Source organism: Globicephala melas, chromosome 9 (genome assembly GCF_963455315.2).
Source record: "Globicephala melas chromosome 9, mGloMel1.2, whole genome shotgun sequence".
Taxonomy (NCBI): domain Eukaryota; kingdom Metazoa; phylum Chordata; class Mammalia; order Artiodactyla; family Delphinidae; genus Globicephala; species Globicephala melas.
In genome coordinates this window covers 20536490-21628414 of record NC_083322.1, presented here as the reverse complement: position 1 = coordinate 21628414, position 1091925 = coordinate 20536490, and the positions used below count along the sequence as shown (strand labels likewise).

Genomic DNA, 1091925 nt, shown 5'->3' with positions numbered 1-1091925 from the left:
TCCCCATCATTCCTCCCTCAGTTTTTCCCATCTCAAGAGGTGGCACTGCCATTTATTCTATTGTTCAGGCAGAAAGCTTTGGAGTTATCCTTGATTCCTCTTATTCCCTCAACTACACATCCAATCTATTCATCGTCAAGACCTATTGATTCCATTATCCAAATGTGTTCCAAATCTGACTGCCTTTCAACCACCCTGGTCCAAGCCAAAGCTTCCTTTCACTATGGGCTGCCTAAAAACAATTGCAGCTTTCTTTGTGATGAATCTCCTTTGCAGGAGATGAGGAAAAGGGGAAGTAATGTTAGGAAGTGAACAATATGTCAGGCACAGATTAGATGCCTGTTGGCAGGTCTTATCAGCTCTATTTCCCTTAAGAAATCAAAGACATTTGATAAGAAAGAATTCTAAGCGATCTTTCTCAGGCTTTTAGAAAGAGTCTATGAATTATGGTCCAAGTATTCCATTTCCCTGAGTTTGCATGGTGGGCCTGCTTCCCTTATGTCCTCATGAACACTTGGTTAAACCCAGAGACAGTGTTAAACACACAGGAGAAGGGGAAGGAAAGAAGCAAATGTATTTCTGTAGATAGATCTTTTTCAAATGTAAAAATTAAAAAATTACAGAATTTTCCTGCACAAACCCTCTCAATACTTCCTATCACATTTAAAATAAAACCCAAACTCTTTACTATATTATACAAGATCACCCTTCTCCCTAACTTCATCTCCTTCTAGGCTCTCCATCATGGCAGCAACTCTTGCCATCTTGGACTTCTTGCTATTCCTTGAACACGCTAAGGTCATTCCCTTTCAGGGCTTTTGTTAATTCTAGTCTCTGGAACACTCTTCACCAAGAACTTCCAATGACTTACACCCTCACTCCATTCATTTTTCTGGGCAAGTGTCACCTTATAAGACAGGATTTCCTTAGCCACTCCAAATAGGTACTCTCTCCCAATGAAATTGTATCTCTGTATTATGCTTTATTATTCTTCAAAGCCCTTCGATTTACCTGAATTTATATACTTTTAAATTTATTATCCATCTCCTTTAGAAGAATGTACACTGTAATGTGGCAAGGATTTTGCATGCTGTCTTCACTACTATCTCCCCAGTGCTTGGAAGAGTACTATTTGATACACAGTGGACACTCGGCAAATATTTGTTGATTGAATGAGTAACTGAAAACCCTGCTGAAAAATTCCAAGTAGACTATGTGAGTTTGGGGGCTTGATTTATTATTGCTACGCATCGTTGGTGGTACTAAATAGCCATCCCAAACCTTCTCCCTTTTTATCTTGTTCTTAAAGAAGAAGTAGGTGTGAGCAAAAATCAGCGTGGAACCAGAATCGAGGGTTTTATGTGGCTTATCAACAGCCTCCTTGAGGCATTTCCCTCCCTACCCACCTCTGCTCTGTGCTCTCAGTTTGGCTCTGATATGTCTATTAGTTTTGAGCCAATCACATTTGTGAATACCATAGCAGTATAGCCATGACTAGATGAAGAGGAAGAGGTCTATTCTTACAAGAAGAATGAAACAATACCATTGGAAAGGCTGAAAATTCACTATAGGGAGCCTGCATCTGGTATGCCTTTACTTATGGAGTTAGGCTGGTCCAGAAACAGTGGGAATGCCCTGATCAGCAGGCAGGGCCAACCAACTGGGTGTTTCAAATGAAGAGAGAACTATGGCTTGAAAATGTTAGTTTTAGAAATGATAGAAGGCAAACTAGTGGCGTATCAGTAGATGAATGAAGAGAGATTGACACTCAGGGGAAGACACGAGATTTGAAATGTGAAAACTAGTCTTATACAAAAAGAAAAGAAGAATATCTCTCTGATTTTATATGGACCTAACTGCTTTTACACTTGGGACTAGGATAGGAAAAGGTTGGGGAGATGTTTTTGATGATAGTAGGTCTGGGAAAATGACTGTGTCCTACAGAGATTTAATGGAAGAGGAAAGGAATGATATTAGGGAACAATTTAGAATTATACCCCAAGAGGGAGCCTGGATCCAGGAATTTGTGTGTGTGTGTGTGTGTGTGTGTGTGTGTGTGTGTGTGTGTGTGTGTGTGTGTGTTACACGGGCTTCTCACTGTTGTGGCCTCTCCCGCTGTGGAGCACAGGCTCCGGACACGCAGGCCCAGCGGCCATGGCTCACGGGCCCAGCCGCTCCGCGGCACGTGGGATCCTCCCGGACGGGGGCACGAACCCGCGTCCCCTGCATCAGCAGGCGGACTCCCAACCACTGCGCCACCAGGGAAGCCCCCAGGAAATTATTGAAAGTCGCCCTCCGATGGTAACAAATTGGAAGTCCTTAATGAGAACAGCTGGGGGACTTTGATGATTCCTGGGAATAAAAACTTTGGGGAAGGGATGCTTCAGGAATCCATAAGCAGATAACAGAGAAACTTTGAGTTTTAGGGCCAGTGTAAATATAAGCTAAGGGGAAAAGATATTGATTTGGATTTGAGGAAGCCAATATAGCTAAACAGTTATTGGAAAGGTGATCAAATTAATAGTTATTACATTATTACATGCATTTCGGGTGCTCAAATTCATAATTTGGGATGTGAAAATAGCCTCTAAGTAGTGACTAAAACAACATTTGCACTTTACGTGATTGGATCTGCAAGGAATCCAATCAATTTCCCCAGTGCCTGGCCTCTACCCCTTACATGTCCAGACATCTTTGAGTGGTTACCAATATGCTGGAGATCAGAGTAGAGAACAGTCTTCCTTCTTCTTTCTTACTGCATAGTCTTAGGCAGCTCCTCAACACGTACAGACTTTAACTTTTACCTGAGACTTTGACTTTAGGGGAGAGGCACCAGTTGACGGGGTGCTAGAGTTGGCCCACAGATAACCTTTAGGGGATGTAGGAGATTCTATGTTGGTCCATGAGCACTTCTGGAAGTTCTCCTGGGAAGTTTCATAACTCAATTTAAAAAAAGAAAAAACATATAGGCATACACTATATGAGATTAAAACCTAACCCAATCAAAACCTCAATTAATATAGGGGAAAATATTCACACATGGAAGAGAAACACATTACCCTGTTCAAAAACTGTTTGGTCAGATACTTCAATTCACACAATTAAAACATTCAATAACACTAATTTTTGAATATTTGGCATAGTAAAAATGCTTGTATGGCTTTTTATCACTGAATGTCGTGAGTCTAACAGGTTCCATAGGAAAAAAATACAACATCTAATTACACTAAAGGGCTTAATAGCATACTAGATACAAAGGAAGAAAATCTCAGTAAATCTGACAACATAACAAAAGAAACTATCCAAACTGAAGCATATAGAGAACACATGAAATACATAAGAAAAATAAACAAGGCCTCATGACCTGTAGGACAATATCAAATGGTCTAACCTATGTGTAATTGGAGGCCCTGGTAAGTGGGGAAGGGAAGATATTTTAAGAGATAATGGCTGAAAAGTTTCCAAATTTGAAGAAAAGTATCAATCAACCGATTCAGGAAGCTCAACAAACCCAAAGCAGAATAAACAAAAAGAAAATGGGACTGAGAAACATTATACTCAAATTTCTGAAAACCTGTGATAAAGCAAAGGGGGGAAAATGTACACAACTGTTTAGTCTGGGTTAAGGGTAGATACCATTCTTACAACTTTTCTCTAAATTTTAAATTCTATCAAAATGAATAGTTACCAAAAAGACAAGATGTAACCAAAATACTGCTTGATAGCAGGGAAAGTGGCAGGGAAGAGTTCAGAAGTAAACAGTCTTCCTTTTTAACTCCATCTGTTCAGGAGTATATTTCTTAAATTTGTAAAAACTGCACATTGAAATTTTAAGGGTAATTACTAGAAGAATATGCAGATATATCCCACAGAATATCTTGCTTGTTAATATTATGAATGTTTCCTTGCTTTTAAATACCAATTTTATAGAACTATATCATTCAATAAAAATATTTTCCATCCTTATTTATCTAAGAAAAATTTATATTCATTCCACAAAATTCAATACTACTTAAAAAATGTGTTTTATTATTTTTAAGGTGCTATAATTTATTAATAATGGCTTATTTTATTTGTTTAATTGAAGTATAGTTCATTTACAATATTATATTAGTTGCAGGCATACTACTTAGTGATTCAGTATTTTTACAGATTATATTCCATTAAAAGTTGGGAATTCTCTGGTGGTCCAGCAGTTAGGACTTGGTGCTTTCACTGCCGAGGGCCCATGTTCAATCCCTGGTTGGGGAACTAAGATCCTGCAAACTGCACATGGCGCGGCCAAAAAAAAAAGTTGTTACAAGATAGTGGCTATAATTCCCTGTGCTATACAATATATAATTGTAGCTTATCAATTTTATATGTAGTAGTTTGTATTTCTTAATCCCATACTCCTAATTTGCCCCTCCCCTCTCCCCTCTCCTATTTGGTAACCACTAGTTTGTTTTCTATATCCATGAGTCTGTTTCTGTTTTGCATATACATTCATTTGTATTATTTTTTAGATTCCACTTATAAGTGATATCATATAATATTTATCTTTCTCTCTCTAACTTATTTCACTAAGCATAATATCCTCTAGGTCCATCTACATTGCTGCAAATGGCAGAATTTCATTCTTTTTTATAGCTGAGTAGTATTTCATTGTATATATAAGCCACAACTTCTTTATACATTCATCTGTTGATGGACACTTGGGTTGTTTCCATATCTTGGCTATTGTAAATAGTGCTGCTATGAACACTGGGGTGCATGTATCTTTTTGAATTAGTGTTTTCCTTTTTTCTGGATATATACCCAGGAGTGGAATTGCTGGATCATATGGCAAATCTATTTTTAGTTTTTTGATGAACCTCCATACTGTTCTCCATAGTGGCTGCACCAATTTACATTCCCACCAACAGTTGTACAAGGGTTATCTTTTCTCCACATCCTCTCCAACATTTGTTATTTGTAGAATTTTTGATGCTAGCCTTTCTTTTTTTTATTGGAGTATAATTGCTTTACAATGTTGTGTTAGTTTCTGCTGTACAACAAAGTGAATCAGCTATATGTATACCCCTATATCCTCCCTCTTGGACTTCCCTCCTACCCCACCCCCATCCCACCCATCTAGGTCATCACAGAGCACTGAGCTGAGCTTCCTGTCCTTTATAGCATGTTCTCACTAGCTATCTATTTTATGCACGGTAGTGTATATATGTCAATCCTAATCTCCCAATTCGTCCCACCCTCCCCTTCCCCCACCCCGTGTCTACATGTCCCTTCTCTACATCTACGTCTCTATTCCTGCCCTGCAAATAGATTTATCTGTACCATTTTTCTAGATTCCACATATATGCGTTAATATACGATATTTCTCTCTTTCTGGCTTACTTCATTCTGTATGACAGACCCTAAATGCTGGAGAGGGTGTGGAGAAAAGGGAACCCTCTTGCACTCTTGGTGGGAATGTAAACTGATAGAGCCAATATCAATTGTGGAGTGAACAGTATGGAGGTTCCTTAAAAAACTGAAAATAGAACTACCATATGACCCAGCAATCCCACTACTGGGCATATACCCTGAGAAAACCACAATTCAAAAGAACACATGTACCCCAATGTTCATTGCAGCACTATTTACAATAGCCAGGACATGGAAACAACCTAAAGATTTTGAGTATCTTTTCTTGTGCCTGTTAGCCATCTGTATGTCTTCTTTGGAAAAATGTCTATTCAGATCTTCTGCCCATTTTTTGATTGGGATGTTTGTTTGTTTGTTGATATTGAATTATATGAACTATTTATATATTTTGGATATTAACTCCTTAGTGGTCATATCATTTTAAAATATTTTCTCCCATTTAATAAGTTGTCTCTTCATTTTGTTGGTGGTTTCCTTTGCTGTGCAAAAGCTTTTAATTAGGTCCCATTTCTTTCTTTCTTTTTTAAAATATTTATTTATTTATTCATTTTTGGCTGCATCGGTTTCTTTTTTCTGTCCTGTATTCCCCACTCCCTTACCAGTTCATCCTGGGAAGACTTCCTTAGTGTTTACATCACTGGCAAATAAGTCCATATCTCAACGTCTGCTTCTGTGGAACATGATCTAAGATGTATCCCCCATACACATACTTAGTACACATTCAACTTGCTAATTTTCTTCCTATCTAATAGGTGTAAATTAATATCTCATTGCTGTTTTAATTTGCATTTCGCTGATTATTAATGAGTGTTAACATTTCTTCATATCTTAATCAACTTTTGGTTTCTTCTGCCCATTGTTTTATTGCGATTGCTCTTTTTCTTGTTCATTTGCAAAATTTTTTGGTATATTCTAGATATCAATCCATTGTCAGTTTTTATGAGTACAAGTAATCTTCTTTAATTCTATTATTTGTCTATTAATTTTTTCTCTGGATAGAAAGCTTTTTTTTTTTAATACTTCCACCAAGACTTTTATTAACCATTTTGGTTTTTTAATTATCTTTAAAAAATATTTATTTATTTATTTTGGCTATGCGGGGTCTTCGTTGCGGCATGTGGGATCTTTTCTCTTTTAGTTGCGGCATGTGGACTCAGTTGTGGCATGCACGCGGGATCTAGTTCCCCGACCAGGGATCAAACCCAGATCCCCTGCATTGAGAGCACGCAGTCTTACGCACAGGACCAACAGGGAAGTCCCTATTAACCATTTTAAAGTGAGCGATTCACTGACATGTTCATTCACAATGTCATGCAACTACTACTTCTATTTAGTTCCAAACATCAGCCCAAAGTAAAACCCTTCTGCATTAAGCAGTTTCTCCCCATGCTGCGTCCCCTACAGCCCTGGCAACCACCAATCTGTTTGACCTCTATGAATGTTTCTATTCTGGATAGGTCATATAATGCAATACGTCGTTTTGTGTCTGACTTCTTTCGTTTAGTATGTTTTGGAGGTTCATCCATGTTATAGCATATATTACTACTTCATTTTTTTAACGGCTGAGTAATACTCCATTTTATGGGTAGACCACACTTTGTTTATTCATTCTTCCATTGATGGACATTAGTGCTATTTCCACCTTTTGGCTATTATGAAGAGGGCTGCTATGAATATGCATGTCAATGTACTTGTTTGAGCACTTGTTTTTAATTCTTTGGAATATATAGCTAAGAGTGAAATTGTAGGGTCATATGGTAATTCTATGTTTAACTTTTTGAAGAACCGCTAAACTATTTTCCACAATGGCTGAAGCATTTTACAATCCCACTAGCAATGTACAATGGTTTCAATTTCTCCACCTCTTTGCTCATTATTTTCCACTTTTTTTTACATTGTAGCCATTCTAGTGAGTGTGAAGTGGTACCTCATTGGAGTTTTGGAAAGCTTTAATTTTGATGTAATCAAATTCATCAGCATTTTGCCTCATGGTTTGTGTTTTCTAAATTTTGTTTAAAAGTCTGTCCCAGGGCTTCCCTGGTGGCGCAGTGGTTGAGAGTCCACCTGCCGATGCAGGGGACACGGGTTCGTGTCCCTGTCCGGGAAGATCCCACATGCCGCAGAGCAGCTGGGCCCGTGAGCCATGGCTGCTGAGCCTGCGCATCCAGAGCCTGTGCTCTGCAACAGGAGAGGCCACAACAGTGAGAGACCTGCGTACCGCAAAAAAAAAAAAAACAACTCTGTCCCTGCTCCTAGGACATAAATATATTCTCTGAATTTTTCTTCTGTGACTTTCCCCCTACCCCTACCTTTAAGTCTTTAACCCATCTAGAATACCCCTTTGTATTTGATGTTAGGTAAGGATCCAGTTTGTATTTCTCAATATAGTGATGATGTTAGGTAATAATTCAGTTTATATTGCTCCACAGAGTGAGCCAGTTTCCTCAACATCATCTACAAATCAATTGATCAATCAAGCAAGAAAGAAATCTTCATTTCTCAATGAATTTTTGGAGCCTTCTTTAGTATACATTTGATTCTGATAAATTTTTGTTTCTAAATTCTTTTTTCTAGTCCACTGGTCTCTTTGTTCTTGAGCCAAAAATTTATTCATCAGGTATTAAGCGCCAAAATTCTGTTAATATCAGGTATGGAAAATTCTACCTCTATACTCATATTTTTTGCTTGTTTGTTTTTTTTGTTCTGGCAGCACCTCACGGCATGCAGGATCTTACTTCCCCAACCAGGGATCTAACCCTTGCCCCCTGCAGTGGAAGCACGGAGTCCTAGCCACTGGACCGCCAGGGAATTCCCAATACTCGTATTTTTTAAGTTGATTTTTATTCATATTTAAGAGTCAACTTATCATCTTCTTCAGAATGTCCAACTGCAATTTTGAGTTGGATTACTTAAAATTATAGATGAATATAGAGAAACATTGTTATAATATAAAGTTGTACCATCCAAAAGCATGACATTTAATCTATTTAGATCTTCTTTATATTGTCTATTAGTTTTTTCCAAAATAAGTTATTATTCTACGGAGTTGTACCGTTTAAGAAGGTAAAACTGTTTACTTAGATTTTCTTTATATCCTTTACTAGAGTTTTAAAGTTTACCTCATAGAAGTCTTAAGCATACTGGATTACATTTAGTCCTAGTTACTTCACAGTTTTTGTTGCTACTGTGAATAGTGTTTTATTTTTATTACATTTTCTAGTTGGTTATTATTGATTTAGAGAAATTAGTTCTAACAGTTTGTTGATTCTGTTGGTTCTTCTAGATCAATGATTCTATCATCTGCAGATAATGACAGTTTTTCAGCTAGTTACATCTTTTTCTTTCCTTATAAAGTTGGCCAGGACCTTGAGTATAAATAATAGCAGAGATGGGGGCATCTTAATCTTGCTCCAGATCTAAAGTTTCTCCATTAATTATGTTTGCTGTTGGTTTTTGACGTATAAACTTTATCAAGGTGAAGTATTTCCTTCTATTTCTATTCCTAGTTTTCTTAAGGGTTTTTTCATCATAAATAGGTGTTTATCAAAAATCAAATGTTTTTGGTGACTAGTGGTATAAGGTTGATGTTGTAAATTTTGTTGGTAGCTTTTCTTATATAGACTCATACCTTAATTTCTGAGATTTTTTTTTTTTTTTGGTCGCACCGTGCAGCATGCGGGATCTTAGTTCCCTGATAAGGCATCAAACTCATGCCCCTGCACTGGGAGTGTGGAGTCTTAACCACTGGACCACCAGGGAAGTCCCTGAGACAAATTTTAATTGACCAAGATTGGAGAATTGGTGACAATGAGGTTTGAAAAAGAGACTTTTAATTTCTTCTGTCTTTACTGAGACAGAAGACTTTATATTGACCCCACTTTCCTCTCCTTCCCTTTCAGCAAAATTCCTTGAAAGGTTTGTCTATATTTACTATCTCCAATATTTCTCCTCCCATTTTCCTTTTTTTTTTTTTTTTACTTTTTTTGTTGAAGTATAGTTGATTTACAATGCTGTGCCAATCTCTGCTGTACAGCAAAGTGACTCTGTTATACACATGCAGACATTCTTTTTTTATATTCTTTTCCATTATGGTTTATCACAGGATTTTTAAAATATAAATTTATTTTATTTTTATTTTTGGCTGTGTTGGGTCTTCTTTGCTGTGCGCGGGCTTTCTCTAGTTGCGGTGAGTGGGGGCTACTCTTCATTGTGGTACACGGGCTTCTCATTGAGGTGGCTTCTCTTGCTGTGGAGCAAGGGCTCTAGGCATGCGGGCTTCAGTAGTTGTGGCACGTGGGCTCTAGAGCACAGGCTCAGTAGTTGTGGCACACGGGTTTAGTTGCTCCGCAGCATGTGGGATCTTCCCAGACCAGGGCTCGAACCCATGTCCTCTGCATTGGCAGGCGGATTCTTAACCACTGCGCCACCAGGGAAGCCCTATCATAGGATATTGAGTATAGCTCCCTGTCTTCCCATTTTTCTTGATCCCACTTCAAACCACCTTACATCCCATACTTTACTAAAACTGCTCTTATGAATGTCACCTGCATTGCTTCTTCCAATGGTAATTTTAGGTTCAAATCTTATTTAAACTATCAGCTGCATTTGTCATAGCTGATTACCTCTCCTTGGTTTCCAGGGCACCACACACACGGCACACAAATACCCATGCATGTTTCAATCTCCCCTTCTCTCCTAAAATCCATACTCATATATCCATCTTCACATTTCCACTGGGATGTCAAACAACACGTCCAAAACTGAGCTCCTAAAATCCACCCAGGGAAAAATACACCAAACTCAAACTTCTTGCAATCTCTATCTCAGTAAATAGCAATTACTTTTTTTCCAGTAACCAAAAAACCTTGGAGTCAACTTCCTCGCTCTCTCTCACATCCATATCCAGTACTTCAGCAAATCCTGTCACCTTTACCATCCACTGTCCCTGCTACCATCATGGCCTAAACCATCATTGTCCCGTGACTGAATTGTTGTAATATCCTCCTATCCTAACTGGCCTCCTTTATTTAACCTGGATCCCCCTCTCCACATCAGTCTATCTCAACATAGCAGCCAGAATAATGATGTAAGCACATGTCAGACCATGCTGCTCCTCTGTTTAAAACCCTCCAATGGTTTCCCATCTCACTCAGAGTAAAGCCAAGATTCTGTCAATGTCCTACAAAGCCTTACATACATGGTATGGTCTCCACCCTGCCTCCACTACTCCTTCACCTCTCTGCTATTATCTCTTAATACTATATCCCTCTTGCTCAATCCAACTCACCTACTAGCCTTCTCTTTGTTTCTCAGATATGCCACGTGTACTCACAAGAGCCTTTCCACTTGCTATTCCCTATGTATAGTCTGCTTTTCAAGATATCTACAGATATGAATTCCTGACCTCCTTCAGGTTTCAACTGAAACCCTATCTGTCATCTTATTTAAGATTGTGATAATCCTCCCCAGCCAATATCCCTATAATGTAATAAAAATAAATATTCCTATATCCCATTCCTGCTTTATTTTCTCATTATTATTGATACTTGTGCATATTTTATATACTATATATTTTATGAGCTCCCTGAGGTTAAGAGTTTTTGTCTGTTTTTTGGCTGTTCTGTTCCCAACATCTGGAGTAGTGTTTGGCACATAATAATTTTTGAATTAATGTGTGCTGGATATCTCCTGTGTGACTTTCTAGATCCACTCTTGACTTTTTTCCACCTCTCTGCCCATTTCTTATTCTCTGCCCTGGGAGGCTGACCTGTTTGGTCTGCATCCTTTGTCCTCTGGCTGCTGGTTGGGTTTGGTAAATAGGAATCCTAGGAAGAGTGGTGAGGGAAGAAGGACATTTAAGTCAAATGATATAGTCCCTTGACTCTCTCCCCACTGGGTTGTCACAAATGAATGTCACAGCTTTCCTCCAGGTAGCCCTTTCTATATGACTTTATCTTTCTGGGTTTTTTTTTTTTCCCTCTGCTTTTGGGTCTAGGTGTGGAAATAGTGCTAGGGTACTCTACTGTCCTTTGTGCTACATGCTGCGTATGCCTTTGTAAATAACCCTTGTTACCTCTTTGAAATACCTTAATTTGCATGTACCATTTGTTTCTGCTGGGACCCTGAGTGATAGAGAATGAATGAATGAACAGCTCAGCATGAACCCAGAGTGTAAGAATATCCATGTCCCCTGTGGCTGCTCAACAAAATGCTCCTGCTGCAGAGATGGCTGAATTATCAGGTAGATAAAATGACCTCTCCTGTAGATATCAGTTGGTTTCTTTCCCAGCACTGAGAGCTTGTTTAATGGGCTCATAAGCAAAGTGAAGTAGTGGCAGATTTCAAGTTTATACATAGGCTCAATAACATGATTTTTTTCTTTCTTTTCAGGTTATCAACCTGTGAGCAGTAATGACCTCTGAACCTTCACACTCAGGTGAGTGGTGGTAAATGAGTTACACTGAATCTCTTCAGTCATGGAAGGGACTTCTCTTTCCCCATACTGAAATAAACACTTATTCTGGATATGAATTTGTTTTCCATGCCTGCCCTTTCTCTCCCATTAGCATCATTTTTGGACTTCGCGTTGATTCACTAACACAATATTTCGTATAATTTTATTTTGGACCAAGAAATTCACACTTCATAAAAGTAATAGAGCAAAAGGTTGATTATGACCATGGGATCTCCTGGTTTTACCATCATCAGAAGTCACTGGGTAGAAAGGTTTTTGAAGATTCATTTTCGGTGTCAGCAGGGAGACCTTATATGATTGAGAGCACTTATAAGATAGGGATGCTTGTCAGGGCATATGTTCTGAACCAGGACTATATATGGGGCTGTTTCTCCCAAAGCCAGAATACATGGATCAGGCTAAATGTTGGAGGAGTGGGATTCTCACATCACTTACAAAGTTCTTATTTCCCTTCTCCACTGCTTTGGGCTTCGCTTGTTTAAATTTCCTAATACTAAAAGTCCCACAATGGTCCCATTGAATTAGAAGCTGAGGCTACCTCTTGACCATTTGGGGCTCCTCATGCCACTGGGAAAACAGATTAAAAGAGAGGTTATGATGTTGGTTAGTGTACATTTGATCCTTGATAATGTTGCTGCTATAATAAGAGGGCAGTAATGGAGGAGGAGTATGGTGGAATCTAGGCGTCTTAGGAGAGGGAGGGTATAAGTGTCTGGATGTTAAATTTGATGTCTTGGAGAAGAATCTCAACTGTTGGGTATAAAATTAATTTTCCCCCTAGCGGCTGCCATAATTACTCTTCTGAAACTTCCTTTCCTATCAATTCCTGGCGATTCATCTATTAGAACAGTCATTTCCAGTTCTTATGACTCCTTGCTCTTCATTTCACAACTTAAATCTTCTATGTGATTTTAAGGTCTCCCCTAAACCCCTTATTCAGAGCAGTCTGGCTCTCACCCCTCTCTCCCTGGCGCATGTCCCTCTGACTATGGAGTGGGGAGGAAGGATAGCAAGGGTAGAACCTTTTGGGTTGTCCACAGAGAGATTGTTTATGTCTCTCTTTGGCTCACTGTCTATGGGCATAGTGTGGACAAGGTTGTAGTTTCAACAGGCTCCACTGAGAGAAGATTTGTTCTCAAGCTCTCCCCTTGGCTACCTTCCAACTTGGGTCCTCCCATCACATTCTTTTTATATGTGTGCATTTTTTTTATATATGTGTGCATCTTAATCCCACTGAAGACTGTAGCCCCCAATCTCACCCACCCTCTGCAGCTAACTCTTGGGCCCACAGGCATTTGAGGGATTCACGTGCAGTTCCTTCCATGAACTGAGAACTTGGTGAGAGAGTGGCCCTGGATTTCTCTTTTCCTTGTTAGCCCTCCTATACCATCTTTCCTCCATTTTTCCCTCCTGATCTCAAAGAACAGGGCAGGTCCCTTGGCGGTCCTTTGGCTAAGAAGACATTCACCTGTACTACCAATTGCCAACCTCCTTCATAGGACACTGGTAGGCATCCTCAGGAAAATCACTCCGCAAGGAATTACTATGTTAAAATAGTCTTTTTCTTTTTGGTCAAGAGACAGTCTCCTAAATTAACTGAAACCTGTGTCAGTTTATAAGGAAAATAATGCAATTTTTCTTCTAAAATAGGGCCAAGTCTGGGATCAGATAGGCAAGTGCTGCTCCTTGATAAGCCTGAGTTGGACTCTCTTGGCTCCTGTCAACTGACATCCAACTCAATGCTGTTCTGCTGTTCTGTGCTTTGACCCTGTGGCTAAGCCTCTTGCTGTTTGGCTTTTAGAAGGCTGGACCATCTAATATCTTCAACTGTACACCTCAGGGGAACAGGCCCAACTCTAGAAAACTATCCAGGAAGGCATTTTAGCATCTGGCTCTGTTTTATGCCAATTCTCAAGGTGATGTGCTATGCTGGAAAAAAAAATTATTTAACAAAGTTCCAACATATTATCCTTAAATCAGGACCTGACAGGAAACAGAAAGTAATTCCTCTTCTTTCCCTAGTGGTTCCACAGTCGGGGAGTAGCTTATGTCCTGGCAGAAATGACTAATTTCTCTATCTTCTATAGCAAGCATTTACAGTTGGACACCCGGAACTGACTTCTCCACAATGATATACTCTAAATGAGATGGGATGCCAGCAACAAAATCTTTGGAATGGAGTATCAGTTACCTGGTTGTCCATGATCTGGCTCAAAGGTGAATTCCTGAGGTCCCTCTCTGAGCCCTCTAATATTTCTCTTGGGTTAACCCAGTTTAAAGAGTCTCATCCCCATAAATAGGAACATGGCTGGGTATCTGTCACACAGGACCCTTCACAGCCTGTCTCAGGATTGCAATATGATGGCAGGGTATCTACAAATGTCTGAGGGTGTTCAATTACTGGATAACTCTGTTCTGATCTGATCTGATCAATTCCTTGATAAGCATTCTGTTATCATTATTGTTCTCTTAATTTTGAGGATTTCCCAGTACACTTGGGGATATCGATGGTTTAGAGGTTATTGGCATAACTTGCTTCTGTTAGATTTTAAATTTGATTACTATCAAATGATTCAGAAAAAATATGTTTATGTGTGTATAAATTATAGTTGTGTATGTATATATGTGCACACGTGCACATACACCGAGAGAGAGATGAATAAAGCAAATGTGGTAAAAGGTTAACATTTGGACGATCATTGTGAAGGGTATATGGCAACTTTGCGTACTGCTACACAAAACTTCTCTGTCTAGAATTATGTCAAAATAAAAAGTTAAAAAGTATACAAATACATATGTAAGGTCTGATTAAGAAACTTAAGAAACATATCCCATAATATTAGTACTGCTAAAATGTGAGATTACAGTAAATTTTGTTTTCTCTTTTCAGTTTATCTGTGTTTCTAAATGTTCTACAATGGAAATGTATTGCTCTTGCTCTGTAATAAGGGTAAAAGAGCATTAAAATCATAAACTGGTAAAAGGTAATGTTTTTCAAAGTTGATCTTATTGGCTATGCTAACCACATGATAGTTACTGCTCTTCTTGAGGAATGTAGCGTAGACATAGAGTTCCATAATATGTAGTCTAGATCTCCTGTTTTGAGTGAATAGATATTTTGTTCTGTCATCTAAACAAGTTAAAAAGAAAAAAGGACTACTGGCATTCCTCTAGCCCTTTAAAGTTATTGATATTTTGCTGAATATCTTTTGATATCCCTCCATATCCACTCTCTCTACCTCTCTCTGCTCTTCTTTATCCTCAGAAATCTGAGCCAGTCAAAATACTGTCTTGTTGTCTGGCTTCCAGCTGGGTTTGGCCAACGGTGAGCAAGTAAGAACAGATCCATGGGAAGGAGAAGAGTGAGAGCTCGGTAATTTTTTCTTGGTTCCCTCCTGGCAGGCTTGTACAAGCTGGCTTCACCCCTTAACTGAAGAACATTGCACCTGCCAGGTAACCCTCTCTACACAGCTCTCTCTTTCTCTTTCTTCAGGTGTGGTAACCTGCTGCTAAGCCCCTGCCCTTGCTCCTTCAAGTCTAGGAGTCGTACCTCAAGTTACTAGTTGCAGGATACTTGCTTCCCTTCTACTCACACCTTTGAAGACAGTGCCTTTATTAAACTTCCCTCTATTGACCCAACTGAATGTGCCAGATGTTTGTTGCTGGGACCCCAAATGACATGGCAATATCTGGTGCCTTGTGGCTTTAAAGGAAAATTCATCAACTGTGCCTGATAGCCTTCAGTAGAGGTTATTTTCCTACCACACATCTCTTTGATTCTCTCATATGGCCTCTTTAAAAGATTGGCTACAGATGACTCATAGAGATTGTTGTGTGGGTCTTTAGCTTGGCTCAGATATAACATCTACCACAATTGTTTGCTGCCATTGATATGGCCCATGCTTTCCTCTAGATCTCTGTCCACTCCAACCAGCAGCCCTCCTTTCACTTGTGATGCTCAGTGACACACTCTCAGCATACTTAACTATGGTTGCATTAATTCCCCTGACTTGTACTACTCTGTGGTGTGGCAAGACCTTTTCCTTGGTGTTCCCGTCTCCCGAAGAATTTTCTTGCAGGACTGTATCAATGATGTCCTTATCTAGAGCCCATTCAGAGGTATTTGTACATATTCAAGCTCCAGAATGTCAGTACCTGACTTCTGAGCATTAAATGTCTGTTGTCGGGTTTCCCTGGTGGTGCAGTGGTTGAGAGTCCGCCTGCCGATGCAGGGGACACGGGTTCGTGCCCCAGTCCGGGAAGATCCCACATGCCGTGGAGCAGCTAGGCTCGTGAGCCATGGCCGCTGAGCCTGAGCGTCCGGAGCCTGTGCTCCACAGCGGGAGAAGCCACAACAGTGAGAGGCCCACGTACGGCAAAAACAAAACAAAACAAAACAAATGTCTGTTGTCAAATAGATTTTCCCCTGAAGGTGTCTTTTTCCAAGAAGAAGATTCAGTGCCTTGTCAACTTGTCTAGTGACCTGCATCTTATTCCAGTTTATATACACAGTCAGTCACCCCTCAGTCTTCTACCTCGGAGCTCCCTTGAGTGGGAAGCCAAAGAAGCAGGAGGGACCCAAGTCAGTACACAGGAGAGGACTGTCATTCTGGCCTTGAGGTTTCCATTACTCTGACTGGAGTGACTCTGTTACTTTCCCTTGAGGCTTCCTTGTTAGATGATGGGCCTCCAAGAACTCTAGCAGAATGTGGAGTCTTTTAAAAAAAAAACAACAGTCTCTGAACCTCTGGATGTACATATTGTACAAGAACAACCTCTATACCATAGTTCCTAGGAACTACATCAGGATAGTCCAGACTCTGAGCACAATCATAGTCGTCCTCTGAGTACGACGGAATACGTGTTCAGGGTAGTAAGGCAAGATTGCTTGTTGCAAAGATGTTAATATAGCTAATGGCCCACATGTCACCAAAAAGGACTAGAAGACCCCATCTGTCTCAGTCATTCCAGTTATAAAGGAGATCAAAATGTCCCACTCAGCCTTAAAAACTGTTTTCTGAGATGAGAAATTACGTGATATTAGCAATCTAAGGAAAAAGGTATGTATGATTTGAAACTAAGAATTTAACACCTCAAAACTCTAGGTGGACACTTTCCTTTTTACTGTCCAACCTGAAAATTCATCGGGGAAGCAAATGTCCCATCATAGATTTTGTGCTGGTAATTAAGTAATTAAACGGTCACTATAATGTGGAGCAGGCCTTACTAGGGAAGAGATCTGAATATCCAACTGCTTCACAGATTACATATTCATGTTCCTAGCTAAAATCAATCCCTCCGTTTGTGCACTAGATCCCATTGCCTTCACCTCCTCAAGGATATCACTCCTGAAGTTCTCCCTCATCTCTGTCTTGTATTAGCAACTTTTTACTCCCTCTTGGAACATTTTCATTAGCATATAAACAGGCTGGGTTGGTTGTTTGTTTTTCCATCTAAAAAAAAAGCAATCAGTTCTCTTGACCCCATTTTCCCCTACCAATTTCCACTCCACTTCTTTGCTCCCATTTACAGAAAAATGTCTCAAATAGTTCCCTGTACTCATGGTCTCCAGGTTCTTTCCTCCTGTTCTTTCCTAAATCCACTGCAATCTGGCATTGACCCCTACCACTCTACCACGACTGCTCTTATCAAGGTCACCAATGACTGCCAAGTAGCGGGAGCCAATGGCCAGCTTCCCAGCCTTCATGCTACTTGACTTAGCATGATCGTCTGACAAAGTGGACCACTCCCTTTTTGGATACTTTCTTTATTAGGCATCACGCTGTTGGCTTTCTTCCTACCTCACTGGTCACGCCTTCTCAGCTCCTTTTCTGGTTCCTCCTCAACTCCCTCAGTTCTTCACTTTAAGACTGTCCCGGGGATCAGCCTTAGCCTTTCTTCTCTTCTCCCTCTACGCTCATTCTCTTGTTGATCTTGTTGATCTGATTCAGACTATGAGCTTTAAATATGCAGTTAACCCCCATCTTTTTAATCTCTAGTCCAAGACCTTTCTCCCAAACTCCAGACTTATTTCAAAATTTCCACTGGGTTGTCTAACATACATCTCAAACTCAACATGTCCAAAATGAAACACTTGTTCTTCCCCTACAAACCTGTCCACATATCTAGACTTCCTCAACTCAGTTTATGGTAACTCCGTTCTCCTAGCTGCTCAGGCCAAAGCAATTTGAATCACTCTGACTCTTCTCATATTCTCACTCCCTGTAGCCAACCTTTTAGGAAAGTCTATTGGCTTTTCCTGTAAAATGTATTAGAATCTGACCACTTCTCACCACCTCCTCTACCATCACTCTGGTCCAAGCCACCATCATCTAGATTAACGAAACTGCTTCCTAACATATCACCTTGTTTGAGTCCCTTTAACATAACAGTCAGAATGATCCTTTTAAGCATAAGGCAGATCATATCATGCTTCTGCTCAAAGTCCTCAATGACTCTCCATTTTACCCAGAGAAAAAGCCAAAGTTGTAGGCTATAATACCCACATGATCTGGCATCCCCTCTTCCTTCTGATCATAATTCTGCTCCAGCCATCCTGTTCTCCTTTCTGTTTCTTGATCTCATCCTCTAGGGTTGTTTCTTTAGCTGTTCCCTCTGTCTGGACAATTTCCCCTCAGATAGCTCCCGACTAACTTTCTCACCTCCTTCAAGTCTTTGTTCATATCCTATTTGTACAATGAAGCCTATCCAGATCACCCTGTTTATTACCTCAGTCTAACCCCTACTCCCACCCAGCACTCCTGATCCTACCTAGCCTGCTCTACTTTTTGTTAATGCCATATCTTTTATTACTTAACATACTATATACTTATTGTTTATTTTCTATATCCCTGCTAAAATATGAGATCATAAGGGCAGGGATCTTTGTTTTATTCACTTTGTATCCTAAGTGCCTATAACAGTGCCTGACACATTCCAAGTGCTCAATAAATATTTGTTGAAATGTATGTCCTGGTCCATGAAAGCCTCGTTCTTTTAGGTAAAAGCCATGAATACACACAGCCCCAGAAGGAAAGCCTCTAGCACTGCCTCTGGGGCTGCTAGATGCATTCCAGTCCAATCCATTGCTGACCCCTGCTGGAACCCACTGACCAAGTTGCTGTCCCACCCTTGACTGCACAAGTGGACTCAAAACTCTTTGGGTGACAGGATGCTGCTGATACCCTCTCTGCCATCTATTTGTGCCATAAACACATCCTGCTTGGAGCAGTAATAACTATAATCCTTCCTTTTCCTTGGACTTTTCCTGATTCCAGGGGTCTGCAGAAGATAGACTTCAGCTTCCTTTTGTTTTACTTATATTTAATAAGTTTGTTCTTCTGTAAGGACCCCATTAGTCGGGGATGGGAGTGGTTGCTCTTAGTTACACCTTCAGAACTAATAACTTAATCTTTTTGTTTTTTCTTTTTTTGGCTGTATCACATAGCTTCTGGGATCTTAGTTCCCCAACCAGGGATTGAACCCAGACCCTCAGAAGTGAAAGCACGGAGTCCTAACCACTGGACTGCCAGGGAATTTCCAAGAACTAATAACTTAATCTTTAACCAGACTAAAAATTGGTGAGAGGGAGATATGCTTTGAAAAATATTAATGTGATTTTTTTTCTTATTTTCTTCCATGCGACTATTACCTTTTTAACCAAAGGCATCCATTTGCCTCAAAAAACATCATGATAGTTATAGCAGGGATGCAAAGGTAAACAATGACTCTATTTCAGCTTTTGAAGCCTATAACTAAATAGTAATCTTGAAAGCTTTGTTGGGAAAGTAAAAGAAGCTCCAAATTTCAAATACTCTTAAATACTAAGAGCAAAGCATGAAGCCTGGACAAAAAGTTTCACTACAATCATAGGCGAAGCAAACTTAGTGTACGACAGTGGGAAGTTGTCACCTACTGAGAGAGGAAGTGAAGTGTTCTTCCAGCTGGAAGAGCCTAGGATAAGGGGAAGGTCAGTGGGGTTGAGACAAGACTTGCTGGTGCTTGTATCCCTGAGAAGGAACCCATCAGTCCCCTCATTCCTTGGGTCTTGGCCCAGAAAGGGGAAGATGGACATGACATCAGGAACCCAAATAAGTTGAAGTAGAATTTGGAACTTCTGGGCTCACCCTCCACTTCCACTGCAAGCTCAGCATAGTGCTAGGGCAACATGGTACCATCAAGAAGTAATTCTGAAATGGCTGAGAGATATCTAGGCAGATGGACCTGTGTGTGTAACCCAGTGTCTTATGGCCTTGGTGAGATATGGAGAGGGACCAGAATATATTTTATGTCTTGGCAAGAGGGTGCCAAAACGCTGAGAGAACCCAAGGTCCAGAAGAAGTCTGCATTTGGGATGAGAAAGTTGCATTCAACAGAGACCTCAGAACTAGAGGTTATAGCAGGACCATTGGCTCCAGCAGGGAAATGAGAAAGGCAGCCAAAGAACCAGACAGGACCTGTTGTTAACTCATTGGGCATAAGCACTATATGCCCAGAGATCCCTAGAATAGCCGCACAGCATGGAAAATGAGTGAGGATCCAGAGAACAGCACTGCACACAGCACTTAGACTGTTTTCCCTTCTGCCATGGGTTCCTGGCATTCAGAAACCATGGTGGGAAGGATCGGAGAGACCCTTGGAAGGAGACAGCCCTGAGAGAGAGTTTGACAAACTAAAATTTCTCCTCTGTCATTAACAGGAGTGGGAGCTTGCTAGTAAGATACAATTAGCTATAGATAATACAGGATGCTACCATTCTGTAAATGTTTGCACGTTTTTGACTGGTTTTCTTTTCTTCCCCTTTACTAAACTAAATATTTTGAAAGGGGAACTAGCATTCTGGGTCAAGCTCTGAATCATCAAGAGCTTTTTGTAAAAAAAAAATGAGAGGAACAAAGAGTATTCTGGAAGAGGAGAAAGGAAGGAAGACCTGGGGAGGTGGAGAGACCTTCCTGAGGGAATTTAGATTGGGCTCAGTTCCTACGTGATTTAACCTTTGTTGGCACCACACTCCCACCCTCCCACTCCTGCAATGAGCTTAGAAAATGGGGACGGGTCTCTGAATTTCTAGAGAGGGAGAGGAGAAGAAACCCCTGTCCAAATCCTGGAATAGGCATTAGAGCTCCTGAGCTGACATCTCTAATATACGGGCAAAAAGGGTTTTAATTACTTTAGATTCTTAGGGTACTATACCTTTTCTCAATATAAAATAATCTATATTTGTCCCACTAATGTATTATACTTTGAATTTTATTTTGACTCTGATATTAATCTTGTCATACCTGCTTGCTTTAATTAACATTTGCTTGGTATATCCTTTCCTACCCTACCATCTGCTTTTGTTTTTTAATCAATAGTATTTTCCCCCTCCTTTAAAATATCTTTCAATTTTTAAAATGTAGGCAAGCAATACATGGAGATATGCTCACTTTAAAAGAGAAAAAGCATTATATACACAAGGCTAAAGATCCGCTGACTGTTTCGCAACCCTGGTTCTTTCTTTAAGCTGCCTGTTACTATCCTTTGACCACTTTTTTATTTGTCCTTATATCTTAAATTGTTGATTCTTTATATATTCTGGATATTAATCCTGTGCCTGTTAATTTTTTTTTCAGAGTGTAACTTGATATTTAACTTTGATTAGGTTTTCAGATGTAAAACATTTTAGAATTTGGATGCAGTCAAATCTGTCTTTTCCTTCTTTAAATTTTTGTTTTTAAAATTGTTGTGTCCTAAACAAGAAGGTCTTTATTCAATGATTATAGCTTCCAGCTTTTTTATAAGCTTTTATAGCTTAAAAATGTTTAGGTCTTTACCATCTGGGATTTATTTTTCTGAAAGATTTGGGATAGAATGTAATCCTGTGTTTTATTTTGTTGATCTATTTAACTGAAGAGCCAATTGTCTCAATAAAATTTACTGACTAGTTTATCTTTTCCACACTGATGTGAAGTGCCTTATCGCTTATATGTCAGCTTCTATAGTCACAAGTCTATTTCTGGGTTCTTTATTCAATCCACTTATTTGTCTATTCCTGCACATTACCACACTGTTTTAATGACCATAGCTTTGTAGTATTTTGATATCTGGCAGATCAACTCTCCCTCCCTCCCTCTCTCTCCCCCCCCACCTCCCATGATCTTCTGTAATATTTCCTTGAAAAAGTTTCATGAAAAATCTTTTTGCTGTTTTGATTGGAATTTCATTAAATACATAAATTTGATAAAAGGATGGACATCTTTTTAAAAATTAATTAATTCATTAATTTTGCGGGGGGGGGCTGTGTTGGGTCTTCATTGCTGCATGTGGGCTTTCTCTAGTTGCAGTGAGTGGGGGCTACTCTATGTTGCGGTGTGCGGGCTTCTCATTGCAGTGGCTTGTCTTGCTGCAGAGCACAGGCTTCAGTAATTGTGGCACGTGGGCTCAGTAGCTGTGGCTTGCAGGCTCTAGAGCGCAGGCTCAGTAGTTGTGGCACACGGGCTTAGTTGCTCCATGGCATGTGGCATCTTCCTGGACCAGGGATCAAACCCGTGTCCCCTGCATCGGCAGGCGGATTCTTAACCACTGCACCACCAGGGAAGTCCCAAGGATGGACATCTTTATAGTATTGAGTTTTACCATCTACAGGAACATTATTTATCCCCATTTAGTCATATTTTCTTTTACATCATTCAGCAAAATTCTATAGTCTTGTCTATAAAGGTTCTTTATGTTATTCATTGCTACTGTATATGGATGGAATCACTTAGTCTATATGATTGCTGGCATATAGGAAAGTCATTGATTTTCTCCTTTCTTCAATTAATGTAGTGAATTATATCAACAGAGCTCCATTATTGAATTAATCTTGCATTTCTGAGATAAATTTAACATTATCATGTTGCATTATTATTTTCATTTGCTGCTGAAATACAATTTCTAGTATTTTATTGTACTTGGGATTTTTGCGTCTATCTTTATAAATAAAAAGTGGTGTATTATTTTCTTATCTTTTATATATTTTGTTTTGGTATTAAGGTTAGCTTAACTATATAACATGAAGTAAATTGGATAACTTTCTCTTTCCACGATTTAAAGCAATTTATAAAATATGGAAGTTACCTGTTTCTTGAAGGTTTAGAGAACTTGCCTATATAACCACCTAGACCTAGTGCCTTTTTTGGGGATAGATCTTTTACTACTGTTTCAGTTTCAGTTTTTCTATATCTTCTTAGACTATTTTGAAATTTTATATTTTCCTGTAAAATTAGCCATATATTTTTCAACTCTATTGATATAAAGTTGTTTGTATTATTCTCTTATAATTAGGAAAATCTGCTCATGCATTATGATTTTATGTCCTTTTTTATACCTGATAAATTTTTGTGCCGTCTCTCCTTTTTCTTAATATTTGCCAAAGAAATCTATTTTTAGTAGGCTCTTAAAAAGTGTTTCAGACCACTCTACTCACTTTCTTTTTCTGTTTCACTAACTTCTGCCTTTATCCATGGCAGTGTTTTTTCAAACTTTTTTCATTATTACCCCTCTAGGAAACTTTTTAGACCTCTTTTCCCTTAATCACTACTTTCTTCCCCCTGCAACCCACAACCTTAAACCACACATATAGTACATATCTGTTTATGTAGTATGGTCTTTTGAAGAGCCACAACCATTGTAATAGCTAACATTTTTTTCAGCCCTCAAGAACCGATTTTCGCTCCCTTGGGGGCAATATCTTTTCTACTGAGAATGCATTGCCCATGGTAATGTCTGTTTCTACTTTCTTTGGGGTTATTTATTTTCCTTTTCTTCTGAGTTGAAAGCTTGTTCGTTCACTTCCAATTTTTTTTTAAGTAAAAAATTGAAGGCTATAAACTGTACTTTCTCCCCCAGTGCTGTTTGCTTGCATCACAGAAGTTCTGCTGTTTTGTACTTTTGGTTTTCATTCAGTTCTAAATTTTTGTAATGGCCGCTTTTATTTGAGTTATGTAGGGGCTTGCTTTTATATTTCCCCATACATGGATTTTTGGGTAAGATTTTTATTGTATTTTTATGTGACTGCCTACCTGGAATTTGTTGAAACTTTCTATCTTACCACATGGCCAACTGAAATTCCTGCAATCTTTCAAAGTTTGATGTTTTCTGTAGGCTTTTAGTAGACACTTTTTATCAATTTAAGAATTATTTTTGTTACCAGTTTGCTAAGGTGTTTTTACTTTTTATTTTTAATTATTCTTTTATTGAAGTATAGTTGATTTACAATGTTGTGTTAATTACTGCTGTACAGCATGCTAAGGTGTTTTTAAATTAAATCACAAATTGGTGTTGAGTTTTAACAAATACTTGTTTTGGAACCAATTGAGATGATCATGCTTTTTTCTTCCTAATTTCTATTAATTTGATTAATTACTTTAATATATTTCATGTGTCTCATCTACCCTATGCTTTCCCTTAGAGGACTAACTCTGTACATTCTCCAAGGCATATTTGTGTTCCCATTTACAATGATAATATCACTGAGACTAAGCTAAAAATGTTAGAAGTATTACATCTATATTTTCTTTAACCTTCTAATATACCCATCTTAGGGTTGATGGGATGATTTCCCATTGCCTTCTCTACAGATTCAGGTAGGTACCTCTCAATATTTCCCTGGATCTGAGATCCCTGGTGGAGGTGGGCATTTCTGTTTTCTCTCTGAGAGCTTGCTTCCATTCTTCTGTTATATCTCTTTGGGCTCTAATTACCTCCTCTAATTAAGTAATGACTAAATTACCACCCTCTTCTTTAGTCCCATCGTAAGATCATTTGGCTCTGCGTCATTTTCATTTTCCCATTTGTATTGTCAATTTTTTGTGCCCTTTAAGAACACAACCTTTCTTCTAAAGAAATCCTTTTCTTCCTCCAGATCAACTGGCCTGTCTTCCTTCACTTTTCACCCTCCCACTGCTTCTATTTTGACTTCAAGGCCTGAACATATATTTGAAACAAATACAATTCTTACTTGATTTCCTGAAGAGACCTACTTCCTAGGAAGAGAAGAATCCAGGCACAACACTTTTTAATACTCTTCCTAGCCTTTGGAATTACAATAGCATTGCTTCTCTCTACCCCAAACCCCCATATAACAAACATTTGCATTTCTCTTTTTACGTTTATGATTAAAATCCACCATTCCTCTGTGATTGAACACACAACTTGAGTTCTTGAAATTCCCGTCAGGGCTCATATAGTCAACACATCAGGCACTTGGGACATAAATGCAAGGTGACTCTGAATACCCATGTGAATTAAAGAAGTTGGCCCCTTCCATCAAGATTAGCCCAAATGGGGTGAAACTAACCTAATGCCACCTGCTAATCTCCAGCACAATTTAAGGGCTAGACTCTCCCAAGTTTGTTGTAAGTACACATGGAACTTATGCCATTAAGTTCCTTAAAGTCCTTGTCTGCAATTCTGGCTGAGAATAAATGGCAGCACAAATTTTTCCATTCAATAGCACCTTTCCCTTCTGCAGCAAGCCTGTCTCAACTGTATCTATGTGAATCAAGATCAGCCACAGTGACCTGTACTTTTGCAAAGCTCTATGTCCAGTACCTCTAAAAAAATAATGACTTGCCTATGGACGTTAGCTACCATAAGCTGCTAGAACTTGAAAAGGCCAAAGAACTAAAAGGCCCAAGATCACTACAGCACTAAACCTGTGCCCTTGCAAACCAGATGTTCCATGTCTACACATCTTATTTTGGTCCCCTAATTCCAGTCAGAGTGCCTATTTCTCAAGACTTAATAGCCAATGCATATTTGCATGTGTTGGGGCTTAAGGGGGAAAATTAATCATATCCATTTCCTTTCTAAGTTCTCAATCAACTAGGTAACAGATACAAGAATCAGACCAATGAGGATCAAAATATCAGTATTTTGTTGATGAGGCTGTACCTATAGCCAAAATTGGGCTTTCTAATACCAACCCTCCACTGCCTTTCCCACCCTTCCCAATTCCTCCTATTGGTATTACTCACCCAAAGAATATAGAAAGAAAACACTTACCTGGGGAGCTGCAAGGGGGAATGGCTGTTCCAAAAGTGGAGACACAGAGAAGTGCTCTTCAGACCTGCCTCTGGAAAGCAGGCCTGGGCCTCAGGAGGTGTGCTTACCATATGAAAGCTGGATCCGAGTGGAGTGGGTACATATTGCAGGCAGAGGTACAAAAGAGAGAAGAGAGCTTAGAAAGAAAGAAAGAGAGAGAGAGAGAGAGAGAGAGAGGAGAGAGTGTGTGTGTGTGTGTGTGTGTGTGTGTGTGTGTGTGTGTGTGTGTGTACATGATGACCCTCTTCTGTATGTCTCCATCAGAGAACACAATCTTCCTTTGGAGATTAAGTAAGAGGTAGAGACAGAGGCCAAGAGTGATATTCCAATACAGTTTCCTACTTGGAGGAGAATAGGGAAATAGGGACAAATGACAAGATTCTTGTCCCTGTGGGTGGGGCAAGGCCTGTACTCTTCATCTCCTCCCAGCAGGGGCAGGGGATCCAATTCTCTCATGCCCAAGGTCTGACCTGGAATTCAATCCCAGCTCCCAACCCAGATTTTGGGAAGAGTTCTATTAAAAGATTCTGTTACTAGGTCATTCCTACATCAGAACTCAGGATGGTGGGAGTCGGGCAAGAGCCCAGAGGTTCAGATTGACCACAACCAAACCCCAGACATACTCACTTGCTGAGTTCCATCTGATTAACAAAAAGAAGCAAAAGAAACACTAATAAAACTAGGAAGACCCTTTCAAGGTATTTCACTAATAACAGGTCCTCAAGAGCTGTCTGGCCACTGGAGTGAAAAGGGTAACAACAATAACCAAAGCTAAGAAAGATCAGCCTACTAATATTACCCCCATTGTCTGTCTCCCTTCCCACCACCCCAAGTCCTTGGAGAAGTCACTGAAAGACATGCTACATTTAGCTTGTCAGAGGCCTTTCCCAGACAAAAGTCCCCAAGGTACAAGAACTCAAATAAGGACACTACTTGGGAGATTGAAAATCAAAAGTTATTTATCAGAGGGTGATTGGAAAAGTCACGCTTTCTCGAGCCCAATTCCAGAATGGTCAGTGGGAGTCTCTCTCCTGTTAGCTTCATTGGTCCACCTACCCAATGGCAGATCTTCTACTGAAGGGGACAAAAGGGAAATCACAGTCCTCAAGGGGGCCCCAAGGTTCCCTTCCTATCAAGTCCCAGCTGAGGAGACAAACCGAACAAAGGGAGGACTCTTTCCACCACCAAAACCCACCTTCACAATTGTGGGCCTCCTATTCCCACAAGTAACTCAAGGAAAGCTCCACCTACCCTGCTTAGTCCTCATCAGGAAACACTGAACCTCTTCATACCCTTTGAGTCCTTCCTAAATACCCTTCCTTCACTTAGTGTAGGGGCACTTATTAGAGTCCCAGTGTTAACATCACTTACTCTCTCAAGGAAGATAGAGTGCCCAGGACTAGAAACTAGCATTGAAAATTTATCTACCAGATCAAAAGGTAAAGTCTCTCCCAAGATGCTAAAGAGGCATTCCCACTTTAAGTCCACATGGTGTGGAAGGAGGGAATGGACTCAACCTGCTAAGAAAAGGGCTTTGGGGTTAAACACAACAGGCAAAGGGTTCAGCGGGGACTGGACAGATGAAGGAACGTAGAAATGATAGGGAATAGGGAAGGAGGGGATCCTGGTGGTAGTAAAGGAGAGTGGTGCCCTTTGACTAAGGGCCCAGATGGGGTAACTAAGCATGAGGGAAAGAGTCACTCAGAAGGCCAGATAACTAAGTTCTAGTCATGGCTTTTGCCAGCAACTCAGCATGTGACTTCGAGCTTACCTGGCCTTCAGTACCTTCATCTGCAAAACAGGGGAAAGAGGTTTGTTTAACTAGATGCCTATTATGGTCCTTTGAGAGTCTGGCATCCTCCACAAATGTGATTGGTGGACTATGACAAGATATTCAGGAGGGGGCTAAAGAGGACTTTACCAGAGCAGGAAATGCCTTTCAGCCCCATCTCTAATGAAAGGGTCACATGTATACACATTCACACATACATAAGCAGAGTGGCCAACAATTTCATCCATAGCAGCAGAAACACTTACAGAGAAAAATAAATACTGGTGATGCTCAGTTCCTGCACTGGGGGAGAGGGGTCCTGAGGATGTAACTTGGAGGGGCTCCAAGGTCAGGGGAGAAGGGTCCTCCCATTTGACAGTAACTTTCACCTTGCTGTCCCTTCCCCAAATCCAGAGCAGCTAGCTGTTTGAAAGAAGCCGCTCCCACCTTCCCCTCCCCAAACCACCAACTCACCTGTTGCAGAAACAAAAATGCACAGACCCCAAGGGAAATAACCCCCTAGCTAGCCACTAAGAAATGAACAGAATCTACCACACCTGAGGTTACTTGGGAGTGTGGCCAGCTGGGACCCAAAACTCCTATTTCCCTGAACGTTAACAATGGTTCTGAAAGGTCTTGGTTTGGACCTATCTCAACCACCGTCACTTGGGTTTGCCCTCTTGGTGAAGTGGGAACTAGCCTGGATCACCCTTTTATTTCTGGTGCATTTATGATTGTTTCCAAATTTTTAAACCAATATCATTGCGAGTGAGCCAGGAAGTTACTTCTCCAAGTAGCACTTCAAATTAGAAGAAAAGCTACGACACAAGTGCAGGGTTCCAACCGTTGCAACAGGACCTGCAAACAGGCTCGCACCACCCCCCAGACACCAAGAAGCATCTCCCAGCCATACATCCACATGGACTCTTACATGGTCTCTCCTAGCAGAGGTAGCTGGGGCAGTTGGGGAGTGGGGGATATCAATCTCCTATCAACCTGTGATCCCTGTTTAAAATACACTAAAAATACATTAGTAAACATTGCTGTTTACAGAAATAGAAATCATTTCTGTTTCCAAAGGCCTCTCACCATCCCAGTCTTGGACATTTCCAAGACTGCCACCCCTGACACCCTCTCCAAGGTCCGCCCTGGTGGGTGGGTAAGACACTAGAGTCCTTTGAGACTGAGAGCTCCTTAGGCACCTGAGAATTCCAGTTTCACATCTCTGGTTCCCATGGAAGGGAGACTCTTCAGGACTCTGGAGAGTACCGGGGTTCATCCCTTTTTATCAGTTCCTGGGGGCTGTCTTGAGGCAAACCCCCCTTTTTTGGATGATATACGTGTTGTAAGCATTCCTGCTATTTTCGGGCCCACAGTCCCTCCCCAGAGTCCAACGTGCCTGCCTGGACCCACTCTCAGAGCGGAGAAGCCAGTCTGTGCCTTGGTCTAATCACTCTGGGAAAGAGGGATGGGCAGAAAGAAAGCAAGGACAATGGTCTGGGGGATCGTCCTTGAGGGGACAACTAACAGCAATGACTGTCAGACAAGCAGGTGGTAAAGCTGAGCACCTGCCCGGGGACGGAGCCGGAGCTGTCCACCAGGTTGGCGGGTTGCGAGTCGACGCGGGGAGTGCGACGGCGCCCCCGGTACTCGATCATGTCGGGATGATAGGCTGGGTGGCGGCGGGCGTGCTTGGTCAGGTGGTCGCTCCGGGAGAACTGCTTGGGGCAGAGGGGGCAGGAGAAGCGCTTCTCGCCCGTGTGCGTCCTGTAGTGGCGGGCCAGCTCGTCGGAGCGCGTGAACTTCTTGTCGCAGTCGAGCCAGTCGCAGGAGAAAGGGCGCTCACCCGTGTGGGTGCGCTGGTGGGACTTCAGATGTGATGACTTGTAATAAGCTTTGTTGCAGCCCGGGAAGGGGCAGCGGTGGCGCTTGGCAGCAGGTGTGACTGGCCTCCGACGGGGGCCTGGACCCGTGGCGGGGGCCGGGCCCGCCCCAGGGGCCACGCCGGAGACCGCGCCAGGGTGGGCAGGCACTCCCGGGATGGCTGGCGCGCCAGGGACCGCGAGCGCGCGGGAGGAGTGCTCGGGTCCGGAAACCTCGGCCGCGCTGGTGGCCGGGATCAGCTTGGAGCACAGGGTCGGGCCGGAGCACGGGGTCGGGTCGGAGGAACCGGACGAGGCGCGCAGAGCTTCCCCCGAGTACTCTCCAAAGCACCCCCCAGAGCCGCCGCGCAAGTCAGCCAAGACGCTTGCAGCCAGCAGGTGGGGCGCGGCGCCGCCCGCGCCGGGGCTGGGGGCGGGGACCTGGGGGAACGGGGGGACCGACACGGGCCCCGGTGGCCCCGGACCCGGCAGAGCGGACTCCGGCGGCGCCGCACCCACCTCCGAGCTTGCCGCTCCGCCCGCGCCCTCGGGGTCCGGCAGGCGGCGGTGAACCACGGCACCCGCGGACATGGACACCAAGCACTCGGCGGCGAAGTAGTCCAGGCACGCCACGGCAGCCGACATGCTGGCGCCGCCGGCGCGCGCCGTCCGAGCGCGGCCGGCCGCGGGCGAGAGAGTTCTCGGGAGCGTCCGTCCCGCAGCCTCGGAGCGAGAAGCAGGAGGCCCGGTGCGCGCCGCCCGCCACCCGCCGCCGCCGCAGCCGCCGCCGCCGCCGCCGCCGCCGCCCGCGCGGCGCCCGCCCCGCCTGACGCGCCCCTGACGCACCGGAGCCCGCGGGGGCGGCGGGACCCGCCCCGGCCGCAGGACACCCCCTCGGAACGCGCGGCCCACCGGGCTAAGTCATTTTTAACAGCCTAAGAAATTATCTTGTCTTCGCGTTCTTGCCTCTGCTGGTGAGCCAGGTAATTTTAATAAAGAGAAAACTCCCCGATCGTAACTTTTGGGCAGCCTGCCGGCTTCGCTCCCCCTTCGCCCGCTGGTCCTCCGCCAGCTGGGTGTCCGGCGGAGTCCGAGAAACTTTTTTTTTAAGGGAAAAAAATGCTTATACCTGACATGTCTTTCGATTCATAATTACGATTGTTAGTTAAGCGGGCTGGAATTACATTTCACTTCTGTTACCGCTGTCAGATCGAATTTAAAATATCCCCGAGTCTTCATCAAAAAAGTTTTCTCATCTAACAGTTCCACTGCTAACCCAGGGTCCGTACCAGTTCCCTAAATAGAGCCACTACGTAGCCATTAATTAATAGCATTTTGAACCAGAAACATTTTTAACCTTGAAAAAAAGCAAAGAATCCCCTCATGGTTGAAATTGAAACTTAAAATCCTTTGAGTAACGATTTAACTATTCAACCAACGAAAGAAAAATGCATGTTTAAACTGCTTTAACCTGTCACAGGCATACAAACAAATTTCCACGCTGTAATATAAATTATAGACTAGCAGCGAGATAAACACATTAAAATGGATTCCCACAATTTTAATAATAGAAAGTCACGTTTCCAATTAGGCAACATCTTTTATTTTTCTCTTGACAAAAATTAAAAATAAGAAAATGCAGCAATTTATATAGAATTGCTCATTTGGCGTTTTGTGATTGTGGAGGTTTTTCTCTTTATATAATCAGATATATGTATGTATATGTTTACATTTCTTCACTGCTTTCATTTTTTTCTTCTTTTGAATTTAAAAAAATTAAAAACACAGAAAAGCAAACAGGATAATTTCTAAAAATAGTCATAGCGTATCGTTTTTGATGTATACAAGCTTCACTTACATATTTTTGAATTATGTGCAGTTTATTTGCAATTCTTCAGTACTTATTCTTTTGAACATTAAAAATACATATATCTCAAGAATAACAAATATTCATGTATTACTTCTTAGGGTAATCAAATGTGAAATATTTGTCACATTTGCTTCAGGATTTTTATTTTTATTAAAAATTCCAGATAGAGTTGAATGTCACCTTATTTTTCTCCTCAGTTCCATTCACCTTTCTCTCTCCTTACCTGCCTAGGTAATCAGTATCATAAAGTGTGTATTCTTCCAGCATTGTTATTATTCTTTATTACCTAATTACCTATATATATTATATGTAAATATATATGTCCATGCTTATATATTTTAAATTTTCTTTATAAATGGTACAGTAGTGTACATATCATTTTGCAACTTACTTTTTCCCCTCAGTATGATTTTGAGAACTATCCATGTTGACACTTATAGAATCTGCTTTATTCATTTCAGTAGTTTTATGATCTTGTCAGCTTTGTTATCTTTATGGAGATTCTATTCTAAAACAGATAATTATTATAAAGCTGCTTGCTTCAAAATTTTAGACAATTAACTCTTTATCTACACATATTAAAATTCTATCAGATAGAAGTCTTTACTAGCTGCTTTTTAAAAATATTATTATTTAGAAAAAAATCTAAAGCTATTTTAAAATGCAGAGAGAGTATTACAGGCACCCATGCACCTATCTCATGTAATTGGTAAATGTCAGCATTTTGCCATATCTGCTTCAGGTCTGTTTTTTTTTTTAATTGAACTATTCAACTTTCTGATAAAATTGAAGTCCCTTTGCACTCCTCCCCAAAACCATTCTCCACCCTTTTCTCCAAAGGCAAACATTATCACGAATTTGGTATGTAACTTTTAAATCTAGGCTTTATACTTTTACTACATATGAACCCATACAAATACAGAGTACTGTTTTGATTTTTTAAATGCACAGGTGTGGTGTTGGACTATGCATATTCTGTGACTTGTTTTTTTTTCCTTCATGGTATGTTTTCATTCTTTCCATGTTGATAAATATAAATCCAGTGCATTCATTTTAATTGCTGTATTGTAGATCCATGCATGTGAACGTGCTGGGTTTATTCATTCCCCTATTGATGAATATTTAAGCTGCTGTCAATATTTTGGTATTAAGGGCAATGCTAATATGAACATACGTGTACATGTGTCTTCTATAGGTAGGTAGAATTTCTCTGTCTACCTATATGGGGAATTGCTAGGTTACACATACATTTGCAGTTTATTAGAGACTGCCAAATGGTTCTCCAATTTATACACCCATCAGCGGTGTATGAGAGTTCTTGTTTCCCTCACATGACCTTCCCTTACTTTCTAGATTCAGACTTTTCTTATTTCTGACAATTTGATTTTTTTTTTTTAAAGCTCAGTATCTCATCACTTTATTTGGATTTCCCTCACTGCCAACGAGGTTGAGCATATATTTACTGGTTATTAAGGTTTCTGAGTCTGTGGTTTGTTTTCTCATAGTCTTCATCCGTTTATCCAGTGGGCTGTGTATGTTTTCATCTTTTTCCCTCTTGATTTGTAGGAGTTCACATATATTAACATTATATTGTCTCATTCTGTGACTTCTCTTTTAACTTCCAATAACTTTTGAACTATAGAAAATTTAAAATGTAGTCATTCACTGATCTTCTTTATAGTTTGTGTCATTTATGTCATATTAAAGACAATATGACAATATCTCCACACGTGATGCCACAAAGATAGCCTCCTATGTTTTTTCCCTTAATTTTTTAAAGTTTTGTTTTCCACACTTGTAAAATTGATCCATCCAAGACTTATTTTTTGGAATGGTGTGAAGTAGGAATTTAATTTTATTCTCCCTCCCTCCACATGGAAAACCTGTTGTCATGACCTGATTTACTAAACAGTCTTTCATTCCTCCCATTAATGTGTAATGCCACTGTGATTATAAATTAAATTTCCGTACATTCATGGATATATTCCTACTTTGTCCTTTTCTACTGATCAAACCAATTCTGAGACGGTACTACAAAGTTTTAATTATTATGGCTTTATTATAAGTCTTCACCTATAGAAGGGCATTTCCTCCATTTGTTCATTAAAAAAACTGTACCAGCTATTTTTTGGACTTCTGCTCTTCCATGTTAACTTTAGTATCAGTTTGTCAACTTCCACTGAAAAATCTTCTCAGTATTTTGCTGAGTTAAATTTGTAGGTTAAATTGTGGGAGATATGACATCTTTATAAAACTGAGTCATCCAATACATTAATATTATTCTGATTTCCTCATATCCTTCCATAACATTTTATACTTTGCGTATAAAATGCTTGTACCTCTTTGTTAGATTTATTCCTCAGTACCTTACAGTTTTTGTTGCTTTTTCAAGTGGGATCCTTTAAAAAATTTTTAAATTGGTTAGTGCTGCTGTTTGGAAAAGTTACTGATTTTGGAATAATCCTGGTTTTTTTGGCTGTGCCACGCGGCTTGTGGGATCTTAGTTCCCCAACTGGGAATTGAACCCAGGCCCTTGGCAGTAAGAGCGCAGTGTCCTAACCACTGGACCGCCAGGGAATTCTCATGGAATAATCCTGTTTTAGCAAATATGCTGAACTTTCTTACTGTTTATTTGTAAATTCTCTTGTATTTTTATGTAGATAATATTATCCTTAAATAATACTCTTAATACTTTCTCCTTTTCTTATTGGATGGGCTGGGACCTCCAATATAACATCAAATAGCAAGAATGAGAGCAAGCATTGTTTTCCTATTTCTATCTCGTTTAGAATGTTTCTAATGTGTCATCATTATTTATGGTAGTTGCTATAAGTTTTTGGTAGAAACGCTTTATAAGGTTAGGGAGTTCCCTTCTATCCCAGTTGAGTTTGAAGTAGGAATATTTTAAAACCATGAAATGAACATTGAATTTTGTTAAGTGCTTTTTCTAAAACTTTTGAGATGATTATCGGTTTTGTCTTTGATATGTTAAAGTAACGGGTCACTTTGATAGATTTTTCTAACGTAGATTTATCCTTGCATTCTTTGACATAAACCTTGTTTTGCCATAATGTACTATTATTTTTTAATACACTACTTCATGCAATTTGCAAGTGCTTTTTATTTTAGGATCTATGTTCCTAAATGATATTGGCTTATGATCTTCGTTTCTTGTGCTACCTTTGTCCATGTTTATACCACTCTCATAAAATGCATTTAGAGGTTTCCCTTTTTCTACTTTCTGTAACGATTTGTATGAGATAGGTATTATTTGTTCCTTGAATGTTTGGTAAGTCTCATCTGTGAAACAATTATATTTTGAAAATTCAGTTCAGTTTCTCTCATGATTATTAGTTTATTTGGATTTTCTGTTTCTTCTTGAGTCAACTTTGTTAATTCACTTTTTTTTCTTTAAAAATTAGGTATTACATTTAAGCCTCTAAAATTTTGGTATGTGGTTCACAGCATTCCCTCATTATTTAAAAATTCTCTACAGTATCTGTAGTTATATCCTCCTTTTCATTCCTGATATTACATACTTGTGAATTCTCTTTTTTTCTTTTTGTCTTAACAGGTTTGTCTTAAAATGTAGACAACAGAGGTTTGTCTACACTTTAAGACAAACCTATAGAAGTGTGTCTATAATCTTTTCAAATAGTCAGCTTTTGCTGATCATATCCGTTTCTTTTAAAATATATTTAATTTCTATATTTATTTTTATTAATCTCTCACACTTTTGTCTAGTTTAGCATGTTACACCTTTTTTAAAAAAGTTTTTCAACTTAAACACCTAACACATTAATTTCCAATCTTTCTTATTTTTTCTTTTTGAATAAATTTATTTATTTATTTATGGCTGCGTTGGGTCTTCGTTGCTGTGCACCGGCTTTCTCTAGCTGCGGCAAGTGGGGGCTACTCTTCCTTGTGGTGTGCAGGCTTCTCATTGCGATGGCTTCTCTTTGTTACAGAGAACAGGCTCTAGGCGCACAGGCTTCAGTAGTTGTGGCACGTGGGCTCAGTAGTTGTGGCTCACAGGCTCTAGGCTCGTGGGTTTCAGTAGTTGTGGCACATGGTCTTAGTTGCTCCGCAGCATGTGGGAATCTTCCTGGACCAGGGCTCGAACCCGTGTCCCCTCCACTGGCAGGAAGATTCTTAACCACTGCGCCACAAGCGAAGTCCTTTTCTTATTTTTTTAAAAATATAACTTAGGGCTATAAATTCCCCTTGAAGAGAAATTTCCCAAGCTTTATCTCTATTCCACAGGTTTCAAAATAGTGCTTCCATTGTCATTCAGTCCTACGTCATAATTCCGTTGTGACTTCTTAGACACTAAATTTTCAGAAGGGTGCTTTCCATAGATGACAGGATCTGTCCTACCAATGGTACAGAAAAAGTAACATTTACTTTTGTGTAGGTGATCACCTAAGGGAAGCTCTTTCTGAAAAAAAGGAGGTGCCTCTGTGTTTAATATAAGTGTTTGCTTATGTTTTTCTTAATTTGTGGATGTGGCGCTTACACTGCAAATTGTCTAGATGATCCTCTTGAAATTTGGAAAAGCAATGCAAATGAGGGGCTTGGGGTTGGGGCGCTAATACTGATTTGGAGGTTGCTGAAGGAGCTCTTCCAGTTCCAGTGGAAGACACACAGTCTTCAACCGCTGGGAAGGGCCTCCCAAGAGATTCCTCTGTATGAAAAGAAGCATAGTTGGAGGAAGTGGCAGGGAAGAGATGCCTTATATATAGGTAGTTTCTCTGGATAGGGAGGGGAGTTTTCTTGTTTCTTGGGGTTGAGGAATTCGCTGGATAATGGACAGAGCATCAGTTGTTTAAGTTGATGAGAAGACTTTGGGGTCTCTTTATAGGTGGTGTTCTATCACTTGAGCTGATCTGTAACCAGTGCATATTATGTAACCTCTTAGGAATTTGCTCTGGAAGTAATGGAGGATTATTTGAAATGGAAAGTAGAATAAGGGTAATTCCTCAGTGTAGTGTTTACTGCAGCTTGAAGTAAATGTTACAGAAACGTTACCTCTCCCAAGCTTATTCAGAAGCTTCCAGGAGCAACGTCAAAGAGATGTTCCTGAAAGCCTGGAAAGGATGACCTGTCTACTACCCCTTTGGTCACAAGTGGTTCAAAGGAGGCACATAGTAGGCATTCTATAAATATATATGGAATAAATGAATAGGAATATATAAACTGACAGATTAGTATCACCATTCATGATTACCAATCTCAAATAGACATTCAACATTCCCAGAAATATTGCAAACCCATTGCATCTGTACCAGTCTCCTTCCCCACTTTTGGCAAAGGCCAGTCCATTCTCATGAGTTGTAGCCCCATTACTTCTTGTTTCTCAAGGTCCACAAACGATAACATATCTCTTCTCTCTCCATCATCTTCTGTCTTTCCTTCTCTACAGAATAATTTCAATCAACATTCAATAATGGACTAATATTTCCAATTTAAAAAAACTCCCCCCTTGACTCCCCATCTCCTCTAGCTACTGTCACATAGCCATATTCCCCTTTAAAGCCAAATTTCTCAAGAGATGTATATCTTATCTGTCCTCTGTCACCATTTCCATACCCTCATGTATTATTAAAATCGCTCCAATATTTAGCTCTTACTTTGCTACAGAAATTCTTTTTGTTAAGATCAATATTGATTCACAACAATGTGAATGTACTTAATGCCACTGAACTGTATACCTAAAAATGGTAAATTTTGTTACGTATATTTTATCACAGTAAAAAATCTCTTTTCTCAAAAAGAAAAAAAAAAAAAAGATCAACATTGGCCCATGTTGCTAAATCGAATCTTCAAATTAATAGATCTTTCAGAGCAGTTGAGTCATCCTTGAGACACTTTTGGCTCCTGTGGCACTACATTCTTTTGGGCTTTCTTCCGTCTTTCTAACTGTTCCTTTTCAGTCTTAACTGTTCATTTATCTTCCTTTACCTAACCTTTAAAATTTTAAGTTCTGCAGAATTCTGTACAATGCCCTCTTCTCTCAATTCTACCCATTCTCTCTACCCACTTTTAACATTTTCCATGACTTAGGTACACCTATATACCAACAATTTATGAACTTATAATCTTTACACCAGATATATTTTCCAGAGATGTCAGGTAGTTTTGTATCCCTATGACTACTTGACAACTACCCAGTCCTCCTGAGATGTCTCATAGATGTCTCAAACTTAATATATTCAAAAGCTGACTTATTGGTTATTACCCCCAAATCTAATCTTCCTGTATTTTTCTCTGTCTTGGCAAATAGCACTTTCATACATCCTGTTCCTCAAGCCAGGAAACCAGGTGTCATTCTTGACACCTCCCTCTCCATCAGCCCCCACATCTAACTCATCCTAATGTTTGGTTAATTCTACCTTCAAAATGTACCTTGACCATTCAATTGTCTATTTTCCCTCCAGTGTCCTAATCCAAACCTCCATCATCTTTTGGTCTAACTACTATAATAGTGTAACATAGTCATGGGTTCTGGGTATTTGGACATCTTTGGGGAGCCATTATTCTGCCAACACAAGGCTGATGCAGAGTAAGTGAAGAGGAAGAGATGATAAGAGCATGGTAAGAGTTAAATGAGTTCTGAGATCTGGGTGAGTGGGAGGCAGGTCATGTAGGACCTTGAAAACCGTATAAAAAATGATATGGTAAGTTTTAGGGAGGATTTTGAGCAGTGATATGATCTGACTTACTTTTTAGAGGTTCACCCTGATTGCTGTGTGGAGAATAGACTAGAGTGTGGGCGATACTGGAAGCAGGTGACAGGTTAGTTAGCCACTGCAGAAATCCAAGCAAAAGATGGTGGTACTTTAGACCAGAGTGGTGGCAGCGAAGGTGGTGAGATGTGGTCCAAGTCTGAATGTCTTTTGCATTAGAGTCAGGGATGTCTGCTTGCTGATGTGTTGGACATAGGGTAGGAGAGATGGTGAGGAGTCACTAATGACTCTAAGATTTCAGCCCAACAACTGGAAGAATATACTTTGTATTTTGAGATGAGGAAGACTTGAGAAGAAGCAGGATATAGGAGGTGGAAAGTGGGGGTTTGTATTTGGAGACTTTTAGGTGCCTTGTAGACATACATGGTAGAGATGCTGAATAGGCATTTGGATGTATGAGTCTGATGCTTTTGCAGTTTGGCCTGCATTCCTGGCTGAGCAACAGGATAAAAGGATTTTTTAAAAAGTGTTATATATTTTTATAGGTATATTCCTGGAGGACAGGAATTCCAACTCTTGGTAGTTTCTCAAATGTCATATATAATTATTTTATTTAGTATTTTTAGTATAATGATAATAAGTCATTATCAAAGTATTTTTAAACTAACAGTTTATATTAAATTATAAACATTGAATGCTTTCTATTTGATATAATCTAATAATTTAAATCTAATGTTTTAGATTCAATTTCAATTCTTAATAAAACCCCTATGTTCTTAGCTGTCAGTTTCTTTTAGATTTTAGATCCAGCTGAACTTCTTTCATGTTACATTCAGGCTCATGTTAATTTACAAGCCTAAGCTAAGTATACATAACCTTATGAAAAACAGGTGAGCCTTTATTTGACTAATTTCAAATACTTTTCAGTGCCTGTACTGTTGTGAGCTTTAAAAAATAACCAGTGACATGAAGAATTAGCACATAGTAAATAATCAGTAAATATTTTTACATAATGAGACTGAGAGCAAAGGCTTGACTGAGGTGTCTATATTAACACAGAAAAAAGTAGGTGATAGAAGGTTCTATAGTATAATGGCCCAATAGTTCAGCAATATGTGTGGAGACTAACAAGTCAGATTCAAATCCCAGCACAAGACATAGGACCCTCCCTTTTAACAAGGAGGAATATAAGTTGGTGCAGCAATTTGACAATAATCTGTGAAGATGACGATGTAAGTACCCTGTGACTTAGAAATTTCATGCCTTGGCATATACCTTAGAGAAACTCTTGTCTTTAGCCCTAGGAGACAGCTACAAATATGTTCAGTGCAACATTTGCTGCAAATTTTTGAAGCAAGCTAAATATTCATAAAAATGCAAGGCATGATAGCCTGTACATGAAGGTTAAGTACATGGAAATTGCTTCTAAATTAACATGTTATAGTTGTTAATAGCACAAATTCTGCAGCCAGGCTGCCAGGTTCTGGTGCCGTCACTTAGCTGGTCACCAGCTATGTGACCTTTATTAAGTTACTCCTCATTTATAAAAAGGAGATAATAATAATACCTACTTCATTGGGTTGTAATGACAACCAGTTAATATGTGTAAGGTGATCAGACCATTTGTAGGCAGGTAGTAAGCACAATATTAGTTATTAATTTTTGTTTACCCATATATTATCCATCATATACATCCACATATTAAAAATAAAATCCATTAATGGGTGGGATAAACAACAAATTTTAGGCAGTAGTTATCTCTGTTGAGGGAGGAAAGGGAATGAGATTTCAACAGATTCTTTAGTGTTTTATTTATTTATTTTAAATCTGAATTAAATAAGGCAAAATGGTAAGATTTGTCAATATGGGTGTTGCGTATGCTGCTGTTTGCTGTGTTATTTATTCTCTATACTTTTCTATGTGCATGAAGTATTTTATTTAAAAAATCCCAGTACAGAGCCTGGAACATTACATGCACAAGAAATAATTGCTGAATGAATGAGTGATTAAGAAGTGGCATGGGTTGGGGAAGCAGCTCAGGGAACATCCAGTTGGACTCCCCTTTTATTCTGCTTTCTAGTCCCTGAGGAGGAGAGCAGTGGGGTATGTGGCCATTAGGAGGGAAAGCTTCTCTTCAGCAATAGTGGATTTAGGGAGACAGTAGAGCAAAGCTTTCAAGGTTCTGAGGGGAGATTATTTTGAACTTAGAATTCTATACCCAGGTGAACCCATCATTCAAGTGTGAAAGCAAAATAAAAGCACTTTCAGAAATGTAAGGGTTCAGAAAATATACCACTCAAGCACCCTCTCTGGAAGAATAACTAAACAATGTATTTCAGGAAAATGAAAAATGAATCAAAGAGGAAGGTGTGAGGAACACAAAATCTGGTGACAAAATGCAGCAAAACTTGTGGCAAAATTTAAAATCATTATTGATTGAGGAGAGTGCAGAAAGAGAGAGAGAGAGAGAAAGAGCAAGCAATGTGGAATTAAAATCCCTAATGATCTTTACTTGGGAGGTAGCAGGGGCAAAGGAGAAAAATAAAAGCAAGAAGAGGTTCTTGACTTGTTCGGAGAGAAACTAGTTATATTCAGTAATTGAATATATTGATTTTATAAAACAAGTTTAAGTACATGCTTAAGAAATAAACACTGGAAAAATTGAAATAGGATATCTAACTTCCTAGCCAATAAAAGAAAAAAAATTAAATAGGAAAACACCATCCTTTCAACAAAAGGGGAAATGAGAAAAAAGGAGAAACAATAACAATGTATTGTAAACAGAATACACAAAACAAGATGCAAAAATTAGTCCAGAAGTGTCAGTAATCACAATGTGAATGGATTTAGTAACCGTATGAAAAGACAGAGTCCCACAGATTGGAAAAGAAAGAAAAGACCCCAAGCCCTAAAGAGCTATATGCTGGCTACCTAAAATACCTGAAACAAAATGACCCAGTAATTTAGAATTAAGTAATAGAACAGACAGAACAAAGATAACCAAATTAACATTTCAAGTAGGAAAAAAAAAATAAGGATACGGGAGATTCAATTGTTAAGAAGCTTTATACTCAAGAAATAATGGGGAGATATACATATCTTTTAAACTTACATGAATATTTACAAAGAAAATTTCAATAGATTCAAAAAAAGTAGAAATCATTCAAACCTACATTCACTGACCACATGCATAAAACTATTAAACAACAACAACAAAAATAGTAAAAATGACAGACAAAAACTATCCTCTTGAAAATGAGAAAGCACACTTCTAATTAACTTGGATTAAAGAGGAATTAAAATTGAAATTAAAAACTACTTGGAAATGAGCACATGAGCACATTACATTTCAAGATCTGTGAGTGCTGCCAAAGTGGTCCAAATGGAAAGGTTTACAGCTTCAAGTCCTTGTAGAAAAAAGAAATTGTGAAAATAAACAAACTAAGCATTTGACTGAAGAGCTAGAAAAAGAACAGGAAAAATAAACCCAAAGAAATAAAATGAAAGAGAAGAATAAGAATAAAACTAGAAATTAATGAAAATTTTAAATAATTGGGCTTCATTACTAAAGCCCATTACTACTCTTTGAGAAGACCAATCAAGTAGATAAATTCTTGGTCAATTGGATTAAGGAAAAAAAACATATAAATAATGTAAGGAACAAGAAATGTGGAAAAACCGGAATGATTGTTATGTACAACTTTATATAAATGCAATTTAAAATTAAGATGAAATGTTTGATCCATAGAAGTACAAATCACCAAAGCTGGTTCAATAAGAAGGAGAAAAACTATGGACCATCACCTAAAATGAATGGAAAAATAATTCAAAATTTACCCTCTCCCCCGCCAAAAAAGCATCAGACCCAAGTAGTTTTGCAATCTAGAGCTACAGAAATGAAGGAGCAGATATTTCTCATGTTATATTTATGTGGTTCTAGCCCATAAAACAGATTGGAAGCTTTCCAGTTCATTTAAGAGGTGGATATTACTCTAGTTCGGAAATCAGATGAACATAGGACTAAGAGAAGAAGTTGATCTCATTTATGAACATAAATACATTTCTAAATAAACTGTTAGCATTTGAAATCTAGCAGGGTATTAAAAGAATACTGCATCTTGTCCAAATTGAGCTTATCCCAGGGGAGAAAGAGTAGTTGGAAAATAAAAACTACATTAATAGAATTCATTGTATTCACTGAAGAGAAAAAAAGATGATTATCTCAACAGGTGCCAAAAAAAAAAAAAAAAGAGTAGTTGGTAAAATGCAATACATATTCCTAGTTTTAAAAAGGAGATCTTTGCAAACAGGTGATTGAAGAAAGCGTCCTACATTTGAAAAGGTGTCTCTACCAAAAATCTACAACAAACGTAATGTTTAATTCATGAAATACTAGAAGCATTCCCATTAAAATGAGGAACAATCCAGGTGTAGCCCCTACCACCACCATTTAGCATTGAACTTGATGTCCTGGTTTAATGCAATAATGAAAAAAAGGGAGGGGGAGAAGAATAAGATATATAAATGTTGGGAAGGAAGATACAAAACTGTCACTTTGGGCAAATATTTCCATCTACCTGGAAAAATCAAAGAAAAGTGTCAGAAACTTTAAAACTAGTAAGATATTGGTAAGGTGAATATATAAAGGTCTTCATGAAGGAAAGTATACAAGAGAATGAAGTTCACAAATCAAGGCCTGAATAAATGGAGAAATACATTTGTTTCTTATCAGAAAAGCTCTGTGCTATAAGGTAATTATTCCCCCAAATTTATAAATTTAATGCTATCCCAGACAATATATCAACAGGTTTGTGTATGGAACTTGGCAAGCTGATTCGAATCTGGAAGAGTAAAATGACAGGAATAACATTTTTCTAGCAGATATTAAAACACATCTTCAAGTTTAGTAATTGATTCAGTGTAGATTGGCATAGGAGTAGACCAATAAATTGATGGAACAAAAGAGATGGTCCAGAAACAGAGCTATTTATGAGAGCTCTGTGTATGAAAATGTGACATTTCAAATGAGTGGGGAAATGATAGACAATTTATTAAAGGGTTTCAACAATTAGTTAATCATTTAGGGCAAAATAAAGTTCAGTCACTTCCACATACAATATAAAGAATAAATTCTAGGTGGATTAGAGATCTAAGCATAAAAATAAAATTAAAATTACTGGGATAATAATCTCAATAGAGGTAGAATAAGTTCTTGACAAAATTCAAAATCTGTTGGTGATTAAAAACTCTTAGAAAACTAGCAATAGAAAAGAATATCCTTAATTTGATAAAGGGCGTCTACAAAAAACGCTACATTGTACTTAATGATGAAAGACCAAATGATTTTCCTGAGATTGGAAACAAGCCAAGGATTTTCACTCTCTCACTTCTATTTAGCATTATACTGGAGGATTTAGTTAGCACAGTAAGGCAAGGAAAGCCATACAGCTTGGAAAGGAAGAAATAAAGCTGTCTATTTTCAGACATGATTGTCTATTTAGAAAGTTCCAAGGACTCTACCAAAAAGTTACCAGAGCTAATGAGTAATTTTAATAAGATTGTAGGATATAAAAATCAATAGTATTTCTACTATTGAAAGAATAGCATTTTCAACAGTTGGTGCTCAAACAATTCAAAGTCCATATGCAAAAACAACCTCAATCCAGACCTTTCACCTCATACAGAATTAACTAAAAATGGATCATGGACCTAAATGTAAAAATCCCAAACCATAAGATTTCTAGAAAAACAAAATCTTTGTGAACTTTGGTTAGGCAAAGATTTCTTAGATACAATACCAAAAGCATAAGCCATGAGAAAAAAAATTGTAAATTGGACTTCAACAAAATTAAAAATTTCTCTGCAGAAGACACTATGAAAGGAATGAGAAAACAAGACCCAGACTGGGAGAAATATTTGCATGTTACATATCTGAAAAAATATAAAAGAACTTTTAAAATTCAATACTAAAAAAAAATACAGTTTTTAAAATAGACAAATGATTTAAGGAGACACTTCACCAAAGAAGATATACGGATGGCAAATATACCAAAAGATACGCAACATCATTGTTAGGGAAATGCAAATTAAAACCGAAATGAGGTACAACTATTCACTTATTTGAATGCTTTTTAGAAACCTGACAATACCAAGTGCAGAGCAACTGGAACTTCATATATTGCAGGTGGGAATGCAAAATAGTTTAGTCACTTTGGAAGACAATTTGATAGCTTATAAAGTTAAGCATACACTTAACACATGATCCAGTAATCCCTCTCCTGGTATTTAGCCAAGAGAGATGAAAATTTATATTCACCCAAAGACCTTCATGTGAATGTTCATAATATTTTTATTCATGATAGCCAAAACCCAGAAACAACCCAGATGTCCTTTGGCTGGTGAATGGATCAACAAACTGTGGTACAGTTGGCCCTGTGTAGCCATAGGCTCTGCATCTGCGGATTCAACCAACTGAGGACCAAAAATACTCAAGAAAAAAAATTCCAGAAAATTTCAAAAACCAAAACTTGAATTGACATGTACTGGCAACTATTTACATAGCACTTACATTGTATTAGGTATTATGAGTAATCTAGAAATTATTTAAAGCATAGGAGAGGGTGTGCGTAGGTTATATGCACATACTACACCATTTTATATAAGGTTCTTGAGCATCCCTGGATTTTGGTATTGGGCTGTCCTGGAACCAATCCCCCACTGTCACTGAGGGATGAATGTACTTCCATACAATAGAGTACTATTCAGCAATAAATGAAATAGACAGCTAATACACACAACATGGATGAATTCCATATGCATTATGCTAAGTGAAAGAAGTCAGGTAAGAGGCTATGGACTTTATGATTCCATTTGTATGAGAAATCCTTGAAAACAGATCCACAGTTGCCATGGGTTGAGTGTGAGAAGAAGGGAATAATGGAATTTGGCGGTTTATAGAACTGTTCCATATCTTTTTTGTGGTGGTGGTTACTTGGCTGTATGAATTTATTAAAACTGTTGTGCAATAGGGAAGGAACCTTTGAAGGAAAAGACTCACAGATATGATTACTACAAAATATTAAACTTTTAAAGGACAAACATCATCATAAATTTGAAAATCAGGCCACAGACTTAGAGAATATATATTTTCAGCATACGTAGCAGACCAAGGATTAATACCTACAAATTAATATGAAGAAAGATAAATATTATAAAAGACAAATGGGCAAAGTACATAAGTACAGGGTAAAAAACAGGGAGCTCAAAGAAAGAACCAAATGGTCAATAAACATGAAAAGATTCACACCTCGCTGTCACTCAGTGAGCTATCAATTAAAGCAATACTATAATAACATTTCAGCCGTCAGATAAGCAGATCTTTTAAAGATTGTTAAAACCCAGCATTACTAAGGATGTGAGGCTGCACATACTCCTGTGGAGTTTTTAAGAGCATATAACGGTACATTGTGAAGGATAATTTGGGCATAGCTATCAAAAACTTAAATATGCATATTTTTTGACTCAGTAATGTCACTTCTAGGTATTAATACTATAGCAGTACTTCCACAGGTGAACAAAGATGTATATGAAATAATTTTTTATTAGAGCCTTGTTTGTAATAGTGAAAAATAGGAACCAATTTGAACGTCTGTGGGCAGAGGAGTGGTTAAATAACGAGGTTAATTGATATAATGGACTGTTATGACAAATGACACATATGTGAGTACTGATATAGCACTGTATATTTATTTACAAAGAAATGCATTATTAAATGAAAAAAGCAAGTAGTAATGAATGTATAGTGTTCCTATTTGTATTTTTTAAAAATCTACAATTCTGTACACATAAACACATACGCATGCACAGAGAAAGGTCTGGAGAAATACACAACAGAGTCAGGGTAGTGGTTCTCTGTGGGGAAAGCAATGAGATTGGGGGAACTTGCTTTTCACTTTACATTCTCTGGTCTTATTTGAACTTTTGAAATACAAATGTATCTATGTTTTACTTGTATAGTTTTTTTTTAATTAATGAAACAAAGAGGTATAATTCAAATATATCTATACATTTTAAATTCAATAAGCCCAAGTAGAAAACACAAAGGTATGTAGTTTCCAAATCATCAGTGGTAAAAGAAGGTAAACTTGTCTATTATAGTGAGAAAAAAAAAAGAACCAGGAAGCATTAAAAATAAAAGTCATAAAATAAATTGACAGAACAAAGACCAGGTAAAACTGTTGTCATGATAGACATGAATGGCTTTAAGATCTCTATCAAAAGACAAAAGACTCTCAGATTAAGTGGGGAAAAAAAAGAAATTTGGCCATAAGCTGTTTATAAAATGAATATATCTTATAGATATCATATAATAAATATAAATAAATGAATAAACACAAAGTGAAAATGACAGAGAAAGTTGAGAAGTAATGGGATGGGCAGAAATATCAGAGACAAATGCAACCAAAGGGAACACAGTCATATGTGCTAAGCTTAAAATCATACAAAATAGGATTCAGGACCAGAACAGTAAATGGAATAAATATAATTAATTTTATACTGATAAATGATAGAATGTGCTACAAAGGCAATACAGTCAAGAATGTAAATGTCTCCAAATAGAGAATTGGTTGGTTATATTATGGTACCTATTTATTTACAGTGAAACTCTACGTGGGCAATAATAAACATACAGTGACATGAAATGTGTTATAGATAAATTGTGAAGGGAAGAACATATTCTGTAAATACTGTATGAGCTCAAATTGTTGTAAACTTTTATAAAAAGGAGGAAAAGGACTGGCAGGATCACAGTGTCAGGGCTGTCCCTTGCAGGTGTGGTGTGGAGGAAAGACAAACAGGCTGTGAAGCAGTCCTAAAACAGGACACTTGACCACACGCAAGGACATAATACTGGGTATTCTGCCTGAGGGTTGGACAGCTCTATCTTTAAACCAGCTTTGGCTGACATCTCTCTTCCCTTTATTTCTCAGCTTTCTAGCAGCCTGGATTTCTTTGTTCCCTTAACAGGGGTGCCTGGTAATAGCTTGTAATCACTTTTCCTGAGACTGGTATCTACCACAGTGAGCCATCACATTTTCCCTATGATTTGTGTGATTTTGGTATTTGGCTCCATTATGAATGTTGTAGGATATCCCCTGAGGGGTGCCAAGATATTAGGAGGGACCAGATTGACCTAGAAGCGTTTAAGTTGGATCATAGGAAAGTGCTGTATGTCACAGGGTGGCCAAATCCAACAAGAAGAACAAGATGACTGTGGATTCCTTTGAGGACAAATATCTGCATTAGTCCTGGAGGTCCGGTTGGAAGGCTTATTCATTCTGTCTCTCCTATAACATCTTCATTGCTTCTCATGGGGATTGGGTTGTCACAGTGCTGGGAAGGGAATAAACTCGGAGAAAATTGAGAAGATATTGCAGTGGAAGAAATGACTTGATTGATCTAAACCTAGGTCAGCATGCACTCCTTTGGGCTAAGCTTGAGGTGATACATTGCCTCTTCCATGATGCTGGGCAGCATCACGAGGCCGGAAAATGTCCCTAGGTCCTTCTCTGAATGACCTTGAAGCACTGAAATTTAAGAGGTGTCCTGGAACTCATGCCAGTAGGGACAGGGGAATCAAAGTTACAGGCAAGAGAGTGGTTGGGGAAGAAACTGGATCCTGACTGATGTCCCCCCTCATAACCTCAGAGGAAATAAGTCAGGGGTGACTTTGTGGAAATAAAGAAAAAGAAATCTTTCCAACAGTGACAAAATTCTAGGGGCAGAGTGTCAAAGTCTACTACTCTGGGGCACAGATGCAGGGTTAATTGGAACGAAATATTACTACTTAGTGCATAAAGCAAGGAAATGACCAAATTTCAGTAGAGAGATTTGAATGAGACATAAAAGATACATGGACTGGAAATCTTCTCTTGACTCTTTCACTAATTGTCTGTAACAGTTAGTGGCAAATCCCATAGACTGCTGGTTTTCAAAGTTAAGCCTGCATCAGAAGCGCCTGGAGGGCTTGTTAAAATACTGATTGCTTCCCCTCCCCCAGAATTTTTGACTCAGTAGGTCAGGGATGGGCCTTAGAATTAGCATTTTTAACAAGTTCCCAGGTTGATACTGATGCCGCTGGTCTGGGAACCACACTGGAGAACCTCTGGCTTAGAACCCCAATAAGCAGGTAAATAAAATGAGTGAATGGAAGATCTCAAAAGACCCTTTCTTAATTCCAAAATCCTAGGATTCATGTATTGAAGGACTTCCTGATACAAGGGTTGTTAAATAATGGACCCTTTTTTACATTTAAATGGGAGAAGCTGGTTGGCTGCTCAGGGAATGATCTTGGAGGTGCTGTCCCTGTCCCTGTCCCATATATCAAGCCAGATCCTTAATCTCCCAGGCTCAGTAGAGCCACAAATTGAGTTATGGTGTGAGGGAAATAATATGCAATCTAGATTTTTCATAAAATTGGCTCAGGCCCCTTCAACATCCTGGGGAAATCCCAATGACCTCCCTAGGATTTATGTTCTCAGGGACACCTTTGGTTCTGAGCTCCTGTCTCCCCTGAGCTCTCATCTGCTGCTGTTCCCTTCCTCAAACTGCACATGACCAGAATGTGTGTCTCTGCTCTCTTCCCTCATTCCTCAAATACCACTCACAGGAGATGCGGGTGTAGCAGACATCTGTTGTTTTGCCTGTCCAACAGTCCCCATCTTCCTGGTCATAGTACCCTGATCTGCTTTGGGGAGTTACCCCTCCCCTAGTGGAAACAGATGCAGGGGCTATGTAGTGTCCTACCAAGCCAGGCCAGTCAGAAGTTGGCTCCCTGAACTTTGAATCTGGAGTGGAGTGGCTGCTGCCGGGCTCAAGAGTGACAGGCTGGTCAGATCACCAGTACTGCTTGCTAAGCCCAGATCTTTGATCTGTTCTATATCGTCAAATAAATCCTGTTTTGAAGTTAGCCACATTCCTGCTTGTGAAGAAAAAAGAAAAAACGTAAACTGGAGGTCTGGAATCTGGAAGGAGTTTATATTACAGCAATACAAATAACTTAAGATGAGCTATTATTCAGCCTTGCTGATTGAAAAAAAAACAGTCTTTTGGCCACTCCGCCACAGGACTGTGTCTCTGTCCACATTTCCTCATGGGCTTCGGTTACTTCACATGTTGTCCAACCTCCGTTTTCTCCCTCCCCCTTTCATCCCATCTATTATACTTTCCCCCGCAACATTCGTTTGCTCACTGATGCCTCCTACAGAGCAGTGTAACTCTGTATCACAGTCTCCCTCCCAGCCATGGCTGTGGAGTGTCACCCTCCACATCCAAGGGGATCTATCAAGTTCCTCTCAAAGAAGACCATTGCCTCCTCACCAGGAACTTCGATACCTGCCATTCAAATAATACAGTTTTTTTTTCACCCTGCAACAAAGTGAATGCCTACTGTGTATCAGGTCTTACAAATGATACGTTACCTGATGAAGCAGATAACTGTATCCTGTTAAATGAACCAACAAAAATAAATCAACAAAAGACTGATAAACCAAGGGTAAAAATCTATTAATTTTAATGTTGGTAACCAGCAAAGGGATCGGAACAGGGATTGCCAAACTATGACCTGTGGTCTGTTTGTGTACAGTCCATGAGCTAGAAACCTTAAAAAAGTTTTTTTTAATGGATTGTAAAACAAAAATAAGAATATGGGACAGAAATCTATGTGGCTCACAAACCTGAAATATTTAATTTACTACCTGGCCCTTTACAGAAAAAGCTGGCTGACATCAGGGTCAGAATCCTCATATAAGAAGGTGCCTGTGGCTGAGATGGACTACCCCAGACCCTAGGCATCAGATCAGTGTGGAAGTATTTCATTTGGGGATTATCTCTTTGGGCCATGAAGACCTTTCTGCCTGTCATCTTAGGAGGTGGCTAATTCTGTGGTTGAAAGCAAGAGAGGGAGGGATGTTCTGTGGTCACTGGACCCAACTGAGAGTTATGAGGAGGCCAGAGAGGTGTGGGGGGGAGGATGTGGCACATGGGTCCACTTGCTTTCATCATCTTTGTCACAGGCAACAGTAGCAGGGGATACAGGGCACGAGGACTTCTAGGATGAAGAGAGCGAATCTGCATGTGGGAGAAGGGGTCCTGGCAGTTGTGGTATATCCCTGATGCCTGTGAGTTCAGCAGGAGAGATGGCCTGGGGTAAGCAGTTGTGGAGACCCAGATTGGGGAACATTTGAGTCCCTAAAATTCACAGTGGATGAGTTACAAGGCTAACTGGCTCTTAGACCAATGGATGCCACCCTCAGCTCCTTCAGGTCCTGACTTCCCTGCTTCTCTACCTAAAATTACATCACCTCCACCTCTACCTTCCCCGTAAATCCCTCTTGCTTGCTTTCTTTTTCTCCTTGGTACTTATCAATGTCCAGCTATGACGTTATTTAATTCCCTCCTTAATTCTCACTTGTCTCCTCCATTAGAATGTGAGCCTAATGAAAGCAGGGATTCTGAAGGGCTGTTTTATTTACTGCTTTAACTACAGTGTTCAGTAGTGTCTACCACATAGCAGGTGCTTAATAAATACTTGTTGATTGAATTGAATGAACCCTGTTTCCTTAAGAATATTTACAGGGAAAGCTCCCTGGAAAGTCTTAATTCCTGTTAATTTGGTCATGAAGGGACTTAGAGTCCAAAATTGAACATTAAAGGAAATATACCCTTATTTTGTATCCTAAACTGATAACATATGGCATATTAGTTATATTAGCACCAGCTCATCAGTACATTTTCTCCTTAGCAAAATGTTTACATAGAATGCTAACTTACTATCAAAAAGTTACGTATTGAAATGAATCAGAATAGAGGTACCAGCGTAATCGTTACAGCTGGTGCTATCAAGCTATAGTATGGTCTCATGACCACCTACATGTGATGGGAACACACCTTCCATGAGGATCAAAACACTTATGGGCTGTTGGGTGTCCTGCTCTCATATGATAACAGCCTGCACTTACCCTAGTATCTACTCTGTGCTAGGTGCAATTTGTTGACAATTTTCTGTGTAATTTGTTGAATGAGCTTATGAGTAACAGTGACTAGTTTGTGCTTTTCCGTGTACCAGGTACTATTTCATATACTGTATCATTTAATCTTCATAAGAATCTGAGCAGGTGGTTCTAATTAGCATCCCCATTTTGCATATGGAGCAACAGAGGCATTGAGAGGTTGTGTAACTTATTCAGCGTCACACAGTTAGCAAGTGGTGGAGCTGGGATTTGAGTTCTAGCAGCCACCATGCCTCTCATGGTCACTGCTGGAGGCTGAGAAGGTATTGCCCACTGCTGCCTTTCTTTCGACTTGTATGTATCATAGCCTCTATGACACAGCAGCTCTGCAACTAAGTAGATCCCTCACCATTGTTGTTTTTTCTTTCTTTTTTTTAAACATCAAACGCATTCCAGTCACGCCTTCCTCAGGAAGCACCTCTGCCCATCTTCAGTGGGCTTGTCTACCCCTCAAGTCTAATCAGCAAAAGCCTGTCACTCTTTAAATCATAACTGTCCCATGTAAACGTGGCTGCCGCTTTAATTCTAAAAACAAGATCGTATTTTAAGTATATCAGGAGAGGCTTTCTATTGTAACTTTGTGTTGAACTCCTCTATAAATCTGAGAATGTTCTTATAAGCACATAATTTTTGTGTTGTATACATTTGGAATTTCGCATATTAGATTTTCTTAGAGTAGCACATGATTCAAGGGAGAATGTTGACCTTTTCATTCAATTAAAAAATATTTTTGCACACCTTTAGTGATTAGAACTGAGCTGGCTAATTAGAGAGAAATGAGCTTAAACATGAGCTTACTCGCTTGTTGTGGAGACAAGACACAGACACAGGATATGCTTTGATAACCAATAAAACTGCTTTTGATCAGCGTCAGACTGAATGGAGCAGATATGAAGTAGAGTGAGTTTGGATAAGATGGGATATCTTGGGACTATCTAATCACAGAAGACATATTTCACTCTTAGGAATGGTTTAAATTCAGTGCCCTTGGGTGGGCTCGATCATATGGTCTGGAAGTTTTCTCAGATTTGAATAGCCTTGTTTATTAAAAAGAAAAAAAAGAAGAAGAAGAAAAAAAAGGAAAAAAAAAAATCCATTAGCTCCAAGAATAATCTTGGTGGGGACGTAGTTCCCTCTAGTGGTGCTAGAAGGAGTTGCAAATTTTCTTTATTGTATATTTCTCTTTTTTTCCTTATTTATTCATTCAGTCAACAAATATTTAATAAGGACCTGCTATATATTAGGTTCTGTATTATAGATAAACAGATAAAAGACACAGTTTCATTTTTCAAAAGCTCACAAGGCTAGAAGAGAGAAAGCCAAAGAATTATTATACACTATATCTACAAATAAAAATAACAATGTGAAACTACCTAGCCCAGATCAGGAGGGATGGGATTAAATAAGAGAAGACTTCCTGAAGGAGTAAAGATGTGATCTGAGACTTGATGAAATAAATGCTACATTTTACTCTTTAGAGTATCTATATATGTCTGTTGTAGAAAATTTAGGAAATGCAGATGAGGTAAGAAAAAGAATTACACATTATTCCATCACCCAAAGACAACCACTTACAATATTTTGCCATATCTACTCCACTCCCCTTTTTATGCATAATTTATTTTTTAACAGACTATACTCATAACATTTTGTAATCTGCTACATTGTAAATGTAATTGCCATTTTCAATCTGCCATAAACAAGTTAATATATTTTGAAATTTTTCTTACTATATATACTAATGCAACATTATTACTCTTTTTCAAAATAATATTTGTTATTTTCCCACTTTTATTTTTTCAGATGTTCTTTAGGATAATTATGTTCAGTTTTTAAAATCCCACCGGTATTTAGATTGTGGGAAATATAGAGATTTATTTGGGGAGAGTTTATAGCTTTATCATATTGAGTTTAGAAATATTAGATCCAGAAATATTGTAGATCTCTCCATCTGTTTGGATTTTCTTTTATGTTCCCTCAATTAAATGTTATAATTTTCATCATTAGTGTCTAGCATCTCAATTTAAAGATTTCTAAACCTTTATTTAGAGGTTGCATTAACCTCTAAATAATTGCATTAGCATTTAGATCTTTCTCAACTCATTATTTTTCTAAGTAATTATTATGGGTGTAGGCATAGAATGCAGCTGATTTTTAAATATTTGCAACCTTACTGATGTCTGAATTTTAATCTTTTTTTTTTTTTTTAGCTGATTGCTTTGAGTTTCCATATGGACAGTCACAACACCTGAAATAATGACCATTTTTGCCAATACCTTCCCAATAACTAATCTTCTTTCATGTTTCTTATTGCATTGAGAGGAACATCCATAACTATATTCAATCACATGGGGACCCTTGTCTGGGTTTTTACTTTATTCATTTTTTAAATAGAAGTATAATTGACTTACAACACTATGTTATTTCTAGATGCACAACATAGTAATTTGATATTACAAAATAACTACCATAAGTTTAGTTACCATCTGTCACCATACAAAGTTACTACAATATTGTTGACTATATTCCCCATGCTGTACATTTTATCCCTGTGACTCATTTATTTTGTAATTGGAAGTTTATACCTCTTAATCTCCCTCATCTATTTCACTCATCCCCCTTCCCCCTCCCCTCCCCTCTGGAAATCACCTATTTGTTCTCTGCATCTATGCATCTGTTTCTGTTTTGTTATGTTTGTTCATTTGTTTTGTTTTTTAGATTCCACATATAAGTGAAATCACATGGTATTTGTCTTTCTCTGTCTGACTTATTTCATTTAGCATAATACCCTCTAGGTCATCCATGTTGTCATAAATGGCAAGATTTCATTCTTTTTTATACCACTTTTTATCCATTCATCTATCAATGGACACTTAGGTTGCTTCCATATCTTGGTTATTGTAAATAATGCTGCAGTGAATATAGGGGGTGAATATATCTTTTCAAATTAGTTTTTTTATTTTCTTCAGATAAATACCCAGAAGTGGAATTGCTGGATCATATGGTAGTTCTATTTTTAATTTTTTGAGGAACCTTCATACTGTTTTCCACAGTGGCTGTTCCAATTTATATTCCTACCAACAGTGAACAAGTGTTCCCTTTTATCCACATCCTTGCCTACACCTGTTACCTGTTCTCTTTTTGCTACTAGCCATTGACAGGTGTGAAGTGATAGCTCATTGTGATTTTGATTTGCATTTCCCTATTGATTAGTGATGTTGAGCATCTTTTCATGTGTCTGTTGGCCATCTGTATATCTTCCTTGGAAAAATGTCTATTCAGGTCCTCTGCCCATTTTTTAATCAGGTTGCTTGTTTTTTTGATGTTGAGTTATATGACTTCTTTGTGTATTTTGGATAGTAACTCCTTATTGGATATATCATTTGCAGATATCTCCCATTCAGTAGTCTACATTTTTGTTTTATTGGTAGTTTCCATCACTGTACAAAACATTTTTAGTTTGATGTAGTCCCATTTGTTTATTTTTGCTTTTGTTGCCCTTGCCTGAGGAAATATATCAAAAAAATATTGCTAAGACCAATATCAAAGAACATACTGCCTATGTTTTCTTCTAGGAGTTTTATGGTTTCAGGTGTTACATTTAAGTCTGTAATCCATTTTGAGTTTATTTTTGTTTATGATGTAAGAAAGTAGTCAGGTTTGATTCTTTTGTAAATAGCTGTTTCCCCAACACCAATTATTGAAGAGGCTGTCCTTTCCCCATTGTATATTCTTGTCTCCTTTGTCATAGATGAATTGACCATATATGTGTTCATTCTCAAGATTGTTTTGGCTGTTCAGGGACTTTTGTGTTTCCATACAAATTTTAGAATTATTTGCTGTAGTTCTGTGAATAATTCTGTTGGCATTTTGATAGGGAATGCATTGAATCTGTGGATTGCCTTGGGGAGTATGGTCATTTTAACTATTAATTCTCCTAATTCATGAGCATAGTATATCTTTCTGTTTGTGTTGTCTTCAGTTTCTTTCATCAATATCTTATAGCTTTCCGGGTACAGGTCTTTTACCTCCTTAGTTAGATTTCTGTCTAGGTGTATTATTCTTTTTGATGCAATTAGAAATGGGATTGTTTTCTTAATTTCTCTGATAGTTCATTGTTAGTGTATTGAAATGCAACAGATTTCCACATCTGCATTTTTGTATCCTGCAACTATACTGAATTCATTGATGAGTTCTAGTAGTGTTTGTAGTGTTTAGTAGTGTCTAAACTTTGAGTCTAGTAGTGTCTTTAGGATTTTCTATGTATAGTATCATGTCATCTGGAAACAGTGACAGTTTTACTTCTTCCTTTCCAATTTGGATTCCTTTTATTATCTGATTGCTGTGGCTATGACTTCCAGTACTGTGCTTGATAAAAGTGGTGAGAGTTGTCTTCCTTGTCTTGTTACTGATCTTAGAAGAAATGCTTTCAGCTTTTCACCATTGAGTGTGATGTTAGCTGTGGGCTTGTTACATATGGCCTTTATTATGTTAAGCTATGCTTCCTCTATACCGTCTGTTGAGAATTTTTTTATCACAAATAGATGCAGAATTTTGTCAGAAGCTTTTTCTGCATCTATTGAGATGATCACATGATTTTTATCCTTTATTTTGTGAATGTAGTGTATCATATGATTAATTTGCGAGTATTGAACCATCCTTGCCTCACTGGGATAAATCTCAGTTGATGAAGGTGTATGAGGTTTTTTTCCTGGTCACGCCACGTGGCATGCAGAATCTTAGTTCCCCAACCAGGTATTGAACCCGTTCCCCCTGCAGTGGAAGTGCAGAGCCCTAACCACTGAACAGCCAGGGAATTCCCTGTATGATCCTTTTAATATATTGTTGAATTAAGTTTGCTAATATTTTGTTGAGGATTTTTGCATCTATGTTCATCAGTGATATTGACCTGTAATTTCCTTTTTTGTGTGATATCTTTGTCTGATTTTGGTATCAGGGTGATGCTGGCCTTGTAGAATTAGTTCAGAAGCATTCCATCCTCTTCAGTTATTTGGAATAGTTTGAGAAGGATAGGCGTTAACTCTTCTCTAAATGTTCAGTAGAATTCACCTGTGAAACCATCTGGTCCGGGACTTATATTTGTTGTAAGCTTTTTTATTACTGATTCAATTTTATTACTGGTAATTTGTCTGTTCATATTTTCTATTTCTTCCTGATTCAGTCTTAGGAGATTGTACATTTCTAGAAATTTGTTCATTTCTTCTAGGTTGTCCATTTTATTAGCATATAATTGTTCATAGTAATCTCTTATGATCCTTTGTATTTCCATGGTGTCAGTTGTAACTTTTCCTCTTTCATTTTTTATTTTATTTATTTGGGTCCTCCCTTTTCCTTGATCAATCTTGCTAAAGGTTTATCAATTTTGTTTATCTTTTCAAAGAACCAGCTCTTAGTTTCACTGATCTTTTCTTTTTTTTTTTTTTTAGTTTTTATTTATTTCTGCCCTGATCTTTATTATTTCTTTCCTTCTATTAACTTTGGGTATGTTTGTTCTTCTTTTTCTATCCCCTTTATATAGAAGGTTAGGTTGTTTGACATATTTCTTGTTTCCTGAGGTAGGAATGTTTTGCTATAAACTTCCCTCTTAGAACTGCTTTTGCTAAATCTCATAGATTTTTGGATTGTTGTGTTTTCATTTAAATTTGTCTCCAGGTATTTTTTAATTTCCTCTTTGACTTGCTCAGTGATCCATTGGTTGTTTAGTAACATATTTTTTAGCCTCCATGTGTTTGTGTTTTCTGCTGTTGTTTTTCTTTTTTTCATTGTAGTCAATTTCTAATCTCCAGCCATTGTGGTCAGGAAAGATCCTTGATATGACTTCAGTTTTCTTAAATTTATTCAGACTTCTTTTGTGGCCTGGCATGTGATCTATCCTGGAGAATGTTCCCCATGCACCTAAAAAGAATGTATATTCCGCTGTTTTGGGGTGTATGTGTGTGTGTGTATATATATATATATATATATATATACACACATACATACATACATATAAAGTTCATCTGTCATTTATTTCCTTTTCTGTCTTCATTGCACTGGCTAGGACTTCCAGTACTATGTTGAGTTATAGTGATGAGAGTGGGCTTCCTGCCTTATTCCCAACCTTAGTGAGAAGGTGTTCAGTCTTTCACTATTAAATATGATCTTCATCAAGTCGAGGAAATTTTCCTCTATTTCAAGCTTTCTTACAGTTTTTACCATGAGTGGGTGTTGAGTTTTGTCAGATATTTTTTCTGAATCAATTGATATGATTATGTGAATTTTATTTTTTAGCCTATTAATATGGTGGAATACATTGATTTTTAATTATTGAACTGGCCCTGCATCCTTGGAATAAACCCTACTTGGTCATGATGTATGTCTTTTTATATATTATTGAGTTCCATTTGCTGATATTTTGTTTTAAAATTTGCATCTATACTCATGAAGGATATTAGTTTGTAGTTTTCTCTCTCTGTGTACGTGTGTGTGTGTGCATGCGTGAGTGTGTGCTGTCTCTGTCAGGTTTTGACATCAGGGCAATACTGGCCTCAAAATTTGAGTTGAGAAGTATTTCCTCCTCTTTTATTTTCTGGAAGAGCATAGTATTAACTCCTCTTTAAACAACTGGTAGAATTCTGTTTCAAGTTCACTGATTCTTTCCTCTGTCCTCTTCATTCTGCTATTAAGACCATCTGTTGAGTTTTAAAAGTTAGGTTACTGCATTTTTCTGTCATAAAACTGCCATTCAATTCTTCTTTATATATGTTTTCTGAATCTTTTTTCATTTGCATTAACTTCTCATTGAAGCAGTTATATGATGTCTCAGTTGATTTTTGTGTTAGGTGTGAAGAAAGGATCTAATTTTATTTTTTATGTACAAATACTCAGATTTCCCAGCACTTTTTCATTGAAAAGTACATCCTTTCTCTTTATTTTAGAGTGCCAGCTTAGTCATTAATCAAGCATTCTTACATTCCTGTTTCCCTATCCCCATAACCAGATGCTCTATTCTGTTCCATTGATCAAATTGCTTATCTTTTTAGCAATACCATACTTCCTTATTACCATAGTTTTATCATAAATCTTCATGCCTGATAGAGCAAATTCTCTTCCTTTGTTCTTCAAGAGTGTTTTTGTGATTCTTGGTTCTTTGCATTTCCTTATAAATTTTGGAACTAGTTTGTCAAGTTACTTTAAAAAAGTTTTGAGATTGCATTGACTCTAGCCAATTTATGGAGAACTGATACCATCAAATTGAGTCTTCTAATACATCAATATTTATTTTTTATTCTTTTTTAACTTTTTTGTTAAATAATTATAGATTCATGGGAAGTTGCAAATATAGTACAAGAGACCCTGTATACCCTTCACCCAGCCTCCCCCAAAAGTAACATCTTACATAAATATAGTACACTATCAAAACCAGGACATTGACATTGGTGCAATCCATAGAACTTACCCAGATTTTACCAGTTGTACATGCACTCAGTTGTGTGTGTATAGCTCTATATAATCATATCACAGTCAAGATACAGAACTGTTCCATCACCACAAAGATTCCTGGTGCTGCTCTTTATGGTCACACCCATTCTTTGATTTTTTTGATAAAAATTTTAATTTCCTCCATTCAACAATATGTCTTGGAGATCCACCCACGTTAATACATATACCTAATTCTGTTTAAATGCTGAATATAACTTCATAGTACAAATACATCTTAGTATATTTAACCACCCCCCTACTGATGGACTTTTAAATTATTTTCATTTATCCACTATTTTAGACTCCACTGCAGTGACTATCCTAATACTTGCCTCCTCATGCACATATGCAGTTGTTTAGGATAGAAACAGAGGAGTGTAATTACTGAGTTGCAGGATAAGCCCATCTTATATTTCAATAAACAATGCCAAATTGTCCCTCCAAGTGGCTATACCAATTTATAATACCACCAGCAGTTAGGGAAGGATGAGCACATTGATGAAAATGAATAAAATGGAGAAAGAAGGTACAATATTTTTTAAATAAATTTATTTATTTTATTTATTTATTTTTGGCTGCATTGGGTCTTCATTGCTGCGCACGGGCTTCCTCTAGTTGTGGCGAGTGGGGGCTACTCTTTGTTGCGGTGCGTGGGTTTCTCATTGCGGTGGCTTCTCTTGTTGCGGAGCACAGACTCTAGGCATGCGGGCTTCAGTAGTTGTGGTGTGCGGGCTCAGTAGTTGTGGCCTGTAGACTCTAGAGCACAGGCTCAGTAGTTGTGGCGCATGGGCTTAGTTGCTCCGCAGCATGTGGGATCTTCCCAGACCAGGGCTCGAACCCGTGTCCCCTGCACTGGCAGGCAGATTCTAACCACTGCACCACCAGAGAAGCCCAGACGGTACAATTTTAAATAGGATTGTCAGGATGGATCTTACTGAGAAGATGGAATTTGAGTCTAAGGAAAAGAAGGCGTATGTGGCTATCTGGGGGAGAGCATTCCAGGCAGAGAGAACAGCCAGTGCAAAGGCTCTGAGGTAGCAGTGTGAGTGTGCTGGCTTGTTTGGAGAACACTGAGGAGACGAGGTTGGATTGTGGTAAGAGAAGGTGCTGACTGTGAAGGGCCTTGGAGGCCAGGGAAAGGCCTTTACTCTGAGTGAAAGGGAGATCATGGCAAGGTTTTGAGCAGAGGAGTGATGTGATCTGACTTTTTTTGTTTGTTTTTAATTTAAAAAACTTCATTGAGACAGAATTTACATACAATAAAAGGCACCCATTTTAACTGTGCAGTTTGATGAGTTTTGGTGGTTATGTAATTTGCCCAAACCCAAACACTGAGGACATGGCAGCACTAGTACCTACTGCCAAAGGCCATGCTTGTTCCTCTGTGCCCTCAGAGACAGTAATGTCCAGGCCCCAGACTGTGGTTTCCTGTCCCAGTGTATCAGGAAGGAGTGGGGACTAGGCAGCAGGAAGCCCACCCTGGGGACAACAGCATGGAGAGACCTTGAGGGCACAGGAGGGCTGGAACTCCCTACCCTCACCATTTGTGCTGGTACCCATGGGCAAGGCCATCTGCTGAGCCAATTATTTTAGAGATACCCATTTAATTTGTCTCTTACTCTTGCTCTCTAGACAATTTTAGGGAGGAAAAAAAGAAAAGTCTTCTACTCACTAATTTAATTCCCTTTTTTCTACTCTTTTTTTTAATTGTAGAAGAAATGCTTTTCCATTATACAAAACTCAGGTATCATCGAATTATAATACAATAATAACATCCCTTATAATTCTCCCTCCTAAGATAACCGTCAGTAAGTTTGATACACAGTCTTTTTTTCCTTATTTACTAATATGCTAATATCTGTTAGAATTATTCATTTATTTTTACAAAAATGTCATGCATAGCATTGTGATTTTTTCCTTCACTTTTAATATCCTTTGGAGCATTTCTTGTGTCAGTATAAGCAGATCTCACTTTATTTTTGTAAATGGATGCATATTATAACATTGGGTGTTCCACCAATGATTTACCTGGTAGGAAATCTTATTCCTCCCCTTCCTGTTTCATGAGGGAATTTCCACTCCCAGGGTAACAGTATGAATGATTCCACCCCCTAGGTAGGAGTGGTTAATCTCACTGATGAGACTCAGAGTGGTTTATCTCACTGAGCATAAGCGGCCTCACCCTTTCTGGGCTGGCCTGGGAGATGCTCACATGTGGCCTCCTCCCCCATTGAACCTACCAGGGGGCCTCTGCTCCAGCAGGCATGAGACTGAAGTCCTAGGTGGGCCACTCTTGGAGAGTGGAGACAAGAAGGCTCACCTGTGGCCTCACATTTCAGTCACATTCCCCAGAGAAGCTCAATGTGGACTTTGAATTATGACTTTTCCTTAAAAGAAAAGAAAAAGAAAAAACTTCTCTCTCAAGAGGGAGAGAGCAGTATCATTTTTTGCCCACCTCAAATCCCAACATTTCTCCATTCCCCACTGATGGACATTTATGTTTTGTCACAACAAATATTGCCTTTTCCACATTTACTTTTTGTACCTATGCTAATGGGGTTGACAACAACAGGAAAGACTTTTTTTTAAAATTTATTTGTTTTATTTGTTTATTTTTGGCTGTGTTGAGTCTTTATTGCTGCGCGCAGGCTTTCTCTAGTTGCGGCAAGTGGGGGCCACTCCTCGTTGCGGTGCGCGGGCTTCTCACTGCAGTGGCTTCTCTTGTTGTGGAGCACGGGCTCTAGGCGCACGGGCTTCAGTAGTTGTGGCACACGGGCCCAGTTGCTCCGCAGCATTTGGGATCTTCCCGGACCAGGCATCAAACTCGTGTCCCCTGCATTGGCAGACAGATTCTCAACCACTGTGCCACCAGGGAAGTCCCAGGAAAGACATTTTTTGAAAGAAGCTCTCTTTAGAAGTCCTTGAATTGGGACCCAGGATGAGCATTGAGGAGAACCTTCATTATCAACACCAACTATGACAGGCTGGACTGTAAGAGTCTCCTGAGGCACAGAGAAAACTGCATCCCAGGAAGTTTTGTTCATTCAACATTAAGATTGCACCTACAGTGTGCCAGGCACAGTTTTAGGCAGTGGGAATAGAGAAATGGACAAGACATGCAAAGCCCCAGCTTTTGTGGAACCTGCAACACACAAAGAAACAAGCAGTAAACAAGGAAATGTCAGAGTGATAACAGCTACATGGTATGAAACGGGGATGATGAGTCTTAATAATTGAAACTTTTGAGAACATCGTGGAGCTGTTGTAAGAGTATGCTTTCTGGTATAAAATTGTAAAAGCAGCCATAGGCTTTATTTCAGAAATATCTAGTTCTCGAGCCTGTATTACAGTAATTGGTCTGTTGGTAAGTGATTGGTTTTCCATGGTGCTTCCCATGCCATGGTTCATTCAGGAAAGTTGTATCTGAATTTCAGCCACACATGCCCTCAATTCTCTTCCCACTGTACTCTGTACATCTTTTCAAGGCACTTTAGAATTTTATGTATGTATATATATGTTATATATATAAACTATATATATATTATATTTTATATATATATAGTTTTAAAATAGTTTCTTATTGTTAGTTTTCTGTGTGTGGTGGGATTCTATTTTGAAAACCTAGAGAGGCCTTGCATCTGGGGAGGGAGGACACAGTAGGGAATGCCAGTTTGGACTAGTGACGTGAGATCAGTCTTAGCCTGGGTGCTTTTTGGTTAAGTACACTTGGTGAGTCCTTCCAACATGAAGTCCAATATCCTTCTGTCTGGGGAAACTGTTTCCTTTGTTATTTGTTTTGTGGTTTTTAAGGTTCTCCTTCCTTCCCTTTCTCTGCTCTCTCTTATTAGAATATTATTTGTCAAATGTGGGCCTCCCTAACTCTTTTTTCTTTTTTTTTTGCGGTACTTAGGCCTTTCACTGCCGCGGCCGCTCCTGCCGCGGAGCACAGGCTCCGGACGCGCAGGCCCAGCGACCATGGCCCACGGGCCCAGCCGCTCCGCGGCACGTGGGATCCTCCCGGACCGGGGCACGAACCCACGTCCCCCGCATCGCCAGGTGGACCCTCAACCACTGTGCCACCAGGGAAGCCCCCTAACTCATCTTGATGCTTTTTACTGGTTTTCTTTTCACATGTTCCAGTTTCTTGACTTTATGTTTTACTTTTGCTTAGAATTCCTAGACTGTACTTTTCATGTTTTACACTGATTTTTTTTTCCATTTTGACAATCACATTTTAAAAAAAATTTTTATTGGAGCATAGTTGATTTACAATGTTGTGTTGGTTTCAGGTGTACAGCAAAGTGAATCAGTTATACCTATACATATATCCACTTTCTTTTTTTGACAATCACATTTTTATTTACTGAATGTTCTTTCATGTTCTCTGATGTCTCTTTTTTATGGGATCCTCTTTTTGTTTCATGGATTAAATATCCCCTCAATCTCTCTGAAATGCCAGATGTTCTTTTCCAGTTCTAGATTTTTCACTTTATTATTTGTTTCTTCTGGGGACTTTTTTCCTGTTAATTCTGGTCATTTCCTTCCAGGTTGCATATTTTCCTCAAAGTTGGTGATCCTTGCCCGCTGTTCCATTTTGTCCTGAAAATTTCCATTTCAGTAGTTTTTATCTAAAAGCAAAAAGTCTTCACATCTGCATTGATAGCCAAAAATGTTTTTATGGGTTCTTCACCCTTAAAGTACACTGTTCTTTCATTACTAACGGTGATGTGTTTAATCACTCTTTGGAATCCTCTCACCAAAGGAGGGCCTTCTTTTGCTCTTGTAAATAACCCCAGATGATATACTCATTTGCATGTTCGAGTACAGTCTGGATTCTGCAACAGCTGGCAGAGTGGGTGAGGAGTGGCTCCCCACCCACTCATGGTCAGCAGTTAAAAGCTCTGTTTGGGTCCACCTGCCAGAGAGAGTTGCCCTGCACCAGCATCTGTCCAGACCCTGTGATCCTGGTCACTTTAGTTTCTGGTTGTTCTGGTAGTTCCTGAAAAGCACACCTGGTTCATTTGCATCCTGAGTAATAGCTCCCTCTGCTTCAAACAGGCCATTTCATCAGGAGTTTGGCAAGATGATCTTTATAGGCTGAGGTTAGGTACGTATAAGCCCAGATCTCCAAAGAGGGACCGTCCTTCCTGGGAACAGGAATTGTAGCATGTTGAGGGTGCCATCTGTCTTTATGGTGAAGGGAAGAAGTTGTTCCAAAGCACATTCTATACCTTCATATTCTAATCTCGCTTATAGTCAAGAATTATACTCTTAGTAGAGTTTGATTTGGGGGGAAGAAAGATTAAGAAAAAAGAGGGAATAAGAGCCCTGAGTATGAGACACGGGCACAGTCACACCAGCAATTTTTACTTGGCTAATTGGTATTTCTTTATCCAGGATAATTCTAAATGATAATTCTCCTTACTAGATTATTAAATTCAGGCAAATCTGCTTCTATCTGAAAGGCTTAGGAGTCGCAAACCTTCGATTATTCTGTAACTAAATGCATTACTTATAATAAAAATAGAGATGAACTAGTAATCCTCATTTCAGCTTTAAAACACGAAAAGGTCTTAAATGATTAAGAACCCTAATCCAGCAAGTAAAATTGGATGGATGCCGAGGTTTTAGATTTGAGAAGATGAGAGTTCCGGTGAGTAACATTCCAGGCTTTTACGATACAAATCTCCCTATTGGAGTAAAGAGATAAGGACAATATTAACACTTGTATAACCAGTGACAGCATACATGAATGCATCTGTTCTGTAATTATTGTGTTGCTCTATACCTATTCTTAAAGGGTGTTAAAGCATTTACAAGAATCTGATATATTAGATGTTGAAAAATGTAAGTTGTAATCAACATTTAAGTATCTGTGGAGCTCTTATTTTCATATTTATTTGTTTTTTATTTTTTGTTAAGTGCATAAATACTTCGAGGAATTTTAAATGTTTACAAAATAATACACTAGATTTTGCAGGATAATAAAATGGATACTAGATGAAGCACTACCAATAAAGTGCATTCCTCAGTTAGAGAAACATCCCTCCCTCCCCCAGCCTCTGCATATTCTGCTTTGAGAGCTCTCTCTGATTACACCAAACCATTTATGTTATTTTGCTATGAGAAAAAGAGAATCCTACAGAGGGAGGACAAGACCAGAATCAAGAGTGATAAATTTTGTCTCATTATAAAATCCTCTCCATGGCTATGTTTCTCTCTGCCCCACATTAAACTCGTGACTCTTCTCCCTGGTTCTCAGGTGGCAATTTCTTCAGTGTGTTTGGAACTCTACCTAGAAAAGCAGACTGGATAATGTCCCCAAACAACTTTTATATGCACAAAAGGCCTTTACCAAACAGTAATAAGAAAATTACTTTTAATTAATCGTGTTGCCCCTTTATATTATTTCTCTTCACAGAAGAAAACTAAATAACAACAAAACCCCCAAACTACTCTAGATAGAAAAATTTAAAAACATTGAGTTTTTGAAAAATTTGAGTAATTCTTTTTTTTTTTTTTTTTTTTTTTTTTTTTTTGCGGTACGCGGGCCTTTCACTGCTGTGGCCTCTCCCGTTGCGGAGCACAGGCTCCGGACGCGCAGGCTCAGCGGCCATGGCTCACGGGCCCAGCCGCTCCGCGGCACGTGGGATCCTCCCGGACCGGGGCACGAACCCGCGTCCCCTGCATCGGCAGGCGGACTCTCAACCACTGCGCCACCAGGGAAGCCCTTGAGTTCTATTGTGAGGTTTTTTGTTTTGTTTTGTTTTGGCCACACAGCTTTTGGGATCCTAGTTCCCCGACCAGGAATCGAACCCGGGCCGTTAGCAGTGAGAGCATGGAGTCCTAATCACTGGACCGCCAGGGAATTCCCAGAGTTCTATTTTTGAACTCAGAAAGATCCTATGTACTCAAAGTAAGTTAAAATTTAGATGGAAGGAGATACATGGACTTTCACATTAAGTAATAATGAAGAAGATGATGAATATGCTTGGATGCTTGCTCTGTGCAAGCTTTATTTTAGGTCTTACCTGAGCCTCACTGGGTGGGCACCACTGTGGTTCCCATTTTGCAAATGGGGAAACTAACTTGCAGAGGTGGGCCGTTGCTCATATTCACCCAGACATAGACCTTCTCTTGGTCAAGAGTACAGAAAGTAATTTATTCTTTAAACTTCTATTTGCCTGTTATGTGAGTCTGGTAAAACCATGTAATATTTGAGTTAAATACAAATAAGAAAGTGTTGAATAGAAACGTCATCGTTATGAGGGTGCTCCATAGCTCCCAAGGATAGTAAATCCCAATGGCTTGAAGAAAATGTCACTAAAGGGTTAAAAAGCTGACTTAGCTGACTTTTCTATTTCAGGTACAATTTTATGTAGGTAGTGATGGTCTTCATAGCCTGGGATAGAAAGCATCTGGCATTATGCCCAGAACTTGCCAACCCTTCAAGTATTACGAGAAAAATTATGGTTTAGGTTAATCTGGGGTCTTGGCTGGTGGCCACGGCTTATATAGCTTCTGAACTGAGAGCGGGGGAGGGATGAGCTGAATTTCACTCCACCTCCTTCCTTTAGTAAAAGGAGTGTGTGAGGAGAAGGGAAAGGGATGGTACTAATCAAAGAAAAAGTGCATATTATTAAAATGAGCAAAATCAGGACCTCAATTACCAGGTCCCTGGAGGGGCCTAGGCATGCTGCAGGGGACACCGAAAGAAACAGGAAGTAGAAGATGGTTGGTGAGACAGAGGCGGATCCCAAGTGGAGGAGGGGGATGCTGGCTCACGGGAAAGTCGCTAGGAGTTGGCTCAGCTCTCCTCCTAGGCAAACCGGAGGGGGGCCAGTGTCCTCAAAGAGGCTTCCTCTCCCGGAGCTGGAGAGTTTAAAGGCCTAGAGTAGAGTGACACTGAAGGCCCCAGACGGCGGTGTCTCCCCCATCGCAATGCAGGTACTAACTGGTATACGAGGTGGAAACTTCCAGTATTATCACCCCAAACAAAGATTTTAATAGTGAATAAACTATTTCAAATGGGAATTATATAGGCAGGGGCTATCCCCCGCAAATCCCAGGCAGCAAAAATAAATTAGAGGCCTCAACCAGGTCCTAGCCAGAAGCTGAACCTGGTGGGCCTCTGTGCTTAAATAAATAAATGGATGGATGAATGAATGAATGAATAAATGGAGGAGAAGGAGGAAGGAAGGAAGGAAGGAAGGAAGGAAGGAAGGAAGGAAGGGAGGAAGGGAGGGAGGGAGGGAGGGAGAGAGGGAGGGAGGAAGCCCTTATTTGTACTTGTTGTCGATTTCTGTGGTAACTCCATAGATACTCCCATCATGGCAGGTTTCGAACTACCAATGTGAAGTCACTGCACAGAGTGGATAAGAGATACAGAGCAGTGACCCTCTTGGGCCAGTATCATCCAGCTGCAGCCCACCACTGAGTCTGCCCTAACTCAGGAGTCTGGTTTGTCCTCATCCATAAAGCAAAGACAACTATAATAAGGTGACTCTGTGTCCCTCCCCCTCCACTGATTACACATTCACCACAGAATGCAAAACTGGAGCTTGATGTGCTTTGGAAATTTGGGTGTTAATCAAAACTTTCCATAAATGTTGTGAAATTCTTTGGTTGTTTTATATTAAATAAAACCCTCTGGCAGGGTTTCAAATGTGTCTGAAAATTACTTGTAAAGTTATTAGGAGGATAACAAAATGTAATTTAAATATAATTTTACTACCAAAACATGTTAATTGGGCTTCCCTGGAGGCGCAGTGGTTGAGAGTCCGCCTGCCGATGCAGTGGACACGGGTTCGTGCCCCGGTCCGGGAAGATCCCACATGCCACGGAGCGGCTGGGCCCGTGAGCCATGGCCGCTGGGCCTGCGCGTCCGGAGCCTGTGCTCCGCAATGGGAGAGGCCACAGCAGTGAGAGGCCCGCGTACCGCAAAAAAAAAAAAAAAAAAAGTTGATTAAAGTATGTTAATGTCTTTTGAGTAGTTCTTGTGGAATATCAACAGTGTTTTAAAGCTGTTTACCTACACAAATTGTTCCAATGACATTTCTGGATCAAAAGTCCTAAAAATCCGTGATAATTCTGGTTATTAATTTGGTGATAGCTGCTGATACCTTTAGAGTTAATGCAACATTGAGACAGTAAATACTTATTTAAAGACCTTATAAAAATGGGAGTTCAGCATTAAAGTTATCTGTCCTAAAAGAGAAATAATGTACTGATTCCCATAAAAATAGAATTAAATGAGAGTCAAAGTCTCAGAGTCCTAACTGGTCTGTTTTTCTCATTATTCTCTATTACCTCACTGCACCCATTTATCCTCTTTCTTCTCTGCTTTGCACCATGACCTGAGAGCTGGATTCTGTGATTGCATCAGCAAGCTCCTCTGCAACAGCTTCTGGTTGACGTTGGCAAATGGGAAGCAAGAGATTGTGGGGCAGGAGGGAAAAGTCTGGATACTTCTTCCCCCTTCCTTCCTTGCTTTGGAGTCACATCTTGGGCAGTAAGTGGATCCTTCCATGAAAACATTTCCCACTGGGTGAACTTCTTCCCCAGTGACATTGTTTTCTCCCTTTGTCTCTTCCTTCCGAGGGATTCTAGTGGCTCCACGCTGCTGCTAGTCTCTGGGGCCCTGGCTTTGCTTCATTTGTTCCTGTAACCCTGCCCACCCCTCTAAAATCTCCCCCTCACTCCGGTCTCTTCATTTGAACCATCTGGAGTGAATTCTTCTTTCTGCCGAGATCCTGCCCTGATACATTCATATTATGTTCTTTCATTTGTATTTTCTATTAATTGCGAATGTAGTTCTAAGAACAGTTATTCCGTGTGTTTCCATTAATCGCGAATGTAATTCTAAGAATAGTTATTCCATGTGTTTGTGTTTTCTACCATGTGCCTTTTGAAGAGATTTATTTAAAGCCTTGTACGGTATGAGCAGCAGCCAGTCATACCAGATGCTGACTTGTATGATGTTCTAGTACATTCTGGGTGAATATTAGCCCTTTTTGGTACAATAAAACCTAATTCCAAGATATTGGGATTGAAAGGAAATAAATAAAAAATAACTGATGAGGTCTAAAAGTAAATGCATTAGCTTACTCTGCAGCCAAGGCAATGGCCTTCAGTCTTTATTCTGTTATTTCCTCTGTTTGAAATGGTTTTTCTATTAAAACTGACTTTCCCACTGCTGTCTTTTTGAGATGTGGCAAATTTACAAAACCAGGCCCCAGAATTAGAAAAAAAATATCGTAGAGCAGTGGTACCCAAACTTTAGTGAGCAATGGGGTCATCTAGAGAACTTGTTAGGACAAGGACTGCTGGGCCCATCCCCAGAGTTTCTGATTCAGTATGTGGTATAATAAGAGACATATGTGGTCGTTGTCCCTAGTTCCTGGCACAGAGCTCCTAAAACCCCTGGAGTTTCCTGAGCGGTAGGAGTGTCTTGCGTTTTTTGTAAGGAGCCCCTGTTGAGTACACCAGCATTTATGCTAGTGAGGTGATAGGATGGGGCCCCTATGTAGCCTCAGGATGGGGCTGGTCACCAGAAAGACCAAGCAATTAGAGGGCTGGAACTTTCAGCCCCATCCACTGACCTCTGGGAAGTACGGGTGGGGGGAGGAGCTACAGATTAAGCTGCATACAAACTCTTGAACAAGAAGATTTGATGAGCTTCCAGACTGGTGGACCCATCCACATGCTAGGAGGGAGGTGCACCCCAACTCCATGGGACAGAAGCTCTGCATTAGGGACCCTCTCAGACCTCGCCTGTGTACCCCTTCATCTGGATGTTCATCTGCATCCTATATAATATCCTTTATAATAAACCAGTAAATGTAAGAAAATGTTTCCCTGGGCTTTGTGAGCCATTCGAGGCAATTATCAAACCCAAGGAGGGGGTTGCAGGAACTCAGATTTATAGCCAGTTGGTCAGAAGCACAGGTGACAACCTGGACTTGTAATTGGTGTCTAATCGGTGTCTGAAGTCTGGACTGAGCCCTTAACCCGTGGAGTCTGACAGTGTCTCTAGGTAGATGGTGTCAGAATTGAGGTAAATTTATAGGACACACAGTCTGTGTCCCCTAGAATTGGAGGATTGTTTGGTGGTATTGGAAAACACACCAGAAGTAGGTCTGAGGTAAGGCCTGAGGATCTGGCATGTTTCCAGGTGATGCTGATGTTGCTGGTCCAGGGACACACTTTGAGAACCACTGCAGTAAATAATTTGGGTCATATAACAGATGGTTGTCTGGTGGCCCTTCAGATTATTCTCCATTTTACAGTTTATATTGGTGCTCTTTGCTGCTTGTGAGAGAAGGGGAGATAATAAATCAGCTAGAAAACATTTGTTTTGCCCTACGTATTAAGCACCTTTCTCAAGACTTTTACCTCTCATGCCTTATTTTATGTTCACAGTGTAAAGAATCCTGGGTAGACAGCTGTGTCCTTTCCCAAACTTTCTAATGGGTTTTCTTTCAGTTTCCCAAAGTAGTGACTCTATATTTTCCAGATATATAGATGCAGCTTATTATAAAAGAGCTAATTCATCTGCAGTTACGAAGACATATTTGAATGATTTAATTCCTTATTGGAGATGGTCTGTTTCCATTGTCAGGGAGAATGGGTCAGGGAATAAATCAAATAAATACATTTTAGTGCCTAACAACTTTTGTACTTCCTTACTAGCCTCAAAGTGCAGGGGGAACTAAGGAAAAACACAGTATTTCAAAGAAAATAGTAGCTACGTTGTTGTAACACTAGATGGACTTCTGTCAAAGCAAGATACCCATAAATCTAGAGGCTTCTTTTTATTGAGAATAGAATATACCATACCAAAATAACTGAGTTTAACCCCACATTATAGTTATTGTTGAATATATTAGGAAACTTAAGATAGAAAACTAAGGCAAAGAAAAAGCTCATAAATTTTAACTAAATCATAAACCCTTTAGGAGTTTTCACATTCAAAGTCAGCTCACAGCCAGAGCATACTAGAAAGGTAGTCAGGTTCTCAACCTGACTCCCATCTGGGAAGATGGATTAAGTTGCTATATCTGGGCCCATGGCCCAGCCAACATACATTAAGACTAGATTTATTTGAGTTACTTTAAAAATATTGATTTCAACACTCTTTGACATAGTCATAGCAATATTTTTTTTAGATCTGTCTCCTAAGGCAAAGGAAACAAAAGCAAAAATAAACAAATGGGACCAAATTAAACTTAAAGGCTTTTGCACAGCAAAGGAAACCATTGACAAAACAAAAAGCCTACTGAATGGGAGAAAATATTTGCAAATGATATCACCGATAAGGGGTTAATATCCAAAATATATAAACAGCTCATACAACTGAATATCAAAAAGACAAACAACCGCTAAAAAATGGGAAAAAGGACTGAAAAGACATTTTCCCAAAGAAGACATACAGATGGCCAATAGGCACATGAAAAGATGCTCAACATTGCTAATCATCAGAGAAATGCAAATCAAAACCACAATGAGATATCACCTCACATCTGTCAGAATGGCTATAATCAGTAAGACCACAAATAAAAATGTTGGCAGGGATGTGGAGAAAAGGGAACCCACGTACACTTTTGGTAAATTGGTGCAGCAACTGTGGTATGGAGTTTCCTAAGAAAACCAAAAATAGAACTACCATATGATCCAGCAATCCCACTCCTTGGGTATAAATCCAAAGAAAACAAAAACTCTAATTCAAAAAGATAACTTGCACCCCAATGTTCATAGCAGCACTATATACAGTAACCAAGATATGGAAGCAATCTAAGTGTCCATCAACAGATGAATGGATAAAGAAGAAGTGGTATATACATACAGTAGAATACTACTCAGCCATAAAAAAGAATGAAAATTTGCCATTTGCAACAACATGGATTGACCTAGAGAATATTATGCTTAGTGAAATAAGTCAGACAGAGAAAGGCAATACTGTATGTTATCTAAAAAATAGAATGAATGAATATAACATAAAAGGACTCACAGATATAGATAACAAACTAGTGGTTATCAATGTGGAGAGGGAAGAGGGAGGGGAAACGTAGGGGTATGGGATTAAGAGGTACAAACTACTATGTATAAAATAATTAAGCTATGAGGATATATTGTATAGCACAGGAAATATAGCCAATATTTGATAATAACTTGAAATGAAGTATAATCTATAAAAATTTTGAATCACTGTGTTGTACACTTGAAACTAATATAATATTATAAATCGTATATATATAGCTTTAAATTGTCATCCCATCCTGAACGACTCATGGTGGTCATTGGCGGATAGAAAGGCAGTCCTAAAGTTGAAGCCTCGTATTATAAGCACAATAGTGGCACGCAGGTGAGCCAGGTAGGGGAGCAAATTCAGCACTAATATTACTCCAGGGAAGGTAACTAAGGCATTTTTAACTGGAAACAATACTCTCTCAAGTTCCTTCCCCTACAACTTGACTTGAGGTTACGAGAGTTTCTCTTCACCTAGTAAGAGCCCTCATGCTTTCAATGCAGCCACTATGCTCAGTCAGTATCTACCCCAATTCTCCTCCTTGATGTGATTATTAGGTAGTTCTCTTTCTATACATATACAAGCATCATTTGCATGTTTAAAATAAACTCACTCTGGTAGTGTGAGCTTCCCCTGCTGAGCAGAACACATAAATATGTGCCTGCAGGGAAAAATAAATGCTTCTTGATGTAAATGGAACAAAAAGAGGGAAAATGGTGTGGAAATTTCACTGCTGCCTGGTACTCTGTTTATATTCAGGCAAGGCAAGTTTATGAAACACATAGAGCCAAATCCAAGGCTGAGTTTGAACTGGCATGATCTGAATGCAGGCACTTTGTTGCTGTCTAATCTATATCACCTAGCTCTGATATCGAGAAGTGTTTACGTGACGTTTTTAACCCTTAAAGTACGCTAGTATTGCACTGCCAGTGTCAATACTAAAAATAATAATAATATGCACGCAACAGGTCTTTGGAATCTTCTTACTAAAAGAAAGCATTCTGCAGCTCTTTTATGTAAATTCTAAATAATATATCTGTAAATCCGAGGACACTGTGGTTTCTGTTACAATCAGTGCCAGGCTAACTCTTCAATAATTTTTCAGTTCTGTGGTCAAGGAGAAGTTCTCTTCATTACACATTTCAGCTGGCAATGTCAAGATAAAGAGATGCCTTTTTGAAAGGGCCTGCATGGGTCTGTCTGATGGAAGAACTTACCTGCCATGATATCCATCGGAACTACAAGATCTTTTTTTTCTTTTAAGTCATGGACTTGTTTTAATTAGTGTGGGTAGATTCTGGTAAGCATGCCTGCTTCATCTGAGTACCAGGTATGAAAGGAACTCATTGAAGTGGTACATTATAAGTGCCACAGAGAGAGAGCTAGAGAGACACAGAGCTCTATATATCTATATCTATATCTATATCTATATCTATATCTATATCTAGAGACATTTATTATGAGGAATTGGCTCACTCAGTAACGGAGGTTGAGAAGTCCCATGATATACCAAAAGCAAGCTGGAGGCCCAGGAAAGCTGATGGTATAATTCCAGTCTGAGTGAGAACCTGGAGAGCCAATGGTGAAAATCCCAGTCAAAGGGCAGGAGAAGACCAATGTCCCAGCTCAGCAGGCAGGCAGGAAGAAAGAGGGGTGAGTTCTTCCTTTCTCTACCTTTTGTTCTGTTTGGGCTTTCAGTGGATTAAAGGATACCCACCCACATTGGGGAAGGCAATCTACCTTAGTGAGCCCACCAATTCAAATGCTAACTTCATCTGGAAACATCCTCACAGACTCAGAAATAATGTTTAATCTGGGCATTTCATGGCACAGTCAAGTTGACACATAAAATTAATCACCATAGTGTCCTTCAAAACTGAAAATGAAATAAAGTGATTCCCAGATAAACAGAGCCTGAGAGAATTGATATTAGAACTGCCTTATACTAATACTAAGGAAGTCCTTCAAGCTGAAAAGAAATGATGCCAGACAGAAATTCAAATCCAAAGGAAGGAATGAAGAACACAAAAAGTGATAAGTCTGTGGGTAAATGTAAATAATTGTATAAATTTTTCTTTTTCTTTTTTTCTCATTATTTAAGAGACATAAGATTGTTTAAAGCAATAACTAACATTGTGTTTTGGGGTTTATAACATATATAGATGTAATAGCATATTTATATGCTATATCTATATCTATATATGTTATAAACTATAAATATAAATACATAAAATGTAAACATATTAAATATAAATATATAAACAGCATCTATAGATATACAGATGTAAGGAGGGAGAAGGAAATGGAGCTATAGTGTAGCAAAGTTTCTGTTTTACCAGAATAACCTAAATATTAATCTGAAGTAGATTGTGATCAATTGAAATGCATACTGTAATCCCTACAGAAACCACTAAGAAGATAATTCAAAATGTATAGTTAAATCAACAGAACAATTAAAAGGGTACGCTAAGATTTTTACTTAACATAAAAGAAGACAATAAGGAGGAACAGAGTAACAAAAAAGGTTTAGACATGCAGATAACAAATAGAAAAATACCAGGTGTAAATCCAACCACATCAATAATTACATTAAATGTGAATGAACTAAATACTCCAGTCAAAAGGCAGGTATTGTCAGAATGGATAAAATAGCAAGATGTAACTATGTTCTGACTATAAAATCACACTTCAGATTCAAAGACACAAATGGCTTGAAAGAAATATAATAGAAAAATATATACTATGCAAACAGGAATCATAAGAAAGCTGGAATAGCTAGCTATATTAATATCTGGAGGAAATTGGTAACTTTAAACACCTGTATTAAAAAAGAAGGTCTCAAATCAATAATCTAAGCTTCAATTTTAGTAAACTGGAAAAAGACAAGTAAAGTCAACCTAAAGCAAGCATAAGGATATAATAAAGATTTGAGTGGAGATCAGTGAAACAGAAAAAAAAAATTAGAAAAAAATCAGTAGATACAAAAGTTGTTTCTTTGAAAAGCTCAACAAAATTGATAAACTTTAGCTAGACTAAGAAAAAAAAAAAAAAAGACCAAGATTACCAAAATCAGGAGTTTAAAAAAAGGATCATCAATGTCAACCCTACAAAAATAACAAGGATTATAAGAGAATGTTCTGGACAACTTTGTACCAACAATTAGATAACTTAATTTCATGAAATGGTAAATTTCTAGAAGGACACAAACTATCAAAATTGACTAACAGATAAACAGAAAGGCTGAACAGACCTATAACAAAGATACTAAATTTGTAATTAAAAATCTTCCTACAAACAAAGCTTAGGCCCAGATGGCTTCGCTGGTGGATTCTATCAAATATCTAAAGATGGAATAATGTCAATCTCATACAAACTCTTTCAGCAAATAGAGGAGGAGGAAACACTTTCCAACACATTCTGAGTCTAGTATTACCTCAATAACAAAGCCAGAAAAAGACATGATAAGAAAAGAAAACCACAGAACAATATCCTTAATTAAAACAGACATAAAATTCCTTAACAAAATATTAGCAAACCAAATCCAAAAACCTATGAAAAGTATTATACACCATGACCAGGTGTGATTTATTCCAGGAATGAAGGTGGATCTAACATCCAAAAATCAATTTATGTAATAATACACTATACTAATAGAACAGAGGACAAAACCCACATAATCACTTAAATAGAAACAAAAAAACAAACATTTGACAACAGCCAAAAACTATTTATGATAAAAACTCTCAACAAAATAGGAATAGAGGGGAACATCCTCAGCCTTATAAAACAGGCATCTACAAAAAAGCTACAGCTAGCATTATTTTTAATGATGAAAGAATGAATGCTTTCTCTCTAATATAAGAGATAAGGCAAGAACATCTGCTCTCGCCACCCCTATTCAACATTGTACTGGAGAAATGGAATAACGCCAGAAAAATAAATTTAAAGGCATACAGGTTGAAAGGAAGATGTTAGAGTCTTTATTCCCAGATGACATAATCCTATATGGAGAAAATCCTAAAGGGTCAACAAAAAAACTTGCTAGAACTAATAAGTGAGTTTAGCATGTATGCAGAATACAAGATCAAGATAAAAATCAATTGTATTTCTATATGTCAGCAACAAATAATCCAAAACCAAAATTTAAAAATTCTTTTCACAGTAGTATTGAAATGAATAAAATGCATAGGAATAAATTTAATAAAAGACAAGTACACTGAAAATTAGAAAGCACTGCTAAGATAAGAAAGAAGAACTACACAAGTGGAGAGACATTTTATGTTCATGAATTGGAAGACTCAGAATTAACAGGTGGCAATTGTCCCCCAAATGATCTATAGGTTCAATGCAATCCCTATCCAAATCCTAGGAAGCATTCTAATAGAAATTGGCAAGCTGTTCCCAAAATGTATCATGGAATGCAAAGAGCCTGAAATAGCCAAAACGATTTTGTAAAGTAAGAACACGATTTTATGTACTTGATTTTAAAACTTACTATAAAGGGACAGCTTGGGTGGTTTTAGTGTAAGGATATAGATATCAATGAAGCAGGGTTGAGAGTCAGAATTAAGAAATAAATCCTTATATTATGGTTAATTGATTTTCCACAAAGGTGCCCAGGCAACAGAATAGGGGAAAGAATAGTTTTTTCAACAACAAGTGGTCCCGAGGGAAAAGAGAAAAACACTCTTAACCCACAGCACACAGAAGTCAACTTAAAATGAGATGACAGAGCTAAATATAAGAACTGAAAGTATAAAATTCTAGAAGAACACATTGAAGAAAATCTTTGTGACCTTGGATTCAGCAAAGATTTCTTTGCTTAATATGATATGATACCCAAACCATGATCCATTACAGAACAAATTGATCAAATAGACTTCATCAAAATTTAAGACTGTTGCTCTTCAAAAGATAACATTAAGTAAATTAAAAGTCAAACCACAAACTGGTAAAAATATTTGCAAATCACATATCTGATAAAGGACTTATATCCAGAATATATAAAGAGCTCCTTTAACTCCATAAGACAAACATACAATTAAATAATAGGCAATAGATTTGAATACCCATTTCACCAAAAAAAAATATGAATAGCTAATAAGCAAATGAAGAGATACCCAACACCTTAGGGAAATGCAATTTAAGACTACAATGAGACACTATTACATGCCTATTGGAACGCTATAATTAAAAATAAAACAATACCAAGTGTTGGTGAGGATGTGGATAAACAGTAACCTCATACGTTGCTAGTGGGAATGTAAAATGGTCCAGCCACTTGGGAAAACGTTTTGGCAGTTTCTTAAAAAGTTAGGTGTAGGACTTCCCTGGTGGCGCAGTGGTTAAGAATCCTCCTGCCAATGCAGGAGACACAGGTTTGAGCCCTCGTCCAGGAAGATCCCACAGGCCGCAGAGCAACTAAGCCTGTGTGCTGCAACTACTGAGCCTGCGCTCTAGATCCCGCGAGCCACAACTACTGAAGCCTGCGCACCTAGAGCCTGTGCTCCGCAACAAGAGAAGTCACTGCAATGAGAAGTCTGCACACTGCAATGAAGACCCAATGCAGCCAAAAATAAATAAATAAATAAAATTTATTAAAAAAAGAAAAAGTTAGGTGTAAACTTACGATACAATGAAGCAATTGTACTCCTACATATCTGTCTACCATAAATGTAAATATATGTCTACTCAAAGATTTTAAGTGAATGTTCATAGCAGTATAATTTACAATAGACAAAAACTGGAAACAATCCAAATGTTAATCAACTGGTGAATGGATAAACAAGTGTACATATTCGTATATTACTCAGCAATAAAAGGGAATGAACTATTGATAAATGCTACAACATGGGTAATCTCAAAAATATTATGCTAAGTGAAAAAATAGACATAAAATATCACATAATTATTATTCCATCTATATAAAATGTCCAGAAAGGGCAAATCTGTAGAGACTGAAAGTGAGGATTTACTTCAAATAGGCATAAGGGAATTTGGGGGCTGATGGAAATATTATAAATTAGGTGATAGTTAAATTGATATATCAATAAATTTACTAAAAAAAAAAATTGAATTGTATACTTACGAAAACAAACAAACACTCAAGCTCCTGTGTATTCCAATTCTTGCCCCTGGACCCGCCCCTATACTATCCTTCTCCAAATAGCTGGACCGATAATAATTCCCTTCACTTCAAGATGGGTAACAACTACCAAAAAACCAACCAAACAAACAAGAACAATAAAACAAAACAAAACAAACCCCCACAATGGAACCTATGTAAAAATGCACGAGAAAAAAAGAAAAGAGCCATGATAAATAAAAGACAGGAAAAAATACACCCACTAGAAAAATTACCTAATGATCCAGTAAAACTTGCGATCAAAGAATTGTTTATGAAATCAAATAATTTAATGAGGAAATGATCTCCATGAAAAGTAAGTTCAAATAAGATATATAGAGGCTCAAGAAAGAAATGATAGGACAGTACAGGAAAATAAAAATAAGTTAGCAGAGATCTAGAAAGCGAAAGAGGAGAAAAATTAAAATCATGAAAATTAAAATCACTGTTAAATCAGCAATGAGTAGAATATATACTGCTGAATATACACACCTGGGGTCATGGGATAAAATCGTTAAAAAATTGAATACTATTAAGTGGAAATGAACAAAGAATGCAAATGGATTGGATAGAAGATGATAGCTTTGAAAAGAGAGAGCTGAGTTAACATACTCAAAATTAGTGGCCATAGAAAAAAGAAAAGAACATAAGAACAAGAAAAAAAACATTCAAAGATGAAATTAAGGACTAGGTCTTAAAATAGACGTTAATCTACAGATTGAGGGTACACACTATATCTTAAGAAAATACTACATATGCTAATACACACAAGACATATTCTGGTTAGCATATTCTATATAATATAAAGTTAAACATGCGTAATGAACCTCCTGGGCATCAGGCAAAAAAATAAGACACTTTTAAAGGAGAATCAGTTTGGCCTCATACTTCTACCTGGCAATATTCAGTATTCTTAGTGAAAAAAAGTGGTGAATATTTTGACCAAATTTTTATCCAAGTTTGAAGGCAGATATTTTCAAATACAGTTTCCTCGTGTATTTCTCGAACAAAGTATTAGAAGTTGAACTTCTGTGAATCAAATGTTGAATGGAAAAGTTTCGGGGCAAAAAACAACTGATGGCATTGAATCCATTGGATGCAAAACTAAGATTTAACAAATGAGAGAATAGTTAGAAAATTGCAGGTAAGTGTTTACTCTTAAGGTAGAAAAATGATTTATCTAAAGCCAGGAGATGGAAGAGGAGAAACTGTGGAAGACAGTGTAAATATGTCAATTTGCTCATGGTCTATGATGAGTTAGTAGATGCCTTTCAGAGTTGATAAATTAATATGAGAACTATTAGTATATTATTTAACAGTATAACAGTAATATTGAGTAGTCAGATTTGAGTGTGAAGGGGAGGATGGTGCAGTGAAATGTAGAATTAAACCTATTTCCTCATTTTTCAAGTGAGAATCCAATATAAATCTGATTGTAAAGTAAAAGAAGATTTAGTATATTGTATCAATATTTAAAACCTGGGGGATTAATTTTGCTATTATAAGAAAACAATACATTGGGTCAGAAAGCAAAACCATTTATAAAGGATACAACTAAAACAAAGTGACACGGAAAGTTCAAAAATAAGAGGATAGGAACAACTAGGCCCTACTGTATAGCACAGAGAACTATATTCAATATCCTATGATAAACCATAATGGAAAAAAATATATAAAAAAAGAATGTATATATGTATAACTGAATCACTGCTGTACAGCAGAAATTAACATTGTAAATCAACTATACTTCAATTAGAAAAATAAGAGGATAGGAAGAGTCATAGAAGGCAAATTAAATAAAGAGAAAGCAGAGATTTTTTTTTTTTTTTTTTTTTTGCGGTACGCAGGCTTCTCACTGTTGTGGCCTCTCCCGTTGCGGAGCACACGCTCCGGACGCGCAGGCTCAGCGACCATGGCTCACGGCCTAGCAGCTCCACGGCATGTGGGATCTTCCCGGACCGGGGCACGAACCCGTGTCCCCTGCATCGGCAGGCGGACTCGCAACCACTGCGCCACCAGGGAAGCCCCAGAGATTTTTTTTTAAACATCTTTATTGGAGTGTAATTGCTTTACAGTGTTGTGTTAGTTTCTGCTATATAACAAAGTGAATCAGCTATATGTATACATATATACCCATATCCCCTCCCTCTTGCGTCTCCCTCCCACCCTCCCACACTCCCTGTCCCACCCCTCTAGGTGGTCACAAAGCACCGAGCTGATCTCCCTGTGCTATGCAGCTCCTTCCAACTAGCTATCTGTTTTACCTTTGGTAGTGTATATATGTCAATGCTACTCTCCCACTTCGTCCCAGCTTACCCTTCCCCGTCCCTGTGTCCTCAAGTCCATTCTCTACATCTGCGTCTTTATTCCTGTCCTGCCCCTAGATTCATCAGAACCATTTTTTTAAAAAATAGATTCCATATATATGTGTTAGCACACGGTATTTGTTTTTCTCTTTCTGATTTACTTTACTCTGTATGACAGACTCTAGGTCCATCCACCTCACTACAAATAGCTGAATTTCGTTTCTTTTTATGGCTGAGAAATATTCCACTGTATATATGTGCCACAGCTTCTTTAGCCATTCATCTGTGAAAGTGGAGATCTTAATATCAGACAATGGCAAATTAAAGACAAATTAAAGTTCACCAAATGAGATAAACATGCCATTCCACATTCATGACATAACAGTCATGCACATTTGCACACCAAATAAAACAAAGAAAATCTGGAGGAACACACAAATTATTTTTGCTACTCATGATAGATCAATAGATTTTAAAACTGTAGTGGGAGCTGTGGATGCCTCCCAGGAATTCTTTTACCTCTCCCCCATTGAATAGAAGCATGAGGTGCACTTGGAGTGGGGGTAATGGTGATAGAGGGAATTAACCCCGTCTAGAATTCAGGGTTAGCACCTCATTGTTTTAACCTAATCAGGACCATCTTGTCAGGCCTGCCAGTGATGGTTTCAGCAAACCAGGCCTATGCCGTCACTGTGCAGTATGACCCTTGCCTGTGATTACTTAGGAATGGACATGGGCAAATAACCCAATTTAGGCCAAAGAGTTGGAAAATTCGCTGGGCTTCTAGGCAAAATTTCCGCATTTTACAAAAAAAAGAAACATGGTCATCTGTCTTCAGAATGCTGTTGTGTAGGAATGTGGGTTCTGGCGCTACTCAGCCATCTTTACAAAGCACTGACAAACAAGAGGGTTTAGCTCAAGAGAATCATGGGAAATGATCTGGTGCTGTAGCCTCTGGGTAAGTCAACTTGAGGCTCACCCTACCTCTGGCTTTCAGTCAAGTACATCTCAGATAATTAATAAGATAAATAAGATAATTAAGTATATCTAATTGGGATACAAAAAACTCCACACCTGAAAACCACACATCTGGTTTTCAAGTGCCCAGGAAAATTTTCTAAAATTGACCATGTAGGGCTTCTCTGGTGGTGCAGTGGTTGAGAGTCCGCCTGCCGATGCAAGGGACACGGGTTCGTGCCCCGGTCCGGGAAGATCCCACATGCCGCGGAGCGGCTGGGCCCGTGAGCCATGGCTGCTGAACCTGCGCGCCCGGAGCCTGTGCTCCGCAACAGGAGAGGCCACAACAGTGAGAGGCCCACATACCGCAAAAAAAAAAAAAAAAAAAATTGACCATGTACTAGCCACAAAGAAAATATCAACCCAATGTAAAAAGCAATATCACAGATTCCAGTCATAGTACAATAAAGCTAGAAATGAGTATCACAATCTAGAAAATCCACAGTCATAAATACTAAAATAGATGAACAAAGAATAAAAATAAAGTTCATAGCAGCACTATTTAGCCAAAAGGTAGAAATAGCCCATATGTCTATCCACTCATGAATGTATAAACAAAATGTGGTTATCTATACAATGGATGGAAAGTAGGTTGGGGTGCCAGTGGCTGGGGGAGACCAGCAAGTGGGAAGAGACTGTTAATGGGTACAGGGCTTCTTTGGGGGATATTCTGGAATTAGTGGTGATGGTTGCACAACTTGGTGAATATACTAAAAATCACCAAATCATACTTCAAAAGGATGGCTTTTACATGTGTAAATTATATCTCAATATAAAAAGTGACATACTTCACAGAATATATTGGTCACAGAGACCAACCATGATACAGTGTGAGAAGGGACACAAGCATGTGAATACCAGGAGGCAGGGAGCATTTGGGACTCTATTAGAGGCTGGCTACCACATACATCTTCAAAAATGTGTGTCCTATTACACCTGACATCTTCTCCTATGTCAAATACCTTCAACTGGATTCAGCTGCTAATGTACCAAAACTGACATCTGTGTACTATGTCCTTTCATTGGCTAGTCCCAGATATACTTCACAGCTCATTTTCTATCCTAAATGATGTCCTACTTGAACAAAGGTGATATGATTTGGAAATCATTTTCTAACATAACATTATTTCTTACTGATCTGTCTGCTCTCAAGTATAACAGTTTCCACTTTTAAGAATCGCCACTGTATTAACTGTAGATACATTATCTCCAGTCCTAATAGAAATCCTGTGAGGACTTCCCTGGTGGGGCAGTGGTTAAGAATCTGCCTGCCAATGCAGGGGACACAGGTTCGAGCCCTGGTCCGGGAAGATCCCACACGCCACGGAGCAACTAAGCCCGTGCGCCACAACTACTGAGCCTGCACTCTAGAGCCCACGAGCCACAACTATTGAAGCCCATGTGCCACAACTACTGAAGCCCATGCACCTAGAGCCTGTGCTCCACAACAAGAGAAGCCACTGCAATGAGAAGCCCACGCACCGCAACAAAGAGTAGCCCCCCGCTCACTGCAACTAGAGAAAGCCTGCGCGCAGCAACAAAGACCCAACGCAACCAAAATTAAATACATAAATAAATAAATTTATTTAAAAAAAAAAGAAATCCTGTGAAGTAGAATTGCATATTATTGATGAGGAAACAGAGGCTTGCAAAGGTTACATAATTCGCCCAAGATTTCATGGCTAGTAAGTGGCAGAGCAAGGATTCCAAACCATGTAATAACAACCACCACAATAGTTAACATATATTGAGTATTTACCATGACAGGCATTATTCCACCTGCTTTCCATGGATTATCTCATTTAATCATCACAACAACCTGATGAGGTAGGTACTATTATTAATATTTTACAGATGAGAAACTGAAGCTCAGTTACAAAGGTAGTGAGTGACAGAACAGAGACTAGAATCTGGGTACGTTTGACACTGGGTGCACTTTCCATTTTACCACACTGCCTCTCAGGGTAAAGCAGAGATGAGTAGATCAAGGGAGGGTTTCAGATTTTTATTTATGTACTATTCATTAATTTATGTACATACCCATTATATCTTTGGTCCATAAATAATTTCAAGTGGCCAGTCGGTCTAAACTCTCTTTCCATGGGTATATTACTAACTCATCTTTCTCATGTAGAAAATAACTGACTCAGTTTTCTATGCAAGTCTTTCACAGAAAGTCTGACTGAATTTTTCTAGATTCTATCCCTACATCTTTCTTTCTATACCTTTTGAAATTTCCCTCTAGTTATTTCCCCTTTTAGCTCTCACCATAATGGGAGATAATGAACAAAACCTTTGAGATCCAATTCCACCAAAATGGTTTCCTCACCAACCACCTTGTCTGGAGAAAGATCTCCAGTCCCAAAGGGGGCACTGTGGTTCTGGTTAGCGCTTCCCTAACGAGTTCCCACTTGGCTTTCTTCCTTTTGCCTCCTCTGAATGATGATTGCAGTATAAATTTAGGATCAACTTTTGTAGGAACTGGACAACTCAAACACAAATCAACACAAAAAACCTGATTTTCTTGGAGGAAAAGGAAACAGCTGAGGTTTCTGCATAATTAGAATGAGAGGAGAGTGCCCTCAACAAGTGTCCATCTAACAAAGAATTAGAGACAGAAACAGATTTACATGAACACAGTTAATGAAAACTAAGCTTCAGGACCACCCACCCGCACAGCCCGCTCCAAGGTCCCAGGAAGAGGTCCAGCATTTGTGTTCAGTCATATGTTTCTGTAAAATTTGGAAAACGTGGTATTTATTTTAACCACAGTCAGTTAAGGTTGCTATTCCTTCCTCAGCTTTCTCTTGGTCACATGCCTCCCTAGATCCAGTCCTTCTGGGTGGCCTCAGCATGACTTGGACCTGGCTAAGGCCAAGTGGAGCTGGGAATGCACTCAGTTTGGGGTTAATAGAATATTTTTTATGGGATTTGCAGTTATTTCTGTAGAGTTAAGTTACTGCTAGGTGCCCTGGTGCTGGAATGGCTTCTAAGAGCACTGCTATCACCCACAGAGCCAACTTACCCAATTATCATGACATGAAAGTGTGGGCCAGTGGTCCTATAGGAATAGGAATGTGTGCCCAGCACCAAAATTATGTCAGTCATGTTGGTGGGAATGTAAATTGATACAGCCACTGTGGAGAACCGTATGGACGTTCCTTAAAAAACTAAAAATAGAACTATCATATGACCCAGCAATCCCACTACTGGGCATATACCCTGAGAAAACCATAATTCAAAAGGATACATGTACCCAATGTTCATTGCAGCACTATTTACAATAGCCAGGATATGGAAACAACCTAAATGTTCAACGACAGATGAATGGATAAAGAAGATGTGGTACATATGTATGATGGAATATCACTCAGCCATAAGAAGGAACGAAATTGGGTCATTTGTAGAGATGTGGATGGACCTAGAGTCGGTCATACAGAGTGAAGTAAGCCAGAAAGAGAAAAACAAATATCGTATATTAACGCATATATGTGGAACCTAGAAAAATAGTATAGATGAACCTATTTGCAGGGCAGGAATAGAGACGTTGACGTAGAGAATGGACATGTGGACACAGGGGTGGAAGGGGAGGGTGGGACGAATTGGGAGATCAGGATTGACATATATACATTGCCATGTGTAAAATAGATAGCTAGTGTGAACCTAGACGACCTAGATGGCTGGGATGGTGGGGTGGGTGGGAGGGAGGTCCAAGAGGGAGGGGATATAGGTGTACATATAGCTGATTCACTTCATTGTACAGCAGAAACTAACACAACATTGTAAAGCAATTATACTACAATAAAAAAGCAAAACAAAACAAAAAACCCCCAAATTATGTCAGTCGTGGTGGAAGAACAAGATTTGGAATGTATGGACACAGAAGCTAGTTCACAGAGAATTTTTACAATCATTAGACATGTAAAATTATAAGCACAGGATTTGGTTCTTATAGATGCCTGGTCAAAATAGAAGTACTCTTATCAGGAATATATTTGATAATGTAGAATATCCAATTATAAATACACCAAACATTTTTAGGCAAATCACACAAAAGAATATTGCCAGGGCATGAGCCTACAACCACAAACAGTAACTTCTATGGATGAAGTTGCACCTTTTATGAATCCCTACAAACAATCATAAAAGATACATTTATATGCAGTAAGTATATGCACTATATATAATAAAATATATATATAAGACCATACTAGAGGAAAGAAATATCTTTCTATAGGAAATATTATAAAGTCACTCTCATATACACAGGTGATCAAAGAGTATGCAGCCAAAATATGTACAAAACATATCATAGAGGTTTGTCAGGCAATAAGTCAATAAAAACATTGAATTCGATTTATGATGTTTGTGGTATTTGTCATATGTTTACAATTTTTAAATTTGCTATGACTGTTTTATCACTTTAAATGAACATTCTCATTCCTGCCTAATTTTATATTTGTACATTTGTGTTCTCTTGCTCACAACAGATCTCCAAAATTACATACATTTCAGGCCCCACAAGACCCACATTGGCCCCTGGTTAGAGGCGTTCTCTCTGAAACTAGAGCAGAAGGATGGCAGAAAAAAAATAAATTTAAATTTTTGGCTTATTTAATAATCAGAGATTTTATTTCTGAATTTCAGTTTTAGTTCTATGAATTTCCTTTTTTACTCAGTTTTATTGAGATACAGTTTACATATACTATATATACAGATATCTTAATTATACATACACTTGACAACTGTATATATGAGATAATAGAAAAAATATATATTGGTCTCTGCCCCCGGTTCCTGACACAGAGCTCTAAAACCCTTGTGTATTCCCAAGTGATGAGCACTAGGAACATCTTTTGTTCTATTGAAGTGACTATGGGTGGGCTCCTGGATGGCTTCTGGTAGGAGCTGGTTACCAGAAAGACCAAGACATGATTAGAAGCTTGGAATTTTAGCCCCAGTCAATAATTGATCATACCTATGTAAGGACGTCTCCATAAAAATTTCAATAGCACAGGGTTCAGAGAACTTCCAGGTTCAAACACATCCGCACTGGGAGGGTGACACACCCCACCTCCACAGGGCCCTAAGTTCTGAGCTACTCTAGCAAATTAATCACAGGAGGCGGTCATGGGACCCTCCGACGTATAGCCACGTCGGACAGAAGTTGTGGGGAACCTGGGAACCTACTTCTTGCAATTGGCATTTGAAGTGGTGTGGGAGCAGTCTTAACCTGTGGGTTCTGACACTATCTCCAGGTAGATCGAGTCAGAACTGAGTTAAATTGTAGGACAGCCAGTGTCACGGAGAATTGCTTGGCGTAGGAAAAACTCCCACACATTTGGTGACCAGAAGTATCAGAAGTGGTGTTCTGTGTGAACGTGGTAGTAGTGTGAGAGTAGAGGAGACACACAGGAGAAACTCAAAAGGGAAAGACTGGGTTTCTCCCTACACAGGAGGAGACCTGTAGCTTTCTCTAACTCAGTAGGCACCCATGAAAATAACACCCAAATGAAGATATAAAACACTTTCATAACCCTCCCAAATTCCCTTGTGTCACTTTCCAGTAAATACTCCCCCACTAGAGGCAACTGGTATTCTGATTTTTATCACCATAGATGAGTTTGCTATTTTTGAACTTCATATAAATGAAATAATGAAGTACATATATATTCCTTTGTGTTTGACGGCTTCCTTAAGCATATGTTTCTGTTGCCTACATGCTGTTGCCTACATGCTGTTGCCTAGGAAAGTAATCTCTTCCTTTTTATTGCTGAGTAGTTTTCCATTGTGAGGCTGTATCACAATGTGTCCATTCTCCTGTTAAACATGTGGGTATTTTCAGGTTTGGGATATTATGAATAAAGCTGCTACATATATTTGTGTATAAGTTGTTTTGTGAAGATTGTCAATTCTCTTGGGAATGTACTTAGGAAAGGGATTGCTGGGTCCTATGATAGGAGAAAATGTTATATACATATATTCTATCCATTATTGAAAACGAGGTGTTTAAGTCTCCAGATATTATTGTTGAATTGTATATCTCTCCCTTCAATTTTTCTTTCTTTCTGTACTTTGTAATATGCCACCCCAATGCCTCTGCTGTTTCTAATGGAAAGTCAGGTGTTAATCTTATTGGGATCCTTTTGTAAATGATGAGTCACCTTTTTCTTGCTGCTTTCAAATTTTTCTCTTTATCTTTGACTTTCAGCATTTGTGTTTATTTTGCTAAGAGCTTGTTGAGCTTCTTGAGTTTTCAGCCATTATTTCTCCTCCCTTCTCTCTCTCCTCTCCTTCCCATTATGTGTATATTGATGTGCTTAATGGTGTCCTACGTTTCTTTGAGATTCTGTTCACTTTTCATTTTTCCCTCTGGTCTTCAGATTACATAATCTCTATAAATTTATTTTTTAAATTGTCGACTCTATCTTTTGCCTGCTCAAATGTAATATTGAACCCTCTAGTGAATTTTTCATTTCTGTTATACTTTTTGACTCCAGAATTTCCATTTGGTTCTTTTTTGTAGTTTCTATCTCTTTATTATATTGATATTTTCTATTTTATGATACACTGTCATCATTCCTTCCTTTACTTCTTTTTTTTAACACCTTTATTGGAGCATAATTGCTTTCTTCCTTTACTTCTTTAAGAACTGTTTCCGTTACCTCTTTAAGCATAGTTCTAAGGATTGCTGTGAAATCTTTACCTGTTAAATTCAACAGTTGGGCCCTTTCATAGGCAGTCTGTTGCCTGCTTCTTTCCTGTGTATGGTCTTTCCTGTCTCTCTGCATGTCTTATAATTATGTGTTGAAAGCTGTACATTTTGGAATATCTTGTAGCAACTCTGGCTACTGACTTCCTCCCATGCTGGGGCTTTTTGTCCACTCATTTGTTTAATGACTGGCTGCAATATTTTAGTGAAGTCTATTATTCCCACAGTGTGAAGCCTCTGATGTTGTTTCTCAGTGGGTGCAGCCTTGGGCATGTGCATGGTCATCCTGGTCTGACCATGGCTTTTGCAGGACTCCCTTGGACTGTCTCTATTTCACCAGCTGTTAGGCTCACTCACTGTCAGCTGATTGGTCTATTGCTTCCAATGCCCTGGGGTATACATTACTCCTCAGTCTGACCTGATTACATCAGGCCAGTTTGCAGGGGTTGTTTTTGAGGCAGGTCTTTGAGGTTTGTTCTGACTTCAGAAGTGTTTTTTGTAGCTGTCTCTTTCCCTGATTTTTTTATGGTTAGGCTAGCTGGCCCACGATTTAGTATGTTGCTCTAATGAAGCTACCAGCCTCCTCTTAGTTGCTCACCAACAAAATCTCCATTGTTTTTGAGAGTGTCCTTAGGCTTGAATGTTCTCGCACTATTTCAAATAAAGTCAGTTCTTTGGAGGAGAGCTTGGATGCTCTCTAATCCTGTAGACTGTCTTTCCCTCTTGGCAAAATCTCTGGAACTGGCTTCTTTTGTAGAGACACCCTGCTTTAGGTGCAGGGAGCTGGGTAGGTGGCTTGCCTCTCAGCATGGAGAGTCTGCCCTGTGAGCAAGCTGGAGCAAGGGCACTTGGGACTCCGATATTCTTTACTGGCTGTGCTTGTGGTAGAGCCTCTATACTATGAGCCTGGGCTGGGTGGAGGAAGGGTGCCCTGACCTCTCAGCCATACTCCCCAGGAACTTAGCCTCTGCAACTCTGTAACTCTCACTTTTATCCACCAGCTCTCATCCACCATGGTTGATGAAAGGCACTGGGGCATTAATTCTCTTCTCCATTCTTCTAGGCTAGCTCATGTGCTGAGCAGGTATATTAGTCAACTCAATAACAAAATATCATAGACTAGGTGGCTTAAACAATAGAAAAGTATTTTCTCAAGTTCTAGAGGCTGGAAGTCTGAGAATAGAGTGCCAGCATGGTCAGGTTCTGGTGGAGACTGTCTTGCTGACTTGCGGGGAGCCAACTTCTCACTGCGTCATCTCACAGTAGAGAGAGAGAGAGATAGAAAGGGAGGGAGGGCACAAGCTCTCCGGTTTCTCTCTTATAAAGTCGCTAATCCCATCATGCGGACCCCACCTTCATGACCTCATCCAAACCTAATTACCTCCGGAGGCCCCACCTCCAAATACCATGAAACTGAGGGTTAGGGCTTCAGCCTATGGATTTGGTGGAATATACAAGCATTCAGTCCATATCAGCAGATTTCAGTGCCTTTCAGAAGGCTCTGAGGCAGAAAAGCAGAAACGCCTGGCATGCCCTTGAGGTGGGACCCTGTTAACATGATATATGTATTCTATATATTGATTATGCTGGTTAGATTTTCTATAATCTTATTTTTTGTCCATTTGACCTGCGTCCTGTGTTGGACCAAAAGTGCTATCTCCTAGTTTTGCTGCGGTTTTATGTATGTATATCCTTAACTTTCTGATTTATACAGATAGTTTCTGTGCTATTTGTGTTACATATATTCACAACTGATGTATTATCATTGTGAATTAAGCTCTTGGCATTATCAAGTATTCTGCTGTCTCATTTAATGCTTTTTGTCCAGATTCAACATTTTCTGATATCATGATCACAGTCTCTGCTTTCTTATTGTCTTATTTGCCTGCTATACCTTTACACATCTCCCTCGTTCTAGCCATTTTGAATCACTTTGATTTAGTTGTATCTCCTGAGCACAGAGTAGGGTTGTGCTTTGTGAATCAATCTGAAAATCTTTTTAATAGGTAAGTTTCCATTTACATGCATTGAAATGAGTGACAGATTTGATTTAATATCTATTTTAATGTTATATTTACTGTGCATTTTGTTTTATTTAATATGTTCCTTTCTCTGTGTAGTATGTTTCCTTTTCTCTTTAAAATTTTTTTGATGCTCAGAAAAATTTGAAAATTTGTTCTTGCAGTTACCTTCCAATGTTCACGTGTCACTCTGCCTGAGTGTGTTTGTGTCCAAGTTTCGCCCTTTTGTAAGGATACCAGTCCTATCAAATTGGGGCCCACCATTCTCCAGTATGACTTCATTTTAACTAAATGTACCTGCAATGACCCTATTTCCAAGTAAGGTCGCATTCCGAAACACTGTGGATTAGGACTTCAACATTTGAATTTTGGGGAAACACAACTCAATATTAACAACTCCCATCTTAATATCTGCTGTGGTGCCTCAAACTCTGTCCTTTGATTCTTCAAGCTATTAAGATTGTGAGATTCCATCTAAGTTTTGTTTGTTTTTTGGCCACATGGCATGGCTGGCATGTGGGATCTTAGTTCCCTGACCAGGGACTGAGCCCACGGCCCCTGCAGTGGAAGCGTGGAGTCTCAACCGCTGACTCTTAACTGCTGGACCTCCATCTAAGTTTTAGTAGCTCCCTTGGAGGAGGACTATGGGCTTCCCTTAGTCTAAAAGCCATCAAAAGAGAAAACTTACCCAGTCTGGTCTCTTTTCCCAAGTGTCAACCCCCCCTCTTGTTTCTTCTTCCTTTTGGTTGTTCTCTAGTGCCTTCAAGTGGTTGTTTTTATATTTTGATAGGAATTTCATAGCTCTTATTTGTAGGAGGATTGGCCCAAACAAACTCTTCCACCATTATTGCAAGACTCTCATTTTATGTTATCTTGGGTTTTGTTTTGTTTTGTTTTGTTTTTTGGGGGGGAGGGATTGAGTTTTTGAATTTGCAACTAGGTGTTTTTCGTATCCGCAAATGTTTAATTCAGTTTGGTTATTGTGCATGTTTCCTTCTGCTTCATTTTGGGGAGGGATTTTTTATTGGCTGAAATGTTATGATTTTTATTCTATGTTACCTTTATATGTTGGCTTTGTTTCTATGTTATCTTCCATTTGCCATTCATTTGGAAATGTTCTGTTTTTTCTTGGACTAGCAATAACAGGCAAGGATAAGGATTTGACAGCTTACTGTATTTCACAGTTCACATGTGCCCTCTTCTGTTTATTTAGTAAATTGTAGTTCCTTTAATAATTACACTTTTTGGAGGGTAGGTTGGTGTCTTTCATTTTGTTCTACCAGTTATTACTAGTTATTTTAAAAATTATGCTTAACTTCCTGAGCTTCTAACAAGGTTTTTATTTCTTGGTGTCTAGGATAGTTGCAAGGTGTGTTCACCTAGAGAAAATTCAGTGAGCTGTATACTTATGATATGTACATATTTATATATGCATATTACACTTCAATAAAAAGCTAAAACATACTTAAGTCTATAATTCTCTAAAGACTAATGTCAATAATGAAATGGTAGTATGTTTGAGAAAATTATCTTCTATCTTCCACTTTTGTTATAACCTACCTACTATTTTTGTCCAGTTGTTTTGTCCATATATGCCTAAAAGGTATATTTTATGAATACACTTAATGACATCTTAAAGTTACTTGTTTTTAGATCATTTGATGCTCACTGCCAGTTTTTTTCAAACTATGTCTTTAGCATTCATGAATTCTCCGTCTTGATTCATCTTGCAGCTGAAGTACAAAATCAAATAGTTTTTAGTGGAAAATAGCACTCCTTCATAGTTTCACCATTAAAACTAGCACAGTCTTGCATATTTAAGATTGTCTTTCTGTTGCTTCAAAGAAAAAGAAAATTTGGCACATCATAAACATTTCCCCTTGGGCTTCCCTGGTGGCGCAGTGGTTAAGAATCCGCCTGCCAATGCGGGGGACACGGGTTCGAGCCCTGGTCTGGGAAGATCCCACATGCCGCGGAGCAACTAAGCCCGTGAGCCACAACTACTGAGCCCGCGTGCCACAACTACTGAAACTCGTGTGCCTAGAGCCCGTGCTCCACAACTACAGAGCCCGCATGCCACAACTACTGAAACCCACAGGCCTAGAGCCCGTGCTCCACAACATGAGAAGCCACGGCAATGAGAAGCCTGTGCACCACAACAAAGAGTAGCCCCTGCTCACCGCAACTAGAGAAAGCCCGCGCAGAGCAACGAAAACCCAAAACGCAGCCAAAAATAAATAAATAAATAACATTTCCCCTCGAAACTTGTTAGACAATGTTTTATTTTCTGACATCACATATTGGTCATAATATGAAGTCAGCCCAATTTTTAAATTAAATGAAAGGTTCTTTAAATTCTACAGTGCTTTACAATTTTGAGAAGTTTCACACACGATTTCATATAATCCCAGAATAACCCCTTCCCCCCTCACTCCTAAAGTGCCCCTCCCCCTTTCCCCTCTCACCACTGGTAGCCCCTGGTTTGTTCTCTATATCTGTGAGTCAAAGCCAGCACATCTTCTGAAATTCCATTGTCTAATTTTTTGTTGCTGGTATATAGAAAGACAATTGATTTTTTAATATCCATCTTGTATCTAGTGACCTTGTTAATGCATTTATTAATTATGATAACTGATTCTTTTCTGTATATATGATTGTGTCATCTCTGAATTAAACATTCTATCTGCTGTTTTCTACTAGGATTCTTTTCCCCTGCTTTACTGTGAAATAGCAAATGCCCTCAAGGGAAAAGCCAGGGGAAATATGAAGTCCACCTCACTATGTTTCCTTTGTTTCACATATTGTAGCCCCTCAAGTCCTGCCTGAGTTACATATTCTCTAAATATTTTAAACAGTTTTTAAATGTACATTGTACATCTTTTATAGTTGTTTTCAGCAGGAGAATTCATCTGATATTAGCTATTCCATCATGGCTGGACCAGAAGTACAACCTGCCTTTTTGCTTTGTTTGTAATTTTATTTTCTACTTACATGCTTATAGAATTCATTCTTTACCCTTAAATCTTAAGATTAACCAAGAAATATATAGGGGTTGATTGATTTTCATTAATTTATTGTTTCATGGGAATCTTTTTGATGTGCAGTGGGGTCCTTATTCAGTTCCATCAAATATTATTCCACTTATTTTGCTCATAACTCAATGAAAAGAGCCACAATCAAGGAGCACTCCCTCCCTCGTAGTTTCATCATTAAAACCAACATCTACCTGCCTTTCCATCCTTGGATGGAGGATCTCTCTTCTAGTGAAAGGACAGCCCCTCCATTTTGCCCTGGATCAGAACCCTCTCTTCCCCGGTGTATTAACCTCTTCGTCTCCTGCATCACTAGCTTCTTCCTCACTCCTGAATCACCATCAGCAAACAAACACACTCTAGTATCCCCTATCCTAAAAAAAGAAAATCTGCCTTCACCACATACCTCCTTCAAGCCCAGTTTGGCTCCCCTTCAGAGGGAAACTTACCAAAATTCCCTTCATTCTCTTTCTCCATTTTCTTCCACTTTCTCCTCGACCCTCTCCATCTGCCTCCCCCGTTCCCCACCACCACACAGAACTCCGTCGAAACTTCCCTTGTCAAAGCTGCCAGTTAGCTCCATTTGTCAAATACTATCATTTAATATCTCACTCAGCCTCTCAACAGCATTCAAAACACGCTTTCTTCTTTCGGCTTCTATGACTGCATACTAACCTGGTTTTTCTCCTGTCTTCACTCTTTTATTCTATGTATATTCTCTCTGAATGATCTAATCTAGTCCTTTGAATTAAATATCATTTGTATGCTACTGACTCCCAAATATATACATCTTTGGCTCTGGGCATTCCCTTGAGGGATGGGGTTGTCTCTCTAGTGGTTTATTTAACATGTGCACATAGCTGTCTAAAGCTAATACAGAGAACAATAAGCTCCATTCCCTCTCTTCATACCTGTTAATCCTTCATTTGCTCCCATTATGGTAAATGGCCCTACCATATATTCAGTTGTTCAACCCAAAACAGTGATCATCTACAATCCCCCTCTTTCCTTCAACCCCTATTCCCCACTTTTCTGTAAGTCCTTTCAGATACACCTGCAAAATGCATTCAAAAAATTCCACTTCTATTTTGCCTGTAATCAGTGAAGTTTAAGTCACCATCATCTCACCATTACCAGTTCTCTAACTGGGCTCTGTGTTTCCACACTTGCCCCCAACAATACATCCTCCATGCAGCAGCAAGAATGATCCCTTTAAAATGTGATCCGCATCACATCATTCTCCTAAACCCACCAGTGGCTGCCTTGTACTAAAGTCCAAACTCTGCACCGTAGTCTACAATTTTTATATGATTTAGCCCTTACCCAACCACAAAGAGCCAGAGGATAATCCCATTGTGTACCCAGAAGGTGGCAGCTCTGATAGCTATCAACTCCTTATCATATCATGTTGTTTACACAATATTTTTCCAGTTATGAAATATGTCATAAAGAATGAACATTACATCAGGGGAGTGATGTCAGCATCATGGCAGCATAAAACATTCCTCTTTTTTGTCCCCTTTTTAAAACAACAGAATAGACATCCATCCACAAACCAAAGCACCTTTGTGGGAGCTGTGGGATCCAGGAGTCTCACCTACCTGTGCATCCAGTAATAGACAGATTTCCATATAGGCTGCAGAATCAGGGGAGCCAGTGAACCTGCCCAGAACCCCCTCTTGCTATGATTGGAAAAAAATGTATACCGAAACTGGAGAGTACTGACCTGGTCAGATACTTATGCATGAGAGGGAATTCGCAGAAGTCCAGCCTTCCTGATTGGAGATTCCAGCACACCATTCTAGAAACAACAACAGCAAAACAAATTTGGTCACAGAAGAGGGGGTGGTAAGAGGAACTTTCCCAGTGTCCCCCTCCCCCAAGGAAACACTGCACCAGGCTGATGTATCCAGTGGCAGCACCCTCTCCCTCGTTAGGGGTAGGGGAGGATAGTTTGGGGTGAGTACCCAGCTACCTCAGTTGTGTGGGACAAACCTGTTTCTCTCCAATAGCACCCAGAGTACTGAGGTTGGTCTTTCATGACTGGAGATGGGGTAAGAGGCAGAGAAGGGATGCCTTTCCTGCTGATTGCACTCAGCAGGAAGTCTACCCACAAACCCCTGGGAGTACCACACCTGAGGATCTCCCTACTAGATCCATGGGCCAGTGCTAAACCCACATCTCGCCCTAGTCTGTGGCATCTCCATGTGCACGCTTCCTACTGCAGTAGTGAAAGCAAGCTCCTGTGGCTAGGAAGCACACTCAGAAACAGGCCACATAATGTGGACAAGGGAGAAACCACAAACTGAAGCTATAGCACCACCTTCTGGAAAACAAAAGAGAGGTTTCCAGGAGCCTGCCTGGTGACTTGTAAGCATCAGAGAAGACCTAAAAGCTTAAGAATCCTGCCACACGAGGGAGCAAGAGAAGTGGAGTAAGAGTACCAATACAAAGACAGATAAAACCCCAGGTAATAACGACACCATTGAACAGGATACTCCATCAGAAACCAACTAACAAAGGTTTGAGGTGGCATTTCCTTAATTTCAAATGTGAGAGCAGTAATGCAAAACTACAAGGAACATTTAAGATCAAGGAAACATACCATTACAAAAAGAAAATAATGATTCTCCAGTAACAAAGCTCAAAGGTACAGAATTTTGTGATCTAGCCAAAAAAGAATTCAGAATAGCTGTCTTGAAGAAACTCAACAAGCTGCAAGAAAACTCAAAGACAGTTTGATGAAATCTCAAAAAAAAAAAAAAAAAAAAAAAGATCAAAATGAAAATTTCCCAAAAGAGATAGAAATGAACCAAACAGAGATTCTGGAGCTGAAGAACTCAATATATGAAATGAAAAATGCAGTTGAATCTGCAGTAGAGCAGAGCAAATGGAAGACAGAACAAGTGCGTTAGAGATTAGGAATTTGGAAATAACCCAATTAGAGGCAAATAAACAAAACAAAACAAGTATCAAAAAGAGTGGAAAAAAGCCTACGTGGTCTATGGTATTCTATCAAAAGGACAAATATAATAACTGGGGTTCCAGAAAGAGAGAGAGGGAGATGGGAGCAGAAAATTTATTTAAAGAAATAATAGCTGTGAATTTCCTAAACCTGAGGAGAGAATTGGGCACCCAAATACATGCTAATAGATCATCCTATTGGTCATGATGTATAACACTTTTAATGTGTATCTGCTCTAGGTTTTTGTTTTGCAGTTACCATGAGGCTTACACAAGACATCTAACAGGTAACACGGTACATTTTAATTTGATAGCAGCTTGACTTCAGTCATCTACAAAAGTTTTACCCTTTTACTTCTCCCTTTTTATATTTTTGATATTTCTCAGGATATAGAAAGAATTCTAAAAGCAGCTAGGGAAAAAAGGATTGTAACCTACAAAGGAACACCCATTAGGCTATCAGTGGGTTTTTCAGCAGAAACCCTACAGGCCAAGAGTGTGGAATGGCATATTCAAAGGGTTGAAAGAAAAAACTTGCTAGCCATGAATGGTCTATCTAGCAAAGTTATCCTTCAGATATGAGGAAGAAATAAAGCCTTTTCTAGACAAAAGCTGAGAGAGTTCATCACCACTAGACCTGCCTTGCAAGAAATGCTGAAAGGAGTTCTTTGAGCTGAAATGAAAAGAAGCTAATCAGTGACAAAAAAATACAAAAGTATATAACACACTGGTAAAGATAAATATACAATCAGAGCTAGAAACTAAATCTGTAATAGGATAGTTTGTTAACCACTTAATTTTAGCATAAAGGTGAAAGGAAAAGAGTATTAAAAGTAATAATAGCTATCATAACGTGTTAATGAATATGCAATATAAAAATGCAACATCGAAAATATAAAAACTGAGAAGTAAAAGGGTGAAACTTTCATAGATGACTGAAGTCAAGCTGCTATCAAATTAAAATGCACTGTGTTACCTCTGAGATGTCTTGTGTAAGTCTCATGGTAACCACAAAGCAAAAACCTAGAGCAGAAACACATTAAAAGGGTTATACTCTTTCGTTCAGGCCCGTGGCACCGGCAGGATGGGCAAGTGTCGCGGTCTTCGTACTGAGAGGAAGCTCTGTAGCCACCGACGAGACCAGAAGTGACATGATAAACAGTACAAGAAAGCCCATGTGGGCACAGCCCTGAAGGCCAGCCCTTTTGGAGGCGCTTCTCATGCCAAGGGAACTGTGTTTGAAAAAGTAGGGTTGAAGCCAAACAGCCAAATTCTGCCATCAGGAAGGGTGTCAGGATTCAGCTCATCAAGAATGGCAAAAAAAAAAATCACAGCCTTTGTACCCTATGATGGTTGTTTGAATTTTACTGAGCAAAATGATGAAGTTCTGGTTGCTGGATTTGGTCGCAAAGGTCATGCTGTTGGTGACATTCCTGGAGTCCGCTTTAAGGTTGTCGAAGTAGCCAATGTCTCTCTTTTGGCCTTATACAAAGGCAGGAAGGAAAGACCTAGATCATAAGTTTTGATGATGAAAACATGATAGTAATAAATTTCCATATGGCAAAAAAAAAAAAAAAAAAGCGTTATACATCATGACCAAGAGGGATTTATCTCTGGGATGCAAGGATGGTTCAACGTATGCAAATGTGATATACCATATTAAAAGAACGAAAGATAAAAATCATATGATAATCTCAATAGATGCAGGAAAGGCTTTTGACAAAATACATCCTTTCATCATTAGAACCCTCAACAAATTTGGTATAGAAAGACCATACCTCAGCATCATAAAGGCAAATATGATCAACCCACAGCTTACACTGTACTCATCAGTGAAAAGTTGAAAGCTTTTCCTCTAAGATCAGGAATAAGACAAGGGTGCCCACTCTCACCACTCTTATTCAATATGGTACTGGAAGTCCTACTTTGGAGCAACTAGGCCAGACAAAGATATGAAAGTCATCCAAATCAGAAAGCAAAAAGTAAAACTGTCACTATTTGCAGATGGCATGATCCTATATATAGAAAACCCTAAAAACTCAACCAAAACACTGTTTGTTGGAACTAATCAACAAATTCAGTAAAGTCGTAGGATATAAAATCAGCATACAAAAATCAATTATTTCTATAACAACAAAACATCTGAAAAAAAAGTAAACAATCATTTTGATTCAGTAGCATCAAAAACAATAAAATACTTGAAATAAATTAACCAAGGAGATGAAAGACCTATACAATGAAAACTATAAGACATTAATAAAAGAAACTGAAGAAGACACAAATGGAAAGATATCTCGTGTTCATGAATTGGAACAATTAATATTGTTAAAATGTTTATACTACCCAAAGCCATCTATAGATTCAATGCAATCCCTACCAAGATTCCAGTGGCATTTTTCACAGAAATAGGAAAAAATCCTAAAGTTTGTATGGAACCACAGAAGACCCTGAATAGTCAAAGCAACCTTGAGAAAGAAGAACAAAGTCGGAGGTATCACAATTCCTGAAACAGTATGGTACTGGCATAAAAATAAACACATAGACCAATGGAACAGAATAGAGCCCAGAAGTAAACCTACGCATATATGGTCAATTAATTTACAACAAAGGAGCCAAGAATATACAATGGAGAAAGACAGTCTCTTCAATAAACGGTGTTGGGAAAACTGGACAGCCACATGAAAAAATAAAATCGGACTATCTTACACTGTACACAAAAATTAACTCAAAATGAATTAAACACTTGACTGTAAGACCCAAAACCATAAAATTCCTAGGAGAAAACATAGGTGGTAACTCCTTGACATAGGTCATGGTGATAAATTTTTTAATCTGACACCAAAAGTAAAAGCAAGAAAAGAAAAAATAAACAAGTGGGACTAGATCAAACAAAAAAGCTGCACAGTAAAGGAAACCATCAACAAAATAAAAAGGCAACCTACCGAATGGGAGAAAATATTTGCAAATCATACATCTGATAATGGGTTCATATACAAAATATGTAAAGAACTCACATAACTCAATAGCAGAAATATAAACAATTCAATTAAAAACAGGCAGAAGATCTGAATAGACATTTTCCCAAAGAAGACATACAGACGGCTAACAGGCACATGAAAATGTGCTCGACATCACTAATTATTAGAGAAATGCAAATCAAAACCACAGTGAGATATCACCTCACACCTGTTAGAATGGCTATCATCAAAAAGACTAGAAACAACAGCTGTTGGCGAGGATGTGGAGAAAAGGGAACCCTTGTGCACCATTGGTGGGAACGTAAACTGGTGCGGCCACTATGAAAAACAGTATGGAGGTGCCTCAAAAAACTAAGAACAGAACTACCATATGATCCAGCATTTCCACTTCTGGGATATATCTGAAGGAAATGAAAACATTAATTCAAAAAATCATGTTCATTACAGCATTATTTACAATAGCCAAAGTATGGAAACAATCTAAGTGTCCATCAGTGGATAAATGGATAAAGAAATTGTGAGATATATACATATTTTTGGGGGGAGAGTTGGCCAAAATGTTCATTTGGGTTTCGAATGAACATTTTGGCCAACCCAATATATAAGATGTTATACACACACACACACACACACACTGGAATATTACTCAGCTACGAAAAGAATGGAATCTTTCCATTTGCAACAACATGGATGGACCTCAAGGGCATTGTGCTAAGTGAAACAAGTCAGAGGAAGACAAACACTGTATGATCTCTCTTATATGTGGAATCTAAAAAAGACAAACTTGTAAAAAATGGAGTAGAGTGGTGTTTACCAGAGGTGGGGGGTGGAGAAGTGGGGATATGTTGTTCAAGGGTATAAACTGGGAACTAGTAGATGAATAAGTCCTGGAGAGCTAACGTACAGCATAGTGATCATAGTCAACAATACTGTATTATAAACTTCAAAGTTGTTAAAAGACTAGATATTAATTGTTCTCACCACAAAAAAGAAATGACAATTACATAATATAACAGAGTGTTAGCTAATGCTATGGTAGCAATCTTACTGCAATATATAAATGGATCAAATCAACATGTTGTACACCTTAAACTTACATAATGTTATATGTCAGTTATATGTCAACAAAAAAGAATGAACATTACATAATGTAAAGTGTGAGGGATAATAAATAAATCTCTGTGTATCTATCACCCAGGTTAAGAAATAAATAATTCCAAGACCTTAGACACCCCTCCTTAATGTGCTCTTCAAGGAGCCACCTTCCATCCTAACCTTTGGGTTAATAATATCCATGCTTTTATTTGTAGTTTTACTATATAAGCATGTATCCTTGTTTAGTTTTGGCTATTTAGGACTTATATAGATGGCCATACATAGTTGGAGTTGTTTATTTCAATAACTGTAACATTTGTAAAGTTAATCTCTATTGATGAATGTAGTTATTATTTAAATGTATCCATTTTTTAAATTATATTTATTTATTTATTTTTGGCTGTGTTGGGTCTTCATTGCTGCGCACGGGCTATCTCTAGTTGAGGTGAGCGGGGGCTACTCTTCATTGCCATACGCTGGCTTCTCATTGCAGTGGCTTCTCTTGTTGCGGAGTATGGGCTCTAGGCATGCGGCTTCAGTAGTTGTGGCACACGGGCTGAGTATTTGTGGCCTGTGGGCTCTAGAGCGCAGGCTCAGTAGTTGTGGCACACGGGCTTAGTTGCTCCGCAGCATGTGGGATCTTCTCGGACCAGGGCTCGAACCCGTGTCCCCTGCATTGGCAAGCAGATTCTTAACCACTGTGCCACCAGGGAAGTCCAATGTATCCATTTTTATGTTTAGGCATATTTGTTTTTTCTACCTTTAGGCTTTTATAAACAATGTTTCTATGAATATTCTAGTACATATCTTTATTTTTTCCTGTTTTATTGAGATATAATTGACATACAGCACTGTATAAGCTTAAGATAAACAGCATAATAATTTGACTTACATACATCATGAAATGACTACCATGATAAGTTTAGTGAACATCTGTCATCTCATATAGATACAAAAGTAAAGGGGAAAGTGGGGGGAGGGATAAATGAGGAGTTTGGGATTAGCAATACACACTACTATATATAAAATAGATAAACAAAAGGACTGACTGTGTAGCATAGGGAACTATATTCAATAACCTATAATACAAAAGAATCTGAAAACATATATATATATAACTGAATCACTTAGCTGTACACCTGAAATTAACACAATGTTGTAAATCAACTACACTTCATAAAACAATTAAAGAAATTGAAAAAAATTTCCCTTGTGATGAGAACTCTTAGGATTTACTCTCTTAATAACTTTCATATACAACATACAGCAGTATTAATTATATATATATACACACACATATATATGTACATACACACATGTTATATATATATATATAATGTTGTACATTACATCCCTAGCACTTATTTATCTTAAAACTGGAAGTTTGTACCTTTTGACTGCCTTTATTCAATATTCATCTCCTACCTCTGGTAACCACAAATCTGATCTCTTTTTCTGAGTTTGTTTATTTGGTTTTGAAGTATAGTTGACCTATAACACTGTGTTAGTTCCCAGTACACAACATAGTGATTCGATATTTCTATACATTTAAAAAAATTAACTTAAAAAAATTTTTTTTATTTATTTGTTTTGGCTGTACCATGTGGTATGCAGGATCTTGGTTCCCTGACCAGGGGATTGAACCCCTGCCCCCGGCAGTGGAAGCGTGGAGTCTTAACCACTGGATCACCAGGAAAGTCCCTGTATACATTTCAAAATGATCACCACAATAAGTCCAGTTACCATCTCTCACCACAGTAAGTCCAGTTACCATCTTGGTTCCCCAATCAGGGATTGAACCCGTGTCCCCTGCAGTGGAAGCGTGGAGTCTTAACCACTGCATCACCAGGAAAGTCCCTCTCTACATTTCAAAATGATCACCACAATAAGTCCAGTTACCATCTGTCACCATACAAAGATATTACGTAATTATTGACTGTATTCCCCACACTGTACATGTCATACCCATAACTCATTTATTGTGTAACTGGAATTTTCTACCTCTTAATCCCCCTCACCTATTTCTCTCCTCCACCCACCCCCCTTTCCTCTGGCAACCACCTGTTTTTTCTCTGTATCTATGACTATGTTTGTTTTGTTATGTTTGTTCATTTGTTTTGTTTTTTAGATTCCCCATATAAGTGAGATAATGAAGTATTTGTTTTTCTCTGTCTGATTTATTTCACTTATCATAATACCCTCTAGGTCCATCCAAGTTGTCACAAATGACAAGGTTTCATTCTTTTTATGGCTGAGTAATATTCCATTGTGTGTGTGTGTACATATATCACATCTTCTTTATCCATTCATCTATTAATGGGAATGTAGGTTGCTTCCATATCTTGGCTATTTTAAATAACGCTGCAGTGAACATAGGGGGTGAATATATCTTTTCAAATTAGTGTTTTCATTTTCTTCAGCTAAATACCCAGGAGTGGGATTGCAGGATCATATGGTAGTTCTGTTTTTTGAGGAACCTCCATATTGTTTTTCATAGTGGTTGTATCAATTTACATTACCACTAACTGTGTACAAGGGGTCCCTTTCTTCCCATCCTATCCAGTATTTATTTGCAGACTTTCTGATGATAGCCATTCTGACAGGTGTGAGGTGATATCTTGTAGTTTTGACTCTGCCCATTTTTTTAATCTATTTTTTTATGTTGAATTTCATTAGTTCTTTGTATATTTTGGATATAAACCCCTTATCAAATATATGGTTTGCAAATATCTTCTCCTAGTAGGAGGCCTTTTCATTGACAGCTTCCTTCACTGTCCAAAAGTTTTTTACTTTGATGTAGTCCCATTTGTTTATTTTTTATTTTGTTGCCCTTGCCTGAGGAGACATATACAAAATATTTCTAAGTCAGATGTCAAGAGCATACTGCCTGTTTTTTAGAATTTTATGGTTTCAGCTCTTACATTTAAGTCTTTAATCCATATTAAGTTTATTGTTTATATGGTGTGAGAAAATAGTCCAGTTTTCCCACCTTCATTTATTGAAGAGGTTGTATTTCCCATTGTATATTCTTGCCTTCTCTGTCATAGATTAATCGACCATAAGTGCATGGGTTTATTTCTGGGTTCTCTATTCTGTTCCACTGATTTGTGTCTGTCTTTGTGCCATTACCATACTGTTTTGATTACTGTAGCTTTGTAGTATAGTGTGAAATCAGGACACATGATACCTCCAGATTTGTTCTCCTTTCTGAAGATTGTTTTGGCTATTTGTGGTCTTTTGTGTTTCCTGTACATTTTAGAATTACTTATTCTAGTTGTGTGAAAAATGCCATTGGTTTTTTTTTTTTTTTTTTTTTTGCGGTACGTGGGCCTCTCACTGTTGTGGCCTCTCCCATTGCAGAACACAGGCTCTGGACGTGCAGGTTCAGCAGCCATGGCTCACGGGCCCAGCTGCTCTGCGGCATGTGGGATCTTCCCGGACTGGGGCACGAACCCGTGTCCCCTGCATCAGCAGGTGGACTCTCAACCACTGCGCCACCAGGGAAGCCCACCATTGGTATTTTTATATGCATTGTATTTACTCTGTAGATTGCCTTGGGGAATATAGTCATTTTAACAATATTAGTTCTTCCAGTCTACGAATATGGGATAGCTTTCCAATTGTTTGTGTCATCTTCAGTTTCTTTTATCAGTGTCTTATAGTTTTCTGAGTATAGGTCTTTTACCTCCTTAGTTAGATTTATTCCTAGGTACTTCATTCTTTAGATGTGATTGTAAATGGGATTGTTTTCTTAATTTCTCTTCTAATAGTTCATTGTTAGTGTATAGCAATGTAACAGATTTCTATATATTAATTTTGTATCCTATAATTCTACTGAATTCATTGTGAATTCATTGATGAGTTCTAGTAATTTTTTGGTGGCATCTTTAGAATATTCTATGTATAGTATCATGTCATCTGTAAATAGTGACAGTTTTACTTTCTTCCAATCTGGATTCCTTTTATTTCTTTTTCTTGTCTGATTGCTGTGGTGAGGACTTCCAATACTATGCTGAATAAAAGTGGTGAGAGTGACCATCCTTGCCTTGTTCCTGATCTTAAAGGAAATGCTTTCCATTTTTCACTGTTGAGTATGATGTTACCTGTGGGCTTGTCATATATGGCCTTTATTATGTTGAGGTATGTTCCCTCCATACCCCATTGTTGAGAGTTTTTATTGTAGATGGATGTTTTGTCAAAAGCTTTTTCAGCATCTGTTGAGATGATCATATGATTTTTATTCTTCAGTTTGTCAATGTGGTGTATCACATTGATTGATTTGCAGATATTGAACCACCCTTGCATTCCTGGGATACATCCCACTTGATCATGGTGTATGATCCTATTAATGTATTGTTGAATTTGGTTTGCTAATATTTTATTGAGGATTTTTGCATCTATGTTCATCAGTGATATTGGCTTGTAATTTTCTTTTTTGTGTGCTATCTTTGTCTGTTTTTGGTAACAGGGTGATGCTGGCCTTGTAGAATTAGTTTGGAAGCATTCTTTCCTCTTCAATTTTTGGAATAGTTTGAGAGGATAGATGTTAACTCTTCTCTAAATGTTTGGTAGAATTCACCTGTGAAGCCATCTAGTCCTGGACTTTTATTTGTTGGTAGGTTTTCTATTACTGATTCAATTTCATTACTGGTAACTGGTCTATTCATATTTTCTATTTCTTCCTGATTGAGTCTTGGGAGATTGTACATGTCTAGGAATTTGTTCATTTCTTCTAGGTTGTCAATTTTATTGGTATATAATTGTTCATAGTAATACCTATGAGCCTTTGTATTTCTGTGGTGTCAGTTGTAACTTCTCTTTCATTTCTGATTTTATTTATTTGGGCCCTATCTCTTTTTTTCTTGATGAGTCTGGCTAAAGGTTTATCAATTTTGTTTATCTTTTCTTAACAAACCAGCTCTTAGTTTTACTGATCTTTTCTATTTTTTAAAAGTCTCCATTTCATTTGTTTCTGCTCTGATCTTTATGATTTCTTTCCATATACTAATATCAGGTTTTGTTTGTTCTTCTCTATCTAGTTCCTTTAAATGTGAAATTAGGTTGTTAGAGATATTTCTTATTTCCTGAGGCAGGCTTGTATTGCTATAAACTTCTCTCTTAGAACTGCTTTTACTGATGTCCATAGATTTTGGATTATTGTTTTCATTTTCATTTGTCTCCAGGTATCTATTTATTTCTTCTTTGATTTCTTCAGTGATCCATTGATTGTTTAGTAGCATGTTGTTTAGCCTCCATGTGCTTGCATTTTTTGCAGTTTTCTTTTCTGTAATGTATTTCTAGTCTCATAGCACTGTGGTAAGAAAAGATGCTTGATGATTTCAATTTTCTTAAATTTACTGATACTTGTTTGATGGCTTATTAGCATGTGATCATGTGATCTGTCCTAGAGAATGTTCTATGTGCACTTGAAAAGAATGTGTATTCTGCTGCCTTTGCATGCAATGTTTATATATATATTCTATTTGGTCTAATGTGTCATTTAAGGCAGGATTTCCTTATTGATTTTCTGTCTGGATGATCTGTCCATTGATGTAAGTTGGGTGTTAAAGCCCCCTACTATTATTGTGTTACTGTCAATTTCTCCCTTTATGTCTATTAATATTTGCTTTATGTATTTAGGTGCTCCTATGTTGGGTGCATGTATGTTTACAATTGTTATATCTTCTTCTTGGATTGAACCCTTTATCTTTATGTAATGTTCTTTTTTGTCTCTTGTGACAGTCTTTGTTTTAAAGTCTATTTTGTCTGCTCTAAGTATTGCTACCCCAGCTTTCTTTTCATTTCCATTTTCATGAAATACCTTTATCTATCCTCTCACTTTCAGTCTGTGTTGTCTCTGGATCTGAAGTGAGTCCCTTGTCGGCAACATATATATGGGTATTGTTTTTGTATCCATTCAGCCACTCCATATCTTTTGATTAGACCATTTAGTCCATTTACATTTAAACTAATTATTGGTAGATATGTACATTGCCATTTTGTTCATAGTTTTGGGGTTGTTTTTGTAGTTCTCTTGTGCTCTCCTTTCTTCTTTTGTTCTCTTCGCTTGTGATTTGATAACTATCTTTAGTGTTATGTTTGCATTCATTTCTCTTTTTTGTGTATCTATTGTAGATTTTTGGTTTGTGGTTACCATGAGGTTCATATTAACTATACATGTGATTATTTTAGTTGATGATCTCTTAAGTTTGAACACATTCTAAGAACCTTGCATTTTTACTCCCTCTCACACACATTTAATGTTTCTCATGTTACATTTTACATTTTTTCGTTTTGTGTATCTCTTAACTACTTAGTGTGGATATAGATGATTTTTACTACTTTTGTCTTTTAACCTTCCTACTAGCTGTATGGGTCGTTGATATACTACCTTTGCTGTATATGTCTTTACCAATGAGATTTTTCCTTTTGTAATTTTCATATTTTTAGTTGTGGCCTTTTCCTTCACACTTAGAGAAGTCCCTTTAACATTGCTTGTAAAGGTGGTTTCATGGTGCTGAAGTCTTTTAGCTTTTGCTTGTCTGTAAAACTATTTCTCCTTCAAATCTGAATGATAGCCTTGCCAGGTAGAGTATTCTTGGTTGTAGATTTTTTCCTTTTATCACTTTAAATATATTGTGCCACTCCCTTCTAGCCTGATAGTCTTATGGGTGTTCGATTCTGTGTAACTAGTTGCTTTTCCCTTGTTGCTTTTATTTATTTATTTTTGCAGCATGCGGGCCTCTCACCGTTGTGGCCTCTCCCGTTGTGGAGCACTGGCTCCGAACGTGCAGGCTCAGCGGCCATGGCCCACAGGCCCAGCCACTCCATGGCATGTGGGATCCTCCTGGACCGGGGTACGAACCCGTGTCCCCTGCATCGGCAGGTGGACTCTCAACCACTGCGCCACCAGGGAAGTCCCCTCCCTTGTTGCTTTTAATATTCTCTCTTTATCTTTAATTTTTTTGTCATTTTAAATGTAATGTGTCTTGGTGTGGTTGTCTTTGAGTTCATCTTCTTTGGGACTCTCTGTGCTTCCTGGACCTGGATGTCTGTTTCCTTTCCCAAGTTAGGAAAATTTTCAGCTATTATGTCTTAAATATGTTATCTGCCCCTTTCTCTCTTCTTCTGGGACCCCTATAATGTAAATGATCATATTCCTGATGTTGCTTCAGAGGTCTCTTAAACTGTCCTCATTTTTTCTAATTCTTCTACATTCTTCTGTTCAGCTTCAGTGGTTTCCACTGCTCTGTATTCCAGATTGCTAATCTGTTTCTCTTATCTTCTAATCTACTAGTGTATTTTTCACTTTAGTTATTGTATTCCTCAGCTCTGTTTGGTTCCTCTTTCTATTTTCTCTTTGTTAGAAACTTCTATCTTCTCATTGTGTCCATCCATTCTTCTTCTGAGTTCTTCTGACCATCTTTACAATTATACCTTGAATTCTTTATTGGGTAGATTGCCTATCTCCACTTAGTTCTTCTTCTAGAGTTTTATCTTGTTTTGCTTAGAACATATTTTTCTGTCTCCTCATTTTGCCTAATTCTCTATATTTCTCTGCATTGGGTAAGTTGGTTATATTTCCTGATCTTGGAGATGTGGCTTTATGTAAGAGATGTCCTATAGGCCCCAGGAGGATACTCCCCTCTGGCCACCAGAGCTATATGCTCTGGGGGTACCCTCTATGTGTGCTGCATGTGCCCTTCTGTTGCAGTGGGCTGACTACTGTGGGTGTGCCTGTAGGTGTGGATAGCCCCTGGTCAGGTTGGTTGTCAGGCCTTGCCTAGTGTGAATGCTGCCAGCAGCTGGTGGGTGGGGTCTGGGCCCAGGGGATCCTGTGGCTGGTGTCAGCCTGCTGGGGGGCAGGGTCAGGTCCTGAGGGCTGGCTCAGGGCCCTGGGTGTCCTGAGGCTAGTGCTGGCTCACTGGTGGGTGGGGCCATGTCCTGGGGCAGCTTGTGGTTCAGGGGTCCTGTGGCAGCCAACCTGCTTGTAGGTGGGGCTGTGTCCCTGCCTGGACAGCTGCTTGACTTGGGGTGTCCCAGGACTGATGCTGACTGGCTGGTGGACAGGCTGGGTCCCAGCATTAATAAACTAGAGGGAGGATCCCAAAATGGCACTTGCAACACTAGCATCCTCATGGTAGGATGAGCTCCCCAAACTGGCAGCTGCCAGCATCTGTCTCCAAGATGATTCCCAGTTGCCTCCTGCTTCTCCGGGAGGCTCTCTAAGATTAGCAAGTGGGTCTGACCCAGGCTTCTTTCAAATTACTGCTTGTGCTCTGGGTCTTGGGTGTGTGAGATTTTGTGTGTGCCATTTAAAAATGGAGGCTTTATTTCCCACAGCCCTCTGCCTCTCCTGAAAGTAAGCCCCAGGGGCCTTCAACGACAAATGTTCTGGTGGCTCATCTTCTGGGTGCAGGACCCTCACGCTGGGGAACCCGATGTGGGGTTTGGACCCCTTGCTCCTTGGGGAGAACCTCTGCAATAGTAATTATCCTCCAATTTGTGGGTTGCCTACCCAGGGGTATGGGTGTTGGCTATACAGCATCTCTGGCTCTACTATCCATCTTGTTGTGGGTCCTTCTTTATATCTTTAGTTGTAGAAGATCTTTTCTGCTAGTCTTCAGGTCATTCTCATTGCTTGTTGCTCTGTAAATAGCTGTAATTTTGGTGTGTCTGGTGTGTCTAAATTTGGAGGTGAGCTCAGGGTCTTCCTCCTCCACCATCTTGGCCAGTCCCCCTCTAGTACATATTTTGTGGGAGTGGATTTGCCAAATTATAGGATACATACATGTTCATTTTTACTAGATAATGTCAAGTTGTTTTCAAAAGTGTTGTAAAATGTACTCCCAACACTATGAGTTCCAGTTGTTCCATGTCTTTACCAACATTTAGGATTGTTGAACTTTTTCATTTTTGTCAATCTGGTGGGTCTACGATGGTCTCGTTTTATTTTTGCTTTGATACAAATGAGGCTGACCTTTACAGATGTTTTCTGTTTATTTTTTTAATTAGGGTGATTGGTTTATATTTTTCGTTCCAGCATAATTATTAAAAGGCCTCCCTTTGTTCTTTAACATCTCAGTTTGGACAATAAATTATGCAGCATTCTACTCTTAGTTGAGTTCCTCTACTAACATGGAAATTCCCTTCTTGCTCTTTAGGATTAAGGATGATACTCATGTGGTCAAGTGGCTCTGAGGGAAGAAGACTAAATTTGGGTAGATACAGAGGATGGAGCAAAAAACAAATGAGAGGGAAATCAAATGTATTAACTATGACTACTTAGTCTGACTCAGGATGACCATTTCCAAAATAATGTGAGATGGTGCCTTCTAATGGGTACAAGCAGATGGACTTGATCAATATCATTCAGCATCAAAGTAAAAGAATTTGTTTACTTATTTCTGAGAAATGACTCAAGTCACAATCATTATTTGAAAGTTGGTCACAGTGTATACTGCAGCCACTTACTTCCCTCTCAGTCTGTAATAATTCTTTTAAAAACTTGCATATGAAACCAAACAGTACTTTTCATACCTTGAGATCATTTTGTGAAGTCCCCTACTCTTTAAAAAACTCACTTGTAACGGTGCTATTGAACCACTTCCATATTATACTCAACTAATGCTTCATTTCCCCCAAAAGGAAATCAAATAAATAACATCTCTGTAAATAATTTGTATTGAGGGGTACTTTGCATTTGTCAAAATGATTTATGGTTCTAGTCTTCTTCCTTGAAGAAATCCTGAGAAAGCATTTTTTCCCATCCTTGTAGATGAAGGAGAAGAGGTCCATCAAGGCTGAGTGTCCCCCAGCCATTAAGGAGGGGAAGTCACGCTGTTGCCCCAGAACTTTGGAGTCTCTGGTTTAGCCCAGCCCATTTCCCAGTAAAGCACATTTCCTTCCTAATATGATTTAATGGGGTTGCGTGTACGAACTCATGCTGCGGACGAAATGCCAAATTATTTTCTTGCTCAATATTCTTCTGCCATCATGTCAAACATGAGAAATTTCAACATTCCAAGTTCATTTCATTTGTAATCACTTGAACAAAAACTCTCCTAAGACAAGCTTGACAAATGTTATTTCTCCTATTTAGAAAGCTCCCTAATAGCTGGAAGGATTTTTCTTCCAAATCTCCCACAAATTGAAGTAAATTTAAAGATAAATCCCACCTTTGGAAGGAAACCAAAGGTGGGAAATTCTAGCTCTGTTTCTTTTAGTTACAAATGACTACTAGGCAGGGGCTTATCCTGTACACATTGGGCGAACATAAATACTAGTGTTTCCTGCAGAAGATGCTCTAATTCACTGTTTACCAGATTAGATCCTGCCTGGTGGCTAACCAGTGGTTTAGGGTCTTTAGGAGGCACCATCATTCTCTTTGCTCCCCGCCCCCCAACTCTTCAGATTGCTAGTAATTTAAATATGGAGCACTCAGTAGCAAGAGGATCACTGAGTTCATTTGTTTGGAACAATCCTTTCCCAAACTGTTGACGTGTTGATGTGTTGGGAGACACGTCAATCACTGTGTTATGAGGACCACATGGCTGTGTTATCCAATATGGTAGTCACTAGCCACATGTGGCTATTCACATGTTAATTACATAAAACATAAAATTCAGTTGCTTAGTCTCATCAGCAACATTTCGAGTGCTCTGTAGCCACCCCATCGGATGGTGCAGATGTAGAATACTTCCATCACTGCAGAAAGTCCTACTGGACAGGGCTGCTTCTTAGTGCCCTGGTGAGCAAGGTTTCCCAAATGGTTTTGCTGTTTTCCTCATGGACTGTCTCAGATTTCTCAAAGCCCAGCCTCTAATTGGCTCTACCCCACACATATCACTCTTCGTGAGGGCCAAGGTGCCTCTTGTTTGTTTCTGCATTCCCTAACCTCCACAGAAAGCCTCTTCCAATTTAATTCACAGGTGTATTAGGAAAGGAAACTTTTGGGCAATGACTTTTTAGAGCAAGGCGACAAGAATGCCAGTCTCGTGAGTGCCACCTGTGTAGTTCTGTCAGATTTAGCTCTTGATCCGCCTGGTCACCCAGCTATCTTCTGTTGGCTGGTGTCACAAATAAGCATTCCTGGCTACTGGTGAGCATGGGGTCATTCCTCACCATCCCCTCTCCCCCAGGTGCCCTGCCCTCCAGGCACTTCTTGCTCCCCGACGTTCCTCAGACTTCCTTGTCTCACATCTTTGTTTCTTCCCTGGCCAAACCCTCCGCATTTATCCAATTTATCTTATCCGATTTCTCTGTGGATAAGCAGCTCAGTTTATGTACTTAACAGAGCAGAAAGAAAACTTGTCATTTCTGAAAAAAGAAGTGAGGTTGCAAATGTACAGGGTAGAACAAGATTAGGCAGGATCAAAAGGCAAGAGCAGGATGCTCATAACAAAGGCAGTTTAAAAGTTATAACCATAATTGTTCATCCTATCGGAATTTACTGGCTGTCAGCACACTGTGGGTGTAAATTGTTAGGCATTTTGATGAGTGATCGTCCTTCATTCCTTCTGGCTCTCTGATGACATCCGCTAGCAAAGCTCAATGTCATCTTTAAAAAGAAAGAACAGCACACTGATGAATTAATTTGCAAGTATTTGACTAGCTCTTCCAGTCACAAATTTGGAAGTAAATAGATATCTTGCATAAAACAAGTGCAAGAGCATGGAGTTAAGTACATGGAATATCAGTCCTTATTCACTGTTATTAGGGTTCTCCAGAGCATCGGAACCAACAGGATGTGTGTAGATGTATGTGTGTGGGTGGTGGGAGTGTATTTTTGGGCCTCTCACTGTTGTGGCCTCTCCCGTTGTGGAGCACAGGCTCAGCGGCCATGGCTCACGGGCGCAGCCGCTCCGCGGCATGTGGGATCTTCCCGGACCGGGGCACGAACCCGTGTCCCCTGCATCGGCAGGCGGACTCTCAACCACTGTGCCACCAGGGAAGCCTGGGAGTGTATTTTTAAAATAGGCTCATGTAATTGTGGGGCTGGCAAGTCTGGTATATGCAGGGAAGGCAGACTGGAACTTCTGGCCAGAGTTCATGCTGCAATCTTGAGTCCAAAGACAGCCTGGAGTCAGAACTCCTTCCTCTTTGGGGGATCTCAGTCGTCCTATTTAAGACGTTCAACTGATAGCATGAAGCCCACCCATATTATGGAGAGTCTAAGTCTACTGACTTAAATGTCCATCACATCTATAAACTACCTTCACAGCAACATCCAGACTGATATCTGATCAACTAGATACCATAGCCTAGCCAAGTTGCCACATAAACTTAACCATCGCAGTCATCAAACATGTAATTAACATGATGAGTGGGTGTATTTGCTAGAGCTGCTGTAACAAGTACTACAGACTGGGTGGCTTACACAACAGAAATGTATTTTCTTACAATTCTGGAGGCTAGAAGTTTGAGGTCAAGGTGTCAGCAGGTTTGGTTTCTTCTGGGGCCTCTCTCCTTAGCTTGTAGATGACTATCTTCTTTCTGTGTCTTACCACTGTCTTCCCTTTGTACAGATCTGTGTCCTAATTTCCTCTTCTTCTAAGGACAACAGTCATATTGGATTAGGGTCCACCCTGTGACCTCACTTTGATGTAATTACTTCTTTGAAGACTATCTCCAGGGACTTCCCTGGTGGTCCAGTGGTTAAGACTTCATCTTCCAATGCAGAGGGTGCAGGTTCGATCCCTGGTCAGGGAGCTAGGATCCCACAGCCTCATGGCCAAAAAACCATAAAACAGAAGCAATGTTGTAACAAATTCAATAAAGATTTTTTAAAAAATGGTCCACATCAAAAAAAAAAAACCTTAAAAAATTTTAAAAATAAAGACTATCTCCAAATAGTCACATTCTGGGGTATTGGGATTTAGGACTTCAACACATGAAATCTCGGGGGGAAGGGGCAATTTAGCCCATAAAGTGGGAAAACACAAGAAAATTCAGGGGTGGTGGTGACTTTCCATTGTGCTGAGAAATGCTGAGTTCGATTTAATCATTTCCAAGTGATCGGGGTGGACCTGGAAGCAGATAATGAGTTTACTTTGATGGACGGATAACTTCCCTGTGGTAAGTTTTAAAATGGTCTTCCCGTTTAAAAAATGAGTGTTTATATGCTAACTATTAGATTGAAAAAACTGAGATATGGGATAGGGAATCAATTTGCTACCCCAAATGTAGGACAGGCATGGTTCCACAAGGGCATCATCTGCAGATGTCAACATCTCCTTCCCCCAATTGTAAAACAAAGTTGTTGGATGAGAGAAGCAGGATTGTTGGACTCTCCACAGCATATGTGGCTGTTGGTTACTTTCTTTGGTTTATAAACTCACTATCTGGTTTTAACACTTAGACTGAAGTGGTCTTCTTCTTGATTGACTGATTGGTTGATTTTTAAGCTTATTGATTTATTTTCTAATTAGAAAAATATTCTGGCTTATTGCATACATTTAGAAAATTTATAAAAGTATGAAAAAAATTATTAAAAATCAGAGAAATTTTACCATATATTTAGAAAATCTGTTAGTAGGTTAGTATATTTCTTTTTTCTAGGCATACTATACATTTTCAGTAGAATTAGGATTACACTATAGTCTGTTTTCACATATTATATTGTACTCAACATTTCCCTGTTTCTTACTTATGAAAATATTTAAATGGTTATGATGAATTTATCCATTTCCATGCATGTATCCGTTCTTTTCACATGTTTTTTAGTGCCTTCAACGTGCTCTGCCTTGTGCTGGGGATGCACTGGTAAAAATAGACAGGAGTCTTGCATTCATAGAGACTTTCCCATTTTATGGACATATGAACATGTACTTAAGCACACCTTTCCTCTGCTCAAAGAGAGCTGAGTTGGGAGGAAGGCATTTTGCCCTCTCCCTCTTCCAGCTGTACACCTAGAAATGTGAAATAATGGCTGGCACTCCAGCAGCCATCTTGGACTGCTGTAACTTTGAAAATGGAAGCCAAATATTGAATACAAGACGACATATAGGAAATCTGGGTGTCTGAGCAAACCATGGAGATAGTTTATGGGCCCTGGGCTGTCCACATCACGACTTCATCTATGTGAAATGAAAATAAACTTCTAACCTGTTTAAGCACTGTTATTATGCTGTTAGGCACAAAACATCCTAACTGATACAACGCTATTTGGCTAGAGCCTGCAAATTTCTACATAATATAGCACATTTCATCAACTCTAAGACATGTTTGCTTTTGTTTCTACAATGCAGTGTCTCAAATCACTATCATCTTAAAATGAAAGACAGTTTAAATGACTTTTTTTGAGGTGAAATTCACGTAACATAAAAGTCACCATTTTAAAGTGTACAGTTCAGGGAATTCAGGGAATGCCCTGGCCATCCAGTGGTTAGGACTCTGCACTTCCAGGGCAGGGGGCATGGGTTCAATCCCTGGTTGGGGAACTAAGATCTCACAAGCTGTGTGGTATAGTGCCCGACCCACCCCCCCAAAAAAATTTAAAAAATAAAGTGTACAATTCAGCTGTTTTTAGTACATTCACAATGCTGTGCCACCACCACATCTAGTTCCAGAACAGGAAACCCTGTACCTGTTAAGTATCACTCCCCATCTCCCCTCCCTCCCAGTCTCTAGCAACCACTAACCTGCTTTCTGGCTCTGTGGATTTGCCTGTTCTGGACATTTCATATAAATGGAATCATACAGCATGTGGCCTCTTGGGTCTGGCCTATTTTGCTTAGCATAATGTCAAGGTTGATCCATGTTGTAGTACATATCAGTTCTTCATTTCTTTTTATGGCTGATATTCCATCGTTTGGCTGTACCACATTTTGTTTATCCTTTCCTCAGGTATGCATGCATGTTTGGGTTGTTCCCACTTTCTGGCTATATGAATGATGCTGCTATGAATGTTGGTGTAGAGTCTTTTTTGAGGACGTGTGTTCTCGTTTTCTTGACTATATACTGGCAAGTGGAATATCTGGGTCATATGGTCACTTTATTTTTAACTTTTTGAGGGACTGCCAAACTATTTTACAAAAGTGGTTGTACCATTTTACATTCCCACCAGCAATGTACCAGCAGTGTTTGTACCTTTTATCTATTAGGAATAATGCTGCTATGAACATTCGTGTACATGTTATTGCTTGGACATACATTCTCAGTTCTCTTGGGTATATACCTAGGAGTGGCATTATTGGGTCATATGTAATTCTGTGTAAATTTCTGAAGAACTGTTGAGCTGTTTTTTACAGTGGCTGCACCATTTTACATTCATACCAGCAATGTATGATTCTGCATGCCCTTACCAACAAGTACTAGTGCATCTTTTAGTCAGTGTCATGGAGTCAATGAAATATGATATGCAAATTTTCTTTGGACTCTCATTTTCTGCCTTTTTATCTTAAAATCTACATAACAGCGATAAGCACATAGAATAAGCATTTTTATACTTAGCACCCATAATTGACAAAAATTAACTTTCTGTTCACTTTTTGACTTTAGATATTTTAAAAAAATAAATAGAACAGATAAAGAGTTCAAGCCCCCCCTTTCCCCTTCACCACACCTATTACATGACCCCCCTCTCCAGAGACAATTGTTACCACAAATTTGGCATTTATCCTTCTAGATTACATTTTATTACCATTGATAAATATTATAAATATATAACATTTCTATATGTTTTTGAGCTCTAAATATATGCCACCACATATTCTGCAACTTGTCTTTTAAAATAAACGCTGTTTTTGAAAGTCTATCTAGTGATGTGCTGGTAAATAACTACCAGCTCTTCTGTGGGGGGAAAGGGGGTGTGATTTGTAGCTTTTTCTAATTCCAATGTTGTAAATACTCCTAACATGGCTGATCTCAAAGTACTGATGTAATATCAACCAGCTCGCAAAATTCCTGAAATTTTTACAATCAGCTCTTGAGACCCGGCCGCAGCATTCCGCTAAATTTTCCATATCCATGTGTAGATCTGGGCTCTGGTTTTGTTCTTCATTTTAATATTGTAAGACTGTGTCATGATGTTTCTATCCATTCACGTGCTGACAGACACCTAGATTGTCTCCAGGTTTTCATTGTTATAAAGCAGCACCACAGCAAGCACCCTTCTACATCTCTCTTGTGCACATGTGCAAGATTTTCTGGGTCACCAGGTACGTTCATCATCAGCTTTACTAGACGTGGAAAACTGCTCCCCTTAGTAGCAGCACCAGTTCACCCACTCATGGGCGGTATATGAGAGATCCCACTTCCCCACAACCTTGCTGATACTGGTGCTGTCAGATGGTGATTTTTGCCATTCTAAAGGGTAAAATTCCATTGATTTCAATATATTTTTGAAGTATAGTTGATTTACAGTGTTGTGTTAATTTCTGCTCTACAGCAAAGTGATTCAGTTATACGCATACACATTCTTTTTTCATATTCTTTTCCATTATGGTTTATCATAGGATATTGACTATAGTTCCCGTGCTATACAGTAGGACCTTGTTGTTTATCCATCCTGTATGTAATAGCTTACATCTGCTCACCCCAACCTCCCACTCCATCCCTCCCCCAACCCCCTCGGCAGCCACCAGCTTGTTCTCTACATCCATGATTCTGTTTCTGCTTCGTAGGTGGGTTCATTTGTGTCATATTTTAGATTCCACATATAAGTGATATCATATGGTATTTGTCTCTTTCTGACTTACTTAACTTAGTATGATAATCTCTAGCTGCATCCATGTTGCTGCAAATGGCATTATTTCGTTCTTTTTTATGGCTTCCATTGTGTATATGTGCCACATCTTCTTTAACCATTCATCTGTCGATGGACATTTAGGTTGTTTCTATGTCTTGGCTATTGTGAATAGTGCTGCTATGAACATAGGGGTGCATGTTTTTTTTGTTTGTTTGTTTTTGTTTTTGTTTTGTTTTGCGGTACGCGGGCCTCTCACTGTTGTGGCCTCTCCCGTTGCAGAGCACAGGCTCCGGACGCGCAGGCTCAGCGGCCATGGCTCACGGGCCCAGCCGCTCCGCGGCATGTGGGATCTTCCCGGACCGGGGCACGAACCTGTGTCCCCTGCATCGGCAGGCGGACTCTCAACCACTGCACCATCAGGGAAGCCCACACGTATCTTTTTTATATATATATAAAAATTTATTTATTTTTCCCTGTTTTTGGTTCTTCGTTGCTGTGCACGGCTTTCTCTAGTTGCAGCGAGAGGGGGCTACGCTTCGTTGCGGTGCACGGGCTTCTCACTGCGGTGGCTTCTCTTGTTGCAGAGCACAGGCTCTAGGGGCCTGGGCTTCAGTATTAGTGGCACGCAGGCTCTGTAGTTGTGGCTTGCGGGCTCTAGAGCACAGGCTCGGTTGCTCTGCAGCTTGTGGGATCTTCCCAGACTAGGGCTCGAACCCGTGTCCCCTGCATTGGCAGGCGGATTCTTAACCACTAGCGCCACTAGGGAAGCCCTCATGTATCTGTTTGAATTAGAGTTTTGTTTGGATATATGCCCAGGAGTGGGACTGCTGGATCATATGGTAGTTCTATTTTTAGTTTTCTGAGGAACCTCCGCACTGTTCTCCATAGTGGCTGCACCAACTTACATTCCCACCAACAGTGCAGGAGGGTTCCCTTTTCTCCACACCCTCTCCAGCATTTATTATTTGTAGACTTTTCAATGAGGGCCTAAAAGTAAAATTCCAATGATTTCATACACAGTTGTCCTTCATCCTGAGATCCAGCACCTATTTATATGTAATTACTTATATATTTATCGTTTCCTATTTTTTATACACTTAACTCTGACATTTATCTCTAGTGATGATAGTAAATACAATAGGTTATTGTAGAGCTTCAAAGCTCAAAACTAGGGAATGTGGCTACTTGGCTTCTCTATGAATTTAAAAGAAATGTAAAACTTCAATTTGGAGATTTAGAAAGAGAAGCTAAGATGTGTGTGCAAGGTTGTATTGGTTAGTATTGCATTTGGCTGCAAGCAGCGAAGAACCACATTAACAGTGGCTTAAACAAGTGTAGCAAATATTTATTTCAAGCAATAAGAAATTCAGGGCTGGTAAAGGAGGCAATAGGCCATCCTGGACTCAGATTCCCACCATATTTCTCTGCCATCCTTAGCCCGTGGCCTCTTATTCTCATACTCATCACTTCATGGTTGCAAGATAGCTGTTGCAGTACCTGGCTTCACATCACCACTCAAGGCGGGAGGAAGGAGCAGTGCCCAGTTCAGGAAAACAAGGGCTTTCACATAAATACCGAGAGGACTTTTGTTAGTATCATTGACCAGAACTGTCACAGTACCATCTCATGTGGTAGGCAAGTATTTTTAGTGGGGGATACATTATGTCTCATCCTCTGAACAAAACTCGTATTCTGTTAGGATGGGAAAAGAAGGGTGATGCATGCCACAAGTTATTTGAATGTGGATTTTACATGCATTATTTTTTCCTAGTATCATCAAATTGGGTAAATGCTGGGAACTTGTTCAGAAATTTCTACTATCCAAAAAAAAACAGAACACACAGTTTTCATTGCCTTATTCATCACTGTTTTGTTCATTTTACACTGCCCATTAAGTATCTAGGTTTCACTTCTCTTTGTCTCTTTTCATTAATTCAAAAAGAATTTAATATTTAACCAGGCACATGCTATCTTATGATGAGTTTTCTAGGCAAGCCTCATGCCATAAAAGTGCAGAAATTTTATAGGTATAGGTTGTGGGGTATGAGAAAAAAGCACATGGGGCCTAAAAATTCTGATTTGTCATTATCGTTTTGTGTTTGCAGACAAGTCCCTTTTAATGTCTCATATTATTAACATAACTCAGGAATGCTTTTTTCCCAATGTTGAAGACTCTTAGCAATATGTGTAGGCAGGACCAAAAAAGGTGTGGTTCCTTATAGACCATTACCAAAAGGTGAATCATGGGAGGGTTGTAAATTAAACAGGAAGGAGGATATTTGGATATGAATGGAGGAAATACATTAGATTCCACAGCAATTAGACTTTTGCATAAAAGAAGCATCTGGTTTTAGAACTTGCAAAAAGAATAAAAAGTGAGAATTTGAAGGAGATCTTGAAGGAAGCATCTAGGCACTCAACTAACAGTAATTAACTGCTAAGTCCTGTGAAGAAAGGCTGAGCTGTGGAATGTAGTCATTGCTCCACTTCCCAGGACACCTGTTATTTCTTTTTTTAACTTTCTATTTTATATTGGAGTCTAGTTGATTAACAATGTTGTGATAGTTTCAGGTGTACACCAAAGTGATTCAGTTATACATTTTCCCATTTAGGTTGTTACATAACATTGAGCAGAGCTCCCTGTGCTAGACAGTAGGTTCTTGTTGGTTATATTTAAAATGGATAACCAGGACACCTGTTATTGAGATGGTACCTGCAGTGTATCACCATTAGGACCTAAAGAGGGTGGGTGTACCTGTGTGTCCATGTTGCTCTGTAATATTCATTTACTGAGGTCTCAATTTTCTATATTCTACATTGTTCAATTTTATACATTCTAGAATAGATCAGAGAAGCAATTAGTCATCTACTACCAAGTGTTTCATTTAACATTTTATATTCCCACTGGAAGGATTTCAATTCTAGTTCTGGATTTAAAACTTTCTGAAATAAGAAAAAAAAAAACTTGAATGATGTGCTCTCTGATCTAAGACAACACAATGCGTATGTGAAGCTGAACTCACATGCCTCTTCAGAAGTGCATACATCACATAACGCAAGGCACACAGGTTATTAACAAGAATGGTTTTCTCCACCACGGCTGTGTGTGGCACCCATGCTTGTGCGCAGGTTCCTGTGAAAGGAAGTTTGAGACTCACATCTGCATCAGGCTGCTGTGAGGATGGAGGTAGTTTCCATTTCACACCTGGCACACAGGGGATGATGAGTAGGTTTTAGTTCCTGTCCCCTCTGTCCTCCAGGGTCATCTGCATTCTAAGTTTGTCTGTACTTGCATAGGTTTAGCTTTTCCCTTTGAAGAGCCATTAGGAGGGGCAAAGGAATGGTTCTGGGGACAGGTCCTCCTCCCCAGAATCTCTGGGGAGGCCCTTGGGGGGGCCCTTGAGGTCAGCTCCTACCTTATGTTTTGGAGGACCCCTCAGACATCTGATTAACATAGCTAAGAGAAACAATGGCTCTTTCCGTTTCACAGATTAGCAGACACCGAAAAATCAACAGGGGGAAAGCAGCTACCTCCAAAGTCAGAACGACACGTAATGGGGTAAATTCAGATTGAGACCTGTGGGTATAGGTCACTGTCCAGGCAACATCTTAGGACAGAGTGGTGCCCATCAGAGCACAGCACTGGGGTGTCAAGTGTCTTTTCTCTTGCTGACCTGAGCATTGGCTTGACTGGCCATTAGAGTCCGGGAAGAAGGTGAATGAATTCTTTTCTTAAAAAAAAAAAAGACTTTATTTTTTTAGATTTGTTTTAGGATTATAGCAAGATTGATAGGAAGATTCAGAGGTTTCCCATGTAACCCATCCCCACACACGCACAGCCTCTCCCATTGCAATATCCCCCACCAGAGTGTACATCTGTTACAACTGATGAATCTACAGTGACACACTGTTATCACCTAAAGTCCTTAGTTTACATTAGGGTTCACTGTTGGTGGTGTACATTCTACCAGTTTGGACAAATCTATAATGGCATGTATCCACCACTACAGTATCACACAGAGTATTTTCACTGTCCTGAAAATCCCCTGTGCTCTGCCTATTTACCCCTCCCTCCCCACCTAATCTCTGGTGACCACTGGTCTTTTTCTTGTCTCCATAGTTTTGTCTTTTCCAGAAAGTCATACAGTTAGAATCATACAGTATGTAGCCTTTTTGGATTGGCTTCTTTCACTTACTAATACACACTTAAGTCTCCTTTTCAAAGTTTGATAGCTCTTTTTTTAGCACTGAATAATATTCCATTGTCTGGATGTACCACCATTTATTTATCCATTCACCTACTGAAGGACATCTTGGTTGTCTCCAAGTTGGGGCAATTATGAATAAAGTTGTTGTAAACATCCATGCACAGGTTTTTATGTGGACATAAGTTTTCGACTCCTTTGAGTAAATACAAGGGGCACAATTGCTGGACCGTATAGTAAGAGTATGTTTAGTTTTGTAAGACACTGCCAAACTATCTTCCAGAGTGGCTGTGTGTACCAGTTTGCATTCCCACCAGCGATGAATGAAAATACTTGTTGCATCACATCCTTGTTGGCGTTTGGTTTTGTCAGCGTTCTGAATTTTGGCCATTCTAATAGGTGTATATAGTGGTATCCCATCGTTGTTTAGAAGGAGAATTCTTCAGGTAAAGATTCCCTTTATTTTCTTCCTACAGAGAGTATTTACTTCACGCCCAAATTTGTTATCTCTTTGGCTCTGACCATGGTGCTGAATCCTCTGATCTTGAAAATTCAACTCCTACAGTGGTAGTAGATTCACACTCTCAACAGCTGTGGGATGCATTAAACGTGGTATAAGGAAGCATGTGCCCCTCCTAAAGCCATGTATTTAAGCTGTAGAGTTCACCTGCTCCCTTGAGCTCCTTTTAAGGAATATAAGGTTTGGGGAGAATTTCTGGTTAAGATGTACAGATTAGGATGCTCCCAGTTCCTGAACTCCATCTGAATATGAGTAGAAGGTTTTGTTTGTTTGTTTGTTTATTTTTGGCTGCACTGGGTCTTTGTAGCTGCATGCAGGCTTTCTCTAGTTGTGGTGAGCAGGGGCTACTCTTCGTTGCGGTGCGCGGGCTTCTCATTGCAGAGCACAGGCTCTAGGCGTGCAGGCTTCAGTAGTTGTGGCATGTGGGCTCAGTAGTTGTGGCTTGCGGGCTCTAGAGCACAGGCTCAGTAGTTGTGGCACACAGGGCTTAGCTGCTACGTGGCATGTGGGATCTTCCCGGACCAGGGATTGAACCCGTGTCCCCTGCACTGGCAGGCGGATTCTTAACCACTGAGCCACCAGGGAAGTCCCATGAGTAGAAATAAAGTTTTTAAATAGGAAACCAACCAGTCCCAAAATAAATGGAATGCAGGTCAAGTACAGTATTTCCCCTCAATTTCTAATGGAATAACAATAGCTATGCCATAGCTCCTAAGACAATGACCACAGAGAGGCTTCTGCTTCTCAGAGTGGGAATTCCCAACTTCAGTGTGGTGCTGCCTTGCTGACATGCAGCAAATTTTTGTTTATGTAAAGCTTTATCATAGGTTAATCCTCTAAAGATAGAATCTGCGGGAAATAGCACTTTTCATGCCAATTCAGTTCAATGCTGAGTGCCTACACTGTGCTCAACGTGTGCTGGGAAATGTGGACCCTGACATCAAGAAGCTTACAGTCTATTAGGTGAGAAAAACATGAATGTGGGTGATGCTAATGGAAGGCAGAATGTACTATGTGATTTAACAGAGACACCATGTGTTAGAAGAATTGTGACAGGACAGTGATCCTTCCTGATGTAAAACCTAAGCAGAGAGTTCTCCAGAGTCCTGAGCTCTGGTCTTGACCTTCCACTTACCCTCCATTCCAGGCCAGGGGCAGACGTACCTGAATTGACGAAGTCCGGTCAGCCATAAATTTCCTGTTAGAGATGCATTCCACTTTGCTACGAGATCCTGGTCATGACTCTTGGGACTTCCGCTCGCTGGGAGCTTGGGTGGATTGCCTTTTTTCCTTCAAGTACTGCCAACCAGGGAGCGGATAGTCTCAGGCAGGTTGGAACAGATAGTGTTTAATCTGCTCCATGGACACAAACTGCAGCTCCATCTCCACCAGCCCTCTGCAAACAGACAAGGCAGAGATTAGTGTGCGGAGGTGGTGTAGACAAAGGGCCACACAGGAATTTGTTCAGCAAGGATAAACCACACGATCAGACTCTCCTCCACTGACTTGGGAGGACCCTGGTCAGCAACAGGATTACTGTGTCTTTCACCTGATTAAACAGCAGGTTTTCCTGTTGCCCTTCTTTAGGTCTCTTTCTCAGGACTTAAGAAAAGTACTTCAGAGAGAAAGTTGCGGCATGCTGGGGGGACGGCATGGGGAGAGCAACACATGGGATTTTAACTGCATTATAGATGGCACTCACAGTCAGTTTACCAATACCTTGAGGTGGAAATGGCCTGAGAAGTAGAGTTCTGGGCATGTTACAGAGGAACTCGCCTTTCAAGGCCTAGACAGTGCTTAGAACATTGTAGGTGCTCAACAAATCTTTATTCAACTGAATTGCTGCTGAGATACTAAAGGAATGGGGGGACTGCTGCTTCCCAGGGCCAGTGTTGTGTTCCAGCAGACAAACAGGAAGAAGTCATGTGTTCTGGACCTTTGAGACACTCCCACAACCCAGCAGACCATAATCCTCACATTCTACAGCACCGAGGAGAACTCTTGCTGCTGGGACGAGAGGCATGAACTCAGGAAAAGCTCACCCAAGGACCTGGAATCTGGCCCATCTCAGCCGGCCACATCATCTTCAGATAAAAAAGGCCAATATGCATGTCCACAATCCCTCTTTTTCTCTTTATGGCCATTGCCACTTTCATTTTCAGGATATCTCAGTGAGGTATTGCTATTGACCTTACCTTCTAGATACAAAAAATGGGGCTAGTGGTTTCTTTCAGTCCATCAGTGCGGAAACAGGACCTTTTTCAAGGTCATTTCAAAGTCATTCACGGGTGGGGTCCTCCCAAGAATCTCGTAACTGTTCATTGTTTTGTTGTTGAATTTCTGCTCATCTATATTTCTCCCAGCCTTTTCCCTACCCAACTCTATTTTTTGCAGGAAGTCAGTCAGTGAGGTGGGATGAGAAAATGGCTCCATGTACAATCCACACCTTATTCCTTTGCCCTTGGCCTCCTGCCTGCCCCTTGACCTTCCCCTCTGGCCTGTTCAGTCACAGGAAGGAAGCCTGAAGGGAGGGGCAGCTGTTTTCATAGAGTAAAAATGCCTCTTACAAAAGTATACCCAAGGGCTGTGCTTTTTTCCGAGACCAGTTCTGACAGCTAAGAAGGCTGGCGCCCAACTGGCACACTCCAGTACCTTTGTTCTGTCACCTCCTGCCGCATCAAGCCTTTGGCAGAGGACTGGCTACCCAACCTCTGCCAGGCCTGTACCATCTCTGCCTAAACCATGGCGGGTGGTATCCAACATGTATCAGGGTTGATACAGGTTGATACAAATCCTGCAGACAGGATTTGTAAAAGCAGTAGATGTACCATCGCCCTTCTGTCCTCCTCCTCTTTGACTTCCTTCTAGGACTTTTGATGGACAAGCTCCCTGTCCACCTACAGATCCTCTTATCTCCCAGAAGGAAGAATTATGTGTCTACCGGCACTCATCTCTTCTCTAGCTTTAGAAAGTGCTAATCGTGAGACAGCAAATCTGCACAGTTTGGCCACAAGGCTTCGCAACCGCACCCACATACCAGGGCAGTGCCAGCTAAGGCAATTATCTATTGTTTCCACCCAGCGGGCAGGGTTGGCCATTGGGTACTAAGCCCACCTGGGTGGAACGAACCTTTTCAAAGCAGGGTGGGTCCAAAGCAGTTTGCTACAGTTTGTTCCTTGGTCTTGAGAAAGAGTGAATGAGGGGCACGGAGGTCAGAACTTCTCTAGAATCAGGTCATGGGAATTAAAAATCAATGCCAAAAAATCCTTTCATCAACTTAAAACAATTTCAATGGGGTTCTAAGCTCCAGTCTCAGGAGAATCAAAACTCATAGCCATAGGTGGCCATTGTGCCTAGATAGCATAGAACAAAGGGGATGCTAGTGCCTCTTCCCATCCCCCATTGACCCACCGTGTGGGTACTGAGACAACGGTTGTCCCTTTGGATACCTCTGTTTTACAAACTGTAGAATGGGGTAAATACTGTTAAAACTCATTTCAAAGTCTTTTTAAAAAAAGGAATGATTGGCTGGTAGAGCTACTGCTTTAACTACATGCTGTATGAAATGATCAAACTTAACTTGTATTCTGCAGACTCAACTTCCTAAAACTTACAGCACGCAAAAGAAAGAGGGTGAACAAAACTAAGGCAAAGGAACATGGCACCAAGGTTACAGGTGTGTGGCATCCATCCACTCAATAAAAATCCTATTGTGGCCATACACCTGGGTTTCCAAGTAGCCTCAATCAGGAAACTATTGAAGACATTAAGCCTTGCAGGGCTGGTCTAAGCTCGTGTCGGGTCCAGAGATGCAGAACTGTAACTGCAACGTTGCTCTGATTTCTTGGAGGACAGTTAGTAGATATCCTTCCCTTCACAATTCCTCCTGACCTAGGCAAAAACTGCCCTCATTCCTTTCATCTTTCTCAGAAATGCAGAAAAACAGTTCTGTCAGCCACTTACGTGCAGCCCCAAACAAATCATCTTGCTCCTTATCCAGACATAGCATAACATGCACAGAATCCCAGGAGCTATGCTGCCCTTGAGGTCCTAAAGAGCTGGAAATAAAGATCAAAACTAGGGCTTCCCTGGTGGCGCAGTGGTTGAGAGTCTGCCTGCCGATGCAGGGGACACGGGTGCGTGCCCCGGTCCCGGAGGATCCTACATGCCGTGGAGCGGCTGGGCCCGTGAGCCATGGCCGCTGAGCCTGCGCGCGTCCGCAGCCTGTGCTCTGCAACGGGAGACGCCACAACAGTGAGAGGCCCGCGTGTTGCAAAAAAAAAAAAAAAAAAAAAAAAAAGATCGAAACTAATATAGAGTCGTTTGGGTACATAGTGATGCTATTACCTACCATCTGGAGTTTTACCTAGTCTGTAGTTCAGTTGAGCCTGTTTTCTTGACATCATTATTAAAAACTGTGTGCCATACGAGTGCACGGTCAGAGCGGCCATTGCTGGTGGAACCTGGACCATCCCCAGTGGCTGCGGGCAAAGCCTCTGCTGAGATTTCTCACCATGATTCCATGGCGTTTTTCATGATGAGCAAGTGAGAGATTCTGGACCCCCTCTTCCACCAGCCATGCTGACTAACCATCTAGAAGTCCACAAGCCACTTAAACTCTAAGCCCCCTTTTTAATTTAAAAAAAATTTTTTTTATTGATGTATAATTGATTTACAATGTTGTTTAATTTCTGCTGTACAGCAAAGTGACTCAGTTATACATATATTCTTTTTCATATTTTTCCATTATGGTTGATCACAGGATATTGAATATAGTTCCCAGTGCTATACAGTAGGATGTTTTTGTGTATCCATCCTATATATTGGGTTGGCCAAAATGTTTGTTTGCGTTTTTCATAACACCTTACGGAAAACCCTGAACAAACTTTTTGGCCAACCCAAGAGTTTGCATCTGCTAATCCCACACTCCCAATCCTTCCCCCACTCCCCGCTTTGGCAACCACAGTCTGTTCTCTATACTTGTTTTTGTTTCATAGATGTGTTCATTTGTGTTGTATTTTAGACTTCACATATAAGTGGTATCATATGGTATATGTCTTTCTCTTTCTTACTTCACTTAGTATGATCATCTCTAGGTCCATCCATGTTGCTGCAGATAAAGCCGCTTGACCTCTCTGAACTGAATTCAGACTAATACTTGGATGCCAGATTTTTTGGTTTCCTGATAAATAGTGCATTGAAAACTATTTCATTAACTCTTAAAAAGGCCTTGAAATGTCACCTTTGAAATATACTACATTTAAACCTTACAGCTTTGAAAAATCAGAATGTCAGGTGACCTCAGAGGTGATCTGAGCCAGGGGTTCTAAACTTGGGGGTTAATGACCTTGGAGGCTTCTTGGAAGGGCCTCAGAGACCTGTGACCCTTCTAAAATATACTCAATTTTTTGTGTTTGTGCATTTGTACTATTTTTCTTCTAAGGGAGAGGGGCCACAGCTGTCATTAGAGCCTTAAAAAAGGACCTCGATGGGACCACCTTGTTTTCTAAATTTTTTATAAATTTATTTTTGGCTGCATAGGGTCTTTGTTGCTGTGCGCAGGCTTTCTCTAGTTGCGGTGAGCGGGGTCTACTCTTTGTTGCGGTGCACGGGCTTCTCACTGCAGTGACTTCTCTTGTTGTGGAGCACAGGCTCTAGGCACATGGGCTTCACTAGTTGTGGCTCGCAGGCTCTAGAGCGCAGGCTCAGTAGTTGTGGCGCACAGGCTTAGCTGCTCCGTGGCATGTGGGATCTTCCCGGACCAGGGATCGAACCCGTGTCCCCTGCATTGGCCGGGAGATTCTTAACCACTGCACCACCAGGGAAGTCCTGGGACCACCTTGTTTTAGAGATGAGAAAATGTGGTTCCTTAAAATGGTAAAATAGCTGGAAGTAGACCTAGGCCACTTGGCTTTGAGCTCTTTGCACGATATTATACAATTTTCCTTAAAAAACTTATAGACGTTCAAGTTAAACACAGTGAACTCATGGGCTTGTTGACTTCCTTCTGAAATCCCACTAATATGATGATAAAGGGTAAAATAAGTATGAAGCAACAAGGACAAAGAGAATGTGAGAGTAGACAGCAGCCCGTGAGGCTGTCAACAAAATCTTAGAGAAGGGACAGATTTGTGGTAAGGAAACTTAGGCCGAAACCTAAGACCCCAGAGAAGAAAGTCCACAAGAAGCAATCCGATTCCTGTGCAGATCGGGGGTAAGTTGGAGTTGCAGCCAGCCACCTCTGAAGACGGGGACCGAAAACCAGTCTCACTGGGAGTCTGGGTAAGGGCTCAGTTAAACTCCAGTCTTCTCTCCCGTCCTCCCAACACAAATTCCATTCTCTGGAGAAGCTCTGGACTTAGGAATCTCAGGCACAGCCAAGGGAGGATTAGGTGCCTTACTACAAAGAGGGTTAGATTTAAGTCCACGTTGTGAACAGTGAGCTTTCCTCATTGTTCAGCTTCCAGCCGTTTTCTTTAGTTCAGCTTCCAGAACCTGGCAGCCTGGCTTACAATATACCTCCGGCTGGGCTGTCTACCGTCAGTCAACTCACGGCCATCACCATGCCTGTCTATGGCTGGGAACCACGCTTCCCAGAACCCCTTTCCCGGCATGATTCCAGGCTCAACCTGCCAGTGAGAGGAACGTGCGTAAGACTCGGGCGGCTGAGAGGAGAGAACGCCATCATTCCAACGGCCAGCTGTGGCGGGTTCACGGATCTCTCCCCACAAGCTCCCATTTTGCGGCCTCTTTTGGTAGATGCTGTGGCTTCTTGGAATTTCCTGGTACCTCCAGCTTCTCCCACCCCAGTGCTGCAGGCTCAAGTCTTCAGGGACAGTTTCACTAATTCTCTAGCCGCAGCTTTCAAGCCCTTGCCTTCCTCAGCAGCCTCCTCCCACATTTGTGAAGGCCCTAATGCCTTAATTTATTCTAGTGAAACCTACGGCGATTCTGTTTGACCCAGTCTAACTGATAGACCCCCAGCAGGAGAATGAAGGGTTCGTTTCTGAGGAAATTGACCAGACCAAGAGAGGAAAAAAAAAAAAACCACCCCAAACTTTATAAATAACGACCCTGGGAATCCTCAGTGAAGCAGCTGACTGACTGTCCTTCCAATCACCTTATATTAGTTTTCTATTGCTGCTGTTACAAATTATTACAAACTTAGTGGCTTAAAACAATGCGAATTTATGACCATACCATTCTGGAGGCCAGAAGTCTGATACAGGTCTCACTGGGGTAAAAGCAGTGTCAGTAGAGCTGCGTTCCCTTCTGGAAGCTCTAGAGGAGATTCTCTTTCCTCGCCTTCTCCAGCTCCTAGAGGCTGACCGTATTCCTGGCTCATGGCTTCCTTCCTCCACCTTCAAAACTCGCAACGAGGCATCTCTCTGACCTTTCTTCCGTAGTCACGAGCTCCCTCTGACCACAGCTGAGAAAGGTTCTCTGCTTTTAAGAACTCGTGTGATTAGATTGATCCCACCTGGGTAATGCAGGCTACTCTCCCCATCTCAAGGGCCTCAACCTGAATCTCATCTACAAAGTCCCTTTTGCCATGTGAGGTAACATTTCCACAGGTTCTGGGGTTTAGGATGTGGATATCTTTGGAAGATCATTATTTTGCCTATCACCCACCCTAAGGTGATCCCACCAGTTGGGAAGTCCTGCCAACGTATAGAGAGTTTCTAACAGTTTTAAGATCCCCATCCTTAAATATGAACGGATAGTCAAGGATCACAAGACACCTGAGCAAGCCTCTAACATGAAAGACAAAACCAAAAATTAAAACACAAAGAGCCTGAATAAACAGCAACAATGCAGGGAGCAGAAACCTTTAAAAAGGGGGCAGGGGAATAACTATTTAACATCTTCAGAGGCATTTGTGAATCCTCAAAATAGGAACAAAATGCTAAAAAAATACAGACAAAAACTCTCAGACATTAAACACGTTAGCAGAAATAAGAGTTCTGTATTAAGTTTTGAAAATACAGGTGGGAATTTTCCCAGAAAGTAGAACAAGATCAGAAAGGTAGGAAACTGGAAAGGAAAAAATAAGAAAAATCACAGGGTTAGTCCAGGAGGTCCAGTATAGGAAAAATAACAGTTCTAGAAAGAATAGTGAAAATGAATAAAGGAAATTACCTAAGAAATAACAGAAATATTTTTGAGAGTTGAAAGAATAAACCTCCAGAATGAAAGGGATATTAAATACCTGGTCAAATAAATGAACAAAACCTCTATCGTACACATGATGAAATTTAAACAACACAAGGGAGAAACAGAATCTCCTGAAAACTTCCAGAGAAAAGGAGCCAGAAATCAGCATTGTATCAGGCTACTCAGCAACACGGGGGGCTAGAAAACAAACGTGTTTCCAATCAGGAATTCCAGTCAAATTATCAATAAAATATAAGAGTAAAATGAAAAGCCTCAAAAAATTACCTCCTGGTCATCCTTTCTTAGGAAACTACTGAAGGATGGGCACAAAAAAAAGGGGGGGAGAGGATGAGAGTTAAAAGTAAAGCAAGAGGGCTTCCCTGGTGGCGCAGTGGTTGAGAGTCCGCCTGCCGATGCAGGGCACGCGGGTTCGTGCCCCGGTACGGGAAGATCCCACATGCCGCGGAGCGGCTGGGCCCGTGAGCCGTGGCCGCTGAGCCTGCGCGTCCGGAGCCTGTGCTCCGTAACGGGAGAGGCCGCAGCAGTGAGAGGCCCGCGTACCGCAAAAAAGAAAAAAAAGAAAAAAAAAAAAGAAACAAATGGGCTGAAAGTGGTTGCTTGTGGGAGGGCAGAGGATGGCTCATTGTTATCGTGGGACTAGCACCATCTGACTTGATAGTCTATAGACACGTATGCCATTGATAGAAATAAAAATGTAAAGAACAAGCCAAATGCCCATCAAACTGATGGCAAATAAACAAAATGTGGTCTACCCATACAGTGGAATGTGATTCAGCCACAAAGCAATGAAGTACAGACACTGCTACAACATGGAAGAGCCTTGAAAACATTATGCCAACTGAGCGGAGCCAGGCGCACATACTGTGCGAATCCATTTGGATCAATGCCCAGAACAGGCAAATCCACGGAAAGCAGGCCGGTGGCAGAGGGGCACTGAGGCGCGCCTACTTAATGGCTACGGAGATTCTTTCGGGGGTGATGAAAATGTTCTTGAATTAGAGAGTGGTAAAGGCTGCACAACGTCGTGAATGTACAAAAAGCCACTGAATTGTACACTTTAAGTGGTTAAAATGGTGAACTTTATGTTAGGTGACTTGTATCTCAGTAATAAAATATAAAGAATACTGGATTCTGTCTATAGAGTATACAGATTTTATTTTTGGCTAAATGAGAGTTGTTTACAAAGTCTCTGCAACATATTTCTACATCCTTCTGGCTTTAGTAAGCATAGGACGATGAATATGATTGAAGCCTTCGATGATTTATGGTTTCCACGGTTTCTGAGGATCAGTCATCACCCTGCATAGCCAAGATTATACTGTAGGCACATTAGACAGAAATGAATTATGTACTAACCTCAAAATATAATATTAGAAATATTTATGCATGCAGTTCTTCAGTAAACTTAACAGCTTGCTTTCTTGTCATCTGACACTTTCAGAGTAGAGAAGTGCGGAAAACTTAATGAATTCAGAGTTCTGGGAAGTGACGGCTTGTGAATGAGGTTACACTGTATTCTGCTCCTTTTTTTCCCAATCATATTTATTTCTCATTCTTTGGCATCCCGTCCTTCTGCAACATCTTCTATTGTCTGTTTTATTCAATAGTCAATTACTGAAAATCAGGTAAGTCATTCTGGCCACAAAGAAGAGCTTGAGCCTTAAGAGACAAGCCAAGAAACAAACCTTGGCCACTAAGACTTGGGGTCTCACGAGTGCATTATTTTCAGAGTTCAAATTTGTTTCTGTTGTTATTTTTTAGTGGTTTGTTTATTTGGGTTTTTGGTAGGTCGCCAAGAAGATCTGAAAAATCCTATCTCACTTAATAGCTTTTTAGGATCTATCCAAAGCTTCGCTGTGCTTGTTATTTTCTCCTAAGTCACTCGATGTCCTCATTTATACACCCTACTAAAAAAACTCAACCACGAGAGTGTATGTAAAAACGGGATGTCTTTTCTCCTTTAAGTAACATCACTCATTCTTTCCTAAAAGTTTTACTTTTATGTGGATTGTTCTTTAAGAATCACTTGGAACAATGCTGCAAAATAATGCAGCTAAATGTTTAAGCAATTAGAGAGTGGTTAGTTTTATTAAACTTTGTACACAGTTTTGTTTGCAAAATGTTTACAGCTACTAAGTGGTTGTAGTGCATGACTGATTTGTGGTAAAATTCTAGCAATATAAATTCATTCCAAAGAAAAACCCAGAAAGACCAAGTGACTTGCCAGTATCACACTGCACAGGAATGAAGAAAAACGCAGATTAGTACTTTTAGTTGAATAGTTGCCATTTAAATAGTTACAAGCAAATTAGGTATTTGCATATTATATAAATAAAAATTAATTTATACCAACATCATAAGGCAAATGAAACATTGGTGAATCTTGTAGTATTTGACATGCTTATTAATAAATGAAAACTCTAAACGTTTTAGTTTATTAAAATATTATTGCTTTTTAGAAAGGTATATTTTATTTTTTTAAAGTATTTCTGACTTGTTAGGGCCTTATCACTTATTACTTGGAGCCACTCCCACCTCTCCCCTCAGTAACTTCACATAATAGTTTTAAGTTAAGTAATGTAATGGTTATTTTTCCAAATAATTATAAAGAAGATCCCTGATTAAAGACTTTGGTAATATTCTTTTCTTATCTATGGGTAGGTCTCCCAAATTTTAGCAAACACATATATATTTCATCTCTCTTTCTCTACACAAAGAGTTATCAGGTGTGATATCTATTAGGCTATTACAAATATGACCCCAATCCTGGAATAGAAAAAGGACCTTAGTGGAAAAACTAGTGAGATGTGAATCAAGTCTGAAATTTAGTTAACAATAAGGTACCAATGTTGGTTTGTTAGTATTGACAATGTACCATGATTACATACAATGTAACAGAGGGTGAGAGATAGAAAACTTCTTTGTACATCTTTTCTTTAAAGTTATTCCAACAAAAAGTTTATCTAAAAAGTTAGGTACTGTAAGCAGAAAGTTTGAGTCTAGACATGAGTACTTTGAGTTGTATAGTTATCTACTGCTGCATAACAAATAACCCCAAAATGTAGTGGCTTAAAACAACAAACATGTATTATGTCACAATTTCTGTGGGTCAGGAATCCGGGCACATTTTAACTGGGTCCTCTGGCTCAGGGTCTCTCATAGGCTACAGTCAAGGGTTTGGCTGCAGTTGCAGTCATCCCCAGGCTGGTTGCAGGGGGATTCACTTTCAAGTTGACTCATGTGGCTCTTGGAAGGCCTCAGGTCCTCATGAGCTACTGTCTGAAGCCATCAATTCCTTGCCAGATGTGCCTCTCCATTGGGCAGATCCCAACGTGGCAGGTGTCTTTCCTTAGAGAGAGAGAGACAGACAGCACATGCAAAAACATGAAAGAATCACAGTCCATTTGTAACCTAATCTCAAAAGGGACATCCACTTCTGCTGCATTTTATCGGCAAGAAGCAAGTCACTGGGTCCGGCCCACGCTCAAGGGGAGGGGACTACACAGGTCATGAATACCCATAGGTGGGGATCAGTGGGGGCCATCTGAGAGGTGTCTACTAAACGAGCAGCCCCATGATTACATCCACAATGAAGAGAACAGCCCTGATCAAGAGAGAGGCACTGGAATCAGAGCGATCTGGGTTTGTACTCCTACGCAAAAACCTTACAGTTACATGATCTTGGACAAATTATTTAATTCTTCTGTTTGTTCTCTCACGTGCAGAAATTTGAATTAATACCTACTTCATGGGACTATTTGCAAGTTAGATTAAGTGAGATAATTCATGCAAAATGCTGAGCAAGTGCCTAGCACAAAATAAAAGCTCAGTGGTAGCTGTTACTATTGTCATCATTATTGTTGTTTCTTATCTGATTTAGAGTCACTTGAGCCTGACGCTGAAGAATTGCTGGAGTTCTCAGGCTGAGAAGGAGGAGGAAGATGTGGGCAGAGGGAATATTACACACACGCTTGGAAATGTGCAGGTGCCTGCAGGTCAGCAGCAGCAGATGGGTGAGCTCAGAAGCCAGGCCCTAACTGGGGGGGGGGGGGGGCGGGGGGGATGGGTGTCTGGAGAAGAGGGTGGCCACCTAGGCAGGGGTGAAACCCACGAAAGACAGAGAGGGAGCAAAGTCACGTGTCAGTAGAAGAGTAACTGGACAAAACACAAAAGCTGGACTAAAGGTTAAGAGGTGGGGCAAGAAAGCCACCTAGGAGGCTGCTGAGGGTGCAGAGAAAGGGGTGGATTTTGAAGAAGTTAAGACAGAAGAGAGGCAAGGCTTGGAGAGTGTGGGTGAGGCCGGGGCAGGGGAGGCGGTCAGCTTTAACCACGGCGAGAGCTGGTTTTGGGCAATGAAAATGAGCACAGCTTTGGCACAATGATTGAAAGAGGTTTAGAACAGCAGGTTAAGCTATCTGTTCCCTCTGGAGGCAAGGTTCAAGTACAGCTGCCCCATAGCCTGTTCTGAGTAAGGCGTCCTTGTGGAAGAAGGTTGCGGGGGAAGTGGCTGCTTGGTCCCGACTTGACCAGTTGAAGAGTCATGCAAATTATCTTCCAAATACCCGTGTGCGTGTGTGACTTATTGGGTGGCCAAGTCTGGTAAAGCTGTCTGAATGAACACGTGATCCTTTCTTTTAAAACTTAAAGATTTTGTATGAAAAAACTAGAAATATGGAAACAAGGAGTTGTGAAAAACATCTGTGGCTGGAGCTCTAGGTGAGGAAAGTCATCACGTAGCAGGTCTATCTGGAAACAGGGGAGTAAGTAAGGTTACTCAGGGAAAACAGAGTAAGAAAGGAAAAGACAGAGTTCTGGGGAAATGATAACCACAGGACAGAAAAGGAAGCGAAATGGTCTCATTTGATTTGCGTGGCAGACAGAAATTCCAAGCCCTAGCCCTGAGGCGAAAGGCCTTTCCCGGACAAATTATAAGCAGGAGTGGGGAGAGGCAGGGCGGGTGTGGGAAGGGTAGGAAGGTGGAGGCCTGAGCTTTGGGAAGCAGGGCGAGCTGTCACCTGACGTCAGGCTGCGGAGCTGCTCCAGGCCAGAGGGAAAGCGGAAGGACAAGGCCTGGACTTTGCCAAGGGACCCCTTCCATGCAGCAGGATGGCACGTGGAGACAGCTGGTGGCGTGGCTGGCTGACCTTCGGCTAAATCAGTACCTGGGGCAGAAAGAAGCGGCAGAGGAGCCCTGGGAGGTGGGCGGCTGACAGCTCCCTCCCACGCCTTTTTTTTTTTTTGCGGTACGCGGGTCTCTCACTGTTGTGGACTCTCCCGTTGTTCCGGACGCGCAGGCTCAGCGGCCATGGCTCACAGGCCCAGCCGCTCTGCAGCATGTGGGATCTTCCTGGACCGGGGCACGAACCCATGTCCCCTGCATCGGCAGGCGGACTCTCAACCACTGCGCCACCAGGGAAGCCTCCTCCCGCGCCTTTTCACCCCACTGCTGGACCTAGAAAACCCGGCATTGTTTTCGGTCTAACAACTTCCCTTCCAGGGTAAGAAGGTAAAATTCAGGAAAGCAGTTCAAGGGTGACCTGGGGCCTCCTTCACCTTGCTTTCCAAACCGAATGGAAACGTTAACTTTGTCGTGTCCTGGACACAGAAACCTAGTCGTCCGTGCCACGTTCCCTCCCGCGCCTTGTCAGATTTAGCTTCCAGCCCACCTGAGCCTGGTGCTGCCCTGTAAGAAAAGGGCCTGGCGGACCACGGGATCCACTCTACTCCACGGAGGCAGGGGAGCGTTTGAAGGTGAGGTCTACAAGCTCGCAGCGGGATATACTCCTCTACGCCTTTCAAGTGACCTGAGGCATCACTTCACCCACTTTTTCCTAGGTATCCAGCATCAAAACAAATATCCCCACAAATTCTGTGGGATTCCTCTAAAATACAACCATTAGCAATATGCTATTAACCATTTATTAGCATTAAAAACACATGTAATTCAGGGCAATGAAACTCAAAAACTGAAAGAAGAAAAACCACCTTGGTATTTGTTTTCTTGTTTCTTATTCACGGCTCCAAAGGTCACCAATACATTTTCTCCTCTTAATCAGCGGCACGGTGCTCTTCCCCAATCATTATAACCGATTTCAGATGGTGCTAGAAAATTATATTGACTCTGAACACCAAAAGAAATCAGTCATCCTCTAAGGGGTCATAGCAGGATGCGAGGGTTGGGAAGGGCCCAAAGATTAATAAATCCGCCACACACTCAGCCTTTTAACCCATGCACGACAGAGTCTGTATTACAGGAAAAGTACTATAGAAAGTTTATTGTACAAATGAGTGTGAAGTTCTAGCAGTGAGACGTCGCATAATTAACCTGTTGTTTGTAACACCACTGCTCACCGCTGGCGGCAGGGAGCTGGGCGGGGTGGGGGTGGGGGTGACGGCGGGGAGGATGGATCAGCTGCAGCGGCAGCGCCAGGTGGGCTCCCCTCACCGGCTGGTCTGTGCTTTCAAAGTCTTCAGGGCTGGTCCCATTCGTTCCTTTTGCCCCTGGCAGCGCAGCTGGTCTCCCCCAAGAACACTGATTTCAAATGGTGCTAGACAATCACTATTTAAATCTAAACCACCATGTGAAACCAGCTTCCTGAAGAAGCTTTAGGATCTGTTCTTCCTTCAGAGTGAATAAATAAGACAACCTAGAAAGGAAAAGTTTGGAGCTCCGCTGTGAGGTATTTACTTTGTGGTCTAAATCAAGCTTTAGCAAATCTCTGTGCACGTGCTGCTCTCACCAAATCTGACGCGGGGCGGGGTGTGTGTGTGTGTGTGTGTGTGTGTGTGTGCGTGCGTGTGTGTGTGTGTGTGCGTGTGCCTGTGGCTCTTTATTCTTGAGCTGCGCAGATCAGAGTGCCCAGGTGCAGGATAAGTCAAAGTGCTACAACATACATGTAAATGGTACCAAGTAAGCAGGCGCTCTGGTACGCGTTCAAGAAAACGCTTCCCTAAACCTGGTGCTTTCGTTTGAAGGTAATTTTGTTTGATTCAAAGGATGACTATGATTTGGGGGTCTAAGGAGGACAATGGAATAGCCTCGAGGCAAAGTAATATATTGATGCTAATGAGATCCTAATGTTTTTTCCAGAATGGAATTCCTTAGACTGCACCTATGAGCAAAGGATTTTTGTTGGCTTTACTTAAGATTCTGCTCCCCTCCACTCACTGCACTCCCTTCTCCTTAAATTATTTTTTGCTGCAGTTCTGTTCTCCTTCCCATCATGGTTCTTGATATCATTTTATTAGGAAGCCTACTGCCGTTCCCTTCAGGGTTCTAGGGATTCAAGAAGATACTTACTGTATCTGGGACACCTAACTAAAGAGATGTGCATTCTTTTTTTTTTAATGGTTATGAAAAATTTCACACATACATTAACTTTGAATGACAATAAATGTATTCCTAAATTTCTTCCACCTAAATTCAATAACTGTTCATTTTTGCCACTTTTGCTTTAGTGATGTTATCTACATGTACAACATATGTCTACTTTTTGCTGAATCATTTGAAAGTAAATCAACAACCATCCTGACATTGTTTTCCTAACTTCTTGAGCAGGTCTAAAAATATAAGGCCATTCTTCTATATCGTTACAATATCTTATTCATACCTAAGAAAATTAACAATTTCTTAGCATCATCTAACATGTAGCCTATATCCAATTTTTCCCACTTTCTCCAAAAAAATTTCTTTTGTGGTTTTGTTGGCTTGTTTTCAACCCCAAATCCCGTTGAGGTTCACTCATTAAGACTCTTTGGTTTCTTTTACCTAAAACATTTCCCCACCCTTTTCTGGTTTTATCATGATAGCGTCACCTTGTGAGAATGGTTCTACTCTTGGCTGTACCGTTCACTTATTCTGCTTTCTTTGCTTAAATAAATTAACAGGAACTTAGCTTTTCTTTTTAACTTTCCTCATACATCAAATGACTGTGGGAAGAACAGCCAATTACAATGTGCCTGTGGTTGAGGATTTCAGGTGGGTTCAGCAGGATGTTAATATAAGCCAGGAGGAACAGAGGCTTCAGCTCAGGTCTGATTCCCATTTTTACCCCTGACAGGCTTGGCCACTTACCCCTCAATAGGAGATCCCAACGCAGACTCACCCTTCACAATGGAAAAGCATCACTGCACGTGCCTACCACTACTAAGCTAGTTTTTTCATCTCTTTAAATAAGGAAATAGAACACTATGGGCTGCAGCAGCAATCATTGCTGGGTAGCAATCACTAACTTCATCAAAGCAGCTCACTAACTGCAAAGAAATGCACATATTTTGTCAAGTGACAGGCAGTTAAATATTTCAACTGAATAGTAAATTCAAGCATTTAAAATTGAAAAAAGCGCCAAGAATCACTGGCACTCTCAAATAACTATTTCACGAATTTTGTGATTAATTTAGGGGTCCCCTGTATCCTTCTGGATATGCTATCGTAATTGATAATAACAATGACTGAAGTATGCAAGATGCAGCCAGATTGTTCTCATTAGTTAAAAAATTCAAAATCCAGAACTAAAAGGTCTGCTTACTTTTTACAAATGACTAGTTACAGCTTTTGCTTACTGCCACTTTGAAGTTTTTTTGTTTTGTTGTTTTGTTTGTTTGTTTCTCTGAAGAGTGAATTTCTTCCTTTTACTTATGACTGATAAGATCATACATATCTTATACATCAAATATGTCACACCCACGCATGCACATATATGCGTGCACACACACACACACACACACATACATATATACAACCATACCGTTCTGTTACCTGAGCAGAAACAAAGAGATATGGTAAGTTTTCTGTATTATCCTTTAAGTATGTTTTTCAAAAAATTCAGAAGAACGAAGGTGGATATATTCTTTCCCATGTATGTCTCTTCACACGAGGAGGCATTTTCAGCAGACAAAGAGTAATTACTAGCACAGGGATCAGTCACGTAGTATACTTCTCTGAAGTCTGTAAGCTCTTGGGGGGAAACTGAGGTATTTAGTTGGTGACTGTGAAATGACTTAAACAAAATACAGTGAAGTAGAGATCTTGAGTTGGGCCTCTGTTTGTGTTTAATCGTCCAGCAAGAGGTCGGTTTCCTGCAAAGCGGTCTGCGTGGGCAGACTGGCTATCAAATTAACACAGAGAAAAAAAATCGCATTGTTCACTAGTAGGGAAGTGAAAAAGAAAAAAACAGTTGATAAATTAACAGGGGCTCGTTCATTCTCTTTCCAGGACGTACATAGGTAAACAGGATGACAGCACGTGGTATCTGCTTACTTTTTTTTTTTTTTTTTTTTTTTGCGGTACGCGGGCCTCTCACTGTTGTGGCCTCTCCCATTGCGGAGCACAGGCGCCGGACGCGCAGGCTCAGCGGCCATGGCTCACGGGCCCAGACGCTCCGCGGCATGTGGGATCCTCCCGGACCGGGGCACGAACCCGCGTCCCCTGCATCGGCAGGCGTACTCTCAACCACTGCGCCACCAGGGAAGCCCTCTGCTTACTTTGTTGAGTCTTTCAGTGACAGTCAACTGCAAGGAAAGATCTTACTCAGTAAACATCAGCATGTTTCCACTCCTCCCCATCCTCCAACCTCCAACAATCAACCTGATTGTTCTGTATTTTCAGGGCAGGAGATGGCAGGGCTGAACTTCTGTAACTCAGGGTGTCTCTATTTTAACCATTGACAGTTTTAAGGTACTGCATCGTTTGAAAGGAATGTTATTTTTTAACAACTCTTTCTTACACACAGAACACACACTTAACATTGTTAAACTCTCCACCTCCACATTAAAGTGCTCACCTTTCAAGAACAAAATCCCTCCTTGGTGTCTCTCAGCACAGGGGCTACAAGAATGTGTTTCTATTTCAAAATCCCACCTGCGATTCCTTACTTCATGCTGTTCTGGATCAAGCTGCCATTCTTTGTTTTTTTTTTTCTTCCAGATCTGATAGGAAAGTTAGAGCCTGAGATGTGAATCAATAAGCCACACCGGTTAACTCCTGTGTGGCAAAAGCGGAACAGTGGAAACACGGTGTCTTTCCTTGAAGTGAAATGCCAGTCTGCTCTTGCACGAGCAAACTGGATTAAGATAACGTCCCCTGGGGCGTGAGGCTATTTCACAAGGAGACAGTATCTGACTATGACGCGTCTTTAAAGAAGGTAGCTTCAGAACGTTACAGACTTCAGGATACAAGAGTCCTAACCCAAATATTCAGGCCAGACTAAAGATGCAACTGTTATCGGTTGGAAGGTGCTGGACCGTACGGTGGGGAGTAGTTCTCTGTTGACTTACGTGCCTTTAATGAATACTTTCTTACGGGAAGCAGATAAATAAGTAGCGCAGGATCTGGAGTTCTGGCTCCAAGCTGAAGCGCTGGCTGTGCTGTTGACTGGCTGCGGGATCTTGGGCAATCATTTGATTTTGCTGAGCCTCAGCATGCCGATCTAGAGGACGGAGACACAAACTCCTATCCTGCACTGGTTCTTAGAGGCATATGGAATTCCGTGTACAGCAACAACTGTCATTTTAAAAAAAGCACTACACACCAACATTGTTTTATTAGATGGATCAGGACGCTGCAGTGCCGTTTCAGAGTGAAGGCCGACATGAACTGTGGAGCGGACGGAAAGGTACTCTGATAAACAATAACAGCTTCCGTTTTTGGAAGACTTACTCTGTGCCAAACACTGTGCTATGTGCTTTCTATGCATTTTCTCATCATTCACAACCACCTACAAGGCTAGTGGCGTTACTTCCATTTTTCAGGTGAAGGAACAGAGACATAGCGAGGGTACAGCACTTGCTCTTGGTCACAAAGTTTAGGAATGGCAAGACCAGGATTCAGACTCCACTCCGCTTGATTCCAGGCCCAGGCTCTTACTCACCATTCTTTGCTGCTTGGTGCTTTACAGATACTGTAACGGCCAATCTTCACATGGCCATGTGGACCTCTGAACATAAACGGGCTCTGAGGTGCAGGGTTTCGTCAATAAGCACATGAGCAAACCACTGAAACCGGCTTTGGTCCCGAACAGCAGAAGCGGCACCTAACAACCAAGAGGAAGGAGAACACTTGGAAACCGGTAGGATTTGGCCCCAGACCCTCCGCCACACTCTGACTTGCGGAGTGACATCGTCTCTACAGCCTTGTTCTCCTACTAGTCTTAAGCAAGCTCAAGCCTTTTTAAGTCCAGCAGCCCCCTCCTGCATGGGCCTGTGGCAGTGCTAAAACACCGTCTCCAAATACAGCCCGCCAGCTCGTCCTCCAAAGCTGCCCGTTTCTATGGGGCAGTTTGGTGGGATGGTCCAACGCAGACTTCTGGGGCTGGAACGTCAAGTTCTGGAACTCACTCCCCGCACAAGCTGGGGGAAGTTACTTGACTCTCTGTGCCTCAGTCTCCTCATCTGTGAAATCAGGGTAATAACAAGACCTACCACGTAAGGTTGTTGTGAGAATTAAGACAGAGAAGGAGAAGCAAGTGGAACTAGAAATAGCACATGTACACATTCAATAAATGACGGTTACAATGATAAAAATAAGATATCGGTTTTCCTTCAGCCTGTTATAAGCAGAGATGTGGCTAAGAGATCTGTCACGGCTCCCAAACGGAAGGGCTCCCGGATCCCGCGCCCACACCCTGAGCTGTACGGGGCACATTCCACAGTCGCTAACCACAGAGAAGTCTGACGAATACTAAACCCTGAAAAGATGCCCTCAGATCTACAAATGGCGTCTCCAACTGAATTGACCAAAGTGAGTGGTTTTAATATTTTCTGCCTTCTCCTCTTCCCATTCTGAGACCTGACTATGGGATCCATACCCTTGATTTTAAGCAGAAGTTCGTGTTATAGACTTTTTCTGATAGTAAATTGGAAGTTGAGTGTTTTAGAGAAAAAAAAACCGAGATCAAACACTGATGACCACCTAAAAAAACTTACTGGGGGATCCTCCAGGAACAAAATAAAACAAAGCTCCCGTGAGACTGAGTTTGGAGCACAAGCCTCTACTTACATAGGGTGTCAAAGAAATCTGTAGGCAGATATTTTCCAGGCACAGAAATCCTCAGGGGGCATTTGTTCAGAAGGTCAGCACCTGGAATTTAAAAGACAGTATATGAGCCCTTAGGAAACATCCTAGAGTTGACAGAGGAAACAAAGTCATTTTTCTCTCTCGTTACTCTACCAGTGTGATAAAGAGATGAATTTTTTAGAAGGAAAAAGGAGCACCTTCTCTTTCCTGCTTAAGACACACAGGCTGGGAAAGTTCCTGCCCAGCGAGCGGCACACACCTCCTCAAGCTGGAGTTCTCTCTGTGTGGAGCTGGTGTGGCTGTGTGCATTTCACAGCCCCTTAAGGTGTGTTCAGCTAGACGCCTTATGAAATAAAGCACTGTATGGACCCTATATACCTCCAGTCACGGAGAAAGGCATGAAAGCAGCCTGCACACGAGGCTTCTATTTCCCAAATTGGTTTTGCAACCTCCTGCTGCAGCAGCACAGACTCCAGAGGGCCAGCAGAGGGCAGCACGAGTCTGTAAATTTGCCCTTTTCCTGCTTGGGCATCAGGCGGAGGACAATCTAGAAAAGGATCCGGGTGACTCTCTCCTATGTGGTCTAACTTTAAAGGTGGAAAGCACCTTTCACCACATCACAGGAGCGGGAGCCCACGTTGTCGAGGTCTTCGTTCCTGAAAACTGGTTGTTCGAGGGAACGCTCGAGTCTTCCGCACACGGGGCCTGCCCAGCTCCTGGGAGGGCTTCGGAGCAGCTCCAAGGAAGGTTTCTTAGGGAGGCCTGGCTCTCAAACGCTCAAGTTTCTGCCAGCGAGAGGCTGAGTGACTCAGCAGTGCCATGCAGGAAAGTCTGTCCTGTCAAGTGACTGCCTATTGAAATGTCTAAGTTAATGATTACAACACCTCGGAGGAGGAACTTAAACACCGCCAAGGCCAGAGAGCAGGCTTGCTCATCAGCGGACGCGTCAGACCTGGTTTACAGGTGTGACCTTTCAGCCGAGTGCTACCGAGCGGGACTGTGCTCAGGTGCTTCAAGATGCCGTCAAAACAGGGACGTACTATGTTAGGAAGATTCTTCAGAGTTGGGATTGAAATTCAAGAGGATCTTGACCAGTAAGAGAAACGGTTGAGAAAAGCAACAGGTATATTCAGTACTGTCTTACAACAGAAAAATCAATCTAAAAAAAATCAAGCAAGTGGAGAAGTACACATGGGAAGGGAGATCTATCAGGGTAAACACACACAATTCAAGCCGACGTGGAGTCACACACAATTCTGAAATATTTAAACAACGTTATAAAATGATAGCGTGTTTCCAAAATTGTCTGATCATAAAAATGAGGATAGGACCCAAGTCAGAGAGGAGCTCTTTCCCTTTTTGACAGTGGCTGAGACGTGCATCAGACTGTGGGGAATGCCAGTCTGCTGTTTTCTGGGAGCTTTTCAGTCTTTGGAAAAGTCTTTGGAATAGTTCATTTAAGCTGCTGGAAAGTCCTCCTTCAATTAACCTTTTCTTGTAAAAGCATGTGATAAAGCCTAATTCTGCACTATGCTTCTTCCATCCTTGCTGTCACTTCTCTGAGGAACTTGGGACCTATGCCTGCAGCCTCTTAAGACTTAGATGCATGGACATCATCTGCAGTTGGGGAGACCAGAGCACAAAAAGGTTTGGTCAAGAAAACTGTATGAGTTGGTGCTAAGGTTTCTTAATTATGAGGATATAGGCTTGACAGAGGCATTTTCAGCTTCCCGTAACTTCTCTGCCCTTCCCCCTTCCCAGGAGCACTGGAAGTCTGTGCCTTCTACAGCTGCTCTCATCTAAGTATGGCGCTGAGGCTTGCACTGAGCCCATCACCGAAGGGGAGAGCGAGAGCCAGTGAGCTCGCTTCACTAACGGGATTCCTGCTGCTTTCTTGGCGGGGGCTGTCAGGGGTCAACCTACACTCTCCACTGACAGCCCCCTGTCACAGAGCCCCCAAAGGTGGTCTTCTTAGGTGCTCAGCGGTCACCCTTTTGAACTTTTAAGGTGTTAGAAGCTGACCTCTGTCAATCCCTGCTTAGAATCAACCTGCCAATGAGTATCTTTCCCTTATCTCTGACTTTCCTCATGAGCATTAGCTTATCTGAGGTTAGCACTTAGGCACTGCCTTTTTACCCTAAAGTACTATTAAGCAACCTCCCATTTAGTGGCCCATTTAACTGGGAACAGAGAGACGAGCAGTATAAGCTTTGAGATCAGAAAGACCAGGATTCAGATTCTCCCTCTGTCACCTGTTACACAGCTTGGACACACTGTTTAACCCTTTTGAGCTTTAGTTTCTTTATTTATAAAGTGAAAATAATAATGTTAATTCTCAGAGTTCTGAAAATATAACTAACTCAAATAAGACACACGGTAGGTACACAGACCTTCAATAAATGTCAACTAACCCCATCACCCCCAAGTTTCCCCAGGAGGGGATGGCTCATCTAACATTCTGGATAACAGTTCCTAAGGCAAGTTGGTGTGAAAGACTGAAATAATATTGGCCATCAGTACACAGAACCTGTGGGGCTGGGGGCTTCTCTGGCGGGAAAGGGTAGCACGTAAGCCAAGGGATGCTGCAGCAAGGAGTCGGGAGTCCAAGAGAAGAGAAGACAGATACAATCTGACACTGGAACGAGGCTATTCTAACCATGTCCCACCATCTATTCACGCATCACAGATTCACCGAGATTCCAACGTAGCAGGAGCTGAATGAGGCTCAGAGGACACGAGAGCAAGCAAGGCAGGTGAGTCCAGTGTAAGTAAACAAATAAACAGATAACGATAGGATGGAACAAGGGCTCCACAGGAAAACGGCTTGTATGGGGGCGAATTTAGGGCCACGTCCGAGGGAGGGGCTGGGACAGTCATGTCTTTCACTGAGGTTGATTAACAACAGCAGTGCTACAAAGCCACGAGTCACTTCTCAGTACTAATGATAAAGACAGGTACTTCAAAATCAATCAGCAGGCACTCACTGATTGCCTCCTAAGAGCCCGGCACTGGGCTAGACACTAGAAAACCAGGTAAGGAGATGATGCAAGCTTATGCACTTGCACACGACCTTACAGTCTAACTGTGGAACGACGTCTAACACACAGAACAGGTAAGCTGCTGCAGGGTGCACGCAGAGGAGAGCACAGCAGTCATTTAGGGCTGGATGAGTGTGGGGCTGGCCGGGGCGGGGGCGGGGGTTGTTCAAAGAGGAAAGGGGCCTGAGCTGGGCTCCACAGGTGTGACATGGGCAAGTGGAAGAACAGGGGGTTTCCGGGAGGGGATGCTAGCATTGTTAAACGTAGCAGGGAGGTGCAATCAGTGAGAACGGGGGAATGCCACTGCATTTGGGGCCTTTGGGAAATTAGACTGGCAGGGATTTGAGGCAACGCAGGACTGCAGTCGGGGTGTGTGTGTGTGTGTGTGAGCGTGAGCTCACGTATGTATTCCTCGCGCACGCACCCTCACACAGTATTGAAAGTTAACTGAGATCTGAGGTGGCAGGAGATGAGAAAACACATGAAATTTATGAAGAACAGAAGAAACAGATGTTTGCTAGATGGGAAGCACTATGCTGGAGACACAAAGTGAACAAGACAGGGCGCCAGTCCTCACGGCCTCAGCAGGCTAGCAGGCGTCCAGACAAGCAGGCAGTGGGGTAGGTTCTAGGACAGGGGAGACTCTAGGGGCTATGGGGCCCACAGGTGAGGCACCAGATTTTGGGGTCAGGATAATAAGCTTTCCCAGGGCCTCCTAGCTTCCTCCACGTCCGCAGAGGGGTGGGCAAGAATATACTGGGGTGGTCGGTTCCTCCTGGGTTCCCCAGAGAGACTGGGAGCCCCTTTCTCAGGATGCCTTGATGAATAGGGTATACGGGTACCCCTGTCTGTGGGGAATGCAGGCATCTGGGGCGCTGGGTTACATCAGCTGGAGATGCAGCGCTTGCGCAGCTCAGATGCTGCCCTCTGCAGGTGCGCAGGACGCTCGGGGAGGGGCAGCTCCACACCCTCCGCCCCAGTCCCTTCGTCTCTGGAGGCCCGAGGCGCCTTCGAGTCCCATGAGAATACAAAAACCTTAAGGAGAACCCCATGCGGCTTTCTATTCCGTTTCTCCAGTTTACCGTGTAATTTTCTGCTAGGAAAACTTTACCCACGGCTTAAATTTGAAACATTTGCTAGATTATAATTTTTTAAGCCCATACAAATAAAGCCAGTATTTAAAAAATCCGAGGCAGACGTTAAGTTAAACAACCGTCCAGGCCTTCCCTGGGGCCAGCTCTGTGTGCAGCACATGGAGGGATGGCCCAGCGCCCTGGAGCGCGATGCCCGGGAAAGCTGGCAGGGACACGGCCCAACGCTTCTTCCCGCCTCTTTTTAAAATAAATTGTCTACCTTAAGGATGAAGACAATATAGGTGATGGGGAGGAAAACGTTGTTATTCGTCCCATAAAATCATGCTCAGAAGCTAAACACAAGCTGACTGCCCTCCGCCCTGTCTCCCAGGGCTGGGAGGACGGAAGGTGGTACTTACTGTTATTGGCACTACGGGACAGCTCCTCCCACGAAAATATCTTGTCGCGCATGCTTCATTGATACTTCTGACATGTTTAGTTAACGAAAGCATCGCGCAGTTAACACAACAAAGCGATCCGTAACAGCTGCCTCCGTGCCACCTGAAAGGACCCTGCAGCACTTTCCCCTTGCCCGCCCCGCCCCCCCTCCCCCACCACCACCGAGGCCTTGGGTGGGAAACTTCCTTTGACTGGGTTTTCCTCCTCAGATGAGTAACTCTATCCATCTCTTGGTTCAGGGTGTTGTCCTTATACAAAGACACGTGACATCGTCCTCCTAGGGGATCAGGGAAGCCGCTGGCAGAGAGCTAGGGACCTGGCATGTCCTTCTCTGCAGCTCTTGTGGACACGGAAGTGGGTGGGGGGGGTGTCGGAGGACATGGTGGCGCGTGGGCCCAGCAGGGGTCACTGGTTCATGCCGGGGCTCACGGGGAACCGAGTCCTTTCCCGTGGGCTTCTCGAGGCCCGGCCTGCAGTCCTTGGCCAAGCAGAAAAGGTGAGTCACTGCTCCTCCAGCGGCGGCTTCTCTGCCCCGTCTCCACCGCCCTTCACTCTGTTCCCAGGAGACACATGCAAGCTTCTAGAGCATCTTCTAAACATGACATTCACTCAGTGCCCCGAGGAGCACAGTGTGCTCTCAGAACATTGCTCAATTCTGTCTCCTGTGGGAAGGAGTCGACGTTTGTTTTATTAAGAACTAGCGTGAAATAAGCTAATTCTCTCCAAAAAAAAGAAAAAGAGAGAGAGGGGTCTATCGAGTCTCCCATTTCGGCACACAGATAGAAATACTATTATTCTTATTTCTGGAAGCCCAGGAGCTAATAAATTCACCAGGCTGACAAAGGGGGCTGGGTGGAAGCTGTCTACACAAGTAACTGATTTGTTTCATTCTGTGCAGATGAGGTTCTCCTTTCTGACCTAAGCCATTTTCTAAGCATCGTCCAAGGGCAGCAGCTTCTCCCACCAGGCTGGGGCAGGAGCTGTGTGGTCAGAGGAGGGCGGCCCGGCTCCCACCGGCCTCTGCTCCCCGCACCGTGACCTCCGGCCGACCACGGCCCCTGCTTCAGTCTCATCTCTGAAACAAGCAGCTGTCTGTGACAGTTTCCCCTGTGCTCTAAAATGATTCTCAGATGTGACATGAGGTGTGAGGCTGGGCTCCACTCTGGCCTGCTCCTAAGGGGCTTCAGTCGTAAGCCCATGAGTGGAAAGTGGCCCTGCCGAGAGAGAGACATCGTGAATCACTCAAAACCGTGAAGAACGTTGCTTGGCTCTGACTTCAGAAGGGCAGGATGAACAAATCCATGCCCGGCGGGCACCTGCTGACTGGCTGTCTCTGCCTTTTTAACCCCTCAGGGCCCGAGTGCTTCTCAAGAGCCTTCTGACGCTCTGATGCTTCAACGCTGTCAGGCTGGTACCCTTTGCCGGCTTCCGTCCAGGCGGGCATGCCGAGTCCAGGGCGAGTGCTCATGAATCTTTCTGTATGGTCACTGGGATTGGCTTTTTTGCAACTTGTACTCCCGAAGCAGATTAGTTCTCCCTCCCAGCACAGGTCAAAAAACAAAGAATAGAGCTCCCCTCCTTTTAAAATCCTCTCTCGAAACTGCACGCCCAAACCAGTGAGTCTAGAGATTCTTTCGACTGGAATGGATTCTAGAATCAACTGACCTCTAACTTCCAAATGCATTTCAATTTGGCCTTTATTGATCTGAGATCATAAAGGTTGTAGGAATCAGGATATGGCTCTGGTTGCTGGTAGAAGCTGCATTAATTCTTCCTGCCTTCGAGAAACTGGGAACACTTTGGACCGTCCATAGTTTTGTGTGGCTCACAGAAAGTAAACAAGATGATAACAGAGAAAACCCAACTTCCTGGTCACAGCTCACAGCATCTTTGGAAACTAAGTAGTGAGTTCCCCGGCCCTGCTGAAAACTGCCCCAGGGTGGTCAGAGCATGTGAAAAAACCCAGCGCTCAAGACCATTTGCCCCAGAAAATGACTGGGGTTTTTGCCTTCAGGGACACTTCAGCTGCAGAGAATAGCTGGGCACACGATGTGTGAAGTTTAAAAAAAAAAATGAAGCTTTTTTTTTTTTTTTAAGTTAAAGAATTGCATACTCAAAAAGCAAGAGATGTGATGCCGTTTTCTCCGATTCTGAAAGCTCACAGTGGCCACAGCACAGTTAACCACACAGAGCATTCGCATTCAGGCAACTGTCTGATTGTCACCAGACTTGTTACGGCCTTATAGGAACTGAATGAGCTGGGAGTACTTCCTAAGAGCTATTCAGTTGTGAAAATGTAGAGAGCCTCCTGTTTTGTCTTCTGTAAAATCTAATCAGCTAAAATGACGACTTGGTGATCAAACTTGCGATTCTTTTGCTACTTGAAAAAGGCTTATTTTGCCAGGCGAGGAGAGACTTAACTTGTTTTTTTAGACTGAGGTCGTCTCTATTCACTGGTGTAGTAAACAAGCCAGACTTAAACAAAACAAAAAAACATCAAAAACAACAACAACAACAAAAAAACCCTCCTTTCAAGAACAACACTACATTTTTATCTTCTCAGGGATGAACTAAAAGCACCATAATTTTTTAAAAACAACAGCCATCAGAGTATCTATGAATGATAAAGAAAAACTTAAAAAAACCCTAAACCTCATTTGCTCATTTCCGAGAACACTGACAGCTTAAGGTATCTCTTCATATCATTTTATTCCTTAAGCTCTCTTAATTTACAAGGTCTAACAGAATCTTAAACCATCGTTTTAAAATCCTCTTCATTCCATTCTTAAAGATACCCGTAAATGGATAATTTGGGTATGTTCAAATAAAACCACCACGGCCCGTAAGTATAATTGTGAAAAAAACTCTTTGTATTTTGCCAAAGATACCAGCTAGAAACTACCATTAGGACAGTTTCCTTTTTGGTCTTCAATTGCCTTTATTTCACTTTCCTATCAGCTTGGTGACACTCTAGATGCATAAAGCTTTCTCCGCAGCTCTGGCGGTGCCCTGAGAGCCTTGCAGAGCCGGGTGAAGTGGAGAGCTCCCGGTTTGCCAGGGCACGGTTCCCAGGGCGGTGACTCAGCTCTGGAGGCCACCTGCTGCAGGGGTGCTGCCACTCTCCGGGTCATTGCCAGTCACGAGGGTAGAAGGACAGGACAGAGCTGAATGGACCCAAAGAATCAACAGCTCAGAGCCAGGTCAAGGGCAGCGTCAGAAGGAAAACCTTTGTTTATAGAAAGTCCAGCCTTTCCAGGTGAGGCTCTGCGTAGCAGAGGGGCTTCACACCTGGAGGCTAAGCATCTTGGTCACCACCTGGGCCTCTGGCTGCGGTATAAAATGAAGGCAGGGCCACAGGGCAGCTCCCACTTTCAACACCACTTTGATCAAGTCACCATGGTTTTCAAAAGTAACAAAGGGCATCCGCTGCCAGCAAAACAGCCCATTGCTTTTGAGGTCTTTCCTCCACCTAAGTCCAAACTTCCTCCAGGGCATTCTCTCGACTTCCTTTAGGTAAACCCTCTGCTCCAACTAAAATCGGCTGCCTCCACCACCCCACTCTGCGGGGCTCCCTCCCTCTGGTCTGTTTTTCTGTTTTGAGAGGCCAGTTGGGTTGCCAGCAGCCACAGACACTGAGCTACTCCACCCGGGATCCTTCTCATTCCTTGCCTGTTTTAAGTGTACAAAACCGCTAAGGTTCAGTTCAATATTCCCTTCTCGCTCTACGGAGCCTCCCTGGACCACTCGGGCATGTCACCCTCTCCTGCACTCATAGCACTTATGTCTTAACCGTGCAAAGCCAACCGATGTTTACTCAGTCCTTCCAATGTGTTAAGTCCTTTCAGTCAATGACAAACACTTAAGGGACATGTGCTCCATGTCAGACAGCATGTCAGGTGCTCCGAGTATGAAGGGAAAAGACACTGTCCCTGCGGCAGAAGTTTACATCCCTCGCCTCGCAGGACAGAAGCACACGAGCATCACCGCCTAGCACGTGGAAGGAGCTCTGCCTGCAGACTCAGCAGGCTTTACGGAGGAACTCTAGGCTGAATTTTAAAGGAAAAGGAAGGTTTTAACGGAGGGACAAGGTTGGACAAGGAAGGAAGGTGGGCGCTACAGAAGTAATATGGGAGTTCACTTCGGTATCTCTGCAGCTTTGGGTTGAAGGGCTGGGGGGCACACGGGGCTGGGAGGTGGGCTGGGGCCCGGGCATGTGGGGCTTTGCACTGGCCGAGTACCTTCATTGTATGAGGTGGATCAACAGGGTGTGAGAGAGGCGGACGGCAGGGCTGGCTGGGGTCAGGAGTGCTGAAGGGCTGAGGCACTTGGACATACATTATCTGGCTCAATCCCCACCACATTCTTGAGCTCCTTGTCTGCCAATTAATCACACACTGCCTTGTGACACGTTCACATCTGCTATCTCGTTCCCTAACGTGGCCTGCATGCTCTGTCTTCTCCCCAGCTAGACGGTCAGCTCCTTGCAGGCACAGACAATGCCTTCTCTCTGCTGGCCCACAGTGGCCAGCGCAGTGCCTCATACCCACAGACGGTCAGAAACACACGCCATTTTTCTTTTCCTTCCCTGTTCTGTTTTTAAAAATCGAAGTACAGTTGATTTAACACAGGTCTTAATTGACACTTCAGGATGTGCTCTTGCCGCCTGTCAAATAAGTAATTAAGTCCATCAGCAAATACTTCTTGAGACCTAGACTCTGGACGGTACTTAGGGCACATATCAAAAAGGTGTGCAATACAGGCGGGTGGGTCCACAGAAGCATTCTGAGAGGAGCAGGAGGGCGGGCTGGAAGGAGGGCTTAGCTGGCCAGCTCCGTGCCGTGATGGACTTCTCTTCGCCCGCACTGACTGGCTGTGCCTTTACTCTTGGGCCTGGAGCTTAGCTTAGTTCTTTCCTGAGCTCCATCACGCCCAAGAGGAATCAGTCGGTGATCTGGGTCTTCGCCTGCTTTTATCCTGTCTCCCTTTATTCCCTCTATAGTGGTGAGCAACAGTGATATGCCAGACACTGTGACACAGAGAAAACAAGTCTCCCCTTTCAGGTAGCTTATGTCTTGCAGGAGGGGAAGAAAAGCACTTGGTTATAACGCGGTGTGCTCACGTTTTCTCCCTCCCCCCCTTATTACATTACATCACATTATCTAATGTAATCCAGAGGGCTCCCTGGAGGAGGTGATACCTGAGACGACTCCTAAGAATGCACAGGTGTCAGCAGATGAATGGATGAGGAAAAGAGAGGAACACGAGTAAAGACGTGGTCCAGGGCAGAGAAGCGGGCCTCAGGGATCTTCTGAGAGAGGCACTGGAACCTGGAAAAGGAGGAGCTATTAAAGGGCTTTGAGTAAGAGAAAGACAAGCAGATTTACATTTTAAAAAGATCAGCTGGGAGGCCAGTGGAAGAACTTACTGGAAAGTAGTGACCTTGGAGTCCAAAGAGAGCAAAGTACGGATTCGAAAGATAACAAAGCAGAATGGTTAAGCCCTGGATATGGAGTGACACGTGTAGAGAGAGAGTGACTGAGAAAAGTCTTTTAAAAAAGACCTTTAAAATGACTGCATTTCAGAGCCTCCAGCAACAGGTTACACACGCACTGCTGATGCTGGCCACAAGTGGGCAGCCTAACACAGCCATTCCATGGCCAGACCCTCCAGGATGTAGGGAGAGAATTTCCAGGTTTTTTGTGCAGAAAACTGGGAGCGCTTGGTTTTAACCACCAGAAGTGGCTAGCCTTTTCTAGGCCTTTTGGACTAACAATTTTGAGTGATGAAGAATATCTACCATTCTCAGCTTAGTTCCTTGTAAAGTCGATTTAAGATACTTATCTATTCAGGGTGGTTCTCTCCTTACCCAGAGATCTGACAAAACTTCAGGTTTGTGACTTACAGGCAATCAGCACAACTTCATCTGCCCTCGACCTGGCTTTCTCTTCCCGGATTGCTCACCTCTTCAGCTCCCCCTCTTGGATTCATAGATGCCCCTCGCCAATCCCCAAGGGAGTCCTGGACTCTCCTACCCAGGCAGTCTTTAAAGACGTAATTCCTGGTAGAGGCTGGATGGAACCACCCAAACTTAAGAGAACGGGGTTCTCCACCACATAGGGCGAAGCCACCAAGTAAATTCTGGAAAGGAGACACAAGCTCTCTGAACTTGCCCCATAAACATAACTTTTCTCCCACTGAGAACCTCTGTAGAAAGCATGGGGTATCAGGTGGAGAGGTGTGACCTGCATGAAAACTGGTGGTCTTGTCTCTCACTGGGCTATCTGAAGGGTAGCCAGCCAAGCCCTCAGAGAAGTGTGTCACGCGTTTGAAAATGCAGACTGAGAAGGAAAAGTTTTCTGTAAGTTTTCACCAAGGAGAACCAGCTAGTAAAGAGTTTGGCCCCATGACCCAGTCTGACAATGATCCTTGAAACATGCTGCCAGGACCTCGACAGGCCCAGGGGCACCGTCCCCAGGTCAGCAACACTGCCCACCTGAGGCCCCATGTCCCCCTGCACAGTTATCTGCGGGGGCTGCTGGAGCCTGTGCTCTGCGTGGGGCTGAGCCTTTCCTGGGGAGACAAGGGCTGCTGTGTAAGCAGCTGGGGAGCAAGGCAGGCACAGAGAGGGCGCCAAGACCCCAGCCCAGGGCCCCTCGGGCTTCCTGGGTTGTCACTTGCTCTGACTGGCTCTCGTGACCACGCAGGTCCATTTACCTGAAGAGGGAGGAGAAAGTAACAAGAGACTCCATCACTGGAACCAGCGTTTGTGATCCTTCCCAAGAAAGGCAAACCACCTTGCAGGCACTGCACACGCTTTAACCCATTCAGGCCTCACAGCAGCCTGTGAGGTGGGTACTACTCCCATTTGACAGACTAGGAAACTGAGGCACCAAGACATTAAGCAACGTTAACGTGCCCAGAGTCACACAGCCAGCGAGTGGCAGAAGTGGGTTGCAGACACAGGTGGCCTGACTTCAGGGCCTGTAGGTTATATCCTGTCTCATCAACAGGGGGAGGGAGAGGCCCGGGAACCTCCCAGGGTCACTGGTGCTCACGGGCTGGCATGGATATGGGGGAGGGGGCGGGAACTGGATGGAAGAGACAGGGATCCGGCCTCCTAATCCCACCCAGTGCTTCCTCTACACAGTACGTGGTGCCTTCTACGCTCTTACTGACACCACTTGCTCAGAGGGCCAGAGAGACGGACCGGCCCTCAATCAAAACAACGACCAGCCAATCAGAAGTTTACCAAAGAGGGAAAAACCCTTGTATGGAAATTGACCTACACTTTTCTTACCACAGACAGAAGCCCTCCAGCTTGCAAAAGTGATTCTAGAGACAGCTGGTGTATTCCAGACAGGATCCCTTCCTTTTATCACTTTTCGCAAGTTGTACTTGGCTTATAACCTCACTGAAGTTTTCAATTGATTTACCATTGCTGGTGGTTTAAATCGGCTCACCCCAAATTTTAAGAACCTACGTGTAGAGGGGTCATGTCAGCATCAGAACTCCCACGCATGCCTGAATCACCTCCATGTAGGAAAAGAGAAAAAGAGTGAACTATGTCCCCAGGCCCCGATTTCCAGAGAAAACCACACCTCAGAGGGACGGCACTGGTCCCTGGGTGGGACACAGAGCCCTCTGAGAGGCCCTCGAAGCAATGTCACAGACTCGAGCTGAATTGTGTGGGCTTCAAAGCTGCTTCAGCAAATCGGCAGCCCACCAGGCCTCATCAATATTTGAAAGCATAATAGAGAAGTGAGGTGAACCAGAGCAAGTGCGCCTGGCACTGAGCCTCCCGCTGGGAAGTATTGCGGTAGGGGAAGAACCCATGTCTCAGAGCAGCCCTGACAGACTAAAAATATCTTCTGCTTCTCCTCTCATCCGTCTGGTCACTGTCCCAGACGCAAGCTCAGCACAGCCTGGTCCACAGAATCTATTACATCACCGTCTACCTGCACTTCGTAACTGGATAAAGAAGGTGGAATAGTCTCCTTTTTTTTCTTTCTCATGGACTCGAGTACAAACGTACAGACTAGGATATAATGACATTCTATTCAAAAACAGGCGCCAAGGGTACCTGCTTCAGCCTGGCATCTCAGGAAAACGTTGGAAGCGGAGTCCTTTAAAGGAAATCACTTACTTTAACTGCAGACTGGCAACGATGACTCACCCCAGAGATCCAGCTAAATGCTGGCACGGGAATTCTTAATGACAGTGTCAAGCAAATAAGATCTTATATGAAGGGAAACTTCTGCGTTAAATGCCTGTGGACAAGCTGCTCTGACCTCCTGCATCCTCAAAGCTCTTCTGCTCTGTTGCATAACCCATAACCTTGAGAACAATCAGCCCTTCCTGCCAGCAGCTTCTCCGTGTCCACCTGCCCCTACAGGTAGTAAAAGACAAGAAAGGATCAGGAGCAGTGTTTACACAACATGTCCCGGCACTCTCTTCCTCCTGGCCTCACCCCACCCCCCGGCTTCGAAGTTCATTTCTTCTAAAATGGGGGCGAGGTGATTCGAAGATCGAGGGTGCGCGGCCAAAGAGGAGGGACGCGTGGCCAGAGGCCTGCCCCGACCTCACGGGCAGCGCAGGGGACACACGGGACTCAGGACTCGGGAGGGACTCGCCAAGCAGGAGGCCGCCAGGCTGCCCGCTGGGGCGGCCCAGACTGGAGGAGGTTTAACGTCAGAAGAGGGCCTCTCCCGCCCTGCCCGCTCGGTGGACCACCAGAACCTCGGGGGCCAAGAACGCAGGTTCCACTTGGCAGCCCTGACTGGGGTTTTTGTTTAAATCCTGCCGGCCTGGCTGTGTTCCCGCTCACAAGACTGGCACGTGTGACCCACGGTACAGCGGGCAGATCATCGGTTTAAAACCAGTTCCATTTAAAGTCACTGTGTAGTCCCTGTGGGCATATTCTCACACTTTGGGGCACCTGGTATGACTACTGGTTTCACTAAAATCTGCTTCTGCTGTATATCCTTATTTATTCCCCTCAACAAGTGACAGTATCAGGAAAGAAAAGTGGCAGGCAGCCTCCTGGGGACAAGAGCTCTCCTAAGAGCCTGGGTGCCTGGGCCGCGGACACTTCCGTGGATCATCGAGCATGTCCCTGAGACCTCTGGGATGGACACCTTCCAGAGCAGGGAGGGACCAAGCTGAAGGCCTCTGAGGGGCCGCACCTGCTTGCCCCTCCCTCACCTGGGCCACACCTGCCTTCTTCCTGATCCTCAAAGGCCAGACTCATTTCCCACTCCAGAGCCTCTTTTTTTTTTTTTTTTTTTTGCGGTACGCGGGCCTCTCACCGCTGTGGCCTCTCCCGTTGCGGAGCACAGGCTCCGGACATGCAGGCTCAGCGGCCATGGCTCACGGGCCCAGCCGCTCTGCGGCATGTGGGATCCTCTCGGACCGGGGCACGAACCCGTGTCCCCTGCATCGGCAGGCAGACTCTCAACCACTGCGCCACCAGGGAAGCCCTCCAGAGCCTCTTTAAACGTGCGGTTCTTGGTGCTTGGAACCTTCCCCCCAACTCCTCCCCATATACTCCTTCCCATCCTGCAGCTCTAACCTTGGAAGTCACCTCCTCACAGAACCACTTGAAAGGAAGGCCCTCTTTCATCAGAGAGCACCTTTCCCCGCGTCTCACGGAGCCTGAGTTTTAATAGACTGCTCTTCTGTGCATTTACTCAAGTGGCATGGTGACAGAGATCACTGTCATCATCGTCTCAGCGCTGACCAGTGCCTGGCACACAGCAGCTGCTCAAGAAATCTTTGTTGACTAAATGAACAATGACGCCAGCCTGCCTTGACCTCCCTGAGTCACTCTGATCTGTGAATGTCCTGTAGAAGGTACTTCTAACTGCATCGCCATTTCATCCTGACCTTGCCCACGCCCCAGTTAAAACCATAATAAAATGCTGGGATGGCTTCTTACTGTGGATAACCAGGTACAAAAGGAGACGTCCATAACTGACACTCCAAACCACCGCTGGAGGAATTTATGAACTTTGTCTAACGTTCTATCGTGGTGGCAAAATTAATTCCTGTGTGAAATTAAAAATTCCTCCCTTTGACAACATTCCCAGGAGTACCTAGAACAGAGCAGGGCTGAGTATTAAATCCTGAACTTTTAAAGTTTAGGAAACGTTGCCCCAATCTCTCTCTGCCTGACTCTGTATTCCGCGGGTTACCTGCTTACGGAAATGACGACAGGCCCTGCATTCCAGGTGAGTCCGTGATACCTAGCTCTGTGTGTCCAAGACGCTGCCGGCTCACTAGCTTGCCCTGCCGCCCGCCCCAGCCCGCCCCCGCCAGCAGGCCCGTGGAGAACACCCCAGTCTGCTATTAAGATCTATTCAACTGGTCAATTACACAGCCAGCAACCTCTCAACAGCCTCTCACTTGTCAACCGAACCAGCCCCCCGACTCATATCCTCTTGCTCCCTTTCTCGGCGCCCAGACACACACACCTCCCATCCTGCTCATTCCGTACTCCCTAATACAGCAGGATCTTACTCAATTTGCTCAAGACCTTTACCAGAACCCCCGCAGTTCTCCACGTTTCCCAAAGCTCTACTACTCCCCTCCCCCAAATAAGAGCAGCAGCCAGCTTGGTCTGCCTACAGAAGATTCACCGTCAACACCTAGGAACTTGCACAGGGTCCATCACAGGTCACTGTAAGGCTTTCACTGGAAACGTGGGTGGGGATGGGGGGTAGGAGGATGCCAAGGAAGACATTAAAAGGGAGAGAAATTAAAACCTGTTGATTCTCCCTCTGGACCTACTTGGTGAGGACAAGAATGACACACTGCTTTGTTACAGAGTCTAATACCTGAACTAAGACCGGCCTTGGAATATTCACATGGTATGTCAGAACGTAAGACCTGGGGTCAGAGACCTAAGCTCCAGTCCTGGCTTTCCCACCTACAAACTGTGTATATGCACCGGGGTAAGCTGATGTTTCCATGTCAGTGCAATGGGGTGAAAGAAATTGACTTCCCAGAGTTGCGGTGAGGATTCAGTCAGGTAATATCATGAATGTACCTTAGGATCTGTCAACACTGGATATTTCATGTATTAGTTTCCCTTGTCACCAAGTATGTCATTTCTACCTCTCTCTCATTTGAACATTTGTTGAGTACCTGCCACGTGTCAGGCACTGTCTTGTGTGTCAGGGTGTTTATCCAAAGGTAAACAATACCTATCCTGGCTCTTAAAGGGCCAGCGCAAGTCAGGGAAGACAGACAAGAAACAGGAAGTTAGAACTTGGTATGATGTGTGTACACAGGGGTAAGCAGAGGGTGCTGTGGAAGCATGTGGGGCACTTGACCTGGTCCTGAGCAGTCAGGGAAGGCTGCCTGGAGGAGGTTTCATCTGAAGGGAACAGTAGTGGTTGGCTAGGAAGAGAGGGAAGGAAAGAGATTCCACGTGGAGGGCAAACATGACCAGCTTCATCTGGCTGGACCAGAGACCATGGAATAGGGGTAAGGATGGGGTAATGCCAAAAGATGAGACCAACGCACGAAGGGCCTTTCTTCCATACCACTGGAAAACCCGCTCTTCCTGACCGAGGCATTGTGTAGTCAGTCTACCAAGCAATTATAGTCTCACAAGATGAGATTTCTGGGTCCTGACAGTGTGCTTAAATTATAGGGCCTGAACTTACTGGAAGGCACAATATTAATGAGTTTCTATTCATTTCCAGTAATAAATGAAAAGGGGATTCCATCATGGGCCACACCTCATCACTTTTTTGGTAGGTGGGATAGTTGCTTTGTTAATTACCTTTTTTGGACATACTACTCTCTTATTACCAAAAGCGCGCTGGCCGGAGCCGTGGGGGCAGGTTGTGGTAACGTGCGTCGTTAATGACAAGCTGTAACCAGGTGAAGATCCAGAGCAAGGTAAGGCACGATGATGCGCAGCTTTGGGGCCTGCATCCATCCTCCCTAATACATTAAAACCACTCCAAGAGATAACTGACTAAATGAAACTGAGCGGCCCCAAAGGATAAAAATACCTCCAATAAATGAGTCATTTATGGAAACTGAATAGGATACAAATTAAGAGCTTGGGTTTAGGAGCCAGACTTCTGTGATTTGATCCTGGCTCCTCCACTTACTAGCTGTGTAATCTTGGGAGAAAAAACTTAACTTCTCTGTGCCTCAGTTTCCTAGCTGTAAAATGGGTATAATAATAGCACCTGCCACACAGGATTGTTTATTAAAACGGACAACCAAGTAAAGTACTCGGCCCAGTGCCTGACATAGGGGGGCCCAGCTCAAAGTGTTACCTACTGTTGTTAGCATTACTAATCTCTTGCACCTGTGTTGGGTCAGGTCTATTCTCATCTATTGTTTACATGAATGAAAAATTAGAGGCCTGAACACAGAAATGAGTTATTCCTTGTTAATCCTGCCCCCGGAACAGTGAGGCCACAGGAAATACAACCGAAGTGACCTGGAACCCTTGGTTAGTCATGGTTGGTACAGATTAGGTCACAGCTAACTGACACGGTTATCACCACAGTGGTGATGATATTCATACTTGAGTTTCAAATGAGAGGGCTCTCAATTAAATCAGTACATGAAAGATTCCTTACTGGAAAATACCCCCCATCTACCTAAAACATTGTTTCTGTGCCCTCTGTTGTTTGTTTTAAATCCCTGAGAGTAACACCATAGGGTATTTCGTTAGAGTTTTCTCTTCAAGACATCATCTTAAAAGTTAACGATGTACCTCACATATCTTATTTTCCTTACAAACCTGTTAAATAATCCCACTGCCTGTGAATGTACCCCAAACCTTATTTTATGTTTAAAAACTTTATGATTTAATTTAAGCTCATTTTAAAGCCATTTATATTTCTAACATGTTAACCCCTTTGGAGATACTAGGTTCCAAACAGGTACAACCCAGCTTACAAAGCAGCTTTCGTACGATTCCCAAGTGCTAACATAACAGGACCTGGTAAATAACTTCATACTCACTCCATAGCATTTATGATCTCACAGTCGTATTTCCTGCAGACCTAGCCCGGAAGCCAGATTTTAAAACTAGCTGTGGATTTGGAAGACGATTCATAAACACTATGCACAGCATGGTGGTGACCGGTGGGGACAGCCGGTTCTTACATCAGTCTGCTTTACATTCTAATAGCGTGGAAAATAACAGGTTATAGAGTAGTGCTTTGTAACTACCCTCTCCTTGCTTCTGGCAAATTAATGAAAGCCAAATAAACTCCACACTTTAGTATTTGTGTATCTGCAGAGTGAAAGGCAGCACTGGGCTGCGTGGGGCGTGATGGTGCTCGGGAGGTGGGCAGAGGGGTAAGGCTGGAGGCGCTGCATGTTCAGAGGGAGGGTAACAGGAAATGGCCCGGCGGGTTTGGGAAGCAACAAGCCGAGTCTTGCTGGAGTGTAAAGGCGAGAGGGGACAGCGGCATGGGAAAAACTCAGCTTCTTGAACTTTTCTTTTTCCTGAAAATCCCTCAAACAGGATGCCTCTTCTGAATACTGATATTACTAGAGTATCAATTTAGATTATGTTAAATTTTTCCGGTATAGCTATCCTTCCATTTCAAAGCACTGGTTGGCTAGACTTCTAAAATACTATCGCATCATCATCCGCTACGAGCAGAATATTTAGAACAAAGGTGACACTGGACCACAGGATGAGTCTCCCGGAGGTCGAGGAGGGAACATGCTCTGTAGGCAGCTAGTCAGCTAATATGCTTCCTGTGAGTAAGGCTTCCCCCTCTGCGCCGTCTCAGGAATGCCCTCTCATTCCTTTCACAAGGAAGTAACGGCTTTACAATTCTAGCCCTAGATCCAGAGTCTGGTGAGCTTCATCGATGGTCTTAACAGCCTGGAAAGTATTATTCAAAGAAACTGGGGAAAAAAACCAACCAACCAAACAAAAAAACTGTCTTCCCAGATTTCTGAGAAAGGGGTGAATACTGACCTACATTTAATGCTCTAGATTAAAATCAAAAGTTTAGGATAAAGAAAAAAAATCTTCTGTATCATCTAATGAAATCAACTTATTCTGCATATAGGAAATTGAGGCTTGGATGGGGGAAAAAAAGTACAAAAATTAAACCACGGTTAATTTCTAGCGGTGACCACGGGTGAGTCTTTTAACGCAGGCTGTGCCTTCTTCCATCATCTACTTGTATGCTGCGCCAAGAGGCAGACGCGGTAGGTCGGTCTGCTGTTAAGACATGGCTGCAAACCCATCTCTAAGCTGAGATGCTTTCAAGCACCAAAAACTCATGGGAATTTAGGGTGCTCATCATTTAGGCTGGAAAGAGGTGACTAAGATCCTTGACCTAAGGTTTATTCGTCCTGATCACTCGCTGTGAAACAGGGCCATTCAAAGCCAAACGTTTAGCAGGGCAGGTCTGGGACAGGCTGCCCTGGGCAAATCAGCCTTCATGCTGAGGGCTCCGGCGGCAGAGCCTTATGGCAGCCACTCGGAAACGTGGCTGACTCCGGCAAAAGCCTTCTCTCAAAGCCCACTGCGGCCCAGCCAGCCCCCTTGCCAGCTCTGGCAAGGCCCACCCACCACAGACTTACACAAGCATCTTGGTGTCTACTGAGTAGCCTTTCTATCCCTTTCTTCAATGTCCTCTTCAGTTGCATCCGAAAAGAACAAAAAGCAACTGTACTGTAGTGGAGGACGGAGCCCTTAATAGAGAATGATGTTTGAAAAACAAACCCATCGTGATGTGAATCATCATCATAACGCTGACCAATCAAACCATATCCATGAAATTAAGAGAAACCAAGCAGTTTCTTTTGGTATCTATTAGGATGTTCACTATTTTACTGTATTAATATAAATTGCTAAAAGCTTCCTGGAAATCAAGCCTACAAGTTAGAGAAAAAACAGAATGAAGGAAAATGTCTTTGAGCCCAGTTTTGAATTCAAATGATTCAGGAGGTTTAAAAGGCATCACATAAATAGATAAATGATAAAGGAAAAAGTGCTAAAACATTAATTGCAGAATCTAATAGGTGTATATATGGGGGTTCACTGTAAAATTCTTTCAACTTTGCTGTGTGCTTGAGATTTTTTATAATAAGATGTTGGAAAAAAAGTATTTTCATATCTCCGCTCGGGTGCTAATATCCACCAAAACTCATGGACTCCTACAGCTAGATATAACAGTACAAGGTCTTGAAATATAAAAGAAGCACCAAAGATTAACTGGGTAAATGCAGATGACTCAGCACACAATGTTGAGGGATCTACTTTGTGGAAAAAAAAAAAAATTTGGATCTTTTTCTCACACTTCACTTCTAATTTGGTGGATTTTACATAAAAAATGTTTCTCTAAATTTTTAATTAGATGAATATTTTCCAACTTCTGGGTGGGAAGGAATTCCTAAGCCCAAAGTAACAGAAGTCACAAAGAAAAAAAAAACAGACAAAAATCATTTCATTTTCAGCTAAATAAAATATAAAGGTTCTATATCTCAAAAAATCATAAGCAAAATTAAAAATCAAAGAAGCTGGGGAAAATATTTGTTGCAAATATCACACGCACACGTGCGCGCGCACACACACACACACACACAAAGACTACATAAATTACAGAACAGTTCAAATACATTATAGAATAATTACACCCCAACAGAAAAGTCAGTAATGGACATGAACAGAACATTTATAAAAGGAAACAATGGACTAATAAACACATAAAGAAGTTAAACTTTACTGACAGCCATTAAAAAATGCCACATGCCTGTCACAGAGTGGGTACTCATCAAATAGCTGTTGAATAAATCAACCAAAAATAGGGCTTCCCTGGTGGCGCAGTGGTTGAGAGTCCGCCTGCTGATGCAGGGGACACGGGTTCGTGCCCTGGTCTGGGAAGATCCCACATGCCGCGGAGCGGCTGGGCCCGTGAGCCATGGCCGCTGAGCCTGTGCGTCCGGAGCCTGTGCTCTGCAACGGGAGAGGCCACAACAGTGAGAGGCCTGTGTACCACACACACACAAAAAAAAGTCCAAGATGCATGTATTTAAAAGGTTAATTACTGTCACAGCAAAGGAAACCTTCAACAAAACAAAAAGACAACCTACTGAATGGGACAAAACGAAAAGACAATCTACTGAGTGGGAGAAAATATTTGAAAATGGTATGACTGATAATGGATTAATATCCAAAATATATAAACAGCTCATATAACTCAACATCAAAAAGACAAACAATCCAGTTTAAAAAATGGGTAGAAGACCTAAATAGACATTTTCCCAAAGAAGACATACAGATGGCCAATAGGCACATGAAAAGATATTCAACACACTAATTATTAGAGAAATGCAAATCAAAACCACAATGAGGTATAACCTCACACCTGTCAGAACAGGTATTATCAAAAAATCTACAAATAGCAAATTTTGGCAAGGATGTGGAGAAAAGGGAACCCTTGTACACTGCTGGAAATGTAAATCGGTGCAACCGCTATGGAAAACAGTATGAAGGTGTCCCCAAAAAACTAAAAATACTACCACATGATCCAGCAATTCCACTCCTGGGGATATATCCAAAAAAATAAAAAATAAAAACTAACTGAAGAAGATACATGCACCCCAATGTTCATAGCAGCACTATTTACAAAAGCCAAGATATGGAAGCAACCCGTGTCTATCAACAGGTGAGTGGATAAAGAAGATGTGGTGTGTGTGTGTGTGTGTGTGTATACATACATATATATATGTATACATACACACGCACACGTGCGCACGCGCGCACACACACACACACACACAAAATTGAATATTACTCAGCCATGAAAAAGAGTGGAATTCCGCCATTTGTGACAACGTGGATGGATCTAGAGAGTATCATGCTGAGTGAGATAAGTCAGACAGAGAAAGACAAATACTGTATGTTAGTGGAATCTAAAATAATAAAACAAACAAATGTAGGGACTTCCCTGGTGGTCCAGTGGGTAGGAATCTGAGCTCCCAATGCAGGGGGCATGGGTTTGATCCCTGCTTGGGGAACTAGATCCTGCATGCATGCCACACTTAAAAGATCCCGCATGCCGCAACTAAGACCCGGAGCAGCCAAAATAAATAAATAAATTTAAAAAGTAATAATAAGTTTTAAAAAAATAAATGAATGTATATAACAAAAAAGAAACAGACCCACAGATTTCAAAAACAAACTACTGGGTACCAGTGGGGAGAGGGAATGGGGGGGAGGGGTAAAACAGGGGTATGGGATTAAGAGATACAAACTACCTTTTATAAAATTATTTTGTAATAACTTTAAATGAAGTATAATCTATAAAAATGTTGAATGACTATGCTCTACACCTGAAACTAATATAATATTGTAAATCAATTAGAAAAAAAAAACTTCTCAGGAAAATTCTAGCCAAAATATAATTAAAAGTTTTATACTAAAAAAAAAAGGATAATTATTGTAATGTAAAAATAGCTTTTAAAAAAATGGAAGCAAACTGAACACCCCCAAATTAGAGAATAATGCACCATTATTTAAAAACATTTAAAAATGTTTTTAAAGCAGTTTAAAGCATGTGGAGAAGATGTGCATTTAATGTTAAGATATAAAAATGCCTATACAGAATGATGCTGATCTTGCAACTGTGTGTGTGTGTGTGTGCGCACATGTGTGCATATTCAGGAAAATACTGGAAGGAAATCAATATACATAAATATTAACAGAGCTTTGGGTGATGGAATCAGAGGTAATTTTTATTTCATCTTCATCTTATTCTACATTTTTTAAAAAGTTTCATTACAAGTTAGTCAGAAAAAATTTTAAATACCATACAAACAGTTTGGAAGAGTGACCCACTGCTTTAGCAACAGGTCTTCACACAAGTCAAGGCCACCACCGACTTCGAATTGTTGCGGCTAACCTACATTTCAAGGTCCACACCCATAAAAACCGCCTTCCGGCCCGCTTGGGCTCTTACACCTCGGCCTGCTCCATCCATGTCGCCTTGTCTTCCCCTCCAAACCTTTTTTCCTCTCGGATTTCATTCTGTGGTGATCGATACCAACTAATAACCTAAAGCCACTTCACATTTTCCCCATCTTCACCTCGCTAATCTCTCTGGAATCCCCAGCCAGCGGTGTCCGTCCAGGGCAGCCCTGTGATCTTTCTGAAGAGTACATCTGGCCTCATTACCCTCCTAGGTGGACACCTTCAGGCAAACACGGCACAGCGCGTTAGACCCCTCTATCAGCGACTCCTTCCGCTTCACCTTCCCTCATCATTCCTTTCCCCACACCCTCCACCGTACCACCTATTGCTCTGAGCCTGTGCCTACACTGTTCCTCCTGCCTGCAGCCCTCACCACCACGTCTGCCTTCCTGGTCCAGCTAACTCCTTGAAGGCTGTCCTCTAAGGGTGAATTCAGACACCGCCTCCGCTGGGAAGACTCACGGATGGTGGCTGAGTGTTACGAGGCCCTGCGGCATGTGCTGTTTTCTCGCCGCCAGAGCACTAATCATACACTGCGAATCTGTTTTCGTACCTTTGCCTCCTCTATCAGATCGTGAGCATCTAGCAAAGGAGGCCCTCAGAGCTTGTAGAAGGAATTAATAAATGTTTCCACCGTCTAAAACAGAATTCCCTATTCTCACCTTGAAAGAGATCCCAGAGATTTCCTAACTTCCCTCAGCCATCCGTTTACTTTATCATCTTGGCAATCGAGATTTTCTTATCTATTAATCAACAAAGAAGTGTATTTATTATATACTTTATGTCTTGACGACATCTCTTTGGTTTTATTTGAATTTATTTGCTCTTGCCAAAGCTATCACAGAAGTGTTACAAGTGTCCCTACACAGGACAGCCATTTAAAGGACTGCAATTTGCTGAAAGCAGGCAGTGTGTTACAAAGATAAGTCAGACTGTTACTACTTAAAAACCTTTAGCAAGAAATCCTTTAGCCTTTTGGGGACTAAAACCTCTGGTTACTTTCTCTTTTGCTAGAGGGTATATAACTTTCTGTTGCTTGTATATCGGAGCTCTTCACAATTATCCAAAATCTTTTTTCAAACGTGAGTCAGATTGGACATAATAATGAGTCTGACTAATGCAAGTCTTATTTTCTTACCCTTTTATGTCATACTCCTTTTAATACACTCAAGAATCATGTCTATTTTTTTCCACAACAGCATTACAGGACTGACTTAAATTTAGTTGACGGCCTATAAGGGCTACATTTTCTTTTTAGTGGCGTTTTTTTGTGTACTCAGCTAAACTACCTTATATTCATCCCCCCCCCAGCAACCACAGAGAATGACTTCTTTCCGACTTGGATGGCTCCTCTTTTAAATTCTAGTGTTTGCTGGGAAGCTAGGGAATGGCAGAGTCATGGTGAGGTCTTGCTCTTGGCGGGGCCCTTAAGCGGGGCCCGCGGATGAGCCCCACGGTGGCTGCAGAAGCGCCGAAAATGCGGGCAAGTGTCTGCGTATGAGTGTGGGAAGAGGATTCGTGGCGTCCATCACAATCTCAAAGGGGTCCACCACCCTGGAAAGGGTGAGAGCCCCACCCTAAGGCACTCAGACATAAAGCAGTAAATTGGATAAACAGCGCCAGCATGACCGAATCAACTCTCTCCTCAGCCATCTCCAAAGAGAATGCGCAACTCTGTAATAATTATGCACTAAGCATCTGTTGCATTAGTGAAGAACAGAACTTGAGGGTGTGATTTGGTGGACCCATCATATATGAAATTATACAGAGGCCGTAATCTAACACTTTAAATACCAATCACTTCAAACACCCTCAGCTTCTGCCTTTATCCAAGTACAGTATACTTACTTTGTCCTCTTTTGATACCTTTAGCTGATTCAATAGAACTTACTTTAAAACCAAAACATCAAGAATCAAAAGTTTCTCTGCACATAAATATTATGTTAGTAGCCAAAAATATATGCCTTTCATGAACTATTAGTAATTATATTATTTTTGCTAGAATATACTGCTACCTTCCATACTTGTGTTTTAAATAACATTACCAAAAAAATCACTTAATTATGTCAAAATCGAAACTGCCTTCATGTCATTAAGTTGCAAAAATCTATTCTGTCAAAATATACCTTAAATCTTAACTTTCATTGCTGTCTACGGGTTATGCTCTCTTTTCTAACTATCACCGCACCTAGTGTATTTTCTACAGGTCAACATAAAACGTAGCATAAACGTGCCAGGAAAAAATGCTCTTTACAGCGTTTACTTGGATTAAATGCCCTTCAGAAACTGAGAAGCAAACACGAGTAAAAGTCAGAAACTGCTGTCATCCGTACTCACCACTGAACAGCCACACAAAGGATCTCCAAGCACAGGCTAGACTTGTCCTGGAAGCAAGGGATTGAATTCCATCAGGAGAACAAGCAAGTAGAAACAGCAAGGGGCAACACTACCTTTCTCCAGCTCATCTTATTTGCAGACACACAGACTTTGGAATCCTCCAGGACTAACAATGAAAACCACACTAGGTTGTTTTCCCCAATTCCTATGAAATGAGTCAGTAGGTCAAACAACTTCTCCGCTCAGGAGAGAGAACAATTTCTGAAGCTGCACTCAGTTTCCAGTAACTGGATTCCCTCTCTTTGCCCCCTCGATAAAAGTGCTGCCAATAATCCATGGAAAGCCCACCGGGTTCTGGGTGAGACACATCGCAGATACTGCCAGAAGGTCAGTCTTTTTCATGGGGTAGTTTCCCCTTGTGAATAGTCAGGAGGACAAAAATCCAGTTAGGAGTAACACGTGGATGAAATTTCTTCACTTAAAAAGAGTTGGCGTAACTTTTTCTCTGTTGAAACCGTGTAGTCATTTGTTTCTTTCACACAAGAAGATGGAGTGATACTTAAAACACAGAAGAGAAGTAACTGCATCTCTAAAAGCCCCCCACAAACTGCTTCCTTCTGTAAAACATCTTTTCTCCCTCCAAAGGACTAATATATTCAAAAGATTCAATGATTATGCAATTAACCCATGCTCTGAAAAACCTTTCACAGGCTTCCATGAGTCCAGCAGCTCCATCCATTAAATCATACAAAGCAGAAGTATTTAAGAGCTTGCTAGCAGTCCTCTGAATCCATGACTCAAGAGGACGAGCATGGGGTTAGCAATAATCTTCAGAATCTACCACCTACTCACCGCACGTAACATTTCTTGTAGTTAGCGACCTTCTGCGTAGGAGATCACCAGCTACCGGCAACGAATCCGTAATTCCAAGGACTCACACGTTCAGGCAAGTATATGGATGTGTATCTCTAAATACAAGTACAGAGATCTTCTGTGACAGTGCGTCAGGAGGAGACTGGAAATACTTTTGCTTTCTGTATTGAGAGTACTTTCTTTCCTTTTAAAGAGGAAGTTTCGTTTTGATCTTGAGAAATTCTCTCTGATAAAACCACCAACTGAAAACCTGCCATTATGAACGAGGGATTTCACAACCTTCATTCCAAAAAACTGTGGCTATTCATTTCTGGAAGTGATTCATTGCAAAAAAATCGTCGTTGGCGGCGGAGGGAGCACTAATTTTTAGAAGACAGCCCGCCCTCTGAGAAGTGAGCAGAAACCTCAGAAACGGCGGCAGCCACGTGCCTCGCTGACCCCCCGTCACAGCTCCCTGAATCACCATCCACCGAGATGACGCGCCATGACCAGTTTCCTCTTCTAACTCCCTCAGTACACAAAAACCCTTTGGTCTGTACACGCTGAATATTCCCGGACTCTGGCAGAAAGGTTCAAATAAATCTGGGAGGAGGGCAGCAGCACTGTCAACCTGTCAGCGCTCAGTTGCTGGCGAGTAACCAGCATACGGATACTCACTTCCTGTGAGTACTTCTAAAAGAGCTTATGATATTTCCTTTGGAAAAAAAAAAGTGGAGAGGAAAGCAATACAGGGAGGAGAAGTAACTCCAACAAGCATTCAAAGCTGAAAGCATGCAACGTGATCACTGTTTACCAGCCACGCCTAATTTTAATTTGGTTTTTCAACCCCTGTGTAATTAAGACAGCCAAGAGAGAACAGCATCAGGAGAAAGAAAAAAAAAAGACATTTCACAAATGCTTAGACCTTCAGTGCGCGTGACCAGAAAAGTAATTTTAAGATTCAAGTGAACCAATCTGAAGCTGTTTAGAACATTAACCCTTCAAGGAAAAAGAGCTATTTTCCTTTGTCCCTACATTTCAAATATGGAAATCATCTTCCCCACTGGGTGCTGAGACACTGAAGACACAGCCTCTGAGTGCCATCCCCGGGGTTTGGGAGAAGAGGGAACATTTTGTCTGTGATGGGGGCAGAAAAACACCTATTTCTAACAGCCCCTCACATTAACAGTGACCACGTGATTTTCGCACCAAAGCGCCCCTTGAAAACCGACCACGAAGGGCTAAGATGTGGCCTTTTGTATTTCTCTTGGCTTTAACCAAACCTGATCACTTAGAGAAGAGTAGAATTTCTTGATAACTGGGCAAACTAAGAAAAATTGCTTTTATCCCATCTTAAGGAGCATCAGTGTGACACAGCTCATTTTCTGAAGAGACTTGTAGACACTTTGCTAAATGAGGAGCTTAAAAAAAAAAACCTGTCCTTTATTTTCAGGCTGTTTATGTGCTTCTGTCTTGGGTGGGAATGGTGGGGTACGGGAGCAGAGGAGTTCGTGCAGGCAGAAAGAGAAAAACAGGAGCTTCCACTTAATGGGACTGAAGAATAAAAACAAACAGATCCAACGTGTTCACGTTATTTGTTACACGGCACCGCCCAGCCCTCAATTTCTAACGTGGTGATACCTTCTACCCCAGCTCCTGTATTTCTCATTTTTGAACACTCAAGATAAACATAAAGAATACATGTGAAAAATTTTAATAAAACCGTCTGTGTTTTATACTCTGGAAGGAAATTTTCACGAATGTGAAATGTTTTCACAATTTTACCAAAACTGATACTTTAAAAAGAAGAGTATGGAAACCATATGCATGGTGTGAATACAACCTTCAAATTGAGGATGAGTAAAAAACAGCACCAATAAATGTCCTTAAGGATTTGATTCAAACCAACAACACTACACAACAGTCATCCCTCTGGCCTCACTCCCAAGACCTCATCATGAACTTGCTCAATGTAAAGAGGACCTCTCTGTATGATGTCTAAAGAACAGGAACCCTAGAGGGAGTGCAATTTTAAATATCTACAGCTTAAAAAACTCCTATTGAGGGCTTCCCTGGTGGCGCAGTGGTTGAGAGTCCGCCTGCCGATGCAGGGGACACGGGTTCGTGCCCCGGTCCGGGAAGATCCCACATGCCGCGGAGCGGCTGCGCCCATGAGCCATGGCTGCTGAGCCTGCGCGTCCGGAGCCTGTGCTCCGCAACGGGAGAGGCCACAACAGTGAGAGGCCCGCGTAACGCAAAAAAAAAAAAAAAAAAAAAAAAAAACAACAACTCCTATTGATACTGAGCTTGGTGAATGATTAGAGGCCAGGCACTTACTCAAATGTTAGAATATCTAATTTCCCCTCCCACTGTGTCACGTTCATACACATGCTCCAAGTTCTCAAAGCTTCTGTGCAGTTTGTTCCTGTTTCAGACTGTGCCTTATGAAAGTTCCTCTTAAGTCCTGGGTGGCCAATGCAGAGGTTTCAAAAAGAGAAAGGAAAAGTAGAACAAAACAGAATAAAGATCATAAAAATACATGCGGGGACAGTATGGAGAATATGAACCCAACCCACGTGGCCGCTGCTGAGAAGCTGTCGCCCTCTAGGAACTCCTGTAAGTGGGGGAGGCTGAGGGGACTATTTCTAAGGGTGGGTATTCAGAATGTGATTAAGCTACAGGGGCTATCCAGGTCCTGCTCTAATTTGCTACGCTGTGGATATCCTGCAAGCCCAAGTTCACAGAATCAGTGTCTGCTCTCCAGACCTCTGGGCCCATTGTCCCCCCATCCCCCGCAAACAAAACAAAACCCTGTCACAAAGGTTCTTCACAGCTAACGTTTACTCAAAGTTTCCTTTTAAACAACGGAAAGGAGTGCACTCTTTAGCGGCCCTTTTATAGAAACGTTGGGGTGTGGCCTCACACAGGAAGGGCACCAGACCCAACGCGGGAAGTCAGGAGGCCTCGCATGGGGTTCCGCCTCTTCCCCCGGTGATGCTCTGCTCTGGTCCAGATCACCCAGCCTCTTTCAGCCAGTGTGTCCATGGTGACAGCAACCTGACTACAAGGGCCGGTTTAGGCACCTACACGGATCTACTCATTCGATCCTCACAGCAACCCTACAAGCTCAGTTCTTCGGATTATTCCCATCCTACAGATAAGGACACAGCCTCAGGGGCTTTACGGGTTTGACCACAGTCACACAGTCGGCAGGTGGTGGAGCCAGGGTTCAAAGCCAGGGAGCCTCACCTTGATCACTCTGCTCGGAGCCTTCCATCAGCACGTCCGCCCGCCACGCCAGGCTGTGATGCGTGTTAAGTAAAGCCGCCCTGAAAACTACTACTCGAGGCAGATTTTTACTCATGTCACATGCAAATATATTCTCCGCAGAACTGAAAGAAAACTAATGACAACTAAGTACTGCTAACTCTAACACATCAGTTTGTTCTCTGAGAACAGCTTCATATAATTTGCAAACTACCTCTTTGCAAAATTTGTGACACTGAGTTTTTGAGGCAGAAGGGATCTAGAGATCCCTTCGATCAGAATGGTGGAGTGAGGATCCCCGGCACAGAGGCAAGGTTTGCCCCTCCATCACAAGGTGCTGCACCATTGCCTCACAGCCGCCCGGAACCGGGAAGCACTTCTTGAGTATTATTTTGATCTGTCAGGCATTCATTCACTCATGTGACGCATGCATGTGTAACATCAGTCCTCAGAAATGTGTCAGACATTTTCTTCTCACTACACGCCCCTCAGGCTTTAAGAAGAAAAGAGAAAGATGAGGGAAATCAATCTTTACGTCCTGTTTTTTCTTCTTCTTTTTTTAAGTCAGAGAAACACAAAGCCTCTATCAAAGTTCTCCTATGATGAACATAACTGAAGTTCTATCCAATTCTTTCTTTTCTTTGTAAACTTGCTCATATGCAGACCTGATGTTAAACAAACTCTCTTTCCCATGTGCTTACGGAACGTGGAAACCAGAGGAATTGGAAGCTGGGGCCTCCTTGGCTTCGATGGTGATTGATAATTTGGTCATTTACTCTTGAAGGAAAAAGTAATTTCCTACTTAGGGTATTCAAACTTTTCATGCTATTTATTCTATAACGTTTGGCCTTATTATATTCACGCAGAGTTTTTTTAATGGTTCCGTGTCATATTGGGTCACAACGAAATACCCGAAAATACCTCATCCTAAAACAAAGACATCTGTTGACAAGAAAAGTTAAGAAGAGAAAGAAATAAGACCACATTCTGCTTTTATTTCCCCTTCAGAGAGCAAAGATTCTGGGAAATTTATGTACGTTACATTTATAAGCCGGCACTTTTCCCCCCAAAGATTTATTTGGCATGAAAAGTTACTTCCTGTAATCATAAAATCAAACGTTATTTACTCCTGTCATAACCATTCACATACTTCCTGTCATAAAAACTTGAACTTGGCTGGAATATTAAATAAAACATGCAAAAAACTACAGGTAGGAAGTGACTGTATAAATATACATTATGCTAAGTTCATAGTCCAATCTAAGAAAGGGACGAATCACCTCTTCTTGGAAAAACTAGTATTATACTTTATCATCTTGGCTGACTAATCCCACAGAATGATCTTGGAGGGTAGAAAGCTTTCTCTATTTGCTGAGCTCAATCAATAGTTTTAAGGTGGCTTCAGGATGCCTCCCAGGGGTACTGTATGTGCATCGGGCTGCCATGTTCTTGAGGAGTTCATGGCCCAGAGTTAGAATCGTGAAGAGTCAAAAACTCACACTGGGTAGATGCGCACATTTTAAATGCATGCCCACATTTTTCTTTGATGGCTGCATATTTCGAAAAGAAAACAAGTTTCTGAATTCCTAGGCTTCCGTGTGTCTGGTGGGAAAAGCAGAGCCCGTGTACACACACGATGATAGAAGAGAGTGTGTGTGAGCAGATTTGTTTACAAAACAGGGCCCAGCAAAGTCTGTCTCTCCATGCCACAGCAGGATGCATCCAACAAAACAAACACACAGACACAGAAGAATCTATGAGAATAGCTCTTCTTTCTGATGAAGGTATAACAGTCTGTAATTATAACTGAGCCGTAAGTTAGAATGTGGCTTAGTCCTGAATGGGGAGTATGTCAGAAAATCCAGTTTAGCGCACGCATGCGCGCGCACGCACGCAGAGGTGTGTATACTTCTCTACGGCACGATGGTTTCAACGGTCCTTCTTTGGCGTTAGAATCTCAAAGTTATTTCTTCACACAGGCGTCTTCTCCTACCTTCAATCCTACATACTTCCATCTGGACAGGGTGGTCCTTTCAAACTCACCAGGAAACAACAAAACCAACAACGTCTATTTGTCTTAGCTTAATTAATTGTACGGCCATAGGACCAGGCTTGAGAACTTGGACCCTAACCCTTCTTCAGGGAGCAGAGCTGAGCCAATCGGTCGCCAAGTCTAATCAGCGCTTGTTTCCAGTGACTGCTGCCTTTGTCCTCTCCCGCCCATTCCCGATTCAAAAAAATCTGTCGGACCTTTATCACTTTGTTCCTGGACAACTATGACAGCCTTTTTAATTGTTCACTTGCCAACGAGCAACTGCGTGGCAAAAGAACACAGTAAAGAGTAGGAAGATTGGGTTCTGGGTTTGCCTCTGCCAGATGCAAACCATGTGGTCCTGAGAAAGTTATGTGGTTTCCTTGGGACTTGGTGTGCTCATCTATAGCATGAAGAAAATGGTTATCAAATGATATGATCTAATCTGGGACATACACAGTCACCAAATGTGACCTTCTGAAACTTAGCTTCCTCAGGTGAATGCACACCTTAAAAATGTTCAGCGACTTGGCTAAAGTTTAAGCTCTTCAGCCTGAACTGAACGTGAAAGTCTCATAACACGTACGGCACCACACAACTGCAACAGTGACCCTAACAGGGATCATTTCTTGAGCTACATGCACTATGCATGACCCAGGAATTTTGTATATGTGGGCTCTAATCCCCATGACCACTCCACAAGGTTGGTTTTATGACTCTACATTACACACCAAGGATCTGAGGTTCTGCGAAGAACTCACCCAAGGTTATAAAATCTATTAAGTGCCAGGAATGGCATACAAATCTACATGTGGTTGATGATAAAGCCCACTAAGCCATACTGAGTGCTTTAAATGTACCATGTAACTACTTGAATGATCATTCTCTGAGTCCCTGTAGTTACCAGGATGCAAAAGGAAGCACCGATCATCAGAATATAAACAACAATGACAAAGTGATCACTTAGTGGTAACATCAGTATCTATTCCTGCTCACTTTCTTGGCTGTTCAGTACTACAGAATAAAAATGCAAATACAATGTAGTTCACTTGTAACAGAAACTGCAGTTTTACACATAGCTGATAAAAGTGATGCTGGGGAACTGCGTGAGTCACACACAGTCACTGACAAATAAGGATCAAAGGGAGTTTGAACAGTTAACAACTGAGGAAGCAAAAGTCAACAGATATGATTACACGAGAGGTAGGCTCTTCAAGAGAATGGCTTGTGTATCAAAAGATTAAGCGAGGTCCTTGGGGAAATTAAATGCTTCTAACAAAAATCACCCTCTTTATGATTCTGTCACAGAAGTGAACAATCTTTGGTCTAAAAAATAGCCTATTGTTTCATCATAGTCCAAATTTCTGTCCTATAATGTAAAACAAACTGAGATTCAACTTTTTTTAAACTTTTCAAGACTTAATCCCAATAAAATCTTTTTTTAATTTTACTGTTTGTTTAAAATATCTGATTCAGTTTTAAGTCAATTGTCTAAAAGTACCAGTTTTCTCAGAGCGGTTATCTTCAGATAACAAGGACCTCTTGAAATGGGAATAACAGAAAAAGGAAGAATAAAAGAATTACTGATATGCAGATAGTAGTGAACAATAAGAGAACTAATTCTCCAGCCCACAAATGGGAAGTAATGCCCTAGGCTTCCTCTCATTTCAAGATTCGCAGGCTTACCCAGCCCAAAGCACCCATAAAGAAGACCTGCTCATCAGCTCCACGCCCTGGTCCCACCACTGTATCTATGGTGGCATAGATACGGCATTCATATGGCATCAGGCTAGCCTCTGGGCAAGTCTGATTGTCTAGGCAAAACTAGACCGCAGTCTAGTAAACTGTGTAAATTCTAACTTTACAAGATCCACTCCACCTATTCTATCTTTATCTAGTTACCTGAAGATCTCTACTTTTTTCCCCAGAAGACAAGAGTTTATAAACTGGAAGAATTTTGTCTTATGATAATTCAATTTATAAAGGCCTCAACGTGTATCCAGATCCCGCCTGACACGTGTATATACACCTCTGTATAAAATTAAATGGTTTTGGTTTCTGCAAATATCCTTCAATCAAGCGTTCAGAGAAGGGTTGTTTTGAGAAAGATTTAATGGGATTTGTAACATAAAACCTCAAAAGCGTATTATTGACTTAACCAAGACAACGCTGGAATACAAAATGTGATTGCCGTGCTTTTTCTCGTAACTGTCATGTCCGCCTCCAAGAATCTAATAAAATAATGTTGTCTCTGATGCCAGAGAAACCCAAGAAGGCACGCCCTAGGGAGACTGAGTCTTAAGTCGGTGAATTCTGAGGCATGTAAGTAAGCGATCAGAACGTTATTAGTGAGCTTTTGGCCTTGCAAGATTGTTGTCTGCTGTAGGGATCTTGGCTTGTTACTAAACAGAGAGTGGTTTTGTGATACTTTGAAATAGCTCCTTCTCTCTGAAAAGCAAGAGGTGTTACTCTTCATAAGGAAAAATCCAGAGCCTGCGATCTACACCTTATAGTAGAGATTCTTTTTCATATACATGCAGAGGCTATACAAGCACAAAAATGCACCGTGAGAAGTTAATATGTAAGTAAATACAAGAGCTTTCTAGAATTCAGAAATCTGAAATTGAGGAACAGGGTGAGTAGAAGTGGGATGGGAAGAACCAGTGGCAGTTCAGCGGTTTTGAACTTCTGACTGTGATTCCGGAAGATTTTTAACACAGCACTGCTTTTCCAAAAAGGGTTTTGTAGCACTGACCCCAAAGGCCAAAGGCAGCACATAATGTCGCTGTTGCAGTGTACGTTAATGAAGGCCATTGTGAACGACATGCTCTCTTTTAAGACTACACAGAAGCTGCACATGCAAGCAGATAATGCAGAGCACTGCTGCAGCTCCATTTACAGTCCTCGGGCGCAGTGAAGCCTGGGCTTCAGAAGCTCAGGGTGGAATGCTTGCTTTGGAGAGCATTCAACGGAGAGCATTTGGTTTCCTCCATTTAACCAGGTCACCCAGGCATGGAATGCACAGCTCTGCCAGACAGAGAGTGTTGTGGATGCCTGAGAAACAACGGCTTGTCCAGGCTACTGATGCGAAGAGAGGCCACGGTTTCCTTTTTCTCTGCTTTAAATGGCAGCCTTGACGTCACAACAGCTAGGAACCGCTGGAGGGACAAATAAAAAGGCTCAAGCCAAGAGTGCCCTGCTCTGTTGCAGGGCCATTTTCATCCCGTTCTGGTATCTTCTGTGGCTGCAGAGAGTCAGCAAGAGCAGAGGTGAATGGCTGGAGCTTAAAAACAGAGGCGGGCTCTGGGCTGATAAAACAGACCTTTGACCATGTTAATCATCACCTTCAAGAAACCTGGATGAACTTCAGCTCTTGCATGAAGCTTGTTTCTGACCAAGTGGACTCCCCAGGGAATGCCTGGAGTGATGTTGTTCACGGTTCAGACCTCTGCATTTTCCCCGAAGAGCTGAACTTCCTGTATTTCAAAGCGGACCTCTTCTAAGAGGGACTGCCACAAACGTCCTGAGAGAGGCAAGGAGCTCAGGAGAGCAGGCAGACAGTTTTTGCAAGAGATTTATTTTCTTCTATATAAAAACATCCTTTAGGGATTTTATAATTTCAGTTCAAGCAATTAAACATGCACATTTAGCACCCAACTGCAGGTGTTTGAACAAATGGGTGAGAAATGTTCAGATGGCTGGCAGGCTTAGTTCACCATTATCTAAAATGAGGTGTCTGTCTACGTCATCACAGCCGTTTGGAAAGCATGATCTTTCATGTTTCAACCTTACCTCAAAATTATAAATTATATTTAGCTACATGAGTGTCGGATCACTTATTTCCATTATAAATGCAATGCTAACTGTAGACATACCGGGCAGTCTGCAGGCAGGATCTGAAAGCATCATGCCACTGCTTTCATGGAACAGAGAACAGCTTTCGGTGGCCACATGTTTACCCAAGTTCAGCCCTCTGCCTTTGAAGCAATAACAACTTTCACCAAACCCCAACCCTAGCCTAAAACCCACAGTGCTCGGGGTCCTTTGGGACAGCCGAAGCTCGAAAACCAGGAGCTGATGGGACGTCTTTGAGGTGTGTGTGTTGTAGCAGCACAACACACAGAGGGCAATGGAAACACCTGCTCTTATGACGTCTGTGCTCGTATTTAGAAGTTCAGCAGAAGGAACAACGCCTCTGAGCTACTTGGCCCCTTTTATAAGCTCTTTCTTTTCTTGATTTTTTTTTTTTTAATACTTATTTATTTGGCTGCACCAGGTCTTAGCTGGCAGCATGCATGCTCTTAGTTGCAGCATGTGGGATCTAGTTCCCTGACCAGGGATCGAACCCAGGCCCTCTGCACTGGGAGCATGGACCACCAGGGAAGTCCCTCTTTTCTTAATTTGATGAGCACTCCCAAAGCATAACTTCCCTGTGGGTCATCGGATCGTCTTGTTTCAAGAGAATAATCTGCCATGAAGATATACGCACTTTCAAAGATAAAAGAGGGTATAATTCTGATATAAAATTCTCCTTTAAGACCTCCTACAACAGAACACACCCCTTCTTGCCTTCAGGTTGTCTTGAACATCTCTCAACCTCTGTAGGTACCTGAGGCCTGTTTTGCAATCTGGTCTTTGGATTCAAATGATCTTTACCTGGGTAGAGAACAAATTCCATGCCTTGTTTCTGCTATTTAAAAAACAATCCAAGTATCTTCAGTGATTAAACAATGGAGAAGATACAGCAAAAATTATTTGTTAACTGCATTTTCTTTCAAATGACGGTTATGCTCAAGAGGTGAAACTTATTCTAGCCTTACCCTTGTTTTTATTTTATAAGAGCTTTTTATAGTTTAAGAACTGTAATTAAATTTCCTCAGAACTGATTTATTAAACTTAAGTTTTCAAGAAGAGAATGATGGGATTTCTTAAACTATTAAGTTTCCAAAAGGAAGACAAATTATTTTTATTCTAATATAAAAGATGAGAGACTGAAAGGGAAAATTTTTTCCATCTGTATTTTGATTAGAATTTTTTAATGTTCAAATTCTTGGTTCTAAACCACAGTAAACAACCAGTCATTCATTAAGAAGCAACTATTGAAAAGGCGATATTTAAAGGAGAAAAAATAAAACATGATGTGATTAAAACCCCATGCACGTCTTCACTTCAAGGCAAACGCTGTGCCCATCTGGGTATTTAGAAGGTGCCAAATATCATTGGGATCTAGATTTAATTCATGTCATAAAGAAAGTACTGTGTTTAATTTGTTTACAAAAGACCTAGAACCTCATGGAAATGATGGTGGTGATATGGACGTGAAGTGAACTCAACATTAAAATGAGGTACTGATTTTTAAATTATTTAAATATACAATCAGTCACAAACATGAACAAACTTTCAATGATCTAGTGTTCTACTCCTAATGAGAAAAGGTAATTTTAAAGATAACCTTCAGCTTTAATAGGTTTCTGCTCTAATTTTCTCCTCTGTTCGGAAATCTTTAAAGGTTAGTCGGTTTAAAAATCCTGGCTGCTTTTAGTCAGAAGGGCCAAAGAAGAAGAGACAAGGTCTGTCCCGAGGGGACTCAAAGATGGATTGTGAGAATTTAAACCCTGGACATGTTACCTGAACTGAAAGCACTGTCTTTGCTCGCTTTAGTGGTGAGACTTGGGAAGGACCCCAGCTCCAGAGCCCTCTCTTCAGGTGACAGGAAGTACGAAGTGCACTGACCCCAGCAGCTCCCAGCACATGTGCAGAGATATCCACGTTCAGCTCCCAGCACATGTGCAGAGGTATCCACGTTCAGAAGGTAAGCCTGAGCTGGCCGACCTGCCGGCCAGGGTGGCCACCCTCAGCGGGGCGGTGGCTTTCCTTCCACGCTTTCTTGCCCACTGAGTCTTACATGAACAGCAGACCCGATCCCTGATTTCAGTCTAAGGACACTGATGGGAATTTTCCATGAAATCATCTTTAGGAACAGACAGCTATCATAAATACCACAGAAATGAGCTCTCCCTTTCCAAATTCCTCTGAAAGCGGCAGAGAATATGTACAGCCTTGCTCTAAACTTATTTGTAACAAATAAAATAAAATAAAATAAAAGCTTCTCCTCCAGGTTATTACAACTCAACCAACAGTCATCAGCCAACCCTATAATGCACACATGAGACATCGGTTTTCACAAATTGTCTTTTGTGCTTGTTAGGAAAAACTAACTTTCTATCTATCTATCTATCTATCTATCTATCTATCTATTCTTTACCTACATGGAAACAAACTCATAATACTAATCTCCAACAGTGATTCCGTAGTAGGTAGCTTTATAAAACCAGGCCCCCCCCCCGCTTTTTTTTTGGCCATGCCTCGTGGCATGTGGGATCTTCCCCAACTGGGGATGGAACCTGTGCCCCTGCAGTGGAAGCACAGAGTCTTAACCACTGGACCGCCAGGGAAGTCTCTAAAACCAGTCTTTATGCTTATAAATCTACCCTCCAATAGGTGACAATAGAACAGCTCCGTCACTCTTCTTAATTTCTAATATGTACACGGAGAGGCAAACACAAGGTTTTATTGAGACTCTTACTGTACATGCTTCTTTTCTTCATAGCACATCATAATCTGCAGTTGCCTTTGTGCATTTGTACACTGCCTGTTTCTTCCACTAGTCTGTAAATTCCATGAAGGCAGGATTAGTGTCTGTGTTTTCCTTATATAAACACCGTGGGATGGATGGAAGGAGGGTGGGGAAGGGGTGGGGAGGGAAGAAGAAAGAAGTAGTAAGAGGAAGAAGGGAGGGAGGGAAGGAAAGGAAGACAAGAGTTGCAACAGCAGCTACACTGGTTTTAGCAAAGACAAGGAGTACTTCTTTTGGCATGAAATTAAAATTATTATGTATGTGACACGGAGGCACAAAAATAAGGAATAATTAGCTCCTAGATCTTTCATGTTTTATCTGTACAACAGCCACTACAGCAGGTAGCTCTGCTCACTGACTTCTCAGCTTATCTGTGTGTAAATACAGAGCTATGTTTCTTAAGTGAACAGTTTAAGAACTGTGACCAAGGTCCAGTATTTCTGCCCTTTTTATTCATTCAACATCTCTTGGAAACACAAAGCCCGATTTTAACTTTGGATATATCCATGTGAAGGCAGAACTAGCTCTCAAGCAACTCTTCTCATTTTTACCACCTACATAGAAATGTAGCTTCTCGTAAAGGATGCCTCTCAATGAAGAAATCATTTACCAATAATAAGCAGGGTCACTGGGGGCAGAGGACAACATCAGACCTGACAGCTAGGAAGGCAGGTAGTGTCACTAAGAGGATGCTCGAGACCCCTCCCGTCACCTGGCTCCAGGGGGAGCAATCCAAGGAGTCCTTTCCCCACACAGCACGTCCTGTGAGGGTGTGACGGGCACGGTCATCAACACAGGACCGTGGAGGGCTCGCCTGAGTTTACACAGCCCGTGACTGACGGAGTCAGGATGCAGCCCCAGGTCTTAAAGGCCGCGTCTGCTGCCTCATCTGGCCGCCAGGCTGCTCACTGCGCAGGCTCTGAACCGGCAGGGCCGCAGGAAGTGGCAACAAAATCATCTGCACGACAGAGAAAGTGTGAACACAGACAAGCCCAAACCGATCATCATAGTTTTGAAGCATCTTGTCTAGGAACAGTTACTGACAGGAAAGTTAACCTGCTGAGCCAAGCGCAGACCTAATCAGGTCCATTTTTGCCACGAATGCCTAAAGCCCTTCTTTCAGGGCAGAGACGAACCTCGACTCCCATCATCTGTGGCCGCTGTGGGAATTACGAGAATTAAAAGAAATAACGCATGCCCTTGTGCACCTTAACGCTGTGGGTCTCCTGCGAAAACTACATTCAAATCCAGCTCCCATGTGAACACAACCAGACCAGCCTTGGCAAGTCAGCTTTCATCTTGCTCAATCCTTTCTCTCAGTTTTTCTCTATCAATTTATCACAAGTGTTATCGGTTGAGGGTCTACAATACATCTAGCATTCTTCTGATGACAAAATAAAAAAATCACTCCCTGTACCCTCTGCACTCAAGTACTTTATGATTCAGATTTTGTTCTCCTTTCTGGATGCCTATAATTTCTTCTTGACTGACTAGGGTTTAGAAAACATGGCACGTTCACAACCGTAGGGAGTTAACTGCACGGCACCCATCACAGAGCAAGAAAGGCAAGAAAGGTGTTAGCTCTGACTGCTGGGCTAATTCACTTGGGTCCTGACCTGTATCACCAATGTCCCAGGAATGTAACCTTCCCCATCACACCCCCGATGGCAAGCAGCCGTGACATGCTGATTCTGTGGGTAGGACGTCATGCGTTCCAGCTTCATTTGCAAGAGTATTTCCAGGTCCAGCTGCCGCCTTGTGGCCACAGCAGAGGTCCTGACCCCTTCAGCCAGCTCCACTGGGAGATGGAATCAAGGCCAGCGATCTATGATCTAATCCCAGTGCCAAGGTGAGTTTGTCAAAGGCCCTGAGAGCAAATTATGTTTTCCCTGCCTGGGGCTTGGTTTCTATGCTTTAAAAAGGATTCTCAGTATTTACTGCAGTAAAATTAAGCACTTTCAAATTTCTGCCAGATCCCCTGGAGAAATACGGTTTATTAACACAAAACAAATGCAGTGCCTGAAAGGCAGGAGACCCGGATCACAGTCCCTGGCCCACTACGGATTCACTGGGTGGCTTCAGGCAGGGAACTTAAATCAAGTGCATCATTTGAAACGGGCATAGAGTGGACACTTGGCAGGTGGGCAGTGCCCTGTGAGGTCTGAGGCTGGTCCAGTGGCGCAACTAAGTCAGTGCAGGCGAGGCCCTTTGCCAGGGCCCAGGGCCTTGAGTGCTGTTTTGTAGCTGGCTCAAGGTGGCCATGCTGAAATGTGACCATAAAATTTTTGAACGCTTGAAGCTGAAGGAACTGGTTGAAACCTGTCCTTGAAATGAGGGGCAGTCCCACATATTAGGTAAGAGCACAGCTTTTAGGAGCCAACTCTGTGGATTCGAATCCTGAGTCTACCATTTTCGAGCTTTAGTTTTCTCGTCTGTAAGGTATGAATAAATACCATCTACCTGTCACAGGCTGTTGTGAGGATTAGATGCGTTAATTCTTGTAAAGTAAACACTAGGTGAACATTAGCTATTAGCTAAAAGTTAACAAGGTATTAAAATCAAATGTAATAATTTATTAAGTATATATTTTTTCAGCTTCCAAAGCAGATTTATAGAGAGTTCCAGTTGGAATGAATGAAACTCCATGAGAGAGGTAATAATAAAATACCTAACCTTCTACACCCCTTTAGAGTTTGCAAGACACTTTCCCCTGTTTTCTTTGAGGTTCATATTCTCCTCATTTATTCTTTTACAAGTCACACTTCAGCAAAGTAACCAGGCAGACTGGAAAGCCCAGAAGCAAAAAGAAAGATAAAAACTTTTTTTTAAATAAAAATCTCAATCCATAGGTTCAATAGCATTCCAGAAACGGCTGGAGAAATAATGCTTTAAAGGCCATCTGCATGCTGGTATCTCCATCTGAGACCTCTCCCCTGAAATACAAACTTGATTATCCACTTGCCAAGTCAACATCTCCACTGGAATTGCAACAGGCATCTCAAAGTCAACATGACTAAAACAGAGCTCCTTCTTTTTCTCCCCTCTCCCCATAAACAAGATAATGGGTAAACTGTGATACACTCACACCTCTGGAACACTGCAGCAATGTATACAGAGGAACTGCAGCTATACTCCCAACAACATGGGTGACTTCTATAAACATAATATGGGGGAAAAACATAAGCTACAAAAAACCACACATGGTGTGACACCATTTTTTACGTATCTCAAAATACCTTTAGCAACGCACATTTGTGTGGTAAGATTTATATGTTTGTTTAAAATAAATCGAGAGGATTAAAAACACAAATTTCAGAATTGCAAGGAAGGTGGAGAATAGTGGGAAGGAAGTTCACAGAGGGATCCAGAAGCATCTGTAATGTTCTAGTTCTTAAAGTAGGTGGTGGGTCACTGGAGTACATTTTTTAAAACTGTGCTTTAGAGCTTACGTGTATGTTATGCATAATCTTTTGTATATATCAAATAATCAACAAATTAAAAAGACAGAAATACAACCCGTAAAAATGAACTGTGCTCAACGTCATACTTTAAAACAAACTAAGCAGTGAAGGAGAGTAAATCTTGCTAAAAATATGAAGAAATTAATGTATACTAATACAGTTGGGTTATAGAATATAATTATTTTTACAAGGATGAATAAAACACATATGTAATACATGGATCAAATGCCAAGGGAAAAAAATGACTAGGTTTAGAGGTCAGAACATATTTACTTACCGGGGATCTTTTTTCGCTAGGCTTTCTTTCTTAAAAACAAAATGGATTGATATTACTTGTTTAGTGTTCCCTGTTTAGCAGGTGGACGATCCAAGGCCGCTAAGGATGAGAACATCTCCCTGTCCTGCCCGGGCTTGGGTCTCTCAAGGCTCGTCCAGGAGAAGCCCAGCACCTCACCTGGTGAAGGTCCGTGATTGTGGAGTTACCCTTCTCTCCCCCATCAGCACTGATAGCGGCAGTTTATTGTAGACAGACTTAAAATATACGCTTTCTTTTTTCTAGAGCATCTAAGTTGCAATTCTTAAAATGAACACAGCATCAGAGTCTATTTTCCAAGGAAGTGACCAAGCTCAAAGCAGCACTAGGCATGATGTGCCTTGTTTATTTATCTGTTCGAAGAGGCAATGAAACAAAAAGAGGCCTGTGTATTTCTTGTGCTTTTCAAATAGAACTGGATCTATCTGAATGGCCAGGGAGGAGAAGACAGTTTGATTTAGATTTGGCATGGGTTTAGGGGAAGAAATGTCTTTGTAACTGGTCCTAAATATTATGGCAACTTGGACTGAGTCAGTCTCCAAGGGAGAAGTCGCCACATGTTATAACAGAAGCCAGTGGGCTTGGCAAGGAAGGCAATGAAAGAATTACAATTAAAGCAACACCATTTTTCCACCATGGCGAAGATGCGCTGGCCAGGACCATGGCCTGTCCTCCTTTTCCATGGCTGATCAAACTAAGCACTGCCCTTTCAGATCAGTCTTTATCATCATATTCTGAAGAACACTAAATGCTGAGATTAATGTTAATTTCTAATGAATTCTTAAGGAGAACTTTTTCTTCCTCCTTACTAAAAAGAAAGAATAAACGATTCAGAACAGAGATTCAAAAAGAGGAGTGCCAGCAAAAATTCTGTTAAGAAGGTTGACAGAGTGCATCTTTCAAATGTACTTATTGATTCTGGAGCTCCAATAAGATAAGATTGTGATCTGTTTTGAAACATGCTTCTGCCCCCCCACCCCATTGAAATTTCTGAAAGTTAGATTCTTGCCTACCTGTCTTGCTATTTTAACTGGTCATTCCCAAACATAAACTGCCCCACTTTGAAGCTTTCCAAAGCTAGGAGGAGGTGAAGTCTGGCACAAAGCAGGCTGTCAGTGAGCGCTTACTGAGTGAATCTGCATTTCTGCATGGCCTTGAGCTGGATGTAAATTCTAAGGCTTCTTACATTAACAGTAAGTTTTCGGTCAACATCATCATAACTTACTATTTCCAAGAGGAAAAATAAGCTTATATAAATGGTACTGAATACAGTATCTGGTTTTCATTTATGAGAAGCAAAGGAAAGGAATTTTGAGGAAAAAATGAGACTAAATATAAATCATACAGTTTCATTTTACAAAGTGGTTTTCCAAGTATACTGCGTATTTCACTGAAGAAGAAAGGAGATATATATGTTTGTGAGACAGGTACGTGACAAACTAAGGGGCATGTGTGTGCATGTGTGCAAGACCAAGAAAGCATGAGAGAGACACACACAGAAGGAGAGACAAAGAGGAACCTGGAATAATTAAAGAAACAGAGAGTTTAAGGAATGTTTTAAAAATACATAATTGATGATTCCTTAAAAGCACCAGAATTCCTTAGATGTTGCCCTAGACCAGTGTGGCATACCAGCTATGAAAAGTCGGTCCTGAATGCTGATGACAGGGATGTATACAGTACCATGCAGATTTCTTTTGGGAAGGAGAGCTACTGACAGAGCCATGTAGCACTGACTGAAGCCCAGGCTGATAGGCTCATCTTGAGGAGAAAACGTCCTCAAATAGGTGCCTGAGGGCTAAATCCGCATGCGTCTGTAATACCCTCTCTCCCCATCCCCCTGGCTATTTGGGAGTGATCTCAGAGAACAGAGTGAGTCCGTCAGTCACTCAACATATATGTATAAGAACCTACTACGTGTCAGGTACTGCACTTGGTAGATGCAGAAATATGATGATGAACTCAGTGAAAAACAAAGTTCCTGCCCTCGTGGACACCAGGGAGCTGGCGGCAGAGGTACAGCAGAGTGACTGAGAACACGGCTGGGGTCATTAGATGAGGTTTAAATCCTGCCCTGGAAAACACTGTTTAACTCCCTAATTATTGCTTTCTTTATATGTAAAATGGGATGATAATGTTGAGAAGATTCCAGGAGATCATGTTTGTAAAGCACTTAAAACAGTCCCTGGCACACTAAAGGCCCCATAAATGACAGTTATGAGGGTTACTTCCTCAAGAGAACTGAAGGACACCCACAAAGAAGTTTGCCATCTTCTTCCCCAGAACACACCCCAAATTGTTGGACAAGGAACTAAGCCACATCACCACTTGATCACATTTCTGTATGACTTTTGGCAAATCAGGTAGCCAACAGTGTCACTGAGCTAGACAGGAAAGTCTAGTCGCTAAAAATATACCCCAGCAAGAATATACCCCATACTGTTGCTATAATGGGAATGTTTTCTGTTTCTCAAGGAGGTAGCAAGAGAGTATCACTGGAAGGCTTCTTGAAAAATCACTTAGAGCATTTCTCTTTTAAAACAAGCCCTGGGCTTCCCTGGTGGTGCAGTGGTTGAAAGTCGGCCTGCCGATGCAGGGGACACGGGTTCGTGCCCCGGTCCGGGAAGATCCCACGTGCCACGAAGCGGCTGGGCCCGTGAGCCATGGCCGCTGAGCCTGCGCGTCTGGAGCCTGTGCTCCGCAACGGGAGAGGCCACAACAGTGAGAGGCCCGCATATCACACACAAAAAAACAAAACAAAACAAAACAAAAGCCCTACGAAAGCACCACTAACCACGATGAAGGTTCTAGATGATGGCTCCAAAGGGACAGATGAGAGGCTACTTTCAGGACATCTTAGACCGAGAGGCAGTAGAGCAGAAGGGTTAGGAGCACAGGCTCTGGAGCCAGGCTGCCTGGGCCCCACGCCTGGCTCTCTCACTCACCTGCTGTGCAGCAATGACCATGCTGCTCACTGGGGCTCGGTGTTTAAAATCGGTCACAGGGGGTTAATATCAGTCCCTATCTCACTGGGTAGTTGTAAGAATTGAAATCACTAACATCTGTGAAGCAATTATGATAGACCTGAGCCCTAGAAAAATAGTCTATAAATGTTAGCAATAATTATGCCTGGCAAACCCAGTAACTTTATTATGCTGCTAATAAGCATGTGAGAGCCAAATAGCAAGAGAGCAACTGAACCACACCCGAGGAGTCGGGAGTCCTCTCCTTGGCTCTCACATCTTCTTTCTGCATCACACTGGGTGCACCACATCCCTTCTGTAATTCACTCTCCTCACCTACACGACAAGCAATATACATCTCCACCAGGAATGCCTAGAGAGGCCTGATGCCATTTTTTGCTAATATCAACAGCAGCTGAACAGTTTAAATTTCTGTATCTTCCTGTCTATATTAGTCAGAGTTTTCCAGAGAAAGAGAGTCAATAGGATGTGGTGTGGAGGGGGCGGGGGAGAAAGAGACAGAGATCAAGAGATGGAATTTTAAGGAAATGCTTAGGCCAATTCCACTGGGGTTTGACAAATCCGAAATCTGCAGGGCAGGCTGGTGACCCAGGGAAGAGATGATGCTGTGGTCTCAAGCCGGCAGGCAGTCTGGAGGCAGAATTCCTTCATCCCTGGGGGACAACAGTCTTTCCCTCTTAAGGCCATCAATGGATTGAATGAGGCCCACATACCTTATGGAGGATAATTTGCTTTTCTCAACACCCCTGATTTAAATGTTTGCTTTACTCAACACCCCTGATTTAAATGTTGATCTCAGCTTTACTCAACACCCCTGATTTAAATGATCTCAGCTAAAAATACCTTCAACAGGTATTTTTATTCACCTTCTTGACTGGTGTTTCACCAAATACCCGGGTACTGTGACCTCGCCAAGTTGACACATAAAATTAACCATCACACTATCCTTTCAGAAGAGATGGTGTTCAGATGATTCTTTGCTGCAGGAAAAACCTCTAAGAATGCACAGCAACTTCACTCTCTGAGACCAGATTAGAGGCAAGAAATTCAGATGAGGCACCCATTTCTTTAGAGATGAATTCTAAGGCTGGAGAAAAACCTTGAAAGCAGACATAGAAGATGGTATCTGAATAGTAAGTAGGAAGAGTCAGGAGAATGTACTCCAGTCCACAGAAAGGACAAGCTTTTAGAACAAGGGCTGCAAACTCAGTACCTATACGGGCCAGAAAGATAAGACAAATGAGTGAAACGAACAGGGTGGGGGACATGCAGAATACACAGTGCACACCCCATGTAAAACTGCTCCCCAGCTTCTGGCCGAGGAAGGCTCCAAGTCCAACTTTCTTTCTGCAACAGCCCGAGGACACACACAAGCATGAGCCTGTGGAAGGACAATCGACTTTCCGTCAGGTCAAAGGAGCCCCGTCTCTCTCTTCCACCACTCATTAGCAGCATGACCTAGAATAAGTTCCTTAAAACTCTCCAGGCCTCTGTTTTGTTTGTAGAATGAGGTCACTGCCACTTACACTACAGAATTATTGTGAACACTCAGGGAAAAGTGCCCCAAATGTGACGGTTGATATACGTGCTTCCGACTTTGCTTTTATTAACCACCGTTTATAGGGCACTTACTATGTGCAAGGCACTACTTTGCAACTCATTTAATCCTCACAACAACCCCACGAGGCAGGTACTCATTCTACAAATGAAGCAGGGAAAGGGTAAATAATCTGACCAAAGACACACAGCAGAGAATACTAGAAGATTGTCAAAAGATATAAAACAACAGGACTATTAGATGCTACAATAGATTCTATCCCTCCAGCTACCAGAAGATTCTCTGTCTTTTCTTTCAACCTAAAATTTGTCGCAAGTGTAGGTGATGCTTGCTGCCGGTACCCACTGACTCCCACTCACTCCTCCACAGCTTGCATGCCCCGCCCCCACCACTCCATGAGCCTCTCCCTTAAAGGCACTCATGACTCTGGGCTCAGCAATCCGAAGGCCTCTCACAGTACCCCCGTCCTTACCCCAACAGTTCCTCTCCGCAGCACCAATGTCCACTGGCCTTCTAAGGCTCTGAAGTTCCCCGTTTTCCCCTTTGGAAGCTCCTCCGCGGTCTCCTCCCACCCCTTACCCGCACCCCCCCACCCCAGAGGTGAGTCCTAGGGCCCGTTCACTCTCTCCTCAAGCTCCTCTCCTCGCTCTGACGCTGTGCACACAGTCCGTGGAAATCACGTTTTCAACTCACACACCTCAGTGCCCAACCTCCATACCTACGCAGAAGGTAGTGACCGACCTACACGCTGACCCTCTCCCCTCCAAGTCCTGCCAGCAACCTGTGCGACTTTAACCTCCACACGAACACCCGTCCAGCACGAGTCTGTTAGCTCCTTAACCTCCTCATATCCCACGGCCAGCTCTCCCCTCCTCTGGACCTGTCCACTCCAACGACCTTGCTCTATTACTATCACTTGAACTGCTTCACTTCTGAACTAGTACATGCTGATGTCCCTCTCTCTGACCACGATCCCCTCTCCTTCAGCTCCCTTTACTAATTATTTAGGATACCAGTTGGTTACGTAGGATAACCAAACCTAATAATCCTAAACCCCAGATCTGATCCTTCCACCGTGTCCCCTAGGAAAGTACCAGCAACAACCCAGCTGCCCAGTTAAGAAACTTACATGTTAACTTTTATCCTTCTCTCTCCCTCATCCCCCATATCCAACCACCCCGCAAATTCCATATGTCTACCATTCTTAAACATCAACCAGAGTCTCTCTATCCGGATCACCCTCACCTCTCACCTCGAATCCTCTCTCCAATGAACTCGTGACCAGTTTTCCTGCTTCTGGTACTTGCCTCCCTAAAGTCTGTTCTCCAGCAGACAGAATGGTCCTTCTAAAACATGAGTCTAATCACATCACCCCAGTGCTTAAAACCCATGAACACTTCCCATGTCCTTAACGAGATGATCAGATCCCCTAATACAGCTTCTGGGGCATTTCTCGATCTAGCTGCTGCCCACCCCCCTGGCCTTATCTCCTGTTTTCTCCGTTTCAGCACCACATAATTTCCAGTTCTTCAGATGTATCATGCTTCTCTCTTGCCTCTGGGGTCTTGGTAGATTCTAGTTCCCCTACCCGGAATATGCCTTTTTCTTCCTTTTTACCTTGGCACTCATCATGCGAGTGTCATGTTAAGTACTATAACTTCCTTCAGAGACTTCCTGGTCCCCAGACTTGGTTAGGTGCCCTGGGTCGGTGTTCCTGTAGCAAATCTGCACTGCCCCCCCTTCCACATTACAGTCACCCCACAGTATGGAGTCTCCCTCGCCAGCCTGTTCTGTAGGGTAAGACTATGGCTCTCTCGTTCAGCCCTGTATTCCCGCTGCCACGCAGTGCTCGTCCATAAGGACACTCAACAAGTATGTGTTGAATAAAGGAGCACGCAGCTGATTCTTAAATCCCTGTCTCCGATCCTCTTAACTTTGTCCTTGAGATTCAGCTCCACAACTCCAGTTGCCTGATGGATGTCTTACCAGTATCTAATCTGAACATGGACAGAGTGCATGGGGATCATCTTCTCTCTCACATCTGCTCTCTTCAAAACCTAGTACAGTAGAAAGAGAACAGGTATGGAAATCAGGGATGCCTGGAATATGCTGCTCTATATCCTATTAGCTGGGCAGCTTTAGACAAATCTTTCTCCGAGCCTTAGTTTTCTCATCTCTGAAATAAGGGCAAAAATACCAACCTCATAGGATTAGTCTAAGACTGAATGAGATGATGTATGTGAAGTGCCTGGCAAATGACACAGAAATAACAAATGGCACCTGAGTTCAAAAATCTGGAGTAGGGGCTTCCCTGGCGGTCCAGTGGTTAAGGCTCCGCACTCCCAGCGCACGGGGCCTGGGTTTCCTCCCTGGTCAGGGAACTAGATCCCACATGCATGCCACAACTAAAGAACCTGCATGCTACAACGAAGACCTAGTGCAGCCAAAATAAATAAACAATGAATATTTTTTAAAAAAATCTGGAGTAATTCCGCTTCTATCCTCCTCCCCGCCAGGCAACCCCTCTCATCCAGGCCCATTCCAGTCGTGCCCCCTCACTTAGGCCCCCTGCACCTCCCTCCTGGACTATCACAGCAGCTCTGTTGGGCTTCCCTGGCTATGGTTTTCTCACTGTCCAGGCCACCCCACACACTGGTTCCAGAAGATCCTATTGTCATTCACCTGACCAAAATTCTTCAACTGTTCCCGTGACTTAGTATCCAGTCTAAATCGTTCAGTCATAAGCCTTCACAGCCCTCCTGGGCCGGCCTCAACTGACCTTTGCTGCCTTCTGTTCCCGTTAGTCACTTATACACACACTGTTGCCCAGCAACAACACATTAGTCACTGCCCACTCTGCGCACCAGTTCTTCCCATCCCTTTCTATATGTCTCTGCTCATGTGTCCTTGGACTCAGACCCTCGCAGTCCTCAAGTCCAACATCAACTTTCTTGGTCCGGCCAAAGCCTCTTCGATCCATGATGCATTTCTTGATGGCCCAGCCCGAGAAAAATCTCTTCTACAAATGTGTACTGTGTTTGATTTATCTCTTTTCTTTTATACATTTTATCTCTCTTCTCTATGTTTATCTGTGCACTGAACCTTAGCTCCAAGCTCTCCACAGGCAGCATGACGTCCGGGCCCACACTGTCATGCTCAGGAAAGGCACCCAGGAAACAGCAGCTGAATGTGCACACCCACAGGGTCCTGCTGAGGATGTACCAGCACCTGGGGGGCTGCAATTGTCAAGCTTCTGCTCAGCTCCTAGAACAGTGCCTGGCATAGAGCGGCACTCCACAAATAACTGTTAAATGAACTTATCCACAGGGAGATCGCCTATTGGCTGTGGGACAGAAATTCTGTCCCTGCGGAATAAAACACAAAAGAAGACCTGAGGAAGCCTTTTCTCTCCCACATATACTTAGGATGCAGGCCAGCTTCAAGTTCACTGTCTCCCGAAAGCTAGACAGCTACTCTCAGCAATCAGTATGGCATGTAACGCTTTGGTATATTTAATGTGTCAAAAGTACTCAATTTTAACATGTAAGTAAGAATCATTCCTCAAAAATAGTCTCCTTTGGAGAACACAGAGTTATTCTAACAATGTCCAAAATCTTTTTCAGACCTCACCTTTTATACAGCCATAACTTCTTTGTTTGTTTTTTTTTTAAAAAAGATGTCTATTACAGAATGAACACCTTTTCTCATAAGGCTTTCAACTAGCTGAGAATTAAAGAATTTCAGAAATAAAATTCCCATCTCCTTATCCTTAAAGTAGAAGGTCTTTTTCAGGGCTTTCACTTCCAAAATTCTATTATGTAAGCCACTTTATAAATCACATACACAACAATCCTCATTTTTCCATCAAGTTTGTTTGTTGTTTTTTTTTTTTTTTTTTGCGGTATGCGGGCCCCTCACTGTTGTGGCCTCCCCCGTTGCTGAGCAAAGGCTCCGGATGCGCAGGCTCAGCGGCCATGGCTCACGGGCCCAGCCACTCCGGGGCACGAATCCGCGTCCCCTGCATCGGCAGGCGGACTCTCAACCACTGCACCACCAGGGAAGCCCTCCATCAAGTTTTAACTGCCCCCCTCCAACCCCACCGGGCTCTGGCAACAACACCATGCACCACGTGTATCTCTGTTATAGTACTGGTCAATCTGTGATGTTACCTCTTTATATGTCATTTATCCCACTCAACTGTCCTCCTGGAGGCAGGCCCCTGACATGCCAGTTTCTGAATCTGCAGTGCTGACTGCTGGAATGTAGTCGGTGGCTCAGTAAATGTTTACATGAATCAATGACTCAAATCAGTTAACGGATCATAAACCTTTTCATCAGACCTAACTACTGGCTCCTTCCTACCCTCCAAGGCCAGAGAATTCCCATCACTGTGGATAATAAAAAAGGATGGGAGGCTTTTAAGGCAATGGCGAAAAAAAGTTTTGAATGTGTCCTTGGCAAAGATGGCATCGCTGTAGGAGAAGTTTAAATTCTTCCCAGCTAACACAGTACTTTAAGGAGGCAACATCCATTTGCACGTCTATGTGTCTTTTGCTCTGTGAGTTAAAATATTAATTGCATTACTTTAGAGTCACACCTTATACATGTGCTTCATTTAATTAGTTTATTTAGTTGCCCTGAAATATATACTGATGGGTAAAAACAAATTAGTGTAAATCACAACTTTAAAAAGATAGTGAGGGAAGCATCTAGTTCAACGTCCAAATTACATGAAAAAGCCAAAAAGACCCGCCCGCTCAGCACCGTGTACCCTTCAGTGATTAGGAAATGAGCTACTTTTCAGGTATCATCCAATCCAAACTGTCGTCAGTGTCTCCAGAATCTACAGACTGCTCTTCCCAACGTTCAACAACATAAGCACATCTTAGTTTCCAAGAAACCTCATTACAGGTTGATGACAAATGTGAAAAAATACTCTAAATAAAATTACAGACCATGCCTCTGACATTTGGGCTTTCCAAACATACTGCTATGGGTTTAAGAAACACATTTCCACGTCACAGAGAGTTCCAAAAATCAGCATATTCTGCGGAGTCCATTATCTACTGCTTGGGGAGGCTTAACAGAGTGTGTTAAGGACCAAATCTTTTTAGATAACTGCTGGCACGTTGCTAGGTTTTGTATATGAAAACTGAAAACAAAAATAACCAAAGAGTTTAGAACTTTTCAGTTATAATAAATTTTCTATCAAAGACAGAAAGTATTATTTCATATTCTCTTCAATATTTTTAAAAGCAGCACATACTTCTTCCATTTAAAGGTGTGGAAACCGAGGCAAGAAGGCTCAATCATTTTGTTAGAATACTCTATGCTTCAAAAGCAGTTAAAGTCATGACCCCAAACTACAACTAAACTCTCCAATAGCCTATTCTCATGAGAAAAGGTTTAAAAGGCTTATTGCTTAACTGAAGGATAATCAATGCAAGTTATTTCAATGACTGGACCAAAAAAGCTGCAGTAGACCAGTAGACCACTGAGTATCTCGGAGACCTGTTAACCTCTTTGTCCACAATCTCCCTTGAGATTATATATATACAGGTATATATATATATATAATAATAATAATTAACAGGTGTCCTTGGTTTTGATAAGAATAATATTCCTGTACATCCTCACTGGACAGCTACGTGCTGCCATCTTCTACATTATGCCCGGTGGAGTGTAAACAATTTTTCATGAAAAAACAAAATCAATAAAAGTAGAACCCCCCACTTTTTCTGCCAGTAGTGCCCTCAGCAACAAAAGGGGCAATGACACCAACAAAGGGATTACGATACTCTCAGACAGAATTCAAGCAGAATTCTAAATGGATAAATTCATGTTATAAACTTTTTTTTTTTTTTTTTTGCAAGTGCCTTGCATGCTTATGTTACTATTCATTCTGAGATAGACAGATCATCAATGACCTTCTGGGTCACTGACTAGGGAGAAAGCCGACTATAAAAAAGAGTGGGAGAAAAATAAGAGGGGGGGTTGCTTCCTTCCACCCCAGACCCCCTACTGCCTTGAATGAAAGAAGACAGATGGCAGCCACCTTCCCCTTTAATTAGGAGGGGCAGCTCAGAGGGGACAGCCCTGCTCACTTGGCACCATCTTTAACAAACCGTTTCGATGGTAATGCTCTGCTCATTCACCCTTGTTTCAAACTGTTCTCAATCTTTGATTTATAAACCAAATCTCTGTAAATTTAATTATGAAAAACTATAGCTCTGAGCACAACACTTAGAGTACCTTCAGAAAGAAGGTACTTAAAGATGTTTGCTGAATTAATAATTCACAGACATTCATATAGGGAGCCTGGAGTGTTTCAAATGAAATACAGACACCTCAAGTCCTACCATCACCACTTTGAGATAAAATGGGAACTCCCACGGCACAGAAGCCCGAACTTAAATTCACACTGTATTCCACACTAGAGTCAGAAGCTAAGACCCCTGACTTCTGCTTTCCAACGCTACAGTACAGACATGCTGCCCCCTTCTACCTTCAAAGTGTCACTGTTTAAGTTCAGAGAAGTCAAGAAAATTCTCCGGTAAAAGCAGTCCATTTTATAAGGATAATTTTAATTACAAATCACAAACCACTCTGCATTTCTATTCGTTTTGCATTTTCAAAACCACAGAACTTTGTATTAAAAATTTATCAAGCCATGTAACATCTTTGGAGACAGGATCAGCATAAAAAACAAACAAACAAAAATGTAAGATGGGCCAAGTGTCAGAATCAGGCTGATGTCACAGAATCTTCTGTGTAGGAGATGAAGCCTCTTAATTATTATTTTTTAAAGTTATTAAACATATTTTCTATAAATCTACAAGGCACGAAACTTTCTAACATGAAGGAAAAATTCGGTTAGGACTTTAGACATTTTATCCCATTTTTATATTAATTTATTTTCCCAACATCATTAAATAACTTGTATTCTTCAGGTCCTTTCCATTTCCTGACAGGCTTTAAAATTACAGCCTTTTATCCAACAGCCATTCCCACCTAGTGTCTGCAGTTCCCACGTGCAGACACCCCCGTCCTCATACCTGTCTTGTACACGCACCCTTCCTGCTTCCCAATGGAAATAAGGGCAGTGAACTGGGGCTGTTTTGCTAGATATGCTCCTGGCTGCAGCTCATAAAAAGCCTTGTCTGTGTCACCCACCGTCATTTAATTAATGGCAAAGTTCTTGAACCATTTAAAAAGAGAAAAAAAGAGAACTTTTTGTTTTCTCACTGATGATAAATTTCAGTCTCTTTTTACCTCTTAACAAGCCAGCCAGCAGCTAGATACAGGAAGAGAGACAGAAAAGATAAAAGAAGCAATCAGCTATTTAACAAACTTCATCTCCTACTTTCCGATGAAAAGGAAAAAAAAAAAAAAACCTTGGCATTTGCCAGATACTGAGTGTTTAATAATGTTAGCAAGAAAAACATGTAGGAGAGACTGACTAAAAACAAACAAAACTTACTTTGTTTTCCAGCACAGTAAGCAGGTCCGGATCGAGATGAGGGTTCCCTTCCTCAAGGCCCCTGCTTTCACTTTATAAGCTGTTTTTACACTTAACATCCAGGTTTGCTGTGGAACTCCAAAATGCCTGTGCTTCTCAGGATGCCCCAAGTTCACAGTTCAACTCAGAAGCTTCACCAAGGACCAGGAATCTCCAGGGCAGACCAAGGCGACCTCTGGGCGCCACGTGGCACCACTGCTGCTATTACCACACGCACGCCTGGGACACCCACTTGTTAGGTCAGGAACCAGGCCACCAGCAGATAACGGCTCAGACGAGCGTTCAGAGACTTGAGCCTCTGGCATTCTCAGGTTCAAGGTTGGAAAATGTATTAAGACGAGAACCATGCAGTCAGCAGCATTCTGCGCCATTAACTTTCTCGCACGTAGATGCCTGTCTAAATAAGTGCGAAAGGTACAAAATTAGAAGGAGTGTTTTACTGGTGATGGTGATTGGCATTTGCCGTGTGCTGGGTCATACCTTGCTCTCTAAAACTGCATTTAAGAATCCTAGATCAGAAGTATTTTCATTTCCTCTGTGGAAACTACAGAGAATCAATTTAAAAAACAAAACAAAACAGGAAAAAAGTATAATTCTGCTTAAAAATGTAACCCTTACTAAATCTCATCTGGTTAATTTTTTTTTTAATCCAAAAAGTAGGAAGAAAAACCCAACATATAAATTTGATGTTTGTTTTGAAAAATTACTTCATCCATGTACTGTCCAGCTCATAAAAACAAACCTTCTTCCAGCAAAACGGGACACTATGACCTTGTTTACTGCAGTGTTTTGAAACTGCTGTCTCGTAACTCCTGACATCACTGGACATGTATTAGCACCTTTACTGCTGTTGGCTGCACATGCTGCTACCCTGACTGTCTTGAACCACCTCTGGTTGAACAAATACTCCACACAACACTAGGGATACTGGCATTAGCATTAAGCCCACAGAACTCACATGATACCTTTTGTAAGTGTCACATCTCTCTGATCACTTTTATAAGAAAACAAAAGCATCCAACATCTGATACTTTTTCAAGTCCCAGCATCCAGACCTGGTACAGACCATTCTTTCTTCTGACCCTCTCCTTGCCCAGGAGAGGGGCTTCTTTCCTCACCGATCGCCATATTGGCAAGAATTTCTGCCACAGAGCTTTACTAACAGAAGATCCTGACCTACTTTCTCCCAATAAAAAAATTCCCACAAACTTTCCTAGAGGATAATTTATTTTAGCGTATTTTAGAGTTTCAAACAGCACTGTTGTTGCATTTTCAATTCTGATAAAGTCAGATTTATCCATTTCTTTTTCTTTTGTGGAACACGATTTTGGTATTGTATCTGACTGTTACATTTTTAAAGAAATTATTTTCTCCTGTAAGTCTGACATTTCCCTTCTGTGTTCTTCAATTCTTACTCTGGATCTAGCAGAACTAAAAAAAAAAAAAAGAGGATAGTTGCAACACAATTTAATTGTGTAAGTCACAGTAAAATTTGAGTGAACATCTCCCATAATCCATCTCTTTAAATAAAACTAAATTCTGGTCCTACGATGATAGTGCAATTTTACAGAGAAGTATTTAAAAACCCAAGTTTAAACTATCTGAAATCAACTGCTAACATTCCCGTTCCTTTCCTGAAACAATTTGCAAAACATCAAGCCCTCAAACTATAGTCACCAAGAAATAAAAAACACCAAATACATACTTGAGCAATTATGGCCCCTGTTTGTCAGAGAAGAATAAAAAGAAAAACGTCCAGGGTTAATAAAATTAATTAACTCTAGCTAAAGAACTACTAAAAAGACCCTCCAAATATCATGCTGTTACTATGACAACTTCAAAATTGCTTTGAGAAAATGTGAGGGATTTTTAGATTCATGATAAACCAAGTGTCATCCAGCCTGCTAGAAATTACTTTCATTTATATCAGGCAGCAGAAAGGTTAAATGGCCATTTACAACTCTGAAATATCAAATCGTTACCTTTTGAGAGATGCTGCACTCTCCATTCAGATCATGAAAAGAATAAATGAACAGCTCTCTCAGTAATCGGAACCATTTTGATTTCAGTCCTGCAACTACACCACTCCTACGTTCTATCTACTTGGTACTTCATTTTTATAATGAAAGCAAACTCTGATGCAATCTGAAAGGGAAGGGACAAAAGAAAAAACAAAAACAAAAACAAAAAACCACCCTAACAGTCTCTAGTTTCCAAATACAAATAGGTAAACACACACTCTGATTTTCTAGGCATCAATAATGAAACAGAAAAAGAAAACAGCATTTTTCCCTTAAAATTCCTGCTCTTAGGTATTTAGACTGATTTACATTTTACATAATCTTGATGGCTCAATCAGGAAGTGAAATTTTTAAGTGCGTGTGTTATGGACGGGAGGAATCACGTGACCCATAGAGCAAAGAAAATTATGCAGTAGACTAGCATGCTAAGAAAAATAAACTTAACAGGAGTTTAAAAATACTGTCTTTGGGATTCACTGAGCCATGAATATATTACGGCTTTTAAGAAATAAAAATTCATTTGGAAGCCTTGAAAATAAACCCTCAGGATGTTTTAAAAAATATTACGAGATCAAAGCAATGCACTATGAAAAAAAAAGTTTAATTAATAAAGAAACTGTTTCTATGAGGATCATAACCATTCAAGGTTTATTTTAAAGATGATTTTTCATGTTATTTGAAGATCAGGCAAGACATAATTGTAATGAAATGAAACATAGTTGCAGCTATGTATAGATATTTGTGCTTTATTTAATATATAGTGCTGTGTGCTCCTGGAGCACAAAGAAAAAACTGTTTAGGTTTATCCAGACTTCACACAAGTTTTATAGATTTCAAGTGGTTACTGTATTTTATTACAGCAAACACATTCTCAAGAGGAAAACATCAACACCATAGAAATTTTCATCTGAGGTTATTTCACTCTGGAAACCAAAAAGTGGGAGATAAACATTAAAACACCTTAAAAAGTGTAATGGATTGACTGATACATGACTTCATCATATAAAAACTACTTGACCATAGTCTCTGTGCTGGTTGTCTAAAACAGAGTATGTTAACATAAACATATTTGAAATTCAAAAGGTTTGGCCTGTGACTGTTTTGTTTTTCAACGCAATTTCTGTTATTAATTTGTTAATAAATAATAATTTATTAATACCAATAAAAACAATTAACATGGTTGACAGCATGTATTTGTACCTCATAACTATTACTTTTATCACCTAATGCTTCACATTTTTCAAAATGCTTTTCATATCTTTATTTCAGCTTTTTAAAAAAATTCATACCCCAGGCAAGTGGCAGGGCAAGGTCGGTGACAAACATCAGTTCTGAGTGTTTCCTGATGACTAGGCTCATCTTTTTAAATTCTTAAACACAAGAGGTAGCTGGAGAAGAAATTATTAGGGAAGACAGAAGACTCTCAGAAGGGAAGCTTGAAATAGACTAGGAACGGTCCGGAATGGTAAGAAGCAGAAACGCCCCAAGGTGGAGTATTACGTGATACTGTGATATTCTTCCTAAACTTGGTATCATACTGGCTGACTGGATTAATAAGGAAAGATGAACTAGTTACCAAGAAATGTTCCCCAAAAAAGTTATAGCACAACCTAGCTCTGCCACTTGCCTAGACCATAACTTATTGAGACTAAAACTCAGACTTATTCTATAAATCAGGAAATTAGAGAAATTAAGAGACTTTCCTATGTTATACAGATAGTTGATTGACAGCTGAAACTGGACCCAAGCTCTCTGACTTTCCTAGGCTAGGACTCTTTTTTCACCACGTGCCGCCTTATAGCTATAACCTGAGGTTCAAGTCAGCCTCCAGTGAGCCGAGCCCTGGTAGCTTATCTTAGTCCAGGGAAACTGAAATGGGGTCAAGACTTCGAGAGGCTCACTCTGGGCTACTTAGTCCCTAGCTCATGGGCCCCCATCCCTTATTACCGCTGCCGTCTCTGTCCCCCACCAACCTGTGCGGAGCATCATACTTCCCGAGCCGGAAAGAGACATGGCAAGTTCTGAGCTGAGAAGTGAAGCTACTGATCCTGTCCACAGGTATATCGCAGCCTCCTCATTTTTCTCAGTGGGAAAATCAAGGCACTAAAATAAGAAAAAGCACTTGTTTTGGTTCACATCACAATTTTACTGGGATTTTGGACAAACATGAGAACAAGATAATATTCTTGAAAAAATAAAATTAGCTCCCACTTTATAACCTTCATCAGAATTAATTTTGTGGAGATTAAAGAGTTAAATGTAAAAGCGGAGAAAAAGAAACAATTAGAAGAATATATTTCTGAATTTGAGATAGGAAAAAAAGTCTTAGCTTTACAAAAGCAATGGAGAAAAAGCAACAAAAGGCAAGGTAATCAACTCAATCTGACAACATTAAAATATGAAAATCTGTAGCTTCAAAACCAGCAGACAAAACTGCAAGGTAAACAAAAAATAAAATACTTGCAAGAGGATAATATATTTTATATTATTATAAAGGTAAAAGGTAAAAGATATTAACAAACAATTCACCCCAAAATATAAAATGTCAACACAAAAAAGTATGGAATTTCACTAGCAAACACCAAGATTTTTTTCATCAATCAGATTCACAAAAATGCACAACAAAAAGAGCAAAGCAGGTGAGGTGAGGTGAGACAATCATTTCAGGAAATCAGCAGTATCTTTTTACAAACCCTCAAACTGTTGTGACTGATTAACATGTCTATAAATATCTCCTGAAGAAACAATCACAGATACACAGGAAGATAACTATACAAGGACACACATACAATAACTTACAATAACATAAAACGGGAAACAACATAAACATCAAAATTGGAGGAAAGCATGTGACTAAATAAATCAGCAAATTCATATGTTTAAATCATGGTTTTTGGAGAATACTTAACGACACTGGAAATCACAAAATATAATGTTAGGTAAACATGCTGGATATAAAATTGTACATAAATATGATATCAGTGGAGAGAGGGACAGACAAACGGTGGGGGGCGCGGGGGTGTAGAGAAGCTAATCTCAAAGAGAGACTGGAAAAGGATACATTTAAAAAGCTTGAGAGGGGGTGGGCAGAGAACTTAGATTTTCATTACTTCTTTGCAAAACTGAGATATCTGACATTTCGTATGAGAAACATTATTTTTATAATTAGAAAAATGTTATTTAACCTAATGAACACCCTGTAAATATCTCTCAGTCATATAAAATAATTAAACTATTTACAAAGACCTAACATGAGAATGCTTACACTTTAAGTGCAAAAAAGAAGTACAAGACAATATGATCTTAAATAGATAAAAATTCACATTAAAAAGACCAGAAGAATATGCATCAAGATGCTAACAGTGGCTGCTTTTTGACAGTGCTATTGTGTGTAACAGTTTTTCTATACAGGTTTTCTATGATTGTCGTATATTGTTTTCATGAGGAAAAATAGATAGATATCAATATCACAACTATAGGACTGATACATCAAGAAGATGCTATTATTAACAGTTAAATTTCAAAATATAGAAGGTCAATAGCCACAAAAATCTGCCCTGTCACTAAGGTGTCTTTTTAAAAAAATTTAGGAACCACTGGTATGTCTTCAGAAAATAGCAGGAATTGGTGGGAGTCCAGGAGGTGGGAACGAATAATATTTCTTAGTTGCCAAACTGTTTTCTCCACATAGCAGCAGCTCTGTGAGGGCCACACTGAAGCATGAGAATCTTGACAGTAGGACGTTCGTTATTAGCAAAATGGCAGAGCAGATTGATGGGCGAGGGGTGGTAAATGGCCAAAAGAGGAAGGCAAGAGTTCGTGAAAACAACAGAAGCATCAAGAAAGAAGATTCAAGACATCATTAGATCCAAAATAATTAAAAGAAGGGTCTCAAAGAATTATTTGTACACCTATGTTCATAGCAGCATTATTCACAATAGCCAGAAGGTGGAAGCAACCCAAACATCCAATGAATGGATAAACAAAAATGCGGTCTATACGAGCAACAGAATGTTACTCAGCCTTAAAAAGGAAGGAAATTCTGATACATGGTACAACATGGTTGAACCTTGAGGATATCATGCTAAGTGAAATAAGCCAGTCCCAAAAAGACAAATACTGTCTGAGTCGACTTATATGAGGTTCCTGGAGTAGTCTAATTCACAGAGACAGAAAGAACTATGCTTGCCAGGGGCTGAGGAGAAGGGAGAATGGTGAGTTGGTGTTTCATGGGAATGTAGTTTCAGTTTTGCAAGACGAGAGGGTTCTGGAGATAGAGGATGGTGATGGCTGTTCAATAATGTGAATGTACTTAATGCCATTACACTTAAAAATGGTTAAGATCGTAAATTTTACATTGTATGTATTCTACCACAATTTAATAATATGTGTGTGTGTGTGTGTGTGTGTGTGTGTACACATACCATTAAAGGAAAAAAGAAAGAGAGAAAAGAATAAAGAAAGAAAGAAGTCATTAGAGTTAGTAGTTCTGAAGAAGGCTTCTGACTTGGCAGGAAACACAGTTTAAAGGATGTCAAGGGTGCAGGCGTCAAAATAAAATAGACCTTATTTCTGATACATCTTTAAATACAATTACAGAAGTCAGCTCAGAAACAGAGACGATCAGAAGTGAAAATCAGAAGGGACATTATGTTTAACTTGAAAAGAACATATCAGACCTCTCTGTGGTTCTCTGAGACCCTCTCATTATAGCCAGCTTGAAAAATTCCCCAGGACTAGGAAAGAACCTGCAAGCCCAAGAAACAAGATGACATTTTTCCCACCAGCTAACAGGAAAAAACATAACTATGAGGGAAACCCTGAGTGTCCTAAAAACGTACTCTATCCTTACTGCGCCCTGTTATCAGAGGATTGAAGAAGTCTGGAACTGGACAAAGGCTCTCAGGCAGAGCTGCTCCAGAGACACCGACACCCGGAGAGCTTGCCCGGGCTCACTCGGTGATGCTGGATTTAAAGACAAACCCCTGGAGCAGAGTTATGTTTTCTTTGTCATGTTGTATTTTTTAACAGGCATGCTTTGTATTTTAAAGGCAGCTTATTAAAGGTAAGAGGTATAGAATATTTGGAATACTCTTTTTACAAGTCATTTGTTTAATTCCATTCAGCAAGTATTTATTGAGCACACAGTACATACCGTACACTATAATACCAGGCACTGGGCTAAGTGCTGAATGGTGAACAGGATGCCATCATCCTTCCTTCACCAAGCTAGCAATTATGATTTAAAAGAGGCATAGGATGCTATTGGTACACCTAAGAGGGGGCTCCCATCTGGTCTAGATAGGTTGAGAATGGAAACCTGTATGAAGTGACATTGTTAATAACAGTAGTAATCATTATTATCATTGTTGCAACCTTGATTGACTACTATTATGGGTCAGATAGAGTTTTTGGGTTTTTTTTTTAACATCTTTATTGGAGTATAATTGCTTTACAATGGTGTGTTAGTTTCTGCTGTATAACAAAGTGAATCAGTTATACATATACATATGTTCCCATATCTCTTCCCTCTTGTGTCTCCCTCCCTCCCACCCTCCCTATCCCACCCCTCTAGGTGGTCACAAAGCACCGAGCTGATCTCCCTGTGCTATGCGGCTGCTTCCCACTAGCTATCTATTTTACGTTTGGTAGTGTATATACGTCCATGCCACTCTCTCACTTCAGATAGACTTTTAAAAGCACTCTCCATGCACAAATTAATTTTCACTATAAAGTGGAAATTAAATCTTATAAAGTGGAATTTTAAAGATGAGAAAATTGAGGCACAGAGAAGTCACCCAGTTCTTACATAGTGGGGTCAGACCAGACTGTATCCTTTTCAGAATCTGCCCTGAGGGGAACCCAAACTAAGATAAGACAGGGATGAAACTCGAGGATCAGAACATTCAGCAAAGAGCTGAGCTCTCTGAATATGGGGGTGGTAAATGGAGTAGGAATACGACAGGTAGGAGCGGATGGGGCTGGGAGGCATGACCAGGTGAGTGGGGGAGGGTGGGAGGAACATGAAGCCCACGATCAGGAACCTTGGAGGGCAGCGGTGAGTGATGTCCAGTCGGGATTTTCATTAGGTTCTGCTATGTGGAGGGGGAAGTAAATCTCCTCTGCGTCCCCCTGTGAATCCTAGTGTTTGATGATTTGTTTACGAGGACACATACTCTATAGGGCCCCGATCGAGTTGGGTTCAGGATATCACAGAATCGGGTGACAGTTAAGAAGAGAAGTGACACGATGAGGCTGCTTTTCAGAAGCATCACTCTGAATGCAGTCGGGAGAATGGATTGGGGAAGAACATCAATGAGCAGGGAGAGGGATGCTAAAATGCAATAATTTAGGTCAAAGGTGATGGTAACCAAGACGGACACACTGGAGACAGAGTAGATGGATTTGAGAATGGCTGAGATGTGGAATTTTGACCAGAGTTTGTTTCTTTGTGGATTTGGAAGATGAGGAAAGAAAAGGCGCAGTAAATCACAGGTTTCAAGCTTGGGTAACTGGGATCAGTTTGGAATCCGTTGGCTATGAGGCGCTAGCAAGATATCAAGTGGGAATGTCCAGTTGGCATCTGAATACAAAGCCTGGCGCTCAGAGGTGGATAGAAAGAACCTGCAGAGGGCAAGGAGGAGAAAAAGGCAGAGGGGCAGGGCAAGCCAGAGAGGAGAGGACATCAAACAGGTCACGGAAGATACAATGCTAAATATATCTGGCGAATGTGGCAACAGAAGGATAGGTAGACAACCATCAGCTTTGGCCAGAGCAATATCAACTTGGTCACAGGTGCAGAAGCCAGACTGGAGGAGCCCGAGGAGGCGGCAAGGGTGAGGAAATGAAGGAAGCAAATTCACACAATTCCTCCAAGAAATTCGGCCCCGGCAGGGGAAGTGAACGGAGAAGCAAGGGAAGGCAATGTGAAGGCCGGTGGTTTTGTTTTCAATTGGTAAGCCTTGAGTAGGTCTACTCCCTCCTGAGAGAAAGTCAGTGGTGGCTGGCAGGTAAAGGTCAGAGAGAGAAAGTCTCTGAGGAGGTGAGAGGGGATAAGGTCCAGAGCGTGGACACGGGGAAGGGCTCCCCTTCCAGTGGAGCAGGAGGCAGGGAAAGCAAGGCGGGTGCAGAGGAAGTGTCGACTGGGGCCAGAACCTGAGTGAGCTCACCTTCTGGTGTCTGTTTTCTCTATGCCCGGGAGGCTGGGAGAGCTACAGAGACCGAGGAGTGAGAACGAGCTCCAGGGAGAGGGCTGCCGAGAGATGACAGGGGCCTGGGGCGGCAGGGAGCAGCCACGCTCAGCAGAAAGTGACCTCCGGACATCACATCATGACAGCCACATGCCACCGCTCTGCGCCTCTGCGGCATTTACCAAACAACACTGGGAACATAAACAAAACCCCGACAACACCGAGTAGACCTCGTGAGAAGCCCACCTTGCAGTACAGTAGGGTCGGGTAAGTCAACTGTAGTAACATCAGTCTTCCTCAGGCCTTAACCACGTACAGTAAAACGAAGACAGATGCTTCCAAGGCGTATGACGGCCTTCCTGTGACAATGTGTGGAAAGCTCACGCTTCAGTCTACAGTCAAACTCGGTCTGGATGTGTAACCAAAACGTCATATTTCAACACCATTAACAGCGCATTAGCAACCTTCGTGTTTGGTCTGAGCTGGATTTTGCTTTCGGGCATCTCCAACCCTGCTAAATGGGCACACGGATTACAGGGAGGGTCGGACACACCCCTCCTTCCAGAGTCGTGCGGGGAAGCACGGGTGGGAAAACAGTCCTGTCACAGTCGCTTCTCCCAGACTCGGCTCTAGTTCTTGCTCTGGCCAGGAAATTGCTAGAGAAAGCAAAAACAGGGGCCAGGAACTGAGCACAGCGGTACAAGTCCAAACACAGGCTAGGGGAGGTGGTATTTCAAGTGAGCAACTGTTGTGTTTTACTTGAGCTCAGAGCCAAGTAGGAGGAGAGGAAGATGCGGACTCAAAGAATATCTCTCCCTGTAAAGTCTCTTTGTAGCAACAAAAGGAATTCTAGTAATTAGTATGAAGCACCTCTTGTATTTCCAGGGCGTACACCTCCCAAGAAGCTCAAAAGAAAAACCTTTCATTCAGCATCCTTTGCGGGGGAGAACTGAAATGAACAGTAAAACCCGACCAGTTCAATCGACTGGGGAGTGTGCTACAAACAGTGAGATATCTGGACCCTAGGAAAGTAATGTACTTTTGCTTTTTAGTTTCTTCTTTTTAAAAAGATTTCCTTTTCTTGTGCACCTTTATTATAAAAGTAATATAATGTTACTACCGGCCAACAGTCCCCATGGTGCTCACTATGACTCAGGCACAGCTCTGAGCCTCCTGCCTTCCTTGAACTTGAGGAAGGCGCTCTGATTCTGCCGGTTTTAGGGAGAAGCACAGAGGGGCTGACTCCTTCGCCGATGGGGACCCGCAGAGCTGGTGTTCCAACCCAGGCCGTCCAGCGTCAGAGTCCTGCGCTCAACCACTTTCCTGCGCTGCCATACCATGAAAACACGAATTCTAACACTCGAAAATTCAGGGTGTCAAAAAGAGATAAGCAACATTGATTCTACCCCTCTAATGGAATAGTGCGGTGTGTTTCCTACTCTATTCATCCTTCGGTTTTCAAATCAAGGACTCTCTGAAAAGAAGATGGTTTTTAACCATATTCAAGTAAAAACGCTAGATAAAACTGTTCATGAAAACCTTTCCAAGCAGAGATTCTACTCGTAGACAAGACTTATTTAAAGTCAGCAGATCTACTTTTTGTGTACGATATGCACAAACCAGCAAAACAATTTTTTCGTCACAAGTTTCTTTACGTTAATGAAGAATTTTCTTAAGAGTCGTTATTTTTTTGTCTGACCCACACTTAATTATAATGAGTTCCAAAATCAGTCATTGTGAATCCACGCATATCCAAGTTTTCAAATAAGAAAACTGAAGTTCAAATATTTTGTTCTCTTTGAAGCTGCCTGCAGGCTCAGGTTGGATCGCACAGATTTGATGGTATACTTCTGCGCAGATAAGAACCTGACCTTCAGTGTGGGAATGCTGGAACTTCTAGAGGCCTCAGCTGGGTTAGCTTTATAAAGCAAACAAAAAATGGCCCCCGAAATGGCCCCTGCAAAGTTTCTGTTAGTGACCTTTGACGCAAATGTTCCATGAGATGTAAGTTCAAGACTGCCAGTCACTTGAGGCTTATATTAAGGTTGACCAGTGTGAACTGTTACTTCATACACTTAAGTGCATGCCACATGTGGTCTGCACAAACATTCTTTAGGGTTCCTTTGAAATAGACTCACACATATATGGATAACCAATTATCAATACAGGTGCCAAAGCAATTCAATGAGGAAGTCTTGTCAACAAATCATGCTGGAACAACTGAAGAAACATATGCAAAAGAATGAGCCTTACTTAACCTCTACCTTACCCAATACACAAAAATTAACCTGAGATGGATCATAGACCAGAGTACAAAAGCTAAAACTATAAGGCTTCTAAAGGAAAACACAGAAGGATATCTTTACAATCTTGAAGAGGCAGATTACTTAGGAAACAAAAAGTACTGATAATATATGAGGAAATTTGATTAATTAAGTTACTTCAAAATTAAAACCTTCTGCTCATCAAAAGACATTTTTAAGAAAATGATACAGACTGGGAGACTATATCTGCATTACAAGTTTCTGACAAAATAATTTTATTCAGAGTATACATAGGAAAAAAAACCTCCTTCCTATCAATAATAATAAGGACTTCCCTGGGGGTCCAGTGGTTAAGATTCTGAGCTCCCACTGCAGGGGGCACGAGTTCGATTCCCTGGTTGGGGAACTAGGATCCTGCATGCCATGCAATCATCATCATCATCATCATCCAATTTTTAGAAATTTATTTATTTATTTATTGGCTGTGTTGGGTCTTCGTTGCTGCGCGTGGGCTACTCTTCATTGCAGTGCACGGGCTTCTCACTGCGGTGGCTTCTCTTGCTGTGGAGCAAGGGCTCTAGGCGTGCGGGCTTCAGTAGTTGTGGCACGTGGGCTCCAGAGCACAGGCTCAGTAGTTGTGGTGCACGGGCTTAGCTGCTCTGTGGCATGTGGGATCTTCCAGGACCAGGGCTCGAACCCGTGTCCCCTGCATTGGCAGGCGGATTCTTAACCACTGCGCCACCAGGGAAGTCCCCATCATCCAATTTTAAAATGGCCACAAGAAAAATAAAAATGGGTAAAAGATTGAATGAAGGTATACAAGTGGCCAATAAGAACATGTTAGTCATCAAGGAAATGCACATGAAAAGTCACAAAGAGATACCACTTGCCATCCAGGAGAATGGCTAAAATTAGAAAAACCGACAATAAACAATTGTTAAGAACGAATTGGAGCATCTGGAACACTCATCCACTGCTGGTTGGAGTATAAAATGGTATAATTATTTGGAAAATTGTTTGGAAGTTTCTTATAAACGTAAACACAGATCTACTGTCTGGTCCATCAACTAAGCCTAAATCCAAAAAGGAATGAGACTGAGAGAGAGAGGACTTGTTCATAGTGGCTTAATGTTCATAACAGCCAAAAAGGTGAAAACAATCCAAATGTCCATCACCAGGAGAATGGATCAAAGAATTGGGTCCATTCATACAACAGAACACTACCCAGCAATAAAGGAAGAATGAACTAGGGTACACACAACAACATGAAACTTTTGTGTGAAGGAAGCCAGACACGAAAAAGTGCATGCTCTGTGATCCCATTTAGATGAAGTTCAAGAACAGGAAAAAACAGTGATATAAATCAGAAAGTGTTTGCCAGTGGGGGTGGAGGCTGATTGGATGGGGCATGAGAAAACCTAGGTGAAGAAATGTTCTATGTGTTAACCAGCATTGGGTTACGTGAGTGTACTTAACGCCACCAGCATTGCACCGTGGTCATCTCATTTCTTTGGGACCATCCATACAAGGTATTTCCTCCAGAGGAAAAGATAAAACTTGCTGATTTTTCTCTCATCCAACGTAGCAGTCAACTGATATGACAGGTCCCAGAACCAGTGTGACGGTGCTCTAAATTCTCAGTCATAGTGTCCTTTTAGGCCCATCATTTTTCAGTAGACTACTGACAAGCCGCACTCAACACATTCCAAGTGGATATGGACAGAAGGGCACGTGGAACAAGCTGATGATGTTTGTTCTGGCCAATACCAGAAATAAATTACAAGCGCGTTCTGGGAGCTTGCATCCTCGGAGCTCAGGACATTTCAGCACTCTCCACATCTGTTTCTAGGGCATGGCCTCACAGGGCCTGCTCTTTGATCTAGAACAGTCCAGAGGCTCTAAACTGGTAAACAACTTACAGAATACAGAGGTCAGATACCAGAGGATCTTTACTATCCTCAATTACGTCTAAGCCGTTACACAAAGGATAATTAATATGCAACAGTACTACTTTGCAAATTCTCAAGAAAGATTTGGGGCTTCCAGTATTGTACTAGAGATCAGGATAGAGCGAGAAGATTCTGTGTTAGGTTCAATCACATGGGAGCAACTGGCCCTAACTCTGGGGACCTCTGGGGAAGATCTCTAGGGATTCGTCACAGGGAAACAGCTGCTTTTTCCGAGTAAAATGAGGGAACGGTAAGACTGGAAACATCAGTTCAGAGTTTCTTCTGAGATACAAATGGATACCCCTTGTGTGAGAGAAGTTAAAGCACTAATTAGTTAATATCTGATTTTTCCCATCTTCATGGTATCTACTAGGCATTTTCAGGAACTATGGGACAAATACGAGAAAGGGGCGATCAATAAGAATTTGGAGCTTTTTTTCACAAAGGAAATGGAAAGGGAGAATATGAGATGCTTCTTACAAGAAGAGGGAGAAGTATGAGGGTCTATCTGCTAAGGAATAAAAGTTATAGGAATGAAGGAACAGGAGACTCTTTCCAAAATTCCTATGTCTAAGGGCAGACAAGAAATTAAAAAGTAAGCATATGCACATTTATACTTGTATTAAAGATCAGGAACAACTACCACTACTTCTATATATATATATATATATTTTTTAATGACTAAGTTGCATGTTTCACAAGATGCATCGTTTCTTCTAGCAATAAAGCTAGAAGAGTGTCTTGGGGTGTTCTGTGAGGAATGACTGTAGCCTCCAGAGCTGGAAAGCATGTCTTTGTGTAATAATGTCAGCTCACTGTTTCTTCCCAGCCAAGTTACTTTTTAAAAATTTTTATTGGAGTACAGTTGATTTGCAATGCTGCGTTAGTTTCTGCTGTACAGCAAAGTGAATCAGTTACACATATAATATATCCACTCTTTTTTAGATTCTTCTCCCATGTAGGTCATTACAGAGTATTGAATAGAGTTCCCTGTGCTACACAGTAGGTCCTTATTAGTTATCTATTTTACATATAGTAGTGTATGTATGTCAATTCCAATCTCCCAATTTATCCCTCCCAGCCAAGTTATTTTGAGGGTTAGTTTTTCCAAACCCCAATACCCACTGCAGTCATCACGCCCTCATTTAAACGTTTTCCTGGCTAAATGCATTTCTGACTTAATTCTTCAGATGTGCTTCTGACAAATCAACAAATGAAAGGACTTCTCATTTGTTATGGACTGAATGTTTGTTTTCCCCCCAAATTCACATGTTGAAATCTTAATATGATGCCTTTAGGAGGTGGGGCTCTGGTGAGGTGATTAAGTCACGAAGGTGAAGCCTTCATGAATGGGATCGGCGCTCTTATAAAAGAGACCCCAGAGAGCTCTCCTGCCCCTTCTACCATGTGAGGACACAACGAGAAGACAGCTTTCTATAAACCAGCCTCCCGAACTGTGAGGAATAAATTTCCGTTGTTTATAAGCCACCCAGTCTATGGTACTTCGTTCCAGAAGCCCGAACTAAGTTACCGTTTCAAAATGGTGGTCAGGGCACATGAAAGATCCCATTACAGTTATAAAAAAAAAGTATACATACCCACCACAGTTAAAAGACTATCATGGGCCTGAGAGATTTCAACCACCATCTGGAAGCCATAAAATGATGAAGTCCTGACGGATGAAGCTGAGCAGAGGCAGCTCACAGCCCCAGAGGTTCTCTGAGACGCCTGCTGCTGCTAAGGCAATAACCCAGTGAAACCTCAAAGCGGCTCTAGACTCAGGAAAAGCAAGGACCGTATGGGCCAGAGATGACAAAAAGGGTAGAAAGGAGAAGATTAACTGAAAAGTCTAAGGATCAACAACTGTTACTTCCGTGCCTAATTCCTATCTTTATGAGAAACAACAAACCTTATAGCCCCCCACCCAGGCAAAAACTAAAAATTAAAAAAGGGAAATGAGTCTCAAAAGAAATTAAACACAATGTCTAGTGAGAACTAAACAGCTAGTGTGGTTCTGAAAACCCCAAAGTCAAGCCCTCTTCACTCTGATACTGAGTCACTCTCCACACGAGGGCTGGCTCTGTGCCACCAGAGGGACGCAAGATGCACCCAACATAAGGAGCCCTGGCAGCCTTAAGGCCACCTCATCTCTATACGAGTGAAGAGTTAAGCATAAGCATACAATTAAAGAAAGCCTGCCATGTGAAAGTGGAATACCAAGATACACAACAAAAAGGCCCTGGAAGAAACAGAAAATTCAAAAGAACCCTCAAAACAACTTTTATTAGTGTCCCTAAAAAAAATTTGAGAAGCGATAATTACATCCACATAAGAATAACAACAACCAAAAAATGCACAAGAAATAGCAATCCAAGAAAAAGGTCTACAGAATTAAAAATGTGGCCCCAAACAAGAAGTATCAGTGAGCGCTGCATGCATGTGCCTGGGTACCCTGACCTCACAGCTGTGACTCTGACGATATAATCGTGTGTCACAGACCATACCTTACCTAAGATGCACTATATTTACAGCACACAGTCAGAAGTCTAAAATGGCACATGCAGAACATGTTCCTGGGAAGAAGACAGTGACACAAAGCCCCCTTGTTCAAAAAAATCTGAGTCTGTTTTAAACTCCTCTGCTCGTTTGCAAGATGACCTGTAAGCTTCTCTCCATACTTGTCTGTCCTTTCCTACAGGAAGGGAGAAACCAAAGGTGGTGTTTTTAGAGGGACCTAATAAAGACTCCTGGAAAGTATTAATAAGAACTAGCTTAACGTGAAGACCTCAAGATACTAAAACATATTAATGTAGTACATGTGAAATCTTCCCTGGAGATCTTCACATAGAAGATAAACATCCCTCCCATCTGGGTGATCTGCATACTGTCCTTCCTGGAACTACAGAGAGGAACTGAATCACTGGTTCAAAACCCCACTAGTCCCAAAGCTTTCTTTTTATAACCAAAAAATTCTGTAATGCCCTATTTATATTTGCTATTCTAAAATGAAATTCATTGGTAAACATTACCTGGTATACACATATTTTTAAAACATCAATATAATACCTTAAATGTAACGTAAAGGAGAGCCCAAAAGCAAAACAATTTATAATAAAAACATGACATATTTCAATATGTACATAACTTTCAGGTCCCATTAACTATGTAATGAAGTAGATGCTTATCACTTACTTATAAAGAATACCTGGATTAATAGAAGTCAGATCAGAAGCTTTCCATATTAAAAGTACAGGAAAACAAAAGAGGAGAGGTACAGGTGAATGAAAATGAGTATATCCTGTGTGTATTTAAAGTATGCCAAGGTTATCTTGTGCTTTTATGTAAAATGAATTTAGGTCTAAGATCGGATAATTATAAACTAATTTTCACTGCATGAATATCCGACAGGATAGTTGAAACTCATGTGGGATACAGGGCAGTTCTTTCTGTCTTTTCCACTGTGGGACATTTAAAATCTCTGATTCAAGGTCCTTCACTGCGGAACCAAACAACGTACCAAATTTATACTATGTCCTCTAGGGGGCAGCACTGTTGCCATGAGAACCCCTGGCTGATAACCTATGGGAGTTTTCCTTCCAGCACAGAGAATCGAATCCTAAAGAACAAAATCAGTAACATACCTAAGAAAAATATTAATTTAATAAGGAAAATGACTATGAAGAAATTCGTTTAGGTTTATGCCATTAACTATAGCCATATTCAACACTATTTCCTCTTTTTGAATTCAGGATAACTAGTTACTTCATATAGAATATGGAATGAAAAGCTGTTACCTCTGTGACATTTATTTAGATAGCACGAAGTGATTCTGGCTTTACAATTTTTAACTTTCAAATCTAGTTAATTAATGATGAACAGGGAGTTTTCCATAGAACTCTACCACTTTCATTTCCTCAAAACAAGAATTAATGCATTCTTTCATATGTGGTCATTACAGGAAGGGGGGAGGGAGCCATTTACTGTAAATGCCTTTCTGATGCAATTCTACCACCTCTCAAAGAGAAAATTCATCTAAGAAGGCTTAGTCACTTCTTCAAGAAAAATGCCACTGCACTGAACATCCACAGTTGGAACCCCCTGCGTGAGGAGAGAACTGGAGCTGGTCCCACCAGGAGTAAACGTGGGGGAGTGGCAGGGGGAGAGGTCTCACGGCTCCTTCCTCAGAACAGATTAAGCAGTATGCCTCATAATTTGGCCTTTAACATAGGGAAGAGTCTGACACATTTGTAGCATCATTGTTTCATAAATCATATGCAAACACCGATTTTCCCCGCCCAACTTTTAAAGCATACTCCCTAAAAAAACATGAGACTTAAGTTACGAACTAGTAACCTACGTTAGCGTCTTAGCAACTAGAGTTATTTTATTTTAATATTAATTAAATATTATTTAAAAATTTCATGCACAGAAAGAGAAATGGAATCCTATGCTTAAAAGATTTGAAAATGAAACTACATTTTGAAGAGGGTGGATTTCACATCAAAGGGAATGATGACATACAAGGTAATCCCAAAAAGCAACTCAGAGGGAAAAACTTAAGACAAACAGTTCTGAGCTCTTCTCAGAGGACTAATTTTTCTAAAATCTCAAATCCACCCAAAGGAAAACAAGGAACGATTTCTCCAATCTACCCTTACCTGGATGCCCATTAATTCTTCTAACAGCCAGATGCACCCCTTGCTTCTGTGGAGGAGTCAGTGCCAAGCGCAAAGCCCAGAAGTCTCCCAAGACTCAAGGCTGTTTCCTGCTGGAGTCCGAAATCGCCGATTAGTGAATCTGCACATCGTAATATACACGTTCTGAGCAAGCTATTGGCTAAGTGAAGGCAACGAGTGTGGAAGTCTGATTTGCCACCTTTGGGGCATGCCTCTCATATCCCAACTCAGAAAGACGAAAGACACACCACGTTTGAGTGAGTCAAAACTAGACAGGGTTCGTTTTTTTCTGTAGCATTCTCCCTAACCCTACAGAAACCACCGGGAGAACAAACCACAGTGAGATAGGACTCCCTCATCAGGCAAAGTCGATGAAGAAAGAATTATGTCGACGCTGCAATTTAAGAATAAATCTCATGCCACTGCCAAAGTTTTCTGTGTTATGCAGCTGCCTAAGAGTTACACGTAAGTATAGGCACGGTCCACATATTTTTAAGCCAAGAATTCTAAGCCATGGTTTTGGGGCTCAGAATTACCAAGAAGTGGTAAAAATTCTCAAAAGAAATTTAGTCTTTATGCTACACTGATGATCAACGAAGAATGGAGCAGTGGTGTAACTGATCTTAGAATTAGGGGTTTTCAACACGCAGCTCTTGGACCACGTGCATCAGAATGACCTAAAGTTGACTCAGAACTCTGGGGTAGAGCCCAGGGATCTGCATGTTAAGAAGCATTCCAGGTTACTTTTAAATCCTTTAAAGTTGGAAGATGATTTTTTCCTGTCAGTGGAACTGAACAGTTGATTACAGCTGCTGCCATCTTCCCTTTCATTCAGTTATTTTGTCTTTGACTCCTGCTGAAATCAGGAGTGATAAGGGCGCTAAAGCCACCTCAGTCCTGAGGCTTTCACTCCAGGGGAGAGGAGAGCCTGCCTGGGTTCACCTGGCCTCTCCTCCCCACCACCTCTCTACCTGAGAGACAAAAGCTCAAGCTGTGGCAGCTGAAGAACACAGTACTTGATGTTGAAGGTGAACGTTACATGAAAAGATGTTATCAGAATAAAACACGCTGCTGAAAACAAGAGGAGGAAAATGAGAAGAGAGGACACTAACGTTTACTGACTGCTCACGATTTTCCAGGCACCACATCAAGAACGTTACAGACCGTTTTCCTTGCCACAGAAGTCTCACCGAAACAAAAACAAAAAAGCCTGCTTCGCAAGGGGACCTACCGGCAACGCATTCTCTACGTCAGACTTCACGTTGGCCCTGTATGCCCACCTCCACCCCCATTACCCTCTGAACATAAAGGATTTTTAAAAAGGAAACTGAGCAACATTGTCAGAAATGCACTTAAAATGATATCGTCTGTCCATATGTCTTGTTCTCGGTTCCTTCTTTATCCACCACAAGACTGTGTGAACTTGCAGAAAACTCATAGTCCTTTTCCATCAAGCTGTGCTCCACTTTAAGCAGTCAGTTCACTTCAGTCCAAAGTGCCGGGCGGCAGGGTGGCGGTGGCGGTGGGGAAGCACCATCATTACAACGTGCATAGAGAAATGTGATTTGAACATCACCAGCGAGTATAACAATTATGTTTCACTAAATAAAAAGGGTTTACCTGTTCCTCCAACGTGCATAACGTTTCTAAGGAAACTTTCTGGATGAGGGGAGCCCAACTTAAACAGTGTGCTTACGAACAAGCTTTTCCAAGTGCCCCCCGCTGCGTCTCAGGATGACTACACACTCTGCCATCCTAACAACAGACAGGGCTATAAGGAAGCCGACCTGCTATCTTTAATTTTACCGTGAGTTGGTCTAGTGTATTTGGCGTTCCAACTATTTTGCCTAATAGGTAAAACCTGCATCTGTCAGAGCACCGGTTCTCAAACTGTACATTAGCACTGGAAGCCCTCCCCCAAATGAAATCTTAGGTGAAAGCCCAACAGAGGCACCAGATGAAAGCAGAGCATCCTCGGTTGATGTGGTGGGCTAGAGGATGCAAAGCCCTGCTGATCTGGGCCTGCTGACTCATCTCACCCCTCAGCGTGGCTACCGTGGCAACAATGCCAAACCCCAAGGGCTCTGTTTTATCTTTTCTCAGACCTCGATGATTTTTAAAAAGGTATACTTTATTATTTTGTTCTATGGATGCCTTTATGTCTCAAAGTTGGGCATATATCAAAATTGTTAAAAGCCCTAAGTCCAAATGCTGCTTATTCACTACATTAAGCTTAGGAATTCTGTTGCGTATTTGGCTTGTGTGGACCCAAACAGAGAGATTACAATCTCTACCGGTATCTCTTTGTCAACAATACTCTTAGCATATCTGCAAGTTCAAGGTCATTTTATAAACACAAAATTGTGTCAAGATAATGCATCTTCAATGAATGAGAACATATTCATGATGTACAAGACCCCTTGCCATGATTTCACTCTCACCAGTGGCTTTTAGCTTGCTACCTACAGTACAGTAAGTTTCAGACTATATACTAAAACTCAAGCAAAAGAAAAATATTACCCTGAGATTAGTAATGAATAATGAATTTGAAGAGTTGTTTGGTAACCGTTATTTTGAAAGGTATAATACCAGGTCGGCAGAGAGAACAAAGATTGAAATGCCTTCATGAAGACCCAAAACTTTAAAAATTCTACTAATAGGAAAGTGTACTAGCCTTTTCTTTTTAAACATTTTCTGACTGCTGTTTCCAAGTCTTCAAAAAGATAATGTGTTTCATCAGCCAAAGCCATCACATTTCAAGTGTACATGTGAGAAAGAGGCCAAAGTGAAGGGGCTGTCCTGAGTCACCTGGGACCACCAACTTGAACTGGGGAAAGGCCCCAATGTTCTTCATTCAACTGTCCCTCAGAATAAACGCAGTGTTTGAAAGTAGTAAACTTTTATGTACAAGAGAGTGTCATAAACACTTACATACACAGAAGTGATAAAAGTGATTTGTCATTTCAAAATCCATGCTTAAACATATTCCTATTTTCAGAATACTCTAAATTTTCCTATGATTTCCATTTTAAGTTGTTATTGAAAATAATTATGGAAGTTACTCTACTCATACTACTCTAGTAGTACTTAGGTGATTTGAAGACAGGCAACCTTTTTCCATGAACAGAAGCATGGCTAAGAGAAATAAAGACATTAAGTAAGACCTGGTTACATACCCAAAATGTACTTAACGTTGGTGGGTTAGAACTGGTGCCACTTTTCCCTTAGGATTGATGCTGCTAATGAAAGTTAGTACCCTGAGGTCATTCCACAGAAACTTATTTCACTCACAATGTATCTGTAATACGATACTATATAAATATATGTATACATATATATATACACACACATCTGAAATAAGATGTATACTGCAACTGTGCTGCAATACTAACAATTATATGAGGAATAAAATAAACTAAGAATGATGTTTATTTCTCTATGCAAGTGTGTAAGAAGGTATAATCAGAAGAGGATGAACCAGACTAAGACACTTAAGAGATCTGAAAGTTAATGACACTGACTATTATGCTTTACTCTACCTCCAAATATACTACGCTCTTTCCTCTTGATAATGATTATATCCCTACTCCTGACGTATCAGCTATGACTAGCACCACTGGGGGCTCTCCAAAATCAAACAGAGGGAAGAAAGAAAAAAATCTTAGAGATTTACTTGAAATATGATAAAGATGTATGGATTTAATAACAAAGACGACGACCTAAAGGGGGGTGGGCAGGAAAAGAAGAGAATGTAATATTCAGACTTTCACCAAGTTCGATGGAAAAGGTGCTGGATTAGACACAGCACCTGAGCCAGGACAACTTGGCTGCTCTGTGGAGCAGGGGTGTGGGAGGCTGACCAAAGGCAACGTGCAGTTGGTCACGTGTAAGGCCTTGTGTGGTAGCCTTGGTCCGAATCTGGCTGTCAATCTTTCAAAGAAGTACCAACAGTTGTTTGGTCTGGCTGGTGGCTCAGTTGGTGAGAACAGAGAATCAGGGCTCAGCAGGGGCAGTGGCGTATGTTCAGCTTCATGGTCACAGGGCATGAGCAGCTCTAAACAGTAAGTAACCAACCATCGGTGCTGGCTGAAGACGGAACACACTGGAGACTACGGACAGCTCAGGACGCCAACAGCTCTCAAGAGCTCTCTGTTCTACCAATAAAGTTACCTTTCTGCGTGATGTTCTTAATGCCTTATTTAACTGGGGAGGAGTGGGGCAGAGAAGTTAGGTATCACAATCTGAAAAGTCTGTTACTCTTGTCATACCTAACCTTAAACACCTTCCTGAAAATGATTATTGGATCCTATCTTATAGTGATATGAGCTCTATGTATTTTTAATATTACAAATGTGCTGAAAGTGAATCTGAAATACAGTAATACTTAAAGTCCTTTTAAATGACAATACAAACTTTGCCCTTGCTAAATAGGTTGGTGGCATTTAAACATATGGGGGGGGGCGGGGGGTTGTTTAAAGCTGGTGAAGCCCAGCTCCACTCTCAGGGGAAGTTAGGAAAGAGAATGAAAAGGAAGGGAGTATTGGTTATAATCAAAGGTATCCCCACTTTGGTTCTAGACAAGAGTCAAACAGGTTTAATGCAGTGTTCTTCAAACTGTAGGGTAATTCATTAGTGGGTTGTGAAATAATTTCAATGCATTGCAAGCAACACTTTTACAAAAATGAAACAAGAGAATAAAACAGAAAACAAGAGCTCACTCAACTTAGTGTAACTATTGTTTCATAAAGTTAACTGCTTCATGTACGTGTGTTGTGTGTACTTCCTCATGATGTAAAACACAATCCTTTTCGTGAGTTCCAGGAAAGAAAATGGTTTATTAGAAAGAAGATAAAGCACCATGGTTGAGATGAGGTGGGAGGATCATGCTTGGATGTAATTTAATCAGTGCGGTGCCTACACGGCCTTATGTTGAAAACTAACCAAGTTAGTTTACAAAATGCATTTACGTTACCAATCAATAATTCTAAAGATACCAGGCAAGTCATTACTCACTCATTCACCCAGTTAAGTGTCTACTCTCCCTACATAAGGGTTATGGAGAGAGGATGAAATTGTAAAAATTAAATAGGGTCACATATTGTAACAACAGCTAACACATACCCGGCGCTTATTGTGTGCCTGATAGTGTTCTATCATTAACTCATCTGATCCTCTTAATAACCCCAGAAAGGTAAATACTAATAGTATCCCTGTTTTTTTTTTTACAAATGAAGAATCTGAGAAATTAAGTCAGTTGCCTAAGAGGCGAAGCCAGTATCTGAGCCCAAGAAGTCTGGATCCAGACTCCTCACTCTTAATGAACAGAATCCCTAACAGTTAAGAGCACAATCATCCCTAATTGAGAGTCCAACTGTGGCACTGGGGAAACAGGAGCCCAGGGGCAAACTTATGCCGTTAACACTACGGCCCAGGCTTTGCTGTCTGTCCTCATTCCTCCTGCTATTAAAGTACAAGCCACAGTCTAGGCCAGAGGCAGGCAGCTCACCTCTTTTACACCTCAATATCCTGGATCCATTCTGAACATGATTCCCGGCAAATCAGTTCAAACTCCATCCTTTCTTCCTTCCCTAGAAAACATGTAAGAATGCGAATGAGTAGGTCCCTACGTTTCTGTAATGAATCTAACTCTCATTTATTTAAAAGCGAAAAAGAATTCATTCTCAGGTGCTGGCACTTAAACTTTTCTATTAGCCAAACATTTCTGACACATCTTCCGTGTCTTATCTCCACGAACCAGTGAATCCTGTAGCTGCCGTGAGCACCGCCAGTCTGGGTGATACAGAGCTCGTGGGGGTACCTCTTTCTTTGCACCCACTTGTGTTACTCCCCTCACTGGTTTTCAAATAAGATCCAAAGAAACTGCAGGTGTAATACACACTGTGGCAAGTGAACCATCGTGTTTCAGAAAAATATGAAAGGATGATGTACTAAAGACTTCTTTTCCTCCCGTCTACCCACCCTTATCTTCCGGTTACATACTAAGCCCTATAGGTAGGGCCTAAACAGATAATAAAATAAGTAAAAATCAACATAATTCCTGGTAGCATGGTTACCCTTCCTCAGCTACCTCAGAACCCAAAACAGCACCGTTTAAATGCTGAGTAAACACTATATGCTTCCACATATTGACAGGAGAAGGCAGTACTATTCCTCCTCGCATTTAATCTGAATTAAAACAGCCAGTGCAAATGAATTCTGGAACAAAAGCGAAACAACGTTTAGGTCTCTGTCTGACAACTACACCTGGCCACACAATTTGAAACCTCTCATGAAAGCATGTTGTGACAAAACAAACATCATTATCTTTCAAACGTAAAGAAGTTATAAAAAAATTAATGCATAATGAAGCACTGTACATTGTGATGTGGAGGATTAAATTATTAGAATAATTCAGGATTCTTTCAAAATGCAGTGAAATACTCAGATAACTAAGACAAACTCTGAGGCTTCAGTGTACTGTGACGATTCACCACACTTTGCTACATAGACGTTCTCTAAGGAGTCTGTCAAAAGTAAGGCAGTGGCTTAACACCCTTTTGAAAAACACATATGAGGTAGAGTGCTGTCAAAATAAAATTTCTAACTGAATAATGACTGTGTATATGCCAGTGTCAATGTAATACTAGAAGCTGGAAATATGATTTTACTATTTACCACTATCACAATTTTTAGGTTAATTTTAGGTTTATTTAGGTTACTTCTTTTCCAGGTCGGATTAAACTGTTTACTTCTACCAGGTATTGTGTCTAAAACCAATACTTTTCACATGGGTCAGAGGGTACATTTGCTGTAGTTTAAATAAAAAGGATGAGTCAAGTATATACCAATCTAGTCAGTCAGCTTCTAAGAAAGATACACTTTTGGATAGAAGAGTGGTAAGGTCTGCACTCTACAAACATGACACTTTTGACTAGTGGTGTTACACATGGGGATTTTTTTTTTTTTTTTTTTTTTTTTGGTGATGATGCTCATTTTCCTGCCCCATTTACCCTGTCTCATTAACTGTACTTGGAACCAAGAGCATTCATTTGGTCCCATGCAAATGATAGTAGTAGCTGGTTCTAAGAATTCGACTTTTCTAAATTGGGAAGCAAAATTATTTACGGGGTGGGGGGAAAGAAGTCCAACCTAAATCTGTAGTCTCAGCAAGCTCAGCGCACTAACACAGCAAGTTAACTGACAACACTAAACCTGCCTTTCTACCGGTAAACAATCACACAGGTAACAATATTCTCAACAGGAGGGGATCTGCCAGAGACCTCCCTAGAATGCAGGAATTAGGGGGTGGTGTTTTCTGGGTTGGACTATCCCTGAGGACTAAACAATAGATTGTAAACTGCAAATATTAACTTAAATATTCTATCCCTGAGGACTAAACAATAGATTGTAAACTGCAAATATTAACTTAAAAATCTTTAACCTCAAGAATATGAAAGTAATGCTACAAACTTAGGAAAATCTGAGTTTCTTTTTTACTCTGTGAAAACCCCCTCTTTTAATGAGTATTTTCCTTGTGTGGCTATCACAGCTAATCAACAATGTAAAGAAGCTTTTTAAGCCTTTAAATATTGCTGCAACATTACTTAAAGCCAGCTACCATTTGGTTCTGATGAGACTATGGTCTCTGCTGGGAACTGACTAGAACCTTCTGTCATCAAACACATTCTGTAAAACTGGGATGGTGGCAGTATCTCCCCTCACACTCATCACCCAATGCTTAGCACGTAGGAAATAATAAAGGCAATTAACCTGTTTTCTTTGCCATACAAATTATCACAAAAAAATAGGATAGATCAAAACAAACCCATCCTGAACTATAGGAAACACGACTAAAAGAACGTCCTGAGAGCACCGAGTATCTCTGTATGTGTCAACAATATCAGCTGCACGCCTTTAGCACTTAGAATGAACCTAGCATTTCACTTACTTTATTTTTGTTGGTTTTTTTTTTTATTTGGCCACACCATATGGCATGTGGGATCTTAGTTCCCCGTCCAGGGACTGAACCGGTGCCCCCTACACTGGGAGCACAGCGTCTTAACCACTGGACCGCCAGGGAAGTCCACACTTACTTTATTTCTTGACAACATAAATACTTAGGCTCTAGTGCTATGAAGGACTGAAGTTCAAAACTAGCAACCCATAACACACTATGTCATATCTTGCTGTTTACTGTCTTTTTCTTTTATTCATGCTTTTAAAACAAGTGCTTGGCTACCTGACGCGACTTCTCATGCTTTTCACAATCAATCTAGGTGCCTTAATAAAGGGGATAAAAATAATTTCCATTTTCACTTCAGTTTCCCCTCACAGAAAATGAATAAAGGAAAACGGCCCAAAAAACTGGACAAGTATGAAATAAATACTTCTAAAAAAATACATGTTGTTCTTGTTTGGGGGTTATCAAACTCACGGTAGTTTATGTTCCCAAATACTGTTCAGATTTCTGCCATAATTTGTCCCCTTGAACCATCAATAATATCCTTTTCAGCTGTGCCATTCTCTGAAGCCAGTAAAACCTTGTCCGATGGTAACGTGATTTACCTTCTGAAATGGGGGCGCAGGGCAGGGCGGGGGGCAGCACAAACGCCTACGAACGGAGCCAGGCAGGGGGCAAGGATCAACTCCTGCTTCTGTATACTCTCAAAGCTGCTGGTTAAAGGGACTAACAAATACACATTCTGGTGTTTTTCTACTGATTTCCAGGCATGTACTGTGCACTAGGACTAAACAAGAGTAGGCTAGGAAACAGACTAGAATTCATTCTTAACAAAAAGTTTTTTCCTAGTTAAAGGCCTTTTATGGTTTCTTAATTTTTTTCAAAAAGTAGGGATTCAAGTGAAGTAGTTTTGAAGTATTTATTTGAACTCTCTCTTTCACTACCTTCTAGCACCTGCCCCTGCCTATGCTGTGCTAATGCCGTGAGCTCACTGGTCAGGAACGGAACAGGACAAAGGGAAGACCCAGGGCTCACACCAAAGTTTTAGGATCGCTTATAAGGTTACTTGGAAGAAATCATCGGGGAGGTAAGAGAACATGTAGTAGGTGTCTCAAAAGGCAAGAGGACAGAGAATGGAAAGGAATGAAAATAACCCCCTCTAATGGTAAACACAAGACCGAGGTTGATGCAGTCTCGGTGGAGATGGGGATGTGATGAGGGAACTACAGAGCACTGACTGCCATCTTGGGAGAGGCTGGAAGGATTTGTCCTCATGGTTTATTTATATATGAGCTGCTTACTCAGTTCTTCTGAGATAGGATCTTCCATTAGCTCTATGCATATTCCCTTCTATTTTTCCTCAATTTAGAGAGGGCTCTGGATCACCTACCAGTCCAGCCCCTCTGGCATCTTCTTAGGACTGGCCTTCAACTGCCTGGAGACGATATGACTGCCAGAAAGGTACCACTGCATCACCTGCACCTTCCTAGGTCCTCTTCCATGCAGAGATGATGCATTAATTGTGTCCTAGCCCAAATGATATAAATGCACATGGCTGTAGAATACTGCACCGATTCAATCAATCTTCAATCAATCTTCAAAGAAATTAGTGAGTAAAAGAAGGAAGAATATATCTGAGGAACAGTCATCCAGGAAGAAGTTAGTGTACCTTAATTAATTAAGACTAAGAAGAAAACATCAGAAAATTTTATTGTTTGCATGCTCTATTTAGCCCCATATTAGCTCTGTTAGCCCCATAGAGGGCTTCCCTGGTGGCGCAGTGGTTGAGAGTCCACCTGCCGATGCAGGGGACACGGGTTCGTGCCCCGGTCTGGGAAGATCCCACATGCCGCAGAGCGGCTGGGCCCGTGAGCCATGGCCACTGAGCCTGCGCGTCCGGAGCCTGTGCTCCGCAACAGGAGAGGCCACAACAGTGAGAGGCCCGCGTACCGCATAAAAAAAAAAAAAAAAATTGCCTTAGAAAGTTAAAAAAAAAAAAAGAAGAAAGGGAAATCAAAATGAAATCCTAGAAAATGATTTTTTTCAAAGGATTTTGGTACATATACCTTAACATCTACTAGCTGTCAAAGTCTGCTTTATTCTCTTCTCACAATACTTTCAAACCCTAGATAGGGCAAAACAAAGCAATCCAAATTGTGCTATATGGCATTTAAAATCATTGTAAAGTATAGGAATGTGTTCACCTATACTACTTGGCTAAGTAATATTATAATAATATAAAAGAATACAATATAATAATTTGGCTAAATTTTGGCAAATATGCTGTATTTATGATTATATGGAAAGGCCTCATTAATCATGACTGAAATGAGAACATACTCAGAGAACCAAATGAACTTTGGTTTGGCTTCAATAACAAAATATTTAGAAACTTCTATGACTACTCAAATGAGATCTTTTAACTCAGCAAACTGGGATATTCTGTTTCATTTATTGCCTATAAACCCTAGAAATAATCTTCAAAGACAGGTGAATACTGGTTTATCTTAGGTTAAAAGAACCATTCTGCACATTATAACCATTAAAATTTATTCTACATACTGAGTAATCTTAGATGTATATAATTATGATTCCTTTATAAATAAACTTGTCTCTGAAATCAGTGAGAATTTTGCTAGCACTGCACAGAAGTCACCACGATATTGTGATAAGGGTTCAAAACAGATTAAGCAATAGATTTTAGCTTCTTGATTTTCCAGCACTAGCCTTAAAACTAGAACCAAATGTATCTCTCATCTAACAAATCAAGCCGCAAACCTACAACATTTAAAATGAAGTTCTTAACTATCTTGGAAGAGTGAATTATCATTTCCAAAAGTTTTGAATAGATCCTGGCTTGTTGGGTGCTTTACTAAACTATCATTTTATATAGTCCCATTAAGAAAGAACACATGAAGGTAAGGAATCAAGTTTTACCATGAAATTCTTTTCCCTCGTTGCATATCAGCTCCCTGACTGAGTGATATAGCATGAACGCATTTCAGTTTATGAGATGCTGAGCCAGAAATCCTAAAAATGCTTAAGGAGATTAAGTGATTAAAGTGGGTAACTTCAATGCATTCCAATATACACGCTTTCCTGAACACTATGAAAGTTTAGTAAACACTGAAATTAATGAAAAATACAGGTGTTACTTTTTAAAAATTATATTTAATATGCAAGATCGAATAGCACAGAGGTATCTATTTCATTTGAAATAGTAATTCTTGTCTATTGGTCAGGAGAGGAATGTCAAAGTTCAAACAAAGAAAGTTGAGGAGTGAATGGTATGTGACAAAACAGAAACATAAGCTAAATTACAAACGAGGAGAGAGTTTCACACATAAAGAACTAAGTTAAGGCAAATTGGGGGGCGGGGTGTTTAGGGATAAAAGATACACACACCTTACCAAAGAATGTGGACAGAAAGGCAAGAAAGCGGGTGCCCCTACCATAGCACAAAAATACAGCAAGTCTGTCAAAGCACTACTGACTAGTAGGTTATGAAACCCATTTGGCAGGTTATGAGGAACGTTTAAATGAAGAGAGAAAAAAGAGAAAAAGAAAAAGTGATAGAGAATACAATAGACTAGAAAATTCTATCACACTCACATATAGTGAAGATGTATCGGGAAACCATACACCCACGTGTGCAAGTGCGTGCACTGGGTCCTAACGTGACACGTACTTCTTCCTGTGGGTTCCAATAAAAAGGTATGAGAGGGCTTCCCTGGTGGCGCAGTGGCTGAGAGTCCGCCTGCCGATGCAGGGGACACGGGTTTGTGCCCTGGTCCGGGAAGATCCCACATGCCGCGGAGCGGCTGGGCCCATGAGCCATGGCCGCTGGGCCTGCGCTCCGCAACAGGAGAGGCTGCAACAGTGAGAGGCCCGCGTACCGAAAATTAAAATTAAAAAAAAAAAAAAAAGGTATGAGAACCACTGACACATTGAGCACACCACTAGTGCCCGCCTCCCTCAAGTTAATAATGTCACACTTCTGAATAGAAAAGTAACTTCCAAAGATAATAATATCCCCAAATGCCAGAGGGGAAGCATGGCAAAACACAAAACCACAGAATATTTAAAATGAACTATGTGAACTATGACACAGAAGTCCAGGGAAAGCAAGCCTTCTAGAGAAACGTCTAACACTACCAAACCAGACTGCGGGGCCTCCACTCCCAGAGTTTTTCTCCCCACCCTGAATAAAGAGTGGAGGGAGTGGAGCCGGGGGAGACAGAAGAGCTGAAGGTGGGAGGGAAGGTGGGATCTAGAGCATCACTCTGGCCAGGAGACCCCAGTCTCCCCCACAGCGAGGTAAAGAAGGCAGGAACCGGCACAGGGTGGGTGAGGAGAAAGGTGACATGTTCAACTTTGCAATCTCAAGGCCAAGCACAGCACTAGGCACGTAACAGGCCCCTTATCAATGTTTGCTGAATGTGTCAGTAGGTCTTAATAACACCGACAGTTTTGTGATGTGAAGGCAGTGCCTGGGCAGGGTCAATAGTTTGAAACTTCTTACTCCAAGTAATCTCGGCATCATCAGAAAATGTGAGTTCTGTTCTTAATGCCATGCTCTCCATCTTTACTAACTATCCACAAGCCATTTCAGTGGCTACCTGTAAACGTAAGCCATCTCCACAAATGATAAGCTCCTCAAGAACTGTAAAGAAGCTTGTGTTGTTTCAAAAAACAAACTGATCTGACACAAGATCATCACGAATTGAGTGCTCAAAACCAAAAGTGAATGGGTATTCAACTACTTAGAGTGCTCAAAGATTAAGAAATTAAGTTTCTCAGGCCACTGTAACAGGTCACACAGAGACCATGTGATGTTCACACTTGCTTTAGGGGCAAATGGTTTGTTTTTGTTGGGTAGTTTTTGGATGTATGACTGGTTTAGTTTAGGCTCAGGTACAGCTAAAGGAACTTAATAGTAGCAAACACTTATGTAGTTATTTACTGCGTGCCAGGTAACCTTCTAAGGACTTCACAAATATTAACTCTAATTGATGTGTACACAACCCCTGATAATGTAGTTACCTGTTCAGTGGTTTATTCTGTTCCATTAAAAGTACCTCCGTTTTTTCCATTTTCTCCTGCAAAAGATGAGGAAAATATTGTTAGTGAGTGGTCACAAATGCACACATAATGTTTTATATCATTGTTTGATATCTTCCAGACTTGAGAGTACCAACAGGGTTTCGTTAAACTTTAGTGAATTATTTCAACTGCCTAACTTTACTGAGTTCCTAAATAAAACCATTAAGACAATATCATTACATGTATCGATAAAAGGAGATTTGAAAAACAAATATTTTATGATTTCAAAAGAAATCAACATGGCATAATAATAGAAAGATAGATGCATAGGGAAACAATGTAGGGTAAGAGTCTCCTTGACTCTGAATCATTCTACATTTAATATGCCTTTCCAAATTACGTTCCCTCTGAAATTCTTTTTTAGGTGGTAGCACCCTTCCCCACTGGGTGAAATAATTTGTTCTAAAGATAGAAACAATTGGTGAATATAGCTACTGATATTACAGATTTACTTAAAAATGATAATGGAAAAGCATCCATCAAAAAAGAGGGTGTTGCTTAGGAAAGGGAGCAGTTCAGAGAGTCTCCACCAGGGGACATTTACCTCGGGGAACTCACAACTGTCCAGGTTCTGTCTCTCCCTCTGCTGGCTCCAAAAGTCTATCTCACTAAGGTGCCAAAAATGATCATGTTTATCAATACTGATTCACGTTAACAAAGCTCATAAAAGATTGACGGATAAGCCACAAAGCCTATGGATTCATTTCCCATGAAAAATATGTCATCAGACAGCCTGGACACTTGCTCCATCCAGCTTGACCAACATACTCACATTTCTTTGGTCAATAAATACTTCCTGAAATCCCAGGTGTGGGTACCATACAGGCAGATCAAGCCAAATTAACAGCAGATGGTTGGGTGAGCATGTCAGAGCAATCACAGTCCAGATGCCAGTGGCCTCCAATATTCTCTCTCCAGACAAGTGTTCTCCTATCTCCTCCACTACCACCATCTTAGTCCAAGCTGTTATCATTCTTTTCCTGGACAAACACGAAACACTTCTTGCTATTTTCCCAGCTTCCGCTTCCTCCCTTCCAATCTATTATCCACAAAGTGTCCAGAGTAAACATTTAAAAATAGAAAACAGGTCATGGCTCAGCCCTACTTCGACTCCTTTAATGCTCTGCATGGGTCTGATGATAAATACCCGAGAGTTGACTCTCAAGCCTTGGTCTGGCCCAGCTCACCCCTCCAGCCTCCTCCGTGCACACTCTTCCTATCTCCCTCACATTTCAGCCACACTGGTCTCCTTTTACTCTCTTAAATGCACAGATCCCTCAACACTTCAGAGATTTTGCACACCTTGTTTCCTCTGGCTAGAAACTAATGCACATACTCTGCACCTTCCCCACAAAGCACATACGTGCCTAGTCATCTGCAGCTCCTAGCTCATATGTCACAGGACCCCAGACTAGGACATTCCCTTATCTTAAGCTCCCATAGCATCTTGATCTTCTCCGTTGTAGCACTTACTACCGTTTATAATTACACGTTTATGTGATTATTTAATTTACGTTTATGTCTCTCACTAGACTGTAAGATGCTCCATAAAGGTGAATACTGTGCTCATTTTATTAGCATGTTCCACAACAGCGGACACTCAAGAGATATTTTCATGAATGAATGACGGCTTTGGACCGTTAGAACCTGCTGCATCCATCTCCAAAACAAGGATCATTTTGCCAGGCAGACCATATGGCTTTCCTGAATGGGCTCCATCCTCCCTGATGTGTCCTGCCCCTGGGGGGGTCAATAATTAGATGGGCACTGTCTAACTCACTTCCGTAACTTTACTGTTTCCTAGGCTCCCATAGCCAAAATAAATCTTAAGATACTAAAAGAGAAACGGTACAAAGTTCAAGATACATTTGAGTAGCACCTCTGCAGACAGGACTTGTAGCAGTGGGCTACTAAGAAACACTATAAACAAAAAGGAAAACATAAATTGCGGCCAAAGGAAACCCTTGCTGAGACAACACTGGAAAACAAATAAATATACATGCACGCATGTGCACAAGCACCCAAAGCAGTGGTCCTCGGAGGGGGACGTGAAAGGCTTTGAGTTTGCTGTGGGATGCCTCCACGACTACGGGGCCGACAGCAACAAAGTGTGCAGCTCTCTGAAGGAGGCTCCACACACGGCACCTCCTCCTGTCCCTGGGGCCTGACTCTGCACACTTGGCACACAGGAGACCTGGTGTGTACTGACTGTGTCATTCTCCTATTTGCCTTACAAATCAACAACTAATCGACATTTCCTAACTCGCTGCACAGAATGTTTTAAATGGCTCACAGCTGTGGTTTACACTTTAAAGATGTTCTAACATTGCAGTCCTCTTATGTAATGAGAATGAGAACAAAACCGATAGGAAGAAGTTCCACAGTGCCCTTGACTCTACATTCACATCTAGTCATCGGGGGCTAGAAAGGGCCAACTTCACTCACTCATTCAACAAACAGCATGCACCTGAATAAGCCAGGCATGGTTCTAGGTGCTGTGGACACATAATGAACAAGACAAAACCCCTGCTTCTCAAGGAGGTAACGTTCTAGGAGGAGACACACAGTGAACATATGTTAAGTACAGGTATACCTTGGAGACATTGCAGGTCTGGTTCCAGACCTCAATAAAGCAAGTCACACACATTTTTTGGTTTCCCAGTGAATACAGAAGTTATGCTTACACTATACTGTAGTCTATTAAGTGTGCAACAGCATTATGTCTAAAAAAAAAAAAAAATACATACTTTAATTTAAAAATTCTTTATTGCAATAAAATGCTAACCATCATCTCACACAGAGTTGCCAGAAACATTCCATTTGTAAAAAGACAACCTTTGCAAAGCACAATAAAGCAAAATGCAATAAAGCAAAGTACAAACAAATGAGGTATGCTCGTTAAATGTAAAATATGTTGGGGGGGGTGTTAAATTTTAAATAGGATGGTCAAGGAACGCCTCACTGAGAAACTGACATATGAACAAAGACCATGACTCTTTTGGAAAACAGTCATGTAGACATCTTGGGAAAGACAGTTCCAGACAGAGGATCAGCAAGTGCAAAGGCCCTGAGACAGAAGTGTGGCCTGTCTGACCTGCGGCATGCATGGGAGACAGTGGTAGGATATGGGGTCAGAGAGGTAAACAGTGACCTTGTTAGGGTATCCAAAGGCCTTTGGCTTTTATTTTGAGGGCCCTGCAATGCAACAGAGGTGTTTGAGGCAGAGGCAAACATGATCTGGCTACTGTGTTGAGAACAGACTGAAGCGGGAGCAAGGGAGGGAGCAGCAAGACCAGTTATTAAGCTTCTGAAACAGCCCAGGCAAGAAATTACAGGGGCTTGGACTGGAGTGCAGCAGTGACGCACAGCAGTGCTGCTAAAAAGCTGACAGATTCTTCATGAAACTTTAAGACAATACCCTAGGATTAGCTCTAACTCATGTAATGGCTGATTTTAGCAGTCAATCTTTTTATCACTAAAGGGGTTTTTTTTTGTTTCAATTATTACTTTTATAAAAGAAAATTTAGTGGATTTTTAGCTATGAAGAAGTAATATATGATCATCACAGACAGTGGAAAAGACCGAACAGGCAAAAACATCGTCACATCACATTACAAAAGAATTGAATATTCAAGTACTTGTGACACTGGTCACCACTATGTATTAGCATTTTTCGTTTACTCTGAAAATAAAAGGCTCCTCGAAGTGAAGAGAAAGATCATTGAATACATGTGGCCATGGGAGTTAATGACTATTTAACATGAAGATTTTCCACTTGAAGATCTGTTGATGTACAGCAGGATAAACACCAAGCACAAGTATTCTTCTTAAAATCAGGCTTAGGCCAACATGGTCCAACGCTGACATTTGTCAGCTGTGCCAGTTTGAGCTTAGCCCAGAAGGAGTATTTGCACATCACTGAGGAAGCTACGCTTTTCTGCACAGACTCTTCCCCTGAGAAACCCATGATGATAACATGATGTAAAAAATGGACATGACGAATTCTAAAAAAAAACTTTTAAGTATTCTTTTTATTCTCTGCTCTGTTGGTTAATGGGGTGGGGGGGAGGTAGGGGGAGATCACAGCTCATAACTGTCATCATGGAAACAATTCCACTCTAGGGCAGGGAAGCAGCTCTTCACTTGCTATCCAAGCCATGGGGCACGTCATCTGTGCAGTACACAGAACCCCGTCCTCCCCTAAACAGGATTTGCTGTTTAGTCAACCGTGACAAACAAAATTAAACTCTGATTCTCAACATTTAATACTTTGGGCGGATATGCCTTATTTGTTCAGCTTTTCTCAAAGTGTGCTAAGACAGGTAAATCGCTCATGGTGAATCAGGTACTGTCATCACCCACTAGAGCAGTCCTTCTCAAACTTCAGTGTGCACAGGAATTGCCAGGGGGTCTGTTAAAATGCAGATTCTGATTCAGAAGCACTGGGTTCGGGCTTGAGACTCTGCATTTCTAGTAGGCTCTCTGGTGATGCTGCTGCCACCGGTCTATGGACCACCATTTGAGTACACAGTGGTAGAATATTTATTATCCTCCCTCCTTCCCCTCTCCCTACTATTCCCTCGATAAGTACCACTGACGGAGACTGGAACTACTGCACTGAAGGCTAACTGTTTTCTTACTCTTACATTAAAAATAAGAATTTGCCCTCCACGGCGTAGGATACTTAAATCCCAGCAATAAGCAAACAGTCTCTCCTGGAGCATCCTTAGCTAACTGATTAGATCTGAAACGTCTACTTGAGCAACCACATATGGTTTTCTTTTTATTCTCCCTTTTCTTCACTCATCCTTTCCCCACATGGAAGAATGGTTCGCACAGAGGATCACAGCTATAGGGTAAGCTCCTGGCTTCAGCACTAGGTGAAGGTGTGAAAGAACCAAAATTACTGAACCTTTTCCATCTCGTCCTTTTTTTGTAAAGAGGATAATCCACAGACGACCATGGCACTGGCTTGGAAAGTACAGAATTTTTATCAAGGGGTTAAGAGTGGTCGACGAATGATTGCTTACAGGTACCGACATTACCGGCTGCCATCAACAAATAGGCTTTGAGAATCTCTCTCTAGGATCCACCCAAACACTGCACTTTCAGACACAGGGGTCTCACGTTACACACATGGCCAAATCTCTCATTCAGAACATAACTGATATTTTCAAATTACAGTTAATTCATGTGAAAATGTAACCTGAGCTTTAACATGCCTCTCTCAACCCTTAACTTCTAAGCTATTTTAGTTCAATCCTAATTAATTTTTATTAACATTTCACAGGTACGTATTTCTTTCTTAGTTTGCTTCTAAAGTAAAAGATAATAGTTATAAGATTGTAAAGAAAAATACTGTTCCTCCAGGACAAGGATCCCCGGCATATGTGTGAGAAAGGCCTACTTTTTGTTTCTCTAAAGCCATAAGATGACCAAAAGGAAATGCTGTGGTGGGGAAGAAGCGGAGGAGACGCTGGACTAACACCTCTGATTGCTTCCTGCCCTCTGGGATCCTGTGAAACCACAGAGGGAGGAACCTGGCAGAAACAGGCCGACAGACAAGAGAGTACAGCAGCAACAGCTGCTTTGGAGATCTGTGAGATCAATCTAGGCAATCACAATTGTCTGTAGATTCTAAAAGGACCAACTGGAGTTATCATTGGGTTATATTAAGGAAACAAACTACTAACCAAAACCTATTAAGAAGGACAAAGGTATACACAGCCTGCGGCAAGACTTAAAGAAGCAAAACACCACTTACACATAAAGGCAGGTGGCAAAGAGGAGGCAGGCTCTTTCTGGGCTGCTCCTGCGGCTTGAACTCAAAGGTAAAACAGAAAAGGAGACAGACTTGGCACAATACAAGGAAACACTTTCTAACAAAATACAGTTCTCAGCCAGAGAACAATTTTTCTTTCTTTTTTTTTTGCAAAGCGGTGAGCTGCCATCACTGCTGAGACAGCCTCATCCTGCTACCCTGCTCCTCCCCAGCATCAAGCACCACAGCTATGCCAGGCTGCGTGCCATTCCCCAAACGTGGTTTCATGACTCTCACACAAGTACCATGCCTGGGATGCCTTTTCATTTCTAGGCCACCCCTTCAGCCTTGAAATCTCAGCTTCCACGTAACCTCTGTGAATCGTATGCTGTCTCTCTTCCTCCAAACAGGCTGAGAGCGGGCCCCTCACCCAGGTAACCTCAAACGCCTCCTCTCTGCACATCCTCATCCAGCTGTACATACTTTTAGACTGGGAGGCCTCTGAGGGAGGGGTCATGAGTACTTACCTGTGTATCTGCAGTGCCTGCCATAGTGACCTGGACATAGCACGCATCAGCTGGAAGGTGAAGGAAGGAAGAGGAGAGGAGGGAAGTGAAGAGAAAGAAGATGATGCCTAAATTTTCACATCTTTGGGCTTCCCTGGTGGCGCAGTGGTTGAGAGTCCGCCTGCCGATGTGGGGGACACGGGTTCGTGCCCCGGTCAGGGAAGATCCCACGTGCCGCGGAGCGGCTGGGCCTGTGAGCCATGGCCCCGGAGCCTGCGCGTCCGGAGCCTGTGCTCCGCAACGGGAGAGGCCACAACAGTAAGAGGCCGGCGTACCGCAAAAAAAAAAAAAATTATCACATCTTATGCACATTGCAGAAGGAATTCTGACATTGGAAGAGAAGTTAATTTGAATGAACATTTTCTACACAGAAAGACATGAATTACTGTGGCTTTGAGGTTTATCATTCTAGGTATGGTTTGATCTAATTATTAATAGCTGTTTGGAAACAGTCCCAATATTTTGCTTTTATTTATGTATCTAAATACACGTTTACTATGCTATTTAATAATACAAATAATTTTCCCAAAAGTTCAAAAAATATTTTTAAAAAATCTTCCATAGTTACCGGGAAGCCTGCAGAAAATGCGCCCATGGCATTTTCCTCAAGTTTGGAATATCACTAAAGCAAGTACAGGGCCACTACTGCCAAAAGACCCCAGCAATACTTTGTAAGCCTTTATGCTGAAACTCTGCATACCAGAAACAGAACTCTGTCTTCAAACTTTTCCTGATTCATGCAAGGCTTTACCATCAGTTCTTGTTTCCTAAGCATCTACACCCAATTAATCTGCTCTGCACACCACCAGTGAATTCTCAAAACATGACGAGCATGTGAAGGGCCATTCTGACGGCAGGAGAATACATCTGGGAACTACAGAACCATTGCTAGTGACCATAATTACTCTTTGGGAGGATTTCTATAAACCGCACCAGCACCCTTCCCAAAGAACAGATGACGACAGGTGAACCCACACCTGAGACCAGAAAACTGTCTGCCAGAGCCTGGCTCTGCATCAGCCCCAACGTCTTCCCCCGACAGATGACTATGAACACATTGCCACCCTTGCCTTCCGCACAGCCCGCTTCCTTAAGTCCCACCTTCTTTCCCGTGCTGCTGCCCTGGGTGGCAACAAAATGGGTCTGGGCTCTGTGGGCACCCAGCTGGCCAATTCCCGCGGCTATGGGGCAAGGCTGAGGAGGATGCTGACCTCCTCGCAGTGGGTGGCGGGGTATCTGCATATGAACTGCTGCCCTGTTTCCTTTTTACAGAGGGAGGCACGGTAAACTGTCTCCATGAGAACGTTAGTCTAGGAGTGAACGAAGTCTTTTTATTTATTTATTTATTAATGGCTGCGTCAGGTCTTCATTGCAGTGCGCAGGCTTTCTCTAGTTGCGGCGAACGTGGGCTACTTTTCGTTGCGGTGCGCGGGCATCTCATTGCGGTGGCTTTTGTTGCGGAGCACAGGCTCTAGGCACACGGGCTTCAGTAGCTGCGGTGCCATGGGCTCAGTAGTTGTGGCTCACGGGCTCTAGAGCACAGGCTCAGTAGTTGTGGTGCATGGGCTTAGCTGCTCCGTGGCATGTGGGATCTTCCCGGACCAGGGATCGAATCCGTGTCCCCTGCATTGGCAGGTGGATTCTCAACCACTGCACCACCAGGGAAGTCTCTAGGAGTGAATGAAGTCTTTATTGTACTTCATGAGACTTAAAAAAATAGCTTTGAGATACATATGTATTTCAGAGGACAGCAGAAGTCTTCTGGCCTAACATCAAGTCATACTACCGATAAACTTATATCAGCATATCTTTTTACCAAAAAAAATGCTAGATTTGTAAAATGGAAAAGGGCAGGATGGTGCAACAGACTGGCCAGATGCAGCTTTGATCATATTGATTTCTTTTCAGCCTACAGGTTTTACAGTGGCAGTAAGAGGTGGCCTGGGCTGAGTGACAGAGGACACGGATATGCTTCAAGGTGAAAAATGCCCGTGCAGAGCCCTGAGCACAGCAACACCCGAGCAGGGCGGCTGCCCCAGGAGCAACCAGCAAACATGCTGAGGAACAGGATGTCTGGTGGTTACTCTTGATCTGAGGCTGTTTGTCAATAGAGTAGAATTTTCAAAACAAAACCTTTTTTATTTTTAATTTTGCCAGTTCCTCCTTATATCTGAGCAAACTAGTGGGGAAATAAAGTGGCAAAATTCAAAGTGGATTTTTGCGGCCCGCCCCCTGCTCCAATTCCTCAGCCGGCCACGAGGGAGAAGGATGCTTCTTTCAGGAAGACCCACCTGGACCCTGACTGAAGGGCAAAGGCCCCCCAAATATCAGTCTCCCATCCTGACACCTGGTCAGGTCATTAGGAAGAATCTGCCCAATACCTACTATCCCCACAATAAACCTGGGTTCCATAGTCCAACAAGGAAATGGAGGGAAAGGAGCCGTTACTGAGAGCTGGCTACATCCCACACAGTTTCACATTCACCTTTTATTTATTTATTAAAAGTTTGTTTGTTTGTTTGTTTATGTACGTATGTATGTGTGTATTTATGTATGGCTGTGTCAGGTCTTAGCTGCAGTATGAGGGATCTTTGGTTGCGGCGCCCAGGCTTCTCTCTAGTTGTGGCGTGCAGGCTTGAGGGTGTGTGGGCTCTGTAGTTTGTGGCACGTGGGCTCTCTAGTTGAGGCGCGCAGGCTCAGTAGTTGTGGCACGCAGGCTTAGTTGCCCTGCAGCATGTGGGATCTTAGTTCTCTGACCAGGGATCGAACCCGAGTCCCCTGCATTGGAAGGCAGATTCTTTTCCACTGGACCACCAGAGAAGTCCCCATGTTCACCTTTAGAACAACCCATGGGTAGATTTAAATGGACGGGAGGTGTGAGTATGTAGGCTCAGAAAGGTTAAGTAACTTTCTAAGCTTAGCTCCCACCAAGGAGATTTCCCAAGGCCTGAGAGGCCTCTTGCCACCCTCTCCCAGGATGCCTCCTCCAGGGTAGGCCCCGAAACAGGCCCCCTCTCACACTCAGAAAAAGAACACACCTGCTCTAATGACAGGACTTAACTAGGACAATAGAACTGAAGGCTAAACAGGCTAACAATAAAAACACGAACCAAGCCAGGAATAACTGAAGGTCTCGCAGACCACATGTCCCGATGTGGCACACTTCACAGGAACGGGAAAACAAGCCCCTCTCTGCAGTGCTGTGCTGAAAAACCCCTCACCAGTCTCCCCAGGATACAGACAGGAGACAGCCTGCAGGAGTACCTGGGATATGCCCCAGTGCAAAGGCAGGGGGCCCCTATCCCTGGTTACAAGAACTAACAGAAAATTCCAGGACATTTCTAGAGGGCCTTGCCCCAGACCCTGAAACTCGGGATCCATGCAGGGAGCCCTACAGTTCATCATCTTACGCTGCATGTTGCCTTCCTGGGCTTGGGAGAAAGTTGCACAAGTGCAATAACAAGGGACAAATAAAGACCCAAACTTTAGCGAACAAACAAGCAGGAAGGGGGCGGGGTGGAAGTTCCCTGGAGTCGGGGAAAGGAGAGAGAGAAAAGCATTTTTAAAAGAATTAAAATATTTGTTTCTCTAGAATTGAGAATGAAGAGAAATGACCAGAAAGCACTGGTGAGCGGAGGAAGGTGACACCACGGTCTCAAGCCAGAACAGAGAGTTCACGTAAGCCCGGGTGTGCGCTTGCCTCCATTCCCGCCCGCCCACGGCTCCTGGGGCAAACGAATTCTTGGCTGTGCAGGTATGTGTGGGAGGCCTGATTTATTTTCCAACCACTAGAGCTTTGCCCAGAACTACTTAATCATAATTTTTCAAGGTCATACATTCAAATATGATGTTACTACCTCACAAAACAAGTAACTCTAGGGTCTGTGGAGTAGGAGGGGGGGAAAGAAGGAATTAACCATCCTCACTTGAACTATCTTCTTATCCACTCTTACTGTGTATCTCTCATATGTTCTCAGAAAATCAACAAACTGCCAAAACACATAGCTAAAAGAAATAATAGCTAACTTTAATATAATGCTTACACTCTATGGCAAGCACAATTCTAAATGCTCTGTATATATTAACTTATTTGACCCTCAACAATTCTTTGAGGTGGGTACTATTGTCGTTATTAGCCCTATTTATAGCTGCATCCAGAGGGTAAGTGACTTGCCCGGCTACCAACAGCAGGGCACCCTGTGCACCTGCCCTATGCTATACTCCTCCCTTCTCTGTGTTCGGCTCTCTGGCACCCCCAAAAGGCAAAATTATAACAAGAGCTCTGTTACATTATGGGATATCTAACTGATTTTCCCTGCGCAGTAGGGCTTTCTTTAAGCTACTTTTCTGGGAGGAATATTATCAGAGCCAGTCCCCACCTTTAACCCTGCTGCTCAAAAAAGCCATATAAGCTGGAAAAGTCCCAGAGCTCAAACCATAATTCCCCTTACACGCTGCCTGATTAGAAGCAGTTCGAAGCAAAGCTTTGATCCCTGTTAAAATGTAAAAGCTCTGGGAGGTGTACTCTTTATGCTGTTATCAGTTTGTAGTGAAAGTTGCACTGTTATCTTTTTAATGGTAAGTTTAATGATAAGAACTTCAGGTGGTTTCCAGGCATCCAATCCACCTGTCCAGTCTGGACCTGTTCACTGCTGGGTGCCTAGAACTCTCCAGGACCTGGCACGTTAACAGTTGTTCAATATACCAGCGTGGGTGAACAACTGAACAAATGAATGGCGATAATTCTTGCAGAAGTCAGTTTTAGGGCACATTTATGATGCAGGTAGGTCTTAAAGTGGAAGCCAGGTTGGGCAAAGTATCACTGGAAAGGTCTAAAGAACAAGTAAATTACTGTCTCACAGTAATGACTTTGAAAGAACCCCCAGGCATATTTAAATATATGAAAAGGATCTCTCTTTGAATTTACTGAGAATGGATTATATTTTAAAATGTATGTAGAGCTACTTTATTAATGAAGAAGGTAATCTAAGAGGGTAGTGATATCTACATCATCTTTCTCTACAATTACAGTTTCCCAAAAGATGTGGTGCCCTAGAACAACATCTCTTCTCCTTAATATTCTCATACCCAAGTCCTGTATGTGTTCTCAAGGGCCTCCACAAATGTCTTTTATTCCAGGAACCCTTCCCTGTGCTCCTGGCCAGAAGAGGTCATCCCCCGCTTTCTACTCAAAGTTACTTTGTTCTTTGTTTTGTGTACATAAATGCACTTCCTGAATTGTTGTATTTTTCTCACCTGCACTACCTGGCTGTCCCCAACTCTATCTCCATATTCCACAGGGAACCAAACATTTTTCCTAACATAATCAGCATCCAGTTGACATCAGACTAATGTTTTTAAAAAGACTCTACTATGGAAACCCTCCAAGGATACACCACCATCTGTTTCTAGTGTTCAAATACATTTTAGATATTTTAAAAACTGTAATTTTTTTTTAATGACACTGAAATGGTTTATACGCAAGCTTCTCACCGACTGCGGACACACAGCATCATGTGTCAAAGATCCTGTCTGGGAGATGCAGGCGATCCCTGTGGTAGGCTCCCCTGCCACCTCCACGTGCACATGTGGACTTCTTGTAAGTGTGACACTGGGAAGGGACGCTGTAGCTCCACCCGGTCGTGTGAAAAATACTGTGTGCACAGTCTGCTCGCTCTCAAGAGGTTGTTCAAGTAAGCACATGAATACAGACCGCACCCCAGTGTCGGCTGCCATTAAATGCGGGTGAGGCACAGGGGGCATCTGGTCGGCCTTGCTTTCATCGCAGTAGAAAGTCCTTTGTGATAATACCCTACTTGAGAGAGGGTAAATATTTATTCTAAGAATTAGATGTTTCCTGTATGACTTTAGATTTATGATAAGGAATGTGACCTGTTGTTTCCATACGTTTAGTTACAGGGTTACGATTTTGAAACAAATATTCCCTACCTTAGATTGGTTGAATTGAAAAACATCCTGGGATCCCAAGGCAAGTTATTTAAAAACAAAACAAAAACAAAAAACTCTTGTTACAATTTGCAAGTAATTATCTGTGAGAACAGATTTTTTTTTAAATATGATGCATTTAAAGCAAAGTATATAAGTTTATTAAACACAGCTGACCATGTGAATACAGCTATTATTATACAATTATCAACACCAGATTTTTTAGTGTTTCGTTATATCTTAAGAGCTTCATTGCTCTTGCTGACTCTTCAGTAAACATTATAAATGTAAACTCCAAAAAAATTTATAGTACTAGGAAATGTCACTTTATCTGTTTTCTTTTTTTTAATTTTTTTTTTTTTTTGCGGTGCGCGGGCCTCTCACTGTTGTGGCCTCTCCCGTTGCAGAGCACAGGCTCCGGATGCGCAGGCTCAGCGGCCATGGCTCACGGGCCCAGCCGCTCCACGGCATGTGGGATCCTCCCGGACCGGGGCACGAACCCGTGTCCCCTGCATCGGCAGGTGGACTCTCAACCACTGCGCCACCAGGGAAGCCCACTTTATCTGTTTTATATGGTAGAGTTTCATTTCATTTGATGAAAGGATTCCCTGCCCCCGCAAAAGTTTGAAAACGTCTGTTAGTTTTTCTCAAATCCCAGTCTAGGGAGCGGCTGCAGTAGACCTGGATGAGCTTTTTTACCATATGGTTTTTCCTGGGCTCTTTTCTCAGTAGTTCCCTTCGGATCGGCATGAAGTCAGCTGAGAATATGGCAAGGGGTGGGGAAGCAGGGCGGGAGCGGGGAGGGGGGATAAAAAGGAAACCACTGATCTAATCAACACATAACTGTCTTCATAGAATTTTTGGTCAAATGCTTCAGTAAAATCAAGATAAAACAAGTCAACAACGTACCCTTAATATGTGAACTTTTTCACAAAAGGAAACAAAGTTAGTTTTATATTATTTGTCCTTTAGTGAACTCATACTGGACCTACTAATACCATATACTTTTCAAAACGTTCACACATCATCTATTGAACTCTATGTTTCGTTGGTGATCAATAGCCAGAGCATGCATTTGGCCTCCAGAACCTCTTGCTTTATTTAAAATTTGGAAAAAGGTTGTTCTTCTCCTGTCTTCAATCCCTTTTAAATTCTGTATGATTTGTCAACAGTTAGTAAACACTGAGGTCTTCTGAGATATTTGCAAGCTCCTTCAGCAAACTAGAGAGTTTGAGAACCACTAATTTATAACAGTCATCACTGGCTATCTCCTCCACACTGAGCTACACTTCCCAAGACACTGCTGCAGTTCTGTACACTTTACAATTTCAAAATCATTTTTCTTGCTGGAAAAGATTGGAAGTAAAGCAGCAGTCAGTAAGATCACAGACTTGTTTTTACACAGAAGGATACTTTGGAATGTAACTACTCTACTACACTGATTTTTCTTAAGATAAGGAAATACATTTAAGAAACATACCCAAGATGAAACAGTCATTGGCAAAGTGAGAACTCAGCATCCACCTTCCACAGTTTAGTAATCAAAGATCTAAGTTCACATTCAGATTCTTCTACTCACTAGCTGCAGGCGTCTTGGTCAAACCCCATAAGCCACAATTTACTTAGATATTAAAATGGGAATTATATCTTCCAGGGTTGTTAGGTATATTAAAATGAAGATACTTAATGGTCTTCTGGAAAAGCATCTGACTCCAAGTAAGTACACAATAAATGTTAGCAGTTGTAAACACATTTTTTTTGGCTAGAGTTTTAGAACAAAAGAGAATTCTCCAGATATGGGGTAGACTTCTCTGGAAAACTTTTGCATTCTTAAAGTGGGGACAAAAGGAATTAGGTGCTAGAATATTCCCCAGTGCTATGGGTATGAAGGTTGTGGGCTTGTGGTCTTGAAAAAGGGAGTTAACCGTTGGGGATGATTTCTCCAAAACTGGGAGAGGAAAGGGTTAGGGTCCCATGAAGGGCAGAGCCCTGACCCATTCACACGCCCACAACCTTCATACCCATAACCCTGGGGGATTCTAGCACCTTGATTTCCTATTTAAACAGTAGAAGAAATGGAGAGCATTTGAAGGTGGGGGAAAGAAAGGTGACTGGCCAGGAGAGACCAGCCCCTTCCTGGCCACAGGTCAGTGGAACCTCATTACTTTATATAAGATACATCAGCCACCTGCCAATTCCAAAGAAGTGCCTGTCCTCAAATGCAGTTTCTGCTAAACACATTTCTATACAGAAATTTCTCATCTATTGTATAGCTCTAGAGCAGATGGGTTTAACATCCTCTCTTGCACCCCCAGTGGCAGTGCAGCACCCCCTCCAGCTCCTGCACGTTCTCCTTGGAGCAGTAGAGCTAAGCAGGGGTTGAGGAAAAGGAGAGGGGTGAACCACGCAGCTCTTTAGGGACAGTCACCAAGTTAATTTCTTCTTCTCCACATCCATGGGTAATATGCCCAATGTAGCACCATAAAATACCAAAGCTACAGTACTAGCGAAGTTGCTGCCAAGCTATTTTATCATTTCCAACATTCCTGGTAGTAACTACCACACCTGAACCAAAAAGAATAGGCCATCTGAGAACACACATAGGCACTTGGCAAGTTTCTAAGAAAACTATTTGCAGATCAGTAGGGATATCCATCTCCAATCTCAGTCTTCGACCAGAAAGTTCTACTGCACAACAATAGTTTTTGAAAAGACACACCTTTTAAAATATTTATCTACCGCTCTAGACTCCAGCTCCACCCATTCAAGCCCTACCCATTCTTTTACTTTCTGCACAATTGCCACCTTTTGTATCGAAACTTTCCATAAACCATATCCATTCTTCTCAGGGAGAAAGGAGTGAGCTCCCACGGTGCTCTGTCTCTAATGTCCCAATAGCACCATCGTTTTCTACCTGCATGGCTTTATTTCCTCTTTAAGCACAATGGGCATAGGACCTGTATGGTTCTGACTTTCTTCTAGTGCCCAGCATCTTGCACATACACCATGCGTGTATGTATATATGTGTGTATGTCTTGGGAGGACACGTGGACACACACCAAGATTTACTGAGCAGCTACTATGTCCCAGGCACTGTGTTTTACCTACACCATTGGTTTTTATCTGAACAACATCTCTATCAAGTAGTCCTTATCAGCCCCAGCTTGCAGATGAAAAAACTGAAATTCAGAGAGGTTAAGGCTTGGCCAAAATCACAGAGCTGAGTTTCAAACCCAGGTCTGATTGATTCTAAAAGCCCATGCACTTATAAAGTTAATATCCAACAAGCATTCAGTAAATCACTTAATGAAAAGCATTTCTATGCAGGGTATTGTGCTGAGAACTACTGAGAATCAAGATGCTTTAAGTTCAGCAACTGTAAGTAACTATACCACAAAGTAGTAAGTAACAAGGCCAAGAAAAGGGTTTACATAAACATTAAGAATGTTCAGAGGAGTGTGAGACCACTGTTTTTGGAGGTGGAGCAGGTAAGTGGAGAGGCCTGGGGGGAGAATTAAGATAATCATGAAGAATATGGCAGACCTGAAACCTGGATTTAGACAAGCAGAGATGAGAGGTAATAGTATGTCAAAGAGTAAATGAGCTCACCCTAATATTCTTCCTATAGCAGGAAAGTGGACTAACAAATTACATTCAATAAGATTGTATCCTGGACGGCAAAGACAACGTCATATACTTGTTTTTTCTGTAATATTCATTCTGGAAACATTTAATAACTATTTAGTGATGGAGAAAGGACAGGAAAAGGGATAAGGGGTGTGGGGTTTGTACTATTCCTTAGAATATTTAATTAACTCAGACACACTGTCCCACATGCAGTCTGGTTTTATAATACATATTAATTAAATCCTATTCCAGTCATTAACAATCTTTCACTAAGTTGTATATGTTTTCTACCCGATCATAAGTCTTTATGGGTACTTCATATTCACAATGACTAGCCCAAATCACTGTTATCAGTTTTACTCCCAAAACTAAGCACAAATGTATTTTAATCTATTTATCTGTACATCAAAGAATTTTTCTTTGGAAAATAGCCTAGTATTTAAAAAAAGGTAAAAATTTACAAAAGGTGCCCATCTACCTAAAAGAGAAAAGAGGAGCCATCTACATGCAAAGCAACATAATAGAATTACAAAGCCAAACTTAAAGGTAGCATCTGCTTCTAAAGGATATGTTGGCAGAGAAAATTAACCAGTTGTATTATTGCCTTAAGCAATGAAAACCTGTTTCATTTCCTTCTTGTCTTTTTGAAAAGACAACATGTCACAGTCAGACTTTTTAAAATAACAGCATCCATTCTTGCGACAAATGTTTGCCAAGGGGGGCAGGGAGGAAGGAAAGGAATAAGAAGGAAAAGAAAGTGGAAAAGAGATAGGAAACAGTAAGACGCCATCTGCTGGCAAAAGGGAGAAAAAAGGGAGAGAAATTTGAGAGCACCACTGATTAGTTTGAAAAAATGTCAAATGAGTTTTCCAGTCATCCTCACGAAACAATGAAACAGAAAATGTTACTATGAAAATATGTGGAATATTTTTTTTTACTTTTGTAAAGTTCATGTCCTAAAAACTCACTGTTACTACTAAAACAAATTATAAAGACCACCATTCCTTGAGTGCAGACAGAACTACACCCGAAACTATTTTAGGCATCAGAGGAGTATTAACACTGAATGAACTAGAAATACCCCAATGATATATTTCAGCTTTTCCAGGCAGAGTCAGCTAAGGGATGATTTCTTTGGTTAGAAGCAGTCATCTAAATTTTAAGCACACCTGTAACAGCAGAAGACTACAGATTACTAAAGGATGATCATTCTCTACAAATAGGATGTTGAACATTATTCACCACTGATTACAAGCTAGCTAAGCAATATATCAATTACTCATTCTATGCTACAAAAAGGTATAACAAATTATAAGAAGTAAAAGCTCAGTGGCTGTGAATAAAATTAAAACTAAACGGTAAGTCTCAGAGCTGAGGAGAAAGGAGAAAGGGAAAGAGGGGTTTACCCGCATGTACACCTTTAATAAATTGTAACAAACTGGTTTTCTTTTCTTTTTTCAATTAACCTGGCCACCACACACACATACACACACACACACACACACACACACACACACACACCCTCTACCTGTTTCCATTTCAAATACACACACACACACACACACACACACACACCCTCTACCTGTTTCCATTTCAAATACACCCATACTCCCAGCTGAAATAAAACATCTCAGCTTGACAGGCAGTTTCTTTCAATACCCCAATTGTTGGTATGCGGCATTTCTTAGCATTTAAGAAGTACTACTATGTATTTGTATATGGAGCATCTGAAGGCCAGCTACACACCAAAGGACGAAAGTACCCAGTGGACATCACTGTGGTTTTAGAGCTGGAGCATGCTGTCCGTAAGTTCTCATTTCACAATACTTGGGGTTTGCTGGTTCACTACACTGATAACTTTAGGCATTTAACCTTCAAAAATACATGGTTTCCATTGATTTGTCTATATACTATTTGATTGTTTTGCATTAAACAGAATTTAAGAGATATTTTGGGGACTTCCCTGGTGGCGCAGTGCTTAGGAGACCGCCTGCCAATGCAGGGGACATGGGTTTGAGCCCTGGTCCGGGAAGATGTCACATGTCACGGAGCAACTAAGCCCGTGCGCCACAACTACTGAACCTACGCTCTAGAGCCGTGAGCCACAACTACTGAGCCCGTGTGCCACAACTATACTGAAGCCGGTGCGCCTAGAGTCTGTGCTCCGCAACAAGAGAAGCCCTCGCGCCGCAATGAATAGTAGCCCCCGCTCACCTCAACTAGTGCACAGCAGTGCAGACCCAATGCAGCCAAATATAAATAAATAAAGTTATTTTTAAAAAAGATATTTTGTTACCGGATCATGGTATTTTTTGTTTTTGATTGTGGTCTTAAACTCTGTGTACAGAGGCTACAAAAGCTCAAAAACAGTGGACAAAGAGTCATATTACAGGGAACATAATGTCTTTTTACCTCATGTTATGGTAACTATGCTACTCCTTGAAGCAGTTATGTCAGTCTCTAACTGAACGTAGTGCTGTGTTAGTATAAATGGATGTCAGCTTGAGGGCTTAGGATCACTAACACTTTTCCTATTGAAATTATTTAATTATTGACAATTTTTTTTTAGAGATTTTTTTGATGGGGACCATATTTTAAAGTCTTTATTGAATTTGTTACAATATTGTTTCTGTTTTATGTTTTGGTTTTTTGGCCTCGAGGCATGTGGGATCTTAGCTCCCCAACCAGGGACTGAACCTGCACCCCCTGCACTGGAAGGTGAGTCTTAACCACCGAACAACTTTTTTTTTTTTTTTTTTTGCGGTACGCGGGCCTCTCACTGCTGTGGCCTCTCCCGTTGCGGAGCACAGGCTCCGGACGCGTAGACCCAGCCGCCACGGCTCACACGCCTAGCCGCTCCGCGGCACGTGGGATCCTCCCGGACCGGGGCATGAACCCGCGTCCCCTGCATCAGCAGGCGAACTCTCAACCACTGCACCACCAGGGAAGCCCTGGACAACTTTTAAGAATTTATCCTACGACGATTTTTCAGAACAAATGACCCACATAATGTTGAGGCCGACTTATAAAACACCTCGGAGGGAAAAAAAGTAAATGTGGGTTGACCCTAATATATTTTAACAAAAGAAAAATGCACTAAGGTTTGATGATCTATGCAATTGCCATGGTTTAATAATGATACCTTAAAGCACCAGAGTCCTCTGAAGTGCTCTAATGGAGGATACCAAAAAGGGTTAAGGACATGGTAGCGGTGACATAAATCTACAGAAAAGATCCTTCATTAGGGGAGGACACACGGTGTGGTGCAGGGAGTACTGAGCAAGCAGTCAGAAAATCCTGATTCTTATTCTCAGTTCCATCACCAGCCACCTGGATTTCCACCCCTGCCTCTCAGTCACCTCGGCTGACAAAGGGAGATTAGTCCTTCCAGCCCCACCTGCCAGTTTCTATCAGCCCTATTAGCCAATAAAACAAGCACACACTCAAAACCCAAAACTATATCTATTACTGAGAATAGGATCCTAGACAGTGTCACCTCTAAAGATGATTGAGGACCATTAAATCATATATTAGCAAGAAAAAATGGGGTCAGCTCAAACTACCATTCTAAATTTAGTGTGTACCGACCCACGGGTGGCTTCGTATTTTTACCACTTATTTCTGCATCCACAAAAGTTAAATAGTGGTGTCTTCCTGCACTTGTCTCTTTATACACATGTTCCAAAGTTTCTCTAGGGTACATTCCTGTAAGTGGAAAGGCTAGATATGGGGTTTGCCCAGATTTAACCTTACTGTCACGCCTTGGTCTATGTCTCTGGTCCAGAATGGCTTCTTGCATTGGAATCTACTCTTAATTCCAATCCCCGTTGGTCTCTGACTTTACCTCCCCTATCCCATTTATAGTTTTGTCCTTCGTACTTAACACTCGGCCTGGCTTTTACTGTATGACTTTACCTCCCCTTTTTGATCATCGATCACTAGGTACTGCTCCAGCTATGCTGCCTCCATCCAATCCAGCCTCAGGACCCTTTCGCCACACAGCCAGTGCATGGTGTGTGAAAGGCACTCCTACAGTTACCCCTATTTCCCAGTTTCAAAGACCACTGCTTGCTACTTCAGAAGTCAGCAAACATTTATTAAGTCTCTACTCTGTGCAATGCACAGAGACCCAACATACATGTGTATGTGCAGAGTCTGAGTATCATTTGCTTTCCCTACAAAGACTCAATGAGTGCTCTATACCAAGAGGCCTCAATGAACAGATTACGATTAACCAGCCTTAAGAAACTCCAGTCTGAAGTCGGTGACATTTTCGGAGAAGAGGAGGAAGGGAGCAGGTATGCGTATGATAAGCAGGCAACCTTCCTGTCCCTACCTCCCGCCCTATTTCAAGGTATATGTTGGATTCAGGGAGATGAAGAGTAGGTTTTCTGTGCAGCGCTGAGGATTCTGGAACTTGTTCTGTCAAGTGTCATCCTGCTCCCCTTCCCCCTGCCGAAGGGCCACTGTAGACAGTCAGCATTACTTGTTACAACATGACCCTGGCAAATCATTTCGTTTCTAAAAACACTGAGGATCTCCAGTTGCTAAATCTCAGTCGCCGTATCTGTAAAAGGGAGGTAAATGATACCCACCTGCCAGGCTTTTTCTGAAGATTCAATGAGAATGTACGGAACAAGCAGATGTAGTGGGGCTTTGCGCCTTGCTCCAAAACCGGGAACAGGGGCCAAAGTCACCATCAGACAGACGCCAACTGAGTATAAAGAAGAACTTTATATATAATAATTAGAGCAATCCAAAGACAGAAGAAGCAGTTAGGTACCAAAGTTCAAGCAGGGGGTTGTAAGGCCTACTCAATCTAAAGGATTTTTCATAAATCTCCCTTCCACAGAACTATCCTAGTTCAAACAGGAGAAAATACTGTGCTTAATTATTTTTCTCTCTCCATCTGGATATGTCACGATGCAAAGGACTGAACTGTCAAATAAGCAGCCACACGGCTCTGTCTGCACCAGGCACCACTTGCCCCCATCCACACTGCCCAGAGGGGCTTCTCCTCTGGGCTCCCTGCTACACCTGCCACTGCTGGCCCATCACTGCACCTCTCCGCCCGAGGGCTGTGCCACATGCGTGCACAGGGGGCCCGCAGGGCAGGGAGAGTACTGGGAATGAATGGCAACACCCTCCTCCTGCCCTCAAACAGGGGCTGACCAGAGCGGAGGTGTGAATGATCCAGCTTCTACATCCTCAGGTGACCTCACCCTCAGGTGGGATCCAGTGAGGCAGGGTCCTCAGTCTGCCTCCCAGAGGCCCAGCAAAGCTGGGCTCCAGCTGCCCACTGTGGGAACTGGCTTGGTAACACACTATTGGTGCTTCTGGTATTTTCCTCACCTTGCAAATAAACTACAGGCACAGGCATCCATGTCTCTCTCAGGGGAACTCAATCTAAGAAAATACCTCATACCACGAGGACCTGAAGAGACATATTTACAAAGCACAGAAGGGTCTTCTCTTAGTTTCTTCTTAAATCTCCTTGCAACAGATAAATAAACTTCAGAGTCTCGGGTTTATCACAGAATTAGCAACACACAATCTAGAGATATTTATCTAATATTAAGATAAAATATCAGTGGTTTTGTGATGACCAAAGAGTCCACTGGACTCATAAAAGTAATTCAGTAGAATACTATCATGAATTTTTTCAATTTGGATAGTGAGTTCATCCTAATTCAAAAAGATAAAATCACTTTGATATAATGAAAAGAAATTCTAAAACACAATTTTATTACGTGAAGTTCAGTTCCAGAAATAATTATTGAAGACCTACTAGGTTCCAGACATGAAGACGACCCAGGCCCTGTCTCCAGAAAACTCAGTGTCTAGAAAAGGGAGACAGACATGTAAGTCAATAATTACATTAGAGTCAAAAAGTGTGGTTAATTAAACTGTGAACAAAGACACTAGCGGAAGTCCGTCCGGACGGAATAGGGTCAAATAAGGTTTCCCAAGCAGGTATTGTTGGAACAAGGTTTTCAATAGATGTCTAGGAGAGTTGACTAGGCATTCCAGGAGTGAGAGAGAGAGAGCACACCAGGTAGAGGGGCCAGCCTGTGAAAAAGGAGAGGCAAAAGCAGCTCTGTGTGTCCATCAGGCCCGGGCTCCCGTTCAACAGACGTAAAATCAATACTCGTGTGTAAAAGAATAACTTTTTCCTCCAAATTGTAAAATCCTCACAAGAATCACTTGACAAAAAAAAAAAAAAAATCAGACAAGTTTTCTGCTTCAAAAAAGCCTCTAAAATGCTTGGCCCTCATGTATTATCCTTGAAGCATAAATAAGAGAAAAATTGTCTGACTCGAAATACAGTTACTGGCTACACACCGTATGATCCCAACCATATGACATAAAACTATGGACACAGTTAAAAGATCAGTGGTTGCGAGAGTTGCAGGGGCAGGGGGATGAACAGGTGGAGCACAGAGAATTTTCAGGGTGGTTAAAGTACTCTATGTGATACTGTAATGAGGGATACCCGTCATTATGCATTGGTCCAAACCCAAAGAACGTACACCGTCAACACTTCAGGTGATTAAGATCTGCCCTTGTAGGTCATCAACCGTAACAAACGTACTGCTCTGGTGGGGGATGATAATGGGGGGGACCTGTGCCTGGGGAGAGGGGATGTATGGGGTATATGGGAAATCTTGGTTCCCAAAACTGCTCTAAGATAAATTCATATATACATATATAATCATAAATGTTCATTATTACTTGTTAAAATCCATCAGATCTATAGCCACGGGAAGAAAACTAATACTTTTAGAAATAAGACTTATTCTGTTATCTTCTGCATGTCTGGTTCAATTTAAACTTATTCTCAGAGTTTCAATAAATATTGATAGCTACTGCCTCTTTTTACTGAGGCAAATCTCTTTCAGTTCTTTACAGGAGAGGAGAGGCTGCAACAGGGACGAGAGACTTTAGAAATTGTGTCCCAGAGTTTGGCATTATAGGGAATTTTCCTGACTTGTTTAACAGAAACACAGCAATGCTACAGTCTTAGGATTCTTTTTCTTTGCCCGGGCTGTCAGGAAGAAAATTTAATATCCTTACAGTTTGAGGTCAGATGTGCAGCTTTTATTCTGAATGTAGCACCTTCCAAAGGGGACATGTAAGCAGAAAGCTTTGGTTATAACAGATAAGATAGTGTTGTTTCACTGTAGGACTAGAGATAGCATTTCATAAAACGTAAGAAAAATACTCAAGATGAACTCCACAAAAATTAATGACAGGTGACATTCTGATACTTAATAAATAGAACAGAAAAAGAACCTCACACAGCAATAAAGGATTCAATTTCAGGGTCTACTAACTTCACCACGAAAGAAAGAAAATCTAAATCAAAGCAAAATAATTTGGACCCTAATGATGTCAATACCCTAGGCCTTGTTAGAAAAAAAATTTCCAGAAGTCATTCTTTCCAAATCCTTAACTCCATGAAAAACAGACGAGTGTTACCTCTGGCAGCCGATGAGCATTTCCTGATGGGCTCAAGGCGGCTGCCACCCTATAAAATAGGACAATAGCGGCAATACTGTCTGTTGAGTCGTTCATCTGTTTATTGCTTAGGAGCCACGTGGAAGTAACTTGAAAAGAGAGCTTATTTTAAGTCATTCTCAGCCACACAAATAGGATAATTTTTCAGAACACTCCTGAGCCGGGCTCTTGCTTTCCTCTGCAGGACTTCTTTTACTGAGCTCCATCTCTGCCTCCATGGGCTTGCCCCCTCTTTTGCTCACTTGACCTCTCCCAAGCCTTGACAGGAAAGCAAACATCCACTCTTTTGGTCTTCTCCCATCCTAATCCAAAGATATCACTAAAAAAGTCTTGAAAGTAAGGAACTACATACCTCAAGTAATTTCCACCAGGAACTGACTAATGGTGCATTAAGAGATCTTGGCCCCGGCATCCTCACTGATTTATTAGCCGTTTAGCCTTTGGCAAGTGACTTAATCTTTCTAAATCCTACTTTCTTCAACTAGCAAATGAAGAGGCCAAATTAGACGACCTCAAAGGGCCTTTCAAGCATTAAAGTTTTGCTTCTGTGAAATATACACAAGCAGAGATGCACTGAACTTTAAGGAATATGGCCTGGCAGATAAGAGCAGACAGGACACCAAGAAAAGCCCCATGTTGTTTGACTCAAATCTTGTATTTTCTCAGGGACTCAGCCCACTCAAACAGCAACTTCCAAAACCACTATTAACTGCTTATTAAAAGAATCATGAAGTAGGTTACACAGGACATTAAATTTTAAGATACAATTTCTATTTTCAAGTAAGTTTCAGAAACTCCGTAAAGGTCAACAGATTTCTCAACGTCTTAGACTTTGATATGCCGCACATGCACTGTTGAGTTTCCAGGAGAGCTATCAGAACACAGCATTTTCTCAAACTTATTTGCCACAGAATCCTCTTCTATACAGCAAATCCTGCAGATCCAGTGTTTCCAGGAATACACTCAGAGATTGCTGTTCTGAACCAATTAAATGTCTGCCCTGCGATGAGTGAATGAACTTGGAGCGGCACCCAGGGCACCAACAGGAGCCTGGGCAGCAGGTCAAAATTCCTGTCTCTACAGCAGGTTCTGCTGCCAAGCGGTTGTTTGCACTGGACCCAGTTCACCAGCCTCCCCAGACCCGCTGGGCCCCACCTGCCCTCCAGGCATCAGCTGCCGACCTGCCCACTCCAGCCCAGTCCGGAGCAGCTCGGCATGCAGCCATCCCAGGTCTCTGTTCTGTACCTACACTGCAGAAAATGCCGGCTGCAGAGGCTGCCTCCATGTCATCACCCAGAGAACCTGTAACCTTCATTCCACCGTCATCCTAATTTCTACATTCTCACATAAAAAATATGGGGGAATGGTCTAGAGTTGCTGCAGAGTAAGAAGAATTCTAAAAAATCCCCAATTTTCTTCCACATAGACATAACTAAAGAAAACGATCTACAAATCTCTTTTCGAACTATTCTCTTTTCACAGAAATGTCCCAATTAGCAAATTACAATTAAGCAAATACTGGTAATTAGAGGAACAACACAGGTTTCTTTGAATTAAAAAAAAAAAAAAAAGCTTTTCTGATAAGTATTATTGACTGAAAAACTGTTGACATGTTTGTCACATTCAAAAAGCCGCAAATGAATTTCTCTGAAAAACCGAACGTCTATTTAAAAAATCCACAAAACTGGGTCTGTGCCAAAACGTGAATGTTACAAAACCATACACCACGTGCCCTTCTCTATGTTTCGTATGAATTACTAAAACAAGGATTAAGCTTTTGGTGGTTTGATGTCAGGACATGGATTCAAATGCTGGCTCTACGTGGGTGTATTTGGGCAAGTTACTTAATTTTTATTTCACCTTAGACTCCTAACCCATTAAATGAGAACAAGAATACCAAGCTCACAGGATAATTAGGAGTTTTTGTTTTTAATTAGGAGTTTTAAGTAAGATAAAACTGAATCTTCCTAGCACGTTACGGACCTGCTACATTACTTAGAATTAGGTTTGGCTGAGAATGACAGGAAGCTCAAAGTATCAGCGGCTTAAACAAGAGAGGTTTCTTTCTCTCTCAGGAAAACATCCAGGAAGGCAAGTGGGGCACTCCATATGTTTTGCTGTTCTATCACGTGTGACCCAACTTTATGGTCCAAGATGGTGGCATCTAAATTCCAGACAGCAGACTGGGAAAGATATAAATAAAGAGAGGGCAAGAGGGGCACATATTGTCCCTTAAAGAAGGTTCTGGAAAGGATCACATAGTAACACACTTCCAATTAACCAGAATTTAGTCTCATGGCCATAAAGCTGCCAAATGCTCCAGTTGTGAAGTAGGCTCCAGTGATTCTATAAAGAGGGGGGTCATGGATACTGGGGGACAGCCAGCAGGCTCTGCCCCAAAACCCAGGAACAGCTCATCTCCCATCTCAAATGGCTTCACCTTTCGGCAGGAGTTACATCCAGCCTGTACACATGGGTACAGCCACACCAGTTAAGACTGGCATCCATTCTGAATGTCTGGATTCCCATGCCGTACTGATTGTTAACTACTTTGAAAATTACCCTTGCCTTTGGGAAGCTGTGCCTTAAAACTCCACAACAAGGATTTCCTTTGTAACATATGCAGTTTAGGACATAATTTTCCCCTAACTAGTTATTTTACCCTTAGTTTTCTTTCCCGAAAAAGCACAGATCCTAGCAACTTGCTTTAATAGAAAAAGATCAATTTTGCTGAATGACAGGGTTCTTAACATCTTTATTGGAGTATAATTGCTTTACAATGGTGTGTTAGTTTCTGCTTTATAACAAAGTGAATCAGCTATACATATACATATATTCCCATATCTCTTGCGTCTCCCTCCCTCCCATCCTCCCTATCCCACCCCTCCAGGCGATCACAAAGCACCGAGCTGATCTCCCTGTGCTATGCGGCTGCTTTCCACTAGCTACCTTACGTTTGGTAGTGTATATATGTCCATGCCACTCTCTCACTTTGTCACAGCTTACCCTTCCCCCTCCCCGTGTCCTCAAGTCCATTCTCTAGTAGGTCTGTGTCTTTATTCCAGTCCTGCCCCTAGGTTCTTCATGACCATTTTTTTTTTGATTCCATATATATGTGTTAGCATACGGTATTTGTTTTTCTGTTTCTGACTTACTTCACTCTGTATGACAGACGCTAGGCCCATCCACCTCACTACAAATAACTCAATTTCATTTCTTTTTATGGCTGAGTAATATTCCATTGTATATATGTGCCACACCTTCTTTATCCATTCATCTGTCAGTGGACACTTAGGTTGCTTCCATGTCCTTCCATGGCTATTGTAAATAGTGCTGCAATGAACACTGTGGTACATGACTCTTTTTGAATTATGTTTTTTTCAGGGTATGTGCCCAGTAGTGGGATTGCTCAGTCATATGGTAGCTCTATTTTTAGTTTTTTAAGGAACCTCCATACTGTTCTCCACAGTGGCTGTATCAATTTACATTCCCCTCAACAGTGCAAGAGGGTTCCCTTTTCTCCACACCCTCTCCAGCATTTATTGTTTGTAGATTTTTTGATGATGGCCATTCTGACTGGTGTGAGGTGATACCTCACTGTAGTTTTGATTTGCATTTCTCTAATGATTAATGATGTTGAGCATTCTTTCATGTGTTTGTTGGCAATCTGTATATCTTCTTTGGAGAAATGTCTATTTATGTATTCTGCCCATTTTTGGATTGCGTTGTTTGTTTTTTTGATATTGAGCTGCATGAGCTGCTTGTAAATTTTGGAGATTAATCCTTTGTCAGTTGCTTCATTTGCAAATATTTTCTCCCATTCTGAGGGCTGTCTTTTCGTATTGTGTATGGTTTCCTTTGCTATGCAAAGGCTTTCAAGTTTCAAGTTTCATTGTTTATTTTGTTTTTATTTCCATTTCTCTAGGAGGTGGGTCAAAAAGGATCTCGCTGTGCTTTATGTCATAGAGTGTCCTCCCTATGTTTTCCTCTAAGAGTTTGATGGTGTCTGGCCTTACATTTAGGTCTTTAATCCATTTTGAGTTCATTGTTGTGTATGGTGGGCACTCCATTTTTGATGTCGTAGTCCGCTAAGGACTGAAATACAGGGACTTGATGGTGGAAGAAAGCAGCGCCATCCCCACTGCCCATGCCCCGCCCCCGCCCCCGCCGCCGGGCCTGTCACCTCCTGGTCACTGACAGTAGTTGTAAGCAAAGGATGAGAAGGAAAAGGAGCAGTGCAGGCTATTAAATCCCTACTCAGTGCACATGTGACATATGCAGGCAGCATGTGCTGAAGAAACTGTACCCCATTCACCATTCCACTTACACCCAGTTAACACCAGTATTCATCTTCTTGAAAAACTGGAGCTGAAGCAGAGTGCCCCAGACCAGATCTTTCTGGGATAATAATTTCCAAGAGTTTAAATCCTAAGCTGTGTTCTGCAGGTGTCAAGAAAACTTGCATGGAAAAAAAAAAAAATCAGTATTAAGAATATTTTTCCTTCTAAAATGTATTTAAGAAACAGTTTAAAATAGCTTTAATTGCTGTAAAATAACCAGCCTGTAAGAAATGGTGCACCAACCCTAGGTCCTGGTGTGCTGTGAAAGCTCTGGCCAGCCCTCTGCTCTCATTCAACTATTTAATTTTTTCTATCTTAAGTGACCCTTATTACCTCCTAAACAATCTGTTCTCCATCCTGCACATTTTAAGGATGTGTTTTATTTTTTCCTTAATTACTTTATTGATTTTTTTTTTTTTTTAACTAACAAGCACATAGTTACAAGGTACATTAAGAAAAGAATATACAGTGAAAAAGCCACTCTGTTCTATCTCTGTTTCCCTTACACCATTTCCCTTCCCAAAGGGAACTATTCTTCCTGTTTCCTGTGAATTTGTCCAAATTATGTATTTTCTAACATAAATGTCAACATAAACACATTCTGTTTTGCATTTCCAATATTCTATTCTTTTCTCATTTTAAAAAGCTTAAACATATTTTTTTGTCAGCACTCACTGTAATTTACTTTCTATTCTAAACTGAACGTGACATTTACTGTATATACAGGTGCTATTTAACAGTGTGTGTGCACCACCAATTATCACAAATAGTCTAACCTTGAAAAGCTCTTAGTACCAATTTTCTTTCCCACAATTAACTTCCATGGAACACTAATTCTCAACAAATAGCTGGAAGAACATGCGTCTTCAGAGGGAGGAATTTAAAAAATCTTGAACGGGAAGGGCATGGAAGTGCAAGCTCTCCACCCACCCCCAGAAATTCTGCATGTCCCCCTGGGCAGAGTCCCCCATCCATCACCTGTGGAAAACTCACTGAATTTAAGGAGAAAGATATCTGAAGAATATCTTCTAGTGCAACACTGTCCACATGAACGTTCTGCAAACTAGCAATACTCTATATCCACGATGCCTAACACCCGTATCCACCAGCCACATGTGGCTAAATGGATACTTGAAACGTGCCTAGTACAACTGAGGAACTGAATTTTTAGTTTAATTTAGTTTAAATAACCACAGGTGCCTAGTGGCTACCATTTTGGACAGTCCTGGTCTACCAAATAGTGGATAAACAGAAAAAGATTACAATCCCTGTTATGAAACAGGGACAGAAAGAAACGTGTGTGTATGAATATGTATGGCAAGCATGGTAGATTAAGCTCAAGCTACATCTCCTGAATCGTCTTTCTTTACGTACCCAAGGCTGAGTGGACTATTTCAAAAAATAATTTCTTTAGTTAAAGTTGGAAAAGGCCTTAAAGCTATGCTGCAACTACCTTTAAGATCTGAAATTGAAAGAGTTTTAATTTACTGAAACTCTATGTTTGATGATGTACTCTGTTTTATAATTTTCCTGGCATGATGTTACGTGTGCATCACACTAAATTAACAGTTTCTCTGTTAGGTGGAAAAAACAAATTGCAGAAGCATATGTACCATATTATGCCAACTGCACATATATATATATATGCATATATATATTTATATATAGATATACATGTTTGTGTAGGAATATAACTTATCTAAAACGGTGCTGTTCAACAGCACATCCTGTGATGATGGAAATGCTCTCCACCTACCCTGTCCAACATGGTAGCAACTCGTCATACACAGCTACTGAGCATGTGAAAGATGGCCAGTATGACTGAGGAACTGGACGTCTACTTATATTTAATTTTAATTAATTTAAATTTAAATAGCCACAGTGACTTCCCTGGTGGTCTCGTGGTTAAGACTTCGCCTTCCAACACAGGGGCTGTGGGTTCAATGCCTGGTCGGGGAGCTAAGATCCTACATGATCCCACATGCCTCGCGGCCAAAAAACCAAAACATAAAACAGAAGCAATATGTTAACAAATTCAATGAAGACTTTAAAAATGGCCCACATCAAAAAAGTCTTAAAACAGAGAAATTTAAATTGCCACAGGTGGCAAACGGCAACTTTGTTAGATGGCGTGGGTCTAGAAGAATAAACCCCAAACTGTTCAAAGCCTACTTCAAAAGGTCTTATGATCGGAGGGAAGAAGATAGAGTTTTACTTAAACTTTATACACCACTGTAGTGTTTGGATTTAATTATCTAGTTTTGTACAACTGGCACGTATAGCTCATCAAATGAATAAACACGAAGGGAAGGTGTCTCATTAGCTCGGGCCTCCGTAACAAATTCCACAGGCTGGGTGGCTTAAACAACAGAAAATTTTCTCTTACAGTTCTGGAGGCTGTTAGGTCCAATGTGAGGGTGCCAGATGGTCGGGCTCTGGTGAGCGCTCTCTTCCTGGCTCGGGGACAGCCCCCTTTTCAATGTGTCCTTACGGGGGAGCGAGGGTCGGGGGGAGCAAGCTCTGGTCGTCCTCTTCTTACAAGCAAACTAATCCCTCATGCGGACACCACTCTCTAAACCTGTTATCTCCCCAAGGCCCTACCTCTGAATACCAAACACTGGGGGTTATTAGACCTTCAATATATGAATCTGGGGAACACAAACATACAGTCCATAACAGAAGGACACAGGGAAGAATGAAAAATTCCTTCTACTTTTTGCATCTCTCTACTCCATTCATTTAGCTCAGCAGGTGCCCTAGAATCTGTACTATTAGGTTTCCGACATCTGGTTCTTGAACAGCTGGGACAACGGCATTTTCAACTGAGAAGAGTGTGGCCAGTCTGTCTCAAGACCTTAAGATCTTACAAATTCCCATTTGAAAGAACACATTAATGATTCAATGTTCTCATCTCTTTATGTAATTTCTTGATGCCCTCAACAGCTGAATGGCGGTGCCAGATGTATGACAGGCAAAGTTGGAAAGGACACTTCACATGTTACCTTTAACCGTGCTTGTTCATAGCTGTGCCAGAATGAGCACAACTGCCTTAAACCCTCTGGGTCACCTCAACACACTTGTTTTTCCCAGATCATTTGCTGGGAAGGTACTTTTTTGCAGGGGAGAGGACAGAGTCAAACTCAGCTTCGCACAGGCCCCAGTGCCTTTTCCTCTCTGAGTTTTGGGGAACTTCTGCAGCTTCCCACAGGTCCCAAGCTCTCCAGGTATGGGGTCGGGGTGGGGGGGGCAGCTGGTGTTCCCAAACAATGCCTGTAAATAGCAGGTGTCCCAAATCTGGGCTCCCTGGTCCGAAGCAGCCTGTGTATTCACCCACCATTAAAGGTGCTTTCTTGTGCCCCATAAAAAAGGTGAAGATGTGAAGATGTTTGCCAGGGCTAGAAAGAGGGGGAAATAAGGAGTGACTGCTCAACGGACACAGAGAGGTTTCTTTTGAGGTGATGAAGATGTTTTGGAACTAGACAGAGGTGGCGGTTGCACAACGCTAATGTATTAAATGCCACTTTTCACTTGGAAATGGCTCACCTTATGTTATGAACTTCACCTAGAAAAACAAACAAAAAAATAACCAAAATCTATTTTTAAAAACATAGGAAGGGGGCACCATCCATCACTCAAACACAGACCTACACTACACTGAGGGCGCACCGGCCCCGCACACCTCTCTGTGGGACGATGGGCAGTGGTGGACCTCCCTTCCCTTCCGTTTTCAACCAAGCCTTGTGAGCTCTCCCTTCCCCCAACAAAGCTTTGTCCTTTACCCATGCTCACTGACACTGCAGAATGTGCCCTAAACCCGGGGAAGGCCCATGAGGAAACGCACCTCGCTGGAGAGTCTAAGTGCATCCTCTCCAACACTCTGCATTCTAACTCAGCCACTGATCTATCTGCTGCTCTCAGGTTATTCCCTGTTGGTATTTTTTCATCTTGTTCTGCTGTTTCCTACCCGTATTCCCTAAGGGCCTCCCACTCAGCATTCTACGAGAATCTAACATGGAGGGCAAATGCCATTTTCCTGTTCTGTAGTGGCAAGAAAATTCCTCAGGAAACTTTGACTGCACTCTTGATTGCTCTAGATTCAACCAAACACAGTGGTTGACTCTATCTGAACAATCAGTACAATCATTATGGTTGTGGTTAATTAAAATGTCAAATCAGTTGTTTGAATAAACTGACAAATGGTTGGACTGAATTAACTGGGTTTTTTTCTAGGTACCACACCAACATTCAGTAACTGTTGGTGGGAATATGGAGAGTTAGGAGGAAAAAATAGGGAAATAAAGAAAAATGGTTTTCTTTAGTCTCTCCCCTGTATTCTGTCGTACCTGCTCCAGCTCTCCTGATCATGCTCTAGAACCATTTTTCCAAAACGTATTTGACTATGAGATCCTTTTTCACACCAACATCTTTCACTATCAACCCTTACTTTCCCCATCTCAGTAAATGGCACCTTCCTCCACCTAGTTGCTCAGTATAAAAATCTCAGGGTTCTCCTTGGCTCTTCTTTCATTCATACCCCACAAATGATCTATCAGCAAAATGTACCAGCTCTACCTTCAATGTCCCCAGTCCAAGAACCTCTTCCCCAATCCAGACTGAGCTACCAGCCCATCTCAGGCACACCAGCTCTCCCCGAAACCACCCCAGTTTCTACTTTTGACCCTCAACCCCACAGTATCCAAAGTGACCTTTTAAAATTCTAAGTCCTAACACATCTTTCCCCTTTTCAGAAAGACTCCTCATGCCTGGGAATCAAATCTAAACTGCCCACCACAGCTATTAGCCTTACGTGGACTGGACCTCGATCTCTGTCCAACTTCATTTCCAAATGCTGTTTCCTTTCCTGCCTGCTCTGCTCTGACAGGGCTATCCCTCTGACAAGCCAAGCCCAGTCTCATGCCAGGGCCTACGAATTTGCAATTCCCTGTGCCTGGAATGCTCTTCCTCACTTCACTCAGTGCTGTGGACTGAATGCTTGCGTCTCCCAGAATTCGTATGTTGAAGCCCTAATCCCCACTGTGATGGTATTTGGAGGTGGTGCCCCTGGGAGGTGATTAGGTCATGAGGGCGGAGCCCCCATGATTGGGATTAGGGCCCTTATAGGAAGAGACACAAGAGAAATGATCTTTCCCTCTGCCCTGTGAGGATACAGCAAGAAGGCAGCTGTCTGACACCAGGAAGAGTCCTCACCAAGTACCTGCCCGTGTTGGCCTCCTGATCTCAGACTTCCAGCCTCCAGAAGTGTGAAAAACAAATGTCTGTCGTTAAGCCGCCCATATATGTTTTATTTGTTACAGCAGCCCAAACTGACCAAGACACTCAGGTCCGTGGTTAACTGTCAGCTCCTCAGAGAGGCCTGGGATGTAGAGAATACAGCAGCACACACACCCCGCCCGTGTCTCCCACCCCTTTACCCGGCTTTACTTTCTTCCCAGGATCCACCACCATCTGGCTTCGCAACGCATGTTTATTGGTTTCCTGGGAGGCTCCCACACCAGAACAAAAGCTCCAAGTGGGCAGAGGTGTTACTTTGTGCCCTTATCTGTCCCCAGCACTCAAGAGTGGTACCTGGCTGGTAGTAATGCTCAATAAACGTCTACTGATCAAATTAATAACTAGTTCTTACAGAACAGTGCCTCAGAATAATCAGTGAGTTGCTTCTCTAGAGTAAAATAATAAAAACAAAAGGAGTTGAGTTGGGAGAGAGGGTAGGAACTATGACGTCAGGACACAGGAGCCCTCCGCAAAGAAGTGAAGGTCAGGGCACAACCATGCACAGGACAGAAGCAGCTCGGGCTCCTCAGCAGGGTGCAGAGGGCTAGTTTCCAGCTGCCCGTGACGCATAAAACTGGACTGAACTATCATCTTCAGTCATCTCAAAGGGGTTGTGATATACCCTCTGCGACAACCTATCTTTTTTCTCTTTAAGACATAAGGCACTGAAGATATCAGGCTTGTGGTGAAGTATGCCAAGGCATAAGTCTGAAGTTGGCCTTAGACGGTAACAGAGGGGCAAATAAAATATTTTGGTGAGAATACGTTACGCATGAGAATCACAGTGATAACAAATGCACCATAAACCGAATAAAGGTGGTATGAAAACAACAGGATTTTTTAAAAGACTGTATGAAATTACATAAATATAATGCTCAGCACAGACTTTAACAGTCTTTATTATAATATACTAGAATGTCACAGTCAGATGTTTCTCCCTACGATCACCACAAGGGCAGTACTATGTCATGCTCATAATCTTTGCATCCCTGAATGCCCAGCTCTGGAATGAAATAATTAATAAATCAGTGAATAATGTCTACTAAACGTTCCCGTTTTTATGTGAAAGCCAACCAAAGAGATAAGGCAAAAGAAGAGAAGGGGGAGAAAATGAGAGAAGTGCGGAGCAGCAGCACAGGGGAACAGCAGCACGGGGGAGCAGCAGCATTTACAAGGAGCAGCAGCATTTACAAGGAGCAGCAGCACGGGGGAGCAGCAGCATTTACAAGGAGCAGCAGCACGGGGGAGCAGCAGCATTTACAAGGAGCAGCAGCACAGGGGAGCAGCAGCATGGGGGAGCAGCAGCATTTATAAGGAGCAGCAGCAAGGGGGAGCAGGAGCACGGGGGAGCAGCAGGAGCGGGCAGCAATCCTCCAACAGCGGATGAGAGAATCGGCACACAGAGGTGTAGACGAGAACAGAGCTGAGGCTGACTTGGCAGAAGTGGGGGCCAAATCTCTCACCTCAGTGCACCTCGATAATCTGCAAAGGTGAGCCATGCTGAAGACAACGTTTTTAGAACACTGTAATAATAAAACTGATCTATCTACGAAATTCCTGCCCATTTCTAATCTGAAAGATGCCAATCAAATTTTCTACTGCACGTATGCAGAATAAACCCTAGGGGACTATCTCTGCAGAGCACAGAACCATCCAGCAGCCGAGGGAGGTGGTTCCTGTGTAAGGCTTGGCACTGCCTCTGGCTAAGGTCACAGAATGAAGGTCTACGGCCCACGTGAGTGCTCACACACACACAGCACAAGAAAGCCAGGGGCCTGCCACCCTCCAATAAATTCCAGCAGAAGGCAAAGGACAGAAGCACAAAAATGTTTTACTGTACTTAGGAGAGAAAACAGATGTCTGTACTCGTCTTATAACAGAAGTCAGTTTGATGGAAATGAAACCTACAAAGACAATTAAGACAGTATAAAAGGTGGATGAAAAACCAGGAGGTCATCAGGACCAGAGAAGGCTCCGTGGCAGGTGGGACAGAGAGTTCCACTGCAGGAACTCGGCTGATGAGAGTAAGTGGGGAGGAGAAGGATCATGAGTTTGAGGATTGGACTAGCTTAGTAACAGGCACCATGAAGAGCAAGTAGGACAGTTAACCAGAATCATGCAAGTGCTGTGCAGTGTTGGGCAACACCTCAACTTATGCAAACAGGTACCAATCTACCTCCTCGTAGGATTCGCTCCAACACTGCTCAGCAGCCTGGATGCAAGCAAAAGGACAAAAAGGTCAGGAGGTGTAAGCTTTTGGCAAGAGAGTGACTTAAAACCTGGACCACGGATTCTACACAGACAAGGAGGGAAATAAAGACAGGAAGGAACTAATGGCTAAGTACAGAGCAAAGGAGTCCACCAATTAGGGAGGTCTCGGTGAGATCAAAGGAGAGGCAGCGGGTGTAACTCTGTGGGACAAGGTGGATGGACAAGAGGATGTGGTCAAGGAGGGAATTTCTGACTTACTGATCTGAGCCATGAGTAGACAAGGTCTAGGAAGTGGGGAACTGAGGGGAGTTGGGGAGATCACTGGTGAAGACAAGCCCCAAAACCCATGCCGTCAGGGAAGGAGGTGGGTCATCCCGTGAAGCTGGGGCAGGGTGGAGAGCAATGAGGCAGTCATCAGTGATGAGTGGGAGTAATGAGGAAGTCAGCAGAGAAGACTTATAGGGGGGTGGGGGGCAAAAGGATGGTTAAACACACGGCTGATGCTCAAAAAAGTAGGGGATGGACAGGAAGGTGGAAAAGCAAAGACCCAGTGCAGCCAGGCCAGGCATGGGTGCCACCAGCCCACCTTCTGAATACTTTTTCATCTCTGTAATGATGAAACTAACTTACCTAATCAGGTAGTTCTGCCAATTTTTAATCTGAAAGATGTTAACCAATCTTTCCCCTGCGTTTACACAAATAAATACTAGTAGTAGACTATTAGATTACTACAGGTTTCCCAAGATAAAATCTTCAGTGACTGGGCATTCATTTTAGAATCTTCCAAAGGATCACACATTTATCCCACATGCTTACAGAGTATAAGTAAATTAACATTTCTATTAGATTTTTTCAAATGCCAAGTTTTTACCGTACTTTATACCAATTGAAAATAAGTGTTTGCCTCAAAATTGGAAATCTTTTTCCTTGTCGTTTAAATTGAAGATGCAGGGATCTGGTATATTTTTACTATCTCCTCATCTTCTGGTATTTGTCACTGATTTGACCTATGAACTCATTTATGATGTGGCATTTATGTTAATAAATATTTCAAAGAGAAACCTGCCTCTTCCACCCCACTTGTTCAGCGATTGTCTCCTTCGGGAAGATGTCACTGATACGACATCTCCATTCCCCATTTCCCCAGCTGGATGCTCCCCTGTTCTGCCAGAGCATTCCATAGGCAGCTCTGTTTCTGCACTTAACTACATTCGACTGTCAACCAAAACAAGCTTTATGACCTTGGACAAGTGCTTAACCTCTCCGGGCCCTAATTTGTTTTTATGTAAAATAGAGAAAATAATAGTAAGAACATCATAGGGCTTTTTTATCAATTCATGAGTTAAAGTTAATGCCTAGGAAGCACTTAGAACAGTGCCTGGCATATAGTAAGTACTACAGAAGTGTTTGCTATTCTTATAACAATATTTATTTATGCGCCTCTCCTTGTGTACTTGTTAGCACCTTTAAAGTAAGAGACTAGGTCTTAATCTTTGTATCTCCAGCACCTAATACAGTGACTGGCAAATAGGAGACATTCAGTGAATGAATGCATGAATCAATTGATAAATCAATTTTTATTTCACAAAAAAAGTCACAGATATTAAAAATAATAAGCCAAATTATTATCTTATTTATAACCTCAGTGTAAAAATAACTTAAGGAAGTTCGTGAACTACAGCCTGACATTTCAAATATGTAATTAAATGAAAGAAGTTAAAATTAAGGGTAGAATTGCATCATCAGTACCACTAAAAGGTCATTGTCAAAATGGACTTAAGAATTAAGTAGCTTAGATACATTTTGACTCTAAGAATTAGTAAATTTTCACTTTCACTATAGGAAAAAAAAAGAGTCCAGAGGCTTGACTCTAGACCAGGGATTTGTTATAATTTCTTCCACAGATCTAGGTACCCAGGGAGGAGATAAAAAACCATAACAACAAAGTTCACCTACTTAATCTGTCACATTTCTGCAGTAAAAGTCTCAAAGTTGCTGGCGACAGAAGGGAATCGACTGAGGTATCCAAAAGAAAATTCAAATTATTGTGGCTAAAAGTTGAAAACGTTCATGAAGCCCTCAGGCCCTCGGAGTGGGGAGGCGGCTTCTCTCAGTCTCCAGTTAGAAAACAGCCAATCGCTAGATTTCATCTTGGGTTTAACATTTCTACAGAACACCTGATCTAGGATCACAGCATAGCCCTATTTAAAATTAGCACCACTAATGATTTAATATTATGGTTCTCTTCAGATTATCTCTGACACTATTGAAAACGAGCCTGCCATGTAACTAGTAGGACTTTTCTCTTTCACTGGCGCATGAAAAGAAGACACCTTATTCATTAAGATGGAATTTAGTGCAAGTCCATGTTTTGTTTTCGTTTTTGTTTTTAATTTTTATTTTAACATCTTTATTAGAGTATAACTGCTTTACAATGGTGTGTCAGTTTCTGCTTTATAACAAAGTGAATCAGCTATACATATACATATACCCCCATATCTCCTCCCTCTTGCATCTCCCTCCCTCCCACCCTCCCTATCCCACCCCTCTAGGTGGTCACAAAGCACTGAGCTGATCTCCCTGTACTATGCGGCTGCTTCCCACTAGCTACCTGTTTTACATTTGGTAATGTATTCATGTCCACGTGACTATCTCACTTTGTCCCAGCTTACCCTTCCCCCTCCCCGTGTCCTCGTCCATTCTCTACGTCTGCATCTTTATTCCTGTCCTGCCCCTAGGTTCTTCAGAACCTTTTTTTTTTTTTTTTTAGATTCCATACATATGTGTTAGCATACAAATGGTATTTGTTTTTCTCTTTCTGACTTACTTCACTCTGTATGACAGATGCTAGGTCCATCCACCTCACTACAAATAACTCAGTTTCATTGCTTTTTATGACTGAGTAATATTCCATTGTATATATGTGCCACATCTTCTTTATCCATTCATCTGTTGATGGACACTTAGGTTGCTTCCATGTCCTGGCTATTGTAAATAGAGCTGCAATGAACATTTTTTTGGTACATGACTCTTTTTGAATTATGGTTTTCTCAAGGGTATATGCCCAGTAGTGGGATTGCTCAGTCATATGGTAGTTCTATTTTTAGTTTTTTAAGGAACCTCCATACTGTTCTCCATAGTGGCTGTATCAATTTACATTCCCACCAACAGTGCAAGAGGGTTCCCTTTTCTCCACACCCTCTCCAGCATTTATTGTTTGTAGATTTTTTGATGACGGCCATTCTGATCGGTGTGAGACAATATCTCATTGTAGTTTTGATTAGTGCAAGTCCATGTTAAAGAAAGTCTGGGAGCATTAGTGTTTCACAGAGGAAGAGCAATATTTATCATATCCTCATGGACATCCAAGTAGAAACCTATTTAAGAAGGATGAGAGTGAAGAGTTGGAGGAAAACCTTTAGCAAACCGAGGTTGTGTCTACTTGGTGGAAGAGTCCCTCACTCCCTTCCACATTTTCCCTCAAGCCACAGAGCATTACACTTCAGCAACCATCTAAGGGAGACTGAAACAACTAACACATAAGGAGAGATATAAATTTAAGTGTGAACACTGAAAGAAGAAACAAATGATTAATAGATTTCCCTGGTCCCCATGCTGATATTCTGATAATAACAAAACTCAGATACAGGCGTGTGAGAAGATTATCTGCATTTCCAAATAACTTCACAGCTAAATGAAATCACTTCAAGCAGTAATCTTCTATTCTGCTTTCCCAAATAAGCCAGAATTAATATATACAAACACTCCCATCAGAGAAAGAGCATCAAGAAGATACAGCACAATTGACATATTTACACTATTAAATGTCAAATAGATATAGTGGGAAGCAGCCGCATAGCACAGGGAGATCAGCTTGGTGCTTTGTGACCACCTAGAGGGGTGGGATAGGGAGGGTGGGAGGGAGGGAGACACAAGAGGGAGGAGATATGGGGATATATGTTTATGTATAGCTGACTCACTTTGTTATACAGCACAAACTAACACACCATTGTAAAGCAATTATACTTCAATAAAGATGTTAAAAAAAAAAAGACAGCACAAAACATACACATACCTTAAGAGTGTGTTTTTCTATAATTAAGTATTAAGCATTTTTATTTACTTATTTTAAATGAAAAAATGAAAACTGAGGTTTTCAATCTGACAGGGATTGCATCTGAGCATTAAAATGTCCAAGTACATACCTCTCAACTCCTCATCTTTTAATTGCTGCATAAATGGTTGCCGAGGAAATGTCCCGACTGGATGAAGAGGCACAAGTGAACTCTCGTTTCCAAGCTTGCAGGTATGACTCACTACCTTTGCTCCCACAAAGTAGGTCCTCCTGAGTTCTTAGAGGCACATGTTTCTGCAACCTGGATGACAATTTTAAAAAAGGAGAATGATTATTTATTTTGAATATATGTTTCTAAGAGTAGTAGAAGTTAAGGGCAAGTCCCTATTCACATCAAGTTTAGAAGAGAAGTGCGTATTCTCAAATATGCCCGTACAATTTATAGCAGGTAGTTATGGAGGGTTATTTTTATGGCAGTATGTTAACAAGACAGTGATTAAACATTATAATGAGAGAACAGAGAAAACACTGGAACAGTAAGACCACAGAGACACCTGCCAAAGAAGAATCCGGTTACAGGGGTACGACCCCACAAACCACTGAGACCTAGCCCGAGTCCAGGTTCCCTGAGAATTCTTGTAACCTAGCTACACCTGTGCACAGAATGACACCATGACATCGTTAAATAGTGACTAGAAAACACAGCGCAGATCGTCACATGCCAACAGGTATGCAATCTGGGGCAAGGGCACTTCTGAAGGTTCTATTTTAACCGCAGCAGATGCACTGAAGCAGCCTGGAGTAGTAGGTTCAGCCTGCAGATTTCTGAGGGAGGACAGAACCTTACGTAATTACAGCATATTAGGGCAGAGATGCTGAGGACAGCCTCAAGGCCGAGGCCACATCCAGGTGATACCCTGGGTTCTGACACTGCTTCTGGTGTCTCAGGACAGAGACGGACCACGCCTGGAAGGAGAGGGTGGGGGACCAGGCCCAGGGCTGGAGGCAGAGGGGGCCCAGCGCCCACTGGAAGGGTCCCGGCTCTCCTCCCTGAGCTCTTCCTCTAAAATCTTTTCACCTTCATCCTAACATAACCATCTTTTCTTTTATTGTGGCAAGAAAAATTTTCATTTAAATGTAAAAAGTTAAAACCGACTCTTCTGGAGGAAAAGCAACTGCTAATTCCCACCGCCACCCCGCAGCTATGCTTCTGTCTCAGAGCTGCTCCAGGTGGAGGGGCTGGGGAGGAGGGGGGCAAAGGAGGAGACAGACTGAACTCAAAGCTCTCATTTTTCCCCTGGAGAGTTAAAATATTCTACTAACTTCCACCCCTGCTGCTGCAGCCTCACACTGCAACTAATCCCCTCCCCACACTGATGGGTGGGGTTGAAGATTCCTCAGTGACTCCCTATTGCCCTCAGGATAAAAACCCAAACTCTCCTCAGCTTAGGTTACAAAGCTCTTCACCAGCAGATCCCTGAAAACTCACATGCACTCCACTGTGACCTTGAACCTATAAAAGAAAAACTGCCCCAAACCTGGTCTGGTACAGAAACAAATTGCCTACTGTTAAAATTCACAACATCCTAGTGAAAAGACATCAACAGCATTCCAGATAAAATGCTTTTTTTCTAGGCAACTTTCTAATGAACTTGAAGAAGATTGTTTGTTCTGTGAACTCACTACCACCCACCCAGTTGACTTGTCAACTATCAGAGTCTAAGGATTTATAACCAGACATTCTTTTCAATGATGATTTAATCATTCTTCCTACCAAGAGTGACTCCGAATACACCTACCACGGGCCTCTTCCCTTGCGTTGCAAAACTGTAATGAAACGCTGGCACGTGCTCATAACTCAACTGTCTGAGAAGTTTTCTTTCACAAACACTAACCTCAACCAGGTCCTGAATCCTGCGGTTTCCAGCATGTTCCTCAGTCTCTAGACCGTATAGGCCTTTGAATAGGCAGCAGGAGCTGCCTCCCCCAGGAGCACCTCCAAAGCCTACCTATCCCCCTCTCACTCTCCTTCCTTTACCGTAACCCCCCTCTTCTCCCCCATCTTCCAGCCTCCCAAACCTAGGTCATCTATCAGTTTCTCCGGAACCATCTGCCATGAGTGTCTGGACTGCAGGCCTTCCCAGGCGCTTCTGTATCAGAGCTGTTACCACACTGCACTCTATTTATCTCCCTAGACTGGAAGCTTACTGAAGACAGTGCTGGGCCTTTTTATTTCTGTTATCTCTCACCTTATCACAGAGCCTGGTTCAAAATGAGCGCGTAATAAATGTTTGTTGAATGAATGAATGTAGGAGAGAGATGAAGCTGAAAAAATTTTTTTACTGCATGAGGTATTCACTGTGCAGCTTCAAAACCGCCCCTGAGATGCAGTGTGGTTCTGGACTGAGGGGGACTGGACTCCACAAGGCAGCCCATGCAGCACTCTCCAGCAGACCGGCTCAGAGCAGGCACATAAGGACCCCGTAAGGACTGTCCCAAGTCCACTGGAGAGCACAGACAGCTCAGCAGGAGGTGGTTCAAATGCACAATTCCCTGAAGCTTTGCAACCAGATGAAAACCAGAGGGGATCTTAGAGGAGAAGCAACATAAAAAGGGGGGCAATAGAAGATGGGTAACAGTTTCAAGTTACCCTCACAGATGGAATCTTCCTGGCATAGGAACACCAAAATTTAGTTTTTCGTGAAAATATGTTAAGTAGGGTTTTGAGATATAAAGACCTGCGGAAGCACCAGGAAAACTCAAGAGAATCTTTTGTTGTTGTTGTTTTTTACTCCTGGTTGGCTTTTGGATGGGGCTGGGAGGACTTGTAAATGCCTTAAGGGAAAGACAGCCTCTGTTCCATGCCCACCTCTCCCAATACTCCGTATCTCTTTCCCCAACAACAAACCCCACCGAGGCCCGGGCATGGCATGGAGGACGAGGCAGAGGATGCCCAGGCATCCTGCCTCCTGTGTACCAATTATGAGATTTCCTCTCATGGAAGACAACTTCCATTCGGTACTAAGTTGTTTTTGCAAATGTGCGTGCAGAGTGGTAGAGTGCACGGCCGCTTCCTGTTTGCTGCTGGGGTTCTCAGATGTCCCTGGCGGGACAAGGTAACGGAGTCAACGGGAGTGTAAACATAACCCTGTCCCCCCAGAAGCCATGGCTTCGCCCACGCAGCTCGGGAAAGTGCAGCACAGCGCAGCTGGTCCACACACACGTTCTCTGACTGCCTTCTTCCGAGTATATCAATTACCTATGGTATGTCATGGACCTTCAACCTGGTATAGTTTCCCCAAAATGGCTCAACATTTAATATCTTTTTGAAGAGCACTTCTAGTCCTTAGGAATCTGACCTGACGGTGAGTGCAGGACACACATCTGCCAGATCTGAGCAGTAAAACTCTGCCTGACTCTGAGCATGAAGGACAGGAGAGCCTGCAGCTAACCAGAGAGGGGCCGGTTCGTGCAGCGAAAGGCAGCTGACGGGGCCTCCTGTCTCCAAAGCTCTCTAGAGTTTTCTTTACTTACTGCAGAAAAAAGAGCCAGCATACATCCAAAGATCTTACATTTAACGGGCCTTTAACCGACCTGAGAACAAATTAATTTTTTCTATTTCATTTTATAAAGCTCAGCCTTTCTCATTCTTGCACATCTATACTTAGAAAAAAGAATGAGTAATATTAAAACACAGTACCAGTATGCTGAACAGCACTCACACAACAGATAGAAAACGTATGCTGTACTGTCCTCCATTCCACACATATATGAAAGCTTCTAAAGAGACTTATTATAGAACACGTGGGAATTCCCCACATGAATCTAAGACTCTTTTGACTGACTGAAAGTAGAATTGAGGGGCCAGGGAAGGGACTTCCCCTGCCGTTGATTAAAAACATTATTCTGTTTTTGAGTTGTCATACCGAGTTGACCATGAAGTGAACAAAAGCCCCCTTAAAATGTACTTTTTGAACTTTCTCTTCTAGTACTGGATTCTAAGATGGACTTACAGACAAAATCCTCTGACACACTAAAAACAATTTCTTAAGTAAGTTCACAATCGTAAGAAGAAGGAACATGAAGTTCTAATGTTCTGAAAACACACTTTAACCAGTCCACCTTAATGAAACGTGCGCACCTATGGATGAAATGAAGTGTCTGCAAATGTGGATTTGCAAAGTCGGTCATTTTCGGCATCACAAACTTATTACAGCGTTTTTTTGAAATAGTAGGTTCCTTAAGAGCACATACAATGATGATTTGATGAACAAAAACAATCTTTATATATATCATTTCAAGAACGTTCCTATTATATGCCAAAACAATAAAATATTCTTCTTCTTTCATTCTTCTTTAGAAATGGACTTGAAGTGAAAATGTAAAGTCATTTGAGTTCAAAAAACTAATCAGACCAAAAAAATCAAATTAATTGAGAATTTCACCCCACAAACAACACAACAAGCAATCTGTAATGTGAACTCCTAAGGTCTGAACGGAGGAGCCCACGTGGTACGAGGATGTAGCACACAGGATATGAAGATTTTTAAATAAAACCAATAAAGCAAATATACAAAGACTGGGAGAAACATAGTTACTAACTACTTCAAGTCCTTTTTAGGCCTAGGCAGTTTTTATTTATTCTTAAGGCTTTAAACACAAAGTACAAAAAATAATAGGCATGGTTTAAATATAACAGGGTCCAGACAGAGAGGACAATTAACAAGTCTCTTAAATTAGGACTACACTCTGCTTACTGACTTGCTTCCAAAGAGTAGAGTATGCTAAGGGGTGGGGTGGGGTGGAGAGAATACGTTTACAGTGGAGGAACCTTGCAAACACTACCCTGGCCAGGTGACCAAGGTCAGCAACATCAGGGAGAAGTCGTGATGATGGCATGTTCCCTGCACACAACGTGATAAGAATGTCACTTCACCTCTGTGGTCTTCCTCTTAAAACCCCACAACCCCAGGCTGATAATCAGAAAAACATGAGAGATATCTGAACTGAGGAACGTTCTACAGAACATCTTACCAGTATTCCTCAAAACTGACATCATCAAAAACAAGGAAAATCTAAGAAGGTGTCACAGACCAGAGGAACTTAAGAAGACATGATGACAAGATGTAATGTGATATCCCGGGTGGATCCTGGAACAGAAAAAGGGTATTACGGAAAAACTAGTGAAGTCTGAATAAAATGTGGATTTTAATTAGTTAATACTAATGTACCAATGTTTGTTCCTTAATTGTGACAAATATGATAAGGTAAGAGTTATCAACTGGGGTAACTGGGTGGGGGACGTATGGGAACTCTCTGTACTATCTTTGCAACTTTTCTGAAAGTATTCTAAATAAATAGTTTATTCAAACTTTTAAAAACTCCGTCCACGGCACCAATGCCTGGTGCTTCAGGTGGGTGCTGCAACACTGGCCTGCACCAACAGGGACAAACACAGGCGAGGACCCCGGCCCCTCTGTATGCTGACCGACTTCGGCCAATTTGGGAACCTAAGATGCCAGGGACCACAGATGGTGTGCATGTGAAACAGGAACAGACATCTCTGAGTGCCTAACACCCCCATGTGAAGTGAAAAATAGGCAATTTTATGCAAGAAAAAAAAGACAAAGCCTAAATGCGTTGGCCTGGAGCCACCAGTGCTCTGTGAAAACACACGACAACCCAGCCTCTAGCCTTCACTTAGCAAGTAGCACTGCCAGAATCCAAGCAGGTGTGAAAAAGAGTTATGCAGCCTTCCCTCCCATACCCTACAGGCTCTGTGTCCTATTTCCTTACCACAAAAAAGGTAAATCAGACAAGGGGAGGCACAGAATTCCCTTGAAGATTTGTAGGAGGAAGACCATTAAAAGACTTCTCTGGCCAAGGAGTACACAACTCTAGTTTCAAAAATCTGTCCAGCCAGGGCACATGGTACCGTGTGAGCCATGTTCTGCAGGGGGGAGGTGAAGCCCCTGAAGTGCTGCTCAATGTAGAAAGACACTTGTCTACAGAATAAACATGTGGCATGACTCCGTTTGCTGCGATGGATTTCCTTCATTGCCTTGAATTTTAATCGAAAAAGAAATCTGGGGATTTATCTTCTCTAACCAAAAAGTTCCAGAATTCATAAGCTGGATGAATATGCAGTACTCGTTAGGCCAGGAAATTAAAATACAAATGACTAAATTTTTTTCAGAAAACTAACACACTGTCAGTCAAAATCATAACAGTTCTAGAGGGAAAGTGACCAACTATTTAAAGTTTATCTGAAAGAGAAATGATGTAGAAATATCCCAGACAAATCTAAAGATTAGTAATATGCTGCTGCTGCTGAAGCAGGGTGTTCTAACAGCTCCCGTACTTAAGACAGTGTGGAATGTATCTGGAATCAACAGACGGACCCATGGAAGAGTAACATGCCCGAAAATACAACAAATATTAAAAATTGGTTCATTTACTCAAACATCTATCGCGGTATGCGCACTGCTGATGGTTCCTTGACAGTGAAACAAAAAAGGCAAAGTCAGACCAAAAGGACAAAGTATGTGAATACAGCCAACCCCATGGGGTAAGTTAGATGTTTTTCTCACATCTTACCTCTGAATCTATTCCAGATAAATGTTTAATTATATAACAGCCTAGCATTACAAGAATAAAACACAAGTGAATATTTATACATAATTTAGTGATGGGAAAGATATAAGTTCAAGAAAAATCATTGTGAACTGTGTTAATCTGTCAATAGGGGCATGATTAAATAAATGGATGGTTACGTAGACCTTAAACTGTTGATTAAGAAATGTATTTATTAACATGCAAAATGTCAGTATTTAGTAAAAAGGTAAGGTATAAAAATTATGTGTGCAGTACAAATACCTAGATATAGATATTAAAGATGACATTGACAGGAAACATCTACTCTGCAAAGATGTCAAGACTCCTCAAATTAATCTATAAAGTCAACGCATGAACTCAATCCAAGGAAGATTCTTCTTGTAATCTAAGTCCAAAATGCATGTCAGACAAAAGGCAAAAAGTTGGGACAATTTTAAAGAAGAACGAGGAGAAGGGAGGATTTACCCTACCAGACAATAAGATACAATAAAGAAATAAAGATATCATAAAGAAAGTGTAGAACTGAAGCAAGAAAAAAACCCCAATAAAACAAAAAAGACCTACATAGATGGAAACTTGATGTGGCAAGATGGCACTGCACGTCAGTAGAGAAAAGATGCACCACTGATAAATGCTGCTAGGAAAACTGGCTGTCCACGGGAAAATAAAATGAGGTAACTACAACTCACAATATACACACAACTCCATTTTAGATGGATTGCAGGTGAACCTGTGAAAAGCAAAACTTTAAAACTTTTAGTAGGAAACAGAGGAGAATACTTTTATATGACCTCAGCCTGAGGAAGAATTTTTCAAATAAGACACAAAGAAACAATGCAAAAAGGACTGATTAAATTTGACTGCATGAAAGGAAACTCCTGGGCTTCCCTGGTGGTGCAGTGGTTGAGAGTCCGCCTGCCGATGCACGGGACACGGGTTCGTGCGGTCCGGGAAGATCCTACATGCCATGGAGCGGCTGGGCCCGTGAGCCATGGCCGCTGAGCCTGCGCGTCCAGAGCCTGTGCTCCACAACGGGAGAGGCCACAACAGTGAGAGGCCCACGTACCGCAAAAAAAAAAAAAAAAAAGGAAACTCCTATTCAACAAAAAGCATTATTTAAAAAGTGAATAATCAAGCCCAAAACCAGGAGAAGATAACTGTACACACACAGACAGTAAAGAAGGGGGTAATAAAGATTGTTTAAATTAATAAGAAAAGGAAACCAATAGGAAAAGGGGGCACATGACTGGCATACACACTTCACTGAAGACACTCAAGTAGCTACATTCTCAATCTCACCAGTAATCAACAAAATTTTTATTAAAACCACAGTGAGATACCATTTTATACCCATCAAATGGCAAAATTAAAATCTGACAATGCCAAGTGTTTGTGAGGATACGGAGCAAGGTACAAGCACTGTAGGGAGCAGTTTCATTACAGTTACTCAGTTTGAAGTGGTGTACATTCTAAGACCCAGGAATTTTCTGGTTATATACCCCAGATGAACTAAGTACATGCACTAAGGAGATACAAAAAAATGCTTACAGCCACACTTTTCAATAGTGAAAAAATTGCAAAACTTAAAATGTCTCTCGACAGGAAAATGTATTTTAAAAAGGTGACGTATTTATGAAACAGAATACTGTAAAAACAAATAAAATGAGTGACTACAGCTATAGATATTAGCATGAGTAAATCTCAGAAACACAATATTGGACCAAAAAGGCAAGCTGTGATGATGCACATGATATGTACTAAGTGATGGATGCTGAGATGTGCTGCTCAGGTCTCCCTTTACGGATGAAGGGCTTATTCCCCCAGCTACTGGAGTGCTGCAGGCTGACAGCCCTCAGCTGAAAAGAGTCACCTTGTCAAAGTCAGGTCCCCTCTCCGGGGGCAGCCGATGCCTGGTAACTGGTCACAGAGAGGCTGTGAATGCTTGGCTCCTTGCCCCAACTTAGGACAATTCTGAGGGGCTGTCCCACCTCCAGGGCTCCCTCTGGCATTGGCTAAGGCCTTTCTTGTGACTGCACTGCAGCCTAATTTCTCTCCCTCTGCCCAATCCCACGTCCTTCTCTCTCACAGGTGTTAATCCTAAAATATCCCTAATAAACCTCTTGCGTGTTAATCTCCTTCTCAGAGTCTGCTTTCCTTGGAGCTCTCCTTTCAACAGGTACAATTTATATCTTGTTTGAAAACATGTACCACACAAATTTAAGAAGACTGAAATCATACCAAGTATTGGTTCTGACCACAATGGAACAAAACTAGAAATCAATAGCAGAAGAAAAACTGGAAAATCCACAAGCATGTGGAAATTAACAACACAGTCTTGAACAGCCAACGGGTCACAGAAGAGATCAAAGGGGAAATTAGAACTATCTTGAGACAAACGAAAAGGAAAACACAACGTACTGAAATTTATGGAATATAATAAAATCAATACTAAGAGGGAAGTTTATAGTGGTAAACACCTACATTAGAAAAGAAGAAAGATCCCATATACCTCAGGGAACTAGAAAAACAAGAACAAACTAAGCCCAAAGTTGGCAGAAGGAAGGAAATAATAAAGATTAGAGCAGAAATAAACAAAATAGAGAGTAGAAAAACAATAGGGAAAAATTAACAAAAGAGTTGGCTTTTTGAAAAAAATCAGCAAAACTGACAAAACATTTAGCTAGACTAAGAAAAAAAGAAAACTCAAATAAATAAAATCAGAAATGAAAGAGGAAACGTTCACAACTGATACTGCAGAAACAAAAAGGATTGTAAGAGACTGCAATGAATAATTATATATCAACAAACTGGATAACACAGAAGAAACAGAAAAATTCCAAGAAACCTACAACCCACCAAGACCAAATCATGAAGAAGACCAAATCTGAAGAGTGTTAAGGAGACTGAATCAGTAGTCAAAAACTTCCCAACAGGGCTTCCCTGGTGGCGCAGTGGTTGAGAGTCCACCTGCCGATGCAGGGGACACGGGTTCGTGCCCCGGTCCGGGAAGATCCCACGTGCCGCAGAGCGGCTGGGCCCGTGAGCCATGGCCGCTGAGCCTGCACGTCCGGAGCCTGTGCTCTGCAACGGGAGAGGCCACGACAGTGAGAGGCCCGCGTACCGGGAAAAAAAAAAAAAAAAAAAAAAAAAAACTTCCCAACAAAGAAAAGCACAGGACCAATGGTCACTGGTGAATTCTATCAAGTAGTTAAAGAAGTATTAAAGCTAATTCTTCTCAAACTGGTACTGGCATAAAGACAGACACGTTGACCAACGGAATAGAAGAAAGACTCCAGATATAAATCCACGCATATAGGTCAGTAGATCTTCAATAAGGATGCCAAGAATACACTAAAGGGAAAAGACAATCTCTTCAATAAATGATGTTGGGAAAACTGGATATCCACATGCAAAAGAATGAAATTGGACGCTTATCTTATGCTATATACAAAAGTCAACTCAAAATGGATTAGACTTAAACATCAAGACCCAAAACTGTAAAACTCCTAGGAGAAAACATAGGGGAAAAGCTTCATGACACTGGTCTTGCAACAAAACCAAAAATAGACAAACATCTGTACATTAAACTAAAAAGCTTTTGCATAGCAAACAATCTAACAGAGTGAAAAGGAGTACCTACAGTATGAGGGAAAATATTTACAGATCACATATCTGATAAAGGGTTAATATCCATGATATTTAAGGGCTGTTACAACTCAACAGCATAAATAAATAGATACACAAATAGATAAATAAATAAGTTAAATGATTAAAAATGTGCAAAGGACTTGAATAGGCTTTTCCCCAAAGAAGACATACACATGGCCAACAGGTATATGAAAAGATGCTCAACATCACTAATCTTCAGGGAAATGCAAATGCACAATGAGATGTCACCTTACACCTGTCAGAATAGCTATTATTAAACACACACACACACACACACACGCACACACACACCCCAAAAAAAGCAAATGTTGGTAAGGATGTGAAGAAATTGGAACCCTCGTGCACTGTTGCTGGGAACGTAAAATGGTGCAGCTGGTATGGAAAACAGTATGGAGATTTCTTAAAATATTAAAAATAGAACTACCATATGATCCAGCAATTCCACATCTGGATATTTATCCAAAACAACTGAAATCAGGATCTCAAAGAGATATTTGCACTCCCTTATTTGCTACAGCTAACAGGTAGAAACAACCTAAATGTCCATTGATGGATGAAGGGATAAAGAATATGTGTAATAAAATATTAATCAACCCTAAAAAAGAAGGAAATCCTGTCATATGGGACAACATGGATGGACCTTGAGGACATTATGCTAAGTGAAATAAGCCAGTCATAGAAAGACAAATACTGCATGGTTTCCATTTGTATGCGGCACCTAAGGTACGCAAACTCACAGAAGTTCAAAGTAGCATGATGGCTGTCAGGGGAAATGGGAGTTGCTGTTTTAGTGTGTATAGTTTCAGTTGTGCAAGACGAAAAAGTTCTAGAGCTCTGCTGGACAACACAGTAGTTACAGTTAATAATGTACTGAACACTTAAGAAATTTGTTAAGAGCGTAAAAAAAAAATACAGGTACCACAATTCTATCTACGTTTAGGAATACATCCATATGTAACAGAAGCGTAAAAACATTCAAGAGAATGATAAAAACCAAATTCAGGGTAGTTACCTCTGTAAGGTAGAAAAGGAGACAGGCTTAGGAAGGACACACATAGTGTTTTACTAATTACATAACACTTTAATTATATACTATTCCTTATGCTTTCTTTATATGCTTGAAATATTCCATAATTTTTAAAAGTAACTTTAAAGGAACAGCTTGCCCCTCTATCAGCTATTCTCTACCTTCTTTTTACCAAAATAAAGAAGACAGATGACATTCATGTGGACAAGAGTTTATCACAGGGTGTTCCCATATTTTGAAACAAGATCACATTTCATGGTGAAAGCAAAGAAAACGGAGCTACAGAGTTCTTTTTTTCTTTTATATTCTTTCTTTTAAAATGTTGCAATCTCAAAGTATTCAACATGTTTTTAACTCCTTAGAGTGTACCAGGAAGATGGTTTGAAATTGGCTGCCACACAGATAAAGTGCATAATTTTCTACAGTGTTTCCACTTCTCTTTCTCCTGCTCAAGAAACTATCAGATTCAAACGAGAGAGAAATTATTAGGCTAACTTTGCTTTTGTCACATTTCAAACACAGCAGCGCGATAATCTGAACCTGGGCAGTCTGCCTCTGAACTTGGATAGCGTTTATTACCAGGAACAAACCCCAGAGAAAACTTCTAAAAGTAGGATTCAGAGTAAAAGGAGATGCCTATGGATCATTCTTTCTAAATTCAGAACATTTTCCAATACAAAAAGTGTTAAAAGTACAATTACAGTTATGTAAAACACAACATGCTCATGATTTTTGTATTTATAATAAAAAATACTAGCAAAATAAAGGCGTTGCCTGGATAATTTAAATTAAAGAACACATTCACATGAAACAGTCACATAGCTGAGATGAAATGATTTCCCTAAATTTATCAGAATAATTCCACAACTGCCAGTGTCACTGTATTTGTACAGCTCTGATCTTGTCAATTGTAAAGATTTCACTGTATATTAAAATTAGTTCCACGTCCCTAGGGTTGGTTCACAGAACAATGTTCTTCCTTGTCCCCCACCCAACTTTCTGAGCTATGTATGACAGCAAAACATCAAAGAACTCAGAAACTCAAACAAAGGGGAAAAAGTGCATGGAGGGAGGCAGGAAGAAAACATTCAAATTTTCCTAATTTGGGGCAAACAGATTTTGTACATATCCAAGGCACTGAGAACAATCCAACTTAACTTTAACCAACATTAATCACTCAAGACCACTACTAAGAAACTAAACTTTGGGTTCTATATTTGTTTGATATAACCGATTTATAAACACATTTGCAAAGAAGGAGGAAAACAAAATTCATAAAACTTCTCAGATATAGGCAAAAAAAAAAAAAAGGTTGTTGACTGGCAATGGAAATCTGTAATGATCTATGTCGCGAAAGTTTTCACATCTTGAAGGGATCTTTTTCACAATCCTTCCCTTCACATCACTTTATGTTTCGAGTACCTCTTTCCCTTGACACTGTCAAAATAATCTTTTTCTTTCACATTTTCCCAGCAATCTACTTGTCCCTAACTTTTCAGCCACATCTTGCAAAGGAATTCAGGCCTCAGCTCCGGTTAGCAACAACACAGGCACGCCCTCTTGTGGCACAAAAGAAAACTGCCTGCTTACACTGGCACTCATGCCCAAGAAGTTATTTCTGAGTTTCACAGCACTGGAGCATGTACTTCATTGCCTGTGTTTTTATAGACAAGGAAACAGCCTAACTGAGGTCAAGCAACTTACTTCCTCAAGGTACCTCAACCAAGAGTACATTTAAAGCAGGATCTGACCACATATTATTAAAAGATAAGTTGGAAGCAGTAAGTAAAACCTAATTTTAACTTCTGTTTTATGTAGTTTCAAAGCAACCGTTTACATAGTATCTTTGGCTTAATGTAATATATTCATGATTTAAAAAGACAGGAAAGTGCAGAGTGGGCAAAAATTTTCAGAAAGAAGAGGAGTTATTTTCCAAATTAGTTTTCAATATTCTCAAAAAGTATAGAGTATTATTTTGTGTATCGTGGATCTATTTGTTACCAGTGTACTTCTTTCAAAAGGACAAGGTAGAAATGATTAGAATTTCCAAAATAATAATTTGTCATCCTCATTTACATGCTAATATCAATGGATAGGAATAAGAATTTATGCTTTGTGTTTAGGCATATCAAAAAATTTTAAACCCATTGATTTCCAAATACTTTTATTATTAATCTTTATCAAGAATTAATAGGATTAAAAGTACCTCCTTTACAGGGTTATTTTAAAAGTTAAATGAGCTAATACATATAAAGGATGGAGCAGTCTTTTCTAAAATTTACCCTTTTAATCTTCTTTGGACCAAAGAAGTATAAAGAATGTACTTTATACATGATAAAAATGTGGAGACAAGAGGTCAAGTAGATAAAAGTAATAAAAAGGAATTACTAAATTCTTAAACATGATAGGTTTTCATGTCCAAGCATTATTCCTCTCTGTAATTGCCCTGAAGTTTTCAACAGTGATTTTACCTGTAAACATGAGATCCACTAAAGCCCGAGATAACGAACAAACACAGACACCCCCCAAGACCACGTCAGTTTTCACTTTCCTCCCTAATGCTCCATGTGTGTTCACCCAGGGGATGATGGGTCACAGAGGGGCATCTTTAAAGTTCAGTCAGGTGTATGCAAATAGCTGCACTCCTCTGATGAAACCTCTGGAGTGAATTATTGGTTTCCCAAAGCAACGATCAAAACAAATAAACCTCCTGGGTGTCTTGTATTCTCACCCGGTGTGAATGGTATCACCACTTGTTGAGATGGCCAAGGGCAAAGTTGAACTAATCCTTGATGTCTTTTTCTCCTACATTCTTCAAATTCTGCCAGTCACAAAGTCAAGTCACTCGGACTCACTGCATCTCTTGACCCTATTCTCTCTTCTTTAAACCCAATGCCACAGCTTTAAGGTCCTCGCAACTCCCCCGCCCCACACCCGCCAACCTGGCTAACAGCCAAGTCCTGTTCATCCTCCAAATCTCAGCTTTCCAAGTTCCCTGCTCCAAAGCTTCCCCAACCTCTCTCTGAACGCCCCTCCTTCCAAGGAGGCAGGTTACATATCATCAGGCCCCCACCCTCAATTCCATGCTTCTTTTATCCTTGTAGGTATGTCTTATCTTTGGTGTGCTTGACAAAGATGAGTGTTCCATAAATCTTTGTCGAATAAAGGATTTGCTTTGGAGGGGGGAGGAAGAAAAAGAAAAAGAAAAAGAAAAATTTGGTTAAATAACTGGTACTTTATTTGGGAAAATGGCTGAATGAATTTCGGGTAAAGAACTGGGTTGTTTCCAGAATAAATTTTTTCTATTTTAATAGACTTAGGCAGAATCACAGGCAAGATGTTCTAGAGTTGTTAATTTTTTCATTAAAATTAGGTCATTTTCTGATTTTATCTAAGGAAGTAAAATTCAGTCTCCCCAGAGATCTTGATTCGTACTCTGGTGCAGAACATGGCCAGACCCAGCTGCAAAGTGCTCCAGGGGAGCTCTCTCGGTTGCACTCTACCTCCCATTCCCAAGGACCTTATGTCCAGATTACTTGCTGTCTCCACATATATGGTGTTGGGGACAGGTGGGTGGGCACCTAGAAGGGTGTGCCTCTCTGCATCTAAAAAATGCAAAGGTGTTAAGCTGTCATCAGTTTCCTTTGTGAAGAACTGAGAGGTGGAGGATAACCTATACTTTTGAACTACTGTGCACAAATAGAGTATCAATCTAAGAAACTACCATTTCTTCTGGCCAGGGGGTGGTGGTGGTGGTGGTGGTGTTAATCGTTGTTAAACATAAAGCCAATCATTCTAAATCAATGTTCACATGCAAGGGAAATGCAGCTGTTACTGGTCACTAAATTCTGGGAAAGACAACTAATAATGATTTCTGTTTCACAATTAGAATTCAAAGAACATCTGACATAGAAATTAATTCAACAGGTCTCAAAGTATTCCAAAGCACTAGAGGTCAATGAAATTAGCAATACTGTCCCATTTCTTGAACGGTCCACTTAAAGAGCATTTAAAATTTTGAGTGGCCACCTATTTTTAATGGCTTTATTGAGGTATAATTTATATGCCATGAAAGTCATCCATTTTAATGGTACAATCAGAAGAGTTTCAGTAAGTTTATACATAAACAGCCGCACGACTGCCAATAAGAATACTTCCATCATCCCAACAGCTCCCTCCTACCTGTTTACAGCCAAACTCTGCTTCCACCTCTGGCCCCAGGCAATCACTGATCTAATCTATGATTTTGCCTTTTCTTACAATTTCATATAAATAGCATTATACAACATACAGTCCTTTGTTTCTGGTTTCTTTCAACTGGCATAATGTTCTTGAGGTTCATCCATGTTGTACTATGTAGCATGAATTAGGAGTTCATTCTTTTTCAGGACTGAATAATATTCCATTGTGTGGATATCACACATTTTGTTTATCCATTCACCAGCTGATGGATTTGGATTGTTTTCAGTTTTTGTCTACTGTGAATAAGCTGCTATGAACATATGCTTGGTTTTTGAATGGACATAATTTTTTTACAACCTTATTGAGGTGTAATTGATATACAATAAACTGCACATATTTAAGTATACAATTTGAGGAATTCTGATGTATGTATACACCCATGAAGCTACTATGCATAATCAAGATAATGAATATATACATCACCCCAGGGCTTCCTTGTGCCCCTTCCTTTGGAATCCTTCTCTCCCTCCTCTCCTGAGCCATCCTCAGGCAACCATGGATCTGCTCTCTGTCACTATAGATTAGTTTGCATTTTCTAGAATTTCAATTAAATGGAATCAGACAGTATGGCACTTGGGGGCGGGGGGAATCTGGCTTTTTTTCATACTGCATAATTATTTTGAGATTCATCCATGCCATTGTATATATGAATAGTCCAATCCTTTTCATTATTGAACAGCATTCCAGTGTATGGATTTATATATTCATCTGCTGATGGATGCTTACATTATTTCCAGTTTTTGGCAATCACAAATAAAGCTTCTATGAACACTGTATACAAGTCTTTGTATGGACATATGCTGTTATCTCTCCTGACAATGTATTTATAGGAATGGAATTGCTAGATAATTTGTTAAGTGTATGTTGAACTTTTTAAGCAACTGCCGAACTGCTTTGCAACATACCTGTACCACTTTATATTCCAGTCAGCAGTGGGTGAGGATTCTGGTTTCTCCACATCCTTGTCAACACACGGATTGTTAGTCTTTTTAATTTTAGCCATTATAGTGGGTGTGCAGCAATATATCATTATGGCTTTAATTTGCATTTCCCTAATGACTAATGATGTTGAAACTCTTTCCTTGTGTTTATTTGCCATTCATATATCTTTTTTGGTGAAATGACTCTTCAAATCTTTTGTACATATTTAAATCGGATTGCTGTCTTATGACTGAATTTTAAGAGTTCTTTATTTTTTTTCCACATACAAATCCTTTATCAGACATACGTTTTGTAAATATTTTCTCCTAGTTATGTGGCTTGACTTTTCATTTTCTTAAGAATGGTATCTTCTGAAAAGTAAAACTTTAATTCTGATGAAGTCCAATTTATCATTTTTTTAATACTTCATGCTTTTTATATCCTATTGACTAAATCTTTGTCTAACCCAGGACACAAGACTTTCTGCTATGTTTGCTTCTTTACATGTTGGTCTATGATCCATTTTAAGTTATTTTTGTGTATATTGGAAGGTAAATGTCAAGGTACATTTTATTTCACATGGAAATCCAATTGCTGCAGCGCTGTTTATTGAAAGGACTATGCTGTCCCTATAGGATTACCTTAGTACCTTTGCTGAAAAGCAACTGACCACATATGTATCTATTTCTAGATATTTTGTTCCACTGATCTACATGTGTATCCGTATGCAAATACTACACTGTTCTTATTATTATAGCTTTATGATAAGTTTTGAAAACAGGTAATGTAAGTCCTCCAACTTTCTTCTTTTTTTCCCAACTTCCTGCTTTTTTGAAGTTACTTTGACTATTCTAGATCTTCTGCATTTCCATATAAATTTTAGAATCTGTTTGCCAATTTCTATAAATATATTTCTACAAAAATCCTGTCTGAGACTTTGGCAATGACTTTGTTGAACCTCCAGATCAATTTGGAGAAAACTGCCACATCACCAATACAGAATCTTCCATTTATTCCCACTTATTTAGGGATACTTTAATTTCTCTCAACAAAATTTTGTAGTTTTCAGTATGTAGGACTTACAGTTCTCTTGTTAAATTTATTCCGAAGTATTTTGGTTTTTTGGATGCTATATGAATGGACTTGTATATTCTTGGCATTTCATATAAATGGAATCATACAATATGTGACCTTTTGTGACTGTCTTCTTTCACTTAGTATGTCTTCAAGGCTCATGCACGTTGCAGTATGCATCAGTACTTCATTCATTTTTACTGCCCAGTAGTATTCCATTACATGGATATACTGCATTTTATTCATCCAGTCATCAGTTGACAGATCTCAGTTTTCTAAGGGTTGATGGTTCTTTTAGTAAGTAGCTTGAACTTAAACTGTAGAATCTGTCTACCCCCCATGAAGCGTAGCCTCTGATACCTTTGCTTTGTTTTTAAAATTCCTATTTCTGTTTTCTGGCCTGGTTCCCTAGAGGTTACCTCTGTGTCTGCATAGACAATAACCAGTGCTCACATGATGTTACCATCCGTTACCTTTCATCTTCTCTCCCCATCACTCACTTCCCTCCAATCAATCACCTCGCCTCCTACAATTCAAACAAGCCAGGCACAATCCTGCTATTCCCTCTGCCTAGAACACTCTTCCCCCAAATATCTATAGGGCTCTTTCTCTCACCTTCTTCAAGTCTTTGCTCAAATAACACCTATTCAGTGAGGCCTTCCCTGAACAATCTATTTAGAATTGAACCCCTCTCCTTGCATTTTCTCCAAAGCCTTCAAATAGATTATATATTTTACTTATTTATGTTTTTAGTCTAGTTTCACTAATGGAATGTTAACTCCATGAAGGCAGGAAGTTTTGTTTATTTTGTTCACTACTGTAACACCAGTACCTAGAGGACTGTCTGGCATATAGCAGGTACTCAGTAAATATTTGATGAATCAAAGAATCATATTCTTAAAACAATATAGATTTATATTAATTGATCCATACACAGCCCAGAAGGGTCAAGGCTTACAGAATGTGGAGTAATGGATGACTAAGCATGTTGATCATATACAACAGGCCAGTTCTGTTCACTGGAAATATAATGTAAGCCACAAGTAATTTACAATTATCTAGCAGCCACATTAAAAAAAAAAGTAAAAGAAAACAAGTGAAATTAATTTTAATAATATTTTGTTTCACTCAATATATCCAAAATATTATCATTTCAACATGATTCATACAAAAATTATTAATAAAATATTTAGTCTTTTTTTCATACTAAGTCTTGAAATGTGGTATTTTATGCACAGCACATCTCAACTGGGACCAGCCACATTTCAAATGTCAATAGCTACTATTGGCTACTATACTGAACAGCTCAGATACAGACCAAAATTAAATAACCCCATTGTAGTGGGAAGCAATCTTGTGTATTTATTAATTGTATTCACCTCAGCATTCCAAAAAAGGCCCTGGTACAGCCTCATAGTTTCCTAGTTTTGTCAAAAGAGATTCAATGGATATAAGAGAACTAGCAGCTTTCATTCTGAAAAACAGTTTATATCAAAATGACTGGCTCAACTCTTTAAACTTCACTCAGAAGTTTTAATTAGAAAGAATGAATGCCTTTCTTTCTCAGTCTCTTTAATTAAGAAACAAAGTCAAAATCCAGAGAAATTTTGTAATCTTATCTATATTAGAAGGAAAAAAAATCTTTATTTTCAAATAGAAAGAACTTTTATAATTCTACTTCCAAGAAACAAACCAGTATTTATTTCAAGTTAGCCAAAATACACTCCGTATTAAAATACAATTTTTATATAGAGTTGCATTTAAAAAATTCATAATACTTGTCTTACCAATATTTTTGCATTCATAATATAAAAGTGAAATAAAGCACTAAGGAGAGTGCTCCTAAATTTTTAATATATACATTTAGGTCCTCAATATGTTCCTTAAAAGCTAATGGAAAATGTTTTCATTAACTTTTTTTTTTTTTTATCATCAGGGGATTAATTTCTTCCAGAATCCCATTATTTAAAAATATTCACTTATTGGAATTATAATAATTGACATCACTATTCAACAACAAAATTTAAAGAACCCAATTAAAGTACCTGATAATTTAAAACTTTAAAGTCATAAAATTATCCTTTTTTTTTTTTAAGCAGTAAATCAAAACACACCGCAGCATCTACTTACTCAGATGTTAGAGGGTACTTTCTATCATCTCCCATAAACTGGCAGGTTTGAGCTTAGATCATCAGCGAGGCAGAGAAACTCCAGATGATAAAATATCCCAACTCTTTTCACCCTGAAAAGCATAAATAAAATGTCAGTGTGAGAAAGAAAACTCGAGTTACAACCAAGATAGAACTCTCAGGAGTGGCTTGTCTAGATAGGGAGTAACTTCTGTTTCTTCTTTTCTTTTCTTTTTTTTTTTTTTTTTTTAAGTGAGAGCTCACAACAAGTTAATTCGTGACCCTGGAGTTGTGGGTGACCTGATATAGCGATACTTGGTATTACAACTGCCCTTCTGTTTTAAGAAATCTCTTTGGGAGGAAGTCTAAATTAGCGCAATAAAATATGCATCCTGTACTATAACTTGATGGCTTTTTTACCAGTCTGACCCTTCAACTGGAGAGATCCTCTATCTCTAATCACATAATTTATCAAAACGCTAAGATACTTTTGAAAGTGAAAAGGGGAACTTTTTTTTTTTTTTTTTTGCGGTACGCAGGCCTCTCACTGTTGTGGCCTCTCCCGTTCCGGAGCACAGGCTCCGGACGTGCAGGCTCAGCGGCCATGGCTCACGGGCCCAGCCGCTCCAAGGCATGTGGGATCCTCCTGGAGCCATGTCCCCTGCATCAGCAGGAGGACTCTCAACCACTGCGCCACCAGGGAAGCCCAAGGGGAACTTTTGAAATATTTATTAATCAATAAACTGTTTTTATTATACAGGTTTTTTTTCTAAAAAAAAAAGTAAAAATAATGTACATCTGCTACATTAAAGCAAAAAATTTAAGGTCTCTTTATGTTATATGAACACTTAAAATATCATAAGTAGATTAAGTATTCTTGATGTATATTCAGTACTTTAATCCATTTTCTTAAAGAGTCTGTCTCTAATATTGTGTCACTGGTATTTTTTCCGGAAAAAAAAGTTTATTATTTGAAATTTTTCACCAAGTTACTGCAACCTTTTTTAAAGTTTCATTTTGTGTTAAGCAATCTCAAATCACTGACATCTTCATCTGCCTCTTCTGTGTTGATATTATTTTTAACAAGAAAATGCTCTCTTTGCATGTGCTGAGAAACCTGGTAAGCTCAAAGCAAATTCTGCTAAGTAGAGGATATTCTCAATTCTATTTTTTTAATAAGAAAACTGTAAATATCTCAGTCTCACTGTTTTACAGATACTCTCTTTTTGCCTAAATTGGAGTTCTTTTTTCCCACTCTTGCTGCCTCCAATCCATTCACCATGACAGTGCAGCACAGGTAGTTTTTTCCACCAATGCAAACTTATCATGTCACTTCCCACCTAAAAACTTTTCAACAGTTTCCCGTTGCTATTAGGATATAATCCCAAATCTTAGAAGGCCTCCAAAGTCCTGCACAACCTGGTCCCTTCCTACCTCTCAGGCCATACTGATGACCTCTCAAATCCTCCGAAGCACCAAGTTCTCCCCTGCTCCAGGGCTTTGCATGCTCTGTTCCCTCTGCTTGGAATGCTTTTCTTTTCAGTCCATCTTTTCTCCTAGGATCATCTTTCCTATCTGAGAGGCCTTCGAATGCCACCCAATCTAAAGTACACCAAGGCATTCTCTCTCTCTCAAGAGTACTCCATACTTTTCCTACGAAGCATTCATTGAAATCTGTATTTATTTATTTGTGTGTTTTTAGGAAGCCTATCTCCACCAGACAGTAAAAACTCCACCAGAGAGTGTATAGATTGTTTGATTCACCCCTTAATCAACTGTTTTTTACCCAGCCCCTGGCTTGATCTTTGGCACCTTGTGAACCTTCAGTAAATATTTGATAAATGAATGAATGAAAGACTGAGAAGAGAAGGTAAAGAGACAAAGGACAATCTAGTTATTTCCACCAACCTGTTACCTATGGTCAAAACAACTCATTATCTTAAATCCAACTACATCATCAAGCTTTCCCCCTATACAGGATTATTCTCATCAGCACTTAACAGTCTGTACTTTCTCCCAACCTAAAAGAAAGAGACAGACACACACATACACACACACACACACCTTTCTCCTGACCCCACATTCCCATGAATCAATTCCCCATTTCTCTAATGCAATTTCATAGGCGTACTCAGAAGAGCTGACTATATCTGCTGCCTCCAATTCTTTCCTCCCATTCTTACTTGAACCCATTCCAACCAGGCTTTTATCCCCACCGCTTCCCTGAAACTGCTCTTGTTAAGTCACCAATGACTTCCACCTTGAACCACCCAGTAGCCAGGTACTGAGGCAGGCACTTTAATGAATTCTCTCATCCATTTAAACAGTTCATCACAGCCACCTCTGAGGCAGGTACCATTTGCTATCCCCAGGGAGAGGATCCTCTCTTTTTTTAAACACTTTCTTGTTTGGTTTCCAGGACAGGACACCACACTGCTGCCTCTCCTCCTTCACTGGCCACTCCTTCCTAGACTTCTCATTATCTCAGCCTCTTGATGTTAGAGTGACCCAAGGCTCTCAGTTCTCCGTCTTCTTTTCTATCTATACTCCCTCCCCTTGGTCGTCCCAATGGGTCTCATCACTTTAAATACCACCTACAAGAGCCCAAACCCCTTCCCTGAACTCAAGCCTCATATTTTCAGCTGCCTGCTTGACATCACTCCCAGATGTCTAATAGACATCTCACACTTAACGTCACCTCATGACAAATTCCTGATGTTCCCCCCTAAGGCTGATGCTCCCACAGGATCCCCCACGTTAGTAAATGACAACTCAACCCTCCAAGTCATCCCTGACTTTTCTCTTTCCCTAACACCCTGTAACCAAGCCATCAGCGAATCCCATTGGCTCTACCTTAAAAATATATCTAAATTCTGCCTACTTCTCCCTACTTCCACCACCACTACTGCCATCTGAGCCTCCACCATCCCTATCTAGATTATTGCAAGAGTCCCCCAGTGGATTCTTTCCTTGCCTCACTGCATACTATTCTCAAAACAAAAGGCCAGAGTCATATAGATTAAAAAAAAAAAAAAAACCAGATCATGCCACTCCCCAAAACCCACCGTTTCCCTTCTCATCAGAATAAAAATCATTTTTCTTTTTTTCTCTTCCGCCTGTAGAATTTAAGCTTCTTAAGGGGAAAATTTTTTGTTTTGTTCAATACTGTATCCCTCCAGTGGCATGAAAATGCCTGGCACCTAACAGGGCTCCAATATATATTTACTGAATAAAAAATGGGTGAAAACAATATCATGGATAGGCAATTTAACTAAATCTCCGGACTCTACTGCTCTTAACAGCAAGCTCTTGGAGAGCAAGGACCACGCAGTTACAATTAAATTTTGCACAGTAACTTGCACACAAAGTCTTAATATAATTTCATCACTGATATGTTGTATTTCCCACTGAAATTTTAGTTTCCTATATTATATGAATGTTACTAACTTTAAAACTTAAGCAGAACATCTTAAAATATGACATCTGGGTCTCAACTATGAACACCAGCTCCCTCAACTTACACTGCAACTACCCAGCCGCTCCCTCATCCGGGGAGGTGTGTGCTTACTTATTAATGCTCTGCATTGTGTGAGCATTGTTGCTCTGGAGCTCTCACTGTTAGGTTATTTGCTGCACCGTCTGTAGGGGGACCTCACAGCCATGCGGGGGCTTAGATTGGATGGCAGGAAGAACAGTGACTGAGAGCCCAGCTCTGGCTGCTTTCTTTTTACAAAGTTCTTCTTTCACCTTCTGGGGTGTATCTATTAATGCTTTAACTCTCTCAAAGGCATTTCTCAGCCGATAGCCAAATGTTTCCAAGGTCCTTTTCATGAGTAAGCCTGTCTTCCAAGAGTTCTATGACTCCTACAGGCTGTATCAGCCTGCACACACTTCCATTTCCAATCCCCAGACTCCAACCTCCTCTTGGTTCTTACTGGACTCTACGTAAGAATATTTTATCAATGCAGTATCTTTATGTGATAAATTATATTTCACAGATAAACCTGGAGCAAGTTGAATTCTGATACAATTATTCTACTCTCGAACACTGTTAAACCTTGTCTCATTCCACCAAGAAATTCAAAACCATTTGCATTATTTTTTAAATTATCATCATTCTATAATTTAATGAGAGACTATACATTTTCAACACATGTTATTAGTGCTTTCTTAAGTATCAATATAAAACAACACTGCTAAAATCAGGATAGATCCCAACATGCCTAAAAATATATATTTATTATGATCCAGCATAAAAATTCTGGAAGAACTTTAACGTATGGCCATCATCAATAACATGAGAGAATGATGAACTAACATTTATTAAGTACTTACTATGTACCAGCCATTTTATCCACATTATCATATGTAATCCTTGTAATAGCCTTGTATGATAGGTATGTATCACCAGACTTCAAACCCCGCCCCCCAAGACGCCTTCCTAAAGCCCAGTACCACACCTTCTTATGTGCCAGACGTTTGTGACTCAATCTTAAGCATTGGTCAGTTTTTACCAAAATGAGCAGCTAATAACCAACATCTATATTAAAACTATTGTATCTGGTAAACATGTAAAGGTCCCCTTATAACCTACAGGACAGGCTTAAGTGCTTTAAAATTTTTCAGTTAATTCACCCTAGCAGATCCAAGGGATACAAGCATTCTTTAAAGAAATTGCACTATGATGACGACACTGAAGTTTTTCATGGAAAAGATGAATAGTTTGTTATATCTGGCCCTTAAATATTTCAGGCAAAAGCTGTTTCTTCCATGTCACATAAGTTGCGAAGTCACAAATTACTGTTGAAAAGTTATATTAATGAGCAGATGCTCCTTGAGGAAAAAAGAAAAAAAAAGGATTCCCTTGTTGACCTTCACTCTGAAGTGAACTAGACTTCTGAATGGTCAAAAATACAAGCCCAGCTCTTGAAATTCCGTAAGAAATGTTGCTTGAGTCCTTCAAAGCTTAAAAACGTCACATGAATCTACAGAATAAAACATCTCTACTGAAAGCATTTGTCTGAGAACTTGAGGACCAAGAGAATAAACTCAGCACTGATACAAAATCCACGCTGACGACACCAAATATTTAGAGAAACAAACAACAGAAGGGTGCTACTGACGATCGAGATTTCTTAAGCCCCTTCCTTACTGGCGTTTCCCCACGGCAGAGGTGCTGGATTCCGCGCTCCCAAAGCCACCGCCCCCAGCCCTGTGGCGCACGCACCTCCCAGCCCTGGTTCCCGCAGCCTCCTCAGACTCTGGAGAGCCCAGTCCACGTGAGCTGCACCCCTGGGTCTTTCACATAACTGTGGTTGAAGATATTTTTCGCAAGGTTCTTTAAACAATGATTCACGTGATAAATTTCTGCCCGAGTCAGTTCCAGGAAATGTTTGGTTTCTGCAGATGTTTGTATGCTTCCGGTTGTCAGTACATGAAAACGATAGAATTCTGTGTTTCTTTTTCTTACTTGAGCAACTAGAAAATGTGAAATCAAATATATTGTCCAAATCTCTCAACGTTGACGGATGGGAATACTTAATCCTTCAACTTCTTTAAGGTGAGATTGGTTTTATTTTTATATCAAGTTACTTTACTTTTGGCCTGAAATTTGTAAGTTGCTTTAAGTGTTTGCAGAAGCAAGGAAAGTTGCAAAATGTTTAAAACAGTAAAGACATATCTAATGTTGACCTGCTTATAAGTTCCAGAAGACATTTTTTAAAAAAGAAGAAAGTACACTGAGAAGCCACAAAGGCCCAGAATTAAATTCTCTGTTATCTAAAAGATATAGAAGACTCCACAAAGAAATAAAACAGTCCTCTAGTCTCTGTTTCAGCCCGGTTAACCAGTTTGAATACTCAAATAGGCTCTTGGTTGAACCTCCCTAGCAGTATTAAAAAGTCTGAAATTTTTACGAAGTATTTTAGTAAGACAGTTCTTCAAACATTATTTTGAAAAATAAAAACGTTTTAGAAAAGTGAATTAAACTGGGTTTATGACAGGTGTATGTTCTAAGTCACCTCATCCGTAAAGCAGTCCAGATTACGTGTGCACACACTGTAATCACAATCAGCCCAGAACTGTTTTTAGCTCCTTCACGTCTTTTCAGTCCTGAGGTTCAGTAACAAGTGGCCCCTAATAAGTCAATAAAGGAATAAGTGACAAAAGTGTCCACCGAAATCTTGAAGGTACTTATTTATTACTATTTTTATACTCTACCTCTTTTCTCAAAGCATTTGTTACAATCTATAAAGATGCAGCCATTACATTAAAATTGTATTTTACAAATATAAAAATTCAAATAAGAGAAAAGAGCATGCAGTTACGTAGGCCATAAATGTGGGCTTACACCATCTGGTTGATAAAGCAGAAAGTGAAAGCCAATCAATTACAAAATTCACACTAGCCATGATGCAATGGTAAGTCTCAGGAGAAACAGAATTTGTCCTGTTATGCAATCTGAGAAAGATGTCTCTAGCAGATCATTATACAGTAATATACTGGGGTCTTCAATACTGTCCCTGATAGATACCTTGACTGGTTCATCCGGCAGTTTCTGAAGGCAAATAACATATACAATAAAAATATAAAGCTCTCAGGTAATCTGAATGAGTAAAAAATGATAGCTAGAAAGTCTGTCGTAACAGAACTTTCTGTGATGATGAAAATATTCTAAACCTATACTGTCCAGTATGTGAGTCACTAGCCACATGTGGCTATTGAGCGTTTCAAACGAGGCCAGTACAACCAAGGAACTGAATTCTTAACTATATTTACTTTTAATTTTAAAAAATTTTATTTCATTTTAAAAGCTATATTAGAAGGGCAAATACCTACCCACTGGACCATACAGGTCTAAAACATTAGTTATCAAACTTTTTTTAGTAGCAGAACCATTTCTGAGTTGGCAAACATAAACCAAACCTAATACATAAAAAATTAAAATGGTATATTCTATATATTTATTAGTATAAGTTCTAATTTATAATATTAATTTGTAGTCAATGTGAATATGAGTTTTCCAATGCGTGAAAACTAGAAATTGAAGGTTATAGGTGAGAGTAATAAACTCAGATCAGCCCCAGTAAACACTTCCTTCTGTATTTTGCTTGGATGCACTGTGCACTGCCCATGTGGGACTTCTCTCTACACATTCTGAGCTACCCACTTACCAAAGGCCACAAGTAGCAGCCATCTACTCAGAAAGCATAAAAGGAAAACACAGCATGCCAGCAAGGCAGTTCCAGGTATTCCTCCTCACGGGCAGAGTCCACCTAAGAGTCCACATGGCCAACCAGGAGCTATTCTCTTGGGCATTCAGATGACAGCTCAGGTGCAAGGAAATGAGAATCACAGGGTAAGTGCAGAGTCGCACTGGCTTAGAAGCCTTATGTCCCAAACAGAAACCAATACCTCAAATAACTACCCAGCCACAGCTTCCAGGGTCCCCATGAAGTTCATACCCATCTCTGAAAAGTGCCCCAGGGAAGCTCAAAGCTACTGCTTCTAACCAAGAATTTAGAGTTCATGCATAGTTCCTCCCAGTCCAAATATATTTACCAAATAAAGATCATTTTTACCATAAGCAGTGTTGCCTAGTAACATGGTTGACTTTCCCCCTTATCGGGATTCAGAGAAATTAAGTAGAAAGTTCATCCAAGGTCAGGTTTGTCCTTACAGAATGAGAATGGTTTGGTTAATTCTTTACCCACCTTCCTGATTAAAAAAATAATAATCCTAGCATATCAAGAATAGAAAGAACTTTCTTAATTTCACCAAAAACCTATAACAATACCACACTTAATGATTAAATAAAGTATTTCCTTTAAAAGCCAGGAAATTAGACCAAGAAGACAACTATCGCTTCTATTCAACAGCATAGAGGTCGTCAATGTAGTAAAAGAAATAAAAATGAGATATAAAATTTTAAATTAAGTGACAAAATTTCTCCAAGTGATAATTATTTATAAAGAGAATTATGAAGGCAAGCTATTAACAGTAATATAAAAACAAGTTCATCAACGTTGCTGGATATAAGGTCAATACACAGAAATGAATGTAATTCCTAGAAGTCAAAAAACACCACTTTGTAATTTAATTAGGAAAAGCTACCATTTAAAATGGCAGGACTTCCCTGGTGGCACAGTGGTTAAGAATCTGCCTGCCAATACAGGGGACACGGGTTCAAGCCTTGGTCTGGGAAGATCCCACATGCCGCAGAGCAACTAAGCCCATGCACCACAGCTACTGACCCTGCGCTCTAAAGCCCGTGAGCCACAACTACTGATCCCACGCGCCACAACTACTGAAGCCTGCGCGCCTAGAACCCATGTTCCGCAACAAGAGAAGCCACCGCAATGAGAAGCCCATGCACAGCAACCAAGAGAGGCCCTGCTCAGAGCAACTAGAGAAAGCCCGCATGCAGCAACGAAGACCCAACTCAGCCATAAATAAATAAAACATATGTATAAAATAAATAAATAGAAACTTAAAAAAACCCCTAAGTTCATGGATAGAGCAAACAGACCTGGTGGCTGCATGTGGTACAGGGGCGGGGGGGAAGCAGGGTGCAAAACGGGTGAAGGTAATCAAAAAGTACAAATTTCCAGGTATAAAATGAATGTCATGGGGATGTAATGTATAGCATGGTGACTACAGTTAATAATACTGTGTTGCATATTTGAAAGTAAGAGAATGGATCTTGAAAGTTGTCATCACAAAAAAGAACTGTGTAATTATGTATGGCGATAGATGTCAACTGAACTTATTGTGGTGGTCATTTTCCAATACATAAAAAATGAAAATCATTACATTGTACACCTGAAACAAATATGTTATGTCAACTATGCTTCAATAAAAAAGAGAGAAAGAAAAAAGAAAGAGAAAAAAGAAAAGGAGAGAGAAAGAAGGCAATTAAAAGCTATAAGCTAATAATAAATTTCTAGTAATAAATCTAACAAGAAAGTTTCAAGCACTTTACAGAGAAAATTACAAAGTTGAGTAAATGAAAAAACAAACCATGTTTGTGGATGGAAGACCTGATAAATATTCTTAAATGGAGTGGGATTTCAATCTGATTCTAATAAAACTCTCTACAGGGTCCTTCTTAAGAAAAAGAGAGCCAAGAATAGCCTTGACAAACTTGAAGAAGAACACAGGCAACATGCCCTCCAAAATGTTAAGACATGTTAAACCACGGTAACACAGTACAGACAAATGAAAGCAACAGAACACCCAGAAAAAGACATATATGTTTGGAAATTTGACATGTAATAGAGATAGTACTGTAAATCAGGGGAATGAATGAACTATTGAACAGTGGTGCTAAGACATAGGTTATCTGTAAGGAAGTACAATTAAATCCCCGTTTCACACCATTGAGAAACATTATCAGGCTAATTAAAGACATAAATGTGAAAAAAATTTTGAAAACTTTTAGAAAAAAAATCCTTGCTATAATGAGGGCTTTAAAAAATAAGATACAGGGCTTCCCTGGTGGCACAGTGGTTGAGAATCTGCCTGCCAATGCAAGGGACACGGGTTCAAGCCCTGGTCTGGGAAGATCCCACACGCCGCGGAGCAACTAGGCCCGTGAGCTACAATTACTGAGCCTGCGTGTCTGGAGCCTGTGCTCGGCAACAAGAGAGGCCGCGATAGCGAGAGGCCCGCGCTCCGCGATGAAGAGTGGCCCCCGCTTGCCGCAACTAGAGAAAGCCCTCGCACAGAAACGAAGACCCAACACAGCCAAAAATTAATTAATTAATTAATTAAAAATAAATAAATTAAATTTTTAAAAATAAAAAATAAGATACAAAAGTAGAAATTATAAAGTAAAAGACTAATATTACTATGTTAAAATTTTTAAAAATTCTAAACAATAAAAGATTCTTTAACAAAATGAAAAATCAAGCCATCGACTGAGAAAAGATAGTTTAATAATCAACAAAGTTAATTTACAGAATACCAGAAAAACTCCTAAAAATCAAGAAGTAAACATAAACAACTGAATTAATAAAATAGAGAAAAACTGTGGGCAGCCAACTAATGGAAAGGAAATCTAAGTGGAAAATAAACACAAGATGTCCACACTCAGTACAATGCAATTTAACACTACAGTGAGATATAATATCATACCAGACTAGCAAAATATCATATAGTAATAAAAAAATTTTAATACATTCAGCCACTTTGGAGAGCAATTTGGCAATATTTAATAAAGGTAGGGCTTCCCTGGTGGCGCAGTGGTTGAGAATCTACCTGCTAATGCAGGGGACATGGGTTCAAGCCCTGGTCTGGGAGGATCCCACATGCCGCGGAGCAACTAGGCCCGTGATCCACAACTACTGAGCCTGAACGTCTGGGAGCCTGTGCTCCACAAAAAGAGAGCCCGCGATAGTGAGAGGCCCGCACACCGCGATGCAAAGTGGCCCCCGCTTGCCACAACTAGAGAAAGCCCTCGCACAGAAACGAAGACCCAACACAGCAAAAATAATAAATTAATAAACTCCTACCCCCAACATCGTCTTTAAATAAATAAATAAAGGTAAAGAAGCTCATATCTATGACCAAGCAATTCCACTCCTGAATATGTGCACTGGAGAAAAAACTGGCACGTGTCCATGAGGAGGCATATGTAAGAGCATTTGTTATCACTGTTTGTAACAGCAAAAAACTGGAAACAACTCAAACATGAATTAACAGGAGAACAGATAAACATATGGTGATATAGGCTTATAACGAAATACTACATATATTTAAAAGAATCAAGGACAGCTACAAATACCAAAGATAAACAAATGCTACCGAAAAAGGCAATGTTAGTTTCTGCACAGCCGAAGAAATAGTCAACAGATTGAAAAGGCAACCCACAGAGTAAGAGAAAATATTTGCATACATATATCTGATAAGGCGTTAAAATCCCAACTATATAAGTATCTTCTACAACTCAATAGCAAAAAGAAAAATCATGTAACCCCCTATTTAAAGACTTTTCCTTAAAGAAGACATACAAATGGACAACGGGTATATGAAAAGATGTTCAACACTACTAATCATGAAGGAAATGTAAATCAAAATCACAATGAAATATCAGCTCGCACCCATTAGGATGGGCATTATTTTTAAAAAAACAGAAATTAACAAGTGCTGACAAGTATGCGTATAAACTGGAATCCTTGTGTGCATGGTGGGAATGTAAAATAGGACAGTTGCTGTGGAAAACAGTAATCGTTGCTCCTTAAAAAAATTAAAAATAGAACTACCATATGATCCAGCAATCCCACCTGTGGATCTTTTTTTTTTTTTTTTTTTTTTTTTTGCGGTACGCGGTCCTCTCAGTGCTGTGGCCTCTCCCGCCGCAGAGCACAGGCACCAGACGCGCAGGCACAGCGGCCATGGCTCACGGGCCCAGCCGCTCCGCGGCACGCGGGATCCTCCTGGACCGGGGCACGAACCCATGTGCCCTGCATCGGCAGGCGGACTCCCAACCACTGCGCCACCAGGGAAGCCCCCACCTGTGGATCTTTATTCAAAAGAATTGAAATTGGGATCTCATAGAGATATCTGCACTCCCATGTTCACTGCCACATTATTCACAACAGCCAAGAGGTGGAAACAACCTAAATGTCCATCAACAGGTGAATGGATAAAGAAAATGGGGTGTAAACATACAACGGAATATTATTCAGCCATAAAAAGAAGGAAGTCTTGTCACATGTGACATGGATGAACCGTGAGGACATTATGCTAAGTGAAATAAGCTAGATACAGAAGGACAAATAGTGCATGATTCCACTTATATAATAAGGTAGCTAAAGCAGTCAAACTCATAGAAGTAGAAAGTAGAACAGTGGTTGCCAGGGACTGGAGGGGAGGGGGAGATGGGAGTTGCTGTTCAGTGGGTATAGAGTTTCAGTCATGCAAGATGAAGAAGTTCTAGAGCTCTGCTGGACAACATTGCGCTGAGTTAACAATAATGCACCATACACTTAAAAATCTGTTAAGAAAGAAGATCTCATGTTACATGTTTTTTACCACAATAAAGAAAAAATGTTTGAAATCATATAAAATATTATATGTATGTATGTATACAGTTGTATACAAAGGCAGTAAGAGTATAAAATACGTGTGGAAATGTTAAACACTAAATTCAAGATAGTGGTTTCTACTAAGGAGGAAGAGAGGAGAATAGGGTCAAAAATGCTAAACAGGAAGTTTCTATTTTGTCTGTGATATTTTATTACTTAAAAAAACTAAAGCAAATATTATAACTGCTATTTGATTTTTTATTTTCTATTTATTTTTCTGTATGTTTGAAATATGTTATTACAGAAACAAATTTTTTAGAACCTAATAAATACGAAGAATACTTTCTTCCTTTTTAAGGAATGGGTATAGTTTGTCTTCTTTGATAACAAAAGGTTCCATAGGGAAGGATGGGCCTGAAATTATAGCAAAATTGAGTTTGTGTGTGTGTTCACTCTTCTCAGAAGAGAAACCACAGATTTCATCAAAGGGGTCTGTGACTTAAAATGTTAAGAACCACGAATATAATTGATGATATCTGCCATTTTCCAGCAGGAGACAATAAAAAAACAGAACCATTGGGTACCATCTGAAGAAAATGAAAATACCAACTCAGAAAGATAGATGTACTCCTGGGTTCACTGCAGCATTATTTACAGCAGCCAAGATATGGAAACAACCTAAGTGTCCACGGATGAATAAATGGATAAAGAAAATAAATATATAGTATATACACACAATGTAATATTATTCAGCCATGAAAAAGAGTGAAATTTTATGACAACATGGATGGACCTCGAGGGCATTATGCTAAGTGAAATAAGTCAGACAGAGAAAGACAAATACTGCATGACCTCACATACATGTGCAATCTAAAAAAACAAACACCAACCTCACAGATACGGAGAACAGATTGGTGGCTGCCAGAGGTGAGGGGCAGCGGGTGGGCAAAACGGGTAAAGGGGGCCAAAAGGTACAAACTTCCAGTTATAAAATAAATAAGCACTGAAGATGTATCGATAACGTACAGCATGACAACCACAGTTAATAATATCGTAGCGCATATTTGAAAGTTGCTATGAAAGTAAATCTTAAAAGTTCTCATCACAAGAAAAAAAAATCTGTATGGTGACAGATGCTAATGCGACTTACTGTTGTGATCACTTCCCAATACATGCAAATATCAAATCATTATGTTGTACACCTGAAATTATACCTCAAAAAAAAAAACCAGAACCAAATCTGAATTTAAATCAATCAGCATGTTTCTCACCTTTTTCTTAGTTCTGATTTTCTGTTACATGCTTTTTCATTTTATGTATTTTTGCTGTAGAGTCGCCTCAGACTCTCTCTGAAGAAAGGCAAGCTATCAATAAAAGAAACACCCTTTAAGAAATCCCACCAAATCCACGTAAAAAACACGAAATAGAAGAATCATTTGGAATAAATGTAAACACTGACACAGCAGCCTTGGGATCAGGTGTGAAGACAAATGGTTCCATTACTAACTTTAATAGGAAAGGCTACACAGAAGGGATTCAAACACAGGGCAGGCTATGTCCGGGTTCTAAACTCCTTTTTGGCCACAAAAAAACCAAATGCCTAAGGCATATGACAGTTAACAGGAGCAGGTCAGAATCTGGGGGTAGGAAGTATATTGTTGAGAAAAAATTCCCCCACATGATTCTGCTACACTTTCCCCACATCCCACCACTAAAGCCCCCAATCCCTGCCCCAGTTGAGATCACTGGGTTGAATTTATTCTTTTAAATTGTTCAACACTTAACAAATAGTTTATTGAGCACCTACTCTATAACTGTCATGAAACGAGTATTTTTGTACTTCTGCACAGTTAGAGATTTCTGCGAAAATTTACTGGGACCTGGGTTAAAGGACAAGCCTTAAAACTTAAAAAATGACTAAATAGATAGTAAAAGATTGATCTTCCCTGAGGTATGTGTTCACATTTCAGAAGGATGATGAAACCAGGGTCATGGAGACATTCCAGAGTTACAAACTCAGAGCCTCTTGTCTTAGGTTACTGACGTAAGTAATAATCTATCCCTGCCTCAGAAACCCTGTGTCTACTTTCAGGGTAATATGAACAAATATAGATATTAAAAACTTAGCAGTCACCAGGCACCAGGCTAGTTCCTAAGAGCACAACTGTGAGTAAGAGAAAGTTCCTGCTCTCTCAGAGCTTGTGGTCAATTGTGGTACCAACAGTGATCAATCACGGCACAGTATAGCAAGTCCATGACAGGAGATGTACATGGAGCTGTGAGAGACTGGAGAATCTAAACTGAGACTGAAGCGGGAAGAGTTAGCCAAATACCTCTGTCTGCAAATCAAAGAAAATCCCCAAACAGAGATTCTGTTAGAAAAGAAGAGAGTGGTGAAAGGTTGCAGGGAGAGCAGCCAGTAGGATGTGCTACAGTCATTAAGGTAGTATTTCCCTTTTTAGAATATTATATTTAGCACTAACAGGAAAGGCAGAGAAATAAAAGACCACCTTATTCTTTTTTTTTTTTTTACATTTTGCATAGTTTTAATATATATTCAAAAACCATGAAAACAAAATAGTTTTGTTCAGAGACTTACAACAATCCTTCACGTTATAGACAGCAACCCTCTCCCTGGTATCATTCTGAATTCCCAGCTGTCCCCTTCAGAATAATTCTCTCTCTAATTGTAAGCATCTTACAACATCAGTTATGCATTGTAACACGTCATTTAAAATTAATTATTTATTTAAAATTATTTCTCCTTAGGTTAGAGTTAAGGCATTATATAGGTTATTTTTGGATACAGTTCTTTTATCAGATAAATATATTGCAAATATTTTCTCCTAGTTCATGGCTTATCTTTTAATTCTCTTAACAGCTTTTTGAAGAACAGATGATTTTAATTCTGACCAAAATAGAAATTAGGCTTAATATTCAGTGTTTTTGGTATTCTGCAAAAAGTGTGCCTATTCAAAGCCCACAAGGATGTTCTCCTGTTTCCTTCTAGAATTTTTATGATTTTGCCCTTATGTTTAGGTCTATGGTATATTTTAATTAAATTTTATGTCTGGCATGGGGGAGGAGGATTTTTGTTTGTTTATTAGTTTTTGGTATAGGATGTCTACTTGTTCCAGGAGCATTTATTAAAAATATAAAGCTCTTTGCCATTGAATTACCTTGAAGTTTGTTAAAAATCAATAGCTTACATATGTATAGCTCTGTTTCTGTACTCTTTCTTCTGTTATGTTGCTCTATGCTTCTCCTTACATAAACACCATGTTGTTTACTGTGGCTTTATCTTGTCTTGACATTAGGTGGGTGTAACTCATCTAACTATATTTTTCTTTTTCAACACTGTTTTAGCTCTTCTAGGATCAATACATTTTGACATAAATATAAGCATTTAAGCATGATCTTGTCAATTCCTAGAAAAGGCATGTTAGGATTTTGATCAGGATGGCCTTCAATGTATATAGATCAAGTTGGGAAGAAATGGGCATCTTAACAATATTGAGTCTTCCAAACCATGAACATGTGTCTGGGTCTTTTGGGTTTGAAAAAAAAGGTTTCTAGTCAGAGGACACACGTGACCAAAACTATTTCTGATGAAAACTCTAGTTTTCAATAAATAGAATGGACTGGAGGAAAATGAGACCAAAAGTGTCATCAATTAAGAAGCTACTGAAATCATCCAAGCCTAAGGTAGTCAGGGCCTGGATCCAGAGGTTCAAGAACTAAAAACCAGAAGTACAATTTTAAAAAGTGCATTAGTAAGAATACACTTTGCTTACTTTATTTACAAACAACGTCACAAGCATATAAAGAAGCAGCGTTGCATATTTTCAACTCATTTATCACTGCATTATGAAAACTAGGATGATGATCTAGTTTATCTGTTCCTAAATTTTAAGTTTTTACAGCACATCAACTGGGCTTTTTACCCTAGGTTTCTTTTTCAACTCCAACAGGAAAGATGCATGAACCTGAGTCCTTCAGAATCACGGTCTCTGTGGCCTCCTAGTGCTGGCCGTCGATAATGACAGCTTCTGTAGCAAATTCTCTATGAAAACAGGACAGACTCATTCTGTCCTCTAGTTTTTCTTCTACACATAGATAAAGTAATTATGACATCCCCCAAATAACATCTCAGACACTATTCACAAGCATACCAGGTCTATGATGGAGGTAAATAAAACATCCACAAAGCTTAGAGTCTCTGGATCATTCATGCTTAGGTCTCCAACATTTCTTCCAACAATCTCCGAGAAGCTACTGCCAAGGGTTTTTTCTGTTTTATTTTTGTTTCAAACAAAATTTTAATTAATGTCTGCTCATATCTTCTATGCCATTTATTCTGTATTTCACCCTGGCAACTTTATGTATCCACTCTCCTTCTATGACTATTCACTATAAAAGATAACCAGTGCTTCCACCTGTCAAAAGACTCAAGTAAATTTCCCTAATCAAAGAATCTCTGATCTTCTGGATGGACTGAGGGTATTGCTAGCTTGTGATGCATGCTTGACACAGCTTTTGCTGACTAGCAGTCTTGGTCACATACAAGTGGGGCTCCACTTCCAGCCAGACCTTGAGTCCCATGCCGCCCTGGGGTAGAGACGCTCCAGCTACCCAAGAAAAGACCACCAAGGTCAGATAGGAGGACTGTGTGCTGGCTGGCAGTGCTGTCCACTAAGGATGTGATCAGCACAAAATATCCAGATGTCTGTTTCATGCAACCATGAAGTTTTAAAGATACGAGTAGCGTAAGTCTTCATGTCGTCTGGACCTTTCACACCATAAATGACAAAATATTTTAGCTGAAGAGTTAAACAACAGGGTCAAGGTCACATACCCTAACTATATTTAGACATCTGGGGAAGAGTTTAGGGAGGAATAAGTGACAAATACATAATCTCTAAGTAAGCAAACGTCTTCTCTCCAAAAAAAGACAATTATTAACACCAGGGAAAACAAAAAGCTGTGTTGGAAAGAAAAAGTAACCACGGATTATATGCCTCAGCTGTGAATAATGTTTTCATGGTCATAATAATGTAAACACTGATTATCATTCAAAATTTAATTACAACGAGAAGGTAGGAGGGTTCTGCATATAGAGTGAGGGTGCATAAGAAAGATAAAACCTCTTCCCCTATCATGAGAAGTCAAAGGTAATGCCTAAGACTGAAAAATTAAAACTGGAAAGAAAGCAACATGCTATTTGGAGATCTGGAGGTAAATAACAAAACAATTAGGTCTCAGAGTTGAACTTCAGAGAGCAGGGACTGGGGTGGGGGTAAGAGTTGGGAGACTGCTGAGTTTTGTAACAAGCCTTGTACAACCCCTGGACTCTTTGAATTCTGTGCATGCATAACTGAGATTAAAATTAAATCTAGAGACTAGAACCTAGGATTTCTCACTGTGTAATTTTTTTTAAATTACGTATTTTTTTCACTCAAAGAAAACAGAGAAAACACTGATATTTTAACTAAACAATTTAATTTTATATTGTCTTGTTGTGACTATTGTGTCTTCACATTTTATGGGAAAAAAAATCAATAAATCAAATATTCACCAGCTGAATTGGAGACATATGAACCTGTACTAGGTGCTGGGAAAACAAATACTATTAAGACCTTCCCTGCAAAGAGTCACTCTGTTTTAGAGAAACAAACACACAAATAACCCAAAAGCAATGAGATAAGCACCCTAACACTTAACTGTTCTGTGAGCCTTGGTTTCCTCATTTGCAAAACGCCTCATCAGGTTTTCGTGAATATTTAATGATTCAGTACATATAAAGTTCTTGGAACACTGCCTGGCAGATCATAAGAAAAATAAGGTCAAAAGACAAACCTTTGCCTGCCTGATTTTAAAGCCCACGTTCATTCCACTACGTCACGCTTCTAAAATAATCCTATTCTTTTCAAAAACAAAAAATTTTTCCTCCTCCAAATGGTATCCAGTAAATGGACAAATTGTGACTCATTACATATGCAGATGTAGGTGTAGAATAAAATCTGAGGATAAAAGAACTTTCCTAGCTCTTTTTTTTTTTTTTTTTTTGCAGTACGCAGGCCTCTCACTGTTGTGGGCTCTCCCATTGTGGAGCACAGGATCTGGACGCGCAGGCTCAGCGGCCACGGCTCACGGGCCCAGCTGCTCCGCGGCATGTGGGATCTTCCCGGACCGGGGCATGAACCCACGTCCCCTGCATCGGCAGACGGACTCTCAACCACTGCGCCACCAGGGAAGCCCCCTAGCTCTTTTTTTTCCTGGTTATTTTTAATTATTTGCAAATATTTGGTTTATTTAGGAATAGTCCCCTAATATGTCTTAGGAGTTAGGCATGATTAAAAATGAAGTTCTTGATTTATCAAGAAGTAAAATGTAGTAGCGATCTGCAATCAGCAAGTAAATTATTTGGCATGATTAAAAATGAAGTTCTTGGGACTTCCTTGGTGGTACAGTGGTTGAGAATCTACCTGTCAATGCAGGCGACACAGGTTCCATCCCTGGTCCAGGAAGATCCCACATGCCACGGAGCAACTAAGCCCATGCGCCACAACTACTGAGCTTGCGCTCTAGAGCCCGCAAGCCACAACTACTGAGCCCACGCACTGCAACTACTGAAGCCTGAGAGCCACAACTACTGAGCCCACGTGCTACAACTACTGAAGCCCACATGCCTAGAGCCTGTGCTCTGCAACAAGAGAAGCCACAGCAATGAGAAGCCCACGCACCACAATAAAGACCCAACGCAGCCAAAAAAAAAAGAAGTTCTTGATTTATCAAGAAGTAAAATGTAGTAGTGATCTTCAACCAGAAAGGAAATTATTTATCACTAGATGGCACTGTGCTGGATAATATTTTTTATTATTTTGTCTTGTTTCTTTTAGCTCGAGGTTCAAATTACTTATCAAATTAAAAGAATTCTTTCAAGAGAAGAAGGTAAGATTATATTACTCCTGTTTTAAGTTATCTCATAGCTTTGAAAATAAAGATATAGTTTAATGGAAAAGGAAACAATGATATAAATCAAGTTAAACTCTATTTTTAAACTATTCTGGTATCTTAAATAACTCTTCTGATATCTTCTAAGCAGAAATAATTCTGAATGTCTCTCTTGTTTACAATACAACAAACAAGTACAGGAACCTGTGCTGGTTTGTACTGTATCAACTCGACTTAGGTGGAACTACATTTTCCCAGAATCCCTGGCCACAAATGGCTCCAGGCAGAGTTGGCCAAAAGAGGAATTCACTTCAGACGGAGGAGGAAGAGGAACTGCGGCAGCCGCTGATTCTCTCTTCTTGGTTAGATGTGGTGACAGACACCGATGCCAGCTCGTCCTCACACCCCTCTGGTCCGTGTCCATCTGTTTTTCCCAAACACTAAACTGACTGACCAACAAAGACCCCAGGCCCACAGCAGATGCTTGGCAGGAGACAGAGAGGTGGCATTCTGGAAATATTTAATTATTGACCAATAATGTTTAGTAAGCTGTAATAATGCAGTAAACGAGTTAAGCTCCTCCTCACACAGTAGCTTCAATGTATTGATAATGTTCTACTAATTTATAGATTTATATAACCTTTTGCATGTATCAAATATTATATAACTTTTTTTAAAGAATAAAGCACGAGACAGGGCAATCAGTGATATTAAACATTTACAGATATTTAAATAAGTTGAGACCACAATGTCTGAACACAATAGTGAGCTAAGAAATCCATCTCCACCACTTCTTTATTTACCAAATTATTATTTAGCAGTTTCATTCATTGTGCATGAAAACTCTCCAACATCTAAAGCCACCTATCTTTAATAGTCAGCCAAACTCCTGAGTTTGACAGCTAACCACCCAGATGGCTTCTTAGTCTGTTTTGTTTTCAGAACTGAAAAAGTAGATCTAGTGCTAGAACCCATGACAGGTGTATACAACAGGCTCAATAACTGTGTGTTAAAAAGAGTTGATGAGTTAAGTCATTTTCATATTGGTATCAGTCTGATTCAACTCTCGTAGCATCTGAGTTATCACAAGGTAATAAAACAAAACATCAAAGAAGATAAATATAATTGCTAGTCCACTTTTGTGGATTAAAAAAAATAATAAGATTCTGTGTTCTGTCCTGTTATTTCTTGTGCTTATCTCTGGCAATGTCATTCAAAGTCATACAGTCTGGATGATTGCTTCCATATAGATAACTCCCCAAGTCCTATCTCTAACACTGAACTTCCAGCAAAGTCATAATGCCCTACACCCATAGGGCAGCATTCTGTTCAACTGTGTGTGTTGCCAGTGTTTACAGAGGACTTCCTAAGTTCCTGAGTTTACAAACTATTATCTCCAGCACTCCTATGAAATAGGTACTACTACACAGATCCTGGTGTTGACATGTACTAGGTGTGTAACCTTGGAAGGCTTAAAGAAATCGAGCAGCTTTTTCCAAGGTTATGTATCTAGAACATGTCAAAACCAGGATCTGAACCCAGGTTGGGTCTGACTGCAGAACCCAAGTTCCCAACCCTCAGTCCATTCTCCCCTTCCATTAGATCAACTTGAGAATAATGTCTGCCTCTGATTTCATCGTAGTATCCACCCAAAGCAGGCAACGCACTTGTATTTAGTTTGTGTCAAGAGTTATCTGTTGGGGCTTCCCTGGTGGCGCAATGGTTAAGAATCTGCCTGCCAATGCAAGGGACACAGGTTTGAGCCCTGGTCCGGGAAGATCCCACATGCCGCAGAGCAACTAAGCCCGTGCGCCACAATTACTGAGCCTGTGCTCTAGGGCCTGTGTGCCACAACTCCTGAGCCCACATGCCACAGCTACTGAAGCCCATGTGCCTAGAGCCCGTGCTCCTCAACAAGAGAAGCCACCGCAACGAGAAGCCCGTGCACCGCAACGAAGAGTAGCTCCCGCTAGCCACAACTAGAGAAAGGCCACGCGCAGCAAGGAAGACCCAACGCAGCCCAAATAAATAAATAAAATTTATTTTTTAAAAAAAAGAGTTATCTGTTGACTAAACATATCCTGATTGAGGAAGTTAGCTAAGGTGTTGCCTGATATCAAAGAATAATTCCTGCTCCAAATTAGAGAATGCTCTACTAAGTTTCATAAAACATAACAACAGTGCAGACAATGAAGACAAAAACCAGACGATAATAAACTAAAGTCATGTAAACTCTATACCTCAAACTTATCCCAGTGTTTAGGATTTCACCTACACTAAGGACAATCATGTTATATTATCATATCTCCAGGTTCTACATTCCATGTTTCCTATTGGGGTTCCTTCCCAAATGAATGAATAAACTCCAGCTCTCTACCCTTCCTGGACCTATGGCAGTTTAAGTGGGCCAAATCCAGCCATGTTCTGAGAGATGATAATTAGAGAATAATTTTTAAGGATCAAATGCTATACAAAAAAAAGGGTACTTTTCTGCCCCCCCTGAGATTTCACACTTGGGTTTTGTCACCTTACCTGAATTAAATGTATCGGAGTTTTGTCCTGTGAAGACATCATATCCTGCTCTCTCTCTTGTCTGCTAACAGGAATCCCCTACTTGGTACTCCGTAGTGAATAACAGACTTGAGAGTTTGTTCAAATACACCAAAAATATTTACTACGTGTGTATCTCGGGAATACAAATGCTATCCATTTGGATTAAGTTTTAAGCACAACAGTCTCACAGTATGTAATTTCATGGTAGGTTTAGAACATTAAAAAGACTCTCCTAAAAAAAAAAAAAAAAAGACTCTCCTAGGCCTTCCACGATATTCCCTTTCCTCTGGGCGGCAATTCCCTGGAGTCAGTACTCTCTGTTAGGCCATCTACCTCCACTCCCAGATGCAGCCTGAGCTCTCCTCTCAAGCCCCGAGGTAAAGAGAGTGAGTCCTTTTCCCTCTGGGCCCCAGATCTAGTCCTCTCAGTTCAAAAGCTTTCTCCTCAGCCACTGGACCCCACCACCTAACCACTCGGGTGTCCCCCTTCCAGAGAATTCCTTCTCCCTGAGCATATTCTCAGCCCCACTCCTGTTCTCTTTAGCCTGGTTCCTTGCTAGAAGTCGGTTTTTTCTACAACTCTCTCCTCCCAGCATCACCCACTCACCTGACTCAGCAAGGGTCACACAAATTGCATACTTTAAAGATTTTTCTATATCTTGAGCATTGTTTTCTTTTACATCTGAACAAAACAGTAAGGCATGAACATTTGACTACAGTTTAAGTCCCTGACTCTAGGTAGGGAAGTGCTCGCTTTATCCGTGACTTTTACGATGAGAAATTTTTTGCTACAGATATTAATTAGTTGCTTTTAAATGTATGCAGTCAGAACAAGAGAAGAGCCTTGAAATAAAGCAGAAGAGATCAGGTACTTCTTAATCACCTGGATACTAAAACACTTAAATGTACCACTGATGGGGGTTGTAAAATTTCTAATTCTGTCAATCTTCAAGAAAAAAATAAAAAATAAAATGGAGAGAAAACAATTATCTGTCTTTGATGATTTGGTATCATTTGCCTGAAGGAAGAACTTAGAGTGTTGGATAGTCCCCCTGACTTATTCTTTGTTTTCATCATTACTTTAGAAGGTAATTTGATCCACTCTAATAGTCCCAGGGAACCACTTATCCTTTTCCAAGCATCCACTATAAGACTGAACCTGGCTTCGGTACTCCTCTTTCTTTAAACTCACTCCAAAAATGGGCTTCAGAGAATGACTTTTCTAAAGTCAACACAAACTTCAGACTTCGGGTCTCTATAACAACTGGTCACAGAATGCGGATGAAACTCAAAAACTCAGTGGTGCTCTCAAAGTTTTCAAAGCAAAACAATGAACAAAGATGCAGAAATAGAGTGAAGTTAAGTCAGAAAGAGAAAGACAAATACCGTATGCCCACACGTATATATGGAATTTAAGAAAAAAAAAATGTCATGAAGAACCTAGGGGTAAGAAGGGAATAAAGACACAGACCTACTAGACAATGAACTTGAGGATATGGGGAGGAGGAAGGGTAAGCTGTGACAAAGTGAGAGAGTGGCATGGACATATATACACTACCAAACGTATGGTAGATAGCTAGTGGGAAGCAGCCGCATAACACAGGGAGATCAGCTCAGTGCTTTGTGACCGCCTAGAGGGGTGGGATAGGGCGGGTAGGAGGGAGGGAGAAGCAAGAGGGAAGAGATATGGGAACATATGTATATGTATAACTGATTCACTGTTATAAAGCAGAAACTAACACACCATTGTAAAGCAATTATACTCCAATAAAGATGTAAAAAAAAAAAAAAAAAGATGCAGAAATAAGCACAGCCTTCAAATGACACTGACGCCCACTGGCTTACGTCCATGAAGCTCCCGAGTTCTAGAAATTACCGTTCTGTAAATGACTTTTTTTACTTTGTCAGGATCATCCACTCAAACAACCTTGGTATGTCACCATCAGTGCTTAGATCTTTAAAAAAAACGTCTTTCACTGGCACAGGATAGAAGATTCAAGAATTCAGAGAAACATTCATAGGTTAAAAGAAAATATCTTTAAGGCATGTATCAGATTGTGGCTTTCAGCATCAAATACTGTAGTCAGATTTCTTGAATAATGTTTTGTGAGATCCTTAAAAATGAATGGTTATACATTTTTCATTTTTAAATATAAATTTTCTCATTTCCTACTTGTGATTAGGGTTGAAATATAAATTCAGTCCAAAAAAGTATTTTCCTTCAAAAATCTACGCTATAAATCTATCAACTTAGTTCTGTAAACTACCTCAGATAAATTCCAAGTTGGACAAATACACCAGATAACATCAATAAATAACTGTTACTTATATTAATTATACCAGTGATTCTCCACTTTGGGCAAATGTTTGATTCTGTTCTTAAAAGCTTAAATACAAAACAGCGGGAGTTTAATGTTACGAGGAGCCAAGGACATTTGCTGAACACCAGGAAAACTTTAAAAAGCACATCTTCATTCAGTTCAAAGCAAAGAGATTTGACTCCTTCAGAATAACAGAAGTGGAGACAGGACTACAGAGAGACTGCAGGGTTTTAAATAGAGCATGGAGCCTGGCATCAGGAGGACCAGGATTTGAATCCTGGCTCAGTTACGCGCCAGCTGTGTGTCCTCGGCCAAGCTTCTTCAGCTCTCTGAAACTCAGTTTCTTCAGCTGCAGAGTAACAGGACTATCCACCTCCCAGAGCTGTTGGGAAGACTGAGTCAGACAAAGCATTTGCAACCAGTACAGCACCTGACACACGGTAAATGCGACGCATTCCGTTCTTCTGCCTGCCTCTCCCCTGTAAAACCAATGCGGTGGGTCTTGAGAACTGAGAATGGCCGTGGAATAGTTGCATTCTTTAAAAAAAAAAAAAGTGTTTAAATCATATTTTAAGGATACTGATGGGGATGTTGACACCACGTGGATGAAGCTTGAAGACATTATGCTAAGTGGAATAAGCCAGTCACAAAAGGACAAATACTGTATGATTCCTCTGATATCAGGTCCCTAGAGCAGTTAAATTCATAGAGATAGTAAGTACAACAGTGGCTGCCCGGGGCTGGGGGCAGGGGGAAGTGAGTTGGTGTTTAATGGGTTTCAGTGGGGAAGACAAAAAGGTTCTGGTGATGGATGGTGGTGACAGTTGCAAAACAATCTAAATGTTCTTCATGTCACAAAACTGTACACTTAAAAATGGTTAAAATGATCAATTCTATATATATTTTACCACACAGAGACTACTGAAAAGTACTTGTTATTTAAAAGAACCTTATAATAAGTTCTTTTGACAAAAGAATTATTTATAGTTAAATAAATAGTCATGTTGTAGTTTACTTGTTCCAGCTCCCAGGCTAAGGAGAGCACTATGGGAGAAAACTCAAGCACCTCTCCCACTGGGTGGAAAAACTTGCTTTCCACTTCAGCCAGGCCCTTGCTGCTGGGCGATACTCCACAACCTGTCCCTAGTCAGCTATCTCTTGATTCCTACAATTACTGTTCCAAGCATGTGCAGACATTCAGACCGTCAAAGTATACCTATACTACCTTATGCCAAAATAAAGACCCTCCCTCTACCCTTTTTCTGTAATCTACCTCCTATTTCAAATTGTTTTTTAAGATGGCCTATACATACTCACTGCCTGTACTCATTAATGCCCACTGCACTTAGCCACTGGAATGAAGTTTCTAATGCCAGTATTACAATTTTTATCACTGAGAGCCTCTGACTTGACCAAATCCAATGGCGTCATTCTACTTCTCATCCCAACTTGACCTCTTATAGTGGCATCTGATACTGAGTACTTCCCTTTTTGAATCTGTTCTTCGATGGGCTTTTCCTGCCCTCTTAATGCTGCAATGTCCAGAGGTCCTCTGCTTGGCCCGCTCAGGTAGCTCCCCTTTTGTAATCTCACCCATTCACACACATATGACTCCATCCTCCACATCTTTCTCTCCTAAACTTTGGAGTCACGTTTCCAACGGTCTGCTAGTTGTTGCCATTTAGATGCCCCCTTCTCGGATGTCCAAAACCGAATCCCAGCTTCCTTTCTACTCTCTCATCCAATGGCCAGAGGATTAAAAAAGTCTATAGCCATTTGCTATTCTTCCATCTCTCTCACAACTGCTATATGGAGCTCCAGTCAATAAGCCTCACAAACTCTACTTCCCAAAGCACACTCCACACTGCCTCCCCCCGCTCATCGCCACTGTCAGGGCCCTAATCCAGGCCCTTCATCTCGCTCATCTGGACCGCTGCTCACTGCACCAATCTCCTAACCAGTCTATTCTCTTCAGTTTTCTCCCTTCCAGTCCAATTTTCACACTGCTGCCAGGACATTCTTCTAAAATGTGAATCTGTGCCATTCCTCTGATTTTAAAACCTCCCATGGTTCCCCACAGTCAACAGGGCCAACACCAGATACTAGGACTATAGACACAGCTCCTTCCAATCTCATTTGCCACCACGTGCCCACTCCCCAACTCCCATGAGCCTCAAGCTCCTTTTCAACGTCTCAAGAAATGATCCTCGGACCTCTGTGGCTGGTACATGCTCCTCCTTCTTCTACACATGGTGAGCAGCTACATATCCACTTCCCAACCTCCCCAGGCCGAAGTGATCCCAGGCTTCCGGTCTGTCTGTGAGGCCTCTGCTGCAGCACTTAACACACAGCATCTCATTTACTCTGCTCTTGCTCCCAAGCCATCACTGAAACCTACTTGGTGGAGCACCTCAAGATCAGGAACTCCACACCCCACTCGTTTTTCCGTCCACCCCAGATTCTCTATGGCTCATGTGATCTGTCTCCCTAGTCAACGGATCTCCTGACCATCAAAGCGCAGCGACTCCACTGCCATGCTGATGTACCATGGTGAGTGTGTCTACTACAAGGCGTGGAAATCATTCATTTGTTCATTCCACTAACACTTTTTAGACATGGGGATACACAGATGAGTAAGACTTGACACCTTCCACTAAGGAGTTCATGCTGTAGTAGGGAAAACAAACACGTAAACAGACATTTATATAACATGTTGGAGGAGCCCAGTGACAGAGCGATTCCCAGGACATTCTGGAGTTGAGGGGCCCAGAGGAGGACAATGAACCCAGCAAGTGGGGGGAACTGGGTATGAGAGAGGCCACTGGATGAAGCTTCTGGGACTGATGGTGCCCGAAGTGCGTCTCAGAGAACATTAGGGAAAGAGGAAGGGATAGGACAGGTGGGAGACAGGAGAAGGAAAATACACTAACTTTTTGTCCACTGCCCAAGTACAAGTAGTAAAAGTCACAAGACAGTCCTCGCAAATATATCCAGACATTTAATTGTGAAAACAACAAAGTTGTCAACCTCCCAAGACACTCTTTCTCACTCCCTTTTTGTCTGTCCCTCTCTCTCATACCCACTGACACAAGAAATACTTAATACATGTAATGAAAAATATATGTAAGACCGGTCATGGCAGTATTGACATGTTTACAGCCCATGTTTTCATGGCCGCTTCAATAGTCACTTCTTATCTGTGCTCTCCATGCCAAAGTTTCTCAGACTTCCCTCACTCCTGCTGGCCTTCTCCCCAACTCCCTGACCCTTTCAGCTCTTCCTGGGCTCACCTTCCACGCACAATGCAGAACTAGGATACATCATTTAATGTTGCCCTATTTATTCAAATATGACGTTACCATGTCAGTCAGATCTTTTTGTGCTAAGAAGAATTTATCAATACTTTTTTTCATAGCATAAAGTCTACACTTTAATTTAGAAGCACAGTTACTACTGATATACTGGTTTCGTTTCTTTAGTTCTTTAGAAGACCCAAAGTTATTCTTAAAGGAAAAAGAGCCCTATCAGAAAAAAAATGAAATAATAATCATCACACCTTTCTCTGCTATATGAGCAGAGAAAACTCAGATTTCATTTCTGGCTATGTCGGTGTTTTACTACATAATTCCTTGGTCCATCTGATCTCAAATCCTTATAGAAATCTTGATATATACTATCTCACATAAAGTAATTTTTAAAATATTTTCACGTTTTTGTTCCATCTTATTGACAATTATTTTTACTAATTTGAAAACTGATTAAATACATGTACAGAAACGTAACATAAAAGAACACAAAATCATCTTTCAAGTTACTATTTACATTTGTCAGCAGCTATCTTAATCATATTTACTAATCATCCCTGCAAGTTCAGTTAACAAAACCTATGAATAGGGCTTCCCTGGTGGCGCAGTGGTTAAGAGTCCTCCTGCCGATGCAGGGGACACGGGTTCGTGCCCCAGTCCGGGAGGATCCCACGTGCTGTGGAGCAGCTGGGCCCGTGAGCCACGGCCACTGAGCCTGCGCGTCCGGAGCGGGAGAGGCCACAATAGTGAGAGGCCCGCGTACCGCAAACAAAAACAAAAACAAACCTATGAATAATAGAACTGCACTTAAAGTTGGGAGGTAAGGAGGAGGGAAAACAGATGATCCCTTGTCTTGGTTCTGATCTTGAAGTCATACAAACAGGGGGAAGGGAAAGGAAGGCAGGAGGGCGAAGAGCACAGATGAGAATCGTTAAAAACAGCGTGTGAAGTAAAAAAATTATAAAGTAAGTTGATTTCACTCACAGTTAAGAGTCCCTGAAAACAAGTGAAGTAAAATCCTATTCCATCCCTCAGTCCAAGAACTGAGCAGAAGTTCCCTTCCAGGGAGGCTTGGTGGTGCTAAAAGGAGGCAAGAAGGATGTGAGATCTCAAAATCTAAGTGATGAAAGGCACGCCAGCCATTCATCCTCCCACTTCAGGAGCTTTTTAAAAAAAAGTTAATCATCGAATTAAATGTTATAATCCAATTTCCAAAATTGTTCTACTCCACTTAAACTGCTGTCACCTCTAATAATCTTACAGGCAAATGCATTCATTTCAAACATCATTCTCTTCAGATTCTGCGATATCTGAAGCTCTCGATCACTTTACCTTTTTTGTTCCTGCCAGGAATACAGAGGGCTCTTTCTCTAACGCTATAGCTCTAGCCCCTCTTCCTAACTGTACTCCAAACCACGCTTTCCCCCTGAGGCTTGGTCCTCAGTGCTCTGGCCTGCCTCCCTGCATACGCATCCCTTGAAGAATTTAACCCTCACTTCTGGGATGACAAATGTGAAGTTTCCCTCTTTGGCTAGACATTTCAACATGAGCCCTGGTTCATGTTGCAACTGCTTAGGAATTTCCCCTTGAACGTCTAAAACCAGACGAGCACTTTATCTCCTCAAAATCGGTTTCTCTTACCAGTTATTACATGCCTGATCATCCTGCAGGCATTTGTTTTTACTCACGTCTTCCTCTCTCTCGTTGTGCTGCACCCCTCATGTGCATCCTACTTTCTCCCCTCTCACCCCCCCCGACTAACTCCATCAGGACTCTACCGCTGGATTACTGCACTCGGGTCTACCTCCTATTTCTCCCTTCCTTCAACTCATCTTTGTCACTGCTACCAGATTAATCTTCTGCCATGGTATTCTTCTTTTCCAAAATCATACCGCCATTCTTCTTCTTCAGAAGACAGATGGTGTGGTGGTTTTAAAATGCTCCCAGACTCTTTGACACACCTCTCCTTAAAAGGTGGAAGCTAATGCCCCTCCCCTTGAATGCGTGCTGAACTTACTGGCTTGCTTCTAGGGAATAGAATGTCGCAAGAGAGCTCACTGCTCCCAAATCCCTGACCCACAGAAATTGTTAAGAGATTGTAAATGCTTGTTGGTGTTCTTAGCCACTAAATTTAGGGGTAATTTGTTACATGGCAATAGACTATTAATTCAGAAAGCCTTTCTGCTGCCAAGTGGATCAAATCCAAACTCTCTGGGCACCCAAGGTCTTGCAGTAACTGACTTTATCTTTAAATACAAACACCTGCTTCAGTCTAAGGCCGGTTATTTCACTGACTTCACATGACATGGTAAAATTCTGCTTCTGTAGCCTATGCTAGTCTCACATGAAACGTCCTTCTTTGATTCTGCCTACTAATTTATAAATTTATTTATTTTTGGCTGCTTTGGGTCTTCGTTGTTGCACACGGGCTTTCTCTAGTTGTGGCGAGAGGCGGCTACTCTTCGTGTGGTGCGCGGGCTTCTTATCGCAGTGGCGTCTCGTTATGGACCATGGGCTCTAGGTGTGTGGGCTTCAGCAGTTGTGGCTCACGGGCTCTAGAGTGCAGGCTCAGTAGTTGTGGCGCACAGGCTTAGCTGCTCCGCGGCATGTGGGATCTTCCCGGACCAGGGATTGAACCTGTGTCCCCTGCACTGGCAGGCGGATTCTTAACCACTGTGCCACCAGGGAAGTCCCTGCCTACTAATCTAAATTCAACACTTTCCTTTTAGGCTCAGTTCAAAGTCCACCTACCAAAGAAATTTTTCTGTTTTCTAATGCATATAAATAAACATATCTGATTTCCAAAACTGTAAGTTATTTAAGGGAGAAATCATGACTTTGCTATCTTTATATTCCCCATATTAATGGATACATAGATATACTTTTTGTTTAGAATTAACTTTTATGACCTTTCCTTCAAAAAAAAAGTTTTGAATGTCTTTTAAGACAGGACATATGGGGGCTTCCCTGGTGGCGCAGTGGTTGAGAGTCCGCCTGCCAATGCAGGGCACACGGGTTCGTGCCCCGGTCCGGGAGGATCCCACATGTCATGGAGCGGCTAGGTCCGTGAGCCATGGCCGCTGAGCCTGCGCGTCCCGAGCCTGTGCTCCGCAACGGGAGAGGCCACGACAGTGAGAGGCCCGCGTACCGCAAAAAAAAAAAAAAAGACAGGACATACACAATAAAGTTTAAACTTTAAAAAGTGTCAAATAGTTTGAGACGATAATTTGGTAGAATATATTACCAAAAAAATCTACATGGCTTATGGATAAGCAATTCCATTTCCAAGAATCTATTTTATAGATATAATTATACAAGTAAGCAAAAACAAAAGTACAAAGATATTTTCCACAGCATTGTTTATAAAAGGGAAAACTCAGGAGCAACATAAAAAACATCAACAGAGAAAAAATTAAATTAGGGTACAACAGACTACCATAGATCCATTTCAAAAAATCAAATATGTCTACATGTACTGACCTGTTCAAATTGCCATGATACAATAAGTGAAAAAAAAGCAAGTTTCAAATTTCACAAAGAAAATAAAATATTTAAGAATAAATTTGACAACAAATGTATAAAATCCATCTGAGGAAAACTTTAAAACATTCCTAAAAAAGACACAAATGAAGACTTTAACAAATAGGAAGACATTTCTTATTTTGAAAGAGAACAAGCCAACATCATAAAAATGTCAGTTCGTTGTAAATTAATTTATCAATGTAATGCGATCCCCATAAATATACCAATAATTCTTTTTACTGAAGCTGGAAAATTGATACAGAACCGCGTATTAAAACTACATGTGCAAGAACAGCCAGGAATACACCAAACGGGAGAGGGGAGGACTAGTCCTACTAGACATTAAATTATACTATAAAGCCTCTCAATGAAAAGTGTGCTACTAGCCCACAAGCAGACAGACAAATCAGTGGAGTAGCATGGAAAGTTCAAAAACAGACTGAAGTACAGATAGAACTTTAGTACTGTGTATGATAAAGGGGGCGTCTAAAAATCACTGGGGCAAAAACTGACTTTTTAATAAATGGTTAAAGCAGTTGATTAGCCATTTGGAAAAAGATAAAATTAGATCCATTCTTCATACCATACACAAGAATATGCTCCAAATGAATGAGGGATCTAAATGTAAAACAATGAAGTCATACAAGTACCAGAGGTGGGGAAATGGTGAATTCTTCTCCAACCTTGATATAAGGAAGGGCGTGTTAACTATGACTCAAAATCAGGAAGAATAAAAGACTGATAATTTGATTACATAAAAATGTTTAACAATTTTTTTCTGCATGGCAAAAAAATCATTAAACAAAGACAATAGATAAAATAGGAGAAAATATTTGCATCATATCACAGATATCCACAATAAATAAAAAACTCTTAAAATTGAGGAAATAAAAGACTAGTAACTTGACAGAAAAATAGGCAAAGGACATGAATATACACATACATATACAGTCACGTACACATGTATACACATTACAGATACACACATGTATACGAACACATGAAAAGATATTAAATTTCACTTATAAAAGAAATACGAATCAAAACTACACTGACATGTTATTTCTGACCTATCAGATTGGCAAAAATTAAACAGTGTGAAAAGTCACCCTTGGCCAGGATATGGAGAACTAGGCACTCTCACGCAGAGCTCCTTGGAGAAATGGCCACTTCCAGGGCTGAGGCAGAGAAAATAGACAAGGAGGATCATTCCGTGTCAGTAAAGTAAGGATGTGTCAAAGCACGGTGGGGGTATGCCGAAAGGACACAGGAGCCAGCTTGAAGAGGCTCCCACTGGCCAAAGCTGGGACAATTTGAGCTTCAAAATAAGTAAGGATCATAAGGTAAAGGAAGAATTCATGAGTCTAAACTGATATTTTTAAAAAATAAATAAATGAGAGATAAGGGAGCACTCTTTGTGGAAGTAAGCCAATGAATAAATGAAGAGGGAATGATGACATTTTAAATCCGATTGGGCAACCATTACAAGGCTAACTGAGTCGGGCAAGAACCATCCATGGATTCTTAAGCCTACAAGTAAAAATCTGAGGAGTAACAGGTTATTAATGAAAAACATCACTCCATGAGATAGTTATCGTCTGAAAAGGGGGAAAGAGTAACACTGGTCAAACCTGGCAGGCTGGGCCTTAACCAAAGGATCAAAGTCAACATGCCCAGAAGTAGGACAAACAGACATTGTGTGCCTCTGAATATGATGAACTGAGAAGAACACAACGTCCCCTGTGCAGCATTTCTGCCAGAAATGCAAAACCTGAATCTAAACATGACGAAACTTCAAACAAACCAAAATTGAAGGATATGCTAATAATAATTGACTAGCACTCTTCAAAACTGTCAATGCCATGAAACACAAAGAAAGACTGAGAAACTGTTCCGGATGAAAGGCGACCAGATGCAATGTATGGCCCAGGATTTTCTTCCTATAAAGACATTTGGGGAATAACTGATGGAATCTGACTAAGACCTATATTTAGATAATATTATTGTATCAGTGGTAATTTCCTGATTTTGAAAAAGAATAAACTTAATAAATAAGGAGAAAGAAAAGGAAAATTTGGCTGAGAACGCATAACCTGCATCTAACGATGAGGAAACTTCAGACGAACACAAAAGGAGGAATTTTCTACTATTTCCCAAAAAAAAGGCACTATATTCTTCAAAAAATGTCGATCTGATAAAAGACAAACTGTAGAAATATTCTAGAAGAAAGGAGAGTAAACAGATATGACAAGTAAATGTAATATATAACCCTAGACTCGATCTTATACCACAGGGGAAAAAATGTTATAAAGGACAGTATTAGGTCAACTGTGATATGGATAGCAGATCAGAAGAAAATATTTTAACACAAATTTATAAAATAGTTACTGTTGTGTAAGTGAAAATTCCTGTTCTTAGGAAATACACACTAAAATATGGGTAAAGGGCCACAATATATGTAACATTCTCAAATGATTCAGAAAAAAATATACACATACACACATATACATACAAAAATACACAGCAAGAAAATATACACAAATGATAAAGTAAATGCGGGAAATGTTAACAGTAAATGAGTCTAAGTAAAAATAGTTTTTCTTTGCATTATCCTTGTTTTTTTTCCAACCTTCTTCATTTTTAATGGTTCATCCTCTAAATGAAACTACTACTCAGAATTACCATAAAATAAAGACCAGCAATCTTCAAAAAGAAACTACGCTAACAGTTACTGCTTAAATATTTTAACAATAACTGTATTTCCTAAGTGTTCACTTGAGAGATAAGGAGTCTCCAAATGGCCATGTTATATCCTAAGGAAAACAAAACTAGAAAGAAGCTGAAACGTGCAAAAGAAATTCTATCACACGTGGCTAAGATCATAAGCTTCTCTAGAGTCAGGCTACCTGGCTCTGAACTTGGGCTCCAAGCCCTGGCTTTCCTAAGCTTTGATTTTCTATAAAGTGGGAATGATGATACTATCTATTTCCTAGGGCTGTTGTGCAATTAATGGAATAATAGGAAAAAACAACAACAACACATTTTAGCAAAGTGCCCAACACATGGTAAGCCCTCATTATTATCATTACTATTATCTCTCCTTTGTATTGTAACATATCTGCCACAGGGTAATGGGGCTTTTGGTAACTAATTACAAAGAACACCAGAGAAGAATTCGTTTTTATCCAGCACCACACAGTAAAGATGCTCTGACTTTAAGGCCCAGTTTTTAAGGTAGAACAGCCCCTGGAGCGAAAAAAAGTCCTCTATCAAATTCTCATGACTTGATGAAAGTATCAGTTGAAAAGATCCCATTCTTCCCCATCTTATTTCTGTGTTTCCCAAGTAAAGTTATGATCCAAATTTTACCCTTTCGACCAGTCTACAACTGACCACAGTACACCTCCCTTGGCAAGTTACCTCACTGGGATATCCAATCTCCCGTAAGCCTGTAAGCTTGCTCAGCTTACTCATCACATCGTTCAGTCTCACAGTCCTCATCAACTCTGAATGAATTGATAAAAATCAAAATTCTTCACCTGCAAGGTCACACCCTAGACACCCAAATAAACCACGCAGAGTTTCCCTCCTCCTGAAGGCCTGCCTGAGCAGTCAGCGGCTTCCCTCCCTGACAGGAATGTAACTACCACTGTTAACATGTTAACTTTCCAGAAGCATCTATCAAGGGTGGACCATCTGTCTCCATTAACCACAGGATGCCTAATGGACACTGGGAGCAATTCAACACTCACTGATTAATAAATATTGGCCTTCAAGAGAAACAGCACTGAGTACCAATCGATACCTTTGTGTTAATCATTCAAAAACAGAAAAAAAAATTGTCGCTGAGTTAACTCAAATTAAATTTAAACTTTCATGCAACATATTTCAAAATGCTTCGAAAGTAATTTTTAAGCATAAATATCACACAAATTCACCATATAATTACATCAAAACGATCACACGAAATAATCAAATTACTATCAAATGGAATAATTTACTAATAACATAGATTTCTAGGACTTATTCAGTACGGCTTTCTTTTAATCTTCATATAATCTTCAATAAAACCCAAGAATCTCTTTTAAAAATAAAGAAAATAGCCAGCCCTTATTCCTAAATGTTCATTTTCTCTTAGCAGCTTTTTTAATGTACTTATCTTCTTTCATCATCAAAGGCGGCATGAATATATATGCAATGTAAATTCTGTGTCCCCTTTGCCATCTTCTGTACTTTTCTACTGAAACAAACTACAAAATTCTCTTCTTGTTTCTCATTCTTAGAGGAGGAAAAAATTATTCAAGAGTAATAAACAAACTCCTTCTACATCTTCCTTGGTGTTTCCTGTACGGAATTCCCAGACTTTCTAGATACCAGACCCCCACCAAGTCCCCTTCTCTCCACACCAGCAGTTCCTGAAAAAAATATATTCTTACACCAGGAACATCTTTTTCCATTAAGTGACACAAACATCAAACTTCAAAATTTAAAAGATAAAAAATTTCCTCCATCAGGTCTCATTCTCCAAATTTCTTTAAGACATAAAGAGAAGTATTGTCCCTACACCCTACAAGGTTAATAACAGTACCAATGTAAGTCTATGCTTACTTACTATTTATTTTTGAATAAATAATATGTTCAAAGTTCAAAAGGTAAAAAAGAGTATTCAGGGAAAAGTCTCCCTGTCCTCCAGCTACCTACTTCCTTCTCCTAAAGGCATGAAATGTTATAGTTCATTTTTTATCCTTCCAGAGATGTTCTTTCTTTCTATCTATCCATCCATCCATTCACAGCTGTTTATAAATTCTTCTTTACGCTCTTCTATGCCTTGTTCTTATCTAAGATTGTATCTTCAAGGATCTATCATAACAGAGTACAATGAGCTTCCTCCTTCTATCTCAATGGCTATACAGGAATTTTAAAATATGTAGAAACCAGTTTCTATGGCCCTATTCTCTCAGCCCACAAATTCATTAAATATGCATTGTGCCTGACAAGTCCACCTGATTTTAAATAAATAAATAAATACACATTCCACCCCCAAATGTAAATATTTTCTATATACTAGACCATGTTGTTATATCAATGCAAAACTTGTTGGGTTCGATAATTGTATTGTAGTTATACAGAAGAATGTTCTCTTTAGCAGGTATTTAGAGGTGAAATGTCATAGTATCTGTAACTTATATTCAAGTGGTTAAGCAAAATAATACAAATGTATACACCACATTTGATTCAAAAACATGCATACACAGAACATGAGGCAAGTGTGGCAAAATGTTAACAACTGATTAATCTAGAAGAAGAGTAAACAGGTGGTCATAGTACTGTTTTCCTAAAGGTTTGACATCTTCAAAATAAAAAGGGAGTAAAAAGGCTCTGGTACTCCCATAGGGTCCCCTCATTTGCTACCTTAAAACATAAAATTGTCATTTCCCAACTCCCAGGCCTATGTCCTAACCTAACCCAATCTCATCCCTCGTACTCTCTTCCAAAAGAAAATTAAAACAAGTTCTTTAGCTATTCTTAACTCAAACTGCTCAAATGTCATGGCTCCTTGGGGTCTTCCCCTACTGCTTGAGTCCTTCTCCCTTCTCTCTCCTTGTCTAGCCACTCTTTGGGGCACTCAGACATTTACTGCATGTTTTCTGGGCCTAAGCATTGGGAACCCAGCGAGAGAGTAAATACCTAGAGGATGAAGCTCTGGATGAATAATCCTTTTGTAATTCCCACAGCACCCAGCTCAAAAAGTGTTTATTGAAAGAACAGGTTTCTCCAAACAAAGAAGGGCAAGGGAACCACGGCTAAGCAATGAGGGAAAGGTCTCAAAGCTCAGTCTTCTTAGAAAAGCTTCTCCAGTCTCCTCAGCTTTTTCTCCAATATGTCATGAAAACCCATCTCATCTTTCCTGTCCTTTCAGATTGCCACAACTGTCTACGCCGACACAACGACAGATTATCCTACTGAGAACGGAAAAACCTGTTCCGCAATCCCAAATAAAGCAACTCTAGAAGTTAGAGTAGCCAATTCTCTTACATTTTATTTATTTGACATTACTCTCTAACGCTGTAATAAACTGTCAACAATTTGGAGAAAAAAAAAAAAGCACCTCTCAGTCATCTGTCTATGGAATATTCCTGCATGGTAATCTCCCACCAGTTTGAAACTAAGGGAGACCAGCCTCTGAATGTGTATTTACCTCAGTTAATCAAGGTGATGCCAGAGGCAGCTATCATGTTGACTAAGACAACAACCTGTGTCTAACAACAATACACTTTGGAAAAGTTGATAATAGGAAAACATACAAATGATACCTACTAAAAAATAGGAGTGCTGCTTCTTGAAATAAGACTCAAATTGAAATTGCACAAATGGAAATTTTACAAATGTAAAATAGGAACATTCTAAGTCTATTTCGTTTTTCTCACCTGACTACAAGTCACAGACCTGCAAGAGATCTTTAAGTTCAACCCTCCAAAAAAACGAGATCCAGAGAGGTTAAACACCCAGTCCAACACCCCATCACTAGCAAATGAAAGTCAAGCTAGGTTTAGAACTCATATACTCTTCCCAGGCTTCTCTGTCCATTTTACGTCTAAATTTCATAAATTTAACTTTCTGTCCAAAAAAAACAGAGTGGATAGGGAAGTGGAAGGCCTAACTGTGGTCAGCGATGCCACTAACCAGGTGTGTAAAATTAAGTAAACTGTCTCATCTACAGAATAAGAAGACTAAATTAAATTAGCTCTGAAGCCCCCACAGAGCTAGAATATACTCTGATCCTTGACAGTGGCATAAGTAATAGTTGTGTATTTAACACAAATCTGATGCAGTCACATTTTTTATACCAAACTTAGTTACAGCTTAAGCAATTTAAAAACATTATTGTAACCCAAACCACATCTTTGTTTACCAAAAATTTCAAAAATACAAAGAATCCTGAAATTCATTATCTATGTGATTACTATTACCTGAATTTTGGCAGCATGTCCTTTAGCACAAAATTTAAACTTCAAGCTAAAACCTATTTGAATGCCTATTTAAATATCCTAAAGAGTTTGAGAAGTCATACATTTCACATGTATTTTCCATTCAGCATGGCATCCGCTGTATAAACATACTCAAATCTTTAGAAAGTCTGCACCAGCATCTTGTCATAGTAAAACCTGTCTTTGGCTCTGAGCTGCCATTTAGTCAGGCTAAAAAAGTGCCTGTGGGAACTGTCAGCTGTTATTGGCTATTCATACGGTCAATGGGAAAGACAAAAGGGAAAGGAAGAAGAACAAAAGAAACAGAAAAGAACCCAAGAAGGAAAAAAAAAAAGGAAGGAAATCAAGAGAGTAAAGAACATGGGAAGACAGAAAGAAAGGAGATAAACAAGGAGAGGAATGGCCCAAATGGCTTGTCAGTACCCCAAGGACACTGGGTGCCAGTATCCACAAGCCTTCAGACAGACTGCAGACACCTTTAAGTGTTCTTGTTCGTTCGTTGCCTTTCGTTCAGTTCTGGACAGAAGGTCTGCCCAGAGAAGACGTTTACTTGCGCCTGCTCCTAGTCTCCACGTCGAGGATTAGGATTCCAATGCGTGAACAGTAACACAGAAGAAGCCATGATCCACAATACACTACACTGTTTACCAGGAATGTCCAGGACCTGACATGTTCTGATGAGTCATTTTTCCAGAGCTTGTATCTCAACTCTGAAAGACCACAAAGATCCAAAAAGATGTTTTACCAAGTACTATGTGTATTTATACAAATGCAATTCAGTGCTTTCAACTAGTGCTGTCCAGAGACAACAACGAAATACAGTCCGAAGGAGGGCATTTCCAGTCATATCCTCTGGATGCCACTGCAGCCGTCCCTCAACCGCACGGGCCCCTTCCTCAATCAAAGGGCTGGGACCTCGGACACAGAAGGAGCCTAGGATATCAGGCCACCATCATGCCCCCCACACACAAGAAAACGCAGCTATTATAAGGCATGGTTTCTTCTACAGATGATCACTTTAAAAATCTTTTTAAAGCAAATCTGTTGTCGGAAATATTTGTTTTTTAGGATCTCAAATGATCTTCTATTACGAAAAATATGTATCTTCAAAATACTCTGCAGTTGACATGAAATGACTGAACAGATTATTGATTCACAAAGGTAACGAAGTCTTTGTTCCAAACTGCTAGTTAGGTGGCAACAAAGATATACACACGGCAGAGAACAAACTCCTCTGTTCCTTTTCAGAAGAATTAAATTAATAGCAGAAGGAATCTTAATTTTGAACGCTTTAAAAGTTGGAGCAAAGGAGGATTTTAGTATCTTTTTCCATAAAAATAGGTGAAGCCTGCATAGTAACTTCAACAACTACAAGGCATAAAGCAGACAACAGATTTCAAAGATGAAATCCAAAGAAAGGCTATGAATGGCATTTTATTTAAAAATACTTTTCACCTGTTGCTATCAAGCACCTGCGTTTTCAGGCAATAATCGCTAAAGATTGAAGAGCCCTCACAAATTCTTTTGGGGCAGAGCCTATAAAAAGGAGGTATTACACAGTTTTGAAAAGCTAAAAATTAGAAAAAGCTGAAGAAATATTAGTGACACTAAGGACAAAGCTAACAAAGTAAGTGTTCCTAGCATAGCTAACAATGATTAATCTCTCTGGAAACACAGAGAAACAAAAACAGATAATCGTAGGTTTTTAGAAAATGGACAATATGTGCAATGAATGCATGATACATCAGTATAAAAGCAGAAAGCAAAACAGTTGTCAATGGCCTTGACAATGAGCAGATAAGTGTGGTTGTGAACATTATGAAAAGATTCAGTACTAACAAAAATTCCCCTGCAAATAGGAAACAAGCACTCAAGGTCACAGACCATGTACAATTTTGCAAGAGAAAGACCTGGGGTAGCATTTTTTTAATGAGTTGTACAAGAATTAACAGAAGTATTAAGCAGGTTCCCAGAAACTCCCCTAGTGGTCTAGATATCGCCCAGTGCCTCTATCATGGAGATGAAAAGAAGCAGAAGAATATTCCAAATTGGGGGTCAACAACCCTTCCAAACTGGAGTGTTCAGGTTCAATTAATTTCCAGGTGTTCTGATGTAGATAGTACAAGTATGGAGAAGGGTGCCCTTGAGACCCATCCCTAACTTCAAGGAGTCCCTGATCTCCTGATCCTGGGACTCAGAAGCAACGCCCCTACACTGAGGCCAGTCTTGATTAACATGGATCTTTCAAAAAGCTAAAGTACTCCTGTGAGGGTTTACCATCCCACTACAATGGGAAAAAACTCAATCACAGCACTTTAGGGCCAGAACACCTTACTCCACATTCCACCAAGCCCTCATTTTACAGACAAGCAGCCTGTGGCACAGACTTAGACACTCTCCCAAGTTTTGTAGCGAGTGGGAACTAGACCCTAGTGGAAAGAATATAGAGCCCCTAGCACAGCATCCAAAGAGGCAGGTACACACTAATTATTATTAGAGATAGTAACATTATTCTAACCTCAATACTCTTTCCACCAAACTAAATAAGATCAGCCACAGCACAGACCTAGAAGGAAAAGGAAGAAGCACGTAGAGGTAGGGTCATAAAGGACATCCATGGGTGACTCTGGTCAACTAGAGGCCAGGCACCTGGCTGTCAGAGAAACAGTAATGTCAGAAGCTGGAAGACAGGAACCTCAAGAGATGTGGGAAGACACAGACAGATGTTGCCAAGTGCTAGTGTGTTGTGTCTTAACACCCTAAAGCACAGGAAGTTTTTCAAAGGTACTGGGGGTGGGGATGCGGGTGGAGAACCAACGAAGAGAGATGGAGGGTGGGGATTACACAGCTGCACCTCCCTCCCTCTGGCTGCTCAGTGAAAACGGGCCCATGGGCCTTCCCCAGCACTCTTGTCATGTAGACCGCCAATCCCAGCCTCAAACTGCCAAGTCTAAAGAATCCAAAACTGCTTCACAGATTTAGTTACGAAGATTATACCACAGATATTCCAGTCAAGAAATGACTGCAGATCTAAATAACAAATCACATGCAGTTCTTTTCAAAGAAATCAGCAGTAGATCAAAACCTAAGGCTGCATCCATGAAATATAGTTTAAAATCAATTATATGGATGCTAAATCAACTCTAAGATTTAATATGCAACCATTTTATAAAAGAAGTCAGAAAATAAAGAATTTCAAGAAAAAATTAAACTGCTAGATGTGCAAAGCAGGGAGATTTCGTGGCCTCAGCCCAGCTTTGTGGCCTGTGCTACACAAATGATGTTTCCTAATCCATAAAAACACATCCATAATAAGCACCACGTGTGCCTTCCAGGAATTTGATTTAAACTAGTTAACGACCATAAAGCAATCTAAAAATGTAAGCACTGCGTGAATTCTGGGCATAACTTTGCAAAGGCATTTGATTTAAGTCAAGTAATAGCATCTGGTGATAATTTGAAGGATTCACCGGAAATGAAAAGGAAAACTCATTAATTTATTTTCTAACAAAAGAAACCTGTGCTATTACCTAGCCTTGACATACCCACAAAAAGGTTTAGAACATTTAATACTTAAAACCTTTCATTGTCATCCTCCCATTCCTTACTCCTTACCCATTTCTTCTTTTTTATTTCCTTGCTCTCAGATAAGATTATATTTTCCTCCAAATCTTACTCTTTCTTCTCCAATAAATTCACTCATATTAAAATGTACTGTCAAACCTCACTTCCAGTCACTTCAGCCTTGAATCATTCTGACTCTGGGAGTCTAGTTTAATCTGGAATGCTTCCAGAGCACCACCTGTTAGAATGCCTTGGCATCTCCATGAAGCCCTCCCTGAAGTCCTCCCCGTCAATCCTCCCCTTCTTCCCCCTCCACCCTGACCCCAGCCTAGCAAAATAAACATATACTCTGGGTGAGAACAGTGTGCTTGCTCTGCAAGGGCTGCTTTAAGACATCTCTTGTCATCTCCACTGCCTTCCTACCAGATTCCAGCCCCAGAGCCCCTTCACTGAGAAACTGCAAAGCCTCCACTCTTCCCCAAAGTCCTCAAAATAGGGAAGGGCCGTGCCCTGGCTTACTCTTTATCTCCTGATGCGTATCTCATTCCTGCAACCAGGAGTCTTCTACGAGGCAGTTATCTTCAGAGGACAATGCCCAGGTTAATGCTATCAGAACCCACTATGGACCCACAGACTAGCTTTAACTAGGAAAAGAACTGCATCTCATAAAAACCATTTATTTAGTAAGTTCACAATTATCTAATGTGATAGATCATACTCCATAGCTGTATATTAAGAGGCACTTGGTTAGATGTGATACCTAAACATTTAGGTTTAGGAAGCAGCAAACAGTTTTGTCATTTAATAACATCAGTAATATTTCAATACGTTTTAACTGGAGGCTTCCACTATTGGTTAAGAATCCCAATGTGAGTTTTAACAGACGCAGAGTTTTTGCAAAATATATGGGATTCTGAAGAAACTCTCAAAATAAAATTAATTTAATCCATTTTAAACTTTTAAACCTCAGTTTGCCATATGGCAATCTTTAAATGAAATAATTTTGCAGAAGTCCAAGGGTAGGTGCTACAACTTGAAAAGGTAGAAAAAACAGGCATAGAATCATAGAACTTTAGAAGAGATGATCAAATCCTACCCTCTGACCAGCAACATCAGCCTCACCTGGGAACTTGTAAGAAACGCAGATTATTAGGCCCACCCTAGACCTACTGAGTCAGAAACTCTGGGGTGGGTTCCAGCAATCTCGGTTTTAACAAGCCCTCCATGATTCTACACACACTGAAGTTTGAGAACCACTGACCCAATCCCACCACCCCACTGATGAGAAAGAAATGAAGCCAGCAACTTCCTTCAATTCTCATACCAAAGTTAGTGGCCGAGGTCACTTAAAGACAGTTCTCAATAAACCTTCAAAACGATTCTTAAACTATACACCTAAATCCAAGTAGCCACACAGGATCTTCTAGGCTGACTACATCTTGATCTACCACAAGCAGGAATTCTTATAGCACTGCTAAATACTTAGACAGGCAGATATAGATTTTTTTTGTCACAAGTAATTCACATTTAATACCTAAAAAGAGGCTTCACATTATTGACCTCTCCACAAAAGCAACAACTCAAATCTCACAGGCTTTCTTATTTGTTCGTTTGGTTGGGTGGGCTAACTTTTGTTGCTGACAGCAGTGGTGGGTTTTGTTTTGTTATGGTTGTGTTTGGTTCCGTTTTGAGGGCAACAGTAGGAATTTATGGGACACATGGTTGATAGTCTGTTTTTGGTTTGGGGGCTCCCCACTACCACCACCAAAGAGGTTCACACACCAAAGGCGTTTGAAAGCAGTCATAACGGATTAAGAGGCCAGAAACTGCTAAAAGATCCCCCTCAAAAAACTTTACATTTTATTTTGGAATGTATCATATGATTTTTTTTAGACAACAGATTTATATTTTCAATTATGCTTTACTTACCCTAATTTAAAATTAGTTTTCATATGTGCAACACATAGTGGCAGAATGATAGGAACCTAGCCTGTGTCCCAGGAATGATGACAGGCCTATAATCCAGCCACACATAACCCCATAAGCTAGGTAAGTATGACGCACAGCACTGAGAGGAGAGTCTGTATCATCTTCTACAAGTACCAGGCCACATATGGGGCTGCGTCATCAACCCACCAATATAGCATCTACCACATGAAATGAAATCTACAATTTTCCGCTTAGGGCTCTCGCTCTAAACAGATGTTTGATGTATCTCATACCTTTTTATATAAATATTTCGAAGTCTGGTAGTGGTTATCTGAACAACTAAACATCTGTTTCTATTTACATTTTAAAATATCCTCTTCGAGACGTTTATCACTTGGGTGTTAGGATTACCACAGACGGAGATTTAGAGGTTTAAAGGTTTCCATTCCTGTTTCTCATATAGAAGCTGTTTTCTCAATGTCATGCCATACAAGAGCTATTTTCAGTCCTCTTTTCAGACTCTATTAACATATGTAATTACCTTCGATTTCACAAACCAACTAACATGGCTCAGCGCATGACTATTTCTTTGAGGAAGAATCACAGACAAGCGCACAAAGCAACAGAAACAACTACTTTGATTTGATTTACACTTCCAACCCCCTCTGTGTGACCTGAGCACCAAAACTTCTTGTGACTTTATTTTTCTCTGTCATTACTTAGGGGTAACAATTCCTGCTATATATATACTTACAGAAGAGGAATCAAAGTCACTGAGTTAAGGAGAGTGCCCCTGGAGAGACTGCATTCATTCCTCGGAAGAATTGTAAATTACAGTGTAGTTATTGACTCTAGGCCTCCTCTTCAGCTCCACAACACACCCTCTGAGGCTGAATTAGAGGGGTTAAATTATTTGAACGTTCCTTCATTTAACAAATATTTCTGAGCACTTGCTATGTGTCAGGTACTATACAAGGACATTGGAAATATATGGCCAGCAAGACAAACGTAGCGCCTGCTCTTCAAAAAACATCTTAGGGAAGTGTTAGGTTTTTTTTTTAGGGAAGTGTTGATTAAGCTCACGGGACTTCCAATCCGTTTATACACCAAGGGCTCAATTCCATTTGATTTTTCAAATAATTACTCAAAATCATAATGACTCATAATCACTCCACTCTGCTCCTAAAAATGGGAGACCACATGAACCACATGAAAAGCCCACAGAACACAGAAACCTTCTACAATATGAAGGCCTTACAAAGGTCAAAAATATCACCCTGGAAACACCTTATAATCTATGAACGGGAAGCATGTTGCTATGCCCTACAAAATGAATTAAAATTTTTCTTTTAAAGGCAGAACACTGTAAGCTAATGTTTACCTATCAAACACTAGACTTAAAGCTAAGCAAATCCTCTATAACTGTGCTGTCCAATGCAGTAGCCACCCGCCACTTGTGGCTATCTGCATTTAAATCAATGAGAAGTTCAGTTCCTATGGCACACTAGCCACATTTAAAGTGGCTCACTAGCCTCAAATGCTTAGTGGCTACCACTTATAAGTCATTATAAATATATCATTGTAAGTCCTTTCTATCATCTCAGAAGTTCTGTGGGACAGTGCTGTTCTACAAATACCTCTGCAATACTAAATCTGAAAATTACGGTGTCATAAAATGTGATGATGCATCCGTATTCTGCTACTACACATAAAAAGCATGTTCATCGGTAATATAGTGCCACGTCTTTCTTCCTAAATAAGTTGAAAAATGATAATGTTGAACATCTCTCCCAGTGTACATGAGTAAACAATTGGCGGATTGAGAATAAAATTAGGAAACAAGTGAAAACCTGATTACATTTAGCCCCTTCCCTTCCTATTCCTTTTACTAGAATGTGTTGGTGGTACTCTGAATTCTCTGTGCAAGGACGTGTGCTTTTAGCCTAGTAGTTAGCAGACGTGAGGACAGTTAAGACTGAAGATGGGTGATCAACCCAAATAACGCAACTCAAATTCAATTTAGACTGACGCAACAAACTTGAGTGCCTACTGTGTGCCAGTGATACACAAATAAACAATCACCATTTCAACCTTTTATGAAGTCAATTTAGTAGAGGTGTCCAACGTATAAATAAAAACAATATATGCTGTGAAAAGTGCACTGAGACAAGTACGTGCAAGGCATAAAGGTGACACAGGAGGATATTTTTAAATGTCTTTCGAGGAGAAATCAGGGGAAAATTTCTAAAGGAAGCACCCTAGGAGCAGAAGACAAAGCTGTGCAAAGGAACCACAAGTGGTTTGGCAATGCTGGATTAAAGTATCTTTGGTGGTCAACAGGGATGGAGACGACAACTGAGGGAGGGAGATGGGGTTAGAGAGCTATTTCCATGCCAGAACGTGACCACTCGCAGTTATGTCAAGCTTACCCTGGTGGGTCTATAAGCTTTCCTCACCAAAACTGCAAGTAACATGAAAACCAATCTCAAAAACTTGATAGGTAATTTGCCTATGTCTGCCATACAGCTAACAATATTAGACAGCGATCATTAGTAGGAATAAAGACATGTCTCTTTGTTACACAGTACCATTTAATAATACGTATCGGTCACAAAAACATTGTAATTGGAACTCTTTGTTTTCAGGGAAAAACCTCTGTTGCCTGTTTTATTTGGAATATCCTTAGAGTATATATCAATGAACACATTTTCAAAACAGATGGATTATCCCCGCATCTAAATATTCCCAATAAGAGTTTATCTGACAGAGAAGCAAATGAAATAAATAAAAGAAGGAGGATGGAGAAGCAACACTTCTGTACTCCAGACCAGAGTAGTTGCTTTTTCCTCCCAAATTTTCATAGCAAAACTTCTGCTACTCTGTATACTGCCTTGCACTTTCTGCTACAACCAGCCTATGACCAACACAATTATATCATGTCCAGCAACCTAAAGGACTTCTGTGGCTGCTCGTGTAAATCCTTGGAAATTATCTGCATCTTCTGGACACTCCCCTTCACTTTACACGTATGTTCAAGTCTCAAAACAAAACCAAAAACTTCCACAGAATCAGTTCTCTTCAAATTACTGGGATCCTCTCTCCTCTCTTCACAATAAACTTCTAGAAAATGTTAGCAGCCTAGAGGCCTTAACGAATTTACCAAGCGATTCTCCTCCCTTTGGTACAAACAAGACTTTGCAGATAAAAATACATATACAAGTATATGTAGATAAACTGGCTGGTCCTTAGGCAAACACAAAATATTCCTATTCGCACGAACACGTGGCCCTTAGGTAAAGGGAGATTTCCAGTGCAGCATATATAATGATTGAAAGAATGGGTTCTGGAGTCAGCCTCCCTGGGTACTAGTTATGGGTTATCACTGACCAACTCTTACTTAACCTCCTGAGCTTCCATTTCGCCAACTGTAAAACAGGTTACAATGTTTCATCAAGTATGTCCCCACACATCGGCACAGAGTTAGCCTATCTAGTGACAGATCAATACGTTAGCTATTTCATCCCTAAAGACGGATGGTTTGGCAGCTATCTATTCCATCCAGCAAGCTAGTTACCTCTGTAAGTTCTCATCCCTCATCGTGCATCAAAAATACTTAGGGAGATTTTTTTTTTTCAATACACTATGTTTAGGACCTATATGGATTTGGTTTCGATTGGGCCGGGAATCGGAGTTCTTTCTAAAGCGCTCCGGTTGCTTATAACGTGCAGCCTGGATTGAGAACCACATAGAGGTCTCTGTATGCCCACCGATACACACACCGCCACACTGTTCGATATCTAACTGAATCAGCGCAGGCCCGCCCCCCAGCCCGAACGGACCAGGATCGCCTAGATGCTGTGACGACGAACTTAAAGGGCGGTGGGACTTACACCCACGTCCGCATACTGCTCACCGAGGATCAACTCCCACAAACTCCACCAGATGCGGCCTTGACACTCGGCGCGGTCCGGATCTGTCTGGGGCACACGCCCCCTCGCCCCTTTGGCGACGGCCCCCCGCGGGCTGCCGGCCCTCCAGACGCGTGCGTCACCACGCCCTCGCCTCCCGCGCCCCAGCCCCCTCCCGCCCACGGCACGTGACTCGACACGCGCCAGCTGCACGCGGGCTCCATCAAAACAAAAACAGAGAGGGCTGGCCGGCCGGGCAGCGGGGGCGCGCGGGGAGCGGGCGCGCCCCCGCCGCCACTGCCCGGCGCCGCGACCGCGCCTCCGCCGCCCCCGGCGCCGCCGGCCGCGCGCCCCGGCCGGCCGGGGGCGGGAGGGCAGAGGGCGCCACCGTGTTTACAGCCGTCGCTCCGGGCCCGGGACCCCGCCCGGAAACGGTCTCCCGGGAAAAGGCCCTGGCGTGCGCACCCACCCGCGGACAGGGCGCCGGCCCTGCGTGGGAGGCTCCGGCCGCGGCTCGGAATAAAACTGTTGCCACGGCGCTGGGGTCGGGCCCGCGCGAGTCTCCGCTCCTCCTCGGCCTGCCACCCACGGCTGCTTCGTGTCATCCCCGGTCACGACTCTGCTACGCACTTCACCCCCATCTCTCAGCTCCGCCGCTTCCGCAGACCCTCCTCACGTGGCCGCCTCCTCCAGCCCCGGCACTCCCCCACGACTGGGCTGCGGACCCTGGCGCACTTCGGGACCCCGAGCTGCTCCCACCCCGAGGGACATCACCCCTCTCGGACCCCCCCAACCCACATCTTCCGCCCCGGGGGCGGGGGTAGCCACAAGCTGTCAGAAGCCTAGTTTTACACATGACGAAGCTCACCCCTCACCCTTATACATCTCCACTCACCCTTCAGCCTAGCTTCGAGCTGAATCAGATATTTAAAACGGGGTGGAGGGTGGTCTTGATTTTTCTCCCTAGTCGGAAAAAAAAAAAAGACGCAGCTCTGACCATCCACTCGCTTTAAGACTCCCCACGTCTTCCCACCAAATGCAAGACTTGTAGAATACAAATGCCCACCACACACCTGCTACGCCACTCGCTCTCTGGAAACCTGGAGACCCACCCAGCCCGCCTTCTGGAACCTGCGCCGGGGGGGCGGGGGTGTGTTGGAAGCGACGCCGTCCAGTTCCCTAAAGTAAGAAGGAGTGAGAGGGGAATCAGGCACCCCGGCCCCGCCCGGGAGAGTGGTCCTCCGGTCCCCCAGCTCCAGAGCACAGCACTGCATCCTCCGTCCCTCTCGGCGGAACGAGGGAGGTGGCCAAAGGCCTGGGTGCCAGGGGCTGTTTTTGCCTTTAGAACCCAGACACCGCGTCCTCTACGAGCACTCCCCCCCACCCCGCCCCCCGCCGCCGCCGCCTTATTTCTGGTCGACAGCAAAGGTAGGGTAGGTGGGAGAAAGGAGCGAGTGCTCTCGAGGTTCGGGATGTTAGTCTCCGCGGAGTGAAGAGGTGGGATCTCGAAATGGAAACAGTCTCCCCCCTCCCTCCCCTCCTCCTCCTCTTCTGTTTACCTCAAGTTTGAATTTTATCTGCGCAACATTAGCTGGAATGCGGACATTGAAAAAAAAAAAAAACCACACACACACTCTCTCAAACCGGCAGCAGCTCCGGAGGAGCCATGTGGCATCAAGCCACCTCAAAGGGGAAAAAAGTGCTCTTAGCAACACAAACATGGCGAAATCGCCTCGGCATTCCCGGATAACGCCACAACCCCTACCTTCCCTCGCGCGGCTCGCCAACATCCCGGCCGGGACCTGCGGCCCCTTCCGGGGAGAGGCGAGGGACCCCGGGGAGTCCCAGGGTGGGACCGCCGGGCGTGCGAAAGAGGAAATAACAGAGTCCACAGTGGAAATGTTTCTGCTGGACCATCGAACCCTCCGCCTCGCCAGCAGCGAGAGGATGCCTCGTTCACCTCGAGAGGTCCAAACGGAGAACAAAATTCCCATACCAAAGTCCTGCTGGGCCGGCTTTCCCCACCCTCCAGAACTTACCTTGGGGCTGAACACACGCTGCTGCTTAAATCCCTTTCTCTTTCCTTCCTCCGGAGCGAGACGCAAGGGGGGAAATGATGCGCATGTATATTTGTAGAACATATTCTTCTAGAATGCCCCTTTGATCATCACGAGGAGCGATGGAGGCTCCGGAGACAGGTGCAGTGCTGGCCGAGGCTGCCGGCTAAAAGTTGTTCTCTTTGCGGTGGGCAGCAGGGTCCCCGGGCCGGGGCTGGGGACCGGGTCTCCCTTCCCCCCCGGCGTCGCCCACTTCCCGCGGGCTGCTGCTGCGTGCAGCTCGGCTGCAGGGGAGGTGGCGTAGTTTCTCTTCCTCCCACCTCTTCTCACTCACTTGTTTTTGTAGCCGTGGGCTCCCCTAATGCTTTCCTCTCCACAATGTTGTTTCATTATATCATGTCCATCATGTGACACCGGAGAGGCCTCTCTATGGAAACTTAAAGGGCCTCCCACGTGACTGCAGCAGCAACAACAGCAGCGGCAGGACTGGCGGCAGCGGCCGCAGCGTTTGTACCACCACCCACCGAGAGCCCCTCGCAGCATCCCGGAGGGGCTTCTGGCGCTGCAGAAGCCCAGATGAGTGAGCCACAGCATCCGGGAGCTGTGGCGTCTGTGCGTGCGTGTAGCCTTTTCTCATTACATAGGAAACCGAACAGAAGGAGCGTCCTTAAATCCTTTCCTACAGTCACAAAACCCACGCTCTGTTAAAATTACATTTCGTGGCTCCTACTTTATTTTCCCCAAGAGCAATGAGTTTTGTATCAGGTCCGATTAAATTTTACCAAGGGAAAAAGAAAAACTGGATTTGTCCCTCTGCGAGTTCAGCCTGCTGTTGAGTAGATCAGAAATGACAAAATAATAACAGAAATAGAATCAGGCATTTGATACATAATTACCATCACACCAGCTTTAAAGCTTTTCTGGAATTACATTCCTCCGGTAACTGTGTTGATGATGCTTGCAGGAGGCAAATGCAATGCAGTTTTTCTCTTCCGCAGCTATATTAGGGCTTTGTTGCTGACAACAGTAAAAACTTGTTTGTGTCAGGAAGTGAGGTACGACGATATGACCTGGAAGGTACAGACAAAACCACAGTGGCAGTTTTTGCATTACTTTTCTGACCACATTCTTTAAAATGGTGAGAAGCAGCTGATCTGCTGTAAAATGCATAGTGTGTGTTTGGTGGGAAATCAAATAATCAGAAAAACACATTTTCCCCTTAATCATTGCGGACATGCTAGACACTAGAAATTACATATAGATTTACATATACATGCATATGTGTGTGTAGAGAAAAAGGAAAGTGTATGCCTTTTTATGACATTTTGAACCAATGATTTTGTCATCATTTCTAGCATTTAACTGAAGCATTTAACAAAAACTTTGCAAGACTTAAGTCCAGTGATGTGGAAACTGTAATATCAGCTTTGAGTGCCTTCAGTGTTATTGAATCACAACCCCCAATCCTAAATCTCTGCCTTAAAGATTGGGTGGACCATGAGATTTTATCCTGTAAATCTAAGCTAAACGGCTTTTTCTATGTTTTAGTTCATGCTTTTCCATTTGTAAGGAAAACTCCCTGTTGGTTTGGCAGAATTATGAAAAACTTTATAGGAAACTGAAGAATGGAACGGAAGATCATGCTTTCTTTTCGGCTTTGCCTTGACTGTATCTCTTTCCAGCTCATCAGTTTCCCTCATCAGCCATGATGCATGATCTCCACTACATCCTTTCTGATTCCTTAATATGTCCCCCAATATTTACCTTCCTATCTAAAGCCTAATTCTTCTATCCCTTTCCGCTTTTCTGCCTTTGCCTCCCAATTCAGCCCTGTGCTGCCTGGATACTTAGCTCAAGCCTCCCCATATATTCCCTCCCAATCCTCCTTCCCCAGCAGGTCCCCTCCTCCCCTTCCCTGCTCGCTCTCCCGTCTCAGCAACTCTACCTCCTTACCTCTCTTTGACCTCCTTTATTCTCCTTCACAGTCTGGCCCTCGACTGCTCGGCCTCTTCTTCCCCTTCTTTACCTGCAATGTCCTGCCTCAACTGGGGTCTCCTTCACACCCTTCTCTCTGGTCCCATCCCTGAGAACGCCGAACCCCAGCTTCCCTCAAGGGCTTGGCCTGGTCGGTTTCAGCCTGATTTTGTTCCCTTGCCCCTGAGCTGGGAAAAGAGTGTGTGGCGCAAAGTGGGGGCAAGAATCCCCCTCGGCGGTGGCCCCAGGCTGGTTCCCTCTCCGCCCCTCCCGAGTCCGGGTTGCGGCGCTTCCTGGGCGGATGGTTGGGACTTGCTGCGGCAGCTGCGGTTCTGCTGTGTCATGCAAGAAGGAGGCGGCGGCGGCGGCGGCCGGAGCTGGAGGGGGAGGAGGGGAGGAACCTGATCTCTCCAGCAGCGAAGGGCTGGAGGCAAACACCGAGTTCCCCCAGAGCCGCCCGGGAGCAGGGAGGGTTCCGCTACCCCGGGGAGCGCTCCCCGCGGGGCAGATGGTAAGTGGGGCGGCGCAGGTGGTCGCCTTGGGAAGGGAGTGCGCAGGGGGTTTAGGTGGGGAGGCGGGGAGAACTAGGAATCACCCCAGCCAAACTGAAGGAGTCCAGTGTCCAGCTGAAAGGGACCCAGGCCACGATAAGGATGACCCGCGGCAATAGTTACCGTTCGAATAACGCCCCGCAGTTGACCCAGGCTACACAGAGGAGTTGTGCATCCTGAACTGAGGACCGAGCTAGAGGCAATGATTCAGAGTTAGAAAACCATCATCCCATCAGCCGTGGCGCTTTAGGGTACAGCTGGCTAGCAAAAGTCAACATACACCATATTCCTATAGCCTGGCTGAGCTTTACGGGTTGTCTTGTTCAACACTAGGAAAGGCTATGGAAACCTGCCCAACCTCACTTTAGCCACGAACATAATGCTCTTGGCCAGTGGCCTTGGACAAACAGCCTCTGGTGCAATTAAACAATCAATAGGAAAAATAGCTTCATTCCCTTCACCACCCTCCTTCCCCAAGCAGCTTCAACCAGGGTAATTTACTCTGCTTAAAGGAGAAAGAAAACTGCCTTACGTTCCCTCCGCCCACCCAGCCCCACCCCCGTCAGCCTCGGTCCTACCCAAACTGCCCACCCCACTATGCACTCCACTTTCAGACTGTGATTTATGTTGGTTAAGGGGACTGCCTTAAACTCTGAACAATTTCACCTCTGCACAATTTCACCTCTGCTGCTCTTTACCGGGAGGGGATTCAGAGATCTAGAACTGAAAGCAGTGAACAAGGGGACAGGCTGGGCATATAGGAACATTACTTCTTTTACCTGAGTGCAATTCTCAGGACAACTTTTTAAAAAATTATTATTCTTTTCCATTTTGCTCCTGGAAATTTCAAAGCACTTTCTGCAACAGCTTTTTTTTTTTTTCTTCTTCTCTTTAATGTCAGTCATACATTAGCAGTAAGGGGTTGGCGGGATTAACTGAAAGGCTAATGACTGTCTCAAAAGCACATGCTGTTGCTAGGGAACTCAAGCTCATCCTGCTCTCTAATCACTAGCATGTTATGTGGAAATCAAACTTCTCAGGGTGTTATTAAAATGAATGGCATTTGGTTAAAGGCGTTCTCGCTTGTGTTGTAGCATCCTGGATTATTATCGATTGCCTCACACCCACATATCTTGTTTTCCTAATTTGATTTCTGTATGTGCGTCACTGCCAGGGACACGCAGACTAGACCAGTTAGGTTCACTTCCTGTTTCTCAGAACTGGTTTATATTTGGTCTCGTAGCTTTAGCTGGTAAAACATTATCAAACTGATCCTCTTGGAAAGAAATCTGTGCTTTCCGTGGAAACAAATTATCCCAATTAAATTCTAATTCCCATGGAAAACGTCATCATTTGAGGAATAAAGTAGACTGCCAGTTGCCATTTGAGAAAACCATTCTTGAAATGTAAAGCCTAGAAAAACCCATCATCTTTATTTCTCTTACCGAGAATCTTGATTCCTCAGCATTAGAACTAAAACAAACCCAATTTGAGAGGAGATTTAAGTATGATATTTATAAAATAAAGCTAAAAAAATACACATTGAAGCTGAGGAAGTCATTTAGACTAAATAAGGCATAGAACTGAATAGAATCCAGGCCCCAGAAGCACAAATAAGCTTGGTTTAGCATTGGGGCACTCAGAGAACAGAGTGTGATTGCAAGGCTACACTACAAATAGGAGCCCATTTCTTTGTACTAATTGTCTCTTTTACCAATTCTCTTATGTTCCTGGATAAGACAGCCTTGCTTATTTTTCAGTTCCTTCCTCTTTATAACAAGGATATGACAAAGGCAATATCATAAAGATAAGCACTATGTAAATAGTTAGATAGGTTCCGATGTAGATAATTTGTTTAGATGGAAAATAATAGGGTATCTATGGCATTGAGGAAAGATCGGCCAACTGAAAGTTAGGAAATTCTATAGACTGGATGACCTTGGGTGAGCTATTACAGGTCTTCTCGTGTCTGTTACCTCATGGAAGCTTAACAAAAGTGCTGGGCTAAAGGATCTCTAAGATTCCTTCCATTTACAAAACTCTGTGATTATATTGAACTCACTACATAAAAATTTCAATTTTAGCTGAATTTTGCAATGTTAAATTTTCACACTGAAACTTTAATACCCATAGAGACCTTGGAGGAAATGATAATGGGAAATGGTTTGCTGTTGACACATCACTTTTTAGTGTCAGTTGCCAGACAAATAAAATCGACCCGACTCCCAATGTATTTACTCTCTGCTTGCTTTTCGGTGCTGTGGAAGTAACAGGATAAAAGATAGAAAGGATATAAAAGTGTATTGAAAGATCTTTCAGTCATTTTAGATATAGTTAACCCAAAGTACTTTGATGAGCAAAACGGTGGAGTGATGAATAAGGGCTATTCAAGAAATACCTGGTTAACTGAACCCTCATGGAGTTAGTAATCTATTTGCCTGTATTTTAATTAGTGATAGGCAAAACTGTAGCATGGATTCTTGAAATTTTCAGATTCAAGACGTTAAGAAGTAGGATAAAGAAATGTGAGATTTGTGCCAGAGAGAGAAGATCTGACTTTGAAACCCAACTCTTCCACTTTATTTATTCATTATTGAGTGCTTGCTGTGTGTCAGGTACTGAGCAAGGCACTGGGAATACAAAGATGAATAAGACAGTCTGCTCTGAAGGATCTTGTAGTTTAATGAGGAGACAGAGGAGTACATAGTTGATCACACAACAGTGAGATGCTAGCAACAGGGGAGCTCATTGGAAAGGTACTTAACCTTGACTGGGCATAGTCAGGGTCCCTAACCATAGAAGATGAATTCAGAGAGGAGTTCTGAAGCATAAGTAGAATAATCCAGACAAGTGAGAAAGTTAAAGAGAAATGTAGTCCAGGCGAAGAAAGTCCTATATGTAAAGTCCTGGGGGTAAAAAAGTGGGCCCATAGAGTTGAAGGTGAAGGACAGTGCCCAGCAAGTAGTAGCTTCTGTCTTGTGTGAATGCATGGTGGAACCCAGAAGGCTCAGCAAGGTCTTGTATTATGAAAAGTCTTTTATGTCTTCCTAAGAAGTTTCAACTTATCCTAAGGCCAGGGGAGAACTACTGATGAATTTTAAGGAGCATAGTGAAGCAATCAAATGTCCATTTTATAAAGATCACTCCAGTTTGGAGAATTTATTAGTGTGCGCAACACTCTAGTTAGGAGGCTGTTTCAGCATTATGGGGAAAGAAATGATGGACGTCTAAACGAAGGCAACAAGAATGGAAATGGAGAGAGGAGAAGGATTCAAGAAATATTAGGGACACAGAACCAACTGAATTTTATTATTGGTTATATCTGCAGAATTAAGGAATAGGAGGAGATTTATGGCTCAGGTAAATGGGAAGATGGTGTTACCATTCACTAGGTTGGGGACTTCAGGAGGAGATGTAGGTTGAGGAGGGAAGGTAATTAGTTTAATTTGAAACATGTTGAGTTTGAAGTGTCCATGGGATATCAAAATGAAGCTTTCTACTATATAAATGCACAGGGGAGTCTAGAGCTCAGGAGAGAGATTTATGCTGGAATCATCAGAGTGAGTGACAGTCCATGGAGGTAGATGGAATCCCCAAGAGAAAAGGTATAGAGTAAGAAGAGAAAAGGACCTACTCTGGAACCTTATGAAAATGCAAACATTTAAAAGGTGAGGAAACAAAGATACAGGAAAGAACATCCAGAGATGTAGGAGGACCAGGAACAAGTAGTTTCAGAGAAGCCAAGGAGGAATTGTCAATACTATTAAATGCTAGAGAAAGGCCAAGAAAAATAGACTGAAATTCCTTGGTTTTAGCAGCAAGGTCAATGTTGTGTTTAGCAAGGAGATTATTGGGATAATGGGGATAGTAACTAGATTGCAGTGGATTGAGGAATGGATAGGAGTAGAGGAGGTATATAGAGGAAGTTCTTCTGGATAAGAAGGACTAAAGTCCAAGTAGGGAAGGAAAATGAAAGTATTGGGAAGAGAAAATCATGATCTGTGAGGTTAAGGAGGCATAGGGGAAGAAAGAAATAATATAGTAATACAAAGTTCTGGATTCTTTTAGCCTTCTTCAAATTGAATGGCATCACCATCTACCATTTGCTCAAGCCAAAAAGCATGTAGATGTTCATGATTCTTCTCTTTTCCTCAGTTCTCATGTCTACTCCATGAAGAATTTAGGTCAACTTTAACCTTCAAAACATTTCCACAATCTCTCTCTTTCTATCTCCAGTGCCATCACCCTAATACAAACATCATCTTCTGGGCCCCTGTAATAGATTCTAATTGGTTTTCCTGTTTCCACTTTTGCCTCCTTTCTCCACAGCACAGCTAGAGTGACATAAATCATAAAAAATAAATCAGATCATATTGCTCCCATCTTAGAATCCTTCCATGCCTTCTGATTGCACTTTGAATAAAGTCCAGACTCCTTTGCTGGCCAGAAAGCCTTATGTGGCATCCCAGACCACCTCTTTAAACTTGTCTCCCACCACTCTCCCCTGGCTCCAGTTGCAGTCGTCTCTTTTCTATTCCTGAAACACATTGGATTTGCTCTTGTTTTTAAAGGACTTACCCTAGATATTTCCTTTTCCTGGAATACTCTTTTGATTATTCTGATCTCTTTTGAAATGTCACCTCCTCAAAGAGGCCCTTCCTGCCCCGTCTGCTGAAAGTATCCTTCCTTGCCCCTTCCTACAAATCTTATATATATTTTTCATAGTAGTAAAACTTTATGACTGTTTTTTTTTATTGCTTATAAATGTAACCCCTCTAAAATGTAAACCCCATGAGAATTCCTGGCACATGGTAGGCACTTAAAAATGTTCATTGGATGTTTGTAGAAAGCAAAAGAGAAGAGCAGTTGATTTTTAGAAATCAGAGCTATCAAGGATCAGAGCCTGGTATGGCTGAAGAATGGCCAGTGATGATGGATTACAAGGCTTTCAAGGTTCCAGAAGTGGAAGAGTTATTAGCTGTGGGACCCTGGACATTCACATTCTCTGAGCTTTACTTTGTAGTTAATAATAATACATGCCTCACAGGGCTGTTAGGAAAATTAAATGAAATAATACAGTTATAGGTATAAGGCAGTCTTGTCAGTCTATTTTCAGGGAGTCTGGACTTCTGCAAATCGATTCATAACCTCTACATTGAGCTTTTCATGTGGGCTCCCCTATAATGGAGTTAACATTTGAGGATTACTTATTATTAGGGAAAATTTGACAAAATTGTGACTTTTTAAAATACTAGGATTCTGAAAGAATCTGGTAACTAGATTATTTAATAAGAAATCACAGCACTCCTACAAATCAATAAGAAAAACATCAAAAACTCTGGGAGATTGGGCAAAGGGTATGACAAATAAATAGCAGTTAAGGAAATACAAATGGGTCTTAAAAATATGCAAAAATACCCACCCTTTCTCATAACAAGAGATACGCAAATTACAACTGCAATGAGATATACTTTTTACATATTGGGTTGACACAAATCAGAAAGTTTAATTAGCATACTTGGTTTGCCAGGCTGGGGAGCAGGCACTTTTTTACATTGTCAATAGCCTGAAAATTGGTACAGCTTCTGAGGAGGGCAACCTGGCAGTATTTATCAAATTTCTAAATGTACAAAGCCTTTGACCTAGAAACTCCATTTTTCTATATTTATCCAATAGATGTACTCACCCATATTGAAGAATGACTCTTCTAGTATCATCACTGAAGCATTATTTATGGTAGATAAAGACTGAAAACAACCTATGTGTCCATCAATAGAGAAATGGTTAAATAAATTATGGTACAGTTATACAAGTGAATGGTAGTCAGCTGCTAAATTTGTGAGGCAGTTCTAGGTGTTCTGATGTGAAAAGATCTTCATGATAAATTACTAAGTAAAAAAAAAGATTAGGATGAAGAATAACATGTGGATTTTGCTAGCATTGTGTTTCTTTCTAAGACTATTTACATTTTTGGTGTTTTTTTTTTTTTTTTTGCGGTACGCGGGCCGCTCACTGTTGTGGCCTCTCCCATTGCAGAGCACAGGCTCCGGGCGCGCAGGTTCAGCGGCCATGGCTCACGGGCCTAGCCGCTGTGCGGCATGTGGGATCTTCCCAGACCGGGGCACGAACCCATGTCCGCTGCATCGGCAGGAGAACTCTCAACCACTGTGCCACCAGGGAAGCCCACATTTTTGGTTTTTTGCCTGAAAAACATTAACTGTGAGAAGATAAAATAAAGCAGGGCAAGAATAGATGTGGAGAGACCAACTGGGAAGGTATTTCGGTGATTCATGTGAGAGATGATGGTTTCCTGGTCTAGGGTGGTAGCATGCTCAGGAAGAGAAATGATCAGAGTCAAGAGTTATTTTAAAGAACTTAACATTTCAATGGAAACGGTGAGTTATGGAGAAGGAGGTAATATCATGATTGACTTGAGATTTCTTCCAAGATCCGATGCATGAGCAGAGATGTCAATTACTGAGATGGAGAATCCTGGGATAGTTTCAGAAACGCAGGGGAAGATCAGAAGTTCTGTCTCAGGGGAGATGCCTACTGCAGATCTGTGATATGGATTAGAAGCTCAGAAGAGTTGCTAGAACTGGATTTATAAATTTCGGAGAAGATTGCCTAAGGCGGGTAGACATAATCAAAAGAAAAGCAGGCCCACGACTAAACTCTGATCATTTAGAAATTGGATAGAAAGAAAAAAAAAAGAGCTGGCAATGGAGACCGAGAATCAGAAACTAGAAAAATAAAACCAGGAGACTACGGAGCCAAAGGACCAAGAGGGGAATATATTAAGGAGGATCAACTCATGTTAAATGCTTCCAAAAAGTCCCGGAAGATCGTTTTAACTTGTTTCTTTCATAAACCCTAAGCTCCTTGAAAGTTGGGATTATTTGATTTATTTTTGTATCCTCAGGGCTTGTACTGTGCCTCACACATATAATCAATGATCAGTACATTTGTGTTAAATTGGATAGAGAGACAAAGATACAGAGAGAGAGAGAGAGACAGAAAGAGATACAAAAAGACAACAGAATGTGTCTTTGTGTCTCGAAAAATAAGTAAGGCATACTCCCTTGAACTGTACTGCAAACCAAACCTGATCTTAGGAAAAGTAAGAAGTTCTACTCCCTTGCTTTTACTCCTGAGCTAACACATTGATTGAGTGCTCAAAATCCCTGGGATTTTGAGCTGGGATGTTAAGAGCCTCCTGAAAACATTTTGATAAGTAATATTCACCAGTGTCTCGTCATTCTGAGTCATTTTTGTCTTTATTTAGGTCCTGGATGATGACAAAAAGAGCAATTTGCTTTTCCTCACCTATGTGACTCCATCATACCACCTTGAAGCAGTTGATGGAGTCTGGAGAATCCATTTCGGGGCCACTACAGTTCTGTAATACACTGTAACCACTGATAAGGATGCCCAGCCCCAGTTTCCTATCAAAGAGAAAGATGACTTTGGGCAGGAAGAGACATATCACCTCTTAGAGAAACCACCAGCTTCTCAGTCTGTTATTGTTTTTGCAGAAAGGTGCTACCGCTATCAGGAGAGAATATAGAGGATACCAAAGGAGGAGAGGGTTTGACTTTGTCCTGAGAACATGGAAACCTTCTACACAGCAAAAGAGATGTCATGACTTTTGAGTCCAGTGTCCTTTAGTTAGAAACCAAAATAATAGATGTCGTTTAAACAATATTTAAAATATTATGACATCCTGTATTATTTAGTTAGACCAGAGGCTAGCAAATTTTTCTGTAAAAGGAAATATTTTAGGCTTTGTGGGCCACACAGTCTCTGTCCCAACTACTCAGCTCTGCCATGGTAGTGCTAAAGCAGCCATAGACAATAAGTAAACGAATGACCTTGGCTATGTTTCCAATTAAACTTTATTTATGGAAAATGAGATGTGCATTTCATATAATTTTCACATGTCATGAAGGATCATTCTTCTTTTGATCATTTTCAGCTACTTAACAATATGAAAACCATTTTTAGCTCACAGGCCAGGTGAAAACAGGGGTGGGCTGTATTTGGCCCACGGACACTAGTTTGGCAACCTCTGATTCAGACAAACAAGAAGATCATGTCGTGAGAAAGATTTTCAGATTCAGAGTTCTGGAGAAAATAATCTGTTTCATATATACGCTTTACTTTAACTTCTCAAATTTATTTGAACGTATAAACACATTTGCCTACATCTGACTTAGTTGGGAATAAAGTATGTCTCCTCAGTTCAGTATTCATTTAACACTTGGCCCCTTCTCATCCATGTAATGATTCAACGTGCATGAATGTAGTGTTTCTATAGAGCAAACTGAAGAATTCTTACCTCTTGACTATGTAAATACCCAAACCAAGAGAGGATATAGTCATTCTAATCACATTTTTTAACTGTATTAATTCATTCAGTAAGTACTTACTTTTTTTTAACATCTTTATTGGAGTATAATTGCTTTACAGTGTTGTGTTAGTTTCTGCTATATAACAAAGTGAATCACCTATATGCGTATGTATATCCCCATATGCCCTCCCTCTTATATCTTCCTCCCACCCTCCTTCTCCCACCACTCTAGGTGGTCGCAAAGCACGGAGCTGATCTCCCTGTGCTATGCGGCTGCTTCCCACTAGCTATCTGTTTTACATTTGGTAGTGTATATATGTCCATGCAACTCTCTCACTTCTTCCCAGCTTACCCTTCCCCCTCCCCATGTCCTCAAGTCCATTCTCTACGCCTGTGTCTTTATTCCTGTCCTGCCCCTAGGTTCATCAGAACCTTTTTTTATTTAGATTCCATATATATAAGTTAGCATACGTTATTTGTTTTTCTCTTTCTGACTTACTTCACTCTGTATGACAGACGCTAGGTCCATCCACCTCACTACAAATAACTCAGTTTCGTTTCTTTTTATGACTGAGTAATATTCCATTGTATATATGTGCCACATCTTCTTTATCCATTCATCTGTCGATGGACACTTAGGTTGTTTCCATGTCCTGGCTATCGTAAATAGTGCTGCAATGCATATTGTGGTATATGACTCTTTTTGAATTATGTTTTTCTCAGGGTATATGCCCAGTACTGGGATTGCTCGTTCATATGCTGGTTCTATTTTTAGTTATTTAAGGAACCTCCATACTGTTCTCCATAGTCACTGTACCAAATTACATTCCCACCAACAGTGCAAGGGGGTTCCCTCTTCTCCACACCCTTTCCAGCATTTATTGTTTGTAGAATTTTTGACGATGGCCATTCTGACTAGTGTGAGGTGATATCTCATTGTAGTTTTGATTTGCATTTCTCTAACGATTAGTGACGTTGAGCATCTTTTCATGTGTTTGTTGGCAATCTGTATATCTTCTTTGGAGAAATGTCTGTTTAGGTCTTCTGCCCATTTTTGGATTGGGTTGTTTGTTTTTTTGATATTGAGCTGCATGAGCTGCTTGTATATTTTGGAGATTAATCCTTTGTCAGTTGCTTCGTTTGCAAATATTTTCTCCCATTCTGAGGGTTGTCATTTTGTCTTGTTTATGGTTTCCTTTGCTGTGCAAAAGCTTTTAAGTTTCATTAGGTCCCATTTGTTTATTTTTGCTTTTATTTCCATTTCTCTAGGAGGTGGGTCAAAAAGGAGCTTGCTGTGATTTGTGTCAAACAGTGTTCCGCCTATGTTTTCCTCTAAGAGTTTTATAGTGTCTGGCCTTACATTTAGGTCTTTAATCCATATTTTTGTGTACAGTGTTAGGGAGTGTTCTAATTTCATTCTTTTACATGTAGCTGTCCAGTTTTCCCAGCACCACTTATTGAAGAGGCTGTCTTTTCTCCATTGTATATTCTTGCCTCCTTTGTCAAAGATAAGGTGACCGTATGTGCATGGATTTGTCTCTGGGCTTTCCATCCTGTTCCATTGATCTATATTTCTGGTTTTGTGCCAGTACGATACTGTCTTGATTACTGTAGCTTTATAGTATAGTCTGAAGTCCAGGAGCCTGATTTCTCCAGCTCCATTTTTCTTTCTCAAGATTGTTTTGGCTATTTGGGGTCTTTTGTGTTTCCATACAAATTGTGAAATTTTTTTGTTCTAGTTCTGTGAAAAATGCCATTGGTAGTTTGATAGGGATTGCATTGAATCTGTAGATTGCTTTGGGTAGTATAGTCATTTTCACAATGTTGATTTTTCCAATCCAAGGATACAGTATATCTCTCCATCTGTTTGTATCATCTTTAATTTCTTTCATCAGTGTCTTATAGTTTTCTGCATACAGGTTTTTTGTCTCCTTAGGTAGGTTTATTCCTAGGTATTTTATTCTTTTTGTTCCAATGGTAAATGGGAGTGTTTCCTTAATTTCTCTTTCAGATTTTTCATCATTAGTGTATAGGAATACAAGAGATTTCTGTGCATTAACTTTGTATCCTGCTACTTTACCAAATTCATTGATTAGCTCTAGTAGTTTTCTGGTAGCATCTTTAGGATTCTCTATGTATAGTATCATGTCATCTGCAAACAGTGACAGTTTTACTTCTTTTCCGATTTGGATTCCTTTTATATCTTTTTCTTCTCTGATTGCTGTGGCTAAAACTTCCAAAACTATGTTGAATAACAGTGGTGAGAGTGGGCAGCCTTGTCTTGTTCCTGATCTTAGTGGAAATGGTTTCAGTTTTTCACCATTGAGAACAATGTTGGCTGTGGGTTTGTCATATATGGCCTTTATTATGTTGAGGTAAGTTCCCTCTATGCCCACTTTCTGGAGAGTTTTTATCATAAATGGGTGTTGAATTTTTTCAAAAGATTTTTCTGCATCTATTGAGATTATCATATGGTTTTTCTCCTCCAATTTGTTAATATGGTGTATCACATTGATTGATTTGCGTATACTGAAGAATCCTTGCATTCCTGGGATAAACCCCACTTGATCATGGTGTATGATCCTTTTAATGTGCTGCTGGATTCTGTTTGCTAGTATTTTGTTGAGGACTTTTGCATCTATGTTCATCAGAGATATTGGCCTATAGTTTTTGCAACATCTTTGTCTGGTTTTGGTATCAGGGTGATGGTGGCCTTGTAGAATGAGTTTGGGAGTGTTCCTCCCTCTGCTATATTTTGGAAGAGTTTGAGAAGGATAGGCATTAGCGCTTCTCTAAATGTTTGATAGAATTCGCCTGTGAAGCTATCTGGTCCTGGGCTTTTGTTTGTTGGAAGATTTTTAATCAGTTTCAATTTCAGTGCTTGTGATTGGTCTTTATATTTTCTATAGCTTCCTGGTTCCGTCTCAGAACGTTGTGCTTTTCTAAGAATTTGTCCATTTCTTCCAGTTGTCCATTTTATTGGCATATAGTTCCTTGTAGTAATCTCTCATGATCCTTTGTGCTTCTGCTGTGTCAGTTGTTAGTCCTCCTTTTTCATTTCATTCTGTTGATTTGAGTTTTCTCCCTTTTTTCTTGATGAGTCTGGCTACTGGTTTATCAATTTTGTTTATCTTCTCAAAGAACCAGCTTTTACTTTTATAGATCTTTGCTATTGTTTCCTTCCTTTCTTTTTCATTTATTTCTTATCTGATCTTTATGATTTCTTTCCTTCTGCTAACTTTGGGGTTTCTTTGTTCTTCTTTCTCTAATTTTGGGTTATCATGTTTTCATTGTCATTTGTCTCTAGATATTTTTTGATTTCCTCTTTGATTTCTTCAGTGATTTCTTGGTTATTTAGTAGTGTACTGTTTAGCCTCCACTTGTTTGTATTTTTTACAGTTTTTTTCCTGTAATTAATATCTAGTCTGGTAGCGTTGTGGTCAGAAAAGATACTTGATACGATTTCCATTTTCTTAAACTTACCAAGGCTTGATTTGGGACCCAAGATATGATCTATCCTGGAGAATGTTCCATGAGCACTTGAGAAGAAAGTGTATTCTGTTGTTTTGGGATGGAATGTCCTATAAATATCAACTAAGTCCATCTTGTTTAATGTGTCATTTAAAGCTTGTGTTTCCTTATTTATTTTCATTTCAGATGATCTGTCCATTGGTGAAAGTGGGGTGTTGAAGTTCTCTACTATTATTGTGTTACTGTCTATTTCCCCTTTTATGGATGTTAGCATTTGCCTTATATATTGAGGTACTCCTATGTTGGGTGCATAAATATTTACAGCTGTTATATCTTCTTCTTGGATTGATCCCTTGATCATTATGTAGTGTCCTTCTTTGTCTCTTGTAATAGTCTTTATTTTAAAGTCTATTTTGTCTGATATGAGAATTGCTCCTCCAGCTTTCTTTTGATTTCCATTTGCATGGAATATCTTTTTCCATCTTTCAGTCTGTATGTGTCCCTATGTCTAAAGTGGGTCTCTTGTAGACAGCATATATTCGGGTCTTGTTGTTGTATCCATTCAGCCAGTCTATGTCTTTTGGTTGGAGCATTTAATCCATTTACACTGAAGGTAATTATTGATGTGTATGTTCCTATTACCATTTTCTTAATTGTTTTGAGTTTGTTTTTTGTAGGTCTTTTCCTTGTCTTGTGTTTCCTGCCTAGAGAAGTTCCTTTAGCATTTGTTGTAAAGCTGGTTTGGTGATGCTGAATTCTCTTAACTTTTCCTTATCTGTAAAGGTTTTAATTTCTCCTTCAAATCTGAATGAGATCCTTGCTAGGTAGAGTAATCTTGGTTGTAGGTTTTTCCATTTCATCACTTTAAATATGTCCTGCCACTCCCTTCTGGCTTGCAGAGTTCCTGCTGAAAAATCAGCTGTTAACCTTATGGGGATTCCCTTGTATGTTATTTGTTGCTTTTCCCTTGCTGCTTTTAATATTTTTTCTTTGTATTTAATTTTTGATAGTTTGATTAATATGTGTCTTGGTGTGTTTCTCTTTGGGTTTTTCCTGTATGGAACTCTCTGTGTTTTCTGGACTTGATTGACTATTTCCTTTCCCACGTTAGGGAAGTTTTCGACTATAATCTTTTCAAATATTTTCTCAGACCCTTTCTTTTTCTCTTCTTCTGGAACCCCTATAATTCAAATGTTGGTGCATTTAATGTTATCCCAGAGGTCTCTGAGACTGTCCTCAATTCTTTTCATTCCTTTTTTTTTTTATTCTGCTCCCTGGCAGTTATTTCCACCATTTTATCTTCCAGCTCACTTATCCGTTCTTCTTCCTCAGTTATTCTGTTACTGATTCCCTCTAGAGTATTTTTAATTTCAGTAATTATGTTCTTCATCACTGTTTGCTCTTTAGTGCTTCTAGATCCGTGTTAAATGTTTCTTGTATTTTCTCCATTCTGTTTCTGAGATTTTGGATCATCTTTACTCTCATTAGTCTGAATTCTTTTTCAAGTTGGTTGCCTATTTCATCTTCATTTATTTGGTCTTGTAGTTTTTTACCTTGCTCCTTCGTCTGTAATATATTTTTTGTCTCTTCTTCTTTTTTTTTTTTTTTTCGGATGGGTGGTGCTGTATTCCTGTCTTACTGGTTGTTTGGCCTGAGACGTCCAGCACTGGAGTTTGCAGGCAGTTGGGTAGACCTGGGTCTTGGTGCTGAGATGAGGACCTCCAGGAAACCTCACTCTGATTGATATTCCCTGGGGTCTGAGGTTCTGTGTTAATCCAGCAGTTTGGACTCAGAGCTCCCACCACAGGAGCTCGGGCCCAACCTCTGGCCTGGGAACCAAGATCCCACAAGCTTTGTGGTGTGGTTAAAAAAAAAAAAGAAAGAAAAAAAGGAGCAGTATAATATCAAAGAATAAAAAATATTTTATGAAAAATAAAACTATATTTGAAACAACTGCAACAAGGTAAAATAAAATCACAACAGAAAAAAGAAAAAAAAGGTGGTGGGGGGGGAACAGACCAAAAGGAGAGATCACTAACAAAGTATAAAGAATAAAATAAAATTAGAAAAATAAAAGCTTTATCAGGAAAAATAAAAATATAAAAGAATCAACAACAATGAATCAACAAGGTAAAACAGAACCTAATCTAAAAGAGGAAAAACGAAAAGGAAAAAACAAAAAGCCTTGGCTATGGGGGTGGAGTTTAGGTGGCGGGTGGAACTTAGGCAGGGGCGAGGTTTAGGATGGGGCAGGACCTGGGGGGGTGACGTTTGAGCATGGGGCGGGGCCTCTGCTTAGGACTGGCCCAAAGGGGAGAGGCAGCATGTGGAAAGGAGGGCCTGTGGAGCGTGGAGTTCCGGAGTTTGGAGATAGGGCCCTGCGTGTGGGTGTGTGGGTAGGGTTTAGGCCCAGTGCATTGGAGGGGGTCTCCAAGTGTAGAGGTGGTGCCCTGGGTGGGTTTGCAGGGGCAGGGCTTGAGCTCTGTGCTGCAGGAGGGAGGCTCCGAGGGCAGAGGATTAGGTCTTGGAGCCGGACAGGCTCCCCAGTGCCTAAGTGGACAGTGAAAGCACTGGCCCCATTTCCTTCTGTTCCTTTGTGCCCCCCCACCATCTCCCCCAGGGTCTCCCCCATCCCTGCTGGACCCCTAGCCACTGGACCCCTAACCATGGGTGGGTCCCGCTGGGTGCAGGAACTCCTTCCGTCCCCTAGCCACCCCTTAGGGGTGCCGGTCCCGGAGGTCCAGCCTTTACTTTTGCTCCCCCTTCTCTCCCTCCCACTCCCCTCAGGACCCACATGGCTGGAGGGGGTGGGCAGAGGATCAGGCCGGGGATCTCAACAGGTTCCTGGGGGTCCAAGTGGGTAGGGGAAACCTGGCCACGCTCCCTTTTGATCCTCTGCCCTCCCAATGGTTCCCCAGTTTCTCCCCTCAGGCGTGGGATCCCTTCCCCTCCACTAGCCGCCCCTCAGGCGTGCCAGTCCCGTCCCGCCTCCACTTCTCCCCCTTCACTCCCCCCACACCCCACATCCTACCTGGTCTCTGGGGGCTCCTCCTGTCCCCTTAGGTGTCCATGGTCCCCCACTGGTGCCTGGTAGGTGCCCTAGTTGTGAGGAGATGCGAATTCCGGGTCCTCTTAGTACACCATCTTGACTCCACCTCTCAGTAAGTACTTATTAATAATCATTTTTACATAGTGCAGTACTGAGTGTTAGAGATAAAAGAGGTTAGAAGATAGATAGATAGATAGATAGATAGATAGATGAAAAATCTAGTGGCTGATAGGTGTCAGTGAGAATTGTTTGACAGTAATTGTATTACAGTATAAATGTAGTCATTTAAGCCACAGATAGGTAGTTAGACAAAACTAAATTTAAATCCGAGCTCTTTTGTTTCCCTGATGTGTGACCTTGAGCTGATTGCATAAACCATATAAGCTTCAGTTTCCTCTTTTTAAAATGGGCATAATAATACCCACCTCCCAAGGAGGAGCTGTGGGAATTAAATAAGACATAGTGTATGTAAATCAGCTAGCATGGTACCTGTACATGATAGGTAATCAGTAAACAATAGCTGTTGTATTACACCAATACGAAGGTACGTAATTTCTTCCAAAGAAGCACACAAAGGCAAAGCAGAGTAGCCCTGTGAGTCAAGAACTTACGAATACAAGTGAAAACCCACAAACCTGAAGGTTGATGCCTGGTAGAGAAGATTTGGGTGAAAATAAAAGCAGAAGTGACATTGTCACAGGAACTTACAATAAGGCAGCTGGCTAGTTGTCTTGCCTTTGCCAGCTGTTGGATTGTCTAAGGAGCTCTGCCTATAGGTCTAATTCTCCAAGTTCCCCAAGACTTAAATGCCAGTTTTGACTAGGGAGAAAGTGTGTCATCAGTATCAGCCCCAGCGTCGTGCTTCCTTCTCGCCAGGTCAGCTGTGAGCTTTGGATATCTGCAGGTCCCTCCTATTATGCCTCCCACTCCATGTTTGTCCAATTCTGGGCTTCCACCTTAACCTCCACACCTTCAGTCTCCGCTCATTCTGCCTTGCATCCAGGCTTCCTGTAGATTTGGGACACTCTCTTGAACCCTGGTCTTTTTGACCATGATTCTGATGTCTTGTTTAATACAGAGGGCTGTATTCTGCTGTTCACACCCCTGCCGTGATCTCCTTAAACTATGATACACCCGTGCCTCAGCCTTCGTGCTGGACTTCTTAGTATTAATAGCTTCTTGAACTTCACCTTGGTAGGAGACATCAGGTCTTGAACAGCCCAGCTGCCCTAATCCAAGCCGGCTTCTGTATTCACAGCCCATGCCCTGAGGAGAGCTCTCCACTCCCTTCGGGGCTCGTGCTGTCTCTCCCCTGGCCATGTATTGTCAGCTAGTTCTAGCATGCTTTGTGATCCTGTTATGGCCACATCAATAATGCTTTCCCAATACAAATGACAGAATTAATAGCACAGGGCCACAATGTAGGGGTAATGGAGAACTTCAACATCTACTGACAAGCTCATTCTGCTGAAAAGTGAACGTCAAAGTTGGCATGACTTAAATTTAAACTAATTGCTTATTGAAAAGGTACTATTCTATGCTTAATTCTAACCAGCTAAGAAGAATGTGTTGGTGAAGTGGAAGTGACAGACAACTTAAAGTGACCACAGTATCCTTGAATTTGTAGTAGCCAGAGAAGGCAATTCTTCACTTGCTAACCGGATACAAAGAAAACTTGAGCAAGTTAAGAGAATATATGGACATAAGGCTCTATCTGGCCAGGAACTAGGAAAGAAAGCTCAAGAGGAGTAAAGTGACTTGAAATTTAAATTCTTATGAAGCCAGTGATTTCAATAAAGAAAAGGGAGCATCTAAAAAAGATCAATGTGGCTGCTCAAGAAGTGTTCTGATTAGCTTGTATTTTTAAAGGACATGTACACAAATAGATAGCAGGAGGGGGAGGCCTCACTCTAAAGAAGGACTCAGACCTGTGAAAATAATGCCAGAGGACTTAAAGTCCAGAGAAAACTAGACTCTGGGAAAAGTACTGAAGACAATTTCTGTTTGTTTTTTGCTTATGGATATAGTAAGAATAATAATAAAGAAGGGGTAGCACAACCCAACTACTGAATGGGGCAGACTGTCTGATGTTAATAGGTAGCTAAAAACCAAAATCATTCAATTATAGCATTTACTAGATGCTAAGGTACAAGGCTTTTCCCACACATTTTTAATAATTCTAAAATCAGAAAGTGTCTTCAATAGATGTATTTAACGTGGTAGTGTTTTGTGGGGAAGGCTCTAAAAACAGTAAGTGATGGTGTATCATACAAGGAGTTGAAGAATAGAAGAGCAGCAAGTACTAGAGACAGGACTGAGACAAGAGAGGAAAACTGTGGTCAAAACCTCTAAGAAAGGGTAAAAAGAGACTTCTCTGGGCCCACAGAAGCCACGTCACTGTACAGGTATGTCACAGGGGCAGGGAGAACGATGTCTTTGTCAGTTGGAGCTGCTATAACCAATACCATAGACTGGGTGACTTGTACAAAAAGCATTTATTTCTCTGTTCTGAAGGCTAGTAAGTCCAAGCTCAAGGTGCCAGCAGATTTGGTATCTGATGCAGATGAGCACCTTCTTGTATCCACACAGAGAGAGAGATCATCTCTCCTTATAAGGGCGCTAATCCCATTCATGGGGTCAGATAATGGCTTGCCCTGGGCAGGACATTTTGAACTGTGCCTGGCACACAGCACATGAGTACTATTGTGTCCTGCCTCTTCTGAATCCCTGCTGTAGTCGACATAAAGCCCCAGTGCTCCAAAGTCCAACTTAGTTAGCTATAGTTAGCCCTTGGAGGGCTCCTCTAAGAAGATATTTAGGTCAAGATATAGGTCTCAGGTCACAAACCAGGAAAAGACATTGCAAAGTGGTATAAGACTTCTAGATTACAAAAAAAAAAAAAAAAAAAAAAAAAAGACAGGAATGGTCCAAATAAGTAACCAGAAAACAAAGTAGCCAGGAGACAGAGACTTTGCCAGAATGAATTCAGGGGAGAATTGGAGCTATGGTCTTATTTCTTCTACTAAGTCTATGTAACCTGTTTAAAAGAAGGAATTCAGAGAACCCATAGATTAGTTGGCCATGGAGGAAATTGTCCCAGTCACATATGATTAGACTTTTAGAAACTGTGATGTGCCCAGGTGGTCCCTATGCAACTGGAATGTAAGGGGTTTAGTACCTAAGGAAGGGACCATGTCCTTTCATGATTTTAACTCTAGTTTCTATTGCATTAATGGTGGTAGAACAAATGTTTTCAAATGGCAGAGGATTTGTCGTTTTCTATCAAAAGCAATGATCTTGATACTTAAAGATGTAGTCCTTACCTTAGTTGTCTTCTCGCATGAATCCCTCTTTCTCAGCTGCCCTTTCTGTAGGACATCCATGTAGTTTTGAGAAAGCTGACTCCACCTTTATCACCAGAAGATAGCGCATGTGGTCCAGACTAAGTCAATGAGTGAATTTCATCCCCTTGGCCCCAGTGACCACTTCATGTATGGGCATGTAACCTAAGTCAGTCCAATCAACGAAAGAGAATGTCAGGATTTTTGTGCTAAGGCAAAGACACTTTCCTCTAGAAGTGAATGCAGAAGCATGTAACCTGGGAGTTCTTGGACACCATCTAGGGACCAGGAGGGGAGAGTCTCTTGGGAGAGTCTACTGAGAATGGAGCTGTCACCAGGGACTAAAGCAAAGAAATGAAGAGGGAACCATCAGGTCCTCTCCACATTGTGTGAGCCACCTAACCATACATGGCCCTGAAGCCTTTGAACTTTTCTACTAACAGGAGGCAATAAATTAAATATTTTGTTTAAGCCAATTTGACTTAGATTTCTCTTTCTTGAAACCAAAGCATCATCTCTGATTCAAAAGGATAGAACAAACATGATTAAGAAGGAATGGGGGACTTCCCTCGTGGTGCAGTGGTTAAGAATCCGCCTGCCAGGGCTTCCCTGGTGGCGCAGTGGTTGAGAGTCCGCCTGCCGATGCAGGGGACACAGGTTCATGCCCCAGTCCGGGAGGACCCCGCATGCCATGGAGCGGCTGGGCCCGTGAGCCATGGCTGCTGAGCCTGTGCATCCAGAGCCTATGCTCTGCAACGGGAGAGGCCGCAAGAGTGAGAGGCCCGCGTACCGCAAAAAAAAAAAGAATCCGCCTGCCAATGCAGGGGACACGAGTTCAAGCCCTGGTCCGGGAGAATCCCACATACCACGGAGCAACTAAGCCCGTGTGCCACAACTACTGAGCCTGTGCTCTAGAGCCCACAAGTCACAACTACGGAGCCCGAGTGCCACAACTACTGAAGCCTGCACGCCTACAGCCGGTGCTCCACAACAAAGAGAAGCCACCGCAATGAGAAGCCTGTGCACAGCAACAAAGAGTAGCCCCTGCTCTCTGCAACTAGAGAAAGCCCACGCACAGCAACAAAGAGTAGCCCCCGCTCTCCACAACTAGAGAAAGCCTGTGCGCAGCAACGAAGACCCACTGCAGCCAAAAATAAATAAATAAATAAATGAAATTTATAAGGAATAAAAAAGAAGGAATGGAATAAATTTCCAATGGATTAAAGAGTTAAATATGAAAAATGACCCATACAAGGGAAGTGATATGTCTTGAAAAGACGAAAGTAGTGTAAGCATTTCTTGACCTTAGAGTGGTAAAAATCTGAGTGAAAAAATAAAGGTTTATGATTTGTAAAAGAAAAACATTTATAGATTTGACTACTTAAAACTTTTTAGTTTATGTAGATGAAACAGTACCACAAACAAAATTAAAATATAAATGAGAGCTAGAACTTTTGCAACTAGATATATATGTGACAAAGGGTAGTGTCCTTAATATATAAAGAGCTCTTACTAATTTATAAGAATAATACAACATTTCAAAAGAAGTGTGGGTAAAGAACACGAAAGCCATGTGGGTAAAGAACATGAAAAGGCAAAAAGAAAAAAAGGAATTCGATTGGTCCAGTCTTAGTAGTAATTAAAGGCAGACTGGAATGGATCAAGTGAAGACTCCATAAGTAGAAATATAAAGTAAAACCAGATGTCTTTGTACCTAACAAACTGTCAAGAACTTTAAAATGATAACTTCCATGAATAAAGATTCAGGGAAATAAACACACTTATACAATATACATGCTTATACAATATGGGGCATGTAAATTGGTTCAAGCATTCTAGAGAGCAATTTGGCATTGTGTATAAAAAAATTTTAATGTGTGCAAACTATTTAACACAGTAATTTCATTTTTAAGACTTCATCCTAAGAAAATAACCAGAAACACTCACAAAATTTAATGTAGAAGAATATTTAGTAGAGCATGCCTTCTTTATAATATTGAACACTTGGAGATAACCTAAGGGTCCAAAAAGAAGTATTCTATAAATTGTAATATATTCCTTTGATGAAATCTATGCATCCAGTAAAAAGAAGATTATGGAAGATGTCATGATATCAGAAAATGTTGGTAATTTATTTTTAAATATATCTGCTCAGAAAAGAAGACTGGATGGATACACAGAAAAATATTGTTAGTGGTAATATCTCAGTAGTGGACTTACAATTGATTTTCTTCTTCATGAGTTTTGAATATTTTAAATCCACTTCAGTAAGTGACCATGTCGTGAATATCTTTTTAGGCACTGAAATGCCAAGCCCAATGCTCTAGACAGAGCAGGCACTCAACAAATATATGGTGAACTGTTCAGGATGATCAATTGCTAGTTAAAAATGCAACAAGGTTGTCTTGTGGGGTAGTGAGCTCACAAGAGTTGTTTAAGCAGAAACTAGCTGGCTGTCTATTATACTAAAGACTTCCATTTCATAAAAAAAATTTCTGTACTTTGCCCAACTCCATTTTCTTCCCAGCCATTACCTGCTTCCCTTACAGCCAAACTTCCAAGAGAAGTCTTCACTTGATCCGTTCCAGTCTGCCTTCTAATGCTGTAGAAACTGTGTTCATCAGATCTAATTACCAAACCTTATCACTCATCCTACCCCAGAGAGAACTGTTGATCATTTCCTCTTTGAAGGTCTCTTCTCCCTTTACTTGCAGACCTCTGTCCCGTTCTTACGCTATCTCTCTGCTCCTTCCCAGTCTCCTCCCCTGGCTCCTCTTCCTCTGACAGCTGCCTGCATGCTTTTTTTTTTCAAGGTCTTGGCACTCTTCTCACTGTATGCCCTCCTCAGGGTATCCCATCCATTCTGAGGACTTAACTACCAGTGGACACTGACTTCTGAACCTATATATTCAGTCCAAACTTCTCTCCCGATCTGCAGATGTGTCTTTCATTTGCCATTGGATGTCCTATAATCACTGCAAATTTAATATGCTACTCATCCTCCTCCCCCCACCTTCTTGCTCTCCTTCTCTTATTTAGCTTAGTTAATATCATTACACTTCAACCTTGGCCTTTCTCCCCTACTCCCAGATGCCTATCTAATCAATAACTATGTCCTCAATGCTACTTCTAAATCTCCCTTGGATTTGTCACTACTTTTCATCCTGTTGCTGCTATGGTGATTCAGACCATAATCCTTTCCTTAGACTATTACAGTGACCTTCTAATTGGCTTTCTTGGCTCCAGTCTCCCCTTACTCTAGTTCAGCCGTCATCTTGCTACTAAATTTTTATGTATTTATTTTTAATATGAATAATCACATCCCTTCCCTATTTAGGAACCTCTGATACCTTTCATACTTACTGTCTTCAGGGGAAAGTCCAAGTTCCTTAGCTGTAAATCAAGGTTCTTCTCAATATGGCTATATCCTACCTTACCAGTTATTTTCAGCCCACACCAGACTTCCCTCTCTTCTCTGAACACAGTTTGCCTTTTCACACTTTTGTGCCTTTCCCCATCCTATTCCCCTAAGTATCTTCTCTCCTCAGCCAACTCATTTCCTCCTTCAGTGCCCAACCCAAACTTCACTGCCTCTAGGAAAAGAAACCCCCTCTGCAGCTTCCAAGTCAGACATTAGGACAAAAGATATGGTATTTAAATCAGTGGATCATATGATATCGCTTATATGTGGAATCTGAAAAAAAGGGTACAAATGAACTTATCTACAAAACAGAAATAGAGTTACAGATGTAGAAATCAAACTTAAGGTTTTCAGGGGGTAAGTGGCGGGGGGATAAATTGGGAGATTGGGATTGACATATACACACTACTATATATAAAATAGATAACTAATAAGGACCTACTGTATAGCCCAGGGAACTCTACTCAATACTCTGTAATGGCCTATATGGGAAAAGAATCTAAAAAAGAGTGGATATATGTACAACTGATTCAATTTGCCGTACACCTGAAACTAACACAACATTGTAAAGCAACTATACTCCAATAAAAATTTAAGAAATAAAATAAAATAAAGCAATGGACTGGATGGGAAATTGCAGAGGACTAAGCCCAAGGGGACTCCCAGCATTCAGAAATCAGGAAGGACCCACCAAAAGAAACTGAGAAGGAATAAACAATGAAGTAGAAGGAAAGCCAGTGTGGTGTGATGGAAGCAAAGTGAAGAAAATGTTTCAACAGAAAGGGACTAATCGTTAGTGCCAAGTAGCTGCTGAGAGGGCAGTAAGGTGAGGATGGACAACTGACCACTGGATTTGACAACAGAGAGGTCACTGCAACCTTCACAGGTGTGTTTGCAGTAGTAGAATGGGGGACAAAGGCTGACTGGATTGGCTTCAGGAGAGTCTGAAAAGAGGAAGTTGATGTTCTTTGAATGGGTGAAGTAGTAGATGAATGAAGAAATAATGTCTTAGAGGGACTTCCCTGGCGGTCCAGTGGTTAAGACTCCATGCTTCCAATGCAGGGAGCGCAGGCTCGATCCCTGTTCGGGGAACTAAGATCCTACAAGCCGCGTGGCGTGGCCAAGTTAAAACAAAAAAAACCATATCTTAGACAGGATTCTATAATTGGTCAGGAACCAAAATAGATTAGTTATTTTGAACTCTTAGAGTCTCTGAAAAGTTTCCAAATAGAAACAAGGATGCAATTTGGTGGTGCAAAGTTTTTCTTAAGTGACAAGGGAATTCAGAGTAGGATTACCAAGGCAGTAGGGTTAGTCTAGGGAAGGTTCTATGTGAGTTCTCTGTAATGGTTGCATTTTATCTATTACAGACCTGGTTCACAAAGGCCTTCATGCAGGACTTCTCAGAAGCTTCAGGGAAGAGCTGTCCCTGCAGGCACTTGGGTGTAGAATTTTCAGAGACTATTTCCAACACCTCCTGCTGGTGTATAGAGGTGCTGATAGGTCTATAAGGCTGGCTCTCATGCTTTTGGAGGCTGGGCAGCACCAAGGCTGAATGGTTGGGAAGAGGTAAACAGGAAATATCTGACTCACACAATGTAGTGCATTTGGAAATGCTGTATTTGGAAGTATTTCTATATAAAAATTTTATACTGAAACCATAATGGAGGTGGACTAAGTATTCACCTACCTATATTTGATGAATAGGTAGGCTGTTCTTACCTGCCGCCTCCTAGAGGTGAAATATGGAGAATACAAACTTTGGGTAGACCAGACCCAAGCTTTGATTTTGCGCTGTTACCTATGTGACATTTTTCAAACTGTTAGAGTTTCAAAAAGTAGTTTGATACAGATCCCATGTAGAATGTGTTTTTACTTACATGACTGAAGACAACCCATGGACCATATATTTCCCTTTATACAATTATTTATGTTGACATCTCGGGCCTGGATTATGGAATAGAACCAGTTATAGAATATTGAAGAACCTCCTGTTATACCATGTTTCCTGTGGTTCCCCAAACGCACAGGATGGTCTTATATGTGCCTTTGCTTGTGCTGTGCCCTCTACCTGGGATACCCAAATCCCCTTCTTCCTGGCATGCTCAGATCTAAGAGGCCTTTCTCACCCTCTCAGACAGAGATCAATCCCCTCTCTGTTGTCCCCACACTACTTTCATGTGTCACTCCATCTCTACACCAACCACACTTAACTACAGCTGTTTACTCTTCCGGCTCCCTCACTGGGCTGAGTTTCCTGAAGTCAGTGATTTTGTCTTCCTCTTCTATCTTTTACATCTAGAGTAGTGTTTGCACATTTTGGACACACAATCCATATTTGTTGAATGGATGCATGAGTGCTTGAGAGTATGAATAAATGAATGAGTGAGTGGATGAATACATGAAAAGATTAGAAAAATGTTACCCCACAGATGGAAGCTCATACAAACATGAAAGTGTCAATGACTTTACATATACACAGAATTAGTGCATGGAATGGTACTTTCCAAGTACAATTGAGATGACAAGATTACTGTAGCATAATGCATGTAAAGAGGAGAGTGATACACACAAACGACTCGTAATGTGTGTGGCGCAAGGTGCTGAGCACTGTGCTGATTAAAATGAGCTGGGTGGGCTTCCCTTGTGGTGCAGTGGTTGAGAGTCCGCCTGCCGATGCAGGGGACACAGGTTCGTTCCCCGGTCCGGGAAGATCCCACATGCCAAGGAGCGGCTGGGCCCGTGAGCCATGGCCACTGAGCCTGCGCGTCTGGAGCCTGTGCTCCGCAATGGGAGAGGCCACAACAGTGAGAGGCCCGTGTACTGCAAAAAATAATAATAATAATAAATAAATAAAATGAGTTGGGTGATAGGAATTGATTGGTTTTCATCTAGATTTGGGAGAGAGATTTGATCTGTGGAACAGAATGAACATTTTGGCCCATGTGATTTCTTTTTTTCTTTCTTATTTTATTTTATTTTATTTATTTTATTTTTGGCTGCATTAGGTCTTTGTTGCTGCGTGCAGGCTTTCTCTAGTTGCGGTGAGCAGGGGCTAGCGGTGCGCAGGCTTCTCATTGTGGTGGCTTCTCTTGTTGAGGAGCATGGGCTCTAGGCGCGTGGGCTTCAGTAGTTGCAGCACATGGGCTCAGTAGTCGTGGCTCGCGGCTCTAGAGCACAGGCTCAGTAGTTGTGGTGCACGGGCTTAGTTGCTCCACGGCATGTGGGATCTTCCCCGACCAGAGCTCGAACCCGTGTCCCTTGCATTGGCAGGCAGATTCTTAACCATTGCGCCACCAGGGAAACCCCTTGTGATTTCTTTAAAGCAAGGTATTTTTCATCTTAAAATTTAAGGGCAAGGTACACCTTAATAAGCTTGTTTATCTAAAGCATGGCTTCATTGTAAAACAAAACAAAAAAAAAGAAAAGGAAAAACCAGCTATTTCACCTTTAAAATGGAAGTTACATTGAACTAGTCATTTCATTCCCGCATGCCTCAGTTTCTTCTATGCGTACTTTGTATGCATGATAATAATAAATAATAATAGCCCTTACTAGTATTTACACTATAAAAGGGCTGTTAATGTAAATTAGATAGTATAAAATGGGTTATGATGTCTTCTTTGAAAGACAAGCACTATACACAAATGGCATATTATTATTTAGTTTTTCCTTTTCAATCTCGTTAAATGAGAATTGGATGAAAACTCTGCCCCTTAAGCAATATCCAGTGGGTAAATGATTATTGAGTCGAGTAAAATGAAAAAAAAAATCTTCAGCTGAAAAGTCAGTTTGTGCGGCTTAGCTGGTCTGTGCACAAGACAAAAATATTGTCTTTATCTGATGTTTACCACTGCTTTTTATCTCCTCTCTGTGCCGTAATCACAAACTGAAGACAGTTAAGCCTTTCAGTTCAGTCATAGTGAGCATTTTAGAGAACACAGATATCCTGGAATGATTACAATTGAGAAATAATGTTTCATTTAATCAAGCCGTGCGGCCAGTTTTGCTATTGATTTAGGGCTAATTCAGCTACTAGTTCTTAGGTTCGGGGTAGCTATCACTGCAACCTTTTCGGGTTAGTTACTGCCATTGCCTCTGTGCACTCCCTGTTTGCACCATCCAGGCCAGAGCTTCCTTATCTTCTCCTTGGAATACAGGTTACTAAGAGGGGTTGAGGGTATAAGATTTTGGGAGTCGTCGTGAATGTCAGAAATGTCACTTCGTTGTCATGAAGGGGCGAGAACTGAAACAACGCAGTGGAGGATTCAGGATAACAGAGCTGGTGGTGATAGGGCCACCTGTCCAGCACAGCTATGCCTGGCCTCTCTGTGCATAATAGCTCCAGCCTACTTCTAGTTCCTGGTCCCTGTTCTCTGACTGCTCCCTGCTCCTCCTCTCTCATCCAAACCCCTTATGGTGTTCACCCATTGTATCTAGGCTCACGTTCACTCCCTAGGACCAACCTCAGCACTGCTGGTAGTTGTGATTATCTGTTTTCCCCCAACCCAAATCCAGAGATTTTGGCTTCTGGATTTTGCTCTCAGAGATGACCCCTGCCTAGCCAGCTGTGGGCCAGCTATCTGCTCTAAGGTGACCAGACTCCTCTCCCCTCCCTCTGACTGGTCCCAATACATGAGCTATGGCAATAGGTGTGACAGTTGTGTCTGATCAGGTTTTTATCAATACCCATGAACGTCATTTCATTGGTGGGCTGCTCAGAGAGGTCAGAGCCCAGGAAGCCTGTGTGAAGTTTAGAGGCCTAGAGAAGGGGCAGGTGCAGAAGAAGAGTACGAAAGGCAGATTTGGTCTACTGGACAGTTTTAGCCACTTCCAGCACCAGTTGCAAGACCCCAGCCCAACACAAAGGCCATGCCTACCAAGAGCATCGCCATGTGGTAACTGAGCTAACGTAAAAGTGGTGAGGGAGGGCTTCCCTGGTGGTGCAGTGGTTGAGAGTCCGCCTGCCGATGCTAGGGGATGCGGGTTCGTGCCCTGGTCCGGGAAGATCCCACATGCCGCGGGGCGGCTGGGCCCATGAGCCATGGCCGCTGAGCCTGCGCATCCGGAGCCTGATGCTCCGCAACGGGAGAGGCCACAACAGTGAGAGGCGCGCGTACCGCAAAAACAAACAAACAAACAAAAAAAGTGGTGAGGGAGCCTTCGTAGTGGCACCATTTCCCTACCTTTGGGAAGAAAATCTAGGGATTATATCTTCTACTTTGAAAGCAAATTGTTTAAAACAGTTGTCTACATTCAGGTTCCATTTATTCCTCAGCTTGCTGTGACCTGCCTTCTGCCTCCACTGACCCCGCTCTCACCCAGCTGGTCAAACACCTCCTTAGTGCTTAGTGCTCCCTCCATAGGTGCTCCTCAGACTTTTCCTACTTGATCTCTTGACAGCATTTACCTTTGTTGACCATAACCTACTTGTTGAAATGTGCTTTTCCCTTGTTCTCTATGATATCTCACTCTTTTTGTACCCTCTGGCTGTACTTTTTTCAGGGATCCTTTCTCTGCCTACGCGGGCTTTCTCTAGCTGTGGTGAGCGGGGGCTACTCTTCGTTGCGGTACGCAGGCTTCTCATTGCGGTGGCTTCTCTTGTTGCGGATCATGGGCTCTAGGCATGCAGGCTTCAGTAGTTGTGGCTCACGGGCTCAGTAGTTGTGGTTCACGGGCTTTGTCGCTCTGCGGCATGTGGGATCTTCCCAGACCAGGGATCGAACCCATGTCCCCTGCCTTGGCAGGCAATTCTTAACCACTGCACCACCAGGGAAGTCCCTCTCTGCCCATGTTTTAAGTTTTGGTGCTCCTCTGGGTTCTCTTCTGAGCCCTTTTCTCTTCGGTGACACTCTCCCTGTGTATCGCTTTCATCCCCTTGGATTCTATTGTTGCCTACCGTGTACTGATGCTTCCTAAGCCTGTATTCTCAGACTTCAAGATCAACCTGCCTACTCGTGCCCGGAGAGTATTCCCCAGGCATTACAAATCAAACATGACCACGACTGGTCTCATCCCTTTAGTAAGTGTCTTAGTGAGTGATGTCACTGTCCACCCAGCTGTTCAAGTCAAAAACCTGAGTGGCAGTTTTGACTTCTTCCCTTCAAAACTCCAGCATTTAAGCAATCAGAGATTTCAGTAGATTGTACCTCCTCTATGACATGGCTTGTAAGGCTCTGTATAAATTGGTTCTGTTTACCTTTCCAGTCTCATCTCTGACCACGCCGTCTCAGCTATCCTGAACTGTTTTCAGTATTCAGATAATCAGTGATTTCTGTCACCTTCAAAACGTGCATCCTTCACTGAAACAGATCTTCCTCCACTGAAACAGATCTGCCCCACCTCTTTATTTGACTAACTCCTCGTACCTTGGAAGTCTCCACGTAGAAGTTACTAACTTACAATTCTTGCAAATTCTGGGTTAGATGTCCCTCCTAGAGCTCTTGGTACTCTTCTCTTCATAACACACTGCTTTATTGGAGCTGCCTTTCCAGTTTCTACCTTGCCCTCTACTGCAAGCTCTACTGGAAGGTTTCTGTAAGCAGGAAACATGTTTATCCTATTCACCTTTGTACTCGTAGCACCAACAAAGTATCTGGTACAAAATAGATGCTCAGTGAATGAAAATAAATATTAGAAGTATCACTGTGAGAGTAGAAAATAAATTTCCAATCAGAGGTTGCAATTAGGATTTTAGAAAACAAAGATTTATCAAGTCCCTCTAACATCAAAGGGATTTGAAGATTATCTAAAACTATTCAGAAGAATTTATCAGCATTAGAATCATGAGCAGAGAGTAGTTAATAGAGGTAGATTTCAAATCTGTCCCTTATGGGCTTCTTTTCTAGAGTTCAATATCCAGACTGTCTGAGCCATGTTTTGGGGTCACCCAAGCATTCCATCCTCCTGACTTCCCATAAACTTTCGGATTCATAACCCACTCCATACTTGAGAACATGGGGATAGGAATAAGGTAAGTGTTAGCTTTTCTGTTTTTTCCTCTATTATTTCATTTTCAACCATATGCTATACTTGTAGAGCAACAATTTTTAGTCTCTCTCTGGAGTCTTGATCAGGAGGTATGATCAGCTCCCCTGCTAGTCTAGCTGGCCTCACAATGTTTGAATATCCTATGCATATGAAGAAATGTTGCAAAGTCTCTTGAGGTATTATGTCCTTTCATATTTTCTTTTTTATTTCATGGCTATCTAAATTCTTTATCATCGTTCTATTGATTTTTCCTAATATGATTCCACACAGAAAAAAGTGAGTTTTGAGAAACCAGAAAGACTTGCTTCCCACTCCGGGACACCTTTTGGGCCAGATGCACAGTAAGAATGCAGGGCATGAGCAGTGCAGTCAAACTTCAAAAACAACTCTGCTTTAGCCACACTGCATATGGGTAACTGCTCACTCCACCTCCACTGTCAACATTCGTGAACCCCCTCCCTGCTTTAGTTTTTCATTTAAAAAAGACTTATTATTATTTATTTATCTTCATATTTATTTATTGCTTATCCCCTAACTAGAATGTAAGCTTTATGAGGACAGGGATATTTTTTTGGTTCACCACTATATATGCTCAGCACTTGGAACAATAACTGCTACATGGTAGGCACTCAATAGATATTGTTGATGAATGAATGGTGTCTTTTAAAAAAAAATTTTAAGAGGCTGATGCACACCCAGGCCTCCAGGGATCTAATGCAAATCTGGTTTCAGTTTTGTTGCCCTTAACACTTTGATTGATGGCTAAGATGATAACATTGACCGCGTGCTGAACGAATTTACAGATGATGCACAGCTAGAAAAGATAACAAATAAGTTGGATGATGCAATCATGATTCTCCTCCCCCTTATCAAATCCTGAAAAAATATAATAATGAATCACATCTAACAATATAAAGTTTACCAGGGACAAATATAAAGTACTCAAAGATCTCCAAATTCAATTGTACAAGTACAGGTTGGGGACAAGGTGACTTACAATAGCTCACGTCGGAAGATTTAGAGCCTTCTGTTGACTGTGAGTAGATGATGAGTCAACACAGTGTGATGTAACTTCCACAAAACAAAAATCAATCTTTTGTTGTATTAAGAGAAATACAGTGTTCAAGTCGGGGAGTAGTTCTCTAGTTCTCACTAGTGATCAGGTCACATTTGCTCTGTTTTATGAATTCTGATCTTCAGCCTTTAAGAAAGACATTGATAAATAAAAGGTTATTCAAGAAGAGTAAAAAGGGTAAAATGAGATCTTGTAATCAGTGTCATATCAGAAATGATTAAAGGATCTGAGAGTCGGTGTGGGTGTGTGAGGAGGATGGTGATAGCTAGCACATGTAGCTGCCTTCCAAAGTTAAAAGGGCTGTCCTGCAAGAAGAGACTAGATTTCGTCTGGGTAATCCCAAATGACAGATGGAAGACCCTTGAGTAGAAGATGTAAGTATGTATATTACAACCTGTTAGAATTTATCAACAATTCTGTTTTGCCCAGTAATCAAGTGGACAACTGGTGGAGGTTGTAAGTTCCCTGACCCTGGTGGTATTCAGGCAAAAGCTGGGCACTCATGCCTCATGTCCTGAATACACTTGTGATGGAAGTTCAAACACTGCAGTGAGGGATTGGGTTAATCACAATAGCAAACACATACTAAGTGCTTACTCTATGGTAGGTACCATAAAAAGTGATTAATGTGGGTTATTTTTTGGCTGTGTTGGGTGTTCGTTGCTGCGCACAGGCTTTCTCTAGTTGCGGCGAGCGGGGGCAACACTTTTGTTGTGGTGCGTGGGCGTCTCATTGTGGTGGCTTCTGTTGTTGCCGAGCACAGGCTCTAGGCGCGCGGGCTTCAGTAGTTGTGGCTTGTGGGCTCTACAGCACAGGCTCAGTAGTTGTGGCGCACAGGCTTAGCTGCTTGCAGCATGTGGGATCCTCCCGGACCAGGGCTCGAACCCATGTCCCCTGCATTGGCAGGCGGATTCCCAACCACTGAGCCACCAGGGAAGTCCCTGGGTTATTATTTTTAATGTATCAATCTTACTAGCTCCATCTTACAGATGAGAAAACTGAGGCTTAGAGGGGTTAAGTAATTTGCCCAAGGTCTTACACCTTGTACATAGCAGAGCAAGGATTTTAACTTAGGCAGTCAGATCCCCAACTTTAACTTATTGTTCTGTAAGGACTCCCACTTCTAAAAAACCATTCTTTCCCACCCTGAGATTCTACCACTCTAATGAAGATATCAAACCGAGGAGCTTATCATCTCCACTTGTAAATGATTCTATACTAAATAGGTTCTTTCTGCATAGTATGTGGTACTAAATTAACCTGGGCAGTTGCCACTTGTGGTACACTGTATGGAGCCCAGTGTATTTATTAAGGGAAAAGAATGAGTGAATGCAACCACACAAGCTGCATTGTGTCTGAGGAAAAACAAGCACATTTCTGGGTGGTCTACTGAGGATACTTGGCAAAAAGTGATAATCCATCATTCCTGGCAGAGGCCTTGTGAATTCCTGCTCAGTTGTTTGGACAATATTCATTTAAACAAATATTTATTGAGTACCTGTCCTGTGCCAGGTATGTCCAATGTGCTGAGGGTGCAGAGGTGAATCAGAGGATGCACTGTTAGTGGGGGAGATGGACAGGTAAGCAAATTCTTATGATACAGTGTGACAAGTGCTTAGCAGGTGTATGCATATGTTTTAAGTATTACAGGGACAGAGTGGAAAGGAACTGATTCTGCTTGTTTGAAGGAGTTGTCCAACACTTGATTATGTTTTCAAAATGACTGTCACATACGTTGCATGAGTTTATTTGGTCTTCATAAAGACCATATGAAGTCATGATCCCTTTTTGGACATAAGATCAAATAGAGTATCGCAGAGGTTAGGTGAGCTCCCCAAGGTCATGCAGCTAGCAATAATAATTGCTGACATTTATTGAGTGCTTAGGCTACCTGATGTTCTGTTCTAAGCCATATTAAGATGTTTCATTTTCACAACTCTACGAGGTAATTATTAATATTATTACCACTTTACAAATGAGAAAACTGAGGCACAAGATTTAAATAATTTGCCTAGAGTCACAGAGCTAGAAAGTGGAAAACCCAGGATTTGCACCAACCCATTCTGGCTTTAGCAGGCACGCACTTACCCAGTGCACTAAATTACCTGTAACTGGTCCCCTAAAGAGCTGGAACTTACACTTAGATTCTGATTGCAAGTTCAGCTTTCTTTCAAGTGACCTTGCTCTTTAGCAGTATTACATCCAAATAAGAGAAATGGTGTGTGCCTGGCTGCAAGGAGAGGTTGTGTAGCTCAGGCATCCCTGAAAGTGTTTTGGGAGAGGTATGGTAAGATTTAGAATATGCATTAGTTGTATATGCGGGGTTTTTCAGGGCAGCCAGAATTTGGCCTCTTGTTCTGCAGGGCAGCAGTCTGGGCTCTAGGGACTATGATTTGTTAAACATAGGAACTAGACACCAACACTTACCCTGTAGCCTTTTAAACTTTAGTTTAAATTTTTCTAAAAGAAAATGACAAGATGTGAAACATCAAGAATGAAGCAAGTTAAATTCAGTACCTTATATATAAGCAAGAATGGAGGTATAGAAAAGGAGAAATGAAGCACATAATTGCTAAAATTATCCAAGTTTTCTCTCCATAATAAAAATTCTTGGATTGAAAAACAGTTCAATACAATATTACTGTACCTTAATAATTAGGTTGATTTGGCTCTGTGGTAAATCTGAGAAAGAATTGGTTATTAAAATGAATGAAGTAGATTAGCCTTCCCTCAGTAATTACTACTTCAGCTAATGATATGACCTATGTGATTGAATCTACTGCATTTTTAAGACATCCATCTCCCATAATTTTTGGAGATTCAAAAATTTAAAAATCAGCAGTGGGGCTTCCCTGGTGGCGCAGTGGTTAAGAATCTGCCCACCAATTCAGGGGACATGGGTTCGAACCCTGGTCCAGGAAGATCCCACATGCCGCGGACCAACTAAGCCCGTGCGCCACACTGCTGAGCCTGCGCTCTAAGCCCGTGAGCTACAACTACTGAGACCGCATGCCACAACTGCTGAAGCCCGCGTGCCTAGAGCCTGTGCTCTGCAACGAAGAGAAGCCACCGCAATGAGAAGCCCAAGGACCACAACGAAGAGTAGCCACTGCTCGCTGCAACTAGAGAAAGCCCGTGCGCAGCAACAAAGACCCAACACAGCCAAAAATAAATAAAAAATAAAAATCAGCAGTGGGTGGGGATTTCTGTGGTAGGCAGAGGGCAGAAAAGGTCAATGTTCTTCAACATTCTTTCCTTCACAGCAAGTGGGGTTTTTTGGTTTCCGTGGGTTTTCAGTGTTTTGTTTTGTCATGTATGGAGACCTAGGAGATGCAACTGATTTATCTTAGCCTTTGTGTTTATAGATTTCTATTTTCTTGGCTTCAGGTCCTTGGAAACATTTGTTTTGATGGTGGCTGGAGAGTTAGTCATGTTTTATTTTTGTTGTTCCTATTTATTTTTAAGATCCTTTAGTTCAAGTCCACTTACAAGGTGTTACATAACCTGTATTTATGTTTCCACAAATAAAATATTCCTAGTAGTAATTTCTAGTACACTCTTATAAAAACAGTTAATAATTTGATGTCCATCAGAATGATTCTGTAATATTAATAAGCTAGAACAAGGATATGCTTTGAAAAATTGTGTTTGAAATGTATAATTGGATTTAGCACTTAACATGTGAAATTTCAAGTTTCTTACATCAATTATTTTTGAGTTACCAAGCAGCCAAATTCTTATAAACATATTTTTCCTTTTCATCACTGAGTCAACAAAAGTTGGAAAATTCTTTTCTCACATATTCCATTCTTTAACTAAGCCTGAAGGCTTTTTAAAAAAACCCACATCCCAAACAAACAGTTTTACATGAGGTTATGAGTAACGAGTAAACGAACAGAGTGGGCTCTACTGGCACTGGGGATGTACGTCTAATTAGAAGTCTCAGTATTCCAAACATATAATTTACTAACGTTGAGGTTTTTAATTCTTAACTTTGAGTCCATTGGGATGGAAACAAGTGACCCTTGGTGGAAATATGTCAAGAATCAACTTTCTCAGGTTGACCTTTAGTTTGTTGGTCAACAAATCAAAACATTGTGTATTCCCAGGCTTAAAGATGTCTGTACCTTGTTAAATTCGTTAAAAGATCAAGGCAGAAAGCTAGCACTGCTTTGCTGCTGTGAACAGGTTGCCCTCTCCCTTCTTCTTGATGCCTCTTCTTCATGAGAGATGGTCCATCTTAGCTGGTTCCATGCATGAAGCAGTATGAAGCACATTGCATCTCCTGCACATCCTCCGGAGTGGGTCTGGGTGTGGGGGGAGGTAGAGAACTCTGTTTTTACAATGAGACGGGTGAATATCAGCTTTCGAACTGACTTGACATACTATTTAGTTCAAGGCTCCATACTAGGCACCAAAGACTGCTACAAATGGTCTCAATCACCATGTTCATAACTTAAAAGTAGTAACATAAGATTTGCAATCAAGGGCTTCCCTGGTGGCGCAGTGGTTGAGAGCCCGCCTGCCGATGCAGGGGACATGGGTTCGTGACCCGGTCCGGGAAGATTCCACATGCCGCGGAGCGGCTGGGCCCGTGAGCCATGGCCGCTGAGCCTGCGCGTCCGGAGCCTGTGCTCCACGACGGGAGAGGCCACAACAGTGAGAGGCCCGCGTACCGCAAATTAAAAAAAAAAAAAAAAAATTTGCAATCAATTAGATTACTGTCTGACCTGGAGCAAACAACTTAAACTCTCTCCAAAGTAACTATTTCACAGTGTTATTATAGTAAATAATTGAGATTGTAAATATGAAAATACTTAGTGCAAAGCCTGGCACATAGTTGCAAGTGAAAGCTGAATTTATGTGAAGCATATAATTAACTACCCGTGGAACCTCAAATGGACAAATGAACCCAAATTGACATTATCTGTCTCTAGCCAGTTTTAAGTCAGAAAATTTCACTTCCAAATGAATAAACTACATCTACCAATGACTTTGCTTTAAAGCCTACATTCAGAACAAAATGTTATTTAAGTGATAATCTGTTAATATATTTCATAACAGGAGCTGACTGTGGTTTCTGTAGCAGAAAATTACATGTGGACAAAAGGAAGAAGGAAAATTAGATAAATGAAAAGTCTTTATTTCAAAATAAATGAAGAAGGGACAATTATCTGATTATAGAACATTCAGATCATGGTATAATTATTGTAAGTCTACATGTAATTACAAAATATAATTGTATTTATGTTAGTTTTTAAATTTTTTTTCTGATCTTAAAGGACTGATTTTTCTCATAATTGAATGACAAACTCTGCAATACCTCGTATTAACTATTAATATGCTAAAAATACCCATTAACTATCTTTTTCTTAATTGCAACTACTGTCTTGGACTTACATTTATTTAAGCGATACAAAAGGAATGATTTAAACTGCTTGCTCTTCTGCATATTAGAAAGTAGGAGAAAGAAGCATTCCCCCGACCCACTTAACTATGAAAAAAGGACTCTCCCAAGTTCCCAGGAACCAACACGATAGTAAAATTACAAGAAAATTTTGTTAAGAAACCTCTTCTCATCTGCAAGTTGTTTGACTGAAACCTGAGGTGCTGAATTTCAGCACAAAGGTGACTTTGGAGGTGAAAGTTTGTGCCAAACTGGATCAGTTGTTTTTGTGTTATGTAAGAAGGAGAAAAAAAATTAACTGTTTCCTCCTAAGCTATAAATTTAAGATTACCCTATTACACCAAATGAGAGAATTTCCAGACCTCAAACTTTACTTCAGCCTTATATTTTCATGAACTATTTTCTGTACCCTCTCAAAACTAACTATAATTAAATATTAAGTAATTTGCCTGGCCAATTATATTTTAAAAGTACAAAGTTATTTTATTCATTACATCAGGAGTGAATTCTAGTTGAATGGTAAAAACGGTATTGTTAAACAATTTAAAACATTTTCTTTTAAAATAATTTTTTCCTGATTATATAGAATATAAGTGCAGTGTAAAACTATAGAATATACAGTAGAGTAAAAACAAAAAGATAAAAATCACCAAACCACCCACAATTCTATCATCCAGAGATAATCACCATCAATATTTTGCTGTATCCCTTATAATGGGTGTTCACACACACAAACACACACACACACGCAAACCCATTATATGTAAATGTATATTAATGTTATTATAGAAAATTTAAAACATAAACAAAAGTAGACAGAGAGCATAATGAACCTTATGTACCTATCAACCTATGATGACCAAACCAACCCATCAATTCCCTCTTCTTCTTTCCCACTTATTCTGTTTTAAAGCAAATTCCAGAAATTGTATCATCTCATCCACAAATATTTCAATATGGATCTTTAAAAGCTAAGGCCTTTTAAAACAACCATTATCACATCTAAACTAATTAACAATGATATGTTACTAATATGAAATAAGTCATTGTTCAGAATTTCAATTGTCTCATGAATGTCATAATTTTTTTTAAATAAATTTATTTATTTTTGGCTGTGCTGGGTGTTCGTTTCTGTGCACGGGCTTTCTCTAGTTGCGGCGAGTGGGGGTTACTCTTCGTTGCAGTGCGCAGGCTTCTCATTGCGGTGGCTTCTCTTGCTCGGAGCACGGGCTCTAGGCACGCGGGCTTCAGTAGTTGCAGCATGTGGGCTCAGTAGTTGTGGCTTGCGGGCTCTAGAGCACAGGCTCAGTAGTTGTGGCGCACTGGGCTTAGGTGCTCCGCAGCATGTGGGATCTTCCCGGACAAGGGATCGAACTCGTGTCCCCTGCATTGGCAGGGGGACTCTAAACCACTGCACCACCAGGGAAACACCATAGTGTTATTTTTACAGGTTGTTTGAAGCAGGATCCAAATAAGGTTCACATGATGAGATTGGTTGATATGTCTGTTAAAGGTTGATATGTCTGTTAAATCTCTTGAAATATAAATGGGTTTCCACTGAAATATTTTTTTCCTTCCACTTTAGTTGTTGAAGAAACCAAGTTGTTTGTCCCACAGCCTAGATTTCTCTCATTGCATCTTCATGGTATAGTTTAACATGTTCCTCTGTCCTCTATATTACCTGCAACTATCTACAGGGTTTAACAGATTCAGTTGTGGTTTCTTTATTTTTTTTGGCAAGACTGCTTCATAGGTAATGTGTTTTGCCATTAAGAGGTGCATAATGTGTAATAATCTCTTCTTTTATGTCGTTACCTGGAGTCATTAGTTTATTAAGGATTGCAAAATGGCTATATTTTTAATCCTATTATTCCTTGAGTTGATTTTCTGGTATGTGCCAATGGTTTGCTTTTTATGTTTGTTTGTCTTTAAATTATCATTCAAACTCATTAATTGAAACATATTTAATTTGTTTCAACACATCTTATTTATTATTATTAATGCTGAAATTAACCTTTGTTTGGCCTGTGACAGCATCTTCAAATTAGCTCCTGACTAATTTTGACATGACCCTAGGAGTCTTTGATAGTGCCTCTACTAGTTGGTATAATAAGATGGTCTAGGCTAGGTCTTTATAGTTATGTACAATACTGCAACAAAGCATTTGTGCTCATATTATTATTTCTTTGGTACAAATTCCTATAAGTGGAATTACCTGGCCAGAGGGTAGGAACATATTTAAGCTCTCGATTAGTGTTGTCCAGTCGTCTCTAGAAAGGTTACACCAGGTTACACACCAAGCAGCAGTGCAGGAGAGTGGCTGCTTCATCCCGTGACTAGTTATAGACATTCACATTGACATGTTTCTGCCAGTATGATCTAAGTCAGGTAGAGTCACTCCTGTTTTTTCTTTGTTTTTCCCTCTTTGGTAGAGAAACTTTAAAAATTAAGAATACCTCATGGTTGGGGCTTCCCTGGTGGCGCAGTGGTTGAGAATCCGCCTGCCAATGCAGGGGACACGAGTTCGATCCCTTGTCCGGGAAGATCCCACATGTCACGGAGCAACTAAGCCCGTGCGCCACAACTACTTAGCCTGTGCTCTAGAGCCCGTGAGCCACAGCTACTGAGCCCGCGTGCCACAACTACTGAAGCCTGCGCGCCTAGAGCGCGTGCTCCACAACGAGAGAAGCCACTGCAGTGAGAAGCCCGCGCACTGCAACGAAGAGTAGCCCCCCCGCTCGCCGCAACTTGAGAAAGCCTGCGCGCGGCAACGAAGACCCAACACAGCCAAAAATAAATAAATAAACTAAATAAATTTATTAAAATAAAAAAGAATACCTCATGGAAAAACTACACTAATGTAACATTTTCATATTTATATTATGAATTAATAACTATATATCAACAAATATTAGAATGGCTTTATCAAACTAAATGTATTACTTATAAATTAACGTGTGGAATTGGTAATACTTTAGTTGCAAACATACATATAATGACTGAATATTAATTTTTATAGCTTTTTGGTAATTTGGTAGCTACTTTTAAAATTTCTGGGGTCTTTAGTTATAACCTTACCTTTGCAGAACTCATTATACATAAAGTTTTATTTCCCTGATATAGTTTAGAAAGTTAAGTAACTTGCAAACATTACTTACATGTATCTTATGTATACAGTTTCATGTAAATCATGAAAGCAAAAAAAAAAAGTAGATTACAGATTAAAAAAACAGACTGTTAGAGCTAGAAGGATCTTAAAGGTGATCTGGTCTAACTGCTTCACTTTATATTTTGGGAAACTAAGGCAAAGGGCAGCTATGTAACTTCCCTGAGGTTATACAGCTAATTTGTGAAAGAGTAAGATAAAAATCCAAATCTGATTCAATATAGTGCCCTCTCCATGTAGCTTCTCAGAATTAGCAAAACTTGAAGGCAATATGCAAAATTAAAATAATTGTTGTGTTAGGGAAATGGCATTTGAGGTATTGTCCTTTGAAATTCTACTGTTACACTACCTTTTCAATTAAAAAAATCTATAGAAAATAGACCAACAACTACATTATAAAATCAGGTGAAAGAGAACTTCTGTTATTTGGAAGCTAGAAATAAATTATTCTAATTGTAGGGATTTATAACAATCAACATACACAGTATATGAATGCTACACACACACACACACACACTATTGCAAGCACTTCAATGGCATTATCTCATTGAATTCTATTATCTCAAGTGCAGAGGTTATACGACTTGCCCCAGGTAATCTCGTGAGTGTCAGGGTCAGGATTTGAACCCGAGCCGTCATAGACACAGCGGATTGTTTGCAGTTTCAAGCCTCAGTGGTCCATTTCATTGCTACTAAGGGGTGCTGTGATTGTCTGACTCTCCCCAGCTCTCTCCTTATAGGGTCAAAGTTTCCACCTTAGAAATCCATGTGTTTGAATAACATGATGGAATTCCTTAGGGCAAAAATTTTTAGAGACAGTTCTCCTAAACCCCTTGTCTGCCACTTGATAACTATGTGACTTTTCATTCCTCATCTATAATGTCGGTATGACAATATCTACCTCACTGGATTATTGGAGGATTAAATAAGATAAATTGTATCCACTTTTTAGTAGAATACCTGGCTCACAGTAAATATTCAATAAGCAATATCTGCTATCATCAGCTATCATTGCCATCATCAATATTATTAATATCATTATTAACATTATCATCATAATTTCTTTCCTATCGACCACTTTTTAAATGTAAAATCCTACAGGAGGGGTAATACATTATTCAAGGGGCTAGTGACTCATTGGTTGTTTTTCTCCTGACAGGAGAGAGCAGAGGTAGTAAAGCTCAGGGAAGGAAAAGGAGATATGGAAAAGAGAGGTGGGAGACCCTGAAGACAGAGTTTTACCTCCAGCTAGTTGGGATAAGTTTACAGAACAGTTCATTTGAAGTCCAGTGCTCTTCTATGGGATCCTGTAATCCTTATCAGGTTTCCAGAGGGTCTGTTAGGAAGTGGAGAAGACCACTATTCCCAGGCCGTGGAGACAGGCCGTCGCTGCCCGAGGAGTCCCACGCACCATGGCCACCTGCCTGTCCAGGCTGCAGCGGGGGAAGAGGGCAAACAACCTTTAACGAATTCTCTGTTTACTGTGCCTGGAAACAGGCCTTTTGCCATGGAAAGTTTTCTCACTGTACCCATAGGTACAGGGTACATATTACGCAATACGGAACATCTTATTAAGACTTCTTCCTAACCTGTGTGCGTGCTGTGCTTCAAGCCTAGGGCTGAACGCCAGTTCTGAGGTGTCATTCCACTTTTTACTCAGGGGTAAGGTCTAAAGGTGGCTTGCAGGAGCATCCTTACACAGATCACAGATACCTGAAGTCTTCCTGTTTTATGCTACCAGCTTCTCCTCAGGTCCACGTACTCTTTATTTTTCAGTATTTTATTTCACACTTTTCATTGTTATGACAACAACATAAGCACCCTTTTGCTTATGTTCAGTGAAAAGTATATCTCATTCCCGTCCCCGTCCCCAGTGCCACGGCCCAGAAGTAACCACTGTCCATTCATTCATTCAGAAAACATGGTGGAGTGCCTTCTCTGCAGCAGACACTGTCCTGGATGCTTAGGGCCGAGTAGCAAACAGACAGGTAAGATCCCTGCCTTCTAGTATTAGTTGATGGGCCACAAAGAAGATACAAAAGCAAATTATCATATAGAATATTAGAAAGTGATAAATGCTGCAAACAGAAACAAGCAAGGGAGAGGGATAGAGTGATATTTGCACAAGGAAAGAGAGAAGGAGCTATCATGAGGAATATTCCAGACAGAGGGAAAGCACGCTCTATAGCAAGGTTGGCATGCTGTCGGGACCGGGTTTTAAATATTTATTTACTTTTATTTATAAAACACTTATAAAGTATCTACCACAGGTCAGGCATTCTCCTGAGCACTTTATATATGTTAATTCTGTTAATCCTCGCCACAAGCCCAGGCACTCTTATCATCCTCACTGTAAAGGGGAACTGAGCCACAGAAGAGTTAGGAAAGTTGCCCAGGTCATAAAGCTAGTGAGTAGTGAGACCTGGACTTTTACACAGGCTGGCTCATGTCTTAACTGCTGCACTCTCCTGCCACACGGTAGGCAGGTGGCACTGGAGACGTGTGGGGTCATCCTGAGGGTGAGATGGGGGTGATGGGAGAGCCTTGAACAGAAGAGTGACAGGTACATTCTTTCAGAAAATTCTGACATATGTACATGCATTTATATGTACCTGTGTGTGTGTCCTTGAGGTTTGTGCTCTCTTAGTAGTTAATATGCTTAATGTTAAAATGTAAAACAATTTTAATTTAAGAGGAAGGAGAGAAAAGACGATATTACGTGTGCTGTAGTTAAAGATGATATCCTATCAAATAATACTTTGGGCACAGGTGATCTCTTCTATTTCTAAAGTCTTACAAATACTTCTGTATTCTGGGGATTTGACAGTACTTGTGTATCTGACCATGCTTCCCTAGGACAACAAATCAACTTTCTTTTTTTAACAATTCAGTGGTTTTTAGTATGTTCACAGTGCTGTACAACCATTGCCATTATCCAATTCCAGGATATTTCCAGCATCCCAAAAGAAACTCCATACCTGTTAGCAGTCACTCTCAATTCACCCCTCCCCACAGCCCCTGGAAACCACTCATCTATTTTCTGTCTCTATGGATTTGCCCATTGTGGGTGTTTCATGTAAATAGAATCATGCAGTATGTGGCTTTTTGTGTCTGGCTTTCACTGAGCATCATGTTTTCATGGTTCAACCATGCTGTAGCTTGAATTAGTACCTCATTCCTTTTTATTACCAAATAATATTCCATTGTATGGATTTATCACATTTTGTTTATCCATTCATCAGTTGATGGACATTTGGGTTGTTTCCACTTCTTGGCTGTTATGAATAATGCTGCTGTGTACATTTGTTTACAAGTTTTGTGTCAACGTGTTTGCAATTCTCTTGGGTATACCAGTGGAATTGATGGGTCATATTCCAACTGTAGGTTTAATTTATCAAACCAACTTTTGAGCACAGTGTATTGCATAGCACCTCCTTATAAGGGGAAAATTATAGGAGCAAGTGGTTGCTTTAGCAAATGTCCTATCCTGTCCCATTTATATGAGAAGGTGGCAGATTAGTGATGGTGCCTATTTCTTGGGGTTTAATGTGTCAGTATCTAAAGGTCATTGGCACTCAGTGGATATATTCTCCATATAGATCCCACTTTTTGTGGCCCTCTCCTGACAATAGTTGGGGGTGGCCATGAGGAAGTGGTCTTTGAAGTAACTGAAAGTCTCAGCTTGAGTAACCTAGTCCATCCAGGTACTCCTAAGAGCATCATAGCCAGGTCCAGTCTCTCCTGGAGAAATGAAGGCTTTGGGAAGATTACAAAGTTCTCTAAGAACATTAAGGATAATAAAGGAAGCCCCAACACTTTAGCATTCACTACATTCCTAGCATAATGCTAAGTGCTTTACAGCTTTTTTCTAGACCCGAACTTTCCACCGTGGTAGCCACTGGCCACAGGTGGCTATTAAGGGCTTAAAATATGATTAGTTTGAGTTGAGTCAAACCGTACATGTGAAATACACATCGGTGGGCTTCTCTGGTGGCGCAGTGGTTAAGAATATGCCTGCCAATGCAGGGAACACGGGTTCGAGCCCAGGTCCGGGAAGATCCCACATGCCACGGAGCAACTAAGCCCATGCACCACAACTACCGAGCCCGCGTGCCACAGCTACTGAGCCCGCATGCCTAGAGCCCGTGCTATGCAACAGGAGAAGCCACCACAATGAGAAGTCCAGGCACCGCAATGAAGACCCATCACAGCCAAAAATAAATAAATTAAAAAAACACACACACACATTGGATTTTGATGACTTAGTACAAAAAAGGGAATATAAAATATCTCACTAATTTTTTTTTTTTTTTTTTGTGGTACGCGGGCTTCTCACTGCTGTGGCCTTTCCCGTTGTGGAGCACAAGCTCCGGACGCGCATGGTCAGCGGCCATGGCTCACGGGCCCAGCCGCTCCGCGGCATGTGGGATCTTCCCGGACGGGGGCACGAACCTGCGTCCCCTGCATCGGCAGGCGGACTGTCAACCACTGCGCCACCAGGGAAGCCCCTCACTGATATTTTTTCCATGTTGAGATGATATTTTGGATGCGTTGAGTAAAGTGCATTACTAAAATCAATTTCACCTGTTTCCTTTTACCTTTCTTAACGGGGCTCCTAGGAAATTTAAAATTACATATACGACTCACATTTGCAGCTTGCGCTTTATTTCTATTGGATACCACTTGTTCTAGACTGTTCTTCATAGTGATTTGATCAGCTGGACTGTATTATCATCCCCACATTATGGGTGAGGAAATGGAGGCTTAGAGAACTTAAGTAAATTGCCTGTGATACAGCTGTAGCTTAAGCACTAATCTGTCTCTAAGCCTGAATTCTTACCCATTATTCTGTGCTGTCTCCCCGGAGTCCAGAAATATAACCCATGTGATACAGAAATGGTCATGATCATTAGCTATGGCAAAAAGCTGTTTTCACGTCTCCATTGTGGAGCACAAGAAAAATTGTCCGTGCCATTCTGTAAGGTAGAATTCAGGTTGTAGCTGGGGAAAATTGCCTATGGGAAAGTTTCTGAAATACTAGTTCTTTGTTTGTAACAGTTTGGGGCTTACTTGCCAAGGATAGAAGGTAGATGAAACTACTTCAGAGGTTACTTTCATTTCTATGATCCTATATTACAATTCATGTCAGATTCACAGGTCAGTCACTGCTGTAAGGCTCCGAGTGAGATGGAGTAGAGGGAGATGAATTAGTGCTTCAGTTTCATCCTTTTTTTCCTGTAAAGTGTAAGGCTTTAATTTTATCCCATTTCATTTGAATTTGTGAAAACCTCAATGGGACATTCTTCATAGCAATGCTACCGCCTTCTAAGTTACAATGACGAGAAGGTGGCAAAACACCTTCTTAGTTTAGGAGAGAAAGAGTCACTCCATTTCCTTCCCCTCACCCCCACCTTAAACCATTCTCTAACATATGTGTTTTAACTCAGTCAAATCTTCCTTTTCTTAAGACATCAGTGTTCATTACTCAAAAATAATTTCCATGTGTGCATATTAATACTAGCTATTGCTATATTGTGAATACTATAACTTAATTTTACTCTCATTTTACATATACTTGTGTACAACATGTATCATGAGTATAATTCACTTATTTCATTTCAAATACCAAAGGGGAAGCCCAGTTTAGAACACTAGTTCCTTAAATATTTTTTCAAGATGGGAAGGCAAGGGAAGGATTGGGATAGTTAGGAATTATGCTTCGTCTCAGGGTCTCGTCCCAAATATTTAAACCCTCTCATATTTTTAGGGGCTAGAAATGTTGCTGTCATCCATTAAGCAAAATCACACACACTTTTTTCTTTTGTTCCAAGACTACAAATTTATAGCATACCAAGAAACATGGCAACTTGACTCCTAAAATATTAAGCACAGCTCAAAAATCAAACCCTAAGAAGCTAAAAAAAGTCTCTAGATCTGTATGCACCATGGTTTGTTTTGTTTTTAATTCAGAGTCAAAATTTTAGTGCCTCTAAATTAGATTCACTTTGGCTTAAATAGCTACATGGAAAATAAATTTCAGCATTTGTTTTCTGTTTAGTCATCCTTCCTTAAAATTCCTTAGCGGTTTCAAATGTACTTCAGATGGGATGACAATGAACCATAGAGAAGTCTGAAAGATAGAATGGTATTGGGAAAGGAATATGGAGCTGGGAATCAGATGACCTGAATTCTAGTTCTGTTTCAACAACAAGGCTTTTAGGTATTTAAGTTCCACAACATTTAATGGACACCTACTAAGGTCAAGGCATTGTAATAAGCGCTGTAGGAGTTACAAGGATAAACAAGACATGGAACTTACCATCTAGTAGGAAAGAAAGCATATTCACAAAACTATGGTATTATATGATACTGAATGTGTGGATAATGGAGTAGAATTTATGGGAGCACAGAGGAAATAAGCATAATTCTAGCCAAGAAGTTTGGGGATGAAGAAGGTGATGACTGGGGTGGTCCTGGAAGTATGGCTAGGATTTCTGGATGGGACTGGAAGGGAAGGGTGCTTTAAACAGAAGGTGCAGGGAAGGGGAGACAATGTAAGCAAAGGTGTAGGTAAGAAAGTGCAGAGCTGGTTCAGGAAACTTGTCAGACGGGAAGGCACAGTTAATTCTGAATAATAACGGGAGATAATCTTTGACCACTAGATTAGAATCAGATTGTGGTAGGGCTCGAATTCCATTCTGAAGGATCTGGACTTTATTTGGGCAGGGGGTGGGGGCAGAAAGATAAAGAGTAGACCAATGAATGATCAGCTTTGCTAGGATGATTGCTCTGATAGCATGGGTAGTACGAGTGGTGAGCAGAAGAATAGAAGGCTAGGGGATGAGTTAGAAACTGTCATGGTGGGGTTCAGGTAATGGGAATGGATAGAGAAGGCAGGTGCAAGAGACATTTTGGAGGCAGAATTGACAGGGGTTGGTCATGATTGGTTTTGAGATGCGAAAGATGACTGCGGTTTTGAGCACTGATGGGTGAGAGCATTGATGGAGATGCTGAGAATGTAGGAGGTTTGCTAGGAAAGATGTTGTTTGGTTTTGAGCATATTTAACCCATTCCGAACAAATCAGCTAATCATACAAAACACAAATCAATTCCTGACTCACCTCTTTCCAAAACCCTTCAATGCCTTCCCATCCTACTCAAAATAAAAGAAAAATCCTCACAGTGTCTGATAAAGCTGTACACGTCCTGGCTGCCCACTTTCCCTTTGATCTCATCTCCTTCCCCACCCCACTCTTCTCAATACACAGGAGCCACACTAGCCCTCTTGCTGTCCCTCCAAGACTACCCAGCGTGAATTCTCCTTAGGGCCTTTCTTGGTGTTTTCTCTGCCTGAAACCCTCTTTCCTCAGACCATTCTCATACCTTACTCCCTCACCTTCTTCAGCTTTTACTCAAATACCTGTGTAGAAGAGTAAAGTAGGAACCCTCAAGGCCTTTCCTGATCATCCTATATAGAATCCTGATCATCCTATATAAAGGCCTTTCCTGATCATCCTATAGAAAACCCTAAAAAATAGGGTTGGTTCCCACCAACTCTTCTCCCCTCCTTGGCACTTTCCCTCTCACCACTTTGCTGTTCTTCAACCCTCTTATCACTACCTGACATTCTATGTATTTACTAGTTTATTATCATAGCCTGGAAACTGAAGCAGTAAAAACAAACTAATAATGAAACAATCCAATGTTTTCAAGGGTGCAGTGAGGTTTGGTACTCTCACCCACTATTTTTAGGACTGCATATTGATATAATCCCTTTGAAAAGCAATTTGGCAGTAAATATAAAGAGTCAAAAAATGGTGATGTCCTGGAACATTTTACGTTTTGGAAATTCTGAAAATCAATTCTAAGGAGATAATATATGGAAAAGAAAATAGGCAGGAAAATGTATATGGATACAATATTTATAGTATCAAGAAACTGGAAAGATTCTAAACATCTAACAATATAAGGAGATAGTTAAATTAAGTAAATTACTGTTCATTTACTAAATGATATATTATTCACTGTTAAAAAGATAGTTATAAAAAGCTGGTTAGCAACAAGGAAAATGCTTATGAAACAATGTTATATTTAAAGGAACAGGATCCACAATTGTATACAGTATGATCAGTTCTCTTTAAATATGCATACAGTTTTACATTTGGTAGTGTATGTATGTCAATGCTACTCTCACTTGGCCCCAGCTTCCCCTCCCCCACCTCACCCCATGCCCTCAAATCCATTCTCTATGTCTTTGTTTTTATTCCTGCCCTACCACTCGGTTCATCAGTACCATATACTACCCAATGTAAAATAGATAGCTAGTGGGAAGCAACAGCATAGCACAGGGAGATCAGCTCGGTGCTTTGCGACCACCTAGAGGGGTGGGATAGGGAGGGTGGGAGGGAGGCTCAAGAGGAAGGGGATATGGGGATATATGTATGTATATGGCTGATTCACTTTGTTGTACAACAGAAACTAACACAGCAATGTGAAGCAATTATATTCCAAAAAAGATGTATTAAAAATATGCTTATGAAAAAAGACTAGGAGGAAATGAACGCAAGTGCTGATATCAAATACATTAGGCTAATGGGATTATAGGCTTATTTTTTTTTCTAAATCTCAGATTTTCTGTATTTAGGCTATATCCTTTCTGTAATGTGGTTATGTTATTTTTTAAATAATCATTTTTTTAATGATCAAAAGAAACTGAGCTGGTACAAGTCAACTCATCCTCTCGACTGCATTGTCGGGTATCAACGGGAAGTCTGAGCTTCTCAGCTCCCCCACTTCCTCACTCCCGACTTCTTCCTCTTCTCCACTTGCCTGCATAATTTTAGCCTGTATCCTCCTGGTTATGACGATCACAGTCATGAAACAACAAAGGCGGAAAGAACATAACTTGCCCTTTGCTTCTTGATGTTTATATGCATGGAGTGAGGCTAAGTCACCTGATCTATGTCTCCTTCGATTTTTTCTTTCTTTAACTACCACTTCCCCCATCGGTAGACCTTTAGGGTTCCTATTTTGCTCTTCTATACAGAGTTTATCACCATCTGATATATTATGTATTTACTTGTTTATTATCACAGTTTAGAAACTGAAGTGGTTAAAAAAAGAAAAAAGAAATAATACCATGTCAACCTAGTAAGTGTCAGTTAAGCTCTGTCCTCATTTTATTCCTCATATGTATTTCCTCATTTTATCCTTATAAATCAGCAAAATAAATGTTTCTCATATTTTAGGGATGAAAAAAATGAGGCTTAGGTTAAACAATTTGCCCAAGTTCACTGATCTAGGAGGTTACCAAGTTGAAATTTAAACCCTCATCTTTCTGACCTCAAATCTTATGCCCTTAGCCTGTACATCGATGAACACACATTAATTATTAAGATAGCCTAAGTTAATTTATTATATACACATTGCCCAGGTGAAGTAAGCAATTGAATAATTGAGTAATTCAAACTGAAACTCTCAATTAATTGACGTTGAGAATCTTTATGTCTAAATTAACCAGCTCATTGCTTTAGATTTTCTCTGTGTATGTCCACAGTGTCTCAATAACTATTAGAGACCCTAAAATTATCAATTTGAAGTATTTTGGATATCTGCAGTATTCTAAGCATTTACATATTAACCAAAATAATTTTATGTGATTTGATTAATGGCCTCCATTGGAGGATTTAGAAGCTCTCTTTTGGGACCAATAGCAACTTTTTTTGATAAAATAAAATCTTTGGTTATTAAATATTAAGTTAGATGTTTTCAGTTGGTTATTTGGACTAAAGAATTGAGACTATTAATAGAAGACATGTAAGATGTCAAAAGGAATATAAAATCCAGTTATGACTAATACTATTTCAGAGGAAACTTTAACAAAAAGAGATTTTCCATTTAATAACCCATTTATTTCAAGCAACAGTCAGTTTAATAAAGATTCTAAGCAAATTTGTTGTAATGAGATTGAAGGAACTGAATAGAATTTTCCAAGAAATGTCACTCATAATGTTCACCATTATAATAATATCTCAGCAGTGTTCTCCCTTGTCTGCCTTCTTTGGCTGAAGTCCCTTGTAGAAAACCCTTTCAGCTCCTGACATAGATGTGAGAAGCCATAACATCATCATCCTCATCATTGCTAATATTTTTGAGGACTTACTATGAGCCAGACTTTGCTGCATACTGCACTTGATTATCTCATTTTAATGTTCAGTATCCAATAAAGTAGGCACTATATCCATTTTATAGATAAAGAAACTGAGGCATAGAAGTATTAAGTAACTTGTTGAAGAAACAGTATTTGAAAATAAAAGAGAAAATCTGTTTTACTGGTTATTTTGCCTTCTCTGTGATCTGAGAGAATAACATTTTTAAAAGGAATGTCAAGTGTGACGTTACAGCTTTTACGTTAAAAGGAAGAGTGAAAGACTTGTTTTGAATTGCTGTGGCTGTTATGCCAGTGATTAATTCCATTGGAGAAGTGGTTCAGCGAGAGTTGAAATTTTAGATCTAAAAGTCTGAGAGAGTGTGTTTTCCTTGGATAGTCTGTGCTTCCCTTACAACTCTTTCCCCCATCAGCCTGTGCTGAAAATGCCCCTTCACTATAAGAATGTTTTCATCTCTGAGGTTTTTTTACTGGTGGAGCTGTCCTTGGTCTGAAAGATCAGAGAAGAAATATTTTGCCCGGGGTTTCTGACTTCTCACAAAGTTCCTGGGCTTCTCAGTTGATTTGTAGAAACCTGCCAACTCATCATGTAGAACAGATTGGGAGAATTCTTAGGAGAGACCATGAAAACTCTAAAGTACTTCATTATAGTACATTTTTATTTTTCTCTCCACTTAAGCAGAGCTTTCCCACCTTAGGTCAGGAAATGGGGAACCTAAAGTTCACTTACCTCAAGAAAATAGTTTTGAATACCTACATAATACAGTTCTAAACACCACAAAAGATGAAGGTAAGTTCCTTCCCTCAAAGACTTTACATTCCAGTGATAAGACTTATATTTAATAAATATAGTTTAAAAACCCAGTGTCATAAAGAGACGTATCAGAAGAGTGCCATGGATACCAAGAGTTAAAAGTTCAAAACAGGGTAATGAGGGATGGGGGAGGATGCTAAAGCAGTGAGGGGGGCTCCAGGGGAGAGAGGAAACTTAATATAGCTCTTGAAGAGGAGGAAGCTAGCCACCAGAGTATGTAGTTTAACTGCACTTACCCAAAAATGAAATAAACAAAAACTATATGTGTATTAAATGCAGAGAGAAATTGTTGGAAAGATACCAGCAAATTGGGAGGTGGGAGTGCAGTCAGCAGGTGATGGGGGAGGCGAAGGGAGGGCTAGAATTCATAGGGACTTTCAGTTTTTGCTGTACGTATACTTCTATATTGTTTGAATATTTTCCTAAAAAGAATGTTGCCATGCATTATTTTGTTTAATTAAAATGCACAAAATTTACAAAGCAAATGAGTAGTCTTGGGTTTGTAGAGCAAAAGGAAGAAGATATTCCAGATGAGAAGAACAGCTTGAGTTAATGCCTGAAGGTGGAAAGGTACAGGGTACATTTGGCGAACGGTGAGTAGGCAAGTGGAGAAAGGCTATGAATGCAAGACCTAGGAGTATGAGCCTTTCACCTTTGACCAGAAGCAATGAAGAACCTTTGAAGGATTTGGTTTGGGGTTGATTAATATAGCTGTACAAGGATTAATTTAACAATAAGCATAATTGATGACAGAAAGTTAGATAGTATGTATTCAAGTCTGCCTATCTTGCACACCATGAATGGCCATGAAAATGTCTCCTACAGTAACTGTAGCGAGAAAGGCTCTGACTTCCGCAAACCTGTTGTTAGACTTTTCAGGAACCATTGAAAGATAGAAATGCTGTCAAATGCAACTGGGGAGCAGCCACTTATACTTGATCCACAGTATTAATTTCACCATAAATCTTTGTGTAATGTTTGACATCTATGATGAATAATTCAAATGTATGAGGGAGATTTCGATCCCTAGCATATGAGAAATGACTGAGTCAGATTTGTAAAATTTGAGTAAAAATTACTTGATTTTAAAAATGAAAGTCAGGGGCTTCCCTGGTGGCGCAGTGGTTGAGAGTATGCCTGCCGATGCAGGGGACACGGGTTCGTGCCCCGATCCGGGAAGATCCCACATGCCGCGGAGCGGCTAGGCCCGTGAGCCATGGCCGCTGAGCCTGCGCGTCCGGAGCCTGTGCTCCGCAGCGGGAGAGGCCACAACAGTGAGAGGCCCGCATACCGCAAAAAAAAAAAAAAAAAAAAAAAAAGAAAGTCAGATGTATTCTATAATATGGCATTTGTTTTATTTAGTTTGTCCTTTCCTTGGGTGAATTGGAGAAATCAATATTTTCTGTAAACATGTGTTTATAATTATAATACTATTCAAACACTATATATGTACACATTATATTTTATTCATACACACACTCACACACACACGAACGTATTTATACAACAGACACAGTGTAACAAAAATCTATAGCTACCTGGGAGTGGAGAATAAACTAACCTACAAGCCAATCTTTAAGGAAACATTAAATCTAATATGAGGAAAAATACTGCTGCTAGTTGAATCTTGAGTCATGCATTGTGACTTATTTTAAATGATTGGATTCTGGGTGAGATGAATTTCTTTATTGACCAATAAATGGAAGAGAGATATATCAGAGACTAGAATGATGATGTGAGTTAGGTTTGTAAAAACATGGTCTTAATCTACTGCAAATTATCTTGTAACTAGAAGTGATGTTTGAAGAAGAAACTGACAATTAAATTTAGTTTTTTCAATTTTCACTTTCCTCCTTCTTCAAACTTTATAGACTTTTAATCCCTCATCTTTCCCCTCACCATCTCCACCCCACTCAGTCTGTCCTTTTTTAGAGAGGCAGATGGCATTCTTTTTTTTTTTAATAACTTTATTTATTTATTAATTTTTGGCTGTGTTGGGTCTTCGTTGCTGTGCGCGGACTTTCTCTAGTTGCGGTTAGTGGGGGCTACTCTTCGTTGCGGTGCGTGGGCTTCTCACTGTCCTGCCTTCTCTTGTTGCGGAGCACAGGCTCTAGGCGTGCAGGCTTCAGTAGTTGTGGCACATAGGCTCAGTAGTTGTGGCTTGCAGGCTCTAGAGCTCAGGCTCAGTAGTTGTGGCGCATGGGCTTAGTTGCTCCGTGGCATGTGGGATCTTCCTGGGCCAGGGCTCGAACCCGTGTCCCTTGCATTGGCAGGCAGATTCTTAACCACTGCGCCACCAGGGAAGCCCGCAGATGGCATTCTTAATAGGCAAATTTGAGTTTCCCTGTCTGGTGAAGGGAACACAAGTACCAGGGGACAAGAATGGTCCAAAGAAGCTTTATAAATTCCGTGGAAAGAAAGATTCCTGATTTCATATGTTGGTTGCATTTTCATCAGAACCTCTTCTCTGTTTTTTCTTAATCCTTCTTTATCCTTTAAAATTATTTTGTGGCATCTCTTCCCATCATGAGGATGAGGGCAGCACAAGGTATCTGACCTCTGTGTGTTGGGAGCAGGCAGAAATGCAAGATGATCCCATGCCTTTCATGATTAGATAGACTCATATAAATTTTAGGAAAACAATTTTTGGAATTAAAAAAAAAATCCTTACAAAATATCTTCTAGACTAGAAAAAAAATCTTCCCATCATTTTGATGTAGTTCTTAACATTGATTTTATCAATTTAATCCGGTAAATATGTACTACTATCTGCCAAGTTGAATTTTTAAAAATTCATGTAGTCCTGATAGAATTGTGCTAATCAACAGGGTTACAGAAGGAGTACAGAATCTCAGCCTCTAGTACAATTCAGACAGAGGAAGTCTGTTCTCTGCCTCTCTCCTCTCTGTTTCGATTTCTCTCTGTCTCTCCTCCCCAATCTGTCTTCCGCCCTGATAGATGGGCACCCTATATGTATCTTCATCTGGGAAGCAATGCACTGTTTGAATTGTATCTGAGTAAGTCTGAAACCCCATAGGTGGAAGAAATTGCTTCCTGAGTTTGATGTTCTCTTACCCATGGAAAGAAGATGGAGCTTCTGTGAATGACAACAGCTTAAGCAGAGGCGGAGAAAGGATATTTATGAGTGCGAGAGTTGGCGAGAAGGTCATTCTAAGCAGAAAAATGGGAGCTGATTTTGTAATCACACAAAACCTTTGTTAAAGAGAAGAAGGAGTGGGGATTGGTGAAGAACTGATACACTAGATAATGCTGAGAGAAATTAGCACCAGCCAGAGAGTTAGGAAATACTTTGGACCAAAAAATTAACCACCCTCAGTTTATCTATTTATACATCAACATATTTGAGAGGAAACATGGAAAATATGCAAAAACATAAACACCACTCTGATGATGGTATTACAGGTCCCCAAAAGCAAAGGAACAAATGCCCCATTCATTCCCAGTTGACATCAGTTTATCAGTGGTTTGAGACCTAAAATAAACTTACTATCTTCAGTTCATTTTTGCTTTCCCTCTAAGTTCAGGGATAAAACTTTGAAGTTTCTTATTTATATAATATTTTTCATTAAATTTAATTTTATTAAAAATATATAAACATATTCAACACTTATCATTTATAACATAGCCTATATGTTTATATTTACTTCTATGAAATAATTATTATAATATACAATTAATAGTATTTTCTCTGTTGTATTTATAATAGTGTTCTTATTTTTATATATTACTATACTTGCTCATGAAAATACTATATTTCTTGATCAATTTTAAAATATTATAAATACTTCAATATTTTGCTTTTGTGATTAAAAAATGTTTTATTTGGTGGGTTTAAAAAAAGATTGATATGTGCTTTTTCTTTTTGTATCTAGTAGCTAAATTTAGAGATTCTGCCTTATGTCACAAATGATCCTTGTTGGTATAAAAAGTTTATGTATTGGGGGCCATAGATAAGTCTTGTCTTTTAAGCTTTATTTACGAAGTTTTTGTCGATTGTTTCCTAATGTCCTCCATATTAGCTTGCCAGTAATAGGCAAAAATAAAGCTGGGACTGTGTCAAAAAAATTCACTGGACCACATTCATCCTTTTTCAGTAGAGTTTACTCAATAGTGTTCCCCATTCAGCTACTGTGCCAGCCAATGGAAACAGCTAGTTGTTGTCTGAAATGAAGAATAATTGGAAACATGGTGCCTGTTTCTTTTCCTGCAAGTAACAATTCATCCATTTAACATTCTTTTGGTGCTCTTGAATTCTGTGCTAGACAGCATTGTGTTCACTGTTCAGTTGAGGCCAAATGGAGAAATGTTAACCTTCTATCCTGCCCTGACCCTCCCAGTGGAAACTGTGACCAATGACAGCCATCTGATGGCCTGGCACCCCTACCAAGAGTTGGTTATAAACAACACTAGCAGCTTTATGTAGGTAAATGGACATCAACCTGGAAAATGCTAGGCCAGGAGGGATAATAATTATAGAAGAAAACATTTCTAGCTATTAAGAGTCTTACTCTATAGATAAAGACAGAAAGCCCAGCAAGGTTAAGTATCTTGCCCAAGGTCACTCTGCCGGCAAGCTGTAGGACAGACTGTCTGGTTCCAACATCTTCTGCACCCAAACCACAATATGGTTTCACCTTTTATGGCCAAATACATGATTGATTTTGTAAGCGTTCCATACACATATGAAAAGATTGCATATTCTCTTTTTGTAAGGTAAAAATTTATAGTTTTTTACTGTATACCAACCACACACATATACTCATATATACATGCATGTATGATAAACTTATAGGTTATAGTCTTCTACATTCTCACTTGTTTTTGACTTCATATTATATCAAATTTTGAAAGAGGTATCTACTGCTATGGTTGTCATCTCATCAAATAATGCTTGTCTTTCTAGCAGTTTTGATTTTTTTTAAATTTTGTACTTTTTTTAGTTCTTCATAGCCGAAACTATTATATTTTTTTCATGTTTATATCTGTACTGCAGGAAATTGAGCTGGCTGCATATAAAATGATACCCAAATAATAGTGACTTAAATAAATAGAAATGTGTTTTTCTCAAACATGGAAGATACCTGATGGTAAAAAGAAGTCCAGGGCTGGTAGCAGGGCTTTGTGGTCATCTGGAATGCAAGCTCTGTGTGTCTTTCTGCTCTGCCACCTTTAGTAAGTGGTGCTCGTCTCCAAGTCATTGTTGCAAGATGGTTCCTGAAGCTCCAGCCATCACGTACATATTCCAGTCAAGAAGGAGGAAAAAGAAGAAGGCAGAAAGGAATAGCTTCCAGCTGAGTTAGACTTCAACAGGCCCCACCCATTAACCTCTGCTTACAACTTATTGCCCACGCTCAATTGTAAAAGAGGATGGGAAAAATAATTTGTATCAAGACAGATTGCTGTAACAAATTAAAATGAGGTTTTGTTAGCAAGGGTGACAAGGAATGGACATAGGCATCTAGCAATCTCTGCCATAGTGCCTTTGATCATTCCATCCTCTTGTTCCTACTTAATGCTTTTGGCCTTGAATTTGTTATTAATATTGCCATTCATGCTTTTGGATTTGCCCAACCATTTATTTTCAAACCTCCTTTGTCCCTTTATTTGAAGTGAATTTCTTATACATAGTTTAATTTTGGATGTTTTTGAGCCCAATCTGAAAGTTTGTCTTTTGAAAGGGAAATGCAACTCATTCAAATTTTTAGTGGTAATTGATATATTTATTTTCATCCATTTATTTTTATTTTTATTACTTATTATACCTCGTTGTTTCTTCCTCACTCCCTTTGCTTTCTTTAAGTTTACCGGCATGACCCTTTTTATAAAGTTTTTTTCTCCCTCTGTTAAGTTGAAAGTTCTCCTTTGAATTGCTTATTTCTCTTAAATAAATAAATGCTCGTTTCTGACTAAGTAACCATATCTCCCTGTATCTCAGATATTCACTGAGAATATGCTGAGGAAGAAATGCAATTTATTTCTTCCATAGTGAAGTAAGGTCATTGGTACCATACACTAATTAAGGAAGTTTGTTTTCCTCATTCCCTTCAATATCACATGTAGACAGCAATGAACTCTCTTAAGCAGAGCTGGAGATGAGCCCAGTTTCGACTGAGAGCCACTCCTGTGTGCAGCACTTTCCAGATTCCTTTCAGTCTAACTATTGAAACAGAAAGGCAAGCTGTCTTCCTGGATTCTAAAAGTCCACATGGGAATGAATTATGATAAGTATTCATCCTTACATTTTTCTGGGTCTTTGCTAGATGCAAAACAAGTTACCGTGGGTGATAAAGCAAACAATAATAAGTAACATTGCAGTACACTTTGTGGCTTGCTATCCCCATTGCATTTGTTTGTTTGTTTTTTTGAGGACATGGGGACGGGGAAGGGTAAGCTGGGACAAAGTGAGAGAGTGGCATGTACATATATACACTACCAGATGTAAAACTGATAGCTAGTGGGAAGCAGCTGCATAGCACAGGGAGATCAGCTCGGTGCTTTGTGACCATTTAGAGGGGTGGGATAGGGAGAGTGGGAGGGAGGGAGACACAAGAGGTAAGAGATATGCGGATGTATGTATATGTATAGCTGATTTACTTTGTTATAAAGCAGAAACCAACACAACATTGTAAAGCAATTATACTCCAATAAAGATGTTTAAAAAAAAAGCATTAAAAATAAATAAATAAAATAAAACCCAAACAGATTAAACCCATTGCATTTGTTTTAAAAGAAGTTTTAAAACCTTTTACCATAGAAGGCTTGAGTTCTACAAAGTTTGTGGTAGTTCTATAAGGAACTTGTCTATGAAATTTAGCTTTAGATTACTTGGTAAGATTATTAAGTCTTTTTTGATAACTTTTACGTTTACATGAATATATTACCTCTGAAAGGAGTCTTCTTTCTCTCCTCTGGCTCCAAATTATACCTTCCACTTCATGCCACAGCAGTATACTTGTTCCCAAGAGCAATCGAGGATCTTAAAATTGAACGAATGGTATGTGTTACCATCTAGGTAGGAATTTTGCTGTTTTTACCATGGGAACAGTATAAAAGAAGAAATCAAAGTTTTGTTAAAACCATATAACTTCTACCTAACTTCATCTTTATAATTTATGTCTTTTTTCTTTGAAATTTATTTTTTTATACAGCAGGCTCTTATTAGTTATCTATTTTATACATATTAGTGTATACACGTCAATCCCACTCTCCCAATTCATCCCACCACCACCACCACCACCCCCGCCAGTTTCCCCCCTTGGTGTCCATACGTTTGTTCTCTACATCTGTGTCTATTTCTGCCCTGCAAACCGGTTCATCTGTACCATTTTTCTAGGTTCCACATATATGTGTTACTATACGATATTTGTTTTTCTCTTTCTGACTTACTTCACTTTGTATGTCAGTCTCTAGATCCAACCACGTCTCTACAAATGACGCAATTTCATTCCTTTTTATGGTTGAGTAATATTCCATTGTATATATGTACCACTCTTCTTTATCCATTCGTCTGTCGATGGGCATTTAGGTTGCTTCCATGACCTGGCTATTGTAAATAGTGCTGCAATGAACGTTGGGGTGCATGTGTCTTTTTGAATTATGGTTTTTTCTGGGTATATGCCCAGTTGTGGGGTTGCTGGGTCGTATGGTAACTCTAGTTTTAGTTTTTTAAGGAGCCTCCATACTGTTCTCCATAGTGGCTGTATCAACTTACATTCCCACCAACAGCGCAAGAGGGTTCCCTTTTCTCCACACCCTCTCCACCATTTGTTGTTTGTAGATTTTCTGATGATGCCCATTCTAACTGGTGTGAGGTGATACCTTGTGGTAGTTTTGATTTGCATTTTTCTAATAATTAGTGATGTTGAGCAGCTTTTCATGTGCTTCTTGGCCATCTGTATGACTTCTTTGGAAGACATTTAGGTCTTCTGCCCATTTTTTGATTGGGTTGTTTGTTTTTTTAATATTGACCTGCACGAGCTGTTTATATATTTTGGAGATTAATCCTTTGTCTGTTGATTCATTTGCAAATATTTTCTCCCATTCTGAGGGTTGTCTTTTCATCTTGTTTATAGTTTCCTTTGTTGTGCAAAAGAAGTTTCATTAAGTCCCATTTGCTTATTTTTGTTTCTATTTCCATTACCCTAGGAGGTGGGTCAAAAAAAATCTTGCTGTAATTTATGTCAAAGAGTGTTCTTCCTATGTTTTCCTCTAAGAGTTTTATAGTGTCCAGTCTTACATTTAGGTCTCTAATCCATTTTGAGTTTATTTTTGTGTATGGTGTTAGGGAGTGTTCTAATTTCATTCTTTTACATGTAGCTGTCCAGTTTTCCCAGCACCACTTATTGAAGAGACTGTCTTTTCTCCACTGTATATCCTTGCCTCCTTTGTCATAGATTAGTTGACCATAGATGTGTGGGTTTATCTCTGGGCTTTCTATCCTGTTCCATTGATCTATATTTCTGTTTTTGTGCCAGTACCATATTGTCCTGATTACTGTAGCTTTGTAGTATAGTCTGAAGTTAGGGAGTCTGATTCCTCCACCTCTGTTTTTTTTCCCTCAAGACTGCTTTGGCTATTTGAGGTCTTTTGTGTCTCCATACAAATTTTAAGATTTTTTTTCTAGTTCTGTAAAAAATGCTATTGGTAATTTGATAGGGATTGTATTGAATCTGTAGATTGCTTTGGGTAGTATAGTCATTTTCACAATATTGATTCTTCCAATCCAAGAACATGGTATATCTCTCCATCTGTTTGTATCATCTTTAGTTTCTTTCATCAGTGTCTTATAGTTTTCTGCATACAGGTCTTTTGTCTCCTTAGGTAGGTTTATTCCTAGGTATTTTATTCTTTTTGTTGCAGTGGTAAATGGGAGTGTTCCCTTAATTTCTCTTTCAGATTTTTCATCATTAGTGTATAGGAATGTAAGAGATTTCTGTGCATTAATTTTCTATCCTGCAACTTTACCAAATTCATTGATTAGCTCTAGTAGTTTTCTGGTGGCATCTTTAGGATTCTCTATGTATAGTATCATGTCATCTGTAAACAGTGACAGTTTTACTCCTTCTTTTCCAATTTATATTCCTTTTATATCTTTTTCTTCTCTGATTGCCATGGCTAGGACTTCCAAAACTATGTTGAATAATAGTGGTGAGAGTGGATATGCTTGTCTTGTTCCTGATCTTAGAGGAAATGCTTTCAGTTTTTCACCATAGAGAATGATGTTTGCTGTGGGTTTGTCATATATGGCCTTTATTATGTTGAAGTAGGTTCCCTCTGTGCCCATGTTCTGGAGAGTTTTTATCATAAATGGGTGTTGAATTTTGTCAAAAGCTTTTTCTGCATCTATTGAGAAGATCATATGGTTTTTATTCTTCAATTTGTTAATATGGTGGATCACATTGATTGATTTGCATATATTGAAGAATCCTTGCATCCCTGGGGTAAATCCCACTTGATCATGGTGTATGATCCTTTTAATGTGTTGTTGGATTCTGTTTGCTAGTATTTTGTTGAGGATGTTTACGTCTATATTCATCAGTGATATTGGTCTGTAATTTTCTTTTTTTGTAGCATCTTTGTCTGGTTTTGGTATCAGTGTGATGGTGGCCTCATAGAATAAGTTTGGGAGTGTTCCTTCCTCTGCAGTTTTTTGGAAGAGTTTGAGAAAGATTGGTGGTAGCTCTTCTCAAAATGTTTGATAGAATTCACCTGTGAAGCCATCTGGTCCTGGACTTCTGTTTTTTGGAAGATTTTAAATCACAGTTTCAATTTCACTACTTGTGATTGGTGTGTTCATATTTTCTATTTCTTCCTGATTCAGTCTGGGAAGGTTATACCTTTCTAAGAATTTGTCCATTTCTTCCAGGTTGTCCTTTTTTTTCTTTTCTTTTTTGCGGTATGTGGGCCCCTCACCATTGTGGCCTCTCCTGTTGTGGAGCACAGGCCCCAGACGTGCAGGCTCAGCAGCCATGGCTTATGGGCCCAGCCGCTCCGTAGCATGTGGGATCCTCCCAGACCGGGACATGAACCCGTGTCCCCTGCATCGGCAGGTGGACTCTCAACCACTGTGCCATCAGGGAAGCCCCACGTTGTCCATTTTATTGACATAGAGTTGCTTGTAGTAGTCTCTTATGTTGCTTTGTATTTCTGCGGTGTCTGTTGTAACGTCTCATTTTTCATTTCTAATTTCATTGATTTGAGTCCTCTCCCTCTTTTTCTTGATGAGTCTGGCTAAAGGTTTATCAGTTTTGTTTGTCTTCTCAAAGAACCAGCTTTTAGTTTTATTGATCTTTGCTATTGTTTTCTTTGTTTTTATTTCATTTATTTCTGCTCTGATCTTATGATTTCTTTCCTTCTACTAACTTTGGGTTTTGTTTGTTCTTCTTTCTCTAGTTCCTTTAAGTGTAAGGTTAGATTGTTTATTTGAGATTTTTCTTGTTTCTTGAGGTAGGCTTGTATTGCTATAAACTTCCCTCTTAGAACTGCTTTTGCTGCATCCCATAGGTTTTTGATTGTCGTGTTTTCATTGTCATTTGTCTCTAGGTATTTTTTGATTTCCTCTTTGATTTCTTCAGTGATCTCCTTGTTCTTTAGTAACTTATTGTTTAGCCTCCATGTGTTTGTGTTTTTTACATTTTTTTTCCCTGTAGTTGATTTCTAATCTCATAGCATTTTGGTCGGAAAAGATGCTTGATATGATTTCAGTTTTCTTATATTTACTGAGGCTTGATTTGTGACCCAAGATGTGATCTATCCTGGAGAATGTTCTGTGTGCACTTGAGAAGGAAGTGTAATCTGCTGTTTTTGGATGGAATGTCCTATAAATATCAATTAAATCTATCTGTTCTATTGTGTCATTTAAAGCTTGTGTTTCCTTATTAATTTTCTGCCTGGATGACCTGTCAATTGGTGTAAGTGAGGTGTTAAAGCCCCCCACTATTATTGTGTTACTGTCGATTTCCTCTTTTATAGCTGTTAGTGGTTGCCTTATGTGTTGGGGTGCTCCTATATTGGTGTATATATATTTATAACTCTGTTATATCTTCTTTTTGGATTGATTCCTTGATCATTATGTAGTATCCTTCCTTGTCTCTTGTAACGTTCTTTATTTTAAAGTCTATTTTGTCTGATATGAGAATTGCTACTCCAGCTTTCTTTTGATTTCCATTTTCATGGAATATCTTTTTCCATCCCCTTACTTTCAGTCTGTATGTGTCCCTAGGTCTGAAGTGGGTCTCTTGTAGGCAGCATATATATATGGGTCTTGTTTTTGTATCCATTCAGTGAGACTGTGTCTTTTGGTTGGAGCATTTAATCCATTCATGTTTAAGGTAATTATCGATATGTATGTTCCTATTACCATTTTCTCAATTGTTATGGGTTTGTTTTTGTAGGTTCTTTTCTTCTCTTGTGTTTCCCACTTAGAGAAGTTCCTTTAGCATTTATTGTAGAGCTGGTTTGGTGGTGCTGAATTCTCTTAGCTTTTGCTTGTCTGTAAAGCTTTTGATTTCTCTGTCAAATCTGAATGAGATCCTTGCTGGGTAGAGTAATCTTGGTTGTAGTTCTTTCCTTTCATCACTTTAAATATATCCTGCCACTCCCTTCTGGCTTGTAGAGTTTCTGCTGAGAAATCAGCTGTTAACCTTATGGGAGTTCCCTTGTATGTTATTTGTTGTTTTTCCCTTGTTGCTTTCAATAATTTTTCCTTGTCTTTAATTTTTATCAGTTTGATTACTATGTGTCTCAGTGTGTTTCTCCTTGGGTTTATCCTGCCTGGGACTCTCTGTGCTTCCTGGACTTGGGTGGCTATTTCCTTTCCCATGTTAGGGAAGTTTTCAACTATAATCTCTTCAAATATTTTCTTGGGTCCTTTCTCTCTCTCTTCTCCTTCTGGGACCCCTATAATGTGAATGTTGTTGCGTTTAATGTTGTCCCAGAGGTCTCTTAGGCTTTCTTCCTTTCTTTTCATTCTTTTTTCTTTATTCTGTTCCATGGCAGTGAATTCCACCATTCTGTTCCAGGTCAACCTCAGAAGAACGGAGGTTCTTCTGCCTCAGTTATTCTGCTATTGATTCCTTCTAGTGTATTTTTCATTTCAGTTATTGTACTGTTCATCTCTCTTTGTTTGTTCTTTAATTCTTCTAGGTGTTTGTTCTTTAATTCTTCTAGGTCTTTGTTAAACATTTCTTGCAACTTCTCAATCTTTGCCTCCATTCTTTTTCCGAGGTCCTGGATCATCTTCACTATCATTATTCTGAATTCTTTTTCTGGAAGGTTGCCTATCTCCACTTCATTTAGTTGTTTTTCTGGGGTTTTATTTTGTTCCTTCATCTGGTACAAAGTCCTCTGCCTTTTCATTTTGTCTATCTTCCTGTGCATGTGGTTTTCCTTCCACAGGCTGCAGAATTGTAATTCTTCTTGCTTCTGCTGTCTACCCTCTCTAATTTATGTCTTTTTAAAAAAATTATTATTTTAGTTTCCCTATGGATATGATTTGGCTACAAATTGTATACATTTTGATAAATCTTAGAATAATAATTCTATACAGCAAACTATTTGTATTCTGCAAAAATTTATTTATACATATAATCAAATAAATAAGTAACCTGTTAGGTACAACAAACTCTCCACCTTGAAACACTTGGGTTGTAATATTTGCCCCTGAGGCTCTCACTCCCTTCAGTATCAAGAATGGAATGACCCCCTCATTCTGCCACTTGTTATATAGTGATGGAGCAAAGTGACAAAGTATCAGTTCTGTTGTTGGAAGTGTTTCCTTTCCATCATCACTATTTTCCTGTAACATTTTAGGCAAGGGGAGCAAGGCGTGGTGTCACAGGAAGAGAATAAGTAACAGATTAATACACTTAAAATCTACCACTTCTTTCTCTTCTTAAGTATTTTTCCTCCAGTATTGACTATGGAAGGGGCTGGCCTCACTTCAGCCCTGGGGAAGTGAGAGGAACTTAAGAGTGAGAAAGAAAAATGTGTGATGAAAATAAAATTATTTTAGGAAAATATATGTAAATAAACATGTTATTGTATCTGAGCATTAAAATTTATTGGCATATAAAGTGAGTTTAATTTTACTGGCTACTAATGTTGAGTGAACATCAGGCTTCACAAGATTGATCATATGTTGAAGCTGGATGATAGGTTCAGAAGAATGGAAGTTGGGTGCATTTTTACTCTTCTTTCTACCTTGTTTATGTTTGAAACTTTCCATAATAAAAACACTTGGAAAGAAAATAAGGTTTCAGAAAACTGTTCTAGATTGGTTAGTTCTGAAAAAGAGATTCCTCTTTTTATGCTGCATAAAAAGAGCATCATAAATATCTTCATCATTGGAGTTCAGAACTGGTCTGGATTCAATATGCCAATAAAATGCTTCAACCCTGTATGTAAGTCCTACAGTTGATACTCCATGACTGAATCTGGAAAAAAACAGGCTTGCATAGCTTTCATGAATTAATTGAAGATAATAAAATTTTAAAATGTCAGTAAGAGATGACAACGCTTACCAGAAACAAGTCATCAGTTCTCTAGTTATTTTTACTTTCACATTATGTGGATCCAGAGTATTAGATAGGGAATCAGAAATCTATATAAGCTAATCCCTAGAATATACAACTTATTTTCTGTCTTAGCATCTCCGTTTTTCCCTCGGTTCTCATTTAGAGAAGAAACCCCACAACTAAACTTTATATCTTCCAGAAGCATTTGAGGAATAACGATGTTTTAAAAAAAAGATTTTTCTAATGTATCATATAGAATTCTATTACTACAAGGAGATTGTTTCCTCTGCTAAGAATAAATAGAAAATAAAGACTATAAATGAATGAATAATTCTAAAAGTCTGTTTCATAGTGTCATTTCTTTGTAAAATTTCTCATACAAGGTGTCATGTTTTTCATTTTCTTCTCAGCTGCCCTGGGCTTAGAGCAATGATCTGCCAGTCACCTGTATCAAGTATGTGCGAGAATATAGAAATATACATAATCCTTGCCTTGGGTACAATTTGAGTGAGCCGATATAGCACAAGGAAGTCTCTGAAACCCTAGTGGGTTACAAATGCATTGATCTCCTGGAGCCCTGTGTGATAGATGTGACCATGGCATGCTTTGTGACTTTTTTGGTTGGTTTGCTTAGACTTCAATCAAATTTTAAGGTAACTATGGGGTGAGATGCAGTAAGGGACATTTCACACAGCTTCAGGAAGATATGGAGTGGCTTTGCCACTCAAATAAAAATAAATCCTGAGAAATAATCCCCTAAAGGAACAGAATGTAGGGGAGAAGGGAAGACAATGCCTTATCATTAAAAATGAATCAGATATTTACTAAGTGCCTCTTCTGAAGATTTCTTACATTTCTGTAGCTAGCAAATCTTGGTTTACAAAATACTTTCACATACGTTATCTTATTTGATCCTCCCAACAAACCGGTAAGGTAAGCAGGGCAATCTTAAGATGAGGAAATTACATCTCAGAGGCTTATGTGCTTCCTGCAGCCCTTATTCCCAGCTGAAATGTACAGGGGCAGAGAAGCTACCCAGGCCTCCAAACATGGTCCTGTAGTCATTTTCCACTGACCACCAGTATTGCGCTCCTCCATCCTGTGTGTGGTTCTGTGGGGGATTCAAAAGAAGTAAAGATCCCTGCCCTCAGTGAGTTTATGATCTAGATTGGAAACATGCAAGTTTTACATAATGAAACAGAGAACTAAGTGTTAAATTGTATGAAATGGGCTATAAATACAGTAACATTTGGATTCTATTTTTTTAAATATTTATTTATTTATTATTTATGGCTGCGTTGGGTCTTGGTTGCTGCGCATGGGCTTTCTCTAGTTGCAGTGAGTGGGGGCTACTCTTCGTTGCAGTGTGCAGGCTTCTCATTGCAGTGGCTTCTCTTGTTCTGGAGCACGGGCTCTAGGCGTGCGGGCTTCAATAGTTGTGGCGCACGGGCTCAGTAGTTGTGGCTCGTGGGCTCTAGAGCGCAGGCTCAGTAGCTGTGGCGCACGGGCTTAGTTGTTCTGTGGCATATGGGATATTGCCAGACCAGGACTTGAAGCCATGTCCTCTGCAATGGCAGGCAGATTCTTTTTTTTTTTTTTTTTTTGCGGTACACAGGCCTCTCACTGTTGTGGCCTCTCCCATTGCGGAGCACAGGCTCTGGACGCGCAGGCTCAGCGGCCACGGTTCATGGGCCCAGCCACTCCGCGGCATGTGGGATCTTCCCGGACTGGGGCACGAACCCGTGTCCCCTGCTTCGGCAGGCGGACTCTCAACCACTGCGCCACCAGGGAAGACCTGTGTAGCCACTTTAATATTGAAGATGGAAAAAGAAAAGCAACATTTTCGGCATATTATGCTTTATTATTTCAAAAAGGTAAAAATGCAACTGAAACGCAGAAAAAGATTCGTGCAGTGTATGGAGAAGGTGCTGTGACCGATTGAATGTGTCAAAAGTGGTTTGTGAAGCTTCCTGCTGGCGATTTCTCACTGGACGATGCTCCACAGTCAGGTAGACCAGTTGAAGTTGATAGCAATCAAATCGAGACATTAACTGAGAACAATCAACATTACACCACGTGGGAGATAGCCAACATATTCAAAATATCCAAATCAAGCATTGAAAAATCATTTGTACCACCTTGGTTATGTTAATCGCTTTGATGTTTGGGTTCCACATAAGTTAAGCGAAAAAAACCTTCTTGACTGTATTTCCGTATGTGATTCACTACTGAAATGTAACGAAAACGTTCCATTTTTAAAACAAACAATTTGTTTTAAAATTGTTTGATGGGCGATGAGAAGTGGATACTGTACAATAATGTGGAATGGAAGAGATTGTGGGGTAAGCAAAATGAACCACCACCAACCACACCATAGGCCAGTCTTCATCCAAAGAAGGTGATGTGTATATTGTGGGACTGGAAAGAAGTCCTCTATCATAAGCCCCTTCTGGAAAACGAAACGACTAATTCCAACAAGTACTGCTCCCAATTAGACCAACTGAAAGTAGCACTCGACAAAAAGCATCCGGAATTAGTCAACAGAAAATGCATAATCTTCCATCAGGTAATGCAAGACCGCATGTTTCTTTGATGACCGGGCAAAAACTGTTACAGCTTGGCTGGGAAGTTCTGATTCATCCACCGATTCAGCAGACATTGCACCTTCGGATTTCCGTTTTTTTCTGTCTTTACAAAATTCTCTTAATGGAAAAAATTTCAATTCCCTAGAAGACTGTAAAAGGCACCTGGAACAGTTCTTTGCTCAAAAAGATAAAAAGTTTTGGGAAGATGGAATTATGGAGTTGCCTGGAAAATGGCAGAAGGTAGTGGAACAAAGGGGTGAATATATTGGTCAATAAAGTTCTTGGTGAAAATGAAAAATGTGTCTTGCTTTTACTTAAAATCTGAAGGGACTTTTTGGCCAACCCTATACTTTATAATCCTGCTTGCCATAGGGAAAGTCAAAACAGCAGTCACGTGCTGGCAGAGCTGTACTGGAGTCATCCCTCAAGCATCAACGCTTGCCCACTCAGAGGAGGAGAGGCGGTGGGAGAAATCAGCTTGGAGTTCAGGATGTAGCTGTAACGTTTTGTGTGTGAATGTGAGGGTGTGCTTTGGAGACACCACCAGCACCTCCAACAGCACTGGTCACTTACACTGAGCACCTGGGGGCAAATGTGAACACAATTCTATCTGACTGCTAGGTCCAAGCACATAACTGCTACCACAGGACCATCCATGTCATCAAACGTGTACCCTTTGAATTCCTTTTCCAGGAATGGCAATGGATTTATGCTGAGTCACTCAAGCTTTCACTTCGTCCAGTGGTTGTGAGCGTGGACTCTGGAACCAGCTCTGTCACGTGCTAGCTGTGTGACCTTGGGCAAGTTACTTAAAAATTCTCTATGACTCCAATTCCCCATGTGTGAAAGGGTGGTAATTATACTAGCCACCCCATAAGTCGTTATAAAAATTAAATGAGTATAGACATGTAAAGAGCCTAGAACATTGCCTGGCACATATTAGCTACTGCATAAGTGTTAGCTATTTTCATTCGTTCATCTAATATTAATTTAAAATCTCTGCTCTGGACACTGTTAGGTGTTGAGAAGTAAAAACAAAGAAGACACAGTGTGCTTTCAGTGGGCTTCTACTCTATAGTATAGGCTTGTGTTTTATTCATCTTTTTGTGCCTAGCACAAGAACTGTGAGGTACTCAATATATGTTTTTGAATGTGTGATTAGATTGGAGAAACAGGCAAGTATACCACTAGTTTCAGTTAAATGACTTTAACAGTGTCTGGCACATAGAAAGTGCCTGGTAACATATATGCATTATAAACTATTTAAATTATTAATTTAGTAGAATAAATGCTGAGACTGAGTGTGCGGACTGGAGGCTGAGGGTGAGGAGGTGGAGGTGCGCTCAGGGAAGTCTTCCAAGAGGCAGTATCACTGAGCTGAGTTTTGATCAGTGAGTGGGCGTTAGCCAGTAAGAGAAGAGGGCTAAGTGTGTTCCCGGCAGAAGGAACATTGTGTGCAGAGCTAGAGAGGCGTGAAATAGCACAATACATTCAGGGAGCTCCGAGTAGGCAAGTACGACTGGAGCCCCATACAGTGTGCATTTGTTAAATGAGTATTTGAGATTAGAGGCTGGGAAATGAAACAAAACAAGTGAGACATCACTTGTGTCACCCTGGCCTTTAGCATTAGCTAAATAACCAGTTATGGACTAAGTGGCTAGGGAATTTTAAGTTGTTCAGTATAGTCCTTCCCCTGGTACAAATGCTGTTAGTCTATACAGCATTGCTTTATTGTCAGCCCCTTCTTGTCTTCTGATAGAGGAAGTAAAGTCACTTAATTTACCTGTTGTTTTCAAAGTAGTTGAGATGAATTACAATAAAGTTGATGGGATCATGGTGTAGGTGAAGATGTTTTTGCATAGTAACATAGATTGCTCTAGATCAGGGGTTAACAAGCTGTGGCCTAAGGGTCAAATCCTATCCACTGCCTGTTTTTATAATTAAGCTTTTTTGGAACACAGCCATGCCCATTTGCTTACATGTAGCCTAGAGCTGCTTTAGCACTACACGGCAGAGTTGAGTTGTTGTGAAAGAGACTACGTGGCCTGCAAAGCCTAAAATATTTACTGGTTGGCTCTTTACAGAAAATGTTTGCCAGCCCTGCTCTAGAGTCATCTCTTCTAATCTGATAAATGAAAACCACCTAAATATTTAAAACAGGGGATTGATTTGGATTTAGAACCAACATGGCAAACAACAGGTTATTAAATTTTTTAAATTCACTACCAAGGAGAGAGAAGATTGCATTTAGCCATAAAGGGTACGATAAACATGAATAAATCAATGAACATAGATTCTGTGACTGGTCTTCAAATTTGACTCTGAGCTTCCTGGCAGTCAGGAAAAAAAAAAAGAATGGAATTGGTTATCTGTATTAGTTACTTACTGCTTCGTAACTTATTGCTTAAGACTTAGTGGCTTAAAATAGCCACCATTTACTATTTCTCATGAGACTGTGGGTTGGCTGAATGGTTCTGTTAATCTAGCAGGGGCCTGGCTGATCCTGGTGGGCTTGCTTATGCATTTGTGATCAGCTGGTGTTAGCTCTGGACTGGCTGGTCTGGGATGGTCTCAGGTAGGATGACTATGATCTCTCATCCTCCAGCAGCCTAGCTGGGGCTTGTTCACACAGCAGTGGCAGTTTCCAAGAAAGAAAGAAAATAGTACTGCACACTTGAGGCTTAGCCAGGAACTGGCACATTTTAACTGGTTTTGCATTCCAGTGGCCAAAGCAAGTCAAATGGCCCAGATTCAACGGGTGGGGAAATTGACTCTAACTCTTGAAGGGAGGGGCTGCAAAGTCACGTTGCAAGGGGGAGGGGAACAGAAGGGCGAGAACTGAGGCCATGATTAAAATCGATCGGCATCTTAGCCCGCATGTATTCCAACCATAAATTATAAAAAGACAAAGTTGTCTCTGTGGTCTAAAGTGGAAAGGAGTATTCATCATATGTCTATTCAGCCCCACCCACAGATATGAATCATCATTGTCTTTAACTAAGCGGACCAATATCTTCTTGCTAATGACAGATGCAGAGGAGTGGAAAGAAGCCTGTCAGAAATGTGGCACATACCATATGAGACCCAGGCCCATATTAAAATACCGTCTTGATGAATTTCACCAGGGAATCAGACTCAGTTTTAATAAGTTAAGGGGGTAAGGAAAATCGTTATCACAGAAGTAACCAATGGCTAAACCAAACAGCCTTTGCGACTACAGACCTACAGTATTCTTGCTGACCATTCCTATGCCCCTCCACTTCCATTATCAGGTGGTTTTAAAATTGGTCAAAGACAACATTGCTATCTATGGATATGGGTATGATTGAAAAGATGGAATAAACAGTCTTTTAAAAACTCACTAGCCTGGAAGCTGCTGCATAGCACAGGGAGATCAGCTTCATGCTTTGTGACGACCTAGAGGGGTGGGATAGGAAGGGTGGGAGGGGATATGGGGATATATGTATACATATAGCTGATTCACTTTGTTGTACAGCAGAAACTAACACAACATTGTAAAGCAATTACACTCCAATAAAGATATAAAAATTTTTTTTTAATTTTAAAAAAAGGAAAAAATAAAAATATCTCACTAGCCATGTGTTGATTTTTTTAAATTTATTGCTGGAATATCTTCATTATTACCAAAGTTGCCTTAATAAATAATGTTAAATATAAATAGCAACAGTGATGTCAGGAATCTGCCTTAATGTTTCTTTTCCTGGTACCATGGGCTGTCAGTAAGAAGAGAACAGAGGTAACCCTAAATCCTTAGAGTCTATTTGGACTCTACTCATAATATCCCAAAGCTCCAAAAAAAAAATAAAAAGCAAAGTCTTAAGAACAAAACTCAAACTCCCAAACCCTTTCAGACAAAGCCACACAACCTAGGTTTGGGAATATTCTCTCTGGCCTAGAGCCAGTCAGCGTGCTTAAGCCTTGTTCACAAGAAGCTGACACCTTTACACGTGGCCTTCCATGGAGCTGCCACCATCAGACTTCTGTTGTAGCAACAGTAGTGCATGGGGAGGTACATGACAGAATTTAGGGAGCTATTAGATGCCTGTTGACCCAGACATCAGGACCAGCTGTGAAGGGAAATCTATTTCAACTTAGATACAGTGAAAAAGAACCGAGCTGTTGACATTATTGAAGAGATGGGGACGAAACTTTCAGCATGCTTGAAGATAACCAGCCTCTGGGCGGGTCTGGGAGAGGTAAGGCTGTCTCAGGAAGGACAGATGAAGCTTTCAAAATTTGGTGTGCAGAAAGTCAGAAGTTAACCTTGGGCGGGCCACAAAAAGGTTAAGTGATATAACATATTAAATACCTGGCAGGGTACTTAGAAAAGTAGATCTCAACAAATGTTGGTTCCTTTGCTCTCTCTGTATCTCCCCTCCACCTGAGAGATTTCTTAAAAAACGACCTGCCAGCCAGCTGCCATTGGAAGGATAGGATAAGCTGCTGATAGGCGGTTAACAATCAACAAAATTCACACTCAGGTAGACGAGCAGGGCATGTCACCTTTCCTACCCCTCTCCTCATCACAGCCTGGAGGCAGCACAAAGACATTCCTTCCTTCCTGCAGAGGAAGTGTGTGTGTTCTCTCAGACCTACCTTGGCATTCCTTGATGTCTTAGAGAAACAGATGACCCCGACTGAGCAAGACAGTCAGCAGAACAGCAGCCCTTGATGCTGCAATTGGAAATTTCCATTCTTTGCTTGCAGCTCTGAAAAAAAAAAAAAAAAAAAAATCTAAAGAGCCCAGTAGCTGGGAAATTTCCACAATGGAAAATTTTAACATATTCTTTAGCTCTAAACTATGCAGGTTTATAGAGACAGTTTTTTTCTTTTGGTAATTTCCTTCTTTAACAATAATTTATGAACATGGTAACACTACAGCTGTGGGAATAGGGAGGGCAAGATGACTTGGAGGGGAATGGATATGGTTTGGTTAGTGGGAGGCTGTGCTATATAGGCGTTTGACCACCTGAACCACAGAAATGCAGATTGCTACAAGACCCACTGGTTGGGAACTCATCCAAAATAGGGATAGTTTGCCCAGTAGCACTGCAGAGAAATCTGTTTAGAGACTTGAAGTGGAAAGTGAATGGAGAGAGCTTTGAACAGGAGATGGTGAGTCCTGTTGCTGAAAAAAACAATCTCAGGCAGATCTCTTCGACCACTGCTTCTTAAACCTAAAAGTGCATATGACTCACCTGGAAATCTCGTTAAGCTGTAGATTCTGATTCAGTAGATCTGGGATGGGACCTGAGACTCTATGGTTCTAACTGGTTCCCAGGTGATGCTGTTGCTGCCCTTCAGTGGTGCCCTTCTAAGGACCACTCTGTGAGTAGCCAGACCATAGACAACAGGTCCTCATCAGTGTGAGGCCAACTTGCCTTCCGTAGCAAAACACAGTCAAAGGACAGCTGGAAGCGAGCTCCCTTGGGGTTGTTTTCTCAGATTACAAAGCTACGGTCTAAGAGAAGAACTGAATGTCTTCTGGAAAGATGCTTCATGCAAGTCTGGATAAAGTGGATCTTTTGAAAGTGTGGGGATGCAAGCAGTTACCAGAAACCTACTTACTCCAGCAGGTTCAAGTTGGTGGTTCCTGGAACTCAGTGCCTTTCCAGAGAAATCCCTATAAGAAGGTGATTAAGATCCCTAAGCTGGTCCTGTTTCCTGAGTGATTCTCCAGTATTGTGGCATATGGGGTGAAACATAGATGAACTAGCTGCAATTACTGAGGGAATACTGTTGGCCAGAAGGGTATAATGGGGGAAAGGAATCTGTAAAATAAATTACATCCATCCCAGCCAGAGTAATTGTCTCACTTTTAATTGAAATAAAATAAAGTGGGAATAGGAGAATTTTCACCTTTGTGCTACCTATTTTCCAGAAAGAGCCAGAGAAAGAGAGACCGAGAGAGAGACTGAGAGAGAGAGAGATCTGGAATCTTTATTCCAGGGCGTTACCTCCAGTTGAGCTGTAATGTATCTGCTGTGTGTATCTTTAAAGCAACATTTGTCCTATTTTTCATTTTCCATTCAATTGAGTTTTGGATGGGTTATTACTACTTACTTTTCAAATGAAGTACACAGGAGCATATGGGGAAAAAAGAGGAGGGAGATTACCATCATGAAAATGTAGTGTTGAAATCAGAGTGTAACAGGCATGAAATGAATTTGATATTAAAAAGTATTAAAATATATATTAAAAGTAAATACCTATGCTAGTATCCTATCATTACATAATATTTATATATTCTAAATGGCTTATAGGATTATTTAGGGATTTGGACTTTTAGAATTTCTAGGAGATTTTAAAAAATCTTCTCTGTGGGGTTAAGGTATGATGATTCAGCATTGAAATAGATTTCCTAATTAAGCAAAAGAGATCAGTTTTGATTTTTTCTTACTATTGGTCTCAATGAGCAATTATTCACCTAAGAGTCATCTTACAACCTATAGCCAATCAAATAGAACTTGCTTGATCCACCTAAAGTCACATCTACTTAACAAACACAATAATTATAATAAAATTTAATATTATGGAGTACTTACAACAAGTGAGGCATTTGATCCTTACAACAAGCTTATAAGATGGGTACCATTGTTATATAGATGAGAAACTGGGATTTAGAGAGCTTAAATGAATTGCTTGGGATCCATACGTTATGGCCAAACAGGGTCTCTGGCCAAACCCAGTTACTCTAGTGCTTTTTCCAAATGCCACAGCTACATCTCAGCTTCATTTCCCTTATCACAGACAGATGGATAGATACTCCTTCTCAAGTTTAACAACTTCACAGAGCTTGATTCAGATACTGAATGTGTTGTTAGTTGCTTACAGCTGCTATTTCTCTAGCAGTGCAGTAAGTCCAGGCAAATTCTTTTGAAGAGCTCATTAAAACTGCTAAAATAAAGTCTTAGAAGCAGGTGCATTCATTAGCTGAAATGCAGACGATTATGTTAATATCGCATTCAGGTGACAAATTTAAAGCCATCGAAATCATGGAGGATAAACGGATTTTTAAAGCTAAAGTTAACTTTTCCCTTGCAGGGCTCTTCTCTCTGTTAAACATGTGACTGCCTTTGCAGCTGTCAACCTGGGGACCTCCAATGTTACCTCACAAAAATAAAATCATTTTTGCAGTATCATATTTCCTTTACAATTTCTTGGGTCTCTATTCAGGAAAAGAAAGGTAAGGAGTTGCCTACAAGCCTACTGCTATTTTCTAAATAGGAAATCTGGCGCTTGATTGAAATCTAATGTCAGATTGAGCCCAAGGGTAGAGGAGACATGATCAAGAAGATGGTTAGAATATGTGGATGATAATTTCAGGTTAGGATCAGATGGACAAACAGCTCTTTCACTTTGTCTTTTCTTTTTTCTCTTAAAGAAATACTGAGCATGAAATATGTATATGACCATACATGTGTATTTAGGAGGCTGTACATCAGAATCTGAATAGTTACGCCAGGATGATTTTGATTTTCTTTTTTTGTTTTGTATTTCTCAAATCTTCTACAATGAATATGTATTACTCTGTAAATTTAAAAATTATTACAAATTATTATGGAACAGTTAGCCTCTCCACATTCAGTTATTTTATCTATAAAATTGGTTTTTTTTGTTTTTTTTTTTTGCGGTACGCGGGCCTCTCACTGTTGTGGCCTCTCCCGCCGCGGAGCACAGGCTCCGGACGCGCAGGCTCCGGACGCGCAGGCCCAGCGGCCATGGCTCACGGGCCCAGCCGCTCCGCGGCACGTGGGATCTTCCCGGACCGGGGCACGAACCCGTGTCCCCTAGCATCGGCAGGCGGACTCCCAACCACTGTGCCACCAGGGAAGTCCCCAAACTGGGTTACTTTTTAATTGCCTAACATATGGGAATCGGATGAGATGTTTTCCCAACACCCTTTCTTCTCAAATCTGGGATGTCTGTGGAGACACTGATTCCTCCTTTCAGAAGAAAATATAAAAGAGGAATAGTATCCAGCCACTTATAAGAAAATTATAAACATGCTTAAAGATTTTTTTTTAATAAGTCTTCAAAACCTCCATCAAGTGGGAATTCATCAAAGTGAATGCATCTGCCACTTGCAAAGAGAAAAAGAAGGCAACCTTTTTAAGCCAAATTTACGTTATTTAAGATTTTTTTTAAGTTATACACTCTGGAAAGTCTTTGTAAGCTAAAACTCGACATATTTTTGTTTTCAAATGGTGTGATACAATGACTGTATTACTGATTGCAAAATATAAATAATGAAGCTGCTATAGAATTGAACCCATCTATTGGGTTCAATACTATAAGGCATGTTTACATATTGTGTGTGTGTGTGTCTAAAGAGCTTAAATTAACAGCTGAAAGACTGCTTGTACAGCGTAATAGTCCTATTTTTGCCTGCCTTCCTCTTCAACACTTCTTCTATCTTGCCCTGTACATTATTACTTTCCTTTTTCCTACACAATTTAAAAGACAACCGACCTCATCTAAAATGAAAAGCAATATAGAAAGCAGGAAAAATCTCCTCAGGATGGGGCTGGGTAGGCATATACTTCTACATACATGTAAGCATACTGAATACATGTACACATAGCTGAATCTCTGCTCCAAATTGCCGTTAAACCTCATTAGTTAGTCCTTTGACTGCTGGACAGCTCCGAGTCTCTTAGGAATATTTTCCCACCCACTTCATCTCCTGTTTAATTCTCAGAGCTGCCACCTTCTGAGAAGCTGCTGGTTCAAGACAAAGTGAGGAAGGTGGCCGGAGGAGACTCCTGTCCTTTCCATATGGCGCATCAACACCCTAAGTTTAAAGGGTGAACTTCAGAGCACAGAATTTAAAGATGAAAGGAACTTAAGAGGACACATTAATCAAGTTTTCTTTAAATGTATGTGTCTCTTGCAGAGCATAACTGATAGTCATCCAGCCTGCCCTTGAAATTTTCCAATATCGAAAATGTCTTTTTTCATTTTTATACCAATAGATGAGTAGTTAGGGCACAAAAAGCATTCAACCACAAGGCCAAAAAGGAAAAAAAGAAAAAGAATTATTCCTAATCCTGCCACCCTTTAAAATATCAACTATTTTAAAATTTCTGTTACTGATCCAGGACCCCCCAGTCTCAAGTAAATATAACCCTTTAGGGTCCACGAGGAATGTAAAGAGAGGCTGAACCATTTGGCTTAAAGACATTTTGGAGATTTTATCTGTCCACGGTATCAATCACACCGTAAGAGTTAGACCTTGAAAAGGAAAATTGTGTAAAGAATTTATAAGCCTCACAACTATACCCCAATTAAAAAAAAAAATGTATAAGCCTCAGTAGCACAGTGTTTCCCGAGTCTCTTCCTAATTCATCCCCTTTTGTCACTCTGACACCCATACAACAAAAGAAAGTTCCTCAGATTACCTTACTGAGGGATCTTTCCAAAATTTACAAATACTATCTAAGTTGAGAAATGTGTTCCCAAGTTGTCTAAATTGTACCATATAATGGTATTCTTTTCAAAGGAAATTGGAGAGTTCAGCAGTATTCTGAAACAACTAGGTGTGACAACACAAAGAACAAAAATAACAAAAGAAAATCCTTCAAAGATAGTGTGCCCTCCAGAAACAGATATCCTGCCTTTTTACATTGGCCATATGCAAGAGTCTTTTAAGCTGAATTGCAATGGTGAAAATGCTGTTGAGTTTTAGGGAAGCAAATTTAGAAAATCAATTAGCTAATAGGATAGAAGACTGTGAACTATAATTTTGGCTAAGTAAATAGAATGGAGAGGTTTTTTTTTAATGATTATTATTTTAATGAATTGTAAAGAAAAACTATGAAAAATTTCAAACCACACAAAAAAATACAAGAAAGAAAACAAAAACCACCCCACATCCCACCACCTAAAAATAACTGTCACAAATGTTACAGGAATATTATTCCAGATATGGGAATAAGAGATATCTTAGAATTTTAAAAAGCAACTTGCACTCAGGCAGCTAAACATGGTCTTATTGATGATGGTCTAAAAAGACCCCAAACCTGATTTTTAAAAATGTCTAGTTCATCTGAAAAGTGATGAGAAGTGAAGTGAGGAAGAATGATCAGTCCATAAGCAATTATAAGAATGTGAGTTCAATAGAAATAAGCAGATACTTTTATTTCATCTATATTTCTGTGATCTGACCCTCAATCTGGCTGCATCTAAAACATATTACAACAAGATATGTTTCCATAATGCTTTCAGTTTACAAATCAACATTACGCTGACTCTCATGACCATATAAAATAATCAGAGTTGATACTAAGCTGGTACGTATTAGTTTGGCCATTCCAGTTGTTTATGGCAAAGTGTCCATTCTGCTTAATTGGACATCTATTTTGATTGTCCAGTGCTGACGGTCTACCAGTTATTAAAAATTTTGAACATCACCTTTGGAATAGGAAATGATAGGCAAACCTAAAATCTTGTCTAGCACTTTATAGTTTGAAAAACACTTCTACTTATTTATCATCTGATACCTACACTCTCACCATTCTTTCCCTTGTAGCAAATACTCCAGCAAAACCATCTACTTGTGGTTCTTTGAATACACAAATATATTTCCATATCTTGGCAATATATTTCATTCCCATGAAAACAGCTTTCCATGGGGCAGGGGTGGGGAAAAGAAAAGGCAGATGCACAGCACCTTGGTCTTCCCGGGTGAGGAACCAGTCATTTTGTCTTTGCTTCAGGCCAGAAAGGCTGTAGCAGGAGCTCAATCCAGCAGGTGCCAGGATTTATGGAAATCACATTATTCCTGGCACAGGAGATTCTGCCTGCTCTTATAGTTAAGTTCCTGCTCATCAGTAAAGGCAAATACACATACACACTCTTCAATCCACACCCACCACTTCAATATTCACCTGAGAATATGTTTTTTAACTGAAATACAGTTGACAAACAATATTATATTAGTTTCAGGTATACAACACAGGGGTTCAACATTTATAAACATTGAGAATTGATCACCACGATAAGCCTAGTTAACCATCTGTCACCATGCAAAGTTCCTACAGTATTATTGACTATATTCCCTATGTTGTACATTACATCCCCATGACTCTTTTTTTGGGCTGTGTTACGTCTTCATTGCTGCTCACGGACTTTCTCTAGTTGTAGCGAGCAAGGGCTACTCTTCGTTGTGGTGCACAGGCTTCTCTTCTCATTGCGGTGGCTTCTCTTGTTGCGGAGCACGGGCTCTAGACGTGCGGGCTTCAGTAGTTGCGGCACGCGGGCTCTAGAGCACAGGCTCAGTAGTTGTGGCGCACGGGCTTGGTTGCTCTGCAGCATGTGGGATCTTCCCAGACCAGGGCTCGAACCCTTGTCCCCTTCATTGGCAGGCGGATTCCCAATCACTGTGCCACCAGGGATTCCCAATCACTCCACCCCTCATTTGTTTTTTAACTGGAAGTCTGTACCTTTTAATCTCCTTCACCTTTTTCACCCAACCCCCTACCTGCCTGCCCTCTGACAACTACCAGTTTGTTGTCTGTATCTATAAGTCTGTTTCTCTTTTGTTTTGTTTGTTCATTTGTTTTGTTTTTTAGATTCCACATATAAGTGAAATCAAATGGTATTTGCCTTTCTCTGTCTGACTTGTTTCACTGAGTAAAATACTCTCTAGGTCCATTCAAGTTGTTGCAGATGGCAAGATTTCATTCTTTTTTTTATAGTTGGATAATAATAGTCATGTATTAGAGAGCCACAGCCCTCTGCCTCTCCCAGATTAAGCCCCGCTGGTTTTCAAAGCCAGACATTATGGGGGCCCATCTTCCTGGTGGAGGTCCCCTGGCGGCTTGGCTTCCTCCCTCCTTAGGGAGGGAGCTCTGTGACTTGTGATTTCCCTCCTGATGGTGGGTCGCCATATGAGGGGAGTGGGTTCTGACTAGAGTGCATCTCTGCCCCTCCTACCCATCTTAGTGTGGCCTTTTCTTTATATCCTTAGCTGTAGAAAATCTGTTCTTCTGGTTTTCAGGTCATTTTCAGAGATAGTTGGTCTTTGTGTAGTTGTAGTTTTGGTGTGTCCAAGGGAGAAGGTGAGGTCAATATCCTCCTACTCTGCTTAGAACTCCTTAGAAGGGTTCTGATCTAGAACCCTTCTAAGAATATTATTCTTGCTTAGCCAACCCTCCTTCCCCTACAGGAAGAATAAAGAATGGGTTGCTTTTCATTATAAGTAAAACTATTCAATAATGGGGAGACCTTTATATGGCACATCAAGGCCCATTTTTACTGGTTATGCCTCTTTCTCTAAGCATACTAAATATTTCCCTGAGCCAAGGTTTATTTATTTATTTATTTATTTATTTTGCGGTACGCGGGCCTCTCACTGTTGTGGCCTCTCCCGTTGCGGAGCATAGGCTCCAGACGCGCAGGCTCAGCGGCCACGGCTCACGGGCCCAGCTGCTCCGCGGCATGTGGGATCTTCCCGGACCGGGGCACAAACCCGTGTCCCCTGCATCGGCAGGCGGACTCTCAACCACTGCACCACCAGGGAAGCCCCAAGGTTTATTCTTTTAATTGTCTCATCTTTGATTTTTTTTTTTTTACATGTGTCACTGTTAACTTCATCTATTAGTGAACGTATCCCATAAGATTCCTTCTCTTGCAGAGCTGAAGTAATTTTTATTTGTTTCTTTATGGAAAGGGAGGAGTAAAATTCCTCCTCCCCTACTCCTAAACTACCTCATTAAACTCACATTTGGGCAAAGACTTAGCTGGAAACTTTCAAATTTGAAGGAAATTTTGTTCCTTTATGTTGCAAAAAGCAGGGACATTGTGGTCTCCATTATGTGTGTTAAATTCAGGGAACATTGATGCTGATTATCCAAATGGCAGATTATCCCAGTTATTTTTATTTAAAATTTTTATGCTAGCACTGCCCTCCTACTTACATTTGACTAATGCTAATACAAAATTAGATGCCATTTCCTGACTTACCAACTTACATTGAGAAAATGCAGGTCAAATAGGTGGAAGAGGAAAGCCAATATATTTCCTTGGTAACCCGCATATCACAATTGAAGGTAATTGCTTAATCAAAAGTACAGATTTTTTCATCTAGTAATAGCTCTGTTTATCTCATAAACACTAGAATATAAGACTACCTGATCCATTTTCCAGAAAAAAAAGTGTCAACAGTTTTAGTACATTAAATATTTTTTTCACTGACATATTCTAATTTAAAGATATAATTTCATTTTAATTGAGAGTGGCACTTCACCATTCTTTTACTATTGATACTTGTGTAAATCAAGCAGTAGGCTCAAAGTCCATGCCTATGCCATTTGTTTTTACTTTTACTGTATAGAAAGAGCAGGAGCCACATTCTATGTAGGAGTTAAGGCCATATTTCAAAACTCTTCCTCCTTCCCTAAATTCATTAAGTGGTCTCCTCAATGTTTGGATGTTTGAAATTTCATACTTCATTAACATTAGCTGATTAGGCACATTAGAGAAAGGACCAATTTGAATTAGTGAAAAATTTGAATGCTGCATTATAAAAATACATAGTTTTATCCTTTTATGGTACAATATGCCACTCAAGCCATCTGTAGTGAAGTATTTCCAAGAAGAAAAGCTACTGCTAGGACTGCTTTAAAGATAAGATTCCTCAATATTGTGCACTTTAAGCTTTAAGCAAATGAGTGTTGCTAGGTTATCTGAATACCTTCAGTTCACATTCACTGAGCAGTTACTATATGCTTGGCGTCATGCCAGAAAAATTTTGTCCTCTTGAGTTAACAGTTCACTCTAAATTATCATTCATTTTGCCTAGTGACACTGTATCTCATGCTTTATTCACCACCTGTCTAAATTTACTCATTCATTCAAAAGACATTGAACAGTTATAATGGGTTAGGCACAGGCACAAATTCAAAATGACTGGGGTTGTTAGGGTGAAAGTCATTTACCATGTGGACCAACACCAACAATCATCAATCAATCAATCAATCAGTCAATCAACCAGCCCTTTGTTCTAGGTAATTTAGCTAGTTGAGGGTTTCTCAAGCTTGGCACTGTTAGCATTTTGGATCAGATAATTCTTGTGGTGTGAGGTTGTCCTGTACATTGTAGGATGTTTAGCAGCACCCTTCGCCTCTTTTCATTAGATGCCAGTAGCACCCCCATTTCTAGTTCTGGTCATCAAAAACGTCTCCAGACATTGCCACATATCCCAGGGGTGGGTTTGGGGGTGGAGGGGGGAGGCAACATTGTCCCTGGTTGAGAACCACCTAGCTAGTATGTACTTTATACCTTCTTTACTAGATTATAAAGACCTTGAGGGCAGAGACCCAGTCTGATTCATCACTCTACCGCCCTCTCCCCACCAACTAACTTTAGTTTCTGGCATAGAAATGCTTCCTGATGAATGTTCTGTAAAGAACAAAATATCTCCGGAGTACCTATACTGTTGTCAGCCCTGCACAAACCACTTTGGTAAACCCAGAAGATGAATAGGTAACCAGCGCAAATCATCTAACGAATTTTTATTATTTGAATAATCACTCCCTATTCACATCATATCCCCACTTTGGTGCCAAATGCCTACATTTGTATAGGGCTTTAATGTGTGTGAAGCACATTTTACATAATGGCATTTGATCCAGATACAAAAATAATCACCTCTGTTTATAATTCAAGCTTCCAAGTCCCAGAACATATTCTCAGGCAGGAGTGGGAGGTACTTTGATTTCAGTGGCATCGCTTTGGTTATTAAAACCAAAAAAAAAAAAAAAAGACAAAACTCTTAATTTAAGATTGGTTTAATAATGTTAAATTTAAAGTTCAGGAATTTTTTTTTTTCTGTGTTGGAAGTAGAACATCTCAAAGGCTCTCTTGTGATCTAAGTGATTCCGGTTTACTTAGATTCCTGGAAATTGCCAGAGGGCTTTAAGGGAGGAGAGAAAAAAAGAGTGAGGAAATTTTCCCTGTGGGCAAATGGGGAAAACAAAAATATTTTTGTGCTGTGGAGACTTCTCAGGAAAGAAGGATTGGCCAGCAGCGGCATCTGTACAAGGGGAATTTCCACGTTGGGGAAAACATGGTCATAATTAATGACCTAGGAAAGCCAAGAGAATGGACCATGTTGGAAAAATATGATCTTCAATGGCCAAGTCATTGTCAACTGATTGGCCAGAAAATTGTTTTAGAAAAAGATTTTTATTTGTGGATATTTGCCTACCAGTCCTTCCTTCTGTGGCTCTAATAGATACCCTGCCCTTGCCTTGGGAATCAGCTTCCCCTAGCCAGACCCACTGTCTCTGTCCCTCCCTGCCCTAAGGGAGTGTTTGCATTAGACTTCTGGCCTGGACACTGGCCTATAGTCTTTCCCTTTGAACCTGATGCTTCGGACTAGCCAGCAGGGCTATTAGCGTCCATTAGCATAGAGATGATTATCCAGGATTTTTGGACAAGGGCGGAAAGATGAGATTGCATGATCTTAATGCAGCCATCATTTATTGAGGACTCCATGTCCTAGGCCAGGTGCTAAGAACATTGAAAAACTATCCTGACCTAGACATGAGGAACCTGAGGCTCAGGGAATTTAAGTAACTTGCCTAGGGTTGTGCAGCTTTTAATTATCAAGCTATTCTGGCTTTTAGTTACCAAGCTATACTTCTCATTTTGTATATAAAGTCTCCCCCGCAGACTGGAATGTCCTTACCCTGTACACAGCCTCTCACTTACTTAACTATGACTCCCTTCCTCTTCCTCTTCTCCAGATCACTTTGTTTACATTAGATGTGGTCATGGGGTTGTGCTCAGCAGAGAACTCCACGGTTACCTATGATTCTCAAGAGGAGAAATCTGGGTTAGCAGGCTTAGCACCATTCGTATCTCTGTTTACTTACGGCATGATTATGTGGTCAGAATGTTCTTGCCCCACTTTTTGGTTTTCTTTCATCTCAGGGATCAATTTTATTAGAACAAGTATGATCATCATTTGCCTCTTCTCTTACAATTTTCTCAGGATCAGAATATAGCTTGCTGAATTTCATCGTATTTGTCAAGGTGGAGGTCAAGATTTTTAGAAAGGGAACTACAGCTAAAAAAAAAAAAAAAAAAACCCTATATTTGACATGTAGATGTGGTATCCAGTAGAGCATCTATAAAATGCAGCACTTTGTTCTGTGAAATGAAAACACTGCAGGTTCAATCTTGTCCCCCTGAAGCTACAATTCCACGCTCTAAACCCATATGACATGGCTTCTAAAGTTAGCCCTGTCCTGCAACTGCAATGAATATGAGAAAACAAACCTAACTACTATGAAAGAGTCCAACTGCCCTGGATTGAACCTCAATGGGTGTTATAATTAGTTAAAAAATCATAGCCTCTTGGAAATAATTCAATATATTTCTTTCCAACTTAAAACATATTAATTAATCTTATTAATATTTGTTTTCTGAGTGCTTCTTGGACTAGCCAGACATTATTACTTTTATTTAGAGATGTGAAAACCAAAGGGATGTGTTAGTTTTCTACTGCTCTATAGAAAATTACCAGAAACTTCGGGGTTGGAGCAACAGCTGTAGGTCAGAAGACCCGGTAGGTTTGGCTGGGTTCTCTGCCTGGGGTCCCACTGGGCGGAAATCAAGGTGTTAGTCAGGCTGGACTCTTATCTGGAGGCACTGGGCAAGAGTCTGATTTCAAGCTCACTCAGACCGCTGGCAGAACCCAGTTCCTTATGCCTGGAGCACTGAGGTCCCTGTTTCCTCTGGCCCCTAGAGGCCCCACACATTCCTTCTCACTGGTTTGCTCTGTCTTCAAAGCCAGCAATCACCTTGGAATCGTTCTCATGTTTCAGATCTCTTTGACTTCCTCTTCTGCTACCTACTGAGGAAAACAGTTCTCTTAAAGGGCTCCCCTCATTGGGCCAGGCCCACTTGGATTATCATATTTTAAAGTAAACTGACTTGGGACTTTACATCTGCAAAATCTCTTCACAGCAGTATTTAGATTAGTGTTTGACTGAATAACCAGGCCTGGTAATCTTGGGAAGATATCTTTAGAATTCAGATAACCATGAGGAAATAGAGTTTCCCAGTTAACCTGAGATATGATCCGGATATAGGTTCCCAACAGTATTGAATCAAAGAATTTATTTTTTATTTTATTCCTTCCTTAAAAAAATATATATATATATATATGAATATGGTTTATTTTTTAATTACATATTTTGGTGCTACACATCCCCACATTTTTTACTGATGCATGATCAAAAATGTTGCAAGGCTGTTTGGGGACATGTGTTTCAGGAGCCTGTCAATGTTCAAGAGATTGTAATGTGTAGACGTGGAGCTGGACATGGGTGTGGGGTAGGGGATGGTGATGGTAGGTGAGGAAGCGGGAGGGGCTGAGGCTGCAGTGAGTATAGAGGACCAGTTTATTCCTGTTTTTTTAAAATATATATATATTTATTTATTTTTTGGCTGCATCAGGCCTTAGTTGCGGCACTCGGGATCTTTTGTTGCAGTGTGCGGGCTTCCCTCTAATTGTGGCGCACAGGGTCATTAGTTGCGGCCCACGGGCTCTCTGGTTGTGGCATGTGGGCTCCAGAGCACGTGGGCTCTGTAGTTGCAGTGCGTGGGCTTAGTTTCCCCACAGCATGTGGGATCTTAGTTCCCCCACCCGGGATCCAACTGGTGTCCCATGAGTTGCAGGACCGATTCTTAACCACTGGACCACCAGGGAAGTCCCTATTCCTGTTTTTAGTATATTCACTGAAGAACTTTGAAGATGAGAATCCTTTTGTTACTTTCTGTTGACAAGTCTGGAAGTTCAAAAACCCAGGGATTCTTTGTGTGTAATTTATGAGCAGTATTTGAAGATATTTCTAAACACAGGGGCATTTTGGAATATACGGGATCAGCCTCACTAAGATGCTGTGTCCCTAGTGTGAATGTGAATGTCCCGAAGTTTTTGTTGCACAATTTCAATGTGCCACGGCCTGCCAGATGCACAGGAGGCCTAGAATGCAGGCTGAGCCTTGGGCCCAGCCAGCTGCTGATCCAGAAGCCTACACCTGCAAAGGGTCATCTCGGGATTGAGATGGTGTGGAAAGGGCTGAGTGGATCATAGAAAGGGAGATGAAGGAGGATTGCGTATTAATTTCTCTGACTTTAGCATTTTACCTGGAGGACAGCCTGATGAAAAATCTGGTCTTCTGGTGAAGGGAGTGGAAATGATTTTAGCCTTTAGAAAGAACACATACAGAAATGTAAAAACATCAGAAGAAGGCAGAAATTTCAGATGCTAAGTATTTCTCTCTTTTTCCAAGAACATTTGGGTTTTTCCCTTCTTGAAATCTTGGCCAAAATTAAAGGAGAGAAGGATGTTCCCCAAATGTTTCTTTTAAATTGTCCCAGACCTTCAGAAAATAGTGAGAAAATGTAATCATATTATTAGGCAAAAGGAAAGAAGTCAGGGGAGAAGGTATTCAGTAATTGCATTGATAGAGTGCTAAGTTAAGAGTACATGTGGTGTGTTTAGCTTTCGAAAGGAAGACACAGGAGGAAAGAGGCTGGGTGGGAGAAATTAGTGTTGCTTATTAATTGCGATCTCTTTGAAGCATAACACATTTTATATTCTTTAACTAACAAAGTGATTTTGCTCTATAAAGAATAACTCTCAGGATGTTGATAATATGTTACAGATGTTGTTTTTATTGCTAAAGTTTCCACTTATAAATCTTTCCCTTCATTTATTCATTCATTCAGAAATAGTCAGTGAGAGTCTACCATGTACCTTGATCTAGATGCTAGGACTATAGCAGTGAACACAATAGACAAGGTGTCTGCTCTCATAAAGCTTATATTCTAGTGTGGAGGAGTTGGAAAATAAAGAAATAGTTGTATTTCATGACATGATACATAAAGAGATAAACAAGATAATGTTAGACAGTGATAGGTGCATTACAGAGAAACAAAATAGGATGAAGTGATGGATGCCTAGAAGACTATTTTAGTTTTCATGTCCAGGGAAGACTTCTCTGAAAAGATGACATTTGAACAGTGATTAAATGACAAGGAGGAGGACTTCCCTGGTGGTCCAGTGGTTAAGATTTCGTGCTTCCAATGCAGGGGGCACAGGTTCCATCCCTGGTTGAGGAAGTTCCACATACTGCATGGCCAAAAAAACAATAAAAAAATAAAAATAATAAATGACAAGGAGGAACTGGTGGTGAAAAGATCAGAATGAAGAGCATCCTAGATGGAGAGAATAGTTGGTTCAGAAGTCCCCAAGATGGTAATGAATTTGAGTTTGAGGAAGAGAAAGAAAGCTTAAGTGGCTGGAACTTAGTGGCAGACAGATAAGTGGTTACAAGATGCAGTCGGGGGCTTCCCTGGTGGTGCAGTGGTTGAGAATCCGCCTGCCAACACAGGGGACACGGGTTTGAGCCCTGGTCCGGGAAGATCCCACATGCTGCAGAGCAATTAAGCCCATGTGCCACGACTACTGAGCCTGTGCTCTAGAACCCGTGAGCCACAACTACTGAGCCCGCGTGCCACAACTACTGAGTCTGCGCTCTAGAACCTGCAAGCCACAACTACCAAAGACTGTGCACCTAGAGTCTGTGCTCCACAGCAAGAGAAGCCGCCCGGGCATGGCAAGGAAGAGTAGCCCCCTCTCACTGCAACTAGAGAAAGCCCCGCATGCAGCAATGAAGACCCAATGCAGCTAAAAATAAAATAAGATAAATAAATTTAAAAACAAAAAGATGCAGTTGGACAGGTAGAGCTTAGACCTTTTAGGCATGGAAGATCAAAGGAAGGAATTTGGATTTTAGGTGAGATGGGAAGGCAATAGGAGGTTTCAAGAAAGGCAGTGTTTTTCTGTATGGGCAATGAATTCTACAGGGCAAGAATGAAAGCACAGAGATCTTTAGGAGGAAACTGCACTAATTCAGGTGAACAGTGGTGACTTGGACTAGGATGGTAGCAGTGAATGGGAGAATACAGTGGATTGGGGGTATATATGGGAGGTGGAGTCAACAGAGCTTTCTGGTGGTTTGTACGTGACACATCAAAGAAAGAAAGGAATCAAAGTTCTCTCCTCCATTATTGGCTTGGGCACTGGGTAGATGGTGATGCTACTTAGTGAGACAGGTAGGCTGGGAATGAGAAGTGTGGCAGACTGTTAATTCCCTCCCCAATAGCCATTCCTCTCTTCCTCTTTGCTAACAGAGCCCTGACTTGGTTGAGGAGACAAGATGTCCAGCCCCAAGTGATGAATCATGAGTGGTGTAACTCAGTCATAATAATCACATTTTCTTTTGCTAGATATTCAATTCCCCCATCTTCTTTGCAGCTAGGGGTGATTCACTTCTGGCTAATGAGACCTAACTGAAAGCCTTCTGGGAATAGATATGGCTATCTTGAACACCATCACAATGCCTGGAGACACAGCAGGCTTCTTATGAGTACAAGACAAAAGACCTGATGATGTTAAAGATGGTGAAGCAGGAAAAAAATAAAAATTGCCTGGGTCCTTGATGGTAGCGTTGAGCAGCTGAACCAACACCAGCAATCATCTAGTGCCAGACATCTTGTTTATGAGAAAAGTAAAATTCTGTTTAAGCCTCTTGTTATTTGATATAAGAAGATTAAGGGAAAAAAATCAAGAGTTCTCTTTTGGCTATTTTCAGTTTGAGATGTCTATTAGATATCCATGTGGATGTGACTGTGTAATTTCTTGCCTAATACAAGGGATAAAAATTTCTAGACATTTTTATCTTTTCATATTACTGTAATACTAGAAAATGTGAAAGGATAAGTATAAAAGTGAACAAAGTTGCAGTGACCATGTGGGGGCTCAAATCAAAAGCTGACTATCAATATATAAAACTGACTCGTAGCATTAATAGGTTAACAAGGTAGAAGTTGTTTAAACAGGAAAGCTGGGGTGATGGAGAAAGTTCAGTTTCAGGACCAGTTAGGTCCCTGCATTTCCAAGTACTTTCCATCACTTTGGTGGAGAAACGTCCTAGACTAGAGTACATATTTCTATTAAGATACCTTCTTACCTCTATATCACAGTGTTCATGTATTTCTTTATTCCCTCTACTGAATATAACACATAGCCTCATGAAAATTTCCCCACTCACTTACCCAGGGAATGTAAAGTAGGCCAAATTGAGCTTTTAGCACAGTTTCTGGTTGCTGCTAAAAATCAGCATCTACAAACCCAATTGCATGTATTTCCATTAGTGCTATCATCCACCACTAGACATATAGTTTTGTAGATTAAAAGTTTACCAACCCACATATTTTTTTTCCTAAACATTTTACTGTATGCTGGATGGTTTGGACTCCCATCTATAGAAGAGAAGAGTACATTTTTTTTGCCAGTGACCCATCAAAAACAGCTATTGATTTTGTGTGTATGGACAAGTAACCAAGTCTGCAAAATGGACTTCACAGGGTATCTTCTATTCTGCCCATACTGGGAGTCTATGTTTTCCTGAGGTTAGTTGGCCCATCATATTCTGCTTTCATGTTCCCTAGTTTATCACTGTGCTTGGGATTTTTGCCCCTACACCTTTCATTACGTTTTTCCATAATTTATTACAACAAACCTTTGTATTTTTTAACGGTTTTGGATCTGCATTAATTTTTAAGTCCCCGGAGGAACATTATGTTCCCAAACATTATGTTCTGCACTCTCACGCTCATATCACTTTGTGTAGTGCCAGACACCTCCTGGGATCTCAAGAAATGTTGTTTCTTTTTAAAAGATAGGTGATTACTCTGGGATGCCCATAAAATATCTTTCTCAGTTGAGTTAGTCTCATTGTTTATTCATCCCTAGTGGCTTAGGTAAAAATATTGGTTACTAGAAAGAACCTAAGTCTTTGGAGAAGCTTTTCTAGTCTCTCCCCATCTCTGTAAAAGCAAGAGGTGGATATCGACTGGTCTTACAGTAGTATTGGAAAGAAATTACGAAAAACGTTAGGAATAAGAAACTTTCTTTAAAAATATGAAATGCTAGGGAGATGACAGTATCATCCTTATTGAGCAGACCTCAGCGTGAGCGGAGCTCACTCCTCTGATAAATGCTTTTCATCATTGTTACAAAGAATGGCTGTCTAGCAGGATTCCCTCTGCTGGTAGCATCTATGGCAGACTGTCAGAACTTTTTTCCAAATACTCAAGATCTGCTGTACCCACAATATTTCCTCTTCTCTCAGCTTCTTAGCTTTATCTAGAACACTTTAATGTCTTCCTACAAGGCAAATTTGAACCTCCCTCTAAATTCTTCTAAGGTTGTTTGAGGGAGAGGAATAGGACCATGGACAGAGGTATAGCCTACCAATCACTGGCGCAGCAGGAAAGCCAGCTCTCATCCTGCCAAGAATCCCTGGGAGGGGTCTTTAGATGAATAGACTCTTTTTTATTCAAGGGTCACTTTCCCCTTCTCTAATTTTCCTTTGGAGCGACACAGTTTCTTCTGGAAACACTGGCTCCCTCTACCATCTCCATGCTCCTGAGACACACAAAGAATACTCATTCTTGCAAATGCAGCTCATAAAATACTTTAAAATGTTGTCATTATAAAATATTTCAAACAAACAGAAAAATAGTGAACATAGTTTAACAAACATCTGAGTATACAACACTCAACAAATCAATATTTGACTTATTTGCTTTAGGGTTTTTTGTTTGTATTTTTGTAAAAGGTTTAAGTACAACTTGAAGCCTGATCCCATTCATTTCTCTGTTTTTCTCCGTTTTTTCTCCTTTCCTCTTTTCCCCAAAGTAATCACTATCATGAAGTTACTATAAATCATTCCTATGCATGTTTTTATACTTTTCTGTTATATGTATATATTCATAAACAAACATGGTATTGCTTTGTATTTGTAAAATGTAAAGGAATACTATATCATGCTGTACATAACATTCTGCAATGCTTTTTTAGTTATCATTATTTTTTAGACTTACTCATGTTGCAACCTGAAGAACTAACTCATTAATTATAACTGTTGTACATTATTCCCTTGTTAGAATATGCACAAGTTCCTTATCCATCCTCCTGCATTATTGACATGTAGGTTGTTTTTAGTTTGTTATTGTTGTTTGCTGTAACAAACAATGCTGGAGTTAACGCTTAAATAGCAGCCTGCTGGTGTACAAACACCATATGAAAGTTTTTCTAGGCCAGGATTTTTCAACCTTGGCATTATTGAACTCTTAGGCTGAATAATTCTATGTTGTGGAGTAGGGTATTAAGCAGCTTCCCTCACCTTTACCCACTAGTTACTAGTAGCACCCCCCCCACACACACACACACACAGGTGTGAAAACCAGAAACGTCCTCAAACACTGCAAAATCGCTGCTGGCTGAGAAGCACTAATATAGGCAATATACCTGAGAGGAACAGCTGGGTCTTACGATTTCTACTAACATATATCATCATTTTGCTTTCTAAGAGTATTGTTTTCCCACATGACGCTAACTTTTGGTTTTTTCAGAATTAAAATTTTTGCCTACTTATGGATATGAAATAGTAACTTTTTATTATTTTATTTCATTTTCCCTTAATTTCTACCGAGATTTCACATCTTCTTGTATGTCTGTTGACCATTAGGGTTTTTCTTCTGTTAATTGGCCTATTCATATCCTTTGCCAATTTTTCTTTCTAGGTGTTTCTTTTTCTTTTTGCTTTGTAGGAGTTCTTTATAATTTTTGAATACTAATACCTTGATTGTTTTATGTCTGGGAAAATATGTTTTCCCAGTCTAAGACTGTCTTTTCACTTTGCTGATGAATTCTTCTTATTTTAAATGAGTAAAATGTATCAATCTTTTCCTTTATATTTTATGCTTTATTTAATAAATTTTTCTATCCCAAGGGTGTAAAGATAATCTCTTATATTTTTTCTAGAAGTATAAAAATTGACAATTCACATTTAGGTCTTTAAACCAACTTAAACTTCTTGTGATATGAAAGAGAAAATACATGTATAATTATTCCAACACATATTTCCTAAATAGTTCATCTTTTCACTCCTGGTTTGTTATACCACCTCTGGTTTTAAATTTTGATATTTGAGGGGGAAGGGGACTTGAACTGGGAGATTGGGATTGACATATAGAGAGTACTATGTATAAAATAGATAACTAATGAGAACCTACTGTATAGCACAGGGAGCTCTACTCAATGCTCTGTGGTGACCTAAATGGGAAGGAAATCTAAAAAAGAAGGGAGGGGATATATGTATACATATAACTGATTCACTTTTCTGTATAGCAGAAACTAACACAACGTTTAAAGTAACTATATTCCAATAAAAAATTTTTCTTAAAAATTTGATATTTGGTAAGGCAACCCCCCTGACTTATTCCTTTTCAAAATTGCCTTGGGTATTGTGGTTGGTTATCTGACCAAAGAATATTGTCTCTATCTCCTTTCTAACTTGAACCTAAATTGTTTACAGGTGTCCATGAACCTTATCTTATAGTACTCAGTCTAAGCCCATTAAAGTAATTTCATTCCATTGGGATTGGTTTGGCCATAAGCATATGTTGCATCTCTTGCCAATGAGACCTAAGTGGACTTGCACTAGAGTGGAGATGGGATGGGATAGGTAAGTTTTCTTCTCACTTAAAAATGTACATAAGAGGACTTCTCTGGTGGCACAGTGGTTAAGAATCCGTCTGCCCGGGTTCCCCTGGTGGTGCAGTGGTTGAGAGTCTGCCTGCGGATGCAGGGGACACGGGTTCGTGCCCCAGTGCGGGAAGATCCCACATGCCACAGAGCGGCTGGGCCCGTGAGCCATGGCCGCTGAGCCTGCGCGTCCAGAGCCTGTGCTCCACAACGGCAGAGGCCACAACAGTGAGAGGCCCACGTACCGCAAAAAAAAAAAAAAAAAAAAAAAGAATCCATCTGCCAATGCAGGGTACATGGTTCGATCCCTGGTCTGGGAAGATCCCACATGCTGTGGGGCAACTAAGCTCATGCATCACAACTACTGAGCCTGTGCTCTAGGGCCTGTGAGCCACAACTACTGAGCCCACGAGCCACAACTACTGAAGCCCACGCACCTAGAGCCCGTGCTCCACAACAAGAGAAACCACCGCAATGAGAAGCCCGCGCACCACAACGAAGAGGAGCCCCCGCTCACCGCAACTAGAGAGAGCCCGCATATGGCAACGAAGACCCAACGCAGCCAAAAGTAAGTAAGTAAATAAATAAATAAGTATTTTTAAAATGTACATAAGGAACAGACTTGCCCTGCCTCTCTTTTTATAGATTTGGAGGAAAATGTAATGTCTGCAACTGTGGCAGCCATCTTGCCACTCTGAAGGGAGGAGTGTAGTCCAGCACACCAAGAATGGCTAAGCAGACAGAAAAGGTCACAGATTACCATGATGTCATTGTGCTGCTGAATTATCCAATACTGAAATCACTTATCAGTGGACATCCTGAGATGTAAAATAATAAACCTTATTATTTAAGCCACTTTAAGTTTTACATTCTTTTACTTGCAGCCAAAGGAATCCCCAACTACTATAATAAGTTTGACCCTATACTCTTCTACATGAATTTTGTGATCATTGTTCCATGTTACTAAAACAGGTTGGGATTTTTTTTTATAAATTTATTTATTTTATTTTATTTATTTATTTTTGGCTGCGCTGGGTCTTCGTTGCTGTGTGCAGGCTTTCTCTAGCTGTGGCGAACGGGGGCTACTCTTCATTGCGGTGCACAGGCTTCTCATTGTGGTGGCTTCTCTTGTTGCGGAGCATGGGCTGTAGGCACGCGGGCTTCAGTAGTTGTGGCTCACAGACTCTAGAGCGCAGACTCAGTAGTTGTGGCGCACAGGCTTAGTTGCTCCGCAGCATGTGGTATCTTCCCGGACCAGGGCTTGAACCTGTGTCCCCTGCCTTGGCAGGTGGATTCTTAACCACTGTGCCACCAGGGAAGTCCCTGCGATTTTTAAAATTGGGTTTGCATTGAAATGAAATGTTAACTTTAGGAGAACTGACATCTTCATTATAATGAATATTTGAATTCATGAATATGATACATATCTACTTATTTAAATCTTAGTTAACTTTTTCCATAAAAGTTTTTTATATATAAATCCACACTTTATGTTTTTGTTATTCCTAAGCACTTTATTGTTTATTAGTATTAAGAATAGTGTCCTTTTTTGCTATTAAATATTGTCTTGGATAAATACTGAGGTATAGGATTGCAGTTGAATTTTTTATGTTGATCTTATACCCAGCAACCTTGCTGAATTGTCTTTTTAGTTATAATATTTTTTTCAGTATAGTCTGTTTGATTTTCTTTATAGACAATCATATTATCTATAAAGAGAGTTTATCTATTTTTTCCCTTACTGTGTTGATGGAGATGTCATAAGTCAGTCATGGAGGTCTGTGGTTGCTTGATCCAGTTTCCTATCATGTGTCCTGTCTTCCTGCCTCATCATTCCCTCATGAAAGGCCCATCATTAGGCAGTGGTCAGCTCTTTAACAAGCTAGTTTGTGAGTATGGGAATGAAGGTTCACAGTGTAGTCCATAGTTTCAAGCAGTGAATCTGGTCTGGTTCCCATCCACTTCCCTCACCCCATGAAGATCACTTTTAGTCTCCCTTCCCCTGCAGAAGCCCCTTTAGAGCATTTTCTACCTCCTTTCATACCTGGAGGCCAACAGGCCCATGTCTTCCCTCTTATTCGTTGCTTTGCATTTCTGGCCCATAGAAAAGTTTATACTTGGGGCCAACTGTGTCTTTCGTTTTTCTCTTTTACATTTTAAAAACCATTGCTTTATGTTTGGAGCTGAATAAGTACCCCAAAGATTTGTACAACAATGCTACCTTGACTAGAAATCATAGTTCTAAATGTCTATTTTGTAAAGGATTTACAGAGCTAGCTTCTAAAACTGATGATACTATTTATAGTAATTATCATCAAAGACAGTGCTACTCAGAATTTTCACAATGTCTTTCAGCTCCTTGTGTTTTGTAAATGTTAGAGTTGTGTCTGTGTTTGTCACGTGGGTAATGGGGAATGGAGGTAAATACTATTTTCTACACCCGAGAAAACTGAGGCCTCTTTCTTAATTGTGGCCAAGAATAAGATAGATTCCTCCAGAGGTAGGGCTGTGCTTTGTTCATGCTGTGCCTTGTAGAAAATGACCCTCAATGCAAGGTTTTGAGCTGAGAAAACCAAACTCTAGGCCCATGCCTAGCTCTATTCATCAGGATGTCCCCTGAATTAAGGAGACCCATAATGATGTCCTCAAGATCTATGCAATGCTATGACTTGAGGAAAAGAAAGAAAAGGAGGGAGAAAAATAAGAGCAGCAAGAGTTGATTTTAACCAAAGTGAGTGGGAAGGAATTGTCAGTAGCATTTCATCTAAAAAGTGAATTTTGATTAAGATTTAGATTTTTTAATACTAATCCCCTTACATAAACTAGCTTAGTATGTAAATATAATCAAAATAGCATTCATTAAAATTGCAAAACTTAGGGCTTCCCTGGTGGCACAGTGGTTGAGAGTCCACCTGCCGATGCAGGGGACACGGGTTTGTGCCCCGGTCCGGGAAGACCCCACATGCCAGGGAGCGGCTAGGCCCGTAAGCCTGGCCGCTGAGCCTGCATGTCTGGAGCCTGTGCTCCGCAACGGAAGAGACCACAGCAGGGAGAGGCCCGTGTACCAAAAAAAAAAAAAAAAAATTGCAAAACTGATTTATTAAGATATGTAAAACAGCCAGCTGCTGCAGTAGTGACTAAGAAGTGTAAAAATAAATTATTTTGTTCAAGAAATATTTATTGAGTTCCTACTATGTGCCAGCACTATACAGGAAGTTGGAATGCAAAGATAAATAACCTAGGTCCTTGTGCAGCTACCCACCTAGTTGGCCCAACTAATGGGCAAATAAATAATCCAAATATGATGGGATAAGCTCCTTAAAAGAGTGAGACATATTTTACACCCATGTTCATAGCAGCATTATTCACAATAGCCAAAAGGTGGAAGCAATCCAAGTGTCCATCAACAGATGAATGAATACACAAAATGAGGTCTATACATACAATGGAATATTATTCAGCCTTAGAAAGGAATGAAATTTCAACACATGCTAAACATGGATGAACCCTGAGGATATTATGAAATAAGCCAGTCACAAAAAGGCAAATGTTGTATGATTCCACTTCTATGAGGAATCTAGGTTAATCAAATTCATAGAAACAGAAAGTAGAATGTTGGTCGCCCCAGCCTAGGGGGAAGGGGAAATGGGATTGTTTAATGGGCATAGAGTCTTAGTTTTGCAAGATGGAAAAATTCTAGAGAGTATTTACACCACAGTGTAAACATACTTAACACTATTGAACTATACACTTAAAAAGAGTTAAGATGGTAAATTTCATGTTATGTGTAATTTACTACAATTAAAAAAAAAAGTGTTAGCTTTATGAGGACAGGGACCTGCCTGTTTTGTTCACTCTTGAATTTCTAGCATCTAGCAGAATGCCTGATACATAGTAGGCACTTGACAAATATTTGACCTTCCTCTGGTTTCTCCTCCCCATTCGACATCCTATACAACACACAAAAGCCAAGTCATCTGTGAGCCAATTCAGCAAACAAAGGCACCTCTCTGCTTAGGGCCCAGAAGGGGAAGAATTTAAAATATTTGTGATTTGGTATTTGTCCTAGTCACACCAACTATCCAACTATTCTTTACTTCTTAATTATGCTTATCCGAGCTTTTTTGGCAGTTAAGTTTCCTAAAGATAGATACTGTTTCTACTTCCCAAAACAGAGTTGTGATGGACTTTGTTAAGAAAAAAAGTGGAAGCAAGTCCGTGAAATGAAATCATTATTAGGCTGTGGTACAAATGGCTCTGGGGCCATGCTTGCAGGTCCCTGAGGAAGGGTGAGGTAATTAGCATGTATTTGCAGTTCTGCTGCCTCTTCCCTTCCTTCACTGGCTCAGTCTGATTCTAGTTGCTCAGTTTATTCTCTTGTGTTTGTGTTTTTCACTTGATCAAAAATAGACAAAAAAAGTTTCCTTGCACTTACTAGAGCTTTTCTACTTTTTTCCGTGTGTGTTAGGTCTCCTCTTGCCCTGATCCTTCTTCCTGCCACCTGCTCGTTTCTCTGCTTTTCTACCTTTCTCAATTAGGGCTTTTCCTTGTGTTCTGTAACCCTGGCTTGGGGCAGCATTTAGTGACAGCACAAGCAAGGAGCCTGCCAAGGGCTTGAGGGGTTTGCAATAAGGAACTCCCATTTCTGGCCCAGGCACCAGACAGAGCTCCCCGTTGGTGGTTCTGGCTTGGCCTCAGCCCTGGGCATGCACATTGCTAGGCTTCAGAGTAGGACACAAGTGCCTTGTCTAGTGCTTGAGGGGAAGCCTGGAGGTGAAAGGTTCCAGGGTATCTTTCTTCTGTCTCCTCATGCTGGTATGGTGGGAGGTTAAGTGCAGGCCAGAGCCAACCAAAGGCCTTCTTGGAGACAGGGTCAATCATAGAACCAAGTGAGGTTTCCAGACCTGGAGATTTGATTTGTTACTTTTCACATGTAACACTTAAATAGTTCTTGCTATGACAAACACTGTTCTAAGTGCTTTTAAATATTAACTCATTTAACCCTTTAAATATTAACTTATTTAATCCTTATAACAACCCTGAGAACTGTGAACTAAGAATTACTATTATCTGAATTTTATGGATAAGAAAACTAAGGCCCACAGAGGTTAAGTGACTTGTCCAAGGTCACAGAGCTAAGTGGTACTGGCAGGATCTGAACCCAGCCAGCCTGGTTCCTGAATCTGTGTTTTTTACCACTATACTCTTTCCTGTCTGGTTTTATGTACGGTCCCCCAGGATTTCCCTTGAAAATCTCATGTGTGATTTTACAAAATATCTTCTCCAAGGTATAACACCCTCTGGTAGGTGCTGGGCAATGTGTATATCCCTTGGAAATTTCTGTGCAGCTCTGGGATATCTGCTAGCAGTCGTTCACAGGCTACCTCCTGAACACGACATCAGAAGCAGATTTTCTCTCTCTAGGGATAAGGATGCAAAAAAGCAACTTCTACTCATACAAATTTTAAGAAATAAAATTTCAGTGTATGTTTAATACAATAAAATATCAATAGTCCTCTTATGAAGTCTCCCCTCATACCCACACACACATAAGCAAGAATCTTACCCTGGGATCTGTCTGTCCCGAATCAGAGTGAGCTTGCAGGGAGCCATCCCCACATTCTCCACCCAGGCCCTTACAAACAGCATCATGATATTTTTAGATGGTTGGCTGGACTTGGGGGTACAGCTCAGAGCTGTAGGACAGATCTTCTTGTGAGAGTAGCAAGCTAGTCTGGAGAGAAGCCCACGACCTTGGCCTCTGTGCCCTGGGAGACCCTGCCCTGGCCCCGAATATCTGCAAATCCTCTGACCTTCCCTGTCATCCTCTGGCTGTGCCCCAAATGGCTTTCCCTGCTAAGAGCTGGGTTAGCAGAGAAGAAAGTTTCACAAAACATTAAGATGAGCTTGGCTTTCAGCTGCTGACTTATGTTGAGGTGCCGGTCTCAGTTGTCTCTGGCATCTTCTGTGATGCCTGCCAGCTTCCCTGCTTATAATTTCCGAGGCCTCTGCCCATTCTCCATCTCCACGATGCTTGTCTGGATCTTCCTCCCACAGAGCCCTAGTTCTAATCTGGATGGAATTGATAGAAAGTGAATTCCTGCTAAAAAATTAGCTGATTACATCTCAGACAAGGGCTCTCTTCTGTGTACTGCGTTTGCATGTTAATAAGGACATTCAAAACCAAAAAGTTAGGAAACTCAAAGGAGTGAATATCTAGGGGTAGAATGTCAGGCTCCTCTACACAGAGAGCTTGATGGGGTGGTGGTGGGGTGCTTGTGTCTTGTAGATCTCCCCATATTTGTGTATGCATCTAAAACTGGCCCTAGTGTCAATGTCAGGTCCACAGACATCCTCAAATCCAGAATAAAAACATTCACTTTGGAGCAACAGCTATTTCTCTCTGAGTTTGTTCTTCGGGCTCACCAAATCTTAGGGCCCAGATCAGGGCATGCTAACGAGTTCAGTTTATTGGCAGCTGGAGCAGGGTCCTTTGTCAAGTGGGGTATTTCCTCTGACGTCACTGGTCTGCTCATCAACTCCAAGGTGGGTCTTTGCCAGGAAAACCTGAATCGAAGAGGAGGCTTGGCCTTCGGGGAAGAGAGCCTGTGTCCTGGCAGCCGGGCATGTCTGCTCCAGGCAGGCCTCTCAGACCCACTGATGCCCTGGGTTAATGAACTTTTGACCCAAGAGGGAAAAAAAAGGTATAAAGAGTAGGAGCTACAGCAGTCAGCTCTTACAGCGTGGCACTTGTGAACTGGTGGGATCGTGACAACCTTAGCCCTACCCACCTACCTGTCTTCCCTGCCCACTCTCCTGCCTTCTTCCCTCCCCTCGCCCACTACTTCTCTCCCTATTCTCCTGAAAAGCAGCTTCCTAGGTGATACCTTTTGTTTCCAAAACCTTCTTTGTAGTTCTTCCTTGACTCCTTTCTCAAAATATTCCCTCTCTTTCCTCCTTCAATGCCAGTCTGTTGGCATCTGTCTCCCCATCTTGTGCAGGCTGCCCATCTCCGGCTCATCAAGGTTTTATTTTTATTTTTTAATTAATTAATTAATTTTTTGGCTGCGTTGGGTCTTCGTTGCTGCGCGTGGGCTTTCTCTAGTTGCGGCGAGCGGGGGCTACTCTTCGTTGCGGTGCGTGGGCATCTCATTGCGATGGCTTCTCTTGTCGCGGAACACGGGCTCTAGGCGCACAGGCTTCAGTAGTTGTGGCACACGGGCTCAGTAGTTGTGGCTCTCAGGCTCTAGAGCGCAGGCTCAGTAGTTTTGGCGCACGGGCTTCGTTGCTCTGTGGCATATGGGATCTTCCCGGACCAGGGCTCGAACCCATGTCCCCTGCATTGGCAGGCGGATTCTTAACCACTGCACCACCAGGGAAGTAGTCCCTCACCACGGTTTTATAATTGCCTCTAGTTAAAGTTTAAATAGATGGGTTTCAGCCCAAGAGAAAAATGTAAACAAGACCTTTCTGCAGTCTTTCAGAACTGCTGACTTCCAGTGCTTTTGAATTCTGTGCTAGGAAATTCATTCACTCTTGCTGAGGAACTGAGAACCACCACTGGGCTTTCAGAGACGTGAGAGGCACTCTGAAACCATTGAGAGGCTTTTAGAAGATCTACCCTTTTCCTTTTAACTCAATTAAGCCATCAGGATCCAGTTCCCATTCTAGGATGTTTGTCTGGTGTATTGAGGTGACAGAACAGTTAAGCAATCTTCACGGGCTGACTTCTGAAGAAAGGAAGGAAGTGAGGGGAATTTTCATTTCTCTGTGGGAATTTTTCCTTTTGAGGGGAGGAAGGGATTGTATTTGTTGCCCCAGGTCTTCTTGTTGATGAGGTAGTCTCAAGAGAATGGGACCACCTTTAGCCAAAGCAGAAGGAAGAGGGCAGGTGGGGTTTGAGCTGGTGATTCGGTCACATATCCCTTCATTTGCTGTTTCCGCAGAAGTAAGCAGGCCACTTTGTTGAGTCTTGATTAAGAATATTGATTTTCTATATTTTTCTGTTTTGTGTACTTTTTGTACTTGTGATTTGGTGTCAGGATGGATTCAGCAATACTTTCGGATGTTTTAGTCAAGGATTTGGTTGGATCCTTGGCTTCCCCTATTTCAAAACCTTCAGTAACTCTTCATTTCAAGTTCAGACTCCTATTCAAAGCCTTCCACGGTCTGGGTCCAACCAACCTTCACCCTCCATTATTCCAACCATACACCCCTGTACGCCGACCTCGCTGAACTTGTCACTCCACTCCTGTTATATGTTCCCTTCCTTACTCTGCAGCACCCCAATGCTTGCTGAGTCCTCCCTGGCCTCCTCAAAATGCCATCTTCCTGTGGTTTGTAGAACATTCCTCGCCCTCCACGCGTGACCAGGACCAACCACTCCTTCCCCCAGTTCTCAAGCAGGTCGTGACACCTCCCTTCACAGTAGCCCTGATTTCATCATCTATTGTTCAGCCCATGTTTATGTGTCAGCTTCCTGCACTAGCTACTCAGCTCCTTGAGCAGAGGATGGTTTATTATACCCTCATGCTGCCCTGCCTTGTGTGTGGCCTATCGTCAGTGCTCAATACATATATTTTTCAACCTCTCTGAAAACTTAAAGTCAACTCTAGAGCCCAAGTGTCACAACTACTGAAGCCTGCATACCTAGAGCCCGTAGTCTGCAGCAAGAGAAGCCACCGCAATGAGAAGGCTGTGCACTGCAATGACGAGTAGCCCCCGCTCTCCGCAACTAGAGAAAAAGCCCACACACAGCAACGAAGACCCAACGCAGCCAAAAATAAATAAATAAATAATTTTTAAAAATTTAGTTAGAAAGAAAAGAAATTTTTTTAATTTAAAAAAAAAGAAAAAATAATTTAAAAAAATAGCTCTTGAGAGGAACCAACAGTAAGAAGGATTTTGGAATCAGACAAATTTGGGTTCTAATCTAAGCTCTGCTAAGTATTAGTACTGAGGTGGCTTCCCAATTTTAATCCATTCCAAGCCTCACTTTCTTCACTTATAAAACAAAGACAATAAGATCTCTTTGTGAGGATTAAAATGAGATCAGGCAAGTAAAGAACCCAACACAGTTCTGTCTTATCCTTACCCTTCCTTGATGTTAAAACATTTAAAATGTTCCAACATTTTACTCTGGAACATGAAACATATTCATCAATTTAACATATACGGGCCATATTTTCCCATTCCTAATACAACCTTCCTTGATACAACACTTTCTTCTCATTCACACTTGCAAGGTTTTCAAAGGCTTACCTTGTAAGTAGGATTGGACTTATCTATTGGTCACCTGAAGAAATCCCAGTGATAGGGACAGTGATGAGACAGCTGCTCTGCTCGTTGCTCAGTTATTTTCACACGTGGAGGGTCATCCTCACAGCATCACGCTGCTCTCTTTACTTCCAATGTTAACTTTAAAGAGGAGAAAACACACCATTAGGACAACCTTTTCTTTCCGCCTCCACCAAAAGTCAGTTGCTACTTTCACCCATGGGAGGGGAGCAGTGGACTCTGTTCACCCATACAACATTTATTGAATGCCTGCTATGTGTCAGGTACTGAGATGAATCAGCCAAGGTCCATGCCTTTAAAAGTTTCAATCTAATGGGTTTTGGGGGAATAGGGGAGAAGATAAGCATCTAACCAAACAAGGATTTTATGGGAACAGAGGAAAGGACAGTCAACCAGTCAGGAAAAGCTTCAGAAAGAGATGATACTTGAGCCGAGTCTTAAAAAATCAGTACATGGCTGTCAACAATGAAGGCAGAGCACTTCAGGTAGAGGAACCCCAACTCTTGTTCCTCTCCCTCTGATCACTGTATGCAGCCTGACGCATCTGGCTCTACCATCTTAACCCTATACAGTTGTCTTCTCCTTGGTCTAGGGGATTTAAGTTCTTCCTTGGCAGCAACAACATTATTAGTACTGGTTCTGATCAGAGAACTGACATTAGAAGCTTTGCTGCTGCTTTTGTTGCCAAGGCCAAAAACCAGCTAGAGTAGTTTGAGCTCCCTGGGGGAGGGTGGAGGAGTTGAGCACGCATGCGTATACCTGTGTCTGTGTATGTATGAATTTGAGAGTGTGGAGGTGTGTGTCCACCTGGATGGCCGGCTAGATGTTTATCTGCAGGTGTTGCCACAGAAAACAGAAGTGGATATTCAGGAAGCAAAGTGACAGCTTGGGATCTCACAGACAGCTGAAAGACCGCTCAGAGAAGGGAGAGGTTGAAATAACCCCGACCAAAACAAAATGAAACAGAGAAGGAAGTTACATCAGAAGAGGAAAAATGCCAGCTTCATGCTGAAGAGCCACAAATGTCACAAAATAAAAATAAAATGTGGGACTCTTATTTTACTTAGTCAAATACTATTACAATGTTTTCTTCTTTATAGAGCATTGTTAAAATTACGGAAATAGTAATATTTAGTGCAGCAAACATGGAGAACACAAATTGCTGTAATTTTTTAAAGTTATATTCATAGTATCTTATTTATTTGGATCAGTGATTGCTTATAACTTTGCCTTCTACTTCCATATATGAGTTGGTTTTTTTCCTTTAGCACTTAAAAAATATTAAAAACAAGTTCTGAGATTGACTTACTGAAGAACATTTTAAAAGTCTCATTATTAGCACAAATCACACTATTTTGATAAAGATACTCTAATAATAGTTAAGTGACTAAAGGTGTCAGAGCAAGAAATGTAGATCCCAGAGATGTTAAGTTTTTCATTTCCATTCATGTTAGTCTCTTTACCAAAAAGAAGTGAAAGAGTAGTTTTCCTTTTGATTAGATTCTTGTAACCATACAAATGAAAAATTTATAGAATTGGCTTTAGGTGAGGAGGTTTTATAAGAAGTTAATATAATACTGAAATAAGCTTGGCATCAGATCTCATATGAATCTTTTGAATTTGTTACTTTATAAATAAAGGAACTGGCTTTCCATCACCTTCTTAGAATTATAATGGCTTCAAATGATTAACTGATTTTCCAGTCTCACAAAGAGTTAAAAGCATATGGAGAGAAACAAACTACTATGTATAAAATAAATAAGCTACAAGGATATATTGTATAACACAGAGAATATAGCCAACATTTTATAATAACTATAAATGGAATATAATCTTTAAAAATTGTGAACACTATGTTGTACACCTGAAATTTGGATAATATCAAACATTAACCATACCTCAACCTCAAAAAAAAAAAGGCATGTGCAGTTTTGGGCAGTGAACTAGGGAAATTGTGTGTGTTTTGGTTATAGTGTGAAACAGTACTTCCCAACTGGATGAACTATTAGTCCATATGCTATTTTACCAGGTAACTAGTGAATGGATTTAGGATGGACAGAGTTGAGAAGAATTGACTAGGGAAAGAAAAGTACCTGGTGAAGAAGAAGCAAAGCAAGTAAGACTGATGCTCACTCTGTTTGCACATAGTAGCTAGTCAGTAAATAATTGTTGAAGGAAGGAAAGAATGAAATGAGTGAATGAATAGTAAGTATAAAGAAAGTGGCATAAACACCTAATTCAAAATGAAATTTAAATTTTGCTTTGTGACAGGGTTATAACATATTTCCACTATGATACCTGCCTTGGTGATATATAAAGATGTATAATTTTTAGAAGTTCTGAGACCCTTGAGAAAGAAAACATCTAAAAATTAGATGTGGGGGAAATAGAAATCAATGCACATCTAAACTTTTAGATTTTCTGAATTTTTTTTACAAGTCTAAATTCAGTGTTACTTTAGGAACATAATAATGTATTATGTATAAATTGGTTTATTCACAAAGCAATATTGCTTCTGTTTTACGCTTTTAGGATTTTTTTTTTTTTTGGCTTCAAGGCATGTGGGATCTGAGCTCCCCGACCAGGGATGGAACCCACACACCCCCACACCCCGCATTGGAAGGCAAATTCCCAACCACTGGACTACCAGGGAAGTCCCTCATTTGGCTTTTTCAGTTGAGAAGAAACCAGCAAATATTTAGAAAGTGAAGAAACCATAAACATCACAGAAACTTATATTTTTTTCTAGACCCACTTCTTTCCATAAGGAGTTTATTTTCAGGAAATAATCTAAGGGTTGTGGGCAAAGGAAGAATAAAATAAACAAAACTCACTGACTGCAACTTTTTTTTAAGTGAAGTATAGTTGATTTACAATATTATATTAGTTTCAGGTATACTGCATTATGATTCAGTGTACAGATTATACTCCTTTAAAAGTTATTACAAGATAATGGCCATTGACTGCAACTTTTTCCCAAGCATCTACATTTTTGTTTAGTAAGTGAATGCCCCCATATCTGACAGTTTCCCTGCTTTCTGGGCTTCCACATCTCCAGGGACCCCTCCAACTGGATGCATTTTCTGACTCAGAACTTGCTAAGGCTCTCAAATCCCCGTCTGAAGTAGTCTCATAAAATCCCTATCCCATTTTATGTTCTGGGAAACATTCCTTTCTGATGGTCTGCCTAAGGAATGGGAAAGAGAGAAGAGGATGCCAAGTTCTGTTTTACATTTTAAATCCATAGATCTTTCCTTCAACAAGTGGCAAGTCATTCTTAATTCCTTTTCCTCTGTATGGAAGAATTTAGCATCACTTCCCATGGTGATCCAAGGATCTTTGCTCTTTGCCCGAAATATCTCTCTCCGAAAGCAATTTCCCCTCCTCTGAGAAATGCTGTCCTGTCAGGCTGCACTGCCCTTGAACCAGACAACTTTCTCTGCTTGTCTTTATCTATCTAAATAAAGCTAACCTACATTTGCTGTCTTAATTCATTCGGATGCTTGCTGATGCTATTTAAAGTATCCCTTAAGGCTCCGTGGAAAACAAGAGGCATTATTCCCGGTAGGGAAACTTTAGGTTTGTTGGTCATTTAAGGAATTCAAGAATCGAAAGAATCCATTCAGTCTTCAGTAGTTCGGTTGTGAAGGACAAAGGAGCTCTTTGTGTTTTTTACCCCAGGCAGTCTTCTTTGACTTGTACGTTGCTGGGATCAGTTGATAGCAAAAGAGGTAACTAGAAAGTTAATCTCTGTATGTGTGTGCGTGTGTGCGTGTGTGTCTGTGTGCACGCGCATGCGTGTCTCTCCTTGTCTCTAGGCTTCATGAAATTTGCCCAACAGAATGTGTTTTTTATTCTGGACTCTGATAATTTGTTAGTTCATTGTGAGTTTACTTCCCCTCTCAGGGAACAAATGTGAAAGATCAAAAGGAGATGTCACCTTAGTAAACAGGCTTCTGGTGAGTTTTTGGCTTGTCTCCACCTCCCCCTCTTCAGCCTCCATCAGACATTTCATTAGAGAATCCTGGTACTTACACATTCCAGAAAAGAAGAGGAAATTCTAAACAGGGAAAGGAACAAAACATTGGGGTTGTAAATAGGTCTCCACTGTGCACTTCTATAGGACTGGGAGTTCAGAGAGGTTCCAAATCTGTTGACTGTTTTTTCACATCTGGTATTTATGTCAGTCTGTCGGCTTGCTTAGTGGGAGGGAGAGCTGGTACAATGGGATGGTTTTTAACCACCAGTGCCCCGCTTAAGCACATGCTTTTATCAGCATCCACTTGTTCAGCCACGATTCTGTGACGTCCATTGCAGCAAGTGAGTCAGAAGCCACAAGCTAACAGGTCTGTTCCTTCCTGCCGTCACCTAGGAAACCAATGCATCATCCACAGGAAATGCAGGCCCCAATGGGGAGTATGCCCAGATCAGGTTATAAAGCTGGCAATGAGTTTTTCAAAAGAGGTCAAATAATAATGGGTAGAATCTTAGTCTAGGGTAGGAAGTGGATCCAACCTCTTAGGCATGGATCGAGGACTGTCAGGCAGAAATACCAGGAGGAATTAGTCAGCTAAAATCATGAAAAATGTCTGCTTTATAAGAAATTAGCCAAGGGCAAGGGGTATGGAGATATAGTTTGATTACCCCAAACAGCAAACACATTTATTTGCCAGTTGGCTGAGAGTAATTTTTTTTTTTTTGTACGTTAGGACAGTGTGTGAAGTGAGATGAGGAAACTGACAAGACATCACACCAGGCTTTCAGCTGAGTGAAATATCCTCTTTTTCATGGTCTCTCTCCCTTAAAATAGTTATGGAGAGTTCCATCAGAGGAAACCACACCTTGTTTGCCCTCATGCTCTCAGTTTTTTTTCTGCCTGAGCCTTATTTTCTCCCTCCCTCACTACTACAGTTCAGCAGAGTCCATTGCCTTAGTGTATAAATACAATCTACCACACACTGTCCACATATCTTATATAAGCATATGAATATAAGCTTAATGCAGCTGAGAAAAAGTACCTGTGGAGCTTCAAGTTGTTTGACAAGCTTAATGTTTCCAGGCAGATTTATACTCTCATGCTGCTGTGGGTGAAAGAGTCTACGTAAAAGTACAACGTGAGCTCTCCTGGAACTTCCTGTTTTAGACTCAAAGAATATTAGAACAGGAAAGAAAAACAACTCAGAAATCACCTGGTCCAACCCCCTCATTTTTCACATGAGAAATGAGTCCCAGAGAGGTGATTTGTTTAAGGTCATCTAGTGAATTAGTGTGTATGCTGGGGGCCAGGAAGAGGAGAGAAGAGAGGTGGGAAGCTTGACCGCAAGCTCAAAATGAGTCAATAGGTGATATGGCCACCCAAGAGACTGTTATGATATTAAGCTGCGTTAATTGAGGTACGGAGTCCTGACTAAAAGGGGCAATTGGTACCCACACAGGCTGGTCAGTGTTGCCAAGAATATGACATTCTGTCCTGAGTACCCATTGAACAGGGAAGAATGACAAACCCAAATGTGCCCAGAGGAGGGTAAAGATGGTATTAAGAGCTTTAGTAACTACTGTATAACCTAAGAAGAAAAACTTAAAACATTAGGTTCCTCAGCTTGGAGACCAGAGGATGTGTCACAGAGAGCATAGAAGGAGGTATTGTCAAATAGCTGAAAGGCTGTTTTGAAGAGGGCTCAGACTTATTTTGTGTGATTGTGAAGGGCAGTTACAAATTGGTACAAGTTAGAAGCTGATAGGTTTTAGCTTCATATAAGTAATTTTCCAATCATTCAAGCTGATCCAAATGTATTAAACTGACCAATGGGATAGTGAATTAACTCTCTATCTCCAGAGGTGTTCAAATGTTCATTCATGCATCCAAATACATTTATTGAGTGCCTGCTATATGCCAGTCATTGGACTAGAAGGACTTTGAGGTTGTCATCTGGGTTAATTAAGGCAATACTAGCTGCTGTATTAAATCTGTGTATCAAACCTAAAACTGTCTCATGGCTCAGACATGACAGGAAACTTATTTCTCACTCATATAACATCCAAAATGGGTGATCCTGATGGTGGGTGGCTCTCTTCCAAGTGGTAGTTCAAAGAACCAGGCCCTTCCATCTCATAATTCTGCCATCTTCAACATGCTGTTATAAGGTTGCTTTAGGCGTTGACATCCTGCTGACAGACAGGGAAAGATTGTGGAGGATTGTGTGGGGAGGTTTTTAGGCGATGGACCTAGAAGTGGTACATGTCAGCTCTGCTCGCATTCTTTCTATCCAGTAGAATTCAGTCACATGGCCACACCTAACTGCAGGGGAGGCAGTCCTGTGCCCAGGAAAATGAGGAAAATGGTTTGATGACTGACTAGCAAATCTTCCAGCACACTGTCCAACTCTGAGCTTATGTAATTATGGTGACAGAACCAAGACAGGAATTTAAAAATTTTCTTGTTTAATGCCAATATCATGTCTCATGTTTACATTAAATGTCTTCCTATTGAGGGCTCCTATTCAAAATATATTAAGTTAAAAAGCAAGGTAGACAGCAATGTATATGGTATGCTACTTTTGTGAATGAAAAGAGGAATTATAATGACAATATTTATTTGTATTTGCTTGCATATGTATACAGAAACACTGGCAGGATACACAAGAAGCCATAAGGACGAGGGTGTGGGCAGAGGGAGGATGGTGACATCACTGGGAGAGAGCTTCTCCATGTATGCCTTTAAATATTGTTTACTTCATTAATTATAAAACTATATAGCTTTTAAAAATCTTTCTGTTGGAGAAGAGTTTTTCTCTGATTAATCTCTTTTTGTTTTCACGTTAAAAAAAAAAACTTGAGGAATTTCCCTGGTGGTGCAGTGGTTAAGCCTCTGCATTCCCAATGCCAGGGGACCCAAGTTTGATCCTTGGTCAGGGAACTAGATCCCACGTGCATGCCGCAACTAAGAGTTCGCATGCCACAACTAATGAGCCCTCAAGCTACATGCTAAAAAGCCCACCTACCGCAACTAAGGAGCCCATGTGCCACAACTAAGGAGCCCACCTTCTGCAACTAACACCCGGTGCAACCAAATAAATAAATATTTAAAAAAAAACAACAACTTGAGAAAAGGACCGTTTGGAAAGGTGAGCAGGCATAACTTATGAACCTGAGGTAACAATAGTGATGACTATGGTGTCTTTCCTGTTACAGTGGGCCTATACTGGATTAACTTTTTCAAAAGAAAGTAAAATAATGCAACAGCTTGGTTTTATGGATTCATCTAAAAGTCTCAGAGTGTTGTTGTTCTTTTTTTAAAAAATTACTTTATTTATTTATTTTTGGCTGCATTGGGTCTTTGTTGCTGCAAGTGGGTTTCTCTAGTTGCTGCAAGTGGGGGCTACTCTTTGTTGCAGTGTGCAGGCTTCTCATTGTGGTGGGTGGGCTTCTCATTGCAGTGGCTTCTCTTGTTGTGGAGCATGGGCTCTAGGCACACAGGCTTCAGTAGTTGTGGCACGTGGGCTCAGTAGTTGTGGCTTGCAGGCTCTAGAGCGCAGGCTCAGTAGTTGTGGGCATGGGCTTAGTTGCTCCGCGGCATGTGGGATCTTCCCAGACCAGGGCTCGAACCCACGTCCCCTGCGTTGGCAGGAGGATTCTTAACCACTGCGCCACCAGGGAAGTCCCTCAGAGTGTTTTGATAGCTGATATCTTTGTTTATTTTTATGGCATTCCTAATAACTATGCTACAAAACATATAATTCTTATTTTGTAAGATACTGTCAGAGTCAAGAATAGGAGTTTGTCTACAAATTCATGTTAGACTGTCTACAAATTCATGTTAGACAGTCTACAAATTCATGTTAGACTTGTAGTTTGTCTACAAATTCATGTTAGATTTGTAGTCCAGTTCTCGATTTCTGGATAGCATCAACACTAGAAGTATGTGATTAAAATCCTTTATGTTTTATAGCATTTTCACAAATATTTTCTTATTCAGTTTTCCCATCAGCCATGTGAATTAACTGCAACTGGTATTACCTTTAGAGATGAAAACCAATGGTGGTGACTATTATAAAGTTAAAAGGCAAATAAAAAATTGGTTAATATATAAAGAACAATTACAAATCAATAATTAAAAGGAAAGTGCTCCCGTAGAAAAATTGGCAAAGGACATGCATTAAAAATCATAGAAAGAGGTCTCAATAACAAATAAATAAACATTAAAAAATGTTTTCTCCTCAAAATGAGTAGAGGCAAAAGAAAAATAGTATCTAATACTGACAAAGGTACATGGAAACAGGAACATTGATATTTTTCTTGAAGGGATATCAGTTGGCAAAATCTTTTTGAAGGAAAATTTAGAAATATATTAAAACTTTAAACATATTCATAACACTATGACCTAGTAACTTTATTCTACTAATTTATCCTCATGAAATAATCAGAGAAACGTAACAATTTATGCCAAATGATATTAATATCATAGCATTCTTATGAACTCAGCAAAAGGTGGATCAAATGACAGTAAGGAAGTGGAATACCAAGCTTCCATTGAAAGACCATGTTAAACAATTAGCTAAAAGCTAAAGGAAAATCCCACTGTCCAATGTTAAATAGAGAAGCAAGATCCAAAAAGTGTACAGAGGAATGTATACACACATTTATATATCTTATAAACAGGTGAATTCTGAAAAACTGTAGTAAGACAAAACTGGCTGTTAGTGATTTAAGCTTAGGAAGACATGTCTCTGCCAAAAAGGGGCTTGATGGTCCTTCAAAGCTTTAAGACTAGAGAGCATTCTAATCTCCTTGCTGATAGCCATCCTACTGGGCTTCTTTATCCAAAATAGACCAGTCCATATAAATTGAAAGGCGGTCAAGGCAGGCTTTGGTGGGCTTTGCCAAGTGTCATAAAACTCCTTCTCAGCTTCCATAGGGAATTTAATGTTGTGTAGAACTAACAGATCTTGAATCTATGGAACTATCACTGGTTTTCAGCAAAGGATCCAGAATGAGAACTTTTTTTTTTTTTTTGTGGTACGCGGGCCTCTCACTGTTATGGCCTCTCCCGTTGCGGAGCACAGGCTCTGGACACGCAGGCTCAGCGGCCATGGCTCACGGGTCCAGCTGCTCCGTGGCATGTGGGATCTTCCCGGACCGGGGCACGAACCTGTGTCCCCTGCATCGGCAGGCGGACTCTCAACCACTGCGCCACCAGGGAAGCCCCAGAATGAGAACTTTTACCACACCTGGGTTTTAAATGCTTGAACATATTTTTTAGCCCTTACCTGAATTAATATTTGGATTATAGGCATTCAAAGCTGACGCCAGGTCTCTAATGACAAACTCCAAATTGTTTCCATTGCTTGGATTACTTTTCCTCATTTCTTGCTGATTGTGATGTTCATTGCATTGACCCAGCCAGCGTTTTTCACATGTTTTGAAGCTCTCTTTGTCTTTCATAATCACCCCTATTGACTAATGATCTATCTCTTACCCACATGCAACACTGGTGATTTTTCTTACCATTCCTAATATTCATTTTGTTAATCTCTTTCATTTTCATTTTGATTTTCATCATAATCATAAGCCTCTTAATAGCACATTCAACATTCTCATTGCTTTTGCAATTGTCAGACATACTAGGCTTAATAATGTTGCAAAACACCCCAAATTAAATACAGTAAACCTGCTGATAGTAGAAAACTAGTTGGCCAAGACTAAAACAACCGCGTCCAACTGCCATTGCCGCCTGTTGGGGGCAGGCAAAGTTGAAAAGTTTTGCGTTTGGAGCAACTTATTTTTCACCTTAGTGAAAGTTCATGGGTGGCCAAGCTGACAAAGAACCCCTGTCTCTTCCACCATCGTGCCATTCTGGTGAAGTACATTTGAGACAATAGTCATCAAATCATATATAAATATGTAATCGAACAAAATTATTTTTAGATAGCTCAGTTGGTTTGCATTGTCTTAATGAGGCTGAGGTCATGGGTTTGATCTCTGTGTGGGTTTTTTAGTACACAGAGAAAAACCATGTCACCCAAGTAGTCTATACCTCCATCTAGCCATCTCGCAAATGCATGATCTTGAGGACAAAGGTTCCAAACTTTTTTGGCACCAGGCTGGTTTCGTGGAAGACAATTTTTTGACAGACGGGGGCGGGGGGGGGCAGATGTTTCAGGTGGTAATGCGAGTGATGGAGAGCAATGGGGAGCAGCAGATGACGCTTTGCCCGCCGCTTACCTCCCGCTGTGTGGCCCAGTTCCTAGCAGGCTGCAGACCAGTACTGGCAGGGTTGGGGATGCCTGCTTTAGGGGACCTAGATATAGTGTGTGATGGGACATATCATTTCAGTACAGTGCATATAGGAAAATGCAGTTGTGAACCTTCATAACATTATCTAACTTTGGAATCTTCAAACTGAAACCTCAATTAGCCATTAATCAGAGAGAAGATGCTTAGTCATATGTTCAAGTTTTTAAAAAATCTATCATCTATAAGTACAGGTCGGATCACAATGTTCTCCAAATGTAAAATACTAAAGAAAGAGGCTTATTTTTCTCACTGAGATCATTAGAAAAATGAGAGTAGAACCTGATTTACGTCTACTCCCCAGGAAACTGATGACAATTAATTCCTATTGAGTTAATATTCTAAGATTTACCAAGGAGCAGGTCAATGTCACCAGAGAATGTTACACATTTGTCAAAGCACAGAAAGCTACAGATTCACAACTCAGTTTTTGGCCTCAAATGCAATTTTCTCCCTCTGTTTTCAGATCCGCTCCTCCCTTCAACACCAGAGCTGCAGGCTGCTCTCTAAATAACACCGTGTCCCTGGCCTCCTAGCTCCCATTTGAACATTTTGGCAGGGCTCCTTTGAGGTCTGCCCCCCACCGTCTCCCCTCTCCAGGCTTGTCTTCGTTTGTCTGAGTCAGCCGTGAGTCACCTCACTCATTAATGGAACTCAGAATGCCTCTCCATTCTCTGGATCCCTTTCGTCTCCCTTCTTGTAACTGGTTTTCTGGCAGCATCAGGTCTGTGGACAACCTTGAAGGTATGGGCTGGGTCACTATTAAAATGGTCTGCTCTGTGAAGAGGTTGGCAGACAGCAAGTAGAACTAAAAATGATGATAATGACAATAATAATGATGGTGCACACAGTTGCTTCAGATGCACTTTAACGGCCAGATTTGGTACCTTTGCCTGGGTCAGCTCATTGGACAGCACAGGGGTCCTTAATTCTTGGTCTCTTCTTTCTCTTCCTTGTCTCTTCTTTCCCTCCTCACCACCACTTCCTCCACACGCATGCCCATATGGTACAAGGTGAAAGCTTAGAGACTCCACTCACTGGCAAGGCAGATAAAAGAGCAATGTCCTTACATTGGTGGGCATTCTTTTCTCCAGCATTTTCAGACTTGCTCTCATTTCTACTCATTCTGTTTTACATTCCCACTTCTTTCCTTTTTGTGAGACGTAGACCAGAGAAGACAAAAGAGAAGGATTTATGCCTTGCTGGTGCCTCCTGGGCATATAAAGAAGCCTAGTGAAATGATACTGATAATAAACTCTGAATTCACTGTAGAAAACTTCAACACCAAAACACCAGTATTAATTCATTAATCTTACTTAAAGCCCTTTGTAAAATGGTTGATACTTCACTCAACTGGATAGTGACTAGTTTTCAGTAAATCAGATGATTTACTTTTTTTTTTTTTTTTTTTTTTTTGCGGTACGCGTGCCTCTCACTGTTGTGGCCTCTCCCGTTGCGGAGCACAGGCTCCGGACGTGCAGGCTCAGCGGCCATGGCTCACGGGCCCAGCCGCTCCGCGGCACGTGGGATCTTCCCGGACCGGGGCACGAACCCGTGTCCCCTGCATCGGCAGGCGGACTCTCAACCACTGCACCACCAGGGAAGCCCAGATGATTTACTTTTGAAAGGGACTGCAGAGATCACCCTGTCCAGTCTTTCATTCAGTGGGCATGCATTTACTGAGCACCTGCAATGAGCAGACCCTGAGCCACGCCCCCCACGGCAATGCTTTTCAAGCTTCACTGTGTGTGTGTGTTACCTGGGAAACTTGCTAAAATGCAGATTCTGATTCAAGATGCCTGGAGTCAGGGCTCGAGGTTCGGCATTTCCGTAAGCTCCCTGGAGATATCCCCGCTGCTGCCCACGAACCACAGTTTGAGGAGCAAGACTACAGGGCTCTTCATAGAGCCAGACAAGGCTTGACTCTGTCCCTGAGGAACATTGGGGGCCCACAGGCTCTGGGATGCTGCCCTATGAATTCCTTCTCCTCAGCTGCTGATAATTATCTGTGAGGTCCAGACAATGCTGATCTGTTCTTCGCAATGCTTTTGGCTTTCTCATGTCTTCACTCCCTGTGGAAGGTATTAAAATTGCAAAACTCAAATTGGGATTTGGGCAAGGAAAAGGCTCATTTATTTATTATAAATTTATTTATTTATTTATTTTTGGCTGTGTTGGGTCTTTGTTGCTACGTGTGGGCTTTCTCTACTTGCAGCAAGCGGGGGCTACTCTTCGTTGTGGTGCATGGGCTTTTCATCGTGGTGGCTTCTCTTGTTGTGGAGCATGGGCTCTAGGAGCTCGGGCTTCAGTAGTTGTAGCACGCGGGCTCAGCAGTTGTGGCTTGTGGGCTCTAGAGCTCAGGCTCAGTAGTTGTGGTGCATGGGCTTAGTGGTTCTGCAGCATGTGGGATCTTCCCAGACCAGGGCTCGAACTCGTGTCCCCTGCATTGGCAGGCGGATTCTTAACCCCTGCACCACCAGGAAGTCCAAGGCCCATTTATTTATTTATTATAAATTTATTTATTTATTTATTTTTGGCTGCATTGAGTCTCTGTTGCTGTGCACGCGGGCTTTCTCTAGTTGTGGTGAGCGGGGGCTACTCTTTGTTGCAGTGCACAGGCTTCTCGTTGCGGTGGCTTCTCTTGTTGCGGAGCATGGGCTCTGGGCACGCGGGCTTCAGTAGTTGTGGCTCGCGGGCTCTAGAGCACAGGCTCAGTAGTTGTAGTGCACTGGCTTAGTTGCTCTGCAGCATGTGGGATCTTCCCAGACCAGGGCTCGAACCCATGTCCCCTGCGTTGGCAGGCAGGTTCTTAACCACTGCGCCAGCAGGGAAGCCCCAAGCCCCATTTATCTTTAACCTTTGTTCTGAAATCTAGTCTAGGCCATTTTACCAGTGATCTCTGAACTCACATTTTAAGCAGAGCCTGATTACAATAAAGTATTTCTTTGATTACTACAGAGATCTCCTTTTATGATTTGTTAGTTTGTATACTTTGTCAATTTTTCTATTAGGGTCTTTGTCTTTTAATTATTGAGTTGTGATAGCTCTTTATTAAAATATTAAGGAGGATCTCTTTGCCCCTAATAAAGGATTTTTTTGTTTTTTAATTTTGTCTATTCATTTTGGAGTTAAGAATCTTAGACTCTAGGTTAACATTAATTTTCTTGCTTATCTGAGCAAGCCCCTTTACCTGTTATGACATGGTTCCTTTACCTGTAAATGGAGACAATAAAGACTACATATTGAGTATATGTTGAGTATAGAACTGTTGAGTATGAAAAGGAAATACATGTGGGATGATGCTATACAATCACAGGACATGGTTACTTTGGTTTCAGAGTTTTTATTAATCTGATAGTATTAAGAACCTAGAGTGGGACATAGCTGACTGATGTTAACAAGTACCAGTTTTGTTTGTTTCATTTTGTTTTTCTTTTAGTTTCGTTTTGGTTAAACAGTTGTTGAGCACTTACAAGTACTCTGAGTGCTGTTCTAGGTTTTAGTAATACGAACATACATAGAGTTAGAAGCTGCCTATTAACAACTTCATATGTGTAAAAGTGCTTATGATTTCTGTTTTCCTTTTGCCTCCTCAACTGCAACTTTCTAAGTTGTCAACAGATGAGATCTTCTACCACTCTTAACACGTCCAATTAAGAAACTACCTCAGTACTGAGGCAAATGACCCAGTTGTTCCTTGGTCTCTACATTAACTGTCTCATGTCTACTAGGACGTTATACTTGTTAAAATTATTTATTTATATAGTAGAAGTTATGAGTGATAGTATTCCAATTCAGACTGTTAGGTTTTTGTCTAGCTTAAAGAAACAGAAAACGTGTACTTCCACCCTCATCTATGATGTTTAATGCCTTTAAGTTCTCTCCATTACTGCCTGAAAAAAAAAAAGAGACAGACAGACAAGAGAGAAAGAATATAACGAACCATTAATAGTAAAATAGAAATAGAAATGTCTGAAGACAATGTCTTTTGCCTCTAGTTGGTGTTTGTTTTTTGATACAGTCAAAGGAAAGAAACTCTAACAGCAAAATTTTAACTATCATCGAGGTAGAGCATACTCCCTCACTCCCACTGGTTCCCCCTATATTCTCCCTACACATAATCTGCCTTATGAGTCTCTACACTGAGCATAGATAAAACAAAGAGTCAATATTATTGAATCCCATCCATTCGCCAAGCACTGTGCTAAGTGCTTTCACATACATTTTCTCATCTAATGGATCTTTTACTTTCTTACTGCAGGGGAGAAGGTGAGATTGTGCCTTTGCTTTGCTACTTCCTCTTCCTAGTGTCCTTACTCTTCTGTGTAAGCCTTACATTGCAAGCAAGGGAACCCAGTTTGAAGCAAAATCCATTCTTTTTTTTCATTTCATCCAGGTCCACAGCAAAAAGTTGACTGGTTTCTCATTTCTGGGAGATGAGAGATGTGTTGATTTAGGAAAAAATGAATGGAACAGGGCTGAGGTCTAAATGCTCTTTTACATACATGGGTGGGCACCTACCTCTGATGAGAAGTCTCTCTTTTTCTGGCTTCTTTCCCAGATAATCCATTGAACTCTCCGAGCAAAAGCATCGTATACATCCAACTCCTCCTTTGATTTATTTCTTTATATATGAACACAGGTTCCTTACCACTTCCTTCACCCACCCATGACCCACCAAAAACAAAAAGAGAAAAAAAGAAAATCTCTCCTGCAGAAACATGACAGATCTTATCTATTCCTGAGATTAACTGCCATTTTCTCCTCTTACCACGATTCCAAATTTTGGACTCCACTAATGAAAACATAGCCTGGGTGACATTGCATAACCAGTGAGAAAGGAATCTTCCCTCGGTAATGAGAGAAGGGCTGAGTCACTATCTCAGCTCTTAGGAATGGCTCTCCAGCTGCTGACTGAGGCCACAAGGGTTCAGCCATGAGGCCGGCAGGGACCTCCCCAGTGACTAACAAAAAAGAGGCAACCAGAACTAGCCAGAGTGAACTGGGGCAACTGACCCATTTGTAGATGTACCCCCAAGGACAGTGGCCAGCAGTCCAAGTCGCAGTGTCCTGGCAGTGTAGCAAATGCCTGATCCAATCTGATGGATGAATGATGCCCGACAACAGAAGACTCTGGAAAAGGATACTTGTAATTAGCATGGGGTGGCATTTTTATTCCAGAGGCTTAGTCTTTATTCTTTCACATATACAACAGACATTTGAGTGAATATATTAGGCACTGAACTAGAGGTTGGCATATTCCTTGCCCTCAGGGAGTTGACAGTTCAGCAGAAAGGGAGTAAACATAGGAGCTCTAAGAGAACAAGAGGCACTTAAGATTTGACAGTTGGAAAAGCTTCCACAAGAATGTGAAAGGTTTATGGGGGGTGGGGTGGGGCATGGAGAATGGACACTCCAGGTGAAGGAGGAAACAGCACAAAGTCACAGAGGCAAGAGAGAACAGGTGGTTCATTGGAGAAGGTAAGTGGTTTGGTGTGACCAAGATCAGAATATGCAGGGGAAGGGGCAAGAGATGATCCTGGAGAGGTGAGCAGGGGTCAGATTAAAGGTGTAATCTTGTATGTATGTAAGAGGGTCTGAGTTCTATCCTGAGGGCAATGGGAACCACTGATTTTCTGTGGGAGAAGGACGTGTCAGATCTGTTTTTTTAGGAAGTTTTCTCACCGGTTGTAATATGGAGATTGGATGTAAGGAAAGCAAGCATAGAAGTAGGAGGACCAGGTTGGAGGATCTTGCAGTAATTGAAGAAGAAAATAATGTGGGCCTGAACTATAGCAGAGGCAATAGGGATGCAAGAAAGATGAGGCTGAGTGATACAAAAGTAGTTACCAACTGACCTTGGTGATTAGCCACAGGTGAGGCCTGTAGAGCTCAAAATGACTTTCACCTTTGGTGGGTGGGGAGAGATGATGGGAGCAGAAGGCTTGCTAGAAGGAGATGATGAGTTCAGGCTGAAGCAGAAACCCAGGATGGAAACCCTGCCATTGACCTGAATATCAGTGTTGGAAGGTCAGGGCAACTCAGTGGCATTCAGGACTCCCCACGTATACCCCAAAGGAGACTTAAGGACAATTCCAGACCCCACCAGCTAGAGAGGATGGGCCTCCTAGTACAAGTTCCTCCTTAGAAGCCTGGCTTATTAAGACTGAATCTGTGCAGGACTGGGGCTGCAGATGAGAGGTCTTCAGAACCTGCAGCCAAACAGGGCCTGACAAGCTGTTTCCATGGAGACACGGTGTGTGCAGGAGGGAGTGAGTAGGAGGGCTGATCCATTCCAGAGCCTTGGGTCACAAGGCTGCAGTGGCCTGACAGATAAACAGGAAAAAGACATAGTCAATCAGAAAAGGATGTTCAAAACTATTGGCAGTTAGTTGGGGTTATAGCATCATAATTCTAGATCAAGTCTAACAATTTAGAAGGATTAGGGTAAGCCACTTAATGATCCTGCTAGTTATTTCAGGTACCACTTAATGAGGGTACACAGAAGTGGATGCCAACTCAGACTAACTCCAAATGTCCATACACCCTTCTTAAGCCTTTCTGCACCCCTGGACTCTAAGTAGCTACAGATTATTTCCAAGTTTCTGGGGAAACAGGCAGAGATATGGGAAGTTAATTTTTTTTCCATTTGCCATGCTGTTGGCAGTAATACTCAGGAAATCTTTGGAGCTCTTCAGGAACCTCAGGTGCTGGCAAAGCCTCAGATTAGATGTTATTATTAAACAATTTGAGGAACATTCTGGACAGAGAGCCAGCAGCGGTGGGGCCCCAAGGGGTGTGTGTGTGTGTGTGTGTGTGTGTGTGTGTGTGTGTGTGTGTGTGTGTGTGTGTATGTGTGGTAGAATATACATAACATGAAATTGACTATTTGGACCTTTTTTTTTTTTTTGCGGTACGCAAAGCCTTTTTGACTATAGCTATCCTAGGGGGTATTAAGAGGTATCTCATTTTAGTTTTAGTTTAGTTTAGTTTTGTTTTGTTTTTGCAGTACGCGGGCCTCTCACTGTTGTGGCCTCTCCCATTGCGGAGCACAGGCTGCGGACGCATAGGCTCAGCGGCCATGGCTCACGGGCCCAGCCGCTCCGCGGCATGTGGGATCTTCCCGGACCAGGGCACGAACCCGTGTCCCTTGCATCGGCAGGCGGACTCTCAACCACTGTGCCACCAGGGAAGCCCTCATTTTAGTTTTGATTTGTATTTCCCTGACAGCTAATGATGTTAAGCACCTGTTCATGTGCTTATTGACTGGCCTTTTGTATATCTTCCTTGAAGGAATGTTTATTCAAATTCTTTGTCCATTTTATTTTTTAGGGTATCAAATGTGATTGGCTTTAATTGTTTTTATAAGCAATTTAGGGTCTTCAGGGTATATCCATTTTGGGAGGAAACCAGGTTGTTTTGTAGGGCATGCCTGATGTGGTCCTAAGATTTGTTCACATGGCTTTATTTACTTATTTGTTTTTAAAAATTTTCACTGGAGTATAGTTGATTTTCAATGTTGTGTTAGTTTCAGGGGTGTGTGTGTGTGTGTGTGTGTGTATCTCCATTCTTTTTCTGATTCGTTTCCCATATAGGTTATTACAGAATATTGAGTAGAGTTCTCTGTGCTATACAGTAGGTCCTTTTTAGTTATCTATTTTATATATAGTACTGTGTATATGTTAATCCCAATCGCCTAATTTATCATTTTCCCTACGTTCCCCTTTTGGTAACCGTAAGTTTGATTTCAAGATCTGTGAGTCTGTTTCTGTTTTGTAAAAAAGTTCATTTATATCATTTTTTTATTAGATTCCACATATAAGTGATATCATATGATATTTGTCTTTCTGTTTGACTTACTTCACTTAGTATAGTAATCTCTAGGTCCATCCATGTTGCTGCAAACGGCATTATTTCGTTCTTTTTTATGGCTGAGTAATTCCATTGTATATATATGCCACATCTTCTTTATCCATTCATCTGTTGATGGACATTTAGGTTGCTTCCATGTCTTGGCTATTGTAAACAGCGCTGCAGTGAACACTGGGGTGCATGTGTCTTTTTGAATTATAGTTTTCTCTAGATATATGCCCAGGAGTGGGATTGCTGGATCATATGGTAGTCCTGTATTTAGTTTTTTAAGGAACTTCCATACTGTTCTCCATAATGGTTATACCAATTTACATTCCCACCAACAGGGTAGGAGGGTTCCCTGTCCATTTTAAAATTGGGTTATTTGTCTTATTATTGAGTTGTAAGTGTTCTTTCTATATTTCTAGACATAATCTATGTTTTCTTTTGTTACCTATGCCTTTGGTATTATATCCAAGAGATCACTGCCAAATCCAATGTTGTAAAGCTCTGTCCTGTTTTCTTCTAAGTGTATAGTCACTTTTATATGTTGCTGGATTCAGTTTGCTAGTATAATGTTGACAATTTTTATTCATAAGAGATATTGTTCTGTACTTTTCCTGTGATGTCTGGCTTTGGAATCAGGGTAACATCAGCCTCAAAGAATGAGTTGGAAGTGTTACTTCCTCTTCTATTTTTTGGAAGAGTTTGTGAAAATTTTGTATTATTTCTTTAAATTTTGGTAAAATTCAACAGTGACCTCATCTGGGCCTAACTTATTCTTTGTGGGAAGTCTTAAATTCCTAACTCAATCAATTTATTTGTTACAGGTTTATTATGATTTTCTGTTCTTCTTGCATAGTTTGTGTAGTCTTTTTTTTTTATAATTTATTTATTTTTGGCTGCATTGGGTCTTCGCTGCTGGCACAGGCTTTTCTCTAGTTGAGTGGAGCGGGGGCTACTCTTCGTTGCGGTGCACGGCTTCTCATTGCGGTGGCTTCTCTTGTTGCGGAGCACAGGCTCTAGGCACGCGGGCTTCAGTAGTTGTGGCTCATGGGCTCCAGAGCACAGGCTCAGTAGTTGTGGTGCATGGGCTTAGTTGCTCCGCGGCATGTGGAATCTTCCTGGACCAGGGCTCGAACCCGTGTCCCCTACATTGGCAGGTGGATTCTTAACCACTGGCCACCAGGGAAGTCTGTAGTTTCTGTCTTTCAAAGAATTGGTCCATTTTATCCAAGTTATCTAATTTATTGGCATACAGTTGTTGATAGTATTCGCTCTTTTATCCTTTTTATTTTTGTGGAGTTGGTAGTAGTGTCCTCTTTTATTTCTGATTTTAGTAATTTGGATCTTCTCTCTTTTGTTTCTTGGTCAGTCTAGCTAAAGGTTTGTCATTTTGTAGATCTTTTCAAAGAAGTGGCTTTTGGTTTTGTTCATTTTCTCTATTGTTTTTCCTATCCTTTGTTCCATTAATTTCCACTGTAATCTATTTCCTTCCATCTGCTTGATTTGGGTTTAGTTTGCTCTTCTTTTTCTAGTTTCTGAAAATGGAAGAATAGGTTATTGATTTGAGATCTTTTTCTTTCTTTTTTTTCTTCAATATAGGCATCTACAGCTATAAATTTCTTTCTAGGTACTACTTTGGTACATTCCATAAATTTTGGTATGTTTTGCTTCCATTTTCATTCATCACAAAGTATGTTCTAATTTCCTTTGTAATCTCTTTTTTGACCTATCAGTTATCAGGAGTGAATTGTTTAATATCCACATATTTGTGAATTTACCAAATTTCCTTGTCCTACTGATTCTGATTTATTTCCATTGTGGTCAGAAGTCATGTTTTGTATAACTTCAAATCTTTTAAATTTATTAGGGCTTGTCTTATAATCTAGAATATAACCTATCCTGGAGAATAGTCTATATTCATCTGAGAAGAATGTGTATTTTGCTGTTGGTGGTTGGAGCATTTTATAGATGTCTGTTAGGTCTAACTGGTTTATAGTTTTGTTACAAACTGAATAATACACTGTCATAATTATTCATTAATATAATCTTATGTCATTTTTTAAGGTTGAGAAAAGAAAGGAAAGCAAGTTACATTTAGAGTTTTTTATATCACCTTCTTATTTACCAATTATGGTTCTCTTCGTTTGTTCCTGCAGATTTGAGTTACCATCTTGTAACTCATTTCTTATTCCACTACAGCTTTGTTCCCACCCACCTCCATTGTGCTGTCATTATCAAATATGTTCTTTTATACAACTGCTTTCTAGATCATTTAAGAGAAAAAAGGGAGAAAAATATATATTGATATACTGTGTTTTATAATTACATAATTATATTTACTAGTGCTCTTTGGTTTTTTGTGTGGATTTGAGTCAGCTTGAAGAACTTCCTTGTTTCTTGTAACTCTAGCTAGCAGTGAATTCTCTCAGATTTTGTTTATCTGGGATTGTCTCTGTTTCACTTTCATTTTTGAGAAATAGTTTACTGGATAAAAGATTCCTATTTGACAGGGATTTTCCCCTCAGCATTTTGAATATGGCATCTCACTGCTTTCTAGCCTCCATTGTTTCTGGTGAGAAGTCAGTTATTAGTCTTATTTGGGTTCCCTTGTTTGTGATGTGTTGGGTTTTTTTCTTGCTGTTTTCTAGATATTCACTTTCAACATTTTTACTATGTGTCTGAATGTGGATCTCTTTGTGTTTATTTTACTTGGGATTAGTTGAGCTTCTTGGATGTGTAGATTAATGTTTTTCATCAAATTTCAGAAGTTTTCAGCCATTATTTCTCCTTCTTCTTCTTTTTTTTTTTTTTTTTTTTTTTTGCAGTACGCGGAACTCTCACTGTTGTGGCCTCTCCTGTTGCGGAGCACAGGCTCCAGACGCGCAAGCTCAGCGGCCATGGCTCACGGGCCCAGCCGCTCCGCGGCACGTGGGATCTTCCCAGACCGGGGCACGAACCCGCGTCCCCTGCATCGGCAGGCGGACTCTCAACCACTGCGCCACCAGGGAAGCCCTCAGCCATTATTTCTTTAAATATTTTTCTGCTCCTCTCTTTCTCTTTCTCCTTCTGGTACTCCCATTGTGCATGTATTGATGTGCTTAATGATTCTCACATTCCTCTGAAGTTCTGTTCATATTTCTTCATCCTCTTTTCTCTCTGTTTTTGAGATCAAATAATATCTATCTATCATCTATCTTTCTATCTTCAAGTTTGCTGCTTCTTTCTTCTACCAGTTCAAATATACTGCTGAGCCCCTCTAGTGAATTTTTTTTCTATTATCACAGTTTTCAAGTTCAGGATATCCATTAGGTTCTTTTAAAAACAATAATAATTTCCATCTCTTTATTGATTATCTTATGAGAGATTGTTACCCTTCCTTCTTTTGATTCTTTAAGCATGGTTTTCTTCAGTTCTTTCAATATATTTATGATAGCTGCTTTGAAGTCTTTGTCTGCTAAGTTGGATATCTGGGCCCTCTCACAGGGAGCTTCTGTTGATGGCTTTTTTCCTCCTGTGTATGGGTCACATCATACTTTCCTGTTTCTTTGAATGTCTCATAATTTTTTTGTTGAAAACTGGACATTTTAGATAATATATTGTAGCAGGTCTGGATACTGATCCCCTCATTCTTCTGAACTGTTCAGAATTTGGGTTCTGAACAAGTATGATATGAAGACTAAATTGGAAGTGAATTTGAGGTAAAGGTACTGATAGATCACCCCTGACCAGATGAAAACTTCATAGAGAATCTCTGAGAACCATCTCCCTTATGCACTCCAAGCACAGAATACCAGCAGATACTGATAAAAATAAACCACTAAACCAGGTATCAGGAAACAAGGGTACTAAATCTTAGCTCTCTTCTTGGATTTCAGCGTAAGCCAGTCAGCCTCTTCTGGGCCCCAGTTCCCTGGAATAGCATATTGTGTTCAAGTATTTGTCTCACCGCTGGTCCCCAAATAGGGCATGTAGTTTAGATTGTATTTATGGTGGAGTGATTTTCACTAAATCTTCCCTATTCTTTTTCCATCCTGCTGTTTCCTGTGACTGACATCATGCATCTGGGAAGTATCTGCCTGGGCTTTGAGAGTTATTGCTACTTTGGATTTGTGAACTGCAGATTGAGTCTCGTCTAATAAGCATCATGTTCTAAACATCTTGAACTTGTTGGATGAAGAAAGGAAATCACAAAGTTTATCCCTACCCTCACTAAATGTTTTAATTTGTGAAAGAAAAGGCAGTAGGAAACTTGGAATTTCCGGCTCTGATCTTTTGGTCCTAGTCTACTGTTCCAAGCCAGAATCATGTCTCATCCTCCCCAGGCACTATTATTTTTGGTCACTTAAAATGAAGTTGTTCCTAGACAATTCATCTTCCAGCTATCTTTGGAACAAAGTTTGCCTCCAATAAGATCTTTACAAGGGCCTGTGGCCCTGACTTACTTTTTACTGACTTCTTAATAAGCCTGCCACAAGCCATTTGAATACCTTGGAGATCAAGATTAGTAAGTCCCATCAGTCATTAAGGTGGTTAAAATTGGTCTCCCTCCAGATATTAGGTTTAACAAGCTCACCCACAGGGCGAGAACTCTTTGGCCAAAAAACCCCAGATCTAAATTGAAAGCGACTGACCAAATCAAGATAGAGCTAGTTTTCTTACTTGCAGCAGCCAAACTATTGTCCTGACTGGTAGGCAGAGTTTTCACAGCACAATAAAGTTGTTAAAAACATTTGGGGCCCAATAGGGAATCATTGCTTAATGGTTATAGAGTTTTTGTTTTGGATGATGGTAAAGTTTTAGAAAGAGATAGTGGTAACGGTTACACAAAATTATGTAAATACTTAATGCCACCGAATTGTACATTTAAAAATGTCAAAATAGGGGCTTTGTTTAGTATTAAGGGTTGGTGAAGATGTGGAGAAATTGGAATCTTCATACATTCCTCATAGGAATGTAAAATGATACACCACTTTGGAAATCTGTCTGGCAGCTCCTCAAAAGACTATAACATAGAGTTACTATATAACCCAGCAACCCCTCTCCTACATATACAACCAAAAGAAATGAAAATATATGTCCACACAAAAACTGCACATGAATGGTCATAGCAGCAGTAGTCATAATAGTCTAAAATTAGAAACAGTCTGGAGAAGTTGATTTGCAAACTACGTTTCTGCTTCTCCATTCTTTGGCCATTGAATAAAGATTGTGCTGTTCCAGTCTCAAAAAAAAAAAAAAAAAAAAAGAGAGAGAGAGAGAGAAAGAGAGAAAACAACCCAAATGTCTATCAGCTAATGACTGGTTAAATAAAATATGGTATATCCATAAAATAGATGTTATTTGGCGATGAAAAGGAATGAAGTACTGCAACATGGATATAAACCTTGAAAACATTATGCTATGTGAAAAAGGCCTGATTCCATTTATATGAAATGTCCAGAAAAGCAAATCTATAGAGACAGAAAATAGAGTAGCAATTGCCTAATTGCTGAGGTTTGATAGAGGAGGTTAGGAGGAAATGGGGAGTGACTGCTAATGGGTACAAGGTTTCTTTTTGGGGGTGACAAAATATTCTAAAATTGATTGTGGTTATGTTTGCACAACTCTAAAAATACTAAAAAATTTTGAGCTGTATACTTTAAATGGGTGAATTGTATAGTATGTGATGTATATCTCAATAAAGCTGTTAGACATATATAGAAAGATGGATGATAGATAGATGGATAAATGGATGGATCGATAGATAGATAGATAAAGGCATTATTAGGACAAGGGATAAAAGAATGCCTAAACCCAGGCTTAGCCCAGGTACCACTGTTAGCCCTGACAGTTGAGTCAATAATAATGTAACATTTTGTTAATCGGGTTGCACCTAAAATGCTAATGCAGTGCTCTCTGTTAAACTGGCCTAGATCTCATAGCCAAGATAGAAGATTTAGGGGGCATTTTTCCTTGCCCTAAGCCCAAACCTGCGTCTTGCAATTTTATCACCCTCCACTGGGTGTGTAATAAGAGAGCAGTCGAGAGCATTTGAGAGAATGTAGGCTAACCAAATAGCTGAACTTCATGGTGTGAGGGAGAATTGCGCTCCTAACACTGAGGCCACCACGAAGGAGGAAAGAGAGGGAAGGAAAGGGATGGGGGAGAAGAAGGGGGATGCGAAAGGCCCAGTGACCCTACTCACCGTAAATGTGGATCTCTGCCTGCAATTAGAGTACTGTCTCCTCTTGCAGAATAGGAAGGAGAGGATAGAGAGAAGGTTGATGTTCCTGTCCTTGAAGCTTGTAGTCAGAGGAAGATTCCTGACAGAGATACCTATAGATATGTAGGTAGTGGAGAAGACAGGGTCAAACCAAACCTGAGCAGAATGCCTTAGTGAGTAAGAATGTTTCACAGTTCCATGAAAATCAAAGACCCATTGGAAGAAGCTGAGTAAGATTTTAACCCATAAGGAAATTGCAGAGTTATTAAAGCAATTTGTGTTTTATGGCAAGGTTACAATTGTTGGTATAAATGAAGTGCTTTGCAGATGTTATCAGGTATTTTAGGCAGGGGAAGCCATGCATTTACTGTATTAGTGCCTTGCGTGGTTCTTTTTTCAAAGTCTTCTTCCCTTCTCTTCTGAATGCATTTCTAGTCAGGGTACACTAAAGTTCTGTTCATGAAGAAAAATGAGGATGGAGATGAACTTCAAAACTGTATAGAAGAGATACAACCTAGTGACTTGCTTTATGGTGCGTAGTTTTGTAGAAGGAAAATGACCTGCAGTGTCTTTGGTGAAAACAATCCTTTTCCTCTCTGTTTAGCTCCCATAACTGCAACAGTTTGACCTTTCAGTGCAATTAAGCAGCCCAAACCCCAAGGAAGGACACAGGGGTAACAGGAAAGCCAGTTACAGCTGAGAGCAATGATTCTCTGTGCAGACTTCCTGCCCTCCCATTTTGGGTTGAAACTTTTTCTTCATCCTTTTGAACTTTCTCTTCAGCTGCTTTTCATATGTAACACCTCTATTAGGGTTATGTGACTCTGACCACCAACACTCTTCCTGTGCCACCCACCTCCTTACCCTGGAAAGTCTGGCCTACCAGAGAGCATCACCTTAGAGTAACTTACATTTCCAATTCAGATCTCCAGTCATCGTTTATGGTGTCTTATAGAAAGGTGATTTGTTCATGATTCCCTTCTTCTTTGCAAAATTCTAATACATAGAAAGAATCAGAATAATCAGTATAATGAACATCCAATATCTACCATCTAGATCAAACAATTGCTAAAATTTTTCCATATATTCTCCATTTTTCCTTTTTCTTCTTCTTTTTTTTGCTGAAGTAATTTAAAGCAAGTTACAGAAACATATATGTTTCCCCCCTAAATATTTCAACATTTATCTCTAAATAATAAACACATCTTTATCAGGTAAATACAATTCCATTCTCACACTTCACATGATTCCTACAATTTCTCAATAGCATGTAATATCCACCCACATTCAAATATTCCCTACTTGTTCCCATAATCTCTTTTTAAAAAACATGTGGTAAAATATGCATATTGTAAAATTTTCCATTTTAAGTGTCCAGTTCAGTGGCATTGTCTATTCACAATATTGTGTAATCACCACCACGATTTCCAGAACCTTTTCGTTATGCCGAACAAACTCTATACCCTTTAAGAATAACTCTCCATTTCCCCCTCCTCCCAAATGACTTTTAAAGATGGTTAATTCAAACATATTTTATTTGGTTGTTATGTTTCTTAAGGCTCCTAATCTAGACCTGTCTCCTCACACCATACCCACATGCATTTTATTTTCATGACATTGACTTCTTTTTTGGGGGGCGGCGGTTAGAATGCAAGTTTTATTTTTGAATCCCCATTGAAATAAATATGTTAATCTTTGAAAAATATTTGGTTATATGCCACTAAAATTATCCCTAGAGCCCCCGGTGATAGTCGTGCCCCATTCTGGAAAATACTACCATAGGGAATTACTGGAGGTACCCTGGGGAGGTAGGATGAGGCCACTGTTTGTTGAGCAAAAGTCATCTGTGTCCCAGGTAAGCTGCCTGCTGCTGTTCACAATTCTCTGAGCCCCAGACCTACCAGCATATTTGATCTTATCTTCCCTGGCTGGCAACACTTTGGTGGCTCCCTATTCTCTTCTAGATAGAAGAGTAAATGCCTTAACATAACCTACAAGGTCCTTGGGGATCCTGGGATAGGCCTACCATGGCCCCATCAGGCTGGTGAAGAGAGGGAGACAAGAGACAGGGAGGATCCCCTGGAGGAAGTGACATCTGAGCTGAAGTCTAACCGATTTATGGAGAGAACGAGGTGATGGTGGTGAAGAGCTTTTTTAGGTAGAAGGAACAGCATGTGCAAATTTCCTGAGGCAGGAAGGAACAATGTGCATGTGAGCACCTGAAAGAGGCACTAGAGGAAGAGTCAGGGAGAGGAGTTTGCAGGGGCCAGACCCTGCCTGCAGTCCCTGGAGGCATCACGAGCATTGTGATCTCAATGCTGTGCCTTACAAGGAGCCATTTAGAGCTTCAAGAACAGTGACTTCAGTTACTTGAATAACAAATACTTTTTGAACACCTACTTCAGGTGGAGCACAGGGGATTTTAATAGAACAAGACTCTCATGGTCCCTGCCATCAGGAAACTTATATTCTTTTAAAAACAAAAGTTATACATATGCATGGTTTAAAGAAATAACAAGTATTATAAGGTTTTCTATGAAACCAGAAGGCAGTGCACTACCTGTTCCCCCATTTCCACTTTTGCAGAGGCATCCATTTTCAACTCTTTTAGCTGACTGTATTTTGGATTTATCTCCATTATCTCTAAGTAATCTTTTTTTTTTGGATTTTTGAATTTTATTTATTTTTTATACAGCAGGTTCTTATTAGTTATCTATTTTGTACATATTAGTGTATATATGTCAATCCCAATCTCCCAGTTCATCCCACCACCTCCCAACCCCCCCACCCCCCATTGACATTGACTTTTTGACGATTCTGGGCTAATTGTTCTGCAGAATGTCCCACCTGCGGGATTTGTCTGTTTTCTCATGGTGTTGTTAAACTTGTTCTTCTGTCCTCTGTATTTCTTGTAAGCTCAAAGTTAGATCAAGGCTTGATAGGAATCAGGTTAAACATTTTGGTAAGAATTCTTCATAGGGTAATGCCGTATACTTCCTACTGCCTCGTATTAGGTCCTACGTAATGTCTGGTTGTCTCACTACTAATGAAGTGAGTAATACTGATCACTGGGTGAAGGTGATGACAGCCTATTTAAAAATGGGTTTTTTTAAATGGGAACTTGACTACTTGCACTGTTTTAAAATGATTATCCCTACTTTGAATGTTCAGATAAAGGGGCTCTGAGTTGTTGCCTGGCACCTAGGAGACAGCATTTATCCTGTGTAAAGGATAAGAGGATTAAGACTGAGGCTTTGTCCTCTTTAGGGAGTAGATGCAGGAGTTCATGTTTATCTCTGAGGGAGGTCAATCAGGGCAGAACGTTCTGGAATATGAAGTCTAGCAGAGACTGGGCCCAGAAGAAGGTACTCTGCAACTAGTCATTAGCCAGAATTTACCTATGAATAGACAGATCTTTTTGCTAACACTTCTTAAAGACAGTCAGAACATTTTGGGAGTTCAAATACGGAAGACGCTTTTATGGCATTTTTTTTTTTATGGCATTTTAAAATAACTCTCCCTTCACCTTCTATTCTCCCCCGTCCCCCGCCAAAAAAAAAAACCCACTTTAAACTCTAGAGTAAAAAATTAAGGAAGAGCATTTTCTTTGGATGCAGAATAGATGGATCTTTAGATGTTTCTTGAGTACTGTTTAAATTCTAGAGTGAGGAAAAAGTATGCATCTATTCTCTTTGGTTGATGTTTAACTCTTATCTTTTAGCTACAGTAAACTAAATAATCCATTGAAAATATAAGCAACTAGGTTACAGGATTTCATTATTAAAAATAAGAATTTGGGTTTCTAAGGAAAATGAGTTATTTTTTAAATCTCCAAATAGACACTCTCATTTTACAGCAATTAAGTACCCAAGTCAGTTAAACTTTGCTCAAGGTTGCCTTGTATTTCTGGATACCCAGAGGGGGTTTTTTTTGTTATTATTGCTTGTTTGTTTTTCATGTTTTTTTTGTTATTTTGTTTTTAAGCTATCACAAAGACAAGGGAGTTGTTGTGAATTTTCTGCATAGCAGGACAGAACTTAACCTTAGGATACTGGACTAACAGTTTTCATTTTACTACTGGAATTAGTAATATCCTTTTTCTCCATTTATACTGTAATTTTCAAAGATTCTGGCTTCCAAGTTACCAGTTGGGTAGGGGAGGTGGTAAAGGTCCCTTTGAGGAAATAGTTCTTCCACAATAGCACTGCTGGTGGACCTAGCAACCCTTGCCTATTACCTCCATTGGGGGTTACTATATTTGGTGGTGAAGACGTCACCACTAGCTACAAGAAAAGACAATGTAAACGGTCATCCATTCTTTTCCCTTTCTCTTCTTTTTTCCCCTCCTCTTTATACATATCCTCCCTTCTTTACTTCTTTTCTCTTCCTTCCTCCTCCTCCTTCTGCCTCTCTCCATGTCCCTCTCCCTCTTCACTCATTCTTCTTTTTTCTTCCCTTCTTTTGCCACTCATTCTAGATTGGCATACTTTAATGACTCCCCCGTTCCCACCAAATTTTGTGTTCCCGAAGGATTCCCTGCTTCACACCAGCCAGTGGTATGTCACTGAATACTCAATAGAATCAAAGGGGTGGGAGAATCCCAGAAGAGGAGGTCTGTGCCTGGATCTGTGTTCTGCACTCCCTCTGTCCAATTTCCATTTGTTTTGAACTGCCAGCTCCAGTTTCCATTCTGGTTTTCTGGGATCTCAGAGCTCTATAAGGATAGTAATGAAATTACTTGAACCATGTCCAATACTTCAAAAAAGCCTAGAAGACATATATATATATATATATATATACACATATATATATGTATATATATATATACTTTTTAAAAAAATTTATTTATATTTGGCTACGCTGGGTCTTCATTGTGGCGTGTGGGCTCTTTAGTTGTGGCCCACGGGCTCCAGAGTGTGAGGGCTCAGTAATTGTGGCCTGTGGGCTTAGTTGCCCCGCAGCATGTGGGATCTTAGTTCCCCTACCAGGGATCAAACCCACATCCCCTGCATTGGAAGGTGGATTCTTAACCACTGGACCACCAGGGAAGTCTAAGGACATTGTGTATTTATTCACAATAAAGCCTGAACAGATTGACTAAGTAATGCAAAGCTTCTTTATTCTTGTGGGGAGCAGGGGGTTGGAAGATGGGGGAGATTATGCCACACTAACTCATTGTAAAGACTGTATCTTCACAGTAAGAAGTTCTGGTTGGTTGTGTGTGTTGTCTATAGGGTAGAGAAAGTCTGTTGGAAAGAATGTGGGTATGGAGGTAAGACCAATCAGAGTTTAGTCTCTAGGGAGTTCCCTGGTGGCCTAGTGGTTAGGATTCCAGGCTTTCATTGTCATGGCCCAGGTTCAGTCCCTCGTCAGGGAACTGAGATCCCACAAGCCGTGCAGTATGGCCAAAAAAAATTTGAGTTTCTAGCAATAAGACTTGAGCTATTTATTTAACATCTCTGAACCTCAGTTTACTCATCTGTAAAATGGGGCTATTCATTTCTATTTTTCAGACTCTTTGAGGATTTTAGATGATCTATGTAAAGCACTCATTAATGCAATTCCTGGTACCTAATAAAAAGTTAATATATTTTCTTTATAAATGTGATTTATTTAGTAGTTAAAAATCTTTCAAAGCATATAGCTTTGGGGGAAAAAATGAGATCACTGACAGAAGAGGCTGGGAAGCACTCATATAACATAGTTCTACATGGCCACACAGATCCCTTAAGAACTCCTGCCAAGTCCTGAGGGCTCTGATTAGGGAATATACAAGGAGGTCGCACATCCTTTGTGTTAATCAACAGATCCTGTCTTGAGGGGGATACTCAGTTGCCTAACCATACCTTAGCAACATTTCCTTAAGCCCACCTGTTTGTCTGCTGGATTCCTACGTGATTTTGACATAGCTCTGGTGATGAGCTTCAAGAAGTACCAGGTCTGCTCATGGCTATCTCACTGTAGCCAGGGGTTTTAGGTGGGAAGACAAAGGAATGGAGCGCCTTGGGAAGATGGATAAAAGATGAAGTTTCAGGAAGAGATGAGGATCATCATAGCTTAGTTTGCACCCCTTGAATATAGGGCAGTAGAATATATTTCTTGAAAAGAAAAGTACTATCCCAAGACCGATTCTTTCATCTCAGCCCTAAGGGACTCTTACAAAAAATGAGACTTTCTCCTAAATCTCTTACTTCTTCATCCCCCTGGGCCCTAACTCTCTCCCAGTTCATCCCTCTCTCTCTGCACTCCCAGGATAGGGAGATCAATTGCCTCTTTCCTATAATGGGATTCGGTTTACAGGTAGAAGCTATCTAGCATTTTCTAGGACTCTTGTCCCAGGCCCCTGCTAAGTTTCACTTGGTACAGCATCTGCACAAAGATGAACTATAGAATCCAGCTTTTAAGCTTGGTGTTTCTGTTGAGCAGGCCAAATGACTTTGGAATACCCTGGTTTAAGCTGAATTTATCCCTTGTTATTTTAAAAGCTATAACAAGTTGTTTTTTAAAATGTTTTCAGTCAGCACATCTTTACTTATTGTCCTTAAGACCCGAGGCTACTTGAAGAAGGATTTAATTTCCAAAGTCTGATAAGTAAACAAAAGTTTCCCAATAACATCTTCAGGCAAGCACGAAAAGACCTCATTTTTTGCCCCAGTGCTTGGTTGGCTCCCCCATAATTGTCCATTAGTATTGGGCTCAACCAAACCTTGCATAATCACATAAGAAATATACCTTCGGGCTTCCCTGGTGGCGCAGTGGTTGAGAGTCCGCCTGCCAATGCAGGGGACACGGGTTCGTGCCCCGGTCTGGGAAGATCCCACGTGCCACAGAGCGGCTGGGCCCGTGAGCCATGGCCGCTGAGCCTGCGCGTCCGGAGCCTGTGCTCCGCAATGGGAGAGGCCACAACAGTGAGAGACCCACGTACCGCAAAAAAAAAAAAAAAAAAAAAAATATATATATATATATATACACCTTCAAACACAGTTACTAATTGATTTTTTCTTCTTCTTCTTAATTACTATGTTTAGCAAAAAGCAAAAGTAAAACAGGTTTTAAATGTGGTATTATCTGACTAGACCCTAAGCATATAAAATCAAACAGACTATATTGGGGGTTCATATGTTAACTATGGTCGGGAAATGGTTATTCACTGTTCTCCCAAGAGTTTGAAAACGTCCAGAAGGGACTGGTTAGATAAGCAGAGGCTCACATGCATGGCTTCAGCTCTGTGGGAATGTCTAAGTTTTAAAATTAACTCCAGAATCCCACTAAATGTGATATTCCCTGATGCTGAGCTTTGTCTCTGATACCTTCTTTTGTCTTGATCCTCTGTAGCTGTGGACTGAGACTCCCGAAATTCACCCTAGTCTCTCTTCCTACTTGTGACCAGGAAAAAAGTTGGGAAATAGGGTTGTGTTAGTCAAGATAGGCTAATTGTTATAACAAATGACTTCAATATAATGGTTTGGCCCAATAAAAATATATCGCTCTTGTCATAGTACGATATAGATTGGGAGGGGTGGGGAGGTATGGAATGTAGAGGTCAATCCTATGCAGTATTTCACGGTCTTCTTCCAAGATATGCTCTAGCTTCCTCTAGGTTTTCAGAATCCTCTCCATTCAGCCAGTGGGTGGGGAAAGAGCCTGCCGTGTATTGCACAGAAGGCTTTTCATGCACCAGACCTGGAACTGGCACCCATCACTTCCATCCATATCCTATTAGCCAGAACTCTGGCACATGGATCTGCCCAACTTCAAGAGAGGCTAGGAAGTTTAGTCTAGCTGTGTGCTGAGCTCATAGCAGTTTCTGCCACAAGGGGAGACAGACAGCTCCTCAGGGCAGGCCAATGGTTCCATGCTTGTATATCATCAAAGGTCTGCAAAATAAGTGTACCGTCCTATTTTTAGGTCACTTAATGCCTATACCTACCATTAACATCTTGGTCAGTTCCTAGAAAAAGTCCACCTGTCAAGATCAGCATCAACCTTGGTACCACCACAAATCAGTCCACACTGCAAACTTACTTGTTTATATTTAGGTCTTCCCAGGGTTTCAAGATACCTGGGCCAAGCCCATACAGAGGTTCTCATTGGAAGTTGCTTATGCACTTGCACTTTGTTCTGCTCGTCAGATGGTTCCCATGACAAAGTCTGGCAAGTAGTCCATTGGAAGCCATTTGTAATGTCTAATCCAAACTTTGTCACATGGGACCTATGAGGAGAATAAATGTGTTATAAACATTTGAAAAAGTGTCTCCATACCTCTTCAAAAACTATAAAAAACATGTTTTTGTCTCTTCTCAATCAGTGTATTTTTCAGTTGTCACGACTCTGTAATTGTCTGCACTCTTGCTTCCTGCTTCTCTCATTAACCAATTTACAAAGGCTATTTCATAGTGCAACCATTTTGGAGACATCCATTTCTCCTCATTTACTCACAGGCAACTATTGCCGTTGAGATTTTAGTTTCCTCCAATAATGTTTGTTCATCTTTTTTTAAAAAAAATAAATTTATTTATTTTATTTTATTTTATTTTTAGTTTTGGCTGTGTTGGGTCTTCGTTGCTGCATGCGGGCTTTCTCTAGTTGCAGTGAGCGGGGGCTACTCTTCGTTGTGGTGCGCAGGCTTCCCATTGCAGTGGCTTCTCTTGTTGCGGAGCACAGGCTCTAGGTGTACGGGCTTCTGTAGTTGTGGCTTGCAGGCTCTAGAGCACAGGCTCAGTAGTTGTGGCACACGGGCTTAGTTGCTCCGCAGCATGTGGGATCTTCCCGGACCAGGGCTCGAACCCGTGTCCCCTGCATTGGCAGGCGGATTCTTAACCACTGCGCCACCAGGGAAGACCTGTTCATCTTTAGTTATTTTTTTTTTGCGCGGTATGTGGACCTCTCACTGTTGTGGCCTCTCCCGTTGCAGAGCACAGGCTCCGGACGCGCAGGCTCAGCGGCCATGGCTCACGGGCCCAGCCGCTCTGCGGCATGTGGGATCTTCCCAGACCGTGACACGAACCCGTGTCCCCTGCATCGGCAGGTGGACTCTCAACCACTGCGCCACCAGGGAAGCCCTATCTTTTTATATAAAGAGGATGATGACATAGATTGTACAAGGTAATGATGGTAAAGTCCTGATTCTGTTCTGCTTTTCTAGTTGTAGTGTAAGTTTTCACCACCCCATCGACACTTTCCTCTTGCAATGTAAGACATGCACTTATTATATGGCTCATGGGATTAAGGGTGCAGTCTTCATTCATTTATTTATCCATTCATTCTTTCTGAAATAATTACTGAGTACCTACTGTGTGCCAGATAGTGTGCTAGATGCTGGAGTCAGAGCAAAGAACAATATGTATAAGGTCCCTACTCTCACGGAGCTTATGCAAGAGACAGACTCTAAGTAAATAATAATGCAAAATATTAATTATAATTGTAACATTTGTGTGGAAAGCTTATTTTCCTTTTAGCATTATGGATAATCTTGAATCACCAATAATTTTTGTTTGTTTTTTTTTAAAACTGAAGTCTTTGTTCCTCTGTAAAAACCCGCTTATTTTCCTTAGGGTAACAGTCATTCATTCACTGATAATATTCATCAATTCATTAAATATTATTGTAAAACTACTATTTACCAGGTACTATGCTAAGATTTCCAAATACAAAAATGAAAAGACGGGCTTCCCTGGTGGCGCAGTGGTTGAGAGTCCTCCTGCCGTTGCAGGGGACGCGGGTTCGTGCCCCGGTCCGGGAAGATCCCACATGCCGCGGAGCGGCTGGGCCCGTGAGCCAGGGCCGCTGAGCCTGCGCGTCCGGAGCCTGTGCTCCGCAACGGGAGAGGCCACAGCAGTGAGAGGCCCGCGTACCGCAAAAAAAAAAAAAAAAAAAAAAAATGAAAAGACAATATCCTTGCCCTCAAGGCTCATCGTCCAGACTGACATGCAAACCACAGAGTACATTATGTTAATTGTCATAATGGGGAAATGGGAAAAGTGCAGTGAGGCATAGGAAGAGGAGGACCTAGATCTTCCTACATAGGTCAGAGAAGACTTCACAAAGGAGGTAGCACTTGGACTGAGGTTTAAGGGGAATAAGACTTTGCTAAGAAGACAAATCAAGGAAGGGCATGAGATGGCTAGTTGACCATCAGAGACTCATGCTCTCCTTCCATAGCATCAACTTTTTCTGGGAATTGGCCCAACCAATTTCCAATCCCCTATACATCTAGGTGGAACTAGGTGATCCGTTCTCATTAATGGGATGTGAGCAGAAGTGATGTACATCATTTCTAGACCAGGTTAAGAAGTAGGTATGCCTTTGACTTCCCTGGTGGTGCACTGGTTAAGAATCCGCCTGCCAATGCAGGGGGCATGGGTTTGAGCCCTGGTCCTGGAAGATCCCACATGCTGCAAAACAACTAAGCCTGTGCGCCACAACTACTGAGCCTGCGCTCTAGAGCCCGCGAGCCACAACTACTGAAGCTCACGCACTGAGAGCCCGTGCTCCACAAAAAGAGAAGCCACCACAATGAAAAGCCTGTGCACTGCAATGAAGAGTAGACCCCGCTCACCGCAACTAGAGAAAGCCTGCACATAGCAACGAAGACCCAATGCAGCCAAAAAAAAGAAGTAGGTGTGCCTTTTCTTCCTTCTCTTTCCCAGCTGTTAGCTCTGGAAATAAAGGACTCTAAAGCTTAGAGAATGGCAGAGCTGCAAAATAGAAGGACCCTGGGTGGAAGGCAGCTTGCCAGACTGATCTGTTATATGACTAAGAAATAACATTCTAGCGCTTTAATGTACTGATATTATATAACTCGCTTGTTACAAGAGTGAGCTCTACCTTAATTAATATAAGGCAGTTCAAGCAAAGTGAACATTATGTGCAAAGGCTTACTGATGTAAGGTCTAGCACAGAGTACATACTCAGTAAGTATTTGAAATTGCAGGAAAAGTGTTATGGGGGAGTACAAATAGTCCATTATAGCCAGAGTATAAAATACATGATTGGTGGGAGTGAGAGGAGGGTGGCACAATAGATAGGCATGGGTTGATCTCAAAGAACCTTGAATGTCACGCTGAAGAATTCAGGTTTAATCTTGTGATAGGAAAGCCAATGAAGAACATTTAAAAGGTGAGAGGCAAGATCTCTGAGAAACACAACACCCAAGAAGCTGCTTTAATTTTCTTTAAATGTAAGATGCGAATCCAAAGATGAAAGATAGGATTTCAGAACCAGAAGACATCATGGTTTAGTCAAACCTCATTTAACAAATGAGGAAAGTGAGGTCCAGAGAAGTTAAGTACCTTTGCCAAGGTCACCCAGCTAAAATTGGGCAGAGCTGGGGACTAGAAGGCTAGTCTCTTATTGCCAGCCCTACAGCATTGCTCTTTCCACTGTGCCACAGTGCTTCAAAGCAGTTGAGACCAGCTGGTGTGCCTGTGTTTTCAGTTCCCTAATGAAGACATTGGGGATTTGGAGGCAGGGTATTTACCATGGAAGGTTGTCTTCTCTGTAATTCCTTATCTGGCTTGAACCACTATTTTGGACAAGGTCCATTTTTCAGCATCAGATTTCCCTAGAGGACAATTGGGAATGTGCTTAGTGGCCTGTAGGGTGCCCTTGCACTTTCTGAGCTTTTTGCGGGGAGGAGGAGAAGAAGGTAGCAGTGGTTTGAGCTCCTGGAAATGTTCCTGGTCCCTAGGCATCTGGGGAGTTGTTGGCCCTCTCAGTGACTCTGGTTTAGCCAGCCAGCTGACTGTCCTTCAGGGGTCACATCAAAACATCTTCGTCAGCTTGTCTCTTTAAAAGGTCAGCCCCTACGGCTGGCACTTTAATATCATTTTCTGTTCATCAGTTCATTACCTCTGGTTTTCATATATTGTTAAGCTGATTCATTATTCATTATCATTATTTTTACTCCTTGTGCCACCCAGAGCCATATGACATACATTTGCTTTTTAATAGCAAGTGGGGGCAAAAGGACAACTGTGCTGAGGCCAGTCTCAGGAAAGCATGACATGTGGCCTGACTTAAGGAGGACTGGGTAATATTGAATTATTTTACAACTGAGGAAGCCAGAGCACAGGTTGGGGGGCAGGGGAGGTCATTTATCCAAAAGTCCCCAAGAAATCTGGGGAAAAATACATTTCTTGATGTTTTTTTGTCTAGCATTTTATAATCTCCTCACTCCTCATCCTTTGGATGTATCCTGGTTTTCTCCCTTGCATGCTGCTCAGTTGATAGCGCAGATGGTTGGGATGAAGTATTAACAAAGATGAGACTGCTGCCTCAGTCCCTGAGGAGTGCCTTGGTGGCTCCCAAAGACAACGTCTAATGCAGTGGAAAGTGCTTGGGCTTTGAAGTCAAAGAGACATCAGCCACTGTCTAACTGTGAGACTTTGGGCAAGTTCTTAACATCTCTGAGCCTCAGTTTCCTTTTATGTGAAATGGGAAAATAATGCAAACTATGAAGGTGGTTGTAGGGATTAAATGAATGAACATACATAAAGCTTCTGTCTTGGTGCTGGGCACACAGTTGGCTCTTAACAAGTGTTATTTCCTTTTCAGGTCTCTGAGAAGTTCCTATTCTTTTCCTCAATCCCTATCCTGGTTTCTGGTCAAGATGTGAAATGAAACAAAAGAGTGAGCAGATGCAGACCGAAATACCACGTTGATTGCTGATAAAGTCTGTTTATTGTGAGAGATACTAAATACTAAATGAGTTTCAGAATTAGGTTGACTTGTTCACCCAGTCACAAGTAACATTTGACCAGGACAGGACTTCTCACGCTGGGAGGAGTGGGAGTAGGAAGGGGACCCTGCTCCCAGAGGAGCAGACCAAGGTGACACCCTCACTGTGGGCAGGTGATACCTAAGTGGAAGAAAGAAGGAGCTAAGCTGAGCCTGCCCTGTGTACTTCTCAATTCTCAAAGCAGATTAAGCCCCTCCGCTAAGGCAGAGGAATAAGAGAAGTAGACAGAAGCCAGAAGTGCCAAATGCCCACAAAGAAGGAAACCTCAGAAGCATCTCCCTCAGCATTTCCCTTCTCTTGTCCCCCTCCTCTCATTTTGTGCCGCTACTTTTTAGCCACCCTGCTCATGAAGGGCACAGCTGTCAGTACTGTGGGTAGCCTCAGAATACAAAAGGTTGGGAGAAAGGTGTGGGAGAGGGAGGGAGAGGTTGTGTTGAGTCATTAGTAGAGAAAGAGGGGTGGCCACATAAATCCAGAAAGAAAAGTCTAAGTTCAGAGTCAGGAGTTAGAGGTCTGAAGGGAGGGAGGATCAGTGTTCAGAGACCTGAACTAGACAGGAAGGCACTGCAGGAGCATAATCAGAATTTCTAGGGGTAGGGCAACACACTATGGCCAGATCCCAAGAGGACAAGTAGGCATCAGGGTTCCAACATATCTGACCTCTGAGTCCTAGAACCACATCTCCTGGAGATGACTCTCAATCCTAGCATTGGGTTATATACCCTCTACCTCAATTTTTTTTTTTCTTTTTTTTTTTGTGGTACATGGGCCTCTCACTGTTGTGGCCTCTCCCGTTGCGGAGCACAGGCTCCGGACGCACAGGCTCAGCAGCCATGGCTCACGGGCCCAGCCGCTCTGCGGCATTTGGGATCTTCCCGGACCAGGGCACAAACCCGTGACCCCTGCATCGGCAGGCGGACTCTCAACCACTGCGCCACCAGGGAAGCCCTACCTCAATTTTTAATCTTTAAAATATAAGCATATCTTGTGATTATAAAACTAATACATGCTCACTTTGGAAAATTCAGAAATACAGAGAGATATAAAGAAAAAACCAAAAATAACCCCAAATCTCATCACAAAGAAAAACTAATATTAACTTTAGCTATATTTCTATTCAGTCTTTCTTCTATGCATATCGTTATACAGATAAGGTGATTTTATCTATACTTGTTAAATTTGCATGCAGAATTTTTAACTTAATATTATAATATAATCACTTCCCCATGTTATTAAAAGTTCTCAGTAATTAACATCATTTAAAATGACATTTACCCTGGTTTTAAGCACATCTGGATCAATCTCTACCAATTTATGAAAATCCCGTGGGTCTGGAGGAACCTTCTAAATGTTTACCTTCTTTTGGGTTGGTGAATAGGGCATTCTCCAAGGCCAGGGCTCTATGGGGCCTGTGCATGGTAACTACTACACGGTACTTGATCTTCTGGAGAGTTCTCATATTTCTAGCAATTGATGACATGATTGATCAGAAGATGCCACCCTGCAAAATATAATAATTCAAAGCATAGGCCTTTCTTATACAACACATCATTGTTACACACTCAAAAGAACCACTGTATTATTTTGCTATGGCTGCCATAACAAAATACCACAGACTGGGTGGTTTAAACAACAGAAATTTATTTTCTCACAGTGCTGGAGGCTAAAAGTCCAAGATCAAGGTGTCAGCAGGTCTGGTTTCTCTGAGGCCTCTCTCCTTAGCATGCATGTGGCTGCCTTCTTGCTGTGTCCTCAGATGTTCTTTTCTCTGGGCATGGCTGATCCTGGTGTCTCGCTGGGTATGTTGAATTAGGGCCCACCTTAAAGACCTCATTTTAACTTAACCTCTTTAAAGACCTTATCTACAATATATAGTCTTTCATGAACAGCTTCTTTCACTTAGCATAATGTTTTCAAGGTTCATCCATGTTGTAGCGTACATCAGTACTTCATTCTTTTTCATGGCTGAAAATATTCCATTGTATGGATATACCACATTTTGTTTATCCATTCATCAACTTATGGACATGGGTTGTCTCACTTTTAACCACTGTAAATAATACTGCTATGAATGTTCATCTATAAGCTTTTGTGTGGAGGTATGTTTTCATTTCTCTTGAGTAGATGCCTAGGAGTGGAATTGATGAGTATTATGGTAATTCCATGTTTAGAATTTTGAGAAACTAACAAACTATTTTCCAAAGTTTTACATGCGTCATTTTACATGCCCACCAACAATATATGAGCGTTCCAATTTCTCTATATCCTTACCAACACCTGTTATTGTCTGTTTTTATTATAGCCATCCTTGTGGGTATGAAGAGGTATCTCATCGTGGCTTTGACTTGCATTTCCCTAATGACTAGTGATGTTGAGTATCTCTTCTTGTGCATATTGGCAATTTGTACAATTTTTTTTGAGGAATGTTTATTCAAATTCCTTGCCCATGATTTAACTGTGCTGTCTTTTTATTATTGAGTCGTAATATCTTTTTATATATTCTGGATATAAGTTCCTTGTCAATATACAATTTGCAAAGATTTTCTCCAATTCTGTGGGTAGTCTTCTTACTTTCTTGATGGCGTCCTGTGAAGCACAAAAGTTTTTAAATTTTTTTTTTTTTTTTTTTTGCGGTACGCGGGCCTCTCACCGCTGTGGCCTCTCCCGTTGCAGAGCACAGGCTCCGGACGCGCAGGCTCAGCGGCCACGGCCCAAGGGCCCAGCCGCTCCGCGACATGTGGGATATTCCCCGACTGGGGCACGAACCCGTGTCCCCTGCATCGGCAGGTGGACTCTCAACCAGTGCGCCACCAGGGAAGCCCCAAAAGTTTTTAAAGTTCAATTTATCTATGTTTTTCTTTTGTCACATCTGCTTTTGGCAACATATCTAAGAAACCATTGCCATATCCAAGGTCATAAACATTTACTATGTTTTCTCCTAGGAGTTTTGTAGTTTAGCTCTTAATTTAGGCCTATGATCCATTTTGAGTTAATTTATTTGTATGGTGTAAAGTGTAGCCCAACTTCATTCTTTTGCATGTGGATAGCCAGTTGTCTCAGCACCACTTATTGAAAAAACTACTCTTTCCCTATTGAATTGTCTTGGGTCCCTTGTCAAAAAATCAACTGACCATATACATGAGGGTTTACTTCTGGACACTCAATTCTATTCCAGTGGTCTAAACATGTATCCTTATGCCTTAGACCTTGATTATTGTAGTTTCATTGTAGATTATGAAATCAGGAAATGAGCATCTTCCAAATTTGTTCTTCCTCTTCAAAAGTGTTTTGGTTATTCTGGGTTACATTTCCATATAAAATGTAGCATCAGCTTGTCAATTTATGCAAAAAAGAAAGATAGAAAGAGCGATAGGATCTGGATAGCATTGCCTTGAATTTCATTTTCTGAATTTTCATTGCTAGTGTATAGAAATACAACTGATTTTTGTATATTGCTCTTATATCCTGCCACATTTCTGAACTCGTTTTATCTTATTTTCTTAATCACGATGCTTTACTGCTTACTCTATGTGTTAGATAGTATAGAAAATACAAAAATGAACAAGATATGGTTCCTGTTCTGAAGAAGCTTATAGCCTAATTCAAGAAATAAGACATAAAACTACTGAGTGAATAATAGCCTGTTTCAGCAACGTACAGGAAAGTACAGAATTACCAAGTGAACACTACAAATAATTAGAGCTCTAGCAAAGTGCAGGGAGTAGAGAGACAATTAAAAGTTGGAGAGGTCCGGAAAAAACAGAGTAGAAAGGATCTGAAGGCTCACTGATAATGAGCCATTCCCATAAACAAACTTTTAATTTCAGTAACCCTAAAAATCTCAAGAGATCCTTCTGCTATGGATGACCCTCTGAGTTACCAGTGGAACATATATGCACTATCCAGATTTAATAAATTATAACAACTTGCCATATTTGCTTAAATTAAACTATAAATACAGTAAGTTCCCTACATACGAACCTTCAAGTTGCGAACTTTCAAAGACGCGATCACGCATTCACATGTCCGATCACGTAAGTTAGTTCACATGTCTGGCGTACATTGTCGTGTGTGTCCATCCTCTACAAGTGGTTGTGCTTCTGTGTACTTTACTGTACAGTATTGTATAGTGTACAGTAGTACAATATCTTTATTTCAAGCCCAGGATGTCCGGGAGCAAGCGTAAAAGCAGCAGTGATGTAGCTCGTACTGCTAAGAAGCGTCAGAAATTGGAGGCCCAGAGAAAGGATGAAGAGAGACAAGAGGAAGAAGAAGTAACTGAAGAACTGAAGAGATTCATGGCGCAGGAAATGGCAAGGGTCTTTATTTGAGGAGACAATGTTAATTTTTGAGGCACAGGACTGGAATGTAGAACGGGACAAGAAGGTTGAAGCAGCCGTTCAGAATGCAATCCAGTGCTACCATGTCATCTATGATGAGAAAAAAAGAGCTACGACCCAGACATCACTGGATTGTCTTTTCAAGAGAGTAGAAAGAATTGAATCCAGCAAGGAACCAGAACCTGTGCCATCAACATCAGGAGTGAGTGAAATTGCAGCTTGCCCTCCGTCTCCTATTGCTGACGATCCTTCAGCTCTGCCATCTCCCCCCTCCTCTCCCTCCTCCAGTCAGTAAGTCTCCTTGCCTGTTCACTCGATGCCAGCCCGTGTGCCAGCTGTTGTACTATACTACTGTACTTTTCAAGGTAAACCTATGACAGTACAGTACTATATAGCCGATTGTATTAGTTGAGTACCTAGGCTAACTTTGTTGGGTTTACAAACAAATTGGACTTACAAACACGCTCTTGAAACGGAACTCGTTCATATGTAGGGGACTGTTGGTAAAACATTTTAGTTACAAAAAAAAGCCCTTCCATCCCATCTTTCCTCAGAGATAACCAATCTCTTGAAGATGGTGGAAATCCTTCCCACATATGCTTTTATATTTTTACTAGACAATATGTTTTGGATGTTTGAACATGTATATAAATAGTGTACGTATTTTTCTGAAACTTTTTTTTTCAACATCATGTTTTTAAGATTTATCCATGTGACACTTGTAGAGCTAGTCCATTCTATAATATAGTAATAGTATACTATATAGTACTGCAATAGACCAATAGCATAAATATTCTAGAATCTATTCTATGGATGGATATTTGATATGTCTAGTTCTTTGCTATTTCAAATCATGATGTAATTAATATTCTGGTGTATGCTTCCTTGGGCGCATGTTTGAGAGTTCTGCTGGAGAATATATCTAGAACAGAAATTGTTAGGGAATAGAATGTGCACATTCTCAACTTTACTAGATTGCTCTCTACTCTCCGCAGTAGCTGAACTACTTTTTACTCCCATCAATGATATGTGAGAATTTCTCTCATCCTATATTCTAACCAACACTGTCAAGTTTTTAAAAAAATATACATATCTGGGTCCTATTTTCATAGATCCTGTTAGGGTAGCTCTGGAGTGTGGTTTGAAACAGGCCACAGGTGATACTGAAACACAAATGAATGGGGGTTATGAATGAATTCATATCATTGAGATCATCAGCTCGTATGTATGTATACACAATCTAATACACTGGTATGTGAGTTGGTATGGTGAAAGTGCCCTAGCACTTTGTTGGTAACATCTATGTTGGCTGCATTTAGATCCTTGAAGATAGGTAGAGAAGTACCAACCGCCTAACATACCTTGCAGATGTGTTTTGAATCAAACAGGGGTATGTGATTGACCAGTCCACTGGCTGGTACTTAATCTAAAGTCCCACCTTTGCCAGCTGGGCTGATGGGGGACAATGCTGGCTTTCTGGGAGCTGTCATGCCTCTTCCTAGGTGCATGGCTGGGTGCCAGTAGTTGGGACTTGCCTGCGTGCCATTGCTTAGGGCAGGGTGCGTGTCAGCGACGTCTGCCAGCCCGCTGGGTGGTGTCACTGTATGGAGCACTTGTGGCTTTTTCAAAGCCCTGAGGAATCTGAGAAGCAAGTGAGGGAATGCTGCATGAAAACAAAAGGCAGTGGAAAGAGTGACCAGCCAGCAGGCTCCAGCAGGTTAGAACGCTCTGTTCTTGTTATTACTGCTTCATGAAAATGCCGCCAGCTTCCTGGCAAGGTCTGGAAGGTGAAGGGCTTCTTGAGGAAACAAGGACAAGTGATGTGTACTTCTGGTTGCCCAGCTTCCTAATTTTCCAGTGGAAGCTGCAGGGTGAGGATGAGGTCTCAGAGGCCCAGCAGGGCTGGGCTGGGAGAGAAGTTGGGCCATGCCCCAGACAGAGCTGTTCCTCAAGGAGCCATCTGAATGTCAGCCTAGGGGAGGACAGAGGGCTTCAGCCATAATCCCCATTCAAGGGGGCTTTGCCATAAAGAAGTGCCTCCTGGTTTGGGGCAGTAAGACCAGGGAGTGCTCTCATTCCTCACCTGCTTTCCTCAGAGCTATTCATGCCCTGGTATCACACACTCTCACAGCATGGCCTGCCTCAATTTTCAGAAATGAGGGAGAAGCTCAGGTAAAGGTAAGAGTTTTCATTAACTCATTATTGGATGGCTACTTGGACTCATCATTATTGGGCCTGTCAGAAGTCAACCTCTGCTTTCCCTCCTGATAATCTCCTGTCAGTGACATATAAAATATCTAGCTGTGGGACTTCCCTGGTGGTGGCAGTGGTTAAGAACCCACCTGGTCTGGGAAGATCCCACATGCCGTGGAACAACTAAGCCCGTGCACCACAACTACTGAGCCTGTACTCTAGAGCCTATGAGCCACAACTACTGAGCCCATGTGCTGCAACTACTGAAGCCCACGCACCTAGAGCCCGTGCTCTGCAACAAGAGAAGCCGCTGCAATGAGAAGCCTGCGCACCGCGCACCACAACCAACAGTAGCCCCCGCTCATGGCAACTAGAGAGAAAAGCTGGCGCACAACAACGAAGACCCGACGAAGCCAAAAATTAAATTATTACAAAAAATATCTAGGTGCAAAATAGGGAAGTACTCGGCATTCTCTTCCTCTCTTAAAAAGTAGCTATGAGGGGCTTCCCTGGGCTTCCCTGGTGGCGCAGTGGTTGAGCGTCTGCCTGCCGATGCGGGGGACGCGGGTTCGTGCCCTGGTCCGGGAGGATCCCACATGCCGCGGAGCGGCTGGGCCCGTGAGCTGTGGCCGCTGAGCCTGCGCGTCCGTGGCCTGTGCTCCGCAACGGGAGAGGCCACAACGGTGAGAGGCCCGCGTACCGCAAAAAAAAAAAAAAAAAGTAGCTATGAGGATAATGAATAAAAATAGGTCTTTGTGGATACAATAGGGCTGAACTGAGGGTGTGGTTTGCTTGGCAACAGCTCAAGCAAAGTTACCTCTCCTGGTCCCCAAATGCTCTTGACTTTGCTCTGCCTGATAAAGTCCTAAAAGACCAGCTTGAATGTGATGTTTTTTGGTGAAACCTTCTATCAATAGAGTTAATCATTCCCTTCCTTCTGGTCCCATAGCATCAAGTTTTTATAAAAAGCATTAATCATGTTGTGTGACAACTACTAACTTGGAATTACATCTTATTCTATGTGCTTGTGTGTGTGTGTGTGTCTCCCCAGCATTTATGGACTGTACTTTAACATAATAGTCCTTTTTTTTTTTGGCCGCGTTGTGTCTTCGCTGTTGCACACGGGCTTTCTCTTGTTGCGGAGCACGGGCTCTAGGTGCGCAGGCTTCAGTAGTTGTGGCACGCGGGCTCTAGAGCGCAGGCTCAGTAATTGTGGCGCACAGGCTTTGTTGCTCCGCGGCATGTGGGATCTTCCCGGACTGGGCCTCGAACCCGTGTCCCTTAACACTGCGTCACCAGGGAAGCCCCAAACATAATAGTCCTTCGATAAATATTTACTGGAGGAATCAAAGTTCCTGAGAAAACACCAATACTGAGCTTTTATATCTTCTTAATTATCCCCTGCCTTTTCCTCCTTGGGGTGAAACTCCAAGCCTTTTTAGCTCCACATGGAACAGAGGACACACTAAAACCAAACTTTTTTTTTTTTAAAGGATTTGCTCCAGCAGGAATGGGTGTTTCAGATATATCATTCTGTTACAGGTACAGAAATTGTTTCCAGGGAACACTGCCATTATTATCTCTGAAAGGCAAGTCAGTGGACATTGTTATTTTCCATTTACAGATGGACAAATGGAGGCTTTCTTGCTCATTTACCAATTACAGAATGTGCACTCTGTTCAAAGTACTGTGCTAGGATTTTCATGGGATACAAAGATGTGTAAGACAAGTTTCGTGTTCTAAAGGAGAATGTTATAATCTGGTTAGGAGGAAAAGATATTTGTATGCGAAAGTAACTATAACTTGGGATCATTTTATTTGAACTATATGAGTGGTCCAAAAAGAAGTACCATAGGGAATACAGAAGGTAGGCAAAAGAATTTTCAGCCAAGGTGATCAGGGATATCATTGTGGTCAACATGGCACTTGAGATGAATAGATTTTGTGCTGGTTATTCTCCATTTGGCTCCTGTATTTGTTTCCTGTGACTGCTGTAACAAATTACGAAACTGGGTGGCTTAAAACAACAAAATTTTATTTTCTCAAAGTTCTGGAGGCCAGAAGTCTGAAATCAAGGTTTTGGCAGGGCCAGGATCCCTCCGAAGGCGCTAGGGGTGAAATCTGTTCCTTGTCTCTTCCAGCTTCTGATGGCTCCAGGCTTCCCTGGCTTGTGGCCACTTCACTCCAATCCTGATTCTATGGACACACTGCTTTCTCCTCTTCTCTCTCAGAACTCCCCTGCTTCTCTTTTATTAGGATATATGTGATTGAATTTAGGGCCCACCCACATAAACTAGGATACGCTCCTCCACTCAAGATGCTGAACTTAATCACATCTTTTGCCGTATAATATAATTTTCTCAGGTTCCAGGCAGTAGCCTGTGGACATTGTTTTTTTTTTTTTTTTTGAGGTGCCACTAGGTAGTCCGCGACAGCCTCCTATCCTCCTCTGCCCTGCTCTGTGCCCCGTGAGGCTGTTATCCACAGATGACTCACCTGGGCCCACTGCCCTCTGGCTTACTGTTGGGTTTGGCCAATGGGAGGTATCAGCAAGTATCAGAGGGCAGGAGAAAAAAAAGTTTGGGGGTATTTCTTCTTAGTTTTCTGCTTTAGCGCCGGGTTCTGGCAGTAGCTATGCCCTTTCACAGCTCGAGCTCCTTCGGGACTCCCATAACACCATTTCCGTGCTTTGTCTCTTCAGCCCTGGCTTCCATTCTTGCTAGTCCTTGGGTGCCTCGATACTTTTAAGTTGCAGAAACCCTGCCTACATCCTTGTAAATAGTGTCTTCATCAAATTATGTTCAAAATCCCAGCTGAGTGTGCCTTCAGTTTCCAGCCACAATCTTTACTGATACAGACACTGAGAGGCAAAAATTTAATTTCCAGAACAGAGATAGACTCAGGTTGCCTCTAAGTTTAAGTAATGACCAGTGGGGACTGGAAGGTGATTCAGCACACAATATAGCCATAGCAGCTGGGTTATCTTGCGGGCTCTTGGCAGTAAGTATCTGTTGCTTTGTACTCTAATTATCTGCTGTTATTGTGACTCTGCTTCTGTTGCCCTTCCTACTAAGTATTTTCTGTTCTTTTCTCTATCTCACAGCTTCTATTGCTTCATGGTTTCTGCTATGTGATGTCAGCTTTCTTCCCTCTGTGGATCTTTTAGTTTTCTCCCCATTGCTAACTCCTGACTATCTTTTTGTATTTCATATTCAACCCCTCCAAAGGGCCTGACTGGTTTGGCTGCTCACCATCAAGTACAGGCAGTTAGGCAGAGCTTCCTTTGACAAGTCATCATATGAGCATAAGTTTATTGCCCTAGGGTAGGTGCCTGCTCCTGGACTAAATGGTTTTGTTTGGAATGGCAGAATAAGTTGATACATAATTTGGTGTCCTGTCAATTAGAAATTCCTGGGAAGTGCTTATGGGTGTGGCAAGCATTCTGATACTTCCCAGAGGGTTTATCAAAACCCACAAGTACTTCTGTTGTCCAGTTCAATTGCAGAGGCATGGCGGTCTCAGAAAAGCAAAACACATGTTTGGGAAAAGCAAGCAGCCCAGAATAGCTGGTGGTATAATTCAAATAGAGAAACACTAACATTGGTATTAAAGCTGGAAATGTAGGTCACGACAGTTTGTGGAGGGCCTTGAGTGAAGATTTGTTTTAGAAGGAACTTTGACATTATTTTATGGGCAGTGAGAAGTTACTGAAGGTTTCTGAACATGGAAAAGCAAGATAAAATCAGCTTTTAGGGCTATTTAACTGATGGCAGTGGTATTCAGATTGGATCAGAAGTAGGAAAATGTGGAAACAGAAAGACAAATTAGGAAGGTGTTATAATAGTCTAAGAGAGGATAATGGGGACCCAATCCAGGGCAAGACTAGAAAGGAAGGGAAAGCTAGTTGTGAGAACCTCAGAGCATAAGTGGATTTAGGATTGAGGCTAGTTTTGAGCTACTGGTTTAGAATCTTTTTACCACCAAGGATCCTTTTAATTATTTTTTATTTTCTTCCAAATAAATGACACCTTTTTGGAGGAATACATGAATTCTATCAGGCATACTAATAAGACTGACAATATTATTACCAGCTATTATCTTTTGGAATACATTTTTGGAAGCTTGGCTCTGAGCCAAGGGAATGTAGGCAGTGGTGGTTCCATTGAGAGAAATTGGGTCTGAATATCTTAGCCGAGTGGTCCCCAACCTTTTTGGCACCAGGGACCGGTTTCATGGAAGACAGCTTTTCCACGGAAGGGGGTGGTGGTGATGGTGGTTCAGGCGATAATGAGAGTGATGGGGGGCGGCAGATGAAGCTTCCCTCACTCACCTGCCTGCCGCTCACCTCCTGCTGTGTGGCCCGGGGTGGGAGGGGTGGGGTTAGGGACCCCTGTCTTAGCCTATGTTTTCTAGAAAAATAGAACTCAAACCGAGAATTAAGGCTAATATTTTATTTAGGAGATGTAATCCCAGGGCAGTAAGAGTGAGAGAAATAGGGAAGAGAGACCGAGAAAGAGGTGAAGCAACGTAAGGTGATGTTTGAACAGCCTACAGAGACAGTAGGTACACCTGCATGTGCACGCAGAATATCTCCAGACATGCTGCATGGTGAAAACATGCTCAGGTAAGTTCTTGGGAAGGAGAAAGGAAAAGTAATCTACCTTCATGGTTCTCTCCCATCTCCTATTTCCCACTGATCAAAATCTATCACACCAGTAGTTTCTTTCCTCATACTTCTACATTATGTCATCATATGTTCCCATTGTTAGTTTCTTAGCAAGCCACAGCCAAGGCTCTATGGTATGGCCTTTAGTCCTAGTTGGGGAGTAGAGAGAGAAGCCAGAAATTCATGGAGTGTGGCTGATGAGCCTAGCTGCTCAGTGGCAATCAGGGGGAAGGCCAGGCTGGGAAAGTGGTAGATAACCTCCAGCCCCAGGTAGCAGGACTACATGTGCCCAAACAAAGCAAGTCAGCTGCAGTAGTGGCTGAGACAGAACCACCTCCAGGAAGACAGTGTTCTGAGGGTTACAGAAGGAATAACCATAGAGAATTACACTCTTACACAGCATAGAATAAATGAGTATGAACATGGGCTTTGGAGACAGGCAGAGCTGAGCTTAAGTCACAGCTGTATATGATTTTAGGCAATTTACTTAATCTCTTTAAGCCTTAGCTTCTTTACTCACAACATGGGGATGATGATACTATATAGCTCGTGTTTGTAAAGCATTTGGCATGATGCTAGGCATACAGTAAACGCTAAATACATTATGGCAATTACCATCATTAATATCATTCTTGGATGACTGTGTAATCTTCCCAATGCTTTCTCTTCTCCAGGCTGACTCTGCCATGTGCTGCTCCTAAATCTATCTTGAGCAGGTTGGGTGGCTCAAGCCTGCGTCCTTTAGTTACTCTCAGGGGCAGTTGCCTCTAGAGTACTCCACACTTGAGGTCATGAAACCCCAGAGAAGGTGGGTGGCCCCCTACAGGGTGCTGACCCATTAAGTCCCAAGAAGTCAGCACCACTAACCCATCACCTTTGGTATGTAGATAGGACATATCTTAAATAACCATTTGCTCCTATAAATTTTTTCCCCTTCAAAATAGAAAAACAAAGCTTTTTGGTCAAAATTTTGCCTTGGTGTCCCAAGAAAGCACAGCCAAATACATAAGTATTGCTAGATCCATACAATAAAGAGGTTCCTGTAAGACTTTAAAAACAGGAGAGATCACTCTTACACAAATGATATTTGATGGGATATCATCTCTAAATTATACATATCAAAATTTCTTTCTTCCCATAAATTGAAATCCTTTTGACTTTACATAGGCATATTAAATGCCCAGAGTAACACATACCTAAAGTATGTAACTACTTTGGAAATTCCTGGAACAATGACAAAAACAGACATGTCACTCTTTTGTTCAAAATCTGTATCACTCAGAATAAAAATTCAAATCCTCAATGGCCTTTAATGACCTTGAGGATCTAGTCTCCAGTTATTGGACCTCACCTCTTAGGAACTAGGAGGCAGGATAGCATACTTGGGTACTCAAGAGTACCAAAAGTCTCTAGAGACCGACTACCTGAGCTCCAGTTCAACCTCTATCATTTGCTAGTTATGTGATTTGGAGGCAGTTATTTAACCCTCCTGTGCCTCAGTTTCCTCATCTGGAAAAGAGAAAAAACAGTACCCACATAGTTGTTGAGGATTAGTTAATTTTTTTTTTTTTTTGCGGTACGCGGGCCTCTCACTGTTGTGGCCTCTCCCGTTGCGGGGCACAGGCTCCGGACGCGCAGGCTCAGCGGCCATGGCTCATGGGCCCAGCCGCTCCGCGGCATGTGGGATCTTCCCGGACCGGGGCACGAACCCGTGTCCCCTGCATTGGCAGGCGGACTCTCAACCACTGCGCCACCAGGGAAGCCCCAGTTAATATTTTTAAGTGCTTAACATAGTGCTACGAGTAAGGGCTATCTAAGTGTTAGCTGCATAAAATACTTCCTTTCATTCACTGCACTCTGGCCGCACGGGCCTCCTTACCGTGCCTCCAGCAGGCCAAGCGCACTCCTGCTCAGGACCTTTGCGTTTGTTGTTCTCCCAGATGGCCACATGCCCAATTTCCTCACCTCCTTCAAGTCTTCGCTCAGCTCTCACCTTTTAAATGATGACAACCCTACTTAACATAGCAATCCCCTCCTGTACACCCCTGCTTTATTTTTCTCATTAGCACTTACCTACTTTTAATACTCTGTACAATTTTCAAATTTATTTGTTTTTCACCTATCTCCCCCAAATTGAAGGTAAACAAGGGCAGAAATATTTATTTTATTCTTTGATGTATCCCAAATGCCTAGACCATTGCATGGGCCATAGCAGATGCTCAATACTATTTGTGGAATGAATGAATGCACTGTTTTCAAAAAGAAAGTTGAGCCTACATAGTTTGAAAATTGATTTGTAAATGATACTGATTTGTAAATAAGATTCCTATGCAAATGCAAAAGATCTCCCCCAAAGTTGTTCTCTTAAGTTGAATAGATATGATCTGCTTCCCACAATATTATTTAAGAAATTGTTTTTTTTTTTCCCCAAAGATATTTAAAGGTAAACTTTAGCTGGAACTTAGGTAAAGCTATCTAATAAGTAATGAGCATATTCTGAATTAATAAAATTGATCAACTCCTCATTAATTGCTGGTGGACTCTGTGGCACAGTCATTTATCCAACATGACCTAGAAGTCATGGCCCATCATCAGGATATGGAAAGAAGAGAACTAATAAACACCTGCTCTAGGTTAGATGAGCTGCTGGGTCAAATCTGTGAGTAAAGTATCATCAACCCCATAGTATAGATAAACAAACCAAGGCCTACAGAGGCCCCAGATCACATACCTAATAGGTGATAGAGCCAGCATTCAAACTATGAGCTTGCAAAATCCATGCTCTTTCTAGTATCTCACTTTGAACCTCAGATTTCTCATTTGTAATATGTAGTAACATTACTAAGGCACAGTTATTATGACAATGAAAATAACATATGTAAAGCAAGGCACTCAATAAATGACAGCTTTTAAAAATGGCTATACTTTGGGGATGATGATGAGAATTTTCCCATGGAGAACAATCACATAGCCTCTCCACGGAGAAAAATATGGGCCCCAATTTATTTGGACATCAGAAGTAGGTCCTATGGGATAGATTAGTGGGAGTAGCCACATTTTAAAAAAGAAGAATTTAAATTTTAATACAAGTTTAAATACTTACTGTACTTTTATTTGTTAAGAGTTGACTTTATGGGCTCTAATTAGCCAAATTTGAGACAATTCGATCACCAAAATATTGTTTGTATGGTTGTATAAAAATGATGGTTGTAAAAAAAGTCACACATTGAAAGTGATTTAAAAAGTGGGAGGGAGGAAAGAAGAGATAGGGGAGAAAAAGGAAAACAAAACCTTCATTACAGAAAAATGTCAGCTAATAAACATTGAATAAATGATGAGGCTTAAGAGAAACACTGTTGTACAATCCTCAGTGTAATAACTGATTCAATCAAGGACTATCAGTGGATGATAAAACCTTTTGGTGAAGGGTTGATGGGTGTCATTGGTTGAATTATGTTTCTCAAAAAATGGAGCCTCCCCCCCAGGCTCCCAGAATGTGATCTTATTTGGAAATAGGTTCATTGCAGATGTAATTAGTTAAGATGAGGTCATACTGCAGAAGGGTGGGATCCTAATCCAATATGACTGGTGTCCTTGTAAGAAGACAGTCATGTGAAGATACAGATACATATGGAGAATGCTATGTGACGATGGAGGCTGAATTGAAGTGCTGCAGCTACAAGCCAAGGAATGTCTGGGCTGACAGAAACTGGAAGAGGCAAGGAAGAATTCTCCCCTACGGTTTCAGAGGGAGCCTACCAACACATTGTTTTCATACTTCTAGTCTCCAGACTGTGAGAATAAATTCCTGTTGGTTTAAGCTAGCCAATTTGTGGGTACTGTGTTACAGCAGCCCTAGGAAACTAATACAATGGCAAGCAGGATAGACACAGTGCACCAAAGTATCACCTTGCATATATGAAAAATAGAGCTGTCCAAAGGAGAACTCTGTCAGTTACCACTTAATCGAGTATCAAACTTAACATCACTACCAGTGGGACAACCTGACGTATACACCCCCTGATATCATGCAATTAGAGGTACACAATATCAATTTGATAGTGCAACAGGCACATCCCTTGCAATGTGACTTTGCAGCAACTCCCATGAAGAGGTCGAGTTTCTTTCTCTACCACTTGAGTCTAGGCTGGCTTTGTTACCTTCTTTGGCCAACATAATGCCATTGAAGTGATAGAGTGCCAGTTCTAAGCCTCAAAAGAACTTGCACACTTCCACTGTCTTTCAGACCCTTGCCTCTTCCGTGAGAACAGGCCAGTGCTAGCCTGCTAAGTGTGACAGATGAATGGGGCTAGGCCCAGTCACCCCAGCTAAGGTCATCTTAGACCAGCAGCCCCCAGTCAATCTGTCAAATGCCTGCAGATCCATGAATGAGTGTAACCAAAATCAGCTGAAACCAGCCTAGCCCAGATCAGCTGAAATACCTATGCCACTGAGTTTGGGGGTGGGTTGCTATGCAGTAATAACTAACTGTTAAAATGATCTATGTTATATCCTTGCTAAATATGTTTAAATGGAAAACTAATCATGAGGAAAGAATCAGAAAAACCTAGAGTGTGGAACATTCTACGTTACAGCTGGTCTGAATACTACAAGTCAGTATCATGAAAAACAACAACAAAAAAGTGAGGAGACTTCTAGATAGATTAGAACAAGGGTTTTCAATCTCAGCACTAACTGACATTTTGGAATAAATACTTCTTTGTTGTGGGGGGTTGTCCTGTGTATTTTAGGATGTTTAGTAGCATCCCTGGCCTCTGTCCACTTGATGCCGGTAGCACTCATAGTTGACAATCAAAAGTATCTCCAGGCATTGCTAAATGTCCACCTTGGGGCACTGGACTTGAGAGACAGAATCAAATGCAATGTATGGACCTTGTTAAGATCTTGGATCAAACAAAACAAGATGTTTATAAAAGACATTTTGGATGATTATAAGAATTTGAATGTGGAATTAAATATATTGAATCATTAATTTTCCCAGATCTAAAAATAGTATTGCAGTTATGTAGGAGGATGCCTTTATCCTTAGGAGATGTACGCTTAATCTGAGTGAAACTTCATAAAGTATTGAACTTACTTTCAAATTCTTCAATGGATAAAAATGTATTTTTATAGAAAGAGATAAAGCAAAGGTGACAAAATGTTAACAATTTGTGAATCTAGTTGAAGAGTATAGGGGCATTTATTGTATCATTCTTTTAAGCTTTGTAGGTTTGAAATTTTTCTAAATAAAACGTTGAGGGTGAAAAGTGTTAGTCTCACCTCCACTGCCTGACTCTTTACTGACTTAATATGATACAAAGAGCAGGCTTGTTCTAAATGAATCTGGATGCTCATTCTGTGTTGCCTGGACAATAAGTTAGCTCAAACCAGGGTATGAGGGGTTGAAGCTGAGGAAGGGGCTTCTCCTAGCCTGAGGAACTGTACACAAGCTCAGCTTCTCATGGGACCACTGGCTTCCTTTCTCTTGTGTAACATCCCATGGGACCAAAAGTCTAGGTGGTAGGCAGCTTGTGTGTGTTTCCCAGACAACTTTGGTAAAGAGCTGGCACCAAAATCCAGGCTGCCTGGTGCCAAGACAGTCTGGTTATTCCTTTCACTGTTAAGGCTACTCTCAAACTTGCTGTATACTAGAAGGAGACCAAAAGAGGGGCAGAATTCCCTTCTCTAGAAAACCATTCTGTAAGGCCAACAGGTCAGCCAGGGACACTAAGAGGAAGGGGTCTCTCAGCCCTCCCTTCTCTTAAAGACCTTGACTTTGTAAGTTTTTCCAAAGTAAAATCTAAATTTTTGAACCTGTACCTATGATGTAGTGAAATTCAAATCATGCCCTGCTGCATTAAAGTTTAGGCAACTGTAAAGAGACCAATCTTGTAAGAAAGCTAAAATTTAAAACATAGACAAAACTCAGAAACCAAAAAGGAAAATGCTGATAAATGCTTTAGTGTAAAACACTTAAAATTTTTTAATGGTAAAAACAAATATGACAACAACAACAAGAAAATACCATAAATTGAGCCAAAAGACAAATGGCACAGAAGAAAAAAATTAGTTGTAACCCAACAGAAAAAGTGTTTATTATATAAAGAGATCTTACAGTTTTACAAGGAAAAATATAAACAGAAAAAGGGCAAAGAATATGAACAGATATTTCATAAAGAAAATAAGAATGGCAAGAACTACTTGGAAAAAAATACAACTTCATTAGTGCTTAGAAAAATGCAAATCCTAACAATGTGATACCATTTTTATCTATCAGATTGACAAAAGGTTGAAAGTTTGATAAAACTCAGTTTTGACAAGGGTATAAGTGAACTTATACTGTTGACAGACATGGAACAACTATTTGGAGATTACAATTTGGCAACATCTAACCTGATTTTTAAATGTATATATATATATGTTGACCCAGCAATTTCATTTATAGGAATTTATCCTAAGATAGAGCCATACAAATTCCCAATGACACATATAAAGATGTTCATGGAAACAGTTTATAATAAAAAGTGGAAATGATTTAAATGTTCATCAATGGGGCAATGGTTAAATAAATTATGGCACATCCAATGATTAAAAGATCTTGGAAGATCTATATATGCTGACATGGAAATATTTCTGATATATTATTAAATGAATAAAGCAAGGTATAGGTGTTTAGGAAAAACTCACTCTTCCTCCTGTGTGTCTCTCCTTCACTCTCACACTACCACACTTACACCATTTCTGACACCAGATATGGGACTTTTCCCCAAACCAAGCAATTCTCTGTGACATCAGCTGGGTGTCCTACAATTTAATTCAATCTTGACACTATCTACCTGGACACTATCCCACAGGTTAAGGGCTCAGTCCCACAAGATTGCCCCCCCCCACTTCAGATGCCAGTCTCAAGCAGTAGGTTCCCAGCTCACCCACAACTTCTGTCTGACTTGGCTACAAACTGGAAGGTCCCATGACTTCCTACCCCTTGGATTGAATTGTTTGCTAAAACAGCTCACAGAACTCAGAGAAACACTTAGTTTATCAGTTTATTACCTGATAAATTGCAATGTAAAGGATACGGATGAACAGCCAGAAGAAGAGATACACAGGGCAAAGTCTGGGAGGGTCCGAGGGCAGGAGTGCTTCACCCTCCAATTACGTGGTTGTGTTCACCTATCTGGAAGCTCTCCGAACCCCATACTATTGGGATTTTTTTTTTTTAACATCTTTATTGGGGTATAATTGCTTTACAATGGTGTGTTAGTTTCTGCTTTATAACAAAGTGAATCAGTTATACATATACATATGTTCCCATGTCTTCCCTCTTGCGTCTCCCTCCCTCCCACCCTCCCTATCCCACCCCTCCAGGCTGTCACAAAGCACTGAGCCAATATCCCTGTGCCATGCAGCTGCTTCCCACTAGCTATCTACCTTACTACGTTTGTTAGTGTGTATATGTCCATGACTCTCTCTCGCCCTGTCACAGCTCACCCTTCCCCCTCCCCATATCCTCAAGTCCGTTCTCTAGTAGGTCTGCGTCTGTATTCCTGCCTTACCCCTAGGTTCTTCATGACATTTTTTTTTCTTAAATTCCATATATATGTGTTAGCATACGGTATTTGTCTTTTTCTTTCTGACTTACTTCACTCTGTATGACAGACTCTAGGTCTATCCACCTCATTACAAATAGCTCAATTTCGTTTCTTTTTATGGCTGAGTAATATTCCATTGTATATATGTGCCACACCTTCTTTATCCATTCATCCGATGATGGGCACTTAGGTTGTTTCCATCTCCGGGCTATTGTAAATAGAGCTGCAATGAACATTTTGGTACATGACCCCTTTTGAATTTTGTTTTTCTCAGGGTATATGCCCAGTAGTGGGATTGCTGGGTCATATGGTAGTTCTATTTGTAGTTTTTTAAGGAACCTCCATACTGTTCTCCATAGTGGCTGAACCAATTCACATTCCCACCAGCAGTGCAAGAGTGTTCCCTTTTCTCCACACCCTCTCCAACATTTATTGTTTCTAGATTTTTTGATGATAGCCATTCTGACTGGTGTGAGATGATATCTCATTGTAATTTTGATTTGCATTTCTCTAATGATTAATGATGTTGAGCATTCTTTCATGTGTTTGTTGGCAGTCTGTATATCTTCTTTGGAGAAATGTCTATTTAGGTCTTCTGCCCATTTTTGGATTGGGTTGTTTGTTTTTTTGTTATTGAGCTGGATGAGCTGCTTGTAAATTTTGGAGATTAATCCTTTGTCGGTTGCTTCATTTGCAAATATTTTCTCCCATTCTGAGGGTTGTCTTTTGGTCTTGTTTATGGTTTCCTTTGCTGTGCAAAAGCTTTGAAGTTTCATTAGGTCCCATTTGTTTATTTTTGTTTTTATTTCCATTACTCTAGGAGGTGGGTCAGAAAGGATCTTGCTGTGATTTATGTCATAGAGTGTTCTGCCTATGTTTTCCTCTAAGAGTTTGATAGTTTCTGGCCTTACATTTAGGTCTTTAATCCATTTTGAGCTTATTTTTGTGTATGGTGTTAGGGAGTGATCTAATCTCATACTTTTACATGTACCTGTCCAGTTTTCCCAGCACCACTTATTGAAGAGGCTGTCCTTTCTCCACTGTACATTCCTGCCACCTTTATCAAAGATAAGGTGTCCATATGTGCGTGGGTTTATCTCTGGGCTTTCTATCCTGTTCCATTGATCTATCTTTCTGTTTTTGTGCCAGTACCATACTGTCTTGATTACTGTAGCTTTGTAGTATAGTCTGAAGTCAGGGAGCCTGATTCTTCCCGCTCCTTTTTTCGTTCTCAGGATTGCTTTGGCTATTCGGAGTCTTTTGTGTTTCCATAGAAATTGTGAAATTTTTTGTTCTAGTTCTGTGAAAAATGCCAGTGGTAGTTTGATAGGGATTGCATTGAATCTATAGATTGCTTTGGGTAGTAGAGTCATTTTCACAATGTCAATTCTTCCAATCCAAGAACATGGTATATCTCTCCATCTATTTGTATCATCTTTAATTTCTTTCATCAGTGTCTTATAATTTTCTGCATACAGGTCTTTTGTCTCCTTAGGTAGGTTTATTCCTAGATATTTTATTCTTTTTGTTGCAATGGTAAATGGGAGTGTTTTCTTGATTTCATCCAGATTGTCCATTTTATTGGCATAGAGTTGCTTGTAGTAATCTCTCATGATCTTTTTTATTTCTGCAGTGTCAGTTGTTACCTCTCCTTTTTCATTTCTAATTCTATTGATTTGAGTCTTCTCCCTTTTTTTCTTGATGAGTCTGGCTAGTGGTTTATCTATTTTGTTTATCTTCTCAAAGAACCAGCTTTTAGTTTTATTGATCTTTGCTATTGTTTCCTTCATTTCTTTTTCATTTATTTCTGATCTGATTTTTATGATTTCTTTCCTTCTGCTAACTTTGGGGTTTTTTGTTCTTCTTTCTCTAATTGCTTGAGGTGCAAGGTTAGGTTGTTTATTTGAGATGTTTCCTGCTTCTTAAGGTGGGCTTGTATTGCTATAAACTTTCCCCTTAGAACTGCTTTTGCTGCATCCCATAGGTTTTGGGTCATTGTGTCTCCATTGTCATTTGTTTCTAGGTATTTTTTTATTTCCTCTTTGATTTCTTCAGTGATCACTTCATTATTAAGTAGTGTATTGTTTAGCCTCCATGTGTTTGTATTTTTTACAGATCTTTTCCTGTAATTGATATCTAGTCTCATGGCGTTGTGGTCAGAAAAGATACTTGATACAATTTCAATTTTCTTAAATTTACCAAGGCTTGATTTGTGACCCAAGATATGATCTATCCTGGAGAATGTTCCATGAGCACTTGAGAAAAATGTGTATTCTGTTGTTTTTGGATGGAGTGTCCTATAAATATCAATTATGTCCATCTTGTTTAATGTATCATTTAAAGCTTGCGTTTCCTTATTTATTTTCATTTTGGATGATCTGTCCATGGGTGAAAGTGGGGTGTTTAAGTCCCCTACTATGAATGTGTTACTGTCGATTTCCCCTTTTATGGCTGTTAGTATTTGCCTTATGTATTGAGGTGCTCCTACGTTGGGTGCATAAATATTTACAACTGTTATATCTTCTTCTTGGATTGATCCCTTGATCATTATGTAGTGTCCTTTTTTGTCTCTTTTAATAGTCCTTATTTTAAAGTCTATTTTGTCTGATATGAGAATTGCTACTCCGGCTTTCTTTTGGTTTCCATTTGCATGGAATATCTTTTTCCATCCCCTTACTTTCAGTCTGTATGTGTCTCTAGGTCTGAAGTGGGTCTCTTGTAGACAGCATATATAAGGGTCTTGTTTTTGTATCCATTCAGCCAATCTGTGTCTTTTGGTGGGAGCATTTAGTCCATTTACATTTAAGGTAATTATCAATATGTATGTTCCTATTCCCATTTTCTAAGTTGTTTTGGGTTCGTTATTGTAAGTCTTTTCCTTCTCTTGTGTTTCTTGCCTTGAGAAGTTCCTTTAGCATTTGTTGTAAAGCTGGTTTGGTGGTGCTGAACTCTCTCAGCTTTTGCTTGTCTGTAAAGGTTTTAATTTCTCCATCAAATCTGAATGAGATCCTTGCTGCGTAGAGTAGTCTTGGCTGCAGGTTTTTCTCCTTCATCACTTTCAGTATGTCCTGCCACTCCCTTCTGGCTTGTAGGGTTTCTGCTGAGAGATCAGCTATTTTCCTTATGGGGATTCCCTTACGTGTTATTTGTTGTTTTTCCCTTGCTGCTTTTAATATGCTTTCTTTGTATTTAATTTTTGACAGTTTGATTAATATGTGTCTTGGCGTACTTCTCCTTGTATTTATCCTGTATGGGACTCTCTGTGCTTCCTGGACTTGATTAACTATTTCCTTTCCCATATTAGGGAAGTTTTCAACTATAATCTCTTCAAATATTTTCTCAGTCCCTTTCTTTTTATCTTCTTCTTCTGGAACCCCTATAATTCGAATGTTGGTGCGTTTAATGTTGTCCCAGAGGTCTCTGAGACTGTCCTCAGTTCTTTTCATTCTTTTTTCTTTATTCTGCTCTGCAGTAATTTCCACTATTTTATCTTCCAGGTCACTTATCCGTTCTTCTGCCTCAGTTATTCTGCTATTTGGGATTTTTTTTTTTTTAAGTTATTTATTTATTTATTTTTATTTTTTGCTGCGTTGGGGCTTTGCTGCTGTGCGTGGGGTTTCTCTAGTTGTGGCAAGCAGGGGCTACTCTTTGTTGCAGTGAGCGGGCTTCTGATTGTGGTGGCTTCTCTTGTTGCAGAGCACAGGCTCTAGGCACACAGGCTTCAGTAACTGTGGCACGTGGGCTCAGTAGTTGTGGTACGTGGGCTCTAGAGTGCAGGCTTCAGTAGTTGTGGCCCATGGGCTTAGTTGCTCCGCGGCATGTGGGATCTTCCCAGACCAGGGCTCGAACCCATGTCCCCTACATTGGCAGGCGGATTCTTAACCACTGTGCAATCAGGGAAGCCCCTGGGATTTTTATAGAGGCTTCATCACATAGACATGATCAATTATTAATACTGCTGCTATTCCTTTTTCCCTCTCTGGAGAATGGGTGGTGGGGCTGAAAATTCTAAGCTTCTAATCCTGGCTTGGTCTTTCTGGGGCCAGCCCTCATCCAGGAGCCATCCAATAGCTCACCTCACTAGAACAAAAGAGGCTACAAACCCCCAGAAAATTCAAAGAGATTTAGGCACTCTGTGTCAGGAAGCAGGGTCAAAGACCAAATATTAGAACAAAAGATGCTCCCAGTGTTCTTATCACTTAGGCTTTACAAGGGTTTTAGGAGCTCTGTGCTGGAACTGTGGCACAGTTCAATGTATTTATTTTATATTATCTCACAATAGGACACTGTTTATTATATGATCTGCTTTGTGGAAAAATGGTGTATATATATATTATATATGCCTATGTGGAAAAAATACACAAGAAATAGTTAACAGTTTTTACGTTGGGATAAAAGTGGAAAGATTTTTCTTTCCATTTTAAGCCTTTTTGAAGTTCGAATTTATTTTCATTATGGTGGTGTTTTACTTTTACAATTAAAAAACTATACACAGATTGTGCCTTGAAACAACCTTTAAAATGTCAATCAGTGCGCCTTCTGATACTTCTGTAGAAAATATTTAAATTACTGAAACAGGATGAGGCCGTGTATAGGCAAGTTGATTTTAGCTGGGGATGCAAATATGCAAATAGTATTGAGCCACTGCAACTAGGTATATGAATTTTAGAACCTAGTTAGGCTGGATCAGAGCAGTTAGCAACTTTCTTAGGCAGTCTTGGGTCATTCACTTTTCTAAAATTGCTCAGGCCAAGCCATTAGCAAGACTCCTGTTGGAAAGCCACCGTAGCCAGCAAGAAAAAAACAATGTGACAGGAAATTTTTTCTCCCTCTCGCCTGAGTTTTTTCAGGAACGTAGAAGTTAAGATATAAACATGACTCTAAAGTACTAGATATGGGGAAAATTTGCAAAGGCATTTGGATGATTCTTGCTCTTTATAAATGCTCCACATTCACGTCTGGCTGAGTCTCTTTTTAAAACACCCCAGGTACTAATCTGAGAGGACAGCCTCTATCAGGGGAACATTTTCTGTTCCCAGTGAAGTGGCACATTCAGTTCCTGGTGCAGGCTCACTTAATTCCTATTAGTCATTTCATAGCTGTATCTTGGGAAGAGAAAAATCTCAAATACTTCTGGGTGATTTCACAAGTAAACTAAAAATAAAACCGTCCCTCTTTTCTCACAGTTCCCATTTATTTACAAATTTAAAGTCAATAAAACATGTCTACCTTTGTGGATATTTCTCTGCTGATGTACCTATCTGATTTCCACTCTACTTGTGTGCCTAGATTTATTGCCGTAACATAGCAGGTGGATGCTGGGCCCATCCCCCCAGTTTGCCATTGAATTGATGGTGCAATTTTTTGTGTGTGTGGTTTATGACTCTAAGGTTGTTCTGGGACACTGCTTAAAAACACAGGTCACTACCGGGGCTTCCCTGGTGGCGCAGTGGTTGAGAGTCCACCTGCCGATGCAGGGGACACAGGTTCGTGCCCCGGTCCGGGAAGATCCCACATGCCGCGGAGCGGCTGGGCCCGTGAGCCATGGCCGCTGAGCCTGCGCGTACGAAGCCTGTGCTCCGCAACGGGAGGGGCCACAACAGTGAGAGGCCCAAGTACCGCAAAAAAAAAAAAACAACACAGGTCTCTACCAAGTGAGACACTGGGTCTGATCAAGGTTTGTTTGTTATTTTCTAGGTTGTTTAAGGACATTAGATGAATGCTTAAATTTGTTATTGAACAGTTGCCATGAATACTGAAGATGCACATACAGGATTATTATTGTAGGTTGGTTTGTGACAGCTGGCCCTGATATAGTTACTTCCTCAAGAAGACACTTTGAACAATTATTTAAATGCCTCCCCTCTGCAATTATAATAATAATGATGATGATGATTTTGCAACTGAATATGCAATTCAGGATGCATACACTCAACTACTGTTTTTAGCTTGCTTTTCTTTCTACATTGATGTCAGCTGCTGTTGTCAGGATTACTGAAGAACAGAGAACCATTTTTCTATTGAGGGTCACCGAACTACAAGAAAAAAGTAATCTGGGGCCAACACAGGAAGTTATAAGAAAAATAATTATTATAGTTAGCATGTAAGGATTGCTAACCATGAGCAAGAAAATTTTTTCTCCTTGGAGGAAAAAAATATAGCATTTTCAGAACTTATCTGCTTTTAAAATTAACAAAATATCTTATTTAATAATTATAAATATCTGACAATGGTTTTGTTCTATAGCGTAGTCAACTAAGGAGCCAGAAGTGGGAAAGATGGTGAAATAGAGGAGAGAAGTATGTGTTGTGGGTAAGCGGGAGACAGTACAGAGTAAAAAAAATGGAATCAGATGGAGAAGGAACAGGAAGATGCAGAGGGCCAAGACAGATAAACAAGGGGTAAGAGGAATAAGACAGAAAGACAGTAATAAGGTGGGAGAACAGGTGAAGGAGATAGCTAGGCAGGAAGAGAGAGGAAGGGGAGGAGAAACATGAATAAACAAAGGGGACGACAGACTGAGAGTGTAGGGGTTTTGAAAAAAGCATTTAGATTTGTTTTTAAAATGAATGTGGGACCTCTAGAATGTGGCATTTATACCACCATCACCTGTTACCAATTCTCTTTGAAATGCTGATTCACTATTGTTCACAACTCTAAGCACTAAAATCATTTTAATTGTAGACCTGGTGGATAAGGTGGGAAAATTGAAATGGAAACGTTACAAAGTGGATGTCCAAGCTAGCTGCCATTGCAGTATCTGGTTTTTGGAGACTGACTTCTCAGGAGAAATTCCAAAGGGAGGAGAGAGCTCAGCTGTCAGTTATAGATAGCTTCTTGCCTGCCACTCTCCTAAGATTTAAGGGGAAAAAGTTCTCAACCATAGAAATGTGCTCATCAGAGAATCCCATTGTAAGGCTGGTTATTTTTTGGGCTACGAGAGCAGTGTCTCCAACAATAAATCAGATAAAATTAGGCCAAAGGCCAGAGGTTCTCAAACTTTGTACTATATATTTAGTAAGTGGCATTGCTAAAAATTGGTTGTGGAAGTTGGGGGAGAAGGAGATCATTTTGAACTTATTTGGAAATATACTGGAAGAAAATAAATCAAAATGATCAGCATGGTAAGAAAGTCTCTGTAAAAATTTACATTTGAGAAATACTTTGACCTGATTCCAACATCTGGTGTCTCTTTGAAGACAAACTTCAGTTGATATCCTCAGATGGATCTCAGATTGGGAACCAGGAGAAATAGTTTGCTTCTTTTATGCTCATTTGTTCTATGACATAGCTCAGTTCAGTCCCTTGCCCCGCTGGACATCCCTGTGCTCTCTTACTTTTTGGCTTGTTTGGGTTCTCTTTTCTAGTGTGGAGCCTAGAATTTGCTATCACCATGTTCTCCTATTTCTGTTATTCCCCAGTTCCCTCTGTCCAGTTCTCTTTGTTTCAGTAACACTGGAACTTATTTAACCTGCCCATCACCTATGCTAATATTCTTAAGGAGAAAAGGTAGGGACTTCCCTGGTGGCACAGTGGCAAAGAATCCACCTGCCAATGCAGGGGACACGGGTTCGAGCCCTGGTCCGGGAAGATCCCACATGCCGTGGAGCAACTAAGCCTGTGAGCCACAACTACTGAGCCTGCGCTCTAGAGCTCGCGAACCACAACTACTGAGCCCCCGCATGCCGCAACTATTGAAGCCTGTGTGCCTAGAGCCTGTGCTCCACAGCAAAGACAAGCCACCACTATGAGAAGCCCGTGCACCGCAACGAAGAGTAGCCCCTGCTCACCTCAACTAGAGAAAGCCGGCACGCAACAACAGACCCAACACAGCCAAAAATAAAATAAATAAATATATGTATTTAAAAAAAGAAAAGGTAGAGGAAGCTGGACATCCCCAATCAGCCCCATCCTTTCATGCCAGGTAACATAGATATATTTCCATTTACAGTGTCCTTCTGGAGCCAAAGTTTTCTAACCTAGGAAGGGATTCTAATAGGATGACTTTCATGTGAAATAGAAAGAAAACCCACAGGAGCCAACGCCTTTAGACCTATGGGATTACCTCTAGATGATTCTACTATGTTCTGGAGATAGCTTTAATAAGGAAATATGGTATTTGGCCTTGGCCTTACAGAGATAATGCTATTGCTAACCACGACTATGACCATCATTATGACCTTATATTTTGTAGGCTAATTCTTTCTGAATGCTTTGTGGATTAACCTGTTTAATATCTGATTACTTGGTTATGAGCTCCTTAATAGCTAGGTGTATGCCAGCACCTGGCACATAGGAGGTGCCCAAGTGTTTACTGAATGGATGGATGAAAGTTTAAGCAGTACAGGCAATGAAAGTGAGAGCAGGCAGGATGAAGCAGGGGGAAAATGAGAGGAGCAAGTTCTGTCTCCTCCTTTACAAAGACCAGGTTGAGCCCCGACAGTGGTGATGGGACAAATGCACTGAAAGATTCTGACTTGATGAACCCCCTTAACTTCAAATGTTTCTACCCAGAGGGCTGGGATACTTCTTTTTTGAGCCACTTTCACTTTTCCCAAAAGGCCGTTTGGTTCCAAATACACTAGGAATCAGTGTTAATTGCTTTTTGGAATATTATTTTGTCAGCTTCGTTTAGATGTGGTAATTTGCAAAGCAACCCCCAGCAGTTGGCAGTTCATCCATAGCTGTGTGGTGTTCAGACATTTCCTGGGATTCCTGCCCACCGCCTAGGCAGCTGGCAGTGTTTGCCAGGATCTGTGCTCACCTGGGATTAACTTGGAACCAGTAGTGCTTTGTTGTGTCTGGGATTTTTAAAACTCTGAAAGGGTGAAGGCCCAACCATACTTAATCCAAAAAATGAAAGTATACTAACTCATAATTTAAAAACTAGCAGGTGCTTAAAGATCATCTAGTCCACATTTGGTGGAAGAGGAAATTGCAGCTCTGACAGATTCAATGACAAGGTCAGTTGCTGTTAGCTGGGAGGCCGGGTCTAGAATCTGTATTCTTTGTGTGGCACCAAACTGTGAGCTGGAGTCCTCTGGATTTATGCCTGTGTGGATGTAAGTGTTTAAGTTACTATTTGTTTCTTTCTGAAGCTCTTTTCCCTGACCAGAGACTTCCGGGTCCTCCTTCACACACGCTTCAAGGTCACAGCCCAGACCAAAGTGTTTACAAAAAAACTAGGCACTTATGAGAGGATTCATTGCCAGTTCCTGCACTCCCTGTGCCCTGGCTTCAACCAAGCTCAGCAAACCAAGGGAAGGATAAAGTGGTCTCTGGAACCAGGAATTTCTAGGTTTGGATGCCAACAGGCAAAAGGATGAATTCTGATTTCTCTAGCAAGCTGAGGCTGCTGCTGCCACCTTCTGGGGGAAGACAGGCCAGAGCTTCATACCTGAAGCTAGTCTCAGTGTTCACCTGAGGAATAGTGTGAGGAATAAATGTCTGTTGTTTAAACTGCCCAGTTTATGATATTTTTGTTAGAGCGGCCCAAGTTGACTAAGACACAAATTGGTATGTAGGAGTGGCGGTGCTGCTGTAACAAACACCTAAAACTATGGAAGCAGCCTTGGAACTGGGTAACGGGCAGAGGCGGAAGCTTTCTGAGGTGCCTGCTAGACAAAGTCCGTATTGCTATGAAGGGACTCCTAGAGGCAATTCTGGTGAGATCTCAGAAAGAGGAGAGCTGGAGAGACTGCTTCCATCTTCTCAGAAAATAAAAATAACCATGAACAGAATGTTGGTAGAAATATGGACAGTAAAGGCCATTTTGGTCTCAGACAGAAAAGAGGAACATGTTATTGGAAACTGGAGGCAAGATGATTCTTGTTATAAAGTGTTGAAAACTTGGCTGAATTATGTTCATGTTCTAGCATTTTGTGGAAGGTAAGAACTTGCAAGTGATGAAACTGTATATCTAGCTGAGGAGATTCCTAAGCAAAGTGTTGAAGGAGCTGTTTGGTTCCTCCTGACTGCTTGCATAGCAAAATGTAAGAAGAGAGAAATGAATTGATGATGGAACTGTTGAGCAAAAAGAAACCAGAACTTAAAGATTTGGAAAATTCTCAGCCTGTCCATACTACTAAAAATGAGAAAGCATGACTGACGGACTTCTTGGATTTTACATAGAGCTATTCAGTTGGCACATAAGCTATTCTTCAAGACAAGGAAAGAATGACCCTGAAGGCAACTCAGAAATCAGGGTTTCAAAAGGTGAGGTGTGTGGGGAGGAATCACCTCAGTTTCAACAGGCCAGACAGCTTCCAACCAAAGTCTTGGGAGTGAGGCTACCTGGAGCCTACAAGGTGTGACCACCGCCTGGCAGAGCCCTGGGTGGGTGTGTCTCTGGCCTGGCAGAGCTCCTGGGGCAGGACTACTCCAGGGGCGTCCAGAAGGCAGAGCATAATGCCAAAGGGATTATTCTCTAGCCTTAAGATCTCATGGAGTTTCCTTTGCTAGGTTTTAGACTTGCTTGGGACTCATTATTCCTTCCTTCTTTCCTCTTTCTCCCTTTCGAAATGGGAATGTCTATCCTAGTCTGTTTGGTTTCACAGGTTCATAGCTAGAGAGGAATTTTGCCTCAGAATGAGTCTCACTCATATCTGATTTAGATGAGACTAGACTTCAGAGTTGATGCTGGAATAAGTTAAGACATTTGGGGCTGCTGGGATGGAATGGGTTAGGGTTAGTATGTATGTATTTTGTATGTATTTTTTCTGTGAGGACATGCATTTTGGGGTCCAGGGGTGAAAGTACAAGCTGGCTGTCTACAAACAAGGAAGAGGGCCCTCACCAGATACCAAATCTACTGATGTCTTGATCTTGGACTTCCCAGCCTCCAGAACTGTGAGAAAGAAATGTGTGTGGTTTAAGCCACCCAGTCTATGGTATTTTTGTTAAAACAGCCTAAACTGACTAAGACAGTGAGTGAGAAGAAATTCAGGAGGAACTAAGAGATTCAATTCAGGAAATATTTCTGGAGTATTTACTATGTGCTAGTTATAGAGGATTTAAAGAAGAATGATGTAGGTATAGACCTAAAAAGTTTCCATTAATTACGTTACGGGAAAAAGTGACTGAGAATTAGGTACTTAGGTTCTAGATTCAGATCTGCAAACAGCCCAGTTGTACAAATGACCTTAGATGTGACATCGGACATATTTGGATATTAGTTTCTTCATCTGTTGCATAATAATATTGTGAAGGGAAATTCTTTTTACAGCAGAACTTGCCTAGGACATAGCACATTGAGTACTGCGTTGTGCTTCAACTCTCCTAACCAGCTGTAAGTTGTTAAAGAAACCATGAACTTTGTATGATCCTTTGAATGAGCTAAGGCAAGACCCTTACAGGACCTACCTGAGGACTTTTTTTCCTGACCAATGAAGTATGGGGCTTGTTTTAAGCAATCATATACAAAGCTGTGGATATATTCCAGCCTATTTAGAGTATTTGTTTAATCTTTAATTAGTGTAACACGCCATGATACCCCTTCCTAAAAATTAAAAACACCTTCATTTCTCCCGCAGTCAATTGGTATGTTCCTTTGCCTGGAAATAAATAAAATCGGCTGGATTTGCTTTGCTTTTTAACTATTGTTTGACCATATCTTATATTTGAATAGCACTTTGCAGTTTACTAAGTCTCTTCCCACCTGAGAGGAATGGGATGCAATCCAACAGGATGGGCTTTTGAAACGGAGAGATTCTGGCTCTGTTACTGACTAGCTATACTGCCTTGGATAAGTTACTGTAACAGTTAGGGTCCCAGCTGGAAACAGATGGCATTCTCAAATTGGGCAATTTGAGAGGTTTAATAAAGGGACTATTTCTAAAGATATGAGAACATACTGGGAAACCACAGGGAGCAGGGAAGGGAGTGGTTACTGGAACCCAGAACCAGAGAGAGTAGTGTGGAGAGGCCACTTGGGAGGACTTGTGACCTTTGGTTGAAAGAGCCAGTCAGCCCACTGTGTATACAGGCAGGGAGTCTGAGGAAGGGATACCCCAACCTCATGCTCTTCCCTCCCATGTATCTGGAGGGATAAAACAAAGATAACAAACAATTATTTAACCATTCTGAGTCTTATTTTTCTCATTTGTGAAAAAGGGAATAATAATATTTCTCTCTCAGAGTTTTTGTGAGAGCTAAATGAGAACTTAGAGCAGACGAGCTAGGCCCTCTTCCTTCACTTGATCTTCAAAACCCCACTGTGAAGTAGACAGATTTTATTAAAACCACTTTACAGCTGTAGAAAATGAGACGCTGAGAAGTTAAGTGACTTTCCCAAGGTCTCATAGCTAGAAAAGTATCAGAACTGGGACTGCAAACAAGATTTTTGAGTATACTCTGGGTTTCTTTCCCTAGACTGTTCTGTACCCCTTGATCCCCTTCTGCAGAAGGCTGCCACAGATGGTTTCTTCTTTCTAGAGCTGCCATACCCAGAGCTACGCTGACTCTGCTGTTTAGAGGAAAACTGATTGGCCCAGGAATCAGTGCTTAAGCCAAAAAAAAAAAGAAAAGCACTGATTGGTTATATATGAAGAAGGTCAAATGCCTATGAGGTGGTTTGATTTAAGTCTCTGACCAATATAGATCCCCATATCAGATGCTTGACAATCCACCTGGATGTCTATTAGGTATCCCCTATATACCACATTGAAGTCGGAATTCTTGATTTCTTCTACCTCAAAACTGTTCTAACCCCAAATCTTCTCCTTTTAATAAAAGCATCACTAGCTACTCAGTGGTGCAAACACAAAACCCAAGAGTTATCCTTAATTCTTTCCGTTTCCTCCTGCCTTCCCTCCCTCATCAGCAAGTCTAGCTGACTTTACTTCCAAATACAGCCCAATTCAACCATTCCTCTCCATCTCCTGTTAGTACAAGCCACCATCATTTCTTGCCTTGCTTAACCTCCTGTAGAGTCTCATCCCTTCCACTCTTACCTCTCTGCAACCCATTTTCTGTTTTGCAGAGTGATCTTTACAAAATGTAAAATGGATCACGCTACTCCTTAGCTTGAATCCTCGCACAAGTCTCCCCTTCACATTTCCATGTCACGACTCCTTACCATGACTGTTAGGGCCCTACTTGTTCTGACTCCAGTCTCTCTCTTCATCACTACGCTCCCACCGCACTCTCTTCTTTCTTTTCTTTAACAACCCCTTCCCTGCCTCAGGCCCATTGCACTTGCTTATTCTCTCTTCCCAGAATGTTTTTTGTCCAGCCTTTGCATGGTTGGCACTTTTTCACTGCACAGGCGCAAATATTACCTTCTTAGAGACACTTTCCTTTACCATCCAATATTACTCCAGTGTAGTCTCTTCCTAGCACCTAAAATGCACAGACTAAAATTATCTAGTTGACTTATTATATTTATTATATGTTGCCCTGCCAGAATGTAAGCTCCCTGAAAGCAGGGCCCTTGTCTGGCTTTTCTGTTTGTCCCTGCCTCCCTAGCATCCAGAACAGGGCCTGGCATATCACAGCCTCTCAATAAATCTTTTATTGCAGGAAAAGATAGTGAATGGGGACAAACCGAATATAATCAGTTACTCTCTCTGGGAAGTGTTTACTATGAGAAGCATGTTGAGACATCATCAGAGAGTAAAAGACGGTTTCTTTTAGATGACAAGATAACTGGATTACTAGAGCTGTTGATCCCTGAAAAATGATGATCCATTGTCCAGTTCTCCATGAGGCCATCAATATAGTAATGTAGGGGAACTAGAGAGATTAAATGGCTGCTGACAGTCTCCAGACCTTCCCCATGTATCCTTACAATAAACCCCATAGACGAACGCAATGCCCCAGAGGCAGTGGAGGTAAATGTGTACCTGTAGGAGATCTGAGGTACGGCAGACTCCTGAAGATTTTAAAATTTCTTTAGTCTTCTATTTTATCTTAACATTTATACAAATTTGGGGTTCAGTATCATAATATATCTACGAATTTAAAGCATTTGTATGTTAACATATCTATCTGTATTTATGTTAACATACGAATGCTTTAAATTATTTTACCATTTGTAAAATCTGTGCTGCAGGAAAGCCACGCTTTCCGGGGTCTTTACATTCTCTGTGGCAATCATACCTCAGGGATACATTTTTGTAGTCTGAGAAGTTCTGGCATTTTTTTTCCTTTGCAACCCAAGTACTCTTTTAGCACAATTAATTCATTCTTCAGTAAATACTTATTGAACATCCACCATATGCAAGACACTCTAAAAGGACTAAGGATACAACTGTGAACAAGATATGCATGACTCCTACCTTCATGGGAGTTACAGTTTAGGGAGAGAGAATGAGAAAAAAAGAGGAAATAAAAATATATTGTGGGACTTCCCTGGTGGCACAGTGGTTAAGAATCTGCCTGCCAATGCAGGGGACACGGGTTTAAGCCCTGGTCTGGGAAGATCCCAAATGCTGCGGAGCAACTAAGCCCATGCACCACAACTACTGAGCCTGCGCTCTAGAGCCCACGAGCCACAACTACTGAGCCTGTGCTTTAGAGCCCGTGAGCCACAACCACTGAGCCTGTGCTCCAGAGCCCGCGAGCCACAACTACTGAGCCTGTGCTCTAGAGCCCGTGAGCCACAACCACTGAGCCTGTGCTCCAGAGCCCGCGAGCCACAACTACTGAGCCTGTGCTCTAGAGCCTGCGAGCCACAAATACTGAGCACGCGTGTTGCAGCTACTGAAGCCCATGCACCTAGAGCCCGTGTTCCGCAACAGGAGAAGCCACCGCGAGGAGAAGCCCACGCACCGCAACAAAGAATAGCCCCCAATGGCCGCAACTGGAGAAAGCCTGCACGCAGCAACAGACCCAATGCAGCCAAAAATAAATAAAATCTAAAAAAAAAAAAAAAAATTAAAAAACATATATTGTGATGTTTGCTAAGATAAGGAAGGAAACTCAGGGTGACAAAATGTAAAAAAAAAGGCACCTAACCCCGAAATAGGTGATGAGGACTGATTTTCCAGAATGAAATAATCTGAAAAACAAGCAGAAGTTAGCCAGGTGAAGAATGGGGGAGAGTATTCCTGGCTTGGTTTATACTAAGCCCTGGAGACCAGAGAGAGCACAGAATTTACAGGAGCCAATTCAGTGTGTTAGTTTAGTGTGCCTGGAGTAGGGAGTGCAGAGGAGAAAGAGAAGAGAAAAGCTAGAGAGTTAATCAAGGCAGGATATGAAAGGCCTATGCTAAGGACTTTCAGTGTTACCCAAAGGGAATAGAAAGTCACTGAAAGTCTGAGAGAGTCATCTTAGGAAGAACTGACTTATGTGTTTTTTTAAAAAAGATCACTCAGGGACCATAACTCTGTGTCTGGAAAAGAACAAGGACTCACTTACATTCGGGTAAGAGGTATAATTAGCAAATTTGGAGCCCCAAACTAATTGAACTGAGTCACCATCTTAATCTTTTCCCCTTAAAAGTATCTCTTTCCCCCCCAACTAACCACTAATCATCTTTGGAACTAATCAACCTTCTCTGGCCTCTTCACTGTCTCTGGACTCCTAACTTCATTGCTGGGATTATAGCATTCCCTCAAGGAACAAATACTTTCCCAGTATGCTGCAACACACAAAGCACATGTGATTTTAAAGGCTAACATATTGTGGCCTTTCTATTTGGCATTCTCCATCTGATATGCTAGTGGAGGCTACTACTAAGTTTTTCTCTGTGGAAACAGGAAGTCAGGAAAGGATTTGAGGAAGTTTGGGCAGGTTAATGATTATAATGGGAAAAGAATACAATTATAGTACTGAAGTGTTTCAACTCACTTGGTCATTCACTAAAAAACCCTTTGCTTGAGTTTTTCCGTTGGTCAGGTGGAGATGAAGATGCTGTGCAGGCTTCCAGGGGTAGAACCACTTAGACAGTGAGAGAAGGGTACTTTGGTAATGCAGTGGCTAAGCCAAGGAATAAACATGCACAACGCTGACCTACAGGTATTTGATGGGAACATTATCTAAAGCTGCTAGATATTTAGAGCAAGTGTTCATTTTTAGATAAGGAGCTGGTATGATGCCCATATAGCATTCAGAGCACATGGGCTGTTATTCCCTCTGTGGTCATTTTCTTGAAACTATCTCTTTTTTTTTTTAAATAATATTCTTTTTTCTTTTTTTAAACCCCACATTTGTTTATTTATTTATTTTTGGCTGTGTTGGGTCTTCGTTTCTGTGCGAGGGCTTTCTCTAGTTGTGGCAAGCGGGGGCCACTCTTCATCGCGGTGCGCAGGCCCCTCACTATCGCGGCCTCTCTTGTTGCGGAGCACAGGCTCCAGACGCGCAGGCTCAGTAGTTGCGGCTCACGGGCCTAGATGCTCCGCGGCATGTGGGATCCTCCCAGACCAGGGCTCGAACCCGTGTCCCCTGCACTAGCAGGCAGACTCTCAACCACTGCGCCACCAGGGAAACCTGAAACTCTCTGTCTCTTGCTCTTTCAGAATTTGGGGGCTAAATATCTGTTGGTTAAAAATAGGTAGATTTACCAGCTGTAAGAATGACGACACCCAGCTTCCCAACTCCTTTAGGATTTTTCTGGTCTGTGGGTGAATGTCATTCCTGAGCAAACCAATCGCGCGAGATGGGTATGAGAGAGCTCTCAACAAATGCTTACAACGAAGGGCATCCCAGACTGAAAACTGAACAGGATGAGAGGACACACAAGCATTTCCTTTTCCTGTCTCCATGTGACTCTGGAACGGTGGGGGGGGGGGGACACAAGACGTTTAAAACCAGGACAACTCCAGAAGGAAAGGCCATTAGCTATTCCACTGCAATTCCCTTCAATGCTGTTTCCTTACAGAATTTAGAAACTGGAGAGAGCAGTGGTTTCCAAAGTCTCAAAGGCGTCCCTTCTCCAACTTCTTCTCATTTTCCCTTCCTGTCCCATAACTACAATTTATTTTTTTCATAATGTTTTTGGCTTTCCCCTTACCTCAGCTTTCAAGAAAAGTCATTTGAGACATTCCTCTCCAAGCCCCACTGGAGAGCCCCTCAGATGCTCACACTCCAGTCCCAGTTTCCGCCAGTCAGTCTTTCAGGAGGGCTCAGCGGCGGAGACCCCCAGAGTGAATCGCCGACCCGCGCGCGACTTATCGCTTCACGCAGGGGTAACGACGCGAGACCGGGAGAGCTGACGGCCCAGGCGGGCCGCGGCTCCTTTAAAAGCAGGCCCCGCCCCTCCCTCTCCCGGCGCGGCTGGCGGTCGGCGGCGGGCGCTACGGTGCTGACAAGATGGCGGCTGGCGGGGCTGTCTCTGCGACGCCCGAGTGCCGGCTTCTGCCCTACGCGCTACACAAGTGGAGCTCTTTCTCCTCCACCTACCTTCCTGAGTAAGTGCTTGGACCTGGGCTCGGGCTGCCCTACTCCTCGGCGTAAGCACGGCTGGGCCAGGGGGGCTGTGGAGGGCAACCGCGTCGAGAGGCCCAGGCGGGGCCTGGTGAGGGGGACGCGCGGCCTCCGGAGTCTCAGTCCAGCAGCCGAGAGCGTTGCCCGCCCCCGCCTCCGGGAGGGGTTAGGATCCAGAGTGCGAGATGGAAGGGTGGAAGGGTAAGGTGTGTGGCGGGGCCGAGGCGCGTAGGACAACGGGGAGCCAGGTGATGCGGCGGCCGGGTTTGGGGGTTGAGAAGGGCTTGGGGGCGGGCGGCTCATGAAGGTGGAGCAGGAGTTGGGGCTTTCGGGACCGGACGGCGGGCAAAATGGTGAGGATGTCTAAGGGCGTCCTAGGTAGTGGGAGACGGGGGACGGTTAAGTCGATTGCTGCCGGGACAAAGTGTAAAGCTGAGAAGAGTGACTGTTCCTGGGGGAGGGGGTGGTGGTCATTAAAAGCGATTAGGTCCAGGGGAGTGGTAAAAGTCACCGACGGCTGAAGAGTTGTGGAACCTATCTGTGCAAGTGGGGAGACGTTGTAGGATTTGCGGAGGGTATCTTTTCCGGCTGGTAGTTCTGAAAAAGAGAGTGGGCAGGAGGGACATTACAGAGGAGTTCCTCTGTATGATGGCTCAGAGCATGGATTTACGTAGACCCAGACCAGTTTCCCAGCCCAGAAACTCAGATATAGACAGAAAAGTATGACTTTAATGAATTTGACTTCCAACACTCGTTTGGTCTGGATCCCCAATTTAGGTGTTGAAAAGAGTTCCAGTGCGTTACAGAAAAACCGTGCGTTTTTCTGTAGCAGATTGCTTCTGAAATGCTGACAGTACTTTCATTCAGTATTTGCTTATGTCTGAGAGAAGGAGCAGATCGAACTCCGCTTTTGCATACTGATAGAGATGGCTTAGTAAAGTTTTAAGATCTGTGCAGACCCTGAAAAAAAGTGCTAGCTGTCCCCCGGACCGTCATTTTACAAGTCCAGGAATGATTTTATGAACAAAACAAGTTACAAATAATATATTTTTGTTACTGAACAAAGTGACTAGATATGTGACGCATACTCAAAAGTCTTCCACTTATATTTCAAAAAGTCTTCACATTTTCTCCAATTTGATTTCTCTGGTCAAATCAGTCAAATCTAAAATTGGAGCTGTGACTAGGAGAATCTAACTCTCTTGACTGCCGGCCCATTGTCCTATTCTCCAGGTCAAGGGTTGGCAATCAGGCCTTCAGTAGGATGTGGTTCAGTGAGGGGTGCCAGGTGACCTGTGACCTAATCTGGCCTGTGTGGCCTGTTGATGGCTGCTGTATGGCTGTGTCCCTGATTGATGCTGGCATCCAGCTTTTAATGTGAGAGTGAACCAGGTAAACATTCTAGCCCTCAGCTGGAGTTGAAATGTGGCCCTAGGTACTTGACTTCTGATTTTCAGGGCTTAACAAATTGAGTCTGAAGGTAATCAGAATTTTTCTATACCCAGGTTAGGATCACAGATAGTTGGGAACTGGAAGGGCATTGTTTGATCTAATAACTCTGGAGATATTTTCCTGGTCTTAAGTTAGACTACTTCCAGGGTTTCACTTCTTAAATTTCTGTCGTAGGGGTGAGACTTGGATATCACAAGTCCCATCCGAGTTATGAATAAAAAAGAAAAAGTACATTTCAGGCAGGAAATGATTTAGTGGGATGGCGACTTTACTTTTTTTTTTTAACATCTTTATCGGAATATAATTGCTTTACAATGTTGTGTTAGTTTCTGCTGTATAACAAACTGAATCAGCTATATGTATACATGTATCCCCATATCTCCTCCCTCTTGCGTCTCCCTCCCACCCTCCCTATCCCACCCCTCTAGGTGGTCACAAAGCACCGAACTGATCTCCCTGTGCTATGTGGCTGCTTCCCACTAGCTATCTATTTTACATTTGGTAGTGTATATGTGTCAGTGCTACTCTCTCACTTCGTCCCAGCTTACCCTTCCGCCTCCCAGTGTCCTCCATTGACAGATGAATGGATAAAGAAGATGTGGCACATATATACAGTGGAATATTACTTGGCCATAAAAAGAAACGAAATTGAGTTATTTGTAGTGAGGTGGATGGACCTAGAGTCTGTCATACAGAGTGGAGTAAGTCAGAAAGAGAAAAACAAATACCATATGCTAACACATATATATGGAATCTAAAAAAAAAAAAAAAAGGTTCTGATGAACATAGGGGCAGGACAGGAATAAAGAGGCAGCTTTACTTTGACTTATGTCTCATTATCCTGGCGCTAGATTTGAAGTGGGCAGCATTCTAGTTTTGGAGTTAGAAGGCAGCCGTTTGAAATAGGAGAAATCTGTTGTTACGGTTTTCTCAAATATATTTGTAAACTAGCATTTAGTGCATATTTAACTCTCAAACACTTTCATATACAGTGTTTTTAGTCTTTATAATATTCTGTTGACTTATCCAGTATAGTTTTTATTTTAAAGCACTAAACTATTATAATAGAGGAGTAATCTGAACTTTTTCTTTGAAGGAGTATAGTTGAGTATTATGGAGCTTGAGTTTGAGAGTTTTGTGTCTGCTGGATTGGTGTGTGCCATGCCTGGACTTCTAATTGCAAGTAAGGATGGCACTGAACTTCTATTAGCAAGTGAGGATGTTATAACTTTGTATAATAGGAAGTGTGAGAAAGGGATTGACTTTACTTACTTTTGCCCTAAAATCCTAACAGCAATTGCTCTATCTTTACTGGCAGTGACAGTCATGTTAAAGTACTTTTTTTTTTTTTTTTAAATTTATTTTTGGCTGCATTTGGCTCTTTGTTGCTGCGCGCGGGCTTTCTCTAGTTGAGCCGAGCGGGGGCTATGCTTCTTTGCGGTGCGCGGGCTTCTCATTGCGGTGGCTTCTCTTGCTGTGGAGCACAGGCTCAAGGCATGCGGGCTTCAGTAGTTGTGGCACAAGGGCCTAGTTGCTCCACAGCATGTGGGATCTTCCAGGACCAGGGATCAAACCAGTGTCCCCAGCATTGGCAGGCGGATTCTTAACCACTGCGCCACCAGGGAAGTCCTTAAAGTACTTCATAAACAGGTGTAATTTTAAGTAAAGCCTTTTGTTGAAATTGTCTACAGAATAGCAAATATTTATTGATTACAAGTCACTGATCAAGGCATTTTGAGGGGATAATAATAAAGCAGTAACAACAATGGGAAACATTTATAATGTGCCTTCCATTTGCTAGGCTCTCTTATGAACACTTAAGTGTATTATCTCATTTAATTCTCAAAACAATTATATGAGTAATCTTCATTTTCCAGCTGAAGAGACAGGGAGATGTTAAAACTTGCCTCAGGTCACACTGCTGGATGGAATCAGGATTTGAACCCAGGTAGTCTGACTCCAGATTCTGTGGTCTTAACTGTAGAGCTGATCTGCTTCTGCACAAAGGTGGAGACAAGAATTCAGAGATTTGAAAGAGTTCTTGTGTTAAAGGCACTTACATTTTAGTTGTGAAAGACATGAAGTCATGAAAAAAAGAAAAATTCGGATCTCTATTTTTTTCTCCTGCAGACTTAAAAAACATTTTCCTTCTCTCAAAGTCAGAAAAGAACATTTTCCCTTCTAACCCTTTTAGATTTATTTGGACTTTAAAAATGTTAAAGCAGATCAAGTTATAGATAACACATTTCTATTTTGAAACTAATGAAGTGGCCTTTTATTTTTCAGTGTGGTTAAAAAAGTTTGCTTGTATTTTACTTTTTTCTGAAGTTTACAATTAATTTGGGAATTAAGAGAGATGTGTCTATGTAAATGATGATTAATTCTTAGAATTACATGCAGTCTTATATGTAAAAATATTTTTTAAACTGCTAATCTCTATACTCAAATGTTTATTGCTCTAGCTAATAGTGATACTAACTACAATTTATGGAGCACCTACTGTGTGCAAGATGATTTTTGTATATAGTTTTACCTAATCCTTACAACAAACCTACAAGATAGGTATTGTATCTATTTTGTATACGAGGAAACTGAGGTCCATATAGGTTAAGTAACTTACCCAAGGTCATTTAGTTTTCAGGAGGCTTGGCAAGTTCTCGGACTTAAAAACTCTTGCGTGTGCCTCTAGTAACAACCACCGCTTGAGTACCTTCTATTTGTCAGGCACTATGCTTAGGACTTAGATTGTGTTCTTTTGATTTCATATTTATAAAAACTCTGTGATAAATATTATCATTCACTTTTACAGCTAGGGAAACTGAGGTTCAGAGAGGTAAGTTAAATTGTCCAGGTCTAAGAGTTGAAAGGGTAGGAGATAGGACTCTGATCTTGGACCTCCTGACTTCTGTTATCAAAGAAGAATATTGCTGCTTCAGTATTTTACATGGCTGTAATATGTTCCTAATTGGGAATACAGATAAAAAGTGCTATAAGGTGAGAATGGAGAGAGGGAAAGATATTTAGATATATTTTATCTCGACCTTTAAGGTTTTAATGTATTAATATAAAAATTGGGAGGACCTTTGAAAGTATATTTACACATTAGGTAATTTTATTGTTGTAGAATGATCCTTCTTTTGTTTACATGTTAGTGAAAGACTTCATTAGTTTAGATAGTAAAATTGGATGCATTTTTAAGTGTTTACCTTTTTCCTGTTAGTCTACTTTATTACTTAAAATCAGACATTAATTAAAACTGTACCTTTGTGAATATGTGATTCATGGTTCAGAGTAAAAGTGATATAATTTGACAAGTAGGTTAGGAGGTGAACCTATTTCAACTATTGTAAAATTCCACATTTAAAAGTGAATATATATTTTTTCTAATTGCCAAAAAAACCCCACCCTAAGTTACTTGAGGAATATTTGCAAAATATAGACCCACAGAAGCAAAATTTAAATTACCCTTAATCCCACCACCAAAAGATAACTAATCAGCCTGTGATATATATCATTCCAGATATTCTGTTGTGTCTATATCTATTTTCCAATTTGATATTGTCCTGTTTGCTGTTCTGTATTCTTTTTCCTTCTTAATATATGATAAATATTTCCTCATGTTATTAAATATTTTTCTATATTATCATTTGTTCTGGATACATTATAATCCATATAATGATTTTATGGCATTTTATTTAATCGGCCCCCTATTTTGGGACATTTAGTCTTTCTGGGTTTGTTTTGTTTTTGCTGTTCTTCGGCCATTAGAACAACATGGAGTAAAAGTGATATAATTTGACAAGTATACTAATGTCTCATTAGTAATGAGACATTCTGCCTTACACAAACAAATCTTGAACTCATTTATGATGAGTTCTAAGATGCTGAATTGTTGGATTAAAGGTATCAATTTATTTTCCTACTGTCTGTGTAGGGAACTCTGTTTCTATGTACCCTGGGTTTACTTTGGTATTATCCTTAGTAATTCGGGATTAAGAATGTGGTTTTGGTCAGATAGGTCCTTAGAGATGTCTGGAGAGTGCTTACATAATTCAAAAGTGACATTGTTCCTTATCATTTCTTTTCCTCCCCCCCATTTTAGATTTTAAATGGATTTTTATTTTATTAATCACATACATTTGAAAAATAGAACACATTTGTGAGATTTATTATTTATTTGGTGTATAGGCAGTGATTACTATGCATATGAATTTGAGGATTTTTACAATCCCAAAGACATCTGAAACCCAGAAGTTGTGAGTCACTAGTTTCACTAGTTGGAGGTATTCAACGCCCTGGAGACTGGAGACTGTCATTCTGTTTCTTTCCTTCCCTTTTTTCCCTTTCCCTAAACTAAGGTTAGTACTGGCCTGGCTTGGGAACCTTACTGGCCAGTGAAAGTTCTAAGACTGATATTTTCAGTCTGATGATATTAGAACTTTAGGAAAATAAAGATACCCGGGATAGAGGAAGAGCTTGAGGTGGGTCTAGGACTAGAGATTGAATCTGTGGAGCTGGCTCCTAGGATTGGATCTTTGTGAACTTTACCAAGTTATGATTCTTCTCTGAGTATTATCACTTTCCTTCTGTGTAGAAATACTTTTTATCTTGATCATATGTTGGGAGGTTTAGTATTATGTTTAATTTTTCTTTTTCTTCTTTTTTTTTTTTTGGAAGATAGGCAGATAGCTCTATTTGCATTAACTTTCTTTGAGACTGATACAGGGACTGTGTGATGTTCTGCCATTGATAAGATGCATTTCAGCTGTTTGTGGTGATCTGACTTTGCTATATATCAGTCATTCAGAAGTCATCTTTGGAATTATGAGAGATTTTCTAGATTTTGATTTTAGAGATGTAGCTATTAGCACCTAAGAATGGTTTTCTTTGTATTTACTCTGTTTGGGATTTCTGGCACCTCTCGAATTTATAGCATGACTCCCATCAGTTCTGAAAAAATTTTGATAGTCTTCAAATATTCTTTCTACACCCTTCTTTTTCTTCTTTCCTCTCTGACTTCAATTAAATCCATTCTCTACCTTTTGTCCTGTCCCATATGTCCTTTATGCTTTTTTCTGTCTTTTTTTGTCCTTTTTTTCCTCTCCTTATTTCATTCTGGATAGGCTTTACTTGCCTGTGTTCCAGTTCACTGATTGCCTATTCTGGTATGTCCAGTCAGCTTTTAATCCCATCTTTTTTATTCTTGGGTTCAACTATTTTTTTAGTGCTAGACTTTTCATTTGATTTTCTCTCTCTCTTTTTAAAAATAGATTCTAATTCTCTAGTGAAAATCTCCACATTGTGACATCAATCAAGCTGCTAATAAAAAGTCTGTGTCTGAAAACTGCAATATCTGGATCTCTTGTAGGTCTATTTCTCTTGTCTTTTATCACACATTTTATCTTGGTGTGTCTGGTAATAATAATTATTATTATTATCACTATTACCATTATTTTGGGGAGTAACTTTTTCTGAATACCACACATTATATTTAGAATTTTAGATACAATTACAAATTACAGTTAGTTGCCTAATGTTGTAGCATTTCTCTAGAGAGGATTCACCCATCTTCTGGCAGGCAGATAAAATAGAGGCAGATCACCTCAATAGTCAGGAACTGAGCTGACTTGAGGCCGAGTTTTGGGTTTTGTGAACGTCTAGTTTGCACAACTTTGGTAGCCCTCCAGGGAACCCAACTGAGAGACTAGGTGTTTCTAGGGCCTCTCCTATTTTTGCCTTTCCAGCAGCATGAGACTCCTAAAAGGAGGAGCTCCTTGCTTTCAGTTGCTTACTGCTGGCTTTTTAGCCTCTTGCTTTTTGCAGTTTAAGAATCGACAGATGCTTTAAGAGGAAAATCAGTATGCAGTGTCAGGTTTGTTCTTCTGTACCTACCTTTTCTATAGGATCTTAACCCCTCAGGTCTTGGATGTCATGGCAAGACCCAGTTACCAAGTTTTGTCCCGCTACCCCCTTGAAATTGCTAAAAGCTCTGCTGACTTTTCTGACCTTTAGTAGCTTTTTTTTCCTGGCTTCTCAGCTCCTTTCCTGTGCCATTAAAGAAATAGGTGGAACGTCCTGAGAGGGAAAGCTGCCCAGAATGTGGGGCTCCCTTTAACAAGTTCTTTGGCATCTCAAATCCTTACTGCCTCAGAAAGTCTCTGATACCTTAAGAACTTTTTTTTTCTATTTTAAACAGCTTTTCTAGTTGTAAGAGGTAATGTGTTGGTCTGCTGCAGGCTATTCTGTCAAATTGCAGAAAACGCAGAAATCTTTCTGTGTTTAGTTCTTATGAAATAGACTTATATTTTCTAGGCTTATGAATTCCTCATGGTTATGTTAATGTACTATCCTAACACTTGGGCCCCAGATTTTTTTGCGCAGTATTTTCCTTCATTTTGCCTTTTGACACCTTAACTGCTTATTCCTAATATCTGATGGGAAAAATTAGGGACTATGAATAACATTATTTGTTAGCAATTGTTTTAAATACTAACTGACTAAAATTTGATTTATTCTTGGTTTTATTGATGATTCATAATTCTCTTTTGAGACTTGTTTATGAGGTCCAGAAATTGAGAGTTTTATCTTTGTCATAGTATATAGTTATTTTCCCTTCCTATAATGTGATTTTTATATTATTTACCTTTTTTTTTTTTTAGAACTTGCATGGGAATATTTATGTGAAGGCATTGTTCAGAAGGAAGATACTTGGGTGTAATGTAAATTTTTTGGTTTGTAAATACTGTTAGTATTTAATACTTTTTAAATATCCTTATATTTCTTCAATATGACTGGTATTTATAATAGTTATCACCTATGTACTTGTTAAGGCATGTTGTTTTGTATAAATAGAAATGTTAAGTTATTTTAAGCATCCTTGAGTATGTCCCCTTTCCCCTTCCTCTCATTGTCCCCTTTCTTCCCTTTTGATCTAAGTAGTTTGATCAGAAGAGCCCTAAAACCTAATTCCTACTTATTCTTCAGCTATCAGCTAGAATGTCACTCACAGCAAAGTCTGACTTACCCCTGTCCCACCAAAGAAGTCTGGCACCCCTTCCCCACCCCTACAGTTAAATGCTTTCATACAAATATATACCCTTCTCATATATCACTTTATATAGTTTATAATTATGAATTTATTTGTATAATTGTTTGCTTAATAGCTGTCCCCCCCAGCTAGACCACAAGCTCCATAAGGACTATGAAAATTTCCCCCCTCATCATTGTAGTCCAGCATAGTGTTTATTAAATGCATACATGAGTTAATTAAGCATTTAGACTACTTTTCTTCTTTTAATAGAGTTTTGTTTTTGGGTTAGATGGAGTCATATACTGGCCATGTTAAAAATATTAAAATATTTAGTTTTAATAATAAGTTTTAAATCCGTGCTATAAACTTTCATGGTTTTCATAGTTTTTAGCAATTTCAGAGAATATTTTAAGTGAAATTGGTTATCTTGGGGTGAGGATATTGCATTTGGAAGAACTTGGAAGAGAAAGCTTCTTATCTATCTTGCTATTTTAAAAAGTTTTTATTATTAAGGTTATTTATATTATTATGGGCAGTTTTTCTAATGAGACCACGAGAACTTTAAAGCTTAGTTTATTACAGAATCTGATTTGGCTAATAGCTTTTAATAGTTTTAGAGTATATTGCCAATATTTTGATTAATTTTAGGATAAGGATCATTTCCTCCAATTCCTTAAATATAAGTATTTAATAGAAAATAGGAAAAGTAATATAAAAAGTTAGTTGACTTTTTAACATAGTAATGTTTTTGGTTTGGTAATTTGCATCCCATGCATTCAGCTACTTAAAAAGTGTAGTTCAGTGGTTTTTAGTATGTTCATGGATATGTGCAACCATCACTGCAGTCAATTTTAGAACGTTTTCATAATCTCAAAAAGAAACTATACCCTTTGTTATGATCTGCTTACTTTCTTATCCCTGAGCAACCACTGATTTACTTTCTGTCTCTATAGATTCTGGACATTTCGTATAAATGAAGTCATAGAATATGTAATCTTTGTGATTGGCTCCTTTCATTTAGCATAGTGTTTTTAAGGTTATTTATGTTGTAGCATTTAGCAATACTACATCCTTTTTATGGCAGGTAATATTCTATTATATGGGTATACCACATTTTTACCCATTCATTAGTAGATGGGCATCTAGGTTGTATCCCCTTTTTTGGCTGCTGTAAACATTTGTGTACAAGTTTTTTGTGTGGTTGTATGTTTTCATATCTTTTGGGTAAATGCCTAGGAGTGGAATTTCTGGGTCATATAGTAATTCTATGTTTAACTGTTTAAGGAACTGTCAGGCTGTTCTTGGTTGATTTCCCCCCCCCCCTCTGTTATTGAGGTAGTATCAAACTGATTAGTGCATATGAATTGAAGCCCTGTAAGGAAAGTGACCACCTGGAATTAGATAGCAAATCACTTGACTTCAAGTCTTTTACTTTGAGAACTTTCTGTGACAGTTGAGCTAGTCTTTTATCTTCTTTTATTTTTGTTCAGAATGCATGTATATGGACTGGCTCCATGTCTTCATCTTTTAAGTTATTTACCTGCCTATCAGTGTACATACTTACATGGAGACATACATACATTCACACATACTTTGGTAAGTAGTTCATGGTGGGGATGTTAGTTGAAAGTTGGTATATTTTTTTCTAAAATTTATATAGTTAACATGTGAAGTATTGACTGGAAGATATTTATGAAACTTGTTTATGAATTCTTTCCTTAAACAAACTGAGGCATAGATTTTAAAAGAGCTGAAAATAACTTCAAGTATGACAGAATAGTTTCTTCTAGAATTTAGAATTTTAGATGATTAGAAAATTCACATATCTAGGTCTGAAAGTTTAAGTCTTGACATCTATCATCTCCATTTTCTACAACCTAAAATGCTACTATGGGTGACAGGTTAAAGAAAACTTTGTTTTTTATTTTTATTGCTACATTGTGGTATTTGAGTCACAATTATGGCTTTTCACATTTTTGGCTATCTGTGCCATAAACAAATTATTGGGTGCGTCTAACTCCTGAATAATAGCCAAGCCTATTTGAAGTTATGAGAGAGAATTTCTGGTGATGAACTATCTGTACCTATAATAGGACAATAGAAGGTAGGAAAAGCTAAGTTCAGGTGAGTGATAAAAGCAGTAAATGCTACAGAAATTAGAGGTGAGATTCAGAGAATGGAACTTCTGCTGTTGGCATGGGCTTGAGGAGAGACTTCTTGGAAGAGGTAAATGAGCTATGATTTCCTTTGTGTACAGATCTAATTTATTTCACCATTCTTCGTGTTTCTTGAACGCAGGAATTTATCTTTACCCTTGTGCATATTCAACAACTATTTGGGAAATTGGGTTAACATTTGGCATTTGTTGAGTTAGTGAGCATATCAGAACCAGGAAGATGCTTGGAGGTAGACTTTTCCCAGACAGTATACAGGGCAGTTGATACAGGCTGGATCATTGGTCAGGTACTTCTTCCTTATATATTATATATGTGGACTGGTGTCCCTGCCCATATTTCTCTCCAGAATCACCAGTTTGTAGTACTTTAAGTAAATCTTTTTCTTTTTATTCAGGTTTGTTTCATACATACAGTTACAAAAGATACTGTTTACTGAAGGTGGCTTGGCTGATGGTGTTCCAAAGTCACTTGCTATATTCTGTTCCCCTCTGAACAGCTAACAGTTATCCTACCCATTATTTGACAGTGAACTCTTCCCCTCTATTTATTTATACTTTATGATTTTGCATATTAGGAGAAATAAGCATTAACTTATCAATGTACATTTAGGAGATTTGCCGCTCCCTATTGCAGAAATTTAAGTGTAATGAAAACAGAACTCTTTGAATTTTATTTTATTCTTTTGAGGAAATTTAGTAAGATATTATGAATTTTTTACGGTATTCTAACCTGCTTTTCCAGGGCAGTGATTATGTTTATATTTATCCAAAATGTGATGCATGAATTGCAAATTAATCCTCTAGCAAGTATCTAATACTATTGATAGAAATGTTACTATTGCCATTAGATTTACTAGATTTAGTAGAACGATGTTTTTGAGATGTCCTTGAATTATGATGGGCTATTAGGCTGCTATTAAAAAGTAAGTTTTAGGGCTTCATTGGTGGCACAGTGGTTGAGAGTCCGCCTGCCGATGCAGGGGACACGGGTTCGTGCCCTGGTCCGGGAAGATCCCACATGCTGTGGAGCGGGTAGGCCTGTGAGCCATGGCCGCTGAGCCTGGGCGTCCGGAGCCTGTGCTCTGCAACGAGAGAGGCCACAACAGTGAGAGGCCCGCGTACCGCAAGAAAAAAAAAAGAAGTAAGTTTTAGAATATTTTTTAATTATGTAGAGAAAATCTTCCAGATATAATAGCATGTAAAAGACCCACAGATCAAAAAAAACACAATGCCTTATTAAATGGGTTGCTCTGATTTACCTTTAAACACACACACCCACCCCCTTTTGTATGCTTATGCATATAGAAAAAACTGCAAAGAAATTTACTAAAGTCTTAACAGTGATTATCTTTGGGATGTAGTAATTGTGTTGATTTCTATTTTTTAATGGCTTTTCTCTGGACATTGCCCAAAGTTTTAAATTTTATTTTATTTTAACAAATTAATACATTTAAACAACAACAAAAAAAGTAGAGGTTGTGTGTGAGTGCATGTGATTTGCTTGTTCGTTTATAAACACAAATTAAAGGATCTTAACCCCATGTTAGTGAGTTTGAATTTTATTTTTTGGAAAGTGAGGAGCCATCAAATAATTTTAAGTGGAAAAGTGATGTGACTAAAGTCAGTGGTTTAAAATTTAAAAATTTAAACACTTGATAAACAACAAGGTCCTACTGTATAGCACAGGGAACTATATTCAGTATCCTGTGATAAACCATAATGGAAGAGAATATGAAAAAGAATATATATATGTATAACTGAGTTACTTTACAGCAGAAATTAAACACAACATTGTAAATCAACTATACTTCAATTAAACTAAAAAAAATTTTTTTTAACATTCTTTTTCTTTTTTTTTTTTTTTTTGCGGTACGCGGGCCTCTCACTGTTGTGGCCTCTCCCGTTGCGGAGCACAGGCTCCGGACGCGCCGGCTCAGCGGCCATGGCTCACGGGCCCAGCCGCTCCGCGGCATGTGGGATCTTCCCGGACCGGGACACGAACCCGTGTCCCCTGCATCGGCAGGCAGACTCTCAACCACTGCGCCACCAGGGGAGCCCTTTTTAAACATTCTTAAGAGCCAATAATTTCCATTTTTAGTATTTAATTTTGAGCAGCAGTCTTCACATTGGGGCATGCTTACCCCAGGGAGTTCATGTACACTTTCCAAGGGATACATAGGTAAAAATAGTTTTAAAGGATTCGATTTCCTGATCTATTGTTATTGTATATTCTCTCTTAAAAATTGATCAGCCTGAGAACTTGCCTGTGGTTTAGGCCCTTGCTACTCAAAAGTGTGGCCCACTTACCAGCAGGAATGCCTTTACTAGTTGCTTGTTAGAAATGCAGAATCTCAGACCCACCCCAGACCTACTGAGTCATAATCTGCATTTTTAACAAGAACTCCAGGTGATTTGCCTGCACTTTGAAGACTTCTAGCTGTCCCATATCCTATTTCATGATTGCAAAAGAGGCATGCCTCTCATCTATTCCATGGAGTGTAAAAATCTTCAGAGTGCCAAAGGACTGTTACAAAAGTTGGTATTGAAATCGAGAAAGTGAATGACTGGAAAAACAAAAATCCTCTTGTAAAATAGGTGGCTCTCAAGTTCTTTTTTATTTATTTTTTTGGCCACACCACACGGCATGTGGGATCCCAGTTCCCCAACCAGGGATTGAGCCTGTGCCTCTTGCATTGGAAGCACGGAGTATTAACCACTGGACCACCAGGGGTGTCCTCAATTCTTTCTTTTTAAAGGAAACAGAAGGAAGACGTAATCAACTTGTCTGTTGGTAGATCATAAAAAGTAATTTTTAATGATAGCTCATTATGTGATTTTTTTTTTTTTTTTTTTTTTGCGGTACGCGGGCCTCTCACTGTTGTGGTCTCTCCCGTTGCGGAGCACAGGCTCCAATGCGCAGGCTCAGCGGCCATGGCTCACCGGCCCAGCCGCTCCCGGCATGTGGGATCGTCCCAGACCGGGGCACAAACCCGTGTCCCCTGCATCGGCAGGCGGACTGTCAATCACTGCGCCACCACGGAAGCCCTATGTGATTTTTTGACGTATAATTCAGAAGGTAGTCAAAAAATAAATAGTACTAGCAGAAATTCCTTCTGTTCCCATGTATTTGTATAAGCAAGGTTTTCAATGCATACATTTATAAAAACAGATATAGACTTGATGCTGAATCTCATTTTTATTCTAACAGTGATATTCATCTGTATATACATGAAATAATTGTAAAAAACAGAAAAAATCCTGCCCATATCTTTGAGAATCACTATTAATACCATTTTGCTCCATATTTAATCATTATCTGTCAAAGTGCATAATATGTTTATATTGTTTTGGTCAATAGTGTACTTCTAATAGCATCCAAAAGAAATTTTTTAACTTTCTTGATCAAAGCCAAAAAAGTTTAATTTATACTTTTTTCCAGAGAGGTCATATAGAGTGAAATATAAAAGACCCTGCAGCATAAAAGAATTACTACATTAGTTAAAATTCTGTCGGGAAAGTTTAAGGAAAAGCAAGAATAATATAAATTTTTGACTGTATGGGAAGAAGCTGTACTTTTAAAAAATAGATGATGTTTTTATTCTGTTGGTACTGTTGAAAGAACAAACATAATAGCTTTATTTAAAATGACAATATTTAGAGTACACCGGAAAATACAAGTTTTATAATCATTATAAGCTATGAAAAATTTTGCTTGCCAACTTAAAAATGGTAAGAATATGCATAGATTTTCAAAATTATTTTAGGGAATAGTTGAGCAAAAAAGCTTGAGTACCATTAACTGACAGCAGTAGATCCCAATCTTGTCTGCACATTCAAATTAGTTGGGGAGCTTTAAAAAATCCTGAGGCCCCCAGGTCATAAAACAATCTATTCTTTTGGGCCTAGGCCCAAGATACTAGACTTACGATGAAGCTCCCACAAAAATGGTAATTTTTCTATAGTTATGTACATACACATCTGTTTTTTTTCAGTAATTACATACATACACATAGCAAGTGATCTGAAATCTAGAACAAAAGGAAAAAGATAAGGAAAATAGTTAAAATTTGAGACGTGGAGGTTAGCCTTGATCCAGAAGGTCCACTTGCTCATTTTCACAACACATGGCTTAGTGAGAAAGTGATGGTTTTTAATCAGGATGCAGGACTTGGTAAGTGGGACTCAGGCTGGATTTCAGCTTTTCCTCCTCAGTGGGATCTTGTGCAAAGTACAACGTGATACAGTAGCCCAGCACCTCTACCTAATAAGTCTAGAAAGATACGAGAAGAAATAGAGAAGAAATTTAAAAAAAGAAAAGAAAAAATTTCTGCGCTCAAGAAGGGTTCAAGTCATTCATTAGTTTGAAAAGGCCTACTAAATGTGAAGAGACTAAAAAAAGTACCCACAAGTAATATACATTCTGATGTAGGAACTTGGTGCTAGAGAAGCTGCTTGCATGCATACATCAGCTGGGCTTTGGGGGAGCCGTGTATACTCTAGGAGTAGGATGCTAGAGAAGCATCTGTACTGTAGAAACTGAGAGCTGGAGAAAGCTACATGTGCTGAGGGAGTCTTTTGGGCAAGGATACCTGAACTAGGAAACAAAAACACCCCTCAGTTCATGAGGGAGGAAGCAAAGACACCCACTGTGTCCTGAGATGACTCTCCTGCCCCCACTCTACTGACAAAACTTAACGTTGTGCCAGCTGACCAAGGAAAAATACTTAAAGAGCCCATATCCATTTCCAAGAAAAGGCAAAAAGGATGAGTTTAGAAGTGAGAGTGAGTAAATCCATAATTGGCACACCTATACTTCAGCTTTTGATACGATCTTTTAACTGTTGTTCTCAGCATTTCCTTTATTTTTAAGCTAGCTGCGTCTACTTAGTGTCTTAAGTTTTCTTCATTTAGATTACCTTATGATGCCCATTATTGTTTCGGTTGAATTAATGTTACTAGTAGACTTTTGTATTTTCATTTTCCATTCTTATAAAATGATAGGAGAAACACAGTAAAATATTTGAAAGATTGTAAAAATGGACACTGAACTATAAAGATGGCAGTGCTTTGGAAACAAATGCTGGCTGGCATACGGGGCATGTCGGCATGCGTTATATCGGCTGGCACAATAGCTTGAACTATTGGTTGGATCAACTGATGAGCATTCTGAATTTGATAAAGACACAGCTCTGAGCATATAAGATACAAAAGTGTGGGTCATCTGAAAATTAAATAAGGAAAGTTGATTATCACTTGTAATAAACTTGTTTTCAAAGTTAATACCACCAAACTGCTCACATTCCATATAATAATTTTATAAAGTCAGAACAGCATTCTAATTCATTCTGTGCTACAGTGGTCTGTAATGAGACTTGCCATATGACGTCTTACTAATCCTTGAGGAAGGCATAAAAACCAGTCAGTTCTGAACCTTGTTCAGTTGTTAATTATGTTATAGTTGTTAATTTATTTGTGAATTTTACATGAACAGACATACGTAGAACTGAATTTTTAAAAGACTGGCATACAATTACAGCAGTATTAATCAGTGACATACTTTGAAAAGTTCTAGAGATACAGAGATGTCAGGAGAAATTTTACTCTAAAGTTGGCACAAAAACAAGGTAGGCAAGTTTTTGTGGAGGGTGGTATCCATTGTAGTAATATTTGGCCTATAATATTTTTGAATTTTTTAATAGTTTTAAGATTAGTGTAAAATATTTAAAAAATATTTTTATAAAGCTCAGATCCTGTAGAGTCTCTCTGAGGAACAGAGTTTGAAAAATGCTTTGCCATAGGACTTAGGCCTTGGTCAAAGTTAACCTGTTATGAGGATAAGGGGAGAGTTCTCACAAAATGAAGTTTTGGATTAGTTAATATTGGTTTGACCTCTCACCATTAGTACAGTTTAAATCACTACATTAAGCTGGGGGGGAAAGTTAGATCTGGTACAAAGGAAAACATGAAGAAAATTGAAATAGTGTAGTATAGAGAGAACAGTGAACAAGGACAGGAGATTGGGGCTCTAATCCCAGTTCTGTCATCAATTAATTGCTATTTTTGGATCAGTCATTAGTTTCTCTAGCCTTTTATTTATTTTCATACAAACCAAGAGGATCAGATGCTTAAGGTCTTTTTTTGCACAGGATAGCATGGAGTATTACAGCATAGTTTTTAAAAATGAATGACACATGAAGTGACTCAAATTAAACTAAATTGTTGCCCAGCAAAGATACTTTGAGGACTTCATTTATCAGAAGATGATAGTGATTATTTCCATAAAATTATTTACATATAAATGAAACCTTTGAAGGTGCTTGCAAACAGTTTGATATCTTACATCTTTCTGATTCCTTTGTGGGTATATTGTTATTTTGTCTGAGATTTGAAGAGCGTGCATATTAAGCAGCAGTAAACCTTTCCCAGATCATGTCCAACTTTAATAGTCTTTGCGTTAGGTAGAAAGGGGCCGTTCTTAGTCTTGAAATGTATTCTGAAGGTGCTAATGTTTAATTTCAGAAACGATTGATGAGTCAGCCTTCTCAGATATTCAGCAAATGAGAACTATTTTTATATGAATGTCTCAGCAAATTTTTTTGTTTTGGGGGGGTGGGTGCAGACACCAAACCACATTTGCTAGCTTTCCAAGTTGATTTTTGGCCAGTGAGAGTTTCCTAGTTTACCATTCTTCCATATAGGAATGTTTGTTTATTTCATTCCTGTTCTCTTTTCCCCCATGGTTGCCGCAGTTCTTTGTGTAGAGCGTGTATGTAGGTATATGTTCCCTATGTGCTTTGAGTCCTTAGAGGTAACTACTATAGTCTCAGACATTTTCAAGTGCTTGGTAATAATAAGCAGAGTAGAGTTTTTCTCTGAGTGATGGTAAGCAGATGGCCTACCATTTACTAGATCATTGACATCCTATAATTCTCAACAATGACTCTTCAAAGTGTAGTGTAGGTATTAATTTATAAATGCACACTAAGGCCAATAAGAGTGTAATAGCTTAATCAAGGTCATTTATGAAGTAAGCATTAGAACTGAGTTTAAAATCCACATCTTTATAAATTCAGTCATATTCTCTACATGACTGGAGCATATTAACAATGTGAGACAATTTTAGATCTCATTTAGACTTAATATAAATTTGTTGTCAATGAAAGTGAAATTATTATATGTCCAGGTTATACTTAGTGCTATAAAATTGATCTGTTGTCATTTTCTCCATCTTTTTATCTGTTAAAATGGGAGAGATCATTTTAGATTAGTTTTTTCTCTTATACTTTAGATCCTGTTCTCATTTTGTTCATTCAGTTAACTCTTCTTTCCTATATTATCAACCACTCAGTTCCTACCCCTGCCCATAATTAAGTGTCCATCAGACCAACTTTCACCAATCTTTTAAAAACTTTGTGTTAACCCCACGTCTCCCATTTATCTGCTTCTCTACACAGCTAAACTCCAAAGAGTTGGATATATTTGCTGTCACGGCTACCTCATTCATTCTTTCAAAAAACCTTTTTTTTTTTTTTTTTTTTGTGGTACACGGGCCTCTCACTGTTGTGGCCTCTCCCTTTGCGGAGCACAGGCTCCAGACACGCAGGCTCAGCGGCCATGGCTCACGGGCCTAGCCGCTCCGCGGCATGTGGGATCTTCCCGGACTGGGGCACGAACCCGTGTCCCCTGCATCAGCAGGCAGACTCTCAACCACTGCGCCACCAGGGAAGCCCTCAAAAAACCTTTCAATGAACATTTCCCCAGCATACCCAGCAGTAGAGAAAAGTGAATTCTAATGTTCCCACCTTCAACAATTACCAACATTTTGCTTGCCTTTTTTTTTTTCTTCAGTCTCTTTCCACCACCTCTTTTTCTTTCTTCTGGTGTATTTTATGATAAATATGTTATGTCATTTAATTCTTAAATATTTTGGTATGCATTAAAAAGAGGACATTATGTTAGTTATTGATTGCTCCCTAACAAAGTACTGCAAACTTAGCAGCTTCGAACAATACATTTATTATTTCATAGTTTATAGGGTCAAGATTTCAGTAATAGCTTAGATGAACCCTCTGCTTCAGGTTTCTTATATGGCTCCTAAGTCAAAGTGTTGACCAGGGTTGGGGTTTCATCTGTTATCTTGAGTGGGGAAGAATCTGTTTCCAAGTTTATGTGATTATTGGCAGAATTCATTTTCTTGAAAACAGTTGGCCAGAGGCTGCCTCTTTTCATTGCCATGTGGGCCTCCACAAAGTGGTGTTTTGCTTCATCAAAGCCAGCAAGGGAGAGAGTAGGAAGAGTATGCTAACAGATGAAAGTCACAGTTTTCTGTAGCCTAGTCCCAGAAATGATATCCCATTACTTTTGCTGCATATTCTGTTGGTTAGAAGCAAGTTACTAGGGATTACACAAGGGCATGGAATACCAGGAGGTAGGGGTCATTTGGGGCCATCTTTGAATTTCCCTGCTAGAGACAATTTTTCTTAGAACCACAATGCCTTTATTTTACCTAACACATTTAGCAATAGTTCTTTAGTAATACCTAATACCTAGTCCATTTTCAGTTTTCTCTGTTAAAAAAATGACTTCTTATAGTTTATCTGAATCAGGATCCACTCATTGTATTTTTTGTTGTAGCCCTTTAAAATTATTTTCATCAAGAATAGTCTTAACTATTCTTACTATTCTCCAACAATTTTTCTTTCATCCATTGATTTGTTGAAGAAACCAGGTCGTTTGTTCTGAAGAGGCTCCCACATTTTGGATATGTCCAGTTGCTTCTTTGTAGTAGCATTTGACTAATTCCTCTGTCATACTTTGTATTGATTGGGAGTTAATACGGAAAGACTTCTTTAGATTTTGGGTCATTTTTTTCTTTTTTTAAAGACTCTTCCCTAGGTGGTGCCACGTACTTTGATTTTGTATCACTTCAAGAGACGCAAAGTCTGGGGGTGACAGCTTGATCCCTTTATGGTAGAGTTTCCCATCCACCTTTCATTAATAGTTTTAATCTCCAAAATAACCATTGTTAGAATAAGCTAGTTCATTAAAGTTACCAATATTGGATTTTTCTTGAGTCTGCCATTCCTTTCACATTTATTAGCTGGAATTTTTTTTGTATAGAATTCTCCTTCATTCATTAGAGCTTTTTGGTTGCTCTGAAATAGTTTTATTGGAAAAGCAAGATAAATGCTTTATTCCTTGTAATGACCAATTTTCAAAGTAATGTGTTGATATATACCTCCAGGTGTCTGACTTTTTCTTTTTTAAAAAGAAAAGCATTTATGAACCTTAGACTTTTTATGTATTCATTGTATTTTTAAAAATTTCAGTAGTCATTCTTTTGGTGCCAGATTGTTCCGTCTTTGGCAAATGGGAGCCCCTTCAGGCTTGCTGCTCCTGTGTTCTTTTGACATGACCTCATTAATCTTTGTTCTCTTGCTTTTTGGTATGGCAAGGTATCCTTTGTTTATCATGCCCTGATGAGGGATTGATGTTTAGAGTTCACAACTGGAAACTAGGAATGTGTGTTGTTACTGGATTGTCATTTCTTTTAGACCCTTTTAGGGGACATAGCTAGGAATAATATTTTTTTAAGAGAAAAATATCTTGAGTTCATACTGCTATTTCCAGTTCAAATTTGATTTATGGGATGGATTGTAACTTCCATAATTTTACAATTCTATTATTTTTTCCTATGTCATCTTTACTATGTTGAGTCTTTCAGTCCATGAATATGATATATCTTTCCATTTATTTAGGTTGTCTTTAATTTCTTTCATTAGCATTTTGTAACTTTTAGGGCAGAGAGCCTCCTACATGTTTTGCTATATTTATATTTATTTCCTTTGAAACCATTGTAAATGGTTTTGTGGTTTTAATTTTGGGTTCCACTTATTTATTGTTAGAATGTAGAAATGCAGTTGACTGTTATTGATCTTGTATCCTGTGACATTGCTGAACTCAAGTTCTAGGAAGTTTTTTCTGTTTGTTGTTTGTTTGTTTTTGGTAAATTCCTTGGAGTTTTCCATGTGACAAATCATGCCATCTGCAAATACGGACAGTTTCATTTTTTCTTTTCTGAATTTGTATTTCTGTTTAGTTCAATTGTTAGGTTTTACTTTTTTTTTCTTTTTTTTCTGGATTTTGAATTGATATATAGGGGATGTGTTCTCAGTGTCAAGTTGTAATGGATTTACATGTGTTTTCTTCTAGTACTTATGTTTTGTACTTTATATTTAATTTTCTGATCCATTTGAAATTTAATCTGATATACAAGAGTGAGGTATAAATTTAATCATGTTTCCAAATGGCTGTCCAGTTATTTCAACATCACTTATTATGAATTTCATATTTTCCCCACTGACTTGTGATGCTACCTTGCTCATTTATTGACTTTTATGAACTTTTATTTTGATAATTTCTCTTTTGTTCCCAAATGTCTATTTATGTATAAAATCCTCCACTGTTGGGCTTCCCTGGTGGTGCAGTGGTTTAGTCTGCCTGCTGATGCAGGGGACGTGGGTTCGTGCCCTGGTCCGAGAGGATCCCACATGCCACGGAGCGTCTGGGCCCATGAGCCATGGCCGCTGAGCCTGCGCGTCCGGAGCCTGTGCTCCGCAACGGGAGAGGCCACAACAGTGAGAGGCCTGCGTACCGCAAAAGGAGAGGAAAAAAAAAAAATCCTCCACTGTTTTAATCATAAAGACTTCATAATCTGCTTTAACATCTTGTAGGGTCTAGTCCTCCCTTGTTGCTCTTTTGTTCTTTTTCAGGGTTTTGGGGCTGGCTTAATTTTTTATATAAACTTTATTAACTATGTGAATTATATCACCCTTTTAAAAAATTTTTATTAGAGTATAGTTGATTTACAATGTTGTGTTAGTTTCAGGTATACAGCAACGTGAATCAGTTATACATGTATCAACTCTTTTTTTTTTTTTAAGATTCTTTTGGCCATTACTTGTTAGTTATCTATTTTATATATAGTAGTGTGTGTATGTCAATCCCAGTCTCCCAATTTATCCCTCCCCCCACTTATCCCCTAGTAACCATAAGTTTGTTTTCTACATCTGTGACTCTACTTTTGTTTTGTAAATAAGTTCATTTGTACCCTTTTTTTTAGATTCCACATATAAGTTTTATCATATGATATTTTTTTTCTGTGTCTGACTTACTTCACTCAGTATGGCAGTCTCTGGGTCCATCCATGTTGATGCAAATGGCATTATTTTGTTCTTTTTTATGGCTGAGTAATATTCCGTTGTATATGTGTACCACATCTTCTTTATCCATTCGGCTGTTGATGGACATTTAGGTTGCTTTCATGTCGTGGCTACTGTAAATAATGTTGCAGTGAACTTTGGGGTGCATGTGTCTTTTCGAATTATGGTTTTCTCTGGGTATATGCCCAAGAGTGGGATTGCTGGGTCATATGGTAGTTCTATTTTTAGTTTTTTAAGGAACCTGCATACTGTTCTCCATAGTGGCTGTACCAATTTACATTCCCACCAACAGTGTAGAAGAGTTCCCTTTTCTCCACAACCTCTCCAGCATTTATTGTTTGTAGATTTTTTGATGATGGCCATTTTGACCGGTATGAGGTGATACCTCGTTGTAGTTTTGATTTGTATTTCTCTACTGATTTGTGATGATGAGCATCTTTTCATGTGCTTTTTGGCCATGTGTTTGTCTTCTTTGGAGAAATGTCTATTTAGATCTTCTGCCCATTTTTTGATTGGGTTTTTGGGTTTTTTTTTTTATATCGAGCTGCATGAATCACCTTTATTGTCTAGTTTCAGGGAAATACTTGTTCTTATTTTTGGGTATAATTAAATTATAAATTAATGTGGAGAGAATTGACATCCTTATGATGATGAGTCTTCCTGTATAGGGACATACTATGCCTTTGAGTTTATTTTAGGCTTACTTATGTGCCTTTTAGGATTGTTTAAAATTTTTCTTCATAGGTTTTACACACTTCATTTTTACGTTTATGCCTAGTATTTTATTTTGTTCCTGTTGTAAGTGGGGTCTTTTCTTCCATTATGTCTTCTAACTGCTTTTTGCTTTTAAGTTTGAAGGCTCTGTATTTTAACTTGATATATTTCTTTCAAACTAAATTTATAGTATTTTTTTCCCATTGATTCTTTGGTGTTATCTAGATAATGTAATTTTATCTGTAAACAAGTAATTTTTCATTTTCCTTTCTAATATGTATGCTGTAATCACTTTGCCTGTTTTTTACTAAGTTATAGACTTTTAGTTTTTAGAGCAGTTTTAGATTTACATAAATATGAAGCAGATAGTACAGAGAGTTCCCATATACTCACCAGCAGTCTTTACTATTATTAATTATGTAACTAATATTATGATTACATACTATATTATTACAATTGATAAACCAACATTGATACATTATTATTACTGTAGTCCATAGTTTATTCAGATGTTGTTAGTTTTTATCTAATGTGCTTTTTCTGTTCCAGGATCTCATCCAGGTTTGTATTTAATTGTCATGTCTCCCAGGCTCCTCTTGGCTGTGACAATTTCTCAGACTTTGTTTTTGATGACTTTTATAGTTTGAGGAGGACTGGTCAGGTGTATTGCAGGGTGCCCCTCTCGGAGTTTGTGTGATTTTTCTTTTTTCCCCTCCTGATTAAGATGGGTTATGGTGTTTTGGGAGAAAAATCAAAGAGATAAAGTGCCATTTTCATCACTTTATATACATAACTATTATCATGATTTTTTACTATTGATTTTGACTTTGATTACCTAGTCGAGATAGTGTTTGTCAAGTTTCTCTACTGTAAAGTTATTTCTTTTTCTTCTTTCCATACTGTACTCTTCGGAAGGAAATTACTATGTGTAACCCACTGTAGAGCCCACACATAGAGTGGGGAATTACACTCTCCTCCTTTAGGGTAGAATACCTATGTAATTTATTCAGAATTCTGCATGGGAGCTTAGTCTCTGCCATTTATTAATTTATTCAGTAAATTATATCAGTTTGGACTTCATGTATACTTATTTTGTCCTTTGGGTTATAATCTAATACTAGTTTATTTTGTTGCTGAAATTGTTCCAGATTTGGCTCTTGTGCCCCCCCCCCCTTTTTTTTTTTTTTGCGGTACACGGGCCTCTCACTGTTGTGGCCTCTCCCGTTGCGGAGCACAGGCTCCGGACGCACAGGCTCGGCGGCCATGGCTCATGGGCCTAGCCGCTCCGCGGCATGTGGGATCTTCCCGGACCAGGGCACGAACCCGTGTCCCCTGCATCGGCAGGCGGACTCTCAACCACTGCGCCACCAGGAAAGCCCTCTTGTGCTCTTTTGACATAACCCCCATCAGTTGATTTCTTTTTAAGCACTTGTTTACTTTCTGGTACTACAAGATGCTCCAGACTCATCTTGTATATTTCGTACCCCCATTTCTTCACGGAGCTCTGGTTCCTTTTATTGGAAAATCATATCAGAAACTAAGATTTGGGTATTAGGTAAGCTCCTTGCTTCTGGGGTGTTGTTTATTTTAGTAACTCTCAGCTGACAAAGTGAGGCAATAAATTCATGTATAGTAATACAAATTTATTTATATGCACATATCTAAAAATATTTCTGTATGTAACTATTTGTATCTATATTAAATTAAACATGAGTTTCTACTGATGTCTCCTACTCTATTCCATTACTACATGGATAATTATAGACTACTCCCTTTGCTGATCTGTAAATTTCCACTCCAGTAGTTATAAACCTGGCTCTAACCATTTGCAAAGCATCTTAATTTTTCAGTTCTAGTATACATGTATAGCAGTATCAGAATTGTTTATCTGTACCTTGTAGGACTCAAGTTTATTAACTGAACTCATGTACAGTTTCTTCTGCCTTTAGTCTTACATACTCCATTCATTTACAGAGTTACTTAGGTCAGTACCTTTTCCCCATTGCCTTAAGTGGCGTTGTTTCATACATTTGAAATATAGTTAGATTTTCTTGTCGCAGTTTGCATTCTTTCATGGAAGCCTCTAACTTCCTAATTTTTTTTTTTAACTTGCATGCGTTAAGGTTTATTCTTAATGTTGTAGAGTTCCATAGGTTTTGACAAATGTATAATGTTATATATCCGCCATTTACAGAACCATACAGAATAGTTTCACCACCCTAAAAAATCCTGTGTTTCACCTGTTCGTTCCTTCCCTTCTCCCCCTTAACCCTTTGCAAACTGATCTTTTTACTGCCTATACTTTTGTCTTTTCCAGATGTTCATATAATTTTTTAATTTAGCAGCATTCATTTATGATTCCTTCATGTCCAGATGTTCGTATCATTTTTTAGTTTAGCAACATTCATTTATGATTCCTTCATGTCTTTTCATGGCTTGATGGCTCATTTCTTTTTATTTAGGAATAATATTCCATTTTATGGACATACCACAGTTTATCCTTTCACCTATTGAAGGACATACTGATTGCTTTCAGTTTTGGGCAGTTATGAGTAAAAGCTGCTATAAACATTCATGTGAAGGTTTTGGTTTGGATGTAAGTTTTCAACTCGTTTGAGTAAATACCTAGGAGTCTGATTGCTGGATCGTATGGTGAGATACGATCACTCTACCATTTGGCATTCCCACCAGCTGTGGGAATTGAATCCTCAGTTCTATTTGATACTGTCAGATTTAAAAAAAAATTTTTATTGGAGTATAGTTGTTTTACAATGTTGTGTTAGTTTCTGCTGTACAGCAAAGTGAATCAGCTATATGTATACATATATCCCTTCTTTCTTTTTTTATTTTCGGTATGCGGGCCTCTCACCGCTGCGGCCTCTCCTGCTGCAGAGCACAGGCTCCGGATGCGCAGGCTCAAAGGCCACGGCTCACGGGCCCAGCCGCTCCGCGGCATGTGGGATCCTCCCGAACCGGGGCACGAACCCGTGTCCCCTGCATCGGCAGGCGGACTCCCAACCACTGCGCCACCAGGGAAGCCCTATCCCTTCTTTCTTGGATTTCCTTCCTGTTAGGTCACCATAGAGCATTGAGTAGAGTTCCCTGTGCTATACAAAAGGTTCTCATTAGTTATCTGTTTTATACATAGTGTATATGTGTCAATCCCAATCTCCCAATTCATCCCACACCCCCCTTCCCTCCCTGGTATCCATACGTACGTCCGTTCTCTACGTCTTTGTGTCTGTTTCGGCTTTGCAAGTAAGTTCATCTGTATCATTTTTCTACATTCCACATATGAGCGAGTACTGTCAGGTTTTTTTTGATTTTAGCATTCCAATAGGTGTGTAGTGATAATCTCATTACTGTTTTTTGGGGGGGGCGTGCCATGCGGCATGCAGATCTTGAGGGCTCTTTTAGTTGCAGCATGCAGGTTGTAGTTCCCTGACCAGGGATCACACCTGTGCCCCCTGCATTGGAATTGCAGTCTTAATCACTGGACTGCCAGGGTCCCTCATTACTGTTTTAATTTGTAATTCTCTAATGGCATGTGATATTGAGCATATTTTCATATGTTTATTTTCCATCTATATACAGATGTCTGCTCACATCTTTTGTTTGTTTTTAAATTCGGTTGTTCGTTTTCTTATTGCTGAGTTTTAAGAATTCTTTGTAGGCTTTGGATACAGACCTTTACCATATGCGGGTTTTGCAAATATTTTCTCCCCATCTGTGGTCTGTTGTTTATTTCTCTTAACAGTGTCTTTTGCAGAGCAGAAGTTTTTAATTTTAATAAAGTCCAACTTACCAATTTTTTTCTTTCATGGATTGTGCTTTTGGTGTTTAAGGTCATTGTCAAACCCAAGTCACCTAATTGTCTCCTGTATTATCTTTTAGGAGTTTTATAGTTTTGTGTTTTACATTTAGCTCTAAGATTCATTTTGAGTTAATTTTTGTGAATGGTGTATGGTCTTCATTTTTTTTTTTTTTTTTTTTTTTTACTATGTGGATGCCCATTTGTTACAGCACTTTTTGTTGAAAGGATTCTCTTTTCTCCATTGAATTGCCTTTGCTCTTTTGTCAAAGATAGTTGATTATTTGTTTGGGTTTATTTCTGAACTCTGTATTCTTTGCCATTGATCTATGTTCTTTCACCATTACCACACTGTCTTGGTTACTTTAGCTCTAAGTAAGTCCTGAAGGCAGGTAATGTCATTCCTCAACTTTGTGCTTCTTTAGTATTGTGTTGGCTATTCTGGGTCTTTTGTCTTTCCATATAAACTTTAGAATCAGTTTGTTGATATCCACAAAATAGCTTGCTGGGATTTGTTTGAGATTGAATTGTATGTATAGATCAACTTGGAAAAACTAGTGTCTTAACAATATTGAGCCCTATATCCATGAACGTGGACTATCTCTCCATTATTTATTTAGATTTTCTTTGATTTCTTTCATTAGTAGTTATAGTTTTCCTTATGTAAATCTTATACATATTTTGTTAGGCTTATTCTTAAATATTTTATTATTTTTAGTGCTAATGTAAATGGTATTGTGTTTTTACTTTTTTTTTAATTAATTTATTTTTGGCTGCGTTGGGTCTTCGTTGCAGTGCGCGGGCTTCTCACTGTGGTGGCTTCTCTTGTTGTGGAGCATGGGCTCTAGGCTCGCCAGTTTCAGTAGTTGCAGCACGCAGGCTCAGTAGTTGTGGAACACGGGCTTAGTTGCTCCGCAGCATGTGGGATCTTCCCGAGCCAGGGCTCGAACCGGTGTCTGGTGCATTGGCAGGTGGATTCTCAACCACTGCGCCACCAGGGAAGTCCTGTGTTTTTACTTTTAAATTCCAATTGCTTATTGCTGGGATATAGGGAATCAGTTGACTTTTGTATATTAACCTTCTGTCCTTCAACCTTGCTATAATTGCATATTAGTTTCAGGAGGTTTTTTGTTGATTCTTTGGGATTTTCTATATAGACAATCATGTCATCTGTGAACAATGCCAGTTTTCTTTCTTTTCAATCTGTATACCTTTTATTTCCTTTTTTAGTTTAATTACATTAGCTAGAACTTCCAGTATGATGTTGAATAGGAGTGCTTTGTTCCTGATGTTAAGGAGAAAGCATATAATTTCTCACCGTTATGTTAGCCATAGGTGTTTTTAGGTGTTCTTTATCAATTTGAGGAAGGTCCTTTCTACTTCTAGTTTGCAGAGATTTTTAATTTTGAATCAGTGTTGGATTTTGTGAAATGCTTTTTCTCCATCTGTTGATACATGACTTTTCTTCCTTTGCTTGTTGATGTGATGGATTTCCTTGATATTTTAAAATTTTATTTATTTCTTATACAGCAGCTTCTTACTAGTTATCTGTTTTTTACATATTAGTGTATATATGTCAATCTCAATCTCCCAACACCAATCGCGCCCCGCCCCCCGCTACTTTCCTCCCTTGGCATCCACATGTTTGTTCTCTACATCTGTGTGTCTATTTCTGCCCTGCAAACTGGTTCATCTGTACCATTTTTGTAGATTCCATATATATGCGTTAATATATGATATTTGTTTTTCTCTTTCTGACTTACTTCACTCTGTATGATAGTCTCTAGGTCCATCCACGTCTCTACAAATGACCCAATTTCGTTCTATTTTAATGGCTGAGTAATATTCTATTGTATATATGTACCACATCTTCTTTATCCATTCGTCTGTCGATGGGCATTTAGGTTGCTTCCATGACCTGGCTATTGTAAATAGTGCTGCAGTGTGAACATTGGAGTGCATGTGTCTTTTTGAATTATGGTTTTCTCTGGGTATATGCCCAGTAGTGGGGTTGCTGGGTCATATGGTAATTCTATTTTTAGGTTTTTAAGGAACCTCCATACTGTTCTCCATAGTGGCTGTATCAATTTACATTCCCACCAACAGTGCAAGAGGGTTCCCTTTTCTCCACACTCTCTCCACCATTTGTTGTTTGTAGATTTTCTGATGATGCCCATTCTAACCAGTGTGAGGTGATACCTCATTGTAGTTTTGATTTGCATTTCTCTAATAATTAGTGATGTTGAGCAGCTTTTCATATGCCTCTTGGCCATCTGTATGTGTTCTTTGGAGAAATGTCTATTTAGGTCTTCTGCCCATTTTTGGATTGGGTTGTTTGTTTTTTTAATGTTGAACTGCATGAGCTGTTTATATATTTTGGAGATTAATCCTTTGTTGGTTGATTTGTTTGCAAATATTTTCTCCCATTCTGAGGATTGTTTTTTCATATTGTTTATAGTTTTCTTTGTTGTGCAAAAGCTTTTAAGTTTCATTAGGTCCCATTTGTTTATTTTTGTTCTTATTTCCATTACTCTAGGAGGTGGGTCAAAAAAGACCTTGCTGTGATTTATGTCAAAGAGTGTTCTTCCTATGTTTTCCTCTGAGAGTTTTATAGTGTCCAGTCTTACATTTAGGTCTCGAATCCATTTTGAGTTTATTTTTGTGGATGGTGTTAGGGAGTGTTCTAATTTTATTCTTTTACATATAGCTGTCCAGTTTTCCCAGCACCATTTATTGAAGAGACTGTCTTTTCTCCATTGTATATCCTCGTTTCCTTTGTCATAGATTAGTTGACCATAGTTGCGTGGGTTTATCTCTGGGCTTTCTATCCTGTTCCATTGATCTATATTTCTGTTTTTGTGCCAGTACCATATTGTCTTGATTACTGCAGCTTTGTAGTATAGTCTGAAGTTAGGGAGCCTGATTCCTCCAGCTCCCTTTTTTTCCCCCCAGACCACTTTAGCTATTCGGGACCTTTGTGTCTCCATACACATTTTAAGACTTTTTGTTCTAGTTCTGTAAAAAAATGCCATTGGTAATTTGACAGGGATTGCATTGAATCTGTAGATTGCTTTGGGTAGAATAGTCATTTTCACAATATTGATTCTTCAATCCAAGAACATGGTGTATCTCTCCACCTGTTTGTGTCATCTTTGATTTCTTTCATCAGGTTTAATAGTTTTCTGAGTACAGGTCTTTGACCTCCTTAGGTAGGTTTATTTCCAGGTATTTTATTCTTTTTGTTGCAATGGTGAATGGGATTGTTTCCTTAATTTCTCTTTCTTATCTTTCATTGTTAGTGTATAGGAATGCAAGAGATTTCTGTGCGTTAATTTTGTATCCTGCAACTTTACCAAATTCATTGATTAGCTCTAGTAGTTTTCTGGTGACATTTTTAGGATTATATATGTATAGTATCTTGTCATCTGCAAACAGTGACAGTTTTACTTCATCTTTTCCAATTTGTAGTCCTTTTCTTTTTCTTCTCTGATTGCTGTGGGTAGGACTTCAGAACTATTTGAATAATAGTGGTGAGAGTGGACATCGTTGTCTTTTTCCTGATCTTAGAGGAAATGCTTTCAGTTTTTCACCATTGAGAATGATGTTTGCTGTATATGGGTTTGTCATATATGGCCTTTATTATGTTGAGGTAGGTTCCCTCTATGCCCACTTTCTGGAGAGTTTTTATCATAAATGGGTGTTGAATTTTGTCAAAAGCTTTTTCTGCATCTATTGAGATGGTTTTTATTCTTCATTTTGTTAATACGGTGTATCACATTGACTGATTTGCATATATTGAAGAATGCTTGCATCCCTGGGATAAATCCCACTTGATCATGGTGTATGATCCTTTTAATGTGTTGTTGGATTCTGATTGCTAGTATTTTATTGAGAATTTTTGCAACTATATTCATCAGTGATATTGGTCTGTAATTTTCTTTTTTTGTAGTATCTTTGGTTTTGGTATCAGGGTGATGGTGGCCTCGTAGAATAAGTTTGGGAGTGTTCCTTCCTCTGCAATTTTTTGGAAGAGTTTGAGAAGGATGGGTGTTAGCTTTTCTCTAAACGTTTGATAGAATTCAGCTGTGAAGCCATGTGGTCCTGGACTTTGGTTTGTTGGAACATTTTTTTTTTTTTTTTTGCAGTACGCGGGCCTCTCACTGTTGTGGCCTCTTCTGTTGCGGAGCACAGGCTCTGGACGCGCAGGCTCAGCAGCCATGGCTCACAGGCCCAGCCGCTCTGGGGCATGTGGGATCTTCCCGGACCGGGCCACGAACCCATGTCCCCTGCATCGGCAGGCGGACTCTCAACCACTGCGCCACCAGGGAGCCCTGTTAGAACATTTTTAATCACAGTTTCAATTTCATTACTTGTGATTGGTTTGTTCATATTGTCTGTTTCTTCTTGGTTCAGTCTTGGAAGGTTATACCTTTCTAAGAATTTGTCCATTTCTTCCAGGTTGTCCATTTTATTGGCAAAGAGTTGCTTGTAGTAGTCTCTTATGATTCTTTGTATCTCTACAGTGTCCATTGTTACTTTTTCATTTCTAATTTTATTGATATGAGTCCTCTCCCTCTTTATCTTGATGAGTCTGGTCAATGGTTTATCAGTTTTGTTTATCTTCTCAAAGAACCAGCTTTTAGTTTTATTGATCTTTGCTATTGTTTTCTTTGTTTCTATTTCATTTATTTCTGCTTTGATCTTTATGATTTCTTTCCTTCTACTAACTTTGAGTTTTGTTTGTTCTTTTTTCTCTAGTTCCTTTAGGTGTAAGGTTAAATTGTTTGAGATTTTTCTTATTTCTTGAGGTAGGATTGTATTGCTATAAACTTCCCTCTTAGAACTGCTTTTGCTGCATCCCATAGGTTTTGGATCGTGTTTTCATTGTTATTTGTCTCTAGGTATTTTTTGATTTCTTCTTTGATTTCTCTGTGATCTCCTGATTATTTAGTAATGTATTGTTTAGGCTCCATGTGTTTGGGTTCTTTACGTTTTTTTCCCGTGTAATTTATTTCTAATCTGAGAGTGTTGTGGTCAGAAAAGATCCTTGATATGATTTCAATTTTCTTAAATTTACTGAGGCTTGATTTGTGACCCAAGGTGTGATCTGTCCTGGAGAATGTTCCAGGTGCACTTGAGAAGAAAGTGTAATCTGCTGTTTTTGGATGGACTATCCTATAAATTTCAATTAAATCCATTTGGTCTATGCTGTCATTTAAGTTTTGTGTTTCCTTATTAATTTTCTGTCTGGATGATCTTTCCATTGGTGTAAGTGAGGTGTTAAAGTCCCCCACTATTATTGTGTTACTATTGATTTCCTCTTTTATAGCTGTTAGCATTTGCTGTATGTATTGAGGTGTTCTGTTGGTTGCATATATATTTATAATTGCTATATCTTCTTCTTAGATTGTTCCCTTGATTGTTATGTAGTGTCCTTTCTTGTCTCTTGTAACATTCTTTATTTTAAAGTCTATTTTATCTGATACAAGTTTTGCTACTCCAGCTTTCTTTTGATTTCCATTTGCATGGAATATCTTTTCCATCCCCTCACTTTCAGTCTGTATGTGTCCCTTTGTCCAAAGTGGGTCTCTTCTAGACAGCATATATATGGGTCTTGTTTTTGTGTCCACTCAGTGAGCCTGTGTCTTTTGGTTGGAGCATTTAATCCTTTCACATTTAAGGTAATTATCAATATGTATGTTCCTATTACCATTTTCTTAATTGTTTTGGGTTTGTTTTTGTAGGTCCTTTTCTTCTCTTGCGTTTCCCACTTAGAGAAGGTCCTTAAGCATTTGTTGTAGAGTTGGTTTGGTGTTGCTGAATTCTAGTAGCTTTTGCTTGTCTGTAAAGCTTTTGATTTCTGCATCGAATCTGAATGAATCCTTGCCGGATGTAGTAATCTTTGTTGTAGCTTCTTCCCTTTGATCACTTTAAATATATCATGCCAGTCCCTTCTGGCTTGTAGAGTTTCTCCTGAGAAATCAGCTGTTAGTTAACCTTATGGGAGTTCCCTTGTATGTTATTTGTTGTTTTTCCCTTGTTGCTTTTAATAATTTTTCTTTGTGTTTAATTTTTGTCAGTTTGATTACTGTCTGTCTCAGTGTGTTTCTCCTTGGGTTCATCCTGCCTGGGACTCTCTGTGCTTCCTGGACTTGGGTGGCTATTTCCTTTCCCATGTTAGGGAAGTTTTCGACTATAATCTCTTAAGATATTATCTCGGGTCCTTCCTCTCTCTTTTCTCCTTCTGGGACCCCTATAAATGCTAATGTTGGTGCGTTTAATGTTGTCACAGCGTTCTCTTAGGCTGTCTTCATTTCTTTTCATTCTTTTTTCTTTATTCTGTTCCACAGCAGTGAATTCCACCATTCTGTTCCAGGTCACTTATCTGTTCTTCTGCCTCAGTTATTCTGCTATTGATTCCTTCTAATGTATTTTTCATTTCAATTGTATTGTTCATCTTTGTTTGTTTTTTCTTTCTTCTAGGTCTTTGTTAAATATTTCTTGCATCTTCTCCGTCTTTGCCTCCATTCTTTTTCTGAGGTCCTGGATTATTTTCACTATCATCATTCTGAATTCTTTTTCTGGAAGGTTTCCTATCTACATTTAGTTGTTTTTCTGGGGTTTTATCTTGTTCCTTCATCTGGTACATAGTCCTCTGTCTTTTCATTTTGTCTGTCTTTCTGTGAATGTGGTTTTCGTTCCACAGGCTGCAGGATCGTAGTTTTTGCTTCTGCTGTCTGTCTTCTGGTGGATGAGGGTATATGAGAGGCTTGTGCAAGCTTCCTGATGGGAGGGACTGGTTGTGGGTAGAGCTGAGTGTTGCTCTGGTGGGCAGAGCTCAGTAAAACTTTAATCCCCTTGTCTGCTGATGGGTGGGGCTGTGTTCCCTCCCTACTGGTTGGGAATTTTTGCATGTATATTCATAAGATGGGCTGGAGTTTTTCTTTCTTGTAATGTCATCATCTGGTTTTGATATTTGAGTAATGCTGGCCTCATACAGAGTTAGGAAGTTTTCACTTTGCTTTTACTTTCTGGAAGAAGTCGCAGAGAAGTGGTATTGAAAGTGGTTTTCTTTAAATGTTTGCTGGAATTCAGCAGGGAAACCATCTGGACCTGGTGCTTTCTTTTTTAGAGGATTATTAATTATTGATTTAATTTCATTAGTAGCTGTCAGCCTATTCAGAAGATCTATTTCTCTTTGAGTGTTGGTAGTTTGTGTCTTGCAAGGAATTGGTGCATTTCATCTCTTACAAAGTTGTAGAAATAGAATGGTGTATGATATTTATTTTATTAAGCTTTTAGTATCCAGGTGATCAGTAGTGATGACCCCTCTTTCATATCTGATGTTAGTAATTTGTGTCTCTGGTTTTTTTCTGGATTGCATAGCTAGAAGTTTGTCACTTGTACTGTTTTTTCAAATAGCCAGCTTTTGGTTTTATTGATTTTTCTCTTTTCATTTCCTGTTTTCAGTTTGATTAATTTTTGCTTTTTTATCATTTATCTTCTCTGTTTGCTTTATACTTAATTGTTCTTCTTTCTCTAGTTTCCTAAAGTGGAAGTTTAGGTGATTGATTTTAGATCTATCTTCTCTTCTAATATGTTGCATTCAGTGCTACATTCAATGCTTTGGTTTGGCTGCATCATACAAATTTTGGTTTTTTGTTTTCATTATCATTTAGTTCACTATAATTTAAAATTTATATTATGACTTGACCAATGTATTATTTAGAATAGTGTTGTTTACTCCAAATATTTTGGGATTGTCCATCTATCTTTCTGTTACTAAGTTTAATTTTACTCATGAAGTTCAATTAGGTTTAATTCCATTGTGGCCTGAGGTTGTACTTTGTATAATTTTCTCTTCTTTTACATTTATTAACATGTATTTTATGGTCTTTCTTGGTGAATGTTCCAATGTGAGCTTGAGGAGAATGTGTATTCTGCTGTGTTGGGTAAAATAGTCTATAAATGTTAATTAGATCCAGTTGATTGATGGAGCTGTTCAATTGAAATATATTCTTGCTGAGTTTCTGCCTCCTGGATCTGTCAATTACTAATAGAGAGTTGTTGATGTCTTCAATTATAATAGTGGATTTGTTTTTTTCTTCCTGCATTTCTGTCAGTTTTTTCCTCAAGTATTTTGACACTCTTTTTTTGGGATACAGACACATTAAAGATTGTTATGTCTAGGAGAATTGACACTTTTTTCATTACGTAATGCCCTTCCTTATCCCTGATGATTTTCATTGTTCTTAAATCTTTTGCTTGGTGTTAATATAGCTTCTTCAGTTTTCTTTTGAAAGCATGGTATATCTTTCTCTATTTCTTTACTTTTCATCTATCTATGTCTTTATATTTATGGTGGGTTTCTTGTAGACAACACATTCAGGCCTTGTTTTTTTAATCCACTCTGACAGTCTCAGTCTTTCAATTGGGTTATTAAGATCATTCACATTTAAATTGATTATTGACATCTACCTTGTTTGTGTTTTCCATTCTTTGCACTTTTTCTTTAGTTTTCTTATTTTCTCCTTTTTCTCTGCCTTCTCTGATTTGAAATGAACATTTAGTATGCTTTTATTTTCTCTCCTTTTAGAATGGCAGCTTTACTTCTTTTCAACATGTTTTTAGTGGTTGTCCCAGAGTTTGCAATACTACATTTACAACTAATCTAATCCAGCTTTAAATGACAGTATACTGCTTGATGGGTGGTTCAAGTACCTTATACCAAAGTATTTCTAATTCCTCCCTCCCTTATAACATTGCTCTCATTCATTTCGCTTTTCCATATGCTATAATCACCCAATACATTACTGCTTTTATTTCTTTGAACAGGTATCTCTTAGCTCAGTTAGGAATAAGAAAATACAGGGTTTTACGTTGGCTTCATATAGTCCTTTTCTGTTCCTTTTTGTGTTGATGCAAGTTTCTGACCTGTGTCATTTTCCTTCAAAGAAATTATTTTAACATTAATGCAAGGCAGATCTACTGGTGGCAGATTTTCTCAGTTTTTGTGTTAGGAGGTATTTTATTTTTCCTTCACATTTGAAAAATAGTTTCATTGGATACAGAATTTTAGGTTGGTAGTTTTTCTTTCAACACTTCTAAGTATTTTGTTCTACTCTTTCTTGACTGTATGGTTTCTGGTGAGAACCCTGACATAATTCTTATCCTTGTTCTTCTGTAGGTAAGGAGTTTTTCCCACTGGCTTTGCTCAAGTATTTTTTTATTTGGTTTTCTGGAGTTTGAATATGATAATACCTCTGTGTAGATTTTTTGGCATAAATCCTGTTTGGTTTTGTCTGAGCTTCCTGGATTTGTGGTTTGGTGTTTGTCATTAATTTTTGAAAATTTCCAGTCATTATTACTTCAAATATTTCTTCTGCTCCTTACTCTCTTCTCCTTCTGTTATTACAATTATGCATATGTAATAGCTTTTATAATTTTCTCACAGTTGTTTGATATTCTTTTCCTTAAAATTTTTTTTCTCTTTCAGTTTGGGAACTGTCTGCTAACTTAACTTCAAGCTCCCTGATTCTTGCCCTGGTACATCACCCATCTATCTTTCATTAGTGTCCTTAAGATATTAATCATAGTTATTTTAAGTTCCCTATCTCATAATTCCAAAATCTGTTTTGTATTTGAGTCTGCTTTTGATGCTTGCTTTATCTCTTCAGACTGTGTTTTTTCTTGTTTTTCAGCATGCTGAAGTTTTTTGTTGGAAGCCAGCTAGGATGTATTAGATCATAGGAAGAGAGGTAATCAATTAGGCTTTTTAGTTTGAAGTTTTATGTTCATCAGGTTAGAAGTTGGGCTGTTTAGTGTTTGATGTAGCCCAAGGTGCCAGAGGCTTCATTTCCTTTAGTGTCCATGTTTTTTCTCTCTCTCCTTTTTTTGGGCTGGGGGGCTGGTCCTTAAGAAGTTCTTAAATAGTTTGTGTCTTGAAGCTCTCAGTTGTAGTCTACTGTAATAATACATTACCCCAGTTGTGGTGGCTAGATGTGAAGGAGGGGAAGCATTCTTTAATCTTATGATGAAATCTCAGTTTTTACTGGGTCTGAGTCCCTGTACTCTTACTTTGCAGAGTGTTTTTTAGCCCTTCTTTTTCTCCTCTAATGTGAGAAAGGAAGGCTAGAGGGGGCTGGGGTTGGCTTATTACTTCCTACGTAGGATAAGGCTCTGGTAAAGAAGTTGCCTTTAGAAGGCTGGCTTTCATTATGAAGAATGCTCTGTGGATATTGAAAAATGGTTGCTTTTCCCCTACCCTGTTTCAGGCAGGGTTTTTTCCTTTCATCTTCTTTTACTGGAAGTAAAACCCACAGAAATATGGGGGATCCCTAAAACTATGCCCCCAGGAGTATCTAACTCTCAAGCTAGTCCACTTTCAGTCTCCAGAAATTTGTCAAAATGACCTTGTAATTTTTCCTACCGATTATTGGCTCTAGTGGTTTCTGCCTCAGGTAAGGTGACCTCAGCTTTGATTCTCTGTCTGTTGCCCATCTCACCAGATTACAGGGTGATTGTTTCTCCAGTAACCTCAGCTCTTTGAGGGATATAAGGAAACTTGTTGATTTTCACTTTGTTCAGCTTTCATCTTGTTGTCTAGATGAGAGTGAGAGACAGCTTCTAAGCTCTTAACATTTTGGAGCTGAATCTGGAAGTCCCTTTGCTTTCCTTTTTCAAATCGTACTGGCAAGTACATTCATCATTAAATGTTTTCGTAAGATTTCCTTGCTGGGACTATTTGTACCTACCTCGTGTTTTTTGATGGTTGGGTTCTGATAACTTTTTTTCTTCTAGGGAAATTTCTCTGTTTCACAGTTCTGTGTCTACTAGGGTCAGTTGGTACATTTTTTTTCCACAGAAAGTTATACATTTCATCTAAGTTTTCAAATTTATCTCCATAGACTTTTGCAGAATAGCTGTGTGATTCTTAAAATAGTCTCTGCCTAGCAGGGTTTTTTTATTTTTATTTTTTTTTGATACTTGGATTTTACTCCCTGTTTTTTTCACTTTAATTTTTTCAAATATTTAATTTTTAGTTCATATTGACAGTTAATAAATTTTATGAATTTTTGGTGTACTGTAGAGAGCTACACTGTTCCATATGATAATTACTAGATACGTGTAGCAACTTAAAATGGATTTTAAATTAAATTTAAAAGTTCAGTTCCTTAGTCACATTAGCCACATTTTAAGTACTCAGTAGCCCCGTGTCTAGTGGCTATTGGATTGGACAGTGTAGATACAGAATATTTCCATCATCACAGAAAGTTCTCTTGGAAACTGCTGCTATACGACAGTATATGTCACATTGCTGTTAGCATTATTTTGTAGAAATTTTGCAGTTTGCTTTGTATTTCTCCTTTGACCCAATAATATTTTTTTTGGCAGCTTCTCACAGCATGTGGGATCTTAGTTCCCTGACCAGGGATCAAACCCATGCCCCCTGCAGTGAAAGCATACTTGGAGTCTTAACTGCTGGACTGCCAGAGAAGTCCCATTGACCCAATAATTTTTAATAGAAATTTTATTTTCAGTTGAAGGGGTGTTTTTTCATTTCAGTGTTTTAAAAAAATTTTTGTTAGTAATATCTACCATTAATGTGTATTATAAAATATAGTATTTTATTATAAAGTACTCTTCTATTTTTGCTTAAGGCTCTGAATTTCATCTTATGTGAAATTAAATTTGAACCCTGCTTTATTATTACTTGCATTTGCTTGATGTGTCTTTGCTAATCCTTTAAAAATATATAACTTCTGGAATCACTTTGTTTTACTTATGTCTCTTATATATGTTACAGAATTGGATTTTTGCCTTGTTAACTTTTTTCTTAAAAATTAAGAAAAAATGTGTTAAGGCCATTTATGTTTATTGATACGTTTGATGTCAATTCTATTCTAATGTTTTGTGGCATATTTTACACAAATGTGCGCACATGCAAAATCTTTCACTATGTTGTCTTTTTTCTTTGATCTTTTTCTTATTAAAACAAGTTTCTTTTGGCATTTAGGGTGCCTTGCATTTTTGTTTTTTGGTTTCCTTCAATCCAGTGTCTTTTTATGTAACACTTAAGTCTCCCTGAGGAACTTAGCTGGGAACCTCCTCTTCTTTCTTCCCTCTATCCCAGCATCTAGTTGTAAATGATGATCTTTCCTTCTAAAGGTTAGTATTTGTGAAGCATATTCTGACTTCTACTTATTCTCTACATTCTTCTCCCATTTTTCATAGATCTATCCTTTCTACATTGCTGTAGAACATACTTACATATTGTTAGGTCATCCATATCTTCATGGTTAGTTTTAGTTCTATAGTTGATTTTACTTTGAAACTTTTCAAGTCATTTCTTGAATATGTATAGTTTGTTCTTTAGTAGGTCTCAGGAAGGGCTCAAGGAACGTTTATATGTTGTTAACTATCTATGCCTGTAAACTTGAAGGACAGTTTGACTGTATGTAAAGTCCCAGGCTCACATCTTTTTGTGCTTGAGGATCTTACTACTTTTTGTTTCATTGTTTTGTGTACAAAACAGCTGTTGTGAAGTTTCTTGAAACTATAATTTTCTTTTTCTTATAAGAGACTTGGTCTTTCTACCTGGATGCTTAAAGTCTTTAAAATCTAATAGTTTATAGTAGGAATATTCTCAGTTGAATTTCCCTAATATACCATGTATCCTTTCAGTATGTAGATTCAGGTCTTATTTTAGGAAGATTTGCTTGCAGCACAGTTTGAAATACTGTCTGGTTCCAATTACATATTTATTGGATCACCTACTTACTGTTGCTTTCTTTTGTGTGTTTCATTATTTTTACTCACTTTCTAATCTGTTTTTTCTTCATTGGGCTTTTTTGGGCAGGGTTGGGGGAGGAGGGAGTATATTCTTTGTGTGTGTGTGTGTTTTAGTTGAGGTACAGTTGACATACAACATTATATTAATTGCAGGTGTGCAGCATGTTTGATATTTGTATATATTATGTAATGGTTACCACAATAAGTCTAGTTAACAGTCTAGTCTAATTAGTTCTTTCTAATTTAGTCTGTTTTCTGAAAAAACCTATTTTCCCTCATTTGAGTCTTACTAGCTCTTCCTACTGTCTAGTCATATTATTTCTGAACTGTTGTAATTTTTTTTTTTTTTTTTGCGGTACCAGGGCCTCTCACTGCTGTGGCCTCCCCCGCTGCAGAGCACAGGCTCCGGACGCTCAGGCCCAGCGGCCATGGCTCACAGGCCCAGCCGCTTTGCGGCATGTGGGATCTTCCCAGACCGGGGCACGAACCCGCATCTCCTGCATCGGCAGGCGGACTCTCAACCACTGCGCCACCAGGGTAGCCCTGAACCGTTGTAATTTTGATTTATTACTGCTTAATAAAGCTTCAGCTATTTTCTTTCTTTTTTTTTTTTTTTTGCGGTACGCGGGCCTCTCACCGTTGTGGCCTCTCCCGTTAAGGAGCACAGGCTCCGGAAGCGCAGGCTCAGTGGCCATGGCTCACGGGCCCAGCCGCTCCGCGGCATGTGGGATCCTCCCGGACCAGGGCACGAAGCCGCGTCCCCTATATCGGCAGGCGGACTCTCAACCACTGCGCCACCAGGGAAGCCCTTCAGCTATTTTCTTAATTTCTTTTAGTTCATATTGAAATAATAGTTAATAATGTTCATCTTTTTTTTGTGGCCACATTTTTCTCATGTGTTTTTATTATCTGTTAGAATATTATTTATTTCACATATATTATTTTTCCTATAATTTCTTAGTGTGTGCTTTCATTTTAAGTTTCTAGTGTTTAAGCAAGTACGGGTTTCCAGTAGTTTTATTTTATTTATTTATTTATTTGGCCGCGCAGTGCGGTTTGTGGGATTTAGTTCCCCAACCAGGGATTGAACCTGCAGCCTCAGCAGTGAAAGCGAGGAGTCCTAACCACTGGACTGTCAGGGAATTCCCTTCCAGTAGTTTTAGAAGGAAGAACTGTAGGCAGAAGGGACGGACAAGTGTAGTTCTGAGCTTTTGGGGCTCAAGATCTCGCTACTTTGTGAAATGTTTTTTAAATTTGGACTTCTGAGATGTAGTAAAGCTTTTCACCTTTATATCTATGCTTTGCAAGTATTTTGCTTTCTGGAGAGGAACCTTTAAATGTATTTTGCTGTGTGATATGTTTTGAGTTCTGTATCGCTTGGACCTTTGCCCACCTAGAATATGAATCTTACTTTTCCTGGGGGTTGTCATTCTTTATGCTTTGCTTAATTTATTTTCTATTCCCTGCAGTTTCTCTTCAGAGTGGGTTTCTGTCCTTCTAAAAGTAAGAAAATATTTGCAGGATAGTTCTGAAATCCTCTTAGGGTCTAGACTCAGCATTTTATGAATGTTCTCAGGCCCCCTTAGAGATTTCATGCTTTCTTTGCTTTACCTTATCTTGGGACCTGTGAGGACATTATCTGACTTTATCCAGTTCTCAGATTTCCATGGTCAGATTATTTCCTGTTGCTGTGATTTTGAGCGTGTTGGTTTCTTTGTGAAGAATTGACTTTTCCTTTATTTTTCCATGAGTGGATCCTTCTAATTAGCATAATTAGCATTTTGGGGACCACTTCGAGTAAAAGAACTCCTCTGTCCTAGTGCAGCTCCCTTTTTATTTCTTTTATAGCATTTATCACAATCTGTAATTACCTTGTTTGCAGCTGTACCTGTTAACTTTCTGCTGCTTCTCATTTGAACGTTAGCATCGCAAGTGGGGATCTTTTCTATCTTAAATACCAGTGTATTCCCAGAGCCTAGCACAATGTCTGGCATATAGGGATCAGTAAATATTCGTTGAATAACTCCAGCTTATGGTAGGGCCCCCTCTTTACCATGCTCCTGTGTGAAAATTTGGAAGTATTTGGTGTGAAGATTGGGAAGTATTTGAAAGTGAGTGTACAAGTGATTTTTGGAGAAGCTATACTTTTTATAGTATACTCTTTAACACAGTACAGCTGTGACTATTCAGAATTGATTTGAGTTGATTTCTATTTTGCATTTTGAATTGGCTTTTTATTGTATATGTTTTTGTGTCATAAATTTTATGCTAAGTACATTTATTATTTACTAAAAATAGATCATAATCCCCTTGGCCACAGGTACCCATTCTTGTACTTTTGTGGTGTTACCCCGGAAGAGTGTTTACAGATAATGGAAGCTGTATTATAATCAATGCATTGTGTGTTGTTATTGACTGCTGTGTAGGAGGAGGATTTTACATGATACGTTGAATAAAGGATGTGAAATCTTTTCATGGAATTGTAGAATGTTAACATGGCCTCATGAATGGTGTTTCCTAGAGTTGTGCAATGCACTGCCCTGATTAGAGCTGGAAGAAACTTGAGATCAAGGAATTCAACGTTTCCTTTTACACTACAGATAAAGGAATTAAAGTCCTACGAGATTACATGATGTGCTTAAGGTTATCCAACCAATTAGTGACCAAGCTCCAGGGTCTTATGATTCTTAGTCAAAGCTGATTTCTTCTAGATGCATTTTATCACGTCATTCAACAGAAGGGCACAGGTTTTAGTAGGGTGTTTTAAAACTACCAAAAGGAAGATATTCACAGATTGAATCCTTCCACACTCTTTTACATACTCTGCTTGACTGACTTCTTCACATCAAAATTAGAGGTAGCTTTTGAGTATCCAAAACTCTCGATTTAAAATTAACTGGATTTACTGTTAAGTATCTTGAGCATCCATTAGCAGAAAAAAAGTTAAGTGCTCCATTTTTTTGCTCAAGTGCTGCTTTTTATGTTTATTTTAAGTATTCTTAAGAGCAGCAGTTTAAAAGATATTGCCAAGCAGACTTAGGATTTGAGCATGTTTAATAAAAAAAAACGATTTTTAATTTGCTGACTTGAACCCAAAATGTTCAATAAATTTTCTTCTCATGATGAATTTTAATAGTTTGTTCCTGACATTTGGTAGTTTATATAGATATACTACATTAAAAATTTTGCAAAATAGAGACATGTAACTTGGAAAAAGTTAACATTGTATTCCATATTTCAATTGTCCATGTGTTTCACTATAAATTTTTATAGTCCTAATTGAAAAAATTAATTACAGCCTTGCCTTTGTAGTCTATCTATGTTCAAGAGACTTAATGTGGCTCATTTTTATTACCTTCGGTTTTCATACTGCATTGGTAGGAATAAAAATGTACCTTTTTAAAATTAAATTAACACTGATGAAAAAAGGAAACCGTTTTAGTCCTCAGCCCATCTCTTTTATTAGTTCTCATTGACCAGTTCTCCATTAGTTATTATTTGCATTTTAAATATATTTTACAATGGCATATATTGAGCTTAATCTTAGTAGATTAATCTTTGTTATTTGGATCATATAGTTTCTATATGAAACTATATGAATTGTGTCTTCTGTAACATTTTTTTTTTGCTTATCATTTATTTTCCCAGACAATGGTTAAAATGTTAAAATTAGTCATGGAGTACCTAGAAGGGTATTTTGATCACATTCTTTTGGTTGCCAGAAACAGAGCCTCCTGGCAGCTAGAACTAAAAAGCCATTAATTTCTATTCTCTGTTATTCCTTGGAGTCTCTGCTGTTTTATGTCTCCTACAGTCTTATCTTACTACTGACCGGCTTATTCTTTCTCTTGTATCTCTTATACTTATTTTGTATATCTTTTCTCTGTTTCATTGGTTCTGTTTACTTATACATGTTTCTGTCTTATAATTTTATTTCGTACTGGCCCATTCCATCTCCCGTCATAGGTCATTAGCTAACCTAGGTTAGCTGTCATTGAGATAGTTGTAAGGGAGAGTCACAAGTACAAAACATCAGTGTCTATGATTGCTCCTTCAGCAGAGGCTGTGGATGGGATATTTCCCCTGTTAGAGATCAGGGATAGTGAACTAGAGGTCAGGGATAGTGAACTAGTATCATGATTAACAATATGTAGTAAAAGAGGTTAATGTCTCTACTGAGAGTTAGAAGAAGGAAAAGCTATACCAGTAATGATGGTGGTCCTTATAGGTCTTTGGGAAGTATGAGGAAGGATAGTAAAGAAGAACATGTTTTATAGAATGCTACCATACTGGCTGTGTTTCTGTTGATGAAGGGCTAACGTTAATAGTCACTGCCCTCAACTAGTTTCTCATTTGCTTTCCAGGAGAATGGAAATGGATTTCAGGAAGGAACATCTGGGAGGGAGAATTAAAAACAGTCTACAGCTGACTAAGCTTTGAGAGATCATCTGTCACTTAAAAATTTTAAGAGGCAGTAAGCCTTTATTAATTGCTTCTCCATCTCCTATGTCTTTAAAAAGAAAGAAAAGTTGAGCCTGATTTGATCATCTGATGACAATGTAGTCAGTTTTCCATAAATATGGAAAGCTTGTTGTCATCTCAACCGTAACATTTTCAAAATAATTTAATGTTATATAAATAATGTTTATTATAAAAATCTGAATACAACAATTATAAGAAGATAAGCTAAACCCCTTAATGATATTTATGCTTCATTTTTGGCTTATATGTGTGCTTGCTTTATATAATTTAATACAAATTAGATCATATCACACATGGTTGTTAATATAATTGTATACAAATATATATAAATAATAGTGTTTTTTTAACAATGAAATCATACATGCTTCTTTGTATCTTACATTGCAAAAGTCCCTCCAAGTTACCTGTCATAGATCTGAAGTATTCTTTATAATGGCAGTATAGTGTTCCATGATACATGTGTTTTATGACTTAATCATTTCCCTGCTACTACAAAAAACGCTGCATTAGACAGACTCATTTTTGAGTCTCTATACGTAGATCTTTATGTACTGATGGTCTTATTTTTATGGGATAGATTCTGAGAGTGCCAGGTGAAAGAATATGTACATTTAGAATTTTGATAGATGTTGCAAATTGACTTTCCATCAAGGTTGGAGTAATGGACATGTCCACAGTTTCTCCCTGATCTCCTGTTAAGTAGGGATTTAATTTCATCAATTTGATGGGTGAAAAAAGATACCTTACTATGTTAATTTGTTTTCCCTGACACAAACAATACACAGGGATTTAGAAAAAAAAAATTTTGTTGCTGTTTACTAGCCATTTTAATGACTCTTCAGTGACATGCATTCTGCTCATTTTTCATTTTGTTGTTCATCTTATTCACAATGTGAAAGTGTTTTGCATATCTTCGGTAGGAATACTTTATTAGTCTTACGGGTTGCAAACACTTTTCCCTAAACTATTGCTTGTTTCCTATCTTTCTTTATGGTGTTTTTTACAATACAAAATTCAAAAGTTTTTTGTAATCAAATAACTTTTTCGTTTTAAAGCTTCTGAGATCTCACTAACGCTTTTGGTTGTACATATTGGCCCTCAAATTTTTTTCTAATATGTTTATGTATATATGTATGTTTAAATTTTTAATTGGAATTTTGTATATGATATTAGATAGGGGTTAACTTATTTTCTTCCAGTGGATATTCAGTTGTATAAGCGTCTCTTAAATATGAACTGTCATTTCCCATTGAAATAAAATATCACCTTCATCAAATACTAAATTCTCATCCACACAGGGCTCAATTTCTGGATTTTTGTTTCTTAGCTATTGATCTATTCCTATACCAATCACTACTGTTTTTTTTGTTTGTTTGTTTTTGTTTTTTGCGGTATGCAGGCCTCTCACTGTTGTGGCCTCTCCCGTTGCGGAGCACAGGCTCCGGACGCGCAGGCTCAGCGGCCATGGCTCACGGGCCCAGCTGCTCCGCGGCATGTGGGATCTTCCCGGACCGGGGCGTGAACCCGTGTCCCCTGCATCGGCAGGCGGACTCTCAACCACTGCGCCACCAGGGAAGCTCTCACTATTCTTTTTCATAAATTTTCTTGGCTCTTTTTGTACAATTTTCTATACAAACGTTTTTGTACTGTGTACTTTTTGGGTGAGGCTTCTGATACCTCAGAGAGAGTGGGCAGTCTGGCAGTCTTTGTCTTGTGGCTTTTGATATACCATATCCTATATTGTTAGTTCTCTGTAGGTCACCAGGAGAGACCTCTCAGCAACTAGATGTCCTCGGCTAAGAGGGCAAGTACATTCTCATCTAGAGGGCTAAAGCTCTCCTGAAGATCTTTGTGGGCCAGGGAGACAGCCAGTTGTCCCAGGAATGCTCGTTTAGTTGATGCCTTTTTCTTGGGGAAAGAGGCATCCATGGATCTCATGGTCCTCTTAGGGCCAAGCTTTTGTGGTAATTCTTAAAGTTCTGGTTCTGGCCTCTGTCACCTTCTGGACTTAAGAGAGGTACTTAGTAGTTGACTTAGTGTTGGGCTGGAGATCATGAGGAATATCTTCAAGCTTCCATCTTTCCAAGCCCCCTTAGGCTGCACCTTGTTTCTGGTCTGTATCATATTTCTCTTTTTTCTTAATTGTATAGTTGATACACAATATTATATTAGTTTCAAGTATACATATTTCTCTTTTATCTTAGTATAAACTTTAAATTACAGATAATAAGGATTCATATACTCTATGCTTTGATGGAACCACTTTAATTTTTTTCCTTTTAGTACTGTTTATTTATTTGTTCATATCTATCAAATATTTATTAGGCACTTTCTGTTTGGCAGCATTTAAGTTTCGAGTTAGGCATATGAGGGTGAATACCTCCCAGACCCTGTCTTCTTAGCAGCATTTTACATAGTTTTCACATATTTGTTCTCAAAATACTTTCTTCAGTTGGCATCTACAGTTTCTAGGTTTTCATCTTCTTCACCTTTGGCCCTTCTCAGTCTCCTTTGCTTGATCTTTCTCTTCTGGCCCCCCTAAATAATGGGCCCCCAGAGCTTAATCAGTCCTTCAGCTTCTTTTCTAGCTCTCTCTTATCCCCTGAGTCATTTCACTCAGTGTCATAGCTCTAAATATTTTAGCATTTGATATACTGATGTTTCTCTATATTTTTTTCAGCTCTGGCATTTTCCTTGAATTTCAGCTTCAGATAATCCAACTGCTGGATCTCTAATGGGCTGTTTAATAGGCATTTCAAAATTCACAAGACCGGGCTTCCCTGGTGGCGCAGTGGTTGAGAGTCCGCCTGCCAATGCAGGGGACATGGGTTCGTGCCCCGGTCCGGGAAGATCCTACATGCCGCGGAGTGGCTGGGCCCGTGAAACATGGCCGCTGAGCCTGCGTGTCCGGAGCCTGTGCTCCGCAACGGGAGAGGCCACAACAGTTAGAGGCCCACGTACCACAGGAAAAAAAAAAAAATTTACAAGACCATAACATATTGTAACTGTTTGCCCCCTTAACTTTGCGTTTAGTGATCCATCTGCTCAATTTTCAGATTATGACATGGCTAGCTCCCTCATATTGTTCAGGTCTGTTTCTCTTCTACTTTGCTTTATTTTTCTTCATAGTACTATTAATCCTTACCACTACTTTGACATTATATAGTTGTTTGTTTATTAATTTTCTAGATGCTGAGAGACTTTAATTTCCTGCTACTGTTTTTTTATCAGTTTCTTCTGATATTTACTGTGTTTTGCTTTATATTTGTTTTCGTTTAATTCATTAAGACTCACAATCTTGGCTTGAACTATTATTTTATAGTTATTGTTTTCATCCAGTTCATACTTTTTTAAATTGTATTTTTAAATCTCTACCTTTGACCCCTTTAATCCCAGTTAATACTTTTTCTTTAACTTCCTCCTAGTTTTACAAAGATTGTGTCTGCCTTATATATCTTTCTGTCATGAGTCACTGTTATTGTGTGTGTGCCTTCGTGTAATAGTAATGTTAGTACTATTCACCCAGTCCAAAGGGTATCTTACTATGTTATTTTAGACCATTTATATGTATGACTGTACTAGATGCTTGGTATTAATATTGTCATTTTATTTAAAATTTTCTGTTTTTAATGTGTCCTGCTTTCATTTAATCTTTTATTTCCTTCTTTTTACTATTTTTTGTTGTTGATATTCTGTCTCAAATAATTTGTAAGATATGTAGTATGTTTTTATTCTAAACTTAAGTATGCTTGAGTCTCTTTTTCTTAATTTCAGAAACATTATTCTTAGGAGCTATGAAAAATGATGAAATTAACTCACATTGCATTTGATCTCCCCTCCTCCAATTTATTATACTTTGTGATTTTTGCGGTCCCAATTTATCATAGTTATAATATATTAGGTTTTCTTTCATGCTTTATAACATTCATGTCAGAGTGATTTTTTTCCTAGTTTTTTAGCTTTAGCTTTTAACTGTACTGCAGTGTTTTCATAGAGTTCTCATCTTTGCTTTGTAATTCATTCTTAATAAAACACACCTTTTTTTCTGATAATGTGTCAGATGTGTTAATTTTAGAATATTTGAAAAGTACAAAAAAGCACAAAGAAGGAAGAAAGTCACTGAAATCTCACCATTGAGAACTACATTAACAATTTAGTATATCTTCTTTGTCTTTTCTCTTCATGCATGAATATTATTATTACTTACAACACTTGATTTACAGTATATAAACTACCTTTTCCCTTCACTCACTATGTAGTGGACATTTTCCAACAATATTAAAGTCAGGCTGTAGAATACATTATGATTACATGGTATTTTGTAACAGATATTTCATAATTTGTTTTAACGCATCCTCTGTTGTTAGACAATTAGGTTGTTCACAGTTTGTTATTATAAATTGTATTGTGATGAATGTGGATGATTTAAATCCCCTGGATTATTTTTTAGGTTAAGTTCCAAGAAGTGGAATAATTCTGAGGCTGTATAGTTTGGTGATTAGGAGCGTTGGCTTTAGAGTCAGACTGCCTTGGGTTCAAATTATTATTTCTTAGGTGTGTATGCTTAGGCAAATTAATTTATCTCTCTCAGTTTCTTAATCTGTGCTTTGACGGTAATAGTTTATGTATGGAAAGCACTTAGACCAGTGTCTGAGATGTCATAAAAGCTCAGAAATGTTAGATGCAAACATCATCACTGTCATCGTGGCTGACGTCATTACCATTTTTATTTAAAAGCATATGCATATTTGAAATGATTTTTTAATATAATATTAAAATTCTCTCTTGAAAAGTTGTATCAATTTGCATTTCTACCAGCAAAATATGAGAGTGGCATTTTACCAGCTCTGGCCAACAGCTGCAATTATGATTAAAACACATGTTGTTTTGAGAGTGTAGGCCCAATTTTATAGGGTTAATATATATATTTGTCTTAATCTCTAATTTTTGGTTATTGATTTCGAATGTTTGGGTTTTACCTATTTTCATATGGGGTATTTATGTTTAAGTGCTCTTCATTCATATTTTAATTAGCCTTTTGTGTTTTATGTTGCCTATATTTTTCTAGTTGGTTTTTACCTTTTAGTATTGTTTGAGGTTATTTTATGTATTAATGTTTTACCTTTGTGAGATGTATATGTAAAGAAAATTCTTTTCCTTATAGTATTGCCTTTTAAAAAAAGTTATTTTTTTGACATTTATTAAGTCAAAAAGAATAACTTTCTCTGTGACAGGTATAGATCTATATTTTAAGATAGATAAATAAATGGGCCTTTGAGAAGGCACATTATTTTAGAATGATTTTAGATTTACAGAAAAGTTGCAGAGATAGTACGAAGTTCCCATATGCCCCTCACCTAGTTTCTCCTATTGCTAACATCTTATATTACCATGGTACAGTTGTCATGACCAAGATACCAACACTGATACATTACTATTACCTAAATACCACATTTTATTTGGATTTCATTAGTTTTTCCACCGTTTTCTTTCTGATCCAGGATCCCATCCAAGATACCATTACTTTTAGTTGTCTTGTCTCTTTACTCTCCTCTGCTCTGTGACAGTTTTTCAGTCTTTCCTTGTTTTTCAATATATTGAGAGTTTTGAGGAGTACTGGTCATGTATTTTGTTGAATGTTCCTCAATTTGAATCTGTCTGGTGTTTTTCTGATTGTTAGACTGGGGTTATTTATATCAGTATGGACTCAGGGATATTTATACTTTGGGTTCTAATCCAATACTACGTTATTTATTTTGTTGTTTATTTTAGCTTTGGCCATTCATTCTTTCATGTTGGCTCCTCTGTGTCCCTTTGACATGCCCCCACCTTCCTTTTGCTGTTGTTGTTTTGAGCACTACAACATGCTCTAGGCTAATCTTCTGGATTCCCTGCTCTAATCCTAGAATCAGCTACCTCCCCAAGAATCCCTGTTTCCTTCTATTGGACTGTGGTATGTAGAAACCAAGATTCGGCATTGGTGTACTCACTGCTACTGGGGGTGTCACTGCTTCTAGTCTCTATTAGTGAACAGAGCTAGGAATACTGTTTGTGTCAGTGTGCATGGGTATATGTACGCACATTCACATATAATTACTTCTGAATCTGTATCTATATAAACCTAAATATGAGTTCACACTGATGTCTCTGACTCTATTTCAGTACCATCAGGATCATTCCAACCTCCATGCCCTTGCTTTTCTGTAGCTTCCCACTCGAAGTGAGAAGCTTGACTCCCATCATCTACCGTTCATTTACTTATTTGTTTGACCCCAGTATACATGTAAAGTGTTTCAGAATTAACCCATATCCCTCCGAGAAATAACTTTATCAAATAAAGTACAGTTTTTTTAATTAATTAATTAAATTTTGGCTGCGTTGGGTCTTTGTTGCTGTGTGCGGGCTTTTCTGTAGTAGCGGTAAGTGAGGGCTACTCTTTGTTGCAGTGTGTGGGCTTCTCATTGTGGTGGCTTCCCTTGTTGCGAAGCACGGGCTCTAGGCGTGCGGGCTTCAGTAGTTGCAGCACGTGGGCTCAGTAGTTGTGGCATGCAGGCTCTAGAGCGTGGGCTCCGTGGTTGTGGCGCACAGGCTTAGCTGCTCCATGGCATGTGGGATCTTCCTGGACCAGGGCTCGAACCCATGTCCCGTGCATTGGCAGGCGGATTCTTAACCACTGCGCCACCGGGAAGTCTGTAAAATACAGTTTTTGTGTATGGTTCTATTTGTCTTTAACTTTACAGTTTCCAGTGAGAGCACTGTCTTCCAAAGTTACTTATATCAGTTCCTTTTTTCACAGTTCTGTTTTTGGTGCTGGGCTTAAAAGACCTTTTTGATCCAAAGATTAATTTTATATACATATATATATATATATATATATATAAAAATAGAGAGAGAGAGGGAGAGGGAGGGAGGGAGGGGGGAGAGAGAGAGAGGGAGAGAGTATTTTATTAATTATTAGATATTTTATTACTTTATTTACCTTAAATTCCTAAAAACAACTATAGTTCATTTTGTCACTTGATGTGAAGTAGAGCTATACACACACACACACACACACATATATGCATATGTATATAGTACTTTTTTCAATTGTTTAAAATGCTACCTTTATCATATTTTAAAATTTTTAAATTACTAGACATTTTCTGTGTTTCTTATTCTGTTTAATTTTCTCTTCTTATTCAAGTTCCAGGTATTATATAACTTTGTGATAATTTTAGCATCTGGTAGATTATTTCTCTTTTTGCATATGCCTGTTCACTTATTCTTTTAATTAATTGCTATAATTTTAATTTCTTTATTTCAGGAACATTTTAGTGGATAAGCCAAATGACCAGTCTTCACGGTGGTCTTCAGAGAGCAACTACCCTCCCCAGGTAAGATTATGTGTAGCTCTTGATACCATTCAGAAGTCAGATTTTAAATAGGCATGCACTTAACTGATCAGTTATCTAGATTCCATTAATAGTTTATTCAGTCTTTGAAATTGTGAGGTAAATTTTTTTTTGTTTTTAATTTATTTATCTGGCTGTGTGAGGCCTTAGTTGCGGCATGCGGGCTCTTGGGCTCTTTTAGTTGCACCATGCAGAATATAGTTCCCTGACCCGGGATCAAACCCAGGCCCCCTGCATTGGGAGCGCAGAGTCTTAACCACTGGACCACCAGGGAAGTCCCAGAGGTAAATTTTTATTTCCTCTTTTTTTGTTTGTTTACATTTTGGAAGAATTTTTATTTCATAGGCAAATACAGTGTGGAATTTGATGAAGCATAGACTTTATACTTCTCTCTACTGGAACATTTAAAATCTAATTTATGATTTTTCTGGATTACTAATGATGCAAAACTAAGTTTCTTGTTACGTTTTGAGGAAAATGTTAACTAAAAAGAACTGGTTAAGGTGCTGTTAGTGTTCTGAGTAGTAATTGATCAGAGTACTGATCTGAGCAGAGGTTGTGACTTCTGCACTTAAACTCAAGTCATTCTGTAAATATTTAAGGAGATGTTAGTAAATTCAACTTTGACTCAGTGATTCAGTAACTGCCTTTTAGGGAAAATAAGCTTAATATAGTTTGTTATTTTACTAAACTAGTATATTTAGATGACATCAGGACCATGAGCTAAATTGTTTCCTTGACAAGTGGTGTCCGATGTCATCTGAATTAAAAAATAATCATTTTTCAGTTATATTACACTTTCAGCATTAGCACTTATGTCCACATCCTTGAGGAAATTAATGCTCTGATAGGTAAAGAAGATGGGTAAATAAAACTTACTTTATTTATTTTTTATTCTAGTGTAATTCTTGGAAACCTAGTCTCTACTTATTTTTCCTTTTTAGTTGTTTTTTTAGTTTACAAACCTTTTTGGATCACCTGGTGTTTTAAGTGTTTAATTGCAAAATATATATCCAAAGAATACACACACATTTATATATAAAATATAAAGAATAATAAAGCAAATACCTGTTTACTTGTCAACCATCTTTAGAAATGGAAAACTGCTACAACCTTTGAAGCTTCCTGTGAGCCCCATCTTATATCTATCCTCTAATCCCACCCCAGTAATTATTATTTCATATTTTGTTAAGCATATTCTCATAGTATTATATATGTATATGTTTATAAATTCCTGTGATTTAAGTTTTGTCTGGCTTTGGCTTTATATAAATATAATATATATTGACTCACTCATTATACATCTTCTTTGGCTAGCTTTTTGTTTGTTTGCTTAACATTATGATATTAATGTTGCCGAGTATAATTATAGTTTGTTAGTTTTCACTACTGTTTAGTGTTCCAGTATATAAGTATGCCAAAATATATCTATCCATTTTTCAGTTGATAGACTTTTGAGTTTTTTATAGTTTTTGCTCTTAGGAACAAGATGCTATGAATATTCTTCTATGTTTTTTCCTGGTGCACACATACAAGAGTTTCTTTAGGGTATATACCTTGGTTTACAATTGCTGGATCATAGAGGATATGTGTGTTCAACATTTATCTGGTAATGCAAAACTGTTTTTACAAAATAGATGTATAATTTATACTCTGACTGGCAGTGTATGAAAGTAGTTGTGCATTGTGTTCTTCCCATCACTTCTATGGATGATTTTTAGATTTTACCAGTCTGGTGGATCTTTCACTGTAACTCAGAGTTAAGTTCCTGCTAGCCTCTTGTTACAGATTTTCATCAACCAGTCAATACATAATGTTGCTTTATATGCATTTCTGTTTAAAGACACCTTACTTTGTGTATACTGTTTATTCATTAGCATTGGACTCACAGCCATTAGCACTATAACTCTTGCCTGAATGAAGCTTATCCAATAACACATATTTTCTCTGTAAGGCACATTGCAGCCTTCTTGCATTTAGAAACACTAGACAGCACTTCAGCACTATACTTGGGGATCATTTTAAACAGTGAAACACCAACAGAAAACACAGAAATATTTTTAAATGTGCCTAAATAGACCATGAAAAGGAAACTTGTTTGTAGTATGAGAGCTAAAACAAGAAGGCATAGGGTCCATTGTTTGACCTTAGCTGGGAGAGTGTGCTTCTGGCAACTTAAATTTTTTGCTGCTCTGTGCATGTCCAGGAATGACTGAGAGTATTGATTTGATGTTAAAAATAAATTTTAGTGAGTAAATGAATTTGCAAGTGCAAAACCCATGAATAGTGAGGAACAACTATACTGTAACTAACAATTCATTTACCATATCTTGAACAGGTCTGAGAATTAGAAAGAAAGGAAAAGAGGACTCTGAAAAATCAAAAGCATTGTGATGAGATTTTAGGTTCTAAGGGCCTTTTCTTAAGAATCCACTTTGGATATAATGTTATTCTGTTTGGTTGATTGTTTCTTTCGGTTTCAGCAACTGGAAGCAGCTTTGTGCATGGGGGGCGTAGCTGTGAAAGATAGGCATATTAACAGCAAGTTGACAACTGACCAAGTGTCATAAGGGGGAAGACAGAAAAATCTAAGTAACAAATAGAAAACCAAAAGTATAACATATAGGGGGTCTTTAGTGCAAGAATACTCTGTATTTCATTAACCTCTAGGATAGTGTTTCTAGTAAACTTTCTGCAGTGATGAAAATACTCTATAATCTGCACTGTATAATACGGCAGCTGCTAACCACAGGTGGCTATTGAGTACTTGAAATGAGGCTAGTGCATCTAAGGAATGCAATTTTAAATTTTATTTAATTTTAATTATTTTAGATTAAATAGCCCCAGGTGGCTAGTAGCTGTGTATTAGACTGCACAGATCTAAGGCATCGCTGTTATTCGGATATACTGTTTGATGCTCACAGTGCTTGATTCCGTCAGTAAGAAATTTTAATTATGTTTAGTATATGCAGCTTAAGCAGATAAGGAAGTTAATGGTGCAGTTATCTAGAGAGGGGTGGAAAACAAAATCAAAGCCTCTCAGCTACTCCTTTTTTTCCCATAATGAGAAAAAACTATAAGTGTGTACATGAATGCTAGGACGTATGGCATGTTTTGAGAGTGAATGAACCCTAAACACTCCTCTCGAGCGCTTATGTTGGGTTATGAGTGGGGTAGGTAAAAATACAAATATTTTTCTTGTAATATATGTTGATTATTTTTTTTTGGATGGCTACTTAATTGTCAGGGCATAAGTATTATACTTATTGTTTGGACCTAACTACTTAAGAAATAGAACTGTTGATATTTCTTTTGACCTTGGGTGCTGTATTAGTCATCAATTGCTGTGTAACAAATGGCCGCAGAATTTAGCAGTTAAAAACAAACATTTATTATTTCACCCTGTTAGTGAGGGTCAGATTTTGACGCAGGAGAAAAAAAGAGAACCCATCTACTGGGGAATGCTTGAATACATTTTTCATGGAATATTGTCAGCCGTTTAAATGAAATGAACTGGCTTCATACCAGTTGACTTGGAGGAATTTCCACTATAAAATGAGAAAAGCATGATGCAGAGAAACATCTATAATAAGATCCTACTGTTGTTACCTGAATAACAACTCTCCCTCCCTCACCACTATATGTGTATGTACATGTGTATATTTTTATTTGATACAGTGAGCCCAGATAAAGATATGATAGGATATACATCTGGTTGTTGGCATTGGTTATTTAAGAGAGGAGGAGATGAGATAGGAAAAAGAGAGAAAACAATTATTTTTAAAAGTTATTCCCGTCAAAATATTTGATATTCGACTTATGTAAAGTATGTGTCTGTGTGAGTGTGTGCATAGAGTTCAAATGAATCGTCATCAAAATGGTGGTGGTTGTGTCAGGATAATGGCATTTAGGTAATTTTAAATTTCTTTCCAGTTTTATACTTTTATCTCTTTTGATTCTCATTTTCAATTTATATTTATAATTTATATAAACAGAAAAAAATGAAAGCCATTTTCATTGTGGTAGGGAGCAAATATTTTTAGACCTAATGAGAAAACATTGCTGTTGATTCTGGATTCTCTCTCTGTACTGGGAGGGAGTAAATGTAGCATGAATGAAAACCCTATAAATACTTTAAGATAGTAATTTCACCCTTCTCCCACATCAGATATGTTTTATGGAAGTTACTGATACTGCCATGGAAAATATGTCTTTCAAGTTGACTGGGGAATACCCTAGGGTTGGTTGAAATGTACAGGCAGTTACATATGTCTTGATAATTGCTTTAAGAAAGATTAGATCATAATTCTTCTACTACAATTATAAGTTCCTTCTAAGGTAGTTTAAATAAAAGTATGGTATTAGGTAATATTCTTTGCTTTCTGGGGCTAGAGAGAGAGTAGTTAAAGTTGTTTAACAAACTGCAGGCATTCTGCTTTTGCAGGTCAAAAAAAACTTTAGTAATTACTTAATACAGTTGGGTATATGTGTGTGTGTGTTACAGCTTTTGCAGTACACTGACGTTATTCTTTCTCTGTTTGATGAACCATAACAAGAATATTATAGGAATAAGAGTTACTTGCAAAGTAAGGAGAAAATATATGCATTTCAATGTAATTTCTATCTGTGGAAACAGGATACCAGTAAATTTATGAAGCTTCTTTATGGTATTTTGCCCAAGTGTGTGAAGAGAATATTGTATGTTTTGAATAATACATTTTTATTTAATATGATTTCCATATAGTGAAATGCATGAACCTTAAGTGTATAGTATCCGTTTTGAAAAATGCACACACTAATATAATTTACACCCCTATCAAGATAAAAAATGTTTTCATCGGGTCAGGAAGATCCTTTCTGTCCCTTACCAGTGAATCCTTAACTCTCTCACCCTCTACCCAGAGGCAACCACTGTTTGGATTTCTTTTGCTGTAGATTAGTTTTACCAGTTCTAAAATTAATAGAAATGAGTATATACTCTTTTATATATGGCTTTTTATACTCAGAATTTTGGGGTGGGGGGATGCTTGTCCATGTCTTATGTGCATCAATATTTCATATCTTTTCATTACAGAATACCATTCTGTTCTATGGACATGCCAAGATTTGTTTATCCATTTTCCTGTTTATGGACATTTGCAATATTTCAGTTTGGGGTGATTATGAATAAAGCTTATATAAACATTCTTTTATAAGATTTAAAAAATAATACATATTTTCGCTTATTTGGGGGTAAATATCTAGAGATAGAATTGCTGCATCATAAGGTAGAGATGGAGTTGACCCTTTAACAATGTGAAGAGGTGGCAACCCCCATGCAGTTGAAAATCTGCATGTAACTTTTGACTCCCCCAAATATTACCGATAGCCTACTGTTGATCTGAAGCTTATTGATAAGATATATTGTCGGTTAACACGTATTTTGTACGTTATATGTATTATATACTATATCTTACAATAAAGTAAGCTAGAGAAAAGAAAATGTTATTAAGAAAATCATAAGGAAGAGAAAGTACATTTACTGTACTGTACTATGTTTATCAATATCGTAAGTGTATGTTGTCTGTGTACAAGATGAATTGTGTGTCGGTACCTACATCAATATCGTCTCACATGATACAAAACACTGTAGATGTTACATGTATTACTAACACTAGACACTAAAAATGAAAAGGTAAAATGTGGAAAAGAAATTCATATTTATTTACAGGTATAGCTATTCATGCATTGATAATGAAGAAGCAGCAGTATGGTTGATTTCTGGTAGCCTAGTGTAATTGATACAGTTGCTTCACAGTACCCTACCCTATACACTAATGAATGAGTTGTTATAAAATTTTTATGGTATACAGTATTATAGTCATATTCATAATACAGTTTTGGAAACATTGTTAACATTTTCTCAAAAACTACTTACCTGTGATGATAGGCTGACACTTAGTTTTTCCAATTACTAGAGAGAGGGGAGCATACTGTATGATAATGTAATCATTTGAAAACAAAGTTATCAAACAGTAAGAAAACTAACATTGTTAATTTTGTATAAAATGTCAGTCACCTTATGCCTATGTAAGGATAGGCTATCCACTTCAATACAAGTCTTGTACATGGTGTTCTACACAATGAATACTTAGGCAATGATGATGACACAGAAACGTTTCATATAGTTCTTGCTGTACACTTACTAAATTTTCACATGAAGATGCACACATATATACAGCAGGGAGGTTTATTAATTGTACAGCATGATGATTATTTACTATTCATTAAGTGGAAGTGGGTCATCATAAAGGTCTTCATCCTTGTTATCTTCATGTTGAGTAGGTTGAGGAGGAGGAGGAAGATGAGGGCCTGGTCTTGCTGTCTCAGGAGTGGCCTCGGAAGAGGTAGAGGAGTTCCAAGAGGAGGCAGGAGAGGCAGGCACACTTGGTGTAACCTTACATAAATACACTGTAATTTCTGACTTTTTTGCTTTTCCATTTCTCTAAAAATGTTTCTATACAGTACCAATCCTTCTTCCACTGTTTGCTTTAGTTTTAGTGCCCATGTCATAGAAGGTCCATGTTGTAAAAGAAGTCAAAAGCAGTATTGAATAATTGGAATCCTTCTTTCTGCCAGATTGTCTAATGTTAGTTTGTTTTCCGGCACTGCTTCTTCTGTGTCTTCTTCCTCATCGTCTGGCACTGGTTTGGAAGCACTCATCTCCATCAAGTTATCTTCTGTTAATTCCTCTGGTGTGGTGTCTGTTAGCTCTTGAATTTCTCCAAGATCCATGTTTTGAAACCCTTCACCCCCTACCTTTTTTGCCATATCAACTATCTCTTTCAGGATTTCCTTGATTGACTGTCATAAATCCTGTGAAATCATACACAAATCTAGACACAGTTTTCCTCAGCAGGAATTTGTTGTTTTGGGCTTAATGACTTTCACAGCTTTTTCTACAATAACCATGGCATATTCAGTGGTGAAATCCTTCCAGACTTCCATGATGTTCTACCAGAGTTTTCTTCCATAGCGTTGGCAGTCCTTCCCATGGAGTACCGTGTGTAATGAACCTTAAAGGTCCTTATGACTCCCTAATCTAGAGGTTGAGTTAGAGACATTGTATTTGGGGGCAAGTAGACCACTTTGATGCCTTTGACATTGCACTCATGGGGTTCTGAGTAGCCAGAGGTATTGTCCAATATCAAAAGAACTTTAAAAGGTAGTCCCTTACTGGCAAAGCGCTTCCTGTCTTCAAGGACAAAGCATCAGTGGAACCAATCCAGAAAAAGGGTTTTCGCCCAGGCCTTCTTGTTTTACAACCTTATAGAAAAGGGCAGTCCCGATCATAAACCCGACTGCATTTACACAAAATAGTAGAGTCAGCCTATCCCTTTCTGCCTTAAATCCTGGTGCTCACTTCCTTTCTTAAATATCCTTTGTGGAATTTTTTCCCTAGGATATGGCACATTAAAAACTTGTTCAGGCAGCTATTTTTTCTCCTCAATGATTTTGTTAATGGCATTTGGAAACTCATATGCTGCCTCTAGGTTGGCTGGTGCACAGATTTCCCTGATACCTTGACATTTTTTTAAATTAATTAATTAATTTTTGGCTGTGTTGGGTCTTCATTGCTGTGCATGGGCTTTCTCTAGTTGTGGCGAGCTGTGTTGTGGTGCACGGGCTTCTCATTGTCGTGGTTTCTCGTTGCGGAGCACTGGCTCTAGGCGCACAGGCTTCAGTAGTTGTGGCACGTGGGCTCAGTAGTTGTGGCTTGCGGGCTAGAGCTCAGGCTCAGTAGTTGTGGCTCATGGGCTTAGTTGCTCCGCGGCATGTGGGATCTTCCTGGGCCAGGGCTCGAACCCTTGTCCCTTGCATTGGCAGGCAGATTCTTAACCACTGTGCCACCAGGGAGGCCCTACCTTGACATTTTTTAAGCCAAACCTTTTTCTATTGTAAAATTATCAAACCATCCTTTGCTAGCATTAAATTCTCCAGCTTTAGATCTTTCACATTCCTTTTGCTTTAAGTTGTCATGTAATGACTTTGCTTTTTCTCGAATCATTAGAGTCTGTAGGTAATGCCTTTCTTATAGCAATCCTGCACCCACATAAAAGCTACATTTTCAAAATAAGATTAAAAGGTATTTCACGAAAACTGCAAGGTTTTTGTGCCTTCTGGCATAGCTGTAGCAATGGCTTCATGGATTTCTTTTTCTTTTATTACAATGGGCCTTACTTGAGATTCATTTATCTTGAAATGGTGGGTATCTGCAGCTGCGGACACCAATCTGTGGTAGATATTAAGTAATTCAACTTTTTCTTATAATGTCATGACTTTTCTTTGCTTCTTGGGAGCACTTCCAGCATTACGAGTGGTGCTTTGTATGGGTTTCATGGTTTTATTCGTGGTTCACAGTATCGCACTAAACAGTGAAAAATACGTGAGAACTGCGAGAGATCACTTCTTATTGTGATACGCAATTTACTGGAGAGACAGCTGCTCACATGGAGATGATAAGCATCACGTGGCATTTTAGGCAGATGCTCTCAACACTTGAGCTCACCACAATAGCAACAGAAGGTGGCTATGAAATTATTACAGTAGTATAGTATATATTGCAGTTAATTTTATGCAGTTATGATTTAATATTGCAACTTTGTTTACATTTCACCTCACTGCAGATGGCACCATATACAGTTTGTAAGGGTTTGTGTGTGTAAGTTTTAATAAATTTTAACTTTTTATAATAGATTTGTATATATTTTATGGTAGTAAATGATAAAATAGACTAGTATCTACATATATTTTATGCATTCATTGCATACCTTTTTCTTAATTTTTTTTGTTATTTCTAGGCTTTTTCCAAATTGTCTGTTTTTCAGTTTTTTTCAAATTTCTAGGTCTTTTCAGATTGTTGCAAATATCCAAAAAATTTTCCAAGGTATTTACTGCAAAAATGTTGCATGTAAGTGTACCTGTGCAGTTCAAACCCATGTTGTTCAGCGTCAGCTGTACATTACTTTGTATGAAATTATCAGACTGCTAGTTGCTTCATAGCCTCACCAACATTTGGCATTGACACACATTTTAATTTTAGTGTTTATTGGTGGTGTAAAATGGTTTTAATTTATAATTCCCTGATGACTCTTTATATTAAGCACTTCTTTCCATTTGCTTATGGCTGTTCATTTATCTTTCTTGTGAATTCTTTTACTCCTTTAAAAAAGTGGGGTTGTTTTCTTTTTTTATTACTGAGTTGTAGAAGTTGTTTATATATATTCTGGGTATAAGTTCCTTGTAAGTTATGTATTGTGAATATTTTCTCCCAGTCTGTGACTTGCTTATTCATTTCTTTAACACTAACTTTTATTATTTTTAAACAGCTATTAAAGTATAATGGACATACAATAAACTTTATATTTTTACTGTACAGTGTGATACGTTTGAACATATGTGTACGCTCTTGAAAATACCACCACTCCTGAAATACTAAACATGAGTATTACCACCAAAGTTTTCCATGTCTTCTTTTAATCCCTTCCACTCACCTCCATCCCCCATCTCCAGGTACCACGCTTCTTTCACTGTAGATTCATTTGCATTTTCTAGGGTTTTATATAAGTGGAGAAATATGGTATGCATTTTTTGTCTGACTTATTTCACTCAAAGTGATTATTTTGAGATTCATCCATGTTGTAGTTTGCATCAATAATTCATTCATTTTTGTTGCCCAACTGAATTCTCTCATATGGACATATCACAGTTTGTTTATGTACTTATCTGTTGATGGACACTGGATTGTTTTCCAGCTTTTGGCAATTACAAATAAAGATGCATTGAAAATTAATGAACAAGTCTTTGTGGTTTTTAATTTGCATTTTAAAAATGATTATTGATGTTGACCATCTTTTCATATGCTTGTTTGCCTCTCTAAATGTTCTTTGGTGACATGTCTATTCAAAAGGTTTTCCATTTTAGCATTTGTTTGTTTACTTTCTTATTATTGAATTTTGAGAGCCTTTGTATGTTTTGTGTATAAGTCCTTTATCAGATACATGGTTTGCAAATATTTCCTCCCCTTCTATGGCTCCCCAGCCTCAACTTTTCTTATGTCCCAGTACTAGGGGTAATTTTCATTAAGTATGATGCTGGCTGTGGATATTTTATAGAGTCCTATGTCAGTTTGAGAAAATTTTCTTCTATTTGTAGTTCTGAGAATTTCTAATCCTGAATGGGTATTGAATTTTATTGTTTCCCATATCTTAAAACACTTTTATGTTTCTCTACTTCTCCTAGAATAGAGTCCAAATTTCTTAATATGGTCACATATTACAGCTCCTTCCAGTAAGAGGTGCAGTCTGTTCCCCTACCTTACAAATCTTGGCTGGCCTTGTCACTTGCTTTAACCAACAGAAAATTCTATGGAATTGTTATTGCAACTTCTAAGCAAGGCCTCAAAAGGCCTTGTAGCTTCTGTTCTCTGTATCTTGAACTCTGAGACCACTTGCTCTGAAGAAAGCCCATCTAGCCTCCTTGAGGATAAAAGCCTATATGGAGGGACCCAGTCATCCCAGCTAAGTCCAGCTTCCCCACTCTCTACTCCAACTAAGACCAGTCCCACCAGCTGATATAGCTACATGAATAAGTCCAGGAGATATCATGGAAGAACTATCCATTGAACCCACAGAATCATGAGAAATCATAAATCACTATTGTTTTAAGACACTGGGTGATTTATTACACAGTCTGAGATTTACATAGATATACAGTCTGGACTTTTCTAGTGTTATTTCCTGTTCTAATGCTGCCTGTTTCTTTGTCAGTCCTTCACATCAGAGTAAATGATATTTCAACTAACCCTGTTATTCTAGTCAGAAACTAAATCATCATCTTGATACCTCATTCTCCCCTCCCTATATCTAGCTATCACTTAACCCCATTCATTCTATCTCCAAAATATATGTCAAAACTGTCTAATCCTCTCTATCTCTGCACCACCTTAGTTCAAGTCTCCTTCATGTCATCTCTTGTCAGAATTATTGTAACTATCCTAACTCATCTGCCAGTCCCCTCCAATCCATTCTGTACAAGGCAGACTCTGTGTGTGTGTGCGTGTGTGTGTGTGTGTGTGTGTGATGTTAATCAGATCTTGGCTTTCCATTGTGCTTAATGGATTCCATTGCATTTATAATTTATAATGATATGGTAACTGCTTACCTCTTCAATCTCAACATTACCATTCTCCACCTTGCTTATTGGGCTCCAACCATGCTGGCCTTTTAACAGCTTCTATAACTCATTTTTCATAAGCCTTTTTGCCTTGCTAGCTCCGTGTAGTAGGTTATTAGTGCCCCTCCCTCCCAAAAAAGATATGTGCAACCTCAGAATGTAACCTTATTTGAAATAAAGGTTTTAGCAGATGTGATTAAGATAAAGATCTTAGAGTGAGATCATCCTGGATTAGGGTGAGCCCTAAATCCAATTACAAGTGTTTTTATTAGACACAGAAAAGGAGAAAATACAGAGGGACACAAGGAAGAAGGTCATGTGAAGATGGAGGCAGAGATTGGAGTTATGCTGCCACAAGCAAGGAACACCAGGAGCCACTGGATAACGGGTAGTGACAAAGAAGGATCCTCTCTTAGAGCCTTTGGAGGGAACATGGTCCTCCTAACATCTTGATTTCAGACTTCTGGCCTCCAGAACTGTGAGAGAATAAATTTCCATTGTTTTAAACCACCAAGTTTGTGGTAATATGTTATGGCAGCCTCAGGAAACTAATGCACTGTGTCTCATCCTTTAAGACTCACCTCCTGGGATATACTTTTGCTGATAGATCCATCTAATCTAATGGATGCTGATAGATCATCATTTCTCCTTTATATCATCTTTATTTCTTATAAATTGTTAACATCCATATGATTAAAAATGATTTTTAAATTGTTTTTCATGGTGAAAAAAATCTCTTTGGGCTGAAATTGTGAACAGTTTTGAACATTAAATTTTTTTCATTGTTTCCTTAATTCTATGGCTAAATTAAGGACCATGTGATAGATAGTTCTTTGATCCTCTATGAGCCTACCCTCTGCTTTGATAAAGAGATTGTGAGTCATTGTTTTATTTTAAAATTAATTTATTAATATTCACATATACAGAATTTAAAGGTTGATAATAAAGGATCTAAAATAATTTTTCTAAAATGTTCATTCTTAATGACTTTTTTTCTTTTTTACAGTTTCTATTACTAAATCTACAGCAGTTATTTCTCCAAATTAAAAGTCATGGAAACCTCTTTACCTATGGGATAACACTGTTTAATAGTAACAGTACTCAGCATTGATGCCCAAGAGTTTGAAAAATAGTTGTAAAATTTATCAATAATGTGATTAAACATTAAAAATTTTACCTAAAATGTATTTGTCAGATCATTGTGCTTTACTTCAGTTAGAGAATTTACATTTTACTTATGTAATTTTTAATGACAAAATCCTATTTGGTTATAAATAAAATTTTATATAGACAAATGCTTTCGGTGTATTCAGAGGTGATGTGGGATGATGGATGGTGTACAACAGATTGTATAAAGATCCATTTTTACTAGTTACAACATTGTATCTAACTAACCAGTTATCAGAGAAAACTGACTTGTAAACTGAGACTTTAAAGAATGACCAAAGAGAGAAAGGAGGAGGAAGGGATGGGAGGAAGTGGGAGTTCATGAGAAAGACAATGAGATGTAAATAGTCCCTTGCCTAGCTGTGTAGTCTGTTCTCTAATATACAGCTGTATTCTTAAGAAACTCAGTTACCAAAAATCATATTACCACACCTATTAATTTGATATGGATAAAAAGGATTAATAACTTAAGAATAGCAATCTCAATTTTCCTATGGCAGTTTCTATAGTAAAGAAATCTTAATAGCTGCTTAGAATGTAAACCTCATATAAACCTAAACAGTTGTTATTGTGTAGTCATTAAATAAAGTTTTGACTGTGGGGTTAGTGAATCAGTAGGAATGCTTTTAGCACCAAATAATAGAAGGTCCTATAACAGTGGGTTAAACAAATAGAGTTTCTTTCCCGCCATCACCCCATCTCTTTCCCTGCCACACACATGGAAACTAGAGTTAGGCAGTTACTGTTGAAAGTTGAGTGGCTCAGGGATGGCTATCTGTGAGATTCTCTTAATCTTTTTCTTCATTGTTGCACAGTGGATGTTACAGCTGTAACTGTTCAGATAGTAAAGAGGCAGCATTTGTTTCAAAAAGCAAAACTTATCCCACAACGAACTTCTGCTTATATCATTGACCAGAATTTTACCATGTATCTATTTTTGGCCAGAAGGTGGCTAGGAAGAACTGGATTGAGAATGGAGGTTGGGTCAGCCAACCAACAGTATCAGACAAAATCAGATTGATTAAAAAAATTTTTTTTAATTGAACTATAGTTGATTTACAGTGTTGTGTTAGTTTCAGATGTGGAGCACAGTGATTCAGTTATATATATATATATTCTTTTTCAAATTCTTTTCCCTTAATAGATTATTACAAAATATTGAGTGTAGTTCCCTGTGCTATACAGTAGGTCCTTGTTGTTTATGTATTTTATATATAGTAGTGTGTATATGTTAATCCCAAACTCCTAATTTATCCCTCCCCATCCTTTCCCCTTTGGTAACCATAAGTTTGTTTTCTATGTCTGTGGGTCTATTTCTGTTTTGTAAATAAGTTCATTTGTATCTTTTTTTTTTAAGATTCCACATATAAGGGATAACATGTTATTTGTCTTTGTCTGGCTTACTTCACTTTATGATAATCTCTAGGTCTGTCCATGTTGCTGCAAATGGCATTATTTCGTTCTTTATTATGGATGTGTAATATTTCATTACATATATATATACACACACACACACGCATGCGCGCGCGCGCGCACACACACACACACACCCCATCTTCTTTATCCATTCATCTGTCGGTGGACATTGAGGTTGCTTCCATGTCTTGTCTATTGTAAATAGTGCTGCTGTGAACACTGAGGTGCATGTATCTTTTCAAATTATAGTTTTCTCCGAATGTATGCCCAGGAGTGGGATTTCTAGATCATATGGTAACTCTATTTTTATTTTTTGTAATGAACCACATACTGTTCTCTGTAGTGGCTGTACCAATTTACATTCCCACCAACATTCCTTTTTCTCCATACCCTCTCTAGCATTTATTATTTGTAGACTTTTTGATGTTGGCCATTCTGACTAGTGTGAGGTGATACCTCATTGCAGTTTTGATTTGCATTTCTCTAGTAATTAGAGATGTTGAGCATTTTTTCATGTGCCTGTTGGCCATCTGTATGTCTTCTTTGGAGAAATGTCTATTTAGATCTTCTGTGCAGTTTTTGCTTGGGTTGTTTGGTTTTTTATGTTGAGCTGTATGAGCTGTTTGGAAATTAACCCCTTGTTGGTCTCATTGTTTGTAAATACTTTTTCCCTTTCTGTAGATTGTCTTTTTGTTTTGTTTATGGTTTCCTTTGCTGTGCAAAGCTTTTACGTTTCATTAGGTCCCATTTGTTTATTTTTGTTTATATTTCCATTACTGTAGGAGATTGATCCAAAAAAGATACTGCTGTGATTGATGTCAAAGAGTGTGCTGCCTATGTTTTCTTTCAGGAGTTTTACAGTATCCGGTCTTAAATTTAGGTTCTTTTACATATAGCCGTCCAGTTTTCCCAGCACCACTTATTGAAGAGACTGCCTTTTTTCTCCATTGTATATTCTTGCCTCCTTTGCAGATTGACTGATTTTTAATCTAAGCTCTGCCATTTTTTAGCTGTATAACTGTAGTAAGTTATTTAGCCTTTCTAAGCCAGAATTTTTAAAATGAGGAAGAAGAGGATGATTATTGTTATTAAAATACTACTCCTGTTCCTCCTAGTCCTATTAAAACGAGATAATACACATAAAAATCTGAGTAATTTGTCAGACAAGGGAGTTAGTACTCACAAGATATCAATTATATCATCTTTTATGTTACCACCAGCTTCATTCTTTTATTTTATTGAGGTAAAATTCACATAGCATAAAACTAACCATTTTAAAGTGTACAATTAAGTGTCATTTAGTACATTCACAATGTTGTACAGCCATCACTTCTATCTAGTTATTTCATTACCCCATAAGAAAACCTGGTACCAATTAAGCAGTTTCTCCTTTCACCCTTAACCCAGCTCCTGGCAACCAGTAATCTGCTTTCTGCCTCTATGAATTTACCTGCTTTCTGCGTCTATGAATTTACTTGAATATTTTATGTAAATAGAGTCATAACAATATATGGACTTTTGCATTTGACCTCTTTCACTTAACATGTTTTTGGGGTTTATCTGTGTTGTAGCATGTATCAGTACTGCATTCCTTTTCATGGCTAAATAATATTTCATTGTGCAGACATACTCTCTTTTTGTTTGTCCTTTCATCAGTTGATGGACATTTGGGTTGTATATATCTTTTGGCCATTGTGAATAGTTCTGCTCGAAATATTCATGTACAGGTGTTTGTTTGAATACCTTTTTCATTTATTTTTATTATGTAACTAACTAGGAGTAGAACTTTTGGGTCATGTAGTAATTCTATGTTTTAACTTTTTGAGGAACCACCAAACTGTGTTCCACATTGTCTGCACCATGTATAAGAGTTCTGGTTTCCTCACATCCTTGCCAACACTTGTTATTTTGGTTTTTTTTGGTTATAGCCATCCTAGTATGTGTGAAGTTATATTTCATTGTGGTTTTGATTTGCATTTTCCTGATGACTAATGATGTTGAACACCTTTTCATGTGCCTGATGGCCATTTGTTTATCTTCTTTGGAGAAAGGGCTATTGAGGTCCTTTGCCCATTTTTAAATTAGGTTGTCTGTCTTTTTCTTGTTGTACAAATTCCTTATATATTCTAGGTACTAAACCCTCATCAGATACATTTCTGCAAGTATTTTCTCCCACTCTATAGGTTGTCTTTTCACTTTCTTGATAGTGTCCTTTGATGCACAAAACTTTAATTTTGATGAAGTCCAGTTTATTTTATATTTTGTTGCTTGTACTTTGGAGTCATATCTAAGAATCCATTGCCAAATCCAGAGTCATGAAGATATACCCCTATTTTCATCTTAAGAGTTTTATAGTTTTACCTCTTACTTTTATGTCTTAGGTTTGATTGTATTGGTTCGATTTTGGATCACTTTTGATACATTTTGAGTTAATTTTTGTGTATGGTACAAAGTGGGACCACCAACTTCATTCTGTTCTCCTTTATCATGAGTATTACCCATTATTATGAAGCATGAAGCCACTCCAACATGTAACATGAGTTGTTTCCTAAATAGCTTTTTCCTGATGTATTTGACAAGTAGTTTCCTTCTTAATTTTTATTATTGAAGACAGCCTGCATAATGTAAAATGTGTTCCCTAATGAACTGACGCCATTTTATCCTGTGTATAATAGCAAAACTTGAGCTATATTAGATATATCTATGGTAGGTCTGAGTTTTTTAATTTATAAAATTGGCAGGGGTGAATAGTAAATCTGTTTTTTTCTAGGTTTAAAATTTTACCACTGATTTTGAACATTGAATTTATTATTGAAGTGTAGTCAGTGAGAATATGTAATTGTTACTTTTGCATTCTAATTTTGTTTTATTTCATTATTCATAGTCTGTTATATCTTACTGAATGTCATTCCTTGATTAGAAGTTATCTCACTAGTCCTTTTTTCCCTCCTTCATCTATATTGTTGAGAATGATGTAGTTTCCTGGGAGAAAGTGGTGATGTTATGGTAGCTTGACTGTTGCATACTATCCTTTAGCATAAAAAATAAAAATAAAAAAATCTGCCAGTGTAGGATGAACATTATACGTTCTTGAGTTAACTGGCCAAAATTTTAACTATTCATGTTGTCTACCATTTGTTTTAAATGGAGGAGGATATAATTTGGTTGTTCCTTTTTGTAGTACTTGATTCTGAAGCTTGAAAGGCCTGCTATAGTCCAGAATATCACGTTTGGAAAATATGAGAAAACTCATGTCTGCAATTTGAAGAAATTTAAAGTCTTTGGTGGAATGAATGAAGAAAACATGACAGAGCTATTGTCCAGGTGGGTTATGATTATGGGGAGGAAAGAGTTTCTAAACAATCTGCAGTCTTAGTTTAGTCTCTTTGTAGCTAAATCTGCATGGTTTGTTTTTTCTTGCAAAGGAGAAAAGAGTATTTCTACTATTTTATTTCTAGTGCCTTATTTTAATATTGTGCTTTAGTTAGCTTTTTCCCACCAGATACTAATTAATATTGTTACCAAAGCAGAAAGAATAAAATTTGGGGGTATTTTTCTACTTCTTATTTTTCAATCTTATTTTTGAATTGTTAATGACTTCACATATACTTCTCAGCTATAATAAAAATCTTTGCTGTAATCCTTGATGTAAAAATATAGAATCTGTCCAGAACATTAAGATTGAGTGCCCTAATCTGGAAGTAATATTCTGGGAGTTTAGTATAAATTGGAAACTAAACAGAGTAAAAGTATGTGACTGCACCTACTGCAGTGCCTACCTCTTGGAAGGAGCTCAGTAAATTTGAGTTTTGACAACATAGATCACCAGGAATGAATGTTAATTTGCCCTTTAGATGATGAAAGATGGGATAGAAGGTGGAGTGGACAAATAAAGCCATGCAGTTTTAGAATATATTTGTGACATGGTGTGTCCCTTTAGCACAATATATAAGTATGTATTACGCCTAGACTACATTTGATTTAAGTCATGAAAGTATATCAGAATATAAGGCAACCTGACTTAGTGACTTTCCCATAAATACTTGAGTCAGCCCAAGTTGTTTAAGTAGAGAAGTGATACGGGTTTATTTTTATGTAGGATAAAGTGGATGCTATTAAACCAACAGAGTAAGATTGTCTTTGAAAATTTATTCAGCTATAAAAGGAACATTGGCATCTTAGTCAGAATTTAATAACTTAATTCTTTGACATTCTAATATTTGGCTCTGTTTAAGTTGTAAGATATGAGTATGAATTGTTTTTAAATTTTCTTCTTACTGCTTGAATATTTTATATTGTATTTAGTTATACATTAGGGACACTAGGTATTGTCACACATTTTCATGTATTGTAGTCACATTCTTTAATTAACACAACATTTTTTCATTAGCCCTCATTTAATTAAGAGAATACAGTATAGTGCAGTTGATGTGAATGTACAAGTTTTGTCCTATATTCTCATGTTCAACTACTTCGTTACATTGTCCCTGTCATATATTCTGAGCATTCGTTGACCTTAAAATCAGAGTATGATATTAATCTCTGTTTTAGTGCATTTACTAAATTATGAAATCAGATTTGATAACGTTATTTTTTTTCACAGTGGCTTAAAGAATGATTATAACAAAGAAACATTTACCTTGAAGCATAAAATTGATGAACAGATGTTTCCTTGTCGATTCATTAAAATAGGTAAGGTTTTCAGCATTCTGGAGTAGAAATAAATTCTTTATACCATCAGTCATCAAACTAAACTACAGCCTGTGGGCCAAATCCTGCAGGTTCCCTGTTTTTATTTTAAAATAAAATTTTATGGCAACACTGCCATGCCACTTGTTCACATAGTGTCTTTGTCTGCTTTTGCACTACATGGCAAAGTTGAGTAGTTGCAAGAGACCACCTAGCCCACAAAGCCCAAAATGTTTACTATTTGGCTGACCCCCTACTTTATAAATCTGTAATTAAGTGACAGTTATTTCAAATGGAAACTTTTCTACTTTCTCATTTGAAAGTTTCTTAGAACCTTTTCTAAATACTTTCTCATTTTATGAGATATATGGATTTGATTGCCTTGATTGTTTTATGGAAGGTTTATCAGTTCTGAAGTTATATCGTTCTAAAACCAAATATTGCCGTATTCCTTAAGGCCGTATATTATGGTTATTTTCTATTCTTTTATATTTCATTTTTTGTGTGTGTGATAATGTTGGTCAAACTCATAAAACTAATTTCATAACCCATTAATAAGTTTCAAAGTAATGTTTGAAAAATGCTACCTAAGCATTTATTGTGTTTATTTAGCAAGTGTTTTTGGTTAAGAAAGTATGTGTAATGCCTCCTCAAAACTAGTGTTTTTAGGATTATTTTGTTTATCTATAAGATGGATTAGTTAGAAGGTAGGAAGGTTGAGGACTTGACTCTTTTAGTTTTCATCTATATTTCATACCTTTGAAAATATTATGTTAAAATTGAGATTAAGGTGAGTCATATCCCTTTAAGAATGATAATAAAGGCCAGAATCCCATGTTTTGATTTGGGAGAAAATTCCTCTTTTGGAAGGACCAGCTCCATAGTCATTGTTTCCCATTCTATCAAGAGTTGGCCTGTTCATTTCATTGAGTCAAATAGTTCCATTAGACGAAAAGAATATCTGAGATCTATAAAGACTACTTATAGAGGGGAAACTATTTTTAGAATCATTGGGCTGTTTGGTGTGTTACTTTCTTTTATAAATATAGTTTTTGTTGTTATAATTAATTGTAAATAAAAAACCTGTATCCTGTTTACCTATGAGAATTTAGGAACAAGCAGATTTTTAAGATAAATTCTTGATTGTTTCTTCTTTCATGCTAATGAGTAATTCTTTCCTCAGTATGCAGACCACCCATTTCTTATAGATTCTTGCATAGCTTGAACAATTCTATGATCTTACATTCCAAATGTAGAAGCAGTGAAAATATCTTACATTTTCATGTAGTAAATTTAGATTTTATAATTTTGAAGTACTTATTCAACCTCTAATTGCTTAGTCATGCAAAATGAAATGTTCTCTTTTTGGCTTTTTTTTTCATTAGAACTGTGAATAAAAGTCTGTTTAAAGATTTTGAATAGTTTCTTCCCTTAAAAAATTTATAGGACAACAGAGGTCTCTTATGGATCAGTTAGACATTCAGATGCCTGAAAACAAGAAGTTGGACCTCTTTCCAGCCCTTTCTATCAGCCTTCTAGTTGTAGGGCATGATGATGTTTTTTACTTGACCCTGGTGGGTTAGTTTTATGGTATTCAGGCAAAATGTTAACTAGAGCTTTCCAAATAATTGAAGACACTTATTAACTCATTTGATATTTAGGGTATTAATATTTATATAACTTCATGTTTCTCACCTTTCTGTTAAAAAATATTAATAGTGGTCTGCATTGTTTTTGCTTTTCAACCTTTTCCCCACATTCTCTTGATAAGTTTTGTTTTTTTAAAATAATATAAGGAAAATGTGAAACTTAAAGCCTGTGTTAGGCTTTTTATAGTTTGATGTTTTTAAACTAGTTTTTTTAGTTTGATGTTTTCTTTAAAAATAATTTCGATAAAACACTTAAGTGATGTGTAGCTTTCTTTTGGTGGTGATTCACACAGATACTTGTTTACCTGGCTGGGATAAATTGTTGGAATTCTTCTTAAAAGAAAAAATGTTTTTGAATACTTCACATTTATGTTGTATAATGATATGTTTGAAAGATCTTGCTTTATTTAAAAAAAAAGTTTATTCTTAAACAACACAATTTCTAAATATAGTCAGCCTTCAGTTATTCATAGTAATGGAGGGGAACAGAAGCAAGGCTTAACTCAATGGCGGATAATCTCCAAATCATGCACTGACATCTAAATATGATAATTTGCATGTATAAAGAGTATAGCTTATTCATTAAATTTGGCTTAGACCCAATTTAAGTAAGTTTGTTTACAAATTAACAAGGAAAGTAAGCCTTCATTTTTACTGCATGGCAGGGGTTAGGTTTTTAAGATCTGTTGTGGATAATCCACAGTGCCAGCATAGCTGAACTGACCTTTAAGTAAATTTTACTTTCCTTTCTTAAGTTACCTTTTGTATAAAATGAGTATGATAATACTTTCTCTGTCTAATGATAGGATAGGTTGCTATATTGGACATTTTCTTGAGTTCTTTTGTAGTTTGTGGATGAGTGGTAGTCTTATAAATTTTAATTTAAGATCATATTTATGAAGGAAATATTTTCATTTTGAATGTCTCTTTTTTATATATTTATATTCATAGAGCTCTTGATTACATGTCTTTTTACATGTAGTATTTTAAGTACTATAGAAAAAGTACATACACAAATATAATTTGAACCATCATGTCACTTCAGCAATCATTATTTAGAACTTCTTACATGTTTTTATTGTTTTGCGTTTGTAAGTGCTTTCACATGTGGTATCTCATTTGAGCACTATACTGGAAGATAAAAATCTTTCCTTTTTTGGTTAAGGAAAATGAGAGCAGAAATCAAATGATGTGTCCCAGGGTACATAGCTAGTAAGTGATGGATCAAAGACATAGCATTTGGTATATGCTTTTGGATATGTGTATTGCTTTAAAGTAGTATAATAGATATTGTTTATGAAGCATCTGCCTAACACTCTGTGAAATAGGTATTATTACACTCACTTTACAGATGAGGAAACTGAAGTTTAGAGGTAAATTAAATGATTAGGCCAAGACCTTACAGGTAGTAGAACGTAGAGATGGTATACAAACTTAAGTCTGTCTTTTTACGAATGTTGAGTTCTTTTACTGTGTGATATATGTAAGTTTTGTTTCCTCAGGTAGATTGTAAAATCCTAGGGGATAGCAGCTGTCTTCAGACTCCTCAGATTTCAGAAGCAACAAGCAAACTGCTTGCCTCACTAGAGACATCGTATATATACTTTTTGAGTTTATTGTACAGAAATTTATAGGGATTAATTAATGGCTGTGTGAACTTAATGGAGGAAAAGTTACATCTTTATGGTGTCTAACCTCTAACAAATGTACTGAGCATTTCCTTCAATTATGAATATAGGCAATAACTCATAGTATTAGCAATACCTGTGACTTGTCACAGATAGAAGTTATAAATATTTCCCATCACATTACACTATGGCAAATATCATCATAACTTTGAAATTATGATAATTATTAGACCTGCCACTAGATCTTCTTATCTAATGTGTTAATAAAAAAGCATATATATTTCTATATCATAATTTTCTATCTTCATTATTTTTATGACTATATTTCAATACAGTTTGCTTACTCTATAATCTTATGTATTTTTCATTTTACATTTAAATCTGAGAGGGATTGGGTCACAGGGTTCACTGACTAGCCAAAGGGAGTTCACCACACAAAAAAGCCAAAGAGCCCATGCTGGAGTGAAATCTTTGATAGGGCTTAGTGTGGAAGTTGAGAGTTGGCCTTAGGAAGAAGCTTGGTTTTGAGTAAGGTTTGTAAGTAAAAAGAAAATTTAGTAAAGAAGGAGAGTTGTTGATTGGGAGGCCAGATTCAAGAGAGCAAGTTAAAGGTTTGGAAGGGAAAACCTCAGTTGGAGATTAGATCAGATGACTGAAAACATAAAGTTGAATGGGATGAGAGTATTGGTTATAGATGACTAGAAAGGTTTATATCTTGATTCATAGCCAAGATAACAGTTATATCAGGAAATAAGAAGGTGATTTGAAGGCAGAAGGAGGTACTGATTCTTGGAAGGATTCTGGAGGAGTCCTGGGTTTTGGTAGAGGGATGACTTGGATTTCTATGAATTTTTTGGATTTTTGCAGCCTGGATGGGTGTGGGAGCTTCAGAGAAGCTTTGGCTGGATGAGTACCCTGTCTTCTGGGGGCGGGGGTAGGGGTGGGGCGGCGGGAAGGTGCCCTCATGGTGGCCTTCGTGAGAGCATGTGGAAAGGTAACATTTTAAAATTATAGCTAGTGGGAACATGCTATAAATATAAAGCACAGGAAGCTCAGCTCAGTGCTCTGTGATGACCTAGATGGGTGGGATGGGGGACAGGGAGGGAGGTGCAAGAGGGAGTGGATATAGGTATACATACAGTGTATTCATTGTACAGCAGAAACTAACACAACATTGTAAAGCAGTTATACTCCAATAAAAAAATAAATTAAAAAGGAAGAAAATTAATATAGTAATAAGAGCTAATAATAATAGCTAACATTTATTGAGCACTTACCATGTGCCAGCTACTGTGCTAAGTGCTTTGTGTACTTATTAATCTGTAAGTAGAATAGATGCAGTCTTTCAGAGTGGTTAATCTTAAATTTTTAAGATCTTCCAGAAGCTGATCTTAAAAGTACTAGCATCTTCTAAGAGCTGTTTAGCTGTCTAGACAGTAGCTTCCCAAGTGATAATACCAAAGCATATTGAATGTACCACATATATGTTTAATTGTGTTGAGATGTTGACCCCCACCAATCATACAGTCACCAAATCCTGCAGCCTAGTATGCTTGTGTACTAAATACCTTATCATTTTCTATGCATGCCATTTTATGGAAAACGTATGAGAGGCACTGATCCTGATCATGTCCTTGTCTGATTATCCCATTGGAAAAACTGGTGGTTGAATTCTTAGGATACAAACTCTTAGCCTTGGGATGTGTATTAGGAGTTGCTAATCTTTTTTTTTGAGGTGAGAGCAAAGGCATCTTTCATTACGGAGCGAAGAAGGTGTGCTTGGAGCTCCAATTCACATTTAGGTTTCTGATATATAATATGGAGTATGTCTAATATGCAGTATTAGTGTTGTTAATGCCATCAAAAATCATTGGTAAAATTTGAAATGGGTATATATCATTCTGCTCATTCTGTATATATGCCTTCAGTCTGTTAAAAATTAACTATAGTCTTCATTCATCTAATATATGATCTTGTGAGATGACTGCCTACTTAACCTCCCTCCCACAATTGCTTCAAAGGAATTAATAAAAGAACGTTTTACTTTCTTGAATAGATATAGTAGGAAGATTTTTTTTCCTCCTAATTTTATTGAACTTGGACCTGGAACTTGAGAATGGATTTCAGATCACTAACTAATGTTATATGTCTCTGGTCACAGTTATAGACTGTGTTCTTGGGGCCTGGAGTTTCGAATCCTGTTTTATTCTGACTTTTATATTACTTAATGGTTATTGCAGTGATATAGTAGTACACTTTTTAAATGGTACTGCTACATGAAGAAATGAACACCAAAACAGTGATGATAATTCAGTATTCGTTGGTATAAACCTTTTTGAAATTTGTGTTGTTTGCACATATAAACTGAAGGCCATGTTAAACATCCCGGGAGTCCTACATATATCCTAATGACTGGTTCCTGTTGCTTCTGTCTTGACTCACACAGCTTCCTTTAGAGGACAGAATAGAAAAGCATCTGACTTAGTACATCTTAGCTCTTCACTGAGTCTGATATGCTAGAAAAGAGCAGTGGACTTGGAAATAAGAAGACCTGATATCAGATATTGTGGATATTCTGTTTTGATACTTAATCAAAAATTGGCAAGTGTTAGTTTCTTAAAGGTAGTTGCATTACTCAGCCTGAACCATGTCAATGTTATATTAAAATCCATTGGCCTGTCTTGTACTTTGAATCAGTCTCTCATCCATGCATGGTTTTGTAAAATCATTCATTGGTCATTTAGAAAATGTGATTCCCTAAGTTATGCACATCTTTCAAATGTTGGAACATTTCATTATATAATATTTTTTTTAAAATCACAACGTTATTATCACCACCAATCTCATCAGAAAAGTACTGGCTAGTAGCTAAGTTCACAATGGTGAATACTAATTTTCCGAAATTCTAATTTTTCCTCAAAAGTTTGAATTTTATCCTTGGCAAGAAAACTGTCATTTGTTATCCTTGAAATGACAGGTAAACATCTGTCAAATACCCAAATCTAAATAATCATAGATTGTCAGTTTTTCTTTTAAGGGCTATTTCAGTGGTTATTTCAGCTCACAACTCAGCTTACACAGGTTCTTTTTCTTGAGACAGCCTTCATGCTTTGGTATGCAGCAAAAGTACTTTATGTGTACTTTCCATTGTATCACACAGAATATTAAAGTGATGTGTACTTAATGATAGGAATTTATTAAAATTTATTCTTACACATCATCAGAGACATTCTTAAATGAATTGTCTTTTTGTTTTTTAACTGCAGGTGTGTGATGGTAAGGAATACAGTTCAATTCATACTGTATTAAGAAATACTGGGACACTTTCATGCTACTTTTTGTGGCACTACCAAGATGCCAACAGTTTTATTCAGCATTGCCTTTGCACCATGAGTGCAAATGTCAGTACAGTTTAAAAAAAAAGGCTATAAAGCCCTAGTCTTATTATGAAAAATAGTTTTGACCACATGGGACCTCCTAAAAGGGTTGTGGGGATCCCCAGGAGCCCATGGATCACAGGTTAAAAACCTCTACTCTGTCCTGTCATTGCTGGTATGAAATGTTATCTTCATCCTATGTTAAATTCCTCTGGATCCTTGAGAGATTTTTGGATACACTCTTCTGCTCCAGTGATTTTACTTCGTTTTCCTTTGCTAATATCAAACTTACAATTACTGTATCTTTTAGTATGTTTATTTTCTTATTATTTGTATTATTTTAGATATTTTGTGTTACTGATTTTTTTCAGATCAGCTTGTCTGGTTACATGTCAAGAAAAAAGTCGGATATATACCATTAGGATTATGAGACTACATTAAATTTATAATTAATTTGAGGGGAATTAATATGTTTACAATTGAGTTTTCCCATCTAGGAACATATTAAGTAAAATTTTTATGTTCTAAAATTTTATTTTCTTGCATATTTTAAACTTTATTCTAAGATATTTTAAGCTTTTTTTGCTATTACAAAGGAGACTTTTCATTACATTTTCTAGTTGGGTTTTCTAGATACAGGGAAAGTTGATTTTCATGTTTACCTTGCATACAAACTTTAAAAGTTTTTCAGTTAAATCTCTTGAATCTTTTAGATAGATAAGCTATACCATCTTCAAGTGATAATATTTTTTCTTAATTTGCAAATTTTTTTCCTGATTGCATTAGCTAAGATCTCCCACATAGCGTTGAGTAGTACAGATATTGGGCCTCTTTGTCTTGTTCCTGACTTGAGTGTGAGTACTTAATGTTTCTCCATTAGTTTTGGTTTTGGTTTTTTGGGTTTTTTTGAGGTTTTTGATACTTAAAAAAAAATCTAGGTAACAAAGTTTTCTTTTGCCTTCTATTCCTTATATATTGAGGTGTTTTTTTTTTAAGTAAATTTTATTAGTTTGCTCTTAGCATCTGTTGAAGTAATCAGATGTGTTTCTCTTTTACTTTGTTAACATAGTGAATTACATTAATGTTGCTCCTGTTGAACCAACCTTCCTTCCATTCCTGGAATGAACTCTATTTAGTTACAGTGAAAATCTGGTAGAATTTTTTTTCAGCCTTTTAAAAAATTTATTATTTTTTAAAATTTTGAATATATACTCATAGCTGAGATTGTCCTTAAAACCTTTCTCTTCCGGTTTTGTTTTCCAGGTTATGCCACTTTGATAAGTAATTGAACTTTCAGTCTCTTTCTGTGCTGTGATACAGTTTAAATTATATAGTAATTATTTGTTTCCTGTGGTTTGGTAAAATTCACCTGCTAAATCATCTAACCCTGGTCCTGTTTTTTGGGGGATAGATAAATGACCACTTTGAGTTTATCTTCAGTGTCTTTATAATTAAAGCAACCTCATGATGGCATGGATCATAGGTTTCTTTTTGCTACTGTGGCCCCAGCACCCAATAGTGCAGTGCTGGGGATATAGAAAGTATTCAGTAAATTTGTTGAATGAATCCTAATAAGTTTGAATAGTGATTTTACTTTGCTGAAGTTTTATTTGAACTATGTTAATTTTTTTTCTTTTTCTTTCTTATTTTTCTCCTCAAAGTTCCACTCTTATCGTGGGGACCCAGCTTTAACTTTAGCATCTGGTATGTTGAACTTAGTGGCATTGATGATCCCGATGTAGTACAACCCTGTCTCAACTGGTATAGTAAGGTAGGACTGTATTTTAAAATCCTGATTTCATGCTTCAAGTGCCTATAATAAAGAGAGAATTGTGTCACTCTCTTCTCTTAATTGAGAATAATTTAAAATATTGAGAATAGTAATAATAGTTATAAAGATTAATCAATATTTATTAAGCATTTACGTTTTGCCAGGTTCTAAGCTTCTTTATCACTTATTTACTCATTGCCACTCTATGAAATAGGTACAGTTATTATCCATATTTTACGGGTGATGAAGTGAAACACAGGTGAAGTATTTTGCCTAAGGCCACACAGTTGTAAAGTGCTCAGGGCAGTATATCAACTCAGTCTGGCACCAGAGTCTGCTATTACATTATTATACCCATCTGTCTCTGAATTTTGTTTTTAACCTATATTGATAGAAACATTTAAACATAGTTTTTAGTGGGGTAGTTTTGGTTCCAGATTGCTTATATTATATATTCCTCCATTGTGTTTGTGTTGAGTAAAATAGGAATATTTACTTTTCCTTTTAACTAAAATTTCAAATAGTTTCTATAAATATTATGATCTTATTCTTATAAGGAGTATAAAGGTGATATTTAATAATTTTATTCATAGGTCATTTTATACAATAAATGCAGCCTGAAAAATGTGAATTTAAATGATTAAGTAATAGGTCTTTGATTTTTTTGAACACCTTTAATGCTTCACCTTTGTTTCTGATGTATATCTATTTGACTCTTTTGGCTATGTTTTTGTGGGGGGAGGACTATTTCTTGTTAGGGGAATGATAAAGCTTTAGTCTAATCACTATTTCCTGATATCTTTTTTTGCAGATAGGGCTGAATTGTCAACTCATAGGCGATTGGGAAGCAATATAGGTTCTTCCTAAGGTTTTTTTTATATAGAATTTCAGCCCTTTTCTGGTCAGCTTAATTGAGGAACTTTCTGTTTGATTTATTTTTGGCATTCGGTTATATTCAATTTAAAATAGATGCTGGCTTTTTGTATTTTCTGTATGTTTTTTATATATTCTTGGATTACCTGTAATATTGTAAATTCTTTCAAGGTAGAGATGATATTTTTAAACATTAAAAATCACCTTTACAGTGTTATACACATAATAGTGCTTAGTATATACTTATAATCTTCTAAATTCTGTTGGTTCTTCTTAAAAAAATAATGAGTAAGCTTTTCTGATACTTAAAAATTTTTTTTTCTCTTTAGTCTATGATGTGTACATGTGTCTTCTTTAATATACTCACAAATCTCTTGATATTGTAGGAAGCTGCAAATTTCACCTTTTTTCCCCAACACTGTGGACAGATTATATTTGAGAACTTAAAATTGTTCAGTCATTGACTTGTCAAGTTCTCTCTACTTATTGTGAACCTCTAGAAATTAAAGTCTTCACCCTCTTTGAATTTCAATCCTTTTTCAAAGCATTATAATTTTGTTTCATAAATCCTCTCCTACTGTGTATCTGTATGCAGCCTGATAGAAAATTTAAAATGTGGATGTGATTCATACTCCTAAAGTCAGCATGATAAAAAGGTATTATTGTTTAATATGGTTCCAGATAGTTAGGATAAATCTTTATTCAGAGGCTAAGCATAAGAAACTATTAATGTGAAGTTAGTTTGGATATAGAATCATTCTTTTGTTATTTGATGAAGGAAAATATTAGTTAACTAGAGTGTTTAAGGAAAAATGTTTTGATCACCTTTTATTAATAAAAAATCAGAGACTATAAAGTGATTAGTGTTTCAAGTCTTGTAAATTTTCCTGCCTATTAAAGAGTAAGGCTTACAAGTAAATTGTATTTTTGCTTGGTTATTATGCACTGCTTCTGTGTCATCAGTTTAGTTTATTAATTCTTATTTAGGAAATTATAGAAATAACATATTCTTGAATTAAATTTTCTTTTAAATTCTTTATATGAGCTTGTTTTTTGGCATTCTTTGGCATCCTTTTCTGGGGGAGATTTAGTAAATTGAATATTTCTTTTGGGATTGTAATTAATTGAGATTTTTACTTTATAGCTCTTTAATCGATGAGGTAGCCCAGGTTTAGAAAAAAAATTATAAAACTTTAAATAGTCTCTTTCTGATGATTTTGAATCATAAAACCTGTTTGTGAATTTGAAATTCATGAACATTTGATAATATTTGTCATTCAAGTAATAACTTATTACTAAGAACCAAGAACAAAGAGCATAAACATTTATGTATATTATTTAATGGTTTCTGTGCATTTGGTACCAACATTGTTATCTGATTAGTAAAAGCCTTGGAAGTTATCATTTTTACCATCTTAAGTAAGCTTTGATAAATAGTTTTTCTGGTTCTTTTCTTGAAAGTTCAGGCTCTAGAACTAGGCCTGGTTTCATCTTTTAATATCTTTTATCTTCATGAAGTATATGCCTGATATATCGTATACGTTCATCTCTTTAATATCTTTCTGCTATATACTTTGTGACCTTTGGTGAGTTATTACAATTGACTAAGCTTCAGTTTTGCCATTTAATAGTGGATATAATAATGATACTAATGAATAGGGTTAGTACAGTGCTTAGTTATGCTTAGTATACTTAGTTAATGCTTAGTAAATGCTCACTTTACGTTAGTAATTATCACTTATTGTTTCCTACAGTAATAACTAACCAAATCTCTTCTTTTCATACCTTCTCTTGTGTTCCAGTAGTACCGTGAACAGGAAGCTATTCGCCTTTGCCTAAAACACTTCAGACAACATAACTATACAGAGGCCTTTGAATCACTGCAAAAGAAAACCAAGATTGCCCTGGAACATCCCATGTTAACAGATCTGCACGATAAATTGGTACTGAAGGGTGATTTTGATGCTTGTGAAGAATTGATTGAAAAAGCTGTAAATGGTATGTCATAAACCATGTAAACTTAGATTGGTTATTAGGGTGATTTTAAGTATATACAAGAAGCAGGTGTTTTAAAAGAATATAGGTTTATGCCAGTTCTTAGTTTCTTTCTTTCTTTTTTTCCCCCCCATCTCTTTACCCTGTAAAGTTGTTAGCTCTTTGAATTAAGGACTTATTTTATGTAAGACAGGTCCATAATGTAATAATGAGACTTGAAAAATAAGAAAGTAACATACTTGAACTCACATACCTAAATTTAAGTTGTCATCTTGGAAAACCATGCACTTATAAATGCTAACATTGATTAATACTGAACCACTTAGAAAAAGTCTTTTAATGTTACCTTCAGTATCAGTGACCTATTCCTTTACATATTTTTGTTGGTAGCAGATTGTCATTTTTTTTAATAGTGTAATTTGAGGATGAGGAGTGCTTGGATAAGTCAAAAAATTTTATTATTATACAGTTAATAATGAATGAGGAGATTTGTATTGGACACATCGTCTGTGTGATGTGGATGCTACATAATTGCTGATTTTCTTGAGTAGCCTGTATTCTGGCTCTGAAAGAAATGTGAATATTGGAACATAATATAATCTCCCAAAGTAATTGTTTTGGAGGATGACACCAATTGAATATTTAAGGTCTGGTATGTTTTGTTATTTAAAATAAGGAACTCTGTTGTTGCTGTATAGAGTAGCATCCTTTAAAAAAACCCTACACTTTCATAGTAACAAAGAACAGAGTAGGTGCTGTGGTATAATAAAAAGTAAATATTTGGTCTTTTCTCTTTCCTGGCACACAGCTCCTAAAACCCTTGGGATCTGCGGGGTGATGAGTGTCTTTTGTATGCTGAGATGACTGGTGGCTAGAGTCCCTAGATAGCTTCAGATCTCCAGAAAGATCAAACCATGTGATTAGAGGGCTGAAACTTTCAACCCCACCCCTGACCTCTGGGGAGAGGAGCAGGGTCAGAGATGGTGTTCAGTCACCTAAAACCATGTTTTAATCAATCATGCCTACATAATGGAACCTCTAAAAAAGCCCTAGAGCTTGACACACACACACACACAGACACACACACCCCTGTACCTTACACACACACACACACACACACACACACACACACACACACACACACACACACACACACACACACACACACACACACACACACACACACACACACACACACACACACACACACACACACACACACACACCTGTACCTTGCCCTACATCTTTCTTCCATTTGGCTGTTTCAGACTTGTATTCTTTATAATAGACCAGTGATAGTAAGTAAAGTGCTTTCCTGAAATCTGTGGTTACTCTAGCATTATCGAACCTGAGTGGGGGTTGTAGGAACCCCCAATTTATAGCTGGTAAGTCAGAAGTACCAGTGGCTTGGGATTTGCGATTGGCATCTGAAGTGGGAATAGTCTTGTGGAACTGAGCCCTTTAACTTGTGAGATCTGACACTGACTCCAGGTAGATAGTGTCAGAATTGAATTGATTCTCGGTTGGATACCAAGTTGGAGTCAGAGAATTGGAGAAATGGTTGGTGTAAGGAGAATACCCACACATTTGGAGTAAGAAGCATTGTGAGTGAAAACAGCTTAATGCTGGATTATGAAACTTGTGGAATGATACAAAGTTGTATAGAAATTCTATTCTTTTTACGGAAAGAAATAAAGAATAATAGACTTATTCAGTGCTCTGTTTTCGTATATTTTAGTCTTATCACTATCATTTATTATTATTAGTTACTCATTTATCAGATATTGGTTGAATATTTTACAGCTAAACAGAACCAGTACTGCCTTCTTTGAGTTTATAAATTTAAAGTTAACTCAAAATGAATTGCTTGCAGCTCCATTGTGTTATAACAAACCTGCCTCTCAGCCTTGTATATTGTTACTGTTTATTTAATTGATGATGATACTTGCAAATAAATGATTACTACGTTTGAAATAGAATATACTTTGGAGTATACCGAAATGGAACATATATAATAATCTCTTACCAAACCATCAAAATGCCACTAATGAAAGTATGTGTGTGTGTGTGTGTGTGTGTGTGTGTGTGTGTGTGTGTGTATGCCATTTCTGAGAATGAATTCTGTATTTTTTAACTATAGGATGAAGAAGGCACAAGTAATTTTATGGTTTTTTTGTTTTGTTTTAAATCTTTAAGGCATTTAATATTTTGTTAAGGTAAAGTAAACAACAGAACCACCAGCAATTTTGTGTAATTAGTTAGCTAAAAACAGGTTTTAAAATTGTCTCTTTAGCAATATACTCATTTACGAGAAGCTGTTAACATCATGTGCAACTCTGCTACTGCAGAGACTTAACTTATCCTTCTGACTCTAGGAAGAAACCAAGTTTAGGAAAATTGATAGTAACTATTCTTGAGACTTAACAGCCAAGTCATACTTTTTATACTCCTCACTGGCTTGGAACAGTGTTTAGTTAATAAACATTCCTTCCAGGGTTGTTCAGTTTGCTGCTGACTGCACTGATGATGATTTGTTGGACAAATAAGGAAGTAAACACTGCAAAGTTTTTTGGCTTCTGCTCTGTTAAAAACATAGAAGAGAAGGGTAAGAAGTTCCTGCCTGGTAAATAAGAAAGTCTAGGGAATCAGAAGCATCTTTCAAATTTCTTACAGTGGAGGAAACAAAAGCTACTTTTAGTGTATTTGGTATATTAGTATGCTCTTCTTCAAGTATGGTCTATATTTTAAGAAAGTGTTGGGCTGTATTTATTTCTCTAATAGACTTCCTATTTGCCTAGAAACATCCCTACATTTACGTTTAATTTCATTAGAGGTGATGCCTGAACCAATCATTGCTACTTCCTCTTTGACAATGCCAGGGAAAAAAGGTAGAATCCAATGATGATAGGCAAAAGTAATCACCCAGGAACAGAAAATACTTAAAGAAAACCTCCCTTTGCAGTGTTTATCTTATTTGTTAATGAAATAAAAGTTTACTTTTGTGAGACAAGGGGGAGATAAAGTTTAAAGTTTAATAAAGTAGTCCTAAAGTTTAAACTTGAGGTCTTTATCTCTCTCCCTCCCTTCTTCCCTCTTACCCTCCTCCTTTCTTTTTTCTCTACTCCACCCCACACTCCTGCCCACCCATACCCCACCCTGTATCTCTCCCTTCCCATACCTTGGTTTATGCCATAGTTGTTAATTATATGGTAGGCCTGTTTCCCTCTCCTTAGAATTTTTTTGAGATCTCAAATCTTGTTGGAGTTACTTTTGTGGCAAGGTTTTTAACTACAAATTTAGTATTGTTAATAGATATCGGGCTATTTATTGAGGGAATATTGGTAGTTTGTGTCTTTTGAGGAATATGCCCATTTCATCTAAATTGATGAATTTACTGGCATAAAGTTGTTTATATTCCATTATTGTCCTTTATGTCATATCATGTTCTTGATATTGGTAATTTTTGTCTTTCATTTCTTGGTAGTCTGGCTAGAGATCTATCAGTTTTATTTTAAGAAAACAGCTCTTGGTTTCTTTGTTTTATCTTTTCTCTCTATTTCATTGATTTCTGTATCTTTATTATTTCCTTTTTTCCACATACTTTGGTTTTAATTTGCTCTTCTTTTCCTAGTTTCTTAATGTGAAAGCTGAAGCCATTAGAGATTCTTCTTTTCTAATGTAAGCATTTGGTGTTAAGAATTTCCCTTAAGCACTGCTTTAGTTGTATCTCACAAATTTTGCTATGTTGTTTTCATTTTCATTCAGTTTAAAATACAGTTGACCCTTAAACAGCGTGGGGGTTAGGGGCGCCAGCTCTCCCTCCCCTGTCCTACTGCTTGCACAGTTGAAAATCCACGTGTAACTGATTCCCCCAGAACTTAACTACTAGTAGCCTACTGTTGACTGGAAGCCTTACCGATAACATGAATAGTCAATTAACACATATTTTATATGTTACATATATGTACTGTATTCCGACAATAAAATAAACTAGAGTAAAGAAAATGTTATTAAGAAAATCATAAGGAAGAGAAAACATTTACAGTGTGTACTATGTTTATTAATATCGTAAGTTTACATTATCTGTTTACAAGATAAATTGTCAGTACCTGTGTCAATATTGTCTTAGTGATACAAAACACTGTACGTATTATATGTATTACTAACACTAGACATCAAAGATGAAAGTTAATGTGGAAAAAGAAATTCATATTTGTTTACAGGTCTAACAATTCATGCATTGGTAATCAAGCAGCAGCAATATGATTGCTTTACAGTAGTCTAGTGTAATTGATACAATCGCTTCACAATAGCTTAGTCTTTATGCTAATGAATGAATTGTTATAAAATTTTTATGGCATACAGTTTTAGTCGTATTTATAATACAGTATTGGAAACATTGTTATATTTTCTAAAAACTATTTACCTCTGATGATAGGCTGATAGTTTCTCCAGTTGAGAGAGCGTGGGAGGGGGCATACTGTACAGTAATGTAATTCTTTGAAAGCAAAGTTATAAAACAGTAGGAAAACCAACACATTATTAATTTTATATTAAATAGCACTCACCTTATGCCTGTATAAATATGGATAGAGTAGTACCTACATATTTTATGCATTCATGACTTACCTCACCTTTTCTTAATTTTCTTGACATTTCTAGGCTGTGTGGTTCATCTGCGAGTTTTTTCAAACTGTTGAAAATCTCCAAAAAAATTTCTAATATATTTATTGGAAAAAACATCCACATATAGGTGGACATGTGCGGTTCCAACCTGTCTTGTTCAAGGGTCAGCTGTACTTAGGCATAATGACACATTTTTCTTTCCAACCCTGATAACTTTTTCCCCCTTGTGTTTAATCTCTGCCAGGATCTTTAGAAAAAGATTGCCATGGCATAATTATAGTGGATAACCCTGTGTAGTTCATGATCCCAGAAGAAATGCTTTTTACATTTCATTGTTAAATATATTTTTGATCTGGGGTTTTTGGAGATTCTGTATCAGATTCCAAGATTCCTAAGAGTTTGTGTCATAAATGGATATTGGATTTTGCCACTTTTTCTCTACCTTTTGTGATATGATTTTCCTACCCTATTAATATATGAAATCATAGTAATTGATTTTCTAATGTTAAACCTCATATATACTTAACTTTGTTTTGTATTTTTTAAATTTATTTTGGGTTTAGATTGACTAATGTTTTGTTAGAATTCTTCCAACTATTTTTGTTAGTAAGGTTGACCTTGTAGCTTTTCTTTCTCATATCTTCCTGTTCAGGTTTAGTATCATTATTAGGCTAATTTCACATAATGTGTTGAGGAGTTAACCTTTTCTTCCTATTTTCTGAATAAATGTAAGATGTGAATTATTTCTTTCTTAAATGCTTGGTTGAATTTACCATTGAGCTATCTGTGCTTGAGATTTGCTTGCAGGAATATTTTTAGCTTACCAATTCAGTTTCTTGAAACTTCGTAGGACTATTCAGAGTTGTTTGATTGGTTGATTGAGCTTTAACAAATTACACTTTTCTAGTAGTTTGTTTTAGTTTCATCTAAAATTTCAAGCTTATGGATGTGAAACCGTACCTAATATCCCCTTATTATCTGTTGAATGTTTGTAGAATTTCTTGAGATGTCTCTTTTTTTCATTCCTTATATTGGTTATTTATGAATTCTTTCTCCCTCCCTAATCCATTACTTTCTCTTTTTTTAAAATAAATTTATTTTATTTATTTATTCTTGGCTGTGTTGGGTGTTCGTTGCGGTGAGCGGGGCTACTCTTCGTTGCGGTGCGCGGGCTTCTCATTGCGGTGGCTTCTCTTGTTGCAGAGCACGGGCTCTAGGCATGCGGGCTTCAGTAGTTGTGGCTCGCAGGCTCTAGAGCGCAGGCTCAGTAGTTGTGGCACATGCGCTTAGTTGCTCCGTGGCATGTGGGATCTTCCAGGACCAGGGATCGAACCCATGCCCCCTGCATTGGCAGGCGGATTCTTAACCACTGCTCCACCAGGGAAGTCCCCCCAATCTATTGCCTTCACCATAAGCTTAGCAAGTTCAGTGATCTTTTGAGGGAACCAACTTCTGGTTTGTTGATTCTTTATGTTAACTTTTATGTCCTTGGCTTATGCTCTTTATTTAACGTTGTCTTCTTTCCCTCTTTGAGATGAATATGCGTTTTATAATTTATTGAGATTGATGCTTAGCTTATTAATTTTCAGACTTTGTTATTTCCCCATATATGCATTTAAGGATATAAATTTCCTTCTTCTTCTTTTTCAGTTGTGCTATGAAGTGTTTTCATTTTTGTCCAGTTCAGTAATTTCATTAGGAAATGATATTGCTCTTTTTTGAGTCATAGTTATATAGAAATACAGTTTTTAATTTCCAAATACATAAAGATTTTCTGGCTCTTTTCCTCATTACTGATTTCTGGCATAAATGCATAGCGGTCAGAGTACATATTTTGTACTATTCCAATTCTTTGAAATTTGATAAGACTTACCATATGGCCCACTTTGTTCAATTTTTATAAACATATTAGGTACGCTTGGACAGAAATCCAGTTCTTTAGTTGTTACTGCAATGTTCTATATATGTCCAGTTGGTCCAGTTTGCTAATCATGTTGCATAAATCTGCTTTACCAATAATGTTTTCTGTCTGATTCTCTCAATTACTAAGAAAAATGTGTTAACACTTCCTACTATGATTATGGAATTGTCTCTTCTTATAATTCTGTCAGTTTTTGCTTCGTATATTTTGAAGCTATGTTTCTAGATGCATACAAATTTTAAATTCTTCCATTTTGAATGAAATCTTTTATCTTTAAGTGTGTTTTTATCTCTACTAATGTTGTTGCCTTAAGTTATAAATTGTCTTACATTAATATGTCTGCTTTCATTTGGTAAATATTTACATATCTTTTCCATCTTTTAATTTCAAGCTTTCTGTATCCTTTTTTCAAAGAAGTATCTCTTGTACATTTAGTTGTTTTTTAAAAACTGTGCCTTCTTTTGATTTGAACATTTATTTCATTTACATGATTGAATTACTGGTAAATATATGGGTTCAAACCTACCATTTTACTTAATATATTTTGTCATGTCCTTTATTTCTTGTTTTTGGTTGTTGTCTCTTACCTTTTTAAACTTTTTAATCTTTTCATTTTTTTATTTGGAAGTAACACACTCTGTATTTTATTTATGGTGAGTCCATAAATAACCACAAATATACATACTTAACAAAATTTATCAGTACAAGGACTTAGTGGACTTTGAACTCCCATCTACTTACCTTCCAACTCATATGCTATGGTTGTTCTTTATTTTGATACCATATTCAGAGACCCTAGAAGATATTACTGTTCTTGTTTTATACAGTGTCCATTAATTTTACCCAAATACTTACTAATTTTTTTGCTCTTCACTACTATTTGAATCTTTGATTTTATACCTAAGATCATATTCCTTCTGCCTTAAGCACATCCTTTAGAATTTCTTCTAATGCAGATTAATTCTCTCAGTTTTTGTTTGCTTGAAAATTTGTCTCTTTTCTTGAAGGATATTTTCACTGGGTATAGAATTCTAGATTGACAATTATCTTCTCCAAATACATTTTCAATGTCATTTCACTGTTAACCAGTTTCCATTGTTGCCAGTTTCAACTATTGCTCTTTTGAATGCAATCTCTCTTTTTGCCTATGGCTGTTTAAATATTTAAATATATTAAGCATATCTTTGTTTTAGATTATTTTGTAGTTCTATAAACAGGACAACTCCAGTGTGGTGACACTGTCAATTAACTATTATGTATTTTTGTTTTCTTTCAGTTAGATGTATATCTTTTATTTTCTCATTTTAATTGCACATTTATGTTGAATTTTTCAACCTTCTCTAAATTCTTTCTCTCTTTTCCATTACTATATTGTTAGTAGTGTTTTCTTTCCTTCTTATTTTGGTCTTCATTTCTGTTATGTATTCATTTTGTTTTTCTTCCTCTTTTCCTTCAACTCTGACATTCATGTTTTATTTATCTTTGTTGTCATACCATATCTCTTCCAACTATTTATATCTCTGTTTTCTAACTGTATCTCTAATTTGTGCTCATCTTTTATAAAGAGAGTTTCTTACTTAACTTTTATATTCATGGAAAAATATTTGGCCATTTTCATCAATTACATGACTACATTTTTCTGTTGAATCAGATTCTTTTGCCACTTAAAATTTTTTTTCTTTTCCTTTTTGTATCTTTATATGAATTCTGAGTTGGTTGTTTTTGAGTTTTATTAATCTTTGAATGAAATGAGTTTTTCCTGTTTTAAATAGGTTCTTAAGACTGTGTTCTAAAACAGCAAGATTTTTCCTTACGATATTGCTTTTCTCTTGGGACACTTTCTTCTCAGCAGTGCTCCTAATGCAAAATCTCTCTTTTTTGTTTTTCATCAGACTGCTTCCTGAAAGATGGCTTCTTTCCCTAATTCCTGTTCATTCATGCCTTTGTGCTTTTTTTTGTTTTTTTAATTGGAGTATAGTTGCTTTAAAATGTTGTTTTTGTTTCTGCTGTACAGCAAAGTACATCGGCTATACATATACATATATCCTCTTTTTTGGATTTCCTTCCCATTTAGGTCATGCCTTTGTGCTTTTGTTTATGTTGTATTCCCTTCCCTGATTACTTTTCCTTTTTATCACCATTCACTTGAAACTCATTCTTCAAGGCTAGCTCTTTCAAGCTAGTTTTTAAAAATTATTCTTGCACCTCAGTTGCTCCTCCTTCTCTTAATTCCTATTTGCCTTTGTACCATATTTCTCATTTTGTGCATAAAAAATTATTAGTTTTTTGCCAAGTATAGTTCCAAATATTACTTCATTATTATAACTATTCATGTATTCAAAGGCCAATATGCCATCTACTCTAATAAACACTATATATGAGTTAATTCAATTCTTGTACCTGCTTTCTAGGTAAGTATTATTGTTATTTCAATTTAATAAATGTCAGTGATTAAGTAATTTGCCTAAGACAGCATAGCTGGTAAGTGGCAGAGCTAAAATTTGAATCTATTCATCTTACCACCATGCTTTACCATCCAAGTAAATATTTACTGGTTCAGTTTCCCCAATATTTATTGTTGTAATATAAATTGTTATATTTCATGTATTTCTCTTTTCAGAATTTAATCAAACTGCTGAAATGCATAATTTTTTAAAAAAATCTCTTTTACCCAGCCATTATTATTCTTGAACTATAAAAACTTTTTTATGCTGTACCTGTAAGTGAATTTTTAGTTTTTTCTTTAAAAAAAAATGTCTGTGTTGGTGAAAAATCAGTTTGATAAAAGTTTCAATGTAGGCAGCAGTACTGTATTCTGTGCTGTTTTCTTTTTTAATCTTGGATGAGGCTTGAATATATTTTTTTTCTTTAAAAAAAATGATGTACTTTCACCATTAGAGACAAGAACAGCTTGTGCCTAATTAGGACTGTATGAAACGTGTTTAGTTATTATAGTCATAATCATAGGGGAAAAATGAGATGGTATTGGACCAGGAGCCTTTCAGTAGTTTGAAAATTCTTAGCAACTGGGTCTTAGTGTGATTTCTCCTAAGTCATATTTTCAGTTCTTTTGGATAGTTTTACTTTTGGCAGATACTTCTGATTTTCTGCTTTAGATTTTTGTCAAAAGTAGACATACAGAAATATTAGCAACTGCCTGAATTCTTAAAATACAGAAGTAATTTTTTAAAATAGTTCATAAACATTTAAATGCCTTACTTTTGAGACTTTTAAAAGTGTTAAGAGGTGTTTTCATATTTTTGTAGATGAGAATGTCATTGTTTCAATAGAAAGCTCAGATTTTTTGCTGAATCATATAGAATATATGCAAGTAAGCATACCAAACAAAAGGCGACCTTTCAAGAATTAGAAATATAAGGAACATGGCGAGATTATTTTGGCTGCAGAGGTGTCAGCTTTTCATTTGTTTTTAGGTCTTGAAAGGGAGTTCTTTAACATTAAAACAAGGAACTGAAAGCAATGTATTTAAAAAAAATCTTTACCCTGCTTTAATGTTTGTAGCATTTTTATTGATCACCTCAAGGATTTCAAGCTTATGACTGTTTGATTTTGAAAAATTTAATTTGTTCTATTAAAAAATAAAGTTTCTTTAGCACTTGAAATGACTGTTCACCAAGAAAACATTATATTAATAAACATTATATTACTACTTTTCTGTTTGAGAGCGTGAAAGAAGATTCTTAAGCATGTTATTTCATTGAAAATAGCTACTAAATATAACTTGCTCCAGATCTGATCTGGACTATTTATTGACAACCCAGTTTCCCTGGCAAGAGGCAATAAAATATGTATTGTAATAGAATAAATGAGGGTAATCTTTAATTTATCATGTTTCTCTGCAAAGTGCAACATAGTTTTTTAAGTCATTTTTTATTTTGAGTGATTAGATGGTTTAATATTATAAAATGAAAGTATCAAGAAGTTAATTAAATAGAGTTGAATAGTAGTGTAGAGAGGTGTGAGAGGGCTGGAATTTATGTTTCTAGCTTTTGTGTCTTATGGTAAGCCAGGATTTCTCCAAAAGAGGTGTTTTGTTTTGTTTTTGTTTTTATTTTGGTTTTTGGTAGAACAGCTAGCTTCTCAAACTAGCCATTTGTTGTCTGGAACAACTTCCAGATGAATGAATACTTAAGGTAAGAACGTGATCTGGAGTAGTGACAAACCAGTGTTCCAGAGAAGAAACGAAACATAAAAAGTAAACTTTAGCCACAGTTACCAGTAGATCTTTATTTAAGAGGGAGATTACATTTTTTCCTTTAAATTATAATTAACTACAATATATTTCAACTGTTTTAGTTTTATCCCTCTTTTATTATAATCAGTTTAATATTGCAGTAGAATGATCTGGTATGGTGAGTTATGTTTCCCAGTCTTCCTTTTGAATAGGTAAATTTTGCTGTCTGTTGAAGTGCTGTTGAATAGGTAAATTTTACTGTCTGTTATTATAGTGTGTAATCTTAGATTGTAATTTAAAAACTATTATTTGTGTGTTTATATTTATTTACATGCATTCTATGAAGAGTTGAAAAGATTTTAGACTTTGGAATTGGGTTTTATACCTTTTGTTTAGGGTCTTTGGGCATGATATTAATTTCTCTGAACCTTGATTTTCTAATCTTTGCAATAATTAATAATGACCATTGTGTAGATTTATTTTAAGGAGTAAATGAATTAACCTTTGTGATGTCTTGCACACAGTAAGTGTGCAATAAAAGTCAACTCTTTCTTCTTTGGTAAGATCTTTTTAGAGAGTTACTTCCAGATTTGATAATGCTATATTGAAATAATTTTCTTCAGGTTTTCTAATAGTCTCCAAGGAAAAGTAAGAGATATCAAAGAGAATTGTGTGAACTTTAGACTAGTGAAGATAAAAGGAATTTACTTGAGACAGAAGGAGGCAAAAAGTTCGCCAAGCAGTTTTTTTTTAATGTTTGCTTGACTACTGTACAAGATTGGTGCTTTATTGGAGGTAGAAGTTTTATGTACAGTTTGTTGTAATGTAAGGAACTTAGTAAGATTAAGATGACTCAAAGGAAATGTCAACCATGTGGCTGGGAAAGTCCCTCTACCCTCTGCTCTTTTTTCCATTCTAAGCATTTATTATATACTGAGCATCTCTGATGTTATGCTATTAACTGTCATTATTCAAGAGAGGATTAATTGTATCTAGTGTAAAATCATCATAATTTCTAATATTTTAAGTTTGGATTACTTAATGTTTAAATTTTGGGAGTAATTTCCTCTGCATGCTTGATCATAAATCCTTTGTGCATATTTAGCTCTCTTTGTCCTTGTTAAAACAAGCTAACGTCAGTGTACAAAGCACTGCTTGTAGAAACGTGAATGTGTCTAGTGACCTGTGAAGAAGAGACCTTTCAGGGGTAACAAAGTATGTGAAGATGGTTTATATTGGTAATAACAATATGTTACGAAGTTTTTCCAAAGTTTAGAAAAGAATTCCACATATCTAGTTGTTTTGTGACCTTTCTTCCGATAATAATAGAGTTCAATGCAAAAAAAATTGGGAAAACAAAAAAGTACAAAGGCAAAAACCAAAACCAAAAATCACGATCATCCTAATCCTGCCAACCAAAGAAAATCACTTTTAACTTTCTGATGTATGTCAGTGTTTTTTCTTTTCGTCTGTGTGTGTGTGTTTAGAAAATGATTTTACAAAAATGGTATAATGTTTGAGAGTTTGCTTTTTTTACTTGAAAATTCCTGACAATATTTTCATAGGACAGTTGTGTTTGATAGAAGAGAAACTGTGAAGCTCGTGATGGGTAGAGTATTTGTAAGTTTTTCAGGTTAGTTAAGAGTGGGGATAGAAGGATTAGTTGAAGAAACAATTAGAGAATTTAATTTTACCTGCAGTGTTCAGAATGACTTTAAAGATCAGGAATGGGGTCATCCATCAGATTATTTCCTGTGATTACTGCCTTAAGAGCTCTTAGAAGAATTTCCCCCAGTGGATTGTGATTTCTTTTTCAGAATAGTCACAGAAGACTTAAGGAGAAAGAGGAGATGGAGACTTTTCTAAGATGAACATAGGTGGGATCAGCCAGACACACACAGTTCGAGTAAATATATTGGTTCTAACAGTGGTGGGACCCTAGTATGCCACAGTGTGGAAGGAACCTCAGGCCCTATCCAACTCTTAAACACCAGTTTTGCAGATGAGGAACTTGCTTGACTTATCAAAAGTCGTGTAACTAACTAGTATGGGACACTTTAGTAATATGGCAGTTGGGCACTATTAAAAAGTATGAAATTTATTACTTTTCTAATTGTGTCTATTTTTGCTTTGTATTTTTCATGTCTTGAGTTTTCTTATCTCCCTCAGTTTTCTACCTGTCTCCATATACTCCCATCTTTACTTTTTTCTCTCTCTCCTCTTCAGTTAGCCATTATGTGGAATTAATATTTTAAAATCATTGTTTATATTGATTAATTTTATCTTCTCTGTTTAAGGTTTTTAAAAAGGATCATTTAACTTTTATGTGCCTTTCACAAAATGGAATAAAATTTAATTGCTGTGTTTTACTTCTATATAATACTAAATTTATGATTAATATTTTATTATCATCTTATCATTACTATTAATAGGAGCCCCACAACATTTTATGTGAAAAAAAGAAAAGATTTCCAGCTCTTGTAATGGGAAACCAGTATTGGCCAGAGTAGGCTGGATGGGGCAAGAATTGTCAGAAAAGCCCATGGGGGAGTAGGTGATAAGATAGAAACACTCTCACTAAAATAAGTTGTGAATCCATTTGTTCCCCTTACTTTAACAATTAAAACATAAATGCTAATTTGTGAGTGCTAATTTAAGAGGAGAGAACTTTCTTTTTGCAAGAATTTTTTTAAGTCCCACGGGCAAAGAAAAAAACGAGATGAGTTTATGGGATAGAGGTTTTCAGTTAAAGCCATCTGGAAAGACTTGAAAGCTGAAGGGTGTGGTTACCACTGAGTTTCATAATTACCCAGAAAAGAAAGAGATTAGGGAGGTTTTTGTAAATTACGCAGTCTCTGGCAAGTATACAAGTCACAGAGAACAGACAGTTTTACTTATAAATTCTTTGGAAAAGTATTTGCTTTCAGTGACTAAATGAAGCAAAAGGGAATCCTTTATTCAGATTGAAATCAGAGTCAAATGACAGAATTTATAGTAAGGGTAACTCTATAAATTATAATCTGTTTGGGTTCATGTCAAAGAAAACCCTAGTTTAAAAAGTAAGGAAATGTTATTTTATCATATAACAAGAAGTCCAGAGATAAGGTAAATTTCATGGTTAGTCAATTCAGTGACCCAGTTTCTTAATCTCTCTCTGCCCTGTCATCATTATAGAGTTGATGTCATTATCAGACCTCTACAAATGGGCTATAGCAGGAATGTACATTTGCATACAGATTCTGAACATTTCCAGAGGAACAAAAGTACATTCGTCTTCTCTGTAGAGTCATTTAAAAGTAAGGAAACATTTCCTTGAAGGCCCCCCCCACACCCCCCACCAGAGATCCTCATGTTTCATTAGCCAGAATTGGGTTTCATACCATTCTTAAACTAATCTTTGTTGAGGGGCACAGGATTAGGACTTGATAATAATTTGGGGTAGAATGGATATATGTGGGGAGTTCAGTCCCCATGACCATAGTAGTACCTAGTGTAACAACTAGTTACTGTACTGTAACAACTCCTCTTGAGAAGGAGATTTAGAATTTATTAATGAAGTAAGTAAAGCATAGTGAAACATGAGTCCCAGCCCCACCACTCAAGAGCTGTGTGATTTGGGTTAAATTCATTAATTTCTCTAAATATGCATTTCCACATCTGTAAAATGAAGATGATAATGCCCAATTCATAAGGCTGTTTTTTAGAATTAAATCAGATAAGTAAGATAGCACAGATTCTAACATTTAGTATTCAATAAATATACTATTACTATTACTGGTGCTTTTATGTCTATGTAATTTTGTACTCAAAGAAAACTCTAAAAATGGTATTTTCACTTTAAAGGATTAGTTGTTTTTTTTCCTGAAAATACAAGGGCCTAGACCAAAGTTGTTGGAGCTCCCATTTCCTTCTCTAGCTTTTTTGTATAGTAGTACAAAAATGGGGGAAACTTAGTAAGCTTAGTATGAGCTGCCACTAAAACAATTCGTTTACATGATTGTGTCAACTAATACTTTGCTATTTATATTTGAGGTAGCATAAAAACTGAACTGACACATATTTTATGAAAATGTGCTATTGTATTAGTGACATATTAGTAATTTTCTTTAATGTAGGCTTCTACATTTTGGTCTTTTTTGCTGTAATAAAAAGTGTAAGCTGTTAGGGTGTAATTCTCTCTTTCTTTGATATTTGCAGATGGCTTGTTCAATCAGTATATCAGTCAACAGGAATATAAGCCACGATGGAGTCAAATCATTCCCAAAAGTACCAAAGGTAAGTCCTACCTTCTAGGTTGTGGGTGCTTTTCCTTTAATGTCCCAGTTTCATGTATCCGAAGGTAGCTCAAGTTTCACTGTACCCTATTAACGAAAAGCAGGTGTTTAAAACAAGACATAGGTTCCTCAACTAGATGGCAGAGGAAGTTTACTATATTAAATTTTTCTTTTAAACCTTTTTGTTTTATTGCTATAACAGAAGGTTGGGCATTGTTTACACAGAATACCATCATAAACTGCTTTTATAGAGCCACTATAAAATTATAGGCTATTGTGTTGTAATCCCAAACGTGTCCCTGAAAAACCTTAAGTTCTGCAGAATTGCTCACAAAAGCTAATAGGGCTTATGAGAGAAGTAGAAATGGGACATACCATTCTAAATCTGTGGAACTTTATAATCAGATACTAATAATAAAAACTAATGATAAAAACTAATAATATAGCCAGATACTAATAATAAAAAATAACAATTCTAATAAAAATAAATACTAGTACAGTTAAATATAGGCATTTATATTGAGCATCACAGTGATTTTGGAGCTTTAAACCCTGGGACTCATGCTTCTTTCTTTGAGCTGTAGACCCTCAAGCTGAAGACCACCTCCTGTGGTCTTCATACATTGCTAAAGCCTTCATTTTAAGTGTGAGAAAGCTTTCCTCAAATAGTGTTAAACATTAATATACTGGAGAAAATTGCTTATGAACCTCCATGATTTCTGAGTTATGTAAGCATCATTTTCCTGCTTTATCAGTCATATATGAGGTAATTTTCTTCAGAAGTGCATGTTGTAGCAGACTATTATATTTGAAAACTAATGGATTAAATATATAAAAGGCAAACATACTGACAATCTGTTCTTTTTTTTAATGATCAAATATCTGTCTTCTTTATTTATTTATTTAAAATTTTTATTTTACTTATTTATTTTTGGCTGCATTGGGTCTTGCTGCGCGCGGGCTTTCTGTAGTTACGGCAAGTGGGGGCTCCTCTTTGTTGCAGTGCGCGGGCTTCTCATTGCGGTGGCTTCTCTCGTTGTGCAGCATGGGCTCTAGGTGCGCGGGCTTCAGTAGTTGCGGCGCATGGGCTCAGTAGTTGTGGCTTGCGGGCTCTAGAGCGCAGCTGGCTCAGCAGTTGTGGCACATGGGCTTAGTTGCTCTGCGGCATGTGGGATCTTCCCAGACCAGGGCTCGAACCCGTGTCGCCCGCATTGGCAGCTGGATTCTTAACCACTGCACCACAAGGGAAGTCCCTATTTTTTAAATTTATTTTTTTTGTCTGCATTGGGTCTTCATTGCAGCACACGGGCTTTCTCTAGTTGCAGTGAGCAGGGGCTACTCTTCGTTGCAGTGCACGGGCTTCTCATTGCGGTAGCTTCTCGTTGCAGAGCATGGGCTCTAGGCGCTCAGGCTTCAGTAGTTGCAGCATGCAGGCCCTAGAGCACACAGGCTTCAGTAGTTGTGGCACACGGGCTTCAGTAGTTGTGGCGCACGGGCTTAGTTGCTCCACGGCATGTGGGATCTTCCCAGACCAGGGATTGAACCTGTGTCCCCCTGTATTGGCAGGCGGATTCTTAACCACTGTGCCACCAGGGAATTCCCTCTTAATCTGTTCTTGAAAGTGGGAATACTGACTTTACTAATTGAGGGAAGAAGGAAAAAAAGGGTGAAACTTCAACAATAATGAGCTATAAATTCTAAACCTAGCTATTAAAAAGGAGACAGAATTTGCAGGAAACTTCTGAATGATTAGTGCTTGAATATGGCTTCAGTTTTGCATCTTATTTATAATATACAAGAACTGATATTTCAGTCTTTTTCATAATACCCCTGTGGGATTAGTAAAAACTTGGATGTTCCCGGCACTTCCCTGGCAGTCCAGTGGTTAAGACTCTGGGTTCCCAGTGCAGGGGGCATGGGTTTGATCCCTGGCTGGGGAACTAAGATCCCGCATGCCACATGGCGTGGCCAAAAAATACATAAATAAAAAATAAAAATGCCTTTTACCTAAAAAACACAATTTAAAAAAAAATTGGATGTTCCCTATTTTACATAGGAGAAAGCTGATACAGGGAAAGTTATTACCTAAAGTAATGTATTTCAGTTAATGGGAGAGTTACAAAGAAAACCTCAGGTTTTCTGGTTTACATCAAGTAAGGCATTAGAATCCTGTAACCTTTTGAACCATTGAAATTAAGTTATATATAAAAGATCTGATATAAAATAAGATAAATATAAGTTAAACAATAGTTTTTTTCTTCAGAGGTTTAAAGTTTTCACTGATTATATTTAAACCTGCCTATTAAGCTTTGTGATGTAAATAAGAATCAAAGGGAAGCAAATCTTACATTTTGTCAGACAGTACTACTCAAATAAAATAGCTGGGAGATTATGTGGGAGATGATTTTTGAAATATTGGCACAAAATTAATACAGTGATGAAATTATCATTAATGTAAAACTTGATAGCATCTTAGTTTTCAGTAGCTGGTTTTATGAACTTTAAAACTGCTCATTATACTAATAAACCATGCCTGGAGTTATAGACCTGTGATCTAGTTCTGTGATTGTTTTCCATCTTCACTTTGTCACTTCACTAGTTTAGAGATTTTACGTTTTTGTGGAATATCCTGTGTCTTTGCTGATTTATGGCATTGGTCCTAAATAAGTTGAAAGTAGCTTCCAGTTGCATTAAGAGCCTGAAAGCAATTAGAAAAAAAGAGCAAGATAATTATTATAAACTTAGTTATGTCATATTATGTCTCTTACAAGTCCTCTTATTCTTAATATTGAAAGAATAAGTGTGTGTTATTCTCGCTACTCATTACAGACTTATGAATGAAGTTACTCTGGATATGCAGTTGTTCTGTGGTATTTCTTTAAAGAAAATATTGTTTCTACTTCAGGTGATGGAGAAGATAACCGACCAGGAATGAGAGGAGGCCATCAGATGGTTATTGATGTTCAAACAGGTGAGGACTACTTGGAATGGAAAGCAAATTCTTTAAAAAAAATTATACATTTAAATATCAGGTACTCATAAATGTACTTCTTTCCATTCCTTACCAAGTTAAATGTCATTGGCCATAACCAAGTAGCAAAGAAAATAGCCATTATCTACAGGTAATAACCTAAACTAGGCAATGGCACGTCAGGGAGGGGAGGCTGCTGCACAAATGAAATTAGATAACCTAAAAGAAATGTAACGTGCAGCCCCTTAGAGCCGTGTGTGTGTGTGTGTGTGTGTGTGTGTGTGTGTGTGTGTGTGTAGTTTTATATGTGTTTGATTTCCATAGTATACTGTGGAGTATTTCTGGATTTTTAGTGCATTTATATTTTAATGCCGTAATATGGGAATTGTTGCAGTAAAAGAGAATTAAGATATATTTTAGAGGGAGAGAATATAAAATTTAGTAGCCTAAGTGTTGGTAGATGCATAAATTGCTAAACACTGTCCACAAGCCTATAAATAATTTGTTTTAGTCTTCTTTTTAATTTTATTCTGCAACTTGATACTGAAAATTTTGCTTAGGTTTCTACAGCCTAGAACAGCTTAAATACCATTATATTTAGAGATAAATGCTAAAATTATAATAGGTTTCAAACTACCGTCTTGAAAAGCAAATAATACCAAGAATTTTGTATAATTTTATTTTATTATTTGGTTTTAGAAAACTTTACCACATACAATGCCAGTATCCACCCAAATAATATTTTACTTTTTCCAAGTGTAATAAAAACTCTTCTATTATTGTATTATGCTGACAATAGTGCTTCAGGAATAAGGTTTTTTTGACTCATTATAATTACTAAGATTATTGCAATGCAGATAATAATCATCTAGGCATTAATGTATTTTCACAAATGTTTTATAAGTAAAAGGAGGAATTATAATATTTACAATTAACTGCTAAATTTGTGTAGTAACCTATGAGTTTGTTTGGGAGTATTATTAGGGTCTCTTTGGAAAAGGTTCATTTTGAGGCATAGGAATTTGCTTTCCTTATCTTGGCCCCTCTTCCCAGACCCCTTCCTTCCCACAAAAATAGGCTTGACTCAGCTGTAGAGTCCTAAGCATCTTTTTTACTACCTGAGAGTTCAGTAAATACGCACATGCTTATTTCTCAAAGAACCAGATCTATACAGAAATTGGTTTTTTTAATCCAAAATTAAATACAGTATAAAAAAAGAGTTGAAAATTTGTGTTTAGATCGTCTACAGTAGCATTTCTCCTCTTTTGAACATACAGTGGAATTTATAATGCTGTTCTTCTTTTTCTCAGTCATGATGAAAATATTATTAAATTCTTTTTTTTAATTGCTAATAAAATACTAAAAAAGAGTGTTGAAAAGCTACTTTAATTTTCTAGACAAAATGCTGTTTTCCTTAAATGCAAAAGTAATGTGGTTTACTTTAACATTTAAAGTTCACCTTATCAGGGAGCAGAAGGAATTTTCATAGTGCTTACTGTGTTGCTTATTATGGAATATGGACTATATAAAATAGGTAAAATAAATGTGTAAGAAAAGAGGAAGTTTTTCTCTTTTTTTGTAATCCATGATATTTGAGAATGGAAAATGAGAAGATTCAAATGATAGGCAAATATCCTGACAGAACTTTGTGTGAGCAGAGTCATTGACGATTAAATGCTGACTTTTCAGGTCAGAGATCCTTTAAGTAAAAAACAGTATATAGTGATAAAGGTCCACATATTTTTCTGTAATATCTTGGTTTTATGCATTAAGGGCAGGGTTTCAGCGGACTCAAGGTCCTTATCCCCATTCCCTTTAAAAAAATATTTCAAGGAGAGGAAAAGGGTTGTTTCAGTATTTACTTGGTTTGCTTTAGAAACAATAATTATAAGAAAGCAATGACTTAAAGTAAGTCATTGTAAATAAGTAAGAATGACTTATTATGGGCATGGGATATATTCCAGATGGAATCATTAAAGGCATAATCTCTCATAGTTTCTGAGGCTTTATTATAGGTTGACAAAGGTCTACAATGAAAAATTGATCAGTATCCATACTTCTGTATGAGCACTAGTTGATAAAAATGTAATAAAAGTACTTTGTGAATATATTTTTAAGCAAATATTTCTACTATAGGAAATTTAGGGACTTAGCCATCAATAGAGGAATTTTTATTTAGAGCCATTTTGTGTCTGTTTCAGTGCTTTTTTCCCACCCCCCCCCAAACTTTCTGAATGCTGGATCAAGCTTTATTTAGGTCCATGTGTGATGATTAAATGAAATTTTGAGCCTTTAACAGGAACCAAAAATTTAAAGTCTGGTAAAACTAAATAATCATGATAGTTAATATAAAGTTGTCCATAACTCAAGTGAGCTTGATGGTCAATATGTTACCATTACCACTTATAGTGTGGAAACAGTACTGTGTGAACGGTGAAGTTGAAGGGGTTTAACCACATTCAGATGATCCTTTATATGAGTAATAGGGAGTATGGGTTATAGGGATGGTGTGTAAAATATATTGGTATGGAATTCTTTATAAATATATATAAATGAACTGGTGATGCAATTAGGGTTGGGATCCAGATTGAGATAGAGGAGAAATGCAGCTTCTGAGGATTCAGGTGTCTGGAAGCGGAGAGAAATGTAAGGAAAGATGCCCTAGGAGTCAACCAAGTCAGAAAAAGCTTTGAACTTTCATAAGACTCTAGAACAGTGGTTTAGGTTAAGTTTAAACACGTGTCTGGTTGTGAGGGTGGGTAATCCAGGAATCTGATATATCAAGAGAAAACAAAAGGAATTTTAAAAATGCCATTCAAAAGTCTAGTCACTGCCATACCCTGGCATTCCGACTCTTGTTTCAGTTAACCGTTGCTGTCTATATTCCTTGCTATCACCATGCTCTATCCTTTTTAGTATTTCCTTGTTTTCTTAGATGAGGCTTCATGAATGGGCTTTAAGGAGGCCCATGATACTCTTGAAATGGTATGTAATATTTTTGTCTGCCTTTGTGGAGTTTATTGGGAAGATTCATTACCTATATATTTTTTAAAGGGTTAAATATTTCTATTAAGTTTTGACATTACATGGTAAGTAAATACTGCTGGTATTCATATAAAATTTCAAATGAAATTCCTTGCTCTGTGTAAGTGGTATTCATTGTTGAAATAATAGTGTTTCCAAAGTAAACTCTTGCCCACCTTTCCTCTACTGTTGTTTTTTCCCCAGATTATTTGTTGCTAGATATAAGGTGGGTGAGGAAGAGAGTAAAGGTGATAAAGTCAGAGAGGTAGTGAGGGGCAGTTGTGTTGAGCTCTTTTGTAAGAACTTTAACCTTTACTCATAGTGAGATGATTAAAGGAAAATATTGTTGGGTTTTGAGAAATGTTACTGACTTTGCATTTTAACAAAAAACAAATTAGGTGAAGGGCAGAAGCAGAGCGACCTTTAACGAGGCAGTTCCTTACCAGAGAAGTGATGATAGCATTGGCTTTTACTAGAGTGGTGATCACAGTGTTGAGAATTGGTCAGATTTGGGATGTATTTTGAAGATGTCACATACAGCTGACAGGATTTACTGATGGATTGGATATGAAGTGTGAGTGAAACGAGTAATGAATGACTCAAGGTTTTGACCTGAGTAGTTGGGAAAATAGTATAGCCTTTCCCTAAGATGGGTAAAACAAGTGGATTAAATATGTTGGGTTGTTCAGCAACTTGTTTTTAGACAGGTTGAGATGCCAGTTAGACATTCAAGTATATAGATACGTCAAGTAAGCGGTTAGATATATTGTTTGGGGTTCAGGAAGACAGGTCCAGGCAGAATAATCATTTCCCTTTCTGTATTTACGTAGCACTTCGTTCATACTATTATTTTTACTATAATGATTTCCAAATTGTTTTAGAGTTGCTTGTGTAGGTGTTATGTATCCCATTCCTCTCTATTCAGCTTTCTCCTTTCTACCTCCCATCCCCAATATCTTATTGACAGGGGAAAAACAAGAATCTTGCATTATTTATTTTTATGGCCGCAAAGCCTGGTATGGAGTAAGTGTGTACTGAATATTTGTTGAACTGAATCAAAATTTTAAAATCCATTTTCCTTCGAGTTGAAAGAAAAATATTTACTTGGAAACTACACTCTGATATTGCTTTAAACCTTGATGACTGGATTGTGTCATGATGTCATTTGTTGTAAATGCTAATATTTTTCTGAGGTGAATTTATGTTATTGGTTATACTCTAATATATTTAAATTTTCTGGTGATTCTGTTTGTTCTTTTCTAGTATATAGACTGTATTTCCTTAAAGCTGTAGTTCTTATTACCTTGGAATCTAGGTAGAAAAATTAAAGGTTATGTAGACTTTGCATTTTTTTAGGGTAACAGTTGGTGCTTTCTGAATTTAATTTGGGTGTAGGAGCAGAATCTGGGATATCTTTGGAATTTTTTCCTCTAGAAATTGTACTTCTATTGTAAAATTATTAATAGCATAATTTACCAAGGTGGTTTCATATACTTTTATTTTATCATTTATGTACCAGAGTCTTATAACTGCTATCATCAGGTTGATTTTAATTATCTTCAAAGTTGTATTTCTTGTTAAGTCTCTGAAAGAACCTTTTCTAGTCCAGACTTACTGATATAACAATTAAATATAGTGGTTGGAGGTTGAGTGTGTGGGAAAGAAGTGTGTGTGTGAGAGAGAGAGAGAGAGAGAGACATATCTGGATTTCAATCCTGACTTTACCACCGACTTTTTGTTTGATCTTGAATGAGTTATAATGACAATAAAAACAGGAATAATAAATTAAGTTGCTGTGAGAGTTAAATGAAATAATGTCTTTTATGTAAGTATCAATATATATTATTTATATAATATGTATTTTTATATGCAACATATTAATCTACAAATATATACTGATTAGTTCTGCTGAGAGAATTTGATGTAAATTTAGAGATCTTTCTTTTGTGTTTGTTTTTTTGACAGAATCTCACAGTGGAAATATTTTTAAACAATTTAAAAATTTTTGAAAAGCAATTTAAAACAACATGAAAAGCAGTGCTGTGTTGAGGGAAAAAATATCTCACTCATAATTCCACGTTCTAACTAACCAATAGTATTTTGGTATAATTGTTTCATCTTTTGTATATATTGCCCTTATTGATGTTTTACAAAGGAAAGGATAAATATACTTTTAGATTTTTAGGAAAAAATATTAAAATTCATTTTAAGAACTTTTTCGTTAAGGATTAGGTTAATTTAGTAGTAGAGTGACTTTCCCCAAGTAGAATTTGAAGAAACTAGAAGTTCTGTCTTTATAAGGTTGGTGCCTAAGTAGTGAAATACAGTTTAGAGAAGCCCAGTCCTTATTTTAAATATGCAATTTGAAGGTTTCCTAAGCAAGGGTTCTTAATCTGTTGAAGTTATATACAAAATTTTCTTTGTATGTACATTTTTCTGGAAGAGAATCCATGAATTCAGATCATCGAGTTAAGAACATCTTCACTAGACTAAAACTTTTTATTTTTAACCTGAGGAGTAATAGTATTTATTAAATACTTACTACATGTAGAGGTTGCGATTAGCACTTTTATATGTTCATACGTTTCATTTACAACTGAAAAGGTAGATACCTTCATTTTACAGAATAGGTCGTGCTGTGTCCAGGGCTGTGGAGCTGTGATTTGAACACAGATCTGTAGGACTGTCTGGCTCCAAAGCCCATGTTTTTGCTGCTGTTACTATAGTGGTTCTTAGTTTTCTAATGTGGAAGATACAGTGAAAATCTCAGGTATGATAGGTGAAAACAGAAAATACAGTAGATTGTGAGGGCTAAGTCCTGAGACCTCAGCAAATTTTAAATACATAAATACTAATAAAGCATATCACTTCACTTATAAAATACCATAAAGTGAAATTGAAAAACATAGTTGATTCCTTTCCATCCTTATTAAAAGCTATTGCAGATATAAAGAGTGAGGAACAGTAGCTGACCTAATAATTGCTAACATTTATTGAGTGCTTCCAGTGTGCCAGGTATTTCACTAGACTGAAACTTCATAGAGCTCATTTCAGCTTCTTTTAAAGTGACTTATATTTCGAAGCAATTATTGCTTCCCAGTGTTTCGTTTATCTTGTTTTCTTAAATATTAAAAATTAATAGTCCCTGAATTTTCTTCTCCTTTTTCAGTCTGTAGATATTTTTTTCATTTTGCTACAGTTTTAAGGATAGACTCACCATTTTAAAAAGTACATGGTGGCATAAATTTTACTCTGATTTTTCAAAGCTTTCTTCTATCCTAAGTGAATTCTATTATTCTTACCAGAGAAGAATGTAGTATTGTATTGAATGTAGTAGAGAAGGAATGTAGTATTTTGTCCTACTTGGGAGTGTATGTCAATTTTATTGATTTATTGATTTATTCCTATACCTGGCATTTCTCTACTTAGGTTATTCAACTCTGAATTGGGTTTCAACTCTGGGTAAAATAAGGCAAATAGAGAAAAAGGCATGTCTGTTTTGCTTCAGTGTGGAAGTCTGTCCAGATGAAAACTTAAAATATCCATGGTACCAGGCAATTCTTTGTTCAACTCTCATTGAATTTTAAGAACCTACGGTACCAGCCTTTTTCTCTCTCTCAAGCAGAATAGGTAGTAAGATTTAGGCAAAATCCCAGTGTTTGGTATCTATAAAAGAAGTTGCTTGTCACTTGAAAGAACCGTTCTGTGGAAATCTGAACCTCTCGGACTGTACCAATTATATGTAACGTGCTTTCATTTTTTTTTTAATGCCACATAATGGTTTTCCTTGATATTCTTTAAAGAAGCTATTGAAGAAAGTAGGTAAACATGGGTTTTAGTTTTTAAATACAAATATATTCATATGGCTGTATTTCTGTAGCTACGTATGACACGAATTTTTTTCTTTCATACTGTTATCAGAAAGGAATTCTAAAATATAGCCCTAATACAAAGTATATTGTCATAGGCAGAAAATACAACCTTTTAGCAGGGAAATTACAACCATATGTTGAATTCACCCAAAAGATCAGTCTCTAGTTTTGTAATCATAGCCTTATGTAAGAAATATAGCTCTCGGGACTTCCCTGGTGGCACAGTAGTTAAGAATACGCCTGCCAACACAGGGGACGCAGGTTCGAGCCCTGGTCCAGGAAGATCGCACATGCCACAGAGCAACTAAGCTCGTGTGCTACAACTACTGAGCCTGCGCTCTAGAGCCCATGAGCCACAACTACTGAGCCTGCGTGCCTCACGCCTAGAGCCCGTGCTCCGCAACAAGAGAAGCCACGGCGATGAGAAGCACGTGCGCTGCAAGGAAGAGTAGTCCCCGCTCAGGACAACCAGAGAAAGCTCGCGCGCAGCAACAAAGACCCAACGCAGCCAAAAATAAATAAATTAACTAAAAAAAAGGCTACACAAAAATTCACCAATTAAAAAAAAAAAGAAAGAAATATAGCTCTTTTTAAAAAGAGAGACAGATGAATCCAGTTGATAATCTGCTGGGTTTTGAGAGTTCAAGGGAATGGCTAAAGAAGGTAAGGTTAAAGAGCATATAAAATATCTTTCCCCTTCTAACTTATTCTTCCCTTCAAAAATTCTAATGTCAATCTAATGTCCTATTAACTACACTTTCAGAAGGATTAAACTCTTAAACTAAATGTCCTGACAGGGTTCATTTTTATTTTGAATATAAATTTGTGTTTCTTAAAAGTTTTTTTTTTAATTTCATTTGTTTTTCTCTTAGTGTCTACATTAAACTAGGAATTAAGCTAACCTCTTTTACAAGCCTAGTAACCCTCCACCTACCTCTTCTTTTTGACACTTGAATTTTATCTAAGGTTGGGCCCATGTTATGTCAGTGCATAGTATATGCATTCTATACTACTTCAAAGTGGAAAGATGGATTTAATTACGAAAATAGTGTGCCATCTTGTGGAGGATTATGCAATCAGCATAGTCTGACTTACCCCTAAGGATCAGAGGAGGAGGATAGATATTGCAGTTGGGCTTATAAAATAAAAAGCCTGCTTCTTTGTGCAAAATGGTGTGAAGATACTGCTGTGTTAACATTTCTACCTTTTTCTTAGCGTATATAAGATTTATAGATTAGTACTATTGGTAGTAAGTAGTTGTAGGGGTTATTTAGTACTGATACGAAAAAACCTGTAAAAAAGACTGGTTGCATTTTAGCTTTTGTGGCCTGAGCAATAACTGATTGATTGATTGGTAATTGATTCATTTAGTCTCTGAGAATGAAATTGGTTTGATATCTTGAACACAGGCTATTATTGGTCACTTTATTTCCGATCTTTCTGTTTCCCTGGCTCCTCCTTTTCAGTAAGTCCTATATGCTGCAAGTTCAGATCTGACCATGTCACATCTCTGCTTAAAATCTTCTGTTGCTATTTAATACTATACTGTCTGTGGAGTCGAGTTCAAAACCTTTATATTGTCATTTAACCCATTTCATTATGTGGCCACTACCTGTCTTTTTAACTTACCTCCACTCCACTACTTTTTTTTGTTCTTTTAAAATGAACAGTGCATTTATTCACCACACAGTTTTCACCACTGTGCATGCATTATTTAATTCTCATGGTAGCTTTAGGAGATAGGTACTCTGTGCCATTTTAGAGCTGAGGAAACCAGTGGTTAAGGAATTTGGTGTTGGTCACACAGCTGTGGTGATAGAGCTGCAGTTCCATCCAAGATCTGCCTGACTTTAGATTCTGTGTCTTTTAAAACACTTTTTTGTGTGTTTTTCTGTCTCTGTACCCTTGTTTTACTTTTTACCCTGCTTGAAAAGTCCTCTTCTCTTTCCTTCCTTCTACCAGCAAAGCCACTTTCTGATGCATAGGTCAGATACCATTGTCACCATGAAATCTTCCTGAGTCCCCTCAATCTGGTATATTCTCTTCCCTTTTTTGAACCCCCGTGGTGCTTTTTTACCTTTCTTACGACACTTAGTCTACATTGCATTGTGGTGATTAATGTACTTGTTTTATATTCTTCACTAAATTGTAAGCTCCTTGAGGGTAGGGATGATGTCTTCTTTATTTTTATTCTCTAAAGTGCCTTGCCAATTCAGATTAGTACTCAAAAAATGTTGAGTGAACATTTCAGTGAGTCTGAGAGAAATAGCCTCTGTAGCCTGTGCTCCTTTAAGAAAAAATACAGAGAAAGGGCTGCTGCATGAGGAGGATTATACTGCCCTAGGGATGTGCCTGAATTGTTATATAACCTATAAGCATGAGAGTGGACATCGTAAACCAAGCTACTGCCACGTTGCAAATAATAGCATTTTCTTTTTTCTACTTTCTTCTCACTACAGTTTTGTCTGATTATTTCTATAATCTTTAAAAGTTTTTGATATCCTTTATGCATTAAATAATATTTTCGCTGGTGTTTGGATAATATTTCATTCCTGAATGATTTAACTTAAATGATTAAATGATTAAAATTTTCTTACACATTTCATTCAGGTATGTCAAAAGGTCCTGTTACCATCTGATTCATTCAGTTTTACTATTAAACTTTAACTGGGACCACAGAGCATTCACGAACAAGAATGACATCTTGGATTAATTCCATTGGGATGCTTGCTCTGTGCCAGATTTTATTTTGCTCAGCTATCAATGAGGCTGTTGTGGAAATGTGGGTTTTCTTTGCTGTGAGAATTTATGCGTACAAAGAGACCTGCTTTTCAGAAAGAACATTGAGAACCCAGATCCCAAGAGGAAGGGTTATTAAAGTTAGTGAACCAGGGTAACCTTATCCAAAGGGTGCCCAGAAACACTGTAAAACAAAAGGTCAATTGCTATTGCTATTTTAGTTATATACCCCCTCCCTCTCCAGGCTTCAGAATTTAATGGGGTTAATTGCATTTATAGTGAGGCCTTGGCAAATAATTTTTAAGTCAGATGAGAATTCTTTAATTTTTTTCCTGTAGAATTCTCAGTATCTGGGCATTACTGTGTGCCATTTGGGAAACAGAATGTTACTTAACTAATGATAATGGATTGTTTTATACTTCTGAGAGATGGCAGTTTTCTAATAGTTTCCATTATTTCACATTTATATAGAGCCAAAAGTGTTCTAGGTACTGGGTTAGACACGGAAACATACAATAATACTGTTTTAATTGCATCAGTGGTACTTAGTAACTACAAAGTATTTTGTGTATATGTGCATGTTTTAAAGGTAGAAATGCTGTTCATGCCTGACACCCTTCAGAATGTTTTCATGTAACTTATATATGAAGAACTTTACCACCACACTGAGAGTTTGTAAATGAAAAAATCAGGACCCAGGCAAGTTAAGTGACCTATACCTGATTACCCAGTTAGCACTAGAACTGTTCCAGTGGTCTGTTCTTATCCAGAAGCATTGTTTTAATTTCCCCTAGGTTCTTTCACTTAGAAAATTCACTTAGAGTTTGAAATTATATGAAAATATGACAAAAATCTCTTATAAGACATCTCTATGAATGGCAAGAATTTTCTTAAGTAGTGTTACAATATTTCCAGGTGCATTTCAACCCTTCATGATGGGATGTAATTTAGATGACAGTCTCCGCATATATTGGCCTAGGGCATGTCAGAGAGTAGATGGCTTTATAGTTTTCCTGTAATGTATTATATTTAACTTAAAAAAATGGTAGGCATTATAACAAGTAGACATAAGATATTTACAAAGGGAAGAAATATTTGAAGAAAGGAAAGGCACTATTATTTTATAAAGAAAGGTAAAAATTTTCACTGGTCACGGAGCAAATGTTTTATCACATGATAAAGTCCATAGGTATAATAGACATTTCAGAATTAGAAGAAACCAAATTCTCAAGGTACCTGGAATGACTTAAAAGTTGATTTCTGAGGAGTTAAATCCACCATAATATATTTGGAAAAATTTCCCCCAGTTTCCGTGGGAATATCAAGGCTATGCATCACTTTATTCTTAAGATATCTAACTTTAACTCACAGCTAGTTTTAACCATTGTTTTTTGTATTGTAATAGAAAACAGTTTTAATGTGAAGTTTTTTCAGAAGTAGCTAGATAGCTTTATATTATATATATTTTTTGCACTGTATATTTCTTCGGGATTTCTTTTTTTTCTTTTCCCTTTTTTTTTTTTTTTTTTTGCGGTATGCGGGCCTCTCATTGTTGTGGCCTCTCCCGCTGTGGAGCACAGGCTCTGGACACGCAGGCTCATGGGCCTAGCCGCTCCGCAGCATGTGGGATCTTCCCAGACCGGGGCACGAACCCGTGTCCCCTGCATCGGCAGGCAGACTCTCAACCACTGTGCCACCAGGGAAGCCCCCCCCCCTTTTTTTTTAACTATCTGAAGCTGCTTTGTTAAGAAGCTGGTAAATGTAAATTTTTTGTGGCCTGACATAGAAACTCCTAAACTGGCTGCACATCAGGATTCCCCCTGGACACTTTAAGAGTACTGACTCTTTTTACCCACTGAGGACCTATGGAATCTGAATCTTAGGGGATGCCTCCTAGTTATCTTTGTATTTATAAATCTCTCAAGATAGTGGTTCTGCAGCAGCCCTTCCATATGCCTATATTTAGGAAGTACTAGTATTTATTTTGGAATGTTAACCAGTTTAAAAATCTCATTTTTAAGTTTACTTAGATGTACCTTCTTAAATGATCTTAGAAGCAATGGCTTTATCTGGGTGCCTATACTTAAATTTTGTTCTTAAGTTTATTTTTTTTGCACATATTTTTCTAATTTTCACAGAGACTGTTTATTTGTTTGGTGGCTGGGATGGAACACAAGATCTTGCTGACTTCTGGGCGTACAGTGTGAAAGAGAACCAGTGGACATGTATCTCTCGAGACACTGAGAAAGAGGCAAGTTCTCAGACTTTTCATCCATCTGTATTACGATAGGGGTGTGGTCGTACACTTCTTTTTCTGAATGATTTGTATTCTTTGTAAATGTCTATCAGCAGTGATAGCAGAAGAATTTGTGGTGACAAGTTTGGTTTAAGTATTCTTGCATTCCAGCTTCTATACCTGGTTCTTCAACTATTGGTACATGAACAAATCTATTTTATAGAGATAAATAGAAATGGGTATCTAATGTAATTTAGTTTTTAACCACTTTAGTTAAAATGTAACTGTGTAACTATTATTTTTCTTATGTTCTTGTCACCTCTACTCTTATTTTGAACATTTATCTTATTTTTATTTCCTCTGGAAAAATGTGCTTTTGGTTCCTCACTATCTTACTATTTTGGCCCCTCACTATTTGACTATCTTATCAGTTTTCACAAATGATGTATATTTTATTTTTAACTAAACTTGTATGTATGTATTCATGTGTGAGTCTGTCTATTGATACATATATACATAAAGCTTTTCCATAGTGAATAGGATGTCTTGGATTTACGGCATTCTTTTATTTAATTTTTTGAATTATGTAAGTGCATAATTAATTATACCCTGATATAAAGCACATATTCATATATTATTTTTTAAATCATTATAGAATTTTTTATTGTACTTTTCCCTCTAAGCAATTTCAGATTACAAGGTGAAAAATAAACTAAAACAAAACAGTAGTAGCAGCAAATGAAAAGGGGAGGAAAAGACCTAATTCAAAACCACTGATTTTAATCTAGAATGGCCATTTTTTTAAAATCTGGTGCTATGTCTTTAATCTTAGGAAATTAGATTCTTGTTTACTTGGTGTGTTCCTTTGTTAATCATTTGGGTAGTTTTTATCTTTTTAAAGAGATCTTAAAATTCTGATTTCTATTTATTATCCCTATGAAAATGGTCTTTGCCTTTTCAATATTAAAGTACCATTTTCTGAAATGATTATTTTTATCCTCAACAAAAATAAAGACAGATCTTAAAAGAATACATATCTGATTTCTCTTAAACTATTTTAAATCTTAGTTAGTTGTATTTGTAATTATTCTTGCAAGAAACCTACAGTTCATCCTGAAATCCTCCCTCTTCTTCATTGAGGGTATCTAATTAGGGCCTAAAGTTCCACCGATTCTAGCACTCAGTATTGCGTTTCAGATGTTTCTTCCTCTCTATTCCTTTTGGCACTAATTCCAGCTTTGTGGTTTCTTTCTTAAACGTTTTTGCTTCCATTGTTGATCTCCAGGTCTATTGTCCATTCATTAGCACAGTCTTTAAAAAAAAAAACATTTGGCCATGTGACACCTCTGCTTAAACCCTATGGTTAGCTTCAGTCCCTGTTTCTGTTATCTACTGCATTCCATATATTACATTACAAGCACCCACAAAACTTTAGTGGCATATAGTAATAAGCATTTATTTTGTTCACAAGTCTGTAGATTGGTTGGGCTCACTCATGTGCTGGGAGTCAGCTGACTGTCAGCTAGTCTAGATTAGCTTCCGAGACTACTTGGCTCTGTTCTACATAGCCACTCATCTTCCTGTTGGCTAGCATGAGTCTTGTTCTCGTGTAGGGGCAGGGCTGCAAGGAGGATGAAGTAGACATGAGCTCTCAATTAGATATATTATTGTCCCATTTTCCCCAAAGAAGTCATGTGACCAAATCCACAGTTATTGGGTGATGGGCAGCACTATCCAAGGGCATAGATACAGGGAAGTGTGAGTAATAACAGCAACAACAATAATGAAGTTTATCTACCTTAGTTCCTTTTGCTTAGAGTAAAAACTTCAAATTTCTCATCATAATTTGGTCCCCATCTACTTTTCTAGCCTCATTTTTTGACTTTATGTGCTAGCCATACTTATAGTTGCTAGAATTATTCAACGTTCTCACCTGTGTTCTTTGTAATAGTGTTTTCCCAGTTTGGAATTAACAGAGGCTGCTCCTCCCGTGCACCCAGCTTTTATGTAGTATATGCCTACTTACTCTTTAAAACACAGTTCAGACTTCAGTTCCTCTGTGAAGCCTTTCTTGACTTCCCTAACCAGAATTAGAAGCTTCCTTAGGTGTGAACACTTAACCCCTTACATTCCTTGAATGGGTTACTATAATGATTGGTTTATATTTCTGTTTCCCTATGGAGACTCTGAATTCCTTAAGGCGTGGATCATATGCTTACTCTTTAGTGAGTAAATAGTTCAGATAAGTTAAATAAAAAATTAATGCTGGAGAAAAGCAAAGGAATGACAAATACAAAATTCAGGAGAGTGGCTGTTTTGGCAGGAAAGGGCGATGGATTACAGGGGTCCTCAAAAGTAATGTTAATGTAATATTCTAAGTTATATTTAGAATGCAATTAATAATTATTTAAAACTAGTACTGGGAACATACAGAAATTATTTTGATGAGAATACTTTTTTTCTGTTATTTTGAAGTCCATAGAGATAAGTAAAGTGGTGATCCAGTACTGGAATTCAGATTTATTATAATTTATTACTACTTTCTTCATTTAAACACCTAAAAATCTTTTGTTGATCCAGCAGTGAAGTGAATGAGGATATATGGCTCCAGCAAAATGCTCATTCCTTCCAAAATTGAACAGTTTCATTTTGTTTTTTACACCAGTAAGTACAAGTTTTATTGTTTGATGATACCCCAGTGCATATGTTTTAAAAGTATGATATGCAATTAAAAAGCAAAATTACTATGTATAAAATAATTAAGCAACAAGGATATATTGTACAGCACAGGGAAATACAACCATTATTTGATACTCACTTTAAATGGAGTATAATCTATAAAAATATCGAATCACACAGAAAAACCAAAATTAATTTAATTCACTTCAATTTACTTAGACTAAATAATGTATCTAATAGCTCATGTAGTAGATTGAAAGATAATAGAATGGCTCAGTTTTTAGAATAATTATTTTAAATGTTCATGTAGATATGCATGTAAGTTTTTATCAGTTCAAGACAAATTGTATTTTTAATTTTGCATTTTTATAAATCTCTTTAATATCTAGCTTAGTGGAAGACAGCTAGATTCTCTTATGTGCTTTTGCATTTAATCTTTTGCAACATGTTGTTTTATGTGAGATATATGAAGAAGATTGGACCTCACATTGATACATTCTTGGAAAGGAAACTATTATTTTAATAGTAGCCTTTTTATATAATAACACATGTACTTTTTTGATCTTATACCCCAAATTGACAAGTTGTTTGCTTCTTAAAAATAATTGCACTGTAGTCTCTGAAACCATATCAGCTAATGTTTTGTAATTCTGTCACATTAAAATCCACTGATCTGTGTTGCTCTTTGAATGGATCTTTTACCCATGCTTGTTTTTTTGCTCAATGTGTTGGTCACCTGAAAAATATTGGTTCCCTGAGTTATGCAGGTCTTCAAATGTTGACATATTATTATACAGTATCCCCCAAACCACATATGATCACTCTCATTAGAAAATTCTTTTAAGTGTTGGGAAGGTGTCAAGATCGCAGTGTCAGGTAGAAGTTTTCTAAAATTCTAAATTTGCTTAAAAATGTGCATTTTATTATTGGCAACAAATTTTATCAGTTGTTTTTCTTCAAGGATAACATACTTACTTCATTTATTTTTCAGAAAATGTCTGAATAACCGTACTTGGATTGTTAGTTTTCTTTTGAGTAAATATCATGTTTCCTGGAAAAAGCAGCTACGTCAGCTTGCAGCTCAAACAATTGCATAAAATGCTTTTCCTTGAGACAACCATCATATATCAAGTAGCACTGTTTTATAGTTTTCTAAATCTCTTTAATTGTGACTTAATAGAAGGCAGCCAGACTCATATCTGCTTCTGCATTCAGTCTGTTGTTATATCAAAAGTCATGTAGCCTCTGGAAAATATCACATACACTTATAAGAGTAAGAGTGAAAAGACACATTTTTTAATCTTAGTATTGTTATGAAAATAACTTTGACTTTGTAGAATCCCTGAAGACCCCAGACTGCACTGAGAACTGCTGCTTTAATCCACATTCCCTTTTCACATATAAACAGTTACCCAAATAATGCCTTAGTAATGTCCTTTATAGGTATCTTACTGTTACCCCCAACCTCTATCCCTGACCCAGGACTCAATTCATGATCATGCAGTACATTTCAGTGTCATGTTTCTTTAGTGTCCTTTAGTCTGGAACAGTTCCTTGACTTCTCTTTGTCTTTCTTGACCTTGGCATTTTTGAAGAATACAGGGCAATTGTTTTGTAGACTATCCTTCAATTTGATCTGTCTGATGTTTCCCCAGGATTGGATATAGGTTAAGCATTTTTAGCAGGAATGCCATGTGGAGGACATCGGGTCCTCCTAAGTATGTCCTGTCAGGAGACAGGCACATCATGTCAGTTTGTCTGATGTTAGCTTTGATCACTTGGTTAAGAAGGGTGCTCACCAGATTTCCCACTCCATATTAATAAGTAATTTGTGAGGAGACATTTTGAGACTATGAAAATATTCTGTTACTCATCAAACTTTTGCCCTTCTAGCATCCATTGATGAAACTGTTAAAGCTTTTCCCAAAGTGGTTGTACTATTTTATATTCCTTCCAGAAATTTATGAGAGTTCTGGTCGCTCCCTGTCTTCTTTCCCTGTTGAACTGCTTTGGCACCTTTCTCAAAAATCAATTGAGGGCTTCCCTGGTGGCACCGTGGTTAAGAGTACGCCTGCCGACGCAGGGGACGCGAGTTCGTGCCCCGGTTCGGGAAGATCCCACATGCCGCAGAGCGGCTGGGCCCGTGAGCCATGGCCACTGAGCCTGCGCGTCCGGAGCCTGTGCTCTGCAACGGGAGAGGCCACAACAGTGAGAGGCCCACGTACCGCAAAAATAAAACAAAACAAAAATCAATTGAGCATATAAGTATATGTCTCTCTTTGGACACTCTAATCTGCTCCATGATCTTTTGGTCTATTCATATTCCAGTATGACACTCCTTCAGGTCAAGTAATGTAAGACACTTTCATTCTTCTTTTTAAAAATTATTTTGACTCTTCTAGGTCCTTTACATCTTCATATAAATTTTAGAATCATATTGTCAGTTTCTAAAACTGTTGGACTTATGATTGGAAATGTATTCAGTCTATAAATCAATTTAGAGATAATTGATGTCTTAATGATACTGAGCCTTCTAATCCATGAACAGGGTTAAATTTCCATTTATTTCAGTCTTATTCATTACCTCCCAGCACTCGGAGTTTGCAGATTAGAGGTCCTTTTTATTTTTATTAAATGGATCCCAGTGTATTTTGTTTTTCCATGCTACTGTAAATGAAACTTAAACATTTTTAATTTTCAATTTGTTTGTATCATGTCACTTTTCTAAGTCCATTTATTATTTCTAAAGATTTCTCTTCTGTTATATGTTGATTTCTTAGGATGTTTTAAACAAATAGTCCTGTCATCTCTGAATAGAGACAATTTTAACTTCTTTCTTTCCACTCTCTTTTTCTGTCATAACTTTTAATTTTATTTTTTAATGCCTTATTGCACTGATTTGGACTTCCAGTACAGTATTAAATAGAAGAGATGAGAATAGACATCCTTATTTTGTTTCATGTCTTAGCAGGAAAGCATTCTGTATTTCACCATTAAAGGGAAAATTAGATTTAGGATTTTCATACATTCTTTATCAGATTGAGGAAGTTCATTTCTATTCCTCGTTTGCTGTGAGTTCTTCCTGATGCATATTTGTTGGGTTTATCAAGTGCTTGTTCTACAATATATATATTGGTAAAATTGTGTATTTTTCCCCTTTATTCTTTTACTTTTTTTTTTGGCCATGCCACACGGCTTGCAGGATCTTAGTTCCCTGACCAGGGATTGAACCCAGGCCCCGGCAGTGAAAGCACAGAGTCCTAACTACTGGACCACCAGGGAATTCCCCCTTTACTCTTTCAATGTGGAAAATTACCTTGATTGATTTTTCAAATGTAAAATTGACTTTGCATTTGTGAAATAAAACCCTTGTAGTTATGAAATATTATTCTTATATATTGCTGTATTCTATTTGATATCTTGTTAAAGATTAGTTTTATTTCTGTATTCATGAGGTATACTAGCTACCCGTATGTCACTTCTGCTCTTCCTCCTTTGTAATATTGTTATTTGGTTTCAGTGTTATGTTGTCCTCGTAAAATATGTAAGTTAGGAATGAATAGAATACAAGTTTAAAAAAAGGAGGTCTTTTTCTTCCTCTGTTTTCTGAAAAATTTTGTGTAAAATTGATACTATTTTTTTCCTCAAGTATTTGATAAATTTTACGAGTGTAGGCATCTGTGGCTGGCCTTCTCTTTGTGGAAAGATTTAAAATTATGAATCCAAGTTTTCAGATTTTCTCTTTCATCTTGTGTCAATTTTAATGTTATATTTTTTCCAAGGAATATGTGCATTTTATCTACATGGTCAAATTTTACTATGTTTTTCAATGATAGTTCCTTATTTTGTTTTTAATTTCTATTGATAGTATTGCTTTCATTTCTGATACTGGCAATTTGTATTTTCTCCCTTTAAAAAAAAATTAGTCTTGCTAGTGGTTTATAATTCTATGAATGTTTCAAAAAAACTTTATTAATTTTCTCTATTTTTTTTGTCTGTTCTGTAGTCTCTTGGTTTCTAGTCTTACCTTTATTCCCTTTTTTCTCCTTAGTTAATTTGTAATTTGATGAGTAATTTGCTCATCATTTTAATAGCACTTGTGCTAATTAAGCTGAAGCAAGGAATTCTGTTATTCTCCTATTAAAACTTCAGATTTTACACTCTAGGAAATATGGCATCGATACATTATATCTTACCTGATACTTGTTTTTCAGATTATTTAATTACAGAGGAAATTCTTTCTTTCTTTCTTTCTTTTTTTCTTTTTTTTACTAAGTAAAGAACTTTATTAACCTTTTTTAAACTTTATTCCCAGGCTTCTTCAGCTTAATTAGCTGCAAAGAATGAATTGTATATAAGCAAAAACCGAAAAGAGCCACAGTGTCCAGAGGCTTGGGCTTAAAAATATTAGAGATCTAGATTTTATCAGATCCATAAACAAAATTTTAAAAAGCAGTCATATAAAATAGCAGCTCCCAGTAACTTCTTCAAGATTTTTCTTCTTCAGAAGTTAACTCAGTTCAGTTTGCTTCATTCTTGGAAGCCTCATCAAAATTCTCCACAAGATCTGGAACTTCATCATCGTCATCCTCTCCAGTGGCAAGTGGTGCTTTTCCATCCGCAGGTTATTTGGGCAGAGCTTCAGCCAGTCTCCTTAAACTGGTCGGCCTGTCTGCACCAAGGTGGTTTAAGGTGCTGGGTAGCATTTCTGTCAGCTGCTTTGTCTCAGCATGGCCTGTAATGGTGAAAATGTTTGCTGCCAGAGATGCCTGAACTTTAGGGTTGTTAAAGTGGATCACTGTCCCTTGGTTTGTGAACATATTCACTTCTTCAATACCAGAGATATTGTTTACCCGTAACTTCTTTAAGGAGAACTGAAGTTTTTTGTCGTTTGCTGTGGCTGTTCTGTGAACCACCTTCTTTCTGCAAGCAGTTCCTTTCCCACCACTGTGCATTTGTGCCTGCAGTTTGGCGAGGTTTCTCCTGGTTCATGATAGTTTCTTTCATCTTGTTGCAATGGAAATGGGGCCGTGTAGGGGACTAGGGTTGGCACTTAGGGGTTCTCGGGCAGACCAGCTGAGGTTAGGAGCACACACACAGGGACGCAAGATGGCCGCTGGAGCGGAAATTCTTTCTTAAGTAACATTTCTACCTTATCTGCTGAAGATTTCCCTTCACAAAAATCTCTAAAAATAATTTTTAAAATAGTAATTAGTGTGAACGCTAAATTGCAGATTTAAATCAACTTAATATCTGGATTAATAACACTAATGTCAAACTGTTCTTCCTGTCTAATATTTTTATTCCTTCATTTAATCTAAATAATGCTGGATTACTCTTCCTATAATACTGCTTTTTTATTTTATATCCTTCTCTAGAAACCTATAATAATTTTTTAATGCTTGCAAGATTACATTCAGTTCTCCTCTGTCAGTCATTCACAGGCTTTCTATTTCTGCCTTATACTTCAACTCTGTTATTTCTGTGGCAGGAATTCTTTATCTCAGTCATAACCCCACACGTTGTATTTAGTGTATTTTTGCTTTTGTTTCTCTTATCTTCGGGAGAAAACAATCTGGAAGAGTGGAAAGAACACAGTGTTTGGCTTGGTTACACTGGGGCTTAGATTCTCTATCTTAGTTTTGTGACTATAGACAGATTACTTAGACTTTGTGAAATGGTGGTATTATTTCTTTATGGAGTTGTTACAAGGATAAATGAAATATATACACACATACATAGTAATAATATAGACAGAATTTAGTAGATATTTAACAAATATTAGTTCTCTTTTCTTTTCCCTCTTTCAGATAATCCAGTCCTACCCAATTGAAGTTCCTTTTTTTTATTTTTTCATGAACTCCTTTTTTGGGCCTTATACTACAGTTTTTTGTTGCTTGTTTTCTTTTTTTACCTTTTATTCTGTCCTGTGATACAAGTGATCTCAACTAATTAATTTTTATTGATAATATATTGTTCTTCATTTTGTTCCCTAGTTGTTTAATGCAGCTGAGTCATTTATTGTCAGGAGAGTCAATTTTATATAATGTAAAGGCTGGATGAAGAAGTCAAGACTTGGATTCTCATTCTGCTTCTGTCACTAGCTTACTAGCTTTCAGGGTGATATCATTCCTCTTTGAGCTTATCTCCTCATCTTTAAAAGGAGATCATTAAACTACACTTTTATTAAGGTTCCTACCAATTATGAAATTCTAAATATTCTAGGAGTGCCTGTTTTATGCTAGATTCTGATGAAGCGTACAAAAATATTTTGAAAAACCAAATGTGTCTTTAAGTAGATTGACATGTACAAAAGAATAAAGGTCTATACACAAATGACTAAAATGTAATGGAGTATATAGTAAAAGCCATATAAGTGTTATAAACAGAGTGCCATAGAATAGAGAATAGTTCATCTCATCTTTCCTGGTAGAGTTTAAGCTTTTCTAAGTAAGATTTGTGTCTCCTACTGCTTCTTTTATTTTCCCCTAGAGATTTAAGCCTAGTATTGGACATATATATTAGTTGGACTTGATACAAGATTCTGAGCAAACCTTTTCGTGAAAGTAAACAAAATACGGCATTTAATTTTGTCTTCTGTTATTTATTCTTTGAATTTTTTTCTTTTCATTCTTTTTTTTGCTCTCCACAGAATGGTCCTAGTGCTAGATCATGTCATAAAATGTGCATTGACATTCAACGAAGGCAAATCTACACACTGGGGCGTTATTTGGATTCCTCTGTGAGGAACAGCAAATCTCTGAAAAGTGATTTCTATCGTTATGACATTGACACAAACACATGGATGTTACTCAGTGAGGATACTGCTGCTGATGGAGGACCGAAACTGGTGTTTGATCATCAGGTTTGGTGCACAGATAACTGTATGGTGGAATTAATTAGTGCTCAGTGACTGTTGCTCTTAGAGTTTATTTCACATGTTATGCTGAGTTTTCTATTGGTGGTTTCTACTACAAATACCTATGACAGATAATAAAAAGAATTACTGTTTCAGTAGATATAAAGTTATTCTTTAAAAGTTATTTTCTCTTGTTTGGTGCAGAATAAAATACTAAGATCTCAAAACACAGTTGTTAATTTATAAAAAATTTATAGAGAGTAGATGGAGCAATACATATTAGGAAAAACAGATTTAGTTTTATGATATTCATAAATCATACCAATAACAACTTGCCCTTTTAAAACTTTTTATTCTACATTCCTGGAAGATTTTAAATTATTTTATAATGAGTTCAAGAATTGGAAATGTAGAGTTTTTCTTCCAATGCGAGTGAAATATATTTACTTTTGTATATAATCACAAACTCAGTATAAAACAGGTAAGAATTTGGCGTGTACTAGATGAAGTTTAAATTCAGCACCAATAGAAGTCATAGAATGATGTTGTAGACAAGAAGACTACATACAGCAATCTCTTAAACCATTTAAATATTAATATGTATGTAGCTGTCATATCATCATCCCCATTGTCATTGTTATCTGTCTTTGAAAACTTATATCAGTTCAGTACAGGTCAGTACTACCTCAAACAAAAGAGTAGCCACTTTGAATTCTGTAGGCAGTTTTGCTTTGCTTAACCCATATCCAAAGGTTTTTGGAGTATGGGGAAGAAAAAGACTTTTAAAAACTCTGTAACACTATTGATGAACAAAGCATTATGTATTACTTGAGAAATGGGGAGTGGTGCTAGAATTTATGACAGAATCTAGCTTATGCCTAATATCTAGGCATTAAAACCCAAGTCTTTATTTATTGTTTCTTTACCAGTTTTTGTTAATTCTTTGCTTTAAAACTTTCCTCCTGCCATATTTATACTAACAAGTAGTTTTAATAGGAGAATGGTAAGGAAAAGAGGAGTGGCTTATATGTCTATTGAGTATGTGGTGGGTGGAAAATCAAAAACATTAGTCTTCAGAGTACTCCCTAGATTGAATTTGGAACTTGTGCTGGCTGTATGTAACCGAGCTCTGTAAAGCTTTGCACTTCTCTGCTGACATCCTCAGTGTTGTTCATGTGGAAAATAAGAACTCCCAAAAAAGTTAGACTTCTTCTGATCTTTTAAAAACAGAACATCAGCAGATAACGTTGTTAGGGAAACAGTTTATTTTCTTGCCTCCAACTGGTTACAAATTTCTTTTCCAAAAGAGGCTTATGTTTTTACAGGTTGAAAAAAAGAATAACTTAGGGGTAGTCTGAGTATAGCACATATGCTGTCCTTGTGTGGGGGCCTTTGTTTCTCTTGACTTTGGTAAAACAGAATGTTCCCTGAAGCCTAGGTTCAATAATGCTTGGTTTTCAACTCATTAGGTGTTATTAACAGAACACTAGGGGTGAAGAAGCCAGGATTTCAGTGCTAATTCAGCCACCAGCTGCTTCTGTGACCTTGAACAATTAACACAATGTATAAGCCTCCATTTTCTGTTCTGTTTCATGAAAATAAAGTTATAAGTTGGAACCTACTCCAAAAATTACTTGGAGTTGTTTGTGACACTTTAAGATTTGACACTTAACATTCAAATTTGAGAGGAACGTGAGAAAGTTAGAGGCCTGAAGATATGGTTAAAAGTTACTTTGCCATTTTGAATTTTAACATATTAAAACAATTAAAATTCAAAGACATTTGTATTTCCTAAGGACACAGTGGCAGCTTAGTTCTGAAGCTTTCCATGTTGTTGCTTTGTGTGATCTTTCAGGAACAATGAGAACCAAACAAAAAGATTTTAAAAAAACACAAGTCACATATTCAGCAAAACCAGAAGCCAAAGAAAACCCACAACTCCCAATTCCTTGTAAGTTTAGCCAAAAACAACTGGAATACCCAGAACCTGTATTGAAACTCACAGCAATGTAATGGGGAGAACTGGGAATGTAGAGGAAGCTTAGCAGAAGTACATCGTAATGGAAGTGTCATGAGCAGAGCAGAAATTGAACCCAGTGCAGCCACTGGGGGAGTCAGTTAAATACCATGTGGAAAGTGCCTAGCAAGGCCCATAAGTGGTAGATATCAGAAAGCACCATCTTCCAAAAGCAAAGGAAACACTATGACAAGTGGGGACAGTGGCTCTTTATGCATGTCCATTGAAGGAACTGGGGGAGCTCAAGGCTCAAGATAGAAGCCCCCTAAACCAGATGAGGTTCAAGGTTAGAGAAGATGGCTTCACAGAAGTGCCATATTTTGAAGAAGCCATTCAGTTCAGTAGCAATAGAGGAGGAAGTCCTTGAGCAAGAATGTCACACTTCCATAGGGACCTTGTATTATCTGGTCCAGGGGAATTCAGCTCATTTTAAATATGAAAAACTAAAAAGCAGTAAACACCAAATCTTTAGAGAAGTACTCTAAAGAAAAACAATAAAAGGAAAAAGAATAGCAAAAACTTTCTTTCATGCAACAGCAGATGAAAATTATATTCCAATATTCTAACATGAATTAATTGACTTAATGAAGCTTGAAACTCTGAAGAAAACTACAAGGCATACATTCAAGAATGCAGATGAGATGGCCAAATAATAGGACCTGGTAAATAACTGGACCTGGTAAATCTCAAGAAAGAAATTGAAGAAAAATATAGTAACACTTCAAAAAATGAAGACTAGTTTACAAGGAACATAAAGAAGAATAGGTTAGGGTCATAAGAAATAAGAAAGGCAGGTAAAGAAAACAAATATAGATGTAAGGGCTAGCCAGAAAATTACAGATAGAGAAGGCAGGCAAAAGAGAGCCAACGTACACATAATTGGAGACATTAAAGAAGAAAACCAAAACAATGGAACAGAAGAAATATTTATACATAAAATTCAAGAAGACTTTCCTCAAGAAGGAAGCCTATTCCACGTAGTATAAGAGGACCTGATATTGATAAATTCAGGGAAAATTGACCTAGGCATTCAACTGTAAGATATATATATTACTAACACTGAATTTCAAAGATAAAGAGGCCATTTGGTGGGCAACTAGATGAAATGATCCAGAAGTAAAATGAGACTGATATCAGATTTCTCTACAGCTGTATTCAGTGCCAAGAGACAATAGAGCAATATCTAGAAGGTATTCAAAGAAAAGACAGTGTGAGCCAAGGGTTTTATATCTAGCCAAACTGTCCTTCAAATATAAGCACATTTTGAGGAAATTGCTAGAAAATGGAATGTGAGCTAATCAGGAAATGACAGGAGAAACTTTAATCACAGTATTGGAGATCTCAGCTCATTGGCATTCTCCCTGGGTCATTGTGGATCATTGACAGGCTGAACATATATTTTTACCCTCCTCCTGCCCAACATCCTGTGAAATGACGAGAATATATTAGTAATAGTGTAGAAAAAGAAGAAAGAATGCCCTTAGGGAATTTAAAATATTTGAGGGAATTTCTCAAATAGAAAGCAGGTAGGATCAGATCCAACCAGGAGAAACCACAACCTATAAGATAGCAGCAACTTGAGTCCAAAGCATGTAGTTGGGGCAAACATTAGATGATCAGTTGGAGATGAAACAGCAGGACATTTTCCAGTTTGACTGAGTAGCATTGAACTGTGATCATTATTAATAGGTCAAGTGTTCAGTGTGGTCATTGGAGCAGGACAGATAGAGCAATACTCCTAAGAGGCACTGGAGAGCTGCTGCAGAACCTTTCACAGCATCATGTCTCATCTTGCCTTACCCAGTCCCTTGAGATAGACTACTGTATATGCAACAGGCAGATGAATAGGGATTCTCAGATACAAAGAAGACTAAAACAATAACCCCCAAATCCAAATATTTGAAGATAATTAATACTATGAGATATGAGGTACTGAACTCAACAGATTAAGAATCAACAAAGAAGAACGGTTTGTAGTGTAAATTGAAGAAGTCTTTAAGATAAATTTAAGTGATTTCTTAGAGCAATTCAGGAGGCTATTGCATTCATGAAAAGGAAATATATAGAAAAATTATAAATTAAAGATTCGATAGTGAAATTAAAATCTCAGTAAATAGATTAAAAAGCAGTGTGGACATACCTCTAAATGGTTACTAAATTAGTGAGGTAAGATTATGAGAGAAAAGTTAAACAGAGAAAAGGGTCTGAAGTTCCAACATCCACCTTATAGGAGTTCTAGAAAGAGAATGGAGGCCAAAACAACAACAAGAACAAACCGCTCAAGGTAAAAATGAAGAAAATTCTCAGAGCTGAAGAAAGATCGTTTTCAGAATGAAAGAAATTCCAAGTGCAGATCAGAATGAATGAAAAAAGAATATCCCTACCTAGATACTTCCTTAATGAAATTTCAGAACCAAGGAGGAAGGGAAAATTCTAAAAGCTACAGAGAAAACTGGTTACCTTTGTAGGTAAGCAAGGATCAGATTAACATGAGGCATTTTTGGAGGTTGGCGGGAGGTAGGGTAGTGGGTAGGACAATACTACTTAGAAGGCTTTATAGCAATAGCTTCAAATTTTGTGAGGAGGAAATTATCTTGAACCCAACCTCACCCTAGCCAATTTTGTCTTCATGTGATAAAGTAAAATAAATAGATGGTTTTAAATTAAAAAGCAGTTGGGGATGGGGTGGGGAATAAGTGGCTATCCATTATTTATTTGCTTTTATTTTATTTTAATTTATTTATTATTTACTTATTTATTTATGGCTGTGTTGCGTCTTTGTTGCTGTGCGGGCTTTTTCTAGTTGCGGTGAGCGGGGCTACTCTTTTGTTGCGATGCGTGGGCGTCTCATTGTGGTGGCTTCTCTTGTTGCAGAGCACGGGCTCTAGGCGTGCAGGCTTCAGTAGTTGTGGCTTGCGGGCTCTAGAGCGCAGGCTTTGTAGTTGTGGCCCACGGGCTTAGTTGTTCCACAGCATGTGGGATCTTCCGGGACCAGGGCTGGAACCTGTGTCCCCTGCATTGGCAGGCAGATTCTTAACTGCTGCGCCACCAGGTTGAGAATCCGCCTGCCGATGCAGGGGACACGGGTTCGTGCCCCGGTCCGGGAAGATCCCACATGCAGCGGAGCGGCTGGGCCCGTGAGCCATGGCTGCTGGGCCTGCACGTCCGGAGCCTGTGCTCTGCAACGGAGCCTGTGCTCTGCAACGGGAAAGGCCACAACAGTGAGAGGCCCGCGTACCCGCAAAAAAAAACCAAAAACAAACAAACAAACAAAAACTTGTTATTTGATAATTGACCCTCATTGAAACTACCTATCTTATTCAGGGAAGAACCAAGCTGAAGGAATAAAATTGTTTCTGTCTTGTGTCATTGTTCTAAGATATGGGGAAGAATCAAGCTAAACAGTATCTTTGTCCCTCCCTTTTTGGGTTGGTTTGGTCTGCTATGCAAGAAAGAGCTACTAAGATAAAGATGTTTATGCCTCTCCCCTGATAAATGAGAATAGCTATATCAAAATGAAATTTAAATATCCCCAAAAGGAAAGAGAAGCTCCCTTTGTAGCCATATAAAGTAGAACCGTAGGGGCTAGATAACAGAGATTGAACCAAATTAGTATGAATCTGTGAACTTACGAAAATGTAAATACACTCACATTATGTGTGTCCCTCAACAATGTATGGATTGCTTTTCATGATATAATCATTTAAGATTAAAGGGTAGGATCACTTTTCTTTGTAGTGCCAGGGACATGAAAGCTTTGACATCTCAGTTTTTCAACCATGTTCCCGAAGATTTCACCCTTAAGGAACTGTAGATTTTCATCTTAATTTATGGAAGTCTGCCAGAAACCTGGGAAATGGCAAGTGAGTGAATCTTTTTAGTGGTAGGTAAAGAAAGATTAGGAGGCGCTAGAATCCTTTCTTTTTAATATTTAATATTAATTTTAAAATAAGCTTTACAATTATTTTAATAGTTTCTTATTAAAAACAATACAAAAAATAGATAAGTAGCAGGAGTAAATTGATGGGAGGAGAGAATTGAACATATAATGGCTAGTATTTGTGCTTTAGCAACAACAATAAAAAAATAGGTGTTTTACATACACTTTATTCTTTAAACATAAATGCCACTTGTATTCAGCATCTAATTACCAACTTGAACTTAGTATTCTTCGAAATAGAATTTGTTTCACCTGGAGATTGATTGCTGCAAATGTCTTTTCTTGTGTTTGTTTTGCTATCTGGTAACAACATAATTTGAAGAATTTTGTAAAATAAATGCAGAGAGATGAATTAAGCTGCATCACTCTTATTCACATATTTTCTCTCTTATTAAATGGTAGCAAGAGGAATGCTTGCCTAGAATGGAGAGAAGGGAGTTTTTATAAGGAGGATGTGATCACTGTTTGCCCACAGAGTATGATCAGTGTTTACTCTTAGTTATAAGTCAGTACCTAATGTATTATTGGTTGATTTGGTAAAAATTATGCAGCTTCAAGAAAGCATAAAGCTCCTTAACCCATCATATTTTATTCTCACTGGAAAAAAAATGGAAACCTGAAAAGGTATTTAGAAATCCATCCTGAATCTCTGCCAGGTGTTGAGCAGTATTTTAATAAGTGCATATGATAATCAGGGATGGTATTTGGTGTTATTAAGACAATGTTCACTTTCTTTGAGATTCTAAAACCGCACACATTGGTTTCATTTTAGCACATATGATAGGAACAATCTAAAACTATTCAATCTTTGCCTTGTTCTATAGATGTGTATGGACTCAGAAAAACATATGATCTACACCTTTGGTGGTAGAATTTTGACGTGTAATGGCAGTGTAGACGACAGCAGAGCCAGTGAACCACAATTCAGTGGATTGTTTGCTTTCAACTGTCAGTGTCAAACCTGGAAACTTCTTCGAGAGGACTCCTGTAATGCTGGGCCTGAGGACATCCAGTCTCGTATAGGACACTGCATGCTATTCCACTCAGTAAGAATATTCTGTACATTGTCTTATGTTATTGTGTCATGTATCTCTCAATAGGAAAAGAAGTGGTGAAATCTAATTCTTCAGTAAGAGTAAATTTTTCATTAGAAATAAATGTGTGGGCAATGATAGACAAAAACAAAGCTACCTTTAACACGGAACTGTTTGCTAATTATAAGATTCTTCTGTCAACCTAATAATTCCTAAGTAGTTATCAGCTGAGTACTAATCTAGGCACTTTAATGACTAACTTCACTGCTTATATGTAGTAGCTATTTCTCTTTCTTATATACCTTTCTACTTACTGTTTTCTCTTAGTGTCTAGAAGATCAATTTTCTTATCTGTTCTTATTTTCCCCTCTGCTACTCTCCATTAAGTGCAAAGGGTTAAGAATTGACTTAATAGAATTAAAATTTATCAGCAAAACCCAGCATACAGACATTTCTTTAACCTTTTTTTTTTTTTCTTTTTTTTTGCGGTACGCGGGCCTCTCACCGTTGTGGCCTCTGCCACTGCGGAGCACAGGCTCCAGACACGCAGGCTCAGCAGCCATGTCTCATGGGCCCAGCCACTCAGCGGCATGTGGGATCCTCCCAGACCGGGGCACGAACCCGTGTCCCCTGCATCAGCAGGTGGACTCTCAACCACTGCGCCACCAGGGAAGCCCTCTTTAACCTTTTTATGTGCTATAGTGAAAACTTGGGCTTCTTGCTGTGAACATAACTTTAAAAATACACTGTGGAATATTTTTAACATATACCAAAGTAGAGAGAAGAATATAATAAATTCCCATGTACTTATTTATCAGTTTCAACAGTTAGCATTATTCGACTGTTCATTTTTCATATATCTAACCCACTTATATCTTTTTTTTAATGTTTCTTTGATTTTTAAGTTTATTCTTAAATTTTATTGTGTTGGGGTATTTTGAAGCAAATTCCAGACGTTGTATCATTACACCTATAAATACCGTATTGTATCACTAACAGGTAAGGATGTTTTAAAAACATAATTATAGTATCATTATAAAACCCAACCAAAGTATTGACAAAAATGATTTCTTTATATCATTTAATATTGCATTCATTTTTTCCCTAAAATACTGAAAAATACCTTTTCATAGTTGTTTTATCCAAGTCAGGATCCAGAAAAGGTCTATGTATATTGCATTTGGTTGTTAAAGCTCTTAAATTTCTTCTAATCCATAACAGTACTCCCCTGTCCTATTTTTTTCCCTCTGTATACCACTTATTTGTTAAAGCAAGTAAATCTAGAATTTCCCATTTTCTCAGTTTGACCGATTTTATACTCATGGTGTCATTTAACATGATCCTCTATCTTCGGTATTTCCTGTGAGCTGGCGTGTAGATCCAGAGGCTTGAATTTAGTTTAGATTCACTCTGCTTTTTAGGGCAGGCCAAAAGGGGAGTTGCAAGAATACTTCACAGCTGGTCTAATTGCAAGATATAAAGAGACATTTAATGTGTAGTTGTCATACTTTTGGTGATGTTAAAATTGTTCTGGTGGGTTTAGGTGTTAACAGCCTGATTGATCAATTATAAAGTTTCCTGTCAACTTGTTATCTGATGGGTTTAGCAGCCACTGATAGTCACAGACTATAGTGACTATAGTCATAGACTAATCTATAGTCATAGATTTTAGTAGGGTTTGAAAAATGGTCATTTTTCTAATCACATAGTTTCTTCATTTATTAACTGTGATTGTACTATAAAAGCTTATCCTCGTTAACTAACTGGCTACCCTAATATGTAAACCGCACAGGATAGGTAATATAAATGTTTGATTCTTTTCCTCTGTCACCTTTTCATGTTAATGAGCTGAGGCTCTAGAGTTTACCAATGTTTTTGGTTTTTTTTAATTATTATTATGAACTTGGGAATTTTATTTATTTTATGTGTTTAATCCAATGCTGTCATTATTCTTTTTTTTTTTTTTTTTTGCGGTATGCGGGCCTCTCGCTGTTGTGGCCTCTCCCTGTGGAGAACAGGCTCTGGACGCGCAGGCTCAGTGGCCATGGCTCACGGGCCCAGCCACTCCGCGGCATGTGGGATCTTCCCAGACCGGGGTACGAACCCGTGTCCCCTGCATCGGCAGGCAGACTCTCAACCACTGCGCCACCAGGGAAGCCCCATTATTCTTTTTGATCCCTTAATTTTTCTCTATCTTCAGCCAGTGGGAGTGCCCACCTCCCAGTATACCTTTGCATATATGGACACGCGCATATATGTATGTATGTCTTTTTTAGTAAGAGAAAAATCATGGGTTCATACTGATATGTCCAAGTCAAATTTAAGATCATAGAGTTTTAAAATTTAATATCTTTGATTTTGTTTTTGTGTATCTTTTAAGGTTAAAATCCTACTTCCTAATGACAATATGTTACTTGCTCTGTCTTTCTATAATAGTTTACAGAATAGCAAAACTAACAACAAAATCACTGAGTGCTGTTTAAGATTGCTTTCTGATTATTTTTCTGTTTAAGATATTGCCTACTGGGGATGGGAGTCAAAAACAAGAATTAAAATCACTAGAAATACTACTTCTCTGTGTGATCACATGTCTCTGTGTGATCATATCTTTGTATACATAGATATGATATATAGGCTTATTTGCTTCACTTTTTTTCAAAGATTATTTTTTCTTTTAAGTTAATTTTGTTTTCTAATTAAGTAAAAACATATACATAGTTCTAAAGGCAAAACCGTAAGTCAGTATCCTTTTGGAGATATATGGTTTTTATCCCTGTCTTCCTGTTCTGTCACTTCCCCTATAGCTGTCCTTTATTAGTTTCCTTTGTTTCTTTTTGAAGAAAGAAACAAACACAACACACATTACTATTTCTCCTTTCTTACACAAAGGCAGCACCCTATAGCCATTATTCTGCACCTTGCTCTTTTTTTACTTTAATAGGATATCTTAGAGATTACCTGTTAGCAGTATATAGAGAGCTTCCTCATTCTGCTTTGTACCAGTATAGTACTCCATTGCATGGAATCTCTCATGAAATTACTTTTTTAGAGTTTTAAATTTTAAAAGGATCATTCTGAATTCTTCGTGGAAATGACTTTTTTTTCTTCTTTGCCCTTTTTTTCTTATTTTTCAGAAAAATCGTTGCTTATATGTATTTGGTGGCCAGCGATCAAAGACCTATTTGAATGATTTCTTTAGTTATGATGTGGATTCTGATCATGTAGACATAATATCAGATGGTACCAAGAAAGACTCTGGAATGGGTAAAGGCATTTAGTGATTCTTCTCTCATGTCTTAATTACTTTAGGTAGAAGACTATATCCCATTTTCTTTTCTTTCTAACCATTCTTTATCCTTTTCCCATTTGTTTAACTGAAGTGATTCTAAAAGGAAGAAAACCCTCTACCAGCTAAACTATTTAATTCAACCTGTTTAAAAATACTAGATGAATTATTATTGTGATTTCCTTTGAGCAGAAAGACAATGTGTGAATTTCTAAAGGAATTATGTGTGTGCTTGTAATGGGTGATTGTAAGAATTAATAACTTAAAAACTGTATTATCCTGTATTTGCTAATTCTTTCCACCTCACTAAAGTGACTTGTATATTAGGCACATATAGTAGAGTATGTCTTTGTTCTGAGGGAAGACTTCACATAATTCATTGGTAATGCCATATAGCTTTACAAGCTCTGCATCCAGGAAGTTATTCTCCTGGTGATAGGGTAACTAGTTTGCCTGAGATAATGCCAGTTCATGTATAATTATTAATAGTGCCCCATTCACTCTCAAAAGTGTCTTATTTTGGATAATTTACATAGTTACCCTGCTTAGTAGTCACTTTGCTTGTGATTGGTATACACAGAAGAATGGTATTTGTTTAAGACCCAATGGTTTAAAATGCCTAATTAGAGCAAAGGGTGAGAAATTAGATCAGCTTGCTTTTCCTTTTATCTATTATTTATAAATATATATATATATTTTTAAATAGTTGTTTATATTTAGGAGGAATTTTTTTAAAAAACAAGATAGCACCATCGTAAAAAAATGCATGTGAAGTAGTTTGACCCTCAGGATCTTTCTCCCATACTTCCTACTGGGCAGAGGCTAGAGCTTTATTTTCTGAGGGAAATAGAGGCTCTGTGGAGGCAGAGGGAACAGGGTAGAAAATAGAATTAAGTCCAGGTACTGAACAGTGGAACTTCTAACCATTTCCCTGCTCTCATGACGCTAGGCATGTGTCTCCTACAAAAGGTTAGTATCACTTTCTCTGGAGAAAAATATGGCCTCATAAAAAAGATTTCCAGATACTGTTGTTTGGGGATAAGCTCCCCCCCCCCCCGCCGCCCATAAAATGTCTAATCTTGCCTGTTGGCCGCCAGTACAGTGGCTACTTTCGTGGCCCAGTCCCCCTACTGTGTTGCCTACAGTTGTACACATACTGTTTTCAATTAAATTTTATTTCTTCACTCTTTTTTTTTTTGGAGTATTGGTAGCCACCTGTTAGGGTGTTATGAGGTCTAACTAAGATCAGCTGAGTCAAGTGTCTGCCATACATCATGAGCTCAGGAAGCATTTCCTTCTTTTTTTTTTTTTTGCGGTACGCAGGCCTCTCACTGTTGTGGCCTCTCCCGTTGCGGAGCATAGGCTCCGGACGCACAGGCTCAGCGGCCATGGCTTACGGGCCCAGCCACTCCACAGCATGTGATATCTTCCCGGACCGGGGCATGAACCCGTGTCCCCTGCATCAGCAGGAGGACTCTCAACCACTGCGCCACTAGGGAAGCCCCTATTTCTTCACTCTTAATGAACTGTCGGTTAAGTATCTTCTGTATTAGGACCTTCCCTATGAAAGAGAGAGACAAAAACAAAACAAACCTGAAAACAGAAATCTGGAGTGGTGCACTGAACACAAGTACATGAAAATAATAATGATCAAGATCACTTTTGGTAGAGAAAAGGATACTGCATCCATAAAACAATAATAGGATGTAATGAAAGATCAGAGACTTTTGGAAATAAATTTTGTTAAAATAAAAAGTAGGAGAGTTGTAAGATATCTGTCTCCCTAAAAATAGACAAAGAGACAGAGATAGAAATTGGAGAAAATAAGGATATTAGAAAATCAATATAGGAGGTCCAGTGTTGAACTCATAACAGTTTCTCCAACTATGGAGAACAAGGAAATGGAGGAGACTAGATTATAAAACAAAGAATTAACAGAAAATTTTCCTAAACTGGAAAGTATTGGTCTGCAAATTATAAATGCCCCCCTTTGGAAGTCAGTACATTGAATTTAGGAAAAAAAAAAAACCTTCTCAATCGGAAGGCACATCATTGTTCGTTGTGGAATTTTACATACCAGCCATAGAATATCTAAGAAGCTGCCACTGTAAAATAAGGTTAGATTCAAAGGAACAGATCTTAGAATGATAGGAATTTTCAGCAACATTGGAAGCTGATAAGGGGAAACAAGGTCTTAAAAATTCTGAAGGAAAATTATCATCAACCTGGAATTCTGTTCTTAGCCAAGAAGGAAGAAATAGTATTTTCAGATATAACAGGTTTATTGGTGGGGTATGTGTTTGTTTGCAAGTAATAGAAAACCAAGAGAAGAATGGCTTAAAAAATAGGGACTCTTTTCTCTCACTGGACAAGAAATCCAGATGTAGATAATCTGGGACTGATGTAGTGACTCAAGAAATGTCATGAAGGCCCTCAGGTTCTTTTTAGTCTTTGTTTTTCTATTTTTAACTCGCTGTAGCCTCATGGTGGCAAGTTGGCTGAAGTACCTCAAACATGTCTTCATTCCAGATAGGAAAAAAGGAAGGAGAGCAAAACGTACACAGAAAGCTCCCTACTTATATTTTGTTGACTAGAACTGTGAAACCTGGCTTCAAGAGAGTCTGGGAAAGCAAGCGATTAGCTTTTCCAGCCTTTATATAGTACATAGGGGAAGGGGTTTGGAAATGGCTGTTGGATCGTGTAATTAAGAGTGTCTGCCACACAGGTTAAAAAAATGATAGATCTTTTATGCACTCTTTTTTAGGAGGTTAGTACACCATATACACTAACAAAAGGGAGTAAAAGTAGTTAAAAAGAAAACATGCTGAGAGCTGAGGAAAAGAGAATCTAACACAGGAAAGCAGTGAAGGGCCATCCCAAGATGATACCTGCACAGCAAAGCTATGAGCATCCAGTTCAGATTGGAGCAGGAGGACACAGGAAAGTAGACCTCTCTTCCTCACCAAAAGTGAGGTTTCCAGATAAAAGTAGACTAAATAGATATGTTTGAGCAATTGGAATGAAAAGGTGTTAATCAGTAAATAATACCTGATGTAAAAGAGTAAGGATACGAACATAGTAGGAAAAGAAAAATTTTTAAAAATCAGGCATCATCATAGTACATTTTTTGGCTCTACAGTGAGCAGTATTTTCCTAATCATAATAATGCAAAAACTACAATCAATTTAACCAAAAATTGGGATAAAATTTAGTGGGAGGATAGCGTCAATGTGGTATTGATAAAGTTCTTCATCTACTATAACAGGAGGTCAGTAGGTAGTGATGTTATGTAAAACTATGGAAAGAAATATTATAAGAAATGGCTAATAATATTACTTATCCTATCTAAAATTCTGTCTTATTTGTTTACTCATTTATTTTCTACTACCATAGGATAATGTGGAGGTATATGATTTAATCTTTGATTTCCTCTGGTTTTTAAGATTTAGTTTAATTTTCCATTAAAATAACTAGGCAGATGGAGGTAATAATCCCCTACAATCCTAATGCAGCTCTACCTGAAAAAGGTAGTGAAGATAGTAATTGGTTTGACAAGTATGTGTTGAAAACTCCTACATACTGGCTCAGTGCTAGACTAGGGAGGGATACAGTGGAGCTAGATGGTCATGGTCTCTCAGAGTGCTTATAATCTATCTACTAGGTAATATTCTGATGGATTATAGTAGCTATTCTTTATTTAGACCGCACTAAAAGCCAGTCACTAAGCATGGAGCTTTATAAATAATTCTAATTGGTGGTATTATTCTCATTTACCAGATGAGAAAAATTGAACTCAGTGAAGTAGTATCTCAGTAATACATAACTAGATAATGATAGAGCTGGGATTTAGAAGTTGGAGTGCAAAGAAGGTTTTTGTTTGTTTGTTTTGCTTTGTTTTTGACCATACTAAACTACTTCCAAGATTAAAAGGAAAAAGTGGCAGAGTGATAGTGGTAAAGATTTAGCAAAAAATGCACTATAATAATAAGTAGACTTTAATGACTGTCATTTGAAGATTTTAAAAAATGAGATATTATTTAGTAATTTGCAGAATTGGTCAGTATGTTTCATTCATGGCTATGGATAGCTTTAGAGCCAGCATAGTATGATAATTGCTCTTTTTGTTCAATTTTGTTTTGATTTTAAGAGTAATAATATGCTCATTGTAGAGAATTTGAAAAATACAGAAAGATGCAAAAAAGAAAATATATCAAACCATCCAGACATAATCTGTTAACATTTTAATGTATTTCCTTCTTGTCTTTTAAATGTACTTATTCTATAAAATTTAGCACAATTTTATATTCTGCTATTTTTAAACTTAAATTGTGATAATTTTTTCATCACTGTGGTTTTATTACTAAGACAAGTGGATTCATTCCTTAATTACTGCTATAATCAACTTTTATAAAATCAGAATCACCAATTTTGCTATGTGTTTTTTAATTTTTAATTGATATGGTAATTTATCCCACAATGCAGACAAGTTCGTTGGTTAATTTAATAGTATTTTTTGGTCACCTACTAGCATCTAAGTTTGACCTTCTCCCTTCTTTTCTCCCAATATATTTCAGCGCTTTGTATATGCCAAGTATGTTTAGATCCATAGCTATGGACCTAGGGGACAAGATCCCTTCTCTCAAAGGACTCACTTGCCTGCACTTGCCTTCTAAGTACTGTGAAGAAAAAAATTGGATGCTATAATAATGAGTATCATGGAAGGTCCCATTTAGGTAGAGTAGGTTGGGAAACCATCTCTGAGGACGTAATCTTTAAGATTTAAGAAAAGAAGTAGAGAATTAGGAAGAACCATGTTAAAAACTGAGAGAAATGCATGTACAAAGATATCAAAGCAGGAAAGAATTTAATGTGTTCCAGAAACAGAGGGGGTGCTAGTGCAGATCAAGGGTGAGGCAAGTTGATGTGAACAATGAGGTTAGAGAAATAGTTATTCAGTGCTTTGTACAATACAAATACAAGAAATTTGGATTTCCCCCCCGCGAATAACATAGAAGGTTATTGAAAGGTTTAATGCTAGGTGGTTTTTTCTTTTCTTTTCTTTTCTTTTAATTGAAGTATAATTGATTTACAATGTTATGTAGGTTTCTGGTGTACAGCAGTGTTTCAGTTTTCTGTAGTATGTATATATATTGGGTTGGCCAAAAAGTGCCTTAGGTTTTTAAGTAAAAATAAAAGACACATTTTTCATTTTCACCAAGAACTTTATTGAACAATGTAGTCACCCTTTTGTTCCACTACCTTCTGCCATCTTTCAGGCAACTTCGTAATTCCATCTTGCCAGAACTTTTTATCTTTTTGAGCAAAGAACTCTTCCAGGTGCCTTTTACAGTCTTCCAGGGAATTGAAATATTTTCCGTTAAGAGAATTTTGTAAAGACGGAAATAGATGGAAATCAGATGTGCAATGTCTGGTGAATACGGCGGATGAATCAGAACTTCCCAGCCAAGCTGTAACAGCTTTTGCCTGGTCATCAAAGAAACATGAGGTCTTAACGTTATCCTAATGGAAGATTATGCCTTTTCTGTTGACTAATTCTGGGCGCTTTTCATCGAGTGCTGCTTTCAAGTTGGTCTAATTGGGAGCAGTACTTATTGGAATTAATCATTTGGTTTTCCGGAAGGAGCTCGTAATAGGGGACTCCCTTCCAATCCCACCATATACACAACATCACCTTCTTTGGCTGAAGACCGGCCTTCGGTGTGGTTGGTAGTGGTTCATTTCGCTTGCCCCACCATCTCTTCCCTTCCATATTATTACTTTTCATCTCCCATCACAAATTGTTTTAAAAACGGAACGTTTTTATTACATTTAAGTAGAGAATCGCATGCGGAAATACAGTCAAGAAGGCTTTTTCCACTTAACTTACGTGGAACCCAAACATCAAAGCGATGAACATAACCAAGCTTGTGCAAATGAGTTTCAGTGCTTGATTTGGATATTTTGAGTATGTCGGCTATCTCCTGTGTGGTATAACGTTGATTGTTCTCAATTAATGTCTCAATTTGATTGCTGTCAACTTCAACTGGTCTACCCGACCGTGGAGCATCGTCCAGTAAGAATCTGCAGCATGAAACTTCGCAAACCACTTTTGACATGTTCGATCAGTCACAGCACCTTCTCCATATGCTGCACAAGTCTTTTTTTGCGTTCCAGTTGTGTTTTTACCTTTCTTGAAATAATATGCCGAAAATGGTGCTTTTTTCTTCCATCTTAAATATTAAAATGGCTACACAGAAATTCACCAGTTTTGATGTCTTTTTTTAAATGCACGCTGATATGACAGCTGTCACAATCTAACAAAATTGTTTCAAATGAAGTTAAAGACAACTAACTGCTGCTAGAGCCATCATATGGGAAAAAACGAACAAACCGTTTGGCCAACCCAATACATATATGTGTGTATATATACTGTTTTTCAGATTCTTTTCCATTATACTTTATTACAAGATATTGAATAAAGTACGCTGTGCTATACAGTAGGACCTTGTTGTTTATCTATTTTATATATAGTAGTTTATATCTGATAATCCCAAATTTTTAATTTATCCCTCTGACCCCCCTTCCCCTTTGGTAACCATAAGTTTGTTTTCTGTGTCTGTGAGTCTGTTACATGAGGTTCCACATGTAAGTAGTATCGTATGATATTTGTCTTTCTCTGGCTGACTTACTTCACTTAGAATGTCCATCCATGTTGCTGCAAATGAATGCTAGGGTTTTGATCTGATTAAAGTTTTGAAAGTATCACTTTTGTCTAAATGTACATTTTCCAAGTGGTTAATTTTGACAGTATGCCTGTAAGTTGCATTGTCCAAAGCCTATATGTACAACCACTGAGGATTTTTATGGCAGAATTGAGTATCTGGTTAGAACTACTCGGAAAATTTTCCTGCCTAAAAATGTTGCCATTATTACTTAGAATTGTGGAACCTCAGTGGCTCTGTTGGCATATTAGAGTGAAACTGAAATTACTTTCTTTTCATTTTTCTTTCTTATTTTTTTCTGTCTCCCTCTCTCCTTCCCATAAGTCACTTCCATCCCTCCTTCCTTTACTCTTCTCTCTTCCTCCCTCTCTTCCTTCCCATTTTTCCCTTCTCTGCTCTCTTCTTTAAGCCTCCTGTTCTCTGTCTTTCCTGTGCACCCTCCACTCCTACCCCACGGGTTTCTGAACAGTGGCCAGGATAGAGGATCACTGTTCTAGCTCTCCAGAGCCTATCTCAGTCCTTGATCAAATAACCCACGGCAAGTTACTTAATGTCTCACCTTATTTTGCATGTCTGTAAGTGACCCAAATTATATTTTAAGTAAAATTGTATCTCACTTATGGCTACTCTAGGAGTAGAGATGGTTTGACTCTCTAGTTTGGCTGGTGTCATTGTTGGGTATATCAGTTTTCACAAGTATATGTCAATACTGCCTACAGGTTGATCTATCCAGTAATCAAGTCATGTTAATTTTACCTCCCATCTTCTCTCTATTCCCATTGCTATTTCACTAGTTTGGACTGCCAACACCTGTTTGGCCTCTGTTTCTAGTCGTCTTCTTCCTGTGTACCCCATCCCTCACCCAACCCATTCTCCACACTTTGAGCAGAATACAGCTGTTCTGCGTTACCAATTAAGTACAGAACCATACACTTCAACATTTATTCAACAGATACTTCTTGGTCACCTACTAGGTGCCAGATAATAATCTAAGCACTAGGGTTACAACTGTGAATAAAAGCTCTAACTTCATGGATCTTACAGTTGTGTATAGGGAGGAAAAAAAAGTAGATTGACACCTTACCTTTTGATTTAGTACTAAGATAAGAAATAAAATTTTTTGACCCTGCTGCGAGTCTTATGTGATCTTAGTTCCCCAACCAGGGATCAAACCCAGACCTCCGGCAGTGAAAGCACCAAGTCCTAACCACTGGACCGCCAGGGAATTCCCAGAAAATATCTTTTAAAAAATATAAACCTGATGATTTTTCTTCTCCCTTGCTTAAACTCTTTTTATCGTTCCTCTTTGCCCTCATGATTAAGTCTAAACTCAGCCTGACTCAGATTCCTTTATGATATGCCTCAGCTTAGGTAGTTCCCCATTCTTGGTGTCCACCCTCAGCTTGCCACCAGTTCTTTGTTTTATGACCACTGAATATTAATTCTCTATCGATAGCATATTTTTTCATGCCTTTGGGTTTTTGCCCATACTCTTTTCCCTACCTGAATCACTCTTTCCTCCTACCTCCAAAATGTAGCTAACTTGCGCTCATCTTTCAGATCTTAGCTTATAGATCATTGTCTCCTGAAATTGTTTAACTCCTCAAACCAAGTTAGGAATTAGAGCATATGGTTCTAACCTTAATTGTTAGCACGATTCTGAATATTCATCTGGCAGTATAATTTTGACTCTGCTTTTCAAAACCTGTAAAAAAGCTCAACTGAAATACACACTTTATTCAGGATTTCTAAAGAACATTCAGTCTTTTCAGTACTCTAGATCTAAAAGTTTTTTCACTGGATTAAGTTAGACAAATCAGAAAACCTCATGTCAGAACTATGGTATATGTATTGTCTTCCCATAGAGTTACTTTTACCTGATTTTTAAAAGTCTGTTTAAATTTTAATTTTATCTTACTAGATTATTACTTACTATGTAAGCCATTCAAAATCCTTTTAAGGACAAGACAGGGTACTATTTAAACCTCTACATTATTAAGTATTCTGAGAAAATACCAATTTTATTATATGGATGCTCTAGCTTATTTAAACATTCTATTAACTGTTCTAAACCTGTTTTATTACAGTTAATTACTATAATTTGAAATGGACTTAACACATAATTACTATGTTTATCTGCAGTTCAGTAATGTGGGTTACTTGATTAAAACTGCTTTTATGTGAGTTTCAAATTGGATTGTTTGCAATCTTAGAAGAAATTTGTGTGAACTGTTGAGACCAATTAGAGACGGTATATCTAATTATAAAATTGCTGCTGCTTGTTATAATTTTTTATTGAGTCAGATACTGTAAAATCTTAAATGATTGCTCTTTATAATTACTTAAATGAATTATCTCAGATTTAACATTTTAAGATCTGAAAAAACATCAACTCTTATTCAACTCTCATTTTTTTAACTAGAGTGTAACAGTTTTATGTTCCCCTTAGAAAGAAACTAATTTAAATCAGTGGATTGACAGCTGCTTGGAAAGAAGGGATTTATTAGTATTGTGTCTAACACATACATAATTACATCAAAATTCAGCACATCTAAAATTTGGGTTTATTTCTGAATAACTTTTGGCAATAAGTATGTGAACACAAGGGGTTTAGCAGACTCTCCATATGTAAGCTCTGTTTAACACTAGTTGAAAATTATGTTTAGAAGGTCTGTCACACCACCAGAACTTTATGGTTTGCTAAAGAAACTCAGTCTATTATACTGGGATTACTTTCTCATATCTGTATTATTCAAGATAACAAACATATATTGTGTCTTCAACATTTGCCAGATACTAAGTTGGGCAGTGATGATACAGAGCTCTTACAGTCTAATCCCTGTTCTATAGTAGTTAATGTGTTTACTTGTTGTGTTCCTTAAATCCTGTCGACTGTATTTTCCCACATCTGCCACTGTTTATTCCATTCTGTCCTGAGCATAGTGGCAGATTGATATAATTGAAAGAATAGTGAATTCAGAGTCAGAAGATTTGGTCTCTCTTCATCTGGGTCTGCCACTCATCCTTCAGTAGCTTTGGCAAAGTTGTATAACTTCTCTGGACTTGATTATTCATCTGAAAATGAGGGGATTGGACCAGTTGATCTTAAGGCCTCATCTGGCTCCAGAATTTTGACAGTTAAATTTCATTCCTTTTTGCTGTTATCAGGCTGTGAAAATAACAAATGAGGGCTATGTTAGTTATGTCTGCAAGATATGATTTATCTATAAACATATTTTCGTGAAAACCTTAAAAGCAGAATCTTACTGATTTTCATTTCAGCCCTGGGAATGTCCTTATTGTGCTTATTGACATTGAGGTTTTTTTGTTTTTCTTTTTCTTAATCTGTGTGTGTGTGTGTGTGTGAGAGAGAGAGAGATAAGTTATGTTTTTGACCCTTTTAGACTTCTATGAGTTAACTGTAAATAAGGCCAATTCAGCAATACATAGAAGACTCTGAAGCTAATGATTTGCTATCATTAATAAAGATTAGTTACTGAGCTAGGAAATGGTAGTGCTTATTTTTAATGTAACTAGGCTTCATTGCTTTCTATTTAGAATCTTTTATATTAGGTGTGCCATTATTCTGATAAATTGGATTATGTACTTTTTTTCTTCTCAACGTTACTGGTAATAATAACTTTCCATAACTTCCACCTTTCACTCTCACAGGGGTGTTTTTGCTAGTTATAAGCCTATAAAAGTATCTCACATTTTTAATATAAAATTTGGGTTATTCGATAGTAAATGTGAATTAAAATTCACCTGTAAAAACAAACATTTGAGAATACTAAAGACAATTTTGAAAATGAAAGGTAATGTAATATTACTAAATATTTATAAAGCTACAATTTTGTACAGATTAATGGAATGGAATACAACAGATAATATAAAATATCCCTAAGTACATATGAGAATTTAGTATATGGTAAAGTGGCATTTCCAGTCAGAGAAGGAAAATAGATTATGCAATAAATGACACTGAAATGTCACTTAAGACCTGGCAATAAGCAAAAAGTAAAACCCTGACTCTAATTGATGTCTATTTATCACAAAAAATTCTAGGTAGACTCAAGTTTTATACTTAAGAAATAAAAATATAAGTCTAGGGCTTCCCTGGTGGCGCAGTGGTTGAGAGTCTGCCTGCCAATACAGGGGACGCGGGTTCGTGCCCCGGTCCGGGAGGATCCCACATGCCGCGGAGTGGCTGGGCCCGTGAGCCATGGCCGCTGGGCCTGTGCATCTGGTGCCTGTGCTCCGCAATGGGAGGGGCCGCAACAGTGAGAGGCCCGCGTACCACAAAAATAATAATAAGTCTAATTGTTTTGAATAATTGAGGATTGGGAGACCTTTCCAAATATGACACAAAACCCAGAAGTTATAAAGAAAGAGATTTAGTTTGATTTTTTGCAAATTAAAAGATTTTATATGGAAAAATACTTAAATGTCAAATAATAAATGACAAAATAGCAACTGAGACAAAGGTTAATATCCTACTATATAAACAAAAAACTCTTACAAATCAATAAAAAAAAGGAGTAATTTTCTAGTAGAACAATGGCAAACGACATAACTAGGTAGTTCAAAGAAAAAAATAATTCAAATAGCTGGCAAACTTACTTCTATATAGATGCTCAGCTTCATTCGTTTTAAAAATTTTTTAAATGTAAATTAAAAGGTCACTCATTGAATGTTGATATCTAGTAAAATATAAAATACATATACTCTTTGACCAAGCATTTTTTTCAAGGAATTTATCCTACTTACATACTTGTACAGATGCATAAAAAATAAGTTGTACAGAGATACTTATTGTGGTATTGTTTGCAAAATTAAAAAATCTGGAAACAACTTTAATTATCCACCAATAGGTAACCAGTTAAATAAATTGTGGTTGATCTATTCAGTGAGATGAATTCTTTGTGGCTTAATGTAACTGAGATAGATCAGTAAGTACTACATCACTGAGTGTCAAAAGCTAGTTGGAATTTTACAAAAAGCAAATAATGAGTGGTAGAAACCCAGGTTCAGGTAAAATAATAGAAGTTCTAAAATAATCCTAAAATTTATATGGAACCACAGAAGACCCAGAATTGCAAAAGCAATCCTGAGAAAGAAGGACAAAGCTAGAGGGTATAACCCTTCCAGACCTCAGACTATACTACAAAGCTGCAGTAATCAAAAGAGCATGGTATTAGCACAAAACAGACATATAGATCAATGGAACAGAATAGGGAGCCCAGAAATAAACCCACGTACTTAATGGTCAATTAATCTACAAGGAAAGAGGCAAGAATATACAATGGAGAAAAAACAGTCTCTTCAACAAGTGGTGTTGGGAAAGTTGGACAGCTACATGTAAAATAATGACATTAGAACATTGCCTCATACAAAAATAAACTCAAACTCATCTATATACAAAAATAAACTAAAATGGTTTAAAGACCTAAATGTAAGATGACACCGTAAAACTCCAAGAAGAAAACATAAGTGGAACACTCTTTGACATAAATCGTAGCAATATTTTCTTAGATCAATCTCCCAAGGCAAAAGAAATAAAAGCAAAAATAAACAAATGGGACCTAATCAAGCTTAAAAGCTTTTGCACAGCAAAGGAAACCATCAACAAAACGAAAAGACGACCTACGGAATGGGAGAAAACATTTGCAAATGATGCAACCAACAAGAGGTTAATATCCAAAGCATACAAACGGCTCATACAACTCAATATCAAAAAACAAACAATCATTGGGTTTCCCTGGTGGCGCAGTGGTTGAGAGTCCGCCTGCTGATGCAGGGGACACGGGTTCGTGCCCTGGTCCGGGAGGATCCCACATGCCGCGGAGCGGCTGGGCCCGTGAGCCATGGCCGCTGAGCCTGCGCGTCTGGAGCCTGTGCTCCACAACGGAAGAGGCTACAACAGTGAGAGGCCCGCGTACCGCAAAAAAAAAAAAAAAAACAGTCAAAAAATGGGCAGAAGACCTGAATGGACATTTTTCCAAAGAAGACATACTGATGACTAACAGGCACATGAGAAGATGCTCAGCATTGCTAATTATTAGAGAAATGCAAATCAAAACCACAATGAGGTATCCCCTCACACCTGTCAGAATGGCTATCATCAAAAAGTCTACAAATAACAAACGGAGGGGATGTGGAGAAAAGGGAACCCTCATGCACTGTTGGCGAAATGTAAACTAGTGCAGCCACTATGTAAAACAGTATGGAGGTTCCTTAAAAAACTAAAAATAGGACTGTCATAGGATCCAGCAATCCCACTCCTGGGTATATATCAGGAAAAAGCAAAAACTTTAATTTGAAAAGATGCATGTACCCCAATGTTCATAGCAACACTATTTATAATAGTCAAGACATAGAAGCAACCCAAGTGCCTGTCAACATATGATTGGCCTAAGAAGATGTGGGGTGTGTGTGTGTGTGTGTGTGTGTGTGTGTGTGTGTGTGTGTGTATGTATGTGTATGTATTACTCAGCCGTAAAAATGAATTATTGCCATTTGCAGCAACGTGGATGGACTTAGAGAATATAATGATTAGTGAAATGTCAGACAAAGACAAATACTATATGATATCACTTATATGTGGAATCTAAAAAATAATACAAGTGAATCTATATACAAAACAGAAACAGACTCACAGACTTAGAGAATGAACTTACGGTTACCAGAGGGGAAGGGTGGTGGGGAGGGATAGATTGGGAGTTTAAGATTGACATGTACACACTGCTATATTTAAAATAGATAACCAACAAGGACCTACTGTTTAGCACAGGGAACTCTGCTCAATATTCTGTAATAACCTAAATGGGAAGAGAATTTGAAAGAGAATAGATACTTGTATATGTAAAAAAAAAAAAGAAAAGGATATGGAGAAGCATACATATCCAAAGCATACAAACAGCTCATACAACTCAATATCAGAAAACAAAGAATCATTGGGTTTCCCTGGTGGCGCAGTGGTTGAGAGTCCGCCTGCCGATGCAGGGGACACTGGTTCGTGTCCCGGTCCTGGAAGATCCCACATGCCGTGGAGCGCCTAGGCCCGTGAGCCATGGCCGCTGAGCCTGCGCGTCATAACAGCAATTCCAGGAGAAGACAAAAATGAAAATTTAAGAAGTTGAAATAATTGATGAAATAAGAGGTAAATTTCCTAGAATTCAGAAAAGGTGAAAGGCTTCAGACTGGTGAGAGGGCGTGTAGTATGCTAAATGGGAAAAATAAGGAGAAACACATACCTAGGCATATTTATTAAAGTAAAATTAAGAATATTAAAGACATAAAGGAAATTCTGAAAGATTTCAGAGACAAAGAGCAGATGACCTGCAGGGAACAAGAAGATAGAGAGCTAGGTATCAGCTCAACAGCAATAGTGAATGGAAGAAAATAGTAAACTTTAAAAATACTCAAGGAAAATGTCTTTGAACCAAGCAATTTATATCCTCCTAACTTTCATACAAGGATAAAATAAAATATTATCAGGTATTTTTGCCTCGAAGCTTTCAATATGAAAACCCATATTGGAAACGCATTTGAAAGCAAGATTCATGAGAAATCTAGAAGTGAGAGGTGGTGATCAAATTACCTTGAGGAAGTTTATTGTTGACTGAAGACAAACAAAATTCTAAGCAGTGAAAATATGATGGGGGAGGGGAATGGGGCACCGTATAAATTCAGGTGTTGTGATTGGACTTACAGAGAAGAACATGTTCTGCATTATTAAAACTTTTTCATTCCAAAATGTCTTATACAAGGCTTAAGACCTAATGGGTCTTTATTTTCTTTCAAACTTCCTTTTCTTTTCCTGTGTCATATATCACTGCCAGTATTTCTTACATCCCAGGTCATTCTTTACCTTGGATTCATTTTTGTTTGTTGGAATAGCTGCTGAAAGAATCTTTTCAGATGCAGTCATTGATATGAACTTTAATATTTCTGCTGATCCAAAAGTTCTTTTATGTTGACCTCATTGTTGGGGTTGCTAGTTTAACAGGAAATAGAATTTTAGTTCCATATCTTTTTATATTCCAAGGAATTTTAAAGTTATTACTCCATTTTGTATTCTAGCATTCTTTGTTACTGATAAAAGGTCTAATGTTAGTTAGATACTTATTCCTCTGTATATAATAACCTACTTTTCCCCTCCATAGAAGCTTTTAGAATTTTCTTTTAATTCCTGAATTTTTGAAGTTTCACTAGGAGATATGTATATAAAGTCTTTTTTTTTTTTAATAGCCAAGCTAGTTGTTTTTTGTTTTTTAATTAATTTATTATTTATTTATTTTTGGCTGTGTTGGGTCTTCGTTTCTGTGCAAGGGCTTTCTCTAGTTGTGGCAAGCGGGAGCCACTCTTCATCGCGGTGTGTGGACCTTTCACCGTTGCAACCTCCCTTGTTGCGGGGCACAGGCTCCAGATGCGCAGGCTCAGTAGTTGGTGGCTCACTGGCCTAGTTGCTCCGTGGCATGTGGGGTCTTCCCAGACCAGGGCTCGAACCCGTGTCCCCTGCATTGGCAGGCAGATTCTCAACCACTGTGCCACCAGGGAAGCCCCCCCACCTTTTTTTTTTTTTAATAAAACGTGCTTAGTGCCCCAGGCTCTTTCAAACAGGACACCCACTGTTTTTCTTCCATTCAGGGAAATTTTCTTTATTTCCTTCTTCTACATTATTTCATTTCTCCTTCTGGTGCTCTTTTCAGACAAAGTTTTTACTTCAATGGCTTTATCCTCTGTATCTCTTAACATTTCTATCATAATTTCTATATCTTTATGCTATATATTTGGTAATTTATCAATTTTATCTTGAGATGACTGACTTTGTTTTTAACTGTGCACATTTTATTTTCATTTTGTTATTTCATTTTTTTGTCATAGTTTTTTAATATCTTTCCATACTCTGCTTCTTTTTAAGGAAGCTTATTTTTGTTTTACACATGTAATGTTCTCTTCACTCTCTACAAGGATAATGAGTTTGCGTTCTTTCTTCTAAGTTCTGTTCTTTTCTATGATTTATCTTTTCCTGTTGTTCTGTTTGTTCATCTAGGTCCCTCCTTACATTGCTGATTTTTTTCTCATATTGTCACATGATTCCTGTCTAAATATTAAAATTTATGAATAAGTTTATGTATCAGTTAAGAAAGGTAGTTGACAGTGGTTTCCTGTGCATTGTATGTCTCTTTTTCCCAGTGGCCTTCTCCCTTAAATCAGACACTGACTGAGGGTTTTGTATAAATGCATGGTACATGCAGGCTTTTTTATAGGATGCGTAAACTGAGAATAGAACCCTGTGTCCTTATTAGAAGCTCTCCCACAGGAGTGCTTCTCAAGGTCTACTCCTGCTTTTTGTATTTGATGACTTATTCTGAAATTTTCCATCTTTTATCTCTGGTGAGTTGGGCTGTCTTTTCCTTGGCTGTGATTTCCTGTCAGTATAACCCCAACTGCTATTTCTCAAGATTCCTCAAAATTTCTTATCTATTGATACTTTCTTGACATACTTTCTTCTTCTCTAGACCTTTTTTTTTGTTTTTCTTTTTGCTAGAATATTGTTTCTGCCAATTCAAGCGGGATGATGGGAAAGAGGGGTAATGTAGTTAATGTTTAGTTTTCTGTCTAAAACCAAAAGCCCCAACCTTTAGATTTCATAAGCAGCTTCTGTCAGTAGTAAAAATTCAAGTCTAAAATGCCTACTAGGGCTAGACCATAATTCTTTGATGCATGTGTACATGTAATTTTTTACATTTTAATTTTCTTTAATAAGAATGCATAAAATCTTCATTTAAAGTGAAAAATGGGGGTTTTTTTCCTTCTGTTTACAAAGGAGATAACACATTAGATTTAGAGTATTACAGAAAATGGACATTTTTAATAGTTTCTTGGAGAAATCCAGACTGCTTTTGAAGGTAGATATGAAAAACTTTATTATTTTTTTATTGAAGTACTGTTGATTTACAATGTTGTGTTAGTTTCTGGTACAGCAAAGTGATTCCATTATAGATTATTATAAGATACTGAATATAGTTTCCTGTGCCATACAGTAGGACCTTGTTGTTTATTTTGTATATAGTAGTTTGTATCTGCAAATCCCAAGCACCTAATTTATCCACACCTGCCTTCTCCTTTGGTAACCATAAGTTTGTTTTCTATGTCTGTGAGTCCGTTTCTGTTCTGTAAATAAGTTCATTTGTATCTTATTTTAGATTCCACGTATAAGTGATGATGTATGATATTTGTCTTCCTCTTTCTGACTTCACTTAGTGGTAATCTCTAGGTCCATCCATGTTGCTGCAAATGACATTATTTCATTCTTTTTTATGGCTGAGTAGTATTCCATTTTACACACACACACACACACACACACACACACACACACACACACACACACACACACACACACACACACACACACACACACACACACACACACCATGTCTTCTTTATCCTTCCGTCTGTTGATGGACATTTAGGTTGCTTCCATGTCTTCACTATTGTAAATAGTGCTGCTGTGAACATTGGGGTGCATGTATCTTTTCAAATCAGAGGGAAAAATTATTTTTATTGGTTTATGTATTGAAATGTTTTTTAAATTGTTACTGTATGTGGAATGGAGTAGAAATAGGAATTAAACTTAAGTCCAATTTGTAAAATTTACACAGAAGGCCATTAACATGGATACATACAGTGTAAGTTTGAATTAACCCCCTGATCTTTAGGAACTCTTCAGATGTAAGTTTTCATTTTTATATTTTAGAGAAAAAAATCAAAAATACTTTTTAATACCTAGTTTTAGTTTTGCAACTAAATGATTTAAAAACGTTGTTTTTAGTGCCAGTAAAACTGTCTTTTGACAATTTTATGAATTCCCTTTCCATCTAAATAACAGCATTCCAAATATTAATGTAAAATTTTGTTCATGAGAAATTTGGGAGGATGTGTGAGAATTTTTCACTTATTACTAATAGTCCCCAGTATTTAGACCCAGATGTATTTTTTTTCTGTATTTTGGTTTAGATTTTTCTTCTTTTCTTGTAACTATAAAATCAATATATATTGAAACTTTTCATATTCTATAATAGAAAGTGAAAATGTCCTAACTTCCCCCTCTCCAATAACTATTATTTATCTTTTGGTGTATGTTCTTTTATGTTTCTTCAATTCACGTACACACATATATATAAACGTTTTTCCTTGTCATTAGTATGCAATAAAAATTATATTTGTAAGGGTATGTAAACTTAAGGAGTAATAAAAATTCTGTCCTGAGAGATTGTACATTTGAATATTCTTAGAGTAAAATATTTGGATACCTCGAAAAAGTTTCAGTGAAACTTTTTTTTTTTTTTTTTTTTTTTTTTGCGGTACATGGGCCTCTCACTGTTGTGGCCTCTCCCATTGTGGAGCACAGGCTCCAGACACGCAGGCTCAGCAGCCATGGCTCACGGGCCCAGCCGCTCCATGGCATGTGGGATCTTCCCGGACCGGGGCACAAACCCATGTCCCTTGCATTGGCAGGCGTACTCTCAACCACTGTGCCACCAGGGAAGCCCCCCAGTGAAACATTTTTACTCTTATTTTTCACAAGTTTCTGCTCCAAGCTTGGTCTCTGTTAAGCCAGTCCAGAGATTTTTGTACTTTTGACATAACATCTCCTCCCTTTTTTTTGCTGATGGAAATCGTGCTTCTTTATTAATATTTCCTTACTGCCTTCGTCCAGTCCACACCATTGCACTGTTAACAGCTTCCTAATTGATCTATGTATCTCACAAGCCTCTCACTTTGCCTGTCTATGCTGCATTGTTGATAGACATGTCAAATGATGCAGTGACCTTGTGGGGAGATGTGAAAGGGGATGGGGAATGACTGCTAATGGGTACAGGGTTTCTTTTTGGAGTAATGAAAATATTCTAAAATTAGATTGTGATGATGGTTTTATAGTGGATATACTAAAAAAAACCCAAGCCGTATGCTTTAAATAGGTGAATTATATGGTATGTGAATGATATTCTGTAAAGCTGTTTGAAAAGCCAATAAAAGACTTAAATGTGTAACTTTGAGGCAAAAGTCAACATTACGCAGAGTAAAAGGCATATTGTATATGAAAGATCAAAGAAATGGGACGTGTATACTTTCTAATCTGCTTTATAATCAAAGTAATTTTTTATAATTCTTATAGTACAGATGTTATAAACATGGTAGTCTTACCTCCCTGAGTATTGTAAACCTGCCCACTGCTTTCATTTTTGAGAAGCAACACTTGTCATTTTTCTCTTCTGCTACAAAGCTGCTTCTAGGTAAAATGTGACAGTATGGAAGAGAAAGCATGTAACATTCTCACATGCCTCCCCTAGCCCAGTACTCCTTTATTCTCCTCTCGGTGACCCAGCCCCGTTTTATAGAATTCAAAAATCTCTTTCCCTCTGCACGGATTTCCATTCCACTCAGAAATTTCCGGTTCCTTATTTAAGGTATTTAAATGGGTCCTTATTTTAGGTAAGCAGTTTGTTGCATTCATTTATAATAAGTCATACATCTCTCATATTTGCATTTTAAAAGATTATAGAATAGGGGTTAGCAATTTTTTTCTATGAAGAGCCAGATGTAATTATTGTCGTTGCAACTACTCAGCCTTGCTATTGTGGGGTGAAATCAGCCACAGACAAAATGTAAATGAATGACTGAGGCCTGATTTGACCCTAGGCAGGTCAGATCAATCCATAGTTTGTCAACCCATGTTATAGAATTCTACATGGGATGAAGAAATTTAAGTGCAATAAATTTAGGCAGTTATGTCCTCCACTTCTACAACTAATGAAAATGATTTCATTTCTTTACTGTTTTATCTTTCTTCCAAGGTTATCTCAGGAACAGAGGTCAGAACCTGGGTACTTTTGAAAGTTTACCAAGGCTTAATTAGAAAATACCAGGCTTTACATAACCACTAAAGACTATGTATTATGAGGGTTGAGGTTATTGTTAAGATTAGGTTGATGTGTGTGTATAAAGATAAATGTATTTGTGGGCTTCCCTGGTGGCGCAGTGGTTGAGAGTCTGCCTGTCGATGCAGGGGACGCGGGTTCGTGCCTCAGTCCAGGAAGATCCCACATGCCGCGGAGCGGCTGGGCTCGTGAGCCATGGCCGCTGAGCCTGCGCGTCCAGAGCCTGTGCTCCGCAATGAGAGGCCCGTGTACCGCAAATAAATAAATAAATAAATATAAAGATAAATGTATTTGTGTATGGATGCATACAAATTATGTATTGTGTTATATATGTGTGTATAATTTTTTAATATATTTACTGTGGGATGCATTTGGATAGTCTCTAAAATGTTCCAGACAAATTTATTGAATATGAATGTGAAAGGACCCATGAATTAAACTAGGAAAAAATACATATTGCATCATTTGGCCCTGCTAAAGTAGGTAAAGATGAATAAATATCAATGTGGTTAGCATCTCCTCCCATAGTATTCTGGATTGATTGAAATGTTTTACTTCAATCTGATGTTTGTGTAGCTTTTTCAGTATATGATAATTGTTCGTGTATAAAAGAAATGTAGTGTTGAAACAGTGGCATTGTTTTTAGATCTGTGGCAAGTATGTTGTGAATCATAAAATTATATTTCAACTAATATTTCCAAGTAATAATAGTGAGAAAATTTGCATTTGCTATATCAGTGTTTTACAAATTACTGGATAATGCCGAATGACCATCGCTCATTTAATGGATTTCTCAGGAAATAAAATATTTTCTTAGAAAATTAACTCTGGGGAATTCGAGCCACTCAGGAAAACAAAATGGCATATTTTAGCCCCAAATATTTTATTTTATTTTTCTTGGAAATTATGTCATTTCATTGTAGGTCTTGAACAGGTATTTTAGATGACTTTGACCTTATTGAACAAACCGGCGTGTCAAATTTTTGTTTTTCTTGGTCGAGATTTGAATATTTTGTCTCTGCTATTAAATTAGAGCTGACCCAGATAATAAATCAGTTAAATAAAGCATTGCCCTTTTCCTCAATAAAAATGATTACATTGCATACCTCTTTCTATCTCTTTCCTCCTTCTAACTCCATTCTGGTAGTTAGCATTCATTTATTTCAGCAGATAGTTGGGTAACTATTATATGCCAGGCAATTGTTTTAGGCACTGGGAACAAAACAGTGAACCAAACAACCTTTGCCCTTATAGAGTTTACGTTTGAGTGGGGAGAAGGCAAGAAACAACTGATTATTGTTTAATATAAAAGTTATGTAGTCTGTTAGAAGGTAAGTGCTGTGGACACAAGTAGAGCAGGGTAAGGATGAAGTGATCTTTTATAGAGTAGTACTAACCTGTTAAGTAATGTTAATACTGTCATCTTATTTTCTCTTTCAATTTATAGTTCCAATGACAGGATTCACACAGAGAGCAACCATTGATCCAGAACTGAATGAAATACATGTCTTATCTGGACTCAGCAAAGACAAGGAAAAGAGGGAAGAAAATGTCAGAAATTCATTCTGGATTTATGACATTGTAAGGAATAGTTGGTAAGTAGTTCTTGTCTGTACTGCAGTCACAGTGTAACATTTATTTGAGGTTGTTGGTTTATTCAAAAGAAGAGAGAGATGGAAGGCTTATGTTAATTTGTGATGTCATACATTTTAATATCAATATTGGGGAGTGGAAAAATCAGTACTGGTGCCTGTGTATACAGTGATGTTCAGCAAATGGATTTTACCGCTGAATTATTTCAATTAGTAAATGTTTCTTTGTCTGAGAGTCAAGAGAATTGTATTTTAGTCTAGCTTTTGCTACCAAGTAGTTGTGTAAACTTGAGAACCATGTATTTTTAATGTTCCCAGGTCTTTTCTTAGTTTTTATAAAATGAAGCAGTTTGACTAGAGCAAGGTGGGGAGCATTATTATTTAGCATTTTCAAACTAGGAACTCACAGAACTGCTGAACATTTTGCTTTGAAAAACACTGACCTAGGGCTTCCCTGGTGGCGCAGTGGTTGAGAGTCTGCCTGCCGATGCAGGGAACACGGGTTCGTGCCCCGGTCCGGGGGGATCCCACATGCCGCGGAGCAGCCGGGCCCGTGGGCCATGGCCGCTGAGCCTGCACGTCCAGAGCCTGTGCTCCGCAACAGGAGAGGCCACAGCAGTGAGAGGCCCGCGTACCGCAGGAAAAAAAAACAAAAAATACTGACCTAGAGGATCTAGCTCTAATGTTCTGTGATTACTACATAATTGAATATTCTCCAAAACAGAGGAACTTCAGAGAACTTCCTCCATTCAGTAATGGAGGGTGGTGCTCAGCAGCTAAGGAATTTATTATTTTCTAAATAAGACATTTATTTACAGTAAGAATGAAAGAAGTCTGTTGTGAGCTTTTTTATTGTGAATAGATAAATGTGATATCACTCTTTCAGCCGTTGGTTTAAGCCTTCATATATGCTGATCCTGTTTCATAACACGAAGTAGTTTGTTCTTGAGTGAGATTTTTGATGGACATTAAAGAACTTCAGAACTCAGTTCTAACAAATTCAGATTATTTTATGAGGGTGACCAGAACTTTTAAGATTTGATGTGAACAAATTTATAATTTTTTGTTTGTAATTAGACATTGCGTTAATTTGCTTGCTACAATTGTATTAACATTATGTGTGCTGCTAGTTTTCTAAGATAGAATGCCTTAAAAGCAATGTCTTTCAGGTCTTGCGTCTATAAGAATGATCAAGCTGCAAAGGATAATCCAAGTAAAAGTCTTCAGGAGGAAGAACCATGTCCAAGATTTGCCCATCAGCTTGTATATGATGAGTTACACAAGGTATACTAACTACATTGACCTGTAAACTTTCTGTGATGTACAATTGGAAAGAATCTCAAAATATATGTTTCTGATTATTTTTAAGTAGATTTGAATAAAAATGACTGACATTTACTAGAATACGTAGCAGACATTTGATATCACCTTGTCCCTAAAATTCCTTAAGAGAATAAACATTTTTGCATAGTCCACAGTTCCTGACACTTTTCTTATGAAAATGGTCAGTGGTTGCTGCTTCTTAGCTGCATAGATCTGATACATAGCATGGCCTGTTGTTTCTGTCAATACAATATGAATATTCAAGTAGAAGATGTACAGTTTTCAGCACTTGTATACCTTTTTCCATGATATGAAAAGGTATATATAACTTCCTGATTTTAGATTTTCCCATTGTGTAAGAAGTCTTTTTATCTTTATTTTTCCAATCTATGATTGACATAATCTGTTCCATCAGCCTATGAAAACAGTCCTGAATTCTGAAGTTTTAGTGTCCCTAAGTGTTCAGAGTGGTTTCTTTAGCTATTTCTCCCTTAAATTTTACATGTTTAATGATTGGGCTCAGATTACATAGTAAATTACTGACAGAACCTGTATTCTTTCTGTTTAGGCCATAGATGATTATTTAAATCCTCTATCATTTGAGAACTTTAGGTAAAAGATACCATGGGAGTAAATAAAAGCCCTTTCTCTGAGAGTCTCCCAAATTAAAGGATAAGTGAATTTCCATCTATAGGACAGAAATAAATAATATCTCTGTTGTATAACACTACTGGTTATAAATGTTTTCAAAATTTTCAAGAACTGCTTTAACACTTTGAGTACAGAATATTACTAAAGCTGTAATTATAATAGTGAAATCATTGTAGTATTCCTTTTACATTTCTTATTTGATATTAATTGAATAATAGAAAAATATTTTAAAAGTTATTTCACAAATCATATATGCCATTTAAAAATATTCAGCATTAAGGCTAAAGCAAAAGTAAGATGCTAAAATTTTTAAAGTTTCTAGTTACTGTTGACCTTCAGTGATTCAACTTGTGTGTCAGTTTTTTAAAAGATACCATTTTTTATTACGATCAACACTTGATTAACTTGATAATCCCCATTATTTGTTGCCCTAAGCAAACTCAGTATCTTGGAATAGCTTCTTACTATCATTGCTTTTGTTTTATGTCTTCCATTGTCAGTGTAACTGTGGTGATACAACTTATTTTAATAGAAAATGTTATTTAGGGAAGTAGTCACAGTACTTTAAAGTAAAATGGAAACTTGAGAAAAAGCAGAAGCAGCCTTTAGTAGACATGTAATAATGTTTTAGTCTTTAGTAAAGCTAAAGAAGTTACTTGTTACACACTACTACCAAAATGAAGAAATTTTACTTTGACTTTCGTAGTTTCTTGAGTATGCATGCATGTTTTTAAAATCTGGTTTGTTTTATTTATTACAGGTTCATTATTTATTTGGTGGGAATCCAGGAAAATCTTGCTCCCCAAAGATGAGATTAGATGACTTCTGGTCACTGAAATTGTGTAGGCCTTCAAAAGATTACTTACTGAGGCATTGCAAGTACCTCATAAGAAAACACAGGTATAAAAATAAATCACTGAAAACTTTTATTTAGCATTATCAGCTATTGTTGGTTTTATTTTATTTAGCATTATCAGCTAAGCTTTGGAGATGTGACTCTGTCTTTGGCAATTTAGTAACATGACACTGTAAGTACTATGAAGATCATGACTTTTGTAAATGCCCTGTTCTCCTTATTTTTGCTTTCTTCTTTCAAAGGATGGTACAAAGTGAAGATAGATCTTGATGCTAAAAATTATTAAAGATAGAGCAAGGATATTTTGCAGCTGTTAATGGAAAAAGTTTCTATGAACGTGATGAACCTACCTTCAAGTAACTCAAGGCCTAACCACTACAGATTATATCAGTTCTAGATGATTGGCATATGAAGATTATTGGCATGTGACTGACCTGTTGATAACTCTCTTAACAGTGAATGTGATGATATAGTTGAGTAAATAATCTCTTTATAATTTGATATTTCAGAATACAACTTCAAATATGATTATAGCTTTACATCATTACTTTTGCCATTTAATTGCAAAATCAAGTAATCAAACATTTTCATATGTCTCCTCAGTCATGTTTGCTTTTTAGCCTTAGCAGGTGATAAGCTGAAAAATGTAGAAAAATACATCTATCCCTTTGGTTACTGGTAGTGTTAGATCGTAATAAAAATTTACAATTTGGAGGGAGAGGAGTTTAGCTTTTAATGATGATAATAGGTACCATTTATGAGCAATTTTGTGTGCTAGATCCTGCATATTCTCACAATAAGACAGTGGAGTAGGTACTGTTATTACTACTCTCTTATAAAAGAAGAAATGGAAGCGTTTTTAAGTGGGTTGTATAACTGACCTAAGGTTGTTCAGCTGTAAGTGACAGAGCCGGGCTTTGATGCTGTGTATTCTGACTCCAGAGTTACCACTTCACCACCACCACCACCCCGTACACATCGGTATATACACAGACATGCACACATGTGTGTTTATATGTTTAGTATATAATTACGTATTATATTTTATATAGAATATAAATAAATAAAAATCTCTGTAGGTGTATGTTAGGTTTGTGTTCCTTTATCATATCATGTTTGCTTGTTATTTCTCTCTCTGCTTTCACAAGTTGTGCTTGAGAGATAAATTGATAACAAAAGCTAGTTGCTTCTGTTACTTTGTTATTACTATGAATAATTAAAGAGTATTTTCTATAGAATCTATAGGAGAAAAGGTCTGAATCGTCACGTTGGCTGGATGGCAAGAGATAAATTCTGTCTTATTAACAAGATTTAAGCTTGAGGTACCTTCAGCTAATGTTTACGTTGCTAAAATATTATTCCTTGGTACTTAATGTTAAAGTTTGTTTTTAAAAGTTTAAAAAAACTTTAAACTTTGTTTTAAAAGGTTAAGACAAATAAGACAATAAGACAAATTCGGGGAAATCATAATGTTTTTTTTTTTTCCTACTTCAGATACAACAACTATAGTTAGAATGTTGAGTTGAGCTTTCAAAAAAAATTTCCTGACCAAAAGTCCACTAGAGATTAAAGAAGGTTGTCTAGTGCTGTATGTAAAGAATTCGAACTTACTTTATAAACACTTCCCTCTGGCTTTTTTTTTTTTTTTTTTTTTGCGGTACGCGGGCCTCTCACCGCTGCGGCCTCTCCCGTTGCGGAGCACAGGCTCCGGACGCGCAGGCTCAGCGCCATGGCTCACGGGCCCAGCCGCTCTGCGGCATGTGGAATCCTCCCAGACCGGGGCACGAACCCATGTCCCCTGCATCAGCAGGCGGACTCCCAACCACTGCGCCACCAGGAAAGCCCTTTCCTCTGGCTTTTAATTAGAAAAGTAATCCATGGTTAATAAAAAAAAAGTCCTCTCTCCCCACCACAAAGAATTGAATCATCCCTCATCCCACCATTCAAAAATAATATTTTGGTGTGTATCCCTTGAATTTTATGTGCACAAATAGAATTTTTGTTTAAAAAATAAGGATCATCTTGCTTTGAATCTGATGTCTTTTAATGAGTGATGTATTATAAACATCTTATTACCATGTTAAAAAATAAAAATACAAATCATAATTATAATGGCTACATAGTGTTCTATTCTGTGTAATTTACTTAACTAGTCTCCTTTTGTTGAATATTTAGCTTATTTCCAACTTATTTGCAATTATAAATAACACTGTAGTTAATATTATTATATACTTCCATATGCACCCCTATCAAAATTTCTGTAGGATAACGATAGACTTGATGAATTATACGTTGCCCTCCAGAAAGTTAATTTTCATTCCTTCTGGAAGTAAGTAGAATTATTCATTTTCCCACAACCAACCTATCCTAAGAAGTATTATTTTTGATCTTTGGCAGTCATTTTTCTCCTTTAAAAATCTGTCAGTGGACAGGTGAAATGACAGTTTATGGGAATCTGAAATATATATTATGGCATGTTTTAAGTTTCATGTTTTAAGTACAAAACATCATTAGTGACTTGTGCTAGTAAAGGCACAAAGTGAAAAATGAAAGTGGATAAGGAAAATAATCAGTAACAAATTATTTAAATTTTTAATTACATTATGAAAGACTAGCAGGTCTTGTGAGTGTGAGAATGATTCATGAAATAAAGTGACTGAAGTTGAAAGGTAGCAAGTTTGTGTGATTGGGCAAATAATCAACCTTTGAAATTTGCTACTATTTAGTTAAAATATAAATTTTAAAGTATAAATTTTAGTTAAAATATAAATTTGAAGGGAGAGAAGTATATTGAATGCCAAGAAAGTGTCTTTGTTCTTAATGGTGCCACATAATACAGAAAATAAAATGCCACTGTTTTTTCGTATAGCATTCAAGTTTCCAAATATATTGATGATTTGGGGGTGGAAAGGGGCAAAAGAAAAAAATTTAAATATGATTAGTTCCTTGTTCCTTTAGGTAGAGGGCAGAATTGTTGGCTGAAATATAATTTTAGACTGCAGACACAAGTCCAGTAGTAAGTTTTTGTGGGCTAACAAAAAAGCTTAAAAAAGGAAAGAGAGAACACACCTTCCAGGAAAATGGATCCCTTTGCTGGATTTATTTAATAGTACAGTAGGTGTGTGTTGGTTAAGTTATCAGGTTACAAGGATAAAGACATACTTAGGATATCTCACTGAAAAAGAATTTATTATGAGAATATCCAGAGAATTAAGGTGCTTCCTCAGCACTTGAACAGTGAGGCCTGGTGGAGAATTGTTTAGGATACTGAGACAATTCTAATAGCTAGAAGCTACTGAAGTAGCTTTCCTTGTAACTGAGCCTCTCTCTTTCTGCTTCTTTCTGTCTACTTTTCCTGTTCTACTTCCTGACTCTGCTTTCTCTTATGGCTTCGGTAGGTGGCTAGGTAGCTAGGTAGTAGGAAGGAAGGGAGAGAAGGATAGGAAGAGAAGGAATATGTCATCTCATATCTTCTGCTTATTGCCTTCTGTGTTTTGTATATTTTTTGTGTCCTTGTGTATCTCACATTCAGATTCTCTAAGAGAGTATCTTCTTACAGAAAGTTCCCTAGAGAGCGTATCCCTATTGGAAAGAATTCTGCCAGGCCACTTTAAAAATTGCTCACCAAGCTCAAGACGATTGCTTTTGGCTCAGGTGCCAAAACTCTGGTCTAATTCATTGTGGACAAGATGGTAGAGTAACATGGACCTAAGACTCTCATCTGAGGGTTGTAAGACTGGCTGACAATCAGGGTACTATCTGGTACAAGAAAACTAATATTTTGCCAGTCGTTGCCCCTCCAGGTACCCTATCACTGAGATTAGCTCTAAAGACAGGAAATTATTGATGCCATCAGCTGAACACAGTTATGAAAGGCTCTTCACTATTTTCCTTTCCCAAATGAAATTAAATGTCTTCTTTCTGTATAATATTTTGAAAAGCATACCAGTTTATTAGAAATAAGTACATATCTAATTATGCTATTAAAAAGGAATTATCATTATTTAAATAGATATATAGTCCCAAGCAGACTTTTTTAATTTAAGAAAATCCTTTGTTTCCTTTCAGCTTTGGAATCAGAGACACTTGAGTTTAATTCTACTTCTGCCACTTACTAGGTCTTAGCTTGGCCAAGTTCATTTACTAGGCTCAGTTCCTCATCTGTTTTTTTTTTTTTAAATGATGATAAACTTCTCATCATAGAGTTATGGGAGGATACATGAAATGATATATGTAAGATACTTGATACAGTGTCTAGCACAAAACAAACGATTGATAAATGATTGCTACAGTTTTTGTTATTACTGAGACATGGAAATAGTCTCATTAAAAATATCTAATCAGTGTTAATGATACTCATTAAAAGAAACTATACTCAGGCTTCCCTGGTGGCGCAGTGGTTGAGAGTCCTCCTGCCGTTGCAGGGAACACGGGTTCGTGCCCCGGTCCGGGAAGATCCCACATGACATGGAGCGGCTGGGCCCGTGATCCATGGCCGCTGGGCCTGCGCATCCGGAGCCTGTGCTCCGCAGCAGGAGAGGCCACAACAGTGAGAGGCCCGTGTACCGCAAAAAAAAAAAAGAAGAAACTAATTTCACTTTCTGAAGTATCTGTTAAACACCTCCAGTGGAGAGTATATGACACAAATCTAGGAAATTATTTTTATTTTATCTCTACTTGTTTTTTTATGAAACATATTTGGCTATTTTGCACTTCTGTTATATAAAATATTTAACATATTTGCTATGTTTTGTAGTTGATTTAATCTTAGCTTATAGTTTTAAGAGGAGGGTTGGAAATGCTCTTATCCAGTCTCTAGCACCACAGCCTGACATTACCATTACATCTCCAGGGACTCCACATGTACGCTATTTATATATGTGTCAGTATTCTTACTTCTGGATTCTTAAGCACAGGATTTTTAGATATCCACAATATCTTCTCAGATACAGAGTATTCCACTCTGGGTTTAAAAGACATTTCTGATGTTTTTTCATAACTCTAGACAATTATTCTTGTTTACATTTTCTAGGTTTGAAGAGAAGGCCCAAATGGATCCCCTTAGTGCTCTGAAATATCTACAAAATGATCTTTATATAACTGTGGATCATTCAGACCCAGAAGAGACAAAAGAGGTAAAGGTGGCAATAAACTTCAGAAATTGAACGTTTAAAAAATTGTCTTTCTAACTTATATTTGTTGACTTTGCTCTTGGATGTTTAAAGGAAAGTGAGGAAAATATGATGACACTAAAAATCTTAAAAATGGTACAGAGCAGATGAAATAAAAATTGAGTAGACATATTTTCATGTGGTAATCTAAGATTCAAGTCACACAAAAACCTGTGATCCACTCAGAAAAGGATTCTCAGGTATAAAGTTTTAAGTAGTCATTAGATTTTGTACTGGAAAGGAAATAGAAAAATTTTACTTCTGCCATAGTTCCATACTTCCTTTACTTAAGGGTTACATAAAGTTCAGTATAAACTTTTTCTACTGATACTCGAAAATCCCCCTAAAAGAAGAAAGAAAACTCTCCTTTATTGTAAGGAGAAAGTGAAGAGAGGTTGGTGGGAGTAGAATCTTTGCTGGCTTGATATTTAGTTATATGAATGTTGTAGCAGTACAGTTTTACCATAGGCTACTATTCGTTTATCAGTAGCCCCGAAGCTTGAGAACTTAGTAACAGATCATTACTTTTCAGTTTTTATGATACATAACATGGGATGGAAGCAGCTGTTTCTAAGATTTAATATTCTTAGGGCATATTTGCGTATCCACAGTGTGTGAATATACCTGCAATGAGTTTCATGGTCTTACAACCTCTCTTCCAACTTCTAAGATTCCTTTTGTCACTTCTTCCTTTTGCTAACTATTCTTGTTCATGGTTCATCTGGCAACATCTGAACTGCAATCCATTTTACCTTCCATTCTCAGAATTGGTGATTATATGTAGTTCTGTTCCTTACATCTATTTCCCTGTTAGCTGTTGCTGTGCTTTGGCTTTGTAATAGCGACATCAAGCAGTGTTTTCCTCTGTTCAGCATTGACACAGGCATCAGACTGAATGACTTTCAGGTACCAGGTTCATTGTACTTTCAAGCAGAAGAGCCTGCATGTCCTTGGCACCAAAACAAAGAAATACTCTTTCATAGTTGCCTACTGTGAAAATAAGCCCTAGTTCTCTCACTCAGTATTGGTTACAACCCTTCAGTAGGTGGAGAATCAGCAGAACACATTTTAAAACCCCCTGAAAAAGGACAGTTAATTGTCTTTTCTTGAGTCTTCAGTCAATTCATGATACTATTTGAAATAGGGAGAACTGTCACGATTTTGCCAAGTAGCAGAATATATTTGGTTTAATCTGTTATGGCTTATAAACTGAACATAGTTGTGAAGAGTCTGTTAATGTTCATTTTGTTAGACCATGCATTTGAGAGTTATAAATGGATTTTCTTGTGTTTTCACCATAGTCTGTCTAAAATGGCTGTAATCCGGAACATTCATTTTTCTTTTATTTTTTAAAACCAAACCAAAACAAAATATTTCAAAGTAAATAATTTCAGCTGTGTGAGTTGCAAGTAGGCCAAAGAAAACAGACAGTTTGCTCTTAAAGCTAAGCTAGTAGGAAAGTCCAGGACAGGGAGGTATCTCAAGTTCAAACAGTCATTTTAAGAATTTTGGTAGTGGGTTTCTCTTTTCCTGAAGAGTATCAAATTGTGATTTTGTATGCCACAGACTTCCACTCCATTTCTGAAAAGCTGTATCTATCAAGAGTTGTTTAACCCTAGTAGAAGTTAGTAAAAATGATGTTATTCATGTGTATGTCAGCATCAGAATCACTATAGAAGCTTTTTCAGAACAATACCCTCACCCTAAGAGTCTCCTCTGTCTGCTCTTTTACAATGGAAAACTGAAAGCACACCTAAAAAATTGAGAATTACTGGTCTGTAAGGTTATTCTTTTGTTTAAAAACGTGTGAACAGATTTCGTTTGGGGAAAGAAATCCCTTGGGGACAGCTCCAGTATATATATGTACTTACAGTATCTGTTAGTGAGGCATATAGATCTTCGCTTTTCATTGTAAGAAATCATTCCCCTTTTTGAGAAAGGCCTTACTGCTCTTCATTTTCTGTAGTAGCTTGGTTTTGTTCTCTATGTATGTTTTACAAATTTTTCATTATATTAAATGATTTTATCAGCAACCAGAAGTGGATTTTAGATTTTTCTCCCCCTTTTTCGGGTCATCATTGTGTCTTTTAGTAGCAAAATGCTGGTGGACTATCAACTAATAATGGTTCTTTGCTTTCTTCCAGTCTCCAGAGCATGGGTTCTAAATTGGTGATGAGCTTATAATAAAGCTTATGAACATTGTATTTTTTTCTAGAAAAGGGCCAAGAAAAGGATGCTTAAACTGATTCTGCCATTTTCAGAGAGGATTCTATAATAGAGAAGGAACAAGAAAAACAAGTTTTCAGCCAGTATTGCACACTTTGTATTAATTGTCTTTCTACTGAGCTTCCAAAGTACTGATGTCATTTATTTAAAATATTGTGTAGAGTTCCTACAATATGCCAGGCATTCTTCTAGGTACAATAGATATACCAGTGAACCAAACAAGATACTTGCCCAGGAGGTACTTACATACTAGTGGGGGGGAACAATAAACATATTAAATAAATTATACCGTGCATTAGAATTTGATAAGTATTATAGGAAAGTTAAAAAGAGATCAAAAATATAAGGGGACTTCCCTGGTGGCACAGTGGTTAAGAATCCGCCTGCCAATGCAGGGGACCTGGGTTCAAGCCCTAGTTCGGGAAGATCCCACATGCCACGGAGCAACTAAGCCTGTGCGCCACAACTATTGAGCCTGCGCTCTAGAGCCCGCGAGCCACAACTACTGAAGCCCTCGAGCCACACCTATGGAAGCCTGCGTGCCTACAGCCCGTGCTCTGCCACAAGAGAAGCCACCGCAATGAGAAGCCTGCACACCGCAACGAAGAGTAGCCCCCGCTTGCCGCAACTAGAGAAAGCCCGCGCGCAGCAACGAAGACCCAACGCAGCCAAAAATAAATAAAATCTACGTTTAAAATATATATATATACACATACATATATATATATGTGTGTGTGTGTGTGTGTGTATATATATATATATGGGGTAAGAATTGGGCAGTTGCAGTATTAAATAGAATAATCATAATAGACCTCATTTGGAAGTCAGATTTGCACAAGGACTTGAAGAATATGAGGGAGTGATCTAAGTAGATAATTTGGGGAAGATAATTCCTAGCAAAGGGATGGCTAGAACAGAGACCCCTGGGATGGAGAGTATTTGGCTTTGTTTAGAACAGCAAGGAGACACTTGTGGCTGGAGTAGAGGTAAGGAGAGTGAAAGCAGTCAGAGATGAGGTCCAAGAGGTAAGAGCAGGGATTGGCAGAACAGGTTATGAATGACTTCATAAGTCATTATTAGGACTTTGGCTCTTACTCTGAATAGGGAGCTGGTTCAGGGTATTGTCCATGCAGAGGAGTGATATCATCTGCTTTATGTTTTAATTAGGTCACTCTGACTGCTGTATTGAGAATAGACTAAAAGGGAACAAGGATGGAGGCAAAGAGAACTATGAGGGAGGTGTAGAAATCTAAGCAAGGGGGATTGTTGCTCAGAGCAAAGTAGTAGCAATAGAAATGGTGAGAAGTAAAGTAGATCAGATTCTCTCTCCCTCCCTCCCTCTCTCTCTCTCTCTATATATATATATGTATATATTTATATATATATATGTATGTATGTATATACTTTTTTGGCTGCATTGGGTCTTCGTTGCTGCACGCGGGCTTGCTCTAGTTGCAGCGAGCGGGGTTTACTCTTCGTTGCGGTGCGCGGGCTTCTCATCAGGTGGCTTCTCTTGCTGCGGAGCATGGGCCCTAGGCACACAGGCTTCAGTAGTTGCAGTGCGTAAACTCGGTAGTTGTGGCATGCGGGCTCTAGAGTGCAGGCTCACTAGTTGCGGTGCATGGGCTTTTAGTTGCTCTGCGGCATGTGGAATCTTCCTGGACCAGGGATGGAACCCATGTCCCCTGCATTGACAGGCAGATTCTTAACTACTTCACCACCAGGGAAGTCCCCTCAGTATATTTTAAAGGTAGAACCAACGGAATTTTATGATTGGATGTAGGGTTTGAAGGAAATGACTCCAAAGTTTTGAGCCTGAAAAGCTAGAAGGATGGAGTTACTGTCAACTGAAATGAGAAGGTGGAGCCTCCTGACTGGAATCAGGAGTTTAATTTTGCATATGTTCAGTTTGAGTTGCCTGTGAAACAGCCGGCTTGAGATGTTGAAGTGATAGTTGGATGTTCAAGTTTGAAGCTGGGGAGAGAGGACTGACTTTATTCAGATTGTGTACTATTTACTCAGTACCTGTTAAAACTCTAGGCCAGTACATAGCAGTGCCACTTATTTAATTGGATGGTTAAAGTAACAGTTTTCTCCCCATCCTTCTGTTTAGAGCCAGTGAAGTTTATCTTTCATCTTAGAAGTTAGAAAAGAACAACAAATTAACCCCAAATAAGTATTCACTAGAATATAGGAAATTAGTAAAATAGGAAACAGTAGAAAAAATATAAAAAGTGAAAAGTTTGTTCTTTGAAAAAGTGACTAAAATTGGTCAACCTCTAGCAAGACTTATCAAGGAAACAAATAATGAAAACATAAATTATCAGCATCACAAATGAAAAGGGGAGATCATTACAACCCTACCTACATTAAAAGTGTACTAAGGAGATATCATGAACAAGTTTGTCAACAAATTCAGCAACTTGATGAAATGGACAAATTTCTTGAAAGATACAACTTACCAAAACTAACACAAAAAGAATTAGAAAATCTTAAGGAACTCCATATCAATTACAGAGATTGAATTTGTAATTGAAAACTTTCCAAGAGAGAAAATACTAGGCCTGGATGGCTATATCAGTAAATTCTATCAACCCTTTAAGGAAGAAAAAAATGCGAATTTGGTATAGATTTGTAGAAATCAGAATAAGACAGAACACCTTCTAAATCCTTTTATGAAGCAGCTTAACTCTGATGTAAAAACCCAAAAAAGACATTACAAGCAAAGAAAATTACAGACCAATAGCCCTGTGAATGTAGATACAAAATTCTTAAGAAAATTTTAGTTAATTGAATCCAGCAATATATAAAAAGGTTAATGCACAATAGCCAAGAGGGGGTTTATGCTAGGAGTACAAGGTTGGTTTCACATTTGAAAATCAGTATATTTCACCACATTGGCAGAATGAAAGAGAAAAACCACAGATCGTCTCAATAAGTGAAGAAAATCATTTGACAGAATGCAAAACCCATTGATGATAAAAATTCTTAACAAACCAGGAATAAAGGAAACATCATAAATCTCATAAAGGGCATCTGTGAAAAACATACAGCTGTACCATAGTTAATTGTAAAACATTAAACCCTTTCCCCTAAGATTATGACAAGGAAAGGTGGTCTGCTTCAACACCTCTATTTAGCATTGTGCCAGAAGTCCTAGCTAGTACGATATGGTAAGAAAAAGAAATAAACAGCATATAGATTTGAAAGGAGGAAGTAAAATTGTTTGCATTTTTAGATGACAAATTAAAGAATACCTAAATAGATGGAGAAATAAATCACATTTGTGGTTTGAAAGACTAAAAAGTGTTGAGATGTCCATTCTCCCCAAATCGGTTTATAATTTAATGCAGTTTCTAAAAAAACTGTCAATATTCCAGTCAGTTTGGGTTTCTTTGTTGTTTAGGAGATAGACAAACTTATTCTAAAATTAGTCAAAACGCAAAGGCTCTGGACTAGCTAAAACAATCTTGAAAAAAGAAAAAGTTGGAGGTCTCATACTTACTACCTGATTTCAGGACGCTGTATAGAGCCATAGTAATCAAGGTGGTGTGGTACTGGCTTAAGGATAGACAAATAGATCAATAGAACAGAATAGAGTTCAGAAACAGACTCATATATATGCAGTCAGTTTATTTTTTTGACCAGAGCACCAAGGCCAATAAGGAAAAGAAAGGTTTTTTAAACAAATAGTGCTAAATAACTGGATATCTCATCCCCTATTTCACTCTTTTTTTTTTTTTTTTTTTTTTGCGGTACGTGGGCCTCTCACTGTTGTGGCCTCTCCCATTGCGGAGCACAGGCTCCGGACGCACAGGCTCAGCGGCCATGGCTCACGGGCCTAGCCGCTACGTGGCATGTGGGATCTTCCCAGACCGGGGCACGAACCCGTGTCCCCTGCAACGCCAGGTGGACTCTCAACCACTGCGCCACCAGGGAAGCCCATCGACCCCTATTTCACTCTTAACACAAAAATTAAGATGGATTATGGATCTAAGTATAAAACCCAAAACAATGAACCTTTAAGAAGAAAACAGATTATCTTCACAACTTTGGGATAAGCAAAGCTTTCTTGGACATGACACAAAAGGCACTAATCATAAAAGAAAAAGTTGACAAATTGGACTTCAACAAAATTAAAATTTCTACTCATTAAAAGACATTATCAAAAAAAAATAGATGAGGGAATTCCTTGATGGTCCAGTGATTGGGACTTCACGGTTTCATGGCAGAGGGCCTGGGTTCGATACCTGGTCGGGGAACTAAGATCCCACAGGCCACACCATGCGGCCAAAAATTAAAAATAAAAATAGACAAGCCTCAGACCAAATAATATCTGCAGTAGATATGTCTGACAGAGGACTGATACCCAGAATGTATGAAGAAGTTTCATATATTTTTAGCTCTTCCTTTTATCCCCTTTTTTCCTAACTAATTTGTCCAGTTTCTTACATTGAAAGGATGATTAATCGTGACTGATACCTGAAATTTTAAAGGCTACAAGTACAAGTGTGAAATACATCCTGAAGAATCAGTGATATGAACTGCTCAAGTCTTGCAAAGTGCCAAGTAAACTCCATTGAGATTCAACTCATTTGTATACTCTTATTCCTTCCTTTAACTGACCTGTTTTCCAGCATCCTCATTCAAGATAAATATGAATAGTTCTTCTAAATTTTTATTTCTTTACCAATTTGTTAAAGTACAAGTGATGCAATAGTTTTATCTTATTTTGTCATTGTTCAGTTGCATTGTCTGATTTAAACTAACTCTGGCTAGCCTGGGAATCTAATCAACACTTAAAACATTTTTTCAATGTAAAAAAGACCTTTGAGCCTTTATAATTATATAACAATACAATTATATATGACCATGGAATACCAATCTAAGTTGTAATTTAGGGATGGCTTATGCATAATAACCATGCTTTTTTTCTCAGAGTTTGATTTACACAGAGACATCAGGTGTTTTACAGTAGCATGCATTTATTTTTGAAGTGAGAATTCATATTTACTAATATACAGGGCATCAGTCTCTCTATATGTGATAGATTCCCAAATGAGTAATTTTTCTTTTTTTTTTTTTTTTAAAGGAAGAAGGGATAGTGATAGATAAGTGAATTCTTCTCCACCTTGAAGGGTGGTGCTACTTCTACATCATACGTTCTTTTTTTTTAATGTCGGTTCATTGGTTTGTTTATTTATTTTTGGCTGTGTTGGGTCTTTGTTTCTGTGCGAGGGCTTTCTCCAGTTGCGGCAAGCGGGGGCCACTCTTCATTGCGGTGCATGGGCCTCTCACTATTGTGGCCTCTCTTGTTGCGGAGCACAGGCTCCAGACGCGCAGGCTCAGTAGTTGTGGCTCACGGGCCTAGTTGCTCCGTGGCATGTGGGATCTTCCCAGACCAGGGCTCGAACCTGTGTCCTCTGCATTAGCAGGCAGATTCTCAACCACTGTGCCACCAGGGAAGCCCCTAATTTTCTTTTTCTTTAATCGAAGTATAGTTGATTTACAATATTATATTAGTTTCAGGTGTATAAAATAGTGATTCAATACTTTTATAGATTATATCCCATTTAAAGTTATTATAAAATACTGGCTATATTCCCTGTGCTGTACAATGTATCTTTGTAGCTTATTTATTTTATACATAGTAGTTTGTACCTCTTATCTCTGTCCTGCCCCTACCCCTTTCCATCTTCCCATTGGTAACCACTAGTTTGTTCTCTCTATCTGTGAGTCTTTCTGTTTTGTTTCATTCATTTATTCTTTAGGTTCCACTTATAAGTGGTAACATCTGGTATTTGTCTTTCTCTGTCTGACTTATTTCACTTAGCATAATACCCTCTAGGTCCATCCATGTTGTTGCAAATGGCATTATTTCATTCTTTTTTATGGCTGAGTAGTGTTCCATTGTATATATATACCACATCTTCTTTATCCATTCATCTGTTGATGGACAGTTAGGTTGCTTCCATATCAGGCTATTGTAAATAATGCTGCTGTGAACATTGGAGTGCATGTATCTTTTCAAATTAGTGTTTTCATTTTCTTTGGATGTATACTCAAGAGTGGAATTGCTGGATCATATGGTAGTGAGTAATATTTTATATTTCAGTTGACCTATTGTTCCTTAATAAATACATACTTTAATATATTTTTAAAATAAAATAATTCCAGGACTTGGTCTAGTATTTTGGAAAATGATAATAGTAGTCCACCAGAAAAGTCAGCATGTTGTTTAATCTAAATACGATGTTCTTCTTGCCACTTTTTGGTGAATAGACTTATGCAACATGTGCGGAGACATCCAGTGGCTAATGAATGGTCGAAATTATAGGAGTTTTTTCTCCAATGTGCTTACCTAGCTAATTTGCTTTTTTCTCTCCCCCCCCACCCCACAGTTTCAGCTCCTGGCTTCAGCTCTGTTTAAATCTGGTTCAGATTTCACAGCTCTAGGTAAGTATTCCAATGTAATTTATCCGGCCATATGCCCTAGAATTTGGGAGGTTGGACTTTGATTTCTTTTAAATGAAACATCAGATGAGATGTCATCCAAACAAATGAAGCAAGTTTCAAGGTAGCATGCAAAATTTCTAATAACCTGCTACAAGGTTATTTTCCAGGTATCAGTCCCCAGTTCATGGATCAGTTTGCAGTTCCTATTACACCAATTGCAGGGTTATTATGCAAACAGATGGCAATAGAAGCCTGATCAAAATAAATTAATTTGTATAACGTTGTTTTGGAATGCAGGCTGTATTACTGATATACTTACTATGAGTTAACACTTGCTGGTTGAATGGTTTTCCTGTTTGTTCTTTGTGAAATTGTGTGGTGTCAACAGAATGGTGATGGAGTGGGCAATGAAATAAATGTTTGGGAGCAGGACGAATTACCTCTTTCCTGAAAATGGACATTTTTGTATGTTGGTATCTTAATTGTTCCAAGTGTTTCTCAAGCATCCCAGATATGGGCATCAGTTTTCACTTAGTAGTACTCTCATTTAGTATTAATGAATTATTAAAGTAGTTAAACTAGATTGTAGTAAAGTGGGGAGTCTAGAAGTTCCAGAATCCAGAGCTTTAGTCAGGTGAATTTTCAAGGATCTTTTAGTTAGAATAAGTCATTATAGCTTCAGTTTTTCAACAAGATAGTAGCCTTTTGAAGTATGGGAATTTCCAACTTTCCTCTTGTCATTATGCAGTCACACAGTGAATGCATATTAATCTCATTAATGCTGGTGCTATTTTTAATTTGCCTTAGAGTCCAGCAATAGTATCGAAATTTTCCAGCGTATGTAATATAAATACTTCTCTTTATCTTTGGAATTAAATAACACTTTGGAATATCAGTTTAATTTCTTCATTGTTTGACCTTTTGTCTCTTAAAGGTGAAACGTACCTCAAATGAAAAAAAAAACAGAGACATACAATGATGGTGTTTCTCACTGGGATGGAAATAGTAGTAGTGTTTCTTGGGGTCTTGCCCTTTGTTTTGTTTTTCCTTAATGAGTAATTGAGGCTACTCTACTGATCAAGGCAACTGCAGTCCTGAGTTATAATTCCAGAATATGTAGGATTCCACAGGGCAAGAAGACTGCTATAAAACGTAACTCCAGTAGGTTCTCCTAAAAATTTATGTAATTGTTTACCACTATCCCATACACTCAAAGGGCTTTTAAAAAATGTTTTCAGGTTGTTAGAAATCTCAGCCCTAAGATGGAGAGTCTAGTTATAGGCATTATTTTGGAAAGTTCACGCCCTTTTGAATTTTATCATTTGAAACAGGTTTAGTGATACAGGAACTGAGAGCCTTGCATATAGATATTCACTTTGAATAAATGTGTGCCTTGTTAGGTATGGGTACTGCAGCCCAGAGCCATTATTTTTATTTTAATGGTGGACAGCACTGAAATATCTCTGGCTGACTTATATTTAGCCTTTAGAACAAGAATTTTTTGGCAGTCATTTAAATATGTTAGACTGGTGTCAGCGAATGTTTTACTTTTAGCTTAACTCTTTTCTTCTTTCTCTGCCCTATTCACTGTCAGCTAATATATTTTGCCAGGAACAGTTTGTTTTAGTTGGATTCTAAACTTCAGGTACACTGAGATCCGTACAAACACAACAGAAAAAAAAATACAAAAGGGGAAATTTTCTGTGGGGTTTTGTTTCTTCCTACCTGTCTGAAGGGAGGCAGTTTAGTAGTTAAGAGATAAGAGTGTCGTATAGTGGTTAAGGGTCAGAATCTAGGTTTAGCTATCAGCTCTGCCACTTGCTAATTTTAAAAGTGACTTTGAACAATTCACCTTTCTAAGCATTAAGTTCTTCATCTATAAAATGGAGGTAAGCAGAGTACTTACCTCAAGTTGTTGAGAGAATTAAGTAATTATGAAAAACAACAAAATGAAATACTTAGTAAGTGCTCCATTCAGGTACTCGTATTACTACCTTCTTTATAAATGTCATCTTTGTAACACTGGTGAATTTGGATGAGGAGCAGATTCAGGTTATATGCTAATTTTAATAAGGAGAAATTTGATATATTATTTATAAACGAAAAGTACCTTTCATAAGGTTTCATGCCTATTTAGAGTTCGTGGTTCTCATTCATTTTCTGTCTGATTGTTTTACCTTTACGCCACTTAGAATTGAAATCTAATGGGTTATTTTATGTATAGATGTATACACTTTTCATGTATAGATGACTGAATATTTTGTTTTCTAAATTATGTCCTGCCAAAATTGGCTCAACCAAACTGTCTGACTTCCTTCAGAATTCATCCAGTTTATCTTAACCTCTTAGTATTTACTAATGTTATATGTAATTTAAAGATTTAGAAAGATGGAAAATGATTTGCAAACAGCTGGCATTATCTTAGTTTTGAAAAATGACTGACTTCGGAGAAAAATAACCTTTGGGGATCTTTAGCTTAGAGCTACTGTGTCTGTGTCTGTGGCTGTGGGCACTTTGAAGCTTGAACTTGGGCTTTCTGCTAATTTTAAGAGCATATTTTCAGCAAGGTATGTGACAGGGAAAATCTGGTCTGTAGAAGCATATTGCCTTTCTTGGTCTTCACACCTTTCTTTAGAAGTTTTATAGTCCGTATGCGATGTGCAAGTATGAATTCAGACAGCTGTTTAAAATATTTTATGTCTAAAGTACAGTGCTCTTTGGCAGTGTGTTGACATTTGTGAATGAGGAGCCTTAGGGGTTTCACAGCATTTACTGTGCCTTTTAGCCTTTATACTTGTACTAAATCCACCAAACTTAGATTTCAGCAAGAGACTTTCTTCAACCTCCTGTCTTTAGCCCACATGTTTACAGGTGATTTTTATATAATAATGAGTTTATTTTAGAAATAAGAAACGTAAACACAAAGAAACTTCTATCTAGGAGAAAAATGAGAATTCTTGCTATTTCTTCCTTATTACCATAAATAGGAAAAGCTACCTAGCCTGTATAGGATGTTAACTTAAAAGTATATTCCTGGGGCTTCCCTGGTGGCACAGTGGTTAAGAATCCACCTGCAAACACAGGGGATACGGGTTCAAGCCCTGGGCCGGGAAGATCCCACATGCCGCAGAGCTACTAAGCCCGTGCACCACAACTACTGAGCCTGCGCTCTAGAGCCTGCAAGCCACAACTACTGAGCCCACGTGCCACAACTGCTGAAGCCCGCGCACCTAGAGCCCGTGCTCTGCAACAAGAGAAGCCACTGCAGTGAGAAGCCCGTATACCACAACAAAGATTAGACCTCGCTTGCCACAACTAGAGAAAGCCTATGCGCAGCAATGAAGACCCAATGCAGCCCAAAAAAATGAATAAATAAATTTTTGAAAAAAATTTTTTTAAAAGTATATTTCTAATAGGTCACTTTCTTTTAGAGCAGTCATTGTCTTCAGTCACAATAGTAATGATAAAGTGATAGCTATTATTTATTGAGCACTTACTGTGGGACCAGGTACTATTCTAAACACTTTACATGTCATAACTCACTTAATCTTCATAATAACCCTATGAAGTAGCACTAGTATGATCCCCTTTTATTATATGTGAAGAAACTGGAACACAGAGAGGCTAAAGTAAGTCGCCCAGGAATAGTGCTAGTGAGTAGCAAATCCAGGATTCACACCTTAGTAGTTTGGCTTCAGAACTAAATCACTAACTGTACTACCTCTCATTGAGCTTTACCAGTTTCCACTACTCTGAGCGATAAGTTCCTCATTCCACTGTATGGTGAAAATGAGAGAAACAGTAATTAGGAGTATGAGATTTAAAATCAATACAACCTTTTTTGTCCTGTCTCTACCATTTGAGTAGTCATGTTGCTGTTGATGAGTTTCCTGGTGCCCCACCCATTTTTAATGCATTTTTTTAAAATATTAAGATTCTCTTTGAACAACTTCCCTCAGTCCCTGCCTGCTTCCCTCAAGTGTAACCACTTGTATTTGGCAGATCTTTATACACCGACATACAGGTAGAGTTGATTCCCATTATTCACAGTAATAGTCTATGAAGTCACCTATAACACTGAACTGGTGAATACTGACCCTTTGCTCCTATGGAAAATACAGAGATAGGTTCCTGTAAGCCTCTTGTCACAGACTTTTTGTCAATTGATTAATAATATAATGTTGCTTTCTTTCAACAGGAACACACCTTACTTGTGTATTTATACTGTTGATTCATTAACATTGAACTCACACCAAGAGCACTATAACTCATTCCTGAACGAAGCTTATCTAACCTGTATTTTCTTCATAAGGCACATTGCAGCCTTCTTGCACTTAGGAACACTAGCCAGCACTTCAGCACCACACTTGGGGGCCATTTTCAGCGGTGAAGTCACCAACAAAAAACACAGAATTTGAAGAACATGACACCAAGTAGACTGTGAAAAGGACACTTGTTTATAGTATGAGAGCTAAAACAAGAAGGCAGAGCATTACCTAGTTGACCTCAGTTGAGAACATATATTTACATGTGGTGACTCAAATTTTTGCCACCCTGTGTATGTCTGTGAGTAACCACAAAAGTGGCACAAATGCTGATTTGGGGGTTACAAATTTTAGCAAGTAAGCAAATGTACAAATATGGAATCTGTGAATAATGAGGATCAACCGTATATATGTACACACACACACATAGATGTATGGTTTTATGTTTTCTGGTTTTATTTATTACATAATATAAAAACATGTATTCTCCACATAACTTTTTAAAATTTAATGATGTGGCTTGGAGGTGCTTACATGAAACTGTACTAGATTTATTGTATTTGTAAGTGATACACAATATTCCATAATAGGGATCTACCATAATTTAACCATTCATCTAATGAGAGTGTAAATTTCAAGTTCCTTATTGGTAAAAGGTGAATAAAAATAAAAGGTTTTTTTTGAGGATTAAATGAATTTAGCACATTGCCTACAATTTAATAAGCACTCAGTTAATAAAAATAAATGGGCTTTGGAGTCAGACCTGGGTTCACGCTCCATTCTCTTTCCTCACCAACTGTGATGCCTTATTAAATGACTGACTCTCTTAAGTGTTGCATCTGAAATTGGAGTTTATGGTAACTGCTTTGTTGGGTTATTTTTGTGACAATGAAATGTCATACGTAAAGAAACTAGCATGTAGTAGAGACTCAGTGTTTGTTCCTTCCCTCCTAAATCATTTGATCTCATGAAAATGGTATTATTTTATAGAGTACTATCACAGAATCAGTAGCTTCTCTTAAAAATATAATGTACCACAGCATTTTTACAAGTAAAGAAAATAAAATAAAAGATGAGAAAAGCCCTAAAGTTGAATACGAACAGGAACAAACAGACATGTTTATCAAGTTGGTAACATAATTGCACAGTAGGGGAAAAAAGAGAATTAAACCTTTTTAAATACAGCTTAGACTATATACTATCAGTGAAGTATATTCTAAAAACAATAAAAGCAAGGAAATCTTGAATTTTGCTGGTAATGGTTTGGGTATAGTAATTCTGGAACTTGTGTGTTTTAGGTTTAACAAATGAATAAATATTGCTGGGAGTAGGTTTTCCTAGTAGGAGAAAGGAGCTATAAACATGGAATGGAATAAGGAGAGGAAGAACTCTGTGAGGTTCTTAAAAAACTGAATTAGCAATAAAAGCATGGACTAATGATTTTGTTTTTTTTTAAATAGATGAGTGTATAATATGTGTGCATATATGTATAGGCCTAGAAACACCACCACCCTGGGCAATTAGCACAACTGATCTTGGTTTCTAAATATCATTTGCCACTAAAAGGAATTAGGGTTCCTGGGGAAAATGGTGGACTCCAGAGCTGTGTAAATATAAGCTTGGAGATCTTACTGTGCCAGAAAGTAAGGATGTACTCAAAAAGTAATGGGGACATTTCAAAAAGATACAGAGGGAGAACATATGAGTATTAAAATGAATAATGACAGGAATGGATATAACCTATTGAACAAGAAAATGATTCATGAGTATATACTAATGCAAATAGAGAAATAAAATGAAGGAAGGAAAAGGAAAACTCTTCTTTGCAATTAATGTCATCCAATGAATCTAGAAGGAATTGTCGAATTAGGAAATCACCATCATATACATAATAATTGTTTTGGCAAGAATCATCAGTTAATGCTAAAATCATTGGGTGCAGATCTGTTGAAGAACAGGATATTTGCACAGTTTCAAACTATCTTCTCATCAATATTTATTAACTGCAAAGGTAGAAAAGTACACATTTACATTGGAGAAATCTGGCATACACCAGTTTAACCAGATGATCATAGTTAACATCCTCAGTATTGGGACAAACTGATACCACATGCCTCCTAAGATGATGCATTGAGAAGGACACAGCATCTCTATGTAGTGTTCTTGCCAACTTCATAAACTGAATCTGATCATAAGGAAGCAACCAGACACCCCAAATTTAATACATTCTACTATATTACTGCTCTTTGTTTTTTTTATAACAGTGTCACAAACAAACAAAAAAAAAAAACAGAGAGGTTGAGGAACTGTTCCAGGCTAAAGACATTGGATAACTAAATATAGTGTTCGATCTTGAATTTTAGATTAGTGGGGAAAATGACTATAAAAAAGATTTTTGAGACATAAATGTTAAATTTCCTAAATTTCATATATAGTAGTTATTTAAGTGAATGTTCTTGTTCTTAGGTGAAATGAACTCAAGTATTTAGGGGTGAAGATGTCTACAATTTACTCCCAAGTAGTTCCACAAAAAAAGTATGAGTGGGGTATACAAACACACTTAGAGAACAAGAGAGAATGAAAAAATATGTGGCAAAATGTTAACAATTGGTTAATCTAGGTAAGGATATATGTATATGAATGTTTGTTGTACTATTCTTGAAACTTTTCTGTGAGTTTGAAATTTTTCAAAATAAGTCGAAAATAAAGCAATTTAGAAAACTCAGAAAAACATAAAATAGAAAAAATATAATCTCACCATTCAGAGGTAACCTTTGTTTACATTTTGGAGTATTTCCTTCCATTCATTTCTGTGATATAGTAGTAGGCTTTGTTAAATCTAAAACTCATCTCAAAGTAGTAAACATTTGCCCTCACACTTAAAATAGTAATAATTTTTTTTTTTTAATAAGGAGGAATGTACCTTTCTTGAGGCATTGTTTATTTTCCTTCCAGGAAACTGGTATCCTTGGCAATGTTCTTTCTGTTCTGTTCATGTTCTTTACAAGATTAAAAGGCAGATTGCATCTAAAACTGTATTCTAAGTTAACTGAAAATCAGTCCAATTTGAAATAGTCTTCACTGATTATCATGGCATAAAGAACTTTCTGGCACTATTTCTGTTTCTGATGGCATTCAGTAGGCCTCTCATATTCAGTTAGCCGTCTCAGGAATGGGGAAAATCAATAGACTACTTTGTTTATTTTTTCATTTTCATTCTTCATATGTGCATAAAAAATTTGAAGCAGCTGGGGGAGCAATACTATTACTGGCTGACTAAAGGAAAGAGTCATCTCACTGAATATTTCCTTGGCTGGAGTAAACTTGAAAATTAAGGGTTTACTAGATATTAAGGGGGAAAAATATCTTACGGTTCAACGATCTTAGCCTTTTTAGAATGTATTTTACTAGAACATTCATCTAGATAAAAGGAGTACATTGCTCTCTATTTTTCACATGATGTGTGCCTAGCATAGAGCCTGATGCATAGTACCATAAATACATGGTATTTCCTATGTGCCAGGTATCGTTCTGTGTATTACAGACGTATTTCTTAACCTCAGCTGTCTGTATTTTCACTCAGTTCTCTGAGACTTCTTGCAGCTCTCCGGGGCTTAATGACTTTAGACTACTTTCTAAAGACCTCTTTCATTTTGATTATATTTTTATTATCAAAAAATTTTTACTGCTCAAAAGCATTAAAAAGTCAGAAAAGAGGAATGAAAATTCCTCAGTGGACTAGAAGAGGAAAATGCTTATAAGGAAAAGAAGAGAAATCAGTATTAGTTACTAAAGTACTAGTCATTCTGCTAGGTGGTTTTCACATAATTGCATTTAATCTGCACCGTAAACCTATGACATGAACAGGATTATCACAGATTTATAGCTGAGGAAACAGTTGCAGAAAGGCTGATTACCCTACCTAAGATCATACCATTGCTAGGTAGTAGAACTGGGATCAGGACCCATGTCTGTCTGGTTTCAAAGCCTGATTTGGTTTTGGTTTTTCCATTATACATTGCTGCTTTTCTCAACTAGGTTTTCTGTTACATGTTGAGTTTTAAACACAGTGGATGAGTTTCTTTATATCTCTCCTTCACCAGGCTTTTCCGATGTGGATCACACCTATGCTCAAAGAACTCAGCTCTTTGACACCTTAGTAAATTTCTTTCCTGACAGCATGACTCCTCCTAAAGGCAACCTGGTGGACCTCATCACACTGTGACCGAAGAGTACCTGGACAGAAATGGAGCACAGGAGTCTGCTTTCAGTATTCTGGATTTCAACTCTATTGACTGACAATTAGGCTGCAGTGACTGAGGACTGCACCAGAATTTTGAAGGGATCTTTGCTGTCACAAATTTTAACCCTCGTCCTTCACACCTGACCTCAACCCCATAGTCCTCATCCCATTCCGAAATTAGGCTAATAAAGTGAAATTGGTATACTTTCCATTTAAAAAAATATATATATATATATTTTATTACTTTAACTTTTAAGAATTCATGAGTATAAAAGAAAAAATCAGGCAGTCTACCCTTTTCTGATTTTTATTTCATTTTTATAAAATTGGGGCAAGTAAGCACTGTTCACAGACTCAGTGCTACAAGAATTGGAATTTTGTTGTTGGGTTGTTTGGCCTTTCTTCTTTCTCCTTTCTTCCCATTTCACTTTATCTTGAATCACACAGCTGCTTGTAAGTGATATGTATCATTTGTTTACCTCTTCATTCTTAACAGTATATAGTTCTGTAGGGCAATTGATGTATGTTTAAGTGATATATGTGTCTCTGTTGACTAGAGTCTTGTATTACATTAAACAGTAGGAGGAACAGAGGGCTCTGATTTACGCTCCTTGTCATAGAACTAAAAAGTGAAACCTGAGATTGATCCCCACACTTATCTGAGATTGGTATATAGTATTTCTATAATGATATATTTTATAGTGGCTATTACAGAGCTTTGAGTCACAGAAACCTTAAACTGAGGAGAGAATATAGTTCAGAACCTTTAAGAGCCACTCTCAAAATTACCAGCAGGAGGATTCTAGTTGTGATTAGCATGTTCATTGATATCTTTGTAGTAATTTTGGACGAAAATGACTCTTTCCCCTGCTAGAGCTGTGCAGGACCAGGGCTTCAATTTCTTCCGTGTGCTATCTGTTTGTAGCATTTTCATTTGGGAGGATGGGTTCCAGAGCTACGTTTTTGTTTATTTTCATACACATTAGCTCCCTACATCTGCTTCTATATACTGATATTTTAAAGAATAATGGTTTGTAGTTTTCCAGTGGAATACAGCTGACAGGCATTTCATTAAACAAATAGACCAGGCTTTTTTAATGGAGAAAAAGAAAAATAATGGTGCAAATATTTTTTACTAAACTAAAAGAAAGGCAGATGGGCTTTTCCACTGTTCCTTTTTTTGTGAGGAGTGGTGGTATGTATTGTTCCATGAGGTGCTGTGGAATGCAGCATAGGAAATTTAAACCTGGCCAGTGCTTACATTTGCTCAAAAAAGTGTGCTGTATGCAACTGATACCCACCATGCTTAAAGCAGGCTAAGTATAATAAATGTCCATCAGTCCAGTGGCTCTTCCAAGTGAATGACTTCAGAGAATTTACTGTGTCCCCGAGTAGCAAGATTAGGCCTTACCAAAGAAAGAAGAAATTGAATTGCACTTTTGAAAAGTCTCATGTATAGGAATGAGACTTTGAGGTCCCTCTTCAGTCTGTCATTATTGCATGGTTTCTCGTCTTTGGGGGAAGGACAGAAGTATATTTGTCCTACTTCTAGGCTTGAATCTTGGGCTGCTTGGCTTTCCAAGCATCCCAAATCGATCAGTAGTGATTTATTAAACAATTAAATTTGTTTCTTACCTTGTGAAAGATATAGTACATAATTCAGTAAGTACCAAGTTGTGTAGCTGCAGAATAACCAGTTGACTTTACAAGTGAGCAAATAGAATCTGCCTACATACTTAGGCAGTTTCATTAAAAGATTTCCTTGACAGTCAAGAACATAAAATATTAATATCGCTAATATTGTAGCCTATTGAACTCATTTCATGGAAACAGGTTGATAGGAAAGAACTTGATAAGAGTTTCTAAATGTAAAAGCTCTAGTTTTGCTCACTGTGAATTCTGGCCCTTCAAAAACCATAGCCAAATGAAATTCTGCTTCCCTCCACCATTTTTTTTTTTTTTTTCCTCACGGTACGTGGGCCTCTCACTGTTGTGGCCTCTCCCGTTGTGGAGCACAGCCTCCGGACATGCAGGCTCAGCGGCCATGGCTCACGGGCCCAGCCGCTCCGCGGCATGTGGGATCCTCCCGGACCAGGGCACGAACCCGTGTCCCCTGCGTCAGCAGGTGGACTCTCAACCACTGCGCCACCAGGGAAGCCCCACCATTTATTTTTATAGTGCTTTTTTGGGTCATTTTTTTTCCGTTCCTTAGATTCCATATTTGGAGGAAACTCAGTTCTTGAGCTCAGTGATTTTGTTTGTTCTTATTTTTCTCTGACTCTCTACTGGTGGTTTTCTAAACATGCTTGTTCTAATTTCATCTTTCCTCACTTTAAGTGGAACCTTTTCCCTTTTCTTCACTTACAGAATTTTTTTTTTCACTAACATGTTTAAATGGGGTTGAGTCATAGCAAACTGTTTAGTGTTACTTAAGTGACATAGACTGTATTTAGGAAGTTATTGACTAGGTAAATCAAAATTTGTACCCTGGGGCTTTAATGAGGCACTGCTGGTAATGATTGCAGGAGAATATAGGCTTCATTTTATCCGTGACCAAGATTGACACATTGCTCACTTTCGACATCAGAACCCTGATATGAAACTTGTTTATATATTTAGTGAGGAGCTACATGTATTTCCAAGTATTCCAGCACTGTATTATAATTTAATTTGGTATTTATATACATTGTTTAAGTAGCCAAATATCTATGCTTTACTACTTAAAAATTATTTCATTCTAGCTTAGTGAGCCCCAGATTGAAACACCTGGTTTTAGATGCATTAGTTAGTGGAGTACAATTTGCTCAGTGTCATTATCCCTAGCTTCAGTTTCATCCCCATTTCTCCTTTTTCCAGTGGAATATATTATTCCAGAATATAAACTAGAAATAATTTAAACTAGAAGTAAACTAGATCTCTAACATTTTCAGTGCTTATACCTCGTGAGAAATTAATTATCTGATTTGCAAGATACTTTGAAAATGCAGTTGCATTTTGTGGAATGACAGAGACCTCATGTGGCCAGCTTGATTAATTCACATATATCAATCTGTGAAGCAAAAGAATTCAGATTTGGGTGCCTAACTCTGTGCTAAAGCTGACAGTATTAACCTTTAGCAAGATTGTCTTTTCAGACCTGGTTTTCATTAAAACTGACTTATCTATGTCTAATAAGTAAAAACTGATAGAAAACATTAGAAAGTTAATACACTGATTTATCAAAGAAAAGCTTGTTGGCTTTAGAGCTCAGTGATTTGTTTAAGATTGTAAACTGCATTCTTTGGTGAATTATGTCTTGAATATAAATGGTTTGCTAGCTTATCTTTGTAGTGGATCTTTTCACATCTGCCTTAAAAGTGCTATTTAGAGATACATTAACAGAGTTCCATGTAATAAAACCGTTTTAAAATCTATAAACAAAAACTAGTTTGAGGTACTTAATCATTGGTGAGAGATTGAGAATGATGTTTAATGAATCAAAAAGCACTTAGAAAGGAGTATGTTTCTGATTTTATTTTCTGAATTAAACTCAGTGTCATGGAAGGAGTTACCCTATAATTATTCTTAACACAATATGAAATTCATTGGGTAATTGTGGGTCATTTAATTTTTTCCTGGGTGAATGTTGTGTTAACTCTAGCTGATTGAATGTTGCAAAGCAGTTGAGAATTATGGTTTGAAGTGATTTCTATGAGAGAGGATCATTACAATGTGTACTTTAAGCAACGTCATCTAGCTGTAAAAAATATACCCTTTGTAACCCTTCTTTTCTTAAAAAATACATGTTCATATGTAATTTCGTCCTTTTGCAGAAATTCTGGCCTGAACTTCCACTGTTTTAAATTCTTAAGATAGTCCTTAATCTAAGATATGCAAGCTCCCTCAGGAAAAGTTCATAGTTATTAGAGGGGTAATCATAGAGGGTCTGCATATGACAGTAGTTGTAGATTACATCTTTGGGTTCTTTCACTCAAAATTTTTGTATTCCTTATTAGTCAAATAACATTATTCTTTTGTGATTTTTCACTCTGGCCTACATCTCCCTGTGATTTGTATTAATGCTGAAATGACATTGGCTGCCCAAAACTTCTAGTCTAGAGGTGTTTCAGCTGAAGATGGAAGTTTCAAAGTTTGTTGAAATAGTTAGGAGCCACCTAGATCAGCTGAATGATGTTGCCACCGTTTGTTTTGATGGGGAGGACTCATGATTGTAGTTTATTGATTTCTTCACAAGATGCTCTTTTTATCTTTCAGAAAAACTGCTATCTTAAGAGATTTTATTTATAATTTTTAAACCTTGATTTCTTCCTATCCCACAAATACTGTGAATTGTTTCCATTATTTTTTTATTTTTCTTAGCTAAATCCTCTGACAATAGATTTATAGCACTTAACCTAAGGAGTCATTAGAGGTTATGGTAAACCAGGTTTTCTCGTGGGGCAGAGAGAGATGCCCTTGTGGGAAACCATATCACTATGTGTTTTCTGTTAGGTAGAACTCTAAAGTTATAGATCTTGAACTGGATCCCAATTCAGAACTTAAAAACCTGAAAATCAAAGGGTAGTTCTAGTTTATCTTCCACAATAGTCATTATTTGGAAATAAGATTTACAAATATATACTGTCATGTCCTCAAACACTGCCTAGCTTGATTGAAAACAGAATGTTATGTGGATGTTATCTGAGAGCTATAGGGTCAACAACAAAAAAGGGGGGAAATGTTTAGTAGGGAAGTAGACCAGTTGTAAGACATCACTTGTAATTATGAACTAATTTGTCTCCTTTTTTACCTTTTTATCTGCTGTTTAGTCTCAATGAATTATTGTACACAATATTAGACATTTGTACACAATGTTCTGTTTTGCCTGTCTGTGGCATTTTCACTTCGAGGTATTGAACCTCAGGAACAGAGCTAGTGAGGAGAATGAGGGTATGTTAGAGAAGGAAAAATAGGAGCTTTTTGCTCATGGATTTGAAGGTCCACAGATCTAAATGAGAAAGAAAACTCTTCATTTCTAACCCTCAATTAATTTAAAGCAGTGCTGAGAAAACTATCAAGAGGGATCAAAGCTCAGTTCTGAATAGTCTTTGGAAAGCAGCATTTCTTGGTTAGTTGCTTTCCTCACTGTCTCCCAAGTAGCTGATAGAGATCTGGAAACAGAAAACCCAGTGTAATGGGCTCTAGCTCTTAAACTAGGTGAGCAGTTTCTTACGTACAGCCAATTCCTTGATAAGGATTCAGAGGGAAAACCAGCAATAAAACATTTTAACATGCAGTTTTTGGGCTCCCAGGGGACTTGCTTTTTCATGGAGTTTAAGCTCTTGCTGCAACACAGCTCTGTACCATTTGGGATGCTAGCATTCACAGCGGTTAGTTTGGATATCTGAGCTGTCTGCCACGCAAATACTAGCCCAAGGAGATCATCATCCTTCAGTTTCACTCAGTGCTTAATGAATGCCAAATTAATTGGCAGGAAGGAAAAACACTGTGTGATATACTGAACAGGCCTGTGTGCATGATTAAGGAGTTAAGTAGCCAATTTTGAGCTTAATTTCTCTCCTTTATTAACAAATCTCAAGAAAGCCTTTGTTACAATTTAGCTAGTGTCATTTGGTTGGTGTTCATTTTCTAACCCTTTAAAATAGGAAGAAAATTGTCATTTCGTGTTTAACTTCTAACCCGTACAGAATTGAACTGACATCAATTTAGTTTCCATGTTTTAAAATAAATTAATTACACATAATCCAAAGGGTCTCTGTTTATTCTACTTTTCCAGGAAATACATGAGTTCTGGGCTTGGCAGTAGAAGTATTTAATAATTTTGGCTTATTCTTTAGGTTTCCTCCACATCTGTGAAGTGATTAATTAGAGAAGTTATTTAGAATAAGTTCAATTCCATTGCAACTGGCAGAACTTTATAAATTCATTTTGCAACAAAGGAGAGGATCTTATACCATCAGGACCATGCCATCAGATTTTGGCAAGTGACTGTTTTATCACATTGCCTTGTAGTTTGCTATTTTTTCCTTCTTAAGATAAAAGGGGGAAAACTGAGGACAGAGATGTATAACTTTACATTTTTTATTTTTTATATTTATCTTTTTGTTTAACATCTTTATTGGAGTATAATTGCTTTACAATGTTATGTTTCTGCTGTATAACAAAGTGAATCAGCTATATGTATACTTGTATCCCCATATCCTCTCCCTCTTGCACCTCCCTCCCACCCTCCCTATCCCACCCCTCTAGGTGGTCACAAAGCACCGAGCTGATCTCCCTGTGCTATGTGGCTGCTTCCCACTAGCTATCTGTTTTACATTTGGTAGTGTATATATATCAATGTTACTCTCTTACTTCGTCCCAACTTACCCTTCCCCCTCCCTGTGTCCTCAAGTCCATTCTCTACATCTGCATCCTTATTCCTGTCCTGTCCTTAGGTTCATCAGAACCATTTTTTTTTTTTAGATTCCATATATATGTGTTAGCATACTAACTTTACATTTTTTAAATTGTCTACGTTAGAAGTCTTAGGGTACTTGCACCTTTATAAAGGCTTAGCTTAATTTTACCCGTACAGATTAACTATACTTGTAAGAGCACTGAATACAAAGTTATGACATATTAAAGTAATTGTCTACCCAACCCCAAATTTGATAGTAGGATATCAAAGTCCAAAAGTTTAAATGCAAGTAGTCTTCTATGGGGAAGGTATATGTTTTTAAAAGTCATGCACATGGTCTCCTTTTTGAGATATTTTTTCCTTTCCCAGAAAAATGATTTTGGTGACCAGTTGTAAATTGATTTCTCCCTCAATTGTAAACTACCCATTTAGAGAAATAAAAGTGGACTCACTTTCTTTCTTTCTTTTTTTTTTTTTTTTTTTTTGCGGTCCGCGGGCCTCTCACTGCTGTGGCCTCTCACGCTGCGGAGCACAGGCTCCAGACGCGCAGGCTCAGCGGCCATGGCCCACGGGCCTAGCCGCTGTGCAGCATGTGGGATCCTCCCGGACCGGGGCACGAACCCATGTCCCCTGCATTAGCAGGCGGACCCCCAACCACTGCGCCACCAGGGAAGCCCAGACTCACTTTCTTAAGCATTACATTTAGCCTGACCAAGATATGCTGTGATTGTGTTATTCAAGCCAGCTTGCTTTTTTGACTTGTCATAAAATGTCTTTTGAATTGAATGAATTAAATAGTATAGTATTAATTTTATTTTATGTATAGCTCAATTTAGAAATTGCAAAATAATGATATTTTTCTATGAGCAGATTCTTTTATAGAGATAGGTTTTTCTTTTTAATGAGATTTCTTCCCTGTCACCACTTCAAAATCTATGTACAGCTGAGTGTGCAGCCTCAGAAAAAGAGTACAGGAAAGCTTAGGGCCTCCTTTTCTTGTGTTGTTCTTGGCAACAAACATGATTCCACCTTTTCAGTGGAAAGATGGGGTGGGTCTGTGTGTGTGTGTGTGTGTGTGTGTGTGTATACTTATTGGCCTGAAATTGAGATCCCTTTAGGTAGAGATAGATCCTCAAAACCAAAGTTGGACTGCAAATTAGGTTGAGGAGGAAGGTACAGCTCCATTCATAGCCAATAGAATCCGTCTGTCCTTCTGGGTCTGCTTATTAACGCTATGGATAGCTCCTTCTGTTAGAACATCCCCTGGACTGGAAACATGGTGTTACAGCAACCAGCTCATCTGAAAGTTGGAGAGTGTTAAACATCTTTTATGGGACTTTTAAATAAATAATAACATTTATTGATTTTTGTGATTATAAAAATATGTTTATCATAGAAATTTAGGAAATTACTAAGTGTGAAGAAGGAACGCCACTAATATTTAACCGGTGAGACTTACTCATTTTATTTTTCCTGTCTTCCTTCTGTTATCCAACATGGTAAAGGCCAGAAAAAGTAAAAAAAAAAAAAAAAAAAAATTTTGACACAGCCATTCCTCATTGTCTGCAAGCATTTTTCTCTACCTTTACTATATTCCTTTAAAGCATTGCCCTTTTCTAGACAAACAGTCTGAAAATAATTCTGTTGATATGTATCTCTTAAGCCTAAACTATACATGTAAGATACTACCCAAAAGCTATAGGGATGTGCCTTGTTCAGGTCATTGGAAATTTTATCTCTAAGATTAATTTGAATTTTTAAGCCCTTTATGCACCATTATAGACATTTGGAGCATATTCATACCCATGAAGAACTTTCTGTTTAGATGGACTTTTTAATATAACCGTAATTAAACTCACACCTAAAAAGGATGAGGTACTTTTCAAAGGCCAAAGGAAAAGCAGAGAAGAGCAAAGTAAAACAGATGAAATGAACGTAAGTATATAAATAAGGAGTCCTTGAAAACAAGAGTTCCCTTACTGTGCTTAGCAAATGTCTCTCCAAAAAATGTATTTCTCTGGTTACCAGCTAAGATTTAGAGTTTTATATTTCATGAGAATCCTTTTCTTAATATGTGAAGGAAAAAACTGCAACCTTTCAGGGTTCTACTCCTTCCTTTACCCTCCTCTTCTGTATCCTCAAGTACCTAAATCAGAAAGGAAATCATGAGGGAAATCTGAAACAGCTGGCATAAGCTAGTTGTAGTTTTTAAACAGAAATGTTTTGGGGCATCAGGTGTCCCCTAACATCATTATTGTTCTAAGTCATCGTTGGGCTGTGTTGAGTGTGTTCCATAATCTTCCCCATTCCCCTCATGATCCTCTCTGTTTTATCTTACTTTTGCCCTATCTGTATGGACTTTTTATCTTACTTTTGCCCTATCTGTATGGACTTTTTAGGGTTTTGTTTGTTTTGTTTCTTAGTACAAGTAATGTTCTGATCCCAGGTTTGGTGAATGTGTTAACACTGCTTTGTGAATAAATAAGTGATCTGCTGAACAATTGCAGTTGTAGAATTACGTTGTATGTAATGTACATATGGAGAAAGAATGTATTTTGTTCATTTTCTTAATAAAAAGTTATATATGGACACTACAAGATGTCCCTTGTGTTTCATAAAACTACTTTTGAAGTCAGCTTTTTAAATGTTTACATACTTTGCAGTTAATATTTTTCCCTCAAAAAATCGTGACTTTTATTCAGGCAAACAATATGTACTGTAGAAAGACTTTGTTTTCTTTGAGACAGTGTTGAAATAAAGAAGTTCTGGTGGATCTTACAAAGTTTCTAGGAGAAGTTTCCATTTTTAAAGAGCACTGGTAAGTGACTTCATAAAATGGTGTTTTCTTAATCTGCTATTAATGACCAGTCCTATTTTATCTGTTTTGTAAATTTGGACTTGTGTTTCCCAGGTTTTCTTTGAGGGGGGACATACCTTGTAGGTTAGGAACTAGAAGAAAAAACAACTGAAATAGAAAATTAATTGTAGAAAAGATAGTAGAGAGAACCTGGAGGTGTTTCAGAGATTGGGAAAATTCTGGATCCCTGTCCCCAAAGAAGGAAAGAAATTGTAAGGGCTGAACCTTGAAAAAAATAAACTCAGAAATATGCCAAACAAAGATAATTGATTGTCCGGGTTGAGTTGTGTGAGCTTTCCAGACCGACTCTCAATAACAAGGAGCTCTCCTCTTGGCCCTTTTCATCTCCTGATCTGATTTACATATTCTTGGCTTTGTGTGTGACCCTGCATTCTGCAGTAAGTTAGTTGTCAAATGATTTTATTCAAAGTATTCAAAGTTTTCTCACTTTACAAATCAAATAATCCATCTTACTGCATAGCTTTCATTTCTAGAGTGTGCTTTGAGCATGGCCCACAAGTAACATTTCTTTGTGTTCAAAACAGGAAAACGATGTGCAGTGATAAGGTAAGGAATTGGCCTTTCCTGGGTTAATCCTCCAGAGAATTAACTCAAAAGGATGGAAATGTGGGTCATCACCTCCTCTCCCTTGATGTATTTGTCATCTGGTGGGAAGGGAGCAATAAGCAAAGAGGGCTTTGTATCTAACACAGTTGAGATGCCAGCTGCTCCCACGTCAAGTGAGTGTGACTTTCCTCCCATTGGACTCTCACCTAGGAAAAGCAAAGGCGGTCAGTTATATCTTTTCCCGAAACATTACAAGGAAGAAAGAGAGAAAAGCTATAGGAGAAGTGGTCTGGCCACCGCTGTGCTAGTAAGTTTGATGTTTGGCAAAACCTAAAAGGGGAGATTAGAACACTTGGTAATGTCTATAGCACATGTTGTATACCTGCCCTCTGAACTTGGGCTGTAAGGATGGGTAACCCAGGGCAGGAGTCAGGAATCCTAGGCTTATTTCCACATCCACCAGTGACTTCTGTGTAGCATTGGGCACAGTCTCGACCCCTGTGCCTTTCTCTCAATTTTAAGTAAGTGTTGGCAGCAGATCCTGTTTGCTAGGATCCCAGTGACTTTTTAATCTATAAAATGCCAAGGTCATTGAAAAATAACTAGCCATCTCAGTATCATTCCTGTTAATTATAGTAGCCAGTCCTATTCTTTATCTTTTGACCTTGGAATTCAAAATAAATATGTGGTTTGGAAGGGAGCTTGTAAAATGGGGGGTTATGAGTGACAGAGGCATAACAAATTAAAAATGACAACTGAGAGTGCCTCTTGGTTGGCAGGGCAGGGAGCAGGGGGAATGACCTATTCAGGAAAAGAATGGAGTCTTAGGTCTTTGTGACCATGATAAACTGTGAGTCATTCTCTTCTTAGAACAGTGTGCTTCGAGCATGGCCAGAGGCCTGCCTGAGTTCCTGGTACTTGTACTCCTTTCTGTATCCTTGGCATACTCTTGAAGTTAACCTCAAAATACCTCTGGCCCACCCTTAAGGATGTTAACTGCTTTCAGAACTGCTGTATAAAAGGAAAATCATATTGTAACAGTAGTTGCATTCTATAAACGTACTTTGTTGTTAATGGAACTCGAGCATTAATGTGGTGTTGAGAAGAGAATGTAGGACTCAAGAGGGAAAAGATGTAGATTCAAGGCCTAGCAGTACCATTTAGGTAGCTGTGTGATCTCAAAGAGAATCCTTAATCTCTGTGCCCAATTTCCCTATTGGTAGAGCGGTGACAATTCCTAAATAAGATGTGTAAAAATGTTTTGTGAACTGTAAGATGCCAGGCAAGAAGAGACTGTTGTATACCAACTATGAATGTGGACCAGATTCACCTGACGGTTTCCCTTCTGCAGGTCGGGAATGATAAAGTTTTCTTCTTGCAGTGCAGAAACATGTCAATAGATAATACCACCCCAGGAGATGAAGGGAATCAGAATCGTCTTTGAGCAATTCCTTTCTTGAACCTCCTTCACTATGTCTGAAGGTAAGGGACACGCAGAGGCTTCTTCTGACAAGTAAACAGATCCTTTTATTCGCATAACAGGGCCAGAACAGAATCGTTTATTTTTTGTATTTTTATTTGCCTTGTCTCTACACCAGTGTTTCATACCTGATCAGGGTTCAGCAGCCCCCTTGGGATCTTTGGTGGTGGGTGAGTCACAATTTTATCTGAGGCAAAAGTACAGGGAAGGAAGAGGGTAAAGCATTGGTAAAACTGTTGTGAGGGAAAATGAGGCCCTTTCAGTTACGATCACTAGAGCAGCCTGAGATAATCTGGAGAACTTGTAGATCCCCTTTTTCCTTTCAGCTTTCATCCTTCTCTTTTTGTGTCTGGACCTGCATAGTTAAGAGGCATAACTAAGAGCAGAGGTTGCTGCACTGTGTCCTCAGGGGCTTCAATGATGAGCCTCGTGCACAAGTGAAGAATGGAAGCCAATCAGAGCAAAATACTAGGACTTGAACCAGCTTAGACAAAAGCACTTTAATTGACAGTATACAATTTTCCAAAATATATTTTTGTAAGAAAACGGCAATAATTAAGTACAGTCTTTACAAACAAGTTTCTCAGTAAATTCCAGTGTACTTTAGACCCCTGTCCACTAAGACACATGCTCCCCCAGTCTCCTGGGCAAACTGTTTAACATTCACTAATTTTAAAAAAGACCCAGAGCAAATAGTAATCCCCTCCTTTCACTCAGTGTTGGGTTTTCACCAAACCTGAGTGAATCAGCTAATGACAGTGATGAAAGACATTGCTTTACTTTTGCCCCCCTGCCTTCCCCCTGTCTTGTTCCCTTTGATCCTTAGTCCTACTCAGAATATCTATATGTAAAAGCTCATTCAAAACTTATTTCTTAGCAGAAAAGAATTGTTCATTTAAGTCTTAGACCTAAATAACTCAGAAGTACAGAAGACCAGTAAGGTTCCTATTTTTGTCTTCATGCTCTCCCTAGCCTTGCTGCAGATTCCAGAAGGGAATTCTGTCCTTTCTAGCATTCTGGTGCCTGCCCTTAATTAGCAGTCCTTAATTTGTTGATTCTTCCTGAGGCACACGCACTGGACAGTCTTCCAACCCAAGTTTTAGCCTGTTTCTGTCACTAAACGTGATTTTGGCCGTCACTTTATTTTTCTGGGCTTCAGGCTCTTTTTCTGTTTTTTTTTTTAAAAAAGATTGGACTGGGTTCTAAAACCCCTCTCCCTATGACTAGAGAGTCACTTTCCAACCAGTGCGTATTGACTCCAACCCTTACTGTAACATGCTGGGACTTTACGGAGAGGGGATGAGGATCATATTTAAAAATAAAAATGCCCAATCTGCAAGACAGACGCTTTGTCATCAGCCTGTCTTATATTTCATTTTTCATCAAAGAATAACAGAAATTTATTTCCAGTAAAATAGACATTTACATTCCTGTTTAGAGAAAAAAAAAGCCTTCTCTCTTAGCTAACAAATGTTTTTTCAAAGTATATTCGCTCAGAGCAGTGCAGGGTGGATTAACATTTGGCTGTTGTATTTACATTATCAAAAAATACGTATATGTATATCAGCTTGAACTTGTTTTCCAAAGTTTCTCCAGTATATTATCTAAAAGATAAAGCTCAAGAAGTGGTTTAAATAAAACTTTCTGCTAGCTTTCCTTATCAAGAGGAGAAAGAAGAATCTTGTGTCTAGACTAGATTAAACCTGTGTTTTGTCCTACGATGCAAAGAATATTCTGTACCCCATTCATAAGCATTGCTGTGTCTCTCCCCACTCACATAACAGTGTGCTTCTCACTGGACTTTGTCCAGTCATCAGATTCATGGCTTCTGGTCTTTTATGAAGTTTAGGGAAACCAGTGTGCCACTGAGATAGAGTTTATAATCTCTCTCTGGTGTAACTTGTTTCAAGTCATGCTGAGTTCCTGGTTCTCTTCTCTTCTTCTCAGCCCCAGAATCTGAATTACCAGATAGCATCAGAACCCAGTAAAGATGTGGGAAGAAGATGACCTTTACAGATACATGGCGATAACAGTCTTTGATATAGATGTCTAGCTAGTGTCAAGAGCAAGCCAAAGCAAGTTGCCCTAAAAGGCTGGAGCAATACAATTTGGATGCATCAAAAGAAGGAACCTTTGAACCAGCCCCAAGCTTTTCAAGGTTCTCTCTGGACAGAGCCACATTTATTCCTCTTGACCAACCATAATTTTTACTCTCTGGTCCTTGCCAGTCACCATCTGTCTCCCCAAGAGGCCTGGGGGTTGTGGCTTTTGATTGGTTTGCAGAGACATATTTGCTCTCTCTGTCTAAACCTAGCTGCTGCAATGTGACCCAGAATCAGCAAAGGAGCAATCTAGTCTGGCCTCTCCCACAGTGGCCACAATAGAATGGGTAGAAAGAACCAAATGCTGGGTAGGAAAGAAGCAAACAGATCTTTTCCCAGTGAAACAGTATTTCTTCTATTTTCTCTCAAACTGGTATTCTCCATCCTGCCAACCTCCAAATAGTAGAGAATCAGGGCAAATACTTTAGGACCCTTGTTAGCTTAGCATCTTTCTATCTCTTGGGAAACTCACGGGTCCTACTTGAACCTCTGGCCTTCCTTTTCTCCTAGGTATCAAATGGCTAAAGGCTATGAAGAGGGAACTAGGCAGCAAAGGAAGGACATAGATCTTCCTCTTGAGATCCTCTCCTTTAAAAAAAATAACCTATCCCAAACCAGATAGCCTATTTTATCAGAACTGTTGCAGCTTAGACTGCCCCTAGGTTCTAGGGGTCTGGCTTTTTGCCCTGAAGTAACCATTTTCATTCTCCTAAGTATCTTCCTAGTAGGTTCCAGGGAATTTATGACCAGGAACAATAGAGAACATGGGCAGAGTTCAAAATTCCACACAGGATTCCTTCTTCTCAGAAAATCAGATGAAACCTCACTATGCCCAGTCCTCAGTTGCAGTCTATGTAGCAGCTACCTGCTGAGCTCCCTCAAAACCCCTCCACTGGGCAACAGTCAGCATTTTGTTTCCCTGAGATGCCACCAGAACCTACAGGAGCGCTGGGCAGCCAGCCCCACTAGGAATACAGAGGAGGGGACACAGCAAGACCTAACTAGCTCCGTGCCCCGACAGTGAGAGGTCACTGGGAATAGAAGGCCAGGACCCCAGGCTGCCCCTTATGCACCTTGCAGTGCACCATGCATCTAGGCCTTTCTTGCCCTGTGCACAGAAGAATGGAATCTAACTGAAAATGTCTCAACGATGTGAGCTTTGGCCTTTGGCAGCAGAGTTCTGGATTAAAAAACAAAGAAGACAAAACTCTCAGCAACCTGCAAAGCCCCTGAATTTCCTATGATATGGCAAGTGAAGCCTATCCTTCCTGCTGTTTCAATCGATTGTCTATTCAGACACCTCTCTGCTGACTGGGCACCAGGAAGCTCTGTCCTAAAGCTGCTCTTTCACACTGATCTCGGGGATGACCGAGCTGGGGTCTTCACCCCATCGCATCGGCTGGGCAGTGACAACGAAATAGGAACACCTGGCCTTCAATAGCCGCTGCAGACCTTAGTCCCCGGTGGGAATGGGAGACAAAAGCAGCACTCGGGGAGTCTATTCAAGGAGTGCCTTGGAGGTGGGCCGGGACCCATCCTGGGAGGAAAGGCTTCCCTTTCTCTCTTTACCTGTAGATGGACCCATGTGCAGACCTGTTCATACTGGGAGCCTTGTGTGTTGTGTTAGTCCCAATCTCATAAGCACATGCCAGGAAACTAGACTCCAGGGGCCCTGGGACAGAGTGGGAGTGAAAACGGAGTGAAGGGAGGGGGGAGAACAAAGAGGACAGGAACACTGGCAGACAAGGCTGGCGTAGGAGACAGACAGAAAACGGGACCTATCCTTTCAAGTAATCAGATCCCACTGCGACAGGGTCTGGCCCTGCTTTCCCCTCCATCCCATCCACTGACTGGCAGCTTCGTCCCCCCTGCCCAGGGCAGCTCTGGAGGGAGGGCATAGGTGATCACGGCAGCGTGGCATGGTGGCAATGGGCCTGCACTGAATGAAGGATCTCTGTTTTCATCCTGACTCTGTCACCCAGTGGCTGTGTGACCTTGACTTTACCTTCTTTAGGCCTCAGTCATCTCATCTGTGAAATGAAGGGATTCTATTAGATGGTCTCTAAAGTCCCCTGGATGGCTCTCTCCTGATCTCCCAGCAGCACTGAGCTCAGGCACTAGTGGGTTATTTTACAAGAGGATTCTACACAGAATGTGATTTGTTCAGCTTGAAAAGGGAAAAATTAAGGCCTGTGGGGATTGGGGGGAGGGAACCCTCCGAGTCTGCTCTCCCTCCCCAGTCTTTCCCTCGAAGGGGAAGGATTTTCCTCCCCTGTCCACATGGCACTTGAGGCGCTTGGGCTGGAGCTCTGTGCACCGTCGGAGGCCGCCAGCAGACCTGATTAGAGGTGTGTGTCTTCCTCCTCCTCTAGGTCATCCTTGGTCAGGTTGTCCAGGGGGACGATCCAGCTGTCCCCCAGCTCCCCATTAAGGCTGACCACCTTTTTCTCCTGCATCTCTGATGAGGTCTCCATCACTTCCAGGGTTGGATTGTCGTGGTAACCATTCTCCACCGTCTGTAGCTCCTCTGTTAGTCGTTGCTAGAGTAAGGGAGATGACCCAAGAAAAAGGGGTAATTTTTGAGGGCTGTTAGCCTTGCTGTAGCCTTAATATTACACCTGTACCCCTATAATCCAGGAACCCCGATTTGGCTAAGGTGAACAACGGGTGGTCCTGGAGGCCTTCCTGACTACTGGCCTGCCTCGGGGCTAGTCTGAGATAAGAACTTGCCCCACATCCTAAAATGCCCAGCTCGCTTCACCTTTGCCCCGGTGGCAAATCCATGACATCAGTGGAGATGGACTTTGTCCTCCAGAGTCCTCCAATCCTCTTTCCTCCATTCCTTCCCCACCAAACCTTCCTCTCCAGGACCCTCCTCACCCTGCTGCATTGAACTGGAACCAACTGTAAGAAAATGACTTTCCTCTGGCCGAGTGACTGAGGACCTCTCCTCTAAGCCTGAGCAAGATGGGTACAGCACAGCTTCTAGCTATCTCTGCTGCAGATGGGAACTATCTAGAGATAGTACTTTCTCTCCATTTTTACCTAAGATACAACCTAGGTGGCACAAGACAGTCCCCCAGGAAGTTTTTAACAAATATACTGATCCAGAAATTCTGTTTCAGTTGGTATGTGAGGAAGCTAAGCATGGGTATTTTTTTTTTTCTAAAACTCTCCACAGTGTGCAGCTGGGGTTGAGAACCATGGGTCAGGGTGGAACCGTAATGAGGGAATTCTATTAAGGTAAATGAAAGAACCTCTGGTTAGATAGGTATGCCTCAGCCCATTTATAGCAGTGGATCCTCAGAGCAACTCTGCAAGGCGGATATTATGCCCACTATGCAGATGAGAAACCTGACGCTCAGAGATTATGACTTGGCTCAAGGTCACCCAGATAATGGGAGGCAGAGCTAGGGCTTAACCCAAGTCTTCCTGACTCCAAAGCCCGTGCTCTTCCCTTTCACCACGCTGCCTCTTTAATTTTCCAGACAAGTTTCCACTTCCTATAAGGGATGACCTCTGCCTATCAGAAAGGGCCCATGGCCCCCTCGCTTTTCTCTAATATGGGAATAACGGGGTGAGGGGTCATCCAGCGAACTGGACTGCTTCCCAGCTAGTGGAATGAAGTCCTCACCTGGTCCTTCCTCTGGGAGAGGCGCTGGTGGCAGCAGCCATAAAGGGCCGCGACCAGGAGCAAGAAGGATGCCATGCAGACAATAGTGATGATGAGGGGCATGCTGAACCGGTCCTCGGTCTCTTCTGGTGGTCCTTGACCCTCAAACTGCATGTCATTGACTCCCACCTGGCCAGGAAGGAGAAAGTTACGTGGCAGAAAACAGGTTCTGGGTCACCCTCTCTCAGAACTCCCATTCACTTATGAGCTCTTCCACTTGGGGTTTGGGGGGGAACCCATTCTACCGCCCTGCTGTCCCCTCTTATCCTCCTATCTTCTAGATGCTTGCAAATCAGAGGTTCCTCGACAATGAGAGACAGTGGACCCGGGGAACCGTGGACTTCCAAGGGACAGGCTCCTGACCCAGTCTGTCCCAGCACATGGGGGGCATCCACTTACCTCTTTTAGGTCATCCCATTTGTCTTTCAGCAATTCATAAACGTCCGTGGGAAAGAGTTTTGCTGAGGGGGAGACGGAGAGATGCCGCTTCAGTGGTCTAGCTCAGGGTGACGTGGTAAGGGACAAAGGAGGACATCCTGAATCTCAGTCCCCTGAGTGGTGTCTCTCTCGGGTGGCCAGGGGTTGGCAACTGACCCATCCTTGTGCTCTTGCACCTCCTGCCCCATTCCCACCCCACACAGGCCTCAACCCCCACCCCCCACCGCCCGCCCTCAACTCACTGCAGATAGTGATTTGTTTGATCGCCACTGCCTGGATTTCTGGAACAGGTGCCAGCTGTATATGGCACTGATCTTGCGCTGGGTTGAAGGAGGCTTTTGCTGCTCGGCACAAAAGTGTGATCAGTTTGTCGTTCAAAGCGGTCGCATTCTGTTGTGGAGAGACCGCAGGTAATTCCTCAGGGATCGTGACAGCGGCCTAGGCTTGTGGAGCCACCCTTTGAAGCTAAGGTCAGGAGAACACTGTTGCCGGCTGTGAACTTACTCCCTTCTCCAGCCACAGCTGGTGCCATTCCCAGGCCTGCCAGGAGTGGTGAGTTATGTGCTGTCCTCCTGGGCCAGCCCCTGCCTTCTCTGCCTCACGTGGAGCTCTCCCCCTAGTCTCCTTATCCTGTTTATCTCGTCGTGGTGGAGCAATACCATTCACCCTAGTGCCGCTTTCTCCCTCAGAGCTCCTTAAGGATCACGACCTCCTGTCCCTCATCATCGCTCTCCCCAGAAGGACCTGAGGAGGCACTGCCAGTGGGGAAGAGGCCAGTCCTCTCTGAACCTACCATTTGCTAGCCCTTGATGCTGAGTTCAAAGACCTCAGGAGGGGAAGCCCTGGCTCTCAGCTCAAGGTTATCCGTCCCAAAGTCGAAACACATGTGCCCGTTCCCTAGGCTAAGACCCTGAAACCATAAACAGGCTGACGGGAGAAAGGCGAGGCCATCACTGCACAGGGGAAATTGGGAGTATCTTGAAGATGCACGAGGCCATCTTAGACGGGAGTCTTCTGTATTTCTCAGCAGAAAGAGTGTGGCTGGCTGGCTTTAGGGCTGAGGGTGAGGAAGCAAAGTGTGGGCAGCTTTTACCCAGCACGGCCACATCATCCAGAGACACCCCAAACTGATGTGTCTCTGACCAGAGTTTGGAATAGGGGTACGGAGATGAAGAAAAGGACTCCATCTGGCTTGTCCCACAAACCATCCCTTGGGTTTCTACCTGGAATTTCCTTAGGCTTGCCAATTCCCCAACCTGCTACCAGGTAAAGATCCAGGGCTTTCCTCTTTCCATTCACAGCAAAGGAAAAGAACGCTTCTTACCACCAAACACGCCCCTGCCAAGTTTCAGCCAAAAAGAGAGCCGAAGGAAAGGCCGAGCAAGCATCAGTGTGATTCTTACCTTGTCCAATAAGCCCAACCCTAGGGGAACACTGCTCCCTTTTAAAACTCTAGCTTTTCTATAGTTCACTTGGAAAATTCCAGCAAAATGGACACCCAAAAGGAAACAACTGCAGAAAATAGGTGGTATAAAAGTACTGTAAACCAAAGTTTTCCATCCTATTCTAGTTCCCAGGGGTGTTTGCCAAAATAGCCACTGACCAGGAGAGGGCAGCAGTGAGCCATCCATCACCAGCCCTCACTCAGGCCTCAGCTACTGACTAAGCTCTGCGGCAGACATCCCCAGACTAAAGCCCTTAATCCTAGGGAGACTGGCAGTCTGAAGGCCGTGAACACACTGCTACACATGCAAACTTACTCACACACGTGCTGACGCCACCTCCCCCAAACAATACACAAACAACTCCCCCTGAAGGGAAGGACAACTGTCGGGCAACAGCTCCCCTAGGTTAGAGGGTGGCCATCAGATAACACATGGACCAGGAAATATAAAACCACAGACTATTAGAACAGGGAGAGTTAGGCAGACTAAGCCTGTCATTTTCAACTGAGGCCTCTGAAGCCCAAAGAGATCGACTTAAAGTCACATCCTGAACTAGAAGCAAACAGGAACCAGGATTGGGGTCTCCAGACTCTCGGAAGTGAAAGCCCAGATTTCTGGCCCTGCAGCAGCCCTGAGGGCGGGGCTTCCCTTAGAGAAGCCTGAGCCTGGCTCTGACCCTCCATAAGATGGGAAGGGACCATGTCCTGTCCTACTAGGAAAAAACAAGAGCTGGAAAATGAAAACATCTCTCTGCTCCTTTCTGGAAGGAACACTTCATTCCCTTCCACCTTCCGTGACCCCGCTGCTAAACCGCATTTTGGGGATGTAGATCAGAGCGGGGCTCAGGTGAGCAAGGTACTCACACAGATGTTGGTTTTCGAGACATCAGTTTTCGAGACGTTCAGGACGAGCATCTTCTCATTCAGCTTTTCGGGAGGATCGCACTGTATCTGGAAGAAGGCACTGGGATTAAGGGTCAGGCTGAGCCTGACAAGGTCTTGTCTTTGCCTCCTCCCTCCCTCCCTTGGGTGGGTGACACCAAATAAGGAGTTGCGGGCAAGCTGGGAGTGTGGCCGGCTGGAGTTGGAGAGCCAGGTGTGTTACTGGCTATCCTGCTGTCTACGCCAGAGTCCAGCAAAGCCAGAGAGGGTGAGTGAACGATGGCAGCTCCTCACGGCACCCCCAGGTGCCCTGAGGAGGGAAGAGTAGAAATGCTCTTCCTGGAGTCCCTTCTCTCCGACTCTGGGCTCTCTCACCTGTCCCACACCTGCTGGAATTACTGAGGTGGGAGAAGGGATACTGGAGCCTTGGGGGACAGTTGACTCCAAATGAGTGTTGGAGCTCGTGGGTCCCCTGGCAGGAGATGTGGTCCCAGGTCCCGATGAAGAGCCTGTAGGCTGCACAGCCTCAGAGGTGCCAGTGACAGCTGGCGTCTTGCTGGAGGTGTGTTGAGTTCCTTGTGAGGTAACCCATGGTGCTATAATTGGGAAAACAAAGTTTATGAGAAAAGGGGAGTGGTACCTTTAACACAAAAAGATAGGCTTTTTTGTTCCTAGTTTTCTGAGGTTCTTTGGTCTTATCCCCCCACCTAGACCACAAGCAGAAGGAGGCAGGCTATGGGGAGGCAGAGGCAGGCAGATGAAGTCAATTCGCATAACCTGTTACAGGATGAGCAGATTGGATGAGCCAGTGTAGGAACCCAACAGAAGAAGTATCAACAGCAGTGACAATGCCAGCAGCAAAGCTAACGTTAACTGAGTACTTACTCCCTGTGAGGCTCCTTCCTAAGTGCTTCAAAGGTACTTTCTTTTTCAATCCTCACAACTCTATGCGGAAGGTACTGTAATTATCCCTATTCTATAAACAAGGAGACTGAGTCTCAGAGGAACTCGATGAATCGCCCAACGTCACACGCTAACAAGTGGCAGAGCAGGGATTGGCATCCTGGTGTATCCAACTCAGAGCACCGGCTCTTACGCAGGAGGCGACCGTGCTCTTGTGGTGTGGCTATCTAGTTCTTCACCACACACCCAAATTACCTGCGGGGCTGGGGGGTGGAGGTTTCCTCAAAACGCAGATGCTCAGGTTCACGCCTAGAAATTCTGATTCAATAGATCTGACCTGGGTCATGATCTTGAGGCTCACGATCCATCAGTGAGTTTTGAAATTAATTTACTGGGTTAAGACCAGCACTTAAGAAAAAAAAAGTAAATGCTCCACTAGGCAGGTCAAAACCCTGAGCTCTCACTAGGCAGGTCAAAACCCTGAGCTCTCACCAGAACACACAGCTCTGCCGGCCGCTGCTCATCACTGAAATGGGAAACCAACCGGCTGGGTGAAGGTGGCGCATATTCATGAATATGAATATGCATGAATCGCTGGAGATACAGAACATAAGCATTTGAAAGCTTCTTTTTGCTTGAAAAAAGAAAGGCATTACTTACTTAGTGTGGTCAGTGTCCCCTGCGTCGTGAAGGTGGGACCCGCCATTGTGCCTAAACTTGTAGCTGCTGTAATTTTGTTTGGTCCCTCGGAGCTCCCTGCAGGCTCTGAAGTCACAGGGACCAAAGTCACAGGGACGGTGCTAGGCCGGTGAGTGCTTGCCGGGGTGGGCACGGAAGGAAGAGCAGGCGTGATGACTGAGGTGTTACCCGGATTCGGAAGGTCAGAGGCTGCCTGATTTCCTTCCTTAGTGATCACACTGCTTGTGGTCACACTGTGGCTACTCTGGGTTCCAGATTTAGCTGAACTGCTTTTAATTCCACTCTGGCTGCTTGTGGTTTCAGGCTTTGTCGAGACAGTGGTTGGTGTGGTTGTAGAATCCTTTGGGTCTTCAGTAGTTATAGCAGGGCTGCCCGTGGCTGGTTTCTCATCTTTGCCACTGGCTGCTGCAGTTGTGCTTTGCTGGGCTGAGGTTGGCACTGCCCTTGAGGTGTTAGGCTTTGTGGCTGTGCTTCCCTTGGTCTCCAGTGCAGTCACAATTTTGTCAGTGAATGGTGGGACTGTGCTTTGTTTGACTGTGTCTTGAACACTGGATGGTGGAAGTGTGTCTGGCTTGCTTTCTTCGGCAGCTGTTTGACCACTAGGCTTGACTTCTGTTTACAAAGACAACACAGAATCAACTAAGGTATTAGCTGGAAGTCTTTCTCTCCCCATTTCTCCAACTCTTCCCCAGGATCCAGAGGCTTTGCTCCCATCCCTGCCATTTGTTTTGGCTGAAGGGTCTGGGTCCTTGATGTGCCCAGAGTGAGTAAAGAGGCAGTAGACTATGGGGAACTCTGAGGCAGGAGCAGTGGAACTACGCTCAAGTGTGAGCAGCCGTGGAGGTGATGCTAGAGCAAGTGTCCACAGCCAAAGCTACAGCACCTGGAGCCTGGCATTGGTGAGCAGTACTGACCTCTTCACACAAGTTCCATAAGCCTGACTCGGATGATATTAAAGGTAGCCCTAAATGTGGTCTTCAGCAAGCCCAGCTCCTCCATAAGTTAGACAGTGTCCCAATATCTTTCACATGTGTGTGCACGCACGCAGGCGGGCGCACACACACACACACATTTTGCTAATGAGAATCAGGCGTGATTGCAGGCAACAAAAATTCGAGGGTTAGTTATTGGACCTTATTGGGGTTAAAGGTAACTGGAATTCTGCAAGTATGAAGGGAAATGACTTTACTATCCTACAGCATCTCATGGAGAAGCAGTCACAGTAGCACCTGCCATCTAGAATTAAGTGCCCATAAAGTGGCTTTGGCAGGACTGAGTGGCTACTGCCATAGAAGAATATGACGAGCACACATAAAAGGACGTGTGTTAAAAATCAATTTGATAGGGCTTCCCTGGTGGCGCGGTGGTTGAGAGGCCGCCTGCCAATGCAGGGGACACGGGTTCGTGCCCCGGTCCGGGAGGATCCCACATGCCGCGGACCAGCTGGGCCCGTGAGCCATGGCCACTAAGCCTGCGCGTCCGGAGCCTGTGCTCCGCAGCGGGAGAGGCCACAGCGGTGAGAGGCCCGCGTACCGCAAAAATAAATAAATAAATAAAAATCAATTTGATGGTGATTTTTCCTTCTTAGTAGTTCATAAAATAATGGTGCTTCTTATAACTGATCATGTCAGAGTATCTTTCTGGTAAAAAGTGAGATTGCAGAGGGGAATGTCAGCAAGGGAGGTTGGGTGGCGTGGCTACTTCCTACTACAGCAAAGAGCTGAAAACAGGGCTTCTCAGCCCCAAAACTGCTGACGTTTTGGGCTGGGTACTTCTTTGTTACGGGAGATTGTCCTATGCGTTATGGGACGTTTAACAACACCCCTGGTCTCTCTATCCACTAGATGCAAGGAAGACACATACATCCCTCCCAGTTGTGACAACCAAAAATGTCTCCAGATATTGCCAAATGTCCCCTGAGGAAGACAAAAATCACTACCAGTGAAAACTACGGGCTTAAAGGGAGACAATAACAAATTCTAATTCCTCAATCCTCCTATCAAAGCAGAGACTGGAAAATCAGAGATTTTCTAAGGCTACAGTAAAGGAATCTCTTATTGCTTGCAGCTAAAATGCTGAGACCAAAAGACAAACTTACAGGTCTGATCCCAGGAGTTGCGAAATTACAGCGTTAGTGTGACTCATAGCCTCACCAGGTCTCTTATTTGAAAATAGGACCTTGAGAAGTGCAGCAGTTACACATGAGAGGGTGCAGGTGAGTCAGAGTATCGATAAAGCTCAATCCGCAATGGAACTAGCTTGTCGGAAGACTCAACCACTCTTCTCCTGTCTGATGACGCAGTTCCCACCTTGCTTGAAAACTCTCAATAACCTCACTGGAGCTTGGTGACACAGAAAGCCATACCCCTTCATCACCTCCACCACTCTTCATTTTTTTCAAACCTGTAATAACAGTCAGATGCCCACGAGGACAAATACAATTGAGTCTGACCCAGAAGAAGGCTTCCACCCTAAAAAATATCTGCAAAAACTAGCAAATATGTATGGTTAACAGAATATGAGGGTGCTAGATCAAAGAGAGACAATCAGAGTTTTCTATCAGGCTGAATTTATCAACGTGGGTGTGCATACAGGGATTTGGATCAATATGCTGCCTCAAGCAGCGAGAAGTCGTTCTAATTGTTTTCTTAGTTGGTTGACTGAAACCTGGACTCAGTGGTAGCCCACATATTAAATAAAGTTAAGTTGCCAGAAATTCCTTGGAAGAAATCCAAAGTCTTAGAGAGTAGAAGTGTCCGAGTGGTTTATCACGTACGGTCTGCTTGTCACACTCTTCGTTCCTTAAGAAAGCTCAAATGACACTCCCTTCACCAAGGCTTTGAGAAATACTGTATTTCAGGAGTTCTAAGATGCACATCTTTTCATGTCTCTGAGATGAGGATGTATTATAAATTATCATAAGTCACACTTTGACGGTGCTTTTTTTTTTTTACCCAAGTAGTTCATAAAATAATAGTGCATCTTGGGCTTCCCTGGTGGCGCAGTGGTTGAGAGGCTGCCTGCCGATGCAAGGGACACGGGTTCGTGCCCCGGTCCGGGAAGATCCCACATGCCGTGGAGCGGCTGGGCCCGTGAGCCATGGCCGCTGAGCCTGCGCGTCCGGAGCCTGTGCTCCGCAACGGGAGAGGCCACAACAGTGAGAGGCCCGCGTACCGCAAAAAAAATAATAATAGTGCATCTTATTTTGGATTATTTGGTGCTTTGGATTTTGCTTAAACTTGCTATGTTGTTGAGGGCACTCGGAGCACGTTCTAAGGGATTGTTCTGGCTGTTCTTCATCAGCCAGGTACGCTGGTAGGAGATGCTGCCGATTTCAGTGGGAATGGACAGCAGGTTCGTTGGGCAGTAGGGCATGAGCAGAATTTCATTTCCAGGAAGAAAGGTGGGTGCGATACCCCAGGCAGCAGGAGCAGCATGGTAATCAGAACAGTCGAACGAGGGTAATTCTGGACAGTGGCTAATGATCATGTGTTTTTTTAGGATCAAAACTGATGGGTGGTCCACTGAAGCCCTACCTATAAGCCCGGCAAACTGACACCTGGGTTGAATCACCACAGTAGAGAACACAGCCAGCCACTCATCCAATTCCCAGGACTGAATCTTTTCACAGACTCAGGGTACCTTGAATGAAGTGTGTATTAGTTTCCCAAGGTGGCTATAACAGATGACCACAGACTGTGTGGCTTCAAACAACATAAATGTATTATTCTCTCACGGTTCTAGAGGCTAGAAATCTGAAATCTGCAAAGGCATACTCCCTCTGAAGGCACTAAGGAAGAATTTTTCTTTGCTTCTTCCTAGCAATTGTTAGTGTTCCTTGGCTTGTAGTTATAATCACTGCAGTCTCTGGCTCCATCAGCACATGGCCTTCTTCCCTGTGTGTCTCTGTGTCTCTCCTCTTATAAGGACACCAGTCCTTGGACTTAGGGCCCACCCTAATCCAGTATGATCTCATCGTAACTTGGTTACATCTGCAAAGACCCTATTTCCAAATAAGGTCACATCCACAAGTACCAGGTATTGGGGATTAAGACTGGAACATGTCTTGTGAGGAGGACACAATTCAACCTCCTAATCTGCTCCCCCGCCTCCACTTGTTCCACTATAAAAACGAGGGTTCTTCTTTTCAAATATTAGAAATCAATCCTCTCTGCTTTAAACGGGAAGTGAATTTATTAGAAAGATAATCAGTTAGCTAGTAAAATCACTTGAGATGGCTAGAGCATCAGGTTTAAGTCAGAAACAGCACCCAGAACCCTTCTCCTGAACTCCTGATGAGTACATCCTTTCCACCACCAACGAGCAAGGACTGCTTCACTTTGCACCACTGACACCATTAGTCCTGGATATTGGATTTCATTTCTGAGAGATCTGAGTCTTTAGGGATGCTGTCAGTGAGAGGTCCTTGCATCTACTTTTACGACTGGACATAAGAGTAGGAGGAGGCACCACAGGGAATCCCTGGGCTCCATCCATCTTCCTCCCTCGGCCTCATTATGCAGCAGCATGAAGGCACCACAGTAAGATGCGTAAATCTTTTAAGGTTAATGCTCTACTTATTTTGCCTTCGAGTGAGTGCCTTGGTGCAGCCCTGTGCTCTGTGGAATATCATCATGGTGAAGAAGGCGTTCTATAAGTCCATGAGTAGAGTTGCTGACAGATCGTGGCAGCTGAGAAAACACATTCAAACCCAGAATGTGTCTGTTTTAGCACCCTGCCTACACCATGGCCACTTGTTCATGAGCCCACAGAGCAGTCACTAGGTGGAGGGAGAGAGAAACTAACTGATGGGCACAATGGGTCATCTTGTCCACTTGATTAATATGTGAGACAAAAATTCTTATACTCCAGATCACCCCAAGAAGCTCATCCACATGCCTCTTCCATAAAATTCCCTGCACTCATTCTTCATTCTTGTTTCTTCTAAGTTCCTAAAAATCATTAGCTACTGCCTAAGAATCTGGTCAGAGCCTCACCTCTGTGTAGCTCACCTTCCCCCCTCCACACACACACACAAAGGAGACCATGAAAGGTACTATTCAAGTTCTGCTCATTGGAAGAACTTTCTTTCTATACTATCCTTCATGGTCTCCCCTAAAAAGGGCTATTATCCCACAGCAGTCCACTCTGGCCTGGCTCCAGCATGTTATATACATGAACATAACTTGGCTTTTTCATGCCTCAGACAACAGATCACAGAAAACTAACTCACTTGAAGCCCTTTAAGTATGAGCTGGCTGGAAGGTGGTGGTGTGGCATGAACAGGTGTGCTGAGGGTGTGAGCCACGTTGCAATTGACATGCATCTCTCTAGGATCTGCTCAGATCTGGTTCTCTATATACTCTTCAATTTGATAATGGAAAGCTGAGAAATAAACCCAAAGAAAAATAGGAGGAATGAAATAATAAAGATAAAAGCAGAAATCAATGAAATAGAAACCAAAGGACAATAGCAAATATCAACAAAGGCAAAAATTGATATTTCAAAAAGGCTAATAAACTAGCAAAGCCTTAAGTGAGGATGACCAAAGGGAAAAATAACCCAGAAGGCATAAATGTAAAGTATGAGGTATAAAAACAATAACAGATATTTATAATATAGGCCATTATGAGCAAATGCGAATAAATTTGAAGCTGATGAGGTGGACAAATTCCTAAGAAAATACAACTTAACAGAGTGACTCAAGAAGAAATAGAAATAATAATTTGTCCCACATTCATAAAGAAATTGAATTAGTCGTTAATACTTTTCTCATAAAGAAAATCCAAGCATGGATTCAAGGATCAAATAATTCTAGCTTTACATGAACTTTCTATAGCATAGTCTGTTCTGCCGTAATATGTGTCTGTAAAAAGAATTAGTTCGGGACTTCCCTGGCAGCGAAGTGGTTAAGAATCCGCCTACCAACGTAGGGGACACAGGTTCGATCCCTGGTCCGGGAAGATCCCACATGCCGCGGAGCAGCTAAGCCCTGCGCCACAACTACTGGGCCTGCGCTCTAGAGCCCGTGAGCCACAACTACTGAAGCCCGTGTGCTGCAACTACTGGAGCCCACGCTCCGCAGCAAGGAAAGGCACCGCAGTGAGAAGCCCGTGCACCACAACGAAGAGAAGCCCCCGCTCGCTGCAACTAGAGAAAGCCCGTGCACAGCAACGAAGACCCAACGCAGCCAAAGAAAAAAAATCAGTTCATATACAATTGTCAATCAACAAAACATGAAAAGTACAAACCAATGAAAAAGCCTGATAGGTTTGGTTCCATCAAAATTAAGAACAGGGCTTCCCTGGTGGCACAGTGGTTGACAGTCCACCTGCTGATGCAGGGGACGCGGGTTCGTGCCCCGGTCCAGGAAGATCCCACATGCCGCGGAGCGGCTAGGCCCGTGAGCCATGGCCACTGAGCCTGTGCGTCCGGAGCCTGTGCTCCACAACGGGAGAGGCCACAATAGTGAGAGGCCCGTGTACTGCAAAAAAATAAAATAAAATAAAATAAAATAAGAACATATGTTTATCAAAAGAAACCACAGGACTTCTAGTTTCAGCCAATGAGAATAAAGAGCTGGAAAGAACATATGTCCTACCCTCACAGCAAGAAAAAAGCTGGAGAAGCGGAAAACTGATGACTTTTCTTGAACCCACTGGAGAACTGAGGTCATGAGCAAACAACTCGCCTGAAAACTGGAGACAGTCCACCACAAGGAGAAACTGGACTCAAGCATTTGCTTACGTGGGGCAGAGTTCAGTAAGAAGATTAAAGTTAAAATGTTCAGTGAATTGCTAAAGGCTGAACATGGGCTAATGTGAAAGCGTGGAGACCTGAAAACTGTGGAAATTTAAAGGTTCAGACCCTAGTGTAGACTTTTCCCCCCAGGACCCCCACCTGTAGTTCCTAAGGTTGCCTGGGGAGAGCCTTGAGAAAGGTTCCCCCCTTGGGGCTGGCTGGGGGAAGGAAACAGCAGTGACTGCTGAAACTCTACATAGCCCCAGATCCCCTGGAAAAAAAGCCTGACTTTTCAGTGGAAGTCAACAAAACCCATAGCCTGAGGGCACTGGTAGAAACCCCACCACAGCTGAGGAAGGAAAACGACAGCCACCAATGAAACACCAGTGAAATGTTGCCTAGATCCATCTCCCCTATTTCTGCTAGGAAACAAAAGCATTCAGCTGCAGGAGAAAGGTAAAAAAGGATAGCCTGAAGGAAGTGGTGGAAATCCATTGCAGCTGGGAAAGGGAACAGACAAATAAAACAGCTCTTTACCCCTTGCAGAGGGCAGGAATATGTGCTCTAAGTCCAGCATAACGTCTAGAAAAGAGACAGGAACACTAGCGAAGGCCACACCCCCAAGCCCCAGGTTCCAGTGCCTGTGCAAAACATCAGAGAACGTCCTTCTACCCTGCCTTTAACTCAAAATGCTAGCAAGTGTGAAGGAAAAATAAATGGAATATAGCTGGGGGTAGCGGCTGCCAAAGACTGGCTCACAGGGAGCAGCAGCAAGGGAAGCCCCACAGGCAAGCAGGGACGCAAACAAAGGTCTCACCTGAGAAACCCACAGCCCCCGGTGCAGCATCAAGTTTTAAACCCAGACCAGCTCTTGACTAGATGAACACAAATCCTCACAATGAAGAGGCAGAAGAAAAGCCATGCTTTAGGCAACCACTGATCTGACCTCTGTCGCTACGGAGTTTGCCTATTCTGGACATTTCTCACAAGTGGACTCGTACAATGTGGGGCTTCTTTCACTTAATTTAAATATTGTTAAGAGTTCATCCATGTTGTAGCACGTGTCAGTTCTTTATTTCTTTTTATTGCTGAATGATATTCCATTGTAGGGATAGACCACGTTTGGTTTATCCACTCATCAGCTGATGAACATTCAGGTTGTTTCCACTTTTTAACTATTATAAATAGTGCTGCTATGAACACTTGTGTACAAGTTTTTGTGTGGATAGCTTTCATTTCTCTTGGGTATATACCTAGGAGTGGAATTTCTGGGTCACATGGTAACTCTGTATTTAGCATTTTGAGGAATTAATTGCCAAACTGTTTTCCAAAGCAGCTGTACCATATTACATGCCCACCAGCAGAGTGTAAGGGTTCCGGGTTCCAGTTTCTCTACATCCTCACCAACAAGTGTTATTGTCTCTTTCATTACAGTTATTTAGTGGGCATGAAGTATCTCACTGTGGTTTAATTTGCATTTCCTTAATGACTAATGGAATATATATATATAAAATATAAAAAAGAGTAATACATCATGATCAAGTGAGGTTCATCTCATGGCTAGTTCAGTATGTGAAAATCAATCAATGCAATTCATCTTAACAGTGAAATAAGAAAATACAATCATCTCAATATATGCAGAAAATTCACTTGACAAAATTCATCATTCATTCATGATTTTAAAAATGTTCTCAGGGCTTCCCTGGTGGCACAGTGGTTGAGAGTCCGCCTGCCGATGCAGGGGACCCGGGTTCGTGCCCCGGTCCGGGAAGATCCCACATGCCGCGGAGCGCCTGGGCCCATGAGCCATGGCCGCTAAGCCTGCGCATCCGGAGCCTGTGCTCCCCAACGGGAGAGGCCACAACAGTGAGAGGCCCACGTACCACAAAAAAAAAAAGAAAAAAAAAATGTTCTTAGCAAACTTGGAATAGAGGGAATTCTAACCTAATAAATGATATCTCCAAATAAACCTACAGCTAACATCATACATAATAGAGACTGAATGTGTTGCCATTAATTTTGAGAACACAGCAAGCATGTCCTCTCTCACCACTCCTATTGAACTTTGTACTAGAAATTCTAGCCAGCTCATTAAGGAGGGAAAAACATTTCTTAAAACAACAATAAAAAGATAAACCAATTTGTTAAAATAGGCAAAAGATCTACAAGGAAAAATTGCCAAAGAAGATATACAGGTGGCTAAAAAGCATGTGAAAAGATACTCAACATCTTTAGTCATTAGGCAAATGCAAATTAAAGCTACAATGCAATATCAATACACATCTATTAGAATGACCCCAAACCACCTGCAACACCAAATGCTAAAGAGAAATTCTCATACACTGCTAGTGGGAATGCAAAATAGCACCAGTCACCTGACTTGGAAAACAGTTTAGCAGTTCATTTTAAAGTTAAGCATTACAATACCATATGATCCAACAATTCCATTCTTGTATATTTACCCAAAACAACTGAAAACTTGTGGTCACACAAAAACCGATATGCGAATGTCTATAGCAGCTTTATTCATAATCACCAAAAACTGAAAACAACCAAGATATCCTTCAACAAGTGAATGGATAAACAGTTATATATCCATGCAGTGACTAAGAAATAAAAAGGAATGAACTCCTGATTCATGTAACATGGATGAATCTTAAAGACATCTTAGGTGAAAAAAGCCAAAAGGCTATACACAGTATCTTATTTCATTTATATGAGTTTATGGAAAAGGCAAAACTATAGGGATAGAAAACAGATCAGTGGTTACCAGGGGTTGAGGGAAGGAGGAGGAACTGACTTTTAGGACAATGAAACTGTTAGATATGGTGCTGGGATGATGGATACAAGATTCCGCATTTGTTGAAACCCACAGTACCCCCCCACCAAAGAATTAACTTTATTTTTTGCAAACTTAGAAAGAAAAAAAAAAAAAAGAAAACTGAGATGTTCAGGAAAATCCCAGGATGTAACAGGGACTATGAAAATAAACTATGTTACAAGTGTATAACATACCTCACTGGAGGGGTGGGGGAAAGAAGTTGACCAAAGTAACTGGAAAAGAGTTTTCTGACTGGATAGTGTATGGGTAACAACAAAAAAAGAACTCTATATAATAAACAGTGTACTCTAAGTGGTAAATTTGTTTCTCACAAGGGTACGGGTTATCAATTTTAAATCTACTTTACTTGTGTACTAGGGTTGGTCAAATAAGTAAATAAATTATAAATAACGTGAGCCAGAGTTCTCACTGTTGGAGAAAGAAGTTACAAATAAATAAGGTGTGTGGGGATGAGGCTAAATGAACCCTGTGATACTTGATTAGAGAGAGATATCAGTATGAATTCATGTATGTGTATGTGTATAAATATACACATACACACACATATAAAGAAATGTATAGACATATAAACATAGAGAAATGTATATAAACTTACACAGACATAAAGAAATGTACAGACTTGTGTGCATACATGGGTTAGTATAGGTAACAAGCAAACGTCTGTTAAAACTGATGTGATAAATAAGTTATGGTATATTCACATACTAGAATACCACACAGCACTGAAAATCAGTGAACAAGTTTTATATTGTTATATATATTTATATGTATGTAATATACATATTATGTATTATAATACACATATTAACATGAATTCATCTAAAAATAATACTGAACAATAAAAACAAAACCAAAAGTTTATATGGTTTTATTTACAGGGTTTAAAAATCTACAAAACTAAACAATATAGTTTTAGAGATAGAAACGTAGAAAACATTATTTACATTATATAGAGAATTTAATACTAAGTTTAGGATAACAGCTACTTCTAGGGGGAAATAGGGAGATGCAACAGGGGCTTCTGATTTTTCTTTCCCCCAAGGAGGGAGTGGCTGATGGTGCTGGATGATGAGATTTGCAACAATGACGTTCCCATCAACCTCAACTCGCAGTTTCCATGGGAACAGTGCAGGTGGAAGCCTAACTCAGGCTGATGGAAGATGAGTGAACGGTTGGGAAGTGAGCTTGTGTGTGTAAATAACTTTTTCAAATACTAGCTATAAAAAGAAGCAGAGGAAATATGGCAGTCGCTGGAGGGAGCTGCCGTAGTCCAGAAAGTTCTGCTTTTCTTTCTGAAGGTGGGAGATGCTAGAGCTGTTAAGAATGCTCCTTTTGTTTTGTTCCCTCTCCTTAAGATACAGAGGGAGATACCCCATGTTAGGCAGTAGGATACACCTGCCTTTGAAACTGGAAGGAAGAAGGTGGACACAGACACTCGTACATTGGTAACAGTGGTAACAGGAAGACAAGTTTCCATTTGACAGCCTCAGTTCCCTCAGCCAAGTCTAGATGAAATCAGCAATACCCTACAGAGATGAAATAAGAGAGGCGGAGTTGTGTGGAAGGCGAATGTATGAAATACTTATCTTGGAAACGGGAAAGGGAGCCGAAAGGGAGCCTACTAGAAAAGTGGTTCTCAAACTCTAGCAAGCATCAGAATCACCTGGGGGGCTTGTTAAAACACCATTTACGAACTCAGCCCAAGTTTCTGATTCAGCTGGTCTGGGATGAAGCACGAGAATTTGCATTTCTAACAAGTTCCCAAATGACTCTGATGCTGTTGGTCTGAGGACCGCACTTTCAGAACCACTCTACTAGAGAAATAAAGGATGACTGCCAATTAGTTATCTGGTGCCAAACTGGGCCAGTTTAGCAGTGTTCGTTTGTGCTGCTTGCCTGTAGGCATGGGAGCAGTGGAGGCAGGGTTCACCTGAGGAAGGGGTTTTGCTAGGTGAGTTATGATGGTGGGAGAGGGTGCAAGAGACGTGAGGATACTTGTGAGGTCGGGATTACAATGGTAGATAGTGAAGTACAGGACGGATAAAGACAGACGGGGGGCTGATAGGCAACAGTGAAGCGATGGGTGATTAGACTGGCTGCCTTGAGTTCAAGCAGTATAGTCTAGGTGTACTTGAGCAAATGAATTGGAAGGTGGACAAACAGTGATCAAGGAATGAAATACTTAAGATTGCAGAGGCGGTGCATGGTATGTGGGTGATAAAGTTCAGGGTGTGAAATGGGAATAACTGAATGACGTAGAGATGGAAAAAGGTCAAGAGAGAAAGGCAGGCGCGAAGACAGAGCGGAGCCTTCTAGTCCTGGTTCTGTCCTCGAGGGCTCGGCCAAGTGCTTGGTCCTCTTGAAACATCTGCGAAATGGGCTAGGTGACTTCTAAGGTCCCCGAGGATGTACTGACACTTTCCCAAGCATGACGCTGTGAACACAGGTAAGTCTGCTTTCGCTGTGACAACAGTCACTTCAGAGGCCTTGCTCTGGGCCTCCTTTCCAAGAGCTGACTGACCTCGAAACTCATTCTCCCAGCATGTGACATCCAGCATGTGACATCCACTTCAAGAGCCTCTTACCTCCCAAGAGCAGGTTCTGTGCGTCATGGGGAAGGGTGCCAGGTGATGCTGCCTCAGGTTCAGCCTGGTGGAAATCTGAGCCCCTCCCAGCTGTCTAGGGCCCACCCTTCTCGGCCCCCAAATCCTGTTGCCCATCTCAAACTGGCCCATTTATTGCCAGGCTTCTGGATGGCAGCTGGGTATTAATTACAGTGGGGCAGGGCAGGATGGGGGAGCTTTGGAAGACTGCAGGCCCCAAACTCCTGGGTCAGCAAGGGAACTGGGGCTGCCCTAGGAGCAGAGGGGCTGCAGGCCCACTGCTGGCCTGGCCAGGACTTTCCCCAGGGCCAATATATCAGATGTCCTCTCTTTACCCTGCATTCAGTCCCCTCACTCTCCCTCTTCCCTTGATTTTGAAAAATGTGATGCCCCCCGCCCCACGTAATGTCCCCACCTCCGTGCTTCTTGGGTTTTATTAAATCAGCCGCCCAACCTTGAAACTCATTTTCCCAGTACGTGATGTCTGCTTCTCGAGCCTCTTCCCTCCCAGGAACAGAGAGCCGCACCCCTCATTCCAGGGGGGTCTTTACAAGTCCCACACCCCAGCAGAGTCTGGCCATCCTCCCCACCTACCTCTCTCCTGCACAGCTGAGCACTCCAGGCCTTCCACCCAGAAGCCCTGCTGGACCCCCCTCTGCCTCAGTGTGGGTCCTGTCCTTGGAGGCTGTTTGCTCTGGGGTTCTGCTCTGGGTACCTCACTAGTCCTACACCCATCCCTTGTAAACGCCTGTCCCTTGTGGCTTTAAGAAAGCCAGCTGCCCTCACCCCACTCCCCAAAACAGGTCCTAAGCAGGCACTGGCGGGCACAGGGAGGCTGCAGGAGCCTGATCTGGGCGGACAGCATCAAAGGACAGCAGCTGGGAAAAGGGGTCAGGGCTGGGTGCCTGGGGAGAGGTACAGGGAGGCCAACTCGCCTCACCTCTACCAACCGGCTACGGCACTCTCCCAGGGCTGCCCTGGGCTTGGGTAAAGCCTGGACCCTCTCTGTGCCTTGGGTCCTATGTCCTATGTCCTCAGGCTGCCATAACAAAAACTGGGTGACTTACACCAACAGAAACGGATTCTCTCAGAGCTCCAGAGGCCAGGAGTCTGAAATCAAAGTGTGGCCAGGACTACACTCCCATTTGGAGGCTCCAAGGGGAGCCCTTCCTCGCCTCTTCTGGCTTCTGGCAGCGGTTGGCATTCCTTAGCTGGCAGCAGCATCACTGCCGTCTCTGGCACCGGGGCCACATCGCTGCCTCCTCTCTGTGTCTCTTGTGAGGAAACTTGTCACTGAATTTAGGGCCCATCCAGATAATCCAGGATGACCTCATCTCAAGATCCTTGGCTCAGTTACACTGGCAAAGACCCTCTGTCCAAATAAGGGGATAATCAGCTTCAGGGATTTACTGTACATATCTTTGGGAGGAGGGAGGGGTGTCTATTCCAGCCTGCCGTGGTCCGCATCTAAAAGAACGGGGACTGTGACTTCTGCGACTGCTCTCTATACCCCTCCCAACGGCCCCCTGCTCGGGCCGAGGGCCCCAGAGATGCGCCTGGTCAACTTTCCTGGCATAAGCGGAGTTACGGACTGAAAGTCTGGATCCCCACCAATTCGTGTGTTGAAGCCCTAGCCCCCAGTGTGACAGTGTTAGGAGTTGGGGCCCCACGTTGGGATTAGTGTCCTTAGAAGAAGGAAGAGTCCCCAGAGCTTCCTCTCTCTCTCAGCCATGTGAGGACACACGGGAAGATGGCAGAGGGTCACCAGAACCCGACCCTGCTGCCGCCCTGATCTCAGAACTCTCAGCCCCTGGAGCTGTGAGACAGGAACGTCTGCTGTTTAGGCCACCCCGTCTATGGTATTTTGTTGTAGCAGCTCGAGCTGACTGAGGCACCCAAGGTGGAGGTTAATAACGAGAAGAGAAATGGCAGGAAGGACAGCTCCAGTGTCTGCGGAAGGGCAGGGTCCCAAACTGCCCTCACTGCCGCCCGTCAGGCAGACAAGTGTGGCCACAGGTTCTGGTCATGCTCCAGCCGCCCTGTCCCTTCCCCAGGGCCTGGCAGCTCCGCCCTCCTGGTGCCTCTGGACATGAGAACAGCACCCCAGGGGGTTGTCAGGCCCAGCTCCCGGGCATCGCCTCTCCCAGAGGAGCCCAGAACTGCCCCCTCGGGGGAGATCGTTCTGGGCATTCTTCAAATCTGGAATTGTTCTGCCCTTATCAGCTTGTTGCAGCTGGTCTGCCCGACACTTGCTCCCAGGGCAGGGCCCTGTCCGGCAGTTTCCCTGGGCGGGAGAGGGCTGCCACTGTCCAGCACGGGTATCTCCCAGCCACAGAGAAAGGCAGCCTTCACCTGGGCACCTTCCTCCCCAGAGAGGAGGGGGCTGTGGCCAGAGGACCTTGCCCCACCTCTTCTTCTCCAGGCCAGCAATTCATCCTTCTTTCCTGTCCCCTACACCTGGAGTGTGGCCCAGAGCCCGAGGTACGCGGATCTGATGTGCACACATCCCTGCCCAGTCAGTCCCACGTGTGACCCCTTCTCCTGCCCCACCCCCGTCCCTCTCCACAAAACCAGGACAGGGTAGGGGTTAAGAGCGCGCACTCGGGAGCCCAACCACCTGGGTTCAAGCCCCGTCCCACCACGCGCTGGTCATGTGCCAGGCAAGGACCTTCACTCTATGCCTCAGTTTCTGCTTCCGTCAAAGTGAAGAGGCCGGTAATAACAGTAACTAACTCACACCTTTAAGCACTCAGAGCAGTGAGCGCACACAGAAAGTGCTCAGGTAACGTTACCCAAGATTATATTCCAAGGGAGAGGGTAAGGCTTTCTCCATGCCAGCCCCGAGTCGGGTCCCTGCCACATCTTCCCATCACAGAGCCATGCAGAAACTCGCCTCTTCCTCTGGGATGCTCACATCTGTACAGGCCTTGATGCAGGGGAGGGGGCACATGAGGCTCTTACCAGGTTCCCCAGTGAGGCATGGCCGCATAGGAGAGGGTGGGGGAGATCAGCACCAGGGTGGCTGTAGCCAAGCGAATTCCCAGACAGGGGGGTAAGCCAGAATCTTCCTGGGGAAGGAAGAGGAACCGGAGGCCTGGGTGGAGCCTGGCTCCAGGAAGTGTTTCCTCACCAACTCGGAGAAGCCTGGGGGAGACGTGGAGCAGAGGGAGCAGAGGCGGGGAGAGGAGGGAAGGAGGGAGGGGCTCTCCTGGGGGCAGCCCAGTGACCCCAGACCTCAGTGTCAGCAGGGAAAGCCTGGGCAGCCTGAGCTTCCCTTCTGTGAGAGCTGCTTAAGGCCCGCTGGGCTCCGTGACCAGGGAGTGGTGGTAGGGACCACATGGTGGGGGGACCCAGGAGGGGATGCTGGGTACGTGCCCCTCCCTCTCAGTCTGGGCTTCCTGCGCGGTGAAACGAAGCTACCTCACTTCTGCGTCCTTCCCCATCCCACCCTGAGGGATGTGGGTGAAGATGAAAGAATCTGATTAAGTGTCTGACTCTGGGTGAAGAAGGTGGGGAAACTCTTGTATTGAAATGTACTGACCAGGGCTTCCCTGGTGGTGCAGTGGTTAAGAATCCACCCGGCAGTGCAGGGGACACGGGTTCAAGCCCTAGTCCAGGAAGATCCCACATGCCACGGAGTAACTAAGCCCCTGTGCCACAACTACTGAGCCTGTGCTCTAGAGCCTGCGAGCCAGAACTACTGAGCCCACGTGCTAAACTACTGAGCCCACGCGCCTAGAGCCCGTGCTCCACAACAAGAGAAGCCACCACAATGAGAAGCCCTCACACCGCAACGAAGAGTAGCCCCCGCTAGCCGCAACTAGAGAAAGCCAGCGTGCAGCAACTAAGACCCGACACAGCCAGAAACAATAAATAAATTAAATTAAATTAAAAATTTTTTTAAAAAGTACTGACCAGAAGACCTAAATAGACATTTTTCCAAAGACGACATACCTGGAAGAGGAGGAAGGGCCGCGCTCGCCAGCCCTGCCCCACCCCCTCCCCCGGGCCGACAGGGGCGGGGCCTTCACAAGGGGCTCCAAGGAGCTCTGCAATCCCTCCTAGTGACAGTCTGGGGCCAGAGTCGGCTGCACACTGCCCCCCACCAGCTCTCCAGGTGGGGTCAGAGGGCAGAACCCGCCCCACCCTGAAACAGGAAGCTTCTAAATACATTCTTTGGATTACTCATTATCATAATTCTGTCGCTGAAGGCAGAGAGGTAAGAGGAGAGCTTGGAATTCATCAACTGAGCCACGCAGGATCTCGGCCCTGCCTCTGCCCGACCCCCCTGCGGCCCCTGCCCTGGTTCCTCCCCCCACCCACAAGGATGTGCCCGTCCTGGACCAGCCTCCTGCCTCTGAGCCACCTGTCGCCGCTATGCCTAATGAGAGGCGCGTGCACATGCTGACCTGAGGTTGGGGACGGGTGTGTCGAGCTCCCCGTCCTGGAAAGACGGACTAACCCCCTGGAAACAACACCCTCCCCGGGCCTCCTAATCCTTCCGCCTGCTGCCGACCATGTGAATCCGGATCTGTCTGAGCCGGCAGTGAGCCCAGCAGCGGCCAAGCCCCTGGCCTACGGGTGGACGGGGTGATGCCCGCCCCTGGCCTACGGGTGGGCGGGGTGATGCCCGGCTGACTCCGCTCACCTCGCCCACCAGGAACCCGCCAGGAAGGACTCCCGTACAAAGTCGCCCGCCGGGAAGGACTCTCACACAAAGGTCAGGGCGACAGGACAGCACCCTGGGAAGGAGGCAGAGAGCCTTCAGCTCATCGTTAAGATCTGTTTCAAGGACCACCTGTGTGATGTATAGGCGGCCTCCACAGGAAGAACGCGATTTGGGGGTGGGAGACCTGGGTCCTGCGTGAGCCTGGGGCCTCGGTCTCCCTGTGAGTCAGGGGAAAGAGAAATATCTACCTTAGAACAAAATGAACATTTTTAAAAATGTGTAAGTGTTGGGGGAAAATGTCGAAATACTCCAAAACTTCAGAGGGGCAGGTCTGTTCCACGGGAAGGTGGGCTGACAACCTTGCCAACACCCTGCTGTGAGCTGGAGACGCCGATGTCTGGGCCAAGGGCTCCGGAAAGGAGGGCAGGCGCTGCGTGTCCCGCTGCACCTGTGTCAGGTCTGAGGCCAAGGGCACAGGTGGGTATGTGTTTCCTCTCTCTTCTCACGGTGCAGTTTTCTACCAACCACCGATCAGAAACAGTTTATCCTCATTACTCTTAAGCTTATAAGTAGCACTACTGAGGCCTGTCCTGTCGGCCAGACACTGAGCTGCCAGCTTTACCCAGGATCGCATTTGGGTCTCCCACACCCTCTGGGGGGAGGTGCCCTCATGACGCTGGGCTGGGGAGACACAGGCACAGACTGGGGGGCAGGACTTTAGTTGGGGGGGGGCTGTCGGTGGAAGTGGCTGCCCCACTCCCAGCACCAACCAACCACCTGCCGGCACAACTCCTGGCGGCTGCATCCCTCCCCCAGGCGCACCTGCTTCTGGGAAGTCCCAGGAAGCTCGCACAGCTGCAGCCAACGCGGGAGCACGTCTGGCCTCCCGCTCGTCCCTTAGCAGCCGGTTCAAAAACAGCCTCGGTAAATATTTTTCCGCAGGAGCACGTTGTCACTCCCACACCACCCTCCCCCTCCCGAAGCCGTGAAAATCGCCAGATGTGTACGGGTTTCTCGGCTGCCCCTAGAAACCTCTGCCAGGGACCAGTCGCCAATCCCGGCCGAAAACAAACAAGGGCCAGGAGCCAGAGGGAAGTCCCGCACAGACGGTGAGATGGTGGCCGCCGGGAGAAAGCTCTGTGAAACGCGGCCTGCGATTTTCCCAGGCAATGACCGGTTTCCGCCTGCTGGAAGCTGAAGGTTAAGGCCCCAAGCTCAGCTTTCCAAATTTCCAAACACTTTTTTTCTGTCCTGGAGAGAAGTCTCCCCTTCCAGGAATAACACCTGCATCCTCCTTGCTGCAGAATAATCCACCTTAGGAGACTAAATGTGTCTGCACTCGGGGAGGGGGACAGGTGGGAACTGAGGCTGTCAGTCTGCTCCTGGCAGATCAGGGAGTCTGGATTTCTCTGGTGTTTGAGGACAGGGGAGCTCTGCTTGCTGGTGGGGACTGGGGGTCTCGTCAGGATGTTGCTTAAAAGAACAAACAAACCTCCTAAATGAATATGGCCAAACAACTGAGGGCTGGCTCCCTTGTCCCCCCACCAAGGCCTGCAGGGAAAGTTAAAAGCCATGTTCCTTTTAAACAAAGCTAAGTGGTCCTCATGTTTGGCCCTCAGAGCCAGTGGAGGAAGCTCCGTTTCCTACGGGCTCCGCCTAGGGAAGTGAATCAGGAATCCCAGGGCCAGGCCCGGCCGGAGCCAGGTGTCCGAATGGCTGAAAAGTCACCCCCTAAAAGTAGTCGAGGAGGCTCCGTGTCACCTGAAGTGGGCAACAGAAGGAGTGAAAACACACACACGCACACACACAGTGATTTCACAACTCTTCAGAAGAAACTAGAAGCAAAATGAAGTGTTTCCCTCTGAGGTTCTGCAGGTCAGGACAGGTTGTCAGTGTTGCCTGGATCACACGAGATTGATTCTGAAGTCAGACCCAGGGCTCCTTCTCCTGGCTGGAGAAGGGGAGGCACCACCTCTTATCCTCGGCCTCACATGCTCCTGTCCCTACCTTTCCCCATTCTCTTCACTGCATCTCACTACCCTCCGAGTGGGTGCAGAAGCCCAGATATCTGGACCAAGTGTATCTGGCCACCCCTATGCTCCGGGCACTAAGGCGGAAGTGCTCAAGTGGAAGACTAGACTCTGCGTAAACCACCACGATCCTCCTGCCCTGGGTTTCCCATCTGCAAAGTGGGCGCAGTGCTCTGGACGTGGCACACCCGAGGCCACAGGATTTCAAAGATGCTGGTCCCTTACAGACTGGTCTTTGCTTCTATAGTGGTAGCATCATGCCTAAAGATGCGGCAAGAGGAGCTGATGCCCACCCCTCAGGCTGGGGAAGCAGGGGTCAGAGAGAGGCAGAGAGCTACTGAGCGGCCAGAACCGGATGTGGCTCAGTACACAGCCCTCCGTGACTAGTCTGGGTACGTCCCCTGTTCCAGAAGCCACGCAGACATTGCTTTCCTCTGCATCCCTGGGTCATAATGTCAGAACCAGAAGGACCCTAGACATCGCGGATCCCCCTCCAACAAGGGAGAGATGGGCAAACAGATGGTCAGAGTCCCGGGCACCAGGTCACACCTCCTTTGGTATCTAGGACTCTGTGGTCCAGCTACCAGTGCGGCTGTCTATCCTGGGGGGTATGTGCCCATATGCTCCTGGCTCCAGCTCCTGCTTCCCCTCCTTGCCTTTAGATAGGGAGGGGGAGGCATCTGACCTGCGGTGAGATGAAGAGCAGAGAGGGGCTCACATTTTCCAGGAATTCACGGTGTCACTGGCCGTCCACAGCAGCCAGCTGGGATGAGAACAGCTTCCCCCACCCCCAGCCATCCCTGCTGGCTCAAAGCATCACGCTGTCAAGTCTAGGCTCCCCCCAGTCTCCCCACTCCCCTAGGCCCTCCTGGATGGATCCACAAACTTGAATCCATTCCCATTAGGCCGGCAGTTCTGGGGCCGAGCTCATCAGGCAAGTCAGGCCTTTCAGACCACTGAGAAGTACTAAGTAGCAGGCCCTCACTCACAGATGAGAAAACTGAGGCGCACGGGGAGGACGGCTGGCCCCGAGTGCGTGGAGCATCTTCCCTTGCAAACCTGTTTTCTGTTCCTCCCTGCTCTTTATTCAACACCGAACTCAGACAGAGCCTGCTGGGCATGTGCTCCACGCCTGCCGCCCCCCACCCCATACACATACACACACACACACACACACACACACAGACCCAAAGCTTACTTATCAGGAGACCCCAGGGCCAGTTATAACCGGTGTGTAGAAACAATTGCCCAGAAGTGCCCAGGGAATTCAGAGATGCGAATCTGTGTGGTCAGGATCGGACTTCCAGGTTCCCCCCAGGCTCGGGAGCAAAGCCAAAGTGTTTCTCCACCTACTTGCAACCTCCCAGGATGCTAAGGGGGGAACAAGAGCCTGCGGACCAGCTCCCACCTGCCTCTCCCCAGAGCCAGCTGTCCATGGCACAAGCTCTCTAGTGCCCTGGCCCACTGTAGCCACAGAGAAGTTGACACCAGGATGACCTGAGGGCGGGAAGCAACCTTGTGTGGTGTTCTGGGGGTCTTCTGGTAAAGCGGCATATTGGGGAGTGGGCTGACAACACAGGGCAGCTGGCAGGCAGTGTCCCCTAGAGCTGGGGTGCAGGACTATGTCTGCCTAAGCAAGGGGACCCCGGCTCATGGATCTGCCTGGGAGAAGGTAGGTGCCTTATCTACCAGTGGCAGCTTGGGAAGCACGGGCAAGCTGGTGACTCAGCAAACAAGATGCACCCCTTTCGCCGTTTGGCTCCCTGAATCCCAGGAAAATGACAGCCTGAGGGTGGATGAGATCCATGTATCTCAGCGCACCCTGCTTATCTAGCGCTAAGGAGAAGCCCCCAACACCACAGCGTCTGGTGAGCCATTGCGGGGTGCTGGCTCTGGAATCCCCTTCTCTAAGGCCTGGGGCAGGATGACAGACTCAAGACTGAATTTAAAACAGACATGCAATGCCGTCAGGATCAGGGGCTCAAAGCAGCAGGGGCGGAGGCACAACAGGAAAGAAGCCAGAAGCAACCGGCAAACCATGTTTGCTCCCATCGGAGCCGAAAGACCAACCGTCAGAAACACACATAGCCGCAGTTCTGCTCACGACGGCTCCAGCTTCCATCGGAGAAGGACTTTTATTGTGAAGCACCCAAGAGGGGCCACTAGCCTCGAATGTCACTCATTCCTGCCCACACTCAGGTATGAGCAGCTTTCCTAGTGGCCACAACCTTCCAGGCAGTTTCCTATAAAGCCCCTAAGGAAGGAGGGCCTGCTACTGCTACATCACCACGTCAAGAAGATCTCGCTTAGCAATGCTGCAGATGCATCCGGTTGTATTTTTACATTGGATGTTTTTTCATCCTGGTCCAGGTCCTTCCATAGGACTGTCTGGGTTTTAGTTCTGAAAGTCACACATCCCTGAATCTCTCTCAGTCCTGGGCAAACTGGGACAGTCGGTCATTACGTTTACATCAGCAGCTCCCCAGTAGATTGCTCCATCAAAAAGAGAAAAGGAAAAGGTTCCCCAGTTAAAGTACATCTGGGGAGTGCGGGGCTGGACAACAGTAATGAGGGCCAGCTCAGACCACTGAAAAGCCTAACGTGTGCTGACTTTCCAAGAAGGGGAAAAAAGTCGGTAGCATTTCCCAAATTTTCTGGATCATGGTTCCCTCTTATTCATAAAACAATTTTTTATTCATTTATCATACATTTACTGAGAGCAAAGCTATTAATATCTCGAGGACTACTCGTGTTCTCTTTGGACTGTTTGGGACACAACTCATTTCACTGAGTTGTAAAAGAAAAAAAAACCATATGGTGCTAGCCCAGATTTACCATTTGGGTAAACTGAGGCACAGGGCAATACCCCACTGGCGTTTATTGTGCAGAAAACCAAAGGCAGCTCTGTGAGGAGTTCCTGTCTTCCTCCTACATCTCACTTCGTGAGGAAATATTCAGTTCCCTGGTTTACGTTAGACGCTGGATTGTAACCTCATGTGCCTCCTCTCCCCTCCTTCCTTCTCGGAGAAAGAAAATGTAGAGGTGGCTGTGAAATGGCCGGCAGCATGCTTCGCTGCCTGGCTTGGATGGTGTCACTGGGAATTTGCTGCAGAGTCAGGGTGAGGTTGGATGGGGAGAAAGGAAGCTATTTAGAGGGGGAGACTCAGACCCACATGCTGGACGGGGGTAGTGCAGCAGGGGTGGCCAGTGTAGCAGCGGCGGTCAGAGGAGCACTTATCCAGGTAGAAAAGAGCTGTGGACTATTCACAAAAACCAAGACATGGAAGCAACCTAAGTTTCCATCAGCAGGCGAATGGATAAAGGAAATGTGGTATGTGTGTGTATGTGTGTGTGTATGTGCGTGTGTGTGCGTGTATATATATATAAACACATCCACACACAATGGAATACTACTCAGCCACAAAAAAGAATGAAATAATGCCATCTGCAGCAACATGGATGGACCTAGAGATTATCATACTAAGTGAAGTAAGCCAGAAAGAGAAAGACAAATACTATATGACAACACTTATATGTGGAATCTAAAATAATAATACAAATCAACTTATTTACAAAACAGCCTCAAAGACATAGAAAACAAACTTATGGTTACCAAAGGGGAAGGGGGCGGGGAGGAAAGGATAAATTAGGAGTTTGGGATTAACAGGTACACACTACTATGTATAAAATAGATAAACAACAAGGATTTACTATATATAGCACAGGGAACTATATTCAGTATTCTATAATAACCTATAATGGAAAAGACTCTGTACACCTGAAACTAACACAATATTGTAAATCAACTATAGTTAAATAGTTTTTTTTAAAAAAGAAGAAAAAAAAGAGAAAGACCTGTGGGATGGGAAACTCCATTTCCCAGCGTGATGGGCAGAACCTCAGGCGCTGCCAGGATCAGGGTCCGGAGGTGGCTTCAGGAAAGCCTGTTTTGACTTGAAGCCCCAAAGCGAAGGGCAGGGCCCCTAGGGGGTGGGGTGAGAAGCACCTGGGTGGGAACCAGGAAGGTGTGGGCCCGGCCATCGGAGCCCCTTCTCAGCTGAGCCCACCCTAACCATCCTCATCCAGGACTATGGTGTAGAACTAACCTCCCAGAACTAGGGCCCTCCTCCCGAGTGGCCTGGCTGTGGGGCAGTGACTAAATGCGAAAGGGCCATGGAGGAGAAAGCTCAGGCCAGCAAGGAGCGGCAGCTTGGGAGGGGGCAGTAGCAGGGTCTGTTTCATCACACCTCGTAGTGGGCTAGAACTGAAGCCAAGCAAAGAAATAAAACTAAAATGTGTCAGGCACACCACCTACATGCTCATATTTAACCCTCACTGTTGAGGAAGGCGTGGTGCCCATTTTATAGATGGGGAAACAGAGGCCAGGGAACAAGTCTGAAATCACAAGGGTGGTAAGTGACAAAGCTTGGACCGAATAACTTTGAAGCCTGGGGCATCGTGCCAAGAGATTTCAATTTTTCTTCTCTCCTCTTTGACAGAACTTTTCTCTCAAAGGAATTCTTTTGGGGGGACCTACCTGCCATACAGAACAGGTAAAGGCAGAGCGGCACAAAGTGCAGGGGATGGGAATTGCCCACCGCAAACTGGCCTACTCTTAGTTTTCCCCTCCAGGTGTGCACCCACCCCAAGCTCTCGGTGGCCCCTAAGACAGCTCACAGAACACCTCCACTGGGTTTAAAAGCCACTGGGCTCCTCCTGCTGCTCTCACAAGTGTCCATGGACCAAACTCCTAAGAACAGTATCTCCCTCTGCCCTGTACTTGCCCTGCTGAGGTGCGAAGAGGAGGATGGGGCGCAGAGATTCTTCTTTCTCATCCAGAAACAAGTGGGGGACAGCAGGTTTCCCTATGCTTGCCCTGGCTGAGGCCCTGCTCATGGGAGGTCTCCTGGGCACGTGGCTCACTGGTGCAGCTCACGGCTGAGGGACGGGAAAGGGAGGGATCCCAGTTTCCCTGAGCAACACAAGGAGCTGCTCCATCAGCGCCAAAAGGCTGGAGCCACAAAAAACAAGGGCCAAGCTGGACCTGGCTGAGCCAGAAGGTGGCAGGGCCTCGGGCCACGGGGGACAACTCCTTGTTTCACTCGTGCAGATGCAAAGTCCATCTTACTGGCAAGGTGAGAACGAGGACAGAGAAAATCAGGGACCAGGACTACGGTAGCATGTGCCAGGGACCTCTTCCAATATCCATCCTTCACTTCCTCACAGCCGAACCACTCTTTTTTGGTTAGGCGTGTGAGTGCCTGAAATAAAGATCACTCTTCCCTAAGGAAGTACTCTTCCCTGCTTCTCTTGCAGCTATGTGTGGCCACAGGACTAAGTTCCATTCAACAAAACGTAACTGGACAGGGTGTGTCTGGTTTCTGGCAGGTAACCTCAGAAGAGGAGCTGCAGCGTTCTTGTTCTTTTTGTCCTGACAGCTGGAGTCTGAGTAGCCACCTTGGACCACAAGGCAGCTCCCCTCATGCCTCCATGTCCACTCCTCCATGCACGGGGCCAGCCCCCCTGCCACTTGCCTCTCTTCCGGAATCAGATTTGGAGCCTTGCAGTTGGAGAGCCCAGAACTGGCAGACAAGACTTCGGATTCTAAACCAGCTTGCTCTGCCACCTACTTGCTCTTTCACTCATTCAGCAAATATTTATGGCCCATCTACTGTGTGCCAGGTACTGTTCTAGGTGCTGCGGCTACAGCGCTGACCAACAGAAGTCCCTGCCCTCATGAAGCTTACAGTCCGCTCGGGAGCGAGACAAAGAAATGAGTGCCCATCAGGGGATACATGCTACGGAGAAAATGATCAGGGGAGACGTGTCCAGGGTGTGGAGGCCCAGAAGGCCTCTCTGAGAAGGTGGCATTCCAGCAGAGAGCTGCAGGAAATGAGGGGTGAGGCGTGTGGACATCTGGGAGAAGAGCTGCTGTTCACCGTGGCCCTTGGCACCCAGGCCTCTGTTTCCCCCTCTCTGGAATGGTCTGTGAGATAAAGGCTGTCCACAGGTAACCTCGTGCTACCCTGGCTGGAGACACTGGCCCCAATCAGCACATTCAGAGTAGGTTAGCACAGGAGTCTGACCGGATGGGGGCAGAGGGACCGCTCGGACAGAGCTCACGAATTTCTGCTACGAAGGGGGCGTGGCTTCGGCTCACACCTAGCTCACCCTTAGTTGAAGAATTAAAAAGTGTCCCTATTTCCTCACCTTCCCACTGTCCCTTCCACGCTGACCTGGGTCAGGGAGCCGGAAGGTTAGAGGTCAGACAACTGATGGCTCCTGGGTCAGCCCACGCACTTCCAGGGGCCTGGCTCTGGGAGGGTTCCCTGCGCCCCAACCCGGAACTGCATGGCAAGCCACGCGCAGCCATTCCTCCGCATTCTCTCCCCGCTGGGCTGAGGCCCACAGCCTTCCGGCCATGACAATTGGCGGACAGGGTGCCACCCTGCGCCCTGGCCCTAGGGAAGTTGGAGGTGGCTGACCCGAGGGGGATAAGGCTACAAAGGAAGAGAGGGTGGTGGTGGTGCACTCAGGGAGAGGGGCGGGGCCGGCAGGAGGATGGGTGGCTGGGAGGCCGAGCTAAGCTGGGGACCTGTGCTGGCCGCTGCTGGAGTGGTCCAGGGCGGGGCTCTGCGCCATAGGAGGGCATGCGGTGGGGACACGTGGGGAGGGGCCGCTCCTCAACCTGCAGATGCTGCTGCCTTTGCACGGGTCCTCCAACAAGCGGTTCGCACCACCCTTGGTCCAGATTCTGACTGCATGCTGTGGACACCAGAGGCTCACAGGCAATGGCAGACAAGACACACAGTCACGACGCACGGGGCCAGCGCTGTGACATGGTACTCGGGGAGCCTAACTCTTGAGAAGCAAAGTGGCTCCAAGCCTCAATTTACCCTGATGGTGGAGGGGTGGGGAGAGAATCTGGGCACACTACAGAGTTGTCACCACCACGCAACCCTTTCTTAACAGAGTTGAAGTGAGTTTCTTCGATGCCCAAGGAAGAATGAGCCTTGAGGCCGAGTCCAGTTACTAGTACTACGGCTGCGGACACGTGCACACACGTCCCCGGGAAGCCGCCAACAGGAGCCCCGAGAACCTGAGCAAGTGAACCCCCTGGTCTGCATCCCCTCGTCTGAAAAACGGGGGGGAGGGGTGTATTAGATGATTTCCAGAACACTCCCAGCTCTAAAATTGTGTTCTCTGATTTTCCGGGTTATTTAGAAGTGGTGTGGAAACGACCCTTTGTCAACTGAATTCTGTTTTGAACAGCCAGCGGGCTGCCTACTTAAAGGAATCTCACGGTCAACGCTGTCGCAAATATAAAGAGGCTCCTTGTAGTGGATCGTCTGTGTAGATTTTCTCGAAGGCTTGCCTTACAGTCGTGAGGCTAGTGTGGCCCGAAGAGTCACAGTCCCAGATCTGCCACCTGATCTGACCTTCTAACAGTCCCACAAAGTGGACAGGACACAAGACAAGGAGAGACCCGCACAACTGCACCGGTGTTCCTGGGAATGGGACAAAACAGGACACACACACACCCAGCTGAGCTCCCTGCCCTGCATCGTAGCCCATGGGCACAAATAGGAAGCGAGCCCAGAGCTGAGGACGGAGCTCCCGGCCTCTCGGTCTAATGAAGCCTCCAGGCAAGCTCGGGCTGCTGGGCAGGGGGTCGGCAGAGGGCGGTCACTCCCATTCTCCAGTGATGTGGGAGGATGTCCGTTCCAGCTTGAGCTCGAGCTTGCACTCAGCAGACCTGCACAGGGCCCCCGGGGTGTGAAGAAGCCGGCCCTTCCCGGGGTAGGGGTCACCTAAATCCCGTCGCTCCTCCCAACAAGTGCAGAGAGCTGTCCGAAGGGTTCCTCCCACTTCCCTTAGTAGCAGAGGGCGACGAGCTGAGCTGTGCTCACAGCAGCCGCCAGTCTGATCCAGGTTCCCAAGCCCAGAAGCCCCGACCCTCTGCAGTGCTCCTACTGGCTATTGGCTGCTGCAGAAAGAGCCCAGTGGCCAGCATCACTGCCAGGGTGTGAGCTGGCCTCGTGCCCCACTTCCGGAGAGCCTGAAGCCAGGGGCCAGGGCCAGTTCCCCCAGAGAACCGCGGTCCAGATAACATCTCCTGAGCAACTGCTCAGTGCCCAGTGCTGTGCTGGCCCTGCCCTGAGGGGCTTACCACTCAGCACTCGGGGCGACACCCACACAGACTGTGGAACATAACTGGGTTCCATCTAGGAAACCTGGGAAGGCTTCTCAGCAAAGAAGATACCTGAGGACGGACAGAGTTAACTCTCCAGCTCCCACCCCCGCCGGCCCAGGGGAATTCAAACCAGGTGGAGTCCCCTTCCTCTCCCAGCTTCCAAAGGGCAGAGATATCCAAACCGCACTCAGCAGGGGCCCCTCCTCTCTGTTTCAACCTAGATTCCTGAGGGGAAAGCAGATGCGGGGGCTGCCTCTCCCCCTACCTCTGCGCCCTGCCTTCTCTAGGTCCAGGGCGACCCCCAGAGGACCCTCCCCGGGCTCACCAAGCTCCGCTCCTCTGCCCCTCCCTGGGTGGCCACACCCTGCAGCTCTGGCCCAAGCTGCCACCTGGTGTCTCTCGGAGTCTTCGCTCATCCTTCCCAGCCCGTCCTCTCCTCCTCTTCTCAGCCTGCTTAAACCTGTCTGCTCCGGGTACCGCCCCCTATGTCTTACTCACTCCTGCCTCAAAGCCATGCCCAAGCAGCACCACGCTAGGAACACCCACCGTCCCCTAACCCCATCCCATGGAATGTTCTTTCCAGGCTCTGAAAGTTCACCTCCTCCCCGAAGTCCCCCTGCAGCTCACTGACCCCCATCTGAAGAACCCCCATCACGCCCCCAGCTTATGACCTGTGTCTTCGCTACACCCTGGAATTCATTCCGCCTCGGCCACCCTAGGAAGGGTCTCCTACTCCACACTGATCCTTTTATTTTAAAATCCCTGCATAACCCCACCTCACCTCGTCCAGATCGCCCCTTCCCAAATCTTACGGCTTTCTCACACATGCCTCCCTTTCCCCCATTGTGTGGCACTTAAGCTTCAGTTTTTATCACTACCTAGCAATTAACTGACACCCACAAACATTAGCAGAATTCCTGATCAGTCACATATAACTTACTAATCATAAGAGCTAGGATTTTCTGAGCTGACCATGGAGTTGTGCACAACGGCAAACTCAGTATGTTATCTCTCATTTTCAGAGCAACCTGCAAGGTGGAGATTTGTCATTTTTTACAGACTCAGAGAGGTTCACTGTCTGGTCTACAGTCATGCAGGTCTGTCTGATCCCAAGTTTGAGTGTTTTCCACCACCTCAAGCTGCCTTTCCCTTGCCTAGGATTCATCCATCCATCAAATGACTCGATCAGACCCACAGAAGACAGAGTATCAGTCAGCCTGTCCTTTCGAGCAAAAGCCCAGAAATGTTATAACAGTGAAACTAGAGGTCCCTCTGCCCTTTCTATCTTACAGATAAGGAGACAGGTTCAGAGGTACGACTTGCCATATGGTTTGACCAAACGTATATCAAACCAAAAAGCACTGAAAAGGGGTCTAATGGGCTGTTGGCCCTGGTTTGAATGCTGCTGATGCTGTAGACTGTGTGATCCACCTATAGGAGCAGGTAAGCTCCCAGGGCCCCGTCGGGGATAATTCCTTTGCTCCACTATAAACCTTGCTTAGAACTAAATCACAGGATTCCAGCAGTTTTGGGTTTCATCATCCCAGATGACTGCAACCTACAGAAGGGCAGAGATGGAGCAGTCCTTACTGGGTCCCTGTAGGAGAGTGTGAAATCTACCATAGCCACTAAACACCGAGCCTGTGCCCTTCAGCCTTTTCTGGCCGCAATATATGCAAATAATAATAACGGTAATACTCCCTTGCCGGTTTACACGCTTCAGAGCACTTCCCTTTATCACTGCATATTGTCATAGCATTTTAGAAACTGGGCACCTGGGCTCAGGTGACTTGCTGGTGGGGGCAGAAGCAGGGTTATGGTTCCTTTTTTCTTTACTGTATTTGTTTACTACATACCAAGCTCCTACCGTGCGCCATGCCCCATGCTAGTGTTGAGGAGGGATTGTGGAAGAGACGGAGTTTGGGGGCAGCACGCAGATGCCAGGGAAGACAGTCCCAGCCTTGAAGCCAGCAGGGAGATGGGCTTGGAGCTTTTCCCGTGGGTGGCTCCGGAGTCTCTCCTCTTAGGACAAAACAGCAGGACTCCTGTCCCACAACCTCCACCCTCTCCTCCAAGCTCAGCCTCTTGAAGCTCAGAAGCACTGGGAACTATAGCACATCCCTCCTGACACAGCCCATCTCCCTTCTCGATGGTTCTCAGAGCCCAAATTGAAGTCTGCCCTCCTGGGAGCAGGGCTGAGGAGAGCAGCCACAATCCAGCATCTCCTCAGCCCCGCAGGCTGTGCAAATCCGCGGCGGCTGCCATCCTCAGAGCTGTCCCGACCGTTCCTCACACTGCGACCCCTCCTCCAGGGGTGCACACCCTTCACCCACTGGCTGTGCCCATCCCTGTCAGACCAGGCTGTGAAGTAACAGGGCCGCCCACCGGAGGATGCCCAAACCTACTCACTCTCTGAGCTCCAGCCCCTTCCCATCAGCAAAGTTCCCCCTGATACAGAGAAGAGACTGTCCTGCCATCCCACCCCATCCTTCCCCTAAGACTTTAGTCCCAAACAGCAGCACCTACCAGCAGCAGGGTCCCTTCCCTGTCTGGGCTGTCACCACAGTCCTCCTGACCCTAGAGTGGAAACATCACTCTTTCTCCCTGCAGACACCTGCTCAGGTGGGCAAGAAAGAAATGCATCTCTCTCCTGGGGCTGAGACTGCAGCTGTTCCTAGGCGCTTTGGGACGCTACCTGTCCCCCCAGATTTTCACCTTTGTAAGAAATATGGGAGAGGTTTCTAAGGCACAGCCCAAGCCTGTTTCATGAGAGAAGTTCTTGCTTCTACAAAGGGGCTGGAAGGGAACCTCACCTTCCTGGCCAGGCACTGAGAAGGGAGGTGTTCCTTTGGTGACATGGAGGCAGGGACCCCACTCAGATGAGTCTGGGATTGTGGATGACCTACTCCCTCCCCCTCTCCACCTGCTCCAGCACAGGCTCGGGTGAGCTAAGCCGGCACACAATGCTTGGAAAAACCTCTCTGCGAACGCGAAACACATAGCCACGAGGGCTGTTACCGGAGGCTTGTCACCTGCTTCAGGGACAAACACGGAGAAAAAGAACGATCAGACCCTGGGGGTCCAGAGGAAGCGTGGAGCCTCGCCGTGCCCTAAGTCCCCGCTCTAGGACTGCAAAGCCAATCAGCGCCCGCGCGCCCCTGTTTGCCCCAACACAATCCACGGCCACTCCACCCCAGGGAGCCCCGGATGACCCACGCTCGGAGCCCGGCACCTGCGGCGTTCTCGGGGTAGGAAGGGGCTTGGATGGTGCAAGGTCAGGGCTCCGCGTGTGGCCCCAGCTAGTGGTGCGCGTAGGGGCTGCTCCCGGTCCCGCCACGAGGAGCGGCGGGTTTCCCAGCGGCGGGCCCGGCCGGGGGCGCATGGGCACGACACGGGTCCTGGCGGAGCCCGAGCCACCACTCACCATCCTGGGAGAGCGACAGCGGCAGCAGCAGCAGAAACGCTGAGAGCACCAGCGCGAAGCGCATCGTGTCCTGGCCTCAGACCCGGAGCAGGTGGCTGCGGGCTTGGCGGAGGGTCCGGGCGGCCGGGCGGCAGGAGCGTGGGCGCCTCTCGGGGAGGCCTGGCGGTGGCTCGGACGGCCGGGCGCTGACCCGAGACTCCCGAGTCGCGCTCCGCAGGCCCCTCCTCGCGGCCGCTGCGGCAGAGCCGGGCCGAGGCGCGGAGCCAGGCGGCAGAGGAGCGGCGGGTGGCTGCGTCGCGGGCGGTGTCTGCGCGGCTGCGGCCCTGCCGGCGGCTGCTGCGACTCCGGTCCCGTCCGCGCCGGCCCCCGCCCCCTCCCCTCCCCCAGGACCGCGCGGGCGGGGTGGCGGGGCCGGGCGGGGCGGTGCTGGGCGGAGAACAATGAGCAGAGGAGGAAACTCCGCCCTGGCGCGCGGCGGGCGGGGGAGCGCGGCGGGCGGCGGGCTCCGGGCTCCCGGCGGGCGGCCCCCGCGCGGGCGGGGGTGTGAGAGTGAGCGCCGGGAGGAGGGGTAGCTGGGGGGCTCCCGGCGCCGGATTGCCCCCTGCCCGCGGGGCCGCCCGCCGGGAGCGCAGGTGTCGCCCGCCGTTCTTCTGAGGGGCTCTGGCGGGACCCCCCTCACTGCCGGAGTCCTCTTCGCCCAGATCCGGAGCTAGGAGGCCCCCAGGAGCATTCCAGGCCTCCCGGCTGCAGCGCGTTTTCCTGCAAAGCCTGAGAAGCACGTCTCCCACTTGCCAGGTGCAACTCACCTGCGGGCGGGCCTTCTGAGCAGGTCTGCGCCGTAGGGTCTGCACCCTGCAATCTGGACTAATTAGTGGCTTAACCTCTCTGAACCGACCTCACCTGTGAATGGAGGTGGTGGTTAAAAAAAAAGACAAATTTTTGAGGGATTAATATGTGCCACTTTGAGTTCTAAGTGCTTTGCATATATTAATTCATTTACTCTCCGCAACAGCCATGTTTTCGGCTTCATTTTGCAGGCAGGCAACTGACTGAAAAAGAGGTTTAAGAAACTTGCTCGAGATCACATAACTGCTAACTGTCAGGCCTGCTTCTGAAAGTATCAATAATTTGGAGACATACTTGGCGCAGTGCCTGACGTGTAGTAATCGCTCAGTAAGTATTAGCTGTTGTTCTGACTCTCGCTCTATCAAGAATAGCAATAAGGATTTAGGGCGTCGGGATCAAAACCGACTTGAGCTCAAAACCTAGCTGTGCTCATCTATTAGTTGTAAAACCCTGGGCAAGTGACTCCACGTACCTCAGCTCTTTCCGTCTGTAAAATAGGGGTAACAACACCTACCTCAGAGGGTTGCTATGAGAGTTAACTAAGATAAAATGCAGGACGAGCGCTTAGCACAGGACCAGGAACATAGAAAGTGTCCGGGAATGAAGCGGCCCGCGCTCCCAGTACTGGAAGGGAAAATTTGCCGACCTGAGATGGGGGTGGGAATTGAATTCCGTAAACCGAGGAAACCCGGTGAAAGAACAAAGAAGTACCCCTCTGTTTTTCGTTTTGTTTTGTTTTGTTTTTCAAAAGCTGCTGGAAGGATGCAGAGCCTGGAACCCCCTGCGGAGGAGGCGCAAGGGTGGCGCCGAAGAAAGGGAAGCAGACCCGGGGGGGGGGGGGCGCCAGAATTTGGCTCTCACGTGACTCCTGCATTGATAATTTGGAGTCTTTCTGCCAGATGGGTCGGGGGGTGGGGGAAAGAAGGGGCGTCCGCAGGACCCAGCCCCTTGTCAGAGACCGTGGCCTCCTTGAGCCCCTTAAGTGGGCTACACGCTGGCGCTGCCGGAAAGACACAGCATCTTTGGAGCAGCGAAGGAAGCGCTGGTGCCCTGGTTGGGGTTCCGCGGCAGCAGGCTCAGGCTTGGGAATGGCTGACTTGCCTGTTTTCATCAGGAAGTTTCTGCAGGATCATTCTGGCCCCGTTTTCCGTGCCGCATATGGGAAAGACAGTGTGTTCCCTATAAATACTGTGGGATGTATGTGTGTGTGACTATCTTTGATGGGTTTTGGTACTGTTCTAAATATCCATGCCAACAAGAGGGCTTGTTTCTCTTTCTGAAACCAAGCAATACGCTTAAAAAATTGGGATTTAACATTTTTCGTATTGTGTGCTCTCTGATTTTAAGTGTTCTGCACTCAATCAACTGCTCCAAAAGTCTAGAAATGATCATGTTAACTTTGCAAGGGGAGAGTGTATACTTCAAATTCACATGATTTGGGGTTGGTCCCATTACCAGATTGTGCAAAATTAAAATGAGAGCAGACATCCAAGCATAGAAAGGGGCAGCTCTTTGTAGCTGGAGACTTAGCAGAATCAGAGATGTGCTGGACCCTCCCCCATAGCCAGCAGCACCCCATCATCCTCCCACCCGATGCAGATGGAGCTTTCAGGAATGAGGCTGGCCAGGCTTAGATATCACCTGTGGTCAGTGAGCAGAACTGCCCCAGGTACCTGGCCTGTGCCCTGGACCCCCTTTAACATAGCACTCCCACTAGCTAGTTCACTGGCCCAGAACACCTGAGTTTATAGTCGAAACTCAAAGCACTTTGTAGATGCTAGTCCACAATCCTTCTGAGATTTGTTACATTTTGCTTATATGTGTGCATGCATTAGCTCCCCTAGGAGACTTTCAACTTTTTTTTTTGCTTTAGACAATTATATTTATTAACATATTATTTTGAAATAATTTTAGATTTACAGAGAGTTGCAAGAAGACTACGAGAGTTCCTGTATACCCTTTACATGGCTTCCTTTAAGGTTAGCATCTGAAGAAAACATGACACAATGACCAAATTTTTAAAAATTAACATCAATTCAATACTATTTACTAATTTAAGACCTCAATCAAATTTTGTAACCTTTTTTTCTCACGCACTTTTTCAGGCCCAGGAAGTCATCCAGGATCCCACATTGCATTTAGTTTTCCTGTCCACTTTCTTCTACAGTTGATGACAGTTCCTCAGCTCTGTCTTTTATGACACTGACAGATGCTTTCAACTTCTTAATGTGGGATCTCTCTTATTCACCTACTTCCTCAGACCACCCGGAACAGCACATCACATCATATAGATACAGATACAGATGTAGATACTGAATGCAAACATGAATGCCAACTGGTAGGTATTACACGGGAATCTATGGCACAGGTTTCAAAACCGTGGTTTTTCCCCTGGTCGCTGTCAATCAGAGCGAGCAGTCATGATACTTGGCCTCACCTGCAATCTGGTGATGTTGCTGACTCATCCTTAAATGCAGGTTTGATAAAGTTCTCCTGACTCTCATCCTTAATAACTTTAATCTCCAACCACAACATCTACATCTAGGGGTAGGACAGAGCCTCCGGGCACCACATCCCCCAATAAAAAATAAAAGCCCACGTATCCATCCTGGGGCCACATCACTGTTCATAAGGTGGCAAGGATGCTCTTACTTTGGTTTTCTGATCTCTGACCTCTGAGTTCCTTGGGGGCCCAGGATGGCATTTCTTTCCTCTTGGAATCTCAGTGCCCAGTACAGTGGTGCTCGCCCCCAAGAAGTTGCTCAATACCCAAAGGCTGAATAGATAAAGAAGTGGTTGAATTTTATCTCCGACGCTGGGCTTTATCTCTGACTGCCAAGTTTTGTGATTCTATGAATATCAGCTGAGGTTCAAATTGGGCACCTCTCCCCAAAGTCATACACTTACCTATAATTATTTTTTTTTTTACACTTACCTATTATTATTCAACAGCATCTACTCTGACAGCACAGAATGCCAGGCCCTGTACACAGTGCTGAGAATGCAAACGCGGATGCTATAGCTTCCACTCTCTCAGGGGAGAAGCAACACCTGTACCCAAACATAACTGAGGTGCAGTAGAGGCTGTAACAAGTGTCATGAGCAGGCATATGGGAGGCAGAGAGCAGGACAGGCTCAGCTCCACCTGGGGACGTCAGGGACGGCTCCTGAGGAGGAAACAGGGTCTTGGAGAAGGAGTAGGACTTCACCAGGGGAAGAACAAAAGCGACAGCACTTTGGGCAGGTGGAGCAACGTGTGAAAGTGAAGAGGGGACCTGAGAACTGTAGGCAGGTGTTTTGCCCTAAGTAGAGTGCAGGGTTTGCAGGCAGGGATGGAAGATGAGGCTGGAGAGGTGGGTGAGGTGAGATCCTTAGACAATGGAGAATCCCCAAAGGGTCATAAGCTGGAAGAGACAAGACCAGCTTTCCAGTGAGCAGGATCATTCTAGCTGTCGTGGACTGAAGGCTCAGGGGGCAGATGCGAGACTGGAGGTGAGCACAGTGCTTTGGGAGGCTAAGGCACCTGTCCCTGAAGGGCCTGAGCTCAGACAATGGCAGTGGGAAAAAAGAGGAGGGGCTGTAAGCAGCTCCTTTGCCTCTTTTTTGTTTGTTCATCCCTTATTTTCGTTAGACCTTAATCATAAAGATGAGATCGTTAGGCAACATTTGACTAAGTTCCTGATTTCTGCTTTTCTAAACATACACAAGGCCTTACCTAACCTGTTGATTCCTTTCCTGGATTAGAAGGGATAAGAATGAAGAATTAAGTAGTTAAAGAATGACTGACTCTCTACCCCCAGCTTCCCCTTAGTAAATTTGCAGGTGGACCACGAGGGCAAGAGAACATCCAATTGCAGACGGATCACGTGGGCAAGACAGTTCCAAGGAAGATGGGGAGAAGCCAGCAGGCCTGCGTGCAATGGAAAGGTGACGGAGAATCTGACCTCCTGCCTTAATGATTAACTGAGATTGTTTCCCCTTTAAAAATTGTCATGGCTGAACAGAATCTTTGGAGTTGGTCTCTGGATACAAGTCCACTTTCTCCCCAGATTGCCAGCTTTTCTGAATAAAGCATCTTTCTTCTCTGCAAAGCTTGCCCCTCAATTTATTGGCTGTTGTGCGTTCGGTTACAGGGCCTGATACAAGAGGTATTTGGTGGTCAGAATTGATAGGACTTAGTGACACGCTGGATGTGGACGTGCTGTGTCACGTGGCGTGTGTAGTGTGTTGAAGGCATGGAGCCGTGGAAGGAGTCTAGGGGTCTAGGCTTCCCACTTGGGTTACTGCGTGGATTATCTGAGGGCCAAGGTTGAATGTCACTAACTGAGCTGGAGAACATGGAAGCAAGTTTGGAAGTAGAAAATGATGAGTCCCACTTTGAACGTGTTGACTCTGAAGACCCATGGGGCGCTCCGGGGCCAGGTCTAGAAGTTATATCTGTGACATTGAAGCTCAGATCTGAGGTCAGGACAGGAAATAGAGATTGGAGAACCATCCCCGTGCAGGCAGGGGTTGTAGCCATGAAAGAGGATGATTATCCTGGGATGCTGGGCAGTGAGAAGAGGCTGGAGGCAGAGGCTTGCAAAATTCACGGAACGGGCCGAGGAAGTGGAGACAGGGAATGAGGAGCTGCCTAGGAGGTAACCAAGAGAGAAGGGTGCCATGGAAACAGAGGGAGGAGGATGTTTTAGTAAGAAGAAGGTGGTCTAGTGTCACCTGCTGCAAAAACTGAAATCTGCTGATTGAATATGGCAATGAGAGGGTCACTGGGAATTTCACCCAGAGTGATTTTAATGACGTGCAATAACTTGGGGGAGTCTTTGGAGATGAGGAAAGAGAGGCATTGAGTGTGGGTGTGAAAGGAAGGAGGGAACACATAAGGTCGAGGGAAAGCTTTGTGTGTATTGGTTCATTGTAACATTGGAGAGATGCCCGTGAGTGTGAGCTGAGAGAAGAAGCCAGTCGAAAGGGAGAAGTTACAGGAGATGGGATGTGAAGCAGAGATGGAAGGACTGATCTCAGGCAAAGGAACTTTGTTGCTGAAGCTGGGGGATTGGGACACTCTCTGTCACAGCAGATGACAAATGGCCTTGGAGTGAGTCAGCTGGAATTTGAATCTTTGTGCTGTGATTTAATAGCTGTGTGACCTTGGGCTTTTACTTAACCTCTCTGAGTCGGAGCCTCCTCCTCTATAAAACAAATAATAGCATGAATCTTGCAGAATCTTGCAGAATCACCGTGAGAATGTGAGGGAGTGCATAATGCCTCGTTGACACTCAATAAATGGAGGGTCATGGCCTTGTGTCCACAAAAGAGCTGCTCCACTGCCCGCCTCGCCTGTGAAGAGCAGGGGCAACAGGACAATTACTCTGTGCTCTGTCCTGTTGCTGCTCTTTAGCAGACATTTCCCCGCTCAGAAGCCCTCATTCTGGAGCAGAAAAGCAGGTTGTGCCCCAGAACAGCAGGTTTTCCCACCATGGCTGCCTCCACGCAGGCCAGGGCTGGGGGTCACAAAATCAGGGTGTCTCTCCTCATCAAATGCAATGGAGCTGCTCGTACAAGGGGCCCTCAAGACAGGGCTTAGCACCTAACCATGATCTTCGGGATTCCCAAACACCTCAGATTCAGAGACAGCCTGGGGCTCAGTGGATGGTCCAGATCATGGGCCCAACACCCTCATCACATGGGAAGAAAACTGAGGCCTGGAGAGTTGAGCTCACGTGTTCCCGCTCACACAGCTGGTAAACAGCATTGGTTCCAGATCCTGTCTAGAACTCCAGCCACTGCTCTAACATAGACCATGGCCTGGGCATGAGGTATCCACACTCACGCAGCTGGGTCAAAAAGCCACAGGTCCCATGGCAGGAACAAAAGGTGATGTGCCGAGGAGATGGGGCTGGGGGAGGGAGATGAGAATCAATTCCTAATTAAGTTGAAATCAAAGCAGCCCGGGGCATGGGTTTTGGCTCACTCTTCCTGATCCGTGTGCCCAACCTGCTTTCCAGTCACATCTCCCACTTACCCCCTGACCATCCTTCCCCCTCCTGCTAATTCTCTGCTCGCTGCAATAAAACAGCACGCAGTTAACTTCTACCTGGAGGCTGACCAGGGCCAGAATGTGTGCTTGAGTAGGACTGCATGGAGCTCTGCCTGAATTCTGGGCATGTGCTAACACTGCTCTCCTCACGTGATTTAATCCTCATACAATGCGGAGAGGTAAATATATTACCGTTAATCCATTTTGCAGATGAGGAAATCAACACCTTATTTCCCTGCAACCACCTGAAGGTAGATGTCGCTTTTTTCGTGTCCCTCCTCTCAGGATGTTGACCCGTGTGTGTCTAATTTCCCCCGTAAGCCCCGAGCTCCTGGAGGAAGGAGCTGTGTCTGGTTCTGCTTTGTACCCTTGGCGGTCCCTGGTTCAGCATCTTATCTCCTCCCTCCTCTCCCGCCTTCCCTCCACCTGCCACCAGAGTGTTATCCTTGGAATCAGTTGTCATAGATCCTGTCCCTAACCTGTTCAAGCTCTTGTCCGCTTTCCTGTTGCCCAAATTCCTAAACCCAGCATCCAAGGCTTCCAAATTCTGGCCCAACTAACCTTTCCATCTTCTCCCACCGAGAGGGAGAAGGCTCTTTAGATTCAACTGTGACACTCGCTGTCATGCTCAAGTCTTTGCCTTTGCTTCTCCTGGTGCCTGGAATTAACCTACTTTCCACCTGTCAGTGTTTGAAGGCTCAGATGTGGTGCAGGAAATTCAGATCTGTTCCCCACCTCTCAAGTCATAACCACTTCCTCCTCTTTGTTCCCCTGGCCTGGAGTTAGTACCTTAATTCACCGTCTAATTTCACATGTTTTTTGTGAGCTATATACACATACACCATGAGTTTTTTCTTTGAGGGCAAGAACCTCACTTTGTGTGTCAATGCTATACTCAGCATGGCTGAAGTTGGCTTTTGATAATAAAAACAATGTGAGTAATATCTAGAGTTTGTTGATCCTTACCACATGTGCTAGCCCTGAGCTAGGGGTTTTACATGCACAGCCTCGTTTAGTCTTTTCAGCAACCTCGTGAGGTGCCGTTATGTATCCCATTGTATTGATAAGGAAACTGAGGCGTTCACGGAAATTAAGTAACTGGTCTAAAATCACACAGATATTAAGTAGTGGAGTCAGGATTCAAATCCAGCAGCCTGACTCCTAAAACCATCACACTATTCAGAGAGTGAATACATACGTGAATGAATAGTGATATTTATTGCACTATAATTTTGCCTGCTGTGTCTCATAAACATTGTTAAGATGAAATATCTGTCCTAGGAGCAATCTAAAACATACCGTGCAGTGTTTTTCTCAATTCAGGAAATGATTGGTTCACCACGCGACCCCTCCTGCACTTGTCAAAACCCACACTCCCGGGCTTCCCTGGTGGTACAGTGGTTGAGAGTCCGCCTGCCGATGCAGGGGACACGGCTTCGTGCCCCGGTCCGGGAGGATCCCACATGCCGCGGAGCGGCTGGGCCCGTGAGCCATGGCCGCTGAGCCTGCGCGTCCGGAGCCTGTGCTCCGCAACGGGAGAGGCCACAGCAGTGAGGGGCCCGCGTACCGCAAAAAAAAAAAAACAAAAAAACCCCACACTCCCTGTATCCCCAGAAAGCCTGCCCAATTCAAATGAAAATTGGCATGGATTTAGCCTTACAGTTTTCAGTTACTGAAACCTCATTATACGATACACATGAGCCGTAGACCACGCCCTGCATTTAAGTTAAACATGTACAAGAACTTTTCATTTAATCACCAGATTCTTCACGTCTCTGGGCTGCTTGCTCCATCTGCAAAAGTCAGAATTGCTGTACCGCCCACAGTGTTTTTATACCACTGCTCCCCAACTCTCTCTTTCTCATTCCGAAGGATCTTCTAAACTGCTTTAACTGGTTGGTATTTGTTAAAGGTTTTTATCCACTCTTCCTGGTAGCTTGATTCATAAAACCCAGGTTTATCCAACCCCATTATTACTCCTGCTCTTGGGGGACACACTCCATTTACAGGGACTTAGGTCTAGGGAAAAGGTATCTAGCCCAGGTGTCCTTCTTCCTCGCTAAAGAGGTGACTAAAACTACAGGGACAGGGTTGCAGACCTGCAAAGATAAACAAGCTGGCCAGATATGGACGAACGGCGGGGCTGGGATGTAGCTCTGGAGGTTCCCATGACCTCATCAACCTCTGAAGCATTGTTCTTCCCTGTTACCAGAGCATTCTGATAACACTTACACACTCAGAGTGCACAGCCGGGGTTGTAGGGTCTGACCCGTGCAGCAGGGAGACAGCGCAAATCCCTCTGCTCAAATTGGAAAGAATCCTGACAATCATTTCTTTGGAGGCTTGAATAAGATCCCACGTTCAGAGAATCCTAGAGTTTAAAGAGTACTCTCCTGGGTCCTCTTCCTTCACAGCAGGGGTGCTTCGTGCATTTCTAGATTGATGTCTCTGTGTGCGGCTCTGGGCTCCCTAGCTGCACTCTCTGTGATCACTCTTACATCCCAGCGCCTAGCACGGTGCCTGGCCATAGTTGGTACTCAATAAAGACTGGTTGGGCAAATGAATCAAATTCCAGAGGTAATTTTAAAACAAAAATTGTATTTCTATTGTTTGTTTTATCATCAACTAGCTCATGATATCAGGAAACTCTCTGATCAGGAAGTGTTAGTTTCCTTATCTGCAAAATGGGAGGAAAAAATCAGCCCTAACTCCTTTTCAGAGTTGCTTCAAAACTCTGGAGGCAAAAGTTGTTGCAGTTTGAAAAATACAAACCTTTGTAGCTATTTCTCATTAAAATACAAACCTCTTTGTAGCTATTTCTCATTATTATTATTTAATCAGTCTTTCCTGGACTTTGCACAGGTTGATGTGGCAAATCATTTTAACTCCAGGAACGAACACTCCATGTTGTATCACGGAGCGCCTCAAGATTGTTTTAAACCTTTGAACCCTTGGGGGACAGTTTATAGATGCACTTTCTGTGCTGTTTTTAGCAGAGCCCTGGGTCCAACCCCTAGACCCAGAGACAGTGACGGATGTAGGAGGGTGTGAGGGCCAAGACCCTGAGGTTCGTCCCTCTGTCTCAAGGTAGGACTGTACCTAGTTGCTTCTGAATAAAGCAGCTTTCTCCCCTTGCTTTCACAGGGAGTCCCAGGAGAGTGAATGTCACAGCTTCCCTCACCTCTCAGGAAGGCTCTCACAGTCACTGTGTCCAAGGAGTCCTGGCCTCTGAGCTCTATCTAGGCTGTGAGCTTACTGGGTAAAATAGTTCAGATTCTTCAGAGGAAAGCCTGGGTCCAAGGTTAGTCAGAACATCTCTCTGGGGTCCATCTTTCACAAAAATCATACCCTTTCACCTTCTGATGACTAAGCGGGCCTTTCTAATAGCAATCACCTCGTACAGGATCAAAAGACTGCATTGTCTCTGCAGCTGTTGAGTGCTGTGTTCTAACTGTTACTGAATACACAGACCTAGGCCCCTAGGCTTCCCCCTTCTGCCCAATGCCCCACATTCCCAAGCCTCAGGCCTCAACACTGAGGACCACCCCCAAGCTCAGTCTCCTAATTTTCCTCCAGTAACCCATCAACGTTTTCCTCTCCACTTTTGAAAACAAAAGTCCCCCCAAGGCAGCGAGGTTTTCCTTAGGAACTATGAGGCACTGAACACATGGGGACTCCCCTGGCCATTGAGAGTCAGTGAGCCTGGAACTGCCCAGAGTTCTAACCTGGAACTCAGTCCTTGAAGATATTTTCTTCCTGCGCCAGGTAAACTCAGTAATTACAATTATATAACTAAGGTTTGCTGAGCACTTACTTTGTGCCAAGCCGTGTTTGAAGTACTTTGCAAGCAACCTCTAATTTAATGTTTTGCAACAAACGTGTGAGGAAGGAACTATTTTCTCCCTATTTTACACTTAAGAAAACAGCATTAATAACTTGCCCAGAGTCAGTCAGCTAGTAAGTGACAGGGCTTGGCTTCAAAACCCCGAGCCGTCAACTGCACGTGCTCTTAACCGTTCTGCTCAGCGAGTGGGAAGAGATGCGCCCCTCCAGTGAAAGCTGTTTCTACCTGACCATCCTCTATACTTCAAGGCTCAAAAGCGCCCCATCTATGAAGCCTGTGTTCTGAGTTCTTCTCCCCTGTGGTACTTCATTCACACCGTTGTTGGGCTTTTGCCAAACTATGGTAAATGGTGGCACCTGAGTCCGTTCCACCCACGCCCGCACCTCTGCCCTTGCTTTAGAGGGAGGATGTCACCTTATATCCATTGCCGCCTCCCCATCTCCTAGAAGAGCCTCCACGAATGTTCACAGATTAAAACAATGATGAACACTAAGGTGGTGGCTTCTGTCTGAAGCAATTCTGGGAACCAGGGCGAGAAGCACACTTAGTTGGGTTCTTGGAGGATAAAGAATGAGTGAAAGTGGTAATCCTAGACTTTTAGACGTTTATGATATAACTGGGAAATCCTCTGTGCACCCTTAACATATGGCTTTATGAAGAGACACATCAGCAAGGGCAAAAAATGCATATCTAGGGACTTCCCTGGTGGTCCAGTGGTTAAGACTCCGTGCTCCCAATGCAGGGGGCCTGGGTTCGATCCCTGGTCAGGGAACTAGATCCCGCATGCATGCTGCGACTAAAGGTCCCGCCCGCAGCAACGAAGATCCCACACGCGGCAACGAATATCCTGCATGCCGCAACTAAGACCCGGGGCAACCAAATAAATAAATATATTTTTAATGCATATCTAGCTATCGATTCTGGACATAGATGAACTTAAAACATTTTTTGGAATAGGTAACAATTCACATGATTCAAAAAGTCTAGGGGCTTCCCTGGTGGCGCAGTGGTTGAGAATCTGCCTGCTAATGCAGGGGACACGGGTTAGAGCCCTGGTCTGGGAAGATCCCACATGCCACGGAGCAACTAGGCCCGTGAGCCACAACTACTGAGCCTGCGCGCCTGGAGCCTGTGCTCCGCAACAAGAGAGGCTGTGATAGTGAGAGGCCTGCGCACTGCGATGAAGAGTGGCCCCCGCTTGCCACAACTAGAGAAAGCCCTCGCACAGAAACGAAGACCCAACACAGCCCAAAATAAATAAATAAATTTAAAAAATAAATAAATAAATAAATAAATACTCCTGTTCTCTGTTAAAAAAAAAAAGTCTAAATGGAATATAGTGACTACTCCCCTCACCCAGTCCGCCAGCCACTCACGCTCCTCCCTACAGATCACCAATGCTATTCCTTTCTTTTGTATTTTTCCAGAGATATTTTATGCAAGAAAAAAATAACATGTTTTCGCTATAATATATATGACATATATGTGTATATGCATTAAGTATATATTTATTAGCTATATATATGTCATAGCTAAATTATGTAGTATATGCATAATATGTATTATATATGTTTTTTATGGATTGACTTTGCCTGGGATATTCAATAATATAGCAGGCCATAAATTAAAATCCAACATTTACTAAGCCCACTATGTGATAGAAACTGGACCTCAAGATGAATATAACAGAAACCTTCAATCCTGCTCAGAAAGAGCTCCTACTCGGCCTAGGGTTGAGATGCATCCTCTTTCACTTAACCCAGCCTGCACCCAGAGACAGGCTGGGGTGGGGAGTGAGGGATAGGGAGGTGAAGGGAGCAGGTGGCGTGGACTTAAGTAAGTTTGGTTTTTTTTTTTTTTTTTTTTGCGGTACGCGGGCCTCTCACTGTTGTGGCCTCTCCCGCTGCGGAGCACAGGCTCCGGATGCGCAGGCTCAGGAGCCATGGCTCACGGGCCCAGCCGCTCCGCGGCATGTGGGATCCTCCCGGACCGGGGCACGAACCCACGTCCCCTGCATTGGCAGGCGGACTCTCAACCACTGCACCACCAGGGAAGCCCTTAAGTAAGTTTTAAAAGAGAATCCATCACTTTTCTCTACTTTCTGTCCCTGGAAACTGACCATAAAGTGAGTCATTGTAAAGCAGATCACATTTTCTCCATAAAAATAATGCTGCAGTTGGAGGTTACATTCTGAAATAGACTTGGCCTCAAAAGACAGATATGACTGGAGATGTCATAAGAGCAAAGAACCATAAACCTTTATAATCACTTAAAACAATAAAATTGTGCTCCAAAGCGTTTTACAAATGTACATAAAAGCACCGATCATATCGATTACACAAAGGGCCCGAGTGAACCATAAAATGTACAGGCAGCACATAAAAAACAGCATTGCTACGTCATAAGTTTTCCCTGGGACATATATTATGTATGATAAGCATTAATTAAAAGATTAATTAACATATTTCTTTCTGCCCCTCAGAATTTTTTTAAAAAGGCTTTTTGAGAATAATTTGAAGATATTCTGAGGTAATCATTTGGAGGCATTTTTTTGATTTAATAATATGATAAAATTTGAGATGACTTTTAGGTATCCAGAGCTCATTGAAAACTCATCCAAGAAAGTTTGAACCATTGCCTAATGCTCCCAATACATTTTCTTTGATGGGGACAGAGATGTTCAAAATCACTCCCTTGATCTTAACATTGCCTTTAAAATGGCAGCAGCTCATTCAGACAGCAAAAATTTTTGAGCACAAACTTTGTGTTAGATACTGAGGGTTGAAAAGAAACAGGGATAAGACATGACGTCTACCTGGAAGAACTCATAATGGACCGGCCAGCTATTATTAACATTAGCAGCTACCTTTTTGAAGGTTTATTATGTGCCATGACAAGCCTTAGATAACCATTAGCTCATTTAATCCTCGCGTTAGAAGGAAGATCCTTTTCTTTTTTTTAAAATAATTTTATTTATTTTATTTATTTATGTTTGGCTGCGTTGGGTCTTTGCTGCTGCACGCAGGCTTTCTCTAGTTGTGGTGAGCAGGGTCTACTCTTTATCACAGTGCACGGGCTTCTCATTTCAGTGGCTTCTCTTGTTGCGGAGCACGGGCTCTAGGCGCGTGGGCTTCAGTAGTTGTGGCACGCGGGCTCAGTAGTCGTGGCTCACGGGCTTAGTTGCTCCGTGGCATGTTGGATCTTCCCAGACCAGGGCTCGAACCCGTGTGCCCTGCATTGGCAGGTGGATTCTTAACTACTGCGCCACCAGGGAAGCCCCAGAAGATGCTTTTTTTTTTTTTTTTTGCGGTACGCGGGCCTCTCACTGTTGTGGCCTCTCCCGCTGCGGAGCACAGGCTCCGGACGCGCAGGCTCAGCGGCCATGGCTCACAGGCCCAGTCACTCCGCGGCATGTGGGATCCTCCCGGACCGGGGCACAAACCCGTGTCCCCTGCATCGGCAGGCAGACTCTCAACCACTGTGCCACCAGGGAAGCCCACCCAGAAGATCCTTTTTTAATGTGTTTTAGAGAGGAGGAAACAGTTTAAACTTAACCCAGGTGTTATAGGTTGAATTATGTTCCCCAAAAAGATATGTTGAAGTCCTAATCTCCAGTATCTGAGAATGGAACATTATTTGGAAATAGGGTCATTGCAGATGTAGGTAAGTTAAAATGAGTTCACACTGGAATAGGTGGGCCCTTAAGCCCATATGGCTGGTATACTTTTAAGAAGAGGAGAGAGAGAGGAGAGCACCTGGTGAAGATAGACACACAGGGAGAAGACGGCAGGTGAAGACAGAGGCAGAGATTGGAGTCATGTATCTACCAGCCAAGGAAGGCCAAGGCCACCAGCCATCACTGGAAGCTAGTTGAGAGGCATGGACAGGTTTTCCCTAGAGTCCCCAGAAAGAATCAGCATTACCAACACCCTGATTTCAGACTTCCGGCCTCCAGAACTGAGAGACAATAAATAAAAATAAGCCACCCAGTCTGTGGTCCTCTGTGAGAGCATCCCTAGGAAATGAATACCCCACATCACACAGCTGGTGTGGTGGAAGCTGGCTGGGTCTGCCTCTTGAGCCCACTGTCTCAGCATCCGGCAGAGGGGACAAAGCTCCTCGGAGGACGGGCAAGAGCTGTCGCCTCGGCCTGCAGGCGGGAGTCTGGGAAAGCTTCTCAGAGGAAGGAAATTCTGAGCGGGATCTCATCGGTTAAGGAGGAGTTTTCCAGGGCCTGAGGGGTGGGGTGGAAGGGCGTGCTGGGCAGGCGGATCAGCAGGTGAGAGGTGAGAAGCGGCTGCACGTGAGGGAGTTGGGGTGATGACGGAAGGTTTGTGTTGCTGGTAGAGGTGGTGGCAGCTTTTGCTCTAAAAAGGAAGGATTCCTTGTAAAGTGAGGACTGAGTCCCCATTTCTTTCCTTCCACCTCTCCTACCTCCTTCGTGTAGTGGAGGCAAAGGTCCATTCCCAGTGCCTGCTCCAGCCCCACTGGCCTTTCCCAGCCTTGCTCTGCCCTGGGAGCCTCTGCCCTCACCATCTCCGTGGTTGACCCCTCTGGTCCCCAGGTCTCTACCCTGAAGATCCTCAGAGGCACCACCCTCTGCCCCCTGGAGTTTCCTCATTGTGGAGCTCGGTTTTCTTCAACCATCTCATTATCATTTGTATGCTCTGTGTTTTCTACCTCCCCCCCCCACCCAACTTAAACTTAAGCTCTGTGTGAGCAGAGATCCCACCTGGCCTGTCCCCAGAATAAAGGGCTGGGCCTGGGACTTAGGAATGGCTTCTATAAAGATGTGTCAAATGAACACAGGAAGAACTTTCTAGCAGTGAAAGCAATTTAAAAGATCATATGGATGCCCCCAGGAGGACCTATCTATCACAGTAGGGATTCAACAGAAGCACTACAGGTGGGTCTGCAGGCATGGAAGGCAGTTAGACTAAAGCCCTAGCGACTCTGAGCCTGGCTTTGCCGGTAGTCAGACTGGGTCTCCACTAGGACCCAGGTTGAATAAAGAGAGGCCTTTACCTGCGTGAGAGTCCGGGAGCCTCCTGGCAGGAAGCTCGTCCTAAGGGAGGATAGAATCATGCACATCTCTCAGGTTCTAGAACAACAGGCCAAGGCCAGAGAGAAGTTTCAATTCTGAGGCCAACAGATATCTGTTTCCAAGGCTGTGCTGTGGCCCAGCTCCCATACAGAGGGGGCTGAATCACAAAGAAAAGAAAGGCAAAAAGAGACGCTAGGCACCGAGAGAGCAGGAAGCATCAGTGGCCCAGGCTGCGATGGCCAGAGGCTCCATCCGGGCAGAGAGCAGCACGGTCTGCAGCAGCATCAACAGCATGGAGTAGCGGCCATCACGGCAGGAACCCGGAGGGCTACCGCGTAGCCTGGGAAGTTAAGCCGGTGTGGGCGTGACCTGCCCAGAACATGAGGTCCCTCTCCTAATTAGCACAAAGGTGCCGTCTGGGCCGGCACCAGGGCAGGTGGTAAGGATGTTGGGTGGCCAGACTGCAGAGCTGTGTTCTCACATGGCACGCTCCCTAGTTATAGACGGGGACTCCAGGAGGGTGGGTCCTGGGAGCAGGGAGCCAGGAAAATACTGGCCCGTTTATAGTCTCTGTGGCCCATCTTTACCCCTGGACGCGTTGTGTCTGAGAAAACAGAGTCGCGGATGTTCCTTAGATTATTAAATTATCCTGCGTTCACCTTCAGTGTCGCAGGAACTTCCTGACACTTCCTTGCTGTGCTGTCAGAACACTTCACACTTCAGTAGTGAGCCAGAAAGAAAGTCGATAGAACTAGAGTTGGGAGGGATTTCTCACTGACTTGGTACGATGGACAGCTTGCCTGTCACTTCCGGTTCCCCGGTGGGGGAGGAGAAGAGGCTGGTGAGTGAGTCCCTACCTGCCAGGAACCGTGTTCTATTTGGAGCGGTAAGGCACAAAGAACACACATACACGCACACACACACACCCCAAGACTGAACGAATGCATCAGAGTTCCGAGGGCTGCCTTCACTTGCATTGATGGGGCTGGGGGGGGTGGTGTGGGCAAAGGGAGGTCTTTTAGCTGGTGACTCAGCTCAGGCCACAAGAATCCTAATCTTGTTTAGAGAGAGGTGTGACATTAAAGGGCCCTTCTGGAGAAAATGATTATTGAGTGTTCGCTCCTTCTGTGACAGGCACGGTGTTAGATGGAGACGCTTCATATAAATGAAGTCACTTAATTCCCACATCAGATAAGGACCCTGATGCCTAAAGAGGCAGCCTGCACTGTTCCATAGCTAGCAGGACCAGGGGCAGTAAGGGGTACAGTAGACAGACCCACAGGGACACGTGTCATGGGTACCATTTTTTTCATCATTGAATCCTCAGGGCTTACTTCAGAGCCCAGAGCATGGTAGTTGTTCAATAAATATCTGTGCAATGAACGAAAGCAAGACAACCCGCCAGAATATTCTGGTTTATGTTGTAAGAGCATCTCCACGTGCTCAGCTCACCTCGATCCTCATGTATACCTTGTGAGGAGGGACGGGAGCAGGTATTCTCCCCGCCGTTGTTGCATTGGTAGGGGTGTTGTTGTTATTGTTACCGTTCTCCTTTTGCGGAGGACAGAATTGACAGGGAGATCAGAGAGTTTAATTTTCCCTGTGAAGGGAAGAGTTCAAGGTCCTGCGCATGTCTTCTGATCTTCTGATCCCAAAGCCCGGGTTCTTCCCAGTGTACCCTGAGGGCAAAGAAATGTGCTGAATCCTCCAGAAACTGCCTTATTCTAGTGGGGAAGCTCTTGTCTTCCTTGGGACATGTGCTCCCCCACTCCCGCCTTCTCCTCACCTCCCTCTCTACTCAAAGATAAACTGTCCTTCCCCCCTTGGAAGAGGGTGACCCCCAACGCCAACTCTCACCATCCCTGTAGCCCTTCCACCAAAAAGTTTGGATACACTGGGAAAAGCCCCGGGCTTCCTAGTTAATCCTGCAAAATCACTCAGCTGCAGCTGGTCTCAGTTAATCCGCCACACGCAGGCGATACCACCTCAGGACTGGGGGGCTGACTGAGGGATATTGTATGGAAAGTGCTCTGTACATTTCAAAGTCTATGCAAATGTTAATTATTATCATTTTTAGAGCTCTGCCTCCCTAGAGGTTCTCTGCGTGGCATCTAGAAATGTCCAGATTTTCCAAATCTCACTCTGAGGAGGGGCAAAATCTAATTAGTGCCTCATGCCTTTCCTTCTGCGGGAGTGATGGGATGGGGTCCACGTAAGAGGAAGAAGGAGGCCATGAGGAAGAGAGGGGACACTCTGTTTTGTAGGAAGCGGGGGGAGTAGGATTTTGTCAAACAAACATGAAGCCAGGCCAGGCCAGTTTGCCCCCCACACCTTAGCTCAGAAATAAACTTGGATGGGGCTTCCCTGGTGGCACAGTGGTTGAGAGTCCGCCTGCCGACGCAGGGGATGCGGGTTCGTGCCCCAGTCCCGGAAGATGCCATATGCCGCGGAGCGGCTGGGCCCGTGAGCCATGGCCACTGAGCCTGTGCGTCTGGAGCCTGTGCTCCGCAACGGGAGAGGCCACAACAGTGAGAGGCCCGTGTACCGCAAAAAAAAAAAAAGAAATAAACTTGGAGTAGGCAGACTTTTATTCTAGGTGAATTTTGAGTAGAAGGGGAGGTTATCTGGTTCAACAAGAATTTATTGAACTTCTGCTATGTTCCCTGAAGGCACCATAGGAATATACGGAAAGGCACAGACGCACCTCACTGTTCCAGGTTTCACCTTTCTGATAACTTCATCCCTCTGGAATAGTCAAGGAAGGAAAAAAAAGCCACTGATTATCAGAAACATGCCATAAAGTATACATATGCATTTGTATATTTACTCTGAACCTCTTAATTCTTCATTTGCACATAGTTCTAGCAGATTAAGAAGTCATGAACTTGAAAGGGAAAGAGTTGCTACTACTGGTGGGTCTGTAAACAGTGGTCTAAAATTAGCCTTTAGGCTACCTTTTTTTTTTTTTTTGGCCACCCCACGCAGGATGTGGGATCTTAGTTCCCCGACCAGGGATCGAACCCGTGCCCCCTGCAGTGGAAGCATGGAGTCTTAACCACTGGGCCGCCAGGGAAGTCCCCTCCTTTTTGTTTCAAACAAGGTAGACCAGAAAGAAATTTACCAAAAATGGTGATGAGAACTCAAAGTCAGTTATGATTTCCTGTGTGGGATAAACGACCTTATGTACCTCAGTAACTTTTGTATTGACATCACTGCATGACCACGTGGTACAAAACAAATGGAACCACAGAACATGAGAATTAAGATGAACACTTGGTGTCCTCAGGCCAACCTCCGAGAGCCAGAGAGGTGAAGGAACTTGCTTAAGGTTGCACAGCTAGCCGGGCAGGGTGAGGAACGGCACCCAGCTCTCCTGGTCCTACCTGGCCCGGGGTCCTTTCTCCTGCTCACACAGGGTTCCTAACCGAGACCCCGAGTTCCCAAGAAAAACTCAAATTCTGTTCCAAGTCTTCCGACGCACCAGGAGTGCGTGATTCCTTTTAGAAAGAATTCCATCGTAAATGATGACAATGAAGAAAAAGTCAGCAGCTTACGGAGATGCCCTGGGGAACTGATGCCCACAGACACACTGCCAGCTACCTGGGGAAGAGTCTAATCCCGATGAAGCTGACAGTAAAGGTTTTCCTGTGGGGAGAAGGAAGGGTCCCTTCCTTCTAGGAGCCCACACTGACTTGGAGGGTCTGGCCAGGCAGAACTGACTCACGATCAGCGAGGGCAGCCCAGGCAGGAGAGCCAAAGTGTGGTGCCGACAGGCGGGCTAACGGACGGGCAGACTCCCAATCCCCCCGAAACGTGCCAGCGGAGCCTGTGCAACACCTCATCAGGCATATAAATACCAGCCAGGCTTATTACTGGGAGTACGTGGCCACATTATTTTAACTCGACGGTCCTGTCCCTGTTGGTGGGCATCCTGCCAGTCTGCATTCCCACATCCTGCTGCCGACTCGGGGCCCACCCGTTTCTATATCGAGACGCTCCTCTCCATAAATAAAGAACAGGAGTCAGGCACAAAAGAAAGGCCATTTCAAGCGCCGGGAAGGCTGTCACATGGGCCAACAAAGGGCAGGAAATGCTGGGTGGTGGCCCCGTGTCCGTCCCCAGGCCCAGCTCACCTGGCTGGGCCGTAGGGCCTTTGTGCGAAAAATGTCAGGCCCAAGTCCCGAACTTCCTGCCATTTGTCAGGCTGTGCCGTGACCTGGAGTTCACCGAAACGCTTGCTGCTCCCAACAATACACACAGGCATCCTTTGGAAAAATTCTCTCTCTCTCCCCTCGAGGCAGCAATGGCTTTTTATGGAAGTGGCCGGGGTGGGAGTGGGAGGGTCCCGGGCTGAGAAATGGAAAGTTTCGGCTGTATTTCTCTCTTGAAGAAGCCCGGCTCGGACAGGGCAGGGAGAGGTCAGGATCCCAGGCCTGTGAGGCCAGAGGCTCTGGGGCCTCAGCCCAGCACTGCTCCTGACCAGCTTGGAACCATGAGGTCATTGGGTGGGTGACTGTTTCTATGACCTATTTGTTTTTTCTCCTATCCAGCACCCCAGGTGCTCCCATCCCATCTGCCTCCCCTGAGGTTCCAGGATTTTATTGCCCATGCAATCAGTGTCAAGAATACCTGTCTGCCTACAGAGGAGCAAAAATTCAGGCACTGTGTCTGAGACAGAACTGAAGGCCTGGGGTTACCACTGCCCGACCAGCCATGTCCCTGGCTCCCAGCCTGGATCTTGTGAGAGGAGACTCACGGAGGCTTCTCCAGGCAACAACCAAGCAAAGACGTCAACCCCTCACTCCACTCACTTGAGCTGTGCTCCCCTGGTGAGGGGCTGTAGACAGGGGCTCCCAAACACTGGAACGGACATTGATAAAGTAGTCACCCGTCCCCTGTGAACTGAAGAAAGAGAAACAATGAATTTTTCAGCTTCCTAAATGTCTTCCTTTGAAAGGACTGTCCTTTTATTCCGCGATTATTTCTGAAATGAAGAAGAAAAATGAGGTGAATTTTTCCATACTGCTAGGATTGTCCTTTATTCTGCGATAATGTTCTTCCTACTTTCCTAGCGCTACTTTGTGAGTGTTAAAATGTGCTTTTGTGTATGACATCACGGAAATTAAAAGACATTTTTATCTGATGAAACAAAAAGCTGACAATCCTGTGCTAGCCCTCCAAACAGAAACAAAAAAACCCACCACCTGCAGCTTGTAATGTTCCCAAGTCTATGAGCCACGGTCTAGGGCACATGCAAGGAGCAGGACACTGGGCGCTGCCTTCAGGGAGCCCGCGACTTGGTGGAGGCCTACAGGCTTGTAATGGCGATGCCCTGCACGACCTCAAGGGATTCCGTGCAGAGGCGTGGGGCAGATGTTACTTGTGCTGTTAGAGCTCAGAGGGGAGGCCGGTCCGCGAACGCCTTGTTTGAGGTAGGGGCTCAATTAACGTTGGTTGAATAAATGAATGACTGGCAAGCATTGAAGAGGACTTGGTGAAATGGGACTGGGAGGATCTTGCCGAGGGGGAGGAGCTACGGAAGGGTGTTGCTGGTCAGCAGGTCAGCTCGGGCAGAGGCATGGAGGCCCAGAAGAGCCTGTGTGTGAGGGTGCTGGGGGGGGGCTGGCCTCTTCTCAGGAGCAGAGACAACCCTAACCAGAGTAGCAGGCTGTGACGTTAGGTAAGTGGAGGTGTACCTTGAGCCAGAAAATATGTTTAGATTTGAGGCAGCCGTCACTAGGGAGCCACGGAAGGATCTCGAGCAGGGCAGGGCCAGGGTGAAATGCTAAGTGAAGACGTCAGTCTGGCAGCTGCGTGGAGGGGTCCTGGAATCCAGAACCCAGGGGAGCTGTCCGAGGACCCCAGCCTGCGAGGGCAGCGGGCCGGGGCTGGGGCTGTGGTGCTGGTGAGGGGTGCCGCCAGGATGGGAAGGGTGCTGGACTGCGCCTGAGATTTTAATCCAGGAGTCTCAGGAAGTTTTGCCATGACTGAGTGGATGGAAATGTGGCCGAGATGGGAGGTTTGGATTCAAGCAGAGGATGAGCTTGGCCTTGGGTCTGCCAATTCTGAGCAGATGACTGGGGTTACAGGACAAGGGTCCAGCTGCCCGGGGGGCTGGGGTGAGAGAACCAAGGAGCAGCAGGGCCACCCCCTCCCCCGGGGGGAGGGAGAGGCCACCTGTGCTCTCGCGAGAGCCGGGGCTGCAGTCGTGGTGTCTGATGGGGGCGGATGTGCCGGCCCTTCCCAGAAGGTCTGCAGCCTGGCCTAATAGTGTGTGGAATTCAGGCCTGGATGAAAGGCGTTGAAAGCTGCCCGGGACGAGCGGCCACTCTCCCTGGGACGGGGGCTGTGAGGAGGCCTGCGTGCTCTGGCAGCCAAGATAACCCCGGGTTATTTCAGGAAGAGAGCCCTAAGAAGAAAAAGAGGTCAGTGGCCAGCAGATGGACAGATAATCCGGCTTATCTGAGAGACTGGCGAGAGAGGGCCCTCTGGGGCCCGTGTCCTCTGAGACGGGAAGGTGCCAAGTGCATCAGAGGGAGAACAGGGGGTGGGAAGAGGACCAGCGGCCGCGGCCCCAGCTGGGGAGGGGGCACCTCGCGGCCCGGCCCAGTCTCTCCCCGGGCGGCAGACAGAAGTCCCTCTGGCTCAGATGGGAGATGGAGACCGGAGTTCCCTGAGGTCACCCCAAATTCAGGAGCTCCAGACCTTATTCAAGGTCTGAATGCCCGACAACAGCCCCAGGGACGGCAGGCTTTTTACGTTTTACGCTTTCAGGTTGTTCAAGGGTCAGGTGCCCACCTGCATTTACTGGAGGCTCAGTGCCCGCGTGGTGTGTCGTGTGGGTGCGTGTGACGTGGTGGGTATGTGCACGTGTGGGTGCTGTGTGGCTGTGGGTGTGGAGTGAGTGTGACGGGTGGGTGTGATGCACGTGAGTGTGTTTGTCCAGTGCGGGTCTGGGGGTGTTGTGTGCAGTGCACGGGTGTGCCGCAGCGCGTGCTCGAGGTGAGAGTGGAGCCATCTCCTGGCCCGGCCTCGCCCCACTCCCCATCCTCGTGAAAGCGCAGCTGAGCCTTCACTGCCCTGTGGGGGCAGAGGCTCTCAGCTCCACGGGACGTGGTCCAGACTCCTCAGGATGTCCCGGGAGGCCTTCAGGATTCAGCTCAAGCCCTTCGAGCCCCCTTGGCCAGCCTGCCCTCCCAGGGACCTCCCGTCTCTTCTGACAGGCGTGGGTTTTCCTGTCTCTGAGTCCCCGTTCAGACAGTTTCCTCTCTGTGGAAGGGCCTGCCCATCCTCTCCACCTCAGAAAGCACCTTCGTCCTTGAAGGATCAGCTCCCAGACGCTGAGCGGGACGTTTGGCTGGAGCCATCCTCGCCCACGCCCTCTGCCCGCTGCCCTCCACCGGCTCACACCCCAGAGCTGCCCATCGTGCACGGATGCCCCCTCACAGCTCATCACGGGAGGAGGCCCGTGTGGTCTGGGTTGCCACCATCGCACTGAAACGCCCCTAGGACGAGCATGGGGCGCCGGGCCCAGGCTCTGCACGCTCACCCTAGGAGTCCTCTCTGGGCTTCCCCAGAGGCCTGAGCTCCATCCGGCAGGGCCCTCACTCCCTGGTCTGAACTGCTGCAGACACATTTTCCTAGGGCTGTCTTTTTTAACATTTCAATTGAGGTGTAATTGACATATAATGGTATATTGGTTTCAGGTGTCCAAGGTAACAATTCAGGTGTTTGTATACATTGTGAAATGATCACCACAGTAAGTCTAGCTACCATCCATCACTTTAGCCAGGTAACCTTTAGGATTCACTCTCCTGGCAGCTTTCAAGTATGCGCTACAGTGTTGCTGACCCCAGTCATCACGCAGTCCTCCACCCCCGTCTTGACAGGACCTCACACCCATATGGTCACACTAGGCCTCGTGCCCCGGTTCTCGACTTTCCTGAGGGCACCGCCATGCCCCCTGCACCTGGGCTTCAAAACCGGGCCTCCTCCGGCTGCCCTGCCCCCAGGCACCGACCACGTGTGCTCTGCTCCTTCCCCCCTCCCTCTCCACTGCAGGTTTTTTTTGTGCCTCCGGATTAGACCGCAGGAGCAGCAGCAAATACTGACGAAGCATGGTATAGACTTAGAGTCAACAGGGGTCAATCCAGCCCCTCCCGCCCCTTCGCCCTGCAGGGGAGAACACTGCAGTGAGTGGTCAGTGTGGCACCCCACAGACCTGGGTGAGATCTCCTTCGGGCTGGATTCCCAGCGGCCCGAGCCCAGGGCCTGCCGTGCACTGCCACACTGCTCTCCAGAAGGGCGGCCCCACTCGAATTCCCAGCTTGTGTGTCTCTGTTACCCACCACTGCATGCTTCACGTGCTTCTGAACTTTGGGGGTTTCCTTTTCTGTATAGTTTGTCCACACTGTTGCCTGTTTCCTGGTGGGACTGCAGCCCCCTCCTCACTGATTTCTAGAAGTCCTTTGTATATTGTTGATATCAGAGGATACCTAGAATTAGAATAAAATCTATGTCAGTTTTAGACCTCCTCCCATTCTGTCCTCCATCTATGAATTTTGTTCCTGGTATCCTTCAATGGCAATGAATCCTTCATTTTGATGCTGTCAAGATCAAAACCAATCTTTTAAATTGTGGTGTGTGCTTTTGAAGTTTTAAGATGTCCTTTCCGGTTTCTAAGTCACAAAAACATTTTTCTAGGTTTTCTTGTACTAACCTTAAACTTGCTTATCTTTATCTAGCATTTTCCAAAGTGACAGGCACTCTGCAAAGTGTTTTGGAGACACTATCTTTTTTTTTTACATCTTTATTGGAGTATAATTGCTTTACAATGGTGTGTTAGTTTCTGCTTTATAACAAAGTGAATCAGTTATACATATACATATGTTCCCATATCTCTTCCCTCTTGTGTCTCCCTCCCTCTCACCCTCCCTATCCCACCCCTCTAGGTGGTCACAAAGCACCGAGCTGATCTCCCTGTGCTATGCGGCTGCTTCCCACTAGCTATCTACCTTACGTTTGGTAGTGTATATATGTCCATGCCTCTCTCTCGCTTTGGAGACACTATCTTAATAGGTGGAGACTGTTTTAGATACTTTGCATGTATTACTTCCGTGGATCCTCACAACATAGGAGGTGAGCACAATTATTACCATCCTCGTGTTACATTTGAGGAGACCGAGGTACTGAGAGGTTAAGTAACTTCTAAGTAACACACAAGTTGAAGAATCTGAGAGCCTGGCTCCAGAGACTGTGTCCTCAACCTCTATGCTAACCCATCTGTCTAGTGTGACCTTCACAGCAACCCCTAGTGTGGTAGTTAATTTTATGTAGCAGAGTGACTGGGCTGAGGCAGGCTCAGAGAGCTAGTAAAACTGTATTTCGGTGTGTGCCCGTGAGGATGTCTCTGGAAGAGATTGGCAGGTTAGTATTTGAGTCAGTAGACTCAGGAAAAGAAAATGCCTTCACCAGTGTGGGTGGAGATCACCCAATCCATCTGAGGACCTGGAGAGAGCAAAAAGGTGGCGGATTTGCTGTCTCTGCTTGAGCTGAGACATCAATCTTCTCCTGACCTTGGACACAGGACACAGGCGCTCCCGCTTCTCAGGCTTTCAGACTAAGACCAGGACTTGGGCCATCTGTATCCGCCCACCCCCATTCTCAGACCTTCGGCCTCAGGCTAAATTACCCACCAGCTTTCCTGGTTCTACAGTTTGCAGACAGAAGATCATGGGGCTTCTCGGCCTCCATCATGGCTTGAGCCAATTCGTATAATAAATCTCCTCTTCCATATACATCCTATATCCTATGGATTCCATTTCTCTGGACATCCTGACTAATACACTGAGACAAGATGAACAGGGGCCATTCCTGGGGAAAGGGGAGAAGCTGCCCCAGCTCGCAGCCCCAAGCTGTGCCCTGAGCCACTGCACTGTTATCTTAACCTCAGTCCCTCTGGGAAAACCTGAGACCTGGAGCTGGGTGGTGCATTTTGGGAAGTGATCTCAGAGCACAGGAGTGGGGGATTGAAAAGAGTGAATGGGGAATGAGGACAGGCCAATCCAAGGATGAGTTTTCAGGCTGGTCCCTGCTGTGGCAGCGGGGGCTCCGTCCTGCTGGGAGCCTCCGAGGAGCACACGGAATGGGACTCCGAATTATCCCCAGGAGCAAGAGGACAGCATTTATCAAGCAGCTCCCCTCCCCCATTGTGGCCAAGCTTAGCTTCTCACCTGTGGGAGTGTCCGGAGGGCCTGCCCTGGTCACAGAGGAGCCCTGGGGCAGAATGGTCACAGGTGCCTCTGACAGGTGCTGTCAGATGCCACCTGGGCAAGGCTGGTGCTGCAGCCAAGGCTGGGTCCGGGCGGAGGGCACGTGAGGCCAAGGTGCTGCCCGGAGTCGTTACTAATGTTCGCTCCTTGTTTCTCTCCCTGCAGGCCTGTCTCACTTCTTCAAGCAGACAGCTGGCTTCTGGTAGGTGGGTGCAACCTCGGCTCATTCGTCTTTATTTTCTCCACGATGCCCAGTGTGCTGCTATAACAACCCCGCCCTTTCTGCTCCTGGCACCAGGGGTGGTCTCTACATGTGCCGATGCCTTACTCCTAGTGGGAGCCCCGTGCTAACGCTTTACGCATGATGACATGGAGGCTAAGAGGTTTAGGGACCAGTGCAAAAGAGCTAAGGTCAGAATCCAGGCTGGCGCTATGCACAGGCCTCCTCAGGGCTGGCTGAAGGGGGAGCCCCAGCTGCCTCTGTCTGGACCACGGAGACCAGCGGGAAGCAGGAGGGAGGTGTCCTTTACTCAGAGGAAACGGCTAGAAGCTGAACAAAGGCCCAGAGGCAGGAGAGCCTGGGCTTGTATAAGGAAGAGCAGTTTGGCTAAGTGTCGAAAATTTGTGGGTGGCACTCCTAAAAGAGTTGCCATTTGGAGAGGGGTGAGGGGAGGAGAAGGCAGCAGGGGTGATTTTTTTTTCTACAACTAGTTGGCAGTGGGTGGGGGAGCTTGCGTTGGACTTTTAAAGCTCCTGTCACACTGCAGTCTCCTTGAGGGCAGGAACCTCTGCTTCTCCTTCTTTGTGTGACAGAGAAGCAGAGAGACGCCTCCCCCCGCCCCCTGCCCACTCCCGGCCGTGTGCATGGGTGTGTGTGCCCTTCATCGTGGACGTGGTGGGTAGAAAGATAAGCCAGGGTGGTGGCCGCTCCTGGCTGGCCCTTTCAGCATATCCCCTGGTTACACTCTCTCTCCTATTCTAACCCACCTACCAGACTACCCTCACCCCACAGCTCAAGGGGCAGCTCCACCCACTCGTCATCACTTCCATTATTGGTTTTCAGCAAACAGTCTAACAGTCCTTGGGGACTCCTCTATTGCGTCACGTAGGAGCAGAAGGGTTGTTCTCTCTGTAGATTCCTACCAGCTGCCACCCTCCCCGGGCTCTCACAATTCAATGGCACCAGGAATGGAAGAGAGGAGAGAGCCCTTGACCTGTGGCCCGGGTGGCCCTTGGCCCTTGGCGTTGGAGGTATGACTTGTCCTTGGTCTCCCTCCTGCATGTCCCTCCTGTGGCTTCAGCAAATTCTCTGTCCCCACAAGCAACTGCCTTATGGCCCACCTCCTTCAGCCGGCCCTGGTCCCAGGCTCCCGGCTCTCACCCCTCCCCTCCAACCCCACCTCCAACAGGTAGCCACAGCTAACAGCGGTATGTATTTGTGATATATATTCAAAACCAGAAGCACACGATGTGTATCCCTGTGCCAATTGCTCGCTCACCTCAATAATATCACGGCCACCTTTCCGTGGACTGTGTATGGACCCGGCTCATCCTTTTAAATGTCAGTACTTGCACACGATGTAATATTTTGAACAGGTTCTCTTCCTGTTATTTATTGAGAAACTGTCACGGGCAAGGCTATATTCTGGGGACCAGAATGTACATTCTAATAGAGGAGACAGGAGGTATAAAAGTAATTAAATAAATAAGCTGCAGCATTATGGATGGTGTGAAGTGTTGTGAGGAAAATAAAACTGGGGGGGGGTTGAGAAAGGAGGTGACATTTGACAACTCGGATACAAACTTCAGGATAACAAGAAAGATGCATACTTGGGCCACGTCCACCTCGGGGCTGGGACACACCCTGCTGACGGCATCTCTGAGCCCATGGGATGGAGATGGTGGGGATGGTGAGGGGTGAGCCCCGTGGCGCTAGTCTTCCCTCTTATTCAGTGTCCTCGGGGGCGGTGGCAGCTGTCCAGGCCCAGGGACAGGTGCAGAGGCCCACATCCCCGGTGGCTGGGCTCTTTTTCACAGGCCCGCCAGGTGCAGCTGTAGCACCGCCTCACTCCTGTGACCACGTCACGTAACAAATGGACTTTCTTCTTTGAAAAATTGAATAAAATGCCTAGCCTGCCTCTGCGTTCACAAGATACTGTTTGGGAAAGGGCTTGAAGGAAGGAAAGTTTCAGAAAAAAAAAAAAGAGAGGAAATTCTCTCTATGTTTTCCAGGTCTGCTGTAACGAAGTATCGCAAACTGGGTGGCTTCAAACAGTGGAAATTTCGTGTCTCACAGTTCTGGAGGCCAGAAGGCTGAAATCAAGGTGTTAGCAGGTTGGCTCCTCCTTAGGGGCTCAGAGGAAGAATCTGTTCCTCTAGTCACTGGATTAGGGCAACCCTCATGACCTCATCTTAACTAGATCTCATCTGCAAAGACCCTATTTCCAAATAAGGTCATAGTCACAGGTACTGGGGGTTAGGACTTGAATATATCCTTTTCGGGGGACACAATTCAACCCCTAACAGTATCTAATGTCATCTTCATCATCAGCATCATCATTGTCATTATCATCACGAAAAACTCAGGATTAAAAAACAAACACCACGGCTTGAGTCACGCCCCAGCGGAGACGGTGCGCAGGCGCACTTGCTCCGTAAGGCCCCGGAAGTGGTGGCGCCAACCTGCCGCCAGACCCGCGGTGCTCTCCGGATCTGACGTCTGTCCGTGAGGCAGCAGTTCCTTGGCGTCAGGGCTGTCGCGTAGGAGATAAAGTCGGAGGAGGTGACCGAATCTCTAGAACGCGCCCTTGGCAGGGAAATTATCTTCCTCTTCTCCCCGATGCACAGAACCAAAGTGGGCTTGAAGGATCGCCAGCAGCTCTACAAGCTGATCGTTAGCCAGCTGCTCTATGACGGCTACATCAACACTGCTAATGGCCTCATCAATGAAATCAAGCCTCAGTCTGTCTGTGCACCCTCGGAGCAGCTCCTGCATTCATCAAACTAGAAATGAAACGACTGTGTGCATGGAGAAAGGTCCAGAAGAATTCATACCACCATGTTAACAGTATCTCTAGGTGATATAATACAAGGAATGGAAAACGATGATACTGCAGTTCACTATGCAATTGGTCCGTCAGATACAGTTGCCCCTGGCACAGGAATTTACCTGGAGTTTGATGCAGATGTCCAGATTATGTCCCCAGAGGCTTCGGAGTACAAAACATGCTATGTCACATCCCGTAAAGGACCATGTCGTGTAGCTACCTATAATAGAGATGGGCAATTAATAGCTACTGGATCTGCTGATGCTTCCATAAAAATACTTGTCACAGAAAGAATGTTGGCCAAAAGTGCCATGCCAATAGAGGGCATGATGAACGAGACTGCACAGCAGAACGTGGAAAACCACCCAGTGATTCCAACTCTTTACGACCACGTGGATGAATTCACGTGTCTCGCTTTCCACCCAACAGAACAGATCCTCGCCTCTGGTTAAAGGGATTATACTCTTAAATTATTTGATTATTCCAAACCAGCTGCAAAAAGAGCCTTCAGATACATTCAGGAGGCTGAAACGTTATGCTCCATCTCCTTCCATCCTTCTAGAGACTTCACATGTTGGGGCTCAGCAGCCTACTCCTCGACTTTATGATATCAACACATGTCAGTGCTTTGTCTCTTGCAGTCCTCAAGATCAATACACTGATGCCATATGTTCCGTTAATTACAATCCTAGTGCCAATATGTATGTGACTGGTAGCAAGGACGGCTGCATCAAATTATGGGATGGTGTTTCAAATCGATGCATCACAACTTTTGAGAAAGCACACAATGATGCTGAAGTTTGTTTTGCCAATTTTTCCAAAAATTCAAAATACATTCTGTCAAGTGAAGACGACTGTAGCTAAACTTTGAGAAATATCAACAGGGCGAACCCTGGTCAGATACACAGGTGCTGGGTTGAGCAGACAGCAGGTGCACCGGATGTAGTCCGTCTTCAACCACACGGAGGACTGCGTGCTGCTGCCTGACTAGAGGACCATCAGCCTCTGCTGCTGGGACTCAAGAATGGCCGAGCGGGCTTCCCTGGTGGCGCAGTGGTTGAGAGTCTGCCTGCCGATGCAGGGGACGCGGGTTCGTGCCCCGGTCCGGGAGGATCCCACATGCCGCGGAGCGGCTGGGCCCGTGAGCCATGGCCGCTGAGCCTGCGCGTCCGGAGCCTGTGCTCCGCCATGGGAGAGGCCACAACAGTGAGAGGCCCGTGTACCACAAAAAAAAAAAAAAAAAAAAAAGAATGGCTGAGCGCCGGAACCTGCTCTCCCTGGGCCACAACAACATCGTGCACTGTATCATGCACTTGCCCACCAACCCCGGCTTTGTGACCTGCAGCAACGACTTCGGGGCGCGGTTTCGGTACAAGAGGTCGACCACGGACTAGAGCCGCCTGCGTTAAACAGGGTTCTTTTCTCGAGGACTCCGCCCCTCCTTCCCCTTGTGTCCCATCCCCAGCTTCAGTGGTAAGTCGTTGTACCATCTCTGGCAGTTGTGCTGCCACCTCTATGTCCTTCTGGGATTTGTACGAGCCTTTTTTTACCTTGATGGAGAATCTTGGTGGAAAAAGTTGGAAACACGTATCTGTGCGGTTGTTCTGCACCCACTGATTATTACATGGTGATTTTCATCGGTTTTGTAAATACAGGACTTGCTATTTCTCTTGATCATTTGAAGAAGGATAGAGTATTAAAGTGCTTTCTAGATCTCAAATGGATCTATCATGAAAAAAAAACACCCACCAAAATGCATCATTAGCAAACTGGATATGCCTGTTTTTGTGTGGGTGGTAGTCTGCTGTGACATGACAAAGGCAGTGACAGATTTGCAGGAACCTGGGAGAGACAAGACTTAGGTCCCGCTTGGCGCTTCTCAAACAGCAGTGAACACATGAACCACCTGGGGCTTGTAAAAAGGCAGACCCTTGTCAGTAGGCCTGGGGCAGCCCTATGTTCTGCATTTCTGTCAAACTCCCAGGTAACGCCTCTACCGCTGGTCCATGGACCACGCTGTGAGTAGCAAGGGTCTGATGGATTGCCACCATTCAGGCCTCTGCTCTGCCTAAGGCCCAAGCGTTGGTCACCTTTGAAGAACCTCGCCCTCTTTCTCCCATGACCTTCATGACTTCAAGAGCCAGCCTGGAGGGCTTCACACGTGTCACTTCCCACTTAGGTGGTCCCAGCTGTGATGTCTTTCCCTTCCTAACCCGCTCCTCACGTGGCACACTGTCTTTTCTTAGCCTCACATTAGTATTCTAGTGGACAGCCTCACTGACGGTGGAATGCACTGGGGGAGCCCAGAGGAAACTTAGCTGAAAGCAGGCCTGTAAACACGGCGGAGCACAAAACACATTCAGCCAAAAGACCCCCATTCCTGGACCCCATCCAGACTCGTCCCTTTATTATTTTTGTTCTCCTTCCTCTTTTACTAGACCTTGCCTGAAAACAGTCTGGGTGTTGCTAAGGTAACGCTGTAGAGCCTCCCCCCAATACATCATTGTTTGATTCCAGCAGCAGCAGCCCAAGGAATTTGCTATTTGTTTAAGAGATGAAAGCCACAAACTTCCACACATTCTTCTCCAGTTTCACTCCCCTCGAACTGTATGGCCCAGTCGGAGCGGAGCACATTGGGTGGAGTGGACTCAGGGGACCCAACAAAATAATGGGTGCTTGAGAATGGTCCTCATCACCCAAAGAGAGAGAGAGAGAGAGCTGGGATTTCTTTTGACGGGGCACCAGGGGCGATAACTGTCCTCACTGAGGGTCTGAGATGGGCCTGGTGGGAAAGGAAAGCCTCTCGGTTATGTTCCCTCCCAGCCTCAGATCTGGAAATCACACTTCCCTCGGGGCCTCAGTTTCACAGACTGCGACTCTAGGAAGGGTACCTGAAATCCCACGAGCAGCACACCTAACCTGTGCGAAAACACATGGGATGTGGTTCAGGGCGCAGAGGTGTTTCAGGAGCACATACAGCCCCATTTAACGAGCTTTATCAGGAAACCACTGTGGCTTGAGGGCCTGTGAGGTAGGTACTGGGGACACAGTGTGCATAGCCCTGCATCTGCAGCTTCTTACCAGCAGGAGCATTGATCCGACTCTGCTCTGCTGCCACTGACGGAATGATTTCTCTCTCGGTCCTTGCTTTTCTTTGTCATTCCGCTTCTCTCACAGACAACCACTTGGCTCCCCCTCTGTGTCGCATCCCAACTCCCTAAGCTGATGCATTTGATTGGTTCAAGTATCACTAGCCCTAGGCCTAAGCTATCTCATAAGACACCTGGCTGACCAATAGAGAGGCAGCCCCTGGTCAGGTGCTCACCCTTGGGTCCAATCAGCTGTAGCCCACCTACCATAGCTCATGTGGGGTAGCATGGCATCTTTAAAGGGAGCTGCAATTATAGGAGGTCTTCGGAGATCTGTTCATCCGCCCAGTGTGAGCCACACGATAAAGTGATGCTTTCAGAAGAGTTCTGGGGAGAGAACAAGATGTCTAAAGATGTCTAATGAGGAGGCTTGATCGAATTTTGTGGTGTGCTGTGGTGTGTGATATAATCTCTGTCATCCCACTGAGATTTTGGTGAAATGTACATCGCTCACCAATGCTTCTGGTGTTAGACATGTGTTTTTTTTTTTTGATTAATTCTTATTGGAGTGTAGTTGCTTTACGATGTTGTGTTAGTTTCTATGGCACAGCAAAATGAGTCAGCTATACGTATACATATATCCCCTCTTTTTTGGATTTCCTTCCCATTTAGGTCACCACAGTGCAGTAACTAGAGTTCCCTGTGCTCTACAGCATGTTCTCATTTAGTTATCTATTTTATACATAGTCCCAATCGTGCATGTGTGTCAGTCCGAAGCTCCCAATTCCTCCCCCTCACCCCCTAGACATGTGTTTTTGAAGGTTGGCTGTGCTCACTCTGACCTCCAGGAAGACAGATTTAGAACAGAAGCTGCCCCCCGGGGGACCAGCCACCATCTGTTACCTATAGAAAAACATGAGAAGTTCGGCGGCCAATGGAAGGAGAAAATAGGATCCATCTACTGAAGTATCAGGATCATCTGTACACACGGACAGACATAGTGAGGTAGAGATAGAGATCTCCAAAGACACATACCCAGAGAGATACATACAGAGAGACACAACACATACAGCGGCACACTCACACCTGCTGAGACAAGGAGAGCTCTGAAGACAGCCTGTGGCTCAAGTGTGGTGGAAGCGAACACGGCACACAGGAGGGCGAGGCTGTCCAGCACAAAAAGAAGAAAAGAACCATCTTTCTGGGTGCTCAGGAGGTAAAGCAGTCGCTGAACTCATTTTCAGGAGAGGACAGGGTGAGTGATAGGGCTGGGTGATTCGGTATAATCCCTTTTCATAGGAAGATACGTCCCTCAAAGTTGAAAAGCAAAAAAACACAACCCCAAAAAGCAGGTGTAGACAGGCTTTTGGAGAAGTTGCCAGAATCCAGATGAGTTCCAAGTGTCTGTTTAGTCTGTGGCCCCAGCGCTCAGAAAGGGACCCCCTTGCGGAACACTGTGATACCTTCAGTGTCTGGAGAAATTGTCAGTTTGGTTAGGGAGCCCACGTTGCACAGAAGGGCGGCTGTCCTCTGCCCGTGGTTCTCACTATGCAGCCACCCATATAGGGACTGAGATCATGAAGGAATTAGATACTGGATTCCAGCCACAGCCAGTCCTGGAGGGAGGCCCAGCACCTGAACAGCGGAAGGGAGAAGAGGGTGAGTTGTCCCTGTGGTAAGATGTGGAGCTCACACTTGGGCTGTCATGTCTGGAAGGGATCTTGGAGGTCTTCTTGTCCAACCCTTTATTTTTTACAGGAGAAAATGCATGCTCAGAGATTTAAGTGATTTGCCTGGGGTCATGCAGTGAGTTGGTGGTGACCTGACAAACTCATTTACCAACAGCTGCTGCCCTTAACTTAGGTTTTGTTTTTGTTTTTTCCCTCTTAGAGGAAGACCAGGTCTGTGGGGGAGGGCTGGTGAGGACAAAACCTGACAACAGGTCCAGGGGTCTCTGAGAGGGGTTGGTTGAGAAAATACTGTCAAAGAAATTTCTGCTTCATTTTATCTGCAGAGTCTCCCCTCCTTCTGGGCCAGCTGTCCCTTGATGAAGCCTTCATTTTGGTCACAAAAGGGGTATGGTGACTCAAGTGCTTCAGAGCATAGGCAATCTGGAGTCCTGGAATCAGGAAAGAAGTGAGCGGAGAAAGGCAAGTGATGGCGTTCAGGGGCAGGTGGGATGAGTCACAGCACGGAGCCCCACTCTCCTCTCCTCCCCAGCTGCTTGTGAATCAGTTCATTTGGATGCAAAAGCATCTGGTGGGAGAGGGGCGCCAGTTCAGTGGAGGAATGAAAGGACACAGATCTCGAACTGATAACGGAGGGATCTTGTTCACAACTACCAAAACCGTGCTGGACCTCCGTACGTGGAGTCTGAAATCACGAGCCAAAGGGGGCTTCCGGCTAATCTCTTGATGGAGCCTAGCCATCGTGTCCCTGTCCCTTGCGAATGCTGTTCTTACACTGAACGTGGTCTGACTGGCCCCGTTGGTGCCCTCACCACTCTGGGGATGGGAAGTGGGAGGACAAGGCCAAACTCTTCTCTGTGTTGGGAGGTGGGAGAAATGTGACATCAAGTCCACAATGGTTCGCTTGAGGTCTGACAGAGCCGTCAGGACCCAGGCATCCTGTCTCCCAGTCGTCTCTGCCAGCGCACAGGTGCCTTTGATGCTCCCTGAGAACCCAGAGTACTGGAGGACAGCTCTTCTCAGAAAGTAGCACCATATACTGACATCACTGATGACCTCGGCTTGGGGCCGGGGCCAGAGGTGTGAGAGGAAAATGAGGTGAAGAAGCAGCAAAATAAAACCGGTCTCCCCCGCTGTACCCCCTACCCCCAAATGACTCAGGTGGTCTTTGAGATGAGAAAACAGCCACCGAATTCTTTCTGCTCTCTGCTAGGATCTTCCTTTTGAATGCAAAGGAGAGACTGGGAGCTCTTTCAGAGTCAAACAGGGATCTTCATCTCAATGCCCAGAGACAAAGGCCAAAAAATGTGAGGAATTTCCAAAGCGTCTCCTTCAAACAGCATCTCCCCCACCCTCTGGCTCAACTCCACGGGCACTGCTGATGGGGATGGCGGCTTTCTCCTCCTGGCCTGCGGCCCACTCGCTAAAAGCTTGTATCTGAGGAGAAAGGAAATTATGAATCTCCCTGCTCAGCCTCCTGTTCTCATGCTCCTGTAAGAAGATACCTCTGTGAACCCAGATGGTAGGATGGGCCTGGGGAGTGGCTTCCACTGGGCAGACCAGTGTCTGCCTGGCCGCCCCCCTCGTCCATAGCCACCTTAATGGCGGGTCGAAGGGACGACGCACCCCACCCACTCCAGGGCAATGGGAACATTTTCACTTTCTGACCGAGGCCTTTAAGAGGAACCCTCATTTGGATCGGGGCTCTTTTCTCCTTCCTCTCTGGAGGCTGAATGGATGGGAATAAGCTTCCAGAACATTACAGGGAGTAAAGAAAAACTGGGAAGGAGCCCAGGGAGCTCTCATTTTAAAACATCTTTGAGACAGAGCGTGATAGTCAATGCTCTGGGGACCCCGGAAGTTTGGGCGACCGCCTGCCAGCCCTCACTACCTGTTTATTTAACACCAACCTCGCCTCCCTCCCTGGTAGGATGCTGGGTTCTTTGGGGGTCACTGCGATCCCTCAGAAAGTGAGAAAAAAACAGAAAAAATAACAAGCCACAGATAACTGTTGGAGGAAGGGTTGGTAGTGATAACACTTTGGATTACACAACCCACGTAGGACCACACCAGTTATCACATGACACGATAAGCGAAATTACCTCGCTCATTGCTTGCCTTGACCTACCAGCTTGGTAGACTTGCCCAGGCTCCCCTTGCTCCCTGCTGGGTGCCAGAATAACTTTCCTCAAGCACTGGCTTGGTCACGCCAATGGCAACTTTAAGACCCACAGCAGCACTCTCTGACCACAGTACCTGGCCCAGGGGTCTTGGCATGGCACTCAAGGGTCCCCTCTTCCTAGCCTCTACAACTCACCCCGCCCATTGTCCTTCAATATGGCTGCCCTCGCCCACCCTTTATCCCACCCATCGCCCTAAGCAGTGTTCTCACCCCTTGACTCTTATCCCGTCCAACATGGAGGACACCTCCCTTCCTCTCCTCCCCGCAACTCCCATTTCAATATGGTACTTCACAGACTCCCTGCTCCTTCTTCACCGCTATCACATTCACCATCTCGCTTGAGTCACTTTTCCCTAGGAAGCTTCTTTGACCAGCCCCACCTCCCTACTTGGTGTCAGACAGACCCCACCTCAGAGCCCTGCATTGTATTCATGGTAGTTTTGGCTTTGGAATTGTCTTTGGGAACTCAGGGGTATATTGGCCTCAAATTATTGGTAACTTCCTTGAGGTCAGGGGAAACCCTCTCCCAATAGTTCTCAAAGTGAGGTCCCTAAAAAAAAAAAAAAAAAAAAGTGAGGTCCCTGACCATAGCATCAGCATTGCCTGGGAACTTGTTAGGAATGCAGATGCCCAGGCCCTACCCCCATCCTAACGCGCCAGGGACCGGAGGCCGGCCTGGCAATCTGTGTTATAACATGCCCTCTAGATAATTCTGTTGCACGCTCCGGTTTGAGAACCACGGCATGAATGCTCTGCAGTGTAGTGTTGTGGAACCCAAGTTCATGTGCCTGACACACAACACAGTGAGTGAGGCCCACCAGAAAGTCGGAATTTGGAGCAGAGAAAGGTTTATTGCAAGGACCAAGCAAGGAGAACGGGCAGCTCATGCTCAGAAGACCCAAACTCCCTCACGGGTTTCAGGGAAGAGTTTTTAAAGACGGATTTGGAATGAGGGCTGCAGGTGGTGTGACTCTTCAGATTGGTTGGTGGGTAGGTACCAGGGTGATGTTCCAGGAATCTCATCATCAGCCTTCTGGTTCCGACTAGTCTGGGGTCCATGTGCTTGTGCTCAGCCTAAAGTTATCACCCTCCACCTGGTTGGGGGCCGTAGTTCCCGTAGAAGAACTCAGAGATGTTTGTATCAGATCATCCTATATATCTCTTGAGGAGGAACCAGGACCCTGCCCCAAGCTGCATGATTGTTTCCTGACAACTTTTCCTTTGTTTCTACGTTTCTTCCCTCCCCTAATTAGTAACTGTTTGAATCTGCCTTTTGGAATTCAGGGAAAGTCTAGGAAGCTGGAGCTTTTTTCCTACAAACAAGAAACAGGGGACACGGAAAGGCTTTTGTACCCTGGAGGGCCTCACAGCCTCTGCTTGGTTTCAGTAGTACGGGATTCACCACGCTGCATGAGCTTCAAAAACCCATCAGCTGGCTCCCTAACTGATATGGCCCCGACCAGCAACCCCATTCCTCAGATCTGACTGACTCCATTCGGTCTGTAGGGGTAGGTACCTTGCAGACAGCAGTTTCTCTTCTCTTTGCTCATTGGAAGAGGAAAAAAGGAAGTTGCTTCTGTATGCTCTGTTGTGCCCATCCTTTCCTTGACATGTCGTGGCTGCCCGGAGTTTGGATGGCTGCTGACAGAGAGGGATGGGCTCCCCAGAGGCCCACTGGCTGGCGTGTGCTCCTGGGACCTGCTGCTCAGAGGATTTCCCAGGTGGTGGATGGCAGGTGGCAGCAGAGGGAGGGAGGGAACCTGGGCAGTGTGTGCTGGGCCTTTGTGGAAATCGGGGGGGGAAGATGCACCCTGTACCCCTACCCCGGGCAGCTTTCCTCAGGGAGCAGGGGCTCCCTGTGTGGCCGAGGAGGGCCAGCCTGACATGAATGGAGACCTTGTATCGGGGACCTCGCTGGAGCTGGGAGCCACAACACAGGGGCTTTTCACGAGCAACCTCGCAATAGAGGCGGCACTGAGCGTGACTGGTGGCGCGCGGGCAGACGTGGGGTCTGGCGGACGCGTGGCATCAGTGGAACAACATTGCTACTCCTCCTGCCCCTGCCTTGGCTGGGGTGGGCTGTTAGAGGTCTCCTCTCAGAAGGGAAGACGCAGAGTCACGTTGTCCGTAGTGTAAGCCGCCCTGCACCCCTCTCAGCATTCAAGGCTGCAATGGGGGGTGGGGCAGGAGGTGAGCAAAGGGGGCGCTGTGTGCAGAGAGTGGGCTGGCGTGCTGAACGGGAACGGGTTAAAGACAGCTGCTTGGAGACAACTCCACGGGGGCCTGTGCTACAAGAACGGGGAGGAGATGCCAGAGGCACTCTAACCATCCAAAGGGCGTGGAATCCCAGCGTGCCCTCCAAGGGTTCAGTGGGAGGTAAGGAAAAAGTGCAGCCTTGCTGGGGGCCTGTTTGGAGGCTACAAGTCAGTGACAGATGACAACTGCCCAGGAGGAATCAGGACGGGGGTGACAGTGGGGCTGGGGGCATGGTGGGTTTAATGCTTCCAAAGGAAAAGAGTCTCCCTCCCCATATATAAACACACCCTCTCTCTGTCTACCTACAGCCGACCTTCACCTCAACGAGGAGCTTAGTACATCAGTTCGCCCTGGCTTTCTCTCCTCTCTTCTCCTGTCTCCTTTTCTAGGGTGACCAACGGTCCTGGTTTACCCAGGACCAAAGGATTTCCAGGGATGTGGGACTTTCAGGGCTAAAACTGGGACAGTTGGTCACCCTACTTCCATCTTTGATACCTTCTACTACATTTGAAACTTCTGGGACCTCCTCTGTGGCGCAGTGGTTAAGAATCCGTCTGCCAGTGCAGGGGACACGGGTTCGAGCCCTGGTCCAGGAACATCCCACACACCCCAGAGCAACTAAGCCCGTGTGCCACAACTACTGAGCCTGCACTCTAGAGCTCGCGAGCCACAACTACTGAGCCCCCGTGCCTAGAGCCCGTGCTCCGCAACAAGAGAAGCCACCACAATTGAAGCCCGTGCACTGCAACGAAGAGTAGCCCCCACTTGCCACAACTAGAGAAAGCCCGCATGCAGCAACAAAGACCCAACACAGCCAAAAGAAAATAAAAAGCTTCCTATACTTATCTCCTACCCCTCCCCCACTAAAATTTGATAATCAGACGGAGATTGAAAACAAGGGGATAGGCGTCTATTTTGCCACTTGCAATCATGGTTGATGGTGTACTGGACGTGGGTATGGTGGATATGTTGAAGCCCTCGGTTAAGGTAAAATGGGGAAGCAAGTTATGGCTGATGGTTTATTTAGAACACATTAGATTGAGGAGGTGGCCGTGCTTTCTCCATTTTTGCTCTTGTGGACACGCTCGTCCCTGTCTCTTTGTTCCTTTGTAAGGATTCTTGCCCTCTGCCTGGCAGGTCCCATCATTCCTCAAAACAGCCCAGGCTGCATGATGTGGCCTCCCATGTGCTCCCAATATCATATGTGAGATGTATAGACATACATACGTACATACGTGCATATAACACTCTTCAAGCTCTTTTCCTTACCTGCTCCACTAGAATGTGATGCTTTTTTTTTTTTTTTCCCTGCGGTACGCGGGCCTCTCACTGCTGCAGCCTCTCCCGTTGCGGAGCGCAGGCTCCGGACGCGCAAGCTCAGAGGCCACGGCTCACGGGCCCAGCCGCGTCGCGGCACGTGGGAACCTGGGCAGTGTGTGTCTGTCTGTCCTTCCCGGCCGGGGGCACGAACCTGCGTCCCCTGCATCGGCAGGCGGACTCTCAACCACTGCACCACCAGGGAAGACCTATGATCCTCTTAAAGAAAGGATTGTTTTAGTTTTCTGTATCCATCGCTACATGGAAGGTGCAATAAATGTTTGCTGATAACTGAACAAAAGAGCAAATTATTCCCATCCAGGTGAGAGAATCTGGGAAGACTTCAAGACAAAGGAGGCTGAAAGGTTGACTTAGGTACGTGAGGTGGAGATGGAGCAGCAGGTGGCCTTCTGGGATGAGCTACGTGACCCCAGCTAGAGCCATGGCCCGTTCCTTCTGGCCTCCATCCGTCCTCCCCACCCCACCCACCGCGCCTCCAGAGCAGCCTGGCGTCAGTCCTCCTCCATGTCTGCCCTCTCAGGGCTGGTGTCGTGCAGCGGTGACTCACCGACCCCTGGAGTTCAGGTCTTTTCCTGAGCTCATTGACAGGCAGGCCTGGGAGCGTTGGGGAGCCGCGTGCTGAGTCCTCTCAAAGTGACCGGGGTGGGGGTGGAGGCGGGGGCTCGATTTCCAGGGGAAATGCTGTTCTGTGTTCACTCTTTCATCAGAAGCAAACCAATAATCCCAACCAGGTCATCTCGGGACACTGGTGGGCTCATGTTCAGCTGTCACCCTTGGGGCGTCCATCTCTCTCCTTCAGAGGCCTCCCCAGGCCTCTGAGGCAGACTCTCCCAAGGTCACAGGCTCAGGGCAGGAGGCCCCCTGGGTAAAAGCCAGGAGGCAGAGGGGATGAACCCCAGGTGAGCCCCAGGGAAGCAGCAGCTCCTGGCCACTGCCAGGGCTCGGCTAACCAGAGCAGGCTGACGCTGCCCGTGCTGGGACCCCACGGCCTCCCCCCGCCCCACTCTGCGAACTACTTTCTCTCTTCCTTTTCCCCTTCCTTCTCTCTCCTCCCCAGTTGGCAGTCCCTCCCTGAATCTTAGCCCAGGAGAGGATGACGCCCCGGTGGCCAAGTCTCCCTTAACTACGCCGGCTGCTTTGTTTTTCTTTGTGGCAGTTATTACCGCCTGAAATTGATCACCTGGTTTGTGTTTGTTTCCCAGACTTGAATGGAAGGAGGGCACAGGCTATTATGTTTACTGCTAATTATGCCCCAGTGCTCAGAAAGGTGCCCAGTTCATCATAGTTAATGAGTGAATGAGGTCACATGCCCCAGGCTCTGGTGACTTAGCGCTGGGCAGTGCCCAAGCTCTGTGTTTGGAGGTTTCCTGGACAGACAGCCAGGAACCAGGGGCTGGGGAAAGCCCACTGCAGTTCTGCAACCACTTCTTTTAACCCTGGGGGAGCCACAGAAGCAGGAGGTTTGGGGGTACAAAGCACTGGGTTCAGGCCGTAATGCTTGCCTTACCTTCTAAGGAGAGATGTGCAGACCCTCTTGCCGCAGTCTTGGCATTGTCTCTCGAGTCCTCCACCAATGCCCACCCTCCTTTGGTCCGGAGCGCTGAGCTCATTTCTCCTTCTGTCCCTCAGTGCTGCCTGTTTGGTGGGCAGGACTCCTCTGCTGACAGGGTATCTGGTCCTGGGAGGGACCGGATCATGCTGTGCTCGTGCTCTTATTTACGGCAGGACAGTCAGAGGCCCAGACAGAACAAATGAAGTCATTTGCTCAGGATCGCATTGTCTGTCCTTGACAGGGCTGAGAGTTCATTTATTCATTCATTGGACACGTATTTATTGAGCCCCTGCTATGTGCCAGCACTTTTCCAAGGCACTGGAGGTACATCACTGTACAAAACAGGAAAATTAAATCAATGTAACAGAATTAACAACTAAAATAACTACCATTTGTTAGTCTTTTACATTGCAACAAGTATTGTACTAATTGCTTTATTTGTACTATTTAATTTAACGCTTACAACAAACCTATGAAGTAAGTCTTCATTTTTCATGTGAAGACTACTCAGCTAATAAGACCCTGATTCCTGTGTTTCTGGCCACTGCAATACATCTCGGCTCCCTAAATTAAAAGACCTCTGTCTTGACTCCCAGTCCAGGACTATTTCTGCTCTACTCTTCTGCCTCTCAGACTTCCCCGTAGCTCCGTTCTCTGTCTGAACAGCATCCGCTGTTTAAAGGTCAAAGTTTGTATCCACATGTAAAGTCTAAAGTCAGTAGATGACCCAATCCTTTCCTGGGTCTAGGAAACATATTACAAAATTAGAGAGGAGACTGGGACAGAGAGATGATATCATGTGCTAGTCACCCTGCAGCATGAAGTAACAGAGGATGGTCTTTTCCTGTGGGTCCAGAATTGAAGAGTCAGTTAAAATGTGATTAGTGCTTTCCAGGAGAGGGATAGAAATATACTAGACAACCCATATCTGTAAGGAGCAAATAGCCTAATACCTCATTGGGAACACTTATATATTGGCGCGGTAGAGACAATACAATGTGTTCACAGTCTTGCTAAGGCTTCTCTTCCTAGGCTTATAGCCAGACTACGTTTCCCAGACACCCTTGCTGCTAGGTTTGGGCCATAGAAGTGATCAGTGGGATGTGGGCAGAATTGATGTGGTATTGTCCACGCTCCATCCTCTTAGATCATATTTAAGGCGACAGCCTCGCAAGTTGGAAGTAGCCTAGAAGTGCCCAGTAGAACCCCCTGACGCTCATTAGGCTGTGCGTGGTATTTATGGTTTGGCATAGCCTACCTACCTGGACCGCTAGCAAAATTAGCAACCAGCCCCCATCCTTAGGGGTTTTCCAAAAGTCATCTCATTACCATAACAAAAGATACCTTTAGCACTCTCTTCAGTAGGAAATTCCAAGCTCTGTGCCCGGAATCGGGAATGAAAAACAAATATATATATTTATTATAAAGTACAAGATCACAAAAGATATTTAAGAATGTAAAGAGATCAGGGCTTCCCTGGTGGCACAGTCGTTAGGAATCTGCCTGCCAATACAGGGGACACGGGCTCAAGCCCTGGGCCGGGAAGATCCCACATGCCGCGGAGCAACTAAGCCCGTGCACCACAGCTTCTGAGCCTGCGCTCTAGAGCCCGCGAGCCACAACTACTGAGCCCACATGCCACAACTACTGAAGCCCGCGCGCCTAGAGCCTGTGCTCCGCAACAAGAGAAGCCACCATGATGAGAAGCCCACGCACCGCAATGAAGAGTAGCCCCCACTCGCTGCAACTAGAGATAGCCGGTGCACAGCAATGAAGACCCAACGCAGCCAAAAATAAATAAATAAATGTATTAAAAAGAATGTAAAGAGATCCCAAAACCAAAAAGTTTGAGAAGCACTGCAATAGAAGGAACATAACGCAGGGAGCCAGTCACAAGATCGCTGGAATTGCAGAAAGGCCAAGCAGTCGGTGGTGAAGAAACGGGAGGGTGGCTTCACTGGGAGCTGCTCCTGCTCTGGAGACTGGAAGAACAGGCACGGGGGTGGTGTTCCAGCGGCCGTGAGCCAGAGCTTCCTTTTGGGACCCCACGTCATGAAGGGGGACCATCTGGCAGAATTAGAGCTCAGAGACAGGGATACCTAGTGGGAACTGGAATCATGTCAGGGGCTGTAAGCAGTTATGGAAGGGGGTCCCTGGAGAAAGAGAGCCAGGCATGGCTTTCTTGACATAAGAGAAGCCATTTTGGGCCTAAGTCATTTTGTGATCTGAGTCTGGCCACAATGCTTGCTTTTGAATAGACTCAGTAATTAATGATCTTAAGGGAACAAAAGAATGCAGGAACCAACGACTGTTATCAGGCAAGAGAAGTAACAATAGCAAAGATAATGTATCAGTTGTAAAGACTCCCAGCTCTGTTTCAATGGTAAAGATTAGCCTGAAGAGCTTAACCACCAGATTTACTGGAACCTAAGGGATGATGGTGTTGACCTTTTCTGACCCTCGTGACTTCAACAACCGACTAAAGCTTGGACTCTGTGGGTCTTTGTTCTGATTCTATGCTGAATTCTCCTCTGCTCAAGCCCCTTCATGGATATGCCTGTACTCTTAGCTTAAAACTTCCCTAATTTTGCTGTTTAGGGGGACACTGCTGTTGGAAAGATCCCTGTGTTCTCCTTACTTACTGCAAGTAATAAATCCGTCCTTCTGATCTCTGACTTGGTTGTGTCTTTAGACACCCATCAAGAGGCAAACCTGGCTTTTTTGCTAACAGGACTGCCTGATGGGAGCTGAAAATAGTAATAAGGCACAGCCCCTGCTGGACACCCCACCCCTTGTTTCTTTCTTTCTTCTGTCTTGTTCTCCAATTTCACTGGACAACCAGGTCTGTAAGTTCTTAACAGACCTCGGAAAACATAGTTTGCAGGACTCAGTCCCACTGCAACACAGAGCAGAGGAGAGCAGGGAAGGCTACACGTGGATCTGAGGGCAATAGGCACATGCCTGGCTCAGAAAAGGAAGGAGAGAACCTGGATGCTGGCTCAAGGGAGCCACAAGGATGAGAAAAGTTGGCTTACGACGGGAGGTTCGTATACTGATGTGAGGGTAAACCAGAGGATGACAGAGGCAAACCCAGTCTGGGTTTGGAGATAAGGGCAGCAAGGGGAGAAGGTGGACTCCAGGCAGAATGTTGGCCTTGGAGATAGGGGCCACTGGATCTAGAATTTCCCTATGAAAAGGGCTTAGTAGGGCCAGCTGATCGGAACTAGAAATGAGATAGGCTGGGACCTGGGACCCTTTGCTGCAGTGCTCACACCTGGACAAAGGTCTCCTCAAGCAACAGAATACAAAGAAACTTAAAAAGAAAAAAAAAAGATACAAATGAACTTATTTATAAAACAGAACAGACTCACAGGTTTAGCGAAGGAACTAATGGTTACCAGGGGGGAAGGGTGGGGGGAGGGATAGATTGGGAGTATGGGATTGACATGTACACACTGCTATATTTAAAACAGATAACCAACAAGGACCTACTGTTTAGCGCAGGGAATGCTGCTCGGCATTCTGTGATAACCTAAATGGGAAAAGAATTTGAAAAAGAATAGATATGTGTATATGTATAGCTAAATCACTTTGCTGTACACCTGAATCTAACACAACACGGTTAATCAACTATACTCCAATATAAAATTAAAAAAAAAGAAACTATAAGGGACTGAAAATAACTGCATACATACACAGTTAGGATAAATTATGAACAAGAAGATACAAAAAGGCTAAAATCCAACTGCCACTTCTCAGGCGCCAGGAGCAAAAGCAGGGAGTTGCGCACGATCCCTGCACACAGCGCCACCACGCGGGTGGGCAGACCGCTGCCCAAGCCACCCATCCGGCCTGACCCATGAACCCACCCCTACCCTCACCCTACTTAAAGGACCAGCTTGCCGTCCCCTCAGGGACTGAACCAGGGAAACCGTTACTTGTTTTCGCACCCTCCTGCAGCTGCAGGAGTGCAGATAAAGCCTTTCCTCCATTTCTTGTCTGGCCTCCCATCAATTTCTATTGATTAAGGAGTCCAAGAACCCAAGTCGGTAACGGAAACGGGGAACTTATTAAAAAACTGTTTGCATGCTACTCTTACTTAGGGTCCGTTTCTTTGGGGAGATTGTTGGATCTGGGGCATGGAAAGGCTAATATCATCTATCACTAGGCGAATAATTTTCAAGTCTCTATGTGCAGCCTAGACCCCTCTCCCATCCAACGGTCTGCTAAAGATCTCAACCTGGATGATGAATACTGTGTACTTTGTACTCTTCCTCAAGGGCTGGTAACTCTTATTCACCCTTCAGGTGTCTCCTGAAATGGACTTCTTCCCAGAATCCTTCCCCGGCTCCTAGACCAGACTCCCATAGCGAAGGCTTTATTGGCATTAGCTATTTTTTTTTTTTTTTTTTGGCATTAGCTATTTGACGTTTGTCTCTTCCATCAGTCTAAATAAAGAGGTAAACTGAGGCAAACTCAAATGACTAGAAAGCGAGTTTGTTCTATTCGGGAATAGCAGAGGACTCGCAACCTGCAAAACGCCATCTGCAGGAAGCTACCGTCAGTCAGTGGAGGGTTCGGGGGACTTTATTTATAGGCAAGGAGCACAAAAAGGGGGCGGTCCAGTCAGAGTCCCAGCAGCGAGTTCATTGGCTTGAGGATGGGGAGAGATTTTGGCGGATGCTCATTGGTCAGGAGATAAGCCTCGTGTTTTGGTAAATCAGGCATTTACGATTTCCTAGTTCTGAAGTTTTTTTTCCGAGTGCGCATGCGTGAGATTCTCCATTTTCTGTCCTCCGCTTCCATTTTAGGTGGAAATCTTTTCACACGTCCCTCTCAAAAGTAGCAGCGTCTCCGCCGCCAGCTCCTGGCACAGTACTTGGTACCAGGTAGGTGCTTAGTAAGTGTTCGATGAGTGAACGAATGGCTTATTGTCGGGAGGTGTGGGTGTGGGGCGCCCCCGCATCCTTGAGGGTCCATGGAGCAGCTGTGCCCTCCCTCCTGCCCCAAGAGGCCCGGGGAGCCAGAGAAGAGACCTGTGTCCGGCAACCTCACTTCCCTAGCGCCTGCCGTTCACAGACAAGAACTGGGAGCTGGCAGGTTAATTTGGCTGTCACATGGTGGCCCTGTGAGCTCGGGGAAACCACGAAACTCTTCTCCGTCTCCCAACTTCTCGTGGACGAAATAGAGACAGTAGTACCTGCCCTTTTCACCTCTCCAGGTTGTAAGCATTGATGTTACTGATAGCGAAGCACCAAAGCACAAACAGGAATTCAGAGGAGCCCTGAGCAGCCCTAGCTCTGAGCCCTGGCTGGCCACACTGACGTCGCCAGCGCAGTCCGTCTCCTAGAGAGAGGAAATGTTAACTGGGATCCGCTTCAAGGGAGGCAGCCCTTTGACTGTGGAGCTGGCCTGTCTCCTCGGCTTCGGAAAGCAGCACCTCCAGCAGGTGTGGGGTGTGCTGGGCAGCCGAGGGGCCAGCCCATCTCCCACCACTATCCCCAGTGTGGGGTTGGCCCACGGGGCAGGTGATGCAGAGGGCGGGACGGGTTAGACCCAGGAATTCCGATTCGCAGATCAGCTCTGGTCCCAGGACAGGTTCTCCTTCGGCCAACAGCAAACGAAAGAGATAGGCCCTGAGCAGAAAGCAGCCTGGCGATGCTCATGTCCCTTCCCTGCGGAGACCTTTGCCCAAGCTGGGGATATAAGGACTAAAGGCACGGCTTTTAGTTGAACTTAGGGTTGAACCAGAGATAGAATGGATGCCCTTATCCTGGGCGAGGACCCTGCCTCGCTGGGGAGCAGTGATAGCTGAGGTTTGTTGGGGACACAGGGAGTGGGTGGCAGGCCTGTCCCAGGGTTGCTGCCTGGTTCTTTTTCTCCTGGAGCTGCTGAGGCAGGTCTGCCAGGCACTGAGGAGGGTGCTTCCTGGCTCCAGGCACTGGGCTTGACTCACAGCTGTACGAGGTGGAGGCCCCGGGAAAGGGCTTGTCTCAGAGGAGGGCCTGAGGTTCCAGGGGAGAAACAATCTCACTTCCTCACTTCTCTAGCTGAAATGCTATGCGACCTGCCTTGGGGGCCATCAGGGCGCACAGAAGCCCAAGAGGCCCCCCACAGGCAGGGGATTGGAGGTGAGGTGGCCCACAGGAATGCAGGAGTCCCGCATGCCCTAATCCCCAGGGCTTGGCTGGAGGGCGGGGCTGGTACAGGCTAGGACTGTGGTTTCACCACCAAAACCTCTCCAAAGCCAGGAGGCCAGAGTGTATGAATTATAGGTGAGGGGCTGAGCAGGGGGGCCTGGGCCTCACGTTCCTCTAGGGTAGATAAGGACTGATCAAAGGCACTGCTTGCAGGCCCGTCCCTCATTCAGCACAATTTCCAGGATCCACCACCCAGCGAGTGGCTGGAGTGACAAGACAGATAATATATGTACGTGGAGGGGATTTTTTGTTTCCTTTTGAAGTCCTTTCCATAAACATCTTGTGCGTGGACCAGCCCGAGTACCTCGGCTGCATAGCCCCCTACCCCACTGGCGTTGGGTCTTACACCCCCCGCAGGCCATCTGCTTCCTCTGCTGGTTTATCCCTTAGAGCTCAGACTGGCTTGAAATGAACACCAAGAGCAGCTTCTGTGAGCCTCAGTAAGAGCCCTGGGGGACCTGTGACCGCCTGTGCCAGGCTTGGGGTCAGCCAGCACTTCGTCACAGCCTCTGATCCAGCCCCTGAGCCCTGGGGGAAGTGTGGATTCTCCGAGAGGTTCTCTAGAGGTCACACACCGATCACCCAGCAGAACAGCGTCAGGCTTCCCTGCCCAGTAGACATCCTGGCCCTCTCTGCATCCCTGTTCCCGGGCCCCGGGCTGCCAATGCCCTCTTCCCTTGCAGCTCCTTGTTCAGACTCTAAAGACCCCTCTGCTCTCCAGGGCAGTGGGGCCTTTTCCAGATCCTCCCCGCAGGCCTCCTGGGGATTCACCCAGCAAACAAGGGGCACTGTGACTGCCTGGAGTCTCTTAAACCTTCCTGGGTACATCCTGCCTGCTTCATCCCACCACTGCTGAAGAACAAAAGAGCCTGAGGAAGAGAGACCCGTTGTAGGTTGCCCAAGTTCTTGTGCGCCCTGGCTTTGCTCCTGGGGTGATTCCAAAGCTCAGGGCTGGGGTCTTTTTTTTTTTTTTTAATTATTTTATTTATTTTATTTTTGCCTGTGTTGGGTCTTTGTTGCTGTGCGGGCGTACTCTAGTTGTGGTGAGCAGGGGCTACTCTTTGTTGCGGTGCGTGGGCTTCTCATTGTGGTGGCTTCTCTTGTTGCGGAGCACGGGCTCTAGGTAGGTGGGCTTCAGTAGTAGTTGTGGCTTGCGGGCTCTAGAGCGCAGGCTCGGTAGTTGTGACGCACGGGCTTAGTTGCTCCGCGGCACGTGGGATCTTCCTGGACCAGGGCCCGAACCCGTGTCCCCTGCACTGGCAGGCAGATTCTTAACCACTGTGCCACCAGGGAAGCTCAGGGCTGGGGTCTTTGCCCACTCTCAGGGTCTGGGAATCCATCCCCGCCCCCGCAAACCCTCAGCAGTCTTTCTTCCCTCCAAACAAAGAGCTCTTTTGATCTTTATCACTCTCTTGGAAGGTACATGCCAAACGTCTTGGGTAATAAAAAGAAGACTCTAAGCAAACATTTAGAGAGCACTTACTATGTTCTAGGTACTGTTCTAAGTACTTTATAGTTATTAGCACTGTCTGGTTGCTTTAAGTATACGGTGACGTTCTCAAGGGTGTGGACTGGAGTGTCATGCCTTTGTATCCCCCAGATTCCTTGCCCTCCAGGAATATTTGCTGATTGACTCAGTCTGCCCTTGGGCGGTCCCATCCCACCCCGGTTACTCACTTTTCCCTTTCTCGTCAAAGGGCGCTAAGATTTCCTGACCTTTTCTACTTCCTCAGGGGGAATGAGTGATGGGGAGTGACCTGGAGAGGCTTCGGGGGCCATCGGGACTTTCTTCCTCTGACTGCAGGTAGGACGCTTGGCCTGTCAATGGCGGCACCAGCCAGAGCAGAGGGAGACATAGGTGGGCTTCCTGAGCACAAGGGAGAGAGGCACCCTGTGTGTTCATGGTGATTGTCTCCACATAGTGGACTATGGACGATTTTGGTTTTCTTGTTATGCTTCCCTGCTTCCATGGTTTCCTACCACGAGCAAACATTACTTTTACATTCTCAAAAAAGAAGAAAAAATCAAATGTTTACTGACTATTTTGTTGAGCAGTGACTGTGGAGAAGAGTTTGAAAGGATGAGTACACGAGGCTCAGAGCTGGGCTGGCTTTCAGCAGGCGTCCATCCTGGTGGTCAGTGACCTGTTTTGACTGATCAGTTCTAATGCCACATGCCTTGATAAATAGTTTAATCTCTCCCCGCCCAGAAGTCATAATCTCTTCCTTGCAAGGGAGGAAGATTCTAATGTGGGACCAATACCCTTCCCCAAGCCAGCAGCGCCAGTCTGATGATCTACTACATCAATCTCTTTGCTCCTCCAAAGATGCTACGTGAGGAGGTTCTATCACTTCCCTCCTGGGTTATCTGTTTCAACCTCCCAGCCCTTAGAGTTAGCAACCTCTGCCTCCAAGTTGGTGTCCACACTCTAGAGGGGAGATCCTCAGCCCTGGCTGCACGCTTAAAAAATGCCAGGGTCTGAGTTGCATCCTGCCCCAGCTGCATCGGAACCTCTGGGGGAGCCCACAGCAGGGGTAGTTTCTGAGGCTCCCTGGATCCTGTGATGTGCAGCCAGGGTCAGGGACCACTGCGGCAGCCGGGCAGAGGCACAGAGGCCCCAGCGTTGACAAAGGGGCCAGCGTGGGTTTGTACTAGACGCTATGGAGGAGAACATGCAGCTGACTCCACACATAGGTGCCTGCCCTCCGGGGGCTTGTAGTTGAGGAGAAAGCCAGAACCTGTGCGCAGAGGGACAGGGGCACTGAGAGTGAAGCCCACCGTGTCCAGCCTGTGCCAGTTCAGACCTGGGTGTTGAAATGCTGAGGAGGGACGTGATCTGGGTGGCACGAGGATGATCAGGCCGGTCTTTCTGGTAGGAGCTCTGGAGGCAGTTTTGGGGGGAGAACCCCTCCCACTGGTGAAGTGACTCTTGTGGTCATTTTCTAAGGGTTTTCTCTGAGGCCCTTATCTGATGACCCAGCCTCTTTGTAGCTCTGGCCCTGGCGGGTGTGGCCGGCTGCTCTTCAGTCAGTGCCCTGGCTCTCCAGGACACCCCGGCAGGACTAGGCTGGGACAGATAAGAGCTGTGCTTGTTAGCACAGCTGTTCCCTGCAACACCCAGCGTTGTTTTCAAACCTACGGAAACTTGGGTGCGGAAGTGTGGCTGCATCCACCCAACTTCAGAGTTGGGCTTGGTTCCAAATAAAAGGAAATTTAGTCAGTTTTCCCAGACGCAGGGACAAAAATAGAGTTGACAGGAACCTCAAAGGGTCTGCTGGGGTACCAGGGTCGCACCTACAAAAATCCACTGGGTGCACCAGCACTTGAGCTTTCAGCCTCAACAATGACCCCTGGGATCTGTCCTCACAGGTTCTTGACAGACAGTGTTCTAAAGGTGATGTTGTCTTACAGGAAGGTGATTTTCTTCCTTCTGCTGGAAGCAGTCCTAGAGGTTTCTCTGTGTTTTCTGAGGCTCTTTGGCTGATAAGCTAGATTCTGGGGCATACGAAGATCAAATAAAGTGTCTGCTTGGTCAAGGAGAGTGTACCAGAGGGAGCAAGGAATTGATGGCATAACTTATGTTTGGGTAGATTGGACCCCAGGATGACTTGTTCTGCCTCAGCGTCCCCAGTAGGGTGACGCTGAGCCAGTGTTGGCATCGCACGTGTCCTCCCTCACCCTCTGGAGAGTGTTCTTCCTTCTACTGCCCTTCCAGCAACTCAGCACTGGGCACCTTACACACAATGGCCCTGGTGGGGGGGGCGGGGTCTCTAGCTCACCGTGGGCCTTTTCAGGACCCCTAAGTGAGCAGGTTTCTCAACATCTGACACATAGAGATCGCACCACTGGGAGCAGCAGGACGGAGCCTGAAATTCCGATCTCCAGATCCCCAGCCCATCCATCCCCGCGGAGTGAGATGTGGGTGGTGAGATGGCCGTGCCCAAAGACTCCAGAATCTCCAGAAATGGGAGGCTGTGTAAAGCACGACGTGTATAACTAGGGTTGGAAAGGACAACATCTCCATATGTTTGTGCAGCTGCCGTGCTGCACGTGGCTGAGCGGGCCTTGTAGACAACACAGATGTCGTCATTCTCCTGGGGAAGGTTCCGGAGAGCTCGGGGCCCCTGCTTGTGTTGATGGGAAGGGGAAAGCACGTGAGATGGCAGAACTGAGCTCATTCTCCTTAAAATTAGAAATGCAAAAAAAAAAAGAAATGAAGTGTAGAAGTGACGGGTGGGGGTGGGGGGTGAGTTGTCTGACCCCTCTGAACTTTAGTTTCCTCATCTGTAAAATGGGAACAAGAGAAGTACCTACTTCACAGAGTGTAGTGAAGGTCTTGCTGAGATGATATTTAAAAAGTGCCCCGAGAGAGCGCTGGGCTCGGGAAACTCATTAACGCTGAGCAACCACCTTTCCTGGCTCCTTCCCTTTGAGACAAAGGTGCCCCCTGGGGAAGTGACTTGTCCCTGAGACCTGCAGTGAGCCCACAGCTCAGCCCTCGAAGGCCAGGCCGTCTCCCTGCCGGTGCACTGAGTTTCTGCCTTCCTCTGGCCGGCCTGGGGCCCTGCTTTCCCCCCCATCTTGCAGCCGCCCTGGCCGGAAACCCCGCCCCATTGTCCTAGGCAGCGGGCTCTGTGGAGCCCAGCTGTGCTGGGCTGACGTTGGGCTGACAGTTTTCCTCCTCTGACTTAGATAAGTTCAGGAGATGCCTATCGGCTTCAGGGAAAGGGTGGAGGGTCTGAGCGAGGCCCCCTGCCCCGGGATATCTGGCAGACAATTCTTAGACGAGAGATCATTTAACCTCCACTTGTTGGGAGTTTGGGTGTGAAGCTGGACAAGCCTCATTAACCCCTTCAGCGCCCTGGGTGCTGTGGGAAGGGAAGGTGGAAAAGTGCTCTTCCTTGGGCCTGGGCAGGCTGGTACTCACTTATGCAGGGCTAGAGGGAGGGAGCATTTTCAGTAAGGTGCTTCAGTTGCTCTAGTTTTGTCCCAGGAAAAAGCTTCTTTGTGGCTGAGCTTTGGAGCCCAGCAGATCTGAGTTTAAGTCCAGGCTGTTTCATGGAGTACCCCAGTGAGCTTGGGCAACTTCAAGTTCCTTCTCTGAGCCCTGGGTTTCTCACCTGTTAAATGGAGCTAAAAATGCTGAATGCATGAGGTTATCGTGAGGAATAAAAGACCTGATACACATAGAGAAGCTAGCAGAGGGCCTGGCACAAGGAAACTAGCATGATGTCCCTTCCAGTGCTGCCGTCTGGTAGGTGGCCTTGTGACAACAATGGGTAGGAACTCTCTTCACTGGAAACAGCAGCTCAAACTATGATGGTAAGTCAGCTGGGGCATCTTGGCATGGAAGGAATACCAGTTCATTCAGTAAATACCTGTCTGTTGAAAGCTTGCTGTGTACCAGATACTGTTCAAGCAGCCTGGCAGACAGCAGTGAGCAAGAGAGTCCCTGTCCTTAGGGTGTTCAGGTGCGCGGGGCTGGGGGGTGAAGGTGGGCGTGGGGATGAGTTGGGGGGCTGGGTGGGAACCGATAACAAGCCAGCCAAACAGGAGGATGTAACTTCACATAGAGACGGGTGCTTTGAAGAAAATGAAAATAGAATGACGAGATGGTGGCAGGCCGCACAGGTGCTATTTTAGATTGGGCCTGTAGGGAAGGCCTTTCTAAGGGGTGATCTTTGAGCAGCGTTTGAATGGAGTCAAGGAGTGACCGGTGAGAGCAGGAGAGCGACAGGAGAGCTTTTCAGCCACTGAGAACAGCAGGCGTGGAGGCTCCGAGGTAGAGACCCAGTCTGGCAGGTTCTAGAAAGAGCATGAAAACCAGTGCTGATGGGGTGAAGGGGGAGAGGGTGCATAGGAGCTGTGGCCACACTTGGGGCTGAGGAGCCTCCCCTGGCCGCAGGCTATGACCTCGGTCTGTCTGCAGGTGGCCTGTGTGTGTGTGTGTGTGTGTGTGTGTGTGTGTGTGTGCGCGCGTGCGTGTATCAGGGAGCAGCATGACCAGGGTGGACGGCGTATTGTCTTTAATTAGAGTGATGGCAGGCAGCTGTTGCTTCTTGCTTGCTTTATTTAGTCCCTGGTTTCTGATTTTCTGATGAAACCTTCTGGTGCTATTTGCTGACGCTGGAGGCCATCCTGAGTTCTGAAAACACAGCGGGGCCCAGCTGCTCCCTTTGGGCCTCCGCCGTGGAGGGTCAGCTCGCCAGTGGGCAGGAAGCAGCTGGCAGCCAGGACAGTGCCCTCCACCTGGGTGCCAGCCCAGAGCCCTCATTAGGACCATAGTTCGGGGAGAAGAAAGTCACTTGAGCCCCCAAGTCAATCCCGTGACTTGACGAAACTGCTCTTTTCTTTCATGAACTTGGTGCTCACACGCGTCCTTTCCTGGGACTGGGTGCCGATTAAGGTACACACCCAGCCGGTGGTCCTGGGTGTGGTGTGCTGGCCGATAGCTCTTCTGACGGGTTTTTACATATTTCAAGTTATCACACTGCTAGAAGCAAGGATGAACAAAAGATGTTCTCTCTGCCCGCAAGGAGCACACCTGGGTGAGGTGACGTCTTGGCAACTGGATAAACCAAGCGCCAAGACATAAAGTGCATCAAAAAATCAACTTCTGCTAATGTTTGTCTCCCTGAGCTGAACCCACATGTGGCCTAGTCCCTCTGCCCCATTTCCAAAGTCTGGACTGTTTTTCTTTCATTTCTTCTGGGTCCCCCCAAGGTTTTCACCTCGGAGTAACTGGTGCCTGGGCAGGCTTGCCCACCTTTGCTCTGCAAGGAGCCCTTCTCACAAATCTCAGGGCCTTGTGGGGTTTTCATTCCTCAGACCCACCATTCATGCTTTTCCCCTCCACCTCCCTAGGAAACTCTGTGTTACAACCTTTGGCTTCCTGAATGTCTCTGTGGAGCTTCCGGCCTGCTCCACCCTCCTATGAATGTCCCTCCAGCTCGAATTCTGCTCCATGGTCTCTTTGTAAAGCCCCTTAGTTCTCTGGGGACTGTCACGGCTGCCAGCGGCCACCATTTGCCAGGCCCAACCCCATGCTTCCCAGGCCCCAGCCTTCCGTGGGCTTCCAGTGACCTCAGGTGTCCCCTCCTTTCCAGCTCTGATGAAGTAAGGTGGCTTTGCGCCCTCTCAGCTGGTGGGGGCAAGCAAAGTGCAGAGGGGTCGGTGGAACACGCCACGGGGTTCTGGAAGGTCTCGCTGCTCTCTGGGTCAGGGGTGGAGTTCCCGCCTGGGGAGCAGACCCAGCATTTCTGGAATGGGCCTGGGACGGGAAGGGGGTGGGCAGTGACCAAAAATAGACCTGGATCCATCCTGGGGCACCCACGGAAAGTGCTGGTGTGGAGCAGGGTGGGACGCCATTTCCCTGATCTCATCCAGCGTCTGTTTTCCTTTGCCTCCCCCCCCCCCCCCGCCCCTTCAGGGCCGCCCCGGCCGCCTTTTTTGTCATTGAACGTTTATCAGGGCTCACTTCCTGCTGCGGGCTGCTCCTTTCTCTGCCGATGTTGTCAGTCTGAGCCCCAGGGTGCAGGCAGGGCAGGCTTGACCGTCCCCTAAGAGTAGGGGCTCGTCAGAAAGCCCATTCTGCTGGAGGGTGTGTACCAGGGGGTGGCCTCAAACTTCCCTTTCAGACCTTCTCCTTGAACTGGACAGCGATTCACCCAGAACAGTGACGTGATCACAGGGGCATGCCTGGGGCTGACGGCCAGGCCTCTGGGTCATGGGGTGGGGGGTTGCCCTGGAGCACTCAGGAAAGGCCTCAGCGTGTTGACCCCGATGACTGACTGAGGCCCACCATGTGAGGCCGAGGTGAGGTTTGGGCTGCTAAGCCTAGAGGGGGGCGGTGGATACAAGGAAACACGTTAGAGACACAGTGGCCGGGAGAGGATGGCCAGTCCCCAGGCACAGGGCATCTCTGGAAAGTGCTGGCGAAGCACCTGGGGGAAGGCGACTTGGTGAGGTGCAGCCAGCTTCCCCTGAGTGCTGGACGGATGCAGAGGAGAGGGCAGAGAGAATCAGAGACTCGGAGTCACGGAGGAGCCGGCCTCCACTCCGTCCACCCCTCGCTGCCCAGACGAGGAAACCGAGCCCACCCGGCGAGGTGAGGGGCTCGGGTCTTGATGTCCCAGCCGCAGCGGGGGGCCAGCGGCCCTGCAGCTAAGCTCCTGGTCATGGCTCTTTCCACCCACCTTGAGACAGTGCCTGGGGGGTGAAGCACTTGAGCTGGGAGCCGGGAGGTGGGGTTTCCAGGTGTTGGGACACTGAGGTCACCGCAGGGGACAGCAATTAGGGACTCCTGGCAGATGGATGGACGGGCCAGCCCTTGGAACGTTCTCATTTCTCTCTCGTCATCTGTGTTCACCCAACTGGTCTTGTGTTGTCTTCTCCTCTCTGGTTGGGTCTCTGTCCTCCCTCCTCGTCCTGTTGGGCATGGATGCTGGCAAGAAGCCTGCATTTTTCCTCCTGATCCATTTTGGTTCCCAACCAGTTTTGTCTCGTAGTCGCCAAGCACGGTTTGAGGGAGCAGAGTGAAGGGCAAATGAACCAGAGGACGAGGCTTCAAGGCCTCTCCCCTTGCAGGGTGTGGTACCCACAGATACCCATGGAAGAGCCAGCATGTGCTGGGGCCGGGCTGAGCGCTGAGTTACAGACAGGAGGAGACATGGTCCCTGCGCTCAGCTCACTGCTGCGTCCGGGAGACTGACGACTGTACAAGTAACTCAGGTATTAAAGAGAATGGGGTGAGGGCTCCAGCCGTGACTGACCTAAGCCATGTATGGTGGGTGGGACTTGGCTCAGTTCCGCTTCTTTCCTTCGTTTTTTGGTTGGTTGCTTGGTTGGCACATTCACTGGTTCGTTCCTTCCTCCCTCCCTCTCTCCCTTCCTCCTTTCTTCCTCTCTCCTTACCTCCCTCCCTTCCTTCGCTTTTTCCATGGTCTTGGATTTGCCCTTTGGGCACTGAGCCTTAATTTCCAGCTTCTTGCCAGATACTTCCACCAGTCTGTCCCCGCCCAACCTGTCCCCCGCACCTCAGTCTTTTGTTCCCCATACCTGCTTCTCTTAATTTCCCGTCTCAGCTGAAAGCATCGCTCTGTGGCCCCAGCCAGAAACCTCTGGTGTTGTTTTAACCTCCTCCCTCTTCCTCATATACACACGTCCAGTAAAGGATGTGTGAGGACCACCTTCAAAACTCTTCCAGTCCGCCCATCACTTCTCTCTACCCACATGGCCATGATGAACATGGGCTCCCACCATCTCTCTCCCAGACCACTGCAGGGGTCTCCTGCCCTGTGCTCCTGGTGTCCTCCTTTAAAGTACAACCCTGCCAGGAACGTTTCTAAAACACAAATCAGATTATTTACTGGACAGCATGTATATTGGAATCATTATGGACCAGGCACCATTCTAAGTGCTTTATAAATATTAACTCATTTTATGCTCCTAACAATCTTATGAGGTATGTGTGGTTGTAACCATATCTCACAGACTTGGAGATGCCATTAATTGTAAGATGCATCTTATTTCTGTAGCACCAAAAAAGAAAAATTATGATGCCATGTATTCCTATCACTTAGAGTTTTTCTTTTATGTTTAATGAAAGAGCTCCTGTGCATACTAAAGAAGTTTGTAAGTGAAATAAATTAGATATTGTTAAAAATTCCTCATCTTCAGAGTTCCACCCTTCTGAATTGTTTTTAAGCTCAGAGTCATGAGTATCCATGTTTTTTTCTCACATAATTTCTCTGTGCCATTAAGAGTGAGGCAGGATTGCTTAAAAGTGCGGCTCTTCTTTCAAATGACTCACGTAGATTCTGCAATATTGATGCACACAGAGCTGAAGACAGCTGTGCCATTATTGCCCACCTAGCCAGTGATTCTAAGATGACTTTAGATGTTTTAAAATGTGAAAAAAAAAAGGTGCATTTGTAATTGATGAAGTATGTTATCCCATCTGACGGATGAGAAAACCGAGGCACAGAGAGGTTAAACATCTTTCCCAAGGTCACATACCTAGTAAGTGGCAGAGCTGGGACTTGAGCCCAGGCAGCCAGCCTCTGGGGTCTGTGCTTTCCTAGAAAGCCTTTGCTGAAAACCCATTTCCTAGAGCAAATGAAATTCAAACTCTCACCACAACATTCAAGTCTTCTGTGACCCGGCCCTGCTTTTTTCTTCTAGCCTCATCAGCCCTCGAGTAGTTTGTGGTCCAGCTGCTCTGGCCCGCTCCCAGCCAGGCCAGTCATACCCTGGGCTTGCACTCCTGTGCCTGCCGCAGTAGCAGAGAACTTAGATGCCGCTCAGAGTTTAAGGCTCCATTCCAGTGCCACCGCCTTTGGGATACCTCCCCCAGCCCCTTGTTGGTGCTCTCACAGGATTTAGTTTGTTAGGGCCCCGCTGGCAGCCTGCTGAGTATGCAGTGGCCCCTCTGAAAGTATGGGTGCCCCTTGGGGTGGGGCCCAGCTTCCTCCTTGGTGCCGCCCTCCCAGCACAGTGTCCCATCTATGGGCTCAACCATACCAACCTCCCTTCCCCGCACCTGGACTGTCAGGAAACCTGATGGTTTGGGACGCATTCGGGAGATCTGGAATGTTCTATGCTATAGTTGCCACTTGAATGTTGACCAGCTGGGGACTCTCTGTTCGTGTAAGTAATATCCTGTTCGTGGGGATGTGTTCTCAGCGTCATCCTGAGCTGTAGGAAAACGCCTGATTTGGCGTGTTCCAACCTAGAACGCCTCCCTCAAAACCCCTGAGCAACTTGTGGGACGCAATGACTCAGGCGTTGCTAGCTGGAGGAGTCATGGGTGTACTTGTGTGTGTATGTGTGTGCACATGTGTGTGCGTGCATGTGTGTGTACGTGTGTGTGTGTGTATGCTTGCCTGCGCAGGGCAGGGCAGAAGTGTTGGCGGACAGACCTTCTTTTCTGCTACAGTCTCATTTCCTGTGGCTGATGGATTCCGTGGTGGCTCCAGGACCCCCGCTTCCCAGTGCTCTCCCGGGGGCTGCGGGCCAGCTGCCCTGGCAGGAGGTACTCGGGGCAGCTTGGGACTCCAGCAGTCCCCCTCCACAGAGGGGGTGGCAAAAACCCATGTGGGAGAAGAGGAGGATTGTTCCAGACCTGCTCAGTTATTAAAGATGTGTCAAGAAAATGAGGCATAGGGAAGAACAAAGAGACAGAAAAGCAACGAGATTAAAAAATACCACCCTCCGTGCTCTGACGGTCAGGCCCGGGCGGAGGCATCTGGTGGATATTCAGCTGTTTGGAAGAGGGGGTTTCTGGCTGCATCAGGCTGGAGGGTTTCTAGGTGTCATTGAGGACGTAGGAAAGACTGCCCTGGCTTGAGTCTGTGGTCCGCTGAGCTGAGGGCCTGTGTGTCCCATAGGAGCACCCTGGGTTTGTGGGTGATCATTTTCTCCGATGTCACCCTTAAGATCAGGGACTTATCCTCCACGGGCGATTTTGCTCTTAATATCCCACTACGGATAGACTATCTATGATTTTATCCTAAACTTTTGGTACCAGTTTATATACCTACCTGGAACTGTCTCTTCAGAGTATTGATGGCTCACGTGGTGTTTTCTTTCCTGTTCTTACCTCTTTCTAAGCTTCCTACTGGTGCTCTGGAATTTGGAGAACCAGCTAGCTGGGTTGTTGATCATAGCCTCCTTGTTTGGACAGATTAAATAAGGAAGGAAGGGAAGAAGGAAGGAGGGAAGGAAGGGAAGAAGGAAGGAGGGAAGGAAGAAAGAGCTAAATAAATTCATATATTTGATTAAGAGGCATCGCATCTGTGTTTTTTTTTTTTTTTAGATGTTGGGGGTAGGAGTTTATTATTTAATTAATTAATTTTTGCTGTGTTGGGTCTTCGTTTCTGTGCGAGGGCTTTCTCTAGTTGTGGCAAGTGGGGGCCACTCTTCATCGCGGTGCACGGGCCTCTCACTATCGCGGCCTCTCCCGTTGCGGAGCACAGGCTCCAGACACGCAGGCTCAGTAGTTGTGGCTCACGGGCCCAGTTGCTCCGCGGCATGTGGGATCCTCCCAGACCAGGGCTTGAACCCGTGTCCCCTGCATCGGCAGGCGGACTCTCAACCACTGCGCCACCAGGGAAGCCCACGGCCGAGTATTTCTGAGCTGGGAGGAAGCTTGGGGACCACTCATCCTCCTCCTCATTTTAGAGTTGGGAAAACTGAGACTCGGAGAGAAATGACCTTCTCAAGCTCACATAGCTGAGGATCCACAGTTGCTGATCCTTGGGCCACTGCTGTTTCTGTGGAATCATTTGGTCTCGACAGGGCCAGCCTATGGCAGCGTTTCCTCCCTAGCAGGCCACACCCCCTCTGTGCCTGGACTCAGGTACTCCAGGCAAGGACAAGGCCATTGTCTCTGGAAAACTGCCATTGGAATGAATGTGTGGCCTCCTGGCAGGAAGGGGTGGCAGGGTCACTCCTCTCTCCCAGAACAGAGACTCCTGAAGATTCAGTGTTTAAGTTAAAGGAATGAATGTCTAAGGGTGGAATTTCAGGCATTGGCCAGTGTGTGAGAGTGTTCTTTCTCCAGTGCCTTCAAGCAACTGCCCAGTCTTGGGCTTCTGTACTGATGTTGGCACAGGTACTCATGCTGGTGTAGTGTAGCCCATCCATTCAAACCTCATGCCTGGCATGGCCATATCTGCACAGGCTGGGAGCCAGATGGGGTCATATCTTACAGGACAGAGAACAGGACCCAGAGTAGACAGGAGGCGACGTGCCACAGAGGCCTGGGAATCCTGCTGGGGCAGGGGGCTTGACCTGTAAGGGGCAGCCTGGGGCTTGTGGGGAATAGCAGAGGGCTTGGGGAGAGCCTCAGATGAACCTGCTGACTACAGTTTCCTTGTCGTGGGCTCCGCGGGCTGCTCAGCATAACCATTCACAGGAGACCAGACAGATGCTCACTCCCCCAGAGCCGCCCTTATCACCCAGAGCAACACCAGAGCCGCTGAGAGCAGGTACCTGGAACCGTGGCCCCAGGTCACATTCTTTTCGTAAGTGGAATAACACAATGACCCTTTAAACTTCCTTATTAATTGGCTGTGCTGCCGAAAAAGCAGTCCATCACCCCCTCCACCTCCACTCCCGCTCCCTGTTTATGGTTCTGCAGAGGCTGGGCTCTCAGCAGGCTGACATGATGATGAAGGGCAAAGCCCCAGGCCCCTTGCAAGATCCCATGTGAGGGCTGCGGCCAGAGCTGCCTTGCATCCAGAACTCTGCTGTTTAGAGAAGTTTCAAGTGGACTTACGGGCTTCCCCGTTCCTGGTACAACCTGGGGAGTGATGTCAAATGGTGTTGGTAAGGAGCCCTGGAATTCCGGCGGCCCCTTTGCCCCAGCCTCCCTCTCTGGACATACACAAGCCAGGTGATGTACTCTCATGGAAAGAGAAACACGGGCACTTCCAGAAAGGGGGAACATGGCCTCTGTATTCCACAGCCAGGCATTGGGGCAGTCTTGGGGGGAGACCCCAGAGTGTCTACGTGAGTTAGGGGATGAAGACGATACGTTCAAACACGTCTGTGTGGCCAGCGCTGGGTCTTGGCATTGGGTGGCCGGGCCCCGCTCCATGAGCATCAGGGTCTGGCTCAGCACTGGCATTTGCAGGAAGTAGCTGCAGCTCCAGGTCACCTCTCTGGCTCTGAAGGTGCAGGACATTGGACACAGATAGATGCTGTGGGGGTGGAAGATGAGGGGAAGATAGTGGCAATAGAGCCTGGGTGCTGGCTAGGAAAGCCAGCTCTGCCTGTGTGGGATCCTGTTTGACCTTCTTCTTCCAGGGTGCAGTGATGGTCTTTCCCCTCCCCACTTCAGGTAGGGTGTGACAGGTGTCCTCTGGTGGCCCTGGGGTAGAGCCCTATCTCTTCTGGTTCCTCTGGAACCTGCCCACACCTTTGTAAATAGAACCTTTATTTAAAAAGCTCTCGCCCAGTTAGCCTAGTGAGAGCATGCTCTTGGTTTACTGCTGAGGTGCTGACTGATACAAATAGCAGGACCGATAGAAAATAACCAGTGCAGCAGAATTGCACCTGCGGCAGCAGAGTGCGTGCGCCCGGAGTCTGCGGGAGTGAGAGTTCCCCTGGCCTGGGGCCGGCAGGGAGGAATTCTCAAAGGTCACGGGATCTGGGACCTGGGTGGTGGGGACTGAGGCAACTTTGTGAGCCTCCCAGCACAGTGCCCAGCGAATTCACCAGAATTGAACTGGAAAGCTTGGTGATGCCCGGTATTCAGCACTGGCTGCCAGCCACCCCTGCCCGGGTCCCAGTGGGCCACTTGGATTGTTAAGGTGAAGGCTGCAGCTGTGCTGGGACATTTCCCTCTAGGGAGCCCCTGTGCTCTTTGCAGCCTTCCCACGGCCCTTCTCACGTGTTGTCCGAAGCACAGGTACGAGTGTACACATCCTAGCTGCCAGGTGTATTCCGGGTCAAGCGTCCTTGCACGCCTCCCTCCTCCCAGGGCTTAAAACTATGCTTTGCCCAGAGCTAAGTCTAAATAAACATTTATTGACTGAATAAGTGAGTGTATGAATGAATCAATCGAATTCTGTCGGTGTTTGAACATCCGACGCGCTCAACACCGTGAGAGGGGCTGGGGCTGCAGAGGCGGGACCTGCCTTGTTGAGGAGCTCCCAGGCTGGTGGAGCAGGCCACCACAAAGGGACCAGGACCAAGTCTGCTGAAGGGCAGGGACAAGGTGAAGAGAGTCCAGAGGAAAGAGGGACCATTATGCCTGAAAAGTGCATGGCGTGTTTAGGGAAAGACTAGTGTGGACTTGCTGAAGAGTAGGGTGCTTTTTATTTTATTTTATTTATTTTATTTTTATTTTATTAATTTATTTATTTATTTTTGCGGTATGCGGGCCTCTCGCTGTTGTGGCCTCTCCCGTTGCGGAGCACAGGCTCCGGACGCGCAGGCTCACAGGCCATGGTTCACGGGCCCAGCCACTCCGCGGCATGTGGGATCTTCCCGGACCGGGGCACAAACCCGTGTTCCCTGCATAGGCAGGCGGACTCTCAACCACTGTGCCACCAGGGAAGCCCAGAGTAGGGTGCTTTTGGAGAGTGCTGAGAGAGGACACTGAATGGTGGTTGAGGTTGGATTAGGAAGGGCGTGAAGGCTATGGGGAACCAGGAATGATTTTGGAGTAAGGGAGTAACATGACCAGACCTGTGTTTTGGAAAAATACCCCTGGTGGTAGGTGTTTGGGGGGGGCTTGGGAGTTCAGGGGCCATTTGGGATATACTGTAGTAATCCAGGTGACAGATGATGAAAACCTGAGAGAGGGTCATGGTGGTGGGGATGGTGAGGAAAGGAAAGAGGTGAGAGACGTATTGGAAGTAAAACTGATAACGTCTCACGGAAGTGAGCAGGGGTGAAGTGCAAGGTGATGGATGTTTGGCTGCCACCTGACGTGGTTTCTCAGGGAGATAGGGAACCCAGGAGGAGGAGCCAGTTTGGGGAAGGAAATAATTACTTTTTTTGTTGGCTGCACCTCACGGCTTGCGGGACCCTTGTTCCCCGACCAGGGTAGAACCTGTGCCCTGCTGCGGTGGAAGCGTGGAGTCCTAACCACTGGGCGGTCAGGGAATTCCCGGGAAATGATTACTTTCATGTCAGGCAAACTTGAGGTGTCTGCAGGACATTCTCTGACCAGGAGGAACTAGATGAGGGCTGGAGGTGTGTTCTGGGCTCCATCAGCAGCGGGGTGAGCGTTACACCCGAGGGGGGTGTAGGGCGAGGGGACCGGTGGGCTGAAGAGGGAGCTTTCCATACCCGCCAGCTTTTAAGGGCAGCCATTGTAGGAACCAGAGAATGGGGTTGGCAGGAGGGCTGGGGGTCAGAGAGAGGAGAGCGCAGACGGGGTCCCTGAGGCTCAGAGAAGAGCGAAGGATCGGCCCAGTCCAAGCACACAGGGAGCTTGATCAACGCCCCCGGACTGGGAGCATCGCTTCTCCCCATGGAGTTCTGGCCTCTTGGGCAGATGGAGAGAGGTGTTATGTCAGGCCTAGGAGCTGGTAAAGAGTTTAGAAAGTCCTAGATGGACCTCAGAAGGCAGCAGGCGTGATAATCACGAGTCTTCGGATCCTGGGAATCCGGGCTCCTGCCCACGGACGAGGTGGGCACAGGGGACCCCGGGCTGACACCCTTGTGGTCTCTCTGTGATCCTGTCAGGGGTCAGGGTCTTCAGAAACTTCATCTCTGCATCCAGCTGGCTCTTGTGTAAACAGCTCCCGACTCTCCTGAGCTTCTTAGGAAACTCAAGCTGACGATGCTAAAAAGTCTACATTTCAGTGAAAGCGCACTTTGTAGCTTAGGGAAATCAATGCCCGTGTCCCTCCTTGAATCATCATTGGTCAGAGGTGAGCAATCCGGAGAATTCATTCACGCTGACTCCATATTATAGATAGAGGAAGCCAAGGCTGGGAGCAGACAGAAGGAGGACCCTGCTGTGCTGGCTCAGAGCAGTTCTCAGCTGCTCTGGGGTGGTGGTGCTGTGTCCAAGCCCCTCTTCTTTCCAAGAGAAAATGGAAAGAAGTGTCACTTTGCCCTCAGGGGGCAGATGTGCAGAAGAGCCGGGCAGCGTGAGCACGTCACTCTGAGAGGTCCTGGTCTGAGCCCTGAGCTCTGCTGGTTGATGGAGCAGAGGCTAGATGACCCCAAGGAAAAAGTAACTTCCATAGAAGACATCCATGAGTTATCTCTAAAGCAAAAAATCAAACCCCTCACCCTGCTGCTTGCAACCCTCCAGTTGCTTCCTCTGGCCCTTAGATAACCCAAGCTGTGCAGCAAGCCCTACGGGGACCCTGGCGACCCAGCCCTGTCTCTGCCTCCTTTGGCCTCTTTCCCTCTGTGCCAGCCACTCTGGCCATCTGTTTCTCAACTTCTCAGCTTGCTCCCGGCTCAAGGTCTTCGTATAAACTGTGTCCTCTGGTTGGAATATCCCCCCGCCCCAGGTCAATCTATAGGACCCAGCTAAGATGTCCTCTCCCCTGGGAGTCCTTCCCTGACAGGTCTAACTCAAGCCACCCATTCTTTCCTCCTATCCCTAATTATTTTCCTTCATACTCATGATTATTTCCTTAACAGTTCTTACCACTGTCTGTAATTTCCTCAGACATTTATCTGTTTATGTACCTACCATCTGGCTCCCCTCCCTAGGATGTAAGTGCTGGGAAGACGGGGACTATCTTATTCACCATTATGCCCTTGTGCCCGGTACAGAGCCTGGAGCACAGGCGCTCAGCAAAGACATGCTCATTACGGGCGCATATGCCCGACACTGACTGTGTCACGAGCTGGGGTATCACCTAGGACAAGAGTGCTTGTGGTCACCAAGCGCCAAGCAGGAGAGTGTGGCTGACTCTATAGAAGCCTTTGGCTTTAGGAGGTTGGGTGGTTAAAAGCACAAGTTTTGGTCCCTGGTAGATGTGAGCTCAAAATCTCAGTTTGCCTCTTGGGAGAGTCTCCTAATTCTGGATACTTCATTTTCCTCATTTTTAAACTTTCTTTTTTTTTTTTTTCTTTTTGCCACACTGTGTGGCTTGCGGGAATCTTAGTTCTCTGACCAGGGATCAACCGTGCACCCTTGGCAGTGAAAGCATGGAGTCCTAACCACTGTACCGCCAGGGAATTCCTAATATGTATGTATGTGTGTATATATACCACACCTTCTTTATCCATTATCTGTTGATGAGCATGTAGGTTGCTTCCATGTCTTGGCTATTGTAAAATAGTGCTGCTGTGAACATTGGGTTGCATGTATCTTTTCAAATTAGTGTTTTTGTTTTTTTCTGGGTTTATACCCAGGAGTCGAATTGCTGAATCATACAATAGTTCTGTTTTTAGTTGTTTGAGGAGGGCTTCATACCGTTTTCCATAGTGGCTGTGTTAATTTACATTCTCATCAACAGTGCACAAGTGTTCCCTTTTCTCCACACCCTCTCCAGCATTTATTCTTTGTACATTTTTTGATGATGGCCATTCTGATAGATGTGAGGTGATATCTCACTGTTGTTTTGACGTGCATTTCTCTGATAATTAGTGATGTTGAGAATGTTTTCACATGCCTGTTGGCCATCTGTATGTCTTCTTTGGAAAAATTTCTATTCAAGTTTTCTGCCCATTTTTCATTTGGGTTGTTTGGCTTTTTGATATTGAGTTGTATGAGCTGTTCATAGATTTTTGGATATTAATGCCTTGTTGGTCATATCGCCTGCAAATATTTTCTCCTGTTCTGTAGGTTGTCTTTTCATTTTGTCAGTGGTTTCTCTTGCTGTGCAAAAGGTTTTAAGTTTAATTAGGTTTAATTAATTAGGTCCTATTTGTTTATTTTTGCTTTTATTTCTTTTACCTTAGGGGACAGATAAAAAAAAATATTGCTACAATTTATGTCAAAGAGTGTTTTGCCTATGTTCTCTCTCAGGAGTTTTATGGTTTTATGTCTCACATTTAGGTCTTTAATCCATTTTGAGCTTATTTTTGTATATAGTGTGAGGAAATGTTCTAATCTCATTGTTTTACATGTAGCTGTCCAGTTTTCTCAGCACCACTTGTTGAAGAGATTGTCTTTTCCCCTTGTATATTTTTGCCTCCTTTGTCGTAGATTAATTGACCAACAATATTTATCTTTTTGTGACTATTGTAGGAGATGTCAGAATTTCCTCCCTCCTAATGGTTGAATAATATTCTATTATATGTGTATACCATGATTTATCCAGTCATCTGTTGATGGATGCTTCGATTGCTTCTACTTTTTGGCTGTTGTCAATGCTGCTATGAACATGGCTGTACAAATATCTCTTCAAGACCCTGCTTTCAGTTCTTTTGGGTGTACGCCCAGAAGTGGGATTGCTGGATCATATGGTAATTCTATTTTTAGCTGTTTGAGGAACCACGGTACTGTTTTCTTCCAGTGGTAGTACCATTTCACGTTCCCACCAATAGTGCCGAAGCGTCCCAATTTCTCTGCATTCTTTCGAACACTTATTTTCTGTTTTGTTTTGATAGTAGCCATCCTAAGGGCATGAAATGGTATGTCGTTGTGGTTTTGATTAGCATTTCCCTAATGATTACTGATGTTGGGACATTTTCCTCATTTTTAGATGGGTGTAACACCGACCTCACAGGGTGGCTAGGAGGATTAAAGGAGAAAAATGTATGGAAAATCCTTGGTGTAAGTGCTCAGTAAAGACTATCAATTATTATTCTTTCTAATTTATCCTAGAGAATGGGCCCAAAGTGCAGGTCCTGAGGAGGCATGTGTGAAGGACCACGTGTGCTGCTTGTATCCCTGTTGGATGCTGGGTCCCCCCGGAAACACTTCCTACCAGCACTGTCCCTCTGGCCAGGGAGGCGAGAGCCTGTAAAGGAGGCAAGGACCTTGAGGGTGGGAAGAGCAGGGCGATAGGCCCAGGTGTCCCAGGGGTCTCCTCATTGCTCCGCGAGCACTGGGCACCACCTGTCCTCTGCCTCAGTTTCTCCCTTTGTCACAAAAGGGGCTACCCTGGGAAGAGGACAGATTACCTATCATGACTGGAAATAGCTCTGAAATCTGTCCCGAAAGCCTCATTTCTGTGTGTGGGACCTGCAGTGGCTGGTGTGTTGGGGCCTCAGGCTCTGTTCGTTCTCACAGATTTTCTGCCCACTCAGGGGACAGGCTCTGATTGCCAGAACCCACAACGAGCACTAAAAGCCCCTTTGAAGTGAGGCACCACTTTTAAGTGCAATCAGCTCAGAGATAACCCTCGACTCCCTGCCCCCAACCCAGGAATGTCTCCTTCCCTCACGCAAGCCCACCCCCGGGAGGATTCCAGCACAGGAATCCTCTGTCTCTGTTTGTGGTAGTTGTGCTGCTTTGTTTTGTGTTTTTCTTCTGTGAAAATGAGAGATGGAGGAGGATAAATATGTTCCTAGTAGGAAAATTGCGCAGGATTACAAAATAGCCCTACAGTTTGGTAAGGAGAGGCTGGCGAAGGGGAGAAACAGGGCTGGAGCAGAAGAGACAGGCCAGCAGGTCCGGACACAACGTGTGGGGTCATTTTTCCCCTAAGACCCGGGGTTAGGGGGGGTTGGGGGGCGGGGGATCTGAGGTTACAAGGGCAGGAAGAAAAGGTTTGGAAACCAGCTGGCCTTTGGGAAAGGTAGGGAGTTAGGGAGCAGGTGTGAGAGAGCCTGGTCGCCACCCTCTCACCTTAACACTCTGTTCTGCTCAGTGGTTGGAGGATGCCGTTCCTGAGCTGAGCCTTACCTGGTCGGAGAAGCCAAGTTGGGGAAGTCACTGTGTCGAGGCTCCGGATCACCGTGGCGGCTGGTTGCCCGAGTCCGGGGTGGGGAGTGGGAGACCACGGTGCCGAGACTTCAGAGGCAGACTTATTTCCAGTCCCTCCTCCGTGCCCCCTTGACTGTGTGACTCTCAATGTCTTGGGGCCTTTGTCTCCATTTCTAAGAGATGGAGTGTTGGCAGCCACCTGTTAGGGTGTTATGAGGTCTAACTAAGATCAGCTGAGTCAAGTGTCCGCCATACATCATGAGCTCAGGAAGCATTTCCTTCTTTTTTTTTTTTTTTTGCGGTATGCGGGCCTCTCACTGTTGTGGCCTCTCCCATTGTGGAGCACAGGCTCCGGACGCGCAGGCTCAGCGGCCATGGCTCACGGGCCCAGCTGCTCCGCGGCATGTGGGATCCTCCCGGACCGGGGCACGAACCCGCGTCCCCTGCATCGGCAGGCGGACTCTCAACCGCTGCGCCACCAGGGAAGGCCCAACATTTCCTTCTTAAGTGGTAGAACCAGGACTGTTGGTGATGGTGCTTGGCTTCCATCTCCAGACACCGACTACCATGATGGGCTCGCCTCTCCAAGCTTATGCATGGGCTCTTTGCCCAAGGGGTCAGAAATGTCTTTACCACTTGTCTCCCCGATAGGTCCACTCTGCTGCCACCTGGCCAGGGTACTTGCTCTCCCAAAGCCAGGTCATCATGCTCACATTTGAGGGCAGTCACCAGGGGGCGCCATCTGGCTGCCAACAGTCTGGGGCTCCCTGGGTAGCTGCTGCGCGGGGAGCTCTGGCCCTGGAAGTGTGTTGGGGAGCCCTGGCTGTGCACCCCAGGCTTGCACAGGGCAAGGAACCAGGGATCCAGACAATCATTAGATGGAGGTCTATGAGCACCGAGCTGATGTCTGCAGTTTGGAGGCTGGGAAGGAGGGACTTGCTCAGCTGATATTTAAACTGGCCTTCAACCCACATAACAGACCGTTAACTCATAAATTCTCTCAAGCATCCCGTGAGCGAACTCCCTTCCACCTCCTCCACAGTGCGCTCTGTGACTTCCGTTTCCCTTTGAAGCTGGCGTGGTGGTCTCTAGAAATTTGGTTTCTGCTGGGTGAGACTGTGGGGTGGGCATGGGGGCTGCTCCTGGCTGCACTGTTTTAGATTTCTAACCCAGCACTCTCTTGGCCCCTGTTTGACTTGGATTCTTTTATTTTTATTTGTTTATTTTTAATTGTGGTTAAACACATAAAATTGACCATTTTAACCATACACTTCAGTAGTAAGCATCTCCACATTGCTGTGCAACAGGTCTCTAGAACATTTTTGTCTTGCAGAACTGAAACTCTGTACCCATTAAACATCAACTTCCCACTGCCCCCTCCTCCCAGCCCCTGGCAACCACCATTCTGCTGTCTGTCTCCGTGAACTTGACTGCTCCAGGGACCTCTTACGAGTAGACTCGGACGGTACTTGTCTTCTTGCGACTGGCGTATTTCACTTCGTATGATGTCGTCAGGTTTCACCCACGTTGCTGTGTGTGACTGGTTGTCCATTTTAAGAGGCTGAATAATATTCTGTCGTATGGATATACCACATTTTGTTTATCCGTTCCTCTGTCACTGTAGTGTTCAGCTCAGATTCTGATTCCGATCTAACTGGCCATTACTGAGTGCCCACCCTGTGCTGTGAGGGCTCTTTTAGCATCTGGGACGCCCATCATTAAGAAATTCTCACTCGCTTTCGGGAACGTCCACTGAAGAGGGACACAAGTAGGGTCTTTGTTCTTTCTTACTTTCCTGACCCTTAAGAACTCTATTGTGTCACCAGAGCAGCCTCTCAAAGGATTCAGCCATGAACCTGTAGTGCTTTGATAAATGTTCCAAAAGATAAAAATAATAAAAAACAAACAATGAATTTTAAAGCCAAAAAAGGCTTGGAAACTCCAGCTTTGTCTCATTTGGTCCTCGTACCAACCGTGTGAAATTTGTGCCTCGTATTCTTCAGACGGAAATAGAAGTAGTGAGATCAGATCAGGAGGAGGAAGGTTGGGAAGGCGAGAGGGTGGCTGTGAGGCTGGGGCTCGGCTGGGACTAGGGTGACATAAGAGAGGTGCCCGAAGCGAGCACCCACCCAGAGGGAGCACCCCTACGTTTGTGCCCTGGGTGCCTTGCCCATCCCACTCTAGCCCCGGCCCTGGGATGAAGGCCTAGCCTGAGAGAGGCCTCCCCAAGGCCAGGAACAGCCGTCTGCACCCTAAGGTCCGAGAGTCACCCTGAAGGGGCTCACCCTGTGAGGGGCTTGGGTTGGAAGTGGGGAAGCCACTGGAGGCCGGGCTCCTGGAAAGCCGGGCTTCCTGAGAGAGGCAGAGCCCTGGGACCTGCAGTGTTGCCTGTCAACCCCATTCTCGTCGCAGGTGTTCAGTGTGGATTCCTGCTTCTCAGCATCCCTGCGAGGTGCCACCTGAAGGTCTACAGATGCAGACGAAGAAATCCGTGTCCAGGCAGGGCTTATGCAGATGCCTCGTGCTTCCAAAAGGAGGCTTGGGCCCCTCTGTTGCATTGACAACAGCTTGAAGCCAGGAATTGTGGGTGGAGGTCTCGGCCTCTGTGCTGTGTGGCCAGGGTGCGCTGGGACCTCTGGTGCCTGGGACCTCTGTGCTGAGGCGTAAACACACGGGACACGTTTCAACAGCAACACCCATATTTGAAGTTTCAGGTGACCTTCTCGGTCTTCTCTACTTTCGTCCATGATGGGCCCCAGAGAGTTGAGCTCGGCCCTTCGGAGGGTGCAGGCTCTGGAGAAGCAGGCCTGGCCTCTCTTGGCCTCTCTCAGTGGAGCCTCCTCTCCCGCAAATGAGCGGGGTCCTGCGGGGCAGAGACCCTCCGTCTCCGCATGGAGGGCAGGCTTTCCGGGTGTCAGGAGGTGGGTGGGGGGTAGGTGAGAATATGGGGTGTCAGCTGTGGGAGTTGCAGAGGCCAAAGGACACCCGAGGAGTTTGAGCAGTTGGCCCTCAAGCTCTCTTTCCTGGTTCTGAAATGGCAATAATAATATTGACCTCGTAGGAGTGTTGAGACAGAGGAGAAAGCAGGTGAGAAAGCACTTGACAAAGCAGAAAATGTTCTACTGGTGGGAGGTTTCATTTTACCTCTGAGGAATGGGTGGTGGAGAGAAGGAAAATGTTGCTATTTGGGGAGCGGATGGGGGAGAGAAAGGCACAAGACAGGAGTGTTTGGGAAAAGATAATGACGAGAAGTTTGGAATTTGTAGACACTGAGGAGAAAGGGGGAGGAGAAGAGGGTAGAAAAGCTGGAAAAAGTAGACGCTAGCACCTACCAAAATGGTGTGAGCGGTGGTGTGTGCGTGTGTGCAGTGTGTGGTCAGTGTGTGTGTTATGTAGGTGGTATGTGGTATAGTGTGTGTGTGTGTGTGTGGCAAGAGGTGTATGCATGTGTGGTGTGTGTAGTATGTGTGTTGCATAGGTGTGTGGTGTGTGTGTGTGCTAAGTGGTTTGTGCATGTGTGGTATGTATGCAGTGTGTGTAGTGTGTGTGTGTTGTATAGGTGTGGTGTGTGTATGTGTACACAGTGTGGTGCATGTGTGGTGTGTGTAGGTGTGGGGTGTGTTTGTGTGTATGTGTACACAGAGTGTGGTGTACGTGTACTGTGTGTGGTGTGTGTGTGTATGTGTGGGGTGTGTGTGTGTATGTGTACACAGTGTGGTGTATGTGTGCTGTGTGTGGTGTGTGTGTAGGGGTGTGTGTGTGTGTGTACACAGAGTGGTGTATGTGTGCTGTGTGTGTGTGTAGGTGTGAGGTGTGTGTGTGTGTATGTGTACACAGAGTGTGGTGTGTGTGTAGGGATGTGTGTGTATGTGTACACAGTGTGGTGTGTGTGTGTGTAGGTGTGGGGTGTGTATGTATGTGTACACTGTGGTGTGTGCTGTGTGTGGTGTGTGTTTGTGTACACAGAGTGTGGTATATGTGTGCTGTGTGTGGTATGTGTGTGTGTATGTGTACACTGTGGTGTGTGCCGTGTGTGGTGTGTGTTTGTATGTGTACACAGAGTATGGTATATGTGTGCTGTGTGGTGTGTGTATGTCTGTAGGTGTGTGGTGTGTGTATATGGGTACACAGAGTGTGGTGTATGTGTGCTGTGTGTGGTGTGTGTGTGTAGGTGTGTGTGTATGTGTACATAGAGTGTGGTGTATGTGTGGCGTGTGTGTTGTGTAGGTGTGGGGTGTGTGTGTGTATGTGTACACAGTGTGGTGTATGTGTACTGTGTGTGTGTGGTTGTGTGTGTGTATGTGTACACAGAGTGGTGTATGTGTACTGTGTGTGGTGTGTGTGTAGGTGTGGGGTGTGTCTGTGTACACAGAGTGTGGTGTATGTGTGCTGTGTGGTGTGTGTGTGTGTGTACAGAGTGTGGTGTATGTGTGCTGTGTGGTGTGTGTGTGTGTAGGTGTGTGGTGTGTGTGTGTGTACACAGAGTGTGGTGTGTGTGTGGTGTGTATGTGTGATGTGTGTGTGTGTGTGTGTGTGTGTGATATGTGTGTGGTGTGTCCTTTGGCTTCTTCCCCACCCCTTTCCCTCTGCCTCTGCTCAGGCTGCCCTCCGGCCTGGCGGCTACCCGGCAACCGTGTCAGCTCAGTTGGCCTGGGCCTGCCCCCTGGTGGCTGAGTGTGGCAGGGTGATGGGCTGTGGTTCCGGCACGCTGCCCACCCCCCCACCCCCCCTCCCCGCCCCGTTCTTGCTCTGCTCTGCCTGCCTCTGTTCTCTGCCTCCTCTCCTTCCTTTTCCCCCGCCTCTGTACCCAAGGCGTCTGGGTTTCTCCCCAGGTTTCCCAAACTTCTCAAGCATAAGTGAGGGTGATAACTCCAAAGTTGCCTGCTTCCCAGCGCCATGTGAGGATGAGACCGATGACGGGCGGTGGGTGCCGTGAAAGGACTTTGTGGATGGAGGGGCCCCGGGTGAATCAGTGTGACACCAGCGTGCGACTCAGCCTTCCCGGTGGCCATTTGTGGAACAGTCCCTCCAGGACCCCAGTGGAATTTCCATCACTTTGGGCATTGCCTGGGTGACAGGGGTCACGGGGTGCAGACATTTCCATGTGATACCCAGCTGCTTTATTTTTCCTGATAAGGATTTTAAAAACAACGGAATTATTCGAGACTAACAAAATTACCTAGTGCAGATTTACTAGACAATTAAACACCGTGACTAACGGCAGGTGTGCTATACAGGTGTTGTTCTGGTTTTAACTACTGCTCCCTGCTCACTACAGAGCTGTCCTAGTCCTTTGGACACAGCCGGCGGAATGGCTTGGTGTCTGCCCTGCTCAGGTGGTGGTGATTCTTTCACTCATGTGTGCATCTGGTTACTGATGCAACAAGTATTTATTAAGTGCTCAGAACACACTTGGCACCATGCTAGACACAGGGAACAACAAGATAAATAAACACACACCTGCCCCCAAGGGTCTTGACCAGCAAGCCGAGAGGCCACTTGAGGAGAAGTGCTCCGACCAGGCTGTAGCCCTGCTGTGGTCCCCATAGGGTTCTGGCATGGGCGGTGGCATTCAAGATCTGGTAGCTCAGTGATGCAGAGCTGGACCTGCCTCTGGGAGGCTCAGTGTGCCCACGCCATGTGCCAGGCACTGTGACACCAGGACGCAGCCACCACCACACAGATGGTGGGGCCCCCGCCCATGGAATCTCTGTCCTCTGGCACAAAGTAAGTGGGCTGCATGTTTGTGTCAAATAAACGAGGATTTGATGACCTTATCGTAATGTCTTTCTGTCGCCTGCTCCTGCCTGGATTCAGCACAGAGGTCTGGGTCTGCACTGTGTGTTCTCGGAACTGATGGTCAGAGCTCTGTGGACCGGCTGTCCTGGCTTGACTGAATCACAGAAAAAGCTGTTTGTTGACCTTCTGGGCCAAACATCACCAGAAAGAGTCACTTCAGGAAAGAAGGCAACGCTGCATCTATGGCAGCATTTCCAAAAGTATGTTCTAGAAATATGAATTCAAAATAATTTATAAGGGAATTCCCTGGAGGTCCAGTGGTTAGGACTCTGCGCTTTCACTGCTGAGGGCCTGGGTTCAATCCCTGGTTGGGCATATAAGATCCCACAAGCTGCGCGGCACAGCCAAAGGAAAAAAAAAGCACACGCGAAAAAATTTATAAATATTAATGTGTAAAGATGAATTTCAAATGCAGAGAGAGAGAGAGAGAGGAGACGTTTGTGATCAACTTTACGTTAATGTGTATTGGTGTAAAAATAATTAAACTGGTGTTTTTTTAAGTAGCTACTCAGATTTTGATAAGATGACTTTCCAGGAGGCGGAGTGATGCTGCGTTCAGCCTTTTCCAGTCATGTTTGGCATCGAGCTCTTTTTGTGAACCAGCTCTTCTCTTCACACTAGAGTTCTGGGGAACATTAGTTTGGGAGAACCCTCTTTACCGGTTTACCCTTCTTCTTCTCCACTTACATCCAATACTAAGGAAACGAATTAGTCAGACCTGAGACCCTGCTGGTATTCTTTTTTTTTTTTTTTAAGTCTTTATTGAATTTATTACAATATTGCTTCTGTTTTATGTTTTGCTTTTTTGACCCCAGGCATGTGGGATCTTAGCTCCCCTACCAGGGATTGAACCCGCACCCCATGCAGTGGAAGGCGAAGTCTTAACCACTGGACCTCCAGGGAAGTCCCCCTGCTGGTATTCTTAGCAGGAGTGATATCACCCCCGAGGGGATGAAATGGTTCTTGAAGAGGAAAACAAATCTTCCTCTGTGTGTTATGCACAGATAGCCATATAGTACATAAATAGATATACAGTATATCTGTGGTATTAAAATTTCATGGGAGTGATTAGGGGAAAAAAATGACTAAAAAGTCTCCTTAGAAGGGCAGTAATGAAAAAAAGTTTGGGAAATGCTGGCCTGCAGACTGTCAGTCAGTCACACTGGAGTCAGGGGACAGTTCTGCCACTGTGTGACCTTGGGTAAGTTGTCTACCTCTCTGAACCTCAGGTTCCTGACCCAGAAATAGAGATTCTTACCATCTCATGAGATTGCTGTGAACTCTTAAGAAGATGAGTACAGTGCCTAACACACAGGAAGTGTTTGGCAAACGGAGACTCAAGACAGCCCTTCGGGCCTGAAACTTTGCTATCCAGCCTGGGTGACTGCAGCAGGGTTAGCCCGTATGCCCTCCTGTAGGGTTTCTCTGCCTTTAGGCTGTAGACTGATGCATAAAGATATAGGAAGCTTGCAACAGCCAGTCCTAAGGAAAGGGAAATGGGAAAATGCTATTTTAAAGCTTGTAAGATCAACAAAAAAAGCAGTTTAGCGTGGGGGCAACCCACCAAGTCAGAGCCGGCCGTGGGGGTGGCTGCAGTACCACCTGCTGGGCACTCCAGTGCCCCCCTGGACAGCAGGGCCCCAGAGCCCCAGGATCAGAGCCTTCATCTTGCAGGCGCCCCCTGCTGGACACCGGGGGCTGGGATCGACACCGAGGTGGGTGGGGCAGGCCCAGGCAGGAAGTGTCTGCCGCGCCTAAAAATAGTGTGGGAGAGAACAGGAAACAGGAACTGCAGGCCAACAGGGAAATGCTTTCAGAGTTATCAGGAAACCAGGACTAGCGTCGGGGGCAGCCACACCCTGCAGCAGTACTACAGCTCCCGTGAGGCCTTTCCGTGGAAGGAACTGGATGGGGAAGCTGGAGTTCGGGTGGGGTTGGGAGGGGGCTCCTAACTGGGGAACACTAGCCTCAGTGCTTTGCTTTAGGCTTAATACAGAGTATCTGTGCCCCGTTGATCTTCAGTTGCATGCAGATGCAAGTCTTTATTAGGGTGACCAACAGTCCCAGTGTTTCGGGAACTGAAGGGGGCACGGAACTTTGAGTTTTCAAAGTGGGGAAGTCCTATGCAAACTCACTAGTCGGTCACCCTCTTCTTAACGCAAGATGCTTAAGTCTCTTAAAGCTTTAGAGCCATGGGTGCAAGCCTCCCTGCACAGAGCATCACCTGGGGGAGTTCTTAAAAATCCCCAGGCCTAAGCTGCACTCAGACCAAGTAACTTAATTAGACTCTCAGGGCGGGGCCGAGGCATCTTGGATTTTAAAGCTCTTCCCGCCTCACCCCCGGAAATCCTCAGTGCTCTGTCTGCAGTGGAGGCTGCAAATGCATCACTTAAAGCTAAGTCAGCAGAGGCCTCGGCTTGCGGGATCTTAGACCCTAGACCAGGGATAGAACCCGTGCCCCCTGCAGTGGAAGCATGGAGTCCTAACCACTGGACCACCAGGGAGTTCCCAGAAAAGTGTGTTCTGATCAGTCCAATCAAAATATTTATTCAACACCTTCACACTGGAGGACAGAAGTTACCAAGATGCCTCCAGCAAGGTCCCTCTTCTAAACGCAGTTAACTTCTAATGAGCAAGACGGCCACGGTGTGGGGCAGCTGGTGACAAAAGTCCTCCCTGGGGAAGAAATCTAGGATTGAACTGATAAGAAGTGCACTGGATTGAGCACCAGGATTCCTGGGCTATTATCACAGCACTCCTAGTAACGAGCAGTGTGTGAGACCCTAAATTACTCTTCTTTCCTCATCCTCACCTGTAAATTCTAAGGCTTATGACCTGACTCCTAAGGCCCCTGGCTCGTCTGAAACTTTGATTCTTTTTCTTATTTTAATAAATTTACTTATTTTAATTTATTTTTGACTGCATTGAGTTTTCGTTGCTACACGCGGGCTTTCTCTAGTTGAGCCGAGCAGGGGCTACTCTTCATTGTGGTGCACAGGCTTCTCATTGCGGTGGCTCCTCGTTGCGGAGCACAGGCTCTAGGCGCGCGGGCTTCAGTAGTTGTGGCACATGGACTCAGTAGTTGTGACTCACGGGCTCTAGAGCGCAGGCTCAGTAGTTGTGGCGCACGGGCTTAGTTTCTCTGCGGCATGTGGGATCTTCCCGGGCCAGGGCTCAAACCCGTGTCCCCTGCATTGGCAGGCGGATTCTTAACCACTACGCCACCAGGGAAGCCCCCTGAAACTTTGATTCTGAACCTGGCCCTCAAGTCTTGTTGGACTGCAGAGTATGCAGGGCTCCGGGCAAGCACTCCCCCACGTTATGGACAAACTCTTTCTATCCTGTGGCTAAAAAGAGAACACATTTGCTTAGGGATAAGAGAATGAAAGTCTTAAGGTCCCATATGGACGGGGAAGATCTCGGGGCACCTGAGTTGACTACAGCATTTGTTGCAGGTGGGAGAGGGAGGGAATAAAGCCTTTCAGAAGTGTACTGGGTTGCTAAGGCTGCCATCACAAAGCATCACGGACTGGGTGGCTTAAACAACAGAAATTTATTTGGAGGCTAGACGCCTGAGATCAAGGTGTATGGGACCATGCTCCCTCTGAAGGCACTGGAGAAGGATCTGTTCCAGGCCTTTCTCCAAGCTTCTGATAATTCCTTGGTTGTGGCAGCCTAGCTCCAGTCTTTACATGGAGTTCTCCCTGTGTTCAAATGTCCCTTTTTATAAAGATGACAGTCATGGGCTTCCCTGGTGGCACAGTGGTTAAGAATCCGCCTGCCAATGCGGGGGACATGGGTTCGAGCCATCCGGAGGGCCATCAGGGGGGCCATCCGGAGCTGGGGGTGCAGAGAGCCTGGGCAGCTCCCGGACCAGGAACACGGATGAGTTGGAGTCCCGGTCCCGTGGCTTATGGTGTCTGCAGGAGGTGGCAGGCCAAGGGCCACTGTAGGCTCCCCCAGGCGGAGAGAGCCACTGGCCCCAGGTCTGGGAGCACCAGAGTCCAGCTGGCTTCCACAGCCATTCCTTCCACGCGGAGACACAGCAGGAACCAGAACTGGGAGTGGAGCCTGCAGAGGGAAGTGGTAGGGGAAGCAAGACTGATTGATGCTGAGCCTCCAGAGGGCCTTGTTTATTTCCGGCCCACCAGGGACAGGGGTGCTCCAGAGCTTGGCACCCGGCTGAATCTGCAGACATGGCAAGGGGCCAAGGGAGAGGTGACAGGGGAGGAAGCCAGGCAGGTCCAGCAAAGCAGCCCTGCTGAGACAGGGCAGAGCAGACGGAGCTATCAGGGATGTTTCCTGAAGGGGCTGGAAGCAGTGCTAGAGGTGGAAGGCAGGAGCCCTCCAGCCCCAGCGGAGGGGTGGTGGTGGTCCGCCTGGCCTTCCCCTCTTCCCAGCTCCACCAGCCACATCCTCTCTGCCTCTACTTGATGGTGCCTTTAGCCCAGCCCTTATCTAACCAGGTTGGCCCCTGCTGGCTCCACCCGAACCCGGACAGACACATGCCACACCGTTTGCGAATTTTAATTCTGTTTTCAGGAAGATCAAAATAACACAAAGGGCACTAAGGAGAGACTGGAAAAACTAGATTCAGGTGGCCCTGTGCAACCTTGCGTTTCGTTACATTTGTTCAATTACGTAAATGATCGCTCAGGAGGTGTTTCCGTGAATGGTGATGCATGGGAGTCTCGGGTTAGCAGCTTGGTGGTAGTGATGATTATTTACGTGTTACATGTCTGCTTTAAAGTTTGGGGGTCTCTTGAGTAATCATTACGCTCATTTGCCTGTTTTTTTTAAATGAATTAATTTATTCATTTATTTAATTTTTGGCTGCAGTGGGTCTTCGCTGCTGCACGCGGGTTTTCTCTAGTTGCTGAGAGTGGGGGCTACTCTTTGTTGCGGTGCACGGGCTTCTCATTGCGGTGGCTTCTCTTGTTGCGGAGCACGGGCTCTAGGCGCGCGGGCTTCAGTAGTTGTGGCACGCGGGCTTCGGTAGTTGTGGCTCACGGGCTCTAGAGCGCAGGCTCAGTAGTTGTGGCGCACGGGCTTAGTTGCTACGTGGCATGTGGGATCTTCCCGAACTAGGGCTTGAACCCAGGTCCTCTGCATTGGCAGGCGGATTCTTAACCACTGCGCCACCACGGAAGCCCCCTTTTGCCTGTTTTATGTGACTTCAGAGCAACATTTTATAATTTTAAACAATTGTGGAGGCTAGAGTTTTGGAATTTTTGCATTTGGAGAACTTTTTGTTGTGTGTGTGATTCGGTTGAGGCTGAGACCTTACTTGGTTAAGGAGATGCTGGAGAAGCTACTGAATTAGGATCAAGTCCCAGCTCTGTCCCTAATAGTCTGTGACCCTGAGCAAAACACTTCTCTGAGTCTCATTTATCCATCTGTGCAATGAAGAGAACACAGAGCCTGCCTTCCAGGACTAAATGCAGCGGGGTATGTGCTGTAGGAAGTTCTACACAAGTGCAGAGTATTATCCCTGCAGTTACTATTCAATGTAACATTATTTCCATGGGAAAGTCCAGTTTACTTTTTGACAATTGGATCTACAACGTAGTTTCCAGGAATGCATTTGTCTCCAAGTGGTCTTTGGCCAAAAGCAACACAACTTGACCCCGAGATAATATGCACTGTGGCAAAAGGCAGGAACTGCACCGGCAGGTTTTCAAAGAAAAAGAGAAAACTCCCCCCAACTATGATGCTCATCTCGCCCATCTGCAGAGAAGTCCTGGTATTGGGGTTCTCCAGAGAAACAGAAAAAAAAGGATGTGTATGTATGTGTTTATTTATTTATTTATATTAAGGAATTGGCTCACGCAATCGTGGAGGTTTGGCAAGTCCAAAATGTGCAGGGTGGGCCGGCGGGCTGGAGACCCACGGCAGAGCCGATGTTGTAGTTCAAGTCCAAAGGCAGTCGGCTGGCAGAATTCCCTCTTCATAGTGGGAGGGCAGTGTTTTTCTATTAAGGTCTTCAACTGATTGGACAAGACCCACCCACCCTATGGGGGGCAATCTGCTTTCCTCAAAGTCTCTTGATTTACATGTTAGTCTCATCTAGTCATTCCCCTACTCCAAGGGGAGGGGTGGGAGGTGACTGCATCTCACCTCAAGCTTTGCTGAGTGTCCTCTGCACTTTGGGGTGCTTGGTAGACTGGTGACAGCCTCTCACTTGAGAAATCTAAAGGGTGTGAGGGAGGTAGTGATGACCAGTTGCTTTGAAGTTGGAGCAAAGGAGAGGTGGCTTCACTGGGGGCTACCTGCACTCCCGTAGTTTGTTGGTGTGAAGAACATGAGCCCAGTTGGAGCCGCAAGTGCAGGAGAGGTGCATGGGCTCCTCCAAACCTGCCAAGAGGAGAGCCTTGGGGAGAAGGGGGGAAAGAGTCTTCTGCAGATAGAAGCTGGGGCATCTCCAGATGCCCAGAGGCTGAAGAAGGAGCAGGTGACAGCCAGATGAGACGTGTTGGCTGTCACCAGGAGCCCTAGAACTCTAGATCCCTGAACTCCGGGGAGTGTTCGTGAAGGTCACCTTGGAATGTTTCTTGGCTCAGAGACTGTGATGCCCATATAAATTGAGAACTCTCCTGCCCCTGTCTCCTCCTGCTTCCCTTTTCTCGGGCCCGGAGGGGTCAGGAACCAGGGCTGGCGAAGTGAGGGAGGAGGGGCAAAAGTACCAGGGAGGGACGGGGGGGAAGAAGCCAGCCTTGTTCCCCACTGGATGGCTCGACTGTGGCACTGGGGAGAGTGGCTCTGATTCTGTAAACATCCCCCTGCCACCTGCCACCTGCCCACAGTGGTGGAGTGTATTTCCCCACTGGGCTGGTATTGGGCTCGGCCACGTGACTTGCCAGTGGGATGTTAGCAAATGTCACGTGAATAAAGGCTTGCAGTATGCTTGCACTGAGGACTTTCCTCCTGCATTTCTGTCCTCATCAGGAGAACATGGCCCAGGTAGAGTGTACTTCCTAAAGGATGAAAGACGTGGAACAGTCCCAAACAGTGCTCACAGCCTGGAGCAAGCCTGACTGGGATCAGCAAACCGCCCCCTACTTACGAGCTAGAAACAGACGCCTATTTCTGTGTGTCACGGAGCTTTGGCCTGGTTTATTATGTGGCATCATTATGACAGCAGTTGACAAAAGAAGTTACCAAATAAAGTTGAGAACTGTGATGATTACACTAAGGTAGACATTCCCTGTTGACTGGAGGACATTCTTTATTGACTAGAACTGCCTAGAGTTCATTCTGGGGTGGGAGGAGACCATGCCTAACCAACTAAACTTAAAGGAACATTAATAGACAACAATAAAGTTGCTTTCTGATCATACCCATGTGCCCTGCTCGTCCAACTCAGCAGTTACGTATATTTCCATCAACAGTAATATAACAATGCTGTATATGTTTAAAAATTTACACAAATAGCGTCACGTATTCTGCAAATTGCCCTTTTCACTTGAGGTTATGCTTTTGAGGTTTATCCGGGCTTTAGTGAAAGGGGCTGAGATTGGTCCTGTCTAGTTGCTATTCCTTCTTTGACCCATCTGGCCCAATCCTCATTTGGGGCTGCAGCGTTTCTCCTCTGCAGATAACTTTTCTCTGCAGTCACCATTTTTTTATTCTTTAAACCTTCACTGGTACCTGGCCCCTGGGGGAGAAGGAAAGGGAAGGGAAGTAACATTTATGAAGTACCTACTGCATGCAGGCACACTGGGTGCTTTATATGCACTATCTCATTTAATCCTCTTAGTACCCCTTTGGGGTTGCTGTTCGTGTTCCTGTTTTATGGATGATAGAAACCTGGGGCTTAGAGAGATGATTCATTTACCAGAGGCCACATGAGCAGAAAGTCTGTCCATCTGTAGAGCCCTTGCTGCTAACCACGGCACTGCATCTGTTCTCATTAGTGGAACAGGTGTCCTTCAGTCCCACATCATTGCCCTTCAAGTCCCCTTTGCAATCCCTAGATCATTTGCATAGGGTGGGACCTATCTCTGGTCCAGTTTCTGGTTCACCTCCTCTCTCGTGTGGGACCACAGTCCTCGTGGAACAAGCCTTACCCTCTTTTTTCCCAGTACTGCATGGCATGTTGAAACGAATGATTAGCGACCTACACGGAAGTGTCACCAAGGGAAGAGGAGCTGCTCCCTTACTCGGGAGCCAGCAGGTCCCGTGGTGCAGATAGAATCTTTTGCAGACCCTGGGGGAGTGAATGATAGGCAAGGCAGGAGAGGAGGAGGGTGCAGAGCAGGATAACAGCTGCTCCTGGTGGCTTCGAGTCATGTTCAGAGCCTAAATTAGCCTCATTCTTTTCCAGATCCTCTGTGGGCTTGCTGCAGGCTGCCTGACTGCCTCATCTCCTGGGTGTTGTTTTGCCCCTTCCTCCCCTTTCCAGCCCTCCCTCTTAGGTTCTTTCACTAGAGCTAGCTTGCTGAGAGGCTAGATTGAGTGGCCTAAATGTGGGCTGAAAGATGGTGGTGGTGGGTGCTCAGATTCCTCTTTCGTCTCTTCTTGTCCCTAGGAAGTTTTACCATTAGAGGTTAGTTCTTTTACTGGAATGCAACTCGAAGTAAAGTCTTATCAGTACACTTTATCAGATTTTCCCCTGAAGACAGCATATTTGAAAAACGCACACAGAATTCTCATATGATTCTACTACAGTGTAGGGTAATTCTTCCCTCCTGCCCATGTCACCCCCTCCTCTCCCCTTAGATGGCTGCACTGATGGAGGAAGAGAGCATCAGGGCTCTTGAGTTGAGAGAGGTCAAGGAGGGACTTCACCAGAGGGAGCCAGCGGAAAGGGCAAGTTGGCCATTGGCACAAGACTGCTCTCGGCCAGCTCTGCTGTGGCCTCGGATCTGGAAAGCCCAAGTCTGAGCTTCAGCTCTTTCACAAACTGGGTGCAGAGCCTGGAGAAGGTTACTTCTTTCTGGGCCTGTTTCCTTTCATGGAAAACAAAGGTTGAAGAAGATGATCTCCAAGATCCCTTGTCACGTGGTGAGTCTGTAAGTTTTCTCTGCAGATTCTGCACTGCAGAACAGTTTTCTCAGTCTCGGTGTTTTGCTGGCTCAGCACTGTGGCTCTCTATCCTGAAAACTAATCTGTGTGTGCCCCACAATTCATCTTAAAAACAAGGCAAAACAACAAGCCACAGCTTTTCTTATTAACTCTGCAAACAACAGAGGTAACCTAGGAAGGGACTGCTGACGGGTCATTAGATGGAACCAGGCTTTGCTCCAAAGTGCAGAGTGATGGATATATTCCGGGGTGCAGCCTTGGTGCACCCTGGTATCTACACGGCACAAACAAGCTTGCAACAATTGGGCTTTTCCCTTGCTTGGCTGGACATTCTCTAGACCCTCTGCAGGTCTTATCCGACTGTGGGCCCTAACAGTCGCCAGGCAGTGTACAGGCACTTCCCATCATTCCGGCATGAGTTTTCTTTGGAATCTTTTCCAAAATAGCTCATTCTCATTTTTCTTTTGTGGTATGTGTTGCCTTTATACTTTTAACTATTTTGTTTATGTCTCATTATTTATTTTTTATTTTTTTTCATACAGCAGGTTCTTATTAGTGATCTATTTTATACATATTAGTGTATACACGTCAATCCCGATTTCCCAATTCATCCCACCACCACCACTCCCCGGCCATGTTCCCCACTTGGTGTCCATATGTTTGTTTTCTACATTTGTGTCTCTATTTCTGCCCTGCAAACCAGTTCATCTGTACCATTTTTTTATGTTCCACATATATGCATTAATATATGATATTTGTTTTTCTCTTTCTGACTTATTTCACTGTGTATGACAGTTTCTGGATCCATCCATGTCTCTACAAATGACCCAGTATCGTTCCTTTTTATGGCTGAGTAATATTCCATTGTATATATGTACCACTTCTTCTTTATCCAGTCGTCTGTAGATGGGCATTTAGGTTGCTTCCATGACCTGGCTATTGTAAATAGTGCTGCAATGAACACTGGGGTGCATGTGTCTTTTTTTTTTTTTAACATCTTTATTGGAGTATAATTGCTTTACAATGGTGTGTTAGTTTCTGCTTTATAACGAAGTGAATCAGTTATACATATACATGTGTTCCCATATCTCTTCCCTCTTGCGTCTCCCTTCCTCTCCCCCTCCCTATCCCACCCCTCCAGGCGGTCACAGAGCACCGAGCTGATCTCCCTGTGCTGTGCGGCTGCTTCCCATTAGCTATCTTACGTTTGGTAGTGTATATATGTCCATGCCTCTCTCTCGCTTTGTCACAGCTCACCCTTCCCCCTCCGCATATCCTCAAGTCCATTCTCTAGTAGGTCTGTGTCTTTATTCCTGTCTTACCCCTAGGTTCTTCATGACATTTTTTTCCCTTAAATTCCATATATATGTGTTAGCATACAGTATTTGTCTTTTTCTTTCTGACTTACTTCACTCTGTATGACAGACTCTAGGTCTGTCCACTTCATACAAATAGCTCAATTTCGTTTCTTTTTATGGCTGAGTAATATTCCATTGTATATATGTGCCACATCTTCTTTATCCATTCATCTGATGATGGACACTTAGGTTGTTTCCATCTCCAGGCTATTGTAAATAGAGCTGCAATGAACATTTTGGTACATGACTCTTTTTTTTTTTTTTTTTTGCGTGGGATGGGACTCTCACTGTTGTGGCCCCTCCTGTTGCAGAGCACAGGCTCCGGACACGCAGGCTCAGCAGCCATGGCTCACGGGCCCAGCCGCTCTGCGGCATGTGGGATCCTCCCGGACTGGGGCACGAACCCGTGTCCCCTGCATCGACAGGCGGACTCTCAACCACTGCGCCACCGGGGAAGCCCTATGTGACTCTTTTTGAATTATGGTTTTCTCAGGGTATATGCCCAGTAGTGGGATTGCTGGGTCATATGGTAGTTCTATTTGTAGTTTTTTAAGGAACCTCCATACTGTTCTCCACAGTGGCTGTATCAATTTACATTCCCACCAGCAGTGCAAGAGGGTTCCCTTTTCTCCACACCCTCTCCAGCATTTATTGTTTCTAGATTTTTTTTTTTTAAGATACCTCTAAAATTTTATTGAGGTCATAAAAGAACAAAAGAATTAGAAACATTTCTTATTATTTCAAGACATTCCATGTTTCTTTTTTTTTCTAACATCTTTATTGGGATATAATTGCTTTACAATGGTGTGTTGGTTTCTGCTTTATAACAAAGTGAATCAGTTATACATATACATATGTTCCCATATCTCTTCCCTCTTACGTCTCCCTCTCTCCCACCCTCCCTATCCCACCCCTCTAGGTGGTCACAAAGCACCGAGCTGATATCCCTGTGCCATGCGGCTGCTTCCCACTAGCTAGCTACCTTACGTTTGTTAGTGTATATATGTCCATGCCTCTCTCTCGCCTTGTCACAGCTCACCCTTCCCCCTCCCCATATCCTCAAGTCCATTCTCTAGTAGGTCTGTGTCTTTATTCCTTTCTTACCCCTAGGTTCTTCATGACATTTTTTTTTTCTTAAGTCCCATATATATGTGTTAGCATACGGTATTTGTCTTTTTCTTTCTGACTTACTTCACTCTGTATGACAGACTCTAGGTCTATCCACCTCATTACAAATAGCTCAATTTCATTTCTTTTTATGGCTGAGTAATATTCCATTGTATATATGTGCCACATCTTCTTTATCCATTCATCCGATGATGGGTACTTAGGTTGTTTCCATCTCCGGGCTATTGTGAATAGAGCTGCAATGAACATTTTGGTACATGACTCTTTTTGAATTTTGTTTTTCTCAGGGTATATGCCCAGTAGTGGGATTGCTGGGTCATATGGTAGTTCAATTTGTAGTTTTTTAAGGAACCTCCATACTGTTCTCCATAGTGGCTGAACCAATTCACATTCCCACCAGCAGTGCAAGAGTGTTCCCTTTTCTCCACACCCTCTCCAGCATTTATTGTTTCTAGATTTTTTGATGATGGCCATTCTGACTGGTGTGAGATGATATCTCATTGTAATTTTGATTTGCATTTCTCTAATGATTAATGATGTTGAGCATTCTTTCATGTGTTTGTTGGCAGTCTGTATATCTTCTTTGGAGAAATGTTTGTTTAGGTCTTCTGCCCATTTTTGGATTGGGTTCTTTGTTATTAAGCTGCATGAGCTGCTTATAAATTTTGGAGATTAATCCTTTGTCAGTTGCTTCATTTGCAAATATTTTCTCCCATTCTGAGGGTTGTCTTTTGGTCTTGTTTATGGTTTTCTTTGCTGTGCAAAAGCTTTGAAGTTTCATTAGGTCCCATTTGTTTGTTTTTATTTCCACTTCCCTAGGAGGTGGGTCAAAAAGGATCTTGCTGTGATTTATGTCATAGAGTGTTCTGCCTATGTTTTCCCCTAAGAGTTTGATAGTTTCTGGCCTTACATTTAGGTCTTTAATCCATTTTGAGCTTATTTTTGTGTATGGTGTTAGGGAGTGATCTAATCTCATACTTTTACATGTACCTGTCCAGTTTTCCCAGCACCACTTATTGAAGAGGCTGTCCTTTCTCCACTGTACATTCCTGCCTCCTTTATCAAAGATAAGGTGACCATATGTGCGTGGGTTTATCTCTGGGCTTTCTATCCTGTTCCATTGATCTATCTTTCTGTCTTTGTGCCAGTACCATACTGTCTTGATTACTGTAGCTTTGTGGTATAGTCTGAAGTCAGGGAGCCTGATTCCTCCAGCTCCGTTTTTCGTTCTCAAGATTGCTTTGGCTATTCGGGGTCTTTTGTGTTTCCATACAAAACGTGAAAATTTTTTTCTAGTTCTGTAAAAAATGCCAGTGGTAGATTGATAGGGATTGCATTGAATCTGTAGATTGCTCTGGGTAGTAGAGTCATTTTCACAATGTTGGTTCTTCCAATGCCAAAACATGGTATATCTCTCCATCTATTTGTATCATCTTTAATTTCTTTCATCAGTGTCTTATAATTTTCTGCATACAGGTCTTTTGTCTCCTTAGGTAGGTTTATTCCTAGGTATTTTATTCTTTTTGTTGCAATTGTAAATGGGAGTGTTTTCTTGATTTCACTTTCAGATTTTGCATCATTAGTGTATAGGAATGCCAGAGATTTCTGCGCATTAATTTTGTATCCTGCTACTTTACCAAATTCATTGATTAGCTCTAGTAGTTTTCTGGTAGCATCTTTAGGATTTTCTATTTATAGTATCATGTCATCTGCAAACAGTGACAGCTTTACTTCTTCTTTTCTGATTTGGATTCCTTTTATTTCCTTTTCTTCTCTGATTGCTGTGGCTAAAACTTCCAAAACTATGTTGAATAAGAGTGGTGAGAGTGGGCAACCTTGTCTTGTTCCTAATCTTAGTGGAAATGCTTTCCGTTTTTCACCATTGAGGACGACGTTGGCTGTGGGTTTGTCATATATGGCCTTTATTATGTTGAGGAAAGTTCCCTCTATGCCTACTTTCTGCAAGGTTTTTATCATAAATGTGTGTTGAATTTTGTCGAAAGCTTTCTCTGCATCTATTGAGATGATCATATGGTTTGTCTCCTTCAATTTGTTAATATGGTGTATCACGTTGATTGATTTGCGTATATTGAAGAATCCTTGTATTCCTGGAATAAACCCCACGTGATCATGGTGTATGATCCGTTTAATGTGCTGTTGGATTCTGTTTGCTAGTATTTTGTTGAGGATTTTTGCATCTATGTTCATCAGTGATATTGGCCTGTAGTTTTCTTTCTTTGTGACATCCTTGTCTGGTTTTGGTATCAGGGTGATGGTGGCCTCATAGAATGAGTTTGGGAGTGTTCCTCCCTCTGCTATATTTTGGAAGAGTTTGAGAAGGATAGGTGTTAGCTCTTCTCTAAATGTTTGATAGAATTCGCCTGTGAAGCCATCTGGTCCTGGGCTTTTGTTTGTTGGAATATTTTAAATCACAGTTTCAATTTCAGTGCTTGTGATTGGTCTGTTCATATTTTCTATTTCTTCCTGACTCAGTCTTGGCAGGTTGTGCATTTCTAAGAATTTGTCCATTTCTTCCAGGTTGTCCATTTTATTGGCATAGAGTTGCTTGTAGTAATCTCTCATGACCTTTTGTATTTCTGCAGTGTCAGTTGTTACTTCTCCTTTTTCATTTCTAATTCTATTGATTTGAGTCTTCTCCCTTTTTTTCTGGATGAGTCTGGCTAATGGTTTATCAATTTTGTTTATCTTCTCAAAGAACCAGCTTTTAGTTTTATTGATCTTTGCTATCGTTTCCTTCATTTCTTTTTCATTTATTCCTGATCTGATTTTTATGATTTCTTTCCTTTTTCTAACTTAGGGGTTTTCTTGTTCTTTCTCTAATTGCTTTAGGTGCAAGGTTTGGTGGTTTATTCGTGATGTTTCCTGTTTCTTAAGGTAGAATTGTATTGCTATAAACTTCCCTCTTAGAACTGCTTTTGTTGCATCCCATAGATTTTGGGTCGTCGTGTCTCCATTGTCATTTGTTTCTAGGTATTTTTTTATCTCCTCTTTGATTTCTTCAGTGATCACTTCGTTATTAAGTAGTGTATTGTTTAGCCTCCATGTGTTTGTATTTTTTACAGATCTTTTCCTGTAATTGATATCTAGTCTCATAGCGATGTGGTCGGAAAAGATACTTGATATAATTTCAATTTTCTTAAATTTATCAAGGCTTGATTTGTGACCCAAGATATGATCTATCCTTGAGAATGTTCCATGAGCACTTGAGAAAAATGTGTATTCTGTTGTTTTTGGATGGAATGTCCTATAAATATCAATGAAGTCCATCTTGTTTAATGTATCATTTAAAGCTTGTGTTTCCTTATTTATTTTCATTTTGGTTGATCTGTCCATTGGTGAAAGTGGGGTGTTAAAGTCCCCTACTATGAATGTGTTACTGTCGATTTCCCCTTTTATGGCTGTTAGTATTTGCCTTATGTATTGAGGTGCTCCTATGTTGGGTGCATAAATATTTACAATTGTTATATCTTCTTGGATCGATCCCTTGAACATTATGTAGTGTCCTTCTGTGTCTCTTGTAATAGTCTTTATTTTAAAGTCTGTTTTGTCTGATATGAGAATTGCTACTCCAGCTTTCTTTTGGTTTCCATTTGCATGAAATATCTTTTTCCATCCCCTTACTTTCAGTCTGTATGTGTCTCTAGGTCTGAAGTGGGTCTCTTGTAGACAGCAAATATATGGATCTTCTTTTTGTATCCATTGAGCCAATCTGTGTCTTTTGGTGGGAGCATTTACTCCATTTACATTTAAGGTAATTATGGATATGTATGTTCCTATTCCCATTTTCTTAATTGTTTTGGGTTCGTTATTGTAGGTCTTTTCCTTCTCTTGTGTTCCTTGCCTAGAGAAGTTCCTTTAGCAGTTGTTGTAAAGCTGGTTTGGTGGTGCTGAACTCTCTCAGCTTTTGCTTGTCTGTAAAGGTTTTAATATCTCCATCAAATCTGAATGAGATCCTTGCTGGGTAGAGTAATCTTGGTTGTAGTTTTTCTCCTTCATCACTTTAAATATGTCCTGCCACTCCCTTCTGGCTTGCAGAGTTTCTGCTGAAGGATCAGCTGTTAACCTTATGGGGATTCCCTTGTGTGTTATTTGTTGTTTTTCCCTTGTTGCTTTTAATATGTTATCTTTGTATTTAATTTTTGACAGTTTGATTAATATGTGTCTTGGCCTGTTTCTCCTTGGATTTATCCTGTATGGGACTCTCTGTGCTTCCTGGACTTGATTAACTATTTCCTTTCCCATATTAGGGAAGTTTTCAACTATAATCTCTTCAAATATTTTCTCAGTCCCTTTCTTTTTTCTCTTCTTCTTCTGGAACCCCTATAATTCGAATGTTGGTGCATTTAATGTTGTCCCAGAGGTCTCTGAGACTGTCCTCAGTTCTTTTCATTCTTTTTTCTTTATTCTGCTCTGCAGTAGTTATTTCCACTCTTTTATCTTCCAGGTCACTTATCCGTTCTTCTGCCTCAGTTATTCTGCTATTGATCCCATCTAGAGTATTTTTAATTTCCTTTATTGTGTTGTTCATCATTGTTTGTTTCATCTTTAGTTTTTCTAGGTCCTTGTTGAATGTTTCTTGCATTTTGTCTATTCTGTTTCCAAGATTTTGGATCATCTTTACTGTCATTATTCTGAATTCTTTTTCAGGTAGACTGCCTATTTCCTCTTCATTTGTTAGGTCTGGTGGGTTTTTATCTTGCTCCTTCATCTGCTGTGTGTTTTTCTGTCTTCTCATTTTGCTTATCTTACTGTGTTTGGGGTCTCCTTTTTGCAGGCTGCAGGTTCATAGTTCCTGTTGTTTTTGGTGTCTGTTCCCAGTGGCTAAAGTTGGTTCAGTGGGTTGTGTAGGCTTCCTGGTGGAGGGGACTAGTGCCTGTGTTCTGGTGGGTGAGGCTGGATCTTGTCTTTCTGGTGGGCAGGTCCACATCTGGTGGTGTGTTTTGGGGTGTCTGTGGCCTTATTATGATTTTAGGCAGCCTCTCTGCTAATGGGTGGGGTTGTGTTCCTGTCTTGCTAGTTGTTTGGCATAGGATGTCCAGCACTGTAGCTTGCTGGTCGTTGAGTGAAGCTGGGTGCTGGTGTTGAGATGGAGACCTCTGGGAGATTTTCGCCGTTTGATATTATGTGGAGCTGGGAGTTTCTTGTGGACCAGTGTCCTGAAGTTGGCTCTCCCACCTCAGAGGCATAGCACTGACTCCTGGCTGCAGCACCAAGAGCCTTTCATCCACACGGCTCAGAATAAAAGGGAGAAAAAGTAGAAAGAATGAATTAGTAGAAGTAGAAAGAAAGAAAGAAAGGAGGAAGGAAGGCGGGAAGGAAGGAAAAAAGAAAGAAGATAAAGTAAAATAAAATAAGATAAAATATAATAAAGTTATTAAAATAAAAAATTATTAAGAGAGAAAAAAGGAAAAAAAATTTAAAAAAACGGACGGATAGAACCCTAGGACCAACGGTGGAAGCAAAGCTATACAGAAAATCTCCCACAGAAGCATACACATACACACTCACAAAAAGGAAAACGGGAAAAAAATCATAAATCTTCCTCTCAAAGCCCACCTCCTTAATTTGGGATGATTCGTTTTCTATTCATGTATTCCACAGATGCAGTACATCAAATTGATTGTGGAGCTTTAATCCGCTGCTCCTGAGGCTGCTGGGAGAGATTTCCCTTTCTCTTCTTTGTTCTCACAGCTCCCAGGTGTTCAGCTTTGGATTTGGCCCCGCCTCTGCGTGTAGGTCGCCGGCGGGCGTCTGTTCTTCGCTCAGACAGGACGGGGTTAAAGGAGCCGCTGATTCGGGCGCTCTGGCTCACTCAGGGCGTGCCTGCGCGGCAGAGGCCGGCGTGAGGCGCGCCGTGCGTTCTCCCGGGGAAGTTGTCTCTGGATCCCGGGACCCTGGCAGTGGCGCGCTGCACAGCCTCCCAGGGTGGATAGTGACCTGTGCTCGCACACAGGCTTCTTGGTGGCGGCAGCAGCAGCCTTAGCGTCTCATCCCCGTATCTGGAGTCTGCGCTTTTAGCCGCGGCTTGCGCCCGTCTCTGGGGCTCCTTTAAGCAGCGCTCTTAATCCGCTTTCCTCGCGCACCAGGAAACAAAGAGGGAAGAAAGTCTCTTGCCTCTTCGGCAGCTCCGGACTTTTCCCGGACTCCCTCCCGGCTAGCTGTGGCGCACTAGCCTCTTCAGGCTGTGTTCATGCTGCCAACCCCAGTCCTCTCCCTGCGCTCCGACCGAAGCCCCGCCCGCTGCGGCGGGGGAGCAGACAAGCCTCTCGGGCTGGTGAGTGCCGGTCGGCCCTGATCCTCTGTGCGGGAATCTCTCCGCTTTTCCCTCTGCACCCCTGTTGCTGTGCTCTCCTCCGCGGCTCTGAAGCTTCCCCCCTCCGCCACCCGCAGTCTCCGCCTGCGAAGGGGCTTCCTAGTGTGTGGAAATCTTTCCTCCTTCACGGCTCCCTCCCACTGGTGCAGGTCCCGTCCCTATCCTTTTGTCTCTGTTTATTCTTTTTTCTTTTGCCCTACCCAGGTACGTGGGGGGGTTTCTTGACTTTTGGGAGGTCTGAGGTCTTCTGCCAGCGTTCAGTAGGTGTTCTGTAGGAGTTGTTCCACGTGTAGATGCATTTCTGGTGTATCTGTGGGGAGGAAGGTGATCTCCGCGTCTTAAGCTTCCGCCATCTTCAGGATGTCTGTTCTATAGTCTCTCATTATTTTAAATATTCTGATTTTATTTGTCAATTTTTCCTTTATCTGAAAAAAATTTTTTTTCTAGTATTCTTGTTTGTTTTGTCTGCTGATTCTTGCTGGAGGTGACTGTTTCCTTATAATTTGGAATTGTAATTTTTGGATTGTGAGCTCTCATCTTCAGGGGGCTTGATCTGTGGGTTAAGTACCCGTTCCTTTCGGAAAGGTTTGCATTTGCTTCTTCTGGGCTTCCTGGGTTATCTCTTGTCATGGATCCATTTCATGTTAATTTCTCTTCTTGGAGGGTCCCAGATCCATAGTGTAATTTCAGATCCCAAACCCTTGTGAGTCATAGCCCTGGTGCCTAGAATTCTCAGCAGAGACTTCTTTATTCTAATAAAGTAGGAAGGAACAGATAAGTTTCCTTGCAGTCTCCCTGTACTAGTGAATGAATTTTTCTCATCCACCCCTTTATTGAGGTTGCATCTCTTTGAGAGTTCTGGCTTTATGTAGGGATTTTAGTTCCAAATTTCCACCTTGTACCAGATAAGTCTCATTTCCTGTGCTTGAATAGATGATGGTCCTGGTTACTGGTCTTGCTGGAATGTGAATCTCCTAGGCCCTCCTGTCTACCGAATAGGAGTTATGCTTCTTGAATAAGAGAGAAGGGAAGAGAGGGCCAGATTGGTTGTTTTAATGTGTTAGTAGCCTTTTTGGAACAGGTGAATATCATCTACTCCAGTGGTGCCAGATTGGTTGTTTTAATGTGTTTGTAGCCTTTTTGGAACAGGTGAATATCATCTACTCCAGTGGTGCCAGATTGGTTGTTTTAATGTGTTAGTAGCCTTTTTGGAACAGGTGAATATCATCTACTCCAGTGGCCTTTACCCTCTTTTACTTAAAAGAATTTTGAAAACCAGTGTGCCCTGTAGCACATTTTTAAGTTCCCATATGAATAATTTCAAATTAAGTTGAAATAATTGCAAAAGATATAACCTCCAGTGTATTTGAAATATTTTCATTAAAAAAAAGTTATATCACTTTTTAAAATGTTAGTGGCTTGATACCTACCATCATTTATTCAAAATGCACATACAACTTTTTTTTTTTTGGGCTGCACCATGTAACTTGTGGGATTTTAGTTCCTCGAGCGGGGATTGAACCCAGGCCCTCGGCAGTGAGAGCTCGGAGTCCTAACCACTGGACTGCCAGGGAATTCCCCTACAACTTTTTTTTAAACGTTTGAGATTTTACATCATTTTCTCTTTGAACTCATTTAAAATAATTTTATGATGTAATGTTTTGCCTTTAAAAGTATTTTAAATTGTCTTATACTTCTCAGCAACACAAAGCAACATAAAGTTACATTTTATTACTTGTGATCGTAACTCCTTAAGCGTTGAACACATTTCTCTGGATTGAGTTATTTTTGCAATTATTATGAATAGGCTATGGCTCAAAATAACATACATTACAAAATTTGATAAATACTTAAATAATGGAAATATTTCATGAGGTGGACTTGACGGTCACGTCTCTCTGGGCAAATACTACTGTGGCTTAAATGAGACAGGAGTCAGTATATTTCACTCATTTTAATTAAACATTTTATTTATTTTATTTTTGATTCTTGGCTGCATTGTTGCTGCGCATGGGCTTTCTCTAGTTGCGGCTATTCTTCGTTGCGGTGTGTGGGCTTCTCACTGCGGTGGCTTCTCTTGTTGTGGAGCAAGGTCTCTAGGTGTGTGGGCTTAAGTAGTTGTGGCACATGGGCTCTGTAGTTGTGGCTCGTGGGCTCTAGAGCGCAGGCTCAGTAGTTGTCGCGCATGGGCTTAGTTGCTCCGTGGCATGTGGGATCTTCCCGGACCAGGGCTCGAACCCATGTCCCCTGCATTGGCAGGCGGATTCTTAATCACTGAACCAGCAGGGAAGCCCCACTCTTATTTTGATTTTTATTGATATAAGCACTGAACAACTTTGCTCACATAAATAAGAGGATTTGGAAAAGAAGGAATTTTGTTCTACCTGTTATTCAGTTCTTTAATTTTCTTTTAATTTTTTAAGCCCCAAATCACGTGGTCACATGGTGATCTAGCATCAAAATTTTTTTTCACAACCTATTAGTCAACAGTTTGATTAGGTTCCCTTCGGATTTTCTAGCAAGCAAAGAACTGAAAAACCATGACTTGCAAAAAGTGAATGGAGTCACTTATTTTCTCACCACGTAAACAAATGTTGGAAACTTGCTCTTTGGTCTGGCGCCCCAGAGATTTTCACACCTGGAATCAAGCGGCACATTGAGATTCTGGGTGGGTGGGAGGTGTGCCTTTCTTTCGTAAAGTCGGAGAACAGAAATTGAGTGGGAGGCTTCTGCGGCAGGTGTTTTCAGGTAGATCAGCTTTAGTGGGGAGGGCTTTTGGAAGTTGAGGATCTGGAATGGAAAATGGTTCCCCTTGAGACTGCCAGGCCTGAGCACCCCCTGGAGAGTTTTCCAGACCCTCAGTCATTTGTTTGAAGGAAGTCTTCCTGGAAGAAGAGGGCTTTGCAGCTGGATTGTAAGCTCTGTGAATAGGGACCACATCTGTGTCTGGGTGGTGCTCAGCAAGTTCAAGGTGGATGATAATAAGCTAACATTTATTGTGTGTTTACCATCACATTGACACCTGCCTTAGCTCAGTCAGTCCACACGTAAGTCCATGAGGAGTTTGTTCTCACTGATTCCATCTCACACGTGAGGTGCTGAAGACCAGACGGGCAAAGAACATTTTAAAGGTGCCTGAATGGTACATAGTAGAACTGGGGCCTGAATCCCAAAGAGTCTGTCTAACATCAAAGCAGCAAAGTGAGGCCTCAGGGTGGCCCTCTGACTCCCCTTCCCTTCTCTTCAGTCAGGGAGAGAAGAGAAGAGATTGCTTCTTGGATAATTAAAAATAATAGAACGGTAGTGTTGGAAATGGCTTTTTAAATGAGCAACCTGCTATGGGGTGAGTTAGCTTTTCTCAGTCCTGGTACCTTATGTGTAAAACAGGGATGTGATGTTGATGATGATGGTGATGGGGATGATGATGGTGGTAGCAATACCTACTGCATAAGGGAGCAGTTATCTCATAGCCAGTACCTGCCACTGCTGGACACTTAGCTCTTTCTTAGTTTAGGCAAACATCTGTCTTCCATCCCCTCATCTACAAAACACTTTTCTAATAACAAGCTTTCAGCTGTTTGATGTTTAAATACCTATTCCCTTTATTGTCTCTTCTCCAGGATAAATCTCATGAGTCCTTTGTCTAAATGGAAGTTATAATTTTTTTTCCCCCCCCAGATGCGCAGGCTCAGCGGCCATGGCTCACGGGCCCAGCCGCTCCGCGGCATGTGGGATCCTCCCGGACCGGGGTACGAACCCGCGTCCCCTGCATCGGCATGCGGACTCTCAACCACTGCGCCACCAGGGAAGCCCGTAAGTTATAATTTTAATACTCCTTATTTTCCTGGTCACTCTCCTCTGGATATATTCTCATTTGTCAAAATGACTTTAAAAATATGGTATCCAGATTGTATCGCCGTATTCCAGATGTGGTTTGACTGGGGCAGAATGCTGTGAAATTGCTCTTTCCCTGGATCTTTAGATGTCATCTAAACACTTAATGGTTCTTCCTAAGCGTCCTCACTGTTGACTCGGTAAACTTCTGTGAAGTCACCATCCACAGATTATGATGCAAGTCGGCTGCAAACCCCATCTCCCATCCCATGTTACAGTTTTGCAGGGGACAGCTTGTAACCTTGAACATGGGACTTTACATTTACCTCTGTGAAATTTCATTTTGTTGCCCACAGTCCATATTCTAGCTTGTCCAAGTGGTTTTGAATCCTGATTCTGTTCATTAAGGAGGAGAGCACAACGCATGACGGTGTAAGGTGAACAGGGCGGCTTAGGAGAAAGAGCAGGGAGTGAATGGTGTTGCAGACATCCAAGCCAATTGGGTCATCACTATTTTAGGTTCTTTCTCTTTGATAGCAGTCCCTTCTATTATTTAGAGATAGGTGAAGGATATGTTTCTCCACCCCCCTACTAAATGCACTCTTGTAAGTTCCGTGATGTCCCAGCTCCCTGTCCCTTGGCATTCTTCTCTGCACTTTGCATACTCAGGGTAGATGAAGTGATGCTTGAGCAGAGGATTCAGCTAGCTATCTAATTGCAACCAGGTGACAAACCTCCACAAACACTGGTGGAATCTTAAGGCCTGGGAGCTACTCCGAAAGGCATGGGCTACCGGGTTCGGTGGGCTTTTTCTGCTCCATTCACACATGGGTGAGAATGCCTGTGAAATCTTTTAGCCAATCCATGGATCTTGAACAGCATTCAGTTCAGCAACAAAAATATTTTCTAACATCCATTCTACTAATTAACAGAAGTGGTTAGTGTGGATCAGAGATCAAGTTGGCTGGAATGCTTGTCAGTAGCTGCCTGTTGGGTGTGGGATTTTCATGAGAGTGTTCCAAATGCTAACTGCCTGTGCCTGGACTGTGTATCCCCATTAAGGAACTTCAGAGGTTAAATAACCTCTGGGCTATCCATGGATAACAATGCTATATGTGACTATGGGGGTTAATTTTATGTGCCAGCTGGACTGGGCCACAGGGTGCCCAGATATTTGGTTGAACATTGTGTCTGGGTGTGTCCATGAGGGTGTTTCTGGATGAGGTTGAATATTTAATTAGTAGCCTAAGTGAAGCAGATTGCCCTCCATAAGGTGGGTGGGCCTCATCCAATCTGTTGTGGATCTGAGTAGAACAAAAAGGCTGACAGAAAGAGGGAACTTCTGCCTATTTGAACTGAGACAGTGATTTTTTTCCTGCCTTCAGACCGGAACAGAAAAATGGACTCTTCTCGGGTCTTGAGGCTGCTGGCTTTTGACTGGAACTTATCCCATAGGATCTGCTGGGTCTCCAGTTTGCCTGCAGATCTTGGGATTTCTTAGCCCCCATAGTCGTGTGGGCCTATTCCTTGTAATAAATCTCTCTCTCTCTCTCTCTCTCTCTTTCTATGTATGTATATATCTCCTACTGGATCTGGTTCTCTGGAGAACCCTAATACAGGTACTGCCATCTGTGCAGAAGTATTGTGAAGTAAGTTATAACAAGGTAGCAGATTGGGAGATGGGTGCTAGATTTTCTTCCCCACTGTTGCTGCCAACTGGTTCTGCATGCCACAGAGTGGTCCTGTGAGTATCACCATGGTCACACAGAGAGGTCCCGTCTAGGCACCCATCTGTTATGCAACAGGACTGGTACACATCCCACGATGTCACGTGGCGTGACTTCTCTGCGGGTGGTGGGGGGAAAGGGAGCCTGCAGAGCAGAGTTGGCATTACCCTCCCGTCATCCCTCCAAAGAGCCATGCCAGGGCAGGGCTTTGCTGGACGCACAGCGTGGGTTTGCATTCCAATGGCAGGGGTCTGCCTCATTTTGGGGGCAAGTGTGAGAGTGACTTGATACCAGGGAAGGGAGCCCTCACTGCCTGGCACAGGGCGTCTGGGTTCCAGCTCCAGCTGTTGCTGAGAGTTTTCAGCTGCTCAGACCCTGGAGATCTGGGGCCCCTCGGGAGTGGCAGCTCCTCTGCAGAGGGTGAGAGTAGAGAGGGAGGATACCCACCATTCCAATGAGAAGTGGGCTTGAGTGCAGCAGTTTGCACTGGGAGAAGTTAGGGAGGGGCTTTTCCAGCTGCCTTGGTGCCCAGGAAACCCAGAGTGGGGCCTTGGGGTCAATGTACGACAGTCCTGCCCCTTGCATCACATTTTGTGACTGCGATGGTTGTGCCCCTTCCTGGGTCTCAGTCTTCTCATCTTTTGGAGTGATGAGATTGCTTTTTGGTCTCTCTCAGGTTCTGCATTCTAAATGGGGACAGAGGCCTACCTCCCTCTAGTACACAGACTCTTGATATACAAATGGTGTATGTCAAATATATAAACTCCCGTGGTTCAAAATATTGAATAATTTTCCTTCACATTTTCTTGCACAAATGAGTAACAGTTGAATTTTAATATTTTGCTAATAATGATGCTAGGTGATTGGAATGTGGAAAGAGATTTTAAGAAATGCTCAGAAAAGACAGATAAAGGCTTCATATTGCTGAGTGACTCAGTGAGCATTTGTAGGACAATGATGTTTCTGTCATTTTCTCATGCTCATTAAAAATGGCATGTGGAGATTCTGGGTCCATAGAGTTCTGTCTTTTCTCCCTAAAAGCGTCACATTTGTTTTAATTCTCAGCGTGACTGATTTTGGAGACAGGCAGCCCTTCTCAAAAGTGCAGATCATCTTGACTTCAAAACAGTGATAGATTCAGTCTTCACATTTTCGTGACCAAATGGAGAACAGGATCGCGGAAACCGTTTTGCCCACTGGCTCACACTGGCAGGGCCGGAGCAAGGCTGCAGGAGGTAAATGGATGCAGCGTATCGACCTGGTTACCGTGCAGCTGAATAATTATGATGGCATCATTTTTCTGCATTCGGTCAAAACTGCACACAGAGCAATCTGACGGTGCCCATTGGTCTAGACCATTTTTCTTCATAAAAGCCACTGCATTTGTCTCCTTTTACATGCAGCTCATCTCAGAGGCAGATAACTTACTTCTGAGGTACAGATGTGCCCCTTTTCAAAATCCTCCGGAAGTCTCTCCTCAACTTTTCCTTTCCTGCACCTAGCAAAGTGTCCTGAGTATAACAGGCGGTCAATAAATCTCTGTTGTGGCTGATGAGGACAGGAGTGAAATTGAGGAAGCCTTTCATGGGTTTATAATGGCGACGCCGTGCAGTAGATTGGTGCGAGGGGTTGCCAGAAACATCCGATGATTACCGCTACAGCCGCATCTCCCTCGGTAAGCCTTTGATTGAAAGGCGATACAGGTATCATTTTGCTGCATTAGGAGGAAAAGATATATGGAGATTTGATGTGTGTGGTGTTTCATAAGTTTCTCTCCATCAAACAGTGACATTTGTCTTCTTTCATCTAAGGCTGAATCATTTGTGAAATGGAGACCTAAATTTTAAGGCGCAGAACATTTCAGGTTAACCATCCTTGAGAAAGCTTGCTTCATGTTTTTTTCTGCCCAAATGGGGAGTAAGAATATAGAAACCAGTTACCTCCTGACAGTGGCACTTCTGAGTCAGAGCACGGGGAGGGGCGGCTGCAGGAAGCTGCCTGACATCGCTGGCTTGTTTTGCTTTTGATTCGTTTAACAGCTGCAACCCAGACAGTGGAACCTGCGTGGGGCGATGGTAGGGGGGAGCCAGAGGGTGGTTTTGGGGAGCAAGGATAAAGGAAAATCCTGCACAGTGACATTTCCTGGAGACCCATCCTATGCCAGACACTATAGCAGGCAGTGGGAATCCAAAGATGAATATGGTCTCTGTCCCCAAGGAGCTCCTGGTTAAATGAGGGAAATGGACCAGGAAGCAAATGCTTCCAGCACAGAGAGGTCCATGGTGACACAGAAGGGCATCTGGGGCCAAGTCAGCTCTTATCTGAGGTCAGAGCCTTTGGTGGGTGAGGAGACCAGACTGGCAGGCAGATGGAAGAGATGAGATCCAGGCAGAGAGACCTGGGGAGAAGGGGTCACGGTGCGGGCGAAGCCCACCCGTATCAGAGCCCTGTGGAAGGAGCTGGACGCTAAGCCAGACGATCCCTGAGTGCTGGGGTCAGAAAGGAGGGGTCCTCATCTGCAGGAGGAGGAAAGGGGAATAGGAATGCGGGAACAGAGAGAAAGGCTCCCTCCCGCCAGCAGTCTGGCCCTGGTGTAGGGCCCAGACACAGCATCCTGTGGGAAAAGGTGAGGTGATGGGAGGAAAGGCGATTTTTGCGTTTGGGTTGCACAGGGATGTGGTCGCACTGCTGCAGGCTTTCCAGCAGAGGGCAGGAGAGGCCCATGCATGAGGCTCGGACAGCACGGGCTGCAGGGGCTGGGAGGTCAGGAAGATGGGGAGAAAGGATGGGGAGGAAAAGCTAGGCCCAAGTCTTCTTTCCAAGAAAGACTCGCTAGGCGGACATTTCCCAGCCCCTGGCTTCTACAGACCTGGGTGGAAATTGTGACACGGGGTGGCCCGTGCAGAGGGTTCATTTAGGTGACTCCAGGCAGCACCTGCGAGGACCTGGCTCTGGCCTCCTCGCCTGTCTGCTCTGCTCCTAGCCCGCGGTTCAGAAGCGGGGATGACCTGTCCCCCTCCTTGGCCTGTGTTGCTCCTGCGTCAGGACATCTGGTTTGTGAGAGAGGCTCGTGTGGGTGGACATCCCCGCATCCTCAGTTCCACACCTCAGGACCTCGGGGGGGGGGGTCGTGTCTCTGTCACGGCATCAGTCAAACCCTTCCCCATCCCTGGAAACCACGGAAGGACCCTGTCCTGCCATCCAGTTGTGGGCAGTCAAGTGGGAGAGCTTTGAGCCGAAGTCTTGGGGTCAGGCTCTGGCTGGGACCTCCCCTCATCTCTCTGAGACTCAGTTTTCGCTTCCGAGAAGCAGAGGTTAGAAAACCAGCTCTTACCCAGCGCTGTTAGGAATCTGAAATGAGATAACTGCATAAACACTTTTCTGAACAGTTAAGTGGTACAGAAATGTGATTTTATGTCATTGATCATCTGTTTCAGGCATGAAAGTTCTGTGAGGACAGGGACGGGGTCTTATCCATCCCTCTGCCTCTGTGGGGCTGAGCACTGTTTTTGTGGATGGAAGCCGGTCCCTGAGGAAGGGGTGGGCAGTGAGTGCCATCCTGGTCAACACCGGCTCCTTACAGGACAGGGTGCAGTGGGGCAGTGGATGAGGCCAAGAGGCTGCTGCCCAGGCCCGACCTGTTCTGAGACGGTGGATGTTCTGAGGACAGAGGATAAAGATTCCGGAGTCCCCATGGAGGTGGCACCTCCCACAGGAAGCTTTCCTAGAGCAGATTGGGCGCATTTGTAACGCCACGTGGCCCAGGGTGGCAGGGAGGGGTCAGGGATGGCAGAAGTAGGCCAGGCAGGCAGTCGAGGGCTGGAAACGAGCCCCAGTGCCGCTGGTGCTGGGAGCTGGGCTGCCTTTTCTTCTCTGGCCGTTCCGCTTTCTAGCTGGCGAGAGCTTTTGATCGCAGCCCCTTGGGTGCACGGGAGAGACCGCTCCGTAGCTCACAAGCGTCCTGGATTCCTTAACCTGTCTTCCTTCTTTCTGGAGAGCAGACGTGTGTGGGGGGCGTTCACAGGCTCCGACAAGTCCCATTTCCTTACTAATAAATATTCCTCCTCTCCTCTCTGAGCTAAAAGAAAAAGTCCAGAGGAAGAACAAGTTACCCATTTGTCACCGGCTCCTCCATCCAGACCAGGGGACACATTTTGCTGTTGCTTGTGGCCAACTCGGGGAAACAAGGATGAGGGATGTGCTTGTTTCTTTCCAATTGGTTTAATCCTGCTTGGAAGGGCCAGCCCTGCCCTTGACCCTGGGCCTGGTCGCAGCTGGGAGAGTTGCAGGAGGAGGGGGAGGGCAGTGCGGGGCAGCGGCTCAGGCAGGGGCCATAGGAGACCAGACAAAAGCAGGGAGGAAGGGGGAGAGGGGTAGAAGGTTGGGGACACTGACCAGGGGATGCTCTGCCCCCCAGGGGAGGAGAGGAAGAAGGTTCCCAAACCAAAGAGGGTACGGGCCTGCGGAGAGCCCAGAGCTCTGGCTACCTTTACCTAAGGAGCTCGGCACCTCCTTGGTGACGGCCGTGCTAGTCATTTGTTAACAGGAGCATCCTGTCCAGCAAGCAGACTGCCGGCGCTCCGGCCTTGCAGCCACTAGCCCGGTGTGTCTGCATCCTGCGGGCTGTCTACCCGCTACGCTGGGGGGCGTCTCCAGGCTCTAAGATGCTGCTGTTTTCTCTGGTATTTGCTCATCCCTGATTAATGTACTTTTCAGCCTCTTACAGAGAACACAGACCGCGGCCAGATCACGAGCCCGGTCTTGGTGGTGCCGGGGCATGTGTCTGTCGCGATGAGCTCTCGTGATTACAGATGTTCTGGGACCTGTCGCAGGGGCCCAGAAACAGTTGTTTAATATTATCTGTCAGAGTCCTGGGCCAGGAAGGCAGACCCCGTGTTGGGGGTCTCAGTTCCCACATGGCTGTGTGATACGGGTGAGGGTCACAGCTCCCTGGGCCTCGTCCTTTCTCATCTGCGAAGTGGCAGGAAACCCGTCGCTGCCCTGTCACGCCCTTCAGGTTGTTTGGATTCGAGGTGACGTTTAGTGTACGTGAGTCTCTCTGTGTCCCGTGAAGGAGGGTGTCAATGGAGCTGCTGTGATGGTTATTCTTTGGGGGAGGTTGGCGAGCTCTCTCTCTCTGCTCTCCATCTCCCTGTCCCCCTCTCATTTCTGTGCTGCCTGTTCCCGCCCGCCCTGCAAGCTGGCCCCACGCACTCCCTGGACGCGGCCAGTCCCACGGCCCCGGTGGGAGCCACCCACCCAGTGGACTCCGTGGTGTGGCGCCCAGTGGAGGAAGGGAGGACGCCCTTCTGGCCTGTGCTGTCTTCTTTGACATCAGCCTGGAATGTTCTGGAAGCTGCCAGCAGGGGGCAGTAGCACCCCGCACCTTGACCCCTCACCTGTGCTTCCCCACTGGGGCCAGAAGCCCACCTCAGCGAGCGGTGTGTGCGGCAGGCAGGTCAGGAGTGAACCCCTGACCTGGGCCGTGTGCGATGGGTGTGGCAGGCCCACCTCGAGAGCCAGACGTGGCACCGAGTGCTGACTTCCTTGGGGGAGCAGGAGCTTCGGGGGGTGCTGTCCTGGGTGATGCTGACCAGTGGTGAGGCCCCCAGCGCCGTCCTCAGCGGCTGCTTGTGTCCACCGAGCGCCCTGTCCCGAGGGAGGGGCCACGGGGTTGGCTCCGTTGAGCACAGAGGATGGGCTGGGAGCAGGCAGGTGGGTCACTTGGTGGCCTGGGCCCCTGCCCCCTGCCCAGACCTCTGCCCTCAGCCGCCACTGCGAGCTGGCCCCGCCTACCCGCCGCCCCCCCGCCCCAGACGCGGCCAGTCCCATGGCCCCTCCACTCCTGACATGAGCCCTGGCCCCTCCTGGCCCAGCTCCTGGGGGCCCGGTTCCTGCACTCAGCCAGCTCCTCTCCTCTGCATTCCTGGCACCGCTGCATTGAGGTGGAAGGTGGGTACCAGGTTCCTTTCCCAGCAGTTACCCCCCTCGCCCAACATTTGGATGACGTCGCAGGATGATGCTTACTGACCACAGGGGACTTGTTCCAGGGTTTCTAGGGACTCCTGGCCTCTGAGGAAAGAAGAATAACACAGATCTTGTGTATCTGTTGTTTTGCCCATAGGGAGTTTTTGAGGGCTGGGGGGTGGTGGGCTTTAAGGCAGGTAGTGTCAGTGTTTCCCATTGTTATTGTTCCCTCCTCCATCTGAAACACGAGCCAGTCATGTCCTGAACCTTGGCAATCACTTGGCTTCCCATGGGTGATGGGGGGATCTCTCTCACAGGGCCCATCTCCCCAGAAAGCAGGAATCACACACTGTCTACTTACACCTGAGAAATACTCAGTGCTGTGGAGTATTCTGATGCGAGGGTGTCACGGTGTCTTGTTTTCTCCACTCCTATGTTTTCCAGTGTTGCTGTTATTAAATTATTCATTCGGTAACATTTATTCACTCACTCACTGGTTTATTGGTATTTATTGAGCACCTACTATGCACCAAGTGCTTTTTTTTTTTTTTTAAAAAGTTAGGGAGGGGAATCGAGATCCCATTTCAGGCCCCGTGAATAGTCTCACCCTGCCCTCTTCTAATGAAACACAGCTGTGGCTCCAGATGTGGGGATAGAGGGGTGAGCAGGACGGAGCCAGGGGAGAGAGCTGGGCTCGTATGTAGCAAAGCAGAACTGGGAGGGAGAAGAGATGCGACAGATGTTCGGGGAGAAGAGGACAGATCAGGGTAAGAGGCAGGACAGACTGGGGAAGGAGACAAGATGGATGGGTTGGCCGATCTGGGGACAGGGAGAGGGAAGGAGACAGGAACGGGGAGGAGGGGGCAAGGGGCACGGCTGGGGGAGAGGCAGTGAGGAACATTGGGCAGAGGGGCCCGGGGGGGGTGGGGCGAGAGGATGGCATGGTCTCAGGAGAGAGTCTGCAGTTCAGGTTTGGGACTGGAATCCCTGAGTAGGAAGTGATGGGGCACAGTTCAGACCCAGGTTCCGGGGGCCTAGAGGTCACAGCTGCAGCCCCAGAGCTGGCCGCCAGTGGCTGGCAGCCCGCGTCGGGGGGTGGGGGGCGTGCATCCCTGATGGCCAGCTCGTCCGTGTGCTGTGCAGGGGTGGGTGACCAGGTGCTCTGGGAATAATGGCATCAACAGGCAAAGCCCCTGCCTTCAGGGAGCTCCCACTGAGTGGCCAGAGCCAGCTAGAAGCAGAATGAGGGCAGGGTTGGTGACGAAATGAGGTTTGTCCTCTGGCCCCTCCCTGCTCCAAGCAGAGCTCCCCACTGCCAGCCCCCTCCCCTGGTAGTCCTCAGCTAGGCTGTGTCTGCCTTTCTCTCATCGAAGTTTCAAAACATACTAGCTCTGTGTCCCTTTCCTGAGTATTCTCCTGGTTGTCAGGAGCAACTTTAATAAGTTTTGGTGTTAAGCACTCTTACTGACTCCGGATGATGCCTTCCAGGTAGCGTTTATTCTTTGGAGCCATAAATAGCTTAAGGCAACATAGTGAGTAAAACAGGACCACAGGCAGCCAGACAGGGCCAGTGGGAGGATAATGGGGGAAATCTGGACTCAAGGGGCATCAGACCCCACCCTGTAGGTGGCCAAGCTATCCTCCTTATCCATGCATCAGGACCCCATTTTTACGACGTCCAAGGAAATCTCTGGGGAAGTGGGTTCCACTCTTCTCTCATTGGTTCTAAGGTTCCTAATAAGCACACAGATGCCCTGATGCCTAAAGGCCCTCCCCCTCCCCCTCTCCTCCTTCCCAGCTGAGATCTGAGCGGCCTCCCCTTCCAGCCCCGGTGAAGGTGGACAGCCGTGGAGCTTTTTTCTTTATTTTGTGAAGGTTCTTTCTGATTCTCTCTTTCAGCTCTTTTCTCCTCAAGTTCAAAGAAAATCAGGTTCCTTTAACCTTTCCTCAAGCTTCTTGCTCTTTAATCCCTAATCATTTCTGCAGTTTCTGTCCTCTAAATCTTTTCCAGTTCTTGCTTCTCAAGGGAAACCTTAAATTGGACACATTAGGAGTTTGGGGAGTTTTAATGGGGTGATGGCTCCTTGGTTCATATCTAATATTGCAACATAATAATGATAAAAAAGTGAATGTTTTCATTTTTCCTCCTGTGTCAGGCTCTGTTTGCAGGGCTTCTTGTATGTATCTTAATTTAATCTTCATAACAGCTGGCCTATGAGGAAGGCATTATGATTCCATTTTACAGATGAGAGAAACTAGGCTCAGATAAGTTAAAGTCATTTGTGCGAAGTCACACCCTAGTTAATGTAAGAGGCAGGTAGGGGTTGGGGGAGGGTGCTACAGAGCTCGAAGCTGACTTTTGTAAATGTGGAAATTTGTTCTAATTCTAATTTTAAAAATCTTAATAATTCATGCAGATATTTTGCGTTGTGCTTTATACAAAACCCACATTTGTTTTAATGTAAGAATAACGCTTTTTATTTCGATGAACCTCAGGATAGAATTGATGCTCTGGGGAGACATGCCATGTCTACGTTGTGGCCTCAGGCCCCCAGGGCACACCCCCATGCCCCTCTGGGCTTCAAACACCCCAGAGGCCAATTTCTGTTCTCTGAGTCCTGAGACCTGTCCTCTACCATCACCACATAGCTGGACAGCTTTATAGGTATCTTTTCTCCTGGAGCACCAGTTCCTCAACTTCTAAGAAACGAATGATTTGTTTCTTAGAGTCGTTTTGAAGAGAATGTAAAATAATAGATACGAGAGGCTCTGCGAAGTGCGAAAGCATGACAGGCCTGGTGAATGTTTACATTTTGGTATCAGGAGGCCGTGTGAGCTGCACTGAGCCTCTGATTTACTCTGGCCCTAGATTTATTTTCCTGTGCTTCCACAGATTTATTCTACCAAGAGTTTCTATTTAGCCCCATCTCTGCTTCCCAGGGTCCATATGAAGTCTGTGTTTCCCTGACTTGATTTCTCTGCCTGATTAATAGAATTTCCCTCCAAGTGAGGAGGGGGGCACGGGTGGCTGCAGGGCAGGGGGGTGTCCCCGCCCGTGAGAGCCGACATAGCCGCCCCTGAAGTTGGCATTTTCACAGAACACTCGCCCTACCTGAGCATCGGCATCTTTCCGTATCCAGATGGAGCGCGCCATGCGGGGATGCTGCTTATGGAAATGAGATGACACCGAGGTGATGCAGCAGTCAGTGGGTATGTATGCAGTGCCTGCTCTGAGCCAGACGCAGCTCTAGGGCTTGAGAGAGATCAACCAGCCCGGCAGGCAAAGATTCCTGCCCTTGGGAGCTTGGATTCCAGTGTGTACATACATGAGGTGTAAACATAAGTAAAGGTATGAATAAGCCAAAAGTACAGTCCGTTAGAAGGAGAGAAAGGAGAGAGTAAGCAGAGAGAGGGGCATCAGGAGTGCTGGATGGTGGGTGCTACTTGTAAATGGGGGTCAGGATGAGCCTTGCCAGGAAAGTGAGATTTGCACAGCCTCCTTCAGGTCTCCATCTGAGGTCGGTCAAATTGATGTCTGTGGGCAGGGTGGAAGGACCAGATGGAAGAAAGGAATTAAGGCAGGATTAAGCCTGGCGTGTCTGAGGAGTATCAGAGTAGCCGGTGCGGCTGAAGTGGACACGAGGAGAAGAACAGCAGGAGAAAAGGTCAGAGAGGACGAGGGGAGGGCACGATATATCTAGAGCCTTCTTGACTTGTCCTCTAAGTGAAACGGGAGCCTTCTCGGGGTTTGAAGCAGAAAAATGACATCATGTGACATCTTTTCAGCTTAGCCAGCCCCCCCCTAAAAAATTCCACACCAATTCCCTGGCTGAAGTTCGCAGGTCCTGGGAGTCAGAGGTGGGCGGTAGTTCTGCTGGAGCCACCTGGTCTGAGAGTGGGGAGAGGTGGCTGCTGGGGGGAGAGTCAGGGGGCCTGTGACCATGCCATGAGGAGGGAGAGTGGACCCTCAGAAGACAGACACGGACTGTCCACCACCCTCAGTTAGCTGGTGCTGCAGATAGGACCTGGGCATAAGTAACACTCCAGTAAAAGGCTCTGGGAGTTCAGAGAAGGATGAGATGAATACAGATTCTGAGGATTTAAGGTTTAATTATGGGGGATGCCATTTCATCTGGGACTTAGATAGAAGGGTTTGGATATGAACGAAGGGGCCTCCTGCTGGAAATAGCTGAAATGTGCACTGGGGTAGAAATGAAAGGAACAGCCGTGGTAGCTGGTCCTACTTCATCGGACTGTAGGGTGTATGAGGGGAAGGGTGGAACGCTAGGTTGATTTGTGAGGGCCTCAAATACTACGTTGGATGCTCTGAGGAGATAAGTATAGCATTGTTACTCCATGTTTAAAGGATCAGGACATAAACTTGCTAGAGTTCTAGAACCACTTGGTAAGGAGAGAGAGAGGTTAAGAACCAAATGCAGAGAAATGGGTAGAGTTGAGGGCCTTGTTTGGAAGATAATTGTGCAGTTGTGGGGCTTCAGGTAATTGAGTCATCTCAAGAAACAAGACCACATGACCAAAAACATGGGGAAAAAAAGAGACGATAGCAATAAACCCATAGAAGATATAGATCTCAGAATGAGTAGAAATGGACATTAAAAGGAAGTTACATGAGAAGATGGAGAACTTCAAGAGAGAACTGGAATCTGTGAACAGAAAAGAGAAAAATTCTGGAACTGAAAAATGCATAGGATGGGTTTAACAGTAGGTTTGGCACACCTGAAGAGAATAGCGGTCTGGAAGTAGAAGAAAATATCCAGACGAAAGAAAAAAGTGTAAAATTCAGAAAAGAGTATAAGAGAAAGAATATGGTGAAAAGGTTTAACATATATGCATTGGGAATCCCAGAAAGAGAGGAGAGAGATAACGGGGCAGAAACAATATCTAAAGAAATAATAACCAGGAATTTTATGAAAGTGATGAAAGACATCAAGCTGTGGGCCCAAGAAGCACCACGAACCTCAAGCAGGATAAATACAAAGAAAACCCATATATCTAGGCTCCTTGGAGTAAAATGGCCAGAAACAAAGACAAAGAGAAAAATCTTAAAGGCAGCCGAAGAGGGGAAAATATACGTGACCTTCAAACAAACATCAGTAAGATCCACAGCTGGCTTCTCACCAGAAATGATGAGAGCCAGAAGACAATGTAAGGCTATCTTTAAAGTGCTAAAAGAAAGTAATTGCTAATCTGGCATTCGACACCCATTGAAGACACCCTTCAAAAGTTAAAGTGAAATAGAGCATCTTTGACAGAGAGAATTCTTCACATGCAGGCCTATCCTAAAAGAAATACTAAAACAATTCTTAGGACAGAAGGAAAAGGATTCCAGAAGGAAGCACAGGGGTATAGGAAGGAATGAAGAGTGAGGGGGTAGATAAATAAATCTACATGAATACTGACCATACAGAACTAAAACCATCACAAGAGTTACTTTTTATGAAGTGTATATTATGTTTCAGGCAGTGTGCATGCATTATTTTATTCTTCACAACAATCCTGTGAGTTTGGTTCCCATTTGGAGCACAAGGAAACTGAGGTTTAGAGAGTAAAAGTAATTTGCTTGAACTTGAGTCGGTCTTACGACCAAGACTTCGTTTCTCTAAGTTGTGCTTTTCTGAAGTGTCAGTGGCTGGTCCCCTTAAGTTCCAGGGAGAACTGGTGAGGTGGGCATCCGTCTGGGCCAGGTACTTCCCGCTCACTGTGGAAGGGTAACCCAAAGTAGCTCTGGATGTGGGCACAGCAGCTGGTTGGCTGGCTCCCTCTGTGGGGCTGGTGAGTTCCTTCTGCTTCAAATAGCTTCTCTTTTCTTCTCCACACACCCAGTCACTAGCCATCCTTCAAGACCCAGAAAAGAATCTCGCCCTGGCCGTGAATTCTTCCTTGATATTTCCGTTTATTCTGGCCACTCCCCTTTTAATCTACCTGCAGATCAGCCATAGGTACCGTATTGAAGAGGTCTCAGTTTCGTATGTGATGGCTCTTCTCCCTGCCATTAGACTGTAAGATCCTGGAAAGCAGAGGCCGTAGCTGGTTTGACATTTACCAGCCAATGTGCTTAGTATGGTATCTGGCACTTAGAGGGTGCTCAGGCAGCAGATACTCATTGATTTGTGAATTGTAGGTCACCCTGTCCACCACTGGCAGTGAAGCCACAGCCAGTGTTTTGGCCATGAATACCATGTGAACAATTGCAGAGCATTTCAGCTTGCCCTGAATTTAGCAGAGTTGTTGAACTCAGTGAGGTCCAATCGGGGCTAAGTTTATATAGCATCAAGATGTCTGGATTGGAAGTGTGAACAGGGAAGTCTGCTGAGTTATGTTTGGATTATCAACCAACCAAATTCCCAGGCACTACCAAGAGCAGTTGTTTAATGTAATTTGACTTTCTCGTAGGATCCTCTGTCAAACTGATTTGTGAGTGGCATAATAGTCAAGCCACAACAGGTGCCCCCTCAGCCCCATTGCTCTGGGCCCCACCTCAGAGCTCTGTGCCTTCCCTGTTAGTTCACCACTGTTTTTTTTAAAAAATAAATAAATATATTTATTTATTTATGGCTGCGTTGGGTCTTCGTTGCTGCATGCGGACTTTCTCTAGTTGCGGCGAGCGGGGGCTGCTCTTCGTTGCGGTGCGCGGGCTTCTCATTGCGGTGGCTTCTCTTGTTGAGGAGCACAGGCTCTAGGCACGTGGGCTTCAGTAGTTGTGCCTCGTGGGCTCAGTAGTTGTGCCTCGTGGGCTCCAGAGCACAGGCTCAGTAGTTGTGGCGCCTGGGCTTAGTTGCTCTGTGGCATGCGGGATCTTCCCAGACCAGGGCTCGAACCCATGTGCCCTGCCTTGGCAGGTGGATTCTTAACCTCTGCGCCATCAGAGAAGTCCCCTCACCACTGATTTTTAATCTGCTTTCTCAGTGCTGATATTCATGGAAGTCTAGACACATCTGTGGGTAGGGAGGACACCCACAAGGGTACCTGTGGTGAATATTAATGAGTGTTCCATAATGAGACCGGGACACCTGTGTGCCAGTGGGAATGTAGAGGCAGAGAACAACAGTTAGAGGAAGGTAAGAGAATACATGGCATTGCTGGCTGGGCAAGATGCAGGCAAGGAAGAGGGCTATGTGGGTCTAAAATGGCCCAAGTAGATTTTGGATCTCTCTTAGCTTGGCAGAGGCCAAGAGGAAAGTGATGCAGTAACGTGGCTACAGGAAGAGTCAAATCTGGAATTTATTGAGGACCTTGTCATGCTCAGCTTTGTTCTGAAAGGCAGCCAAGAGGGAGAGAAATATCTCCCATTTTGGCCTAAGATGAGAGTGAAGAAAGAAAAGGCAAAGTAAAAGTGTTTTTGGACTAAAGCTGTAACATCCAGTGGTCCATGTACTTTCTTGTTTCACCTGTGGTTCTATTTTGTATTTCATATAACTTGAACTTAATTGGGGAGGACATTTTCGACTCCCACTCCCACCTGCCCTTCATAAATATCCAAGCACAGCAATGCGTTGTATTGCGCTAATTGAATTAAGGCCTAATCACGCACATACACATACATGTGCACACATGCACACAGATATTCATTCTTTCAGTTGAAATCCATAAAAACTGGTTGATCTAAGATTTTAAAAATTATAAAACGTTGACAAAAAATATTGCTGGGATTTTGGTAGAAATTGTATTAAACCTGAATATCAATTTGGGGAGAGTTGACATCTTTACTATATTGAGTCTTCCAGTCCATGAACACAGTATGTCTCTTCATTTAATTAGATCTTCTTTGATTTCTTTCGCTAGTGTTTTGTAGTTTACAGCATACAAGTTTTGTACTTTTTTTTCTTCCAGTACGCGGGCCTCTCACTGCTGTGGGCTCTCCCGTTGCGGAGCACAGGCTCCGGACGTGCAGGCCCAGCAGCCATGGCTCACGGGCCCAGCCGCCCCGCGGCATGTGGGATCCTCCCGGACCGGGGCACGAACCCACGTCCCCTGCATCGGCAGGCGGACCCTCAACCACTGCACCACCAGGGAAGCCCTTGTACGTTTTTAAAAGATTTATACCTAAGTATTTCATTTCTTTTTGAGTGGTTGTAAATGGCATTGTAATTTTAATTTTGGTTTCCATGTGTTCATTGCTGGTATATAGAAATACAGTTGATTTTCATATGTTGATCTTGTATCCTTTGACCTTGCTGAACTCATTAGTTCTAGTTGTTGTTGTTGTTTTGGTAGATTCTGTAATTTTCTGCCCCGATGATCATGTCATCTGCACATAGGGACAGCTGAATTTTTTTCTTTCTGGTCTGCATGGCTTTTATTTCCTTTTCTTGCCTTAGTGTGCTGGTTAAAATTTCAGTATTATGTTGAATAGCAGTGGTGCGAGGGGTCAGCCTTGCTTTGATCCTGATCTTAGAAGGAAGGCACTCAGTTTTTCATTATTATGTATGTTATTTGTATCTTTTTTGTAGATGTCAAGGGAGTTCCCCTCTCTTCCTAGTCTTCTGAAAGTTTTTAATCATAAACAGGTGTTGAATTTGTCACTGTCTTTCCTGAATCAATATATATGATCACGTGATTTTCCTTCTTTAGTCTGTTTGTATGTGAATTATTTACATTGACTGATTGACTTTTAAATTTTGAACCACTCTTGCATATATCGGGTTGGCTAAAAAGTTCATTTGTGGTTTTCTGTAAGATGTTGCAGAAAAACCCAAACGAACTTTTTTGGCTAACCCAATATTTAGACTTACTGTATAGTACAGTGACCAAGGCAGTGTGGTGTTGGGAGAGGGATAGACACATAGATCAATGGAATAGAATAGAGAACTCAGAAATAGCCCCACACAAGTATGGCCAACTGATTTTTGATAAAGGTGCAAAAATATTTCAATGGAAGAAGTATAGTCTTTTCAACAACTGGTGCTGGGGTAATTGGATATCCATAGGCAAGCAAAAAAATAAAATAGAACCTTGACTTAATCTTACACCTTATACAAAAATTAACTGAAAGTGGAATATACAGATTTAAATGTAAAAGATAAAACTATAAAACATTTAGAAGAAAATATAGGACCTGGCGAAGACTTCTTAGACGTGACACCAAAAGCATTATACATAAAAGAAAAAAATTGATAAATTGAACTTCATCAAAATTAAAATCTTATACTTTGTGTAAGATCCTGTTAAGAGAATGAAAAGATAAGTTACAGACTGGGAGAAAATACTTGCAAACCCCCTGTCTGACAGATAACTTATATCTAGACTATATAAAGAAATCTTAACACTTAACACTGAAAAACCAAACAATAGAATTAGAAAATGGACAAAAGACATGGAGAGACATTTCACCAGAGAGGATGCAGAGATGGCAAATAAGCACATGAAAAAATGTTCAACATCAGTAGTTGTCAGGGAAATGCAGTTAAGACCATGATGATATATCACTATACATCCATCAGGAGAGCTAAAATAAAAAATAATGACAGGGTCAGACGCTGCTGAGGGTGTGGAGAACCTGGGTCTTTCATACATTGCTGATGAGAAAGGAAAAAGGCCACTCTGGAATATAATTTGACAATTTCTTAAAAAAGTAAATATGTTGGTGCAGCCACTATGGAAAACAGTATGGAGGTTCCTCAAAAAACTAAAAATAGAGTTGCCGTATGATCCAGCAACCCCATTCCTGGGCATATGTCTGGAAAAAACTGTAATTTGAAAAGATACATGAACCCCTATGTTCATAGCAGTACTATTCACAGCAGCCAAGACATGGAAACAAACCACATGTCCATCGACAGATGAATGGATAAAGAAGATATAGTGTATATATGCAATGGAATATTACTCAGCCATAAAAAGAAAGAATGCCATTGGCAGCAACATGGATGGACCTAGAGATTATCATAGTAAGTGAAGTAGAGAGAAAGACAAATATCATGTGATATCACTCATATGTGGAATCAAAAATATGACACAAATAAACTTATCTACAAAATAGAAACGGGCTCACAGACATAGAGAACAGACTTGTGGTTGCCAAGCGGGGTGTGGTGGGGGGGGCTTGGAAGCCTGGATTGGGAGTTTGGGGTTAGCAGATGCAAACTATTATATATAGAATGGATAAATGATAAGGTCCTATTGTATAGCACAGGGAACTATATTCAATATCCTATAATAATCCATAATGGAAAAGAATAAAAAAAAAGAAAAAAATATACACTTACCATATAACCCAGCACACACACTTCTAGGCATTTATTCCAGAGAAATGAAAAACTTATGTCCATACAAACCCTCTATATGATTGCTTATAGCAGCTTGTTTGTAATAGCCCCAAGCTGGAAACAGCCAAAATACACTACAATAGGCTAATGGTTAAATGAACCGTGGACATATATGTCATGGAATAATACTCAGAAATGAAAAGGAACTATTTACACACACAAAAACTTGGGTGGATCTCAACGGCATTTATTTTGAGTGAAAAAAGCCAATTTCAAAATGTATATTCGGATAACATTTCTAAGTGACGAAAGTAAGGCATTGGAGAACAAATTGGTGGTTGTCAGGGGTCAGGGATATTGGGGATTAGGGTGGGGAGGGAAGGTGTGATTCTAAAGGGATAGTGTGAGGGAGATCTTTGTGATTATAATATAGTTCTGTATCTTGATTCCAGTGGTGGTTACCTGAATCTACACATGTGGTAAGACAAAGAACTGTAACACACATGTACTAATGTCAGTATCCTTATTTTGATATTGCATTTTAGTTATGTAACATGTAACCATTCGGGGGAAACTGAGCGTAGAATACAGGGGACCTCTCTGTACCATGTTTGCAATATCCTGTGAATCTGTAATTATTTCTAGATTAAAAGTTAAAGAAAAGCAAACCTAGAAAGTATTTCAGCCATACTAAAAGATATAGAGAACAGTACAGAAAACGCTGTGTGCCCGCTACCCAGCATGAAAGAGGCCCCCAAACATTACAGAGCTCCCTGTGGATACCCCCCAGCCGCCAGATCACATTTCCCTTCCTCTGCTCACTTCCTTAAAGTGACCACTCTCCTAATTTTGATGTTTATCATCCTCATATTTATACTTCCACCATAAATAGATGTATCCTTAAATACTGTGTAATATTGTTCTACATATTTTAGAACTATATACATGCTGTCAAATTGTGCTTACCCTACAACTTGCCTTTTTTCACTTGAAATATGTCTTTTGAGATTTGTCACATCAGTGTACATAGCTTTAGTTTAGTCATTTAAAATGGTGTAGTATTCTACTGAATTAATTTGCCACAATTATCCATTTCTTTGATGGACATTTAGGGTATTTCCAGTTTTTCCTTATTATGGCCAATACTACAATAGTCATTTTAATAAGTCTTCTTGATCACACCTAGAAGAGTCTTAGGGGATATATTTTGGGCTGGAGACGCTGGACCATGGGTATGGTTATATGCATCTTCAGCACTACTAGGTATTGCCCAATTGTACTTCAAAGCAATTTTCCTAGGACCTTAAGAGAACTCCTGTTGGGTCACATCATTGCCAGCATCCAGTAGTGTCACATTTTTTGCCAATCTAATGGGTATGAAGTAGAATTACATTGTGGTTTGAATGTGTGTTCCTTGTCTTCTGGTGTTGTCGAGTGTTAAAAAATATGCTTTCTGAGCATTTTGGCATATTCTTTAATGAAGCTCTACTCATATTCTTTGTCCACTTGTCTGTTGGGTGGTTGTCTTATTATTTGTAGAAGTTCCTTATTATAGATGGAATTTTTGTATTGTTGATGTGCATTGCAAGTAACTTCTCTATGTCTGTGACTTGTACGTTAAGTATTTTTATCTGATGCCCTGAAAGTTTTAATTTTAACCTGGTTGAATTTATCAGGCTTTTCTTCAACAGTCTGTGCTTTTTGTGTCTTGCTAAGAAATTTCTTTCCAGCCTACAGGTCACAAGGTGTTTTCCCGTAGTTTAAATATTTCTAAAGGTTTTAGAGTTTTGCTTTTCACGTGTAGGTCTTAATCCACTTGCAGCTGATTTTTTTGTGTAAAATGTGAGGTAGCAACTAGAGCAATTATATTTCCATGTGGATAGTTGTTCCAGGACCACTGACTGAATATTCCATTCTTACCCTGCTGATCTGCAGTGCCACCTCTGTCATATATCAAGTTATTTTTATATGCGTAAGTCTCTCTTTGGACCCTTGCTTCTCCCTAATTAATCTAATGTTTCTCCCTATGCCAACATTGTTTTGATTACTGTAACCTTATTACTATAACCTTGATTACTATAACCTTATAACCTTATTAGTAGTCTTGATTTTAGGGAGGGCAAGTCTATCCACCTGATTTCTCTTTTTCAAATTTTTGACTATTTTTGGTCATTTACTTCTAGAAGTTATCAGTTTCTATGGACTTTTGATTGGAATTTCACTAAATTATACTTTTGTTTGGGGAAAATCAGTATCTTTATGGTATTTAGTCTTCCTATCCTTTAACATTGAATACTTTTCAGTTTTTTAGATCATCTTTAATGGCATGAAATAGTGTTTTATAATTTATCTATAAGGATCTTGCACACCTTCTTAGATTTAGTCTTAGATACTTTGTAGTTTTATTTGCTGTTGTAAATTGTATTTTTAAAATTAAATGTTCTAGCTGTTTGATGTTGATGTGTAGGATTATGATTGTTTTTTGTATAATAATTTTATATCCCACAACTTAGCTGAATTCTCTTATTAATTTTAATTATTTTTAAAATGTCTTGGATCTTCTATATGGAAATCATATTATTTGTGGATAATCACAGTTTTATACTTCTAGTAAAATGCTTAATAGAGACAATGAAGGTGGTATTCTTATACCTTGTTCCTGATTTTAAAAAGAAATACTTCTATTTCACCGTAAGAACAATGTTTGATAAAGTTTTTGGCGGCTATTAAGAAGGTCCCTTCTATTTCTATTTGATAAGATTTTTGAAGTACCTAATGCTTTGTTAATCAAAAGATTTATGTCTCTATTTTGTTCATTATGTACTTTTTCTACCTTTTCTTAATGTGATTTATTATGTTGGTAGATATTCTAGTATTGAATTTGCCTTGCCTTTGTGAGATAAATCTTACATGGTTGTGATGTGTTATGATTTTAAACATTATTTGATTCAGTTTGTTAAAAAAATTTTATTCAACATTTTTACATCTCTTTTTATGAATGAGTTTGGCCTGAAATGTTTCCTTCTTGTATTATCCTTGTTTGGTTTTGGAAGCCTCATAAGTTGATGAGTTTTATTCCTTTTTCTCTTGTTCAAAACCTTTTGAATAAGGTTGAAATTATTTATTCTTGAGGGTTTGGTAGAATATGCTTATAAGACAATCTGGCCCAGGGATTCACCCACCCCCAAAATGGGTTTTAACCACTGATTTAATTACTTTAACAATTAGTGTATATTCTATTTTTCTTGGGTCAGTTTTTATACGTTTTGCTAAAACATTTTATTTAGACTTTCAATTTTGTGGTTATAAAATTTTCATCCTCTCTTCTTATCTAATACATGCATTTAAGACTAGAAATGTCCCCCTGGCACAGTTTCCAGAACTTTTGATTTGTAGTGTTCTCATTGTCAAAAAAAATTTCATTTTAAATTATTTTGGTTAAAAATACTTTGTTTTTTCAGCTTTACTGAGATATGATCGACAAAATTGTAATATTTAATATATGTATACATTGTGACAGGATTCCCACATTTGAGTGAATTACTAAATTTATCACCTCACGTTTATTTTTTATTTTTTTGGTGAGAATACTTAAGTTCTCCTTTCTTAGCAAATTTCAATTACACAATACAGTATTATCAGTTATAGTCATGTTATGCATTAGCTCTTCAGATCTTATTCATGTTATAACTGAAAATTTGTACCCTTTTGTCAGGCTCTTCCTATTTCCTAAAGCCTCCTGTACCCTGTGACCTCAACTCTCTGATGGGCTCAACGAAAATAGTCAATTTTCAGATTGCTTGGGGATTTTTTTTTTTTAAGCAATTTTTAAAAAATTGTGTGGGCTTCTCATTGCTGTGGCTTCTCTTGTTCTGGAGCACAGGCTCTAGGCATGCAGGCTCAGAAGTTGTGGCACACGGGCTTAGTTGCTCCGCGGCATGTGGGATCTTCCCGGACCAGTGCTCGAACCCATGTCCCCTGCATTGGCAGGCAGATTCTTAACCGCTACACCACCAGGGTAGCCCTGCATGGTGATTTTTGATTGTAAGTTTGGGAATGATGCTTTTTTCCAACTTTCTGTATCCTAGGCAGATAAAGGATATCCTGTAGTCCTTCTGTTTTTTTCTCTGTAAACTGTTTATATCGTGATCCCTTTTTTCCATGGAGTTGCTTTCTTCTAATGTATCTTCTGCTTTACTCATTGCCTTTTCAGCTTGTCTACACTGCTGTTAAATCCATCCACTGAGTTTTTAATTCTAATTTACCTTTAATTCTAGACTCCCAATGTGGTTCTTTCTCAAATCTGCTTGGTCATTTGGAAAATAGTTTTCTGTTAGCCTGCAGATTTTTTCAAGCTTGCTTTTATTTTATTTTATTTTTTATTATTTTTTGTGGTACGCGGACCTCACTGTTGTGGCCTCTTCCGTTGCAGGGCACAGGCTCCGGACGCGCAGGCTCAGCGGCCATGACTCACAGGCCCAGCCGCCCTGCGGCATGTGGGATCCTCCCGGACTGGGGCACGAACCCATGTCCCCTGCATCGGCAGGCGGACTCTCAACCAGTGCGCCACCAGGGAAGCCGCAAGCTTGCTTTTTTTTTTTTCCAAGCTTGCTTTTATTAAAAAATACATATTTCTTCTATAACGTAACACTATAATTTCAATATATGATGCCTTTGCAGGTCTGTTTCTGCTGCCTTTTGTTTCTGCTTATTTTTATTCATGGTGCTTTGCTCCCTTGTGTACTTCGTTATTTTTTTGTTTTTAAAATTTTTATAGCATTTTTGTTTCTTTACTTATTATTTATTTTTGGCTGCGTTGGGTCCTCATTGCCGTGTGCAGGTCCACTCCAGTCGTGACAAGCAGGGGCTACTCTTTCGTTGTGGTGCGCGGGCTTACTGCGGTGTCTTCTTCCGTTGTGGAGCTCGGGCCCCAGGCGCGAGGGCTCAGTAGTTGTGGCTCACAGGCTCTAGAGCACAGGCTCAGCAGGCGTGGCTCACGGGCCCAGTTGCTCCGCGGCATGTGGGATCTTCCCGGACCAGGGCTCGAACCTATGTCCCCTGCATTGGCAGGCGGGTTCCCAACCACAGCGCCACCAGGGAAGTCCTACTTGGTTAGTTTTGACTGTAAGCTGCAGTATTTTTATGGGTACTTATTTGTGGCATTTCTCTGAGTCCTAGGATAAAGATCCATTCTTCCAGAGGAGATTTTGTTTAGTTCTTCCATATGCCTGTGGGCTCTACTGGTCCTAAGCTATTTAAGCTGAATTAATTGTTTGAGTTTATTTAGACAATCCAAGTGGGCTACGAATCTGACTTGTGGTTACAGTTTTTCAGTGATAGTTCTTTTTTTTTTTTCCTTCTTGCTTTCCTTTGTCCCAAGACCACTTTCCTTGTAGTTCCTGGGAGCGTGAGGGTGGGCTGGGCTTATGCCTCCTTATCTTGAGGGTATAGCCTTTCGGGTTCCCACACTTATGGGAGGAGGTTCACTCTTGGACTTTCCACGTTGGGCAGGTTTTGGGCTTTGTCTTCTAAGCCTTGTGAGGCTGAGCAAACGTAAGGTTCAAGTCCTTTTACTTTGGCAAATGCCTTCAGGACAAATGTAACTTCAGAATTCTTGACTCCCTTTGTCACATAGATTTTTGACCTGATTGTTCCTTAGTTGTCAGCTCTTTGAGATTCTTAAAGAAAAATTTAAATATCTTGTCTAGCATTTAGTTCTTTCCTTTTCAGAAGGAAAATCTATCCAACAGTCCTGCAAGTTCTTATACTGGAAACAGTAGACTTTATTGAGTTTTAAAATTTAATGACTGCAAAATTTATTTATAGAAATTCCACACTATTTAAAAACATTATCTTATTCCTTTCTTGTTTCTGACACTTTATTTTATATTACAAATGAATTTGAATTTTTGATTTTACAGCCTGTATCGAATAATTATATGAACTAAAACTCCTGTGGGTCGGTTGTTGTTTCCAATGATTCTTGTTTGCTTTATCCTGTTTCCTCACATGTTTTGTAATTTGGTCTATCAGCTTTTATGTAATGGAGCTTTGTCAGTGGTATTCTGTGCAGTGTTTATCAGAGTGTACCCTTCTAGAGGAGGGTGTTGACATTTGTTTCCATCACAGGCTCAGAGCATTGCCAGAGGGGCCCCCTCTATGTGACTTTCTCAGTTAAGAGGTTTGGAGACTATGCAGTCAGTGTAAGGTGGGCCTGTGGTTATGAAATTTTAAGAAGACATTTTTTGGCTACCCAGCCCCCAGGCCCTGAGAGACGGGCTTCTGTGCCACTTTCCTTTGGCAGTGCATAGATTTTTTTTTTTTTTTCTAGTTCACCCTTGCACAAAGACCATAGCCCTCCAAGTGTTATGGTTTTTCAGATGTGATTCCCCATTTCATCCCGGCCCATGGCTTTGGTCTCTTGTACCTAGATGGCTATTCAAGCCCAGGATGCTTTATTTTTCTTTTAATCAAGACCAGAAAGTGCTCTGCATGCAGTCACAGCCTCAGCACCATGTCCCATACCCCCACTCTGGTTTTCAGCTTCCTCTTCCCTTTTTTTTTTTTTTTCCTCTAGAGATTTTCCTTGCTTTCTTAAAAGATCAGCCAAGCATTTAAACACTATTTGTTTTATTTTATCCAGCATTTCTAAGTAGTTGGTTAACAGGAGGCTTTTCAGCTATCTCATCTCTCACGTTGCTGGAAACTGATGGTAACTCAAGTCATTTTTTTAGGGAGCATCTGTATGATGTCCAATATCTCATTTGAATACTTTTTAAAAAAAGTTTTCACTGATATTTTTGTAAGGCTGAAAATAGTGAAGGCAAGGACCTCATCATATTTATCTTTGTATTTCTCATGCCTGGGTATAAAGTGCCAATAATTGTTTCAAAAATGAGGAAATAGGAAGTTTATCTAGAGCATGTCATTAGCTATTCTTTCAAGACTGTGCTCGATAAATAAAATGTCGATAAATAAACTGTCTTTGAACATCGATAAATAAAATGTCTCAACCAATCTAAAAACTATTCTTAAGCAGACATCTGATTAGAGTGCTTTTATTTGTCCACAAAAAAGTTTCTCCTGACTTTGTGAGTGTGAAGGCTTTCCTTACATCCAAACTGATGTTGGCATATAGGTAAAAAATCAGGTGGCTAGCAAGGCTGTTTCCCTCCATTTTGGTGACCTCTTTCCTGGGCCAAGTCTCCATGTGGACGTTCTGATTCCATTATCGTTTGTAGACTGGATACCAGTGCAACGTGATTATGGCAAACAGTATTAACAACAGCGTTCCACGCCCCCTTCTCTGCCCTTGAGCTTACATATTTGATCACACACAGAGTATATTAGACGTGTGCTCCCCCTCTGGAAAAGTAATTACAGCTATCTTTAGGCATTTGCATGCCCAGAAGGGAGGCATTGCTGTGTACACAGGCCTTGGGAAGTGGGCACTTGCATGACGTCCTGCCCTCCTGCACCCTCCTCCTATGGGGTTCCCTTCCCCACCAAGCAGAGCAAGGCAGCATCCAGTACTGAGGCTCTGCCAGGCCTCACTGGTTAATTGCCAACCACTGTGGGAGTTAATCAGTGATTTCCAAGACAGCCAGAGTGGAGGTTTGAGAGGAAACAGAGCAGGCAGCTGCCAGACATAATCCCCTACCCGCCTGTCCTCTCTAGGATGCTCGAGAGTTGAAGATTTTGAGGCAGCTTCTGGATGCGATGGTGTCGCTCTGGGCAACCCAAGAAGCAGGAAGTAGAGGATGGAGAGATTGGGGGGTGGGGGCTTAGGGGAGGTGGACCTTGGAGGCGGGAGTAGGAGCAAAGGGACATGGCATTTTCTCTGTGGGTGGTGCTGGGTGTGGACATGGGGAGGCTACTGCCAGCTCACAGAGGCAGACATACTGCTGGGAGCTGTGGTTTCCAGGGTCTCTATATTTGCGTTTGGTGCTTCAGAGGGAAGTTTAAACCAATGCAAATGCATGTGGCCTTGACTGTCAGGCAGTAAGAGACCGCAGACCCATTCTCCACCATCTAGTTTTCTAATCAGATTGCTGGCACGCCACTGTCCATGCCTTATACTGCAATCATGAGTTGTAACTCTAGAGAGAGCTAGCTGGATGTCGGGTTCAGTAGGGAAAGCTACGTTGACTGTATAACCCACAAATACGTACTGTTGGTCACTATGGCAGGGATTGGGCCCTAAGCCCCTCTGTAGAACTCCAGCTCCTAGGAAATCAAGTCCGACCTTAGGTGGGTGTGGGTTCCCTCATATCCAAGCCCAAGCTTTCCTGCTCACACCTCCTTTCTCTTTGGCCCACCTTGGTTCCTGTTTAGTTTTTTAGGGAGTGGGGCGTGGGAAAAGGAGTTGGGGGAAGTCCTGGGCCCATTTCATGACCAGCCCTCTTGGTGGGCTGAGGGATGAGCAGGTGTAGATAACCATCTTAAAGGAAAGGCCAGGAGGCTCAGACCCTCGTGTCCTCAAGAATAAGTGTCAGAATTTCAGGTGCCAGCCTTTTACCTCCTCCCACATCACATTCCCACCCCACCCCCCGACAGCCCCTTGGCCTGATAGTGTCTTTGGTCTCAGTCTGGATTATGGCTCCTTGAGACAGAGGCAGAAGGAGCATCTTGGTTCCCCTCAGTGTTGAGTAAGTCAGTATTAAAGAGACCCAGAGGATTTCCTTAGCAGCTCCAATGTCAGGGTAATGGTTTTCTGGAGGACCCTCTTCCACTCCACGCTGCTTTCTGTCCGCTGAGAATCTCCCGAGCAAGTGTCCCATTGTTGTACCTTTCTTTCCCCTAGAACATCCCATATCTTTGTCTCAGACTTTGCTTTGCTTGCTATTATTTGGACTTCTGCCGGAGGTTGTCTTGTCCCTGAGATATGGAGCTTGCCTGTGGACACAAGGACTCTTTCTGTTGGTCCCTAAAACAGGAGCACTTTCTCCTGGGACTGCTGTGCCCCATTAGATGGATTTAGTGTTAGATCCTGAGCCCTCCTGGTTTGTCTGGCCATCGGCAGGTGACTGTCCATGCCTGGGAAATGCCAGAGATGTGATGCCCGCCACCTAGGATCCCTCTGGGTGCTGAGTTGAGAAGTGACTCTAGGGCTAGGGCTGGAAGCAGAGACCATCTGAGGGTCCATTGCAGTGATCCAGGTGAGAAAGGGTGGTGGTGGTTCACCTCAGATGGTAGAGGTAAAGGGAGAAACAGCTGGATTCTGAGTCAATTCTGTAGGTAGAGCCTATGCGATTTCTTGACAAACTGGGTATGGGGTGTGAGAAAGAAGAGTAGTGAAGGGTGGCTTCAAGATTTTAGGCCTGGGCAAGTGCAAGGATTGTGTTCTCATGAACTGGGATGGGGGATTTAGTGGGGAGAGGAAGATTGGAAGTTCAGTCCTGAATATATTAAATTTAAGGTTGTATGTGTATATCCAAGTGGAGATATCGAGTAGACATTAGGATATAGGTGTGAGTTCAGGGGAGACACCTAGGCTAGAGATGTACATATGCGAGCCATCAGTGGGTATAGATGGAGGAGAGCGGAGGAGAGGACAGGACAAGGGAAGCAGAGAGGAGGGGACAGGAGAGGACAGAAGAGGTCGAAGGACTGAGCCCTGGGACACTCTAAACTTAAGAGGTTGGGGAGATAAGATTTTGTGCATGTCTGTGCTTGTTTCGTTTTTTTCCATCTTCCACTGGAATGCAAGCTCAGTGAGGGCAGTGACATTTTGTGTCTGTGGCCCAGTACTAGCTACTCAGTAACAATCTGTAGGATGAAGGAATGCAAAGCTTTATACCCGCCCTGTGATCTCTGACGGTGAAGGAGGAGTTGGCAAGCTTGCTTTCTCGGGTGCCACGGATCCAAGCCAAGCCAGACCTGCAGTCCTGAGTGGATGTGGGCGGTGCACTCTGGCATCCCCCCCATCCCCTTCCATTGTATGTATGTTGAAGCTGCTTCCTGGGGGTGGAAGTTGGGAGCGGGGGCGCTGAGAGGAGTCAGAAGTCCTGCAGGATGCCTGCAGAGGCCACAGCAGCTTCAGAGGGTGGCCACTCACGTGTCCCCGGTGGAGTGACTCTGGGGGAAGGGGGCTCAGCTGCTGCCCTGAGCCAGCTCCTTCCGGAGCTCACCTTCCTGCTGTGACGCTCTGTATGGCGTGCGTGTGTTGAAAGCCCAGGAAGTGCTGTAATCCCGTTATCCCTGTCCTTTCCCTCCCAGGAGTCTAAAATCCAATTCCTGAGAACATCAGCAAACATAATGGATGCAGACGCCAGAGGAAATGCCAGAAGGGCTCGGGTGGCTTCTCCAGCCCCCCACGCAGCCCAGCTCAAATGAGCACGTCCCTGACCCTGATGGATGAACCTGAGAATGCCCCAGCTCTGCCTCAGGCCTTCCCACCCCCATATTCTGCCCTCCTTTCCCAGGGTTAATTACTGGGTGCCCCACCAAGGCCAGGTGCACCCCACTCTTCTGCATGTGCCCCTTTAATTCTGTACCCTCTGCTCCCCTCCCTCCCAAACCAGATTCCCTTTCTAGACTGAGCTCAGCTCCTCAAGCAGAATTCCTTAATCTCAGTGTTTTGCTTTCTCGGCCTTCTTGGCTTCTCCCCGTTCTCGTTCTTGATGGGATTTCTGCCTGCGATCCTCCAGGTATAGAGCTCTGGGCCTGGCTCCAAGGGTATTGACCAGCTGGCCCTGTGTCCAGCCACCAGCCCCTCGTCTCCTGTGGGTCTGTCTGGAGCCGCTACCTACGGTTGCAGCCCGTGTCTGTCTGCTCCTTACCCTCTTGTAGGAAGTTATTGACAACGTGCTTTCAGACTGGTTATTTAAAATGCAACAGGAGTCTGCAGGCGTAAGGATTTATAGCATACAGATGCTTAAGAATAATAGAGTAATTAAGGGGGAAGGCTGATGGGGAAGATACATAAAAATCACCCGCAATTCTGTGACCTAGAGATAACCACTGTGAGCACTAGCTGTGTTTCTTTCCAGTGTGTTCTGTGCATATTTATAAAGCATTGCTGTGATCATACTCTTGATTTCACTTTTCACCCAGGCTGCTTTTGGGTGGGCACTACAGGTGCGTGAGAAGCATCCTTCTGCAAGTCTTGTGCGGAGAAGCCTCAGCTCCTGGAACATTGGTCCAGCTCTTCTAAGGCAGCCCCATCCCAGATCAGATCCTGCCTGTCACTCTGCTGCACTGAGAAATCTGTATTTTCTTTGGGTTTCGTCAGCTTCAGGCCCTTATCTGGGCTGAGCTCTGCCTGCACTCACTTGCCCCCAAGAGGGCTGGAGCTCTTCTGTTCCCTGGTTTTATTCTTGAGTGCCGCAGTGCTGTCCCCGCCTGGCTTTGAGCAGCAAGGGTCTCCTGGATCCCGTGTCGCAGGGAGCAGAGGCAGCATCCTCTTCCTGGTCTTAGGGATGCCCCACCTTCTTTTGATCTGTTTTTCCATTTGGAATTCAGAGCACTTTTCTGCTTTTCTCCTTTGCAGAAAGGGCCAGAGGCTGTTTTCCCTCCCATTACCAGTGAAAGTTAGCTTATACTAGCAGCCACTTCCCACGGGCTTCTCATTGCGGTGGCTTCTCTTGTTGAGGAGCACAGGCTCTAGGCACGCGGGCTTCAGTAGTTGCAGCACACGGGCTCAGTAGTTGTGGCTCACGGGCTTAGTTGCTCTGCGGCATGTGGGATCTTCCTGGAACAGGGATCGAACCCATGTGCCCTGCATTGGCCAGTGGATTCTTAACCACTGCGCCACCAGGGAAGTCCCGGGAGGGACTTTTTTTTAGGGGATAATGAACAGGCCAGGGGTGAACAGCCCGTAACAGCAGTGAAAATGCTTTGGGCAAATTTCATCGTGAAATCAACCCAGAGCTACAGAAACTCACAGGCACCCCGGGACCCCGGTGGGAAGGAAACATGGAGAATGAATGTCCTGGAGGATGGCTCTTGGATAGGATGACTTGGCCGAGGGCTGGGGACCTCACCCTTGGGTTGGGGGTTGCAAGGCCAGGCCCTCTAGAATGATCTAGAGGTCCCATTTCTCTGGATGGACATCAAGCATTAGAGTCTGGCCTCTGTACAGGGACCTGGGATGGGGTAAAAGAAGGAATACTTTCTGAGCCCTGCCTGGCTACCTGGCTCTGGCCCCAGAGATGCTGCAGAGCTGTCTGTCCCAAGGAGCAGAGGATGCACTGCTAGAATTTAAAATGGCTGAGCTCAGCTCTGCTGCCGGGTCCCTGGGCTTTTTGGTGGCCACTGCTCCCTTTTTTACTCTCCCTCTCTTTCTCTTAATCTAATGCACAAGACTAAATTCACCTTAATTAGGAGAATTATTTGTCTTATAAATTTCATACCTAATATTCAAGCAGGAGCCTTTCTCCCTCAGCATATTTATTAAAGATACCCTGGGAGGCATGTTAATGACTCATGACGTCATGAATATTTAGACCGAAGGAGCTGGAGGCAGGGAAGAGGGGAGGGGAGAGGAGAACAGATCATTTTAGGAACCAAAAGGGGTGAAGTTTTCCTCTTGGATGGGGGCTGGCTGGGAAGAAATGCGATTTCCGGATTCAGAGGTGTGAGTTCTGTTCTTGTCCAGAGCTGAGTAGAGCCGGGGCTGCCATGTGTGCGGCTGAGTTGGGCTTGCTTTGCATTTGCTTCAGGACGCCGTGCTGCAGCCATCCTGTCTTCTCCGGCTGTCTGGAAGCAGCGTTTGGTGTAGATTCAGCATTTACATGACTGACCTTAATGCCAACCTTCATCCAGAAACTGAATCTTTTATAATTGAAATAACAGGGGAATGGGGAGCCTGGAAGCTCATCTCCAGCCCTGGGGGAGAACTCTTTCATGGTTATACTCCCCAGTGCCCTTACTTCTCCAGACCCAAACAATGAACAAATTACCCTCTCTCCTGATGAAACTGGGTTATTGAACAGTCTGGACTTAGAGGGATACAAAGAGGGATACAGGACGAGTCTCCCCTCCCATCCCCTAGTGACATCTCAGACAGAGCCCTGGCTTTCCGGCCCCCTGAGGAAATAAAGGGGTCCTGGTCTGGTCTGGTGTACCCTTCATCTGCGCTACCCATCGGAATCAGTGGTCCTCTGCTCTCCTCCAGATGCTTCGGTGCAGCCAGGGGCTGGCTGCTCTCTTAGGAGCAGAAGTCTTCGTCCTTAGCAGTGCAGTAGGAACACGCTCTGGGCTGTCCGTGCCCTGGGGGCTGGGGAGGAGGGGAAAGAGGTGTCCAAACGGACCAGGGGCAGACCCAACCCTTCTGCTAGGGTTGAATGAGATCCAGCATCTCCTTCTTGCAGGCACTTTCGGCATCTACAGTTGATTCTGTTGGAGCTGCCTTCTCTTGACTCAGATTCAGGGAAGCATCTTCCTCCCCTCCCCACGGGAAAGGGAGGAAAAGTCCACAGTGTTCTTTGCCCCAGGGCTTTAACTCCGGATTTCTGAAAATTATCTTGACTTCTCTCTTGTCTTCTGTTCATATAAACTGTGTTTGGGGAAGAAGATGTGAGAGTAGTTAGAGATAGAGCCTTCTCATAAGTTTCTGGAAGCTTCTGTAAGAAGGTAGGAAGTAACTTCATGCCTGTTATTTTCAGGTTTGAGGCCTTAGCTCTGATTCTGCAAGCCAAGGCAACTGGAGAGGTATCATTCAGCATATCTTACATTAGCTTTCTGTAATTGAATTGATATATTGACAGTACACACAGGAGCTCCCCTCCCATCTTCATGTCATTCGTTCGTTCATTCATTCATCCACACATTGAATTCCTTGGCTCTTGTGTTGTGCAAGGGGCTTAGAGTTAGGGATACAGATACCAGTAAAGACAATCATCCCTGCCTTTGGGAAGCTTCTAGTTGGGTGGGGAGGTAGACTGGCTAATACATATGATAATCCTCAAAGAGAGGGAGGATAAAGGGCCATGAGAGAACATGCGGGGGCTCCCAGCTTAGTTGGTGCGGGTATCAGGGAAGGCTTTCTGGAGTAAGTGGTAACTAAGGTAAGCCATGAAGACTGAACAGGTATTAGCTAGACAAAGGGGATCAGCAGTCTAGACAGAGGGAACAGCATATGCAAAGGCTCAGAGGGCAGAGAAAGGTCCGTTTGGGGAATTACAGGAAGTTCAGGGTGACTGGATCATAGAGAACAGGGCAGGGTTTGAGGGCTCAGGGATGAAACGAGAGCTGGGACCAGAGTGGTGGCTGGAGCCTGATCACAAAGGGCCTGGCCCCAGGAGGGGACTTTATCCTGAGGGCAAGAGGCAGTCCCTGGAGGTTGTCTTGTAGAGGCTGATACAACCCGTTTCCTAGTTATAAAACAACCCTTGGCTGTGGGCAGAGAGTGGGTTATAGGGGCCTCTCATGGAGTCAGGGAGACCAGCTAGGAGGCTGCTCCCATGTTTCTCTGGTCCTGTTTGCTACTAGTTTAGTCCAGGGGAGAGAAGTTGGTGCCTGGATTGGGCTAAGGCCAGTCAGGACCAGAGAAAAGTAGGCAGATCAAGAAACGTCTTGTTTCTCATCTGCGTATGCTCATTTTTTACTGTAGAAAGAGCCCCTCCATCTGTGCTGTCGCCTCGGTGTCCCCACACCTACTGTCCTCTTCCATGGCCACCCCAAAGAATTATAAGCACAGATCCTAGTCCCTTAGCTCTGGGGTCAGGGCATATGTGATTACGGGATGAGTTGCCATGGCAACCCAGAGCCAGTTTGGGTTTGGCCTGGCAGATTGAAGGTGAGGGATGGAGGCAAAAATGCTGTGATGAGCAGAGGAGTTTTGGCTCCGAGTCTGCCCTAACACAGGCCGAGGAGAAGGGACTTGTTCTGTATGCCTGAGGACAACCTGCCAGGCTCCACAGGGAGGCCAGGCCGCTGGGGAGGGAGAAGCCGGGTCTGAGTTCTGACCCATGGGAGGCGGCAGAAGGGGTTGTGGTAACTATGGTAACCGGAAGTGCATGACTCCATGGAGAGTGAGCTCAGGCTCTCCCTGACCTGCGGGTACATCAGGGCGCCCTGTGGTCTGAGATCTGAAGCTGCCCAGGGATGGGCAGCAGGCGCGTGATGGACAGATGAGGCATTGTCTCCAGAGCCAGGAGAGAGTGTTCTGGGAGGGGCTGGGGAGTTTGTGAGGGGCACCCCAGTGCTGCCCACTGATCACGTCATCGTGACAGCCTGGGCCCCTGACTCTGTGGGGTCTCCTCAGATCGTCTGCTGCTTCCCTAGTAAACTTCCGGGATGGAGTCCTGGCGAAGATGTCCTCCCTGCCCTCCCTCCTCAGCCTCCACGTCTCCCTTTGTTCTTGTGCACGGCTCTGCTCTGCTCCAACAGTGAAGCTGGATTTCTCCCCGTGTCATTCTCCCTTGTCCCCCCTGTTGGTCATCAGGCCCTTGTCCGGCTATGCTGACATCCTGGTGGGAAGGCTTCCCAGCAGTGTTTCAAAGCCTGGGGAAAAGAAGCAGACAGTGGCTAGAACCCCCCAAAAAAGTCCCCGAATCTCTTCCCATTCCCAACCCAAAGGGAACCCACCTCCTTCCTCAGTTTCCTCCTTTTGTAGTGGGTGAGCCTGCAGCTTGCTGGGGTGGTTGGCTGCAGGATGAAGGTGGAAAAAACTCGGTTAGTGGGGGCCCCTCTGTATGGAGAGCCCATTCCTGTGGCCTGGGGTGATGGGGGAGCACAATCTGAGTGGAGGCTTGCAGAGATACGGGCTGCAGTTTATGATGCGATGGGGGGGGGGGGGTGGTGTGTGTGTGTGTGTGTGTGTGTGTGTGTGTGTGTGTGTGTGTGTGTGTGTGTGTGTGTGTGTGTGTGTGTGTGTGTGTGTGTGTGTGTGTGTGTGTGTGTGTGTGTGTGTGTGTGTGTGTGTGTGTGTGTGTGTGTGTGTGTGTGTGTGTGTGTGTGTGTGTGTGTGTGTGTGTGTCCGAAGAATGGTTCTCTCATTTGGCTCATTTTGCATGCTCATTTGGCTGCATTGGAAGGGGGGCCCCCCGAGAGGAGAGGAGGGCAGAGCCTACGCTGGGCCTCTGTGCCTGAGTCTTGCAAAGGTGACGGGGAGGGAAGGGGTGAGGTGTTGGCCTCTGTACTGCACAGACCAGTAAAAAAAAAACCGACCAAGCAGGGCTAACATGAGAGAGCTGACTTCTTTGGTCAAAGCAAGAATGTTAAAAAAGAACAGGATAAGAAACACTGACTTAACAACAACAACAACAAAACTACTGTTACTATTATTATCAATATGTAAAAGAAACAATGTTTTAACATGAAAAAGGGACTCTTCCCAGGAAGGGAGTAATCTCAGAACGAAGGGTAACTCTGCCCAAGAAAGGACAGTTGGCAACCTTGCGCGCGCGCGCGCACACACATACACACACACATATATCCTGTATGATCCTTATTTTTATTTTTTCGTTTTGATAAAGTCTGATAAAAGCATTCCCATGGGTGGGCCAGGTCTGTAGACCAGCTTTGGGGCAAAGGACTCTGTGGCTCACCGAGCTGTGGGGTATAGAGAAGGATGGGGGAGGGCTTCGACAGGAAGGCACCCCTTGGCCTGCCCTAGCCCCCAGGGCTGGTAGAGCTGGGGAATCTTCTCCAGGCTCCAGACGCGCAGGCTCAGCGGCCATGGCTTACGGGCCTAGCCGCTACGCGGCACGTGGGATCTTCCCAGACCGGGGCACGAACCCGTGTCCCCTGCATTGGCAGGCGGACTCTCAACCACTGCGCCACCAGGGAAGCCCCCCACATTGATTCTTATAATGCAGCTCATCTTGGACTCAGAAAAGGAGAGCTGGAAGAGGGGGAGAATAATAATGGACGCTCTGAAGTTCAAGTACACTGCTCCCCGGTGGGATCTCTTTCCATTCCCCCTCCTCCTCCACATGCCCTTCCCATGTTTGCTGTTCCATTGGACACTGTCATCTCCCTAAGGTCCAAGAGTTTTCCATTCTTGGAAGGAAGCTCTGCCCAAGCCAAAGACGTGGCCACAACTTCCTAAAGTCCCAGTGGAGCCCAACTGAAAAACCCACGCCCACAGCTCCGGGGAGCCGGTTGATGTGAACCCTGTCTGTAAGCGTGTCTTTGGCTGGTGGAGCTCTGCTCTGGGCCCCAGGTGACAGGCTGTTAGTAGCATCCCCAGGGAGAGACACGTTTTCGGCTGCATCACTTTCAGAGACTTTTCTCATCGGTTCAGCATTCGTATTTGTTCTTCTAAGCTGCTGACTTACATTGCCTTTATCAGCTCTTACCGTGAATTCTGACCGTCTCTCAAGTGGGAAAATGTCTGGCAAAACATCATTTCTTCTGAATGGAGATTCTGAATTGTCCATGAAATGAAAGCTTGTTCCCTGAAAGAACTTTAGCAGAACCACAGCCCAGAGGTTGCAGCTGAGCCACTTGGACTTTGGCGGCACCAGGGACAGAACACCTCAGTATTGGTGTGTGTGCTGTGTTAATGTGTGCCGGGCACACACGTGGCTATGCCTGTGAATTTACACATGGACTCACACGTACACACCCATGGGGGCTGGGAGGACAGGGCTTAGGGGAGAGAAGAAAGACTGTTTTAAAGGGACAGTTATTTTCCTCGTCACCTGCTGCTGAAATGAGCTCTGGGTTAGACTGGGGAAGGTTGAGTCCAGTCCCAGATGTTCTTGTAAGTTGCTGTGGGTCCTTGGGGAAGTCACTTCTCTTCTCTGGGCTTCAGATGCAAAATGGATACAAAGACCTCTATAGACCCTATGTGTATGTAATGTTGTAGTCAGTCTTTAAGGCAGGAAACAGAAACCACTCTAGGTATTTCAAGCAGAAAGGGATTTTATACAGAGAATGAGGACTTTACAAAATCCCTGGAAGAGCTAAATGAAGTTGAAGGCTACGGGTAGGGAAACTGCCCCATCACGGTTGCCTCTGCTGTCACCATCACGGCCACCCCCCCCCCTTGAAACCAGTCATGTGACCCTGGACCCTGGATCCCAGCCATCACCAGCCCTTGTGTCTGCCTGGCCCTGCTTGTCTGACCACAGCTCTGCAGAGACATGCCGACCCCCGGGGCACCTCTCTCTAAATCTGGCAGGAATGCATCTAATTGACTGAAAGTGAACTGAGCTACAAGATGGTCTGGAAAGTGTAGTTTCTAGCTTTGCCAGCTCTGGAGAAAGAAGGTGAAATGGAGAATCAATTAGAGCATCTGGCCTAGCCCTTTTGCTCCAAAGTTCATGATTCTGCTGGTGAGATTATCAGCAGAGACACCAGATTGTTGAAGTTGTTCTTGGCTTTGCCACACTTCACCCGGGCTCCTGGGTGGCCCCCAGCCCCAAAGGGACAAGATGCCGTGCACACCAGGGCACTGGGTCCGGATGCCCCTTGAGGTCTACTTCTGACCTCCCCTCTCTGTGAGGGTGGGAGGGTCAGAGAGGAACCTGCTGGTTGCCTTCTCTTTCCGTGGTTCCTTCTGCCCCAACTCCTATCCTCCTTGTGTGAGGTTGAAAAATTGGATTTGGAGGACCGAGAAGTTCAGGAGGAACTTCAGGAGGAGATCAAGAGTCCTCTTCTGTAGTCACATGGCCGCGGCCTCGGCCCCATTATCTAAGGACAGACAGGCCCCTCCTCAGCTGGGAGGGTCCTGGTGGGCAGAGTGTGGCAGAGTGTGAGTTCAGCAGGGTTCTGCCTGGAGCAGGGACAGCGGGGACCAGCTCCATCCCCCTGCTCTCCCCTGCGTTCCTGACAAGGAAAGGGATATTGAGGAGAATGGAGGATGGGTGAGTTAACTCACCAGAATGCTGCTGGTGACTTATGAGAAACAGGGGACAGGAGAAGGAAGAGAATTTTATTCCTTGTTCAGTGAGAAACCTCCCCGTGCCTACATCACTCCTGTAAATTGGCACTAATTGTGCCCTCCCTCCCCACGCCTGTCAGGAGAGCAGCAGGGAGGGAAGATGCCGGGGAGTGAGGAGACGCTGCCCCTTCAGAAACTGGGCTCCTAGTCCAGTTGGTGGCGCAGTGGTGGCGAGTGGGGCAAGCAGGAGAAGGTGGCAGGGGTGCTCCGGTGGAGACCTGGGAACGCCCCCGGGGATCCAGTCTCTTTCCCCAGTGTGTCCTTATGACTTTGTCCCTGGAGACTTTTGCAGAAAGGCCTGGGAAACAGGCTAGTTTTTCAAAAGGCGGCAGCATTCAGAGGTGAGTGGGCCATTAAGCTTTTGAGCGTCTGGGTGGCACTATATCTGGCTGTGACCTGGACCTGGTCCCCTTGGAACAGTGATGGGACTTGCAGGAAGCGCTGCTGGTTCCCAAGGTGGGATGTTCCACTTGAGGAGGCATCCAGAAACCACCCCCGCTTTTCTGATGAGGAACTTTGTGGGTTAAAAAGAAGAGTCCAAGGGTCTTTCTGGATACAAGTCTCCCAAGAAGCAAGAGGGGGCTGTGTATTTTAGTGGAAAGTTCTCCAGTCCATTTGGGCAGGAGAATTGGTTTTGTCCTCGTTCTATCACTTCCCCTCTCTGGGCCAGCTGTTTGCACACCTGACTGGGGACTTAATGGCCACTCCTGCTGAGGGCCCTTTTGGCTTTGATGGTCTGTGATTCCAGGCCCCCCTCTCACCTGTCCCCTCCCCTTTCCCACAGGATGTGTGTTCCTGCCCCTCCTGGCCTCAGAGCGAGGCTCAGTCGCCTCCACACTCTTTTCTCAGGCAGGTGCAGGGGTGGTGTCTGCGTGTCGAAAAGACCCCGTTTGGCTGTTGGCTGTCGGGAAAGAGCCTGGATGTGCGCTGCATACAAGCTCCGGTGTTGTTATTCAGAGGAAGAAAGACCAGAAAGAAAGGCAAAGGGAGAAGATATTGTTTGGGTACAATCTGTGTTTGCAATTTTCCACATCAGTTCTTTTTATGAACGTTCCTAAAACAAGACAACAGCAGTGGCTGATTCAATCTGCGCCACGCAGGAAAACAATAAGGAAAAAATAAGGGTTTTTAATAAGCACTGGGAAAGGCTGTAATTAAATGTCGGGCTCTGTTTGGAAAACAAGAATCTCATTTAGTGCTTTTGCCCTGGCGCATCCTAACATCTGCACCCGTGTTTTCTGCTGGGCAATTACCGCGTCCTCCACGGCTTGATTAACAAATACAGGTGTGGGCTCGGGAGGGGGAATCCCAGGATGGAGGGAGGGGCGCACTGGGGAAGACTTGGCACTCACCGCAACAGGTGTCGGGGACCTGGTGGAGGAAGATGCTCAGGGCGGAGGGAGGAGGGGTGAGGGAGAGGAGAGACTCACCTGCCATTCCCGCTTGCTCTTCTTGGAGTCTCATTTCACCAAGGAGCCCAGGGGTCAAGGGCTCACAGAGGGCCCCTCTGGGCTACAATTCAGGGACTTTAAAAAAGGTGACCAGAGGAAGAAGGGACATTTCAATAAGGTAATGGGAACCTCGAGTCAGTGCAAGTTGTGTGTCCACAGGCAGACTTCTTTTTCGGAAATTTACCAAGTGGCATAGGAAGGGCGTGTCTCCTATACCTCGTGCAGTTCCAGATTGCCTCCTTGACTGCAGGTCTCCACCTGTCCTGTGGAAATGCCACCTGCCCTGACCCCACCGCCCCATTATAGTGCCATTTGTTACTACCCATTCACTAGGGCCCAGGAACATGCTAGGCCCCGCCCTGTACTCTTTCGCCCGAGTCCCTCAACAGTGGCGTGAGTGCTGCTGTAACCATCTTTGTTTTCTGGATGGGGAAGTTGAGGCGCAGAGGTTAAAAACACGTGCAGGAATACATAGCTGGTAGGAACGGAGTCAGCTCTGAATCCAGGCCATCTGGGTCCAGAGCTTGCTTTAACTCTTGCCTGCGTTGGTCCCCTTGCTTGTTTATCAGAGTCAGCGTTCACTGTTCTCCTCCCTGCACTTGCTCTGGGTGCTTGCTTCTCAGATGTTTTAGCCGAGTGCCTGCTGGGAGAGGAGAGGAGGCCTCTTGGTCTGGACTGGGTTGCGGGGGGTGCTGGCCTCCCACTCTTGGAGCCCAAAGTCCCAGGGGTGTGATGTAGGGGAAAGGAATGGAGAAGCAGTTTGATCCAAAGAGATACTGGGGCTTCCACTGACAGGAGATGCTTCCGTGGAGAGCAGGGTCTGCAATCCTGAGCAAACGTACTGACACGTAAAGCCTTGTCTGAAAGGCGTTTGCAAATCTAACGTCTTACCCAAACGTTACGTACTGTGAGGACATGGATTATTGGCTGGGTGCTTTGTCCAGAAGCATGGCTCAGGTTGGCATTGCTCAGAGGGCTGAGAGAACCTGTTTACTTGGGCGTCTTGTGTTTATTTACCGACCGTCTCTGTTTCCAGCTCTCTGAAGCAGAGCCTGGGTCCTTTGGAAAAGTTTGGCCTTTCCATTCCCCTGTGACCTTCAGGAAAGGATTCTCCCTTCCTGAGTCTCAAAGACAGATGGATTTCCTTGTTAGGGGTTGTGTTCATCTCCACGGTGCTACCTTATGGCTTTGAGATCGCCCGCCCCTCTTGTCATGGCTGCCTCTCAGCTCTAGCCAGAAGCTGCTCTGGCCCCTTTCTTCCCAGCTCCTCCCAACAACGCTGAGGGTGCCACTCCCCGCGCCAGCTGGAAGCCGCCCTGCTGGTGTGTGTGTTCATGGCAACTCCCGTGCCCGGTGCCAGGCTCCTGGAGGAGAGCTGAGGTTCTAGAGCAGCCAGCCCCCTCCCCATCACTTGGCGTAGCTTTTCTCATTTGCTGAAGTGAAGAGAAGGGAAGGCTTCTGAGGCTCTGCTCGCCGCCGCCTCTTCTGCCGCTGAGGCTGCAGTTGTCTGTTGCTGCTGCGGCAGTTGAGGCAACAGCTGTTGAGGTGTTGCCTGCATCAACTCCACAAAGTGGAGGGGGAGAGGGAGAAGGGGAAGGAGAGGGACAGGGTGGGGGGGAGAGAGAGAGAGAGAGAGAGAGAGAGAGAGTGTGCAAGTGAACGTCACCAAACTGGGAAGTCAATTAATATCCTTGGGACCAAGTTACTTAGCGATAGCTCCTGCCATCAGGAAGCCAATGCAAATGGTGAAAATCCAGGTAAAGATGAGAGCAGGGCATTCCTTTAATGCCAGGACATTCTGCTTGATGTAATCTTGAGGAGTTGAAACAGCCAGCCCTTTAATATTAGTTCCAAACCTTAGGAAGCACCTGAGTATGTCATTAATATCACAACGTTGTATGCAGGTTTCTTCTTCAGGAAGCTCTGATAACAGTAAAGGCATGATTTCATTTATCCTCACTGCTAAGCCCCCCACTTTCCAGATTCAGACACAGAATCCAGGGAGATCACAGCATGTTAATGGCTAAATCAGGTTTCTGGTTGCAAGCCATTGTTCTTTCACTGAAATGCCTTAACTCAGTAGAATCTTGAATTAAACCTCTTTCAGGAGACCCTGTGTCACCAGGACTGCACAGCAGATGGTTCTCATTCATGGTGGGAGCTGAACTGCTGTTGGTGCCAGATGACGATGGTGTTGTCTGTGAGGGTCGTGGAAGCAACTATGATGGCTCACAGTCTTTTCCTCCATGGCTCAGGTGGGAAATTGGTCTAAGCTGTGGCTTCTGCACTGTTTGCTGCGCCTGACTGCCAAGTTCTGCCTCTTAGGCTCTTGCATATTGGCTTCTTTGAGTATTTGTAAAGGATCCAACCATGACCTCAACAGATAATGGTCCTGCCCTTGGTGAGTGGGTGCTCTGAACGAAAGAGCACATGACTTGGACATCAGACATACCTGCAGGGATGAAAACCAAGGTTGACTAGACGGCCGGGCTTTGATCTCTGACCACTCCCTCTCCATGCACCTCCCCCCAGCAGGGCCATGAGCAGTGACTTTTCTATGACACCATGGTTCCTGAGGGTGGTTAGAGGTGATGAGCTGGAATCAGAAGTAACTCTACTTCCAGTATTAGTGCCTTTTGGGAAGCGAAGTTTGAAAGCAAGATCGAATGCCATCAACATAGTGTAAGGGGATGCAGCATGCCCCCAGTATTCTCTGGGGGAGGCTGGACTTCCATATAGTCTTTCTGGGGAAGTAGAGGCAGCTCTACCGGCCATTTAAGTGCCATTTAAGTGCCAGATTTTGGATATACGAGATCCTCACTGTGGCTCTTACTGGCTCTGGGATATAGATCAACAACCTTTTAGCTGCCATGTAGTACAGACAAGCGTGTGCCTTTTGGGGATGACCCTGGGCAGACCTCACAATTTAGCAGAGAGAAGAAGACAGCAGAGAAATGAACGACAGGACTGTATCAGGTGGGGCCTGAGCTGGATGACCTCTAATATTCCTTCTACACACGAGCGTCTGTGCTTCTGGGAATCTGTAAAAAAGTTGAGTAGGAAGGAAGGGAGAGGTAGATATGAAAGTGATGTATGCAGTGAGATGTGGGAGCGGGACAGTACCAGGTTCCCCGGGTGACCCGGCCTCTCCCTCTCACCCACCTGCCTCCCTCACAGCGCACTGAAGATGAGCTCCAGTCTGACGCCAAGGCCAAGGCCAGTTTCTAACTCGGAAGGCAGCTCTGCTGGACTAAGCAACAGCTTCTCAGCTGATGCTTCATGGATTAGGGTCTACTCCCTACCACTGTAGGGATAGGAGGCCACACAAGTCATCCCCCCAGCTTCCCAAACTGCATATACCAAGAAGGTCAGCCGCTAGCACAGGGTCCAGAGCCTGGAAGACCTCACAAAGAGTTGACTGGGTAATTTGAATTGCTCTGCTTCAGCAGGGCAAACCATTTATGGCAATGCTTCCAGAACTCAGAGGACGAGAATTGTTTGGGCAGCGTCCAAATGCACATTTCTGGGCCCATCCCCAGAGACTCTGATTCAGCTGGTCTGCGTTTTGAACAAGCTCTGCAGTTGGTGCTATGCAATTCACAGCATGCCATGCCTTCCTGTGATGCGGAGCCCTGGCTTTGGGACCGTGGGGCTTCTCCTTCGACTTCCTCGTTAGTGGAAGGTGTCCTTCGTGCCTGGCATGGGGGGAGGGATGTGGGTTGTGACCTTGTCTTTCTGCTCCTCATAGGACTCAGTCTTTCTGGATTGTGCCTGGTTTTAAAGGCCTTCCCGTAGCAGAACCAGGGCTTCTGTCACTCATCTCTTCCCCGACCTGTCCCGCCCTGAGTGTTCTTATCTCACCCCCAGGCTCAGAGTTTGGAAAAAGTAACTGCCCAGGCTGGCTGTAGCAGCCCAAATTTGGATTTTTCTGTCTGCACTGAGTCCCTTGTTAGCTAGGGCAGTTCCTCCCCGTCAGGCCTGTCTCCTCTTTGATCTTGGCTCTGACACAAGGGCTTACTACATAAACAGGTTACATTGAAGACTCTGGCCATTTGGGAAGCAAACTCCTTTGCAGGAGATTCAGAATGATCCCCGCCCTATGCCTTCCATGTTGATAACCTGCTGGCTGAGGGAGGAGCATAGGTCTCACACCCACGGTTCCTCCTTGGAGGGCAGAAGGGCAGAAGGGTAGCACCTCGGTTCATGGACACGGGGGTTCATGGAGACGCTGTCTGCTGCAGGAGAAGAGGGGAGGTTGAACCCTGATATATCAGAATCCTGCTGGCACGGCCTTCTCGGTGCCGAGCCCTGTCTAGCTTGAGACAAGTCTCCATGTCAAAGGTCTGAAGCCAGGCAGACCCATGCAATGCAGGGGTTCTTAAGTGTGCCTCCCAGGATGTCCTTAGAGCTTTGCTAGCCTTCTGCAGTCTCCCTGGAGTCGTGGGCTGGTCTCCGGGTGTGCGTGGAGATGAGGAACTGTTACCCAAGGGCTCTCCCGGAGGTGAGGGGCCCTCCCTCTAGGGCTGTGTCTGAACACCACGTCGGCTTATGGATTGTTCTGGTGAAATAGATTGAAGGGTTGGCTCTCAAGTCATTATCTTCTGGTCTTCTACTGGCTTGCATTTAGTAGGTGGACCACATTCTCTTTATGTCTCAGTTTGTTCCCATGTAAAATAGAAAAAAAAACTCTAAATAATCATCTTGATATTAATAATAATGCATTCAGCAAGTAGTTGTGAGCACCAGTGACATGCCCGTACCCTTTAATGGCTCTAGGATACAGAAGTGAACAGAATCCGTGCCTTTGTGGAGCTTATATCCTAAGAAGGGAAGGAGAAAGTAAAAACATAAAAATAATCTTTAATATGTCAGAATGTGATATATTTTAGTTAGAGAAACAAAGCAGGAATGGAAGGTAGGGCCTAGCAGAGAGGGAGGGGCTGTTTTACAGGGTGTGATCAGGGAAGGCCTCACTGATTACCTGAAGAAGTGAGGGAGCAAGCCGTGTGGAGATTTGGGAGAAAGTCTCGAAGCCTAGGAAATAGCAGCTGAAAGGGCTCTGAGGCAGAAGTATGCTTATCCAAGAGCAAGGAGGCCAGTGTGGCCAGATAATAGTAACAAGAAGAACAATAATAACAGCAAAGCCAGTTATGGGGTACTTTTTATGTTCCTGAAACTCTGCTAAGTGGTTTACAGACACTCTATCCAGTGAAGTAGATAATATTATCATCTCCATTTTGCACTTGAGGGAGGCTGCGTAACTTGCCCAAGGTTATACAGCTACAAGATGGAGGAGCTCCGTCCAGACAGCTTGACTCCAGGGCTTGCTCTCTTGGTCACCAAATGCAAGAGGATGGGGAGGGGTTTGCCGCTCTTCCGCAATGAGATCAGCTTCTTAGGGAGGGGAGGGATCTATGTATATACGTAGATTTCTCTTCTCTTCCTCTACTGGTTAATCAGTGCATATGTTAGTATAACACAGTCAGTCTTTATGGACACCCCGACACAGTGGTCCGGAGTGGACACTAGGGAAGAAGCATCAGAGACAAAGGGAAGGAACCGAGGGCCCCATGGCCTACTGCAAGAGAAAGATTATAGTTTCCTGGCTGCCCCTCTGGGTTTCTCTCCCTTCGCCTGCCTCAGGCGCTGGCCATGGTGCTGACTGCTGATGTGCTGAGCACAGGGGACGTCGGTGGCTGGCGATTTTTAGCTAGGGCAGCAGTCAGCCTGGGGGGTGTCTGTGGGCCTGACGCAGGATATTGATGTGGACAGGTGGTGAGAGCTGAAAGAAGGAAGGTGTGGCAGGAGTACGGGGTGGCTAGTCCACTTCTGATTCTAAGATTGGTCCACGGTGAACTAAACATAATTGTCTTAGCGGTCCAGTCCTGGTTGGACGGTTGCTAGGTGGCTGTGCAGGATCACAGCTGGGGCACCCACCAGCCTCCTACTGCCCAGTAGTGATTACCGTTCACATCAGCAAAGCTATCCCAGACCATGTACCTTTCCACCTTTGACTTTGATTGTTTTGTTTCTCCATCCAGGAATGTTTAAAACCTGACTTAAATCACGGTTGACTTCTTGAAAACACATTACCTGTTTCTCTTTTGGAGTACAGTTATATGTGTAGCTTATGTCACACAGTCTAACAGTCACCTATTCCTAGTCTGTTGTCTAATCGAAATTTTCTTGAGGCCACAGAAGTTATTCTTCATATCTTTTGTACCTTTACTGCACAGTTCTGGGTATATGATGGGTTCACAAAAATATTAGATCCTTTTTGGTCTTGGGTGTCTTTCAGAAGCTCCTTGTACATTTCCTGGATTTCTTTTGCACAAGAGTCACGCCAGGCTCTGTAGGGCTAAAATCTCATCTGTTAAGCCAGTTGATTTTTTAAGAAGTCAAATAGCCATGTATGTATTGGGCATTATAGAGGAGGGATAAAAAAATGGGGCTGAATGATGAGGATTCAAGGGTGGGCAAAACAAAAAGGATAGTGTTTGTGCTTCTTAGCAGGCAGAGTAACTGTGTTTCATTTTGTGGGTTAATTAAGAAAGCCATGAATTACTTTGGCTTGTCTCAAACTGCTGTCCCAGATGGCAGCCTGTCAGGTTACTGGTCTTCTATGGATGCGTAGGTCAAGCACTTGAGTAACTGGCATTTAGCCATATCTTTTTAAAAAAGTAGATTGGGATTGACATATACACACTACTATATACAAAACAGATAACTACTAAGGGCCTACTGTATAGCACAGGGCACTCTTCTCAGTACTCTGTAATGACCCATATGGGAAAAGAATCTAATAAAGAATGGATATATGTATATGTATAACCGATTCACTTTGCCGTACAACAGAAACTAACACAACGTTTTAAATCAACTATACTCCAATACATATTAAAAAGAAAGTAGATATTACCTCATTGTTTTAGTTCTTTGACCTGGATATTTGAGTAGAGCCAGTAAGCACTATGCTGCCTTAGAGGAATTCAGATTTGTACCCTCCTGGAGTCAGAGAGAAAGGAGCAGAGTGGAAGGGCTCCCAGTCAGCACGACCCCTCCCCTGTCAGATCCGTCCTATGTGGTGACCCAGGTAAATGCTGCCCGTATCTTTCTCCACCATCTTCCTCGGGGACTTGGCCGCTGCTTTTGTAACTTGGACGGCAACGACGTCCTCAGTAACAGGACTTTTCCTCAGCTCTGGGAGAAACTTGCAGATGTTTGATGTCTGTGGGGATATCACAGAAAAAAGCATTAAACTTCCCAACATGGCTGGGCCAAATATTAATCATCTGTCACCCAGCAATCTCAGCGAGCAGGAAGGAGAGAATGAGTTGGAGAGGGGGTGAGAGGCTGAGAGATAGCATTTCAAGAGCTGGGTAGAACGAGCAGTGGAAGTGGGGACGAGGAGGAGGGAATGATGAGAAGATAGCAGATGAATTGGGGAGGAAGGTGAAAGAAATGAAAGAAGGTGTATAGAAAAAATGAAGGGGGAAGGGAGAGAATGCAAGATGGATGTGAAAACTCTTTAAATAGAATAAGATTCCAGACAAGTGGAATATCATTACAGGTAGGCATACAGAGGTATGGGAGAGGAGATAGCAGAAAGAGGAAGAATAAAAACAAGGAGGGGCATGGAGATAGACTGAGAACAGACAGGTGGAGGCAGACACACACTGATGAAAAGGAAATGAATATTCCAGGGCCGTAAGAAACCAGGGGCTACGGATACTGTGACATCAGCAGAAGGCAGAGACTGCAAGACAAAAGGCAACTTAAGCCATTTTCTGATCTGTTAAGTCACCCATGGCAGCACAATGTGCTGGGAAATAATGTCTGCCTGTGATCATTGTTTACTGAGAAAGCCGGCTGACATGAGTTGAAATTAACACAATAGGATGGAAAATTGCTAATAAAACAAAAATCCCTGCTGTTAGATTTTCATAGCCTAATTATTCAGCACGTTACTCACTAATGGCATGAGGCATTTCCATGCTAATGTGCAGACTGCATATGTCAGAGGAGGAGAGGATTGGAGGGACTTCGACTCCCTGCAAATGGAGAAGTTTCCTAATCCCAGATGGAAGATGTTTAAGATGAGTGGGGCACCAGCGGCCAAGGAAGGGAGGTACCGTAGACTTTTCTAGACTTGGGCAGGAATTAGAGCCCTAGGGCTTGTTCCTCTGTACTAATCAAAGCGCTGTGGGCCCTTATAATCCAAGCTGCTCTCTGTATCCACCATTTATCCCTCTCACTTGAGGATCACATTACTGAAGGTGATTAAGGTTTTTTTTTTTTTTTTTAATATTTATTTATTTGGCTGCGCCGGGTCTTAGTTGCGGGATGTGGGATCCAGCTCCCAGACCAGGGATCGAACCCAGGCCCCCTTGCACTGGGAGTGCAGAGTCCCAACCACTGGACCAGGAGGGAAGTCCCTGAAGGTGATTAAGTTTTGCGCACAAATGACAAGAAGCAAAATCTGTCTCTCAGTGAACTCCATAACTGTGGAAACCCAACTTTGTTTACTCTGTTACTAGGCGTCCTCTGATCACTGTCTGACTCAGATCACATGGAGTTAATTTACACTTGTTGCCGCTTTTATTTGTAAATCTGCTCTGTTCTGTTGAAAGGTATCCTAGTTGTCCTTGACAAAGTAGAGAATATCAGAGTCAGGGATCATGCCTTCTACTGTCTTAGAAACTCCTTGTTCTGTGTATCCATGGATCCGTAGATCCAGGCATCCGTTCAACACTGGTTGAATGACTACTCCTGAGCCACCTGCTGGAATGCAAAGAAAAATAGAGACCAGCATTTTCCTCAAGATCCTCACAGGCTCTTGGTGGGGCGTGGGGTGGGTATGCATATGTCAAAGCTCTTAAACCAAGGAAAGGCTGAAAGCGTGTCCACAGCTAGTCCCACCTGCATGGAGGATGGGGCAGGGCTGCCGCTCTGGAGGAGCCATTCTGTCTTTTTGAGCCTTAGGTGATTCTGGAGCCATCCCCCATTTTCAGGGTGGGCAGCGTGAGGATGGAAGGGCTGCCTGGATGTGCGTGTGCGTGTGTGTGTGTGGGTGTTTGTGTGTTTCTTGAGCCTGTCTCCCCACTGTGGTAGGCTCAGGTAGCTGTAGCATTAGTCTCTTCCCTTTGTCCTTTCCTATGGATGGTGAAATCCTTTTTCTAACAAGAAGTCTATTCCATGTTAATCAAGTGAGATCAAAATACAGTGGCCATGGGACTTCCCTGGTGGCGCAGTGGATAAGAATCTGCCTGCCAGTGCAGGGCACGCGGGTTCGAGCCCCGGTCTGGAAAGATCCCAAATGCCGCGGAGCAACCAAGCCCGTGGGCCACAACTACGAAGCCTGCGCTGTAGAACCCTTAAGCCACAACTGTTGAAGTCTGAGTGCCACAGCTGCTGAAGTCCGCGTGCCTAGAGCCTGTGTTCTGCAACAAGAGAAGCCACCACAATGAGAAACCCTCTCACCACAAGGAAGAGTAGCCCCCGCTCGCCACAACTAGAGAAAGCCCACTTGCAGCAAAAAAGACCCAACATAGCCAAAACAATAAAAATAAAATTAAGTCTAAAAAAAAAAATACAGTGGCTATGGTAATTGGTTCAAGGATGGCCACATGACCTAGGCTGGATCAATCAACATCCTTCTTGTACTTTTGCCGGAACCAGTGGCAGAAGTATTTTCCCTGTCTCTCTGTCTCTGTTTCTCTCTTGTCCTGACAGAACTGTCTGAGATATATTGAACTCCCTAAGTTTAGGGGTGCAGGTGGCCAGTTCTGTAGCATATGGGAGAAAATTACCTGAGAATGAAATCACGGAAAAGCAAAGTTAGTAGACAGAGAGAGAGAGAGAGAGAGAGAGAAATCTGATGACATTGTTCAAATCAATTCCTGAATCTAGACATATCTGAAATGAGGCCTGTCCTTTGGACTTCCTGGTTACATAGACCAGCTCATTCTTTTTTCGTTTCAAGTGGTTGGAATTAAATTTTTGTCACATGCACATCGAGTAGTAATACCCTTTCTTCCACTTGTCTCGGCTTTAGAATGCTTAAGGCATTCTTGGCCACCATGAACAGAACAAACTTTACAGTTCTTTACAACTAATGTGTCCTTTTGTCACCTGGCATCTGCTTTGGTGGTGGCAGGTGAAGAGACAGGTCAAGCCGCTTGCTGAGCAGGACTCAGTGCAGTGAAATCTGGGGCCAAGGTTCTTGATCTTCTCACCTACAAAGGCTTTTGAAACACACACTTTCTCAGCCTCCCTTCTGTCTCTCTTTGGACTTTTTCCCTCTTGTAAATTGACACAGAGGATATGAAACTGAGGGAGATCTCTGTAATAAAGGCCTACATTTTTCAGGAGGGGTTTCAGAGTGAAGGAGCTATTAAGTGGGTGAAGCCTGCTTGAAGTAGAGCGATGCCACCGGCAGGGATGAGAGGGCTGGCGGAGCCTCTGTTTCAGAGCACCAGTGTTTTCTTACACACTGGCCTGAAGTTCCCCGTGCACAGGGGTCTTGCTCTGTGTCCTTTGATGACATCGGGCGGGGACAGGAATAGGAAGCAGGAAATGGTAGTCCGTAGGACTAATGACTGGTATTCTGATTTTTCTTTTTCTGGGTACATGGTCAGAGTTTATTATCCACCCTTTGAAGGTGAGTGTGGCTAAATTACTTGATCACAGTGAAGTATGAGCAGAATTGATGCACCCATTCTGGGGCACAGCTCTGGAAGCCATTGCATGATTTTCTGCATTATTCTTGCCATGGTACCTGGTGATACTCAAGATGGTCAGGCTCCGCGAAGCAGGCCATCCCCAGTGAGAAAAGGGCAGCCAGCTTGGTATGGACATGAAGTGTGAGCAAAAAGGGAACCATTGTTGTTTTAGCCACTAAGGTATTTTAAAAAAATCAGTTGACTTTATTTCTTAGCACGGTTTTTAGATTTAAACAACTGAGAAGATAGTTCAGAGAGTTCCATATACCTCACCCCTTCACAGTGTCCTCTGTTACTAGCACCATACATTAGTGTAGTATATTTGTTACAATTAATGAACCAATACTGATGTATTATTAGTTTACCTTAAGATTCACTCTTCGTGTTGTACAGTTTTATGGGTTTTGACAAACGCATGTCATGCATCCATCATTATTACTATCATATAGAATAGTTTCCTAAAGCCCTAAAAAACCTATACTTCAGCTATTTATCCTAGCTCCCTTTCCCTGAACTCCTGGAAGTCCTTGATATTTTTAATGTCTGTGTGGTTTTTCCTTTTCCAGAATGTCATATAGTTGGAATTACACAGTATGTGGCCTTTTCAGACTAGCTTCTTTCAGTTAGCACTATGCATTTAACTTTCCTTCATGTCTATTCACGGCTTGATAGCTCACTTATTTTTATCACTGAATAATATTTCATCATATGGAATGCAGTTTGCTTATCCATTCACCTATTGAAAAACATCGGGGTTGCTTTCAGTTTTTGGCAAATGTAAATATTCTTGCGCAGGTGTTGTGTGGACATAAATTTTTAAAATTAATTAATTAATTAATTTTTGGCTGCGTTGGGTCTTTGTTGCTGCACGCGGGCTTTCTCTAGTTGCGGCGAGCGGGGGCTACTCTTCATTATGGTACATGGGTCTCTCATTGTGGTGGCTTCTCTTGTTGCAGAGCACGGGCTCTAGGTGTGCGGGCTTCAGTAGTTGTGGCTCGCGGGCTCTAGAGTGCAGGATCAGTAGTTGTGGTGCATGGGCTTAGTTGCTCTGCGGCATGTGGGATCTTCCTGGACCAGGGATCGAACCTATGTCCCCTGCATTGGCAGGTGGATTCTTAACCACCGTGCCACCAGGGAAGTCCCTGGACATAAGTTTTCAATTTGATTGGGTAAATATCTGGGAGTGCAGTTGCTGGATCATATGGTAAAACTATGTTTAACTTTGTAAGAAACTGCTAACCTGTTAATCAGATTGGCTGTACTATTTTTTTGGCGGGGGAGCAGGGTGGATAAGCAAACTAACATTTATTTATTTATTTATTTTCTTTTGTAAGTTACATTGTGATTTTTAAAAAAAATTTATTGTAGTTGATTTATAGTGTTGTGTTAGTTTCTGGTGTACAGAAAAGCTGAATCAATTATATATACACACACACACACACACACACACACATATATATATATATATACACATATATATATTCTTTTTCAGATTCTTTTCCGTTATACTTTATTACAAGATGTTGCATACAGTTCCCTGTTCTGGTTTTTTACATTTTAGCCATTCTAGTAGGTGTGTACTGGGATCTCATTGTTTTAACTTGCAGTTCCCTAATGACATATGATGTTGAACATGTATTCATATGCTTGTTTGTCATCTGCGTATCTTCTTTGGTAGGATGTCTGTTTAGATCTTTCACCCATTTTTAAATTGGGTTGCTTGCTTTCTTACTGTTGAGTTTTAAGAGCTCTTTTTCCATTTGAGATACAAGGCCTTTATCACATGGTGTTTTGCAAATATATTCTCCCCATCTGTGGCTTGTCTTTCCATTTCTTAACAGTGCCTTTTGCAGATCAGAAGCTCTTAATATTCATAAAGCCCAACTCATCAATTTTTTTTCTTTCATGCATTGTACATTTGGTGTTGTATCTGAAAACTCATCTCCAAACCCAGGGTCACCTAGATTTTCTTCTATGTTATCTTCTAGAAGTTTTATAGTTTTGCCTTTTACATTTAGGTCTGTGATCCATTTTGAATTAATTTTTGTGAAAGGTAGAAAGTCCGTATCTAGATTAAATTTTTGCATAAGGATGTCTAATTGTTCCAGTACCGTTGAAAAGACTGTCATTTCTTCATTGAATTTCCTTTGCTCCTTTGTCAGAGACCAGTGGCCTATATTTGTGTGGGTGTATATCTGAATTCTGTTACATTTCACTGATTTATTTGTCTGTTTTTCTTCCGGGGCTACACTTCCTTGATTACCGTAACCTTAGCGTAGTCTTGAAGTCAGGTAACATCAGTCTTTTGACTTTGTTCTTCTTTAGTATTGTGTTGACTATTCTGTGTCTTTTGGTTTCTGTATAAACTTTAGAATCATTTTGCTGATAATTATTTTGTTGATATCCACAAAGTAATTTGCTAGACTTTTGATTAGGATTGCATTAAATCTGAGATCAAGTTGGGAAGAATTGACATCTTAACAATATTGAGTCTTTCAAACCGTGAATGTGGAATATATCTCCATTTATTTAGATCTTTGACTTATTTCATCAGGATTTCATAGTTTCCCTCATATGGGTTCTGTGCTTATTTTGTTAGATTTATATCTAAGTATTTAAAGTTTTTGATGCTTATTTAGATGATATTCTGTTTTTAATTTCAAATTTCAATTGTTCATTGCTGGTATATAGGAAAGCAATTTTTGTATATTAACATGGTATCCTGAAACCTTGCTGTGGTTGCTTACTAGTTCCAGAGGTGTTTTTTTGTCTTTTGGGTTTTGTAGGGTCAATTCTTTGGAATTTTATACATAGACAATCATGTCATCTGCAAACAAAGACAGTTTTATTTTTTCTTTTCCTATCTCTGTACATTTGATGTCCTTTTATTGTCTTATTTCATTAGCTAGGACTTCAAGTTGATGCTGAATAGAGTGGTGAGAGGAGATATCCTTTCCTTGTTCCTGATCTTAGGGGGAAAGCATCTAGTTTCTCACTATGAAGTATAATATTAACTGTAGGTGTTTGTAGATGTTCTTTATCAAGTTAAGCAAGTTGTCCTCTATTCTTAATTTGCTGAGGATTTCTATTATGAGTGGGTGTTGGATTTTTGTCAAATGCTTTTTTTACGTCTGTTGATATGATCATATAATTTTTCTTCTTTAGCCTGTTGATATTTACATTAGTTGATTACATTAATTGATTTTCAAATGTTGAACCAGGCTTACATATCTGGAATACATTCCATTTAATCATTCTGTATAATTCTTTCTTACATTGTTGGATTTGATTTTCTAATATTTTTGTATCTGTGTTCATGAGTAAAATTTGTCTGTAGTTTTCCTTTCTTGTAATGTTTATATTTGGTTTTGGTATTAGGGCAATGCTGACCTCATAGTATGAGTTAGAAAATTTTCCCTCTGCTCTTATTTTCTGGAAGAGATAATAGAGAACCGGTATCACTTATTCCTTAAATATTTGGTTGAATTCATCAATGAAACTATCTGGTCCTGGTAGTTTCCTTTTTGGAAGGTTATTCAATTTATTTGATATATATAGGTCCATTCATATTATCTATTTCTCCTTGTATGAGTTTTGATAGTTTATATCTTTGAAGGAATTGGTCCATTTCATATAAGTTATCAAATTTGTGGGCATAGAATTGTTCATAATATTCCTTTATTATGCTTTAAATGTTATTAGGATCAGTAGAGATAACACCTCTTTCATTTCTGATATTAATACTTCTTCTTTCTGTTTTTCTTGGTTAGCCTGACGAGAGGTTTATCAGTTTTATTGATCTTTTGAAGAACCAGCTATTGGTTTTGTTGATTTTCTCTTGTTTTTTTGTTTACAATTTTATTGATTTCTGCTCTCATTTTATTATTTCTTTTATTTTGTTTCTTTAGGTTTATGTTATTTTTTTTCTCAAATTTCCTAAAGTGGAAGCTTGGTGATTGATTTTAGGTCTTTATTCTCTTCTGATATATACGTTCAATGTTATAATTTTCTTTCTAAACCTTGCTTTTGCTTCATTCCACAAATTTTGATAAGTTAGTGTATCTTCATTCAGTTCAAAATATTTAAAAAATTCTCTTGGGAAAATCTAGCCAACTTGATGTACAAGAAGCGTGATCAAGATAGAAAACACTGTTGTTTTAAGTCACGAAGGGTTTAATTTCAACTGTAGGAAAATTAGCCTATCTTGTAGGTAAATGGGGGCAAAGCTTTTTTGTAAGTGTAACAGTCATAGCTCTTAGTTTTAGGCAACAGGGATCAAATCTCGTTAATTTAAGCAGAAAGGGAATTTATTAAAAAGAACATTGGGTAGTTAAAAATAACTTCAGACCTGTAGTACCTGGATTGTAGGCTACACACTTGGGAATAATGTTGCAGATCATGCAACAAAAGTAAGGCAGCAAAGATGCCACTGGTGGCGCTGCCACTGCTGACTGCCCTGCAGGTATCACCAGCACTGGGTGCTGCCTTGGGAAACTGGAGATAGCTGCTGCGATACGCGAACAGGATTGGGTCTCCCAGCTCCTGCCTCTTCACAGTGTTTGCTTCCAGTTTAAAGTCTGGGAGGGGTCATATAGGCTAGTTCAGCAGAATGAGACATCTGCTGTCCTAAGTAAGAAAGGGTATAACTGGAAGACCACCAGACGAGATGACGTGGGTTGGAGTCCTCTCTGTGAGGTGAGCCTGAGCAGGCCGCTTTACTTTTGTGAGTTTGTAGGGTGGTATGAGGATGAAAGGAGATTAGTGCTTTGAGAGCACTGAAACTCTATAAATGTGTGTTATGATGTGTTCACATGCCCACAGAAAGCCCAGCAACTAACCTGGCACTAGGCACAGATTTGTTCATGTTAAAGGTCTTGGCCTCTCAGTACCCATCTATCTCCCGCACTGGAATGCAGGCTAGAGATTTTGGTCTGCTTTGTTCAATGATGTAGCCCCAGCAGCTAGAACAAGGCCTAAAGGAGTGAGCGCTCAATAAATACTTGTTGAATGAGTGAATGAGTAAGTGAATGAATGAATATCTCTAGTCTGTCATCTGAGACCAGTCTCCCTAGCCTAGGCCTTTACTTCTAGGTTCATCCAAGGAGTTTCTTCATCACTGAGTTCCATCTTCCTTCAGCTTTAGGGAAGGGGCTTCAAAAAAGCAACTGTCCAAGCAACCAGCTTGTCATTGTTTTTCTAGGTCTTATGATAAGGACTTGCAGGCTGCTTCTGAAGGAGCTGACCCCAGTCTCCACAAGACCCCCTTTAGCCCACCACCCAATTACGTCTTTGCCCTTTTAGCCATACTTTTCTCTTTGCAGTCTTGGCTCTAATTTTCCCATTGCTCAATTGGGCCCTAGCAGAGCTAGTCTAACGGTATCACTCTCCACCTCTTAATGACAGTAATCACCGCACCACAGAACTGTCATTTGACTTACCCCAGGGTCATACACAAAAGTCATAGAGAACATAAGGTGAAGACGATTGGACCTGAAGAGAACTTTAGAAGCCGTCTAAGCTTGCTTCTTTGGGGGAGCCTTCACGTTTCGTGCTGCTTCTGCTTGTTCAGCATCTCCCCTTGATCCTCCCATGGCTGGCTCCTTCTTTTCGGAAGCCTCAGTATAAAAATCACCTCCTTGGGGCTTCCCTGGTGGCGCAGTGGTTGAGAGTCCGCCTGCTGATGCAGGGGACGCGGGTTCGTGCCCCGGTCTGGAAAGATCCCACATGCCGCGGAGCGGCTGGGCCCGTGAGTCATGGCCGCTGAGCCTGCGCATCTGGAGCCTGTGCTCCACCACGGGAGAGGCCACAGCAGTGAGAGGCCCACGTACCGTAAAAAAAAAAAAAAAATCACCTCCTTGTGTGGGTCTTCCTTGAGTACTTAATCTAAAGTACTCGTACCTCTCCATCATAAGACTACATTTTAATGATCTGCTTATTACTACCACTATGTCACATACATATATATATATATATTTTTGCGGTACGCTGGCCTCTCACTGTTGTGGCCTCTCCCGTTGCGGAGCACAGGCTCCGGATGCACAGGCCCAGCGGCCATGGCTCACGGGCCCAGCTGCTACGCGGCATGCGGGATCTTCCCGGACCGGGGCACGAACCCACGTCCCCTGCATCGGCAGGCGGACTCTCAACCACTGCGCCACCAGGGAAGCCCTGTACCATACATATTTATTAATTTATTGATCATGCAAGCAGATGAACAGTAGCTGCCACATGTCAGGAGCTCAATAACAATGTTGAATGAATGAATCCATTCAAGCTCCTCTGGAAACCGAAGCCTAGAGAAGTAAAGTGACCCTGAAAAGGTCACAGAGCTCATTAATGGAAAAGCAGGGACTAGAACCCATGGCTCCTGACTCTCGTCCAGTGCTTTTCCTACCATACCTTCACAGCAATAAAGGTAAAAAGAATGAGTCCCCACTGTGTGTCCCCCTCCATGCTAGTTGCTCTCTACATGTCAGTCCATCCTTATAACAGCCCTACAAGGTTGATAGAATTCACATTTTTATAAATAAGGATAGAGGGTCTTTGGATTCTAAGCAGTTTGCCAGAATATCACACTGCTCTAGAGAGAGAATTGGGATCTGAACCCAGCTTTGTCTGTTTCTCAAGTTTTTTTGTACCATCTCAGCTGCACGACTCCCTTCAGATAAAATTTGCACCTTATTAGTATTTCTGTACAGTAAACCTAAGCAGTGAATAATAGGGAAATTTCGGGCACTGTGGCAGGCAGACAGAAGGCTTGGGGTAGGGAGGCCCTGCAGCTTTCCCCTTGCCCTTCAAATCACACGATAGAGGTGACATCTGTCTCTTTCTCTCACAAGTGAGTCTCATCAGCTCTAGGGTCCTGGAATGGAACTGTCACACGGGATAAGCAGCCTCCGAAGGTCCGTAGTGTGAATGGAAGCTTGGCCCAGCTCTATTTCATTTTCTGCTTGGGAGGACAAGAAGTTGGATGTGTGTAATGGATGCCAGAATGGCTAGAACATAAACTCTCCCATCCATGATTTGTACATCCCCAAATCTAAAACCTGTGGACCAAATGATACGTGAGACCATGAGCCCCTGGTTTCTGCCCCCTCTGTGCAGCCTGGACCCGTGTTCAGTCTAGCTCCAGCCTCCTGTCCTCTTGAGCCCGTGTTGCACCTACTTGGCTGACTCTTGACCTTAGGCAAACTCAACCATTCCCCAGGCAGCAGAATATTTCTGGAGAAAACACACAATCCATGTCCTCTTGCCTCATCTGGGCCTTTGATGCAGCTCCGTGGTCCTTTTGTTCTGCTCTGGTCACCAACTCCTTCCCATCTTCACTGTTGTAGTAAAGAAATCCATGCTGTGTTCAGAAATGCTGGTCCAAATATACATGCGGCTTTGACAGCTTAGAGGAAGCTGCAGGTCTGGGGGAAGGACGTTCTCAGCATCAATAATAGCTTCTCAGGTGGTGACAGTCAAGGAGGTGCTAGCAGCTCCCTGGTCCTCTATCATAAAAATCTAAAACTTGCCTTATGGGCTCAAATTCTTGTTCGTATCCCTCTGATAAAGGATTTGAGGTCTTTGTATTAGAGAGCGTCATCTTCTTGCCTGCTTTGCTCCCTTGCTATCTCACGTTCCTTCTTTCCTTCAATGAAAGTCAAGTGCCTACTGTGTGCTGAGCATTGTTCTAGGCTCTGTAGGCGGAAGGCTAAAATCTTTGATATCCTGGAACTTCCACGTAAGTCATAGTTGACATCCATGACATCCATTCTAAGGGTGGAGTGCCTCCCAAGTCCCCTCCATCCCTGATACACACGAATGTATCTATATGCTCATTAAGCTTAGTTATATTCTTGGGCTGAATCAACGTCTTGGGGCTCCCATCTAATTCACTAGATTTCTCTTTCTGAGACAGGGAAGAACAAAGGCAAAGGCAATAAGGATGTAAGGAGAAGATACACCTTTTCAAGACAGAGACCCTCAAAGCAGCTCTTGTAGCAAACCAAACATTAAAAGTAATTTTGGTTGAGCTGAGGTGTCCCTGAACTCAAAAGCACAGGTGTAGCGAGATGAGAGGGCAGAATTAACTTGGAGACAGAGTAATAAGCTAATACAGTGAGCATGGCAACTCAGGGACTGCGAATTCATAAATATATTCATGTTTTCTTCCCAGTAAGATTGATTAAATACCCAAACCCAAAGTTAGACTAAAAGAGAGATGGAAAGAGCAAGAGAGAGAAAGGGGGAGTGAGCTACAGAAGTTCTGGTAAAACATATCAACTCCAGACAAAGAATACTTCATCAAACACATAAACAGCCACTGCCTGATACATTAGGATCTGGAAGTATCATAAATTAACCTGCCAAGAAACTTTGCAAAAGGTCATATTTAACATTAATCAGGCTCTGGGAAGCAGTGTGTACTTTCAAGGCGAGAAGAAAGAAAAAAGACTGCCCTCCTTGTATTTCATTTTCAAAATCACTTCCAAATTATTCAGCAGGAGAGGAAAAAGACCATTTCCAGCTGATTTAGGGACAGAGAATTGATTCCATTGTCACCTAGACATCCCTTCGTTGTGGGTGTTGAGGCACGTAAGTGGAAGGGAACATTGCCTGGACCTGACCGTGCACTTTCATATTACGTCCTTTGTCCTGCTTTCAACAGCATGGTGGTCTTATTTTGAAAAGTGCGCACCCATAGATGAAAGGGTAGCACAAGAGCAGCTCAGGAGAAGGGACACCGTCAAAGAGAGTTGTAGGTCGAAGAATATGGGCGATCACCCCAGTGGTGGCTGGTTTGGAAAACAAGCCTTCTTTCAGGCTGTGAGACCTTGAGCCAGGGCCAAGTTCTGAGTCATTCGGTAAGACCATGTGAGATACTGGACTCACCATTGCTGGGAATTAGTTTCCCCGTCCACTGACTGGGATGATAACACTTGCCTGTAGAACAGACAGAGAATGTGTCTGCTCCTCTGGCTGGGAAATGTGGGGCATGCATTTAGATCATTAATTTTCTGTCTTCTCTCAGAACGCCTGTTTTCTCGATCCGACTTTCCGTGGATGCTCCTGTCTTTCTTGCTGGTTACTTTAGACTCTTACCCTATTCCTTTCCTGTCAGCTGCCTTTCCTAATTGGCAATTCTAATTTGCCCCAAGACGGAGCCATATTAACATGTACCTTTATTCAACAGATATTTATGAGGCACTCACTGTGTGAGTCAGGCTCTGTTCTAGGTGAACAAAACAGACCCAAATCCCTGCCCTCACCATATACATAAACAAGTAAACACCAGAAATTACTAATGTGGCGATATGACAAATGTAATAAATAGATGAAGAGCACGGTAAGTTAGAAGGTGATGCATACTCTGCGGGGGTTCAAGAGGGCGGCCGTTGGGAGTGCCAAGGTGGGTACAATTTTAAATAGAGTGGCCAGTGTAGGCTTCATTGAGAAAGCGATATTTAAACAAAGTCTTGCAGGAGGTGAGGGAGGAGCCAATTGAATACCCGAGGAAAGAGCATTCCAGGTACGAGGACAGCAGGTGCAAAGGCCCTGAGGTTGAAATTGCCTGGCATGTTTGAGGAGCAGCAAGGAGGCTGTCGCATCAGGAGAAGAGTTGAGTGAGGGGGAAGGGGTGAAGGAAAGTGAAGCTGAAGAGTGTCTAGGGCCTGCTGGCTCAGCAGGAAGGACTGCGGCTTTTACTGTGCAAGAAATGGGCCATCTTTGGAGGGTTTGGAGCAGAAGAGACACAGTTTGACTTGCACATTGATTTACAAAGGTGTCATGTCAGTGTTGCTCAGATCTGCTGTAATCAGAGGGAGGAAGAGGAATTTAACCTCTAAACCCACAGGCACCAAGGGAAGCCATGGGCAGTTCAGGGCCCACCCAGAGCAGCGCTTCCTTCGTTCACTCTTTCCTTCTACAAAGTCTTTGTTGTAATCTGAGCTTTCGTCTTCTCCCTCCATCTTGAGGAGAGAATCTCAGACAGCCTGAGGAAGCAGCCCAGCCAGGGGAGCACAGAGAGTATTCAGGGGATGTTCTGCGGGGGCCGCCTTTCCCAGCCTGCCCCTGCCGGCTGGAGAACCTTCTGTCAGCCACGGAGATGGCTCACCGGGGGAGGCGGCATCTCTGCACAGCCAGACTATCTGTCTGTTCTGATGATCAAGGAGGGACTTGGTGAGAGCAGCAGCTGAGAGCCCTCTCAGGTGATAAAACTTCCCCGGGGCACTTGGGAGAGGGGAGCTCCTGGCGAAACGTGAAGAACGAGCGTTGTGCTGTGTAAATACATTTACGGGACAGAGCTGTTCCTTGGCCCGCTGGGGCCCGTTTCTTGACTGTATGGCAGGAATGGTCTTCGTTGGAATGATTGACAGGGCCAGTGGGGAAAGCTAAGCAGTCCTTGATGTCTTGCGTTACGTTGGCACATCGACCTACTGAGTCGGGGGAACAGGCTTGGAGAGGCACTGAAGCTGGGGTCCACGGGTGGCCTCGGAATGGAAAGCTCTTGCTCTTCTTGCCGTGTGGAAAAACCCCATGTGGTCTGTCTCCATGTTCCAGTTCTCCCTGGTCCAAGTCCCGTAGAATCTTCATTTTCTTTCACGGGGCAGACAGGAAACTCCCTTTGGCCCGGTTTGGCGTTAGGAAGCCCTGTCTGTCTGGCTTATCTGGGAGACGCTCCAAGTGGGTCCAGGTCGGTGGCTGTGAGATGGTGATACTCATATGATCCAGGCCTGGTGGCAACTCCACTCTGTTAACCTAGAACCAGCCCCTCTGATTCAGGTGGTGGGATTCTGGGGTCTTAACAGGTGCAGCTCAGCTGCTACACAGCTCTCAGCAGGTCACAAAGGGAGAACGTGGCCCCTTAGCCATGGGCGTCGAGGGCACTCAACCAGCCCAGGATATTGGGATAGTTCAGACTCAGTCCATGTGTCTGGGAGGTGCAAAAAAATCCCTTCAGTCCAGCCTGGAGAAGGAAGAGGACCAGGTCCTGGTGCTCCGAGTAGCCAGAGGTGTCTGAATGCAAGGGTCTCGGAGGCCTATTCCTGCTTCCTCTGGGGTTGAGGATGGTGTTTTGTCCTCATTACGCTGCCCAGTGACCGTGCTTGACTCCTTTCCCACGGGTAGGCCTGTGATTCCCACTTCTTCGGCATGTCTCTTTCCAGGGTGAGGTCTTGGTGAGGGCTTGCTGATGTGGGAGAATGCGACTCTTAGCAAATCTACAGGAACAGCTGGCCAGGAGCCACTGTGCGACAGGAGGGGCTGTGGTTTGGTTGTTGTGCTTCTTTCTCTGAGATGAGCAGCCCTGTCATCCTTCTGTTGGGTATCCTGGGGCGGAGGAATTCCTGGTGCTGATATGTTTAGGCTGCAGATTCCTGCCCCCAGGAGAAGTAGCGGAGGTGCCAGCTTTCAGGTCCCTCCAAGAGGCATTGGTACCATCCCTGGAGATGAGTGTGGGGACGTGCTCTGCCCTGCCGGCCTCCCTGGAGATGAGGTGTCTTACCTGCCGGGCTGTTTCTACCTTGAATTTCTACAACTCATCAGTTTGGTCTCTAGGGGAAAGAAGCCAGACAGCTAGATTCCCTGAGCTGCAGCTCCTGGGACAGCTACTGCTACGACTTTGGCATCTTCATTCACAGCTTTTCAAGCGTTTGGCCTTTTGACCACCCAGCTTCCCATTCATCTCTCAGCCCCAAGGACAGCTGGGGTGCGAAGCTGTGGGTCATCATCCCCTGGGGGATTCTTTTCTATTAGCTGGTGCTGGAGGCACTTGGTAAAGGATGGGCTTTGCTCCAAACTGCAAGGCCAACTTGGATTTCTTGTCGTTCAGAGGAGGACACCTGGAAGAGTGTGGAGTATGTCCAGAGAGCAAGTCAGCAAGAGCCCAGGATGGAGGGATCAAGTTTCTAACACTGATGACAAGTGAGGCGGCAGGTCTTTCTACCCACCCCATCCTCTGGCAGCCGTAGGAGCATCTTACAAGTCTCCCCTATAGAAACAATCTGGACCTGAGGCCCCACCCGGTGCAGGCTTCAGAACTGATGCTCAGAGATAAGACATAGCATTGGATTCCCACCCCAGTTTTCCATTAAACAACAGAGCAAGAAAGGACTGCAATAATCATCTACTTTCAACATCCTTATTTTACAGATAAGGAAAGTGAGTCCCAGTGGGAATAATAATAATAATAATAGCCAATGCCTTTATTTGTTTACCATGTGCCCATTACTGTTGTAAGGACTTCCTGTTCCATCCTCACAGAACTCTGTGAGGTAGGCATTGTTATCATCTCCACGTTACAGAGGAGGAAACTGAGGCAGTAGAGGCCAAGTCACTTGGCCAAGGACATATAGCTGGCATGTGGTGGAACTGGCATTCAGAGACAGGCAAGTCTGACTCCAGGGTCCAACCCTGGTAGTTTGGTCAGAATCAGGACCCACAGTCTAAGCATCCCAAAAGCCTCCATCCATGCATTCTCCTTTTAGACCTATGTGTTAGGTCCAGTGTGGTAGCCACCAACCACATGTGGCTGTTGAGCTCTTGAAGTGTGGCTTGTCCAACTGGAGGTGTGTTGTAAGTGTAAAATACACTCTGGGTTTCAAAGCCCTCATACAAAAAAGAAAAAGAATGTGAGATATCTCATTATTATTTTTGTATTGACTACATGTTGAAGTGATAATCTGTTGGATGTATTGCTTTAAATAAAATATATAATTATAATTAACTTCATCTTATTTTTTTACTCATTTTTGGTAACTGCCAGGATTGTAGGATTACCTATGTGGCTTGCATCTGTGACTCACAGTATATTTAACATTGTATATGTGACCTGTATCTGTGGACAGCACTGTTCTATACCATCAGTTGCCAGCTGGAAAGCAAATTTGAGTGTCTCAGTGCTATTGAGGCTGCATCTCAGTCTCAGCCCCCAGTGACTGCAGTGCCTTGCAAAGAGGGCGTCTCATCCACACTTGGCTTTGTCTGCATCTGTGACTCACATTTTTGCTCCCTGTTGAGCTGGAACCTTCCCTGCCACCATCAAGGGAAGGGCACACCATGAAAGTCCTGAGAGGTTAGTAAGGCTTAATGGAAAGGGCACGAGCCCCGCAGATCCACGTTTGAATCCTGGCTTTGTTGTTATGTATTAGTTCCACTATTTAAACTTGGAGCTTCTCGTTCCTTATCTGTGGAATGGGGATAATAATGCCTGTGCTCTTGAGTTGTGGGGATAAATGAGATGATGCATATGAAGTACGTAAAGCAGAGTGAGGTCCCACTAAAGCCACCGGTCCTCTCGCTTCCAACCTCTGTTATCAGAGCCTGGCTTTTTCTACCACTTACAATATCTTGTTCTAGTGACCAAAACCTAGAGAAAACATCAGGGAAAATGGTCCCTGCTGCTTTTTTACTTTCTGATTTCCTTGGTAACTTGGGACAAGTCTGTGCCTCAGTTTCTCTCTGTGTGAAGAAGGTGAGGCCCCTGAAAGACAGACCCTGCTCACGCTGCCCAGTGATGGTCGGAACTCTCAGATGCCAAGCAGCAGTGCTCAGGGTGGGTGGGAAAAGGGTGCCCTGGGGCAGCCTTCAGGTTATCGTCTTCCCATCCTTCTCCTGCTCATGAAACCCAGCCTGCTCTGCTACTGGCTCACGTCTGGGACAGACGCAGGTGTGAATCTGGGACCAGAGAGGCCCAAACTATCTTGGGCTCAGAGTGGCCGAGGCCAGGCCATATCCAGTGGGTCTGTCCAGGGAGAATGGAGTGACACCAACACTCAGCCTGGGCTGTCCTTTGGAATATTTATGGGGGGAGCTGGAGCCCCAGGTTGGCTCTAGTTTTCTTAAAGGTCTCCAGGCTATGGTCTAGGACCCCCATTGTGTGCAGTAGTGAAGTCACGTCGGTAAAACGTGGTGGAAGTGCACAGCCATTCAAATTAGTACAGATGTGCTCAAATTCCAAGCCTAAACTTGTTATATGACCATGGACAAGTCATTCAGTCTCTCTGAGTCCGTTTCTCACCTTTACAAGGAAATAACACCTAGCTTACATAGCAGTTGTACGATAAATGACAAAATCCGTTGGAGTGGACGTTAAAAATGTGCATAGTGGGCAGTCATTAAGTGTCAGCTGTTTGGAGCCATGTCTTTTGGTTCCAGTGTAATGACAGCAGGAAGGTTTCCCCCTCTTTGTTTCAAGAACTATGGGTCTGTCCATAAGAACATGGCCAGCAGCAGCCCACTGAAGAAAAGAGGAATGTCAAATGCTTACTAACCTCTTCCCTTCCCCAGTTCATACCCCACTGTCCATTTGATGGTCTGAGTCACAAAGATAAGGCTGAGAATCATTTCCTCTTCAGAATTCTATAGGTAGAAATCAGCAAGTAGAAGGACAATTTGGGACTAATTTCAGTCCCTATGTGGTTTTGAGCAAATAAATGAGTCACAATATGCCCTTGGCCAGCCCATGTATCCTCTCGGGGCATCCGCTTCCTCTTTAATAAAATGGGATGAGTAATCCTTGCCTCTCCTTCATTTTACAAGCATGTAACAAGGATGAATCCAGTAATGGCTGTAGAATCCTTTGAGGTCCTTGGAGAAATAGTTGCTATATAAATGCAAAGTATGATGCCCATTTCTAGTATATTGTGTTTTGCAAATAAATATGTAATCCTACATCATATCCATGTCAATGCCAGTCTGGCCAACTATATGCCACATGCGTGTTTTTCAGGGAAATAATCATCTCCACACATTATTCCTTGAAAGCCTAACTCCAGATTTATAGAGTGTGAGATTGTTATTATTACCATTTTTCTTTTGGGAAGCCCATCTATTCTGCTTCATTTCAGCTTCTGATGTTTCTGACAGGTCATTCATGGTGATGTGTGCATGGGGGTTTCTCAGTACCTTCAAGGACCTGGATCAGGACCAAGGAGGGTTTCATGTTCATCGCTTTTCCCATTTGTTTCCCTGACCCTCTTAATTGAGTTGTTCAGAAGAGAAGCCCTGTCATTCATTTGAAAAATGGCCTGCTTGTCCCTTCCTAAAAACTTTAACCAGGTTGCTCTCTGATTCAGGAGATAAAATCACCGACTGGGGGACACACTTTGATCCTTATAACACTTTACAGGTCAGCGGGTATTGTCACTATCTCGGTAATGCTGACAGTGCGCGGCCCCTGTGGTCAAGCCTAAAGATGTGTGAGGTGGCAATTTCCTAGTCTTGGTTCTGAAGCTTCAGAGCTCACACTTAGGTGAATCACAGTTCTCAGGGCTGAGTTTTCTTCCTTTTTAATAAAAATACACAGAAATTTGGCCCATGAGGGAAAAGTGAGTACTGATCCTGAATTAAAGGGGAAACATTTCTGTGTTTGAGTCTCTGGGGTCTTGTGCTGAAATGTAGACAGTTGGGGGTCCTCTGGGCCTCTGTCTCCTGGGATCAGTCATATCCATCGCGGGTCGGCCTTTCCCCAAAAAGACTCTTGAGGCTTGATTCATGTTCACAAAATCCCTAGGAGCTGAGAATTGGAACTTCTGAATCTTCTACCTTTACAGAAAGTGTAAAGGAAATTCTAGTTCACTGTTCCCCTGAAAGGCTTGGACCGCAAGGGTTTTGTTGCCCTATCCACTGTCTGATCATTCTGACTAAATGTTGGCATACTTTGGGTAAACCCCTGGTCATTCATATTCAAAGTCTCCCTTATTGGGGCTTCATCCTGTCCCCTACTTCCCGTTTTAAATGTAGGTTCTTTTATCAGCTTTTCTTCCTTTTCATTCAAACCAGCCTCCTCCAGTGAGCTTATCCTTTCCCATATCTTTTACTACCATGTTATTTTTCTGATTTATTTTTCTTTCCTTAGCTCCAGACCCATATTTCTAATTGCATATTGTGCATCTCCTTCTGTATGTCCTATACACACCTTAGACTCCATGACTAAAATCAGACTCACCATCTTTTCTTCACAACTTTTCCACTTCCTACATTCTTTGTCTTGGCTGTGGCAACTGGTAAACAAACTTAAAGCGGAAATGTGGGTGTTGTTTTATATTCTCCCCTTTATTCCATTCCGTTGTGAGTCATGTGAGTTTCTCTCGAATCCTCTTTTCCATCCTCTCCACTGCTCTTGGAAGGGTTCAAGGTCTTGGACCTTCTTACTTGGACTCTTGAAATAGTATGAAATTCACCACCCTTTTCAAGTCTCACAGCCACCTCCTCTCCTCCTCAGTGCATCCTGTTTGCTTGTGGGATCTTAGTTCCCCTGCCAGGGATCGAACCCGGGCCCTCGGCAGTGAAAGTGCATAGTCTTAACCGCTGGACTGCCAGGGAATTACCTATTTTTCATTTTTTGCACCCATATTCATAGCAGCATTATTCACAATAGCCAAAACGTGCAAGCAGCCCAAGTGTCCATCGATAAGTGAATGGATAAACAAAATGTGGTCTCTGCTTGTAATGGAATATCATTCAACCTTAAAAAGGCAGGAAATTCTGACAAATGCTACAACATGAATGAACCTTGAGGACATTATGCTAAGTGAAATAAGCCAGTCAAAAAAAAAAAAAGAAAAATATTGTATGATTCCTTTTATATGAGGACTTAGAGCAATTCACGTTCATAGAGACAGAAAGAAGAACTGTGGTTGCCAGGCACCAGGTGTAAGGAGTAATGGGGAGTTCTCATTTAATGGGGCCATAGTTTCAGTTTTACAAGACGAAAGAGGTTCTGGAAATGGATGGTGGTGATGGTTGCACAACAATGGGAATGTACTTAAAGCAAAAAAAGGATCCATGTGTTCTGTAGAACAGTAATGGACCAGAATTTAGGAGCCTTGTTTTCAAGTACAGGCTTTGCTTCCTACTACAAGCGAGCTCTAGGCCTCAGGGTTCTCATCTACAAGTCAAAGAAATTTGGGTGAGAAGACCTCTTAGGCTGATGCTCCCTCTGAAATGCTGGGATCTGGAATGTGGATCCCTGGCTGCCGGGAGAGCCAGGTGGAGCGCTATGGGAATTTACTGGGAAAACGGCCCTGAGCACCTGCTACTGGAGGGATCATCTTCTCATACAAAGAGATGATTTACATCTTCTTTTTCAGGCCAAGTCTCCACTCCATTCTCTGCTCTATAAAGGGAGCCAGAGAACTAGCACATCATGGGAGATCGGTACTCTCCTCTTAAGGACACTAATCTCATCAGGTCAGGGTTCCGCCCTTATGACCTCATTTAAACTTAATTACTTCCTTATTCCAAATACAGACATAATGTACATTATGTACATTATGATTCATAATGTAATGAATCATAACTTCTACATATGATTTAGGGGAGATACAACTCAGTCCACAGCAGGGCCTTTGCACTGGCTGTTCTCTATCCTGAAAGCTCTTTCCCCAGTTTTCCCAATGAGTGACTCCTTATCATTCACACCTCTGCTCAGAGAGTTTTCCATAACCACCCCATACAAAGTAGCCATACTGTCACTCTCTCTCAGGTTACTGTATTTGTAAATAATATTCCACATAGTACTCATCACTCTGATGCTTCTTAAGAACTAACTTATTTTTGGAAGTCTGCTGCCCATCTTCATCTCCTCCAATAATATAGGCTCCACAGAAACAAGGACCTTGCGGTCTCTTGAGAGCTTGGAACTGTGCCTGGCACATTGCAGGTCCTCACTAAATAGTTGTTGAATAGTAGCTAAGTGAATAACTACGTGGATGACAACCCTAGTTACTGCCATTGGAAGGTGGCAGTCTGGTGGGGGTGGCTGATGTGTTAGAAGGCACCAGATCACTGGCTGCCCTAACAGAAGAAAGTATGTGTGTTATGGGAGTGAGGGAAGGGAATGCCTGATTCTGTGCAGGGCTGTGAGGGGAGCATTGGGGCAGACTTCACGAGTGAGATACTCCTGTGTTTCATCTCAGAGTGTGACACAGAAGAGATGAGAAGGCTGATGATACCTTATGGAGAGAGAAGGCGTATGCAAAGTCCTGGAGGGAAGGGAGTGCCATTTCCAGGTGCCTGGGGGTGGTTTGGGGTGGCATGCACAGAGAGGGGTAGCAAGCTTAGGGTCGCAAAGTGCCTTGGGTCGCATGCTAAAGAACCTGGGCTTTACCCTAGGAGACACAGGGCCCCACCAAAGGAGGTGAGGCCCCCGACACAGATGTGCATGCTTTCCCCTCAGGCCTAAATGTCTCACGCACGCCACCTCAATCCACTCAACGGCACAAGGTTTGTCTGTTTCTCACAGTTCCCTTACAAGACTGTGAGCTTCTTGAGGGCAGGCAGCTGACTGTATTCATTTTTGTATCTCCGTCATAGTGCTCACTCCTTAGCTGGTAGAAGCTCAGCAACTGGTTTTACCAACCTGGTGACTTTTTTTTTAGCAGGAGTCAGAAAGCCAATTCTAGCTCAAGCATCCTGAGTAACAGGTGGCTTATTTTGGGGATACAGGGTGGGACATTGGGCTAAAGTGTCTCAAGTGGCCCACTGCAAACCTGGGTGGTTCCAGAGAGAGTGGTGGGCGGGTGAAAAGCTCTGGCTTTGTCAACAGGTGGGTAAATTATAATTTGCAGGGAGCGGGGAGAGAAAGGATTTGTTTTGAGTTCCATGGCTCTAGTCTGAGATGGTCTCCACTGCACCAGGAGAAAAGGGTCATCCTTCTTAGAGATGCCACTGATCGTTTACAAACAAAATACCCAAAACTTGCCACTGACATTTCTATTAATTTTAGAGATGGCAAAGTGAGGCGTGGGAAAGCCACTTCTGTGAGCTCCAGTCTGGAGATTCCAGCTTGGCCTCTGACTGTTGACCGGAATACAACACTCAGTGCACCAGTTTCTTCTGGGAGTCCTTCTTCCTTTGTCTGCCAGGTCAGAGAGGAGGGAACCCCAGGGTACATTCCTTGAGAGGCCCTCCCAATGTTTTCTTGTCGGTCTGTGTTCGGTATCATACTGGGAGCCCAGTGTTAACGCCTGCACGTGCACTGCTAGCCAGTACCTGGCATGATGCTTGCCTGGGTGCCTTCTTAGGCAAGACAAGGGGTTTTTGAAGGCAGTGTCTGCTGTGGATCCATGCCACTGCACGACCTGGCTCTGCAGAGGGTGTTGTGTTATCCAGCCGTGAACCAAAGGGAGCCACAGGTCCTCTGGTAGCGGCCTGTGACAGTGGCAGGTAGTCTGTGACTTCCAGCCAATGTTGGCTCATACTGAGTCCTAGAACACTAGGTCATTCATTTTTTCTCCTTAGCCCACAGAATGGTGGTTCTCAACGTTGGCTATACTTTGGAATCTTTGGGGGAAAGTTTCAGAAATCTTGATGCCCAGGACACATTTCAGACCAATTAATATCTATGGGACCGGGACTCACATATCAATATTTAAAAAAAATCTAATTCATTGAGGTATAATTTACATACAATATAATGTATCCTTTTAAGCATATGATTTGTTGGCCTCTGACGAATATATATACTTGTGAAAGCATCACCACTATGGTCAAGATAGAACATTTCCATCACCCCAGAAAATTCCGTCATGCCCCATTGCAGCTGGGCCGCCTTCTTCCTCTCCCAGGAAACCTCTGATCCCTTTTCTGTCCCTTAGATTGGTTTTGCCTTTGTTAGAATTCCGTGTAAATGAAACCTTACTTTGTCTTCTTCTGTATAGCAAAATGCTTTTGAGATTCACTGTGTTCATTCCTCCTTCTTGATGAGTAGTATTCATTGTATGCATGTGTTTGCTAGTTACCTGTTGTTGGCCCTTTGGGGTTTTCCCCAGTTTTTAGCTATTAGGAATATACTCCTATCAACATTTGTTTAGACCCTGTGGGAACATCGATTTTCGGTTTTCTTGGGTATTTTGGAAAGGAATTGACAGGTGATACAGTAAAATACAAGTTTAACTTGCTAAGAAACTGCCTGTTTTCCCAAGTAGTTAATTCATTTTTACATTCTCACCTGCAGTGTCTGAGAGGACTCTGCCTTCTTGCCAGTAGTTTATGTTTTCAGGCTTTTAAAATTTTAGCCATTCTAGTGGGTGTGGGGTGGTAGCACATTTTGGTTTTAATTTGCATTTCTCTGATGACTAATGATATTGAGCATCTTTTAATATGCTTATTGCCTCTTTATATATCTTCTTTTGTGGCATGTCTTTCTTTTAATGGAATTGTTTTGGTATTATTGAGTACCAAGAGTTCTTTTCATATTGTTGATTATTCTTTGTCTGGTATATATTTCCGTTTACACTTATACTGCCCCCGCCCCGATATTTTCTCCTATGGCTTGCCTTGTTATTTTCTTAACAGTGTCGAAGAGCAGAAGTTAAAAACCTTGATAATGTTTAATTTGCCAGTTTTTTCTTTTGAGATTCATGCTTTTTGTGTCCTAAGGAATCTTTGCCTATCCCAAACTGTAAAGGTTTTAACCTATATTTTCTTACAGATGTTTTATAGTTTAACTTTTCAAGTCCAGGTTGTGTATGGTGTGAGGGACAAGTCAAGGTTTATTTATTTTTTCTATGGATATCCAATTGTCCCAAGCCATTTATGAAAAGACTATCCTTTCTCTATTAAATTATGTTGTTACTTTTGTAAAAAAAAAAAAAAATCAATTGACCAGATATATCTGGGTCTATTTCTGGATTTACTTTTCTGGTCCACTGATCTATTTATCTATACTTACACTAATAAACATCGCTTTGATTTTGTAGCCTTATGAGAAATACTGAAATCAGTCAGCGTAAAACCTCTAAGTTTATTCTTCTTTTTCAAAATTGTTTTGGCTCTTTTATATCCTTTGCATTTCCATGTGAATTTTAGGATCAGCTTGACAATTTCCATAAAATAAGCCTGCTGGGATTTTTACTGAGATTGCATTGACGCTACAGACTAGTTTGGGGAGAATTGATATCTTAAATAACATTGAGTGTTCCAAACTGAGTATGGGTCATCTCCATTTATTTAGGTCTTATTTAATTTATTTTGCAATATTTTGTAATTTTCAGTTGGGGGGTTGACTTAGATGACTTTTACTAGATTTATTCCTTTATTCCTAGTATTTTATGTTTTTGGTGCTATTTACATGGGATTATTGTTATTATTTTTACATGGAATTATTTTAAAATTTCATTTTCCAGTTGATTGATGCTAATATAAAAGAATACAATTGATTTTTTATATTAACCTTGTATTTTTTGACCTTGCTAAATTCACATATTTTTTCTATTACCAGACATGAGATATTTCTACATTTCTCACAGCAGTGAGAAATTTATAGTTTTCAGTGTACAGATTTTGCACATATTTTAAATTTATCCTTAAGTACTTTTTGTTTAAGCTACTGTAAATAATCTTTTAAAATCATTTTCTTTTCCAATTATTTTTTGCTCAGGCACCAGTGTTTTTTTTAGCTTCTCAGGTAATCTGATAGTGTATCTCAGGCTGAGAACCACTGGTCTGGGAGACTCTGATCATGAACCCTGCTGGAGGTGGGACCACTAATGGTATTTGTTTTTCTTCCTTTGTTGTGATGTATGTGGATGGCTCAGATCACTCAGGTAACTGAGAGTCCCCTCAACAAGCAGAATCATTTGCACCTGTGGCAAAGTGGAACCCTTGCGATTTGTCTTAATGGGCTCTAAAGATAACAGGCTCCTAAAAGGGACTTAATGGATCTTGAAGTATGTTATTGACCTAGTGTGCACCTGACCATGCTGATTTGCTGGATTGGAACTTCAGCTCCTCAGGACCAGCTATGTGCTGGGCATTGGTACTGGGAGGCAAACTTTGTAGCTCCGAGGGCTACCTATTTCCCCTGAGGTTATGTGTGTTGTAGGTAGCGGGGATGGGTTGGGGGGGAGTTGTTTTGGTAGTTCTTCCTTAATTAGAAGAAAAGAGATGGAAGGTGGGATGTGAGTCTGCAACCTGTTCTTCATTTTCCCCAGTGCTCCGGGTAATGGTATTTAACGGAAGGACAAATCCATTCATCTTCCCAGTGTCCTGGCACATGGGAGCCCTGAGGGCTACTGTCAGAAGCGATACTAGGGGCTATAAAAAGCCATTGCATTCCCTCCCCTCTTAATTCTCCCTTTGTAACCCCTTTCCCAGGGAGACTGGTACTGTGCTTGCTGACTCTTTGTCACCTGGAAGTCTTAGGCCTCGTGGGCATTTTACCGAGATTCAGATTAGCTTTACCATCTCATTCTTCTTTCTTTTATCTCTGTCATTTTTCTGCCAGGGGTAGCAACACCATGGGAAGATTTCTTTCTGCTTTATCCTGCCGATTTTTAAAAGAGCTGGTTGATTCGCCATTGGACGTAGGAGAGCAAACCAGTCCCTCAGGACAGGTAGCAGCTGAAGTGGTGCTTCTAGCCTCAGGGCCCTGGTGTTTCTGAGGCAGGCTTAGGGGAACAGGAGCCCCTTGCCTCTCTTCTGTGCTTTTGTTTTCAGTTTTGGCATCCGTACCTTGTTTCATCTCCCGTTAGTACCTGTGTCAGGGTGGAGCTAGATGAGTTGGGCAGCATTGGTCCCCTTTGATCATAAAATTGTCCTGGAGGAGAGATCCATTTCCAAAGGATTTTCTCCCTCTGCTTCTGTTGTTTCCTTCTCTCAGGTTGCTGTGTCCCCAACACCTCTGCCCATATCCCTCCTCTCCCATTTTCATTTGTTTTTCACCACAGGTTCAGAAAATTCAATTCCACACCCATTTACTGAGCGCTGACCCCATGCCAGGGACTGTGGTGGGCAGGAGAGTTACAGTAGGAAACAGGTCTGGTCCCTGCTCACAAGAAGCAAGTCTACTGGAGGGGACAGACAAACACAGATGCAAATCGCTGTCACTCCAAGTCAGGAATTACACACTCACAACAGAGGAATGAATAAAGCCCTTTGGATGATGATGTCTGCGAAGGGCACGCTTCACATACATGCTGCGTTTTATCTGGGCCTCAAAGAAGGGGTGGGGTTTCAACCGTCACAGAGGATGTGAGGGTAGGAAGGGTGCAGTAGGACATTGAAACTAAGGGAACAGAGTTAGCAAAGGCCCAGAGGTGTGAATTTGCATGTTGGGAGTATGTGAGTGTCTAGTTCAATTGGAAGGTGGCACATACGGCTTGGGAGGAATAACAGAGCCTGAGATGAGACTAGAAAGGCAAGTTGGGGCGGCCGTTGTGGAGAGCTTGTGCCACACACTAAGGAGCCTACACGCGTGCTCTCTAGTATATGATGGGGAGCTGGCAAGGTTGATGAACAGGAAATGGCATGGTCAGAGCTGGGCTTTAGGAAGCTCCCTCTTACAGAACTGTGAACGATGCGTTGGAGAGGTCAGGGATTGCAGGGTCAGCAGAGAGGAGTGTGCTTCAGACTAGCTCAGATTAGCAACGACAGGGGCCTGAATGTAGGCATCAGTCTTGAGGCCTGGAAAGGAGAGGACCAATTGAGAAAGGTTTCAGGTTGGGTCAGATAGGACTCACTGGAAACAGAGGGAAATCAAGTTGACAGCTAGGTAAACAGGAGGAAGGCAAAGTCATGAGTAAATCCTGAGGACAAGGGTTGGCTTTGGGGAGGGTATATAGTTAAATTCTTTTTTTTTTTTTTTTTGCGGTACGCGGGCCTCCCAATGCCGTGGCCTCTCCCATTGCGGAGCACAGGCTCTGGACGCGCAGGCTCAGCGGCCATGGCTCACGGGCCCAGCCGCTCCACGGCATGTGGGATCCTCCCGGACCGGGGCACGAACCCGTGTCCCCTGCTTCGGCAGGCGGACTCTCAACCACTGCGCCACCAGGGAAGCCCTAGTTAAATTCTTTGGATTGCAGGCAACAGAAACTGACACTAACTAGTTGAAGTAAAAAAGGATATTTAATGCAAGAGTATAGAGTAGGAATCCTTCAAACCACCAGGAAGAGCTGCATTCGCAAGAGGACAACCGAGGGAAGCTTCTGACACATCGGCGAAAGGAATTTGTGGACCTTTCTTTTGTGACATTGTCTTCAATGCCTCTCAGCAACCTCTAGGCTGTCAGTGCAGATTTTAAATCACAGGAGAGAGGATCTGGCCCAGCTTGGCAGAGATGCATCCTGCTGGGCCAGGAGCTGTGGGCTGGGGTTCTATTTATGGCTTACATACTTGCTTCTGGTGGCCCAGCCCTGAATGTTAGGGCTGTTCCCAGAGAAGGGGACATAGTGTCAGCCAGGGAGCCACACTGCTTGACACCCACTCTGGTGAGGGCTGAGGAGGACGAGGCTAAGTTTTGTTTTGGCTTAAGTTGTGGTGTGGGTCAGGTGCAGGCCACACACATCCAGAGGGAATGCACTTCCCAGAGCTCTGCTAGAGAAATGCAAACACGTGGGCTCACCAGGTGGCGTGATGAAGCTTTTAGAGTAGGGGAGTTTGGGAAAGAGGGAAATAGAAGGAAAGAGGGAAAGAGATTAGGGTGTGAAGAGACCCTACAAGGTTGGAAAAACCTTAGCTGTCATCTTGTCCAGTGCTTTCATTTTATTTAATTTGCATTCATTTATTTTTATGGAGCTTATAGCATAATCATAGGAAAGCGCACACAGCTTGGGTAGACAGCTCAGTGACGTTTTATACACGTCTACACCTTTGTAAGAACCACCGGGAACAGGACACAGCACATACCCCGGCTGCAGAAGGCTCCCTTGCGGCCCTGCTTAGCCCACACGCTCACCATCCATGCCGGAAGTAACCAGTGTTCTGACTTTACCACTTTGCCCGTTGGACTTTATACAGATCTTATCAGTCGATGTGTGTCCTCTGGAGTCTGGCTTCTTTCAGTTGGCATTGTGTCTGAGAGCTTTACCCGTGTTATTGCACTGAGCAGAAGTTTGTTTTTTCTTGCTGTGTAGTATTCTGTTATATAGGTATGCCACAATCGATCTGTCATCCTGTTGATGGACATTTGGGTTTCTCAAGGTTTTGGCTATTGGAAATCGAACTGCTATGAAATTTCTTGTACATGCATTATAGTGACATATTTACTGATTTCTGTAGAGGAAATGCATATTTAGGAGCAGGATTGATGAGTTCAAGGGTATATAGATGTTTAATTTTAGCAGGTGCTTCTGGTTTTCCAAAGTGATTGTACCATTTTACACTCCCCCCAGCAATGGAAAAGAGCGCTAGTTGCTCCACCTCCTCATAAACATTGGTGTTGTCAGTCTTTTTAATTTTACCCATTTTATTAGATATATAGTGGTATCTAGTGTGGTGTTAATTTTCATTTCCCATATGACTAACAGTATTGAGCATTTTCATCTGCATGATTTGCTATTTGAATAGTTATGTATCCGTGTGTGTGAGTGTGTGAAGTGCATGTTCACCTCTTCTGTCCACTGTTTTTCTGTTCATTTGTCTTCTTCTTGCTTTTAGGAAGTCTAGATACGAGTCCTTAGTTGAATATATGTTTTGTGAGTACCTTTTCCAGTTTGTGGTTTGTCTTTTCTTTTAATAATGTCTTTTCATAAACACAAGTTTTTTTTTTTTTTTTTTGCGGTACGCGGGCCTCTCACTGTTGTGGCCTCTCCCGCTGCGGAGCACAGGCTCCGGACGCGCAGGCTCAGTGGCCATGGCTCACGGGCCCAGCCGCTCTGCGGCATGTGGGATCTTCCCAGACCAGGGCACGAACCCGTGTCCCCTGCATCGGCAGGGGACCCTCAACCACTGCGCCACCAGGGAAGCCCGAACACAAGTTTTTATTTTCAATTATCAATTATTTATTTTATGGTTAGTGCTCTTTTTGCTTTGTTTAGGAAATATTTACCTACCATAAGTCACTACACTCATTTTGGAGATTAAATCAACAGTATCCAAAGAGGGAAGATGACTCAAGGTTATACATCAAGTGACTGGACCAGGACAAAGAGCCATGGCCTCTTTAGCCCCATGCGCCTTTCACTGGGAATCCATGTAGAGTTCTCTTCACTGCTAGAGGAGCTGGAGAAAAAGTGACCAACCTCTGCATCACTGTGACTTCCTACCCTGACAGTTAAGCGAATCAAATTTAAGAAGATGTTCTTCCAAATGCATTGAAAATATTCCTACTCTTTGACCCAGTCGTTCCTTCTCTAGGAATCTAAAACACAGACAAAGTTTCATGCACCCCGATGTTTGATGTTCTTTTCAGTGGCAAAAAGAAAAGAAAATAACTGAAGTATTCAGCTACAGTGGACTGGCTAATTGAATTGTGGCACGTCTATAACATCGAATAGTATCGCTGCATAATACTAGAACTGAGGTACTTTTGAAAAGGACTTAATGACCCATGAAAATGAGCACAATACATTTTTTTTCCATTTTAAAAACTCAACTTTGGGACTTCCCTGGGGGTCCAGTGGTTAAGACTCCGCACTTCCGATGCAGGGGGTGCGGGTTCCATCCCTGTAGGGGAACTAAGATCCCACACGCCGCACAGCCAAAAAAAACACAGAAAAACCCTCAAATTTATTGAGGTACAATTTACATAAAAAAGTGCACTTATTTTAAGTGTATAGTTTGATGAGTTTTCATTTCAAAAAAAATAAAATTTCATTTAAAAATAAAATATAACGATGTTAAGTATACTATTTGATGAGTTTGGAAAAACGTGTACAGTCATGTAACCACCACCACAGTTGTGATGCAGAATATTTCCATTACTCCCCCAAATGCCCTCATGCTTCTTTGCCCTCCATTGCTTTTCCTTACTCTTAGGGCCAGGCAACCTCTGATCTGTTTTCTGTCATGATAGATGAGATTTCCTTTTTCTAGAATTTCATATACATGGAACAATCCAGTATTTTGTCTTTTCTGTAGAGCTTCTCTCACTCAGTATAATGGTTTTGAGATTCCTCTGTGCTCTTCCTGCTCTTGGTAGCTCTTTCACATTGCTACAAAGTATTCTATTGAGTAAGCATTTCAGATTTGTTTATCCATTCTCCTATTGATGGACTTTTGTGTTCTTGCTGGTTTGGGGTTAAAATGAGTGAAGCTGTTATGAACATTTGTGTACCGTTTTTGTGTGGCTGTGTGCTGTCAGTTCTTCAGGGTAAATACCTAAGAGTAGGATTGTCAGGCCTTACAGTAGGTACACATTTAACTTTGCAAGAAACTGTCAAACTCTCTTCCGAAGCGGCTGCACCATTAACATTCCCACGAGAATTGCAGTTATGCCACATCCTTACTAGTATTTGGAATTTTCAGGGTTTAAAAAAATTCATTTATTTTTTGTTTTTAATACTAGCCATTCTAATAGGTATGTAGTGGTAGCTCATTATGGGCTTTTAAAAACCAGCTTTATTGACACGTAGTTTACATACCATGATGTTCACCTGTTTAAAGTATATAGTTCAGTGATTTTTAGTATATTTAGAGATTTGTGGAACCATCAACGTAATCTAATTTTAGAATATTTTTATCTCACCAAAAGGAATCTTGTACCTGTTAGCATGCGTCTCATGCAATATGACACTAGGTGGAAAAAAAAAAGCAAAACAAAAAATATTATTCAAATATGTATATTTCCATATATGTATGAAAAAAAGACTAGAAGGAAATATATAAAAAGAAAACCTCAGCTGTCTCTTGGTGGTAAGCAGCTTTATTTTCTCTTCTGTACTTTATGGAATTTCAAAATTCCCCACAGTAAGCACATATTATCTTTGGAGTTAAAAAAAAATCATGAGTTGTATGAAAAAAATAAAAGACGTTTCTTCAGGCTACATCTATGGAGCGGGGCAGTACCATAGCAGCTACTAACACTCTGTTTTCCGTCTGATTTCCTTTGGGAAGAGAATGTGTAAAATCTTACTCTTTTGGGTTTCTGCAGTGAGTTGGCAGTATAAGCTCGCTGTTTGCAATATTTACGTGCATTGCCTGGGGGAGTCCTGTAAACTGCTCTATGAGTTAGTTTCTCTATTGACAGATGGTTGAATTCTTCGAAAAAGTGCTCTGGAAAGCAAACCCGTATGGGAGTTGACTCAAGGGGTGCACATTGTCTTGTGATACGTCACAGAAAGTGAAGAGAGGTTGCTATGTGCTTGGGAATCATTTCCTAGTTTATAAAGCGTGTTTGTGGCCAGGTATGTATGTGAGCACACGATGCACGTTTGTATAAGCATGTGGCATATTTTTACATGGTAAAGTACTGTGAGTGTTGAGGGCTAAGTGCAGTGGCTCTCTAGTTCTAGTTTAATGACCCCTGTGCAGTTTGATGGAGAAGTCAAATTCCCATTCCTGTAATTACGTTTCCCCCCTTAATTCCCATAGACAACTCTAACCCCTGTCTCAATACAGGCCTATGGAAATGAATTGAATCACATCTGTGCTTTGAATAAAAATGTGTTTTGCTTGGAATCTGCACACAATTTCATATCTCAAAGGTCAGTTTCTGGGATGAAGTTGAACTGATGATATTAACCGTTTTCCAGAAGAAGCAACAGACTGGTGAGGGCTTGTCTGAGGCAGAGATGATTGCTCAGAAACAAAACCCACTCGGGCTGGCCCAGGAGAGGGTGGACGGGGGTATGCTGTAGGGACTGAATACATAGGAAACAGTAAAAGGAGGCCAGGCTCCAGGCAGTTTCCCTGCTTCTGTCAGTGCCTTGGGCCTCATGACCTCTTGCCCCTGCCTATCTGCACACGTGCCTCTCTGGCCTCTCCTTTGCAGGCCGGCTTCTGCTTAGGCCTGGTCTCCACCCTCTTGTAACTGCAGTCTGAGCGTGGCTTTGTTCAGTACGTCCTGCTGGCTCTGGCCTTACTTCTGCTTGACCGTTCAGTTTAACTTCGTACTGTATCTAAATGACTCATTCTCTGGAGAGGAATCTGATTGGCCCAGCTTTGGTCAGATTTCCTAGCAGACGTGGTGTGAAGGGAGGTCAAGCATACAGACATGGCCACCAGGGCCTACCTACCCCTTGAGCACAAGCTTAGTGGAGGTGGCTGCATACTTCAAAGACAGACAGAATCTGGTCAAAGGTATTTTTGTTTCTTTTTTTTGGCCAGTCCCCATAACTGAGACATGTAAGTGAAGATGGTATGATGTAAGGTGGTCCGTGGTAAACCCCCTCCATGGTGGCCCCATAATGATCCCTGTCTCCCGCGATTCGTGTTCTTGTGAATCCCCTCCCCTCGAGCGTGGAGGGACTTAGCAATTCACTTCTAATAAACAGGCTACAACACAACTAATGGGATGTCACTTCTGAGTTAGGTTACCAAAGCCTGTGGTTTCCCTCTCCTGAATCCTCTCCGAGGCTGTCATGTGCTTGCTCTGATGGAAATAACGCTATGTTGTGAGCGGCCCTCTGGTGGGGGCCCCGTTGGCAAGAAACTGATCTCGGGTGGCCTCGGCCTGAAGCGGCCTGAAGCAGGATTTTGGTTCCTGGCCAGAGACTGAAGTCAGGCTACAGCAGTGAGAGTGCTGAATCCTAGTCACTAGACCACCAGGGACCAATGGCCAGTGACAAGGCCCTGGCCCATATGGCTTTGCAGAAATGAATTCCCACAAAAACAGAAAGTAGTGAAGCAAGTAAAATGTCTACTAGGAAGGAAAAAGAATACGTGTGGATAGACACATGGGCGGACTCAGAGAGAGGGAGTCACACCCTTGTGGTATTTTGAATCACTTATATGGGGCATTTCTTCCAGGTTTCCTTTGGCCAATCATCTTGCTTTGCCTGGTCCTGAGTCTGTATTTGGTTTATCTCAGGGTACTCTCATATGTGCGTGCACATCTCTTAGCCAAGATGAATTCTAGCCAAGAGGCCTATGGGTAGGTTGATATCACTCCCTTTTTGACCTCCAAGTAGCCTTTCTGCGCGTGTGTAGTTGGGAAGTTCTCCTCGACCTCGAGAATGAGAACTATGTGGTCTCTTATCTGGAAAGGGCTTATCTCCTCCTCCTTTTCATCTTGGAGTATCTGTCCACAGGGGACCAACTCCAGCTGCTCAGCCTGGGGCCCATCTATCTCCTGCCTCAAAACTAGGGGAGGCCTCTGGCCAATAGCCAACAAGGAGCTGAGGCATCTGTCCAACCGCCTGGAGGAAATGAGTCTTGCCACCAACCACATGAATCAACTTGGGAAGCTGGGGATACTCCCTGGCTGAGCCTTGAGATGCCGCAGCCCTGGTGACACCTTGACTATAATCTGTGTGACACTTTGAGGCAGAAACACCCAGCGAAGCCATGCCTGGATTCCTGACCCCCACATGCTGCGAGATACTGTTTTAAGCCATGCAGTTTGGGGGTAATTTGGCAACAATAGGTAATAAGTATGTACATGGTCTCCTAAATCATGCTGTTTTTGAAGCACAGAACCCAGACTCACCTCAAAACAAATTGTAAGAGGTGGTGTGACCCAAGGAGCTCTTCTGGAGAACTTGTTTAGGCCAAGCTTCCTCCAGTATGGTGGGCAAGTTCAAGTTCAGTAGTGCCATGTCTCCCATGTGGCCAGCTGGACAGAAGTTAGGTTCTAACAGTGACAGCCTAACTGTATAAAATGCAAACAGGGAGGACTCCGTTGTGGAGAACCACAGGTGACAGCCAAATGTTTCAACCTGTGCTGTTATATCCAGGATGTGTAGAGGGTTGCACTTGGAGAATCCGGGTGGCCTTCTCAACTCCAAATGGCAATGAACCTGAGTATGTGCTGTGGACGCCAAGCCCCTATGGCTGGAGCCCCATGTGGCTGCTGTGGGCCAGAGGAATATCCTCAGGAATATTTCAGTCTTCTGGAATATCCGTGGGATGAAAAGTCAGACACGGGAGACTGTTACATCACAGAGTCTCACTGCAGGCATGATTAGGCGTAGAGATCCGGAGAACATTCAGGTGGCCCAGCCACTCACTGAAACTATTTCACAGGGAGGGCATCTCCGCAGGTCTCCATGAACCAAGACTCCTCAAAATCCTGTTTCCCAAGGGATTCCACAGAACGATTAGGAGGTTCTCCTACTGGGGAGCAGGTCGACAGTCAGAGAATATGTCCCAAGAGGATAGTTTCTTGCTGCTACAGCCCCCAGGGTGGAGTTTTCTCTAAGCATCCTGAATACTGCGAACATGGTTGCTGGGCTCTTCAATTCAGGTCTCCATTCCCTGCTCCCTGAACTTTGGCCTCAGCTATGAAGCCCAAGTATCCAATGCCTTCCACTCAGGCACCCTCCTCTGCTTCACACCAGATGTTTTCTTCTCCTTCATCTGGGTCCATCTGTAGGTCTACAGGTTGACAATATACAGTTGAAATACTTAAGTACAGTTTTATTGGCACCAACGTCCTGTCCCCACAGAAAGAATCGTGAAGAAGTGATACGACACAGGAGGGACTTTCCCTCTGTGCTTTCAAAAGCGGAATTCCTTAAGCTACTATAGGTAACCTTTAGCTCAGGAGGCTGGTCCTTGTGGAAGAACGGACGAGAAATCTCACTTCCTCTGCCACACATGCTCCCACCCAGAATCCAGCAGCAGCCTGGGACGGGCAGGGCTCTGAGCTGACAGCAGGGCAGGGTGCAGCCCAGCTGGCAGCCGTGATTGCTCTGTCTGCAGAGGATGAGGTGTTATCAGCCTCATTACAGGAAAAAGGCTCTTAATGGAGAAGTGTGCTTTTGGAGGGATGGTGGGTAAGGGAAGAAAGAACTGAGCAAAGGGACAGCTATTGTGTCTGATTTTCAAGGTTACCTGATGAGATAGCACTGCAGCTCCCTTGTGGCCTGGAAAAGCAATTCCTTTCTGATGGCTTTATAATAAAGAAGAGAGACCCTTTTGTTAACAATAACTTGTATATATCTCATGTCTTTCTTCAGGGAAACTGCAAGTGCTTCAGAGATTTTATCTTTATAAAAAGCTGATGAGTAGGTGTGAAGACCTTCTGGTGAACTCAGCCCCTCTGTCCTTAATCCGATCCCTTTGCCAGCAGTCCTCTGACTTCCTTCTGGTGACGATGACTGACGCGGGTGGGCGTGCGATCACCCTGGCAGTGCTGTAGACTAGGGGGCAGGCTAGCCCGCTTCGACCCAGGACCGTTCAGTGTCTCTTGTTCACATGTGCCCTGTCCACAATCCCACTCCCGCAGTCTTAAATTAAAGGGACTTTATTCAAAGGAAATGAGAGTACTTCACAGAATTCAAGACCCATAAGAATGGCTGAACGTCACAAAGGTCTGGAACTGGGTCCTGGAAAGACATCTTTCTCTGTCTCTCTCCCTCTCTCTCTCTCAGATCACACAGTTCCCTGGGGCTCCCTATCTCTGTGCACTTATTTCCTACTACTGTTTCTCTCTAGAGACCCCTTTCTCTGATTGTGTCTCTGGATGCATGTCCCCACATGGCAGCCTTGACACTTGAGTTATCAGGTTCAGGACGGGCAGTTCCTTTAGTCTGGTTATCCTAGAAGAGGAAACCGATGGGCTCCCCTTGTTGCCTAGACTCGAGTCCACCCAGTCCAGTCATTTCTGGTGGTAGAAAGGGCTTCCTCCTCCAGGGTGTAGTAGGATTTGTGCCTTTGTATTTCTTTGTAGGTTGTTCCCTTTGCTTGGAATGACCTTGGGCTTGACTCCCCAGGGCCTCCTCAGCCCACGTGTATCCTTCTCTGAGAGGCCATCCCTCGCCACTTTCCTCTCCTCTTCCATCCCTACCTGCTCTGCACAACCTGTTGATCCCTCTTCTTCTCCATTGTTACTGTTTGCTTATTTGTGCCCTAGACTCTGTGTCCTTCTAGCAGGCAAGTGCCTTGAGGGCAAGTCTTTTGTCTCTCCCCCTTGTGTATCTTGAAAGCTAGCAAAGTGCCCTTCAAACGCCTGTGAGTGAATGAATGCATGAAAAGCAATAGATCTCAGACAAAGGTTTTGTAATTTTTGTCTTCCCGCTCCTGTTTTGTAGTAGCAAAAGAAATGATCCTCTTTTTAAATAAACACTTATGGTTGAGTAAAGAGACTTGGGAATAAACTGCACTTGCCACTAGGTTCTTTCATTTTGGGGGATTAAGGGGAGGACCCCGAGGCTGCAGCCACAGTGTGCAGAGTCCTGCTGTGTGTGGATCAGGAACTCTTTTCTTGCCATCCCTCTTATGGCTACTGAAGTGTGGAGAATCAGCATTCGTGTCGCCTACAATCTTTCATTTTATTTTATGATAATGTATCTATAGATTCGTGATTATATTAGGTATAGCAGTGTTGATTTATGATCATGTGCCTCAAACATTTTCGTTAGTTAGGATCATTTTGCCTTAAAGTTTGCAGCAATACTAAACATGGCAAGATCACTGTGTGACAGTAGGTGGGGCAGGGGAGGAGAGGTGGGCACGTAGGGTGGCAAAACCGAATCACCTGAAGAGTTTTCCGAATATCCCATCTCCCACCTTCACCTGACACCCATGCCGGTCTTGTTCCCCAGGTGACACCTGCCCTGGGTGCCACTTGCCACTTGCATCTCTTTGCTCATTGTTTCTGTGTCATTCTCCCAGGCTCTGGTGGAAACAGTGTGAAAGACAGAAAGGATGAGGAGAAGGGTGGGTGAGCTCTCTCCCTCTCCTCTTTTTTCTTCAGCACTTTAAATACCCCTTGATCCCATGCTGGTAGAGCCTCTCCTTAAGTCTCCGAGTCTCCCATCCTCCTCCTTAGCAACAAGCCAGTATCTTTACTAGTGTGTAGCAGCTGTGGAGCCCACATTGAGGTGTCTGGACATAAACACCTTCTTTTTTTAAAAATTAATTTATTTATTTTTGGCTGTGTTGGGTCTTCGTTGCTGTGCGGGCTTTCTCTAGTCGCGGCGAGCAGGGGCTGCTCTTCATTGCAGTGCACGGGCTTCTCACTGCGGTGGCTTCTCTTGTTGTGGAGCACAGGCTCTAGGCACGCGGGCTTCAGTAGTTGCGGTGCACGGGCTTAGTTGCTCCGCAGCATGTGGGATCTCCCCGGACCAGGGCTCGAACCCGTGTCCCCTGCATTGGCGGGTGGATTCTTGACCACTGCACCACCAGGGAAGCCCCGTGAACACCTTCTAATCCACTATTAAGTCCTTTAGTTTGTGTTCTCGTAACATTAACCATAATGAACTCTTCACATACTGATGTCAGTTGAATACGCTGCTTCCCCAGGCAGGGTCTAGTCATTTAGCGTTAATTAATGATGACTTATTGCAAATGATGTTACTGACTTACGGACGCTCCTGGGTGACACGCACATTTTTCAGATGAAGCCATAACATTATTACTTAGCGTTCACATAGCACTTCGCACGCTAAGGGTGCCTGGTAATTGAGTTGGCTGCTTTGTCACTATTCCTCATGCTGATCCTCTCATGCGGGTTAGTGAAGGTGTCTCTCATCATATGTAAACTTGATGCACTGGGTTTTAAACTTGCCATGTTGCTGACATGGAGGAATGGCATTTTATTGATCGCAGAGTCTGGGGCTCATCAGGTGTTCAGTGGCGACAGTACCTGTGAAGCAGGGTGGTTCCATCGGGCGTTTTTAATACCCAGAAAGGACAAACGGGGGAGCTGCCCTAGGGGGACGCGCCGTCAGATGTTCAGATATGAGAGGAGGCGAGGGAACGCGTCAGCTGATGGTCAAGGGGACCTCTGAGATACAGACAAGGCCACAAAGGACAAATAAGCCACTCAGGTGGACCATACTGCTCATAGTGCTCATAGATACGACCAAGGTCGTAAGTTTTTGTTGTCAGAATTTTCAACCTATTTTATGGGTGGGGTTTTCAGTGGGAAACATCTTGGTGTCTATACAACCAAAACCATTTGGAGACATTGGAAATTTGTTTTATGCAGGAAATGTTAAAAATCAATGTTGCTGGACCACATCTATACTGTTGAGTAGGGGAAGGAAATCCTCATGTTATTTTTTCCGTTTTCAGGATTAAGGAAGTTCAAGAATAAGGAGATGGCCAACGAGCCAAGCCTCATAGAATGAGGCGGGAGAGATTGGAGAGAAATCTTTGGCCATGCAATTCGGAATCCTTTTTCATCTCCTCTCTACTCTCTGTCACCTGCCTACCAATGTTGCCCTTTTGTTCTGGACACATTATATAGTCTGAAATATTAAACACATCCAATTTGAAACAATATTTTGATTTCTAATAAATGATAAGGAGAGGGGAAATGAGATTCCCCTCTGGCCAGAAAAAGGGCAGAGTCTTTACTCTCCATGGGAGAAAGATAAGCCCAGTCGATTTGTGGAGATGGTCTCAGAATGAAATTATCTCTCCAGGAACTTCTATATTTAAAAAAATGCAACTTGTCTTTCTTAGAAGAAGCACTATTACCATCTTTCCTTTGTCCCTCTTCTGCGGCAAACTCCAGGACCTTAATTAATTCCTGCTCTTGATTTTATTGGTTCATTTCTGTCTTGTCTTGCTTGCCAACCCCATTTTAAAACAGAAATTGGCTCCCATAACAGACAACTAAGAATTCATCTGAAGCTCAAGTATGAGTAGAACTCATATCAGAAGCTTTTATTTATTATTCCTTGACTCTTGTATCAGAACCTTTTGATGAAGCCCAAGCAAACCAGGGACACATTCAGATCAGCTTTAGCAATTTGCACCTTCATGGAGGGCTTAGCAGAGCAGCTTTGTTCCGATGTCTTAAAAAAAAATCCATTTATATCTGTCGGGAAATGCAACCTTATTTGTGTCTGGGACTGTGTCCCTGGGCCGGTAATGATGATAAATCAACTCAAGTCTCAAGCATGCTGGTAGAGTGCTCAAAACATCAGGTTCACCTGAGAGGGGAGGATGTGTCCTTGGGGGTGACCTTCACCTCCCTGGCCCAGTCCCTTGCAGAAGCTTCTAGGTGGAGAAGAAGCAGACCCCCTGGGGAGGGGAGACAGTGTAGTAAATGGTCAGCAGAGGCAACCCTAGAGTCTAACTATCCGAAATTCACATTCTGACACTCTACTTTCTAGACATGTTGGCTTGGGCAAGTCACTTGACCTCTTTGAGCCTCAGTTTTCTCACCAGGAAAATGGACATAATGGTATCAACCCTGTAAGGCTGTTGTAAAGGTTAAATTAAATGAGACGATACACTTAAGGCACTTGCCACATGGTGAGCGCTTGCTCAGGGGTCACTTTTATCTTGATATGCAGAGCTAAAATTTGGCAAGAGAAACAGGCAGATATACAAGTAGAAGGCAGGACACCAGATATTCATGAACTGGACCTGGAAAAAGATTCACCTGCTGATATCTTGTTTGATACCCTTTGAAGCATGTGCATTAAATATGCATGCCATCCCCATCCGCTAGGTTCATGGGCAGAGTTAATGAGGCTTGTCTCCAGGCAGACCAGCCTGAGTGGGGGCAGGGCTGTGGGCAGCAGAAGAGGCTGGGTAAGTTTTCTTGGGTCACCGGCTGGTTAGTGGTGGAGCTGGGATTTGTATCCAGGTTGTCTGACTCCAGAACCATGGTTCTCAACCTTGTCTGCCAATTAAAGTCACCTAGAGAGCTACTAAGTGTCCAGATGCCTGGGCAGGGCCCGAGCCCAATGAAACCAGAGCTTCTGGGGGTGGGACCCAGGTAGCAGTAGCTTTTAAAGGTCTCCAGATGATGGCAGTGTGCAACAAGGCTGAGAAAAACTGCTCTAGACTAGGGCAGTGGTTTTCAGAGTGTGGTTCCCCGAGCCATCAGCATCCCCTGGGAAACTGGGAAAAGTGCAAATTACTGTGCTCCACCCCAGACCTTCTGAATCAGAAACCATGGGGGTGAGGCCCAGCGATCTGCATTTTAACAGGCCCTGCAGGTGATTCTGATTCATACTCGTTTGAGAACCCAGAGCCGTGCTTCTCAAACAGCAGTGTGCCTATGAGTCATGCTAAAGCAGAGATGCAGATTCGGTAGGACAGGGGTGGGGCCAGGGCTTTTGAATTGGTGCAGACGCTGCTTGTACACGGATCGCGTTGGAGGAGTGAGGGACCCTCTCCTTCAGTCAACAGGCTGCCTCCGGAGTCCCCAGGCGGCCTGCATCAGAATCACCTGGGATATTTGTTAACATGCAAATGCCTTGGCCCTGCTCCAGACCTACCGAATTCTGATCTCTGAGACTAGGGTCTGGCAGTGCCCATTTACACAAACACCAGGGTGATGTTTTTAAAGTCCTGGTAAGTTTGGGAACCGGTGTTCCCAAGTGCCCTGATCATGATTGGTACCTGTTCCTGTCCCAGCAAGTCCCTTTCGATCCCCAGGACCAGCTGGCCAGCCAGCTAGTCAGGCAGGGTCTGGAGAGCAGGCAGTGGGTGCTAGAGTTTAAAAAAAAAAGAGACCAGCAACAGAAGCCCTCAGGCTGCCGTCAGTGCATCCCAGCTGAGAACCACATCTCGCTGCGTCCACGGCCTACAGGCGCAGGGCTGTATTAATCCCTTGGTCTCTGGCACTGTCCTGTTGAGAAACACCTTGGGTCCTGAGGCTAGAAATACAACTTCCCTTCCTCCTTTGGATGCAGGGTGACTGCGCGTTCTGCCCAGCTACCCCTCTGACCCAGTGACCTTTGGCCAGCCCACAGGCCAGTAGGCTGGGAGCTGGCATGACCCCCGCCCCCCGGATGTACTGTAGGCTGCCACCCCACATGTGGTAGCAGCTGCTCTAGCTTAGTGAGCCCAGAACAGCGGAAACCCAAAGAGCTGTTCCAGTTCACCCGGAGGAAGAATTACGTTCGTGTGGGTAGTGTGCAGACTTAAAGCAAGCTCTTCAGAGGTAGACAGCCCTTACTCTGGGGCCATTTGGACTGGTTCCCTCACAGGGCACACACATGTCCTTGAACCCATGTTGGCATAAGCACTGCAGTCCTAAAACGCCACGGTGGGCAGGGCTAGATTTGGCCAGCACAGTATACAGGAGGGGCTCGGGAATAACCCCACCTCAGCATCCCCATTCATCTCGCCTGAGATATATCAGCATTTGTACCTAGCAAGGAGCTCGGAACTCCACCCTTGGCCGCTTATTCCTTTAGATCTCATGGGCTTCTTGATCATAGAATCCTCGCTGAAAATCTAAAATATAAATATCCTGGAGTAGTTCCCCCCCCCCCCCCGAAATGGGCAATTATCATTTAGGCTGGAGTGAGGATTCCGTAGTTAACATATGGAAAGAAGAACAGAAGAAAGCCTGGTACAGGGTAAAGGCTGTGTAAGCGTTAGCTGCTATTATTGTTTTTAGTGCCAGGTAAAGTAAAAAACTGGTATCTTTTTGGGGGGAGCTTTTCATCTAGATCATTGCTAAACGTGCCACCAGGTAGAAAGCCTGAGGCCTGTAGTTCCCAAGCCATTCTGATCATTGAGAGGCCAGGTGCAGGGGTGGGGGGGACGATTAAATAACACAGGAACATCCCTTCCATCCCCAGGAGTGAGGAACTCTGATGCCTCTGTCATCTAGAAAACAGAGCCTAACATGGTAACGTGACTTGTCTAGGAGTCTTATCTGGCAGATGAACAGAAATGACTAGCTGTTTGACCTAAATTACAGTGACCCCCTGCAGACTAGCCTCAGACACATCTGTAGGTTTGCAGGCAGCTTGACACTCCTTCAGGTGGCCCTTTATGCTGTATCACAAGACCCCCTCCTCCTCGTTCTGCTCTGGTTGGAATAATAGCCACTAAAAAGCCATTTTTGAGGGTTCAGTCGAGGTCTCCTTAATAAAGTGCAGGGAAACAGGAGGGGCAAGTTGCAGCCCCCAGGTGCGTCTGCAGTGAGGCTGGCCTTCCTGTATGGCCCTTACCTGAACACAAAGGATCACAGGTCTCACCAGGCGGGCTTCTGCTCGCGTTTGCAGGCTGGGAGGGAGGAGAGTATTCTCCACCTCCACCCCCCTCTCCAGTTTTATTTACGGGGAAACTGAGGCTCAGAGAGATCATGTGACTTCCCTAAGGTCACTGATTGGATCCTGACTGATACACCTCATTAATAACATGGTTACAAGGACAAGATATATTTCTTGTGCATCAATCCTGTCTACCAGAGCTTAGTGTAAGTACCTCATGGGTGGACTTAGGGACTTCCAAGAGATTTGCGTATTGATTGAAATATCCCAGCGTTGCTGTTCTGTTATATTTCCCTGATTTCATATGTTTCGCTGTTGAGTGAGAGAGAAGAGGGTGCGTGTTGGGATACGGGGGTATGGGATATGCAGACTGTGGGTTTTTCCTGGAAATTGAAAAACTTGAGGTTTTGCTTTACTTTTTCTGATATAAGGCAGGCTCTGAGAAGGCCTAGAAGATTCCAGGATGGGTGGAACCTTGTTCTTCTGTCATCTCATGGGGCCCATCTCCTTGCTCCTCTCCAGTTTACCTCCACGGTTTCCTCCCAGGATACAGGAGACAGGAGACAGGATCAGAGTCGGGGAAGGTGGAGAGGAAAGAGCCCAGGAGAAGGGGGAGGGCAGTGAGTCATACTATGTATTTAGAGAAAAATAAGATGCTGAAATAGATACCATTCATGAAAAATCTTAGAATTTCCTGCCTAAACCCCAGAAGCATGACTGGGTGACCTTCTTGTGTCAGCAGCAGTAGCTCAGGGTTTCCGTCAGAACTGTCTGCCTTAGAAGAATCCCTTCCACCAGTGTTCAGAGCCTCGTGCACTCCAGCCCATTCGAGCATGATCTGTTGGCCCACGGCCGCCATTTCCTTTTTGCCTTCCAGTCTCTCCCCTCTGCTTTCTTAGAGGGGGCTCTGCTCCAGGGCTTTATCTTCAGAGTTGCCTCCATCCTGAGCTAAAAGGGTGGGGATGGATGCTCCTTGAGGAAGAACTCTCTCTGGTCCTTGCTCAGCTGCTTCAGGCTATGAGGCGTGAGGACAGCAAGCCACGTATATGCCAAGGACACAGGATTGAATTGTGTTACGTTGCCCATGGCAACAGATTCTGAGGCCGCTTCTCCTCTGACTGGGTCACACCTGTGTTTGAGAACTATTGCACTTTCTTTAGTGTTTGAGAGTTTTTGGGTGTTCCCTCCCTTCACATGAAGTGGTAATTTTCTTGCGGTATTCAACACACACACACACACACACACACACACACGCACACGCATGCACGCACACATGAGCAGTCACTTCCTGAGCTGTGGTTGACATATGAATATGTATTCTCAGCTGTTGATGTTGGAGGAACTTCTGGAACACTGCCTGGGAGTCTGAGTGTGAGGATTTGAGTTCTGGATCTCCAGGTCAATAAGGAAACTGAGGTACCACTGTGGAAATAATACCCAGTTGGAGTTGGAGACCTGGGTTCCCCCCTAGTTTTTTTTTAAATTTATTTGTATTAATTAATTAATTTATTTTTGGTTGTGTTGGGTCTTCAGTGCTGTGCGCGGACTTCATCTAGTTGCGTCGAGTGGGGGCTGCTCTTCGTTGAGGTGCACAGTCTTCTCATTGTGGTGGCCTCTCGTTTCAGAGCACAGGCTCTAGGCACGCGGGTTTCAGTAGTTGTGGCATGTGGGCTCAGTAGTTGTGGCTTGCGGGCTCTAGAGCACAGGCTCAGTAGTTGTGGCACATGGGCTTAGCTGCTCCGCGGCATGTGGGATCTTCCCGGACCAGGGCTCGAACCCATGTCCACTGCATTGGCAGGGGGACTCTTAACCACTGCACCACCAGGGAAGTCCCCGCCCCCCCAGTTTTGCTTCCTATTAGCTATGGGCAAGAAACCTAATGTTGATAAGCCTCCCTTTCTTTATCTATTTCTTGGGGTAAAATACTTATCTCACAAGGTTACTGTGAGGATTAAATTACAGGAAATAAGATAATGGCTGTGGAAGTGTCTACAATGACTGATAAAAATGTTTTGATGAAGAGTGGGTACAATTCGTGTATGTGGTGCTAGGCATTACTGGGGAAATCTACAAAAGAAATAGATGACATGGACCCTTTATTTAAAAAAAATGTAAAATGCACGTAACATACAATTTACCATCTTAACCATTTTTAAGTGTATAGTTAAGTAGTGTTAAGTACATTCACATTGTTGTGCAACTGATCTTGCGGAACATTTTCACCTTGCAAAACTGAAACTCTATACCCATTAAACAACAGGCTCCCCACTTCTCCCTCCCGAAGGCCTTGGCAACCACCATTCTACTCTCTGTTTCTATGAATCCAGCTACTTTAGATACTTCATATAAGTGGAATTGTACAGTGTTTGTCTTTCCGTGGCTTGCTTATTTCACTTATCATAATATCCTCAAGGTTCATCTGTGTTGTAGCAGGATTCAGAATTCCCTTCCTTTTTAAGGCTGAATAATATTCTAATGGCATGGACCTTTTAAAAATGTCTGGGTAACATGAAAAACAGCATATATGGAGAGCCATGAAAAATGACAAAGCAGCCTATTACACAAGGCACCCAAAGCACAACAATAGAAGAGTAGATAATTTCCAGGGGGCCCCTGTCCTTCCTGGGCCTGGCTTTGCATCTTAGGACTGAGCATCCCTAAATGGCAGCATCGGGGTCAGGCTAGATATATTCATCAGAACCCTGTGGTTCAGGACAGCGATTCCCAAACAAATGGTGAGGGAGAGTGCTGAACAATTTAAATTTGCCCCGAGTTTCCAGGAGTGAGCGGCAGTGGGAGTGAGAGACAGAGAGAGGGAAGGGTCAGCGTCTGAAGTGGGGGCAGCCTTTTGGGACAGAGCTCTTAACTCTGTGAAGTTTGAGGCTAAATCCAGGTAGTTGGTGGCGGAATTGAGTTGAATTGTTGGACACCTAATTGGTGTTGAAGAATCAGAATTGGTTGCTTTGGGGGGAAAAATCCCTCAATGCCCTAATCCTTGAATTCTCACCCACAAACAAAAGCACTCCCTACGGAAGTTACTAGAATTGCAAGCTTCATGCTAAAGATAAAAACAGGCAACCACCAGAGGACTTGCTTGGTAAAACTGTGCATTCTAAGTGACAGCAGACATTACAAGTGACTTGGGAAGAATGGCTCAGTTTGGAGTGAGACTAGAATCAGAGCTGAGCTAGAAAGAAAATGAGTCATAAGTGGGAGAAGATATTTCCTTGAATGTAAACCCATCAAGGACTAATATCCAGAATATACTTGGCCCTCCATACCCATGGGTTCCACATCCCTGGATTTAACTGACTGCAAATCAAAATTTTTTTTTTTTTTTTTTTTTTTTTTTTTTGCGGTACGCGGGCCTCTCCCTGCTGTGGTCTCTCCTGTTGCGGAGCGCAGGCTCAGCGGCCATGGCTCATGGGCCCAGCCGCTCTGCGGCATGTGGGATCCTCCCGGACCAGGGCACGAACCCGTGTCCCCTGCACCGGCAGGCGGACTCTCAACCACTGCGCCACCAGGGAAGCTCATCAAAAATATTTTTTTAAAAATTCCAGAAAGTTCCAAGAAGTAAAACTTGAATTTGCACCAGCAAGTATTTACATAGCATTTACATTGTATTTACAACTATTTACATAGCATTTGCAGTGTATTCGGTATTATAAGTAATCTAGTGATAATTTAAAGTGTACAGGAGGATGTGCGTGGGTTATATTGTAGATATTACACCACGTAATGTAAGGGACTTGAGCATCTGTGTGGGTTTTGGTATCTGCAGGGCGTCCTGGAACCAACCCCCGTGGTTACTGAGGGACAACAGTACATGAAGAATTCCACAAATCAGTAAGAAAAAGATAAGCCACTAAAAATGTTCAAAGGATAAAGAGGGAGCAGTTCACAGATGAAGAATCCTGAATAGCCAATAAATATATGAAAACTGTTCAACCTTACTAGTTTCCAGAGAGCAAAAAAACCCGACAGTGAGATGCCGTTTCATATCCTTCAGTTTAGCAAAAAATTAAAAAATTTGATAATATCAGCAAGAATGTGGGATAATGGGAACTCTCTTACAATGCTGGTGGTTACAGCCGATCTGCAGTATCTAGGAAAAATTAAGATTTGCAGAGTCTGTGATCCAGCATTTCCACTCCTAAGGTGTGTGTCCTCTAGAGACAGTCCTTTGTAGACAAGGAGATGAGTACAAAGATGACTGTTTCAGCCTTGTTCTTGGTGGTCTCCTAAGTAAGCAATTGCAGAATATTATAAATAGCATGAAGCTATTTCCATAAATTTAAAAAACATATAAAATAATGCTACATACTTTTAAAGAAACATGTGTAGTAAGACTCAGATACATAGAGGAGAAGGATATACACCGATTTCAGAGACTTGTTTCTTACAGGAAATGGGATAGGGTAGGGGTGAGGACTTTAACCATACCTGTCATGCTTTATTTCTCTTTGAAAATCTCAAGCAGTATGGAAAGGTTTAGCAGTTGTTGATTCTCTGTGGTGGATACATGGGTATTTGTCTTATTATTCCCTGTGATTTTTGTATGTTTGAAATATTTCATAGATGCATTCTTTTAAGTGAAAAAGGTAATGAAATCTTTCCTAATCTGGGCAAAAAAAAACGGATTTTGTAATTACTCTATGTTCCTGCTGCCTACATGTATATTGTTTCTTCCCCAAATCTGTGATTTAAGAAGCTTGCTTGGGACTAGGCAGAAAGGAGAGAGAGAGGTCTTAAAGCCCTGGCCACTGATGATGTAAGGGAGTGAAAAGTCACCCAGTGCAGGTGGCCTGTCCACACCCTGCCTGGGAAATGGCCACGAAGCATCTGCTAGTATGACTTCAGCAGCCGAAAACTCACTATGTCCTGCACACCTGACCATTCCACCGTTGGGGATATCTTCAGGGTGAGTTTAGAGCTTTCTCCTACACAGGCTGGAAAGCTGAAGCTTTTTACTTTCTTGCTTCACCACAAGAACAGTCATAGCACGGATGCCTCTTCATCCAGATCTTGAATGGGAAGCTTTCCACACGCGTCACCATTTTGTTGATCCTTCTTTAGCTGCTCTGAGATACGGTGCTGTGGCATCCAAAGATGAATCAAGTGCTGTGAATGTGATCAGGTTACAGCAGAGCACGGGGAGCCCGTAATTCACATGAACTGGATATTCTACTTTAGTATGTTCGCTTTAGCTCTTTAAATGGCCGCATCACATTATTGCAGCATATTAGGATCGTGATCAATGACTACCTAACTGCCTCTCTTGTGCCGCAAAATCCTTTTCACATAAATCGCTGCCAGGTCGCTCTTCCCTCTGCAATCATTCTGCGTTTGTGCAAGTGAATTTCAGAGACTGCTGCTGGGCTCTGCATTTATACTTGTTAAGTGTTATCTTCTTGGCTTGGGCCGTGAATTCTAGGCTTGAGATCATGCTGAATTTTGATTACGTCATCTATGGCATGTGCTCTCCCCATTGGCTTGGTGTCGTCTGAATAATTGATTGACATATTTTCGAAGGGACAGGGCCAAGGACAGAATCCTGTAGCAAAGCAGTGAAAACTTTTCTCTGGATTGACACGGAACCATAATTAGCAATCTTTGGTTACAGCAGTTCAATTGGTCATAAATCTGTCCAAAGTATTATCATCGGACGCTGTGGGAGTGCAAGAGACAGAGTGGTTAGGAAGACTCACTGTTGTAAAGATGTCAGCTATCTCTAGATGAATCCATAAATGGAATACAATTTAAGGCAAAATTCCAACAACTTTTTTTTCATAGAACCTGGTAAGCTGATTCTAAAATTTATCTGGGAGAACAAAGGAAGGACCAGGAATACACAAGATAGTTTTGAGGAAAAAGAACAAGAATTGGGGACATGAGTTTACCAGAAATCAAGGCTTATTACAGAATTTCCCAAGTGATTAGGGCAGTTTGGTTTTGGAACAGAAAAAGACAAAGAGATCAAAGGAACAGAAAAGAGAGCTCAGAAATAAAATCACAAATATATGGGAATTTGATATTTGACAAGGTACACTGCAATTCTGTTAGGAATACATAGGCTATTTTAAAAATGGCAATGGGAAACCTGGTAATCCATAATGGAAAAAATTCAATTTCCATTTCAAACCTATACTAAAATACATTCCAGGACCTTTAAAGACCTAAATGAGAGAAGGAATACTTCAAAATATTGGGGGAGTCGCCAGGAAATATCTTCATGACCTTGGATGTAGGAAGGGTTTCTTAAACAAAATGCCAAAAGCATACCAAAATGAGAAGTTTGATAGATTTGACTATATGAAAACTAAAAATACTCATGTATCAAAATACAAGTTAAAAGTCAAGTTACAGGCTTGGAAGAGATGTTTGTAGAGCTTATAAAAGATGAATAATTAGTAACCAGAATATGAGAAAGCCTTTTACAAATCAATATGAAAAATACAAATAATGTAGCAGAAAAAAAGACAAAGGATATGACCAGAGAAGAGTTTTATTAAAAGGACATCTAAATGACCAGTGAATACATGAGAAAATGCTCAACCTCATTAGTAAACCGGCAACTGCAAATTAAAAATCACGGGGAGATACACTTCTTTTTTTTTTTTGGTGGTACGCAGGCCTCTCACTGTTGTGGCCTCTCCCGTTGCGGAGCACAGGCTCCGGACGCGCAGGCTCAGCAGCCATGGCTCACAGGCCCAGCCCCTCCGCGACATGTGGGATCTTCCCGGACCGGGGCATGAACCCGTGTCCCCTGCATCGGCAGGTGGACTCTCAACCACTGTGCCACCAGGGAAGCCCCAGTGAGATACACTTCTGACCTGTCACACTGACAAAATTTAGGAAATCTCATAATAGCAAGTATGGGTAAGAACGTGGAGCAAGGGAAGTCATCATATGTTGATGGAAGGTTTCACTGGTACAGTCTTGGAGAGAAAGTTTGGGAACAGCTAGTAAAACTGAAAATGCACATACCTTGTAGATACAGTGATTTCATTCCCAGGTGTGAATTCTAGAGAAACTCACATGCATTAGGGGGCATTTACATGAATGTGCAATGTAACACTGTGAGAATGACATAATTAGAAACAACCTGAATGAACATCAACAGAAGAATGAATGAATTAATTGTGAAACACTCATTCAGTGTTCTAGTTCATGGTGATAGAAATGATTGAGCTAAATCTACATATATAACATGGATAAATCTCAAAAACATAATGTTGAACAAAGAAAGCAGGTAGCAGAACGGATACATACAGTGTGATGCCATTTACATAAAGTCCCAAAACATGTAAATGCTACTGTATATCAGGGGTGGCAAACTGTAACCTGTGGGCCAAATCTGATTAAAGAATGCCTATTTTTATAAAGTTTTATTGGAACATAGCCACATAGTTATCTCTGGCTGCTTTTGTGCTACGAAGGCAGAGGTGAATAGTTGCAATGAAGATAGTATGGTCTGCAAAATCTGAAATATTTACTATCTGGCCCCTGGTATATATGTGCATTAGTCAGGTTAATATGTAACATAGTGGTTTCCGCAAGAGAAAACTTTGTTTTTCCCATTGGAACGGCTAGGTAAGTTTTCCAGGTCTTCTGGGGGGTAGCTCAGTAATCATTGGAGACCCAGGGTCCTTCCCTATGGGTTCTCTGTCATCCTCATGATCCAAGATGACATCATCTCATCATCCAAGATGGTGCCCAGATCTCATCATCACGTCTCCTTTCCAGCCAGTGTGAGGAGGGCAAAAAGAAGGGTTACACAGGCACCTTCCGTATAAGCATGTGACCTAGATGTTATACACATCCCATTGGTAATTTTTTCACAGGGCCATACCGACCTACAAGAAAGCTAGGAAGTACAGACTTCACCTGGGCTATCATGTGCTAGCCAAAAATTCCATTTCCATGAAAACATGAAGAATGGCTGTTGGGGAACAACTAGAAGCTTCTGGAACAAGTTCATTTGTAATAAAGACATGAAAAGGAATGCAGAACACTGGTTCTCCACCTTTGTGCAGGGTGGTGGTCATTTTTAGGTAGGCTGGAATGCAATCAGAGAGAGGTACAATAAAAAGAGGTAAGAGGGCTCCCCTGGTGGCACAGTGGTTAAGAATCTGCCTGCCAACGCAGGGGACACAGGTTCGAGCCCTGGTCCGGGAAGATCCCACATGCTGTGGAGCAGCTGAGCCTGCAAGCCACAACTACTGAAGCCCGTGCACCTAGAGCCCGTGCTCTGCAACAAGAGAAACTACCGCAACAAGAAACTCGCGCACCGCAACGAAGAGTAGCCCCCGCTCGCCGCAACTAGAGAAAGCCCGCGCGCAGCACCGAAGACCCAACACAGCCAAGAATAAATAAATAAATTAAACAAAAAAAAGAGGTAAGAAAAAAGCTGTATGCCCCAGGACTAGAGATTTAAGACATAGTTTTATGCCTTAAGGTCTTGGCAGCAGAAGCCAAGTCAAATCTGCGTATCCTGCAATGATTCATATACACATATACATATATTAGAAGAAAGTAGAAGAATAAAAGGAAAATATCAAAGGCGGAATAAGGACACGAGAAGATAACTCACTATAAGAAAGACAATAAAATACACTAAGTGACACGCCAGTGTAAAGCACGATGTGTTGCATTGAGTCTTATTGGACTAACAAAGCCATAGTTGATGCGGTAGAGAGTTTTAAACAGCCACTTTATTATGGGTGTCTATTGATGTTGGCAGTTGGAGCCAGTAGGTCAAGGGCCTTGGGACAGGCTAGAAACACATTGCCTAAAAATATGCCTTGGTTATTTCGTGCTTTGACATCCTGACAATAAAGAGGGAGTATTTAGGGAGGAGCTGGAAGAATTAGATCACTGCGGGCAAACGTGCATTGTCTCTTAGGATACTTTGTGGTCACCTGGGGAAGAAGTTGATAACTCCTCTTGTTTGGGGCTTCAGTCTGACTGATATTAGGTGCCTGATACAGAAAGAGAAGAATTGAAAGGGGCAGAGCTGCAGACCTTCAAAAGAGAACCCTCAGATAGTGGAACTGCCTCGCCCTGCTGGACGCATAGGGTGTGCAACCATTCTGGAGAGACATCTCACACTATTTAGTTAAATTAAGAATGTATTTTCCATGTGACCCAGCAATTTCATTCCCGGGCACGGATCCCGAAGAAGTTCTTTTCATGGGCTCCTAGTGGCGTGTGTGAGGATGCTCGCAGCCCCATCGTTTCGAGGCGGTGGGGGGTCGGAGGAAGTCTCGTCTATCATCATCAGGGGAGCGCAGAGCACAGTGTGGCAGGTACTCCCCGTGGACTGGAAGCAGAGTGGCTAGAAACAGAGACTGGATGTACCCACAGCAGCGCGGGAGGGTCTTAAACCCAGAGTGCTCAGGAGAAGAGTTAAGAAAAAGGGAATGAGATCTGTAGCACAATAACATTCATAGCAATGAGAAATGCATGCACACAAAACCGCAATGTGCATTTTCCAGGGACATATACAAATCGAGGGAGGCACGTTAACACATTGAAATGGCTGCTTATGGGGGAGTGAGAGAGACCACCCCCCGCAAGAGTGACTCTGGGATTTGACTTCGACTGCCTTTCCATTCCATCATAATACCTTGCAATCCTCCCAGCTCCTGCTTAGATGTGCCGGTTTGACTCTTACACCCTGACTACATTCAGCATCTCTTGCTTTACTCTCTCGGTGTCTAACCACGGCCATGCCCTGAACTTCACTCTGCTTTAACATCTTGCTGTCGCTCTCTGCGTTTCTGACCACACTGTTCACCTTCTGGTCTGGCCTTCATTGCTCCCATCTCAGTGCTGACAGCTTGTAGTGGTCTTGCTCTACTACGCGGCCATACAGGTCACCTGGTGTGTAGAAGATGGACCTGCTTGAGCTGTGTGATGGATCCGTGGTGGCCAAATAAAGCCACGCTTGCCTCAATCTGTTGTCTCCCCAGACCATTTGTCTGCCCTCCACCCTCCCTTCCCCAGGCTTTTAGCTCTTGCTCTGGAGGACTTGGACCCTGTCTATGTTTTCCTCTAACTCCAACACAGAATGCCTTTGATTTTCATTGAATACCTTGATAAGTGCTGATAATATTTTAATATAAACTTCCTTTACTTCAAAAGCGAAGAGCTAAGTAATTTCATATCTATCAAAATATATGAGTGGCTGAAAGAGGCTGGTACTCTAGGCCACACACACAATGACCCTTGTGTCATGAGCACTGTGCTCCATCCAACAGGGTGGGACAGCTTTCAGGAAGCTGGTGCCATCAATTAAAGGCTCAGTGGCCAAGGGGTTATCTGGAGGGCTTATAGTTAGTTAGAAGATACAAATGGCTGCCTCCTACCTGCCTTCAGTTGAGAATCAGTAATGTGGAGCCACTGGTCGCCATGGCTCTTGGCCAAGGATATTTTCCATGTTTCTTGGACATGACACAGAGGAGGGTTGTACAAACACATGTGTATGGGATGGGTGGGTAGGTGAGGGTGTGTGCTGTCTGTAAATTCCAGGACCAACAGAATGCCTGACCACATGTGTTCCTGGTACCTATTAGGGCTCTGTGAGACCTGGCCAGCTTTATACAGGGCTTGGTGCCCGGCACAGCAGCACGACACGGGGAGTGGTAAGGACTTGCTTCAGTGCTTTTTGACAGTCTGCTGTCTGTTCTCTAGGGGAGAGAGTCAGGCTGCTGGAAAATTGTCGTACTACCACCAGAAGTCCATGTGAATAAGAATTGGCTCGGTGATGATGACTGCAGTCAGTAGATGTATGGAGGCTAATTAAACACCAGAGCTTGTGGCTGGGAGCCGCTCTGCCTCAGCTGTGGTGACTACACCACGTGGCGTGATGGCTTTGCTCACATGTAAATAGCCTCAGCCGTGAGTAGGAAGTGGCTAAAACTCCATTAACGTGATGCCAGGGCCGTGTTTTCAGAACCCACAGGATTTTGACCAAGGAAAGATGACAAAGGAATTTGAGACTCTTGGATCTGAGAAACAGAGTGGGGAATCTATTATGGTTGTGAATATATTATAATTCCTCTAATTTTTTATGGCTTGTCTAGAAAATAGGTCACAATATTGAGCTCAGGATTACTCTGGAAAATCCAAGCCATGTGGGCATTATAGTATTATAGAACAGTTGATATAAGATATTTTGGGAGAGAGTGGTAGTAGCAATGTATGAATGCCAGCAATAGACCAATAGTCTTCTGTTTGATGAGTCCAGTAAAACAATGGACCTTTTATATACTGCTGATTCTCTTCGCAAAAGCAACCCAAGATGAACAGATGCCAAGAAGAAGAGATGGTTTGACTCAGGTGGGAGAGATGAATTAAATCTAGGGGACAGGGACAGTAGAGCATCGTAATGAGGAGGTGGTAGAGTGTAATGATTATGAATTCAGGCTGTTTGGGTTCATATCTAGACTTCGGCACTTAATTGTGTGATCTTGGACAAATCACTCAACTTCTCTTAAAAGAAGAGTAAAGAAAGAAAAGAAAAGAAAGAAAAATTTTCTTTTCTATAAAAGATTTTATTAGTACCTTCCTCATAGGGTTGCTGAAAACATTAAATGAGATAATCCGTGTAAGGTGTTTAGCATAGTGGCTGGAACGTAGAAAGTGCTAAACAAAGTTTGCTATTTTAATTGTATCAGTTTCAAACTCTCTCGTTAAATACCTTAACACGCTAGGTATTTGTTTTTTCATCCAGTTGGACTCCTGGAGGAGTAAAACTCCAACCTCAGCAAAAATGGTCTCTAATAATGTTTTTCCCATTTAATTTAATTAAAAATTTTAAATTGAAGGATAGTTGATTTACAGTGTTTCAGGTGTACAGCAAGGTGATTCAGTTTTAGATTCTTTTCCATTATAAGTTATTATAAGATATTGAATATAGTTCCCTGTGCTATATGGTAGGTCCTTGTTGTTTATCTATTTTATATATATTGGGTTGGCCAAAACGTTTGTTGGAGTTTTCCCGGCCGTCAGAGGCTACGGAAAAACCCGAACGAACTTTTTTGGACAACCCAATAGTAGTGTGTATCTGTTAATCCCAAATTCCGAATTTATCCCTCCCCCTTCCCCTTCCCCTGATCTATAATAATTAACTGAGAATTATATGGTAATGAGATTCAGATTCTTTTCCATTATAGGTTATTACAAGATATTGAATATAGTTCCCTGTGCTGTATGGTAGGTCTGTGTTATCTGTTTTATATGTAGTAGTGTGTATCTGTTAATCTCCATTTGCTAATTTATCCATCCCCCACCCCTTCTCCCTGGTGTATAATAACTGAGAATTATATTGTAGTGACGTCATATGACCACATCTGTAAGCTGCACCTGAAAAATCCCTTCCATTAAATTAGAGTTAAAAATAGCAGAGGGTTCGGTTCATGCAGTAGGATTTGTGGGGTTGAAGCTGAGGCGCTGGTGTGGTGGCAACCCCTGTTGCTGGTGCCCATCCCTATTTTGTCCCCAGCCACATTGCCACTCATGCAGAGAATGCCCGTCTTGCTTTGGCAGGGCTTAGGGCTGACCCAGTAGAGCATGATATTAGCACATCCATTAGAAAGGGCTTGTTGGTGTTGTGAAGCAGGATTCTTGAAAATACTGGGAGGAGATGGGCACTGCCATGGCCTAAGGACTGCCTAACACATAATGTGGAGTCTGCAGAGGGGGAGGGACCATCTTGGGTCCCCTGTTGACCTCCCTCAGTGTCGAGGGCACACCGGGTAAAGGATGCCTGCTGTCACTCCATCCCACTGGGGCAGACTGGAGATGCACAGGTCCCCGCATGCAGCTCCATCCCAGGGCTTGGTGGTAGATTATGGGCGCCCCAGAGTCCGGAACTCATCCTGTGATGATCTGAGGAGAGTCCACTGTTTTGGCTTCCTAATCTCATACTATCATGTGAAAGAATTGTCGCATCTGTCAGCAGGAGTGGTCCGCTTGCCAGGCCTCTCTCATGGGAGGCTCCTGGAACAGGGGCCTGGTCACACAGCAGTCTGTAGGCATGAGTTCCAGAGCACCAGTGGGGAGGGGAGTCCATGTGGGTCCCGCTTCTGGCTCGGAGTGTCCTGGCCAGACTGCAGTGCTGGCCCAAGTAGTCCCAGGCACCAGGCCCAGGTGGGCACTTAGAAAATTTTGAGGCAGTCACCCCAAAGTGGGGACCCCTCAGGCAGGGCCCTGGGGGAAAAGTCTCTGCTTGCCCAGGACTACGTGAGGCACTGCTGCTAGAGTGGGAAGGATCTGGCAGCGATGAACTAGAGGTCGGAGACCTGGTTCTAGTCTTTGCTCTGCTGACCATGAGCAAATCTACTGAAGGTCTCTGAGGGACTGGTTTCATGGGTGTGTGATTAACGCAGCAGCACAGAGCCCTGCGCCTGGAGTTTAATGCTCTGTGGCCCCCCTCTTGAAATGTGTAAGAAGTTTCTCTTTGAATTTGTGTTTTGTAAGTGAAGTCTGTGGGACAGTGGAGTGTGCACTGGGGGCTTGGCTCGTACGTAGTCCCATCTCCTGCCACCTCCTCACGTCCTTTCCTCTCTGGGACTGGTTCTCAGCTGCCTGCTTACCCTCCAGCCCAGTGACCTCTGCTGCTGCCCTCTGCTCCTGATAGGGGTCTGAGTGTGGGCGCAGTGAGAGGTACCATTGAGTGTGTATACCCCCCCAACACTGGGAGGGTCTGTCTTCATCCCATGAGTGTTTAATGCCCAAGGGAGTGTGACATTAAATAGCACGTAAAAAACCAAGACAGGCCAAGAAAGAGACTGCAGAAGAAAATGGTGCTTTTCCTGCTCTTTGAACAAAGGGTCCTGTATTTTCATTTTGCACTGGGCCCTGCATCTTGTGTAGCTGGTCTGTGTCTCTGAACCTCACCTTCTCCTTTGTAAGAAGGTAGGGTTTGAATTAGATGATCTCTGAGGTACTGTCCAGGGCTCATATTCCTTTGCTGAAGGAACATCCATGGCCAGTCACATTTCCCCGAAAGTGTCTGTAGAGGCTAATTGGCCAGACCACAATCCCCAGGGTTCAAAGGTCTCTGGTATGTCAGCTTTTTTCATAAAGAGTTCTTTCTTTGTGTCAAAGAAAAATTGCACCAGACAGAGTTAAAGAGGCAAGGAAGACTTTACTCGTGACTAATGCAATAGGGGAGAGAGATTGAACCTGACTCTGCTGAAACAAAAGGTGGGAAGTTTTAAGCACTGGGATGAACTAGTGGAACATCTGTGATTGCTAGTTGTTGCTTCTTTTTTTTTTTTTTTTTTTTTTTTTTGCGGTACACGGGCCTCTTACTGTTGTGGCCTCTCCCATTGCGGAGCACAGGCTCTGGACACACAGGCTCAGCAGCCATGGCTCACGGGCCCAGCCGCTCTGCGGCATATGGGATCCTCCCAGACCGGGGCACGAACCCGTGTCCCCTGCTTCGGCAGGCGGACTCTCAACCACTGCGCCACCAGGGAAGCCTGCTAGTTGTTGCTTCTGAAGGTAGTTGTCCCAAGGAGACTGGGAGAAAGGGGCCCGCTCTCTCTTTAGAAAATAGCATTTCAAAGGATGCCTCCCAGGCCCTTGAGAAAGACTTTCCTGGTTTGTAAAAGTGGCAGGTGGTTGGGAGACTTACATCTCAAAGGGTAAAGGAAAGAATTTACAGGTCTCTAGTTGACAAGAGTTTACAAGTTTCCAGCATTTTCTAGAGTAAATGCTCTAAGAGAAGGGAGGTTGGGGTTGCGTGCAAGAAGAAACCTGTCTGAAGTTTAGCCAAGCAGAGGGAACATTATGGCTGTCTCAGACACGTGCTGTTGGAGGTGAGGGCTGTAGGGCGCGCTGCTCTAGCATCTTTTTAGGGGCAGCGGCTTTTCTCCCCGGACATTATGGAGTAGATGTGCTGAGAGGTGGACCAAGCTCTGCGCCCCTCAGCAGGCCAGGGTTGTCTTCAGACCTCAGCCAGATCCTCCGTGGGCGCAAACATGGTTCCCTTATCTGCCTTGGCTTCTCCACAAATGGCCATCCATCTACCCTCTACCCTCAGCCCGTGGTTCTCTCTGACCCTTTCCGAATCACGAGTCCTCAGCTCCGGGCCGCTCTCCCCTCCCGCAGGCCTCCCAAGAGGTTTGGCACGAGCAAGCTTTCATAAGTATTTATTGCAGGGATAAGAGCCTGATGCCCCGATGGGTCCTTGGCTGCCTGGAGCTGACAGAGGAGGTAGTTTGTATGCTAATGCCGTTGATTGCCTGCATCTTCTGAGGATTCTGCTTTAGGCTTTTTATCTGCCCCTGGAGAGAGACCCAGGAGTTGTTACCCATCTGCCCTCCCCTTTCCCTCCCCTCTGCCCCAGCCCCCCACCTGGTCTTCCCAGAGAGACCCATAAAATTGTATTCAACTCATTATGTCCCAGGCAAAGCCTGATCCTTCATTTCGAGAATAATAATCAAGTGTCCAGATTCAAATGTGGTGTCTGAGGCTGCGTTGGGGAGACTGGTGAAGGGCCGGATATGAGCTGCCTGGAGGGCAGGGCTTGGGGCTGGTGCTGGGGGAGGATGTGAGGGGTGTAAAGGGAGAGTCCAGGCTCCCATTGACCATTCTTTTCTCTGTGGGGAGGGAGGCAAAGCCTTGATGTTGCGCTGAGTGTTTATCCTGTGTCCCGTCCCGTCCCGTGTCCCCTCCCCTGCCCCGCTCTGAGCATTGGGAGGGCAGTGCTGTTGTCAGTGGGAGTGCACCTTGTCATGGTGACTGGACTGAGAGTCCCGGATGTTGTAGGATCAGGTGCCTAATTCAACGGGAGTCTGTTAGATTCAGCTTTGCTGTTTCACCCTAATCCAGTGGTTCATGGCCTTGGGGAGCATCCTCATTACTTGGGGAGCTGTAAAACTACAGATGCTTGGGTCACAGTTCCTGAGATTTGGATTTAATTGGTCCAGAGTTTGGCCTTAGCGTTGCAATTTTTAAATCTAATATGTAGCCAAGGCTGTGAACCCCTACCCCACCCGCACGCTCCTATATTAGTTAGAAGTGGGAAATGGAATTGCCAAGCGGGAGAGCCATTCCATTGTCTGTGAGTTCTCTCCCTGGTAGAAAAGTCAACGTGGAGAGCAAAACCACTCCCAGAAAGGAGGGTAGCGTTCCTAGGAGAGGTGGGCGTCGTGGTGGTTAAGAACCCAGGCTCTGGTGTCACACGAACTTGGTTTATTTCCTGGTTACCCTGCTTTGGGCCGTGTGGCAGGGAGCAAGTCGCTTTACCTGTTTCACCTTCATCATCTGTAAAAAGGGGATAATAATAGCTACCCCCAAAGAGCTGTTGTGAGAATTCAGGAACTGATAGAATGTGTGTAAAGGAGCTGGTAAAGTGTGCTTACAGTGACTAAGGTTCTCTTTAAAAGGTAGTTGTTATTATCATGGTAAAACCTGGTGTCTCGGAGCTTGGATGGCCTGGTGTTCAGCTCTCCTCTATGGGGTGATAGTTAATAACGCTGCCTAATGATGCCCTTACTATTTGCTGAGCATGATTCTAAGCCCTTTACCTGGATTAACTGAGGCACAGAGAGGTTAAGCAACATGCCCAAGGCCACAGCTGATGAATGGGGCGGGCGGCAGGATTTAAAGCAGCCAGTCTGATTCCAGGGCTTGTCCCTGCCCACCACACTTTACAGCATCTCTGTATGGTCTTCTCACCACGTGGACCAGAACACCTGGGCATGATCAGAGCCCCTCTCCGCTGGTCAGTGTTGGCAGAAGCCTTGAAGGAGGGACGTGTTCACAGAAATGTGATACCTGCGTGGAGAATCTAGAAAAGGAAGCATGGCTTTTTATGGCAGCATTCTGCCAAGCCATTGATTAGATCACAGCCTTCGTTAGCTGCACACCTATTCCGAGGATTGCTCTGGTCACCTTGATCAGACCTGGCTGTTTTCCAGTCTGCAAGCTATTGCTCCAGGCATGGGCACTTACATAAGCAGATGGCCAGGCTCGTCTGCTTTCTGGCAATCTTCACGTGGCAAATTGACTTAGCAGATTTTTGACGCTGATATTTTAAACGTCAATAATCAGCTCTGAGGAAGATGGTTCCTGATAAGGGCCTCTCTGTGCTGGTTGCCCACAGTGATCAGCCCACCCTAGAGTGTTAATTTTAGGGTGCCTTGAATGCTCACCACCTCTAAAGTGTACTGAGAGAGAGTTTGCATACATCCCATCTTGTTCATAAGGAAGTGTTTGAAAGTAAATTACCTTATAAACAATATAACACTCTTCCGGGAGGAGGGTCTTTTCCTTGAACTTATTCCCAAATATTTGTATAGATGTGTATGTAGACAGAAGCCGCACAGGCTCTGCAGAAAAGTGTGGACAATTGAGATCCTTACAGGAGAGCTCCGTGTAATCCACTTTATCAGAATTGCACGGAGCCTTTTTGCTATACCTGGGCCAGTTCACATTATTGGTCCAAGTTTGGTTCTACCAGAGCTGGCAGGGGAGATCAGAAAGATTCTTCATGCCAACACCCAAGCCCGTCCTCAGATCCCTCCTCCCTGCTCTCAGGGCCATTTGCAGAAGAGGGTGTATGAGGAGGACAGGGCTGGAGGACGCCTCTGCTGACACTGCCCCTGGGCTGGAGTGGGGAGGCCATGAGGAGAACTGAGCCTGCACCTGCCCCTTGCCACTTTCCCATCCACTTCCCACACTTGGCTTTATCACTGCATCTGCCAGCAGTTATTCTAACTGAAAACTCTCTGCCTCAAAAGAGTCTTCTAGGATTTCAAGGAAGAGAGAAACCCTGGGACTCCAGGACCGGCTGGGTGCTATCTTTTTTTTTTTTTTTTTTTGCGGTACGCGGGCCTCTCACTGTTGCAGCCTCTCCCGTTGTGGAACACAGGGTCCGGACGCGCAGGCTCAGCCGTCATGGCTCACGGGCCCAGCCGCTCCGCGGCATGTGGGATCCTCCCGGACCAGGGCACAAACTCGCGTCCCCTGCATCGGCAGGCGGACTCCCAACCACTGCACCACCAGGGAAGCCCCTGGGTGCTATCTTTATAGATGACTTCTGTCCTTCTGTGCTTCTCTCTTTTCCTCCGTCATTTTGATCATCCCTAACTCTTCCTTCCCAGCCCTCTGAGAGCTGAAGGCCAGCCCCTCATCCAAGGCACACCTGCAGGTAGCACAGAAGAAGGAACAAATATTTACGTAGAGCCCATCATGTACCAGGCACTGCTAAAAGCTCCCTTGGGCATTATATTATTCCATAAAATCCTTATAGGTGAGAAAAGCAAATTTCCAAGAGGTCTAAACATTTCCCCAAGGCAAACGGCTATTTTCAGTAGAGCCTGCATTCGAATCCAGGTCTTTGGGCTTCATATCTAGTGCTCTTTTCCATTCACCACATAGCCTCCAGGTTCTGGCTACTGATGTTAAACATTAGATGATCCTCAGGGGATGCCTTCTGGTCTGCCTCCCCTGCCCCACCTCTGTTCTATCTACCTGGGGCAACCTCCGTGGCTCCCCTACCTGTTAGCGGCCTTTCCCCTTGTGGCCCAAGGAGAAGGGATCCAGCAGGGAAAGCGTGGGGAAAGCTTGCTGTCCATCAGAGTTGGGGACCCTGGCTGGGACACTCACGGGGCCAGAGTGTAATTGGCTGGGAACCTGGCAGTGCCCACTCCAGCCAGAGTGGTTCCCTGTCTGCCTCTTTTAGCTTTGCAGGGAATTCCAGGAACTCCAAGTAGCAAATGACAGCAAATTAGGAGCTGAGTAACATAGCAACTGCAAATGTTATCAGTCAGGTGACCTTCAGAAGCTGGCTGCCATTCTAGGGGAGATTATTGTTTATCCAAGTAAATACCAAACCCTCACCATGGTGGTTCGTGTAGCAGAGAATGAAGAAGCTCTATCATTTCTGCCTAGGAGTACTCAGAGCAGTGGAGGTTAGGGATTTTTACTCCTTTATTAAAAATTAAGGTGCTTTTGAGTGTGTATGTTTGTGTTTAATGGGTAGTGCTGACTTTTCAATGCAAGTCCTTTGTTCTTTTGTGGAGAAGCTGGTGTAGCAGAATTAGCACGGAACGGAGAGCTGGGCCCTGGGCTTTCATTCTGGTTCTACTATGAGTAAGTTGTGTGACCTGGGACAAGTAACTTATCCTCTCTGGGCTTTAGGAAGGGGGTTGGAGTAAGAATGAAGGATGGTATATTAGTCTGCCCAGGCTGTCATAACAAAATCCCACACACTGTGTGGCTTAAACAACAGAGTTTTATTTTCTCTCAGTTCTGGAGGCTAGAAGCCCAAGGTCAAGGTTTGGTTTTCCTGAGGCATTTTTTCCTGGCTTGCAAATGGCTTCCTTCTCACTGTGTCCTCACGTGGCCTTTCCTCTGTGCATCTCTGGTGTCTCTTCCTCTTCTTATAAGGACACCAGTCATATTGGATCATTGGATCATCCTGAACCTCGTTTAATGTTAGTTACTTCCTTAAGGGCCCTATCTCCAAATATAGTCACGTTGGGGGTTTGGGTTTCAACACATGAAATTTGGGCAGACATAATCCAGCCCATAATAGATGGTTAGTGACTCTTTCACTCTTAAACTTCGAATCTCTTTTCTGAGGACTAGCAAAGCTCTCTTTCACTTACTCCAGAAAACTGAAACAGGAACCAAGGATTTCCTTCATCCCTGCAGAGGCTCAGCACGTGTCTCGCTCTCCTGAGCTCGGACCCCACTCAGAGACTCGGGGCAGGTGGCCCGGCAGGCTGTAGGACACCTCCCTGGGGTACCACTTGCTCTGTGCTTGTCAGCCTGCCCAGACCCCTCCCCAGAGTCCTCTGCTGCCCTCCCTTGCTGTCATTGTCACATGTGTATCTGACAGGGACCCTCAAAGCCTATTCTCCCAGGTCAGGTGTGGGCTTCTACCACTGCTTGTCACTTTGTAGCCGGAAATTTTCTGTCCTGACCTCCCCTCGTCTGGGCAGGGCATGGGCCAGGAACACGCTCTTTTATGGACAGTTTTCAAAGCTGGGATCTGACCAGTAAGGGCTGGGATCAGGGATCTCCCTCCATCTCAAGAAGGGTGATGGCAGGAAGATCTCATTAACACCTTTCCACAAAGGGGAAAAATAATATTTCAGCGTGTTCCCTTTGTGTCTTCAAGCGGTGCTAAGGTGCCACCGAAGTGCCGGTCAGAGCTGCGTTCCAATGAAGGGTTATTCTGATAAGAGGGCGGGAAGAGATGCTCGGGGGAAGGGGGCCCTCTGGGGGCGGCAATGCTGGCTAATGAAGGGTTATTCTGATAAGAGGGCAGGAAGAGATGCTCGGGGGAAGGGGGCCCTCTGGGGGCGGCAATGCTGGCTAATGAAGGGTTATTCTGATAAGAGGGCAGGAAGAGATGCTCGGGGCGAGGGGACCCTCTGGGGGGGACAATGCTGGCGTAAGGTTATTAAACAGGAAATGCCTGGCCGCGGTGGATCAAGGGGAAATTACACATTCTGTCACATTTGCTTATTGAATCCCAGTTCTATTGAAGCTCGAAAGGGGGAAAAAAAATAACGCCACCCCCATCAACCTCCTTGTAGCTCTTATTAGATTTCACAACCTTTCAATATGAAAATGCTAGTGCGGATGGCAAAATTGCTTGTCAGTTTTTAATATCAGTAAGGGATTGTGGTATTAGGCTTAAGGGGGATGGAGGTGGGAGCGGGGAGAGGTACAGACAGTCCACAGAGTCCCCTGCATACACAGCCGTAGCTGTCTTTGCTTCTTACCGCTCATTGCAAGCGCAGTAGCTCCTGTCCTCACACTTAGGAGGACACTGCCGAGATGAGGGTGACCATCTCGGGGGGATCACGTGCCCCTCTGAGCTTCACAGCGAGAGCCACTGAACCCCACACTCAGGTTTAACCTCCCCTCAGACTCTGTCATCAGGTGCTGCTCTAACAAAGGACCACAGGCTGGGTGGCTTAAACAACAGAAAACTATTGTCTCATGTCTGGAGGCCAGACATCCAAAATCAAGGTGTTGGCAGGACCACACTCCCCGTGAAACCTGTAGGTGAGAATCTTTCCTCGACTCCTCTAGCTTCTGGTGTTTGCTGGCATTCCGTGGCCCGTAGATGTATCGCTGTGTCTGCTCTTTTGTCATCACATGCCTGTTTTCTGCCTCTGTGTCCCTCTCCCCTTCTTATAAGGACACCAGTCCTATTGGACTAAGGATTGCCTGACTCTTGTATCACCTAATCTTAATTACTTGCATGTGCAATGGGCTTATTTTCAAATAGGGTCACGTTCTGATGTCCTGGGGGTTGGGACTTCAACAGAGCTTTTCTGGGGACACAGTTCAATCCCAGCTTTTCTGGGGACACAGTCTTTGTTTAGATTCCCCGCAAAGCCAGCCCTGAGACAAGTAGTATTTTGGCACAAGTAGTTTGTTTGGGGAATGATCCCAGGATGCAGGCGAGGGAGAAGGGGCAGTAAAGAGTGGGTTGTCACTGTGGGTGATGGAGTCTCGGTCCCTCTGGAATTCTCTGAGAGGCCATGGACACAGGCCTTGGAATTATCCCTGGGGGCAAGGAAGTGGGGTGCCTGTTCCTCAGGTGAGGGTCACTTGGAAAGCATAAGCTCCTGGCACTTACACTTGCCTCAGAAGGGGCTGAGGAAGCTCCTGCAGGATGTTCTCAGCAGGGAGATGGAGAAGGCCTCGGCTGCCCAGGAATTGGCCCCAGGGGCCCCCAGCCAAGGTCGAAGGGACAAGGGCAGGGGAGGCTTTGGCAGGGTCTGCTCACCGGGACCGAATGAGCCTGGGCCGGGAGCTTAGACATTTAAGCAGGTCAGCCTGATGTGACCTCTGTCCTGCTGGCAGGAGTGGATCCTTTCCTATTCGCTGTTGACCAGGCTTGTTCTTCTGGGGCTGAGCTCCTGGCTGGTCTCCTGATAGATATCCTGGTTCTTCCAGGCTGGGGGTCCTGCCTGGACACCTGCTTCTCCTTTCTGGGAATAGCAGTCCTGTCCCCAGTCTCTGACTCTTTGAGTGTCAGGTAAAACTACTGTTCCACCCTGGTCCAGCCCAGACCCGGAACAGGATGGTCTCTCAGTGAATTGCCACCATGAGGTCTGTCTCCCACCTCTCTCTCCTGTCTTTTCCACCTTGTGGGGGACTGTTTCTGTCCGCAACACAGATGACATCCATCTCTTTTCTCCTGGAGCCACCTACTTGGTGAGCTCAGCCATTTAAGGATTTGGGGAGAATAGGGTACTAAAATCAAAGAGGGGGCTGTAAGCCAAACATTTCCAGAAATCAGCCGAAGAGAGCGGAGAGGCCCTTCAGGGCCTGCTCTGGGCCACTGACTGCCTCCTGGCCCACCCCTGCAGCTCTGCTCCAGGCCCCTCTCCGTGCCCTTCTGGCCACGAGGCCCAGGTGTGTTTGGGAGCCCACAGGTGCTGTGCAGCTCTTCTCCTCACCCCCATCTTCAGAGTCTTGACTGTCCTGCCCTCTGGGTACTGGTGCTAGTTTCTCTCCTGGTCCGTCCACATGCAGAATACCCCACAGTGATCAGCAAGTCTGTGTAAAAAACTCGAACAAAGCCTTGAGGTCCTCATGAAGAGTTGGGTCCTGGCACAGGGGTATGTGGGTCACTTCTTTAGCCATCCTTGAGGCTCAGCAAGGGGAGGACAGAGGCAAAGGAGTAAAAGATGATCTTCATGAGTGGGCTGTACATGGACGGCCACGAGAAGCACAAAGGGCTAGGAGTCTGGAGACCTAGGTGCTACTCCTGCATCTGTAAAGTTGCTTTTATTTGATTTTATTTTATATTTCATTTCACATCATTTCAACAGTCGTCCCTCGGTATCCACACCCCCAATACCAAAATCCCTTAATAGGAAATGGCATAGTATTTGTATAAAACCTACACACATGCTCCCATATACTTAGTTACTTATAATACCCGACGCTATGTACATGCTACGTAAATAGTTGCCTCTGCGTGGCAGATTCAAGTTTTGCTTTTTGGAACTTTCTGGAATTTTTTTTCTGAATATTTTCTATCTGTGGTTGATTGAATTCACAGATGCAGAACTCGCAGATATGGAGGGCTGACTGTATTTTATTTTTATTTATTTATTTTGGCCACACCACACGGCTTGCGGGATCTTAGTTCCCCAACCAGGGGATTGGACCTGGGCCACGGCAGTGAAAGCACCGAATCCCAACCACTGGACCACCAGGGAATTTCCTTTATTTTATTTTTTTAGAACCTCTTGTGCCTCAATTTCCTCTTTGGCCAGAAGAGGAGAATAACCTACCAAAAAGCCCAGCATCCTCCAGGGTTGCTATGACAATAAAATGAGATAACTTCTCTCCTCAGGAAAGTGGTCCTTCCCTGACATGTAAAGCCAGGTTATTGTGAAGGTGAAGTTGATAATGGGATAGAAAACTAATTGACCTAATTTGGAAGAAGGCTGTGGCAGGTGAGTGATCCAGGTAGCATGACATGTCTACCTTGAATATATGAGGTGTTGAGACAGGTAGAGGGAGGTCTGGGCGATGCAGTGGGGGAGGCTCTGCTTCCCATGAGCGGTGGCCTGTCTGTCAGTTCCACTGATCGCCTGCCTCTCCTGAACACTCCGCTCCACCTGCCACCTCTGCCCCGGTAAGGGCTCCAGGGGCCCCTCCGCCGCCCCTCCCGGGAAATGCACACACAGCACGTCAGTTACCCCCTGCTCTCCATCCTCCGCCAAGCCACAGCCTTAGCGTCAGAACCATCTCTGCACGCTCGCTGCTAAGTCTGAGAGGGGCTGATGGAGGGGAGGGTCCTTCTGGGAGCGGAGTTGGTGAGATGGGAGTAGGAGTGAAGTGGGGATGGTCCAGCAGGAATCCTTTGTCTCCTTTCTGAGAAATGGCGAGAACCGTGTGGAAACCGGTCTGCTTTGACCTCATCGTTTCATGCAGGCCTACTATTTTTCAGTGCCAGTAGAGGCTCGTCCATCTGAATTAGTTCAAGTTGATTGAAACGGTTTTACACCAGGTCTTTTTTGATACGTAATTTTTGCTTTAGTGTCAACTTGAAAAACTAGCCTTTGGGGACAGATGTGAAGCATCACCCTCCCAATTTCTTTTTTTTCTCTCTTTGCAAATTGAAGTATAGTCGGGTTGCCATGTTATATTAGTTTCAGGTATACAACATAGTGATTCAATATTTTTACACATTATACTCCATTTAACTTATTACAACATAATGGCTGTATTTCCCTGTGCTGTACACCATACCCTTGTTGCTTATTCATTTTATACATATTAATTTGTGTCTCACCGTCCCAATTTCTTGCTGAACAAACTGCTCACATGTGAGTGGGGCTCAGTTAAGGGCTGAGCGGAGCCCGCTTACTTGGTGCCCTTGTGAGAAGCCCCTTCATGGGATTTGGACCTACGTCCTCAGCCTCATGGGAACGTCTGTCCGGCCTGGGGCAGGCAAGTCAACTGTGGCGGGTCTGAAGGTTATTCATGCACACGTCTGATTCCCCCCTAGCTGGGAGCTCCTCAGGGACTAGACCTGTCCTTCTTGGTGTCCCGGGAATCCTGCACAGCATCTGGTCATGTCAGCACTTCCCGTATGTTAAGTGAGTCAAACCCTGCCTCTTGGCTCTGGAAGCTGGAGGCCCCATTGAGAACCTGGGGGGCAGCCAGGTTGACAGCTGAGCAGTCCTCTCCCAGGAGCAGCCTTATAAATCTGTTCTCATTAGCAAGAGGCCCTGCGGGGAGGGGGCGAGAGTGAGTGGGTGTGTGTCGGAGTGCTGGGGAGAGCTCTGCCGTTAACCTGTCAGCGCCCCCTCTCATCTATGATGTGTTGCTTCTGCTTCTGGACAGGCTGGGTTTGCACGTGGTGGCTTCTCAGGATCCTGGAGAGATCCTGACCCTGAACCCCAGTGTCCTGTGAACCTACTCAGCGCCCTGTCCAGAAGGTCATGCGTCCCTTGCTCAGTTCCGTTTTCAGGTGCGCTAACTGGCCTGTGCCTTTTTGCATAAGGGACAGAGGAAGAGCTGCAGAGTTCTGCGCATCTTGGGCGGAAGCTTTTCTTTGTTCTGAGCGCTCTGTCGGGGTCATAGCTGGTAGCCTCAGCTGCAGTTGACATTGGCCCTTGGCCTTTAGATCAAAGGACTTTTCTGCCAGACAAGTGAGAAATTAAAAAAAAAACAACTGCCTCTCCATCCCACTCAGTGAAGTACAAGTTAGTGCCACAGATCCAGCCTTCGGGACCTTGAAGGTATGAAGTCTCCAACATGGGAGCCTCCCTTCCCATCCACTCAGCCAGCTCTCAAGGTGTGTCCACTCCCAGCATGAGGCAGCCAGAGTGACAGGTGGGCTTCTGCTGCAGCTCTCGGAGGCTCAGAGCCCACACCAATGCCCACCAACAGCATCCACGGTAAAACACGCTTGTTTCCTCCTCCCCATTTCCTAATTTTCTATTCAACTCGTATACCATTATGATAATAAAACATTTCCCTTTGTTGACGGCCACACGACACTAGTTTAGGCATAGGAGGCAATAAGGGGACACAATAAAGAGCCAAGATTAGAAGAAAATGCAAGTGAAAGGGGGCTGATCTCAGGAGGGGGACGCTACTAAATGCTGCGCTAGAGCCTGAGTTTACACTGGCATTATTAGCATCGTTATTGTTATGGTCTTAGCTTCAAAGTGTAAAAAACTTCATACCTCCGTATTCATCCTTTAAAGATTTTTATTAACTGCAAAGGCAGTCTCAGCTCTTTTCCTTGGGGCCCAGATCTACACGAATTCTCTGATTGGCTCCAGCTGCAGTTGCCGGACAGGTGACCTGAAGGGGAAGCAAATGAAGTGCAAGGCCCGTGGGGGCCCATCTGCGGACTCGATGGCTGTGGAAGCACCGGGCTTCTTGCTAAGTACCCTTGACTTCGTACAATCACTGCCCAGGGTCTGCTCAGGGTCCCTGAAAGCTCCTCTGAGCAACAGAATGAACTACTCACAAAATACTCTGGAAATATTTTTGTTTTGAAGACAGCTTTGTTTGCCATCACTTGGAGAATAGCATTTTTTCTTCCACTTTTATTGAGATATATTGACACACGGCACTGTGTAAGTTTAAGGTGTACAGCATAATGATTTGACTTAACGTACACCATGAAATCATGACCACAGTTAGTTTAGTGAACATCCATCATCTCATATAGATGCCAAATTAAAGAAATAGGAAGCAAATTTTTTTCCTTATGATGAGAAATCTTAGGTTTTACTCTCTTAACTTTTATTTATAATGTACAGCAATGTTAATTATCGTTATCATATTGTACATTACATCCCTAATACTTGTTTATCTTAAGATTGGAAGTTTGTACCTTTTTACTACTTTCATCCAATTCCCCCTTCCCCACTCCCTGTCTCTGTAACCACAAATCTGATCTCTTTTTTCCTGTGAGTTTGTTTGTTTTGTTTGGTTTTGAAGTATAATTGACCTGCAACACTGTGTTAGTTCCTGGTACAGAACATAGTGATTCGAGATTTCTATACATTTCAAAATGATTGCCATGATAAGTCTAGTCACTATGAGAGTAGCATTATTTTTAAAAAATATTTATTTATTTGGTTGCACGGGGTCTTAGTTGTGGCAGGTGGGTTCCTTAGTTGTGGCTCCAGGGCTCCTTAGCTGCAGCTCGCCAGCTCCTTAGTTGTGGCATGTGGGCTCCTTAGTTGTGGCCTGTGAACTTTTAGTTGTGACATGCATGTGGGATTTAGTTCCCTGACCAGGGATTGAACCCGGGCCCCCGGCATTGGGAGTGTGGAGTCTTATCCACTGTTCCACCAGGGGAGTCTCCGAGAGTAGCATTTTTAATACTAAGAATATACAGACAGATTTTTTCTGCTGGGACCTGAGAGGCACAGAGGAGTTGGAGAGAAGGGTCCCCACTAAAGACATGGACTTGAATCTTCGTGTCCTACTGGCATCAAGTCATGAAAGAGTCAAGTTCAAATCCAGCCCCCACCTCTGTGTTAAGTTGATACATTACAGAACTTACATAAGCCTTAGTTTCTTTTTCTGTAAAAAGTAAATATGAGAAAAATAATAGGTTGTTATAAAGATGAAAAGGGATTATATTTGAAAAAATGCTTTGCACAGTGCTTAGCACATGGAAAGCTCTCAATAGAATGTTAGATTTTTTTTTTTTTTTTTTTTTAAGTATGCGGGCCTCTCACTGCTGTGGCCTCTCCCACTGCGGAGCACAGGCTCCGGACGCGCAGGCTCAGCGGCCATGGCTCACGGGCCCAGCCGCTCCGCGGCATGTGGGATCTTCCCGGACCGGGGCACGAACCCGTGTCCCCTGCATCGGCAGGCAGACTCTCAACCACTGCGCCACCAGGGAAGCCCCTAGAATGTTAGATTTTATCATTACTGCCCTCCTAGTGTGAACTGATGCAAGTCCTTATAGCTCTCCTTCTGGTAAAATGAGGACAGTAATACCTGCCATAGAGAGTTGTTTGTATTAAGTGAACTAATGAAGTGAAATAAGGCATGAAATGAAGTAAATGATAAAATATCTAAAGTATCAGCCTTCACCAGGTGAACGGTGCAGCTTGCCCCCAAGATCCAGCACATGAGTTACTGTAATGAAATAGAAATGTACTGTTCGATCAAGCCTCTCGTACATTTTCCTACAAAAACATAACTCTTTGTCAATATAACTACCAGTTCTTAATTATGAGATAAAACAAGGGGAATAATATAGAACAATATTAAGAGAAATAAAAATGTCTGTCTTCAAATTAAGTACCTTTTCATCTCATCCTCTTAGGCCATTAATTACCACTTTAACCTCATCTTGGTCTCCCTACTCAACTACAAGGAGAATACTTAACTTCCTTTTGGTGGTTCAAGTGTCAAAAATGTCCTCAGCCTGGTGCAGAGTTTTTTCAGAAAATCACTTCTAACTCTTCTCCTGCTGATCCGTCTAATAACCCTACTTAAGTTTTATCGGAGGAGGCAAAGTGTTAAGTGTTTCATCACTTCTTTAATTAGTTCTAGAGGATAATAGCAGCTTCTTCACAAAAATAAACCATTTTACAAAAAAAATTTCTTTAAGTTTTGCTTCTAGAATGTGTCCTATTTCTCTTTCTGTCTAGCTAACTGTCTAATTTAGAGTGGTGCTAGAATATAATATAATAATAATAGAAGCCAACATTTTGGTGAGCACTTACGTATTGGTAGTTAGTTTTCTAAGCATTTTACATTTTAAATCTTATTTAATGATTACAAAAATCCTGGGAGGTACGTTACTACTACTCCCCTTTTAAAGATGAGGATACAGAGGCTCAGAGAGTTGAAGTAGCTTGTTCAAGGTCCTTGCAGAGCCAGGATTTAAATGTGGGTGACGTCGCTCAGAACCCGTCCTTAACCACTGGGCAGTGATGTCAGGCGCTGTACATGCATCCAGACATAAGTAGAAAAGGTTATAGCCTGCCAGTAAGGATGCCCAGAACCTTATAGCTGAGTAGTGGCAACCAAGTCCATGCCCCACAGCGCCTCCCCAGATCAGGTCCGGTGAGGGATGCTTGCATTCGAGTCTGGCTCTCCCAGTCTGCCCCCTGTGCTCTGTCCCTGAGCTCTACCCACTCCCCGCACCCTGCCTCTGCCTTCCCTTGGTTGCTCCCACACACTGCAAACAGAAAAAAAAATCCCTCAAAGGCTGAGTTTTTGCGCTTACGACAGGGCTTTCCCAGGCAACTTTTTTTCTCTTTCTTTACCAGCATGTCTTTTACATTAATGGAAATTTTGGAAAATCATGCCTCTCTGCCGAGTATAAAAAGGTCTTTGATTTTTTTAAAATGTTTGTCCCAGAGGCTTATGAAAGGAACCCATTTTTTCCCCTTCAGAATAGTTTCCCTATGAGAACAATACAGGAGAGCTTGAAAACAGTTATTCCATGCACACTAATTAAGAGACTTGTTTGTTTTCAAATAACAGAAATCAGTGCTGGCTGGTTTAGGCAAAAGGGGAATTTTTTGGAGGGGTAATGGGAAATCTCATGGCTCAAAGAAACATGTTAAACAACCAAGACCAGAAAGGGGAAAGACCTGGGGTGTGTCTGGAGACCCCATGAGGGTCCTGGACCTCCCCCGCCTCCCTGGTCACTGCCATTGTATAAGTCAGCGCCCGCCTTTCCCTGCTGGGGATCTGAATACCCCATAAGATGAATCCCCAGTGGAAAGAGAACATAATTGGCCTAGGTATACTTCCGGGTCTACAAATGGATGCTTCAGCCATGGCCAGGTGCAGGGTCAAATCTCCATGTTCCAGGACGACACCCAGACAAGGGGGGATCGCTCTGAGTGGGTCACCACCCCTTTGTGTTTGTGCCATTGTGATTTCTTTACTTTGCCTTTATGACGAATCACATGGCCCAAGATGTACAGCCTATTGGAGAGCTTGTCCCCGGAAGAAGAGACAGAGAAGGTCACCGGAGCCTAGAAAGCATTTTCTGTCCTCTTTCTTCTTTATGCTACCCCTACCATAGGGAGAGCTCGACAGTCCAAAATCCCCTGTGTTCAGAGCAAGCAGTATTGGCCACTGAATGTCTCCATGGTGTCTTCAGGTAGTTTGGTAACAAGCTGAGGCCAGGTCTGCCTTCCTGCATCAGCAGGTGGAGCTGTGTGCACCTGACTTCCTCGGCCTCCATACTGTCCAGGTGCCCCACAGCCAGCATTCCCAGCGACTCTTGTGAATAGCTGGTACCCAAACTGAGAGCATTTGGCACCCAAATTCAGGCAGGTTCTAACTTACTTTTAAGGTCCCTGTCATGCTTGCCCCATTAAAGGAGAACCTCAGGGTGTGGGTCCCTCTGCTGATGCACAGCCCCGCCCTGTATCAGTCTACAGCCCAGCCCCAGCATTGCCTGTGTGCAAGGTGCTCAGAGAATGCAGGACCCACGCAAGACCGGCCCCTTCTTCCATGAGCTCCAGGCGACACCAAGCAACGCTGGCTGGTGCTCACCTCAAGCCTTTGGCTCGACCCTAAGTCCAAGGTAGTGTGTTAAACTTAGCCCAAGCCTAGAGTGTGGGGGAATAATTAAGGGAAAGGGGCATCAATAATTCCAAGTGACCGCAACTCTCAGTGCCGGGTGGAGCTTGAGTTCTCAATCTGGTAGGGCTTTAGGAGATGATGCAAATGAGTACTGAATCCAGGAGCCAATCTGGGGGCTTCCATAGCCTGGGAGAAACTGCCCTTCTTGCCCCTGGTCTGTCAGTAAACTTAGCACTTAAGTCACTCCCGTAAATTCTTCATATACAGAGGTGTAATGATATGTACCCCATCTTGGAGAGGTTTTATGAGATGAAAAACAAAAGTCAGAAGTGCTGTCAATTTTGAGTTCTTGTTGGTTTGAGGAAACTGAGTCATGGAGCTGTTCCCCAGGCTGGCTCTGAACATGGAGGAATGGATTCAGGCCTTGGAATACAGCATTAGAGATGGGGCAATGAGCTGTCCCCACAGTCCCTTTGCTGTACTTTGTAGTTAAAGGTGACTGTGACTTCTGCTAACTTTCCTCAGGATAACAGATTTCTCTGAGCAGAACTGTAGCCATAATAACTTAGCAGGCTCCACTGGATCAATAACTCTGAAATCTAAGGGCCATTCAGTTGCTAGAGGCTTTTTATTTAGTCTTTGTGTTTGGTATTAATGTTATCCCCATGGCATCTAAATGGCAGAGCTATTTATGGGTTGGAAGTCAATCTGACAGTATGACTTCTAGCCATCCATCATGGGGAGGAGAGAAAAATCCAGGTGAGCGAAACTCCTAGGGTAAGCGGGACAGATGGGGATATTTAATGCTTGCTGATGCCATGAGTTCTACCTAATTTCTTTGTAAGCAATAGCAGTAAAGGGCAATAGAGAAAGAGCATCATTCTTTGAAAATAATAGAGATCCAGTACTCAACTTTGGATCTGAGTTAATAACATCCACAGAATCTAAGTTACTGTAAAGACCACACTGTGATGTGTACTGGTACTTCTCAACCTTTTTTTAAAATTTTGAGTATGTGGGTTCTTTTAATTGAAAAAAAAGAAAAAGCCTCACCGTGGGAGTAGCTGTACTCTGAGCGCTCACTGATTGAGAAAACATATAGTTACTATAGGGGACACTGTATTTAGTACCAGTTTTCAAAGAGTTTGTAGTTAATTCATTAAAAGAGCACACTTGAGAAACAGTGCATATCTGATTGAGACAAAATTTTTCTTCTGTGGACTCAACATATACATGACTGCTAATGACAGCAACACACCTGACACTTTTTTGAGTGCTTGCGTTGCCTCAGACACCACTGTAGGCGTGTTAAAGACATCACCTCATTTACTCCTCAAGACAACTCTGGGAGGTAGGTAGCAAACACTGTTCTTGTTTTACAGATGAGGAAACAGGATCACAGTTGCCAAGTAACCTGCTCTAGGTCATTTAGCTGGAAAGTGATGGGACAAACACTGGTCCCTGGGTTATCTAACACTGTTGTCCAGTATTACCAACATCATCAGCTGTGGTCTTTGAGACTCTTCTATGTATTTATTTTTTTATTGACATGTAGTTGATTTTCAGTGTTGTGTTAATTTCTGTTTCTGTTGTACAGAAAAGTGATTCATGTATATATATATATATATATATATATATATATATATATATATACGCATTCTTTTTAAAAAATTCTTTTCCATTATGGTTTATCCCAGGAGATTGGATATAGTTCCCTGTGCTATACATTAGGACCTTGTTGTTTATGCATTCTAAATGTAATAGTTTGCATCTACTAACCCCAAATTCCCAGTCCACCCCTCTCCCTCCTCCTTGGCAACAACATGTCTGTTCTCTAGGTCCATTAAGTCTGTTTCTGTTTCAGAGATAGGTTCATTTGTGTGATATTTTAGATTCCACATATAAGTGATATGATATTTGTCTTTCTCTTTCTGACTGACTTCACTTAGTATGATAATCTCTAGTTGCATCCATGTTGCTGCAAATGACAATGTTTCGTTCTTTTTTATGGCTGAATAGTATTCTATTGTATATATGTACCACATCTTCTTTATCCATTCCTCTGTTGATGGACATTTAGGTTGTTTCCTTGTCTTGGCTGTTGTAAATAGTGCTGCTATGAACATAGGGGTGCATGTATCTTTTTGAATTAGAGTTTTGTCTGGGTATATGCCCACGAGTGGGATTGCTGGATCGTATGGTAATTCTATTTTTAGTCTTCTGAGGAACCTCCATACTGTTTTCCTTAGTGGTTGCACCAACTTACATTCCCACCAAGAGTGTAGGAGGGTTCCCTTTTCTCCACAACCTCTCCAGCATTTGTTATTTGTAGACTTCTTAATGATGGCCATTCTGACCGGTGTGTAGTGATACCTCATTGTAGTTTTGACTTGCATTTCTCTAATAATTAGCGATACTGAGCATCTTTTCATGTGCCGCTTGGCCATCTGGATGTCTTCTTCGGAGAAATGTGAGACTCTTCTAATACAGAGCCTTCCAGAGAGATAGTGTGGAGGCCGGGTGGTGGGTAAGAGCCCTGATGCTAGGCTTAGTGTCTTTTAAAGTCTGCCTCCCAGGTAGGAGCATGTGCCAGCCTCTCCTGACTGCACATCCTACTTTATTCTCTTCTCCTCTGTCTTCTTCCTTGATCGTTTCCACTGGCTTTTACAAGTACAGGTTCAAGAGGGAGAGAGATGACTGGTCATAGTCAGGTGGTGGGGCACAGAGGGTTGAAGGAGTATCAGGGATTTGGCTGGAGTGTTGTCTCTCTGAATCTTACTTTTCGCCGTCCCGCTCCTACAAGGTTCCTGATGGAGGAAAGGTGTTCACAGGAACAGTCGTCAAATGGGAAAACATACCATTTTAGTAGTGGCTTGGCAAAGCTCCTGATTATTCCAAAGGCAGGCCTTCTCTGAAAAAATGCAGTTTGGAAAATAGGAGATTGGACAAGACGCACGAGTTTGGCTTCCTCTTCCCTGTTCCTTGAACCTAAAATAGAAAACATTCTGTAGAAAATTCTGAGACTGCTCTTTTTTAAAACCAATCTCATGAAGCATGAATGGCTGGGTTGTTTTTGTGTGTGGGCGTCGACTATATTTGTCTTGGTTTCTTTTCTGGCAAGGGCTCTGCCATTTCCTTTGGGAAACTTCCTCTCTTGCATTTCTTGTCCTTCTGGTAGAGGCTGCTAATTCCGGTATTTGTGCCTCCCCCATCATGGATGCATTGACTGAGCCAATAAATATGGATGTGGCTCAAGCAAGGCTGGTCTGTGGACCGGGAGAAGGAAGTCTTCCTCCTTCTTGAATGTCACCAGTGGAAGTTGTGTAATATGGGGCCATCTGTGCCCCTATCCATTCCATGCAAGAACATGTGCAGTAGGAAAGAACTTGGAGTCAACACGCAGAGAGGAGCAGAGTTGGGAGATGAAAGGATTGGAGAGAGAGAACTAGCAAGCTGGACTGGGAGTTAGAAAATCTGAATTGTTGCTACTGACAAGCATAGGATTCTCAGTAAGGCACTTAGAATTCTCTCGAAGCCTCAGTTTTCTCATCTGGAAAGTGAGAGAGTTGGATCCAGTATCCATTCCCTTCCATCTGGTTATTCACTGCCGAGCCTGTGAACACTCTCAGCAGAGGTCGCTTCTTTTCTTGGAGCCTTTGATCCCATGCAGTACTCACCTTAGCCTTCTTCTCAAACAGTTCCAACCACCCTTCCCCTCCTTTCCCCTCCTCTGCTGACTGCTTAGATGAAAGAGCACCTGCTTGTTTTGGAAATGGGAATGAAATGAAGGGTTTCTTTGCAAACTTTTTTTTTGCCACCAGAGCAAACACTGGGCTTGAGGCACTGTGGGCTCAGGAACATTTAAATAGCCTCCACGCCGTGCTGTCCTCTGTGGCCCACCATGGGACCACCTTGCCCAAGACCCGAGCTGCCCTTGAAGAGTCCCTAATGACCCCCCCCTATTTTCTGAAGTCCACTTTATTGCAGTCAACGCAGAGCAGGGTCCCAGGGCTTTGATGGCCATGGCTCTGAAATGTACCTTCTAATTTAAACGTTCGAGCTGGGAGCTGCGTGGTTCAATCTCTTTGGCCTTTGACTTCTTCCTCTAAACAGGAACAAGCCAGACTTCCCAGGAAGGATCTTGTGCCTCTGCAGAAGTTGCAGAGGAACGAAGGGGATTTTTGGTTGAGGTGAGCAAGCATGAATTTAGAGGGTCCGTGTAGGTGGTGACTGTCTGTGGATGTCTGATGGAAAGAACACATCTGTGGGAGTTGGGATATCTGAGTTCTAGTCACAGACCCCTCTTTCCCTCCTGAGTGACCTTGGCTGACCATTCATTTAACCTGTGTGAGCCTCAGCTGCCTCAGTAGTAAACCAGGACAGTAAATCAGTCTCACGGGACATTATTGTGACAAGTGAGATAATGTGCGTCATTGCTGGCACTTTTAGCTTTCTTAGGGATACTGTGAAGATGACATGAGCTAACCGACACGAAAGCCATTTGAGAGTTGGCAGGGCTGGGGCAGGACAGACTGACTGAGAGGGGCCAGCACATCTGGTTGAGCAGAACCCCGGAACTTGGCCATCTACGGATAGGAACTCCCCCTTCTCGGCCCTTCTTAAGCTCTGGAGGTTGGATGTGCTGGCCTTGCTGAAGTTGGGTTAATTGGATTTGGGCAGAGAGGTGAAGATGCAGGGAATGGTGTTCTCCTCCTGTCACAGCCGCCCTCTCTCCCCATGTCCCAGGCAGGGAATAGCTACAGCCCCAGTGCCTCCTTGTTCAGCGTTCAAAGTCAAGCGGTGTTTTATGACAAAGGCAGATGAGCACGTCTAAATATTTAACTGGAGGATCAATCTGTGGCGACGAGGAGAAGCATTTAAAAAAAAAAGACGAGACATTCCAGTGATGTCTTCATGGCTGGCAGCATGCCATGGGGAGGGGGCCGGGCTCTCTCTGGGATATTTTGTTCTGAAGCAGCTCAGAAGGGGAGAGAGCAGTAAGTCAAACACACACTGGCCTAGAAGTCCTGCCTCTGACTGGTAACTAGAGCCGCTGTGCTTGGAGCAATGGTGGGTAGACAGGACACCAAGGCCAGGGAGCTCCAGAGCCTGAGCCAGCTCCACTGCATGCAGAGCTCCTGTAATCGTTTGTGCCCTGATGGAGTGTGGATAGAGAGGCGACGTCAGGTGGGAGGAAGGAGGATGTGCAAAGCGTAAATCCAAACGAGTAACTGTATTCCCCACACTCTCTGTGAGGCAGCGCTGGGCTTGCTGGTAAGATGGTGACTGTCTCTGCCCCACTGACCCAACCGTGTCACCCTCAAACAGGACATGGTGGATCCGGCTGTGAGCGAGGCAGGTGGCATCACCAGGCTGGTCAGGCAGCGGTGTTACAAAGAAGTGGGTGGGGGTGAGGCTTTATTTTAGTAGAACTGCAAGCGCAGGTGTGTTCTTCAGAAGTGCAGTACTGGATGGTACAGCACGGAGGAGCCAGCTTGTCATCAACTCCGATCGTCCTAAAGCGATGGCAGCACGAGGACTGATAGATAATGCTTTCCACTGTGTGCTAGACCCTTCGCTAGAAGTTAACATGCTTAGTGATACCTTAAAGTAACTCTGAAATAGACAGAATGGTGAAGTGGATGTATGAATCCACGCACACCTATAAACACAAACACAGACACATATATACACACATACATATAAACATACATACATGCACACATAAACATTCATGTACACACATATACATACACAAACATACACATTTACGTAAACACGCACATATATACATATGTGAATATATTATATATATCTTAAAGATGTATAATATATATAATGTGACAGTCATTTATTCTCTCTCTGTTTCCCTCACCTTTAATATGGAAATGCCTATATCTACTCATTCACATACTTAAATTTTTTTTACACTCTCTAAAAGTTCATTCCTTTTCCGTGACACAAGCTGTATCTAATACTCACCAATTGGGAGGGTCCAGCAGGGAGAGCTGCTAAGAACAGACCCTTGACCTGGGAAGAGCCGCCCGTGCAACCAGAGAAAACCCAGATCAGCCACCTGCTGGCCACTGGGCAACACGTGTTCCTGCCGTGATGCTTGGCACCCTCACGTTAAAGTTGTAAGAGCATCAGCCACATGCAGATGTGTACAGATGCCTTTATACTTCCTCGTTCGCCACTGTCTTCAGGGCCTCGAGCAGTGCCTGGCATGAGTAGACACTCAGTAAATCTTTGTTGAATGAATGAATTCGGAGAAGGAGATGTTTCCGTCTTACAGGTGAGGGAGGGGAGGTTAGGTCCAGTGAGTTCCGCGGAGTCACAGAGTAGGCGAGTGGCAGAGTGAACCTGCTGCATCTCAGCCCCGAGCGAGTGCCCTTGGCTACTAGGCCTGAATGGAAAGAGCAGACTGTTTCGTCTCAGGCTGCTTTAATACTCTTAGCACTGCAGCCATTGTTTGCTGCAATTCTCTTCATCTGTGAAATTCTTAGAAATGCTCCCTGAGCTTTAGGGATTTTCTTCATGTTGTTTTCCACTCTCCTTCTAAGCAAAATGCAAATGACATTGGAGGAGAAGCAGGTCCCGTGGCCCCGTGGCCCCACGTGCCTATGCCTGCGTGTGTGCGCGTACTTGGGCACGTGTGCTTCTGCACACACACTCGAGATGCTGAGAACTCTGGTCTTGTTTGCTCCCAAACATGTCAGCTCCACAATTTGGTAATTAGGGAGGATGCTAAATGTTCCATGATTGGAAAATGTCACGCTGCGTGACTAATTTGCCAACAGGGCCTAATTGAAGTTCGGCGTCATCTGTGGCTCCTGAAAGTCTCTCTTCCGAGGTGCGGAGGCAGAGGCGGTGGCGGTGGCAGTGAGCCAGGGCTGGGCCAGCGGACGGCGATTTATTGCCCCTCATTTCTCAACAGTTCTGAAGGGTCAGATGGGACATCAGCTGTGGTTGGGTTGGGCTTGGCCATAAAGGAAGAGTCTGGGCCTGGATTAACCCATGTGGCAGGTGGCACTCAATAAATAGCTGGGCTTTCTCCAGGGAGGACTTTTTTTTTTTGAGCCGGGGGGCGGGGGGATCGTTTGTGTGGGGCAGACATCAGAGAGTAACAGGGCACAAAGCAGCCTAAGGCAGAGTGCGAGTCCTGGGGAGTGTGTTCTCATGATCCTCCTGCCTTGGGGATAGAGGTGGTGGTAGATCCTGGGGACCCAAGGCTTACCTGACAGCATCCCCGTCCTCAAGGGCTCACTGTCTAGCAGGGAACACCAAAGGCAAATAAATATTGATAATGCTGGGTGATGATTGCTAGGACCAGTAGGACAGAAAAGTGCCTGCTACCTGGTCCTGTGCTATCTATTGTCAATCTAAACCTTGCTGGTACCCACCTTGTCTTGCTCTAACTTATATCTCATATGCCTCTCACCCCCTTTCTACCATGTGAGGACACAAGGAGAAGTCAGCCTGCAGCTCAGAAGAGGGTCTTCACCAGAACCCGACCATGTGGCACCTGATCTTGGACTTCTAGCCTCCAGAACTATGAGAAATAATTTCTGTGGTTCATAAGTCACCCAGTCTATGGTACTTTGTTATAGCCGCCCAAGCTGCCTAAGACAGTGAGGGAGAGTCAAGGGACCCAGTTTTATTTAATGTGGAGAAACGTACAGGGCAAGATAGGCACCTTGCAGCAGGGTAGCAGCTCTCGTCTAGAAAATGACAGCCAATGGGCGGAAGTGAGGGGCTGAAGCTCAGTGTAGGAGGAATCACTTTCTTACACTTACTCAGTAGAATCATTGGACAATATCACAGCTTTTACTTATATAAATAAAATTACTTCTGGTTTTTATTTTTCCCACAACACGTGAAAACAGCTAGATGAGTTTTCGGTAAATTTGGAAAGCATGTTTGGGATGGTCTGCCTTGAAATAGATGCGTGCGATGTACTCACATCTCACTTTGGGGGATCTCCAGAGCATCTCAAAGAGCTTGTACTGCCCCCCGCCCCCAAACAGGAACAAAAAGACACCCATGGCACTGACTGAAAGGGACATGCCAGGTGTAAACTCAGACTTTGGGAACAGAACATTTTTTTTTTGTACTCTCCATTTTCTGGATGAAAAGAAAATAAAGACACTACTTTTTTGTTTAACCTTTTAATTCAAGACTTGGGGCAAAAGCAACCTACTCTGCTTCTGAACTTTCTCTTGAGCCACGCACGGAAGTTGCCATTTGTTCATTCTTTCCCCCTGCTTCTCTCCTTTAGCTCTTAATGCTTTACCAACCTCCCTCCCCACCCAGAAGAGCCTAAACTCACAAACTAAATGGAGGAATTAAAATAAAAAGTAAATGCTTGTGACATACCCACTGTTATCTGGCACCCCCTCCCCTCGCCCCCAGCACTCTCCCCACAGTTAATTCAGGAGGGGAAGCTGTAATCTGATTTCAGATGTACAGCATTATTATTGTGTTTCTTCCAGTTCTTTTCTGCCTAAGCTGGTACAGCTGTCATTCTCTTCCTCTCTCTCTCTCAATCTCTCTGTCTCTGTCTCTGTCTCTCTCTTTCTCCATCAACTCCTGTATCACTTTCAGGTCAGTCTCTCTGCATTTGATTTCCCTACCTCCTAATATTGAATTTTAATTCAGAGTCCCCCTTCCCTTGCAAATCCTCTGACTACACAGACCAACCTGGTTTTCCCCTCTGATCCCCTTCTTCTTTCTTCATTATCAGTGAGTCAGATTAGCATCTGACAAGAGAGCAGAATTGACTCTATTCTGCCTTAACTTCAAAACCTAAGGCGGATTATTGTCCCTGTTACAAATATAAAAGGCATTTTAATTTGCTGGGAGCCAAGCACAGGCAAGTCACCCAGAGTCACAACTGAACAGGGCCCAGAGCTCTCGGTCCTGCCACCTGTTTTCTGCTGCTCTGGGGACACAATGGTCAGCTTTGGAAGAGCCACGCCCCCCTGCTTCTCCCCCCTGCCTGCCCCCAACACACACAGGAAGAAGAGCTCCCCTCTGGGCCTGGGGGAGCCACTCGGCAGTTCTGGGAGCCGACGGCAACCTCCAAAGGGCTCAGAGGCTGGGCCCAAATGCAGGCCTGGGGTGTGTGGATGTTCAAGGAGGGGCCTCAGCTAGCATGAGACTCCCCCCTCACAGCTCCCAAAGCCCCTCCCCACCCTTCCTCACTTGCCCTGGTCAAGCCAAGGCCATCTCTAGGGAGTGTTTGGGTTCCTCAGGGGCAAGCAGGGGTAGGTGGGAAGGCGGGCCTCAGCCTCTGGACACACAGCTCTGAGCCTGCGTATCCAGGCCTCAGGCAGCTGCTGGCTCACAGAAGTGTCCACGTGATGGGCCGCTCGGCCTGAACTCTGCCATCCCCGGAGGGTCTGAGGGGTGTCCAAATCTGGAAACATGGTCCAACCTCTTGCCATGGGAGGTGTTCCTTTGATACTTTTTCTCTGGATGAGCAGCTCTTGGTGGAGGGAAGAGAGCCTGGACCAAGGGGCTGCAGATCCACACTGTAGACCCTGGTCCACTCCATGTTGGCCGAGTGTGAATGTGAGAAGGTGCATTTGTTCCTGCAGATGCTGTAACAAATTATCACAAAATGGTCAGCTTAAACAACAGGAACGTATTCTCTCACAATTCTGGAGGTGAGAAGTTAAAACTCAGGGTGTTGGAGGCTCTGAGGGAGGGTCTGTCTCCCGCCTCTCTCCCAGGTTCTGGCCGTTGCTGGCCCCTTGGCGTTCCTTAGCTTGCAGCTGGCTTGCTCCAGTGCTGCCTCTACTGTCACATGGCCGCCTTCTTGTGTGTCTCAGTGTCCCTGCGTCTTCACATAGCCTTCTTATAAGGACACCGGTCATTGGATTTAAGACTTACCCTCCTCCGGTATGACCGCATCTTAACTTGATTCCATCGGCTACAAGCCTATTTCCAAATAAGGTCACATTCACAGGTACAGGGAGAAGTGGTTAGGGTGTAGACAGATCATTTTGGTGGACACCGCTCACCCCACAGCAGAAAGCCACTCAGCTTACCAAATGGTGCCAGACCCAGGAGAAGTTTGATTCAGTGGAAAGGGAACTGAATTTGGAGAGAGGAGATCGGACCCCAGTCCTAAGTACTCAGAGACCATGTTATCTTGACAAAGTTCCTTCACGTTCATGAACCTCGGTTTCCTTGTGTCAAAATGATTGCTGAGACACCTCTCGTTCTTACATTTTATGCTTTTAAATTTATTTTTGACTGGGCCATTCTTCTGCCTCAAAGAGAACGACGAAGAATGAAGAATAAGAAAACCAAGAAAGCACAGAAATAGAAAAAGAAAAAGGGGAAAAAGAAAAGAAACAAGGGCCAAACATAATGAGCAGGAGAAAGTAAGGAGGGATGTAAGGGCAAGGAGAAACGTGGAAGCAGGAAAAACAACCGAAACCAAGCTGAAGGAGGGCGTTTGAGACAGTGGGTCACGGAGCAGGAAATTGAGGCCTATTTGCCTCTGTGTGTGTGTGTGTGTGTATGTGTGTCTGTGTGTGCATTTAACCTTGTTTGCCCATAATCTGACTGCAAAAGAAAAATATAGCTGTATAATAAGGGGCAGAGCATTTTCCCTGGTTGCATACAAACTCCTGTTTTATAAACCATTATCTCCCTGAAGCTATTAATTTAGAGCATATTGTGCAAGGGACTGCTGAGGCACGGCCACAGGAAGGGGCGTGTGTGTGTTGGGGGAGCTTTCTTTCCCTTCTCTCTTAAATAAAGCAGTTTGCTGGCAGAAGTGAGGTCAGGGAGAGAAGCTACTTTTCAGGGTCTGTAGCCTCAGCCTGTTTGCAGCTGCCTCCCCGCTGTTCCTCCTGGAAAAACTGCCACGGGCACAGCCTTCCCTCACCATAGTCGGGTGTGCTCCGTCCACCCCTTTGCCGGGCAATCCTAGTGCACACCGAGAGCCCTGTGCCCCAAAGAGGCTGCAATCAGGGCCGCCTCAGTACCTCTGGATCTCTCTGTGGCTTTCTCAAGGGCGGGGATCCTTGAGCTGAGATCCTCCCGGTAAATCCCCTCGTTGGTAAGAAGCTGCAGCCCGGCTTCCTTTCACTAGTGCTCTCAGTTTCCTGGGCACCACGCGTATGTCCCCTCAATTCGTGTTCGCCTTCCGAATGGTGTGGTGGCTGCTCTTAAGGGCTCCTGTGTAATGTGCAGCAGGTAGGGTTGCCAGATGTAGCCAGTAAAAATCCAGCGTGCCTGCTAAATTAGAATTTCAGAGCAATATATGTATTTTTAGTAATATTACGTCCCAAATATTTCATGAGACACACTAAAATAATTATTTGTTGTTTATTGGAAATTCAGATTTAATTGGGCCTGTTGTATTTTATTGGACAATCCTCGTGGCAGAGGACAGACGATGAAAAGTCCCCTTATTCCCCCCGTTGTCATTCTCCTTGGGTCTTGGGCAGCTCACTCACTGCACCATTGGCATCCTTCTCTTCCCCACTCCGCTTGATGTTTCCATACGATATATTAGTTCTTCTTCCTCTAGGTCAGTCCCCTCTGGACGGAAGGAGTCAGTTACATGTCACGAATAAATAACTAGCCTTGCCTGTCACCCAGATGAGTCCTTGGGAAGTATCTCCCTTCTGCTGGGATGCATGAGCCGGCGCTCGCTTAGAGCTCCTTTTTAAATTTTTTTCCCCACATGCATCCCTTCATGGGTATTTATCTTTTGCCACTAAGACACTAGACGGGGGGAACAGTGCGATGTGAGATCCATCAAGATGGCAAACATTCCAGCAGTCACACTCCTAGGAATCTGCCCCAAGGAAATAATCAGAGATGTGCACAGAGATTTATGTGCAAGGATGTGCCTCACAGCGCTATTTATAATAGTGAAATATTGGAAACTCTCTTAAGTGTCCAACAATGGGAGCGTGGTAAATTGTGGGACATTCTTTGAGTGGAATATTATGTGACAACTAAAAATCGTGTTTTTGGAAAAATGTTTTATGATACAGCAGTATGAATAATATAGAGAGTGGGAAGAAAAGGGATACCTGGCAGTGTGATCCTGATACACCCAGAGAAAAGTCTAAAAGGAAATTCACCAAAATATTAGGTGCTTGGAAGTGTGTGGCCCAGCCTGCAGGACTCATACGATTCGTTTAAGATTTTCTCCCTTTCTGGTGGTCAGGGGTCAGTGGCTGAAAATTAGCACGAGGGGGCAGTTTGGTTTACTTTTACCTGTGGGCCATCACTTGTCGGTTGTTTTTCAGAGCTGGGGTAGGATGTGGAGAAAGAAAGGGGGTGAGATCTTCGCCTCTGTTCAGAAACTCATGTCTTTCACAGATGATGACAGCGATTTTCCTGTACCCCAGTGCACCCTTTGCCCATCTGCAAGTTAACTGCTGCTTGCTGGCTAACACCCAAATCTCATCCAAATAAGCTTCTGCTCACCATTCTTTTAAGACTTCCCATTACCTTTAGCAGTGGTTCCGATCTATAGAGGACATGCCGGTAACCCACATGGGCTCCATGCACTGTCAGTACATCCAGGAGACACGTGTGTCATTTTTCATACAGGTAAATGCTGTGACCATCCACGCAGTGCAAAATAAATTCGTTTAAAAAGCCTCGCATGTGTCATATAGTTACACATTTCTTTGTTTTCTAATTAAACAACTTAAAAAATATACTTATCAAATGTTGGCCAGTAAAACACAGAAGTTATTTGTTTCTTAAATTGTAATTGCTGATCTTTGTTTTATGTTTCTGGAGTAAAAATATGGACTTCATAGGTTTTTGGACTTTGAAGGTTTATTTGCTCTGTGTGAATGATTATTTGATCTTCATACGGCTTGTTTATAAAGAGCTTTTAAAATGGGGAGCAGTTGTTCCCACTTGAGTAGTTTGGGAACTATCGGCCTATAGACCAAAATTAAACTTCTCAGCATGACTGGCCTGGACCAGAAATGCTATCCTCATCCGCTCCATACTCCCCACTCACTGGACTCTTTCTTCAACATGCATTTGCCTTTAAACCCTTCCTTCTTTGAATGTCTGTTTCCACCTCTCCACCCCCCTGTTTTACTTCATCTTTACTTTAAGGCCATATTCAAATATCACATCCTGTCTGAAGACTTCCTGGTGTCTGAATTAGAGGTGGCTTCTTGCTTTGTACCTCCAAAACATCTTGTTCACACCTTATTGAGGTACTTGCAATAATTTGTTCAGACCTCTATCTCTCCCATGAATCTGTGGGCAATTTGGGGCGAAGGTACATGTTTTATACCTTTAAAAAAAGTATCCCAGCTTCTTACACGTGACTGGAGGGAGATATATTTGTTGATTGAGACAATCACCTTGTCCCCCAGCCCAAACGGAAGTCCCAGTCCAAGGATTCTGAAACATTCATCCAACATCTCTTTATTGAGCACCCACTACGGGTCAGGTATTATTCTAGGCACTGAGGATATGGTAGGAATAAGACAGACAGGTGTCTGCTCTCAGGGAACTCACATTCTAGCGGGGGAGATGGATGATAGACGGATGGATAGTAACAGATAGACAAAGAAGAGAATCGTAGAACAAAACAGGGTAATGCCATTCATTCAGTCAGTCCACAAATATTTATTGAGTACCTGTGACATGTTAGATGTCCTCATTGCTGGGAATACAGAAGGGAAAAAGACAAAGGTCCTGTTTTCACGGCATTCTGATGATAGGAAAGTACCTGGTGGGCGGGAGGCAGTATTAGATGGGATAGTGAAGGCAGGCATCCATCAGGGAGCTGCCTGGGACCTAGATAATGAGAGGATGATACTTGAGTAAACAGTCATTTTATAAATAATGAAGAGGAAGCAGCCATGAATAGATCCGGAAGAGAATTGCTCCAGGCAGAGGAAAAAATAAGTGCCAAGGCCCTGAGGCAGGAATGAGTTTGGCGTGAGGAACGCAAAGCAGGCCAGTGTGTCTGCAGCGAGGGTCAGAGCGGTGGAGAGAGGTGAGGGTGTCGGGCACTATCCCATGGGGCCCTGCAGGTGGGGCTAAGGCATTTGGATTTTATTTTATTTTACTTTAAATGCAGGGAAGCTATTGGTTTAGGAGGAATAAATGTGCATAACTTCTTGGCCCTCCCTCCTGAAGATTTGATTCAGCGACTCTGGTATAAAGCCTTAAAAGCTGCAAAAACACTCCCTCGTTGGTTCTGGAGCAGGGGGTCTGTGAACAGTTCTTGGTGGTAGATCTTAGAGTGACCACTAGGACTTTAGCCAAATGCCTGCGATGCATCAGGGGAACCGGCACGGGAGGAGGCTTTGGGTAAACACGCGGCTGAGCCACAGGCAAGGAGAAGGTGGCTCCGCGCGGCAGCCTGGACGCCCGCTCTCCTTGGGATGGGCACTGAGTCTCCTGTTACGCTCTGGGAATGTCCTGGAGTCTGTGGGTCTCCAGCTTCCTGTGTGGACCCCTGCGTCTGGGGCAGGCTGGCTTAGGGAGCAGAGTCCTGAAGTTCATTTCATGTACCTTCTCTGAGTCCTGCTTTTCTAAAATGGTTGTAAAAGAAAATAAAGGAATCAGAGGAGATTCACTCTAAGGGTCTCCTCTCTAGATACAAAGCAAAATAAAATTTTGGATTATATTCTTTCATCAGATCTTTCATGCTAATCTTATGGAGCGGGCTGGCCAGGCCCATTATCCACAAAGGGTATTACTGGTAGATTTGTCTAGGACCCTGAGTCCCCTGACTTACATCTCCGGGTTCATCCGAGACATCCAGAATCAGCCCCTTCCTGCATGTTCAGTGTACACCAGAACTCCTGATTCCTAAAATCCCGTGGCTAAAGTGCTCTAAAATATTGCTTGTTCTGTCCCTCTGGGGATGGACAGGACCGTGCCGAGGCAGGCGGAGAGCTGCATTTCATGTGTAGGGAAGAGGAGGCAGGGCTGAGCTCTGGGCTGATCTTCTCAGCTGGGTGATTTTAGGCAAGTCCTGTCCCTCTCTGGCCCTGGGTTTGTGCCTCTGCAAAGGGAACTGGTGAGATAAAATGTCATGTCTGACTTTCCGCGGTTATTTAATCATTTGCTTTAAAGAGCTGGGGAAATTGAGGCGCAGTGTCAGGCCGAGGCTTGTCACCATCTTTGAGAAAATTGCCTTTTGAATAGAGAACAATTACTCTCTGGGTCCCTGTTCAGCACGCTGGCCGCTGCAGACCACACTCTATCCCCAGCAAGCTTTTGTTCAGAGCAGCCTGCAGAGAGGCTGCAACAAGCCCACTGGCCTCTGGGTCCCGCTGCTCATTTTCCACTCAGGTGTCATTTAGATGGAAGCTTTTATTACCTCTTTTTCTCTTGGGTTCCTTTCTTCCCTATTCCGATGCTGCCACAAACACAATGAGAGGACAAATGCTAATTTCATGGAGAACTGGAGACTAAATTTTTAAAAAAGGAGATAGGGACCGTAGAGGGAGGATATTCTCTGTTTTCATAGCGTCAGTGAACCAGAGGGAAGAAGAGAGGAGGCCGTGATTCGGGAAGCTGTGCTCCCTGCGCTTGGTGTGAAAGAGAAGTAGACTCAAGTGTCCCTGCCTGAAGTGACATTACCTTTGTACCGGAGGCAGGATTCATTGACAGGAAAACGTGGGGACGTCCCAGTGAATAGCTCACAATCTCAAAGGGCTTTTAACACAGCGCTGATTGTGGCCATGGACACCTAGAGAGTGTTGCCATAGCTCTGTCACTCTTTATTAGGAGTCCTGCAATTTGGATGTGTCTGGAGGTGGAGGACTTGCGTCCGTCCAGTGGAGGGCGCCAGCGGACTCCATCCATAGCGCAGCCTTCCTCTGAACACTCCCTGCTTTCCTAGGAGGGCTTTTAGGCAGGCCTGGGCTACCTTCATCTGTTCAGCTGCCTGAGCCTGGCTTCCATCCATGCAGGGAGAGCAAGAGCCCTGGATCCAGAGTCACCAACCTTGGGTTTTAGCCTCAGCTCTGAGACCCCAGGTGAGCCAGACATCTTGCCTTTCGTTTTCCTATCTTCCAAATTTGCAGTAATTATCTCAAAGGTGCCTTTCAGCTCAAACACCCTGCCGTTCTATGACTCATAGGTATGACTGAAGCTCTGAGTAGAAAGTGAGACTAACTTGAAACGTTCTTGAAGCTTGGCCTTCGAGTAGGGGTGGTTTGTGGACAATTTTACTTAGAGAAACAAGGAAATGGAATCATCTCCCCACAACCTCCATCCTCTTGAATCAGGAGGTCAAGTTTTTAAACTTAGGCCATTGGAATCTTTTCAGTCAAGCATGTTAAAAGGAAGCAAGATAGTTAGGCTTGCAGTAGGGTGAGTGAAGTACAAATAACCCCCAATGATAAATAACCCCAAAATTTCAGAAGCCTAAACACAATGAAATTATATTTCTTATTCATATCATATAGTCCAATGCAGTTTGAAGGAGATGGAATGGGCTCAGCTCCACAAAGTCATTCAGGAACCCAATTTGTGCTTGCATCCTTCCCTTGTCCTCAAGGTGTTCCATTCAGCCCGGGGACGCTGACGGAGAGTAGGGGACTGCCTAGGAGTTTACATGTCAAGCCGGGAAGTGACATATATGATGCCTGCTGTCATTTTATTCAACAGGTGTGGTCACATGGCCCCACCTAGGTGTTTCGGGACTGGGAAATATGGCCCCCAAAAGTAGGAGAACAAGGATCTTGGTGAGAACTAGAGGTCTCTGCCTATCTCAGGGCTGTTTCTGAGAATGAAGTAGCGGCTTCAAACCTGGCCCTTTCTATAGCATATACACTAGTTGCATGAAGACAGTGTCCCTGTCACTGTAGGACTGTGTCCTCCCAGAGGTATGTCCTACTCTGTTTTACACAAAAGCACCTTGTAGCCTGGGCTGGGGTGTGCTCTGAAGTCAGATGTATCTTGCATCTAATCTTAGCCCCATTAATTAAGCATGAGAACTTGAATAAGAAACTTCTTCCCAGATTACAGATGAGGCAACTGAGGTTATAGAAACTGATTGAACCGGTTTCATAGGGTCATGGTGAGGATTAGATGAAATAAGATATTTAAGGTGACTGAGACAGAGAAGGCACTTGATAAATAGAATCCGAGTTCTCTTTTCACTTCCCTTTTGGGATCATTCTAACACCATAAGAACCCTGATTAGAAATATTGGTCTGTGGCTCAGCTCATTAATGAATCTGGGCCACTTCCAGCTCCCTGAAACATTGTAAGATCCTTTCCATCTCTGCTGAAAGGGAGGGTTAATGTTAGCTCTGAGCCTGGTGTGTGTTCATTAAGACATAAAATAAAAGCTCAAAACCGTAGAGAAGAAGGAGCAGAGATAATTATACTAAAAATCTAGGCTAGTTAAGTGATTGCAGCTGAATATTAAACTTAGTTTTGAGATGTCTGGCAGCCATGGCAAAAAAGGGGAATAGATGGGTGACCAGATCTCGCTGTCTGACTTAAGAAGGCATGCTTCTTTGTAAGGGAATATTAACTGTTTAAAGGGATAATGAATGTAAGAGACATTGATAAGGTGCTTATAGATAATGATCACTGACCCCTTCTTTCTATGCGATTGGCTCTGAAAACTGCCTTTGGAGTTTTGAAAACTTATCTGGGGCAGAATGGATCTGGGGCAGGATTTAAGCAGCTGGCTGGTGCTTCCCACAGGTAGAGTAAATTGGTGCTTCCCTGTTGGGTGAGATTTGAAGGGTCCCAGGACACAGATGAAAGGATCCTACCTTCTACAGGCTGGATTCTAAGAGCCAGGAATCACCCCACACAGAGTCACAGAAACTGTGAACACGACGAGGACAGAGCAGGGATGCTGCTGCCAAGTTCCCCCTCGTGCTCCCTTTCCAGTAGCTTCGCTGGGTGATGTACAAGGGCGCAGCTGACCTGTCCAGGGCCTGCTTTGCGCTGTTGTCTTATGCTGACTATAAATCCTCGTGAAATGATTTCACATTTGATTTAGAAGCCGATTTGCCTAATTGTAGTGGTAAAACAACATTATATGCAGATATCTCACTATTTTTAAAAACCCAATTTCTTTTTAATGAATGCTTGACATGGCCTCTGGTGGCAGCAAGCATGGGGTGCTGAGTCCGGGAGACAAGCAGTTGAAATGGGATGGCCACTAAGCACACTTGTCTTTTTATTTTTTCTTTTAATAAAAATTTTAGGGGAGAGGATTGAGTTAAAATCTACAGGAAATGCTTCTATCCAGGAATTTTTTTTTTTTTTTTTTTTGCGGTACGCCGGCCTCCCACCACTGTGGCCTCTCCCGTCACGGAGCACAGGCTCCGGACGCGCAGGCTCAGTGGCCATGGCTCACAGGCCCAGCCGCTCCGTGGCATGTGGGACCTTCCCGGACCGGGGCACGAACCCGTGTCCCCTGCATCGGCAGGCAGACTCTCAACCACTGCACCACCAGGGAAGCCCTATCCAGGAATCTTTTAAAGCTCGTGCCAACGTCAGCAACGAGGAGCACATTTGGAAAGTGCTTTGCAAACCTTCCAGTTCACAGAGCGCACTCCACTTCACTGATACGGTAAAGTCGGCTGGTGTTCAGAGAACACCCATCGCAGAAGAGCTGTTAGTGCTGGGTATTTGTTTTTAAGTGCTACTTGTTTACACAGTTGTGCTGCGGCCTTGAGGTGACAGGACTCACTTTCCTTTTTAATAAACAAGGAAACTGAGTCACAGCCATCTGTCGGACTGGCTTCATGGCAACTTTGATTCTGTCACATGGTATTGGCCTGGGTTTTAGAGGTCGACCTCACAGCAAGTTTACGGGGTGACCACTGGACTTGGGATCTTAGACACGGTCTCCATGAAGACCACGTCCGGCAAGTGGTGGAATTGGGCATGGAAATAGAGCATCCCGGAATGACTTCTGTAAACCTCTCCTTCCTGCAGAATTTGGCCCAAGTGGCCACCAGACCTCTTCCCAGTTTCCCACATCTGGTTCTACTTGCCTTCCTTGCCCTACCTTCAGACCTTCTTCAAAAGGCTTTAGACACTAGGTAACTTCAGGGCCAGCCCTGCACACTTCACCCCCACTGGGTTCAGTCCCAAGAGACAGCGAGGCAGCAAGGAGCTGGTATAAGATTTGGCATCAGTAGACTTAGGTGTGAATCTCAGTGCAGGTATTTTAGGTTGTGTGGCTGTGGATAGATGACCCAGGTAGAGGACTTCATCTGAATGGAGTCTCTCCTGAACACCTAACTTGGTGGCTCTTGGAGCGTGATTCCCAAGCAGCAACATTGGCACCGTCTGATAATTTGTTAGAAATACAAGTTTTGAGCCCTACTCCAGACCGACTGAATGATAAACTCAGGGGGTGGGGCCCAGCAGTCTGGGTTCCAAGGCCCTCCAGGTGCTTCTGGAACATGCTTACGTTTGAGAACTGTTGCCCTGACTGATAATACTATTAACCTTACAGGGAGACTGTAAAGCTTATCGTTAAAACAGGTCAAGTGAGTTGTTCAATAAGTGTTGCTCATGAGAGTGGCTTGTCTTCACGATCAACACCGTGTCTTCTCTGGAAGTTCCTTTTAGCTTGAGAGACATATGGCTCACAGCTCAGAAGAGCGTAGGATTTAAAAAAAAAAGATTTATTTATTATTTATTTATTTTATTTATTTTTTGGCCGTATCGGGTCTTAGTTGCAGCATGCGGGATCTTCTTTGTGGCGCATGGGCTTCTCTCTAGTTGTGGTGTTCGGGTTTTCTCTCTCTCGTTGTGGCGCAGGCTCCAGAGTGCGTGGGTTCTGTTGTCTTGTTGAGGCGCGCGAGCTCAGTAGTTGTGGTGCGTGGGCTTAGTTGCCCCGAGGCATGTGGGATCTTAGTTCCCTGACCAGGGATCAAACCTGTGTCCCCTGCATTGTAAGGTGGATTCTTTACCACTGGACCACCAGGGAAGTCCCGAAGAGTGTAGGATTTTAACAACCACTTGGACCTTGCTTTCTTAGTGGATGCTTAAGACCTGGGGGCACAGACTTGACTTAATACATTCTTATTTTCTTGGCTTTTTTATTCAAGCTCTAGGCCAGTGGGCAGAGTTCCATGAGAAGGAGGAGGGTGAGTCCTACAGGGACTGTTGGGCAGGATGTCGACCCCTACGTTCCATTGCCTCCCCTGTGATGAAGGTAGTGTTCCAGAGAGGAAGAATTTTGTCCAGAGGAGGCACGAAGACTCTCGGTCCCTGGATTCCAGAGGGGGCTTTTGTTTTGTGTTTCCCCCCGCAGTCTTACTACTACTTTTCTCTGGTTCGTCAGCTTCCAGTAGGAAAGCAGAACCCCTAAAGAGGTCTTCTCCTCCCTTCCAACTAATCACACACAAAAGTAGTACAAAAGAGTTATAAAACCCTTATAAATAGCTTACATTTGAATACTACTTCCCACGCAAAGTGCCTTCATTTTGCTTCTCAGAACATCCCTTGAAATTAGGCAGGATGGAGATGAGTGTCCACGTTTTACAGATGTGGGAACTGAAGCAGAGAGGGATTAAGGCTGTACCCCAGATCACATGGCGGCCCCGAGTCAGGAAACTACTCGCAACTCTCTCTGCTGGATGGGGGATTCTGAGGTCCCCGCTCCGGCTCCTGGAGGCTATGGTGGATGGGAAACAAACAAACGATGCTTGTTTATCAAGCAAGGGATCAGAGCCCATGATTTAGCGCCTGGTGTAGGAAAGCCCTTGGCCTCAGTCTCCCGGGGAGGGGGTGAGGGCGAGCGCCTGTGGGTATGGGGAGTGGAGAGCAGGGGATTCGGCAAGTCTGAAGGGAAGGAGATGATGATGAGCTGCTTGGCAGGCAAGTCTGAAGGGAAGGAGATGATGATGAGCTGCTTGGCAGGCTTTGTGGAGAAGGTCTGAAGTTCCGTCCCAGGGAGCCCCAGAGGAGCGATGGGGCAGGCAGAGCGCCCTGGGGAGGCATCTGTCTTCAAATCCTGTAACTGAGTGTGGCGGATTAGCCCCAGGTGCTGCGGCTTTGAAATGGCAGGTTCTGATCTCATCTTGAGGTTTGGGACGGTTCTCTGGACCATTTTTACACCTGTGTATGTTATCTCAGTCTTGATCTCCCAGTGATCAGGGAGGGCCTGAGCAGCTGGCTTGAAGCCCAACTAGGGAAACTGAGGCTTGAAATGGCAGTGAGCCAGGGTTTGGGACTCAGTCCCTCGAGTCTCCCTTCCTGAGTGAGCAGCTCATCTCTCAGGGTGGCCCGGCGGAGCAGGGCCTTGCCAGGTCAGGGGCCCTTGTGCTGCACACTCCGTGCCTCCATCCCAGCTGGGCCCCAGCAGGCATCAGCCTGGATTGGGCCTAAGTGCCTGGGTTAGAGAAGGCCAAGCAAGAGAGCTGGTCCAGTGGGGTGGGGTGTCTGCTTTCTTGCTCTTCTTCTTCCTGCCAGGAAGCCAGCTGCTCTCACTCCAGACCATTTGTGGGAGGCTTAGTAGCCTCTTCTGTCGGAGGCACCAGCTGGTGCAGACACTGCCCCCAGAGGAGACTTAAATCAACCTGTCTTTTGCAACGGAGGCATCGGGCACAAGAGGAGGTGTGTGTGCACATGTGCACATGTGTGTGTGTGTGTGTGTGTGGGAGGGGGCAGTGGGTCCTCATCCTATCATCCTGGCTACTCACGCCCCACCAGGGGAAGTTGGGGCAGCCTCATGCATGAGGGAGAGTGTAAATCAGATGAAAATTGGCCAGCCAGGGGTTAGAAGATCAGTTCCAAGCAGTTTTTCCCCTTCTCCCAAGTGCAGATGGTGTAGATCCTCCCTGCATCACCCTTCCCCCGACAGTGGACACAGCATTGGAGCTGGAAGGACCCTCAGAGAGTGGGTAGTCTAACCCACTTTGCAGGGGAGGGACAGGGCAGGGCCCAGAGTGAGTGAGGCAGCTCTTGTCAAGTGATGTCACAGGAGGCTTAGGGGCAGAAGCCAGTTTTATTACATTCATGACAGTGCCTGTCCACTGACCTTGGCCGTGGATTTCATGATAACAGTAAACATTTACAATCCTGACTGATCAGCCCAGTTATTTTCAATAATTTTTTTGTCATAATAAAAATCCAATAACGATGACTTACTTTTATCAGGAGGTTTCTGTGCCAAGCGCCTCACAATGATCGGTTAATTTAATATCCCTACATTTTGTTGAGGTAGAGACCATTACCACCCCATTTTTTGGATGTGGAAACTGAGGCTTGGGTTTAAGAGGCTTGCCCCAGGTTCACAGCTTTCACTAAGATCTGGCTGTTCTCTGATACATAAAATATCTGAAGAGCTGGGATGAAGTCAAGTGGCTTAAGATGCTTTAAAGCTGTTCAAGCACAAGCAGTAAGTGGTAGAACCAGGGCTTGAGCCAAAGCAGTCTGACTCCAGATCATGGGTTTTAGTCACAACACTGTACTGCTCCCCCTGAGCCCACCTATTAGTCCATTTCCTGGGGCTTCTTTATGATGGCATTTGTACAAAGCCTTGTTTGACTTTTTTTTTTTTTTGGCGGCTCTGAGTGGCTTGCAGGATCTTAGTTCCCTGACCAGGGACTGAACCTGGGCCATGGCAGTAAAAGCACTGAGTCCTAACCACCTGACCGCCAGGGAATTCCCTTGTTTCTAAATGGCACTTTCATGAGGCTAGAGTCTAGTGGCCCAGGTAATTTTTGTAGCACATGTTGTTTTCCAGAGCTGTGGATAAAGGTGAGCAATGCACGCTATCAGTTGATGGGTGTTGAATCAGTAAAAAAAAAAAAAAAAAGAGCTGGAGAGATGGGGAAAAAAAGGATATCAGAAATGGATTGTTCTTTGCTGATGGTAAATGATCTTCGGAGTCACTAGCCCCGATAGTAAGGTGAAAAATACCAAAATTATGTAGCCCTGTGAAGTACTTGCTCTCAGTAACCTGCTTTCATGCCAAGAGCAATGAAACAATAAAGGAGCTGATGTCTTGTGTTATAAGAAAGAAGTGCTTTTGTTGCTGTTTTCCCCAAATTTATGTAACGAGCTTTCATTAAGATCTAGCTGTTATTTAATGCATAAAAAATCTGAAGAGCTAAGATACAGTCAAGTAGCTTAAGATGCTTTTTCACTGTTGAAACGTAGCTCCAGCTGAGAATCTGGAGTTCTTCACTTTATGTCATCGCCTATTTAAACCTCCATAGTTTCCTCCCTGGGAGGTTTTGTCAGCTCCATACCTGGCTCTCGGGTTCTCCACGTGGCTGAGGACTTTGGATAAGTGAGCCCTGGATCGGTGGGGAGCACCTGGGGACAGGAATGTGCTGCTCTGAGCCCTCCCACCGAAGGGATTGGAGCCCTGGCCGGAGGGAATGTGGTGTGGCAGGATCTGGTGGCATGTTCTGGGTCCCCGCTGATTCAAAAACCCAAACTGCATCGCTTGCCCAGCTCACCCTGCTTCGCTGCCTTCCTCTGCCCTTGGCTGTCCGTCCCTCTTTCATCCCTGCCTCTCACCCCACTAGCTCCCTATCCGTGGGTGGAAAGGCACCTCCAGCTTTAGGAGCCAACATGAGCGTGGAGGGCATCTTCAGACATGGGCCCTGAGGGGTTCCCCAGCTGCTGTGATTTAGCTCCATGGAAACCCTGGCCCAGCGGAAAGGGGCTGGTGAAGCAGATGGAGCAGCTGGCTCCGCTGCCTTGAGCCCTGCCCCTGAGAGTGTCGGTGCCCGCCTCGGCTGGTAGCCTCCAGGAGAAAGCGCCGCTAAGACTCTGGCTGACAGCACGTGAGCTTGAGTCCCAGAGACTTGGGTGTCAATCTGCTTCCCAGGTGTGGTCTTGGACAAGCTACTCAACTTCTGTGAGCTTAGGTTTGCTTGCATTTAAAATGAGCAGGGTTGTTGGGAAGGTGAAATGAGACCGTGGATGCTTCCAGCAGAGGGTTTGGCACAAAGTAGATGCTCAGTGAATAAGTATTATCATTACTGCCTTCAAAACTGGGGAGGATGCTTCATTGTCCTCACTCTGTGGTTTCATAAAGGCACATCAGGCAATCCCTTCCTTCTTCCCTCCTTCCCTTCTCCACCGAACAGATATGCATGGAGAGAGGCTAGTTTCCGCGTGGAGCAGTTCTGGGTCCCCTGACTCTTAGGGTCCCTGTCCTCCAAGAGCCCCAGCTCGCACCCACCTCCTCCCTCCTCTCCCACTCCTGGGGATGCTGGCTGCCCCTTGGCCATGATCACTGCTGCCCAGTGACAGCGCTTCCTCTGCTTTCACGTCCCTCCGTCTGAGGCTGGGTCTCGCTTCCCTGGAGAGGAATTAGCGTGGCTGCAATGAGTCTGCGGCGTTATTTCTTTCTCGGCCCCTCTTGGCTGGGATCAGAATGAAGCTGTCATTGCTCGATGACTAGAAAAGTCCCCAGAAAAAAATGCGAACAACCTTCCCCCGAGCGGCGGCATTTGGGGCTTAATTGTGTTTTGTTAATCAGGAAAACAGTTAATTTGGCCGCTGCCTCTTTGGTGGGGTGTTTTTTGCTCTTTTTTTTTTTTTTTTTTAATGTAGGAGATGCCGCTTCGATGATCCATGGGATGTCTCTAGATTCAATTTCTCTCTCTCCCCAGGGCAAGGAATGACTCCTCTCTGTAATATCCATGACCTTGGAGACAGCAGGGAGAGACATTGCAGTTTCCAAAGAAGTCATTTCTAAAACTTAAATGTCTGCTTCACAGCAGTGAGAGGGCTTGGGCCCCGGCTCTCACCTGGTCCAGGAAAGGCAGTGGAGGCTGAGGCACCAAAGTGATGCCCCACAGACCCACTTCAGAGTAGAGGTCCCGAAGGTTCTGGTTTCCCCCCTCCTCCTGTCCTCCTCCGCCTTATGACAGAAATGGTGAGCCTGCTCCCTGTCACTTGGGAGACACAGTTGTAGAGCTTGGGCTGGGAGATGGGAGACAGGGTGTTCCTTCTTGGATAAATTCTTTCACTCCCAGGTGTTAACAGCTGAGAAGGGCTTAACTCCAGACCATACAAAAGAATCCCCCAACCAAGAGAATGGGTCCAAGGGTGGTTATCAATTCCCCTCAAATTCGCTGTGGGCCAGAGCAGTCCTCGAGATAGAACCAGGTGAATATGACCCTGTAGACAGGACTCCGCAGTTAAGCAAGCAACCAGACACAGTTCGTTGTAAGTTTGAAATGTGTGCACTGTAAGGATGGCAGCCCATCTCTGTCTTGTTCACTGAAGGATCCAAGGGCTTAGAACAGTCGGGCACATGGTAGACACTCCAGTATGGGTAGAGGGAAGGTTGGGGACCAAGTTCAACGCAGAGAGTAAAAAGCCCCTGGTTATGTGCACCGGTCAGCCTGCCTTTGAACAAACTGGAGACACCAGTGGTCTTGAGGGATGATTTCTGACACGAGAGGAAGGTTTCTCCCAGTTGAGGAGTCAGTGACAAAGTCCTTTAACAAGAAGTGAGGGGGAGGGAAGGGAACAAATGTTGACTGAGGAGCTCTAGCGCCTGGTACCACGCTAGGCGTTTTATGACAGAGACTGTCTTAATATTTCCTTTAAATAGCGTGTGAGGTGCTTTCACATTTTGACAGTCGAGGAAACTCAGGGTTAGAGAGCTAAGTAGCCTGACCAGGATCACAAAGCTGTTTGATCCCCCCTCAAGTCCATCGAACTCCAAAGCTCATGCTCCTTCCACGACCCCATAGTGCTTCTCGTGTTGGGACCGCTTGGGTAGCATAAGTGGGTACGTCTGTGCTCGGCCTTGCAGGGGTGCGGAGGGGCTGCAGCCTGAATGAACAGGAACTACTTCCTCTCCTCAAGACATCCACACTCCTTGGCTTTGGCTCCTGCCTGGTCTGGCCGCTCCCTAGCTATGGGCCTTGAATAAGATGCATAACGGCTCTGTGCCTCAGTTTCCTCATTTACGACGAAGATAACAATAGTACCAATTCATAGGGTTGCCTGTGGGTGCAGCACTTATAACTGTGCCCGATCCCCAGCATGATCGATGTAGGTTAAAGCTATTGTCAGGACACGCTCTATATCTTTATATGTCCTGTGTCAGTGGAGGGTCGCCTATGTGGCATATGGCCCTTAAATTATTAAGAAAAGCCTGGTCCCCAGGTGCCTTCTCCAGAAAATCAAATTTCTAGCCAAATTTCTACTGCAATGCTGATTATTAAACACTGGGAAAGCACACCTTCTCATCTAGATGGCTTTTAATCACTGTGGTGTAGGCATGTAGAGTTTTATTACCCTGAGCTGAAAACCTGGTTTAGCAAAGAGTCTGTGCTGGAGGATTAGCCCTGTGTGCCGTTGTTAAGCTCCCCCAAAAGGGCTTTGGACAGGAGAGCAAGTGAATGTATTGGGCACAGAAGGTTCCTTGACCACCCTGGGATTTGTTTGTGAACGGCTGTGTGGTTCCCTCCTGACCCCCTGACCCCTTCCCAGGGAAGAGTGGAGGGAAATGAGGTCCAGTAGAGATGACCCACGAAGTGGTGAAGATGTGCCAAGAGCAGGATCTGGAATCATTGCTCAGGCAGGTGTCTGCTTTGGTAGCAGAATCAAGGAAGAGGCCTGTATTCGTTTGCTGGAGCTCCCATAACAAAATGCCACAGACTGGGAGGCTCTCAACAGCAGAAATTTATTATCTCACAGTGCTGGAGGCTGGAAGTCCGTGATCAAGCTGTCAGCAGTATGGGTTTCTCCCCAGGCCTCTCTCCATGGCTTGCAGATGGCTGTTTTCTCTCTGTGTTCTCATGTGGTCTTTCCTCTGTGCACACACATCCTTGGTGTCTCTTTGTGTATCCACATGTCCTCTTCTTTTTTTTTTTTTTTTGGCGGTACATGGGCCTCTCACTGTTGTGGCCTCTCCCGTTGCGGAGCACAGGCTCCGGACGCACAGGCTCAGCAGCCATGGCTCACGGGCCCAGCCGCTCTGCGGCATGCGGGATCTTCCCGGACCGGGGCACAAACCCGTGTCCCCTGCATCGGCGGGCGGACTCTCAACCACTGCGCCACCAGGGAAGCCCCACATGTCCTCTTCTTTAAGGACACCCACCAGATTGGATTAGAGCCCACCCTAATGGCCTAATTTTAATTAATTACCTCTTTGAAGGCCCTATCTCCAAATACAGTCACACTTTGAGGGACTGGGGGTTAGGACCTCAACCTATGAGGTCGGGGGCACACTTTAGTCCGTAATAAGGCCTTTATGGGGTTTACTGCTGTGTTAATCCTAGATGCTTTAGGGGACCCATGGCTAATTCCCTCCACCTTTGGATGACGTTTACTGGGTTAATCAGAACCCTTATTTTCTGGATCATAATCCGTCTTCACAACATTGCTGCAAGACAGACATCATCCCTATCCACAGATGGAGGACCTGAGGCGTTAAGAAGTTGCAACTGTCACCTCAGTGCACACGGTGCCAGTAGCGGCCCGTGACCAGCTGGGCTGTCTACACACTAGCCTCCACCCTTTGCGCTGGACCAGTGGTTCTCAACTCGGGGAGACTTTGTCCTCCAGGGCACTTGGCAATGTCTGGAGACGTTTTTGGTTGGCACAGCTGGGTGGGGGCTGCTCCTGCTATCTAGTGGGCAGAGGCCGGGGATGCTGCTAAACATCCTGCAGTGCTCGGGGGAGCCCCTCCCAGCAGGGAACGATCTGCCCCCAGACGGCAGTGGTGCAAGGTCGAGAGATCCTGCTCTAGATGGAACTTCCTGTCAACTGAGAGGCCCCAAGGACAGCTTTAAAGACGGAAGTGCTGAGTGGGAGTCCTGTCATGCTGTGCTGTGGAGAACCACCACCTTAGAGCAATTTCCCCCAACTTCTGTGACCGTGAGGGTACCCAGGGAGCTTGTGGAAGCTGTTTTCTCCATCCCTTTTTGTGGAGATTCTGACTCAGTTCCTTTTTTTTTTTTTTCTTTTTCTTTAATTTTTTTTAAGTAAAGAATTTGCAGTGTCTCAGGAGATTTTTAGCATCAGAAAAGTTTGGAAAGTGCCTTAAACAGTTTCAGAGCACACATACTACTCCTGGGGGTTGGGGGGCTGGTCTTCCATTGTCACTGCTCAGAGTTTGGAAAGATAACCTCCGTTTCATTGGTTTGCTATGTTTCCCCACAGTGATATGGAAACTTGACATGACCGAACACTGTGAGATTAACTAAAGTGTGAGTGACTCACAGGCTCCACCCTCCTGGAAGGTACGTTCTTGAGCAAGAAGAGCTTCCTAGCATCCTCACCTTCCCCCTTCTGATGGGCAGCATGGTGAGATGGGAAGGCATGGACCAGCGGACTGAAGACCTGATTTTGCTCTTAGATCTAAGCTTAGTTAAATGTGTTAGCCTGGGCAAGCCATCTAGGTGTCCTGAGCCTCAGTTTTCTCATCTACAAATTGAAAATAACATTATGTGTCTCCAGTCTTTCAGGGAAGCCTTTGTTTCTTTGAGGAGGTAATGAGATGATGCAGCCCAGGGGCTCTCAATTTTGTCTGTGCGTGAGAATCACCTGTGGACCTTTTCAGACCCACAAAAGGCCAGATCACATCCCAGACCTGCTCATTCCGAGTCTTGAGGATGGGACCCACATTTAAAAAGTGCTTCTTTTAAAAGCTCCATAGGTAGGACCCTCGAAAACTGCAAAGCTCCCCAAAAAGTGCGTTGCAAACTTGAAAATGGCTGTTCTGAGAGAAGGGCTTCTTTCCATTTCCTCGGGTTGCTATTCCCAGCAGTGAATGGTGCTGTTGCGGTTCCCCATTTGGCCTTGTCAGATTATCAGACACATTTGACTACCTAAGCAGATGGTGGCATTCCTTGTGGATATTTTGAAAAAAAAAATAGGACGGGCTCCCATCTGCCTACAATGACTCAGGAGCTGCCTGTCCTTCCCAGAGGCAGGAGCAGCTGTTGAACGTCCTCTGAGGGTCCCTCCAGCCCCAGGGAGTGTGGACAGTGCCTCCTTCCAGGGCGGGGCCATCATGGGAGCATGGCGCACACCAGAAAATGGGAAGGGCACAGCCAGGCAAAGGCCACAAGCGCCAGTGGTGGAAGCAAGGGCCAGACCCTGCGTGGACGGCCTCTCGTGGGCCCGAGTCTGGGCAGATGAGGGATGGAGCGGGGATCCTTCTCCTTCCTTGGCCAGCTACCCAGGGACATCGGGGCTGACAGTAGAAACAAAGGGGTTGGGCTTCCCTGGTGGCACAGTGGTTAAGAATCTGCCTGCCAGTGCAGGGTACATGGGTTCGAGCCCTGGTCTGGGAAGATCCCACATGCTGTGGAGCAGCTAAGCCCGTGCGCCACAAGTACCGAGCCTGCGCTCTGGAGCCAATGAGCCACAACTACTGAGCCTACGTGCCGCAACTACTGTGCCTGCGTGCCTAGAGCCTGTGCTCCGCAACAAGAGAAGCCACTGCAATGAGAAGCCCACAGGCCGCAACGAAGTGTAGCCCCCGCTCGCTGCAACTAGAGAAAGCCTGCTCACAGCAACGAAGACCCAACACAGCCAAAAATAAATAAAATGAAATTTAATTTAAAAAAAGACTGTAAAAAAAGAAACAAGGGTCTTGCTAGCTAAACAGCTCTGTGCAGGTGGGGAGAATCATTGTGATTACTTTGATTATTATAGTCAATATGGCTATAGGTTTCTCTCTTCCCCCCAGAGCAACCAGACTCAAGGTGAGGGTGGCCCCACCTGGCTGATGCCCGAGGAGGGACTGTAACTCTGTCCCACTGCTTCTTCGTCCCTCAGCCTGGCAGCAGGAGGAGGCCTGTGTGCTGGTGAGAGGCTTGCTGGCAGGTTTGCCCTGCAGAAGGGAAATTGCTGGCTACAGAGCGGGTCCCCTAAGGGTGACCTTAGCATCTCTCTGAGGGGCCTGCCATTGGGAAGGGCTCATCTGGTCTTGCAGTAGCTTCCACTCTGCCTTGGAACCAAGTGCCTCAGATCCTTTCTCTTTGCCTAAAAATACTGAAAGCTCACAGACCTCTCAGCTTATAACTACCCCTTGGTTGCCCCTTTGTGGGCCACTGCTGCAGCCCAAGCCTGTTGTCCCCAGCCTCTTACGAGAATGCCTGACTCTCCCTGACTTTATTAAGCTGTGTAACATCCTCCATCTGCTTGGAGTCTTATTTTTCCTACACCTTAGTGCCTTCTGTCTCTAAGGCGCTAAGACAGAAAATCACCCAGTGCTGTCTGCCTGCCTGCTCTGTGGGAAATGGTTTGCTCCACACTGGTCTGTGCAGGCTCTGAGCCCTCCCAGGGAGGCCCAGGTGTCTGGGTGTCTGAGAAAGCACCGAAACAGACGCATTTCCTTCCAGTTCCTGTGAGGCCTGGACATTTCTTCTTGTGCCTGGACCACTGGTCACTGTGCCCCACTCAGCGGTGGCTGCCGTTCCCTCACCATCGCGATGGAGGATTGAGGGACAATGAGAGGCAGAGACACTGGCTAGAGGATTACGGGAGAGGATCTTGTGAAACTCTGGAACACGTAACTGAGTCGCTCTGGGCAGGAATCTAAGAATAAGAGAGACTATACATATTTTTTCCGTAGTCTATTTATTTATTTATTAAATTGAAGTATAGTTGTTTTACAATATTGTGTTAGTTTTAGGTGTACAGCAGAGTGATTCAGTTACATATATATATATACACACACATATATATGTTCTTTTTCGGATTCTTTTTCATTATAGGTTATACAGATATTCAGTATAGTTTCCTGTGCTATACAGTAAATCCTTCTTGTTCATTTTATATATAGTAGTGTGTATTTATTAATCCCATACTCCTAATTTATCCCATCCCCCCCTTTCCCCTTTGGTAACCTTAACTTTGTTTTCTATGTCTGTTGAGTCCGTTTCTGTTTTGTAAATAAGTTCATTTGTATTATTTTTTAGATTCCGCATATAAGTGATATCATATGATGTTTGTCTTTCTCTGACTTACTTCACTTAGTGTGATACTCTCTAGGTCCATCCATGTAGCTGCAAATGGCATTATTTCATTCTTTTTTATGGCTGAATAGTATTCCATATTGTGTGTGTGTGTGTGTGTGTGTGTGTATCACATCTTCTTTATCCATGCATCTGTTGATGGACATTTAGGTTGCTTCCATGTCTTGCCTATTATAAATAGTTTTGCTATGAATATTGGGGTATATGTATCTTTTTGAATTAGAGTTTTCATCAGAAGAAGAGAGAATTTTTTTTTTTTACTTTTTCATTAAAATGATCTAATAGTTCTGCAAATGACATGGCATTAACATTTTATACAAAGCTATAAAGCAGTAGCAAGTTAAAAAATCAACTGCCTTTATTTTTTTTTAAACATCTTTATTGGAGTATAATTGCTTTACAGTGTTGTGTTAGTTTCTGCTGTATAACGAAGTGAATCAGCTATACGTACACATATATCCCCATATCCCCTCTCTCTCTCCCTCCCTTCCTTTCTTCCACTATGAAGTCTCAACAGTGGTCAGAGGATCTGGGCCCCTCCCTCACCGTTCTCTTGTCTCCTTGGCAGAAGTTATGCCCCTTCAGTGGACCCCTCTCCCAGGTCTTTTCAAGGCTGGACTTTCTCAGCAAGGGGAGACTTGGAAATGCAGAAGAAATAGGACCTGTAGCCAAAGACCACCTTGTTTCCCTGAAGCCAGGGCAATGCTGAAGAAGGCTGCTCTATCTGTGAGCTTCTCTACCCTGCTGGGGGCAGCCCAGAGTGTTTTGGCCACTCCACAGCTTTAACTAAAGTGGTTGTTGTTGTTTCTTCCTGCTTCTGAGAGGTAGAGAGGGGATGGGTGACTGCCAGACCCATGCCTGCAGGTCTTCTTACCCCTTTCTTTTCCTTTCACCTTTTTAATTGGGGCAAACAAAAATATCCACTGGCCAGTAGGATCAACCAAAATCTGTCTTAGGGCAGAGAGTGGATAAAGAGTCATGACAGCTAAGATAAGCTTACCTGTCATAGCAGAGTAAGGCAGGGGTAAGGCCTGCCTTCAAGCAGGAGAAATTGGTGGCTACTGATATAATGGGATTTTAGGGACATCAATCTGTCTAAAAGTAGATCATCTAGAACTGATAAAGTCTGAAATTCCACCATTAGAGATCCATTCTTTCAGCTTTATAAATCATCTCTAAAACAATTAAAATGCAAACATTCCTATTTGTGGGTAGGCCCTTTTTTTTCCTTGAGCATAAAATAAGGGATAGAAAATGGTTCATAGAACAGTTACTTGGGATGAACTTATCATCAAAGAGTTGAGCAGTTTTATACAGAAGAATCTTGGTTCACCAAAGACAAACTTTTCTCATGCCCCAATTGTATTTGGGGTTGGTTCCAAGCAGGTGGTCTAAACTGAGTTAGATTGTGGTGCAACCAGGGTCAAGACTTTCCTCCTCAGTGTCTTAGTTTCCTGTATTCCATCCTGTCAAAGTCACAGTCAGGGACAGGAGGGAACTGCACCTCAGAAACACCAGGAAGCCTTTATTCTTTTTCTGATGGGCCACTCACATTTCCTGCAAGCAGTCTAATTAGCTTAGTTCCAAGGAGATCTGCCTGCCTGCCTGCCCCGAACCTAACAATTAGTCAGAGAAAACCCATAAGGCACATATATTACAGGCAAAACCCTGTTTATCATTTAGGACATGTTCAGCTACAAAGAATGAAAACCTAAATAAATATGTATTAAGTGACACAGAGAATTTTTAGGTTACATAGCAAGAATCCTGGAAGTAGGTAGGGTGGTACCAGATTGGTTAACATCTGTTCAACTGTGTCATCTGGGGACCCAGCTTCTCTGAATCATTGTTCACTGTCATCCTCGACCTGTTGGTCTTGTCCTTCATGGTCACAAGATAGCTGCCATAGTTCCAGGCATCCCATGCAGACATGACATGATCCAGCTGAAGAGAAGGGGCCATTTCCTCCCAGGATTCTATTTTTGTTGATTGAAAATCTTTTTTTAGAAGCCACCCCATTATTCCTCTCATATCTCATTGGCTAAGACTAGGTCACATGACCCATTTGAATCCAATGATGGAAGAAGAAGGGGTTCCCCACAGACCCATCAAGATTCATGCCTCATCTTCCTAGGGAAGGAGGATAGAGATAAGGTCACCTTTCCCAACAAGATAGGCTTGGGAAGAGTGTGACTATGGAAACAAAATTGGGGTCCACTGTCCGGGCAGAAGAGGGCAATGGGTTTATGTGGGCAGCAAACAGTACCTGCTACATCAGGGACAGTAATGAGGGAACACGGGGAAACAGACCCCAGATCTGTGCACTTCCTGTCAAGCCAGGAAATCTGTAATCCTCATAGGAACTGAAGAACACAGAGAGACACAGAAGCACTTGGGTCTCCAGGTGGGTGCAGCACAGAGGCAGCTGAGTGGAGCGGTGCAAAGCAGTGACCAGCATGCAGCTGGACAGAGAAGGACTCCTCACAGAAGGATGTTTTGAGCTGGATTCTGGATATCCAGTTCACTAGGCATGAGCTGTCAGAAAAGAGGGGCAGCCACTCCAGTGAGGATAACAATGGGCTCCAAGGCAGGCACGTGGCAGTTGGCCCTTCCCACGTGAATGTGTATATGGATGGATGAGGCATTTGGGTCTCATTTGTGATGAGACCATAAGATCGTCAAGGCATAGAACGAGTCTCTCTGTTTACACGTGGATCCCCAATGCCTAGGACAGCCTGGAGTACTCTGGTAATGCTTATTTTAGGAACAGGTGAATGACGTTTATCTGGAACAGTGCAGAAGAGAGGAGGGAGCAGGTATGAGCAGCATAAGCACGGCAGCTCCTTACTGGGAGCTTCTTACTGGGACCATTAGAAGCCCTAGGACCAGAGGAACCACTCCCAACTTACTCAGGCTTTCTGCACGAAGGAGGTGACTTCAGCTATTAAAAGTCCTGTCCAGACAACAATCTTTGTGCTTCTGTTTGTTCCATCTCTTCATGAATGAGCCGGGCTAGCCTGACAGCTGAGTTCAGGAAATCTGGCATCAGATGGAGTGCCGGCTAATGGGATTTGCCCCTCTGCTCTGGGTCACGGCCATCGAGGGTGCTGGGGAGCTAGGTGAGACCCAGAGGAGGCAGAGATGCTGTGGTGGATCGTTGATTGGGGGGCTTTGTCACATGGTGCCCAGTTGCCATTGGAGTTCCGCCATATCCCGGCCAAAGTTGACTTAGAGAGAGAAGCATACGTGATTGGTAGGGCCAGGTATGAAATGAAAACGTGGAGCTCCTTGTTAGAAAATGGCAGAGAAATTCTAAACAGTGACTGCACGCTTTAAACCAGCGGTCCCCGACGTTTTTGGCGCCAGGGACCGGTTTCAGGGACGGGGGTGGGGCGTGGGGATGGTCCAGGCGGTAATGCTAGCAATGGGGAGCGGCAGATGGAGCTTCGCACGCTCACCCGCCGCTCACTTGCTGCTGTGCGGCCCGGTTCCTAACAGGCCACGGACTGGTACCGGTCCACGGCCTGGGGGTTGGGGACCCCTGCTTTAAACGAAGCATAGGACCTTTCTAATCAGAGGGCCCTTCTAAGCATGGGACAGCTGAAGAGGTGGCACAGCTGTCATATCCCATTTCCTGGAGGGGCAGAAGGAGTGGTTCCTTGCACTATTTTTTTTTTTCTGGAGTCAAGGTGTTCTTTTTTATTTTTTTCTTTGCTTTAAAATTGTGTGTTAGTTTCTGCTCTATAACAAAGTGAATCAGTTATACATATACATATGTTCCCATATCTCTTCCCTCTTGCGTCTCCCTTCCTCCCACCCTCCCTATCCCACCCCTCCAGGCGGTCACAGAGCACCGAGCTGATCTCCCTGTGCTACGCGGCTGCTTCCCATTAGCTATCTTACGTTTGGTAGTGTATATATGTCCATACCTCTCTCTCGCTTTGTCACAGCTCACCCTTCCCCCTCCCCATATCCTCAAGTCCATTCTCTAGTAGGTCTGTGTCTTTATTCCTGTCTTACCCCTAGGTTCTTCATGACATTTTTTTCCCCTTAAATTCCATATATATGTGTTAGCATACGGTATTTGTCTTTCTCTTTCTGACTTACTTCACTCTGTATGACAGACTCTAGGTCTATCCACCTCATTACAAATAGCTCAATTTCGTTTCTTTTTATGGCTGAGTAATATTCCATTGTATATATGTGCCACATCTTCTTTATCCATTCATCTGATGATGGACACTTAGGTTGTTTCCATCTCTGGGCTATTGTAAATAGAGCTGCAATGAACATTTCGGTACATGACACTTTCTTTTTTTTTTTGCACGGGCCTCTCACTGTTGTGGCCCCTCCTGTTGCAGAGCACAGGCTCCGGACACGCAGGCTCAGCGGCCATGGCTCACGGGCCCAGCCGCTCTGTGGCATGTGGGATCCTCCCGGACTGGGGCACGAACCCGTGTCCCCTGCATCGACAGGCGGACTCTCAACCACTGCGCCACCAGGGAAGCCCTTCGTGACTCTTTTTGAATTATGGTTTTCTCAGGGTATATGCCCAGTAGTAGGATTGCTGGGTCATATGGTAGTTCTATTTGTAGTTTTTTAAGGAACCTCCATACTGTTCTCCACAGTGGCTGTATCAATTTACATTCCCACCAACAGTGCAAGAGGGTTCCCTTTTCTCCACACCCTCTCCAGCATTTATTGTTTCTAGATTTTTTTTTTTGAAGATATCTCTAAAATTTTATTGAGGTCATAAAAGAACAAAAGAATTAGAAACATTTCTTATTATTTCAAGACATTCCATGTTTCTTTTTTTTTTTTTTTACATCTTTATTGGGGTATAATTGCTTTACAATGGTGTGTTGGTTTCTGCTTTATAACAAAGTGAATCAGTTATACATATACATATGTTCCCATATCTCTTCCCTCTTGCGTCTCCCTCCCTCCCACCCTCCCTATCCCACCCCTCTAGGTGGTCACAAAGCACCGAGCTGATATCCCTGTGCCATGCGGCTGCTTCCCACTAGCTAGCTACCTTACGTTTGTTAGTGTATATATGTCCATGCCTCTCTCTCGCCCTGTCACAGCTCACCCTTCCCCCTCCCCATATCCTCAAGTCCATTCTCTAGTAGGTCTGTGTCTTTATTCCTGTCTTACCCCTAGGTTCTTCATGACATTTTTTTCCTTAAATTCCATATATATGTGTTGACATACGGTATCAAGAGCTTTGTGTCCATTCATATTCCCAAATTTACAAATGTATGACAGCATTGTGCTGGTGAAAGTTACGATTTTTTACAAATCACCGGGCTCGGTCCTTTCACAGGAATGAGAGAAATAACAGGGTGCTTAGAAGCATTTAGTCAAAGCAACAAAAGGACAAAGGGAACAACAAGAAAGCTATTATGCAGATGTGTGGCCAGTCACTGCATTCTGCCTTGGGAAGCCTCAAGGTGGATTCCAAAGTTTCTGCCTGTCTGAATTATTAGTCTCTCTTATACTTAATATCAAGAGTCAGTACTGTCTGTCTATCTACCTATCTGTCTATCTCCCCATCTAGTCTATCTCAGCACATTAGTAACTGTCATCTCCCATTTCCTGGTCTCATGTGGACTTAACTGCTACCTTAACTAAGACCAGCAAAGAAAGGCAAAAGTAGCTCAGTCCCTGCAGGAAGCTCAGCCAGACACAGGTCCCCAAGATTCAGGTTTCATCCGTTTCTGTTCTCTGAGGGCCGTGGGAAAGAGGAAGCCAAGAAGTGCCTTCCAGAAGATCCCGGGCAGCAGGATGAAGGGTATAGTGGGTAGCGGTTTCCCGAGCTGCTCTCCGTGGTCCTGCACCGCTATTTCTCCTTGCTCCTTTCAGCAGACATCATGGAACTTGATGTCACAAACAAACAAACAAACAGCAAACTGCTAAAGACCCAACAAACACACTTCAGAAAGCATATATGCTACACCCAAAATTGAATTATATTCAAAATACATCTTCTTGCTTTTTTACTCAAGAGGTATGGGGTTCAACTACATGACCAAAGGGGGAAAGTTTTGTTTCTGGGCTCTTGTTGGGCCACAGAATGTGATGCTGTGGAGCCCTGATCAACCAGACTTTGCCTCAACTCCATGGCCTGGTGTAGATCAGGGCTCAGGCTGTGAGCTGTCCCACCACTGCGTGAGCACTGTTACCAAGGGCATGGCATGTAGGTATCAAGATCATAGGACCAATTAAAAAACTTTTTTTAAATTGAAATATAGTTGATTTACAATGTTGTGTTAATTTCTGCTGTACAGCAAAATGATTCAGTTACACCTATATATACGTGTTTGTTTGTTTGTTTGTTTTTTTACGGTACGCGGGCCTCTCACTGCTGTGGCCTCTCCCGTTGCGGAGCACAGGCTTCGGACGCGCAGGCTCAGCGGCCATGGCCTACGGGCCCAGCCGCTCCGCGGCATGTGGGATCCTCCTGGACCAGGGCACGAACCCGCGTCCCCTGCATCGGCAGGCGGACTCTCAACCACTGCGCCACCAGGGAAGCCCTATATATACGTTTTTAATATTCTTTTCCATTATGGTTTATCATGGGATACTGAATATAGTTCTCTTTGTTATACAGTAGGACCGTGTTGTTTATCCATTCCATATATAATAGCTGACATCTGCTAACCCCAACTTTCCACTCCATCCCTCCCCCAAGCCCCTCCCCCTTGGCAACCACAAGTCTGTTCTCTGTGTCCACGTGTCTGTTTCTGTTTTGTATCGATAGATAGGTTCATTTGTGTCATATTTTGGATTCCACATGTAAGTGACATCATATGGTATTTGTCATTCTCTTTCTGACTTACTTAGTATGATAATCCTAGTTGCATCCGTGTTGCTGCCAATGGCATTATTTCATTCTTTTTTTATGGCTGAGTAGTATTCCATGGTATATATGTACCACATCTTCTTTATCCGTTCATCTGTCAGTGGACATTTAGGTTGTTTCCATGTCTTGGCTATTATGAATAGTGTTGCTGTGAACATAGGGGTGCATGTATCTTTTTGGATTAGAGTTTTTAAATTAATTTATTTATTAATTTATTTCGTTGCACCCGGTCTTAGTTGCAGCAGGTGGGCTCCTTAGTTGCGGCTCGCCAGCTCCTTAGTTTTGACATGTGAACTCTTAGTTGCGGCATGCATGTGGGATCTAGTTCCCCGACCAGGGATCGAACCTGGGCCCCCTGCATTGGGAGCATGGAATCCCAGCCACTGTGACACGAATGAACGAATGAGTGAAGAATTCAGATCCCCAAGGAGGAACTGGATTATGAAAGTATGGATGACTTGTCAGGGTTTAGGTGATATAAACAGGTCTTCATGTATTAAAAATCTGGACTTCCTGCTGAAAACAGGGGCTGGTTAGGTCCAGACTTGGCTGTTTACCAGCTGTGTGACCTTGGCATGTCACTCCGCATCTCTGAGCCTGTCTCCTGGTGAGAAGATGGAGACAAATGTTGCTACCACCACCTTGAGGATGGGGCCAGTCATGGGTGGCAGAGCACCACGCCTTGACTTAGGAATCATTGCCTCATCTTTGTGCACCTGCATCTCGACGGTGGATGCTCTCCTGTGCGTCTTCACTGCCCCAGAGGGAGGGGCCTCCAGGACCAGACAACCAGACTATTACTGAGGGTTCTGAGGGCTTCTGGTGATTGGCACCATCTGAAGGTTGGGAGCCCCACTCTCTAGTCATGATCTGTGTACAGGGGGGGTGTGAGCATTTTCGGGCCACCGGTCCTTTCCAGGGTTGGCCCCACATCCTGGGACAAGCGCTCCCCCTCTTCCTCTGACTGAGTCAAGCCTGAGTTTAGGAGAAAGGGGATCATGGATCTTGGTTCCCCTGCAGTGGGTGCTTCTCACACTTGACCCCTTTGTCTACTCTCCACCCCATCACCATCTGCCATTGCCCCCCCCACCCATATTTCTGATCTGATCAAAATAGAAAAAATGAATTGGGCTGGCTGTGAGCATTCTCAGTCTCTCAGGGAGGCAGCCAGTCTGACACATGAATCGGGAAGAAGGTGTTTGATGAAAGCGCTGCGAGTTTAATTTATAACCTTCTCTCGTGAAGCACATTTGCTTGCTGGCAGGGGCCTTCTGCAGACGGCTCCACGAGAGCCACCGGGCACCTGGGGGCTACCTTCTCCTTTGCCTCTGCAGAGGCGGGCCCTGGGCTGGGCCCCGTGGGGAGGCCGCCGAAAGCAGCCTTGACCGCAGAGTTCGGATTCATAAGCTGAGGCCCTGGCTCAGGAACAGCCCTTTCATTGGATCCTGCTGGGGGTCCTGCTTCCTTTGCCGGAATGTGGCCTGTGGTCCCTTGCCTCAAATCCCGGCCTCTCTGTCCTCAAGATGCTCATTTACCCACTGTTGTCCCATCCTCCCCAGGAACTTGGGGGGCAGGGGGAGCAAGCTCACAGTGGCTGATGGCCCCATTTAGAAGAGGGGGCTGGGCAATGAATGGTCCCCCTGCAGCTCAGCCTCATCTCCTTAATGGATCCTAATTACCCCTGTCCTGCTCATGGCTTCTCTCTAGGAACCATCTGTCGGGATGATGGATGAGGTGCATGAGGGATGTGGCCAGCTGGGGCTGGAGGAATCCTCCCTTTCTCTAATAAGGTTGGGGGGGAGTGTGGGAAGTTTGAATCAAGTCCAGAGATCCTGAGGAAGGGAAGGCACTATCGCAGGATGAGCTGTTCTCCCCTAGAACTTGGGCTGGGTGATTTTAGCCAAGAAGGAAGGTGATGGGGAGGTGGGGTGGGGAGGATTGACTCTTTTGGTGTCAATCCAAATCCCAGGAATATATGACGCGGGGGGAGAGGAAGGCTGGCAGGCCTGTGGGGGACCGACTCCAAGGCAGGACTGAGAGCTGTACGTTATGACTCCAGCCCCAGGTCAGTGGCAAGTCCACATCCACTTGGACAAGGCAGCGGTCATCAGGGCTGAGTGGCTCTTTCTAAGTCAGGGTTGTGCTGGGACCCAATCTCAAGTTCATTCCACATCTCCATGGACACACACCCAGTGAGGACTCAGTAAATGGACTGCAGATCATCCGGTGTCCCAGACACAGATCTTTGACCCAGGAAAAATGTAGCCGATGCTGGACGGCAGCAGTTCTGTTTTTCTGTGGATTAAACAAATAAGGGAGAAAGAATAACAATTCTGCTTTGAAGTCCGGTCTACTCAGGACAAAGGAGTAGAGCCTCCCTCTCCTCAGCCACGATGTGGCCCAGTGTGAACTGGGAATGAACAGATGCAGTCTGACTTGGTAGTTAGTCTTTTGTCACCTGTTCTATGCCATGTGCTGCGTTACAAGCTCCTTGCAAACAGCGTGTATCTCATTCATCGATGCCCACCTGGCAGTGTCCGCTCCATCCCGAGACTTGGCCGATGTTGCTCAGGGTACACACACTACACAGCAGGAGGCATGAACCAGAGGGCGGGATGGAACCTCTCTCTACACCAGGGACATCAGTCCCAGGTTTCCACAGGGGCAGTGACACTGACTACCCCAGAGGTAATGGTTTGAGAGGAACGCTTCCAGCCCTTTCTCTTCACTCCTCTGGAGCCACTGTCCTGACCGCTGAGGGTGATGGGAGCCTTTGGCAGAGCGACTGTGTGCTTTCCAGGTCTCTCCTTCAGAAGCTTATTCTCATGCCTGTGTTCTCCTCGCTTGCCTCCTACACTGAATGGGACTGACCCATGTGACCAACAGCAGAGTGAGGAAACGATGCTGTGTGGCTCCTAAGCCCGGGCCATAGAAGACGTGGCTCCTGCCCTCTTGGTCTCTGGGGTCACCACATCACAGAGACACTCGTTATGGTCTGAACTGTGTCCCCCTTGCCCAGTTCATATGTTGAGGTCCTAACCTCTAGACCCTCACCATGTGACTGTATTTAGAAATAGAGCCTTTAAAAAGGTAATTAAGGTAAAATGAGGTATTTTGGGTGGGTCCTAATCCAATATGACTGGTGTCCTTATATGAAGAGGAGATTAGGACACAGACATGCCCAGAGGGATGATCTGTGAGGACACAGGGGAAGGCACAGTCTGCAAGCCAAGGAGAGAGGCCTGAGAAGAAACTGATTCTGTCGAAACCTTGATCTTGGACTTACACCCTCCAGAATTGTGAGAAAATTAATTTCTATTGTTTAAGCCCCCAATCTGTGGCCCTTGCTATGACAACCTGAGCAGACTAATACAACACTCAAGCAACCTTGTGAAGAGGCCCACATGGAGAGGAAGCAGCCTGGCAGCACCAACTATCCGTCATATGAGTGACCACCTTGAGGGCAGATTCTCCTGCCCCAGTCGAGCCTTCAGGTGATTCCAGCCACCCAGCCTCCAAATTCTTCAGCTGAGGCTCCAGACATCATGGAACAGAGATAAGACATCCTCCACATGCCTGTCTAAATTCCTGACTCACCAGAAGCATGAGATGATACACGATCACTGGTGTGTGAAGTTGTTAAGTTTGGGATAATTTGTTACACAGCATTGAATAACCAATGCACCAGGTCTGCTGTGAATGAGACATTTAATTCAGAGGTAAGGGGGGAGGCCACTTTGAGGAACTTCTTTGGCCACAGATCTAAGCTGTGCATCAGCAGAGCAGTGTGTCCCAGATGATGTGGCCAAACCTTCCTTGAGAAGGGCACAACTATGGAGAGTGGCCTCAGAAGTCCACATAACCAGGTATGGGCTGCAGCCAGGGAGGTTAGCAGGGGGGCAGGAGCCAGCAGACCAGGGGAGGGGAGTGGTGACAGGCCCTTCCCGCCTCCCCCAACCCTTGAAGAGGGCTGGGGTATTGGGAAGGTGTCGGGAAGAGGAACCTGGAAACAGCAACCAGAGAAGAAGGAGAAGCTATGATACCAGGACCCCAAACATGGACCAGGGCCTCCCTGCCCCAGATCAGAAGTCCTCCCTCCGCAAAGAGGATCAAGGGACTCCAGCTTCTGAATCAGAAAACTAATACCTGTTGAACACCTACTCTGCACATTATTTCATTTTTATTTTTACAACAGCCCTTGGAGGTATTCATGATCTCTATTTTTCACATAAGGAAAGAGAGACTCAGGGAAATAGATTGCAAAACTTGCCCATCATGTCACTGGTAAATAACAGCTGGATTCAGAGTCAGGAACGTCTGCCTCCAGAGCCCCTGTTTGCCCAGGTGGTAGAGTCATGGAAGGCTTGGTGTAGTGGCATAGACCATGCACTCTAGAACTTGACTGCCTGCATTTAATCTCTGGCTTCACTGCCCACTAGCCTTGTGACCCTGGGCAAGTCACTTAATCTCTCTGCACTTCAGTTTCCCCATCTCTGAATTGGAGATGCTAGTGTGCACCTTGTAGGTAACAGAGGATTCAAAGAGTTATAAGCCAAGGGCTTGGAGCAGAGCCTGCACAAAGGAAGCACGTTGTGAGTGTTGGCTGTTCTTACCCGTACAAACTCTGCAACATGACCTCTCAGTGTGTGAGAGGGTATGATTCCCAGATCCAGGCTGGACCTGACAGTGCCTAGATCAGACACGGAGCCCAGCCAAGGCTGTTGAATTGACCATCAATGTAGAAACGCCTCCTCTTTCCCTCTCATCCTCCCCAGTCCCAACCCAAGCAGCTCAAGGTTATGAGATGGCTGATGGCTCCCAAAGGAGCCAGAACACAGTCTCCCCTGAGCTCCCGTGGCGGCCCAGGCCAGAGCTCCCAGGACAGGAGCCCTTTCCTGGAGATGGAGCATAACACTCACATTCTAATGGGAGATGGGGGACTTCGGCTGCAGACAGAAGGGTAATCAGTCCTTTGTGGACACACTGCTTCACTCCTGCACTCACACCCCGTGGGAGGTCGGCGATCAGTAAGAGCCTTGTGAGGGTAGGCTTGGGGGTTGTCAGATCAGTGTCTCCCTGAGGGGAAGGGCCCAGGCTAGGTTTCCTTCTGCCCACCTTCCAAGCTGAAAAGGAGCAGCTAAGTGTTATTGATCCAAGTTCCAAGGGGAAGATTTGCTGGGAGGTCACTGGCACCAGCCCATCACTTAGCTGGTATTCATTATTCAGTGAGGGGATGAGCAGAGAAGGGCTGGCATCCTGCTCCCAAGCCTGGCCTCCCAGGAGAGGAGTGGATGTGGGAACTGGGAGGGACAGACAGCCAGGAAAGGGTCAAGGGCAACTCACTCTCATCCTGGGAGAAAGGGTACCAGGTGGCTGACTCCAGGAGGAATCCCACCTCCCAGACAGCCCAGGTCTCTCTCAGGCCCTGGAGCATCTCACCTTTGGCTGGAGAAGGGGAAAAGAATCTTTGGTGGTATCAGCTCTGGCTGCTTGCCAATGGCCTTTGTATTCAATATATGCCTCAGTTTCCTCAAATGCCCACTGACATAAAATGTCCCGCCCATTTTTAATAGCATATTGCACTGAAACTAGTCTTTACAGGGACAGAAATGGTAATTAAGTCCTGATGCCTGAACGTGGATCAGAATAATTCATTAAACAAGACCCAGCGGCTGTGGATTCAGCTACTTCCCAACCCTGCGATAGGCTGGCCTGTGTCTAGAGTTGTCGAATTAGATCACATTGATAAGAGCGCTTTGTAACGGGTAACACGTCAGACAAGTGTTAGTTGTCATCATCACATTATTATCATTATCACCTTTCCAGAAACACAAGTCCAGAAGCATAATATAGCCTTAACAGTAGTGTGAGAAATGGTGGGTGTTAGGACAGGAATAAGAGTGTTCATAGGGCTTCCCTGGTGGCACAGTGGTTGAGAGTCCACCTGCCGATGCAGGGTACACGGGTTCGTGCCCCGGTCCGGGAGGATCCCACATGCCGTGGAGCGGCTGGGCCCGTGAGCCATGGCCGCTGAGCCTGCGCATCCGGAGCCTGTGCTCCGCAATGAGAGAGGCCACAACAGTGAGAGGCCCGCGTACCGCAAAAAAAAAAAAAAAAGAGTGTTCATAGCAGCACTGTTTGGAAACAACCCAAAGGCCGACAGAGTGAAGAATGGATAAATGAATGATGATATCTTTACAAAATGGAGATTTTTATAGCAGTGAAAATGAATGAATTGCATGTAACAACACAGGTGAATCTTAGTAACATAATGGGAAAAAAGCAAGTCCTAGAAGGCTGTATAGAGTACAATACCTGTTTTCTAAACTTCAGAATTAAAACTGAAAAGATACATAATATAAGGCGTACGTATATAGGTGATTTAGTATAATGGTTATCTCTGGCACAGGTGGGGAGCACTGAGAGAGGGCCAGCCAAGGTGAGGAACACACAGACATGTTATTTATATTATTCTAGATTTGGCATTGGATGAACAAAAATGAATGAATGAATGCATGAATGAATGAGTGGACCAGCAGGCCATGCATGGAACAATGTTGGCACTGAAGTTAAGTGGATATTTCGTACTGGATCCCCAAGTTGATATTCTAGAAAGACAGTCACTTTTTTCTAAGGAGGTTGAGGGGGGTACCTCTCTATAGCACAGTGTACCCAGGAATACCCTCATCACACACCTTTTTGGGGAGAGGCAAGTTCCAGTCTCTCTTACATCCTGTCGTAGGTATGCTGAAGGATGTCTAAATTCTGGGGCAGAATTTACATTTATAAGTTGTACTAAACTGATGAATAATACTTCTGTAAACATTCTTATATATATATATTGGTGTACATATGTATACATTTCCCTTGGCTGGATAGTGAAATTGCTGGGTTATAGAGTATATGTATGTTCAACTCTGATAGACAGTGCCATGTTCTGAAGTGGTTGTACCAATCTGTGCTCTTGTCAGCAGGCGTGAGAGTTCTAGTTTCTCCACATCCTCGCCAACACTTCATGTTGTCAGTCTTTCAAGTTTTCATCATTGTGTTGGGTGTGAGGTCATATCTCAGTGTGGTTTTATTTTGAGTTTCTTTGAAGATTAACGAGGTTGAGCATCTTTTCATATATTTATTGGTCACGTGGGTATTCTTCCTCATGAAGTGTTTGAGTCTCTTCCCTCTTACTGAATTTTGATATTCTTTATATATATATATATTTTTTCTTTGCATCTTAAGTGTTTTTATTTAATTTACATCTGCAGTGGGTTTATCCCCAGCAATACCTCTGGATACAATTTGACATGTACACATCCTCTTTAACTTAGCAGATCTTGTGATTAGGTTTCTCTTTACTCACAAAAGGTGGTTTAGAACAATGAGGCAAATCTTAGTTGATGAAGGCAGCAATAGCATAGCAGTATTTTTAGACATTCCAGGGATACATATTCTGTATGTGAGTCCTTCCGGAGGATACATTTACGTATGCCGTATATATATATTCAAGACTGTCTGGATATTTGCATTTCATTTTAATTTTAAAATAAATTTAACTTTATTAATGAAAACAGCCCAAATGCCCACGAACAGCAGAGTGGATGAGTAAAGTGTAGTATAGGCACATAAAGGAATATTACACAGCAGTGAAAGTGAATGAACCTCTGTGACATGAAGTAATATGGATGCATCTTAGCAAAGTAATATTAAGTGACGGAAGAAAAGGCTCAGAAGATTACATACAGCACAGTGCCCCCCCCTTTTTTAGAGTGGTAAAAGCAACTAATATAAAAATCTGCACCTTTAAGGAATACATACAGATGAGTTAGCGCTGTATTAGAAGCAACATTGTTCCTATATTAAGGAACAATGGATCTGTGATTCAGGATGGTGGCTACCTTAGGTGCGGACAGCAGGAGGATGGGATGGGTAATGGCTGCATAGCTGGGTGGAAATTATTGTTGAGGTCCTAGCTTCTTGTTGGGTGGTAGATTGATGTGTGCTTTTTGCATTGTTAAAAATATATAAATGAATTAATGTCTAATGATGAAATGTTATATGGATCGGGATTGTGATTAATCTGATTTAGTGCAGCTTGGATTGATTATACAAAAAAGGCTGAAAGCGAAGGACTGAATGAGGACACCACTGTCAACCCCTTAGTTGTGGGGCCTCCACTCCCCTGCTTGCTCCCCCTATGGACTGAGCAGGGGTGTAAGTATCAAGATGAATATTATATATTAGTAAAGCTTAATTTCTTTAAATTTGTTCTTAGAAAAATTAGCAGAAGTTAATTTTTTTCTTTCTACACCCCAGTGCGTCTTATGTATTCCCTGGGGTGTATACATGCCTCTGCCCTAAGCAGATGGAATTTCAAACAAACTTTCATTTGGATGGATGACCCAGTTGGCACGTGGAAGTCAAATACTCTCTTGAGCATTTAGGAGCCTGTTGATAGACTCTCGCAGTCAGAGAGAAGAGCCCACAGGGCAGCCTTGGGAAAGGGAAGGAGGCGAGGAATTTAAGAGAAGGAATTTATAGGACTTCGTTTCCTTAATAGCAGGACATCCAGGAGCTAAAGAACTATGTATTCTCTGCTAGCGACTGCTGTTTCTCTTCGAGCCAGAATCTTTATAAACTCTTGGGCCCATCAATCTCCTTCTAGAATGTTGACACTTTTATGTGGATCCCAGGGCAATTGCAGCCTTACATCTGATTCCCGCTCACTGATGGACTAATTGGTGGCGCCCTCCCTGCTGACAGCCTTCAGATGTTGAAGGCAAATCAGGCAGCGCTTGATGGGACTTGATGCTGCTCAGATCTGGAGGCCGCAGTGGCTCGGGGTGGGATTTGCATTTCAGGGAAGTGGATACAGCTGCCTCTCAGATCCCTGAGCTTGGTCTGATCGGCTGCCTTAGACACAGCCTATCGATCAGTCGCCTTGGATGCTTCCATAGGCAATTTGTATTTGAGAGCTTCAGATGGATTAGGGAGTTGGCTTAGAGGAGCCATAATCCTAGAGGGTAATTTGGCAACAGGCAAGTCCTCAATCCTTAGAATTTGGGGGGAGAAGACCATGTGTTAGGCCACAGAGACCAAAGTCTTGAAGTGTTTTGAGCTAGAAGGACACATGCCCCCTCAGGGAACACAAAGGCTTGCCTTGTTGGGACACAGAGTCAACTACCTGCTCCCCCTGAGCCTTCATTTACCTACTTGTTACAGGTGTAGAAGCTAATGAGTCTTAAGACGTGGGCATACATGCTGTCGTGAAGAAAGCAAGTACCATTAGAGGTGGGCAGCCTGTCACCACCACTTGGGGGTTGTGTGAGCCTGGGTGAGTCAGGACCTGCCGGGAGCCCTCGTCCCCTGATCTCTAGATGGGGGATCATGTATCGATAAATGAGCCCTGGTGACAATGCAGAGCCCACAGGAGACCTCACAGAACATCAGCCACCCAGTGTAGGGCTCAGCTGCCAGCATACAGTGCTGGAAGCAAAGTGCTTCCTGCTTCTGAGCCAAGGACTCATGAAACTTGCATCCGGGTCAGCCCAGTTCCCCCAGAGAATCCCTCCGGAAGGCAGGCTCACTCGCCAAAAGCAGGTTTTCCAAGACTCAGTTGATGGGAAGCCACATCACCCTTTGGCAAAAGAAAAGTGATGAATTGACTTGCCTTGAATTGAGTTTTGATGAATACTCCCAGGACCCCTGTGCCCAGAAGCACACTCAGACGATCACCACTCAAAAAAAAAAAAGTTCAGGGAATCCGAAGAGTCTCTTCCAAGAGGAATGCTGAGAAAGTGGCTATGGAAGAGACCTCACATTCAGAGATCCCCTTCTGTGGTCCAAGAGCTTTACGTACACTATCTCATTTGACCGTTTACAGTGAGCTCAAGGCTTAGGGATCATTGGTTTTGTGTGTGGCGAAACTGAAGCTTGAGAGCTAAGTAACTTACCCACGGTTTCTGACTCCAGAGCTCAGACTGTTCCTTCATGCCGTGCAGGCTTCTCATTGGTCCGCCTCTTTCCCAGTTCAGAATGTTCATTTACATGTATTAACTCCTTTAACCCTCCTAGGTAAGCAGCGAGGATATTGTTACTGTGCCCATTGCACAGATAAGGAAACTGAGATCCAGAGAAGTTAAATCATGTGGCTAGCGAGTGTTGGAGCTGAGTCTGTTTCTTAATGCCCATGCCTGTCCACTTTATTACAGCTCACCTGAAGAGCAAGTTTGAGAAAATCAAGGAATTCAGTGATACAGAAAGCTGGTTTGCTCAGGGTTTCCAAGAGTCGAGGAAAACTGGAGACACCGAGCGGTCCCATCAGTCTGGTCTCCAAACCCCAAGGCTCTACATCAACCTCCACTTGAGCATCTCTGTTCCTTTGCTCAGGCACAGGTGTCCCTGCTGAGGAGGCGGGAAAAGGAGGGGAGGTAAACATGAGCTTGATTGAACGAGCCAAGGAAAGGAGAGGATCACACAGATTTAAGATTTAACAAAAGGAGAACCAAACTGACATTTTTTTGACTTGGGGTGGGAGTTGCTAAAGACAGATTATTGTACCAAGGGTAAAGGCCAGTGATACCCAAGGGGCAAGGTGAGTACATAAATTTGAGCTCACACACAGATACTTGCCAACACACACACATTGACACACACACACACACACACACACTCACACTCACACACACACACACACCCCCCGCCACTACAACCACAAACAAACCCCGAGCTTCTCCCTTAGCTCCCAGAGGCCAGGCCCAGAGAAGTGGGAGTGAATGGAAGCCAGTGCACTGGAATTGATCCTTACTAACGCTCACTCTCCACCCCAACGTGATCCATCCCTGGACCCACTGAGAGCTTCAGAGATAGAATTCCTCAGGTTTAAGGCTGAAATAGGTCTTGAAAGAAACACTGCATTGCTTTCAATAAGAAAGCCCTCTCTTTGGGGACTCCCTGCGTGCTGGCTGGCTCTGTGCAGAGACAGAGGCTCCTCAGGGAGCACGGAGATGGTCCAGAAAGGCCTGCTCGGAAGAGCCCGGCACACTGTGCTTTGTCCTGGCAGAGGGTTGTGTGTGGGTCACCAAGGGAACCTTGAGAGGGCAGAACAGAGAGATATGTGGGGGGGGGGGGAGAATGACAGGGACAAGGCTGGGTAACGAGGAGGAGCCTGGCTTAGACTGTCCCTTAGGGACGACACCACCCTGGTCTCTTCTTTCCTGAAGGTATTGGCACGCAGGTCTGGACTCTACAGTGGGTGATGACGGATCTTGTCCTAGGAAGTCTGTTCTTTGTGGGCCCATCATTCCCTCATGGGTTGCACTGCTCCTCCCTCCCTAGAGCCAAGCGGGGCCTGGATCGGTATTTGAATGGCCTCTTTCTCCTCTGTTCCTGCCGCTAACATCACGTCTTTGGGAATTCTTTGGATGGCTCTCTTCCTTCCCTTAGCCCCCGCCTCTGAGGCAGTGGCTGCATCCAGTGGTCCACGACATCCATGTGTAACTCTTCCCTCCCTGTTAGCCCCCTGTATCCCAAGGGAGAGCCAAGGCAGACAAGCGTATTGTTATTAAAAATGACTTCTCAGATTCCTCCCAGACATCTCTTGCATCCACTGCAGGAAGTGGCACTCAGAATCCCTCTCACCTTATTTCCTTTCCCTCTTCCCCCCAGCTGGGTTCTTAGCTCTCAGGGCATCATCTGCACAGCAGCCCCTACCCATTCTTGATCCACTACTGTCCCAGGTTCTGCCTGCACTGAGCACTAGGAGAAAAGGAGCATCTGGTTTGAAGGTGAGCTTCATTGAGCCCTAAGAGAGATAACAGTCTCTCTGAATCAACAAGCCTGGCTCCTCTGGAGACTAAAACAACAACTGTGGAGTAAATCTGCAACCTCCTACCTCCTTCCCCTGTCTTTTTTATTGGCTGTGTTGAGTCTTCATTGCTGTGTGCAGGCTTTTTCTAGTTGTGGTGAGTGGGGGCTACTCTTTGTTGTGGTACGCGGGCTTCTCATTTCAGTGGCTTCTCTTGTTGCGGAGCACGGGCTCTAGGTGCACGGGCTTCAGTAGTTGTGGCTCGAGGGCTCAGTAGTTGTGGCGCATGGGCTTAGTTGCTCCACGGCATGTGGGATCTTCCCGGACCAGGGCTCGAACCCGTGTCCCCTGCATTGGCAGGCGGATTCTTAACCACTGAGCCACCAGGGAAGTCCTCCTCTGTCTTTTTCTTCAGGAAAACACAAAGAAACTCTAGGGGTGAAACGGGAAGCCACAGTATCTTTTAACAGCCTGAAAGCCTGCAAAGAAAGCTCCTGTGTGTGTGTATTTGCAGCTCCTCAGTGCAGGAAAGCTAATTATCTCAGCACTGCCGCCACCACCTTGCATTCAGTAAACTCTGTCCTTTTATTTAGGATCTTATTTGTCCTATCAACAACACTGAGATCATGGAGGCTCCAGAAATGGTGTACCCACATTTAGATAGGAGGGAACCAAGGTCCAGGGAAGGAAAGTGCCTGCCCAAGGTCACCCAAGGATGGAGACGATAGAGTGACCAGAGCCAGAAGATGACTATCTGCTTCCTGAGATTCCTGCACTAGATTTCTTCTGGGAGTAAAATGTGTTCTCAGGACTTGACTGCCCAGACCTTGGGAGCATTGGAGGCTGGGCTGATGTAATACTCTTAGCAACCCCCTGCGGGCTCCCCACTGTTCCTTTACTCCCCTTGCTGGGCCCAGAGCTGTTGTGCAGTGACGATTGGAGCACCCAGTGGGTGGCTGTCAAGGTTGGAACAGATGGAGTGGGGAAGGAAGGATCCTCTGCCCTGTGGCGTTTGGGGAGGGGGGTGAAGACTAGATTTGTCAGGGATACGGAACCCGTGTTTATATATGGTACACCGTTGATGCGAAAGAAGGTGCTGGCAAATGGAATGACACATGGATGTCTTTCTGAGTAAACAAAATAAAGGGTGGGCCCAGTTAGATAATGGCTATGCATTCACTCATATGAGAGCATGGAGGCAGGATGGTCGCACTGGGGGTCCCCCAACCCAGAAGACCCTCTTCTGCCTTATAGAGAACTGATGGGTGGTGGTGTTCAGAACCAGGGCATGACTGGTTCTTGCATAACTTATCCATGTGGACAAGGGAACAGAAAGGGACCATGGTCAGGTTTACTTTGTTGATAGATCCTAGGATCATAACCTTAAAGTTAGAGGGATACTTAAAGACCATCTGATTCAAGCCCTTCAATGTTCAGATGAGAAAACTGAACTCAGTGACATGCGCAAACGGATACAGCTGCTAAGCCACAGAATGGAACTAGAACCTGGTTTCCTCAGCTTCCAGCCCAGGACTCCATTCAGCGCCCTCGCTGATTAGGGTCAGCTCGTCTGACCAAGTTCACCTGTCTCTGTAATAACAGGTGACAGAGCGACTGTCACCTTTTTTTTTAAAAAAAAAATTAATTAATTTGGCTGCATCGGGTCTTAGTTGCGGCGCAGTCTTCTCTCTAGTTGTGGCACGCAGGCTCCAGAGCGCATGGACTTGGTTGCTCCTCGGCATGTGGAACCTCAGCTCCCGGACCAGGGATCAAAACCGCGTCTCCAAAACTCGGTCTCCAATTTTGAGCTCTCTTTCTCCTTTCTTGATTGAGCCGGCCTCCGAAAGGTTGGAAATAGATTCACTGGTGGTTTTTGTAAGGTTGCTGATCTGAGGCGTAGCTGAAGGTTCCTTTGTGGTTGGCTGGGGCGATTTATGGGGAATATTTGAAGGGGTGGCTGGGGAAGATGACACCGTGCTGGCTGTCAAAGTGGACAGAGGTGAAGTCGCTCTGGAGATCAAGGGACCATTGTATTTTTTGTTGTTGTTGTTTTTGTTTTTGTTTTTGTTTTTTTTGGCGATACGCGGGCCTCTCACTGCTGTGGCCTCTCCCATTGCGGAGCACAGGCGCCGGACGCGCAGGCTCAGCGGCCATGGCTCACGGGCCCAGACGCTCCGCGGCATGTGGGATCCTCCCGGATCGGGGCACGAACCCGTGTCCCCTGCACCGGCAGGCGGACTCTCAACCACTGCGCCACCAGGGAAGCCCCGGGACCATTGTATTAAAGCTGAGTTTCTGTTTTTCTACATCCTGGAGAGTATACGCCTGAGGTTGGTAAAGCTCTGGCAATACCCTGGGAACTTGTGCTGAGTCCTTTCCAGTAGGTGTAAAATATGGCAGTTCCAAAGAGAGTCCAGAGAAAATATGCAGGAGACAAGAGGTAATAATGAGGTTAAATGGGACAGTAGGATAGATCGGTGCAGGAAATGTGGACATCTGTCCTTCAAAATTCCTCAAAGATAGGTATTGACTTCCATCAGCCATGATACAATCACTGGGACCAGATTTATGTTCTCACTTTAAACAGCTAAAAAACAAAACAGCATGTATGAAACAGTGGTTTTCAGACATTGGACAGAAGGTAACACAGGAGGGTGATCCCTGAGAGAAGGGAAACAAGAGAGGTAAACCCTAAGATGGTCCCAGCTTGCTCCTTGAGGCAGTTTCTAGGTCACAGTGTGAGGTGAGGATGGAGAGAACCACACATAGCTTGGTGACCTTGTTCACTTGAGAAGACAGATATCAGTTTGGGGAGGCCAAGGTACCTGGAATTTGCAGGGTCGGGTAGCACAGAGGATGGGATGGAATTGCACAGAGAGAGAGAGAGCTCTGAAGGTTTGCAGAAGTTCCCTTGCATCTTTGGCTGAGTACTGATGTGCACATGCATGAGAGGAAACTCACTACAACTGGGGGAACTCACTAGAAAGCAGTAGACCGAACAGTTGCTAGAGCACAGAGAGGGGCAGAAATAATTCATGTTCCCACCAGCTAGAGTGGGAAGATCTCCTAATAAATGAGGCATTGGGTAGAATCCTCAGAAGAGGTATTTTTTCAGTAGTAGAGCCAAAACACTAGACTAATGGTTGTTGTGGACCTGCTCTAAAAAGCTTAAAGCAAGTCTCAAAATTATCCAGCATTCCAAGTAACTTCACTATACATGAGAGCAGAATCCAACACACACACACAGACACACACACAGACACACACACACAATTATAAGACATAAAAAAGCAAGGAAATAAGATGAATAATTGAGAAAATCAATTAAGAGAAATAGACCAGGATATGAGAGAAATGATGAAATTAGTAGACAAGGATGTTAAAGCCATCATTATAAAAATTATACATATATTCAAGAAAGTATAGGAGAATGTGAACATGAGGAGAGAAATGGGAGATATAAAGGAAGGTCAAATGGAACTTTCAGAGATGAAAAACAGTATCTGAAATAAAAAATATACTGGATGGAATTACAGTGGTTAAGACACTGTAGAAGTAAGGATCAATGGACTGAAATAAATAGTATAAAAGTGACTCAAAATTAAGCACAGAGAAAAAACACTAAAAAAATAAACAGAGCATCAGTGACCTATGATACAATATTAAGTGGCCTTTTGTATGTTACTGGTGTCACAGAAGGAAAAGAGGAAAGGGTGAGACAGGAAAAATGTTTCAAGAGGTAATAGCCAGTTTCTAAAGTACAATAAAAAATATGAACCCATAGATCCAACAATTTCAACAAGATCAAAGTAGGAGAAATATAAAGAAAATCATACCAAGGCACATCATAATCAAATTGCTAAAAGCCAGAGATAATCAGGAAACCACAAAATCAGCCACAGGAAAAAACGCATATTATGTATAAAGGGACAAAGATAGAAATGATAGCAGACTTCTTATCATAAACCAAGCAAACCAGAGGTAATGTAGCAACATTTTACACTTATGATAAAATAAACTCTCAACCTAGAAATCTAACCTAAAAAAATATTTTTTAACAGTGAAGGTGAAATGAAGATGTTTTCAGACCAAAAAAAGGTGAGAGAATACATTACAGCAGGATGGAATTTTTTAAAAAATTAGATTCTTCAGGGAGAAGAAATATGAAAACAGATACAAATTTAGACTATACAGGGCTTCCCTGGTGGCACAGTGGTCGAGAGTCCGCCTGCCGATGCAGGGGACACGGGTTCGTGCCCCGGTCCGGGAGGATCCCACATGCCGTGGAGCAGCTGGGTCCGTGAGCCATGGCCGCTGGGCCTGCGCGTCTGGAGCCTGTGCTCCGCAGCGGGAGAGGCAGAGGCCGCAACAGTGAGAGGCCCGCGTACCGCAAAAAAAAAAAAAAAAAAAAATTTAGACTATACAGAGGAATGAAGAGTTCTGCAAGTTATAAATATATGAATAGATATAAATTTGTTCTCATTTTAAAATGTGTTACATAACAATTGTTATAAGCAAAAAAAAATGTAATTTATGGTTTATAGCATTAGTTGAAATAAATGTATGCCAATAGCAAAAGAGATGGGAGGGAGAAATGGAAGTATACTATTGTAAAGTTCTTCCTCCGTATGTGGGAGGCATAACGTTATTGCAAAGCAGACTGAGATAAGTTAGCAAACTCCAAAGCAACCACAAAACAAAACAAAAAACTATAGCTAGTATTGGAGATACAGTGGTGTCATAAAAATAGGATTAGTAAAAATCGACAAAAAACAAGAAAAAGAGAACAGATGGCACAAATAGAAAACAATAGGATGGTAGTTTTAAACTCAATAATATAAATAATTACATATTAACATGTAAATAGTCTAAACATTCCAAATAAATGGATTGTTCAGTTGGATTAATAAAAGCAAAACTCAACTATATGCACCTATAAGAAATCCACGTTAAATATAAAGACAAAGGTAGGTTAAAAGTAAAAGGATGGAAAAAGATGTGCTATGATAACATTGATTGAAAGAAAGCTGGAGTGGTTTTATTATCTAATATCAGACAAATCAGACTTCAGAGTAGGGAAAATTACCAGCAATGAAGAGGAAGATTACATAATGATGAAAGAGTCAACTCACCAAGAAAACATAACAATCCTCAATGCATAGGCACCTAAAAATACGGCTTCAAAATATCTGAGGCAAAGCTGACAGAAAGGATAAATAGAAAACTCTACAATTACAGTTGGAAACCCCAGTGGTCCTTTCTCAAAAATTTATAGAACAATTAGACAAAAATTCTGTAAGGATCTAGAAGTCCTGAACACTATTAGGTCAAACTTGACCTAATTAATATTTATAAAACATTCTACCCAACAAGAGCAGAGTACATACTCTTTTCAAGTGCACATGGAATATTCACCAAGGCAGACTATGTTCTGAAACATAAAACAAGTCTCAATAAACTTAAGAGGATTAAAATTATAGCAAAGTATCTTTTCTGACCATAACAGGATTAAACTAGAAATCCACAAAAAGTATGTAAAATCCTCACATATTTGGAAATCAATAATGTGCTTTTAAGTAATCCATGGGTCAAGTAAGAAATCACAAGGAAAATTAAAAAATATTTTGAATAAGATGAAAATGAAGATGTGTGAGATACAACCAAAGGAGTGATTACAGAGAAATTTATAGCATTAACTTCTTGTATTAGAAAAGCAGATAGATTTCATGTAAAAGGTCCCAGCTTCTATCTTAAGAAACTAGAAAAAGAAGAGCAAATTAAACCCAAAGTAAGCAGAAGGAATAATGAAGATAAGTGCAAAAATCAGTGAAACAGAAAACAGAAAAACGACATAGAAAAATCCATGAAAACAAAACCTATTTTTTCACAAAGATGAATAAAATTCATAAACTTCTAGCCTGACAGATCAAGGAGAAAAGAGAAAAGATACAAATTACCAATAACGGGAATGAGAAATGGGGCATTACTACAGATCTTACAAACACTGAAAGGATAATAAAGAGAAAGAAACAACTGTATACCAGTCAATTTGATAACTTAGATGAAATGGACCAACTCCTGCAAAGACACAAACTACCAAAGCTCACTTAAAAGAAAAAACCTGAGTATCCCAATATTTATTAAGGAAATTTATTCACAGTTTAAAATCTTTCACAAACAAAGCAAAAAACTGTTTCAACAAAGAAAACTCCAGGCCCAGATGGTCTCACTGATTAATTCTATCAATCATTTAAAGAAAAATAATATCAAGTCTACACAAACTCTTCCAGAAAATAGAAGAGAGCACTTCCCAACACGTTTTATGAAGCATTACCTGGATACCAAAACCAAAGACGTAAGAACAGAAAACTATATTCCACATGAACGTAGACACAGTTTCCTTAACAAAATCTTAACAAATCCAAATCCTTCAACATACAAAAACTATATCATGACCACGTGAGGTATCCCAGCAACACTAGATTGGCTTAACGTTTGAAAATCAATTGTCTAAAGAAGAAAAACTGTAGGATCATCACAATTAATGGAGAACGAATATGATATAATTATGGAAAATTTAACAAAATATGTGCAAGACCTTCACATTGAAAACTATGACACACTGCCAAAAGAAATTAAAGATTTAAATAAATGGAGATATATAACATGTTCATGGATCAGAATCCTTAAAACTTAAGAGGACAAATGCCTTGATAGAAAATAAGCAAAAGATTTAAACAGACACTTAACCAAAGAAGATAGATAAATAGCAAATGAATGCATGAAAAGATGATTAACTTTATTAGTCATTAGGGAAATGCAAATTAGTACCACAGTGAGCTACCCGTATCACTAAAACTTAAGGAAATGACAACTGTAAGTTTTGATGAACATGAACCTTGCTGCTGAGAATGCAAACGGTACAGCCACGTTAGAAAGCGGTTTAGCAGTTTCTAATAAAGTTAAACATACTTTTACTCTTCCTTCCAGAAACCCCACTCCAAGTTATCTACCCAAGACAAATGAATACTATATCAACACAAAGACTTACACTCAAATCTTCATTCTTTATTCTTATTGCCCCAAGTTGGACAAAACCCAGATGTCTGTTGGCAGGTAAAAGCATAAACAAATTTTGGCAGATGAATACAATGGAATACTATTCAGCAGTGAAAAGGAATGAGCAACAACATGAAGAATCTCAGAAACATTATGCTATAGGTGAAGAAAGCCGGGCACAAAAGACTACATGTTTTATCATTTCATTTCTATCACGTCTGTACAAGGCAGCACTGTGGAGACAAAGCAGATCAGTGGTTGCCAGAGAGGTAGGGGAAGGAGATTGATGACTAAGATGCACAAGGGAATTTTATGGTGACAGAAATATTCTCTATTGTGACTGTGGTGGTTACAGTCTGTGTATATTTGTCAAAACTCACTGAATTATATATGAAATTTGGTGAACTTTCTTATATATAAATTACACTTCATTAAAGCTGATAAAAAAATTAGGTGCTTACTCTGCCTGGTTTAGAAAGGTGAGGGAAGTATAGATGGACTTCCACAGATGGTCTAACCAGCTCTCAATTTCTTGTGCTATAGAATACGAGTATCTGAGGAGTGGTCCTTGTGGGTGGTAGTGAGGTAGAACATCTGGGAGGAGTGTGTATCTCTGCATGAGAAGGATGGTCAAAAACTCATCCTCAGGAATTCCCTGGTGGTCCAGTGGTTAAGATTCGGTGCTTTCAGTGCCGTGGGCCCAGGTTCAATCCCTGGTCGGGGAACTAAGATCCCGTAAGTCACACAGCATGGCCAAAAAACCCCAAAAAATAAAAAAACTCATCCTCAGTGCAACTTCATGCTGGGAGGACAGCCAGTGAGTTTAAGGCAAGGAGAAATTCCATACCTATCTTAAAATCGAGTAACAAAGGGATGGGGCTGGGGGTGGGAAGTGGGATGCACAAGGCAACTCTGCCAGCTGCATTTGAGCTGTGGGAATGCCGATCGTCGCGTCTCTCCTGCTGAAACATTCACAGGTGGTTGGGGTAGGAGGCCCCTAACATAGCCCCTCAATATGTTTTTAGACATCCGAAAAGCTGAAGGATGGCAGAAAGATTTTTAAGGCCAAATTTCAAACGCAGGGGCGCCATGATTGGAGGCTGCAGTCCCAAGACATTCTCTTGTAAAGCTCAAACCCTTTAGCTAGTATTGCGGGTTGAATTGTATGCCCCCGAATTTCATTATGTCGTTGTCCTAACCCCTAGCACCTCAGAATGTGACCTTATTTGGAAATAGGGCAGTTGCAGATGTAATTCGTTAACATGACCTCAGGCTGGAGTACAGTGAGCCCCAATCCAATATGACTGGTGTCCTTAGAAAAAGAGGAACTTTGGACACAGACATGCACACAGGGAGAATGCTATGTGATGATCGGAGTTACGCTGCTATAAGCCAAGGAACTGCTAGGGGCTAGAGAGAGGCCTGGAATAGATCCTTCTTCCCTAGTGCCTTCAGAGGGACTAGGTGCCCTGTGACACCGTGATTTCTGAATTCTCCAGAACTGTGAGACATATTTTTGTTGTTCTAAGTCTCCTAGCTTGTTGCAGCAGCTCTCAAAAACCAACAGGGCTTGGCGCTGGCTCTAGCTCCCTTTCCGCTCCTCCCCTGCAGGAACTCTTTGCCTGAAACCCTGGTACCCAGGAAGTTATCTGTGGAATAACATTTTGTTTTGTTTTCATTTTTGTTTTTGTTTCTTTTGAATAATGTTTTGCATGGTTGTTTACTGGTCAGGCTTCTCATTACAAGGAAGAGACACACAGAGAATCACGAGGATATCTGGGCGCCTGGGGAGGCTGGGAAGACCACCCATTCGGCAGCCCAGTCACCCAGGTCCTAGTTTGTCCCACAATAGGACGTGCAGAGGCTCGTCCCAGAGTGTGGGAGAGACCCAGAGTGTGGCCCCTCAAGGAGCGAGCACCCTGAGCTTAAGTGATTTTTCTCCATGGTAGTTTCCAGAAGTAGAGTGTGATGTGCCAGTGGCTTTCACTCAGAGCACACTCATCTACGGGGCTCAGTAAATTAATTAATATTCATAAAGCACTCAGAGCCGGGCTGGCACACCAAGAGTGCTATGTAAGCGTTCCCTCCTGACCCGTCTTAAGGGACAGCTTTCCTTGAGTTCCAGCTTTTAGACGATTGCTTTTGGGTCACACACTGAGCCCTGGTCCAGTTCTCAAGTTTGGTGTTTCCTGTTTAATAAGCGTCCTTTACGAATGCTGGCACAAGAGAACGTCGGAAAACCCACTTGGATTCCTTTTCTTAATCAGAAGTTGTGTATGTGGCTGGCAGTAAAGCCTTGATGGGTGGATGGATGGGTGGATGGATGAGTTTGCCTTCACGTAAGAAGGGAAAGTAAAGGTGAATTGCGTGAAAGTAAAGGAGTGTGCATGTCTGGAGAGGGCAAATTTTGGAGGATGTAAGTATATGCTTGTGTGTCCTTTGGCCCCTCCTCAACTAAGGACTACAAGATAGATGGAGATTTTATAGGTTTAATATTCCCTTGCAACGCCGTGTGCTTTACATCTGGATAAAAGGAGCTATAAATCTCCCCAGGCTTGGGCTCTGCCTTTCTGTCCTTCTCACTGAGATCTTACTTGGAAATACAGTTGAACAGTCAATGATGAATCATAGTGTCTGTGGAACAGCCCATATAAGGAACAATTTGCATTTTCATGTGAAAATTTGCTCCTCTTGGCGTTTTCAGTTTACCTTTAGAGCCACATTAATTGTTGCCATAAACTACCACTCTGTGCCCAAGTCAGTGGGAGAGGGAGACTCAAGTGGTGGGTCTGCTTGGCTTTGCAGGAGTGGGAAATGCTCCCTTCCTGTGACATGGGGCACATGAGACCAGGCTGGTCCATGGAGAGCGCCTCTTGTAGCAGCTCCCCCGGGAAAGGTTGTAGCTTCAAACCCAGCTCGAATTCTCCTCCTCCATGCCTGTGTGTCACTTGGTTAAAAATAAGCTAAACACACCAGGAAAAATGTTCTTAGCCTTCTGAGTGTTTCTTGAAGAGACCCAACTTCTCTCTGTCTGGACGTGTAGCTGCAGAAGTGTGGGGAGGTATTGAGACTTTAATTAGGAATGACCTTTGGATGAAGGTGACACTGTGGGAGGGCAGGAAAGAAACAGTGCTCTTGATGACACTGTGGAGTCTCAATAACACCAGTTGAACCCGTTGAATGAAGGAGTAGATGCAGTCACTACATCTTTTTTAAAAACAAAAAATTAAAAATAAAAATAAGCTAAACATAACTTGCTCCCCTCCCCCTCCCCTCAGTGCAGAGGAGATGCTCCCTTAGGTAGCCGTTTCTCCCTCTCTGTTTCAGGAATTTGTTGCTTTGGTGGCAGCAAGCCTCATGTGGCTCCTACAAATAGGGTCTTTGCTGGAGAATGATAGTCTTGGAGGAGCCCCCCTGAGGGCTGAAGGAGCCCCCAAGCCCTCAGAGGAAACTGTCCTCTGATGGCTTGCCCCAGTGGTCACAGAGCCTTCAAGAGGCACCCTGTGGCCGAGGGGGACCAGTCTGCTCTGGCAGAAGATGAAACAAGTCAAATGAAGACAGAATCAACCCCAGTCTCGCAAAGTGGGGCTCCTCCACTATAATACCCCCAGACAAGGACATTTCACAGTCTGCCGCCCTCTCCTTCCTCAGCTTCTCCTGGCCTTCACAATCCAGGAAGTTCTTAATACGCATCAGAAACCCTTTCTTTCTGCAGTGCAAATCCTTGCCCTGAAGCAGAGAGAGTCAATCTTACACTCTTCTGAGTTTGCACATCCCTGCATTTCTTTTTTTTTTTTTTTTGCGGTACGTGGACCTCTCACTGCTGTGGCCTCTCCCGTTGCGGAGCACAGGCTCTGGACGCGCAGGCTCAGTGGCCATGGCTCACGGGCCTAACCCCTCCGCGGCATGTGGGATTCTCCCGGACCACGGCACAAACCCGTGTCCCCTGCATCGGCAGGCGGACTCTCAACCACTGTGCCACCAGGGAAGCCCCCTACATTTATTAAACAGATTCTCAGAATGCTATCAAATAAGTTAATGAGGAGCCTTGTATAAGTGAGAATAATTTCTGTTTCTCTGTCCTAATTTACATTTGTCCATTTCCTGAGGTTCCATCCTATTAAACTTTAATTTGCTCCCCTCTCATCCCAAACCTTTCAGGAGTCTGATATTGGAGTTTTCTTCACACAGTCAGAATCTCTTGGGCTCTAATGGATTACACTTACGGGTAGGCAAGGTATATTTTGTCCCCGAAGTGATTTCCAGATGGGAAGACTGGTCTGAAGGAGAGGGCGAGAGTTTGGGTGATGGGAAAGCAGTGGTGATAGTTCTCTGATGTTGTTTATTTTTGTTTTGGTACTTTTTTCGTCCCATTTTGAAGCAGTTGTGGTTTGAGTGATTTTCTTCTATTACTCTCGCAGTTTCTGTACTTGTGAACTGAGGGGCAGGCGGTTAGGGGCTGGGTGTTCAATCCCACTCTCCTACTTTTATCTTTAAAATATACGAAGAAAGCATGGAAATGGGGAATGCTTTTGGTTCCTTGGAAAGGAGTCCCAGAAAAGAAATATGTTACATTGAATGAACCATATAAAATCACCATTTTTAAAGTCAAAAATGGTTGAATATTGCTGATTTCATATGGTTCAATCCAGTACAGTCAAACTTCGTTAATTCAGACTAATGCGAGGAAGGTTGGTCTGAATTTGCTGGAGTGCCACAAAAAAGTCTGAATTATGAGATCATTTTAAAGACATGCAACCTTCCTGCGCCCCAGCGCTGACAGTAACAGGAAGTAGGTCAAAAAAATACTGTCTCTACAAGTCCATGGAGGGATGTCTGGTTAATAAAGGCAATTTATAATGAGCTACAAATATGTTGGGTAAAGGGTGATTTAATCTAAGGTGTGCTCGAGAATGCTTGAGAAGTTTACTCTTTTAAGGAGCTTTAAATGGTTTCCTTCTGATTTACATACATGATTAGTTTCCTTCCTTCGAAGAGAGCAATTGGATGGCTGAAGTTTACTGTCTGAATTATTTCTTATTCCAAAATGGTGGATTCCAAATTAATGATGCTTGACTACTCTATTCCCAGCCTCAAGGTTGGACATTAGGTTAATGAAAATCAATGGAGACTAGCTCGCAAGGATCAAGGAGGAGGAAATATACTTGACAAAAACATATGCGACATGAAAAGTGAAGCTGGTTTTCTTGAATGCTTCATATACTGACTCTGAAGGCAGTTTCAGAGGCAAAGTTCCAACAGTGTTCAGAGTAATAACAGCAAACTTGAAAGGAGTCAGCCGCATCCTACGGAACCGCTTCGAAGAGCAACGTAATGTGAATGGACAGATTCCAACCTTTTATGGTTTTAAAAAATGCTCTCGTGTGCTCGTTCTCCTAGGATAATATTTATTCCTTTAAAAATATTCTTAAAGTTTCCTTCTAAATAATAGCAATCTCTAGTGACATTTAAGTTTATCAGCAAGTGATTTTTATCCATCTTCTGCTTCCCTGAAACTCCAAGGGTATGCATGGATAGGTGGGAAGGTGACGGAAATAGAGCTGAGGATTGGTGACCAGCAGAGACAAAGATCGATAGGTTGTTTGATCAAATTGGGATTAGGTATAATCCTAATTTTCAGGAGTGCACCAGTGGTGTATGGCAAAGTCTGTCCTCACAGAGTTCCTTCTCTGGCTTGTGTGTCCTTCCGATTCAAGGGGGATATTCTCGAGGAGAATACTTCTTTCTCAGGATGAGTTGGTGTACATCCCACCTTACTTTTTCCTGTGCTGCCCTCTTTTGCTTTGAAATGTCAAATAGGGCTCAGAGGAGGGGCAGATCAGACTAGGCTACTGGAAGGAACTGACTCGGTTTTCAGTTAACACGTCTCCACTAAAAGGGGATATGAAATAAAAACGGGGCCAGAAAAAAGATGGGTGGTTACTTAAGAAAACGAAACAGATCGGTGAGGGAATGTTTCTGTATCTTCATTGTCGTTACACAATTCTATGCCTTTGTCCAAAACGCGTAAACCTGTACACCAAAAAGAGCAGGTGGACTGGATGTAAATTAAAAGCAACTAAATAAATGTGAAACAAGACCAGTCCTTCCTTGGTAACCTGCAGAGTGGATGCCCGCGTGGTGAGGTCTTCCGGGCACCTCTTCCAGCGCTGCCACTGACCAGTACCGTGGGCCTGCCTCCGGCGCTGTGTCCCTGCCACAGGAGAAGGAGGGCCACAGTCTGAGTGTCCCTCTCGCTCTGCGTGGACTCCGTGGTGAGGAGACTCCATGACAGCGCCGTGCCCAGCGGAGCGAGAGCCCCACTGCTGCTCCTTGAATGAACTTGATCTTGCGCACTGCTGTATGAAGTGCAGATGCTCTGATCTTGTCCTTGTCAGAGTCATTCAGTCAGGCGACACTCACTGGATGTCTACCTTGTGCCGAGGACACAAAGTAGTGCTGGCACTCGGGCAGAAATAGGAGACTGCAGCCCCTGGGCTCGAGCTCCTCCCTCCTTCAGTGGGGGAGGCAGCCTGTAAACAAATGATTAGAGCACATTGTAATTAATGCTAATAGAGGAGCATGCATACTGCTCCCGGGGGCACGGGGGAGGGGTGACTCGCTCAGCCTCAAGTCACCACCCTCCAGCTGCTCCAAGAGTTCCTGTGCTTTTGGGCCTGAAAAGAAAGAGGCTTTGCGCAAGAAGGCACTGATGCTTGGTCAGCTCAACGCATCATCACACACACAGACACACCTCACACACATCATTCACAATACAGCACACAGATACAAGACATCACACACAGACACAACACATACAGACACACATCACACACAGACACCTCACACTTCACAGACACACACACCACAATCACACACAAGACACACATCACACACAAACACACAACACGTACACATCACACAGACACACATCACACGTGTATCACATACATCACACACATCACGTATTACACAGAGTACATCCTCCCCACACAGACACACACATCACAGATATTACACACGCGATACACACTACACACACATCACACAGACATCACAGACACGTCGCAATCATATAGAGACACTCACAGATATACGCATCATACACAGCCACACACATCACACAAATATACACATAGACACACACATCAGACATCACATACGTCACACATATCACACACATCACGTATCACACACACAGACCACCCCCCCAAAGACACACACCACAGATACTACACAGTCACACACATTACACAGACACATATCACACACACGTGCACACACACACCCCTGAAGACCTCCCCTTCTCCTATAGGGTGATTAATGTCAGCCCTGCCCCCTCCTCCTCGTGGACCACAAGGGAAACGGCCCAGGCACAGCTGGAGTCGGTAACGCCCCTGCTGGGTTGGGTAGTGGTTGTGGGTGAATTCCTGCATCTCACTGCGATCCTTCCTAAGTGCCTTTTCCTCACCGGCGGCAACAGTCTAGGCTGCCCGACAGTCACCATGGCAACGGTCTTTCTTGCCATCTTCTATAGTGCAGGGGCTTCCTTGCCGGAAGGAAGGTGCTGGCCCCTGACCAGCACCTAGCCAAGCCGCAGGCTCTGTGCCCGCCTCTCTGGGTTGTTTCAAGGCCTTAATTTTTGTGCCAGGTATCAACAGTGGACTGGAGCACGTGGAGCTCTGCTTGTCCAGGCCTGATCCCTCAGCTTCCTGTTCAGTTTCAGGAGCTGCTGACAGCAGCTGCTCTGACACAAGGTGACCGAAGAGGTCCTGAGTGTTCAGACCGTCAGCTGCCAAGGACAAGGTGGCCACGCCAAAGAGATGAGCTGGGAGCTAGTGCTGGGCAAGTTAGAGCACGTTGATTGCAGGGTAACCGGGACGGCAGAGACTGATGTGCGGAGTGAACAAAGGAGCCAGTGATGCAGGGGCGCACAGACTGAAGGAGAGAAGTATCATAGGGAACAGCCCCACTGACCAGGTATTGTACAGAAGAGGGAGCAGAAGCAGTCTGTGCGGCGTCTTTAGTATCTCTTGGGCCAAATGATGGGTAGAGAAAAGGCCACAGAAATTGCTTCTCCTTCCTCATGCTTCTGAAAAGTCTCCTAAGCCTTTCAAAGGTGAAGGCGCTGCCTTTGAGGAAGTGAGCTCCTCGTCAATGCAGATAATCAAGCAGAGGCTAGGTGGCCATTGGGTGGGCATTCAAGTACGGGATGCACCTTAACTGTCTCATCCAAACCTGACTGGTCTTGCCGTTGTCCTGCGAGTAGCTGTGCCGCCCATGGTGCCCACTTTCTTACCTGTGAAATGAGGGGTGGGACCAGAGCATGACTCAGACCTCTGTATGTTTCACAGCCCTGTGTTCAGATCCCCCATTTTTTTTTTTTTTTTAAGAAACTGTTTATTTTTCATCAACCTATTTCCGTTTTAAGAGTCTGTGGAAGAACAGTTTAAGACCACTCAGTGGTTGTTCCTACCCACTCGGTGGCCTGGGCAGTGGCAGGCCGAGCACTCCAGTCTCCAGTGGGGAACTGCTGAACAGGCCCAGAGGGCACCTGCACACCTTCGGACCAGTCCGCTGCCTCAGGCTGAGGAGCGGGGAGCTCAGGAGGTGGGGCGGTCCATTCGCCCTGAAATTCCTCCTTGGTCACAATCTTCTCAGCTGCCGCCTGCTCTTCCATTTCAATCTCTTCAGGATCTCTGTAGAAGTAGAGATCAGGCATGACCTCCCATGGGTGTTCACGGAAGATGGTGCCACGCATGCGCAGAACTTCCCGGGCAAGCATCCACCACGTCAGACCCACTGAATGAGCTCCCTTGTTGTTGCGTGGGATGGCAACGTCCACATACCGCAGAGGAGAGTCTGTGTTACACAGAGCAATGGTAGGCAGGTTAACGTAAGAGGCCTCTGGGAGAGGCTGGTGGTCAGCCCTGGGATCAGTAACCACCGACCAGAAGTCTTGGCTCCCAGAAGCCTGCCTGGATCTGGTTAGTGAAGATGCCAGGAGAGAAGCAGCCAGCAATAGGAGTGGCTCCAGTGGCAGCAGCTCGCTGGCCAGTATCCCTGGAGGATACGACACTGACATCAGCTGGGTTTTCAGTGGCAACAATGGCACGAGCTGCCAACAGAAGCATCTCCCAGGTTCTCTTCAGATTTATGATGTAGATGCCATCACTTTTCCTTTTGTAGACGTACTGTTTCATTTGGAAGTCAAGGTTGGTGCCACCTAAGTGGGTTCCTGCTGCAAGGAATTTGAGGACATCCTCCTCCTTCATTTGCAGGACGTCAAGGGCTCCGGACATTGTGAAAGTTTCCCTTTAAGTTACGACGGGAATCCAGGACAAAGCCGTATGGACCCCTGTCAGGCGCGGAAAGCAGATCCCGTTTTTTAAACCTGATTCTGACTACATGGCACCTAATTTTATAGGTTTAAAGCACTTCCTATTGTTCTGAGCACTTTCCTGTTCATGATCTTATCATCTCTTCCCCATTGCTCTCTGAAGTACATAGAGCCGGTATGATCACAGAGGCAGGGAAGGTTCTGCCTTCTGAAGGCTACCAGTAAGTTAGCAGTAGAGCCAGTGCAGAGGCCAGGTCTTGGGTGTGCCAGCCCACCGTCCGTTCTTGCCCATGGCACGTTCACTGGGCAGATGAGCCCGTGGAGCGGGGTTATCAACAGTACCGTGAAAATAAAAGTCTGGCTGTCGGTTGCTTTCAACTTTGAGTTTGCTGCTAAACTCCGAGACACAAAGTTGCTAACTATATGTGTGTGAATACATGGGTTATGTAAAAGTGATTTGTGCCCACGGATCTGGGTGGGGTATAAGTTGAATAATAAAAGTGTCTAATAAGCCTGAACTGGTCTCCCTTAAAACTTGTCGTGGCAGTGCTGAGAAGGGAGGGGCTGGCTACTGGGTCTGCTTGGTATTGCATCCAAGCTGAAAATTCAACAGGCGTATGGAAACATCAAATAAGATCTCACTGCTCTAATTCTTTATTCCGGCCCCTGGGGAATAATGCATCCAGTGCAACAACCCATTATCCCTGTGTGCTATTGTAAGTCCCCTTTCTCTACCTTTTTAAAAATCACTGTCTCTTCCTTTTTTTTTTTTTTTTGTGGTACGCGGGCCTCTCACTGTTGTGGCCTCTCCCGTTGCGGAGCACAGGCTCCGGACGCGCAGGCTCAGCGGCCATGGCTCACAGGCCCAGCCGCTCCGCGGCATGTGGGATCCTCCCGGACCGGGTCACGAACCCGCGTCCCCTGCATTGGCAGGCGGACTCTCAACCACTGCGCCACCAGGGAAGCCCTGTCTCTTTCTTTTAATAAATCCAACCAGAGCAGTGAACGCAAATATGAAACCGTACAGTGTATGTGTATCTGCTGGACTCGTCAGTGGGTGATGGCTTTGCGCGTGGGAAACTCTCCGCGCTGACCTAACCTCTGTCTCCAGGTGAACTGGCATAATGATGAATCTTGCAGCACCCTACTCTTTCTTTCCGGGGGCTCCGATGACCTTTCCTCTTCTTCACCAGCTCTTGGTAAAGTGGGAGGAAGGGCACAGCCCTCCGGTTCCGCTTAGGATTTGTAACCTGAAGCCTGAGGCTTGTTCACCTGTGTGATGTAGGGACAGTGACTCAAGGGTCGAAGGAAGAGAAACAGGTGATGGAAGGAGGAGATTCACCAGGCAGGCCAGCCGTCTTGCCTTTGGGAGGGGCCAGAGGTCTTTGGGAACACGTGGGACTATGGTCCAAGCTGGACTCGGGGTGGGGGGGCAGCCTCCGTGGTGGTGGTGGAGAAGCCGCACATCTGGGAGGCCACGGAGTCCCAGACACAATGTTGAGGAGCCGTGAGGTCCTGGTCCTTCCTCAGGATTTGTGTTGCATCTACTCACCTTAGATGCTGGAAAAGTTGGGGCGGGTGGCAGAAGGTCAGCTGCTGGGGAGACAGAGGTGCTCTGGCTTGGTGGGACTGTCCTACTGGCCTAAGCAAAGCCCAGGAATGCTGTCTTCACTCCGCTCACTAAAGCTCTGGCTTCTTTTCCTAGTCAGAGCCATACAGGGTAATCTGGTCATCCCTGGAATCATCCTAACATTGACGAGGTCACTGCTGCAGCTCCCCTCCCAGATGGCCTTTCAATGTCTGCTTGCCCACTTCCAGGATCTCAGCCCACCCAGCGGCCCTGGCCCGCATTGGCTAGATCCAGTATTAGAAAGTCCCTTCCTTATGTGGAGCTGAACTCCACTGCCTTTCATCCTCCACCATTGGTTCTAGGTGTTAAGCTGGAGCTACGTGACATAAATCCAGCCACCCCCATGGGCCACCTCCTCAAACGTTTAAAGACAGATGTCCCATCTCTGCTGGGTCTTCTCTTCTCACGATGTGGTTGTCAGACCCCTCACCACCTGGTCACCCTGTTCTAGGGGTGAATCAGTTAGTAGGTCTTTGCTGTGTTTGCACTGTGGAGCACAGGTGTGAACGCCAGTCTACACTGAAGGAGGCTTCTCATCCTTGGTGAGCAGGTCAGACCCCCGAGAGGACCACATCTGCTTTCCAGGATAGGCTTTGGCATAGGCACTCCTGCCCAGCCAGCGTTCCGCATGAAAAGGTGGAGGAGGCAAAGCCTCTGAGGGTAGAGCCCTAGAGAGTAGCACCCATGAGGACCACACCTGGAATCGGAAGCCAAGACACTGCTGCCCTCCCCAAAGACCCAGCGTTCACATCAGCGATAGACTTCCGTCTTCCCAATCTGAGTGGCCTGGATCCTTCCCAGAATCAGTGCAGGGCTCCCGGAGGGCACAGGATCCACTGATCTCCCCTCAAGCCACGCGTCCACTCAGGATGTTTAAAATGGAAGGCACGACTATGACCTCACCCCGGTGGCGTGAGGCTGACACATGCAGTGTCTCTAAGCCGACTGAGCTCATTGAGAGCACGGCCAGATAATGCTGGCTGCAGGAGACTCAGGTCTGTTGCTGTCATCATTGCTGTAGCTTCTTGAAGGGTTTATTGGAAACAATCTTCAATTATACCGAATAGCTGCAAGTACAGTGCAAAAACCCTTTTTCTTCCTCAACTGTTTCAGAGTATGTTGCTGACATGATGCCCGTCACCCATGAATACTTTAGTTTATATATTCTACAAGCAAGGACGTGCTCTTACGTGACCATAAACAGTCATCGAAGGCAGGAAGTGACCTGATTCATTACTAACATTTAATCCTCAGACCCCAGTCAAGTTTGGCCAGCTGCCCCAGTGATGATCTTTAGAGTGAAAGGATCCAGTCGAGGGTCACACACTGCATTTCGTTGTTGTGTCTCCCTAATCTCCTTTACTCTGGAACAGATTCCCGGTCCTTTCTTAACTTTCCAGACATTGACACTTTTGAAGACTCCAGGCCAACTCTTTTGACTAATGTCCCTCACGTTGGGTTTGTCTGATGTTTCCTCATGAGTAGATTCAGGCTGTGAGTCTTCGGCAGGAGTTCCATAGAGGTGATGCTGTGCCCTTCTTATTGCACCTATCAGGCATCCCATGATTCTGATTTGTCCCAGACTTGGTGATATAGACTTTGATTACTTTTGTTTAAGGTGGTGTCACCAGCCTTCTCCACGGCAAAGTTACTCTTTTCCTCTTTGTAAGTAGCCATGTATGGAGATGCTTTGAGATTAGGTGAATATCCCGTTCCTTATCAAACTTCAATTTATTCATTTATCTATATCAGGATGAACTTGTGTTTCATATTTTATTCAGTGGATTGTACCTTATTATTATTACGTCTTTTGATGCTGAAATTGTCTCAGAGTTGCCCGGTGGGAATCCCTCCAAGCTAGCTTTAGTGTCCTTTTCACAAGTCCCCATCATTCTCTGAGTGCTTCCTTACTTACGGTAAAGTAAGATATTCCAAATTCGTATTGTACTTTCCCTGCCCCTGTCTGGAATCAGCCCATTTTTCAGGGAGCCCTGATTCCTTTCAGTGGAGAATGGTATTTAGAAACCAAGATCTAAGGGCTAGGTGTGCTCTTTGGTACTGGGGTGGCTCCCAGACCCTCTTGGTGGACAGAGTGCATGTATGTCTGCACATACAATGGCATGTGTGCGTTTATATGTTTATCTAACTGAATATTAAAACCGTCAGTTCACATAGATACCCCAAATTCCAATCTAACACCTCAGGATTCACTTTAGTTTTCATCCTTTTTGTGCCTGTAGCTTCCGTCTCTAACAGTGGGAAATCTGGCTCCTGTTGATCTTTCTTATTTGATCAATCTCCCCTTATGTAATCTTGCATTGCCACCATCACCCCTTCCTGGCACAGATGCCCTCCTCATCCTTCTTGGCCTCCCAGCCTGTCCCAGGCTGTCCCCCTAACCTGGTGAGGAAGACCCTCCCAATCCTCTTAGGTACCCATGCCCCTCGCCTGGCTGCCCCCTCCTGGGACTCCCTCCTTACCCTCTGGAGTTCCAGCACCCCACACCAGGCTCCCCCTGTGGCCCTCGTCCCATGCAGGAACCTCTCACAGTGTTCAGGCTCCAGACCCTGAGCTGAGCTGTCCCTTGGTTGGGTCCTCCTCTCCACACTTGTGCTCCAACACTTGGCTCTGGGCCACTGTGTCTCCCCAGTGCTGTGGCGCAGGTGCCCACTTTTCTAGGACGCCCCCGTCAGCACCCCCCCCGCCCCGTTTGTTTGTGGCCTGAATAGTTCAGGAAGAAAAAGAATAGGAAGAAAGAAGAGAGGTTGCAGCTGGGATTCTTAACTGCTGTCACCAGGGGGTCCTCCCTGCTCTCTTCAAATGAAAAGCTCGGGACAGCTGCCTGGCAAATGCTGGATTTGTAAAGGCCTGTGAGCAGGGCAACCTGCACTTTGGCACATTAAGGTGAAGTGCGGTGGGGACTGAGGCGGCCTTCGGGTAATATGTAGATTATCCCATTCTGAGGCACATTAACGAAGTGCTAATTGTGCTTCTGAATGCAGTTTGGTGCCAGTTGCAGGAATAACTCTGGCACCTGCTTGGACTTTAGACTTGCAGATTAACTCAAATGGAAAGAGTAGCAAAACAGGGAATAATTTGTTCTCTAATAAGCCACTTGGAAGCCAACTCATTTCTACAGTTGGTGTCAGAAAAGTGCAGCCCAGTGATTGGAACAGGAAGCTGTGTATCTGGTGTGCGGGGTTCTGTGTTGTTTGTGCCAACTTGCTGAACAGTCCACCTCACTTTGCATCCATTCGCCTCAGTTTACCTTCCCACTATTAGGGATGAGAAGAATTTTATTTACCTAGGACAGATTGGATCCAGAGAGCTCTGTTTTCTGTCCTTGTCGCTTGTACTCATGTGGACAGCTCCAATAAATTTGATGAGAAGGCAGAAGGGCAGGAAACGGGTATCTTCATTTCTGGGCGATTCTCTCAGGATGTGATTCTCAAAGTGGGGTCCCTGGACCAGCAGCATTGCCGTCAGCTTGCAGCTGGTTGGAAATGCAAATCCACAGGCCGCCCCTCCCCTCACCTCAGACCTCCTGAATCAGACGCTGGGGATGGGGCCCAGCGGTCTGTGGTTTAGAAAACCTGTGGCGTGATTCTGATGCACACCAAAGTTCGCCATGCGCTGATTGCTCTAGGAAATGTGGCCCAGTTCAGTCACGCAGGGTTTACCAGCATTTACTACTAAGTTACTCAGCATGTGGTTCCTGAGGTCCTACTGTGTGCCAGTAGTGGGGCTGAATTGTGAACAAGGCAGCCATGGTTCCTGCCTTCCCGGGGCATGTTGTCTCATGACTGATGCATTGAACAAGCAAACAGGTGGGCTGCTACAAGTGAAACCACAGGCGCTTGGTGGGAGAATCGTGGAGGGTTCCTGGTTTAGTTACACAGGGGAGTCAGGGATGGCTACTCTGAGCAAGTGACATCTACACAGCAGCCATGCTCCCTGGGAAGCCATGGAAAGTTGGCTGGAGGGAGGAACAAGGTAGGGAAGTTTGTGAACCCTCCTGTATCCGTGAAGGCAGTCAGAAGAGTGCTGGCTTGAAGCCCAAGATGCAGGAGCCGGAGTGTGGGCTGAGTCTCTCCTTCTTCCTTTCCTCGCCTTTGCTCTGATATGACTTTGGAGGAGGGACTGTGTCTCCCTGGCTCGGTGGGGGGAGGGGGGATGGGGGCGGCGGGGCGGGGGGAGCTCTGTTTATTATCCAGCCGGCGGAGATAGCATCATCATCATTTTCCAGGGGCCAGATATGTGCAATATTAAAAAAGGAATCATGTGATTTGCTGACAGTACTTAATGGGTAATTCAAGGGGCCTTATTATTCCTATACATCATGTCTGGCTTGTGACAGGCAGCAGGGTTTCTGGCACAGAGGGGAAGCTCACGTGCCTTCAGTTTGGGTTTTTCCTTCCTTCCTGAGGTGACACCCGGCATCCAAGTCCCTATTTGAATGGCTGGTCCCTGAAGCTTCGTCAGGGACCACTTGGTGCTGAGGTGGGTATTAAGGACGCAGTGGAGGGGGGGCGGTCTCTGAAGGTAAGGGCTGGCCCACTGCTCTGCTGGTGGTTGAATAAGGTTGATCAGCCCAAGGTCTCTGACAGAGAAAGCTGCCAGAGATGCTGTTCCCAAACCCACTGACTACTGACCATGTGGGCAGAGGACAGTGTGCTTACATTTGTACCAGAGTTGGGTCAGAGGCTCTCTTTTTGTTTTGCGATGAAGGGCACATATGCATCCCCAGCGATATTTCTCACAATGAGTGTATGTGGACGGGGGCTCCTCTCATCTGCTTGGGAGGCACTCTTGACCTCTGCTTCCCCAGCATGGTGCCTGGCAGATGAAAAGACAACCATGGGATGCCTGGATGAATGAACAGGTGGAGCAGAAGAATTGGGACTTGCCCTAAGGGTCAAGGGGCCAGGTCTTTGGAGCGGGGACAGTCTCCTCCCAAAGAGGACAGACATTAGGGCAGCTTTCGTGTGCTTGGTTGCATTATTCTGCCCCTATTATATATGGAGACCCGGTTAACGGGTTCCTGAGCTCTTGGAAGGGTGGTCTGAGTGGCGAAGTGACGTACGCCTAGCACTGTGCCCGGTGCAGTCGGGCTTTCAGAAGCTGTTGCTGAATTAATGCAATCCATCATGTTTTTCTTTGAGGTCAGGGATTATTATTTCTAACACAGTCATCTTCCCGGGACTCCCCCTGGCTGTGTGGATAGGGGGCAAGGCAAACTGCAGAGTGGGGAACCCTTGCTCACTTCCTTCTCTGCAGGGAATGTCACAGGCAGTGTTACAGGGAAAGATGGCCTAGCAGGGACAGAGGACATGAACGCTTTCTGGGCTGCCCCAGTGCTTTCCCGTCATTCCTCACTTCCATACCTTGTGCAGTTTTTGCACCTTGGAAAACAGATGTTGCCTTGTCTGTTTGTCTACACCAGCACCTCTTCCCAGGATACTGCCCAGCTGACCATCCTTGAGGCCAGGGGAGCTAGAGAAATTGTGCCTTTTTAACCCCATGATTGGGAAATTCTGACCATGCCTGCCATTCCTCTTACCTCTTGGTCATCCTGAAGGAGGCTAGGAAGGCCCATTTGTATATGGAGATAAGCTGGCGTGAGATAAAAATATATCTGCACAGCATTATTCTCTCTCTCTCTTTTTCTTTACAGTGTGCCAGTATGTTACATGTATTATATTATTTCTTTTTTTTAAACATCTTTATTGGAGTATAATTGCTTTACAATGGTGTGTTAGTTTCTGCTTTATAACAGAGTGAATCAGTTATACATATACATATATCCCCATATCTTTTCCCTCTTGCATCTTCCTCCCTCCCACCCTCCCTATCCCACCCCTCTAGGTGGTCACAAAGCACCGAGCTGATCTCCCTGTACTATGCGTCTGCTTCCCACTTGCTATCGATTTTGCATTTGGTAGTGTATATATGTCCATGCCAGTCTCTCACTTTGGAAAAAAAGTGGTCATGAAGAACCTAGGGGCAGGCTGGGAATAAAGATGCACAGCGTTATTCTTAATAGCCAGAGGTGGAAGCAACCCAAGTGTCCACTGACAGACGGATGGATGGATGAACAAAATGTGGTCTGTACATACAGTGGAATGTTAATCAGCCATAAAGGGAGGAATTCTGACAAATGCTGTAACATAGATGAACCTTGGAGATATCATGCTAAGTGACGTAAGCCAGACATGAAAGGACAAATACTGTGTGATTCCACTTATATGAGGTCCCCAGAGCAGTCAAATTCATGGAGACAAAAAGTCAAATGGTGGTTTCTGGGGGAGGGGAGAATGGGGAGTCAGTGTTGAATGGGTGCAGGGTTTCAGTTGGGGAAGACAGCAAAGATGGGGGGATGGATGGTGGTGGTGGTTGCACAGCACTGGGAATGTACAGAACGCCACGGATCTGTACCCTTAAAAATGGTTCAAATGATCAATTTAATGTTACGTGTATTTTACCACAATTTTTAAAAGGTCTGCAGAGGGGCAAGTTGGTGCTGCAGGTCGGGCCTTCTAGATGCAGATGCTGGAGCGGAGTTTGGGCTGCAAGGTGACTTTGGGGACCCACACTTCTGAAGGAAGGGGGAGGAGGTAGGTTTGGGAAGAGGAGGACGTTGGACTGAATCTGGGGTGCGGGCCCCAAACCCTGGGGCTCTGGCCTGAGGACTACTCATCAGGCAAAGGGACCTGGCCTTTGATACCCGTACTTCTTCGCTCATCCCCCTGAGGGCTCAGTGCCCTCAGCTGAAGCTGACCTCGACCACAGAAGGGGACCTGTGGCACTTTTCTGTGTCTACCACGATTGGGAAATCAGAGGCCAAAGAGTCATTTGCAGGTTGGTTAAGGCATAACTACCTTCATTTAACAGATTGCTGACACTGATACTCAGTCAGGGGAGGTGAAGTAACTTGTTCTATCAGTGGGCAGGTCTAGAACCATATGCTCCCAACTCTTGGCCCACTCCACGTCCAGCTGCCTCACTGGTCCAGTACTCAGATCCTACCTCTGTCTCGTCTCTGACCTATGGGGTGATCACACCCATTTTACCTACCTTCTAGAATTTCCAGGAAGACATAGGTACCCGAAGCGAATACACTTGAATCAGACACCATGAATGGGGTATTGATAACACAGCAATAATAACAACTCAGACATGAATGGGTTGGTGCGCTGATTCCACTGGTGGCGACTCACTAGGCGTCTTTGTGTGAATCATGGTTTTCATATTTGTATGCCTTGTGCATTGATTCCCACACATTATTGAGCACCTACTAAGTGCACAGCACTCTGCATGACCCAGTGAAGGACACAGCGTAGTGCCAGCCCTGGAAGATGTGCCCCCCTGGAGGGGCAGGACAAGCTAAAGGACAGGGCCAGGCAGCCGTGGAGAAGTGCCCAGTGAGTGGGGTCGACACGTGTGAAGAAGATGTGGGCCAGGGCACCGGCCTCAGCACTCTGAAAACACTGCTCCCCCACGGGATGCTCGAGGGCCGTGGGATTGTCTACTGAACAAACCCTTCATGAAAAATCACAGTTTAGCCAAAAAGCCAATATCCAGCTCTCTGCCCAAAGTCTCAAAGATTTTGAAACCCTTCAACTCCACGCCAGCATTTGCATCCAGAGGGCCCGGGCTTGTTCCTGTGCGGACCCACTTCTATCTCACTCCGAGCTGGCACTGTCAGCACATGGGCCTTTCTGGTCCCCTTCAGCAGAGTGACAGAGAGCAGACTGTATTATTTCCTAGGGCTGCACACTGGCTGGCTTAAAACAATAGAAATGTATCGTCTCACAGTTCCGGAGGCTAAAAGTCTAACATCAAGTGTCGTAGGGCCACACTCCCTCGGAAACCTATAGCGGAGAATCCTTCCTGGCCTCTTGTCGCTTCTGCTGGTTTGCTGCAGTCCTTGGTGTTCCTTGCTTGCAGCTACAGCTCTCCAGTCTCTGCCTTCGTCCTTACATCGCATCCTCCCCGTGTCTCTGTGTCTCGCCATGGCCCGTGTGACTTCTTAGAAGGACACCCCAGTCCTATGGACACCGTATCCACCATGACCTCATCTTAACTAATTACATCTGCAGTGACTCTATTTCCAAATAAGGTCACATTCTGAGATACCAGGGATGAGGACTTCAGCATATCTTTTTTTTTTTTTTGGAGGAAAGACGCAATTCAACTCAGAGCAGAAACCCAGAAAATACATTAGGTATCTCCTGGACACACACGGTAGAAAAGGGTGTGTGTGATGTGGGTGTGTTTTCCATGAGTGTGTGCGGAGGGTTGTTTTGCCTCAAAGTTGGTGGGACACCAATATGTGTAAACTTTGACAGACACACTGGGGTACTATTTACATTTTTATTCTCAAAGCCAATTATTTAAGTAAAAGCATTTGCTTTGATTACGGCCTTAAGTGCCTTTGGGGTGCTCTTTCCTAGGATGTTAAGTGTAGCAAACACTTTACTGACACTAACTCTGATCAAGGCCAAAGGCCATAATCATACCGGTTCCGTCCTGGAGAACTGAGGTCCAAGCGGGAGCAGACTTAATAGGTTTCCTCCTCCTTTTATCTGTTGTGGGTATTTGCTGACGGTTAGTTGTTAACAGCATAAGCACCTACCTATCTCTGCATGTGATTGTGTGTGTGTGTGTGTGTGTGTGTGTGTATGTGTGTTGGATTATTCATTCTCGTCTCTCTCCGCACATTGTCGATGTGTGAGGTGTGAAGGGCACACAGAGAAGAAGGACGGCATCTTTGGTTTGAAAACAATCTCCAAAACAATGGAATGTCAAAAACCAGGCAGAGGCCAGAGGGGATTCTGTATGTGAAAAAGGACACACCAGTGGCACTGGGTGTATTCCCTGGCTGCGTTCCTTGACTGAGCAGACCTCTTACCTGGCTGTCTCTTCTCTCTGGGAAACTCCCTCTCTTTTCCCAGGAGGTGCCCTGGGTCAAGGGCACTTTCCAGAGTGGAACTTTCTACAGCTTCGTCAGGTTCTTCCCAGCCTGGTTGCTAGGCAATGATGGTGCGCACTAGAGGGGCTGCTCCTGCCTGGGTGGCTGGCTCACCATCCCATCTGCAATTTAAATTCCCTGACAGGCAGAAGCAGCCAAGCTGTTCACTTGAGATTGCAAAAAGTTAGATTGAAATACAAGGAATATCCAGTGCCTGAAGCCCTTCATAAATTTTGCCTTGATAGTAACTGGGAGAGAGACGGGGAGAGACGGGGAGAGAGGGGAACGTGTTCCACTTTAGACCTGCACAGTCGATTTACATTTGATCAACGTGTCCCAGGCCTCCCTCTGCTCCCGGCCTGCTCTCCTGGCCTCCCCGGGGTTCTCCACGTCCCTTTCCACGCATCTCCCTATCCTGCCCTTTGGGTGAGTGAGCCTCTGAGCATCTCTTCTGCCTTTCCATGGATGTCTGGACAAGAAGAAGCAGGGATGTAGCCACTGGCTAGTCAACCGCACCCACAGGTCCCACTGCCACCCCGTTCCTGGGCCCTCCCTCTCCTGGAGTAACCTGCACCCCTCAAAGGCCCGCAATGACAGGTCCCTTGGCAGAGCCCAGAGCAACAGCTGTGTTGACAACAGCTGGATCCTCCAGTCTGCCTGGGCCCTGACTGGCGTCCTTGGGGGTGCACCTGAGGCTGTCTCTGGCCTCAGTGGCAGGGGCTGAGGTGGCAGGGAGTTGGACAGCAGAATCTCTGTAATTTTCCAGCTCAGATCCGTGAGGTGAAGAATCAGGTGCAGGGAAGGAGCCGCGGAATCCGCTTCTCTGGAGATTGGATGTTGTGATTAGCTCCCCCTTCAATCTCTCTTCTCCTCTCCCTGCTTTCACTCTTGGGCCCTGCCCTTTCTATCTCAGGCTCGTCCAACTCTTTCTTATTCCCTTTTCTTTCTTTTTCTCCCGGTTCATCAAAGACTGTCCTTGAGGCCTCTGGCATTCCAGCGTCTGTCAGCGGGAAGGGCGGACACAGCTGGACTCTGGGACTTAAGGGAGAAAGCTGTTTCCTCTGCACGCCACCCTGGTCACCTCCTAGTGAGACATGAAAGTGAAAATGGTGGTCTTGAGGGAACCATACGCAGTTCCTGCCCTCTGTGAGCTTTCCCTCTTAAACTGGATTATTTATACCTAATGGAATACAAGATTAGGACCATTGTCATACAAAACTACAAGCATCTTGGGCGTTGAGGGGGTTTAAGAGTGAAATTAAGCCACTTAACACCTACTAGGATAGTTATGATTAAAAAAACCTTGAAAATAACAAGGTTGGTGGGGATGTGGGGAAATTGGAAGCCTCATGCATTGCTGGTGGGAATGTAAAATGGTTCAGTCACTGGGGCAAATAGTTTGACAATGCCTTAAAAAGTTAAACAGAGAACTACCATGTGACCCAGCAATTCCACTCCTAGGTATATACCCGAGAGAATTCAAAACAGATACTTGTACATCCATGTGTGTGACACGACTGTTGACAATTGCCAAGAGGTAGAAACAACCCAATGTCCATGGACAGATGGGAGGATAAAGAAAATGTGGTATATATCCATAAAATGGAATATTATTCACTCATAAAAAGAAATAAAATTTTGACATGTGCTGCAACATGGATGGACTTTGGAAATATGCTAAATGAAACAAGTCTGACAGAAGGACAAATATTGTATAATTTCACTTATATGAGGCACCTAGAATAGACAGATTTATAGAGATAGAAAGTAGAATAGTGGTTACTTGGGATGAGGGCAGGGGGAAGGGGGGGAGTCATTGTTTAATGGAAATAGAGTTTATATTGGGGATGATGACAAACTTTTGCGTATAAATAGTGATGATAGTATAAAACATTGTGAGTGTACTTAACACCATCGAATTGTATACTTACAAATAGTTAAAATGATAAGTGTGTATGTTTTGTCATAACCAAAGGGTGAAATGAAGCAGCAAGTCTGGGGGGAAGTTCCTAGTATGATGGGGGAAGGGGAGAAGGAGGTGACCAAGCAGAATCTCTACGCCGAGGGGCACAGGCCTTGCTGGCCCGTGGTGTCGGGAGAGGGGGGCCTAATGAGGACAGTGAGAATGCTGGGAGTGACCTGGGTCCTCGGAGAGCATTGACGACTACTGCCACCATACAGATGACAAAACCAAGGCCCAGAGATCTCCCCAGGGTCTGGAGGGAAAAGAAAAAGGGGGACGAGTGTCTGGCCATCCCATGGGGAGTAAGGTTTAGGCAAGATGACATCCCTCCCAGCCACCCTCCCCGCCCCCCAGTACTGGAAACAGTTGCAAATGTACATCGAGGGAGGCGTGGTGGGAAAGTTGGGAGGACCTACCATGAGGAGGGAGAGGCCTAGGGATAATTAAAAGGCAGCCATAGCCTTGAGGGGACATTCGTGAGGGTCTCAACAGGATTCTGTGCTGCCCATTGGTTTCCACCTCTGGCCACTTCTCAAGTCCAGTCAGGGCATCACCTCACTGCCATGCCCTCCCTGCAACTTGAGCCTTGGAGACGGGCTGCCTTTGGGTCCTCTGTCGCTCTGGATGAGAGAGCAGGGAGAGGAATAGCCTGAAACCGAGGACCAGGCACTCAGCCCAGCTCTGAGGGGCCCAGGAAGTTCTGTGGAGGGCAGGTGGTGCTCTCAGAGCACAGGTGGAGGCAGACAGGACTTCTAGCATCCGTAATGGCACCGGGGGTGGGATTATAACTGGATTCCCTCTCTCTCTTTCTTTCGTGGTGCCCCCGGAGGACGCATGCTCTCCTTGCCTTTGTCTCCTCACCCCCGTCTCTCCTCCCTCCCCACAGGAAGCCCTGGGCAGCGGTATGTGACGCAGGTGGCCATGCCTCAATGCCAGTTGTGTTCAAAGCCAGCGGCCCTGTTTTCTCAGGTAAGCCAGACGAGCTTCCCTCTACCATTTGATCTTCATGTGTCTCGTGGTTACAAATAGCTCAGCCTTCCCGGTGCTGACGGCAGCGCTGGGACATTACAGTAATGTGCACATTCAGATCAAGTGCAGGCAGAGATGCTACAGCAGCTCTTCGCCATGGAAGACTCAGCCTTCAATAATAGCATTTGGGGTCCCTCTGGAACCTTCCTCCGCAGAGGCACCTGGGATACCTCTCTCCCTCTCTGCGCTGCAACCCCGGGAGCTGAGGGGGGGCAAAGATGATTCTTGTTTTTGTTGATGAGGAAATGGAAATTCAAATAAGAGAACATCGTGCAGGAAATAAGAGGGCCAGGACTGTTACCACAATGATGATGAGACAATAATAACAACAGCAATACTTCGTGTGCGCCTGCTGGGTGCTGCTTCCTGGGGAAGCAGTTTGCCTGCACTGGGGCAGGTGCTGAGGTCAGTGAAGTCCAGGATCTGTCCCGGGCACAGGGACAGAGGGAGCCCCACCTCACAGCGAGTTCTCACTAATGCTCCTGACCTCTCTGTCAGGTAAAGTCAACTCAGGGCTGGTCCCAGGACAATCCTAAACTCAGAGAAAGCTGTCCTTTCCCTCCCTGCCTCCATGCCCCTATCTTAGGGTCCTCATGCTGTCGCTGGGACCTGACCCCTGCTCTCTCTTGCCTTCCTGAGCAGAGTTCCCCTCCCCCAGTCCTAGATCCTCTGGACCTAGCTGGGAGCAGCCCCTGCTTTCCAGGAGGCTGACTGCTAAGGGGATTGTCTAGTTTTCGGCTACTGTGCTGCCCCACTAACAGCATTTTTATTTATACAACCTTGGCAATGCCTTGCCTTAAGGTGGGAACCCAGTGACATGGTTAAGGGCTAAGATGGAACCACCAGCGACATTTCAAAGTCAAGAGTTCCGGGCAGGGAAGTTGGCCCTGGCTCTGTCCACACCTTCCCACCACAACTGCCCATTTCGTGGGAAAGAAAACAGAGCAAGGTAGCATCAGCACCATTTGCTAACGCTGCTATGTATACCTAAGTGAATTTTCCAGGACACATCTCTGAGTTGGAAGGCAGCGTATTAGAAGGCCCATTTTTCAGGAGAGGAAACTGAGGCACAGAGAGAAAAGCCTTAGTCAACCATAAGTAATAAATGGTAGACATAGAACCAGATCCCAGGCTTCCTAGTCCCGTGCTCTTCTGCTGCTACACTCTGCTTTGGCCCAGGTTCAAAGCTGCCAAAATGGACATTTTTTTTTTAACTTTTAGGCTGGTGGGTGACTGAGTAGAATCTTCGCGGATGCTGTGTCTCCTCTGGGCTCCTTGTGGGGCTGTTCGCTCCATTGGCACAGCTCGGTCTTTGAATAAGTGAGAGGAGCTTCTGGAAATATCAGTACATGGAGAGGACGAAGGGGAGAGGGGCATCTGCCTTTGCCCTAAATCCCAAATAAAAGGCTTCCCTGTCCCAGAGAATTAAGGCAGCCCCCTATTTTTTCTCCTCCCCTATTCCCACACCCTCCCCATCTGAGTCCTCAGAGGATAGACTCAGCTCTGACACCCAGGGAGAGGAAGGCCTTCTGGTTCCATTTCCACTGACCCTGTTCTATAAGCCCTTCCTCTGGCAGGACGCAGGGCAGTTGCCTGATTTTTCAATGGACAGTCTCTGAGCATGGGCTGGGGCCGTGCAATTCACTGTGCTAACAGCAGAGGGCGCCCCTGACCTTGGAGAACGAATCATACCCGCCCCTTCCTCAGCCTTCGCGTCAGCCTGGCTTCTTGGGGGCCTTGCAGAGGGCAGTGCTCTGGGGGGAGTCCCAGGCACACCTGTGTCCCCGATCTCTGCTTCCTCCCTCCGTGTGCCTCTGTCTTCTGCTCTGTCTCCAGGGAAGCAGAGGAACAATAGGCTGTGGTAGACAGAGGAGAGACAGCTGAGCTGGGCTTGTGGGGACACTATTGCCATGTGGGCACGTTATGTCGAATTAGTGTCCTCATCCGAGGCTTGCCAAGCATTGTCCTCATAGGAGCATCATCAGGACCAGCTCCAAGCGGGAGAATGGATGCGAAGGGTCTGTAAACAGAAGGGTGCTCTAGGGATGCAACCCTGGACCTACCTGAGCGAACTGGGGCAAGTCCTCGGTCCCCGTGTGCAGAGTTCCTGCATAACACAAGGGACTGAACTGGAGGGTCGTCCACCTCTCCAGCCCCTTCCAGGGCTAAAAGCTGGGATTCATGTCAGCACTTTCTCGTTTCTTTCCACGGTTATGCCGGTCGGTGCCAGCACTCTGATGGCCACGTGGCAGAGCTGGGGGTGTGTGGGGACCAACGCGGCACCTGTAAAGTTACACCAAAGGTCTGATGGCAGCAGGGCCATTGCCTCCGTGTCTCAGTGCCCCCTCCTTCCCGTTCACTGGGAAGAGAATCCCTTTGAAGTCCTTACCTCCTGGAAGGAGGTCAGACTTCTTTCCCTTACTGGGGACCTTCCCTGGTCACACTCACTCTATCCCGATGCTCTGACATGGGTGGGGCTTGAGGGGGGCGGCAAAAGAGCCCATGAAATGGTTTTTCTCCTCCAAGGGCAGAGTTGTGGAAGAGGCTGGGAAAATCCGAGCTCTGGTTTTGGCTCTCCCATTACCTCCTTGGGCACTTGGGAGAAATCGCTGCACCTCCGAGTCTCAGTTTGCTTATCCATGAAGTGAGAGTTTGGAGATGGTTTCCCCTGCCTTTCCCATTCCAGTGTCTGTGCTCTCTGGGTCCTTGTCAAGCTTGTGTAACATCTGGCTCTTTGAAGAAGGGAAGTGAAGACGGAGGAGGCTGGGAGGGAAGAGATACCATTAGGAGGAGAGCAGAGAGGCAGGGGTGGAAGGAGAAAAGGAAGGCTGTGCTGGGTTGGTTTATGCCTGCTCAGAAGCGGGCAGCTGACCTTTGAAGACTTGACGCCCCTGGGCTGAAGGTCCTGAGACTATGGGGGGTGGGGTGACGGTCCTGGTCAGCTAGGAAAACACATCTTGGTGGCCGTCTGAGTGCCATCCATCCATCTAGACAGACTCCAGCCTCTCAAGACATTCAGAAACTGAAACTAGAGCACCTACAGCTCTGGGAGCCTGTGTGTGTGTGTGTGTGTGTGTGTGTGTGTGTGTGTGTGTGAGACGCACAGATGCCCATGGGACAGAAATACAAGCACAATGACACTTGTATGGGCAGGTGTCCACGGTAAACATGTATTCAGCCCCCACACACACAGGGACACACTCATGAGCTCATGTACATACACAAGCCAACGTGCCTCCTGTTAGCAAAAGATCACATTGACCCCTAAGGCAAAGAACTGTTTACTTGAAGAAGCATCTCTTAAAACATATTAATAGAATACTTAGGCAGATTTTAACTTTAAAAACCCTGGAGAAGCAGAGACGAAGGTGAAGAGAAGGCAAGGGGGCTGGGGAGTGGGTAAAGGAGGTCTAATGACAAAGCACTTAGCCTGCATGTCTGGGCTTCGGCGTAAGCACCATATTTAATGATACATTCAACCTGATTTTCCAACTCATTGAAAACACTCGCCAGCTGCTGCGGAGTGACTCCGTTTGTTGTGTACATGAGCTTGCTCTAACGGGGACCCCTGGAAGGAAGTCTCCAAGGAGAGCTGCAAATGAAAACTGAGCCAGAGAACTTAGGGCTGGCTGTTTTGATTGGGAGGTGGGGAGAATGCAGAGCTGGGGCACAGCCAGGAGTGTGGGCAAGGTTGGGGGTTCCAGAAACTTCCTCGGGCACATCCTGGAGGGGAACTCTTGTAGTGGGCAGTGTGAACTTCCTTCCTCTTGTGCCGCCCCCTCGGCAGACCCATATGTACAAACACGTGCAATGACGCATGAGGTTTTCTAGCACCTCTCAGGATGGCTCCCTGAGCTGGCTTCTCTTGCAGACGCCTGAACTGTCTGGCCCTGGCATCTGTGAGAAACAGGCGTCACCTTGCAAGGCCCCGTCCCTCCTAAACATCACCTCCCCGGGTTTGTCACGGATCCCTCTCCTCTCTTCTCCCAGCCACTGCGCGCTGGGTCCTTAGTGCTGTAGGCTCCCCCACTGTCCTCTTCTCTGTCCTGTCTGCCTCTGACAAGCTCTTAGAGGGAAGAAGAGGCTTTCCCACTGGCACATGCAGGTGCATAGCCAGGTTTGAGGGCTGCTGGCTTGTTGGAAGGTGGGATGGCGCTCCTCCAAGGAACTGAGACCCTGAGCAGTGAAGTTCTGGTCAGAAAGTGGGGATGTATTTACAAGAAGGTAGAGGCAGTTCTGGGTAAGGGACCTGGTCATCCACGGGTCAATTTGATCCATTCACATTGTAGCCCGTAATCAGCCCTCGGTTTGGGAGGAAAGTTTAGCAAGGCCTCCAAATCTTGCCTTGAGACAAGTGGGACCTGAGAACCCCTACTCCACTATCAGAGACCCCTCGACCTTGGCCTTTAAAGTCCAAAGCCAGGCCCACGTCTGTGAGGGCCGGGAGCGATCCCTTCCCATGGAAATGGATCTCTCCATTTCTGGCCAGGAGATCTGGCCCTGACACGATTCTGTGGGGACCCAGTCATCAGAAGTCGTCTGTATTAACCAGATTACGTGGCTGTGGATCAGCCAGATGGAGTGGAGGAGGCCTGGCTCTCCCGCGGGGCAGCTGCTGTGCCAGGGTGTGATCTGCTGTCAGCATCTCCCGCTTCCAAGCACATCACTTTGTCTCTGGCATGTCTCCATCAGGTGGGGGCGGGGACGGCCCGTGCTGGGGCAGGACCTTGTACGCACAGTGAGTCAGAGAAGGCTGAGCTTGGACCTCTGCATCCCTGCCCCACGGACCCCCCAGGTGACCTCCCAGCGTGCTCAATTCTGGTGGCTCTGCTGTGAGAGAATTATTATATTAACGTGTCTGTAGCGCTTGCACATTCAGTTGAAATGTTTTGAAATCTTCTAATAAACGACTTTGGAGGACAGTGTCTGTAGAATTGTGCAGATGTGACCCTCCTAACTAGACAGGGCAGCTCACAGGCCAGTTAGATGTTGACATAAAGGCCGACGTCCAGAAGAGAGACCAAAGCCTGGTCATCCCGCTGACTAGCAGCAGAATCATTTCCCATAACATATTCCTTCTAGAAAGTCCCTGCTCTCTGTGGTTCAGTATTTCCCTAGTTTTAATTTTACTTCACTACGTAACCTCAATGCTGATTTCTTTTGTGAAACACAGTCAAATGTCCCCACAGCACTGTGCCCGTCTTTGAAGGGCAATTTGAGCATCGCTGATTGTCTAGACCCTTGGTTGGGGAGGAGGCCAGCTGGACTTAGCAAGACCCTGAACACACCTGGACCATCTGACCCTAGCGAAGCAGACCTCCCGGGAAATCAAAAGAGATGGAGAGATTTTTCTACCCACCTCAGGCCATAGGCTTCCGGAGCAACCACCTGCTGTGTACTTGCTGAGAAGTGACTGTGTTCACGGTGTTGAGCAGTTAGTTGCAGACACTTAAAGCAGTAGGACTTGAAGTTAGATCTAAAAAAGGACTTGCAGCTAGCAGTACTGACAGAGTAAGGACTGCTCATAATCTTTACGTATGATATTTTAAAAATTTCGTTTGAAAGCTTGTAGCATAGGGGAAGGGTGGGATCGTTTTGATGTACATTTTAAACAAAGGCTTGGAGTACATGAATATCCTGTTAACATTTTTTTACCAGCCCTTCTTCTGCTTTCCAAGATCGTACCGAAGCACGATTTTTATGTAAAGTCCCCCCATACACACCCCTGCACACACACTGGGAGCCTGGTAGGCCTGGGCGTCGGTAGCGGGAGAAGCTCGGTGACCTTGGGGATTGCCGCTGGGTGCAGGGACCGCGGTTCTGTGAATCCTCACGAAGCCCCTGGTCCCTGTCAGGGCCCCTCGCTGCCACAGCCAGGCAGGTTTCCCAGCGCAAGTAAATTCTGGAGGGGATTGACCTAGTTTCCAGAGTCTAAAGGGCGACAGAGGCCCCAGTCAGAACTCCTGTAAGTGGCCGATAAACAGTGTCTGCTGGAAAAAATAAATAAGTTCTGCAAAGGAGAGCAGACGCCCTGAATCCCTCTCCTCTCAAGGAGACTGCTGTCTCCAGGAGGGGTTCCCTGAGCTTTACACCTCCCTGTAATGCCCACCATGCTGCTGGGCCGCTCTGACAGCTGGCTCCTCTCACACCCCGTGGCAGAGGGGAGACTTCAGGACAGGCCTGGCCAAGCGGAAGGGGGCGGGGGGCTGATGGCCGTGCTTGGCCCTCAGGGTTGAACTTCATTGACTGCCAGCCCTGGGAGGCATAATGTCACACAAGCACACGCACACATACATGCCTGTGACACCTAATTTACATATTAGGGAAACTGAGGCTCAGAGAGGTTCAGTAATTTGAGTTGGCACAGCTATTAAACAGGCAAAGCCAGAAGCAACACCCAGTAGCCTGAGTTGCTCAAATCAAGTTCTCTTTCTCCTGTTCTGGTGCTATTCCAGCTTTTATCACATCACAATCACTTGGGGATCTTGTTAAAATGCAGGTTCTGATTCCCTAGATCTAGGGTGGGCCCAGAGATTCTGTATTTGTAGTAAGTTCCCCGGTAATGCCATTGCTGCCCTCCATGGAACAGAGTTTACATAGAGAGAGTCTACTGCAAATACCCTGAAGAGGCCGACCCTGGGGAGCACTGCCCATGAAATGGGAGGCTGGGATCATTCTGGGAAATGGGGAGACGTAAATACCAAGACTAGCTCAGGCCGTGGCAGAGGCAGAGAGGTCAGGAGTGGGTGGAAAGGGCAGTTGTGCCGTCTGCCCTGCTTCCTCCTTGGGACACTTGTTGGTTTGATTTTCGTGCTGGCCAGGTTTCCTGGGATGGGTACAATTTGTGCTGGTCTCAGTGGATGCCTGGAGCCAGAAATGGCCAGGAGTAGAGGGGTACTACGTCTGCCAAGTTCCATCCCTGGTCCAGGATTCTAACCTGCCAGCTTTTTCATTCATCTAGTGACTCAGACCCCTGGTAGACTGAATTTTCTAAAAATGTCTGTAACAATATCTTCCATCCTACACACTGTTCTTACAGAGGGACTTTCCATCTAGAGGTGGTGGCCTCTATTCCTTACCCGTGAACCTGAGTGGACGTGTGATTACAGCTGAAGTGCAGCTGTGTGTCTCCTGAGGCTAGGCCAACACAGCGTCCACCTGGCTCCCTTGGGACACGTGCTCCTGGGACCCAGCCACCATGCTATGAGGAAGCCCAACAGCCCCATGCAGGGTTCAGGTGTACCAGGTGAGCCCAGCCAAGAGCAGGTCTGTGAGTGAACAGGTCTTCAGATGATTCCAGTGCCCAGTCATGAGTCACTGCAGTCTTTGACTCTTTCCACCTGAGGCCACAGACACCAGGGAGCAAAGAAAGCCATCCTTGCTGGGCTCTTTTTGAATTCCTGACCAACAGAATCCTTGAGCATAAGAAAATGTTTTTTGCTAATGTCAGTGCATTTATGGTTGTACGTACATAGCAATAGTAACCAGTAGCGGCCCCAAAGCAGGGCTGCCTGAGGCCGCGTGGGTGACAAGGCTCAGAAGGGATTTGGGACAGTGAGGATGGAAGTGGCTCAGCCCCTGGGTTCATGAAGCACTTTGTACTTTAAAGGTGCTTTTCCATAGTAATGTCCCATCAACAATTCCCACTTTATAGGCAGGAGAACTCTCTTTTCAGCTGATCTTCAAGCCGAAGCTCGAGGAGGTTACCAGCTTGCTCAAGGCCACTTGAGGCAGGGCCAGGATCACCCCCTGAAGCAGACTCCAGAAGCAGAACTCTTCCAGTAACACTGCGCTGCCCCGGTCAGCCCTTGACAAATAAAACGCCCCTGCCTGGCGCAAAGCCACGGATGGCTGGAGCCCTCCCCTCGACATGATTAGTTAGAATTTTGCGCCTTTAGTACCCATCATGGGAGAAGAAAAATCTCTCGAACATTGTTAATAAACAGAGTCAGAGGAAGGCACTGGAACAGGGCAGGTGTTATTTATCAAATGTGAGAAATAAGCTAATCAAGAAAATCAATCCCAGGGTGACTGTTTCACGGGAGGGTGAGGGTAAGTGTGGGGAATTAGCTCAGTGGTGCTCCAGGATTTGAAGGCGACTAGGCAGTGAGCGGATTTCGGGGTCTTTGAGTCTATTTGGTAGCAGCTGTTTCTCCCCATCTTCTCTATATCTGTCATGAGGGCGCCCATGGGAGGGTGCAGGGGCCAATGCTACGTGAAGGGGAGTTTTATCCAGATCCCTCTCCCTGGCAGGAACCTGCTTGTCAAATTCCTGGCAGGATGGAATGAAAGTAGCCGCCCTCCCCTTGAGTCACAGAGAGGGGAATTCTCCATTTTCATATTCCATCTCTGGGTTTCTGGTAAGAAGAGGTGCTTTTGTGTCCCCAGAGCTCTTCTGGCTTTGACAGAGGTTTGTTTTATGTGACAGTTGTATGTCTCGTCTTGATGAGGCTCTAGTACCCAGTTATTTGATAAAACACTCACCAGGACTCTGCTGTGAGGGCATCTTGTACATGCGGCTACATCCGAAATCAGTTGACTTTAAGTTACCCTCAATAATGTGGGTCAGCCTTGTCCAATCAGTTGAAGGCCTTAAGAGTTAAAACGGAGGTTTTCTGGAGAAGAAATTCTGCCTCAGAACCATGTGCCTTGATCTTGGACTTCCCAGATTCTAGAAATGTGAGAAAAAAAAATTGATGTTGTTTATAAGCTTAAAAAAAGAATTGTCCCAGCATCAAATCCTGCCTGAGTTTCCAAAATTTTTCCCCCAGTACTCCCCCAAATACTTCAGTGAAACCCAGAGACAGGGAAAGATATGTGAATGTCCGGGACACCAAGTCTAGGAGTGCCTGTTGACAATATAGGGCCCATTACCAATGCTCGGACCAGCAGTGCTGTCCAGTTGCCCAGGGAACAGATGGGGATGAAGGCCTCCATGACAAAGGCCTTGTAGATGCCGAGGGACATCAGCAGGAGGACTGCTGGCCAGAAAGTGTGGTCCTGGTCATAGCGTGTTACCTTCCAGACCTGGGCAGATGTGATGATGTAATGGACCAGACCGATGTCACTCATCATTCATACTCATCTGGATGTATTTCATACTTACCAGCCTCACCATCACATGGGCTAATTCCTTTAAAAAACATATATATATATATATAAAAAGAAATGGTCATGAAGAACCTAGGGGTAAGACACAGACCTACTAGAGAACGGACTTGAGGACACGGGGAGGGGGAAGGGTAAGCTGTGACAAAGCGAGAGAGTGGCATGGACGTATATACACTACCAAACGTAAAATGGATAGCTCGTGGGAAGCAGCCGCATAGCACAGGGAGATCAGCTCAGTGCTTTGTGACCACCTAGAGGGGTGGGATAGGGAGGGTGGGAGGGAGGGAGACGCAGGAGGGAAGAGATATGGGGACATATGTATATGTATAACTGATTCACTTTGTTATAAAGCAGAAACTAACACACCATTGTAAAGCAATTATACTCCAATAAAGATGTAAAAAAATTGTAAAAAAACAAAACGACAAAACATATATATATATACACACACACACACACACACAGGTACACATATACACATATTTATACAGACCTACATGGGTGTCTTCTGTTGGCTCGCTTTCTCTGGAGAACACTGCCTGATCAGATGCTATTTTGAGCACATCATGTGGTCCTGATATTTTTTATTCTCCTGGACAGCTCTTTGATCCGAGGGCTCAACAGGTGTGATGATGATGGTGGTGGAGGTGGGTGGAAGGTGAGGCTGGCGTGCAAACACACGCGCGGTCCGGGAGGATCCACATGCCGCGGAGCGGCTGGGCCCGTGAGCCATGGCTGCTGAGCCTGCACGTCCGGAGCGTGTGTTCCGCAACGGGAGAGGCCACAGCAGTGAGAGGCCCGCGTACTGCAAAAAAAAAAAAACAAAAAAAGAAATAAGGAAAATTGTTCCTATCCTCCAGGGATTTGCAGCTCCAGTTAAGGAGATCAGATATACTCACATAATGCCAACGGTTTGCTCCCCTAAAACATAATGAGCTTCAACGTGCAGCATCTCATTGCTGAAGAATTAGCAGCCAGCCTGTGTGCAGGCCCAAGGCAATCTCCCGAGGAACAAACCTGGAGGCGCAAGGGCATTGGGAGACAAGTCCATTTTGGATGGGGTTGAGTTGGGTTAATAAGGGCCAAGTCTGGAGGGGGTGGAATTGGAGAGGGCCTCTGAGGGGGGTGCTGGCCATCCTCTGAGCTCAGGGTACACTTGTAAACTGGGGAAAAGCCCTGCCTGCATCCAGCTAAGATTGAGGTCTGAGATCCTACCCATCTGAAGCTGTCAGGGAACCTCTTTCTTAGAGCACAGTCGGGCAGCACAGTCTCGCATTAATTTGGAGCTAATTGTCAGGTAGTGAATTCGATTTGGCTCGCCATATAGAAATCCCTTCTGCTCCCAGCTGAGCACCAGTAAATCATTTGCATCACAAATGTTCTCTTCACGGGATGCTCAGCTCACCCAGGCTCTCCTGCATCCCCACATCCCTTCTTGAAAGCAGCTGGCAGTCATTACACCTCCTTGTCAGAGATGCAAAGCTGAGACCCACCCAAGAATACTGAGTTTGGGTGAGCATCTTTGAAAAGTCTAGAACAGTGGTTCTCAAAGTGTGGGCCCCTGAACCGGCAGCATCAGCATCCTGGTAACTCATTAGACTTGCAAATTTTCAGGCCCCGCTTCCCAAACTAACGGAATCAGAAGCTCTGAGGTGTGGCCCGGCAGTCTGTGGAAGCTCTCCAGGTGATTCTGATATGCAGTCAGGTTTGAAAACCACTGGTCTATCTAGAACATTGACTAGGTCCTCTGGAATGTCAGTGTCAGAATTCTTCTCCATTCACTTTAACTCTCTGCAAGGCTAGCTCCACTGTCTAGGTCTCTGGATCTTTTTTTTTTTTAATTTATTTTTGGGTGCATTTGGTCTTTGTTGCTGCGCGTGGGCATTCTCTGGTTGTGGCGAGCGGGGGCTACTCTTTGTTGCTTTGTGTGGGCTTCTCATTGTGGTGGCTTCTCTTGTTGCAGAGCATGGGCTCTAGGCACGCGGGCTTCAGTAGTTGTGGCATGCGGGCTCAGTAGTTGTGGCATGCAGGCCTAGTAGTTGTGGCTTGTGGGCTCTGGAGTACAGGCTCAGTAGTTGTGGTGCACGGGCTTAGTTGCTCCGTGGTATGTGGGATCTTCCCGGACCAGGGATCAAACCTGTGTCCCCTGCACTGTCAGGTGGATTCTTAACCACTGCGCCACCAGGGAAGCCCTATGTCTCTGGATCTTATCAGGGGTGTATGAATTTATTTCTCTTCTCTTTCTGTATTAGCTAGAATTAGATTCAGTTGGGGGGATAAAGGTCAATTATAAGTGACTTAAACAACATAGAAGTTCTAATGTAAAGAAGTTGGGGGTAGGCAGTCCAAAACTACCTGCTCTGACATGGTTAGCGTGCCACCTCATGGTCCAGGACATCTGCTCAGGACCAAGCATCATATCTGCGCTAGTCAGCAGAGATAGGAGGAGAAAAGGCTATGCTCAGTCCTGGAAGTTTCACGCAACACTTCTGTCTTAGATCTCATTGGCCAAAACTTAGTCACTTGGCCATACCTGCCTGCAAAGGAGGCTGGGAAATGTAGTTTTCATTCCAGATGTTCATGTGCCCGGCAAAAAATCAGGAAGTCTGTTTCAAAGGAAGAAGAGGAGCTCAGACATTGGCAGAGACAACTAGTACCAAACAATGGCACACCACAGCTTCTGAGATATATTTCTGCTTTAAAGCCTTCAAGTAAACTTCTCCAACGTTCTTTCACACTTCAGCGCCTGCTTCACAACACTTTTATTGCAGGAAGCATTCTTCCATCACTTGGAGCGTCTCTTTCTCGACGGCCCCCATGCCTGTAGCCCACTACATTCAATTCCCACTGCCTGTTGACCCACCTAATTTCCATGTAATTGTGATCCATGGTTAGTCTTTAAAAGCCTAGAAGCAAGTGTGAGGGCGGCATCTTTGCTGGTGCAGCCAACGTGAGTATCTTAGTTCCTCCATGACCCCGACTCCTCACCTGTAAAATGAGGGGATTGTAGATGGTCCCTGCAGTGCCTCCCAGCTCTAGTGTGCCCTGGTGCTCTCTTTTTTGTTTCCTTTCTTGACATTTATGACTGTCCTTGGGGTCGGTCATAAGGCAGTGAGCCCTGACCAGCGAACTACTCGACAAACTTGGGCAGCACTGGTGGGTTATAAATGAAGGCATGGACGGCAAAGCCAGGAAATACGGCTCGGGGCTTGATTTGGAGGATGGCTTTCGAGAAACTGGTTCTGGAAGTGAGAAATGTGATGTGTTTAAAAATTAGGGGAAATCTTGTAGAGAATCCTGTAAAGTTGGTGCTGATAGAGAGGTCATTTATCTGATATCACCCCTCCTTGCCCCAAGCTCCCCCCCATCTAACTCCACTTCCACCATTTTACAGACTTAAAAACAAACAAAGAAAGACCCTGAGGTCCACAGAGAGGGGACATAATTTGTCCCAAGTCTTACAGCCAACCCATGAAATGACAGAATTGACAGTGACGTCCTGTGTGACCTGACGGTCACTAAAAGGCCACTAGTATACACACATGCACACCACATACTCTCCGAAATGAGCCCAGCTAGACGTAGTGACTTGAGTGAGGCACACTTGACCTCTATAAACATCAGTTTCCTCATCTGTTAAATGGGGGTAATAACCATTTCCATGATTCTTAGGAGGATTAGACCAAAAAATTTACATAAAGTCCTTGACATCTCTGCATGTGTGCAGTTAATTGTCTCTCATTTCTGGACATACTTTTTTTTTTCTTTTTCTATGTTCCCATATTTTTTAAATTGAAGTATAGTTGGTTTACAAAGTTGTGTTAGTGTCTGGTGTACAGCAAAGTGATATATATGTATACGTATATTTATATATTCTTTTTCAGATTCTTTTCCATTATAGGTTATTACAAGATATTGAATATAGTTCCCTGTGCTATCCTTGTCCTTGTTATTTATCTATTTTATATGTAGTAGTGTGTATCTGTTAATCCCAAGCTCCTAATTTATCCCTTCTCCCACCCTTTCCTCTTTGGTAACTATAAGTTTACTTTCTACGTCTGTGAGTCTGTTTCTGTTTCATAAATAAGTTCATTTGTGTCATATTTTAGATTCCACATATAAGTGATATCAGGTATTTGTCTTTCTTTGTCTGACTTCACTTTTGTATGATAATCTCTAGGTCTATCCGTGTTGCTGCAAATAGCATTATTTTATTCTTTTTTATAGCTGAGTAATATTCCATTATATATATGTGTATGTATGTGTGTGTGTGTATATATATATATATATACACACATACATATATATATATATGTGCCACACCTTCTTCATCCATTCATCTGTTAGGTTGCTTCCATTCTTGGCTATCATACTGTAAATAGTGCTGCTGTGAACATTGGGAGGCATGTATCTTTTTGAATTAGAGTTTTCTCTGGATATATGCCCAGTAGTGGGATTGCTGGATCATATGGCAACTCTATTTTTAGTTTTTTAAGGAACCTCCACACAGTTTTCCATAGTGGCTGTATCAGTTTACATTCCCACCAACAGTGTAGGAGGGGTCCCTTTTCTCCTCTCCAGCATTTGTTATTTGTAGACTTTTTTTTTTTTGATATTTGTAGACTTTTCATGATGCCCATTCTGACTGGTGTGAGGTGCTACCCCATTGTAGTTTTGATTTGCATTTCTCTAATAATTAGCGATGTCGAGCATCTTTCCATGTGCCTGTTGGCCATCTGTATCTGGACATACATTTTTAATTGGGTCTTAGGCATTGCAGTCCATAAGCAGACCGACCTCAGTTTACTCGAACAGCTGCTTAGCTGAGAACTCTCTCTCAGGACATCTTGTTCCAGAAGCACTGAGCACCAGTCTGAGCTAAACAAGGCTGGGTGCCTGAGCTTCAGGGCTGCCCTCTGAGTAGGGAAGGGCAAAGGACCAATAATGATTGACACTTCCATGTCCTGAGTGTGGCATGGGTTTGTACGGCTTGCATCACATAATTCTGATAATGGCTCATCATCCTGTCCAGAGCACAGTTAGGGCTGGGGTTAGGGTCAGGATTCAGATGAGGGTTGGGTTGGTTATAATCATTTCACAAATGAGGTCATAGAGACCCCGTAATGTAAGCAACTTGCCCAAATCCAGCAGAGGAGATGAGAGTTGTCCACACTAGACCTGTGGGATGGAGAAATAGGAGTTTGATCTGGGTCAGGGAGGGAGGGAGAGATGGGGGGCTGAGCTGGACGTGAGTGGTGTGAGGGGCTCCAGAGGGCCTGTGAGAGTCTGTGCCCACTTCCCGGTTTTGGTGGGGGGCCAGTCTTGGTATAAAAACTGATTGCCTTCTGTAAAGCTTGCTCTTTGAGATTAGAAAGTAATATCAGTTAGAGAGGGAGAAAACTCCTTTCTTGGAGGACAGAATGCTCAGAGACCCTTTTCTGGGTATTCTTCCACAAACCTGTTACTATTCCTGGTAACCCTAAGAGATGGCGTGTTCCTCTGCAAGTCGTGAGTGAATCAAGTATCTGCCAATGAGTGCATTGCCCTTGTTAATATCCCATAAGCTTCAGGGTAAAGTGAAAACTCCGAGGCGGGACAGGGGAGGCATCTGACCACCGCATCAGCTGGCCACTGCTCTGTTTGCATCCCTGCCCCTGCCTGTGGACGTCCTGCCTTGCTAACTCCTGCTGAGTCCCCTCAGCTGTCACCTCCCTGGGAGGAACATTCTCTTCAAGCTCTGGGGGGTGAGCTGGGTGTTTCCCCTCAGTGCCCACCCCACCGGAGCACTGACCGTCGTGTTAGAACTGGCTGTTGGTGTCCCTCCTTTCTCCCCAGGGAGCCGGTATTTCCGCATCTGCGAGTCCCCAGTGCCCGGAGCCCAGTAGGTGCTTGTTAAGTATTTTATAATTTCAGACATGATTTATCAGTCAATGGCAAACTGGCTTCTGGGGGTGGGATATAGAGGATGTGGGAACACTCCCCCCTCCTCTGGGAATCCAGTCTCCATGGTAAGGGAGGACTAACCCAGAGAATAGGGACCGACAATCTCTCGGGTGAATTGTGGTGCCGGGACCATGAACTCCTGGAGGTTTCATAGACGAGGCAGATTCTTAGCAGCTGGAGCCGTTAGACAAGTAGCATCTCAGAGACTGTTTGGGTTAGGTTAGGAAGCGATGGGGGAGGTGCAGGAGGGATGGTGGCCAATGGGAAGGGCTTGTCAGAATGAGTGAACAGGAAGAGGGGAATGCGAAGGCTTAAGAGCCATGGAAGGAAATAGGGAGCCACGGAAGGTTGTCAAGCAGGGAGAGACAGAATGAAATGGTGTTTTAGGCATGTGAGTGTGGAGGGAAGTGGTGAGCAGGAAGGTCTGAGACCTGGGAGGAGGGAAAGAGAGAGGCTGGAGGGGCTGGCTTTCCTTTGACCCTTTTCCACATTTGCTCCACGTTTAACCTTGTTCAGGTGCTTCGTAGCTTGCACACAACCCATAAGTGGGCTGTAGGAGCATCTGTCATTTGTTCGCTCATTCTTTCAAGAATTTTTCTGTTGATACCTACTATGTTCCAGTTCTGATGGTGGTGCTAGGACTACAGACCCCTGTCCCCAAGGACGTCTGTGATGAGGATAGACACCGTGTAAATACACCCGATGACCTCTTTCATCTACGCTCTATCATTTAAAGAAATTGTTTCGTTATGTACATAGCTCTAGTCATCTGTCCCCACCTTCGCCCTCTCAGGTCCCCACTCCCATCGATCTGCCAGTTTTCTCGAGGGGGCTACTTATAAACAGTACACGCTGTGCATGGGAGGTGAGGGTGCTATGTGACGTTGTGGGAAGTGGGGTGTCCTTGAAATTAGACAAGTGGAGATCCTTCTCTTGGTCTCCTGTCCCTGGCCTGGGTGTCTAATCCACAGTGTGTCCCTCCACTACCCCAGGCCAGGGCTGTGTGCACACTGGGGGCCCTCAGGACAGAGACTTGGCTAAGAAGCCCCTTGAGATCTCAGCCCCCAGAGGCTTGATGCCAACCTCTGGCGGTCCCCAGAGTCCGAGTCTCCTTACCCTCCTCGTCCTTCTCCATTTCTCCTTCAGGCCTTGTGACTAAGACTAAGGAAAAGGGTTGACAGCACAGAGAAAGAGGCTCAGGACTTGCTGAGCTCAGTCCCTGCACACCCACCCACCCAGCCAGCAGCTCTCCCCTGGGATCGAGGCTCTCCAGGGAAGCCAGTGTGAAGCACACCCCTCTCCCTCCAGAGTATCTCCACTTTGTTCAAGTCAGAGCATCGGTCACTGGTCAGAAATCCTCTCTGATAGAACTCGGTGGTCAGGGCAGGGGCAGGCATGGGTACCAGGAATGACTGAGCATATCCTCTGTATAGGCTGTAGCGCGTAACATCATCTCACTCCATCATCACATGATCCAGATATCTGCACGTTATCCAGAGGAATGTTTTAAGTGGGTTAAGGTCAGGATTAAGTTTTTTATGTTAATGACATTCATGAGGTAATGGGGCTCAGAGAGGTGAAGCTGCCTTCCCCACGTTCATGCAAACCTCAGCAGTCTGGGATCGGAACCCCTCATCTCATATTCTGAGCAGCATTGCTGCCCTGCTGAGGGTACTCACATTATTGCAAAAATGCAACCTCGTGATGCCCTGCCAGCCTGGACATGTTTCCCCAGCTCTCCCAGTGTTTACCAGCTTCACCTGTGTTCCCACTGCCTCAGAGCACCCCTCTCTGCGCGTGGCCCACCTGTGTCTCGGGGGCTCGCTAACTGAAGCCCGCACTGCTGATGCGCTGGACACGCTTCTATACACAGCAACGGAAAATATTGCAGAGCAAACACGGACCTTTGCAGAGCCACGAAGGAGGCTCATTTAAGTTGACATCAATTTTGCTAACCTCCTGCTGAAATATTTGCCAATCTGGCCAAGGTTCCGAGCTGCCTGGGGCCCAGGAACACCTCTTCTGTTTAACGCCGACCTTGAGTGAGATCCCGTTTCTGGAGGTTGCAAGGACTATACTGCGTGGCTTCTGCTCCCTTGACTTTGGGATCCAAGCAAGGTGATCTTCCACGTGTTCCAGCTTTGCTCACTTGATTGTTCCTCTATTCTGTCTTTCAAGCTTGAATTTGCCAGCTGGGTTAAGGTCTGGCTGGGCAGAAATGCTGCCCCCCAGGGTCCAGGCACTGGGGACCACCACGTCCCTCTTGGTCAGTGTCGTCTCTGGGCTCCCCGATGCTCTTTACAGAGTATGCTGTCTCTCCTGCTACTCATGAGCACCGCGTGCAGACAGCCAGTCCGGGGATAATTATCTTTAGTTTACAGAGGGGAAGTTGAAATTGAGTGAGGCACCCAAGGCCAACTACAGACCCTAACCCAGACCTGTGCACATGGCCGCGCTCTCTCCTCTGTGCCTCCCACAGGGCTCTCCACAGCCTCCTTGCACACGTGACCCGGCCTAGGCGCTATCTACTGACTCCTGTTAAGGAAATCGTGTAGCTCCTGATTCTGAGATCTGGTGGAGACAGGACGCTGGAGCGGACACAGGCTCTCTCAATCCATCTGCTCTGCCTGCTGCCATCCCCTGATCTCGTTTCGTTTCACACAGGCCTTCTCCAGACCACAGAGCTGCCCACGGACCAGCACACTTGCCCTCAGGGGAGCCCTGCCTGGCCACAGTGCCTGTCCCTCCACTGAGAACTTCCCCTCCCCGCTTGCCCTTATCAAATCTCACCTACCCTGTTTCTCTGAACTTTCAGAGTCTGCTGGTGACCAGATAAACGGATCTAAGAATTAGAGGTACATTATCCTGAATCCCTCTTGAGGGTATCGATGGGAGTTTGGGGGGCAGTGAACAGCCCTGGGCTCCTGTATGGTTATTTACCAGCGCAGTGTCTAACTATTACTACCTCACACCCCGGCAACTTAATCACATCATTTCTCCTACCCTCTCTCTCCATCTCGGTTACCTCTGGCTAAAATTGGCCACTTTTGTAACTGTCACTGCTTGAAGAACATCTTTGTGATGCCCCAAGAGGATGCCTCGGCCTATGGTTGGAAAGCAGAGGGCCTGAGAACCGAGCCCACGTGTGTAGGCCTGTGGGCCGATGTCGCGATGGCGTGTAACAGCTGAGCGTAGACTGTAGATCTAGGATGTCTGGGCTTGAACCCGGGCTCTGCCACTCCCTAGCTCTGCAGTCTTGGGCAGTTTCCTCACCCTCTCTGCAGCTGATGGGTTAAATGGGGAAATGCTAGTACCTGCTTCCAAGGGTAGTAGAGAGGGTGTGTGAGTTAATAATGCACGTAAAGCCCTTAGACCAGCACCAGGCATATGATAAATCCTCAAAGCCTCCTAAAAAATGTGAACTATTATAATTCTTATTATGCGGCTATCTTGCTCTTGCCATTCTCAGCCATCTTAGTAACAGTTCATAAGTATGCACAGTGCTTCTCAGTTTAAAAAGCATCCTACCTCCTTCAGCACAAGTGAAGGTTACAGGATACGCCCCAAGGTCACACAGTCGGGGAAGGGGCAGCCCCTGGTTTTAAAATTGGTTCCAAGTTCTTTTTTTCTCTTTTCCATATCTTTATATTACTCAATGCCACCTCCCTATAGAATGCGTGGCAAAGCCGTGGCTGACCCAGTAACTCCTAATTACAGGGGAAAGAAAAACGCCCCTGAAGCTATCTCATTTTGAGAATAGCACGTTTGAAAAAAAAAAAAAATTAGAAACGAAATTCGAAGCCCATCCCAGAGGCATCTGCAATTCTTTGCCAGCCACTGCAGTTCAAAGAGGGAGACTTAAGGAAGGTCTTGAGGAGAATTACTTAATTTGGAGCATTGGAAACCCAACAATTATTTGCTTAAAAATAGAATTTGCTGAAGCAACTTCCAGCTTCTTATTCTTCTCACTGCATAATAAAGTAATTAGTAATTTGTGTCACTCCGGTAATTTGTCTCCTCCTAATCACCAACAGTGACACTGCTCCCATGCTGGGGTTCCAACACACACACTCACACACAGACACACACACCTACTCACTCACTTCTCTCTGATTCCTGGAAGAAGGTGGATGTCAGCGTTTCTGTGGTTGTTTTGTTGGGATGATAAGTTCTGTGACCCCTAAAATTTATCCATTACCATATATATATAAGACAGTCTGGGTGTGGTTGTCATAAGAAGTAGAAAGAAGGTCAGAGAACTGTCAAAATACCCCCAAATATCATGAGAAGCTATACATGGGGAGCACTATATATACGTGCAACTAAATATCAGGACCTTTACCTGACAAAAGGATTTGTTTTGAAGTGTGGGTTGTATTGCTGTGTAATATGATGGGTCTTACAAAGGTTTGAAAAGTAAAAAACATTTATTAATACATTTGTTAGGTTGAAAAAAGTGAAACTATGTAAAAAACAAAGTGGACAGTCCAGGATAATCCGGAGTATAATTATAAGGAGAACTTACACGTGTCTCAATACCTCCTAGGGGCTAGATTTGTAATCAGCTATTATAAATCAAACAAATATTCAACTATTTGAAACAAAGCAGTGGTAGTGGAAATTTTATCCCTAAGTTTATCTGACTGAATTTATAAGAGTCTTTAGGTGACTATGAGAAACTAGAGAGATGAAGTTCAAAGGATTGGTTCTTTTCCCTGTTTATCATGTGATAATTTATTATATTCAAATCCCTGTACTGTAACAAATAGTATGATTGCTAACATTTATTGACTGTTCACCATATACTAGGCACTGTGCTAAGAGGTTTACCTTACCTTCATTATATCCTTTAATCCTCACATCAACTTTATAAGTTAGGTATTAATATTACTTCCATTTTATAGATGAGGAATGTGGCAAAGACTGTATTGCTTACCCACTATCCATTCTTCTCTTTTTTCCCATAATACTAAAACCCAGATTTTATGTGGGGTGGCAGTATGACATGTTAATGGCCTATATTTTCTTCCTGCCCTTGAAGTCAGGCATGGCCACGTGACTAACTTCTGGGCAATGAGATAGCAGGAGAACTGTTATATCGACCACCCAGAAGATGTGCCCAAAGTATCGTACTCCTCTGGGAGGTGCACCCCTTCTTGTCATGTCTCTTGCCTTATGCTCCCTGCAGATGTGATAGCTGACACAGCGCTGTTTCTAGTAGCAGCTGGATTGGCAGTTCAGACCCGTTCCTCTGCTGAGGATGGCTAGAAAAGGTAGACGAGGTCTATCTTTAAAAATCTGTTTAAAAGTATCAGGGAAATTACAAGTCAACGAAGAATTATTGGGCCAAGTTCTGTAACAAGAGGGAAACCCGGCGAGGTGAGCCTGGATTTTCTGGCCGGTTTTCTCCTAAGAGTGTCTGACAATTCCAGAAAATGCGGCTGAAGAGCTAAGATGACAAGCAGAACATTGAACAGCCCTAGGGAGCCAGGAGCCTGTCAAGGATGGGAAGCTCTGAGAAAGCACCATGATTTGGCTTAAGGCCATGAATGGTCCCATCCCTGGGATAAGGTGAACCAGGAATGGTCTGGAAGAGGCTGAAGCCCAGCTTTGAGTCACCTCAGTCTCTGAGTGGGTTCTAGTGATCTGGGATTGGTAGTGCTCATGTGTCCTGCCAGAAGCTAATACAAATTCTCTCTGAAGAGACACATTATCAGTATCCTCAAGTGATCTCAGTCAAACAAAGTGGGGGAAAGGTGGAGAAAATTTTGACTTCCAAAGTGGAAGAGTAAGAACCTCCAAAAATCTGCTTCTCTATGAAAGTGCCAAGAACTCTGGCAAAAAACTATTATGTATTTCAGTTATTGAGTGGGCCAGAGCCTGCAGTAGCACCCTACAGCACCTCGTAGCACCATATGGCCATCACCAATTTAAGGTCTATACTGTATCCTGAAGCACAGCACCCTTTCCTGGTAGGGTAATGTCTCCATGCTGGGCCCCAGCTGAGCATTAAGCAGACCATCTTTCTATCAGGCCCTGCAACTACTGTGAGGTGTAGTTCCTTTCGTCTCTGAGCTCAACCAGCACTTCACTGACAGGGTTGTGTTGTGCCTTGTCTCCAGATATTGGTCTGATGGCCAGAAGGGATATTGGGTGCAAATCCTGAAGGGAGCATGTGCTGTCTTAACAAGAAAGAAGTCTGTATCCAAACTATACTGTGTGTATCCATGGCCTTCAAACTATACTGTGTGTATCCATGGCCTTTAGAAAATGGCATTATGATGCCATTTGGCATTATGATGCCATACTGTGTGTATCCATGGCCTTTAGAAAATGGCATTATGATGAGAAAAGCCACAGGTTTTTACACTAAAGAGGAATATATTCTATGTGGTTTACTTAGCTCCACCTTGGAGAATGGTCTAGTGAAGACATAACAACAACAACAGCAACAAAATGTCATGAAGAGGAAGAATATGGCTCAGGTATAAGAATGCTATATAGAATCCATATAGTCCAGATAGTGTTTTGAGTAGTGCTAACCTGTTTCTTCTGAATTTGGTTGAAGTTATTGTTCTTAACATATATAAAGTGTATATCCCTATTATATCTCTAAGTGCTGTCGCTTGGAAGAAAACTGGATACTCAGGAACCCAGGATGAGGAAAAGTCATATGCTCACTCCCCTGGCCCTCTGTTCAAGGCTTCAGATTGATCTAGGCAGTCCACTGCTCTCTCTGTCCTTTCCTCAGAGAGTTGAGGCCATCTAGAAGTGTGGAATAGATGGGAGACAAGACAACATGGCATTATTTTCATAATAATAATGTAATTCTACCCTAATAACTTAACCCAGGATATTTGAGATGTTTGCTCTTTCACATCTATTCCTGTGCATCTGCTTTCCTTTCTAAGGTGGGCACTGAAGAGGGAATGGGAGTGGAGGGGTAGGGACTTATACTCTGGTGGAAAGGAGCCTTCCTAGCTTTATCCTTGTCTCTAGGGGTGTGCTGAGAACATTTAAAAAATACGTAGCATTAGATCATAAATAAACATCAATAAACTGGTAAAAGCATGCACTGTATAGTCCACATTCCTTTACTATAATGAAATAATCTCAGAGATCACATAAATCCTTCAAGCACTTGAAAATTTAAAAATACTAGGTAAAAGAGAAGAGTATTCAAAAATAAAAACACTATCTTAATTTGTGGAATATAGCCAAAGCTGTAATTGAAGGCAAATGCATAGCTTTAAAATGTGTTTTTAAAAATTAAACAAGAAAAAAAAATAAAAGAATTAATAATCTTAAGAAGCTAGAAAATAACAGTAAATAAAGAAATCAGTATTTAGAAATTTATTAAAAAATGAATTCATTTTAAAACAAAAATAGTTTAGACAAATCCAAATGAATTTTTAATTAATAAATCATAAAACAATTTATTGCTAATATTATCATGGCAAAAGAAAATGTAGATATAAAATACACATGTATTTTTACATTACAAAGGAAATGTGTTAACAGATACAATAATTTCAAATAATAATTAAACAAAAGAACTTTATACTAATATATTAAAAAATTTACCTGAAACTAATGACTAATTCAAGAAAAATTAGATAATCTGATTTGATTAATACTTAAGAAGTAAAAGAATTGATATCTAAACATACTTCATTTTTAGATGATTTTGCTTTTAATTTTTAAAGGAGCAAGTAATTCTATGCCATTTAAACTGTTCTAGAGTAGAGAAAAATATTAAACCTTCCTATTTCACTTTACAAAACAAGTACAATCCTGTAACGGACTTTGAGAAATATGACATAAAGTAGAATACAAACAATTCTCATTATATATACATTCTCACTATATATACATACACACACACACACACACATACATATATAGACACAAAATTTCTAAATAAAAGTACTGACAAATCAATTTTAGTAGTATATAAGAAAAATAATCCATGATGATTTTATTGGGTTATTCTGTGAATACAAAAATCACTTAATATTATGAAATATGATATTAGTAAGTCTAAATAGAAAATATGCATGATCTCAGTAGATGTCTAGAAGGCACTTCAGAAAAATTCTGTATCAATTCTGAATAAATAAAATTTAGTAAACTAAAAATAGAGGATTTTTTTAATGATAAATAATATTTAGATTAAATAATAGCATATATCTTATTTAAAGGAAAACATCAGCTATATTCTGGTAAAATTAGGAATAAGATAAAAATGTCTGGTCTCACTATATTAATTAATATTGTCCTGGATATCCTAACCAATGCAAAAAGATAGGAAACAAATTAAGTGGGCTACTGGAAAGGATGTCAAAAGTGCCACTACTTGAAGCTAATATGATATTCTACCCAGAAAACCTAAGAGAATCAATTGATAAACTACTAGAACTAATAAAAGATTAAAAAGATGGCTGAGTATGAATAAATATACAAAATAAGCACTTTCCCAATTTAATATCAATAATCAGCTTAAATACATGATTGGGAAAGTGATCCTACTTAAAACAATTACAGAAGTATAATATGCTAGGAATAATTCAACAATGAATGTTGTCAGTTTCCCCTGAGTATAGAGGAAAACCAGAGTAAGACTTCCAGACCAAAAGACAGCATATTGAAGCGAGGCCCATTCATCCCAGGTTCATTTATAGGATTAATTAATCTCCAGTGAAAACTTCAGTGGGAATTACTTTTACATCTGAAAAAAAACCCTGGAAAAATAATAGATGAAAATAGTCAATAGTATTTTTAAAGAAGAGCATTGATGGGACTATTTTTCTTTCAGAGAGTAAAACATTTTTAAATGTAGTGCGTCTAAATTAGTGTTTTCCTGGAAATTATTTTGGCCATTTATATCAAGCAGCTTTACCCCAGTAATTCTGCCTCTAGTATTTAATCCTAATACACATTTTCAGAGATGCAGATAAAGTTTTATGTATCAGAATGTTCATCATGGAAGTGTTTATAATATTGTTTCTAAAATTTGCAAACATTGAAATTTGTTAAATCAATAATGACACATTTTAAAATAGATATTATACAGCCATTACAGTTATGAAGAAGATTCTTTAATAACATATGTAGCACATTGTATTTTCCAAAGATGGCTATAAAAATATCTGCCATCCTACAGGTTCTTCTGCAGTGTGACCTTGAAGCTTCCCTTTGAGGGGTGGAGACCATTTCTCCACTTCCTGGAATGTGGTTGGGCCCTGATCCACAAAATCATGAGCAAAATAAAATTATTGTTTTAAACCACCAGGTTTTCATATAGTTTGTTACACAGCAACAGAGAAGTGGGTAAATATGTAAAGGGGTTTTAGACACATTAAATGAAAACCATGTTACTAAACAATATATACTGTATAATTCAGTTAAAAAATAATGCATATGTATGCATAGAACAAAGATTAGAAGGATTTACAGGGAAATGCTAGCAGTAGTTATTTTGGATGGTAGGATTACTCTGCTTCTCATTTTCTTCTTTAGCTGCCTTATTTCTCAGATTTCTACAATGACTACATATTTTTATTTTTTATTTTTAAAAATATTTGCTTATTTACTTTTCAAATTTTTGGCTGCTTCGGGTCTTAGTTGCAGCACACGGGGTCGTCGTTGCAGCATGGGGGTCTTTCGTTACGGTGCGTGGGCTTCTCTCTAGTTGTGGCGCGTGGGCTCTCTAGTTGTGGCGCACGCGCATGAGCTCCAGAGCACGAGGGCTCTGTAGTTGCGGCACACAGGCTCTCTAGTTGTGGCTTGCGTGCTCAGTAGTTGTGGCACATGGGCTTAGTTGCCCCGCAGCATGTGGGATCTTAGTTTCCCGACCAGAGATCGAACCTGCATCCCCTACATTGGAAGGCGGATTCTTAACCACTGGACCACCAGGGAAGTCCCCCTGTTGTTTCAAAATAAGACCAAAAAGTATAAAATCATGTTTTTGAAGATATTTTGATGACAGATAGATGCTCGCAGATCTGCATTACCTGAAAAGAACAAGATACAAACACTGTCGATGAGGGTTTCCCTATTCCTTGGAACTCATGTTTCTAAGAGGGAACTTTGGCAAGGAAACACTCAGTTTTTCTTTCCAGTTTTTTTCCTCACTTGCTTCTCAGCAAAAGCGAAGGAATGGTTTTCTTAGCTGGTGAGATGATGGGCTCGGACCCCCACTGCCCCTCATCCCTCTTTTAGGGGAGTTTAAATGTACAGTGGCTGCTCCCCAGAAGGGACAGACCGGATGCTGGGAGGATGTCTGCCCCCCCAGGTGGGAAGTGCTCTGCTCCCGCTCCAGGTGTGTGCACAGGAGGTGGGGCCGGGCCTGCCTTCCAAGGTCTGCTGTGCCCCTGCTCTGGGGATCAGAGAGTTCAGAGCAGCAGATCATCCCACAAGCAGCTGACTGGTGAGGTGTCTGCCTTGAGAACCCCATTCTGAAGACTGAGGTGGGAATGGGTTGTGAACTAGAAAGCTTGTTTGGCCACAAGCCCCAGCCATGTTCTCTGAGCTTCCTTACCTAAAGCCTGTGTTTATTCATCAGAGTGATAATTACCTTAAAAACTGGGGCCAAATGAACCAAAACTGTGGTTCATTATCTGTAAATGAACCCAATTCACTTTCCATATTTAAAAGCATATATATATATGTATATATATACAGATATGGATTGTTTATGTTATATACCACAAGAATCATGGAAGAAAGTACATCAAAATATTAACAGTGATAGATCTCTGGATATTGGGATTGTGTCTATTTATACTCTTTGTAGTGTACTACACAAGCATGGATTACCTTTATAATCAGGAAGGAAGTCATTATTAATATTTTAAAATGAAGTTTGATTTTCTGAGATTGCTCTAGCGTCACGTATCTAGGCTCCTTAGATAGCTACCACCTGTGCTGTCTTCCGGCCCAAAGCAGGCTCTGCTTCCCAAGCATCCTTTGGGAAGGCCAATTTTCCAAAATAAAATCCTGGGATAATCAGAAGAGGCATGTAGGTCTGGGCCTTTTGTAGTTTTAGGAAATGAAAATGCTTTACCTTCTAACTATCACGTGAGCCATTTGCATCATTTGGAGAATATTTGTGTTGACTGGTACCTCAGTCAGGAAAACAAACATAATTTAACAGAGAGAATTTAATATAAGGATTTACTTAAACAGGTGTTAGGGAACTGCAAAAGCAAAATGGGAACATTGAGGTAGCACAGAGATAATAACTGCAGGAAACAGCTGCCATCCCTAGGGCTGGGGGAACAGGGGAAGGAGTTGGAAGCTTGGAAGAAGGGACCTGCAGAGCTGGGACCTCAGGCACACAGATGATAGTAAAATGCCAATAATTAGGGAGTAATGAGTTTGGGGTATTAATTACCTTTGTTGGTTTAAAAAGTTTTTTAATTGACATATAGTTGATTTACAATATTGTGTTAGTTTTAGGCGTACAGCAATGTGATTTGGCTACATATATATATTCTTTTTTCCCCAATTCTTTTCCATTATAGTTTATTACAAGATATTGAATGTAGTTCCCTGTGCTATACAGTAAATCCTTGTTGTTTATTTTATATCTAGTAGTGTGTATCTGTTAATCCCGAATTCCCGATTTATCCCTCCTCCGCCTTTCCCCTTTGGTAACCGTAAGTTTGTTCTCTATGTCTGTGCATCTGTTTCTGTTTGTAAATAAATTCATTTTTGCTGTGTTTTAGATTCCACCTATAAGTGATCTCATGTGATGTTTGTCTTTCTCTGACTTACTTCACTTGGTCTGATAATCTCTAGGTCAGTCAAAACTTCTTTGTTTTGAAATACTTACAGACTTACAAGACGCTGCAGAAGCAGTGCCCCTGTGCCCATCTCTCAGCATCCTCCAACAGCGGCACCTGTACATCATCCAGGCTGGGTGGTAGATTAGCATGCTACAATTAATTTAATTACAGGCCTGGATCTTACCAGTTTTTACGTTTACTTGTTTTTTATGTCTTCGTGTATAATTCTATGGCATTTAGTCACATATTTTAGATTTTTATAACCACTACTGCCACAATCTAGATACAAAAGTGTCCCATCACCACAAAGAGACTCCCCCCTGCTGCCTCTTTATTATCTTTATAGCCACACCTTCCTTCTCCTTCCCTAGTCTCTGGCAACCATTGTCTGCTCTCCTCTTTAAAGTTTAAATATAGTTTGCTTATTTGTAAGTATTATAGGTTGAATTGTGTCCCCCCGCCCCCCGCCAAATGCTATGTTGGGTCCTCACCCCTAGTATCTCAGAATGTGACCTTATTAGGAGACAGGGCCTCTACAGAGGTAATCAGGTTGAAATGAGGTCATTAGGGTGGGCCCTAAGCCAATATGACTGGGGTCCTTATAAAAAGGGGAGATTTGGAGGCAGACGTGACCCCTGGGAGGATGCCACGTGAACATGAAGGCAGAGATCCGTGTGATTCTTCTACAAGCCTAGAAATGCCAAAGACTGCCAGCAAACCACCAGGAGCTAGGAGACAGGCATGGAACATAGCATCCCTCACCAGCCCTCGAAAGGAACCACTCCTGCAGACACCTTGATCTTGGACCTTGGAACTGAGACGATAAGTTTCGGTTGTTTAAGGTACTCAGTTTGTGGTGCTCTGTTACCGCAGCCCTAACAAACTAATACAGTAGGTTTGTATAACTTCATTTGTAAGGGTAACCGTGCTTAGCATTAGTTCACAAGATTTCCTGAAGTTCTGTTAAGCAAGCTTGCTTCCACACACCATGGCAAGTAAGGGGGCACAATGAAGCTAGTTCTGGGAGCATGGAAGGAGCTGGAAATTGGAACCAGCTGCCACTTCCTGACTGGAGTAGCATTGCTGGGGTGGCCCTGACAGGGACAGGCGGCAAGCATGAAGGATCAAGTCCCTTCGTTCTCCTCCAGCCACCCAGCCTCCCTCCAGCACCCCCAGTCACCCAGCCTAATGGGATCTAGCTGGCAAAGGTGAAAGGCTGTTCTCAGAGCCCCAGCCCTCCTGTCACAAAGCACAGAAGAGAAGGGTAAGTTTGAGGCTGAGAGACCAAAGCTTAATATTGAAACACTCTGGCTTTTTTTTAGAAGACCCTTCTAGAGACCTTCTGGTCTTTTATTCAGTTCAGCTATCATTCTGGGGTTTCCTCTGGACCATGAAGCTGCTAGCCAAGGAGACAAATGTTTCTGTCTACTTGTGCTCATACTTTGTAACTTATTTTCAGAAACGTACCACTTGTGCTGTATTTTGAGAGTCTTACCGTTTTTTTATTTTTATTTAACATCTTTATAGGAGTATAATTGCTTTACAATGGTGTATTAGTTTCTGCTGTATAACAAAGTGAATCAGCTATACATATACATATATCCCTATATCCCCTCCCTCTTGCGTCTCCCTCCCACCCCTCTAGGTGGTCACAAAGCACTGAGCTGATCTCCCTGTGCTATGCGACTGCTTCCTACTAGCTATCTATTTTACATTTGGTAGTATATATAAGTCCATGCCACTCTCTCACGTCGTCCCAGCTTCCCCTTCCCCCCACCGTGTCCTCAAGTCCATTCTCTACGTCTGTGTCTTTATTCCTGTCCTACCCCTAGGTTCTTCATAAGCCTTACAATTTTTAAAAAAATGCGAGTTACAGAAAGGTGCGCTGCCTTTTGCTTGTGTCATATTTCCAAGAGTGGATTGACTGTATTCTCTCAAGAAGGTTTCTTAACATGATAATAAAAAGGACGGGAAAGTAGGATTTGGTATATGAAAATTTAACGTACCCAAAACAACTTATCCGGAACATATATGTTCTTTAAATACAGTAAGATTCCCTTGGGATGCCTGGAAATCTACCACTTCCTTTGAAAGAAAAGGAACTTCTTAGAGAGCCTTGAGAGCCAGGAAGGACTAATTCACGCCTTTGTAGGCTGCCTCCCTGTGTGGGTTAATTCTCTCCTTGCTAAGTAGCCTGAGATGAGTGGCATTGCTCTTCCTGGAGCCCCAGGACCAGCCCAATACCTTTCCTGCAAGCTCTGAGTATAGTGCAGTCCCCCGCACGTTTCCTCTAGTGATCCAAACTGCTACTGCAGCACCTGCTCTTACATCACACTCACCAGCTAGAAGGCATCCAACCTGGGTGAGGCATTTCTGCTAGAGCCCATGTCTTTCTTGCTGCACACCGACCATTTCATTACCTTCTTGGGCATTATATTTCCAGGTTGTCTTTGAAAAACAAATGAAAATCTAACCGCCCCCCCCATTATAAATGCAATATATGGTTATTGCAGACATTTTCAGAAATACAGAAAATTACAGAAAATACAATAGAATTTGAGGTTGTGTGGCTTAAGTTTAACAGGAAAAGGAATCAAATGCATATGTTTACACAAAAGGTTGTGTGATTTTTTTTCATGGAAATGTATATTGGGGAAGAGTAAGCAATATTTGATTTCAATAATCCTTTTTCTCCCTGCCTTGGCCCCTGGGAGAGCCAAGCACTGCCTTCATGGCTCTCTTCTGGTATTCTCCAGAGTCCTGCCGCTGAGGCGTGCCTCTCCTTTGTCCTAGTTTTTCAGTGTCGTGCTCTTTGATAATTTTGAATAGTAGTCTATTCTGAGAAGAATGATCTGGGTGGCTGTCATGCCATGACAAGACCAGTTAGAAGTGGAACGCTTTGCCAGAACAGTCATGACCAAGATCTCAGTTGAGGCTGCAAGCAATAGGTAAATTATTACATGGGTAGCAAATACCAGACATTTAGGGAAATACAATAATGCGGAGCTCATTGGAGGAAGAGACTGTGGAGCATCCTTCCCTCTCAGAGGTTCCAGTGCCAGTTTTCCACCTCTCTCACCTGGGTCCTGAACACAGCATCTGGACCGTGGTCACCTGGACCACAGCGGTGGTCCCTCACTTCCCTCCTCCCTCATCTTTCTTCCCACCTCCCCCTCCCACCAGTGGCAGCATTAGCATTTCAATTGGTTATCTCCAGCCTGGACCTACTATTCATATGCAGATCTTCTCTCCTGTCAAGGCTGGATTGAGACATCACCTTAGAGAAAACTGACTCTGCGGGAATTTCAGTGAGAGAAGGAGATGATAATTACTATGAGTTTTTTTTTTAGTGGGAGTTGTTCCTGTTCTGCTCTTCAGCAAGAAGTTGAGAGGTGATGTAATGGCAGTTAAAGCAAGGACTTTGGATTAGACTGGGTTCCAGTCTCAGTCCTGTCAGTTACTCGCTGTGTGATGTTGGCAGGTTATAACCTTCCCATGCATCAGGTTCTGCAAAACGGGAGTGAAAATACCCTTTTTGCAGTGTTTTCACTGTAAAAGAATACAAGTCGTAATACAGGTGGTACCTAATACAGTGCCCCCAACCAGTGATCACACAGTAAACAGTAAGAAGCACCTAAAATGTGATTCTGGGAAAGGAATGGATGTCAGAATCCACCCACACCCTTGGATGGGGGTGTAGAGGTGGAGCCAGGTGGCCCGGGGTGCAAGCCCAGAAGGCTGGTTGGGTTTAGAGCTGCTGAATTGTCATGTGGGCACATTTTCCTGTCTCTGCGGTGAGTGGTCCCTGCTTCAGCCTTAGACCAACCCCTCCACTTGAGGGCTTGCTCTCCTCTCTCTACTGCTCAAGAGCATTTTTACAGCAATTTCCACTGTTCTCTCCTATTCATTTTATTCCTGTACTGTGCTGACCATTCCCATGAGCATTCATGTACGTTGCTATTTCTTCCATTAAAAAAAAAAAAACAAACTAAAATTCATTTTTGGCTTCACTCTCCCTTCCAGCTCCCACCCCACTTATCTTCTTTGCTTTACAACAAAACTCCTAGAAAAGTTGTCTGTGCTTACTGGTTCTGATCTTTCTCCTGCCATTCTCTCCTGAGCCTTTGCCAGACTCAGGAAACTAATCTTTACAAGACCAGCAGTGATGTCCACCTGGCCATTCTAGTGGCCGTTCCTTGGTTCTCCTCTAACTGGACCTACCAGCTGTATTTAATTCAATGGTTCACACTCTCCTCCTTGAAGCATTTCTTCTCTTGGCTTCGAGAACACCCCCTTCTTCTGGCTCTCCTCCTTCCTCACTGGTCTCTCCCTCTCAGGCTCCTGTGTTGGCTTCTCCCATCTTCCTGTCCTCTAAACCTTGGGATATCCCAGGGCGTAGAGCTCAGACTTCTTCTCTTTTTAACCTTGACACATTCTTGTGGTGACCTGGTCCGAACCCATGGACTTTAAGCACCATCTCTGGGCTGATGGCTCAACATTTTCCATCTCCAACCCTGACTCTTCAAAACTCTTTACTTCAGCAGCCTCTTAACAGCTCTAAAGGTACCTCCAGCTTAACAGGCTAGAACAGAGCTGGTGATCTTCACCCAGAATCTTCCTGCTTCCACAGACTCTCCCATCCCAGCTAAAGGTAAACTCTGTACTTTCAGTTCCTCAGACTCAAAACCATGGAGTTACCCTTAATTATAAGGGCACTAATTCCATTCATGAGGGTTCCACTCTATGAGCTAATTACCTCTCCAAGGCCCCAGTTCCTAATACCATCATATTGGGAGTTAGAATTTCAATACTTGAATTTTGGGGGGATGCAAACATCCAGTTCTTTGCATATACATCAGTGATCCCCTTGGTTAGATCTATGGCTCATACCTCTCTACTGGGTTCCTGACCCAGGTGTACTCTGCCACTGCTTTTCTGAATCCTACTGTATCTCCACTTGCATTTCTCAAAGGCACCTCAAACTCAAGACTAAGACCAAGCTCACGATCCCCCTCCCTCTGGGAGCCCCTGCCTGATTCAGGTCTAATTTTCTGAGTTTGTATTTTAGTTTTTCCTATTTCAGTGAGTGGTACCACAATCCATTCACTTTCTTAAGTCAGAAATCTAGAAGGTTTCCTAGAAATTTCCTTCTCCTTCAATGTCTAGATTTAATCCATCACAAATCCCTATTGATTTGATTTTTAAATATCTTCCCAGTCTGTCCACTTCTCCCTACCTCTATGGCCACCCCTCCAATCCACTCCCATCCTTTCTCCCCAGACTGCCATGAAAGCCTACCGATTGGTCTCCCAGCTCTTCCGTGGCTTTGCCAAACTATTTTCCACACTGTCGTTAGAATGATCTTCTGCAAAACCGGATATGATCATGTGATTCCCAACCTCAAACCCACCTTCTACTTACAACTCTTGAACAGCTTCCTTTTCCTCCTGGGATTAAACCAAGTTCTCTCACATGGTCTACAAGGCCTGGCATGGGGGTCCCCTGATAGCTCCCAGTCACATCATGCTCCACTCCCCACTTCATTCTCTGTGCAGCTGCCACCCTGAGTCTGCTAGCATTTTGCTTCATCTTGCTGAGGATCTTTGCAGATGTTCTTCCTTCTGCCTGGACAGCTACCCTCTTCCCTTTGTCTGGTTAACCCCTAACTAATCCTTCAGATGCCGGCTGGAGCATCACTTTCCTGGGGAAGTCTACCCACACCCCAGTCCACTGCTAGCTTCTTGGTTATATTCCGAAATAGAAGTTTCTTCATAGTACTCATGTCACTTTATATTATACACCCATGGTTGTGATTTTAAAAGAAATTAATGTGTTTTCTCCATTACACTAAAAGCTCTGTGAGACTACAGACGCTGTCAGATTTTGTTCACAGTTGTATCCCCTGGGCCTAGCATAGTGTCTGACATTAAGAAGGTGTAAAGAACTATTTTTAAATGATCGACTGGACACAGATTGTAATCCATGCTCTGAAAGAAATGAACAGAATGCGAAGATAGAAAATACAGCTAATTAGGGTGGTTTTCCTGCTGGTGTAGCACCAGTGGCCACCAACCCCAACTGCAGATGAGCCTCCTGATGTTGACCTTGGTCAGGGCATTTGCAGGTGAGCCAGACCAGGAAGGTCCGACCTGTACACCGTGTGCTTTGACGAGGGCATTGATCTTACCTAACTCTGTCACTGTCATGTCATCGTCATGCGGGGTGAGGGATGAGTGGATGCAGGAGAGAGGGAGACCAGGGCCATGTTGTTGCTGTGGTGAGTGCTGGGCAGTGGCTGCTGGGACCAGTGCTTTCCAACTCAGCCTCCTCTGAAGGACAGAGCACCTCAGTGGCAGCTGAGGAACTGCCTGGGAAGAGGTTGGTCTTGATGAGAGACCCTAGACGAAGACATTTGAAGAGATTTTGGATTATGTTATAGGAACCAAGAAAGAAGTGACAACGAAGTCAAGTGTTGGGAGGCTGCCTCTGGTGTGATGAAACTTGAGGCTTCCTGGAAGGTCTATTTTAAAACCCCTTTGGGTTAAAAAGAGGGAGATTTGTGAAGTAGAGAGAACAAAATCAAGTCAGATGACTTAAATGGGGCTAAGTTAGACTGTGACTCTTCAGTATTTCTGTAATTCGTTAGACTTTAAGCAGTTTTGTTATACACAGATTTTTCTTACAAGAGTAAAGCAGCAATTCATATGGCCAATAAGCACATGAAAAGATGCTCGACATCACTAATCATTATGGAAATGCAAATCAAAACCATAATGAGACACCATTTCACACCCAGTAGGATGGCTGCTATAAAAAACTGAGAAAATAGCGTTGACGAGGGTGTGGAGAAATCAGAGCCCTTGTGCATCACTGGTGGGAATGTAAAGTGGTGTGGCCACTATGGGAAACAGTACGGCAGTTGCTCAGAGAAAATTAAACATAGCATTATAAATATGATCAAGCAGTTCCGTTTCTGGCTATATATCCCAAAGTATTGAAAGCAGAGACTTGAACAGATATTTGTACATCAGTGTTTATAGGACCATCAGTCTCAATAGCCAAAAGGTGGAAACAACCCAAATGTCTATCAGTGGATGAATAGATAAAGGAAATGTGCTATATACATAGAATGGAATTTTATTCATTCCAATATTATTATTATTAATAATATTATTATTCCAATATTATTCTGGAATATTATTAAAAGGAAGAAATTCTGATACATGCTACAACATGGATGAACCTTGAAAACATTACGCTAAGTGAAATAAACCTGACACAAAAGGACAAGTATTGTATGATTCCACAGATATGAAGTACCTACAGTAGTCAAACTGACAGAGACAGAAAGTAGTACGGCAGTTGCCAGGAGCTGGGGGGAGGTGGGAAAATGGGAGGTATTTAATGGGTACAGAGTTTTAGTTTGGGAGAATGAAAGAGTCTGCAGATGGATAGTGAAGATGGTTGTACAGCAGTTTGTACTTAATGCCACTGTCCTGTACACTTCCAGTTGTTAAAATGGTAAAGCTTATGTATGTTTTACCACTTAGACACAGATACACACACACACACACGCACGCACGCGCGCGCACACACACACACACACACACACTCTTGCACGCAGCAAACTGCGTGACCCTGCTGGCTGAGAGAGTGCGTTGTGTTGATAGCTCAAAATGGAGAGGATGAACTGGCCAGGGGTTAAGGCCACCGCCCCAGGTACACCTGACTAGGAAACCCTACAGCAAGTCTGTCAAGTACACAAGAAGCAGCGGGGCAGACGGGGGCACCAGGCATTTTGGTCTCGAGTCCAGAGAGGTCACAGGCTGCCTTCTCATGCCCTTCTTGCCTCAGTCAGCGATCCTGACACCAAGGAAAGGACACTGGCCTGTGGCTGCTGTCTCCTCAGGGGTCCCTCATATGACACTGCATACCTGCATGGCTGGCCCGTGTCTGATGACCGTGACTTCACTCCCTGAACTCAGAGCACTGAACAAGCAGGGAATTTCCTTGCCAGCTGCCCTGTAATGGGCCACATTGACCTGAAATGAGCCTGTGATGCTGGTGCCCGGAGATGAGAAGGGTCTCGCTAACACAGAGGGGATCCTGGGAGAACTGGGGTGCAGAGGATAGAGATGTGGAGAGGTGACTTGTGGTTCAGAAAGAAGACTGTAAGTGAGCATGAACTTATTCATTGACTCAACAGGTATTTATTGAAGGCCTGCTCCATACTCAGCCCTGTTTTAGGCACCACCAAGATGCCTGCTGTTAGGGAGCCTGCATTCTCATGGAGATAGACAGGCTACAAGTAGGTAAAAAAAAACATAAATACATAACATGTCAGGTGGTAATAAGTGCTCTTCAGATGAATAAAGTACAATAAAGAGATAGGAGGTATTACTTTATGAATTAAATTAATATTGCACACAATAAATATGCATTTTATTAATATTGCACAAAATAAATAGTATGCATTAAATAAATGCATAAGTGGTTTAAGTTTATATGGTGAAAAGTACTGTCTTAGCCTGTTTGGACTACTATAACAAAATATCATCAGTTGGGTGGCTTACAAACAACAGAGACTTATTTCTCTTGGTTCTGGAGGCTAGAAGTCCAAAATCATGGCACCAGCATGGTCAGGTTCTGGTGAAGGCCCTCTTCTGGGCTGTATACTGCTGACTTCTTGCTTTGCCCTCACATGGTGGGAAGGGCAAGGGAACTCTCTGGGGTCTCTTTTATAAGGGCACTAATCCCATTCATGAGGGCTCTATCCTCATGACCTAAGCACTTCCCAAAGGCCCCACCTCCTAATACCATCACATTGGGCATGAGGATTTCAACATATGAATTTGGGGGACACACAAACGTTCAGATCATAACGAGTACTATGAAGAAATTAAAGCGGGGAAGGGGGTTGATAGTGCCATTGGGGGGGGACGTCTATTAGAAATAATGTGGACAAGAAGGACAAAATGGTGACATTTGAGCAGAAATGTAAGTGATATGGAGATCTGTGCAGGCAGCAGGAATATCAAGGAAAAGGCCATGAGGGAGGGTGGGTAATACTGTGTCTGGGAAAAGCACGATAGCCATGGAGGCTGGGTGGAAGTTGGGAGGGCGGAGAGGAGGATGGGAGATGGGACGGGCAGGCGCCATGGAGAGCAGGCTGGCTTTATTCTAATGCGATGGGAGTTTCATGTGGAAGATAAACATGATTTGACCCATGTTGGGAAAGGTGCATTCTCTCTGCTGTCTGCAAGTTCACAGAGGGAGGCAGGAATGAACGTAAGGAGGCTCTTAGAGTAACCTGGCAAGAGATGATGGGGACTTATTCTGAGATATTAATGGTGAAAGTGATGAGAATTGGTTGGAACTAGGCTTGGAGCAACTGCAAGAAAAAAAGTATAGAAGTGAGGTTAGTTAACATTTATTGAGCCCTGCCACATGCCAGTTGCCATCCCAAACCCTTTCCCTGCATGACCTCCTTTAATTCTCCCAATGAGTCTGTAGTGATGGTATTCTTATCCCCAGTTGGAGTTTGGGGAAGTGGAAGCATATGAAGGTAAGTCCTCTGGCCAAGGGTGCACAGTTTGTGATTAGTGCTGTTGTCATGGATCCCCAGGTTGTCTTGACTCTAGAACCTGTGGCCTTGGCTTCTGCCTCGCACTGTAGTATCCCTGACTGGTCAGTGTGGATGGAGGTGGGCGGGAGCCACATTAGGCAGAGCAGAAGAGGCGTAGGGGCCAGAGAAGAAGGAGATGGGGATGCAGCAGGCAGCTTGAGTTGGTCTCTCCAGACCCCCAGGCTGGGGTCTGTGCACTGTGGAAAATGGAGGTGTAGACAGGAGTTCTCCCGAAGGACTCTGTGGGGTTGGGGGACTCACAGTCCTACTTGGGTCCCCCGGGGATCCAGAATGGAGCAAAGGGACATTCTCCCCACTTTCACTTCAGTCAAATCCCCATGTGGCTCTGGGACATGGGGTCCCACGTGGATGATGCTTGTGTGTCTGGATTTCCAGAAACATTTGCCTGGAGGCGTTTGATAGGTTTCTGAGCTTCTGAATAAGCTCTAGCCATTGAAATTTGAGTCATTACTGTTACTATGACCTCACAGCCAGAGTACAAAATTCTCAGTTCACATGGCCGGAGTGTTGTATTTGTAATGATAGTTTAAGACATCTAAAACCATAAGGTCAAATTCACACACAAGTGTGCCTGGAAGAAGTTCCAAAATCTTTGTCAGACCCACCTCTATCCTGCAGCATCAGAGCAGCAATTAAGGGAGGTAGATAACATTCAAGTTTCCTTCACCATCAGTAGTCAAAATTGTGGGCAAGGCTAAGACTGTCCAGTGAAAACAGGATGCCATTCATGGCTGAATATAAATACTGATGGAACATTTGGAACGATGGAAAATTAATCAGAGATAGACGACTTACTAATTAAAACAATTGGAAAGACCAAATTTAAAATTGGAAGGTTTGTTTCCTGAAATCTGGAGATGGGGCTCTGACTTGTACCTGTAACACCCCACTCCACCCCCCATGGCTTGGGATGCAGGTCAGGACAGTCAGCCAAGGGGGGCTTCCCAGTGGCAAGGCCTCAGGTAGCATGAGCCCTTTCACCTCTTTTCTCCCTCTGTACCCCTTCTGTCCATCTCTTCATCCTAATGTCCCCTCTAATGGTATGTATTTGGTGTCCTCATGCAGTCATCAGGAGCAACGTCTGTGTCAGGACAACTAGTCTCATGTTTCCCGGTAGTGCCTCAGTTTACAAATTATCCCTCCAAGATCTCCACTTCATCTCCTTCCATGGAAATATCCTATTGGTAAGGGAGAGTTGGTCGTATCTGGCTGTTACAATTATCCAAGGATACTAATTCATACTTCTGTGTGAATGACTGTACAAAGGTGTTGGACTTCACAGGGACATTCTGCTTTTGAAAAGTGTAGCTTGTTAACCCACAGGGGTAAATATTTACGGAAAAAACTTAAAACAGGATTTTTCCCCCATCTGTCAGGTTTTATGTATTCACTCAGCAAACATTTAAAAATTCCTTCCCTGCGTCAGAAGCTGCAGTAGGTGCTGGGTTTGTAAATACTGTCTCTTTAAAGAAAATCACTGTCGGAGTAGGGCATAGATAAGTAGTCAATGGTGATGCATTTTGATTAAAGCTATAATAAGGGCATGTCTGTGATGACTAAGAATGTGATAATGGCATAACTGTGAGCATTTATCTGGACTTTCACCATAGCAGGTATTAAATGTCCTGGTCTTTTGATTTAGTTGAACTCCGGGTTTTCAGTTACTCCACAAACATCCCCCATGAGCATGTAACCTGCAAGAGAGCAGAGCCCAGCGGACTTCTTCCCTGCTTTGTATCCCCAGTACCTAGATCCAAACCGGGCATGTAGAGGGCATTCAGTGAAAGTTGATTGAATGAATAAATAAATGAATAAGTAATGGGACAAAGTGAGAGAATGGCGTGGACATATGCACACTACCAAATGTAAAATAGATAGCTAGTGGGAAGCGGCCACATGGCACAGGGAGGTCAGCTTGGTGCTTTGTGACCACCTAGAGGGGTGGGATAGGGAGGATGGGAGGGAGACGCAAGAGGGAGAGGATATGGGGATATATGTATACGTATAGCTGATTCACTTTGTTATACAGTAGAAACTAACACATCATTGTAAAGCAATTATACTCCAATAAAGATGTTAAAATAAATAAATAAATAAATAAATAAATAAATAAATTGAACAGAGTGGCAAAGTCCCTACCATGGTGAATATGGATGGACGCTAGAGTTCAGTGGGGAGCGAGGACATTCCATGGTCTGATCCAGTCTCCCCTGCTCTAGCGAAAATGGCCCCCCTCTCCCAGAGCATCGGTGTTTTGCTCTCACTTAGATTATTCTCATCAACATATCCTTCCTCTTTCGCCAATGTTCCATTTCTCTCCTTTGTAGAAACCTCTTCAAAAGAATGAAATAATGCCATTTGCAGCAACATGGATAGACCTAGAGATTATCATTCTAAATGAAGTAAGTCAGAGAAAGACAAATATCATATGATATGACTTTTATGTGCAATCTTAAAAAACGATACAAATGAACTTATTTACAAACAGAAATAGACTCACAGACATAGAAAAAAAAAACTTATGGTTACCAAAAGGGAAAGGGGGTGGAAGAGGAGGGATAAATTTGGAATTTGGGATTAACAGATACACACTATTATATATTAAAAAGATAAACAACACGGACCAACTGTATAGGACAGGAAACTATGTTCAATATCTTGTAATAACCTATAATGGAAAAGAATCTGAAAAAAGAATATATATGTGTAACTGAATCACTTTGCTGTACACCTGAAACTAACACAACACTGTAAATCAGCTGTACTTCAAAAAAAAAAAGAAAAAGAATTAAGCCACTCCTTTTAAAAAATATTTATTATTTATTTAGGCTGTGCCAGGTCTCAGTTGCAGCACACAGGCTCTTTAGTTGCCGCATGTGGGTTTCTTAGTTACGGCATGCATGTGGGATCTAGTTCCCCAACCAGGGATCAAACTCAGGCCCTCAGCATTGGGAGCATGGAATCTTACCCACTGGACCACCAGGGAAGTCCCTGAGCTGGCTCTTGACAGCTACACTCAGTGCTACCACCGCAGTCTGAGCCACTGTCCTTTGTTAAGGATAAACAACGGCAGTAGCCTGCTAAGACATGTCTATTCTCCATAGAGACGCTAAAGCCATTCTCGTAAGACAAGTCAGACTGTGTGGCTCTTCTAATCAGAATCCTGCAGGGGCTCCCTACTGCCCAAGTTAAAACCAAATGGCTAACAGACCTTCCACGATCTGTACTCCGCCCCCAGCCTGTTCCCCCTGTGTCATTCTCCCTGTTCATTAATCCCCCCACTCCTCCACCCCCCACTCCAGCACTGCTGTCTCCTTCCTATTCCTGCTCCTGCCCTGGGCTATTTGCTCTAACTCAGAAGTTGGTACACTTTTTCTGCCAGGGGCTGTATAGTAAATATTTGAGGCTTTGAGGGTCTCTGTCGCAGCTATTTAACTCTGCGTCGCAGCCTGCAGACAGCCACAGGCAATACATAAATGAATGAGAGTCGCCGTGTTCCAATGCAGCTTTATTTATGGGCACCGAAATTTGAATTTCATGTCATTTTCATGTGTCGTGAGATATTACTCTTCTTTTGATTTTTTCCAACCATTTAAAAATGTAAGAAAGCTTCTTAGTTAGTGGGCCATCTAAAAACAAGTGGCAGGTTGGATTTGAACTAGGGGTCACAGTTGGCAGGGAATGTTCTTCCTACAGAAATCTTCTGGACCATGCCTTCCTCTCTCTAGTCTTCGGTTGAATGTCACCTTCTGCACGAGACTTGTGAAGACCTCCCCACTTAACCCTGCCCCACCCACACTCTTGTTGCCTCAATATTCTCCATCATTTTTACCCTTCTCTGATTTTTTCCTTTTTGCACATGCTTATCAACCGCTAACATATTATATAATTTACTTACTACTGTGTTCATTGTGTACTGATGTCCTGACCAACCCCCCCTGCCCCCCGCCCCTCCCCCCCCACCCCTCCACCTCCCTGCCACGTCCCTGCAAGGGCGGGGCTATTTGTCTACTATGTTCATTGGCTGTATTCCAAGTGCAGAGGTCAGTGCCTGGTATGCAGTGGGCCCTCAATACATAGCCGTTGATTGAGTTTTTATGACAAGTGTCTATTTATTAGTGAATGTTTTCAGATTGGTGATTTTTGCTTCTCTATACCTCAGATAATGAATACTAGGAAAACAAGGATACCCTGAATGGACCAGAGGCAGCAGGGCAGGCTTCATAGAGGAGGCGACGTCTGAGCTGGGTCTAAAGGAGTGGAGGAGGAATTCATGGGATGGAGGAGGGCTGAGGGGAGGGCAGTCCAGGCAGAAGAAACTGTGTGTTTCTTGGACGCAGGAACGAGTATGAAGCATGAGGACTGGTATTAGTTGAGTGCAGGTGGGAGGCAGTGTTGGGAGAGAGGCTGGAAGTATCAGTAGCAGTTGGGGATGGCATGCTCTGGAAGAATATAGGTGCCGTTTACAGCCTTCTGCAGATTCAGGAGACAGACTTCTGCAAGAGTGAACCCAGACTTGCTTCTGTCATACGGTGCCAAGGTCTGTTCAGAAAAGTACTGCAGGATTATTCCTCGGGACTTTTCTCAAAACTGCCCCATCATAAAATAAGGGAGTCCTGGGGGGTCTGACCAAGCTGCTCTGTGTGTAAGACGTTTCAGGGCCAGGAGGAGAAGGCACAGGCCGATAGAGGTCCTGCACAAAGCAGCCTGTGATAAGACCTTTGAAGAGGAGAGGGAGTCAGGAGGCAAGACTTACCATTTCTGGGTGGAGAAATCAGGGAAGACTTCGTGGAGGTGGTGGCATTTTGTGTTATTCTCAGTGAAAGATGGGAGGAGAAGGGGAAGGAAACTCCACAGCAGGAGTGTGTGGACTTTTGTGTACAGACAGCCTCTAGATTAGCACCAGTCTACTGCTTGCTAAGGCAAGCAGTCTACTAATTGCATAAATAACAATGGCTTCTCAGGCAGCCAGGAAAACCCAACCCTAGCAGATGTTGTCAAATGTATCTGCTTTGTCCTATAATCTTTAAATAATCTTTTCATAAAGTACCATCTGAAGTAAAGACCTAATCCATCTTCCCCCGCTAGGAGGGGAATTATCTTTCTGATGGTGTAAAATAATCCTTTTAGGGGACATGAAACCAGCTCTCAGCCTAAATCCCTTCTTATTCCTCCCCCACAGGTGCCATCATTACCGTTAAGAACTGCATTTAAGAAATAAGCAGAAAGATCGGAAGGGTTATTTTGAGCCTCAAATAGTATTAAGTTGGAACCTGAATATTCTAAAATGACAGCAGGCTTCTGACTGGCTGTGCTGGGAATCTTGCTGTTCCCCATCGGAAGGGAGCCTCCCCGTCTTGGGTGAGGAGCCGGTGGTCGTGGCCCACTCCCCAGAGGCTCGGCTCTTGGGACTGTGAGAGGTTAGGTGTGAAGAGCGATTCCAGACAGCCTGGGGAAGAGAGTATTTGAATTAAAGCATTTCCAGGTGGTGGGAATTTGAGATCATCTACTTACTAAGGCTCTTATTTGAGGGCAAGACAGCCCAGCTGGTTGAGGAGGGCACAGAGTTTACAGAGACTCTGAGCTCAAGCTCTAACTCTGCTGCTTACTAGTTGTGTGGTTTGGGGACATCACTTAATTCTTCTTTTAGAATCTGTAAAATGAGAGCAGCGTTAGTAAAGCGCTTTCTTGTAATATACACGTGAGAGGAAACTATGTAAGAAGTAAATGAGAAGGCCTGGGACAGAGAATTTAAGAGCCACAGCTAAAGTCAACCTAACAGTGAGGTCTGGAGCAAAAATGAGTGCACAGGACTCCTTAAATTCCGGGGTCCTCTTCCTGTTGTACCAGGTGAGACTCCATCATGTCAGGTAACTTTATTAGGGCAGAGCTGAGACTGAGAGTTGATTCCACTCTCACTTGCATTATGTTTCCTGGTTCTAGCATGCAAACAAGGGTTCCAGCTTGTAATATACTTAATCCATCTATTATTCTCTCTCTTTGTAATCAATACCATCTGTTCACTGAAACAAGATTAATTGAGCATATACTATGTGTCCATCAGGCACTGTGTGAAGTGGTGGGGACTCAAGCAAGAAAGGTTGCTTGTTGGGCCTTTAAGGAATACACAAACAAACCTGTACCCAGAAAGCGTAGGATGCCACGCGATGTCTTATAATAGAGGTTTGCACCAAGTGTTAAAGGATGCAAGAGGATGGAGGTCATAATTAGAGCTATTTTCATTTTTACAGGAGGAGGGGAGGGAGGAGCTGGGACAGGCTACACAGAGGGAGTCATAACTGAGGGAACCGGGAGAGCAGCAGAGAAAGCTCTCAGTAGGTGGATGCTGACAGCAGTGCGCGTGTGTGTGAGTGTGTGTGTTTGTGTGTGTGTGTGTGTGTGTGTGTGTGTGTGTGTGTGTTTGGGGGTGGGGGAAGGTTTGATGGGGGAGGGACATTCCAGGGGCGAGAGAGAGAGCAGGAGTGCAGACCCCTGGTGGAGCTGCTGCCCTGGTGCGTCCCTCATGGCTGGATGGGATGAGGGTCTGACAGGGAGTAGTAGGAGAGACCCTGGGCACTGGGCAGGTGCCAGAACCCCAAGGTATCTCATGGCCTCCAAGGAGTTAAGCTTTCCAGTCTTGCAGCTCCTTTGCAATCCTTCTAAACAGGGGAGTGACATTATCAGATTTTAGAAAGATAATTCTGGTGGCAGTGTGTAGCACAGATGGGAGGGGAGAAAACTGGAAACAGGGAACCCTGTTCTGCAAAGATTGTGATAATCCAGGCAACGATGATGAGGGCCTGAGTGAGGGCAGATGCATGGGAATGAGGACGAAGTGGATTAGAGAGACTCAGCCTGGTAACTGATTGGGAGTGGGGCCCGTGAGCGAGAGGGGGAGTGGAAAATACACTGAGGTTTCTGGTTTGGGTGACAGGGTGAATGCTGGTGTCGTTCATCAGGGAATAGAGGGTCATGAGGAGGTTGAAGAGGGGAAGAAAGAGAGGACAGAATTATGAACTCTGTTGAGTTTGAGGATCTCCAGGAAGAGGTGTCCAGTTGGTGGTTGAAAAAGGGTTTAAAGTTGAGGAGAGACGTTCATTTATTCATGACACAAATACTTCCTCGGTGTCTGCTGTGTGTCAGGTGACATTCCGGTGTCTGGAGATGCAGCAGTAACTTGAGGGACAAGGTCTCTGCTTTCATGGAGTGTTCATTCCAAGGAGGGAAAATAAATAATATACTAGTGATCAGATGCAAAGCAAGACAGGATAATGTGATAGAGAGAAACTGGGGGCTACGTTAGGCAGGGGTTCAGGGAAGTCATTCATTGAGAGAGTAACATTCAAACCGAGATGTGAATAATGAAGAAGAGACAGCTATGTGAAAACTTCAGGGAAAAGCAATCCAGACAGAGGGAACAGTATATGCAAGGTCTTTGAGGTCAGAATAAGCTTGGCATGTTCAAGGAAGAGAAAGAGGCCCAGAATATTTGGAGTGTAGTGGGAGAGGAGGTGGAAGGGAGGACATGAGATTGGAGAAATGGTCAGAGGTTATCAGATCACGCTGTAGAATGTTATCAGTCAGATTAGCATAAACTGCATGGTGACAAATGACCCTCAAAATCTCAGTAGTATACAATAAAGAAGTTTTTCACTCATGCTTCATACCCATTGTGGATTGGCTGCACATCCTTTTCACTCCAGGACTCAGGTAGATGGGACAGCTCCTATCTGGGACATTCCTGGTCTCCTAGCAGAGGGAAGAGAGAAGGTAGAGGACCATATGATGGCCTTAAAACATCTGCATGGAAGTGGATGTGCCACTTCCATTGGCCAAAGCACATTACATGGCTAAACGTGATGCTGCTGGGGCTGGGCATGTTCAGTCCTTCCACAGAGACGAGCAGCAGATGTTGAGATCAACATTACAACCTACCACATAGGTAGGTTGCCTCATAGGAAGCCACTCGGATTTTTTTTTTAAAACAGAGGGTATTAATATTGGTTGCCAAGGTAGGTTAAAAAGTAGATCAAGAATGAAAACAGGAGATATCAGAAGCAGGGTAATCTAGAAAAGTATGTCCCAGATACTGAGCACATGGTAAAGCTCCATTAGGGTAGAGTCCTGAAAATACTATCAGGACAGGGATCTCTACAGGGGCCATGTGGGGAAATGGTTTGGCATAGCCTGGCCTCCTAGTCTCTCCACTTACAGAGCTATCAGAAACTCTTTGATGGTTTTTGGACAAGGGACCCTGGAATACTGGGATTCTTCCCAAGCCACAACATTCCTCTCTATGAATCTCCTAAAAAAGATGTATGTGATGAAATCTGTAAGTGGAAACTAAAATAGCACCTCATTGCTAATGAGGGTGGACCCCAACCCCTGGAGAAGGGAGAAGGCTTTTGTAAGTGAGGCTGGAGGAAAAAGAAACAACTGTGGCTTGTGTTTTTTCCCCCTCCCACACAAGCTTTCATAAGAAAAAAATTCTATCCCTGGTCATGAATCTTTTTTCTTTCCTGCATGGAAGGGAGAAAGAGAAGAGGGTAAGAAGGTTGGGCTTGCTCGAGAAGGGTGGGTCCCTGGTGCAGTATCCCACTTCTGCCACCAAGCTGAAGAGAAAAGAGAAAGAAGCAAGATGTCCGGGAGCTCCCAGTGCAGTGTAGATCAGATTGCCACCTTCAGCCCACCTTTAGGGCAGAGTGGCTCTACTCACAGGTAGTCCAGTCCAAACTATCAAAATGATGAGTTTAGACGCATCTTCCTCCTCTGTGGTGAGGAGGGGTGAAATGGGAGCTTCCTTTCTCTTAAGTGCCTTCTACTGCTCCCTCATCCCTCCATCCCAGGAGAGAGGATGGAGAAAGCCATACGAAGAGAACTTGACTTTTTAACTTCTCCTGCCAAAGGTCCACCTGGTGGTGCTTCCATTGTGGTTCCTCACTGCATGTTTGAAATATGCCAGAGGGACCCAGAAGTGAGGAGGGACCAACATACTAGCCAGGACAATTGACTTTGCCCACCTGGATATTTTCTTTGAACAACAAATCTTGGCTTTTATTTTATTTAATTTATTTTATTTAATTTTTAAAAATTTCTGTTGGAGTATAGTTGATGTACAATGTTGTGTTAATGTCAGGCTTTTATTTTTATGAGTATGTCACATCTCTTCAACTAAAATTATAAATGCCACAATTTTTACTTCTTTGGGAACTCCCCTGTCCCATACCACACCCCCACACACACAAGTCCAGCACAGGCCAGTCAAAAACAAGTAAAATACCGGTATGAATCAATGAGTGAGTGAACAAATGATTTCCTGGGAGGCTTAGAAACGACACTTGTGATCCATCTCTCCCACTGGCCGCAGTCTCCGTGATGAACCCTGTGTACATATGAGAATGCAGAAAGAGAGAAGGGAATTTAAGATGCTGTCAGAGAGGGAGAGTTTTCTGCTTCTCTTCCTGCCGGCTGGGCCCTGTGGCTTAAAGAATTACAATGCGTCTCTGTTTCCTCCAGGGACCAAGATGGCGCAGGCCATTACCCAGGGAGCTGGCCAGGGAGAGCCTACTTGTCAAACTGACTAGAACGCAGAGAGATAAACTCTTGGTGAGCCTTGCTCTGGCACCCTGGCGCTTTGGTGACAGAGTTATTAATTAAGACACCAGCATCAAAATTAAAGTGGGGAAGAAAAGTCAATTAGTGATTGAATAGCTATGAGGAGACATCTTTTAATAAGGTTCCCTCTAATTTGAGCTGTTCCTTGCCCCTCCTCATTGGGCATGGTCACGCTGTCTTTTTCTAAGTACTGTAGGGGTTCGAAGGACAGAGCGATCAGGAACTTACACCTCTCTCTAATTTATACTCAGGGGCGGATGCGGAGAGAGAGTCCTCTGCTGTCCACAATACGCCAGGGGCCCATAAAGCTATTTATCACCACTCTGAATTCTTTTCAACGGGATGTTCATTTCAGTTTTCAGTCACCTCTTTAGCTCCCCTTCAGCAGGCTTGGCCAGGCTCCTGAGAGAAGGTCTGAGCCGAGAGGGGGGGACACAAGACAGGTGAGGGAGGCTGGAGTTGGGCTCTCCAGGGATGCATCTGCCACCATTCCAGCCTCACAGCCTCCTTTAACTCTATTTGTTTCTACAGGGAGACGGGGAGATTATGATGTTTCGTAGGTGTTCCAAACCCTTGTCATGCTTAATAAAGGTCTGGCAGGAACGGGAGCTAGGATGGCTTAGCAGGCTCTGGTGCTGGAGATTTTGGGGAGGGAAGGTAGGTGTAGCTGTTGCTGCAGCTGCCTGTGTGACAGCAAGGAATCTGAGGACCAAGAGAGACCAGACTGAGGGTTTCTGCTTCCTGCATTTACTCAGCAGGTTTTCTGATCCTGTGGGTGGGGTGAGGACAGTGGGACTGGTAGGAGGAAGGCTAATGGCCAGAATAGGAAGCCCCAGAGCATCAGGTTATTAAGACAAGAGGGTAGCACCGGAAGAGGAAGTTCAAGGTCAAGTGACCAGAAGTGGGTCATGAATAGCAAGATGAAATGCGTGATGGGGAAGCTTTGGCCTAGGGAATTCTGCAATTCCCTGACACTGACTTGGATCAGGATTGGGCCCAGGGCTTGAAATTGGGATTTAAATTTACCATGTCTTTTTATCACAAAATAATACATATTCACTGTAGGAAAAGAAGATAAGGAAAAAGACGTTTAACCTTATCTCACTACCCAGAGACTAACCACTGCTAATATTTTCAAATACTTTCAAATCAATATATTTAATGTTTTATATTAATAACAATAGTTAGCTGTGTATCATGATTCTGTGTGATTAGGCATGAGTATTTGGGTCATTGGAAAGGCCTGTACCAGTTGTTATATTCACAAATTAAAGTTCAGTTAAAAAATTTATTTTCTAGAAATCAGAAACCATCGGGTAAAACTGAGGTCCTTTTATAATGAAGATGTAACCATGGATTTCTTGTGCAATAAAAAACCAATTTAAACTAAGAAAATGATAGCAGGACATAAATGATAACATGAGTAACTGGAGGAAAATATCTTGTTCTTGGATAAAAAGAACAATATTGCAAAAATATCAAGAAAAAAGAAAAACCACGTAAATTGAAAATACGTTTCAAGGAAAGAAAAATATAAAAATTCAGATAACCAAGATGAAAAGAAAAAAAACTCCCACAAGCCCAACACAACAATTTATCATTATGGTTTATTTCCTTCTAGTGTTTTCCCATATGTATATTTTTACAAGAACGTAAAGGATTGTAGCATAAATATGTCTTCAGCTTGTTATGTAGTCATAATAAATATAATTGTTAGTGACTTAAATATATTCTATAAAATATATTTACTGCACTTTGTTTAATTTTTACCCAATGTTGAAATTTGAAGTGCTTCAGATTACACAGTTACACAAATACTATGGTCAACATTTTTGTGCTTTTTACATTTTGTTTTGAATTATTTCTTAAGAGTAGATTTGCATAAATGAATCATTGAATTAAAACGGTTGGACTTTTTAGAATTCTTGACTATTATTGCCACAGTGGTTTCTAAAATCACTGTCCAGTTTATAGGAGTATCAGTCAAAGGTGTTATTATTAAAAATTTTCAGTGGGTATAAGGTATATGAAATGAAATGGCCATATTTTAGAGTTTGGTTGGATGAGGTTTAACAATTACATACACCTTTAAAACCACCACCCAAAATAAGATAATAGAATATTGTTGTCACCCAAGAAATTTTTTTTGCCTGTTCAAATAGATGTAAATAATAGTGCTCTTTTGTCTGGCTTTTGTTGTTGTTCAACACAACATTTTTGAGATCCATCCGTGTTTTTGTACATATCAGTGGTTCTTCATTCCTTCCTATTGCCGAGTAGTTTTCTGTTGACTGACTGTGGCAGTTTGTTTGTCCATTCTTCCGTTGATGAACATTGGAGTTGTTTAAAATTTTGGGCTATCATTCGCAGGACCAGGTGGCTTCACACGTGACTTCTACCAAACATTTAAAGAACAATCAATACCAATCCTTCTTAAATTCCTCCCCCCAAATAAAGAGGGAATACTTCCAAACTCATTTTATGAGGCCACCATTCTCCTGATACCAAAACCAGACAAAGACATCACAAAGAAGAAAACTATAGGCCAAGATCCCTGATGAACATAGCTGCAAAATCCTCAATAAAATATTAGCAAACTGAATTCAACAGCACATTAAAAAGCTAATACACCATGACCAAGTGGGATTTATCCCTGTGATGCAAGGATGGCTCAATATGTGCAAATCAATCAATGTTACACATCACATTAAAAGAATGAAGGATAGGGCTTCCCTGGTGGCGCAGTGGTTGAGAATCTGCCTGCTAATGCAGGGGACAAGGGTTCGAGCCCTGGTCTGGGAGGATCCCACATGCCGTGGAGCAACTAGGCCCGTGAGCCACAACTACTGAGCCTGCGCGTCTGCAGCCTGTGCTCCGCAACAAGAGAGGCCGCGATAGTGAGAGGCCCGCGCACCGCGATGAAGAGTGGCCCCTGCTTGCCACAACTAGAGAAAGCCCTCACACAGAAACGAAGACCCAACACAGCAAAAATTAATTAATTAATAAACTCCTACCGAAAATAAAAAAGAGTGAAGGATAAAAAATCACATGGTAATCTCTATAGATGCAGGAAAAAAAATTGACAAAATTCAACACATTTTCGTGATAAAAACTCTTGACAAATTAGATATAGAAGGAATTTACTCAACACATAAAGATCATTGTATAAAAATCCCACAGCAAACATTATATTCAATGGTGAGAAACTGAAAGCTTTTCCTTTAATATCTGGGATAAAGTAAAGATGACCACTCTTGCCACCTCTATCGAACATAGTCCTGGAAATCCTAGCCAGAGCAATTAGGCAAGGAAAAGAAATAACAGGCATTCCAATTGGAAAGGAAGAAGTAAAATAATTTCTGTTCGCAGATGACATGATCTTATATGTAGAAAATCCTAACAATTCCCCAAAAAACTGTTAGATCTAATAAATGAATTCAGTAATGTTGCAGGTTACAAAATCAGCATACAAAAATCACTTGTGTTTCTATACACTAACAATGAAATATCCAAAAAGAAAATCAAGAAAACAGTCTCATTTATATTAGCATCAAAAAGAATAATATACTTAGGAGTAAACTTAATCTAACAACTGAAATACTTGTATGGTGAAAACTACAAAACATTGATGAAAAAAAATTTTAAAGACAAATGAGTGGAAAGACATTCCATGTCCACAGATTGGAAGAATTAATATACACAGCTTTTTGTATGTCCATCATTTTATTTTTCAGTTATTCACCCAGAGTGTTCACTGAGAATATAGAGACTGATTTTTATATATTGAGCTTATATCCTGCAACCTTAATAAATTTACTAATTATTTCTTGTAGTATCTCTGTAGATTTTTAAAGGTTTTCTACATACAAGTCATGTCATCTGTGAAAGATAGTTTTACTTTTTCCTTTACAATTTGTGTGAAATTTCTTTCTTTTTCTTATTGCATTGGTTAGGACCCAAGTACAATATTCCATAGTAGTGAAACTGGACATTGTTTTGTTCCTAATCTTATTTAAGTAGGATGTTAATTGTAGGTTTTATAAATGCTTTTCTAAAATTAGATTGAGGAAGACTTGTTATATTCCCAGCTTTAAGAAAAATCCTAGAGATTATATGTTTTTAAAAATTATGCCAGGGTATTGAATTTTAGCAAATGCTTTTTCTGCATCTATTGAGAGAATCATATAGTTTTTCTCTTATACTCTGTTAATTTGGTGAATTATATTGATTATTTTTTGATCGGTAAACAAACCTTGCATTCCTGGGACAAATCTCACTTGGTCATGGTATCTTATTCTTTTTATACATTGCTGTTGGATCTGATTTGCTAATATTCTCTTAAGGATTTTTTTTTTCTTTTGTAAAATATTTTTCAGGATTCAGTATCAGGTTCTGCTTACTTTATGAAATAAAAAAGGGAGTCTTTCGTCCTCCTCAACATTTCTAAAAGTGTGTAAGGTTGGCATTATGATTCCTTAAATGCTTGACATAATTTACTAGTGAAGCCATGTGGCAGTGGAGTTTTCTTTGGTGTGTTTTTTTTAAATCACTAATTCAATTTTTAAAATAGATTTAGAACTATTTAGATTTTCTACTTTTTCTTGTGTCAGTTTTGAAAAATAGTATTTTTTCAAGGGATTATCCCATTCATATCAGTTGTCAAATTACTGACATTAAAGTGCTCATAATATTCCTATTTTCCTTTTAATTTTTGAAAAGATCCATAATGATAACACTTCTTTCATTCCTGATAATTTGTATCCTCTCTTTTTCCTTTCATCAGATTTGCTAGAGATTCATCAATTTTATTAATCTTGTCAAAGTGTCTAATTATGACTGTTAATTTTCTCTATTGTTTATTCATTTTCTTATTCTTTGATTTTCACTCTTATTTTCATTATTTACTTTTTTCTACTTTGTATTTATTTTGCTCTTCATCAAGCTTCTCAATATGGAAGCTTAAATTATTGGCTTTATATCTTCTTTTCAAATATAGGTATTGAAAGCTGTAAATTTCTATCTAAGCATTGCTTTAACTGCATCCCACAAATTTTGATGTTTTGTGTTTTTATTACCATTCAGTCCAAAATATATCTAATTTCCCTTTGATATCTTCTCTGTGCATGAGTTAAAACACTTGTGTTTTTAGACTTGTGTTGTTTAACTACAAAATATTTGGAGATCTCCTAAATATCGTAGTGTTATTGATTTTAAACCTATTATTGTGGTCAAATAATATACTTTGTACGATTTCAATCCATAGAAGTACCTTGAGAGTTATTCTGAGAGTTATTTGTGGTCTATTTATGTGTTTATTTCATGTCCATTTGGAAAGAAGCTTTCAAGAAGGTGCCAGTGTTCTATAAATATCAAATTGTTTTTCAAATTTTGTGCATTATTATTAATATTTTGTGTACTCATTCTATAAATTACTGAGATGTTAAAATCCTAAACTATGACTTTGGATTTCTCTATTTCTCCCTTTAGTTCTGTCATTCTGCTTCATGTACATTAATGCTTCATTATTAGGTGTATAGACATTCATGATAGTTACGTTATTTTGTTGAATTTACCTTTTATCATTATGAAGTGGCTGTCTTTATCTTCAATAATAATCTTTGTCTCGAAGACTTTCTCTGTTATTGATATAGCCACATGGTATATGTTTTCCATCCTTTTATTTTTAACCAGTCTATGTCTTTTTGTTTAAAGTGTCTTTTATAAATGGCTATAGTTAAGTCTTGATTTCTTATAGAGTCTGACAATCTCTGCTTTTAAATTAGAGCAGTTAGTTGACTTACATTTAATACAATTATTGATATGATTGAGTTTAGGTCTAGCATTTTGGTATTTGTTTTCTGTTTGACCCATCTGTCTGTTTTTCCTCTGTTCCCCTTTTCTGTATTCTTTTAGGTGAATTAAATATTTTAATGTATCATTTTAATATCTCCTCTGTTGACTTTTTAAATATACCTATATTTGTAATTTTTAGTGATTTATCTAGAGATTACCCTATGAATCATTTATTTATGAACATACACTTTCAAATAACAATATACTATTTCATGAACAAAGTTAAGAACTCTACAACAATATCATGGCATTTATCTCACCCCCATCCCTCTATACTCCTGTTATCATATATTTTACTGATACGTATGCTGTAAACTCTGTAATTCAATTGTTATAATTTTTGTTTTAAACAATATTAATAGTCTTTTAAAGAGTTAATAACTTTCGCATTTGGATCTTTTTTATAGTTTCCACCTCTCTGCTAATATTCTCCTTTTATTCTGTTTATTTTACAGTCACTATCTAGATATTCTAACATCTGGGCCATCTCTGGGTCTTCTTCTATTTACTCTTCCTCTCTTAACCCTATCACATTTTCTTGCTATCAGTTCTTTCCTTATGTTGGATATTGTGTGTAAAAGATCAGTAGAGACTGAAGTAAATAATATTTACCCACAGAAAAGTTTATGGTCCCTCTAATGTGAGGGTCTGAGACAATTAAAGCTGTATTTGAGCAAGTTATGGGCTTTGTTGCAGCTTCAGTTAGATCCAGTTCACCACCGGCTTCAAATATTTTGAGAAGGTATCAGGATTTCTCCCTTCATCAGGGCTGGGTCTCTGAGCACCCGTGAGACTAAAGAGGTCTGAAAGCCCTGTTGTCAGCTTTCTGAACCATGGAAGGTCTCTCTCTGCTTTGTTGCTAGCTGCCAGCTTTGGGTTTTAGGTCCTGTCCGCAGGTTTCTGCAACTTGGGAAACCAGCCCTGCTCCACGTGGTGGAGGCACGGTGTCCTTGAAGGGATTGCTCTCAACTCTCTGTCCTGTTCCCAGTCTCCAGTAGGTCTTGCACTTGGGGAAGATCCTGCGTGCCTCAAGGGTATTCTCTCAGCTCTCCTGCTTTGTCCTTAGCCTTTGGTCTATAACTCTGCGTACTTCATGGAGAACTATATGAGAGCTTTGGCAGGTGGGTGGGTATAGACTCGCTCTGTGGCTACGGCTTTTTGGGATTCTAATCTGTCACATTAGCTCACAAACAGCCATTAAATGTTGTTACAAGTTTGGCTGATAGCTCTTCACCCAAGTTTATGGCAGATTCCTCCCCTTGCTGCCACTTTTTCATGGATCGAAGCAGCCATGGATATCTTCGATCCTAGGAAGAGCTGGTCGCTTCTGGAATTTAGTTTATTTAGGTTTCTTTACATACTGAGCTCTCTGATGGTTTTAAAAATCATGATACAAAAGAAAAACAAACAAGAAATCATGGTTTAGCTCATTCTCATTGCTAGGGCAGGCTCCACAGTCACTCGTGACTCTACATCCTAACCAGAAACAGAAGCCCCAGAGGTATTATTTTTAAAATTTATGCTAATTTAACAAAGGAAATGGTAACTTGTTGTTTTAATTTATATTCTCTGGGAACTGAACATCTCAAATCATTGTTTTCTAGTTACATGGCATCTTTTGTAAGTATCTTTTGCCCTTCTATCTCTGAGTCTTAATTTTTTTCTGACCAGTACGAGGTCTTAAACACCAAATATAATGCCTCCTTGCTACATTTGCTGCAGTAGGTTTTGGTTGATGTTTGCTTTTCTGCTTTATACTTTTTGTAGTCCAACTTACAGATCTTACTCTTTCATATTCCTTGTATTGCTTCTAAGCCTATAAAGTTACCTTTCCTCTAGAGGTTGGCAAAATATTCAGTTCTATTTTTCTGAGATTTTGATGTTAAACAAAAACACATTTAACTCTTCCACTCAATTGGAATTTATTTTAGCACATAACATAAAGTGAGGTTCTAAAATTACTGTTTCTCCAAATTGCTGGATAATTGTCCCAACAACATTTATTGGGTAATCCTTTCATCCCCTCATGGAGCTGTAATGAATCTTACATCTTTGTACATAATTGGGTCCATTTCAGTGCCATCTGTTCAATTACAGTGATCTCTCAGTCTGGTCCTGGGCAGATAGAGATGAATGTTTGAAACTGCAAAGCTACGATGTTAACTGTGGACTTGATATGTCCTCGTCAGGGACCAAGAGCCACTTTCTGTCAGAAAGCACCCGGAGACAGTTATATAACTTTCATTTGTTTACTTATTTGCTTGTTTAATTCTTAAATCCCCTCCAAGTTAAAGCTCTTTGAGGACTGTGATTGGCTTAGACAATGTTTAACTTTATCTGAGACTTATTCTCCTGGAAAACAGCAATGGAAATGGTGTACAGCAAAGAATCACCCTCACAAATATGACTTAGATGAGATTCGGGTATGACCCCCTTGTTTTCCTATGACAAGGGCAGACACAGGCCCTCCAAATCCCAGTTCTTTGTCTCATAAAGGATTAGCTGAACTGTTTGTTCCCACTGATGTACCTGGACAAAATACTTGCTGACTTGCTAACTTGTCTTGGCCAATTTATTTAGCACTCCCAACCCCCTGAACTTCGACCCATGCGCAGCCCGAACCAGCACTGGAGGCACTGGGAACTCCTTCACAGCCCTCCTGAAAATAGGCTGACTCCAGGGCTTCCCGGGTGGCCCAGTGGTTGAGAGTCCGCCTGCCGATGCAGGGGACATGGGTTCGTGCCCCGGTCTGGGAAGATCCCACATGCCGCGGAGCGGCTGGACCCGTGAGCCATGGCCGCTGGGCCTGCATGTCTGGAGCCTGTGCTCGGCAACGGGAGAGGCCACGGCAGTGAGAGGCCCGTGTACCAAAAAAAAAAAAAAAAAAAAGGCTGACTCCAGAGAAAAGCCATCCCTCAACCACTGTCTGATGCAGCCCCCTGCTTTCCTACTCTGCGACGCCCAGTTCTTTACTCCTCCTATAAAAGTAAAGCCCTTTTCTGCTTGACTTAGAATCTCAAAGATGTTCAGGTCAGAACATTCTTTCTGTTATCATGGTCTCCCTTCACTTATTGCAACATTCTCTTTCACTTCATGTTATTATTTCCTACTTGAGAAGAGAGAATCTAGTTTGACTATCTCTTGACTTGAGATATCAACTCCCCACTGTAGCCCCAGTGTCTAAACAATTCCCGTAGCAGAGGAGGTGATTAATCAGGTTCAACTAATGGTTCAAGCTACTTTTTTTTAATTATAAGAATAATACATAGGGCTTCCCTGGTGGCGCAGTGGTTGAAAGTCCGCCTGATGATGCAGGGGACACAGGTTTGTGCCCCGGTCCGGGAGAATCCCACATGCCGTGGAGCGGCTGGGCCCGTGAGCCATGGCCGCTGAGCCTGCGCATCCGGAGCCTGTGCTCTGTGGCAAGAGAGGCCACAACAGTGGGAGGCCCGCGTACCGCAAAAAAAAAAAAAAAAAAGAATAATACATAATCATCAAAAGAAAAAAATCGAACTGTCAGAATGCTATGAAATAAAATATAAAATCTCCCTTCTCTTCAAGTTCTATCCTTTAGAAGTTTCCGCTGTTTATATCTTTCAGGACATTTTCTGTGCTTATGTGAAAAAATATATGTATATATAATAAATGACAGTATTTATATCTAATATTCTTCAACTTTCTGGATTCAGTTAGCATTCAGTACATCAGTATATCTTGGGTGTTTTTTCCGTATCAGTGTATATGGAGTTACATCTTTCTGTCTAACAACAGCATAGTATTCCATTAGAGATGTACCATAATTTATCTATTTTGTTCCAGGTATTTGATATTACAAACAACACTGTTGTAAATACCCTTATATATGCGTAAGGAAAAATTTTAAATTTAAGAATTCAAAATTTTGGTAGATTACCAAATTGTCCTTCAAATTTACATTTCCACCAAAGAAGAATGAGAACATTTTTTTTTTTCTAAATGGGGTTATTATTGGACTTTGCCTAGATTATAGATGAAAAGTTGACTTTTGCTACTAATACAGTTTACATTTCTTTCACTGTGTGAGATTGAATATCTTTTCACATGGTTGTTGGCCTTTCTAAAATTGAGTTTTTCTTTTCTTACTGATTTTAAAGAATTCTTTTTATATCGAGTAATTTAGTTTGTCATATATCTTGCAAGTAATTCACCCATTTGTCTTTTGACATTGTAAATGCTTTTCTTGCCATAGAAAATGTTCCTATTTTTATATAGTCTATTATTATTTTCTTGTTATAGCTTCTGCATCACTTTCAATTCAACGTATACGCCTATCACAGTTTACGTAAAGCCAACATCTATGAACATTTGTTTTCCATTTTTAAATTATTTTAAACAATATTTGCAGATGCATATTTATATTCATTGTTAACTGTTTCCTTTGAGTAAATTCCTAGAAGTGTTATTTTGGAGTCAAAAGGTGTGAACATTTTAAACATTGAATAGGTGTTGCCGAATCGAGGCCACTGATTTTCACCCTCTTTTGGGTTCAGTGATCTACCCCATCAGTAGAAATGCCTCTTTTCACCCAGAAGAGTTAGAGGCTGGAAATGAAAAGGGATGACGAGCAGGAACACAAGGGTCCAGGATAAAACCACCTTTTAAGAAGACATTCTAAGGAACTTCAGCACATGTGCAAATTCAAGTTAGCATTTTTATCACTTAGCTTTTACTCCTTCTGTCACAGTTTGCTGGAGGGGTTTATTGGTTTCTCCTGAGCTTTGGGGGTGGGGATGTGGACTCATTAGAACTCTGCCTAATAGTTAGGTTTGCATGCAATGATGGTGACATATATCAGCAAGCGAGAAGCCCCTTTCTCTCCATTTTGCTGCTGCATATGAACTCATGGTCAGTACAGTTGACATAACTCCTCATGCTGCGGAGCAACTATGCCTGTGCGCCACAGCTACTGAGCCTGCACTCTAGAGCCCACGTGCCACAACTCCTGAGCCCACGTGTCACAACTCCTGAAGTCCGTGCACCTAGAGCCCGTGCTCTGCCACAGGAGAAGCCACCACAATAAGAAGCCTGCGTGCCGCAACAAAGAGTAGCCGCCGCTCGCCGCGACTACAGAAAGCCTGCGCGCAGCAACGAAGACCCAACGCAGCCAAAAAAGAAGACGACAACAACAACAAAAAAACTAGATTGGAGCAAGGGGCACGTTTTATGTACTTGTGAATAATGAATTTGGACTAAATTGGATTTCTCTCTTTTAAATGTAAATGAAAGGAGAATTTACAAATTCTGACTGTTGCTGCTAATTCTACCAAAGGTAAATTGCACACTGCCTTGCATACTTACAGACAAGTAGGAAGCTTGAATTTCTCTGTTTTCAAAACTAAAACTGGTTTTGGCGCTTTAGTTAAAATGACAAGGTGGCTGATTTGCTTGATGGTTCCTTTCTATGAATTCCAAAGAATTATATATAATCTTACACCCAGGAACTTGGTTTAACGGATCAATCTTCTGCATTAATTTCGCACTTCTATTTATGCCTCTGTCATCTTCGCCACAAGACTGTGAGCTCCCTGAGAGCAGGCGCACCTTGTGATGGAGAATGTGCCCTGCTCAGGCAGGTGCTGGGGAGACCTTTGTCAAATCCCTAAGTGTAGCCACATGTGACTTCCTCTGGAAGTCTTGCAGCTGCTGGTTGTTCAAAGCAGGGAGTTCTGATATGATCTGACATTGCAGAACCTTCTCCCTAAATAAGAACGTTCATGTTACAGGAACTTTCTGCAGGGTGATGTAGCAGAGGCCATGAACTTTGTGGGGACAAAATCATTCGCTCTTCATACAGTAAAACCTTGAGGTGGTGACTCCTCTGCTTAGTTCCTGTGTGCTTTGGGGCAAGTTCCTTAACTTTTCAGTGCCCTGAAAAACTCACCACGGATTTTTGTCCTTGGTTTCCCTCAAGTGCGTGGCAGGTTCTCAGTCCCACGTGGGAGCAGTAGGTGCCCCCCTACCCTAGCCCTCCTTTAGGGTTTTGCAAACTTTCTCAACAGAGACATGCCAGTCTTGCTTTTGGAGCCTGTGTGAGGTATGAACGGACTCTTGTCAAGAGAATAGGACAGGAGGCTGATGGGGGTACGGGAGGGGGATCAGGGAAAAGAAAGCCTTAAGGATGAGACAGCTGGGCATAATCAGTATTCTTGGGTCAGCTGGGAAGCGGAAGCATTCCCAGTTAGGCATAAACCATTAGGACACTGCAGGTGGGGGAGGACACGATCTTACCAAAAATGCGGCTTGGTGAGAGCCAGGTTCCGTGCTCATCCGCCTTCCTTACCATTCTCTGTGCCCTCTTTGCTGATGGTCAGAACTTCTAGCTGAAGAGCTGGTATTTAAGATCCCCGACCTTCCTCGGCATCGAGGCATGGTCTGAGGCTCAGAGGGGAGCGGACTGGGGTTCAGGAATCTCACTTCTGGTTTTCATTCTCAGAGCTGCTCCAGAACTCCCAAGTGATGTGGCTGACTCCCTTGGCAAGACTGGCCTCAGTTTCCCTGGGATGAGCAAGTCGGAAGGTGAAGACCCAAGGTGAGTCACCATCTGCAAAAGGTCACAGATGGCAGACTTAAAACGTGCATTGAGAGGGAGAGGAAGCCAGAAAGCACAAAATTGGAGTTGGCGCATGAGAGAAAGAGATTAAACAGAAAAAAGTAGAATTGCCAGCAGCTTTGGATTTACCCAGCTGGAGTTTTTCCACTGGGCAAGGAAAGCTTAAGTAATCCAAATTCATTTCCAGTTAAAGGCAGAGCTCAGAGAGCAATCAGACAGGTGACCACAGCTGGTACCACATTTTCCCCGGAGATAAACTACTAACGCTAAACATAAGCCGTGCATGCTGGGAGAGGGGCTGTCTGGGATCAGCCGGCCCCAGGCACAACGCAGAAGCTGGAATGTTTCAATTATTCAGCACACCTACAGTAAATGCCTGCTCTGTGCTAGGCACTGAGCTTCCAGCGTGTGCCTGAGATACGCTCCCTGCCTTAGAGTCCCTCATAGCCTATAGTGGGAGATGCACAAAGAGAGTGTTGCAGGATCACGGGATAAGTAATCTGATGACAGTATCCAAAGTCACCCTGTAAAGAAGGAAGCAGGGAAAGGTGGATGGGGGTCGGGAGTTAGGAAAGACTTCCTGCAGATTCAGACACCTTGACTGAGTATGGAATGACAAATAGGCATTATCACGCCGACAAGGAGGGGAGGGAAAGGACTTTGGAGGCAGCTGGAATAGCAGGTGTGATGATGTGGTGGCAAGAGAGAGCTTGGGTGTACTCTGAGGAAATGCCAGCAGTCCTGTAAGGCTGCAGTGTGGGGGGCACCTGGGGATGTGCCTGAAGTGAGACCCCTGGGGCAGGATGGGGCCAGGCTATGCTAAGCAGTCTGGATTATATTTTGGAAGATGATGGGGAGTGACTGGAGGGTTTTGAGCAGAGTGTTGTGATCAGATTTCTGTTTTTAGAAGACTGTTCAGACAGCGTCGTGGGGGATTATTTGGGGGGAAGACTGGAGGAAGTGAGATCGTCTGCAAGATGATAGCAGTCGTCTAGGTGAATGTACCGTGGCCTGAACTATGGCTCTGGGTGGGAGGATGGAGAAAAGGAGATGGATTTGGGAGATCCTGAGGATAGAATCCATGGACTTGGTGACTGAGTGACTGTTTCAGTGTGGCTTGTCAAAAGAGTCAGGTTTCTCATACAACTCAAAAGTAAAAAGCAAACAACCCAATCAAAAAAATGGGCAGAAGACATAAACAGACATTTCTCCAAAGAAGACATACAGATGGCCAACAGGCACATGAAAAGATGCTCAGCATCACTAATTATTAGAGAAATGCAAATCAGAACTACAATGAGGTATCACCTCATACCAGTCAAAATGGCCATTATCAAAAAAATCTACAAATAAATGCTGGAGAGGGTGTGGAGAAAAGGGAACCCTCTCGCACTGTTGGTGGGAATGTAAACTGGTACAGCCACTATGGAGAACGGTACGGAGGTTCCTTAAAAAACTAAAAATAGAACTACGATATGATCCAGCAATCCCACTCCTGGGCATATATCCAAAAAAGATGAAAGCTCTAATTTGAAAAGATACATGTACCCCCAATGTTCATAGGGACATTATTTACAATAGCCAAGACATGGAAGCAACCTAAGTGTCCATCAACAGATGAAAGGATAAAGAAGATGTGATATATATCTACCATGGAATATTACTCAGCCATGAAAAAGAATGAAATAATGCCATTTTCAGCAACATGGATAGACCTAGAGATTAGCATACTAAGGGAAGTAAGTCAGAGAAAGACAAATATTATATGATATCACTTATATGTGGAATCTAAAAAATAGTACAAATGAACTTATTTACAAAACAAACAGACTCACAGACATAGAAAACAAATTTAAGGTTACCTAAGAAAAAGCAGGGGAAGGGATAAGTTAGGAGTTTGGGGTTAACAGGTACACACTACTATATATAAAAGAAACAACAAGGATTTATTGTGTAGCACCCAGAACTATATTCAGTATCTTGTAATAAACTGTAATGGAAAAAAAGAGTCCGATTGGCAACAGGGGGTGCCATCCTGGGAGATGGGGAGGAGAGGAGGACAAGGGAGGGGCCTTAGAATGCATAGAGGGGGCAAATCGAGAGGTGCCTGAAGGACATACAAATGTCAGGCAGTTTGGAGCCTCACCCGTTTTTCTTTTGCTGTTAACTCCCACGTTCTGAAGTGGGCACCACTGGGCTCCCACCCTCCCCTGTTCTAAGCAGTAGCACCCTTACAACTGTGTTTAGAGGATGGCCGGGTGGTGGTATTTGCGGATATCAATTTCATGGTGCAAGGGGGCTCACTTCTGCCAGCCTGATCTTTGAGAACTGAGTTGAGCGTCATTTGTGGGGGAGGATCAGGGAGAGGAAGGGAGGGACAAGTGGGGAGAATCCACGGAGGACAAAATGAAGGAGCTTAATGCCGTGCTCACCAGCAGCCGGCGCTGGTCTGGTTCACGGGAAGTCATTGGAGGATGGCGGAGGAATTAATTCTGAGGCTGTATCGGGCTGGGGCAGGGAGAACAGAACTCCTCTAACACACAGGTGGCAAGCTGGAGTC

At 42.4% G+C, this 1091925-nt stretch overlaps 4 protein-coding genes, 4 long non-coding RNA genes, 1 other non-coding gene and 3 pseudogenes across 15 annotated transcripts; 5 read left to right on the top strand and 7 right to left on the bottom strand.

Moving 5' to 3' along the window:
* Window positions 1-29242: 29242 nt before the first annotated feature.
* Window positions 29243-30226, bottom strand: KLF14 (KLF transcription factor 14). Its single transcript, XM_060305043.1, has one exon. It carries the CDS (start codon window positions 30224-30226, stop codon window positions 29243-29245), a length of 984 nt encoding a protein of 327 aa, XP_060161026.1.
* A 3729-nt stretch (window positions 30227-33955) lies between these two features.
* On the bottom strand, window positions 33956-34028 carry TRNAK-CUU (transfer RNA lysine (anticodon CUU)). The gene has a single exon. It is a non-coding gene; the product is annotated as a tRNA-Lys (tRNA).
* Window positions 34029-96976: 62948 nt separating this feature from the next.
* On the top strand, window positions 96977-97446 carry LOC115851595 (small ribosomal subunit protein uS12-like; annotated as a pseudogene).
* A 53887-nt stretch (window positions 97447-151333) lies between these two features.
* Window positions 151334-334827, bottom strand: LOC115851679 (uncharacterized). Of its 4 annotated transcripts, XR_009565187.1 has the most exons (9): window positions 334352-334827; window positions 285244-285355; window positions 265696-265866; window positions 226170-226225; window positions 218673-218754; window positions 213149-213258; window positions 199061-199190; window positions 195028-195463; window positions 151334-151465 (listed from the first exon to the last, which is right to left on the bottom strand). It is a non-coding gene; the product is annotated as an uncharacterized lncRNA (long non-coding RNA). The 4 variants fall into 4 exon arrangements; XR_009565186.2 differs by lacking the exon at window positions 151334-151465 and having other exon boundaries at window positions 194129-195463; XR_009565189.2 differs by lacking the exons at window positions 151334-151465; window positions 213149-213258; window positions 218673-218754 and adding an exon at window positions 224739-224820 and having other exon boundaries at window positions 194129-195463.
* Window positions 334828-336737: 1910 nt separating this feature from the next.
* MKLN1 (muskelin 1) lies at window positions 336738-694386 on the top strand. Of its 4 annotated transcripts, none has more exons than XM_060305303.1 (19): window positions 336738-336854; window positions 365375-365499; window positions 560453-560522; window positions 577519-577661; window positions 578941-579029; window positions 587342-587451; window positions 590130-590322; window positions 605259-605336; window positions 608241-608306; window positions 620080-620192; window positions 629509-629721; window positions 636497-636718; window positions 639841-639970; window positions 661109-661256; window positions 662423-662537; window positions 663988-664127; window positions 669116-669218; window positions 677882-677936; window positions 686305-694386. In XM_060305303.1, exons 2-19 carry the CDS (start codon window positions 365483-365485, stop codon window positions 686424-686426), a joined length of 2127 nt encoding a protein of 708 aa, XP_060161286.1. In that variant the 5' UTR covers window positions 336738-336854; window positions 365375-365482; the 3' UTR covers window positions 686427-694386. The 4 variants fall into 4 exon arrangements, with proteins under 4 accessions (XP_060161286.1, XP_060161288.1, XP_060161287.1 ...); XM_060305305.1 differs by lacking the exons at window positions 336738-336854; window positions 365375-365499 and adding exons at window positions 509118-509451; window positions 517579-517633; XM_060305304.1 differs by lacking the exons at window positions 336738-336854; window positions 365375-365499 and adding an exon at window positions 509333-509451 and having other exon boundaries at window positions 686381-694386.
* LOC115851683 (uncharacterized) lies at window positions 449816-509251 on the bottom strand. The gene is made up of 7 exons (XR_009565264.1): window positions 509055-509251; window positions 474666-474810; window positions 468596-468782; window positions 461482-461566; window positions 460553-460683; window positions 452370-452837; window positions 449816-451644 (listed from the first exon to the last, which is right to left on the bottom strand). It is a non-coding gene; the product is annotated as an uncharacterized lncRNA (long non-coding RNA).
* Window positions 627321-627863, bottom strand: LOC115851682 (transcription factor BTF3 pseudogene; annotated as a pseudogene).
* Window positions 694387-698233: 3847 nt separating the features above from the next.
* PODXL (podocalyxin like) lies at window positions 698234-738720 on the bottom strand. Its single transcript, XM_030853838.3, has 8 exons — window positions 738393-738720; window positions 707851-708501; window positions 706663-706883; window positions 706270-706356; window positions 704204-704351; window positions 703923-703984; window positions 703485-703652; window positions 698234-702390 (listed from the first exon to the last, which is right to left on the bottom strand). The coding sequence occupies exons 1-8, from the start codon at window positions 738454-738456 to the stop codon at window positions 702193-702195; spliced, it is 1599 nt and encodes a 532-aa protein (XP_030709698.1). The 5' UTR covers window positions 738457-738720; the 3' UTR covers window positions 698234-702192.
* On the top strand, window positions 738227-740062 carry LOC132597866 (uncharacterized). Its single transcript, XR_009565263.1, has 3 exons — window positions 738227-738483; window positions 739430-739565; window positions 739990-740062. It is a non-coding gene; the product is annotated as an uncharacterized lncRNA (long non-coding RNA).
* Window positions 740063-760450: 20388 nt separating this feature from the next.
* Window positions 760451-769805, top strand: LOC115851596 (cleavage stimulation factor subunit 1-like; annotated as a pseudogene).
* A 21142-nt stretch (window positions 769806-790947) lies between these two features.
* On the top strand, window positions 790948-1089345 carry LOC115851597 (uncharacterized). The gene is made up of 4 exons (XR_004038858.2): window positions 790948-791108; window positions 833404-833538; window positions 1030677-1030759; window positions 1089249-1089345. It is a non-coding gene; the product is annotated as an uncharacterized lncRNA (long non-coding RNA).
* LOC115851685 (small ribosomal subunit protein uS2B-like) lies at window positions 1016336-1017226 on the bottom strand. Its single transcript, XM_060304985.1, is given in 2 exon segments — window positions 1016336-1016836; window positions 1016838-1017226. Coding segments are annotated over 2 exon segments (852 nt in total). The 5' UTR covers window positions 1017189-1017226.
* Window positions 1089346-1091925: the final 2580 nt, after the last annotated feature.

Excerpts from the sequence above, each read along its gene's own strand:
- KLF14 (XM_060305043.1), bottom strand. The coding sequence starts at position 30,226 with ATGTCGGCTGCCGTGGCGTGCCTGGACTACTTCGCCGCCGAGTGCTTG.
- MKLN1 (XM_060305305.1), top strand. The coding sequence starts at position 509,118 with ATGCTCACACTCCAGTCCCAGTTTCCGCCAGTCAGTCTTTCAGGAGGG. Across the intron at positions 669,219-677,881 it reads ACCCAGAAGAGACAAAAGAG|TTTCAGCTCCTGGCTTCAGC; the intron begins GTAAAGGTGGCA and ends CCCACCCCACAG. Across the intron at positions 677,937-686,304 it reads TTCAGATTTCACAGCTCTAG|GCTTTTCCGATGTGGATCAC; the intron begins GTAAGTATTCCA and ends CTCCTTCACCAG.
- PODXL (XM_030853838.3), bottom strand. The coding sequence starts at position 738,456 with ATGCGCTTCGCGCTGGTGCTCTCAGCGTTTCTGCTGCTGCTGCCGCTG. Across the intron at positions 704,352-706,269 it reads TCTCGAAAACCAACATCTGT|AATGCGACCGCTTTGAACGA; the intron begins GTGAGTACCTTG and ends TCTCCACAACAG. Across the intron at positions 702,391-703,484 it reads TCTCCCAGAGGAAGGACCAG|CAACGACTAACAGAGGAGCT; the intron begins GTGAGGACTTCA and ends CCCTTACTCTAG.